The 1153433-nt window shown below is 44.9% G+C and overlaps 1 protein-coding gene across 1 annotated transcript; it reads left to right on the top strand.

The window, feature by feature from the left end:
• Window positions 1-1125085: 1125085 nt before the first annotated feature.
• On the top strand, window positions 1125086-1136603 carry CIMIP1 (ciliary microtubule inner protein 1). The gene is made up of 4 exons (XM_088467166.1): window positions 1125086-1125157; window positions 1129329-1129410; window positions 1133499-1133594; window positions 1136231-1136603. The coding sequence occupies exons 1-4, from the start codon at window positions 1125090-1125092 to the stop codon at window positions 1136384-1136386; spliced, it is 402 nt and encodes a 133-aa protein (XP_088323292.1). The 5' UTR covers window positions 1125086-1125089; the 3' UTR covers window positions 1136387-1136603.
• Window positions 1136604-1153433: the final 16830 nt, after the last annotated feature.

Below are 1153433 nucleotides of genomic sequence, written 5' to 3'. Positions count from 1 at the left end.
AGAGCCAAAATCACTCCCACTAACATCACTAGTGATGTCAGTGGGCCGGCTTCTGACGGGAGGCGTTCCCGTGGGAACGCCCCCGTCAGGGAGGCACGCCCACCAAAGGGGGCGTGCTGTCAATCAACATTGACAGCACGCCCCCTTTGATCGGACACAACGAGCGAAGGACTTTCCTTCGCTCGTCGCGTCTGGCGCATGCGCACGACGGAGCTCCCTCCGTCGTGCGCATGCTCAGTGCATAACATCGACCCACTTGCGAGCGGACAGCCGCTCGCGAGTGGTTCTGAATCAGGCCCTATGTTTTAATTGCATGGAACAGGGGCACATTGAACCCGGATATGAGGGTCCTTACCAGGTTCTCCTGACAACTCCTACAGCGGTAAAGTGGCAGAGAAAAACACGTCGATACACGAATCATACTGCAAGAGCTTCACACAAGGAGAGTTGGAGTAGTAATTAATAGATATATGCTTTTAGGCCCCATGCCAGAGGCCTGTGGAGTTGTATTTTATGCTTTGCTTTGATTATTGTGTTAAAAATGTATGGTCAAAAAATGCAAACTTAAAGCTAGGAACTATTCATTTTAAAGTAAATGTCACCTTCTATGCTAGACAACTAATTCACAATATCAATGGGGCACAGGCACATCAACAACTAATAAAGTACAACACTAGTGACACTAAATGGGCACAATATCTCAATCATTCAGGTGTATGGGATGACACAAAAAATTATACATGATGCACTTCGGAAGACCAAAGCATGGTATACGTGATAAAGGGTTGCCCTGTACAAAATACCACAAAGATATTATGGTATGTTAATCAAATAATCAAATGTGGACAGCTTAGAAGGGTATTATTTTGTGTGTGGTTACATGATCCAGAGTATGATCTTGATAGTAATGGATGGGTTTCATGGTTGGACCCGGCAAATTGGTTTAAGGGGATAGGAAGATGGTTTTCAGGTATCCTCATTTTAACAGTCAAAGGATTAGCATTACTAGTAATCATTTATTTTGTTGTTAGACTTGTTGTATGGCTAATAAAATAAATGCACTTGATTGTTGTTCTAGGTTTAAAGCCTCTGAAGAAACCTCAAAGACAGCTATGGTCCTGCTACATGAATACACCCAGAACTTCTGTATAACCTGCAAGGCAAGAGAATCATTGCTCAGCAGAAATCTGTGTGAACAATGCATGGCAACACAAAACATTTACAAGAATGTGGATGGAAAAGAGGACACAGAACTGTAAGGACTGAGGGACTCATCAACCCATGCATCCTACACATTAAGTGAAAAGATGTGTGAAGTAGGGGTCAGTACATAGGGGTGAACCATGAGCTAGGTAAGCTAGATGAAATAAGTATGTCAGATTTGAATAAAAAGGAGGGACATGTGAAAGTGATGAAGCCATCTTGTTCAAACAGACTCCATCTTGTCTAAAACTTGCAGATGTGACAAGTAAAACACACAGATGCACAGATATACATTGCAGTTCTAAGAGGCATGAAGGGAGCCAGCATTGGGAGGATGTGCGGTTCTGTATAGTGCCATTTGGAGGTTTCTGGGGTACCTCCTAGGTGAGTCAGCTCTCAGCTTATACATGTGCTGTTATTATGCAGTACATTAATTTGTAATTATATGACCCAGAGTGGGTGCTACTATTATGTAGCAATAATTATTTTGAGGTGAGCGTTTGGGCGTGGGCCCCCCGAAGTTGCTCTGGCTGGGCCTTTTTCAGGGCATCACCACTTAATTCACATAGATACTTTTTCATCACCTTTTTATTTGTTTGTTTATTATTTATGTAATTTTAATTATTTCTTATTATATCAACACTTATTGATTATCTTTACACATCTATACTTTGCACTTCACTATCACCTTCTTTCCCTTTTTCGTGTGATGCCCTGGGGATGGTCCTTGGCTGGATTCTTTTGGGGTGCCCTGCACCTCAGATGTGAACCCCTGAATGTTAGGGACACCGATATAGAGGAGCATTGACACTGGTCCGCCGCTTAATCATATATTTGCAAATGTATGTAACTAATACCTCTGAATTTCTATTATCATTTAGGATTCAAGTATTTTTGCTTATATTGCTGCAGTGTGCTGGATGGAATCTCCCTTTTTTTCTGTGGTTCAGTGTAAACCCCGCCCTTTACAAGCACCTGTGCAATATCATTAAGCTGATGTGAGCGACCACTATACTTTTTATTTGCACAGATATACTTGTAAGGACATATGGTATTTTTCAAATGTTTTAGCTTAACTTCTTGGAAATTGTGACCACAAAATTACAGTTTACTGTTATTTATAAAAAGCAGAAGCCTTTATGATTGGTTTAAAGTTTAACATATGCCTTGGGCAGACTGTATAGCAACTTGAGATGTATAAATATTGGAACCGCTGCATCAATAAAGCAGAGATTTTTGTAGTCACAAACTCCTGTCTTTTGTGTATTTCTCTACGGTCATAAGCAGCTGCCTTCCTGAGGCTTGAGGATCACAAACAACTCAGTCCACTGCCCATAGGAGTGGCCACATTCGTCAGCAGGCTGCAGACATGCAGGTCTATTCAGTTCAGTCCAAAACAACTGAACTCGCACATGATCAAACACGATTCAATTAAACACTATTCTTAGTAAATCTGAATGTTTGATTGGAAAATATCTCCTGTGTCCATGTGAGGCTGATCATGTTTATCTCTGACCAGACACGATTCTTAGTAAAATTACCCCCTAGAGTGGTTTGTGCTGAATCTCTGCTAAAAACATTAATTCCGGTTATTGGGGATGACTGAGTGCTGGATCTAAGTTCCTCTTTGAGGATTTAGGCCCTCATTCAGAGCCACTCGCTAGCGGCAGTACGCTCATTCCGAGCGATGTTCGCACATCTGCGCATGCGTACGGATCGTTATACGCATGCGCGAACCAGTCAGTGCGGCCGAAATTCATGTGCTCGCAAAATAGCGAATGCCTGATAATTTGAGTGACAGGATGAGGCGTATGTGGGTGGTAACAGGGGAAGGTGCTTGAAAACGGGGAGTGGAAATCAGAACGCAGGCGTGCTTAAAGGTCAAAACGGGCGTTTTATGGGTGTGCATATTTAAAACAGCAGCGTCATTGACCACGTCACTGGGTTATTTTTAAGCCAGAACTGTTCGCAAAATTGTGGTAGCAAAAACCAACCACAAGAATAGCGAGCAGTTCATACGCTGGTCGATGTACTCGATTAATCTAATAAATAGCGGACATGACGTATGGTGCGAGCGGCCAGGGGGCGTTTTTAACATATAAACGAGCGTATGTTTTGCTCGCTCGTTCAGACTTAGAGGTGTGAACAGACTGCAATTTGCGAACGGATCATTTGAATAGCCACCCCTTGTTTTTGAACGAACGAAAGCAAATAGCGAACGGCTCTGAATCAGGCCCTTAGACTCCAGTGAACCAGCTCTGATAATCAACCTGCAGCATCAGTTAGCAGATTTTAGGTGGGCTACCGATTACTTGAATTACTCACCGTGCTGTCTCCTGATTCTCAAACACTGGTTTCAGCACCTTACAGTGGCCTACATCTGTCAAGAAGTTATTTGGTTACGTCAGCTACAACAGAATTTTGTAGTCAACTGACTGTATTGTTTGAGGACAATTAAGGATGTATTACGCTTGCAAACAGTGAAAAGATAAATGCTGGAACCAAAAACGTTGATGTGAAGCATCATTACCTTGGTGATCTAGTGGAACAAGATGTGATTCTGCTTACATATTGTGAGACTGAAACTATGTTGGCAGATGTTTTGCCTAAGACCAAAGTTTGAGGACATTAGATCCAAGATGGGACTGGTTTGAGAAGCAGTTGTTGAGTGGGGGTGTTAGACGTGTCATTTTGATATTGCAACCATTATTCTCAACTATGTTTATTATACTGTACATGCAGATGTCATCAGTGTACAGCTGTTGATAAAGTTAGATTAAAAAAAAGAAGGTAGCTAGGGGGTGTTCTTTATCCAGACTTTGCTATAGAAGATGTTTCTTCTTTCCACCTCCATGTTGAAAGCAGCATGTGCTTGTTACTGTTTGTACAGAAATAAAGAGTTTCTTTTTGATTATACTTTCTGATGCTTCTATACTGTATAGCATATCTGCTAACAGCTACCTTATACATTTGTACAATGTGGAAAGACTTATGGAACTCATTAAAAAGAACTATGGACAAAGACTTGTCATTTATTCCGTGCCTAAGCTTATTATGTTTGAGAAAAGTTGAATTTATCTAGGTACATTAAATCATGCATGAAGACTTTGGCAAAGAAAAAAAAGTAAACAAAAAGGAAGTCGCCAAATACCACGTCATGTTAGAAAAATCGCTAGGGTTAGTTATCAGAGCATAACATGCAATTAACCCATACTTCCCTTATTTTTAAAGCGGCGATCATTTAAATGATTACCACTTTAAACATTCATGAAAACTCGCCGGAGTTCCTGCAATGGCTGCAAGTTGCACCCTATTACATAAGCCCCCATGGAAGGTTTCAAGGCAATCTTAAAAACTGAATTAGATAACTTCCAGCAGCTATGGTGTTAACTCCGACCAACCCTTTCTGTACAGGGAGCTGTGTGAATTAGTAAGCAGAGTGCTTTGAACAAAAAAAAAAAAAAAGATTTTTAATTAGATAAATACATTAAAAAAGATTTAGTGAGTCAGCCGCTAGCAACAATAATAATCATTAAAATTTTGTGTCTGGAAAATGGAAGAGATGTCTGTAGCAGTTATAATATTTTTTAATGTTATCTTTTATTCAAAAGACTTGGGCAAACGAATACTGTAGACTAAATTCACTGTTGAAGTTAATGTGATACAGAGTGTTAGTAAGTTGATGCTGTATTCGTGATGGTAGAGGCAGATTATGTTGCAATTAGGTTTAACAATTAATGATAACAAATGTAATAAGTAGTATATCAGGCATTTGTGATAAAGACCCACTACTCCCAAGCAAATGAGTTGGGTCTGTTTCTCTTTACAAATGCAGTTCTACAGATAGTATTATTCTTTTCATGTATGCTCTTCATATTTTCTGCTTGCATAGTCAGTACAGCATGGCCATTGGGGAACTACTGTTGTCTGCACTCGGACAGATCCATAATCAGTAAGTAATAACAGCAGAGGCTGGAAGTAAAGTTTACATCTGCTGATAATTTCTTTGACCAGGCAACGTCACAACCCCACCAACTTAAATGTCACAAACATCTGACACCAAAAGCAGTTCCTAACCTTGTTACAACAAATTCCACTACTACAGTATTAACCAGCTGGTGGGCTGAACATTTGGAAAGATTTGTGCATGCACCTCAACAGACTTTCAGATACAAATTCAGATAAAATACAATAAGGGGGAAAATCAATTAGCAGCGGGAAATACCCCGCAACTAAAAACACCGGCTATTTGAATTCCCTCCTAAGTGTACACACCTACAGTATGATACAATTACCCGCAGGGGTAATCCAGATACATTCTATGGGTACTTCATACTATTAAGTGAAACTCAAAACTGTGCAGGTAGCAGTAGTGGAGCCACTTTACAATTAGCAGTTAGCAGCACTGGGTCACCTAAGGTGCAGGGTCTAATGGGCATATTAGTTCTTATCACTACAAAAAAGCCATTGTAATGCCCACAGATCACCTGCGCCAGAATAATGCCAGTAAGCAGTATCTAGTAATAGATCATGGCAAGTTAGGAGTGATAATAAACATAATACACCAAAATGGCTCAGGAATAAGGTATCAGAGTACCAGAGTAATCAAAAGGCAAGTCAGGTCAGTAACTGATAGTCAGGAGCAAATACCAAGTACAAGAACTGATTTCACTTATGTTTTGAATAGTTCATTGTACATTACGTGTATTGTAATTATTATTATCATATTTTATTTATAGGGCGCCACAAGTGGTCTGCAGCGCAAACAGAGCACAAGTAACAATTAGCAACACAATTCTCCATACACAATACAGCTGGGAAGGTGAAGGCTGTCATTGAAGTGATAAAAAAATATATATTCTGCGCTATGGATGTTATTTTGAAAGCAGCTCCAAATAAAATAATTTCAATATGTAACAAATAAAGAGCGCTTGTGAATAAACATGTATGAATGTAACGCAATACCTGTTAAAAAAAAAGGGGGATTAGTAAAAGATGTTTAAAACCCTTTTTTAATATTTAGGAAAGTCCATAATTGACATCAGGGTTCAAGGCATGTTATCGGAACCCTGATGTCAATTATGGACTTTCCTAAATATTAAAAAAAGGTTTTAAACATATTTTACTATCATTGAAGTGCTAGAGAAGAGGGCTGTGAGACAGTGGGGAGGAGGACCCTGCTCCTAGGAGCTTGTAATGTTTGTTCTTTTTTTCACCTTTTTAGGGCCTATGCCACTCACAAGAGAACATCTCAGACTATATGGACCAGATTCTGAGTCTCTATGTCAATGTCGGGCACAGGTGAGCAATTTTTTTCTTACTATGCATGCATCTAAGTCGCACCACGCACTCCCCTTGTGTTCCTGCAGAGTCACAGTCGCAGAAGTGTACTGAAAATGCATTATGCCTTTCTGAACAGTGACAGGCAGGTGGTTAGTTTTGCATAGCAAGACACAATAATAAAAGATGATTGGACAATTGGGATGTACCCAGTATACAAATATTGTAATAACCTTTTTATTGCATGTTGCTGATGTCATCTACCAGTGTATGTAACCAGGGGTTTGCAAACAGTGCTGCCACACAGAGTGCAGGGCTCTATGTGCAGCACCAATACTACCCCATGGCCCTTGCTTCTGGCACCCTGCAGCTAGAATCACATGTGAGGTGCAACTGGATCACCCCCCAACTTTAACAGGACACAACAACCTGCGGGGGAGACAGCAGGGACAGGCAGAGGCACAGCGGAAGGTGGGGTGCCACTTGCACGCTGGAGTCAGTCTGTGATAAGTGGGACACCTCCATAAGGACAGGGCACATTTTAAGGTTTTGAAATTGAGCAGGGCATGGCGCCCGCTGAAACAACCTAGCAGGGAACACCAGAGTGTATGCTGCTTGCAGGTAGTGGTGCAGGATGCTGGAACATCTTAATGCAGGTATATACTGGGAGCTAAGCAGGAGAATACTGTCTCGCACCATGCATTTCTACAAAAGTACTAAGTAAAAACAAGATGGCTGCAGTCACATGTGTAGTAGCACATCAGGTAGCAGTTTGGACCGCCCAGCAGACTCTGGGTCCTAGTGCCCATCATGTATGCACAGTGAAGAGACAGGCGCACACTGCTTTCTAATTATATTAACACATGAAACAATATAGGTCTCCTTTCTAATGCATACGATCATGACTTGTTTAATAGAGGGGAATGTAAACATTAAGGTCCTGATTCTGAGTCACACGCAAAGTGGCTCTAATTGCAGGCAGCTGCTGGAGCCTGTTTTATTGCCTTATGCTAATGCAAGTATTCATAGGTCTAATGCAGCGCTTCGTGCATCTGCAAGCAGAAGCCTGTGCCACCCATCTTACGCCTGTTGTCACAACCGTCATCACTAGTATCAGCACTTAAACTAGCCCCATGTTAAGTTCAAGATGTCCATCAGAAACCAATGAAACTGGAGACTTGAACTGGAATGGGACTGGAGGTAACAGCAGCGTAGCCTGGAGTGAAACCAGAATGCTTGAACCAGAATGGGACCAGAGGTAACAGCAAAGTAGCTGGAGTTGAACGACATGAACCGGATTCCTAGTAGCGCAGGTTCATGCAGTGCATCGAAGCATCGGAGGTAGTATTTACTCACTATAGAGTGAGATCACTGGAAGGTAAAGAACCACATTGTTCCGACAAGGTGCTAGTATTAGGTGGAGGCTTAAATAGGGCTCTATTGTCAGGGATAGGATGAGGTGGTCATGTGAGCACAGGAGACAGGTGTAGACAGGATACTGATGCTCTAATAAAGAAAAATTTGAGTAGAATCTGCACTAGACAGTCAGAAACATTATTACTAGCAAATAGTATTGTTTGAAAACCAACATTCCGGTCTTAACTCAAAAATTATGAAAGCACAATATCAACTGTTTATGCAAAGACGCAAAAAGAACAAATATAGTCTAACTGGTGCACTCTTAAGCAATAAAGAAAAAATTGAAAGAAAAAAATATATATAGAAGTATTAATATTTAACCTTTAATAATTATACAGTAAAAAGGTATTGTATGTATACTAATAAATACCCAGGGATCACGAACAACAAATAACAAAGATATACATAGATAATAAGTGTAATATTAATATATGGCGAAAATATTCTTCTCCCGGTTCCTTGGTATAATCTCAAAATGAAATAAATAATGATAATACATCTATGAACCAGAATAAATACACCACCTACACTAAGTGCAGAGTATTTGGAATGATCTCATTACATATCTTAGAGACCAATCAATGCAAAATTAGAACAGCTGCACATCATATCTGAATCACAATGCTCATTATTGTCAATATTGCACTGTTAATTGGAACGAATACACACACATATAATTCATAACCACCTAGTAATTGTGATTGAAACTGGTATCATTGTTTATAAAGTTATACAGAGTGAATCTCCTAGCTTGCGATCAGGTGACCAAGCCTGTAGAGGCAAAATGCGTGTCCTTCCGACGGGCTGTCTAAACACTAACAGCCCTACTCTGACACACCACGAACAGCTGTTTTCCCGCAGCCATACGCGACGGGCAGCTTAATCCTCAACAGCTCAGCCAGAATCTTCATTTACAGCTCCATATTCCACCGATGGTTTAACAGGTATCCTTTCTGCCTTTTACTCCGGCGCTCTCTCATTCAAGCCGGGCTGACACTCTCCCTCTGCAATGCTTTAACAGTAACAGAGGGGAGACACGGTCAGGAGCGGGGACAGCAGAAGCGCTTTAACTGTTGTTTCCTTGGGGATCTTGCCCACTCCTCTCTCATCCCTTGTTCGCTATCCATATAGACAAGGGAAAGTGTGATATATAGCTTATCCCCAGGCTTTTCTTTCATTTCTTTATATCTGCAACTCATAGACCTTGCCCTGTGATATTTATATTCTCAGTATATATTTTTAGTATCACTTAACCTAACTCAAGAGTGCTATATATAACTTATTTTGTGATCTATAAGGATTATTGTGTTGCAGACTTGTCTATTATAGGATTAAAAGCAAGCTAGGAGATTCACTCTGTATAACTTTATAAACAATGATACCAGTTTCAATCACAATTACTAGGTGGTTATGAATTATATGTGTGTGTATTCATTCCAATTAACAGTGCAATATTGACAATAATGAGCATTGTGATTCAGATATGATGTACAGCTGTTCTAATTTGCATTGATTGGTCTCTAAGATATTTAATGAGATCATTCCAAATACTCTGCACTTAGTGTAGGTGGTGTATTTATTCTGGTTCATAGATGTATTATCATTTATTTATTTCATTTTGAGATTATACCAAGGAACCGGGAGAAGAATATTTTCGCCATATATTAATATTACACTTATTATCTATCTATATCTTGTTATTTGTTGTTCGTGATCCCTGGGTATTTATTAGTATACATACAATACCTTTTTACTGTATAATTATTAAAGGCTAAATATTAATACTTCTATATATTTTTTTTTCTTTCAATTTTTTCTTTATTGCTTAAGAGTGCACCAGTTAGACTATATTTGTTCTTTTTGCGTCTTTGCATTGTATTGGGATTGCAAAATGGCTACTGACAGCCATTTCTATTCATGGTTCTTATGTGTGTATCAGACATGAAGTGTATCAGGCATGAAATGGTATAGGAATGTGGAAAGCAGACAGGCCATAGGCGTTGTCTACTGCGATGTACGCTTGAGTTAAGTTTTAGAACGTCCTTATCAGTAGTTAACCAATAAAGTAGTTTGAAGTAGGTTTATGCCCATATTAGTAAGAGTTAGCTGGGTATGCAAGTAGGATACTATATAAACGAAGAACAAAGGAGATTCCAGTGGCCTGCCCTATGCCTGGACCAGAGACTGCAGCTGGTGGCTAGGATATTGTTCGTTCCAGCTCTATTCTGAGAGGAGGCTCCTGGATCGTGTAACCATCTTATATTCCGAAGCTAAGTAACTATTATTCTTCCATATCTTGTTATCTGTTGTAATAAATTATATCTTTTTTCAAGATACTGGTTTGTGTGGCTTAATTAACCTTCTGTATCCAAGAACCTTATCTCGTTCCACCGGGAACATGCATAAACAGTTGATATAGGATACTGATGCTCACCTGATCAGAGACAACATCATTGCACCCATGAACCTCAGGGAATGAATTTACAGCGCTCTGCGGCAGAACGGCCCACCTTGGTAAAGACCCGGTCACAGTGACGGTATTACAGTGTGTAGAAATGCAGAAAGTGGGCATTTCATGGTTTGCACATTCAGATGGAGGCTAGTGCACCAGGGCAAGGCTGATACTAGCATTTGCATATTATCACAGATACGACTACAGTATCAGACGCACCAGCGGGTGCAGCGTGTACCTCTGAATCAGGCCCATAAGGAGATAATGAAGGTATTTAATTGGAGGTGTGAAAAGATTGGTATCTTTAAATAATCTTTTAATCATGCATTAATTAGGGGTGAGCGGGTTCGGATTTCTGAAATCCGAACCCCCCCGAGCCCCCCCGATCCGAGTCCGATCCGAATCAGGCTCGACTTTTCCCGCCTGACTCGGATCTGAAATCGAGGCAAAACGTCATCATCCCGCCTTCCGAGTCTCGCGGGTTTTGGATCCTATATAAGGTACCCACGTCGGCGCCATTTTCTCACTCGGCTGTGGACAGTGAAGAGGGAGGGTGGGAGTTAGGGCTGTGTAGTGTAGTGTAGTGCTGCTGTTGTCCACTACTTCAAAGTCCATAGGGGCTGGCTGTGTTGTGCTGTGCTGCTGTTGTTAATAGGGGCTGTGTCCACTACTTCAAAGTCCATAGGGGCTGGCTGGACTGTGTTGTGCAGTCAGTTCTCCATAGGGGCTGTGTCCACTCCAAAGTCCTGTGCAGTGTCCCAGTCCTAAAGGAGTGCTGCAGTGTTGTCCAGGGGGTGCTCTGTCCATCAGGGGTGCTCCCCCCAAGTGCTAAAAAAATAATATATTTTCTGTGTTTGTGAATTGTGTGCGCAGTAGCCGCACGTGCATCAACAAAGTAGTGCCAAGCGTGCGCCTGTGTCATAAGTAAAGGGCCGGCTGGCTTGACCGTTAAGGGTGCTGTAACCCCCGAAAGTACACTCCAGTCCAAACCAAAAAAAAAATTATTTTCTGTGTTTGTGAATTGTGTGCGCAGTAGCCGCACGTGCATCAACAAAGTAGTGCCAAGCGTGCGCCTGTGTCATAAGTAAAGGGCCGGCTGGCTTGACCGTTAAGGGTGCTGTAACCCCCGAAAGTACACTCCAGTCCAAACCAAAAAAAAAATTATTTTCTGTGTTTGTGAATTGTGTGCGCAGTAGCTGCACGTGCATCAACAAAGTAGTGCCAAGCGTGCGCCTGTGTCATAAGTAAAGGGCCGGCTGGCTTGACCGTTAAGGGTGCTGTAACCCCCGAAAGTACACTCCAGTCCAAACCAAAAAAAAAATTATTTTCTGTGTTTGTGAATTGTGTGCGCAGTAGCCGCACGTGCATCAACAAAGTAGTGCCAAGCGTGCGCCTGTGTCATAAGTAAAGGGCCGGCTGGCTTGACCGTTAAGGGTGCTGTAACCCCCGAAAGTACACTCCAGTCCAAACCAAAAAAAAAATTATTTTCTGTGTTTGTGAATTGTGTGCGCAGTAGCCGCACGTGCATCAACAAAGTAGTGCCAAGCGTGCGCCTGTGTCATAAGTAAAGGGCCGGCTGGCTTGACCGTTAAGGGTGCTGTAACCCCCGAAAGTAAACTCCAGTCCAAACCAAAAAAAAAATTATTTTCTGTGTTTGTGAATTGTGTGCGCAGTAGCCGCACGTGCATCAACAAAGTAGTGCCAAGCGTGCGCCTGTGTCATAAGTAAAGGGCCGGCTGGCTTGACCGTTAAGGGTGCTGTAACCCCCGAAAGTACACTCCAGTCCAAACCAAAAAAAAAATTATTTTCTGTGTTTGTGAATTGTGTGCGCAGTAGCCGCACGTGCATCAACAAAGTAGTGCCAAGCGTGCGCCTGTGTCATAAGTAAAGGGCCGGCTGGCTTGACCGTTAAGGGTGCTGTAACCCCCGAAAGTACACTCCAGTCCAAACCAAAAAAAAAATTATTTTCTGTGTTTGTGAATTGTGTGCGCAGTAGCCGCACGTGCATCAACAAAGTAGTGCCAAGCGTGCGCCTGTGTCATAAGTAAAGGGCCGGCTGGCTTGACCGTTAAGGGTGCTGTAACCCCCGAAAGTACACTCCAGTCCAAACCAAAAAAAAAATTATTTTCTGTGTTTGTGAATTGTGTGCGCAGTAGCCGCACGTGCATCAACAAAGTAGTGCCAAGCGTGCGCCTGTGTCATAAGTAAAGGGCCGGCTGGCTTGACCGTTAAGGGTGCTGTAACCCCCGAAAGTACACTCCAGTCCAAACCAAAAAAAAAATTATTTTCTGTGTTTGTGAATTGTGTGCGCAGTAGCCGCACGTGCATCAACAAAGTAGTGCCAAGAGTGCGCCTGTGTCATAAGGGCCGGCTGGCTTGACCGTTAAAGGGTGCTGTAACCCCCAAAGTACACTCCAGTCCAAACCAAAAAAAAAATTATTTTCTGTGTTTAGCCGCACGTATATATCAAATCGATATAACATAAATGGAGGACCAAACTTTCTCCGATAAAAATAAAATAGAGAAAGATCAAGAACCACTTCCTCCTAGTGCTGAAGCTGCTGCCACTAGTCATGACATAGACGATAACATGCCATCAACGTCGTCTGCCAAGGCCGATGCCCAATGTCATAGTAGAGGGCACATACAATCCCAAATGGCAAAGTTCAGGAAAATGACCTTGAATAAGACATTTAAATCAGCTGAAGAGAAACGTATACTTGCCAATATGCCATTTACGACACGGAGTGGCAAGGAACGGCTAAGGTCGATCCCTAGTATGTTCATGACTAGTGGTTCAGCTTCACATGACGATGGAAGCCCTCCTCCCACTAAAAAAATCAAAAGAGTTAAGCTGGCAAAAGCACAGCGAAGAACTGTGCTTTCTAAGAAGATATCACAAATCCCCAAGGAGAGTCCAAGTGTGGTGGTGGTTGCGATGCCTGACCTTCCCAGCACTGGACGGGAAGAGGTGGCTCTTTCCACCATTTGCACGCCCCCTGCAAGTGCTGAAAGGAGCACCCACAGTCCACTTGCTGATATGCAAATTGAAGATGTCACTGTTGAAGTACAACAGGATGAGGATACTGGTGTAGCTGGCGCTGAGGAGGAAGTTGGCGAGGAGGATTCTGATGGTGATGTGGTTTGTTTAAATCAGGCTCCGGGGGAGACAGTTGTTGTCCGTGGGATGAAAAAGCCCATCACGGTCATGCCTGGGCAGAAGACCAAACATTCCACCTCTTTGGTCTGGCAATATTTCTATCCAAATCCGGACAACAACTGTCTTGCCATATGTACCATATGTAAAGGTGAAATAAGTATGGGTAGGGACGTCAACCACCTAGGAACATCCTCCCTTATACGGCACCTGCAGCGCGTTCATAAAAAGTTACTGTCAAGTTCAGAAACTTTGGCTAAGACCGTAAGCAGTCCAGGGACACCTAAATCCCGTTGTCCTGTTGTATCCAAGCGCCTGCAAACCACACCGTCAACTCCCTCCTCATCAATTTCCTCCTTAGTCAGGATCGGAAGTAGTCCTGCAGGCCATGTCACTGGCATGACTGACTCTCCTATCCGGGATTCCTCTGGAGGATCCTGCATTGCTACGCCTACTGCTGCCGCTGCTGCTGTTGCTGCTGCTGGGAGTCGTTCATCATCCCAGAGAGGAAGTAGGAACACCACTACTTTTACTAAACAATTGACCCTCCAACAGTCCTTAGCGAGGAGGATGAAGTACGACAGCAGTCATCCTGAAGCAAAATGTATAACTGAGGCCTTGACTGCTATGTTGGTGTTAGACGTGCGTCCGGTATCCGCCATTAGTGCAGTGGGATTTAGACAATTGATGGAGGTAGTGTGTCCCCGGTTCCAAATCCCGTCTAGATTCCACTTCACTAGGCAGGCGATACCGAGACTGTACAGAAACGTCAGAAAAAGTGTCCTCAGTGTCCTGAAAAATGCCGTTGTACACAATGTCCACTTAACCACGGACATGTGGACAAGTGGAACAGGGCAGACTAAGGACTATATGACTGTGACAGCCCACTGGGTAGATGTATCACCTTACGCAGCAACAGCAGCAGCGTCACCAGTAGCAGCATCTCAGAAACGCCAGCTCGTTACAAGGCAGGCTACGCTGTGTATCACCGGTTTCAGTAAGAGGCACACCGCCGACAACCTCTTAGAGAAACTGAGGGAAATCATCGCCCAGTGGCTTACCCCACTTAGACTCTCCTGGGGATTTGTGATATCTGACAATGCCACCAATATTGTGCGGGCATTACATCTGGGCAAATTCCAGCACGTCCCATGTTTTGCTCACACAATAAACTTGGTGGTGCAGAATTTTCTGAAAAGCGACAGGGGCGTGCAGGAGACGCTTTGGGTGGCCCGAAAAATTTCTGGCCACTTTCGCCATTCAGCGACTGCGTGCCGAAGACTGGAGCGCCAGCAAACACTCTTGAACCTGCCCCGCCATCACCTGAAGCAAGAGGTTGTGACGCGGTGGAACTCAACCCTCTATATGCTTCAGAGGATGGAGGAGCAGCAAAAGGCCATACAAGCCTATACATCCACCTATGACATAGGCAAAGGAGGGGGTATGCACCTGACTCAAGCGCAGTGGAGAATGATTTCCGTGTTGTGCAAGGTTCTCCAGCCCTTCGAACTTGCCACACGTGAAGTCAGTTCAGACACAGCCAGCTTGAGTCAGGTCATTCCCCTCATCAGGCTTTTGCAGAAGCAGCTGGAGAAAGTGAAGGAGGAGCTAAGACGGAGCGATTCCGCTCGGCATGTGGGACTTGTGGATGAAGCCCTTCATTCGCTTTGCCAGGATTCCAGGGTGGTCAATCTGTTGAAATCAGACCACTACATTTTGGCCACCGTGCTTGATCCTAGGTTTAAAGCCTATGTGGTGTCTCTCTTTCCGGCTGACACAAGCCTGCAGAGGTGCAAAGACCTGCTGGTGAACACACTGTCAGCTGAAGCGGAACGTGACACGTCAACGGCTCCTTCTTCATTTTCTCCCGCAACTGGGGCTGCCAGGAAAAAACTTAGGTATCCTAAGCAACCCGCTGGCGGTGATGCAGGGCAGGCAGGACCAAGTTTGGACATCTGGTCCGGACTGAAGGACCTGGCAACAATTTCTGACATGTCTACTGTCACTGCATATGATACTGTCACCATTGACAGAATGGTGGAGGATTACATCGGTGACAGCATCCAAGTAGGCATGTCAGACAGTCCATACCTGTACTGGCAGGAAAAAGAGGCAATTTGGAGGCCCCTGTACAAGCTGGCTCTATTTTACCTGAGTTGCCCCCCCTCCAGTGTGTACTCCGAAAGAGTGTTTAGTGCAGCCGGGAACCTTGTCAGCGAAAGGCGTAGGAGGTTGCTTCCACAGAATGTGGAGAAGATGATGTTCATCAAAATGAATTATCAGCTCTTCCAGGGAGACCAGCCTCCAGAAGGTACAGAGGGACCTGTGGTGGTGGATTCAAGTGGGGACGAGTTAATACTTTGTGAGGATGAGGATGTACACACTGAAGAGGGTGAGGAATCGGTGGATGAGGAGGATGAGGATGACATCTTGCCTCCGTAGAGCCAGTTTGTGCAGGGACACATTAATTGCCAGCTTGTTTTGTGGGGGCCCAAACGAACCAATCATTTCAGCCACAGTTGTGTGGCAGACCCTGGCGCTGAAATGATTGATTTGTTAAAGTGTGCATGTCCTGTTTATACAACATAAGGGTGGGTGGGAGGGCCCAAGGACAATTCCATCTTGCACTTCTTTTTTTTCTTTGCATTATGTACAGTTTGGGGCCTAGTTTTTCTAACTGCCATCCTGTCTGCCACTGCAGTGTCACTCCTAGATGGGTCACGTGTTTGTGCCGCCCACTCGTGTCGCTTAGCATAGTCATCCAGCTACCTCGGTGCAACCTTTTGGACATAAAAACACTATTGTGAGGTGTGAGGTGTTCAGAATAGACTGGAAATGAGTGGGAATTAAGGTTATTGAGGTTAATAATAGCATAGGAGCAGAGAAACCAACAAATTCTGTGATTTTAGCTGTTTTTATGCTTTTTTTAAAAAAAATACAGATCCAAAACACAAAACCCAGAACCCAAAACACGGAAGGGTGGTTTTGGCAAAACCAATCCAGATCCAAAACACGAAGAAAGATCCAGATCCAAAACCAAAACACAAAACACGAAAAGTGGCCGGTGCACACCCCTAGCATTAATACAATGATTCTGAATTGGACTGACCTCTTTGCTGGTATGTGCCTAGAAAATCACAACGGACAGCTATCCCAGTAAGAACTGTCCTTTGCGATAGAGGGACTTCCGGGTTTCTGACCCAGAAGTCCCTCTGGCATCCATCTGAGTATGCACAGAAGGACATGCACACCGCGTGGGGAGCTGGGAAGGATGCAAATAAAAAGCCCGGAGGCATCTATTGGGCAATGCCATCTAAAGATGGTGTTACCCACTGCGACGAAGCTACATTAGTACATTTGAAAAATGAAGGTAAACAGCATTTTTAGTGGGTTTTACCACTTTTCTGCTCTTAGTACATCCCGTCCACACTCTGCCCACTTCACTAGGATTTTTCCGGCAATGCTGGTAGTGGGGGCTACCCAATAAAACAGGTGCCTCCCACAAATTTGGGGAATGTCGGTAAGACTGGGTACGCACTTAAAGATTATCTGTCCAACCATCCAACTAGTTCATTGGTTGGAATGAAAATCTGTTAACGTATGGGAGCAACTGATGATCAGCAATTTGCTCCTAAATGCCAGAAAATAGATGAAAATGGTCCTCAGACATGTTTGTTAAATGTTTTTGTCCATTTTCCGGCGTTTGGGAGCAAATTGCTGATTGTCATTTGCTTTCATACCTTACCAGATTTTCATTCCAACCAATCAACTAGTTGGATGGTTGGACAGAAAATCTTTACGTGTGTATGCACCTTAAGTATGAGATAAAAACATGACAGCATAGTTATAAAAACAGACGGTTCAATCAACTACAGAAAATGTTCATAGAAGAGAAGAGAAATAGCTGCTGAGTTAACAAGAGAAAAATCATGTTAGTTCCTTCCTATAACAGCCAAAACATAGGGTGGCATTATTCGAATCTAGGGCAACAAGAAGTGGTTGTTTAGAATGCATTTTATTTTTATTTTGTTTTGTTGTCTTATTTTTAGGTATTCAGGGAGAGTTATCAAACTCTCCCTGAATACCTAAGTGGAAAAGTGAAAGTGCTGCCCATAGTAAACAATCTAGCCGGGATGCAATCAGGAAGCAGGCTGACATTATACCGACAGCCGGCTTCCCGACTGTCATATCCCAGCGAGGGTGAAATGCCCGGCGTCTAGATGTAGACACCGCTCATTTCACCGGCGCCCGGCATCCCGATCGAAGGGATGCTGGGCGCCGGGAGCGGACAGCCGGGGGGGGTTAGGTTTAGGGCTCCTGGGGGGGACTTAGGGTTAGGCACCCTCCCTGGGCAGCGGGGAAGGGGGCGTTAGGGCTAGGCACTTACAGGGGGGATTAGGGTTAGGCCCTTGGGGGGAGGTTAGGCACCCCTAAGGAGGGTTAGGGTTAGGGGGGTTAGGTTAATCATTACTTATCTTACGACGATCGGGATTTCCAGCGTTGTTGGGCTGCCGCTGCCGGGATCTGTTCCAGTGTTGGGCTGCCACTGTCGGGAATCGAACCACCGCTGCCACTGTCGGGAATTGAATGCGGCCGGCGGTATTTCATACCGATTCCATCTTGCCATCTTTTTATAGATTGCACTAGATTAATGATAGCTACAATCGTATTGGTTGTTATGGGAAACATCTCCACTTATCTGCTTCAGAGTGTTTGATAAATCTCTCAATCTGTCTTTATCAACCAGTAAAAAGAATAGACAATGGGGTATTGGATAGAAGGACAAGGGAATGTGAGCACAGTTATTTAATTAGGTTGTATTCAGTACAGAACAGCTCTAACTATTAAAACAGCTCTGCGAACACTAATAGTCCAATTGGAAGCACAATGCTAAAATTGATTAACTCTAAATAGTGAACTGTTTTGTTAATTGTTTCATTAGTTCATTAGTTCTTACCTAACGAAAACATCAGATGCTAGGAGTTACAGCCACCCAAAAGAACAAATGGATTGTTGCTATGAGGGTATCTTTACTACAAATAACAAAGTGAGACAAGATAACTGAGAATGCTCCAATTTCTTATAAACAGTAAATTATTGTTAAAATGAAAAAAAAAAAAAAACCATATTGTTTCATTTAGAGAGTTCTGTTGATCACAGCACTGTATTTTTCTATTCTTTCATTTTCATTTTAGGAGGGTGCAGCCACCTACTTACAACTACATATGTGGATCAAGTAATAATATATTTTTTTCTTGATTTATTTATTAGCTAAATTTGTCAGTGTCATTAGGGATTTCTTTTTCATCTTTGTTCAGTAATTAATTGCTCCAAACTGATCAATAAAAGGCCTCTATTTACATTATGACCACATGAAAGCACATATTGATAGCTGTGATTACATGACATTTCATTAGCAGACTTTCTGAAGCAATGTACTGAAAGTATAAACTATTACAAACATTACCTGCACATAAAAAGACACAAATACAACAATTTTGACAAATATTTGTGCTTTCACAATTTACAGCCTCAGCAAAATTTTTAAAACAAGATTATGATTAACTGCCATATAGGGACATATCTAATTAGGCGTGGAGTTTACTGCATGTGGAAAAGCTACGGGTTTAACTCTATTTAATTATTCTGCATTTTCCCAGCACGGTAAACCCTCAGGTAAATCGCAGCTCCTGAGGCTTCAAAGAAAAGTGCATGATCTGGGGCTTAAGGCTCAGGGATGCAGGACCTAATTGAATAGGTTCGAACCGACAATTAGCAGTGGGGTTAACACCGTGGCTAACTGGATATGCCCCGTAGTATTCAGATTCAGTTATATGGTGTTGGACACAGCTGTACCTCCATTTGTTCACGTTGCTTGTGGTCAGCAGCCACCAGGACTCCACAACTTCAGAAGAAAAGGAAAAGGGTAAGAGGTGAAGAGAGCAGAAGAGGATTAAGAAAAGATAAGGACAGACATGCACAAAAAGGAGATAGGTCGATGCACAACACACAAAGGTGCAGATTCTGAGTTGGGAGCAAAGCAAAAAAGAGCCAGCAACTGCACCTTGGTAAAACCATGCTGCCCTGCAGGTGGGGCAGATGTAACATGTGCAGAGAGAATTAGATTTGGGAGGGGCATGTCCAAACTGACATCTAAATTGCATTGTAATAATAAAGCTGTCCAGTATTTGTGGGCTACATGCAAAAGCATACAGTATTTACTCCACATGCAAAAATAATAAATGTATTTAATAGAGATGTGTGTGGACATCCATGTTTTAATTTTGGTTTTGGCAAATCCACCTTCAAACAATTTGGTTCGGATTCGGTTTTGGATTTCTTTAAAATTGATAAAGAAAAGCTAAATCATGTATTTTGGACCTGTTTAAATGCAATCCAAAACCAAGATTCAGTTTTCAAATCTAAGTTCCGAACTTACAGCAGACCCCAAAAGCAGGTGTGTGTAATTGAATAGCTTCGGGCACTTAAACTGGAAGAACAGACAGCACGGATCAACCTGCAGCTAATTGAATCCGCTTCCTAATATGTTACATATGCCACAGTGTTGTACAACTCCACCCGCAGTTCAGTGTTGGGTTCAGTTTTATAAGTCTACCTAGCCGTTGCTCCTTATGTTGTCATGTTCAGACAACACACTGCCTGTATATAAAAGCTTGCCTCAATAGGAGCTAGAAGAGATGCCACAGACCACAACAGACATGGGGAGACCAAAAGGCTCAGGTGAAATTCTTGACTACATCTTAGTATAAACTATTTTCTTTATAGAACACAACCTGAAATTCACTTTGAAGTAGAGTTATTCTTTAAATGTTAATCAATACTTTTTGTTTATTAGTACCAATGTTTTCAGGTGGAATTCAACTAGACAATGTAAGGACATGGCAATGACTGTTGGGAATTTGCATCTATTGATCAGAATGTGTGCTTCTTCAATTCCTGATCCTTTGTAGCAGCCGTTTTGTCATTGGCTTACAGTTATAGATTTTTTTTTTAGTTTGTGTTTGCAATGGAAATTGCACTTAACCTCTTTTACACTTTTCTACAAAGCTTCAATATTGGGTTCAATCATTGCATAAGCTGATTAATTGATTTGTGGATCAGTTATGTCAAGGGCTGAGTAATAATTAGGGTAAGCATATAGCGACAGAAATTCACAACTTTTCATTTTACCTCCCAACAACAGAAATGTGAAGATTGTGACAGTGGGCGTAGCTTTAAAACTAGGAGTGTGTGGCTGTGCCCCTGCCGCCATGTGCTTGGCTGAACTTCATCAGCATGGTAACCAAGATAGAGAGGGTATGGGATTTACTAAAGCGTACTGACTGATTCACCAAACTGTGGGCCTGATTCAGACCCGCTCGCAAGTGCTATGCGCTCGCAAGCGGGTTGATGGTGGCCCAGTGCACGCGCGCGGCGTACGCACTGCGCGTATGCGAGCCCCGGAGCGAGCAGAAAAAGCACTCGATGTTGATTGACAGCTGCCCCATTTGGAAGGCGGGGAAGGGGGGTGGCTGAGCAAATGAAGGCGTTCCTGCAGGAACGCCTGCCGTTTGTGGGCGGCCCTACTGACATCACTAGTGATGTCAGTAGGTGGACTTCCTGCTCCAATAGTGCAGGAAGTCCACTGGGGCTTGCGGCAACGAGACCCTACCGCAAGGGTCTCATCGCAAGCCCGATGGTTGCGATGGTCTCGACCATCGCGACCATCATCATGGCCGCTCACATAAGCTGTGGGTGGTAACCCACAGCTATGCGAGCAGCCAAGAGGCCGCAAGAACAAAAAAAAGCACACGCCCTGATGCAGAGCGAGCGCATGCTTTTTGCGAGCAGCTCTGAATCAAGCCCAGTGTGAGATTGCTTAAATTAGATGCTATTTCAGTACTATCTTATTGAAAATATTATTCTTTTTACTATAGCTGCTATAGTAAACATAAATCATAAGGTTGCATTGCATTGCGCCGCTGAAGGACAGATGAGTCACGAAGAGGAGCAACTAGAAGACACTGAAGGTAAGTAAGGGCTGGGGCTGGAAGGACAGAGACACACAAGGGGGCTGGAGAGATGCAGGCAGGTTGGAGAGATGCAAAGTGGCTGGATCTGCAGAGACACAATGGAGCTGGAAAGACACAAGAGGCTGGAGCTGGAGAGATGAAGGGGGGCTGGAAAGATGCAGGGGGCTTTGAGGCATATGAAGGAGCATGAGAGCACTTTGGGCTGGCATGTTAGGGCAATAAGGGGCTCAGACATATTTAGGGGAATAAGGGGCCTCTTAGAAATATCAATGGGCATGAGGGGTACTTAATGAGTGGCTAGAAAATAGCCTGAAATCTGAAAAATAAAGTGGTTATAATCCGACTGTGGGTTATGACCCCTGGTCATGCTACCTGGTCACGCAGCCTCTCCGGACATAAAAATGAAGGTGGTAACCAGTGGTGGGTCCTGAGGTGGGGCAGCAGTGCAGTCCAAAATTCAAATAGGGGAGCCACATCAACTGCAAGTGAATCCTGGGCGACAATGGTTGGCAGCATTTGGGGTGACAGTTGGTGTAGCTCCCCTATTTGAATTTTGGACAGTGATGCAGCCCCACCTCTGGAGCCACCACTGATGGTAACCCAATATATTGTTGTCAATAGAAGGAGTTTAGGATATTGCAAACTGACACACATCAGATGCAGTTTTCTAGTCTCCAAACCACAGGATAGTAAATCTGGTGCTTGGGCATTTGATATGTGGCAGTTTTCATTGGCTTTGTGCAGTCAGCCTGTCTCCTCCATTGACTTCAAAGGTGAGAAATCTCCATTGAAGTCTATGGTGGGAACCGCTACATTGTATCCAATGATGTATGCATAAGGTACACCTGGCCTGGGCTGACCAGCAGTCAGGGCTAATGCTTTGGCTGGGGAAACCAGTGAAAAGTTTTCCCTTTATGTGGCATTACCCCCCCTCCCCCCGGCTTGAAAGAGTTCGGTGCTGGTTATGGAGATTACAGGAGACCCCCTACTCATTTTGTCCCCTGTTTTTCCACAACCAGGACCGGCTCAGCAGAGTCCTGTGCTGGATCTTAGTATACTGGGGCACTCCTACACATTTTGGTCCTGTATTTTTAGAACTAGGACAGGCTTTATTAAGCCCGGGGCTGGTTATGCTTTTGGGGAGGGGCTGCACATCATTTTGTTTTTTAAATACAGACAGAAGCCATCATGGATCTCACTGATCTGTGATGGCTTCTGTATAACTCACACCTTTTAGTGCTTGTCGCATTAAAAGGTGTCAGTTTACATAGTCCAGAACTCACTTAAATTCACATATGTAGTAGCCTCGAGCTGAAAAGTTTGCAGGCTATTACATTTGCGAGTTGCAGGACTAACTCGCACTTTTTAAAAGTGCGAGAAAGTGCGAGTTTGTACTGTTACCAAAACTGACAACCTATTACATTTGGCCCCAGATGTTAGACAGGCAATAGGTCAAAAGGGACAAAAGGTCGACAGGGATAAAAGGTCGACACACTAAATGTTGGCATGTAAGAAGGTCGTCAGGGACAAATGGTCGACATGGTCAAAATGTCGACATGAAAATGGTCGACACTTGATATTCATTTTTAATTTTTTTAGGTTTAGGTTTAGGGTTAGACACTTACCGGAGTGTTAGGGTTAGGCACTTATCCCAACAGTCAAGGTTAGACACTTACCTCAATGGTTAGGGTTAGGCACCAGGAGGGAGTGTTAGGCATTTACCGGAGGGTTAGAGTTAGGCACTAGAAGGGATGGTTAGGGTCAGGCACCTACCCCGACGGTTAGGGTTAGGCACCAGGAGGGAGTGTTAGCGTTAGGAACCAAGGGGAGGGTTAGGATTAGGTTAGAAAAAAAAAAACATGTGTCGACCATATGCATGTCGACATTTTGACCCTGTCGACCATTTGTACCTGTCAATCTTCTTACATGTCGACCTTTTGTCCCTGTCGACCTTTTGTCCCTGTCGACCTATTGCATGTCTAACATCTGGTGTCTATCTAGACATTGTCTACCTTTTCAGTGTAGATATCCACATCCTCTTTGGTGCCTATCCCTAACCCTCCCCCCTTAGTGCTTAACCCTAGCCCTCCCTCTAGTGCCTAACCCTAACCCTCCCTAACACCCCGATACTTACCTTCGGTATCCCGCCAGTTGGAATGATGGCGCAGGGCGTCTGACCGGCGTCAGGATTTCGGCGCCGGTAATAGGACTGTCGGTATCCAGACTGCCAGGATGCCGAACGCATACCGATAAATCTCTTCGTCTATCACTAACAACACTGTGTCAGAAGCAACACATTAGAAAGAACTCACTAAAATGTACAGACTCTAGAACAGTATAGCATGCATTGCAAAAAAAAAGTTTGTAATTTTTGGGGGGCTTTTCTGTTCAGGAAGGGCAAAAATACTTTCAAGAGCAGATATCATTTAGTTAGATTGCTTGCCTATTGCATGCAGAAAGAACGATCTGTGGGGCATATAATATTTTAAGACTATGAACCAAAGCATAGTGTCTCTGCAGCTTTCCCGTTGGAGAATGGCAACAACAGGAGTTAATCTGTGGTGTTGGTTTATTGAGAGATATAGTAGGTACAGCTGTACTCACTGTTACATGCACACTGGTGATGGAGCAGAGATTGAGCAGAGCGGGATCCTATACAGCTCACCAGCCAGTAAGTGTATGCTGCAAATGGGTAGCAGTGCAGGATGCTGGAACAGCTTTAAATGCAGGGATTAACCAGTCACTCTTGAACAGTAGAGATAGATGCCTGCAGTCACATGTGCAGTAGAACATTAGGTTGGAGGTCATACTTCCCTGCAGACTCCTAGTGCCCAGCATGTATGCACAGGAGCCAGGGCCGAACTGGGACTAAAAATAGGCCCTGGCATTTTAAAGCACACAGGCCCACCTCCGTGTCAGCATTTGTTTCCTGGCACAGACTGCTCCCTTTACTATCCCTAACTCCTCCCACTGCTTAGTCTATGCTCTTACACATATAATTAATATTAGAACAACATAAAAGTGTACATTATACTCTGTATTAAAATACACACAAAATAGCACATCCTGCAGGGTATTCATACATGTGCCATAGTCAAACATTTGATATTCGGTTGATTCTGTTAGGTAAAGCTGGCACTACATTGGTGTAGATCACACCCAAAGATATTCTTCACCCTCTTTTTTTTCCCGTCACTCTCCTGTCCTTCAAAGGTAATGTCTAAATCCCCTTCACGGAGAGGACCCTGACGTCATCAGCCAGTGTCCAGCGTCATTCCCTACCATCCAAGTGGGCATAGAGGGGGAATATAACCATGTGGCGAGCGTAGGGAGCCACCGTGCCTGAAGCGTGGCGAGCTCAGCGAGCCCGCGAAGGGATAACAAACTTCTTTAAGTGGGGACAAAGTACTTCTTTAGCTGGCTGTCATGGGCAGGAAATGCACTTCCGCCCTCACTCACGTCACTTCCAGGTCCCTAGCAGGAAGGGGAAATACAGCCTACCGTCCTTCTAAGTCTATGTCTTAGTTTCCATTCTGCCCATCTTTCTTATTTGTTTGTGTGATGGAGAAAACTGAGGGTGATGGTGTTACTTACGCTGAGCATTTACTATACAATTATCTAGCCGATCCACTCAATATCAACTGATTGGCCAGATAATTGTACAGTGTTTGCACGCGGCCGATCAGAAAATATCGATTGGTCAGACATGCCGGAAGGGGATTTACGGGGAGGGTGAAGGGGGGTTACTGGGTAGGTGAGGATGAGGACACTAAGGGGGAGTTACAGGGAGGATGAGGGCTGGGTCACTGAGGGGTGTTACAGGGAGGGTGAGGGCTGGGACACTGAGAGGGGGTTACAGGGAGGGTGAGGACGAGGACACTGAGGGGCAGTGCCAGATTAAGGTCCACATGGTTTTGAAGCTGAAATTTATAATATGACTACAATGCCGTCACACAGAACATCTCACTACCTCCCCACACTACATCATACACTCACTACCTCCCCACACTACTTCATACACTTACTACATCACTATACTATCTCCCCACACAATATCACTATACTGTCTCCCAACACTACATCATATACTTACTACCTCCCCACACTACATCACTATACTATCTCCCCACACAATATCACTATACTATCTCCCAACACTACATCATATACTTACTACCTCCCCACACCACATTACTAGGCACCCACCACACCAACTGACTTACTTATATAGTACTGGCCACTGCAGTCTCAGCTGGCATCTGTGTCAGCAGCTCATGAGGTCCAAAGATGGCGTCCAGTCCCCTCATGGTTCCCGCCCACGCCGCGCTTTTTTATCCCTGAGCTGGGCCAGCCGCGTCATGACATCACCGCGGCGGCGGCTGCACGTGATACTCCAGTGGGTGTTGCGCTGCTCGCGCACCATTCGTCCCCCTTACAGTTAGCTCACAGGAGGCAGGAGCTAATGGAGCCGTTTGCCCTGGGCCATGCCCCCGCCGCGCATCACCCGCAGCACATAACGCCGCCCGCATCCCAGCTAGTTGCCAGCTCTCAGGAGTTGCTAAATCTACCCACATTCACACGTCCGCCGTCTGCGTAATGACGTCATGACACGATCGCGTCATGACATCATGACGCAATGATGCAGCCGCCACGCATGGCAATAACAGGGGAAATGCTGATCACTGAGGTGCTGGCCGGGTAAGCCTGCGCTCAGCATCAGCCACATCGGCCCATCTGCCCATCGGCCCTTCTGGCATTTGCCAGAAGTGCCCGATGGCCAGTCCAGCCCTGACAGGAGCGTACTGCTTACTAACACACACCTCCTGATTAAGCTGGTGTGCAGCACATTTTTTCATGAGTACACTGTATAACTGAGTTAATATTCTTTTGTTCCTTTCACAAATTACTGATTGTATGTTTTTCTAATTTTTGTTATTGGTTGCCAGCATTTAACCTGATCAAACTAGTGTGGGCATTAATGAAAAGCCACATTTGGAAAGTGACAAAGCCAAAAAAACAAAGAGGAGCTGCTTGCAGTGACTAAAAGGTCTGATATAACAACCTAGCAAAATAGACTTGCAGTATGTTGATAAACCATCTGTTTCGTGTTTTGTTTGTTGCACTCCAATGGAATGGTCTGGCCACGGGGATGTCAACACTGAACCAAATTGTTAAATAAGAGTTTAATTTCAATATAGTCTTGTTGTATTTGGCTCACTCCTGGGTCAATTAATTTTTACTGCTAGATTACATCATGGCCCCCAATTACATAACAATGGGTGGAGGTGAGGCTTTGTTATTCCTGCAATGCGTGATCACTTAAACATAGTGTGTATTGCCTTATGGGGCCCATACTATATCTAGTCTGTATCAAGGCAATTTCCCATTCTGTCAACTCCGGGGTCGGTGAATCGGAAAAATCCACCATGTTGTACAATCTCCATTCATCAATTCTGACCCAAATATGGTCGGAATATACGATTTCTAACATGATGAATGTCCACGATTCCCCAACGGATTTCCAATCATCGATGTCCACTGATCTGTGCTTTTGATTGTCGTAGGCAGAATGGAGAATTGGGCGGTAAATGTATTAGCCAACATTGGTGTAAAAAGTATTACTAGGTATCCAAAGATGTCGTATTAATCCTAAGATTTGTTGTGGAGCAAATTGTTCTTAACTTCAACTCAATCAGGGGTAGGATAAGGAAGGGGGGCACATTTTATATTTACAAATGTATTTAAACTATTTATACAAGAAGGGGAAGGGGAGGGTAGTTGGTAGAAAACATACAAGAAAATGGATAACATTTGCTTATCTGTCCACAGTGGGAGTCCCAAGTAAGGATGGAAATAGCACAACTCATTTCATCGATACCAAGGACTTCTTTCAGGTACACACAATATACTTTGACACTTTTTTGGACTCATGGCTGATGCTAGCATTGGCATAGAACCGTAGACACGACTAAGACAAAAGATGCTAAAGCAGCCACAGCAGAGTGAGACTCTCAAGCAGTCTCCAGGCCTAGAATCTACTGTACCATGTGCAGAACAGTGTTGGTGGAATAATGCAGGGACGGAGGAGGGCAAGACATAAGGCTTGCTTCTATATGGGCTACTGGGCCTAGTGCCCAGGTGTCATATGATATGTCGACATTCAGAATGTCAACACCATGGTGTGAACATGGTGGCATTCAGGATTTGGACATGTTCAGATCAATAATTAACATCTTGACATTCACAAAATCTACACTGACATAATGTCAACATTTTCAAAATGTCGACATTGTGAATGTCGACATGCTGACTGGAACCCTTAATACCTAACACAAATTACTGTGCTAGTGCTCAAGACACTGGAGAGCTGGGATGCCCTAGAGTTGCCCATTGGCTTTTGGATGCACCAATAAGCTGTCAGCTCTAGCCTCTGATTGGACGAAATAGAAACTTTTTAGACTTTACATTTTCCAACGTGGAAAAACCATTGTAAGCTTACCGGAAGCGGTTACAGCAACAGTGGCCCCTCCAGTGACATCTTCTCCCAGGTATGTTCTCCCGAAGGCCAAATTAGAAAACACACTCAGGTGCTGACCAGGAAAGATGGTCTTCTGTGCTAATTTATGACTGCAGAATGTTTGAAACTGTCTTATAAAGCTAGTAACTAAAGGCGCATATCCACTAGATAACATGCTCCATGAGCGATATCGTCTAGTGTTTGCCCTGCAGTGCCAGGTTCAATGTCGTTAACGACATTGAGCATCCACACTGAACGATATCGTTAATGATATTGTTCAGTGACGTCACCCTCCCTCATCCTCGTACTTGCAGAAACTGACAATATTGTCAGGTTGCCCTGCAAGTACGGGCGATGAAAGATGTCGTCAACAACCAGCGGGAGTGCGCATCGCTGGTCATTGATGACATATGCACTGAACGACATTGCAGAAGATGAATGGTAACGATATCGTTATCGTGCAAATCGTCCAATTTATCGCTTAGTGGATACGCGCCCTAACAATCACAAATTTATGTAAAGAATTTATAGCAGTTGAAGATGCTTGAGAAAAAGCACTGGCTTAAAATATCTTTAAATATTTGATCTACCTTTTTTAAGAGTAAATGAAAACACTTCAAACTATTGTGAATAGTATTACAAAAGTAAATGACTTATTTTCAAACATATACAAGCTGCATGTGCACACATTTAATACAACCATTATATTAGTCACAGCTGCTTTATCGAACGGTTAGGTGTCCAGTACCCATTCTCACCAGGACAGTGTGAAATTTGGCAGCCGAACACCCTGCTATTTCGTACTGCAGCAAGATTACTTTTCCTATTCACAAGCTATCATATCTTTTTTTTTTATATATATATATATATTTTTTTATTTTTTTTTTTTTTTTTTTAGTTTTAGGTTTTCCTGTGGAAGATGTATACAATGTGATAGCTTGAATATAGATGTTCCATTGTCTGTGCTTGGAAATATCTTGATTGGCACTGACCCAAGGTAGTTTGAAATGTTTCCCAATGTTGTAATATAGATTTTCCCTGCTGTGCAAAATGGTGGAACTCCCACTGCTGTCTGTACCGGCATTATTGAGGTATTACTTGCCAGCAGCAGCAGAATTACAGCTGCTTTTCTCAGAGGAAGAAAGTCTATAAAATAAGATTTCTTCCTAAAATAAACTTCACTAACAAACTCTGGGCCTGATTCAGACCCGCTCGCGAGCGCTGAGCGCTCGCAAGCGGGTCGACGTTGGCCAAGTGCGCATGCGCACGACGGAGCCGGCTCTGTCGTGCGCATGCGCGAGACCGGAATAATGACGGCCAAGCCGTCGCTATGGTTCTCGCACCAAAGGGGGCGTGCTGTCAATAACCTTTGGTGGGCGTGCCGGGGGGCGTGGCTGCCCAGACGGAGGCGTTCCCATGGGAACGCCTACCGTCTGGGGCCGGCCCCACTGACATCACAAGTGATGTCAGTGGGAGTGCCTTCGGCTCTGATAGAGCCAAAAGCACTCCAGGACTTGCGGCAACGAGACCCTACCGCAAGGGTCTCGTCGCAAGCCCGATGGTCGCGATGGTCTTGACCATCGCGACCATCATTTTGACCGCTCGCTATAGCTGTGGGTGGTCACCCACAGCTATGCGAGCGGCCAGGAGGCCGCTTTTAAATTCAGAGGGACGGCCCTGATTCAGAGAGAGCGCTCTGTCAGAGGCTCTGTTTCCTCTGATTTCTCTGTAGCTGCCCTGGGATTGGTAGACTGGTCAGTTGATTAAGGGCCTGATTCAGAAATGGATGCTAAACTAAGTCGGACTGCGCATGCGTCAAGGTACATTACCATAGTTGCTCGCAGCAACTTTTCATCCACAGTGTAATTGACAGTCGGGGAGCGTTTGTGGGAGGTAATGGGGAGGGGCAGAAATGAACACAGACGTGTCGCAACCGTTTTCAGGGTGTCTGAGCCTGCTTCTGTGATCCCGTATGCTATAAGAATGGCTCCGGTGTCACAGTTCCTGCAGCCATTCTGTGCGACCATAGGGTTACTCAGAAGACTGATAATCTAATGATCTGTGGCCGATGCTGCGTCTTTGTATGCAGATGCTTGGAATTGCAAAGCAGCAGGTGGGTGTCTCCATACATTCCTCGGCCTCAGTCACATTTGAATATTTTCGCAACAGCAGCTGTGTACGGGATTACAGCTGCAATGGCATTAGTGTACATCTCTGAATCAGGCCCTCAGTGCACAGGACATGATGGTGATGGTGATGGTGATGGTGATGGTGAATGGATCCTAATAGTCCATCACTAAAAAGATGCTGGGGCAGCTGAGCTATACTCCATGGCCATGGTGATAACTTACTACTTTGCCAGACTGAATAGATGTGAGTCAGCTTGCCAACTTGTACAAACGCAGTGGATCCGAGAACCGAGATTTAGGGATGATTCTGAGTGGCCGCTACTGCAACCACTTTAGTGTCCTTTGCAGTAGTCGCGTCTGCGACTTTATGCAAATATTATTATCAGACCATCATCTGGTATACAGCCGTGCGTTGGCACGTGCAAGGACTGAGATGCCCACTGTGACTGAGCATCTCTATGCGTCTGAATAGCCACCTCCCTGTCACTGCCCAGAGAACGCCCAATACCATTCCAATATATTCCACACACAGTATATTTCAATTGCTATTGTGGCTCTGTACATACACACAGTGTGACACATGCACCATACCACTTTTTAGGGATTTTTGGGCTCCCACAGTAACATGAACATATGCATTGCTTGTGACTCACAAATACGTCCTTAGGCTTTAAATAGGTTATTTACAGTACAGTACAAGTAACAATGTTTAGCAATAAAAAATTCAGTCCAAATCAATTGCTGCAATTTCCACAATCTATCAACAAAATTCAGAATCACAAACAAAAGGAAGAGCCCAAAGTAGAAACAACTTCTCCATCGCATTAAATGTGTAATAAATAGATTAATCACAATGATGTGAATATTGTTTTTAGCAGCAACTATAATCCTTCCTATTGTCAGTCCTGTGGGCATCACGTTGTCAGTAGTGTGTGATGAGGAAGTCTGCCTTGAGTTTGACTGAAAATAGGGATGCTGGAACCACTGTGTGCAATTCCTCTTTACAACTTCTTCCCATATTGCAACATTTGTTTAGCATAAACGTATGAACGTATACTGTATGTAATGGGCAGATTCCAGGCGACCACTGGAGACTGCAGTGCTTCAAAATAAGTAAGCTTTTATTCCAGCAAAACGGCAGAGCCAGTGCAATTGCTTTTTACACAGGTAGCACTTCAGGAACATAAAGTACAGCTTCTCAGGAGAACAGCAGTCACAGGAGTACAGCAAACAGCTAGGTCAGGGTCTGTAGTATCCAGCACCCAGAGAGAGGTGGTAAAGGTGCACAACCTCCTGTGACGTGCAGTCAGGACAGGCAGGGGAGGCAGAGCCAAATATGGGCCTGATTCAGAGATGGACGCTTTTGCACACCCACTGGCTTCGGCACGCCCAGAAAACAATGACGAAATGCCACCATTTTCTGCCACGCTCCCTGTCACCACCCCCAAACGCCAGCGGCATGTCAATCATGCCACAGCCTTTAAGGGCACTGCAAGTGACATCACAGACCCTGATCTGGACATGCGCAGTGCTGCTTCTGCGCATGCACCGATCTAAAATCATCGGAGATGTGCGTAAACACCAGGTTTATGTGAATCAGGCCGTATGTTGGAATTTTTGGAAATTAATTATTCTTTCTTACATATATGCCTTAGGGCATGGATGCAACTGCTATCACAGTCGCAGGCTGGAACACCCCCCCCTACATTTGAGCTATCACCACCCTCCTCTCCCCGTAACCTCCTGGAAATGGTCCCTGACTGTCAATCACTTTACGAATAAGTCCTTACTGTGACCACCATCGCAAGACCATCGCAGCACATGTGCAGTGGGACTCTGATGCTATTTTCCAAAAAATTGTCTTTACGTCCATCTCTGAATCTTAGTACATAGACTCCATTGTGTGCATGCAATTTCATTTCTTCACAGGGACAAAATGGTGAAAAAAACAAGGGGCCTATTCATCATTAGAGGCCGTATGGCCCCTAATGATGAATAGGTAATGGTCTCGCTGCAAGGTATACTTAAGTATCCAACTCACAGAGAGGGAAACTTGACACCGGAGCAATTTATCATTGCTCTGGTGCAGGGACAGCTGCTCCGTAAAGCAGCTGTCCCCTCGCAGCTACTTCTGTTACTTACCTCCTCCCCGTCGGCGTGGCTATGTATGCGTGACCCGAGGTCACACATGCACAAAGCCACTGGGGAGGTAGTGAGGAGGCGGCGGAGGGATCCGTTCGGATCCCTCTTTGCTTCCCCAGAACTCCTTCCCATATGAAGGAGCTGGGATCCTAGAACAAGCGCCATCTGAAGATGGCGCTTGTTCTCACAAGCAAACTCCGAAAACTTTAAGTTTTCAGAATTTGCTGAACATCAGATGGTTCTACCAGCCCCTGATGATGAATGGCCCAGTAAGTAAATAAAATATGCGTAAACTAGTGTTTCCGCATAGTTACCACCGTGCCATTTATCAATGATGAATAGGCCCCCAAATGCAACAAAGTCACCAGTTAAGGCAGCAACCTTAAAGAGAAATCAGAAAGTTCATAACAGACAATGCAAATTGTTGCGCTTTACGTCTCCTTTATTTTCTGTGCGTTATTTCTATACAAATATGTGGAAAGTGTTAAACATTTCTTTTTTTTGTAAATTTTTAAATTACAGTCTTAGCAGATAAATTGTTATAGCGCTGCCTTATTTATTTATTTTTTTGCATTATTAAATATTATTGAAATAAAAGAAGGTAATTATTAGCAGATTTTTTTTTGTTCATAGCTATGGGGAATGTGCTCAGCAATATCATTAGTGGTCACCTGACTCATTAATATAATTGATTGCCTTGCAGGATTCAGCAGGGTGTCACAATGGGGGAGCAGAATACAGACTACATTTACTGATGAACACAAAATCCAAACACCCAGAATCATGCCTCTCTAGAGATAACGACAAAGGTTTTTGTGCAATACATTTTTAACATCATCTAATCCGTGGGACACTGGTGCCATGTGATAGAGTTCAGGGTGCAGGAGTGGGGCACTTAAATGGTTAACTCTTTTCTTTGAGGGCAGAAACTCTATCCATCTCCAACCACGCCATTTTCCCTGTGATTTCAGTCTGCAGCACCGGCCGACGTGGGACTCTGGAGAGGTAAGTATAATAATTATATGTGTGGTGTGGGCCCCCATGGAAACAGGGGCCCATGGGCACCGCATACACTGCACCCATTATAGATAAGCCAATGGTCCCAGTGCAGAGTGACAGATTGCTGCTGGCCACTCCATTGCAATAAATGGAAAAGGGCTGATTGGCTGAGAGCGACAGCTCCCATGGTCTCAGGGAGGAGTGTATGTATTGACAAGAGACCCCATTTTGCAATTACAGATGGGCCCAGCTAGTTTGTTGCTCCATACTAGGGGTGAGCGGGTTCGGATTTCTGAAATCCGAACCCCCCCGAGCCCCCCCGATCCGAGGCCGATCCGAGTCAGGCTCGACTTTTCCCGCCTGACTCGGATCTGAAATCGAGGCAAAACGTCATCATCCCGCCTTCCGAGTCTCGCGGGTTTTGGATCCTATATAAGGTACCTGCGTCGGCGCCATTTTCTCACTCGGCTGTGGACAGTGAAGAGGGAGGGTGGGAGTTAGGGCATGCTGGGCTGTGTAGTGTAGTGTAGTGCAGAGTAGTGTTGTGCTGTGCTGCGCTGTGCTGCGCTGTGCTGCTGTTGTCCACTACTTCAAAGTCCATAGGGGCTGGCTGTGTTGTGCTGTGCTGCTGTTGTTAATAGGGGCTGTGTCCACTACTTCAAAGTCCATAGGGGCTGGCTGGACTGTGTTGTGCAGTCAGTACTCCATAGGGGCTGTGTCCACTCCAAAGTCCTGTGCAGTGTCCCAGTCCTACAGGGGTGCTGTAGTGTTGTCCAGGGGGTGCTCTGTCCATCAGGGGTGCTCCCCCCAAGTGCTAAAAAAATAATATTTTTTGTGTGTTTGTGAATTGTGTGCGCAGTAGCCGCACGTGCATCAACAAAGTAGTGCCAAGCGTGCGCCTGTGTCATAAGTAAAGGGCCGGCTGGCTTGACCATTAAAGGGTGCTGTAACCCCCAAAGTACACTCCGGTCCAAACCAAAAAAAATATTATTTTCTGCGTTTGTGAATTGTGTGCGCAGTAGCCGCACGTGCATCAACAAAGTAGTGCCAAGCGTGCGCCTGTGTCATAAGTAAAGGGCCGGCTGGCTTGACCGTTAAAGGGTGCTGTAACCCCCAAAGTACACTCCAGTCCAAACCAAAAAAAAAATTATTTTCTGTGTTTGTGAATTGTGTGCGCAGTAGCCGCACGTGCATCAACAAAGTAGTGCCAAGCGTGCGCCTGTGTCATAAGTAAAGGGCCGGCTGGCTTGACCGTTAAAGGGTGCTGTAACCCCCAAAATACACTCCAGTCCAAACCCCCAAAAAAATTATTTTCTGTGTTTGTGAATTGTGTGCGCAGTAGCCGCACGTGCATCAACAAAGTAGTGCCAAGCGTGCGCCTGTGTCATAAGTAAAGGGCCGGCTGGCTTGACCGTTAAAGGGTGCTGTAACCCCCAAAGTACACTCCAGTCCAAACCAAAAAAAAAATTATTTTCTGTGTTTGAGAATTGTGTGCGCAGTAGCCGCACGTGCATCAACAAAGTAGTGCCAAGCGTGCACCTGTGTCATAAGTAAAGGGCCGGCTGGCTTGACCGTTAAAGGGTGCTGTAACCCCCAAAGTACACTCCAGTCCAAACCAAAAAAAAAAATATTTTCTGTGTTTGTGAATTGTGTGCACTACGGCTGCACGTGCATCAACAAAGGAGTAGCGCCATGCATGCGCCTGTGTCCCATAAGTAAAGAGCCGGCTGGCTCATTTCTTACAGGGTGGTGTAACCCACAAAGTGCACTACTCTCCAGCAAAAATAAAAAAATATTTTCTGTGTTTGTGTGCGCTTTAGCCGCACGTATATATCAATATAACATAAATGGAGGACCAAACTTTCTCCGATAAAAATAAAATAGGGAAAGATCAAGAACCACTTCCTCCTAGTGCTGTTGCTGCTGCTGGAAGTTGTTCATCATCCCAGAGAGGAAGTAGGAACATCACTACTTTTACTAAACAATTGACCCTCCAACAGTCCCTAGCGATGAGGATGAAGTACGACAGCAGTCATCCTGAAGCAAAACGTATAACTGAGGCCTTGACTGCTATGTTGGTGTTAGACGTGCGTCCGGTATCCGCCATTAGTGCAGTGGGATTTAGACAATTGATGGAGGTAGTGTGTCCCCGGTTGCAAATCCCGTCTAGATTCCACCTGCATCCTCAAAGCAGCAGCGACAAGCGTGCATCTGTCTGTTAAAGGGTGGTGACACCCTCAAAGTGTGCTACACAAACAATAAAAATATTGTTCTTTTTTTTTCTGTCTTTGTGAAATGTGTGGGCTGTAGCCGCACCTGCATCCTTAAAGCAGCAGCGACAAGCGTGCGTCTGTCTGTTAAAGGGTGGTGACACCCTCAAAGTGTGCTACACAAACAATAAAAATATTGTTCTTTTTTTTTCTGTCTTTGTGAAATGTGTGGGCTGTAGCCGCACCTGCATCCTTAAAGCAGCAGCGACAAGCGTGCGTCTGTCTGTTAAAGGGTGGTGACACCCTCAAAGTGTGCTACACAAACAATAAAAATATTGTTCTTTTTTTTTCTGTCTTTGTGAATTGTGTGGGCTGTAGCCGCACTTGCATCCTTAAAGCAGCAGCGACAAGCGTGCGTCTGTCTGTTAAAGGGTGGTGACACCCTCAAAGTGTGCTACACAAACAATAAAAATATTGTTCTTTTTTTTTCTGTCTTTGTGAAATGTGTGGGCTGTAGCCGCACCTGCATCCTTAAAGCAGCAGCGACAAGCGTGCGTCTGTCTGTTAAAGGGTGGTGACACCCTCAAAGTGTGCTACACAAACAATAAAAATATTGTTCTTTTTTTTCTGTCTTTGTGAATTGTGTGGGCTGTAGCCGCACTTGCATCCTCAAAGCAGCAGCGACAAGCGTGCGTCTGTCTGTTAAAGGGTGGTGACACCCTCAAAGTGTGCTACACAAACAATAAAAATATTGTTCTTTTTTTTTCTGTCTTTGTGAATTGTGTGGGCTGTAGCCGCACTTGCATCCTCAAAGCAGCAGCGACAAGCGTGCGTCTGTCTGTTAAAGGGTGGTGTAACTCTCAAAGTGCTCCAAAAAATAAAAAACTATTTTTTTAATGTGTTTGTGACTTGTGTGCGATGTAGCCGCACTTGCATCCTCAAAGCAGCAGCGACAAGCGTGCGTCTGTCTGTTAAAGGGTGGTGACACCCTCAAAGTGTGCTACACAAACAATAAAAATATTCTTCTTCTTTTTTCTGTCTTTGTGAATTGTGTGGGCTGTAGCCGCACTTGCATCCTCAAAGCAGCAGCGACAAGCGCGCGTCTGTCTGTTAAAGGATTACATCGGTGACAGCCCCCCCTCCAGTGTGTACTCCGAAAGAGTGTTTAGTGCAGCCGGGAACCTTGTCAGCGAAAGGCGTAGGAGGTTGCTTCCACAAAATGTGGAGAAGATGATGTTCATAAAATGAATTATCAACTCTTCCAGGGAGACCAGCCTCCAGAACGTACAGAGGGACCTGTGGTTGTGGATTCCAGCGGGGACGAATTAATACTCTGTGAGGATGAGGATGTACACAACACTGAAGAGGGTGAGGAATCGGTGGATGAGGAGGATGAGGATGACATCTTGCCTCCGTAGAGCCAGTTTGTGCAGGGACAGATTAATTGCCAGCTTGTTTTGTGGGGGCCCAAACGAACCAATAATTTCAGCCACAGTCGTGTGGCAGACCCTGGCGCTGAAATGTTTGGTTTGTTAAAGTGTGCATGTCCTGTTTATACAACATAAGGGTGGGTGGGAGGGCCCAAGGACAATTCCATCTTGCACCTCTTTTTTTTCTTTGCATTATGTATAGTTTGGGGCCTAGTTTTTCAAACTGCCATCCTGTCTGCCACTGCAGTGCCACTCCTAGATGGACCACGTGTTTGTGCCGCCCACTCGTATCTCTTAGCATAGTCATCCAGCTACCTCGACGCAACCTTTTGGACATAAAAACACTATTGTGAGGTGTTCAGAATAGACTGGAAATGAGTGGAAATTAAGGTTATTGAGGTTAATAATAGCATAGGAGCAGAAAAACCCACAAATTCTGTGATTTTAGCTGTTTTTATGCTTTTTTTCAAAAAAATACAGATCCAAAACACAAAACCCAGAACCCAAAACACGGAAGGGTGGTTTTGGCAAAACCAATCCAGATCCAAATCACGAAGAAAGATCCAGATCCAAAACCAAAACACGAAAAGTGGCCGGTGCACACCCCTACTCCATACACCATGTAGCGCGCCATGCATCTCGCGCAACACAGAATGTTTCGTAACGGAACGTAGCGTAGCCTTGGCAAAAAGTCATAACATGTAATACAACATTTTGTTTACCAGGTGTCACTTTTCCTAAACTACACAGTGCATGCGTCAGATTTTCAATGCATTTTCTGTATCACCGACCAATGATTGACTGACAGAAGCTGTGATTCAGTACACTACAATACATAATTTTTCTCATGGAATCAGGGCTGTAGAAGAATGTCTAATAAAGTTTTAAATCATTACATTAAGTGTGTGAGTCCTGTACTTTGTTATAAAAATATTTCACACGCAAGCACAACTTTTAAAGAAGCAGGATAAATATTCACTAATGCTCTCCAATCATCATTCACTTCTGTACAATGCGGCCGAACTGAATACATTGTCCAAAACTTCATACCACCTGGCATAACTTGGTGGTCTGTGAGTTCTGTCATTTATACAGGTATCTGTGTTGACCAAAAAGACGCACTCCAAGCATTGCACAAAGACCGAGCAATTGAAGTTCAGTATTGGTATCAAAGCCTACTAAACGCAATACATTGGCCACAACTTCATACCACCTGGCATTTCTATGCTACTTTATTCCACTGTACTGCTGATGCACTGTGTGCTCAAGAAAATGGTCTACGGCGCTCCATACAGTACCCACGTAGCGCCCTGCTAGTCGCGCTATGGCGTATGGAGTCTCATAGTACTGTGCATGCCCAGTGGAGCCAGTCAGGAGTGACACAGTGCATCAGCACTAGACTGATGCACTTTGTACTGTACACAACAGGTGCGGCTTTCGACACGGCTGGCGTGTATGGGCTAGTGGTATGGGTGAGCACATTTCAAGCGTAGGCGTCACGGATTTGAGACCTGGGAAGGCACATTTTTTTTTAAAATCTTCACTACAGGATTTGGTGGTGTGTGGTTCTGGAGTTTTAATTAAATATCTCAGATAAATGAGCTGATGAAGGAAAGAAAAGAAACCATCTTCTTTCTTTCTATATTCAAGTTAGAGAGTCCTTCACTCTGGGATACATTCAATATCCCAGCACATGGGATTTTGGCGGTCAGAATGCCGGGAACTCTGTACACCTCAATATGACTGGATGTATATTTTGCTATGTTTTATTTTTTGTGCTTGCCATTTTTGTTTAATACTAGTGTATTTTATGTATGTAAGAGCTGTTGGGAAAACAAAATCAGTGTGCCAGTGTGAGCATAGTGCCTGTGAGCCTGATACAGTAGTGGGCTCTATGTACATATGGTTCCGATTTCTTACGGATTTACATCTGCAAAAATATGCAGTCACCATCTCTAATGCCAGCGATTCTATAGGCAACTGCGATTGCCTTTGTACAGTGTGGAGATTTTGCAGTAACAAAAATAGATTGCTCAACAGCGCAAACATCGCCATAACGTCCACCTTTGAATCAGGCCCACTGATTCTGGCAGATCACCGCTAAGTAAGTGAACAAAAAGTAGATCCCAGGTCACAAAATTCCGGCCACCCCTGTGTTATTCCATATCATGGATGCAAGTCACAGTATTTGTACATATTGTGAATACTTGGCTAACCTGCATAGCACCACTTCTCTGTATATACTGTATATTATTTATTTATCACCAGTTATTCCTATAGCACACACATATTGCGCATCACTATATATCTCAGTATATGCTCTTATTCGACAGAATACCACTTCTCGTATTCTAGTGTATGCAATTATTAACATATTCCCCAAATTTGTGTAAATGAGCATCTGAATGCTAAGTAACAATTATTTGTGTTCTACAGTACATTTGATTGCAGTTCTCAATATTTAGATATGTTATATTCTATTTTTTATTAAAGTTGGTTATCTTAGAGCACAAGAGAATTGCATTATAATTGTGTCCAGCCGTCATGCCCTGTTGAATATTGTAATTCTACATGTCCTCCTAGAGTTCTCTGTGTGTATTTTCAATGGGGAATACAAACAACTATAACAAATAATTGCAATTGTCATCGTTGCTGATTTTACTCAATAACAGCCCTCCCTCCTCCCCAGTTTATTTGCAGTGTCTGAGCTCTCAAAATTCCTTTCCATCTTGTTACTTTCTCCAGATTGATTTCATTAATCACATGTGCCATTTACTTTGTCAATGTTTAATTGCTCTAATCGGCTAATTAAATGCTCTGCTGCAATCATAAAGCATTTTCACAATTATCTCTTGCAGAAGTTTCATTTTTATAATCAACACAACATCATTTCATTGCTAAAAGGACTTTGCCAATATGCATGTGTGGTTTATACAATTATATTACCACATTGCATCTTGAACACAGTAGGGTTTAATGTATCTATTATTGTTATGATTATTATTATTTATCACAATAATGACCCGGTCACAATGAGGAAATCAGCACATACCTTTAAATCAGGCAAGAATTATTGCAATGTTTACAAAAAATGATAAGCTTGTAACTTGTTTGTAGTATGATTTATCATGCCTGTTATAAAACATTAGGAAGCATACCAGAAGAAATACCAATTGGCATGTTAAGTTATTGCATGAGACACTTAAATGATGAAAGTAGTAATGGCACAGGAACCAGCTCTCTGCTAGAGACTTCCACTGCTTGACAACAAAACAGTAATACCCCTTTCATATTGCTAAGCTGGGCCGCACCCGGGATTTTGTTCATCCTGGGTGCGACCTGGCTGAGACCCCTTTCGGCTTATTGCCGGGTTGGTGACGTCACCACCATCACATGCTGAGCTGGCGCTTGGAGATGAAATCATATCCAAGCGCCGGCTCTTCCTATACTTGTGAACGGGACCCGGGTTGCTTCGATCCGGGTTACCCATTCACATTGCATCGCAGGCCGGGTTGACCCCGTGGTTAACCCTGCTTGTGACCAGGGTTGAAATGCTGGCTTATTTCAACCTGGCCCTTTCACACTGCACAGTAACCTGGGTTGCTGCGCATTCACGTGCAATATCCTGCGTTATTGCAGGAAGTGTGAAAGAGGTATAGTACTGATGGATTGTTGCAATTCCCTGATCCCTACAAGCTGGGTCGGGGGATCTGTGAAATCCAACATGTTAGATTTTCCTGATTTGCCGATCCCAACCAAAATATGATCATAATCAGCAAATCTGAGATGAATTTCATTGATTCCCTGACAGAATGGCAATCATCAATGGCTGACGATTGGCATTTGTTCAATCAGGGAATTGGGGAAACAGCCACCTGATGTATGGAGCCCTTTACACATATGCAACAAGACCAGCCCTGCTGGCAAATCATCCCTGAGAGCCCTTAAGTGAAACTGATAAAGTGTTTTGGGTTTTTAAGAACTTTATTTTTAGCTAAGTACAACTTTCAAACTCCTGACAAAGACTCTGCCAAGACTCTGCCTGTAGTTATATTCAGCAAGCAAAAACTAGAAGACCCAAAATAACCTCATTGAGCGTTACCATCATTGACTGATAGAAACTGTTCAACAAACTCATTACAAACCACATACTTGAGTAAGCGCTTGAAATCCTCAAAATAAAGGTGTAAAATTAACTATTCACCAGTAAACAGATATCACTGTAGACCAGAATATGAACGACTTTATAAGTACAAGTAGTGATTCAAGAAAGGCAACAAATTCATAGCAGGCTTAGTTACTGAAGTGCTGTCAGCCTATCAAACGAAACAGTGTTCCATTATTATTATTAGCAGTTATTTATATAGTGCACACATATTCCACCGTGCTTTATAAATAATATTAAGCCATTCGTATCAGTCCCTGCCCAAGTGCATTTTACAGTCGATATTCCCTACCAAATGGACACACACATACATACTAAGGTTAATTTTTAGTCAGGAGCCACTTAACCTACCATTATATTTTTGAATTGTGGGAGTAAATCTGAACACTAGAGGAAACCCACGCAAACAGGGAGAACATACAAACTCCACTCAGTTAGGTCCTTGATGGGAATTGAACCCAAGATCTAAGTGTTGTAAGTTACAAAATGAGTCACTTTTGTTAGACAGTATATATTACCACAACCAGGGCAGGTGTCATGATGCCATCAGTTTAGAAGAAGATGAGTATGGAAATCTATAGGGCGTGCGAAAGGCAAGGATAAATATTTTTAGATTTCATGTGCTTGCTTTTTATTTCAGAAATCATATATTTAACTGTATATAATAGATTAAGTTAGATCAGTTCAGTGCATCTGCATTGTTGCCGCCTAAATTCATTGAAAGAGTGACCTGTCAACGGATGGATCAATTCGCTCGCTCCTTCAGTCTCTGCCCAATGTTCGTATGCATGGTACAACCAGGGGCATTTCTAAAGAGGACCCCGTGTGCAGTCTCCAACACGGGCCCCTTCCTCTCTGTCCAGCGCCGGAGTTATAGACTCTGGGCACTAGAGTGAGCCCAGAGTCTATAGAGTATGTGCAGGTCACCGGGAAAATGGCCGTGGCAGCCATTTTCCGGTTGTTTTTACAGCACTGGACCCCCGCGCCAACATGGACTCCGGAGAGGTAAGTAATACTATGGGTGCAGGGTGTGCGGTGCAGTGCCCCCCTCGACCCAGGGGTCAGTGTGCCCCGCACACCCTGCACCCATTATAGATGCGCCCCTTTGGTACAATGCATTCATAGTCTGTGACGGCTTTCTACGACATATGCACAGTTTGCAGATATTCAAGAGATCTGTCCGCATTAGACTTGCATCTGACTCAAAATCAGGGCAGATGACTGTATCTCTTCAGCTTTTCTGTAACTTCGTGGTTAAGTGTTTGTCTGATATTAGATCAGTTACAGAATATATTAATTTAGTTTACCCAGATACATTCCTTTACAACCTGTATAGTTTGAATATTTGCCTCACTTGCTTTACCCAGCTCAAAATGCATTGACACCAAGAAAAAGGGGGCACATGTTTGGGATTTCATCCTAGAAGAATCTTGTAGAACCCATTACCAGTTGATAACCAAATCTTTGGACCAGGAGGAACCAGGGCCTTCTTTGATTCCCTAATTTACCAGTCAAATACTTTCTATAGCGTAATCACGGTACAGGTCCATTTATACTAGGGGTGTGCACCGGCCACTTTTCGTGTTTTGTGTTTTGGTTTTGGATCTGGATCTTTCTTCGTGTTTTGGATCTGGATTGGTTTTGCCAAAACCACCCTTCCGTGTTTTGGGTTCTGGGTTTTGTGTTTTGGATCTGTATTTTTTTTTTAAAAAGAATAAAAACAGCTAAAATCACAGACTGTGTTGGTTTTTCTGCTCCTATGCTATTATTAACCTCAATAACCTTAATTTCCACTCATTTCCAGTCTGTTCTGAACACCTCACACCTCACAATAATGTTTTTATGTCCAAAAGGCTATGCTAAGCAACACGAGTGGGCGGCACAAACACGTGGCCCATCTAGGAGTGGCACTGCAGTGGCAGACAGGATGGCAGTTTGAAAAACTAGGCCCCAAACAGTACATAATGCAAAGAAAAAAAAGAGGTGCAAGATGGAATTGTCCTTGGGCCCTCCCACCCTTATGTTGTATAAACAGGACATGCACACTTTAACAAACCAATCATTTCAGCGCCAGGGTCTGCCACACGACTGTGGCTGAAATGATTGGTTCGTTTGGGCCCCCACAAAACAAGCTGGCAATTAATCTGTCCCTGCACAAACTGGCTCTACGGAGGCAAGATGTCATCCTCATCCACCAATTCCTCACCCTCTTCAGTGTTGTGTACATCCTCATCCTCACAGACTATTAACTCGTCCCCGCTGGAATCTACCACCACAGGTCCCTTTGTACGTTCTGGAGGCTGGTCTCCCTGGAAGAGTTGAAAATTCATTTTTATGAACATCATCTTCTCCACATTTTGTGGAAGCAACCTCCTACGCCTTTTGCTGACAAGGTTCCCGGCTGCACTAAACACTCTTTCGGAGTGCACACTGGAGGGGGGGCAACTCAGGTAAAATAGAGCCAGTTTGTACAGGGGCCTCCAAATTGCCTCTTTTTCCTGCCAGTACATGTACGGACTGTCTGACATGCCTACTTGGATGCTGTCACCGATGTAATGCTTTAACAGACAGACGCACGCTTGTTGCTGCTGCTTTGAGGACAGTATCATATGCAGTGACAGTAGACTTGTCAGAAATTGTTGGCACGTCCTTCAGTCCGGACTAGATGTCCAAACCGGCCCTTGACTTATGACACAGGCGCACGCTTGGCGCTGCTATTGTGTTGATGCACGTGCAGCTACATCGCACACAAGCCACAAACACATAAAAAAAATTGTTTTTTATTTTTTGGAGCGCTTTGAGGGTTACACCACCCTTTAACAGACAGACACACGGTTGTCGCTGCTGCTTTGAGGATGCAGGTGTGGCTACAGCCCACACAATTCACAAAGACAGAAAAAAAAAGAAGAATTTTTTTATTGTTTGTGGAGCGCACTTTGAGGGTTACACCACCCTTTAACAGACAGACGCACGCTTGTCGCTGCTGCTTTGAGGATGCAGGTGCGGCTACTGCGCATACATTTCACACACAAACACAAAAAAAAAGAAGAAGATTATTTTATTTTGGTTGGAGCGCACTTTGGGGGTTACACCACCCTTTAACAGACAGACGCACGCTTGGCACTGCTGCTTTGAGGATGCAGGTGCGGCTACTGCGCATACATTTCACACACAAACACAGAAAAAAAGAAGATTTTTATTTTGTTGGAGCGCACTTTGGGGGTAACACCACCCTTTAACAGACAGACGCACGCTTGTTGCTGCTGCTTTGAGGACAGTATCATATGCAGTGACAGTAGACTTGTCAGAAATTGTTGGCACGTCCTTCAGTCCGGACCAGATGTCCAAACCGGCCCTTGACTTATGACACAGGCGCACGCTTGGCGCTGCTACTGTGTTGATGGACTTGCGGCTACATCGCACACAAGCCACAAACACATAAAAAAAATTGTTTTTTATTATTTGGAGCACTTTGAGGGTTACACCACCCTTTAACAGACAGACGCACGCTTGTCGCTGCTGCTTTGAGGATGCAGGTGCGGCTACAGCCCACACAATTCACAAAGACAGAAAAAAAAGAAGAATTTTTTTATTGTTTGTGGTGCGCACTTTGAGGGTTACACCACCCTTTAACAGACAGACGCACGCTTGTCGCTGCTGCTTTGAGGATGCAGGTGGAATCTAGATGGGATTTGGAACCTGGGACACACAACCTCCATCAATTGTCTAAATCCCACTGCACTAATGGCGGATACCGTATGCACGTCTAACACCAACATAGCAGTCAAGGCCTCAGTTAAACGTTTTGCTTCAGGATGACTGCTGTCGTACTTCATCCTCCTCGCTAGGGACTGTTGGAGGGTCAATTGTTTAGTAAAAGTAGTGGTGTTCCTACTTCCTCTCTGGGATGAATTAACAACTCCCAGCAGCAGCAACAGCACTAGGAGGAAGTGGTTCTTGATCTTTCCCTATTTTATTTTTATCGGAGAAAGTTTGGTCCTCCATTTATGTTACATTGATATAAACTTGTGGCTAAGGCGCACACAAACACAGAAAATATTTTTCTATTTTTGTTGGAGAGTAGTGCACTTTGTGGGTTACACCACCCTTTAAGAAATGAGCCAGCCGGCCCTTTACTTATGGGACACAGGCGCACGCTTGGCGCCGTTCCTTTGTTGATGCACATGCAGCCACAGTGCACACAATTCACAAACACAGAAAATATTTTTTTATTTTGTCTGGAGTTCCCTTTGGGGGTTACAGCACCCTTTATTGGACAAGCCAGCCAGCCCTTTACTTATGGGACACAGGCGCACGCTTGGCGCTGCTCCTTTGTTGATGCACGTGCAGCCACAGTGCACACAATTCACAAACACAGAAAATATTTTTTTCATTTGTTTGGAGTTCCCTTTGGGGGTTACAGCACCCTTTAACGGACAATCCAGCTGGCCCTTTACTTATGGGACACAGGCGCACGCTTGGCGCTGTTCCTTTGTTGATGCACATGCAGCCACAGTGCACACAATTCACAAACACAGAAAATATTTTTTTATTTTGTTTGGAGTTCCCTTTGGGGGTTACAGCACCCTTTAATGGACAAGCCAGCTGGCCCTTTACTTATGGGACACAGGCGCATGCTTGGCGCTGCTCCTTTGTTGATGCACGTGCAGCCACAGTACACACAATTCACAAACACAGAAAATATTTTTTTATTTTGTTTGGAGTGCCCTTTGGGGGTTACAGCACCCTTTAATGGACAAGCCAGCCGGCCCTTTACTTATGGGACACAGGCGCACGCTTGGTGCTGCTCCTTTGTTGATGCACATGCAGCCACAGTACACACAATTCACAAACACAGAAAATATTTTTTTATTTTGTTTGGAGTGCCCTTTGGGGGTTACAGCAACCTGTAATGGATAAGTCAGCCGGCCCTTTACTTATGGGACACAGGCGCACGCTTGGCGCTGCTCCATTGTTGATGCACGTGCAGCCACAGTGCACACAATTCACAAACACAGAAAATATTTTTTTATTTTGTTTGGAGTGCCCTTTGGGGGTTACAGCACCCTTTAACGGACAAGCCAGCCGGCCCTTTACTTATGACACAGGCGAACGCTTGGCACTACTTTGTTGATGCATGTGCTGCTACTGCGCACACAATTCAAAAACACCAAAAAATAAAATTTTTTATTTTGTTTGGAGTGCCCTTTGGGGGTTACAACACCCTTTAATGGACAAGCCAGCCGGCCCTTTACTTATGGGACACAGGTGCACGCTTGGCGCTGCTCCTTTGTTGATGCACGTGCAGCCACAGTGCACACAATTCACAAACACAGAAAATATTTTTTTATTTTGTTTGGAGTGCCCTTTGGGGGTTACAGTACTCTTTAATGGAGAAGCCAGTCGGCCCTTTACTTATCGGACACAGGCGCACGCTTGTCGCTGCTGCTTTGTGGATGCAAGTGCGGCTACAGCCCACACAATTCACAAAGACAGAAAAAAAAGAAGAATTTTTTTATTGTTAGTGGAGCGCACTTTGGGGGTTACACCACCCTTTGACAGACAGACGCACGCTTGTCGCTTCTGCTTTGAGGATGCAGGTGCGGCTACAGCCCACATAATTCACAAATACAGAAAAAAAAGAAGAATTTTTTTATTGTTAGTGGAGCGCACTTTGGGGGTTACACCACCCTTTAACAGACAGACACACGCTTGCTGCTGCTTTGAGGATGCAGGTGCGGCTACTGCGCATACATTTCACACTCAAACACAGAAAAAAAGAAGATTATTTTATTTTGTTGGAGCGCACTTTGGGGGTAACACCACCCTTTAACAGACAGACGCACACTTGTCGCTGCTGCTTTGAGGACAGTATGATATGCAGAGACAGTAGACTTGTCAGAAATTGTTGGCACGTCCTTCAGTCCGGACCAGATGTCCAAACCGGCCCTTGACTTATGACACAGGAGCACGCTTGGCGCTGCAACCTAGTTGATGCACATGCGGCTACATCGCACACAAGTCACAAATACATAAAAATATATATTTTTATTTTTTTTGGAGTGCACTTTGGGGGTTACAGCACCCTTTAACGGTCAAGCCAGCCGGCCCTTTACCTATGACACAGGCGCACGCTTGGTGCTACTTTGTTGATGCACATGCGGCTACTGCGCACACAATTCACAAACACAAAAAAATATATATTTTTATTTTGTTTGGAGTGCCCTTTGGGGGTTACAGCACCCTTTAACGGACAAGCCAGCCGGCCCTTTACTTATGGGACAGAGGCGCACGCTTGGCGCTGCTCCTTTATTGATGCACGTGCAGCCACAATGCACACAGTTCACAAACACAGAAAATATTTTTTTATTTGTTTGGAGTGCCCTTTGGGGGTTACAGCACCCTTTAATGGTCAAGCCAGCCGGCCCTTTACTTATGACACTACTGCGCACACAATTCACAAACACAGAAAAAATATATTTTTTTTGCACTTGGGGGGAGCTCCCCTGATGGACAGAGCACCCCCTGGACAACACTACAGCACCCCTTTAGGACTGGGACACTGTACAGGACTTTGAAGTGGACACAGCCCCTATGGACAACTGACTGCAAAACACAGTCCAGCTAGCCCCTATGGACTTTGGAGGAGTGGACACAGCCCCTATGGACAACAGCAGCACAGCACAACACAGCCAGCCCCAATGGACTTTGGAGGAGTGGACACAGCCCCTATGGACAACAACAGCACAGCACAATACAGCCAGCCCCAATGGACTTTGGAGGAGTGGACACAGCCCCTATGGACAACAGCAGCACAGCACAACACAGCCAGCCCCTATGGACTTTGGAGGAGTGGACACAGCCCCTATGGACAACAGCAGCACAGCACAGCACAGCACAGCACAGCACAACACTACACTACACTACACTACACAGCCCAGCCAGCCCTAACTCCCACCCTCCCTCTTCACTGCCCACAGCCGAGTGAGAAAATGGTGCCGACGCGGGTACCTTATATAGAATCCAAAACCTGCGAGACCCGTTTTGCCTCGATTTCAGATCCGAGTCAGGCGGAAAAAGTCGAGCCTGACTCGGATTGGCCTCAGATCGGGGGGCTCTGGGGGGTTCGGATTTCAGAAAACCGAAAACACTCACCCCTAATTTATACCACCTAGGATTTTTGTTTATGTGTTCAATATGTTTTTTAAGTGCCTTACTGTAATAAATGTTAGTGTTTTTAGATAATACACTATGTGAGTGTTGTTCTTTCGACAAAATATTCAATGAGGACAAAAGACCCCCTAGAACATCCGTTGAAGGAGGAGAGAGTAAAAGAAAAATGACAACACCAAAAAGACTTTATTAAACTTTATTCAAATGAGTATGCTGTTGTAGGTGTTTTGAAATACACTATTGAGATTTTTCCTTTATATTGTAGAGTATGTTAATTGGAGGATCAAAATTGGAACCATTGGACAGTAAGATTAAAGTTGTAAAGTAAGGTTAAGGTTGTTTGTTTTATTTTTTTTAGCCTTTTACTGTGTGTAACACATGTTGTAAGTATTCTAGAGCCAGCACTTGTTTTATATTTTGGATTTTCTGTCAATGCCACGGTAGGATCTAATGCTCACTAGGCAGCTTGAATATCAGAAGCACACTGTGTTAGATTTTCTATTACATATATAGTTTGAATTTTTTAGCATTTCATGGAAACATAGCAGCCTCTTTTGTTTGCTCTGCTTTATTTTGGCACATTGAGTAAGCTGTCTCCCTTATTGCCATGGACCTGATTACATCTGAAACATTTTTGTGACTTTATTACTATCTTTCGATAAGAAGATTTAATTGGTTAATGAATAACTCAATTTGTTGAAAATGAGGAAGCTATACAAATGGTGCAACCAGTTTAATGGAGTTCGGTCACTGAGCCAAAAACTGCAATGGAAAAACAAATGTAACTTAATTGCATTTTTACAACGTTCTTATGACACGAAGAGTCTGATGGACTTTTGGAGTGGCGACATGAAAAAGATGACATGCTTGTGGATAGAACGTGGATTGTTTAGATTATTTTTTTTGTTTATGTGTTAAGCCATCCTATAATGACCAGATGGTGGTGGTGATGTGGTCTAAATTGTTCTAATTTTTAAAACAGGAATGTTATATGAGGTAATGTCACTAATATGACATATACCCAAGCATGTTCAGTGACCCAGTTGTATCTCCATCTCTATTTCAGATCCCCAGTGCTAGAAGACAAAAGTTTGTTGAGTGACAATAGTCGATTCTGTTTCCAACAAGAGCAGCGTGAGAAGCTGTGTATTGAAGCCTTTATTAAACTACTTGTTTTGACTTATGGCTGGCACAGGCTTTGATGCAATGATTCAGCCTCCCTTTGGGAACATTTAATAATGAAATAAGTCTAATGAGAATATCCAAACTAGAAGTTTGGCTGGACAGTGTGCTGTGATGAGGAGGGGAAGGTCATATGAAAGGACAGTATTTATAAAAGGCCAACAAGGACTGAGGTGTCAACCGCATATTATGTAGGCGTTCTCTGGCTACCAGTTTAACTATCTGTGTAGTAAAGAAAAATGTTATTTTATGTATGTTATTCAGCTGGCTGAATGTGTTAAAAAAAACACCCACCCCCTTTCCCCTTCACTAAAGGGTAGTGCTACACACCAAGTTCTCAATGTGAACTTACTTAATGTCTGATATGCCCACGTATTTAATGATGAGGAGCAAAGCAGAAGTGGCTCCTAAATCAAAGATGAGACCAATCCTGATTGGCTGCCTGCCTATTAAGTAGGCATTATCTAATTTTGCTTCGAGACCTCTGTGTGAACAGTCGATCTCATTTCAATGGGGTGGGTTATGTTTTTACCCAATGGCTGACATTGGAAAGATTGTCCGTGAGTACTTATGGATACCACTACAAACATTTTTAGAGGCAAACAGGAAGCTAAATTATATTATAAAGTAAGGGGATACTGCAAATGTTTTAAACAAGGGGCACATTTATTTAATAACAGGGCATTAATAAAGGGACACTTATTTTCATTGTTCAAAATTTAATGTATAAAAACAATATAGGGGCACTGTAGATTCTATTAAACAGATGTGGTCATCTTTCAATGGCACCTGGAGTACCAGGATTAGTAGGATGGGCCCAATGCTACAGTAAGTAGCAAGACCCATTACCAAAGGGGAGGGATTTCTTTTACATTAACAATGGCAGCTTTACCTAAACCTATATGTTTCCTAATAGGATAATACTGGAATATATTCATTTTTTTACTTTTCCCAACCAATTATACCATTTTGAAAAAGAGTCAAACTAGCTCATTAACTGAGCGGACTTCTGTGTTTATTGATGCCAGGGTGGGGAGACCTGGGCATTACAAATTCTTCATCTCTGGATATTCTAATGCTTACTGTAGTATAGGGTGGTACTGTCTTCCAAACAGGAGTGGTAAGGACCAGTAGATGAGGAGGGCATAGTAGAATAAAATTGGGGGGAGGGGGAAGGTCCAGTATGAATAACAAAAACAGTGAATTATTTGCAGCCTGACTGGTCTCTCTAAAACTTTTTGAAATAGTGTATATTTTTGCAGGTGGAGATATTACAGTGGTCTGCAGGGTTTGGAGTTGTCAGGAGGTTACTCTGGGCTTGAAGGGTGCGGGCATTATACTAGGCTGGGGGAGGTGTGGATATTATAGTGGTCATCATAGAGATGGAGTGGTGAGGAATTAACAAAGAGCTTGTGGGTATAGGGTTTTTAAAGTGGGTTTAAAGTGATTGGGATATTATTAGGCGGAGATGAGTGGGGCAGGATCAGTGTAGGGTAGTGCATATTACAGTGGGCATGGATTGATGGAGATGTTACAGTGGTCATTTGAGAGCTTGAGAGAATTGCATTTGACAGGGAAATGTGGAAAAGTTGGAACATTACAGTGAGGTGGGGGAAATGAGTGTTAGGATTATTGCAGTGGTCTGATATTGGTGGGGATATTACAGTGGTATGGAAGTCATGGATAGTACAATCAGCTTGGAATGGATGGAGGGATGGCGATAGCCATTGTTAGAGAGGAGAGAGCTGGGAATAAGTTGTTTACAAGGTGACCATTTCTACAAATGGTGCAGTTAGTATTGTGATGAAAACCCAAGCACCATATGTCAGATTGCAACCAAAATGCAGATAACCACTTATCATTAATAAACAAGTTATCTAAAATAATGACATGGATAACAATATGGCGTTTAAAAGTCAGCCTTTTTATTAAAATTCTATGAAATATTTATGGAGGCAGAAAGAAAAAATGGCGAGCTGATCAATGACTAAACACCTCACACCAAAAAAGATGACAACAAAACTCTCAGGTTTTTTGCCCTTCTCAATGGCAAGTGTCAGGTTTCCAGATCCCATATCAATACACAACAACAGGACCGGAAAGGTGGCAAGTGCCGCTGACTCCAGTAGAGTGAAATCAGCCTAACCAGTGTATTGAAGGGCAGTGCACACGGATACAGTATATTGCAATGAAATAGCCACTGGACTGTTGTTCTTTCCTACTGTATAAGGTTGACAGAGGTAGGGAAACTCAGAACAAAAGAGGCAAAGCCCTGTCTAGCACCCAACTAAGACAACCATTTCCCACTTAAAACACGAACCTCCACAACTCTAATTGGACAGTAAAATTAACAACTAGTTAACCCAATAGTTCCCTGCACTTCTGTACCCCAAACTGCTGTTACCTAGGGGTTTAACTTCCTTCCTGCACATAAAGTTCACTCACATCATTATAATATGCATATATTCTGATTCTCATCTTAACAAGCATGAAGTATGTGAGGAGTTACCCATTGCCCATTCCCAACTTTCAACTAAGGACTGATTATTCAGAATCTGCCACTGGTGCTTTCAGCACACAAAATATCAGCAGGGATCATTTTACTATTAGGAAGTCTAAAACAGCTAAGTATTGGTCATGGATGCTGTGAAACTCTCCCAAAAGTGAAGAAGCACCCAAGCTACCTCCCCTGTGAGTGATTTGGCCAGGCCTTGTATAAAGTGATTGAAAGTATCTTTTGCAGAGTTACACTTTGGGTAATGGCGCATCTATAATGGGTGCAAGGTATGCAGTGCACACGGGCCGAGGGGGGTCCACACCACACACTCTGCACCCATATATAGTTATACTTACCTCTCCGCAGTCTCTGGACTGCTGCTTTGCAGTTAGTGTCATTTGCGTGTTTTGCCAATTGTTTCAGTGCGGATTTGTGTTTTTGCACTCATGTTTGTGTTAGCAAATCTCCGAGTTATAAAAAAAAAAAAAAAAAAGGAAAATTTTCACCCCCCAGTTCTCCATTAAGTATCACCCAGTTTTCCCTGTTTTTTCACTCTGAATTATCCTCTCTTATCCAGTGCACTTATGGCAATTAGATTAGTTCCTAGGTCAGGTACAAAAAATAAATTTTCCATGTCTGTGACAATTTCCTTGTCTTTCACTTTTAAGCATAGGGCAATTTAGTGCAATTTAGGATCTGGGCCCATTTACCTCTGACTTTAGTTGACTCACATGGCCTTAATGATTTGAACCAACTTACATTACACCTGGAATGACTTGTTGCTCCGGTGTCCAAGTACCAGCAGTCCTTACTGTGGCTATCTGCTACATCCATTCTGACATTCCTGATAAGGTGTGACTTGATACATTTGATCTGCATTCTCAGGCCTTATGGGGTAAATTTACTAAAGTGAGAGTTTTCAGAAGTGAGTTTTAGAAGAGATGTTGCCCATAGCAACCCATCAGATTCTACTTAACATTTAACTAGCACTTTCTAGAAGATAATAGCTAGAATCTGATTGGTTTCTATGGGCAACATCTCTTCTAAAACTCAATTCTAAAAACCCTCACTTTAGTAAATTTACCCCTTTGTCTCAACTTGTGATATTTGAAACATCTGTGCTTAGGCTTTTAGCGCTTCAAACTTTTTGATAATAAAACAGAATTTTCAGCATTTGTTTTTGTAGGTATGGACTCTTGAAATTGCAATAATTTAGCAAGTACTGTACAGTTGCTGTGGTTACTTTCATAGTACTTGACTGTAATGCTACTACCAAGAAGTAATACTTTTATGTAAGATTTTGCAGCATTGCCATTGCAACATCATCATCTACTATGATGCCCACTGAAGTCAATTGCTGAGAGATGGATAATATTTTGTTTATGTATTCAGTCATGCTCTTATATGCACCAAGCTTTGTTGCATACAATGTGCAAGTTGATTCTTCTCATTAGTCCTTTATCTTGATAAGCCATTTGCAGTTTCCACCATATCATGTGCTGTCACTTTACATAGCATAATTAAATAAATGTGTGATTCCACTGCTAGACAAATTGTCCCCATAGCTCTATCTACTTCTTCATAATTTGAAACTTTGCACCCTCTTTAGGCCTTGATCTTGATCAAACAGTACTAGGCCCAGAGCCCGTGATGGTCTGATTGCACTACTTCCTCTCAGTCGCACAGCAGGAGTAGGGAGCAGTGGGGAGTGCTGCTATCTCACAATATTACAAAAAATGTGCAGACCCTGCCACTCCAGGTCTGATATTGGCAGGGTCGGGGCACTCTGGGCAGTTACAGCCTTATATTTTATTACAACACTAGCAACCTGCCCTGGCTTTGCACAGGAGCAATTTCATATAGTCAAAGCCCCTGCATCTCATAACAAAATACGCCATGTCAGCACAGTTCTGAATCTCACTACAAACCCCTGCTTCTCACCCCTGACACGTGCATCTCCCCAGTGTCACCACAACCCCCGCTGCTGCAACCCTGCAACTGGCTGGGGCCTGGCTACTGGGATGTGCTGAGATGGGCAGGAGGATCATGGATGAGGCTTTGTATTGCAGCTACCCATAAGTATTATCAGCAGCATGTCCCCCGGGCTGGGCCATATGTATATTTCCACAGGCTCCATGTGCACCCCTCCCCAGCTGCCAAACATGGCAATGAGCAATGTCATGTTTGCACAATGTACCCCGTATTTCTTGGGCTTCCTGTTGAGCTTCAGTACTGACTTCCAAGGGAGGTGCCTCTTGTTCACCGAGGGCAGGTGGCTCAGTGGGAACATCATGCTGGAAAGGGAGCACTTCACGGTGGAGGAGTGGTGGCCAGAGTCCACCTGCAGGTTCAGCGAAGGGATGGATATTGGAATTTGATGGTTACTTACCATCAATGTTTTTGTTCCAGTGGTGGTTTTACCATATGATGGTGTGGTCCGATGTTTGCCAGCATTGAATGGAAATCCTTTGATGGTGTTCCAATGGTTGATTTTTGTTTGTTTTTTCTCTGTCTGCCTCAGATGTGACCCTGCTCAGTCCCTGGTTCCTTTCCCTCTCTAGGCTGCTGCTAAGCAACATGGCACATTGCTATCTCTGATTGGCTCTCACGGTCTCAGAGGGCCAACCAGAGTTCATCCCTCTGCCCTGCAGCAACAGCAGCAGTCAGTCACACACACACACACACACACACACACACAGCCCAACAGTTTTTTCTGTGACTTGCTTCGTTCCAAGTCTTAGTTTCAGATGTTCTCTTGCTGTTTCCACACCCTGGCCAGCTCCTATACAACAGTATGGTGCAAGATCTTTTTTCTGCGATGTGCTTCACTAAAATCATCACTGCTCGGATCCCTTTTGTCACAGATTAATGGTTCATAAACTTAAACCCTCCTCAACCAATGCTGTATAGAATAGTGAAAACCCCATGAAAATCCATCCAGTAGTTAGCAACATTAGCCCAAATGAACAGACATACCTTTAAACTGGGGACTTTATTTTATACATATAGATATACTTAAAGTGCATTCAATTGTTTGTATTCTCCTGGCCTCAGAGGAAAGAACAAAAATTGTAGTTTAAAAATTTGCGATCCGAGGCAGTTGTCTTCGGGGTCTAGGCCTAAAGCCTGACCTAATTATCAATGATCTGAAAATCATTTACATAAAATAAGACCTGCCACAGATTATGCATCTGTTCTGCATTGTGCTGAGCCTGTCACAAGTCAACATTCTTCAAATCATAGATTATAATGAAGAGGTAATTGAAGGTCTGATAAATGTAGTGTTTTGCATGTAAATTGTGCCTGTACACCCACCTTTTGTCCTGATTGTAAAAATGCTTTATCACATTTGTTTCATAAACTCCTCCTGTATTTATAACTCATAATGCTGAAGGAGGCAGTAAAATAAAACTCCTACAAACTTAGTGGAAGTAGCTTGCTTTACAATTGAACTGCCCTGCGGTCTTCTTGTATCTTTGCCAGTGGAAACCTTGGCCTGCTTTGTACAAAAGAAGTGACCTAAATATAGTGGAGTGACTGTTGGGGACTGGATTTCACTGTAGACGATCCGGGGTTAGGATGACAGCTATCCCATCTGCATGCAAAGCAAATCAATAAGAGGAGAGGTGAACAGGAAAATTACACTTGAGAAGCATTATTTACAGACACTTTTGTTTTTCCCCAGGCTCGGCTGAATAGGAGCGTGTGCAGCTGCAGAAAAACGTATCCTGACTTTGTGGAGAGGCAGTGGAGCTCATCGTGAGACAATAAAAGGTTGCCTTCCTTTTGATCCGATAGGTCACTCAATCAACCCTGCGTTTCGCTTTCTTCCTCTTGCTCTGACCTTTCTATTTTGGATGAGCACCGTAAGATTTCCAACCCAGTTCTTTGTGACAGAGGCTGAATGGTAATCAGGTTAACTTGGACGGTTTGTGTCTTTACTGGCTTTGTTAATGCCCACAGGCAGATCCTTATGTATTTAGCCTGTATGACACTTGCCTAAACTTAGAGGCGGTGGCAAAGCAGGGATTGGAGTGCATTAATAAAGACGTAAACAATAAACAGCTAAACATACTTTCACGGCAAACTTTTCCCTGGTCATAGCTGCTGACACAATTTTACTGCTTACCAAGAATGATCTTTTTCCAAGGTTAAAAACCGGTAGTTTTAGGAATGTTACATAGATTGAGACCTTTAAATCAAATTGATTTATATTTAAAATTGGGTTATCTTTATATTTTTTGATCTTATAAATGTTGACCATGTAAAATAAGCACAAGGCTGGAATAGAAGCACAGATTCAGCGGTGGACGCTATCTAGAGTTGGTCGCAATTCACCAGTGGTTTTAGATCTGAGCATGCACAGGAGCTGCACTGCACATGTGCAAATCTTTCCTGCGTCGGACGCAGAGGTTGGTTTATTGATTGACAGTCTGTAGCCATTTGGGGACAGGGTGAGGGAAGCATTTCAGAAAACAAGGGAGTGCCCGCTCAGTTTTTGAGGCATGCTGAAGCCATAGACTGCATCTTCCGTTGCAGATTCACTGGCATCTTTGTAGTGGTGGATTCTCAGCAGCTTTAGGGTTGCTCAGATGTCTGATGCTCGCCGCAATGGTGATCTGATGCTGTTTGTTTGGACAAATGGAGCAGATCTGAGAAGTCGGAGGTGGACATCTGATTACTAAAGACAGCATCTTCAAAATTTGCATACCTTCACAGATCCGCTGCTACCGAAGATGCAGCAACGACACCTCTTGCGTCCACCTCTAAATCAGTCCCAGAGTTGCCACTTTTTGGCAAATGTAAAACCAGACACTGAAAAGTAGTTTAGAGAGGAGCACACAATCTTCAAAGCTTGAATTGCACTTATGTGACAAAAGGCAGTAGCTATTATTACCCTATCATTCTAATGTGTTGCTAAGGGAGTCAGTTTTTAAGAAAGCTGCACTTTTTCATCAGCCATTTCCTGTATGCCATAAGACATTAAGGAGTCTATGTACTAAGCAGTGATAAGAGACAGAGTGAAAAGTGATAAGTCTGTGATAAGGTGCCAGCCAGTCAGCTCCCAACTGCCATCTCACAGGCTGTGTTTGAAAAATGACAGTTGGGAGCTGATTGGTTGGCACCTTATCACAGACTTATCACTTTTCACTCTGTCTCTTATCACTGCTTAGTACATAGACCCCAAAGTCACCCATTGGTTTTAGTATTCCATCTTGCTAACTTAAAAACTTTAATTAAAATAAAGACACATAGACGGTAGCTTGAATTGAAGGGGTTGCAGCAGAATTTATAAATCAAATCAGAAATTGAATCAGAAATTGTTATGGTGGCAGAAAGAAACAGTGCTACCTTGGCAACAGCCCAGTATTAAATTAATTTAAATAATGGGATCGGATCCCCGCCCCAGTTGCAAACTGGATAGGAAGGTACCACCTCCCACCAACTGGCCTAGCATTAGTCCTTCCCTAAGACAGAGACCAGGTACACCCCTGAGACAATGACCAACTTGCCGCTGTCATAGGGGAAATGCCCCCCAATCACGGTGGCACACTAACAGGCCGCCGAAGAGCACTGTCTTCCGCCACAGCCAGGTTTAAAGAAAACCTGCCGCCACCACAACAGCCAAACTACAGGAAGGAAAACAAATCCCTAATGAATATCTCCAACCCCTCAACTTGTAGATGATTCCCATCTGGCCTATAAAGTGTACCTCCTCGTACCGGAGCTGGGGGTGTCTAATAGCATGCCCTCCAAAACTAGAAACAAAATGAGCCACTGCTGCATTTACCTTCTTACAGACCCCATGCAGTGCAGCTCCCTCTTCAGTACCCCTCCAGAAACGCAGAGGGACCATATCAGACCAAACTAATGTAACACGCGGCCACCTCATTGAAGGTCCCGTTTAATGGGGTTATCAGCTCCACACCTTTACATGTACCAATACCAAGGTTGTTACCCCCCAAATGAATAACTAATAAAGTGGATAACCCCCAAGCAGCCTCGGCCTTCCAAAGGGAATCCAATAAACTCCTCCACTTTATTCCCCGGACTCCTAACCAATGGACCTCCCCTGCACCTAAACTGGACTGCACATGAGCTGCTAAGGGATGAACACTAGCCCAGTAAATGCAGGAGTGGCTTACAAACCACACCCGATTAGTAGCCATCTCAATCCGACCTGCAAGAGAGGTCTAATAGTCAGCAATATAATAAACCACAGAAACTGTGCCTAGCAAGAAAAAGGATAGAGTTGAGCAGTGGGCGACCCAGAGTGAAGGTGAAAACCACAAAAATCTTGTACTTAGAGAGGTCAAAAAATTGAAAAGAACTTCATACCCCCAAAGTGGCGGGAGGCATAAGGCTCCAGGGTTTCCCAACCAACTTGCAGAAAGAGAAACTAACTAGGAGATTTATCTCCACTCAAATAAAGCTTATAGGCTGATGACTTCCATCAACAGAGGTGTTTAATTGCATGGATGGAAGAACCGTGAGCTGCAGCGCAAGTAGCCGCCTCAAAAAAGAGTCCATGCCGTAAAATTCTAAAGGCAAATATAGAGCCACTAAACATCTATGGAAATTCTAGTGAATTGAAATTTAGAAAGCGGAGATAGGTCGGCGTGTACCAACCACTGATGACCCCCACCAGGATGCAACAAGTTAAACTGGCTCCCCAACTCCACCGGGCATATAATTGGATCGATGTACTTGGAAACAGAAATCCATTTACCCCTTGCCAACTGGTCTGTCTTAGACTTATGGATCTTACATCAAACAAAATCCTCCTTAACAATAACATTACAAAAAAGCAAACCGGTGGTAGATGATTTTTTATTTGAAGCCACCAACTCCCCTACCCTAAAAGCTCTTAAAAAATGCAAGGGAAAAGGCCAAGCTAAAAAGGGACAACTCATACGCATCTAAAGCTATCCCAGAAACCGCAGTAATCAGATTCCTCAATAGAACCAGATCAATGGGCCTGCATTGATTACAAGCCTGTTCTCTGGCCCAACCCTTCAGCACCTTAGATAATAAAAAAGATTTTTTCGGGTCGACCAAACTTTGTGAAAAGAAGGAAATGCCAGACAAAGCTGCCGTCATCGACTACTTCGAATGCCCCAATTCTTGCCAATAGCACACAAATTCCAACATGCAATCATGCACTGTCTTGCCTCCATGGCCGCGCGACACAATGAAACCCTGTCAAAGCCTTCATGGCAAAACTTTTGATGCCAGCTTGATGACCTGCAACACATGAATAGGACAGGGTAAACCAACCCGACAAGCAGACGGCACGAGAGCCCGAAACCTATCCCACTGAGACCAAGTTATAGCATCTGCTATCTCGTTCTCAATTCCCGGAACGTGTTGTGCCCTGAAATAAATATTATGCCTCAAGCAAAGCAGAGTCAAATACTGCAAAAAATGCAACGCTGGAATCGACACAGCCCTCTGATTATTGACGGCGTGTAGAACACCTAAGCTGTTGCACCAAAAATGTATCCGGCAGTTAGTGAGCCTATGCGACCCACAACTCTACCGCTACCACTATTGGAAAAAGTTCCAAAATCAGCATGTTAGCGGTAAAACCTTGGGCTTACCATTCAGGAGGCCAAGAGCTTGCACACAATTCCCCTTAAAAAAATGCTCCGAAACCCAAAGAACCAGAGGCATCCGTAAATAACTGGAGTTCAGTATTAGCCACCATAGGTGAAAGTCAAATCCTTATCCCATTAAAGTCCTCCAAAATGTCCAAACAAATATGCACATCCTCTTTCATGTCCATGGAGACTCGAATCAAATGATGCGACTTTCTAACCCCCACAGAAGCTCTCTGTAAACGCCTGCAGAAAACCCTACCTATTGGAATGACCTGACATGAAAATTTTAGCAAACCCAATAAAGACTGCATCTGCTTAAGGCTAACCTTCTTCACAGTAAGAAAGCTTTCCAGCAACTCCCTTAGCTTACGCACCTTGTCAGAAGGCAAGCGGGTATCGATCTTGATACCCAAATACAATAACTGCGTTGTGGCACCTTCAGTTTTTATCTTTCGCAATGGGTACTCCCATAACAGGAAAAAGAGCCTGAACTGAAAACAACAATTTGCTACAGACGTTGTCATCAGCCGGACCCACCAGTAAAAAATCGTCCAGGCAGTAAGCAACACCAAATTGCCCCATATCTGCAGAAACACACCAGTGCAGAAAGGAGCTAAAACATTTAAAAAAGCATACGAAATTGAGCAGCCCATTGGTAAGCACTTGTCAACAAAAAAGAGGCCTTCAACTTGAAAACCCATATATTTAAAAGAATCTGGGTGAAGGGGAAGGCAGATTCGATATCCACATTAGCCAGCAAAGCCCCCTGCCCAAAATCGTGAACCACCTGCAAAGCCTGCTCAAAGACTGGTAAACTACCCTGCAATCTAAAGGATCCAGCGCGTCATTTACCGAGCCACCTTCTCGGAAAGACAGATGTTGAATTAATTTGAACTTCCCAGTGTCTTTCTTTGGAATCACCCCTAATGGAGAGACACACAAACCTGGCAATGGGGAAGAAGGAAAAGGACCGCACATGCATCCCTGCCTAACCTCTGTCACTACTTTCTCCCTTACAATGTTGGGAAACTCCCGGGCTGATTTCAAATTCTGCCTGCCAACCACCGTGACCTTGTGAGACAAAGGTAGCCTAAAACCCTCATTAAAACCTTCTAACAAAAACAGTTGCTCCACCCCTGAAGAGATAGCGGTCCAACCATCTTTTCAGAACCGCCACCACAATAGGCGACAGCCCTTTACATAACAACTCCGCACTCTTCGTCTCGACCCACTCTCAAACTGCTGTGACGACTGCAGTCTTTTGCAGGGTGAACTCCCCTGCAGAGCATGCAGATGTGTTTGTATTTACAATGTGTACCCCGAGCATTTTTGTGTCGTTGAATGCATAACATTCCGAACATTTCCGAATCCAGTGAATCCGGAGTGGGCCGGAAAGGGCCTTTTCCCCCCTCCCATAAAGGTTGCTGCTGGCCTGGTATGCTGATTAACCTTCAGCCATACCTCCGCGTTTTTAAACCCGAACTTGAAAACAGCTTCCCCCTCATGTTTTCTCCGAAACCCTTTTCATACTGAGGCCATATATTCCCTATAGCCATTATGCATAAAATGGGAATCAGCTGCATGTACTTCAACACAATGAGGAATTCGCCCGGCCTAGTCTCCAAATAACAAGCTGCAAAAACATACATGCCCATTAGCCAATGCAGGTAAGAACGCCTGGACTCCACTGCTGCAAAACCCCCATCAGACTTAGCTTGATCTAAAGCCTTGTGTGTATCCTCAGTAATAGCAAATATGTCCAAAAAGCATCACTTTCTAATCTGCTCCTTAATTTTAGACCTAACCCCCCACGTAATGGTAGTATTAGGGCAAATAAACCATGTCTCTGGGCGTATTTGCAAGAACAATATGTGTTATGATAGTTTTCTCTGGGTTTTTACACTTACCCTTGATAGGGTTCACCAACCGCTTAAGGATTTTACGTGGATGAATCAGAGGATGAAGAAGAATCACTAGAATCTCCAGAAGAGAGGGGAGACAGTGTGCTTATAAGAAACATTACGCTCACCATATCCGGTCGTGGACAACCCAGAAGCCCACTGTGACTAACTTTGCTGCAACTGACAAACCACCTGTCTCTGGAGCCATCTGACAGATAGCTGAAACAGCAGATGGAGCAACCTGGAACTAGAAACTGGAATGTTAACCACCAGAGGAGCGGTAGCTGTGATCGCCGGAGCCAGTGAGAGGAGACCGGTGGGCAGAAGGGGCTGAAGAGGGCCAGCTGGCAGGGGGCGGGCCAAATCTTGAGCGCTGGCATGAGAGGCCTGGGCAAAGTGGCCGGACATGTAAGGTGCCGCTGAAGAGAGGGGTTGGGCACCCTCTACCAGGCGGCGGGGGGGGGGTGCAGGGCGACGTGGATGGGGCATGATGACAGGGCTGGAAGAACAAGCAGAGCTTAAGAGGGTATGTTGGAAAAAGAAAACAAGACAGTTGGGATAGAAAAGGAGAGAATAAAGCGGAGAGAAAAGAATATAAAAGGAGAAGCAAAAGATATGGCAGAGAATCAATTGAAAACAATGGTAACCAGATACTCAGCCTGCCAGGATCCCAGGACAAAAACTGGAAAAGAGGGAAAATGGCTATTTATTGGTATTTATATGGATCTGCTAACCCCTTCCTGAACTGATCTCATATGTGAGCCATAATTATTGACAGCTACCCACCCTGAACCTAAACCCTTAACTGACTGCACAAAATTCCCATAAAAAAACATGTGCTTATTTGTCCTCAAACATATGCTAAGTATTCAGATGCTTAAGCAGGGACTGGCTGGTAAATTTTAGCTTGGGATATAGGACCTCATTCAGAGCCGGTCGCACAGAGCGTGCGGTCGGTCTGAATGAGGGGAGGATGTCTTGAATTTTCAAGACGTCCTCCTTTGCGGTGGTAAGGCTGTGGGTTAACACCCACACCTTACGACCGCCTAAGGTGATGGCCGCGATGGTCAAGACCATCGCGACCATCAGGGCTTACGACGAGACCCTAGTGTAGGGTCTCCCTTGTCGTAAGCCCCGGAGAGCTTTCGGCTCTGTCTGAGCCGGAAGCTCTCCACTGACATCACTAGTGATGTCAGTGGGGCCGCCCCCAAACGGTAGGCGTTTCCATGGGAATGCCCCGTTTGGGCTGCCACCCCCCCCCGGCCCGCCTTCCAAACGGGGCGAGCTGTCAATCAACATCAACAGCTTGCCCCCTTTGGATCAAGACCCGCTACGACCGGCGCTGTCGGTCGTAGCGGGTCTCCTGCATGCGCACGACGGCGATGGCGCCATCGTGCGCATGCTCTGTGGGGGCCATCGACCCTGTCCGAGCGCATCGGCGCTAACGACCGGGTCTGAATGACCCCCATAATCCCAAAGCACTGGCCAATGAGCACTGGCCCTTTCATAAAAGTTGGTTTTAGGTTTTGCACAGGTTCTAATATTGAAAGGTGAAAGCCAGTTTCGTAGAGAAATCTGCGTTTTCACCCTTAAAAATGCTTGTTTTCCTTTTGTGCTATTAAACCTTCTGTCTACGGAAGAGTGTTATGAGTGCAGAAAAACTTGTTTCACAAATGGAACCTATTTTGCTTTAATAGCCTTAAATAGCACCCTTTACCAGTATGTAATTTGTTGCTGCTGTTGGCGGTATTACAATATTTGGAGAAGTAATATACAGTATATGCCATATATCTAAAATAGTTGCCTTCCTGATACTCATCAGATGTCCCACCTAAGGAATTAGGGCATCAGGGTTAATTAATAAATAAGATTTATTTTTTAAATGTTCAGATAAATATACTGGTTTCAGTGCATTTAGTGAATATTTAGGGCCTGACTCAGAGTTGTGTGCTACAGTATGCAGACGGGATGCCAACGGTCTAAATGCAGACCGTCGCCATCCCGGCTGTCTAATCCCGACAAGGGTCGAATGACAGGCGTCGAAATCCCGATGCCTGTCATTTTACCTATGCAGGGAGCCCGACGCCCGGCATCCCGATCGAAGGTAAGCCGGGCGCCGGGCTTGAACAGCCGCGGGGGGCGGGCTAGGTTAGGGGCTCACGGGGGGGATTTAGGGTTAGGCACCCCCCCCCCCGGGAGGGTTAGACTAGGGGAAGGGGAGGTTAGGGTTAGGCATCTCCCGGGGGGAGGCTAGGGATAGGCACCCCCCGGGAGACTTAGGTTTAGGCTGCGGGGAAGGGGGGGTTAGGTTTAGACACTTAGAGGGGGGTTAGGGTTAGGCACTTGGGGGGGAGGTTAGGGTTACGCACCCCTAAGGGAGGGTTAGGGTTAGTGGGGGGCTTAGGTTAGTTTATACTTACCTTAGCTGCTGTCGGGAACTTCACTGGTGCCAGTCTTCCGGCATCGGGATTCATACTGATCCCGTACACTACTGCGTCTTGTGTAAATAAGCCTCCTGCCGACTTCTGTGATCCACTGCACCAATCAGACAGACATTGGCCATCAGAGTAAGCCTAAGATTACTCAGCATGGCCACCGGAACTCCTCCTTTCATTATTATATTCCTAATTCGAGGATTGTTTTGTTCCTGGCCCGTGTTTTACCAAAGATTTTCTTTAATTCTCTCATTAAGGAGTCAAGGCTTCTAGTGCTGCCATGGAGTTATTTTGCTCTCTTTTCTTGAAATATTGTCCCATTTGGTGCAATCACCATATTATGCATATTTATTGCATTTGGATTTATTTTCTATATTTGTAAAAAAATGCCTCCTGGCGACTTCTGTGATCTGCTGCACCGATCACCATCAGGCAGCCATCAGCGACACTGTGTGTGTTGATTTTTTTCTTTCTTTCTATGCAAACAAGGGAGTTTAGACTGCAGCCCGGGCAGCATCCCAGCAGCAAAAAGACAGGAACCACCACTTGTAGTATCAGCAGTAAGCAGAATAACGGTATTGGAGGATTTAACAGTGATATTTAAGTGTCTCACCTCAGGAACTAAGTAAAGATGGCCCCAGCTGCGCATGAACAATATCCCAGCAGTGTCTAATGAATCTCCCCTGTATTTGTATGTCCCCTAGAGTCACTCTAGGGAAAGCTTCTGCCAATAACAGCCGCCCGTTGTTTCCATAAAGTACTCACTGGTACTCCCTGAAGAATGCTTCCTTTAAGGTGTCTGCAAGCAGATGTCTTCTGGGAACCAATGATCTTTCCTCTGGTCCATATCCCTTCCAATGTACCAAGTGTACCAAGAAATGAACTTGTCCATGGACATATTTGGAATTCAGATTATTTTCCACAATGTACTCTTGATGGCCTTGGATCAATACTGGAGATGGTCTATTAGGTTGGACAGACTTGAATTTCTTGGACACCAACACTGGTTTCAGCAGAGAGCAATGGAATGTGTTGAAGATCTTAAGGCAGTGATTTTCAACCTTTTCAAGCAGAGGCACACTACACAAGATTTTAAAATTGCCAAGGCACACTATCTGGCTATGCATTGTGCGTGACCAATGGAAAGCATAACCATTGGCTTTCACATAAAAATATACGCACCTATTGGCCTCCACGGGAATAAAATATACTACATTGGCCTCCAGAGGAATAAAACACACTACAGTACAAGTGTGCTGAGCTGACCGTGGCACAGTTGTTGAAAAACGCTGTCTTAAGGATTTGGGTAGCTTGAGATGGAAAGCCACTGCTTTCACTTGTTTGATGATTTGGAATAGTCCAATGTATCTGGGACCAAACTTCTGTAATGGTTGTCGAAGTTTAATGTTCCGGGTGGACAACCATACTTTCTCGTCCACTTTAAAAGTACATGGCCTGCGAAGTTTATCTGCAACGACTTTTCAGCAGAATTAAGCCTTATTGAGAGCAGTACTTTACTCTAGATAACTTTGAGATGAGAAGCCATGTTTAAATTGGAAGATACTGCACCAGGCATTACTGATGAAAATTAATTTGCTCTAGGATGATATCCATAGACACAATCAAACAGAGATACTTTAGTGGATGAATGACATGCATTGTTATAAGTGAACCGTGGAGCGTTAAATGCTCCACTCAGTCGTTTTGAAGCTTAGAAATGTAACATCTCAGATATTGTTCTCAGATAATGACTAATTTGCTTGTTCTGATTGACCATTCGACTGTCGGTGGTATCCAGATGAAAAACTCTAATTCTCAGTGCTCAACAAAACAATTTCCAAAACTGGGCAATGAACTGGATACCCCTGTCAGACACGATATCCACCAGCAAGCCATGCAACTTAAAGATATGCTTGATGAACAATGAAGTGGTTTTTTTCACAGAAGGAAGTTTGATCAGTGGGACAAAATGAGCCACCTTGCTGAAGCGGTTCTTCACCACCCAAATGGTACAGATATCCCAGTTGCTTCTTTGCAGCTTGTGAGGCAAGTCGCACCATACATGCCGTGAGTCACACGCCCGTGAACGAGTAAGTGCACTGTGTTTGCAACCGCAAACCCATACAATTGCATGGTGCGAATGCAGTGCATGGCATGGCATACTGTGGCGCATGCAGCCACAGCTAACCGTATGGTTAGATGTGTGTGCACATTTTCAACGCACGCGGCAAGTATGCAAGAGAACACATCTGTATCACAACCGGAGGATCTGGGCAATTTAACAATGCAATCCATTGAAATATGCGACCAAGGTTGGGAACAGCCAAAGGCATAAGTTGTTCAACAGGAAGTGTTCAAGGACTTTTATTCTTGACACAGATGTTACACACTTGACCAAATTCTTTGACATCCTGAGCAATGGAGGGCCACCAGGCTGAATGCGACGCCTCCAAAGTCCTAGAATTAACAGGATGCCCGGATAATTTATTGGCATGGAGTTCTGACAAAATGGCACCCCTCAAACATTTAGGTACATACAAACGTCTTTCTGGAGTTGCTGATGGAGCTTGTGCTTTCATAGCTTGAAGTTGAGTGGAAAGATCTTGGGTTAAGCCAGAATGAATTGATGTTGCAGGAATAATTGGCATCTTGGACATCACTGTCTCATATTCACGAGTGAAGCTGCCCTACAAGGCATCTGCTTTGACATTTTTAGACTCAGATCTGTAGGTGATGACAAAATTGAATTGAGTAAAGAATACAGACCAACGTGCCTGTCTGGAGTTCAATATCTTAGTAGATTCGATGTATAGCAGATTCTTGTGGTCAGTGATCACCATGATGGTATGTTTAGCCCCCTCCAGCCAGTGTCTCCAATCTTTGAGGGCCCATTTGACAGCCAACAGCTCTCGATTGTCTACATCATAATTCGTCTCTGCAGAAGAAAATTTTCAGGACAGAAGTGCACGTGGATTTAATTTATTTTCCCACAGGATCCTTAAAGAACTGGGGCTGAGACAGAGGTTTAAGGATTTAAAGGCTTATATAGCTTGCAGGGACCACTTGGCAGTATCAGCTTCCTTTTTCGTCAAAGCATTTATTGGAGCAGTCAGTACAGGAAAAGAACAGATGAAGCTTCTATAGTAATTCGCAAAACCAAGAAATGTTTGGATGGCTTTCAGATTTGTGGGCTGTACCCAGTTGATAATGGATTGAAGTTTACTTAGATCCATAGAAAATCCCTTTGAGGTGATGACATAATGCAGGACAGAGACTTCTTTCACTTCAAATTAGAATTTTGCAAGTTTGGCATACAGCTGGTTTTCGTGAAGTTTCAACAGGACTTGCTTCACATGACTTCTATGTTGCTCCAAATTCTGAGAGTAAATTAGAATATCATCCAGATAAACTACCACGATTACTTCCAGAAATTCACATAGAACATCATTGTTCTGAAAAACTGCAGGTGCATTAGAAAGGCCGAAGGGCATGACCAAGTACTCATAATGTCCGTATTGAGTATTAAATGGCATTTCCCACTCATCACCTACCTTAGGGCCTGATTCAGACCCGATCGCAAGCGCTGAGCGCTCGCAACTGGGTCGATGTTTGCCCACTGGGCATGTGCACGACGGAGCAGGCTCCGTCATGCGCTTGCGCGAGACCCGACTAGCGACGGGTGCTCCGTCGCTCCAGGTCTCGCACCAAAGGGGGCGAGCTGTCGATGGTGATTGACAGCTCGCCCCATTTGGTAGGTGGGCAGGGGGGGTGGCTGGCCAAACAGAGGTGTTCCCGAAGGAACGCCTGCCCTTTGGGGGCGGCCCCACTGACATCACCAGTGATATCAGTGGGAGAGCTTCCGGCTCTATTAGAGCCAGAAGCTCTCTGGGGCTTGTGGCCATGAGACCCTACCACAAGGGTCTCATCGCAAGCCCGATGGTCGCGATGGTCTTGACCATCGTGACCATCAACCCGGCCGCTCGCAATAGCTGTGGGTGGTCACCCACAGCTATGCGAGTGGCCAGGAGGCCGAACAAAAAAAACAAAATACGCCTTGATTCAGAGCAAGCGCTCGTTTAGAGCGTCCATCTCTGAATCAGGCCCATAGTACAGATGAAATTGTAGGGCACCTTGCAGATCAACTTTAGAGAAATGGTGGTTTCTCTGAGTTGGTTGAATAACACAGAGATCAAAGGTAGTGGATAAGTGCTCTTGACCGTGAACTTGGTTAGACTCCTAAACTCAATGCAGTGTCTTAGGCTGCCATACTTTTTTCCTACAAAGTAAAACCCTGCGCCTACTGGGGATTGAGAGGGTCTAATAAACACCTTGCTTAGATTCTCCTTTATGTACTCATCCATAGCTTTGGCCTCTGGAATGGACAACGCATGCAGTCTTCCTTTCGGCAGACGAGTACCTGGCATCAATTCAATAGCACAATCATAATCCCTGTGAGGAGGTAAAATATCCGCTATGTTTTATGAGAACACATCTGAGAATTCTTGGTAGTGATGAGGCAGGCCTTCAAACATTTGTTGCGCAACCCGAACCGGCAAGGACAGATATTTGGCAAAACACTTAGTATCCCATTGTTTCCCAGTTAATGACTGGATTGTGTTTCTTCCAAGGGTATCCCAAAATGAGAGGGACCATAGGACAACGTACTAAGTAGAACACAAGATTTTCATTGTGAGGAGAGCCAATGGCTACATGAAGAGGAGGAGTCTCAAACTTGATCTTTCCATTCAAGAGAGGATTACCATCGAGACCACAAATAGTAATTGCAGGAGTTAATTCCAGAAATAGTATTTGTAGAGACTGCGCAAGCTCAATGTCCAGAAATGTCCTGCCTGGCCAGAGATAATGTAATGACTCTCCCCTGTATTTGTATAAGTCCCCTAGAGTCAATGTAGGGAGGGCTTCTACCTATAACAACTGCCCTTTGTCTCGATAGGGTACGATGCACTCACCAGTACTTAGAATGCCAAAAAGTCTTAACCTCTGGACAGTAGGGGCCTATACAAACAGCGGGAGTTCGCAAGGTAAAACTGAAGTAATAGTACAAAGGAAATATTATAAAATGGAGCATCCTGCAGCTCCACAAGCAAGATAGAATGCACGCTAATAAACAGGTAGCGTGAATATCAGCAATACCAAGCAATAATATTGCAGGGTAATAAACTCCCCATCGCCTGATGAGTGGTCTCTCCTAACAGTGCAGGATAAATCATCAACCATAGTCATAATGAAATAATGACAGAGACTTATATAAGGGGAAAGGAAGGTCAGCTTTATTTAATTTTAAACTAATTAAACTATTTAATGTATAACTGAACTAACTAATAGAATAAGAAAGAAAGACAGACAAAGTATGGTGGCGCAGAAAGAACGGCCCCACAATGCAAGATCACCAACTGCATACTCACATCGATCTTCTAAATGGGAGGCGAGCAGCCAGCCCATTACCACGCCCAAGGTATCCACCTCCCACCCCAATGACACGACGTGAGGCCCACCTGGGTAGGTGGTTGCCGCTGACCCCAGTAGGGTAAAATCAGCCTAAGCCATGTATTGGAAGGGAGAGCACCTCAAGCTCCAAATATAGATGGCGACTGCTACCGTTCATTCCCGCCACAAGAAAAGCTGACACCAAACAACTCAATGAATAAGGGAGGGAGGGCGGGAAACAGCCGACCAGAGAAATTTCTATAAAATGGCTGCCAAGCAGCAACTCTGAAATAGCACTGACCCACCCTCTGCCAATCCTATAGGCTAACCAAACCTAACCCAACCCAACAACACTACCTCACTAAGCAACTAGCCCCTTCTTGTCTAGAGGCCGACACCCACAGGCTCAGGTGTTTACTTTAACTCCTTGCATATGAAATGCACTCCGTCCTAATTACCACAGAGCAGCAAGTACTGCGGACAATAACAGAATACGATTTCATATAAACACAACTACATAAAATAGTGGCAATCACAAACAACAGATTGCAAGATGGTATAGCAATAAACTCAGATACACGTGCAGCTGGCAGTATGGAATTGCAACATAACATATAATGCAGAATTGAATATTAACCAGCGAGTGTTTTGCAGAATATAATAGCAGCAAGAGATATGTACATATATTGTAGGATGGAATAGCAACAGTACACAACACGAATGGCTTGCAGAGTGGATTTGCAGCACAATGAATGTTCCAGGTATACTTGCAACAGGTACAGGTAACATAAGGCAGAGCCAGGACAGGAAACAGGAATGCCAAACAGCAGATACAGGAACAGGATTTGGATAGGATGACTTCCACAAGAAACTATCTCCGGCAAGGCAGGAATGGGCTAGCTGCCCTATAACAGAAGTCAGAATCAATCCCGTGTGAGCAAACAAGACCAGCCTCTGTTAATTACAACCTAAAGCAGCTGAGTGCTGCATGTTCACAGAGGCTTCCCAGCTGGGAGTATTCAGCCTGGACCAAACCTCACTGTGGCTGTCTTTGCCTGTTAACCCTCTCAGCTCTGGCCGGAACCTGCCGCAGATATGAGCTGTCACGACAGCTCATAATAATACAGTGACAGCATCAGGTCATAGGCTGTGACTTCTTCTGACTGGGTCTTAGTACCCAGCATGTATAGTAGAGAGAGAATACAGTGCCGAAGTGCCATATGCCAGCCCAGAGTGCCCTCAAGTCATACCTCCTCTTTAATTAATATTATACATTATAATACAAAGCAAGATGCACATCCCAAGGACATCATAATACACAGCAGTCAATATTGTCCAAGAACATTAAAATAGACAACAATATGCACAGTCCAAGTACATTGTAATATCCAACAATAAAATTTGCAGATGTGTTTATTTTTACTGTTGTGTCTGCCTCGCCAAATAGCTCCTCTGGCACCCAAAGTCCCGTGCGACTTGGCCGTGATGAGCGTCTTTCTCATTTAAAATGTGCATCTTATTTGCATAAATAAAACAACTGGGAACATTGTTAGCTTACACTGATCAATTTGATGTGTGAGAATTGTACATCAGTATGTGTCTGAATCTATGTAAAAAGACCTCTGATGTGAGTGGCCACAACTTTTCCTCATGCCGAGTTCCGTTGTGCTTCATTTGCGACTTCATATGTGTGTAAAACTAATTCCTGTGCCTTTAAAGTCACAGCCTATAATGTCTGGTACACTGTGAGTGGCTTTTTGCTATATCTGCAATGTGAATAAGATGCAAAATTTAGGGTAGTCTTCAGAAATCTGAGAGACACCAGTATTGATGCCCATTGTGTGGACAGTCACAGAGAAGTTTGCAGAATATCAGACTGCCACACACTTGAACAGCTACATGGACAACAAACTTGTTGGCTTACCTTGCTATGGAAATGTTGGATGCCCTAAGACAGTGCTGGGTTGCTAGGCTAATGAGGTTCTCATATAAGATTTGATATAGACCAGGTAGAAGTAACGGGAATGTGGATGCCATGTGCAGGACCTTGTGTGTCCCAGTGGTGAGGATAGAGATGAAATTTAGATACCTGATTGACCAGAGTGGCAGAACAGGAGGATGAGACCCCTCTTCAGCTCCTCACCACCTTTTTGCATAAAAACCATGATGGATTGGATGAAGGAACAAGAGCAGGATCCAAGCATATGGAAGATTAGTGTGTAGAATCAAGAGGAACATTGCCCATCCCCATCGGAACAGAAGACTCATCTATTCATTCATGCCTACCCCCTCACTTAAATATCTAGCTTCTCTATTCCCTAACTCTGTTCTATTTTACCTCTTTGTGTACACCCACATTCCCAAGAGAATCTATTGTTGGCAGGAACCTCTTTCCTTTTGTATTCTCAACATCATTATGTAACTTGAGGGCTGCAATTATGTATATTTGTAGATCTGTAAAATGTTCTGTAATTACAATAACTTGCTGTATGTTCTATCCCTTATGTATGGCGCTATAGAACCCTGGTGGCACCATAGTAAAAAAAAAAAAGAATAATACAGTAATATGGTACTTGCTGAATACTTTCCTCCTTTTGATTTCTCCTCCCTAGAAGAAGCCTGTAAAGGAGACGCAGCTGACAACTTTAGGGGTAGCGGGGCCAGACTCTCACGTTATTAGGCCTCTCCACGTCAGAGCAAAATGCTGTGAATCAAGAGTCCGTGGGGAAGGGGCGGATCTAAAATTACACAACTGAAGGCATTTTAGTCCCACTATTTCCCTACTGATCCACAATTCCTGGCAATTATCTACCCATCCTACCCACTTCACTAGAAAGTGGGCGGAATGTGGGAGATTCAGCTACCCTACAGGGGTGAGGGGGACTACCTGAAAAATTGGGAGATTCCTGCACCTTCCAGGAGAGTAGGCAAGTATGACATGCTGCTGAGAGTAGAGAGGCTTAGGAACACCTCTCTGATCTCTCTGTGACATGCTCCACCTTCTTTTCTCCCTGTCTTCACATGATATGCTGCCTCTGTTTCTGTACCAACTGACTGTGTCTGGAAGCCAGACAATTTATTTTGTGTCTGCTCTGTGTGCTATGATATAATTTCCCTCCTTCTCCCACCCCCTGCCATCATATGTCCTGATGAGAGCTGTGACCCTTTTTCATATAGAGCGGTATTGAAAAGGAGATTCTGATCTGTAGGAGGACAGTTAAAATAACTATACAAGCTTAAAAGGTACTTAACGTAACTTATTTGAGGAAACACCTACTGAGTGGTATTACTGCTTTCATTTAGCAAACAAAAGTGATTTTTCAGTTTCCTCTAGGGCAAGGTTAAGAGAGTAGGTGATAGAAGGGCTAACAAGGGGAATGGGGGAGTTGGCTTCAAATTACCCAGGCCCAGGACTCTGTAGGGGCCGGCAGTGCAGGAGAGGTGTAACCACCCCACCCCCTTCACCTGCGATGTTGTAACCTAGTCCCCCTTCTCCTGTTGCTTTGCTGTGGTGGGAAGGGTATCATGCACCCTCCAGTGCAACAGTGTTTCACAGAATGTAAACTGGGTCAGTCTGGACCAGTGACACATCATAGGCAGACGCTATCATGTATATAAATGCCAGTGGTGAACTGTTCATCTCCCAGTTGAACATTTAAAAAAGTCACAGCCATTAATCTGGGGATTTAGCCAATTTAATATATTTTAAAAAGTATCACTAGACATCTAATATAAGAATATATTTTCCTAAGTTTACTATTACTGGTACATTTAAACTATTTCATTTTGTTTTTCATGTTCTAATATATTTATAATGAGTTTTATTGTTTGACTCAGAGAATAGTGTTTTGACTAGGGGAATTGCGAATACGTCCACCTGTTGCATTTGGTGGGTCACCACCACCCATTTTGCAGATGGTACTTGAGTGGATGGAGATCACTTTTAGTCACACTTACCTACTTTAAAAAAGCATTTCAGTAGATTGTGAAAGCAACACCTATGGGCGCGGCAGTAAAGTGGGCGTGTACTGCTACATCTGAGAGGTGTGTCATAAAATGTACTTTTATCCAATTGTAAATGAGTCCCAAAGCAGTTAGTAAGATCTACTTGTTGATGAAAACACAATGAAGGTGCATACACACCTAACGATTTTTCGAACGATTTAACTATAACGACTTCGTTATCTTTCAATCGTTGAAAAAATCGTTCAGTTTCTGAGTTATAACGATGAACGATTATCGTTCATGCGCATTCCCGTTTGTAGTTTGTAGTTCATTTTGACTGACCAACTGAACGATTTTCATTAAGGGAAGTTATAAAAATCGTTTGTAGTTCAAAAAATCGTTCATTACACTTTAAAAAATCTGACAGATAATCGTTCATAAAATCGTTCATAAAATCGTTGGTAACAAAATCATTGTGTGTGTATGCAGCTTAGTACATTTCAGAAAATGCAATTAGCCATAGGGATAATTGTGCCTTATAACCAATACAGGGAAATGATACTAATGATCCCATTTGAATTTTTATATATAACAGCTTCATAATGGGTGTAAGGTGCAATCAGGGAGATTGCTAGACTCTTCAGGGTGTCAGGGAGATTTGCTACTATATCAGGGAGTCTCCCAGACAATCAGGGAGAGTTGGAAAGTATGCTTTTAGATGAAGGTTTTCCTTTAAATGTATTTTTAAAGGACTAAAATATTTCACAGCTATGTACAATGGGAGGGACAAAGGTGATAGTAAGTATAATAATTGGTGTTAGAATAAGAATAAAGCCTGAAACAGTAGAATAGAATGAAACTAATGTTGGTGATTCATGTTATTGTACCTTTAAGTCTCACACCTCTGTTGTAATTTCTCATTTTTCTGTGTCTAAAAATCAAATGGCACAGCTGAGATGCAAACAGCAGCAACAGGGAGAATGTACTGTGTTTATTAGAAGATGTTTATCTAATCCTTTTTTGTTCCAGGAGGCACTAATGAATTGCTTACCTGATTTGGCTCGCACTGTATAATGTTATTATATACAGCTATTTTGAGATGGTCGGTGAATTGTATACACAGCGTCCAATTCTCTCTCACCATCTCTCTCTCACGTCTCTCTCTCGCCCTCCAACTTTCCACCCTCTTTCTAAACTCTGCAACAACTTACATTAGTTTCCAAGGGAGAGAGAGACCTTCAAATCAAAAAGTGAAAACACTTTTTTTTTTAGAAGTTGAATACTATTACCTAGCCCCCATTATCACCTTATCTGTTAGCCTATCTGGACAAAAAAAAAAAAATGAAACAAAACTGCAAGTACCCACTCAGAAGCCAACACCGCAGAAAACCCTCTAGGACTCTTGAAACAGAATAAGTGCTAATCAGGCAGGCACAGGGATGAGTCCTCCTGCAGTGTTAGCCTGGCATAGAAAATTTGCTGTCTGTCTACAGCTATGAGGTAACGTCTGGATTTTCTGCCAAGCTGCCGCAGACACTCCCTGGAAAAACATTTCTTCAGAAAAAAAAAAAAAGAGAAATAAATAAATAAGAAAAAGTTCGACATGAGACGATTTTCTAGACGCTTCTAACCGTCATTTGCTCTCTTTTTCCCCCCCCTCCTGTGAATGGTGCCCTCCCCAGCCTCAATCAGTTTTATAACTAAAGGCTGTGCAATGCAGTATATCAAGGATGCTGTTTCATATTTTGGTTATTTAGCTGTCTTAAAAAAAAAAACATCTGCAAAAAAAAAGAGCTGGCAATCACTGCGACCGCTGTAGGAAAATCACCTTAGTACAAAAAAACCAGGCTGCTGCTTTTAGTCTTCTAATTTTAGTCACAAAACTCAAACGCCTGCATATTATATGCTTGCAAGTCTGGTTTCTGTGGGACTGCGGAAAAAAACAAGCCTTTGGTGATATTTTATTTTTTTGGTGGTGTGTGTGGGGGGCTTACTGCAGCTGTGGGTGTTTCTAGGGAATCTTTTTCTATGAGGTGATGGCTTTTATCATTTTTACTTTTGACTTAAAAGTTATACAGTAAAGCTTTTGTTAGAAATTCACAAGGGGAGGGGTTTATCATGAGATATTGAAACATTTAATACCTGTCATGATAAGACCCCCGCCTCTCACCAGGTGCTGTTCATTACTTTTATGATAATCCCTGTCTCTGATCTGCTGTAATCTCTGAGTCAGAAGTTTCCAGCTATTTAAGATAAGGATTTTCTTATCTGAAACAATTATTTAGACAGTTCCAAAAACCACAAAGAAAAATAAGTTAATGATTGCTGCTTATCAATAATAATGTAATATACACAGATGACACAGAGGAGATCACGTTGAGTTGGAAGCATTTTATGTATATTAAAAAAAAACCAGACGTAGAGCATGTCATAAAAAAAATGTCATTCTAGAGGAGATTTATCAAACCTTGGAGAGAGATATAGGGGCCCATTTATCAAAGTGAATTTGAGGTAAATTCCCCGAAAACACCTTTTCGGGGGTTTACCTCAAATACTAAGTATCCCCCCGGATGTATGAAGGAGGGACTGCAGCAGCTATCTCCGATACCTGCTGCGATCCCTCCATTGCCACCGGCAGCCGCCTCCCCTATAGGTTTCTAAGGGGGATGCGATGCTGCAAAATGTATCAATATCTGATTGCACCTGGACCCCTACCATCACTTTTAACATATCTTTTGTTGCTCCTGGCATAAACAAAGTGCTTATGCTATTTCCTCTTGGTGTAAATTTAGTACATTTGTTACTGTTGGTTTCCCACTTAGGGGTAAATTTATCAAAGCTCGGAGATATTGGCCCCAGCAGCTAACGCTATCTAAAGATAGCGTTAGCCGCTGTAGTCTATGGGGACTTACCGCATATCAGCCGGCGGAGGGATCTGCCAGATCCCTCCGCCGGCAATGGGGGCCGCTCATGTGCAGTCCGTGGGACTGCGCATGCGTAGAAGCTCCAACTGCCCTCCGGAGACATCAGCTTGATCGCTCCCCCCACAGGCATACTGTAGGAGACTACTGTGGCTGCTTCTTAGCAGCCGCGAGCAGTCTCCAGGGCAGCCCAGCACACAGCAGCGTATGCTGGGCTGCTGTGTGATGTAAGAAGGGGGAGCAGTGCCGGACCCAGGCCCCCACCGGGCCCCTCCAGCAAGGCCGGGCCCATGTAATTTGCACCCGCTCCCCCCCCACTCTTGATGCCCCTGACAGCTGGTGGGTTAGGTGCAAGCCTCCCAACATTCGCTAAGAATGAAAGTGTAAAAAACTTTCCCTTACCTTCTCATCAACCGGGGGAGCGGGGACAGCCATGGAGACCGCAAGCCACGTGCAGGCGGCTCTGCCGCACACGCGCTGGAATGTGCAAGCGTGCCATGGACGCACACATGATGGGCACATGCATATAAGCATATTGGCTCTGCCCCCTGCCCAGATTTTACCTCAGCGCTGAGATGGAGGACACTATGGCCCTCATTCAGAGCCACTCGCTAGCGGCAGTACGCTCGTTCCGAGCGATGTTCGCACATCTGCGCATGCGTACGGTTTTTAGTACGCATGCGCGAACCAGTCAGTGCGGCCGAAAATCGTTGGTACGCAATATAGCGAGGGCCTGCTATTTTGAGTGACAGAATGAGGCGTATGTTGGTGGTAACAGGGGAAGGTGCTTGAAAACGGGGAGTGGAGATCCGAACGCAGGCATGCTTAAAGGTCAAAACGGGCGTTTTAAGGGAGTGCATACTTAATACAGCAGCGTCATTGACCACGTCACTTGGTTTTTTTAACTCAGAACTGCTCGCAAAATAGCGGTTGAAAACACCAACCACAAGAATAGCGAGCAGTTCATACGCTGTACGATGTACTCGATTAATCTAATAAATAGCGGACATGACGTATGGTGCGTGCGGCCAGGGGGCGTTTTTATCAAATAAACGAGCGTATGTTTTGCTCGCTCATTCAGACTTAGAGGTGGGAACAGACTGCAATTTGCGAACGGATCATTTGAATAGCCACCCCTTGTTTTTGAACGAACGACCACAAATAGCGAACGGCTCTGAATCAGGCCCAATGTCAGTGTCCGCTACATACACATTGACAAGATGAGTTACAGGCAGCCCTCTAAGCAGGGTCTGCCTGAAGACATTAATAGTTCCTTCTTATGGGGCCCATGCATCAGTGATGGATTGCCGCAATCCCATGATGCTGCAACCCGGCATCGCGGGATCACAGAAATCCAACATGTTGGATTTTCCCAATTTGACGATCACGATCAAAAAATGATCGCGATCGTCAAATTGGGGACATTTAACATGTAATATTTCAGCGATCCTGTGTATCCACCAGGAAGATGGGCATTTCCCATCACGTCGCAGGATCGCGGAAATACCGGTCAGATGTATGGGCACCTTAAGATGAGGAGATTCTGTTTAAAAAAAGAAAGTTATTTAACCCTGTCAGGTTGGAAGAGAGCAGGGAGAGTTCAGCAGAAGGTGAGCTCACTCAGGCTGCACAGTCCCCTTCCCCCCAGCATATTCCCATAAAGTGGTGAGAAAACACACTTCAAAACAGAAACATGTACTGTAAGCAAAGTTTCCTCCAGAGATGCCTGTTCAGGACAAAACCTCTCTTTCCCAGGTATTGCCCATAGCTAGAATACCTCAGTGATCCGCAGCAGACCAAATTCAACTGCCCACAGCCGGCATACCTTTCTTGCCTCTAACCAGCACCATACGCAACAGCGTTCTCATAAGGGGATTAGCCAGCAGAACGTGCTGCCCCCATCCCGCTCATGCAAAGACGACACTTACTCTTCTGTAGACTGGGAGTAAGAGGAGATGACTAGAACTTGTGCGACTTGTGGCAGGGGCAAGTATAGCGACCTGCAAATGGACCAAATAGCTCTTGCAGGCAGAATGCCTGCTTCTAAATTATATACTTCACATTGGGCACTGAGTGAACGCTCTCAAGTGTATAATTTCACCCAATTAGCCTTCAGAACAGCCCTCATTAAATAGGGTAAAATGGTTCTCTGTAACTATACCAGCATTCTGGACATTCCTGCCCTTTCTGCCCCAGAGGTTGATTCAGTTCTTTCTTCACTCGTGGGGGATAAGACTCAGAGTGATACTATTGATAAATTACTGAGACAAATACAGTTCAAGGTCTTAGACGCTGCTGGCCCACTGCTGTTTGTCTGAGACAAGGCAGAGAAAGAAGGAGTCTCTATCAGCTCCCTAGACTCCCTCATAGTTTCTAAAATGGTCCTTTTGAATGCTATTAGCAGGGCTACCTTAATGATCAGCCAGACCCTTGAATTTATATCTAGCTCTTGCAGGACTCGCTGGCTAGCTGTCGCAACTCTTGGGTAGATAATGGATGCAACCCGTATCTTGGGGATTGGCGAGACCTATTTCTGAGGCATGGAGTCTAATGTGCCGGCGGTTTCCTCCAGGGACCCTCGTATGAAGGTTTGGACTTGGCTACGTCCGACAAACAGGTCGCGGCCCTCAGAATAGGTTCCTCTATACAGGTGCTAGTGAACTCTGGATGGAATGGGAAACTTTCAGCGTAGTCAACAAGCCGGATCACAAAACGGTCAAGACGGTACCAGGGAGCAAACGTATGCAGGTCACGGAGGATAGCCAAGGTCAAAACCAGATTGTGTGCCGGTGTCTGGCATGCTGTGACACCAGCTAGAGCAGGTCTCACTAATTTAGCCCAAAGGCCAGTAGATATCCCTAATCTAACTGCCTCTTTGGGCCTTACCAGGGGCTGGTGCAAGGTGTAATGGCGCCCTAGGCAAAGGTTCACAATGCCGCCCCTGTTTTCCCCAAAAAAACACCACCCAGCTCACACATACACAGCGACCTAATAATATTCACATGACCCGAGTTAAAGGGATGATTCCCCCTGCAGTGCCCCCAGTAGTAAGGGCCCCTGTAATGCCCCCAGTTGTAATGCCCTTGTAGTGCCCTCAGTAGTAATGCTCCCTGCAGTGCCCCCAGTAGATATGCTCCCTGCAGTGCCCCCAGTAGCCCAGTAGTAATGCCCTTGTAGTGTCCCCAGTGGTAATGCTCCCTGCAGTGCCCCAGTAGTAATGCTCCCTGCAGTGCCCCAGCAGTAATGCTCCCTGCAGTGCCCCCAGTAATAATGCTCTTGTAGTACCCCCAATAGTAATGCTTCCAATAGTGCGCCCATATGATGGCCCCTGTAGTGCCCCCTGTAGTAAGCCCCTCCCCCACGCACACACATACACACACACAAAAAAATACTTACCTTAAACCCCGCTCCAGTGCCTGCTGCCAACCATCCCCGGCGCCCACTCCTCGGAACTATGGGAGTGACATCATGACGTCACTCCCATAGTGCACTGCGGGACCCGGAAGCCGGAGCTCAGGAGTGAGCTCCATCCTCCGGCTGCCACTGGCGCCGGGGGAGAGAGAAGGAGCCGGGCGCCCGCTGGTAACACAATCTCAGCGGGCACCGGCAAGCGGAGGGGGCAGGGGAGGGGGTGCAATTGCTGGGCCGGTGGGTCCCTTAAGCTGCTGGGCCCCATAGCAACTGCACCCCCTGCACCCTCCAGTTGGGAGGGCTCAGAAGCGCCCTCTAATGGCCGGCACCCCTTGGTAGCTGCCTAAGCTTGCATAGTGGTAGCGCCGGCCCTGGGCCTTACTTTTTCGATGAGTTCAAGGTCAGATATAAGGCCCACAAATCATATGCAGATCTGAGGGGCCACCTGCCTAGCAAGCACCCTTTTTGCCAGGAAGGTCATTCTGTCACAGCCAACAGTTCGACCCGAAAGCAGCTAGGCAACCCCAGAGCACCCAAAGGAGGTTTCTATTAGACATGAGTCGCAAGAGGTGCTGTGTTCGGCAATACGAACCCCTCCAGGAAAGACAGAGGATATGGTAAGTGTCTTTTTTGCACCCCCTTCTCCATGTTTTTCTCATGCAATTGCTTCCTGGAGGCAGATTACCACAGACAAGTGGTTATTAAAGATCATAGAGAAAGTCCTGCCCCTTCCTCTCTACAAGTTTCCTCGACAGATATTCCCCTGCTCAAAGAATACTAGTCCTCCGCTAGACAAAGTTTTGTCTCTCACTCTATATCAACGCAAAATAGAGTGGACAGACATATCCAAAACATGCTGGATCAGCCACCTTTTTCCTGTAAAGAAACAAGATGGTTTGTACAGACCAGTAAATTTCAAATTCCTCAACCAGTACGCCTCATACTCTCCGTATGGAGGGTCTGTCCGACGTGCCTTTCTAGTTGGCAAAGAACGATTTCTGTATCAAAATCGACCTCAAAGAGGCCTTTTATACGATCCAAGTTCATCCAAATCACAGTAGACTCCTGAGGTTCCTGTGGAATGACACCCTCTACCAATGAACTGTCAAGGTATTTGGCCTGTCCAATGCTCCTTACACATTCTACCGTCTCATGAAGGCGGTAGTCACACACCTCTGTCAGAAAGGCGTGCGGTGTTTCATCTATTTAGATTACCTCCTGGTGGTTCATTCAGACCAGGAGCTACTTGTCAATTGTCAATTGTCTTTCTGGGGTTCCTCTTTGTTTCCCTTTTTTTTTCCTTAGCTATTCCAGCCAAACGGAGAGAGATTCAGCTTTTTATTGCACAAGCTCTTCTTCGTCAGTTCTCATTGAGAGATTTAGCCACAGTTATAGGAAAAATGAGGGCATTGGATCCAGCATTTCTCCATGCCCCATTCTATGCAGATATTCTCAGAACCTTCTGTCATCTATCCTCTGTCAGGGGTTTGGCTGGTCGAACAAAATTCTCCAAACCCCTAACGTTAACAAGGAGATTCTCAACTGGACATCCCTCCCATTGCCTCCTCTCAGACCACTTTTACCCCTTGCTTCCCTTGCAGGCTGGGGAGCTTTCGCAAGAGACAAAGCAGTAAGAGGGAGATGGTCAAGTCAGGAGTCCACAGCCCACATCAACCTCTTGGTGATGAGGGTGGCCAGGCTAGCCCTGTCTTTCTTAGTGCACCCACAAGCCTTGACTGCAGTTTCTTACCTCAACAGAATGGGAGGCACCCTATCTCTTTTACTCTCTGTCAGGAGGCAGTAGACATTTTTAATTGGGCTGTACACTGATCCATACTCCTATCCACCACATACATTCCAGGGGAGCTGAAGAAGCTGACTGATTCCCTATCCAGAAAAAGTCTCACTTTGGATTGCGCAACTCTGCAGCCAGAGATCTTTCTCAACATAGTAAAGACCTTCAGTCAGCCATAAATAGACTTGTTTGCAACCCCATCAAAGGCGCAGGTTCCAACCTTTGTGTCCAAGATCTGGACTCAGGGAGCCTCTCATATGGACGCCATTTAATTTCCCTGGATCGACCTTCTCCTTCCTTACACCTTCCCACCTCCAGCATTTGCTTCTGAAGGTTCTTAACAAAATCAAAATGGACAGGGTGCCCCAGTTCATTCTCGTCTACCCTGTTTGGCCTTCCAGAGTTTGGTTTTCCTTGATCTCCCAGCTCTACAAGGGGCCCAAACTCCCTCTGGGGATATCCCAGGACTGCTTTCAGGGAACTCCGGATATGCTACAGAGGCTGCCACAGTGCATGTAAATAGCAAAATTACTGATACCAATCTCTTCAATGGCCTTAATTAATACTTCCCTAAGGCCCAGAATGAGGTCTAGATACCAGTCCATCTTAAATGAATTCACATCCTGGTGGGCTGCGCAGAAATACTAAGCCATCGTGTCAGGATGCGGGCTGGGATCGGCCGCTACTCATCCCTTTGCTGGCATCTTCGTGCTCCAAGGCGTGTGGATGTCAGGCCTTGGAACCGGTAGCAGCTGAGTATTCTCCCAGGGCCCACAAGATTCTTCATGTGCGCATCCTGGTTTCCACTGGCGTGGACATGGGCGCCGCCATGATGGTTTGTGTCATCTGACTAGTATCCTCCACTGTTAGCCTGCGGTCAGTCAGCTGTGTTCTTCTACCAATGACCAGCTACCTAGGGGTATTTTAGTCCGAATGTGGGATCAGGAAGTTGCCTGTGCAACTTAGCTTCTCTAGAATTAATTTGCTGAGATTGCATCCTATGCTCAACACTATTCTCTAGTGTTCTCTATCTAGTTGCAACCTTTGTGTTTAACATTGCTATACAGCGTCTGCTTCATTCAAGCTGTCACCCATCGCTATGCAGCGTCTGGTTCATTCGAGCTGCTACCTATCGCTATTCAGTGCTTGAATACCCAGTTACCTAAAACCTCCATTTACACATCGTCAAAACCTCAAAGCTGTTACCCATCGCTATTAAGTGACTGGATCACTGAAGCAGAGCTTACTCGATGATCCCGATCTATACATTATTAATGTTGTGAGATAGCGGTACTGGGAGGTAGTGGGCGTCTCTGTGCTGGCCGTGTGACAGCATTCATTAGCATATTTTCACATCAGAACTGCGTGCATAATCACAGCCGCAATAGCGATCTGTAGTGAATCACGCCCCTTGTCACTTTTGTCAGTCACTTGTGTCAGTCACTTGTGATTTCAAGTTCAACTTCAAGCTCATTTGTCCAAATATGACTGTGCTGGGTCACTCTGAGTGAGCTGCATCCTAAGACATCTTTTACTGTGATTACAAAATAATAATTGCAGCAAAAAGGAAAACAAAAATTGCTGGTGTTTAAAAACCATTTCAAGAAGACTCTTTATTTCAAACAAAAATTGACTGTTAAACAAGCATTTGCAAGAGAAACCATGTATGACATCCACCATTCTGATGCATAGCAGATCACTGAAGCCATGAAGCATTAGAAAATCAATTAATCTGGTTTTAAACATATTAGTTAAAATCATGTGTATCTGCTACCAAATTCTATCTCAATTCCATTTTACTAGAACAGTGATGTCTCCAGGCCGGTGCTACCATTAGGCAACTTTGGGCGGCTGCCTAGGGGCGCCAGCCACTGGAGTGTGCCGCTGAGGCCACAAAAAAAAAAAGGATGTCTCTTTCAGTCCTGGGTAGGTCTACTGATGACCAAGGCTGATGCAGGGGTGTGTGTGTATGTTAATTAGTGCAGACAGGCTTAGTGTGTTGGGGTGGTGATGGTCTTATTGAGTGCTAACAGGGTAAGTGTACGTGTGCATGTGTAGGTTTAATGAGTGCTGGCAGGGTGAGGTGTGTGTTGGGGCGTGTTAATGGGTGCTGACATATAATGGGGCACAGATGTGTGGCATAAATATATATAGGGGCATGGATGTGTGGCATAATGTATTTGGGGCACAGCTGTATGGCTTATAAAGAATTTGGGGCACATGTGTGGCATATGTTTTTAGGGGCATTGTGTAGCATAATTCATGACTATGTGGCATACAATACATTTTGTACACAGCTGTGTGGCATATGTATTGGGGCACAAATGTGTGGCATATTATGTATTGAAGGCATTGGCGTGTAGCATAATTATGAATTGGGGATACAGCTGTGTGGCATATAATGAATTTGTGGCATATTATGAATTGGGGGCAGTGTTATGAATCGCATTATGATTTTGGGGCTCTGCTGTGTGGGATATTAGTTGGGGCATTTCTATATATTATATTATGAATTTGGAACACTGCTGTGTGGCAAATTCTGTATTGGGGTACTAATGTGTAGCATAATTATGAATTGTATTGGAGAGAAAAGGGGCATTGGATGAAATGTTGCCTAGGGTGCCCAGACACCTTGCATCGGCCCTGGATGTCTCACCTATACCAGGACATTAAAAAAATGAGTTACTCTTGGCCTAGAAAATGCCAGTGTACCGACTATCCTCTTAACTAGAGATATGTGGACAAGCGGTACTGGTCAAACTATAGCCCACAATGTGGGTTTATCGCCTTCAGCAACAACAACAGCAGTAGTATCTAACACACAACACCAGGTCATTCCCAGGCAGGCTACTCTCTGTATCAACGGCTTTACTAAGAGGCATACGGGTGTCAACTAGATATGTGCGCCGACCCTCGTTTTTTGATTTTGGATTTGGATCTGAATCTCCCCTTGTTTTGGATCTGAATCTGGTTTTGGATTTTTTTCCTTGGTGTTTTGTTTTTCGAGTTTTGGTTTTGGATCTGGATTTTTCCTTAAAATATCATAAAAACAACTATAATCACATAAAATGGGCCTGTTTTTTGTTCCTACAGTATTATTAATCTCAATAACATTTATTTCCAGTAATTTCCAATCAATTCTGACCACCTCACAATATAATTTTTTTCATCTAGTTAAAGCCAAAAGGTTGCATCCAGCTAGCTGGCTGACGAAGCTAAGTGACATAGTGGGCGTCACCAACATGTGGCAGTACAGCTTCCAATTTCCAACACGGATACAGTGTGTTATACAGTGTGGGTTGGATATACCAATAGTGCACTACAGTGACAGCAGTGTCGGCAGAGCGGGGTTGCTGACGGTATCCTCAGTACATGGAATGGCACTGCTGCGGTGCTGGCAGTGTCCCCAGTGCAGGGTATCAGCGATGTCAGCAGAGCAGGGGTGCCAGCGGTGTCTTCAGTGCAGGTTTGCTGTATGTGTCGGAAGTGCAGGGGTTGCTGACGGTGTCCTCAGTACATGGAATGGCAGTGCTGCGGTGCTGGCAGTGTCCTCAGTGAAGAGTACCTGCAATGTCGGCAGCGCCAGTGGTGTCTTTAGTGCAGGTTTGCTGGCTGTGCTGGCAGTGCGGGGGTTGCTGACGGTATCCTCAGTACATGGAATGGCAGTGTGTGGTGCTGGCAGTGTCCTCAGTGAAGGGTACCGATGATGGCAGTGCCAGTGGTGTCTTTTGTGCAGGTTTGCTGACTGTGTCGGCAGTGCAGGGGTGTTCTCTATGCAGGGTGCCAGCGGTGTCGGCAGAGCGGAGGTGCCAGCAGTGTCCTCAGTGCAGGTTTGCTGACTGTGTCGGCAGTGTAGGGGTGTTCTTAATGTAGGGTGCCAGCGTTGTTGGCAGAGTGGGGGTGCCAGCGGTGTCCTCAGTGCATGTGTGCTGACAGTGTTCTCAGTGTGGGAGTGCCGGCAGTGTCGGCAGTGTGGGGGTCGCTGATGGTGTCCTCAGCACGTGGGGCAGCAGTGCAGGGGTGCCGGAAGTGTAGGCAGCGGTGGTGTCGGCAGCGTGGGGTGCCGGTGGTGTCAGGAAGTGGGGGATGGCGGGAGCCTTCTTTTGCTTCCTGTGTGCATATTAAATGGTCTTAATGCTGATTGGCTGAGAGCCGTGACAGACGGCTCTCTTAGCCAATCAGCGTTAAGCCCGCTCAATACAAAACCTCACGACCCGACAGCGGGATCGCAAGATTTTGCCTCGGGTGAGGGATCCGGGGCAGGAAGGGAGATATGAGCTTGGCTTGGATCGCCCCGGATCCCAGAAATTCAGGTGTGTACGGTTCTCTGAGAACCGAACCCGCTCATCCCTAGTGTCAACCTGTTAGAAAAACTCAGGATGTCATAGTGTAACCCTGGTTAAGGGTTAAATAACATACTATATTAATAAGTACAAGGGGTGAGCGGGTTCGGATTTCTGAAATCCGAACCCCCCTGAGCCCCCCCGATCCGAGTCCGATCCGAATCAGGCTCGACTTTTCCCGCCTGTCTCGGATCTGAAATCGAGGCAAAACGTCATCATCCCGCCTTCCGAGTCTCGCGGGTTTTGGATCCTATATAAGGTACCCGCGTCGGCGCCATTTTCTCACTCGGCTGTGGACAGTGAAGAGGGAGGGTGGGAGTTAGGGCTGTGTAGTGTAGTGTAGTGTAGTGCTGCTGTTGTCCACTACTTCAAAGTCCATAGGGGCTGGCAGTGTTGTGCTGTGCTGCTGTTGTTAATAGGGGCTGTGTCCACTACTTCAAAGTCCATAGGGGCTGGCTGGACTGTGTTGTGCAGTCAGTTCTCCATAGGGGCTGTGTCCACTCCAAAGTCCTGTGCAGTGTCCCAGTCCTAAAGGGGTGCTGTAGTGTTGTCCAGGGGGTGCTCTGTCCATCAGGGGTGCTCCCCCCAAGTGCTAAAAAAATAATATATTTTCTGTGTTTGTGAATTGTGTGCGCAGTAGCCGCACGTGCATCAACAAAGTAGTGCCAAGCGTGCGCCTGTGTCATAAGTAAAGGGCCGGCTGGCTTGACCGTTAAGGGTGCTGTAACCCCCGAAAGTACACTCCAGTCCAAACCAAAAAAAAAATTATTTTCTGTGTTTGTGAATTGTGTGCGCAGTAGCCGCACGTGCATCAACAAAGTAGTGCCAAGCGTGCGCCTGTGTCATAAGTAAAGGGCCGGCTGGCTTGACCGTTAAAGGGTGCTGTAACCCCCAAAGTACACTCCAGTCCAAACCAAAAAAAAATTATTTTCTGTGTTTGTGAATTGTGTGCGCAGTAGCCGCATGTGCATCAACAAAGTAGTGCCAAGCGTGCGCCTGTGTCATAAGTATAGGGCCGGCTGGCTTGACCGTTAAAGGGTGCTGTAACCCCCAAAGTACACTCCAGTCCAAACCAAAAAAAAATTATTTTCTGTGTTTGTGAATTGTGTGCGCAGTAGCCACACGTGCATCAACAAAGTAGTGCCAAGCGTGCGCCTGTGTCATAAGTAAAGGGCCGGCTGGCTTGACCGTTAAAGGGTTCTGTAACCCCCGAAAGTACACTCCAGTCCAAACCAAAAAAAAAATTATTTTCTGTGTTTGTGAATTGTGTGCGCAGTAGCCGCACGTGCATCAACAAAGTAGTGCCAAGCGTGCGCCTGTGTCATAAGTAAAGGGCCGGCTGGCTTGACCGTTAAAGGGTGCTGTAACCCCCGAAAGTACACTCCAGTCCAAACCAAAAAAAAAATTATTTTCTGTGTTTGTGAATTGTGTGCGCAGTAGCCGCACGTGCATCAACAAAGTAGTGCCAAGCGTGCGCCTGTGTCATAAGTAAAGGGCCGGCTGGCTAGACCATTAAAAGGTGCTGTAACCCCCGAAAGTACACTCCAGTCCAAACCAAAAAAAAAATTATTTTCTGTGTTTGTGAATTGTGTGCGCAGTAGCCGCACGTGCATCAACAAAGTAGTGCCAAGCGTGCGCCTGTGTCATAAGTAAAGGGCCGGCTGGCTTGACCGTTAAAGGGTGCTGTAACCCCCAAAGTACACTCCAAACCAAAAAAATATATATTTTCTGTGTTTGTGACTTGTGTGCACTGTGGCTGCACGTGCATCAACAAAGGAGCAGCGCCAAGCGTGCGCCTGTGTCCCATAAGTAAAGAGCCGGCTGGCTCATTTCTTAAAGGGTGGTGTAACCCACAAAGTGCACTACTCTCCAGCAAAAATAAAAAAATATTTTCTGTGTTTGTGTGCGCTTTAGCCGCACGTATATATATCAATATAACATAAATGGAGGACCAAACTTTCTCCGATAAAAATAAAATAGGGAAAGATCAAGAACCACTTCCTCCTAGTGCTGTTGCTGCTGCTGGGAGTTGTTCACCATCCCAGAGAGGAAGTAGGAACATCACTACTTTTACTAAACAATTGACCCTCCAACAGTCCCTAGCGATGAGGATGAAGTACGACAGCAGTCATCCTGAAGCAAAACGTATAACTGAGGCCTTGACTGCTATGTTGGTGTTAGACGTGCGTCCGGTATCCGACATTAGTGCAGTGGGATTTAGACAATTGATGGAGGTAGTGTGTCCTTGGTTCCAAAACCCGTCTAGATTCCACCTGCATCCTCAAAGCAGCAGCGACAAGCGTGCGTCTGTCTGTTAAAGGGTGGTGACACCCTCAAAGTGTGCTACACAAACAATTAAAATATTGTTCTTTTTTTTTCTGTCTTTGTGAAATGTGTGGGCTGTAGCCGCACCTGCATCCTTAAAGCAGCAGCGACAAGCGTGCGTCTGTCTGTTAAAGGGTGGTGACACCCTCAAAGTGTGCTACACAAACAATTAAAATATTGTTCTTTTTTTTTCTGTCTTTGTGAAATGTGTGGGCTGTAGCCGCACCTGCATCCTTAAAGCAGCAGCGACAAGCGTGCGTCTGTCTGTTAAAGGGTGGTGACACCCTCAAAGTGTGCTCCACAAACAATAAAAATATTCTTTTTTTTTTTCTGTCTTTGTGAATTGTGTGGGCTGTAGCCGCACTTGAATCCTCAAAGCAGCAGCGACATGCGTGCGTCTGTCTGTTAAAGGATTACATCGGTGACAGCATCCAAGTAGGCATGTCAGGCAATTTGGAGGTCCCTGTACAAACTGGCTCTATTTTACCTGAGTTGCCCCCCCTCCAGTGTGTACTCCGAAAGAGTGTTTAGTGCTGCCGGGAACCTTGTCAGCGAAAGGCGTAGGAGGTTGTTTCCACAAAATGTGGAGAAGATGATGTTCGTAAAATGAATTATCAACTCTTCCAGGGAGACCAGCCTCCAGAACGTACAGAGGGACCTGTGGTTCCAGCAGGGATGAATTAATACTCTGTGAGGATGAGGATGTACACACTGAAGAGGGTGAGGAATCGGTGGATGAGGAGGATGAGGATGACATCTTGCCTCCGTAGAGCCAGTTTGTGCAGGGACAGATTAATTGCCAGCTTGTTTTGTGGGGGCCCAAACGAACCAATCATTTCAGCCACAGTTGTGTGGCAGACCCTGGCGCTGAAATGATTGGTTTGTTAAAGTGTGCGTGTCCTGTTTATACAACATAAGGGTGGGTGGGAGGGCCCAAGGACAATTCCATCTTGCACCTCTTTTTTTTCTTTGCATTATGTACAGTTTGGGGCCTAGTTTTTCAATGCCATCCTGTCTGCCACTGCAGTTTCACGCCTAGATGGGTCACGTGTTTGTGCCGCCCACTCGTGTCGCTTAGCATAGTCATCCAGCTACCTCGGTGCAACCTTTTGGACATAAAAACACTATTGTGAGGTGTGAGGTATTCAGAATAGACTGGAAATGAGTGGAAATTAAGGCTATTGAGGTTAATAATAGCATAGGAGCAGAAAAACCTACAAATTCTGTGATTTTAGCTGTTTTTATGCTTTTTTTCAAAAAAATACAGATCCAAAACACAAAACCCAGAACCCAAAACACGGAAGGGTGGTTTTGGCAAAACCAATCCAGATCCAAAACACGAAGAAAGATCCAGATCCAAAACCAAAACACAAAACACGAAAAGTGGCCGGTGCACACCCCTAATAAGTACATATATGAGTTAAATATATATGTACTGCAGTCACAGTTCTTGAGGTAAAATGTATGTGTGTGTCATATATTTATAGTGGAGTATTGTAGTTCATGATATGTATATATATATATTTAATGTATTTACATATAAATTTATGTGGTACTTTTTTTCCCTGTGGTGAGGATGTGCACAGTGTATGGGATGCACATGCACTGGAGAAGAAGGGGGTTGAGTGATATAGGTGGGAGTGATTTGGTTTCTGTCAGGGAAAGAGGGTCCGGTTTTGAGAAAGGGATTAGGGCTATCAGCAGCAGCTGACAGGAGTCTGACATTACCCTCCTTGTGTGCCCACCTCCCTGTGAACCAGGCAGCGTGGCCATGTGGGCTGCCGGGCACAGGGGGGTGGAGCCAGTGAGGAGGCAGCAGCATTGGCTGTCAGCAGTGCGGTGTAAGCCCACCGCTGACAGGAGGCAGAGGTCCCGGCAGCGGCGCAGCGCAGAGGGACTGGTGGCAACTGGCGGAGGCTGTGAGTGGGGTGGAGTTAAGGCACACCCCCGCTATTGAGAGTCTGTGGTCCCAAAGAGGGGCAGGTCTGCAGGCGTGGATGTGGAGCAGCAGCGGCTGCATCAAGAGGTCAGCTGCCAATCAGAGCCAGGTTGCCGGGAGCCATCCTGTGGTATGAGAGGCAGATCTGGATGCTGTCAGTGGAGGTGGGATTTCCCCTTCGTTAGGGAAATCAGTGAAAAGCTCCAATAGTGACAGGTGGATGACTGGTAGTGGCAGTAGTGCCACCAGTAGTAGTGAGTAACCGCAGTACATTGCATCCCATACAAAGTCTCACAGAGCATCAGGAGACTTGAGAATATTGTGGAGGGTTGGGATTGGAAGCCTGTGCAGGGGTGTCAGTTACATTCATATATATATCCACCGCATCGCCAGTGGCATAGGGACAATGAGACCTTGGGGGAGTATAAGCTGGGATAAGGAGAGACTTGAATATTTAACAGTGTATAACTGAACTACAGCAAACAAGCAGTGATAGGATTTGGGAAGCTCATAGAATAATTATATACAGTTTTATAAGTCCAAGGCTTGCATCTCTGACTTACCACTACAGGATCTACAGTATGAGCTGATTGTATATTTAATTAAATAAACACTGTGCTAGGGACAGGTCAGCTGTCACAGATGGGAAAGGGAGCACAGTCATCTGAAGCCAAAACTAAGAGCCAGATAAGTTTGGACTCTCATGTTCAGCAATGTCAGTATATGAATATGTAGCTTTTGGAAACTACCTATGGAGGAAACACATCTATCTTTCAGCCAGTAGCATAACTGATAAAATATATCAATTATTTGTCGTCAGGAACACTAAAGTGCTGTTGGACATCATTAAGGACCTCACTACAATATGCTTCTCCAAAGGGATACTTCTAGGAAAGGATTTGGCTTCATTGTTCTTAGAAAGAGAAGCTACCTACAATACTAATTTGTGAAAATTCTCAGCAATATTAAAGGGAATTTGTTTATCTATATAATATATATTGTTCAGTTAAGGAGTAGTATGTTCTTATAAATGTAACAGATTGTGACATAGTAGTAATGTATTGTTATTAATATGTACAGTATTTACCTATATCTATAAAGAGAAAAGGTGTTGAGATATATCTACTATTGTCTTACTTACCTAGAGGAGCGATGAGGGTAATCTTGTGTCATCAAAATCCATAAACACAGATGGTTTGTTATTATAACAATTTTATATTGGTAACAGTATGCAATACACAGTATCCTACACGATAGGAAATAGAGGGTATAGTACTAGGCACTTGGCTTACCCAAGCGAGCCCGGTGAACAGAATACCAGTTAATACAGCTTGGGTGGAGGCACTGATAGAGAAAAGGTACACCACTTAGAGAGAGGGTAAGGGTGGGTACAGTAGACTATATAGGAGTTAGTAACCCAGTTACCCTTTAGTGATAGAAAGGGGGTTACATTTGGAGGCGTACTGCTGAGATACGAGTTATAAACTTTTTGAGTAAGGAGGCCTGTGAAAGGTGTAAGTACTCCAGAGAGTTTAAATGATATGGGGATCGTACAGACCCTATAGAGATAATGGATGAAGATACAGGGTGAAGAATTTGAGTAAATGATGTCCAATCCTGTACTAGCAGAGCACCCTCTGTGGTCACAGGTGAGGACAAGGGACTAATCCTCAGGGAGATAGAGAATGTAGTAGAGGAGATATGGGGACCGGCTATACTTGCATGATATGGGAGACTAGGAGTAGAGGTGACCGGTAGATAAATTGAGAGATGGAAATACCCATGCTCTCATAGAGAGTAGGAGAATATGTAGAAGTAGTCATGACCGGTATATAAATATAGTGAAAGACGGATGCAACCGGGGGAGTAGATTATAGCCGGGAGTCATGGGGGCTGACCCTGAGGAGGAGACAGAAGGGGGGCCAGATGAGGGGTTCACCCTTAGGAGTAAGGGAAAGGTAGGGGGAGCAGAATGGAGTTCTGCTTCTCTAGAATAAAAGTAGAAATGTGAGAAGACTCACTAACAGAATGAGAGGGTAGTAGAGAATGCCACGCATGTGACAGAAATAAGAGAGAGGAAGAATCCCCCAGTAGTAATGGCAGTGGCCAGTAGAGGTTGGTTGAGTGATAATCTGGGTGATAATCCTGTATCATTCACAGATTATCAGGGGGAGTGTGTAACCCTGGTTAAGGGTTAAATAACATACTATATTAATAAGTACATATATGAGTTAAATATATATGTACTGCAGTCACAGTTCTTGAGGTAAAATGTATGTGTGTGTCATGTATTTATAATGGAGTATTGTAGTTCATGATATGTATATATATATTTAATGTATTTACATATAAATTTATGTGGTGCTTTTTTCCCTGTGGTGAGGATGTGCACAGTGTATGGGATGCACATGCACTGGAGAAGAAGGGGGCAGAGAGATATAGGTGGGAGTGATTTGGTTTCTGTCAGGGAAAGAGGGTCCGGTTTTGAGAAAGGGATTAGGGCTATCAGCAGCAGCTGACAGAGCCCATGTCCTATCAGCAGCCCACATGGCCACGCTGCCTGGGTCACAGGGAGGTGGGCACACAAGGAGGGTAATGTCAGACTCCTGTCAGCTGCTGCTGATAGCCTTAATCCCTTTCTCAAAACCGGACCCTCTTTCCCTGACAGAAACCAAATCACTCCCACCAATATCACTCCGCCCCCTTCTTCTCCAGTGCATGTGCATCCCATACACTGTGCACATCCTCACCACAGGGAAAAAAAAGTACCACATAAATTTATATGTAAATACATTAAATATATATATATATATATATATTATCATGAACTACAATACTCCATTATAAATACATGACACACACATACATTTTACCTCAAGAACTGTGACTGCAGTACATATATATTTAACTCATATATGTACTTATTAATATAGTATGTTATTTAACCCTTAACCAGGGTTACAATAGCAAAATGGCTTACCCTGCTAGGACTCTGTTCAGGATTTGTCATTTCCAATAATGCAAGTACTGTACCATTGTACGAGCATTACAACTGAGTGATTTTAAAAGTACCATGTTTTGTGCACACAATAAATTCGGTTGTTCAGAATTTCTTAAAAATTGACAGGTGTGTGCAGGAGATGCTGACTGCGGCCCGAAAAATTTCTGGGCATTTTTTGGCATTCAGCAACTGCATGTTGAAATGTGCAGCAGCCGCAACAACAGTATAATTTGACATGTCTCAAACTGAAGCAGACTCCATTTTCCAGTTGTTGAAGGACAGACACTCTGAGGTGCCTCTGTCCTTGTACCAGAACAATTTGGCCACTAAGACCCAGAGTCTGCAGGAAGGTAATACCTTTAACCTGTTGTGCTAAAGCACAAGTGACTTTAGCCATCTTAATCTTCTCTGTACTGTGTGTGTGTGTGTCACAGATGTCTTCCACTTAGCCCCTGAGAGACCCCATTGTTTACCTGAATAAAAATTGTTGCAGCATCCCTGCTTCACTACCTGCAAGCAGCATAGACACACCGGCTAGTGAGCTGTATAGAACCCCATTCTGCTCAAGCTTCACTCCATTACCAGGGTACATCTAATAGTGAGTACAACTGTACTATTATGTTATATTTCAATAAACCAACACCACTGGTTAAGTAACTGGGTTACTCATAGTTTGAGTCATCCACTAGTGTGTGCCTATATAACTCTGCAGTATCAACATCTGAACACACATCATTTCCAACAGTAACGTCTGGCAAGGCTTAAAATAATTGCCCACAATTATTGACACATCTGCCATGACTCAATCTGATTCAGTAAGCATCAATAGCATGGTGTAGGATTATTTTAATGTACAAATTAGCATGTCACACAGTCCCTTTGACTACTGGGAGGAAAAAAAGACAATTTGATGCTTTGCTTTACTTAAGCTACCCACCCTCCAGTGTGTATTCGGAAAGCTTTTGAGAGATCGGCGTAGGAGGCTACTTCCTAAAAATGTAGAAAAAGTGATGTTCATAAGAATGAACTAAAAATTTTATGAGGAAGACACTGGCCACCAATTACAACAAAGTACAGAGTATTCTATAATGGTGGATTCCAGTGGGAATTAGCTAATATTGTATGATGATGATATTTACAAAAGCGATGAGGGTGATGATGAGGATGATAATGACATCTTCCAACTGTTACAATGATTAACCACACTATTAGCCACCTTTAGACCATTGGTAGCTTTTTTGTGAGGGCCCAAACAAACCAAAATATGCAGTCCCTATAGCTAAATTGCTTAATTTGTTAAACTGTGCAATTCCATTGTGCACCACTTTTCATTATGGGCTTTGCCAAGATTTTGTGACAGGCAGCATATATTATTGTACTGGGGCGTTTATGTTCTTCTGTATCTTGCAAGGCCATTCATCACCAACTTCTCATCCAGGTAGATAGGCCCCATTTCTTCCAGCTTCTACGCAGATCTTCGTAGGTTCATCAAATCATATAATGAATACTGGTACTCTGGGCCTAATTCAGACCCGCTCGCGAGCGTTGAGCGCTCGCAAGCGGGTCGATGGTGCCCTAATACGCATGCGCACGACGGAGGGAGCTCCATCGTGCGCATGCGCGAGACCCGCATAGCGACAGCCAAGCTGTCGCTATGGGTCACGCACCAAAGGGGGCGTGCTGTCGATGGTGAGTGACAGCACGCCCCCTTTGTTGGGCGTGCCGGGGGTGTTGCTGCCCAGACGGAGGCGTTCCCATGGGGACGCCTACCGTCTGGGGCCGGCCCCACTGACATCACTAGTGATGTCAGTGGGAGTGTTTTTGGCTCTGCTAGAGCTGGGCTTGCTGCAGGGTCTCATCGCAAGCCCGATGGTCGCGATGGTCATGACCATCGCGACCATCTTTTTGGCCGCTCACATAAGCTGTGGGTGGTCACCCACAGCTATGCGAGCGGCCAGGAGGCCACCCCATTTTTAGGTAGGAGGGCCCTGATTCAGAGCGAGCGCTCTGGTCAGAGCGTCCGGCTCTGAATCAGGCCCTCTGTCTTGAATCTCTTGAATTATCCTGAGGGTTATATTATCCTTGGGATTTTGGAAGCTTGTTCTTTAATAATTAGTTCAATATCTCCGGTTTACTTTTCTTTAAAGTTTTTAGTACTGCTGGTAACAAGGCCGGCCCAAGCCTAATTTTTTTGGAAAGCGGATATAGATTTTGGCGCCCCCTGTTGAAATAATCCTGATTTTCCGGCGCGAGAAAGAGGCTATTTATTTGTACAGCCTTCCGCAGCAGGGATTTTTTACTGTAATTAGTCACGGGGGAAACTCTGTGGCTAATTGAATACCCCCCATAGGCTACCCATAAAAAAAAAAAAAAACACACATTAGCCCCCACTTGAAGATAATTATGCTTTTATGCTCGCAAAAAAAAAAAAAGGCCCACATGAAAATAATTAAAAACACACATAGGCCCCCACATGAATATGTATGAAGTCCTTATACAACAGGACCACCCTGGGTGCTAAGATACAATTATACCCAAAGTAGGGATGTGCAGGCTCGGATAGGTTTGAGTTTGCACACCGAGTTCGGATTTTTCCCTGCAAAAAAACGGAACTCAGAAAGAGGCAAAACGTCATCTTGCATGGACAAACATCATCATTCCTGGACAAAGTCCAAGAATGATGATGTTTGTCCATGCAAGATGACGTTTTGCCTCTTTCTGAGTTCCATTTTTTTGGAGAGAAAAATCCAAACTTGGCGTGCAAACTCGAACCTATCCGAGCCTGCACATCCCTAACCCAAAGATACATATTCAGGGAGAGGGTAACATCACTGGGTGACGACAGGGAGAGGGTGACAACAGGGAAAGGGTGACAGCAATAGGTGACAGGGTGGAGAGTGACATCAGTGGGTGACATCGAAAGGGTGACGACAGGGAGAGGGTCTCTGGGAAAGAGGTGATGACAGGGAAAGGGTGATAGCACTGGCTGACAGGGAGACGGTGACAGCAGTGGGAGAGGGTGACAGCAATGATTGACGAAAGGTAGATAGTGACAGCAATTGGTGACAGGGAGAGGGTGAGAGCAGGCTGAGAGTGACAGCAGTTGGTAACAGGGAGAGGGTGACAGCAGTGGGTGACAGGGAGAAGGTGACGATGGAGAGGCTGAGAGTGACAGCAGTTGGTAACAGGGAGAGGGTGACAGCAATGGGTGACAGGGAGAGAATGATGACAGGGAGAGGGTAACAGCAGTGGATGACAGGGAGAGAATATGACAGGGAGAGGGTAACAGCAGTGGATGACAGGGAGAGGGTAACAGCAGTGGATGACAGGGAGAGGGTGACAGCAGTCGGTGTCAGAGTGTGACAGCAGTCTGTGTCAGGGAGAGGGTGACAGCCAGTGGATGACTAATATACAAATCAGGCCACAGTATTTAAATTTTCTTACCTGGGCCCAGAACTCCTCATTGGACTTAACGCCAGGGCCGGTCACGAGATCGGTCCCTCCTCCCCCTCCAGCCATGCCTGTACTCAGGGCCGGTTCTAGACAATGTGGAGCTCAGGGCGGAAATTCCCAGTTGCCCCCCCTCTGCAAAAAAAGTAATTACAGATGGCATTCCTCTGCGCAAGCCGATTTCAAAGAGGGGGCGTGGCCGATTGGGGAGGGGGGCGTGTCCTTGCGGAACATCCCCAATTGATCACCCTTTCCAATACATTATGCCACACACAGTAATGCCCTTTCTAATACATTATGCCACATACCTGTAATGCCCTTTATAATATATTATGCCACACATATGTAATGCCTTTTATAATATATTATGCCACAAACGTGTAATGCCCTTTATAGTACATTATGCCACACATGTAATGCCCTTTATAATATATTAAGCCACACATGTAATGCCTTTTATAATGCATTATGCCACAGATGTAATGCCCTTTATTATATATTATGCCACACATGTAATGCCCTTTATATTGCATTATGCCACACATGTAATGCCCTTTATAATATATTATGCCACACATGTAATGCCCTTTATTATATATTATGCCACACATGTAATGCCCTTTATAATGCATTATGCCACACATGTAATGCCTCCCCCCCTCTCCTCAGCATTCACTGCCTCCTAATCCACACCCCCCACAGCAACTCACCACCTCCTAATCCTCCCGTTCCCTCAGTGACTCACCTGCTGTGCATCCCTCCAGGCAAAGACTGCTCCTCTGCCTCCCAGTCCTGCAGCCTGCTCCATGTCTATAGTTCTCTCCCCTGCATCCCAGAATGCCAGGGGTGGCCGCGATGACATCACGCGGTGCACCACACAGTCATTCTGGGAGACAATGGGAAGGAACTAGAAGGAGGTGGTGGTCATCATGGCGCTGGCGGATTAGCTGCGACCTGAACACTGTCGGTGATTGACAGGCTGTACTGTCAATCACCGACGGTGTTCACACCGTGGCTGCAGCACTGGTGGTGCAGCGGCATATGTGGTGGACAGCTGCGGAACTCCAGACACGGCACCCTTACAGCTTGGCGCCGTACGTGGCTGCGTACTCGGTGTAATGGGCTGGCCGGCCCTGGCTGGTAATCAATTATTCAATGCTCTACCTGGCTTCCACTAAATACTTCACCTCCATTGCTCCATATGTGCTTGCCTCAGGCCTATGATCTAGTTCTTGTTTAATGACACATTCTATAGGATCGTATAGTTTTGGATTCCGAAGCAAATTTATGAGGGAGGGAAGGGAGGCATTTACAAAAAATATTTCAATCATTCACATAAGTCCTTGCTCCAGTTGAGCTCTTTGGTGGTTACGCATTTTTTTTTAAATGAAAGGGGCATGCAGATGCTGTCTGTGGCCATAAAAAATTCTGGAAATTTTTGCCATTCAGCAACCGCATGTCGAAGATTTCAGCGGCTGTGGCAGTTCAACTACCATCATGGCACATCTAGGAAAGGGAATGGCACTGCAGTGGCAGACAGGATGGCAGTTTAATAAACTATTACAATAATGTTTGTCATCTACACAAAAAGACAGTCAGATGCCCCACACAGTGCATAATGCAAAGAAAAGAGGTGCAAGATGGAATTGTCCTTGGGCCCTCCCACGGATGGGAGTAATGCCGGTGTCGCACCTGCCCTTTTCGATTCTTGAAGGGAAGGGGGCAGAGGGATTTAAAATCTAGTACTAAACATCTCTTATCATTGTGCTTCTGGGATTATGTATTGGAAGGCTGGGAGGGGATGAGGGAGAACATCTCCAGATACCATCACAAAGTAGCCTCTCCATTTGGTGCTTGAGTTGCATCTGACCAAACATGGCTGTTATAATCAAGGAAAGCCAAGCCCACCAGGTTGGAATCTACAAATCAAGGAGTATTTTGCAAGTATCACAGTGCTTATACGGATACACTAGGGTACAGTCTGCAGCGTCACAGTGCTTATACAGATACACTGGGGTACGGCCTGCAGCGTCACAGTGCTTATATGGATACAATGGGGTGTGGCCTACAGCATCACAGTGCTTTTACGGATACACTGGGGTACGGCCTGCAGTATCACAGTGCTTATACACATAGGTAGAACTAGACATTTAGTAATGGGTGGTCCCAGTTCTAACACCAGAACTTGTTGTTACCTTCAGCAGTGCAGTATAAAAAATCGATTGCCGCAGTGTATGCGCATGCCTAAGGCATGCGTCCCCAAAAAAATGGGCGTGGCCACAGGCCACGAGAGGTGTGGTCGCACGAAATGTTCCAAATACACCTTAACTATATGGTGGTTTCTCTGTAACGTGGAACCTCTGATCCTCCCTGGGCAGACGGTGTCTTCAGTTGGTATTCACTGTTCATGTAGGAGATCACATGGTCCAGAAGATGCCTGTTTGTGTAGGAATATAACCATTGTCATAATCATACAACAGAGGTTCAACCACACTCTTGCCCCGTGTCACCTAAGGCACACTGTGGCCCTCATTCAGAGGCGCTCGCATAATGCGAGTGCTCGTTCTGAATGTGGGCGGTCGCTTCTCTTTTAAAGTGTGGCCTCCTGGTCGCTAGCTAAGCTGTTACCACCCACAGCTTTAGCGGCCGACCAGGTTGATGCCTGCGATGGTCAAGACCATCGCGACCATCGGGGCTTGCGACGAGACCCTAAGGTTGGGAGCTCCCTGCTCTGATCGAGCAGGAAGCTCCCCACTGACATCACTGCTGATGTCAGTGCGGCCACCCACAAAACGGCAGGCGTTCCTTAAGGAACGCCTCCGTTTGTGAAACCACCCCCCCCGGCCACGCCTACAAGCAGGGCAAGCTGTCAATCAACATCGACAGCCGCCCCTTTTGTAGTGAGCTCCGGAGCAAGAGAATTTCTCTCTCGCTCCGGGGCTTGCGCACGTGCAGTGCGGCTGCTGAGCGTGCACAGGGCCTAAACATCGACCTGCTTGCGAGCCGGTCTGTATGAGGTCCTGTATCCCTTACAGCCCCTGCCCTGTCACTCCAACCTCCTGCCCCCTTTGTCTCTCCTGTTTTTTCTTGTGTGGTCATTTGTTTATGAGGTTTCTAAGGGGCTGCGGAATCCTTGTGGCTTCATATAAATACAGAATAATAATACTGGGGGAGTGATCTGCTCTGTCCATCAGTCTGACGACACCCAGCACTTTGATGTGGCCAAGAACTTGCACTGCCAACACTCATATATTAAACAGTGGTGCGGCATCACTTTTGGCAGGATCAAACTAACAAAGCCAGGCAGCAGGGCAATTTAGGCCAGGCAGACCGCCTGAGAAATAAAGCATAGGGGAGAACACTGTATATCTATCTATATATAAACACATCCATAAAGCAGCAGTTTTGCAGGGTGCTCAACTAGGGAGAGAGCATATAGTATATATCCAAAAAACTGGCTGTTTAAGCCAGAGACAGGGCATTCACCGCTTATCAGTAGAAAAGATCATCCAGTGTACTGCTGCCAGTGTACTGGATGGTTGCGTTGCTGTGATACTGACTTGTCTTGAGAATGACCCTTTGGGGTCGAAACGTCGATTGGATTACATTTGGTAATGTTGGAATAGTAATAAATATGGATTGGCTGCTATGGGCAAAATCTCCACTTCTAAAATCTCTCAGTTTAGTAAATATATCCCTTAGTAACAGACTACATGCAACTCACCCCTCCCCTCCAACCCCTCTCTGCAGCCAGAAAAAAGGCGTTACTTGGAGCAAGAAAAGCAATGTAAATTGCTTTTTTAAATCTCTCTGGCCCCCTCTCCTCCTCTTCAGACAGGCTGGTTGACATTCCTGGCTGCTGCATTCAGTCAGGCTGAGGGTGGGTGGCGTGGCGTCTTTATCCGGGTATACTGTAGCTCACACATAGCACATCCGCATCGCTCCTCATAGGAAAACGAGCATGCACAGCCCAGCATCATGCCGCCAGTGCACGCTCGTTCATCAGCTAGATCAGGTGACTGATCCGATTGGTGCTAATGTAGGGGAGGCTGGGGTGGGAACAAGAAGGTCAGGTGCGTCCAATGCAGTAGAGTTAACGCATTCCTGACCGGGCGGCTATTAATTACATTAAAAAACAGCGGATTGACAACCAAGGCTAATGGGTGGTCCAGTGCACCCCCGGACCACCCCTTAGTTTCGCCTGTACTTATACAGATACACTGGGTACGGCCTGCAGCATCACAGTGCTTCCATACTGTAGATACACAGGGGTACGGAAGCATACTCTGGGGTAGGGCCTGCTGCGTCACAGTGCTTATATGGATACACTGCTCTACAGCACAAAAAAATCTGCTTTTTAACTTATTTTTTTTAAACATTTTTAAAAACTTTTCTTGATTTTTTTTAAACCACTGGATGGACAGGACACTCCTGGATGGACTGCACACCCTTGGATGGACTGTACACCCCTGTATGGACAGCACACCCCTGTATGGACAGCACAACCCTGGATGGACAGCACACCCCTGGATGGACAGCACAGCACACCCCTGGATGGACAGCACACCCCTGGATGGACAGCACACCCACGAATGGACAGCAGACGCCTGGATGGACAGCACACTGGATCCCTGGATGAACACATCCCTGGATGAACACCACACCCCTGGATGGACAGCACACCCCTGGATGGCCAGCACACCACACCATGATGGACAGCGCAGCACACTCCTGGATGGACAGCACACCCCCAGATGGACAGCACACTTCTGTATGGACAGCACAGCACACACAGCCCGCCAGCGCACCGTCGCTGCATGGAGACTCAGCAGCAAATGGCGTCGATCACCCTGGGGAGGCACTTATATGCAATCCAAATCCGCGAGAATCCGACGCAAGATTAATGATGTTTTGCCTCGTTTTGGATTCCAAATCAGGCAGGAGAACCCAAGCCTGACTCAGATCCTGCTCGGATTCACTATGTTCGGGCGGGTCCGGTTCTCTGAGAACCGGACGCGCTCATCTCTAATTAATGTACTTCAATAAAGCTGATTTTCTATCTCCACAATCTATCACTAAAATATTGCTGAGGCAGCTCAGCAATACTTAGCTACTGGTCCGGAGCAATAAGGGATGTTTGCATGCATGAGCCATCTAGCTGGAACACTCATGTAGAGTAGAATGGGGTGTCCAGACTTGGGCTTTCAATGCTACTTAGTTAATAAATAGTTAAAAACATATAAAAACGCTTTATTCAAAGAATATTCAAAGAATAGAGAACAAGTATTGTGGTGGTACTTGTAGATAGATAGATTTCTCCATGAAAGGGGAAGCTATTGGCAATGAACTTAATGCATCTTGCAGCCTGCAGTGACTCATTGATGTGTAGTTCGAGATAGAACTTTTTGCCCTTCAATAAACCGACAAGCAAGTTCCTGGCTGTCCGTTCAGACAACTGCAACTATCGATATCGTCAGCTGCAGCTGTTGAATCCCTTACACCACAGCCAGGACAGTACTGGGGCTGCACGCGAGATCTAGCAATGCTTGCGAGATCCCGTGCATGCTCATTGGAGCCAGCCAGAAGGCGAGACATAGCGCATCAGCACTAGGCTGATACACTGTGTGCTCAGGCAGGGATCACTCCCCCACTCCAGCAGATTACATGTTAATACATCTCACCGGTAGTGCTTCCTGCTTCGCCTCCTAAAGAGGCGAAGCAGGAAGAGTTATGGTCATGCAGCATGGGTGACTGGACTGAGGCGCTTTAGCCATCTTTTGGACATAGGTGATCGCATATGTCTGCCTGACCCACCTGCGTTTTGCCAACCACTCACCAATTTCCCCAAAGGTGCCTTCCTGTCAATCACACTGCGATCCTTGGAGGTATGCATGGGGGATCGCAAATGGGGTTTGGGCATGCACATTATAATTAGAGATGTGTGCCAACCCCCGTGTTTTGATTTTGGATCTGTATCTCCTCGTGTTTTTGAATCTGGACTGGATTGGGAGTGCAGTGTTAGCAGTGTGGGGTCGCTGATGGTGTCTTCAGTACGTGGGGCAGCAGTGCAGGGGTGCTGGCAGTGTCCTCAGTGCAGGGTGTCGGTGGTATTGGTAGAGCAGGAGTGCCAGCGGTGTCCTCAATGTGGGGGTCCTGATGGTGTCAGCAGTGCATTGGTGCCTGTGGTGTCGTCAATGCAGGGTGCCAGCAGTGTTGGCACCGGGATTGTCAGTAGCGGGGGATGCTGCCAGTGGGGGTTGGCAGCAGGGGGTGCCGGTGGTGTTGGCAGCGGGGGGTGTTGGTGGTGTCAGACAAGGGGGATGGGCGGCATCTTCCTAACTTCCTGTACCCATATTCAATGGGCTTAACACTGATTGGCTAAGAGCCCTGACAGACGGCTCTCAGCCAATAAGCGTTAAGTCCACTCGAGGCAAAACCTTGCAATCCAACAGCAGGATCACGAGGTTTTGCCTTGATTAGGGATCCGGGGAAGGCAGGGAGATCTGAGCTGTGTCTTGGATCCCCCTGGATCCCCAAAATTCTGGTGGGTCTGGTTCTCCGAGAACCGGACCCACTCATCTCTAATTGTAATGCATGTGCAGTTTACTGATAATAGATCAACTGTACAAAAAGTGGAACAGTGTACATCTCTGAATGAGGCCCACAGTGCAGAACATCTGGTACACCCCTTCCAATGAATACTCATGCACTTGGAGGGGATTAAATAGCGTAAATTGATCAATAAAGATATGTCAGTTTTCAGGTGAATTTATCTAAAAAGCACAATTATATGGTAAATGAAGCAGGATAGGTATGTGGAGGTGTAAGTGATGCGGGACAGGTATGTGGAGGAGTAAATGATGCGGGACAGGGAGGTGGAGGTGTAAATGATGCGGGACAGGGATGTGGAGGTGTAAATGATATGGGACAGGTATGTGGAGGTGTAAATGATGTGGGACAGGTATGTGGAGGTGTAAATGATGTGGGACAGGCATGTGGAGTTGTAAATTATGTGGGACAGGTATGCGGTGTAAATGATGTGGGACAGGTATGTGGAGGTGTAGATGATGTGGGACAGGGATGTGGAGGTGTAAATGATGTGAGACAGGTCTGTGCAGGTGTAAATGATGCAGGACAGGTTTGTGGAGGTGTAAATGATGTGAGACGGGTATGTGGAGGTGTAAATAATGTGGGACAGGTATGTGGAGGTGTAAATGATGTGGGACAGGTATGTAGAGGTGTAAATGATGTGGGGCAGGTATGTGGAGGTGTAAATGATGTGGGACAGGTATGTGGAGGTATAAATGATGTGGGACAGGCATGTAGAGGTGTAAATGATGTGGCACAGGTATGTGGAGGTGTAAATGATGTTGGACAGTTATGTGGAGGTGTAAATGATGTGGGACAGGTATTTGGAGGTGTAAATTATGTGGGACAGGTATGTGGAGTTGTAACTGATGTGGGACAGGTATATGGAGGTGTAAATGATGCGGGACAGGGATGTGGAGGTGTAAATGATGCGGGACAGGTATGTGGATGTGTGACAGGTATGTGGAGGTGTAAATGATGTGTGAAATGTATGTGGAGTTGTAAATGATGTAAGACAGGTATGTGGAGGTGTAAATGATGCGGGACAGGTATGTGGAGGTGTAAATGATGTTGGAAAGGTATGTGGAGGTGTAAATTATGTGGGACAGGTATGTGGAGGTGTAAATGATGTTGGAAAGGTGTGTGGAGGTGTATATGATGTGGAACAGGTATATGGAGGTGTAAATGATGTGGGACAGGTACAGTATGTGAAGGTGTAAATGAACAAGTATATGGAGGTAATGTATTGATGGGAGAGGTGTTTTAGAACTTGGAGATGAGAGGTAAAAGTGTTTATGTAAACTTTTCACAAACTTGTATGAAAACACTGAAAAATCAATATATAGACATTTTTTTGTACCTCAAAATGCTGGAAATATTTTAATTTGCTGAAAAACACTTGCTTGGTGTCATTTTTGAACCATTAATAAAACATGAAGAAAATCAACCATTTGACACATTTTAAGTACTTCCTGTACTGTCCTTATGGCCACTAACAGCCTTCTATAAGGTCCTGCTGTCTCACTTGCCAGTTTGTTATAGGTCCAGCGTGGTTTACCATTTTTTTGTTCACTTTACCCAGGTCGTCTTTTCTTGAAAGTCGCACAAAAGCACTGCGAGTACCATAAATTAGCATTTCTAATTTAACCTCGCATTTCTTGGGTGCTGCCCTTCACGAAATGTATGCGAGTTTCATGAAACAAACTCACTTTCGCAAACTCGCTCTTAAATGAATTGACCCCTAAATCAAAAGAGGAATGGACTGACATTTTTGAAGGTGTTGCTAAATCATCTATTAATGTCTCCATTATAGGAAACACAAATTACTTTTTCTCTGGTATAATGTCCTTACTCTTCTCCACAGAATTTACCTTGACATTTCGGGGGAAATTTACGTATATATTTTAAGTGCAGGTTTTTAGAAGTGGAGATGTTGCCCATAGCAACCAATCAGATTCTAGCTATTATCTTCTAGAAGGTGCTAGACAAATGCTAAGTAGAATCTGATTGGTTGCTATGGACAACATATCCACTTCTAAACACCCACACTTTAGTAAACATACCCCTTCAGATGCCTGTTGGAGGAATTGTGGCCAAAAGGGTTTTTCTTTGCATATCTGGTGTAGCTGCCTCACACACCAACTGTTTCAGAAGGAGGTCATTACTCATACTTGCCTACCCTCCCGATTTGGTCGGGAGCCTCCCAAAAATCAGGTGCCGCTCCCGACCACCCGGAAGGCAAGGCAAGTCTCCCAGAACCAGCCGCAGCCATCCCACACCCCCCGTTGCCGGCCACTTAATATGCAGCCCGGGGGATCAGATGACGCGATTTGCGTTAAATCGCGTCATCGAAGCCCCGCCCCCCGCAGTACAGTGCCTGTATTACGGGCTCTGAGCAGTGGGGGGCGGGGCCACGATGACGCGTTGAGCCGCCACGCCCCCCGCTCCGCCCACCTGCTGTGAGAGGAGTGTCGTCCAGGCTGTCTCCTCCTGGAAGGGACAGCCTAAAGGTAGGCAAGTTTGTCATTACTCTGACCTCCCAGGTGCTCAATATCAAGGTCCCGCAGAACCCGAAGTATATATTCCTCCCCCTCCCTTTTCCAGACTGCTCCAATCACACTTGCAAATTATTTTAGCACATTATAAGTGCTGTTACATGCCAAATAGTTGCTTATGGAAACATAGGCAAAACTAGATATTTCAAATAGGTAGTCCCATTTCCGACCTCTCACCATAATTTATGCAAATGGCCAGCCACACCTATTCCTGACATTACAAGAATATCCAATCTTCTCTTAGCCCTCATTTCTAAAGCCCAGCAATTCAAACAATATATCAATGCTCCCAGAACATTCGTCCCTAAATCTTACCTGCACTATTTCTCGTTTTGCTGACACATGCTGCAATCCTACCTACTTAACCACTCGTTTCCTCCAACCTCTCCCTTGCAAACAAACTCTGTACTGGTGCTGTGACTCTTCTCTGCAGCACACCATTACCTGCAACTACACTTACCTACACATAAATGTGAAGTGGGAAATTAGACATGATGGTTTTGAAATTTGAAGTGAACAACTAGGGGTCAGGAGGCCTCCTAGCTCCCCAGAAGCTTCAGGGATTTGGATAGTGCAAAATTAATTTTATATGCTTTTTTTTAATACTCCTGCCACCAGCTGAGACCCAAATGTTAGGCCACTTAAAAATAAAAATAGCATTCTGCTTTTATTAGTCTGTCATCTTCTTCAGAGGACACGCTGTGTTTGGGCCTGATTCAGAGCCGCTCGTAAGCGGCTGCTCGTTCGTTCCAAGCGATGTTTGCACAACTGCGCATGCGTACGGATCGTAATACGCATGCGCGAACCAGTCAGTGCGGCCGAAAATCGTTTGTTCGCTAAATAGCGAATGCCTGCTATTTTGAGTGACAGGAGGAGGCGTATGTGGGTGGTAACAGGGGAAGGTGCTTGAAAACGGGGAGTGGAGATCAGAACGCAGGCATGCTTAAAGGTCAAAACGGGCGTTTTAAGGGTGTGCATAATTAATACAGCAGCGTCATTGACCACGTCACTGGGTTATTTTATAGTCAAAACTGCTCGCAAGATTGCGGTAGGAAAAACCAACCACAAGAATAGCGAGCAGTTCATACGCTGGTCGATGTACTCGATTAATCTAATAAATAGCGGACATGACGTAGGATGCGAGCGGCCAGGGGGCGTAGTTTTCCAAAAAACGACCGCATGTTTTGTACGCTCGTTCAGACCTAGAGGCGTGAACAGACCGCAAAGAGCGAACGGTTCATTCATTTGAATAGCCACCCCTTTTTTTGAAATAGCGTCCGGCTCTGAATCATGCCCTTAATCTTAACATGGATTTTCAGCCCCAGTACTTGTATACTGTATATAACATTAGTGCGGGTTTGCTTTACCCCGACTGTGCTGGCGAATCTGCTTGTTTGTGGCCGACACAAAGACTTAAGTAAATCTACCTACAGATGTGTCCTCATATATCTAGCCTCAATGCGCCATGCAGCCAGAGACATCTGGCGTGAGTGAGCCTTCACGTCCCGTGCGACTCTGCTAGTGCCAAGCATTTGTTTTTTAAATCTTTTGTGCCAGAATGTGATGTGACGGCACATCGGGAGACTGCAGTGCTTAATTTGATATGTGACACTTGCATATCTGCAAGTGGGCTACCATTGCCAACATCACAGTGAGCCACAGGCAGGCCTGAGGAGCTAAACCTCAGAAGTTGAACACAGCGCACTGCATCCAGGAGGTGTGAGAGGAGTTTGCATTTCTGCTGAGTCGCCAAGCCCAAGTCACTGCCGTGACTCGACCCAAGCAGCTGCATTAAGTACACACACAGGTGGCTGAAAGTGTTCATGACCCTTGCTAATGGGTGGTCCTGAGCATACCCATACCATCACCTAGTCTCATGTGGAAGAACTCACTACCCCATAGGGTAATGTCCATTTGCCAAACAGAATATATCACGAGTATCCTGAGGCATGTCTCTGATTCCTTTATAAAGTTTAGGCTCCCAGAACCTCACGGTACAACCATTCCGTTCTTGACCTCTAATCTATTGGAGCATGCTTACCCTTCTCAAAGCACATTCCCCTCGCCCTGCGAGAATCTAAATCTGACATAAGCTAACCCCTCTCAGCAGGGAATTCTTCCTGGCCCTTTCCATCTCTCTTTCTCACCAGAAAATTGCACCACAGGTACCATCTTCTACGTATATGTCACACGCCGCCCTGGAGACCCCAGAATCAGACCCCGTCACCTACCTTTGCGGGTGTTGACCCACACTGTCTTCCGGCTCCCGCGCTGTGCGCTGCTTCCCTCTCTCTCTGGCCAGTCTCCGCTGTCCTCTGGAAGGTCCCGCTGCTCTGCTGCTCCCACGCTGGCTCCTGCTGGTCGCTGGTCCCCGCTGACTTCTTCTGAGAAGCGCTGTCCTCAGGTCCATGGGCGCGCCCATCTTGGATTGCCCATGTGGCACGCTACCACCAATGAGGAGTCTTCTCCTTCTCTCTCAGCCTGTCAGCTCCCAGCGTCCACTATATAAAGTTCCCCAATGCTGACACAAGTTGACAGTGCAACTAGTTTCCTAGTGAGCTTTCCCACTGTGCTCCAGTCGCTCCACGTAGCCACCCAGGTACCAACGTCTACCAACGGCTATCCAGCCGCTCCACGTAGCCACCCAGCTACCAACGTCTACCAACGGATATCCAGCCGCTCCACGTAGCCACCCAGCTACCAACGTCTACCCACGGCTATCCAGCCACTCCACGTAGCCACCCAGCTACCAACGTCTACCCACGGCTATCCAGCCACTCCACGTAGCCACCCAGCTACCAACGTCTACCCACGGCTATCCAGCCACTCCACGTAGCCACCCAGCTACCAACGTCTACCCACGGCTATCCAGCCACTCCACGTAGCCACCCAGCTACCAGCGTCTACCCACAGCTATCCAGCCGCTCCACGTAGCCACCCAGCTACCAACGTCTACCCACGGCTATCCAGCCACTCCATGTAGCCACCCAGCTACCAATGTCTACCCATGGCTATCCAGCCGCTCCACGTAGCCACCCAGCTACCGTCTACCAACGGCTATCCAGCCGCTCCACGTAGCCACCCAGATACCAACGTCTACCCACGGCTATCCAGCCGCTCCACGTAGCCACCCAGCTACCAACGTCTACCCACGGCTATCCAGCCGCTCCACGTAGTCACCCAGCTACCAACGTCTACACACGGCTATCCAGCCGCTCCACGTAGTCACCCAGCTACCAACGTCTACCCACGGCTATCCAGCCGCTCCACGTAGCTTCTCAGCTCCTAACGTCCACAGAAGGCTATCCAGTCTTTCCAAGTGGCTTCCAAGCTACCACACTACTTCTAGCAGTACTCAAATTCCCTATTAGTTCACTGCATCCTCTCATGCAGAGGAACTTTATTAAACCAAGTCTCCTCCTGCGGGCGTCTGCGCCAAGTGATACAGGTCCAAGGCCCAGTCCAGGAACACAGTCTTTAAATCCCACAATTGTGACAGTTTGCACTGGCCAGATGGACTCGGCAAGTGGTCAAGGATCTGGGGTAGATCCCTCGCAGGATGTACTATCTCGTCTGGAAAGACAGGAGACCTCTCAGGCCCAGTTGATCCAGTTCATCCAAGATATGTCGTCACGCTTGGGCAACATTCAGTCCTTATTGGCTCATCCCGCTCCCGCTGGCTTCCAAGCCACCTCTCCTCCTGTGGTGTCACCTGCTCCTCTGCTTCTATCTCCTGCTCGTCTTCAGCTTTCGTCTCCGAGCAAGTTCGATGGCAACCCCAAATTATGCAGGTTTTTTTTAAACCAATGCGAAATCCAGTTCGAGCTACAATCAGCCAATTTTCCAACAGCCAGAACCAGGGTGGCATATATCATCTCTCTGCTCTCTGGCCAAGCACTCGACTGGGTCTCGCCCAATTGGAAGAAATCGGATCCTTTGCTCTACAACTACCCTGAATTTATTTCCACGTTTCGCAAGATCTTTGACGAACCTGGAAGAACCACTTCCGCATCAGCTGATATTCTACGCCTCCGTCAGGGTAGCAGTACCGTCGGTCAATATGTAGTCCAGTTCCAAACTCTGGCCTCAGAACTCAATTGGAACGAGGACGCTCGCATCGCTGCCTTCTGGAGTGGTCTTTCAGAAAGACTCAAAGACGTCCTAGCTTCCCGTGACCTTCCAACCAATTTGGATGATTTAATTTCCCTTTGCAACAAGGTGGATCTTCATCACAGGGAGCGTGCCTTGGAAAGAGGCAAACTTGACCGCGGAAGGCCACGTCCAGCTTCCCGTTTACCCTCTCCTCCTTTGGGCGAAGAACCCATGCAGGTCAACCGCTCTCATGCAGTACATGCAGAACCTCTGTATGTACTGCGGATCTCCTCAACACTTAGTTAGATCCTGTCCCATCCATCCAATTCGTCCGGGAAACGCCTCCTCCTAACTTATGACAGAGAGGTTAAGTTAGGAGTTGCCATTGAATCACATAGGAAGTCTGATTCCACCATCCAGGCTCACTTAAAGCTTCCCCGAGGTTCCAAAGCTGTATTAGCTCTTCTGGATTCTGGAGCAGCAGAGAACTTTGTCACTACGGACTTTGCCCAGAAACATCAAATCCCCATAGAAGCGTTGCCTCGGGTCATCACTTTAACCGCCATCGATGGTAGTCGCATCACTAGTGGAACCATCACCCATCGTACAGCACCACTTAGACTTACCATTGGGGTGCTCCATACCGAACAACTGTCCTTCCTAGTGATTCCCAAAGCCTCTCATTCTTTAGTCCTTGGACTACCCTTTCTACAGAGACATTCACCACAAATTGATTGGACCACCATGCAAATAACCTCTTGGGGTTCCAATTGCTTCAAAGGCTGCCTTCAGCGGGTAGTACCTGTCCGATCTTCTGTCATACAGGATTCTACTGACCTGCCCAAAGCTTATGGTGGGTTTTTGGATGTCTTCAGCAAACAGAGTGCAGACCTATTACCTCCCCATAGTGATTGGGACTGCCCCATAGATCTGATTCACAGGAAGAATCCTCCTAGAGGCCGAACCTACCCTCTATCTCTCCCTGAGACTCAAGCTATGTCGGAGTAAATTAAAGAGAACTTAAGTAAAGGCTTCATTCGACCCTCCATGTCTCCAGCCGGGGTTCTATTTTTCTTCGTAAAAAAGAAAGACGGTGGGCTGCGCCCGTGTATTGACTACCGGGGTCTTAATGAGTTAACTATTAAGAATCGCTACCCTCTTCCTCTCATAACAGAGTTGTTCGATAGAGTCAAAGGAGCCACAGTTTTTACCAAACTCGACCTAAGAGGGGCCTATAATTTAATTCGTATCCATCCAGGCGATGAATGGAAAACGGCCTTCAACACCAGGGATGGGCACTACGAATATCTCGTTATGCCCTTCGGCCTCTGTAATGCTCCAGCCGTCTTCCAGTTTTTCGTCAACGAAATCTTCCGGGATCTTTTGTACAAGAGTGTGGTCGTGTACTTGGACGACATTTTGATTTTTTCTCAAGACCTCCAAACTCATCGAGACCAGGTGAAGGAAGTCCTCCTGAGATTGCGGTCCAATCAACTTTTTTGCAAATTAGAGAAGTGTCTGTTTGAAGTCTCAAGTGTACCATTCCTGGGGTACATCATCTCCGGAACAGGCCTTCAAATGGATTCCTCAAAACTACAAGCCATTCTTGATTGGTCTCTTCCTTCTTCCTTAAAATCCATACAAAGGTTCCCAGGATTCGACAACTATTATCGCAAGTTTGTGAAAGGTTTTTCAACACTGGTAGCTCCTATTACAGCTCTCACCCGTAAGGGAGCAGATCCAACTAAGTGGCCCGTCGAAGCTGCCTCGGCATTTCAACTCCTTAAGCAAGCCTTCATCTCCGCTCCCATCTTAAAGCAACCGGATTCCACCCGGCCATTTATCCTGGAGGTGGACGCATCCTCCGAAGGTGTCGGTGCTGTGCTTTAACAGCGGTTTGAAGATGAAAAACTTCATCCCTGTGGTTTCTTTTCACGGAAGTTTTTGCCTGCAGAAAAAACTACACCATCGGGGATCAAAAGTTACTCGCCATGAAACTAGCCCTCGAAGAATGGTGATATCTTCTAGAAGGAGCCCATTACCCCATTACCATTTTCACAGACCACAAGAACCTGCTTTATCTTAAATCCGCAAATTGCCTGAACCCTCGTCAAGCCTGGTGGGCAATGTTTTTCTCCAGGTTTAACTTCAAACTCTCCTATCGCCCTGGCTCACAAAACCTCAAAGCAGACGCACTCTCCCATTCCATGACAAGCGACCCTGATCTACCCATGGAACAGCCCCAACCAATCCTGAATCTAGCTTTCTTCGCCTCCACCAAATTATCTTCTATACCCCCGGTTGGGAAGACCTTCGTTGCTCCAGAACTCCGCAAGAAGTTGCTGCATTGGGCCCATGCTTCCCGGTTCTCTGGACACTTGTGTATGGATAAAACCCTTGAATTCATCCAGCGGTCCTATTGGTGGCCTTCGCTGAAAAAGGACATCAGGTCTTATGTATCGTCATGCATCAAATGTGCTCAACACAAAATACCTTGGCGGGTTCCACACGGTCAACTCCAGCCTCTAGCAATTCCATCTAAGCCATGGACTCACCTCTCTATGGATTTCATCTCTGAGCTTCCTCCATCTCGGGGCCACAACACCATTTGGGTTATCGTGGATCGCTTTTCTTAAATGGCTCATTTTGTACCTCTTACTGGACTCCCGTCTGCACCTCTACTCGCCCAGAGTTTTATAAAAGAGATCTTCAAGCTCCACGGCCTTCCTCAAGAGATCATCTCAGACAGGGGAGTACAGTTCGTAGCGAAGTTCTGGAGGTCACTCTGCTCAGCCCTTCAAATTAAACTAACATTTTCTACCGCTTATCACCCCCAGACCAATGGTCAGACCAAAAGGGTCAATCAAGACCTGGAACAATTCCTGCACACTTTTGTCTCCTCCTCCCAAGATGACTGGATTTACCTTTTTCCTTGGGCCGAATTTGCTCACAATACTCATTATCACACGTCCACCAACTCAACTCCTTTTTTCACAGTTTTTGGTCATCATCCTCGAGTGCCAGATTTTCCTCTTCTTCCAACATTAGATGTGCCCGCGGCCAAGATGTCTCTTCAACGGTTCTCCAACATCTGGGAAAAGGTTAGTTCCTCTCTGACTAAAACCTCAGCCCGGTACAAGAGATTTGCTGACCGCCAAAGATGAGCAGTTCCCAATTTCCAACCTGGGGATATGGTCTGGCTCTCTACCCGAAACCTAAGACTCCGAGTTCCCTCAATGAAATTTGCCCCGTGGTACATTGGTCCATTCCCAATCGTCAAAGTCTTGAATCCTGTGGCCTACAAGCTAAAACTTCCTCCTTTTCTTTGCATTCCAAGTTCTTTCCATATTTCTCTTCTAAAACCACTGGTCTTAAACCGATTTCAGAAGGTCTTTCCCAAAGCTTCTAGTGTTCAAACACAACAAGGAGAGGAGTTCGAAGTTGACAGAATCTTAGATTCCCGTTGTCGATACAATCGTCTTCAATACCTCATCGACTGGAAAAATTATGGTCCGGAAGAACTAATCTGGATAAATGCCTTCAATGTCCATGCGACCCGTCTGGTCAAACCGTTCCATATGAAATTTCCTCATAAACCTAGGAAGTGTCCGGTGGCCACTCATGAAGAAGGGGGTTCTGTCACATGCCGCCCTGGAGACACCAGAATCAGACCCTGTCACCTACCTTTGCGGGTGCTGACCCGCGCTGTCTTCCGGCTCCCGAGCTGTGCGCTGCTTCCCTCTCTCTCTGGCCGGTCTCCGCTGTCCTCTGGAAGGTCCCGCTGCTCTGCTGCTCCCACGCTGGCTCCTGCTGGTCGCTGGTCCCCACTGACTTCTTCTGAGAAGCGCTGTCCTCCGGTCCATGGGCGCGGCCATCTTGGATTGCCCATGTGACACGCTACCACCAATGAGGAGTCTTCTCCTTCTCTCTCAGCCTGTCAGCTCCCAGCGTCCACTATATAAGGTTCCCCAATGCTGACACAAGTTGCCAGTGCAACTAGTTTCCTAGTGAGCTTTCCCACTGTGCTCCAGTCGCTCCACGTAGCCACCCAGCTACCAACATCTACCAATGGCTATCCAGCCGCTCCACGTAGCCACCCAGCTACCAACGTCTACCCACGGCTATCCAACTGCTCCACGTAGCCACCCAGCTACCAACGTCTACCCACGGCTATCCAGCCGCTCCATGTAGCCACCCAGCTACCAACGTCTACCCACGGCAATCCAGCCGCTCCACGTAGCCACCCAGCTACCAACGTCTACCCACGGCTATCCAGCCGCTCCACGTAGCCACCCAGCTACCAACGTCTACCAACGGCTATCCAGCCGCTCCACGTAGCCACCCAGCTACCAACGTCTACCCACAGCTATCCAGCCGCTCCACGTAGCCACCCAGCTACCAACGTCTACCAACGGCTATCCAGCCGCTCCACATAGCCACCCAGCTACCAACATCTACCCACGGATATCCAGCCGCTCCACATAGCCACCCAGCTACCAACGTCTACCCACGGCTATCCAGCCGCTCCATGTAGCCACCCAGCTACCAACATCTACCAACGGTTATCCATCCGCTCCATGTAGCCACCCAGCTACCAACGTCTACCCACAGCTATCCAGCCGCTCCACGTAGCCACCCAGCTACCAACGTCTACCCACGGCTATCCATCCGCTCCACGTAGTCACCCAGCTACCAACGTCTACACATGGCTATCCAGTTCACTGCATCCTCTCATGCGGAGGAACTTTATTAAACCAAGTCTCCTCCTGCGGGCGTCTGCGCCAAGTGATACAGGTCCAAGGCCCAGTCCGGGAACACAGTCTTTAAATCCCACGATTGTGACAGTATAATTTTTCCCCAGTTGTCTTATACTGTTTCTTATTTGATTGGATTGAGTCATGTTTAAAATTATTGTAAAGCATACCAGGGAGCCTGTTCTGGGCCTTTCACTGGATGGATTTGGATAAAACTTCACAGAGAAGTGGCAATTTGTCTGGGATACCAAATGGAGTGGTTGGGATCCCAGTCGGGCCTCATAGAAACATAAACATAGAAACATTTTTACACATATTGTTACCTCAAACCTTATTGATCCTTACTTCTTCTGAAGGATATCCTTATGTCTATTCCATGCATGTTTAAATTGCTCTACTGTCTTAGTCTCTATCGCCTCTGATGGGAGGCTATTCCACCTGTCCACTATCCTTTCTGTGAAGTCGTTTTTCCTCAAATTCCCCTAAACCTACCACCCTCCAGTTTCAGAACATGTCCCTTTGTTCTAATACTTCTCTTTCTTTGAAGAATGTCTCCTTCCTTTACCTTGTTAAAACCCTTTATATATTTGAACGTTTCTATCATGTCCCCCCTTTCCCTTCTCTGCTCCAAACTATACATATTAAGATCTTTTAGTCTTTCCTGGTACGTTTTGTGGTGTAGACCTTGCACCATTTTAGTTGCCCTTCTTTGTACAGTCTCAAATGTATTACTATCCTTCTGGAGATATGGCCTCCAGAACGGAACACAGTATTCGAGATGAGGGCGTACCAATGACCTATACAGTGGTATTATCACTTCTTTCTTTCTGCTATTGATTCATCTCCTATGCAACCAAGGATCTGACTTGCCTTCCTCATTTCTTTGTTACAATGTTTGCTTGCCTTTAAGTCACCTGAAATAGTGACTCCTAGATCACTTTCCTCTTCAGTAGTTTCCAGTATAGTGCAATTAATACTATATTTAGCCTTTGGATTTTTGAGACCCAAGTGCATGATCTTGCATTCTTTGGCATTAAACTGTTTTTGCTATGTTCTTAACCATTCCTTTAGTCTACCTAGATCATCAATCATTTGTTTTACCCCTCCTGGAGTGTCTACCCTGTTGCATACCTTTGTGTCATTTGCAAAAAGGAATAGTTTCCCTTCAATACCATTTGAAATGTCTCAAATAAAGATATTAAATAGCACTGGTCCAAGTACAGATCCCTGAGGTACTCCACTGGTAACATTTCCCTCTTGAGACTGCACTCCATTTACTACAACTCTCTGTTTCCTATCCTGCAGCCATGATCGTATCCCTGCAACTATCTTTGTGTCCAATCCCATGCTTTCCAGTTTATTTAAGAGTCTGTGATGTGGAATAGTGTCAAAAGCCTTACTAAAGTCTAGATAAGCTATATCTATGTCCCCCTCACGGTGGAGTGCACCGGGCAGAACTTTGACCCAGGGAGTCTGTTCTGGGCCTTCCACTGGATGGATTTTGATGAAAATATCACATAATAAATTGAAGATTTAAACCCGGGCAACGCCGGGTACTTCAGCTATCTTATATACAAAATGAATTGGCCTGTTTGTTTGTCTGTCCGGTTATACATTCGGACACCCATGCATCGATTGGGGTGAAACCAATACGAGGTGGGCCAATCGGATCATGGCCAGTTTTTAGGGGGGTTAGGACCCTGGTCAGACCTCCTGTTGGTGTATGCTGGGCGGAACTTTGACCCGGGGAGCCTGTTCTGTGCCTTCCACTGGATGGATTTGGATGAAAACATCACAGAGTGGTAACATTGGATCCCAGAAGATATACTAGGACATTGAGGTCCTCGGTTTGCCCGTTGGTGTACGCTGGGCAGAACTTTGACCTGAGGATGCTGGGCAGAGCCTGTTCTGGGCCTTCCACTGAATAGATTTTGATGAAAACTTCACAGGGGGTGGCAATTTGTCTGGGATTCCTAATGGAGTAGTTGGGGTCCCGGTCAGAACCTCACGGCGCAGTGCGTTGGGAAGAACTCATGGGTGAGTTGGAAGAACTGCTAAGTTGCTGATTATTTTTTAAATGTTGACAGTTATATCCAACTCATTTGTCGAAGCTGGATTATTGGCTGAGCAACACCATCTTGTGACTGGCAGCAAGACGCTATCTAGGAAATGAGATCGCAAGACGCCATTTTGCGAATGGCCACCTAAGCGCCATTTTAGATAAACTCACACTTTAGTACATGTAGGCGATATTACTATTAGCATCATGGGATTGCATCTGTGACCATCGCCATAAGTTACGGCGATTCATCAAAAGCCCATTTCATGACTTTACGTAGTTTGGGTGCTCTGGATAAATTGTATATTATTATAATTCCCCTAAAGGATATATTTCAGTAATGACTGTACAGTATGTCAAAATTGGATTGCATTAGCTAAACAGAGCAAATGGCCGTATGACAACTAGCCTGTGTAGACAAGCTTCCTGGACATAACGTCTGCTCTCACTCCAGGTGGCCCTGCTCGAATACAGCAAGAGGGTCGTTTGTAGCACCTTACATTAGCATGCTTCCTACAATAAAATACCTTCAAAGCCAAGAGTGTTATCTGAGGTTTGGGTCTTGTAGCTGTGCTAATTGGCATTTACACAAGAACCTGGGAGAACAAAGGACTGTACTTTTGAGCCTGGGAAGGGTGGGGGCTGCTGAGAGAGGGGGGCATGTGGAACTATAATGCTCAGCATTCTACACTGCTAGGTGTTCACTTAGTTTAAGTGAGATTTAAGTGCATCATTTCTCATACACACATTAATACGCACAATTGCGCTGTTAACTAAACGCATATTAGCGAATGCATAAGATCCTGTATGAAAACGCTGTTTATTAGCTTCATGCGCACGCATCTGCCCCAAGTTAACTAGCGTCTTTACATCACACCCCGCATACTTACACATTACATATTCACATAAAAGGTTTAATAAGCTTTAAAGTATAAGATTTAAGGCCCTCATTCAGAGCCGCTCGTTAGCGGCAGTACGCTCGTTCCGAGCGATGTTTGCACATCTGCGCATGCGTACGCTTTTTAGTACGCATGCGCGAACCAGTCAGTGCGGCCGAAAATCGTTTGTTCGCTATATAGCGAGTGCCTGCTACTTTGAGTGACAGAATGAGGCGTATGTGGGTGGTAACAGGGGAAGGTGCTTGAAAATGGGGAGTGGAGATCCGAACGCAGGCGTGCTTAAAGGTCAAAGCGGGCGTTTTATGGGTGTGTATATTTAAAACAGCAGCGTCATTGACCACGTCACTGGGTTATTTTATAGCCAGAACTGCACGCAAATTTGTGGTAGCAAACACCAACCACAAGAATAGCGAGCAGTTCATACGCTGGTCGATGTACTCGATTAATCTAATAAATAGCGGACATGACGTAGGATGCGTGCGGCCAGGGGGCGTTTTTAACAAATAAACGAGCGTATGTTTTGCTCGTTCGTTCAGACTTAGAGGTGTGAACAGACTGCAATGTGCGTACGGATCATTTGAATAGCCACCCCTTGTTTTTAAACGAACGACCGCAAATAGCGTACGGCTCTGAATGAGGGCCTAAGTTTGTTCATTTAGCATAAATGCTGTGAAATTAAGATTATTTGGTAACTAAGGTTTTATACATGATAAGTAAGCCGTGATTGGTATTGTACTGATGCGTACTCTTTCAACAGTATTCCGGTACCATCGGTGTGGAGATTGCATCATGCATTCTCAACTTATGGACCGCAGAGACTTCAAGCAACAAAATGTACATAATATGAACAACTGTTAGGATGATTGCATGAGGCAGGAAGCCAGAGACCCCCAGTTGTTAGAGGCTGGGTTGTGTCTAGTTGAATCAACCTGTTAAATGCCTTGTAACATAGGCCCTCTCCTTTAGGACCAATGGTATTAGCAACAAACTTATCTATTGTGTTGTTTATTTCTGGGGGGTATAAATATGTGTGCTCTGACCCTGGGTTCCTAGTCTTTGTGCTGAATGCTGATTGCGGAGGGGTTTCTTGCTGATGCCTAACATCTGGACCAGAGAGCGCTGCATATGTATAATTGTACTTGGGTCTGTATAATCTCTTTGCGCTAAGATTATATGAGGATCATAGCATGTAACTGCTGTTCTTTTACTTGAATAATACTTTGTGCTTTGGAACCACATGTTCTAAGTCTGGAGTCTTTATATACTGGATGACTGCATATGCAAATTAGCTTCATCTTTAGAGGTTTATAGGAAGGATATTAGAAGGTATAGGCAGGGGTATATAGAGGTTCAAAGGCAGTATCCTTAGTTGGGGGCTCATAGTGAAGTCACCTACTCACACGGCACATACGGTTATCGATATCTCAGCAAAGAGTGGAGTGGCCACATGCAGAGTTTACCTGCAACTGCTTTGTGCTGAAAGCTCGCTATCCGTTTTCATGTGAGCCAAGGAAGCTGACTAGAATCCAGGGACAAGAGAGGAAAAGTTTGTTTTCCTTTGTTGATAGAACTTAACGTTTAAAGGGGTGCCGCAGTATTGAGCACGCAGCTGAGTCACAGTTTTGCGCACAGTAAAGACGCACTTTTGCGTACACAGCTAAAAAGTTGTCATACGGTTGTGTGGTAGTCGCATTATTGTGTATGTGACTGGTCACACAATAGCGTATACATACTTCCGGTTGTGCTGCCACATGTTTAAATAAAGCCGTTGAGGTTTAAATTTTTCAATTGTTATCAATTTCTGGGTTTTTTAACGTGTATTTTTCTGCGCAGGAAAAAGTGTGTAACAGTGAGTATTTGTTGGTAGGGGTAACTTGTTCCCTACAGTTAGAGGTACCGTATAACCTTTAAGGGCTAAGTGCTAGTCGCTGGGTAAGCAGCTTACCGTTCTATACACAGTAGCAGGTGTCTTTGTTGTAGAGAGATGCGTGGAAGAAGCCGACGTAAACTTCCATAGGTGTGGAAGTTGCCTTACTAAATCTTATCTAGGTGTGGAAGTTGCCTTTTTCAAATCTTAGCCAGGTGTGTGGGTGCTGCCATTTAAATCGTCCACAGGTAAGTGAAAGTATCTTGATTGTCTTTCACCAGTTTAAATCTTTATTGAAAAGCATAGGAATTGTCTCAGAATGGGGGCCATACAAACAATAGAGATGTTAGACAATGATGTGCTGCTAATGGAAGCGCCGTTTGGATTGGCCCGTCGTATTATGCATACTAAGGGCCTGATTCAGAGGCGGACGCTATTTGCGCTCGTTCAGAAAAAGGGGCCGGCTATTTAAATTGAGCGCTCACTCTTTGCGGTCTGTTGACGCCTAAATGTCTGAGCGAGCAAACGAAACATGCGCTCGCTATTTTGAAAAGACGCCCCCTGGCCGCTCGCATCCTACGTCATCTCCGCTATTTATTAGATTAATCGAGTACATCGAAAGGAGTCTGAACTGCTCGCAGTGCTTGTGGTTGGATCTTCCTACTGCAATCAGGCGAACAGTTCAGGCTAAGAGACAACCAAGTGACGTGGACGATGACGTTGCTTTGTTAATTATGCACACCCTTAAAATGCCCATTTTGACCGTTTGGCACACCTGCGTTCGGATCTCCACTGCCCGTTTTCAAGCACCTTCCCCTGTTACCACCCACAAACGCCTCATCCTGTCACTCAAATTAGCAGGCACTCGCTATTTTGCGAACACACGATTTCCGACCGCACTGACTGGTTGGCGCATGTGCATTATGACCCATATGCATGCGCAGATGTGCGAACATCGCTCGGAGCGAACGAGCAGCCGCTTACGAGCGGCTCTGAGTCAGGCCCTAAGTACGGTATTTATGTGATAAGGTTTTGTGATGTATGCTTTAAAATGACGATGAAGAGTGTTAGACCATTTCCCAGAATTGGTAGTTTTGATAAAGATGTACTAGATAATGTCCGGGATCACATCAGTCTGATGCGCTCCCGAAAGAAAAAGGTCAAATATTATGAATGTTTAACGTTGTGGCAGCATGAAGGGGATGCGTGGCTTGAAAATGCGCAAGCAACGCAAACTAGCGTTGCGAGCGCATACCCAGAGAATACATCTGCGATGCTGAATTGCAATATGGACGAGCCACAAAATGGCGCGCATGTGCAGCAAGGTAGCATTGTGGAGAGTATTGCCAGCAGTTCACGCTCACCACCCCCACCTTATGTGGATGGAGGTGCAAGTACAGTTACCAAAAATACCCTTAAAAATTTAACAAGCAATTTGTACCCTCTCTTAAGCAACTATAAAGAAAATGTTCATGATGTGGATAATGAGCCTATTGTAATGTCTGCCATTTCCCATGCTGTACAGATGATAGATGCTGCATCACAACAATCACGAGTGGTGCCGTCATCTCCATCAGTAACAGTAAGGGAAGTGCTAACACCCTCTGCACCCGTAGAGGAAGTTGTTAATACCATACGTAGCAGCAACAGATTAAACCCCCAGCCAGGTAACAAGGTCAAAGGTAGCAGCGCTGCTGGTCTGCATCCCATTCGGACAATAACCATTCCGAATGGAAATGCAGATGCAAACGGTGAAGTACCAACGAGGGAAGTAGTAATGCATTGTCCCTGGACAAGAGCAGAACTAAATTCCATCATAAATGATTTCCCGATCCCAAAAAGGAACTAGCCAAATGTCAAAGATTTTTGAGAAATTTGGGTAGTTCTCATGAGCCAACTAATTAAGATTGGCATGTGGTGTTAAGGGCCTGTCTACCATGCAATACCGATGTGACAAAATTTATCACGGATTGTGTATTGGATGGTGACATTCCCTTAACAGACCAAGTAAACCAAGGTAACATTTCCCGCATTGTAACTCAATTGGGTATATATTTTCCGGTAGTAGTTAACTGGAATAAAATTTTCACCATTAAGCAAAAGGAGAGTGAATCTGCAGAAGATTATTGCGACCGGGCTCTGCAGGCTATCACCCAGTACACTGGGTTAGAAGAAATTAAAGATAGCACTCACCACAGGGGAATGATAGTCACGGTACTCATGGATGGTCTGAAAGAGAATTTAAAGACTCTGGTTCAACCTGGCTGGAGGGGTGTCACAATAGTTACCCTCATAGAATCTGCCATAGAACTTGGTAAAAACATCTCAAAGAAGAGAGAGACCCAGAGCGAAAAACGAATGGCTGTCAGTATACAAGCTCTGGAGGGAATGACGGTAACATCACAGCCAACAGACACACTCGCATCTGCACACACACTTACACCTGAACAGTTATATGCCCTCACTAACCCTACGCAACAACAAACACAGCTTTATTCCACAAACCCTATACAACCACAGGTCCCATACTACTCACAAACCTCATATTCCCCACAATACCCTTACCCTCTCTATCCTTACCCATATCCACCACCTTTACCCTCTGCTCAAATCTCACAACAACACATGTCTTCACCCGATCCACGAACATGTTTTAATTGTAAACAAACAGGACACTTAAGTAGAAACTGTACAGTAAAAAGAGTAGGAACCCCAAATCAGGGAAGACCTGGACATCCCCATAAGGGATATGCACAGAGACCAGCAAATGTCCAGCAGGCACCAGCTCCAATTGTGGCCGTAAATGCTTTTTTGGAGAATGGTAGCCAACGCTAGGGGTTAGGTTATACCTGTAGTCTACAGATAGTCAGGTTAACGGGAAGTACTAGGGAAGAACCGGTCATGATGGTTGATGTAGCTGGTACTGAATATCCTTTTCTTGTAGACACAGGGGCGACCAGGTCAGTGATAAAATCTCCCGTTAATTTACAGGTGACCAACGAGACAGTACCAACAATGGGTGTAACAGGGAAAGTGGAACATTATCCTTTAACAAAGTCCACAGAGGTTACTATTGGGCCGTTGCATACCAGGCATTCTTTCCTTCTGGCTGCTGCGACTCCTACTAACCTGCTGGGTAGAGACTTGTTATGTAAGATGGGATGTGTTATATATTGCACCCCTGTTGGTGTATTTTTAGATATCCCAGAGAGAGTTGCACACGAGGTGCAGGATATGTTGGACACTCCCCAAAGGATAATGTATCACTCTACCAGTTTAAATGAAAATCCATCTCAGTTAGATGAAATGTTGTCCCAAATTCCAGATTCCCTTTGGACTAAGGATGGGCAGGACACTGGATTAATGGCAAATTTACCCTGTAATGGTAAATTTAAAAAGCGGTAGGCAAGCTCCAAAAATTCCCCAGTACCCACTAAAACAGGAGGTAGAATTAGGGGTTTTTCCAATAATTGAGCGATTATTGCAACAGGGAATTTTAGTTCGTACAGCTAGTGTAGCCAACAGTCCGATCTTCCCGGTGGAGAAGAGTGGTGGGAGGGGTTATAGGCTGGTACAAGACCTTAGAGGTGTTAATAAGGTAGTAGAGAGCCAATTCCCTGTAGTGCCAAATCCAGCTGTCATCCTGATGCAGATCCCACCAAATGCATCCCATTTCACTGTCATTGACCTCTGTTCTGCTTTCTTCTCTGTGCCTCTCCACCCTGACTGTCAGTATCTATTCGAATTTACATACAGAGGTGTACAATACACATGGACACGGTTACCCCAAGGTTTCATAGACAGCCCCAGTATCTTCTCCCAGGCATTGCACAACTGTTTACAATCTTTTCAACCTGCCAATGGATCTGTTCTAATTCAATATGTGGACGATTTATTGCTATGTTCTGACTCGTTTATGTCATGTTTGAATGATACTAAACTTTTGTTGCTTCATCACTCGCATACAAGACACAAGGTGGCTAAGGACAAACTACAGCCGTGCCAATCCAAAGTAAAATATTTGGGACACTGCCTAACCCAGGGGTTACAACATCTTACAAATGATAGAATCCAGGCCATACAGAACATGACACTGCCGCAGAATCAACAGCAAATTTGTTCCTTCTTGGGAATGTGTGGATACTGTAGAATGTGGATCCCAGGTTTTTCTATTTTGGCCTTGCCTTTACAGGAATTAGACTCTTCCTCAAAGCCCAATCGTGTCATACACACAGAGGAAACAGAGCAGGCTTTTCTTAATCTTAAGGATAGTCTGACAAAAGCTCCTGCATTGGGAATACCTGATTATGAAAAACCTTTTGATTTGTATTGTACGGAAGCCGATGGTTGTGCTGCAGGTGTCCTTACAGGAATTAGACTCTTCCTCAAAGCCCAATCGTGTCATACACACAGAGGACACAGAGCAGGCTTTTCTTAATCTTAAGGATAGTCTGACAAAAGCTCCTGCATTGGGAATACCTGATTATGAAAAACCTTTTGATTTGTATTGTACGGAAGCCGATGGTTGTGCTGCAGGTGTCCTTACACAAAAACATGGTGATGCCAGTAGGCCCGTAGCATACTACATTGCCCAATTAGACACTGTGGCAAGATCACTCCCCACTTGTTTGAGAAGTGTAGCACCTACCGCTTTATTGGTGAGTAAAAGTGAGGACGTAGTATTGGGTCATGATATGATTGTCTACACTCCCCATGCTGTATCTGCTCTGCTGAACTCAGCTCAAACCAGACACGTCTCTTCGGCTAGGTTTACCAAATGGGAACTAGCTCTAATTACACCCGCAAACATCACTGTTAAACGTTGCAGCACGCTGAATCCAGCAACGTATTTAACATATGTGCAACATGATGTACAAAGGGTGGAAGGAGGCGAGTTGCTGGCGGGAGGTGAGTTCAGCGGACATAAAGATACGCATGATTGTATGGAATATGTGAATCAGACCTTTACTGCTAGACCTGATATACATGACACACCTTTAGAGAATGTGGATGTGACTTTTTATACAGATGGGAGTTGTCATAGACAAACAGACACAGGTGAATTATGTACAAGTTATGCTGTTGTAAATGACACAGACATCATAGAAGCTAAACCTCTTGGTCCTCCTCACTCAGCCCAGGTAGCAGAGTTAGTAGCACTAACTAGAGCGTGTGAACTGGCAGCAAGCAAATCTGCTAACATTTACACTGACTCGAGGTACTCGTTCGCGGTGGTGCACGATTTTGGGACTCTATGGCGTCTGAGAAATTTTATGACAGCAGCAGGCACACCAGTTGCACATTCCCGACACATAAAACATCTTTTAGAAGCAATCCAACTGCCCAAAGCGGTGGCAGTAATTAAATGTAAAGCCCATACATGTGAGGATGATCCGGTGTCACTGGGCAACAACAGAGCCGATGAAGCTGCAAAATGGGCATCAGGGTTAAAAATGTTTTCTCCCACTGAAAAAATTATGTCTTTCCAAACAACTGAAATGCTGAAATTAATGTGTTCAATTCAGGAAAAGTCCATTTGGAAGTCCAAGGGATGTGGGCAAGAGTCCTCCAGGCTCTGGAGGGATGGACAAGGTAAACCAGTAGCCCCCAAGGCATATTACACCAGCCTGGCTGAGGCAGCACATGGTCTGACTCATCTGGGAAAACAAGGTATGTGCAAGTTGGTGAGAGCATACTGGTGCACACCAGGTTTTTCTTCACAAGCAGAAAAGATAGCAATGTTCTGTCTCACCTGCTTGAGGAAGAACATAGGGAAATCGATACCTACCAAACTGTCCCACATTCCACTGACTGATGGACCTTTCCAGGTGATACAAATTGATTTCATCCAATTGCCACCCTGCAGGTATCTTAAGTATGTATTAGTGTGCACTGATACTGCTGCGTTTACTGCCAAGAAAATAGTTCAGGAATTTGCATGCAGGTACTGTATCCCTAAAATCATTGAGAGTGACAGGGGTACTCATTTCACAGGTGATGTTTTTCAAAATATGTGTTAGCTGATGGGTATTAATAGCCGACTTCACAACCCCTACCGACCGCAAGCCAGTGCCAAGGTAGAGAGGATGAACGGGACTATTAAAAATAAGTTAAGTAAATTCATGGCAGAGACTGGACTAGGATGGCCAGAAGCGTTACCTTTGGTCCTACATAGCGTAAGGACCACTCCTAGACCCCCTCTAAATATGTCCCGATTTGAAATATTGTTCGGCAGACAACTTCATTTGATTATAAGTCCACATGAAGACTTGAAGGGTAACAACAAGGTAACTGTAAAGTATCTTATATCAATGAGTAAGCAGTTAAAGCAACAGCAGCAGAAACTGAAATTGTTGTCCCATTCTATGCCTGAAACTAACTGTCATGATGTTGAACCAGGAGAATATATAATGATCAGAAATTTCTTTGCGTTCAGGTTGTTTGACTGATCGGTGGGAAGGCCCGTACCAGGTGCTGCTGACAAGTACTACATCTTTGAAGGAGGCTGAGAGAGATACCTGGGTCCATTCCACTCACTGCAAAAAGGTCAATCAACCGGTGGAGAAACAAGTCGGAGACAAGGCTGATAGCGTGGACCTGTCGCTCGCGAGCTCGTTCTGGGAGGATTGAAAAGGTCGCAGTGAGATACCTAAACTAAGAGAAATTTGCAGGTCTTGTTGTGACAATGGACGGGCCTGCTGTGTTCATTTTCATATTCTCTTTTAGAGTGTTCACCATCCTGGTCGGTTCGGGAATATCCAGTTTCTGTGATGGGAGACCGATTGAGGAAATGGGAGCTGATGGCAGTGCCGATGGAGTGGAGTCAGGAGGAGTGCAATGCCAATCTGGGGAGTGTCTGACCAATCTTAGTACAGTTATTGTTAAGAGAGCTGTCATTCCGGATACTCGGGGACAGTGTGGAGGTTTATCGGCTGAAGATTCCTGTATTTGTGAACTTTGTGGGTCCCTAGTTGATGAGAACTGTATCCAACGGTGCCAACCTAAATATAACCCATACTGGGGTGGGTATCCTTTAGAGGATTATGATAGCATGGTAGGCAAAGTGTTAAATCAAACTGATTGCTGGGTATGTTCACATGTGCCACAAGGACAGCATAATGTAGGGTTGGTGCCATTTCCGCTGAACATCACGGAAATTTTAGAATTACAGAAAGGGAAAACATTGGATGGAAAATTCCTCTCATCCAAACCACCTTATTTCAAACTCTATCAATTCCAAGTAGATAGATCACTTCTGTGTTTAAACATAACCAACCCCAATAAACCCGGGAGTTTGGAAGTGACAGGGAATAATCAGACAATGACCTTCTCACAAAGAGCTGATAATGAGTCCATAAACCATGATCTGTTACGCTCAATTAAATCTAGTCGGAAACATTTTAGGTATCGGTATACATTGAGTTCCACCAAAGAAATTATTGGTAAGGTGCCAGATGGTTATTGTGCTAAAATAATACAGCCAGAAACTTGCATGTACCAGATGGAAGACCCAGAAATAGGATTGTTTGCAAGGGAAATGTACTTAATGATAATGATGCATACCATTCCTTATGTTCTCCCTGATAATGTATATTTTATATGTGGAAGAAAAGTGTATAAGTGGCTCTCCCCGAGTTCTGAAGGTTTGTGTTACCTGGGAAGAGTAGTCCCAGAAGTTATGACCCTCACACATGTTGAAATGCTTGGTATACATAAAAACACACCGTCACCATATCTTCACACACAATATGAACACAGAGGCAAACGAAATATGATACCTGGTGACGTGCACAAAGCCACTCAGTTAATTAGTGAGACAACTGGCTTTCAAGTTTTAGTCGCATTGGATCCCACCAGGATCGCTCAGGGTACATTAAACTTTAGATATATTCAGGAACTTGCTAACTTGATAGATAATATCACCGAGATGTACGATGACATATTCAGGTATACAGGGAGAGAATTTCAAGCGTACAAGAAAGAACTGGTGCAACACAGGCTAGTGTTAAATTATTTAACTGCTGTTACTGGAGGGTATTGCATAACGTTGGCCACCCAATTTGGAGTAGAATGTTGCACCTATGTCACCAATGATACCAGCGACCCCAAGGAAGTGATAGACCGGAAGATGGATGAAATTCTGCAGCTAAAATGGGAGTTTCGTAAGAACCATAACGCTTCAGTGGCTGAAGTAAGGGAGAAGATAGAAGGATGGGTTTCATGGCTGAACCCAGTGAAATGGTTCTCAGGTCTAGGGGAATGGGTCCAGGAAATGATCGCCAGTATAGGCAAATTCTTAATCCTTATACTGATTGTCATCATAATAATTGGCATATGTGTCCGATGTGTTCCTATTGTATTGAAGTGTGGAAAATGTAAAAATAGAGTAAAACAAAAGAACGAAATTATGATGGTGGTCAGTATGAATACCGAGGTAAATACAGAACTGCATTACAACCCTGAACTAGGAAATACCATCATTTAATGTATTATATTTAGACATGCATTGAATCTATTATTGAAATGTTATTTTTAGAAACACCTCAGATAATGTAAAGTCTCAATTCCCCTTCAAGACTGCTTTTATAGGACTGGTGTATCCCCACACCTTTCACATGATCTTCCTAGATCCGTGGTGTGCGTATAATAGTAGTTTTATGTCCCCACTCAGAGACACATTATTGATGGATTAAGAACCACCTTGTGCCATCCCATAATAACACTAAATAGTATATAAATGTAAGCCTAAATGATATTTTAAAATCAGATTGTGATAGCATGTTGTTCGCTATCAAAGGGTGGACTGTCGAAGCTGGATTATTGGATGAGACAAGATCAGTTTAAAATTGAATCGCAGCGACACCATCTTGCAACTGGCACAAGACGCCATCTTGGAAATGAGATCGCAAGACGCCATTTTGCGAATGGCCGCCTAAGCACCATTTTAGATAAACTCACACTTTAGTACATGTGGTGATATTACTATTAGCATCATGCGATTACATCTGTGACCATCGCCATAAATTACGGCGATTCATCACAAGCCAATTTCATGACTTTACGTAGTTTGGGTGCTCTGGATAAAGTGTATATTATTATAATTCCCCTAAAGGATATATTTCAGAAATGGCTGTACAGTATGTCAAAATTGGATTGCATTAGCTAAACAGAGCAAATGGCCATGTGACAACTAGACTGTGTAGACAAGCTTCCTGGACATAACGTCTGCTCTCACTCCAGGTGGCCCTGCTCGAATACAGCAAGAGGGTCGTTTGTAGCACCTTACATTAGCAGGCTTCGTACAATAAAATACCTTCAAAGCCAAGAGTGTTATCTGAGGTTTGGGTCTTGTAGCTGTGCTAATTTGCATTTACACAAGAACCTGGGAGAACAAAGGACTGTACTTTTGAGCCTGGGAAGGGTGGGGGCTGCTGAGAGAGGGGGGCATGTGGAACTATAATGCTCAGCATTCTACACTGCTAGGTGTTCACTTAGTTTAAGTGAGATTTAAGTGCACCATTTCTCATACACACATTAATACGCACAATTGCGCTGTTAACTAATCGCATATTAGCGAATGCATAAGATCCTGTATGAAAACGCTGTTTATTAGCTTCATGCGCACGCATCTGCCCCAAGTTAACTAGCGTCTTTACATCACACCCCGCATACTTACACATTACATATTCACATAAAAGGTTTAATATGCTTTAAAGTATAAGATTTAAGTTTGTTCATTTAGCATAAATGCTGTGAAATAAAGATTATTTGGTAACTAAGGCTTTATACATGATAAGTAAGCCGTGATTGGTATTGTACTGATGCGTACTCTTTCAACAGTATTCCGGTACCATCGGTGTGGAGATCGCATCATGCATTCTCAACTTATGGACCGCAGAGACTTCAAGCAACAAAATGTACATTATATGAACAACTGTTAGGATGATTGCATGAGGCAGGAAACCAGAGACCCCCAGTTGTTAGAGGCTGGGTTGTGTCTATTTGAATCAACCTGTTAAATGCCTTGTAACATATGCCCTCTCCTTTAGGACCAATGGTATTAGCAACAAACTTCTCTATTGTGTTGTTTATTTCTGGGGGGTATAAATATGTGTGCTCTGACCCTGGGTTCCTAGTCTTTGTGCTGAATGCTGATTGCGGAGGGGTTTCTTGCTGATGCCTAACATCTGGACCAGAGAGCGCTGCGTATGTATAATTGTACTTGGGTCTGTATAATCTCTTTGCACTAAGATTATATGAGGATCATAGCGTGTAACTGCTGTACTTTTACTTAAATAATACTTTGTGCTTTGGAACCACATGTTCTAAGTCTGGAGTCTTTATTTACTGGATGACTGCGTACGCAAATTAGCGTCATCCTTAGAGGTTTATAGGAAGGATATTAGAAGGTATAGGCAGGGGTATATAGAGGTTCAAAGGCAGTATCCTTACATTGATAACTTAATAACTTGAAGATATCAACCTGGGCAATGCCGGGTAGTTCAGCTAGTGAAAAATAAATACAACTATAAGGCCTTCACCTGTAGTCTGTGAATCTCGATGAAATGTCCAATCATCTCTTTTTTATTCTTATTCCATTGTCAAGATGAGTGGCTTAGCTCCTTATTTATACGGAACTCTGCAGGGAGCAGATCCGGGCCTGTGGTTTTCCAGAGAGAATATGTGCTCCTATAGCCGCTTTTATCAGAGTTTGTATCCCTCAGAATTCAAGCCACTCATGTCTGATGTGCCTGTACATATATCTGTAGTACAATGTGACAGTATCCGTTTATACTTTTCAGTCATTCAGTAATACAATAATACAGTAACTTTGATGGAAACATGAACACTGGCTAAAATATGTCTGCTTTTTTCTTGAATTAATTGAAAAATGTATCCAGGTCCAAGAAAAAACAACAGTTATTTAGAATAATAATTACAAACAATATAGGGCCTGATTCATTACCGTCCGCGACTGCGATTACACACGCAATCGTCCGATTGTTGTGTTCTGCGCATGTGTATGCATCGCAGTTCGCGTGCGGGTTCACTTGCGATGGAATTATTGACAGGAATACCGTTTGGGGGTGGTGCCGGGGGGGTGGTTGGTGAAAAGCAGACGTGCCAGTGCGTTTGAACACCGTTGCATGGGCGTGCATAAATTATCCATTGCAATGCCCTACGCAGCTTGGGCTTTCACTGCATGTGATGAAGTTAGCAATTTCTGAGTAAGGTCTGACCTTGTGCAAGTGTGCGCGAGGCTGCAATGGTACTCAATGTTACCGATGGTTTTGCAGCCTTGCTAAGTATTACGGATGTGTGTAAAGGTAAAGTCGGCATCCTTATGTTAGGCTGCGTCTGGCATTGCGATTGCAATCATTAACATATCTTCACAGTAGGGGTGTGCATCGGCCACTTTTCGTGTTTTGTGTTTTGGTTTTGGATCTGGATCTTTCTTCGTGTTTTGGATCTGGATTGGTTTTGCCAAAACCACCCTTCCGTGTTTTGGGTTCTGGGTTTTGTGTTTTGGATCTGTATTTTTTTGAAAAAAAGCATAAAAACAGCTAAAATCACAGAATTTGTAGGTTTTTCTGCTCCTATGCTATTATTAACCTCAATAACCTTAATTTCCACTCATTTCCAGTCTATTCTGAACACCTCACACCTCACAATAGTGTTTTTATGTCCAAAAGGTTGCACCGAGGTAGCTGGATGACTATGCTAAGCGACACGAGTGGGCGGCACAAACACGTGACCCATCTAGGAGTGACACTGCAGTGGCAGGCAGGATGGCAGTTAGAAAAACTAGGCCCCAAACTGTACATAATGCAAAGAAAAAAAGAGGTGCAAGATGGAATTGTCCTTGGGCCCTCCCACCCACCCTTATGTTGTATAAACAGGACATGCACACTTTAACAAATCAATCATTTCAGCGCCAGGGTCTGCCACACAACTGTGGCTGAAATGATTGGTTCGTTTGGGCCCCCACAAAACAAGCTGGCAATTAATGTGTCCCTGCACAAACTGGCTCTACGGAGGCAAGATGTCATCCTCATCCTCCTCATCCACCGATTCCTCACCCTCTTCAGTGTGTACATCCTCATCCTCACAAAGTATTAACTCGTCCCCACTTGAATCCACCACCACAGGTCCCTCTGTACCTTCTGGAGGCTGGTCTCCCTGGAAGAGCTGATAATTCATTTTGATGAACATCATCTTCTCCACATTCTGTGGAAGCAACCTCCTACGCCTTTCGCTGACAAGGTTCCCGGCTGCACTAAACACTCTTTCGGAGTACACACTGGAGGGGGGGCAACTCAGGTAAAATAGAGCCAGTTTGTACAGGGGCCTCCAAATTGCCTCTTTTTCCTGCCAGTACAGGTATGGACTGTCTGACATGCCTACTTGGATGCTGTCACCGATGTAATCCTCCACCATTCTGTCAATGGTGACAGTATCATATGCAGTGACAGTAGACATGTCAGAAATTGTTGCCAGGTCCTTCAGTCCGGACCAGATGTCCAAACTTGGTCCTGCCTGCCCTGCATCACCGCCAGCGGGTTGCTTAGGATACCTAAGTTTTTTCCTGGCAGCCCCAGTTGCGGGAGAAAATGAAGAAGGAGCCGTTGACGTGTCACGTTCCGCTTCAGCTGACAGTGTGTTCACCAGCAGGTCTTTGCACCTCTGCAGGCTTGTGTCGGCCGGAAAGAGAGACACCACATAGGCTTTAAACCTAGGATCGAGCACGGTGGCCAAAATGTAGTGGTCTGATTTCAACAGATTGACCACCCTGGAATCCTGGCAAAGCGAATGAAGGGCTTCATCCACAAGTCCCACATGCCGAGCGGAATCGCTCCGTCTTAGCTCCTCCTTCACTTTCTCCAGCTGCTTCTGCAAAAGCCTGATGAGGGGAATGACCTGACTCAAGCTGGCAGTGTCTGAACTGACTTCACGTGTGGCAAGTTCGAAGGGCTGAAGAACCTTGCACAACACGGAAATCATTCTCCACTGCGCTTGAGTCAGGTGCATACCCCCTCCTTTGCCTATGTCATAGGTGGATGTATAGGCTTGTATGGCCTTTTGCTGCTCCTCCATCCTCTGAAGCATATAGAGGGTTGAGTTCCACCGCGTCACAACCTCTTGCTTCAGGTGATGGCGGGGCAGGTTCAAGAGTGTTTGCTGGCGCTCCAGTCTTCGGCACGCAGTCGCTGAATGGCGAAAGTGGCCAGAAATTTTTCGGGCCACCCAAAGCGTCTCCTGCACGCCCCTGTCGCTTTTCAGAAAATTCTGCACCACCAAGTTTATTGTGTGAGCAAAACATGGGACGTGCTGGAATTTGCCCAGATGTAATGCCCGCACAATATTGGTGGCGTTGTCAGATATCACAATTCCCCAGGAGAGTCTAAGTGGGGTAAGCCACTGGGCGATGATTTCCCTCAGTTTCTCTAAGAGGTTGTCGGCGGTGTGCCTCTTACTGAAACCGGTGATACACAGCGTAGCCTGCCTTGTAACGAGCTGGCGTTTCTGAGATGCTGCTACTGGTGACGCTGCTGCTGTTGCTGCGTAAGGTGATACATCTACCCAGTGGGCTGTCACAGTCATATAGTCCTTAGTCTGCCCTGTTCCACTTGTCCACATGTCCGTGGTTAAGTGGACATTGTGTACAACGGCATTTTTCAGGACACTGAGGACACTTTTTCTGACGTTTCTGTACAGTCTCGGTATCGCCTGCCTAGTGAAGTGGAATCTAGACGGGATTTGGAACCGGGGACACACTACCTCCATCAATTGTCTAAATCCCACTGCACTAATGGCGGATACCGGACGCACGTCTAACACCAACATAGCAGTCAAGGCCTCAGTTATACGTTTTGCTTCAGGATGACTGCTGTCGTACTTCATCCTCCTCGCTAAGGACTGTTGGAGGGTCAATTGTTTAGTAAAAGTAGTGGTGTTCCTACTTCCTCTCTGGGATGATGAACGACTCCCAGCAGCAGCAGCAACAGCAGCAGCGGCAGCAGTAGGCGTAGCAATGCAGGATCCTCCGGAGGAATCCCGGATAGGAGAGTCAGTCATGCCAGTGATATGGCCTGCAGGACTACTTCCGATCCTGACTAAGGAGGAAATTGACGAGGAGGGAGTTGACGGTGTGGTTTGCAGGCGCTTGGATACAACAGGACAACGGGATTTAGGTGTCCCTGGACTGCTTACGGTCTGAGCCAAAGTTTCTGAACTTGACAGTAACTTTTTATGAACGCGCTGCAGGTGCCGTATAAGGGAGGATGTTCCTAGGTGGTTGACGTCCCTACCCCTACTTATTTCACCTTTACATATGGTACATATGGCAAGACAGTTGTTGTCCGGATTTGGATAGAAATATTGCCAGACCAAAGAGGTGGAATGTTTGGTCTTCTGCCCAGGCATGACCGTGATGGGCTTTTTCATCCCACGGACAACAACTGTCTCCCCCGGAGCCTGATTTAAACAAACCACATCACCATCAGAATCCTCCTCGCCAACTTCCTCCTCAGCGCCAGCTACACCAGTATCCTCATCCTGTTGTACTTCAACAGTGACATCTTCAATTTGCATATCAGCAAGTGGACTGTGGGTGCTCCTTTCAGCACTTGCAGGGGGCGTGCAAATGGTGGAAAGAGCCACCTCTTCCCGTCCAGTGCTGGGAAGGTCAGGCATCGCAACCACCACCACACTTGGACTCTCTTTGGGGATTTGTGATATCTTCTTAGAAAGCACAGTTCTTCGCTGTGCTTTTGCCAGCTTAACTCTTTTGATTTTTTTAGTGGGAGGAGTGCTTCCATCGTCATGTGAAGCTGAACCACTAGTCATGAACATACTAGGGATCGACCTTAGCCGTTCCTTGCCACTCCGTGTCGTAAATGGCATATTGGCAAGTTTACGTTTCTCTTCAGCTGATTTAAATGTCTTTCTCAAGGTCATTTTCCTGAACTTTGCCATTTGGGATTGTATGTGCCCTCTACTATGACATTGGGCATCGGCCTTGGCAGACGACGTTGATGGCATGTTATCGTCTATGTCATGACTAGTGGCAGCAGCTTCAGCACTAGGAGGAAGTGGTTCTTGATCTTTCTCTATTTTATTTTTATCGGAGAAAGTTTGGTCCTCCATTTATGTTATATCGATTTGATATATACGTGCGGCTAAACACAGAAAATAAATTTTTTTTTGGTTCGGACTGGAGTGTACTTTGTGGGTTACAGCACCCTTTAACGGTCAAGCCAGCCGGCCCTTTACTTATGACACAGGCGCACTCTTGGCACTACTTTGTTGATGCACGTGCGGCTACTGCGCACACAATTCACAAACACAGAAAATAATTTTTTTTTGGTTTGGACTGGAGTGTACTTTGGGGGTTACAGCACCCTTTAACGGTCAAGCCAGCCGGCCCTTTACTTATGACACAGGCGCACGCTTGGCACTACTTTGTTGATGCACGTGCGGCTACTGCGCACACAATTCACAAACACAGAAAATAATTTTTTTTTGGTTTGGACTGGAGTGTACTTTCGGGGGTTACAGCACCCTTTAACGGTCAAGCCAGCCGGCCCTTTACTTATGACACAGGCGCACGCTTGGCACTACTTTGTTGATGCACGTGCGGCTACTGCGCACACAATTCACAAACACAGAAAATAATTTTTTTTTAGGTTTGGACTGGAGTGTACTTTCGGGGGTTACAGCACCCTTAACGGTCAAGCCAGCCGGCCCTTTACTTATGACACAGGCGCACGCTTGGCACTACTTTGTTGATGCACGTGCGGCTACTGCGCACACAATTCACAAACACAGAAAATAATTTTTTTTTTGGTTTGGACTGGAGTGTACTTTCGGGGGTTACAGCACCCTTAACGGTCAAGCCAGCCGGCCCTTTACTTATGACACAGGCGCACGCTTGGCACTACTTTGTTGATGCACGTGCGGCTACTGCGCACACAATTCACAAACACAGAAAATAATTTTTTTTTTGGTTTGGACTGGAGTGTACTTTCGGGAGTTACAGCACCCTTAACGGTCAAGCCAGCCGGCCCTTTACTTATGACACAGGCGCACGCTTGGCACTACTTTGTTGATGCACGTGCGGCTACTGCGCACACAATTCACAAACACAGAAAATAATTTTTTTTTGGTTTGGACTGGAGTGTACTTTCAGGGGTTACAGCACCCTTTAACGGTCAAGCCAGCCGGCCCTTTACTTATGACACAGGCGCACGCTTGGCACTACTTTGTTGATGCACGTGCGGCTACTGCGCACACAATTCACAAACACAGAAAATAATTTTTTTTTGGTTTGGACTGGAGTGTACTTTCGGGGGTTACAGCACCCTTTAACGGTCAAGCCAGCCGGCAATTTACTTATGACACAGGCGCACTCTTGGCACTACTTTGTTGATGCACGTGCGGCTACTGCGCACACAATTCACAAACACAGAAAATAATTTTTTTTTAGGTTTGGACTGGAGTGTACTTTCGGGGGTTACAGCACCCTTAACGGTCAAGCCAGCCGGCCCTTTACTTATGACACAGGCGCACGCTTGGCACTACTTTGTTGATGCACGTGCGGCTACTGCGCACACAATTCACAACCACAGAAAATAATTTTTTTTTGGTTTGGACTGGAGTGTACTTTCGGGGGTTACAGCACCCTTTAACGGTCAAGCCAGCCGGCCCTTTACTTATGACACAGGCGCACGCTTGGCACTACTTTGTTGATGCACGTGCGGCTACTGCGCACACAATTCACAAACACAGAAAATAATTTTTTTTTAGGTTTGGACTGGAGTGTACTTTCGGGGGTTACAGCACCCTTAACGGTCAAGCCAGCCGGCCCTTTACTTATGACACAGGCGCACGCTTGGCACTACTTTGTTGATGCACGTGCGGCTACTGCGCACACAATTCACAAACACAGAAAATAATTTTTTTTTTGGTTTGGACTGGAGTGTACTTTCGGGGGTTACAGCACCCTTAACGGTCAAGCCAGCCGGCCCTTTACTTATGACACAGGCGCACGCTTGGCACTACTTTGTTGATGCACGTGCGGCTACTGCGCACACAATTCACAAACACAGAAAATAATTTTTTTTTTGGTTTGGACTGGAGTGTACTTTCGGGGGTTACAGCACCCTTAACGGTCAAGCCAGCCGGCCCTTTACTTATGACACAGGCGCACGCTTGGCACTACTTTGTTGATGCACGTGCGGCTACTGCGCACACAATTCACAAACACAGAAAATAATTTTTTTTTTGGTTTGGACTGGAGTGTACTTTCGGGAGTTACAGCACCCTTAACGGTCAAGCCAGCCGGCCCTTTACTTATGACACAGGCGCACGCTTGGCACTACTTTGTTGATGTACGTGCGGCTACTGCGCACACAATTCACAAACACAGAAAATAATTTTTTTTTGGTTTGGACTGGAGTGTACTTTCAGGGGTTACAGCACCCTTTAACGGTCAAGCCAGCCGGCCCTTTACTTATGACACAGGCGCACGCTTGGCACTACTTTGTTGATGCACGTGCGGCTACTGCGCACACAATTCACAAACACAGAAAATAATTTTTTTTTGGTTTGGACTGGAGTGTACTTTCGGGGGTTACAGCACCCTTTAACGGTCAAGCCAGCCGGCCCTTTACTTATGACACAGGCGCACTCTTGGCACTACTTTGTTGATGCACGTGCGGCTACTGCGCACACAATTCACAAACACAGAAAATAATTTTTTTTTAGGTTTGGACTGGAGTGTACTTTCGGGGGTTACAGCACCCTTAACGGTCAAGCCAGCCGGCCCTTTACTTATGACACAGGCGCACGCTTGGCACTACTTTGTTGATGCACGTGCGGCTACTGCGCACACAATTCACAACCACAGAAAATAATTTTTTTTTGGTTTGGACTGGAGTGTACTTTCGGGGGTTACAGCACCCTTTAACGGTCAAGCCAGCCGGCCCTTTACTTATGACACAGGCGCACGCTTGGCACTACTTTGTTGATGCACGTGCGGCTACTGCGCACACAATTCACAAACACAGAAAATAATTTTTTTTTAGGTTTTCACTGGAGTGTACTTTCGGGGGTTACAGCACCCTTAACGGTCAAGCCAGCCGGCCCTTTACTTATGACACAGGCGCACGCTTGGCACTACTTTGTTGATGCACGTGCGGCTACTGCGCACACAATTCACAAACACAGAAAATAATTTTTTTTTTGGTTTGGACTGGAGTGTACTTTCGGGGGTTACAGCACCCTTAACGGTCAAGCCAGCCGGCCCTTTACTTATGACACAGGCGCACGCTTGGCACTACTTTGTTGATGCACGTGCGGCTACTGCGCACACAATTCACAAACACAGAAAATAATTTTTTTTTTGGTTTGGACTGGAGTGTACTTTCGGGGGTTACAGCACCCTTAACGGTCAAGCCAGCCGGCCCTTTACTTATGACACAGGCGAACGCTTGACACTACTTTGTTGATGCACGTGCGGCTACTGCGCACACAATTCACAAACACAGAAAATAATTTTTTTTTGGTTTGGACTGGAGTGTACTTTCAGGGGTTACAGCACCCTTTAACGGTCAAGCCAGCCGGCCCTTTACTTATGACACAGGCGCACGCTTGGCACTACTTTGTTGATGCACGTGCGGCTACTGCGCACACAATTCACAAACACAGAAAATAATTTTTTTTTGGTTTGGACTGGAGTGTACTTTCGGGGGTTACAGCACCCTTTAACGGTCAAGCCAGCCGGCCCTTTACTTATGACACAGGGGCACTCTTGGCACTACTTTGTTGATGCACGTGCGGCTACTGCGCACACAATTCACAAACACAGAAAATAATTTTTTTTTAGGTTTGGACTGGAGTGTACTTTCGGGGGTTACAGCACCCTTAACGGTCAAGCCAGCCGGCCCTTTACTTATGACACAGGCGCACGCTTGGCACTACTTTGTTGATGCACGTGCGGCTACTGCGCACACAATTCACAAACACAGAAAATAATTTTTTTTTGGTTTGGACTGGAGTGTACTTTCGGGGGTTACAGCACCCTTTAACGGTCAAGCCAGCCGGCCCTTTACTTATGACACAGGCGCACGCTTGGCACTACTTTGTTGATGCACGTGCGGCTACTGCGCACACAATTCACAAACACAGAAAATAATTTTTTTTTAGGTTTGGACTGGAGTGTACTTTCGGGGGTTACAGCACCCTTAACGGTCAAGCCAGCCGGCCCTTTACTTATGACACAGGCGCACGCTTGGCACTACTTTGTTGATGCACGTGCGGCTACTGCGCACACAATTCACAAACACAGAAAATAATTTTTTTTTTGGTTTGGACTGGAGTGTACTTTCGGGGGTTACAGCACCCTTAACGGTCAAGCCAGCCGGCCCTTTACTTATGACACAGGCGCACGCTTGGCACTACTTTGTTGATGCACGTGCGGCTACTGCGCACACAATTCACAAACACAGAAAATAATTTTTTTTTTGGTTTGGACTGGAGTGTACTTTCGGGGGTTACAGCACCCTTAACGGTCAAGCCAGCCGGCCCTTTACTTATGACACAGGCGAACGCTTGACACTACTTTGTTGATGCACGTGCGGCTACTGCGCACACAATTCACAAACACAGAAAATAATTTTTTTTTGGTTTGGACTGGAGTGTACTTTCAGGGGTTACAGCACCCTTTAACGGTCAAGCCAGCCGGCCCTTTACTTATGACACAGGCGCACGCTTGGCACTACTTTGTTGATGCACGTGCGGCTACTGCGCACACAATTCACAAACACAGAAAATAATTTTTTTTTGGTTTGGACTGGAGTGTACTTTCGGGGGTTACAGCACCCTTTAACGGTCAAGCCAGCCGGCCCTTTACTTATGACACAGGGGCACTCTTGGCACTACTTTGTTGATGCACGTGCGGCTACTGCGCACACAATTCACAAACACAGAAAATAATTTTTTTTTAGGTTTGGACTGGAGTGTACTTTCGGGGGTTACAGCACCCTTAACGGTCAAGCCAGCCGGCCCTTTACTTATGACACAGGCGCACGCTTGGCACTACTTTGTTGATGCACGTGCGGCTACTGCGCACACAATTCACAAACACAGAAAATAATTTTTTTTTTGGTTTGGACTGGAGTGTACTTTCGGGGGTTACAGCACCCTTAACGGTCAAGCCAGCCGGCCCTTTACTTATGACACAGGCGCACGCTTGGCACTACTTTGTTGATGCACGTGCGGCTACTGCGCACACAATTCACAAACACAGAAAATAATTTTTTTTTTGGTTTGGACTGGAGTGTACTTTCGGGGGTTACAGCACCCTTAACGGTCAAGCCAGCCGGCCCTTTACTTATGACACAGGCGAACGCTTGACACTACTTTGTTGATGCACGTGCGGCTACTGCGCACACAATTCACAAACACAGAAAATAATTTTTTTTTGGTTTGGACTGGAGTGTACTTTCAGGGGTTACAGCACCCTTTAACGGTCAAGCCAGCCGGCCCTTTACTTATGACACAGGCGCACGCTTGGCACTACTTTGTTGATGCACGTGCGGCTACTGCGCACACAATTCACAAACACAGAAAATAATTTTTTTTTGGTTTGGACTGGAGTGTACTTTCGGGGGTTACAGCACCCTTTAACGGTCAAGCCAGCCGGCCCTTTACTTATGACACAGGGGCACTCTTGGCACTACTTTGTTGATGCACGTGCGGCTACTGCGCACACAATTCACAAACACAGAAAATAATTTTTTTTTAGGTTTGGACTGGAGTGTACTTTCGGGGGTTACAGCACCCTTAACGGTCAAGCCAGCCGGCCCTTTACTTATGACACAGGCGCACGCTTGGCACTACTTTGTTGATGCACGTGCGGCTACTGCGCACACAATTCACAAACACAGAAAATAATTTTTTTTTTGGTTTGGACTGGAGTGTACTTTCGGGGGTTACAGCACCCTTAACGGTCAAGCCAGCCGGCCCTTTACTTATGACACAGGCGCACGCTTGGCACTACTTTGTTGATGCACGTGCGGCTACTGCGCACACAATTCACAAACACAGAAAATATATTATTTTTTTAGCACTTGGGGGGAGCACCCCTGATGGACAGAGCACCCCCTGGACAACACTACAGCACCCCTTTAGGACTGGGACACTGCACAGGACTTTGGAACTGACTGCACAACACAGTCCAGCCAGCCCCTATGGACTTTGAAGTAGTGGACACAGCCCCTATTAACAACAGCAGCACAGCACAACACAGCCAGCCCCTATGGACTTTGAAGTAGTGGACAACAGCAGCACTACACTACACTACACTACACAGCACTAACTCCCACCCTCCCTCTTCACTGTCCACAGCCGAGTGAGAAAATGGCGCCGACGCGGGTACCTTATATAGGATCCAAAACCCGCGAGACTCGGAAGGCGGGATGATGACGTTTTGCCTCGATGTCAGATCCGAGTCAGGCGGGAAAAGTCGAGCCTGACTCGGATCGGACTCGGATCGGGGGGGCTCGGGGGGGTTCGGATTTCAGAAATCCGAACCCGCTCACCCCTACTTCACAGTGAAACAGCGCACCGTAATCACTATTGCAATCGCAATAACAATCCTTACTGAATCAGGCCCTTACAGTACTATACTTGCCTAGAAACATGCTTCTGATACATACCTCCCAAATGTCCAGTTGTAGGTTGGTAAAATATACTGATGCACCCCATCTTGTCCAGGTTTTATCACGCACAAAAATGGACATGATCTACAGATTATAAATTTGGTCAATGCGGATAAGGTACATGGAAACCTCGTATTAGATACATGGAAAGACGTGGTAAACTTTCTCTTTATAACTATAGAGTACTCCATAAAAAGAAAGATATTATAACTTTAATCTTGTGAAATTATATTTTCAGTTGGAAATTTTCACTACCATAAAGTAGATGTGCACAGACCCCCTGTGCTTTTGTTTTGGTTATAAATAATTTTAGTTTTTTGGCTTTAGTTTTGGCAAATCCAATCTTGTACATTGGATATGTTTTTATTCCTATAGTATTATTAACAGTAATTTCCAGTCAGTTTTGACCACCTCACAGCACCAGAAATCACAAGTGTGATCTGTTTTTTTTTAGATCTGGTTTCCAAACTTGGTGAGAAGATCCGAGTCGGGACTCAGGGCCTGATTCAGACCTTCTCGCAAGCGCTGAGCGCTCGCAAGCGGGTCAATGGTGGCCCAGTGCGCATGCGTATGACGGAGCTGGTCCGTCGTGCTCATGCGCAAGACCCGGATAGCAACGGGCAAACCATCGCTCCGGGTCTCGTACCAAAGGGGGCGTGCTGTCGATGTTGAGTGACAGCACGCCCCCTTTGGTGGGCGTGCCGGGGGCGTGGCTGCTCGGACGGAGGCGTTCCCATGGGTACGCCTACCGTCTGGGGCCGGCCCCACTGACATCACAAGTGATGTTAGTGGGAGTGCTTTCGGCTCTGTTTGAGCCGAAAGCACTCTAGGGCTTGCGGCAACGAGACCCTACCATAAGGGTCTCATCGCAAGCCCGATGGTCGCGATGGTCTTGACCATCGCGTCCATCTTCCTGGCCGCTTGCTATAGCTGTGGGTGGTCACCCACAGCTATACGAGCGGCCAGGAGGCCGCTCTAAAAATCAAGAAGGACGGCCCTGATTCAGAGCAAGCGCTCTGTCAGGGCGTCCGGCTCTGAATCAGGGCCTCAGTTCAACTCGAAACCCCAAAGTTCGGGTGTGTTCGGTTTTCAGCAAAACCAAACTGCTCATCTCTTCAAAACCTCAGAATATGACTTTATATAGTATTTACATAGGAACCTCTAAAATTTTAACAAAAACTGTATTCTCTGATTAGAGATGATTCCATGATGACATCCTTGCAGATAAAATATTTACTTAATAGAAAGTGTACCTATCGCAGCAAATACTAGGTGCTTCTGGCAGTCAGCCATCTAATATCTAGACTGAGCAGCATATCAAGATAAATTGTTTTTAAATCTTCTCTCATGTTTCTCGGTGGAAAGATGTGAAAGTCCAAGCTGTGTGGACTCTTCCAGAGGAATTATAGGTGCTTGGAAGTGGGTTGCCAGCTTGATACCAATGCAACGTGACTGCTACTTTGATAAACAGTGTTTGTGAAACCAAATATCCACTCTGTTACATAGGGGTCTATTTACTAAGCAGTGTTAGGAGACAGAGTGAAAAGTGATAAGAAAGTGATATGGTGCCAGCCAATCAGCTCCCAACTGTCATTTTTCAAACACAGCCTGTGAGATGACATTTGGGAGATGGTTGGCTGGTACCTTATCACTTTCTTATCACTTTTCACTCTGTCTGCTAACACTGCTTAGTAAATAGACCCCATAGAGAGATGAGATCGTCCAAAGAGGACAGAATTTCCCCAGAAGCTAGTCTCTCCGTTATGCGGTCTGGGGACCATGCCAAAAAGGCACCACCAATGCTTTATTGTTTCACTGCAATTTGGATGCAAGAGTTTAAAACTATACATCATATTGGCCCACACTAAGATAGTTTTGATGAAGGCACATAATACTTGAACCTCCAGATGAGGCGCAGCCAAATAAATAAAAACTTTTTCAAAATGCATTAAGGAAAAAGGTGCTGTTGTGCAAAGGGGGCCATTGCATTCTCTAAGTGGAGTGAGCCTGGCAAATTTTTGACCAGCAAGAAGGATTATGTTAACTACTTTGGCCTTCTTGGATGGAATGCTCCCTAGGAGAAGTTTGACCTGAAGAGCATAGGCTTCGGGGTCAACATAAAGTTTTGGAGGTGGGGAATCTGAAGTAACCCTCTTTCAAAGGATACGGCCCCCTTGCAGCTAATGTCTGGTGATCACCAGACAATATCACCCTTCACAATGGAAAATGTATGCATTCCATAGATGGGAGGTGGACTGAGTCACACGCAATGATAGTGTTTACTGAGTTGAGAAATGTTTTGATACTGTGCATACGCCCAAATTGTTCTATTGGTGCAGAACATCAATAGGCACCAGCACCAGCGGAATGTGAAAAGAAGTTTAGTCTAGACAGCTTGCCCTTAACCAGGTTTGCAGATTTATTGAGGATAACAGCAGTAATAGGTACAACAGTGGAATCAGCGGTAACACACAGTGTAAGTGGTTTATGTGAGAAGAGACAGCAGCTGTAACAACGGTGATGTTAACGGTACTCACGCCCTGGAGGAACATGAGCTGCACTTACGAGCAGTACTCTCTCAGACACATATACAAGATGGCACGCTGCCCCAGCGGAATCTTTGTAAAGGTAGCTGGCCACTTTCAATGCAATACAGGAGAAAGTGCTTGAGCGCACTCCTCTCTAACAAAAGTCCTGAAAAACTCCTACAATACATGCATTACATTGTGTGTACTGTGATACTTGGGGTAATTAGCTTGGTAGACTAGTGTCAGTGGTGCAGTGATTAGGTGCAGAATCAGATTCCACACATGGCATTCCAGTAAATCAAATGAACGTGGTGCTTTACTTCCAGCATAATCAGGAACAAACAGAAAATAATAAACGCCTAGCCCTTTCTTAGGGTACTAGCTCACTTCTTGAATCCTCTCTACAGAAGCAGCTACTCTGCATGAAAGTCTCTCACAGTCTTTGAGATTGGTGGTCCTTCCTGCCACATGCAGGACTGGACACTGGCCTCCTGGCCTGGTATAGCTTCCTTAGCTTGTTGGCTGCCGCCTCTCACAGTCTGGCCTGCTTCCTTGCAGGTACCATTGCTCAGTCCCAGAGTTGGATAGCCTTCACTGTATCTCACAGGTATAGGCTCAGTTCACTCGGCCGCCCTTACACCTCTTCCCAGAATCATTTTCTTCTCTGTGTGGGCGGATCTCTCCTGCCCCACATAGAATCTGCTGCTCACCAGCGCCATCTCTGGTGATACTGCCACAGTACATAGAGGCGCAATTTAGGGTGTTGGTATCAGAAATGTGCTGGCCTTTCCTATTTGGTGACTGGGAGGTGCCTATTCAGAAGCAAGGAAATAATCCATTTTATGGGTGTGTTATAGAAGTAGGCCTTGCTGGTCTAAATTATTATTCCTACACAATATAAGAATATATATAGAGATGAGTAAAAATGAGCAAAAAATATCCCATGCATAATTATTTTCAAGATTTTGTTGTATTTGGGAAAAAAAACAAACATTTAGTTCACTTACATGAAATGTAATTTAAAACTCCCACTGTTTTTGCCATTATTGCTCAATTGTATTTGACGCATTAGGAGGAGCGAGGTATAATTTGTATACAGCAGATATGCAGCGAAAAGCATTCCGATCGGATCCCTTCTCCAATGCCGGCTAGCTTGAATCTAGGGTCATGCATGCGCACTAAAGGCCCCCATACATCAGAGATTGATTGCAGCAATCGTGTAATTTGCAATCGATTGTGTATAAAAATCTTTCCCTATTTCAATCGATTGTGGCAATTCTGCAATCTGCAATTGTTTGAAAAAGGGAAAGATTTTTTTAAACAATTGATTGCAAATTGCACGTTTGCTGCAATCAATCTCTGATGTATGGGGGCCTTTAGACATCGTGGGGTCAGCTGCTTTTCAGAGCAGTTGTCCATGCACAGTAGCAATTCTGAATTGCTTTGGTAACTGAGCATCCACCACCACAACCTGTGACAAGTTGGATACTTAATTATCAGCAATGAAAAGGCCCCTATATATCATAGTGTGCAGTATATATTATACATAATCATAATACGTACTCAGGACAATAGAGTGTACAGAACCAAATAACTCATGCGATTAAATTGATAATTTGTAGCTGAAAGGTGTTCCTTGTCTAATAGTTTCATTGCAACTAATGAGCCAATTCTCAGCAATAGTAGAAGCAATGTTAGACTATTTTTGCTTTGTGTGTACAACATCATGATAGTTATACCACTTTTATACCAAAGCTACGGGTCTGACCTGGGGGTTGAAACAGGGTTCCAATCCGGATCAGACCTGGAACTTACCCCTTTCATACTGCGGCGCCGACTCAGGATATTCTCGAGTTGGCGCCGTTCACACCGAAGCCGAGTCTGCAATGACCTGGCTCTTCTGGCCATGTCATTTCCAAGTGCCACAGAAGCCGGCCAATTGGGCGGCATGCGGAATGATCCAGGTCACGATGCCTTTTACACTGCAGGGTGCCACGGGAGCGACCCAAGTTGGATCCCTGGGTCCCTTTCCCATTTACATAGACAAAAATCCCGGGTTGATGCACATCAACCCAGGATTTTTAGGTCGGTGTAAAAGGGGTATTAGTAATACACCAGTGCTAAAACCCGGGTTATTGCAGGGTTAACCCGGGGAGCTCCTTGGTGTAAAATGGTAAAGGGTTGGATTGCCGGGTCGAGTGACTCGGCATTACAACCCAGGTAACTAGCAGGGTTTAACATGGGAGTAACCCGTGAAACCCTGCAGGGTGAACAGCGCGCTCTGGGTCACGATGACCTGGAGCGCGCCGCATGCCGGCCGATGGGTCCGGTTTCAGAGGCGCTTGGAGATGACGTCCTCTACAAGTGCCACTTCAACACCGTAAAAGCCGGGTCAATGCAGACCCGACTCCGGTGTGAACGGCGCCAACTCAGGAATATCCTAGGTCGGCGCCGGGGAAATTCCGGGTCTGGAACTCTGTTCCAACTCCGGGTCAGACCCGGAATTTCGGTGTAAAAGCGGTATTAGCTATTAGGCATGTATTTGATTTGTTTTTCTTTATTGCCTGTTTGCCTTTTAGGGGCATTTTCTGTTTTTGTTTGCTTTGTTTGTAAAATGGCAAAAATATCTTAATTTTTTTTAAAAAGAATAAAAAGTGACTAGGGATATGGTTTGGACATTCACAAAAATATGGTATCAGCCAATGAGCAATAATTGAATCAACTTCAGAATAAATAAAGCTGTGCAATACCTATAAAACAACATATCAACCTGTTTTGTCAGATCTAATTCTGCTTTAACAAGAACAAAAGGTTTTATTTCTGATCTCATAAATAGTTTGTAAGGAAATGTTCCACAAATCAGATCTCCAAGATACTCCAGTAAAATGATTAGTGCTGCAAATTGTGCTCCGCAGGAGGAGATATCACAACCACTAATTATATTTTCCAAGTGAAACCTACACTGTGTCGGAGCATTCTGCTTCTCACTCCAGCAAAACGGAACAAAGTGAGCATTGTTTCAATTTGCACATATTATATCTATAAAGTGTCATTTTTAATATTTCAGCTGAGCTGATGTATAGAGGCCTCTGCATGTTGTTTTTGAGGCATTCAAGGTAATTTACAATAGTTCTTCCATGTATTTGTTAGTAGAAGTCACCTGTGAAGCAGCCACAGGGGAACAGAGCACAACTATACAGTTACAACTAGATGAAGAAAATCAGATGGCTTTTAGGTTTTTACTGTGTACAGGTCAAACTGCACATGATGAGCTAACAATCAAAAAAGTGCTGAACGAAAAGGGATGTGGATAAAAAAAAAAAACGATACCTTACTTGTGTTGTAATAATACAACAGTGATGTTAGTAATATATGGATAAACTCATGTAAATAATTTCTGTATACAATAAAGTGATTTCTGACACCATTGCTTGTGTTCACTAGTAAACTTGTAAATCATACTTGAATAGGCTTGCCATAACATCCCTTTAATCCGGCACACATGTGAATGACACAGATTCTGTGGCTGATTAAAACCAGGTGAAATGGAGACTTGAAGTCAGCCAGCAACAGAATCTGTGTAATTCATGTATCCCGAGTTAAAGGGATGATATGGCAAGCCTATACTGGAAGACAATCCCTGTTTATCAATAAGACTCCATGAAATAGTGGTGATCTCCCTGACTCCCTGATGAGTCTAGCAATCTTCCTGAGGCCTGGCCGGGTGGGTGCAACACAGTGATGATGTCATCACTATCCACCCACCATGGAGGAAACACTAGGGAGAAGAAAAAGTAGGATGTATAAAATGGCAGCCACTCTCCAGTGCACTCATGGCTACATTAAAGTTGTCTTTACACTGGTAAATATAATTTATATGTGCCTGTACCTAGGGGAGTGCGATCAGTGCGCCAGCACAGAGCGCACATACCCTCTGGGCAGAACCGACCGCCTCAACCCGCGATCACGGCCACTACCTGTCTTCTAACGCTATGGGCAACATCTGCATTTCTAAAAACTCTCACTTTAGTAAATATACCCTTTAGTAATGACTGTCTTGACCTTTATTATTAATGCACGCAAATATCTTGCCAGTTTTAACATTACCATCTCCTCATGTAGGTGCCTAGTATAATTGCAAACATTTTTCAAATGTTGTAATAATATCCTTCAAAAAATATGCAAGTGGTAGTGAGAAACGAAAAAGGAAATGAGAGGAGAAAGAAAAGTGTGCTCATCTCCCGAGCTTTTATCTCTAGTTATGACGATAAAACAGGAAAAATTTAAGTCTATGAGGAGACCAAAAATACTAGAATAGAAGATGTCAAAGGGCAACTTAATCACGGAGCCTGCTGTTCTAATAATATCCCGAATAGTGATGATTCTATTGCCAAGGTATCGGATACCCATGAAGAGTTTGATGCAAAGCGGTTTGATTTCAATTTGGAGTATGTGGGTTCATGCAAGACAGGCAGACCGAATTTCAAAGCAGTAAACCATCAAGTAAGAAGGTTTGTTATAGAAAACGGGCACTGTAAGCCTAAAGGCCCCCCCGATAAAGACAGTAACGGAAAACGTTTTTCAGAAAGGTGTTATTATACAATTTTGAAATCAGGACTAAAAGTCGAAATAACTTGGTTATGTTATTCAGGTATTCTTAAGACAATATACTGTGAAACATGCTGGAAGGAATTTTAAGGTATGAAAAAGCTATACAGTAATACAATTTAACAAGTAATCACTTCTGATTATTATTTATTTTGCATATACAGTAAAACTCCAATTATTTAGAATATTGTTGCCTGAACGGGTTTACATATAATGAGGAGATGAAAAAGTACCAACCAATCAGCTCCTGTCAGTTTGTAGGCCGTGTTTGAAAAATGACAGTTAGGAGCTGATTGGTTGGTACTTTATCACTATCCACTTTATCACTCTCCAAGGCGTAGTGCATCTCACCCCTTGTGTTGTATGTGTTGATCAATGTATTGAATTGGAGTTTCACTGTAAATTGTATTTACAGTTGTTACATATTTCTAATATGCATGATACAGAAATTGATGTAACTATACATTTTGCTCCCTCCTGCCAAAAGATTTCTTGTGCCCCCCTCGCCCAAAAAACCCCAAAGAAGATGTTTTTCTACGCACGCGCACTTGTGATGCATTAATGCCTCTTACACATTATGCCACACTAAGTAATGCCCCTTATTACATATTATGCCACACCGTAATGCCCTTATAACACACTATGCTACACAGCAATGCCCCTATAACACATTATGCCACACCGTAATGCACCTTACAACAGATTATGACACATCGTAATGCCCCTTACAACACATTATGCCACACAGTAATGACCCTTATAAAACATTATGCCACACAGTAATGCCCCTTATAACACATTATGCCACACAGTAATGCCCATTACATCCTACCCTGAAAGATCTACCTCACCAACCCTCCTCTCTTGTCTCTACACTGTGCTGCCATCTTACCCCCTTGCCCCCCCCTCTTCTGACAGATGACATATATTACCACTGGTCCTATCTATTGCCCCTTCCCCACAGCACCGACCATGCTGCTGCTGCTGCTGCCTAGACCCCATGGTGATGTGAAAATGTGTGAGGGGGGTTTTAATACTGTCTGTGCTGGGGGTGATGTAATAATGTCAGTGCTGGGGGTGGTGTAATAATGTGTGTGTATGTGGGGGGGCTATTATTATTGTGTGTGAGGGGTATATTCATAATATCTGTGTTACAGTATATGTGGGTCACCGGTTGTGCTCTGCATTATCTGGCAGCTACTGCAACGCTCCCTGATCTGACGGTCACTGCGTACCGCTCTGCATTATATGGCAGTCACTACGATGCTCCTTGATCTGACGGTCATTGCAAACCTCTCTGCATTTTCCAGCGATCGCTGCAATGTTGTGTTCATTTTATGGTGGTCACTGCAAACCTCCTTGCATTTTATGGCAGTCACAGCAAGGTTTTCTTATCTGGCGATCACTGCAAACCTCCCTGCATTATCCAGCGGTCACTGCGATGTTCCATGCATTATATGGTGGACACTGCAGTGTTCACTGTATTATGGTGGTCACTGCAATGCTCTCTGTATTATATGGCGCCCAATGCGATGCTCTCTGTATTAAAAGGCAGTCACTGCGATACTTTCTGTATTATATGGCGGTCACTGCGACGCTCTCTGCAATATATGTTGGTCACTTAGATGCTTTCTGTGTTATATGGCAGGGACTGTTCACCGTGATAAATGGCGGTCACTATGATGCTCTCTGCATTTTCAGGCTGTTGCTGTTATGTTCTCTGCATTATATGCTGATCACTATGAAGTTCTCTGCATTATATGGCAGTCTCTGCAATTCTCTCTGTGGATATTGTTATGATCTCTGAATTATATTGTGGTAACTGTAATATTCTCTGCATTATATGGCTGTCACTGTGATGTTCTCTGCATTATATGGTGTCACCATAATATTCTATGCATTATATGGCTGTCACTGTGATGTTCCTTGCTTTATATGGCAGTCACTGTAATATACTCTGCATTACAATAGTGGTCACTGCAGTGCTCTCTGTATATTATATACCAGTTACTGGCCACTGTTTGAATCATCTAAAGTCTCTCCTGCCTTATGCTAGAAAAATAAATATGTTAGGTGAAATTAAAGAAGAATTCTTAAGGACAGGGTCCCCAGTGTGCAAAAATGTCTAGGTGCGGATATGTGTGTGACATTGCAACTAGACAAAGAACATATCTCTATTAAAGAGCCAGACCCAATTCCAGGATTGTGGGTAGGCTGCTCATATGTACAATTTTTTGCTAAACTATTTTATGTCAGTGAATGAGAAAAAACATTGCACACTTCAAGTGCTGCTGCCATTGTTAGATGTGCTGAACTCTTGCTTCACTGTGGCCTATAAATTCTCACATGAGGTTTTTAATTAATTGATAGTGCCGTTCCTTCACCTTTGAACTTATCAATGAAAACAGTAGATATGCTGCAGCTTCATAGCCTCTGACAGAGGTTACCAAACGTGGTCCTCAAGTTGGGCCGGCCATACCATTAGACAGCTTTAGGCAGCTGCCTAGAGCGCCGGCACCTGAGGGGCAGCAGTGAGGCTGCATGCCAGAGAGAGACATCCTTATTTTACTTGATATTGACGGTGGCCACGGATCCTGTAAGCTGTGGCTGTCGCTATTGCACTTCTCAGCTGCTGCCTGGCTAAGCCTGCAGACATGTCAATGATGTCAGTCACAGTATGATGCAGCGCAGCCAGCAGCAACCAGTGCCTGCCTGACGCCTGCCCAATTCCCTCACCACACACATGTTGGCTGGCTGCTCCCTCCTCCGGGATCAGCCACCAATGAGTCCCTTCTTCTTCCCCTATCTGAGGCTCCGCCCCTCATCTCCAAAGTCCCACCCCTTTTCATTTCTCTACTGCTGACTGTCAATCCTCACCTGCCCTACTCAGCCTGCAGCTTCCTGGTGTGAACCAGAATGTTTAGACCACAGAACCTCATGCAAGCATACTGTAGGTATCTGTGGAGGGGTGGGGGTATGGGGTTGTGTATATTATTATTAAATGGGGAAGTATTAATGTTATCTGTGTAATATTGTGTGGGATGGGGGGTGTATTAGCATTATGGAATTAGGTACTAATGTTGTATTGGGGTATGCTGCAGATATTTGGTGGTGTTACAATGTTTTGTGTGTGTTTGTGTGGGGTGTTATGTACTATTGTTGTATTGGATTATTCTGGAGTTATTTGGGGGTGTTACAATTTTTTTTTCTGTGTGTTGGGGGGTGTTTTAACATTTTGTGGGAGCTAATGTATTGATGCTTATGTAAATACAGAGCACTTGGAACTTTTTTTTTTATGTTTCTACTGCTTTTCTTAAAAAAACCTTAAAGTCAGTGTCCATGCATAGGTGATATTTTTATATTTTTGAAGAATTTGCTGTGTGCGAAGCATGCTGCATACAATATCCTCCAATTTATATATATATATATATATATATATAAATGCTGTACCAAAGATATGATACCAGAAAACACCAGCACTCCACGAAATGATGCAAAATAAAAAATTATATATTTCTCATGAAGGATGCATGTAATCCCAATGTAAACTTCTGTACAATGATTGAATAGGTTTCAGTCACAAATCAATAAAGTGCAATGCGCCAAGCATTAGCAGCAATAATAAGATACTTGCGAACTGTAGCATTCTGGAGCCAAAATACAAAGGGACATGATGTCAGTACAGCCCGACAGCCGTTTCGGTACAAAACAGCACCTTCATCACGGGGCAAGCCACAGTCAAATGAATGAATTGACAACTCCTTTAAATAGGGCCAAAATCGCGCTCAAATGAGCTCACCTTATTACCCACCTGTATGTGCATGTCCACTAAATGGTCCGGTGTGCGCGTCTAGGCCGTTAAAAAGAGGCGGCAACCGTGAAAAATTGTTTCTTCAAAAAGAAGCTAGATGGATATATGATTTAAAATGTTTGGCGCCAACAGGGTTAAACAAGGAATTAAATTTTTCTTGTTTTTTTGTAATTTACATCATCAGGGTTGTTATTATGTCTGCAATGTATTTCTTGATTTATTTTGTTTCTTTCTTTATTTTTTTCATACGTACACTATTAGGTGTTACATGTATTTTTTATTATTATTTTTGTCCTTTATTCTTTATTTATTGGTGCATGTTTTTTGTCAATCGTTCTATGGGCCACCTTTTCTCACCTATATGTGCATATATATTAATTTAGACTAGTGTCTTTGGGTCCCCCGGATGGGCGTGCGGTGCACCACACGTGTCTCTTACGGGTGTTTGGATGAACATAATTTTGGGAGTGCACGCTGATGGTTCAGCGGCACTGAGTTCCTTCCCTCCTCCAATGACCATGTGATGGACCGCACGCGTCACTTCCGGTCTTCTGCTTTAGGTCATTTCCGGCATTTGGAATGCACACTAATATCTTAGTGGCTTCCTGCATAAGGTGTACTACATCCGGCTTCCGTAGGAGTGGCCTGGACGCGCACACCGGACCATTTAGTGGACATGCACATACAGGTGGGTAATAAGGTGAGATCATTTGAGCGCGATTTTGGCCCTATTTAAAGGAGTTGTCAGTTCATTCATTTGACTGTGGTTTGCCCCGTGATGAAGGTGCTGTTTTGCACCGAAACGGCCGTTGGGCTGTACTGACATCATGTCCCTTTGTATTTTGGCTCCAGAACGCTACAGTTCGCAAGTATCTTATTATTGCTGCTAATGCTTGGCACATTGCACTTTATTGATTTATGACTGAAACCTATGCAATCATTGTACAGAAGTTTACATTGGGATTACATGCATCCTTCATGAGAAATATATAATTTTTTTTTGCATCATTTCTTGGAGTGCTGGTGTTTTCTGGTATCATATCTTTGGTACAGCATTTGTACTTATTCATTATGACTTGGCACCCTTCATCAATTTTTTGGGGGGAGTGTGCAGGATTTGCCTACACCTACAAAAACTACCTCTTAAAGTAGAATGTCAGTGGCATAAATCTTAATTCAAATGACTTCCACACATACTGTAAAATAGGAATCCACCCATCTGTCCTCCTAACCCTCTGTCCCATGCTCACTTTCTACCCCATCCGTGTCACCCCTGTCTGTTTGCCCATCCCCTCTAGAATGTAAGCTCTCACGAGCAGGGCCCTCTTTCCTCTTGTGCTTATCCTTTCTTTACTTATATTATCTGCTCTATACTCAAAAGCACCTAACCCGTGACTTTTGCCATCCTGCTTCTGTTGCAGCAGTGTTTATATACCATGTACTTGTATTGCATTGTCTTAAACTGTATGACACTGTTTTCTTGTTCTGCTCAACTGTCTATGTACTATGTCTATGTACTATGTTTGTGCACTATGTTTATGTACTATGTAAGGCGCTGCGGAACCCTTGTGGCAACATATAAATAAAGGATAATAATAATAATAATAATAATATAGGTTGAGTCTCCCATATCCAAATATTCTGAAATACGGAATATTCAGAAATACAGAATAATTTTGGCATGACTGAGATAATGAAACCTTCGATTTTTGATGGTACAATGGCCCTCATTCAGAGCCGCTCGTAAGCGGCCGTACGCTCGTAGTCATCCGATGTTATCCAACCACGCATGCGTCGGTGTAACAGTGCGCATGTGCGTACGGCTGATTGCGATAATTTTTTCAGTCGTTCGTCGAATACCGAACAGGAAGTGACATGTCAAATGTGATTAACAGAACTGTCCGTTTTGGGATGGTGACGGGGGTGGAGATGAGAAAACGCAGGCGTGTCGAGGCGTTTTTTGGGCGTACATAAATTATCTGATGCGAACGTCCAATGTGAACTGAAAAAGTGTTACGTCACTGTCTGATCCACTTTCCATTCAAACTGCTCGCTCAGCTTGTGGTCTGGTATTCTCTACCACAATGACGATGGTCTCTTCATCCTTCCTGAGCCACATCGATGGCATTCCGATTTATCAATTGCGGCCACAAAAACAATCAACTGTGAATTGCAAACAAGCTTGTAAGGTGTTTAGCAAATAGCCTATTTTTAGTAGCTCAAAACCGTACGTAGGTGAACTACTCAGCTGCTAATTTCTGGATTAGACAATCAATTAGCTTACAAATTTGTTGTAAAATTATGTGTTTTTTGCATTTTTGTTTAGTTCTTTTTTTAGTGCAACAATATTGTCAGCATGTTTGTTATTTTTCCTCATTTTTAAGGGGCCAAGAAAACACTCATCCTTTTGTTTTTTGCTAAGTGTTAATTAAAACTCATAAATGGATTTTAACCCTTGGGTTTTTGAATCAAAAATAATGTTTAGATTTCCCTTGTATTGTTTGGAAATTTGTTTGCGGGATTACTTTTTAACCAGTTTTGGAAGAAATTCACAATACAATTGAGCAGATTTTCCATATTTGTTTTTTATTTTACCCTTTTTTTATTTTCTGTGTTTTTTCAAAATTAAAATTGGGATAACGTCAAAGTAAAAAAATATGAATTCAAAAACATACAAACACAAATAATGGCATTTGCCAAACACAAACAAACACAATTTAAAAACAATTCACAAGAATGGAGAGGGAGGTTTGGGCCATTAAGGAATATGGGGCAAACACCGAAGGATTGTGGGAAAATTAGCCAGTGCTGTCATCGCCTTTTGCCACGTTTGGCCGGGGTAGGGAGGGAGCCTGAACGTGTCCGGGAGGGCCTTCTGCTGGCCTGTCCAGAGGCAGATGTTGTGGCCTCTGGACTAGGCATAGGGCTAGGCACATTTGGAGGGATGGCTGTTGTGCCAGAGGTGGAGGGTCCTGATGTTCCGGCAGGAAGGGAGGCCGGCTCCAACATGTGCTGGCGAACGAGCTGCTCCAGGGCATTTGCTATTCGCACGTTGGCCCCAGTATTTTCCGCCAGGGCCTTAGCAATGGTCAAGTTGGCCGCAGCACTTTGCTCCAGGGCGTCCGCCACCCGTAGCAGATTGGCGTCCATCCTCAGCAGAATCTCGGTCTGCTGATCCGTTTTAATATTGAGATCACTGAGGAGGCCCACTGCCTGCGAGGGGGAATGCCCTGGACTGTCTGCCACAGGGTCCGCAGCCGAATCTACTGCTTCCTCCCCTGCAGAGCCAGCAGAAATTCTGCAGCCAAAGCTCCCCTCTGGAGCAGACTTATCCGCCTGTGTCTCTGTGAGAAAAAAGAGAAAAGAGTAACATTATAATCTAGATATTGTCCCAAACACATTTCTGAGTTGTTAACATTACAACATTTACCTGGGGCAACATGAGGAGCCGCAAAGTCTGGCATGTCGGTATCCATGTTCGACACGCCAAACTCCTCCTCATCCTGCACACACCCCTGGGCCAGCTCCTCCAAATCTGTGAGCTCCAATGCCACAGGGGTGGGACCCCCACCCAGGGCCGCCATCAGGGGGGGACTGTCGGTACTCGAGTCCCGGGCCCGGACACTGGCAGAAAGGGAGGGGGCCCGATGCTGCTCCTGTAGCTGCTGCATAGTCCCCCGCAGTGCCCGCACTACCCCCTTGCGTGAAAAGGGAGTGGGGCGCTGCTACCAACCTGAGAAACCCCTTCCTTCACGATTCCCCTACTTCCCCCTTCAGTCGGCTAGAAATGGGGGCGGGGTCAGTGTGAATCGCGTAGTTCCTTAGGGGCGGGGCCTAATAATGCAAGATGCCCGCCACCCATTAGCAACCAGGTGATGTGCAGAAGTGTAAGTAATAAATATTTTTCTGTTTGTCTGTGTTAGTGTGTATATATGGGTATGTACTGTATATGTCTGTGTTAGTGGGTATATATGGGTATGTACTGTATATGTCTGTGTTAGTGTGTATATATGTGTATGTACTGTATATGTCTGTGTGTTATGGTGCATACACACGATCAGATTTTTCCTTCAGATATGAACGATAACGATTTAAAAATCGTTCAGTCGTTCATATCTGAAGGAAAATCGTTCATATCTGACATGCCTGAACGATGGACGATCAACGATGCGCGTTCCCGTTTGTCAGATAACGATATCTGACATCTGATGGGTTTGCAGTCAGACTTGGACGATTCCATTCATTTTAATGCAGTCAAAAATCGTTCAATCGTTCAATCGTTCAAATCGTTCAAAACTTTGGTAAAATCGTTCAAATCGTCCAATCGTTCAGTCGTTCATCTGACAAATCTGACAAGTCTGACAAATCTGACCGTGTGTATGCTCCATTAGTGTGTATGTACTGTATATGTCTGTGTTATGGAGCATACACACGGTCAGATTTGTCAGACTTGTCAGATGAACGATTGAACGATTTTTGACTGCATTAAAATGAATGGAATCGTCCAAGTCTGACTGCAAACACATCAGATGTCAGATATCGTTATCTGACAAACGGGAACGCGCATCGTTGATCGTCCATCGTTCAGGCATGTCAGATATGTCAGATTTTCGTTAAGATATGAACGACTGAACGATTTTTAAATCGTTATCGTTCATATCTGAAGGAAAAATCTGACCGTGTGTATGCACCATTAGTGTGTATATATGGGTATGTACTGTATATGTCTGTGTTAGTGGGTATATATGGGTATGTACTGTATATGTCTGTGTTAGTGTGTATATATGTGTATGTATTGTATATGTCTGTGTTAGTGTGTATATATGTGTATGTACTGTATATGTCTATGTGTTAGTGTGTATATATGGGTATGTACTGTATATGTCTATGTGTTAGTGTATATGTACTGTATATGTCTATGTGTTAGTGTGTATATATGTGTATGTACTGTTTATGTCTATGTGTTAGTGTGTATTTATGTGTTTGTAGTGTACTGTATATGTCTATGTGTTAGTGTGTATATATTAGGGGTGTGCACCGGCCACTTTTCGTGTTTTGTGTTTTGGTTTTGGATCTGGATCTTTCTTCGTGTTTTGGATCTGGATTGGTTTTGCCAAAACCACCCTTCCGTGTTTTGGGTTCTGGGTTTTGTGTTTTGGATCTGTATTTTTTTTAAAAAAAGCATAAAAACAGCTAAAATCACAGAATTTGTGGGTTTTTCTGCTCCTATGCTATTATTAACCTCAATAACCTTCATTTCCACTCATTTCCAGTCTATTCTGAACACCTCACAATATTGTTTTTATGGCCAAAAGGTTGCACCGAGGTAGCTGGATGACTATGCTAAGCGACACGAGTGGGCGGCACAAACACGTGGCCCATCTAGGAGTGAGACTGCAGTGGCAGACAGGATGGCAGTTTGAAAAACTAGGCCCCAAACAGTACATACTGCAAAGAAAAAAAAGAGGTGCAAGATGGAATTGTCCTTGGGCCCTCCCACCCACCCTTATGTTGTATAAATAGGACATGCACACTTAACAAACCAATCATTTCAGAGCCAGGGTCTGCCACATGACTGTGGCTGAAATGATTGGTTCGTTTGGGCCCCCACAAAACAAGCTGGCAATTAATGTGTCCCTGCACAAACTGGTTCTACGGAGGCAAGATGTCGTCCTCATCCTCCTCATCCACCGATTCCTTGGATAAAACAGGAAAAAGGGATTTAGGTGACCCTGGACTGCTTACGGTCTGAGCCAAAGTTTCTGAACTTGACAGTAACTTTTTATGAACGCGCTGCAGGTGCCGTATAAGGGAGGATGTTCCTAGGTGGTTAACGTCCCTACCCCTACTTATTTCACCTTTACATATGGTACATATGGCAAGACAGTTGTTGTCCGGATTTGGATAGAAATATTGCCAGACCAAAGAAGTGGAATGTTTGGTCTTCTGCCCAGGCATGACCGTGATGGGCTTTTTCATCCCACGGACAACAACTGTCTTCCCCGGAGCCTGATTTAAACAAACCACATCACCATCAGAATCCTCCTCGCCAACTTCCTCCTCAGTGCAAGCTACACCAGTATCCTCATCCTGTTGTACTTCAACAGTGACATCTTCAATTTGCATATCAGCAAGTGGACTGTGGGTGCTCCTTTCAGCACTTGCAGGGGGCGTGCAAATGGTGGAAAGAGCCACCTCTTCCCGTCCAGTGCTGGGAAGGTCAGGCATCGCAACCGCCACCACACTTGGACTCTCCTTGGGGATTTGTGATATCTTCTTAGAACGCACAGTTCTTCGCTGTGCTTTTGCCAGCTTAACTCGTTTGATTTTTTTAGTGGGAGGAGGGCTTCCATCGTCATGTGAAGCTGAACCACTAGTCATGAACATAGGGAAAGACCTTAGCCGTTCCTTGCCACTCCGTGTCGTAAATGGCTTATTGGCAAGTTTACGTTTCTCTTCAGATGATTTAAATGTTTTTTTCAAGGTCATTTTCATGAACTTTGTCATTTGGGATTGTATGTGCCCTCTACTATGACATTGGGCATCGGCCTTGGCAGACGACGTTGATGGCATGTTATCGTCTATGTCATGACTAGTGGCAGCAGCTTCAGCACTAGGAGGAAGTGGTTCTTGATCTTTCCCTATTTTATTTTTATTGGAGAAAGTTTGGTCCTCCATTTATGTTATATTGATATATACGTGCGGCTAAGGCGCACACAAACACAGAAAATTATTTTTTATTTTTGTTGGAGACTAGTGCACTTTGTGGGTTACACCACCCTTTAAGAAATGAGCCAGCCGGCCCTTTACTTATGGGACACAGGCGCACGCTTGGCACTACTTTGTTGATGCACGAGCGGCTACTGCGCACACAATTCACAAACACAGAAAATATTTTTTTATTTGGTTTGGACTGGAGTGTACTTTGGGGGTTACAGCACCCTTTAACGGTCAAGCCAGGTGGCCCTTTACTTATGACACAGGCGCACGCTTGGCACTACTTTGTTGATGCACGTGCAGCTACTGCGCACACAATTCACAAACACAGAAGAAAATTTTTTATTTGGTTTGGAGTGTACTTTGGGGGTTACAGCACCCTTTAACAGTCAAGCCAGCCGGCCCTTTACTTATGACACAGGCGCACGCTTGGCACTACTTTGTTGATGCACGTGCGGCTACTGCGCACACAATTCACAAATACAGAAAATATTTTTTTATTTGGTTTGGAGTGTACTTTGGGGGTTACAGCACCCTTTAACGGTCAAGACAGCCGGCCCTTTACTTATGACACAGGCGCACGCTTGGCACTACTTTGATGATGCACGTGCGGCTACTGCGCACACAATTCACAAACACAGAAAAAAATTTTTTATTTGGTTTGGAGTGTACTTTGGGGGTTACAGCACCCTTTAACGGTCAAGCCAGCCGGCCCTTTACTTATGACACAGGCGCACACTTGGCACTACTTTGATGATGCACGTGCGGCTACTGCGCACACAATTCACAAACACAGAAAACATTTTTTTATTTGGTTTGGAGTGTACTTTGGGGGTTACAGCACCCTTTAACGGTCAAGCCAGCCGGCCCTTTACTTATGACACAGGCGCACACTTGGCACTACTTTGATGATGCACGTGCGGCTACTGCGCACACAATTCACAAACACAGAAAACATTTTTTTATTTGGTTTGGAGTGTACTTTGGGGGTTACAGCACCCTTTAACGGTCAAGCCAGCCGGCCCTTTACTTATGACACAGGCGCACGCTTGGCACTACTTTGTTGATGCACGTGCGGATACTGCGCACACAATTCACAAACACAGAAAATATTTTTTTATTTGGTTTGGAGTGTACTTTGGGGGTTACAGCACCCTTTAACGGTCAAGCCAGGCGGCCCTTTACTTATGACACAGGCGCACGCTTGGTACTACTTTGTTGATGCACGTGCGGCTACTGCGCACACAATTCACAAACACAGAAAATATTTTTTTATTTGGTTTGGACTGGAGTGTACTTTGGGGGTTACAGCACCCTTTAACGGTCAAGCCAGGCGGCCCTTTACTTATGACACAGGCGCACGCTTGGCACTACTTTGTTGATGCACGTGCGGCTACTGCACACACAATTCACAAACACAGAAAAAAATTTTTTATTTGGTTTGGAGTGTACTTTGGGGGTTACAGCACACTTTAACGGTCAAGACAGCCGGCCCTTTACTTATGACACAGGCGCACGCTTGGCACTACTTTGTTGATGCATGTGCGGCTACTGCGCACACAATTCACAAACACAGAAAAAATTTTTTTATTTGGTTTGGAGTGTACTTTGGGGGTTACAGCACCCTTTAACGGTCAAGCCAGCCGGCCCTTTACTTATGACACAGGCGCCCGCTTGGCACTACTTTGTTGATGCACGTGCGGCTACTGCGCGCACAATTCACAAACATAGAAAAAATATTTTTTTTTTAGCACTTGGGGGGAGCACCCCCTGGACAACACTACAGCACCCCTTTAGGACTGGGACACTGCACAGGACTTTGGAGTGGACACAGCCGCTATGGACAACTGACTGCACAACACAGTCCAGCCAGCCCCTATGGACTTTGAAGTAGTGGACACAGCCCCTATTAACAACAGCAGCACAGCACAACACAGCCAGCCCCTATGGACTTTGAAGTAGTGGACAACAGCAGCACTACACTACACTACACTACACAGCCCTAACTCCCACCCTCCCTCTTCACTGTCCACAGCCGAGTGAGAAAATGGCGCCAACGCGGGTACCTTATATAGGATCCAAATCCCGCGAGACTCGGAAGGCGGATGATGACGTTTTGCCTCGATTTCAGAATCCGAGTCAGGCGGGAAAAGTCGAGCCTGACTCGGATCGGACTCGGATCGTGGGGGCTCGGGGGGGTTCGGATTTCAGAAATCCGAACCCGCTCACCCCTAGTATATATGTGTATGTACTGTATATGTCTATGTGTTAGTGTGTATATATGTGTATGTAGTGTACTGTATATGTCTATGTGTTAGTGTGTATATATGGGTATGTATTGTATATGTCTATGTGTTAGTGTGTATGTACTGTATATGTCTGTGTTAGTGTGTATATATGGGTATGTACTGTATATGTCTATGTGTTAGTGTGTATGTACTGTATATGTCTGTGTTAGTGTGTATATATGGGTATGTACTGTATATGTCTATGTGTTAGTGTGTATGTACTGTATATGTGTGTGTTAGTGTGTATATATGGGTATGTACTGTATATGTCTGTGTTAGTGTGTATATATGGGTATGTATTTCTGTATGTGTTAGTGTGTATATATGCGTATGTATATATCTGTATGTGTTAGAGTGTACATATGTGTATGTATGTTTGTGTGGATGTATGTGTATGTACATATGTTAGCGTGGATATATGTATATGTGTTATATATACATGTACATGTGTGTTATGCTGCATATATTATATGTGTATGTGTGTGTTTAACTTTATATATATATATATATATATATATACACACACACACAGTATATATATATATATATATATATATATATATATATATATATATATATATATATATATTAGGGATGTGCAGGCTCGGATAGGTTCGAGTTTGCACGTGGAGTTCTGATTTTTCCCTCCAAAAAAACGGAACTCAGAAAGAGGCAAAACGTCATCTTGCATGGACGAACATCATCATTCCTAGACAAAAGTCCAGGAATGATGATGTTCGTCCGTGCAAGATGACGTTTTGCCTCTTTCTGAGTTCCGTTTTTTTGGAGGGAAAAATCCGAACTCCACGTGCAAACTCGAACCTATCCGAGCCTGCACATCCCTAATATATATATATATATATATATATATATATATATATATTTATTTATTTTAATTATTTTATTAGAAACCCCCTCCCTCTCCTTCAGAAAATCCTGTATTTGCCCCTGCACTTGTTTAATAAATTTTCTTTTCCTTTGACGTTGGGGTGCACGACATCACGCCACTTAATGGGAGATGTCAGATGAGCCGCGGCGTGTGAGGAGCAGCGCCAGCCAGCCCTGGAGGAGAAGAAGCCAGAAGGAAGAAGCACAAGGCGATAAGGTAAGTCATAATTAATTAGACCTAGCAGTAGCGGGAGGGGGGGCCCAGGGGCCCTGCCTATTTTGTCAGTCCTGGGCCCCACAATATCTGATGGCAGCCCTGCCCCCACCTGTCCCCCCTGCATGCCTAGCCCTATCAGCCAGTTTTTGCTTAAGCCGATATTTGAAGTCGCTCTATCTGTGGGGTAAAAAGTTTGCATTATTCCAGCAGTATTTGGACCTGTAAACACTTTTTACTAAAATGTAGTTTTTACGTACCGGCGTTTGACCTCCCGGCTTGAACGTTCACAATCACCCACCCTATTGACACCACTGGCTGTGTCATCCCACATTTTCCATTTCTGGCTTGCACCCATATTCCTTGGTGCCTGTGGCAGGTTGTCATTGCACATTTGCACCAAAACCTCCATCTCCTTTCTTGTGAATTGTGGCTGCCTTTTTTTTTTTGGTTTAGTTGGCCTACTAGGCCCAGCAGCCTCTGACATGGCATCCTCCACTCCTTTTTTTAAAAAGATTTAATAAATTATAATGTCAAACGTTACCCAAATTATTGTTAAACATAATCATTTAGTCCCAAAAAGACAAATACTTACCTGGCACCTCTTGGCCAGTGCTTTGCTGCTCTGTAGCCATTTTTGACTTTCAGGTCTCACTACAGCAGACCGTTTGGGGTTTTCAGTGACGTTTTTATACATGCGTCAGCATTATTCGGCCGCATCATTGATTGTGCGCTCCTATTGTCCGTCCTTAATTTGAGCGGGAAAATAAAGACTATTTATCGCTTGGTGTGACTCGAGTCGAGGTGGCGGGTGATGAATGTTGGAGGTTTGACGTAGGAGTGGTTTGTTGGCGGTTTTTGGAGTTTTCTAGTGTGATCGTTTTGTTTGTTTTCTTATTTATTTTCCGTTCGCTTTTTTTTTATTGTTTAGCTTTTTTTTTGGAGTTTTTGAGTAAGTCTTTTTAAAAACCACCGTAAACAATAATAGTAAATAGTTTAAAAATGTTAGTACTTATGTGTTATTTTTTTATTTTTACAGTTATTTTGGCCTTGCCCCATTGACGTTTTTGGACTTTGGGTTATTTGTCTGTTTTTGGTAAGTGTTTTTAGTTTCATGAAGTTACAATTTCGATGTGTTGGTCTTCGCATATGTTTCGCTAAGTAATCTTGTTTTTTTTTCGTGGGCCAATCATGTCTTACCACTAAATATAGCGTACTCTTTTGCGAACTAATGTTTGTGTTGTTTTTAATTTAAAATGAACGTACTATTTCGCGCACTAATGTCTCCTTATTGAACTGTACAAAAATGCGTACTATTTAGCGCACTAATGTCTCCTTATTGAACTGTAAAAGTAGCGTAATATTTAGCGAACTGATGTGTCTTGTTTTAACTGTAAAAAATGCGTACTGTTTAGCGCACTAATGTCTCCTTATTGAACTGTACAAAAATGCGTACTATTTAGCGCACTAATGTCTCCTTATTGAACTGTAAAAGTAGCGTAATATTTAGCGAACTGATGTGTCTTGTTTTAACTGTAAAAAATGCGTACTATTTAGCGCACTAATGTCTCCTTATTGAACTGTACAAAAATGCGTACTATTTAGCGCACTAATGTCTCCTTATTGAACTGTAAAAGTAGCGTAATATTTAGCAAACTAATGTGTCTTGTTTTAACTGTAAAAAATGCGTACTATTTAGCGCACTGTCTCCTGATTGAACTGTACAAAAATGCGTACTATTTAGCGCACTAATGTGTTTTTATTTTTTCAGTGTAAAATCATGTTTTACCACTAAATGTAGCGTGCGATTTTCCGAACTAATGTGTGCTCCCTTCTCTTTTTTTTAACCCTAAAAAATGTGTTTACAATCCAAGTTTTCCCAATAATAAATAAATATATTTTCTACTTTTGAAATGTAGGTTGTTCTACTCATGACAAGACCCCGGCCTGTAAGCATCTTTGGATTTCTTAAAAAAGATAAGTATATTTTTCTTTACACATTTGTCTAAAACAATAACTACCTGGCTTACCATTTCAGGTTGATGTTGGTCGTATTATCTTGGCCATGGTTCCAGAACCCGACCAACCTCAACTTCGTCCTAGGCTTAGGCCTCGTAGGCGTGCAAGATCCCAGATATATAGAACATGTGTCACCCTTTTTGGAATGCCAGATGATGAGGTATTAAGACGATACCGTCTTCCTCCACAAATCATCCTAGACACTCTCTCATTAATAGAGAGTGATCTTGAATGTCAAATTGACAGTCCTACAGCAATACCACCACTTACGCAATTAATGTCGGTGTCACATTTCTGTGCCTCAGGATCCTTTCAAACCACGGTGGGAATAGTTGCTGGAATCTCCCAATCCTCCTTTTCAAGGATCCTGAGGGCAGTGATGGAGGCCATTTTTAAACACCTCCATCATTTTATTAAAATGCCAGTGGATATGGGTTCCCTTAGTGTGGCGAAGGCCAATTTTTACCAAATAGCTGGCTTCCCACACATCATAGGGGTTGTGGATGGCACTCACATACCACTTCAGCCTCCAGCAAGGCTGGAGGCTATTTTTAGGAACCGCAAACACTTTCATTCACTGAATGTAATGGTGGTATGTGATGCCTCCATCCAGATCCTGTCCCTGAATGCCAAATTCCCCAGAAGTGCACATGATTCCTTCGTCATCCGGCAATCAGGGATTTGGCACAAATTAGACAACCTACAAGCTGGTGATGCATGGCTTCTGGGTAAGTTGACACCTTCTGTTGCAACCACTGCAAAGCTTGTTACACAATGGTCCTGATGTTTGTTTTTTTATTTTCACAGGAGACAGTGGTTACCCTTGCACGCCCTGGCTGCTCACTCCTTATTTGGCTCCCACACCAGGGCCACAAAGTGAGTATAATTCCGCACTTACAGCCACCAGGCAGGTGGTGGAGCGCTGTATCGGCCTTTTAAAAGGCTGATTCAGATGCCTCCACCGCTCAGGTGGCGACCTCATGTATTTGCCGGATATGGTTTCGAAAATTGTGGTCCTGTGTGGGATATTTCACAACATCGCCATAAGGAATGGTGTCCCAATGCAGCCAGAGGATGCCTTGCCTGAGGATGGCCCCCCCGAGGTTGGTCGGACGTCAGTATGTGGGGGGGCCATACGCGATGATGTGGTGGCCAGATATTTTAGGTAATTATTGTAAAACATTTAGTTAATTGGCACAATGTAGACATGTAAGATTTTAATGGCCAATTTTAATTTTTTTTTATTTTTTTTTTGTCTTTTATTCCCTAAAATTACCCAAAAAACGATGCCTACTACCTGATCCCAGAAATTGTCTTCATGTGGCCACATTGCATATAACTTCTGGAACAATTATTTCTTTGCCTCATTTGTGTATTCATGTTGGCCTGCTACTTCTTCAAACAGTTCTTGATTGTTGTTGTTTTTTTTTTGGTGTTAGTTGTTTCTTGGAGTGTGTTTTCACTGTGTGAATTGATTGTCACAATTCATTTTCTGTTTATTATTTGTGTGTATTACATTTTTGCTTTACATTAAAAAGACATTTCCTTGGTAAATTACAAGCAAGTGTAACCTGGTCCAAAAAGGCAAACTTTCTTAATGGCTAATCCTGTAATGTGTTAAATTGTAAAGTATTTTAACATGCTTTGTGGCTAAAAACAAACACCAAAGGTATTATGGTAAATCAGTATGTTTTCTAATCTAGGCCTAAGCAGGTTTGAATTAATATTTACATTACCCACCAAAAAAAAAAAAAAATGCTGGTAATTCTACAAACCTATTGGTATTGTTAGGTGTTTAATGTTCCAGCTTACATACTTACTTGAGCTTTCAAAAATCTAATTTAATTATTTTAAAAAACATGCTCCAATAGTCGAAGGTTAAACAATCTAATATTTACAGATAAGGAATGAGACTTTAATAAATCAAAATATATTTTATTTGTAAAAAAATTTTTATGGGTAAAAAAAAAAAAATTAGTGGCGCAGGACCGCCAACATGTGATCAAGGACCACAAGCATCCCTATGACATGGCCCCTCAATGTGTGCAAGCCCGCCTGGATTGCTTGCATCCGCCTCTGGTCCTCTGTGGGTAAAAAAAATGTGTTGATTACTAAAATGACACCTTAAATTATATGTTACCAAACAACTTAAAAATCAGACTATACTTTAAAAAAAGAGATAAAATTTTTATGAAAAACAAAGTAATGGCAAACGCAAAGATTGTATAAGTACAAACTATAAAAATTACCCATAAAAAGCCAAGCAAAAAAAGAGCGAAGTACGCAAAAACACTACATTTGTTGGTACCGTAAACTAGAAAGACACAAGTATGAGTGTTTGGACATGTGTGATATGTGTAAGGGGAAAACATCCTAGACATTGTTTATACCCATATATACCCAAAACATTAGAAATACTTAACAAATTGGAAATGCACAGGCAAAAGGACAACATCACCCAAAAACAAAAAAATGCCAAAGCAACCATAGTTTAAAAGGGAAACATACCGGTCATATTGATGCCTGGTCGTGGAGCCCCGACATCGTCCTCCTCTGAGGTGGGCCAGTGCTGGTCCGATGGAGGAGGGGATATTTGGCTAGGTGTGGAGGGGGATGAAAAGAGAGGGGGGGTGGAGGGGGGGGGCGATGAATAGAGAGGGGGGGTGGAGGGGAGGGTGAAATTTGAGGGATGGGAATATTCGGAGAGGGAGGGGCCTCATGGACTGGCCGGTCTGGGGTGGAGGGTGAATTTGGGGAAGGTGGGGGAGAGGAGGTTTGGATGGGAGTGGGGGATAGGGGACGAGGCTGACGTCGTGTTCGGATTAGATGTCGGAGTCTGCGCTCAGCCCCTAAATGATGGATGAAAAATTTTTAGCTCATTTTTTTTCTGGGTTCTGTTAAAAATTTACACCACCAAAAATTTAAAAAAAATTTAAAAAACGGAAAACATGCACACGCACGTATGTCCTAAATAAACAAACAGGGCAATACGGAAAACATGCACATGCAGGTATGTCCTAAATACACAAACAGGGCTATACTGGAAACATACACACGCAGGTATGTCCTAAATACACAAACAGGGCTATACTGGAAACATGCACACGCAGGTAGGGCCAAAAAACACAAACAGGGCTATACTGGAAACATGCACACGCAGGTAAGGTCCTAAATACACAAACAGGGCTATACTGGAAACATGCACACGCAGGTAGGGCTAAAAAACACAAACAGGTCTATACTGGAAACATGCACATGCAGGTAGGTCCTAAATACACAAACAGGGCTATACTGGAAACATGCACACGCAGGTAGGTCCGCAAAAAAACAACAACACAGAAACACTTTCCTGAATCTGGAGCCGCAAACATGCAAGCAGGCGTGGGGTTCGGCAGCGCAAATCCGACCACCTACGCTCCAGTTGGCCGATATTACGGCGATAGCCGAAGGAGCGCAGGCGGCGGCGCACCTCCGCGTATGCCATACGCTTGCGGCGGTTTGTGATGGGGGGAGGATGATGCGTGATCCTGTGGTCCATGACCTCTGTGAGGACCAGGAGCTCACGCCTACAAAACGCGGAGGCTCTCATGATGGCAATGATTTTTTTAACACAAAACAGTTTTAATAAAGGCCCTAGAAAAAATTTGATTAGCTAATGTACTTTGAAAATTAACAGGAACCATTCTATTGGTTATTGTATGAGTCATGTGACCTACAGCCTCACAAATATAATGTGAGTTATGATAGGCTTGATGCAGTGACATGCGTAAGCTAATTTAAATAAACAAATTAAAGTACTAGAATATGCCTATAAAAAACAACGGAAAACAATAGTATCATTCCTAAAAACATTTAATTTGGAAAAACAAGACCATTGGTGTAACCGTACGTATTCTGTTATGATAGGCTTGATGCAGTGACATGCGTAAGCTAATTTAAATAAACAAATGAAAGTACTAAAATATGCCTATAAAAAACAACGGAAAACAATAGTATCATTCCTAAAAACATTTAATTTGGAAAAACAAGACCATTGGTGTAACCGTACGTATTCTGCGGTACAAATGACACACACTGACAAGTATAAAGTTTATTGTCAATGAAAAAAAAAAAAGGATTGAAAACATGTGAATAGCAATTAAGGTAATTAATATATTGATTGCCATGAAACGATTAAAGTTTGTTTGAAGAATGAAATAGCAGGCAATCGAAAACTGACAGGGCCACTTCCGGAATTGAATTCTGCGAGCGTTCCCTGCAACCAAAGAGGAGACGGACGGTCGCTATTTTGAACGTTCGCTAGCTAGAGGAGGGGTTGGGAGACTATGGGGCGGAAAATTAGCAACAAGCTAACTTACGAGCGAGCGCTTGAATTTAAATATTTCCGCTGGTACGGCAGACGAGCGAACGACCACTTGCGTCCGTGTCTGAATCAGGCCCAATGTACACAAACTTTGTCTAAGGCGCAAATTATTAAAAAATATTGTATACATTTACCTTCAGGCAGTGTGTATAGGGTGTACATGAAACATAAATGAACTTCATGTATGTACACAAACTTTGTTTAAGCCACAAAATTATTGAAAATATTGTATAAAATTACCTGCAGGCTGTGTGTATAAGGTGTATATAAAGCATAAATGCTTTCTGTGTGTATATTTGGGTCCCATTGCCAAGATATTTCATTATGGTATGCAATTATTCCAAAATACCGTTATCCAAAATACCCCTGGTCCCAAGCTTTTTGAATATGGGAGACTCAATATATATATATATTAAATCTTCCCATAACATTGAAACGTAGGTCAAGTTACTTTGCCTGTTGTTTTGTTTATATTTCTACAAACAAGTGCTGCCATTTGGATTGGTAAATCAGTACTTTACTCAGCAGCAGTGTGACAATTTTGGAAGGCACCAGATATTTCATAGTTGGAGAGTGCCGCTGAACAAATCGTGTGTGTGTGTGTGTGTGTGTGTATATATATATATATATATATATATATATACACATACATATATATATGTATGTATGTATATATACATGCATACACACACTAGCTGAAGTACCCAGTGTTGCCTGGCTTTAAATCTCAAGTTATTTTGTTTTATTATGTGATGTCATCCAGTGGAAGGCCCAGAACAGGCTCCCTGGGTCAAAGTTCCGTGAGATCTGAAAAAATTTCTAGCCGGGTTGTATCAAGAAGTAGCCGGGTGGGGCCTTCGCAATAATAAAATGTTTTAAACCTTGGCCTTATAATGATTTAAACTTGAAATAACATTTTCTATATTAATTTCCCTCTTATTAGAGGACCAGTTGTCTGATTATGAAAAGCTGCAAAGTCTGTTGGATCTGGTCCTTTTTATACAGTTCCCAGATACTGTCCCCACTTGCAGGCTCCCAAAGTGCTGGGTGGTGCACCTGCAAAAAACAGCCTGGGGAGAACCATTCCAGCCCGACAGGTCTCAGGCTGCTCCCCCACTGGCTGTCAGTCAAAAGTGCCCATTATGGAGTGCCCCCTGTAGTTATCCCCTTTATACATTGCCCCTTGTAGTCTTCGCCTTTATGCATTGCTCCCTGTAGTTTTGTTTTGCCCTTATGAAGTGCCCCCAGGCTGAAGTAGTGCCTCTATGCAGTGCCTCCAGGCTGGTCCCTTATGCAGTGCCTCCAGGCTGGTCCTTTATGCAGTGTCACCAGACTGGCCCCTTATGCAGTGCCCCCAGACTGGCCCCATATGCAGTGCCCCTAGACTGGTCCCAGCTCCAGCCCAGAACTTACCTGCACATGCTCGGCGGCGGTGCTCCCACTCCCGCTGCCTCTCTTTGACTGGATCTAGCAGGGCAGGCTCTTCACGTTGCGGGTGACCCGCGCAGTGCATCACTGGGAACGCTTGCCTCTGAAGCGATCGGAGGCTTCTTTAACCTCCGGTCGCTTCAGAGGCCAGCGTTTCCACACCAGGAGGCAGAAGGTGACCTGGAATGCGGCGGGGGGAAGTGCTGGGCAGTGGGCTGTTTCTGCCGGGCGATGCGCCTGCAGAAAACAGCCTGGGGAGAACACTGGGTATCCCAGATCAATTGCCACCCCTCTGTAAAGTTTTCATTAAAATCCATCCAGTGAAATTTCCAGGCTCCCAGGGTCAAAGTCCTGCCCAGAGTACACCAATGGAAGGTCCGGCCGGGACCTCAACCCCCTAGTATATCTTCTGGTATCTAATGTTACCACTCTGTGAAGTCCATCATGTAGAAGGTTCAGAACAGGCTCCCCAGATCAAAGTTCTGCTCAGCGTACCCCAATGGGGGGTCCGACCGGGACCCTAACCCCCTAAAAGCCATCCAGAATCCAACTGGACCACCATGCATTGTTGGTGCAGGGGATGTTGGAATGCATAACCCAGAGGTTCCCAAAGACAGTCCTCAAGGCTCCCTAACAGTTCAGGTTTTAGAGATATCCATGGTTGAGCATGGGTGACTTAACTAGTACCGCAGTCAATTTTATTTAACCACCTATGATCAACCATGGGTAACTCTAAAATCTGAAGGGGAGCCTTGAGGACCTCATTTGGGAACCTCTGGCATAACCAGACAGACAAACAAAAAGACCAATCAATGTTATATATATATCTATATATATCATATTAATCCTATTAAATCAGCAATACTGGGTCACACATATGCAGAATGGCCACAACTGGACAGCAATTTGGTAACTCAAGGCGTTGCCTGCTACTTTTTTCTAACTTTTAGTCTTTTCCCCAAACCTCATCTAGAAATATTGCAGCAGTGGTGGAGTCTATACATCCGTGTGTCTGGACTGCAGACTCGCCAGCCAGGAGTAGGTAAGAATTATTATTTTTATAATCCAAAAGTCACGTGTGAGCAACTGAAAGGTTTTTTTTGGGGGGGAGGTGGGGTGGTTGGCCAAATTTTGCCTAAGGTGCAGAGAAACATAGCACCGGCCCTGTCCTCAAGGCTCCCCAACAGTTCAGGTTTTAGAAATATCCATGGTTGATCACAGGTGTTTAAATCAAATTGACTGAGGTACTAATTAAGTCACCAGTGCTCAACCATGGATATCTCTAATATCTGAACTGTTTGGAAGCCTTGAGGACAACGTTTGGGAACCTCTGGCCTGTGAGCATAATGCAGATATTTTAATTGGGCTGTTTGCTTATTGTTCACTAACAAGTAGTAGAATAAATTATTGTTATGCCACATTTATTTTTCACTTATAGCATAGGTATTTATTAATCATACACGAGAATGGTCCTGTATACCAGTCACTGCTATAGTCCCTATATTATATATTTGTTACTGAAATTGTGCCTGTATTATATATTTATCACTAGAATGGTCCATGCTTGGGGTTCGCAACCCGCTCTTCCCTATTGGAAGTAGGTCTGGGTTGTGAGAATCCCTCTGCCCCTATCCAGCTCCTTCCATCGGACGTCGGAGCTCTTGTGCGCATGCGTGACCTGTAGGTCGCGCATGCGCACCGCCGTCACTGCTCTGATCGGAGCAGTGAAAAGATTCACTGCTCTGAAAAGGAGCAGTGAAGCCGCTGGCGGGGGCAGCTGAATTCGCATCAGCTGCCACCGCGCCGGAGCAATGCTGAATTGCTCCGGTGGCCACGGCAAATTAGAATGTTGATTATCGGGGTCCGTTCGGACCCTGATAATTAACATCATGAATAGGCCCCTTAATGTGTTAAGATAAGCTAATTTAACTCTGCTTATTACATCCCCTTATGTAGTAAAAGCTGCCCTGGAACCTCCACAGCTCCTGATATTACACTACTGATTCCTGCAGCAGTGTTATATTCTCCATTCGTAACTGTGATCCTTTACAAATAATAAAGCACATCATTAAATTTGTATACTGCATTTATAATCCCACTTAATATGCATTTGTACTTGTTACAAGTGATTTTTTTCATGTGAGAAAAACTCGCAGCTTAAATTTAAGCTGTGATTTTCTTTTGTGTATTAGCTTTATCTAGAAGGTAAGCATAGAACAATCAGCAGCATCCACGGGCTGTTGAACGGGTTAATGTTGTGATGATATCCAATCAGTTACACCTCTGCTCAGCCATGCTTACATTTCCCTTCAAATAGCAGATTCAGCTTTATCAACCAAATGGTTCTGGTACATTAGACAGTTCTAAAATGTCCCAAAGTGGACAACAAGTGAGTGTAAAAGAATAAAAGACAAATATCTACCTTGGCATATCATGATATGTGCTTCAGTCTAACAACTTGGTGCAACCATTTCCATCATTCCAGCAAGAGCTGCCATCTTGTGTAATGAGCTCAATGAAGGCAGAACATAAGCATGTTGTTTTGCTGAGACTACTATACTAATTTTACACCAATGTAATTACTAATTTACTAAATTAGGCGGTAGTCATTTTCAATGCCTGTACATGGCACTTTATAAAGCAAAATGCTTAGTGGCATTTACTGTACAAGTGTGTTTTTTCTAGAATGCAAGCAATTGGAAAGGGGTCTTCACGGTGCATTAGGAATGTTCCTGAAGTGTCAATAGCTTCTTTATATACTGTATTCTTCAAACAATAGGCTGTAATGAAGCATTCCACATGAGCAGAGGTGAGAACTGTGGGCTGGATTCTGAGTCACAAGCTATGCCGATATTTGCACAATCGGTTGATGTTTTTCAACTGCGGATGCATCTATGTAGCCAAATATTCCCCCCTCCCTCCTGGGTCTCGTAGTAGCAGCAGGCGGGCCCCCCTCCCGCGTCTCGTAGTAGCAGCAGGTGGCCCCTCCCTCTCGGGTCTCACAGTAGCAGCAGCCCCCCATCCCTCCCGAGTCCCATAGTAGCAGTAGGCAGCCCCCTCCCACAGTAGCCCACCACATGGCTCGCTACCTCTTCATCCCTGCAAGGCAGCGGCAACAGACTCCTTCCCAGCCCAGCAAACAACACACAGTGCTGGGAAGGGAGGTTGCCGCCACTGCCCGGCAGGGATCCTAGAGGGGAGCCAGATTGCATGTGCCGTGAATGAGAACACACGGTGCATGCGCAAATTACAGAAAAAAAAGTAAAACTGAATTAATCAGTGAGAGAAGAAACAACGATGACAGGGTTGTTAACAGTACTGCTCACCGGCGGGCACATCATTGGGAAATACAAGTAAAAAAACCCTAAAAGCCGCGACAAGCGCTAAAAATCCTAGCGGGTCAAATTCGTTAGTAGATACAGCCCTTACTCTGTAGTGGGAAAAGAGCACAGCTGAGATAAAAGGAGCGAGTTTTGCTAATTGTAGAAAATGGGACAGTTGTGAGGGTGTACCAGTGTAAGTGGTATACATGGAAGTAGCACAGGCTATATGTTGTCAACATTCCACATTCATAATGTCTACATGAGAATTTCACATGTCGACATTGTGAACATGTCGACATTCTGCAGATGCCGACATGTTCAATGTCTACATTTCAACAAAGTCAACATCATATCGAATGAGCTTGTGGTGTAGCCGTTCCGAACATTTGATATTGTAAATGTCGACATTATGTCTACATCCCCATAAGCTTTAGTAAATCTCCAGGCTCATTTCCACACATACCCCCATCCGCCCACTTTACTCTGGTAATGACTGGCACCTTACCACCTCCTACATCATCTCTTGCCACTCATACCTTTAGGATTTCATGTGCTGCCCTATTCATCCATTGCATAAACAAGAAAACATTTTCAACATAGATCACATGGACTGATGGGGGAAGGGGAGGAGGTTAAGTGACAGGATTCAGAGGCATGAAACTTTATCAAAAGATAGACACATAGGAGAGACACATATAGGATGAAAGTCAGAAGACTGTCTATGATGGATAGTCTATAAGTAGGCTGTGATCCAGTCTGAGACAGTCCTGATTCTGCATCTTCTCCATTTTATGACACAAGACAATTTCTGGCAAGGCACAAAGCATCTTTTACACAATTCATAAGGCACCAGACCTCGATTTTTATCCCATAAGTACAGATGACAGGGAATAGTCAATAAATGAAATTACTGAGTGGCATAATGTGCATACTGTCTCTGAATCCAAGGCACCAGCAGTGCCTGTGCAGAAGAGCAGTACTAAAATAGGCATATGGATGTGTCCTTCTTCATAAAGTAAAATGTCATTATCTGCACAGTTCCAGGAGTGAATGAAGATTATGAGGGGCAGTCAGCCTTGGTTAGCCTTCATTGCCAAGTCTTTGTCTTTTAGTGAGCCGTATAAAGACCAAGTTCTCCTATACAGTCTTTGCTGTTGCAACAGGGATCTCTGGAACAGACTCAATTGTGTCATTAGCCCTAACAGGCCTGCGGATATTATGATTTCCACAAGTGTAGCATAACACCTTCTGGTTGATGCTCCCTCACAAATGTGTCCCAGTTGTATCGGAAGGAGCTGCCTTACTTGTCCCAGCCAAACCCCTCCAGTGTGTTAGAAGGAAAAAGCATATTCCAGAACAGTAGTAATATAATTGTGCAGCTCCAGGGCATCCCCTTCAATAGTAAGAGCTATGGATCTATATTTCAATTTTTTTTCTCACTATCATCAGTCTCTCAATTCAACAATCAGAACCTTGCATTCTCCTCTGAACCAGACTCCCAGGATGTTAATAAAATCCATATTGATAATGAAGGGATGGAGGACGCCACTACCCGAAGAGCATTACCACTGAAATCCTGTAGTTGATTTTCTGCCAGTGTACAGTAGCTCAACTGAAGTCCTCACAGGCCTGGATGAGTGTTGTTGTCAAACACTGTGCAAAAGACAGTTATATTGTCCATGTAGAGTAAACACTCCACCTCTCATATCCTGGTGTAATGATTCCACTGATCTCTGGGTTCCACCTGATGCACACAGCAAGCAGCTCTATATGGCAAACAAAAAAAGAGGTGAAAGATGATGTCCTTGTCTGCTTGGAAAAATTTTATTCTTCCATCTGTTCAGCAGCAAGTAACAGAAAATGGTTAACGTTAATTTCCCATGCCAAGTCTCTTAAGTGCTCCGAAGATTAATTCATGTACAACACTGTCAAAGGCATTCTCCTGATCAAGGCTAAACAGTGCCACATTCAAGAAGTGATCCTTAATGTAATAGACTGTGTCCCTCAGTAGGGCAAGGTTGTCTATAACTCTGGAATGATGCAGGTCTGTTCTGAGTAATCAATCGGACATTATTTAGCTCGGTGCCAACTACCATGGTGAATATATTATAGTCAACACAAAGGAGAGAGATTAGTAACCAATTTTTATAATTGCATCTCTCTCCCTCTTACGTTTATAAAATATTGTGATCTTTCTCTCCTTCAGCAATGGAGGCATTGTTCACCACCACATCCTTGTAAAACTGGCAGGTCAGGGCCAATGAGGTACTGCAGCAATATATATATCTGCGCTAGAAGAAAATCACTGCCTGGGATTCTACCTGTCCTGTTGGATTTAGCAGCTGAAAGCAGTTCCTTCAGTGGTAGGGGAAAATCCATGACTGCTTTATCTGCAGGATCAGTACAGTTAGTGATACTGAAGTTGCTGTACTAGTCTTTGACAAATTTCATTATGCTCTCGTTCCCCTTCCTTGGGGAAGTCAGACTCATTTCTCAGATAGGGGTTGGTGTTCAGATTGAGGTTACTTGAAGCTACATTTCTCTCCCTTGGTTTCCCCAAAGTGATCTTTCATGTCCCAGCTGCACATTTGGGGGTAAATTTATCAACATTCGTGTTGGTCCCATTTTGCATTTTCAGGTGATAATATCACTTTTTTGCAAATTGGGAATTTACTATCATTAAAGTCGGGTGATTTCTTAATTTGTTCAGCTTGAAATCGGGTGATTTAATGCTACAAATTCGGCCGTTTTGAACAATAGAAATTATATCACCATCGTCCAAATAGTACTTTTCACTTTTTTAATAAAAATTGGGAATTTACCATTATTCGTTTTGCTAAAGTCGCCTGTTTTACACTCAAATCAGGGACTCAATAGAAGTTTTAAATGCACCCCCTCCTGAGCTGCGAGTTGCCATCGAACATACACAAATCAGTGTGATTTGTGTATGTTTCTGAATGGCAAGTGTGTTCTAAGGGTTGAAAAAAAAAAATGACGTGAGGTCCTCCCCAAAAGGCCAACCAGCCCCGGACTTGCCAGCCTGTAAAGGTACCTAAAATTATGGGGAACAAAACGGGTAGGGTTCCACCATAAATTAGGTACCAGCACCAGGCTGCAGGGATAGTCCTGGTTTTAATTATAGGGGGAAAAAAATTGCGTAGGGGTCCCCCTATAATTAAAACCAGCACCAGTCCTTTCAGGGAGTTAGGTTGAGGCCAGTCCCGGGTGGCACTCATTTTGTCTGGGTCCATCTGTTGAGAATCTCCAGTGATGATGTGCCCCAGAAATGGCACAGAGGATTGCTCGAAGAGACATTTGGAAATCTTTCCATACAGACGGTAGTCACAAAGATGGGATAAAACCTCTCGTACATGAAATCGGTGTGACTGCAGATCCTTGGAAAAAAATTAAATGTTGTCTCGATAGACCACAATGAACTTGTAAAGGATGTCCCTGAAAATGTAATTCACGTAACCTTGGAACACCGCTGGTGCGTTACATAACCAAAAAGGCATTACCAAAGTATTCAAAGTGGCCATCTCGGGTGTTGAATGTGGTTTTTCCACTCATCCCCCGCCTTGATGCGAATCAAGTTGTAGGCCCCGCGAAGATCCAATTTTGTGAAAAAGTGAGCTCCACGAACCTTGTCGAAAAGTTCAGAGATGAGTGGCAGTGGGTATCGGTTCTTGATAGTAATTAGTTTGAGTCCACAGTGACCTATGCAGGGTCTGAGCCCCCCATCCTTCTTCTCAACAAAGAAGAATCCAGTCCCAGCGGGATGATAAACCCTTTGGCTAGGTTTTCTTTAATGTAGTCGGACATGGCTGCTCTTTCCGGAACTGAAAGAGGGTAAATTCGGCCACGAGGTGACATTTTCCCAGGAATGAGATCAATGCCACGGTACCAAGAGCAATGAGGAGGTAATTTGTCGGCAGCCTGTTCATTAAAAACATCAGAAAAATCCTGATATGGTGCCGGCAGACAAGGATCTAGGAGGACTTTCAATTGATCAGGAGTAGGAGGCTTAAAAGCAGGTCCGGTAGAAACTTGATGGATACGTACAGGAAGCACACGAGACAGACATTGATGAAAACAGCCCAGATCCCAAGCAAGGATTTGCATATTAAACCAATTCAGCGAAGGCTTTGTCTTTTAAGCCAAGGCAGACCCACAACTAGTTCGTAGGAGGTTTTAGGTAGAACTAAGAATTCTAACATTTCTTGATGAAGGCATCCTACTCGGAGGGACACCGGGTGGGTAACAGTAGACATGTAATCTCCCAGAATGATGTTGCCATCTACCCCCGATAAGGTCAGCTTGCTAGGTAGAGGAGTGACTGGTATACTCATTGTACGTGTCAAAGGATTCTGAAATAAAATTTCTGGTGGCTCCGGAATCCACCAAATCTTTCAACTTTTTCCTCGACTTATGGGAAGGGACACGGATAATAAACTATCCATTAAATGGGATGGCTTGATCACTACCCCCAACTGTACGCTCCCAGAACCAGTTAGGGTCTCGCATTTCCCGCAAGAAGAGGACAATTCTTGAGAACGTGGTCTGGAGCTGCACAGTAGGGGCAGAGCTTATTCTGGAACCGACGGGTTCGGTCAGCCGTGGTTAGCCAGGATTTATTAACCTGCGTAGGTTCTTCTTTATTCATTGCCGGAAAAGAGGAACATGCATCTAATAACAACTGATCCCGAAAATTATCCTCTCGTCCTCTACTAGCAAACCGTTCTCTATGGTGTAAGTCAATTTTAATACACAGAGAGATTAATTCGGAGAAGGACTATGGAAGATCCTGAGAGGCTAACTCATCTTTCATCTTTTCTGAAAGACCATGTAAAAAGGCAGCCTTGAGGGCCTCTTCGTTCCACTTTAATTCAGAAGAAATAGTTTGAAATTGGACCACGTACTGTCCCATGGTACAGGTCTCTTGTCGGACTCGAAGAAGATCAGAAGAAGCCAAGGCAGTGCGGCCCGACTCATTAAAGATTCTCTTTAAAGAGGAAATAAAGTTCTCATAGTTGGACACTAGAGGATCTGCTCATTCCCATAATGGGGAGACCCAATCCAAATCTGTTCCAGTCAGCAGCAAAATAATATAAGCCACTTTTGACCTAGACGTCGGGAAATTCTGTGGCAGGCATTCAAACTGAATCTCACATTGGTTGATGAAACCGCGGCAACATCTTGAGTATCCATCAAATCGTTCAGAAGATGCCAACTGAAGACGAGACTTATGTGTCACTAGAACTGGAGGATGGACTGGAGGATTCAAAGGAGCAGATATGATGGGAGGAGGAAATAATGTGGCCAAGGTTGATTGGATGGAAAGTAGTTGCCCGGAGAGCCACTTGATGTTGCACTGCCTCCTGATTATCCATGCGAGAGGTGAGATCTTGCAACGCCCTTGCACCCTGGGATCCTGAAGCTTCCATTTGGCCTGTACAAACTGTGACAACTGGCCCAGGAGGATCTCCTACTGAGGAGCTGAATGCTGAGGTCCTTGGTTGTGAATGGAATCGGAGGCGAAGGGGCCTGGATGTCCTCCTCATCCACAAGTATCAGATGTTGGCAAGACCTGACCAAAGGCGCGGAGTCTAAAATGCTGGGAGGTGTTCACCAGTGAACCCTCCAAGCGGGATATGGGTTTAAGCTGCACCCAGCAAGCAGGTCGCGGCCCTTTGGTCAGGTATCCGATACAGGTGGGAAATGGAGGGAGGTAACACCAATGAGGCCCAGGAGAGTGTACTTCTGAAACAGGCACTAGCGAGGATTCTGTACTTGGATATTGTACTGAATGTGCGGGCAAGGTATCAGACGCACCGCTAGCAACGGAGGGTGACACTGTAGCTGTATTCGGATGTTGTGCTGAGTAAGCGGGCAAGGTATCAGACACGCCGCTGGCACAGGAGAGTGACACTGTAGTTGTACTCGGAGGATGTACAAGGTAAGACGAGCTCAGAGAGGACAGAAACCTCCCATGGAGCAGAAAGGCATAAGTTTCTCATCATAATTAAAATACTCATCATAATTAAAATACTAGACATCAAGACTTAAAAAATTTTTATGCAAAAAAAAAAGTTTTAAAAATATAAAACAAGACACGTTGTACAGGTAACTTCCTGTTGTCTAGAGCCCAGTAATATACCCCAAGGTAGCACTCCATTGGAGGACAGCATCAGCTAACAACAACCATGCTACCTTTGAATGAAGGGTCAGTCAGGTGATGAAGACTGTCATGGCTGCGCCCATGATGGCAACCTTGGTAACCAAGGCACTGAGCAGCACATGGATGTCCAAGTGCACCTAAGGCATAATCCTGAGCACATAACTCACCGCCACACCTGACCGCACGATAAGTCAGGGGAAGACGGCGCTGTGGTGAGTAATGGCCGATCCTAGGCCTAAACCTGACACAGGGTTAGGGAGATCCTTGGTGGACTTTCCATCCCTCTTGCTGACACCAAGGGCTAGAGTGGAGACTGGAGCTGGAGTTACAACTGCTGTGACCTCTTGCATCCTTCTCATCAGGTCAGAAGAAGTTAGAAGGTTGTCTTGGAAGGTGGTTGCTTTTTATTGGGCAGGGCTATACAGTTTCTTCTCAATGGATGGAGTTTTTCACATTCTCTACTGGTTGGTTTGAGCTGTGCAGGGCGTATTCCTCACTGGAGTCCTTCCATCTTGCAGTTGTCATGCTTCTTCTGCCTTGGCAAATGTATATAACTATGGACCGTACAAAGGCTGCAGTGATTAGCTCTGATTTAAAAAGATACTACAGCTGAACTTAGGGCCTGATTCCTTATGAATCGCAACTGCGAATGCAATAGCCATTACGCATGCAGTTCAACTGCGATAGTATGATAATTTATTGCGATCGCTGTGCCGCCGTAGCACTACACAAGTACGCCCACTTTACCTTACACACATCCATAATGTTTAGCAAGACTGCGAAAACATTGGTACAATAGAGTACCATCACAGTCTCACACACACATGCACAAGGTCAGACCTTACTCAGAAATTGCTAACTTCAGCATATGCTATGAGACCTCAGGCTGCATAGGTCATTGCAGTGGATAATTTATGCATGCCCATGCAACGGCGTTCAAACACACTGGCACGCCTGCATTTCGTCGACCACCCCCCTGTCACCACCTACAAACGGCACTTCCTGTCAATCACTCTGCAATAGGTCTGCGTGATCACTGCGATCGCAGTCCCGATCGCAGTGGCCAACTCGCGTACTGTGATGCATTTGCATTAGCAGAACGCAACAAACATCTGATTGCATGCGTATTAGCAACTGCGATCCTGGCTGAATCAGGCCCTTAGACAAAAGACAGAGAAGCATCTGTTCCGCGTGTGACAGTGAAATGGGTGATATACTGTTAAGTGACTTAGGGGCCTATTCATCATTGCTAAAAACTAGGGGTGAGCGGGTTCGGATTTCTGAAATCCGAACCCCCCCGAGCCCCCCCGATCCGAGTCCGATCCGAGTCAGGCTCGACTTTTCCCGCCTGACTCGGATCTGAAATCGAGGCAAAACGTCATCTTCCCGCCTTCCGAGTCTCGCGGGTTTTGGATCCTATATAAGGTACACACGTCGGCGCCATTTTCTCACTCGGCTGTGGACAGTGAAGAGGGAGGGTGGGAGTTAGGGCTGTGTAGTGTAGTGTAGTGTAGTGCTGCTGTTGTCCACTACTTCAAAGTCCATAGGGGCTGGCTGTGTTGTGCTGTGCTGCTGTTGTTAATAGGGGCTGTGTCCACTACTTCAAAGTCCATAGGGGCTGGCTGGACTGTGTTGTGCAGTCAGTTCTCCATAGGGGCTGTGTCCACTCCAAAGTCCTGTGCAGTGTCCCAGTCCTAAAGGAGTGCTGTAGTGTTGTCCAGGGGGTGCTCTGTCCATCAGGGGTGCTCCCCCCAAGTGCTAAAAAAATAATATATTTTCTGTGTTTGTGAATTGTGTGCGCAGTATCCGCACGTGCATCAACAAAGTAGTGCCAAGCGTGCGCCTGTGTCATAAGTAAAGGGCCGGCTGGCTTGACCGTTAAGGGTGCTGTAACCCCCGAAAGTACACTCCAGTCCAAACCAAAAAAAAAATTATTTTCTGTGTTTGTGAATTGTGTGCGCAGTAGCCGCACGTGCATCAACAAAGTAGTGCCAAGCGTGCGCCTGTGTCATAAGTAAAGGGCCGGCTGGCTTGACCGTTAAGGGTGCTGTAACCCCCGAAAGTACACTCCAGTCCAAACCAAAAAAAAAATTATTTTCTGTGTTTGTGAATTGTGTGCGCAGTAGCCGCACGTGCATCAACAAAGTAGTGCCAAGCGTGCGCCTGTGTCATAAGTAAAGGGCCGGCTGGCTTGACCGTTAAGGGTGCTGTAACCCCCGAAAGTACACTCCAGTCCAAACCAAAAAAAAAATTATTTTCTGTGTTTGTGAATTGTGTGCGCAGTAGCCGCACGTGCATCAACAAAGTAGTGCCAAGCATGCGCCTGTGTCATAAGTAAAGGGCCGGCTGGCTTGACCGTTAAGGGTGCTGTAACCCCCGAAAGTACACTCCAGTCCAAACCAAAAAAAAAATTATTTTCTGTGTTTGTGAATTGTGTGCGCAGTAGCCGCACGTGCATCAACAAAGTAGTGCCAAGCGTGCGCCTGTGTCATAAGTAAAGGGCCGGCTGGCTTGACCGTTAAAGGGTGCTGTAACCCCCAAAGTACACTCCAGTCCAAACCAAAAAAAAAATTATTTTCTGTGTTTGTGAATTGTGTGCGCAGTAGCCGCACGTGCATCAACAAAGTAGTGCCAAGCGTGCGCCTGTGTCATAAGTAAAGGGCCGGCTGGCTTGACCGTTAAGGGTGCTGTAACCCCCGAAAGTACACTCCAGTCCAAACCAAAAAAAAAATTATTTTCTGTGTTTGTGAATTGTGTGCGCAGTAGCCGCACGTGCATCAACAAAGTAGTGCCAAGCGTGCGCCTGTGTCATAAGTAAAGGGCCGGCTGGCTTGACCGTTAAAGGGTGCTGTAACCCCCGAAAGTACACTCCAGTCCTAACCAAAAAAAAATTATTTTCTGTGTTTGTGAATTGTGTGCGCAGTAGCCGCACGTGCATCAACAAAGTAGTGCCAAGAGTGCGCCTGTGTCATAAGTAAAGGGCCGGCTGGCTTGACCGTTAAGGGTGCTGTAACTCCCGAAAGTACACTCCAGTCCAAACCAAAAAAAAAATTATTTTCTGTGTTTGTGAATTGTGTGCGCAGTAGCCGCACGTGCATCAACAAAGTAGTGCCAAGCGTGCGCCTGTGTCATAAGTAAAGGGCCGGCTGGCTTGACCGTTAAGGGTGCTGTAACCCCCGAAAGTACACTCCAGTCCAAACCAAAAAAAAAATTATTTTCTGTGTTTGTGAATTGTGTGCGCAGTAGCCGCACGTGCATCAACAAAGTAGTGCCAAGCGTGCGCCTGTGTCATAAGTAAAGGGCCGGCTGGCTTGACCGTTAAGGGTGCTGTAACCCCCGAAAGTACACTCCAGTCCAAACCAAAAAAAAAATTATTTTCTGTGTTTGTGAATTGTGTGCGCAGTAGCCGCACGTGCATCAACAAAGTAGTGCCAAGCGTGCGCCTGTGTCATAAGTAAAGGGCCGGCTGGCTTGACCGTTAAGGGTGCTGTAACCCCCGAAAGTACACTCCAGTCCAAACCAAAAAAAAAATTATTTTCTGTGTTTGTGAATTGTGTGCGCAGTAGCCGCACGTGCATCAACAAAGTAGTGCCAAGAGTGCGCCTGTGTCATAAGTAAAGGGCCGGCTGGCTTGACCGTTAAGGGTGCTGTAACCCCCGAAAGTACACTCCAGTCCAAACCAAAAAAAAAATTATTTTCTGTGTTTGTGAATTGTGTGCGCAGTAGCCGCACGTGCATCAACAAAGTAGTGCCAAGCGTGCGCCTGTGTCATAAGTAAAGGGCCGGCTGGCTTGACCGTTAAGGGTGCTGTAACCCCCGAAAGTACACTCCAGTCCAAACCAAAAAAAAAATAATTTTCTGTGTTTGTGAATTGTGTGCGCAGTAGCCGCACGTGCATCAACAAAGTAGTGCCAAGCGTGCGCCTGTGTCATAAGTAAAGGGCCGGCTGGCTTGACCGTTAAGGGTGCTGTAACCCCCGAAAGTACACTCCAGTCCAAACCAAAAAAAAAATTATTTTCTGTGTTTGTGAATTGTGTGCGCAGTAGCCGCACGTGCATCAACAAAGTAGTGCCAAGCGTGCGCCTGTGTCATAAGTAAAGGGCCGGCTGGCTTGACCGTTAAGGGTGCTGTAACCCCCGAAAGTACACTCCAGTCCAAACCAAAAAAAAAATTATTTTCTGTGTTTGTGAATTGTGTGCGCAGTAGCCGCACGTGCATCAACAAAGTAGTGCCAAGCGTGCGCCTGTGTCATAAGTAAAGGGCTGGCTGGCTTGACCGTTAAGGGTGCTGTAACCCCCGAAAGTACACTCCAGTCCAAACCAAAAAAAAAATTATTTTCTGTGTTTGTGAATTGTGTGCGCAGTAGCCGCACGTGCATCAACAAAGTAGTGCCAAGCGTGCGCCTGTGTCATAAGTAAAGGGCCAGCTGGCTTGACCGTTAAAGGGTGCTGTAACCCCCGAAAGTACACTCCAGTCCAAACCAAAAAAAAATTATTTTCTGTGTTTGTGAATTGTGTGCGCAGTAGCCGCACGTGCATCAACAAAGTAGTGCCAAGCGTGCACCTGTATCATAAGTAAAGGGCCGGCTGGCTTGACCGTTAAGGGTGCTGTAACCCCTGAAAGTACACTCCAGTCCAAACCAAAAAAAAAATTATTTTCTGTGTTTGTGAATTGTGTGCACTGTGGCTGCACGTGCATCAACAAAGGAGCAGCGCCAAGCGTGCGCCTGTGTCCCATAAGTAAAGAGCCGGCTGGCTCATTTCTTAAAGGGTGGTGTAACCCACAAAGTGCACTACTCTCCAGCAAAAATAAAATATTATTTTCTGTGTTTGTGTGCGCTTTAGCCGCACGTATATATATCAATATAACATAAATGGAGGACCAAACTTTCTCCGATAAAAATAAAATAGGGAAAGATCAAGAACCACTTCCTCCTAGTGCTGTTGCTGCTGCTGGGAGTTGTTCATCATCCCAGAGAGGAAGTAGGAACATCACTACTTTTACTAAACAATTGACCCTCCAACAGTCCCTAGCGATGAGGATGAAGTACGACAGCAGTCATCCTGAAGCAAAACGTATAACTGAGGCCTTGACTGCTATGTTGGTGTTAGACATGCGTCCGGTATCCGACATTAGTGCAGTGGGATTTAGACAATTGATGGAGGTAGTGTGTCCTCGGTTCCAAATCCCGTCTAGATTCCACCTGCATCCTCAAAGCAGCAGCGACAAGCGTGCGTCTGTCTGTTAAAGGGTGGTGACACCCTCAAAGTGTGCTACACAAACAATTAAAATATTGTTCTTTTTTTTTCTGTCTTTGTGAATTGTGTGGGCTGTAGCCGCACCTGCATCCTTAAAGCAGCAGCGACAAGCGTGCGTCTGTCTGTTAAAGGGTGGTGACACCCTCAAAGTGTGCTACACAAACAATTAAAATATTGTTCTTTTTTTTTCTGTCTTTGTGAATTGTGTGGGCTGTAGCCGCACCTGCATCCTTAAAGCAGCAGCGACAAGCGTGCGTCTGTCTGTTAAAGGGTGGTGACACCCTCAAAGTGTGCTACACAAACAATTAAAATATTGTTCTTTTTTTTTTGGTCTTTGTGAAATGTGTGGGCTGTAGCCGCACCTGCATCCTTAAAGCAGCAGCGACAAGCGTGCGTCTGTCTGTTAAAGGGTGGTGACACCCTCAAAGTGTGCTACACAAACAATTAAAATATTGTTCTTTTTTTTCTGTCTTTGTGAATTGTGTGGGCTGTAGCCGCACCTGCATCCTTAAAGCAGCAGCGACAAGCGTGCATCTGTCTGTTAAAGGGTGGTGACACCCTCAAAGTGTGCTACACAAACAATTAAAATATTGTTCTTTTTTTTTTGGTCTTTGTGAAATGTGTGGGCTGTAGCCGCACCTGCATCCTTAAAGCAGCAGCGACAAGCGTGCGTCTGTCTGTTAAAGGGTGGTGACACCCTCAAAGTGTTCTACACAAACAATTAAAATATTGTTCTTTTTTTTTCGGTCTTTGTGAAATGTGTGGGCTGTAGCCGCACCTGCATCCTTAAAGCAGCAGCGACAAGCGTGCGTCTGTCTGTTAAAGGGTGGTGTAACTCTCAAAGTGCTCCAAAAAATAAAAAACTATTTTTTTAATGTGTTTGTGACTTGTGTGCGATGTAGCCGCACCTGCATCCTTAAAGCAGCAGCGACAAGCGTGCGTCTGTCTGTTAAAGGGTGGTGACACCCTCAAAGTGTGCTACACAAACAATAAAAATATTCTTCTTTTTTCTGTCTATGTGAATTGTGTGGGCTGTAGCCGCACCTGCATCCTTAAAGCAGCAGCGACAAGCGTGCGTCTGTCTGTTAAAGGGTGGTGACACCCTCAAAGTGTTCTACACAAACAATTAAAATATTGTTCTTTTTTTTCGGTCTTTGTGAAATGTGTGGGCTGTAGCCGCACCTGCATCCTTAAAGCAGCAGCGACAAGCGTGCGTCTGTCTGTTAAAGGGTGGTGTAACTCTCAAAGTGTTCCAAAAAATAAAAAACTATTTTTTTAATGTGTTTGTCACTTGTGTGCGATGTAGCCACACTTGCATCCTCAAAGCAGCAGCGACAAGCGTGCGTCTGTCTGTTAAAGGGTGGTGACACCCTCAAAGTGTGCTACACAAACAATTAAAATATTGTTCTTTTTTTTTCTGTCTATGTGAATTGTGTGGGCTGTAGCCGCACCTGCATCCTTAAAGCAGCAGCGACAAGCGTGCGTCTGTCTGTTAAAGGGTGGTGACACCTCAAAGTATTCTACACAAACAATTAAAATATTGTTCTTTTTTTTTTGGTCTTTGTGAAATGTGTGGGCTGTAGCCGCACCTGCATCCTTAAAGCAGCAGCGACAAGCGTGCGTCTGTCTGTTAAAGGGTGGTGACACCTCAAAGTGTTCTACACAAACAATTAAAATATTCTTCTTCTTTTTTCTGTCTTTGTGAATTGTGTGGGCTGTAGCCGCACTTGCATCCTCAAAGCAGCAGCGACAAGCGTGCGTCTGTCTGTTAAAGGGTGGTGTAACCCTCAAAGTGTGCTCCACAAACAATAAAAATATTCTTTTTTTTTTCTGTCTTTGTGAATTGTGTGGGCTGTAGCCGCACTTGAATCCTCAAAGCAGCAGCGACAAGCGTGCGTCTGTCTGTTAAAGGATTACATCGGTGACAGCATCCAAGTAGGCATGTCAGACAGTCCGTACCTGTACTGGCAGGAAAAAGAAGCAATTTGGAGGTCCCTGTACAAACTGGCTCTATTTTACCTGAGTTGCCCCCCCTCCAGTGTGTACTCCGAAAGAGTGTTTAGTGCAGCCGGGAACCTTGTCAGCGAAAGGCGTAGGAGGTTGCTTCCACAAAATGTGGAGAAGATGATGTTCATAAAATGAATTATCAACTCTTCCAGGGAGACCAGCCTCCAGAACGTACAGAGGGACCTGTGGTTCCAGCAGGGACGAATTAATACTCTGTGAGGATGAGGATGTACACACTGAAGAGGGTGAGGAATCGGTGGATGAGGAGGATGAGGATGACATCTTGCCTCCGTAGAGCCAGTTTGTGCAGGGACAGATAAATTGCCAGCTTGTTTTGTGGGGGCCCAAACGAACCAATCATTTCAGCCACAGTTGTGTGGCAGACCCTGGCGCTGAAATGATTGGTTTGTTAAAGTGTGCATGTCCTGTTTATACAACATAAGGGTGGGTGGGAGGGCCCAAGGACAATTCCATCTTGCACCTCTTTTTTTTCTTTGCATTATGTACAGTTTGGGGCCTAGTTTTTCAATGCCATCCTGTCTGCCACTGCAGTTTCACGCCTAGATGGGTCACGTGTTTGTGCCGCCCACTTGTGTCGCTTAGCATAGTCATCCAGCTACCTCGGTGCAACCTTTTGGACATAAAAACACTATTGTGAGGTGTGAGGTATTCAGAATAGACTGGAAATGAGTGGAAATTAAGGTTATTGAGGTTAATAATAGCATAGGAGCAGAAAAACCTACAAATTCTGTGATTTTAGCTGTTTTTATGCTTTTTTAAAAAAAAATACAGATCCAAAACACAAAACCCAGAACCCAAAACACGCAAGGGTGGTTTTGGCAAAACCAATCCAGATCCAAAACACGAAGAAAGATCCAGATCCAAAACCAAAACACAAAACACGAAAAGTGGCCGGTGCACACCCCTACTAAAAACTTGATGGAGGTAATTAGGTTTAGAACTCGCATGAAGTTCTACCTAATTACTGGAGGAATTTATCATTCCTCCTCTCCATAACTATCTATTCCGAAAAGCTGTCATTTTTTAGATAACTGCTTTTCAGGAAATAGATACTTTTCCCTATAAACTCTAACTTACCGCAGCTGTAATTTGTGCTGCGCATGTGCTGTTACATTCGTAAAACCAGCGCATGCGCAGCACTACCTACAACTGCGGTAATTGTGTGTCAGTGATATCTCCTGTGTTAAGTGTTTATGAATTATTTGTAAAGAAATGTCTGTCATCCCTCTTTAGGCCTGATGCAGGTTAAATCGGGTGTACATTAGGGGTGTGCACCGGCCACTTTTCGTGTTTTGTGTTTTGGTTTTGGATCTGGATCTTTCTTCGTGTTTTGGATCTGGATTGGTTTTGCCAAAACCACCCTTCCGTGTTTTGGGTTCTGGGTTTTGTGTTTTGGATCTGTATTTTTTTGAAAAAAAGCATAAAAACAGCTAAAATCACAGAATTTGTGGTTTTTTCTGCTCCTATGCTATTATTAACCTCAATAACCTTAATTTCCACTCATTTCCAGTCTATTCTGAACACCTCACACCTCACAATAGTGTTTTTATGTCCAAAAGGTTGCACCGAGGTAGCTGGATGACTATGCTAAGAGATACGAGTGGGCGGCACAAACACGTGGTCTATCTAGGAGTGGCACTGCAGTGGCAGACAGGATGGCAGTTTGAAAAACTAGGCCCCAAACTATACATAATGCAAAGAAAAAAAAGAGGTGCAAGATGGAATTGTCCTTGGGCCCTCCCACCCACCCTTATGTTGTATAAACAGGACATGCACACTTTAACAAACCAAACATTTCAGCGCCAGGGTCTGCCACATGACTGTGGCTGAAATGATTGGTTCGTTTGGGCCCCCACAAAACAAGCTGGCAATTAATCAGTCCCTGCACAAACTGGCTCTACGGAGGCAAGATGTCGTCCTCATCCTCCTCATCCACCGATTCCTCACCCTCTTCAGTGTTGTGTACATCCTCATCCTCACAGAGTATTAATTCGTCCCCGCTGGAATCCACAACCACAGGTCCCTCTGTACGTTCTGGAGGCTGGTCTCCCTGGAAGAGTTGATAATTCATTTTATGAACATCATCTTCTCCACATTTTGTAGAAGCAACCTCCTATGCCTTTCGCTGACAAGGTTCCCGGCTGCACTAAACACTCTTTCGGAGTACACACTGGAGGGGGGGCAACTCAGGTAAAATAGAGCAAGTTTGTACAGGGACCTCCAAATTGCTTCTTTTTCCTGCCAGTACAGGTGCGGACTGTCTGACATGCCTACTTGGATGCTGTCACCGATGTAATCCTTTAACAGACAGACGCAGGCTTGTCGCTGCTGCTTTGAGGATGCAAGTGCGGCTACAGCCCACACAATTCACAAAGACAGAAAAAAGAAGAAGAATATTTTTATTGTTTGTGTAGCACACTTTGAGGGTGTCACCACCCTTTAACAGACAGATGCACGCTTGTCGCTGCTGCTTTGAGGATGCAAGTGCAGCTACAGCCCACACAATTCACAAAGACAGAAAAAAAAGAAGAATATTTTTATTGTTTGTGCAGCACACTTTGAGGGTGTCACCACCCTTTAACAGACAGACGCACGCTTGTCGCTGCTGCTTTAAGGATGCAGGTGCGGCTACAGCCCACACATTTCACAAAGACAGAAAAAAAAAGAACAATATTTTTATTGTTTGTGTAGCACACTTTGAGGGTGTCACCACCCTTTAACAGACAGACGCACGCTTGTCGCTGCTGCTTTAAGGATGCAGGTGCGGCTACAGCCCACACATTTCACAAAGACAGAAAAAAAAAGAATATTTTTATTGTTTGTGGAGCGCACTTTGAGGGTTACACTACCCTTTAACAGACAGACGCACGCTTGTCGCTGCTGCTTTGAGGATGCAAGTGCGGCTACAGCCCACACAATTCACAAAGACAGAAAAAAGAAGAATATTTTTGTTGTTTGTGGAGCGCACTTTGAGGGTTACACCATCCTTTAACAGACAGACGCACGCTTGTCGCTGCTGCTTTGAGGATGCAGGTGGAATCTAGATGGGATTTGGAACCGGGGACACACTACCTCCATCAATTGTCTAAATCCCACTGCACTAATGGCGGATACCGGACGCACGTCTAACACCAACATAGCAGTCAAGGCCTCAGTTATACGTTTTGCTTCAGGATGACTGCTGTCGTACTTCATCCTCATCGCTAGGGACTGTTGGAGGGTCAATTGTTTAGTAAAATGTTGTGATGTTCCTACTTCCTCTCTGGGATAATGAACAACTCCCAGCAGCAGCAATAGCACTAGGAGGAAGTGGTTCTTGATCTTTCCCTATTTTATTTTTATCGGAGACAGTTTGGTCCTCCATTTATGTTATATTGATATATACGTGCAGCTAAAGCGCACACAAACACAGAAAATATTTTTTTATTTTTGCTGGAGAGTAGTGCACTTTGTGGGTTACACCACCCTTTAAGAAATGAGCCAGCCGGCTCTTTACTTATGGTCCACAGGCGCACGCTTGGCACTGCTCCTTTGTTGATGCACGTGCAGCCACAGTGCACACAAGTCACAAACACAGAAAATATATATTTTTTGGTTTGGAGTGTACTTTGGGGGTTACAGCACCCTTTAACGGTCAAGCCAGCCGGCCCTTTACTTATGACACAGGCGCACGCTTGGCACTACTTTGTTGATGCACGTGCGGCTACTGCGCACACAATTCACAAACACAGAAAATAATTTTTTTTTTGGTTTGGACTGGAGTGTACTTTGGGGGTTACAGCACCCTTTAACGGTCAAGCCAGCCGGCCCTTTACTTATGACACAGGCGCACGCTTGGCACTACTTTGTTGATGCACGTGCGGCTACTGCGCACACAATTCACAAACACAGAAAATAAATTTTTTTTTGGTTTGGACTGGAGTGTACTTTGGGGGTTACAGCACCCTTTAATGGTCAAGCCAGCCGGCCCTTTACTTATGACACAGGCGCACGCTTGGCACTACTTTGTTGATGCACGTGCGGCTACTGCGCACACAATTCACAAACACAGAAAATATATATTTTTTTGGTTTGGACTGGAGTGTACTTTGGGGGTTACAGCACCCTTTAACGGTCAAGCCAGCCGGCCCTTTACTTATGACACAGGCACACGCTTGGCACTACTTTGTTGATGCACGTGCGGCTACTGCGCACACAATTCACAAACACAGAAAATATATATTTTTTTGGTTTGGACTGGAGTGTACTTTGGGGGTTACAGCACCCTTTAACGGTCAAGCCAGCCGGCCCTTTACTTATGACACAGGCGCACGCTTGGCACTACTTTGTTCATGCACGTGCGGCTACTGCGCACACAATTCACAAACACAGAAAATATATATTTTTAGGTTTGGAGTGTACTTTGGGGGTTACAGCACCCTTTAATGGTCAAGCCAGCCGGCCCTTTACTTATGACACAGGCGCACGCTTGGCACTACTTTGTTGATGCACGTGCGGCTACTGCGCACACAATTCACAAACACAGAAAATATTTTTTTTTTTGGTTTGGACTGGAGTGTACTTTGGGGGTTACAGCACCCTTTAACGGTCAAGCCAGCCGGCCCTTTACTTATGACACAGGCGCACGCTTGGCACTACTTTGTTGATGCACGTGCGGCTACTGCGCACACAATTCACAAACACAGAAAATAATTTTTTTTTTGGTTTGGACTGGAGTGTACTTTGGGGGTTACAGCACCCTTTAATGGTCAAGCCAGCCGGCCCTTTACTTATGACACAGGCGCACGCTTGGCACTACTTTGTTGATGCACGTGCGGCTACTGCGCACACAATTCACAAACACAGAAAATATTAATTTTTTTGGTTTGGACTGGAGTGTACTTTGGGGGTTACAGCACCCTTTAACGGTCAAGCCAGCCGGCCCTTTACTTATGACACAGGCGCACGCTTGGCACTACTTTGTTCATGCACGTGCGGCTTCTGCGCACACAATTCACAAACACAGAAAATATATATTTTTTGGTTTGGAGTGTACTTTGGGGGTTACAGCACCCTTTAACGGTCAAGCCAGCCGGCCCTTTACTTATGGCACAGGCGCACGCTTGGCACTACTTTGTTGATGCACGTGCGGCTACTGCGCACACAATTCACAAACACAGAAAACTATTTTTTTTTTGGTTTGGACTGGAGTGTACTTTGGGGGTTACAGCACCCTTTAACGGTCAAGCCAGCCGGCCCTTTACTTATGACACAGGCGCACGCTTGGCACTACTTTGTTGATGCACGTGCGGCTACTGCGCACACAATTCACAAACACAGAAAATATATATTTTTTTGGTTTGGACCGGAGTGTACTTTGGGGGTTACAGCACCCTTTAACGGTCAAGCCAGCCGGCCCTTTACTTATGACACAGGCGCACGCTTGGCACTACTTTGTTCATGCACGTGCGGCTTCTGCGCACACAATTCACAAACACAGAAAATATATATTTTTTGGTTTGGAGTGTACTTTGGGGGTTACAGCACCCTTTAACGGTCAAGCCAGCCGGCCCTTTACTTATGGCACAGGCGCACGCTTGGCACTACTTTGTTGATGCACGTGCGGCTACTGCGCACACAATTCACAAACACAGAAAACTATTTTTTTTTTGGTTTGGACTGGAGTGTAGTTTGGGGGTTACAGCACCCTTTAACGGTCAAGCCAGCCGGCCCTTTACTTATGACACAGGCGCACGCTTGGCACTACTTTGTTGATGCACGTGCGGCTACTGCGCACACAATTCACAAACACAGAAAATATATTATTTTTTTAGCACTTGGGGGGAGCACCCCTGATGGACAGAGCACCCCCTGGACAACACTACAGCACCCCTTTAGGACTGGGACACTGCACAGGACTTTGGGGTGGACACAGCCCCTATGGAGAACTGACTGCACAACACAGTCCAGCCAGCCCCTATGGACTTTGAAGTAGTGGACACAGCCCCTATTAACAACAGCAGCACAGCACAACACAGCCAGCCCCTATGGACTTTGAAGTAGTGGACAACAGCAGCACTACACTACACTACACTACACAGCCCAGCCAGCCCTAACTCCCACCCTCCCTCTTCACTGTCCACAGCCGAGTGAGAAAATGGCGCCGACGCGGGTACCTTATATAGGATCCAAAACCCGCGAGACTCGGAAGGCGGGATGATGACGTTTTGCCTCGATTTCAGATCCGAGTCAGGCGGGAAAAGTCGAGCCTGACTCGGATCGGACTCGGATCGGGGGGGTTCGGATTTCAGAAATCCGAACCCGCTCACCCCTAGTGTACATTGCTCAAAAGAAGAGTGCATAGAAAATAATGTGTATATTTTCCCATATGTAGAGTTATACACATCTCAAAATGCTATTGCCTCTGCATGTGATCCTAGTCCTGGTTTACTACAAGTCATCATCAAGCACAGCAGTGGCATTACTGGGGAACTCCTGAATGTCTCTGCCACTGTGCACTGCAGCTACTTACATTAGCATGGCCAATGGGAGGAGAAGGAGAAGGGAGGATGAGAGCTGAGGACGGGCCCTGAAGCATACCTCCCAACTGTCCTGCATTCAGCAGGACAGTCCCGTTTTTCTGGGACTGTCCCGCTGTCCCACCTGCGGGCCACAGTGTCCTGCGGTGGGGGAGAAGTTAGGGAGAGCAGAAGGTGAACAGATACCGTGCGCATGCGCACGTCATCTATTCACTAGTGTGGGGAGAGCCTGGGGGCTGCCCAGCATCTCGGAGAGTGACGAAAACGGGGGTTGCTGCGAAGCTCCGCCCCGTTTTCTCGACAACCAGCCCCTTTTCATGAAGCCCTATGGCGCACGAAGGGTCCCTCTTCCCAGACTTCAGAAGTTGGGAGGTATGCTGAAGACAAGGGAGTACATATGCGATCAGTACGAATGCGATGTCTGGTGGTATGTGCTCCACAAGGTTAGTACATCCCGCCAGGAAGTATTGGTAGTTCCCTCCCAGCAACCCCTAATCTGCTGGCACCGATGATCACTGGACTGAAAGGGGGGTTTGTTTCACTGATGATCGCCACTGCAAACTGCTTCACGATCAATCATCTACCGGTGAATAATAAACAGCCTAAGTCCAAGATTTCTGGGTTCTGTACTGTACATACCACCTTACCACCTTGATGGCAGCCCTGCATATACTAGGAACAAAAGCTATGCCTTGCCAGGCAGAATTTCTCTTACGTCTGGCTCTGCATAGCCTGCATTTCTATTAAAAACTAGTTGCGGCCCTTCTTATGTGTTGATGTCATCAAAAATCGTATGACTCTGCATCACCTGTGCATGACCATTATGAGCAGTGCGAATTCAGGCAAAATTAACACGCAAGTGTGCCTACTGTGTGTTCAATTTTGCTTCAGCCCCTTTATATACAACTACATAATTGGTCTTATTCTTTACAAATGTTTCTTCATGTAGAAGCTAATATATTAGGGGGTACAATTAGGGACTCATGTAGAGTTGGAAGGAAATTTGCCTTATGCACCTGGATGAAATAATAGTATATGTGCCCGGTTTACTACAGGATCTGTCGCTTGACAGTGTTAGCTATAAACGCTATACTGTTTAAATACATTATAGTTTTTGTATGTGTTATTAAGATATAATCAAGGCATATTTACTTGCAAAATTAAAGTAAATTAAACCCAGATGCAAATAGAAGTGAAAGTATTAAATTAAAAGAAAATACAAATAAAGTTACCTTTCCATAAATAAAATCTAATGGTAATCTGCTTTCATGCATTTAGAACGATTGCAAATGTCATGTAATAAATAATGCAAATAGATCACAGAAGCCACACAAATAATGACAATGATACCTGGAAAACTCAGAGATGGCCAGCTATAGTCTTCATCATCAGTCCGCATCCTCACAGGACAATAAGCATCGTTGTTGTGGTCAGCATGGGATGACCTAACTTTACTTTGTCCAAGTCTCCATTCTGCCTCTCTAAAGGCCCCATACATCTGCGATGTATTGGGCCAATTACCTGATCCTCAGATGCCTGGTCGGGGCATCAGTGAAATCTATGCTGGATTTACCTGATTCGCTGATTACGAAAAATTATGATTGTGATCAGCAAAACTTGGATTTTTAACATGAACAATTTCCCATCAAAGGATTGTCGATTGACATATCTGACCGGCGGATTGGCGGTTCCGGACGGACCAGGAAATCACTGAAATGGCTGCCTCATGTATGGGGCCCTTAAGTGTAAAATGCGTCCTAGTTGGCTAAGGACAAATGCCTAAGATTATTTTCTGCTTTAATTATGAATATACAGCAGCCTGGCCTGTGCAGTAATACTGTTTAGCCATTGGACTAGGAGGGGAATGGGATGCTGGAGCTCGGTATCCCGGTAGTCAGAATCCAGAAACCAGCATCGTGACAGGGTTAGAATACCGATATTTGTCGGCAGGGGCGGATTGGGAATGTAAAGTGGCAATGGAAAATTTTCTAAAAGTGGCCCTAGGTCGGCTTTCTAGAAGCATGCAATAGGAATTTTGCCCGTGCTGCAGGCGCCCCCCCCCAGAAAAGTGGGTGTGGCCTTGAGGAAAGGGGTGTGCCTTGCATGAAATGCCATGCCCACCAGCTAATTCCCCAATATTCGTCACCTTGGGGGCATGCCCAGTGCTCCAATAGCTGCTGGGCATGCCCCTAGTCCCTCTCTCCAGTGCATAGACAGTGCAGCAGGTTGAGAGGAGGGCCTCCCCTATTTAAAAATAAATAAATAAATCTACACTGTTTTTGTGTGCACTACATAAAAATACATCTTACCTATATGATGGTTTTTCTGTGGGGAACCTCTGAAGAAACTGTTCCTCACTTGACAGACTGTGTCTTCAGTCGATATTCGCTATTCAGATCACATGGTCTGGAGGCCCCCTGTTTGTGTATGAATAAACCCAATATCATCATCATGCAACAGAGCTTCAATCAGATAATACATAGTAACAAAAGTGTTGGTGCTGGGCAAAATGTGAGTTTCCCTGATCAAACAATTTTATATTTATAAAATATATTTGCTTATATTGGTACCATATATATCAATAATCTCTTTTCTTTAGAATTGGTGTCTTACTAAAGATTACTGTGCCCCAGCCTTTTCTTCTACTCCTGTGTGTCTCCAGCACTATTCCACTATGTCTCTCCAGGGTTGTCTCCAGTACCAAACAAGTGTGCCTCCATAGCGCCAACCCCATGTATCTCCCCAGCGCCAACCCTGCGTCTCTCCAACACCATCTCCTTTGTGCCCCCCTACAGCACATTGAGCCCCTCAGCATACACTGAATCCTTTACTGCCCACCTCACCACTCACTGACACCCCACTGCCTCCTACACTGACCCTCCACACAGCACCATGCCAATTCCACTGCTTCACTATACTGGGGACCATAGAGGGCATTCCACCCCTAGCCCTGCTCTCTTATACAAAAGGCATACAACCCCATACAACTACACCACACCCCATCCAGGGGTGGCACCAAGCATATGCAAACTGATCTTAGGACTCCCTCTGCACCACAATAACAGGGACTCCACCAAGCACACAACCTTAAAGGGTCCCATACCTTATTGAAAACAAACAGGTCCTGCTTGATCTTCTCCCTCTGGTGGTCATGCCTCTTTCTTCTTAATTTAAACTTCATATTTGCGAGGTGTCTTTGGTCCTCACACCGCAGCCGCCAATCTCTACTCTGCCTCACAGTGCCCCCAGTGCCTCTCTCCTCTGTCTCACACTGACACTGCCCCAGCAGCGCCGCTCACACACCTGAAGCTCTCAATAAAGAAATAAAGAAACATGTTTAAGTGGCCCTGGCCCCCAAAATGGTCCAGCCCACCAGGAAAACTCCCAATGACCAATCTGCCCTGCTTGTCGGTCAATATTCTAACCCTTCCCCTCTCCTTACCCTAAACCTCCCTCCCAGGTGCCCGACTCTGACCTCCTCCCAAGTGCCAAAACCTAACCTTCCCCTCCCCCCTTAGTGCCTAACCCTCCCCCTAGGGTCTAACCCTAACATTAAAACTCCCCCCAACCCCGCTACTTACCTTCGGGATTCCTGAAGTCGGGATGCCGGCGCCGAGATTCTGACAAATGTTGGGATTACGGCTCCGGCATTTTGAGCGCCGGAATCCCCGCGGTCGGGATCTTGACCGCATCTCGTTGGACTGACTGGCCCAACATCTTCCGTTTCAAACTCCTCTTTGTGTTACTTTCTCTGCAAGCTGCCACTGACTCAGTAACATTTTGAACAGGATACAAAGCCAGACTACCTTTACTCAGTTCCACAAGTGCTCATACAAAGGGTATTTCTAGGGAATCAATATAAAAAAAAATCTAAAAGACAGATGCTGTTCTTGTTAGGGGTGAGCGGGTTCGGATTTCTGAAATCCGAACCCCCCCGAGCCCCCCCGATCCGAGTCCGATCCGAGTCAGGCTCGACTTTTCCCGCCTGACTCGGATCTGAAATCGAGGCAAAACGTCATCATCCCGCCTTCCGAGTCTCGCGGGTTTTGGATCCTATATAAGGTACCCGCGTCGGCGCCATTTTCTCACTCGGCTGTGGACAGTGAAGAGGGAGGGTGGGAGTTAGGGCTGTGTAGTGTAGTGTAGTGTAGTGCTGCTGTTGTCCACTACTTCAAAGTCCATAGGGGCTGGCTGTGTTGTGCTGTGCTGCTGTTGTTAATAGGGGCTGTGTCCACTACTTCAAAGTCCATAGGGGCTGGCTGGACTGTGTTGTGCAGTCAGTTCTCCATAGGGGCTGTGTCCACTCCAAAGTCCTGTGCAGTGTCCCAGTCCTAAAGGAGTGCTGTAGTGTTGTCCAGGGGGTGCTCTGTCCATCAGGGGTGCTCCCCCCAAGTGCTAAAAAAATAATATATTTTCTGTGTTTGTGAATTGTGTGCGCAGTAGCCGCACGTGCATCAACAAAGTAGTGGCAAGCGTGCGCCTGTGTCATAAGTAAAGGGCCGGCTGGCTTGACCGTTAAAGGGTGCTGTAACCCCCGAAAGTACACTCCAGTCCAAACCAAAAAAAAATTATTTTCTGTGTTTGTGAATTGTGTGCGCAGTAGCCGCACGTGCATCAACAAAGTAGTGCCAAGCGTGCGCCTGTGTCATAAGTAAAGGGCCGGCTGGCTTGACCGTTAAGGGTGCTGTAACCCCCGAAAGTACACTCCAGTCCAAACCCAAAAAAAAATTATTTTCTGTGTTTGTGAATTGTGTGCGCAGTAGCCGCACGTGCATCAACAAAGTAGTGCCAAGCGTGCGCCTGTGTCATAAGTAAAGGGCCGGCTGGCTTGACCGTTAAGGGGGCTGTAACCCCCGAAAGTACACTCCAGTCCAAACCAAAAAAAAAATTATTTTCTGTGTTTGTGAATTGTGTGCGCAGTAGCCGCACGTGCATCAACAAAGTAGTGCCAAGCGTGCGCCTGTGTCATAAGTAAAGGGCCGGCTGGCTTGACCGTTAAAGGGTGCTGTAACCCCCAAAGTACACTCCAGTCCAAACCAAAAAAAAAATTATTTTCTGTGTTTGTGAATTGTGTGCGCAGTAGCCGCACGTGCATCAACAAAGTAGTGCCAAACGTGCGCCTGTGTCATAAGTAAAGGGCCGGCTGGCTTGACCGTTAAGGGTGCTGTAACCCCCGAAAGTACACTCCAGTCCAAACCAAAAAAAAAATTATTTTCTGTGTTTGTGAATTGTGTGCGCAGTAGCCGCACGTGCATCAACAAAGTAGTGCCAAGCGTGCGCCTGTGTCATAAGTAAAGGGCCGGCTGGCTTGACCGTTAAGGGTGCTGTAACCCCCGAAAGTACACTCCAGTCCAAACCAAAAAAAAAATTATTTTCTGTGTTTGTGAATTGTGTGCGCAGTAGCCGCACGTGCATCAACAAAGTAGTGCCAAGCGTGCACCTGTGTCATAAGTAAAGGGCCGGCTGGCTTGACCGTTAAGGGTGCTGTAACCCCCGAAAGTACACTCCAGTCCAAACCAAAAAAAAAATTATTTTCTGTGTTTGTGAATTGTGTGCGCAGTAGCCGCACGTGCATCAACAAAGTAGTGCCAAGCGTGCGCCTGTGTCATAAGTAAAGGGCCGGCTGGCTTGACCGTTAAAGGGTGCTGTAACCCCCAAAGTACACTCCAGTCCAAACCAAAAAAAAATTATTTTCTGTGTTTGTGAATTGTGTGCGCAGTAGCCGCACGTGCATCAACAAAGTAGTGCCAAGCGTGCGCCTGTGTCATAAGTAAAGGGCCGGCTGGCTTGACCGTTAAAGGGTGCTGTAACCCCCGAAAGTACACTCCAGTCCAAACCAAAAAAAAATTATTTTCTGTGTTTGTGAATTGTGTGCGCAGTAGCCGCACGTGCATCAACAAAGTAGTGCCAAGCGTGCGCCTGTGTCATAAGTAAAGGGCCGGCTGGCTTGACCGTTAAGGGTGCTGTAACCCCCGAAAGTACACTCCAGTCCAAACCAAAAAAAAAATTATTTTCTGTGTTTGTGAATTGTGTGCGCAGTAGCCGCACGTGCATCAACAAAGTAGTGCCAAGCGTGCGCCTGTGTCATAAGTAAAGGGCCGGCTGGCTTGACCGTTAAGGGTGCTGTAACCCCCGAAAGTACACTCCAGTCCAAACCAAAAAAAAAATTATTTTCTGTGTTTGTGAATTGTGTGCGCAGTAGCCGCACGTGCATCAACAAAGTAGTGCCAAGCGTGCACCTGTGTCATAAGTAAAGGGCCGGCTGGCTTGACCGTTAAGGGTGCTGTAACCCCCGAAAGTACACTCCAGTCCAAACCAAAAAAAAAATTATTTTCTGTGTTTGTGAATTGTGTGCGCAGTAGCCGCACGTGCATCAACAAAGTAGTGCCAAGCGTGCGCCTGTGTCATAAGTAAAGGGCCGGCTGGCTTGACCGTTAAAGGGTGCTGTAACCCCCAAAGTACACTCCAGTCCAAACCAAAAAAAAAATTATTTTCTGTGTTTGTGAATTGTGTGCGCAGTAGCCGCACGTGCATCAACAAAGTAGTGCCAAGCGTGCGCCTGTGTCATAAGTAAAGGTCCGGCTGGCTTGACCGTTAAAGGGTGCTGTAACCCCCAAAGTACACTCCAGTCCAAACCATAAAAAAAATTATTTTCTGTGTTTGTGAATTGTGTGCGCAGTAGCCGCACGTGCATCAACAAAGTAGTGCCAAACGTGCGCCTGTGTCATAAGTAAAGGGCCGGCTGGCTTGACCGTTAAGGGTGCTGTAACCCCCGAAAGTACACTCCAGTCCAAACCAAAAAAAAAATTATTTTCTGTGTTTGTGAATTGTGTGCGCAGTAGCCGCACGTGCATCAACAAAGTAGTGCCAAGCGTGCGCCTGTGTCATAAGTAAAGGGCCGGCTGGCTTGACCGTTAAAGGGTGCTGTAACCCCCGAAAGTACACTCCAGTCCAAACCAAAAAAAAATTATTTTCTGTGTTTGTGAATTGTGTGCGCAGTAGCCGCACGTGCATCAACAAAGTAGTGCCAAGCGTGCGCCTGTGTCATAAGTAAAGGGCCGGCTGGCTTGACCGTTAAAGGGTGCTGTAACCCCCAAAGTACACTCCAGTCCAAACCAAAAAAAAAATTATTTTCTGTGTTTGTGAATTGTGTGCGCAGTAGCCGCACGTGCATCAACAAAGTAGTGCCAAACGTGCGCCTGTGTCATAAGTAAAGGGCCGGCTGGCTTGACCGTTAAGGGTGCTGTAACCCCCGAAAGTACACTCCAGTCCAAACCAAAAAAAAAATTATTTTCTGTGTTTGTGAATTGTGTGCGCAGTAGCCGCACGTGCATCAACAAAGTAGTGCCAAGCGTGCGCCTGTGTCATAAGTAAAGGGCCGGCTGGCTTGACCGTTAAGGGTGCTGTAACCCCCGAAAGTACACTCCAGTCCAAACCAAAAAAAAAATTATCTTCTGTGTTTGTGAATTGTGTGCGCAGTAGCCGCACGTGCATCAACAAAGTAGTGCCAAGCGTGCACCTGTGTCATAAGTAAAGGGCCGGCTGGCTTGACCGTTAAGGGTGCTGTAACCCCCGAAAGTACACTCCAGTCCAAACCAAAAAAAAAATTATTTTCTGTGTTTGTGAATTGTGTGCGCAGTAGCCGCACGTGCATCAACAAAGTAGTGCCAAGCGTGCGCCTGTGTCATAAGTAAAGGGCCGGCTGGCTTGACCGTTAAAGGGTGCTGTAACCCCCAAAGTACACTCCAGTCCAAACCAAAAAAAAATTATTTTCTGTGTTTGTGAATTGTGTGCGCAGTAGCCGCACGTGCATCAACAAAGTAGTGCCAAGCGTGCGCCTGTGTCATAAGTAAAGGGCCGGCTGGCTTGACCGTTAAAGGGTGCTGTAACCCCCAAAGTACACTCCAGTCCAAACCAAAAAAAAAATTATTTTCTGTGTTTGTGAATTGTGTGCGCAGTAGCCGCACGTGCATCAACAAAGTAGTGCCAAACGTGCGCCTGTGTCATAAGTAAAGGGCCGGCTGGCTTGACCGTTAAGGGTGCTGTAACCCCCGAAAGTACACTCCAGTCCAAACCAAAAAAAAAATTATTTTCTGTGTTTGTGAATTGTGTGCGCAGTAGCCGCACGTGCATCAACAAAGTAGTGCCAAGCGTGCGCCTGTGTCATAAGTAAAGGGCCGGCTGGCTTGACCGTTAAGGGTGCTGTAACCCCCGAAAGTACACTCCAGTCCAAACCAAAAAAAAAATTATTTTCTGTGTTTGTGAATTGTGTGCGCAGTAGCCGCACGTGCATCAACAAAGTAGTGCCAAGCGTGCACCTGTGTCATAAGTAAAGGGCCGGCTGGCTTGACCGTTAAGGGTGCTGTAACCCCCGAAAGTACACTCCAGTCCAAACCAAAAAAAAAATTATTTTCTGTGTTTGTGAATTGTGTGCGCAGTAGCCGCACGTGCATCAACAAAGTAGTGCCAAGCGTGCGCCTGTGTCATAAGTAAAGGGCCGGCTGGCTTGACCGTTAAAGGGTGCTGTAACCCCCAAAGTACACTCCAGTCCAAACCAAAAAAAAATTATTTTCTGTGTTTGTGAATTGTGTGCGCAGTAGCCGCACGTGCATCAACAAAGTAGTGCCAAGCGTGCGCCTGTGTCATAAGTAAAGGGCCGGCTGGCTTGACCGTTAAAGGGTGCTGTAACCCCCGAAAGTACACTCCAGTCCAAACCAAAAAAAAATTATTTTCTGTGTTTGTGAATTGTGTGCGCAGTAGCCGCACGTGCATCAACAAAGTAGTGCCAAGCGTGCGCCTGTGTCATAAGTAAAGGGCCGGCTGGCTTGACCGTTAAGGGTGCTGTAACCCCCGAAAGTACACTCCAGTCCAAACCAAAAAAAAAATTATTTTCTGTGTTTGTGAATTGTGTGCGCAGTAGCCGCACGTGCATCAACAAAGTAGTGCCAAGCGTGCGCCTGTGTCATAAGTAAAGGGCCGGCTGGCTTGACCGTTAAGGGGGCTGTAACCCCCGAAAGTACACTCCAGTCCAAACCAAAAAAAAAATTATTTTCTGTGTTTGTGAATTGTGTGCGCAGTAGCCGCACGTGCATCAACAAAGTAGTGCCAAGCGTGCGCCTGTGTCATAAGTAAAGGGCCGGCTGGCTTGACCGTTAAAGGGTGCTGTAACCCCCAAAGTACACTCCAGTCCAAACCAAAAAAAAAATTATTTTCTGTGTTTGTGAATTGTGTGCGCAGTAGCCGCACGTGCATCAACAAAGTAGTGCCAAACGTGCGCCTGTGTCATAAGTAAAGGGCCGGCTGGCTTGACCGTTAAGGGTGCTGTAACCCCCGAAAGTACACTCCAGTCCAAACCAAAAAAAAAATTATTTTCTGTGTTTGTGAATTGTGTGCGCAGTAGCCGCACGTGCATCAACAAAGTAGTGCCAAGCGTGCGCCTGTGTCATAAGTAAAGGGCCGGCTGGCTTGACCGTTAAGGGTGCTGTAACCCCCGAAAGTACACTCCAGTCCAAACCAAAAAAAAAATTATTTTCTGTGTTTGTGAATTGTGTGCGCAGTAGCCGCACGTGCATCAACAAAGTAGTGCCAAGCGTGCACCTGTGTCATAAGTAAAGGGCCGGCTGGCTTGACCGTTAAGGGTGCTGTAACCCCTGAAAGTACACTCCAGTCCAAACCAAAAAAAAAATTATTTTCTGTGTTTGTGAATTGTGTGCGCAGTAGCCGCACGTGCATCAACAAAGTAGTGCCAAGCGTGCGCCTGTGTCATAAGTAAAGGGCCGGCTGGCTTGACCGTTAAAGGGTGCTGTAACCCCCAAAGTACACTCCAGTCCAAACCAAAAAAAAAATTATTTTCTGTGTTTGTGAATTGTGTGCGCAGTAGCCGCACGTGCATCAACAAAGTAGTGCCAAGCGTGCGCCTGTGTCATAAGTAAAGGGCCGGCTGGCTTGACCGTTAAAGGGTGCTGTAACCCCCGAAAGTACACTCCAGTCCAAACCCAAAAAAAATTATTTTCTGTGTTTGTGAATTGTGTGCGCAGTAGCCGCACGTGCATCAACAAAGTAGTGCCAAGCGTGCGCCTGTGTCATAAGTAAAGGGCCGGCTGGCTTGACCGTTAAAGGGTGCTGTAACCCCCAAAGTACACTCCAGTCCAAACCAAAAAAAAAATTATTTTCTGTGTTTGTGAATTGTGTGCGCAGTAGCCGCACGTGCATCAACAAAGTAGTGCCAAGCGTGCGCCTGTGTCATAAGTAAAGGGCCGGCTGGCTTGACCATTAAAGGGTGCTGTAACCCCCGAAAGTACACTCCAGTCCAAACCAAAAAAAAATTATTTTCTGTGTTTGTGAATTGTGTGCGCAGTAGCCGCACGTGCATCAACAAAGTAGTGCCAAGCGTGCGCCTGTGTCATAAGTAAAGGGCCGGCTGGCTTGACCGTTAAAGGGTGCTGTAACCCCCGAAAGTACACTCCAGTCCAAACCAAAAAAAAATTATTTTCTGTGTTTGTGAATTGTGTGCGCAGTAGCCGCACGTGCATCAACAAAGTAGTGCCAAGCGTGCGCCTGTGTCATAAGTACAGGGCCGGCTGGCTTGACCGTTAAAGGGTGCTGTAACCCCCGAAAGTACACTCCAGTCCAAACCAAAAAAAAATTATTTTCTGTGTTTGTGAATTGTGTGCGCAGTAGCCGCACGTGCATCAACAAAGTAGTGCCAAGCGTGCGCCTGTGTCATAAGTAAAGGGCCGGCTGGCTTGACCGTTAAGGGTGCTGTAACCCCCGAAAGTACACTCCAGTCCAAACCAAAAAAAAAATTATTTTCTGTGTTTGTGAATTGTGTGCACTGTGGCTGCACGTGCATCAACAAAGGAGCAGCGCCAAGCGTGCGCCTGTGTCCCATAAGTAAAGAGCCGGCTGGCTCATTTCTTAAAGGGTGGTGTAACCCACAAAGTGCACTACTCTCCAGCAAAAATAAAATAATATTTTCTGTGTTTGTGTGCGCTTTAGCCGCACGTATATATATCAATATAACATAAATGGAGGACCAAACTTTCTCCGATAAAAATAAAATAGGGAAAGATCAAGAACCTCTTCCTCCTAGTGCTGTTGCTGCTGCTGGGAGTTGTTCATCATCCCAGAGAGGAAGTAGGAACATCACTACTTTTACTAAACAATTGACACTCCAACAGTCCCTAGCGATGAGGATGAAGTACGACAGCAGTGATCCTGAAGCAAAACGTATAACTGAGGCCTTGACTGCTATGTTGGTGTTAGACGTGCGTCCAGTATCCGACATTAGTGCAGTGAGATTTAGACAATTGATGGAGGTAGTGTGTCCTCGGTTCCAAATCCCGTCTAGATTCCACCTGCATCCTCAAAGCAGCAGCGACAAGCGTGCGTCTGTCTTTTAAAGGGTGGTGACACCCTCAAAGTGTGCTACACAAACAATTAAAATATTGTTCTTTTTTTTTCTGTCTTTGTGAATTGTGTGGGCTGTAGCCGCACCTGCATCCTTAAAGCAGCAGCGACAAGCGTGCGTCTGTCTGTTAAAGGGTGGTGACACCCTCAAAGTGTGCTACACAAACAATTAAAATATTGTTCTTTTTTCTGTCTTTGTGAATTGTGTGGGCTGTAGCCGCACCTGCATCCTTAAAGCAGCAGCGACAAGCGTGCGTCTGTCTGTTAAAGGGTGGTGACACCCTCAAAGTGTGCTACACAAACAATTAAAATATTGTTCTTTTTTCTGTCTTTGTGAATTGTGTGGGCTGTAGCCGCACCTGCATCCTTAAAGCAGCAGCGACAAGCGTGCGTCTGTCTGTTAAAGGGTGGTGACACCCTCAAAGTGTGCTACACAAACAATTAAAATATTGTTCTTTTTTTTTTGGTCTTTGTGAAATGTGTGGGCTGTAGCCGCACCTGCATCCTTAAAGCAGCAGCGACAAGCGTGCGTCTGTCTGTTAAAGGGTGGTGACACCCTCAAAGTGTTCTACACAAACAATTAAAATATTGTTCTTTTTTTTTCGGTCTTTGTGAAATGTGTGGGCTGTAGCCGCACCTGCATCCTTAAAGCAGCAGCGACAAGCGTGCGTCTGTCTGTTAAAGGGTGGTGTAACTCTCAAAGTGTTCCAAAAACTAAAAAACTATTTTTTTAATGTGTTTGTGACTTGTGTGCGATGTAGCCACACTTGCATCCTCAAAGCAGCAGCGACAAGCGTGCGTCTGTCTGTTAAAGGGTGGTGACACCCTCAAAGTGTGCTACACAAACAATTAAAATATTGTTCTTTTTTTTTTGGTCTTTGTGAAATGTGTGGGCTGTAGCCGCACCTGCATCCTTAAAGCAGCAGCGACAAGCGTGCGTCTGTCTGTTAAAGGGTGGTGTAACTCTCAAAGTGCTCCAAAAAATAAAAAACTATTTTTTTAATGTGTTTGTGACTTGTGTGCGATGTAGCCGCACCTGCATCCTTAAAGCAGCAGCGACAAGCGTGCGTCTGTCTGTTAAAGGGTGGTGACACCCTCAAAGTGTGCTACAGAAACAATTAAAATATTGTTCTTTTTTTTTCTGTCTATGTGAATTGTGTGGTCTGTAGCCGCACCTGCATCCTTAAAGCAGCAGCGACAAGCGTGCGTCTGTCTGTTAAAGGGTGGTGACACCTCAAAGTGTTCTACACAAACAATTAAAATATTGTTCTTTTTTTTTCGGTCTTTGTGAAATGTGTGGGCTGTAGCCGCACCTGCATCCTTAAAGCAGCAGCGACAAGCGTGCGTCTGTCTGTTAAAGGGTGGTGACACCTCAAAGTGTTCTACACAAACAATTAAAATATTCTTCTTCTTTTTTCTGTCTTTGTGAATTGTGTGGGCTGTAGCCGCACTTGCATCCTCAAAGCAGCAGCGACAAGCGTGCGTCTGTCTGTTAAAGGGTGGTGTAACCCTCAAAGTGTGCTCCACAAACAATAAAAATATTCTTTTTTTTTTTCTGTCTTTGTGAATTGTGTGGGCTGTAGCCGCACTTGAATCCTCAAAGCAGCAGCGACAAGCGTGCGTCTGTCTGTTAAAGGATTACATCGGTGACAGCATCCAAGTAGGCATGTCAGACAGTCCGTACCTGTACTGGCAGGAAAAAGAAGCAATTTGGAGGTCCCTGTACAAACTGGCTCTATTTTACCTGAGTTGCCCCCCCTCCAGTGTGTACTCCGAAAGAGTGTTTAGTGCAGCCGGGAACCTTGTCAGCGAAAGGCGTAGGAGGTTGCTTCCACAAAATGTGGAGAAGATGATGTTCATAAAATGAATTATCAACTCTTCCAGGGAGACCAGCCTCCAGAACGTACAGAGGGACCTGTGGTTCCAGCAGGGACGAATTAATACTCTGTGAGGATGAGGATGTACACACTGAAGAGGGTGAGGAATCGGTGGATGAGGAGGATGAGGATGACATCTTGCCTCCGTAGAGCCAGTTTGTGCAGGGACACATTAATTGCCAGCTTGTTTTGTGGGGGCCCAAACGAACCAATCATTTCAGCCACAGTTGTGTGGCAGACCCTGGCGCTGAAATGATTGATTTGTTAAAGTGTGCATGTCCTGTTTATACAACATAAGGGTGGGTGGGTGGGAGGGCCCAAGGACAATTCCATCTTGCACTTCTTTTTTTTCTTTGCATTATGTACAGTTTGGGGCCTAGTTTTTCTAACTGCCATCCTGTCTGCCACTGCAGTGTCACTCCTAGATGGGTCACGTGTTTGTGCCGCCCACTCGTGTCGCTTAGCATAGTCATCCAGCTACCTCGGTGCAACCTTTTGGACATGAAAACACTATTGTGAGGTGTGAGGTGTTCAGAATAGACTGGAAATGAGTGGAAATTAAGGTTATTGAGGTTAATAATAGCATAGGAGCAGAGAAACCAACAAATTCTGTGATTTTAGCTGTTTTTATGCTTTTTTTCAAAAAAATACAGATCCAAAACACAAAACCCAGAACCCAAAACACGGAAGGGTGGTTTTGGCAAAACCAATCCAGATCCAAAACACGAAGAAAGATCCAGATCCAAAACCAAAACACAAAACACGAAAAGTGGCCGGTGCACACCCCTAGTTCTTGTACAAATATTAGCTTAATAAAGCTAGAATTATCTTTTCCCCGTATTAATGCCATTCTTTGTATTAAACTTTTATCCTTACCCTTTTTTAACTAAATAGTACGACCTGGTAGAATCAATGTATATAGCTATATACTGTTTGTGCATGACAAAGGGATGTTTTACCAGCTTCATTAAATCTAACAAGCAGTGCAAAATGGAAGCCGTTGCTTGTTTCATTCAGAGCTGTAACCTATAGCTGGGAGCCATATTTTTTTCCCAGCTCCTGAAACCACTAGCTTTTGATATTTTTTTTTGTCTGAAGTCCGTTGTCTCCCAAGAGGCTGGAATACTGTTCCAAAAAACGCCCAGCAGTAGAGTTAACTACCAGACCTAATTAAACAGCTTCGTCTCATGTGAGTGGATGAAATTCATACCCTGTGAATACAAATTAAACCCATTTTCTCTTAGCATTCAGATCATCTAGTCAGCATACACCTTCCTCAGAACCAGTCTAAAGTGATTTCAAAGTCAGCCGTAACTATCTTAATTTTTTCTCTTCCAAAAAAGCTGCTTATGGCAGATTTTTTTTCTCTCTGCTTTTGAAGCTCTTCCATTAAGACAATTAAATAATAAGAATAAAAGTTTCTGCACAGAAAGGGGAAAAAAAAGTTCTGTTAACCCATCAGTGTCTGACAATAAAAATTAAATCTATGCTGTATTTAAGGTGTACGAAGTAGCTAAAGGTGATTAATGATCATCACCAACTAACATTTATAGGATATTCCACTTGCATCCAACTCTATTTTCCCTTTGATCCTCCTCCCACATGTAACAAATATGGGATCCCATCCTGTATGTATACCCCGTCCATCACCTGCGGCTGAACCCAGGACCCACAGCTTTAAGTAATTAATGGCAGACTCCTTCCAATTCTCTTCTATACAACTGAGTTATAAAACTGTGTGTTACTCTGCATCAGCCCAAGGGGTATATTTACTAAAGTGCAGGTTTTTAGAAGTGGAGATGTTGTACATAGCAACCAATCAGATTCTAACTATTATCTTCTAGAAGGTGCTAGATAAATATTAAGTAGAATCTGATTGGTTTGTTCTAAAAACCCGCACTTTAGTAAATATACTCCCTAGTGTCTACATAGGTGTGGAGACTTAACCAATTGCATTTTTACAAAATCACATGTAGTTAGTACAATATCCCATTGCAGACACTTATTATTATACTTTACAATAAATAGAGCAAAGGTCATCACAGTACATGACAGTACGGTAACAAAGGCGTTGTATGACTAAGCACTTTCATTTCAGGCAATGCATAGTGTTTCCCGGTGGGGCTGCACCTCACAGCTACTTTTAGAATGTCTCACCAGCAGTGACTATTATTCCCTGACCCAGCAGACAGCACTTATTTCACTATTAATAACTGTGCAATGTCAGTGTGGTTAAACAATAACCGCAATAAAACAACTTCCTGGGCAAATAAAGAAATGAGAATGCTGGGCCCCAGGACGCATCCGTGCTTCTTCCAGACATAACACCTGTGAATTACACACTGCTTATGATTCACTGAGTAACCAGGAATATGCAGGGACATGTCCCCTGCTCTTCCACAGCGAGTCATCATCTCAGCAATACTCGGACTCTTAATAGTCTGTTCTAACAAAGTAATCAGACAAGTTTATCTATAAATTCCAAACTCTTCATGCATTGTTACTTTAATGTTTTAGCAATAAGGAAAGAAAAATGGGAAATAAAAAAAATAAAAAAAAACTAGTAAAAGGATCGACAATCACAACGTCAACATTCATAATGTGGACACCACAGGGGCAACATTTATGTGTCGACATTGTCGGAATATCGACGTTATGGTTAGCCTGTGGCAGTAGGGTTCAGGATAGGCTGCAGGGGGAGGTTAGGGTTAGGCTGCGGGCAGTAGGGTTCGGGATAGGCTGCAGGGGGAGGTTAGGGTTAGGCTGCGGGCAGTAGGGTTCGGGATAGGCTGCGGGGGGAGGTTAGGGTTAGGCTGCAGGCTGTAGGGCTTGGGATAGGCTGAGGGGGAAGGTTAGGGTTAGGCTGCAGGCAATAAGGTTTGGGATAGGCTGCTGGGGGAGGTTAGGGTTAGGCTGCGGGCAGTAGGGTTCAGGATAGGCTGTGGTGGGAGGTTAGGGTTAGGCTGTGGGCAGTAGGGTTCAGGATAGCCTGCGGGGGGAGGCTAGGGTTAGGCTGCGGGAAGTAGGGTTTTGGGATAGGCTGTGGGGGGTGGTTAGGGTTAGGCTGCGGGCAGTAGGGTTCGGGATAGGCTGCGAGGGGAGTTTAGGGCATTCTTGCCGACATGCAGCTCCCTCCTCCCAGGAGGGAGCTAAATGTCTGCGTGCAGCGGGGGGCGTGGCTGGGTATTTACGAGGCATTGGGGACAGAGCCGGGGCTCCGCCCCCTCTTCACAATGCCGCAAAAATTGGCATTGTGAAGAAGGGGGCGTGGCCATTATGACGCGATTCAGCGCAAATTGCGTCACTGCCCCCCCTTCCCTGCTGCGGGGGTTTCTATGAGGTAGATAGGGGCAGGCTGCAGCCGGGAGGCTTGCCTGCCTTTCCGGGGAGGGTAGGCAAGCCCGGTTTAGGGTTAGGCTACAGGCAGTAAGGTTAGGGTTAGGCACTAGAGGGAGGGTTAGGGATAAGGGTTAGAGATAGGGGAGAATCACTTACATGACTGTCGGAACCTGGAAACTGTGCTGGAGCCACTTCAGCTGTGAGAAGGTAAGTAACCGCTAAGCCACCAGGGACGATATGTCATCATTCTAACAAGTCGACATTTCATCACTATATACATGAATAATGTTGACAGGATCAATGTCGATATTATGGCTTTCAACATATCATACCACATCCAAAAAACCCTAGTTACTTTTACACAGTTTTACACAGCTGCTTCAAAATATGTATCCCACATTATAATTTATAATCAGCTAGTACTCACTAGTGTAGAGATGCAAAATACTATACAGTGGGGCTGATTCAGAGTTGTACACAAGTCGATCACAATAGCACTGTGCACATGAATACTCGCTCGTATGTTGTACACATCTATTGGACAACATTGCCCCATTGGAAATATTATCAGTGTGCACATGCACCAGCCCCATAGCTAATGCCAGAGACCCAGCTGATTTCTGTGTTCGCACAACTTGTCATAGTCCACAGCTCTATCTACACGCCTCTGATACGCTCTCACTAAACCAGTGATGGACATTAAGTGCCTGATTCAGAGGTGGATTCAGTGTCAGATAATAATTTCCTCTCGTGTCCGTGCCGCACTGGGTATACGTCCCAATGGTTGCCGCCAGGTGCTGCAAAAAGAATTTGGATGCAGGGAAAGGCATTTTCAGTGAGTGTCCTCTGGCTAGTAACAGGGGGGTTGATTAGCCAGACGCAGACGCAAGCCAGTTGGTTAGCCAGACGCAAGCGTGTCAACGACTAGATCTTTTGGGGTCATGTTCAGAGGGAAATTGTGCGACTGATGGTGCGTAAATTAAATTAATGCGCACAGCGGCAGATTAGTGCCGCAGTCAGCTTCTCTGTATAATGACTATCGTATTAGCATATAGATGCATTTTTGCTGCGGCAACAGACACAACAGCGGCTGCAATAGTAAATCAGGCCCCCGTTTCTGGCTGCAGGGTGCCTGGAACTGCACCCTGCAGCCAATATCGCAGCGCTGCCTGTAGCATCCATTGGGGCACTCAGGACACTCAGAGCCCTTGTTACGGCAGTTTTTATTTGTGAATAACACAATTTATTTTCAAAGTGCCCCCGCCCAATAAGGAAGTATAATAGTAAACTAATAAAATTTAATGAAATATCATAAGTGAATGAATATTGAATTATTCATATAATTTTAAATATAATTCAATAAGTATTCATCTTCCCTTTGGCTTCCTCTCTGGCAGCTTTGTTAGCAAAGAGTCTTTTTTTCTGTAGAAGTCTCTATAAGCTTTCAGCATAGAGATGAAGAAATATTTGCACATTCCTGCTTCCTAATTGTTCATGTTAGGTTGGGGAATGGCCCAGGAGAGCAAGCGTGAGGTCTAATTACAGGTTTTAGATGAGATTCTCAGAATGATGTCAGGACTCTTACGGGGGCCACTGAAGGACATTTTCTTTATTGTAAGTCATTCCAGTATTGCTCTGACAGGGCCTGGTTCTGAGTTGGGCGCAGCAACGATGTTGCACCACGAATGCATCCTGATTTTATCCACACAGAATTGCCGTACAGATATGGATGCATTGTAGCAGAAGTGTATTGGAAATGTATGGGGCATTCCAGGGCGGTGACTTAGTGGTAACAGGGCGTAGGGCTTGATTCACTACACATCGCTATTGCGATTGCAGCTGCAATTATGCAAGCAGGTCCACTGCGAAAATATCCTGTTTACAATCGCTATGCCGTCGCAGCCTAACATAAGGACACCCACTTCCCCTTACTCACATCCGTAATACTTAGCAAAATAGCAAAACCATCGGTAACATGGAGTACCATCGTAGCCTTACGCACAATTGCACAAGAATAGACCTTACTCAGAAATTGCTAACCTCGTCGCAAGAAGTGGGAGCTCAACCTGCATATACCATCGCAGTGGCTAATTTAAGCACGCCCCTGTAACAGCGTTCAAACGCACTGATACGCCTGTGTTTCGCCGACTACCCCCTGTCACCACCCCCAAATGCTCACTTCCTGTCAATCAATCTGCCACAGGCCTGCATGGACACTGCGATCGCAATGTGATCGCAGTGGAGCCTTTGCGCACACACACTGTAAAGCATACGCATGCACAGTACTCAACAATCGTCCGTCTGTGTGCGTAATCGCAGTTGCGATCTGTAGTGAATCAAGTCCATAGTTGCCAACTTTCTAGCTGCAAAGCAGAGGGTGGCACCGGGCATGGTGCGGTAAAGGTGATGGTCCAGGAAGCGTTCAGCACAGCGCTATCTCGGCGCTGCAGAGCAGCACTACAGCCAGGTAAGTATAAGACTATATGAGTACAGAGTGTGCTGTGTGGGCCCCCCTGTATCCAGCAGCTCATGTACACTGCCCTGCACCCATTATAGATACTCCCCTACTTTGGTGTATGGCACCAGCTACAAGAGTAATCATCGTTTGGAAGCTATAATTGGATGGAGAGCAGGGGGAACTTTATTATTGTGTAGTCTATTTGGTTATGTCTGTGTACCCTCTCATATCGTCTTTTAATCCTCCACATAATTAACTTTCTATGTACAATGTGGCTATTATAAAAATTTCCCTATACATATACATATGTATCTTTCTGCAACTCTAATAGGCAGAAAGCCACCAAATTTATACTATTCAAGGCATGCTAAGAAGGAAAACGTGAAAACAAAACTTTTGTTGTAAATTTTTTTTATATAATGCATGAAAAAATACAGTACCAAAAATTAATAACTAAGAGAAACTTAAAATTAAATTTCACATTTTTATTTTTACACTTTATAAAAACTAAAAAAGAAACTGAAGGGACCATAAATGCTCATTCCAAAATAAAAAAAAAGTTTGCACTACACTTAAGAGAGCAGAAAATTAGCATAATTTCTGCATCAGCAATACAATCAAACATCTTGAGTGAACTGAGGGGGTCATTCAGACCCGCTCGTGAGCGCAGGATGCTCGCAAGCGGGTCGATGTTGCCCCACTGCGCATGCACACGACGGAGGGAGCTCCGTCGCTCTGGGTCTCGCACCAAAGGGGGCGTGCTGTCGATGTTGATTAACAGCACGCCCCCTTTGGTGCGAGACCCAGAGCGACGGAGCTCCCTCCGTCGTGTGCATGCGTGCCGGGGGCGTGGCTGCCAGACGGAGGCGTTCCCATGGGAACGCCTACCGTCTGAAGCCGGCCCCACTGACATCACTAGTGATGTCAGTGGGAGTGATTTTGGCTCTGATAGAGCCAAAATCACTCCAGGGCTTGCGGCAGCGAGACCCTACCACAGGGTCTCCGTCGCAAGCTCGATGGTCGCGATGGTCTTGACCATCGCAACCATCATCATGGACGCTCGCATAAGCTGTGGGTGGTAACCCACAGCTATGCGAGCGTCCATAAGGCCGCTCCATTTTCATGTAGGAGGGCCCTGATTCAGAGCGAGCGCTCTGGTCAGAGCGTCCGGCTCTGAATCAGGCCCTGAGTGAGCTTGGAGCTGTGAGAGCAATTCCTTTGGCACGTTAGTTCAGATTCTTTTTTTGTAGTTTTTAGATAGGGGCAAAATAATAATGTGAAATTTAATTTTAGGTTTCTCTTACTGTAGTTATACATTTATTGGTACTTTTTCATGTATTTTACCTTTTACATACCTTTCCCTATTGGCAGATTTTGGAATTAAGGCCCTCATTCAGAGCCGTTCGCTATTTGCGGTCGTTCGTTCAAAAACAAGGGGTGGCTATTCAAATGATCCGTTCGCAAATTGCAGTCTGTTCACACCTCTAAGTCTGAACGAGCGAGCAAAACATACGCTCGTTTATTTGATAAAAACGCCCCCTGGCCGCTCGCACCATACGTCATGTCCGCTATTTATTTGATTAATCGAGTACATCGTACAGCGTATGAACTGCTCGCTATTCTTGTGGTTGGTTTTTTCAACCGCTATTTTGCGAGCAGTTCTGAGTTTAAAAAAACCAAGTGTCGTGGTCAATGACGCTGCTGGATTAATTATGCACACCCTTAAAACGCCCGTTTTGACCTTTAAGCACGCCAGCGTTCGAATTACACTCCCCCGTTTTCAAGCACCTTCCCCTGTTACCACCCACATACGCCTCATTCTGTCACTCAAAATAGCAGGCACTCGCTATATAGCGTACAAACGATTTTCGGCCGCACTGACTGGTTCGCGCATGTGTACTAAAAACCGTACGCATGCGCAGATGTGCGAACATCGCTCGGAACGAGCGTACTGCCGCTAACGAGCGGCTCTGAATGAGGGCCTAAATTCCTTCTCATCATGCCTTGAATAGTATACTTACTAAATTTGGTGACATTCTGTCTATTAAAGCTACAGACAGATGATGTTAAAATCTAACCACTGAAATATAATATATCGTCCTGGTCACTTAGCACACCAGCAGCAGTTATTTTGGACATTTACCACTTCCATTTCTATCACACAACACTGTAAGCTTCTGGACTCCATTACCCATTGTATTATCCTTGTGTTCTGAAGAGGGAAGGCAGGAGGCAGTATGATGCGTCATATTCAGAGGTTGGTCTCTCGCTCTATTTACAGTGTCCAAGTGGTGAAACAGACTAAGATGGGCATGAGTGTCATGCTTCATCACTATGGTTCTTAATGTAGCCTCAGTGGGGGGGGAGCAAATCCAAAATGGCTGCCATGGATAAGATAACTGAGAAGAGAGAAAGAACTCTGTTTATATATATATATATATATATATATATATATATATACATATTTTAATATATATATTTTAATATATACAGTATATATAAAATCAACTTTCTAGTTCTTTTATGCTTCTCTCATATCATCTGTGTCAGTACAATCTCTCAACTGTGTTTATGAAGAAGATGTACTAAGCCTTGAAAAGTGATAAAGTGTAAAGTGGAGAGAGATAAAGTACCAACCAATCAACTCCTACCTGTCATTTTTCAAACACAGCCTGTAAAGTGACAGGAGCTGATTGGTTGGTACCTTATAACTCTCCACTTTATCACTTTTCAAGGCATTCTACATGATTATCCTCACTCTGCCCAGATAGTTACACTTTTAATTAAGCCACACCTACTGATTTCTACATTTGTAGCTATACTGTTCCTACAGAGTGCACTATAATCTTCATCTTTGCCACTGTTATAGCACTTTCATCTAGTGCTTACTGGTCTCTGTTTCCCAATAACAAATGACTTTTCCTTAAAGCCTGAAAATGAAGAGATGGATTAGGAGGCATTGTGGAAGTGCTAAGAGGACTTTAACCGCACGCAGTGGCGATATGCACGTAGTTGGCTAATGTTGTAAGTACTTGCGTCCGAGGTGCACAGCGCATGTGTCTCAATGGTTGCTGCACGGAGACGCAATCTGAATTTGGATGCAGGGAGTCTGGATTTTAGTGGGCCTCCCTGGGAGGTAACAGGGGGTTGCTAGGCAGACAGCATGTATTACTGACAGTCACAAGCTGCCATTGCATTAGCATAAAGATACAGAAGGCGCTGCGGCAATAGATGTAGCTGTGTCAAACTCAGAATCAGGCCATAATGTTCCATTTTGGTTTAACCACTCAGTTAGCTACACCAGTTTGTTTCAACTTGTAGTTCTACAATAGCTGAATATCAACAGGTTGCCAACTTCTATTGTACACAATATATTATTGCTGTTAGAATTATGTGGCTTTATAGGTACATGAATTTGAGTAAAATAGAATATTGATTGTTTAGGATGCTGATGTTTAGGACACGTGTTAACAGTAATGACTCAGGAATGATGTACACAAACAAGTGATATCATTCTATCAAAGAAAATTTAACATTTAATATACTGTACAGTACAAAATACTCAATGAATAGGGAAGGCGTCCGATCTGGAAAGGAATTTCAGGCAATATGTAGATATTTAAGATAATATCTGAAATCTCTAAAAGCAAAATACAGTTGGTTTCCAATGCAAGTGGTTTCATTTAACAAGAAATCTTTTGGCAGATAGAGAGGAATTAGAAATGCCTATCTGGGTAATGGCACAGCATATTTCCTTACTGTCTGTTCTGATTATAACTGGCATTCATTTATTTCCTATGGAGGAAGTGATTTTGTTGTATTGTTTTTGGAGAAATTTATGGAAGCAGGACTAAGTGACTGGCCTGCAGCTTGTCTGTTTACCGGTGATAGATGCCCTGTGGGGCAGTGAAGAGCCATAATTAGGGGTGTGCGAATGGTGCAATTGCCCAGGATGAAGGGGTCTTGGGTGGCACCATAGCAGCCTCACAGCACCTGCATTAGGCTTGCAGATTTCCTGGAACCACTAAAGCATTACTGCAGAGTTGCAAGGAGCGTCCAAAAGATGCTCCGGGCACGGATCCTGTAGCCTGTACAGCCACCTAGAGCATCCAAAGTCCTATGTTGTCACGTGTTCAGGGGGCGGGGTCGGCACAGGGTAGAGTGATGTCCTTCTTTTTTTCAATTGTATTTGGAAAATTTTGAGGAAATAACAAATTTCACAGTTTTGTTAGCTAATAAGACCAGTGTTTTACTACTTATGGTATCAGTGACTAGCTAACCTCTAAATGTGTCTACTCACAGTAGAGGCATCCATTTTTGTTGACAGTAATCATGATAATACAGCATATTAATTAACAATGAAATAACAACTTAAAAGAGTCTCATGTAACTATTTAATTTGAATGTTTCTGTGAATTTTTGCAGGCATCTTGCACATTATATCTAGGTTTGAGCAGGGTAAAAAGAAATCTAAGAAGCAGGTCTGGTATTGAACACTCACCTTGTTTATACTGCAGAATAATGTACACTTAACTTCTATCAGAACAATCTGTCTGGGCCACAGAGTGTTGTTATTCAATGTGGAAACTGTTGCCACTGGAACACCCAGAGGTGTCCTATAACTGCAGCCCAGAGAGGTGAGGTTGCAATGTTTGTATATGTGAAGATTCAAATTTGTCCAAGGAGAAGCCACCACAGCAATCCAACTAGAGTTTGCCATAGGCAGGCTAATTACAGCTTGCTTGGGAGAGCGAGTTGCTGCTCGTCAAATCATATGTCCACCCACTCCCTAGTTCATTGATGGAGAGAGAGAAGAGTTCCCTAAGAAAGAAAACAGACACCTTCAGAAAGAAGAGAAAAGCCACTGCCAGGAAGAGAAGAAGAGGCCCCATAGAGAATAAAGAACAGACTGTGCACAAGAGAGGAGGAGATCCATGTTCAAGAGGCAAAGAGATGCCAGCCTCAAAAAATAGAATGGCACAAGTAACTGGAGATAAGACTCTAAAAGGAGAAGATGAATCAAGAAAAACATAAAAAGATCCAGTAAGCAAACAGTGGGTATGGTAAAATACCTGACACTATTCTACCACTGTCCCTTATCCTGCATGGAGCAGGAAAATAGCTTTCTTATTACTTTGAGCAACCATTAGGTCACCAGGGCAGAACCCCTATAGGCCAGCCACGGCCACACCCCATGGAGCCCAAGCTTCACAATGGCCATATAGGTTGAGCATTGTAGACCCTCCAGCCATTGGAGTTTAGACACTAGGCCACTGTCACAGACCTAAAAGTATTGCTGGATTTGGAGCGATCAGCCATTATTAGCACAACCAGTAGCAAGGGTGCAGAGTTTAACACAGTTGGTGGTTTTTGCAAGGAACCCCCGCAAGGAGGTTTGGACTTTGCTGCACCATTATGCAGGTTGTGCTCCCCTGAGCTGGTTACTGACATGATAGATATGTGGTAGCAAATAGCAATCACTAAGAAATGTCAACCAGCCAATGTCTGGCACACTTGAATTCTTGTATAAGGTACAAGTGTTATAAAGGAGAGTCCAGAACTAGGCTGGAGTCAGTATCAGAATCAGAATCACCTTTATTGCCAAGTATAAACACATATACAAGGAATTTGACTCCGGTAACTGCTGGCAAAGTACTTAGTTGAACACTTCAATCATACATTCACAATATACAAGAACCATAATAAAAGATTTAGACATAAAACATATAAGATAAAACAATTGCACTATAATGAGCTACATCTAGTTAGGAGCTAAGCAACAAAATTGCCTGCAGGAAGAAACACTTTAGATGTCTGGAGGTCTTAACCAGGCATGATCTGTACCACCTGCCTGATAGGAGCAGCCGAAACAGACCATGACCAAGATGGGCTTCGTCCGCCACAATATTTCCGGACCGTTTCCTAACCCTAGACAGGTATAATTCTTGAATAGGAGGAAGATCAACTCCTATAATTCTTTCTGCAATCCTGACCACTCTCTGTAGTCTAGCCTTGTCCCGTTCGCTAGCTGCACCAAACCACACAATTATTGAGGTACATAGGACAGACTCAATTATTGCTGAATAGAAGAGAATCATCAATTCCCTTGGGAGGTCAAATTTCCTGAGCTGTCGTAGGAAATATAGCCGCTGATGCGCCCTCTTAATGATAGCGTCAATGTTCTTTTCCCATTTTAAGTCTCTGGAAATAATGGAGCCCAAGAATTTAGAATAATAGAATAATCAAGAATAATAGAGCCCACCACCGACACAGCAGCATCGGCTAAGATCAGAGGAAATACTCTGACAGACTGCTTTCATCTCAACTGTCTTAGAAGGATTTAACTCTAAGTTATTTTGGCTGCACCACTGTGCCAACCGATCCACCTCTCTTCTGTAGGCAGACTCATCCCCACCTTTTGTCAATTCGATGATCGTGGTGTCATCGGATGAACACAACCTTGAGGAACCCCAATGCTAATCCTCCATACACTTGAGGCAAATTCTCCCATTTCTGCGTACTGTGTCCTGCCTGACAGGGAATCTATAATCCAGCGGCAGGTAGATACAGGAACCCCCAATTTAATAATTTTGGGTAACAGCATTTCAGGGATGATTGTGTTGAACGCAGAACTGAAGCCCATGAACAGGACAACTCAAGGTGCTGCAAAATATAATGCAACCCCATATTTATTGCATCCTCCACCGGTCTGTTTGCTCTATAGGCAAACTGCAATGGGTCTAGGAGGGAACCCGTCATTTTCTTCAGATGGTTCAACACCAATCGTTCAAAAGTCTTCATGACCACAGACATAAGAGCAATTGGTCTGTAGTCATTTAAGCCAGTAATTAATGACTTTTTAGAGTTCGGCACAATTTTTGAACTCTTAAAGCAAGAAGGTGCCACACATTCTTCCAGGGATCTGTTAAAGATACCTGTGAAGACTGGAGCCAGTTGTTCCACACAAATTTTCAGGACACTCTGTGTGGACCTGGGGCCTTCCTGGGCCTCAACGCTTTGAACAACCCGACCACTTCATCCTGGCTAACCTGCAACCCTGGGAAACTACCCCTGGGTCCAGGTAATGCAGAACGAAGTGGTTCCTCAGCTTTAGCAGAAAAGTCAAAACTAACGTTAGAGGCAGAGTCTGTTCTTCCAAACCTGCAATAAAAGACATTCAGGTCATCGACCAATTTCCGACTCACGACGGTGAGAGAAGGAGCTAACTTATAATTAGTAATAGCCAGTATACCCTTCCACACCGACACAGAATAATTTGTTGAAAATTTCTTGATCAATTTTCCTGAAAACCCCTTTTTCGCAGCTCTGATCTCTTTAGTTAACACATTTCTAGCCTGGTTATACCGCATCTTATCACCACTCCTATATGCCTCCTCTTTTGCATGACGGAGCTGCCTAAGCCTATTTATTGGGAGTTCTCTGAGAACTGGACCTGAACATCTTTAATTACAACAGGGCAAATAATGGTGCAGTAGGATCTTACAAAGCGTGGAATGAAAGCAAACTCTCTGCTTTACCCCGAAACTGGCACCACTAATAGCTATAATTCTTTTGTTATTATCACTGCTTTCAATTTCAATAAGCTAGTTGTACGGCAGTGGCGTCACAAGGGGGGTGCGGGCCGCACCCGGGTGTCACCCACCGAGGGGTGACACCAAAGTGCAGACTCCCCCTCTGGTGACAGGAGCCGGGTGCTGCACTGTAGAATTACGTGCAGCACTCGGCTCCTGTCACAGTGAAGGAGCCAGCACTACAAACACACTGGTCTCCGGGGGCAGCCCGCACCTCCTGGAACCCCCGGAGTCACTAAAACCAGGGTTCGGGTGCGCGGCCCCGCCCCTTTCCCCCGGCGCGCGCGGCTACGCCGCGCTCCTGCTTGTACACCCGCACCGGGTGCAACTAAAGGTGAGGACGCCACTGTTGTACGGCACTGCAGTGCATGTATATAAAGGTGTAATTTGTATCACAAAATAAGCACAATACAAGTAACTGCCTTGATATAACAATGAAACATTAATGGGTTTGGGACAAAAAAAAGGCAACAACCATATTACAATTACCAGTGGCGTAACTATAAATTTTGCTCCCCCCTGCCAAAAAAAATTTCTGACGCCCCCCCCATGCAGGGCCCCTGGTAGTGGTCCCCATAAGCAGTGCCCCTTACATAATGCCCCCAGTAGTAGACCCACTTATATAGTGCCCCCAGGCCTAACCCCCCAGCAGTGCCCCCAGTAGTAGTCCCTCCCAGCAGAGCCTCCAGTAGTAGTCCTCCCCCAGCAATGCCCCCAGTAGTAGTCCCCCACCAGCAATCCTCACCTATGCAGTGCCCCCAGCAGTAATCCCCACCTATGCAATGCCCTCAGTTGTGGTCCCACCAGTGCAATTCCCCCAGTAGTGGTCCCACCAGTGCAGTGCCCCCAGTAGTAGCCCCCCCCAGCAATGCCTCCAGTAGTAGTCCCCCCCAGAAATGCCTCCAGTAGTAGTCCCCCCACAGTAACGCCCCCAGTAATAGCCCCCCAGCAGTGCCCCCAGTAGTAGTCCCACCCAGCAGTGCCCCCAGTAGTAGTCCCCGCAGCAGTGCCCCTAGTAGTAATCTACCTCTATGCAGTGTCCCCCAGTAGTGGTCCCACCAGTGTGCAGTGCTCCTAGTAGTATTCCCAGCAGTGCCCTTAGTAGTAGTCCCCCCCAGCAGTGCCCTTAGTAGTAGTCCTACCCAGCAGTGCCCTTAGTAGTAGTCCCCCCCAGCACTGCCCTTAGTAGTAGTAGTCCCCCCCAGCAGTACCCTTAGTAGTAGTCCTCCCCCCCCCAGCACTGCCCTTAGTAGTAGTAGTAGCCCCCCCTAGTGCCCTTAGTGGTAGTAGTCCGTCTTTCCCCCCAGCAGTGCCCTTAGTGGTAGTAGTCCCCCCCAGTGCCCTTAGTAGTAGTCCGTCCTCCCCCCCAGCAGTGCCCTTAGTGGTAGTCCCCCCAGCAGTGCCCCCCGCCTGGCCAGAAACACACACACACACAAAGAAAATAAAACTCTGCTTACCTTGATCCCCCCTCCGGCATGCTCCTCCGTGCAGCGTCCTTCCGGACCGGCCCGCTCTGCATGATGGGAGAGACGTCATGACATCTGTCCCATAACGCACTGCAGGAGCTTGAAGCCCAGCTCCTGCAGTGGGCGCAGCAGCCGATGAGAGTATGACAGACTCTTATCGGCTGCTAAAACAAACACACAGCTGCCGACGCCGGCGGCTGTGTGTTTGTTGCTAGTAATGTAGTGCGGACGGCACTTATGTGCCGTCCACACTACCGCCCTGCCTGGGTGACTAACAGATGCTAGAGGTCCAGTAGAACCTCTAGCATATGTCTCCTCCTAGGCGGCGGCCATTTTGGGAGGGCTGTTTTCTGCAGATTTCATGCGAACGGCCAGTCCGCATGGAATCTGCAGGCAGCCACCTCGCCCCTCAAGCCTCCGCGCCCCCAAGCCACCGCCACTGACAATTACTAATAAGAATAAAATACTTGGGATTCCCAAACTGTGTATAAAAATATATAAATGATGATTTCCCACAATTGCAACCACATGATTTCATCATTTATTCATGTGGGTTGTTTAAAAAATGTCCCTAATTCATGAGGTTTTTTTTACAGTAAAATACAGATGACTATCAGCAAAGAAGTGCGACTGCATCCAACTCACCTCAAACCTCCATATTTTCCATTTGCAATATATAGATTTAAAAATAAGATCTTTTATTATTGTGCATAGAGTCACTTAGCAAATATCAACAGTGACAAATATAAACGGTACAAAAGAAGGAAAAAAAGAGGAGAAAACAGTGGTATACAATGCAAATGAAAAGAGGAGAAAACAGTGGTATACAATGCAAATGAAAAGAGGAGAAAACAGTGGTATACAATGTTAATGAAAAGAGGAGAAAACAGTGGTATATAATGCAAATGAAAAGAGGAGAAAACAGTGGTATACAATGTTAATGAAAAGAGGAGAAAACAGTGGTATATAATGCAAATGAAAAGAGGAGAAAACAGTGGTATACAATGTAAATGAAAAGAGGAGCAAACAGTGGTATACAATGCAAATAAAATGAGAAAGCAGTGGTATACAATGCAAATGAAAAGAGGAGAAAGCAGTGGTATACAATGCAAATGAAAAGAGGAGAAAGCAGTGGTATACAATGCAAATGAAAAGAGGAGAAAACAGTGGTATACAATGTAAATGAAAAGAGGAGCAAACAGTGGTATACAATGCAAATAAAAAGAGAAAGCAGTGGCATACAATGCAAATGAAAAGAGGAGAAATCAGTGGTATACAATGGAAATAAAAAGAGCAGTAAACAGTGATATACAATGCAAATAAAAAGAGAAAACAGTTTTTAGGTTAAACAGGTTTTAGGGTTCCCGGGGGGACAGGGTCAGGCACCTCCTGGGAGGGTTAGGTTTAGGCTAGGGGAAGGGGGGTTATGGTTAGGCACCCCCGGGGGGAGGTTAGGGTAAGGCACCCCCCCGTGAGACTTAGGTTGAGTGGAAGGGGGGGTTACGTTTAGGCACTTAGAGGGGAGTTAGGATTAGGCACTAGGGAGGGAGGTTAGGGTTAGGCACCCCTCAATGAGGGTTAGGATTAGGGGGAGGAGTAGGGTTAGTAAATACTTACCTTTGGAGCTGTCGGGATCTTCACTGCTGCCGGTCTTCCGGCGCCGGGATTTGACCCGCCGGACATAGGTCCGACGGTATTTCATACCGATCCCATAATTACAATGAAAAAAGATATCCACTTGCACGGGCCGCCCTCATTCACACCCGTAGAGGTACCTCACTGTCACAACCTAACAAGATCTTTTTACACCAACGTTGCATGCTTTTTTCTCTCTCCCCCCTGCCCCATTCATTGGATTAATGATAACCATTCATCCGGACTCAGCAAATACCCTTTTACAAGGATATATTACAAACGTTTAGTTTATCTACACAAGTCTAAGACTGTGCTGTACTCAGACTATTTTTTACCTTGCCATAACAAGGAGACTGTATGTTATAACACAGCATTAACTACATCCTATTTTACTCCAGCTATCAATTGTTATAAATATTTTCATTGTAATTATATATGTAGGAATTCTTGTTCCTTTTCGCTTTTAACATTGTTTATTTAATTTACTTTACCCTCCTTCGCTGTTGGGAAGGAGATATTTAATTGTGTACATTTGTGATGTTGTTTTCATAATTATATATTAGTAAATATATACAGAAGTCTACTAGATTAATTTATTAGGAATTGAGGTACTTTACTGGAAAGTTGTAACGACAACTAGTTCATCCATCGACAGGCACAATTTGTCTTTTATTATAATCTCATACGTTGTCTAAAGGGATTGGGTACCCTTTGCGACAAATTTGCTGCCCAAACATGAGACCCATTAGAGGGTGCGAGGCACCATTAATTTATCAATGTCTCATACATGTTCCATATTCTTTTAAACTGCTGTACATTTATGCCGCTGCTCTGATGCTTACTTTTTAAATTTTTTAGCTCCATACTGTATTTATTTAAACTAAAATCACAAATAGATATACTTGCAAAATACTCTTATGCTTTTTTCAACCTTGAATTATAGATACCAATCTGGTTGACTTTTTTCTTAAACTTTCATTCCAATGTGTAACAACAGATTGGCTTTTTTTCCCTTGATTATAACAGCCATGATATTTTTTTAATTGAGGGTTATTTATTGAATTTTCTAATTTTACACACAACACATACATACTAAATTATAAGAAAGCACATCACTTACAACAGTATAGAATCACATAATATAGAAAAACAAAAATAAAAATATTAGAATAGCAATAAACAGTGATGTTGTCAACATACATTGAAAGAATATGCTACACAATGTTGGGAGATCTCATGGCTAATACTGAGACCAACATGCATCTAGCTAAAAATAATAACAACATACAAGGAATGAATCCAATAATATGAGATATAAAATAAAAATAGAAAAATATATTTGAAAAAGTGAGCAAACCCATGGCACTAACAAAGCAGAGAATTATGAGTAATAAAGCGAGGGCCCGAAGGCGCCATTCTAGCCCACGCCACTCAACCTGGGTCCAGGATACATCCTAAAATACTAGTAGCACACAGGAGGGTCACATCAGAACTAGAAATTATACCCCAAAGTAACTCCGGGAACATGTGGGAAAGGTCTAATAACCCACCCCAAGAAGGGAAACAATATTTGAGACAAACATGCAACCTCAGGGTACACTACATATAACAACCTAAAACCTAATACACGCAGTATAAATGCTGCACCATAAACAACCCAATATAGAAAAAAACAACTGAACTAAACCAACCCCCCACCCTGTATACCTATACCCAACTGTGGAATACCGTAGAATTTCTAAACAGCCAACCTCTCTCCTCTATCTTGGCAAACCGTCCCGCCATCAGGCTCATCGGGCCCAGATACCACTTTATAGGAATGAAGTGCACACAACACTTTTGGATCACATAAGTATAATCAGGAAATGCAAAAATGCCCTGGTTGTGTTTCTCAATGGGGTCCTTAGGAGATATCACTTGCAAAAGGGCATCTCTGACCTAGTAGTGAGGCAATTTCGCAGTATACGTTTGAGAGGGAACCCAAGAGGGCAGACAGGCACCTTGTGTGCATATGTAATCACAGGATGTGCACTGGAGGCATTTCTTCCATAGGTATCGATTGACCAGTCAATTAGATATGATGTTGTGTCTTATTGACAGCACAACAAGGTATAAGTATGTAAAATTGGACAATTTATTCTTAATTAAAACATGGATCAAATAATGGCATGAATAAATGTATGAAAATAAAATGCAAATAAAATTGGATTACAAATATGATAAAAAATGGCGTATGAAAAAACAATACAGTATATTAAAATGGTACTACAATGTAACCAATAGTGGATACAGCTGATTCTAGTACAGACAATGCATGTGTAAATAGAGACAATTGTAACAATTCATTTTGGAATGTCTTGTCTGGTAGAGCAAAGTCCTGATGCAATGCTGCATAGGGTGCTATAATTGTTGTTTAAAGTTGGTAGCGGTGGCTACTAGACGCTGCATATGGTGCAGTATTGCAAGTGTCTGTACGTGGGTGCATGCACCCCCTACCTAATCCTGTAGTGCCGTTTGGTAGTTTGCTGCTGGTGTGGCACAAACGTGTGCCATGATGTGAAGGAGGCCTCCTTCTACAGTCTGTGTACCGGGACCCTGTCCATGGTGCTGCCCCTGCCTGGAATGGGTGGTGGCGGCTGCTGCTTGCGGCGCTCCGACGGTGAGTGTGCACTGTACCTCATTGCCGGTATGGTGGTTACTGGGGTCCATACTGCAGTTCCAGATTGTAGAAGGGGGTGTGGCCAACGCGTTTCACCTGCTGAAATTAGTGCGGCCTTCGTCACAGCCCTAGTGTGAGCTCTCCTTCCAGTGGTCCTGTGTGAAATGGCACACGAAAGACTGCAAGAGGAACTTATATCAAATCCAAAACCCATGAAATCCAACGCCAGGATGATGACATTTTGCCTAGATTTTGAATCCTAGCCTGGCGGCAAAACCCGAGCCAGGACTCAGATCCCATCGGATCCCCCTCCTCCCTCATAAATTTAATTAAATTTACCAACGAATCAATCTTCATTTCCCTGCCTTCCACTACATACATACTCTGCCTCCCTCGGCCACTGATCCTAGGAGTTGTAGTTCAGCCAGAAAGCCACAGGCTGCTTTCCTCTGATGTAAATAGCAAGTCTTGGTCCTATTATCCCCAACAACCTCCCTGAGCACAAAGTAAACATTTGTTTACAGTGAGTACTATTTAGCACCTCCACAAGCAAGGCCACCGCACACTATTAGATGTATAAAAAAATATATATTTACAGCGTACATGGGCTAAATCAATATTCAATCAGGATATGTCACAAAATGGCTGCCTTTACTGTGTGTTAGTGACGGGTGCTCTATAGGTGATACTCAGTTGATCAGGTTTTAGGTGGTTGGTTAACATAGGATTAGACACAAGCGGATTTCAGTGGGCCAGATCACATATACGTATGCCCCAAGTAACTCTGTGCGATGACGTAGACACTGCATAATATCTTCTGACAAATTCTCCACGCTCAAATAGCGAACCTCCTCCAGATCAAAGGAACTGAAGAACTTGATCCTACATTGATCCTCCCTCATAAATTTTCTTCACAATCAAAAAATGTAAATAAATTTACACACTAACCAATCCTTCCTTCCTTTCCCTGTCTTCAAACATTCTTGGTTTCTTTCCATGGGGTCGTATAGGTTATTCAACTGCCATACTGTCTGCCACTGCAGTGCCACTCTGTTTCCTAAATGTGCCATGTTTGAACTGCCACATGTTTGTGACACCCACTGCTGTTGCTTAGCTTAGTCAGCCAGCTAGCTCGGTGCAACCTTTTGGCGTAGCCTGGATGAAAACAATATTGTGAACTGCAAGGTGGTCGAAATTGACTTTAAATGAGTGGAAATGAATGTTATTGAGGTTAATAATACTCTAGGAACAAAAAAAAAGGCTCAAATTATGTGAATTTAGCTTTTTTTTGTAAATTTTTGGAAAAAAAAACAAAACCAGTCACAGCATTTTGCCAAAACCAAAATCGGAAGATGAATTAGAACCAAAACCAGCAAAAACGGTCCGGTGCACATCTCTAGTTTTAACTTTATTACACTATGTGCTCCCTCTTGTCATATTTATATATTGTGTGGCGTTCGTCGCTGGTTCGAACTCGTGATAAGGAGAGGCAGCAGTCTACCGTTAAAAACAACTTCTGGTGAACATACAGTATATTAACTGTAATTGTCAAGGGTCTATTTTTATAAATAGTAATTAATTTTTTTTCAACAAATGGAATAGAAAACCCAAATCTAGGCCTTCAATGTCATTGCAGTACGGCGGAGACACAGAGAAACAGAGTTGTACAGCTGTATTCCTATCACAGATTAGGGTGATAAGTGATTTCTTTTTATCACCGAGGTGGAATGAATATTAATATACTGTAGGCTCCTAAATCACATTCCTATCCAGCCTAGTATGCTGCTTTTATTGGTCTGGGGCTCATCACGTACAGTGCCAGCAGTCCCTTTACTGTACACAGCCAGGCCACTGAGCATTGTGAACATGGAGAGAAATGAAGCGTTTGACCTGTTTTCCTCAGCTGCCACTTTGTCCTTTCTCTTTCCTCTCAAGCTGATTCTGTGTGACTCCCGTCTGGAGAAAATGGAATAATTTAGACTCTTAATAGGAAGACACAGACAGGCCAGACAAACTACTATACACTGAACTCTCCTCGCCACATAGGGTCTCTGCAGCATACAAGTGAACAGCAGGCCCACGGCAGGGAAGAGACTGCACTTTCTGACCCAAACAATGTCTAGACAGTCAGAAAACAGATAAATTAGCGAGCGGGTAGCTGCAGAATCACTGTGTGGATGCTCGATAGATACTGTCACCTCGCTGATAACTTAAATGAAGATTCAGGGTCATTTTGTAGTCTTCATTAAACGCAATGTTCCCAGCTGGTGCCTCCTCCTCTATCTAAAATGCACATTTAACTCAACATATGCACATCTTGCTCCCCCCCAACTATCAAGTGCTTGCTGAGCAGTATTTTTGTATGTGACAGATAGATACATATTAAACGAACACAGGATTTCAGTAGAAGTCACCTTTGATGTTATTGTGGGTATTGGTAAAAGTGTACAGCCATTTTTTCCACAACGTATTCCACAATGGATGTATTCTGTTGAAATGAGGAAGAACCTTATAGTTTATATGTACTATGTCTTTTTTTCAAGACATGTAAAATGTTTAATCCCTGTGTTTTACAGAAAGCAATTCTAAGTAATGTCAAATGCATCACTCAGACATTTACTAAAGAAAGGCTACAAATGTATTTCTTTTGTTCAAAATACATCACTGATGGTCTGCAACATTTTTGACCATCTCTCTATTTTATCTGTGGTTGTGCATAACCCTTTGTCTTGATTAGTAAGAGGGGTCATACAGAGTTCAGAACAGAAAATCACCTTTGTCTTAAGGTGGGTACACACTAGGACGATGCCATCCTAGCTGACGAAAGGTAAGTGCATACATACTTACCAATCGTCGGCCAGTTGTGTTGTGCCTGACATCACAACTGGGCGGGCATTTACATGGGCCCGTCCAGTTGTGATGTCAGTCACCGGCGGCCTCTGCAGCAAGTACACACTGCACGATTAGTTGATATATGGGGTGGGGGGTTTTGGGGTCCAGAACTTGGGCCCAGAGCACAGATTGATGACGACTGGAGTCGGGCTGCACTAGGTTGCGTTGCCGACTTGCTAGATCTTGTGCGGCTAAGCTTAACACGCACAGACACACAGACAATTATTAGAGATTTGATAAAAAAAAATGTTATGCTCCAGAACTTGGGCCCAGAGCACAGATTGACCACGACTGGAGTCGGGCAGCACTAGCTTGCAACTTGCACTGCTGGCTGGATCTTGTGCGGTACTGCGGTTAAGCCTAACACGCACGCACACACACACACAGAAAAATATAAAAGACACTTTGATTTTTTTTTTTTTTTTAGCACGACTGGAGTCGGGTAGCACTAGCTTGCAACTTGCGTTGCTGGCTGGATCTTGTGCAGTACTACGGGTAAGCCTAACACGCACGCACACACATACACAGAAAAAAATAAAAGACACTTTGATTTTTTTTTTTTTTAGCACGACTGGAGTCAGGCAGCACTAGCTTGCAACTTGCGTTGCTGGCTGGATCTTGTGCGGTACTGTGGTTAAGCCTAACACGCACACAGACACACACACACACACACACAAAAATATCAAAGACACTTTGATTTTTTTTTGGACTATATATGTTTTTTTTTATTTATTTTTTTTAGTATAGAACTTGGGCCCAGATGGACACAGCACCAGCCCATGTGTATCTACAGTTCTGCACCAGCCCAGATGGACAAAGCAGACATGAAAAACACCAGCCCAGGACACAGCAGACAGCACAGACAGCCCAGATGGATCAGCAACAGCCCAGGTGGACACAGCAGACAGCACAGTGACAGTTGTCACAGGCACCAGCCCAGAATGGTTCAGCAGTCACCAGTCCAGGACACAGCAGACAGCACCAGCACCTCTCCCAGCCCTACACTACCCACCCTCCCTGTTCAGTCTCCACAGCCGGAGTGAAATGGCGTCCGTTGCGTGGTCCCTTATATACTACATTGATCATAGAGATGAAAGCTTGGAAACCGCGAGATTTCGTCTCTATGGTTTTGCCTCGATTTGAGAGACCCGAGTAAGGCGGGAACATCCGAGCCTGCTTGGATCTTACTCGGTTCTACTAAATTCGTGTGGGTGCGGATCTCTGGAAACCAAACCCACTCATCTCTAGTTGAAACGCACTGGCATGCCTGCGTTTGGCCAACCACCCCCCGTTACCACCCACAAATGCCACTTCCTGTCAATCACTCTGCGATTGGTCTGCGTAGTCATTGTGACTGCAGTCCTGATCGCAGTGGGCGGTTCACGCATGCGCAGTACGCATCTATTGCCCAATTGCGTGCGTAATAGCAATTGCGTACGGTAGTGAATCAGGCCCAATATCTCAGATGGCAATTTCTAGGATCATTATTAGGTATTAGTATATGCTGTCACCAGATGACCACAGATCTCCATTAATGGTCTATAAATGTCATCAATATGTAATACCCCGACAGGTATCATTAGAGAAGTAGCTGTATGTTGTGTTGTAGGTCTTTCAGGAATCCAGTTCTGGCTCCGTTATGGGAACCAGAATTGGGACGAATCCCTAGAAGTCTTACATATCCTTCTGCTGGGCAGATGGGCAGAGGGGTAAGGATACCTTTTTTTCTCACATAATATTAACACACTCTTTTAAGCACATTTGTTTTGTTTAATTGGATATTGGGCCCGATTGAGCAGCGATCGCACTGCAGCTACGCATGCATATCGAGCGATTGTTAGTCATTGCGCACGTGTATAATCCGCACTGTGTCTGCACTGCGATCACACTGCAATTACGTATGCACAGAGGAATCCATCACAGGTTGAGTGACAGTGGTTGGGGCTGGCGACGGTGGTGTGGTTGGAAAAATGCAGGCATGTCCGTCCATTTGAACGGCGTTGCTTGGGTGTGCATAAATTAGTCACAGCGATTGCATACACAGCTTGAGAGCCCACTGCGTGTGAGGAGACTTGCAGTTTCTGCGGCAGGTCAGATCTGGTGTAAATGCTGCATACAGTACCTGCGCAATGTGCGTCGATGGTACTGATGTTAAGGCAGAAGAGCGTCATCGGACAAATGCAAAAAGCAGTAGTGGGCGTCTTTATGTCGGCTGACATATTTTCACCGCTGCGTTCCGTGTGAAATCTCTGCTGCGCTCACTGCTGAATCAGGGCCATTGTCTCTTATTAGATAGCAACATATTTAAATCCTCACAACAATTGTAACACAGCAAACATATATGCTTACCCGAACCATCAATTCTAAAACAACTTCTATTGTCCTTTTCAATGGTTGGACTCTCCAACTTAACTTAAATATGAGAACTCTTTTTACACCTAGCTTATCTAAATTCCTAGTACAATTAAAGTAACAAGTAGAACTTCTACACTAATTCTCTTTCATAATAAATCAACATTACGGAATATATATATATATATATATATATATATATATATATTATATGTAAAGGTTGGTTAGGCATCCCTATTACACTGGGGAACAAAAAAAATCTTTTTTTTCTTACCAAGGATTTAAGATCGGTTTGAGTGTACTCTCAGGTCCTATTTTCGCATTACATCTTCGCTATAGCTGAATTGGCTTCAGTTTTCAAATTAATGAAAATTTATAAAATTCTATTACTTTCTCAATTTGAAGTACCTTACCAGTCTAGGCCTGCTTTACTTAACAGAATCGACTAGTTTTGCTTTTTTAACAACTACCCTCTTTCAACAATAACAAGAATTTTTTTTATTTGTGATAACGTAGCTGGTAGTCGCGTTTGAGACACATAACACTAGGGGCAGAACTATGGGAGACAATGGAGGCACCTGCCGCTGGGCACCAGCACTGAAGGGGCACCTCCTCCATTGCCCACAATATATTCACCCCACTTAGGGCATTAAATATGTGCCCGGAGTGTACCGTCACAGCCGCCCAATACATGGCACCTCTTCCCGGCACCTGAGAAGCTACCATAACCATATACTAGTGGAGGACATCGTGTCAGACCATCAGATGCCGCTTCTGTCTATCTATAGCCTGTTCCCGCCAGTATGACTCAGGTGCCTCCCTCACCCACAAACTCCCCATCCCACTGCTCCCTGGTGGCAGCTCTAGCCGTGGACCTGTGTGGCAGGCCCGAGCATAAATGCAGCTGCAGATCTTCCAGGAGCTAGATGTCAACTAAGATGGAGCTGCGGGTAAAAGGGCATGGGAGGCAAGGACCTGGGGCACCAGCAACTGAGTCTTGGGGCAGATCTTTGGTGGAGTAACTTCCCGGAATGTGAAGTAGTCGGCAATCAGGAGGACTCTGAGACTCATGCTAATTGCACTATAAAGGTCACTATCTTATCTGTGACTAACGCATAGCTGTATATACCCGAAAAAAGGGTGGGTGTTCTGCAAATTTACTTTTGTAAATAGGCCTAATAGAAACAAATTCACATATTCTATATTAGTGTTTTTGTGTGTATGTATAGATAGATAGATAGATTAGATAAATAGATAGATATGCATCATATTTATTTTCCCAGTTTTTAGTGGGGGCACCAAATTATAACTTGCCTCCGGGCGTCTGGGATGAATTTACACCACTGCATAACACATTCAAATCTCCTCACTAACGCTGGGAGGAGGCGTGGCAGTGCACTGCTGGGACATCCTCAGACCACAGCCACGCCTCCTCCCAGCATACAGAGAAGAGCAACGGAGAGGACCGAGTGACGCAGTTAGCACACCTCCTGTGCCTTTGTTCGGCCCTCTCTCTGTCCCTCCACAACCAATTTCCCACCGTTTGGGCTTGTTTTGTTCAGTACGTCCTCGGCTTTTGTTGGGAGTTAGCACTGAATGTGTGAAACAAAATGTTTTCGCCGTAAAAATTAGTTCTTCTCGGAGACGGTGTTAACAACCCTGATGTTTTTTGTTATATTTGTGGCAAAAATGGTGCAGCAAAAGAAAGAAAAAATATAACTGTATTCATAAAACAAGCATATCACGCTTATTTTGGACGTCATTTGGGTGCCTCACAAAGTTTGTAAAACCTGCGTGGAATCACTCTGCAATTGGACTAAAGGTGATCGAAAAGAACTTAATATCGGCATACCATATGATCAGAGCCGTTACTAGAGTTTTTGGTGCCCTGTGCCAGTAAGAGCATTGGCGCCCCCCTATTTTTCAAATGGGGACAAATCACACCTGAAAAAGGGGCATGGCCTCATGGGGAAGGGCATGGGAAGAAATAGGGGAGGCCAGGAGATGCTGGGGATAAAATAAGAGGAAGCTATAAGTGAGAATGATTATAAACAGAAAATTGAAAGGCTTGAACAGCGTCCCCTGCCCTGTGGTGCCCTGTGCGGTGGCACAGGTCGCACTACCCTAGTTACCGCCCTGTCTATGATGTAGTGTGAGCCAAAACATCACTTGAGTGACTGCTATTTTTGTGCTGTAAATGTGAAGGTTATGAATCGATTTAAGAAACACAAATGGGAATGACCAAGTATGAATGCTTCAAAACAACCGATACCACTTAGACAAGATTTACCTGTACAGATTGAGTCTCCCATATCCAAATATTCCAAAATACGGAATATTCCGAACTACAGTGTATTTTTAGCATGACTGAGATAGTGAAATGTTTGCTTTTTGATGGTTCAATGTACACAAACTTTGTTTAAGGAGCAGAATTATTAAAAATATTGTATAAAATTATCTTCAGGGTCTGTGTATAAGGTGTTATATGAAACATAAATTAATTTCATATATGTACACAAACTTTGTTTGAGCAATAAAATTATTGAAAATATTGTATAAAATGACCTGCAGGCTGTGTGTATAAGGTGTATACAAAACATAAATGCATTCTGTGTTTAGATTTGAATCCCATTCCCATTTCATTATGGTATGCAAATATTCCAAAATACGGAATATTCCGTTATCCAAAATACCCCTGGTCCCAAGCATTTTGGATATGGGAGACTCAACCTGTACCATCATTCAGTTCTTTGTGCAAAGTTGAATGTGATGATGTGGAAATGTGCATTTCATCCAATGCAAGTGACAACACAGATGAAAGTGAGTTTGAAGAAAGTTCCTCTACTCCAAACAAATTTTCTCAAAAGGAACTAAACGATTTAATTTGTGACTTGAATTTATCGAGAAAAGGAGCTGAGCTTTTAGCATCCAGACTTCAAGAAAAGCACTGTATTGAGCCGGATGTTACTATAACGTCACATCGAAATAGAGAGAAAGCCATACTGCCGTTCTTTAGCCAAGATAACAATCTTGTGTATTGCAACAATATTCTGGAACTTCTCCAGATGATGGACTTACCAGAATATCGAGCAGAAGACTGGCGGCTCTTTTTGCATAGTTCTAAAAGGAGCTTAAAATGCGTATCACTGCACAATGGGAATACATTTGTGTCGAATCCTATCGTCATTCAACAAAACTTAAAGAACAGTATTAAAATATCAAGTTAGTTTTAGAAACCATTACTACTTCTCCACATCAGTGGTCTGTTTGTGTCGATTTAAAAATGATAAACTTTCTTTTTGGGCAGCAAAGTGGGTATACTAAGTATTCTTGTCACATATGCATATGGGATAGTCGTGCAAAACCAAAAGCACTGGCAGCAAACTGTATGGCCTCCAAGAGAAGTTCTAACTGTAGGAGAAGCCAACATCATTCATGAGCCCTTAATTGACAGGAAAAAAATCATACTGCCGCCTCTCCATATCAAACCGGGTTTAATGAAACAATTTGTAAAAGCATTGGACAAGTCAGGCGATTGTTTCACGTATATTTATCAAACATATCCATCTATTATTATTGAAAAATTAAAGGCAGGAATTTTTGATGGCCTACAGATATGGAAACTGGTGAAGAATCCAAATGTTACCACATATATGACTGAAACCGAATCTGAAGCATGGCTGAGTTATGTGTCTGACATTCAAAATTTTTTAGGCAATCACATGGCAGACAACTATCATGAATTAGTCCACAACATGCTAAAATGTTTAGAGAACATGGCACTGCAGGGTTTTGTAAGTTCAAATGAGTCTACTTCAACGTTTCAGGGCTTGCACGACCCATGATCAGGAAGACATAAGAAGAATGGTGAATAACAAACTTACCTTATATTCGGTGACTCGATCAGCAGCACAGATAAAAGGAGCATCAAGAGGATCTTCTGCACTACAACCTTGATAAAGAGCAGCTAAAGCTTGAAACGTGTCGGAAGTCTGGATGTGCAGTACCATATCTTATCTAGGACTTCAAAGGAACTTGCACGTGAGTGTCCAAAACAGGGTGAATCCAGAACCCCTGTTTACCAAAAACCTGAAGTAACACTCACCACTACCTGATGGTAGGAATTATTTGCAGTAACTTTTCTGTACACTTGTGTTTGTTTTCATTGCCTCCATATGTTTTTATTGCTTCCATGTGGAGCTAATTGTAGTTACCTGTTTTACACATACCATGTGTAAGAATTTTATGCCTTTTTTGCACTGTATATGTGATTGATGAGATATTAAATTTGATTTTTAATCTTTCATATATGTTTTCCATTACCACACCACCAGCGCTGATAGCACTACATTACTTTTTATTATTTTATTACTGTTTGGGTAAAGGGATACCCAAGATAGTGACCATCAGCTGCTTCAGTAGGTGAAGTGCGCTAAGGGACTTACTATCCTGACTCTTCATTCAGCATTTTATCCCAGCAGTAAATCCCCAGCAGCACTATGTTTCCACATCTTTCTGAACGTGAAAATACTGTCAAAACAGCATTTTATTTGGATTTTCATAATTTTTTAATGACCAAGACGTTACTGATGGTAATATCGAAACCGCTATGGCAGCTTTAAGCAAGAGTTTAATAAGGGAGAACCAACTCTGGTGGGAGATTGTGGCACTTGAAAAATATATAAAGCCAAAAAAAATAATCCCTAAAGACCTACAAAATAAAAAGCTACCTACATTTGGAAACTCAGAGGATGAATTCATAAAGGAGTGGACAAACATTCTTAACACGTGCTCCTTTCAACTTATTGATTTAATCTTAAAAGAAAGGAGACAAGCTTTAAAAACCCTCCAGGAAAGTATAGAAATCCTACAAGGACTCATTAGGCCTTTTGAAGATCTCAAAGAATGTATAGAATTAGGGAAAAAAATAGAAGATAAAATAGAAAGAAATACAAAAAAATTGATAAAGAAGAAGTGGAAGAAATTCCAGAGGGACTTTGATTTTTTTTAAAAAAACAAGAGAAACAAGAAGAAAGAAGAAGAGAAATACAAACTTTTGCTTAACCAAGAAAAAGACAATACTATCACAAAGAATATCCATTCAGAAGCAAATTACAGGATAATCAACAACAAAATTGGCATTCCCCCATGCACCAAAGAAGATTTGAAAGCAATAGAAGACCCAACCGGACTGAATGGCTTACACCAAAGAGGTCATTCAGAAAACCATATGTGCAAAGAAATGAACAAGTCAATCACACCAGAAATAGATTCACACCATTAGAGGAGGAAGCACCGACATCTAGATATTTTTTATGAAAAGGAAGACAGAAGACAAGTTGGAGAATGTAAGATAAAAGAAAAAGAGGGAAAAGAGGGGGGCTAAAGGATGTAAGAATAAGAAAAAGACTAAAAAGGTCACAACCAAAGACAAGGCAGTTGAAGAGCAACCATATAGAGGGCGGGATATACTAAATGGAAAATGTGGTAAAAACCCCTTTTCTTGGGTTTTACTGCATGTATCATCAGCTGGCTGCCGGGTCTCTGATGTGGAGGGTAATGCCAGCTTTTTGCAAGGTTAGTACATCCCACCCAGAATCTTTAACTTAAGTGACAGAGTACTTAACAAGGAAGAAGAAAAAGCCCTTCAAAGAGACTTAAAATTTGCCCCAATGAGAGGGATTAACTAATTTCTAGCTTTCGTAGATGCTCAAAAATTTATGCGGAAAATTACTTTAAAGAAATTTTTCAAAATCCAAGACAATCAACCAACAACAGATATACCACCATTCAGAAAAAAGATTCACCTTTTACCCCACTCACATTAAAGGACACTTCATCAAAAGCTTTACTAGATTGATCCTAGACGACATAGAAAACCTGGTGGAGAAGAAATACATAAAGTGATGGAATATGACCCACAAAGAAAGGATGGCAATAAAAAACCTCTGGGATGATAAAATACCATTATTAAACCTTCAGACAAAGGAGGTGGCATAATGATGATGAATCGAACATGGTATGAAAAAGAAATTATGCGTCAACTGGAAAGTGAATCCTACCGTAACTAAAGAATGATCCCACCATAAGAATCAGAAAAAGCTTCACCAAACTTTTGGAGGACCATGCAACAAAACAATCCATTACCAAAGAGAAAAAGGAATTTTTAGAAATCCCCAACCCTGTGACTCCCATGATTTACATTTTGCCAAAGATACACAAAAGTGAAACTAATCCACTGTGATGACCCATAATAACAGGAACAAACAGTTTAACAAACAACTTATCGGCATATGTAGACCATCACCTGCAATCAAAGATACCACAGATACCATACAAAAAATTAAAAAGATTACATGGGACAAAGAGATAATCATGGTGTCGGCAGACATTACTTCTTTATACACCACCATTGACCATACTAAAGGTGTTGAAGCAGTTAATTGGTACTCGGAGAACATAAATATGGAGAAAAAATAATTAATCATAGAAAGTATAAAATTCATCCTTTTTAATACTTATTTTAATGGGGACTGTTTTATCCAACAGGTGGGAACAGCCATGGGCACCAGGTTCGCACCCAGTTATGCCAACCTCTTCCTTGCCAAGTGGGAAGAGGATGTAATTTGGCATCATCCATCCTGGGTGTCGAACCTGGTATTCTGGCACAGATATATTGATGATATACTTTTCTTTTAGTATCTATGGATGATTTGAAATTATTTTATAACCATCTTAATAAGAATACTCTCAATATAAAACTCACTTATAACATCAGTAAGGAATCCATTAACTTTTTAGATCTGACTATATATCCCGAGAATAATGTACTAAAGACCAAATGTTATCAGAAACCCACTGACAGCAATAGCTACATACATCGAAACAACAAACATCTGGACCGTTGGCTAGAGGGGGTATCAAAAAGCCAATTTCTTAGGGTGAGAAGAAATTGCACGGACAATGAAATATGTAAACAACAAATGATTGAAATGGAAGATAATTTCCTGTCCAGAGGCTACAATAAAGACAAAATTCATAAGACTAAAGAGGAAATCCTGAATCTAGATTGAGATACCCTACTTATATCTAACAACAACAATGAAAAAGAAGATGGGAAGAATTTAGCTTTTATTACACAATTTGGATCCCACCACAAATTATTAGAAAACATTTTTAGAAAGCACTGGCATGTTTTAAAGAAGGATTTAATTTTATCTTCTATTCTACCTCAGAAACCAGTTTTTATTTATAACAAAGCGGACAATTTGAAGAATAAGTTGGTTAAAAGTTCCTTAAAACAAAAAATTAGTAATCCAATATGAACTAAAGGTTTCCATCGATGCGGAACATGTGGTATGTGCAAAATAGTTAAACAAAAAGAAACAAAATTCACGAAATTCACGATCAAAGGAAAGGATCACCCCATCATTTACTTCATCACTTGCCACACAACCAACATTATTTATTTGATTGAATGCAGCTGTGGACTAGTATATATTGGCCGAACCTCCAGAGCTTTAAAGACAAGGCCATTGTTGGTGCACTTATTTGCAGAGAAACAAACCCGTGTTTGATTGTGTTAAGACTCTGAAAAGTCCCTGGTTCCATAGAAACTTTCAATCCAGTATCTCCTAGCTGGGCTTTGCTGGGCCTTGTAATTTGTTAAAAGTTAATAAAATGCCACTTAAGGCATAGTTATTGATATTAATATCTTTGAACTATATGAACAATAACGATATCATGAACACACGAGATGAAATCTCGAGATGATATCTTTGAACTATATGAACAATAACGATATCATTCAATGATATATAATTCATATCGTTCCGTGTGTATGCAATGAACGACCAACAATGCGCGCTCCCGCTGGATGATAACAATATCTTTGGTCGTACGAACATTCAGGCCAATTTGGACGATATCATCAAGAATTGCCTGTTCAGAGATGTGGCAGGATGACTTCACTGAAAGATATCTTTCAAAGAAAGGGTAGTACTTTGCAGAAAGGGTAGTGGATAAGCGGAATAGCCTCCCATCAGAGGGGGTAGAGGTTAAGACAGTAGAGCAGTTTAAACATGCATGTTATAGAAATAAGGATATCCTTCAGAAATAGTAAGGATCAATAAGGGTTGAGGTAACAATATGTTTAAAAATGGGGCAGACTAGATCTGCCGTCAAATTCTATGTTTCTATGTGTGTACACCCAATATCGTTTGTCCTGCAGTACAGAAAGTTCAAGGGAAATCTTTCACCATCGTTCATACAGCACATCGTCCTATGTGTATGCGGCTTTAGTGTACTTCCCACCGCTGTCAACTTTGCTCAATAGTCAAGCTGTGGAGAAACAGGCATTATGCAGCTAGTACCAATGGGGTAGATGTTACTTCCAAACTCCTGCTGGCTTGCAGCATTAAATGTGTAACTATTAGGGATTGAATTTAGTAAAATTGGTCATTAATCTTTCACCAATATGAGTTATTAGTTAGTACCTGCACACTTCTAATGGGTTATACATTCAGTCTTTATAAGTTACTGAAGATATGGAGTACCCTGCAGTGGAGGCGAGAGTCTGAGTGCCTCCTTTAAAAACTACACAGGTAGTTGTTGAAACAGAGAGAGGGAATCTAATGAAGCTGAGAGTGCTGAAATATGTTAATTTAGAGGGGCTCAGGTGGTATGTGTTTTGACCCACCCAGAGGCATAACTAGGGTATTTAACACCCAGGGCAAGATGAAAAATTGCACACCCGGTTAGGCATGCGCTTCAAAAATGGGCATTGCCACCTACTACCTGACTGTATTTTAGATTAATAAGAATGTGCAGTAGCTTGATATAGTTATAACTCATAGCCTTTCACTGTTCACTGTACTAGCAGGTGGCATCATTGGTAAGGTGACTGGCGCAAAGCATGAAGGTGCTAAGTTTTATTCCCAACTATGACTGTTTTTTAGATTAAGGAGAATGTAAAGTAGCTTGATATAATTAGAATTCACAGGCTTCCCTTGTAATAGCAGATAGCTCTGACTGCAATAGCTGTGGCTGCAAAGCAGAATGACTGCATTTTAAAATGTGAATATGACTGATTCACAAAGCAGGAAGCTACATTGCCGAGGAACATTTCTTGTATAATGGCAACTTCAGGATATGCTGCACTGGCCATGGTGCGCCTCTCTGCCGGGCCTGCTATGATGCCCTGGGCACGTGCCCTGCTCGACCCCCCCTAGTTACACCACTGGACCCACCTTATCATCGCCAGCTAGAAGAAGCTGTCAGCACCACCTGCAACTGAGACAGCTTCTCACCATGGTTTCTCCTCTCTCTCTATTTTTAGTTCCCCTCCGGTCATTGCAGATGGGCTCATCCAAAGGTGGCATCCAAGTTGCTGCTCCAGAGGAAGTCACTGCCTCACTATAGAAGCCTAGCCCTGAACCACCCAGTTCTGCAGCAGTGGCTACAGTCAAGTCATATGGCCAGATCCAGGGCAGCACACTGAAGGGGCGGTGAATAAGGAGGACACTGCAGGACAGATCAGAGAGAAGAAGTTTACTGGAAGGGAGAAGTTCTGGAGGAGGACCAGCAGTAAGTACAGCTCGGCAGAGGAACACCGAAGGGGGTGGCTTTGAAGGAAGAGTTCACTGGTAGGGGGGCGGGGGGTGGCAGTAACACACAGGAGGACACTGTCATCCCTGAAAAGCCATGTCCAGTCCTGCTCCATCCAATTTCACAGGCGCGGCTTTATTCCCCAGCCTGCAAGTGAAGCAGCGCTATTTTTTCCACTACTCTCGCAACTGACTTTAATAGCTCTCTTTAACCTTATTTTTATCTTTCCCCATGTGCCCTTGCACCTTCTTGTCTATCACACATGCGACCCCATCTCTCCTGTCCTCATGTTGGCAGGCATTGCTACTGTGTGTTCCCCTGCTGTGGAATTATCCCCCCAGTGGGTTCATCCCGGTGCTGGTTAAATGAAAACAGTGGGAACCCCACGCCATTTTTTCCCCCTATTTTCCTATACCAGACAGAGTTCCAGGGCTGGTTATTGATTGGGGGGCACCCCATATATTTTTTTTATTGTGTTTTTAATGAAGCACCATTATTCAAAAATCCTCTCCCACTCTCAACATTGTCATTAATATATTTCTCCTCCTCCCCCTCTACATTATCATTAATAAACCCCCCTTCCCCATAACCCAAATATATCCTTTCAGCAGATGCAGATTGGAGGTCTGCTGAAAAATTGGGCACATGGATTGGATGGAGAATCTGCGAGCAGCTGAAGGATTGTATAAAAAGTCTGATCTGGAGTCTGGTCTCCTGAGGATTGGACAAGTGTGTACCCATCTTAAGAGGGGATGCTCTTCCAGGGGTTTGCTATGGAACCCATTGTATTTGATTAATTGGGTTCATTGAGCCAGGTTATTCGTCTAGGACCCTGTATTGTTTGAGGACTTGTACATCAATCTGCGGACATCTTGGGGATGTGTCCGCAGTCCGTGCCTAGCTCTGCTGTTTTATCTGACTCTTCCCTTCACTTATTGAAAGTGTGCTGTGCTGTATTCAATTCTATCTTCAAAATAAAGGCACGGTAAGCCATAGTTCCCGATTTAAGTGCCAGGAGATATACAATTTCCACCCGTGGTAACATCACGACTAGTCCCGTAGACACTAGTCGACACAGATTTCTCAGGAGGGTGTGAACAGAAATCTGTGTTAAGTGCACCCTTCGCAGCCATACTATGGGCAGTAATCAAATAACTCTGGGCACTTAACCAAGGACCTAAAACCCTGTGGAAAGTCCCACGGCTAATTGAATTGCCCCCTAAGAATCCAATTATCAATTCACACTCACAGCACCCATTAACAAATTTGTCCACCCTGTCAGCACCCAATCCCCCCATTACCCATTAATCCATTCACCCCTGCACTCATTAGCCTCCATTCACCCTCTCAGCACCCATTAGCCTCCTCCCACCCAACACCTATTAATCCATTCACTCTCAGCACCCACTAACCTGCCTCACAGCACCCACTAACCCCCCCCACACACACACACCCAGCACCTATTAATCCATTCACTCTCAGCACCCATTATCCTCCTTCATCTAGAACCTATTAATCATTATTTTTCAGCTGCCATTAACACTCCCGCCACCTAGTACCTATTAATACATTAATTCCCAGCACCCATTAACGCCCCTCTGCACCTATTAATACATGCATCCATTAACCCTTGTACCCAGCACCAATTAATTAATTCCTCCTCAGTATCCATTACACAATTCATCCCTCCCATGAGCACCCATTAACCCAATCAAACACCAAGAAGTCTTTAAAAAATTCACTTGACTGTCTGATTTTCAACTCCTCATTATTCTTCTTCTATAGTCTGGGAGGCAGAGCTTGCATAATTGGTTGTATGAGAGTGAAGGGGAGGAGGGTAAGTTTCTACTTTTCTGCCTGCGTGATGTACCAGGCTGATTATATTGATGGCCAGAGGAACAGGCTGCTGCAGTGCAGGTATAAATAAAGAATAGGGCAGTGGTGGCCATGGCTTATAAGATCCATGGCCGTCACCAGTAGAAAAAATTAGAAGGATGTCCTGCATTTTGTCCCAGGCAGTCTCAGCGGGGCGTCCCCCCAGATCCCGGTGTTCTATGTCGCTTCTTAAATCTACCTAATGAAAGTGCTGGCCCTCATAACAGGTCCCAGTTGTAGTGGAAAAGAAAAGCAACAGCTCTGGCATTGAAATCACTATCAGTCTGCTGCTGCCATCATTTGCAGAACATTATTTTATAAATAACTCATTGAAAAAAGACAGCGCTGCTTATCGGAAAATAATCATAAAGTTCATGTATTAATGGCTTTATTAATTCATATCTTAACTTGATAATTATACTGGGTTAAGCAGCTCTGGCCCTGATTCAGAGCCGGATGCTCTGACAGAGTGCTCGCTCTGAATCAGGGCCGTCCTTCCTGATTTTAGAGCGGCCTCCTGGTCGCTCGCATAGCTGTGGGTGACCACCCACAGCTATAGCGAGCGGCCAAAAACATGGTCACGATGGTCAAGACCATCGCGACCATCGGGCTTGCGGCGAGACCCTTTTGGTAGGATCTCATCTGCTGCAAGCCCTGGAGTGCTTTTGGCTCTATCAGAGCCAAATGGGTGACATCACTTGTGATGTCAGTGGAGCCGGCCCCAGACGGTAGGCGTTCTCATGGGAACGCCTCCGTCTGGCCAGCCATGACCGCGGCACGCCCACCAAAGGGGGCGTGCTGTCACTCACCATCGACAGCACGTCCCCTTTGTAGCGAGACCCATAGCGACGGCTTGCCCGTCGCTATCCGGGTCTCGCGCATGCGCACGACGGACCCGGGTCCGTCATGCGCATGGGCACTGGCCCAACATCGACCCCCTTGCGAGCGCTCAGCGCTCGCGAGCGGGTCTAAATCAGGCCCTCTGTCTTTATTACTTAAGGTGTCAGTGATCCAGCTACATGAACTAAGCACTGAAGAGATATGGCCAGTTGCCAGATGGGCAGAAGGAAACTAGAGTAACTGCCATAGTAACCATAGATGAGTGATTCTTCTTGCTCAGTGTAAGATCTGGAGGTATCATTTTAGCCAGTGCGAGGCTACTCTCCAACATATATTACCATCAACTTGATGTTGATGGATGGATGGTATAATCTTTTAATTCAGGGGTCAAGATATGATTATATGAGTGACGATGTGACAAATTGACATGGAGTTGAAGAAATTAATCAACATGTCGAAGAAGAATTGTAGCCATTGTTCCCATAATACTTAGCAAAGATAAACTCAATTAAAGTACCATAGGATATGACCCACTGATGCAGGAATGCTGATGAGGCCTCATTGATATAAGACTAATAAACACCTGAACAAGGAATAGTGATTTGTTCCTTCTGATGAAGCAGTGAAGATAGTGGGTTGAAACAGGAAACATTATACAAAACATTTATGCAATATTGAAGATATGTTTATGCATCATTGATCATATTAGGTCCGATAGTTCTACAGAAACAAACTGTTGAGCCAGGTTGGTTTTGCAATATAAATTATTGCTGTTTTAAATCTATAGGCTAAATTGCCGGTGTTATGCCAGTTCCTGCAACTAACCAGCAATTACATAAGGGCCGTCATCCGTTCCTGTAAAATGCAAAAATGTTGGCTACTGATGCATTGCATCCTTATTGATGTTTTTTCTTTCTTTAAATAGCGTCAATCCTATTATGCAGCACCGCACAAAGAATATATAATGAATTATGACTGTGGAAGGAAACTAGAGTATTCAGGGAAACCCACAGAAACACACAAATATCTTCCAAACTTATTGTCTAACAGAGCCGGATTAAAGCAATTTACACAGTAAAAGTTACAGGCGGCATACATTAGCTAATAAGTGAAAGTGGGAAAGGCCTTGACCCACGATAGATGTACTGTATGTTTCTGACGAGCAATTGAAAGTACTTAGTTGGAAGGCACTGTTCCCTATCCAATGTTCTGTAGATGTACTACTGTGTAAACAAAACATTTTCAAAATTATGCCTTAAAACTCCCAGGCTCTGACTCTGCGCCGAGCAACCGCTTCTGTACTGCTGAGACCCGAGACGTTTCTCATTATAATTGAAAGTGATTATGTAACCATAGTCTAAAAAGCAAACTCCTAATTACAGATGTAGTTGGCTTCTCTGTGTGAGATTTGATACAAAGTTAACACAATCAAAGTTTAGATAGCAAGAGAGAAAGAGAATAAAGGTATACTGCAGATTTTTTTTTATTTAATGTTATTGCTTTTGTGAGGTTTTTATTTTATTGTTTGCTGAATGCAGACAGGTTGAATTTAACTCTTGTGTGTGGCGGCATCTACAATGCTGAGTACGGTAGACCTTAATACCTATAACTAGTAATTTAGAAAGCATTGTGACACAAGCTATTATTGTTTATTGCCATTTGTTTTTAGAAGCTCAATCCTTCAAATCTCAGGGATGTTGACTGTTGCGCTTTTTCAGTCAATCAGATTGTATGCACTTGATAGACATGTTCCTCATACATATACAACATCACTGATTAATCAATTCAAACTGCAATACATATATATTGATATGTGGGATACCTCGCAAACCAACTTGATCAGTTGGGTAAGACTGACATCATGCCCTGGAGAGGGGGACTCCTTTATTGGGGGGGTCTTCAACTCCCCAGGTATTCCCAGCTTGGGCTGACCAGCGGTCAGGGGTAATGCTTTGGCTGAGGGACCCAGTGAAAGGGTTCCCCTGGCTGTGGCATTACTCCCCCCGCTAGAAAGGGTCTGGTGCTGGTTATGGATAGTACAGGGGACCCCTATGCTTTTTGTCCCCTGTATTTCCAAACCCAGGACCGGCTCAGCTGAGCCCAGTGCTGGGTGCGCTTAAGACAGGGGACCGCAACGTCTTTTGTCCCCTGTATTTTGACAACCAGGACTGGCTTGGAAAAGCCTGGTTCTGGTTGTGCATAATACAGAGGACCCCTACGTCGTTTGTCCTTTGTATTTAACACAACCAGGACCAGCTGTGAAAAGCCCGGGTCTGCTTGTGCTTTGGGGAAGGGGGGGGCGAGCCATTTTTTTTTCCGTATGTTTTTTCACTTTGATTACAGATGCATTGACGGATTTCACTAATCTGTCCCTTATCTGTGTCTTTCATCACAGGTGCTTGCCGCACGGATCTCACCGGTCTGTGCGCACACAGATATCCCTGATCCGTGCATGCAGCATCATGCAGATCTGAACTACATATAATTCAGACATACACACTGAACCATATGCCGCCAGATCGTGGAAGATACCGACAGATCTTTCCTGCAGCAGGAAAGATCTGACGAGACAATGAATGACCCGCGGCCGCAGAGCCTCTGCCGCATAGACTCCTGTTTCATTTTATTGACTATTTAAATTTTTTTGTGCATTGCTTTGCCCAGGGCCCACACTGCTATTAAGACAGCCCTGCTGACATCAATCTCATGAGTGTTGGGCACCAATATAACTGTGAACTTTATAACTGGCCCTTAAGACAACCTGCCATAATTATAAAACATTAAATAAGTACAAACTATAGATAGTTTACTATAAAATATTGTTTGCAACTACTGTACTTTTCCAGTACTCAATCCAAGGGATGCAGCCATTATACCTACAGCCGGCAGGCCGACGCCGGAATCCCGACATACCGATTACCAATCCAAGGCATATAATAATAATAATGTCATATAATTTACAGTAGGGAGTGCACCATTCCATGTTATACAGTAATTCTGCAGATACACAGTTAACTGTCAACATATTATATGAATGTATTCTGCAAATAGTTAACTCAATTTTAAATTATGTTCCCTTATCTCTGTACTGTGTAATTCGCGTAATTATGCTCTGCATATTCACATGAATCCAGATTTCTAGCTTTGAAAGTCTTCACAAGATAATTATACCAAAGTACGTTGGTGGATAAAAGGAAAACAAATCATTGGTTCCCTTTTCTTGGTTCCATGGTATGCTTAACTTATTTGGAAGCTTAAAAAATCCAGAATTTTAAGCCGATAAAGTGCCCCAAGAAATTTGGTAATTTTTACTACTTTATTTATACTGACTACACTGACTGTCCATGGCTTGAGAAGCTCAGGTAATGAAAAAATATCTATCTATCTATCTATCTAAGCATTGGAGAGAGATAAAGTGGACGGCGATAAAGTACCAACCAATCAGCCCATAACTTTAATTTTTCAAACACAGCCTGTAAAGTGACAGTTAGGAGCTGCTTGGTTGGTACTTTATCTCTGTCCAATTTATCTCTCTCCAAGGCTTATTACATAGACCCCTGTGTTCCCTACCACATGTACATGCAGACACATGTATATATTTGGTGGGGGCATACACTCATATATTGCATCATACTCGTAATTTATTTGCTTTTTTTTACTTTTTGTTTCTTGCCACTATTTAGAACCTGACTGATGTTAATGTTCTAGGGCAGATCCCTAAATCTGGCAGCTCTTTTAATGAAGGCATTTCAGGGCATTTATACACTGAGGGTGATTAAGGGTGTTTATCTGTCACCTCAACTTAAAAAGTCACCTCCTCTCACAGCGCTCTGTCGGTTTTTCAGCCTGCGAATAGAGCAATAAATTAATGAGATGCACAGAGTGACATTTTAATAACAGTTAACAGGGCCACTAAATGAAATAATAATTAGAGAGAGATGGAGCTTTTGTCGAGGCTGTGGAGTTAACACTTAGAGAACTTTTTCCACAAAAATTAAGAACGACTGAACTCTTTAAAATTTTATAAAATGCTGTAAAACCAAAAAAGCTGAAAATAGAGACATATATTGATTAATGTGAATGTGGACTAAATGTATCTACCATTAAAAAAACAGCAAGAAGGAATCAGTCTGTCTGTAGCAGAATACAGTCTCAGGCCTGGCCTTTCACGCTCTGAATGCCCAGTGGGAAAAATATTAACTCAAAAGGGCACAATCTAAATGGCATGCCCAGAAGTCAGTGCTTATTTGTCACGTAACTCTCCTATATTCACTGCTTTATTAAGGCAGGTAATAATATTATATTTAAGATCAGATCGGGCAGCATGATGGTATATGCCCCGGTGGTTAGGCCCCTTAGTAAGTGCGGTTGTGGTATAGCGTACTTACAGTACTCTGTAGGGTTCTGTATGGCTCTTATGGCTAGGAGTCTTAGAGGGCATGACCAGTATCACGGAAAGCCAGGGGCATTTTAAGAGAGGAGGGGGCCTGTGTGCAGACTCAATGCGGGCCCCCTCTCTCTGGTTGTGCCGCGATGAGTGGTGCAGCAGTAGATTCTAGCTTAGTGCCAGAATCTACTGCTCATGTGTGGGTCTCTGGGAAAAAGGCGCATGCACCGTTTTCCCGGGGACAGCAGTAATGCGCATACGCAGAGTCACGGGGCAAATAGCCGCCACCATTTTCCCAGTGATTTTTGCTGGTCTGCAGTGCTGGCCCAGGTGCTGCAAAGCAGCATGCCAGTGACTACGGACGGGTGAGTAAAAAATGATATGGGTACAGGATGTGCAGTGTGGCCTCCCCTGGACCCAGGGGCCCATGTGCACTGCACACCCTGCACCCATTATAGATACGCCCCTGTGGAAAGCGGAGGAGTGGAGACGCTCTAAAAGGGATTGCATGCGCCGTAGACATACCTCCCAACTTTTAGGTTCCTTGAAGAGGGACACTTCGCGCACCGTAGGCGCACGCGTCCAAAAAGGGGGAGGGGCTTCAGGGAAAAGGGGCAGAACCTCATAGCTCCCCTGTTTACATCACTATGGAGGCGCACCCAACACTCTCCAAAATGCTGAGCAGCCCCCATGCAGAGCAGCGGTATGTGCTGCCCCAACTTCCCCCCCACCGTGGGACACTACGGCCTGCGGGTGGGATAGCGGTACAGTTCCAGAAAAATGGGACTCGCCCGCTGAATGCGTGACAGTTGGGTGGAATGGCATGTCAGAGGTCAGGCCTCCTGCTGCTTTGTGGGACACTGCAGGCTCTGCTGACCTATGGATATGAGGTAGTGCAGAGAGCTCCACATCCACAGTACTCTCCAATGTCAGCCAACTTCCTCAGGGATTCCAGCAGAAGTGGCAAGGCCATGGTAAGAATTGCATCACAGCAACCCCGGGTTCCACCAATTTCACAAGGAAGTGAACGGCATGTGGGAGGGTGACCTACTCTCCTCGGAGTCCACGGGGACTCCTTGCGGAATAAGTTGCAGCTGTGTGTTAGAGAATTAGGGGTACATTTACTAAAGTGAGAGTTTTTAGAAGTGGAGATGTTGCCCATAGCAACCAATCAGATTCTAGCTATTATCTTCTAAAAAGTGCTAGTTAAATGTTAAATAGAATCTGATTGGTTGCTATGGGCAACATCTCCACTTCTAAAAACTCTCACTATCTTAATATACTCCTTAGACTGTAAGCTCCAGTGAGGCAGGTACTGATGTGAAAAAATAAATATTCCCTCTGCTACATAATGTGGTGACGCTTTATATACGACCAATAAAATAATAAAATTTAAAGACACTAGCGCATGCAGGGGGGGTTCTGAGTACCCAACCCCCCCCCCATACCAGCTATTTTTTTTTATATTCAGAGACAACTTTGTCTCCATCTCTGCACAATCAGTCGGCCACCCTCAGAACTGCCTAGCCGCTGCCTGTTCAGCTGTCAGCGCTTCTGCGTCAGGTGACTTTCATGCCACCTGACACGGAAGCGCTGACAGCTGAATTGACAGTGGGCGAGCAGCGCACAGCGATCACTAGGGCCGCCATCAGGGACTGGACTGGAGGCCCGGACAGAGAGGGGGGCCCGCTCGCCCAGCACTGCTGCCATGGACCCCTGCACCCGCTATGCTGCAGTGGAGAGAGAGTGAGACCCGGCTGGCGTGTATGATGCCACGCAGCCCCACTGAGAGCAGAGGAGGATTCAGGACCACAGATTTTGACTGAGCTGAGGAGCTACAAGCACCAGGTAAGTGTGGGGTTAGGGCTGTCTGTCTGGGGCAGGGGCTGGCAGGCTCACTGTCTGGAACAGAGACTGGCTGTGTGGGGTGGCTATCTGTTTGGAACAGAGGCTGAGTGGTGCAGGGGCTGGCTGGGACTGGCTGTTTGGGGCTGGCACATCTGGGGCATATATATATATATCATACTTGCCTACTTTTGAAAAGTAATTTCAGGGAGATTATAGCTTGTAGGAGAATGCGCCAGCGTGAGCGTGTCATGCTCCACCCAAAGGGTGTGTCTATCTCCAGTTATGGGAGTATCTATTGCCGCTCAGGGGTGTATCCTGTGTCCAGTGAAAACTAAAGTATAGTACTGGCTACACTCTACCTGTACTGAATGTACCTCCTCTGAGTCCCCTCCTTCGCCCTCAGCCTTGGAACACTGCTCAGTGTGCACTGTGCAGCTGCGTCACCTCCATGACATCATCCAGCTGATTTACCAATTATGGATCATGGTTAGGGTTACCACCCTTTTATTTTCAGATTCCCAGACAGACATATATAAAATATATACACACACAAATTATTAAATTGCTAAGAATTAAAGGGCATGTGTCTCAAATTGTTTAATTTTTCATACAATAAATATAGAATTATACAAATGGACCCATAAAAACCACAAATTCCCGTTATTTGATATTGGAAAATCAGCAGATCAGATTGTATTCAGTGGAATGGCTCCTGAGTATGCAGTGCAATAAAACTACTGGTAAGCTGTAGGATCCGGATGTTGTGAACTGTGTTTGTCTATTAAATAAGAGACTACTTAGGTACAACCCCCTCCTTAATTTGCAATCAGAACCCCCCAGCCCCCTCACCCTTGGTTTAGCTTACCATATTGAAGACACATGCAGATTGCAGAGGCTCTGCATACTGACCTGAGTGTGACTCTAGTCGCCTTGGCAGTGGTCAGCAGAGCATTACACAGGATCACTCAGCAGCAGACATCAGCAGCGCAGAGCTCCGCAGCCAGGACCCGGTCATGTGACAAGGCTGAAGCAGCCCAGGAGAACAGTCTGGGGGTGGGAGAAGTCCGTGTGCATACAGCAGGGGGAAGGCACCATCTGGGGCACCCAGCAAGGCTACCAGGAGTGCAGTGCCTCGAGCTACATGTGATTAGCAGCAATCATTGTTGCAGCTCTGATCGAGAATGGGGGGGTCCTCCTTGCTGGCTCCTGTCTTAGCTGCTTCCTGGTCAGGTGGTGCGCGACAGGGGTGGGTGGAGGGAGCAGCAGGCCCAGGGTTGGGGCTGACTCGTCCTCTCATTCAGGCCCCGCCCCGTCAAATTTGGACTTGACGGGAATCTGGGACTTTCTATTTACAATGCGGGGTAGCAGGAGACTCCACAGTGATCCAGGAGTATCCCGCAAGATGCGGGAGGGTAGGCATGTATGATATATATATATCCAGAAAAACCCGGCACTCACCAGTCCAAAGCGTTAAACGGGCTCCAGTGCCCTCCTGGAGAGTATTGCTCCCTCACAGATAGTCTACAGTCAAAAGAGGCGGTACTCAGAGACTTAGGAATGTGGTGAAAAAAGACCCTCTCCGGGGTAACTTTAATGTGACATACAGGTCAACATTTCGGGGACCGTATCCTCTTTCTCAAGACAACATAGAAGATATATATGGAAACCCCCCTAAAAATCCTGCGTTTGCCCCTGCAAAGAGAACTTGCAGTGAGACAGATAATGTGTACACCACATATAAACCTTTTTCTGTTCCAGTCAATCCTCTCAAATTTAGCCCTTTTGACCTCAGACTCTGGGGAAAGTTTAGTGATTTGGGGCTCTATTTACTACAATCCGCATATTGAATGCGGATTGTAGTGTGATATTACCGAGTGAATTTGCATTGCGAATTCAGGCAATTTCACAGGGATTTACTATAAATCCCTTGCAGGGACAGAGCTTGCGATAAAGCTCTGTCCCTGCGGATCCCATCCGCACTCTAGTTGCGGTATTTTCGTAAAAAAGAGCCCGCGCATGCGCCGACCGACCACCGCTACTACCCCCCCACCGACGCTAAGCCCCGCCCCCCGCGATCGCGGACCCCCGCGACCCCCCCTCCCTTCATTACACTTACCTGCATCCTCCTGGCCTCCGGTGGTCTTCTCCGGGCTTCCCGATCAGGTGATCTCCCATACTGCACTGGGGCCCGATCACCTGATGACCGGGCCCCAGTGCACTGTGGGAGACCAGCTGACCGGAGAGGAGCCTTCACCGGAGGCCCGATCACCAGTCCCTGGATTCAGGTAAGTAAAAAAAAAATTTTTCTTTTTTTTTCTTTTATTTACAGCAATCAGCTTGCAGTCTGCTTAGACCACATAGCTGATTACTGGTACCGGCTCCCGGCTCTGCTCTCCCCGTTAGAGCAGAGTGGGAGCCCGGTAACCGGGGGAGACCCTGGATAACGCCACCTCCAGGTGACGTTATTCTCACAGGGCTTCCCCCGGTATTTTTTTACAATTTATTTTTAGTAACTTGCACACAGATCACATTTCCCATTACAATTATGGGAAATGCGATCTGCTTTACTAAAAATAAGTGATACTGGGGGTTGGAGTAGAATTTGACTAATTCTACTCCAATTGCCCTGTAATAACTACAGGTGAAACTAAAATAATGTGAAAAGGGTGTGAAAACACCCTTTTTCACTTTATTTTAGTAAAAATAATGTTAATAAATTAGAGGTGTGCACCGGCCACTTTTCGTGTTTTGTGTTTTGGTTTTGGATCTGGATCTTTCTTCGTGTTTTGGATCTGGATTGGTTTTGCCAAAACCACCCTTCCGTGTTTTGGGTTCTGGGTTTTGTGTTTTGGATCTGTATTTTTTTGAAAAAAAGCATAAAAACAGCTAAAATCACAGAATTTGTGTGTTTTTCTGCTCCTATGCTATTATTAACCTCAATAACCTTAATTTCCACTCATTTCCAGTCTATTCTGAACACCTCACACCTCACAATAGTGTTTTTATGTCCAAAAGGTTGCACCGAGGTAGCTGGATGACTATGCTAAGCGACACGAGTGGGCGGCACAAACACGTGGCCCATCTAGGAGTGACACTGCAGTGGCAGACAGGATGGCAGTTTGAAAAACTAGGCCCCAAACAGTACATAATGCAAAGGAAAAAAAGAGGTGCAAGATGGAATTGTCCTCCCACCCACCCTTATGTTGTATAAACAGGACATGCACACTTTAACAAACCAATCATTTCAGCGCCAGGTCTGCCACACGACTGTGGCTGAAATGATTGGTTCGTTTGGGCTCCCACAAAACAAGCTGGCAATTAATCTGTCCCTGCACAAACTGGCTCTACGGAGGCAAGATGTCGTCCTCATCCTCCGATTCCTCACCCTCTGCAGTGTTGTGTACATCCTCATCCTCAGAGTATTAATTCGTCCCCGCTGGAATCCACAACCACAGGTCCCTCTGTACGTTCTGGAGGCTGGTCTCCCTGGAAGAGTTGATAATTCATTTTATGAACATCATCTTCTCCACATTTTGTGAAAGCAACCTCCTACGCCTTTTGCTGACAAGGTTCCCGGCTGCACTAAACACTCTTTCGGAGTACACACTGGAGGGGGGGCAACTCTGGTAAAATAGAGCCAGTTTGTACAGGGACCTCCAAATTGCTTCTTTTGCCTGCCATCACAGGTACGGACTGTCTGACATGCCTACTTGGATGCTGTCACCGATGTAATTCTTTAAAAGACAGATGCACGCTTGTCGCTGCTGCTTTAAGGATGCAGGTGCGGCTACAGCCCACACATTTCACAAAGACAGAAAAAAAAGAAGAATATTTTTATTGTTTGTGGAGCACACTTTGAGGGTTACACCACCCTTTAACAGACAGACGCACGCTTGTCGCTGCTACTTTGAGGATGCAAGTGCGGCTACAGCCCACACAATTCACAAAGACAGAAAAAAGAAGAATATTTTTATTGTTTGTGGAGCGCACTTTGAGGGTTACACCACCCTTTAACAGACAGACGCACGCTTGTCGCTGCTGCTTTGAGGATGCAGGTGCGGCTACAGCCCACACATTTCACAAAGACAGATAAAAAAAGAAGAATATTTTTATTGTTTGTGGAGCACACTTTGAGGGTTACACCACCCTTTAACAGACAGACGCACGCTTGTCACTGCTGCTTTGAGGATGCAAGTGCGGCTACAGCCCACACAATTCACAAAGACAGAAAAAAAAAGAATATTTTTATTGTTTGTGGAATGCACTTTGAGGGTTACACCACCCTTTAACAGACAGACGCACGCTTGTCGCTGCTGCTTTAAGGATGCAGGTGCGGCTACAGCCCACACATTTCACAAAGACAGAAAAAAAAATAAGAATTTTTTAATTGTTTGTGGAGCGCACTTTGAGGGGTACACCACCCTTTAATAGACAGACGCACGCTTGTCGCTGCTGCTTTGAGGATGCAGGTGCGGCTACAGCCCACACAATTCACAAAGACAGAAAAAAAAAGAATATTTTTATTTTTTGTGGAGCGCACTTTGAGGGTTGCACCACCCTTTAACAGACAGACGCACGCTTGTCACTGCTGCTTTAAGGATGCAGGTGCGGCTACAGCCCACACATTTCACAAAGACAGAAAAAAAAAGAAGAATTTTTTTATTGTTTGTGGAGCGCACTTTGTCGCTGCTGCTTTGAGGATGCAGGTGGAATCCCAACGGGATTTGGATCCGGGGACACACTACCTCCATCAATTGTCTAAATCCCACTGCACTAATGGCGGATACCGGACCCACGTCTAACACCAACATAGCAGTCAAGGCCTCAGTTATACGTTTTGCTTCAGGATGACTGCTGTCGTACTTCATCCTCATCGCTAGGGACTGTTGGAGGGTCAATTGTTTAGTAAAAGTGGTGGTGTTCCTACTTCCTCTCTGGGATGATGAACAACTCCCAGCAGCAGCAACAGCACTAGGAGGAAGTGGTTCTTGATCTTTCCCTATTTTATTTTTATCGGAGAAAGTTTGGTCCTCCATTTATGTTATATTGATATATACGTGCGGCAAAAGCGCACACAAACACAGAAAATATTTTTTTATTTTTGCTGGAGAGTAGTGCACTTTGTGGGGTACACCACCCTTTAAGAAATGAGCCAGCCGGCTCTTTACTTATGGGACACAGGCGCACGCTTGGTGCTGCTCCTTTGTTGATGCACGTGCAGCCACAGTGCACACAATTCACAAACACAGAAAATATTTTTTTTTTTGGTTTGGACCGGAGTGTACTTTGGGGGTTACAGCACCCTTTAACGGCCAAGCCAGCTGGTCCTTTACTTATGACACAGGCACACGCTTGGCACTACTTTGTTGATGCACGTGCGGCTACTGCGCACACAATTCACAAACACAGAAAATATTTTTTTTTTAGGTTTGGACTGGAGTGTACTTTGGGGGTTACAGCACCCTTTAACGGTCAAGCCAGCCGGCCCTTTACTTATGACACAGGCACACGCTTGGCACTACTTTGTTGATGCACGTGCGGCTACTGCGCACACAATTCACAAACACAGAAAATATATATTTTTTTGGTTTGGAGTGTACTTTGGGGGTAACAGCACCCTTTAACGGTCAAGCCAGCCGGCCCTTTACTTATGACACAGGCGCACGCTTGGCACTACTTTGTTGATGCACGTGCGGCTACTGCGCACACAATTCACAAACACAGAAAATAATTTTTTTTTTGGTGTGGACTGGAGTGTACTTTGGGGGTTACAGCACCCTTTAACGGTCAAGCCAGCCGGCCCTTTACTTATGACACAGGCGCACGCTTGGCACTACTTTGTTGATGCACGTGCGGCTACTGCGCACACAATTCACAAACACAGAAAAAATATTTTGTTATTTGGTTTGGAGTGTACTTTGGGGGTTACAGCATCCTTTAACTTTCAAGCCAGCCGGCCCTTTACTTATGACACAGGCGCACGCTTGGCACTACTTTGTTGATGCACGTGCGGCTACTGCGCACACAATTCACAAACACAGAAAATAATTTTTTTTTTGGTTTGGACTGGAGTGTACTTTGGGGGTTACAGCACCCTTTAACGGTCAAGCCAGCCGGCCCTTTACTTATGACACAGGCACACGCTTGGCACTACTTTGTTGATGCACGTGCGGCTACTGCGCACACAATTCACAAACACAGAAAAAATATTTTGTTATTTGGTTTGGAGTGTACTTTGGGGGTAACAGCACCCTTTAACGGTCAAGCCAGCCTGCCCTTTACTTATGACACAGGCGCACGCTTGGCACTACTTTGTTGATGCACGTGCGGCTACTGCGCACACAATTCACAAACACAGAAAATAATTTTTTTTTTGGTTTGGACTGGAGTGTACTTTGGGGGTTACAGCACCCTTTAACGGTCAAGCCAGCCGGCCCTTTACTTATGACACAGGCGCACGCTTGGCACTACTTTGTTGATGCACGTGCGGCTACTGCGCACACAATTCACAAACACAGAAAAAATATTTTGTTATTTGGTTTGTAGTGTACTTTGGCGGTTACAGCACCCTTTAACTTTCAAGCCAGCTGGCCCTTTACTTATGACACAGGCGCACGCTTGGCACTACTTTGTTGATGCACGTGCGGCTACTGCGCACACAATTCACAAACACAGAAAATAATTTTTTTTGGGTTTGGACTTGAGTGTACTTTAGGAGATACAGCACCCTTTAACGGTCAAGCCAGCTGGCCCTTTACTTATGACACAGGCACACGCTTGGCACTACTTTGTTGATGCACGTGCGGCTACTGCGCACACAATTCACAAACACAGAAAATATTTTTTTGGGGGGTTTGGACTGGAGTGTACTTTGGGGGTTACAGCACCCTTTAACGGTCAAGCCAGCCGGGCCTTTACTTATGACACAGGCACACGTTTGGCACTACTTTGTTGATGCACGTGCGGCTACTGCGCACACAATTCACAAACACAGAAAATATTTTTTTTGGGGGTTTGGACTGGAGTGTACTTTGGCGGTTACAGCACCCTTTAATGATCAAGCCAGCCGGCCCTTTACTTATGACACAGGCACACGCTTGGCACTACTTTGTTGTTGCACGTGCGGCTACTGCGCACACAATTCACAAACACAGAAAATATTTTGTTATTTGGTTTGGAGTGTACATTGGGGGTTACAGCACCCTTTAACTTTCAAGCCAGCCGGCCCTTTACTTATGACACAGGCGCACGCTTGGCACTACTTTGTTGATGCACGTGCGGCTACAACGCACACAATTCACAAACACAGAAAATAATTTTTTTTTTGGTTTGGACTGGAGTGTACTTTGGGGGTTACAGCACCCTTTAACGGTCAAGCCAGCCGGCCCTTTACTTATGACACAGGCACACGCTTGGCACTACTTTGTTGATGCACGTGCGGCTACTGCGCACACAATTCACAAACACAGAAAAAATATTTTGTTATTTGGTTTGGAGTGTACTTTGGGGGTAACAGCACCCTTTAATGGTCAAGCTAGCCTGCCCTTTACTTATGACACAGGCGCACGCTTGGCACTACTTTGTTGATGCACGTGGGGCTACTGCGCACACAATTCACAAACACAGAAAATAATTTTTTTTTTGGTTTGGACTGGAGTGTACTTTGGGGGTTACAGCACCCTTTAACGGTCAAGCCAGCCGGCCCTTTACTTATGACACAGGCGCACGCTTGGCACTACTTTGTTGATGCACGTGCGGCTACTGCGCACACAATTCACAAACACAGAAAAAATATTTTGTTATTTGGTTTGTAGTGTACTTTGGGGGTTACAGCACCCTTTAACTTTCAAGCCAGCCGGCCCTTTACTTATGACACAGGCGCACGCTTGGCACTACTTTGTTGATGCACGTGCGGCTACTGCGCACACAATTCACAAACACAGAAAATAATTTTTTTTGGGTTTGGACTTGAGTGTTCTTTAGGAGATACAGCACCCTTTAACGGTCAAGCCAGCTGGCCCTTTACTTATGACACAGGCACACGCTTGGCACTACTTTGTTGATGCACGTGCGGCTACTGCGCACACAATTCACAAACACAGAAAATATTTTTTTTGGGGGTTTGGACTGGAGTGTACTTTGGGGGTTACAGCACCCTTTAACGGTCAAGCCAGCTGGCCCTTTACTTATAACACAGGCACACGCTTGGCACTACTTTGTTGATGCACGTGCGGCTACTGCGCACACAATTCACAAACACAGAAAATATTTTTTTTGGGGGTTTGGACTGGAGTGTACTTTGGGGGTTACAGCACCCTTTAATGGTCAAGCCAGCCGGCCCTTTACTTATGACACAGGCACACGCTTGGCACTACTTTGTTGTTGCACGTGCGGCTACTGCGCACACAATTCACAAACACAGAAAATATATATTTTTTTGGTTGGAGTGTACTTTGGGGGTTACAGCACCCTTTAACTTTCAAGCCAGCCGGCCCTTTACTTATGACACAGGCGCACGCTTGGCACTACTTTGTTGATGCACGTGCGGCTACTGCGCACACAATTCACAAACAGAAAAAATATTTTGTTATTTTGTTTGGAGTGTACTTTGGGGGTAACAGCACCCTTTAACGGTCAAGCCAGCCGGCCCTTTACTTATGACACAGGCGCACGCTTGGCACTACTTTGTTGATGCACGTGCGGCTACTGCACACACAATTCACAAACACAGAAAATAATTTTTTTTTTGGTTTGGACTGGAGTGTACTTTGGGGGTTACAGCACCCTTTAACGGTCAAGCCAGCCGGCCCTTTACTTATGACACAGGCACACGCTTGGCACTACTTTGTTGATGCACGTGCGGCTACTGCGCACACAATTCACAAACACAGAAAAAATATTTTGTTATTTGGTTTGGAGTGTACTTTGGGGGTTACAGCACCCTTTAACTTTCAAGCCAGCCGGCCCTTTACTTATGACACAGGCGCACGCTTGGCACTACTTTATTGATGCACGTGCGGCTACTGCGCACACAATTCACAAACACAGAAAATAATTTTTTTTTTGGTTTGGACTGGAGTGTACTTTGGGGGTTACAGCACCCTTTAACGGTCAAGCCAGCCGGCCCTTTACTTATGACACAGGCGCACGCTTGGCACTACTTTGTTGATGCACGTGCGGCTACTGCGCACACAATTCACAAACACAGAAAAAATATTTTGTTATTTGGTTTGGAGTGTACATTGGGGGTTACAGCACCCTTTAACTTTCAAGCCAGCCGGCCCTTTACTTATGACACAGGCGCACGCTTGGCACTACTTTGTTGATGCACGTGCGGCTACAACGCACACAATTCACAAACACAGAAAATAATTTTTTTTTTGGTTTGGACTGGAGTGTACTTTGGGGGTTACAGCACCCTTTAACGGTCAAGCCAGCCGGCCCTTTACTTATGACACAGGCACACGCTTGGCACTACTTTGTTGATGCACGTGCGGCTACTGCGCACACAATTCACAAACACAGAAAATATATATTTTTTTGCTTTGGAGTGTACTTTGGGGGTTACAGCACCCTTTAACAGTCAAGCCAGCCGGCCCTTTACTTATGACACAGGCGCACGCTTGGCACTAATTTGTTGATGCACGTGGGGCTACTGCGCACACAATTCACAAACACAGAAAAAATATTTTGTTATTTGGTTTGGAGTGTACTTTGGGGGTAACAGCACCCTTTAACGGTCAAGCCAGCCGGCCCTTTACTTATGACACAGGCGCACGCTTGGCACTACTTTGTTGATGCACGTGCGGCTACTGCGCACACAATTCACAAACACAGAAAATAATATTTTTTTTGGTTTGGACTGGAGTGTACTTTGGGGGTTACAGCACCCTTTAACGGTCAAGCCAGCCGGCCCTTTACTTATGACACAGGCGCACGCTTGGCACTACTTTGTTGATGCACGTGCGGCTACTGCGCACACAATTCACAAACACAGAAAATATTTTTTTTGGGGGTTTGGACTGGAGTGTACTTTGGGGGTTACAGCACCCTTTAACGGTCAAGCCAGCCGGGCCTTTACTTATGACACAGGCACACGTTTGGCACTACTTTGTTGATGCACGTGCGGCTACTGCGCACACAATTCACAAACACAGAAAATATTTTTTTGGGGGGTTTGGACTGGAGTGTACTTTGGCGGTTACAGCACCCTTTAATGATCAAGCCAGCCGGCCCTTTACTTATGACACAGGGACACGCTTGGCACTACTTTGTTGTTGCACGTGCGGCTACTGCGCACACAATTCACAAACACAGAAAATATATATTTTTTTGGTTTGGAGTGTACTTTGGGGGTTACAGCACCCTTTAACTTTCAAGCCAGCCGGCCCTTTACTTATGACACAGGCGCACGCTTGGCACTACTTTGTTGATGCACGTGCGGCTACTGCGCACACAATTCACAAACACAGAAAAAATATTTTGTTATTTTGTTTGGAGTGTACTTTGCGGGTAACAGCACCCTTTAACGGTCAAGCCAGCCGGCCCTTTACTTATGACACAGGCGCACGCTTGGCACTACTTTGTTGATGCACGTGCGGCTACTGCACACACAATTCACAAACACAGAAAATAATTTTTTTTTTGGTTTGGACTGGAGTGTACTTTGGGGGTTACAGCACCCTTTAACGGTCAAGCCAGCCGGCCCTTTACTTATGACACAGGCGCACGCTTGGCACTACTTTGTTGATGCACGTGCGGCTACTGCGCACACAATTCACAAACACAGAAAAAATATTTTGTTATTTGGTTTGGAGTGTACATTGGGGGTTACAGCACCCTTTAACTTTCAAGCCAGCCGGCCCTTTACTTATGACACAGGCGCACGCTTGGCACTACTTTGTTGATGCACGTGCAGCTACAACGCACACAATTCACAAACACAGAAAATAATTTTTTTTTTGGTTTGGACTGGAGTGTACTTTGGGGGTTACAGCACCCTTTAACGGTCAAGCCAGCCGGCCCTTTACTTATGACACAGGCACACGCTTGGCACTACTTTGTTGATGCACGTGCGGCTACTGCGCACACAATTCACAAACACAGAAAAAATATTTTGTTATTTGGTTTGGAGTGTACTTTGGGGGTAACAGCACCCTTTAATGGTCAAGCCAGCCTGCCCTTTACTTATGACACAGGCGCACGCTTGGCACTACTTTGTTGATGCACGTGCGGCTACTGCGCACACAATTCACAAACACAGAAAATAATTTTTTTTTTTGGTTTGGACTGGAGTGTACTTTGGGGGTTACAGCACCCTTTAACGGTCAAGCCAGCCGGCCCTTTACTTATGACACAGGCGCACGCTTGGCACTACTTTGTTGATGCACGTGCGGCTACTGCGCACACAATTCACAAACACAGAAAAAATATTTTGTTATTTGGTTTGTAGTGTACTTTGGGGGTTACAGCACCCTTTAACTTTCAAGCCAGCCGGCCCTTTACTTATGACACAGGCGCACGCTTGGCACTACTTTGTTGATGCACGTGCGGCTACTGCGCACACAATTCACAAACACAGAAAATAATTTTTTTTGGGTTTGGACTTGAGTGTACTTTAGGAGATACAGCACCCTTTAACGGTCAAGCCAGCTGGCCCTTTACTTATGACACAGGCACACGCTTGGCACTACTTTGTTGATGCACGTGCGGCTACTGCGCACACAATTCACAAACACAGAAAATATTTTTTTTGGGGGTTTGGACTGGAGTGTACTTTGGGGGTTACAGCACCCTTTAACGGTCAAGCCAGCTGGCCCTTTACTTATAACACAGGCACACGCTTGGCACTACTTTGTTGATGCACGTGCGGCTACTGCGCACACAATTCACAAACACAGAAAATATTTTTTTTGGGGGTTTGGACTGGAGTGTACTTTGGGGGTTACAGCACCCTTTAATGGTCAAGCCAGCCGGCCCTTTACTTATGACACAGGCACACGCTTGGCACTACTTTGTTGTTGCACGTGCGGCTACTGCGCACACAATTCACAAACACAGAAAATATATATTTTATTGGTTGGAGTGTACTTTGGGGGTTACAGCACCCTTTAACTTTCAAGCCAGCCGGCCCTTTACTTATGACACAGGCGCACGCTTGGCACTACTTTGTTGATGCACGTGCGGCTACTGCGCACACAATTCACAAACACAGAAAAAATATTTTGTTATTTTGTTTGGAGTGTACTTTGGGGGTAACAGCACCCTTTAACGGTCAAGCCAGCCGGCCCTTTACTTATGACACAGGCGCACGCTTGGCACTACTTTGTTGATGCACGTGCGGCTACTGCACACACAATTCACAAACACAGAAAATAATTTTTTTTTTGGTTTGGACTGGAGTGTACTTTGGGGGTTACAGCACCCTTTAACGGTCAAGCCAGCCGGCCCTTTACTTATGACACAGGCACACGCTTGGCACTACTTTGTTGATGCACGTGCGGCTACTGCGCACACAATTCACAAACACAGAAAAAATATTTTGTTATTTGGTTTGGAGTGTACTTTGGGGGTTACAGCACCCTTTAACTTTCAAGCCAGCCGGCCCTTTACTTATGACACAGGCGCACGCTTGGCACTACTTTATTGATGCACGTGCGGCTACTGCGCACACAATTCACAAACACAGAAAATAATTTTTTTTTTGGTTTGGACTGGAGTGTACTTTGGGGGTTACAGCACCCTTTAACGGTCAAGCCAGCCGGCCCTTTACTTATGACACAGGCGCACGCTTGGCACTACTTTGTTGATGCACGTGCGGCTACTGCGCACACAATTCACAAACACAGAAAAAATATTTTGTTATTTGGTTTGGAGTGTACATTGGGGGTTACAGCACCCTTTAACTTTCAAGCCAGCCGGCCCTTTACTTATGACACAGGCGCACGCTTGGCACTACTTTGTTGATGCACGTGCGGCTACAACGCACACAATTCACAAACACAGAAAATAATTTTTTTTTTGGTTTGGACTGGAGTGTACTTTGGGGGTTACAGCACCCTTTAACGGTCAAGCCAGCCGGCCCTTTACTTATGACACAGGCACACGCTTGGCACTACTTTGTTGATGCACGTGCGGCTACTGCGCACACAATTCACAAACACAGAAAATATATATTTTTTTGCTTTGGAGTGTACTTTGGGGGTTACAGCACCCTTTAACAGTCAAGCCAGCCGGCCCTTTACTTATGACACAGGCGCACGCTTGGCACTAATTTGTTGATGCACGTGGGGCTACTGCGCACACAATTCACAAACACAGAAAAAATATTTTGTTATTTGGTTTGGAGTGTACTTTGGGGGTAACAGCACCCTTTAACGGTCAAGCCAGCCGGCCCTTTACTTATGACACAGGCGCACGCTTGGCACTACTTTGTTGATGCACGTGCGGCTACTGCGCACACAATTCACAAACACAGAAAATAATATTTTTTTTGGTTTGGACTGGAGTGTACTTTGGGGGTTACAGCACCCTTTAACGGTCAAGCCAGCCGGCCCTTTACTTATGACACAGGCGCACGCTTGGCACTACTTTGTTGATGCACGTGCGGCTACTGCGCACACAATTCACAAACACAGAAAAAATATTTTGTTATTTGGTTTGGAGTGTACTTTGGGGGTTACAGCATCCTTTAACTTTCAAGCCAGCCGGCCCTTTACTTATGACACAGGCGCACGCTTGGCACTACTTTGTTGATGCACGTGCGGCTACTGCGCACACAATTCACAAACACAGAAAATAATTTTTTTTTTGGTTTGGACTGGAGTGTACTTTGGGGGTTACAGCACCCTTTAACGGTCAAGCCAGCCGGCCCTTTACTTATGACACAGGCACACGCTTGGCACTACTTTGTTGATGCACGTGCGGCTACTGCGCACACAATTCACAAACACAGAAAAAATATTTTGTTATTTGGTTTGGAGTGTACTTTGGGGGTAACAGCACCCTTTAACGGTCAAGCCAGCCTGCCCTTTACTTATGACACAGGCGCACGCTTGGCACTACTTTGTTGATGCACGTGCGGCTACTGCGCACACAATTCACAAACACAGAAAATAATTTTTTTTTTGGTTTGGACTGGAGTGTACTTTGGGGGTTACAGCACCCTTTAACGGTCAAGCCAGCCGGCCCTTTACTTATGACACAGGCGCACGCTTGGCACTACTTTGTTGATGCACGTGCGGCTACTGCGCACACAATTCACAAACACAGAAAAAATATTTTGTTATTTGGTTTGTAGTGTACTTTGGCGGTTACAGCACCCTTTAACTTTCAAGCCAGCCGGCCCTTTACTTATGACACAGGCGCACGCTTGGCACTACTTTGTTGATGCACGTGCGGCTACTGCGCACACAATTCACAAACACAGAAAATAATTTTTTTTGGGTTTGGACTTGAGTGTACTTTAGGAGATACAGCACCCTTTAACGGTCAAGCCAGCTGGCCCTTTACTTATGACACAGGCACACGCTTGGCACTACTTTGTTGATGCACGTGCGGCTACTGCGCACACAATTCACAAACACAGAAAATATTTTTTTGGGGGGTTTGGACTGGAGTGTACTTTGGGGGTTACAGCACCCTTTAACGGTCAAGCCAGCCGGGCCTTTACTTATGACACAGGCACACGTTTGGCACTACTTTGTTGATGCACGTGCGGCTACTGCGCACACAATTCACAAACACAGAAAATATTTTTTTTGGGGGTTTGGACTGGAGTGTACTTTGGCGGTTACAGCACCCTTTAATGATCAAGCCAGCCGGCCCTTTACTTATGACACAGGCACACGCTTGGCACTACTTTGTTGTTGCACGTGCGGCTACTGCGCACACAATTCACAAACACAGAAAATATATATTTTTTTGGTTTGGAGTGTACTTTGGGGGTTACAGCACCCTTTAACTTTCAAGCCAGCCGGCCCTTTACTTATGACACAGGCGCACGCTTGGCACTACTTTGTTGATGCACGTGCGGCTACTGCGCACACAATTCACAAACACAGAAAAAATATTTTGTTATTTTGTTTGGAGTGTACTTTGGGGGTAACAGCACCCTTTAACGGTCAAGCCAGCCGGCCCTTTACTTATGACACAGGCGCACGCTTGGCACTACTTTGTTGATGCACGTGCGGCTACTGCACACACAATTCACAAACACAGAAAATAATTTTTTTTTTGGTTTGGACTGGAGTGTACTTTGGGGGTTACAGCACCCTTTAAAGGTCAAGCCAGCCGGCCCTTTACTTATGACACAGGCGCACGCTTGGCACTACTTTGTTGATGCACGTGCGGCTACTGCGCACACAATTCACAAACACAGAAAAAATATTTTGTTATTTGGTTTGGAGTGTACATTGGGGGTTACAGCACCCTTTAACTTTCAAGCCAGCCGGCCCTTTACTTATGACACAGGCGCACGCTTGGCACTACTTTGTTGATGCACGTGCGGCTACAACGCACACAATTCACAAACACAGAAAATAATTTTTTTTTTGGTTTGGACTGGAGTGTACTTTGGGGGTTACAGCACCCTTTAACGGTCAAGCCAGCCGGCCCTTTACTTATGACACAGGCACACGCTTGGCACTACTTTGTTGATGCACGTGCGGCTACTGCGCACACAATTCACAAACACAGAAAAAATATTTTGTTATTTGGTTTGGAGTGTACTTTGGGGGTAACAGCACCCTTTAATGGTCAAGCTAGCCTGCCCTTTACTTATGACACAGGCGCACGCTTGGCACTACTTTGTTGATGCACGTGGGGCTACTGCGCACACAATTCACAAACACAGAAAATAATTTTTTTTTTGGTTTGGACTGGAGTGTACTTTGGGGGTTACAGCACCCTTTAACGGTCAAGCCAGCCGGCCCTTTACTTATGACACAGGCGCACGCTTGGCACTACTTTGTTGATGCACGTGCGGCTACTGCGCACACAATTCACAAACACAGAAAAAATATTTTGTTATTTGGTTTGTAGTGTACTTTGGGGGTTACAGCACCCTTTAACTTTCAAGCCAGCCGGCCCTTTACTTATGACACAGGCGCACGCTTGGCACTACTTTGTTGATGCACGTGCGGCTACTGCGCACACAATTCACAAACACAGAAAATAATTTTTTTTGGGTTTGGACTTGAGTGTTCTTTAGGAGATACAGCACCCTTTAACGGTCAAGCCAGCTGGCCCTTTACTTATGACACAGGCACACGCTTGGCACTACTTTGTTGATGCACGTGCGGCTACTGCGCACACAATTCACAAACACAGAAAATATTTTTTTTGGGGGTTTGGACTGGAGTGTACTTTGGGGGTTACAGCACCCTTTAACGGTCAAGCCAGCTGGCCCTTTACTTATAACACAGGCACACGCTTGGCACTACTTTGTTGATGCACGTGCGGCTACTGCGCACACAATTCACAAACACAGAAAATATTTTTTTTGGGGGTTTGGACTGGAGTGTACTTTGGGGGTTACAGCACCCTTTAATGGTCAAGCCAGCCGGCCCTTTACTTATGACACAGGCACACGCTTGGCACTACTTTGTTGTTGCACGTGCGGCTACTGCGCACACAATTCACAAACACAGAAAATATATATTTTTTTGGTTGGAGTGTACTTTGGGGGTTACAGCACCCTTTAACTTTCAAGCCAGCCGGCCCTTTACTTATGACACAGGCGCACGCTTGGCACTACTTTGTTGATGCACGTGCGGCTACTGCGCACACAATTCACAAACAGAAAAAATATTTTGTTATTTTGTTTGGAGTGTACTTTGGGGGTAACAGCACCCTTTAACGGTCAAGCCAGCCGGCCCTTTACTTATGACACAGGCGCACGCTTGGCACTACTTTGTTGATGCACGTGCGGCTACTGCACACACAATTCACAAACACAGAAAATAATTTTTTTTTTGGTTTGGACTGGAGTGTACTTTGGGGGTTACAGCACCCTTTAACGGTCAAGCCAGCCGGCCCTTTACTTATGACACAGGCACACGCTTGGCACTACTTTGTTGATGCACGTGCGGCTACTGCGCACACAATTCACAAACACAGAAAAAATATTTTGTTATTTGGTTTGGAGTGTACTTTGGGGGTTACAGCACCCTTTAACTTTCAAGCCAGCCGGCCCTTTACTTATGACACAGGCGCACGCTTGGCACTACTTTATTGATGCACGTGCGGCTACTGCGCACACAATTCACAAACACAGAAAATAATTTTTTTTTTGGTTTGGACTGGAGTGTACTTTGGGGGTTACAGCACCCTTTAACGGTCAAGCCAGCCGGCCCTTTACTTATGACACAGGCGCACGCTTGGCACTACTTTGTTGATGCACGTGCGGCTACTGCGCACACAATTCACAAACACAGAAAAAATATTTTGTTATTTGGTTTGGAGTGTACATTGGGGGTTACAGCACCCTTTAACTTTCAAGCCAGCCGGCCCTTTACTTATGACACAGGCGCACGCTTGGCACTACTTTGTTGATGCACGTGCGGCTACAACGCACACAATTCACAAACACAGAAAATAATTTTTTTTTTGGTTTGGACTGGAGTGTACTTTGGGGGTTACAGCACCCTTTAACGGTCAAGCCAGCCGGCCCTTTACTTATGACACAGGCACACGCTTGGCACTACTTTGTTGATGCACGTGCGGCTACTGCGCACACAATTCACAAACACAGAAAATATATATTTTTTTGCTTTGGAGTGTACTTTGGGGGTTACAGCACCCTTTAACAGTCAAGCCAGCCGGCCCTTTACTTATGACACAGGCGCACGCTTGGCACTAATTTGTTGATGCACGTGGGGCTACTGCGCACACAATTCACAAACACAGAAAAAATATTTTGTTATTTGGTTTGGAGTGTACTTTGGGGGTAACAGCACCCTTTAACGGTCAAGCCAGCCGGCCCTTTACTTATGACACAGGCGCACGCTTGGCACTACTTTGTTGATGCACGTGCGGCTACTGCGCACACAATTCACAAACACAGAAAATAATATTTTTTTTGGTTTGGATTGGAGTGTACTTTGGGGGTTACAGCACCCTTTAACGGTCAAGCCAGCCGGCCCTTTACTTATGACACAGGCGCACGCTTGGCACTACTTTGTTGATGCACGTGCGGCTACTGCGCACACAATTCACAAACACAGAAAATATTTTTTTTGGGGGTTTGGACTGGAGTGTACTTTGGGGGTTACAGCACCCTTTAACGGTCAAGCCAGCCGGGCCTTTACTTATGACACAGGCACACGTTTGGCACTACTTTGTTGATGCACGTGCGGCTACTGCGCACACAATTCACAAACACAGAAAATATTTTTTTGGGGGGTTTGGACTGGAGTGTACTTTGGCGGTTACAGCACCCTTTAATGATCAAGCCAGCCGGCCCTTTACTTATGACACAGGGACACGCTTGGCACTACTTTGTTGTTGCACGTGCGGCTACTGCGCACACAATTCACAAACACAGAAAATATATATTTTTTTGGTTTGGAGTGTACTTTGGGGGTTACAGCACCCTTTAACTTTCAAGCCAGCCGGCCCTTTACTTATGACACAGGCGCACGCTTGGCACTACTTTGTTGATGCACGTGCGGCTACTGCGCACACAATTCACAAACACAGAAAAAATATTTTGTTATTTTGTTTGGAGTGTACTTTGCGGGTAACAGCACCCTTTAACGGTCAAGCCAGCCGGCCCTTTACTTATGACACAGGCGCACGCTTGGCACTACTTTGTTGATGCACGTGCGGCTACTGCACACACAATTCACAAACACAGAAAATAATTTTTTTTTTGGTTTGGACTGGAGTGTACTTTGGGGGTTACAGCACCCTTTAACGGTCAAGCCAGCCGGCCCTTTACTTATGACACAGGCGCACGCTTGGCACTACTTTGTTGATGCACGTGCGGCTACTGCGCACACAATTCACAAACACAGAAAAAATATTTTGTTATTTGGTTTGGAGTGTACATTGGGGGTTACAGCACCCTTTAACTTTCAAGCCAGCCGGCCCTTTACTTATGACACAGGCGCACGCTTGGCACTACTTTGTTGATGCACGTGCAGCTACAACGCACACAATTCACAAACACAGAAAATAATTTTTTTTTTGGTTTGGACTGGAGTGTACTTTGGGGGTTACAGCACCCTTTAACGGTCAAGCCAGCCGGCCCTTTACTTATGACACAGGCACACGCTTGGCACTACTTTGTTGATGCACGTGCGGCTACTGCGCACACAATTCACAAACACAGAAAAAATATTTTGTTATTTGGTTTGGAGTGTACTTTGGGGGTAACAGCACCCTTTAATGGTCAAGCCAGCCTGCCCTTTACTTATGACACAGGCGCACGCTTGGCACTACTTTGTTGATGCACGTGCGGCTACTGCGCACACAATTCACAAACACAGAAAATAATTTTTTTTTTTGGTTTGGACTGGAGTGTACTTTGGGGGTTACAGCACCCTTTAACGGTCAAGCCAGCCGGCCCTTTACTTATGACACAGGCGCACGCTTGGCACTACTTTGTTGATGCACGTGCGGCTACTGCGCACACAATTCACAAACACAGAAAAAATATTTTGTTATTTGGTTTGTAGTGTACTTTGGGGGTTACAGCACCCTTTAACTTTCAAGCCAGCCGGCCCTTTACTTATGACACAGGCGCACGCTTGGCACTACTTTGTTGATGCACGTGCGGCTACTGCGCACACAATTCACAAACACAGAAAATAATTTTTTTTGGGTTTGGACTTGAGTGTACTTTAGGAGATACAGCACCCTTTAACGGTCAAGCCAGCTGGTCCTTTACTTATGACACAGGCACACGCTTGGCACTACTTTGTTGATGCACGTGCGGCTACTGCGCACACAATTCACAAACACAGAAAATATTTTTTTTGGGGGTTTGGACTGGAGTGTACTTTGGGGGTTACAGCACCCTTTAACGGTCAAGCCAGCTGGCCCTTTACTTATAACACAGGCACACGCTTGGCACTACTTTGTTGATGCACGTGCGGCTACTGCGCACACAATTCACAAACACAGAAAATATTTTTTTGGGGGGTTTGGACTGGAGTGTACTTTGGGGGTTACAGCACCCTTTAATGGTCAAGCCAGCCGGCCCTTTACTTATGACACAGGCACACGCTTGGCACTACTTTGTTGTTGCACGTGCGGCTACTGCGCACACAATTCACAAACACAGAAAATATATATTTTATTGGTTGGAGTGTACTTTGGGGGTTACAGCACCCTTTAACTTTCAAGCCAGCCGGCCCTTTACTTATGACACAGGCGCACGCTTGGCACTACTTTGTTGATGCACGTGCGGCTACTGCGCACACAATTCACAAACACAGAAAAAATATTTTGTTATTTTGTTTGGAGTGTACTTTGGGGGTAACAGCACCCTTTAACGGTCAAGCCAGCCGGCCCTTTACTTATGACACAGGCGCACGCTTGGCACTACTTTGTTGATGCACGTGCGGCTACTGCACACACAATTCACAAACACAGAAAATAATTTTTTTTTTGGTTTGGACTGGAGTGTACTTTGGGGGTTACAGCACCCTTTAACGGTCAAGCCAGCCGGCCCTTTACTTATGACACAGGCACACGCTTGGCACTACTTTGTTGATGCACGTGCGGCTACTGCGCACACAATTCACAAACACAGAAAAAATATTTTGTTATTTGGTTTGGAGTGTACTTTGGGGGTTACAGCACCCTTTAACTTTCAAGCCAGCCGGCCCTTTACTTATGACACAGGCGCACGCTTGGCACTACTTTATTGATGCACGTGCGGCTACTGCGCACACAATTCACAAACACAGAAAATAATTTTTTTTTTGGTTTGGACTGGAGTGTACTTTGGGGGTTACAGCACCCTTTAACGGTCAAGCCAGCCGGCCCTTTACTTATGACACAGGCGCACGCTTGGCACTACTTTGTTGATGCACGTGCGGCTACTGCGCACACAATTCACAAACACAGAAAAAATATTTTGTTATTTGGTTTGGAGTGTACATTGGGGGTTACAGCACCCTTTAACTTTCAAGCCAGCCGGCCCTTTACTTATGACACAGGCGCACGCTTGGCACTACTTTGTTGATGCACGTGCGGCTACAACGCACACAATTCACAAACACAGAAAATAATTTTTTTTTTGGTTTGGACTGGAGTGTACTTTGGGGGTTACAGCACCCTTTAACGGTCAAGCCAGCCGGCCCTTTACTTATGACACAGGCACACGCTTGGCACTACTTTGTTGATGCACGTGCGGCTACTGCGCACACAATTCACAAACACAGAAAATATATATTTTTTTGCTTTGGAGTGTACTTTGGGGGTTACAGCACCCTTTAACAGTCAAGCCAGCCGGCCCTTTACTTATGACACAGGCGCACGCTTGGCACTAATTTGTTGATGCACGTGGGGCTACTGCGCACACAATTCACAAACACAGAAAAAATATTTTGTTATTTGGTTTGGAGTGTACTTTGGGGGTAACAGCACCCTTTAACGGTCAAGCCAGCCGGCCCTTTACTTATGACACAGGCGCACGCTTGGCACTACTTTGTTGATGCACGTGCGGCTACTGCGCACACAATTCACAAACACAGAAAATAATATTTTTTTTGGTTTGGACTGGAGTGTACTTTGGGGGTTACAGCACCCTTTAACGGTCAAGCCAGCCGGCCCTTTACTTATGACACAGGCGCACGCTTGGCACTACTTTGTTGATGCACGTGCGGCTACTGCGCACACAATTCACAAACACAGAAAAAATATTTTGTTATTTGGTTTGTAGTGTACTTTGGGGGTTACAGCACCCTTTAACTTTCAAGCCAGCTGGCCCTTTACTTATGACACAGGCGCACGCTTGGCACTACTTTGTTGATGCACGTGCGGCTACTGCGCACACAATTCACAAACAGAAAATAATTTTTTTTTTGGTTTGCACTGGAGTGTACTTTGGGGGATACAGCACCCTTTAACGGTCAAGCCAGCCGGCCCTTTACTTATGACACAGGCACACGCTTGGCACTACTTTGTTGATGCACGTGCGGCTACTGCGCACACAATTCACAAACACAGAAAATATTTTTTTTGGGGGTTTGGACTGTTGTGTACTTTGGGGGTTACAGCACCCTTGAACGGTCAAGCCAGCCGGCCCTTTACTTATGACACAGGCGTACGCTTGGCACTACTTTGTTGATGCACGTGCGGCTACTGCGCACACAATTCACAAACACAGAAAATATTTTTTTTTTGGTTTGGACTGGAGTGTACTTTGGGGGTTACAGCACCCTTTAACGGTCAAGCCAGCCGGCCCTTTACTTATGACAAAGGCACACGTTTGGCACTACTTTGTTGATGCACGTGCGGCTACTGCGCACACAATTCACAAACACAGAAAATATTTTTTTTGGGGGTTTGGACTGGAGTGTACTTTGGGGGTTACAGCACCCTTTAACGGTCAAGCCAGCCGGCCCTTTACTTATGATACAGGCACACGCTTGGCACTACTTTGTTGATGCACGTGCGGCTACTGCGCACACAATTCACAAACACAGAAAATATTTTTTGGGGGGGTTTGGATTGGAGTGTACTTTGGGGGTTACAGCACCCTTTAACGGTCAAGCCAGCCGGCCCTTTACTAATGACACAGGCGCACGTTTGGCACTACTTTGTTGATGCACGTGCAGCTACTGAGCACACAATTCACAAACACAGAAAAAATATTTTGTTATTTGGTTTGGAGTGTACTTTGGGGGTTACAGCACCCTTTAACTTTCAAGCCAGCCGGCCCTTTACTTATGACACAGGCGCACGCTTGGCACTACTTTGTTGATGCACGTGCGGCTACTGCGCACACAATTCCCAAACACTGAAAATATTTTTTTTTTGGTTTGGACTGGAGTGTACTTTGGGGGTTACAGCACCCTTTAACGGTCAAGCCAGCCGGCCCTTTACTTATGACACAGGCACACGCTTGGCACTACTTTGTTGATGCACGTGCGGCTACTGCGCACACAATTCACAAACACAGAAAAAAAATTTTTTTTGGTTTGGACTGGAGTGTACTTTGGGGGTTACAGCACCCTTTAACGGTCAAGCCAGCCGGCCCTTTACTTATGACACAGGCGCACGCTTGGCACTACTTTGTTGATGCACGTGCGGCTACTGCGCACACAATTCACAAACACAGAAAATAATTTTTTTTGGGGTTTGGACTGGAGTGTACTTTGGGGGTTACAGCACCCTTTAAAGGTCAAGCCAGCCGGCCCTTTACTTATGACACAGGCACACGCTTGGCACTGCTTTGTTGATGCACGTGCGGCTACTGCGCACACAATTCACAAACACAGAAAATATTTTTTGGGGGGGTTTGGATTGGAGTGTGCTTTGGGGGTTACAGCACCCTTTAACGGTCAAGCCAGCCGGCCCTTTACTTATGACACAGGCGCACGTTTGGCACTACTTTGTTGATGCACGTGCAGCTACTGCGCACACAATTCACAAACACAGAAAAAATATTTTGTTATTTGGTTTGGAGTGTACTTTGGGGGTTACAGCACCCTTTAACTTTCAAGCCAGCCGGCCCTTTACTTATGACACAGGCGCACGCTTGGCACTACTTTGTTGATGCACGTGCGGCTACTGCGCACACAATTCACAAACACTGATAATATTTTTTTTTTTGGTTTGGACTGGAGTGTACTTTGGGGGTTACAGCACCCTTTAACGGTCAAGCCAGCCGGCCCTTTACTTATGACACAGGCACACGCTTGGCACTACTTTGTTGATGCACGTGCGGCTACTGCGCACACAATTCACAAACACAGAAAATATTTTTTTTTGGGGTTTGGACTGGAGTGTACTTTGGGTGTTACAGCACCCTTTAACGGTCAAGCCAGCCGGCCCTTTACTTATGACACAGGCGCACGCTTGGCACTACTTTGTTGATGCACGTGCGGCTACTGCGCACGCAATTCACAAACACAGAAAAAATATTATTTTTTTAGCACTTGGGGGGAGCACCCCTGATGGACAGAGTACCCCCTGGACAACACTACTGCACCCCTTTAGGACTGGGACACTGCACGGGACTTTGGAGTGGACACAGCCCCTATGGAGAACTGACTGCACAACACAGTCCAGCCAGCCCCTATGGACTTTGAAGTAGTGGACACAGCCCCTATTAACAACAGCAGCACAGCACAACACAGCCAGCCCCTATGGACTTTGAAGTAGTGGACAACAGCAGCACAGCACAGCACAGCACAACACTACTCTGCACTACACTACACTACACTACACAGCCCAGCCAGCCCTAACTCCCACCCTCCCTCTTCACTGTCCACAGCCGAGTGAGAAAATGGCGCCGACGCGGGTACCTTATATAGGATCCAAAACCCGCGAGACCCGGAAGGCGTGATGATGACGTTTTGCCTCGATTTCAGATCCGAGTCAGGCGGGAAAAGTCGAGCCTGACTCGGATCGACCTCGGATCGGGGGGGCTCGTGGGGGTTCGGATTTCAGAAATCCGAACCCGCTCACCCCTATAATAAATAGAGCCCTTGGTCTCTGTAGGAAGCAGCATTCTACAGAGACAGTGACTATATGCAGCATGTCTAGTATTCTTATCTTTGGTCTGAGCAGGCATCTGATAAATAGCTTGCATAAAGCATACGGTTTGCATTTCTGATATATGTTTGCTTGTTGTTTTTTTTGACAAACAAGAGCGTATAATGTATTTTCCTATCTGAAGATCCACAACTAATAAGACAATTCTTTACACTAAAGCCTAAAGTACACTTGGTACTGTATGATCCAGTTGTCCGGATCAATAGTGCTTTATGTAATTATCTGTATATTATTTACTCTGTGTAGACTGCAAATGACGAATAATAATTAAATATAATTTTTGGAAAATTCAATTAGGTCTGCAAATTGGGTCTTGCGAACTTGCACCGCGAATTACGTTTGTAATTCAATTCCAAACTCCAAATTTATATTTTTAGTGCGCAGACCTCTGAGCACGTGAAAAGGTAGGAAATTCCTTATTATAAAAGGTAAATATGACCGGTCACAGGGCCTGATTCATTAAGGATTGCTATTGCGATCACAGCTCCGTAATCGCATGCAGGTATGCTGCGAAAATATGCTAGTGAATGCTATCGCAATGCCGTCGCACTGCCAGCATAGAGATGGCCACTGCCTCCCACTACCGCTGTATCACAACATTAATAACTTGCAAATCTCCATAAACATCGGTAACATCGAGTACAATCAGCCCCTCACACAGAATTACAATAGCCCTGACCAGGGCCGGCAGCAGAAATCCTGGGGCCCAGCACACTCATTTATGCCCTCCTAGAACATATATGCAGGTCGGCCATTGGCTTACCCCTGTGTCTTTCAGCCTTATCCTCACCTGTGTTGCACCAGCCTCATCCTAGTCAGCGTGTCTCCAGCCTCATCCGCGTCTCTCCATCTCCCGTCATCCACTCATCTCCCCTCTGTCCCCCTGCTTAATCATCTCCCATCTCCTATGTATCTCTCACCTTAATCATCCCCCAGCCCTTTTTTTTGTCAGTTTAATCATTCTCCAGCCTCTGTGTATCTCCTCAGCCTAATTATCCCCCAGCCTTTCTGTACCCAGCCCCTCTATGTCTCCTCTCTCATTTCCCAGTTCCTCATTCCTTCAGCTCCACCTCAGCCTCATTCCTTCAGCTCCACCCCAGCCCCCCCCTTCATCTGCAGCCCTGCACCATCCACCCGTGTCTCACTAGTCCAGCCCAGCCAACACTTACTTGCTGTGCTGTTCTTCCCGGGCAGTTAGCTCTGGCCTGGTCTGGCTCCTCTCTCTGTTCTAGCGAGGCGTCACATGCGCTGTGCCAGGCTGCCTGCCCCGACTTCTCTGCTCTCTGCTTATGCCCGGCGTTTAGAGCAGCAGGCCAGCGGCAGAGGTAAGGGTTGGGGAGGGCATGGAAGGGGCCCCTCGGAGTCTCTGGGCCTGGTACAAGTGTCCCCCTAGTACCCCCCTGGCGCCGGGCCTGGCCCTGACCTTACTTGCTAACCTCGTTGCACGCAATAAGTACTCAAGCTATGTATGCAAGAGGGGTGTGCACCGGACACTTTTCGTGTTTTGGTTTTGGATCTGGATCTTTCTTCGTGTTTTGGATCTGGATTGGTTTTGCCAAAACCACCCTTCCGTGTTTTGGGTTCTGGGTTTTGTGTTTTGGATCTGTATTTTTTTGAAAAAAAGCATAAAAACAGCTAAAATCACAGAATTTGTGTGTTTTTCTGCTCCTATGCTATTATTAACCTCAATAACCTTAATTTCCACTCATTTCCAGTCTATTCTGAACACCTCACACCTCACAATAGTGTTTTTATGTCCAAAAGGTTGCACCGAGGTAGCTGGATGACTATGCTAAGCGACACGAGTGGGCGGCACAAACACGTGGCCCATCTAGGAGTGACACTGCAGTGGCAGACAGGATGGCAGTTTGAAAAACTAGGCCCCAAACAGTACATAATGCAAAGGAAAAAAAGAGGTGCAAGATGGAATTGTCCTCCCACCCACCCTTATGTTGTATAAACAGGACATGCACACTTTAACAAACCAATCATTTCAGCGCCAGGGTCTGCCACACAACTGTGGCTGAAATGATTTGTTCGTTTGGGCCCCCACAAAACAAGCTGGCAATTAATCTGTCCCTGCACAAACTGGCTCTACGGAGGCAAGATGTCATCCTCATCCTCCTCATCCACCGATTCCTCACCCTCTTCAGTGTGTACATCCTCATCCTCACAAAGTATTAACTCGTCCCCACTTGAATCCACCACCACAGGTCCCTCTGTACGTTCTGGAGGCTGGTCTCCCTGGAAGAGCTGATAATTCATTTTGATGAACATCATCTTCTCCACATTCTGTGGAAGCAACCTCCTACGCCTTTCGCTGACAAGGTTCCCGGCTGCACTAAACACTCTTTCGGAGTACACACTGGAGGGGGGGCAACTCAGGTAAAATAGAGCCAGTTTGTACAGGGGCCTCCAAATTGCCTCTTTTTCCTGCCAGTACAGGTATGGACTGTCTGACATGCCTACTTGGATGCTGTCACCGATGTAATCCTCCACCATTCTGTCAATGGTGACAGTATCATATGCAGTGACAGTAGACATGTCAGAAATTGTTGCCAGGTCCTTCAGTCCGGACCAGATGTCCAAACTTGGTCCTGCCTGCCCTGCATCACCGCCAGCGGGTTCCTTAGGATACCTAAGTTTTTTCCTGGCAGCCCCAGTTGCCGGAGAAAATGAAGAAGGAGCTGTTGACGTGTCACGTTCCGCTTCAGCTGACAGTGTGTTCACCAGCAGGTCTTTGCACCTCTGCAGGCTTGTGTCGGCCGGAAAGAGAGACACCACATAGGCTTTAAACCTAGGATCGAGCACGGTGGCCAAAATGTAGTGGTCTGATTTCAACAGATTGACCACCCTGGAATCCTGGCAAAGCGAATGAAGGGCTTCATCCACAAGTCCCACATGCCAAGCGGAATCGCTCCTTCTTAGCTCCTCCTTCACTTTCTCCAGCTGCTTCTGCAAAAGCCTGATGAGGGGAATGACGTGACTCAAGCTGGCAGTGTCTGAACTGACTTCACGTGTGGCAAGTTCGAAGGGCTGGAGAACCTTGCACAACACGGAAATCATTCTCCACTGCGCTTGAGTCAGGTGCATACCCCCTCCTTTGCCTATGTCATAGGTGGATGTATAGGCTTGTATGGCCATTTGCTGCTCCTCCATCCTCTGAAGCATATAGAGGGTTGAGTTCCACCGCGTCACAACCTCTTGCTTCAGGTGATGGCGGGGCAGGTTCAAGAGTGTTTGCTGGCGCTCCAGTCTTCGGCACGCAGTCGCTGAATGGCGAAAGTGGCCAGAAATTTTTCGGGCCACCCAAAGCGTCTCCTGCACGCCCCTGTCGCTTTTCAGAAAATTCTGCACCACCAAGTTTATTGTGTGAGCAAAACATGGGACGTGCTGGAATTTGCCCAGATGTAATGCCCGCACAATATTGGTGGCATTGTCAGATATCACAAATCCCCAGGAGAGTCTAAGTGGGGTAAGCCACTGGGCGATGATTTCCCTCAGTTTCTCTAAGAGGTTGTCGGCGGTGTGCCTCTTACTGAAACCGGTGATACACAGCGTAGCCTGCCTTTAAACGAGCTGGTGTTTCTGAGATGCTGCTACTGGTGACGCTGCTGCTGTTGCTGCGTAAGGTGATACATCTACCCAGTGGGCTGTCACAGTCATATAGTCCTTAGTCTGCCCTGTTCCACTTGTCCACATGTCCGTGGTTAAGTGGACATTGTGTACAATGGCATTTTTCAGGACACTGAGGACACTTTTTCTGACGTTTCTGTACAGTCTCGGTATCGCCTGCCTAGTGAAGTGGAATCTAGACGGGATTTGGAACCGGGGACACACTACCTCCATCAATTGTCTAATTCCCACTGCACTAATGGCGGATACCGGACGCACGTCTAACACCAACATAGCAGTCAAGGCCTCAGTTATACGTTTTGCTTCAGGATGACTGCTGTCGTCCTTCATACTCCTCGCTAAGGACTGTTGGAGGGTCAATTGTTTAGTAAAAGTAGAAGTGTTCCTACTTCCTCTCTGGGATGATGAACGACTCCCAGCAGCAGCAACAGCAGCAGCGGCAGCAGTAGGCGTAGCAATGCAGGATCATCCGGAGGAATCTCGGATAGGAGAGTCAGTCATACCAGTGACATGGCCTGCAGGACTACTTCCAATCCTGACTAAGGAGGAAATTGACAAGGAGGGAGTTGACGGTGTGGTTTGCAGGCGCTTGGATACAACAGGACAACGGGATTTAGGTGTCCCTGGACTGCTTACGGTCTTAGCCAAAGTTTCTGAACTTGACAGTAACTTATTATGAACGCGCTGCAGGTGTCGTATAAGGGAGGATGTTCCTAGGTGGTTGACATCCCTACCCCTACTTATTTCACCTTTACATATGGTACATATGGCAAGACAGTTGTTGTCCGGATTTGAATAGAAATATTGACAGACCAAAGAGGTGGAATGTTTGGTCTTCTGCCCAGGCATGACCGTGATGGGCTTTTTCATCCCACGGACAACAACTGTCTCCCCCGGAGCCTGATTTAAACAAACCACATCACCATCAGAATCCTGCTCGCCAACTTCCTCCTCAGCGCCAGCTACACCAGTATCCTCATCCTGTTGTACTTCAACAGTGACATCTTCAATTTGCATATCAGCAAGTGGACTGTGGGTGCTCCTTTCAGCACTTGCAGGGGGCGTGCAAATGGTGGAAAGAGCCACCTCTTCCCGTCCAGTGCTGGGAAGGTCAGGCGTCGCAACCGCCACCACACTTGGACTCTCCTTGGGGATTTGTGATATCTTCTTAGAAAGCACAGTTCTTCGCTGTGATTTTGCCAGCTTAACTCTTTTGATTTTTTTAGTGGGAGGAGGGCTTCCATCGTCATGTGAAGCTGAACCACTAGTCATGAACATACTAGGGATCGACCTTAGCCGTTCCTTGCCACTCCGTGTCGTAAATGGCATATTGGCAAGTTTACGTTTCTCTTCAGCTGATTTAAATGTTTTTTTCAAGGTCATTTTCCTGAAGTTTGTCATTTGGGATTGTATGTGCCCTCTATTATGACATTGGGCATCGGCCTTGGCAGACGACATTGATGGCATGTTATCGTCTATGTCATGACTAGTGGCAGCAGCTTCAGCACTAGGAGGAAGTGGTTCTTGATCTTTCTCTATTTTATTTTTATCGGAGAAAGTATGGTCCTCCATTTATGTTATATCGATTTGATATATAGATGCGGCTAAACATAGAAAATATTTTTTTATTTTTGCTGGAGAGTAGTGCACTTTGTGGGTTACACCAGCCTTTAAGAAATGAGCCAGCCGGCTCTTTACTTATGGGACACAGGCGCACGCTTGGCGCTGCTCCTTTGTTGATGCACGTGCGGCTACTGCGCACACAATTCACAAACACAGAAAATATATATTTTTTTGGTTTGGAGTGTACTTTGGGGGTTACAGCACCCTTTAACGGTCAAGCCAGCTGGCCCTTTACTTATGACACAGGCACACGCTTGGCACTACTTTGTTGATGCACGTGCGGCTACTGCGCACACAATTCACAAACACAGAAAAAATATTTTGTTATTTGGTTTGGAGTGTACTTTGGGGGTAACAGCACCCTTTAACGGTCAAGCCAGCCGGCCCTTTACTTATGACACAGGCGCACGCTTGGCACTACTTTGATGATGCACGTGCAGCTACTGCGCACACAATTCACAAACACAGAAAATAATTTTTTTTTGGTTTGGACTGGAGTGTACTTTGGGGGTTACAGCACCCTTTAACGGTCAAGCCAGCCGGCCCTTTACTTATGACACAGGCGCACGCTTGACACTACTTTGTTGATGCACGTGCGGCTACTGCGCACACAATTCACAAACACAGAAAATATTTTTTTTTTTGGTTTGGACTGGAGTGTACTTTGGGGGTTACAGCACCCTTTAACGGTCAAGCCAGCCGGCCCTTTACTTATGACACAGGCGCACGCTTGGCACTACTTTGTTGATGCACGTGCGGCTACTGCGCACACAATTCACAAACACAGAAAAAATATTTTGTTATTTGATTTGGAGGGTACTTTGGGGGTTAAAGCACCCTTTAACAGTCAAGCCAGCCGGCCCTTTACTTATGACACAGGCGCACGCTTGGCACTACTTTGTTGATGCACGTGCGGCTACTGCGCACACAATTCACAAACACAGAAAATAATTTTTTTTTTGGTTAGGACTGGAGTGTACTTTGGGGGTTACAGCACCCTTTAACGGTCAAGCCAGCCAGCTCTTTACTTATGACACAGGCGCACGCTTGGCACTACTTTGTTGATGCACGTGCGGCTACTGCGCACACAATTCACAAACACAGAAAATAATTTTTTTTTTGGTTTGGACTGGAGTGTACTTTGGGGGTTACAGCACCCTTTAACGGTCAAGCCAGCCGACCCTTTACTTATGACACAGGCGCACGCTTGGCACTACTTTGTTGATGCACGTGCGGCTACTGCGCACACAATTCACAAACACAGAAAATAATTTATTTTTTGGTTTGGACTGGAGTGTACTTTGGGGGTTACAGCACCCTTTAACGGTTAAGCCAGCCGGCCCTTTACTTATGACACAGGCGCACGCTTGGCACTACTTTGTTGATGCACGTGCGGCTACTGCGCACACAATTCACAAACACAGAAAATATATATTTTTTTGGTTTGGACTGGAGTGTACTTTGGGGGTTACAGCAATCTTTAATGGTCAAGCCAGCCGGCACTTTACTTATGACACAGGCGCACGCTTGGCACTACATTGTTGATGCACGTGCGGCTACTGCGCACACAATTCACAAACAGAGAAAATAATTTTTTTTTATGGTTTGGACTGGAGTGTACTTTGGGGGTTACAGCACCCTTTAACGGTCAAGCCAGCCGGCCCTTTACTTATGACACAGGCGCACGCTTGGCACTACTTTGTTGATGCACGTGCGGCTACTGCGCACACAATTCACAAACACAGAAAATATATATTTTTTTGGTTTGGACTGGAGTGTACTTTGGGGGTTACAGCACTCTTTAATGGTCAAGCCAGCCGGCCCTTTACTTATGACACAGGCGCACGCTTGGCACTACATTGTTGATGCACGTGCGGCTACTGCGCACACAATTCACAAACAGAGAAAATATTTTTTTTTTTGGTTTGGACTGGAGTGTACTTTGGGGGTTACAGCACCCTTTAACGGTCAAGCCAGCCGGCCCTTTACTTATGACACAGGCGCACGCTTGGCACTACTTTGTTGATGCACGTGCAGCTACTGCGCACACAATTCACAAACACAGAAAAAATATTTTGTTATTTGGTTTGGAGTGTACTTTGGGGGTTACAGCACCCTTTAACGGTCAAGCCAGCCGGCCCTTTACTTATGACACAGGCGCACGCTTGGCACTACTTTGTTGATGCACGTGCGGCTACTGCGCACACAATTCACAAACACAGAAAATAATTTTTTTTTGGGTTTGGACTGGAGTGTACTTTGGGGGTTACAGCACCCTTTAACGGTCAAGCCAGCCGGCCCTTTACTTATGACACAGGCGCACGCTTGGCACTACTTTGTTGATGCACGTGCGGCTACTGCGCACACAATTCACAAACACAGAAATTTATTTTTTTTTTGGTTTGGACTGGAGTGTACTTTGGGGGTTACAGCACCCTTTAACGGTCAAGCCAGCCGGCCCTTTACTTATGACACAGGCGCACGCTTGGCACTACTTTGTTGATGCACGTGCGGCTACTGCGCACACAATTCACAAACACAGAAAATATTTTTTGGGGGGTTTGGAGTGTACTTTGGGGGTTACAGCACCCTTTAACGGTCAAGCCAGCCGGCCCTTTAATTATGACACAGGCGCATGCTTAGCACTACTTTGTTGATGCATGTCCGGCTACTGCGCACACAATTCACAAACACAGAAAATATTTTTTTTTTTGGTTTGGACTGGAGTGTACTTTGGGGGTTACAGCACCCTTTAATGGTCAAGCCAGCTTGCCCTTTACTTATGACACAGGCGCACGCTTGGCACTACTTTGTTGATGCACGTGCGGCTACTGCGCACTAAATTCACAAACACAGAAAATATATATTTTTTTGGTTAGGAGTGTACTTTGGGGGTTACAGCACCCTTTAACGGTCAAGCCAGCCGGCCCTTTACTTATGACACAGGCGCACGCTTGGCACTACTTTGTTGATGCACGTGCGGCTACTGTGCACACAATTCACAAACACAGAAAATATATATTTTTTTGGTTTGGAGTGTACTTTGGGGGTTACAGCACCCTTTAACGGTCAAGCCAGCCTGCCCTTTACTTATGACACAGGCGCACGCTTGGCATTACTTTGTTGATGCACGTGCGGCTACTGCGCACACAATTCACAAACACAGAAAAAATTTTTTTATTTGGTTTGGACTGGAGTGTACTTTGGGGGTTACAGCACCCTTTAACGGTCAAGCCAGCCGGCCCTTTACTAATGACATAGGCGCACGCTTGGCACTACTTTGTTGATGCACGTGCGTCTACTGCGCACACAATTCACAAACACAGAAAATATTTTTTTTTTTGGTTTGGACTGGAGTGTACTTTGGGGGTTACAGCACCCTTTAACGGTCAAGCCAGCCGGGCCTTTACTTATGACACAGGCGCACGCTTGGCACTACTTTGTTGATGCACGTGCGGCTACTGCGCACACAATTCACAAACACAGAAAAAATATTTTGTTATTTGATTTGGAGGGTACTTTGGGGGTTAAAGCACCCTTTAACGGTCAAGCCAGCCGGCCCTTTACTTATGACACAGGCGCACGCTTGGCACTACTTTGTTGATGCACGTGCGGCTACTGCGCACACAATTCACAAACACAGAAAATAATTTTTTTTTTGGTTTGTACTGGAGTGTACTTTGGGGGTTACAGCACCTTTTAACGATCAAGCCAGCCGGCTCTTTACTTATGACACAGGCGCACGCTTGGCACTACTTTGTTGATGCACGTGCGGCTACTGCGCACACAATTCACAAACACAGAAAATAATTTTTTTTTTGGTTTGGACTGGAGTGTACTTTGGGAGTTACAGCACCCTTTAACGGTCAAGCCAGCCGGCCCTTTACTTATGACACAGGCGCACGCTTGGCACTACTTTGTTGATGCACGTGCGGCTACTGCGCACACAATTCACAAACACAGAAAATATATATTTTTTTGGTTTGGACTGGAGTGTACTTTGGGGGTTACAGCACCCTTTAATGGTCAAGCCAGCCGGCCCTTTACTTATGACACAGGCGCACGCTTGGCACTACTTTGTTGATGCACGTGCAGCTACTGCGCACACAATTCACAAACACAGAAAAAATATTTTGTTATTTGGTTTGGAGTGTACTTTGGGGGTTACAGCACCCTATAACGGTCAAGCCAGCCGGCCCTTTACTTATGACACAGGCGCACGCTTGGCACTACTTTGTTGATGAACGTGCGGCTACTGCGCACACAATTCACAAACACAGAAAATAAATTTTTGGGGGGTTTGGACTGGAGTGTATTTTGGGGGTTACAGCACCCTTTAACGGTCAAGCCAGCCGACCCTTTACTTATGACACAGGCGCACGCTTGGCACTACTTTGTTGATGCACGTGCGGCTACTGCGCACACAATTCACAAACACAGAAAATAATTTTTTTTTTGGTTTGGACTGGAGTGTACTTTGGGAGTTACAGCACCCTTTAACGGTCAAGCCAGCCGGCCCTTTACTTATGACACAGGCGCACGCTTGGCACTACTTTGTTGATGCACGTGCGGCTACTGCGCACACAATTCACAAACACAGAAAATATATATTTTTTTGGTTTGGACTGGAGTGTACTTTGGGGGTTACAGCACCCTTTAACAGTCAAGCCAGCCGGCCCTTTACTTATGACACAGGCGCACGCTTGGCACTACTTTGTTGATGCACGTGCAGCTACTGCGCACACAATTCACAAACACAGAAAAAATATTTTGTTATTTGGTTTGGAGTGTACTTTGGGGGTTACAGCACCCTATAACGGTCAAGCCAGCCGGCCCTTTACTTATGACACAGGCGCACGCTTGGCACTACTTTGTTGATGCACGTGCGGCTACTGCGCACACAATTCACAAACACAGAAAATAATTTTTTTGGGGGTTTGGACTGGAGTGTATTTTGGGGGTTACAGCACCCTTTAACGGTCAAGCCAGCCGACCCTTTACTTATGACACAGGCGCACGCTTGGCACTACTTTGTTGATGCACGTGCGGCTACTGCGCACACAATTCACAAACACAGAAAATTTTTTTTTTTTTGGTTTGGACTGGAGTGTACTTTGGGGGTTACAGCACCCTTTAACGGTCATGCCAGCCGGCCCTTTACTTATGACACAGGCGCACGCTTGGCACTACTTTGTTGATGCACGTGCGGCTACTGCGCACACAATTCACAAATACAGAAAATATTTTTTTGGGGGTTTGGAGTGTACTTTGGGGGTTACAGCACCCTTTAACGGTCAAGCCTGCCGGCCCTTTAATTATGACACAGGCGCACGCTTGGCACTACTTTGTTGATGCACGTGCGGCTACTGCGCACACAATTCACAAACACAGAAAATAATTTTTTTTTTGGTTTGGACTGGAGTGTACTTTGGGGGTTACAGCACCCTTTAATGGTCAAGCCAGCTGGCCCTTTACTTATGACACAGGCGCACGCTTGGCACTACTTTGTTGATGCACGTGCGGCTACTGCGCACAAAATTCACAAACACAGAAAATATATATTTTTTTGGTTAGGAGTGTACTTTGGGGGTTACAGCACCCTTTAACGGTCAAGCCAGCGGGCCCTTTACTTATGACACAGGCGCACGCTTGGCACTACTTTGTTGATGCACGTGCGGCTACTGTGCACACAATTCACAAACACAGAAAATATATATTTTTTTGGTTTGGAGTGTACTTTGGGGGTTACAGCACCCTTTAACGGTCAAGCCAGCCGGCCCTTTAATTATGACACAGGCGCACGCTTGGCACTACTTTGTTGATGCACGTGCGGCTACTGCGCACACAATTCACAAACACAGAAAAAATATTTTGTTATTTGATTTGGAGGGTACTTTGGGGGTTAAAGCACCCTTTAACGGTCAAGCCAGCCGGCCCTTTACTTATGACACAGGCGCACGCTTGGCACTACTTTGTTGATGCACGTGCGGCTACTGCGCACACAATTCACAAACACAGAAAAAAAAATTTTATTTGGTTTGGACTGGAGTGTACTTTGGGGGTTACAGCACCCTTTAACGGTCAAGCCAGCCGGCCCTTTACTAATGACATAGGCGCACGCTTGGCACTACTTTGTTGATGCACGTGCGTCTACTGCGCACACAATTCACAAACACAGAAAATATTTTTTTTTTTGGTTTGGACTGGAGTGTACTTTGGGGGTTACAGCACCCTTTAACGGTCAAGCCAGCCGGGCCTTTACTTATGACACAGGCGCACGCTTGGCACTACTTTGTTGATGCACGTGCGGCTACTGCGCACACAATTCACAAACACAGAAAAAATATTTTGTTATTTGATTTGGAGGGTACTTTGGGGGTTAAAGCACCCTTTAACGGTCAAGCCAGCCGGCCCTTTACTTATGACACAGGCGCACGCTTGGCACTACTTTGTTGATGCACGTGCGGCTACTGCGCACACAATTCACAAACACAGAAAATAATTTTTTTTTTGGTTTGTACTGGAGTGTACTTTGGGGGTTACAGCACCTTTTAACGGTCAAGCCAGCCGGCTCTTTACTTATGACACAGGCGCACGCTTGGCACTACTTTGTTGATGCACGTGCGGCTACTGCGCACACAATTCACAAACACAGAAAATAATTTTTTTTTTGGTTTGGACTGGAGTGTACTTTGGGAGTTACAGCACCCTTTAACGGTCAAGCCAGCCGGCCCTTTACTTATGACACAGGCACACGCTTGGCACTACTTTGTTGATGCACGTGCGGCTACTGCGCACACAATTCACAAACACAGAAAATATATATTTTTTTGGTTTGGACTGGAGTGTACTTTGGGGGTTACAGCACTCTTTAATGGTCAAGCCAGCCGGCCCTTTACTTATGACACAGGCGCACGCTTGGCACTACATTGTTGATGCACGTGCGGCTACTGCGCACACAATTCACAAACAGAGAAAATATTTTTTTTTTGGTTTGGACTGGAGTGTACTTTGGGGGTTACAGCACCCTTTAACGGTCAAGCCAGCCGGCCCTTTACTTATGACACAGGCGCACGATTGGCACTACTTTGTTGATGCACGTGCAGCTACTGCGCACACAATTCACAAACACAGAAAAAATATTTTGTTATTTGGTTTGGAGTGTACTTTGGGGGTTACAGCACCCTTTAACGGTCAAGCCAGCCGGCCCTTTACTTATGACACAGGCGCACGCTTGGCACTACTTTGTTGATGCACGTGCGGCTACTGCGCACACAATTCACAAACACAGAAAATAAATTTTTTTGGGGTTTGGACTGGAGTTTATTTTGGGGGTTACAGCACCCTTTAACGGTCAAGCCAGCCGACCCTTTACTTATGACACAGGCGCACGCTTGGCACTACTTTGTTGATGCACGTGCGGCTACTGCGCACACAATTCACAAACACAGAAAATTTTTTTTTTTTTGGTTTGGACTGGAGTGTACTTTGGGGGTTACAGCACCCTTTAACGGTCATGCCAGCCGGCCCTTTACTTATGACACAGGCGCACGCTTGGCACTACTTTGTTGATGCACGTGCGGCTACTGCGCACACAATTCACAAATACAGAAAATTTTTTTTGGGGGGTTTGGAGTGTACTTTGGGGGTTACAGCACCCTTTAACGGTCAAGCCTGCCGGCCCTTTAATTATGACACAGGCGCACGCTTGGCACTACTTTGTTGATGCACGCGCGGCTACTGCGCACACAATTCACAAACACAGAAAATAATTTTTTTTTTGGTTTGGACTGGAGTGTACTTTGGGGGTTACAGCACCCTTTAACGGTCAAGCCAGCCGGCCCTTTACTAATGACATAGGCGCACGCTTGGCACTACTTTGTTGATGCACGTGCATCTACTGCGCACACAATTCACAAACACAGAAAATATTTTTTTTTTTGGTTTGGACTGGAGTGTACTTTGGGGGTTACAGCACCCTTTAACGGTCAAGCCAGCCGGGCCTTTACTTATGACACAGGCGCACGCTTGGCACTACTTTGTTGATGCACGTGCGGCTACTGCGCACACAATTCACAAACACAGAAAAAATATTTTGTTATTTGATTTGGAGGGTACTTTGGGGGTTAAAGCACCCTTTAACGGTCAAGCCAGCCGGCCCTTTACTTATGACACAGGCGCACGCTTGGCACTACTTTTTTGATGCACGTGCGGCTACTGCGCACACAATTCACAAACACAGAAAATAATTTTTTTTTTGGTTTGTACTGGAGTGTACTTTGGGGGTTACAGCACCTTTTAACGATCAAGCCAGCCGGCTCTTTACTTATGACACAGGCGCACACTTGGCACTACTTTGTTGATGCACGTGCGGCTACTGCGCACACAATTCACAAACACAGAAAATAATTTTTTTTTTGGTTTGGACTGGAGTGTACTTTGGGAGTTACAGCACCCTTTAACGGTCAAGCCAGCCGGCCCTTTACTTATGACACAGGCGCACGCTTGGCACTACTTTGTTGATGCACGTGCGGCTACTGCGCACACAATTCACAAACACAGAAAATATATATTTTTTTGGTTTGGACTGGAGTGTACTTTGGGGGTTACAGCACCCTTTAACGGTCAAGCCAGCCGGCCCTTTACTTATGACACAGGCGCACGCTTGGCACTACTTTGTTGATGCACGTGCAGCTACTGCGCACACAATTCACAAACACAGAAAAAATATTTTGTTATTTGGTTTGGAGTGTACTTTGGGGGTTACAGCACCCTATAACGGTCAAGCCAGCCGGCCCTTTACTTATGACACAGGCGCACGCTTGGCACTACTTTGTTGATGCACGTGCGGCTACTGCGCACACAATTCACAAACACAGAAAATTAATTTTTTTGGGGTTTGGACTGGAGTGTATTTTGGGGGTTACAGCACCCTTTAACGGTCAAGCCAGCCGACCCTTTACTTATGACACAGGCGCACGCTTGGCACTACTTTGTTGATGCACGTGCGGCTACTGCGCACACAATTCACAAACACAGAAAATAATTTTTTTTTTGGTTTGGACTGGAGTGTACTTTGGGAGTTACAGCACCCTTTAACGGTCAAGCCAGCCGGCCCTTTACTTATGACACAGGCGCACGCTTGGCACTACTTTGTTGATGCACGTGCGGCTACTGCGCACACAATTCACAAACACAGAAAATATATATTTTTTTGGTTTGGACTGGAGTGTACTTTGGGGGTTACAGCACCCTTTAACGGTCAAGCCAGCCGGCCCTTTACTTATGACACAGGCGCACGCTTGGCACTACTTTGTTGATGCACGTGCAGCTACTGCGCACACAATTCACAAACACAGAAAAAATATTTTGTTATTTGGTTTGGAGTGTACTTTGGGAGTTACAGCACCCTATAACGGTCAAGCCAGCCGGCCCTTTACTTATAACACAGGCGCACGCTTGGCACTACTTTGTTGATGCACGTGCGGCTACTGCGCACACAATTCACAAACACAGAAAATAAATTTTTTTGGGGTTTGGACTGGAGTGTATTTTGGGGGTTACAGCACCCTTTAACGGTCAAGCCAGCCGACCCTTTACTTATGACACAGGCGCACGCTTGGCACTACTTTGTTGATGCACGTGCGGCTACTGCGCACACAATTCACAAACACAGAAAATAATTTTTTTTTTGGTTTGGACTGGAGTGTACTTTGGGAGTTACAGCACCCTTTAACGGTCAAGCCAGCCGGCCCTTTACTTATGACACATGCGCACGCTTGGCACTACTTTGTTGATGCACGTGCGGCTACTGCGCACACAATTCACAAACACAGAAAATATATATTTTTTTGGTTTGGACTGGAGTGTACTTTGGGGGTTACAGCACCCTTTAACGGTCAAGCCAGCCGGCCCTTTACTTATGACACAGGCGCACGCTTGGCACTACTTTGTTGATGCACGTGCAGCTACTGCGCACACAATTCACAAACACAGAAAAAATATTTTGTTATTTGGTTTGGAGTGTACTTTGGGGGTTACAGCACCCTATAACGGTCAACCCAGCCGGCCCTTTACTTATGACACAGGCGCACGCTTGGCACTACTTTGTTGATGCACGTGCGGCTACTGCGCACACAATTCACAAACACAGAAACTAAATTTTTTAGGGGTTTGGACTGGAGTGTATTTTGGGGGTTACAGCACCCTTTAACGGTCAAGCCAGCCGACCCTTTACTTATGACACAGGCGCACGCTTGGCACTACTTTGTTGATGCACGTGCGGCTACTGCGCACACAATTCACAAACACAGAAAAAATATTTTGTTATTTGATTTGGAGGGTACTTTGGGGATTAAAGCACCCTTTAACGGTCAAGCCAGCCGGCCCTTTACTTATGACACAGGCGCACGCTTGGCACTACTTTTTTGATGCACGTGCGGCTACTGCGCACACAATTCACAAACACAGAAAATAATTTTTTTTTTGGTTTGTACTGGAGTGTACTTTGGGGGTTACAGCACCTTTTAACGATCAAGCCAGCCGGCTCTTTACTTATGACACAGGCGCACACTTGGCACTACTTTGTTGATGCACGTGCGGCTACTGCGCACACAATTCACAAACACAGAAAATAATTTTTTTTTTGGTTTGGACTGGAGTGTACTTTGGGAGTTACAGCACCCTTTAACGGTCAAGCCAGCCGGCCCTTTACTTATGACACAGGCGCACGCTTGGCACTACTTTGTTGATGCACGTGCGGCTACTGCGCACACAATTCACAAACACAGAAAATATATATTTTTTTGGTTTGGACTGGAGTGTACTTTGGGGGTTACAGCACCCTTTAACGGTCAAGCCAGCCGGCCCTTTACTTATGACACAGGCGCACGCTTGGCACTACTTTGTTGATGCACGTGCAGCTACTGCGCACACAATTCACAAACACAGAAAAAATATTTTGTTATTTGGTTTGGAGTGTACTTTGGGGGTTACAGCACCCTATAACGGTCAAGCCAGCCGGCCCTTTACTTATGACACAGGCGCACGCTTGGCACTACTTTGTTGATGCACGTGCGGCTACTGCGCACACAATTCACAAACACAGAAAATTAATTTTTTTGGGGTTTGGACTGGAGTGTATTTTGGGGGTTACAGCACCCTTTAACGGTCAAGCCAGCCGACCCTTTACTTATGACACAGGCGCACGCTTGGCACTACTTTGTTGATGCACGTGCGGCTACTGCGCACACAATTCACAAACACAGAAAATAATTTTTTTTTTGGTTTGGACTGGAGTGTACTTTGGGAGTTACAGCACCCTTTAACGGTCAAGCCAGCCGGCCCTTTACTTATGACACAGGCGCACGCTTGGCACTACTTTGTTGATGCACGTGCAGCTACTGCGCACACAATTCACAAACACAGAAAAAATATTTTGTTATTTGGTTTGGAGTGTACTTTGGGGGTTACAGCACCCTATAACGGTCAACCCAGCCGGCCCTTTACTTATGACACAGGCGCACGCTTGGCACTACTTTGTTGATGCACGTGCGGCTACTGCGCACACAATTCACAAACACAGAAACTAAATTTTTTAGGGGTTTGGACTGGAGTGTATTTTGGGGGTTACAGCACCCTTTAACGGTCAAGCCAGCCGACCCTTTACTTATGACACAGGCGCACGCTTGGCACTACTTTGTTGATGCACGTGCGGCTACTGCGCACACAATTCACAAACACAGAAAATTTTTTTTTTTTGGTTTGGACTGGAGTGTACTTTGGGGGTTACAGCACCCTTTAACGGTCATGCCAGCCGGCCCTTTACTTATGACACAGGCGCACGCTTGGCACTACTTTGTTGATGCACCTGCGGCTACTGCGCACACAATTCACAAATACAGAAAATATTTTTTTGGGGGTTTGGAGTGTACTTTGGGGGTTACAGCACCCTTTAACGGTCAAGCCTGCCGGCCCTTTAATTATGACACAGGCGCACGCTTGGCACTACTTTGTTGATGCACGTGCGGCTACTGCGCACACAATTCACAAACACAGAAAATAATTTTTTTTTTGGTTTGGACTGGAGTGTACTTTGGGGGTTACAGCACCCTTTAATGGTCAAGCCAGCTGGCCCTTTACTTATGACACAGGCGCACGCTTGGCACTACTTTGTTGATGCACGTGCGGCTACTGCGCACAAAATTCACAAACACAGAAAATATATATTTTTTTGGTTAGGAGTGTACTTTGGGGGTTACAGCACCCTTTAACGGTCAAGCCAGCGGGCCCTTTACTTATGACACAGGCGCACGCTTGGCACTACTTTGTTGATGCACGTGCGGCTACTGTGCACACAATTCACAAACACAGAAAATATATATTTTTTTGGTTTGGAGTGTACTTTGGGGGTTACAGCACCCTTTAACGGTCAAGCCAGCCGGCCCTTTAATTATGACACAGGCGCACGCTTGGCACTACTTTGTTGATGCACGTGCGGCTACTGCGCACACAATTCACAAACACAGAAAAAATATTTTGTTATTTGATTTGGAGGGTACTTTGGGGGTTAAAGCACCCTTTAACCGTCAAGCCAGCCGGCCCTTTACTTATGATACAGGCGCATGCTTGGCACTACTTTGTTGATGCACGTGCGGCTACTGCGCACACAATTCACAAACACAGAAAAAAATTTTTTATTTGGTTTGGACTGGAGTGTACTTTGGGGGTTACAGCACCCTTTAACGGTCAAGCCAGCCGGCCCTTTACTAATGACATAGGCGCACGCTTGGCACTACTTTGTTGATGCACGTGCGTCTACTGCGCACACAATTCACAAACACAGAAAATATTTTTTTTTTTGGTTTGGACTGGAGTGTACTTTGGGGGTTACAGCACCCTTTAACGGTCAAGCCAGCCGGGCCTTTACTTATGACACAGGCGCACGCTTGGCACTACTTTGTTGATGCACGTGCGGCTACTGCGCACACAATTCACAAACACAGAAAAAATATTTTGTTATTTGATTTGGAGGGTACTTTGGGGGTTAAAGCACCCTTTAACGGTCAAGCCAGCCGGCCCTTTACTTATGACACAGGCGCACGCTTGGCACTACTTTGTTGATGCACGTGCGGCTACTGCGCACACAATTCACAAACACAGAAAATAATTTTTTTTTTGGTTTGTACTGGAGTGTACTTTGGGGGTTACAGCACCTTTTATCGGTCAAGCCAGCCGGCTCTTTACTTATGACACAGGCGCACGCTTGGCACTACTTTGTTGATGCACGTGCGGCTACTGCGCACACAATTCACAAACACAGAAAATAATTTTTTTTTTGGTTTGGACTGGAGTGTACTTTGGGAGTTACAGCACCCTTTAACGGTCAAGCCAGCCGGCCCTTTACTTATGACACAGGCGCACGCTTGGCACTACTTTGTTGATGCACGTGCGGCTACTGCGCACACAATTCACAAACACAGAAAATATATATTTTTTTGGTTTGGACTGGAGTGTACTTTGGGGGTTACAGCACTCTTTAATGGTCAAGCCAGCCGGCCCTTTACTTATGACACAGGCGCACGCTTGGCACTACATTGTTGATGCACGTGCGGCTACTGCGCACACAATTCACAAACAGAGAAAATATTTTTTTTTTTGGTTTGGACTGGAGTGTACTTTGGGGGTTACAGCACCCTTTAACGGTCAAGCCAGCCGGCCCTTTACTTATGACACAGGCGCACGCTTGGCACTACTTTGTTGATGCACGTGCAGCTACTGCGCACACAATTCACAAACACAGAAAAAATATTTTGTTATTTGGTTTGGAGTGTACTTTGGGGGTTACAGCACCCTTTAACGGTCAAGCCAGCCGGCCCTTTACTTATGACACAGGCGCACGCTTGGCACTACTTTGTTGATGCACGTGCGGCTACTGCGCACACAATTCACAAACACAGAAAATAAATTTTTTTGGGGTTTGGACTGGAGTGTATTTTGGGGGTTACAGCACCCTTTAACGGTCAAGCCAGCAGACCCTTTACTTATGACACAGGCGCACGCTTGGCACTACTTTGTTGATGCACGTGCGGCTACTGCGCACACAATTCACAAACACAGAAAATTTTTTTTTTTTTGGTTTGGACTGGAGTGTACTTTGGGGGTTACAGCACCCTTTAACGGTCATGCCAGCCGGCCCTTTACTTATGACACAGGCGCACGCTTGGCACTACTTTGTTGATGCACGCGCGGCTACTGCGCACACAATTCACAAACACAGAAAATAATTTTTTTTTTGGTTTGGACTGGAGTGTACTTTGGGGGTTACAGCACCCTTTAACGGTCAAGCCAGCCGGCCCTTTACTAATGACATAGGCGCACGCTTGGCACTACTTTGTTGATGCACGTGCGTCTACTGCGCACACAATTCACAAACACAGAAAATATTTTTTTTTTGGTTTGGACTGGAGTGTACTTTGGGGGTTACAGCACCCTTTAACGGTCAAGCCAGCCGGGCCTTTACTTATGACACAGGCGCACGCTTGGCACTACTTTGTTGATGCACGTGCGGCTACTGCGCACACAATTCACAAACACAGAAAAAATATTTTGTTATTTGATTTGGAGGGTACTTTGGGGGTTAAAGCACCCTTTAACGGTCAAGCCAGCCGGCCCTTTACTTATGACACAGGCGCACGCTTGGCACTACTTTGTTGATGCACGTGCGGCTACTGCGCACACAATTCACAAACACAGAAAATAATTTTTTTTTTGGTTTGTACTGGAGTGTACTTTGGGGGTTACAGCACCTTTTAACGATCAAGCCAGCCGGCTCTTTACTTATGACACAGGCGCACGCTTGGCACTACTTTGTTGATGCACGTGCGGCTACTGCGCACACAATTCACAAACACAGAAAATAATTTTTTTTTTGGTTTGGACTGGAGTGTACTTTGGGAGTTACAGCACCCTTTAACGGTCAAGCCAGCCGGCCCTTTACTTATGACACAGGCGCACGCTTGGCACTACTTTGTTGATGCACGTGCGGCTACTGCGCACACAATTCACAAACACAGAAAATATATATTTTTTTGGTTTGGACTGGAGTGTACTTTGGGGGTTACAGCACCCTTTAACGGTCAAGCCAGCCGGCCCTTTACTTATGACACAGGCGCACGCTTGGCACTACTTTGTTGATGCACGTGCAGCTACTGCGCACACAATTCACAAACACAGAAAAAATATTTTGTTATTTGGTTTGGAGTGTACTTTGGGGGTTACAGCACCCTATAACGGTCAAGCCAGCCGGCCCTTTACTTATGACACAGGCGCACGCTTGGCACTACTTTGTTGATGCACGTGCGGCTACTGCGCACACAATTCACAAACACAGAAAATAAATTTTTTTGGGGTTTGGACTGGAGTGTATTTTGGGGGTTACAGCACCCTTTAACGGTCAAGCCAGCCGACCCTTTACTTATGACACAGGCGCACGCTTGGCACTACTTTGTTGATGCACGTGCGGCTACTGCGCACACAATTCACAAACACAGAAAATAATTTTTTTTTTGGTTTGGACTGGAGTGTACTTTGGGAGTTACAGCACCCTTTAACGGTCAAGCCAGCCGGCCCTTTACTTATGACACAGGCGCACGCTTGGCACTACTTTGTTGATGCACGCGCGGCTACTGCGCACACAATTCACAAACACAGAAAATAATTTTTTTTTTGGTTTGGACTGGAGTGTACTTTGGGGGTTACAGCACCCTTTAACGGTCAAGCCAGCCGGCCCTTTACTAATGACATAGGCGCACGCTTGGCACTACTTTGTTGATGCACGTGCGTCTACTGCGCACACAATTCACAAACACAGAAAATATTTTTTTTTTGGTTTGGACTGGAGTGTACTTTGGGGGTTACAGCACCCTTTAACGGTCAAGCCAGCCGGGCCTTTACTTATGACACAGGCGCACGCTTGGCACTACTTTGTTGATGCACGTGCGGCTACTGCGCACACAATTCACAAACACAGAAAAAATATTTTGTTATTTGATTTGGAGGGTACTTTGGGGGTTAAAGCACCCTTTAACGGTCAAGCCAGCCGGCCCTTTACTTATGACACAGGCGCACGCTTGGCACTACTTTGTTGATGCACGTGCGGCTACTGCGCACACAATTCACAAACACAGAAAATAATTTTTTTTTTGGTTTGTACTGGAGTGTACTTTGGGGGTTACAGCACCTTTTAACGATCAAGCCAGCCGGCTCTTTACTTATGACACAGGCGCACGCTTGGCACTACTTTGTTGATGCACGTGCGGCTACTGCGCACACAATTCACAAACACAGAAAATAATTTTTTTTTTGGTTTGGACTGGAGTGTACTTTGGGAGTTACAGCACCCTTTAACGGTCAAGCCAGCCGGCCCTTTACTTATGACACAGGCGCACGCTTGGCACTACTTTGTTGATGCACGTGCGGCTACTGCGCACACAATTCACAAACACAGAAAATATATATTTTTTTGGTTTGGACTGGAGTGTACTTTGGGGGTTACAGCACCCTTTAACGGTCAAGCCAGCCGGCCCTTTACTTATGACACAGGCGCACGCTTGGCACTACTTTGTTGATGCACGTGCAGCTACTGCGCACACAATTCACAAACACAGAAAAAATATTTTGTTATTTGGTTTGGAGTGTACTTTGGGGGTTACAGCACCCTATAACGGTCAAGCCAGCCGGCCCTTTACTTATGACACAGGCGCACGCTTGGCACTACTTTGTTGATGCACGTGCGGCTACTGCGCACACAATTCACAAACACAGAAAATAAATTTTTTTGGGGTTTGGACTGGAGTGTATTTTGGGGGTTACAGCACCCTTTAACGGTCAAGCCAGCCGACCCTTTACTTATGACACAGGCGCACGCTTGGCACTACTTTGTTGATGCACGTGCGGCTACTGCGCACACAATTCACAAACACAGAAAATAATTTTTTTTTTGGTTTGGACTGGAGTGTACTTTGGGAGTTACAGCACCCTTTAACGGTCAAGCCAGCCGGCCCTTTACTTATGACACAGGCGCACGCTTGGCACTACTTTGTTGATGCACGTGCGGCTACTGCGCACACAATTCACAAACACAGAAAATATATATTTTTTTGGTTTGGACTGGAGTGTACTTTGGGGGTTACAGCACCCTTTAACGGTCAAGCCAGCCGGCCCTTTACTTATGACACAGGTGCACGCTTGGCACTACTTTGTTGATGCACGTGCAGCTACTGCGCACACAATTCACAAACACAGAAAAAATATTTTGTTATTTGGTTTGGAGTGTACTTTGGGGGTTACAGCACCCTATAACGGTCAAGCCAGCCGGCCCTTTACTTATGACACAGGCGCACGCTTGGCACTACTTTGTTGATGCACGTGCGGCTACTGCGCACACAATTCACAAACACAGAAAATAAATTTTTTTGGGGTTTGGACTGGAGTGTATTTTGGGGGTTACAGCACCCTTTAACGGTCAAGCCAGCCGACCCTTTACTTATGACACAGGCGCACGCTTGGCACTACTTTGTTGATGCACGTGCGGCTACTGCGCACACAATTCACAAACACAGAAAAATTTTTTTTTTTTGGTTTGGACTGGAGTGTACTTTGGGGGTTACAGCACCCTTTAACGGTCATGCCAGCCGGCCCTTTACTTATGACACAGGCGCACGCTTGGCACTACTTTGTTGATGCACGTGCGGCTACTGCGCACACAATTCACAAATACAGAAAATATTTTTTTGTGGGTTTGGAGTGTACTTTGGGGGTTACAGCACCCTTTAACGGTCAAGCCTGCCGGCCCTTTAATTATGACACAGGCGCACGCTTGGCACTACTTTGTTGATGCACGTGCGGCTACTGCGCACACAATTCACAAACACAGAAAATATTTTTTTTTTTGGTTTGGACTGGAGTGTACTTTGGGGGTTACAGCACCCTTTAATGGTCAAGCCAGCTGGCCCTTTACTTATGACACAGGCGCACGCTTGGCACTACTTTGTTGATGCACGTGCGGCTACTGCGCACAAAATTCACAAACACAGAAAATATATATTTTTTTGGTTAGGAGTGTACTTTGGGGGTTACAGCACCCTTTAACGGTCAAGCCAGCGGGCCCTTTACTTATGACACAGGCGCACGCTTGGCACTACTTTGTTGATGCACGTGCGGCTACTGTGCACACAATTCACAAACACAGAAAATATATATTTTTTTGGTTTGGAGTGTACTTTGGAGGTTACAGCACCCTTTAACGGTCAAGCCAGCCGGCCCTTTAATTATGACACAGGCGCACGCTTGGCACTACTTTGTTGATGCACGTGCGGCTACTGCGCACACAATTCACAAACACAGAAAAAATATTTTATTATTTGATTTGGAGGGTACTTTGGGGGTTAAAGCACCCTTTAACGGTCAAGCCAGCCGGCCCTTTACTTATGACACAGGCGCACGCTTGGCACTACTTTGTTGATGCACGTGCGGCTACTGCGCACACAATTCACAAACACAGAAAAAAATTTTTTATTTGGTTTGGACTGGAGTGTACTTTGGGGGTTACAGCACCCTTTAACGGTCAAGCCAGCCGGCCCTTTACTAATGACATAGGCGCACGCTTGGCACTACTTTGTTGATGCACGTGCGTCTACTGCGCACACAATTCACAAACACAGAAAATATTTTTTTTTTTGGTTTGGACTGGAGTGTACTTTGGGGGTTACAGCACCCTTTAACGGTCAAGCCAGCCGGGCCTTTACTTATGACACAGGCGCACGCTTGGCACTACTTTGTTGATGCACGTGCGGCTACTGCGCACACAATTCACAAACACAGAAAAAATATTTTGTTATTTGATTTGGAGGGTACTTTGGGGGTTAAAGCACCCTTTAACGGTCAAGCCAGCCGGCCCTTTACTTATGACACAGGCGCACGCTTGGCACTACTTTGTTGATGCACGTGCGGCTACTGCGCACACAATTCACAAACACAGAAAATAATTTTTTTTTTGGTTTGTACTGGAGTGTACTTTGGGGGTTACAGCACCTTTTAACGGTCAAGCCAGCCGGCTCTTTACTTATGACACAGGCGCACGCTTGGCACTACTTTGTTGATGCACGTGCGGCTACTGCGCACACAATTCACAAACACAGAAAATAATTTTTTTTTTGGTTTGGACTGGAGTGTACTTTGGGAGTTACAGCACCCTTTAACGGTCAAGCCAGCCGGCCCTTTACTTATGACACAGGCGCACGCTTGGCACTACTTTGTTGATGCACGTGCGGCTACTGCGCACACAATTCACAAACACAGAAAATATATATTTTTTTGGTTTGGACTGGAGTGTACTTTGGGGGTTACAGCACTCTTTAATGGTCAAGCCAGCCGGCCCTTTACTTATGACACAGGCGCACGCTTGGCACTACATTGTTGATGCACGTGCGGCTACTGCGCACACAATTCACAAACAGAGAAAATATTTTTTTTTTTGGTTTGGACTGGAGTGTACTTTGGGGGTTACAGCACCCTTTAACGGTCAAGCCAGCCGGCCCTTTACTTATGACACAGGCGCACGCTTGGCACTACTTTGTTGATGCACGTGCAGCTACTGCGCACACAATTCACAAACACAGAAAAAATATTTTGTTATTTGGTTTGGAGTGTACTTTGGGGGTTACAGCACCCTTTAACGGTCAAGCCAGCCGGCCCTTTACTTATGACACAGGCGCACGCTTGGCACTACTTTGTTGATGCACGTGCGGCTACTGCGCACACAATTCACAAACACAGAAAATAAATTTTTTGGGGGTTTGGACTGGAGTGTATTTTGGGGGTTACAGCACCCTTTAACGGTCAAGCCAACCGACCCTTTACTTATGACACAGGCGCACGCTTGGCACTACTTTGTTGATGCACGTGCGGCTACTGCGCACACAATTCACAAACACAGAAAAAATTTTTTTTTTTGGTTTGGACTGGAGTGTACTTTGGGGGTTACAGCACCCTTTAACGGTCATGCCAGCTGGCCCTTTACTTATGACACAGGCGCACGCTTGGCACTACTTTGTTGATGCACGTGCGGCTACTGCGCACACAATTCACAAATACAGAAAATATTTTTTTGGGGGTTTGGAGTGTACTTTGGGGGTTACAGCACCCTTTAACGGTCAAGCCTGCCAGCCCTTTAATTATGACACAGGCGCACGCTTGGCACTACTTTGTTGATGCACGCGCGGCTACTGCGCACACAATTCACAAACACAGAAAATAATTTTTTTTTTGGTTTGGACTGGAGTGTACTTTGGGGGTTACAGCACCCTTTAATGGTCAAGCCAGCTGGCCCTTTACTTATGACACAGGCGCACGCTTGGCACTACTTTGTTGATGCACGTGCGGCTACTGCGCACAAAATTCACAAACACAGAAAATATATATTTTTTTGGTTAGGAGTGTACTTTGGGGGTTACAGCACCCTTTAACGGTCAAGCCAGCGGGCCCTTTACTTATGACACAGGCGCACGCTTGGCACTACTTTGTTGATGCACGTGCGGCTACTGTGCACACAATTCACAAACACAGAAAATATATATTTTTTTGGTTTGGAGTGTACTTTGGGGGTTACAGCACCCTTTAACGGTCAAGCCAGCCGGCCCTTTAATTATGACACAGGCGCACGCTTGGCACTACTTTGTTGATGCACGTGCGGCTACTGCGCACACAATTCACAAACACAGAAAATAATTTTTTTTTTGGTTTGGACTGGAGTGTACTTTGGGGGTTACAGCACCCTTTAATGTTCAAGCCAGCTGGCTCTTTACTTATGACACAGGCGCACGCTTGGCACTACTTTGTTGATGCACGTGCGGCTACTGCGCACAAAATTCACAAACACAGAAAATATATATTTTTTTGGTTAGGAGTGTACTTTGGGGGTTACAGCACCCTTTAACGGTCAAGCCAGCCGGCCCTTTACTTATGACACAGGCGCACGCTTGGCACTACTTTGTTGATGCACGTGCGGCTACTGTGCACACAATTCACAAACACAGAAAATATATATTTTTTTGGTTTGGAGTGTACTTTGGGGGTTACAGCACCCTTTAACGGTCAAGCCAGCCTGCCCTTTACTTATGACACAGGCACACGCTTGGCATTACTTTGTTGATGCACGTGCGGCTACTGCGCACACAATTCACAAACACAGAAAAAAATTTTTTTTTTGGTTTGGACTGGAGTGTACTTTGGGGGTTACAGCACCCTTTAACGGTCAAGCCAGCCGGCCCTTTACTTATGACATAGGCGCACGCTTGGCACTACTTTGTTGATGCACGTGCGTCTACTGCGCACACAATTCACAAACACAGAAAATTATTTTTTTTTTGGTTTGGACTGGAGTGTACTTTGGGGGTTACAGCACCCTTTAGCGGTCAAGCCAGCCGGCCCTTTACTTATGACACAGGCGCACGCTTGGCACTACTTTGTTGATGCACGTGCGGCTACTGCGCACACAATTCACAAACACAGAAAAAATATTATTTTTTTAGCAGTTGGGGGGAGCACCCCTGATGGACAGAGCACCCCCTGGACAACACTACAGCACCCCTTTAGGACTGGGACACTGCACAGGAGTTTGGAGTGGACACAGCCCCTATGGAGAACTGACTGCACAACACAGTCCAGCCAGCCCCTATGGACTTTGAAGTAGTGGACACAGCCCCTATTAACAACAGCAGCACAGCACAACACAGCCAGCCCCTATGGACTTTGAAGTAGAGGACAACAGCAGCACAGCGCAGCACAGCACAGCACAACACTACTCTGCACTACACTACACTACACTACACAGCCCAGCCAGCCCTAACTCCCACCCTCCCTCTTCACTGTCCACAGCCGAGTGAGAAAATGGCGCGACGCGGGTACCTTATATAGGATCCAAAACCCGCGAGACCCGGAAGGCGGGATGATGACGTTTTGCCTCGATTTCAGATCCGAGTCAGGCGGGAAAAGTCGAGCCTGACTCGGATCGGCCTCGGATCGGTGGGGCTCGGGGGGGTTCGGATTCCAGAAATCCGAACCCGCTCACCTCTAGTATGCAATCGCAATGGTTAATTTATGCACTCCCATGCAACGGCGTTCAAACAGTCAGACATGCTTGTGTTTCTCTGACCACCCACCCCATCACCACACCCAAACACTCAGTGCCTGTCAATCACTCTACGATGGTTCTGCGTTGGTTCCATGATTAAAGTGAGATCGCAGTGTTGACTTTGCGCACTGCAATACATACGCATGCACAGTATGCAACAATCGCCCGTCTGCGTACGCTTTAGCAATAGCGATCCTTAATGAATCAAGCCCACAGTGCAAAACCTATGGTACACCCCTCCCAATGAATAATCATGCATTTGGAAAGGTTTAAATAGCATAAATTGCCCAATACACGTCAGTTTTCAAGTGAATTTCTCTAAACAGCTCTATTATTGGTTAAATGATGTGGGACAGGTATGTGGGAGTGTAAATGATGTGGGACAGATATGTGGAGGTGTAAATAATGTGGAACAGGTATGTGGGAGTGTAACTAATGTGGGACAGGTATGTGGAGGTGTAAATGATGTGGGACAGGTATGTGGGAGTGTAAATGATGTGGAACAGGTATGTGGGAGTATAAATAATGTGGGACAGATATGTGGAGGTCTAAATGATGTGGGACAGGTACGAGGAGGAGTAAATGATGTGGGACAGGTATGTGGAGGTATAAATTATATGGGACAGGCATGTGGAGGTGTAAATTATGTGGGGCAGGTATGTGGAGTTGTAAATGATGTGGGACATGTATGTGGTGGTGTAAATGATGTGGGAAAGCTATGTGAAGGTGTAAAGGATGCGGGACAGATATGTGGAGGTGTAATTGATGCGGGACAGGTATGTGGAGGTGTAAATGATGTAGGACAAGCATGTGGAGGTGTAAATGATGCGGGACAGGTACAGTATGTGGAGGTGTAAGTGATGTAGGGCAGGTATGTGGAGGTGTAAATGATGTAGGACAGGCATGTGGAGGTGTAAATGATGCGCGACACGTACAGTATGTGGAGGTGTAAGTGATGTAGGGCAGGTATGTGGAGGTGTAAATGATGTGGGACATGTATGTGAAGGTGTAAAGGATGCGGGACAGATATGTGGAGGTGTAATTGATGCGGGACAGGTATGTGGAGGTGTAAATGATGTAGGACAAGCATGTGGAGGTGTAAATGATGCGGGACAGGTACAGTATGTGGAGGTGTAAGTGATGTAGGGCAGGTATGTGGAGGTGTAAATGATGTAGGACAGGCATGTGGAGGTGTAAATGATGCGCGACACGTACAGTATGTGGAGGTGTAAGTGATGTAGGGCAGGTATGTGGAGGTGTAAATGATGTGGGACATGTATGTGGAGGTGTAAATGATGTGGGACATGTATGTGGAGGTGTAAATGATGTGGGACAGGTATGTGGAGGTGTAAATGATGCGGTACAGGTATGTGGTGAATATTATATGGGACAGGTATGTGGTGTATATTATATAGGACAGGTATGTGGTGGTGTAAATGATGTGGGACAGGTATGTGGAGGTGTAAATTATGTGGGACAGGTATGTAGAGATGTATATGATATGGGACAGGTTTGTGGAGGTGTACATGATGTGGGACAGGTATGTGGAGGTATAAATGATGTGTATGTGGAGGTATAAATGACGTGGGACAGGTATGTGGAGGTGTAAATGATGTGGGAAAAATCTTGCGTTTATCATAGGACAATGGGCCGGATTCAGACCCGCTCGCAGGAGGCAGCTCGCAGGTCTGATGGGTGTTTTTTTTATTTACCCTCCAGCCCGCTCGCAAAGCTGAGGGTGACCACCCACAGCTTGTGCGAGCGGCCTGGAGTCCGTCACGATTATCGCGACCATCGGGCTTGCGACGAGACCCTGTGGTAGGGTCTCGGCTCCCGCAAGCCCGAGTGGACTTTCTGCTCTAATAGAGCAGGAAGTCCACTACTGATATCACTAGTGATGTCAGTAGGGCCGCCCACAAATGCCAGGCGTTCCTAAGGGAACACCTACATTTGTGCAGCCACCCCCCTTCCCTGCCTACAAAACGGGGCGAGCTGTCACTCACCATCGACAGCCGCCCTGTCTCGTAGCGAGATCCGTAGCGATGGAGCGGCCATCGCTGAACGAGTCTTGAGCATGCGCACGCCGTAGGTGGCGCATGCGCAGTGGTCAGAGGCGGATTTGCCACAAGGCAACATAAGAAGCCGCCTAGGACCCGGTGGGTCCCAAGGGGCACGTGGCCAGGCCCCACAAAAATAGATGGCCGGAAACCCTTACCTCTGTAAACATTTCCCAGAGGAGCAGTGCACAGTGCGCACCACGTATGATGTCACACGGACCCGCTGTGTTTGCACTGTAGCTGCTGTGCATTGGAGGGAGAGGGAGGGGAGTGGCTGCCCAGCTCCAGCCAGCCCCTGCACCCACCTGCCGCCTGATCATAGTCATAGGCGCAACTCGCGCCGAGGCCAGGACAGAGAAGGAGGAGGAGGAAGTGGAAGTAGGAGGAGGCGGGACTAGTCGGGAGAGCAGGAGGTCCCAGCACTGCTGCGGAGGGGAGCAAGTAAGAGGACAGACGCTGCCTGCACATGGTGACAGTGCTCACCAGTGCGAGGAGCAGACATGTGAGCACACATACAAAGTAGGCACCCCGCGGGCAGGCCCGCAGAGAGCCACGGCGGGGCCTGGTAATAGGGGGCGTGGCCTAGTTGCGGGAGGCGTGGCTACACCCCCTTACCGAGAAAAAAAAAGAAGATGTGCAGCGCGGCGAAGCGGCGCTGCGCGCTGGGGAGGGGGGCGCTCAGGGCCCCCTCAGCCCTGCTCAAAGCCAGGGGGGCGCGATCAGTGTGATCGCTCCCCCCCACAGGCATAGGAGACTGCTGTGGCTGCTGCTCAGCAGCCACGAGCAGTCTCCACTGCAGCTCAGCACACGCTGTGTGCTGGGCTGCTGTGAGGGAGGGGGAGCGGCACCGGACCCGGGCTTCCGCTGGAGGGGGGCGCGTGTTGGTTGATATTTCCAGGACCCACCTGCTATAGTCTGTGTGGGGAAGGGGGGCTGTGTGTGGGGAAGGGGGGTGTTGTGTGTCTTCTTGTGCTGTGTGACTGTATAATAAATAATTAAGTCTGTGTCAGTAAGTCTTGTCAATGACAGTGTGTGTGTCAGTAAGTGGTGTCAGTGTTGGTAAGTGTGTCTGCCAGTAAGGGGCATCGATCAGTAAGTGGTGCTTGTCAGTAAGTGTGTTTGTGTCAGTAAGTTGTGTCTGTGTAGGTAAGTGTGTCTGTTAGAAAATGTCAGTAAGTGTTTGTGTCAGTAAGGTGTGTCATTAATTGTGTCTGTGTCAGTAAGTGTCTGTATCAGTGTCAGTAAGGGATCTGTGTCAGAAATTGGTATCTGTCAGTAAGAAGTGTCCGTGTTAGTAAGGCAATTTGTGTGTGTGTGCGTGCAGCTAGTGTGTGGGGACAGTGTGTGTGTGTGGCTATGGGGAAGTGTTTGTGTGTGGCTATGGGGCAATTTGTGTGTGTATGCAGCTATGGGGGCAGGGTGTGTGTATGCGGCTATGGGGCTAGTGTGTGTGTGTGTGGCTATGAGGGCCGTGTGTGTGTGCGGCTATGGGGCAGTGTGTGTGTAAAATTTCATGCAGTTTAAGAAGTGGGACCCCAAACTGATATCTTGCTTAGGGCCCCATGAGGTCTAAATTCGGCTCTGGCAGTGGGGTACCATTGACCCGCTTGCAAGCGCTGTGCACTTGCGAGTGGGTCTGAATCAGGCATTATGATTGTTGCTGGGTTTGCCACACACAGTATGATTTTGTGACTCATCCTGAATGGGTGTGACAGAATAAAATTTGGATGCACAGTGTTGTTGATACTTTTGCTACAATAAAGCCCTTAAAGCCTTTGCCAAAATTAGGCCAACCAACCAATTCCTCCATCACTACTGAGAGTTTTCTCAGTCTTATTCCAAGTCCATTTTTTGCCATTTGTGCTTCACATTGCAGCACACTCATTTTTTTATGCAGTACCCAAAAGAGGATGTAGTCGGCATCCCGGCGGTCGGGATGCTGGCGCTCAGAATATGGTGTCAGAATCCCGACAGCGGTCGAATTCCGGTTCCAGAATCCTGACTGCCGGCATCCCGACAGTAAGTTTAGAGTTAGGGTTATTTTTAGGGTCAGGGTTCGGCACTATGGGGAGGGTTAGGGTTAGGCTGCAGGAGGCAGTGTCTTAATGTGGAGGGGTCGAGCAGGGCATGTACCCTGGGCGCCTTCATACCTGGCGATGCAGGGGGCGCCACCACCAGCAGTCCATGTGCGGTCTGCGGCACTACACATTAAACTAACACGCTGCCGGTGGTGTATTTGTTTTAGCACTGCAAATAAGAGTCAGACAGACTGATTGGCAGGTAGCACTTCCAATGGGAAGCCACTGCCAGTCACAGTGTAGCCAGTGCAGTCACAGACTGCAACTGGCTCACTAAGGTGACGGATTTTACTGCTGCAACCCCTAGGTAAAATCTGCCACTGGTCATCACCAGTCAGTAATTTCAATTTGGGCACATAGTTTGAAAAAGAGGACTCCTCTCTTTCAATGAGGTTGTTCACCCACTATTAATTTCATATATATTTGTATAGCAACTTCAACATTGTGCCCAGCATACCATTTGAAAAAAGCCACATATTTAATAGCTATAAATTATGGTAAACATGCCAGCTTACAGATCACATAGCACAGTACTTGGTATGGAGCATCCAGTGTGAACAACATCCAGTGAAAAGAGACTGGAAAGCCATGCTCTGAAACCCAGCATGTCCCAACAGCTATTTCATTTGCCCTGCACTGCACAGGGGGGACCACTACTGGGGCACTGTATAAGGGGCACTGCATAGGAGGATCACTAGTGGGGGCACTACTGGAGACCTGCATAAGGGGGTCCTCTCCTGGGGCACAGGAGGCACTGCATATGGGCACCACTACAGGGGGCTGCCCCTAATCTTTATTTTTACTTTACATTAATTCCATATGGATCCGCCTCCTCCCTGGAACACTTGGGGGGGGTGCCATTTCACGCACGTGCTCTGGGCACCCTGGCTACAAGCTACTCCTCTGCCAGGGCCACCTGCATGCATTTGCCCCCCAGGCTAAAAGTTACCAGCCAGCCCCTGCTAATGATGATGATGATGATGACAAATTCCTCATATAAGAAAAGAGGAACATTAAAACATAGCAGAAATTATACCCAATGAGGGGGACATTAATACATATCAGAAATTACACCCATTAAACACTGGGGCTGAACCAATTTTTGGGATCCAAAAAATGTAGTCACCCACATATGGAGGAAAGGTGAATTCCTCATTTAGTCCATGGGGAACCAAGGTCACTAGCTGATAGATCCACCAACACTCCTGTTTGAGTAATGACCTGTGCCTATTGCCACCCCTAGGCAATGGAAGCACATTGTCTGTAGGCATGAAAAAGAAGTACTTCAATGCATGACCATGTGATACAAAATGCTTGGCCACTGGTGGTGTATTTGGCTCCAATTTGATGAATACTTGCTTAATTGAGGATCAGTGCATTGCTTTCCTCTCTTTTAGCATCCAAATAGTTTTTCCCACTTATAATTTATTGCATGGACACATAATTATATACATAATGAATTTGGTTTCACAACACATCCAATGTTTCAAATGATAGACAGTCCCATTATTTGGATGCACCAAAGTACTGCCAGTCCTCATATGTCAGCAATTAACACAGCCCATGCACTTGAATGCCTCATTCTGTAGACTTAGCCAGTTGCTGTTGGGACCAACTCTTGGACTAATGTCCGAACATGAGATCATTTCTTTTACATTTTTGCTCCTCTTATAGCAGAGCAATGGCCTGTTTCTACAAATGTCTTTCAGAATTGGGTCTGTTTGGACTATGTGCCAGGTCCTAAAACGGCTTTTTTATAATCCCTGAGGTAATGGAATAAGTGCTGGAAAACACCAATCGCATATCATCAGCATCTTTGGGTCGTGGCTTAAGCAAATCATCTCTATTAAGTGTCAAACATCTTTGTATAGCACCCTGGACCTATCTGGGGTTATAGCCCCTTTCAACAAATTTGTGTCCCATAGCTTCAAATGCTGCCAGGATGCATCTCACATCTTAAATAGTCTGCACTACTTTAATCAATTGTGAAAAAGGTAGACCCCTCTTCAGGGATTATGGCTGAAAACTTGTAGCTGTCATCAGCGTATTTTTATCTGTGAGCTTCCTGAAAATTTCTGTAGAAAAACGTTCAAATTTAACACAAACTTCCAAGAAATCAAGAAACTTCAAAGAAAGCACTTTAAGAGCACATAAATCTAATTGATCCTGGCAATTGGTTCAAGCCCTCTACAAATTCTTTGTGAGCTTCTTCACCTCCAGTCCACAGCATGAAGAGATCATCTATGAATCTTGCATAAAATAAAATAAATCATGAAATTTGTGGATCATCCATAATATGCAACTTTCAAAAAAATACATAAATAAATTTGCATAAGATGGGGCCATGTTAGACCCCTTGACGGTCCCTTTAAGCTGTAAATAAAAAGCATTATTAAACAAAAATAATTATTAACCTCCATAAGCAACAAAATAAACTCAATTGGTGGACCTACATACTGTGGATTGGAGCACAATATCTCTCTCACTGCCTGCATCCCTTCAGTATTCTCAATATTGGTATATAGACTGGCAATGTCAAGCATCACCAGTAAACAGTCATCTGGTGGTTGGTCAATGGATGATCATTTTCTCAAAAAGTCAGACGTATACTTTAGAAAATAGGATGTACTCTACACAACTGGCTGCAAGTAATAGTTGACAAACTGATAGACTGTGACTAAGCTACCCTCTAGAACTTATAATTGATCTTCCGGGGGGGCTGTGTTAGTGACTTGTGCACCTTCATGGACTATATACAGTAAAGGCACTCTAGGAAAATTTTGCGTGAGAAACCATACCATATGGTCATTGATCCAACCATTGGCATAGCCCAATTTTGCTATCAGACAGCTGCTGCATGACCTCATTTACATAATCTGTGTGATTGAAGACCACTATGCCCCCAGCCCTTATTGGTGGGGTGGTTTACAATTAGGATTGTCATGCAATGAATTAACTGCCTTCATTTCTGTTTTAGACAGATTAGAACGATGAATCCTGGCCTTTTATACATGTGGTAGGGAGTCTGACTTTACCAGCCTTTGAATGTTTCTATTGATGCATTGGGTGAGGGTGGATCAAAGGTACTCTTAACCTTAAATGGACTATAGGTGTGATCCTGATTACCCTTCCTCGCAAAAAAATATTTTAACCTTAACAATCTATGGAAGTTATACAATTTATTTATATTTATATACATGAAGTCTTTCTCTGGGAGTCTCTCACAACCACTCCCAGAGATAGGCATTACAGATTAAATGCATTGGGGTACATTTGATTCACCCCTACACATACCTACCTTGTCAAGACAATTTCTTTCTCCCATGATTGAGCTAACCAGCACCACACAGGATCGCAAGACTCAGTACCCAGAAGTAATCACAGGATGAGGAGCTCGAGGCACTTGTGGTTGCAGCAAGGAGGGAAGCACCCAATCTCAACCAAGGACAAGCTGCAGCTGTTCCCATAGCATAAGAGGCAGTACTACATCAGGAACCTGGGAAGGCGCAAAAACAATTTCACTGTAAGGTGTAGCCATGCTATCAAGCACATGGGGCCGCAGTAAAAAGTGGCAACAAAGAAGTTAACCATCAGACTGGTTCCACAAACAAAATGTAATAGGCGGTAAACAGTATAGGTCTTGGCCTAAATGTAAAATGTTAATGGTATGATATTTTACTTTAATCAAATAAAGTAAACATGGATTTCTTGTTCCTGGAACCTTCTAACAAAATTTAAAGCAACTCATTATACTGCTGTTGATATGCTAATAGCAATAAGACTGATACTACTGTTGATATGCTAATAACAATGAGATTGATGCTACTGGTGGAACATTGTATATCACCCACAGACCTATTTACTTCCTCCCCCAATCCCCCTGCAACCACTTTCCGCCTTCAATTACCCCCTCCCCCCCCCCACACACACCATTATTACCTTATTATGGACAGGAATATAACCTTCCTAGTATAATTGTTTAGAAGTAGGGGAAATACTTGGCAGCTAACCGTTATGTAAATTTGTTGCATATAATACATATATGTAAATTATGCATTCTAGCACATTTTCAGGGGCAGACCCAGGCTTTAAAGATTGATTTTGGAAATGTACCTATCTTTTAGACATGACTAACTGTTCATTATAAATTATATAAAATATAGTTTTCACTATGTTTTTCTCAGTGCTTAATGAAAGAACTGCAGTTACAATGTAAAAATGTGAAATTCTACCTATGTTCTGTGTACATGTGTACATCGGAATGTTGGACCGGTCCCAAGCTCCCAGCCTCAGCAGCTCCTTCCATGTGCCTTTGCAGAGCTCCTGTGTCACACCTTACAGTTCTTGCTCCCGGGGCAGGGTGGCCAGCCAGCCCGACACAATAAAGCTATTTTTACGCAGTGCGTGCAGCGTCATGATGTCATGCTGCATCACTGAGCAGAATAGAGTAGCTGTGAAGATGAGCACTGTAGCCAGAACAGAAGACAGACAGATAAAGGTAAGTGGAGCCAGAGAGACACAGGCAGGCTGTAGAGACATGGGAACTTAAGTCAAGAGACACAGGATGCTGAAGTCAGAAAGACAAAGGAGGGCTGGAGATGAAGAAACACAGTGGGCCTGGAGAGACAAAAGGAGGTCTGGACATGAAGAGACACTTGAGAGCATGGAGACACAAGGAGGCCTGGAGATGGAGAGACACAGGGACCCTGGAGAGAAACAGGGGGCTGGAGATGGAGAGACATATGGCAGCTTGGATGGAGAGACACAGAGGAGCCTGGAGAGACACAAGGGGGCCTGAAGAGACACAAGGGTCCTGGAGATGGTCAGACACAGGGAGGCCTAGAGAGGCACAGGGGGCCTGGAGAGACAGGGGTGATCATGATGAAGAGAGGGTGGTCTGGATAGAGAGACACAGAGTGGTCTGGATAGAGAGACACAGGAGTGCCAGGAGAGACACAACGGGTGAGATGTAGAGACACAGGGGGCCTGGAGAGATGCAGGAGGGCCTGGAGATATGCAGAGAGGCCTGGAGAGACACAAGGGGGTCTGGAAATGAAAATACACAGGGGGCCTGGAGAGACGCAGGGGGACCTGAAGATACATGGGGCCTGGACCTGGAGAGACACAAGGGGGGGCTAGAGTGACACAGGCAGACTGTAGTCAGAGACTGAGAGACACTCCTACATGAATATTGAATACCGAGTGAAGATGCTGCCCAGTGAGGCTCAAATTCTTTAGAGGTTCCCTGTTACCATATAGATAAGAAAAGACTTGAGTTGACTGGTCCCTGTGCCTATATAAATATATATATATATATATATATACATGCTGAATCATTATTTACCCTGTCAACCTCACTAAACACTTTGTGCCTCATGCCTCAATGATATCACCAGCAAGTAACAATTGAATGAAGATTAAAGAAGCCCACACAAATTGTCAATCCGCTGTATCTGGGAACAAGAACACTTAAAAACTGAAATAGTCACATATACATAACATTCTTGCTAAGAAATTAACTTCTCTGGAATCCGTCAAAAAGTTTTTTGTTCTTGTAATCAGCTTTCATCTATGACAGAAAGACAGCCGCTATAATGATCCCCCACCAGCCACGGGGACAATGATAAAGAAAGCTGAGGCATGAAAAGCTTCTGGTTATTGATTGGCAGAAAACTCAATTGTCAAGGAGTGTGAGAGACAGCCGACGTCCCTTGTCTCTCCCCCTGGAATCATGCGATAAGTTGCCAGGCCATTTTTCTTGCAGCCAATCTCCCCGGTTATGTGATTTCTCGCTGCAAATTTTAAGTAAATGACATCCCCTAATCTGCTAGAGAAGCGAGGTAAAGCCTGTTTTATTTGCTCCAGCATTTCAAATAATTTTGTGTCTGAAAATCATTTCAGCGTCTAGACTGGATGAATCACTTGCCTCATTGCCTGCCTAAAATATGAAAATGTTATACTGTACATTTTGCACAGATGCCTGGGTAGTAAACACACAGATTCAATTTTAGATCCTAACCAAGCTCTTTTTCTCTTAAAAGAGCAATTTAGTTACAAGTCAGAAGAAATCATTTTTGTTTTAGGGTTTAGATAGTACTCTCCCCAAGAGAAGTAAGTCACCCAGTGATTTTATTATTCCTTGAAAAGCTAACTTAACAACTAACTAGAAATAAAGACACAACAAATGTATTTATTAAAATGTATTGATTGATTCATTATGAATTTGGTAATTAAGAAGAAGGTTGTTGAGAAAAGCAATGCAAACCTAGGCAACATCTCAATATTGATATTTAAATAAATGGGGTGTATAAAACCATCCCGCACAAAGGATTGAATGGAACCACTCCCCTTCATTGGCCAAGCACTGGCCCCTCCCTGAGATGGAGACCAGGTCCTCCCCTGAGGTAGAGACAAACTTGCTGTTCTCAAAGGGGGAATGCCACTCAACTGATAATGTGTTACTAAAGGCTGCCGAAGAACACTTCTTTCTGCCAGAGCCTGATTCAAAGAAACACGACCAGCCACCCCCTTTGACCAACCCACAGATCCTCAATGCAAAAACATAACCTCTCCTTACCAACTAACTTCACTACAAACCTGAAGATGGCCATGGTCATTTTCCTACTAACCCTGTCTAAGGCTACACCTCCTCCAAAACCACTGGAAGAAGATTTCTGAACAAACTACAGTATACCCACTTCTGTCCAAGTTATTCTTTCCCAAGTGCACCACCACCCAATTCGTTGTCCAAAATGTCTCCTCAGCCTTAAACAGACATTCAAGTAACTTACTCCACCTCATACCCCAAGTAGAAAAAGAGAGACAAATGCACGTGCACATTCTAACCATGCTAAACCTAATAATAATACTGCTTAACTGCATCCAAGAGGTTCTTAGCATAATAATGGCTATAATTATGGGCCTTCTCACCGCGCCCAGGTGACCTGTATCAAGCAGGTCCCTAACACTCCTATGGAACAAATACATGGCACGGGACCCCCCAGGCCAGTCCAGCAGAACCACCCCATGGCATCACACTAGTGTGAGATTTGAAGTGAGGGTTAAAGAATTATAAAGAAGAAAGCCTATGTGTTAAGTCCTACATAAGTAGGAGGTTATAATAAAAAGTGTATAAGTGCTACTTAGAAAAATAAAACTAAAGAAGTGAAAAGGTGTACATTATGATTCCATGAAGCAGTCCAGCCACACCAGCCCAGACAGCCCCGCACCCCAATACCAGTCCCAAAACTGACACACAGCATATATATAATAGGTCTTACCCTCAGTGTGCCTCATTAGATATGCAGTCTTGGAGTGCAAGGACTCCTTGCTAATTAAAAACACCCAAGAACAGGTGGGAGGGGTGCTAATCAAGGTGGAAGGAGTCTCATCCTTCCAGTATACATACATGCACACAGTAAAGAATACATAGTGAGGTGCTACCTGCTGAGAGGTCACCTGGACACGGTGGGCAGGCCTATAATTATGGCCATTATTATGCTAAGAACCTCTTTAGCAGTATTATTATTAAGTTCAGCATGGTTAGAGTGTGCACTTGCATTTGTCTCTCTTTTTCTGCTTGCAGCACTACAAGTCTCAGCAGGTAGCACCTCACATTGTGCTTGGGGTGTGCAATCTAGGGCCCCACCCCCTATGTATTCCACCTCATACACCTAATTCCAACCCACCTAACCTGCTGAACTGGGAAGCTCTACCAGCTAACTGATGCCTGCTGGCCCAGTAAATGTACGAGTGCTGCACAAACCACACCAAATAAGTCTTTCTGTCACAACTTACGGGTGGATAATGAATGCAGCCCATATTTGAGAATTGGCAAGACCTATTTCTGAGGCGTGGAGTCTAATGTGCCGGCGTTATTCTCCAGGGACCCTCAAAAGAAGGTGTGGACTTGGTTGCGTCTGACACACAGGTCGCGGCCCTCAGGATAGGTTCCTCAATACAGGTGCTGGTGAACTCTGGATGGAGCAGTAAATACTTTCAATGTAGTCGACAGGCCAGGTCAGAACCAAACAGACAGGACGGTACCAGGGAGCAAACATATGCAGGTCATACAGAGGATAGCCAAGGTCAATATCAGATATTCAATGCAGTACAAGGGATCAGACAAAATCAAACAAATAAAGAGATATACACAGGAATGCTGTGTATATGCTGTAGATAAGTGAGGTTCTTGTGATCTGTGTAAACCGTCAGTGGAAATTTTGCCCCCTCCAGCAGATATCTCCACTCTTGCAAAACCTGATTAATGGCTAGTAACTCCTTATCCCCGACCGCATAGTTCTTGTCTGGTGCCGAAAATTTACGGGAAAAAAAACCACAAGAGTACCATTTACCCCCTTCATCCTTCTGGGACAAGACCGCCCCAACACCAACTGTAGAGGCGTCCACCTCTAGGAAGAAAGGTTGATCACAATTGGGTTGACTTGAAATGGGGGCTGAAATGAAACATTGCTTTAATTTGGCAAACGCTTCCTCTGCGTCCTGAGGCCAAACCCTGGTATCCTGTCCCTTCTTGGTGAGTGCAGTGATAGGAGCTGTGATAGATGAATAGTTTCTAATAAATTGACGATAAAAATTGCAGAAACCAAGAAAACGTTGTATCACCTTTAGCCCCGTCGGACGAGGCCAACTGATGATGGCCGAAATTTTCTCTGGATCTAGACTCAAACCCGAAATTAAATAACCCAGAAACTTCAATTCTGTTTGGTCAAAGGAGAATTTCTCTAATTTGCAGTAGAGCTGATGAGCTCAAAGTCGGGATAAGACCTCACAGATGTGCTTCTAATAATGTAAAGCTGTCGTGGACCAAGTGATCATTCCTTTCTCATAGTGGAGAAGCCCAGGCAAGAGTCTGTCAGGACAATAAGGAAATAATGTAGGCCACCTTGGTTCTCTTGAATGAAAAATTTGCTGCTTGGATCTCGAATTGGATTCAGAAAAACCTGACAACTCTTGGAATCCTCTTCATATTTGGAAGGATTTAAAATCCGCAATGGTGAGGATGCCCCAGCAGCTGGAAGAGACTCCGTAGGAGGCGACGTAGGTTGTGCAGGTGGAGACACTGGTCTCGTTCTTGCTTTTCCACTTGACCGATCAAATTCTCCAATAGGTCACGTGGCAAGGGGTTACCAGCAGCAGCCATTTCAGAGTATTCTGTCACAACTCACGGGTGGATAATGGATGCAGTCCGTATTTGGGAATTGGCAAGACCTATTTCTGAGGCGCAGAGTCTAATGTGTCGATGGTATTTACCAGGTACCCTCGCAAAAAGGAATAGACTTGGCTGCATTCAATACACAGGTTACAGCCCTCAGGATAGGTTCCCCTATACGGAATGTAGTTTTGAGACCAGCGGCTGCATAGCCGCCGGTCTCAATCCCGACAGCGTAATCCCGGCAAGGGATTTGACATAGGCATCGAAATACAGATGCCTATGTTAATCCCGATGCCGGAACGCCGAGGACGCCGGACCAATGTCCTCTCTGCCGGGTAAGTATACACTTAGCCTGGGGAATGGGGGTTTTAGGTTTAGGGACCCCCGGGGGGACTTAGGGTTAGGCACACCCCTGGGAAGGTTAGGATTAGGCTAGAGAAAGAGGGGTTTAGGGTTAGGCACTAGGGGGGGAGGTTAGGGTTAGGCACCCCCCCGGGAGACTTAGGTTTACGGTGAGGGGAGGGGAGTTTAGGTTAGGCACCCCTAAGGGAGGGTTAGGGAGGGAGAGGGGAGGTTTAGCATACTTACCACCGGGCATCGGAATCTTCACCTGTCGGCCTGTCACTGTCAGGATTTCAAGAGCCGCCGGAATTTCAATCCCATTCCCCCCTATACAGATGCTGGTGAACTCTTGATGGAGTGATTAATACTTTCAACTTAGTCGACAGGCCAGTTCAGAACCAAATGGACAGGTCGGTACCAGGGAGCAAACGTATGCAGGTCACGGAGGATAGCCAAGGTCAATACCAGATATTCAATGCAGTACCAGGGATCAGACAAAATCGTAGTCACAAACAAGCCAAGGTCAGGAACAAATAAAGAGATATACACAGGAACGCTGGAGTAAGGTAATGGAGCCTATACTCTGGCACTGGGTTCAAACCATCCCCAATCAGCTATTCCCTAATCTCGCGCTTGTCTCTTTAAATCTTTAACAGATTGGGAGCCGTGGCCGCCTGCACACAGAGCCGCCAGAGGAGAGAGAGCAGCTGACAGCGGGCACCGGGGATCTCCCACCCGCTGTCCTTTGCCAGCCTGGACCCCAGTGCCGCCGGACCCAGTAAGTGAGCATTTGGTTCGGCTGCACTGTGACACTTTCCAGATAAATCTAACAGGAAAATTCCTAGAGTGATTAACGTAAGGCATAACAACCTCACAGATAAAACCTCACAGATAAATAAAGCCTATGAAGGTGAAACCACAAGAATCTCTTTAAGGCTGCAGTAACGGCCTTGGGTTTCCCAAAAACTTGCAGGAAGCTTACTATAACCAGGTAATTTATCGCCCCCTTAAATAAACCTTATACGCCCCGGACTTCCAGCAATGTACAGTAACTTCTTAATGTCATGGATGGAATACACAGAAGCAGATGGGCAAGTAGCCCAGTGAGTGCTATAACAGTTAACGCAACAGGAAAAATCTGCTTATCAGCTTGCACCTGAACTGACACCCAATACCGTCTACACAAATGGTCTGTCTTTGATCTATGGATCTTACAGAGCATGATATCGGATTTAATTATTACATTAACCAAAAGTAAACCTGAACCAACTGAACTCTAGTTAACTGCCACCAATCCCCTATCTTAAAAGCCCCGTAGAAAGCCACTGAGAATGTTAAATGAAAGAGCGATGCCTTGTAACTCTCCACCGCAACCTGTGCAACCACATTGACCAAGGCCTTTAAGAGGCAGAGATCAATAGGCTTATTGGAGTCTCCTACAGCCACTCTATTTATTATCATTATTTTTACTAAAATAAAGTGAATAAGGGTGTTTTCACACCCTTTTCACATTATTTTAGTTTCACCTAAAGTTACTACAGGTCATAATTGTAATGGGAAATGCGATTTGTGTGCAAGTTACTAAAAATAAATTGTGAAAAAAATACCTGGGGTGGCCCTGTGATAATAACGCCACCTGGAGGTGGCGTTATCCAGGGTCTCCCCCGGTTACCGGACTCCTGCTCCCCTCTAACAGGCAGAGCAGAGCCCGGAGCCGGCCCCAGTGATCAGCTGTGTGGTCTAAACAGACCACACGCTGATACACTACACAAAAAAAATAGTCCAAAAAAAATTAACTTACCTGAGTCCAGGGACTGGAGTTCAGGGCTCTGGTGATGTCCTTCCTCAGCTGGTCTCCCATACTGCACTGCAGCCTGGTCATCAGGTGACCGGGTCCCAGTGCAGTATGGGATGTCAGCTGACCGGAGCCATGGAGGACATCACCGGAGCCCGGATCATGCAGGTAAGTGCAATTAAGGGAGGGGGGGGTGGGATGCGGGGGGAAGGGCTTAGCACAGGGGGGGTAGCAGCGGTGGCCAGTCGACACATGCGCGGGCACTTGTCATGGTAATTTTGGCGAAAATACTGTGATAAGGGTGCGGAGGGGATTCGCATGAACAGAGCTTTATCACAAGCTCTGTCCCTGCAAGGGATTTTTAGTAAATCCCTGCGATATTGCCTGAATTCACAATGCAAATTCAGTCGGTAATATCACACTACAATCTGCATTCCCAGATGCGGATTGTAGTTAATAGAGCCCATACTGTCTCTGACTAGTAAAACTGACAAGTCACTGATAGTATTTCAGTAACTCACTAGTAATTTTCCATGACTTATTAATTGATTGACTATTGGGTACAATAATTAGTTAATTTACAGTTATGCTTACACTGACTATAAAATTTAACAAAAAAGGCAGGACAGTAATGAGTAAATTTACAGTGGTATAGGGCTCTATTTATTCTTATTATTTTTACTAAAATAAAGTGAAAAAGGGTGTTTTCACACCCTTTTCACTTTATTTTAGTTTCACCTAAAGTTACTAAACCCCTACTCCAACCCCTAATTAACACTTATTTTCAGTAATCAGATTGCATTTATCATCATTGTAATGGGAAATGCGATTTGCCTGGTAGTTTCTAAAAATAATTTGTGAAAAAAATACCAGGGGAAACCCTGTGATAATAACGCCACCTGGAGGTGGCGTTATCCAGGGTCTCCCTCGGTTACCGGGCTTCTGCTCCGCTCTAACAGGCAGAGCCCGGAGCCGGCCCCAGTAATCAACTGTGTGGTCTAAACAAACCACACGCTGATCACTGCTAAAAAAAAAACTTACCTGAGTCCATGGACCAGAGATCGGCCCTTCGGTGATGTCCTCCCTCCGGTCAGCTGGTCTCTCATCATGCACTGGGACCCGGTCATCAGGTGGCCAGGTCCCAGTGCAGGATGGGATGTCAGCTGACCGGAGCCATGGAGGACATCACCGGAGCCCCGATCACTGCAGGTAAGTGCAATTAAGTGAAGGGGAGTCGCGATCGCGGGGCAGGGCTTAGCGATGGGGGTGGAGCTTAATGGCGGCTAGTCGGCGCATGCGCGGGCACATGTCACGGTATTTTTTGCAAAAATACCGTGATTAGTGTGCGGAGGGGATTCGCAGGGACAGAGATTCATCCCTAGTAAAGCCCTGTGATATTGCCTGAATTCACAATGCGTATTCAGTCGAAAATATCACATTACAATCTGCATTCAAAATGCGGATTGTAGTAAATAGAGCAATTAGTATGTAAACAAATTGTATTTACTAATTGTCATTTTTGACAGTCAATAGAAAATCAGTTATGATGTTCATCAGTTTTTATAGTCTAAAATGTTTACTGTTTTCGAATAGAAGCTGCCTTTAAATGGACCAATAGATCTGACTGAATCCGACAAAGGTATGGTGATAGGGTGCAGTGAGTAGGCTGGTGGTAGTAGGAGAACATAGGCCCTCATTCAGAGCCGCTCGTTAGCGGCAGTACGCTCGTTCCGAGCGATGTTTGCACATCTGCACATGCATACGGTTTTTAGTACGCATGCGCGAACCAGTCAGTGCGGCCAAAAATCGTTTGTACGCTATATAGCGAGTGCCTGCTATTTGGAGTGACAGAATGAGGCGTATGTGGGTGGTAACAGGGGAAGGTGCTTGAAAATGGGGAGTGGAGATCCGAACGCAGGCGTGCTTAAAGGTCAAAACGGGCGTATTATGGGTGTGCATAATTAATACAGCAGCGTCATTGACCACGTCACTGGGTTATTTTATAGCCAGAACTGCTCGCAAATTTGTGGTAGCAAACACCAACCACAAGAATAGCGAGCAGTTCATACGCTGGTCGATGTACTCGATTAATCTAATAAATAGCGGACATGATGTATGGTGCGAGCGGCCAGGGGGCGTTTTTAACAAATAAACGAGCGTATGTTTTGCTCGCTCGTTCAGACTTAGAGGTGTGAACAGACTGCAATTTGCGAACGGATCATTTGAATAGCCACCCCTTGTTTTTGAACGAACGACCGCAAATAGCGAACGGCTCTGAATGAGGGCCATTGTTTGCAGAAGTTTCTTATTGTTTCTAAAGGGAGTTTTGATTGGTGCTGAAAATTGTACTTTTTTATGTAGTTTTCAGTAGTTTAAAAGATTGTGCTGTCTCTTTATTATTGTAGTCTTCTTTGCAGGGCTGTAGCTAGGGGTGTGCAGGGCTCTGTGGGCGCCACCATCGCCATCCTACGGCCCTTGCTACTGTCTAGCAGGGTGCCTGGAACAGCATCCTGCAGCCATGATCCTTTAGCCGCTCCAGACAGGCACCCTGCAGTGTGTTCAGCTGATCTGGAGTATAGTCAGGATGCTCCACGTTAGCACTGCACTTACCAGTGCTGCCGGCCCCGCCCCATCCAAGCTGGAGCCAGAGGAAGAAAGAGGCCTGAACTAAATCTGGCCATAATGTGAGGTTCTCTTTTGATGATGATGTGCCCATGTATCTGCTCTTGTTCCCAACTATGAGATCATTTTTGGCAGTTGGGCAGCTAAGACCCCTGTCAGAAGGAAGGCCAGTTATGGGCCTCTGTGGTACAGGCTGTTAATGCTGTTGGACATTTCTAGTGCAGTCTTGATCACTGTAGGAAGTGATTCTTTGACATAAAGATGAAAGAGAAGGAAAAGATGGCCGAGGAGTGCTAGGCGGCACTCAGGACAGGTGGTGGCGCCCCTCTCCATGAAGAATGAGGAGCCAGGGCGTGAGATCCTAGCAAAAGAAAAAAAAATCAAGATCTAAATGTCCATGATTCTGATGTCTCCCACAGCCACCACAGGCTGGTCATCATATAGGCAGCTGTCTCCACACCCTGTTGAGTGTTTTGAATCTCATTTTGTTTTCCCATCTTATTACATGTGTTACACATGCATGTCATCATATAAGCAGCTGCACACTCAGACCCTTATTCAGAGCTGGACGCTCTGACCAGAGCGTTAGCTCTGAATCAGGGCCCTCCTACCTAAAAATGGAGCGGCCTCCTGGCCGCTCGCATAGCTGTGGGTAACCACCCACAGCTTATGCGAGCGGCCAAAAAGATGGTCGCGATGGTCATGAACATCGCGACCATCGGGCTTGCGACGAGACCCTGCGGTAGGGTCTTGCTGCCGCAAGCCCAGGAGTGCTTTTGGCTCTATCAGAGCCAAAAGCACTCCCACTGACATCACTAGTGATGCGCGCTCCCGCTGGTCATTTTAGACATCTATCATCGGGCAAACATGCTGGACAACCTGACGATAGTGTCAGGTTGAGCATCTTAGCAGATGATTGATGTTCCTACACTGAATGACTGCTTGTTCATCACAGACTGACAAACGACTGCATGAGTACAATGTCATAATCGTGCAGTCTTTTGCCTGTCTTCTAGTGGATGGGCAGCTTAATTCTAACTATTGGTTAGTATTTTACATAGTATGCAGTCACGAAGCCGGCGGACATAATCCCGACGGCGGCTTCCCGACTGCTTTATCTCGGCGAGGGTTAAATGACAGGCGTCTAAATCTAGATGCCTGTCATTTTACAGACGCCGGGGGACCGGCGCCCGGCATCCCGATCGACGTGATGCCGGGCGCCGAGCGGGGGGAGGGTTAGGTTTAGGGCTCCCGGGGGGGACCTAGGGTTAGGCACCTCCCCGGGAGGGAGGGTGGGGCTAGGGGGAGGGAGGGTTATGGTTAGGCACCCCCGGGGGGGACTTAGGGTTAGGCAGCGGGGAAGGGGGGGTTAGGTTTAGGCACTTAGAGGGGAGATTAGGGTTAGGCACTGGGGGAAGGTTAGGGTTAGACACCCCTAAGGAGTGTTATGGGGGGAATTAGGTTAGTGAATACTTACCTTAGGGACGATCGGCATAAGAGCGATGAATGTCCTTGCCAAAACCATCCTTCTTTTTGGCCATGACCAACTACTTACACATTTTGGAAGTTAGAGCCAATTCATCATCGTATTTGAGCTTTTTAATGCATTAGTGCAAATGTGGACGCGGCCACTCAACAGGCTGCATTAGCACAGCGATTGACCTCACAGGGATTGGGTGACTCACTATCGCTGCTACTAGAGCATTGTCGATGACCACTACGATGCAAGCACCTATAGAAACATGCCCTTTTAGCCACCTAGCACCACAAGAGCTAGCACTAGTAGAGGAAGAGGGGGTAAACTCCTCCTCCAACACCCAATCAACAACACTCTCACGTGAAGTATAGTTTGGAGCAGAGAAGGGAAAGGGGAAACATGATAGAAACTTTCATATATATCAAGGGTTTTAACAAGGTGCAGGAGGGTAACTGGGTATTGTCAGCATAGAGATGGTAGTGACATCCAAAGGAACTGATCAAATCACCGAGGGTAGCCCAATTGAATGCATTGTGTGTAGGAGAAGGGGGTTGTTAATGTGTGATTATATTATAATATTAGCTAAGCCATACTGTAATGTACTGTAAAAGGAATTGGTATGATTTACCGCCAGACGCAAGTCCGCTGGTTAGAATCCCTACAGCGGCTGCCCGACATGGGTGAAAATAACCAGACCTGCGGAGGCCATGAATGGTGCGTTATTTGCACCTTGTCCATGGTCTTTACTGTTTGTCCAGGGGTGCAATCTGGAGGTGCTATGATGAGCATACCGGTGTTCCAATCATGGCGCTGGGATGTAAAGACATTAAGGTCTGGTTGGACATCACTTATTCTGTCCATGTGGTCCCTGAGTTGTCCAAACCTTAGCATTCAATTCTCTCCTCACAGACTCTATTTCACTCACCTGGGGCTAATGGGGACAGGGGCCGTTTTTATTCCTTTAACAATGGCAACTGTACTTCGGGATCTAGTTGTAGGTTTTGGCACCTTTGCTTGCAGTGTGGAGCCCCACACCCATCCAAAGAGTGCACTAAATCTGTTGGCCCTTTCCCCACAGCCAAGACTCCCGATTGTTGGTGATGTCTCCATGGATTTCCCCAGGAACTCGTGGTCGGCGACTGATTTGCCCAAATAGTTAAGGAGCAGTTGATGAAGGAGGTTCAGTAGGGGCGTATGATTGGACCTTTTACTGAAACTCCTCACTCCTGACCACCGCACTTGATCCTTTCCCTTGTAGACATGATCCCAAAAATAGTGCAGGGGAAGTTTCAGTCCTGTTTTTTGATTAATGATGCTATACTAGATGTCCAGGATCCATTATCAATCCTTTAATATTTTGATGAAGCCTTGGAAATCATTGAAGCAGTGGCCCAGAATGCGTGGCTAGGTAAAGTTGACGTGGAATCCACCTTTCACTTGTTGCCTTTGCAGCTGGACTTATTCTGGTTCATGGGTTTCAGGTTGAAGGACGGGTTTTACATTGACAAATGTCTGTCCATGGGTTGCTCGATTTGAATCTTTTAGTCCTTTATTTGCATTGGTGTGTTTTGGCTGGCACGGTTGAGTCCGGGTGGTTCACTACCTTGATGATTTCCTCTGTGTGGGGCCGGCTGGTTTGGAGCATTGCGCCCATCTACTTTTCTCTTTGTGGGCCTTGTTTTGCATATTCGGTGTGCTGGTCACGATGGATAAGTGTGAGGGTCTTTGCACTTGTTTATCATACCTTGGCATCAAAATCAACACAGTCGCCTGCTCCTGTTGATTGCCATCAGAGACGGTTGCGAAACTGTGTAAACCAATTCAGTGCCTGGAGGTAAGGTTACCCTGAGACAATGTCAGTCGCTCCTTGGCCTTTTCAATTTTACTTGCTGAATTATACCCATGGACACAATTTTTTGTCGCAAGCTTGATCATTCCACCACGGGGATGCGCAAGCCACACCATTGCATTCGACTTTCTGTGGAAATCCGACGAGATCTGATCTGGGAGGTTTTATTGTCCGAGTTTAATGGTGTGGCTATCTCCCCAGCAATGGGAGGTGATAGCCACACCATTAAACTCGGACAATAAAACCTCCCAGATTGTGCAACCAGTTGTTGTGCTATTGTGCAACTCCTGTTGTTCACGGATGAGATGAGTTCAACTGGGTTTGACGCTTATCTTGAGGGTTCCTGGTTGCCACAACCATGGCTGGCCAGTTGGGTCTCCAATGTTCTGACTAGAAATCTTCGATTGCTCAAGCTGATTCCTTTTGTGGTGGCCCTGGAATAGTGGGGTCAATGCTTGAGGGACTAGCACATAAGTTTTTGCTGTGACAACCTGGGGTTTGTCCATGCCATTAATAATCAGTGTTCCTCATCCCTCTGGGTTTTGCACCTGTTTGCACAGCTGGTCTTGTGTTGCCGGGAGTGTAACACCTTTGTCACGGTGCGTCATTTACTGGGGCTGAACAACTCCATTGCGGACGCCCTGATGGATTTTCAATGGAGCAGGTTCCATCAGCTGGCTTCTTATGCTTCTATGGTTGGTGATGTTTGCCCCTCTCATTGTTAGCAGGTTTTTTGGCCGGAATGGAGGGGTTAGTGCCCTATTCCCTGGCCCCGGGAATGCTTTGAGCATATAAATCATTGTGGAACCAGTGGCAGGCCTTTATTTTGTAAAAGCAGGATAGAGGTAAGGCATTTTCCCAGTTGCGTTTGTCATTAATTTGGAGGTTGTATCGCTGGCGGTAGAAACGTCTAAGCTCGCCAGCATCTTGTTGATTCTGTGCCTGCTGATAGTCTAGAGTTATCTGATGCAGAGAGCCCTTAAAGGCTGGGTCCATTTGGCCCCTGTGCCCGACTATAGCAGGCACCCGATTTTGATGGATTTGTTAGCCATTTTAATGTTTGTTTTGGCCGCGATTAGTAATTTCCCCTTTGAAACAGAGTTATTCGGGCTGGCCTTGGTCTCAGCTTCCAGATCAGCTGCCCCCCCAACCATTGTTAGATTTACATGTTTTCAGGATGCAGGATTCGCCAATCAAAAACTGTCCAGTTAGGACAGGGTAGATGGGTGCAGTTGGCCCCCACTTCTTACACTAGTATCTGACAAGTTGCCTTTGCGCAAGATTATTTGTCTTTACAGCCACTAGTGCGTGGCTCATGGTTGATGCACCTCGACTGGTCTCCGTTGATGCTGTGCCAATTTAAATGGGTTTTTCAGTTGTGTACTCTGGTGCTGAGATTGTCTCCTAGTGATTATGGCACCCATTCATTTTGGATTGGGGCCACTTCTACTGCGGTATCATTGGGATTTTCATTTTCCGAGATACAAGTTCTTGGACACTGGAAGTCAAACACACATAAGATACATACGGCAGTAGTGTATTTTTTGGTGGTCCGCGCTATCATTCCTTTCTAATGATTGGCTGTTTTCTTTAACATTACATTTATTTATCTTGGGACCATATGATGCTCATTATCGTTAGTGGTGGGAACCTTATTTTTTGCCCTGTACCGGGAGACTGATTGGATTAGTACTCTGGGCAGGTTTTTACAGGTTTTTACATCGGGTCAAAGTTGGATTGACCATTTTTTAAAACACCACTCAGTTGTCATGTCAGTTATTTTTAGATGAGTTAAGCTTAAGTTTTTATGCTCTACCTGGGTATGCAGCAATCAGGCATCTGCCAATAGGGAATTTATAAATCGTGATTGACATTAAAATGTGCAAAATTACATCAAATAAATGTACATCCTGCCGAGGTTGTTAACTTTTTTCACTAAGAAATGTTGTTAAACAATTTTACCAGGGGTCCCAAACCTTTGCATACAGCATTATAGGAGAGATTTAGCAAAGCTTGGAGAAAGACAAAGAGGAAAGAGATAAAGTACCAACCAATCAGCTCCTAACTGTCATTTTTCAAACGCAGTCTGTAAAATGACAGGAGCTGATTGGTTGGTACTTTATCTCTCTCCAAGATGTGATAAATATCCCCCTAGGACACAACAGGTACCTTTTCAGTGGCAGTGTAATAGCAGCATAATGGCAGTGTAATAGCCAGTACCGCAGCCCATGTGCCACTAACTCCCTGCATCCAGGTGACGCTACCTCTTACGCTGCTTATTCTCTCACATTCACTGGATCCAGTGCTCATTACAGCTGCATTTCTTACTAGCACACTGTGATCTGGTTTCTTATTATAGAGTCACCACAAGTTACTGTATATTGTCTAAAAAAATACTGAGCAAGGAAAAAAAAACAGTACCAATTATAACCAGCAGATGGTGATGCTTAGCACTTCTAGTCCAACCCAGTAATATTGTAGTTTGTAGATTATAGTAGGCAAGATTCATATACACTAGTAAGGGTTTCAGAGCTCACTTGAAATCAGTAACCATTCCCATTATACGTTCGGAAACCCTCCACATACATACACCTACAAATCATGCTCTTTACAAAGACTAGCTCATAGACATATATTACATGCATTCACTGCAGCTGTTTGCATACCATTGTGAGACAGCTAGCAGGTTCTGCAGTGTATATCGTAGAAACAATTGAGAGCCGCATTAAAATGTAAACTCTACTAAGAATCAGATTGGTTCTGAAGTTCATGAGCTGAAAAGAAAGGCTGCCACAGCCCGGCTTTACATCTGCTTGCAGATTAGAAGGGCTTTCCTATAGAAACTGCATGTTCATAGTAGAAGACTGGTGCAGCAATAAACTGCCTTAATTCTACAGAGAAAAGAAAACCGGCTTCTCCTGACTGGCGTCTGCAGAGGTTGTGACTCCAGCCACCTCCGTGACAATCTATGCCAAAAACAAAGGCAGCCGCACTAATGTGTAATGACATCCTCTGCAAGAGCCTTCTATTCAAGGCTTGATGCGGCTGGTGACTATTTTTTAATAGGAATGACATATTCTGCACCGTAATGATTCCTTCCCTCAGCTGGTGTCAAACAAAATTACCAGATCTCGGCTTATCTGTGAAGAAAAGTTACAGCACTTCTCTCAAAGTTTGAAGACATTTTTTTTTTAAATCCCACCTCTCTCCTTTAAAAAAGTTTTGACAGCATAAGTTGATTAACTCTATAATGGTGAGAATTGATTTGTGTCCTTTCCAGTCTGCTTACAGTATTTCAGTAATATGTAAATTTAAGCAATTAATAACATTTTATTATTTTTAATGTTTTTCTTGTGCTTGGACAGGTCACAAATGCAGAATGGCCCTGTGCACATATCCAAAAAGCCAGCTGGGTGGTCCATACAGGACTGAAGGATAAGGCTTGTTAGTAACGGGTACTGGAGACAGGTGGCCTCTGGGAAGTTTATCTGCTTTATTGCAACCAGGGCCGTAACTAGGGGTATTCGTCTGGTGTGACCACACAGAGCATGGAGTTCTGTGAGCAGCACCATCGTCACCCCACGGCCCTTGCTTCATACGAGCAGGGTGTCTGGAATGGCACCCTGCAACCAGTATCACTTTGGACACTACAGGCAGTCACCCTGCCAGGAGCGTCTGCAAGATATCCGGGCAATGCTGCAGTTCTGGGTGCCGGCAGCCCTCCCCTCCTCTGCATGATACCATGCACAAAGGGGGCGAAGGTGGCACAGGGAGCTCAGAGAGAGTGGAAAGGTCTCTCTTGTGGTTAGGGTAATGAGAGGTGAGAGCTCTGGAGGGTATGCCTACTCACTTAGAGTACATGGTGTGGGAATGTCTGTCTGGTAGTGAATGGGAAAAGGAGGAATATAAAGATTTCTCCTGCTCACTCAGGGGATGCTCAAGGGCCCATCTGTAGGGTGGAGAGGTGAGGGTTCTGTCTGAAAACAGGCGTAATTATGCATTGGCACATCTGTGCATATCCCACAATTCCATTGACACACCCTCATTAAACTTAGTCTAAGCGTAAACGCCACATTACCATCCAATAACGCAAGTGGAAATGTGGCTGAGTACATGTGTATACACAGTGTGAAAACATGCAGGATATATCTGCAAAGAGACCAACTCTACTTTGGCCCCTTTAACTGCTCACTTGCAGCAGGGGAGGAGAAAGATTCCCAGTGTAGGGCAGTGGAGATTAATTAGCTTTGGAAGATTTTTCTGCTTATTTACAGTAAGGAGAATTGAGTGGATTCACCTGTGGGGTAATGGAATTGAGAGTTCTGGAAATTCCTTCTGTTCATTTGCAGTCAGCGAAGTGCGTAGGGTTCACTGGTGTTTAATGGAGAGAGTTTTGATTGCTCATTTGTAGAAGCCTGCATGGGCAGGCCTCACATATAGGATAGTGGAGTTGACTCTAGTTTATCCTTCTACTCTCTTGCAGTAAGGAGAGTGGCAGGGGCGTTTCTCCTGTGGGGTAGTATAGAGGGTTCTGATAGGTTATGTTCATTTGCAGCATTGGCAGTGGCAAGTACCCATTTCTAGGGTAATGGAGATGAGAAAGCCCTATAACATTCATCTGATAACTTATCGCAGGTAGAGTTGGAAGTGCTTACCTGTAAGGTAATAGAGAGTGGAGGGATCTAGAAAGCTTATCTGTTTACCACTATTACAATAGAAATCAGATGTATTGTACTCGAGGTGGCTAAGGGCTCTATTTATTAACATTATTTTGACTAAAATAAAGTGAAAAGGGTGTTTTCACACCCTTTTCACATTATTTTAGTATCACCTATAGTTATTACAGGGCAATTGGAGTAGAATTCGTAAAATTCAACCCCAAACCCTAAGTATCACTTATTTTTAGTAAAGCAGATCGCATTTCCCATAATTGTAATGGGAAATGTGAACCGACCAGAGTTACTAAAAATAAAATGTGAAAAAATATCGGGGAAAGCCCTGTGATAATAACGCCACCTGGAGGTAGCATTATCCGGGGTCTCCCCCGGTTACCGGACTCCTTCTCCACTCTAACGGGGAGAGCAGAGCTGGGAGTCGGTCCCAGTAATCAGCTGTGTGGTCTAAACAGATCGCAAGCTGATTACTGTAAAAAAAAGAAAAAATATATAAAAAAAAAAATTTACTTACCTGACTCCAGGGACCGGTGATCGGGCCTCCGGTGATGACTCCCCTCTGGTCAGCTGGTCTCCCATAGTGCACTGCTGCCATGTCATCAGGTGATCGGGTCCCAGTGCAGTATGTGAGATCACCTGACCGGAGGAATGGAGAACATCACCGGAGGCCCGAAGAATGCAGGTAAGTGTAATTAAGGGAGAGGGGGGTCGCGGGGGGGGAGGGGCTGTCACGGGGGGTCCGCAATCGTGGGGGGTGGAGCTTAGCACCGGGGGGTAGCAGCGGTCGGCACATGCACGGCACTTAGTCACAGTATTTTTTGCGCAAATGCCGTGATAAGGCTCCGAAGGGGATTCGCAGGGACAGAGCTTTATCGCAAGCTCTGTCCCTGCAAGGGATTTGTAGTAAATCCCTGTGATATTGCGGGATTCGGAATGCGAATTCAGTCATTAATATCACACTACAATCTGCATTCAATATGTGGATTGTAGTAAATAGAGCCCTAAGTGATAAATCGAAATAGATTCCTATACAGTACAGACTGTAGAGAGCAGTGAAATGAAGTGTGTCTCTATCTCTAAGACTACAGTAGTGTATAACTGATGAATTTCATAAGGGTCTTTTGAAAAATGTAAAGTAATGGGCTCTTGAAGGTTTCTATGCCTACTTGAATGTGGTGGGCTAGTCATTAGGGTAATGGAGATGGGAGGGTACTAGTAAGTTTGACTACTAACTTGCAGTAGATGGAGTATGAGGGGCTCACCTATAGTGTAGTAGTGAGGGGAGAAATCTAGAACATTTATGTGCTCACTTACAGCAGGGGTAGTGAAAAGGGCTCCACTGCAGGATACTGTGCAGGGCTCTGGGAAGGCTATTATGCATAATAGGGGGTATGGGTCTATTAATTCCCTCTAAGGTAATAGAGAGAGAAAATCTCTAGAAGGACGTTCTGCTAACTTGCAGCAAGGAGAAGGGTAAGAGTTTGTTTGTACTGTAATGGAGAGTCTAGGACTCTGAAAAGTCCTTCTGCTTAATTACAGTAGGAGGAGGAGGGTAAAGGGTTCATCTGTATGGTTGAGTCGATGAGAGGGCTCTGAAAGGTCTTCCGTTCCATTAAAGCAGGGTAAACGGGAAAGGCTCACATGTTGCTTAGTGAAGGATTATGCTCACTTACAGTAGGGGGAGTGGAGATGATAAGCCTGTAAGGCAGTGGAAATCATTGGATTCCATAAGGTGTGTCTGCTCATCTACAGTAGGGTGGCCTGAGGAGGGTTTGCCCTTAGGATAATGAGCAGGGGAAGTCTGTGAATTTTTAATATGTACCTGGGTGAAAGTGGACAGATCCATGACCTACTAATACAGGGAATGTGGGAAGGACTTATGTTTAGGTAGGTAGATGCCTTTCTTGCCAGAGGGGTAGATTTTAACTGTACTATTCTGGAATCCAACCTTTGCTGTTATGCTTTTTACTTACACCCGTTTATTTTTTGTGTAACTGAAGTTAATTTTAGACAGATCTTTTGATCAATGGTTATTTTTAAATACGTATATTGGAGCTAGAAGGTGTCACCAACATTTACCATATACCAGTCCCATTTCTAGAGATACCAAATATTTATATATTTACCAAATATGTGAATGCACGAGGTTTGATACAGATATACAATAAAGAAATATATTTTTGAAATTAGATAAACTACAGTACCACCATTTCATTTGTGAATTTGTTCATAGCTCTTTTGTTTTTCTGTAACAATGTGATCCGTTAACCTTAAGCAAACGCTCGAACAACTTTTGTTGTTTGAAATATTTGTATCTGCTAACAACGTGTTCCCGTCCCCACAGAAATGGTCCCTGAAGCCTTGCATAACCCCGGCATCGTTCTACACATGAGACTGATCATCTGGCAGATAAAGAGAACATTAGCAACGCACTTCGGAGCATAGCTACAGAAGCCGGTACCGCAAACAGCAGGAAGTTGGCAGCAGTGTCATTTATGTACACAATACTATACTGTGCAAACAAAGTTTTATACCTAATTATAAACAGAGGATAAATGTAAATGATGCATGCTCTAAGATAATTAATAATTCTATATATAATTTTATATATTAACATAAACTATATATATATATATATATATATATATATATATATATATATATACATATACTGTATATATATATATATATATATATATATATACTGTATATGTAATTATGTATATACATATATATAATTAGAGATAAGCTAGTTCTAAGTCGGAGAAGTTTGGCAGAACTGAATTTTTGGGTCCTGAGTGAAACCAAGGCATGACATGATTCCTCCCACCAAATTCAGTTCTCAAAACAAACCACCATTTTTCCGGAGATGTTGGATCTTGCGTGATTTGGATTTTTTTTATTAGTCCCTCCCTTGAGATTTCAGGTGCCAGTTTAGATAGAAGAGTGCATGGAAAAGGTTGTTGGCTATAACTGTGGTGCAATAGTGGCCATTGGAAAACGTTGTATGTGGTTGCAGTGGGTGGAAAAGAAGGCATCTTAAACTATGGGCCTGATTCAGAGCCGGACGCAATCAGCCGTTCACCCGCAGTAGGTACGACCGTCCAAATGTCAAACCAAGCGCTCGCACGTGTGGTCGCTCGTAGCGAGTCTTCCGCCCCATATTTCCCCAACCCCTCCTCTAGCTAACGAGCGTCCGAAATAGCGAGCGCACTACTTGTTTGTTGTTGAAGTGTTCACTCGCACAAGTACGACCGGAAGTAGGCCTGTCATTTGTCGATTGCCTTGTTTCTCATTCGGCAAACATCCATGATTCGATTGGTGCAATCATTACCTTAATTTACTTAATTGTTGGTCGAATGTTTTCAATCTTGTTTCTATTTTGAATGTCAATAAACTTTATTGTTTGTTTTGTGTTCATTTTGGTCCGTAGTTTCCGTCCACTTTTAACGGCAAACTTGTTTTTTTTTATAAATCCAAACGCTGTTTGTGTGTTTTTTGGGGGGTTTTATTTAGGTTTCTAATATTGCAAATATAATTTTTTTTTCCGGATTGTTGCTAACGCATCAAAATGCAGCAAGCCAATCCTAAGTCACAATATATTTTTATGGGTTGTTCACATGACTCACACATTAACCAAAAGAATTGTTCATGTTATTTATGAAAGTACATTAGCCAATCAAAATTTAGGGGTCCCTGTAATAAAACTGATTTGTCTTAAAAAAAACCATTGCCATCATGAGAGCCAGTGCTTTTACAAGACGTGAGCTGCAGGTGCTCACCGAAATCATTGATCGCCATATAACGGATAGGCCGCCCCCCATCACGAACATGCTAAAGCGACGGGCGTACGCGGAGGTGCGGCGGAGGCTGCGTACTATGGGGTATCGGCGGACTATCGGGCAATTGGAGCGCCGTTGGTCAGATTTACGGCGCCGGTCCCCACACCTGCTTGCGCATCTTCGGATGAGGATCCGTCGGCGTAAGTGGTTATTTGAATGTTTATATATCTATGACAATCTTGCTTTAATTTTTGTCTTTGCTAATTTAAATTTGCATTAATGCGTGTGCATGTGTGCAGTATGCATTTTTTTTTTTTGCCTAAATGAGACCTTGTTAATGTGGTTTAATTTGTGTTTTTTTTTTTCTTTTGAATTAATGTTTTACATTTTAATTGTTTTTTGGAATACATAATTGCTAATATTCCAAACTATACATCATTTAGGTGAGGAGCGGATCCAGAGACGGAGTCGGAGGCCTGCACGACCCCTCTCCCCAACTCCCACCTTCTCCTCCCCTGCCCACTCCTCACAAATTTCTCCACCCTCCCCTGACCTGGACATCCCTATTTCCCCTCTCTCTCCTGCTCCCCAATTCCAAATAACATCTCCCTCCCCTGTCCTACCCATCCAAATTCCCACACCCTCCCCTGATGCACCCACTCTAGTGTATACTCCCTCCCCTTTATCCCCCCTGGAAATGAGCCCACCTGATTCAGCTCTCCACTGGCCCACTTCATCTGATGATGAGGATCTGGGCCAACCTGGCCCTGATGCTGCAGGTATTTTGTTTTTCATGTGTGCAATTAATGTGTGAAAAGGTGCCCTATATGCATACACTGTGGTATCCCTGAATTCAATCTAAGGCCAGTCCATATTTTTTTTTTTTTTTTGGTGTTATTCAATTTTGCCGATTGTCTGCATTTTTCATCACCAAATAATGTATTAAAAATCCACATATGCCAGAGCAAAATACAAGTTTCATTGTCTTTTTTAAATTTTTGGTCTAAAATCAAAATAAAAATTGTGCAAGGATTATTTCATATGCCAAAGTGATTGTTCAATCCACTATTCTCATGTTCATGTTGTTGTAAGTTGTTAGTACCAATTGGTAATTTAGGCAAGTTCATGTAACCACTATATTTGTGTTTAAACTTTAGCATGGTATGTTAACTAATTTTCGTGGAAAATCATACTGTTGTTATTTTTTTTTTTATTATTTGATTAATAATTTTTAGTAAAACACAGATTTTACTTTCAACAGACCCAAGGAGGTGGGAGCATCAAATTTTGGGCCATATTTTAGCCATGAGGGGCCATTTGGTGCAGCTACTTGTGACAATGGACCATTTAATTTATTTTTTAAGGCATTAATATGTTTTTCTTTTTTGTTTTTGTTAATAAAAATTCTTGTTTTCCAAAAATCTTATTTATTGTCTCAAACATTAGCTCACAAGGTCAATCAATGTGTTAGTTTTTATTATTTTTTTTGGGGGGGGTTGATTTTGCATATGAAAATGCAAACAATGTTCCACACTAAAAAAAATTTCAAAATTATTTAAAAAATACAAAAATGAGTGGTTTACCAGAAATTGTAGACATATTTTGTCAGTCTAAAAATTGGGTAAATTGACATTAACTCCATAATGTAGTTATTTTATTTTTTTAAATGTATAAATGCCACTCCAAAAATATGAAAATAAAGAGGAAAAAAGGTTGGGCAAACTATGCCAACATGTTGTTATTTTTTAGGTTACAAATACAAAAATACCAAACCCAAATAAAAAAAACACTTTGAAATTAAATTCAAAGGTACTGTCCATTTGTGCAAGGCTTTTGTGGTTTTTTCATGTCAAACAACATTAAATTTAAAATCAAAATTGTTTAATATAAATTAGGTTACAAACAAAAAAATATGCACACAAATTTTTTAAAATACAAATCAAGAACTGGTTGAAGATGGTGCATGGCAACATGTTGTCTAAAATCAGGTAAGAAACACATTTGTCCAGTTGTAAAGGTCATTTGTGAGTCATTATTGTCACAGGCGATCAATTTCAGGAAGTAAGCAGGTTGTTTTTTGGATTTTGCAACAAAAAAAAAAATAGGTTATAAATCAACACACATAATTTTCCTTATTCCCAATTTCAACAAATGAAAAAAAAAGGAAAATCAAATACCTGAAAAAGCATGTAACTACCTCATCACGTATGGCCCCCCCTGACACTTTCCTCTGACCAACCTCGGAGGGGCCATCCTCAAGCAAGGCATCCTCTGGCTGCATTGGGACACCACTCCATATGGCGATGTTGTGAAATATCCCACACAGGACCACAATTTTGGAAACCATAGCCGGCAAATACATGAGGTCGCCACCAGAGTGGTGGAGGCATCGATATTGGCCTTTTAAAAGGCCAATGCAACACTCCACCACCTGCCTGGTGGCAGTAAGTGCGGAATTATATCACATACCACCATTACATTCATTGAATGGAAATGTTTATGGTTCCTAAATATTGCCTCCAGCACTGCTGGAGGCTGAAGTGGTATGTGAGTACCGTCACAACCCCTATAATGTGTGGGAAGCCTGCAATTTCGAAAAATGTCTGCTTAACCACATTAAGGGACACCATATCCAATGGCATATTAATAAAATGATGGAGGTGCTTAAAGAGTGCATCCATTACCACCATCAGGATCCTTGAAAAGGAGGATTGGAAAATGCCCGCAACGATGCCAACTGTGGTCTGGAAGGATCCTGAGGCGCAAAAATGTAACACCGACATTAACTGCGTAAGTGGTGGTATTGCTGTTGGATTGTTAATTTGCCTTTCAAGATCACTCTCTATTAATGAAAGAGTGTCTAGGATGATTTGGGGGTGGTAGGCGATAACACCTTAAAACCACATCATCAGGCATTCCAAAAAGGGTGACACGTGTTCTAAATATCTGGGGCCTTGCATGCCTATGATGCCTATGCCTAGGAGGATGTTCAGGTTGGTTGGGGTCGTGGACCATCGCCACTATAATTCGCCCAACATCAATCTGAAATGTTAGACAATGTAGTTATTTTTCAAACATTTAACAATGAAAAAATATACTTATCTTTTTTACACATTAAGAAGACTCTTACAGGGTTAGGCAGTGACATCTTGAAGTAAACCTATGAATTAGATTTTCAATTAAAAAAAAAGGAAAAATTAACACAAAATAAAGACAGGCTAAGTCTAAAATATAAAGAATGCATGCACTACACAGATGATGTTGTTATTCTAGGTTTTTACAAGAAAATTAAAATGTACGCTAAAGCCACAGACAGGAGATGAGCAAAATATACACAATAGAGGTGACAAAATAACGCTAAATGGTATGCTAAAGCCACAGACAGGAGATGAGCAAAATATATGCAATAGAGGTGATAAAATAACGCTAAATGGTACGCTAAAGCCACAGACAGGAGATGAGCAAAATATACGCAATACATTTCGCTTTTATTATTGCAAAAAAACCATTTGGAAAAAACAAAAACATAAAAACGTACACCTATCTGCATAGTGTGACCCGTTAAATAAACATGAAAAATTAATAAAAATAACAGGGTCTAATGTATGACAAAAAACACTTACCGCACAAAGACGATCAGGAAACATGTATTAACATTAATAAAGAATAAAATATTTGCAAGTTTAAATCGACCCAAAAAATGCCCCAAAAAACTTACCTCAACAAAAAACAAAACAAATATGATATAAAAAAAATGCAAAAATGCGAAAGAAAATAAACAAACAACAGAAAACTCTCACAAAATCCCAAAAACTCCGCAACCAACCACTACTCCAAATCAATCTCAAAATCCAACCACTTCAAACAACCCACCCCGAAACAAGGCCACAAAAAAGCCTTAAATAGACCGAACTTTCCTGCTCAAATCAATGACGCACAATAGATGCGCCCGTATAATGCACACGCATCTATAGAAACGTCATGAGAGCCCACAATGGGTCTGCTGAATTCAAGGGTTTAATCATGTCCACTGAACAGCAGCAAAGCCAAAATCCAGGACCTCACAGTAAGTAGCTCCAAAATTAAAGTTACCACCCAAAACAAAACAAAAATATTTAAAAAATGTTTATGTCATTTTTTTGTAAGGTGTTGAAACTGACAATGAGGAGGCTGCGGGGCCTAGTACCCAGGCCAGGGCCAAACGCAAAAGGCAGCCGCAATTCACAAGAAAGGAGATGGAGGCTTTGGTGCAAAAGTGCATTGATAACCTTGCACAGGCACCCCGAAATATGGGTGCAACCCAGTGATGGAAACTGTGGGAGGAAATAGTCAGTGCTGTCAATGGGGTTGGTGATTTTGTCCGTTCAACCAAAGAGGTCAAACGCCAGTACGTAAATGCTGTAACCTATTTCCAAATTTTTAATACATTTTGAAAAAATCTAACCATACTTTTTAAACAACAGATGGAGCGACTTCATATATCGTCTAAAACAAAAAATTGCTGATGGGGCTGGGCATGCAAGGGGCAGGTGGTGGGCCAACCCCTGTGTCATTGGAGCTAACAGATTTGGAGGAGCTGGCACAGGGGTGCGTGCAGGAAGAGGAGGTGTTTGGCGTGTCCAACATGGACACAGACATGCCAGACTTTGCGGCGCCACATGTTGCTGCCGGTAATTTAGTTAAAAATGATTGAAAAACTTGTTTAAGTAAGTTTACAAATGTACTAATATTTGTCTGATCTCTCTTTTTCACACAGGCACAGAAGAGGACGAGTCTGCTCCAGAACTGAGGTTTGGCCGCAGTAGATCTGCTGGCTCCGCAGGGGAGGAAGCAGTGTTTCCGGCTGGGGACCCTGTGACGGACAGTCCAGGGCCTTCCCCCTCGCAGGCAGTGGCCCTTCTCTCAGATCTCAATGATAAAACGGATAAAAACACAGAGATTCTGATGAGGATGGACGCCAATCTGCTACGGGTGGCAGACGCCCTGGAGGAAAACGCTGCGGCCAATGTCAGAATAGCTAATGCCCTGGAGCAGCACGTCTGCCTGCGCATGTTGGAGCCGGCCTCCCTTCCTGCCGGAACATCAGGGCCCTCCACCTCTGGCGCAACATCGGCCATCCCTCCAAATGCGCCTAGCCCTATGCCTAGGCCAGAGGAAACACTACGACAAGACAGACAAAGTCATGCTCCCTCCAACATCAAGCCAAGCGGGGGAGAAGGCGTTGACAGCACTGGCTAATTTCCCCAAATTCCATCTCTGTGTTTGCCCCATATTTTTGCACCACAAAACCTCCCTCTCCTTTCTTGTGAATTGTTTTATTTTTAAACAATACTTTATTTTTGGGATCTAAAAAAAATAAAAAAAGTTGGCGGCAAAAAATCCACATTTCTACCAAAATGTAAAAATTTATTTTTTGAAAAATAAAAATCCTTAAAAAAAAAAGGTGTCAAATTCATTAGCAAATGGCTAAAAGGGACTGGAACAAACATACTTAAATACATAACAAAGGTCATATATGTAAACAAATGTTTAATCTAAAAAAACATAAGGTAACAGATAAGTAAACACAAGCAGAGCAATTAGTAGCTGATTGTCTTTCTGTATTGTAACCAAAATGTTAAAAAAAATTAAAACAAAAACAAAAGGTGTTGGGCTTTTTAAAACAAAATAAATCTGACAACAACATGCGTACGGAATATAGCAAAAACATCAAGCATTTTTACCTTTATTTAAACATTTATTTTGTGATTGCTTTGATTTCAAAACACAAACAAATAGGAACACAACATGCGTTCCAAATTTAGCTAATAAATCATGGCCATTGCAAATCACCTTCTCGCAAGTGAACCAATTATTAGGTGATTGGTGTTGTGCCTTGTAAAGGAGAATAGCAAAACATCGATTCGCTAAGGGAGCTACGAAGAGACTATCGTCTTTGCGAGATCCAATACCCTACCACAAGCTGAACGAGCAGTCATAATGGAAACTGGATCACACAGTGACGCATCCTAAAGAACGTCCATATTGGACGTTCGCACAAGATAATACATGTACGCCCAAAAAACGGCTTGACACGCCTGCGTTTTCTTATCTCCACCCCCGTTACCACCCATAAACGCTACATTCTGTCAATCAAATTACATAGGTCACTTCCTGTTCGCTGTGTATATGAGCGAACGAAAAATGACCGCAATGATCCGGCCGCACATGCGCAATGATAACCGGACGCATGCGTGGTTTAAAACAATCAAATGCGTACGAGCGAACGGCTGATTGCGTCCGGCTCTGAATCAGGCCCTCTGTGTGTATGTGAGGGTCAGACACTATAACAAGCAACCTGCAATACAGGCTCCTCCTGTGTGTGTGTTTGAAAGGGAGCTGCATTTAGAACTTCTTTCACAAGGGTATCTATCTACAGTATACTGTATATTGAGAATGAAGACAGACACAATACTGTGATTTCAAGCTTATTTGACCTGGTTTGGTTTGCTCAATGTTGTGTCTTGATGGATAAAAAAATCACAGTCTTTTAAACTTTACATGTCAAGGGGAGATAAAGGGACATACACTATAGCTAGCAATCTGCACAGGCTCCTCCTGCTTGTATTTGAGTCTGAGCTGCACCCACTAATAGGGGCAGAACTATGGGAGACAATGGAGGCACCTGCCGCTGCGCTCCAGCTCTGAAGGGGCACCTCCTCCATTGCCCACAAAATATTCACCCCACTTAGGGCTATAAATGTGTAGTTGGAGTGTACCGCCATTGCTGCCCAAAACATGGCACCTCTTCCCGACACCTGAGAAGCCACCATACACTAATGGAGAACTCTGTGTCTGACCATCAGCTGCCACCTACGTCTATCTATAGCCATGTCTCTACTCATTGGTGTCACTACCCCTCAGCAGCTTCTTATGTCAGTGTGACACGTCCAGTGACCCCCTCACCCAAAACTCTCTGTCTTACTTCTCCCTGTTGGCAACCCTAGATGCTTGGACCCGTGCAGTGGTCCCAGCGCTTCCACTCACCAACAACTCTATGTCCCACTCCTCCCTGGAGACAGCCCTAGTCTTGGACCTATGCAGCAGTCTCGGTGCCCACCACACCCTAAACTCTCCGTCCCACTTCTCCCTGGTGGCAACCCTAGCTGCAGCAGAGTCCTGAGTGGCTGGCCCGAGGATAAGTGCGGCTGCAGATCTTCTTCCAGGAGCTGGATGTCAACAAGGATGCATCGAATGGAGCTGCGTAAAAAGGCATGGAAGGCAGAGGCCCGGGGCACCATCGACTGAGTCTGGGGGGCAGATCTTTGGTGGAGCAACTCCCTGGAAAGTGATGCAGTTGCCAGTAGACTAGGCATTTTGTGATTTGCAGTTCCACCACAGTGGCAGTCTTACAGTATCTTGACTTAAACTCAGTCCTCAAAGCCACCACATCAGGTTGTTCTCCCCTCCATTAGGGGTATCAGGAGGGCTCCTCACCCCACATCAGGTGGCTTGGCTCCATAAGGAGGAATCTGAGCCTCATGCTAATTACACCATATAGGTCACTATCTTATCTGTGACTAATGCATACAGATGTGTCCACATACATCTATAACATGTGAGCATAGAGTGTGTGCAACTGCAGGTGTATCTGCATGTGAAATGCTACATTACAGTGTCAGCGGAGCTCCAAATTATAACTTACCTCTGGGTGTCTGGGATGAAATTACTCCACTGCCCACTATGCACACATTTAAAGGTTTATCTTGTGCATTAGAGGCAGAGACAGTACTGTAATTGCAAGCTTAGATTACCTAAAAATACTGTGCTGTGTCTGACTGAGCTTCACGACAAAGAAGACATATTTTTCTGGTATAATACAAATTTTGAAGTCTAATTAAACTCTATAATCTATATATTTCCAAGGAAGACATTTTTTCCTGGTTAAAAAAAAAACCTCAAGACTTTTAATGCAATTTAGATATTTCAAGCGATGATTGTGTCTGAGAGGCAAGTAATCAAATACTGTACTTACTGGGTGTTGTGGCTCTGTCAGCTGCACCCCTAAATAAGAGTTGAGAGAAGACAGTTTTTCTGATTAAAAAAAATTATTTATTAAAAGTCTTTTAATAAAAGTGCTTGGTAAGGTTAACAGTCCCTCAATTTCCATATCTCATTGTACATTCACTTGTGGTGTGGTGGCAGTTACAAGTTCAAGTTATAGTAGCTTTACTCCTGTACTGGTGTAAATCAATCATGCTCCCCTATATGAATTTTGGACTGCGCTGCCACACCACCTCTGAAACTGCCACTGGTTATAATACCTCTTCAACATCTACTTTTAAAAAAGGTCAAGGGGTAAGAAGATGGTGTCAGAAATGGCACTCCTAATCAGGGGCGGATTGGGGTGGTAAACCAGCCCGGGAAATTTTTTAAAGCAGCCCTAATGATGGAATGGGATACTCCATTGTTATAAGGCCTGATTTTAATTGGATGCAGTCACGGCTACTTCTAACCCCTTGCATGGTGCACAGCAGTGTCAGAATGTGCAAGGACTGAGACGCCTATGTTTAGCGTCTATAGATGCCGCAATACCGCTTGGTGCGCTTTTAGATGCCACCATCGGTTGCACCAGCAATATGCAAGTTGCATTTCATCCATCTGTATGGCCTGAATGTGTATGCAACTACTTTCAGCAAACAATCGCAACCTACCAATAACATGCCCATACTATGCTACATCTACATCTCATTAGTTACCACCTGTAACCTCCCAGGATCGCCCAACACATTTAAAATATTGATATTGCTTTGCAGAAATAAAGAAATGAACAGCACCTTATTTTATCATAGGGCCTGATTCTGAGTGGGATGCTGCAGCGTCCATCTGTGCGTCCTTTGTCGCAGTCGCATCTGCAACCTTATACTAATGTTGCTGCAAACTCCTTGCATGGTGCACAGCCGTGCATCTGAATGTGCAAGGACTAAGACCAGAGCCGCAACTAGATATTTTGGTGCCCTGTGCCAGAAACAGCATTGGTGCCCTCACACATAGTCTAAACAGGGGCAGTGTGCGCCTCACGCGTGCGGCTCAAAAAATGTTGCGGTCTTGTAGGGAAAGGTCATGGCCACACTATAGTACCCCCCAATTCACATTACGAGAGATAGTAATAATTCCCCTTACACATTATGCCCACAGTTGTAATGCCACTTACACATTACGCCCACAGTTGTAATGCCCCTTACACATTACGCCCACAGTTGTAATGCCCCTTACACATTACGCCCACAGTTGTAATGCTCCATACATATCATGCCCACAGTAGTAATCCCCTCCCATTTACACATTATGCCACACAGTACAAATGCTGTGTGTGCACGCTCATGGAAAAGTGGGAGTGACTTCGCATCAATGAGGCATGGTCTCAAAGGTATGTCATATCCACGAGCTATGCCCTCATTGGAGAGGCAGTGTGTTATGCCTGGGAATGGATGACAAAGGGAGGCAGTGGGTGATGCCATGGGGAGGTAGTGGGTAACGTAGAGGACGATAGGGAGAGGCAGTGGGTGTCAGGGAGAGAGGGTAACAGGAGACATAGGTGACGGGGAGAAATAGTGGGATACAGAGAGGCAGTGGGTGATATATAGGGAGGCATTGGGCTGGATGGGAATGGGGCAGTAAGATGGTGCTGGGAGGGAACACTAGGCTGGAGAAGGGGGTTCACTGGGATAAATGATGGGGGGACACTGACTGGACTTGCTGGTGGGTCTTGCTGAGGGGCATTGGGCTGGTTGGGTTAGGGAAGGAGGTAGACACTAGGCTGGCAGGGTGGGAGACACTGGTATGGGGGCATGAGATGGTGAGCTGGATGGGGGGATACTTTGTGAATGGGGGCACTGGTCAGGATGGGAAGGGGGCAAAAAGAAGGTGTAGGATCACTGTGACTGGGCTGTTTGCATAGTACCTGTGCCAAATATAATTGCACATAGTAGATGTGCTGGGGTGTAGGACTTGTAGAGAGAGCAGCGCAATGAGCTGCAACACAGAAGATGTCATCTGTGGAATTGCTTTTCCACATTTTTGTTTTGCAGCTCATTGTACTCTCTTTCTGCAATTCAATTCCAAAACCCCAGCACATGTACTATGTATTACACATGTACTATATATTACACATATACTATGTATTACACATGTACTATGTATTACACATATACTATGTATTACACGTGTACTATATATTACACATATACTATGTATTTGGCACAGACACAGTGTGTATGTGTGTACTAAATAAAAATACACCTTACCTATATGGTGGTTTCTGTGCGATGGGGAACCTCTGAAGAAATTGATGCTCTTTTGGCAGACAGTCGGTATTGACTATTCATGTAGGAAATCCCATTTACCGGAAGATGCCTGTTTGTGTAGGAATATAACCAATGTCATTATCATATAACAGAGGTTCATCCAAACTCGTGCCTCATGTCCCCTCCAGCCTCCTACCTGTGTCACTCCAGCCTCCAGCTCCATGTCCAATCATCCATGTGTCTTTCAAGCTATATGCCTCGTGTCTCTCAAGTATTGTGCCCCATGTCGCCTCCAGCCTCCTTCTCCCTGTGTTACCTCCTGCTCCAAGTCCCCACCAACCTTCTGTGTCTCCCCAACCTCCTGCCCAATGTCGCCTCCAGCTCCGTGTCATTTCCAACCTCCTTCCCCATGTCCCTTCCAGCTTCCTGAGTCATCTCCAGCCTCCTGCTCTCAGTATCATGTTCTGCACCATGACCCCCACAGCCTCCTACTTAATTTTGCCTCCAGCTCACTGTGACATTCCAGCCTCCTGCTCCCTGTGTCACCTCTTGTCCCATGTCACTTGAGCTTCCTGTCCCACTGTCTTTCCTTCCTCTGCTACCTGTCTTTCAAGACTCCTGCTCCCTCTGTTATTTCAAGACCAGTTCCTACTGTCTTTCCTGCCCCTGCCACCTGTCTTGCAAGCCTCTGCCCCGTTTTTCAAGCATCCTGTCTCCCCTCTGTATTTCCAGCCTCCTTTCTCCCCTCTGTATTTCCAGCCTCCCCTTTGTATTTCCAGCCTTCTGTCTCCCCTCTGTATATCCAACCTCCTGCCCCCTCTGTATACCCAGCCTCCTGTCTCCGCTCTGTATTTCCAGCCTCCTGCCCCCTCTGCATTGAGAGCATCCTTTCTCCCATCTGTATTTCCAGACTCCCCTGTGCATTTCCAGCCTCCTGTCTCCCCTTTGTATTTCCAGCCTCCTGTCTCCCCTCTGTATATCCAGCCTCCTGCCCCCTCTGTATATCCAGCCTCCTGCACCCCTCTGTATATGCAGCCTCCTGTCTCCCCTCTGTATATCCAGCCTCTTGCCTGCTCTGTATATCCAGCCTCCTGCGCCCCTCTGTATATGCAGCCTCCTGTCTCCCCTCTGTATATCCAGCCTCTTGCCCGCTCTGTATATCCAGCCTCCTGTCTCCCCTCTGTATATGCAGCCTCCTGTCTCCCCTCTGTATATGCAGCCTCCTGTCTCCCCTCTGTATATGCAGCCTCCTGTCTCCCCTCTGTATATGCAGCCTCCAGTCCCCCCTCTGTATATGCAGCCTCCTGTCTCCCCTCTCTATATGCAGCCTCCTGTCTCCCCTTTGTATATCCAGCCTCCTGTCTCCCTTCTGTTTATGCAGCCTCCTGTCCCCCCTCTGTATATCCAGCCTCCTGTCACCCTTCTGTATATGCAGCCTCCTGTCTACCCTCTCTATATGCAGCCTCCTGCCTCCCCTCTCTATATGCAGTCTCCTGTCTCCCCTCTCTGTATATGCCCCCTCTCTGTATATGCACCCTCCTGTCTCCCCTCTGTCTATGCAGCCTCCTGTCTCCCCTCTGTCTATGCAGCCTCCTGTCTCCCCTCTCTGTATATGCAGCCTCCTGTCTCCCCTCTCTGTATATGCAGCCTCCTGTCTCCCCTCTGTCTATGCAGCCTCCTGTCTCCCCTCTGTCTATGCAGCCTCCTGTCACCCCTCTGTATATGCAGCCTCCTGTCTCCCCTCTCTATATGCAGCCTCCTGTCCTCCCTCTGTATATGCTGCCTCCTGTCTCCCCTCTGTATATCCAGCCTCCTGTCACCCCTCTGTATATGCAGCCTCCTGTCTCCCCTCTCTATATGCAGCCTCCTGTCTCCCCTCTCTATATGCAGCCTCCTGTCCCCCCTCTGTATATGCAGCCTCCTGTCTCCCCTCTGTATATCCAGCCTCCTGTCTCCCCTCTGTATATGCAGCCTCCTGTCTCCCCTCTCTATATGCAGCCTCTTGCCCACTCTGTATCTCTCCCCCCCGGGTGCTTTCTTACCGGCTTGCTCCATCTGCAGCGTTCATGGTCCTCCCCTCTGTGTGGTGATGTCGTGCTCCGGCTCCCGGCGGTCCTGGAGATGGGAGGAGCTGACACACCGCCGAGCACCGTGGTATTGCTCGGTGGCGCAGGGAAGTGTGGGCCAGGATGGGAGAGACTTCCGTCATTACGTCTCTCCCAGTCCCTGAAGAATGAAGAAGACGGGCCAGGAAGGGGGCGGAGCACACGGGAGAGACAACTGCAGCGCTGCCCAGTGCCGGCCTTTTACTTTGGTGAGTAAGCTTCTGCGCATGCACAGAAGTTGTAATATGGCCAATAGCGGCAGCTGGGGCTGGCCCGGCTGATCATAGAGGTGGTGGGGCCCCTAAAGGTATATAAAGGGGCCGGCCCAGCGGGAAAAGGCATGGCATCCTGGCGGCCCAATCCGCCCCTGCTCCTAATATAGTCAATGTTTGACAATCTGTAACAAAACATCACCTCTAGCTATGAAGGGAAAGGTAACAGCAGAAAAACTTAAAATTGCCAACATACCTTCACGACACGCAAAGGAAAGTCTTCAGATATAGCAAGGGGAAGGTCAATTTTTTTAATTTTAGAAATCAATATCAAGTATCCAACAGTAATAGTATTACTAAATATATTAGAAAGCCAAATGATACATCAATAGTGAGCATCAAAATATCCCTTATGTCCAATTATTACTAATTAAAGGAAACTGTACTAAAATAACATATTTGCTGAACAAATAGATGAACTTGGAAAAAGGTTTGAAAATAAGGGCTAAAACTAAATTCAATAATGTAGATTGTAAGGACCTGTAAAACAAATATATACAAGAAAAGTAATAATGATCAGGAATGGTCACTTATTTCACAATATAATTATAAACATATGAAAATACCCTGAATCTCTTATTAGTGATTACGTTATTATCCTATGAAAGTTTTTCTCTTTGTTTCTTTTTTTGAGTTTGGATTTAAGAGAAGTGGAAGAAAGGAAGAAAAAGAGAGGCTTTCCGAAATAGTTATGTGTTCATAAGCATTTTTGTGAGCACAGTGCATCATCATAGGACAATTTGATACAAAAAATAAAAACATTAATAGAGGTGGTGTGGAAATATGTAAAAGCAACCTTGGCACTGGGGAAGAATAGAACAGTTCTTGCATACCAGGTAGTGTCCAATGGGTAACAGTAGTCCAGCTAATCAAAGTGCTTTTTACCGGCTTGTGGCAACAATGAATGAGTATCACGATTAGCGATGGTCCAAGTCAGCATAGGGATCCAACACATAAGTATGGTGTCCTTAGTCACAGTTCCGGAGATCGAAGGCTGGTTAACCCAATTTTTGGATAATGTCCCAAAGGTACAGGCAAGTTTCCCAAAGTGATAGTCCAGTGTCAGGGTGTATCTCATTCACAGACAGGCTACTCTCACTAACAAGCATACAGGTGTCAATCTGTTGGAAAACTCAAGGATGTGAAAGCAAAATGGCTTACCCCGCTAAGACTCTCCTCAAGATGTGTCATTTCCGATAACAGAACTAACATTATATAAGCATTTCGACCGGGTACATTTCAACACGTACCATGTTTTGCACACACGATAAACTTGGTGGTTCAGAATTTCTTAATTCTGACAGGTGAGTGCAGTAGATGCTGGCTGTGGCCAGTAAAATTTCTAGGCATTTTTACCATTCAGTAACTGCCTGTATAACATTGCAGCAGCTGCAAGAAAAATTAAATTTACCATGCCGCAACTGAAGCAAGAGGTAGCATGAGACAAACAATAACCCATCTAAATAGGCACCAGAACATAACACTAATGTCAGAAGAACACAAGTCCAACACAGGAACCATTAATGACCCAGCAATGAGTGTTGGGATTCGGGAGACAATCCCCCACTCAGACTGTTGCCGGCACTTTGCCATCTTTAAGCATCCCTTGGCTAGTATTAGATATCGCATGTTTGACTATGTCCCATCCCTTTTGCGAGGGGGTGATAGAGTTGCTAAATTACTACAATGCGAAGCCCGCTGGATAGCCCGTCTAGATGTGATACATCCTAGGGGCCTCAATGAGAGCATCTCTTATTCATGTTTTCTTTAATTACTTTTGTCGATTTTATTGATAGGGCATCATATAATATGTAACATAATACGGTAGTTGTATTTGTGGTAATATAATTATAAAATAGTTAATATTTTGTCTGACAACAGATGATGCTTAAAAGGATATATAAGCTTTGTTATCTATTCAGCTTCTCTATGTGAATCTCAGTGCAATAGCTATAGCATATATAATAAAGGTGTTTATGTGTACTTTTTGTATTTGTTTAGTATTTCCCGGTTACCATGGTGATGGTGTCACTAGGGATTTTCGTCTTACTCACGCCGACAGCGTGATGATGTCATCCCTTAGCGCCGCCGGGCGGGTGCACAGTCCCAGCTCCAGGGGATCGGCTCCACTTTGGGTGAGATGCATGTATATAAGGTACGTTGTTTGTTCAAATTTTTATCTTGAGAAAAGTTTTAAATGAACTGAAACGTTGATCTATCATCTCCGCGTCCTGTCTATTATTATACATGCTACGAGTGCCGCACCATCTGTATCCTACTACTTTATATCTGAGAAGGTACCGGCAGAAGCTGTTTGGGTGATTTGGAGTGCTAATCCATGCATTGTATATATATATATATATATATATATATATATATATATACTGTATATATATTTATATATCAGAGATGTGCACCAGACCATTTTTGCTGGTTTGGATTTGGCTCGGATTCATCGTCTGGCTTTGGATTAGCCAAACCGCCGTGACAGTTTACAGTAGGGGTGAGCTGGTTCGGATTTCAGAAATCCGAACCCACCCGAGCCCCCCCGATCCGAGGCCGATCCGAGTCAGGCTCGACTTTTCCCGCCTGACTCGGATCTGAAATCGAGGCAAAACGTCATCATCCCGCCTTCCGGGTCTCGCGGGTTTTGGATTCTATGTAAGGTACCCGCGTCGGCGCCATTTTCTCACTCGGCTGTGGACAGTGAAGAGGGAGGGTGGGAGTTAGGGCTGGCTGGGCTGTGTAGTGTAGTGTAGTGTTGTGCTGCGCTGTGCTGCTGTTGTCCATAGGGGCTGTGTCCACTCCTCCAAAGTCCATAGGGGCTGGCTGTGTTGTGCTGTGCTGCTGTTGTCCATAGGGGCTGTGTCCACTCCTCCAAAGTCCATAGGGGCTGGCTGTGTTGTGCTGTGCTGCTGTTGTCCATAGGGGCTGTGTCCACCCCTCCAAACTCCATAGGGGCTGGCTGGACTGTGTTGTGCAGTCTGTTGTCCATAGGGGCTGTGTCCACTCCAAAGTCCTGTGCAGTGTCCCAGTCCTAAAGGGGTGCTGTAGTGTTGTCCAGGGGGTGCTCTGTCCATCAGGGGTACTCCCCCCAAGTGCAAAAAAAATATATTTTTTCTGTGTTTGTGAATTGTGTGCGCAGTAGCCGCACGTGCATCAACAAAGGAGCAGCGCCAAGCGTGCGCCTGTGTCCCATAAGTAAAGGGCCGGCTGGCTTGACCGTTAAAGGGTGCTGTAACCCCCAAAGTGCACACCAAACCAAATAAAAAAATATTTTCTGTGTTTCTGAATTGTGTGCACTATGGCTGCACGTGCATCAACAAAGGAGCAGCGCCAAGCGTGCGCCTGTGTCCCATAAGTAAAGGGCCGGCTGGCTTGTCTGTTATAGGGTGCTGTAACCCCCAAAGGGCACTCCAAACAAAATAAAAAAATATTTTCTGTGTTTGTGAATTGTGTGCACTGTGGCTGCACGTGCATCAACAAAGGAGCAGCGCCAAGCGTGCGCCTGTGTCCCATAAGTAAAGGGCCGGCTGGCTTGTCTGTTAAAGGGTACTGTAACCACCAAAGGGCACTCCAAACAAAATAAAAAAATATTTTCTGTGTTTGTGAACTGTGTACACTGTGGCTGCACGTGCATCAACAAAGGAGCAACGCCAAGCGTGCGTCTGTCTGTTAAAGGGTGGTGTAACCCCCAAAGTGCACTCCAACAAATATAAAACATTTTCTTCTGTGTTTGTGAAGTGTCTTCACTGTACGTGCATCCTCAAAGCATCAGCGCCAAGCGTGCGTCTGTCTGTTAAAGGGTGGTGTAACCCCCAAAGTGCGCTCCACAAAGAATAAAAATTTCTTCTTTTTTTTCTGTCTTTGTGAATTGTGTGGGATGTAGCTGCACGTGCATCAACAAAGGAGCAGCGCCAAGCGTGCGCCTGTGTCCCATAAGTAAAGAGCCGGCTGGCTCATTTCTTAAAGTGTGGTGTAACCCACAAAGTGCACTAGTCTCCAACAAAAATAAAAAAATATTTTCTGTGTTTGTGTGCGCCTTAGCCGCACGTATATATCAATATAACATAAATGGAGGACCAAACTTTCTCCGATAAAAAGAAAATAGGGAAAGATCAAGAACCACTTCCTCCTAGTGCTGAAGCTGCTGCCACTAGTCATGACATAAACGATAACATGCCATCAACTTCGTTTGCCAAGGCCGATGCCCAATGTCATAGTAGAGGGCACATACAATCCCAAATGACAAAGTTCAGGAAAATGACCTTGAAAAAAACATTTAAATCATCTGAAGAGAAACGTAAACTTGCCAATATGCCATTTACGACATGGAGTGGCAAGGAACGGCTAAGGTCTTTCCCTATGTTCATGACTAGTGGTTCAGCTTCACATGACGATGGAAGCCCTCCTCCCACTAAAAAAATCAAATGAGTTAAGCTGGCAAAAGCACTGCGAAGAACTGTGTGTTCTAAGAAGATATCACAAATCCCCAAGGAGAGTCCAAGTGTGGTGGCGGTTGCGACGCCTGACCTTCCCAGCACTGGACGGGAAGAGGTGGCTCTTTCCACCATTTGCATGCCCCCTGCAAGTGCTGAAAGGAGCACCCACAGTCCACTTGCTGATATGCAAATTGAAGATGTCACTGTTGAAGTACAACAGGATGAGGATACTGGTGTAGCTGGCGCTGAGGAGGAAGTTGGCGAGGAGGATTCTGATGGTGATGTGGTTTGTTTAAATCAGGCTCCGGGGGAGACAGTTTTTATCCGTGGGATGAAAAAGCCCACCACAGTCATGCCTGGGCAGAAGACCAAACATTCCACCTCTTTGGTCTGGCAATATTTCTATCCAAATCCTCCCGTATACAGCACCTGCAGCGCGTTCATAAAAAGTTACTGTCAAGTTCAGAAACTTGACCATAAGCAGTCCAGGGACACCTAAATCCCGTTGTCCTGTTGTATCCAAGTGCCTGCAAACCACATCGTCAACTCCCTCCTCGTCAATTTCCTCCTTAGTCAGGATTGGAAGTAGTCCTGCAGGCCATGTCACTGGCATGACTGACTCTCCTATCCGAGATTCCTCTGGAGGATCCTGCATTGCTACGCCTCCTGCTGCCGCTGCTGCTGTTGCTGCTGCTGGGAGTCGTTCATCATCCCAGAGAGGAAGTAGGAAAACCACTACTTTTACTAAACAATTGACCCTCCAACAGTCCTTAGCGAGGAGGATGAAGTACGACAGCAGTCATCCTGAAGCAAAACGTATAACTGAGGCCTTGACTGCTATGTTGGTGTTAGACGTGCGTCCGGTATCCGCCATTAGTGCAGTGGGATTTAGACAATTGATGGAAGTAGTGTGTCCCAGGTTCCAAATCCCATCTAGATTTCACTTCACTAGGCAGGCAATACCGAGACTGTACAGAAACGTCAGAAAAAGTGTCCTCAGTGTCCTGAAAAATGCAGTTGTACCCAATGTCCACTTAACCACGGACAAGTGGACAAGTGGAACAGGGCAGACTAAGGACTATATGACTGTGACAGCCCACTGGGTAGATGTATCACCTTACGCAGCAACAACAGCAGCGTCACCAGTAGCAGCATCTCAGAAACGCCAGCTCGTTCCAAGGCAGGCTACGCTGTGTATCACCGGTTTCAGTAAGAGGCACACCGCCGACAACCTCTTAGAGAAACTGAGGGAAATCATCACCCAGTGGCTTACCCCACTTAGACTCTCCTGGGGATTTGTGATATCTGACAACGCCACCAATATTGTGCGGGCATTACATCTGGGCAAATTCCAGCACGTCCCATGTTTTGCTCACACAATAAACTTGGTGGTGCAGAATGTTCTGAAAAGTGACAGGGGCGTGCAGGAGACGCTTTGGGTGGCCCGAAAAATTTCTGACCACTTTCGCCATTCAGCGACTGCGTGCCGAAGACTGGAGCGCCAGCAAACACTCTTGAACCTGTCCCACCATCACCTGAAGCAAGAGGTTGTGACGCGGTGGAACTCAACCCTCTATATTCTTCAGAGGATGGAGGAGCAGCAAAAGGACATTCAAGCCTATACATCCACCTATGACATAGGCAAAGGAGGGGGTATGCACCTGACTCAAGCGCAGTGGCGAATGATTTCCATATTGTGCAAGCCCTTCAAACTTGCCACACGTGAAGTCAGTTCAGACACTGCCAGCTTGAGTCACGTCATTCCCCTCATCAGGCTTTTGCAGAAACAGCTGGAAAAAGTGAAGGAGGAGCTAAGATGGAGCGATTCCACTCGGCATGTGGGACTTGTGGATGAAGCCCTTCATTCGCTTTGCCAGGATTCCAGGGTGGTCAATCTGTTGAAATCAGACCACTACATTTTGGCCACCGTGCTCGATCCTAGGTTTAAAGCCTATGTGGTGTCTCTCTTTCCGGCCGGCACAAGCCTGCAGAGGTGAAAAGACCTACTGGTGAAAACACTGTCAGCTGAAGTGGAACGTGACACATCAACAGCTCCTTCTTCATTTTATCCCGCAACTGGGGCTGCCAGGAAAAAACTTAGGTATCCTAAGCAACCCGCTGGCGGTGATGCAGGGCAGGCAGGACCAAGTTTGGACATCTGGTCCGGACTGAAGGACCTGGCAACAATTTCTGACATGTCTACTGTCACTGCATATGATACTGTCACCATTGACAGAATGGTGGAGGATTACATCGGTGACAGCATCCAAGTAGGCATGTCAGACAGTCCATACCTGTACTGGCAGGAAAAAGAGGCAATTTGGAGGCCCCAGTACAAACTGGCTCTATTTTACCTGAGTTGCCCCCCCTCCAGTGTGTACTCCGAAAGAGTGTTTAGTTCAGCCGGGAACCTTGTCAGCGAAAGGCGTAGGAGGTTGCTTCCACAAAATGTGGAGGCGATGATGTTCATAAAAACGAATTATCAACTCTTCCAGGGAGACCAGCCTCCAGAACGTACAGAGGGACCTGTGGTGGTGGATTCCAGCGGGGACGAGTTAATACTCTGTGAGGATGAGGATGTACACAACACTGAAGAGGGTGAGGAATCGGTGGATGAGGAGGATGAGGATGACATCTTGCCTCCGTAGAGCCAGTTTGTGCAGGGACAGATTAATTGCTAGCTTGTTTTGTGGGGGCCCAAACGAGCCAATAATTTCAGCCACAGTTGTGTGGCAGACCCTGGCGCTGAAATGATTGGTTTGTTAAAGTGTGCATGTCCTGTTTATACAACATAAGGGTGGGTGGGAGGGCGCAAAGACAATTCCATCTTGCACCTCTTTTTTTTCTTTGCATTATGTACTGTTTGGGGCCTAGTTTTTCTAACTGCCATCCTGTCTGCCACTGCAGTGTCACTCCTAGATGGGCCACGTGTTTGTGCCGCCCACTCGTGTCGCTTAGCATAGTCATCCAGCTACCTCGGTGCAACCTTTTGGACATAAAAACACTATTGTGAGGTGTGAGGTGTTCAGAATAGACTGGAAATGAGTGGAAATTAAGGTTATTGAGGTTAATAATAGCATAGGAGCAGAAAGACCCACAAATTCTGTGATTTTAGCTGGGTGGTTTTGGCAAAATCAATCCAGATCCAAAACACGAAGAAAGATCCAGATCCAAAACCAAAACACAAAACACGAAAAGTGGCCGGTCCACACCCCTAATTTACAGTCATTTACAGTCAATTTAGACCACCTAAGAGCTCACAATGTTGTTTTCACCATTATTGGCCAAAGGCTGGATAGTTACTAAGCGACAAAGCAGCAGCACCGACACCACAGTTTAAAGCACATCTATGAAACATTGCCACACAGTAGTGGCAGAAATGAAAGGTAGTACAAGATGGAATTGTCCTTGGGCCCTCCCACCCACCCTTATGTTGGATATTAAAAAGGACATGTACACTTTAATAAACCAAGCACTTCAGCGACAGGGACTGCCACTTTTGTGGCTGAAGTGCTTGGTTTGTTTGGGCCCCAATCAGCTTAAGGAAACAGCTCTACAGTGGCAAGATGTCACATCATTGCCATCCTCACCCTCATCAGTGTGTACATCAACCTCACACAATATTAATTCATCCCTGCTGGAAACCACCATTACAGAAGTGTCTGTACTGTGACGTAATTGCTGGGAAAGGTCTTCCTCATGGAATGTCCAGTTCATTTTGATGAACATCATCTTTTCCACATTTTGAGGAAGTAGGCTCCTACGCCGTTCGCTCAAAAGGTTCCCGACTGTGCTGAAAACTCTGAGGACACACTGGAGGGTAGGCAGCTTAAGTAATGCAAAGCCAGTTTTCACAAGGGCCTTCAAACTGCCTTTTTTTCCTTCCAGTACTCGAAGGGTCTCTTTGACATGTCTATTTGTACGGTGTCATGAAAATAATCCTCCACCATTCTTTGGATGGTGATCATATCAGAAGGAGTTACGGTAGAGGTGTCATTAATGTTGGGCAAGTCTTTTAGACCCGACCAGATGTCAAAATGTTGGGTTGACTTATCTGCCTCACCACTGGGTCTTTTGGGAAAGCTGAATTTTTTTCTGGCTGCTGCTAAAGAAACTGAATGAGTAGACGTCGTAGTGACATGTGTCACTAGAGCTGCCAACTTGCTCACCTGGAGCTCTTTGCATCTATTAAGATCTGGGTCAGTTGGAAAGGAAGACACAGCATATGACTTAAACCTCAAGCAAGGCTGCTAAAATATAGTGATCAGACTTCAAGATATTGGCCACCTGTGGATCCTGGCGAAGCGAATAAAGGACTTGATCTACAAGTCTGGCATACTTTGCGGATTCACTTTGTTTAATCTCCTCCTTCAATTTCTCCAGATGATTTTCCAAAAGCCTAATTAGGGGAAAAACCTTACTCAAGCTAGCAGTGTCAGCACTCACTTCACATGTGGCTACTTCAAATGGTTTGAGCACTTTGAACAAGACAGAAAGTACTCTCCACTGTGCCGGGCTAATGTACATGCCCCCTCCTCTCCCAATGTCATGGCTTGTTGTATAGCTATGGATGGCTTTTTGCTGTTCATCCATCCGCTGAAGCATATAAAGGGTGGAGTTCCACATTCTTACCACCTCTTGCTTCAGTTGATGGCAGGACAAATTAAACTGTTCTTACGGGTGCTGCTATCTCCTGCATGCTGTTGTTGAATGCTGAAAATGTCCCAATATTTCTCAAACCATAGACAGCATCTCCTGCATACCGCTGTCATTTTTTAAAAAACCCTGCACCACTAAGTTGATCATGAGAGCAAAATGGGATGTGTTGAAATTCACCCAGCTGTAATGCTTTCACAATATTTGTGGCGATATCAGAAATCACAAATCCTGAGGAAAGTCCAAGTGGGGTAAGCCATGTTTCTATGACATCTCTTCTAGTAGGTTGTCAGTGGTATGCCTCTTATTGATTCCGGTGATACACAGAGTAGCCTGCCTCTGAATGAGCTGGCATTGTTTGTTAGATACTGCTTCTGCTGCTGAAGGCGATTCACCCACCCAATGGGCTGTCATAGTCATGTAATCTTTAGTTTGCCCTCTACCGCTTGTCCACGTATTTGTGGTTCAGTGGGTACAATGGCATTTTGTAGGCCAATAAATAGGTTTTTATTACGTCCTAGTACAGCCAAGGAATTGCTTTTTGGGTAAAATGAAACTGAGATGAAATTTGGTACAGGGGACACAGGACCTCAATTAACTGTGGAAAACCCACTACATTAATTGCGGATATTGTAGGCAGATCTAATACTAGCATAGGCATCATGGCGTCAGTGATCCGCTGTGCGACTGGGTGAGAGCTGTCATACTTGATTCCCCTTGCAAAGGATTGTTTAACAGTCAATTGTTTTGTCAAACTGTTACTAGTAGTCTTCTTGGTCCACTTCTGAGATGAATATCTACCCCCAGCAGCAGCAGGTCTAGCGCTCAAGGATTCTTCTGAGGAGTCCTAAAAAGGGGAGGAGTCACCTAGCAATAACAAATTAGATGCCGGACAACCTCTGATCATTACTGAGGATAGTGAGGATGAAGGTGTTGGCAGTGTAGATTGCAAATGCTGGGATCTAGTAGAGAGAAGGGAGCTAGCTGATGCTGTACTGCTTGATTTTATTTTTTAAAACCAGTTTTTGATGTTATCAAATACTTGTCATGAGCTCACTGCAGATGACACAATAGTGTGAAGGTTCCGAGATGCTTAACTTCCCTACCTCTACTTACGTGGTTCCACAGCGGCTACAGATGGCTTGACAAATGTTGTCAGGATTTGGGTAAAAATAATTCTACACATAAGAGGTGGATTTGTTGGTCCTATGCTCAGGCATGACAATGGCCTTCTTCTTATCCTGGCCAAGAGCTGCTTCCACTGGAACCTGACTTACACAAACAACATCCTCACCCTCAACATCTTCATTAGTGCCAGCATCAGCTACACAAATATCCCCCTCATCCTTTTGCAATTCCACATTGGCATCCCCAATTGCTATGTCATCAGCTATACTTATGCTGCTTATCCTCACAAATACAGAGGGAGCAGAAACTGTGGAAGGCGGCTTATTTGAAAGGTCAGACTCACACATAGCACTCGTGGACTATACAGGGTTTTGTGACATTTGTGTTTCTGAACGCACAGTTTGATCTACTGCCTTAGTGGTTTTTAGTTTTTTTACACTTCTAAAGTCTGAGTGAAAAGGTCTTTCTTTCATTGTCATGAGAGGCAGAAGATGCCTCACTGAGTCACAGTACTTGCATGCACAGTTGGCTACGGCCAACAGAGTCACAGTAATTGTATACACAGTGGGCTATGGCCAACAGAGTCCCTGTACTTGTATACACAGTGGGCTACTGCCCAAAGAGTCACAGTGCTGGTATACACAGTGAGGTATGGCCCAACGAGTCCCAGTGATTGTTTACACAGTAGGCTATGGCCCAAGGAGTCACAGTAATGTATACACACAGTGGGCTATGGCCAACAGAGTCACAGTACTTGTATACCTAGTGGGCTATGACTCAAGGAGTCACAGTGCTTGTATATACAGTGGGGTATGGCCAAACGAGTCACAGTGCTTGTATACACAGTGGGCTATGGCCCAAGGAATCACAGTACTTGCATACACAGTGGGGTAAGGCCCAAGGAGTCAAAGTGCTTGTATACACAGTGGGCTATGACCCAAGGAGTCACAGTGCTTGTATACACAGTGAGCTACGGCCCAAGGAGTCACGGTGCTTGTATACACAGTGGGGTACAGCACCAAAAAAAATATTTTTTTTTTACTGTTTAAACTTTAAACTTTCTAGAAAGTTTTTTGTTACTTTTTTTTTATTTTATTGTTACTTTTTTCAACTTTTTAAAAAAATATTATTTTACACTGGAGCAGATGGGCATGAGTACAACGCAACATACATCAGCATGCCTTGCACACACAGCCACTTGTGCGTCTGGACAAAGCATCTTTAATCAGCAGAGTATAGTGCAGCATACATCAGCGTGCAGTGTGCCCCTTTTACACAGTCACTTTAATACCACAGCCACTTGTGAGACTGGACACAGCCACTTTAGTCAGCAGAGTACAGCGCAGCATACATCAGCGTGCAGTGTGCCCCCTATACACAGTCACTTTAACAGCACAGCCACTTGTGACTCTGGACACAGCACAGCCAGCCAATACAACAGAGTATAGCGCAGCATACAGCAGCGTGCCCCATACACAGTCACTTTAACAGCACAGCCAGTCACTTATTGTGAGTCTGGACACAGCAGCTGCACAAACAATGCAGCAGAGCAGTGCACAGCATTCAGCAGCGTGCGAGTGAAATGGCACTGAGTCCCAATCGCAGCGCCTTATATAGAAGCCAACTGTCGCGAGAATCAGACGTCGGGAAGATGACCTTTGGCCTCAAAGTGGGATCCAAGCACACTTGCCTACTTTTAAAAAAGCATTTCAGGGAGATTGTGAAAACAGCACCTATGAGCGCGGCAGTAAAGTGGGCGTGTACTGCTACATCTGAGAGGCGTGTCATAAAATTGACTTTTATCCAATTGTAAATGAGCCCCAAAGCAGTTAGTAAGATCTATGTGTTGATGAAAACACACTAATACTTTTCAGAAAATGCATGTAGCCATAGCAATCACTGGGGGAGATGTACGAAGTCCAGAAGCGGTATCAGCGCACGTTATGTGCGCTGATACCGCTTCTCCCCGATGTATGATTGGGGGTCTGGGCGGTAAATGACAGGGGCGCTACAAGATAGCAGCGCCGACGGCAGGGCTATGTATGAATGGTCATAACGTATGACCGTTCGGCCGGCTGTAGCTACAACCAGGCGCTGCCCTATCTCCACAGCAGGGACAGCGCTGTCCCTGCTGTTCTGTTGGCTCCAGGATGCACGCGGGGATCTCGCGCATGCTCAGTGGAGCCGGCCAGGAAGAGACACAGCGCATCAGCACTAGGCTGATGCGCTGCTGTCTCTAGCGGGTAGCGCCGGAGGGGGAAGTTAACGCTCCCCCTCTCCGGCCGATTAGATGTTTATACATCTCATCGGTAGTGCTTCCTGCTTCGCCTCGGTAAAGAGGCGAAGCGGGAAGCGTTATAGTGGCACGGTAAGTGCCGCTATAATACATCTACCCCATTGTGCCCTTTAACCAATGCAGGGACATTATACTAATGATCCCATTTAAATTAGGGGTGAGCAGGTTCGGATTTCTGAAATCCGAACCCCCCCGAGCCCCCCGATCCGAGTCCGATCCGAGTCAGGCTCGACTTTTCCCGCCTGACTCGGATCTGAAATCGAGGCAAAACGTCATCATCCCGCCTTCCGAGTCTCGCGGGTTTTGGATCCTATATAAGGTACCCGCGTCGGCGCCATTTTCTCACTCGGCTGTGGACAGTGAAGAGGGAGGGTGGGAGTTAGGGCTGTGTAGTGTAGTGTAGTGTAGTGCTGCTGTTGTCCACTACTTCAAAGTCCATAGGGGCTGGCTGTGTTGGGCTGTGCTGCTGTTGTTAATAGGGGCTGTGTCCACTACTTCAAAGTCCATAGGGGCTGGCTGGACTGTGTTGTGCAGTCAGTTCTCCATAGGGGCTGTGTCCACTCCAAAGTCCTGTGCAGTGTCCCAGTCCTAAAGGGGTGCTGTAGTGTTGTCCAGGGGGTGCACTGTCCATCAGGGGTGCTCCCCCCAAGTGCTAAAAAAATAATATATTTTCTGTGTTTGTAAATTGTGTGCGCAGTAGCCGCACGTGCATCAACAAAGTAGTGCCAAGCGTGCGCCTGTGTCATAAGTAAAGGGCCGGCTGGCTTGACCGTTAAAGGGTGCTGTAACCCCCGAAAGTACACTCCAGTCCAAACCAAAAAAAAAATAATTTTCTGTTTGTGAATTGTGTGCGCAGTAGCCGCACGTGCATCAACAAAGTAGTGCCAAGCGTGCGCCTGTGTCATAAGTAAAGGGCCGGCTGGCTTGACCGTTAAGGGTGCTGTAACCCCCGAAAGTACACTCCAGTCCAAACAAAAAAAAAATATTATTTTCTGTGTTTGTGAATTGTGTGCGCAGTAGCCGCACGTGCATCAACAAAGTAGTGCCAAGCGTGCGCCTGTGTCATAAGTAAAGGGCCGGCTGGCTTGACCGTTAAAGGGTGCTGTAACCCCCAAAGTACACTCCAGTCCAAACCAAAAAAAAATGATTTTCTGTGTTTGTGAATTGTGTACGCAGTAGCCGTACGTGCATCAACAAAGTAGTGCCAAGCGTGCGCCTGTGTCAAAAGTAAAGGGCCGGCTGGCTTGACCGTTAAAGGGTGCTGTAACCCCCAAAGTACACTCCAGTCCAAACCAAAAAAAAAATTATTTTCTGTGTTTGTGAATTGTGTGCGCAGTAGCCGCACGTGCATCAACAAAGTAGTGCCAAGCGTGCGCCTGTGTCATAAGTAAAGGGCCGGCTGGCTTGACCGTTAAGGGTGCTGTAACCCCCGAAAGTACACTCCAGTCCAAACCAAAAAAAAAATTATTTTCTGTGTTTGTGAATTGTGTGCGCAGTAGCCGCACGTGCATCAACAAAGTAGTGCCAAGCGTGCGCCTGTGTCATAAGTAAAGGGCCGGCTGGCTTGACCGGTAAGGGTGCTGTAACCCCCGAAAGTACACTCCAGTCCAAACCGAAAAAAAAATTATTTTCTGTGTTTGTGAATTGTGTGCGCAGTAGCCGCACGTGCATCAACAAAGTAGTGCCAAGCGTGCGCCTGTGTCATAAGTAAAGGGCCGGCTGGCTTGACCGTTAAAGGGTGCTGTAACCTCCGAAAGTACACTCCAGTCCAAACCAAAAAAAAAATTATTTTCTGTGTTTGTGAATTGTGTGCGCAGTAGCCGCACGTGCATCAACAAAGTAGTGCCAAGCGTGCGCCTGTGTCATAAGTAAAGGGCCGGCTGGCTTGACCGTTAAGGGTGCTGTAACCCCCGAAAGTACACTCTAGTCCAAACCAAAGAAAAAATTATTTTCTGTGTTTAGCCGCACGTATATATCAAATTAATATAACATAAATGAAGGACCAAACTTTCTCCGATAAAAATAAAATAGAGAAAGATCAAGAACCACTTCCTCCTAGTGCTGAAGCTGCTGCCACTAGTCATGACATAGACAATAACATGCCATCAACGTCGTCTGCCAAGGCCGATGCCCAATGTCATAGTAGAGGGCACATACAATCCCAAATGGCAAAGTTCAGGAAAATGACCTTGAAAAAGACATTTAAATCAGCTGAAGAGAAACGTAAACTTGCCAATATGCCATTTACGACACGGAGGTGGCAAGGAACGGCTAAGGTCAATCCCTAGTATGTTCATGACTAGTGGTTCAGCTTCACATGACGATGGAAGCCCTCCTCCCACTAAAAAAATCAAAAGAGTTAAGCTGGCAAAAGCACAGCGAAGAACTGTGCTTTCTAAGAAGATATCACAAATCCCCAAGGAGAGTCCAAGTGTGGTGGTGGTTGCGATGCCTGACCTTCCCAGCACTGGACGGGAAGAGGTGGCTCTTTCCACCATTTGCACGCCCCCTGCAAGTGCTGAAAGGAGCACCCACAGTCCACTTGCTGATATGCAAATTGAAGATGTCACTGTTGAAGTACAACAGGATGAGGATACTGGTGTAGCTGGTGCTGAGGAGGAAGTTGACGAGGAGGATTCTGATGGTGATGTGGTTTGTTTAAATCAGGCTCCGGGGGAGACAGATGTTGTCCGTGGGATGAAAAAGCCCATCACGGTCATGCCTGGGCAGAAGACCAAACATTCCACCTCTTTGGTCTGGCAATATTTCTATCCAAATCCGGACAACAACTGTCTTGCCATATGTACCATATGTAAAGGTGAAATAAGTAGGGGTAGGGACGTCAACCACCTAGGAACATCCTCCCTTATACGGCACCTGCAGCGCGTTCATAAAAAGTTACTGTCAAGTTCAGAAACTTTGGCTAAGACCGTAAGCAGTCCATGGACACCTAAATCCCGTTGTCCTGTTGTATCCAAGCGCCTGCAAACCACACCGTCAACTCCCTCCTCGTCAATTTCCTCCTTAGTCAGGATCGGAAGTAGTCCTGCAGGCCATGTCACTGGCATGACTGACTCTCCTATCCGGGATTCCTCCGGAGGATCCTGCATTGCTACGCCTACTGCTGCCGCTGCTGCTGTTGCTGCTGCTGGGAGTCGTTCATCATCCCAGAGAGGAAGTAGGAACACCACTACTTTTACTAAACAATTGACCCTCCAACAGTCCTTAGCGAGGAGGATGAAGTACGACAGCAGTCATCCTGAAGCAAAACGTATAACTGAGGCCTTGACTGCTATGTTGGTGTTAGACGTGCGTCCGGTATCCGCCATTAGTGCAGTGGGATTTAGACAATTGATGGAGGTAGTGTGTCCCCGGTTCCAAATCCCGTCTAGATTCCACTTCACTAGGCAGGCGATACCGAGACTGTACAGAAACGTCAGAAAAAGTGTCCTCAGTGTCCTGAAAAATGCAGTTGTACCCAATGTCCACTTAACCACGGACAAGTGGACAAGTGGAACAGGGCAGACTAAGGACTATATGACTGTGACAGCCCACTGGGTAGATGTATCACCTTACGCAGCAACAACAGCAGCGTCACCAGTAGCAGCATCTCAGAAACGCCAGCTCGTTCCAAGGCAGGCTACGCTGTGTATCACCGGTTTCAGTAAGAGGCACACCGCCGACAACCTCTTAGAGAAACTGAGGGAAATCATCACCCAGTGGCTTACCCCACTTAGACTCTCCTGGGGATTTGTGATATCTGACAACGCCACCAATATTGTGCGGGCATTACATCTGGGCAAATTCCAGCACGTCCCATGTTTTGCTCACACAATAAACTTGGTGGTGCAGAATGTTCTGAAAAGTGACAGGGGCGTGCAGGAGACGCTTTGGGTGGCCCGAAAAATTTCTGACCACTTTCGCCATTCAGCGACTGCGTGCCGAAGACTGGAGCGCCAGCAAACACTCTTGAACCTGTCCCACCATCACCTGAAGCAAGAGGTTGTGACGCGGTGGAACTCAACCCTCTATATGCTTCAGAGGATGGAGGAGCAGCAAAAGGACATTCAAGCCTATACATCCACCTATGACATAGGCAAAGGAGGGGGTATGCACCTGACTCAAGCGCAGTGGAGAATGATTTCCGTATTGTGCAAGCCCTTCAAACTTGCCACACGTGAAGTCAGTTCAGACACTGCCAGCTTGAGTCACGTCATTCCCCTCATCAGGCTTTTGCAGAAACAGCTGGAAAAAGTGAAGGAGGAGCTAAGATGGAGCGATTCCACTCGGCATGTGGGACTTGTGGATGAAGCCCTTCATTCGCTTTGCCAGGATTCCAGGGTGGTCAATCTGTTGAAATCAGACCACTACATTTTGGCCACCGTGCTCGATCCTAGGTTTAAAGCCTATGTGGTGTCTCTCTTTCCGGCCGTCACAAGCCTGCAGAGGTGCAAAGACCTGCTGGTAAACACACTGTCAGCTGAAGCGGAACGTGACACGTCAACGGCTCCTTCTTCATTTTCTCCCACAACTGGGGCTGCCAGGAAAAAACTTAGGTATCCTAAGCAACCCGCTGGCGGTGATGCAGGGCAGGAAGAACCAAGTTTGGACATCTGGTCCGGACTGAAGGACCTGGCAACAATTTCTGACATGTCTACTGTCACTGCATATGATACTGTCACCATTGACAGAATGGTGGAGGATTACATCGGTGACAGCATCCAAGTAGGCATGTCAGACAGTCCATACCTGTACTGGCAGGAAAAAGAGGCAATTTGGAGGCCCCTGTACAAACTGGCTCTATTTTACCTGAGTTGCCCCCCCTCCAGTGTGTACTCCGAAAGAGTGTTTAGTGCAGCCGGGAACCTTGTCAGCGAAAGGCGTAGGAGGTTGCTTCCACAGAATGTGGAGAAGATGATGTTCATCAAAATGAATTATCAGCTCTTCCAGGGAGACCAGCCTCCAGAAGGTACAGAGGGACCTGTGGTGGTGGATTCAAGTGGGGACGAGTTAATACTTTGTGAGGATGAGGATGTACACACTGAAGAGGGTGAGGAATCGGTGGATGAGGAGGATGAGGATGACATCTTGCCTCCGTAGAGCCAGTTTGTGCAGGGACACATTAATTGCCAGCTTGTTTTGTGGGGGCCCAAACGAACCAATCATTTCAGCCACAGTTGTGTGGCAGACCCTGGCGCTGAAATGATTGATTTGTTAAAGTGTGCATGTCCTGTTTATACAACATAAGGGTGGGTGGGAGGGCCCAAGGACAATTCCATCTTGCACCTCTTTTTTTTCTTTGCATTATGTACAGTTTGGGGCCTAGTTTTTCTAACTGCCATCCTGTCTGCCACTGCAGTGTCACTCCTAGATGGGTCACGTGTTTGTGCCGCCCACTCGTGTCGCTTAGCATAGTCATCCAGCTACCTCGGTGCAACCTTTTGGACATAAAAACACTATTGTGAGGTGTGAGGTGTTCAGAATAGACTGGAAATGAGTGGAAATTAAGGTTATTGAGGTTAATAATAGCATAGGAACAGAAAAACCTACAAATTCTGTGATTTTAGCTGTTTTTATGCTTTTTTTCAAAAATATACAGATCCAAAACACAAAACCCAGAACCCAAAACACGGAAGGGTGGTTTTGGCAAAACCAATCCAGATCCAAAACACGAAGAAAGATCCAGATCCAAAATCAAAACACAAAACACGAAAAGTGGCCGGTGCACACCCCTAATTTAAATGTATACATCTCTGTTTATTTTTTAAAATACTGTATAACAGCTTCATAATTGGGGTAAGGTGGAATCAGGGAGATTGCTGGACTCTTCAGGAAGACAGGGAGATTGCTACTATTTCAAGGAGTCTCCCTGACAATGAGGGAGAGTTGGCAAATATGGATCCGAGGCAGGCGGGAACACCCGAACTCAGGTGGACTCGGATCCCCGGTGTTCGGAGCGGTCCGGATTCCACACGCTCATCTGTTATATATAAATATATATATATATATATATATATATATATATATATATACATAAACTGTATATATGTATGTATATATATATATATATATATATTAAAATAGCCTAAGTTTGCGCTATGTTTAACAGAAATAACAATTTTGTTTGAACTGAGTATGCAATCACAAACAAAATAACTGCTTCCCAGGGATAATCTTCCGTTAGCTGAAAATCAGAAAAAGAAAAGATTACATCGCTACTAGAAGAAGCTCCTACTATGTAGCTGTAAAGAGAGGTCACACCAATGTTCTGTCATGTAAGGATGGAATTTTAACATTGTCAATAATACATTTTAACATTGTCAATTAATAAATATATTGGTTGAATTTTAAAGTGGAAAAGGCTGATTACTTTTTTATCGGGTGAATTCTTGGTGCGAGGGTTTCTTTTCAGAAGAATATCTTTAGCCACACTAACCTTGAACCATCACCAAAAAGGAAAAAGATAAAAAACGTTATTGGTTTGGACACCCTTTAGGTGGTGCCAATGAACAAATTATAAAACTTAAAGACTCCCTGGGAATATATATATATATCTGCTAAATGCAGCATAATGGGTTAAATAATGTAGGATATATTGGAATGCTGTTTTGATGGGAAAGGTATTTTTAAAAGGGGCTTAAAATAACACAAAAATCAACTTACAGGCATTTTTATGCACCCAAACTTCATCTAAAGCATTGAAATAGCTGAAAAACACTTACTTTCTAAAAAAAATTCACTGTTATTAAAAAAATTATCTTTTTAAGAGCCCCAAATGTTTTGCTTTTAGCCACTAATAGACTTCTATGCTGTTATACAATGTTAATTAAAACAAAATGTGATACTCTGTGTCCTTCTCACACAACCATGTAGTCATAAATGGGAGGGGAAAAAAACCCAAAAGAAACAAGAAGTTAATACCATATAATAATGACCGTAAATTTCCGTATGTACCACCACTGTGTCATTCCATGCAAGGTGCACACAAATGTGTCGGAGGATGAGGTATCCAAGGAAACATATAACAACCTATTAAAAACATTTTACTTACATCATACAATTCTTATAAATACATGGAAAAGAAAACAAAATATAGTGTAATACAGTAAAACAGGAGAAAATGATATCCTAAAAATCTTACGTATTGCACTCACCCTTTACAGGGCAAAATTGTCACTGTCAGCTGTTAGATGATATGTCAGCATATAAGTATAGTACAAGTCTCATCATGAAAATATCTAATTGTATTGAATACCGTGCATGCGTCATATTAGAAGTCACAATTGCGACTTTACACTGGAAAGAAAATCCCTGCCGCTCCAATGTTATGCCGTGCTGTACATCTATGACTTTATAGCGTCTTCTTCCACAGGCAGCTGATCTGTTTACTCTGTATAGTACGTGATTGGCCCGTCTGTCAGGGCTTACTGTACTGTAGTGCCAGTGCCATCTCCATCCACTGCTATTGTATTCAGTTCTGTAGTTTTCATCAGTGGACGACTGGCCACCCAGCAGTTAAGCTCTGTATTTCATGCCATGTACACTGTCTCGCTGCGCCTTCCTACAGTATTTTCATGCCACAGCTAGGATGCCTGTATGAAGCGACCTGAGCCACAACGTATAAAGACATCTGTAAAACACGATATAAAATCCTATAACGTCCCACTGTCTCCACTTTTTCTATGAACCGCTCTACCTTCAGATCTAATTCTAATCAAATGTAATCAAATGTGTCTAATTAAATAAAATAATCAGTTTCAAATCAACAAATCAAAAAGGTTCTTTTTTCTTAGATCTGACTGCCTGTGATTTAATTACACATCACCCACATATTCTATCTCTCCAGGATGCTGTAGTTTCCTACTGTCATATTGTAATTCCTCCTCACTTAGGTCATCTACCATTCTAACTTCTTCCTTCATGATTTTAATCAAATAATTTCATCAATATCTAATCAACAATCAAAATGAATTAATGAATCTTCTTTTCAAATCAATCCTCTCTCTCAAACCATTAGACTTAAGGGCTTTCAAAACAATCTGACAATCAATCACAATCCAAATTAATGAATCAATTACTTGCCTTCTCAAAGCAATAATCTTTCTCAATTAATCAATCACTATTTTTCATATGTTGTGTTAAACTGCTGTGTGTTTGAGTCACTAATTTTAGCCAGCCAACTTGCTGTAGTCTTTGGAAAATATTGGTGAACAATTTGAAAGATGAAAGGTGGTCAATAGATAATTGATTGAAAATTACTGTTAATATTAGTGCTAATGTAGGAACAATGAAAACGACAAATTTGCTGCTTTTGAAAATGTTTAAGTTGAAAACTTAACCTTCGTTCGGTATGCCGAGTATCGGGATTCCATAGTGGGGCTAATGATAGGCGTCGGGATTTTGACGCCTATCTTTAGTCCCATGTCAGGATGTAAGTGTTGGGATATCGGTGGACGGGATAGCAACCGCCGGTATCCTGACTGCATCCCGATCACACACGCAGTAGGAAGTGGCAGCCACGGCTTAAGGTGCGTACACACGTAACAATTTGTGTAGTTAACGATTTTCGGTAACGATTTCCCTTCAGATTTTCCCTTGAAAAATAAAACTAATTTATGTAATGAAATGAACGATTTTCACAATGATTTCATCAACGATGATGGCTGTGCTTAGCTGAAATCGTCATGTAGGGCAGTCAGAATGGGTGATGAACGCTAACTACCAACTACAAACGGGAGCGTGCATTGGTAGTTATCGTTCATAGTTTTGCCCCTGAAACTGGAGGAATTTTTGAACGACTTAATGATAACGACTTTGTTAACGACAAATCGTCCAAAAAATCGTTACGTGTGTATGCACCTTTAGATATAACTTGCATGGAGATCACAGAAACTGGACACAAGGAGCTGGAACACACAGGAGAATAACCTCTCACTAGGTGAGTCAGCTCTCAGCTTATACATGTGCTGTTATTATTCAGTACACTAATTTGTAATTATATGACCCAGAGTGGGTGCCGTATTATGTAGCAATAATTATTTTGGGGTGGGTGTTTGGGAGTGGGGCCCCCAGAGTTGTTCTGGCTGGACCTTTTTCAGGGCATCACCACTTAATTCACGTAGATAATTTTTTTATCACCTTTCTAATTGTTTATTATTTATGTAATTTTAATTCTTTCTCATTTCATTAACACTTTTTGATTTATCTTTACACATCTATTCCTTACACTTCACTATCACCTTTTTTCCCATTTTCGTGTGATGCCCTGGGGATGGTACTTTGCTGGAATTTTTTTGGGTACCTTGCTTCTCGGACATGAACCCCTTAATGTTAGGGATGCCAGTATAGAGATGGCCTGGCGCTTATTCATATATTTGCAAATGTATGTAACTAATACCTCTGAATCTCTATTATCATGTAGGATTTAAGTATTTTTTGTTGATATTGCTGCAGTGAGCTGGAGGGAATCTTTTTTTTCTGTGGTTCAGTGTAAACCCCGCCCTTTACAAGCACCTGTGCAAAGTCATTAAGCTGATATGAGCGACCACCATACTTTTTGTTAACCTCTCACTAGAACTGGAAGCCACATCAAATGCTATAGCCGGCATGGAGTGAAGGGCTGGCTGTAACTTATGCGATGCAGGATCCAATCAAAGGCCTGCAGATAGCCCCTCCTAATGACTGCTAGTGTGCACCTGTGCTGTGCACACAGACAAGACATTATTAATTAGTGTGCAGCTGAATACAGCACACAGACAAACAGCTAGAGCTGTATACAGACAACACAAGAATCCGGCTGCCTGCAATAGCCGGAACATGGATCAGGACAAGATGCAGTATCCCAGTGACAACTATAGTTGGGACCTGCCACCAAGATGATCCGCTGACGCGACTCCTAACACCATCATGTCATTTAAAAATTTATTGTGATTTTTTTTTAATGCAGTACTGTTAAACCCTGATTTATTAATAAAAAATAAAAACACAATAATAAAGTTTTGGGCTAGCATTACTGGCACATCAGCGCTATTGATGCTGAAGGGAGAAGTTTGATAATTAGACTGCAGTGATTTATTTCACACGATTACACCACTCACAGTGCTTCTAACACAATACCTGTTTCCTAAGAGCAGCTGGATTGTGAGGGGAGATCCCTGGGATATAACCATAGGGAACATTAGTTAGTTTTTTTATCATTTCAAGATTAATAATATGGTTTTACCATATTGCAAAGACTAAGGGGGAGATTTATCAAACCTTCTATGGTTTCTAAGTCGAGGTATTGCCTATAGCAACAAAAAAGATTATAGCTATTATTTTATAGAATGTACCAGGCTTGGAAAAAATTGTTTAATTTGTACTGCACCCCATAATGTCTACTGCTAACCCTGCCCCCATATGCCTATTGAAATGAATGGGAAAGCACAGTACATGTATACAGAAATTGTTATTCCTCACTCATATTACAGATTTTCAGCAATCTTAAAAGTATTCTGCCAGCTATTTATTTGTGGAACTTTCCACAATTGATCTTTACTAGAGTCCTGCTGTTCTGTAGCTTACACTGCAGAAGTCGGTGATTTCAGTGATTGGGAGATGTCTGAACATTTTTATTAATTTTAGGAGGTTTGAATAAAAAAAAGAGCAATTTAATTGGTGATTTCTGCAAATTGCCCTTTGCTACATATCCACCTTTAATGTCAGTTCTCATTTTCTATGTATGGGCAATTGCACAATTATACTAAAAACAGCTTGTTTTGTTGTCTTAAAATTGTTTGTGGACAGTTACAATAACCTACCAAGCAAAATAACTAGTGTTATAAATGTATCCTATTAACATGTAACATTCCTATTTGTTATGCACATATATAAAGATTAATTCATGAGGGATAAAACACACATATCTGGGTCTAATGTATTCACATACAATTAAAATAAAGACAGTATTTTTAGTCCTCAGACAGTGGCGTAACTATAGAGGGTGGAGGGGGTGTGCTTGCTATGGGGCCCAGCGTCTTAGGGGGCCCGCTGGCCCAGTAAGCAACCCCCTGCACCCAGGTGAAACTACGGGGTTGTCGTCGGTGCTGCTACGGCCAATCTCCTGGCTACTGATAAAATGATTGATGCTCCCTGGCCCGGCCAGTAAAAAGTGGAGGTGGAGCCAGCTAGCCCAAGTTTAGCCTCCTTTGATGCTGCAGCACAAGCACCCGGCACTACACATTGACAAGCGGCCGCTTCCCCTGCATCCGGCACTACAGGGGCAAGCGGCCGCTTCCCCAGCACCGTGCAGCAGGACGGACCCGGCACACTGCCCTGACACCTGGTGGCAGGCTGGCCCCCGCACCCTGCGGCAGGAAGGCCCAGGCAGGACGCAGGCCCCGAAACATGGCGGCAGGATGGCCCCGGCAACCAGCGTCAGTCCCCGCACCTAGTGGCAGGACAGCCCCGGAACCAGGCGTGAGGAAGGCCCCGGCACAAAAGAAAATGTAACTGTTTGCTGCTGTGGGGGTTGGGGAGGGCAGCTGCTACTATTACTACTACTTTAAGGTGCCCTTCTATCTACCCTTACCTCCTTCCTAGACCCAGCACTGCCTGCCCCTAACACCCCCTTGCCCCCAGCAGGGCCGGCAGCTAGGCATAGGCATTTTAGGCAAATGTCTAGGGGTACCTGGAATGCCTAGGGGCTTCACAAGCCTAGGGCCAGCCATATAATTTTTTTCTTTGAGCTAGTTACGGTACCGTTTGCTATCTCAGCGTTCCGAGCCAAACAGGAGGAGAGGTCAAGAGGCTGCAGCAGATGAACACAGAGCCGGAGTTCAGTCTCAGACAGGCAGGAAATGTGTTTACTTTCACTTTCTGCCTGAGCCGAGGCTGAGCACTGAGCAGCTGCAGAGGAAGACATACAACATTCGCGGAGCTGCAGGACCCTGCCCCAGCCACACAGAATAAAGGTAAGAGCTGGATGAGGAGAGGCAGATACATACTGTATGGGGAGTGGGTCTGATGACACTGCTGTGGGAGAGGGAGGCAGATTTATATGGGAAGTGGGGGCTCAGGGAGCTGATAACACTTATGGGGCAAGGGGAGGCAGAGACAATGGGGGTGTGGGAGCTCAGGACTGATGACATTGCTATTCTGGGAGGGTAGAAGGCAGAGACATATATCGAGTGGGGGCTCAGGGCATTTATGACACTGCTATGGGAGGGGGGAGGGGGAGACATATTTGGAGGGGAGGGCCCAGGGCGCATGGGCATGGGTGGACTCCCATCATCCACATTGCTAAGAAGGAACCCAGTGTGTGGACTAGTGATGATGATGGTTACCAAGATAGAAAGAGGTAGGGGGTAACAGCAAGCTGCAATCATCGGCTACCATTCTACTGATGTGCTACAACAGCCTACATGGGTTTCCTGCAAAATTATATGCAGCGGTTGTGATGTGGGGTCTTGTACTGTGAGTGATGGGTCTTGACTGTGCTGTGTGATGGATGCTGTGCTGGCTGAGGGGTGATGGGTGCTGTACTGTGAGGGGTACTGTACTGGGAGAGGGGTGTTGGGTGAGTGTGATGGAAGATTTGCTGTGATCTGTTCTTTTCTGGGAGAGGGGTGTTGTACTGGGTGAGGGTTGCTGTGCTGAGATAGGGGTATTAGGTGAGGGGTGATGGGTGTTGTGATCTGTGCTGTGTGAGGGGTGCTGTGCAGGGAGAGTTGTGCTATACTGGGTGAGGGGTGCTGTGCTGTAATCTGTGCTGTGAGTGGAGAAGAGTGCTGTGAGGGGAGAATGTGCCCTATAGAATGCCTTCTCTGGTGGGGGTATAAGGAAATTTCCCCCAACACCTGTCTCTTTTTTCTTTAGTTATAGCAGTGTGCTGTGAGGGGAGAGGTTGGGATCATCTGCTGGGGGCACCAGCCAAACTCTTGCCTAGGGCACATAATTGGTTAGGGCCAGCTCTGGCCCCCAGTACTGCACCAGCTGGTGTCTATCCTTACCCCTTCCCTACCACCAGCACTGCCTGGCCGTAACCCCCTCCTTGCACCCAGTACTGCACCAGCTGGTATCTACACTTACCCCCTCCCTATTCCCAGCACTGTCTGCTCTTACTCCCCTCTACCCCAGCATTACCCTAACTTCTCCCTGCCTTTACCCCAAGCTCTACCCCAACTGCTACCTGCCCCCAGCACTGTCCCAACTGCTGCCTGCCCTCACCCCCCATAATATGTAATGGTACCCAGAAATAGTGGATAGCAAATAGTGCCATCACATTACCTAAACTTAATGGGTACATCTATTGCACCACTTTTAATTTAATCAAAACCCACCTCCAAATAAATTGCCCTCCCCATCATGTAATCAATAAATTAATTTCTCATACTGTTCATCAATTTATAGCCCATGCACCCCAGCCACATTACACAAAGAACCCTGCATCCCCCACACTTAGGGTGCATACACACCAGGACGATATTAGCACGATTTGGACAAATTGGGCATATCGTGCAGTGTGTGTACGCACAATTTGCGCGCTCCCTCAGTCGAATGCTATATCGTGTGATTGGCCGTACTGCACAGCCAATCACACGATATTGCATGTGAGGCTGTACATATTAATAAAGGATGGAACAGAGGCCCTGATTCAGAGCCGGACGCTCTGACAGAGCGCTTGCTCTGAATCAGGGCTGTCCCTGCTCCTTTTTTGGAGCGGCCTCCTGGCCGCTCGCATAGCTGTGGGTGACCACCCACAGCTATAGCAAGCGGCCAAAATGATGGTCACGATGGTCAAGACCATCGCGACCATTGGGCTTGCGACGAGATCCTTGCGGTAGGGTCTCGCTGCCGCAAGCCCTGGAGTGCTTTTTGTTCTATCAGAGCCAAAAGCACTCCCACTGACATCACTAGTGATGTCAGTGGGGCCGGCCCCAGATGGTAGAACGCCTCCGTCTGGGCAGCCACGCCCCCGGCACGCCCACCAAAGGGGGCGTGCTGTCAATCACCATCGACAGCACGGCCCCTTTGGTGCGAGACCCATAATGACGGCATGCGCACTTGGGCAACATCGACCCGCTTGCGAGCGCTCAGCACTCGCGAGCGGATCTGAATCAGGCTTAGTGATCGTTCCGTCTTTCATTAAATCTTTTAAGTGTGTACCGGTAATCATGCAGTGTCCAGGGTGAAGGCAAATTGCCCTGAACATTGGCACGATTCCCGGACGCTTTGGTGTGTACCCACCCTTACAGTCTCCTCTACACTTTCCCACCATCAATGTAGTGTAAGTACACTCACTGGAAACCACTACTACCAAGTGCAGGGAAGTGACAGCTACAAAGGAGGTCTGGGTAAAAGTGTACTCCCTAGCTTCAGAGAAGTCTAATGCTGCATAGAGTGGCGGTTCTAGGGGCGGGCTAACAGGGCCATCGCCCGGAGCGCCGGCCCCTAGAGGGCGCCACTGAGTCTCCAGGAGAGGCAAAAATAAATCTCTGAAGAAAAAAAAATCAAAAACCAGCGCCGCTCCCCCCCCCCCCCCGCTAGCCGCCGCAGGGAGGCTGCATTTGCCGGGCGCCCGCTGATATTTGTTATTAGCAGGCACCCGGCTCCCTCCCAGCGGCAGCCGAAAGCCAGAGCTCACTTCTGAGCTCCGGCTTCCGGCAGAGAGCACTGTGGGAGGGACGTCATGACGTAATGACGTCTCTCCCATAGATACGTGGTGGAGCCGCGGTAGGACAGCAGATGCAGGAACGGGGCTTAAGGTAGGTATTGTGTTTATATTTTAATTGTTTTTTTTTTTTAGAGAAGCACCAGGACTGGGGGCATGGCTATAGGGGGCATGGCTATAGTGGGGCATTACTACTGGGGGCATGGCTATAGGGGGCATTACTACTGGGGGCATGGCTATAAGGGGCATTACTACTGGGGGCATGGCTCTAGGGGGGCATGGCTATAAGGGGAATTACTACTGGGGGAATGGCTATAGGGGGCATGGCCATAAGGGGCATTACTACTGGGGGCATGGCTATAGGGGGGCATATAAGGGGCATGACTACAGGGGAGCATTACTACAGGGGGCATGGCTATAGAGGGGCATTACTACTGGGGGCATGGCTATAGGGGGCATTACTACTGGGGGCATGGCTAAAGGGGGCATTACTACTGGGGGCACGACTATAGGGGGACATTACTACTGGGGGCATTACAACAGGGGGCATTACTACTGGAGGAACATCTATAAGGGGGGCACTATTATAGGGGACATTACCAATGGGGGCACTAACACTGGGGGCATTACCACTGCGGGCACTACTAACGAGGGCACAGCAATGGGGGGCACCACTACTGGGGTCATTGTGTAAGGGGCACTACTACTGTGGGCATTGTATTAGGGGCACTACTACTGTGGGCCTAGTGTTTAAGGGGCACTCATTTGGGCATTGTGTAAAAAGGGCACCACTGTGTATCATAACATGAATAAGGGACTTCTGTGTGGCGTAATTTGAATTGGAGATAATGTATTATACAGGGCATTACTGCATGTGGCATAATGTGTTATACAGGGCATTACTGCATGTGGCATAATGTGCTATAAAGGGCATTACTGCATGTGGCATAATGTGTTATACAGGGAATTACTGCATGTGGCATAATGTGTTATAAAGGGCATTACTGCGTGTGACATAATGTGTTATACAGGGCATTACTGCATGTGGCATAATGTGTTATACAGGGCATTACTGCATGTGGTATAATGTGTTATACAGGGAATTACTGCATGTGGCATATGTGTTATACAGGGCATTACTGTGTGTGGCATAATGTGTTATAATGGGCATTACTGCATGTGGCATAATGTTATAAAGGGCATTACTGCGTGTGGCATAATGTGTTATACAGGGCATTACTACATGTGGCATAATGTGTTATACAGGGCATTACTGTGTGTGGCATAATGTGTTATAATGGGCATTACTGAGTGTGGCATAATGTTATACAGGGCATTACTGCATGTGGCATAATGTGTTATAAAGGGCATTACTACATGTGGCTTAATGTGTTATACAGGGCATTACTACATGTGGCATAATGTGTTATAAAGGGCATTACTACATGTGGCTTAATGTGTTATACAGGGCATTACTACATATGGTATAATGTGTTATAAAGGGCATTACTGTGTAAGACATACTACGTAAGGTGCATTACTGCACAATGTACATGGCAATTATTCGACATGAGGGGAGAGCTTGGGAGAAGGCCAGCACCTTCGTAAGTGCTGTTCACGCCCCGCAGTGTGTTGAATTGGGGGTGTTCCACAAGGACATGCCCCCTCTCCGGAAGCGCAGAGGAACACCATCTAAAAAAAGTATTTTTTTTGAGTGGGGGGGGGGGGGGGGTGGGGGCGCAACTGGAAACTTTCGCCCTGACCTGTTTCAAAAACTGCATCTCTTCTGGCACGCTGAGTGCTCTCATGCCGGAAAGAAGTTTACAATGGCTAATTTATGCACGCCCAAACTTTGACTACCTTTTACTCTCTTTGCAAGTGAATTCTCTGTACGAGAGTAATCGCAAACCAATCGCTGCGTATGCGCAGTACGGCTTTCACGCATGCACAATAGCTAAAAATCGTTCAATCTGCATAAATATCAGCATTTCGTAAATCCCTGATTCAGGCCCTAATATCATTGAGGCCCCCTCAATTGAATTATGTGTATACATTATAAAACGCCTAGCTAGATTGTGCATGTGAATGAAGTGTATGAATTAGGGGTGTGCACCGGCCACTTTTCGTGTTTTGTGTTTTGGTTTTGGATCTGGATCTTTCTTCGTGTTTTGGATCTGGATTGGTTTTGCAAAAACTACCCTTCCGAGTTTTGGGTTCTGGGTTTTGTGTTTTGGATCTGTATTTTTTTTTAAAAAAAAGAATAAAAACAGCTAAAATCACAGAATGTGTTGGTTTTTCCTATGCTATTATTAACCTCAATAACCTTAATTTCCACTAATTTCCAGTCTATTCTGAACATCTCACACCTCACAATAATGTTTTTATGTCCAAAAGGCTAAGCTTAGCGACACGAGTGGGCGGCACAAACACGTGGCCCATCTAGGAGTGGCACTGCAGTGGCAGACATGATGGCAGTTTGAAAAACTAGGCCCCAAACAGTACATAATGCAAAGAAAAAAAAGAGGTGCAAGATGGAATTGTCCTTGGGCCCTCCCACCCACCCTTATGTTGTATAAACAGGACATGCACACTTTAGCAAACCAATCATTTCAGCGCCAGGGTCTGCCACACGACTGTGGCTGAAATGATTGGTTCGTTTGGGCCCCCACAAAACAAGCTGGCAATTCATCTGTCCCTGCACAAACTGGCTCTACGGAGGCAAGATGTCGTCCTCATCCTCCTCATCCACCGATTCCTCACCCTCTTCAGTGTTGTGTTGTGTACATCCTCATCCTCACAGACTATTACATCGTCCCCGCTGGAATCCACCACCACAGGTCCCTCTATATGTTCTGGAGGCTGGTCTCCCTGGAAGAGTTGATAATTCATTTTTATGAACATCATCTTCTCCACATTTTGTGGAAGCAACCTCCTACGCCTTTTGCTGACAAGGTTCCAGGCTGCACTAAACACTCTTTCGGAGTACACACTGGAGGGGGGGCAACTCAGGTAAAATAGAGCCAGTTTGTACAGGGGCCTCCAAATTGCCTCTTTTTCCTGCCAGTACATGTACGGACCATCTGACATGCCTACTTGGATACTGTCACCGATGTAATCCTTTAACAGACAGACGCATGCTTGTCGCTGCTGCTTTGAGGATGCAGGTGTGGCTACAGCCCACACAATTCACAAAGACAGAAAAAAAATATTTTTTTATTTTTTGTGGAGCGCACTTTGAGGGTTACACCACCCTTTAACAGACAGACGCATGCTTGTCGCTGCTGCTTTGAGGATGCAGGTGCGGCTACTGTGCATACATTTCACACACAAACACAGAAAAAAAGAAGATTATTTTATTTTGTTTGAGCGCACTTTGGGGGTAACACCACCCTTTAACAGACAGACGCACGGTTGTCGCTGCTGCTTTGAGGACAGTATCATATGCAGTGACAGTAGACTTGTCAAAAATTGTTGGCACGTCCTTCAGTCCAGACCAGATGTCCAAACCGGCCCTTGACTTATGACACAGGCACACGCTTGGCGCTGCTACTGTGTTGATGCACGTGCGGCTACATCGCACACAAGTCACAAACACATTAAAAATAGTTTTTTATTTTTTGGAGCACTTTGAGGGTTACACCACCCTTTAACAGACAGACGCACGCTTGTCGCTGCTGCTTTGAGGATGCAAGTGCGGCTACAGCCCACACAATTCACAAAGACAGAAAAAAAAAGAAGAATTTTTTTATTGTTTGTGGAGCGTACTTTGAGGGTTACACCACCCTTTAACAGACAGACGCACGCTTGTCGCTGCTGCTTTGAGGATGCAGGTGCATACGTTTTGCTTCAGGATGACTGCTGTCGTACTTCATCCTCCTCGCTAGGGACTGTTGTAGGGTCAATTGTTTAGTAAAAGAAGTGGTGTTCCTACTTCCTCTCTGGGATGATGAACAACTCCAGCAGCAGCAACAGCACTAGGAGGAAGTGGTTCTTGATCTTTCCCTATTTTATTTTTATCGGAGAAAGTTTGGTCCTCCATTTATGTTGTATTGATATATACGTGCGGCTAAGGCACACACAAACACAGAAAATAATTTTTTATTTTTGTTGGACACTAGTGCACTTTGTAGGTTACACCACCCTTTAAGAAATGTGCCAGCCAGCCTTTTACTTATGGGACACAGGCGCACGCTTGGCGCTGCTCCATTGTTGATGCACGTGCAGCCACAGTGCACACAATTCACAAACACAGAAAATATTTTTTTATTTTGTTTGGAGTGCCCTTTGGGGGTTACAGCACCCTTTAACGGACAAGCCAGCCGGCCCTTTACTTATGACACAGGCGAACGCTTGGCACTACTTTGTTGATGCACGTGCGGCTACTGCGCACACAATTCACAAACACATAAAAAAATATTTTTTTATTTTGTTTGGAGTGCCCTTTGGGGGTTACAGCACCTTTTAATGGACAAGCCAGCCGGCCCTTTACTTATGACACAGGCGCATGCTTGGCACTACTTTGTTGATGCACGTGCTTCTACTGCGCACACAATTCACAAACACAAAAAAATATATTTTTTTATTTTGTTTGGAGTGCCCTTTGGGGGTTACAGCACCCTTTAGCGGTCAATCCAGCCGTCCCTTTATTTATGGGACACAGGCGCACGCTTGGCACTACTTTGTTGATGCACGTGCGGCTACTGCACACACAATTCACAAACGCAAAAAAATATATTTTTTTATTTTGTTTGGAGTGCCCTTTGGGGGTTACAGCACCCTTTAACGGACAAGCCAGCCGGCCTTTTACTTATGGGACACAGGCGCACGCTTGGTGCTGCTCCTTTGTTGATGCACGTGCAGCCACAGTGCACACAATTCACAAACACAGAAAAAATTATTTTATTTTGTTTGGAGTGCCCTTTGGGGGTTACAGCACCCTTTAGCGGTCAATCCAGCCGTCCCTTTATTTATGGGACACAGGCGCACGCTTGGCACTACTTTGTTGATGCACGTGCGGCTACTGCACACACAATTCACAAACGCAAAAAAATATATTTTTTTATTTTGTTTGGAGTGCCCTTTGGGGGTTACAGCACCCTTTAACGGACAAGCCAGCCAGCCTTTTACTTATGGGACACAGGCGCACACTTGGCGCTGCTCCTTTGTTGATGCACGTGCAGCCACAGTGCACACAATTCACAAACACAGAAAATATTTTTTTATTTTGTTTGGAGTGCCCTTTGGGGGTTAAAGCACCCTTTAGTGGTCAAGCCAGCCGGCCCTTTACCTATGGGACACAGGCGCACGCTTGGCGCTGCTCCTTTGTTGATGCACGTGCAGCCACAGTGCACACAATTCACAAACACAGAAAAAATATTATTTTTTTTGCACTTGGGGGGAGCACCCCTGATGGACAGAGCACCCCCTGGACAACACTACAGCACCCCTTTAGGACTGGGACACTGCACAGGACTTTGGAGTGGACACAGCCCCTATGGACAACTGACTGCACAACACAGTCCAGCCAGCCCCTATGGACTTTGAAGGAGTGGACACAGCCCCTATGGACAACAGCAGCACAGCGCAGCACAGCACTACACTACACTACACTACACAGCCCAGCCCGCCCTAACTCCCACCCTCCCTCTTCACTGTCCACAGCCGAGTGAGAAAATGTCGCCGACGCGGGTACCTGATATAGGATCCAAAACCTGCGAGACCCGGAAGGCGGGATGATGACGTTTTGCCTCGATTTCAGATCCGAGTCAGGCAGGAAAAGTCGAGCCTGACTCAGATCGGCCTCGGATCGGGCGGCTCGGGGGGTTCGGATTTCTGAAATCCGAACCAGCTCACCCCTAGTATGAATCAGTAGGACGATTGGTATAACCTATTAGTGTAACTTGCTTAGTTACAATAGGTTTCAGCAGAATGTGAAATGCAGGTTAGTCTACAAAGAAGTCCTTAACCGAGCTGCTGGGTATATTATAGTAACATCGGTGTAGACAGATTTAACAGTGGTGACAGCAGTATACACAGTAGCAGTATGCACAGAGTTAACAGGTAACAGTAATGGTTGTGACACAGGTCTTACCAGAGGAACTAAGGGCTCAATTCAGACCCACTCGCTAGATGCGTCTGCACGCAGTGAAAGTATGCAAATTCGCGATCACACGGCAAAGCATTAGCACGCCCACTATGTCTTGACGTGCAATCGCAGTGTGTATGCAGACGCCCACCAGCCTTTCTTAAGACGCCCACTTATGCACGTCATTTGCAGGATGTGTATGCAACCATCGGTAACATCGAGTACCATCGGAAGCGAAGGCAGCACTTCTTAATAATGCACACCTCTGAAACGACGTTAAAATTCTCAGGCACGCCTGCGGTCGCACCACCACTCCCCCATTTTCATCGACCATCCCCTGCCACCACCCACAAATGGCTTCTCTTGTCACTCAATCTAGCGAGCTATCTATGCGCAGCGAGCGAACGCTTCCCTGATCTCATGGACTAGTTCACGCACACGCGCACTGCTATGCATACGCATGCGCAGAATGCAAACATTGTCAGGCTGCATGCGAACGCAGCCTAGGGAGCGGGTCTGAATCAGGCCCTAAGTACATAAAGTGTTTATTAAAAATGAAGGTAAGGTGCCAGAAAACAATAAGTGAGATTGTTCATAAGAACAGCTCCTCCAGGTATGGCTCCAACACCTGCTTTATACTTAATAAACACTTTGGAGTTTGAACAGTATGCAGTCAGTATGTTGGCGGTCGACAAGTTGACAGGAACAATTGGAAGCATGTGGTGAGCAGCCTACCTCCCTAAGGTAGAGAGGTGACCTATAAGCAGTGTGGCCCATCGGGATCTGACCGGTACCCAAGAGGGCCAGTCTGACACTATTGTATACTTTAAAGAGAGAAAAATATCAGAAGATAAACGAAATGACTGTATAGGAGTGGAGAGGGTTAAACTTCCTAGGCTGGGGGCAGACCAGTGTGAGGAATCATGTGATAATTAGGGCCAATGGGTTTTTAGGGTTGTAGGTTATAGCAGGGATATTAGAGATTGTTGGAGGCGGAGTCAGCCTCTTTTGTTCCTGTCTTGGAGTGGGTAAGTGCTCTTACCTGAGCTCTGTTATATTTTCTTCATAGCCATCCTTCTGTTTTTCTTTCCTCTTCTTATCTTTGTTCTTCACCTTCTTCATCTATCCCTCTCTCTCTCTGCCCTCCCCCACCTTTGCGCTCTGCATTTTCTAACAATCCTCCTAACCCTTATAAGGACTGTGACCCCCCCCAAATTGGTAGCATGCCCCGCCCGCACCGCTCATCGCGGATCCCCGCCCGTTACCGGGCACAGGAAGAAGGTCCAGGGAGTTCTGGGGAGGCTCCTGCCTCTCAAGAGGGAGCTGAAGGGGCTAGCGCGAGTCGCGCAGCCCCGCGGCGTCATGGGCGGCCGGGCGCGGCCGCGCTTACCCGCGGCCGTCAAGCAGGTGCTGTCAGGGCGGCTGGACACAGCCGCCGGCGGGGGGAAGGCGCGGCTGCTCTGAGCAGCCGCGAGAGGCAGTTAGTGAGCCCGCGGGAGGGCAGAGCTGCCGCGATTAGGGCGGTGAGCGCTCGCCCCCCGCGGGTTCAAAGGTCACAGGCGCACACGCGCACCGCAAGGAGGGCTGCTAATAGCCCTGTTAGTGCCCGGAGGGGCAGGGGGGACTCCCCCACAGTTAATGAAGTGGGGAATGTCGAGGTGGGGGAGATGGACAGCCCTGGCAGCACATTAGGGGCTTTGTCAGTCAGGGAGGCAGCCATTTTAGGACAGGGAGAGCTGATGGAGGATGATTGGCAGGCTAGTCAGCAATCAGCAGACAGGGCCATGTCTGGGGCAGCAGCTTCTGGCTATGTGGATACTCAGGTCCCTAGTGGGGGTGCAAGTCAGTCCTTTGACCCTGCAGCTTTTGCGGCCATGATGTCATCAATGACATCTGCTTTTGCTCCCATGGTTGCGGCATTGGCTCCTAGCCAAGCAGATAGTGAAAGGGTGGATCAGAGGCAGCGTTCAATTTCTGCTACTCTAGGGCCAGCGGTAGATCAGTTCATGCAGGCTTGCAAGGCTATGGGCTCCGCTGCGGCTCAGTTGGCAAGACCAGAGGCGTCTGGGGCTGGTGCGGCTGTGTCTTCTCCTGCTGTGTCGACCGTGCCCAGGGTTTCGGCCCAGGGGGCGGCTTCATCGTCTGTTTCAGATACTGCTGAGGGCGAAGCTATGGAACAGGATTTCAGCGTCGAGGAGGCTTCATCATCGGTCGTGTCCGGGAGGGAGCAGTCCGGATCGTCAGGTGAGATCTCAGAAGATGATGATGTTGCTGACTCTGCCTCCTCTTCTTCCTCTGTCTCTGACTTGTCGTCGACCTCTTCTTCTCTGGCTTCTTCTGTCAGCAGCGCGAAAAAGGCGCGGAAGAGGGCTGCAAAATATGCGCGCAAGGAGGCGGATAGGCGGGATAAGCGGGCTAAGCAGCAGCGTCAGAGTAGTAGCGCGCGGAAGTCCAAGAAGCGTCAGCATCAACCAGGTGTGGTGCATTGCGACAATACAGCAGTATTGCGGGGTCTGCGCGATTGTTGCAAGAAAAAAATCAGGAAGGGCGATTATGTGGACATGTTCATTTTAACTGAGCAAGCCAAAAAAGATTTCAAGGCAGCTAAGCTTAAAGGCGGGGTGGGGTTGGAAGCTTTTCGTTCCTATGATAACTGGCTTGCTGGGTTTTGCGTATTCGCAGCATGCTACTTGAAAGATCGCCCAGGGGAGCACCTGAACGTAATAAGGTATATCCACCTGATTCATGGGATGCAGCGTAAATCCAGGGGCAGCGCCTGGAGAACATATGATGAGGAATTTAGGCGCAAGCAGGACGGATCCAAGCGCTTAGATTTTGGGTGCAAGGACGTGGAAGTGTGGCTTGACGTCACGCAACCACCAAAAGGTGGAGTGGAGGATTCTCGGGTAGGCGGGGATACTCATAAGGGGGGGTCTGGGGCGTGGCGCCCGAGTTCTGATCCCTCCCCGGGGCGTCGACAGACGGGCCCCGGTCGGCTTTCTGCGCAGACACCTTTTAAAGGTAAATGTTTTGCCTTTAATAATGCCTCCTGTTCCCAGGGCCAACGGTGCCGTTTTCGACACCTTTGCTTGCGTTGCAACGGATCGCACCCCGCCTCTAATTGTTTCAGGTTGTCAGCCCAACAGGGATCCAAGTCGGGAGGAGGAGCTATTCCCAAAGCGGGAGGTAGCGCAGGCGCTAAATAGGGCACCAACCCCTATCCGTTTGGATGCTATGTCCAGGTGGCTAGGGTGGTACCCTAATAGGCAGGACGCTAAGTTTTTGTTTTTCGGGTTCAAGTTGGGTTTTCGTTTACCAGTTATAGGGGAAGTTCGAGTCGGTTCCCCGAGAAATTTACAATCAGCTCGACTTTTTCCTGACGTTCTTCAGTTAAAAGTCGAGAAAGAGGTTCAGTTAGGACGTATGGTGGGTCCATTTGCGCATCCTCCAATGGGGAATCTGATTCTTTCCCCAGTGGGGGTGGTGCCTAAGAAAACTCCAGGAAAATTTCGGCTGATCCAGCATCTGTCTTATCCATTGGGGTCCTCCGTTAATGACGCTATACCTCCTGAATTCTGTTCAGTGAGGTATCAGTCTTTTGATGATGCTCTCAGTATCGTTAGGGCATATGGACGCGGGGCCCTCATGGCTAAGATGGATGTGGAGTCAGCTTTTCGTTTGCTTCCTTTGCACCCCGAATCGTTTAGGTTCATGGGTTTTCGCATTGGGGGGGAATACTTCATAGACAAGTGCTTGCCTATGGGGTGTTCGATTTCCTGCGCATACTTTGAAAAATTTAGCACTTTCCTTCATTGGTGCGTAGAGTTTTCTTGTGGGGGTCATGGGATAGCGCACTATCTCGATGACTTCCTCTGCGTGGGGCCCGCTGGGTCAGAGCGTTGTAACGAGTTACTTGGTTCCATGAGAGCGCTGTTTTTTCATTTTGGAGTACCTGTGGCAGACGAAAAGACAGAGGGACCCCTCTCGTGTTTGTCATTTTTAGGTATCGAGATTGATACCTTGGCTGGATCCTGTCGGCTGCCGCGCGATAAAATTGACAAATTGCGAGATTCCATTTCAGAGTGTTTGGTTGCGCGCAAAATTTCGCTCAGGCAGGCCCAATCACTGTTGGGTTGTATGAACTTTGCCTGTAGAGTTATACCGATGGGGAGGGTATTTTGCAGAAAGCTAGAGAGGGCCACAGCGGGGGTTTCCAAACCTCACCATTTGATCCGTTTATCGTCAGAAATAAAGAGAGACCTGGAAGTTTGGGTTTCCTTTTTGGCAGATTTTAATGGGATCAGGATATGGTTATCCCCTCTGGTGGGCAATGTCGATTTGCAGCTTTTCACCGATGCAGCAGGATCTTCGGGGTTCGGTTGCTACCTGAGGGGATCCTGGTGCGTCGCAACTTGGCCAGAGGAGTGGATTCGTGCAGGTTTGACAAGAGATATGCTGCTCTTAGAACTGTTCCCAATAATGGTCGCCTTGGAGGTCTGGGGCGAGCGCATCTGCAATCGCAGCATTCTGTTCAGATGTGACAATCTGGGCGTGGTGCATGCGGTAAACGGGCAGCGAGCAAAGTCGTTGCTGGTTTTGCGTGTGCTAGCGCAGCTGGTGCTTGCCTGTTTGCGCCATAATGTGCTGTTTCGAGCTCAACACGTACCCGGAGTTGACAACGGGATTGCCGATGCGCTGTCCAGATGTCAATGGGGTCGGTTCCGTACATTGGCTCCTGATGCAGAGACTGATGGTGTGCTGTGCCCCTCTTATGTTTGGCAGGTTATCAAGCCGGACTGGAGGGGTTAGCGGAGCTGTCCATTGCACCAAGTACCCTCAAGGCTTACCGTCGGTCTTGGGAAGAATGGGAAGTTTTTTCCCGTAGCCAAGGCCTTGGAGGTAAGGGTCAGCATCAATTGATGCTTGCTTTTATTTGGCAGCTGTATGTATCTGGCAAATCGAGAGCGGTAGTTTCACGGTACCTGGCAGGTATTTCGTTTTTCTCCAAATTGAAGGGAATCCCTGACCTTACAAGGAGTTTTGTCATCACAAAGGCCTTGAAAGGTTGGGCGCGCGCTGAGCCGGTTAACCCCGATAAAAGACGGCCTATAGACATTTATCTGTTACCGTCCATTCTAGGAGCGGTTGCGGACGTGGCGGCCTCCGGTTTCGAAACGCTTTTGTTTAAGTTAGCTTTTTCCATGGCTTTTCATGGTGCTTTCCGGGTGTCGGAATTGGTTGCTCCCTCCAAGTGGAGGGATTCAACTATGCTGCGTTCGGATGTGAAGGTGGGTGAGAGGTCCTTGCTGTGCAGATTGCGTCGTTCTAAGACCGATCAGTTAGGCAGGGGTCGCTGGATAACATTGGTCCCCTCGGCGGATTGTCGAATTTGTCCGGTCGGCTTGGCCACTCGTTATGCATCTGTCAGACCCTCAGCGGAGGGCTCATGGCTGATGCATGGCGATGGGCTTCCGCTGACAAAATTTCAGTTTAGTTGGATGCTGCGGCGATGTCTTTGCAGCGTGGGCCTCTCACCAGGGGAGTTCGGCACGCATTCGTTTCGAATTGGTGCTGCCACTTCCGCCGCTGCTGCGGGATTTCCAGAGTCACAGATTCAAGCTCTGGGCCGATGGAAATCAGCCAGTTATAAGCGTTACATTCGACCGAATCATTGAGGTTAATGTTGTGCATGCACGTTACATATGGTTTGTTATGTTTTACGAAATGTCATTGGTCCTGGTCTTGTTTGTTTTCCCCTGTCTTTCCTACTCGGGGACTAGCTACTCGCCATTGATTTCAGTGGGAGTCTGGAGAGTTTTGACGATTTTTTTACCTGATCTGACGGATTTAATTCGGCTATTTGGTTTATAATTACAATTATATGTCCCTCAGCAGGTTTTACGTTTTCTCTCTGGTCGAGTTCACTTGTGTTATCCGATATCTCTCCCAACCCCCCCCCCCCCCCCGCTCTCCTCCCCCCCTTCTTTTTTATTTTAACTTATCCTCTTGTGTCTTCATGTTGCTTCAAATTGGCACAGAAGCTTGTTGATCTTTAAAGATTCAAATCAAAATTTTCTTTTTGGCAGATCCTCAGTAATATGTTCCCCGTTAGATATACATGATTAAATATGCTAAAATTTTACAATAACTTTAATGTTTTCTTTGTTTTTCCCTCATTATAGGAATGGCTTTTGATGATTGTACTGTATGGATAATTGGCCATTCATTTGTTTTTTGGGCGGCTAGGTTCATGCAGGCGCAGGACGCGCCGTTGTTTCCGGGGGCTAGTGGAGTTAGATGGATAGGGGTCAGAGGTATGTTGTGGGAGAGCCTTAAGCCTAAACTCTTGCAGCAGGTTCAGCGGTATGGCTTACCGAGAGTCGTGGTTATTCATCTAGGCGGGAATGATTTGGGCAAGAGGACATCTCTGGATTTAAGGCATGCGGTGGTGGAGGAGTTGGGTCAGATTATAATGGCATGGCCAGCTTGCACAATAGTTTGGTCTTTCATGGTCCCTAGATTGTGTTGGAGTGGTGTGGTTGACGGCAGAGCCATTGATGAAGCCCGGAAGAAAGTGAACTTTACGGTTTCAAAATTTGTGTTGGAAAATGGTGGGGCAGTGGTCAGACATCCTAGGATAAAATTTCGGTATACTTACCTTTTTCGGTCTGACGGGGTTCATTTAGCGGAGGAAGGTATGTTTATTTTTCTTGAGGATCTGTTTGAGGTTGTGGTTTCTGTGCGTTAGTTCTATGGTGGCGGTGCAAGGTTTCTTTTGGCAGAACCTTGCTTTTGGCGGGAAAGAACGGCAGGTTACCTATTAGCACTGTGAATATTTGTTTACTCATTGTTTTGCTCACCTTCGTTGACTCATAAAGTCTGCTGGACCACCCTGCCGGGGGCAGCATCATCACCTTACCGGGTGGGTAGTCAAGATAGAAGGCTTGAGCGTATTGTGTTGTGGTTGGAGTGTTTATAGTGTTAGGCTTGGGCGGTTGTTAGCCGTTCTTTCTTTGCCACCATATTTAAATTAATTTAATTAATATAGTAACTAATTCATTATATGTTTTTAAATAAATAGCTAACAAATTCTGCCAAATACAAGTCTCCGTGTCTTTATTTCAATTAAGTATGTTATTGTCACTGATTCACACGCAGGTCAATCCTCAGACGATGGGAAGTTTAGATAAACGAAATGACTGTATAGGAGTGGAGAGGGTTAAACTTCCTAGGCTGGGGGCAGACCAGTGTGAGGAATCATGTGATAATTAGGGCCAATGGGTTTTTAGGGTTGTAGGTTATAGCAGGGATATTAGAGATTGTTGGAGGCGGAGTCAGCCTCTTTTGTTCCTGTCTTCCCACCCTCCCTCCCTAAAGTTTATTTTATGGGCTCTTTTTGATTTGGGTTTGGTGATTGTTTCGTTGGCTATTTTAGGCGGGAAAGAACGGCAGGTTACCTATTAGCACTGTGAATATTTGTTTACTCATTGTTTTGCTCACCTTCGTTGACTCATAAAGTCTGCTGGACCACCCTGCCGGGGGCAGCATCATCACCTTACCGGGTGGGTAGTCAAGATAGAAGGCTTGAGCGTATTGTGTTGTGGTTGGAGTGTTTATAGTGTTAGGCTTGGGCGGTTGTTAGCCGTTCTTTCTTTGCCACCATATTTAAATTAATTTAATTAATATAGTAACTAATTCATTATATGTTTTTAAATAAATAGCTAACAAATTCTGCCAAATACAAGTCTCCGTGTCTTTATTTCAATTAAGTATGTTATTGTCACTGATTCACACGCAGGTCAATCCTCAGACGATGGGAAGTTTATGTCCTTTACACTGAAATTGTATAATAAAACCCATTGTTTATTATGGGCAGTATCTCAATATTAATAAATATAACTATAGGCTGCCATATTATTTGACTGCTCTGAAGTACCCATAAATATTCTTAGCAAACACAAATAACACCTACAGTACTAGATGCTAAAACATGGTGTGAGGCAAAACAAGTACACTAACAGGTTCTTTATTATTTATTATATTATACTGTATGACACAATAGAAAAATATTATAACTATCATGACCAATGCTTATTTTATTATAGGGAACAGAACTTGTAAGCTTATATTGAAGCCAAAATCTTCTCTCCTCATGAACAGATGTTGGAAACACTTATAAATGTGCTAGACTCATTTTCAAGCCTCTTTCACACACTGCAGTCTCCGTCACATCAGCAGTTTGCTAAATATTTGTAGTCTGCCTTGCAAATGCCAAAATTGTAAGAACGCCTTGTGTTGCACCAAGAAGAGAGGGCAGGCAGGATCACATCACAAAAAGGCAAAAATAGGATGCTATTGCTATTTCACTTTCAGCCTATGATTGCTCTAGAATGATGATTAAAGTATTTCTGTCAGCTACATGCAGCTATTTTGTGAGCTTTACTAATATGCAGCCCATCAACTCAATAGGAACAACTGACATTGCAAAATGTCTCATGTCTCATTAATATCACTAGTTTCTACTGAACTGATAAGGTGAATGAATATATGGATTCTGGCCACAAAATGGCTGCTTCCACCGTGGGTGCACTGATGATGGATTAAAACAATTCAACATGGTATATTTTTGTCACAGAGCCCCTGCTCCACCTCCAAGTCTAGACAACTAGATATAAAAGATAATAATAATAATATTGTGCACCTTCCTGATTCATAAATTATAAAGAGAGAGTATGAGGTTGTATCTAGTGGGTGAACAAAAAGAGTATAGCTTACAATAAAATATAACTTTTATTAGTATTAAGCTAAAATTATCCCAATCCAAGGGAATTGTACATTGAAATATAGAGAAATAATGTGAATAGACACTTTTATAAAAAGTGGGATCCACTAATAGGTTTGAGGTGAAATAAAAGACTGTCCTGTAGTTAGGCAAAGTGGAAGTGTAGATGTATATTAAAAATATATATTTGGACACCTCAGTATAGAAAGGACATTAATCAACTAAAATGCTGGCTATAATTTCCCTGTCATTGACTTATAGCTCCTGTCCATATCTGAGGTAGAGAAAGTTTTATTTATATTAATCCCCAGAACTCCCACTAATTACAAGTGCATTCCTAGAGAAGTCATCCAAAAAGTAATCCTTGGCTGCAGAGACAATAATATATCAGATATTTGTTATCAATTACGGACGTAAGATCACAACATTCATCAATTACATTTATTGGTATTAATATAGTGTTAGAACAGGATCCAACGTTCCTCACATATATTAGCACGATGTACTTATACAATTATTATAGCAGCATCATATAGTCAGACTACTTCAAAATGATTGTGTTCAATTGAGGACTGTTAATGCTATAATAATCATTAAAACACAAATATGTAGAGACCCTTATATTAGAATGACCATGCTATACTCTGCTAGCTGATTCTCAAGTGGCTGATATCTCGTCTATAAGGGATCGATATTTTCTTTAATACCTTTCTATACCATTCATAATGATGGAATTATTGTGTCATGATGTTGCAATGCAAAATGTTGTCATCGCTGCACAATATTCCTGAGTGTACCAAATTGATAGCAATCTCAGAATAGTTGCTAATCGCAATTGGCAACAATGGGCTCGATTCAATTCAACGTGAATTGAATAGCGCTGGTAATGAGCTCCTGGAGCTATTAAATTCTGCGTGCTATTAGGTCGGGGAATGCCTGTTTTCCCGCCCATCACGCCTTAAACAGGGTGTTTAGTTGCGAGAACGTGCATTCTTCGACTAAAATTCCCGGCGCGATGCTGTATCTGCCGCTCTAAGGGCAGAAAACAGCATCTCGCCTGTACTTTGGTCGGATTTCTGCTCGCATCCCAGGAGGGATGCAAGAAGAAATTCTTAGGCGGGCTCAGCAGCGCGCTGAATTGAATAGCTCCGAGAGCTCATTCCCGGCGCTATTCAATTCGCGTTTGATTGAATCGAGCCCAATGTTATCTTAATTGCTGCTTCTGGCAGTGTCTAATTCCTTCTGTCAAAGTAACCACCTGAAAGGCTATAGTATGAGCAGGGCTGGCTCCAGGGGTCGGAGCACCCTGTGCCGGCCCCATCCAGAGAGCCCTAGCTACCGAAAATGGGGGTGTGGCCTAATTACCACAGGCCATGCCCCCTACACGATGTTATTCGGAGGCGTGTCCGCCTGCAAATAACATCAGGCTGGGGGTAGCCTCACTAGCTGGGCTTCCCCCAGCCCTCTCCCGTCACTGAATGGATGCCGCGCGCATGCACGCAGCATCCATTCGGAGTCTTCGGGGTTCGGCACCGCCGCACAGCTGCGCTGGTGGGGTCCCCAACCTCTCGATTTCACCACCCGCGGGCCACTTCGGCCCATGGGTGGAACAGCGGGACAGTAATTTCCCGCTGAAATTGGGATGTTGGAGAGGGGTGCACCCTCTGTGGGTAGCGCCCCTGTGCGACCGCTCAGTTCGAACACTCCTAGAGCTGGCCCTGAGTATGAGTATATGTTACATTAGACAATAGCTGGTAATACTGTAATATTTATTCAAGACTCAAATGTCCACATACTGTATATGTTGTCATGAGAATGTATACTATTGCACTTGAGAATAATAATGATTAGTTAAGGATTATTCTTGGTGCTGCTTGATAAAGCTGGTTTCACAGTGAAACGTGCGCATTGGCGTTTTCAGAAGGTCCACTATGTCTCTCTGTTGATAATTATTATTCCCTGTACAAGTTTAGCACATGTGCAGTCAATGAGGTGGCCACAGAACATAGTTAATAAGATTGATGTTATACAGTTTGAAACTAGATGAATGGCATTCTGTGAGGTGATGCGAGCCACTCGAGAATCAGCCAATTAAGGGAGACTAATAAAGCATAACAAACCCACTGTGTGGCAGCATAGGAAGCCTCCCACATACACTCCCTCATCGATTGCAGCACCAAGAATAATCCTTACCTAATCATTATTATTCTCAAGTGCAATAGTATCATAGATATCTCCTGCTTACCTTTCAGTCCCGATCTGTCCTGCAGTCCCCAAACACTAGTATGGGGACCTAAATTTATCAAGCTCCGAAAATACAATATTTTGACTGCGGAAGCATTAGCCATTGGCATATGCTCCCGCTTGCAACCAGTCCCGGGTTGCGAAGAGGGATCCTTTTGAATCCCTCTGCCCCTGTCTGGTTCTTTCCACTGGATGCCGGGGCTTTGTGCACCTGCATGAACTCTAGTTCACGCAGGCACACTAGCACTGCTGAGTCAGACTCTACAGTGCTCCGAAAGGAAACATTCAGGGAGACAGCTGATTTTTGGATCAGCTGTCTCTGCGCTGGAGCAATGATGAATTACTCCAGCGCTCACTGCGAGTAGGAATGTTAATTAGTGGGGTCACCCATAATTAACATAATGAATAGATGAATAGACCCCTAGGTCCAAAAAGTTAAAATAAAGCTACAACCCCAAGTTCATTGAATAAAGTGGGATAACAGGATGGCAATAACAGATTAAAATTATAAAATGTGTTTTATTATTTCATTAAAGTTAATTATCTAACTCAGACCATGCTTTGGTCTGGTTTGTATTGCAATTGTCAGTGGACAAGAGTACGTACAAGTCCTGGCACTTTCCCTCGCATTTAGCACAGTCTGTGAAATTCTGCAAAGCACTAGAGACTTCATGGGAAGAATACAGGCTGTATAATCTGTCCTGTGCTGAGTCTAACCCTGCACTCTACTGGCAAATCGCCAAAGCTGTCCTTCGTGGTAATATTATCTCTTATGTCTCATCCCTACACAAGCATCAAACAGCCACATTCCTGAAGCTCCAGCAGGAGCTTAAAATGGCCTATCAACAATTCAAGATGCTCCCTAACACTACCACGAAACAAGACTACCATACTGCTAAGGTTCATTTCGATGAATTTCTCAAAACAAAAGGTGATAGGTATGTCTATAACGTCAATTAGAAATTTCATAAATACGGTAACAAACTGGAAAATTGCTCACTAATCTCCTCACTGGTACCTGTCCTCCAATAGTGGTTCACCCTCTAAAACTTCCAGATGACACCCTCACACAATCCAATGGCCAGGTCACTGATGTTATGAAATCATTTTACCAATCTATTTACTCTTCAAAACCACTTTCACCTACTTACAATATTTCCACTACTACCTCTTGCACCCCCTCTCCGACTCCACCTCTTCCTACTGAGGAAATGACTCCTCTGCACCCATAATGCAAACCACAGGATTCCCATGGAGTGATATATCCCTCCCACAAATTCCCACTGATTTAGACCTCCTGCTACTTCCAATCACTGAAGAGGAGGTCACTAAAGAAATCCAACAACTTAAACCAACAAAAGCACCAGGCCCAGATGGCCTATCAGGAGAATTCTATAAATTATTGGCTCCTAAAATAGTTCTTCCTTTAATCTATTTATTCTTTAATATTATGCAGTCCAATACTCTCCCTTTATATTTCAACTCAGCAATAATAAAAGTTCTCCCCAAACCAGGAAGAGACCTCTCATCACCCAGCTCATACAGACCCATATCTCTCCTAACAATGATTACAAACTATTAACAAAAATTCTATCTGAGCGATTGAAAATTATTCTACCACATATTATTCACCCTGATCAAACGGGATTCATACGGGGTAGACACTCAGTGGTCAACGTCAGGAGAGTATTATCGGCAATTCAACATATTAATTCCCGCCCTGAATCTGAACCTAGTGCTATAATTTCCCTAGATGCCAAAAAGACTTTCAACCTTATACTGTGGCCTCATCTTTTTACAACACTGCGAAAATTTGGATTCCCATCCCTTTTTATTGACCTTCTCTATACTCTATATAACTCCTCTCACTCCCAAGTCTCCTGCAATGGCTTTATCTCCCCCCCTTTTCAGATATTTCGAGGTATTAGACAGGGATGTCCCTTGTCCCCTTTCTTATTTGACTTAGCTACAGAGCCTTTAGCAATTGCAACCTGCTCATCAGACAATTAGGGGAATTTCAATTGGTGATAGTGATCTTCGTATATACCTTTTTGCAGATGATATGCTGCTCTTTTTGACTAATCCTGAGCATTCTCTTCCAGCAGTCATGGAAATAATTACATCATTTGGCTGTATTTACGGATACAAGATTAATGTCACCAAATCCGAACTACTCTTTATTAATGGCCCCCATTCTCTTTCAACTTCTATTTTAAATATGCTCCCCTTTAAAATGACTCAATCGCAGTTCCGATATTTAGGAGTTGACATACCCTCAAATTTGTCAATCCTTTACAAGGCAAACTTTGCGCCTATAATGTCCAAACTAACTACCCTGTTGGACAACTGGAGATCTCTCCCGTTGTCACTCCTGGGCGGCTTAGCTGTTATAAAAAGCGTAATATTTCCCAAAATCTTCTATGTTATACAAATGCTGCCTATTTCTCTAACAAAGACAGACATTTCCAAACTCCATAATCTAATTTCCTGCTTTATTTGGCAGAACAAATGCCCCAGAATTGCATTTAGAAAACTAACAGCAACTCGCTCTAATGGTGGTTTAGGCGCTCCAGATCTAGCATCCTATTCCCTATCAATTTTTTTCAGATACATCAGTGACTGGCTATTGGAAAAAAATACATATACAGATCGACAATTGGACGGAAATCTTTTTACCCCTTTCTCACCAAGCTCCCTATTACACACCAAAAAATCAGACATCCCAAACCAATATTCTACAACACATTATATTTCGTGACACTTATTTAGCCTGGATTTCTATTAACAAAAAGCTTAACAGACTTCACCTCTCCTCTCCATATGTCCAACTTTGGGGCAACCTTGCATTTACTCCCTCCTTATCCAATTCTAACTTTCTGCTTTGGAGAAACAGGGGTCTCTAATATGCCTTAAGGTATTTGATCCTGGAGGCAATCTGATCTCCTTCAGTGACCTTCAACAAATCTATCAAATCCCAAATCAACATTTCTAAGTGTACTTGCAAGTAAGGCATTACATCTCCTCCCTCTCTATTTCTACTCCCTCTTTGACCAACAGAGACCTTCTAATATCTCTATTGCAGGCCCTCAGAAGTAATTCCTATAGGACTAAATACTTCTATCCTCACCTTTTAGCACATCCACCCCATAAGCAATGGGATCAATTGGGAGATAGGTGGAAGAATGATATTCCTCAATTAACCTCAATATCAGATTTGACCTCACACTATGATGGCACTCTTAGACAACTACAATCTGCATATTTACAGATAGTACACATACGCACTATCCACAGAGCATATATATCCCCTGGACAGCGTAAATATATGTCACCGGAAGAAACTGGTTCCTGTTTAAAGTGTAAAGTGCTTTCAGCTAATTTCATGCATTGTATGTGACATTGTGGCAAAATCAAAAAATACTGGAGCAAGGTTGTTAATTTAATTAATTCCACATTTTCAATTAATGTACATCCAGATTCGCTAGCTTGCTTATGTTCAAACTTTAAAAACTGGAACTTAGGAGCCTGTAGGAAAGACATCTTACCACTCCTCACGATACTAGTTACTTTAGCAAAAAAGATAATATTGATCCATTGGACATCAAAATCTACTCCATCCTTGTGTGAACTCAAACAGAAAATATTGCTTTTGATCTATTTTGACAGACGCTCCACACTCCCAGATGTTAACAAAAATGTTAGAATTTTTTATATAAAATGGGAAATGTATATAGACACTTTAGATGCCTCAGTTCAAAATCACATCTCTAAAGTATTTGAAGATACTGATTGGTTAATCCTATAATGCTTATCTGCAGATTGACAGTTCCTTGGTATCGTAATTTCCTGTTGGGTGAATTATATCCTCCAAATACCTCATATCGTATCCACTCATGATCACTCCATATGTTGCATGATTTTCAACCTTAATTGCAAAGCTACTGATCATCCCCCTCTCTTTCCTTATGTGTTCTCTTACCTCGTCCTCCCCTTCTCTTCCCCCCCCGCCCATCGTCTCATCATATCTTATCTTTTGGCTAAATCAAATTGTACATCTAAATTCCTGGCTATTGCTCTTTTTACTACTGGCGTTCAGGTATGAAGATTCATTCATGTAATACTTATTGTTCTATTCTATTCTCTTAGTATTGTATCTTATACGTATGTATGATGTATGATTTATTATCTTGAAAAATATAATAAAACATCTATTTAAAACAAAAAAAGTGAAAAATTTGATCCCCATTTTTGAAATAGAAACCTAAATGTAGACTTTCAGTTCTATTACAAATGTGCAAAACTTGCAAGAGACTTGAGCAATAGAACAGTAAGTTATCCTTTACAGCTCTAGGTCAATATCACCATTGTATCTGGGTATCACTCAACTGCAAATCTCCCACCTGTGCTGATTTAGGCATCACCATTCTAATTTGAGAGCACTGTCCAGTGGTTCAGAACTTTTGACCTGATTGCGGGAAAGTTGAGCGGTGTTTGCTGCTGATGGGTACACCTTCCACACATCACTGAGTGGGTCAGTACTTTTGGAAGTGTGTATTCATCCATGGGAGTGACTTAGGGGCCTATTCATCAACACTAAAATAACGTTTTTAAGGACATTTTCATTAATTAACGTTATTTTAGTATTCATGAAGAGACTAAACACAAAAGCTATCACTGAGATCTCCTGGTTAAGTCCCCCTGCATTCATTTCCACACTCCCCATACATTAGTATGGGGATGTTGAAATTATGGTATTCATCAAATTCCGAAATTTATGTATTTTTCGGAATTTGATAGTATTACTATTTGCCAATATGAAGTGACGTATAGTAGGTGACACTTACCTGTGTCAGCGTGGGCAGGTACCCCGTTGTCTTCCTCCTCCGCTCTGGTCCCTCCTCTGGCTCAGGTGGCTGTTCTGAGACGTGTTCTCCCACCAGAACACAATAAAGTTTAGAAAAAAAAAAGTTTTTTTAATTTAACTGTTCAGTGTGCTGCTGGGAGACCACGTGTCAGCACAGCCACCAGAGCCGGAGGTGCTGCAGCGGGCAGGTAAGTGCGGGGACAGGGGGAGGTGAGCGGAGGGGTGAGGGGGACACAAACTTACCGCAGCTGTAGGCAGTGCTGCAGATGCGCTGGTTTTACAGCTGTAACAGCGCATGTGCAGCACGGATTCCAGCTGCGGTAAGTTAGTGTAGAGAGGAAAAAGTATCTATTTCCCGAAAAGCTGTCATCGCAAAAATGATAGCTTTTCGAAATACAGTAGATCGTTATGGAGAGGAGGAATGATGAATTCCTCCGGTAATTAGGTAGAACTCCATGCGAGTTCTAAACCTAATTACCTCCATCGAATTTTTAGGTATGATGAATAGGCCCCAAATCCTCTTACATTAGGAGATGTGATTTCATGGTGATGGACATGAAAACACCCCCTGGGAACTTGTCTAGGGCTTATGAAGCTCTAGGCTGCCCAAACATTTCTCCCCTCACTTGGAGACCACCTATCCATCACTACTCTCAGAGGAGAGGAACCGGGACATAGTGGGGGAGATGTATTAAGCTCCGGAAAGTGATAAATTGGAAAGTGATAAACTACCAGCCAATCCACTTCTGTCATGTTACAGACTGTTGTATTATCACATTTATTGTTGTCCCCTTTTCCCTTGGTATTCTAAATTGTGTTATATTTGAGATATGGTATATGTTCCATAATTTATTCAAAACCACTGTAAAGGGAATGGTGTTACCTAGCTCACTGATTACTATTGGAATCAAAAAAGAAAGTATGTGTAGTGTGAGACTTCAAAGGTGCACTCCAGGGCTCCTTGGAAATTGTTACTCCTAAATAATATTAAAATATAACTTTTATTAACCTTTCTATTAAGATCACAGACAAAAATTAAGAACGCAGATAGTAAAGAAAATGCTGTAAGAATACAAATTGTGTGTTAATAATACACAATTTCTATTCTTACAGCACTTTCTTTACTATATGCATTTTTCATTTTTGTCTGTGATCTTAATAGAAAGGTTAATAAAAGTTATATTTTAATATTATTTAGATGTTACAGGCTGTGTTTGAAAAATCACAGTTAGGAGCTGATTGGTTGGTACTTTATCACTCTCCAATGTATCACTTTTCAGAGCTTAATACATCTGCCCCAGTACCTTCCAAAATCCCCATAAAGTATGGACAAATGTTTAGGCTGAAGGTACAGGAAGACAGTGTGTACAATCAGAACTGTCACACTTAAATCGGGACATTTGAGTGGTTTTTCAGGAGCTATCTTAAAATGTCTACAATGACGGTGACTTATTTCATGCTTCCACTGTCTGTCCACATTACAACCATTCTGCTCCCCCGGTACTGCACAGAAAGGCCAGTCACCACTAGCTGTTTCATTATTGGTGGCTGATAATGCCTCTGCCTGGCAGGAGCCACATACACACTCCCCACCAACAGAATTGTCATTCCAATGCCTTATGTAACAATTGTTCCCCATAATGCTCAGTTGGATGGGACCGTCTTTATATTCTGTTCAATGTCATTGTATGTACTTTGTATTATGATCCCCTCAATGCAGAACTGTGTGTAATATGCTGGCACTTTACAAGTAAAGCATAACAATATTATACATTGCCCACAGAGCGTAGGAGAAGAGAGTTTCGCCTAATCTAATAAATACATCTAATCCTGGCTGCAGAGTTTATCATTTTCTAACTCAAAGCTGTAAATGAGGCTTTAAAACATTCAAACAGAATTCTTTACCGGAGGATGTTAGGGAGGTCTAGGACAGAAGTGAAATGTTCCTTTTCTGAATTTCTCCTCGGCGAGGTAGCCTTCAATCATTGTTTCAAGTTTTTACATAGATATTTTACATATTGTTCATGATTTTAACAAAAAAAAAAAAGCAGAGGCCAAGGATTTAATAGTTATTTGTCTTTGACATTATTGAATTGTTAAAGCAATAACCAGGATTCGGCACATTGAAGTAGTCTTCATTATTATATCTCTGACAGACTCCTGCAACCTGAAAACTGCTACTTCATTAACATAAAGTTTGCAAAGTGCAGGATAACTTTTTTCATTAGGTAATGAATATGATGTTAGAGCACAGGTTATCAAACTCGGTCCTCAGGACCCCAAACAGTGCATGTTTTACAGGTCTCCTCACAGAATCACTAGTGAAATAAAATAGTTATCTCCTCTTGTGGATCTTTTAAAAATTTGTCAGTGAATAATGACTACACCTGTACACCTACTGGGTGACCTGGAAAATGTGACCTGTTTGGGGTCCTGAGCAGGGGTAGATGGGCTGCTGGGAAAACGGGAAAGTTCCCGCTGGGTTGGTCCCTTGATCTCCTCTGCTGGGCTGGCCGACACTGTCTGTCGGGCCTGGCCGACACTGCCTGCTGGCTGCCGCTCTTCCGGGATTTGCGTTCCACCATCACTGTGCGGTGTCCTCAGCCTCTGCCGCCCACCATCAGCCCCCCTGTCTCTGTGGGATGGTTGAGGCCGGGCCATCTCCTGGGGCTGTGGGAAGCGAGGTGACAAAGCAGTGATGAAAGGGGATTGTGCAGGCTGCAGCTGCATAGCTAGGACGGAGTTGGAGCCGGAGGTGCGGGACACTTGTGGGAGGAGCTTTTCACCCTGGCTGTGCTAACTGGCTGCTGTCAGTGTGAGAGAGGGATGGTGGTCGGGACTCATGCAGATAGAAGGTGACCCCGGAGTGGAGGTGATTCATGTTCAGAATACTTCTTCCAAGCGAGTCCCTTCCACTCCATTCCTGCTAGCTCATTCCCACTACCACTCCCATCCTGCCCCCTGCTCCTCACTACTCTACTACGTGGAGGCCAATGTGTTTTTATTTTTTTCTTGTGGAGGTCAATGTGTTTTTATTTTTTTCCTGTGGGGGCTAATGTGTTTCTTTTTTTCCAGTCGGGGGTCAATGTGTTTTATTTTTTCAGTTGGGGGCCAATGTGTTTTTCTTTTTTCCTGTGGGGGCTAATATGTTTTTCTTTTCCTGTCGAGTGTCAGTGTGTTTGTTTTTTTTCCTGTGTTGGGCAATGTGTTTTATTGTTTCCTGTAGGGGCCAATGTGTGTGTTTTTTTCTGTGGTGGCAAATGTGTTTTATTCTTTTCTTGTTGGGGCCAATGTGTTTTATTGTATTCTTGTGGAGGCCAATGGTATGTTTGTTTTTTCTTGTGGGGTCCAATGTGTTTTATTGCTTTCTGTAGGGGCCAATGTGTTTGTTTTTTTTCTGTGGGGGGCCATTGTGTGTTTTTTCCTGTAGGGGCCAATGTGTTTTATTTATTTATTATGCATTGTTTTTAATTGTTTGCTTTACACAATTTATGCATCCCGATGGTGCACGTACAGAGTTGCAGGGCGGACTCAGATGCATGCACCAAGAAGTGTATAAGGAATGTGTTGAGTGTTCCCAGGTGGTTACAGGGGGTTAGCTATAGAGATGTGAATTTCTCACATTGGAGGCCATACTCAGACAGATGATCTGCACCTAGCACAGGGCTGGGGAAAGTTTAAATGGTGTGACCGATGGTGGTGTCTAGAGATGCACAAAGCATTATTGCAGCATCTGTAGATACTAAAAGTGGGCAATTCAGTCCTTGCATATTCAAAAGCCTGTATGTACAGTTGCACACTATGGAAGGGCATTGTAGCGTCATTAGCATAAAGTCGCAGATGCAACTGCAGCAAAAGGTGCAAGGAAGTCTGCAACTGCATCCAACTCAGAATCAGGCCCTATGAGGAGGGATTCCTCCCCCTCAACAGACCCCACCCCCTCAACAGGCCCCTCCCACCAGAGGCACTATAATAGAGGAATGGGCCCGTGTGCAGGTTCAGATCGGGCCCCCCTCCTCTCCGGCGGTGCAATAGACTCTGGCAGTCTACTGCGCATGCACAGGTCTCCGAAAACATGGCGCCGCACCACGTTCCCTGGACATCTCTACTCCAGAAAATGTCCTGGTGGCCATTTTGTCGGTGATTACTGCAGCTCAGCAGACAGCGCCGGGCCAACAGAGAGGTAAGTATACTTTGAATGGGTGCAGGGTGTGTGGTGTGTGGTGCGTGGGCCACCCTGGACCCATGTACACTGCACACCTTGCACCCAGTATAAATACGCTCCTGCATCCCACATTTGGGCTGCTTCCATAAATTTCCCTGGCTGTTTTTCCATCCCAATCTCTGCCCCTGGTCCTGAGGACTAAGGGGGTCATTCAAACCCACTCGCAAGCGGCAGTATGCTCGCAAGTGGGTTGATGTTCCCCACTGCGCCTGCGCACGATGGAGGGAGCTCCATCGTGCGCATGCGCGAGACCCGGACTGCGACAGCCAAGCTGTCGCTCCGGGTCTCGCACCAAAGGGGGCGTGCTGTCGATGGTGACTGACAGCACGCCCCCTTTGGTGGGCGTGCCGGGGGCGTGCCTGCCAGACGGATGCGTTCCCATGGGAACGCCCACCGTCTGAAGCCGGCCCCACTGACATCACTAGTGATGTCAGTGGGAGTGATTTTGGCTCTGATAGAGCCAAAATCACTCCAGGGCTTGTGGCAGGGAGACCCTACCGCAGGGTCTCCGTCGCAAGTCCGATGGTCGCGATGGTCAAGACCATCGCGACCATCTTTTTGGATGCTCGAATGCTGTGGGTGGTCACCCACAGCTATACGAGCGTCCAGGAGGACGCTCCATTTTAATGGAGGAGGGCCCTGATTCAGAGCGAGCGCTCTGGTCAGAGCGTCCGGCTCTGAATCAGGCCCTTAGGGCTCTATTTACTACAATCCGCATTTGTAATGCAGATTGTTGTATGATATTACTGACTGAATTCGCATTGTGAATTCAGGCAATATCAAAGGGATTTAGTACAAATCCCTTGCAGGGACAGAGCTTGCGAGAAAGCTCTGTCCCTGCGAATCCCCTCCGGTGCCGCAAAAAATACCGTGACAAGTGCCCCGCGCATGTGCCAACCGACCGCCGCTGCTATCCCCCGTCGCCAAGCCCCACCCCATCGCTAAGCTCCGCGATCGCGGACCCCCCCTCCCCCCAGTCGCGACCCCCCCTCCCTTAATTATCGTGCCTCCGGTTATGTCCTCTATCGCTCCGGTCAGTTGACATTCCATACTGCACTGGGACCCTGTCAGGTGATGACCGGGCCCCAGTGCAGCATGGGAGACCAGCTGACCGGAGAAAGGACAGCACTGGAGCCCCGAACTCTGGTCCCTGGACTTAGGTAAGTTTGATCTTCTTTTACTTTTAGACCACACAGCTGATTACTGGGGCCGGCTCCGGGCTCTGCTCTGCACATTAGAGCAGAGCAGGAGTCCAGTAACCGGTGGAGACCCTGGATAATGCCACCTCCAGGTGGCGTTATTATCACAGGGCTTTGCCAGGTATTTTTTCACATTTCATTTTTAGTAACTTTGGTCAGATCACATTTCCCATTACAATGGGAAATGCGATCTGCTTACTAAAAATAAGTGATACTTAGGGGTTGGAGTAGAATTTTACGAATTCTACTCCAATTGCCCTGTAATAACTATAGGTGATACTAAAATAATGTGAAGAGGGTGTGACAACACCCCTTTTCACATTATTTTAGTAAAAATAATTTTAATAAATAGAGCCCTTACGGTGCATACACGTAACGATTTTTTGAACGATTTGTCGTTAACAACGTCGTTATCGTTTAAAAAATCGTTCAGTATCTGAGTTATAACAATGAACGATAATCGTTCAAGCACATTGCTGTTTGCAGTTTGTAGTTCATTGTCCATTTCAGACTGTCCAACATAACGATTTTCATTAAGGGAAGGAACATTTTTCTTTCATCGTTGTAAAAGTCATTCATTACACTTCAAAAACTCATTCACTTTTTCAAGGGAAAATCTGACAGAAAATCTAACAGAAAATCTTTGGTTACAAAATCGTTACGTGTGTATGCACCTTAAGTTTGAGAACCACTGTCAGGGGCGTATCTATAATGAGTGCAGGGTGTATGGGGAACACGGGCCCCTGGGTCCAAGGGGGACCCGCACCGCACACCCTGTACCCATAATATAACTTACCTCTCCTGAATCCCACATCAGCGCGGAAGTCCGGCGCTGTAAAATCACTGGAAAATGGCCGCAGCGGTCATTTTCCCATCATTTGCGAATGCGCAGTACATGGAAAATGTCCGCCGCGGCCATTTTCCCGGTGCCCTGTACATACACTATAGACTCTGGACACACCCTAGTGCCCAGAGTCTATAACTCCCGCGCTGGTCTCGCACAGCTCAGCGCGCTGCCGGCCGCTGGGCGGAGAGATGGGGGCCCATGTTGAGACTGCACACGGGCCCCCTCCTCTCTAGAAACACCTCTGACCACTGTGCTAGAGTTTAGTAGCATAACACTTCCAGCTTTCCAGGTTTTTGTTAAACAGTCACTATGCATTAACAAGCCCAAGTGTTCAGAGACTCATGATGACCATGTAACACTCACCATTTTACATACAGATTGAAGAAGAATATGGGTGAAGGTAGGGCTAATGGCATTCATGCCTTTAACCTAGGACATAAATCAGGTGCTCATGCAATCAGAATTTAAATATTTCTCCTGAATTAAAAGAAGTAGGAGGTTTGAGTAATATAGATGGTGAAGGACAGTCTCGCAGGCCCTCCAACATGACCAATTCCACCAGGTACAAAATGCTCTGTTCCTGGACTTCCCTCTTTATTTATGATTGTAGCCACCTGTGTTAAAACTAGAGATGAGCGGTTCGGATTCTGTGGAATCCGAATCGCTCCGAACATTGGGGATCCGAGTCCACCCGAACCCTGTTCGGGTGTTCACCGCCTGACTCGGATCCCCGTTCGGGGCCGAACGGCGGCCGCCTGATGTCGGATTCTCACTAGAGAATCCGACATCAGGTCTCCTCGCGTGTAGGGCAGAGCGCTGTGATAGCGCTCTGCCCTACACAGACACAGACACACAGCCGCCAGCGGCAGCTGTGTGTTTGTTACAGCAGCCAATGAGACTCACACAGACTCTCATTGGCTGCTGCACGGAGGGAGCCGGCTGGAGCTCACACATGAGCTCCGTCTTCCGGCTCCCTCCTCAGCGTGTGACAGAGCGGACGGCGCGGGAGCGGGGATACAGGTAAGTTTTTATTTTTTTATTTATGCAAGGGCCGGGGGCGCTACTGGGGGGGGTCTGCTACTGGGGGGGGGCTATACTACTGGGGGGGCCATACTACAGAGGGGCCTGCTACTGGGGGGGCTATACTACTGGGGGGGGGTCTGCTACTGGGGGGGCCATACTACTGAGGGGCCTGCTACTGGGGGGGGCCATACTACTGGGGGGGCTTACTACTACTGGGGGGGGCTGCTACTGGGGCAGCCTACTACAGGGGGGGCCATATTACAGGGGGGGCCCATACTACAGGGGGGGCTACTACTGGGGCAGCCTACTACTGGGGGGGGCCTGCTACTGGGGGGGCCATACTACTGGGGGGGCCATACTACTGGGGGGGCATACTACTGGGTGGCATGCTAATGGGGGGCATACTACTGGGGGGGCCTGCTAATGGGGGGCATACTACTGGGTGGCATGCTAATGGGGGGCATACTACTGGGGGGGCCTGCTAATGGGGGGCATACTACTGGGGGGCATTCTACTGGGGGCACTGCATAGTGGACCCTACTACTAAGGGGACTGCATAGGGGGCACCACTGCTGGGGGACATTGTGTAAGAGACACCGCTACTGTGGGCATTGTGTAAAAGGGGCACTACTGTGTGTCGTAACATAAATAAGAGACACTACTTTATGGTGTAATGTGAATCAGGCCCTATGTGCGGTGTAATGCGAATAAGATTGTGCACTGTGACTCCTAGGGCCGTAGCCCACTTTGTAAACAAGTACTGTGACTCTGCTGGCCGTACCCCACTGGGTGGGTGCACTACTTTTCATTTCTGCCACTGCTGTGTGGCAATGTGTCATAGATGTGCTTTATACTGTGGTTTCTGTGTCGTTGTGCCGCTGCTTTGTCGCTTAGTAACCAGTCAGCTCACTGCAACCTTTGGCCAATAATGTTGAAAACAATATTATAAGCTGTGATATGGTCTAAATTGACTGGAAATTTATGTTATTGAGGTTAATAATACTCTAGGAAGAAAAAAAAGACCAATTTATGTGATTTTAGCTTTTTTTGTCAATTTTTGTAAAAAAATCCAAATCCAAATCCAAATCCAAATCCAAAGCCAGTCACCGCAGTTTGGCAAATCCAAATCCAAATCCAAAGCCGGACGACGAATTAGAACCAAATCCAAATCCAAATCCGGCAAAAATGGTCCGGCGCACATCCCTAGTTAAAACACTTGCATAATCAATTATCTAGTTCAACACAGGTGACTGCAATCATAAATTCGGTGGGAAGTCCACAGGAGCAGAGCATTTTGTACCTGGTGGAAGGGGTCATGTTGGAGGGTAGGAGTCTGGTGTCAGCAACTGATACTGCTTTTATACCGAAATTCTATGTCTGACCCGGAGGTTGGAAAAGGTTTCCAATCCAGATCAGACCCGCTGAAAGAGACCTGGCTTTTCCGGGGTTGAAGTGGATGCTTGGAGATGACGTCATCTCCAAGCGCCACTGAAGCCAGCCAATCGGCAGGCATGCAGCAAGATCCAGGTCAGTGTGACCCGGATCGCGCCGTTTACACTGCAGGGTTTCACAGGTCATTCCCATGTTACATGTCCCAGGTCACTCAACCTGGCAATCCAACCCTTTCCCCTTTTACACCAAGGAGCTACCCAGGTTAACCCTACAATAACCCGGGTTTTAGCTCTGGTGTAAAAGGGGTATGACTTTCTTAAGCTCTCTCTCATTCCAACTATGCTAAACCACCAAAATCTGCACAGAAATGCTGCTTTACACTTTCAATGATTAATTTATTGGATCCTTCATAGAACCATAATACATCCAAAACCATAATACATCCAAACACATAATCAAACTAATTATATTATATATGTTGCCGGACGCCGCAGTTTAGGGGAAGAGGCCAGGAAATCTTCGTCAGCCAACGGAGATCCTGGCTTCTTCCCTTCCCCCAACGACGGCGACATGCCTCCATTTCAGGAAACGGAGGGCATCGCCGGCCCCTCACACCCACAAATGGATGCAGGGTGTGCGGGGCACACGGGCTCCCGGGCCCAGGGGGGCCACACCGCACACCCTGCATCCATAGGTAATTATACTTACCTCTCCAACGATTCCCGAAGTGCTGCTCTGCAGCGCTGGACCGACGCTGTAGAGCAGCAAACACTCACTGGGAAAATGGCAGCGCCCATTTTCACAGTGATCTGCATATGCATAGAAAAGATGTCCCTGTGAAAGTAGGTGCGAACGCCATTTTTTTGGAGACCCGCGCTTATGCTGTAGATTCTGGCATGAAGCCAGGATCTACAGTGCTCAGTGCCGCTGAGCCGCTGTCAGAGAGGAGGGGGCCCAAACGGAGGCTGCACACGGGCCCCCTCCTCTCTTAAAACACCCCTGGGCAGCAGATTGTCAGTCACTGACAGTCTGCTGCCAGTTTGCATGCGGCCTCGCAGACCCGTTCTGCACAACGGGTCTGGCGCCTGCGCAGATTCCCAAACATCGTGAATCTGCATTCAGCTGTGCACTAGCGTGCACTGCTGAATCAGGCCCAGTGTTTGCAAAACTCATAAAATGCTGGAAAATACTGGAGTTGCAGTTGAATAATATCAGTAGAAATTGGATACTGTACTCAGATGATTCAGCAGAGGACGGAATTGCAAAGCTGCACACAAGCAGGTTTGCAATTCCGTCCTTGTTAAACTGCAAATGTCTGACACATCCTGCTGCATCTCCATCTGCAACGCTGTGACCAAGGTCGTAGTCTGGGATCACCATCGCGATCATCGGTCACTTACGCCGGCTGGCCGGCATGCAAGGCCATGGTGTCTGCGTCCATGGTCGCAGATCCTGGCCTTGCTACTCCCAGAAAATGGGGACGATGTGCCCCGTTTCTGGGAACGCAGGCTGTCCCCACCCATGCACTGCCCCGTAAATGCCTTTGGCTGTCAATCAGGAGAATGCGAGCAATCACGCACGAGCCGTTCTGCACTCGCCCAGAATGGGTCCTGCACACTGATGAATCAGGCCCTTAGTTCAGATTAAACATTGTTTTGCAATAAGTGCCAGCTGGAAAATTGGGTTGTTTAAAACTGGAGTTAATAATTGTGTGGGGAGCAGTTTGGTTATCGCAGGCCTTTCCTGGAGGTTAATCCAAAATAATGTGAATGTGGAATGAATTCCAGTCATAAGACTTTGTAAAGATCAGAGCCGGATTAAAGCTTGTGGCCACACAGAGCCTACCCCCCCCCCCCAGCCACACAGAGCCCACCAATCACCCCTCCCCCTCTCCAGCCCCCAAACCTACTGCCTCTATCCTCGTCCCTGATTACTTACCTGTCATCCTACAGATTCCGGCAGAGCTGCTCCCTAGTCCCCTCATCAGTGTCACTGACGTGATGTGACGCCGACGAGGGACTCTGTCGGGACGGAGATGCTCTGTGCTGTATGCAGCAACACTGACAGTGCTGCTGCATGCAGTAGAAAACAGCTGTGGCAGCTAAGCCCCCATCCAGGAACAGGTGCCACTGGGCACCTGTTCTCGGCAGGGTCACACCCTGTTAGGGGGGGGCCTCTGTTTGTGTGAGCCCCGGGGCTGCCGCCACTGTCGCCCCCCCCCCCTCCTTAAACCGGCCAAATGAGCACACAAGAAAAACATTTATTAACAGTACAAAACAATGCAGGACAAGGACATGGTTTATAAACATTGCTGCATACCACTTAAATAATCAGCAGGGTATCAGCAACCAAGTGTTAGGTACCATTGTGGGGAGTTAGGAGAAAATGATGGTATAACTACGGGAAGGAGAAGCACGTGAGGGAAGAGGGCCCTGCTCGTGAGAGCTTACATTCTAAAGGGGAGGGGCAGATAGACAGGGGTGACACAGATGGGGTAGACAGTGAGGAAGGAGCAGAACAGCTGCCTTTCTGCCTAGCCAGGATCTAATTTATTCCTCCCATTTCTAAAGGTCATTTAGGCCAAATAAATGCGTGAGTATTCTCTGGTCAGATGTACACCGAGGTACTTCATGTTTAGTGTTTGCCAGTGAAATTAGAGGATGTTTTTAAAAGTCTGTTGCATGTTGAAGACTAAGATGTCTGTTTTTCCACATTAATTTTGAAGATGGATATTTCACTGTATTCCCGAAATTCTTGCAGGAGGTTTGGGACTGTGATGTGTGAATTGGCAATAGTTAGTAAAATATCATCTGCATATGACTTTATTTAATGTTCTTGTGAGCCAACTCTGACTCTTAAAATTAATTTAATTGTTTCTGATCCTGGAGTCTATAAGGGCTCTATGTCCAAATAAAATATCAAAAGAAATAGGGGACAGCCCTTCCTGGTTACATTTTTTATTTTAACGGCAGATGGACAAAATTAAATTGCAAGTATTAAGTCTATGCAGCTATTATACACTATGTAGACAAAACTTATTAGACACTGACAGCAAATAGATCAACAAGATATTATTGATGTCAGTACTTTGTAGGTCCACAATGTACAGTGATTACTGCAGACACCCTTCTTGGCAAACTGTCCCCAAGTTCCTGGACAACAGCAGGCGGTATGTTTTGCTATTCCGCCTTAAGAACAGTGACCAACAGTGATACTGAAGAAGGTGTAGTCAGCCTAGAAAGTACCCATTGCTCCAATTCATCCCAGAGGTTCTCAATGATGTTAAGATCTGGACTCTGAGCTGGCCAGTCCATCCGGGTTGCTGAATTTTCTGTATAACAATCCAGCGTCGCCCTGGAAACATTGTCATCCTGATGAAAACATTTGTTATTTCTGTAGAACTGCAAGTGCTTGGGCCTCCCTATGAAGTGTTCTTGTCGAAACTGCCACATTAGTGACAATTTGGAACTTGTGTGCAATGGTATTCATGGTATGCATTTCGGTTGGCGAGGGTGTCCAATCACTTTTGTCTACATAGTATATAAGGCACTTATTCCTGGCAGAATGCACCTCAGGTTTCCATATGGCATAGGGTTTGCTGCTGAAGCCAAGACCATGGCCAGGAATGTCTGTTTGCAGATCACATGAGTTCAATCACAAGCTGGTATAAAGCCCATTTGAGTTTGGTGAACCTGGAATCTTAGCAATGAACACAATCTGGTGGCTAGGAACTTGCCAAATAGTTTGAGATCTACATGAGGAGGGAGAATAGTCTTTAGCTACCACAAGCACTTGGATCATGCCCTGGTTGTAGAATTACAACGATATCATCCCTTTTGAAGGATATAATCAAATAAGCCGAGCAGCATGGGAGATCAGACTCACATTTTTTATAGTACAGGTCTTTCTGGCAACTCTCATGATCACATCTTTGCTGTTAAATAATGGAACCATATCACCATATAAAGCTGGAAGTTGATAAAGATGGAGGTTTGGTCTCAAAGCCTAATAAGCACAATCCTAAAACACTGAATCCAACCAAAGATCTCTGCACATATGTTTAAAGAAGACTTCACAGTAAGCTAACAGAGGGTTAGGGGCTACAAGTTTCTAGAACATTGTTTAATTTTCTCTTATATGTTTGATTAGTGTTAACTTATCCTCTACCAGGTTCGTCTTCCTCCATCATCTTTCAAGTCTACGCCCCCTTTTCTTGAGTTCACTAACACTATTGTCAAACCAAGGGGCTTGACGGTGTGGGATGAGGGGTCATATACGCACAGGGGCAATAATATCCATTGCAGCTGTCACATCCCTGTTATAGTAATGGACAAGGGAACAAGGATCTTCACAGGCTCCCATTACCGCAGAAATATCCAGGTTTGCTGCAAGAGCCTGGGGAGTCATGCCCCTCCTTGGACGATACCTTGTCAGCTCCATGGGTAAAGTTCTATTTTGAGGGGTTGCAACTGAGAAGTGAATTGAGTGGTGGTCTGACCACGTGACTGGGTTTATATTTAGGTCAGAGACATCTAATCCAATCTGGAAGACAAGATCAAGAGTGTGACCACTTATAGGAGTAGCCGAAGGAATGACTTGTGTGAGGCCCAGAGCATTCATTGTGCACAGGAGATCTTGGCCAAGGTGTGAGAGCTCATCATCAACCCATGCATTGAAATCCTCAAGAATCAGCCATCTTTGGTGCTTCAGAACTAGTCCAGCAACAATATCTGCAAATTCTTGTAGAAATATCTTTCCATCTGCAGGGGGGTGGTAAATGAGAAGTACTCTGAATCCTAATTCTGTAGAACTCCGAGCAGCCATGCACTCAAATGAGTGAGTAATTTTCATTGGGTGGACCCCAAGTTTAAGTGCTTTTCTAAAGCAGATGGCCACTCCCCCTCCCCTGTGGTTAAGTCTTGAGTTGTGAATGACAGAATAATTTGTTGGAACTGCAGCTTCCAAGATAGGTGCTGCATTTTCATCTAGCCAAGTCTCTGTAATACAGGCAAGATCTGCAGATTCAATAAGGTCAGCAATTGCGGCAGTCTTGTTTCTTATAGATCTGGCATTACAAAGGACAGACCTGATTGGGCATACCGGAGTGCCTGTAGTTTTCTTTATATTGAGTGTTGGAGCTCTGGGGATGTCAGTCACAGAGCAGGAGTTTAATGATCTGTTCTTCCAAGCACAGGGCCGTTTGATAGGTACCACTTCTATTTATCTCCTATATGAAACTGGTGAACCTAAAGGCAAGGAACTTACGTGGTTACGGCGGATAAGAGATTTTCGTCCTCGCTTCCCACGACTGCCCCGTTCAGTTTTTTTGCCAAGGGATTTACGAATGGAAGCCTGTGCTGGATCAATAGAAACTGATGCTCGTGGTGGGCGGAGTGAAAGCATAAAGCTGGAGGTGTAAAAAAAAAATACATGGGGTCATCAATGAGAGAGCATGAATTGCATTTGATGATGAGAGAAGATCAAGTAGTTTTTATTTTTCTGTTTTCTCAACTCTGTGTATTATCCAGAAGTTCTAATGGGATTCATGAGCAGACTAATTTAATTTGGCCATTGCTATATCCAGTTGCTTCCTGTGGACCATGGGATTCTAATTGAGCGCCTGAAAAAATTCTGTGGACTGGATGGCACAGTGCTTAGATGGTTCAAATCATTTCTCACTGGCAGGTCCCAGAGAGTTTCTTCTGGAGTAAACTCTTCATCACCAGTGTCACTTCCATGCGGTGTCCCACAGGGTTCTATACTAACTACCATACTTTTTGCAGTATACATGCTACCATTGGGTGAAATAATCAGACGTCATGGCCTGGTCTACCACTGTTATGCAGATGATACACAACTGTACCTGTCCTTTGCTCCAGGTACAAAGGATCCAAAAACAACCCTAAATGGCTGCCTAGCTGAGCTTCAGGAGTGGATGAGTGCCGGTTGGCTGTGACTGAACCCTGATAAAACAGAGGTTCTTATGATAGGTCACAGGACAGGGCTACAGCATAGCCAGCCAACAGGACTTATGCTTTGGGGTTCAGAATTATAAAACACTAAACATGTGCGAATCTTGGTGTTGTCCTGGATAGTGGCTTGACACTTAAACATCAGGTATCAGCCACAATCAAATCCTCATTATTTCATCTGAGGAACATAGCCAGAATCAAGCACTTAATTCCCTCAGAAGATCTGCCTAAAGTCATACATGCATTTATATAATCACGCGTAGACTACTGCAACGCCCTCTACCTTGGTCTCCCTGCAAAACAATTACACTGCTTGCAGATGGTACAAAACACAGCTGCCAGGCTATTAACCAAACAGCCCCGTTCCAGCCACATAACACCCATTCTCTACTCCCTTCACTGGCTGCCTGTCAGATGGCGAATTGCTTTCAAGAGTGGATTAATAACTTACAAAGCCCTTCATGACCATGGCCCAGGGTACCTGAAGCAGCTTCTGATTCCCTACTGTCCCACTCGATTACTGCGATCCGTTGACGAAGGACTATTAATGGTACCTAGAATCTCATGGAATTCGTCTGGGGGTCGAGCTTTCAATTTTGTGGCTCCAACCTTTTTGAACTCACTTCCCCGCACAGTTCGAGAGGCCTCCACTCTAGAATCCTTCAAAAATAGACTCAAGACTCACCTATTCACCCAAGCATTTCACTAATGTCCCTTGTTTAAGCTTATTTTGTATTTTATACTGTAAATGTAAAGCACTTTGAGTCCTTTAGGAGAAAAGTCCTATATAAATAAAATGATTATTATTATTATTATTAATTTGCATGTTGTTCCTTCTCATGTGGTTCTCCCAGGGCCAGATTAATGATGAGATGGATGGAGCTCCAGCTCCAGGCCTCCACATAAATATAGGCCCATCATCATGGCAGCCTAATAATGAACCGCTGCCTAGCTGGGAACAGAGACAGTCATAAATAACACATATTATCGTATGTCTAGTTTCCTTACAAAATGTTGCAATTTTTATATTTTTATGTATTTGAGGAGACTTTGGGGCTGATAGTGTAGGGGTGTACTCACCCACATGGCACTGGCCACACCCACAGAGCACTGGTCACAGCTCCTCCCCTTCTCATTATAGGACCTTGAACATTTTCAGCCCCAGGCCCATGTAGCCCTTAATCCGGCACTGGGTTCTCCACATACTACTGGTGGTTTTTGAGTGATTCCAGTTCTAACAGGATGTTGCTGATCTCCAATTCGGATGCATCTTGAGATTTGCATCATTAAACCAAATATTCCTCCAGCTTGTCCTATGGAAACACAGAATACTAATGTTTTTTGTTAGAATTTTATGATTATAGACAAAACCAATTCCTTTGGTAATATTTTTATTGGAGTGTTAATTGCTGAACTAACACGCAAAGCATCTGTCCATTTTTCCTTGTGTCATTTCTGTGGCCCTCGCTATGTGCAAAAAGTATGGTGCTTCCACATAGTCCATGCAGTTAAATCATAAAGAATGCCTTTTATTTGACTAAAGCATTTTTTTCATGTCTAAGGTTTGTAATATTTTTATTACATTTTTTAAATCATTTTGATCTATGTTTAAACTTTTATTTAAATTGTAAGTGAAAATGTGCATATCTCTAAATACTGACCCCACAAAGCAGTAAGTTAACCCAGCACCGCCGGAGCGCCAGACATTCTATTGATAAATTACACTGCGCAGGGTTTTTTTATCACTGCAGTGAAAAAAATATCAGCCTTATCACCTCCATCGTTGATCTACTGGTATGTTTTTAATAGTTTTCCTTAATTGAAATATTGAAATATTTACCTCTTCATTGTTCTCTTACATGAAATAGTTAAAACCAAATGGAAAATGTATCCTATTCTGATTCCTAAATATCCATCAGCACAGATTCATCTGAAAGGCTGGAGATTAACCCTAGTTAACTTGCATAAGCTTGCTATAAAATAACTTTCAATAACTTGTCCAACTTGTGCCAACTCAGCCCTTACAGATGAGGTGACAAAGGAAAAATCCAGATATTACATAAGGGAAATTGGAAAGCATTTATTCATTGAATAGGACGCTGCCAAAATAGTTCTCGTTGACACACTATCCATGACTCCCTCCCTTAATCTCTTCTACATATGCTCTCACTGTATCCTTCTGGCATTTGCCTATCACTTCTATTTGGGTGGAGCACCTAAACCGCCTTCCAAAGATGATGATCCGAACATCTCCCGAAGAATAACATGTACAGTACATATTATTTGAGAACGTCCAGATTCTCTCTAATACGGTACATGAGAAGGGTACCATGGCCATAGAACTCTGAGACTTCATTTGGCTTGTACAAGCTTGCCCAGATGTCCCGGTGATTTGTCCCAAAGGCATAACTGGAAACCTGGAGAGCTCTCATTTCTAAACCAAGTGCATTTCACAATGAAATGACCTCAGCTCCAGCTGATCTAAACCACATCTTGTCATTTAACCCTTTCCATGTACACTGTGCTACAAGTTGAGATAATGCCTCATTAAAATATAATGCCACACAAATAAAGAACAACTGAGAAATAATTGTTCCCATTTGGTAATATGATAGTTTGTTGGTATAAATGGTTAAATAGTATATTGATATTATTATGAATTATGAATATTTTCCACCTTCAGATGATGGCAGCATATGGATGGTGGGGTGAATGTATGTATATACAGTATATATATATATATATATATATATATACGACTTTGCACTCCACGCAATGAACACACAGAAAACGACCTGTAGAAAACGGTTAACGTTTCAATGCATCAGCATTTTCGTCAGAACTGCTGCTGATGCATTTCAATGCTGCTGATGCATTGAAACGTTAACCGTTTTCTACAAGCCGTTTCCTGTGTGTTCATTGCGTGGAGTGCCACACTTTACAAAGTCGTATATCTCATCAGTTCAGTGGGGGCAACCAGCTAAGTAACTATACTATTTTGAGTGCCGGACCTTTGGAATGTATATATATATATATATATATATATATATTTTTATGAGCCAGTTCGGATCCACCCAAATTTTGAGATCTGGGCCGAGAACCGAATATGCGTTCGGTTCCCCCGCCAGCCCGGATCTCAAACCGAGGCAAAACCATAGGGACGAAATCTCACGGCTCGCGAGCTTTCGTCTCTATGTATATAAGGGATCCAGCGGCGGCCGCCATATTACTCCGGCTGTGGAGACTTAACAGGGAGGGTGGGAAGTGTAGGGCTGGGAGAAGTACTGCTACTTACCTGTGCTGGTAGTACTACTTACCTGTGCTGGTGCTGTGCTGTCTGCTGTGTCCTGGGCTGGTGCACTGCTGATCCATCTGCTGCTGTCACTGTTGTGCTGTCTACTCTGTCCATGTTGGCTGGACTGCTGATTTTGATGATCCATTTGGGCTGGAGCTGTGCTGTCAGCTGCGTCCATCTTGGCTGGTGCTGGTCCATCTGGGCTGGTGCTGTGCTGTCTGCTGCGTCCTTCTGGGCCCAAGTTCTGGACCAGGGAAAAAAAATTGTCTTTTTATTTTTTTTCTATGTGTGCGTGTTAGGCTTAGCCGCACAAGATACAGCAACACAACCTAGTGCTGCCCGACTCCAGTCGTCATCAATCTGTGCTCTGGACCCAAGTTCTGGACCCGAAAAAAAAATAAAACAAATAGTGTCTTCTCTTGTCTCATTTTTTTCTGTGTGTGTGTGCGTGTTAAACTCAGCCACACAAGATACAGTAACGCAACCTAGTGCTGCCCGACTCCAGTCGTCATCAATCTGTGCCCTGGGCCCAAGTTCTGGACCCGAAAAAAAAATAAAACAAATAATGTATTTTTTGTCTAATTTTTTTCTGCGTGTGTGTGTGCGTGTTAGGCTTAGCCATACAAAACACAGCAATGCAACCTAGTGCTGGCCGACTCCAGTCGTCATCAATCTGTGCTCTGGGTCCAAGCTCTGGACCCGAAAAAAAGCAAACAAAAAAATACTGTCTTTTGTTTACTTTTTTTATGTGTGCGCACGACTGCACATGTGTAATTTTTGTAAAAGCACCTTGGCTACACTATTGGTGCTTGTGACACTGCTTCAAGACCGCAGAAAATATGGTGGGCTGTCACATGACAGGAGAGCAAGGCCAAGAACCACATGTTGTAGCTTCCACCAGCAGTCATCATGATAATGCAAGGCAGTCAACTTCCTCGTCCTCTATGAAGGCCCATGCCCCAGGGCTTAAGTCACGCCAAGGATATGGTAAAGCTACTTTTACTGTAGTAAAGAAAAAAAATCGAAAGGCAAGTTGCCTTTAGATAAACAAAAAAATGGCAATATGCAATTCACTACACGAAATGGCAAGGAAAGGCCTTTATTTATGTTGACTGCTGGTTCTGATAGCCCTTCTGCTTGTAGTAGTAGTGGTGGTGGTACAATTAAAAAATTGAAAGTTAAGAAGAGTAAGACAGCTCCGGAAAAACCAACTGTGTGCCCTCGAAATCACAAATCCCAGAGGAGAGTGCAAGTGTGTCCTCGGGTTGCCATGTGTGAGCCAGACCTAAATACTAGTGTACTGGAGGATCCTCCAAGTTCCAACATTTGTGTGCCCTCTGTAAATGTGGTGGAGGGCAGTAAACATCTTGCAGACGTAGTCATTGAGGATCCTTCTGTGGAATTGCACATGGAGGAGAAGGATATTTTGGTAGTTGAAGGTGCTGAGGATGATGAGGATGTTGATAATGAAGATGTTGGTGATGAGGTTGTTGATTCCGAGGATGTCCTTTGTGTAAGTAAGGCAAAAGCTGTTGCCCATGGATTGAAAAAGCCAAAGCCCATTGTTGTCATGCCGGGGCAAAAGACAAAAAAATTCACTTCTCACGTGTGGAATTATTTCCACCCCAATCCGGACAACAGTTGTCAAGCCATATGTAACCGTTGCCAAGCAAGAGTGATTAGAGGGAGTGACCTAATCCTCCTAGGAACCTCCTCCTTGTTACGTCACTTGGAGCGCATTCATCAAATATCAAAGTGTATATTGCCAAGTTCCAAAACTCAAAACGTAACAAGTCCAGTGTCACCTACCTGCTCCCTCTCTATGGGATCCAAGTGCCTTCGATCTCCACCACCAAAACCTGCATCATCAAATCCTCATTCATAATCGGGAGTAGTCTTGCTGCATCCAATGTTGTTATTCGAAGCATGATTGACTCCTCTCCTATACGTGATTCTTCAGAAGGATCCTTGATGACTACGCCTGTTGCTGCTGCTGTTGCTGTGAGTGGATCTTCATCCTAGAGGGGGACCAGGAGGAAGACTACTTGTAGAGTATCCTCCAAAAAACAATTAACTGTCAAACAATCGTTTGCAAGGGCAAACAAGTATGACAGCAATCACCCAGTTGCACAGCGGATTACTGACGCCATAACAGCTATGCTGGTATTAATTAAATGTGCATCCAGTATCCGCCATTACTGCAGTAGATTTTCAACAGTTACTTGAGGTCCTGTGTCCTCGCTACCAGATCACTTCTAGATTCCACTTCACTAGAACAGCAATTCCAAGTCTGTACAAAGACATAAAAAAAACCTTATTAATGTCCCCAGAAATGCTGTTGTACCCACTGTCCACTTGACCACTGATATGTGGACAAGTGGGACAGGGCAAATTAAGGATTACATGACTATGACAGTCCATTGGGTAGGCGTATTGCCTACAACAGCAACAGCAGCAGCAACATCTACCAAAAGACAGCTGATACAGAGGCAGGCTACTCTTTGTATAACTGGTTTCACTAAGAGGCATACCACTGAGAACCTCTTAGAAAAACTCAGGGAAATCATTGCTAAATGGCTTACCCCACTTGGACACTCCTCAGGATTTGTGATTTTGGACAATGCCACCAATATTGTGAGAGCATTACATGTGGGCGAATTCCAAAACATCCCATGTTTTGCTCACACAATTAATTTTGGGGTGCAACATTTCTTAAAAAATGACAGGGACGTGCAGGAGATGCTCTCGGTGGCCCGCAAAATATCCGGACATTTTAGACATTCGGCAAATGCTTGTCGAAGATTGCATGACCAGCAGGTACTGTTAAATTTGCCCTGCCATCAGCTGAAGCAAGAGGTAGTAACTCGGTGGAAATCTACCCTCTATATACTTCAGTGGATGGAGGAACAGCAAAAGGCCATCCAGGGCTATACAACGGCCTATGACATAGGAATGCACCTTACTCAAGTGCAGTGGAGAATAATTTCCATGTTGTGCAAGGTTCTCAAACCCTTTGAACTTGCCACACGTGAAGTTAGTTCAGACACTGCCAGCATGAGTCAGGTCATTCCCCTCATCAGACTTTTGCAAAAACAGGTGGAGAAACTGAAGGAGGAACTGAAACTGAGCAATTGCGCAAGGTATGTTGGACTGGTGGATCAAGCTCCTGATTCACTTCACCAGGATCCAAGAGTCGTCAATCTATTGAAATCTGAAAAATATATTTTGGCGACCATTCTGGATCCTAGGTTTAAGTCCTACCTTGTGAGTTTTTTCCAACAGACCGAAATCTAAAACTATGCAAAGAGCTGTTGGTCAAAAAATTGTCAGTTACAGCCGCACGTCAACGCCATCATCTCCTCCTTCAGTTTCTGCAGCTGCCAGGAAAAAACTAAATTTTCATTACAGAATACCTGCTGGTCATGCAGATCGTTCACCAAAAAATTACATCTGGTCGGGCCTGAGAGAACTGCCTACTAGTGACATGTCTTCTACCTTGTGTGATACGGTCTCCATTTACAGAATGGTGGAGGACTATTTTAGAGATAACATCCTAATAGGCATGTCAGACAGACCTTTTCAGTACTGGCAGGAAAAAGAAGCAATTTGGAGACCCATACACAAACTGGCTTTGCATTACTTAAGTTGCCCACCCTCCAGTGTGTACTCCGAAAGAGTTTTCAGTGCAGCTGGCAACCTTGTCAGTGATTGGTGTAGGAGATTACTTCCTCAAAATGTGGAAAAGATGATGTTCATTAAAATTAATTACAAACTGCACTAGGAAGACCTCTACCAACAATTACATAAAAAAATTACAGAGGCGCCTATGGTGGATTCCAGCGGAGATGATTTAATATTGTGTGAAGAAGAGGATGTACATACTTATGGGGATGATGAGAATGAGGATGACAAGAACTTGTAATGTAAAGCCAATTTGTGTATGGGATCATTTTCATTTCCATGTCCAATGCACATTGGCAGCTTGTGTTATGGGGGTTCAAACAAATCAATAATTTCAGCCACAATTGGCAGTCCTTGTCGCTGAAATGATTGGTTTGTTAAACTGTGAATGTCCTGTTTCGTATACAACATAAGGTTGGGTGGGAGGGCCCAAGGACTATTCCATCTTGCACCTTTTTCCTTTCCATTATGTGCTGGTTGGGGCATTGCTGCCTGACATTTTAAATTAATGTTATGGTTGGTTTAGGAACCAATGATTTGTTTTTAAATTAATTTATTATCAATTTTACAGCCAGGGGCTGCACCAATGCATTTCTTTTTATTAATTATTCAGCCAGGGGCTGCACCCAATGAATTTTTTTATTATTAATTTATTATCAATTTTACAGCCAAGGGCTGCACCAACTATGAACTATCAATTCTTCAATCCTCAATGGTATCCCAACCATCATCTTTGCACAGTCCTCAACTCTATTAATAATTATATCAATCAATTTTGAGCCAGCAAGCTGAATGCAACCTTTTGGCCCTTTAACTAGATGAACAAATCAATATTGTGAGCTGTGAGGTGGTAAAAATTGACTGGAAATGAGTGGAAATAAATGTTATTGAGGTTATTAATACTGTAGGATCAAAAAAGGCCCATTTTTAAGTGATTTTAGCAGTTTTTTTGATTTTGTAAGAAAAAATCCAGATCCAAAACCCGAAAAACAAAACACGGAGGTGAGGTTTTGGCATAACCAATCCAGATCCAAAACCAGGGGAGATCCAGATCCAAAACCAAAACACGGGGGTCGGCGCACATCTCTAATATGTATACATATATACATATATATATATATATATATATATATACACACACACACACACATATAATATATATCACTTGCACCCTGCCAAAACTGCCAAAATAGAGCATTGAAACATTGGTTTACATACTTGTGTATGTCTCATCCTTTCCGAGTGCCACCAGTGTTGAAGTTACAAAATGACAGATACAAAGTGATAGAGCTTAGTTGAAGTAGCTTACATACAGATGTGTCCTCCGTCGTTGTTGCTGCAGTTATGTTAAACAGCCCTAGTCCCATGTCTACTGATTGTTCATCGTATTTGCATGACATTGTGAATAAGACACATTTGTGGTAAAAAAGACACCCGGCGCAGGCCGAGTTGCTCAGGAGCTGGCAGCTCTCCTGAGCCCTGTGTAACGCGACTGTAATGCACGAAGGATAGACGAGGAAGGACACATCTGTATTGATTATTATTGAACCAGATTTTTACACTAGCAAAGACATAAACACTCCACCATGAGAGGTGTTTGCAGCATATGAGGGTGGATTAAGGTGGTACCCGGCCAACAGGGCCGTAATTTGGGGTCTTGGCTCCACTGGCAAAGTGAAGGACTTGACACCCTTCCCCCCTATCATCCATATAATCATTTTTGCTTATAACTTGGCCCTCCATGCTGTTTAGAGTGTGTAGATAATATGGGTTTGCAGAACACACATTCATCCAGCCTCTAAGCCAAGGATCAGTGACTCTTAGCAAGGCAGCGGCCCTGCTTCACCATCACTGGCAAGCACACATTCACAAGAGCTGGGTTAACTTATCCAAATAAAGAGGAACAAGGGTCTTCGCAGTCCTTCTCCCTCGGGTAGTTGGCAGAACAATCACTTCCTACACCATCCTCATCTCTGTTCTCCCTTGAACACTGAATTGCTCCTCTTTATACCCCCAGAATAGCCTCAGACTGTAGGTGTGTGTTTTGCTATTGTGTGTGCTCTGGCCAGTGTGTACAGACGAAATGTCTGTGAACAACGTCGTTCACAAACATATCGCGTTGGCTGTGCAGCACTGCCGATGCCCAATATATCTGCAGATATATTTGTGCATCATGCTGTGTGTACCACCTGTACACTTGCTGCAGAGACCGCCGGTGACTGACAACTCAAATGGGTGGGCACTTGTGAATGCCTGCCCAATTGTGACATCAGTCATGGCACATCTTGCCAATGATTGCTAATTGTGTATGCACTTACCAATCGTCAGATAGGACGGCCGATCCGTCGTCCTAGTGTGTACCCATCTTAAGGATGTTAAGGCATAGAAATAAAATACACATTTCCTAATTAAAGTGATTAAATCAGAAACAGCGAGTCACCCTGTCTGGTTAGATGTGGAACACCTAGCTAGATCTCCTGTGGTTTAGGTAAACAAAGATAGCTTCTGTTAAACAATAGTCTGGTCTACATAATTTGACAATCTAGAATACATATAGACTTTGGCAAAAGTAAACAGTAGGAAATGAAAAAAAAAACATTAAAATTCCAATATTAAGTCTGAATCAAACACAGTATGGGGGTGAGCAGAGACATGCTCACAAAACAAACATATTGAACATGGATAGTTATAATGTGTGCTAGGGCAGGCACTTTAGGGCGACATGGGGATAAAAAGTACATATTCAACTGGTTTTGTCACATTGAGCAAATTACTGAAGATCCTGCCTAAAAATGGGGAGGTGGGACAATGGTCCTTAGGGGAAACTGAGGGGGATAAGACTGTGCAGTAACAGTGGCAGGAGGATAAGGGTGTTGGGCAGAAAGGATGGTAAAGAGGGGGGACAGGAGAGGTGTAAAAGGATAGGATGAAGAGGAGGTTCAAGGGCAAGACCTGTTAGGATATATGCAAACATGGGGGACAGTATAGAGAATGCAAGTAGGGCATGACTTGAGTTAGAGTGTAGAGAGAGGGACATGACCTGAAGCTGAATCAATAAAGAGGGGTTATTACTTTGTGGAATCCAACAGCTCCAAGCAACATGAAGCCAGTGCGGCACCAAGGTCCTGTGCCCAATATTTGGAAGGAAATGGAATGTTCTAAAACACTGGTCATATTCCTCCATGACCTGGTCATGCAGGACCCCCTGGGGTTGGCAGGCTGAGCAAGGTGATGTCCCCCCTGAACCAGTGCCATCCTGCCCAACCCCTAGTTATGGCCCTGCTTGGATTGAAAGAGAAGCATCTCTGACTGTGCTACTGTGTTATCTAAAAATCAATTTGCAAGGATACTGAAAACATAATATTTTAATGTTCCTTTACCACACGAATTCCAGCTTTATGAATACAGACAACCTTTTTATTTTATCGGTCCTGCTGCAAGTGAAACAACATAGAATCTGCATTAGTGACTTACATACATTTCTTTCATACTAGTTCTTGCTAACGGAATGCAAGGACAAAGCGCATAGACTAAACAAAGAATTAATTATATCCTGAGACTTAGCAAATGATTTTAATATTATTTTATAGTAGTTTAAAAAAATAGTCAATGTTAGACAGCCACCATATGGGAGCAGAATACACAGACATACACAAAGGTTTTCTCACTAAACGTCATGAAATTAGGCTATTATTCATATCAGATTATGAAAATAATCTGGCGCACCAGAGATAATGGGGTGAGCCGCAAGTAATTAAGAAGTGCCCACTACTTCTTATAGGTATAAAGGCAATAATACAAAATAACTGCGCTCACCCCTAAAGTGTTCTGGGTGTAGTCAGTCCTAAGAATACGATGTTAATCTGTATGGTCTAATTATGATAACCTGTTATTCATCTCACAATACTGAATTCCAATTAGTAATAAATCAATTTAATATATTAATAGAGTAAAAAACATGTACATGCGAATAGCTCATGATTAAGATGCCTGGATGGTAACACAATTGCAAATAAAATTGATAGCAGATGGATCGAATGCCTAGCAATTGGTAAATAGGCACTAGCGGTCTAGTAATATACATACATTAATATTCATGCAGATGTACTTAATTAGTAGCGTCATAGGTGATGAGAGAAAAGTCAAATGTCAAAGGTTGAAGCGTGTTGTGACATACTGCATGCTATCCAGACCCTAACAAACACACTAAGTACCTAGCGCTCATTCACTCAACCGAGTCACGTGACCAGACTGTATCCCGTACCACATGGAAGTAAAGGGCAATCAGCTGTGAATTCCATGGAGTCGAGTGTAACAGCCACTGGGTACCCTGACCCCTTACCGCGTGGCGCAAGCATTGGTTGGTGAGGAAGGCACTACACCAGGAGTGTTTTTACTTTTTTTTCTTTGTCAGATGCGGACTGCAGTAACGAGTTTGAAGATCTGTCTGTGGACAGGAGAGGAGTGACAGAAGACATTTTATATGTCAGGCTGGAAATAAACCCCGAAGGTGGATCAGTTTACACTGGCAAAACAGGGGTTATAATTTTAGTAGTGATATTCCCTGGGTCATATGATGTTTTGTGGGTGTGTTTTTGCTGTATAGGCAGTTTCTGGAAATTTCTGGATCTCGTTTTCGTTTGGCATTGGACCAGGGAAGTGGTGTTCTAAATTGGCTGTGTATTTTTTGTACTTTGCTTTGGTTAAACCTCCATTTCTGTCCTCTTCTCACCTCTCCTTATTCTCTCTGCTTTTATTCGTTTGTAATCCATTGTTTAATTGGTTTATCCTGCCTGTGTCTTTGCTCTATTTTATTCCTTTGTCTATTTCCCTTTCCTTATCTCTATATTCTTTGGTATCTTCCCTGTCCTTCCATCCTACTGTTGCTGTTATTCTGCCCCCCCTTTTGTTTATAATATCCTGTCCAAACCATTCTGTGCGCCCACCAGACCATTTTGTGCACAGTCTCTCCAGCTATGAAGACGCGGCGGTGGCTCGTTCTAGTCCAGTGCGTCCTGTCACAAGGGCCTCTCCCTGAAGTGCTGTCCCTCTGTCTGACTCAGAGACCCCGGAGGGCAATGATGCGTGCTGCGGCTCTCTCGATGAGGTTGTGAGAGGGTTTGCAGCTATGAACAATGGAAAAAGGAGTGGAGTGGAGAATACAGACTCAGATTCAGTCACACACAGATAAACAAGTGTCACATATCATAATAATCAGTGCAGAATCCTGGTGGTCCATCTTGGCTGCATCTCATTGTGATTAAGACACATTTTCAGGTGAAAAAGATGCAAAAAAGACACTTTGCACAAGCAGACTCATACAGGACCTGGCGCGCCAAGACGGGCTGTTTGGCATGACTGCAGCAACAATTTATGAGGACACATCTGTACATTAGCAGTATTTCTGCATCCAGGATCCTCCATTAATGCATCTGGTTTTATCACCTCAATTAGTTGAGGTCATGTGTCCCCACTACCATTTCCATCTCGATTCCATTTTACCAGAACAGCAATTCTTCACCTGTACCTGGACGTTAAACAAAAAGTGATTCTTTGCCTAGAAAATGCCATTGTACTAACTATTAACTTAAATACAGGTATGTGGACGAGCAGTACTGAACAAACTTAAGATGCAGTGACAGTCCACTGGTTGGGTGCATCACCTTCAGCAGCAGTATGTAACACACAACGCCAGCATTCACAGGCAGGCGATTCTCTGTATCACTGGATTCATAATGAGACATATCGGTGTCAATCTGTTGGAAAAACTCGGGGATGGTATAGCAAAATGGCTTTTCCTGCTAAAACTCTCCTTAGGATTTGTCATTTCCGATAATGCAAGTAACATTGTATGAGCATTACAACTGGGTGATTTTGAATACGTATCATGTTTTGTGCACACAATAAACTTGGTCGTTCAGAATATCTTAACAACTGACAGGTGAGTACAGTACATGCTGACTGTGGCCTGTAAAATTTCTAGGCATTTTCAGCATTCAGCAACGGCAGGTAGAAGATTGCAGCAGCTGCAACAACAGTATAATTTGCCATGCCACCTACAGATGCAAGAGGTAGTAACAAGGTGGAATTCTACCATTTATATGCTTTAGCGACAGGAGAGACAGCAAAAAAGTCATCCAAACATACTTATCAAGCCATGTGATAGGGAGAGGGAGGGCATTTTACCTTAGTCCAGCACAGTGGAGAACACTCTTTGTTTTATGCAAGCTACTGAAACTATTTAAAATAGTAAGCAATGAAGTGAGTTCAGACACTGCCACTCTGAGTCAGGTCATACCCTTAATTAAACTTCTGGAAAAACAGCTAGAGAAGATGAAGGGAGAGATGAAACTAAGGGATTCCACTAGGTATGTTGGACTAGATCAAGTTCTTTTTTCGCTTTGCCAGGGCTAAGTATTTGAATTATCTTGCAATTGGATCAGTACATTTTGGCAACCGCTTGATCCTATTTTTTAGTTATATCTAATGACTTTCCAACTGATATAGATCTTAAGAGATTCAAAGAGCTCCTTGTGAGCAAGTTGTCAGCTCCAGTGACACATGACATTATGTCTAATGCTTCCATTTCTCCTGCAAATGCTGCAGATATATTGGTGCATCTTGCTGTATGTACGGACAGTCAGATGAACGCCCGTACACTTGCTGCAGAGAAGATTATCATTTTAATATGGAATTTGCCACCCTACTTTTGTTACCTAGTAAATGTGGTCCTTGCTTTCAAATGCCTTTGCACTCATACAGTGATGCTTGCCAACTCTCCCTAAATGTCAGAGAGACTCCCTGAAATAGTAGCAATATCTCTGACTCCCTGTACAGTATAGTGTGTATATTTACTAAAATTCTTGTCTGGCCAAGATTGCATGAGAGTTTCCCCTGATTTTCAATCACTGAGATTTACTAAAGGTAAACATGGGTGTAAAAAATGATTATATCTGCAAAACATGTCTGAACACACAAATAGAAATCAATACACTATCAAACCTACTCACAAGAACTTCCATAGACAGCAATACAACACAGGGATTTACCAAGAATTGTGTTTATGACAAAAAAGTAAATTGATAAACACCCTATTTTGCACAGTAAAAATAAAACCTGCTGCCTCACATATACATTTAGGAGTAACACCTACTCCAGCTAAAGAATTTAAATAAAAAGGTGTGTATAGTGAATGGCACTAGGTCTTATCAAGATGAATGATCATACACCTTTCAGCATATCCAATAAGACATGAAGTCAGTGAGAGGATAAATATTTATTCGACTAGTTTAAAAACACAATTACATGGATTCATAAATAACAACATTAAACTACGACACAAATAAGAAGTAACAACACAAAATATAGCAGCATCAATTTTTAGCAGCATATATCTGTGCAACAAATATATTTTAGCAGCAATGAAAAAAGAGCAGCATGAAAATCACCAATCACCAATCATTCTTCCAGAAACACATTTATTACACACCTTTTTGCAAGAATTGTGTTTGCAAATACGATTGTATATGGAGCAAACTCAGGTAAAAATAGAAGTTTTAAATAGACTCCCTCATTAGCATCATGTTCAGCAGAAGTACTGCACATATCAGTGTGATCTGTGCAGTGCCTCTGTGCTATAGGTTTTCATAAAAGGGTAAAAATTGTAAAAAAAATTGGCAAAACAATGTGAACCTCAAAAGCTCCCGAACTTCCCCCAAAATAATAACCAGCTCAGGACCACTGAGTCCGTTCTGGTTCAGGAAAATCTGAGAAAAACCTATGTAGGGACTCCTATTTTCCTATAACCAGCACTGGGTTGAAACAGCTGGTGTGGTAATGTCATAGCAGTGAGATACAGCATCGTGTCTTCCTGCCAAAGCATTCTCCAGCCCCAAACTGGTCAGCCCTGGGCTGGCAATACTCAAAAAGTGGAAACCTTCCCCAAAAGATGGGTTATTCATATGGTATCTTTAGTTCCATTTCCCTGCATTGGTTATAAGGCACAGTGATCCCTATGGACAAAATCCATTTTCATATAAGGTTTCTCATGGCCACTTATATGGAACCACTTGTGAGTAATACACAAACACATCCTGAAAAGTATCAGTGTAATTTTACTGTAAATTTTAACAGGTAGAATTATACCATTTATATGCATCAGCGACTGGAGGAACAGCAACAAGCCATTCAAGCATACATATCAAGCCATGTGATAGGGAGGAGGAGGGCATGTTACCTTAGTCCAGCACAGTAGAGAACACTCTTCGATTTATGCAAGCTAAAACTATTTAAAATTGTAACCAATGATGTGAGTTCAGACATTGCTAGTCTGAGTCAGGTCATACTCTTAAATTAAACTTCTGGAAAAGCAGCTAGAGAAGCTGAAGGAGGAGATGAAACTAGTATGAGCGTAAGACTAGTAAGATCATTCTTTTTTGCTTTGCCAGGAGCAAAGGATTTGCAACATATTGCAATTGGATTGGCACATTTTGGCAACCTTGCTTCATCCTAAGTTTAAGTCATATGTAATGACTTTCCAACTGATATAGATCTTAAGAGATTCAAAGAGCTCCTTGTGAGCAAGATGTCAGTTCCAGTAGCACATGACAAGATGTCACCTACTTCAGTTTCTCCTGCAAATGCTGCTGCCAGGAAAAAAACTGACCTTTTCAAGAGACCCACTGGTAAGGAGGATGAGTTAACTTAGGCCACCATAGTGAAACATTATGACATCAGGCTAAAAAGAATTACCCACAATTATTGACACCTCCACCATGACTAATGCTGATATAGTAAGCATTAATAGAATGATGGATAATTATTTTAATGATAATGTACAAATTAGCTTTTAGCAAAGTCTCTTTGAAAACTAGTAGAAATGTAGGCAATTTGGAGCCCCTTGTGCAAACTATCTTTGGTTTTCAGAAGCTGCCAATCCTCCAGTGTGTACTCGGAAAGAGAGTTTAGCACAGTTGGAATGTTGTGAGCTGAGCGCTCCTCATCTAACAATTGTAATAGTCAATGCGGGAGATAACGAGACTGATTCTGAGTCAGATGCAGGTGCTTCCATCTTCACGTCTATTGGCTGTCACCCATGACTTTATGCAGATGCTGCTACAAAGCACTTCCCTGGTGTACATCCATGTATTTGAATGTACAAGGACTGAGACGCCCACTGTCGGCATCCGTACAATATCAATTGCTGCGTCTTTAGATGCACCATCGAAACTTGCCCCAGCCCTATGGTAGGTGTAGTTATTCTGTCCGACTATAAGAGCGGTTGTGCGCCTGTATAAGCACACCCATGACACTACCATAACACGCTCATAAGATGAATCATCTCTATAGATGTGCTAAGCCACCTCCACTCCTCGCCCATTTCTGAGACCATGCGTCTCCCATTCGCCTCATTCATAACCCAACTTCATTGAAAGGGCCGTATTCAATTAGAAGCGAAAAGTCAGTTTCCGCGATACTTTTTCGCCGATGACGTCATTTTCACCAGTTTCAACTTATCACCGTATTCAATTGTTCCGACTTTTCACCGGTGTGAAAAGTTTCCACATTGTAGCCAGCGGAATAGTTTCACCAGTGGATACCTGTCGGAAAAAAGTGCAGAATCGGGGTTTTGGGGTGCAAAATTGTGGCAACCCCCCTAAACCCTATTTACACCCCTTGACGCTAAAAAACACAAAAGATATCCCTAAAAAAGCACTTTGAAAAAGTAGGCAAAAAAAATCAAAGTGGGGGTACAAAATAAAAAAACAAGCGAAATAGCCTTTAGTGGGGGGGTCTGGAAGTATGGGGGAGGTTTTTTTGGATTGCAGATGTTAGCTGAAGGTGCTTTTTTGGCGCTTTTTAATGCTTGTCTTTAGCAACTTTAAAATATGCTTGCACTCATTTTCATGTACCCCAAATTTGATGGGACTACTTATTTCCCCCCAAAAAAAGTAGCAAAATGCTATTCTTCACCACTTGCTCAAAGACGCTAAATAGCACCTATTGAGACCATTTAAAAACCCCAAATATCTTTAGCAGACCTATTCAGGGATACCAATAGTGAACCCCCATGTCAGAGCATCTTTAGGGGGGTGTCAGCCTGATTTCCCCAAAACTGACAAAACTTTTCACCGATTTCAGTTTCGCCGGGTCCCATTTACGCACATTTGCAATTGAATACGGGCATACGCGGCCACGTGCACGATACTTTTTCGCACCTGAAACCAGCGATGACAGCGAAAAGTCTGGCAACCGACTTTTTGCTTCTAACTGAATATGGCCCTTAGTGTCAGAGCAGTGCAGAGCTCACATGTTTAACAGGAGAATGAGGTAAAAGCAATACTGTAACTGTGTTTGTTTAATCAAAATGGAATTACTGTAAGGAGAGCCGACTTGATTCTGACCTTTAACATCAACCAGTTTTTCCCATTTCAAAAATGCTATTTGTACAATGTTGAGAATGTTCTAAAATTATTAGCATCTGTACTTTATCTACTGTATTTCTTTCTGCAAATGATGACATCTGTTACATTCTCCTACTTTGCCTCTGTTGATCTGACCCAGTAGAGCTGCAGTGTTGTGTCAAGGTTGCTGCTGGGTTTACAGATGGTAGGGACCCTATCATGTCTGTCTCCTAAACTCCTCTTCTGATCATGCGTGGCAGAAGCATTTGCCCACGGTGCTGCTCTGAAGAGGTCTTTACTCTGCACTTTTCACAGCAGAGTGGGGCTCTGTGGGTGGGAGATATGTGCCTGTACCTGTTGTACCACTTGTGTATATATATATATATATATATATATATATATATGTATATATATATATATACTTTAACATCACCATCCATTTTGTAGACTGAACCAAAAAAATGCAGCTTAGAGCCATACTTGACAGAATAGAAATATGCCCGAGATCGGTTTAAACCCTATTGTACATGGTACCAGCTGCGTGGCAGTATTATTGCCATATATGTATGCAAAACAGAAAGACTTTAGCTATCTGTGCTAACAATGATTGATAATATACTGTCAATCTATGTGTATATAGCAAATAAAAGCATTGATTCATATCTTGATCAAGACATTTAAGCTTGCAGCCTGTTGTCAAGGTATCTGAATTCTCTGCAAGTCCTACATTAGCATATGTGCCCAACACACCTTTAAATTGTAGTTAAATGCACTTACCTCTCAGATACAGAGGGTAACATCTATATAAGGGCTGGCTTGTCAACTAGGCCTTTTATAGCCTTGACTGGAACCATACTTGTCAATTCTCCGGGAAGGGGCAGAAGAGTTCCAAACTTGGAGAGGTGTGGCCCTAATGGCCTCCAAACAGAGTTGACCAGTTTCCCAATGCCGCCAACTTCGAAACTAAAGTGGGCAGCTTGGAAGTTGGGTGATGTGATTCTCCCCCTGCTGTAAAATGTCATGATCTAGGGCTTTGAACAGCAGGGGAAGGGGTCACATTGAAGAGAATGCAGTGCCACGCCCTTACACCCATCAGACAAAGCTTGCTTGCTCCAGGACTCTCCCGGAGAAGGTATATAAAAAGTTAGCACGTGTGCTTAGAACTAATGACATTACCAAGGGCAGGGCTACTGTGCAGTTTGGAAGTGGCATATTTTTAGAGAAATAGTCCAGAGGGTATAGTTTGTCCATTATATAAACCAAAGGAAAAGTTGCAAAAGAAAATAGTGCATGTGTTAAGGTTTCCTAGAAAGATTCGATTTCAGACACATTTTTGCAATATCCCATAGCTACGAAGGACCATTGGTAAGTTTTCTCAGTCAGGAGTCAGGATTTGTAATTCATGGTCATCTCTTAGTCAACAGTACATCTAGAATATGAGCATAGTACCGGCTGGCAGATTGGCGCAAGTGTGGCATTGGTTCTTTATTTCTTATCAATTGTTGAACTACGGAGTGCGATACTGCACTGCCTCCATGAATGCCCCTTACATGAAACATTCGACTTTACCAAGGTAGCTGCCATTTTATCTCTGCATGCGTGGCACCATCTTATCACTGTGTATGAGCACCACAGTGGGACACGGACATATTCCACTTAGCTCCAGAGACCCTGTCACATTGGGGTCAATGGAGATAAGGTACTAGCCAATCAGCCCCTAACTGCCATGTCACAGGCTGTTTGAAAAATTACAGTTAGGAGCCGGTTGACTGGCACCTTATCTCCATTTACTTTATCTCCATCTAAGGCTTAGTAAATAGACCCGTCTATCCTGTATATGGCCTGTGTATCCTGAATATACCTGCACCACTACCTTCATACATCACCAAACGGTGCTCTATATGTTCTACTCAAGCTCTGCTCCATCCAGATTAACAGGTGTGTAACTGAGCAGAGCCGTAACGAGACATTTTGGTGCCCTGTGCCATTTTGGTGCCCCCCCCCCCAATCTTAACAGGGACAGTGCATGCTGCAGGCACAACGGCCAAAAAAGGGGCATTGCCTTGTAAGGGAAAGGGCATGGCCACACTATAGTACCCCCAATTCACATTATGGGATCTATTTACTAAGCAGTGTTAGGAGACAGAGTGAAAATTGATAAGAAAGTGATAAGGTGCCAGCGAATCAGCTCCCAACTGTCATCTTACAGGCTGTGTTTAAAAAATGACAGTTGGGAGCTGAGTGGCTAGCACCTTATCACTTTCTTATCACTTTTCACTCTGTCTCCTAACACTGCTTAGTAAATAGACCCCTATGCCACAAGTAATGCCTCTTAATCACATTTCACTACATAGTAGTGTCCTTATGCACGTTATGCTAAATTGTAGTAGTAAACCTCACATTACGCCACACAGTAGTAATGCCCCTTACACATTATGCATACCTCCCAACATTGCAAAGATGAAAAAGGCGTGGCTTCCAGAAAAGGGCCGAGGTAAACTGAAAACGGGGCGGAGCCTCGCAGCTTTCCACGTTTCTGTCATTTTGGGGGCATGCCTATCATTCTCCGAGATGCTGGGCAGCCCCCAGGCTGTCAGTACACCAGAGAACAGATACTGTGCACATGCGGAAGGCATCAGTTCTCCTCCTGCACACCCACTGCTCTGCTATGCTATGGGTATGCTATGGGTATCAGCAACTACACCTCCTCCTGTACCTTGCAATACAGGGACCAGGGTATCCCCTCGTTTACACCTACCTATGCCAAGCAAATTTGACGGCAATCCTAAGCACTGTTGTGGTTTCTTAAATCAGTGTGACATACACTTTAACTTACAGCCTGATAACTTTCCCACTGCTAGAACTAAAGTGGCATACATTGTGTCTTTGTTGTCCGGCCCAGCTTTGGATTGGGCCTCCCCACTCTGGGAGCATTCAGACTCGCTGCTGGATAACTATGCAGACTTTGTGTCATCAATCAGGAGGATTTTCGCCGAACCTGGACGCACTGTGTCAGCATCGTCCAGCATCATGACCCTGAGACAAGGAACCCGTCCTGTCAGCCAATATGCCGTACAGTTTCAAATTTTGGCATCAGAGCTTAAATGGAATGAGGAGGCCCTCACCTCAGCCTTTTGGCATGGCCTTTCGGACCGGCTAAAAGATGATCTGATCACCCGTGAGCTTCCCACTAATTTAAATGAGTTGATCTCACTCTGCAATAAAATTCGCTTACGCTTCAGAGAACGTCAGGCTGAAAAGCACAGAACTGACCGGCAAAGTCATTTTCTCCTCCCTTGCCTACCCGTCCACCCCATCCTCCCATAGATGAGGAGCCTATGTAGGTGAACCAAACCCATCTCTCCAAGGAGGAACGTCAGAGAAGGATGCTAAAGAACCTCTGTCTATACTGTAGAGATTCGGGTCACTTGGTGGCCTCCTGCTCCCGTAAATCGGGAAACGCTCATTCCTAGCTGACCCTGGGGACATCAAGTTAGGAGTTATGAGTCCGTCCCCTAATACTAAAGATTTAAAAATTTCCCAAGCTTTGGATCTTAAGCCTAAGCCTGTTTTCGTTTCTTCCCTGTTGGATTCTGGAGCAGCCGGAAACTTCATGACTTCTAGTCTAGTTGATAAACTACAGATTCCTTTTCATCTCTCAAACACGCAATTTCCCTGACCTCTGTAGATGGACGGCCTCTAGCTAAAGGAGTAGTCATCAAGGAGACTCAACTAGTATTAGTCCATGTGGGGGCACTCCACTCTGAGTCTTTAAAGTTCTTAGTGATACCTGAGGCTTCCCAAGAAATCATTTTAGGACTACCCTCGTTATGCCAGCATAATCCCAGGATAGACTGGTGTTCTATGCAGATTCTTTCATGGGGAACTGACTGTCAGAAATCCTGTCTTCCCAGGATACGACCTGTAAGAAAGACAGTTTCATCAATGTGTCCAGCTATTCCCAATGAGTACCAGATGTTCTCTGATGTTTTTTCCAAACAACAGGCGAATGTCTTACCTCCCCACAGAGAATGGGATTGTCCAATGGAGCTGATGCCTGACAAGATGCCACCTCGTGGTCGCACCTATCCTCTATCCTTGCCTGAGACTCATGTCTGAATACATCCAGGACAACCTAGCGAAATAATTTATTCGTCCTTCCACCTCTCCTGCTGGAGCTGGCTTCTTTGGTGGCCTGAGGCCTTGTATAGACTACAGGGGCCTTAATGATATAACGGTCAAGAATCGATATCCTCTTCCACTGATCACAGAGTTGTTCGAAAGAGTTAAGGGGTCCATCATATTCTCAAAATTGGATCTAAGAGGGGCGTATAATCTCATCTGTATTCGTGCTGGTGATGAATGGAAGACCGCCTTTAATACTAGAGATGGACATTTTGAATACCTTGTGATGCCCTTTGGGTTGTGCAATGCCCCTGCCGTGTTTCAGGGCTTTGTTAATGAAATTTTCCGGGACTTGTTCTATATCTCGGTTGTAGTTTACCTGGATGATATACTGATTTTTTCGTCTTCTATAGAGAAACATCATAAACATGTAAAGGAAGTATTATCCCGTCTAAAAAAGAACCACCTTTACTGCAAATTGGAGAAATGTGTCTTTGGAGTACCCAGTGTGCCATTCCTTGGTTATGTAATTTCCGGCTCCAGTCTTGAAATGGATCCCAAGAAGGTGCAGGCAATTTTGGATTGGTCCCGACTTCAAACCTTGAAAGCCATCCAGAGAGTGCTTAGGTTCACCAACTACTATAGAAGTTTTATTAAAGGATTCTCCTCATTATTGGCACCCATCACCACTCTGACCCGTAAAGACGCTAATCCTGCCCTATGGTCACCTGAGGCAGAGACTGCCTTCCAGCTTTCAAAACAGGCGTTTATTTCTGCTCCAGTCTTACGTCAACCAGATTTGGAGAGGCCTTTTCTATTGGAAGAGGATGCGTCTTCAGAGGCCGTGGGTGCAGTTCTTTCCCAGCATTATGAGGATAATCGAGTTCATCCTGGTGGGTTTTTCTACAAGAAATTCTCGCCTGCCGAAACGAATTATGCCATAGGTGAACAAGAACTCCTGGCAGTGAAATTGGCATTAAAAGAATGGAGATACCTACTGGAAGGGGCTAAGTTCCCCTTCACTGTTTTCACAGATCATAGAAACCTCCTATTCCTCAAGAATCTCCAGTGCGTGGGCAATATTTTTTGCTCGGTTCCAGTTCACCCTGACCTTCCAGTCTGGAGACCTTAATCAAAAGGCAAATGCTCTGTCCAGATCTCTCCTCTGTGATGACAAAAAGCGGAGAATCAAGAGTATTCACCACCCTACAAGTACAGCTTCCCACTGGGAAGTCCTTTGTGGCCCCAGAGTTAAGGAAGCAGCTCCTCACTTGGGCTCATTCCTCTCGCTTTGCAGGTCACTCAGGTACCTGGAAGACCCTGGAATTTCTGAAGAGAGGCTATTGGTGGCCATCCATGAAAGCGGACGTGTCGTATTTTATTTCTTCATGCTCCTTGTGTGCTCAGCATAAGTCTTCACGTCAGGCTTCGGTGAGTTGTTGCCTCTACCTATTCCATCACATCCATGGACGCATCTCTCCATGGACTTCGTCACGGATCTGCCGAATTCTCAAGGGTTCACTACCATCTGGGTCATAGTAGACCGATTCTCAAAAATGGTCTATTACATACCACTAAAGAAATTGCCTTCTGCTCCTGACCTAGCTCATTTGTTTGTACAACATATATTCCGTCTCCATGGTCTTCCTGCCGAGATAGTCTCTGACCGTGGTGTTCAGTTTACAGCAAAATTTTGGAGAGCCTTATGTTCAGTATTGCAAGTAAAGCTAAATTTTTCTACGGCTTATCACCCACAAAGCAATGGTTCCACTGAGAGGGTTAATCAAGACCTTGAGACCTTCCTGAGGATTTTCATGACATCTTCCCAAGACAATTGGTCTGTATTGCTGCCATCGACTGAATTTGTGCATAATGCCTCCTACCACTCTTCCATGAACCAAACCCCATTCCAAGTGGTCTATGGTCTTCATCCTCGGGTTCCTCAATTTCAAAGCCTGCCCGTCTTTGATGTACCAGCTGTGGAAGACACTGTAAAGAGATTTGCATCAATTTGGACTCAAGTTCGTGCTGACCTGGAGAAGGCGTCCTCCCGTTACAAATTTCAAGCTGACAAGAAGAGTAGGATAGTACCACGTATGCAAGTTAGAGACCAAGTCTGGTTGTCCACCCGGAACCTATGGCTCAGAGTACCATCTATGAAATTTGCTCCACGCTTCGGGCCCTTCTCCATTATAGAAATTATTAACCCCGTGGCTTATTGCCTTCAGTTGCCCCCTTACCTGAAAATTCCCAACTCCTTTCATATCTCCCTGCTTAAAGTCCTAGTGTTGAATAAGTTCCACAGTGTCCTGCCTGCTTCTCCCCATGTCCAGACTGAAAGAGGCGTTTAGTTTGAGGTTTCCCAAGTCTTGGACTCTCGTATCCGCAGAGGACATCTGCAGTACCTCTTGGATTGGAGGGGTTACGTTCCAGAGGAGCGTTGTTGTACTGATGCCCGTGATATCCATGCTCCTGCACTCATCAAAAGGATCAATGATGCCCATCCGGAGAAACCTGGTGAGTGTCCTGAGGACACCCATAAGGGGGGGGGTGGTACTGTCATGGCCAGGGTTTCTCGGCATGGTGGTCACCGGGCATTACCTGTGAGGTCATTGTGGCGAGGGGTCTCTGGCAGCAGTGCTGGTGTTTGGCGAGGGGCATTGGCTGCGCGTGCTTATGTGTGGGCACATTGTCACTGAGGCCTGGTGGTGTTTTCATTCCATTTGGCATGGGCGCCGCCATCTTGCCTCAGGTCATGTGGTTCAAGCTGTCCAATCCTGATGGGTCATGTGCTCTTTCCAGCCAGTTACAGCGCGGCACCTGGTATTATTTAGGAAGGTCCAGAGCCTTCATTCATTGCCAGTGCAACATGTTTCTCAGCTGCGGCTGAGAGTACCTGTGCCTTACTTGTCTGCCTGGAAGCGCTACTAGCCTGTTACCTTGCCTGCTCCAAACCTGCTGGACTCACCCTACACCAGTGTTGGCTAACCTTGACACTCCAGCTGTTGTGGAACTATATATCCCAGCATGCCCTGCCACAGTTTTAGCATGCCCTAATAGTAAAACTGTAGCAGTGCATGCTGGGTTATGTAGTTCCATAACAGCTGGAGTGTCAAGGTTAGCCAACACTGCCCTACACCCTCCATTTACCTTTCCCCTGCCTGAGTACCTGAATCTGCTGTTTCCCTGCACCTTGCCTCACACTCTAACTCCCAGCTGGACTTCATTACATCTGCCTGCACTTCATTACAGCTCACCAAACCTGCATAATGGACATTTCCTGCCTGTCACTATCTGGACATTCTCCCATTTGCTTCACCACGGTTATCAAGTGCACTTTAGTGCTAAGCCTGGACTTTTTCTTTTGCCATTCCCATGTCTGCTAAATCACTTATTAAAAACTCCACCTTTTTATTTAAATCTGCTTCTTTGTCTGCTCCTGTCACCACACTGGGTCCACAACAAACCCAGACCTTCACACACATTATGCAACACAGTACAAAGCCCAGCCCCCCCTTAAACATTATGCCACACAGTACAAATCCCAGCCCTCCCCTTACACATTATGCCACACAGTACAAAGCCCAGCCCAGCCCCCACTTACACATTATGCCACACAGTACAAAGCCCAGCCCTCCCTTACACATTATGCCACACAGTACAAAGCCAAGCTCCCCTTACACATTATGCCACACAAAACAAAGCCCAGCCCTCCCTTACACATTATGCCACACAGTACAAAGCCCAGCCCAGCCTCCTCTTACACATTATGCCACACAGTACAAACCCAGCCCCCCCTTACACATTATGCTACACAGTACAAAGCCCAGCCTCCCCTTTACACATTATGCCACACAGTACAAAGCCCAGCCGAGCCCTCACTTACTCATTATGCCACACAGTACAAAGCCCAGCTCCCCACTTACACATTATGCCACACAGTACAAAGCTCAGCCCAGCCCCTGTACACATTATGCCACACAGTACAAAGCCCAGCTCCCTCTTACACATTATGCCACACAGTACAAAGCCCAGCTCCCCACTTACACATTATGCCACACAGTACAAAGCTCAGCCCAATCTTACAAATTATGCCACACAGTACAAAGCCCAGCCTAGCCCCCCTTACACATTATGCCACACAGTACAAAGCCCAGCCCAGCCCCCCTATACATTATGCCACACAGTACAAAGCCCAGCTCCCCCTTACACATTATGCCAAACAGTACAAAACTCAGCCCAGCCTCCACTTACACATTAGGGTAGAGGGTGACATCACCTGGCAGGTTCAGTCCAGTGCCACACAGTGCTGCGCAGCACAACGCTCTCTGCCCGACCCACCCAATGGCAGCAGCTCCTCAGAGTGACTTCACTGAAGGAACTGAGGAAGCCTTGGGCGCGGAGAGGTCATGACGTCTCTCTCCCGTCCCAATAGATGCAGCCAGGGCTTTAGGTTGCTGGCACTGGGACTTGGGAGTCACAGTGTCACGTGGGGGAGGCTTTGGCTGACTGTCCTCAGCTCCTGTACATTGCTGGGTGCCGCAGCTGCACATCACACTTTAAGTAGCGGCCGCCCAGAGCCAGCAGAGACAGAGAAAATGAGGTGGGCGGCACGTGTTCTGTGCGATGGCACTGGCTGCACCACCCCTAACTGTCAGTACGGTTGTTCCTCTAACTACGACTACACTTTAACCTGACACCTGATTAAGCACCTGGACTGTTTAGTGTATCTGGAATCCTGCTGGTGTTGCTATATAACGCTGCATAGCACCACTAAATCGCACACACATATCAACACCAATTAGCCCTGGTGTCTGCAGAAAGACATAGATATGCACAGGTTCATGATAACTGTGAGCTTCAATCTACTGTACTTCTAGCTGCCATCATTCAGAGCCAAATCCGACAACTCTTCACACCTTCCATATACAGGGTAATGCCTCATTTGAATTGGAGATTTAGGGGCAATTTATCATTGGTAGCAGTGGGCCAATGGTATCTATCATTATGCATTGCTGCCTAATGATGTACCGAAAATTATCATGCCAGGCTAACATGGCAAAAAAAAACTCTTCTTGATGAATATTCAATGGCAGCATAATGTCCGTACTTTGCTGGTTCCTATTGGACCAAGTAATGTATTTGCAAAAATTGCCATTACAGTCTAAGGGGTCTATTTACTAAGCAGTGTTAGGAGACAGGGTGAAAAGTGATAAGTGATAAGGTGCCAGCCAATCAGCTCCCAACTGTCTTCTCACAGGCTGTGTTTGAAAAATGACAGTTGGGAGCTGATTGCCTGGCACCATTACACTGTATTATCACTTTTCACTCTGGCCCTGATTCAGAGCCAGTCGCTCTGAATCAGGGCCGGCTTTTTTTTTTTTTTTAGAACGGCCTCCTGGCCACTCGCATAGCTGTGGGTGACCACCCACAGCTATAGCGAGCGGCCAGGAAGATGGTCGCGATGGTCAAGACCATCGCGACCATCGGGCTTGCGACGAGACCCTTGTGGTAGGGTCTCGTTGCCACAAGCCCCAGAGAGATTTCGGCTCTAACAGAGCCGGAATCTCTCCACTGACATCACTTGTGATGTCAGTGGGGCCGGCCCCAAACGGTAGGCGTTCACATGGAAACGCCTCCGTTTGGGCAGTCACCCCCCCCGGCCCGCCCACCAAAGGGGGCGTGCTGTCGATGTTGAGTGACAGCATGCCCCCTTTGGTGCGAGACCCGGAGCGATGGTTTGCCCATCGCTATCCGGGTCTCGCGCATGCGCATGACGGAGCCGGCTCCGTCGTGCGCATGCACTCTGGGCCACCATCGACCTGGTTGCGAGCGCTCAGCGCTTGCGACCGGGTCTGAATCAGGCCCTCTGTCTCCTAACATGGCTTAGTAAATAGACCCCTAAATATGATAATTATATCAACTCCTGTAAAGGTGGAGTTGTCATTTTGCGTAATTTTGAAGTGCAGCAAACAATTGTAACAAGGATAGAGTTTATTCTGAGCAAAGTTGGGTGCATTAAAAATGTGCCTGGTAATAGGCTGCCTGCTGCATTTTATGCATCCGAATACTTGAATAAGTTTGAGGATAGATAAGCATCCTGTTTGCTATGTAATTTTGTTAGGTAAGTTAAGGGGAAAAAGCTGGAGGGGGGGTGCGGTTAGTTATTGGTCATTTGAGGAGTATAAGCCTATGGTAGGATTTAGGGGAGGGCTTAGAGGTCCCATATAAATAGCCTGGTGAAGGGAGCCATCTTCCTCTCCAGTTTTATTTCAACCCCACCCACCCACCCGTGTAAGATGGTTTGTGTAAATTTTTCTGTTGTTGGATTGTGTATTTGTCTGTGTTTGCTTCCAACAGGTAGAGGTGCAGCCTGGCGGGAAGCAGTGCTCATGGGCGGCCTATTATTAGCGCAGGAGTGCCTGTGGTAGCATTCTTCCTTTGAGAGCGGCCAGTTTGTCACCGCCTAAAGGGGGGACACGGTCATTGTTCCAAGGGAGGGACCAATGCTGCGCCAATTAGGGGAGGATGGTACTGCCCCAGGTCAGTCTGTGCAGGGCGGGGATCCGCCCCTTTTATTAGTATTGGTATCCTTTGGGCTGTGGCCTCGGAGCACTGCTTTCTTCTTGCCACCTATTCTAAAATTTCAATTTGATCAATAAATTCTGGCTGTGACCTCTTTTAATTCCATATACATGTGTCAGTGTGTTATTTCTAGGTTTAAGTTAAGTTAACAAAAGGGAATAATAAAACAAATGGGTGACTTATAGGAAAACGATATTTTCCCCATTGTGTTATAACTGATGCAGATTTACAAACACTGCATTCAAGTTACCCCATCCCAATTTTCAAATATAAGGCTTCTTATCTGGGTAGTAGTTTTACTGGGACCCATTTCCTCTCTGTTGAATGTTCTACTAATGAAATTGGTTGTCACAAAGTAGTCCCTGATATGCAAATCTGTGTGCATCGGTGCCCAAGCAAGGGCTGGTCTCTGCGCAACATGCTACCCATTCTTTTACCCAAAGTAATTAGATGTGAAGTCCCATAATGGTAACTTTAATCTCTACACTTTCACATCTAATTTTATTGGTGAGCGAAGCAGTACGCCTATCAGGGCTTCTTAATTCAGATCCTCCAAGTTGGTAACTGCAAAATCAGCAGGACAAACAGATGGGGATTCCACGGAACAGGCTGCAACCAGCACTAGGTTATGACAGCTAAGACTGGTGATACCAAGCAGCGTGGGGTCCTTCTGCCATACATTCCTAGCTTGTAGTTCTACCGTAACAGTTTATGCATGAAAGGGCTTTCTTGGACCTGCAGTCATTCAGCAAAAAAGAAATAAAAAAAAAATGCTTTGCTCTATTATTTAAACTATTTCATTACCACACACCCACCAAAGCGTTGAGAAAAGCCTTAGACTGTTTTTTCATAGTGGAGGTGTGAGGGGAGGGTGTGGTGCAGTGCCTGCTGCCGTGCAGGTGTACGTCTGTTCCTTACCTTGCGTCGCACCCTCTCACCTTCAGGCCGTGTGTTGAGCAGACGGTCCTGGAACCTCCAAATAGAACACGGACACAATGACCTAAGGGGAAGGAGACGAGGTGAGTACCGTCCTTCCTCACGTCGACCGACGCGCCCTACCGAACCGGGGGATAAATTCAGGTTTTAAGTGAAGATCATTATCGGCACTTTTGGCCTCAGATCCCGAATTTTCACCTATCGGTACTCACGCACCAGGTGAAGATCCGTCCTTGCCCCGGGTTGCAAGGTTCACTGTCCGCCCAGAAGGAAGGAGAGATAGATAGTGACAAACAGGGAGAGCCAGTACACACAGATATTCCTCACCGTGTCCACTCTTGCTCTTCGTCCGCTCACTCGCCTACAGGTCCCTGTAAGGAGATACACAACACAGCCGTGCAGGGCCTAAACCTATGTCAAGCAACTACACATACTAAAATGGCATCACCCTCAACCTACAGTGTGTGTAGTGCGACAGATATAACAACAACTAAACTTTTGCCCTGCACGGAACACCAATCACAGACTAAATATACAAGAGTAAAACACGGTGCTGTCCCTTTAAATGTCTGCTACCTATCCAGAGCTGGCCAGCTCCTCTTCCCAGTGACTGGAGAAACTCTACCTTATTTTTGGGAGCCGTACAGCTCTCCACCACTGCTCACACCTCTGATCATCTATGCAGGGCTACCTAATGGGCTCAGGGCCCTGGGCCTAACGCCCAGGGTCTTACCAGTGGCTCAGGGCTTATGCCTGCCTACTGCAGCGTACTCAAGGGACTTGGGCCTACTGCCCAGAGTCCCGTCTCTATTTTCCAGCTCAGGCCTAGGGGCCTGCCTAACGATGGGCTCTGGTAGTGGCCTGGGCCTAATGCCCAGACCACTTTACATGGTGGGTGGCTCGGGCAGCTGCCCGCCTATTTTATTGAATAGTGACCTGGGCCTAGTACCCAGGCCACTTACACCTACTTAAAGGGAATTCCTTTTATGGGGTGTAATGCCCGCTACTGTGCCCCGGGCCTTGTGCCCGACTAATTACCCACAGGCCTAGTGTCCGATAATGCTCCACGGGCCTAGCGCCCGACAACCCTGGGGGGTATATGGTGGGCCTCACGGAGGGCCTACCTGCTACGTTGGAAGAGGCTACGGGGGGGAACTTCGTGTAGCTCTTTACTTCCCACCCCCGCAGTCCTCTCCGGTCCTCAGCCGCATTCTTCGGCCGCTGGCCCGTCCTGGCCAGCGGCGCCGCCTCATCCTTTCTTCTTCCAGCCGGCACCGCCTGTCTTCTTTCTTGACAGCGGCATCTTCTGGCCTCTTCCGCGGCTGCCGCCCCTGTTGACGCGCCGATCTTCTGCTCTTCGGGAGGTCTTCTCTCCTCCCTCTCTGCCACCGAACTGACTTTTCCCGCTCGGCGCCGTCTAATACAAGATGGCGCAAGTGGGCGGGGCTATGATGCGGCACGTCCGCCTCTGATTGGCTGCTGGCCCGCGAGCCAGGTTTGGCTCGCGGCCAGAGCCAAACACCCGCCGCAAGGAACGCTGCACCCAACGCCTGACCGGCGCTGGGAGCAGGTACTCTGTCCCAGCGCCAGCTACCCGCCGCTTCTTGGCTGCCGGCCGCCAAGCTCCGCTGAGCTTGCGCCCGGAGCCAAGCTTCTCCCAGCGCCAAAGTACCGCTGGCACTGGTGAAAGGGTACAAGGCGGTCCCTTCACCAGGTGTCCGCGGCGTCTGCACCGACGCTAGGTACATCACTGTCCCAGCACCGGCAATGGATATGTCCCGCAGAGGACACATCCCCTCTGCCTGCCCCTGCACCTCTGCTGATGCTGGGATCAAACACGTGATCCCAGCACAGCCTTCCACATTTCCCCCCCCTTTTTCCTTTGTAGTCCCTACAAAGTCTTCTTCCATCTCTATCGTCCGTGGGTCAGGGTATTCTTTGGTCCCTCCAGTGAGGATCTGTTCAAGGGCCCAGCCGGGACCGACCATGACCCCACATTCCTTCTCCACTGGCTCCGGGCTCTCCATCTTCGTACCTCCTGACTTCAGTCTGCGGATCCTCTGTGGGAGTGGCAACTCGGAAGTGGCACTCACGATGGGCCACCATGGGGAATTTTCTTCTTAGGGTGCCGCAGCCACCCACTCTTCTTCCAACTGGTCTGGGGCATGTTCTCTGCATTCAGGGTGTGGCACTAACCACCACCCAATAGTCGATTCCTCCAGGGAATCCTCTTCTTCCCGGGTCTCTGCCGACATTTTACAAGAATCTGGACTCTTCTCCACAGACTCCTGCAGCAGTCGACAATTTCCTTCTTCAGCGTACTCCATCTCTTCTGCTGACATCTCCGGGTATCCAGGTCGTGGACTCTTCCAGCATGGGGAGATCCTAGACTTCTTTGCCACTGGGTCTTCACGCTCTTCCTCATAGCGCGGCATCTTCACCTCCCAGTCATCCACATCCGTCCTCTGCGGGCAAGGATTCTTCTTCACTGGGACCTCTTCGGGGCATAACAGTGCCACTGCATCTTCCCAGGGACACTCATGGGCCAAGTGTCCCTGCCGCCGACACTTCCAGCACGGGGGTGCTGTTGCCATCTTCATCACAAAGGGTTCTCTACCCTTCGGCTCCTGCTCAGGAACAATGGGCACCTGCGAACGTACTTCCAGCAGGCTCTTCTGCTCCACTTCCCTGGCTTCTTCTATCCACTTCTGGGCTCGGCCATCCAAGATCATCCGGTTTTCGTCCCACGGACAATCTCGAAGCTCATGCTCTGGATCTCCACATCCTGCACACCGGAATTCTTCGTCCTCCTGGTGCCACTCTTCATCACGTGGGCAGCTATTATGCTCATGCCCATAGGTTCCGCAGAGCATACACCAGAGTCTCTTCTTCACAAAGTTCTTCTGACCACATCTTTGGACCGCTTGCTGGGCCATCTGTGTGATCTCCAACGGGGACATTTCTTCCACTTCTGTCGCCCTAAATTCACGCCAGGGACATTCGCTGGCATCATGTCCCAGCCGCTGACACGTCTTGCAGGGGGTCACAGCGGATTTCTTGCGCCCCTTCTCCCGGCGCTCTTCTTTGCCGCGCTGTACCGACCGCTGCACCATCTTCATGATGTCTTCTCCCGACACCGTAATCCAGTCACTCTTGTCCTCATACGCCCGGGGATGGTTCCACTCCGGAGCTGTCCGTAGGGGGGTCCTCTTGCCGGTGGTCCATATCGTGTCCGTGATCCTGCTGACTTTGCCAAAATGTGAGGGGTGGGTGCAGTGCAGTGCCTGCTGCCGTGCAGGTGTACGTCTGTTCCTTACCTTGCGTCGCACCCTCTCATCTTCAGGCCATGTGTTGAGCAGACCGTCCTGGAACCTCCAAATAGAACACGGACACGATGACCCTTATAAGGGGAAGGAGACGAGGTGAGTACCGTCCTTTATCACGTCGACCGACGCGCCCTACCGAACCGGGGGATAAATTCTGGTTTTAAGTGAAGATCATCACTGGCACTTTTGGCCTCAGATCCCGAATTTTCACCTATCGGTACTCACGCACCAGGTGAAGATCCGTCCTTGAACTGGGTTGCAAGGTTCACCGTCCGCCCAGAAGGAAGGAGAGATAGATAGTGACAAACAGGGAGAGCCAGTACACACAGATATTCCTCACCGTGTCCACTCTTGCTCTTCATCCGCTCACTTGCCTACAGGTCCCTGTAAGGAGATACACAAGACAGCCGTGCAGGGCCTAAACCTATGTCAAGCAACTACACATACTAAAACGGCATCACCCTCAACCTATAGTGTGTGTAGTGCAACAGATATAACAACAACTAAACTTTTGCCCTGCACGGAACACCAATCACAGACTAAATATACAAGAGCAAAACACGGTGCTGTCCCTTTAAATGTCTGCTACCTATCCAGAGCTGGCCAGCTCCTCTTCCCAGTGACTGGAGAAACTCTACCTTATTGGTGGGAGCCGTACAGCTCTCCACCACTGCTCACACCTCTGATCATCTATGCGGGGCTACCTAATGGGCTCAGGGCCCTGGGCCTAACGCCCAGGGTCTTACCAGCGGCTCAGGGCTTATGCCTGCCTACTGCAGGGTACTCAAGGGACTTGGGCCTACTGCCCAGAGTCCCGTCTCTATTTTGCAACTCAGGCCTAGGGGTCTGCCTAACGGTGGGCTCTGGTAGTGGCCTGAGCCTAATGCCCAGACCACTTTATATGGTGGGTGGCTCGGGCAGCTGCCCACCTATTTTATTGAATAGTGACCTGGGCCTAGTACCCAGGCCACTTACACCTACTTAAGGGGAATTCCTTTTATGGGGCCTAATGCCCGCTACTGTGCCCCGGGCCTTGTGCCCGACTAATTACCCACAGGCCTAGTGCCCGACAATGCTCCACGGGCCTAGCGCCCGACAACCCTGGCGGTCTAGGGAGGGGGGTATATGGTGGGCCTCACGGAGGGCCTACCTGCTACGTTGGAAGAGGCTGCGGGGGGGAACTTCGTGTAGCTCTTTACTTCCCACCCCCGCAGTCCTCTGCAGTCCTCAGCCGCATTCTTCGGCCGCTGGCCCGTCCTGGCCAGCGGCGCCGCCTCTTCCTTTCTTCTTCCAGCCGGCGCCGCCTGTCTTCTTTCTTGACAACGGCGTCTTCTGGCCTCTTCTGTGGCCACCGCCCCTGTTGACGCGCCGATCTTCTGCTTTTTGGGAGGGCTTCTCTCCTCCCTCTCCGCCGCCGAACTGACTTTTCCCGCTCGGCGCCGTCTAATACAAGACGTCGCAAGTGGGCGGGGCTATGACGAGGCGAGCCGCGATTGGCTTGTCGCGTCCGCCTCTGATTGGCTGCTGGCCCGCGAGCCAGGTTTGCCAACACCCGCCGCAAGGAACACTGCGCCCAATGCCTGTCCGGCGCTGGGAGCAGGTACTCTGTCCCAGCGCCGGCTACCCGCCGCTTCTTGGCTGAGCTTGCGCCTGGAGCCAAGCTTCTCCCGGCGCCAAAGTACTGCCGGCACTGGTGAAAGGGACCAGGCGGTCCCTTCACCAGGTGTCCGCGGCGTCTGCACCGACGCTAGGGACATCACTGTCCCAGCGCCGGCAATGGATGTGTCCCGCAGAAGACACATCCCCTCTGCCTGCCCCTGCACCTCTGCTGATGCTGGGATCAAACACGTGATCCCAGCACAGCCTTCCACAGAGGCACAGATGATTTTTGTGGGCACAAGCTCTGTACTGAACAGGCTGGTCTGTTTGGTATTATAGCATACAGGCCCCATACTGCAGGTTTCTATGCTACAGGGACACCATCCTAGTGCTGGTAGCATCTTATTCAGAGGGACCCCACACTTCACCCCACCCCCCTTTTCTGATTTTTCTGCTATCAGCCTAGGCTATGAGCGCTATTGCTAGTAGCAAATTTAGGGGTGGAGGAACATACTAATTTCTAAGGTCCATACTGAAGATGATCATCATTATTAGCACGTATCTTGCACCAGATACGCCTGCTGTATCCTGACAGGCGTTCATGCTTACACCTCTGCATGATGCACAAATCTCATGATGAAACACCTTACTACAGTATGCATGGTCTATGTTGAAATACCCCTTCCGATATTGATTGACAGGAAGTGCCTTTTGTGGGTGGTAACAGGGGGTGATCAGGTGAACGCAGGCGTTATAACGCCGTTATAGAGGTGTGCATAAGTTAAGCAGTGCGGCGGCATATGCAGCCATACAGTAAACTGTACACAGGAAGCGGACAAAATCCTGCGGAAGGTCAGGTCAACCACTATTATGCTAATGGGTCTGATGGTTCTTGATGTTACCGATCTTTACGCTATCTTGCGTGCTGATCAGGCTGTGAGTAAAGGGAGAGCGGCGGCTTAGTATGGAGCTGGGCATCTGGAACGTATGCTGCGTTCTACGTGTGTATGCATTGATTAGCATATTCTCGCAGCAAACGGATTCATGTGTTTTCATTCGTGCGTTCCTTGCTGAATCAAGCCCACAATACAGCTGCAGTCGTCAGGTGAGTGATAATCTGATTGTTAGTCTGCTGCCGTTTGGGGGCGTGGAAGGGTTCGCGCCAGACTGCATTCCTTGAAACGGTGGGGTGCAGTAGTGCCCCTTACAGATAAAGGCACACACAACACTATACTTACCTGAATCCCTTCTCCTGCTCCCGATGCCATCCGACTGCTCGTTGCACTCAGCACTATGGGAAAGACATCATGATGTCTCTCCCTTCACCCACTGCGGGAGCTGGAAGACGGTGCTCAGGAGTGAGCTCCAACATCAGGCTGCTGCTGCAGGGAAGGAGCTGCCGGGATCCCGCTGGTAACAAAATCTCAGCGGGCACCCGGCAAATGAAGTAGGCAGCGGCGGTGCATCTCTAGCCTGGTGCCTCCCTGCAGTGCAGGGCCGGCTGAGCACATTGCACCAGCCCTGGTGTCACCCATTTCCTGGGAATGCTGAGTGCATGGTCTGCGTCGTTGGGCACAGATTTCCTGGCTTCATATCAGCCAGGAGTCTGCCAGGCTGAGTAAGCTTTGGCTTACGCAGCCTGACCGAGGGCAGCAAGCATCACGACCAGTGGTGATTCGGAACATCGTCTATGGACGCTGCACTTGGATCGTTGATGCATGCAGGAGGTGTCTATTTCGGGATGTAGTCGGGATCCCGGCACCAGTATCCTGACCGCCGGCAACCCGACGGTAAGTATCAGTGTGTTAGGAGGAGGTTAGGGTTATGTAGTGGGGTTAGGGTTAGGCATTAGGGGGAGGGTTAGGGTTAGGCACTGGGTAGGGAGTGCTAGGATTAGGGTGTGGGGAAGGGGAGGTTAGGTTTAGGCACTAGGGGGGAGGTTAGGTTTAGGCATTGGGAAGGGGGTGTTAGGGTAGGGGTTAGAAGTTTAGGGTGCAAGGAGGGGGCGTTTAGGTTTAGGCACTAGGGGGGAGGTTAGGGTTAGGCACCGGGGAGGGTGGGTTACGGTAGGGGTTAGAAAAATACTTACCGTGACTTCCTATGGGTGTCGGGATTCTGGCTGTTGGGATGCCGTTGTCGGTATTCTGACAAGCGGCATCCCGACAGCCAGATTTCATACCCAACCCGTCTATTTCCTACAGACACCTACTGTTGCATTTGCAATCGCATATACTGTATGTGGACGTTGTTGCACAGCTGTTTCCCTGGGGCTGTGCAATACAGTCCACATATGAATCAGGCCCATTGTACTCTGTTATTAAGTATACCTCTTGTTTTAGAGATATGTTTATTTGCATTGTTATTCGCTGTATGTTTAATGTTCCTGAAAATTGCCATGGGGGCAAAAATTGTTTAATTCTCCAGATATTGCATCAGAAACAGTTTATTTGTTCTCTGGGCTTCATTTATATTCAGGATTCCTTATGTCTATCTCAGGAATGTTTTCATTTCCTTGGTATTGTTGGCCTCTGCCTACTAGGTATCCATGCCTTGTATTCACTACTGTTTCAGTAATGTATTGCATTCCTCAACTGACCTACACTCCATCTCCCCATTTATTTGATTTCCTTTATCTAAAGTTGAACGCGATTTCACTTTCTCTTTTTTTCACAAGTTTCTTGATTCCAGTTTTTTAAAGAAACATATATAATATATATTATGTTATGACTTTATCGCACATTTTGTACAAGATTTTCAATAACAACTCCAACTGAATAGTTGTTATAGCCTCTACGCTCTTGCTTGTTGAGTTTTAAACTTATTTATCCAGTAATGACCCCTATGTAAAGTTTACACAGCTGGAAATGTATTTGTACTAACTTTAAAATGTCATCTCTCCAGCAATAAAAGTGAGGAGCGATTTCATCTCTTTGCTGCTTTCCGTACGCGTGGAAATCCTGGTTTGCTAGCCTGGGGCTGTGTCTAATAACGGTGTGGCTGTCATGCACAGACATATATCAGCATGCCCTTTAAAAGAACGACTGGTAGATAGGTGAATCAAGCTCTGCTACCACTAAGTGTTATGAAGCTGTTATTACAGGTAATTCCTGTCGGAAATGAACGATGTGATGATGTCAGCTCATCACGCACCATTTCCTCAAAGCCAGCACCTGGCGCGTGGTGTTTAAGTGACATCTCACTCACTGTCAAAGCAATCTACCAATCTCATTTCCTAGTGTGTGAGTTTGCTGACCTTAAGAGCATCTGAGATACCTGCGAGATCGACACATCTTCCGTCAGCTGTTTTTTTTTTTCCTTTACAGTCAGGCCAATCTATTAATAAGCTGAGTGAAAGCAATGACAACTGCTATCTGATAGATAAATTAAGGGATGGGAAAACAAAAGTATATAGCAATGAACAAGGTGGAAAGTCTTGCTTGCATACAAAGCTGCATCCTGAAAATGCCAAGAGAGACGATGGCAAATAAGGTTTGTTACAGAAAATGACATCTATATTTTTGTTTCGTACTTTGTAACTTCACTAGCAGCTATTCCAATATGTCCACCTTCCTCTTTTACAGTCTATGCCATAGGCATCAAAAGGTGCCTGTAATAAGGTCCATGCAATAATCAAGTTTCTTGCAGGATGTTCAACCAAACTAACAATGCAGATTCCCACCCGTATTCAGGCTTACAGCCCATACTGGCTTCTGGTATGGGGTTAATGCAGTGGATTGGTGTGACACACATAGCTCTTTGGTATAATAGTGTTGCTACTTATTTTTGACAAACATTGAAAAAAAACTTGTAATTAACTTAGACAATATGGTCCTGACTGCTGATATTTTCCACTCCATTTTGGGCTTCGCTCGTTAAAGCAACCATAAAATAAAGAGATAGTGGTAGACGTATGGCAAAAATTAGGTGACCGCCTTTATTTAATATTATAATAATTAGAACTTGCTCCTAAGGTGGGATGGGTACTGGTGGCACTGCGAGTAGCAGATCAGAACTGCGCACTGATAACAGAGTGCAATTTTTGCAAGTCCTCATTCATAGCCTGCTAGGCTTCCCTGTAGGTACCCGTGTATATGGACCTAATGCCTTGTGTTGGTCACATGTGTGATGTGCAGATGCAATTGCAATGGCTCCTCTTGCTGTAGTAGAGTTACCACTAAGCAAGGTCTTATAGACCATCATCCACTACTCCGCCATGACCTAATAAGCTATAGGATTGTATCTGACCTCCCAATGGTAGTAACTGGATCCAAGGAGGGAGTGATCCAGGCAAAGGTGAAACACTAACCTCCCCAGGGGACTTCTGCCAATTGAGCCCCATTAGGGGGACAAAACAAGATTCCATCCAACATTGCCTGTGGAATGCTCTCATGGATCAGACCCCGAACTTGTGCTTGATCTTATTGTAAGAGTTGGCATGATTTCTGCCTAGTTTTGTAATGCCCTTCAAAGAGCAGCTACATAGAGTCGCCAGAAACAGTGGTTTTGTATGCTTGGGAGTACAGGTCTAGCATCCAGATACACTGCTTGAAAACAACTGAGAACTGGAATTTGGACAAGGTTGATGAGTCAGTGGGCCTGATTCTGAGGTGGGAGTATAGCAAAAAAAAGAACCTTGGTCAAACCATACTGCACTGCAGGTGGGACAGATACAGGGTTGGACTAGCTCACAGGTGTACAGGGGAAACACCCAGTTGGCCCCACTGCCTGAGGACCCATCCCTTCTTTAGGGATCAGGTTCCAGATTGTGCACTTGAATTATACATTATACATATGTTACATTATAGTGCATAGAACTATAGTGTATTTTCTACAGTGAGTTGCTGTTATTAATCTGGTACATTATCTTGCATGCACTAGCAGTATTTACTATATATATTTTTAAAGGGGCGCAGACCATGCACTCACTAATGGTTAGCCAAGCCTCTGTGGAGATTGGCCACACCCCTAAACATGGGCCCTAATAACTGCATTCCCCTGGTCAGCCCTTTATGCCCCAGTCCAACACTGGACAGATATAAAACATGCAGATAAATTTAGATTTGAGAAGGGTGTGCCCAAACTCATATCTAAATTGCAGTATACAAAACGCTGTCCAAACGCAAATGTGGTCTACATGGAAAAGTAGCCAGTATATACACTGCATGCAAAAAAATAAATGCATTTGCACCCCTTGCATTGCAACATGGTTTGTCCAGGTACACACAGTCATTTGCTCTTTTTTGCCTTACTCCCACCTCAAAATCAGACCCTGTATGCACTTAGAAATGTGCACTGTTTCTCGCCTAGTGGCAGCATAAATCTTGACTAGTTTGGCTAGGCATGAGGCCAAGGGGGTTTGATTGGGCATGAGACTCTTGCATTTTGATTGGTTGTTTTCAATTCTGCACCTGATTCCACCGCACGCCTGAATGGGGCCACTGGCTCACTAATTCTGAATACTCTGAAAAAGGCCAGTGATAAAAGCCACTTTAAATATCTTTTATTTGAGTTGTGGCTAGAAAGAAATGAGGAGTCTAGTGTCATAGCTGGGGCGATTGCTATGCAATCAGCCTTATAAAGTTCTATTAAATATGAAATCACCAGCTTCATGAAAATGGGATGGATGCTACTGCGGTGTGGGAGATGGCTTTTGAGCTGCATGACTGTGCATGTGCACTAACAATTGGAGAGAACTGAACCCACCCGAACTATGGGAATCTGAGTTAGATTTGAGTTGACTCGGATTTTCCCGCCTGAATCAGATCTGAAAACGAGGCAAAACATTATAATCCCGCTGTCAGATTCTCGCGGGATTTGGATTCTATAAAGGTCCTGCGTTTCGCCGCCATTTTTCATTCTGGCTGTGGAGAGTGAAGAGGGAGGGAGCTGGGACCTGTGCTGTCCTGTTGTTAATTGCACCCTGATGCTGTGCATAGGGGCTGGCTGCTGTTGTCCATAAGGGCTGGCTGGCAGTTGTCTATAGAGGGGCTGGCTAGCTGTTGTCATGCCCATAGGGGCTGGCTGGCTGTCGTTGTCCTGTCCATAGGGGCTGGCTGTCTGGCTGTCATTGTCCTGTCCATAGGGGCTGGCTGTTATCCTGCCCATAGGGGCTGTCTGGCTGTAGTGCTGTGTTGTCCAGAGGGTGCTCTGTCCTTCAGGGGTGCTCTTCACCCATCCCCAGTGTGAAAAAAATAAATAAATTAGGGTTAGCCACACCTGTCATCAGTGCAGGGGTGCTGTGCTGCTGCCTCTTTTCAGGGATTCACTCCAGTGTTAAAAAATAAAAAATTGTGTGTGTGGCGTGTTAGCCACACCTGTCATCGGCGTAGGTGCGCAGGGGTACTGTGCTGCTGTCTGTCAAGTGCTGCTGCCCAAAATATAAATAAACAATTTTTTTGTGTGCGTGTTAGCTACACCTGGCTGTCACTGTCATCGGCGTAGATGTGCAGGGGTGCAATGCTGCTGTCTGTCAAGGGCTGCTGTCCAAAAAATAAAACCAACAATTTTTTTTGTATACATGTTAGCCACACGTGTCATCGGCGTAGCTGCGCAGGGGTGCTGTGCTGCTTTCTGTCAAGGGCTACTGCCCAAAAATAAAACCAACAATTTTTTTGTGTGCGCGTTAGCCACACCTGGCTGTCACTGTCATCGGCGTAGCTGCACAAGGGTGCTGTGCTACTGTCTGTCATGGCTGCTGCCCAAAAAATAAAACAACAATTTTTTCGTGTGTGGTTGTGTGCGTAGTGAGTATGGAGGACAGTCACATGACTGGAGAGCAGGATCCACATACCAGTCTTGTAGCTGCCGGCAAAAAACAGAAAAGGACCCAGGTGCTGAGGAGTTAAAATAACCCTTTCAGATACGATGCAGCTGAGTGAGAGAGTCACTCTCACCACTACACAAAAAGATTTATGAACAACAAAAGCAGCCGTCGTATCTGAGGGTTTTAAAAAGAATATCACTCAGAACAGTTCTAATATAATTGCAACATTTAATACTAAAATAGACACATAACAAAAATAATAATGAAAATAGTAGCTATGATAAAAAACTGCAACAATGTAAAATTAAACATGTAATACTGCTTCAATAATCAATTAATCCTAGAGTCCAGACCGCTAAGTTGTAGCTGCCGGCAGCAGTCATGATGACGATGCAAGGCCGTCAACGTCATCTATGAAGGCTGTACCAGGGCTTAAGTCAGGCCAAAAAGTCAGGCTAAAAAAATCAAGTTTTACCCTGGTGAAGCAGAAAATTTTTAATTCTAAGTCAGCTATAGAAAAACAAAAAATTGCCAATATGCCATTCACTACATGAAGTGGTAAGGAAAGGATAAGGCATTGGCCTGTATTTATGATGACTGATGGTTCTAATGATAATTTAAGCCCCTCTGCTTGTAGGAGAGGTACGAAAAAAATTAAAATTGTTAAGACGAGTAAGACACCGGAACCAACATGTGCTCGGAAAAATCTCAAATCCCCAAGGAGAGTCCAAGTGTGTCCGCTGTTGCCATGTGTGAGCCTGACCTTTCTAAAACTGTATTTGAGGAGGATCCTCCTTCCACCATTCTGACGCAGAAATCGAGGATGCTTCTGTGGAACTGCACGAGGAGGATGAGGAGGATATTTATCTAGTTGGCGATAACAACAAGGATGATGAGGATGTTGATGGCGAGGATGTTTGTGTAAAAACTGTAAATCAGGCAACAGTTGTTGCCCATGGTGGAAACAATCCCATTGTTGCTATGCCTGGGCAAAGGACCAAAAAATCCACTTCCACTGTGTGGAATTATTTCCACCCACATCCGGACAACCTTTGCCAAGCTATTTGTAACCATTGCCAAGTAACAGTGAGTAGAGGTAAGGACCGTAACCATCTTGGAACCTCCTCCCTATTATGTCACATGCAGCACATTCATCAAATTGGAAAGTGTATTTAAAATTTTAAAACTTTGGTTTAAAAAAACTGAACAACAATCAGTCCACTGTCACCTAGCTACTCCCTTCTATCTGGATCCAAGAGCCTGCAATCTCCACCACCAACACCGGCATCATCATCAACATCCTTATTCATGATCGGAAGTAGTCCTGCATTCAATTTCATTAGCATGACTGACTCCTCTCCTATCCGTGATTTCTCAGAAGGATCCTTGAGTGCTACGCCTGTTGCTGCTGCTGGGGGTGGATCTTCTTCCCAGAAAGGGACCAAGAAGACTACTACTAGTAATTTAAAAAACAATTGACTATTAAAGAGTCCTTTAATAGAGGAAGTAAGTATAAGAGCTGTCACCCAGTTTCACAGCGGATCACTGACACCATGACAGCTGTGCTAGTATTAGATGGTGAAATAATAAAAAATGAGGATGATAATGCAAAAGAGGATGAGGGGGAAATTTGTGTCCTATCTGACGCTAATGTGGATGTGGTTTGCATAAATCAGCCACCAGTGGCTGCTTTTGCTCATGATAAAAAGAAAGCCAGAAAAGCCACTTCTTGGGTGTGGAATTAATCTTAATTCTGACAACAGTTGTGAAGGCATCTGTTCCATTTGTAAAGCCAAAGTTAGCAGAGGAAGGGACGTTAACCATATGGGCACCTCCTCCCTGTTATGTAATTTGCAGCAAGTTCATGCAATTCTTTTTAACAAAATTATAATAATTTGTAATTAATAACAAACAGTCCAGTGTCAGCTACCAGCAGATTGGACCAGCACATGCAATCTCCACCACTAATTGAAGGTAGTCATTCCAAAAAATGTTTTCTGGGGGCTCAAACAAACCAAGGAGTTCAGCCACAAAAGTGTCAGTCCTAGACGCTAAAGTGTTTGGTTTGTTAAACTGTGCATGTCCTTTTTAATATCCCACAGAAGAGTGGGTGGGAGGGACAATTCCATCTTGCACCTCTTTCCTTTACATTTGGCACAATTTGGGGCATTGCTGACTGACATTATTATAGTTTATTAAACTGCCATCCTGTCTGCCACTGCTGTGTGGCAATGTTTCATAGATGTCCTATATTTTTTTAAACTGTCGTGGTTTGTGCCTCTGCTCTGCTGCTTACTTTAGCCAGCCAGCTGGCTGCAGCCTTTGGCCTATATTGGTGAAAAATAGTGAAATCAATATTGTGAGCTGTGAGATGGTTAAAAATGCCTAGAAAAGACTGAAAATGATTGTTATTAAGGTTAATAATACTGTAGGTACAAAAATAGGCCCAAATTATGTAGTTTTAGCTGTTTATATAATTTTTTTGCAAAAAATATAGATCCAAATCCAAACCAAAACACCAAGGAAAAAGATACAAAATTAGATCCAGATCCAAAACCAGGGGAGATCCAGATCCTAAATCAAAACACGGGGGTCAGTGCACATCTCTACTAACAATGGTGTAGGCTGAGTTAAACTTGGTTGCTGGCTCCAGGAAAAAGAGGGTCTTATCTCTTGCTAAATAATCTGTTCTGTCTTCTCTGTTAGTATCCTAACCCTGGAGGGATTCCGGCATCAGGATTTTTACTGCCAGGATCCCGAGCGCCGTCATCCCATACCCAACCCATCAAGGGGAGATATACATGCCCTAGGTCTTTAGTTTCTGTCTTGTAGACAGAAGCTGATTAGCAGCTTGATTGCCAGACCACATGTGAGAGGCAGCTAAAGGATGTGTCAGTGTCTTTAGTCAATCTCTCACTGCCTAGGGAACAGGTCAGAGGTCTGTTGAGAGTCACTATCAGAGCCGGATTTAGACCTCATGGGGCCCTAGGCAAGATACTAGTTTGGGCCCCCCCTCTCTCAAACATCCATCGCACTATATGGGGGGAATTAAATTCAACGTGAATTGAATAGCGCTGGGAGCGAGCTCCCTAAGCCATTCAATTCAGTGCGCTGTGTGGTCGGAGAATGCCAGTTATCGCACTTATCGTTCCTCAACAAGGGTGTTGAGGTGCGTTAACGACATTCTCTGAACAAAGTGCGGGGAGCACGGCTGTTAGCGCAGCGCTAAGCAGAAAAACACTTTGGTCGGATTTCTCCTCGCATCCCCAGGTGCCAAAGTAATGGGACAAACTAAACAATCCTAAATATAACTTTCACTTTTTAATACTTTCTTGCAAATCCTTTGCAGGCAATTACAGCCTGAAGTCTGGAACGCATAGACATCACCAGACGCTGGGTTTCATCCCTGGTGATGCACTGCCAGGCCTCTACTGCAAATGTCTTCAGTTTCTGCTTGTTCTTGGGGCATTTTCCCTTCAATTTTGTCTTCATCAAGTAAAATGCATGCTCAATCGGATTCAGGTCAGGGGATTGACTTGGCCATTGCATAACATTCCACTTTTTAGCCTTAAAAAACTCTTTGGTTGCTTTTGCAGTATGCTTCGGGTCATTGTCCATCTGCACTGTGAAGCGCTGTCCAATGAGTTCTGAAGCATTTGACTGAATATGAGCATATAATAGTGCCCGAAACACTTCAGAATTCATTCTGCTGCTTTTGTCAGCAGTCACATCATCAATAAATACAAGGGAACCAGTTCCATTGGCAGCCATACATGCCCACGCCATGACACTACCACCACCATGCTTCACTGATGAGGTGGTATGTTTTGGATCATGAGCAGTTCCTTTCTTTCTCTTCTCTTCCCATCACTCTGGTACAAGTTGATCTTTGTCTGTCAATAGGATGTTGTTCCAGAACTGTAATGGCTTTTTTAGATGTTGTTTGGCAAACTCTAATCTGGTCTTCCTGTTTTTGTGGCTCACCAATGGTTTACATCTTGTGGTGAACCCTCTATATTCACTCTTGTGAAGTCTTCTCTTGATTGTTGACTTAGACACATATACATTTACCTCCTGGAGAGTGTTCTTGATTTGGCCAACTGTTGTGAAGGGGTTTTTCTTCACCAGAGAAATAATTCTTTTGTCATCCACCACAGTTGTTTTCCGTGGTCTTCCGGGTCTTTTGGTGTTGCTGAGCTCTCCGGTGCGTTCTTTCTTTTTAAGAATGTTCCTAACAGTTGATTTGGCCACACCTAATGTTTTTGCTATCTCTCTGATGGGTTTGTTTTGATTTTTCAGCCTAATGATGGCTTGCTTCACTAATAGTGACAGCTCTTTGGATCTCATATTGAGAGATGACAGCAACTGATTCCAAATGCAAATGTCACACCTAGAATCAACTCCAGACCTTTTACCTGCTTAATTGATAATGAAATAACGAGGGAATAGCCCACACCTGTCCATGAAATAGCTTTTGAGTTGATAGTCCCATTACTTTTGGCCCCTTAAAAAGTGGGAGGCACATATTGAAACTGTTGTAATTCCTACACCGTTCACCCGATTTGGATGTAATTACCCTCAAATTAAGTCTGAAAGTCTGCAGTTAAAGCACATCTTGTTTGTTTCATTTCAAAACCATTGTGGTGGTGAATAGAGGCCAAAATCTGAACATTCTGTCAATGTCCCAATATTTATGGACCTGACTGTATATATAAACATATATACATACATATACATATATACATACATATATATACATATGTTATATATATATATATATATATATATATATATTGTGATAGGATCACTGGTAAAGTGGTCTGTGGCAGGTACATTTGTCCCAGATTCCTGTCTTATGTGTTTTAAACCCCCAGGAGTAAGTCTGCAGTGTAGCAGGCTTGAGTCTCGGCTTTTTGAAAAGCCGGTTTGGGACCTGGGGGTTGTGGGTGAGAGGAGAGGGATGGCTCCACCCACGGCCACTCCAGGTTTTGGTTCTCGCAGCCTGGTAACAGGCTTGTTAGGGTTTCCACCTGAGAGTGGCCAATATAAGCCTAGTGTGTTGAGGGCTGATTGTCTCACCTGGGAGAGCAGACAGGGAGTTTGCTCAGAGACACTTGAAAACCTAACTGTAAGTGTTGTGCTGTGCCCTTGTTGCTGGTGAGGGCATTAGGCCCTGCCAGGTTCTGGTAGTGAGGGAACTACCTGTGAAGTTAGTGCCCCGACAGGGCTAGGATTTATGTTTATGTTTTCTTTATGTTTGTTTCTGACATTGTACAATAAAGACTGGCGCCGACCAGCTTGTACTTGCATCCAGACTGGTGTGCTGCTTCCCGGCTGCTGTGTGTGTGTGTGTAAGGAAGGAGTCACATATCCCCCCCCCTTTGTTTCGACCTGTGGGGCGGAACAACTGAAGCCCCCAAACAATGAACGCGTGACAATGCGTCAGCATTGGCCAGCTGGATTCCTGGCCTGTGTTCCACTGAAAATGTAAAAGTTTGTAACGCCAAGAACCATCTCGTAATTCTCACATTACTGTCTTTATTTTCGGACATCCACTTCAAAGGGGCATGGTCAGTGATCAATTTGAACTTTCTTCCAACCAAGTAGTACCTGAGAGCCTCTAACGCCCACTTTATGGCCAACGCCTCCTTCTCCACTGTGGCATAGTTTCTCTCATGTACATTCAACTTTCTGCTTAGATAGAAAATAGGGTGTTCCTCACCCTCCTTGTTCTGGGACAGGACCGCTCCTATACCTACTTCTGATGTATCGGTTTGTACTATGAATTCCCTGTCAAAATTAGGAGTCATCAGGACTGGTTGGGAACACAACGCTACTTTCAACTCCTGAAAAGCTTTCTCCGCCTCAGGACTCCATTCTACCATGACTTTTTGTTTGCCTTTGGTCAGGTCAGTCAGTGGGACTGCCATGGTGGCAAAGTTGGGTATAAACCTCCTGTAGTACCCTGTAATTCCCAAGAAGGCTCTCACCTGCTTCTTATTCAGAGGCCGTGGCCAGTTTTATATGGCATCAACTTTATTGAGCTGAGGCTTTATCAGGCCTCTGCCAATGGTGTATCCCAGATATTTTACTTCCTCCATGCCTAGACAACACTTTTTTGGGTTGGCTGTCAAACCTGCCTTATAGATGGAGTCCAAAACTGCTTGTACCCTGGGTAAGTGAGACTGCCATTCAGGACTATGAATGACCACGTCATCCAGATAAGCAGCCACATACCGTCTATGGGGCCTTAGAATCCTGTCCATCATTCTTTGGAAGGTAGCAGGTGCCCCATGTAGCCCGAAGGGCAACATCTTGTACTGAAACAAGCCCTCTGGCGCTGAAAAAGCTGTCTTTTATTTGGCACTCTCGGTTAACAGTACTTGCCAATACCCTTTGGTTAGGTCAAGAGTGGTTAAATACCTTGCCGTCCCTAGTCTCTCAATCAATTCATCCACTCTTGGCATCGGGTAGGCATCGAATTTTGAAACACTGTTTAACTTTCGGAAGTCATTGCAGAAACGCACACTCCCATCGGGCTTTGGAATCAACACAATGGGACTTGACCATTCACTATGTGATTCTTCAATAACCCCTAACTCTAGCATATTTTTAATTTCTTTCGACACCGATTCTCTTTGTGCTTCTGGCAACCTGTAGGGCTTTAGATTAATTTTAACCCCTGGGTCAGTGATGATGTCATGTTTAATGACCGAGGTTTTCCCAGGTACATCAGAGAACAGCACCCTATTTCTGATCAGAAACTCCTTGACCTCTTGTTGTTGAATTGCCGACAGGGTTTTTGCCACTGTCACTTCGGGAACTAAGGGCCTTGGATTTACTGGAGGGGCTCGGACGGCTGACAGTGCCGTTCTATCTTTCCAGGGCTTTAACAGATTTATATGGTATATCTGTTCCGGCTTTCTTTTCCCCGACTGGTAAACTTTGTAATTGACCTGCCCCACTCTTTCTAAGATTTCAAAGGGCCCTTGCCATTTAGCCAAAAGTTTATTTTCCACAGTGGGAACCAATACTAACACTCTGTCCTCAGGAGCAAAGCTGCGTAACCGAGCATTGCGGTTGTATACCCTCTGCTGTGCCTGTTGAGCCTGTTCCAGGTGCTCTCTCACTATCGGCACTACCGCAGCAATTCTCTCCTGCATTTGAGAAACATACTCAATCACGGTTTTGTAAGGACTAGACTGCCCCTCCCATGTCTCTTTGGCAATGTCTAGTAACCCCCTTGGGTGTCTCCCATACAACAAGTCAAAGGGTGAAAACCCGGTGGAGGACTGGGGAACTTCTCTTATGGCCAACAATAAATACGGCAATAAGTAATCCCAATCCCTACCATCCTTGTCGACCACTTTCCTAAGCATGTGTTTTAACGTCTTGTTAAACCTCTCGACCAGCCCATCGGTTTGGGGGTGATAAACCGAAGTTCTTAACTGTTCAATTTTGAACAGGCGACATAACTCTTTCATGACTTTTGACATAAACGGTGTACCCTGGTCAGTTAGTATCTCCTTGGGTATACCCAGCCTGCTAAAGACATGAACTAGCTCTCTGGCAATGGTCTTGGTTGACGTATTGCGCAACGGGATCGCTTCCGGGTACCTGGTAGCGTAATCCATTATGACCAGAATATACTGGTGTCCCCTGGCAGACTTCATTAAGGGTCCAACCAAATCCATCGCTATTCTTTCGGTAGCGGTTAGGGGGTCCCTCTCCTGGGTAGAGGACTCCTTCCTTACACAAACACACAGCAGCAGGGAAGCAGCACACCAGTCTGGATGCAAGTACAAGCTGGTCGGCGCCAGTCTTTATTGTACAATGTCAGAAACAAACATAAAGAAAACATAAACATAAATCCTAGCCCTGTCGGGGCACTAACTTCACAGGTAGTTCCCTCACTACCAGAACCTGGCAGGGCCTAATGCCCTCACCAGCAACAAGGGCACAGCACAACACTTACAGTTAGGTTTTCAAGTGTCTCTGAGCAAACTCCCTGTCTGCTCTCCCAGGTGAGACAATCAGCCCTCAACACACTAGGCTTATATTGGCCACTCTCAGGTGGAAACCCTAACAAGCCTGTTACCAGGCTGCGAGAACCAAAACCTGGAGTGGCCGTGGGTGGAGCCCTCCCTCTCCTCTCACCCACAACCCCCAGGTCCCAAACCGGCTTTTCAAAAAGCCGAGACTCAAGCCTGCTACACTGCAGACTTTCTCCTGGAGGTTTAAAACACATAAGACAGGAATCTGGGACAAATGTACCTGCCACAGACCACTTTACCAATGATCCTATCACAATATATATATATATATATACACATATAGATACATAAATATATTTATGCATATATATATATATATTAGAGATGAGCGGTTCGGATTCTGTGGAATCTGAACCGCTCCGAACATTGGGGATCCGAGTCCACCCGAACCCTGTTCGGGTGTTCACCGCCTGACTCGGATCCCCGTTCGGGGCCGAACGGCGGACACCTGATGTCGGATTCTCACTAGAGAATCCGACATCAGGTCTCCTCGTGTGTAGGGCAGAGCGCAGTGATAGCGCTCTGCCCTACACAGACACAGACACATAGCCGCCAGCAGCAGCTGTGTGTTTGTTACAGCAGCCAATGAGAGTCACACAGACTCTCATTGGCTGCTGCACGGAGGGAGCCGGCTGGAGCTCACACATGAGCTCCGTCTTCCGGCTCCCTCCTCAGCGTGTGACAGAGCGGACGGCGCGGGAGCGGGGAATCAGGTAAGTTTTATTTTTTTACTTGTCAAAGGTCCGGGGGCGCTACTGGGGGGGGGTCTGCACTACTGGGGGGGTCTGCTACTGGGGGGGCTATACTACTGGGGGGGCCATACTACTGAGGGGCCTGCTACTGGGGGGGGCTATACTACTGGGGGGGGGTCTGCACTACTGGGGGGGTCTGCTACTGGGGGGGGCAATACTACTGGGGGGGCCATACTACAGAGGGGCCTGCTACTGGGGAGGGGCTATACTACTGGGGGGGTCTGCTACTGGGGGGGCCATACTACTGGGGGGGATCTGCACTATTGGGGGGCCATACTACAGAGGGGCCTGCTACTGGGGGGGGCTATACTACTGGGGGGGTCTGCACTACTGGGGGGGGTCTGCTACTGGGCGGGGCTATACTACTGGGGGGGCCATACTACAGAGGGACCTGCTACTGGGGGGGGCCTGCTACTGGGGGGGCCATACTACTGAGGGGCCTGCTACTGGGGGGGCCATACTACTGGGGGGGCTTACTACTACTGGGGGGGGGCTGCTACTGGGGCAGCCTACTACAGGGGGGCCATACTACAGGGGGGGCCCATACTACAGGGGGGGCTACTACTGGGGCAGCCTACTACTGGGGGGGCCTGCTACTGGGGCAGCCTACTACTGGGGGAGCCATACTACTGGGGGGGCATACTACTGGGGGGGGCCTGCTAATGGGGGGCATACTACTGGGGGGGGCCTGCTAATGGGGGGCATACTACTGGGGGGCATTCTACTGGGGGCACTGCATAGTGGACCCTACTACTAAGGGGACTGCATAGGGGGCACCACTACTGGGGGACATTGTGTAAGGGACACCGCTACTGTGGGCATTGTGTAAAAGGGTCACTACTGTGGGCATTGTGTAAAAGGGGCACTACTGTGTGTCGTAACATAAATAAGAGACACTACTTTATGGTGTAATGTGAATCAGGCCCTATGTGCGGTGTAATGCTAATAAGATTGTGCACTGTGACTCCTAGGGCCGTAGCCCACTTTGTAAACAAGTACTGTGACTCTGCTGGCCGTACCCCACTGGGTGGTGCACTACTTTTCATTTCTGCCACTGCTGTGTGGCAATGTGTCATAGATGTGCTTTATACTGTGGTGTCTGTGTCGTTGTGCCGCTGCTTTGTCGCTTAGTAACCAGTCAGCTCACTGCAACCTTTGGCCAATAATGTTGAAAACAATATTATAAGCTGTGATATGGTCTAAATTGACTGGAAATTAATGTTATTGAGGTTAATAATACTCTAGGAAGAAAAAAAAGACCAATTTATGTGATTTTAGCTTTTTTTGTCAATTTTTGTAAAAAAATCCAAATCCAAATCCAAAGCCAGTCACCGCAGTTTGGCAAATCCAAATCCAAATCCAAAGCCGGACGATGAATTAGAACCAAATCCAAATCCGGCAAAAATGGTCCGGCGCACATCCCTAATATATATATATATATATATGCATATATATATATATATATATATATACACATACATATAAATATATATATATATATATATACATACATATATACATACATATATATATACACACATACATATATGCATGCATACATGTATGTATATATATATATATATATATATATATATATTAGTGTGTATATGGCAGCTTATCAGGGTAATTAAATCAGGTCCCTACCTGCCTGGCCTTGGGTGCAGCACTGCTGCTGGTGGGCAGCGGAGTGCCTGAAAGCCTGGCTGCTGGGGTGGGTCACGTCGTTGCTAGCTGGATGAGGGACAGGGCGACGGGTCGATGCACAACCTTCCCTCATGCCGTGCACGGCGGCTGGCGGCCACGGACACACAACAAACTCTCTCTCCCAGAGAGCACCGACAGCTGCGCGGGACTCTCTTGGAGTGGAGGCGGGACCGCGTGACGTCATGACGTCCCGCCGGGCCCTAGGCGAGCGCCTAGGATGGATAGCAGAAAATCCGGCCCTGGTCACTATGATTACTAAATGTAAGTGCTGTGCTAAAGACTTCTGTTTTGCGAGAGGGATGTTAGGTACCTCCACTCTGAGAGAGGGAATCATTTTATTTAGTTAGAGCCGGATAAGCCAAGATTTACTTTTATAGTTTGTTTATTTTCATGCGCCTAATAAAACTAGCTTTGAATATTTGTACCGAAGCCCTGGACTGGTGTATTACTACTTGGCTCTTGCATGACAAGTGCAACTGTTTACCCTATGAGACAGCACCCTTACCCTTAACTTGCCATAATACAGAATGTACTGACTACTAACACAGAAACACAACTAAGGCCGAGTACACATCATGCGATACATTGGACAATATATCGTTCTGACGCGGATCTGAAAAATATATCATCCATATTGCTCAGTGTGTACCCTCACATGCGTCATCAGCGACGTTGTCCTATCTGCACTTCAGACTTCAGATGGGACAGCGTTGCTGATGACCGCATGCAGGTAAATGCAGGTAAATGCAGGATGGAAGGGTATATTGAGCAGACGTACACCGGATCAGTGCTATCATATACCAGGAGTGCATTGGGGAGTTTGAGGGAATCTCAAGAGGTTCATACTAAGCTTATATTGGGCTGACCACTAGGTGAAACTAACACAGACTAAGTGCATCCAACAAACATAAAATAATGCTAAGGCATAACAATCTCCCTGCTAAAGGGGGAGGACACCTTTGGTCTGTATCTAACTCCCCTCTAGTCAGGTAACTCAAGGGGGTGGTGTGTCCTGTAATATAAGAATTACCATTGTGACTGTATAAAAGTATCCCAGGAGGAAGCAGTAGCCCCCCTCCTCATCAGAGCTGGATTAATAACAAAATTGCTGGGGCGGTCTCCCAGGGGCCTCCACACACTGGTGAGCCCCCACAGATAGCTACATCACCAGCCTATGGGGCACTGTGCAATTTTATTGGTAGGGGCCCTCACAAGTTAGTTGCCTTGGGACCCACACAAATCTAAATCAACCTTTGCAGATGCTAACTTGTTAACAGTAACAGATGAACAATTATTGATTAAGTTTGCAGTGTAATGCCTCGATTTACACAATAGTGCATTTCGACCACCAAATTCCTGACTACATACCCTTCTACCTATGCGTTTTGCACTTAGAGGCAATGCAAACTAACACTGTTTAAGGGGACTATGGGGCCTATTCATCAACACTGAAATAAAATTTTGAAGGACATTTTCCGTAATTACCATTATTTTAGTATTCATGAAGAGACTTAACACAGGAGATATCACTGATATCTCCTGGTTAAGTCCCCCTGCATTAATTTCCACACTCCCCATACATTAGTATGGGGATATGGAAATGATGGTATTCATCAAATTCCGAAAATTATGTATTTTTGGAATTTGATGGAGTTACTATCTGCCACTGTGAGGTGACGAATAGCAGGTAACACGTATCTGCTTTCAGCTTGCCAGGCCCCCTGGCATCTTCCTCTGGCGCTCTGGTCCCTCCTCTGACTCCGGTGGCTGCTCGGACACTGTGTTCTCCCAGTGGAACACAATAAAGTTTAGATTAAAAAAAAGTTCTGTTTTTTCTAAACTGTACTGTGGTACGGAGGCAGCTGCAGCGGGCAGGTAAGTGCGGGACAAGGGGGATTTATGTGGAGGGGGGAGGGGGGCTTGGGGGACACACACAAAATTACCGCAGCTGTAGGCACTGCTGCGCTTACGCTGGTTTTACAGATGTAACAGCGCATGCGCACCACTGATTACAGCTGCGGTAAGTTAGTGTAGAGAGGGAGAACTATCTATTTCCCGAAAAGCTCTCATCGCAAAATGACAGCTTTTCAAAATAGATAGTTATGGAGAGGAGGAATGATGAATTCCTCCAGTAATTAGATAGAACTCCATGCGAGTTCTAAACCTAATTACCTCAATCGAATTTTAAGTTATGATGAATAGGCCCCTAAGTATTAAAAAATAGGGATGGAAAACCTCCTATCGTCATGATTTACTAATAAAATATCTCCCAGGCATCTGAGTGATACTCATCTGCCCAGTGATACAGGTCAGGAGTGGTAAGAGAATACATACCATTTCTCTGGCATCTAGGGATTTATGCATTTGTGACCTGGCTAGTCAATTCACACGTGCACAAAATCAAATGCTTTTACAGGGAGAAAAAGACAACATCCGCAAAATAAATGCCCCTTCACCTATTTATTTTCATTTAAATAATGTAGCCCTGCATTTAATTTCAAACTTTACCCCCAATACACCAAACACTTTGTAATGGTTAGCGTTACTGCCTCACAGCACTGAGGTTGTGGGTTTGATTCCCACCACGGCCCTAACTGTGTGGAGTTTGTATATTCTCCCTGTGCTTGCGTGGGTTTCCTCCGGGTACTCCGGTTTCCTCCCACACTCCAAAAATATACTGGTAGGTTAATTGGTACCAAACATTAAATTAACCCTAGTGTGTATGTGTGTGAGCATGTGATAGGGAACATAGATTGTAAGCTCCACTGGGGCAGGGACTGATGTGAATGGCCAACTATTCTCTGTAAAGCGCTGCGGAATATGTGTGCGCTATATAAATAACTGGTAATAATAATAATAATTTGCCAGTGCACCCCAACAGATGCTGGCAACTTGCAAAGCATGCACCTCCTCATAACACTGGGTGTAGTCGCATAAAAGTAGACGCACAGCATCACATTTGCGCAGTGATGTTAGACTTCTGCAGTCTATAAATGACCTATTAATTACCAAATCTCCAAGATTTACCTCCTGCACAGCGCTGCGTACATCTTGTGGCACCTGACAAATAAACAATAATAATAAACATTTTAACTGTCTCAAATGTACAGTAGTTCTTCAGATTTGATGACTCACATGAAACCTCAAATTCGAAAACTGTCCAAACTCTTTTGATTCTACCTAGTACACAACTTGTCTTCTACTAGATCGCCATCTGGTAGGTGAACAGTTAAAAGTTATATAATTTCTTGGCTTCATTATGGGTTTGCCTGCACTACAAGCTCTTGGCAGCTAGCGGTGTAACACAAAGCCGAAACTCTTCACTGGCTTAATCCACCGGCAAAGAAAAATGAGGGTGTGACACTGAATGATGACTAATTTTTTATGGGTTTATAAAATCTGCTGTTATATTATGACTTGCATATCTTATTCTGCTAAAAAAAAAATCTCCAGATGGTCAGAAACCAGAAATAAACAGCTCCACAAATGATGAGAAACACAGAACAAGTACAATAAAATAGAACACCATGCAAATTGTTTTTATTCAAACTCACTCCAGTAAAAAAAGAACAATGTTTTCTTAGTAGAAGTGTAGAAGAAAAGGGTCAGAATAGTGATACTTTATATAAATTTTATATATATATATATATATATATATATATATAAATATATATATATATATACATATATATATATACTGTATATATAAATATATATAAATATATATGTGTGTATATATATATATATATATATATATATATATATTAGGGGTGAGCGGGTTCGGATTTCTGAAATCCAAACCCCCCCGAGCCCCCCCGATCCGAGGCAGATCCGGGTCAGGCTCGACTTTTCCCGCCTGACTCGGATCTGAAATCGAGGCAAAACGTCATCATCCCGCCTTCCGGGTCTCGCGGGTTTTGGATCCTATATAAGGTACCCGCGTCGGCGCCATTTTCTCACTCGGCTGTGGACAGTGAAGAGGGAGGGTGGGAGTTAGGGCTGGCTGGGTTGTGTAGTGTAGTGTAGTGCAGAGCAGTGTTGTGCTGTGCTGTGCTGCTGTTGTTAATAGGGGCTGTGTCCACTACTTCAAAGTCCATAGGGGCTGGCTGGACTGTGTTGTGCAGTCAGTTGTCCATAGGGGCTGTGTCCACTCCAAAGTCCTGTGCAGTGTCCCAGTCCTAAAGGTGTGCTGTAGTGTTGTCCAGGGGGTGCTCTGTCCATCAGGGGTGCTCCCCCCAAGTGCTAAAAAAATAATATTTTTTCTGTGTTTGTGAATTGTGTGCGCAGTAGCCGCACGTGCATCAACAAAGTATTGCCAAGCGTGCGCCTGTGTCATAAGTAAAGGGCCGGCTGGCTTGACCGTTAAAGGGTGCTGTAACCCCCAAAGTATACTCCAGTCCAAACCAAAAAAAAAAATATTTTCTGTGCTTGTGAATTGTGTGCGCAGTAGCCGCACGTGCATCAACAAAGTAGTGCCAAGCGTGCGCCTGTGTCATAAGTAAAGGGCTGGCTGGCTTGACCGTTAAAGGGTGCTGTAACCCCCAAAGTACACTCCAAACCAAATAACCAAATATTTTTTCTGTGTTTGTGAATTGTGTGGGCAGTAGCGGCACGTGCATCAACAAAGTAGTGCCAAGCATGCGCCTGTGTCATAAGTAAAGGGCCGGCTGGCTTGACCATTAAAGGGTGCTGTAACCCCCAAAGTACACTCCAAACCAAGAAAAAAAATATTTTCTGTGTTTGTGAATTGTGTGCGCAGTAGCCGCACGTGCATCAACAAAGGAGCAGCGCCAAGCGTGCGCCTGTGTCCCATAAGTAAAGAGCCGGCTGGCTCATTTCTTAAAGGGTGGTGTAACCCACAAAGTGCACTACTCTCCAGCAAAAATAAAAAAATATTTTCTGTGTTTGTGTGCGCCTTAGCATATAACATAAATGGAGGACCAAACTTTCTCCGATAAAAATAAAATAGAGAAAGATCAAGAACCACTTCCTCTTAGTGCTGAAGCTGCTGCCACTAGTCATGACATAGACGATAACATGCCATCAACGTCGTCTGCCAAGGCCGATGCCCAATGTCATAGTAGAAGCCACATGCAATCCCAAATGACAAAGTTCAGGAAAATGACCTTAAAAAAAACATTTAAATCATCTGAAGAGAAACGTAAACTTGCCAATATGCCATTTATGACACGGAGTGGCAAGGAACGGCTAAGGTCTTTCCCTATGTTCATGACTAGTGGTTCAGCTTCACATGACGATGGAAGCCCTCCTCCCACTAAAAAAATCAAACGAGTTAAGCTGGCAAAAGCACAGTGAAGAACTGTGCGTTCTAAGAAGATATCACAAATCCCCAAGGAGAGTCCAAGTGTGGTGGCGGTTGCGATGCCTGACCTTCCCAGCACTGGACGGGAAGAGGTGGCTCTTTCCACCATTTGCACGCCCCCTGCAAGTGCTGAAAGGAGCACCCACAGTCCACTTGCTGATATGCAAATTGAAGATGTCACTGTTGAAGTACAACAGGATGAGGATACTGGTGTAGCTGGCGCTGAGGAGGAAGTTGGCGAGGAGGATTCTGATGGTGATGTGGTTTGTTTAAATCAGGCTCCGGGGGAGACAGTTGTTGTCCGTGGGATGAAAAAGCCCATCACGGTCATGCCTGGGCCAAACATTCCACCTCTTTGGTCTGGCAATATTTCTATCCAAATCCGGACAACAACTGTCTTGCCATATGTACCATATGTAAAGGTGGAATAAGTAGGGGTAGGGACGTTAACCACCTAGGAACATCCTACCTTATACGGCACCTGCAGCGCGTTCATAATAAGTTACTGTCAAGTTCAGAAACTTTGGCTCAGACCGTAAGCAGTCCAGGGACACCTAAATCCCGTTGTCCTGTTGTATCCAAGCGCCTGCAAACCACACCGTCAACTCCCTCCTCGTCAATTTCCTCCTTAGTCAGGATCGGAAGTAGTCCTGCAGGCCATGTCACTGGCATGACTGACTCTCCTATCCGGGATTCCTCCGGAGGATCCTGCATTGCTACGCCTACTGCTGCCGCTGCTGCTGTTGCTGCTGCTGGGAGTCCTTCATCATCCCAGAGAGGAAGTAGGAACACCGCTACTTTTACTAAACAATTGACCCTCCAACAGTCCTTTAAGTACGACAGCAGTCATCCTGAAGCAAAACGTATAACTGAGGCCTTGACTGCTATGTTGGTGTTAGACGTGCATCCGGTATCCGCCATTAGTGCAGTGGGATTTAGACAATTGATGGACCTGGCAACAATTTCTGACATGCCTACTGTCACTGCATATGATACTGTCACCATTGACAGAATGGTGGAGGATTACAGCATCCAAGTAGGACTGTCTGTTTTGTGTTTTGGTTTTGGATCTGGATCTTTCTTTGTGTTTTGGATCTGGATTGGTTTTGCCAAAACCACCCTTCGGTGTTTTGGGTTCTGGGTTTTGTGTTTTGGATCTGTATTTTTGTTAAAAAAAGCATTAAAACAGCTAAAATCACAGAATTTGTTGATTTTTCTGCTCCTATGCTATTATTAACCTCAAAAACCTTAATTTCCACTCATTTCCAGTTTATTCTGAACACCTCACACCTCACAATAGTGTTTTTATGTCCAAAAGGTTGCACCGAGGTAGATGGATGACTATGCTAAGCGACACGAGTGGGCAGCACAAACACGTGGCCCATCTAGGAGTGACACTGCAGTGGCAGACAGGATGGCAGTTTGAAAAACTAGGCCCCAAACAGTACATAATGCAAAGAAAAAAAAGAGGTGCAAGATGGAATTGTCCTTGGGCCCTCCCACCCACCCTTATGTTGTATAAACAGGACATGCACACTTTAACAAACCAATCATTTCAGCGCCAGGGTCTGCCACACGACTGTGGCTGAAATGATTGGTTCATTTGGGCCCCCACAAAAAAAGCTTGCAATTAATCTGGCCCTGCACAAACTGGCTCTACGGAGGCAAGATGTCGTCCTCATCCTCCTCATTCACCGATTCCTCACCCTCTTCAGTGTTGTGTACATCCTCATCCTCACAGAGTATTAATTCGTCCCCGCTGGAATCCACCACCACAGGTCCCTCTGTACGTTCTGGAGGCTGGTCTCCCTGGAAAAGTTGATAATTCAATTTTATGAACATCATCTTCTCCACATTTTGTGGAAGCAACCTCCTACGCCTTTTGCTGACAAGGTTCCTGTCTGCACTAAACACTCTTTCGGAGTGCACACTGGAGGGGGGGCAACTCAGGTAAAATAGAGACAGTTTGTACAGGGCCTCCAAATTGCCTCTTTTTCCTGCCAGTACATGTACGGACTGTCTGACATGCCTACTTGGATGCTGTCACCGATGTAATCCTTTAACAGACAGATGCACGCTTGTCGCTGCTGCTTTGAGGATGCAGGTGCGGCTACAGCCCACACAATTCACAAAGACAGGAAAAAAAACAATTTTTTTATTGTTTGTGGAGCGCACTTTGTGGGTTACACCACCCTTTAACAGACAGATGCACGCTTGTCGCTGCTGCTTTAAGGATGCAGGTGCGGCTACAGCCCACACATTTCACAAAGAGAAAAAAAAAGAAGAATTTTTTTATTGTTTGTGGAGCGCACTTTGAGGGTTACACCACCCTTTAACAGACAGATGCACGCTTGTCGCTGCTGCTTTAAGGATGCAGGTGCGGCTACAGCCCACACATTTCACAAAGACAGAAAAAAAAGAAGAATTTTTTTGTTTGTGGAGCGCACTTTGAGGGTTACACCACCCTTTAACATACAGACGCACGCTTGTCGCTGCTGCTTTAAGGATGCAGGTGCGGCTACAGCCCACACATTTCACAAAGACAGAAAAAAAAAGAAGATTTTTTTTATTGTTTGTGGAGCGCACTTTGAGGGTTACACCACCCTTTAACAGACAGATGCACGCTTGTCGCTGCTGCTTTGAGGACAGTATCATATGCAGTGACAGTAGACTTATCAGAAATTGCTGGCACGTCCTTCAGTCCGGACCAGATGTCCAAACCGGCCCTTGACTTATGACACAGGCGCACACTTGGCGCTGCTACTGTGTTGGTGCACATGCGGCTACATCGCACACAAGTCACAAACACATTAAAAAAAAATTTTTTTATTTTTTGGAGCACTTTGAGGGTTGCACCACCCTTTAACAGACAGACGCACGCTTGTCGCTGCTGCTTTGAGGATGCAAGTGCGGCTACAGCCCACACAATTCACAAAGACAGGAAAAAAAGAAGAATTTTTTTATTGATTGTGGAGCGCACTTTGAGGGTTACACCACCCTTTAACAGACAGACGCACGCTTGGCGCTGCTGTTTTAAGGATGCAGGTGCGGCTACAGCCCACACATTTCACAAAGAGAAAAAAAAAGAAGAATTTTTTTATTGTTTGTGGAGCGCACTTTGAGGGTTACATCACCCTTTAACAGACAGACGCACGCTTGTCGTTGTTGCTTTGAGGATGCAGGTGGAATCTAGATGGGATTTGGAACCGGGGACACACTACCTCCATCAATTGTCTAAATCCCACTGCACTAATGGCGGATACCGGACGCACGTCTAACACCAACATAGCAGTCAAGGCCTCAGTTATACGTTTTGCTTCAGGATGACTGCTGTCGTACTTCATCCTCCTCGCTAAGGACTGTTGGAGGGTCAATTGTTTAGTAAAAGTAGTGGTGTTCCTACTTCCTCTCTGGGATGATGAACAACTCCAAGCAGCAGCAAAAGCACTAGGAGGAAGTGGTTCTTGATCTTTCCCTATTTTATTTTTATCGGAGAAAGTTTGGTCCTCCATTTATGTTATATTGATATATACGTGCGGCTAAGGCGCACACAAACACAGAAAATATTTTTTTATTTTTGCTGGAGAGTAGTGCACTTTGTGGGTTACACCACCCTTTAAGAAATGAGCCAGCCGGCTCTTTACTTATGGGACACAGGCGCACGCTTGTTGATGCACTGCGCACACAATTCACAAACACAGAAAATATTTTTTTTCTTGGTTTGGAGTGTACTTTGGGGGTTACAGCACCCTTTAACGGTCAAGCCAGCCGGCCCTTTACTTATGACACAGGCGCATGCTTGGCACTACTTTGTTGATGCACGTGCGGCTACTGCCCACACAATTCACAAACACAGAAAAAATATTTGGTTATTTGGTTTGGAGTGTACTTTGGTGGTTACAGCACCCTTTAATGGTCAAGCCAGCCGGCCCTTTACTTATGACACAGGCACAAGCATGGCACTACTTTGTTGATGCACGTGCGGCTACTGCGCACACAATTCACAAACACAGAAAAAATATTTTGTTATTTGGTTTGGAGTGTACTTTGGGGGTTACAGCACCCTTTAACGGTCAAGCCAGCCGGCCCTTTACTTATGGGACACAGGCGCACGCTTGGCGCTGCTCCTTTGTTGATGCACGTGCAGCTACAGTGCACACAATTCACAAACACAGAAAATATTTTTTTATTTTGTTTGGAGTGCCCTTTGGGGGTTACAGCACCCTTTAGCGGTCAATCCAGCCGGCCCTTTATTTATGGGACACAGGCGCACGCTTGGCACTACTTTGTTGATGCACGTGCGGCTACTGCGCACACAATTCACAAACACAGAAAATATTTTTTTATTTTGTTTGGAATGTACTTTGGGGGTTACAGCACCCTTTAACGGACAGGCCAGCAGGCCCTTTATTTATGACACAGGCGCACGCTTGGCACTAATTTGTTGATGCATGTGCGGCTACTGTGCACACAATTCACAAACACAGAAAATATTTTTTTATTTTGTTTGGAGTGTATTTTGGGGGTTACAGCACCCTTTAACGGGCAAGCCAGCCGGCCCTTTACTTATGACACAGGCGCACGCTTGGCACTACTTTGTTGATGCACCTGCGGCTACTGCGCACACAATTCGCAAACACAAAAAAATATTTTTTTTTATTTTGTTTGGAGTGCCCTTTGGGGGTTACAGCACCCTTTAACGGACAAGCCAGCCGGCCTTTTACTTATGGGACACAGGTGCACGCTTGGCGCTGCTCCTTCGTTGATGCACGTGCAGCCACAGTGCACACAATTCACAAACACAGAAAAAAAACTGTTATTTTGTTTGGAGTGCCCTTTGGGGGTTTACAGCACCCTTTAGCGGTCAATCCAGACGGCCCTTTATTTATGGGACACAGGCGCACGCTTGGCACTACTTTGTTGATGCACGTGCGGCTCCTGCGCACACAATTCACAAACACAAAAAAATATATTTTTTTATTTTGTTTGGAGTGCCCTTTGGGGGTTACAGCACCCTTTAGCGGTCAATACAGCCGGCCCTTTATTTATGGGACACAGGCGCACGCTTGGCACTACTTTGTTGATGCACGTGCGGCTACAGCGCACACAATTCACAAACACAAAAAAATATTTTTTTTTATTTTGTTTGGAGTGCCCTTTGGGGGTTACAGCACCCTTTAGCGGTCAAGCCAGCCGGCCTTTTACTTATGGGACACAGGCGCACGCTTGGCGCTGCTCCTTCGTTGATGCACGTGCAGCCACAGTGCACACAATTCACAAACACAGAAAAAAAAAATTATTTTGTTTGGAGTGTCCTTTGGGGGTTACAGCACCCTTTAGCGGTCAATCCAGCCGGTCCTTTATTTATGGGACACAGGCGCACGCTTGGCACTACTTTGTTGATGCACGTGCGGCTACTGCGCACACAAATCACAAACACAAAAAAATATATTTTTTTATTTTGTTTGGAGTGCCCTTTGGGGGTTACAGCACCCTTTAATGGACAAGCCAGCCGGCCTTTTACTTATGGGACACAGGCGCACGCTTGGCGCTGCTCCTTTGTTGATTCACGTGCAGCCACAGTGCACACAATTCATAAACACAGAAAAAATATTTTTTTTTTAGCACTTGGGGGGAGCACCCCTGAGGGACAGAGCACCCCCTGGACAACACTACAGCACCCCTTTAGGACTGGGACACTGCACAGGACTTTGGAGTGGACACAGCCCCTATGGACAACTGACTGCACAACACAGTCCAGTCTGCCCCTATGGACTTTGAAGTAGTGGACACAGCCCCTATGGACAACAGCAGCACAGCGCAGCACAGCACAACACTACACTGCACAACACTACACTACACTACAACACCACACTACACTACACAGCCCAGCCAGCCCTAACTCCCACCCTCCCTCTTCACTGTCCACAGCCGAGTGAGAAAATGGTGCCGACGCGGGTACCTTATATAGGTTCCAAAACCCGCAAGACCCGGAAGGCGGGATGGTGACGTTTTGCCTCGATTTTCAGATCCGTGTCAGGCGGGAAAAGTCGAGCCTGACTCGGATCGGCCTCGGATCGGGGGGGTTCGGATTTCAGAAATCCGAACCCGCTCACCCCTAGTTCAATTCCCTTTTTTCAAATATGTTAATGCTTCCTGTCAACTTTATCTACTCTTGGCCTCTCAAGAGGACAGGCTATCCTCATGAATTGTGTTATCATGGCCCGGCCCTGGTCCCCTACCCAACCCCCCCACACACACACACACACACACACACACAAACACTGCACAAAGCCTTGAATCACACCATGTTACAGTGAGCCTTACTACTAGACCTCCCCTTCCTGAATCTTTTGGAAAAAGTAAAGTTTCCTGGCTTGCTGGTAGTCAAAGGTTCCCTTGTAGCGTGTAGTCCATAACACGTTTTGAATTGCGATCAATTCTTCTTCAGATATGGATCTAAAGAAGAATTGATCACAATTCGAAATGTGTTATGGACTACATGCTACAAGGGAACCTTTGACTACCCTACCAGCAAGCCAGGACACTTTACATTCTCCGCGGTGGTGCCGAGCTTCATTGCCCGGGACCTCTTGGATTTTTCTTTGTTTGCATCAAGCGCACCGCAGCCTTGTCTAATGATTTCCCTCTCGGATATTACTATGTACAGGTTCAGATTGTTGAGTCAAATGTATAGTGTCCCATCTTGCTTTCTGCTGTTGCTGCCTTTGATTTGAGCCCTGGCCTGTGACACCAGCCCTCCACATCAAAGAGCGTTAATGAAAAATAACATAAAAGGCATTATTGTGGAGAACTTTTCCTCTCTTCTGTGAACACGGAGGTGAAATACACTGGAGACCACTTCACTATGAAAGATACCTTTATGTGAATGTGGGAAGGGACATATAGGTGAGTCCTGTTTCATATGCTCCAAGTGTGTGGGAATTATAGAGAGAAGAAGAAAAGATTAAAGAAACTGCTACATAACCGGTATAGTTTTTATTTGGTGAATTCTATCCAGGTCTTATAAGAAACGGCAGTGGACCACGAATTTGGGAAGAACTCACAATAGGAGGAATATATATTTTTACCAATACAGCTGTTTTTTACTTTGTGTTGTTTCTTTTTGTTTGTGACAGCGCTGGTATATTTTTTCCACTTTCGTTTTTGATATATGTATTTATGTCCATTGTACAATTCTTGCCAGGTGGGATTGTGCACGCTGCTACTATTGTATAAACATTCCTTTTGTTTGTGCACTGTAATATGCCTCCTAGCCATTGCATCTATAGGCAGATGGCAGGTTTCCAACTGAGTCACATCCTGCTTTAACAGATATGCTGGAGCCACACACCACAGGTGGCCTACAAGTGAGCTGGAACTGGGAGTGATCCGTGGGCAGCCCCTGGCAAGTGAGAATGTGAGAGGGGTTTAAAAAGATGCAGATGCAGAGCAGATGGTGTCTCTCTCCAGTACAGCGCTGACATGGGGTTAGGGCTCTGGTTGGATTTGTTGCAAGCCACAAAATTGTGAAGACTTTGCTGCTGTGTGTTCTCATAAAAAGCAGGTAGACAATGAGCCCTAACCACATCTGAACTCCATTTAAACATGGCCTTTGTCATTGCGGCTTTTTTTGCGTTCCCTTCAGGCCACCTTCCATTCAAAAGCAGACTTGTGCGTACACTTAGATTAACGCATGCTCTGTAGGGGTTTTCAATTTTTTTGCACATGTGCAGTAGCAAATAATCCCTCAACCGTGCAAATATCGGCATTGCATGCAATTTGTGTGCACCTCTGAATCAGGCTCATAGTGTGTGCAATTCATAGTGAAGTGAATTCTCTGGCATTGTTGCAATTCCGCTATTATTGTGTGCTCTGTGTATGTGTGTTCATAATCATATATAATATAATATTTAACCCATGTCTTGGAACCGGGAAAGGCCAGGGGCAAACCTTATGGTTGATCTACCAGCAGACCAGTCTGTCAGTAGTATGAAGATTTAGAACATGTTTGTATTCAATGCCCTATAGGTGTCCTGCTTATATACAAGTGCTTTAAGATCTGCTGAGGCGACTTTGCAAGTGATGGTTCTGTTTAATATAGACAGTCTATTCAATAGGTACTTTAAAAGTCATTTGTCCTATTGTGAGTCTTGCACAGGATGCACAATGTTCCTACAGTATGTTCAAGGATACATTGCAGGCAGACATTGAATATTTACACTGTGCAAACAGCTAATCCGATTGTTGTTCCATTGTGACTGGGAGATAATCTCACATAAGGAGAGGCCCCTTCCTTTTCTGACCAGAGAAAGGATTTAGTGGAAAAAAAAACAAAACCTGCTATTTCTTTTGGAACAATGTTTTATTCATATTGATTCTCATACGCCTGTCTGTTCATTGTATCATACATCTACCTGACCTCTGAGATATTGCATTAATTTTCAGGGTCTTATACTTTAAGCCGTAGACAACAATTATGTATTTTCCATTTATATAACACATTGGGGCCCATTTATCAAAGTGCATTTGAGGTAAATTCCCCGAAAACACCTGTTTTCGGGGGTTTACCTCAAATACTTAGTATCCCCCGAATGTATGAAGGAGGGACCGCAGCAGGTATCTCCGATATCTGCTGCGATCCCTCCATTGCCGCCGGCAGCCGCCTCCCCCATAGGTTTCTATGGGGGATGCGATGCTGCCAAATGTATCAATATCAGGAATGCGAAGCATTCCCGATATTGGCCCCAGCAGCTAACGCTATCTAAAGATAGCGTTAGCCGCTATTTCCTATGGGCACTTACCGCAGATAGGATCGCATTTTGCAATGCAATCAGGGGCGATACTGCATGCCCTGATCGCATTGCAAAATGCGATCATTAATAAATGGGCCCCATTGTATTTTATCTTTAGTGTTTTCATCAGTGCATATCTCTCAGATTCACAGTTTTCTTTGAGATTATTTTTCTTTATATTGAAATGGCTCACTGGGTGTATTTAATAATAAAGTAAAGACACTTTTTCATGTGACATATATGAAAGAATGTGAATAAGTGAACTAAGGGCCTGATTGAGAAAAGTATGCAACGTCAATGTTTATGCAGTTGAGCAATTACCGGGGATCTGTGTATGTGTTTGAGTCACACTGCACGTGTCAACTTTTATTACTTTTATTACTGTAGATGCTCACAGTGAGAATTTATTCACAAAGTGATTGACAGACAGAGACCGTTTGTGGACGGTAATTTGAGTTAACTGGAATTGTTGACTGTTGACTGAAATGCAGGTGCGTCACAACCATTTTGGGGGGCGTGTCTTTGCCTGCGACAGCGATCATATATGCAATTAAAATGGTGTCTAAGTACCCGTGGCCATTCTACGTGACCATAGGGTTACTCTGAAGGCAAATTATCGACTGAGATGCAAACGATGCTGCGTCTTTGTACTCAGTCGCTTGCCGGTGGGCATCTCAATACAAATCCCAGCTGTGGCATTGGAATATTTTCACACAGCTGCTGCGTACAAATTCGCAGCAGAGGTGGTTATAGCATACATTTCTGAATCAGGCCCTAAATAAACTGTCTGAAATAATTTGTCTGTTTATACTAATCATATGGCAATATGGCTGATTTTTTTTCGTTATATCATGGCGATCTATGAAATTTATTTAATTTTTTTTTATCTCCAACGGGAATCCCTTATTGTTTGGGGTGCTTTGATTAATTAGTCTATAAAGCTGCTTAATGTGCACAGACTGCCATGTTTTTGTTTCAAATCATCGTCTTGTTTTGGGTAGATTTTGGCAAAACCACCCTTAAATATTTGGTTTTGGATTTCTTTAAACATTGATAAAAACAGCTAAAAGAATGTAAATTGGACCTGTTTTTGTACCTACAGTATTGTTAACATAAATAACACTCATTTCCAGTCAATGTTGACCACCTCACAGCTCTCAGTATTGTTTGTGGATACCAGGACTGTTGTTATTTATACAAGATTTTCTAGATTTTCAGAAACAACTTGAATGAACTTGCTGCAAATTAAGTAACAGGTAGAAGGTGCCTAGATTGTTAACGCCAATACCTCTACCTACTTTGGCACTACAAATGCAACAGATGCCTTTCAAAAAAGGTGTCAGAATTTCGGGTAAAAATATTTGTATTTTTTTGGTCTTTTGCCCAGGCATGAAAAGTGCTGCCACTGGTGGCTGACTTTCTTCGACACAAACATCATCCTCCTGAAATGTATCTATTTGTTCTTGTTCAACACATTCATCATCAACATCCTCAGTTACACAATTACCACCCTCATCCTGTTGCACATTTACAACTTCCACAGTAGCATCCTCAATTTCTATGTCTTAACCATCATCATCATCAGTACTTTTACTACTACTCATTCTCGTATTTGCAGAGGGTTCATATAAGGTGGAAAGAGGCTTCTCTAGGATTACAGAGTCAGAATTAGCCATAGCACTCATGGACACCCTTAGATGCTCCCCAGGAATCAGTGATGTTTGTGAACATCCAATTTGTTCTTCAGCCTCAGTGTTCTTTCTGTGCACTGATATGCCTAAATTTAAAGGTGATACATCTAGACTAAGCACAAGAAGTTGTTGCATGTGAGGTTACAGAGTGGTTGCTTATATCAGCTTAATGGTTTTCCACAGGTGCTTGTAAAGGGAGGAGTTTATTCTGAACTACAGAAAAAAAAGCCTCAGTATTGGTGGATATTGATGACAGAGCAGAGTGAGCTAGTGATCTTTGGGATACGGGGGTGGATGACAACCGAATGGACCTGCCCACAATATTTGTTCTTCTAGACCACTATGCTCTATGATGCCGCTGCATGCTTTCACTTCATCATTTCAGTTGATAGGGCAGAGCGTAGCACCAGCAGACATGCTCAGCTGTCAGTCAGAGTCACTGTCTGTCAGCAATCAGCAGGAACACCCGCCCACTGTATCTATCCTGTAGCTGCTGTAGCAGCAGCCAGCTGCTGCTGGTGGAGAAACGCTGCGAATTTGCTAAAAAGAAAACGTTTACCCGCTGATTGTTTCTTCTGATTTCATCGAGGCGAAGCCTCTTCTGAGCATGATCGGGTATTCAATAGCGGAAACGGTAGACAGTTACAGTCAAATGGTAGACAGTTACAAAGTTTCTGATCATCCATGGTTCCGTCTAGAATTACCATAGATTGGGAGGGTACCGATGGCCATCCCTACATTAGTATGTCTCCACTCTCCAGACACAAGCGGTACATGGTACAGAACTCAGCATAATTTTCACTCTGCATCGGTACTATATGCTTAATTTACATTTACCGTTTTACATTTTACTGTATTAATTAATTCCAGTCTAAAAGACAGTGAAGTTTGGTCATCCACCATCTCATGTCTTGTTCTGAAATTTTCACAATTTTCACAATTACTCCCACTATGGGCCCCTCAATGATTATTTGCTCTTTGAATGTTCTTTAACCACTTAACAGGCAAGTTTTGTTCCAAAAAAAGGTCAGAAATTGCAGTTTTTTTAAACTTTAATTAAGTTTATGTCATTATAAAAATATATTTAAATATTTTATTTAAAAAATATATACATAGGGAGTGTTTTGCAGCCCCATTGTAAAAATCACTTCCCAATCCACAGTGGAAATAGCTCCCCTCCCTGTGTCAAAAAATCCCCAGCAGTATCACCCCCAGCCGCAGTGTCAGTGGGTCTCCACTGTATTGGTACCCTTCCTCCCCATGTGTCACTTTATATATAGTTGTATATTTTTAATATATTCCTCCCCGGCCAAAAATCTATTTTTGTTGGGCATAAGCCAAACCACTTCCCCCCAGTGCCAAGAGATGCCACTCCCTTTACCCCCGTCCCTTCCCCTGTGGCATAGCCCAGTCCCATCAACTTATTGCAGAGTGCAGCAGCGTGTGGGGCAGGGGGGAATGATCATCATTTCTGCACACGCAGGGTTCAGCATACTAGTGCTCTCCTCGCACTTTTGGTATATGGCATATGCGCCCCCAGCATTCTGGGACACGATTTCTGGAGTGATGCTGGTGGTCACAGACCATGACATCACACCCAGGGGGCTGGAACTGGAGGAAGAGATTCGTTCTGCTCACATGCAGACATGATTTTCTCCATAAATGATGGAGGATGCAGTGAGATGTCAGCTAAAACTCAGCTGGCTGTGATCACATCCCATGCGACCATGCCAGGTAAGTGGTTAAATAATATACACCCCTAGGTGTCCCATGACCTCTTTTGTCCCTCTTTTGGCTCAGATATGTCCTACTGTCCTTTCTGCTGTATACCCATCCACGCAGAAGTGACCTTTTGACAGAACGAAATCAACACCGACTAATCCTTCTCAGTTCTTCAGGAAAAAAAGACAACTTTCATCCAGTGGTGCAAGTAGTTTTAATCCAGTAATGGTACATGGCCACATGTCACGAGGGGAGTGCCACTCAAAATGGGGGCATGTCCGCATGACACACCCACATATCTCATCAATCTGGAGGCAAGCCCCGCGCTCCGGGAGCTGCTGGGCTCCCCCTGGTCACTGACAGACGGGGGTCCGTCTCGCCTCTGGGGCAGCGCAGCTAATGACAGCAGTGGTAAGGTGGTAGGGGATACTGTGTACTGGCTACTACTTTATTACTGCTACACTGTACTGGCGCATACCTCACTTGCACCACTGCTCTTATCCCCCATCAAGCTCTCCTCCAAGTCCTGCAGCTGCTAAAGAGCTTGGAGTTTTACATGGGTTGAAAGTGCTACTTTTAAATTGGATGAATAAAATCAAATCAACATTTCAGACAAAAATTGTGGCGATTGCAGAATCTTAATTCAGAATTAGTTTACTGGGCAATCATATTGACACTCTGGAGACTAAGGTATATGAAGTCTGTCAGTTTAATGATGTGGTAGGTTATGAATAACCATTTATACATAAAATATTCCAAAATATTATTGACACCGCTACCTTCTCCTACTATCTAGCAGACCTAGTCCAACAGACATTAACTGATGCAACCATAGTGGTTATCAGATCAACCTCCAAGAGGCACTTTATTATGCATCTCTGCTACTACACTACAATAGAACATTCCATGACAGTGATGTGAAATACTGAGTGCATTCCTCTCCGAGGTGTCAAGCTACAGATTGCACAGAGGTATCTCTCTAATAAGTACAGTTTTGATATCCCTTGGCCTTGGGTATATAGGAGCCAATGGACATTGTAGTTTAGGAGGCTGCCACTAGTTGGAGCTGCAATATGCTAAAAAGAGACAAACCATTAACAGAACAGGGAGTTACTGGTTGCACATGCTCACTGAAGTTAGATAGATTCCAAGGAGCTGAGTATCAGAGTGGGATGAGGCTTCGCAGGTCTGAATGGAGAGACTGGGCAAAGGTACATTGCTGAATTGTTACAGAGTGAAAAGTGCCACTGATTATCCACTAATGTTGTGTTGGGGACTGCTGCAGAGTGCAGGAAGACTGAGGCTGAGATCCATATACAGTGTGTCAGCACTGGGAGCCACAGCTAAGATCCGTGGAGGTTGTGAGTAAAAGCTGTAAATAGGAGATTGTCCTACTGAGATAATGAGAGCTGTCAAGTACTGTTGAAAGATACTAAGCCTTATTAAGAAATACTGAAAACTATTGAAAGATACTGAGAATCATTGAGAGATACAGAGAACCATTGTAAAGTTTTGAGAGCTATTGGAAATATATTGAGAGATATTTAAGAAACATAAGTACTGTGTAACCCTAACTTATGCAAGAGACTGAACTAAAGATCTGAGGGTCTCATTCAGACCCGCTCGCAAGCACCGATGCGCTCGCAAGCGGGTCGATGTAGAGGCCCTGCACACACGCAGCGGCTGCACTGCGCGTGAGCAAGCCCGGAGCGAGAGAGAAATTCTCTTGCTCTGGGGCTTACTACAAAAGAGGCTGCTGTCGATGGTGATCGACAGCTCGCACCGTTTTGTAGGCGGGCCAGGGTGGTGGCTTGCCAAACGGAGGCATTCCCGACGGAACGCCTGCCTTTGGGGGCGGCCCCACTGACATAACTAGTGATGTCAGTAGTGAGCTTCCAGCTCTAATAGAGCCGAAAGCTCACTGGGGCTTGCGGCAGACGAGACCCTACCACAAGGGTCTCGTCGCAAGCCCCGATGGTCCATCGCGACCATCAACCTGGCCGCTCGCTAAAGCTGTGGGTGGTCACCCACAGCCTAGCGAGTGGCCAGGAGGAGGGACCGAAAAATAGATGTGGCCGCCCTCATTCAGAGCGAGCGCTCGCATTTTGCGAGCGCCTCTGAATGAGGTCCTGAGTGTGCTGAAAGCATGATATAACCCTTATTTGAGCTGTTACTGAGTCAGTGACTGAGTATAGCAGTATAAAGAGAGGAAGCCATTTTGTGAGAGAATCTTAAAATGACTGATCAGTTAGAGGTTTTTGCTAATTCTTCTGGTTTATAATCTGTTTTGCAATTACTTTATATCTGTGTTTTGTAAAGGATATTGGGTCTCATTCAGACCCGGTCGCAAGCACCGATGTGCTCGCAACCGGGTCGATAGTTAGCCCTGCGCACGCGCAGCAGCCGCAGTGCGCGGCGCAAGCCCTGGAGCGAGAGAGAAACTCTCTTGCTCCGGAGCTCTCTACAAAAGGGGCGGCTGTCAATGTTGTTCGACAGCTCGCCCCGTTTTGTAGGCGGGCCGGGGGGGTGGTTTCCAAAATGGAGGCGTTCTTTAAGGAACGCCTACTGTTTTGTGGGCAGCCGCACTGACATCATCACTGACGGCCGCACTGACATCATCAGTGATGTCAGTGGGGAATTTCCTGCTCTTTCAGAGCAGGAAGCTCCCTGGGGCTTGCGTCTGCCGAGACCCAACCTTAGCGTCTCGTCACAAGCCCCAATGGTCGCGATGGTGTTCACCATCGTGACCATTAACCTGGTCGGTCATTAAGCTGTGAAGCGGCCGCCCTCATTCAGAACGAGCGCTCGCTTCTTGCATTGTGTATAATATAATATAGTGAAACCATTGGGAAACTGTATTTTTCCTACTCATAGCCAAAAGAGATGCTGCAGCAGTTGTTAATGAAACCTATTTCAGTATGCAAGAGAGTTTAATGCCCATTGCCTGTTTATTATTGTATTGTAAACTATTGCTTTAGATTTGCCATAATTCATTTGTGCCGAATTGCCTGTCATTTGTATGGTGATTATTACTTTCTTTCATACAGCAACTTCCTTAGATCTGAACCACCCTTTAATAAACCTACTTAATAATTCCATTTATCAAGGCTGTTACAATATGTAATTTTACTGTATGTATGGGACTAGCCTCTCTGCTACAGCCTGAGGTGAATAATACTCGTGGAGTTGTTGTCAGAGTGGAGGACAGATCAGCTGAAGCTGCCATCTTAGCTGTAAGGTGCCATCTACACCTAACTTTTCTGTGCCCACTCCAACACCCAGTCATCATTATCAATCTTTTATATGGTATTGGTGAGTCTCCTGGATTCCCTAGGTAGCTTTAATGAGTTCATAAACTTTGTACTAATACTTTCATATTGGTTTCATAAAGATTACCCCCACACACTAACACAAGGATCCAAAAATTGGAGCATAACGGCAGGTTTAAACACCTTGGCAATCCAATTTTGTTAGTATAGCACCCCCACACACTGCCAACCCCACCCCATTTCCTTCTTTTCCTGACCATTTTTGTTATTGTAAATTTTATACTTTGCATATCACTCCTTGACATAAAGATATTATTAGGATTCTAGACCATGTGATCTTGCTCACCTTCCTTTCCCTCTTCGGTGCTTCTCTTTGGGCAGCAGTGGTTAATCTCCTGCTTGGGATCTTGCACATAATGTTTAACACTCTTTTTGCTACCAACCATCATTTTTGCGTCCCTTGTTTCCCTTAACTTAAATGTATTAAATCTGCTTAAAAAACATGAATTGATTATGACACAGCTCAAAAAAATGAACACCGATATTGGCTCCCCACAAGAAACACGGGGCCTGATTCAGGTTGGTTCGCAAGGCTGCATTCACGCATGCACCTGCTCGCTGCAAAAATATGCTAATTAATGCAATCGCACGGCAACGGCAGCACTATACCAAGACACCCACCACTGTATAAAGACGCCCACTTCCCATGATATGCATCCGCAAGTCAGCGAAAACATCGGTAACATCGAGTAACATCAAACCCATATGCACAGTTGTAATTGACCATGACCCGCCACACAAACTGCTAAACTTCCTGTCGCCAACTGGATTTCTGGCTACGTATGCAATCGCATGGCCTTAATTATGCATGCCCCTGTAACGGCGTTCAAACACACAGGCATGCCTGCGTTCGCCCGGCCACCCCCCATCTCCACCCCCAATGGTCACTTCCTGTCAATCACTGTGTAATGGGACTGCATGTTTACTGTGATCGATTCTTGAGCGCAGTGGTCGGTTCGCACACATGCACTGTGATGCATATGAATGCAAACATCGGTCGGCTGAGTGCGAACGCAGCCTTGCGAACCATCCTGAATCAGGCCCACAATTCAAAGCTCTCCATCCACTTTTGGTAGGCAACCAAGCGAGTGCAGGGAAGGTTGTGGTCCTTGTCTTCAACAGTTTTCTACTAAATGCAGATCCTAATTGAAACATATCATTTTGGGATGTACTCATTAGCAGCACACCCTTACATAAGCCACAGTTTATGCCTCCAACAATAATCTAATGCCAATTTTTGAAGATTAATTTAAAAATCTTATTACTAACTGAGGGTAGAGTAATCCTGTGAGAGGACTTCAACAAGGTTTGTTGTAGACCTATAACCTAATAAATCTTTGTTCTTTTTTAATCAAGCAAATCCAAGAAATTGGCTTCCTTTCTCAGACTTCATAGTGTACATGGTATTGGAGAATTAAGTACACTACAGCAAATTCACAAATCAATTCTTAGGAGCTTGCTTGGAGTGCTGTGCTACCTGTATTAAGCTGGAGGTCTTCAAACAGCTCACTCTCATGTGCATTGCAACCTTGGCAAGTTGCATACTATTCAGAAAATGTTGGAGAGGAATGCAGCTGATGATCTGATACTAAAGCTGGGTACACACTGACAGGTACATTGGGCGATCAATTGATCGGCCAATATATCTGCTGCCCGTCAGGCCAGTGTGTACCCGCGATATGTCGGTGAATGTCGCCGTTCACCAACATATCGCATTAGCTGTGCTGCACAGCCGATGGACAGATATGTCTGCAGACCGCCCATACACACACAGCGGCAGCTGCGAGGAGGGGGCGGGACACACCCCTGACACGCCTACGGCGGACGGGTCCCGCCCCCTGGGACCCGGGGGCACAAGCAGATGATGGCCATTTGGTGTGTATGAACGACCATCATCTGCAGATATATCTGTCAGGTGTGTACCCACCTTAAGAACGAATTGGGAGGTGCACAAAGTCACTTTGCAATTTAAACTAATCAGTTTAGTGTGTACTTAGAACCACCAGGAATACAATCACCACACTTGAGGCTCAAATGTTTAAGCAATCTACTCAACATAATGAAAGTCTTGATAACATTTGGCAGAAATGACTGTCCCTTAATAACATTTTATCAAAACATACTGCCAGATCCGTGAAATGGCTGCAACAGAGGTTTTATAACAGAGGAGACAAGTGGATTCTCTCTTTGCAAATTAAAAGCCAGTCTCTCCCGTGAAAATATTCATCCAGTACAGAACAAACCACATATAAAAGCTCAGACCAAAGGGAGTTTCAGATTCAAGTTGGAAGCCTATCGCATAGAGGATTATTTCACCAACAACCTAATTCCTATTTCGATAGTGTCTTTCTTATTTCTAGTTTAACCTCCAGCCTAAACGAACTGTAAAGCAAAAATATAATAGAATAATTAGACTTTATTATCCTTTTTTTCCATTTTAAACACTTGCAGACTGCTTGACCTATTTAAAAGTTGGAATGTTGGGAGCTAATGCTGAGATGGAGATAACCAACTGTAAAACAAATATTTTGACATCTTTCCAAATTATTGCTTTTTAAAAAGAGATTGTGAGCAGGCTAGAGAGACAGTTTTAAGTTGTCAATCTTAAAATAATTTAAATTTATTATGCATGCCTTCCTGCAACTTTTACTAACACATTACTAAACCTGTCTGGATTTCTTCTGTGAATTCCAGAGCCGTATTAATATCTTTACATAGTTGTGCTTGTTTTTTTTATCTTTGGATAAGACACAGATCACCTCTGTGTTATACATATATATATTTCCCATGTTCTACCAACTGTAACCCAAACTAGCTTCTATTGTTTCAGCATCGGCCTCTCCCCATGGTCTGTAAGCCCTCACAAGAAGGGTCATCTCTACCACAGCTGCATGAAGGCTTTGGGTGGCCAGGGACATTTAAAACGGAGGTGGGGGGGGGGTTTCTATGTTTTAAAATTTAACTAGTAGGGGCTAAATTTACATAGTTCGTTTTTGATTTTAGTGTGATTTTACATTCGATTTTGCATTTGGAGATTTACTAAAGGCAAAATAAAATGTCAAATCGAACATAAAACCGAATTTCACTCATATACCACTGAAAATCAAAGATCAGAAAAACATATAAACTTTTACATAGAACAACATATAAATCCCCAAAATAACAGATCTGCTTTATGCTTTCGATTTTCGCATAAGCAGATATGAATGACACAGATGCATGCACAGATCAGTGAGATCCGTGCATGCATCTGTGTGAAAAATGCTTGTAACTTGTAAAATTTTTATTTTTTTAAATGACGTGGGGTCCCCCCCTAAAAGCACAACCAGCCCCGGACTTTTCAGAGCCAGTCCTGGTTGTGAAAATACAAGGGACAAAAGATGTAGGGGTCCCTTTTCCATAACAGTACCATACACTTTCTAGCGAGGGGTGTAATACCACAGGCAGGGGAACCCTTTCACCGGGTCCCCCAACCAAAGCATTAAACCTGACAGCTAGTCAGCCCAGGCCGGGGATCCCTGGGAAGGTGGGGATCCCCCAATAAAGGAGTCCCCCTCTCCAGTCCTGGCCTGATAGCCCGGGGCTATCCCCAGCACCCCTGGGCGGTTGTTGTGGGTTTTTTGTGTATGAAAGTGTAGTGTAAAAAATAGATATAATAACATTGTCTTTTACAGTAGAACTAGAGGTCTCAGCATGCCTCCCTCGCATGCTTGTACTTGGAGAACTACAAGTAGCAGCATGTGGGACATTAAGGGCCAGCTGGTACATCTAGTTTACCTGTAAAAGAAATATTATAATGAAGACAAGTTTATTACACACATACTTACCTACCATCCCTGTAGCCATTCACATCCTCTTCTCCATGTAGCATCCACGACACCTGTAAAAAAAAAAAATATACTCACCTACCTGTAGGCATCCACGTCTTCAGAACATAACAAACCGTCAACACGGACCCACAGACATGTCCCGTTCTCTAAGGATGGGACATCACGAATGAGAGTGCTCAGCCGCGGCATTTCTGTTAGAAGTTCCTGGGTTGAGCATTCATTGGCTGAGATAGGCGAGGATTGATTTAGCTGGGCCTGGAGAAAAGAAAAAACAAAAGTACCTATGAAAGGGAATTTAACCTCAGCTTCAAAATGAGACAATGGTTTATGAGAATCAGGATCAAGGAGTTGACCCACTGTACGAAGAACTTCTGCAATGTAGAAAAGATATGTGAAGCTTGACCAGCTTGAAAATTTGGGTTACGCAAAAAAGGTAAATGTGCAGAATAGAATGGGTTCAATAGCAATCAAATTTTCCTTGTGGTCATGAGAAGGGGATTGTCAAGTACAAGGGGAAATATCTTGATCTGCCATATGTAAAAAGGCAATTAGAGAAGTTTGAGGTAAAAAAATGTATTCCAGGGAGGTATTGGTATAAATTTGGTGAGCTGTCAACCACGATATGTATTTGCTGGGTGAACCGCTGTGATGTATGTTACGCAGCGGTGCGCCCAGGCAGTCCTTCTGTCTTTCAGGCTGACTGTCCCGATTTGGGGAGAGACATCATTATGTCTCTCCCACAGTGCCTCCTCCTCCCCCTACCGCCTCACCTACTTCTCCTCCAGTACTGCACAGAGCTCCACGCCGCCAGACCAGGTCCCGGCTCCTGCACTGTTTGTGAGGAGAGATTACACTACATGTCTCCCACAGTACCATCTCCTCTTTATGCTGATGATGCCTCTTCCTCCTCCCTGTGCCTAGTCATGGTGTGACTGGGGACACAGATATGAAGGTGAGTGTTTTGGGGACACAGGTGCAGTTACTGGTGACATAACATTAGGGTGCTGAAACAGGGGCCATAGACATTAAGTTGCAGGAACTGGAGACACATACATGGAGGTGAGGGTGCAGGGGACACAGGGTGCAGGAACGGGGAACACAAACATTAGGGTGCAGGAACTAAAGGCAAGGGAGACAGACATGAGGGTGCAGAGGAGACAGACATGAGGGAGCAGGGGATACATATGGTGCAGGTGCTTAGAATACAGACATGAGGATGCTGGAGATATAAACATAAGGGTACAAGTGCTAGGGATACAGACATGAAGGTACAGATGCTGTGGATATAGACGTGAGGGTGCTGGGGATACAGCCATGAGGGTCAAAAAGACAAGTGTTGGTGTTTAAATTTGGGTAAAACTGGGAGATGAGGTCATCTGTGGTAATTTCTGTGGTTTCTATCTCGGCATGCATTACAGGGAAGTGCCGTAATGACACTCCCTTCCCCTCAAAAACCACACTCTTAAAAATGAGGGGGGGGACGCAGATGATCTATCTGGCAAAATGTCTAGTTACAGCCTTCCCACCATTATGTTTAGGTTGACATAACTTAATCAAGCCAATCCTTGCTCGTTTGTTGTTCCAAATAAAATTATGAAACAGGCGACTGATAGACAGGGTATCTGTGCTAGATAAAAGGATAGGGTGTACCTGGAGGGGATAGAGAAGTTTTGGAAAATAAACTATACACAGAAGATTAGCCTTACCTAGATAGGATGGATGGAGATGGCCCATCTTCCCCAATTCAGCAGTGAGTGTGGATAATATTTTTCCAATATTAAACCTGTATAGGTTATGAATGTTTTAGGACGAATAATACACAAATATGGAAGCTGCCCTCTTGCCCATTTAAGTGGTAGTTGCATTGCCCAAGATGGGTGAACAAACCCACATTTCAGGTATAAAGCAAGAGATTTTTTAAGATGAATGAAAAATCCTGAGACAGGCCCAAGATTCCATAACATATCAAAAAGGGGCTGCAAAGAGGTAGGTAAGGACATCATCAGCGAATGCTGTACCTTTAATTTCAGCATAGCTGATACGGATACCCTGCAAAAAAGGCCAGGATTCAATCAACCAAAGCAAAGGGTCAAGAGATAAGTTGAATACTAAAGGGGAAAGAGGGCACCTGTTACAAGTTCCCTAGTCATCACCATAGGATCACTCCTAGTACCATTTATCAATAAAGAGTTAGAGGAGGAAGCGTAAAAATGTTTTATCAAATGAATAAAGTCTGACCCGAATGCACAATAAGATAAAACATTAAAGAGGAAGGGCCAGGATACTGTGTCAAAAGCTTTACGAGCCTCTAAGCTCAAAAGCTTACGAGGAACAGTAGGTCTACTGTTCGCAGCCACACAGTTTTGCTGTACGTATACCTTTAACTGAGTGTTGTCCACTGACGAAGCCCAACTAATGTGGCAGTAGTGTAGAAGAAAAAAAAGACTGCAATCTGGTATCAATCATTTTAGTAAGTATCTTAAAATCAACATTTTAAGAGGGTTATTGGACAATAAGAATCTTAACAGTACAGGGTTCCTGTAAGTTATTTTTTTTTTAAATTTTATAACTTTAGAAGCTTTTTAAACACAGATGCATCCATGGATCTCACTGATCTGTGCATGCATCTGTGTCAATCAGACCTGCTCATGCTAACATTGAAAGCATGAAGCAGGTCTATTCATTTGGGGATTTGAAGTTCATTTTTGAGTGGGATTTGGTGTTCGATTTGTACATAGCCATGCAAAACCGAACATCAAAAGGCTTCTAAAATAGAATTTTAGTAATGTGGGATTTGATGAGGGATTTGTACATTCGATTTGATTCAACTTGAGGTGAGCTAAAGCGGACATCAAATTGAATGCAAAATCGAACTTTGATAAGATATCCCCTGGTGATAAATATTTAAGAGGGTCCCAAACCAATTCCATTACGAAAACACCCCTGCAATCATCCATCACATGAATCACATGGACGGACTGATGTCTTAGAGCAGGGGTGGCCAAACTCGGTCCTCGAGAGCTACCAACAGTTCACGTTTTCCAGGTCACCCAGCAGGTGCACAGGTGTAGTCATTACTCACTGACACATTTTAAAAGATCCACAGGTGGAGCTAATCATTTCACTTGTGATTCTGTGAGGAGACCTGGAAAACGTGACCTGTTGGTGGCTCTCGAGGACTGAGTTTGGCCACCCCTGTCTTAGAGAGTAAAATGTCCCCCTGCAGAAGGTACATTTTTCCCCACTCCAAGATCAATTAACACAGTTCCAAGATCAATGTATGATCTTCAATACAGATCAATTTGAGACCTAAAAAGCAGGTCAGTCCAAACCTACAGCTGTAACCATTGGATGCAGGGCCTCATGAGTGATGGTGATGTGGGCAGTGGTCACCTGTGCCCCCACCTTAATCAGACATTGTGCTCTACCCTTTGTCTCACATCTGCACCTCATCTTGTCAACCTCATCTGTACTTATTTCTGTTTTATAAGCAATTCTTTGTTTGGTTTAGAGCTTTGACTGTTTGGCAATGCTGAATCATGTGGCACTCACACATAAATATTAATCATGATGAGAATTTTTGAGTCATATCCAAACAAATTAACAATTCCTCTTAGATAATGTAAAGACTGTAAAAAAAACACACACACAAGGATGTCAATAGATATACTGTAGCAATATATTTGCTAACAATTGCAGGAAGAACCCTACAACTAACAAACAAGGGTGGATAAGAGTTTGTAATATATAGAAAATTGTAATTTAGTTCAGTGGCCTTCAGTTGTGCCCTAGAAGGAAGAGCTAGTTAATTCAATGCCTCCTGTTGTTGGTTAATTGTAAGCAGTAATTATTCATTTTGCAACTTGGGTGAACTGTCCAGAGGAGACAAGAGCAAAGAGATGTTCAGCCAGGCAGTGAGTCACACAGAATGCTGCCCTTTCCCAGCTGAATTATCAGCCCCCACTGTTTCATGTTTACACAGACAGTTTCTTTAATGTGTATGTTTACAGTGCGGCTGGCTGATTACTTTATAAATAAAGGGGACTGGAGAACGGTATAACCACTTATTTGTACCAGGATACTGTAATTGGGTATGATAAAGGTGTTTACTTACAGTATTGAAAATGTTACAGTACATCTGAGCTTGTGACTGTCTGACTGAACAGCGCTCCTGCAGATCCTGCATTTCTCTGCTGCTCTATACAAGACCGGTCAGGGGCAAAGAAGTGCAAAGTCAGCAACCTTGCTGAAAGGCATATCTTGTTATGGTCTTGTTTGGCTTCTGAGCCTGCATTGTCGGCAGCAAGGGCAGTATCAGACCTTGGCTGGGGTAAGGATCTATAACATTGAAATTAGTGAAATTGAAAGGAAAAATACCCAGAAGTCATAGTAAACTCAGGCCTAAAGCGGAACTATCATTTTTTTTTAGATGAAGGACATTTCGGTATTGTGAAAAGTGAACTTAACGGGTATATATTTATCTCTTTTTACAGCAAGCTGGTTTATCCGCGTGAAGCCACATGTGCTAGTGGAGCTCACCCCCCCCAGGGCCGGCGCTACCCTCTCAGCACACTCTGGAGAACAGGGAGGTGCCAGGCTGTAGAGGGGCTCTGCCTGCTCTACTATTGTACCTGGCTAATGTGCCCTGTTGCTGCCGGTTGCAGCAGCCCGCACCTGTCAAACTGTATGACAGGAAACGGCACCGGAAGCATGAAGAGCATCTCCCCCCTCTCTGCCTCATTATTGATTGTGCCCCATTGCCCTGCATGTTACTGCAGCCTGCGCCTCTCAAACTGTATGCAGCATAAAGAGCAGCTCCCTCGGCCCGCCTCCCACTCTCTGCCCAACTGCCTGTGCCATGCCTGTGCTGCTGGCTGCCACAGCGTGCGCCTGTCAAACTGTATGACAGGCAGCGGCGCAGAAGCATGATGAGCGACTTCAGTCTTCTCCTAAGTCAGGGCCCTCCCCCATAGAGATGGGCATCGGAAGCCGATGGCTAGCAGCCATCAATGTTTCTGATTCAATGGAAGTACTTTTTTCATCAAATACCGGGAATTCGATGGTTTCTAGCCATCGGATGCAGCTTGCCTATGCCCATCCAATGGCTGGCTGTGAGATGGGAGCACACATCACTGCTCTGCATAGCAGAGCAGCGGGTGTGCAGCAGAAGATAGATGCTGTGCGCATGCATGGACAGGAGTGCCGTGCGTCATCGTCCCCTTTTCGCGATGGTAACGATATTGAATTAGAACCTATATATACCCCTGCCTATACCTTCTAATATCCTACCTATAAACCTCTAAGGATGACGCTAATTTGCATACGCAGTCATACAGTAAATAAAGACTTCAGACCTAGAATCTGTGGTTCCAAAGCACAAAGTATTATTCAAGTAAAAGTACAGCAGTTACACGCTATGATCCTCATATAATCTTAGCGCAAAGAGATTATACAGACCCAAGTACAATTATACATACGCAGCGCTCTCTGGTCCAGATGTTAGGCATCAGCAAGAAACCCCTCGTCAGACGCTAGTTAACTTGGGGAAGATGCGTGCGCATGAAGCTAATAAACAGCGTTTTCATACAGGATCTTATGCATTCGCTAATATGCGATTAGTTACCAGCGCAATTGTGCGTATTAATGTGTGTATGAGAAATGGTGCACTTAAATCTCACTTAAACTAAGTGAACACCTAGCAGTGTAGAATGCTGAGCCTTACAGTTCCACACGCCCCCCTCTCTCAGCAGCCCCCACTCTTCCCAGGCTCAAAAGTAAAGTCCTTTATTCTCCCAGGTTCTTGTGTAAATGCAAATTAGCACAGCTACAAGACCCAAACCTCAGATAACACTCTTGGCTTTGAAGGTATTTTATTGCAGGAAGCGTGCTAATGTAAGGTGATTCGAGCAGGGCCACCTGGATTGAGAGCAGACATTATGTCCAGGAAGCTTGTCTACACAAGCTAGTTGTTACGTGGCCATTTGCTCTGTTCAGCTAATGCAATCCAATTTTGACATGCTGTAAAGCCATTTCTGAAATATATTCTTTAGAGGAATTATAATAATATACACTTTATCCAGAGCACCCAAACTACGTAAAGTCATGAAATGGGCTTTTGGTGAATCGCCGTAATTTATGGCGATGGTCCCAGATGCAATCGCATGATGCTAATAGTAATATCGCCACATGTACTAAAGTGTGACTTTATCAAAAATGGCACTTAGGCGGCCATTCGCGAAATGGCGTCTTGCGATCTCATTTCCAAGATGGCGTCTTGCGGCCAGTCACAAGATGGTGTCGCTGCAATTCAATTTTAAACTGATCTTGTCTCAGCCAATAATCCAGCTTCGACAATGGTTATATCACTTAATGGTTGCGATGCGATGGCTAGTTGCCATTGCAGGATTTGAGGACAGAAGCCCGGCAACCATTCGATGCCAGGCTGCCGATGTCCATCCCTACTTCTCCCTTCCATTTCCTCATTGCTCCTCCCTGCTGCCCTGTCAAGCTGGATGACAGACAGGCAGCACCGCCAGCCACCCTCTCTTCTCTCCCCTCTGTCTGTGAAGACCCTGCAGTCTTTGGCACCACCCCCTCTCTCCCCTCCTCTCCCCTCCCATTCTTCTCTCCCCTCCCCTCACAGGAGTGGGGTGTAATGCTGTCAAGCTTAAGAGGAGCCTACACAGAGACAGAAGGGACATCAAGAAATGGAGTGGAGAAGAAAGAAGAAGCAAACAGTTGCAGAAAAAGTTGTTTTATCATAAATGTTTATATTATATTTAATAAGGGATTATTTAATTAAGTAAAACTATTTGGATTATAGATAATGTTAGTGGTGGGGGTATGTAAATGTGTAGATTTAATTTAAAATATTAATTCTAAAATGTAATATATTAATTATGATTACTTATAATTTAGAATGCATACATGAATTATAATATAATTATAAACATATTATTTTGTACATTGTAGTTATTGTTGCATGGTGAGGACCTTCTCTCGCTGTCCGATTGAAGTCAAGTGATTGTAGGGTAATCATAGATTTTTTTTTTTTGTTCTGTTACTATTTTATTTTCTATTTAATGCCATTTCCCACTGACTGTCACCCACTGACTGTCACCCACTACCTCTCCCCAGCGCCAACCTCTGCCTGTCATCTCCCACTGCATCTCCCCGGCCGTCACCCTCTCCCTGTCACCTCTCTCCTGTCACCCACTGACTCTCACCATCTCCACATCACCTCTCTCTCCTGTGTCCCTCTCTCTGTCACCCGCTAACTCTCACCCCCTTCCTGTCACCCTTTACCTCTCACTGTCACTTTCCGCCTCACACTGTCACCCAGTGCCTCTGCCCAGCATCACCATTTGCCCGTCTCCAACTGCCTTTCCCTGGCTGTCACCCTCTACCTCTCTCCAATGTCACACACTGCCTTTCCCTGGCATCACCCTCCATCTGTCTCCCACTGCCTCTCCGTGCGGGTGTACACATGTCGGTGCATGCACCCGCGATCCATAGAATCGCATGGTGCATACACTCCCGCGAACAAGACACAGCTTGCCGAGGCTAGTGGCAATCTCTATGCTGCCACTTGCAGGTACGATGAGAGTGGCCATATCTGTATTGGTAGGAAGGCGCAACATTTATAGTTTGCAGGAGGATGCTGAACACCCTAGTACTGGCCCTGCGCACCTCATACCTCTATTGAGTACAGATCACCTTGGCATTTAGTGTGTCAATTATTGTCAAATTCCATGAACAAGTACCAGCGGGTCACAGCACTAAGCCTAGTATACAACCCTGCCTAGAAAGAGCAATGTTCACTGGTTACTAATGGCAATGTCCTGGCTGCTGAGTCACAATCTGCCGCTCCTCTACCAACTTGGCAGTGAGCCAGTATAATGTCACCCTGCTTTTTGGTAGGCCCACATAAAGATTAAAATCCATAGTGTTTCCATGGTTCTAGAATTATTGCACCTTTTAGTCCAAGAGGAGACATGACCCCTAGTCAGAACTCTCTAAGCATGCTTAACTAGGGATGGAGTGCTGGGCTTTTTTATGCCCAACCAAAAATGTAAAGATTCCATCCTAGAATAAAATATACAAACAAATAAATCAGAAACAAACTAGTGATCACTCGGTAGAAGAAGCTGTGGCTGCTGCTTCTATGTACCCAGGCAGCCTAGCGGCAGCCCTGCTGCCTCCATCCTCGGCTCCTCCTCCTCCCCAATGATGCCCGATCACTCCTGGCCTCAGTGATCAGGCACTGTTTTTATAAGAGCCATACTAGTAATACATATTATATACACAGTATATATACTGTATATATATTAGGGGTGTGCACCGGCCACTTTTCGTGTTTTGGTTTTGGATCTGGATCTTTCTTCGTGTTTTGGATCTGGATTGGTTTTGCCAAAACCACCCTTCCGTGTTTTGGGTTCTGGGTTTTGTGTTTTGGATCTGTATTTTTTTGAAAAAAAGCATAAAAACAGCTAAAATCACAGAATTTGTATGCTATTATTAACCTCAATAACCTTAATTTCCACTCATTTCCAGTCTATTCTGAATACCTCACACCTCACAATAGTGTTTTTATGTCCAAAAGGTTGCACTGAGGTAGCTGGATGACTATGCTAAGCGACACGAGTGGGCGGCACAAACACGTGACCCATCTAGGCGTGAAACTGCAGTGGCAGACAGGATGGCATTGAAAAACTAGGCCCCAAACTGTACATAATGCAAAGAAAAAAAAGAGGTGCAAGATGGAATTGTCCTTGGGCCCTCCCACCCACCCTTATGTTGTATAAACAGGACATACACACTTTAACAAACCAATCATTTCAGCGCCAGGGTCTGCCACACAACTGTGGCTGAAATGATTGGTTCGTTTGGGCCCCCACAAAACAAGCTGGCAATTAATCTGTCCCTGCACAAACTGGCTCTACGGAGGCAAGAAGTCGTCCTCATCCTCCTCATCCACAGATTCCTCACCCTCTTCAGTGTTATGTACATCCTCATCCTCACAGAGTATTAATTCGTCCCTGCTGGAACCACAGGTCCCTCTGTACGTTCTGGAGGCTGGTCTCCCTGGAAGAGTTGATCATTCATTTTATGAACATCATCTTCTCCACATTTTGTGGAAGCAACCTCCTACGCCTTTCGCTAACAAGGTTCCCGGCTGCACTAAACACTCTTTCGGAGTACACACTGGAGGGGGGGCAACTCAGGTAAAATAGAGCCAGTTTGTACAGGGACCTCCAAATTGCTTCTTTTTCCTGCCAGTACAGGTACGGACTGTCTGACATGCCTACTTGGATGCTGTCACCGATGTAATCCTTTAACAGACAGACGCACGCTTGTCGCTGCTGCTTTGAGGATTCAAGTGCGGCTACAGCCCACACAATTCACAAAGACAGAAAAAAAAAAGAATATTTTTATTGTTTGTGGAGCACACTTTGAGGGTTACACCACCCTCTAACAGACAGACGCACGCTTGTCGCTGCTGCTTTGAGGATGCAAGTGCGGCTACAGCCCACACAATTCACAAAGACCGAAAAAAAAGAACAATATTTTAATTGTTTGTGTAGCACACTTTGAGGGTGTCACCACCCTTTAACAGACAGACGCACGCTTGTCGCAGCTGCTTTAAGGATGCAGGTGCGGCTACAGCCCACACAATTCACAAAGACAGAAAAAAGAACAATATTTTAATTGTTTGTGTAGCACACTTTGAGGGTGTCACCACCCTTTAACAGACAGACGCACGCTTGTCGCTGCTGCTTTAAGGATGCAGGTGCGGCTACAGCCCACACAATTCACAAAGACAGAAAAAAGAAGAATATTTTTATTGTTTGTGTAGCACACTTTGAGGGTGTCACCACCCTTTAACAGACAGACGCACGCTTGTCGCTGCTGCTTTAAGGATTCAGGTGCGGCTACAGCCCACACATTTCACAAAGACAGAAAAAAAAAGAACAATATTTTAATTGTTTGTGTAGCACACTTTGAGGGTGTCACCACCCTTTAACAGACAGACGCACGCTTGTCGCTGCTGCTTTGAGGATGCAGGTGGAATCTAGACGGGATTTGGAACCGAGGACACACTACCTCCATCAATTGTCTAAATCCCACTGCACTAATGTCGGATACCGGACGCACGTCTAACACCAACATAGCAGTCAAGGCCTCAGTTATACGTTTTGCTTCAGGATGACTGCTGTCGTACTTCATCCTCATCGCTAGGGACTGTTGGAGGGTCAATTGTTTAGTAAAAGTAGTGATGTTCCTACTTCCTCTCTGGGATGATGAACAACTCCCAGCAGCAGCAACAGCACTAGTAGGAAGTGGTTCTTGATCTTTCCCTATTTTATTTTTATCAGAGAAAGTTTGGTCCTCCATTTATGTTATATTGATATATATACGTGCGGCTAAAGCGCACACAAACACAGAAAATATTTTTTTATTTTTGCTGGAGAGTAGTGCACTTTGTGGGTTACACCACCCTTTAAGAAATGAGCCAGCCGGCTCTTTACTTATGGGACACAGGCGCACGCTTGGCGCTGCTCCTTTGTTGATGCACGTGCAGCCACAGTGCACACAAGTCACAAACACAGAAAATATATATTTTTTTGGTTTGGAGTGTACTTTGGGGGTTACAGAACCCTTTAACGGTCAAGCCAGCCGGCCCTTTACTTATGACACAGGCGCACGCTTGGCACTACTTTGTTGATGTACGTGCGGCTACTGCGCACACAATTCACAAACACAGAAAATAATTTTTTTTTTGGTTTGGACTGGAGTGTACTTTCGGGGGTTACAGCACCCTTTAACGGTCAAGCCAGCCGGCCCTTTACTTATGACACAGGCGCACACTTGGCACTACTTTGTTGATGCACGTGCGGCTACTGCGCACACAATTCACAAACAGAGAAAATAATTTTTTTTCGGTTTGGACTGGAGTGTACTTTGGGGGCTACAGCACCCTTTAACGGTCAAGCCAGCCGGCCCTTTACTTATGACACAGGCGCACGCTTGGCACTACTTTGTTGATGCACGTGCGGCTACTGCGCACACAATTCACAAACACAGAAAATAATTTTTTTTCGGTTTGGACTGGAGTGTACTTTGGGGGTTACAGCACCCTTTAACGGTCAAGCCAGCCAGCCCTTTACTTATGACACAGGCGCACGCTTGGCACTACTTTGTTGATGCACGTGCGGCTACTGCGCACACAATTCACAAACACAGAAAATAATTTTTTTTCGGTTTGGACTGGAGTGTACTTTGGGGGTTACAGCACCCTTTAACGGTCAAGCCAGCCGGCCCTTTACTTATGACACAGGCGCACGCTTGGCACTACTTTGTTGATGCACGTGCGGCTACTGCGCACACAATTCACAAACACAGAAAATAATTTTTTTTTTGGTTTGGACTGGAGTGTACTTTCGGGGGTTACAGCACCCTTTAACGGTCAAGCCAGCCGGCCCTTTACTTATGACACAGGCGCACGCTTGGCACTACTTTGTTGATGCACGTGCGGCTACTGCGCACACAATTCACAAACACAGAAAATAAATTTTTTTTTGGTTTGGACTGGAGTGTACTTTGGGGGTTACAGCACCCTTTAACGGTCAAGCCAGCTGGCCCTTTACTTATGACACAGGCGCACGCTTGGCACTACTTTGTTGATGCACATGCGGCTACTGCGCACACAATTCACAAACACAGAAAATAATTTTTTTTTTGGTTTGGACTGGAGTGTACTTTGGGGGTTACAGCACCCTTTAACGGTCAAGCCAGCCGGCCCTTTACTTATGACACAGGCGCACGCTTGGCACTACTTTGTTGATGCACGTGCGGCTACTGCGCACACAATTCACAAACACAGAAAATAATTTTTTTTTTGGTTTGGACTGGAGTGTACTTTCGGGGGTTACAGCACCCTTAACGGTCAAGCCAGCCGGCCCTTTACTTATGACACAGGCGCACGCTTGGCACTACTTTGTTGATGCACGTGCGGCTACTGCGCACACAATTCACAAACACAGAAAATAAATTTTTTTTTGGTTTGGACTGGAGTGTACTTTCGGGGGTTACAGCACCCTTAACGGTCAAGCCAGCCGGCCCTTTACTTATGACACAGGCGCACGCTTGGCACTACTTTGTTGATGCACGTGCGGCTACTGCGCACACAATTCACAAACACAGAAAATAATTTTTTTTTTGGTTTGGACTGGAGTGTACTTTCGGGGGTTACAGCACCCTTAACGGTCAAGCCAGCCGGCCCTTTACTTATGACACAGGCGCACGCTTGGCACTACTTTGTTGATGCACGTGCGGCTACTGCGCACACAATTCACAAACACAGAAAATAATTTTTTTTTTGGTTTGGACTGGAGTGTACTTTCGGGGGTTACAGCACCCTTAACGGTCAAGCCAGCCGGCCCTTTACTTATGACACAGGCGCATGCTTGGCACTACTTTGTTGATGCACGTGCGGCTACTGCGCACACAATTCACAAACACAGAAAATAAATTTTTTTTTGGTTTGGACTGGAGTGTACTTTCGGGGGTTACAGCACCCTTAACGGTCAAGCCAGCCGGCCCTTTACTTATGACACAGGCGCACGCTTGGCACTACTTTGTTGATGCACGTGCGGCTACTGCGCACACAATTCACAAACACAGAAAATAATTTTTTTTTGGTTTGGACTGGAGTGTACTTTCGGGGGTTACAGCACCCTTTAACGGTCAAGCCAGCCGGCCTTTTACTTATGACACAGGCGCACGATTGGCACTACTTTGTTGATGCACGTGTGGCTACTGCACACACAATTCACAAACACAGAAAATATATTATATTTTTAGCACTTGGGGGGAGCACCCCTGATGGACAGAGCACCCCCTGGACAACACTACAGCACCTCTTTAGGACTGGGACATTGCACAGGACTTTGGAGTGGACACAGCCCCTATGGAGAACTGACTGCACAACACAGTCCAGCCAGCCCCTATGGACTTTGAAGTAGTGGACACAGCCCCTATTAACAACAGCAGCACAGCACAACACAGCCAGCCCCTATGGACTTTGAAGTAGTGGACAACAGCAGCACTACACTACACTACACTACACTACACAGCCCTAACTCCCACCCTCCCTCTTCACTGTCCACAGCCGAGTGAGAAAATGGCGCCGACGTGGGTACCTTATATAGGATCCAAAACCCGCGAGACTCGGAAGGCGGGAAGATGACGTTTTGCCTCGATTTCAGAATCCGAGTCAGGCGGGAAAAGTCGAGCCTGATTCGGATCGGACTCGGATCGGGGGGGGCTCGGGGGGGTTCGGATTTCAGAAATCCGAACCCGCTCACCCCTAATATATATACATATATATGTACAGTGTATATATATATATATATATATATATATATATACATTACATACACATACAGGTTGAGTCTCCCATATCCAGTTATTCCGAAATACGGAATATTCCGAAATACGAAATTATTTTGGCATGACTGAGATAATAAAACCTTTGATTTTTGATGGTTCAGTGTACACAAAGTTTGTCTAAGGCACAAATTATTAAGAATATTGTAGAAACTTACCTCCAGGCTTTGTGTACAAGCAGGGACGTAGAGAGCCACGCCGGGCCCCGGTAAAGAGGGGGCGTGGCCTAATTTCAGGAGGCGTGGCCACGCACCCTTGAAAAAAAAATTTTTTTTTGCAGCGCCGTGAAGCGGCGCTGAGCGTCGGGGAGGGGGCGCTGTGAGCCCCTCAGCCCAGCTCAAATCCAGTGGGGGGCGCGATCAGTGTGATCGCTCCCCCCTTCAGGCATAGGAGATTGCTGTGGCTGCTGCTTAGCAGCCGCAAGCAATCTCCCGCTGCAGTCCAGCACACGCTGTGTGCTGGGCTGCTGCAGAGGGAGGGAGGGAGGAAGTGAGGGGGGGGGCGGCACCAGACCCGAGCCCCCGCCGGGCCCCTGCCGGGCCCCTCTGGAAGCCCGGGCCCGGGTAAACTGTACCCGCTCCCCCCCCCCTCTCGGCGCCCCTGTGTACAAGGTGTATATGAAACATAAATTAATTTCATTTCTGTACACAAACTTTGCTTGAGCCACAAAATTATTGAAAATATTGTATAAAATTACCTGCAGGCTGTGTGTATAAGGTGTATATAACACATAAATGCATTCTGTGTATATATTGGGATCCCATTCCCAAGATACTTCATTATGATATGCAAATATTCCAAAATACGGAATATTCCGTTATACAAAATAACCCTGGTCCCAAGCATTTTGGATATGGGAGACTCAACCTGTATATAAAAGTATATGTACCGTATATATATATATATATATATATGTATGTGCGTATATATTAGGGGTGTGCACCGGCCACTTTTCGTGTTTTGTGTTTTGGTTTTGGATCTGGATCTTTCTTCGTGTTTTGGATCTGGATTGGTTTTGCCAAAACCACCCTTCCGTGTTTTGGGTTCTGGGTTTTGTGTTTTGGATCTGTAGTTTTTTGAAAAAAAGCATAAAAACAGCTAAAATCACAGAATTTGTAGGTTTTTCTGCTCCTATGCTATTATTAACCTCAATAACCTTAATTTCCACTCATTTCCAGTCTATTCTGAACACCTCACACCTCACAATAGTGTTTTTATGTCCAAAAGGTTCCACCGAGGTAGCTGGATGACTATGCTAAGCGACACAAGTGGGCGGCACAAACACGTGAGCCATCTAGGCGTGAAACTGCAGTGGCAGACAGGAAGGCAGTTTGAAAAACTAGGCCCCAAACTGTACATAATGCAAAGAAAAAAAATAGGTGCAAGATGGAATTGTCCTTGGGCCCTCCCACCTACCCTTATGTTGTATAAACAGGACATGCACACTTTAACAAACCAATCATTTCAGCGCCAGGGTCTGCCGCACAACTGTGGCTGAAATGATTGGTTCGTTTGGGCCCACACAAAACAAGCTGGCAATTAATCTGTCCCTGCACAAACTGGCTCTGCGGAGGCAAGATGTCATCCTCATCCTCCTCATCCACCGATTCCTCACCCTCTTCAGTGTGTACATCCTCATCCTCACAGAGTATTAATTCGTCCCCGCTGGAACCACAGGTCCCTCTGTACGTTCTGGAGGCTGGTCTCCCTGGAAGAGTTGATAATTCATTTTATGAACATCATCTTCTCCACATTTTGTGGAAGCAACCTCCTACGCCTTTCGCTGACAAGGTTCCCGGCTGCACTAAACACTCTTTCGGAGTACACACTGGAGGGGGGGCAACTCAGGTAAAATAGAGCCAGTTTGTACAGGGACCTCCAAATTGCTTCTTTTTCCTGCCAGTACAGGTACGGACTGTCTGACATGCCTACTTGGATGCTGTCACCGATGTAATCCTTTAACAGACAGACGCACGCTTGTCGCTGCTGCTTTGAGGATGCAAGTGCGGCTACAGCCCACACAATTCACAAAGACAGAAAAAAAAAGAAGAATATTTTTATTGTTTGTGGAGCGCACTTTGAGGGTTACACCACCCTTTAACAGACAGACGCACGCTTGTCGCTGCTGCTTTGAGGATGCAAGTGTGGCTACAGCCCACACAATTCACAAAGACAGAAAAAAGAAGAAGAATATTTTTATTGTTTGTGTAGCACACTTTGAGGGTGTCACCACCCTTTAACAGACAGACGCACGCTTGTCGCTGCTGCTTTAAGGATGCAGGTGCGGCTACAGCCCACACATTTCACAAAGACCGTAAAAAAAGAACAATATTTTAATTGTTTGTGTAGCACACTTTGAGGATGTCACCACCCTTTAACAGACAGACGCACGCTTGTCGCTGCTGCTTTAAGGATGCAGGTGCGGCTACAGCCCACACAATTCACAAAGACAGAAAAAAGAAGAAGAATATTTTTATTGTTTGTGTAGCACACTTTGAGGGTGTCACCACCCTTTAACAGACAGACGCACGCTTGTCACTGCTGCTTTGAGGATGCAAGTGTGGCTACATCGCACACAAGTCAGAAATACAATAAAAAAATAGTTTTTTATTTTTTGGAGCACTTTGAGAGTTACAACACCCTTTAACAGACAGATGCACGCTTGTCGCTGCTGCTTTGAGGATGCAAGTGCGGCTACAGCCCACACAATTCACAAAGACAGAAAAAAAAAGAACAATATTTTTATTGTTTGTGTAGCACACTTTGAGGGTGTCACCACCCTTTAACAGACAGACGCACGCTTGTCGCTGCTGCTTTGAGGATGCAAGTGCGGCTACATCGCACACAAGTCACAAACACATTAAAAAAATAGTTTTTTATTTTTTGGAGCACTTTGAGAGTTACACCACCCTTTAACAGACAGACGCACGCTTGTCGCTGCTGCTTTGAGGATGCAAGTGCGGCTACAGCCCACACAATTCACAAAGACAGAAAAAAAAAGGACAATATTTTTATTGTTTGTGTAGCACACTTTGAGGGTGTCACCACCCTTTAACAGACAGATGCACGCTTGTCGCTGCTGCTTTGAGGATGCAAGTGCGGCTACATCGCACACAAGTCACAAACATTAAAAAAATAGTTTTTTATTTTTTGGAGCACTTTGAGAGTTACACCACCCTTTAACAGACAGACGCACGCTTGTCGCTGCTGCTTTGAGGATGCAAGTGCGGCTACAGCCCACCCAATTCACAAAGACAGAAAAAAATAGAACAATATTTTAATTGTTTGTGTAGCACACTTTGAGGGTGTCACCACCCTTTAACAGACAGACGCACGCTTGTCGCTGCTGCTTTAAGGATGCAGGTGCGGCTACAGCACACACAATTCACAAAGACAGAAAAAAGAAGAAGAATATTTTTATTGTTTGTGTAGCACACTTTGAGGGTGTCACCACCCTTTAACAGACAGACGCACGCTTGTCGCTGCTGCTTTAAGGATGCAAGTGCGGCTACAGCCCACACAATTCACAAAGACAGAAAAAAAAAGAACATTATTTTTATTGTTTGTGTAGCACACTTTGAGGGTGTCACCACCCTTTAACAGACAGACGCACGCTTGTCGCTGCTGCTTTGAGGATGCAAGTGCGGCTACATCGCAGACAAGTCACAAACACATTAAAAAAAAAGTTTTTTATTTTTTGGAGCACTTTGAGAGTTACACCACCGTTTAACAGACAGACGCACGCTTGTCGCTGCTGCTTTGAGGATGCAAGTGCGGCTACAGCCCACACAATTCACAAAGACAGAAAAAAAAGAACAATATTTTTATTGTTTGTGTAGCACACTTTGAGGGTGTCACCACCCTTTAACAGACAGACGCACGCTTGTCGCTGCTGCTTTAAGGATGCAGGTGCGGCTACAGCCCACACATTTCACAAAGACCGAAAAAAAAAGAACAATATTTTAATTGTTTGTGTAGCACACTTTGAGGGTGTCACCACCCTTTAACAGACAGATGCACGCTTGTCGCTGCTGCTTTAAGGATGCAGGTGCGGCTATAGCCCACACAATTCACAAAGACAGAAAAAAGAAGAAGAATATTTTTATTGTTTGTGTAGCACACTTTGAGGGTGTCACCACCCTTTAACAGACAGACGCACGCTTGTCGCTGCTGCTTTGAGGATGCAAGTGCGGCTACAGCCCACACAATTCGCAAAGACAGAAAAAAAAAGAACAATATTTTTATTGTTTGTGTAGCACACTTTGAGGGTGTCACCACCCTTTAACAGACAGACGCACGCTTGTCGCTGCTGCTTTGAGGATGCAAGTGCGGCTACATCGCACACATGTCACAAACACATTAAAAAAAAGTTTTTTATTTTTTGGAGCACTTTGAGAGTTACACCACCCTTTAACAGACAGACGCACGCTTGTCGCTGCTGCTTTGAGGATGCAAGTGCGGCTACAGCCCACACAATTCACAAAGACAGAAAAAAAAGAACAATATTTTTATTGTTTGTGTAGCACACTTTGAGGGTGTCACCACCCTTTAACAGACAGACGCACGCTTGTCGCTGCTGCTTTGAGGATGCAGGTGGAATCTAGATGGGATTTGGAACCGTGGACACACTACCTCCATCAATTGTCTAAATCCCACTGCACTAATGGCGGATACCGGACGTACGTCTAACACCAACTTTGCAGTCAAGGCCTCAGTTATACGTTTTGCTTCGGGATGACTGCTGTCGTACTTCATCCTCATCGCTAGGGACTGTTGGAGGGTCAATTGTTTAGTAAAAGTAGTGATGTTCCTACTTCCTCTCTGGGATGATGAACAACTCCCAGCAGCAGCAATAGCACTAGGAGGAAGTGGTTCTTGATCTTTCCCTATTTTATTTTTATCGGAGAAAGTTTGGTCCTCCATTTATGTTATATTGATATATACGTGCGGCTAAAGCGCACACAAACACAGAAAATATTTTTTTATTTTTGCTGGAGAGTAGTGCACTTTGTGGGTTACACCACCCTTTAAGAAATGAGCCAGCAGGCTCTTTACTTAAGGGACACAGGCGCACGCTTGGCGCTGCTCCTTTGTTGATGCACGTGCAGCCACAGTGCACACAAGTCACAAACACAGAAAATATATATTTGTTTGGTTTGGAGTGTACTTTGGGGGTTACAGCACCCTTTAACGGTCAAGCCAGCTGGCCCTTTACTTATGACACAGGCGCACGCTTGGCACTACTTTGTTGATGCACGTGCGGCTACTGCGCACACAATTCACAAACACAGAAAATAATTTTTTTTTTGGTTTGGACTGGAGTGTACTTTGGGGGTTACAGCACCCTTTAACGGTCAAGCCAGCCGGCCCTTTACTTATGACACAGGCGCACGCTTGGCACTACTTTGTTGATGCACGTGCGGCTACGGCACACACAATTCACAAACACAGAAAATAATTTTTTTTTTGGTTTGGACTGGAGTGTACTTTGGGGGTTACAGCACCCTTTAACGGTCAAGCCAGCCGGCCCTTTACTTATGACACAGGCGCACGCTTGGCACTACTTTGTTGATGCACGTGCGGCTACTGCGCACACAATTCACAAACACAGAAAATAATTTTTTTTTTGGTTTGGACTGGAGTGTACTTTGCGGGTTACAGCACCCTTTAATGGTCAAGCCAGCCGGCCCTTTACTTATGACACAGGCGCACGCTTGGCACTACTTTGTTGATGCACGTGCGGCTACTGCGCACACAATTCACAAACACAGAAAATATTTATTTTTTTGGTTTGGACTGGAGTGTACTTTGGGGGTTACAGCACCCTTTAATGGTCAAGCCAGCTGGCCCTTTACTTATGACACAGGCGCACGCTTGGCACTACTTTGTTGATGCACGTGCGGCTACTGCGCACACAATTCACAAACACAGAAAATATTTTTTTTTTTGGATTTGGACTGGAGTGTACTTTGGGGGTTACAGCACCCTTTAACGGTCAAGCCAGCCGGCCCTTTACTTATGACACAGGCGCACGCTTGGCACTCCTTTGTTGATGCACGTGCGGCTACTGCGCACACAATTCACAAACACAGAAAATAATTTTTTTTTTGGTTTGGACTGGAGTGTACTTTGGGGGTTACAGCACCCTTTAACGGTCAAGCCAGCCGGCCCTTTACTTATGACACAGGCGCACGCTTGGCACTACATTGTTGATGCACGTGCGGCTACTGCGCACACAATTCACAAACACAGAAAATAATTTTTTTTTTGGTTTGGACTGGAGTGTACTTTGGGGGTTACAGCACCCTTTAACGGTCAAGCCAGCCGGCCCTTTACTTATGACACAGGCGCACGCTTGGCACTACTTTGTTGATGCACGTGCGGCTACTGCGCACACAATTCACAAACACAGAAAATAAATTTTTTTTTGGTTTGGACTGGAGTGTACTTTGGGGGTTACAGCACCCTTTAACGGTCAAGCCAGCCGGCCCTTTACTTATGACACAGGCGCACGCTTGGCACTACTTTGTTGATGCACGTGCGGCTACTGCGCACACAATTCACAAACACAGAAAATATTTATTTTTTTGGTTTGGACTGGAGTGTACTTTGGGGGTTACAGCACCCTTTAACGGTCAAGCCAGCTGGCCCTTTACTTATGACACAGGCGCACGCTTGGCACTACTTTGTTGATGCACGTGCGGCTACTGCGCACACAATTCACAAACACAGAAAATAATTTTTTTTTTGGTTTTGACTGGAGTGTACTTTGGGGGTTACAGCACCCTTTAACGGTCAAGCCAGCCGGCCCTTTACTTATGACACAGGCGCACGCTTGGCACTCCTTTGTTGATGCACGTGCGGCTACTGCGCACACAATTCACAAACACAGAAAATAATTTTTTTTTTGGTTTGGACTGGAGTGTACTTTGGGGGTTACAGCACCCTTTAACGGTCAAGCCAGCCGGCCCTTTACTTATGACACAGGCGCACGCTTGGCACTACATTGTTGATGCACGTGCGGCTACTGCGCACACAATTCACAAACACAGAAAATAATTTTTTTTTTGGTTTGGACTGGAGTGTACTTTGGGGGTTACAGCACCCTTTAACGATCAAGCCAGCCGGCCCTTTACTTATGACACAGGCGCATGCTTGGCACTACTTTGTTGATGCACGTGCGGCTACTGCGCACACAATTCACAAACACAGAAAATAATTTTTTTTTTGGTTTGGACTGGAGTGTACTTTGGGGGTTACAGCACCCTTTAACGGTCAAGCCAGCCGGCCCTTTACTTATGACACAGGCGCACGCTTGGCACTACTTTGTTGATGCACGTGCGGCTACTGCGCACACAATTCACAAACACAGAAAATAATTTTTTTTTTGGTTTGGACTGGAGTGTACTTTGGGGGTTACAGCACCCTTTAACGGTCAAGACAGCCGGCCCTTTACTTATGACACAGGCGCACGCTTGGCACTACTTTGTTGATGCACGTGCGGCTACTGCGCACACAATTCACAAACACTAAAAAAATATTATTTTTTTAGCACTTGGGGGGAGCACCCCTGATGGACAGAGCACCCCCTGGACAACACTACAGCACCCCTTTAGGACTGGGACACTGCACAGGACTTTGGAGTGGACATAGCCCCTATGGACAACTGACTGCACAACACAGTCCAGCCAGCCCCTATGGACTTTGAAGTAGTGGACACAGCCCCTATTAACAACAGCAGCACAGCACAACACAGCCAGCTCCTATGGACTTTGAAGTAGTGGACAACAGCAGCACAGCGCAGCACAGCACAGCACAACACAACACTACTCTGCACTACACTACACTACACAGCCCAGCCAGCCCTAACTCCCACCCTCCCTCTTCACTGTCCACAGCCGAGTGAGAAAATGGCGCCGACGCGGGTACCTTATATAGGATCCAAAACCCGCGAGACTCGGAAGGCGGGAAGATGAGTTATACGTTTTGCTTCGGGATGACTGCTGTCGTACTTCATCCTCATCGCTAGGGACTGTTGGAGGGTCAATTGTTTAGTAAAAGTAGTGATGTTCCTACTTCCTCTCTGGGATGATGAACAACTCCCAGCAGCAGCAATAGCACTAGGAGGAAGTGGTTCTTGATCTTTCCCTATTTTATTTTTATCGGAGAAAGTTTGGTCCTCCATTTATGTTATATTGATATATACGTGCGGCTAAAGCGCACACAAACACAGAAAATATTTTTTTATTTTTGCTGGAGAGTAGTGCACTTTGTGGGTTACACCACCCTTTAAGAAATGAGCCAGCAGGCTCTTTACTTAAGGGACACAGGCGCACGCTTGGCGCTGCTCCTTTGTTGATGCACGTGCAGCCACAGTGCACACAAGTCACAAACACAGAAAATATATATTTGTTTGGTTTGGAGTGTACTTTGGGGGTTACAGCACCCTTTAACGGTCAAGCCAGCTGGCCCTTTACTTATGACACAGGCGCACGCTTGGCACTACTTTGTTGATGCACGTGCGGCTACTGCGCACACAATTCACAAACACAGAAAATAATTTTTTTTTTGGTTTGGACTGGAGTGTACTTTGGGGGTTACAGCACCCTTTAACGGTCAAGCCAGCCGGCCCTTTACTTATGACACAGGCGCACGCTTGGCACTACTTTGTTGATGCACGTGCGGCTACGGCACACACAATTCACAAACACAGAAAATAATTTTTTTTTTGGTTTGGACTGGAGTGTACTTTGGGGGTTACAGCACCCTTTAACGGTCAAGCCAGCCGGCCCTTTACTTATGACACAGGCGCACGCTTGGCACTACTTTGTTGATGCACGTGCGGCTACTGCGCACACAATTCACAAACACAGAAAATAATTTTTTTTTTGGTTTGGACTGGAGTGTACTTTGCGGGTTACAGCACCCTTTAATGGTCAAGCCAGCTGGCCCTTTACTTATGACACAGGCGCACGCTTGGCACTACTTTGTTGATGCACGTGCGGCTACTGCGCACACAATTCACAAACACAGAAAATATTTATTTTTTTGGTTTGGACTGGAGTGTACTTTGGGGGTTACAGCACCCTTTAATGGTCAAGCCAGCTGGCCCTTTACTTATGACACAGGCGCACGCTTATGGACTTTGAAGTAGTGGACACAGCCCCTATTAACAACAGCAGCACAGCACAACACAGCCAGCTCCTATGGACTTTGAAGTAGTGGACAACAGCAGCACAGCGCAGCACAGCACAGCACAACACAACACTACTCTGCACTACACTACACTACACAGCCCAGCCAGCCCTAACTCCCACCCTCCCTCTTCACTGTCCACAGCCGAGTGAGAAAATGGCGCCGACGCGGGTACCTTATATAGGATCCAAAACCCGCGAGACTCGGAAGGCGGGAAGATGACGTTTTGCCTCGATTTCAGATCCGAGTCAGGCGGGAAAAGTCGAGCCTGACTCGGATCGGACTCGGATCGGGGGGGGCTCGTCGGGGTACGGATTTCAGAAATCCGAACCCGCTCACCCCTAGTATATATATATTTATATATATCTATATATATAATGTGTGTATGTGTGTATATACATATACATAGAAAATATTTGGAGGACGCACACATCACTATGAGTATTCCATGGGTGCTCGGATAGAATCAAAAATAGCAACAAAGTCCAAATAGGAACATATCCAGCACATCCAGTAAAAAGATATTTAATGTCAAAAACACCAACAGGGATACAAAGCCATGTACCACAAAAAGTGTATACTTAGCATATAATAAATGTAAATAGCCTCCAATGGGCTCGGGGAACCATGCTCATGAACCCGATAAGTCCCGACAGCAGCCGTTTCGCATCCTTCGTCAGGGGACTGCATATATGTATACTGCATATGTACAGGTAGAGAGTTTCACATATCCGAAAATGCTCGGGACCAGGAGCATTTAGGATATGCAATTTTTTTCAGTTTTTAGAATACCTGGGGGTCCAGCTGCAGGGGTGCGTCGGGGTCCGGCTTGTGTTGCGGGGTTCAGTGGCCTCCATTGCAGGGTGCAGGGGTCCAGAAGCGTCAGCAGCGGAGTGCGAAGGGGTTCAGCGGTGGGGTGCAGTGGGGTCTAGCAGGGGTGTGGGAGGGTCCACTTGCTTCCTCAGGGGGCTCTGGCACGGTGAAAGAGAAGTAGCTGGTGAGAGAATGGCTGCAAAGCCACTCCCACGGCGGCAGTCATTGGACAGTGACACAGTGAAGTCATGACAACAGGTCACGTCATGATATCACGGCACATCCAAAATATTCTGGTTTTATTTATTTTTAACATTGATATTACAGGTCATTTTATTTTTATTATGGCAGTCCTGTTCGATCAAGACTCGATATTGGGCCTCCAATTTGTGATGGTATACTATACAAAGAAATAGTGCAAAATAACCTATAAGCGCTCCCCACTATACATGTACATATAGGACACCAATATGTTTTTCACAAAGATATAGTCAATAGTCATCAAAATAAATTGGTCTTGAAACTTCCAATGACTGGATACCACTGATGTGTTTAATACAGAGAGGTACTGTTGAATCTCCCTCCTTGCAGCGTCATGACCATGGGGGAATACAAAAAGAATAGAATAATAGTGCAGTAGCCTTGAAAAGCGATGATTTTAATAACAGATGTACACTTACAAGAAGCAGATGAATAAAAAGCATGTAGTAAATCAAGTGGTAAGACCGCACCCAACGTCCCGGTCAACGTGTAGACATCAGTCCCAGATGTAACCAGAGAATGGTAGGATCGTCACTCCGGAATGTGACAATCCACTCAGATGCAATACACATATACCGGTGTTTGATGCCGCAGTCAGTCCACGAGGTGAGCTCCGCTTAACGCGTTTCGGACAACAGCAAGGTCCTTCGTCAGAAGCGTATTTTGCTCACCCAGTTCTTCCTTTAAATACCCTATAGATGATTATCTCACCTGATCTAATCTTCTACCAGCCGGCAGATAACACAGGACACCTCCGTTTGATCAGCGCTGGAGACCGGAAGTAACTGAATCGCGTGCGTTCCACCGCACCCGGAAGTCCTGCGTTCCATTCGACAGCAGGATGTCACACTCAGACCTCCATATGCTCAATTCCGTAAAACCGGAAGTAACTCATCCATATGCGTTCCACCGCACGCGGAAGTCCTGCGTTCCATCCAATAATACTAAAATCCTCTTAGATAAGGAATTCCAAGTGAATGGAATTATTCATGAGCATAGGCACTGACATAGTCCTCATAATAGGGTTTATAACAATCCATGCCACATAAAAAACAAAAACAAAATATGCATGAATAAAACATTAAACATTAAATATAATAAAAAAGACCAGATGATACAGGTGCAAATGGGTAGGACAGTATAAAAAAACATAGCAGCAAATGGATATATATAGAAAAAAATAGAAAAATATTCATATATAGCAGCAAGTATGTTAAACAACAGACACTTTTCTTAGAGACGTAGATAAGAGGCTTTCACAAGCCGAAATGAGATGGATTTACCAATTAAAGACACTTGTACCCAAGGGGTTAAATGGGGAGTTCGAACTCAAATGTTTCTTAACATAAGAAAAGTGTCTGTTGTTTAACATACTTGCTGCTATATATGAATCTTTTTCTATTTTTTTCTATATATAATTATATATCCATTTGCTGCTATGTTTTTTTATACTGTCTGACCCATTTGCACGTGTATCATCTGGTCTTTTTTATTATGTTTAATGTTTTATTCATGCATATTTTGTTTTTGTTTTTTATGTGGCATGGATTGTTATAAACCCTATTATGAGGACTATGTCAGTGCCTATGCTCATGAATAATTCCATTCACTTGGAATTCCTTATCTAAGAGGATTTTAGTATTATTGGATGGAACGCAGGACTTCCGCGTGCGGTGGAACGCATGTGGATGAGTTACTTCCGGTTTTAAGGAATTGAGCATATGGAGGTCTGAGTGTGACATCCTGCTGTGGAATGGAACGCAGGAGTTCCGGGTGCGGTGGAACGCACGCGATTCAGTTACTTCCGGTCTCCAGCGCTGATCAAACTGAGGTGTCCTGTGTTATCTGCCAACTGGTAGAAGATTAGATCAGGTGAGATAATTATCTATAGGGTATTTAAAGGAAGAACTGGGTGAGCAAAATACGCTTCTGACGAAGGACCTTGCTGTTGTCCGAAACGCATTAAGCGGAGCTCACCTCGTGGACTGACTGCGGCATCAAACACCGGTATATGTGTATTGCATCTGAGTGGATTGTCACATTCCGGAGTGACGATCCTACCATTCTCTGGTTATATCTGGGACTGATGTCTACACGTTGACGGGGACGTTGGGTGCGGTCTTACCACTTGATTTACTACATGCTTTTTAGTCATCTGCTTCTTGTAAGTATACATCTGTTATTAAAATCATCGCTTTTCAAGGCTACTGCACTATTATTCTATTCTTTTTGTATTCCCCCATGGTCATGACGCTGCAAGGAGGGAGATTCAACAGTACCTCTCTGTAGTAAACACATCAGTGGTATCCAGTCATTGGAAGTTTCAAGACCAATTTATTTTGGTGACTATTGACTATGGGGGTCATTCAGACCCCCTCGCAAGCGGCAGTACGCTCGCAAGTGGGTCGATGTTCCCCACTGCGCATGCGCACGACGGAGGGAGCTCTGTCGTGCGCATGCGCGAGACCCGGACTGCGACAGCCAAGCTGTCGCTCCGGGTCTCGTACCAAAGGGGGCGTGCTGTTGATGTTGATTGACAGCACGCCCCCTTTGGTGGGCGTGCCGGGGGCGTGGCGGCCAGACGGAGGCGTTCCCATGGGAACGCCTACCATCTGAAGCCGGCCCCACTGACATCACTAGTGATGTCAGTGGGAGTGATTTTGGCTCTGATAGAGACAAAATCACTCCAGGGCTTGTGGCTGGGAGACCCTACCGCAGGGTCTCCGTCGCAAGTCCGATGGTCGCGATGGTCAAGACCATCGCAACCATCTTTTTGGACGCTCGTATATGCTGTGGGTGGTGACCCACAGCTGTACGAGCGTCCAGGAGGACGCTCCATTTTAATGGAGGAGGGCCCTGATTCAGAGCGAGCGCTCTGGTCAGAGAGTCCGGCTCTGAATCAGGCCCTATATCTTTGTGAAAAACACATTGGTGTCCTATATGTACGTGTATAGTGGGGAGCGCTTATAGGTTATTTTGCACTATTTCTTTGTGTTCACTATTGAGTATTGATTTGGGTGCATACTCTTGTGCATTTACCTAGCGGCACCCTATCTATTATTGCGCAAATATTTCCTATTATTTTTTATGGTATACTATACAGCAGGGGTTCCCAACCACGGTCCTCAAGACACACTAGCAGTCCAGGTTTTGAGGATAGCCATGCTGGAGCACAGGTGACTTAATTAGTACCTCAGTTATTTTGATTTAACCATCTGTGCTCAAGCCTGGAGATCACCAAAACCAGGACTGTTAGTGTGCCTTGAGGACCGAGGTTAGAAATCACTGTTATACAGTATACTAGGGATGGCCACCGACCATCGATGGTTTGCAAACCGATCTTAAGTAAACATCGGTGGCTGTGACCTCAAATAATCGATGGTTTCTATTGATCGTTGAACCCATCGGCCATCGATGGTACAGCTGTCAATGGCCATAATTACATTATACTATAAAAATTGCTATTTTTATGGTATACGGCAGAGGTTCCCAAACGCGGTCCTCATGGCTCCCCAACAGTTCAGGTTTTAGAGATATCTAGGGTTGAGCACAGGTGACTTAATTAGTATCTCAGTCACTTTGATTTAACCACCTGTGCTCAACCCTGGATATCAGTAAAACCTGAACTGTTGGGAAGCCTTGAGTACCGCGTTTGGGAACCTCTGGTATACAGTGTTTAAAAAAAAAAATTTTTTTTTATAAAATTGTGTAGGATTAGTCTTAAAAAAATTTTCTTGACCTAATTCAGTCATAAAAAAAACAATTTCTGAGCGGTTTTTGGAAAAAAATAGTCAGTTAAGTGGTTAAAAAACTTTTACTTTGTGAACAGTGGACTTGATAACCAGCGCCAAACAGTGCTTAAAATCAATATAATATAAAAATAACTTTATGTTCCATAAAGTATCATGTGCAAGATATTTAGATTGTCAGTAATAGAAAGATGTCTACAATCTGAAAAAGTCAGAGTATAAGGTAGGTTCATGAAAGGTAGGCATATCACAGACTGACAAACGACTGCACGATTACAATGTCGTAATCGTGCAGTCGTTTCATGTCTTTAAGTGGATGGGCACCTTAAGACTGATCTGACTTTACCAGATTAAACTTTTTACTAGTTCCTGGAATTCTTCTTTTAGTCTGTATCAGCGATGTGGGATGTAAGATGGTATTTTCCAGAAATCTATCAACTTGACCTTCCCACCCCTCTGCCCACCATCCCAGCAAAAAATATTACTGTAGTAAATACAGATATAAATATGAGTACTAACTAAATATCACAGGTTCAGATCTTTTCCTGGTGGTTTCCAGCTATGAAATACTGTGCAATTGTAATAATGCTATGAGGCCTATTTATCAATGGTAGCAGGGCCAGATTAAGGTCTGTGGGGGCCCCTGGGCAACAAACATGTGGGGGCCATTATTAAATATGGACAAAATGGGGGTATGCGCAATGAGGACCGTATCGCTCATAAGCGGTACATTGACAAACAGCGATAAGCTAAGCTTAGCTGTTTGTTAAATACTGAAATAAGGATATTTAGCGAGTGACATAACCCCTTTAGCACTGTCTCCCCAGAGAAATCAAACGTCAGGCACACACAAGAAAAAAACACACAATGTACACCCACAGGAAAAATAACACACATATAGGCACCCACATGAATTATTACTCACCAGTTGCACAATCTTATCCACATTACACTACACATAGTGCCCCTGATTCACATTACACCACATAGTAGTGTCCCTTATTCATGTTATGACACACAGTAGAGCCCCTTATACACAATGCCCACAGTAGTGCCTCTTATACACAATGAACACAATAGTAGTGCCCCTAATACACATTCCCACAGTAGTAATGCTCTTACACAATGTCCATAGCAGTAGTGCCCCTCATGCAATGCCCCCAGTAGTGGTGCCCCTTATGCAGTGCCCCCAGTAGTGGTAGTGCCCCATATGCAGTGTCCCCAGTAGTGGTGCCTCTTATGCAATGCCCCCAGTAGTGGTAGTGCCCCTTATGCAGTGCCCCCAGTAGTGGTGCCCCTTATGCAATGCCCCCAGTAGTGGTAGTGCCCCTTATGCAGTGCCCCCTGTAGTGTTAGTGTGCCTTATGCAGTGCCCCTAGTAGTGGTAGTGCCCCTTATGCAGTACCCCCAGTAGTGGTAGTGACCCTTATGCAGTGCCCCCAGTAGTGGTAGTGACCCTTATGCAATGCCCCCAGTAGTGGTGCCCCTTGTGCAGTGCCCCCAGTAGTAGCAGTGCCCCTTATGCAGTGCCCCCAGTAGTGGTGCACCTTATGCAGTGCCCCCAGTAGTGGTAGTGCCTCTTATGCAATGCCCCCAGTAGTGCCCACAGTGGTAGTGCCCCTTTTGCAGAGCCCACAGTAGTGGTGCCCTATATGCAGTGCCCCCAGTAGTAGTGCCCCCAGGAGGGGTGAACCTTTTGCAGTGCCCCTTATGCAATGCCCCTATTAGTAGTGCCCCCAGTAGTCATGCCCCCTGTAGTAATGCCCCCAGTAGTAATGCCTCCCGAGGTAGTGCCCCCAATAGTAATGCACCAGTAGTAATCACCTCTGTAGTAGTGCCCCCTGTTTAAGTGCCCCCACTAGTAATGCCCCCAGTATTAGAGCCCCCAAGAGTAATGCCCTCCTGAGTATTGCACCCAGTAGTAGTTCCCCCTATAATTAAGCAGTTTGCACACAAAAAAAAATAAAACTAATACATTAAGCTTCACTCCCGCATCCACTGCCGTCTGGTCCACCTGGCTGCTCCTCAGAACTGTGAGAGAGACGTCATGACGTCTCTCCCATAGTGCACTGCGGGATCCGGAAGCCAGAGCTCATGAGTGAGCTCCAGCCTCCGGCTGCTGCTGTGGGGAGGGAGCCGGGCGCCCGGCAAATAGAGCCTCCCTGCAACGCCGGGGTTAGGTGGGCCGGGGACTGAAAAAACTTTAGAGTCAGTGGTGAAATTATTGGCGTTGCAGTCATGGGAGACTTCTCTAACCACTTAACTAGCATGGTCTCATGGGATGCAACCGCAGCCAGGTGTGCTTCAGCTGACAAGGTCGCATTCGATGCAATCGCGCCGCCCCGCTGTGTCCCCTGCCTCTTAAAGAGGTGTTCCATTCTGTACATGGGCAGAATGGACCTCCGCCGACTACTCGGACTCCCAGGCAGCGATGCAGAAGTCCATGACCACCAACATCACTGCCAGCATCAAGTCTCAGAATGCAGAATGAATGGCATTCTGGAGCGCATGCGCGGAGGACAAAAGTGCAAAGAGGGGAACTTAGGGCCTGATTCAGAGCTGGACACTATTTGCGCTCGCTCGTTCAGAAAAAGGGGCCGGCTATTTAAATTGATCGCTCGCTCTTTGCGGTCTGTTGACGCCTCTTTGTCTAAACGAGCGAACGAAATATGCGCTCGCTATATTTTCAAAAAACGCCCCCTGGCCGCTCGTATCCTACGTCATCTCCGCTATTTATTAGATTAATCGAGTACATCGAAAGGCGTATGAACTGCTCACAGTGCTTGTGGTAGCATTTTCCTACTGCAATCATGCGAGCAGTTCAGGCTAAGAGACAACCAAGTGACGTGGTCGATGACGCTGCTTTGTTAATTATGCACACCCTTAAAACGCCCGTTTTGACCGTTTGCACGCCTGCGTTCAGATCTCCACTCCCCGTTTTCAAGCACCTTCCCCTGTTACCACCCACAACCGCCTCATTCTGTCACTCAAATTAGCAGGCAATCGCTATTTTGCGAGCACACAATTTCTGACCGCAATGACTGGTTGGCGCATGCGTATTACAACCCATACGCATGCGCAGTTGTGCGAACATCGCTCGGAGCGAACGAGCGGCCGCTTACGAGCTGCTCTGAATCAGACCCTTAGTTCCCCACCAAGTACTATTTGTCTTATCTCTGCAAGTGCAAAGATCAGCTGCAGCAGGAAGGATTGATCATCAGTCCTCCCTGACACATGTTCTGCATGTGAGGGTGGGGGAGTAGTAATGCCCCATGGTGGTGGGGGGTAACACCTGGAGTAGGGGCTACTTGCACTGGGGGTGGATGTTAATGTCCCAATAAGGTTATTTGGGGAGAGAAGGTAAAAGGGGTGGGTAAAATAGTGGGAAAAAAATACACAGGTCACAGGGGATGAGGGGTTTTAAAAAAAACAGGGACGTATTGCACCAGGGGTTGGATAAACGACAGTGTCTCTTTTACCACTAAGGGAGTAGGGGGTAATGTTAATGAGATCTATGGCCACTGGGGGGGTTTATTGTCAATGGGAGGTCGGAGGTAAGTTTAAAATTGGGGCCTATGGACAATGAAATAGTTATATATATTTAAATATATAAACCCTATTAAACCTTATTAAATAAAAAAAATAAAAAAAGGGAAAGAGCGTTTTTTGGGGAAAATATTGTCAGCTAAGGGGTTAAAACTTTGATTGGGGTTCACTTTTGGGAGGCAATACAGGTAGGTTAGTGGTTGTGTGGTGTGGGCATAAAAGTACAGTATGCACTTAACTTATTTTTATATATCGATTATGATTTTATGTTTCTATGGGGCCTATTCATCAACACTAAAATAACGTTTTTAAGGACATTTCCTTAATTAACGTTATTTTAGTACTCATGAAGAGACTTAACACAGGAGATATCACTGATATCTCCTGGTTAAATCTCCCTGCGTTAATTTCCAAACTCCCCATACATTAGTATGGGGATATGGAAATTATGGTATTCATCAAATTCCGAAAATTATGTATATCGGAATTTGATGGATTTACTATCCGCCACTGTCAGATGGTGAATAGCAAACCTAATTACCTCCATCAATTTTTTTTTTAGGTATGATGAATAGGCCCCCAAATCTTATTTTTTTTCATGCATTTGGTATGGATTTGTTTTTGCCCTATTTTATATTCTTTTTTACTTATCAGTTTCCTGAATCTTTTGTTTTGGAAGATAACTGTTATTATGCCCTACCTGTGTGGAGCATTTTTTTCTTTTTCATAGACTTATCACATCCAGGACATATTCTGGTTGAGTATCTTTATAGCTCCATTCTCTGTGTTTAGTTATCTGGGGTTTGAGTCACTGTGCGTTTTGATGAAGCAATGCTATTTGTCACATTATGAAAAACGGAGTGCTCAGATGAGCCAGGAGTGGCTTAAACCAGAAGGCTGGTGGCTGGCTTGGGTGATGATAACATGCAGTAAGTTAACCTTTTACACAGTTAGGCATGTGGTTTTCTGCAGAGTTTATTTAAGTTTTGGTTTGCAGGCTTTAGGCCTCTTTCCTTAAAATTTGCCCGCCCACCCTTCCCTAATGCTTGTTTGCGGCATGCAGTCGGGAAGCCGGCAGACGTAATCCCGACGGCCGGCTTCCCGACTGCTTTATCTCGTTGAGGGTTAAACTACCGACGTCTACATCTAGACGCCGGTCATTTTACTGACGCCGGGAGACCGGCGCCCGGCATCCCGATCGAAGTGATGCCGGGTGCCGCTGGGGGGGGGGATGGTTAGGTTTAGGGTTCCCGGGGGGGAGGTTAGGTTAGTAAATACTTACCTGGGGACTATCGGGATTTTCACCCATGTTTGGCAGCCGCTGTCGGGATTTGAACCGCCGGACGCAAGTTATACCGATTCCCTTGTTTGCTGTTAGCTATTGTTTTGGGTGTGAAAGTACGGCTTATCATCAGCCCGGGTGCAGTTGGTGTATTGTCGCATGGCCTTATTCATTATGGATGGCAACTGCTAAAGTGTATGTAGTTGGCTGACTGTTATGTACTGTGCATGTGTATGCAGCGCAATGCGTAAAAATACCACTGCGATCGCACTGTGACCACAAAGTGATTGACAGGCACTGAGCATTGCGGGTGTTGACAGAGGAGTGGTCGGTGAATCGCAGGCGTGTCTGTCCGTTTGAACGCCGTTGCATGGGTGTGCATAAATTAGCTAGTGCAACTACATACGCAGCTTGAGTACTTACTGCGTGCTACGAGGTTAGCAATTTCTAAGTAAGGTCAGGGCTACTGTAGTACTGCGCGAGGGGCCGATGGTACTCGATGTAACCAATGTTTATGGAGGTGTGCAAGGTATTACGGATGTGAGATAGCGGTAGTGGGAGGCAGTGGGCGTCTCTATGCTGGCATTGTGATTGCAATCATTAGCATATCTTTGCAGCAGACCTGTGTGAGATTACAGGGCTGCGATTGCAATAGCGATCCTTAATGAATCAGGCCCCCAGTTCGGAATCACTTTAGGGTTCTGAGTCGGACAATGTTCCGGTTCGGTTCTGCAGTCAGTTCTGAACTATGATTTAAAAAACAAACTTGGGTTTTGAATTGCATGTAAACTGGTCCAAATTACAAAATGTTCAGCTGTTTTATATCGATTTTTAATCCTTTTTTGTTGATTTTTTTTATTGATTTTTATAAATTTTTTAGGAATTCAAAACCAAATCTGAACCAAAACACTTGAAGGTGGTTATACCAAAACTAAAATACGTTGATGAATTAGAACCAAAACACAGAGGTCCACGGACATCTCTAATTTGTATGTGTTTCATTCTTGCTCCCTTTTCAGAATTTATCTTCTATAACATTCCGTCTGTTATAAACATTATCTGCTTCTGAATGCCCCCTCTGCACATGCAGGGGAGCAGTTGTTGCACAGTGAATCCCTGTTTGGGTTTTCGGTTACAGCTTAGTGCCCTCAGTTAAGCGCTACGTATAATTTTCACACTTAAATAGAAGTCTTAGAATTAAACCTGAGGGGAATAATTGTAAAGCTATTTTCTGCTAAAAATCATCTGGAAATTGCATAATTTAACCTGCCTATTAAGAAGAGCCTCATGCAGTAAAGTGATTGCAATAGCAATTACTTTACTGCAATCCTCTATTGGAGCCACTGTCCTGGCAAGAATATACACTGGATTCCCTTCCCCTTCAGAACGCAATTGAAGCGTCTCACACTAACATACAAAGCTCTCATCCATTCCTCTTCCATTTACATCTCCGACCTTATCTCTCTTCAAAGTACCGCCCGACCTTTTCGCTCCACAAATGAATGCCGCTTCTCCTGCCAACTCCCACCTCCAAGATTTTGTATGTGCTGCTCTCTACTCAGGGGCGTATCTATAATGGGTGCAGGGTGTGCGGGGCACACGGGCCCCTGGGTCCAGGGGGGCCCCGCACCGCACACCCTGCACCCATAGTATACTTACCCCTCCGGAGTCCCACGTCAGTGCGGGGGGGGGGGGGGGCGGCGCTGTAAAAACATCTGGAAAATGGCCACTGTGGCCATTTACCCGTCGTTTGCACATGCGCAGTACAGGGAAAATGGCTGCGGCGGCTATTTTCCCGGGGACTTGAGCGTGCGCTATAGACTCCGGGCACACTCTAGTGCCCAGAGTAAGTGCGGCGCTGGTGCGCTGCCGGCCGCCGGAGGGAGAGGAGGGGTCCGTGTTTGGAGACTGCACACGGGTCCCCTCCTCTGTAGAAACGCCCCTGTGCCTACCTCTGGAATTCTTTCCCTCTCCCTGTCAGACCTTCCACCTTTCTACAAAACTTCAAACAGGCTCTCAAAACCCACTTCTTTATCAAAGCTCTCATTCTAACCCTCTGTCACATGCTCACTGTCTACCAGGGTCATATTAACCCATGTCTAGGCCCCTAGGCTTTCAGGTATTTTGGGTCCCCTCCTGCACTTTCATGTTACTGACCACTACAGCTGACAGCCTGACCCTGAGTAGAACTTTTCAGGAAAGCACATTTTTGGGTTATAATTGTTCAATTCTGTAATATTTTGAAGTTAATAAAATGTTTTATTATTTATTAAAAAATATATAATTTATGGATAATTATTTTAATATACAGGTTGAGTCTCCCATATCCAAATATTCCAAAATACGGAATATTTTGAGCATGACCGACATAGTGAAACCTTTGCTTCCTGATGGTTCAAAGTACACAAACTTTGTTTAAGGCAGTGGTTCCCAAACTGTGCGCCGTGGCACCATGGGGTGCCTCAGGACACTTGTAGGGATGTCTCAGGTTGATGGTCCAGCCCCAAATCAAATATTTTTTGGTCAATGTAATGTAAATATGTGGACAAACAGAAGCGCAAACCTGTCCACCCCCACATAACTGACAGAAAAGCACAATTTACTTCACTTTACTACTTTACTAAACATTTTCTGAATTTCTCAATATTAAACTTTTGGCTTAGGGGTGCCGTGAAAACACTGCTGATACACTAGGGCGCCGTGATTCAAAAAAGTTTGGGAACCACTGGTTTAAGGCATAAAATTATTAATAATGTTGTATAAAATTACCTTCAGGCTATGTTTATAAGGTGTATATGAAACATAAATAAATTTCATGTTTGCACACAAACTTTGGGACTGATTTAGCACGGATCGCACGGCTGTTTTCACACGCACCCCGCTGGCTGTGAAAATATGCTAATGGTTGCAATCGTATGGCAACTGCAGCTCTATACTAAGACGCCCATCACTGTATAAAGCCTGCTCACTTCCCATGACATGCATCCGCAAGTCAGCCAAAACATCGGTAACATCAGAACCATTCGCACAGTTGTAGTTGACCTGACCCTACCTCACAAATTGCTAAACTTCCTGTTGCTATCTAGACCTCTGCCAGCGTATACAATCGCAGGGGCTTAATTATGTACGCCCCTGTAACGGTGTTCAAACGCACAAGCACGTCTGCGTTCTGCCAACCACCCCCCTTTCTACCCCCAAACGGTCACTTCATGTCAATCACTGTGTGAAGACTCTACATGCTCACTGTGATCGCTTCCCGATCGCAGCGGCCGGTTCGCGCACGCGCACTGAGATGCATACGCACGCACAGAATGCAAACATCGGCCGGTGCGATCCAACCTCAATAAGGTCCTTTGGGCCTGATTCAGAGCCGGACGCTATTTGCGCTTGCTCGTTCAGAAAAAAGGGGTGGCTATTCAAATGAACCGTTCGCGCTTTGCGGTCTGTTCACGCCTCTAGGTCTGAACGAGCGAACAAAACTTGCGGTCGTTTTTTGGGAAACTACGCCCCCTGGCCGCTCCCATCCTACGTCATGTCCGCTATTTATTAGATTAATCGAGTACATCGACCAGCGTATGAACTGCTCGCTATTCTTGTGGTTGGTTTTTCCTACCGCAATCTTGCGAGCAGTTTCTGACTATAAAATAACCCAGTGGTCATTGACGCTGCTGTATTAATTATGCACACCCATAAAACGCCCGTTTTGACCTTTAAGCACGCCTGCGTTCGGATCTCCACTCCCCGTTTTCAAGCACCTTCCCCTGTTACCACCCACATACGCCTCCTCCTGTCACTCAAAATAGCAGGCATTCGCTATTTAGCCGCACTGACTGGTTCGCGCATGCGTATTACGATCCGTACGCATGCGCAGATGTGCAAACATCGCTCAGAGCGAACGAGCGGCCGCTTACGAGCGGCTCTGAATCAGGCCCTTTGTTTGGTGAACAAAATTATTTAAAATATTTAAAATTACCTGTAGGCTGTGTGTATATGGTGTTTATGAAACATTCTGTGTTTAGTCTTGGCTCCCATTCCCTAAAAATCTCATTACAGTATGCACATATTCCAAACAGTGGTGATATCTCCCTGTGGCGTGTCTGCAGTGTAGCGTCTACTAGTGCAGACTCACACTGGAAATGGGATGTGTAACAGCAGCTGTGATGGCAGTGGTCACCTATCCTCTCATGGAGGTGTAACAACCGTGACGCTATTTGGCTATTGATCCGCTGTCTCTCCTCCCAAACCAACTTTTTCTACTTCAGGGTCCATAGGGTATCCACAGGATACCTTGGGGTATAGGTGTGACGTCAGTCGCAGGGCACCAAAGAGTTAAGCTTTCAGCCTCCCAGGATGCACTAGGTCCCCCTCCTATACCCCGCCCCCGGGCCAAGGCACCTCAGTTTAGTTTGGTGCCCGGCCGGAGTCGGGTGCACCTGTTGGAGTGGGGGCTAGAAGAGCCCCTGAAGCTTATTCTTCATGCAGCTGTGGCTGCACAACTGGATGAACAGCATGGACAGTCAGTCCTGACGTCCATGCTGTCTTCCCTACACCCCGCCGGTACCAGAACGCCGGTACTGATCCGGGGATGCTGGTGGGCGTCTGGGGTCACAGCTAGCGGTGACCCCAGATGCTCCGGACCATGGCCGGATTCAAGGGGGACAGAGGTAAGCAGCGGGGTCCCGCGGTGGGTCCCCACTGATCACATGGTCCTAAGTCCCCAGGCAGGGGGCTCCCTGGGGACTGGCTGCAGCGTGGAGCCAGGCGACCAACCTGCGCTTCCACTACCCCCTGGGACAGCGGACCGCAGCAGAGCGGTAGCGCTGCGGCGTCCCAGGGGTTAAATGCATGCCAGGGGAGCGCGCCTTCACTGTCTCACAGCCGGCGCCTCCCCCGCTGCACACAGCCCTCTCTGCATGCTGCCGACTGGTCCTGTGGCAGCGCTCCTCCCCCAGGCCAGCCTCCTCTCTGCTCCTCGGCGGCCATCTTCTCCAGAACGCATGGTGAACGCTGCTGGAAGCGCTGGACGGAAGCATCGTGGTCTAGGTCCCCCCGCATACCTCTCCTCCGCTGTGGCTCAGGTCTGTGTATGCAGCGCTGTGTCCTACCAGGCCCTGTGTCTGTGTAGTTGAGTGATCAGCGCTGTTAGTGCAGGAATTGTTATTTTTCTGCATTGTATGTGACTGTGCTAGCGCTGCTGCCTGTAATCTTTTCTTCTCTAAACTGTCAGCTTTATTACTGTCCCTGTTCTTTCTGCTAAAGCCCTTGCGGTGCGGTGCTGCAGGGTGGTCTCTCGCCTATTTAATACTTAATTGGTGAGAGAGGTCACATACGTGGTGCCATCATGTCTGAAAGTGATTTTCCCCTCCGGCTACAGTGTACCACGTGCAAAGTACCGTTAGCAGAGGGGGAGGGTAGCGCGGAGGGCCTTTGCCGGCAGTGTTTGTCCATGGCGCGGCCTATTACGGTTACAGCACCGGTACAGGAGCCGCCCTGGGCTTGTTTCGCTCAGGCGCTTACAGCCTTAGTGGGCCAGTTAGCTCCGCAGCCCGCGTTTACTCCGATGGGTTTGTCCCAGCAGTCTGTGGTGTCGTCACCCATGCAGGGGTTCCCACGACAATTGGTGGTACCCCACAGTCTCCCTATTTCCCCGCTCCCGGGTTCTCAGGAGCCAGCGTGGGTTAACTCCCTGACGAGTTCTGTACAGCACTTGTCGGATGTGTTGCAAGGGGAGTCTGTGATGCGGTCTCATAAAAGGCCGGTGGCGTCTCTGTCCGCTCCTTATGAGGATGACGAAGGGACGTCTGATGATGGGGAGATTCTAGATCCTTACGATCAGGAACCTCTCCATACTAAGGACGCTGATGCTAAGTCCAAAGTATATATTCCTGGACTTATTCGGGCGGTCCGCACAGCCTTGGTGATTGAGGACGAAGTTCCCCCAGCGGCTAAATCTAAGTATGCCTTTTTCAAAGATGTGAAGGGCGATGCCACAGTCTTTCCTCTTTCGGGTCAGTTGGTGGACCATTTAGAGGAGGCGTGGAAACAACCTGGCAAAAGATACCAGCCGCAGAGACGCCTGGCGGTGGCTTATCCGTTCGCGGATAATTATTTTGCGAAGTGGGAATCCCCTCCACAGGTGGATTCTCACGTGACCCGTCTTGTCCGTAGTGCCACATTGCCGATGCCATCCATGTCCTCCCTTAAGGATGCTACGGACCGCAAGGTAGAAATCTGCCTGAAGTCCGCTTATTCCCTTGCAGGGGGGGCAGCACGGCCGGCTATGGCCATTTGCTGGGTTGCCAGAGCGATGGAGCGCTGGGCGGATTCATTAGAGGCTTCTTTTGAATCCGACTGTCCGGCCGATCAGGCGGAGTTGATTGGCAATCTCCGTGATTCGGCCACCTACATCAACGAGGCGGCTCTAGACATTAGTACTCTGGTGTCTAGAATTTCTTCAGCAGCGGTAGCTGCTCGTCGCACCTTGTGGCTGCGATCCTGGAAGGCGGACGCAGATTCCAAGAAAGGTCTGGAAGCGTTGCCGTTTACCGGAGAAGTTCTCTTCGGTCCGGATCTGGATAAGATTGTGGCCACGCTGGCGGCAGCCAAATCTGCCTGTCTCCCGTCGGCCGCTGCTCCTTCTGGTTCGGGACCATCGTCCTTTCGGTCATCTAGGGCCCAGGGCAGGCCCAAACCACAGTCGTTTCCTCGACAGGCTGGCCCTAAGAAATCGGTCAAGCCCCGGAAACAGGCATGGAGTACCAGACGTCCGGCCCCCAAGCCAGATGACAAGCCTGCGGCCTGACGGTCCGGGCCTCCCTTTGGGGGATCCCAGGGTGGGAGGCCGCCTGCTACAGTTCGCCCAGTGTTGGTCGACCACTACGACAGACACTTGGGTTCTGGAGGTGGTTTCTCACGGATACGCCCTCTCCTTCCGGCACAGACCCCCGGCTCGCTTCTTCACCACGGGTCTCCCATCAGACCGGAACAAGGCTACGGAGCTGCGGAAGGTATTGCACACTATGCTCCAGGCTGGAGTTATAGTGGCGGTTCCATTCTCCCAGAGGGGCCAGGGTTTCTATTCAAATCTATTTTTGGTACAGAAACCCAATGGGTCATATCGTCCGATTCTCAACCTCAAAGCACTCAACAAGTCTTTGCGGGTCCCGAAGTTTCGGATGGAGACCCTACGGTCCATCATTCTGGCGCTGGAACCTGGGGACTACTTGGTGTCATTGGACATACAGGACGCTTACCTGCATGTCCCTATTCTTTGGCGCCATCAACAGTTCCTCAGGTTTGCAATCAGCAGCGACCACTTCCAGTTTCGGGCGTTACCTTTTGGCCTGGCAACAGCACCACGTGTTTTCACCAAGGTGATGGCGGTCATGGCGGCTTCTCTGCGGCTGCAGGGAGTCCGCATGTTGCCGTATTTGGACGACCTGTTATTGGTGGCAGGATCTCCAGAGCTCCTGTTACGCCACTTGGACCTGACCATTGCACTGCTGCAACGGCACGGCTGGCTAATCAACTGGCAGAAGTCCACTCTAATCCCGTCTCGGAGGATTCTGCATCTTGGAGCCTTATTGGACTCGGGACAGCAAAGGATCTTCGTGACGGAGGACAAGATCTCTGCTTTACAGTCAAGGGTGCGCAGTTGTCTGCACAGCCGCCGGGTGTCCTTACACTCGGCGATGAGGTTACTGGGCTCCATGGTGTCGGTGTTCGACATGGTGGAATACGCCCAGTTTCACTCCAGACCTCTGCAGCACCTGATCCTGTCCAAGTGGAACGGGCTGACTCAGTCTCTGAAGTCCCAGACGATTGTGCTCACCCAGGAGGTTCGCCTGTCCCTTACGTGGTGGTTACAGACGACCCACCTCAACAAGGGACGTCCGTTCTGGGTTCCAAATTGGGTCCTGTTGACAACGGACGCCAGTCTTCGGGGCTGGGGAGCAGTTTCGGGTCCACACTTGTTCCAGGGCAGGTGGACGCCGACAGAAGCGGAGCTTCCAATAAATATCTTGGAACTCCGTGCGGTCTTCAATGCTCTCCAGCAGGCACAGCGGTTTCTCCAGGGTCGCCCGGTGCAGGTCCAGTCGGACAACGCTACCACCGTGGCCTACATAAACAGGCAAGGAGGAACTCGCAGTCGGGCGGCTCTCGTAGAGGTCTCTCGGATCCTGGTTTGGGCGGAGCGCAATCTTCCAGCCATATCAGCGGTCTTCATCCCGGGAGTGCTCAATTGGGAGGCGGACTTTCTAAGTCGCCAGGACGTTCATCCGGGGGAATGGTCCCTGCACCCGGACGTTTTTCAACTACTGGTGGACAGGTGGGGTCTTCCAGAAATCGACCTCATGGCGTCCCGGCACAACAACAAGTTGCCGGTGTACGGGTCTCGCACAAGAGACGAAGGGGCGTCTCTGGTGGATGCTCTGTCCGTCCGGTGGACGTTCCGGTTCGCATACCTGTTCCCTCCGGTCTCCCTTCTTCCACGGGTAATCCGGAAATTCAAACAGGAAGGAGGGACGCTCCTGTTGATAGCTCCCGCGTGGCCCAGACGGCACTGGTTCTCAGACCTTCAGGGTCTGTCCGTGGACATTCCTCTGCGGTTGCCGCTACGACCGGACCTTCTGTCTCAGGGTCCTTGCCTTCACCTGGACCTGACTCGGCTGTCTTTGACGGCGTGGCTGTTGAGACGGCCATGCTGAGGTCCCGGGGGTTTTCCAGCTCTGTGGTGCGTACCATGTTGCGAGCTCGGAAACCGTCTTCCGCGAGGATATACCATCGCGTGTGGCATACGTTCTTCCAGTGGTGTCGACCGAGAGGTTATGCACCGCGGGAGTTTCGTCTGTCTCGGATTCTCGCCTTCCTGCAAGCGGGACTAGATCATGGGCTTCGCCTTGCTTCTTTGAAGGTACAGGTTTCGGCCCTATCTGTCTGGTTTCACCGTAGGATTGCTACAATCCCGGATGTGCGCACCTTTATACAGGGTGTTCTCCGCATTCAGCCGCCCTTTGTTCCACCTGTGGCGCCTTGGGATTTGGCTGTGGTCCTGAGGGCTCTCCAAGGACCGCCGTTTGAACCACTGGGCTCAGTGGATCTTAAATGGCTAACAGCTAAGACTGTTTTCCTTCTGGCCATTGCTTCGGCCAGACGTGTTTCTGAGTTAGGGGCTCTTTCTTGTAGACCCCCTTTCTTGGTTTTTTATGGGAACAGGGCAGTGCTCCGCACTCGGCCCGAGTTTCTTCCCAAAGTTGTTTCCCAGTTTCATATTAACGAGGAAATAGTTGTTCTGGCCTTTAACTCACCGGGTCTTTCCGTGGGTGAGGCCTCTTTGGATGTTGTGCGGGCCTTAAGGACTTATGTTGACCGCACTTCTTCGTTTAGGAAGTCGGACGCTTTGTTTGTCCTCTTTGGCTTCCGTAAAAAGGGTTGGCCTGCTTCAAAGCAAACTTTGGCAGCCTGGAACCGTATGGCTATTTCTGAAGCTTATCTTCATGAAGGCCTACCGGTCCCTCCTTCTCTGAAGGCTCATTCCACTAGGTCTGTGGGTCCTTCGTGGGCAGCTCGACGTGGTGCCTCGGCAGTTCAGATCTGCAAGGCTGCTACGTGGTCTTCTGTCCATACCTTCGTGAGGTATTACAGGTTTGACACCTTCGCCTCTCAGGATGCTTCCTTCGGGCGGCGGATTCTCCTTTCTGCACAGGAGCGTCCCCACCCTTAAAGGATACTGCTTTGGGACATCCCCAAGGTATCCTGTGGATACCCTATGGACCCTGAAGTAGAAAATATGAGATATGGTAAGAACTTACCCTTGTTATCTCTATTTCTACGAAGTCCATAGGGTTCCACAGGACTCCCGCCCTGTCGCACCTGTGCTGCAGATGGGCTTTGCTCTGGTCACCGGTTTTCCGTCTCCCTCTGGTGAGAATGTGATTCTTGTATGTGTCCAGATCTTTGTTCTCTCTCTTCCTTCTCCTCCTCCGGCCTATGGCTTGGTAACTAACTGAGGTGCCTTGGCCCGGGGGCGGGGTATAGGAGGGGGACCTAGTGCATCCTGGGAGGCTGAAAGCTTAACTCTTTGGTGCCCTGCGACTGACGTCACACCTATACCCCAAGGTATCCTGTGGAACCCTATGGACTTCGTAGAAATAGAGATAACAAGGGTAAGTTCTTACCATATCTCATATTATTTCAAAACAAACCTCAGCTGACTACAAGTGTGTTTTGCAACTTCTCCCTGTGGGGTCCCTAGGCTTCAGCCTAGTCAGCCTTATGAATAACTAGCTGAAGTGTCCAGGTTTAAATCTTTAAGTTATTACTTTTTATTATGTGATGTCATCCAAATCCATCAAGTGGAAGGCCCAGAACAGGCTCCCTGGGTCAAAGTTCTGCCCGGTGAACTCAGTTATGAGGTCCGACTGGGACCCCAACCACTCCATTAGGCATCCCAGAGCTATTGTCACCTCTCTGTGAAGTTTTCATCTAAATCCATCCAGTGGAAGGCCCAGTACAGGCTCCCTGGGTCAAAGTTCTGGCCAGCGTACACCAAAGGGAGGTCCAACCGGTACCTCAACCCCCTAGTGCGTATTTCTTCTGGGATCCAATGTTACCACTCTGAAGTTTTCATCCAAATTATGTGATGTTGTCCAAATCCATCCAGTGGAACGGCCCAGAACAGGCTCCCTGAGTCAAAGTTCTGCCCAGAGCACTCTGCCATGAGGTCCGACCGGTACCCTAACCACTCCATTCTGCGTCTTAGACCAATTGCCGTCCCTCTGTAAAGTTTTCATACAAATCCATCCAGTTAAAGACCCAGAACAGGCTCCCTAGGTCAAAGTTCTGGCCTGCGTCCCCGGGTCAAAATTCTTCCCAGCGTACACTAACGGAAGGTCCGACCGGGACCCTAACCCCCCTAACACCTGGCCAGGATCCAACTGGACCACCTCACATTGGTTTCATCCCAATCGGTGCAGGGGTGTCCGACTGCATAACCGGACAGACAAACAAACAGACCAATGAATTTTATATATAAAATAAAGGCCCTGCTGTCTACCCCATCTGTGTCACCGCAGTGTGTCTGCCCCTCCCCTTTAAAATGTAAGCTCTCACCAGCAGGGCCCTCTTCCCAATGTGGCTTTCCTTCCTTTGCTTATACTATAATCTACTGCATACTCCTCACAACAGCACCTAACCATTGATTTCGGACACCCTCTGCTTATTTGAGTGTTATGACTGCTGATGCAGCAAAGTTTATAAAACATGTACATGTCCTGCATTGTCTTGTACTGCAAATCACTGTTTTCTTGCTCTGATCATTTGTTTTTGTGCTTTGTTAGGCGCTGCGGAACCCTTGTGGCGCCACATAAATAAAGAAACGTCACAGCATAAGAAAAGTAGCTAAACAAAAACAGTATTTGTTAGTAATAATAAAGAGAACCAAAATAATGGAACAAGGAAACACATAAGGCAAGAAGGGGGCGGAGGAGAGGGAAGGAGGACAAAGGTGCTAATTAAAGTGAGAGGAGATGGCAGCACGAGGTGCGATCCATTGGTCAGAAGATCTTTGCTGAAGTACACGACCAGGAGACGCAGGGGCATATGATACGTAGAAGAGACCAACAGATGTACCACAATAGTAAGAAAAATAAATAACAATATAACCATGTAACAAGAGGAATTTTAGGAGGAATCTAAAAGTAATCAGTGATGGAGATACCAATCAGTGGATTCGAAGATTTTAAAGATAAGATCCTGAGTTTCTGCCTCCAGCTTATATATATATATATATATAGAGAGAGAGAGAGAGAGAGAGATTGCTCAAATTTATTATAGAATTTCTCCACACTCTTGTTTACCTCAGAAAGCGCAGTGCGCCTGTCAAAGTATTATAATTGGTAGGTCTTGTGTTTTCAGGTCTATTAGCGTGGGGACTGTACATTTCGTCCAGTGGATTAAGATAAATTTCTTGGCTAAGGTAGTTAATCTAGTTATCAAGGGGATAATTTTCCTCCTATGGGGGCTCAGATCCCGATTTGAAAAGTCAGAGCATAAGCATGCTTGAATGTCAGGGAGGAGACGTATCGAGCATAAATTCCCAATGAACCCAAGTATTTTATTCCACCAAAATCTGATCTTGCCGTACTCCCAGAGGCAATGTATAAAAGTAGCATTTGAATGCTGGCGTTTCAACCAAACCCTGATATTTTTATGTCTGTTTTGTTATATTTTTGCTATAGGCAAGTTCCTACTACCACTTGTCTTATATTCTTGGTTTAATTGTTGAAGAGATAGAACAGAGGTAATTGTGGCTTGGAGGCATAGTTGATGCTACAAAAATATTATTTTTTTGTTATGGGACCCGGTCACTTCTAGTCTGACCCTTGGATGGCTGTCAGAAAATGCCTTATATTTTTAATTATAGGATCTTGTTTTCAACCCTACAAGTAAGTCTGATCATTTACTGTTAATACACAGCTAATTCCATCAGATCACTCCTTGAGTCCTATTTAATTGTCTTGAACCGTGTTAGTTGTTAACTAACTGTGATTTCCTCTCCCCTTTGGGTACCAGTCAATTGTTCTACTCAGAATTTTAAATCACTGTGCCAAATTAGGGGATTAATTATGCAGTGTAGTGCGGCTGCAGTTAGCATTGATAGTTGTGCCTAGATTCTAAGTCAGTCTTTAAGGGTTAACCCTGACTGTAATTATATATAGAATATATTTACAAGCTTTCTCATTCACACTCCTGCTGAACTATATATCCTATTATGTACTGACTGCTTTAGCAACGATTGAACCCAAATGCTGGCAGGGATTATTGGGACTTGGTAGTTAACCAATAGTCGGAGTTGGAGAGCAATGGGATTCCTACCCTCTAATAAAGTCTGTAGTCTGGCCCTGGACCTGAGATTTAATCCATTTTATTGAAATTCAAACAACTTGTAATTTCTAAACATTACATATGTAACTAGTAGATAGAGATAAAGTGGAGAGAGAAAAAGTACCAACCAATCACCTCATAACTGTCATTTTTGAAAGAGCCTGTAAAGTGACAGTTAGGAGCTGATTGTGTGGTACTTTATCTCTGTCCACTTTATCTTTCTCCAAGGCTTAGTACAGTGTTTCACAAACTATGTTTTCAAGCTCCATTGGATTTCAGATTTTAAGGAAATCCATGCTTGAGCACAGATAGTTAAATGAAAATAACTGAGGTACCAATTAACTCACCTACTGTATGCTCAAGCATGAATATCCTTAAAACCAGTACAGTTAGAGAGCTCCGAGGACCATGTACAGTGATCTGTGTGCAAATCACTACAGAACTTTAGATAGCAGCAGAAACTTTACTTTGTCATCCCTTATGACAAAATAAAGCTTTGAAACGTTGGTTTATTCTACTGACTCGCAAGGCCGGTGCAAGTTTTCTTGGCACCCTAGGCGTAGCTTCAGCCAATGAAAAATAAATCTCCGCCCTGGGCGCTGCTTCACACAGCTGCAGAAATAAAATTATGGGACAATTCACCAGATTTGTCTATATACCATACACATAAAAAATATAATCTTACAGTTCCGCGGTTGTCTGTGTTCCAATATAGGTATTGAAAAGGCTCCAGATGTTTAAGTCTCAGTCCATATATAAGAAAAAGGAACAAACAGGAAAAAGGGGACTCAATATAATAAGAATCTCAATTATAAATCACCCATGGTGAGGGTTAAATCGTAGATGGTGTCAAAGTCCAATATTCAAAGAAGTTTTCACAAATTCCAAACTCCCAGGGATAGACACCCCACACGTGACTTGATGGTGTCAATAACTGGTGCTTACATGTATGCTTACTTTAAAAAGCTTGAGAAATACATATAATGGTTTCTTTGGGTCCAATTTCAGCGTTTCCTCTAGTGGAACCTCCTGTCCAGATTTATAGGACCCCAGGAAGCCAAAAAATAATATATGGAAATCACCAGAGAGAAGGTAAAGTACAGTACTTCTAGGTTTTATTGTAAAAACATTAAAAACAGGCAGATACCCTACTTTTGCGTAACAACATATACTGCGGCGGAAGATGGTTCCCAGGTATATCACCTACAGTTATTGTAGTTCACAATGGGTATGTATAGATCTTATATGGAGATACTACCAATGCATTTCGACGCTGCTACGGCGTCTTTGTCAAGATACGTGTCTCTGCAATCTAAACAAGTAAACGGATAAATGCTAATAAAAATATGTATAAAACATATTCAAATATTGTCCCATTCAGGGAATATAGCTTACCCAGAACGGGGAAACTCCGTTATACGGCAGCCATTTTGAATCTGGAGGCTACAGATTCCATGAGGCCATAGGGGTATTTATACATCATCCGGTTTCCGGCGACTCTGCACATCAGCAGAGCCAAATAGAATAAAAATGCCCTTCAGCGTGTGTTTAGATGGCGGAGTGATGTACTTACACAGCCACTCGCCATCCAGCACAATGATTAGTTTAAACCTACTTCCCAGTGCGCATGTGTCATGAATCTAGGTCATGTGCCCTAAACTCCCGACCACATGACCCACGATTCATGAAAATGAGGTGATCTCCTTACAGCATGCATTGGATTAGCGGAGTGACGTACTTCCACAGCCACCCGCCATCCAGTGCAAGTTTAAACAGTATAGTGAAATACTCATGCGCCATGGATCCATGTCATGTGACTTAAACTCCCAATCACAAGACACAAAATATATAAACATAGAATGGTATATGTGGATCCAACTTGTACAAATGTTACCCATTGCCAAATTGACACAAAAAAACAACAAATAATAAACAATAATATAAAATGCATGAAAAAAACAAAATTTTAAAATAACCTAGCAACATAAAATTAATATGTCAAATATGGGTATAATATAAAAACTAGGGATGAGCGGGTTCGGTTCCCTGAGAACCGAACCCACCCGAACTTCGGGGATCCGGGGCGATCCGAGCCCAAGCTCGGATCTCCCTGTCTGCCCCGGATCCCTCTCCCGAGGCAAAACCTCGAGATCTGCTGTCGGATCTCGAGGTTTTTTTCTCGAGCGGCCATTTTAAAAAAAATGCCTTTGCCTTTAATGGGCAAAGTGCTGATTGGCTGACAGAGCCGTCTGTCACGGCTCTCAGCCAATCAGCATTATGGTGCTCATTTGCATGTAGCACGGACTCGTGAGATCCGTGCTACATGCATCTGTGTGATTGACAGTGACACAGAGCACAGATGGGTCAGTGAGACCCGTCTGTGCTGCTGTGTATTTCAATGACACAGATGCACGCACGGACCAGGAGATCCGTGCTACTTGCATCTGTGTCATTGACACAGAGCACTGACGGGTCCGTGAGACCCGTCTGTGCTGCTGTGGTAAAAAAAATAAAAAAAACCTGTGTAAAAAAAGAAAAAAATGGCGTGCCCCCCCCCAAAAAAGAGCAACCAGCCCCGGGCATTAGTGACCCAGTGCTGGGTGTGCTTAAATACAGGGGACAAACGACGTAGGGGTCCCCTGTACTTAAGCACAACCAGCACCGGGCTAGTCAGAACCAGCGCTGGTTGCCAAAATACGGGGGACAAACGACGTAGAGGTCCCCCGTATTCTGCGCAATCAGCTCTGGGCTCTGATCCGGTCCTGGTTCTGGAAATACAGGGGAAAAAAATTAGTAGGGTTCCCCTGTATGTTCCAGAACCAGCACTGGACTTTTTTGTAGTCAATGGCGGGAGCCGCAAGGTTATTAAAGTTTACCCTGCTGCTCCCACCATTGACTACAATGGAGGGAGCCGTTCATTGGCTGAGAGACGGGAGATGACCTCTCTCAACCAATGAACGCTTAGCAGCGGGGTTTCCATGGTGATACCCCGCCGCTAAGCTCTCATTCGGGAAGTACCGTTCTATAGAACGGTACTAAGTTCGTGGATCGCGTTTTCGTTTTTTTTTTTTGCCAAGGCCGGGGATGCCTACTTTGGAACGAAGAGGACAGAACCTCGCATAGGAGATGGTGAGTATGTTTTTTTTCACAGGTCCCCTATGGATACTTTACCGGACAAGTGGACCGATGCTACAGGTTACATAGGTGAGTATGTGTACATGTGTGTGTGTGTGTATGTATGTTTAATAAACTTATACTGTCACGGTGTGTGTCCTGTGTTTTTTTTTTTTTTTTTTTACAGGTGAACTACAGGTACTAGTGGGCCCTTAATGCCCTGCATGCTGGTACTTGTGGTTCTCCAAGTACCAGCATGCGGGGCAGGCTTGCTGGGACTTGCAGTTCTACTTGTAAAGACAATGTTTGATATTCTTTATTTACACCACACCACACAATCAACCCGCCACCCACCGTCACCAGGGGTGGCGGGGATAGCCCCGGGCTATCAGCCTGGGCCTGGGGTGCCCTGGAGAGGGTGACCCCTTTATTGGGGGGGTCCCCAGCTCTCCAGGGATCCCCGGCCTGGGCTGACTAGCGGTCAGGGCTGATGCTGCGGCTGGGGGGCCCGGTGAAAGGCCTCCCCTGGCTGTGGCATCAGCCCCCCGCTAGAAAAAGTCCAGTGCTGGTTCTGGAACATACAGGGGAACCCTACTAATTTTTTTCCCCTGTATTTCCAGAACCAGGACCGGATCAGAGCCCAGAGCTGGTTGCGCAGAATACGGGGGACCCCTACGTCGTTTGTCCCCCGTATTTTGGCTACCAGTGCTGGTTCTGACTAGCCCGGTGCTGGTTGTGCTTAAGTACAGGGGACCCCTACGTCGTTTGTCCCCTGTATTTAAGCACACCCAGCACTGGGTTACTAATGCCCGGGGCTGGTTGCTCTTTTTTGGGGGGGTGCATGCCATTTTTTTCTTTTTTTACACAGGTTTTTTTTTTTTTTTTTACCACAGCAGCACAGACGGGTCTCACGGACCTGTCATTGCTCTGTGCCAATCACACAGATGCATGTAGCACGGATCTCCCGGGTTCGTGCTACATGCAAATGGGCACCATAACGCTGATTGGCTTCCTGTCTGCCACTGCAGTGCCACTCCTAGATGGGCCACGTGTTTGTGCCGCCCACTTGTGTCGCTTAGCATAGTCATCCAGCTACCTCGGTGCAACCTTTTGGCCTAAAAACAATATTGTGAGGTGTGAGGTGTACAGAATAGAGTGGAAATGAGTGGAAATTAATGTTATTGGGGTTATTAATAGCGTAGGAACAAAAAAAGGCCCATTTTATGTGATTTTAGCGTTTTTTTTTATTTTTTAAGAAAAAATCCAGATCCAAAACACAAAACCCAGAACCCAAAACACGGAAGGGTGGTTTTGGCAAAACCAATCCAGATCCAAAACACGAAGAAAGATCCAGATCCAAAACCAAAACACGAAAAGTGGCCGGTGCACACCCCTAATAAAAAGATTGTCACCCATAATACAAATAATACATATATAAAATAAAATAGCTAGTGAAACCATTTCATTTCAAACTCACTATTGAGCCCATGTGGTTTCAAAGTGCCCAATTCATAAATATGATGCATTTCAGTTTTTGCCAGTCTTATATCCCTGTCTTTAGTACGCCAGTTATCCTTCACCCATGAAATTCCACAACAGTATTTCAAACCTTTTACTGAACTGGCATGTTTCTCTTTAAAATGTGCTGAGAATGGATATTTATCACAACCTTTAAGTATGTTGCGTACATGTTCGGCCCAACGGACTTTCACCTGTCGTTTAGTTTTACCAATGTATGCTAACTCACAGGTACATATAATCACATACACAACATAATTCGTCTGACACGTGATAAAATCTCTAATTTTGACATTTTTACCATTAATGTGGACTTCTGTTATTTTAGATTGTGAGATCTTACATGCCTTACACATTTTACAGTCACCACATCTAAAAAACCCTTTATTCCTGGGTAATAAACGTATACCATCCATGGGGAGAGCGCTACTCACCACTCTATCCTTAATATTTGGGGCCATCCTATATATAATAGTGGGTCTAGATGGTAAGATTTTTTTCAATACCTGTATATCATTTTTAAGTAAGATGTCCCAATTTTTTCTAAAGACACTTTCAATCTGTTTATACTTTTTATTAAATTGTGCACTAAATGATACTTTAAAACTATTTACACCTTTGTCTGCATCTGTTTTTTTGGACTCATCCAGCAAAATATCTCTATCAATAGTATCTATTTGTTCTAAATCCTTTTTTAACTTACATGAACTATGGGCCTGGTTCAGAGCCGTTCGCTATTTGCGGTCGTTCGTTCAAAAACAAGGGGTGGCTATTCAAATGATCCCTTCGCAAATTGCAGTCTGTTCCCACCTCTAAGTCTGAACGAGAGCGCAAAACATACGCTCGTTTATTTGATAAAAACGCCCCCTGGCCGCTCGCACCATACGTCATGTCCGCTATTTATTAGATTAATCGAGTACATTGTACAGCGTATGAACTGCTCGCTATTCTTGTGGTTGGTTTTTGCTACCACAATTTTGCGAGCAGTTCTGGCTATAAAATAACCTAGTGACGTGGTCAATGACGCTGCTGTTTTAAATATGCACACCCATAAAACGCCCGTTTTGACCTTTAAGCACGCCTGCGATCGGATCTCCACTCCCCGTTTTCAAGCACCTTCCCTTGTTACCACCCACATACGCCTCTTTCTGTCACTCAAATTAGCAGGCATTCGCTATTTTGCAAGCACATGAATTTCGGCCGCACTGACTGGTTCGCGCATGCGTATAACGATCCGTACGCATGCGCTGTTGGGCAAACATCGCTCAGAGCGAACGAGCTGCCGCTTACGAGTGGCTCTGAATCAGGCCCTATATCCTTTATTCAGAAATTTTTTAGTCATATCTTTCGCCTGAATATGGTATGTCTTATCTCGAGAACAATTCCTCTTCAATCTTAATAATTGACCCTTAGGGACATTATCTAATCAAAGCGGAAGGTGATTGCTACTTTTGTCTATGTATGTATTACAGTTGGTGGGCTTTATATAATTACTAGTCTCTATACCACCATCTATAACTTCAACCATTAAATCCAAGAAATGTACCGATTGGTTACTAACATTGAAGGTAAGAACTATGGGCCTGATTCAGAGCCGGACGCTATTTGCGCTCGCTCGTTCAGAAAAAGGGGCCGGCTATTTAAATTGAGCGCTCGCTCTTTGTGGTCTGTTGACGCCTCTATGTCTGAGCGAGCGAACGAAACATGCGCTCGCTATTTTGTAAAGATGCCCCCTGGCCGCTCGCATCATACGTCATCTCCGCTATTTATTAGATTAATCGAGTACATCAAAAGGCGTCTGAACTGCTCGCAGTGCTTGTGGTTGGATTTTCCTACCGCAATCATGCAAACAGTTCAGGCTAAGAAACAACCAAGTGACGTGGTCGATGACGCTGCTTTGTTAATTATGTACACCCTTAAAACGCCCGTTTTGACCATTTGGCACGCCTGCGTTCGGATCTCCACTCCCCGTTTTCAAGCACCTTCCCCTGTTACCACCCACAAATGCCTCATCCTGTCACTCAAATTAGCAGGCACTCGCAATTTTGCGAACACACGTTTTCCGACCGCACTGACTGGTTGGTGCATGCGCATTACGACCCATACACATGCGCAGATGTGCAAACATCTCTCGGAGCGAACCAGCGGCCGCTTATGAGCGGCTCTGAATCAGGCCAAATATTCCATAAGTTATTATTCAAATAAGTACAGAAATCCATAAGCTCTTTTTCCTCACCGCACCACACAAACAGGATGTCATCTGCCACCAGTGCACCAGGTTCACGCTCCAGCCATGTCCAGACCAAACATGGGACTCCTCCCACCTAGACATGAAAATATTGGCATAGCTGGGCACGAACCTGGTGCCCATGGCTGTACCGATACTTTGTTTATAGAAAATCCCGTCAAATTGAAAATAATTATTTTCTAATATGAACCTTATACCTTCAATTAAAAAACTACTCATCGTATTATCAGTATTTTGTCTTGTTAAAGTGGTTCTAATCGCTTCAATCCCCTGAGAGTGGGAATTGATGGTGTACAGAGAAGATACGTCTGCAGTGATCAAATAACAATCATCTTCCATTCGACACATTTTAATTTATTCAAAACGTCCTTTGTATCTCTAAGATGACTTTTCTCTTTAATCACAAATGGCTGAAGGTGATGGTCAATCAAGGCCGAGAGGTTTGCTGTGATGGAATTTGTCCCTGCCACTATGGGTCTGCCGAGGGGATTGATAATACTCTTATGTATTTTGGGTAACAAGTATAGCACAGGGATGGTGTAATTTTCATTAATAAAATACTGTAATATTTCACTATTGATGGCACCCAAATCTCTATATTTAGTGACCATAGCTTTATAAGCCTTAAAGATATTATTAGACGGATCACTTTTTAGTTTCGAGTACATAACTCCATCATGCAATTGTCTATGGCCTTCCCTAATATATGCTTCCTTGTCCATGATCACGATTCCCCCCCCCCCTTATCTGCTGGCTTAATAAGAATATTTTTATTTTCCTGTAATAATCTGAAAGACTCTTGTTCTTTAGTATTCAGATTATTGTAAAATTTATGATCGGAACTATTATTTTTCATAATTTCAAAATCTTTAAGGACACTTTTATAAAAAGCTTCAACAAAACACCCCCGACCTTGAATGGGATTAAATGTGGACTTCTTCTTGAATATATTATAATTCAGATCTTCTGTTTCTGAAGTTTCATCAAAAAATCTCTTTAGTGAGAGCTTTCGTATGAACTTTTGCAGATCTACATATAAGTCGAAATAATTTACATCACTGGTGGAAGAAAATTTCAAACCTTTTTCCAATTCTTTAGTTTCTATCTCATCTAACACATATGTACTGAGATTAAAAATCTTTACTCCATCGTTTTCTGATGGTGTATTAGATTTTTCAGATTTAAACCAATTGGGCTGGTCAAAGATCTTTGTTTTCTTACCTGCCCTACACCCTCTCTTGCATATATCCTTTTTTGGGGGGACAGGTAAGTTGATTTTTTTCAAATTACTTGTTAATGATATTTCCTCGGAAACCTCCTCCTTCCTAAAAAATTGTCCTCAGAATATGTGTCCGCCTCTCTCAAAATGTCATACCTATTGGTACTTCTGGATGGCACATAGCTTCGTGATGAAGTTGGTACTATGAGTTCCATTACTGGTTTAAAACCATTATGTACATTAGTCTTATCATAATTAAGGGTACCTTTCCTTTGGTGTTTTTGCGGCCACCGTTTATATTTATTAAAAGTATTTTCATATTCATATGGCTTCTGATCCCATAATTCACTCTTGTTGTTATTCCCATAGTGCATTTTGATATTAGAATTAGTATGAAACGGAATTTGTCTATGATTGTTCTTATCACTCAAATTGCCTCTGTATGATATTTTTTGTTTTTTGGGCATATTTGATATAGGTGAGCTCAGCACAAAAACCTTATCTTTATTAAACTTCTTTTTCTTTTTTGCTATAAGGTCATTTTTATTTTTATTTATCTTCTGTATAGTTCGTAATCCTAACCTTTTGTAGTGCTGCATATCTGTAAAGGGGCAAATAAGCAGCGCTGGATGGTGGGTGGCTGCGGAAGTACGTCACTCCGCTAATCCAATGCATGCTGTAAGGAGGCCACCTCATATTCATGAATCGTGGGTCATGTGGTCGGGAGTTTAGGTCACATGACCTAGATTCATGACACATGTGCACTGGGAAGTAGGTTTAAACTAATCATTGTGCTGGATGGCGAGTGGCTGCGGAAGTACGTCACTCCACCATCTAAACACACGCTGAAGGGCATTTTTATTCTATTTGGCTCTGCTGATGTGCAGAGTCGCCGGAAACCGGATGATGTATAAATACCCCTATGGCCTCATGGGATCTGTAGTCTTCAGATCCAAAATGGCGGCCGTATAACGGAGTTTCCCCATTCTGGGTAAGCTATATTCCCTGAATGGGACAATATTTTAATATGTTTTATACATATTTTTATTAGTGTTTATCTGTTTACTTGCTTAGATTGCAGAGACACATATCTTGACATAGACGCCGCAGCAGCGTCGAAATGCATTAGTAGTGTCTCCATATAAGATCTATACATACCTATTGTTATCTACAATAACTGTAGGTGGTATACCCGGGATCCATCTTCCGCCACAGTATATGTTGTTACGCAATAGGGTAAGTGCCTGTTTCTAATGGTTTTACAATAAAACCTAGAAGTACTGTACTTTACCTTCTCTCTGGTGATTTCCATATATTATTTTTTGGCTCCCTGGGGTCCTATAAACCTGGACATGAGGTTCCACTAGAGGAAACGCTGAAATTGGACACAAAGAAACCATTATATGTATTTATCAAGCTATTTAAAGTAAGCATACATGTAAGCACCAGTTATTGACACCATCAAGGCACGTGTGGGGTGTCTATCCCTGGGAGTTTGGAATTTGTGAAAACTTCTTTGAATATTGGACTTTACCACCATCTACGATTTAACTCTCACCATGGGTGATTTATAAATGAGATTCTTATTATATTGAGTACCCTTTTTCCTGTTTGTTCCTTTTTCTTATATATGGACTGAGACTTAAACATCTGTAGCATCAGCCATGCACCCCCCTCCCATCCCTTTCCTCCCCCCACCCTCCTCCCACACTCCCAGTTCCACCTCTTTGGCGGTAAGGGGACAAAGTGCACATGACAGTGCACAGCCGCTTTTGCGCATGCTCATTTTCTCAGCATACACAGTGTAATTTCACACAACATGTGCTAAACAGGTGTACATGCAACACTGCATCAACACCATAGGCCATACTGAATATTACATGAAGTTATGATCCATCCAATATTCAATGCAACTTCTGTAATAATAATAATAATAATAATAATAATATTTCACATCATGTGTGAGCTGCCCCAGAAAGTGTCTGACTGTAGTTTGGGCTGAATATACCGCAACTGTTTATAAATACCTCAGGTCACCTGTGTACTTTCAAAGGGGGAAAGAGGACGGACACGGGTAACTGCCTGCAATGCTGAACCAGCCAGGCATTTTATACATCAATACAAGAGCAGGGGAAAAGTATTGGTGCAGCAGCTGTCTATATAGTCCGCTGCACCACACATTATGCTATTATTGATCCTGATGGATTGTGAGGGCACCAGGTAAGGAGTAATTTTCTGTGGGAGTGCTGATCACACATATTGTCCGTATATATATATATTAGGGGTGTGCACCGGCCACTTTTCGTGTTTTGTGTTTTGGTTTTGGATCTGGATCTTTCTTCGTGTTTTGGATCTGGATTGGTTTTGCCAAAACCACCCTTCCGTGTTTTGGGTTCTGGGTTTTGTGTTTTGGATCTGTATTTTTTTTTTAAAAAAGCATAAAACAGCTAAAATCACAGAATTTGTTGGTTTCTCTGCTCCTATGCTATTATTAACCTCAATAACCTTAATTTCCACTCATTTCCAGTCTATTCTGAACACCTCACACCTCACAATAGTGTTTTCATGTCCAAAAGGTTGCACCGAGGTAGCTGGATGACTATGCTAAGCGACACGAGTGGGCGGCACAAACACATGACCCATCTAGGAGTGACACTGCAGTGGCAGACAGGATGGCAGTTAGAAAAACTAGGCCCCAAACTGTACATAATGCAAAGAAAAAAAAGAAGTGCAAGATGGAATTGTCCTTGGGCCCTCCCACCCACCCTTATGTTGTATAAACAGGACATGCACACTTTAACAAATCAATCATTTCAGCGCCAGGGTCTGCCACACAACTGTGGCTGAAATGATTGGTTCGTTTGGGCCCCCACAAAACAAGCTGGCAATTAATGTGTCCCTGCACAAACTGGCTCTACGGAGGCAAGATGTCATCCTCATCCTCCTCATCCACCGATTCCTCACCCTCTTCAGTGTGTACATCCTCATCCTCACAGAGTATTAATTCGTCCCTGCTGGAACCACAGGTCCCTCTGTACGTTCTGGAGGCTGGTCTCCCTGGAAGAGTTGATAATTCATTTTATGAACATCATCTTCTCCACATTTTGTGGAAGCAACCTCCTACGCCTTTCGCTGACAAGGTTCCCGGCTGCACTAAACACTCTTTCGGAGTACACACTGGAGGGGGGGCAACTCAGGTAAAATAGAGCCAGTTTGTACAGGGACCTCCAAATTGCTTCTTTTTCCTGCCAGTACAGGTACGGACTGTCTGACATGCCTACTTGGATGCTGTCACCGATGTAATCCTTTAACAGACAGACGCACGCTTGTCGCTGCTGCTTTGAGGATTCAAGTGCGGCTACAGCCCACACAATTCACAAAGACAGAAAAAAAAAAAGAATATTTTTATTGTTTGTGGAGCACACTTTGAGGGTTACACCACCCTTTAACAGACAGACGCACGCTTGTCGCTGCTGCTTTGAGGATGCAAGTGCGGCTACAGCCCACACAATTCACAAAGACAGAAAAAAGAAGAAGAATATTTTAATTGTTTGTGTAGAACACTTTGAGGTGTCACCACCCTTTAACAGACAGACGCACGCTTGTCGCTGCTGCTTTAAGGATGCAGGTGCGGCTACAGCCCACACATTTCACAAAGACCGAAAAAAAAAAGAACAATATTTTAATTGTTTGTGTAGAACACTTTGAGGTGTCATCACCCTTTAACAGACAGACGCACGCTTGTCGCTGCTGCTTTAAGGATGCAGGTGCGGCTACAGCCCACACAATTCACATAGACAGAAAAAAAAAGAACAATATTTTAATTGTTTCTGTAGCACACTTTGAGGGTGTCACCACCCTTTAACAGACAGACGCACGCTTGTCGCTGCTGCTTTGAGGATGCAAGTGTGGCTACATCGCACACAAGTCACAAACACATTAAAAAAATAGTTTTTTAATTTTTGGAACACTTTGAGAGTTACACCACCCTTTAACAGACAGACGCACGCTTGTCGCTGCTGCTTTAAGGATGCAGGTGCGGCTACAGCCCACACATTTCACAAAGACCAAAAAAAAAAGAACAATATTTTAATTGTTTGTGTAGAACACTTTGAGGGTGTCACCACCCTTTAACAGACAGACGCACGCTTGTCGCTGCTGCTTTAAGGATGCAGGTGCGGCTACAGTCCACACATTTCACAAAGACCAAAAAAAAAAGAACAATATTTTAATTGTTTGTGTAGCACACTTTGAGGGTGTCACCACCCTTTAACAGACAGACGCACGCTTGTCGCTGCTGCTTTAAGGATGCAGGTGCGGCTACAGCCCACACAATTCACAAAGACAGAAAAAAGAACAATATTTTAATTGTTTGTGTAGCACACTTTGAGGGTGTCACCACCCTTTAACAGACAGACGCACGCTTGTCGCTGCTGCTTTAAGGATGCAGGTGCGGCTACAGCCCACACAATTCACAAAGACAGAAAAAAGAACAATATTTTAATTGTTTGTGTAGCACACTTTGAGGGTGTCACCACCCTTTAACAGACAGACGCACGCTTGTTGCTGCTGCTTTAAGGATGCAGGTGTGGCTACAGCCCACACATTTCACAAAGACCAAAAAAAAAAGAACAATATTTTAATTGTTTGTGTAGCACACTTTGAGGGTGTCACCACCCTTTAACAGACAGACGCACGCTTGTCGCTGCTGCTTTGAGGATGCAAGTGTGGCTACATCGCACACAAGTCACAAACACATTAAAAAAATAGTTTTTTATTTTTTGGAACACTTTGAGAGTTACACCACCCTTTAACAGACAGACGCACGCTTGTCGCTGCTGCTTTGAGGATGCAGGTGGAATCTAGACGGGATTTGGAACCGAGGACACACTACCTCCATCAATTGTCTAAATCCCACTGCACTAATGTCGGATACCGGACGCACGTCTAACACCAACATAGCAGTCAAGGCCTCAGTTATACGTTTTGCTTCAGGATGACTGCTGTCGTACTTCATCCTCATCGCTAGGGACTGTTGGAGGGTCAATTGTTTAGTAAAAGTAGTGATGTTCCTACTTCCTCTCTGGGATGATGAACAACTCCCAGCAGCAGCAACAGCACTAGGAGGAAGAGGTTCTTGATCTTTCCCTATTTTATTTTTATCGGAGAAAGTTTGGTCCTCCATTTATGTTATATTGATATATATACGTGCGGCGAAAGCGCACACAAACACAGAAAATATTATTTTATTTTTGCTGGAGAGTAGTGCACTTTGTGGGTTACACCACCCTTTAAGAAATGAGCCAGCTGGCTCTTTACTTATGGGACACAGGCGCACGCTTGGCGCTGCTCCTTTGTTGATGCACGTGCAGCCACAGTGCACACAATTCACAAACACAGAAAATAATTTTTTTTTTGGTTTGGACTGGAGTGTACTTTCGGGGGTTACAGCACCCTTAACGGTCAAGCCAGCCGGCCCTTTACTTATGACACAGGCGCACGCTTGGCACTACTTTGTTGATGCACGTGCGGCTACTGCGCACACAATTCACAAACACAGAAAATAATTTTGTTTTAGGTTTGGACTGGAGTGTACTTTCGGGGGTTACAGCACCCTTAACGGTCAAGCCAGCCGGCCCTTTACTTATGACACAGGCGCACGCTTGGCACTACTTTGTTGATGCACGTGCGGCTACTGCGCACACAATTCACAAACACAGAAAATAATTTTTTTTTGGTTTGGACTGGAGTGTACTTTCGGGGGTTACAGCACCCTTTAACGGTCAAGCCAGCCGGCCCTTTACTTGTGACACAGGCGCACGCTTGGCACTACTTTGTTGATGCACGTGCGGCTACTGCGCACACAATTCACAAACACAGAAAATAATTTTTTTTTAGGTTTGGACTGGAGTGTACTTTCGGGGGTTACAGCACCCTTAACGGTCAAGCCAGCCGGCCCTTTACTTATGACACAGGCGCACGCTTGGCACTACTTTGTTGATGCACGTGCGGCTACTGCGCACACAATTCACAAACACAGAAAATAATTTTTTTTTGGTTTGGACTGGAGTGTACTTTCGGGGGTTACAGCACCCATTAACGGTCAAGCCAGCCGGCCCTTTACTTATGACACAGGCGCACGCTTGGCACTACTTTGTTGATGCACGTGCGGCTACTGCGCACACAATTCACAAACACAGAAAATAATTTTTTTTTAGGTTTGGACTGGAGTGTACTTTCGGGGGTTACAGCACCCTTAACGGTCAAGCCAGCCGGCCCTTTACTTATGACACAGGCGCACGCTTGGCACTACTTTGTTGATGCACGTGCGGCTACTGCGCACACAATTCACAAACACAGAAAATAATTTTTTTTTTGGTTTGGACTGGAGTGTACTTTCGGGGGTTACAGCACCCTTAACGGTCAAGCCAGCCGGCCCTTTACTTATGACACAGGCGCACGCTTGGCACTACTTTGTTGATGCACGTGCGGCTACTGCGCACACAATTCACAAACACAGAAAATAATTTTGTTTTGGTTTGGACTGGAGTGTACTTTCGGGGGTTACAGCACCCTTTAACGGTCAAGCCAGCCGGCCCTTTACTTATGACACAGGCGCACGCTTGGCACTACTTTGTTGATGCACGTGCGGCTACTGCGCACACAATTCACAAACACAGAAAATAATTTTTTTTTAGGTTTGGACTGGAGTGTACTTTCGGGGGTTACAGCACCCTTAACGGTCAAGCCAGCCGGCCCTTTACTTATGACACAGGCGCACGCTTGGCACTACTTTGTTGATGCACGTGCGGCTACTGCGCACACAATTCACAAACACAGGAAATAATTTTTTTTTTGGTTTGGACTGGAGTGTACTTTCGGGGGTTACAGCACCCTTAACGGTCAAGCCAGCCGGCCCTTTACTTATGACACAGGCGCACGCTTGGCACTACTTTGTTGATGCACGTGCGGCTACTGCGCACACAATTCACAAACACAGAAAATTATTTTTTTTTTGGTTTGGACTGGAGTGTACTTTCGGGGGTTACAGCACCCTTAACGGTCAAGCCAGCCGGCCCTTTACTTATGACACAGGCGCACGCTTGGCACTACTTTGTTGATGCACGTGCGGCTACTGCGCACACAATTCACAAACACAGAAAATAATTTTTTTTTTGGTTTGGACTGGAGTGTACTTTTGGGGGTTACAGCACCCTTAACGGTCAAGCCAGCCGGCCCTTTACTTATGACACAGGCGCACGCTTGGCACTACTTTGTTGATGCACGTGCGGCTACTGCGCACACAATTCACAAACACAGAAAATAATTTTTTTTTTGGTTTGGACTGGAGTGTACTTTCGGGGGTTACAGCACCCTTAACGGTCAAGCCAGCCGGCCCTTTACTTATGACACAGGCGCACGCTTGGCACTACTTTGTTGATGCACGTGCGGCTACTGCGCACACAATTCACAAACACAGAAAATAATTTTTTTTTGGGTTTGGACTGGAGTGTACTTTCGGGGGTTACAGCACCCTTAACGGTCAAGCCAGCCGGCCCTTTACTTATGACACAGGCGCACGCTTGGCACTACTTTGTTGATGCACGTGCGGCTACTGCGCACACAATTCACAAACACAGAAAATATATTATTTTTTTAGCACTTGGGGGGAGCACCCCTGATGGACAGAGCACCCCCTGGACAACACTACAGCACTCCTTTAGGACTGGGACACTGCACAGGACTTTGGAGTGGACACAGCCCCTATGGAGAACTGACTGCACAACACAGTCCAGCCAGCACCTATGGACTTTGAAGTAGTGGACACAGCCCCTATTAACAACAGCAGCACAGCACAACACATCCAGCCCCTATGGACTTTGAAGTAGTGGACAACAGCAGCACTACACTACACTACACTACACTACACTACACAGCCCTAACTCCCACCCTCCCTCTTCACTGTCCACAGCCGAGTGAGAAAATGGCGCCGACCCGGGTACCTTATATAGGATCCAAAACCCGCGAGACTCGGAAGGCGGGATGATGACGTTTTGCCTCGATTTCAGATCCGAGTCAGGCGGGAAAAGTCGAGCCTGATTCGGATCGGACTCGGATCGGGGGGGCTCGGGGGGGTTCGGATTTCAGAAATCCGAACCCGCTCACCCCTAATATATATACTGTATATACTCCAATCAATAAATGGCGGCACTCGGCGTCTAGGTAATCAAAGCACCGTGTCCTTTATTCCTCCTACGTTTCGGGTATAATACCCGTCATCAGGGTATATATATATACTGTATATATCTATCTATCATACACACTCAGCATTCACCGTTATATCCAAACTGTACTTCATTTAATTACAGGGAATGTTAGTTGCAGAGTATTGCAATACTTTGTCAAGCTGACTAACCACGTCACGGTCGTTCTTTCCATTCTGGTCAGTCCCTACACTGACTCTCAAAAATATGAGCATTGTGCTGCATTATTTGGCTCCATATAGGTATCACATAGGTTTTAAATGCACATTATGCTTCTTCCATGGGTTTAAGTCGGGTGGGGAACCTTTTTTCTGCCGAGGGCCATTTTGATATATGTAACATTATTCGCGGGCCCGGTGCAGATCACGCCCCCGTATGATGTCACACGGGGCGGGGCCACAATACCTGGGTGATTCCAGCAATGCCCGGAGCATCCTGAGGATGCTCAGGGAGCTGTAAAGGCAGCTGTGTGACCATCTGAAGCGTCCTACAAACAATCCAGACGGCACTGCTGCATAGATTCTGGCTGCAGGGTGCCATTCTAGACACCTTCTAGCCAGATGAGGCCAGCAGAAAAATGCTCAGAGGGCCAGACCAAATGATTCCGCGGGCCTTATACGGCCCCCAGGCCTGAGGTTCCCCATCCCTGGTTTAAGTGCTGGCTTACCTGGCTTAAAGAGACAGAACCACACCCAAGTATACTAAATTATTATTATTGTTTATTTATATGGCGCCAAAAGTGTTACGCAGCGCCTTACAAAGTACATAAACAAATAAGTGACTTACAGTACAATGCAGGACAAGGACATGAATAACATACATTGCTACATTGGTGACCATAACACCCAAATAAGCAACAGAGCATAAGCAACCAAGTGTTAGGTGCCGTAGTGGGGAGTAAGAAGTAGATGCAATTAAAGTAAGGAGAAGCACAAGAGGGTAGAGGGCCATGTTCGCAAGAGCTTCAATTCTAAAGGGGAGGGACAGACAAACTGGTGTGACACAGATGGGGTAGACAGGGAGGAAGGAGCATGTAGCAGCAAGTTAGGATGACAGCTAAAAGGCTTTGATGAAGTAGTGGGTCTTGAGAGCCCGTTTGAAGGACTGTAGAGAGGTGGAGAGTCTGATGGGGAGAGGGAGAGAGTTCCAAAGGTGGGCAGCAGCACGGGCAAAATCTTGGAGGCGGGAGTGGAAGGAAGTAATCAGTTGGCAGGAGAGGTGGCATGCATTTGTTGAATGAAGAGGGCGGGCAGGAGAGTGAAGGGAGAAGAGGTCAGAGATGTAAATGGGAGAGGAATGAGTGAGGGCTTTGTAAGAGACTGTAAGAACCTTAAATTGGGTTGTGAAGGGGAAGAGGAGCCAGTGGAGGGTTTGTAGGAGAGGGGCAGCATTGTGGACCACCTGGAGAGGAGAGAGATGGGAGTTGGGGAGGCCAGATAGGAGGAGGTAACAGTAGTCCAATCTGGAGATGACTAGTGAGTGTATTAGGGTCTTAGTAGCATTTCTGATCCTAGAAATATTTTTGAGATAGAAATGACAGGACTGCAAGAGGTTCTGGGTATGTGGTTTGAAGGAGAGAGAGGTGTCCAGGATAACTCCAAGACAGTGCACTTTGGGGCTAGAGGAGATAGTTGTGCCATCAATTGATAAAGAAATAGTGGGAAGTGAGGTTATGTGGGAGGGTGGGAAGATGATCAGCTCAGTCTTTTATTACTATTAAGTTTAAGAAATCGATGGGACATCCAGGAAGATATAGCAGAGAGACAGTTGGAGATACGAGAGAGGACAGAGGGGGAGAGGTCAGGGGAGGAAAGGTAGATCTGAGTATCATCAGCATAGAGATGATAGTGGAGGTCAAAAGAATTCATGAGTTCACATAGAGGGAGAATAGGAGAGGTCAGGGCCGGATTAAGGCTTGTGGGGGCCCTGTGGCAACTAAGTTGTGGGGGCCCCCACCAAGCCACACAGAGCCTCTCCCCCTCCCCCTCCACACAAAGCCTACTGCTAACCCTCCTGATTACTTACCTTCTGGCAGAGCGGCTCCTGAAGCCCGACATCAGTGATCAGCGTCACGGACGGGATGTGTCACGTGATGCTGATGAGGGGACTCGGGAGCCACTCTGCACTCTATGCAGCAGTGCTGACTGTGCTGTTGCATTCAGAACACAGATCAGCGGCAGCTCAGCCCCCATCCGGGAACAGGATCCACATACACATACTGTATATACACATAAACACATACATACACAAATATACACAAAAACACATATATACACAACATATTACACATAAACACATACATGCACATATATACACAAAAACACATATATACACAATATATATACACATAAACACATACACAACATATATACACATATATGCACAAACTAGGGGTGAGCGGGTTCGGATTTCTGAAATCCGAACCCCCCCGAGCCCCCCCGATCCGAGTCCGATCCGAGTCAGGCTCGACTTTTCCCGCCTGACTCGGATCTGACATCGAGGCAAAACGTCATCATCCCGCCTTCCGAGTCTCGCGGGTTTTGGATCCTATATAAGGTACCCGCGTCGGCGCCATTTTCTCACTCGGCTGTGGACAGTGAAGAGGGAGGGTGGGAGTTAGTGCTGTGTAGTGTAGTGTAGTGTAGTGCTGCTGTTGTCCACTACTTCAAAGTCCATAGGGGCTGGCTGTGTTGTGCTGTGCTGCTGTTGTTAATAGGGGCTGTGTCCACTACTTCAAAGTCCATAGGGGCTGGCTGGACTGTGTTGTGCAGTCAGTTCTCCATAGGGGCTGTGTCCACTCCAAAGTCCTGTGCAGTGTCCCAGTCCTAAAGGGGTGCTGTAGTGTTGTCCAGGGGGTGCTCTGTCCATCAGGGGTGCTCCCCCCAAGTGCTAAAAAAATAATATATTTTCTGTGTTTGTGAATTGTGTGCGCAGTAGCCGCACGTGCATCAACAAAGTAGTGCCAAGCGTGCGCCTGTGTCATAAGTAAAGGGCCGGCTGGCTTGACCGTTAAAGGGTGCTGTAACCCCCGAAAGTACACTCCAGTCCAAACCAAAAAAAAATTATTTTCTGTGTTTGTGAATTGTGTGCGCAGTAGCCGCACGTGCATCAACAAAGTAGTGCCAAGCGTGCGCCTGTGTCATAAGTAAAGGGCCGGCTGGCTTGACCGTTAAGGGTGCTGTAACCCCCGAAAATACACTCTAGTCCAAACCAAAAAAAAAATTATTTTCTGTGTTTGTGAATTGTGTGCGCATAGCCGCACGTGCATCAACAAAGTAGTGCCAAGCGTGCGCCTGTGTCATAAGTAAAGGGCCGGCTGGCTTGATCGTTAAGGGTGCTGTAACCCCCGAAAGTACACTCCAGTCCAAACCAAAAAAAAAATTATTTTCTGTGTTTGTGAATTGTGTGCGCAGTAGCCGCACGTGCATCAACAAAGTAGTGCCAAACGTGCGCCTGTGTCATAAGTAAAGGGCCGGCTGGCTTGACCGTTAAGGGTGCTGTAACCCCCGAAAGTACACTCCAGTCCAAACCAAAAAAAAAATTATTTTCTGTGTTTGTGAATTGTGTGCGCAGTAGCCGCACGTGCATCAACAAAGTAGTGCCAAACGTGCGCCTGTGTCATAAGTAAAGGGCCGGCTGGCTTGACCGTTAAGGGTGCTGTAACCCCCGAAAGTACACTCCAGTCCAAACCCAAAAAAAAATTATTTTCTGTGTTTGTGAATTGTGTGCGCAGTAGCCGCACGTGCATCAACAAAGTAGTGCCAAGCGTGCGCCTGTGTCATAAGTAAAGGGCCGGCTGGCTTGACCGTTAAGGGTGCTGTAACCCCCGAAAGTACACTCCAGTCCAAACCTAAAAAAAAATTATTTTCTGTGTTTGTGAATTGTGTGCGCAGTAGCCGCACGTGCATCAACAAAGTAGTGCCAAGCGTGCGCCTGTGTCATAAGTAAAGGGCCAGCTGGCTTGACCGTTAAAGGGTGCTGTAACCCCCGAAAGTACACTCCAGTCCAAACCAAAAAAAAATTATTTTCTGTGTTTGTGAATTGTGTGCGCAGTAGCCGCACGTGCATCAACAAAGTAGTGCCAAGTGTGCGCCTGTGTCATAAGTAAAGGGCCGGCTGGCTTGACCGTTAAGGGTGCTGTAACCCCTGAAAGTACACTCCAGTCCAAACCTAAAAAAAAATTATTTTCTGTGTTTGTGAATTGTGTGCGCAGTAGCCGCACGTGCATCAACAAAGTAGTGCCAAGCGTGCGCCTGTGTCATAAGTAAAGGGCCGGCTGGCTTGACCGTTAAGGGTGCTGTAACCCCCGAAAGTACACTCCAGTCCAAACCAAAAAAAAAATTATTTTCTGTGTTTGTGAATTGTGTGCGCAGTAGCCGCACGTGCATCAACAAAGTAGTGCCAAGCGTGCGCCTGTGTCATAAGTAAAGGGCCGGCTGGCTTGACCGTTAAGGGTGCTGTAACCCCCGAAAGTACACTCCAGTCCAAACCAAAAAAAAAATTATTTTCTGTGTTTGTGAATTGTGTGCGCAGTAGCCGCACGTGCATCAACAAAGTAGTGCCAAACGTGCGCCTGTGTCATAAGTAAAGGGCCGGCTGGCTTGACCGTTAAGGGTGCTGTAACCCCCGAAAGTACACTCCAGTCCAAACCAAAAAAAAAATTATTTTCTGTGTTTGTGAATTGTGTGCGCAGTAGCCGCACGTGCATCAACAAAGTAGTGCCAAACGTGCGCCTGTGTCATAAGTAAAGGGCCGGCTGGCTTGACCGTTAAGGGTGCTGTAACCCCCGAAAGTACACTCCAGTCCAAACCCAAAAAAAAATTATTTTCTGTGTTTGTGAATTGTGTGCGCAGTAGCCGCACGTGCATCAACAAAGTAGTGCCAAGCGTGCGCCTGTGTCATAAGTAAAGGGCCAGCTGGCTTGACCGTTAAGGGTGCTGTAACCCCCGAAAGTACACTCCAGTCCAAACCAAAAAAAAAATTATTTTCTGTGTTTGTGAATTGTGTGCGCAGTAGCCGCACGTGCATCAACAAAGTAGTGCCAAGCGTGCGCCTGTGTCATAAGTAAAGGGCCGGCTGGCTTGACCGTTAAGGGTGCTGTAACCCCCGAAAGTACACTCCAGTCCAAACCTAAAAAAAAATTATTTTCTGTGTTTGTGAATTGTGTGCGCAGTAGCCGCACGTGCATCAACAAAGTAGTGCCAAGCGTGCGCCTGTGTCATAAGTAAAGGGCCAGCTGGCTTGACCGTTAAAGGGTGCTGTAACCCCCGAAAGTACACTCCAGTCCAAACCAAAAAAAAATTATTTTCTGTGTTTGTGAATTGTGTGCGCAGTAGCCGCACGTGCATCAACAAAGTAGTGCCAAGCGTGCGCCTGTGTCATAAGTAAAGGGCCGGCTGGCTTGACCGTTAAGGGTGCTGTAACCCCTGAAAGTACACTCCAGTCCAAACCTAAAAAAAAATTATTTTCTGTGTTTGTGAATTGTGTGCGCAGTAGCCGCACGTGCATCAACAAAGTAGTGCCAAGCGTGCGCCTGTGTCATAAGTAAAGGGCCGGCTGGCTTGACCGTTAAGGGTGCTGTAACCCCCGAAAGTACACTCCAGTCCAAACCAAAAAAAAAATTATTTTCTGTGTTTGTGAATTGTGTGCGCAGTAGCCGCACGTGCATCAACAAAGTAGTGCCAAGCGTGCGCCTGTGTCATAAGTAAAGGGCCGGCTGGCTTGACCGTTAAGGGTGCTGTAACCCCCGAAAGTACACTCCAGTCCAAACCAAAAAAAAAATTATTTTCTGTGTTTGTGAATTGTGTGCGCAGTAGCCGCACGTGCATCAACAAAGTAGTGCCAAACGTGCGCCTGTGTCATAAGTAAAGGGCCGGCTGGCTTGACCGTTAAGGGTGCTGTAACCCCCGAAAGTACACTCCAGTCCAAACCAAAAAAAAAATTATTTTCTGTGTTTGTGAATTGTGTGCGCAGTAGCCGCACGTGCATCAACAAAGTAGTGCCAAACGTGCGCCTGTGTCATAAGTAAAGGGCCGGCTGGCTTGACCGTTAAGGGTGCTGTAACCCCCGAAAGTACACTCCAGTCCAAACCAAAAAAAAAATTATTTTCTGTGTTTGTGAATTGTGTGCGCAGTAGCCGCACGTGCATCAACAAAGTAGTGCCAAACGTGCGCCTGTGTCATAAGTAAAGGGCCGGCTGGCTTGACCGTTAAGGGTGCTGTAACCCCCGAAAGTACACTCCAGTCCAAACCCAAAAAAAAATTATTTTCTGTGTTTGTGAATTGTGTGCGCAGTAGCCGCACGTGCATCAACAAAGTAGTGCCAAGCGTGCGCCTGTGTCATAAGTAAAGGGCCGGCTGGCTTGACCGTTAAGGGTGCTGTAACCCCCGAAAGTACACTCCAGTCCAAACCAAAAAAAAAATTATTTTCTGTGTTTGTGAATTGTGTGCGCAGTAGCCGCACGTGCATCAACAAAGTAGTGCCAAGCGTGCGCCTGTGTCATAAGTAAAGGGCCGGCTGGCTTGACCGTTAAGGGTGCTGTAACCCCCGAAAGTACACTCCAGTCCAAACCTAAAAAAAAATTATTTTCTGTGTTTGTGAATTGTGTGCGCAGTAGCCGCACGTGCATCAACAAAGTAGTGCCAAGCGTGCGCCTGTGTCATAAGTAAAGGGCCAGCTGGCTTGACCGTTAAAGGGTGCTGTAACCCCCGAAAGTACACTCCAGTCCAAACCAAAAAAAAATTATTTTCTGTGTTTGTGAATTGTGTGCGCAGTAGCCGCACGTGCATCAACAAAGTAGTGCCAAGCGTGCGCCTGTGTCATAAGTAAAGGGCCGGCTGGCTTGACCGTTAAGGGTGCTGTAACCCCTGAAAGTACACTCCAGTCCAAACCTAAAAAAAAATTATTTTCTGTGTTTGTGAATTGTGTGCGCAGTAGCCGCACGTGCATCAACAAAGTAGTGCCAAGCGTGCGCCTGTGTCATAAGTAAAGGGCCGGCTGGCTTGACCGTTAAGGGTGCTGTAACCCCCGAAAGTACACTCCAGTCCAAACCAAAAAAAAAATTATTTTCTGTGTTTGTGAATTGTGTGCGCAGTAGCCGCACGTGCATCAACAAAGTAGTGCCAAACGTGCGCCTGTGTCATAAGTAAAGGGCCGGCTGGCTTGACCGTTAAGGGTGCTGTAACCCCCGAAAGTACACTCCAGTCCAAACCAAAAAAAAAATTATTTTCTGTGTTTGTGAATTGTGTGCGCAGTAGCCGCACGTGCATCAACAAAGTAGTGCCAAGCGTGCGCCTGTGTCATAAGTAAAGGGCCGGCTGGCTTGACCGTTAAGGGTGCTGTAACCCCCGAAAGTACACTCCAGTCCAAACCAAAAAAAAATTATTTTCTGTGTTTGTGAATTGTGTGCGCAGTAGCCGCACGTGCATCAACAAAGTAGTGCCAAGCGTGCGCCTGTGTCATAAGTAAAGGGCCGGCTGGCTTGACCGTTAAAGGGTGCTGTAACCCCCAAAGTACACTCCAGTCCAAACCAAAAAAAAATTATTTTCTGTGTTTGTGAAATGTGTGCGCAGTAGCCGCACGTGCATCAACAAAGTAGTGCCAAGAGTGCGCCTGTGTCATAAGTAAAGGGCCGGCTGGCTTGACCGTTAAAGGGTGCTGTAACCCACAAAGTACACTCCAGTCCAAACCAAAAAAAAAATTATTTTCTGTGTTTAGCCGCACGTATATATCAAATCGATATAACATAAATGGAGGACCAAACTTTCTCCGATAAAAATAAAATAGAGAAAGATCAAGAACCACTTCCTCCTAGTGCTGAAGCTGCTGCCACTAGTCATGACATAGACAATAACATGCCATCAACGTCGTCTGCCAAGGCCGATGCCCAATGTCATAGTAGAGGGCACATACAATCCCAAATGGCAAAGTTCAGGAAAATGACCTTGAAAAAGACATTTAAATCAGCTGAAGAGAAACGTAAACTTGCCAATATGCCATTTACGACACGGAGTGGCAAGGAACGGCTAAGGTCGATCCCTAGTATGTTCATGACTAGTGGTTCAGCTTCACATGACGATGGAAGCACTCCTCCCACTAAAAAAATCAAAAGAGTTAAGCTGGCAAAAGCACAGCGAAGAACTGTGCTTTCTAAGAAGATATCACAAATCCCCAAGGAGAGTCCAAGTGTGGTGGTGGTTGCGATGCCTGACCTTCCCAGCACTGGACGGGAAGAGGTGGCTCTTTCCACCATTTGCACGCCCCCTGCAAGTGCTGAAAGGAGCACCCACAGTCCACTTGCTGATATGCAAATTGAAGATGTCACTGTTGAAGTACAACAGGATGAGGATACTGGTGTAGCTGGCGCTGAGGAGGAAGTTGGCGAGGAGGATTCTGATGGTGATGTGGTTTGTTTAAATCAGGCTCCGGGGGAGACAGTTGTTGTCCGTGGGATGAAAAAGCCCATCACGGTCATGCCTGGGCAGAAGACCAAACATTCCACCTCTTTGGTCTGGCAATATTTCTATCCAAATCCGGACAACAACTGTCTTGCCATATGTACCATATGTAAAGGTGAAATAAGTAGGGGTAGGGACGTCAACCACCTAGGAACATCCTCCCTTATACGGCACCTGCAGCGCGTTCATAAAAAGTTACTGTCAAGTTCAGAAACTTTGGCTCAGACCGTAAGCAGTCCAGGGACACCTAAATCCCGTTGTCCTGTTGTATCCAAGCGCCTGCAAACCACACCGTCAACTCCCTCCTCGTCAATTTCCTCCTTAGTCAGGATCGGAAGTAGTCCTGCAGGCCATATCACTGGCATGACTGACTCTCCTATCCGGGATTCCTCCGGAGGATCCTGCATTGCTACGCCTACTGCTGCCGCTGCTGCTGTTGCTGCTGCTGCTGGGAGTCGTTCATCATCCCAGAGAGGAAGTAGGAACACCACTACTTTTACTAAACAATTGACCCTCCAACAGTCCTTAGCGAGGAGGATGAAGTACAACAGCAGTCATCCTGAAGCAAAACGTATAACTGAGGCCTTGACTGCTATGTTGGTGTTAGACGTGCGTCCGGTATCCGCCATTAGTGCAGTGGGATTTAGACAATTGATGGAGGTAGTGTGTCCCCGGTTCCAAATCCCGTCTAGATTCCACTTCACTAGGCAGGCGATACCGAGACTGTACAGAAACGTCAGAAAAAGTGTCCTCAGTGTCCTGAAAAATGCCGTTGTACACAATGTCCACTTAACCACGGACATGTGGACAAGTGGAACAGGGCAGACTAAGGACTATATGACTGTGACAGCCCACTGGGTAGATGTATCACCTTACGCAGCAACAGCAGCAGCGTCACCAGTAGCAGCATCTCAGAAACGCCAGCTCGTTACAAGGCAGGCTACGCTGTGTATCACCGGTTTCAGTAAGAGGCACACCGCCGACAACCTCTTAGAGAAACTGAGGGAAATCATCGCCCAGTGGCTTACCCCACTTAGACTCTCCTGGGGATTTGTGATATCTGACAACGCCACCAATATTGTGCGGGCATTACATCTGGGCAAATTCCAGCACGTCCCATGTTTTGCTCACACAATAAACTTGGTGGTGCAGAATTTTCTGAAAAGCGACAGGGGCGTGCAGGAGACGCTTTGGGTGGCCCGAAAAATTTCTGGCCACTTTCGCCATTCAGCGACTGCGTGCCGAAGACTGGAGCGCCAGCAAACACTCTTGAACCTGCCCCGCCATCACCTGAAGCAAGAGGTTGTGACGCGGTGGAACTCAACCCTCTATATGCTTCAGAGGATGGAGGAGCAGCAAAAGGCCATACAAGCCTATACATCCACCTATGACATAGGCAAAGGAGGGGGTATGCACCTGACTCAAGCGCAGTGGAGAATGATTTCCGTGTTGTGCAAGGTTCTTCAGCCCTTCGAACTTGCCACACGTGAAGTCAGTTCAGACACTGCCAGCTTGAGTCAGGTCATTCCCCTCATCAGGCTTTTGCAGAAGCAGCTGGAGAAAGTGAAGGAGGAGCTAAGACGGAGCGATTCCGCTCGGCATGTGGGACTTGTGGATGAAGCCCTTCATTCGCTTTGCCAGGATTCCAGGGTGGTCAATCTGTTGAAATCAGACCACTACATTTTGGCCACTGTGCTCGATCCTAGGTTTAAAGCCTATGTGGTGTCTCTCTTTCCGGCCGACACAAGCCTGCAGAGGTGCAAAGACCTGCTGGTGAACACACTGTCAGCTGAAGCGGAACGTGACACGTCAACGGCTCCTTCTTCATTTTCTCCCGCAACTGGGGCTGCCAGGAAAAAACTTAGGTATCCTAAGCAACCCGCTGGCGGTGATGCAGGGCAGGCAGGACCAAGTTTGGACATCTGGTCCGGACTGAAGGACCTGGCAACAATTTCTGACATGTCTACTGTCACTGCATATGATACTGTCACCATTGACAGAATGGTGGAGGATTACATCGGTGACAGCATCCAAGTAGGCATGTCAGACAGTCCATACCTGTACTGGCAGGAAAAAGAGGCAATTTGGAGGCCCCTGTACAAACTGGCTCTATTTTACCTGAGTTGCCCCCCCTCCAGTGTGTACTCCGAAAGAGTGTTTAGTGCAGCCGGGAACCTTGTCAGCGAAAGGCGTAGGAGGTTGCTTCCACAGAATGTGGAGAAGATGATGTTCATCAAAATGAATTATCAGCTCTTCCAGGGAGACCAGCCTCCAGAACGTACAGAGGGACCTGTGGTGGTGGATTCAAGTGGGGACGAGTTAATACTTTGTGAGGATGAGGATGTACACACTGAAGAGGGTGAGGAATCGGTGGATGAGGAGGATGAGGATGACATCTTGCCTCCATAGAGCCAGTTTGTGCAGGGACACATTAATTGCCAGCTTGTTTTGTGGGGGCCCAAACGAACCAATCATTTCAGCCACAGTTGTGTGGCAGACCCTGGCGCTGAAATGATTGATTTGTTAAAGTGTGCATGTCCTGTTTATACAACATAAGGGTGGGTGGGAGGGCCCAAGGACAATTCCATCTTGCACCTCTTTTTTTCTTTGCATTATGTACAGTTTGGGGCCTAGTTTTTCTAACTGCCATCCTGTCTGCCACTGCAGTGTCACTCCTAGATGGGTCACGTGTTTGTGCCGCCCACTCGTGTCGCTTAGCATAGTCATCCAGCTACCTCGGTGCAACCTTTTGGACATAAAAACACTATTGTGAGGTGTGAGGTGTTCAGAATAGACTGGAAATGAGTGGAAATTAAGGTTATTGAGGTTAATAATAGCATAGGAGCAGAAAAACCTACAAATTCTGTGATTTTAGCTGTTTTTATGCTTTTTTTCAAAAAAATACAGATCCAAAACACAAAACCCAGAACCCAAAACACGGAAGGGTGGTTTTGGCAAAACCAATCCAGATCCAAAACACGAAGAAAGATCCAGATCCAAAACCAAAACACAAAACACGAAAAGTGGCCGGTGCACACCCCTAGCACAAACACATACATACACATAAACACACACATACCTACACATAAACACATACATACACATATATAAACAATAAAACAGTACACATACACTTACATTTTATGCAGCTGCTGTTCCCTTCATTAGGCTCCGCCCTCTCGTGTCATGATTAGCAGGTCATATGGGGTGAGGCTTACCATATTGGCTCCGCCCCACTTCGGTCACGATAGCAGCACTGTTGCAACAGGGGAAGTTGCTCTTTCAGCGTGAGCTAGTGGTGAGGGCCCTCTTTGTGTGGGGGCCCCACGACGACCACCCTTGTCACCCCTTGGGGAAGACCTACTGTAAGAGTATGTGGGGGGGAAGAAAAGTCATGAGAGGAGACAGAGAAGGATATGTCAGAGAGGTTGGAGGACAGCCAGGAGAGGGCAGTGTCACGTAGACCAAGGGAGTGAAGGATTTACAGCAGGAGAGGTTTATCAACAGTGTTGAAAGCAGCAGAGAGGTCAACGAGAATGAGCAGAGAGTAGTGGCCCTTGGATTTGGCAGCAAGGAGGTCATTGCTGACTTTTGTGAGGGCATTTTCAGTGGAGTGGAGAGAATGAAGCCAGACTGAAAAGGGTCAAGGAGGGAGTGGGAGGAAAGAAAGGCGGTAAGGCAGTTATAAACAATACGCTCGAGGAGTTAGGAGGCAAAAGAGAGGAGAGAGATGGGTCAGTAGTTGGCGAGAGTGTTAGGATCAATGGTAGGTTTTTTAAGAATGGGGGAGACAAGGGCATGTTTGAATGCAGTAGGGACAGTGCCAGATGAGAGGGAGAGATTGAGGAGATGGGCATCATGGGAACAGACACAGGTAGAGAGGTAACGGAGGAGATGTGAAGGGATAGGATCAAGGGGGAAGGTGGAAGTGGGGGAGGACCGGATGAGGGCCATGACTTGCTCTCCAGATACAGGGGAGAAGGATGTCAGAGTAGGTAAAATGGATGGGGAGGGGTGATCCGGGAAAGAAGGAGGTGGAGAGCTGGGGGACTGGTGGGATATGATGTCCTGACGTATGGAGTCAATTATAGCTGTAAAGTAGGTAGCAAAGTCAAGGGCAGAGAGCAAGGAGAAGAGGCGAGGAGGGGGTGGGCAGAGGAGGGAGTTGAAGGTGGTGAAGAGACACTAGGGATTTGAGGACTGGGAGGAGATGAGGTTCTTGAAATATAACTGTTTAGAGAGGGAAAGGGCAGCACTGTAGGATAAGAGCATAAATTTGAAATGGAGAAAATCTGCATTAGAGCATGATCTTCTCCACTGTTGCTCGGCAGTTCGTGAACACTTTTGCAGGTATCTGGTGCATTTGGAATGCCACCCCAGGTGTGATACCTGGAGCCAAATGATGCAGAGCAAAGCTCATATTTTTGAGAGTCAGTGTAGGGACTGACCAAAATAGGAAGACCATGATGTGGTTGGTCAGCTTGACAAATTATTGCAATTATTACTTGGAACTAACATTCCCTGGAATTAAATGAAGTACAGTTTGGAATCTAATGGTGAGTGCTGAGTTTGTATGATTTTTTTTATTTAAATTGTGTGGTCTCATACCACAGGCACTGCAGATGTTTGAGTGCTGTGGATCAAAGGCAATTGCTTATATATATATATATATATATATATACCACTCTTTCCGTAATGCTCTGGACAATGCCAAACAAACATATTTCCAATCCCTCATCTCAACACAAGCCTCTAATCCCAAACAACTTTTTTATACTTTTAAATCACTGCTTACCCCTCCCTCACCAAACCCACCTGCTACTATCAGTGCACAAGATCTTGCTTCCTATATCAAGGAAAAGATTGATAAGATCCAAAATAAAATGGTATGCTCTTTTTTCAGCCAGAGACCTGCTCATTGCTCAGTTCCCTACCCTGAAACCCTCTGGCACATTCTCTTCATTTGACCACACAACTGAAGATGAAGTAGCTACACTCTTCTCATCCTCCTACTCTACCTCACCTCTTGATCCTATACCCTCACAGTAAAGCTCTGTCTCCTGTGCTCATCCCAACTTTAACTAAAATCTGTAATCTCTATCAACTGGTATCTTTCCATCACTGTTCAAGCATGCAGTGATTACTCCTATTCTGAAAAAAAAAAAATTATGGGCCAGATGTACTAATCTCTGAAAAGTGATGAACTGGAGAGTGGTAAACCACCAGCCAATCAGCTCCCAACTGTCATTTTTCAAACACAGCCTGTAACAGGACAGTTGGGAGCTGAGTGGCTGGTTGTTTATCACTGTCCAGTTTATCACTTTTCAGAGCTTAGTACATCTCCCTATATGTTCCTAACTCTTTCAAATTACCATCCCAGCTCCCATGCCCCTCCAAACTACTTGAGAGATTTGCCTACACTCGACTCACACACTTTATGAACTAACTCAACTTACTGGACCCACTTCAGTCAGGCTTTTGTTCTCAACACTCTACAGAGACAATACTGACTAAGGTAGTGAATGACCTGATCACTGCCAAGTCTAAAGGCCATTACTCACTTCTTAGAGGGGTATTCAATATAAAAGGTTAACTTCCCTGGCGAAGTTAACGTTTCATATCGGAGTTTTTTTCTGCGTAAAGGTATGGTGCGCGCTCCCGCTTATCCCCGTATTCAATATCAAATTAACGAAAACGGGAAACTCCGAAGTTGGATTTGCGTAAAGTTACGAATTTTTCCTTAAAATAATTGTAAGGCCCCCCTAAAGTTGTAAAAACATGGGGGAACACTATGGATACCCCCGTTTTAGCCTTTAATTGAAAGTCGGGGCTTTAAATAGCCGCAGAAGGTGTTTTTTTTCCGACATTGAAGAAGTGATGCAGAAGAGCACTTAGGTTATTTTTTTTATTTTTTTTAAGTGGTCCCATCAAATTTGGGGTACATGAAAATGGGTACTAGCATATTTTGATGTCCCTAAAGTAAGTTTTTAAAAATTCTGCATTTGTGCACCTGCCGCTATAATTCTATTTTAGAAAACACCTGCCGCATACATGCAGAATAGCCCTGAACCTATTTCCCTATGGTTTAACAATTTTTTCCCAATTTTTTTTTTTGCACCCCAATTTTGAAATTTATTTTTTGGGGTGTCCCTATTTTTTTTTTTTTACTTTTTTTGACACAGTTCTTTTTTAAATGTCAATCTCAGGGGTGCAGGCTATTTTTTTTTAGCCTGCACCCCTAAACCCCAATTCTGCACTTTTTTTCGACACCCATTCAATGGTGAAAAGTTATCCCCGTTTTTTATCAAAGACTTTTGAAAACTGCGATAAATCTTTGAAATTGAATACGGTGTAAAACTAAAACCAGTGATATTAACGCAAAAACGTTAAAAAGTGCGATATTAACGCAAAAAACTGTTATCGCACCCATATTGAATACCCCTATGTGTCTTCTAGATCTTTTTGATGGATGTGAAACTGTTGACCACTTCTCATACAAACACTACAATCCTTAGGTCTTCAGGACACAGCCCTTGGTTCTCATCCTACCTATCAAATCACTTTTTACTGTTTGTTTTTCTGATTCTACCTCCTCTTTGATACCTCTATCAGTTGGAGTACCACAAGGTTCAGTCTTAGGTTCTCTGCTTTTCTCAATCTATACCACCTCTCTTGGCAAACTATTCAGCTCCTTCAGGTTTCAGTATCATCTGTATGTGGATGATACTCAAATCTACTTATCCTCCCCAGATTTGTCACCATCTGTATTGGTCCATGTCACCGAATGTCTTTCTGCCATTTCATCTTGAATGTTATCTCGCCAACTTAATATATCCAAAAAAGAGTTAATTATATTTCCAACAGCCAATAGTAGTTACCAACCTGATATCTTTATCACTGTTGATGACTCGACAATCAACCCCACCCCACAAGCTCGCTGCCTAGATGTCATCCTTGAATCTGAACTGTTCTTTGTTGCCCACATTCAATCGGTCTCAAAATCAAGTTACATACTTCTAAAAAACATATCCAAAATTTGACCATATGTTACACAGTGCACTGCAAAATCTCTAATCCATGCACTTATTATCTCCCACATTGTCTATTACAATTGTCTCCTTACTGGTTTTCCCAAAAAACAGACTCTTGCCACTACAATCCATTATGAATGCAGTTGTGAGGCTGATCTTCCTCGCCAAATGTTCATTGTCTGCTGATCCACTCTGTCAGTCCCTCCATTGGTAACCTGTTTTCTACCGTATTCAATATAAAATACTTTTACTTACACATTAGGCTATAAACCAAACCACACTAACATACATCTCTTCTCTTCACTTATCTCAAAATATCTCTCATCCCGACCTCTCTGCTCTGCACAAGATCTACATCTCTTATCTACATGCATTACTTGCTCCCATTCACGGTTACAGGACTTTTTTTAGGCTGCTTCTACTCTGTGGAATGCCCTCCCACATACAACAAAACTTTCCTCTAATCCCCAAACCTTCAAGCATTCCCTGAAAACTCCTTGCTGGAAACACCTCTTTAGACAAGCTTATCAGATTCCAGAACCACCCAAATAACCTTCATGGCTTCCCTATCTAATTACATCCCTGCTTACAGTCCACACATAACCTCTTCCTTCACTTTCACATCCTCCTAACCCTAGGTCAACAAGGGCGTATTTATAATGGGTGCAGGGTGTGCAGTGCACATGGGCCTCTCGGTCCAGTGGAGGGCCACACTGCATATCCATCCTTTTTTTTCATACTTATCTTTCCGAAGTCCCATGGAGTAGCTCTATACAACACCCTGAAAATGGCCACCGCGGTCATTTTCCTGGCATTTTGCGCATGCGCAGTAGGAAATCACCAGGAAAATGTCTGCCACACCATTTTCTCTGTGACCTGTGCATGTGCTGTAGACTCCAGGCACAGACTAGTGTCCGGAGTCTGCTGCTGCTATCAGTTCGCTGATGGCAGCCAGGGAGAGAGGAGGGGGCCCCGGACGAGGAGTGAACATGGGCCCCCTCCTCTCTTATTACGCCTCTGTAGGCCAACATTACTGTGTGACTGGACTCTTACTTCTATGTCAGTCTGTTATTACCCAGTTTTGTTCTACTAATGTTGCTCCAATTGGAAAGCGCAATGGAATATGCTGCAATATATAAGAAACTATATGATGAAAATACTGTCGTAATGAAACGTCGACTTGCTAAATTCCTTCGGTTGACATCTCTTATTTAATCCCTCGAGTGGTCTTTTTGCATTAAATACATATATATATATATATATATATATATTTATATATATTATATATATATATATATATATATATATATATATATGTATTAGGGATGTACAGGCTCGGATTAGTTCAGATTTTCCCGCCAAATTTAAATTATTTTTTTTCCCACCAAAAATCGGATCTCAGAAAGAGGCAAAACGTCATCTTTCATGGACAAACATCATCTTTCATGGACTTTTGTCCAGGAATGATGATTTTTGTCCATGAAAGATGAAGTTTTGCCTCTTTCTGAGACCTGATTTTTTGCGAGAAAAATCCGAACTAATCCGAGCCTGCACATACCTAATATATAAATATATTAATATATAGTAATATATACACACACATATATATAGTCAAACTATGTACTAGACACAGGGCGCTGTATGTTGATATCATCAGAGGAACAAGTCTTGTTTTTGGCAGATCTACCTGAGCCTCTTTCAGCTGCATCTCATCAGAATCTACCTAACAGCCAAGTCCTTCTAAATGAATCTGATGGAATGTTCAAACGCTTGGAGAATATTTTAGCATTTAGTTCATAAAAAAAGCTTGTTTTGAGAAGCAATGTTTTTGCTTTGACACGTTTTATTTTTCCTTGTCAGCATTTGGAACAGAGAGACTTTAAAGGGTATCCGCCAATGCAGACAGCTGTATTTTATTAGAGATGGTTGGAGTGGTTATTTTGGCAGAGAAACTTTAAGTAAACCTTCTCAGACTCCTAAATTCTTGATGTAATGTATAATTAATTCCATGTTCTCCCTGTCCAGGTGCACACGTAAGAATTAATCATTATAAAAACATGTCCACTGAAAAGAAAAGTTAATTTTCAGTAATTGTATTTGTTTAGCATTTAAATAGAGCGTTTGTAATATTTTATATGTGAATATACAAAATGCAATGGGCAGGTTCCAAAATGATTGCCTCTTATTCATGATTTTATAGTGTTTCATATTTCTTTGTGATCTTAATGTGCCATTTAACGTGGGCATAATATTCGTCTCATGTCTCTTTGGTTAAAAAATAAACTCCTTGGGAATTTGGAGATTTAAATAGTACCACATGTGGCCACTAGGTGGCAAACACAACATTAGTTACAATGTTTGGTCATTTTAGACACTTATTTATTAAAAGGTGAAAAGACCTTTTTTCGATGGCGATAGGGTTTTGCTCTATAAATATAGGGGTTACTAGTGCCAATAGAGTTAATGGTCCTGCAGGCAATAGATTCCACATGTTTTACCTGTGGATTTAACAATACTGTTGAGGCAGCTAAGTATCTTTCATAAGCATTCATTTACCACTTTGCCCGGCCTGTGTCACGGCCTGATTCAGCAAGGATCACAGTTGCTAATACTCAAGCAATCATCCGATTGTTGCGTTCTGTGCTGTGTATGCAACGCAGTGCGGGTGCTGCGTGAGCTAGCTATTGCGATCAGGACTGCGATTGCAGAAGCTATGCAGACCCCTCACAGATTGATTGACAGGAAGGACCATTTCTGGGTGGTGATGGGGTGGTCGGCCGAACGCAGGCGTGCGATACCTTACACAGCCTGAGGCCTCAAAGCGTGCGCTGAAGTTAGCCATTCCTGAGTGAGGTCTGACCTGCCTTAACTGTGCGTATGGGTCCGATGTTAATCGATGTTACAGATTATTTTGCTATGTTGCCAAAGTATACGGATGTAAGTAAGGGGAAGTGGGCATCCATATGTTAGGCTGCGATCGCAATGCGAATGCAAAATTTGCATATCACCACTGATATTAGCAACTGCGTTGCGTGTGTGTTAGCAGAATAGCGATCCTTGCTGAATCAGGTCCTCAGTGCATATGCGCATGCGGGAGACAACTTTAAAATACAAAAATAAATATGATTTTATTAAAAAACAAATGACTGAAAATAGGCTTTATTTAAGTAATTAAGCATGTAAAGCAATAAAGCATTTAAGGCAATAAAGCATTTTTTTTCAATCATTTTCATCTGTTATCGCCATCCTAACATGAAATGAGGGAAAATAAGGAAAAGGAATAGGTGTTGCCAGTGGCGTAACTACTGCCCCCGCAGCCCCCGCGGTGGCTTGGAGGCGCTGGGTAGCTTGGGGGCGACGGGGGCAGTAGTAGTAACTACGGAGGGTGCAGGGGGTGCAGCCGCACCCCCTGCACCCTCCATCTGCCGGGCACCCGCTGAGTGTGTTACCAGCGGGCACCCGGCTCCTATTGAAACCCCCGGCGGCAGCCGGAGGACGGAGCTCCCTTCGTCTTCCGGGTCCCGCAGGGCACTATGGGAGTGACGTAATGACGTCACTCCCATAGTGCCGAGGAGCGGACGCCGGGGACGGAGCTCAGGAGTGAGCTCCGTCTTCCGGGTCCCACAGAGCACTATGGGAGTGACGTAATGACGTCACTCCCATAGTGCCGAGGAGCGGACGCCGGGGAATGGGTGGCAGCAGCACTGGAGCGGGGATAAAGATAAGTGTTTGTGTTTTTTTCTTTTGTGTGTGTGTGTTTGTGTGCGCACGGAGGGGGGGAGCAACTACAGGGGGCTAACTACAGGGGGCTAACTACAGGGGGTTAACTACAGGGGGTTAACTACAGGCGGCTAACTACAGGCGGCTAACTACAGGGGGCTAACTACAGGGGGCTAACTACAGGCGGCTAACTACAGGCGGCTAACTACAGGGGGCTAACTACAGGCGGCTAACTACTCGAATGGGCACTACAGGGGGCTAACTACTAGAAGGGGCACTACACGGGGCTAACTACTAGAAGGGGCACTACAGGGGGCCCTGCATAATGGGCACTACTACAGGGGCATTACTTTAATGGGCACTACTATGGGGGCCCTGCATAATGGGCACTACTACAGGGGGCGCCTGAAACTTTTTTGGCATGGGGGAGCAAAATTTATAGTTACGCCACTGGGTGTTGCAGTGATTAGCATTGCTATCTCACCTCACTGAGGTCATGGGTGCAATTCCAACTGAGGCCTTATCTGTAGACTATATGGAGTTTGTGTGGTCTCCCCATGTTTGTGTGGATGCTTCAGTTTCCTCCCACAGCCAAAAACATACTGGTAGACTTGACTTCTGACAAAGATTTTACCCTTGCGTGTGCGTATCCATGTGATTGTGAATATAATATTATATTGTAAGCTTTACTGGGGCAGGGACTGATTTAAATGACTAATGATTATCTTTAAAGCTCTGCAGTAGATATGACCATAGACAAAGCTAGACATACCCCTTTGGCAGAGCAGGACTGGGTGTTAATTTCACAATCACTCTGAAATAATTTTTAAAAAAGTAGGAAAGTATGTGAAATGATATATTTTAACTTATACAAATGTATATGTAACACTTTCCATACATTAGGGCTCATTTACCACCATGGCATTTAAAGTAGGTGCAAAATAAACATTCAAATATTAGTCAGCTATATCAAGCTAATACATATTATAATGAATATAGTGAAACAAAAGCAATAATATAGTATAAAATGACCTGATGTCTCAAAAATGCAAGAACGACATCATATAGCATTTACATATCTAAACCACAAATAATATAACCTTCATTTAGGAAATAGCAGCAACCCGAAAATGTCACAGGGGGTCCTCTATCCGACTATTTTTAAACATAATATGGACAGTGAGACAGTCCCATGTAAAAGGCTATAATATAAATACCACTGATTATATATGTCTGATGTTCAAATGAAGGCCGGTTGTCACCTACTAATTCTCAGCTCCTTTCGACAGGGGCGTCTTTAGAATGGGTGCAAGGTGTGCGGTGCACACGGACCCCAGGGTCCACGGGGGTCCACACTGCACCTCCCTGCACCCATAGCACATTATACTGACCTTTCGCAGATTCTGGTGTCCTGCTCTGCAGCGCCAGGCCGGCGCTGCAGAGCAGCAAAAAATCACTGGGTAAATGGGAGCGCCCATTTTCCCAGTGACTCGCGCAGCCGCAGAAAAGTGTCCCAGGGAAAAAGGGGCTGGTGCCATTTTCCCAGAGACCCGCGCATGCGCAGTAGATTCTGGATTGAAGCCACAATCTACTGCGCTCAGTGCTCTGACAGAGAGGAGGGGGCACAAACGGAGGCTGAACACGGGCCCCCACCTCTCTTAAAACACCCCTGCCTTTCGATGCTTTAGAGCTTTCAATAAATTCACATTATCCATTTAAAGCAGCAATCCCATCCAGTGATTACTGTTGCAGGCTATAAAAAGCATCTTGGTAATTACCTTTGTTTTTGGATGTTTCCTTAGATCTCTATTAATCTGGATTATTCTGCAGTGTCCTGTGACCGCCATGGACATTACAGTTATATGGCACATGATGTGGTGTGTGAACATGCTTTGGAATGACCCTCTAAGTTCTGTTTTCACTGTGACATCTTCCCTGCCATCACATAATAATCTGAGAATCAGAGAGCATGTGTCTGTGGACCAGGCTGACTGTATCTGTGTCTGGCAGCCATATTTGTTTTTCTTCTAGAGACATTTTGAAAAGGAGATAAAGATTTGTAGGATTGCTAAGGAAAATGACTAGCAGGTATATGTTTCATCAATATAGTTATTTAATCAGAGATAGCCACAAAAAGGGCAGTGGCCCAGGCATAATGGTGATGTTGCCATTTCATTTCACAAAGGTGGTGTGGCGTGACCAGCACTTCTCAAGCACTAGGCCACCATACCCCTCTCTACTAAAATTGCCCATGCATTGTCATTGCCAATGACACACATAGCATAGGAAATCATGTAGGTTTGAATCAAGCACATTTCACAGAAGCCACTTCTGGAAACATCAGTACAAAAATTGGATTTAGAGGAAACACAAGTGTATGATGGAAACAGGTTATATTCATACAAATATAAATATTTCTGATTTATGGGTAAAATGCCTCTGATTGTTTATACAGCCAATGTGGCCCATACATCTGCTATGTATTGCCCCAATTACCCATTCTGCTGACATCGGGGAACTGGGGAAATCCAGCATTTTGGAAATTCTTGATTCACTGATCCCAACCAAAAAATGACGAAGATTGGTGAGTCAGGGATTTTTAACATGTTTTTTTCACTGATTCGCCAAATGGTTTGCCGATCATTGTTGTTGAACGCCGATTGGTGGATCAGATAGGTAGGATGGGGATTTGTGTCATAGATATATGGCCTGCATAAGAGTTCCCTTATAAGCCCTTCCTTCTTTCTGGTCTCCAAGCCCTAGGAAAAAAACACATAACTTTATTGCTGAAGAGGACAGAGCATGACCTCACTGGGAAGGCATGGGCATATACCTGGGACCTGGGATGATGTTACTAGTCTAACATCTATAAATGATTTTTTTTTTATATTTGGATATCAAACTAATTTTTAAAGCCATTGATTCATGTGTCCATTTGAGATTCTGGCTTGGTTTGGAAGCCATCTGCTTGACTTAATATCTGCCAAATAGGATACAATTAAAACATGTTTTTCCTTTTCCTTCACATCTCAGTAGCTCTATAATTACTCTCTGCTGGATTCCCTTTTCCTCTGATACATTTCACATTAACACCATCATGTCCAAGGGAAAACCTAATGCCCAACTGGAAAAAGCTTCACGAAAAACTGTTGGTTAATGGGCACAAATACTGAAATTGTTGGGATTATTTAAAATAACTATAATTAAATTTTTCTATTATCATGAAGAATCAGAGGAAAAATAAGCTTGTAAAAATATTATATGCGATATATTACACAAAATGTTTTAGGTTGAGAAAAGACATCTTGCATGAAGTTCAAATTGTCATCTTCAAAACCCCCAATTGCATACCTTCCAACATTTGAAATATAAAAATTGTGTCATGACCACATTTCTGAAAGCGGTGTGAAGCAGCATCACATGGGTCATGGCCATGACTCTATGGGAGGTGCCAAACCAGCCCTCCACTAAACACACCCTTAAATTTACACACTTCCTGTAGGTGCCTCACAATTTCCTATGAGACAGGACAATTTAACTGACGGAGTCCCTTCGAATGTAGACTTTACTGCCAAAATTGGGAGATACACAGTTGATCTAGAGCACAGGTTCTAAAACTCGGTCCTCAGGACCCCAAACAGTGCATGTTTTCCAGATCTCCTCACAGAATCACTAGTGAAATAATTAGCTCCACCTGTGGATCTTCTAAAATATGTCAGTGAGTAATAACTACACCTGTGCACCTGCTGGGTGACCCGGAAAACGTAAACTGTGTGGGGTCCTGAGGACCGAGTTTGAGAACCACTGATCTAGAGTAAGACAAATAAACCAAGACTATAAAGAATAGCCTGATTTTATAGCCTCATTTTATTGGTAATTGGACAATTTGCTTAGTCATACATGCTGAATTTGCCATATACACCCTATACACCTATGGGATTACCATCATGAAAAAAAAATTTAAACGCATCACAGCAGTACTGTACTTGCCATGGCACAGTAACTATTCTGTTCACAATTAACAAAATGAAAAAATGCTTTATTGTTAGAATAGAGCATGTTTACATTAAGTACCTAAGGTGCCTATTAATTAAGTTGAAGGTGTGGTACCCCATATAATTCTAGCTGTTATGAGGTGTGATTACTATAGGCCCGTAGTTACCTAGTTGCAGCAGAGAATGAGGGTCTAGCTTCTTGCTCATCAGCACCATGTGGTAGTCCATTTTTCCTTACATCACAACAGAGAGGCAGGAGGTAGCTTTCACTTCCTGATGCTGTATTTATCTCATTTGTTGCTTGTCTGGATCCTAGAATCTTGGTGCCGATATAGGTAATATTTCTCTCCTGGAAAGCCGAGTAGCCAACTAGCTTCATTGATACATATGTTATGTATATATATATATATATATATATATATATACATACAGGTTGAGTCTCCCATATCCAAAATGCTAGGGACCAAGGGTATTTTGGACATCGGAATATTCCGTATTTTGGAATAATTGCATACCATTTTGAAATGTTTTAAGAATAGGACCCAAATCTAAACACAGAATGCATCTATGGTTCATATACACCTTATATACACATCCTGAAGGTTATTTTATACAATATTTTCAATAATTGTGTGGCTCAAACAAAGTTTGTGTAGATACATGAAATTCATTTATATGTCATATACACCTTATACACACAGCCTATAGGTAATTTTATACTTTATTTTTAATAATTTTGTGCCTTAAACAAAGTTTGTGTACATTGAACCATCAAAAATCAAAGGTTTCACTATTTCAGTCATGCTAAAAATATTCCGTATTTCGGAATATTCCGTATTTCGGAATATTTGGATATGGGAGACTCAACCTGTGTATATATATATATATATATATATATATATAGGGCCTTTATTGCGTACCTCCCAATTGTATGACGACAGTCCTGAATCGCCAAAGGTTTGTTTCAATGTGGGTTGGTTTGGGTGGTTGAGGGTAGAGATTATTTTTTCTGATTTTTCATGTTCAAATGATAGACTGTATATTCTTGGACAGCAGAGCAACTCATCCCATTAGCTTCCTTAAAACTGATATATCTTTTGGGAGTTCTCCCTGACAGCCGCCTACATGATACCCATCAGGCTCAGACTGGGCTGCCAGGAAGTTGGGGAAATCTCCGGTGGGCCCCCGTAGTTGTAGCTCTGCCTATTTTGCAGGTGGGCGAGGCCACTCCCGCAACACACAACCCTGCCGGCCACTGTCACAAGCACTGCATGGGTTCTCTGTGCAGGTTTTTACGCACGTGCAATAGAAAAAAATAGCTCAATCTGCATAAAAATCGCCATTGCGTACATCTCTGAATCAGGCCCTATATAGGTAGATGATTTTTTTTTATAGTCCAATTTTTATTTTACATCATTTACTTGTGCTTAGTTTTGTGTTATGTTTTAAATGTGCATATATTTTCATGCTAACAATTGTTCTTGCGATAGTGGGTCATACATTAATTTATTCTTATATTAGTCATAATATGATTAGTTTCTTCTGTGTACACCAGAGGGTTTATTTACTAAATAGTAAGAAGAGACTTACAGCATCGCCAACTCAACTAGAAGGCCTGATTTTGGCTTAATTTCCAGAAAAATAACAAAAATAATTTTTTTTTATGGCAATAGTGTTGGAGGACAGCAGCCGTAGCGGTACTTGTACCCAGTGCAATATTTCAGCAGGATCAAGTAGGAACTCAGGCCCTGATTCAGAGCCGGACGCTCTGACAGAGCGCTCACTCTGAATCAGGGCCGTCCCTCTTACTTTTTGGAGCGGCCTCCTGGCCACTTGCATAGCTGTGGGTGACCACCCACAGCTATAGCGAGCAGCCAAAATGATGGTCGCGATGGTCAAGACCATTGCGACCATCAGGCTTGCGACGAGACCCTTGTAGTAGAGTCTAGTCTGCCGCAAGCCCTGGAGTGCTTTTGGCTCTATCAGAGCCAAAAGCACTCCCACTGACATCACTAGTGATGTCAGTGGGGCCGGCCCCAGCTGTTAGGCGTTCCCATGGGAACACCTCCATCTGGGCAGCCACACCCCCAGCATGCCCACCAAAGGGGGCGCGCTGTCAATCACCATCGACAGCACGCCCCCTTTGGTGCGAGACCCATAACGACAGCTTGGCCGTCATTATTCGGGTCTCGCGCATGCGCACAACGGAGCCGACTCCGTCGTGCGCATGCGCACTTGGGCAACATCGACCCGCTTGTGAGCGCTCAGCGCTCGCGAGCGGGTCTGAATCAGACCCTCAGTTCCTGAACCTTCATTAACTATGACGTAATGTCATGGGACAAAATGTATTTTTCATAAGATAAGCTTTATTATAAATGCCATTTTAAGTGTTTTCTTTTCTAAATACTATATATATATATAGATAGATAGATAGATAGATAGATAGATAGATAGATAGATAGATAGATAGATAGAATTCCATGAGACTGGCACTCAATGAGAGACATTCATCAATAAGAATTATATATTACTTGCCTGGGTGCCCTCCCCGGGTAGAGTGGACTACTCGATACACAGAAAAAGAAGTTGCTGCGGCACTCAGCAGGACTCGTGAAAAAAGACTCACTTTTTTCACGAGTCCTGCTGAGTGCCGCCGCAACTTCTTTTTCTAGATTGATAGATAGATATATTTAATATACATATATGATTATAATATATATATAATTGTATTTCTATAGTCCACCCACAGTTATTGAACCTATCTTTCCAGAAATGTAGCCCTACTTGTACCTCTAATGTCTTTCTTACATAGGCAATAGCTAGCTTCCACAGCAGTATACTTTGATAAATAGCAAAAATCTCAATCTACTATTAAATAGCAAGAAACCTTATTGATTGTTGGACTGTCCCACAAGGATATGTGTGCACCAAGCCACTTACAGAGAAAGAGATGAACCATAATTGGGGTGGCGAGATGTACTCCACTAACAGAAGATACATCTGTACCACCTGCATGGTCTCTCCTCTAAAAATTAACAATAGTGTGCCGTCTCTGGCATGGACTCTCGCCAGTTACACATAGTAATAATAATATATTTCCCCTCTTTTTAACATACTTGCATTATTGCATATTTCACTGTAAATTAATCCCATATACAGTATGTAGCTTTTTCACTTGACCATTCCTCCAATGCCGCATTGTAACAGTACATGTTACTAGGCGGGCCCCAGCCATTATATTCCCTGGTGGGCCCTTTGTACCCCAGTCCGACATTGATGCCCACTTTCGAAATTGAAGTGGGTTGTCTGGGGGCTTTATGACTCAATTCAAGTTCAACACCCCACCTGTCTGGGGGATATTGAAAGTGGGCTCTCTCAATGCCGGCAAGTATGATAGAACACTGATAGGATAACACAGCAACCTATCTAGTCAGCATCCTCAATACACTTACATGGCTGCCGATCCATGGAGCCAAGCTGTGACATGTAGTTTCACATCTGTGGGAGAGATACCTATGCTTAAAAATATCCTCTCCAGAAGCAAAGTACTTGACGCAGTGTAAAGTTTCATAGTTGTGTTAATTCAAAGGTCATTTGGGATCAGAGGCATTATTGCTACATAAATGATTCCCAGACAGATTAGATGAGGTGCTGGCCTAAAATCAATTACCCGTTCTCCATGTTTTAGACACCATTGTCGGAAAGGGCAGTTATCAGTTCCATGACTGACAGGAAGGGGTAAGTGGAGGGCTGCACACCCCTCTCATCACTGAAGCACTTTGCAAAGTCATTTCAAAGCAAAGTCCTATACTGTACACATTCATTTAATGACAAGTTATTAATGTATTTTGTAGTGTAAATTATTGAGGTTTATGATGGAAGTACTGACTTTCTGAGTGAACCCTGTAAAATATATGTAAATTTATTCATAGGAGACAAATATCATAACATTTTATTGGCGAGAAAAATGCATTAAGTCCTTTCTAGCTGCAAATATATTGTTATAAGTATGAAACTGTTATAAACTTTAAAGAGGTTGTGTACCTTCAGATGTTTTTAAAGTATGGTGTCTGCATACTGTACATACCGTTTCCATATATATTGACTTTATCTTTATAGCATGCTTCTATGCTTTTTAACCATGTCTATATTTAATCAGGCATATTTCTTTATTTTGTATTCCTGGAATACGACACAGCTATACTATGCAATAGTAATCCATGAAATGTTACGGGCCTGGAGACGGATGCAATGTCGAGGTTTTTAGTACTGTGCATGAGTCTTACTGCACCTGTGTCACGATTGAGTACTGCCGTCACTTGCAGAAAGCATTTGCACACAGTGTGATTGATTGCCAGCATTTGTGGAATGGGGATGGTCAGAGAAATGCAGGTGTGCCACGACCGATTTGTAGATGTGTTGCAGCCAGCCACTGCGTTCCTGTATGCAGTTCCACTGGCCCCGGCGTCTTACTTCCGACGGCCATTCTGTGTAACATATTGTTACTCAGAACTTCGATAATTAACTGACCTGAGTCCGATGCTGTGTCTTTGGGCCTGTTTCAGACCCGCTCGCTAGATGCGGCCGCTCACTCCCAGCGTATGGAAATTCATCTAAGTGACGTCAAGACAGCCGCTCGCACGGCAAGGTATAAGCACGCCCACTCTGTCTTGGCGAGTGATCACTTTGTGTTTACAGACGCCCACCAGCCTGTCTTTAGCCGCCCATTAGCGTACATCATCTCCAGGAAGTAGATACAACCATTGGCACATCGGGTTCCATCGGATCTGACTGCAGCGCTTGCGGTTGACTGTACCCTACAGCAAGCACTGCGACCACTTCAGTGTATTATTCAACCAAGTGACGTGCACTATGATGCTGCCTGTTAATTATGCACGCTCCAGAAACGGCGTGGAAACACTCTGGCATGCCTGCGTCCAGAACTCCACTCCCCCGTTACTACTGGCCTGCCCCTGTTACCGCCCACAAACGGCCTCTCCTGTCACTCCACTGGGCTGTGTTTGCAGGGCAAGCTAGCACATTCCGATTGCTCATACTAGTTTGCGCACGCGCACTGCGAACTAAACGCATGCGCACATTAGCGAACATTACCTGCAACTAGCTGGATTTGCATTCATCTCTGAATCAGTCCCTATGTACAGCTCTGTCTAATCACATAAATATAATATAAATATATATATAGGTCGCGGTTCTGATCTTTTTGCAGTTCGGTTTTTAAATCCAAATTTCAGGTTTTGGATTGCATAAATTACATGATTTTAGCTGTTTTTAAAACTTTTTATCTAATTTTTATTTTGAAAATCCAGATCCAAAACCTTGAAGGAGATACAGATCCAAAACCAAAACATGGTTTTGGATCTGTAGGGATTATCAGTAGGGATGTGTGCCAATCCCTATTGATAATCCAAATTGGATTGTAATTTTACATGTTAAAAAACATCAGCATCATTTGGAGCTGACGCCTTGTCACATAACAGCAATTACCTTGAAGCAAGGTATACAAATTTCTTCACACAGATCACAGTCTAAAGACCCATACACACTGGGCAATATACATGAACGATATTGTTGAACGATACATGGTTCATATGTCCAGTGTGTATGCACTAGGCGATTGATGATGCGCACTCCCGCGGGTCATTAATGATATTCCCAGTAGTCTGAACATGCAGCTCAATCTGGGGATATCGTTAACAATGCAGCAGGGCCCCGCACCGTCGTTGCCGGCATCAGCAAGTGTGTATGCATTTACCGATGCCGGCAGCCCCGCCGTGTCTGTCACAATGAGGTCGCACCGTACACACATCATCCAGTGTGTACGGGGCTTTAGAGCTAGGTACACCCTATACAGTTATTGGTCCGATCAGTCAATTATTCCTTGATCGATCCGATTTTTGTGTAGTGTGCAGCAGCAGCTCCTGCCCTCTAACCTGACTGGCAGGTGGCGCTTCCAATGGAAAGCCGCTGCCAGTCACAGTGCAGTCACACTGGCTCACTGGAGTGGAGGATTTTACCAGGGGGGGGGGGGCTGCAGCCCCTAGGTAAAATTTGCCTTGATGTGCAGGCATGATGGATTTGCAGAAACGCAGAGAAAACGAACCAGAAACACTCATCTCCGATTATCTGATTGTTCAGAATTCCTCTGATCTATGTTGGCTACGATGTACCAATGTCATGTAGTGTGTGGGCATTCCCTGCTAATCTGACCCTATTGCCTCCAATATGTTTTGTGTATGCCATCATCCTTGTGGGTGTACATGTGCAAAACTCACTGTGGAAGAACGGTGTAGTTCAGAGGTTCCCAAAAGCGGTCCTCAAGGCTCCCCAACAGTTCAGGTTTAGAGATATCCATGGTTGAGCACAGGTGTTAAATCAAATTGACTGAGGTACTAATTAAGCCACCTGTGCTCAACCATGGATATCTCTAAAACCTGAACTGTTGGGGAGCCTTGAGGACTGCATTTCGGAACCTCTGGTGTAGTGCCTATATCGGAGCCAAATTCTACCGCTTACCAGATCGCTAGGAAAATCGCTGTAGTGTGTAGCCAGCTTAAGTGTTTGCCATGCACAGGCTGTAGAGATGATGGATTTCAAAATGCAGTACTCCTTGAACTGGCCCTTTCTATGATACCTTTGTTTCCAATTCCAACAATTGTTACTACATACCATACTATCCCTTTAAACAAGGACACTCATGAAATACACAGGTTCTGTGGCTAGCTGACTACAAGTCTGCATTTCACCTGCGTAATTCATGAGTGTCCCAGTGTAAAGGGATAGTATGATAAGACGAGATAAAATGCACCATTTTTCCTTGGTGATACATTAACATGGACCCTTTAAGTCACAGGTTCTCAAACTTGCTCCTCAGGACCCCAAGTAGTGCATGTTTTCCAGGTCTTCTCGCAAAAACACAAGTGAAATAATAAGAGATATGGTAAGAACTTACCTTTGTTATCTCTATTTCTACGAAGTCCATAGAGTTTCATAGGATATCTTGGGGTATAGGTGATGATGTCAGGCATCGAACACCACAGAGTTAATTTTCAGCCTCCCAGGATGCACTGGGGTCCCTCTCCTATACCCCACCCCCGAGCCAAGGCAAATCAGTTTTGTAACAAGCCATAGGCTGGAGGAGGAGAACAAAGAGAGAGAAGAAAGTCTGGAACACACAAGAATACATTCTCACCAGAAGGAGACAGAAAAACCGGTGACCAGAACAAAGCCCATCTGCAGTACAGGTGTGACAGAGCGGGAGTCCTGTGGAACCCTATGGACTTTGTAGAAATAGAGATAACAAAGGTAAGTTCTTGCCATATATCTGTCACGGCCAGGGTTTCTCGGCATGGTGGTCACCGGGTATTACCTGTGAGGTCGTTGTGGCGGGGGGTCTCTGGCAGTGGTGCTGGTGTTTGGCGAGGGGTATTGGCTGTGCGTGGTTCTGTGCGGGCACATTGTCACTAGGCCTGGTGAGGTCTGGCGGTGTTTCCATTCCGTTGGCATGGGCGCTGCCATCTTGCCCGCGGCCATGTGATTCCTGCTGACCAATCCTGGTAGGTCATGTGCTCATTCCAGCCAGTTACAGCATGGCACTGAGTATTTAGGAAGGTTCAGAGCCTTCCTTCCTTTGCCAGTGCAACATGTTTCTCAGCTGTGGCTGAGAGAGAGTACCTGTGCCTTACCTGCCTGCTTGAAAGCGCTACTAGCCTGGACCTTGCCTGCTCCAACCTGCTGGACTTACCCTGCACCTGCCTGAGTACCTGAACCTGCTGTTCCCCTGCACCTTGCCACCATTCACTCCCAGCTGGACTTCATTACCTCTGCCTGCATTCTGTTACAGCTCACCATACCTGCATTCTGTTACAGCTCACCATACCTGTTTACTGGATTGTTCCTGCCTGTCACTATCTGGACATTCTCCCATTAACCCCCACTACAGTTATCAAGTGCACTTTAGTGCTATACTTGGACTTTTTCGTTTGCCATTCCCATGTCTTCTAAGCCACTTATTAAAAACTCCACTTTTTCATTTAAGTCTGCTTCTGTGTGTGCTCCTATCACCACCCCACAACAAAATCAGAACCTCACAATATCTTATTTTCTACTTCAGGGTCCATAGGGTATCCAAAGGATACCTTGGGGATGTCCCAAAGCAGTATCCTTTAAGGGTGGGGACACTCCTGTGCTGTAAGGAAAATCCACCACCTGAAGGAAGCAAAGGTATCAAATGCATAATACCTCACAAAGGTATGGACAGAAGACCACGTGTCTGCCTTTCACAGCTGATCTGCAGAGGCACCACGGCGAGCTGCCCTTGAAGGACCCACAGACCGAGTAGAGTGAGCTTTAAAAGAGGATGGTACAGACAGGCCCTCATGAATGTAAGCCTCAGAAAGTTTGCTTAGTGGCAAGCCAACCCTTCTTATGGAAACAAACAGAGAGTTTGAGTTCCTAAATGAACTGGTACGGTCAACATAAATCCTTAAAGCCTGTACCATACCCAAGGAGGCCTCACCAGCAGATAAGTCTGGGGAATTGAAGGCTGGTACTATAATTTCCACATTGATATGGAAATTAGATACCACCTTAGGTAGAAACCCAGGACGAGTGCGCAGCACTGCCCTGTCCCTATGAAAAATTAGAAATGGGGGGCGACATGAGAGAGCCCCCAAATCTGACAGTCTTAGCTGTGAGCTATTTTAGATCCACTGAGCCCAGTGGTTCAAATGGCGGCCCTTGGAGAGCCCTCAGGACCACAGCCAAGTCCCAAGGAGCAACAGGTGGAACAAAGGGAGGCTGTATGTGAAGTACACCTTGCATGAAGGTGTGGACATCAGGAAGTGTAGCAATCCTACACTGAAACCACACTGAGAGGGCGGAAACCTGTACCTTCAGTGAAGCAAGATGAAGACCGTGATCTAAGCCCACCTGTAGGAAAGCCAAAATCCTGGATATCCTGAAAACCTGAGGATCATATCTTCTAAGTTGACACCATTCAAAGAAAGTATGCCACGCTCTGTGGTAAATTCTTGCAGAAGATGGCTTCCGAGCTCTGAGCATGGTGGAAACAACAGAGCCGGAAATACCCCTGGACCTCAAGAGGGCAGTCTCAACAGCCACGCCGTCAAAGACAGATGGCCCAGGTCCGGGTGGTGGCAAGGACCCTGAGACAACAGGTCCAGATGTAGAGGCAACAGCATCGGAGCGTCTATGGATAGGCTCCTGAGATCTGAGTACCAATGCCATCTGGGCCATGCTGGAGCTATCAGCAGGAGCATGCCACCTTCTTTCTTGAATTTGCGAATCACTCGAGGTACAAGGGAGAATGGAGGGAAGAGGTACGCATACTGGAAGGTCCACTTGACCGACAGGGCATCTACTAGAAGCGCCTTTGCATCGTTTGTTGCTGTGTACGGCCATGAGATCTCTGGAAGGCCCACTTGTTCACCAGTAGCTGAAACACCTCCTGGTGAAGAGGCCATTCTCCTGGATGCACATCTTGACGGCTGAGAAAGTCTGCTTCCCAGTTGAGGACTCCTGGTATGAACACTGCCGAGATGGCAGGGAGATTGCTTTCTGCCCATGCTAGAAAGTGGGACACCTCTGTTAGAGCTGCCTGACTGTGGGTTACTCCTTGGCGGTTTATGTAAGCCACCGTGGTGGCATTGTCTGACTGTACCTGCATGGGCTTTCTGTGGAGGACATGCCTTGCATGTTGGAGAGCTCGGAATACTGCCCTCAGTTCCAAGATATTTATTGGAAGTGCAGATTCTGCTGGTGTCCACCTTCCCTGGAAGAAGTGTGGGCCCGAGACTGCTCCCCAACCTCGGAGCCTGACATTCGTCATCAGAAGGACCCAGTCTGCAATGCAAAAGGGGCGCCCCCTGTTCAGGTACGTAGTCTGCAGCCACCAGGCTAACAACAGACGTACCTCTGGGGACAGCACCATTGTCTGAGTCTTTATCCAGTGGGGCAACCCATTCCATCTGGAGAAGATCAACTTCTGCAGAGGTCTGGAGTGAAACTGGGCAAATTCCACCATGCTGAACATTGACACCATGGATCCTAGTAATCTCATTGCCGAGTGAATAGACACCCGGCGACTCTGCAGGCAATTGCATACTCTTGCCTGCAATGCAGAGATCTTTTCCTCCGTCACAAAGATCCTCTGATGGTGGGAGTCCAACAGGGCTCCGAGATGGAGCATCCTCTGTGATGGTACCGGAGATGATTTCTTCCAGTTTATCAGCCAGCCGTGAGCCTGCAACACAGAGACTGTCAGTTGCAGATGGCGCTGAAGGACCTCTGGAGACCTTGCCAACAGCAGAAGGTCATCCAGATAAGGGAACAGGTGCACCCCCTGTGTCCGCAGGTGAGCTGCCATGACTGCCTTGACTTTGGTAAACACTCAAGGCGCTGTGGCCAGACCAAAGGGCAGTGCCTGAAATTGGAAAAGAACCACAAGCGCTGACAGAGAGCAGCTGGTATAGAGGGTGTTAACCTCTTAAAACAATATCAAATATATAAATAAAGTTACCAGCGCTAAACACTCATAAAAATATATAGGATAAAGTGGATGGTTAAATAAAAAAATCACATATTTATTAACACATAAAGATAAGAAATAATAATAAAATCACCGTTAGTGAAACAATGTATTCAATTGCACACTAGGTAGGTGTCCTAAGACCTATAGCTCATGATATATAAAGTCCTAGAAAAGTCTTGAACTCTGTAATGATGTGAACTATAAATTCCCTTTATGGCAACATATAGATTTACCGGATCCAGGTGTAATGGATGTAGCACAATCCCTGGGCAGTGCAATTTGCACAAAATGGGTTAATGTGTACTCCACCTTCTCACAGATGATACAGTCCCTTAGTAGCGTTATAGTTGCATATGAGTGGGTTCTTATAAGGTCTCCGGATGTCCATTGTTTCTGCCAATTCCAGAGGGAAAATAGATGAAGGTCCGCAGAGTAAATGTCCACAGAACTTCCAGAGCTTGGTCAGCATGAAACAGGTAGCGCTCAACGCGTTTCGCTGGATGTATTACTGTCCAGCTTCCACAGGAGCATATGATTGAATGAGCCACCATGGCTTGTATATATACCTGATCTAATTTGATCTATTGTTAACACCTGTATTCAATTACATGCATCATACAAGAAAAAAAACATCCACTTTATGATATAAAAACCATTTGTTTGTTCAAGGCAATTCCATTATATCTCTTATAAAATATATCAGGCAAAAGTATTACAAAGAAAAAACAAACCTTTAATGATACTTAATGATAGATCTGTCAGAAGTCCCGTCTACATGATTAATTCCGATCACGTGACTCGGAACTCCATACAGATCTCTACTATGAAACACTAACGATCATGTGTTCACTATGTCATATGTCCAATGGACCAATGGAAAAGGTACTTAGAATAACATATTAGAAAGGTCTTCTACATCACGTGGTCATTAAATATGAATCTGGACTACTCATAGGTCCAGGAAAGTCATCATAATAATATGACGATACATCCGTCTGTCAGATGTTCCGTCCATGTGATTTTTTTCCGATCACGTGACCCGGAACTCCGCACAGCTCTTTACTACCCAACACTGATGTTCATGTATTTACTGTGTCACATATCCAGAGGACCAATGAAAAAGATTATTAGAATAACATATCCAAAAGCTCTTCCACATCATGTGATCATTAAGGTATGAATCAAAACTATTCATTGGTCCGGGATCGTTGTCATGGAACCTGGATATAAACAATAATAGATCGCAATAGCCATTCCTCAATTATGATGAATACAATAGAGGAATCAGGATATATATGTATAGAGGGAACACAGTCTATATATTAAAATATTATTATACCCTTTGTCAACATTCTATTAATCCAAATATCTACAGGGGAAGGGGACATATAATACATTACTAGATTCTAACTAAAATGCACCTCACGAAGGACACATGAGAAAAGGAATTGAGGTAAGTATAAATATAACACAGAAATCATAAAATCTATTAATGCTATTCTGTTTTGGAGGGTACAAACAGTGATAATAATAAATCATTGTATATCCTTCTGATCCTCTATATACAATGGGAATCAATTTATTAACCCTCTCCCATCCACCATCTGAATTATCCCTCAGAATAGCTGGAGTGTTCCATTTAAGAAATATTCCAATATACCATAATCCAAATTGGAAATAAATACCAATTTTAGTTAGGGACTAAGAGAAATAGAACATCTAAAGCACCCCAGAATTTAGATGTATATATATAACAGAGTGGAGAATATATACACTTAAGGTATCAAAAGAGATTTTCGTTGTAAAACTGAATTCAATTCAATGGCCTCATTTAGGCCATCCGGATAAAGAGAATTAAATTTTAACATCCAAAAGACTTCCCTACAGCATTCTTTTTATTATTTGGGATGGGGACCTTTCTTCTGCCACATCTTTTGTTCAATCCTTAAACACAAATTTATATAATATATCTTTCACTTTCACGTATAGCAAGAGTCGTGTGGATTTCCTGGATGTGACCCTTGAGACACAAGGAGAGGAAATTATTACCTCAAATTACACCAAACCCGTTAACATTAATGCATATTTGCATTTCCATAGTGCACATTATACTCCCTGGAAATGCAATATACCAAAAGGGCAATTGATGCACCTCCGAAGAAATTGCACCAATATAGAGGCGCATGATATGATGAAGTCTTTTAGACAGTGTACATATTTGGATTAATAGAATGTTGACAAAGGGTATAATAATATATTAATATGTAGACTGTGTTCCCTCTATACATATATATCCTGATTCCTCTATTGTATTCATCATAATTGAGGAATGGCTATTGCGATCTATTATTGTTTATATCTGGGTTCCATGACAACGATCCCGGAAAAATGAATAGTTTTGATTCATACCTTAATGATCACATGATGTGGAAGAGCTTTTGGATATGTTATTCTAATAATCTTTTTCATTGGTCCTCTGGATATGTGACACAGTAAATACATGAACATCAGTGTTGGGTAGTAAAGAGCTGTGCGGAGTTCCGGGTCACGTGATCGGAAAAAATCACGTGGACGGGACATCTGACAGACGGATGTATCATCATAATATTATGATGACGTTCCTGGACCTATGAGTAGTCCAGATTCATATTTAATGACCACGTGATGTAGAAGACCTTTCTGATATGTTATTCTAAGTACCTTTTCCATTGGTCCATTGGACATATGACATAGTGAACACATGATCGAGAGGTTTTATAGTAGAGATCTGTATGGAGTTCCGGGTCACGTGATCGGAATTAATCACGTGGACGGGACTTCTGACAGATCTATCATTATGTATCATTAAAGGTTTGTTTTTTATTTGTAATACTTTTATAAACATATAAAAAATGACCTTACAAATCCGCGCTAATGAGATGTTCTGGATAATGAACCTTTTTCACAGATTCCAAACGTATTTCAATGAGTCCATATGCAAAAACATTGAAAAAGAGAGAAAAACGTTCTTTTGTCGTACAGTAAATGTCATAAATGTTGTGCACCTCAGGTGTCAGAAACGGATAGAGAGGTGATATTAGTCCCAACCCAGGACAGAAGTAGATCTTGAGAAAGTATCCAAACAGTCCATTCAGATGCATCCCCACTGTGATAAGACCAAATGGTGCTTACATGTAAGCTTGCATGAATAGTGTAGGATACAGGTACGTAGCAGTTTCTTTTTATGGTCCTCTTTCACAATCACAAATCCACAGGTTTCTCACATGGATCGAGTCCACAGGGCCCAAAAAAAAATAATAATGGGACCAGACAGTCACAAAGAGTAACTAATATTCCATAGGTTTATTGAGAAAATATTAAAAACACATGATAGACATACCCTATGTACAACACACAGACCCACAGCGAAAGATGGATCCCGGGAATAACGCTGGGTAAGTATAGTGGAACACACAAGGTAAAAAACAGACACTGGGACGCGTTTCGACGCTCTGCGGCGTCTTTATCAACTTAAGTGTCTGTATAAACAAAAGTTCCAATTAAGATGCAAGGATATGCAATATAAAAATGATAAAAATTCTAAAGGAAAGTGTAGTATAACTCACCAGAAAAATGAAGCATGAGTAATCATGCGGCCGCCATCTTGATTAGAGGACTACATCTCCCATAAGTCACTCCTGGTATATATACCATACAGATGGTGTCCAAGTAATTCATTGGACATAATAGTCACATGACCGCTTGTAGGCCTAATAGATGACATCATCACAACTTGCCGCGCATGCTCCTATGACGCCGGCCGCGTGGTATCACACGCTCGCTTTTTTATTAAAAAACTACAAATCCCATGGAGTATAGAGGATCCGGTTAAACACGAGCCACCTATTGGCTTAAAACCTATATCGTCACTCGATGTCACGCAGGTTCACAGTGACTGGGGTCAAAAACATCACGTGATCACTCTACCATGTGTCGAATAGCCAACACCAATCACATGACACACAAACAAGAAATCTACGGCAGCACGGCAACCCAAAAAAAGGGGGACCAAACATATAAATTAGAAAGTTTAAGTATTCAGACCCTACAGGTGCTGTCCATGTACCTTATTATACGTACATACTCGTATGGCGCCGGCCGTATGATAGCGCACAGTCGCCATTTTATTAAGGGGAACTACACATCCCATGAGGCAAAGATGATCTGGTTCAACCCGCCAACCAATTGGCTTAAAGAACCACATCAACAATAAATGCCGCACAGGTTCAAAATAACCTAGGACAAAATACATCTACTGGTCACGTGACCCACAAATAAAAAACTTACGGTTGTTTGACAACCTAAAAAAGATTTAAACCACAAAAAATAGAAAATTAAAACGTTATAGCTGGTATCCATCTTGTACATAAAATACAATACTTTATAAAAACCATTTAATTTCAAAATCAGAGTTCAATCCTGTAGGTTTAAGTGTCTGAAGTTCATATATATAGCGCATCTCTGTTTTGGCGAGTCTAATATCTCTATCTTTAACTCGCCAACTTTCCTTAACACAGACCATGCCACAACAGTGTTTTAAACCCTTGATTGAACTATTATGTTTTTCTTTAAAATGCATAGACAAAGGGTGGTTTTCACAACCTCTAATAATATTGTAAACATGTTCAGCCCATCTTATTTTTAACTGACGTTTAGTCTTTCCAATATATGTTAGATCACATGTACATGTCAGCACATATATTACATAATTGGTATGACAAGTAATAAAATCCTTGATGGGAAAAACATAATAGTTCAATCAAGGGTTTAAAACACTGTTGTGGCATGGTCTGTGTTAAGGAAAGTTGGCGAGTTAAAGATAGAGATATAAGAGTCGCCAAAACAGAGATGCGCTATATATATGAACTTCAGACACTTAAACCTACAGGATTGAACTCTGATTTTGAAATTAAGTGGTTTTTATAAAGTATTGTATTTTATGTTATGTACAAGATGGATACTGGCTATAACATTTTAATTTTCTATTTTATGTGATTTAAATCTTTTTTAGGTTGTCAGTTTTTTATTTGTGTGTCACGTGACCAGTAGATGTATTTTGTCCTAGGTTATTTTGAACCTGTGCAGCATTTATTGTTGATATGGTTCTTTAAGCCAATTTGTGGGCGGGTTGAACCAGATCATCTTTGCCTCATGGGATGTGTAGTTCCCCTTAATAAAATGGCGACCATGCGCTATCATACGGTCGGCGCCATACGAGTATGTATGTATAATAAGGTACATGGACAGCACCTGTAGGGTCTGAATACTTAAACTTTCTAATTTATATGTTTGGTCCCCCTTTTTTTGGGTTGCCGTGCTGCCGTAGATTTCTTGTTTGTGTGTCACGTGACTGGTATTGGCTATTCGACACATGGTAGAGTGATCACGTGATGTTTTTGACCCCAGTCACTGTGAATCTGCGTGACATCGAGTGACGATATAGGTTTTAAGCCAATAGGTGGTTCGTGTTTAACCGGATCCTCTATACTCCATGGGATTTTTAGTTTTTTAATAAAAAAGCGAGCGTGTGATACCACGCGGCCGGCGTCATATGAGCATGCGCGGCATGTTGTGATGACGTCATCTATTAGGCCTACAAGCGGTCATGTGACTATTATGTCCAATGAATTACTTGGACACCATCTGTATGGAATATATACCGGGAGTGACTTATGGGAGATGTAGTCCTCTAATCAAGATGGCAGCCGCATGATTACTCATGCTTCATTTTTCTGGTGAGTTATACTACACTTTCCTTTAGAATTTTTATCATTTTTATATTGCATATCCTTGCATCTTAATTGGAGCTTTTGTTTATACAGACACTTAAGTTGATAAAGACGCCGCAGAGGGTCGAAACGCGTCCCAGTGTCTGTTTTTTACCTTGTGTGTTCCACTATACTTACCCAGCGTTATTCCCGGGATCCATCTTTTGCTGTGGGTCTGTGTGTTGCACATAGGGTATGTCTATCATGTGTTTTTAATATTTTCTCAATAAACCTATGGAATATTAGTTACTCTTTGTGACTGTCTGGTCCCATTATTATTTTTTTTTGGGCCCTGTGGACTCGATCCATGTGAGAAACCTGTGGATTTGTGATTGTGAAAGAGGACCATAAAAAGAAACTGCTACGTACCTGTATCCTACACTATTCATGTAAGCTTACATGTAAGCACCATTTGGTCTTGTCACGGTGGGGGTGCATCTGAATGGACTGTTTGGATACTTTCTCAAGATCGACTTCTGTCCTGGGTTGGGACTAATATCACCTCTCCATCCGTTTCTGACACCTGAGGGGCACAACATTTATGACATTTACTGTATGACAAAAGAACGTTTTTCTCTCTTTTTCAATGTTTTTGCATATGGACTCATTGAAATACGTTTGGAATCTGTGAAAAAGGTTCATTATCCAGAACATCTCATTAGCGCGGATTTGTAAGGTAATTTTTTATATGTTTATGATTGTATTTGTAAGTTGGTGACTTATATATTGACCTTTTTCTGCTGCTATATGAGGCAGCGCCAAATGTTGTGAGAGTCTTTCTTGTTTCCCATATTTGTAATACTTTTGCCTGATATATTTTATAAGAGATATAATGGGATTGCCTTGAACAAACAAATGGTTTTTATATCATAAAGTGGATGTTTTTTTTCGTGTGTGATGCATGTAATTGAATACGGGTGTTAACAATAGATCAAATTAGATCAGGTATATATACAAGCCATGGTGGCTCATTCAATCATATGCTCCTGAGGAAGCTGGACAGTAATACATCCAGCGAAACGCGTTGAGCGCTACCTGTTTCATGCTGACCAATGTTGATATTAAAATGAACCTCTATATACCCCTGCCTGTACCTTCTAAAACCCTTCCTATAAACCTCTAAGGATGATGCTAATTTGCGTACGCAGTCATACCATAAATAAAGACTTAGACGTGGAATCTGTGGTTCCAAAGCACAAGTGATATTCAGGTAAAAGTTCAGACAGTTACACGCAATTGATCAAGACACAATTTAGGCGCAAAAGGAAAATTATACAGACCCAAGTACAGTATACATACGCAGGCGCTTCCGGACCTGGAGATAGGCATCAGCAAGAGACCCCTAGTCATACAGCGTTCAGCATGAAGACTGAGAACCAGCGTTTGTGCACTCATATTTATACCCCCCCAGAATAAACAGGACAATAGGGAAGTCTGTTGCTGATATCATTGGTTCCCAGGGGAGAAGCATCTGTTACAGCACATTTAACAGGCTGGTTCAAACAGACTCTCCCTGCCTCTAACAGCTGGGGATCTTCCTCTTCACACCCCCTGCAACATCCTAACAGCTGTTCCTAAAATATACATTTTGTTGCTTGTAGGCTCTGCGATCCATAACTCGAGAATGCATGATGCGATCTCCTCACTGATAACACCGGAATACTGTAAAAAGAATACGCAACAGTACAACTCCAAACACGACTTGTTTAGCATTTATAATACCTTAATTATCAAATATCTTTATTTCTCAGCATTTAACTAACGGAACCAACTTAAATCATACACTTTAGAGCTTATTGAACCTTATGTGTGAATATGTAATGTGTGGGTATTCGGGGTTTGATATAAGGACGCTAGTTATTAATGGGTGAGATTTAAGTGCATAATTTCTCATACACGAAGTGAACATCCAGCAGTGTGGATTGCTGAGCATTGTAGTTCCACATGCCCTCTGTCAGCAGGCCCCCACCTGTCCTGTGTTCAAAGGAAGAAACCTCTTTTGTTCTCCCAAACTCTTGTGTGAACTGTGAATCAAGCTGTGAAGTTGAGGCCATCCTGTCTGTGTGTAGGGCTAAGACCTGTTTAGGATTTAGACAAATCCAATTGTGTAGATCAATGCCTGGATTATATTACAATTGCCACAACTATACTTTATCTGCATCCAGGGATTCCCAATTTGTATGTAAAAATACCCATGTCTATTCTATTTACTTTTACTCAGAAAGCTTGTTCTTCCAGTTGCCCTTGGTAGATTAACAAAAACATTGCCATCTGTTCTTAGCTCCTGAGTTGTAACTTGAAATGACGCTGGTCACAAAATGGCGTCTTGCAGATTCTTGTTTCTAAAATGGAGTCTAGCTGCCATTTGCAAGATGGCGTCGCGCACGCTTCAATTTAATACTGATCTTGTCTCAGCCGATTATTCAGCTTCGACACCAAGCTCTGGAAGTTCTGTGGACATTTACTCTGTGGACCTTGATCTATTTTCCCTCTGGAATTGGCAGAAACAACGGACATCCGGAGATCTTACAAGAACCCATTCATATGCAACTATAACGCTGCTAAGGGTCTGTATCATCCGAGAGAAGGTGGAGTATACATTAACCCATTTTGTGCAAATTACGCTGCCCAGGGATTGTGTGACATCCATTACACCTGGATCCAGTAAATCTATATGTTGCCATAAAGCGAATTTATAGTCCACATCATTACAGAGTTCAAGACTTTTCTAGGACTTTATATATCATGAGCTATAGGTCTTAGGACACCTACCTAGTGTGCATTTGCATACATTGTTTCACTAACGGTGATTTGATTATTATTTATTGTCTTTATGTGTTAATAAATATGTGATTTTTTTATTTAACCATCCACTTTATTCTATATATTTTTATGAGTGTTTAGCGCTGGTAACTTTATTTATATAGTGCCTGAAATTGGAAGTGTTGGTCTTTTACTGCAAATCTGAGGAAACGCTGGTGTGCTGAGACAATAGGAATATGCAGGTAGGCATCCTGAATATCTAGCGACACCATAAAATCACCAGGCTCCATCGCCAAAATGATAGAGGCAAGAGTCTCCATCCTGAACCGAGGAACCCTCAAAAATTTGTTGAGTGATTTGAGGTTGAGGATGGGCCTGTAAGACCCATTGGGTTTCTGTACCAGAAAGAGATTAGAGTAATACCCCAATCCTCTCTGGGACAACGGGACCACCTTCCGGAATTCCTGGGCCTTGTCTTGATGTGACTGAAGGCAAGTGGTGAAAAAATGACTGGGAGGCCTCCATCGAAAGGAGAGGGCGTACCCCTGAGAGACCACTTCTCTTACCCAAGTGTCTGCGGTTGTGAGATACCAACACTGGGCGAACTGTAGAAGTCGGCCTCCCACTTTGGGGTCCCCCAAGGTGAGGCCCGTCCCGTCAAGCAGAGGGCTTATCGTCCGACTTAGGAGTTGGACGTCTTGTACTCCAAGCCTGCTTCTTTGGCTTGGCAGGTTTCTTGGCCCCTGCCTGTCTCGGAAAAGACTGCACTTTGAACTTACCCTGGGCCCTATAGGGCCGAAAGGACAAAGTACCAGACCCTAATGGGACTGTCGTCGATGGCAGACACGCAGACTTAGCCGCTGCCAGAGTGGCCACAATTTTGTCAAGATCAGGGCCAAAGAGGACCTGTCCATTAAAGGGCAAGTATTCCTAACCCTTTCTGGAATCTGCATCTGCTTTCCAAGAATGCAACCAGAGGGTGCGGCGTGCAGCCACTGCTGCTGAGGAACTTCTGGAAGTGAGGAGCCCTATATCCAAGGCTGCCTCATTAATATACATAGCTGAGTCTCTGAGGTTACCCACTAACTCCACCTGCTCAGGTGACGAGTCAGGGTCTAGAGACATCTCCAAGCTATCACCCCAACGCTCCATGGCTCTGGCTACCCAGCACACGGCCATTGCCAGTCTGGCAATAAATGGATTTCAGGCATAGTTCCACCTTACGATCTATGACATCCTTTATGGAGGGCATGGGCAATGTAGCACTCCTCACAAGGCATGTGGCATGAGAATCCACCTGTGGAGGGGTTTCCCATTTGGAAAAATAATTATCCGCAAAGGGGTATGCAAAAGCCAAACGTTTTTGAGGCTGGTACCGCTTACCTGGATTTTTCCACGCCTCTGTAAATGATCCACTAACTGACCAGATAGAGGAAATACAGTGGCATCACCCTTAATATCCTTATAGAAGGCATATTTAGATTTGGCCACGGGGATATCGTCATCTGTAATAACCAATGCCGCACGGACTGCCCGTCTAAGGCCAGGTATATACATTTTTGACTTAGACTCCACCTCCCTAGTACGGGAGAGCTCTTGGTCTGAGAAGTCAAAAATCTCTCCGTCATCAGATGTCATGTCATACTCCTCATAATGAGCAATCTGAGACACTATAGGCCGCTTTGCGGGCCGCAATGAGGACTCCCCCTGTAAAACGTCCGTCAGGTGCTTTACCGTATTGGACAATGAATTTACCCACGCAGGTTCCTGGGAGACCTGGGGGGGTGACAATGGGAGACTCCGAAGTACCATCAACTGTCTAGGGAACCCCTGCATGGGTGATGACCCGAATGACTGCTGCGATAACCCCATTTGGGGAAGCGCAGGGGGTGTCGCCAGTTGACCCACCAGGGTTGTAAGAGCCATAGCAAAACAGGCCCAGGGCGGTTCCTGCACAGGCGCAGTGGCAGTAATCGAGCGTGAAATTATATAACATGCCCGACATACACCTTCAGTGTGTCCCTCACTCTCCACTATTGGTACCGTACATGCGGTACACCTTAGCTGGAGAGGAAAATCAGAGTGTATGTGACTCCCCTCACAGACAATATATTTTACTGTGAGGCAATGAAGACCCTGCAACACCGGACCGCAAGGGCTTTAGCAGAAGAAAAACAGGGATAGTAAAATGGATGACAGTCAGAAATGAAAGTACAGGCAAACAGCGCTAGCATTAAGTCACATACAATGCAGAAATAACTCCCTGCACTATTAACACTGTAATCAACTACACAGACCCAGAGCCTGGTAGGAACAGTGCAGCATACTATGACCTTATTCTGGAGGAGAGGTATGAAGGGGGACTCGGACCGCGATGCCTGTATCAGCTTCCAGCAGCGTTTGTCATTCCCTGCACATGTAGTGAGAAAATGGTCGCCGAGGAGCAGAGAGGAGGCGGGCCCAGGAGAGGAGCGCTGACACAGCCTGCTTAGACCACTGTGGAATGGCACTGTGCGGCGGGGGCTGGTAGACAGGGAAGGCCAGATCAGTCTTGGCGTTCTGGTCCGGCGGGGTGTAGGAGCGACAGCATGGACGTCATACTGACTGTCCATGCTGTACAGCTCATCTTGTGCAGCCACAGCTGCTCTTTGAAGAAACTTCCGGGGCCATTACAGCCCCCCTCTGTGAATGTGATCCGACTCCTGGCCGGACACCCACGAAACTGATTTGCCTTGGCTTGGGGGCGGGGTATAGGAGAGGGACCCCGGTGCATCCTGGGAGGCTGATAATTAACTCTGTGGTGTCCGATGCTTTTCGTCATCACCTATACCCCAAGGTATCCTGTGGATACCCTATGGACCCTGAAGTAGAAAATTAGCTTCACCTGTAAATCTTTTAAAATGTGTCAGTGAGTAATGAGTACACCTGTGCAGCTGCTAGGTGACCTGGCAAACAAGAGTTTGAGAACCACTGCTTTAAATTATTGTATACTTCTGATCAGGGCTCTAACTAGCTATGGGCAACCGATGCCGCCGCATAGAGTGCAATGCTCTTTGAACAGAACAGCCGACCATCCACGGTCCCTGTATCTGGCTAGCAGGGAGGAAGCGAGATGTCGGCAAGTATGCATTAAAATAGTTTCAGTATATACATTCATGTTGCTGCGTCTCATTAGCTTTCTATGACAGGACTTATTGAATTACTTATATTATTAACAAAAGTTTTTTTACAATTAAAACAAAGAAAAACAATTACACTACCGTTAATAACAAACATATATATATATATATATATATATATTTTTTTTTTTTTTTTGGGGGACAGTTTAAGAACTTTATCCTTAAAGAACACACACAATTTCCATGGCGACTGAAACTTATCCCTTTGCGAGCCTGGAGAGAGGAAGCGTGAGGCGACTGTGATAATGACAATTAGCAGCAGGACCTGCACCTCGCTTGCTCTGGGGATGTGTAATTGGAAAGAGGTGTATAGTGATGCCTGCAGTGGGTAAGAGGGTCATTTGTACAAAACATTTGTCCAATTACCAGGACCGGAGTAATGCTGCTTTCTTACTGTGGCCTATGCACAACACTTCTAGTAGCAAACAAATACATGCAGCCTCTAGACCACTCACAGTTTTCACAAACTCTGAAGCTTCTTCTTAAATAATCCAAAACTTTAGAAAAAAGTTATGAGGAATTCTGTCATCACGAATAAGAAAGCGGTTGCACTTTATAAACATAAAAATCTAGTATAATCTCCATGCAGTGCAGGAAAGCTGGAAGGTATAGATAATTTGGAGGAAGCACAGTACAATCTATGTTGATAACCACAGGTTGCCCTACTCCTCCACCCCCCCTTACTTCAACCTAGGCTTAGCAGCCATCGATGTTTCCAATTCGATGGAAGTACTTTTTACATCGAATACCAGCTCTTCATTGGTTGCTAGCCATCGGATGCAGCTTTCCGATGCCCATCCGGCTGGCTGTGGGGGTAAAGCACTCACCAGTACTCTGCATAGCAGAACAGTGGGTGAACAGTGGGAGAATAGATGCCGATGCGCATAGGGGGGAGCCTGGGGGCACCCCAGCCTCTCGGAGAGTGCTGGATATGCCCCCACAGTGACGTGAACGGGGGTACTGCGAGGCTCCGTCCCCATTCACAGAGGCTTCACCCCCTGCCACTAGTCATTTGGATAGTTTTGACCATCAAATTCTTTTGATGTGATGGTTAGTTACCATCACATCGAAAGTTTCAATGGTGGAAGCACTGCCATCATTTAATGGTGGGCTTCCGATGTCCATCCCTACTTCAACCTTATGTAATAAGTAAATGGAGCTTGCGGAGTCCAAAAGAGACTAAGGCCCTCATTCAGAGCCACTCGCTAGCGGCAGTACGCTCGTTCCGAGCGATGTTCGCACATCTGCGCATGCGTACGGTTTTTAGTACGCATGCGCGAACCAGTCAGTGCGGCCGAAAAACATTTGTACGCAATATAGCGAGTGCCTGCTATTTTGAGTGACAGAATGAGGCGTATGTGGGTGGTAACAGGGGAAGGTGCTTGAAAACGGGGAGTGGAGATCCGAACGCAGGCGTGCTTAAAGGTCAAAATGGGCGTTTTATGGGTGTGCATAATTAATATAGCAGCGTCAATGACCACGTCACTTGGTTTTTTTTTAACTCAGAACTGCTCGCAAAATAGCGGTTGAAAAAACCAACCACAAGAATAGCGAGCAGTTCATATCCTGTTCGATGTACTCGATTAATCTAATAAATAGCGGACATGACGTATGGTGCGAGCGGCCAGGGGGCGTTTTTAAGAAATAAAAGAGCGTATGTTTGGCTCGCTCGTTCAGACTTAGAGGTGTGAACAGACTGCAATGTGCGAACGGATCATTTGCATAGCCACCCCTTGTTTTTGAACGAACGCAAATAGCGAACGGCTCTGAATGAGGGCCTAAAGCCACTGCCTTAAGTGTAAGTAGGTAAAGGGTCATTAGTACAACTACCACTAGGTGCTATTTTCAAAGAATCACATGTAATGTCTGTCAGCTAGTTGGTAAACAGTCAGATCAAAACATTTCTACTAGTAATAATTCTATTAAGTAAACCAATAATAAACCTGTCCCTAAACTGGCATGATGATTGCTGTTCCTGTTTCACAGTGTACCTGTTGTTTGCATAGTAGTGGTAACCATTTTGTCTGCTAAACCAATATATAACTTGGAAACAGTGACATCACAGAGGCATGAGGTACAGTGCCTCATGCAGCACTGGTGTCACTTATTCCTGAATGAATGTACAGGCTGTGTTGTCATGCATCTAGGTTCAGTACACAGATTGGCTGCCTCCATTGTGAATAGGTAAAGATACATTTTATGCTTTTGTTTCGAATGTGATTCTTTGATTTGTGTTTTACCACTTGTCTGTATTTCAATAAGATAGTTTCCAGGGTTTTGCTGGTTTCATTAACAGTGTAATTTGGATGTGTACCGATAGAGCAATGAGCACCATTTGATTAAAACCAATCTCTATAGGGCAATATTCATCATGGAAGCCAGACCAGGGCACAAATAGAATCAAGTTTGAGAATGAGATAACTGCGGGGTGCCTTAAATGTGTTACCTCTAGGGATCAGCTGAATCAGTGCATGAAAGATTTTAAGGACATGAATGGAAGAGAAGCAGTAATGAAATGTACTCTCCTTTTTCTTTGATAGTTGTTTAACTGGTTATTGTTCAGGGAAGCTGGACTCACACTGGTCAATTCAGGTGTGTTTGTAAATCCATCATTATGAAATCTTTATCATTCTTAAACGACCCACGCAGGGGGGTTAGGCACTAAGGGGAAAGAGTTAGGTTTAGGCACCAAGGGGAGAGGGTTAGGTTTAGGCACTAATGGAGAGGGTTAGGGCAGTGGTTCCCAAACTTTTTTGAATCGCGGCACCCAAGTGCATTAGCATTGTTTTCACAGCACCCCTAGGCCAAAAGTTTGTAGTTGAGAAATTCAGAAAGAAATGTAGTGAAGTATTAATGTGAAGTAAATTGTGCTTACCTGTCATCCTTAGGTTCAGTTATGTAGTGGTGGACAGGTTTGCGCTTCTGTTTGTTCACATATTTACATTACATTGACCATAAATAATTTGATTTGGTGCTGGACCACCAAACTGAGGCACCCCTGCAAGTGTTCCGAGGATGGGGCTCCCGGACACCCGGAAAGGTAGGCAAGTGTCCTGCACCACCCTCCATCGCCCTCCATTGCTAGCACCCCCGTGGCCTGCTCGCACCCCTTACGTTTTCTCATTTAAAAAAAAATCCAGATCCAAAACTGACACTTGAGGGTGGTTTTGCAAAACCAAAACACTACGATAAATCCAGATCCAAAACCAAAACACGGGGTCAGCGCACATCTCTAATAATATTATAAACAAAATGTTTACTTTAAATTTAACAAATTGCAAAGTTCAATTGTTTTCAAATGTCCACAACTTTTAGTTAGTTTTTTTATCCTAAAAAAACCCTCACAGTTCCCCAGTACCCTTTCTAATTCCTTCATTTGAACAACCCTAACAAGCCCACAATTGGCCTGGCTGTGCTTCATTTACTCGCTATATCCTTAATTAACAGGCTAGTGTCAGGAAGAAATATGATAATCCAGAGTTATGATTTAAGACTTCTACTTGCTGCTGTTGCGCTAAAATAAATTAGAATGTGTGATTTGAAAATTAAATGTAATGCTATGGTTTATTACTTCGCTATTGTACAAATGTGCAGAGCGCTGACACGAAGTCACCGAAACATTACACGCCATAAATCACTAGCATGGACAACAATACAGTAGCTCCTCGGGCTCTCGCTTCTGCATTCTTGCAAACTTTTCTATTATATTAATTGTTGATAAAGTGTAAAGTGTGTTTAGGTTCGGAGAAAATATAATTTATATACAGTTATTAATACACACATATTATGCAGCACTTTACAGAGAATATTTCAGTCATTCACATTAGTCCCTGCCAGTGGAGCTTATAATCTATATTCCCTTTCACATGGACATACAGTACCTGCACAGTAATATTTTGTCAGAGACCAATTAACCCACCTCCTGAGTTTGGCAGAAACATATACAGATCAGTGTGATTTGTGTATGTTTCTGTCTGTATACCTAATATAAAGTGTTTTTATTTTAAAAAAAATGACCTAGGCCCCCCCCCCCCCCCAAAGCCTAACCAGTCCCACACTTGCCAGCCAGTCCTGGTTCACAAAATTAGGGGGAACAAAATGAGTAGGGCTTCCATAATTTAGGTACCAGCACCGGCCTTCAGGGCCAGTCCTGGTTTTAATCATAAGGGAAAAAAAATGCGTAGGGGTCCCCTTATAATTGAAACCAGCACCAGACCCAAAATGACAGGGGTGTAATGCCACAGCCCGGAGACCCTATTATCGGGTCTCCAGGGCCAAAGCTTTCTCACCCCAAGTCGCTCAGGCCAAGCTGGGGATCTCAGGGGAGGTGGGGAACCCCCAAAAAAGGGGTCCACCTCTCCCGAAACCCCAGGCTTGGTCTGAAGCCCGGGGCCCATCCCCGTACCCCTGGGCTGTGGGTACGGGGGTGATAAAGTGGAAAATCAAAGTAAACTATTGTATTTTACAGTGGAACTATAGGTGCCAGCATGCCTGCCCTTTTGCACTTGTGAAACTACAAGTGCCAGCAGGTGGCCGGCACCCGTACCTCCACTGTAAAATAGTTACTCAAACACAGTACACACACACCGTATACAGTAAAAGTTTAATACACACATACCTCACTCAAACATACATACCTGCTGCCAGATGTTCCCATGAAGAAATCCGTGAGGAATGACCTGCAAAAAAAATCCTATACTCACCTCCATCCTTGCGCTGGTCTCCGTAGCCTCCAGTGGGGTCTTTGCAAAAAAATCAAACTGAGTACCCGATCCATATACTTACCATTAGCGGTGTATGTGTGTGACTTCATACACTGTTAACTGGCTCCCGATTGTTCAGTGTATATATACACACAACAATTACATTTAGCAAGAGATGCCAGCACATACCTTTTTTTTTATTATGGGCACCGGCACATCCACGGCTTCTCTCTCCGTTCATGTGCAGTACCCGGGCCCCAGTTATGGGCTTAAGCTCCACCCCTGGACTTAAGCCCCACCTCTAATTACCGCTGGACTTAAGCCCCGTCTCTCGGCGACATCAATCTCCGGGAAGGCAGGTAAAGGGCTGGATAAGTGGAGAGGCAGTGACGTGACTAGCTCATGGCTTCACGACAGGCATGATCGCGTCCTGTCTGCGGTTCCGCAGGAGTCATTTAACTTACAGTAAGTCAAGCAGCAGCACCCTTTCACCTTTTCGTTGCTCACACTCCTCTGGAACCGTTCTCTTTACACCCCTGCTCCCAGTCCATGTACGCTGTACTCACAGGATGCAACAACTTCAGTCAACAATTTATGGGAGTAAATGACAATCGGATATCTGCTCCCTAGTACCGGAAAATGGACAAAAACAATCGTTTGAACAAATGGTTAAATCAAACGGATTTAACCAATATGTCTGAACAACAATTTTTTCTATTTTCCCGTATTTGGGAATGAATGGTTGATTGTCATTTGCTCCCATACATTTCCAGATTTTCGCTCCAACCAGCCAGATTGGACAGATAATAATATAGGGCGCGATGTGCTAAGCATCGCATGCGGTACATCCCGCCTGTCTTCGGGTACATACCACAGTTCATTACTGTGGTATGTACCAAGAATATCGCAAAGGACAGCTCTCCCGATAACAGCTGTCCTTCGCAATGCTGACGGGCAGAGGGACTCCTGGGTTTAACACCAAGAAGTCCCTTTAGCGTTCTGCACATGTGGGGCTCATGGGAGGGATCCGATCGGAATGCATCACATTCCTTGTGCTTAGTACATTTGGTGAAAGTGGTAAACCCCCAAAAACTGCTTTTTCTGGGGGTTTTTTAAGGCTTTTTCACAGTTAGTACATCCCAACCATAGTGTGTACATAGCTTTAATGTTATTACTATATTTTCAGTAACTGTGAAACTGATGAGAACACCATCTTTTGAATGCCCTAGGGCTTTTTGCTCTATTATAAATGTGCCCCATAATGTTAAACTTGCCACATTTTGCAATGGCTAATAAAAATAATAATAAAAATAATATTTATTTATTTGATGTATATACAGTCAGTGACCATTTTGTTAGGTACACCTGCTTGTTCATACAAGTATCTAATCAGTCACTCATGTGGTAACAACTCAATGTATAAAAGCATGCGGACATGGTAAAGAGGTTCAGTTGTTGTTCATATTAAACACCATAAGGGAGAACAAATTATCTAAATGACTTTGACCCTGGAATGATTGTAGGTACCAGACTGGGTGATGAGCATCTTAGAATGCTGTTATCATGGGATATTCAAGCGTATTCTCTAGAGTTTTCAGAAAATTGTTTGTAAAACAAATGGGCTGATTCTGAGTTGGGAGCAAAACAAAACAAAAGTAACTGAGGGTCTGATTCAGAGATGTACATTCATCCGATGATGAAAGTGCATCTCGGACGGTTAGGGGTCTGACCCTAGGCAGAACGGGTCCTGCGATTACACTTCTCAGACCCCCTCAAGCTGCAGCATGATTGAGCGGGGGCATGGCTGGTCATCGTTCCTGGAAACTGAAGTGCACCGCCCCCATTTTTCGTGAGGGACAAGGCCAGGGTCTGCGTTGTCGGACGCAGATTCCTGGCCTCTTAAGTGACCAGTCAGGCTGCGGGAAGCTTCACGATGGTTGTGATTGTGCTCGCAAATGCACAAAGGAGGTGTCTGACACCTACTTTTGCACTTGCATTAACCTGGATGGTATTGCAAATCTGCTTGTCTCTGAATCAGGCCCTCTGCACCTTGGCAAAACCATGCTGCACTGCAAGTGGGGCTTTACAGCGCCCTGAGCTGGCCATGCCCCCTAATCACATGCTGTCATGCTGAAGAGGCGGGGACGCCAGTGATTGGAGGACCAGCAGCACCGCAGGAGCATCCTCAGAATGCTTTGGGTGCTGTAAAGGCTGTCTGGAGCATCCAAAAGGCAGGGGCAGTGCAGCAGTGACACTGGCTGCAGGGTGCTGTTTCAGATGCAAGGACCAAGGGCCATCGATGGTGCCCGCCCATAGAGGTCTGTGCGGTGGCACTGTTCACACACCTCTAGTTATTGCCCTGCCCATGGGAACTTGAGTGCTCCAGGACTTCAAGGTCAGAGTAGTAGGGACTTATCTAAGTACCAGCTAGGGCAGGATATAGAGACCAGCAGTTAGTAAACACAGATGGCCAATGAGCATACCTCAGTAAATGTAGTCCGAAGTCAGGACAGATAGCAGACAGCATATGGCCAGAAACATAGCCAAGGTTAAGACAGGCGCAGCAGACAGCGGATTTACAGTAATGTGGCCAAGATCAGGACAGACAGCAGACCTGTTCACACTGCATCATCTTGTTCTGGCCGCTGGGTCAGACTGGCCAGGGGACGTGTCCCCATCCCCATGTGAAACCTCTGCTGCATGTGTACAGGCGGTCGGTCGATATATCTGCTATCGGCTGTACAGCAGAGCCAACATGATATGTCTGTAAACTACGTCGTTCACAGACATATCGCTGGTACACACTGGCCGACGTGCACCAGATATATTGGCTGATCAATTGATTGGCCAATATATCTGTCACTGTGTATCCAGCTATAACATGCTGGAAAGGGAACTAGAGTCTCACATTCTTTTATAAGAGTCTGGATAAAACACACTCCCTAGCTATCTTTTTTTATCTAACTTTACCAGCATCTGATCACTGATGACATATCCATGTACTGTGCAGTGAACAAAGATGAGTACAGTGGTTGTAATGTCAAAATGACACATCTAACACCCCCACTCAATAACTAGGGATAGCCATCAGTGGGGTATCCATCAATGATTACCATCGATGGCACAAAAAACATCTATGGTGAACTATCGATGGTTTGTACCCCCTCGAAGGCCACAGCTGCTGGTGGCATGGCGGGCCCCTGGCCAATAAAAATGGGGCGGGGGCTTAACGGGCACCAGGAGGCGGGTCTAAGCTCCATCCTGAGAAGGGAAAAAAAAACATTGTCTCCCTCTCATCCATCGATGGCAGAGAACCATTGGTTCTCTGCCCTCTCATTCTCCCAGTTTTGATGCTAAATGTGTGGTATTGCAGAAGGGGGTAAGGAAATCAAAGTACAAAGAAATTAACAAGACACTGACACGTATTCCATCCCAAGGAGTTGTCCTATCCTGGAAAATGTTCTTTGACAAGAGCATCTGCCCGACATGGTGGAGGGAAAAGTAGGAGATATAGGGCTCTGTGCAGGAAGTGGATGAGGGGGCTAAACTAAGTAGATGGAGGACAAAGACAAAATTAAAGGGATGGAAGCAAGTGGGGGTAGCATACTCGGAAGGGGATAATATACAAACACTATATGGATTTTAATTTGATTTTGCATGTGTACAAGAACTAACATTTAGCAAAAAAAGGGGGCAAAATAAAAGGGGCACACAGAGAGGGGGCACAGAACAGTGGAAAATATAGTGTGTCCCCCTCTTACCTTACAGGGCGCCCTGTCTGTAGCAGCTCCTCATCTCCTCGTCCTCTCTCCCATGCTGCTGGCACTGAATGTACAATGGCGTGTAGCCCCTCCCGCTCCTGCGCAACTACATTTCCCCCTCCTGCGCAACTACATTTCTCTTTAGTCTCCTCTTCTACAGCTCGAAGCCTCGCGGTGCAGTCCTGCTCTGCACTGCAGGTTAATCAATGGCCGTTGGGGGACCCTGAGAGAGGGAGGCCTGGGATGACATTTACTAGTGAAAACCAGTGATCATATCACCAGCAATTGCAATTTTTCTTGCTTTTCCTATACATGAATGTGTAGCTATCAACAATAACACTGCTATTGCCAACTTTCGCTGGTGTCTTTTTTTAAATCAAATTACAGTATGATATATCTTTTAGACGGGGATCAGAATGATATATCATGTAGATTGTATAGTGTGTACGCCCGATTGCACGTGTAGTGCTGCACAGCAGATGGAATAATGCAATGAAGGATGTGCAGCATGGAATGATATATTGTGTTGTTGTACACCGGATCATGTAGTGTGTATGGTGCTCACAATATATCATTGCATTGTGCTGTTCTGTTGCTATGTATACACATCGTATAGTATAGCTTTATTTATGTGTTTATTTTTATTAGTGTGGTAACAGTTGTGCTCTAACCAATAAGCGTGTACATCTTCATTTCTATAGTGACCGGAAGTGCCCTGGCAATCATGATGGGTCTCTGTAAATAGCTGTAGTAATGTTGTTTTGTCAAGTGTCAGTAATAAACTGGTGATCAAGGGCGTGTGTGTATGTGCGAAGGTGGGGGGTATTTAATAAGGGATTGCAATGTGTATTGTCTACATTTTTTTTCACAGGTACTGTAGATTACAGGTGCCAGCGGCCCCTAAATGTCCGGACATGCTGGCACTTGTTGTTCAACAAGTACCATCAGGCCAAGAAAGCTTGCTGTGATTTGTAGGCCATCTGTAAAAAAACAATATTATTTAACTATTACATTGCTATTACCTCCACACCCACTGCCACCAGGTATGCAAAGAAGAGCCCTAGGGCCTGATTCACTACGGATTGCGTTGATAATATCAGCGGTGTTATTTAAATGTTTGCAGTTGCATTGCGATTGCAGCCTGACATATGGACGCCCACTTCCCCTTACTCACATCCGTATACTTGACAAACATAGTGAAACAATCGGTAACATCGAGTAACATCGGTCAGTTAGGGAAGTCCAGACCTGACTCAGGAATTGCTTACCTATGAGCACGCTATGACGCCTCAGGCGGCATCTGGTATCACAGTGGTTAATTTAAGCACACCCCGGCAACGGAGTTGAAATGCACTGGCACGCCTGTGTTTGTCCGACCCCCCTCATCATCACCCTCAAATGTCACTTCCTGTCAATCACTCTGCCATGGGTCTGCGCATCCTATGTGTTTGATATAAAGAGTGAAAAGAAAAAACTGTTGCACAGGAAAATATTAACAATGTAAGTATAAATGGTACCCCTAATATCAATGATAATCGATCCTAATTAAAGTTGGGGGTGCAAGAGATACATATATTGAAAAAGAGAGAGAAAGGGGATCTGTATATGGTTCACATGTGTTAAATCTAACTTTTATTATATTATTTAAAATTATTTAAATAACACAAAAGCAGAACAAAGTATTTGGTTAAAAAAAAAAATAGAGAAGGAATGTGTATTATTTTAAATAATTGAGTGCCTAATTCTCATATATTTCAATAAAGAGTTCAATCTATACCCTAATATTGATGTCTGGTTTAATTTTATAAATATATGTTATCCTATATACTGGTATAATCGTACATATATTGAACTGCTATTCCTACAATATATCAGATTGGTTTTAGCTAGTTGCAAATATTGCCTATAATTGGAGCAGCTCTTTATCTTTGATACTAATGTATTGTATTGAAACAATATTCATCAGATCCAATTAGAAAGGATACAGATACCACTAGGCACAGTTATTTCAACTACTGCATTCCCTACTACATGAATGTCAGGCAACCCTTTTCTTGGTAATTTGTAATAGTATATCAAATTTATAATACATAGACTGTAATTGGGATTTATATATATATATATATATAGCTAAGGATTAATGCAATAATCCTCAACATGTTTCAAAAGTCATATGTATAGAATACACAGGATTGCAATTCGTGAAATTTCATGAGGATCGGGTAATAATTAATATGCTAATCTCTAATGATCAGATATCATATATATGTGGGGATAATCCTTAGTTAATTAGAATTCGTTACCAGATAATTAGAATAGTGTAGGACATGTGTTTTTCACTTTATTTAAATAAAAGGAAATAGTGAATAATCTCCTAACGAATAGGTGTAATCTGAGATATTCACATGTTCCATTTATTTCAGTAACACATATATCAGTAGATCAGTGTTAATGCATATCGGCAATATAACACTGTTAACAATATTGTTCAGACATGTGAATCACTTTTCCTTATTATATACAGTATGTATGCTATACAATCGGGAAGCCAGCTGCCTTAATACCGGCAGCCGGCTTCCTGACTGTCATATCTCGGATAGTGTGAAATGCCGGGCATCTAGATGTAGACGCCTGACATTTCCCCGATGCCAGGAGACACGCGCCCGGTATACCGATCGAAGGGATGCCGGGCGCCGCGAGTTGACAGCCGTGGGGGGGGGGAGGTTTAGGTTTAAGGCACCCAGGGGGCATTTAGGGTTAGGCAACCCCCCGAGAGGGCTAGGGTTAGGCTAGGGGGAGGGAGGGTTAGGGTTAGGCACCCTCGGGGGGGAATTAGGGTTAGGCAATGGGGGAGGGGGGGTTAGGGTTAGGTACTTAGAGGGGGGATTAGGGTTAGGCACTTGGGGGGGAGGTTAGGGTTAGGCACCCCTAAGGAGGGTTAGGGATAGGGGGGTAAGGTTAGGTTAATCAATACTTACCTATCGACGATCAGGATTTCCAGCACTGTCGGGCTTCCGCTGCCGGGAACTCTGCTGTGGTCAGCCAGGCGCTGCCGGGAATCGAACCACCATGCGGCCGGCGGTGTTTCATACCGATTCCGTATGTATTGAGCCACTGTGGTTGCTTTGATTACCACTGTATCCTTACTTCTATATAACATGTAATAAGGGATCAAGTCTCCCGTTATCTATCAAATCGGGCTGAATCCACGGCATAAATAGAAAAACAAACAGTCCTCTCCGTTCCTATAAGCCATGCACGTGGAGATGAAGTCTCCTGTTATTAATGTGTTCGGGCTAAGTCTGCGGCTTATAGAAGAGAGGAGATACTCCTATCTACACTACTTATATAACAATTGATACCAGATACATTGATTTAATTATACATAGTAGGCACTCGGCTGTCACTGCCGACATATGTTTCACATTAATTGGTTTAACAAAGCAACAAGGCATCCTATGCATTCGCAGTTCCGAACGCAGTGACTGGCTTGCGCACATGCACTGAGATGCATACGAATGCGCAGTGCAAAGTAATCAGCCAATTGCGTGTGTATAAGCAACTGCGTTTCCTTGGTGAATCAGGTCCCTAGGCTTTTAGCCCAGCACTGGCTGTCCTTCGGTAGGTGGGACCCCTTTTTTGGTGTTTCCACTTCCCTAGGGATTCCAGCACTGAGGTATCCAGTTTGGGGCTTGTTGCCATTATTGCAGGGGAACACTACATGGAGTGTGCCCCTGCTTTAGCGTCAGGGCCCCTGTTGGTTAAGCCTCGTGGTGGATTTTGGAAAATAAGGGGCACCACACACTGCTTTTTCCCCCTATTATCCAATTCCAGCCATATACAGTGGTCAGGGGCTGGTTATGGATTTGGGGCCGATGACATTTCTTCTATTTTTAACAATTTTTACACTTTTTACAGTAATGAAACCTGCACAGATCATAACAATATGTGCAGTACTTCACTTCTGTAGAAGATTGACGGCGGGTTTGGCATCGTATCTGATGCAGTATAGGGGTTTCAATTGGCAGATGAAACCAATGTATAGTAAATGCTTGGTTTTTTAGACGGCAATCTGGAGTCGACAATTGTCTATAGCCGTCGGTTTTCCACAATCCAAAACCTATGTTTACTAAATTTACCCCTTGGTGTTGGGATGCCCGTCTCTGAACTCCTGCTATCTCAGGAATGATGGGACACAGATGAGGCTGCATACAGTGCTCTGCTTTTACTAGGGATGAACATTGGAAGCCGATTGTTAGCAACCATCAATATCCCCAGTTTGATGGAAATACTTTTTCCATAAAAGTGCAGAAATTCAATGATTGTCAGCCATCAGATGCAGCTTTCTGATACCGTTCCGATAACTAGCTGCAGTACGTCTGTGCAGCTGCAGACACCCGCATGTGGTGTCCACAGCTCAGCTAATATGTGCATGCATGAGGCTCTGACAGCAACTGTGCATGCGCACAGTTAAATCATTAATGGTTATACCATCGAATGGTTGTGATCGCATTGCTGGATTTGATGTCAGAAGCCAGGAAACCATTAGATGCCGGACTTCTGATGTCCATGCCTAATTTTGACTGGTGATCTGAGCTTTCTTAAAATTACCTGCTGCTGACTGTGGCGGGCAGGCCACCCTATTCATATTGGGCCCTAGGCAAGCACATCGTTCGACTAGCAGGTAATGGTAGGAACACATGTGGAGGAGAGAGCGGGAACATGTATCTGCCTCTGAATAAGAAGCAGTTTGCAGCCATGATCTTCAGCACTAAGAGGTCCAAGGTTCACTGGAATCCCAACTTGTTATGATATTCTCCATGTGCATTGGATTTTGGTCAGAGCACCTACTGTATTGAACAAGCATTAGAGATGTGCACTAACCCCTGTGATTTGGTTTTGGATCTGGATTCATCTTCGTTTATTGGTCTTGATTTCGGATCTGTATTTTTTCTAAAAAAAAAAACAGTTAAAATGATGTCATCAGTTCCGAACCGCAGGAAGATCCAAACTGGAATTCAGCTCGACTTGGTACCCCAAAGTGATTTATGAAATATGAATCTAATTACATTATTTGATTTACTTTGGTGGTTTCAAGTTGCTAGATTTATAAAAATGTATCTAGCTAGTTATGCTGAAATTTGTAGTTCAGTGGTACTTAACAAGCCACAGACTGGTTTAGCCTGCTGTAATTTTCTAATAGAATATCAAATGGAGAAGTAAAAGTCGGGGCCTTAGCAATCAGATCATGATGAAGCAGCAGCTGTAATTAAATAAACACAATGCAGACATGGCCTTTCTCTGTTGAAATAATGAAAATTAAATATACAGTTTCAATAATTACTCTAAAATAATGATATTAAGTATCATTGCATCTGCAACCTCTGGAAGTAATTATCAGTGTTTGAATGATGAGCTGTGGAATACATTGTATTATTTATTGAATTAGCTAGGTATTAATGAGACTACAGATGCTACAGTACATATTATAATCCTATATCAAAATTGCTGCTATTCTTTTCCTTAGCTAATCAGGCATGTTATTTGAATTTCAGAAAAAAAAAATATCCTGTCTAAGTTTAAATGTTATAAAAAATTAATTTTTGGGCAACAAAGTCTATAATAATGAATGTAAAGTAAAACAATGGGAATGTCAAAGCAATGTTACTTTGCACTGGCATGAAAATGTTTTAATACAATTGTTCAAGTAGATCATTTTATAAGTTAACAAGGGCTGATCCAAGGGAATAGTATTATGCTTAGTGGGCATCTGAGCAGTCTTCTCCTCCCAATGTCATCTTGGAGCTGGAATTACTGGGAGAAGTGTGGAATGAGACATATTTTTGGGTCCACTACATCTGTGAGCACTCTTCCTGGGTTTAGATGCAGCTTATGTAGGGCCCATGGCCAGATCTAGGGTACTATGCACAATGCTATGTGCACCCCCTACTCCTCTATTACCAAAGTGAGTGTAGACCGTGGCACTAGCTTCAGTTGCATGAAACCACCGTCCATCCTGAGTAACCTGAGGGTTACTAAGATGACTGATGAGATGAGCTCCAACCCCCGTGTTTTGGTTTTGGATCTGGATTCTAGTTTGTGTTTTGGTTTTGGATCTATGTTTAAAAAAAAGAACCTGCTAAAATTATGTAATTTTGACCTGCATGCAATCCAAAACCTAAAGGTGCCTACACACATAGCGTTGTGCTGCCGATCCGACATCGTGTACGATTTCCCCTGAACTCTCCCTGGGAGCTCCCAGACAGTCGTGAACACAATTTGGTCTAAAAAGCTGCCAATTTGACACATGATCTCCCGATCTATCGTGAATCATGTCGGAAGTCCAAATCATGAGATCGTGCATGATAGATCGTGAGTTTACAAAACAACACATGAGGATCTTCACGATTGGTGGGAAATTTAAATAATGAGCGGGCTAGCTAGGGGGTATAAAAAGCAGGTGCCATTTTAACCCTGTGCACATTCTGCTCTTGCTACTGTGCTCTGCTTTGTAAGTGGTTTGCCTTTTACAAAGTATGTTTTACCTGCAAGTGTGTGCTACCTGCATTCTATCCTGTTTCTGAATTCTGTGCTGATGCATCCCTATCAGTTTAAAGTGTTGGTCGCCCAAGCTGGGGTCAAGGTGATGAAGGAGAGGGCCCAGCGAAGGAGGAGAACATGCTGGACCAAGGAGTGGCTGCTGCAAAGGGATACTCACTCTCATATGTCCCTGCTGATGGAGATCAAGGAGAACAAACCGGATGACTACCGTAACTACCTGCGCATGGACGACACCACTTATCAGGAGTTGCTGAGTATGGTGACCCCCCACATCCGGAGGCAGGACACAAGGCTGCAGAGGGCAATCCCTGCTGAAGAGAGGCTGGTGGCTACCCTGAGGTATCTGGCTACAGGAAGGTCACTTGAAGACCTGAAGTTTGGGACACTCATCTCCCATCAGTCCTTGGGCATCATCATCCCGGAGGCCTGCAAGGCTATCGTTAAAGTGCTGCAGTACCAGTATTGCAAGGTAAGAAAAAAAAACCACTATACAATTGTTTCTTGTGAAAGAAAAAAAGGTTTTATTTTTTTGGTATTTTTTTTTTTTTAATTCTTTATGTAACTGTGTTCTCAGCCAATAAGGCTGCATTAGCAACATTGTGCCAACAACACTGCACAGTTTTTTAATATATACATTTTAAATTATGTACTATATATAAAATGTAGAAAACAGCATTATCATCAAATTTGATCAATCCCAATAGGTGCTGCTGTATGCTATATGGTGGGTCAGACACCAGATTGAACAGGCCAGTACACACATGGCAAGTATAGATTGTGGCCCCAGCTTCCATCAATCTGTACTTGCGGCATGTGTGTAGTGACCTTGTCCAATCAGCGTCATCACCACCGTATAGCATACAGTACCTATTGGGAGTGATAAAATTTGGTGATAGTACAGGCAACAATAATAATTAAAAAAAACCTAACATTTACTAATAACAGGGCTAGTCATCCACTACTTCCAGCAGAGCAGTATAAATAGTTTGGCTTGTGGGTGGGGTACTGGGTGGGGGAGTAACCTCCAACTGGGCTGGGGGGGCCTCACATAGTCGGGTGTGGCAGGCGAATACAGAAGTGGGTCTGCAATGTAAGTTGACTCATGTATATTACTACTTAGTGACCTTATTAATAGCTCATACACGAGCCTTTGGAAATTTTTCTTTCTTGGGTCATCAGTTTTACGCATTCTACTGTTGATATGCGCTGTGATATCATCAATGTCATCAGGGGCGCCGAGAGGGGGGAAGCGGGTACAGATTACCCGGGCCCGGGGCTTGGCAGGGGGCCCAGGCCGCCGAAAGCACATTGCCATGTTTTGTTTTGTTTTTTTACTTTTTTTTTTTATTAGCCACTGGGGTCTTTCACCGGCCGCATCACACTGTATGTGTGTCAATGTGTCACACAGACAGTGTCACTTACTTACAGACTGTAGCCACACCGCTGTGGAGCTGATGCACTCGTGAGATGATGATGTCATCATCTCGCGAGGGCTCTCGTCACCAGCAGGCAGTGCGGCACCAGTACCAGGATCCGGGCGGCGGCGGGCAGGGACAGATTACACAGACCGTATCCGGGCAGCGGTGGCGCGGGTATACTTGTTGCTTGTGTGGCCCAGCACTCAGCAGTCAAGGGTGAGACTGGCTGCGCTAAAGGTAAGAGCCCGAGCGCGCCACTAACTGACTGTTGTGCTGTCCATCAAGTGCATAATATTAGATATATCATATGTATATTTTTTACACATATATATTACATGTCTAGATATATACTTATTATACAAATATATGTTATAATATATCATAGATATTTATATAATAAGTAAATATCTAAACGTGTAATATATATGTAATAAAATATATATATATATCATCTACATATACATAATATATCATATTATATAGTAAGTATATATCGAAACGTGTGTAATATATTACGCACAGTGCACCGGCCACTTTTCGTGTTTTGTGTTTTGGTTTTGGTTCTGGATCTTTCTTCGTGTTTTGGATCTGGATTGGTTTTGCCAAAACCACCCTTCTGTGTTTTGGGTTCTGGGTTTTGTGTTTTGGATCTGTATTTTTTTGAAAAAAAGCATTGAAACAGCTAAAATCACAGAATTTGTGGGTTTGTGGGTTTTTCTGCTCCTATGCTATTATTAACCTCAATAACCTTAATTTCCACTAATTTCCAGTCTATTCTGAACACCTCACACCTCACAATAGTGTTTTTATGTCCAAAAGGTTGCACCGAGGTAGCTGGATGACTATGCTAAGCGACACGAGTGGGCGGCACAAACACGTGGCACATCTAGGAGTGACACTGCAGTGGCAGACAGGATGGCAGTTTGAAAAACTAGGCCCCAAACAGTACATAATGCAAAGAAAAAAAAGAGGTGCAAGATGGAATTGTTCTAGGGCCCTCCCACCCACCCTTATGTTGTATAAACAGGACATGCACACTTTAACAAACCAATCATTTCAGCGCCAGGGTCTGCCACACGACTGTGGCTGAAATGATTGGTTCATTTGGGCCCCCACAAAACAAGCTGGCAATTAATCTGTCCCTGCACAAACTGGCTCTATGGAGGCAAGATGTCGTCCTCATCCTCCTCATCCACCAATTCCTCACCCTCTTCAGTGTTGTGTACATCCTCATCCTCACAGAGTATTAATTCGTCCCCGCTGGAATACACCACCACAGGTCCCTCTGTACATTCTGGAGGCTGGTCTCCCTGGAAGAGTTGATAATTCATTTTTATGAACATCATCTTCTCCACATTTTGTGGATGCAACCTCCTACGCCTTTCGCTGACAAGGTTCCCAGCTGCACTAAACACTCTTTCGGAGTACACACTGGAGAGGGGGCAACTCAAGTAAAATAGAGCCAGTTTGTACAGGGGCCTCCAAATTGCCTCTTTTTCCTGCCAGTACAGGTACGGACTGTCTGACATGCCTACTTGGATGCTGTCACCGATGTAATCCTCCACCATTCTGTCAATGGTGACAGTATCATATGCAGTGACAGTAGACTTGGCAGAAATTGTTGGCACGTCCTTCAGTCCGGACCAGAGGCACGCTTGGCGCTGCTGCTGTGTTGATTCACGTGCAGCTGCTGCGCATACAATTCGCACACAAACACAGAAAAAAAAGAATTGCTTATTGTTTGTGGAGTGCACTTTGGGGGTTACACCACCCTTTAACAGACTTATGGGACACAGACGCACGCTTGGCGCTGCTCCTTTGTTGATGTACGTACAGTGCACACAATTCACAAATAAAGAAGAAAATGTTTTATTTTTGTTGGAGTGCACTTTGGGGGTTACACCACCCTTTAACAGACAGATGCATGCTTGTCGCTGCTGCTTTGAGGATGCAGGTGTGGCTACTGTGCATACATTTCACACACAAACAAAGAAAAAAAGAAGATTATTTTATTTTGGTTGGAGCACACTTTGGGGGTTACACCACCCTTTAACAGACAGACGCACGCTTGTCGCTGCTGCTTTGAGGATGCAGGTGCGGCTACAGCCCACACAATTCACAAAGACAGAAAAAAAATGAATTTTTAATTTTTTTTGGAGTGCACTTTGGGGGTTACAGCACCCTTTAATGGACAAGCCATCTGGCCCTTTACTTATGACACAGGCGCACGCTTGGCGCTGCTCCTTTGTTGATGCACGTGCAGCCACAGTGCACACAATTCACAAACACAGAAAATAATTCCTCCACCATTCTGTCAGTGGTGACAGTATCATATGCAGTGACAGTAGACATGTCAGAAATTGACATTGTTGGCACGTCCTTCAGTCCAGACCAGATGTCCAAACCGGCCTTTGACTTATGACACAGACGCACGCTTGGCGCTGCTGCTGTGTTGATGCACGTGCGGCTACTGCGCATACATTTCGCATACAAACACAGAAAAAATAGAATTGTTTATTTTTTGTGGAGTGCACTTTAGGGGGTTACACCACCCTTTAACAGACTTATGGGACACAGGCGTACGCTTGGCGCTGCTCCTTTGTTGATGCATGTGCAGCCACAGTGCACACAATTCACAAACAGAAAATAGTTTTTTATTTTGTTTGTAGTGCACTTTGGGGGTTACAGCACCCTTTAACGGACAAGCCAGCTGGCCCTTTACTTATGACACAGGCGCACGCTTGGCGTTACTTTGTTGATGCATGTGCGGCTACTGCGCACACAATTCACAAACACAGAAAATAATTTTTTATTTTGTTTGGAGTGCACTTTGGGGGTTACAGCACCCTTTAACGGTCAAGGCAGCCGTCCCTTTACTTATGACACAGGCGCACGCTTGGCGTTACTTTGTTGATGCACGTGCGGCTACTGCGCACACAATTCACAAACACAAAAAAAATATATTTTTTTTGGAGTGCACTTTGGGGGAGCACCCCTGATGGACAGAGGACAGATCACCCCCTGGACAACACTACAGCACCCCTCTAGGACTACAGCCTTTATGGGACACTGCACAACACAGTCCAGCCAGCCCATATAGACTTTCGAGTGGGCACAGCCCCTGTGGACAACTGACTGCAAAACACAGCCCAGCCAGTCCATATGACAGCAGCACAACACAGCCCAGCCAGCCCCTATGGACAACAGCAACACAACACAGCCCAGCCAGTCCCTATGGACTTTGGAGTGGTCACAGCCCCTATGGACAACAGCAGCACAACACAGCCCAGCCAGCCCTAGCCCTAGAAATGGCGCCGACGTGGGGACCTTTTATAGAATCCAAAATCCGAGATATCCGGAAGGCGGGATGATGACGTTTTGCCTCGATTTCAGTTCCGAGTCAGGCGGGAAAAGTCGAGCCTGACCCGGATACGACTCGGATCGGGGGGGCTTGGGGGGGTTCGGATTTCAGAAATCCGAACCCGCTCATCCCTAATATATATGTATGTGTATGTATGTATATCCAAAAAACAGACCGGCACTAACGGGTTGCTCATGCCCACTATGGCTGGCTCTGGTGCCTACTTCCAAGGTGTTACACATCTTCCAATATAATAAATGCAATTCAGTGGCACTCAGAAACTTGTTATAATGGTGTCTTTAATTCTACAGCATTTCAGGGAAAACCCAGTCTATATATATATATATATATATATATATATACATGTATGTATATATATATATATATATATATATATAGTGTGATAGGATCATTGGTAAAGTGGTCTGTGGCTGGTACATTTGTCCCAGATTCCTGTCTTATGTGTTTTAAACCCCCAGGAGAAAGTCTGCAGTGTAGCAGGCTTGAGTTTCGGCTTTTTGAAAAGCCGGTTTGGGACCTGGGGGTTGTGGGTGAGAGGAGAGGGAGGGCTCCATCCACGGCCACTCCAGGTTTTGGTTCTCGGCAGGCTGGTAACAGGCTTGTTAGGGTTCCCACCTGAGAGTGGCCAATATAAGCCTAGTTTGTTTAGGGCTGAGTGTCTCACCTGGGAGAGCAGACAGGTAGTTTGCTCAGAGACACTTGAAAACCTAACTGTGAGTGTTGTGCTGTGCCTTTGTTGCTGGTGAGGGCATTAGGCCCTGCCAGGTTCTGGTACTGAGGGAACCACTTGTAAAGTTAGAGCCCAGCCAGGGCTAGGATTTATGTTTATGGTTTCTTTTGTTGTTTCTGTTTTGCACAATAAAGACTGGCGCCGACCAGCTTGTACTCGAATCCAGTGTGGCGTACTGTTTCCTGGCTGCTGTGTGTGTGTAAGGAAGGAGTCCCCTACCCAGGAGAGGGACCCCCTAACCTGACTGTGTCACAATATGGTGGAGAATGCGGGCATTCACACACACTGAAGTTGCAGCAAGAGGAAAACTTTCCATTTAAAAATTAAAGGGACAGACACCCAATTTGTAAGTGTGGAAATAACGCTGTGTCCTTGGAGTCCCATAGAGGAGGCATCAGCCAATGCTCAGAGAGGCAAGATTCAGCTTCCAACCTACACCCCAGGACAAATGGAGGACATTATTAAGGCCTTGCTCCAAGCTACAGCAGCTCAGCAGGAATCTACCAGGGCTCAGCAGGAAGCTACAGGAGCTCAGCAGGAGACGAACAAACTTCAGCAGGAATCTACCAGGGCTCAGCAGGAATCCACCAGGGTGCAACTGTTGGCCTTGGAGACAGCCCAGAGGCAACAACAGGTCTCCATCGCGGAAAACAGCCAGGCCATAAAAGAGGTGGTACAGCACCTGGTCGCCCGGCCCAGAGATGTTAATACTGGTCCTCCCACTACCACTCACTCCGTACGAGCCAGTCACTTCCTCCAAAAGATGACTTCGGGTGATGATGTGTTGGCCTATCTCACCGCATTTGAAAGAACGGCCGAAAGGGAGAGTTGGCCCAAGGAGCAGTGGGCAAGTCTGGTGGCACCTTTTTTGTCTGGGGAGCCACAAAAGGCCTATTTCGACTTATGCCTGGCTGATGCCAAGGACTATAAAAAACGAAAACAGGAGATCCTAACTCGCTTGGGAGTCACCTCCTTTGTTCGTGCCCAACGGGTCCACCGCTGGGAGTTCCATATGGACAAGCCTCCACGTTCACAGATGCATGACCTCGTCCATCTGTCCTCAAAATGGCTACAGCCCGAGACGCTGACGGGACCACAGATGGTGGAAAGGGTCATGATGGACCGGTAACTGCGATCGCTACCTGCGACTCTGCGCAAGTGGGTGAGCCATGCAGACCCTAAGTCCGCGGACCAGTTGGTCGAGCTGGTGGAGAGGTACGTGGCGGCTGAGGAGCTGATGAGTATGCCCCACCGAGCCCCGATGGCGCACCGGCGAACTCCCACAGACACTGGTAAGACTGTTCCAGGGGAGAAGGGTGCTGGGCGGTGGAATGTACCTAAGACTGAGGGTGTAGAACCTGGAGACAGGCCTGCCAGGCCAGGAAGGTTCTTGCCCCGTAAACGACTAGACATTAATATGATTCAGTGTTTCCGGTGTGGTGACTTCGGCCATATTTCCGCTAATTGTTCACTTACAACTGAACCTATGCAATGTGATACTGCTCATGTCTACCGCAGGGCGTCTTTCTTTGCACAGACAGCCTGTACGGCTGACCGGCAGGCTGAGACTGATAAGCACATGTGTGTACTCACTGTAGGTGGCAACCGAGTAGAGGCACTGTTAGACTCTGGTAGCTTGGTGACACTTATGAAAACTGAGCTGGTGAACCCCTTGAGTCATAAGGGGAAAACTGTTGGTGTGACCTGCATACATGGGGATACTCGATATTATGTTACTGCCGAGGTGAACATCGAGACACCATGTGGCTCTGCTATAGTTTCTGTGGGTTTGGTGCATGGTCTGATGTACGATGCAATATTGGGGAGAGACTTTGCTCACTTCTGGAAGTTGTGGGAAAGTCGTTTTGTTCCAGAAGTGAACAACCCCGGTCCATTTGAGAAGGTTGTCGATGTAGTGGAGGAGGGAGTTTCTTCTGAGTCAGAGTTATTCCCTTTTTCTACTATGATTGGCGAACTAGAGAATGCGGTGCGTGATGGTGGCCCGCCAACTGATGTGCCTCCCATTGAGGTGGGAAGTGTTGTTGGGCCAGTTGATCGTCTGCCTGATTTAGAGGTCAGAAGAGAGGTCTTTGCCGTGGAGCAGTTGAATGACCCTACTTTGGTAAAAGCCAGGGAGAATGTAAAAGTAGTTGATGGTAAACCCGTAGACCCTGATAGTCCTTTGTCCTGTCCCCACATGGTAAAGTGTCAGGATTTGTTATATCAGTTGACTAAGAAGGGGGAAGATAGTGTGGAACAACTAATAGTTCCCAAAGCCTACAGAAGAACAGTGTTGGATCTGGCCAATCTAGGGGTAGAGAAAACCACTGAGCGAATAATGCAGAGGTTTTTCTGGCCCGGGCTTCATAAAGAGGTATCTGACTTTTGCGCATCCTGCCTTGAGTGTCAGTATCATGCTCCCAGACCACGTTTTAAGGGTCCACTAGTTCCATTGCCTATTATAGAGGTGCCGATAGTGAGAGAGCACCTGGAACAGGCTCAACAGGCACAGCAGAGGGTATACAACCGCAATTCTCGGTTACGCAGCTTTGCTCCTGGGGACAGAGTGTTAGTGTTGGTTAGTGTTGGATAGAACGGTACTGTCGGCCGTCCGTGCCCCTCCAGTAAGTCCAGAGCCCTTAGTTCCCGAAGTGACAGTGGCAAAAACCCTGTCGGCAATTCAACAACAAGAGGTCAAGGAGTTTCTGATCAGAAATAGGGTGCTGTTCTCTGACATACCTGGGAAAACCTCGGTCGTTAAACATGACAGCATCACTGACCCAGGGGTTAAAGTTAATTAAAGCCCTATAGGTTACCAGTAGCACAAAGAGAATCTGTGTCGAAAGAAATTAAAAATATGCTAGAGTTAGGGGTTATTGAAGAATCACATAGTGAGTGGTCAAGTCCCATTGTGTTGATTCCAAAGCCCGACGGGAGTGTGCGTTCCTGCAATGACTTCCGAAAGTTGAACAGTGTTTCAAAATTCGATGCCTACCTGATGCCACAGTGGAGAAGGAGGCGTTGGCCATAAAGGGGGCGTTAGAGGCTCTCAGGTACTACTTGGTTGGAAGAAAGTTCAAATTGATCACTGACCATGCCCCTTTGAAGTGGATGTCCGAAAATAAGGACAGTAGTGCGAGAATTACGAGATGGTTCTTGGCGTTACAAACTTTTAAATTTTCAGTGGAACACAGGCCAGGGGGCCTGTTGTCTAAAGCAGATGCGTTGTCACGCGTTCATTGTTTGGGGGCTTCAGTTGGTCGAAACAAAGGGGGGGGATATGTGATAGGATCATTGATAAAGTGGTCTGTGGCAGGTACATTTGTCCCAGATTCCTGTCTTATGTGTCTTATGTGTTTTAAACCCCCCGGAGAAAGTCTGCAGTGTAGCAGGCTTGCGTTTCGGCTTTTTGAAAAGCCGGTTTGGGACCTGGGGGTTGTGGGTGAGAGGAGAGGGAGGGCTCCACCCACGGCCACTCCAGGTTTTGGTTCTCGCAGCCTGGTAACAGGCTTGTTAGGGTTCCCACCTGAGAGTGGCCAATATAAGCCTAGTTTGTTTAGGGCTGAGTGTCTCACCTGGGAGAACAGACAGGGAGTTTGCTCAGAGACACTTGAAAACCTAACTGTGAGTGTTGTGCTGTGCCTTTGTTGCTGGTGAGGGCATTAGGCCCTGCCAGGTACTGGTAGTGAGGGAACCACCTGTAAAGTTAGAGCCCGGCCAGGGCTAGGATTTATGTTTATGGTTTCTTTTGTTGTTTCTGTTTTGCACCATAAAGACTGGCGCCGACCAGCTTGTACTCGAATCCAGTCTGGCGTACTGTTTCCTGGCTGCTGTGTGTGTGTAAGGAAGGAGTCCCCTACCCAGGAGAGGGACCCCCTAACCTGACTGTGTCACAATAGATATATATTTTCGCAGCATGGCATCGACGTACACGATATCATCTGATTGATTGTGCCGCACGGCCAATCAGAAGATTTCGCATGCAACCAAGGGAGTGCGCAAATCAATACACATTGCACGATATGCCAGGTTTGTGCCGATATTGTAAGCGGCTCGACCAATCCAGCAGATTGGAGCGACATTTCAGGCACATCGGCCACTGTGTACCCACTATTTTTCCGATGATGTGCGCTCTGAATGCAGGATGGCCCCTGTCGTCGCTGCTGGCATCAGCAAGTATATACGCATCAGCAAGTATATACGCACTTGTCAATGCCGGCACCCCGCTGGGTCCCATCGCTAACGAGGTCGGTATACTTTCAGCCCAGTTGCTGGGAGCTATGTCATGCTCCTGTGAGTGGCTGTTTCTCACATGGTAGACACGCCCCCAAAAAGGTGCAACCATGCCCCCAACATGCTGTGGCCACCACTCCTCCAGGGGGGCCCCAGGAACTTGCTGTACCGGGGCTCAGGATTTCTCTTGGCAGCCCTGAATGTCATCCGGCTGTTTCTGAAGGATGCCTTCCGCTTGTTGCAGAAATATGTCCTGCTCTGTGTACTGCTGCTGCTTTTTCCACTGTTTTTTTTTTTCGTTGGGGAGGTGCAGAACATGATGGGGGGGTTAGAATGGTTGTTGGCATTGGGGAAGAAGTTTCCACCTCACTGTCCCCGATCAAACTTAGGTCCGGCGTGGAGGAAATATCAGGCTCTTGGGTGGGAGTCTATATAGGAAAAAAAATTAAGAAACAATATTATAGTCATGTTTTAACCCATTATTTACTTTTTTCTATTTTCCAAGCACCGTGGAGGAGTGAAAGAGCATAGCTGAAGAGTTTGAACAACGTTGGAATTTCCCTAACTGCGGAGGAGCCATCGATGGAAAACCCACCTGCCAAAACCAGATCATATTACTACAACTATAAAGGCTTCTTCAGCATCGTTCTCATGGCAGTGGTTAATGCCAACTATGAATTTTTGTTTGTGGATGTTGGCAAGAATGGCAATGCTTCGGATGGTGGGTCCTTCAAACAGACGGCATTCTACCAGAGACTCACCAACAAAACCCTCAACTTGCTGTCACTGGACGAGACACAGCATGGCCTAAATTATGTTTTCATTGCAGATGAGGCTTTTGCTTTACATGAACATGTGATGAAGCCATTTGTACAGAGGGGCCTGACCAGACAGAAGAGGATCTATAACTATCGTCTATCCCGTGCATGGCGAATTGTGGAAAATGCATTTGGAATACTCAGCAACCGGTTCCGCATTTTCCACACCACCATAAACCTACGTGTGGACAAGATAGACTGGGTTGTGATGGCGTGCTCTGTGTGCTGCATAAGTTTCTGCGAAGGAAAACTACACAATGAGGACCAGTCACAGCTAGACCAGAAGATGCAGGACATCCGGAGGAGATTGCCCAGTTTACCTCTGTGTCTGCACCTCCAATTTCAACAACCTCAACTGCACTTGCCAAAGAAGTGAGTGAGGAGAATATGGCCTACTTCAACGGACCAGGTGTGGTGCCATGGCAGGAGGATTTTCTGTGCGATAACTGACTATAGTAGACAATTGGGATTGATTTAAAATGTTTTAGTTTATGAACTGTGTCTCTACTTACCAAAAATTCCTCAGACGGTCCACTCACTACTGCGCATCTTCTCCCTCTCACTTGGCCATCAGGACGACAGACTGGCGTTGTGTTTCCTGTTCACTGATGAAGCTTATCAAGTGATAGTACCACAGCGTTGGATGATACACATCATCGGTGCCTACTCCGGAGCTTTTTGAATCTTCCACTTTCTTCTCCTTGACTTAGACCTACGCAGGTTCTGGATTTTCTGGTGGACTGTTTTCAGGTCAGCATCCACAATGAACTTTTAAGTGTACTCCAACAACACCTCTAAAGCTGCCAATTTCTGAGACTTATTATGGCATTGTCTACAGCTTATCCACCATAGACATTCTTTGGACTGTAGGATCTTGAGGAATCCAGTACAACTCTGTTTTACTGTGCAATAGTGTACAACTCTGTATTACTGTGCAATAACGTACAACTCTGTATGTGTGCGTGCTGCAAAAAATGGGCGTGGTCAAAAGGGCATGGTCACTTAAATATGGGCGTGTCAACATGACACACCACTTTCTCATCACTCTGCACCTTAATGCAATGCCCCTTATACAGTCCCCCCTATGCAGTGCCCCCAGTAGTGGTCCCCCCTATGCAGTGCCCCTTATATAGTGTCCCCAGAAGTAGTCCCACCCATGCAGGGTCCTTAATATAGTGCCCCCAGTAGTATTCCACCCCCTATGCAGTGCCCCCAGTAGTGATTCCCCCTATGCAGTGCCCCTTATTCAGTGCCCCCAGTAGTGGTCCTCTCTATTTAGTGCCCCCAATAGTGATTCCCCCAGTGCAGTGGCCCTTGTGCCCCCAGTAGTAAGCCCCTTATATAGTGCCCCCAGTAGTAGTCCCCCCATGCAGTGCCCCCAGTAGTGGTCCCCCTTATTCAGACCCCCAGTAGTGATCCCCCCTATCCAGTGCCCTTTATACAGTGCCCCCTGTAGTGGTCCTCCCTATTTAGTGCCCCCAGTAGTGGTCCCCACAGTGCAGTGCTCCCAGTAGTAAGTCCCCCCCCAGTAGTAGTCGCCAGTAGAGGTCTCCCTTCCCGGTGCAGTGCCTCCAATAGTAGGTCCTCCCCAGTAGTAGTTCCCCACCAGTAGTGCCCCCAGTTGTAGTTCACCCCCCAGTAGTAGTCCTCTCTGCAGTAGTGACCCCAGTAGAGCCGACAAATACAAAGAAAAGACATTAAAAAAACTTACCTGAATCCCCACTCTGGCTCCGGAACCCGCTGTCGTCCATGCGTCAGTCTTCCTGGGCTGGCACGCTCTGCATTATGGGAGAGACGTCATGACGTCTCTCCCATTACCCACTGCAGGAGCCAGAAGGCGAAGTTCATGAGGGAGCTCCAGTCCAGTTCTTGCAGTGGGCGCTGCAGCAGTCAATGATAGTCTGTTTGACTCTCATTGGCTGCTGATTAACACACACATCGCCGCCGCACTGGTGGCAATGTGTGTGTAAAAATGCACAGCCTGAGCCTGCCTCCCACCCTCCGCCTGGCGCAATTGGGTAAGCGCTCAGGGGGAGGGAAGGGGCTCGACTGTGGAGCACAGGACCGGCGCTGGGCGCAGGGAAGCCTAGTGCCGGTCCTGTGTAAATGTGTAGTGCTGACTGCACTCACTGCGGTCAGCACTACACTGGGTAACTAGGCCGGGTCGGTACCGTGGCCATCGGCGGCCCTCCCCCACACTGCCAATCCCACGGCACCCAGGGCACGTGCCCCACCGATCCTACCCTAGTTACACCCAGGGCCGTAGCTACGGTAGTGTGGCCGGTGCCATCGCACAGGGCACCAAGGCCAGGGGGCGCTGTTTGAGCCTGTCAAATTTCTGTTTATTATAATTCTTGCTTGTATCTTCCTCTTATTTCATCCCCAGCATCTCCTGGCCTTTCCTATCTCTTCCCTGGCCCTTCCCCATGAAGCCATGGCCATTTTCTGGGTGCATTATGTCCCTTTGAAGAATGAGGGGGGGCGCCAAAAAGTCTAGTTACAGCTGTGGTTACGCGACTGCGTACAACTATGTTTTACTGTGCAATAACGTACAACTCTGTATTACTGTGCAATAACGTACAACTCTGTATTACTGTGCAATAGTGTACAATTCTGTATTACTGTGCAATAGCGTACAACTGTGTATTACTGTGCAATAGCGTACAACTCTGTATTACTGTGCAATAGTGTACAACTCTGACTCAGGCACATAATATCGACGTTGACGATGTTGACTTGACACACATCATGTAGACAGTGATGAAATGTCAACATGTTACAATGTCAACATTTTGTCTTGGTGAACTGCAATTTTTCTACCATTTCTTAGCTTTTAGAGTAATTAGGCAGAGGAAGTGGATGGCAGTCTGTATGGTTATGCAATCAGACACATACTGTAACCTGCTTCAAGTGGGACATTCTGTACTGTATTTTAGCCAATTTGTCATACCCACATCGGGTTTGCATCCAGAAAATTATACCAGGTTGAAGTACTTGTCATATACTCACATTCTCATCATGGCATCTTGTACATGTGTACATGTAAGAATCAACAAGCGCCAAGGTTTCGTATCTATAATGGGTGCAGGGTGTGCGGGGCACACGAGTCCCTGGGTCCAGGGGGGCCCCGCACCGCACACCCTGCACCCATAGAATTACTTACCTCTCCAAAGTCCCACATCGGAGCGGGGGTCCGGCGCTGCAAAAATGACTAGAAAATGAGCGCCGCGGCCATTTTCCCATCGTTTGCACATGCGCAGTACGGGGAAAATGGCCGCCGCAGCCCATCCTCTTTAGACTCTGGGAGCACTCTAGTGCCCAGAGTCTATAACTCCGGCGCTGGCCACGCACAGCTCAGTGCGCTGCCGGCCGCTGGACAGTGAGGAGGGGGCCCATGTCGGAGGCTGCACATGGGCCCCCTCCTCTCTAGAAATGCCCCAGCTTCTCTCATGTACATTTCCTTATATGTATGCTGCTCTCTGATCAGCTGCTTCCCTATGATACCACCATGCACTGCTAATGCATCAGGGGGAATACAAGTGGGATAGCGCTGACAGTAGAAGCAGCCCTTTTCGGATTTCACTGTGCCACTACATGGCGACTCTCGTCTTCCATTCAGTGCTATTAGCAAATGGGGGAAAGTATATACGCATCTAGATTAGTCCACATTAATTCCCTCTATCTGTATGTATATTCAAGTTACTCTAATATAGTAGTCTATATGTGGAACTCTTCTCTTCCCTTTATTAATACTAATTGATGCCTCAGCTAATTTTAAACAATCATGGGGCCTGATTCAGAGCCGTTCGCTATTTGCGGTCGTTCGTTCAAAAACAAGGGGTGGCTATTCAAATGATCCGTTCGCAAATTGTAGTCTGTTCACGCCTCTAAGTCTGAACGAGCGAGCAAAACATACGCTCGTTTATTTGTTAAAAACGCCCCCTGGCCGCTCGCATCCTACGTCATGTCCGCTATTTATTAGATTAATCGAGTACATCGACCAGCGTATGAACTGCTCGCTATTCTTGTGGTTGGTGTTTGCTACCACAAATTTGCGAGCAGTTCTGGCTATAAAATAACCCAGTGACGTGGTCAATGACGCTGCTGAATTAATTATGCACACCCATAATACGCCCGTTTTGACCTTTAAGCACGCCTGCGTTCGGATCTCCACTCCCCATTTTCAAGCACCTTCCCCTGTTACCACCCACATACGCCTCATTCTGTCACTCAAAATAGCAGGCACTCGCTATATAGCGTACAAACGATTTTTGGCCGCACTGACTGGTTCGCGCATGCGTACTAAAAACCGTACGCATGCGCAGATGTGCAAACATCGCTCGGAACGAGCGTACTGCCGCTAACGAGCGGCTCTGAATGAGGGCCATGGTTTTGTATTTTGGACAGTTCTAGGCTTATGTGTTATATTTTAATCTGTGTGTATAACACTGTTCATCACATTAATTTCACCTATATTTCACTTTGCCCTTCTGCTCCACAGGAGGTTTCTGTCCTCCCTGAGCTCGCCTTAGGACACCTGCGTTACGGTTTGACAGGTGTACCGCCCCAGCGATATCACATCTAGAGGGATTAATCTCCTCACTCCTCCCTTATGTTTTAATTTTACTATTTTTCCACTTTTCATGTTTTTCTATTTTCGATTTAGGTATACTAATTAATATCTTTATAATATCCTTATTTATTAGACTATAGAAATCCCATGTATGATATTTCTCTAGGCAATTCCAACCTAGAGACACTGTTATGTGTTTTTCATATGATATTTTTGGCTAATCAGGGAGTACCGTTCTGTTCTCTTCTTTCCTGTATATCCCAAATTTCATCGGTATGAACTTGTTTTGGGGTCCGTGAGGACTGAGGCCCTGATTCAGAGATGGACGCTCTGAATCTGGGTGTTTTGTTTTTTGTTTGCGTGGCCTCCTGGCCGCTCGCATAGCTGTGGGTGACCACCCGCAGCTATTGCGAGCGGCCAGGTTGATGGTCGCGATGGTCAAGACCATTGCGACCATCGGGCTTGCGACGAGACCCTTGTGGTAGGGTCAGTGTAACCCCCGCCCTTTACAAACACCTGTAGTATATTAAGCTGATTGAGCAACTACCATATTTTTTGCTTGCAGTTTGGAGGCATGAAAGGAGTCAGCATTAGGAGGAGGTGCTGATCCTTATAGTGCCATGTGGAGGTTTTTTGGGGTACCTCCAAGATAAGCTAGCTCTCAGCTCATACATGTACTGTTATCATGCAGTACATCAATTTGTTATTATATGACCCAGAGTGGGTGCTACTATTATGTAGCAATAATTATTTTGGGGTGAGCGTTTGAGAGTGGGGCCCCCGGGATTGTTCTGGCTGGACCTTGCTCATGGCATCACCACTTAATTCACATAGAATATTTTTTCACTTTTCTATGCGTTTGTGTATTATTTATGTCATTTTAATTCTTTTACATCTCATTAACACTTATTGATTTATCTTTACACACCTATCCTTTAACACTTCACTATCACCTTTTTTCCCCTTTTCATGTGATGCCCTGGGGATGGTCCTTGGCTGGAATTTTTTGGGGTGCCTTGCTTCTCGGACGTGAACCCCTTAATTTTAGGGACGCTGGTATTGAGGAGCCTTGACGACGGCCCAGCGCTTATTCATATATTTGCAAATGTATGGAAACCAATACCTCTGAATTTTTATTATCATGTAGGATTCAAGTATTTTTGATTTATCTGCAGTGTGCTGGGGGGCAATTTTCTTTTTTCTATGACCTCAAATTTGTCTATTTGAGTCACACAGTCAGCCAAAGTTAAGTACACGTAGGACAGCATCAGCTACAAACAGATCCTTGCTGTACTAGTAAGTCAAAATGTCTCTTTGCAACATCTTCCTCTGTAAGCGAAAAGATTTTGTGTGGAGCGGATTCCACAGGAAAGTCACAAGAGGACGATGGTCATTTCAACTGTGGCGGGGCGACCACAAATCAAGTAATAATTTTTTGCACATGAATACTATACTAACAGTCCTTTATCAATCTGGGAATATCTGGATTTGGTCTCAGATGTGGGCTCTGGTAGCAAACAAGGCCTGCCAAGTCGAAAACATACAGCATATAGCCTATATTGTGAGTTGTGTGCAGGCATCACAATTGTTGTCACACATTAAAAGTAATGAGAAGGAGAATGGCATTTATCATATGGCTACAGTTTTCATTAGATTTGGTGCTGGTTAAGAGATGCCCAATGTAGGGGACTTCCTATGAGCATGAGCTTGAGCTAATCATGTTTCTGTGTCCATGGTTAGACCATAAGTCAGGCATAGGAAGGCATATGTACCAATACTTGTCATGAATGTTATAAACTTGAAGGTCTCAGTGTCAACAGAATTCAGACAAAATCCATATTTATCATTTATGGTGCTGAACACTTTGCTTCAGTCATGTCATTACCTGTTCAATGGTGGGTGGTGAGGCTGTAAAAGTTCCAAGTTCAGGTGAACAGACCGATGCATAGTCTCACTGTGACATAAATTTTGACTGCCGCCATCATGATCAAAACCCACTGTGTTTGCTCTAATGGCAGATCCTATTATGGTAATAGGTGTCAGCGGTGTGGAGGTTAGTCCACACAGCAGATTACTTTACCTGGTATTGGTATATTAACTGGTAGAAAGCAGGTGCAGAAAAACACTGGGTTAATGCAAGTATGCAGCAGGTACAGGATACAGGATATACAGTTGCAGCCAGGAGCATATGGAGTTAATACTGGTTGTAGTAGTAGTGCACCTAGGTGCACATGTGTCCTCATACACTATTGCTGCAGTTGCAGCAAACATTCCATCTCATCTTTTGGATAGATGCAAACAGATAGATATACAAGTGTCTCATATCCTATTAATCATTGCAGTCTCATAAAGCGGTTTGTCATGTCCGTTTGCAACTAAGACATATTTTCAGGTAAAAAATATGCAAGAAGACATCCTGCACAAGCCGAGACACGGGATCTGGCAGCTCATTCGCGCCAGGCATCTCACGACACATGGAATATTGAGGGTAGATGTATGAGGACGCATTTGTATACATGCATAGTAGCACACTTGCCAGGTCAGAGGTCATACCACCGACGGCTCTTGGTCTTGGTGCCCAGATGGAAGAGAGAGATAGAAAAGTGCACAGAGTGCTCTCTCACCACTCCCCCATTCCCATACAAATATAATTCTGCGCTGGTATGATTGGTGTAATTCATAAAAAATAATTTATTCAATAATACATGTCCCATAAAATCAGGTAAATACCAACTTGTAAAAGAATAGCAGCAATGAGTTACATTCGCACGTTAGTACCACACAAACCTTGCAACATTAAATTGAAACAATAAGCAATAAAATGTCCATGATTTAGCAGAATAGCTTGAATATATTTTTAATGTCCAAAGTCCAACCTTTTGTGCCAATAGTTTTATTTTTGTGCAGATGAAAAAACACACTTGTATTGTAAAAAAAGGAGAACAGTCTTATTTAAAGTTATTTAGCTTGTTATAAGTTTGTTACCAGTGGAAATGCCTCCAGTATAGTATATATATATGAGACCCAGGACTTAGACGCTGGGAACACACATGATGTAACGAGTCTCTGTGCGTATAAATGTCTTTGTTTAACAAGAGCTCACCCATAGTTGACATGCATCGTTAGCTTCAGCCGCTGTGTACTTCGCTGGCTAGTGTACATGAGACCTCTGCTGGCGCCCGGTGTGTTCACCTGTGCGGCGCTCTCTGATAATTAGCGTCTCCGGTCAGCTGCAGGCACAAATCGTCTCTCTGCCAGCCGGCTGCTGTCTATATCAGGAGGGTGTTCCGATAAGCTCACCACTGCGGCTGCTAGTCCCGGTGTATCAGGGTCTACACGTGCTGGATGAATCACCAAAGAGCAAAGCAACTACGCATTTCGGTCACTCCTGTGATCTCTTTCAAGTATGGTTCAGTGTTTGTGAGGTGGGCAATTATCTCTTAATTATTCTGCAGCAGGTGTGGTGGTAATTTAGCTTAGGCATGGAGCAAGTGCTGAGAATAATTATTTTTGACTGACTCCCCCATTCCCAGTCACTCAAGGCTGTCTATGGGGGATGTAGTCGGCATCCCAGCATTCGGGATGTTATCGGTCTAAATACCGGTGCCGAAATTATGACATCATCGAGATCCCAGCACCAGTATCCCGACCGCCGGCATCCTGAAGGTAAGTATAGCCAGTTAGGGGAGGGTTAGGGTGCGGGGTTAGGCACTAGGAGGAGGGCTGGGTTAGGCAGCAGAGAGGAAGGGTTAGGATTAGGGTGCGGGGAGAGGGAAGTTAGGTTTAGGCACTAGGGGGGCGGTTAGGTTTAGGCGTCGGGGAGGGAGTTTTAGGTTTATGGTGAAGGGGAGGGGAAGGTTAGGCTTAGACACTTGGGGGGGAGGTTAGGTTAGACTTACCTTGTTTCCTTATGGGTGTCGGGATTCTGACTGAATGCCGCTGTCTATGATTACATAATAATAACATAAACATTTGCACATCTTGGACGTTTCAGATTAACCAAAAACACAGTTTGTGTGTTTAAACAGCATAACACATCAACATTTCAACTGTATTCCAGTGCACACTTTTGTAGAAAGGCATTTAGGGGCTGATTCAGAGCCGCTCGCAAGTGCACAGCACTCGCAAGTGGCTCGATGTTACCCCATTGCGCATGCGCCACCTCCGGCGTGCACATGTACGAGACCCGTCCAGCGACTGCAGCTCAGTCGCTGCGGGTCTCGCTATAAGACGGGGCGGCTGTTGATGGTGAGTGACAGCTCGCCCCGTTTTGTAGGCGGGGAGGGGGGGTGGTTGCACAAATGCAGGCATTCCTTTAGGAATGCCTGGCATTTGTGGGAGGACCTACTGACATCACTAGTGCGTCTAAGTAATGCCCTCAATAGTAATGCCCCAAGTATTGCCCCAATAGTAATGTCCCGAGTAATGCCCCCAGTAGTAGTGCCCCCTGAGTAATATCCCCAGTAGTAGTGCCCCCTGAGTAATGCCCCCAGTAGCAGTGCCCCCTGAGTAATGTCCCCAGTAGTAGTGCCCCCTGAGTAATGTCCCCAGTAGTAGTGCCCCCTGAGTAATGCCCCCAGTAGTAGTGCCCCCTGAGTAATGTCCCCAGTAGCAGTGCCCCCTGATAATGCCCTCAATAGTAATGCCCCTAGTATTGCCCCCAATAGTAATGTCCAGAGTAGTGCCTCCTGAGTAATGTCCCCAGTAGTAGTGCCCCCTGAGTAATGCCCCCAGTAGTAGTGCCCCCTGAGTAATGCCCCCAGTAGTAGTGCCCCCTGAGTAATGTCCCCAGTAGTAGTGCCCCCTAAGAATGCCCCCAGTAGTAGTGCCCCCTGAGTAATGTCCCCAGTAGTACTGCCGCCTGAGTAATGCCCTCAATAGTAATGCCCTTAGTATTGTCCCCAATAGTAATGTCCAGAGTAATGCCCCCAGTAGTAGTGCCCCCTGAGTAATGTCCCCAGTAGTAGTGCCTCCTGAGTAATGCCCCCTGAGTAATGTCCCCAGTAGTAGTGCCCCCTGAGTAATGCCCCCAGTAGTAGTGCCCCCTGAGTAATGTCCCCAGCAGTATGTATACAGAAATGGTGATGCATGTATGGGGCCAAATGATTTCATTTACTGTTTATATAAAAAAAAGTTCTTGTCTAACTAAATGACAAACTGAGACCAGTATCCTGTCTAACAGTGAAAATGAATATAATAGATTTTGTTTTAATAGGATGTGCTGTAGGACATTGCATCCACAGACGTCTAATTATTAGGTTAAAGCAAAATATGTTTTACTGTGCCTGTTCTGCTAGGGAAAAGGCTAAAACCTAGATTTCCTCTGCAAGACATAACCGTTTTTATGAGGCATTTTTCAACTTTTTATAATCCGCTCTGATTGTTTAGTGGAATCATCAAACTGGCCGGCTTTCTGAGTGTTTTAACTTTCATTCCGCAGCATTCAATCACACCTCATGCTGAGACGCATGAATTATACATGGCTGAATAGGTCATAATATTTTAAAGGGGTGAAAAAAAGACCTACTGCTTTCCGTTTTCTTTTTTTTGGTGAATTATTTTTGAGTTTATATCTCAGCACACTGGCTGTTCTTCATGTCGCGTGAAAATGCCTATTTTTATTAAAAAATGCAAGATTGCCCATTTGATATAGTTGTTTTTTAATGGAATGCGGTAGGGACATAGCTGTTTTCTTCATTTAAAGAAAGCTTTTAAGCCAAGTATTAAATGTTTTCATTGAGTGGCTCCTTGTGTTTTTTTTCTAACAATTGAAGGAATAAAATGGAAAACAGAAGCACAAAATTAAAGTGTTATATTTCATTTGCAGAATTGCTGTCTGTGTATTGAGAAATTTGCCTCCCACAGCATTTTTCTATGGGTTCTTAGGGGGGAGCTCCATTCCTGGCAATGTCTGAAAAGTGCAATCAGAAAGCCATAGGTACGATTGAAACATCAGATTTTGCTGTGCACCCTATAGAGTTGTACAGAAAATGAGTGAAGTTGGGCTACTGTACATCCCCCGCCCCCTTTTTCTTTTAGAAAACTGCAATACATTTATGACACTGTTTGTCCAGTCAATAAAAGCCCCATCTAATTCTTAAAGTGGATCCATTGACCTCTGCACAAGGGAGATGCCATTTTGTAAATGGGTTGGGTATGGGATCTCGGTGGTCAGAATACCGACAGCGGTATCCCGACAGTCAGAATCCCAACACCTAGAAGGTAAGTATGCTAACCCTAAACCTTCATCTAACCCTCCCCTCCCACAGCCTAACCTTAACACTCCACCCCGCAGCCTAACCAGAACCCCCCCCAGGCTAACTCTAACCCTCCCCCTAGTACCTAACCATAATACTTACCATCAGGATGCCGGCGGTCAGGGTTCTGGTGCTGGGATTCCAACTGCTGTCATGATTCCTGAGAGCTGGCATCCCAACCACCAAGATGGTAACTACATCCCTACAAATTTGTAAGTTAAAGGATGAGGGGCTTTATGTACGAAGCCACTGCTTCTGGACGGGTTACAGATGAAAATTTCAAAAGGCATCTGCAGTCAGTGTAAAGCCTGGTGTGCTGCTTTGAATTAGAGAAAACACATCCTCCGGATGCAAACCTCTATGACTGTCATGCTGAAGCTGGACGAAAGAACATCAACCAATTTAATATTTCCAGTTCAGCAGGTACTGTACACGGGATACGTTCAATATCCCGATAGCGGGGATTCCGGCAGTCAGAATGTCAATGCCAGAATCCTGACACTAATCGGAATACCTGCAGGGTTGGAGGATGGGTTAGTGATTAGGGTTAGGCACTAGGAGGTGGGTTAGGGTAAGACACAAAGGGGGTAGAGTTAGGTTTAGGCTGCTGGGAGTGGGAGGTTAGGTTTAGGCACTAGGGGGAATTTAGGTTTAGGCACCGGAGAGGAAGGGGTAGGGTTAGGTTAGGATACTTACCTGGAGCTGTCGGGATGGTAACCTAGTCGGGATGACGGTGCCGGGAATCTGACTGCCGGGATCCCGAATGCCAGCATCCCGTACCCAACCCACTGTACACATCTCCTACATTCCTGTGGGAGTCAATAACCAACTGGCTGATGTATTCCTGGGTACTCTCTAATATCAGAGCAGGAACCATCTTTTGACTTGGATGGGTGTTTCTTCACCATTTCAGAAGGAATACATTAAACACTGAATGAATCTGGAAAGAAGGTGGCAGCCATAACCAGTAATCCACTGGATTTACCTTCACACTTATTGTGTATGGTCCAATGTATATAATGTAAGTTCCAGTTTGAATTAGCCCTTTACTAGTGCAATGTTGCTTGTGGCAAGGCCCACACCAAATTGTCATGCGTGATACTTGCCTGACCTGTCACATTGTGTTGCCACTCCTCCAGACTCTTCCACAATACTCTGAAAATAATTTACTGTAGAGCCTTTTTTACATAAAGAACCATAGAAAGAGCTTTGGAAGACAGGATGACCCCAGGTGGAAACATTTGTTTAACTAGAAAGGGACTACCCTTGAAGAGACCTGTAACAATTTCTCTCCATACTCGGGGTGTGCACCGGCCACTTTTCGTGTTTTGTGTTTTGGTTTTGGATCTGGATCTTTCTTCGTGTTTTGGATCTGGAATGGTTTTGCCAAAACCACCCTTTGGTGTTTTGGGTTCTGGGTTTTGTGTTTTGGATCTGTATTTTTTTTTTTAAAAAGCATAAAAACAGCTTAAATCACAGAATGTGTTGATTTTTCTGCTCCTATGCTATTATTAACCTCAAAAACCTTAATTTCCACTCATTTCCAGTCTATTCTGAACACCTCCCACATCACAATAGTGTTTTTATGTCCAAAAGGTTGCACTGAGGTAGATGGATGACTATGTTAAGCAACACGAGTGGGCGGCACAAACACGTGGCACATCTAGGAGTGACACTGCAGTGGCAGACAGGATGGCAGTTTGAAAAACTAGGCCGCAAACAGTACATAATGCAAAGAAAAAAAAGATGTGCAAGATGGAATTGTCCTTGGGCCCTCCCACCCACCCTTATGTTGTATAAACAGGACATGCACACTTTAACAAACCAGTCATTTCAGCGCCAGGGTCTGCCACACGACTGTGGCTGAAATGATTGGTTCGTTTGGGCCCCCACAAAACAAGCTGGCAAATAATCTATCCCTGCACAAACTGGCTCTACGGAGGCAAGATGTCGTCCTCATCCTCCTCATTCACTGATTCCTCACCCTCTTCAGTGTTGTGTACATCCTCATCCTCACAGAGTATTAATTCGTCCCCACTGGAATCCACCACCACAGGTCCCTCTGTAAATTCTGGAGGCTGGTCTCCCTGGAAGAGTTGATAATTCATTTTTATGAACATCATCTTCTCCACATTTTGTGGAAGCAACCTCCTACGCCTTTCGCTGACAAGGTTCCTGGCTGCACTAAACACTCTTTCGGAGTACACACTGGAGGGGAGGCAACTCAGGTAAAATAGATCTAGTTTGTACAGAGGCCTCCAAATTGCCTCTTTTTCCTGCCAGTACAGGTACGGACTGTCTGACATGCCTACTTAGATGCTGTCACCGAAGTAATCCTTTAACAGACAGACGCACGCTTGTCGCTGCTGCTTTGAGGATGCAGTTGCGACTACAGCCCACACAATTCACAAAGACAGAAAAAAAAAGAATTTTTTATTTTTTGTGGAGCGCACTCTGGGGGTTACATCACCCTTTAACAGACAGATGCACGCTTGTCGCTGCTGCTTTGAGGATGCAGTTGCGGCTACAGCCCACACAATTCACAAAGACAGAAAAAAAAGAATTTTTTTTATTGTTTGTGGAGCGCACTTTGAGTGTTACACCACCCTTTAACAGAAAGATGCACGCTTGTCGCTGCTGCTTTGGGGATGCAGGTGCGGCTACAGCCCACACATTTCACAAAGACAGAAAAAAAAAAAGAAGAATTTTTTATTTTGTTTGGAGTGCACTTTGGGGGTTACAGCACCCTTTAACGGACAAGCCAGCCAGCCGTTTACTTATGACACAGGCGCACGCAGTCGCTGAATGGCAAAAGTGGCCAGAAATTTTTCGGGCCACCCAAAGCGTCTTCTGCACGCCCCTGTCGCTTTTCAGAAAATTCTGCACCACCAAGTTTATTGTGTGAGCAAAACATGGGACGTGCTGGAATTTGCCCAGATGTAATGCCCGCACAATATTGGTGGCATTGTAAGATAGCACAAATCCCCAGGAGAGTCTAAATGGGGTAAGCCACTGGGCGATGATTTCCCTCAGTTTCTCTAAGAGGTTGTCGGCGGTGTGCCTCTTACTGAAACCGGTGATACACAGCGTAGCCTGCCTTGGAACGAGCTGGCATTTCTGAGATGCTGCTACTGGTGACGCTGCTGTTGTTGCTGCATAAGGTGATACATTTACCCAGTTGGCTGTCACAGTCATATAGTCCTTAGTCTGCCCTGTTCCACTTGTCCACATGTCCGTGGTTAAGTGGACATTGGGTACAACGGCATTTTTCAGGACACTGAGGACACTTTTTCTGACCTTTCTGTACAGTCTTGGTATCGCCTGCCTAGTGAAGTGGAATCTAGATGGGATTTGGAACCGGGGACACACTACCTCCATCAATTGTCTAAATCCCACTGCACTAATGGCGGATACCGGATGCACGTCTAACACCAACATAGCAGTCAAGGCCTCAGCTATACATTTTGCTTCAGGATGACTGCTGTCGTACTTCATCCTCCTCGCTAAGGACTGTTGGAGGGTCAATTGTTTAGTAAAAGTAGTGGTGTTCCTACTTCCTCTCTGGGATGATGAACAACTCCCAGCAGCAGCAACAGCACTAGGAGGAAGTGGTTCTTGATCTTTCCCTATTTTATTTTTAGCGGAGAAAGTCTGGTCCTCCATTTATGTTATATTGATATATACGTGCGGCTAAGGCGCACACAAACACAGAAAGTAATTTTTTATTTTTCTTGGAGACTAGTGCAGTTTGTGGGTTACACCACCCTTTAAGAAATGAGCCAGCCGGCCCTTTACTTATGGGACACAGGTGCACGCTTGGCGCTGCTCCTTTGTTGATGCACATGCAGCCACAGTGAACACAATTCACAAACACAGAAAATATTTTTTTATTTGGTTTGGAGTGCACTTTGGGGGTTACAGCACACTTTAACGGTCAAGCCAGCCGGCCCTTTACTTATGACACAGGCGCAAGCTTGGCGCTACTTTGTTGATGCACGTGCGGCTACTGCGCACACAATTCACAAACACAAAAATATATATTTCTACTTCAGGGTCCATAGGGTATCCACAGGATACATTGTTGTATAGGTGATGACATCAGGCATCAGAGTCGGATGCACCTGTTTAGAGGGGGGCTAAGGATAGCCCCTGAAGTTTTTCTACAAGGCAGCTGTGGCTGCACATCTGGAGGTACAGCATGGACAGTTATTCTTGACGTCCATTCTGCCTTCCCTACACCCCCCGCCGGTACCAGATCGCCGGTACTGATCCGGGGATGCTGGTAGGCATCTGGGGTCACAGCTAGCGGGGACCCCAGATGTTTGGGACCATGGCCGGATTTAAGGGGGACAGGCGGTAAGCAGCGGGGTCCTGTGGTGGGTCCCCGCTGGAACATGGTCCAGAGTCCCCAGGCAGTGGGCTCCCTGGGGACTGGCTGCAGCGTGGAGCCAGGTTTCGGACCTGCGCTTCCACTACCCCCCTGGGACAGCAGACCGGAGCTGAGCGGTAGCGCTGCGGCATCCCAGGGTTTAATTGCATGCCAGGGGAGCGCGCCTTCCCTGTACACAGCCGGCGCCTCCCCCGCTGCACACAGCCCTCTCTGCACCTGCCGATTGGCCCTGTGGCAGCGCTCCTCCCCCAGGCCGGCCTCCTCTCTGCTCCTCGGTGGCCATCTTTATGGAAGCATGGTGAATGCTGCTGAAAGCTGCTGATCGGTGGCATCGTGGTCTGGGTCCCTCAGCATACCTCTCCTCCATTGGAACAGGTCTGTGTATGCAGCGCTGAGTCCTACCAGGCCCTGTGTCTGCGTAGTTGAGGATCAGCGCTGATAGTGCAGGGATTGATTTCTTTGCATCGTATGTGACTGCTGCTAGCGTCTGCTGCCTGTACTTTCACTTTCTACTGTCAGCCTTTTCACTGTCCCTGCTCTTCTTCTGCTAAAGCCCTTGCGGTGCGGTGATTGCAGGGCGGTTCTCTCACTATACTAACGCGTATCAGTGAGAGGGGTCACATACTTGCCATCATGTCTGAAAGTGAGTTTCCTCTCCAGCTTCTGTGTACTACATGTAAGGTACCTATAGCGGAGGGGGAGGGTAGCGCGGAGGGGCTATGTCGGCCGTGTTTTTTATTGACGTGGCCAATTACTGTCACGGCTCCGGTACAGGAACCGCCCTGGGCTTGTTTCGCTAAAGCGCTTACAACCCTGGTGGGCCAGTTAGCTCCGCAACCTGCGTTCCCTCAAATGGGATTGTCCCAGCAGTCAGTGGTGTCATCACCCATGCTGGGGTTCCCGAGACAACTGATGGTACCCCACAGTCTCCCTATTTCCCCTCCTCAGGTCTCTCAGGAGCCTGCGTGGGTTAATTCTCTGACAAGTTCTATGCAGCATTTGTCATACGTGTTACAAGGGGAGTCTGTGTTGCGGCCTCACAAGCGGCCGGTGGCATCTCTGTCCACTCCTTATGAGGATGACGAGGGGACGACCGATGATGGGGAGATTCTGGATCTGTCGCACCAAGAACCTCTCCGTATTAAAGAGTCGGACGCTAAGTCTAAGGTTTATATTCCAGTTCCTGGCCTTATTCGTGCAGTCCGCACAGCTTTAGTTATTGAGGATGATGAACCTCCGGTATCAAAATCCAAATATGCCTTTTTCAAAGATGTTAAGGGTGACGCCACAGTGTTTCCTCTTTCGGGTCAATTGGTGGAAACATCCTGGCAGACGGTATCAGCCTCAAAAACGTTTAGCAGTGGCTTATCCGTTTGCGGACAATTATTTTGCTAAGTGGGAATCCCCACCACAGGTGGATTCTCATGTGACACGCCTGGTCCGAAGTGCCACGTTGCCCATGCCCTCCATGTCCTCCTTAAAGGATGCCACGGACCGTAAGGTGGAAATCTGCCTGAAGTCCATTTATTCCCTCGCGGGGGGGAGCAGCCAGGCCGGCTATGGCCATTTGTTGGGTAGCCAGAGCTATGGAGCGCTGGGCTGATAGTTTGGAGGTGTCTTTCGATTCTGACTGTTCGGCTGAACAGACCGAGTTGATAGGCAATCTTCAGGATTCGGCCACTTACATTAATGAAGCGGCTTTAGATATCAGTACCCTAAATACTCGGGTTTCTTCGGGAGCTGTGGCGGCTCGTCGCACCTTATGGTTGCGATCTTGGAAGGGTTTGGAAGCTTTGCCTTTTAATGGAGAAGTCCTATTTGGTCCGGATCTGGACAATATTGTAGCCACGCTGGCGGCAGCCAAATTGGCATGTCTCCTGTCTGCTGCAGTTCCTTCCAGTTCAGGTACGTAGTCCTTTCGGCCTTACAGGGCCCAGGGTAGGCCTAAAGCACAGTCCTTTCCCCGTCAGGCTGGCCCCAAAAAATCGGCCAAGCCCTGGAAGCAGGCCTGGAGTACCAGACGTCCGGCCCCTAAGTCCGATGACAAACCTGCGGCCTGACGGTCCGGGCCTCCCTTTGGGGGATAACAGAGTGGGAGGCCGCCTGCTACGGTTCGCCCAGTGTTGGTCGGTAACCACGACAGACAGTTGGGTTCACAAGGTGGTTTCTCAAGGGTATGCCCTCTCCTTTCGGCACAGGCCCCCATCCCGATTCTTCACCACGGGTCTTCCATCAGACCGGAACAAAGCCTCGGAACTGCAGAAGGTTTTGCACACTATGCTCCAGGCTGGAGTTATCGTGCCTGTTCCTTTCTCCCAGAGGGGCCGGGGTTTCTATTCCAATCTGTTTTTGGTGCAGAAACCCAATGGGTCGTACCGTCTGATCCGCAACCTAAAAGCACTCAGCAAGTCCTTGCGGGTGCCGAGGTTTTGGATGGAGACCCTATGGTCCATCATTCTGGCGCTGGAACCTGGAGATTACATGGTGTCGTTGGACATACAGGGTGCTTTCCTGCATGTCACTATTCTTTTGCACCATCATCAACAGTTCCTCAGGTTTGCAATCCACAACGATCACTTCCACTTCCGGGCATTACCTTTTGGCCTGGCGACAGCACCATGTGTGTTCACCAAGGTTATGGCGGTCATGGCGGCTTCCCTGCAGCTGCAGGGAGTCCGCATGTTGCCGTACCTAGACGACCTTCTGTTGGTGGCAGGATCTCCGGAGCTCCTTCTACACCATTTGGATCTGACGATTGCAGTACTGCAACGGCACGGCTGGTTGATAAACTGGCAAAAGTCCACCCTGATCCCGTCTCAGAGGATTCTGCACCTTGGAGCCTTGTTGGACTCCAGTCAGCAGAGGATCTTTGTGACGGGGAAAAGATCTCTGCCTTGCAGTTGAGGGTGCACAGTTGTCTGCAGAGTCGCCATGTGTCTCTTCACTCGGCAATGAGGTTACTGGGCTCCATGGTGTCCATATTCGACATGGTGGAATATGCCCAGTTTCACTCCAGACCTCTGCAGCAACTGATCCTGTCCAAATGGAATGGACTGCCTCAGAGTCTCAAGTCCCAGACGATGGTGCTCACTCCGGAGGTTCGCCTGTCCCTTGCCTGGTGGTTGCAGACGACCCATCTCAACAAGGGTCGTCCGTTTTGGGTCCGTTTTGGGTGGCGAACTGGGTCCTATTGACGACGGACGCCAGTCTTCGGGGCTGGGGAGCGGTCTCGGGTCCACACTTGTTCCAGGGCAGGTGGACTCAGGCAGAAAAGGAGCTTCCGATAAAGATCTTGGAACTCTGCGCCGTTTTCAATGCTCTCCAGCAGGCCCATTGGGTTCTCCACGTTCATCCCGTGCAGGTCCAGTCAGACAACGCCACCACCGTAGCCTACATAAATCGGCAAGGAGGAACCCGAAGTCGGGCGGCACTCATAGAGGTGTCCTGCATCCTGATCTGGGCGGAGCGCAATCTCCCAGCCATATCAGCAGTATTCATCCCGGGAGTCCTCAACTGGGTGGCCGACTTTCTCAGTTGCCAGGACGTTCATCCAGGGGAATGGTCTTAGCACCAGGACGTCTTTCAACTTCTGGTGTACAGGTGGGGTCTTCCAGAGATTGACCTCATGGCGTCACGGCACAACAACAAATTGCCGGTGTACGGGTTTCACACAAGAGATGAAAAAGCGTCTCTGGTGGATGCCCTGTCCGTCCAGTGGACGTTCCGGTTTGCCTATCTCTTTCGTCCGTTTTCCCTTCTTCCACGGGTAATCCGGAAATTCAAACAGGAAGGAGGGACGCTCCTGTTGATAGCTCCCGCGTGGCCCAGACGGCACTGGTTCTCAGACCTTCAGGGTCTGTCCGTGGACATCCCTCTGCGGTTGCCGCTACGACTGGACCTACTGTCACAGGGTCCTTGTCTTCACCAAGACCTGACTCGGCTGTCTTTGACGGTGTGGCTGTTGAGACAGCCATGTTAAAAGGTCCAGGAGTTTTCCAGCTCTGTAGTACGCACTATGCTGAGAGCTCGGAAACCGTCTTCTGCAAGAATATACCATCGTGTGTGGCATACGTTCTTCCAATGGTGTCGACCGAGAGGTTATGCACCTTGGGAGTTCCGTCTGTCTAGAGTGCTAGCCTTCCTACAGGCGGGAGTAGATCATGGGCTTCACCTTGCTTCTTTGAAGGTGCAGGTGTCTGCCCTGTCTGTCTGGTTCCATCATAGGATTGCTAAAATCTCTGATGTGCGCACCTTTATGCAAGGTGTTCTTCGAATTCAGCTGCCATTTGTTCCACCGGTGGCGCCTTGGGATTTAGCTGTGGTCCTAAGGGCTCTCCAGGGACCGCTGTTTGAACCACTGGGCTCAGTGGATCTTAAATGGCTGACAGCTAAAACAATTTTCCTTCTGGCCATCGCTTCAGTCAGACGTGTTTCTGATTTAGGGGCTCTCTCTTGTAGACCCCCTTTCTTGATTTTTCATGGGAACAGGGCGGTGCTGCGCACTCGTCCTGAATTTCTTCCCAAAGTTGTTTCCAGTTTTCATATCAACGAGGAAATAGTTGTGCCGGCTTTTAACTCACCTGACCTGTCGGTGGGTGAGGCCACTTTGGACGTTGTGCGGGCCTTAGGGATTTATGTTGACCGCACTTCTTCGTTTAGGAAGTCGGACACCTTGTTTGTCCTCTATGGCTTCCGTAAAAAGGGTTGGCCTGCTTCAAAGCAAACTTTGGCAGCTTGGATCCGTATGGCCATTTCAGAAGCTTACCTTCATGAAGGCCTGCCGGTTCCATCCTCTGTGAGGGCTCATTCCATTAGGTCTGTGGGTCCTTCGTGGGCAGCTCGACGTGGTGCCTCTGCAGTCCAGATCTGCAAGGCTGCCACGTGGTCCTCAGTCCATACATTTGTGAGGTATTACGCGTTTGACACCTTTGCCTCTCAGGATGCTTCCTTTGGGCAGCGGATTCTCCTTTCAGCACAGGAGCATCCTCACCCTTGAAGGATACTGCTTTGGGACATCCCCAAGGTATCGTGTGGATACCCTATGGACCCTGAAGTAGAAAATATGAGATATGGTAAGAACTTACCTTTGTTATCTCTATTTCTACGAAGTCCATAGGGTTCCATAGGACTCCCGCCCTGTCGCACCTGTGCTGCAGATGGGCTTTATTCTGGTCACGGTTTTCCGTCTCCCTCTGGTTAGAATGTGATTCTTGTGTGTATCCAGATCTTTTTTCTCTCTCTTCTTTATCCTCCTCTGGCCTATGGCTTGGTACGTAACTGAGATGCCTTGGCTTGGGGGCAGGGTATAGGAGGGGGACCCTAGTGCTTCCTGGGAGGCTGAAAACTTAACTCTATGGTGCCCGATGCCTGACATCATCACCTATACCCCAAGGTATCCTGTGGAACCCTATGGACTTCGTAGAAATAGAGATAACAAAGGTAAGTTCTTACCATATCTCTTATTTTTTTTATTTTTTTTGGAGTGCAATTTGGGGGTTACAGCACCCTTTAATGGACAAGCCAGCCGGCCCTTTACTTATGGGACACAGGCGCACGCTTGGCGCTGCTCCTTTGTTGATGCACGTGCAGCCACAGTGCACACAATTCACAAACACAGAAAATATTTTTTATTTGCTTTGGAGTGCGCTTTGGGGGTTACAGCACCCTTTAACGGTCAAGCCAGCCGGCCCTTTACTTATGACACAGGCGCATGCTTGGCACTACTTTGTGGATGCACGTGCGGCTACTGCGCACACAATTCACAAACACAGAAAAAATATTTATTTTTTTTGCACTTGGGGGGAGCACCCCTGATGGACAGAGCACCCCCTGGACAACACTACAGCACCCCTTTAGGACTGGGACACTGCACAGGACTTTGGAGTGGACAACAGCCCCTATGGACAACTGACTGCACAACACAGTCCAGCCAGCCCCTATGGACTTTGGAGGAGTGGACACAGCCCCTATGGACAACAGCAGCACAGCACAACACTACACTGCACTGCACTACACTACACAGTCCAGCCAGCCCTAACTCCCAGCCTCCCTCTTCACTGTCCACAGCCGAGTGAGAAAATGGCGCCGACGCGGGTACCTTATATAGAATCCAAAACCCGCGAGACCCGGAAGGCGGGATACAGGCAATTGACATTAGCCATTCTGGGCATCCGAGTTGGTAGCAGGATGAGAGTGAAATTCACAGCCCTATGCAGAAGGCCCTTCAAATCATGAACTGGGTTCCTTGCTCAGAAACAATTTCCAAGGGATGTAACTGAAGTATGAAGACCTCTTTGGTGAACATCTGGGAGAGTTAAACTGCCAATAGCAGTTTTTTTCAAAGACAGGACTTGCTTGGAGAATTATTACTTCATGGGTGGTAGTGTTACTTTTAGAGCACAGGATGTCTGTGATGAAATATATGCAGATATAGGCCCATGGCTTCTATGGAATGGGCAGGGAATCAAGAGGGCTCCAGGATAGGGTCTAAGGCACCTTTATGCATGCACAGGTAATTCAGGATTGGTCAAGGGAGGCAACATCTCTCTTTAATCAATAGAATTCCCAGTAGACCAAATTGATTGTATTTCTGAGATCCAGATACCCTGACAATCATGTTGTGTTCCCATTCTAGGACCTCCAACTGGCAGTCAAGAGGAACACATTTCTTGACTTTGGATGCCTTGAGCACATTGGAGAGTGATCTAATTCTTAGCTGTCCCTCAATGTCTAAGAGATCATTTGGGAGAGTGCCATGATGTTGCTGCATCCAGGCAAGTATTGTAACAGCGTGCTGGAGTCCAGTTCCTACTTTCTGGGTCCAGCAACTCTGGTGCCCCGAACTCCTTCTAGTCACGGGCAGGTGCTGGCTGGCACCCACTGCAGTAGCTCCCCTCATGGCCAACTGTCGCTCTCCCAGCCACTGTAGGGACCGCCACCATCACCTTTTCTTGATTGCAAGTGGCTGTGGCTCCCAAAGTGAATTGTGCACCTCTCTGAGATCTAAAAAGCCTGGTGTGTCAAACGTGTCATCATGTTTGGTGCCAAATTCAACTGAAGTCATTGGGCACTATTCAGTGCTAAATTATTAGGCTTATATACTGTACTCCAGTGTCTGGTGTGTTTGTCTCCCAGTGTAATTCTAAGTGTTCAGATCCAGTCCAACCCTTATTACTGCTTCTAGAGATATCCTGGTTCTGACTTTGGCCTCCCCCTGACCTAATTCTAATGGTTCCCTGGTACCATATTGCCCACCTGATTTTGACCCATTTCTGTCGACTACACTGCAGTATGCCACAGAGCGACTAGTCTTACTGTCCACCCTCAGTTCCTCCTGAGTCCACCAGCCCCGTATACAGTAGGAAGGCCATGGCCTGTGTATTGGGCACAGCAAAGCCCAAACTCTTTGCAGGGGTCTCTAGTGAAAACCACCAATATGCTAGACTCCACAGCTCTGCTCAGGGTATTAGTAAATCCTACAAATACGGTCAACATCCATACAATCTTTGTGACAGTATATTCTGGCTCAAACCATGGATGCCACTGGTAAGCCTTTTACGAAGTAACTCCTAGAACACCTGCTTAATAGAGTACAGAGACAAGAGCATGACCTGGCCATTAAAAACTAGCGAACTTGACTCTGGGGGGGTCCCCAAATATGCCCCAGGTGTTTTTTTCATTGCAGGTGCATGCGGCAGGTGGATTTTTCACGATTTTTTCAACTTAACTTTAGCAACTTTAAAATATGCTGACCCCCATTTTCAAGTACACCAAATTTTCTGGGCTAAGTTATTTTCAGCAAAAATAAGTCCAGAATACTGTTCTTCACCACTTATACAAAATGCTATTTAGCAGCTATTGAGCCCGTTTAAAAACACCAAATACCTTCAGCAAGCCAAATCGGGGGGTATCATAGGGAACCCCCATGTCTGAGCTTCTTTTGGGGGGTGTCAGGCTGATTTCCCCAAAACTGACAGTGCTTTCCGCTTGTTTAAGTTTCTTTGGGTCCCGTTTTTGCCTACTTTCAAATTGAATACGGTGATACGTGGGCACGCAAGCGCAGGGGCGTCTTAAGAGAGGAGGGGGCCCGTGTTCACTCCCTCTGCGGGGCCTCCTCCTCTTTCCCAGGTGGCCAGCAGCCGACTGATGTGGCTAGCCAGCCACCAGAGCCTTAGTAGACTCCGGGCACTAGAGTGTGCCCGGAGTCTACTGCGCATGCGCAGAACGCCAGTAAATGGCCGTGGCAGTTATTTTTCCAGCGTTCTGTGCATGCGCAGTAGAGTCCGGGCACACTCTAGTGCCCGGAGTCTACTGTGCATGGGCAGAACACCGGAAAAATAGCCGCAGCGGCCATTTTCCGGTGTTCTGAGCAGTGCAGACACCCAACGTGGGACCACGGACAGGTGAGTCTAAAATAATATGGGTGCAGTGTGTGCGGTGCGGGGTCCCCCTGGACCCAGGGGGCCCGTGTGCCCTGCACACACTGCACCCATTACAGATATGCCACTGCGGGGGTGATACTTTTCCGCCTGCAAAACACGCGATGTAGGCAAAAAAGTATCGCGGCTCGGCTCAAATTGAATACGGGCCATAGGCTGAAAGTTCACACCATGAAACTCGCGTCTGGGTCCATTACAAATTCTACAGGTGATTAGACTGGATGCATTCACTTCCATCCACACTCAAGATTCCCAATGTCTTTTATGTCTTCCTCCTAAAACCTTTGGTTAATAATCAGTTTTTATCATCTAGTTGTCCTCCTTCCTCCATCTCTGTTGACCATCATGAGGAATATGAGGTCAGACAGATTCTGAACTCCAGAATCTCTCGAGGAGTTATTCAATACTTGGTGGATTGGAAGTGGTTGGGCCCTAAAGAAAGGTTTTGGGTATCGTCCAGACATTCATGCTCCCCAGCTTCTACGCAATTTACACAAGAATCTTCCCCATAAACCTTTTGTGTGGTGTTCGGTGCCCACCCCTAGAGGAAGGGAGTAATGTCACAATGCAACAGAGCCAGTTCCTATTTACCGGGTCCAGCAACATTGGTTCCCTGGGGTTGCAGGAGACTGGTAGGAACCGGACTGCAACCTGGGGCAGGTTGCAGTCCGATTGTAAGCTGAAGCTTCCCGCAGCCTGACCGGGTGCTGGTCAAGTAAGAGGCCAAGAATCTGCATCTCCCCATTTCCAAAAACAGTGGGCAGCCAAGCCCCCGCTCCGTCCCCCAATTGCTGCAGCATAACAATCATGCTACAGCTTGGGGGCATCTGTGAGTGTAAATGCAGGACCCATTCTGCACATGCGCAGAACGGGTACTGCACATGTGCAGATCCGGAAACATCGGAGAATGTACATCTCTGAATCAGGTCCTGAGTCTCTGCTCAGGGTATTAGAAAATCCTACAAGTATGGTCAAAATACATATCATTCCTGCAAGAGTTGTGAAAGATATATTATGATAAAGTCAGACCTAGTTAAAAATAGTGCTGGTGGGTTGGAAAAAGTGCTGTAGAATTATGGGAGATGAAACTGAAGTCGAAGTCATTAAACATTGAAACAAAACAAGATTCTTGACTCATCCAGTGTGAAATTAAATTAAAATTTTACTCATGCAAAATTGGTAGGAGTAAAGGACTTATAAAGACTGCATTCTGGTGAGGTCTCTTAGTCAGTACTAAACTTGACCTTTAGCAAAGTGCTGATTGCAAGAAGCAGAAGAAAAAAGTGCAGTTGTCAGTGTTGATTGTATACTTTTACCAGTCGTCTGTAGCTGGTTTTGCAACAAGTCCTCACACTACACATTTATTTGGATTGATTAAGGTCTACAGTACCTATCAGCAACACACAGATTTTTGCATGAGGTGGTTCTTAGGTTATGAATACTCTTGCTTGGATAAAAAAAAATTGCAGCATCAGAGTCCTTTTGTGACATAATGTTCCCACCTGTTTAGCAAGGTTGTTCCTCCGAAAAGGAGGAACTGTGTGCATATACTATATGCTTCTACTTATTGTTCCTACATATAAAAACAAGTTTCTATTTTACAAAGTACGAGTGCTTTATATTTTTGCTGCTATTTATCAAGGTGATAATAAATTACTTATCGCTATAATTTAGCATTATTTTAAACTATCAAGGGGGGAGATGTATCAGACCTTTTAAAGATGACACTGCAGAGTTTTCCTATAGCAACCAATTAACTTCTAGATATCATCAGCTTCTAGATATCAGTTAAGTACTGGTGAGCATGCACTAAGCTGCATAGGGTGTACTATACAGCAGTGTCATAACAGGACACTGTGCCACCGTGTGCTGGCTCCGCCCTCTAAACATCATGATGCCACATCTAGGGGGTGGGGCCGCCGGCTTCGGCATGTAGAGCACTACACTAATGCTGGCCATACACACTACAATTATCGGGGCGATCCACCTGATATCGGCGGATCGCCCTGATAATTGTAGCGTGTGTGCGGGCGACCGAGGGTTAAATATTGCTCGGTCGGGCATGCAGGATTGTCCAGCATGCCCGTTCGATGCGATATTTACCCGGTAACTGTCAGCCGCATCGGGCAGTGTATGCCCAGCGCGGCCGACAGACAGACATTTCCTGTGTTCCTTCCTACGGAAGGAACAGGGAAATGTCTCCTCCCCTGGGGGCGGAGCGCGGATGTCGGGCTATACACTGTGAGATTTCTCTCACAGTGTATGCCGGCGACATCTGCGGCTGGCAGCCGGCCAGATAAAATGTCTGTCGGTCTGACAGACATTTTATCTGGCTGTGTATGCCCAGCATAAGGATTCTCTGGGCAGCTCCACAGGCTGCAGGTACGTATCTGGGTTTAGGGGAGGGTTAGGTTTAGGGTTAGAGTTAGGCACTAGGGGGATGGTTAAGGGTAGGCACTAAGGGGGGAGAGATAGGTTTAGGGTGTGGGGAGGGGGAGGTTAGGTTCAGGTACTGGGGGTGAGTTAGGGTTAGGCACCAAAGAGGGAGGGTTAGGGTAGGCAGAGGGGAAGGGTTAGGGTACTTACCTTAAGGGAGTCAGGATTCTCACTGTTGTGATACCGCTGTCTGTATCCCGACCGCCGGGATCCCATACCCAATTCAAAATATACAATAGAGTGATTCCTTTTAAATAAAACAACTTAAAATCCTCACACTTATTCGTCTAAAATTATGCCATAAAGTATTAGGCAAAGAATGCTTAGAAGAAACACATAGCAAATGTATTAACAAAATAATAAATCACAGAAGGATTTAATAAATTAGCTCACAAGGAGCAAGTAATATTCCAGTCACAATTGAGTAAGAATAACAAATAAAACACACTAGCTCACAAGTAGCAGATAGTAAATAGCTCACAATTTGAGCATATAGAACAGAATCGTATAAAAAAAAATGAGCAGTGGTCAGCATAGGTTTGCAAACAGGATGTTTCCAGAATACACCCTGTGAGTCTCACTGGCTCAGTGATGTCCTCTGGAATGGGGAACAGTCTGAATAAAGCTTGTAGAAGCCACCAACGTGTTTTGAGCTGTTATAAGCTCTTCTTCAAGGTGATGTAGATTCCTAAACATGCCCTGAATTTTATAGAGTTGTCTGGTGTTCACATGCACCGAAAGTTGCGTGAACTGCAACTTTTGGTGACTGATTACCAGAGGTCATCTGTGACAAGTATAGTGGCAGTAAGATAACTGAGGTTTGCATAAAACAGAGGGCAAATAAACCTCTAGACAGGGATGGATGGAGTTAATAAAGTTAAAAGAGGGGCTATTTAGGATTGACAGTTGTTAAAGTTACAGGGGACAGGTGGTTGTTAAGGAGGAGTGGTTACTGGGAGTATGGGTAATGTCTGTAAGGATATTCTGCTTCTCTGATTCTGATTTGCAGGTTGTAGAGCTGATTTTGTCACTTATAAGCCTACATTTCTATATACTCTTTTCTTTCTAACTCTGTCCCTAACCTCCCTCTTTCATCTTTCTGTATTCTAACGTCACTTCTTTCTCTCTGTGTGATCCCTACCTCCCTCACCACTTCCTCCTGTCTCTCATCTTCTTCTCTTCCTATGTCTCCCTCCCAGTGCCATCCTCGCCCTTTTGTCTGATGCAGCCGGATTTGAGGTGGTGCCTGCCTGGGCCCCCCCCCCCCATACCCCTCTTATCTACTATGGCCTCTTCTGCCCCTTCTGGGTGGCCGCAGCTGTCCTCCCAGCAATCCGATGAGGCAGACGCGGCTTCTCGTATGTTCCCTAATAGTGTACCGCTACTGCGGGCATGAGTGTTGGGCCCAGATTCCGGCGGTGCCACCCCCTCATGCCGCTGCAGCGTCCATCCGGTCAGGGGGCAGAGCCAGGCTGCTGGTCAGAGCCAGCAATCTTATATACAGAATTTTATATAGCAAAGTGGAGCACTGACTATACAACAAGTGGCAATTAGTAATTCATTCATAAGAAATTTAATTATTAGTACATGCACATTCAATAATAAAAGTCTAAAGATGATAAAAATAGTGGTAAAAAAGTTCTAATTCACAAAAACCTTTCTGGTATTAATTAGGTGTATATTAATAATGTGAGTCATAAGTTACAGATTAGTAAACCAGCAGAATAAGTATATTAGAGATAACTGTAGAGAGAAGCAGTTGAACAAATCAGGTTGCAGTCTAAAATTAGTTCTCAAGCGCTGCTGTCAGCCGCAGCTCCCGGTGTGGGATGTGGGAAAATGTAATGTGGAGCACCGAGAGTCTTCCTCGCTGCTATGTGATAGGACAAGGCGTTCTTACACTCGCTTGTTGTTTATAGTGCTGGCTCACTTCTCAAACGTCATCCAAAACAAAAAGTATGGCATATTTCGTTTCTCGGCTATGTGCTGTTTCCTTAGAAGCAACCAGCCCTCCTCTCTCAGATCCTTTTATTGGGCTATTAACCAATCAGCCAGTTAATTGTCCATTTATGGAGAAAATATGAAAGGTCCTTTATCAAATGATGAACAGATAGTGCAACACCCGCGCTAACAGCGGTGAAGACTGATGTCGGATTGAAAACGGGATACGGCCAGTGAGAGCTCTATTACATCGGAGTAGTTGATACCATTATACCCAACTGCTTTTTGTTTTTTTCCACAAGAAGAAGCCACTTAAGAGGTTCTATTCCTCATTTGATAAAGGACCTTTCATATTTTCTCCATAAATGAATAAGAGATCATCAATTGATATTGGATAGGATATATGAACAATCCTTGCAGCATTGTAGCATTGCTACCTAGAGTGAGATTGTGAAAGAATATGATCGGCTGCTTGCTCTAGTGGTTTCTAGGCACGTTATTGTTTATCAATAGTTAAGTGGGGATATATCAGGATATTGTTCCATTATAATTCTATATATATATGTATTATTGGAATTGTGTGGTATATGGTTTTATGCAAGCCTAGCCAAGAACTAGATACTTTTATATTATATTATTAAATATTAATGATTTTTTACATCTGTGTCTTAGTTAATCTATGATATCGCGCACCCTCAAGTGGAATCATTTTTTCTATTCCTCTTGTATATATATATAATCTCTAACCGTTAAGTAGTAACAGATCTACTTTATTGGGGAGCAGCGTACTATAGATTATGATATTATTAACAATCTAACATCATCAGATTAATTTAATAGCGCCTGGAGACTGAGTTTGTGGTTAACTCATTTTTGTTCTACTTTATTTAGCTCTATACAGTCATTAAGACCATTGGGGTCGGGGTATTTAATCTAAATATCCAAAAGGCTTCTTTTTTGCAAAGTATTGGGAACCTATCAACTCCTCTTCTAGTAACTTTAATTTTTTTAATTGCTTTCACAGTTAGAATTTTGAGACCACCTTTTGGACATGACTGTAAATGCCTAGGAACACTATATGACTGTAGACCTTTGATTACACCTCATCTATGTTCTAATAACCATATATTTAGTGTATGAATAGTGCGACCCACATATTGTATGCCACAAACCACAGTTAATGGCATGTATAGCAAATTCTGATTGGCATTTCAGAAATCCTTTTACCTCTTCATTTGTGTATGTTACTGAGGTGCTTCTATGGTTAACATGATCACATGTGGAGCAATTTGTTCAGGTTTCTGTGGTAACCACGTTCATTTTGAAGTTCTAATGTATCATTGTCCTGCTTTTCAAAGCACTCAGAGCTAAAAGTTGTTTCAGATTATTGGACCTTCTAAGCAACACTTTATCAACATCTCCTATGGTAGGTGCCAAAAACCGCTCCATATTTAATAGCAGCATTTTTGCTTATGATTATTCCTAATATCTTCTTCAGCTGAATTGTATTGAGTCACGAAAGCTAGGCTCCTGTTCCCTGTAACCTGTGCCCCTGGTTTGGTTTTCTTACCCACGAGAGTGTGTCTTTATATACCACTGACTATTTTGAGAGCTTTGTCTAAAACATTATGGGGATATCCGTGTTCCAGAAAGGACTGATACATCTGCTTGGATTATTCAGACCCGGACGCTAAGCCACGAAGGCTCGCTATGGGCGATTGTTGCCCATCTGCGTATGCGGCAAAATACACAATGCGTGAACCAGTCACTGTGTCCGGTAATCGTGCACTCATAGTACAGAGGCTGGACGCTACTTTGAGTGACAGATAGTGCCGTTTGTGGGTGGTAACAGGGGAAGGTGCTTGTGAACGGGGGAGTGGTGCTGTGAACGCAGGCGTGTCTGGGCATCTAAATGGTGTTTTATGGGTGTGCATAATTAGCATGGAGGCATCATTGTACACGTCACATGGTTGTATTTCAGCCTGCAGAGATCGCAGTGCTAGCGGTGGGGTAGGGTCGACCTCAAGGACTGCGAGCAGCTCCGAAGGCTCTCGATCGTTCTGATTAATCATACACTTCCTGGGGATGACGTGTGTTAAAGAAAGAAAAGTGGGCATCTTTACACTGGTGTGCGTTCGCTCTGCCATCGCTCTCTAAGACATAGAGGGCGTCCTTACACCAGACAGTGCGGTCGCGTAATTTGCATACCCGGCCCCTTTTGGCTGTGAACTGACCCCTTAAGGCCTAAGTCATTAGAATTTAGGTGAGCTACAAAATTTTAAATTGAAGTCTCATCCCCGTCCCAAATAAAAAACAAATCATCTATATTTTGCATACAGAACCAGGTTTGACTCGAGTCCACCACCCCACATGCATCGCTCTTCAAAACATGCCATATCTTATATACAGCCCTATGTAATACCGAGACATACCGCTGGCATGGGTTCCCCCATGCCAGATGCTGCGGGCTCCTCCAGGCTTGGCAGCCTTTTGTAGCAGCTTTAATGCGGGTTGCCAGTATCAGGTAATACTACGTCCCTGGATGCTGGAGCAATCGCAGCGCTGCTTGTGTCAGTAATGGGTGCTCAGATGCCCCATGCTGTCACAGCAATCTTGGCACTCTGTTGTGACAGGGGTATCCTCATCTGCGCCACCAGCATCTGCCATGCAGGCGCACTTGGGTCCACTCATTCAGCAGTTAGGTAGGATTTGTGGTTTCTCTCTCTCTTCTTTGCCTGTTGCTCCTGCTGTCTCTTTTGCTCCTTTTGTAGTAGGGTGGTGCATCATCAACTAATCAGAGTCCAGGATGCAGGGATGGGGTTAACGTTACGGAGGGTAATTTTTTGGTCATTGAAGAGCATTTTTCAGTGTTGGGGGCTTTAGTGAGCTAAGTAATATGGTGGCGGGCCTGGTTCCTTGCTGGGAACCATGTGTGGCGGGAAAGACTGGCAATCTGTAAAGCATCCATATTGCTGCAGTAGGAGCAGTGCACTCCCCTTCAATGCACTGGTTAGGCTAATTTCACCCTGGGGTCAGCGGCACCTCTCAACCGAGTGGGCCGAAGTGGTGCATTGCTATGGGTGTTGGATACCGCCTCACTTGCTTAGAAAGGGAGATTTGGCCCTCGCAAGTATTTTATATCTCACTTACCATTAAATTGGATTAGTTGACCCTGGTAGGTTTGGACATCTTTTACCTAAGTCAAGTGGGCGCCGGTGGTTTGCCGTTCTTTCCCCTGCCACCATACCCATTATTGTAAATAAATAAAGCTGACCTATTATTTGAACGGCATTAACTTGGTCTGTGTCTTTATTTTAGCAATTATGGTTTAAAAGAATGTCTGGTTATATCCATCATCTGACAATAGAGAGTTTAAGAGTAGCAGTAAGAGTTTGCAGTTTAGTACAAGGCTGAAATAGTCTTTTGCATACATAAATTGGCTTGATTTTTGTTTTTGTAGCTCCTCAGGGGCAAACACAGGATTAGTAAAGGGGTTCTAACTGGAAACCCCCTAAGTGCACACCTGATCCCCAGATTTGCAATGATTGGGTGTTGGCTTTGGGAAGCAATCGGCAGCCGGCTTCCCGACTGTCTTATCCCGGCATGGGTGAAATGCCGGGCGTCTAGATGTAGACGCCCGCATTTCCCTGACGCCGGGAGACCGGCGCCCGGCATCCCGATCGTAGTGATGCCGGGCGCCGCGAGCGGACAGCCGCGGGGGGGAGGGTTAGGTTTAGGGCTCCCGGGGGGGACTTAGGGTCAGGCACCCCCCCGGGAGGGTTAGGGTTAGGCTAGGGGGAGGGAGGGTTAGGGTTAGGCACCCCCGGGGGGGACTCAGGGTTAGGCGCCCCCCCGGGGGACAGGTTTAGGCAGCGGGGAAGGGGGTGGTTAGGGTTAGGCACTTAGAGGGGGGATTAGGGTTAGGCACTTGGGGGGGAAGTTAGGGTTAGGCACCCCTAAGGAGGGTTAGGGTTAGGGGGGTTAGGTTACGTTAGTACATACTTACCTATCCACGATCGGGATTTCCAGCGCTGTCGGGCTTCCACTGCTTCGCACTCTGCTCCTGTCGGGCTGCCGCTGACGGGAATCGGCCGGCGGTATATCATACCCATTCCATTGGCTTTCAATCCAATGGGACACATTTTGTACCAAACAGTAAAATGTTATGCTCAATTGCAGATCTAGAGGGGCTGTAATATAATACAAACATTAAAATATACAAATATCATATAAAAAATAATATCCCTTATGTCCCCTTACTTGTATGAACGATGGTGGAACATGCAATATTTTTTAAAACAAATTAAAAAGTTTAAACTAAATTAAAAAGTCTCAGCCGATTTATTGTAAATAAGTGTCTTTAGTATTTGTGTGCAGCATCTTTAGCCTTTTTCTACTTGCTTATATACAGTATGTATATATATATATTGTGGCAGTATCACCAGAGATGGCGCTGGCTGGTGAGCCGCAGAGTCTGTGTGGGGCAGGAGAGATCCACCCACACAGAGGATATAAGGATTCTGGGAAGATGTGTAATGGTGCCTTGTGGAGAGAGCTCAGGTGTGGGCTGATGAGAAGGCAGACCAGTCAGGCTGCCATTGGAGACAGTCTAAGTGGGACTGTGGCAGCCAGAGAACCCAGTGAAGCTAAGCGAAGCCATTGCGGGCCAGGAGGCCTGAGTCTGGACCTGCAGGAGACAGTGGGGACCACAAACCTCTCAGATTGTGTGACGTTGAAGCAGCTGGGCTGCAGGCTGAGGAAGCCTATACCTGTAGGATACAGGGAAGGCCACCAAGACAGACTGTGTTTGTATATCTGTGAAAACAAAGCCAAGCCAGACTGGAGCCGGCGATAGACCTGCAGAGACTTTATTGGCAGACTAGCTGCACCATGATAGGCAGGGGTCAAGAAGTGAGTCAGATGCGCTAAATAGGGGCTAGGTTGTTTATTATTTTCTATTTATGTTTTCCTGGTTTTCATGCTGGTAGTAAAGCACCATTGAAATTATTTACTTGAAAGCTGTGTGTGGACCCTCATTAAGCACCTAAACACTGCACCAATGCACCCTCTACCAAGCTAATTACCCCAGTTATCACAATATATAAACAAAAAAAAACATTTTATTGATGCATTTTATATCCTCATGTACTAGCAATAACATCCAGTGATACGTTCCTGTGAATGCCTTTCAATGTGAGATAAAAAGTGCATTTGTGAGCATTTTTATATCATTATTCCTGCTAATCCGGCTATAAACCTTGCATGAGTATAACTTGCAATTATCACCATTAGACAGATGTCAAACATCATAATTTCTCGCTGTGCTGGTATCCTGAGGTAGTGGAGAGTAACATATTAATTAATCTTCTTTAGCTGCTGAGGACCACAGCTGATGCCAGGTACATTGGGGATGCAGTCGGGAAGCTGACGGTCGAAATGCCGACCGCTGGCTTGCCAACTGTCAAATCACTGTCAAATCCCGGCAAGGTACTAATGACAGGTGTTGAAATCCGGACGCCTGTCATTAGATCTACGCCAGGAGCCCAAGGCCCGGCATACTGATCGAAGGTAAGCCGGGCGTCGAGCATGGACAGCCGCGGGGAGGAGGGTTAGGTTAGGGGCTCCCAGGGGCACTTTGGGTTAGGCACCCTCCCGGGGGGGTTAGGGGACGGGAAGGGGAGTTAGGGTTAGGCATCCCTGGGGGGAGGTTAGGGTTAGGCACCCCCCTCAGGAGACTTAGGTTTAGGCTGCGGGGAAGGGGGGTTAGGTTTAGGCACTAGGGAGGGAGGTTAGGGTTAGGCACCCCTAAAGGAGAGTTTTTCTGGTGCCGGTCTTCCGGTGTCAAGATATTTCATATCGATCCTGTACATTGCACACGTCCAGAGAGTCATGTCAGATAAAGTGGATGGAAATAAAGTACCAAACAATCAGATTCTAAGAGGTAAATTTACTAAAGTGAGAGTTTTTAGAAGTGCCCATAGCAACCAATCAGTATCTACTCATACTTGTCGACATTTAGCTCCCTCCTCCCGGGAGGGAGCTGAATGTCAGCTTACCATGGGGGGCGTGGCCACACTATGATGTTGTTGTGGGGGTGTGGCCAGGGCGTGGCCCTGAGATCGTGTCATCACGGCCCCACCCCCTCTTTACAATGCCGGAATAACCGGCGCTGTAAAGCGGGGGGCGAGGCCACGATGACGAGATTCATCGCGAATCGTGTCATCATCGGGTCACCCGCTGCGGGGGTCTTGATATTAACTCTGCGGGGGGGTAGGGAGGGATGGAGGCTGCCGAGAGGCTTGCCTGCCTTTCAGGGGGGCCGGGAGTGGCACCCGATATTCGGGAGGCTCCCGGCCAAATCGGGAGGGTAGGCAAGCCTGATTCTACTTAACATTTAACTAGCACCTTCTAGAAGATAATAGCTAGAATCTGATTGGTTGCTATGAGCAACTTCTCCACTTCTAAAAGCTCTCACTTTAGTAAATTTACCCCTAACTGTCATTTTTCAAACACAGCCTGTAAAATTACAGTTAGGAGCTGATTGGTTGGTACGTTATCTCTCTCCAAGGTTTGATAGATCTCCCCCACAGTGTCTTGCCAATGACCTCTTTTATTTCTTTTTCTTAAAGGAACACTATCCTCAAAATTGTGTAAGTTAAGTTTATGTTTAAAAATAACCTTTAGAACATTATAACGGATGGCTTTTTACAGAATTTATTTTTTTGCACTAAAGTCTCCATATTTACCTTTTAATTGATAGACATGCTGCTCTATTTACTGTTGCTTCTTTCCCTTACTCTTTATGTCTTTTTTTACTATGCTGTAAGCAATACGCTGCATTTTTTACATTTCCTATTTAATAACTGTTTATTTATAACAGCAGGAAATAACAGTCCCATGCATCAAAAACGAAACTTCCCAAGGTCATCCAGAGGGATACACCGTGTACCATAGTGTATTAGAAATAGCACAAGAAGTATCCCATGCTGGAGTGTACAGTATATTGAGAGAGCTGCCTTAATAAAAAAAAATGTTAGGGAGAGATGTAGCAAGCCTTGGAGAGAGATAAAGTGGAGATAAAGGTTATGCTAAGCAGCTTATCAACTTCTAACTGTCTTTGGGCAACTGATCCACTTTATCTATTTTGAAGGCCAGATACATCTCCCCCTATAAGTAAGAGAAATGGGCATAAATCCTCAAAATATTTGGCTACATGGAAACTCAAGGATGAGAAACAGTAAAATATAGGGTAGGGGTGGAGGAAAGTGGGGCTAAAACTGGGGGAGGGAAGAGGGGTAAGGAACACTAAACACACCTGATCCTGAGAGGAAGGATAACTGACTATTACTGATTAAAGGGTGCACAATGTAAGTGTTTACAATTCTGAGGGTTAGAAACATTTTGGTGCAGTTACAGATGTGTCCTCTTGTATTTTTGCTACTTGTGCGGCAAACGTGCGCACACGTGGCAAAGATACAAGAGGACATATCTGTACTGTATATAGTGTCCGGAGGTGAACTACCATTGTAGCAATACCAAAGATCCCAGACCTTGGGAAGGCTTCAACCTTGTAGTGAAATAGACTGGTAATATATTCAACAGATGCCACATAACAGATTTTATTTATAACAGCGGACATGGAGAGTGATTTTTTTTTCCAGCCTGTGGCTATTTGCAGCTTGGTGGCTTTGCACATACAGTAGGTTGGACTAACATATCCACTGATTTATCAATAATCTTATAGGTTTACATAAAAACATTAAGGGATCCTTGTGGATCTGCTTACCCAAAATTTGGGCGATGAGGCCTAAAATATAATCCCAGAATCTTGAGATAGCTCGGCGCAGAGGCATAAGTAGACCTAGGGGGGCCCAATAGCAACATTATAATGGGCCCCCCCTAGGTCCCAAGAACCCCCCTCCCCCTTCGCACCCCCCTGCACTATCCCCCTCCACCCCGCACACCTCCCCTCTGTGACTTACCTTTGCTCCGTGGTCGTCCTCCTTCAGCGTGTGCTGTGCAGGGCACATCTCCATTCCCGGTCAGCTCCATCTTCCTCACTAACTGATGCTAGGAGGAGGTGTTGATCCTGCTGGGCAGGGTCAGACTGGCCCACAGGGGTACAGGGGAAATCCCCGGTGGGCCCTACTGCTTGAGGGCCCCACCCACTCCTCTAGGGGTGAAGCAGGGTCAGATGAACTTGGGTGCTTGATTTGTTTCTATGGAAACATTAAGATTAGCCCTCCTGCCAGGGCCGGACTGGGATTAAAAATCAGCCCTGGCATTTAGAGCACACAGGCCCACCTACTGTGGACTTCATGAACAATAAACATGCCAGAGCTAGTAAAAAGTCGGCTATTACTTTTGGGCCCATATATGATGTACATGTAAGTGTTCACTCTAGATCTGGTGGCAGGCAGGGCGCTGGACCTAGAGCTAGAGGACATCTGCGCGCGTCTTTGGTGCGCGCACCTGAAAAGGGGGCATGTCCCCTTTTCGTCACTTTTGGTGGTGCTTGGTGACAGCTCAGCATGTCCGTAAGTGCCCGGCACTTATGGACATGCTGAGCTGTCACCAAGCGCCGCGGTCACTGTGAATGGATGCCAGGCGCTTGCACCTGGCATCCATTCACCGACGGTGATTGTTGCTCTGCCGTTTTCCCAATCTGCAGGACACTGCGGCCCGCGGGTGGAGGACAGAATACGCAGGCTGTTTCAATGGGGCGCTGTGCTGGAGGGCAGGGTGCTTTCTGCCCTTCAGAAATAGGGCAGGGCGCGGTGCCCCGCTGAAATAGCCTAGCAGGAACACTATACATGGTAGCAATATTTACTCTAGTAAAAGTTTGTAAGGCTATCTGGTACAAATCTAGATTTTACAGGACAAAAAAATGCTGCTCTTACTTTGACTCTTGCTGCCTAAACAACTCCTACCACCATAATTACAGATGGAACAGTGTAAGTATGCTGTCACTTGGATGCATTACCTGGATTACATTCCAGTGTCACCTGCTTCATGTCACCCACTGCCTCTAGTGGGTGAAACTAAGCGGATGACTCTGGGGAGAGGCAGTGTTTGATAGGCAGTGGGTAGTGCTGCGGAGTGGCAGTAGTTAACACAGGAAAGTGGCAGTGGGTGACACTGGCGAGAGACAGTGGGTGAAGGGGAGAGGCATGGGAGAGACAGTGGGTGACGGGGAGAGGCAGGGGAGAGACAGTGGGTGACGGGGAGAGACAGTGGGTGACGGAGAGAGGCAGGGGAGAGACAGTGGGTGACGGAGAGAAGCAGGGGAGAGACAGTGGGTGACGGAGAGAGGCAGGGGAGAGACAGTGGGTGACGGGGAAAGGCAGGGGAGAGACAGTGGGTGATGGGGAGAGACAGTGAATGACGGGGAGAGGCCGGGGAGAGACAGAGGCTGACGGGGAGAGGCAGGGGACAGACAGTGGGTGACGGAGAGAGGCAGGGGAGAGACAGTGGGTGACGGGGAGAGGCAGGGGAGAGACAGTGGGTGACGGGGAAAGGCCGGGGAGAGACAGTGGGTGATGGGGAGAGACAGTGGATGACGGGGAGAGGCCGGGGAGAGACAGAGGCTGACGGGGAGAGATAGAGGCTGACGGGGAGAGGCAGGGGCTGACAGAGGCTGAGAGGGAGAGGCAGGGACTGACAGAGGTTGACGGGGAGAGGCAGGGGCTGACGGGGAGAGGCAGGGGCTGACAGAGGCTGATGGGGAGAGGCAGTTGGTGATGTCAAGTAGAGGGTGACAGGGAGAGTGTGACACTGAGTAGAGGCAGAGGGTGACAGGCAAAGGGTGAGGCAGCGGGTGATAGAAAAAGATAGTGGGAGGAGGTGAGGCAGTGGGTGATAGGGAGAGGGTAACGGGTAGAGGCAGTGATCAATGTAGGGAGAGGCAAAGGGTGACAGGGAGAGGCAATAAGTGATGGAGAGAGGCAATGGGCGACACCAGGGAGAGGCAGTGGGAAATGAAATGGGTGACAGACGGGAGGCAGTAGGTGACAGAGTATGATGGCAAAAGGCACTGTGTGCCAGGGAGAGGTAGTGGGTGATGCTTGGTAGAGGGTGAAAGGCAGTGGGTGATGGGGAGAGGCAGTGGGTGATATATAGGAGGGCACTGGGCTAGATGGGAAGGGGGCAGTGAGATGGTGGGTGGGGGGGAACACTAGGCTGGAAAAGGGGGTACACTGGGCTGAATGAGGGGGGGCACTGACTGGACTGCCTGGGTGTTCTTGCTGAGGGGTATTTAGATGGGACAGTGAGCTGATTGGGGAGCAAAGGGGAGAGACAATGGGCTGGCAGGGTGGGAGGCACTGCAATGGGGGGTCAGTTAGATAGTGGGGAACACTGGGCTGGATGGGGGGGTTCACTATGGCTAGGGGGACTGGGCAGGATGGGAAAGCGCAGAGAGAAGGTTGGTAGGTGGGAACACTAGGCTGAATGAGGGGCATCACTGTGACTGGCTTGGGAATTCTAGGTGGGGGGCAGTGAGATGGGTGTAGTGGGATGGTTGGGGAGGGAAGGAGGGAGACACTGGGCTTGCAGGATTGGAGACACTGGGATGAGGGTCAGTAATGGTGGGGAACACTTGGTTGGAGAAGGATGGGACCACTGACCTGCTGCTGTTCCATTTCTGCTGGCCCCGCACACTTGCTGCAGCACCACTCACACACCACCCTCCTGAGCATTTTTACAGGGGGTGCCCTATCTGCTGTAGGGGTACACTCATACAAATAATTTTTACAGGGGGTGCCCTGTCTGCTGTAGCGGTTTGCTCATACAAATATTTTTGACAAGGGGGTGCCCTGTCTGCTGTAGCAATATGCTCATAAAAATATTTTCTACAGGGGATGCCCTGTCTGCTGTAGAGGTACACTCATACAAATAACTTTTACAGGGACTGCCCTGTCTGCTGTAGTGGTACGCTCATACAAATATTTTTTACAGGGGCTGTCCTTTGTGGTGCAGGGCTAGGCTGCCCAAAAATACAAATAACTTTTACAGGTGCTGTCCTGGGTGGTGCAGGGCTATGCTGCCCAAAAATGCTAATAATTTTTACAGGTGCTGTCCTGTGTGGTGCAGGGCTACGCTGCCCAAAAATATAAAATACAAATAATTTTTACAGGTGCTGTCCTGTATGTTGTGGTGTAGGCCGCTACCCTTCTTCAATTTTCACAGGTGCAATCCTATGTGGTGCAAGGCTACACTGCCCCAAAATGCCCAAGGTGGGTGTTATAGCCAGACACTTTGAAGGCTGTAACTTTGAACTGCTTTATAGAAAGCGTGAATGAAACCTTTCCACACTGCAGAACACGATGGAGAAATGCCTTGAAGTTCAGCACCTAGAGCATCTTTTTTTCATGTTCTCTGAGGCCTCTCTTGACTGTGAAGAAAGATTCTCCACACTGTAGTCTTCCATTGTGACTTTTAATGGTAATTTCAATGTTGTCCACTGGCTGAGATCCATCTCATCTGAGGGTTGGATTTTCCCCATGCAAATGAGACAATTCACATCCAGAAGGTGACTCTTATGTTTAGCTGTTTTGTCAGTCTCTCTTTTAGCAGAATTTGCACAATCTTGGGGGCACCATGATGAATCAGACAGATCCTCCAGGGTAAACACCTGATCTGGTGTTGTATCTATTTCTATTAAACCTTTGTGTGTGAGTTTAGTCATCTGCCGGTTGTGGTGGAGCTCTTTTTCTGTTTTCTCAATGATCTCCAGACACAACATAAAACTTAAACCTTAAACTGAAATGTTGCATTTAGTACTCTGTTCCGCTTGTTCACATATCTAAGTAATATGGTTAAGTGCACAGTGGGAACAATGGCAATTTCAAGGCCACTAACTAAGGCAATTGTTTATTTATTTTTGGAAAGCACGCTTCCTGTTCCTGGTCCTCTTCTGGGATGAAAAAAATCCACTCCCAGCAAGCAGGCATGGCGCTCAAGAAAGAATTCCCAAGAAGACACAACGTAAGACTTAAACCTTAAATCTGAAATGTTGCATTTAATGCTCTGTTCCGCTTGTTCACATATCTGATATGGTTTAGTGGACAGTGGGAACAAAGGCAGTTTGAAGGCCACTAGCTAACTCTTTTTTTTAATGTCCCTGTACAGGTTGGGAGATACAGAAGGTTTGCAAAGGATTATTTAAGTCAATTGTTTTTGGAAGCACTCTTCCTGGTCTCCTTCTGGGATGAAAATCCACTCCTAGCCACAGAAGCAGGCACAGGATTCTTAAGAAAGACACAACGTAAGGCCTTGAATCAGGGGTAGCCAGCCTCGGTCCTCGAGAGCTCACGTTTTCCAGGTGACCTAGCTGGTGCACAGGTGTATTCATTACTCAGCACCACATTTAAAAAGATCCACAGGTGGAGTTAATTATTTATTACAGTTGTGATTCTGTGAGGAGACCTGGAAAACATGCACTGTTGGTAGCTCTCGAGGACCAGGGTTGGCTACACCTGCCTTAAATCATAGATTTTACGCTTGTCTACATATCTGTGCTGGTTAAGTGGCACTTTGAGGCCACTAACTAACTATGTTTTTTTTATGTCCCTGTAGAGGTTGGGAATTGCCTTTTAGAAGGTTTGCAAAGGATTATTTGTTCATTTGTTTTTGGAAAGTACTCTTCCTGGTCCCCTTCTGGGATGAGAAAATCAACTCCCAGCATCAGCAGCAGCCATGCTCAAGGATTCTTCTGTGGCAAGGCTGCTGTCCGAAAAATAAATAAATTAAAAAAAACTATTTTTTTGTGCGTGTTAGCCAAACCTGTCACTGTCATCGGTACACCTGTCATGACATCTTGCCTCTGTAGAGCCAGTTTGTGCAGGGACAGATTAATTGCCAGCTTGTTTTGTGGGGGCCCAAATGAACCAATCATTTCAGCCACAGTCATGTGGCAGACCCTGGCGCTTAAATGACTGGTTTGTTGAAGTGTGCATGTCCTGTTTATACAACATATGGGTGGGTGGGAGGACCCAAGGACAATTCCATATTGCACCTCCTTTTTTTCTTTGCATTATGTACTCTTTGGGGCCTAGTTTTTCAAACTGCCATCCTATCTGCCACAGCAGTGCCACTCCTAGATGGGCCATGTGTTTGTGCCGCCCACTTTTGTTGCTTAGTATAGTCATCCAGCTACCTCGGTGCAACCTTTTGGCCTAAAAACATTACTGTGAGGTGTGAGGTGCTTAGAATAGACTGAAAATGAGTGGAAATTAATGTTATTGAGGTTAATAATAGCATAGGAACAAAAAAAAAAACAAATTCTGTGAATTTAGCTGTTTTTATGCTTTTTTCCCCAAAAAATACAGATCCAAAACACAAAACTAGAGATGTGCGCCGATCCTCGTGTTTTGGTTTTGGATCTGGATCCCCCTGGTTTGGATCTGGATTGGTTTTGCCAAAACCTCACCTCCGTGTTTTGTTTTGGTTTTGGATCTGGATTTTTTTCTTAAAAAATAATAAAAACAGCTAGAATCACATAAAATGGGCCTGTTTTTGTTCCTACTTGTATAATTAACCTCAATAACATTTATTTCCAGTAATTTCCAATCAATTTTGGCCACCTCACAATATTATTTGCTTCATCTAGTTAAGGCCAAAAGGTTGCATTCAGCTAGCTGGCTGACTAAGCTAAGTGACACAGTGAACAGCACTAACATGTGGCAATTCAGCTTCTAATTTCCAACACGGAAACAGTGTGTTATACAGTGTGGGTTGGATACACCAATAGTGCAGTTACTGTGACAGCAGTGTTGGCAGAGCCGGGTTGCTAACAGTGTCCTCAGTACATGGAATGGCAGTGCTGCGTTGCTGGCAGCGTCCTCAGTCAAAGGTACCGGGTATGTCGGCAGTGCGGGGGTGCCACCGGTGTCTTTAGCGCAGGTTTGCTGGCTGTGTCGGCAGTGCGGGGTTTGCTAGCGGTGTCCTCAGTACATGGAATGGCAATGCTGTGGTGCTGGCAGTGTTCTCAGTGAAGGGTACTGGCAGTGTCGGCAGAGCGGGGGTGCCAGCGGTGTCCTCAGTGCAGGTTTGCTGACTATGTTGGCAGTGCAGGGGTGTTCTCAATGCAGGGTGCCGGTGGTGTCGGCAGAGCAGGGGTGCCAGCGGTGTCCTCAGTGCAGTTTTGCTGACTGTGTCGGCACTGCAGGGGTGTTCTCAATGCAGGGTGCCGGCGGTGTCCTCAGTGCATGTGTGCTGACAGTGTCGGCAGTGCAGGGGTGCTGGTGGTGTCCTCAGTGTGGGAGTCTCGGCAGTGTTGGCAGTGTGGAGGTCGCTGATGGTGTCCTCAGTACGTGGGGCAGCAGTGCAGGGGTGCCGGCAGTGTCGGCAGCGGTGGTGCCGGCAGTGGGGGATGCTGCCGGTGGGGTTGCCAGCGGTGTCGGCAGGAGAGGGTGCTGGCGGTGTCAGGCGGCGGGGGATGGCGGGCATTATCTTCTTTTTCTTCTGTGTGCATTTTCAATGGGCTTAACGCTGATTGGCTGAGAGCCGTGACAGGCGGCTCTCTCAGCCAATCAGCGTTAAGCCTGCTCCATACAAAACCTCACGACCCAACAGCGGTACATGAGGTACTGCAGATAGCTTCACATTAACATGGTAGAAACTAGATTATTACATGTTACTTTGTTACCTATTAATACATGTTTATACTGCCATGACGGAGCAATGACCAGGCCACAGTTGCTAGTCATTAAACCCAAAAACCTTTTGTTGTGCCTCTCTGAAAGTTACTGTTGGGCTTAGTTAAAGAATGTTAACTAGCACTTATTTTTACTTTTTTTCCAGTTATTTCTTATTTTGCAGTTACATTAAACTCAGCAGCTTCAAGTTTAATAGCTGGAAAATAATTCCTCCTGGGAGATTACTGTTCTGCCAAACTAAATAAAAAGTAACCACAGGGATTTGGCTATCTCCAGTGTTAAGAAATTTCCATTTTGTTTTCTTAGATCTCACAAACAGACCATCTTACTAATAAACCAGGCGGCTGTTCAGTTCTGGAGAAGGGTAAAATAATTATTTAATTTACATATTTTAGCAGTTATCAGCCAACTCTGCTTCTTGATTAATTTGCTACTTTAAGTACTTTCTGGAGTCAATTCTGAAAAATCATTTCGCCCTAAGGACCTGATTCAGACCCACTCGCTAGATGCGGCTGCTCGCTCCCAGCGTATGGTAATTCAACTAAGTGACGTCAAGGCAGACGCTCGCACGGCAAGGCATAAGCACGCCCACTATGTCTTGGCGAGCGATAACTTTGTGTTTATAGACGCCCACCAGCTTGTCTTTAGCCGCCCACTAGCGTATGTCATCTCCAGGAAGTATATATACAACCATCGGTACATCGGCAACAATCGGAACAGACCGCAGCTCTTGCGGCTGACTGTACCCTACTGCAAGCAGTGCAAGCAGTTCAGTGTATCCAAGTGATGTGTACTATGATGCTGCCTGATAATTATGCACGCCTCTAAAACGGAGTTGAAACACTCTGACACGCCTGCGTCCGCAACTGCACTCCCCCGTTACTACTGCCCTGCCCCTGTAACCACCCACAAACGGCCTCTTCTGTCATGGCAGGGCGAGCAAGCACATTCCGATCGCTCGTACTAGTTTGCCCATCGCACTACGAACTACACGTATGCGCACATTAGCGAACATCATCTGCAACGAGCGGCCGCTTGCTTGCGAGCGGGTCTGAATCAGGTCCTAAGCTTAAAATTTAATTTAGATAGGAGTCTAACAGGTTATCTTTCAGCATTTCCCCATACCTGGTGGCTCCTTCAAGGGCTGGACTAGATAATGTTGAATGCCACTCACCTTTGTGCTTTTCAAAGCTTCATGCTGATTGAAAAGTCATGGTAGAGGCTTATTTACCACACTAATGTGTTTTTAAAATGAAGCTAGCCTTAATAGGACAGAGAACTGCCAATTCTGGGGGTGGGGGAGACGCTGGAACTCACTTTGGTATTCTAGCATAACTTGGTGAACATTCCACTTCAGAATCCACTTTAAGACCACTCCCTTCACTAATCTCAACATTTCTGTTATTTTCTCCTAGTGGGTGAGATGCATCAATGCACATTTTGCAATTGAACCTCCGAAAATGCAGTTTTCAGAGGTTTGGCCACTAACTGCATATGCACCAATCTGGATGCAGTGGTCAACGCCATCTTTAGATGGCTTTACCAGATAGAAGCCTGTGGGCTTCTATTCGCATTCCCCCTGAGAGGGATCCCTCCCAGCAGGGGCATATTTATAATGGGTGCAGAGTGTGCGGGGCACACGGGGCCCCTGGGTCCAGGGGTGGCCCACACCGCATACCCTGCACCCATAAAACTTACCTCTCTGGAGTCCCACGTCGGCCATTTTCATGTTGTTTGCACATGCACAGTACAGGGAACATGGCCGCCATGTCCATTTTCATAGTGACCTGTGTATGCGCTATAGACTCTGGGCACACTCTGGTGCCCAGAGTCTATAAGTGCGGTGATGGCCGCACACCGCTCAGTGCGCAGCCAGCCGGCGGATGGAGAGGAGGGGGCCCGTGTTGGAGACTGCACATGGGTCCCCTCCTCTCTAGAAATGCCCCTGCCTCCCGGCACCCCCCACGGCAAGTGCGTCACTTGACGCAAGCGCAGAAGGACTTCCAGGTCCTTAACCTGGAAGTCCTTCTATTTCAAAGGACAATTCTTAACTGGAGTATGTCCTTTGTAATTTTCTTCAACCGTACGGCATTAGTAAACACCGTTATGCTTGTGATGAGTGGCTGGATGCATCGCACGTCATGTATCCACCCCAATATGCTCTTCAGTAATGTCCTATATTGTGCATTTGAATGGACAATAAGGACAGGTAAAGTTTTATAACATTAGCTGTACTGTGCCTAGTAGTACTGACAGCTCTTAGGGTGTGGAAAAAACGAGAGCTACTACCTCAGTGCACATTCAGCAGTGAAATGGAAGAACAGGCACGCTGCAGCATATCGGCAGTTTTCTGAGCCAGACGCAAAATCGCTGTGATTGCAAGAACTCGCAGAATCCAGATTTACTCCCTTATGCTAATGCGAGTATTTGTACGGGTAATGTGCGATCTGTAGGACTTCCAGCAGGAAGAGGCACCACACACTGTCTTTCAGTCCACAGCTACAGCTGTTATCATAAGTATCAGCACTTGCAGCTGCTTCATGTTGGGTGCAAGAGATCCATCAGATACAGGATTCCCTTTTCTGAACATGCATCTCAAACTAGCCCGGAACTCAAGCTGCATGCTCACGGCGCTTCTATTACACTCCCACACATGGATCACTTGCATGCAATCACAACATTGACACCCAGAAACACCATGCAAGGAGAGATCCGGACAACATTTGTCCAACTGAAACTTAGCTGGAGATATGGAAATATAAATTCACTTATGCACAGTTTGCTAATACTCGCTGTTTGCGACCGTATACAGAGCTGGCCCAATATCAGTCAGTAGCAAGATATAGAATGTACTGGTACAGGATTTGCATTGCTAATTGACAATGTAAGTAATATGAAAGCAGCATGAGATCATTACAGATACATACTGTATCCATCTATAATGCAGCAATTGGATGTGAATTCAATTGGCCAAACTTGCTTGATTCTTAATGACAAAATTAAGTCGGACACTCAGAAATGCCAGGTCTCTTCATCACCAGGCTCTTTAAAGTCTGCACCCCATTCTGTGTTGGTAATTCTAGTGCTCTTCTCTTTTGGTGTCACCCCCTCGGACGGTGTCACCATGCGGCGAGCAGCGGTGATAGATGATGTGCGCATCATCCACTGTTCCGAGAGAGAGGCAGGGGCTGCCCAGTGGCTCCCAGATGCTGAGCAAGTCCCCAGCATAATGAGAACCCGGACGTGACACACAGTCACGCACCCAAAATGTCATGCATTAGGGGTGTGGCTTGATTAGTATAAGACCGCGCCCCTTTTGCGAGAGCACATGCACCATAGGCGTGTGCAGAGGATCATAGGAGGGGTGACAGGGTGAACACTGCGCACTGGTGTCACCAACCCCAGTGACACCACTGGGTAGTTCTGCTCTTGCTTCTGTAAAAGAACTGTAGAAGAGCAAATTAAATGATCAATCATATAAATAAAAAAATCTAAGTCTTTAAGAAAAGCAGAAAGAATAAATGCAAAAAGTCCTAAAGCGAAGTAAAAAAAACTATATGGAGCACAGTGGTGATCTTGTAAGTTTACTAACAAATAAAGTAGCTTTTCAAGAAGCAGTAATATCTGAGGATGTTAAAGTACCCACAAATGTAAGAACACAGTACTTGATGAGGAAGTGGTCTGGGTTCAGCTGTAAACTTCCCTGGAGATTCTAAAGCCAATTTCTTCAACAATCATTGCGTCTGAATCAGACAGGGCTCTTCTGTCAGACATTCCGCATAATATGGCCCTTATAAAATTAGCTGTTGCTGAGAACTTAATCTCCACTTACACGTACAGAAGAAGGAAAATGTAAAAAGTTTATTAGAGACAGGAAGAATTAATTTTGTTGCCAATCAATTCATGCTGCTGTAAATCTCCTAGATCAAAGATTCAAGTGACAAAAAATCCTAGTATTGCTACTGCATTTGACTTTATCACAAAACAAGCAAGATAGCTTTTACGTTGATGCAAATATACTTTTAACTGATTTAAAACACAGAACATCTTCAGGTGTTTTGTACACGAATATAGGTGGATTGGGGATATAAAGGGGCCGTTGTAAAAAAAAATGATGAAAGTGGCCTCATGTAGGTGGTGCAAAGTCAACTGTAGACTTGCCAACATAAAGGGTGGTGGGGATAAAATACATTTTTACTAGACATGTTAAAGAAAAAAATTTATTCTGTTGTCTATATCTTATACATAAAACTTAGAGCATCCCAGTGGCTACTATACAACACAGTGCAGCACAGGAACCGCCATACAATGCAGAGAGCTTTCCAGTGACCACCATACAATACACAGAGCATTTCAGTGGTTATTATACAATACAAGGAGTGACCCCTATAGAATACAGAAAGCATCCTTGTGATCACAGTACGCAGAAAATGTCCTAGTGACAACATTCCAGTGATCAACATGTGATACAGAGAGCATCCCAGTGACTGCCATACAATTCACAGAGCATCACAGTAACCATCATACAGTATAGAGAGAATATAAGAGATTGCCATACAATGCAGACAGCTTCTCAGTGACATATTTCTAATGTTATGTTTATTAACAATAAGGTAATTACCTTACATTGATACTCTGTCAGATATTGGATACCCTGTTTCTGAACTCCACTCACAAGGGGTCCACTTTCTGCTGAGTATACTGGAAAGGCACTGGTTGACCTTGATGTTGACCATGTTACGCAGGAGTGAGTGGTATAACCCCCCTTATTGATTGATGTTGGTTAGTTGAATTACATCATGGGCCTCTGTATTCTTGTGCTTTAGTCTGCCATCAGAATATACTTTAAATTTTACATTCAATTTGATCTACCCAAATTTAGTTATCAAAAACCTGTTTTAATCATTTTTTATCTTTGTCGTACCTATGTCTTCTGGTCTTTATTTTATATTACAGTTGTTACTGATTTCAACATCATTGTGGCTGCCTGGGAGGAAGGATCGTGGAACTAAGTTCCTGATTCAGCGGTGGACACAGTAGCAGCCGCATATGCATCTTTTTCCGCAGGCGCGACTGCGTTTTTATGTTAATGTCACAGCCAATGGTCTTGCTACTGAGACCCTCAACCGGCGGCTGTGGAGCTAATCCTTCACTGTGTGCTTTAAGATGCACCATTGCTCGCACCATTCGAAGGTTGCACCAGCCTTATGAAGGCGTAGTTTCTCCATCTGAAAGTGGCAACTGTATCTTTAGACGCAATCAATCACTGACAGCGACATGCTTGCTTCTTGCTATCGACTAAATTTTTACCACCCAGAAATGGCCACCGAAATTGCATTTCTCTGTGTGCAATTTCGATCTGCATCTTAGAGCGGGTGCATCGCAGTGTTACTGGGTTGCATTCGCAGACTGAAAACATTGTGAACTTGCCTGCAGCACCTACACTACATGCTCCTCTGAATCAGGCCCTATGAGTTCTAAGATCTGCTCTGAACAGCAGGTTGACTGTCACACAAACATTGAGGCTGAGATCACCCTCTATAGGTTGGGACGGGTCCAGGTGAGAACAAATAGCTAGGTCAGACCCAGTTGCGTCTCCCCTCCAGCCGCCTTCCCCTCCTCTGCACCACAAAACACCACTGCTAGTTAAAGTTAAATATATTGGAAATCATTCAGCCTCCAGGAAGAGTCCCGTTAAGCCCTTTAGTCAATCTGCCTATATCCAGGAGTGTACGCTAGGATTCTGCTAAGCATGTCCCTCTTGCAGTATGGTAGCGTGGTCATTTCTTGGTGCAGATTATCGCTTTTTGCCAGCTTTAGATCACCTCATTTCTGCAGTTGCAATAACATGGTAAAAGTGGGGAAGTTTGTCTCAGTCCGAGGAAACAATTAATTTCAGTTCATCAAGATGGTAAAAATCAGGCAGAGGGCCTGATTCAGAGGTAGATGCAATGCCGATGGTTGGGCAGTTAAACGATTTTTTTCTACTGTGCATGAGCAAACAATACTGAAATCGCCTACGGTGTTCCTCTGAGTTGACATTGTTGCCTATGAGCACTGGCATTAGGAATGGCAAAGGAAGACCACTGGGAGGTGGCCTGAAGTGAATGCAAAAAAAAGACCATTCATGGGCAAATTATGGGTGTGCCGCGGCGTGTCAGTGAATGTGACTTTGTTCTCAGACACAGAACTATGTTCATTTGAATTTCAGAAGGAAATCTGTGTCTGCCATAGGCTGGTGCAAGGATGGTTGGTGCACGCAATGGTGCACTGATGGTGGAGTGTTCAGAACCATCGGCAGGGTTGCATTGTCCATGGTCATTGAAAGTGGGCATCCCAGCGCTTGCACAGTCCGGCGAAGGTTGAAATTAGCATTTGCATATTATTGCTGCTGCGACTCCACAAAAACTCATTATCACGGCTGCAATAGCCTACACCTCTTAATCAGGCCAAGAATCTGCTGACAGGGATCACTCAGAATTTTAGACAAGTCAGTTTATTTACTAAACAGTGAGTTTTCAAAGCCTCCAATTCTCTGTAGCTTTGACCATTGACTTTAATTTGGCAATAATAGTAAATGCTACATCAGACATGTCTTGCATTTATTGGTATTAGCCTTTTACATCCAGTAATTAATGCCGCAGAGAATTGTTTAGTAAATATACCCTAAAGTTTTATGTTGTGGAATTGAAATGATTCAATTATCAATCGGCCATATTTTAAATAATAACTAAATTTTGTAACATTTGACAGTCATTGAACAACTCATAGCTCCATTTCTTATACATTAAAGTAACAAAAAAAAAAAAAAATGTCCCCATAATTACTGCCACACACAAACAACCCCCCCCCCTCCCCGATAATAAACCTTTTCCTTTCATGGATTTCACTTTTCTGGAAAAAAGACCCCCGGGATGCACCTTCCCTCCTCGTTAACAGGTCCCCAAGGCCCTGCATGCCCTCTGATACCTACTATGTGTGGAGCAAGGAGACTGGGAGTGGGAGACAGGGCCTGGACTTCATAGTCCGCCGCCACATGGAGCAGCAGTAACCCGCAATTTCAAATTCAATAAACTCCTCACAGCTGCACCCCCCCTCCCCCCATCTGTACTTAGTGTCAGAGTGCTGTGTGGAAAATAAAAACACATGAATAGCGCTGATGTGATCACTTCACTTTCTGCTCAGGTCCCCCGGTGGGCTGTTGTGCATGCATGGTGAACAGATGTGGAAGTGGCCATTACCGGGGAGGGGTCCTACCGATCTCTCTCCCAGTAAAATGTACGATCTGCAGCATACAGTACATGGCTTAGCTTTCATGGCCAAGCTCTGGAATGCTTGGTAAATCTCACAATATAACAGTCCCTATAGAAAGCTATGGGGCCTGCTATACCAATAGGAAAGGGTGAAACTCAGCAGATATCTCTATGTGGAACCGCCCCGTCATGCATCCTGGAGATGCTTATACTTTGCGTGTAGTTCATGCAAAATCAGTTTAATAAATATGACCCCCAGTAGTAGATGAGGCTCTGTCTCCATTGTGTGTAATGAACACATCTGCTTTAATAAATAATAACTCCATCTATGGACATACTGTAAATAAATGCTCAGTAGACAAAATGATGAACTTTTATATACTGTTCCACTTAGATGAATTAGATAATTAATGGTATACAACAGACTCTATTCAGTACATTCAACTGGATTTAATACCAAATTTTTTGCATTACTTGTGGCACGTAATTAGTTAATGTCATCTCAGACTTAGATAATGGATCCCAGGGCACAGTCGCCGCTACTGGCGAGGTGACTGTATGTGGCTTGCAGAAAATCAGCATTGTGCTCACAAGCTGTCGGATACTTGGGATAAATAACAGATATTCAGCTTTCAGCCATTTCAACCCTTTGATCCTTAATCTTCACAGAGAAAATTATTCTGATGAAAAGAATAAAAAAAAAAATCAAAGGCCTAGAAATGGAGATTATGAAAATGGGGAAAATGAGAGAGAGAGAGAACATGTCAGCTGCTGCTCCTGAGCTGAAAAATCCAGGCTGCACCTATCAGAGAGAGAGGTCTACAGGCATCAAAATATTACCTGCTGTAAACATCACTAAATGTCTGCATGATTTATTATCCTCTGATAGCCTCTTTACTCCAGCCACTGCTCTGTGTCTGCAGGTTGGGCTACTTTCCATAAGGGTCGAGGAATCAAAATATTCTATTTCTAATAAATATATAGTTCATGGAGCAAATTGCCAAATACTGTACATTACTATAACACAGCCTTGTATTAAAAAAAAGTCTTCACGATGTCGTACTTTTTTATGTTATTTATTTCTTTTAAAAAAAGTTTCTGTCATTTCTTTTTTCAATACCATTTTCTTTATTATGACGATAGTTTGGTTGGAAAAATGTATCTATTTTATATGTAATTAATACAAATGATCTTATTATTGTGGGGTAACTAAACCATGCACCTGTTTTACTGTTTAGTTTAACTTGAAATGAAAGGCCGCCAGGAAAATGGCTTAGGCCACACTTGCCGACTTCTAGCTCCCTCCTTCCGGGAGGGAGCTGTCAGGCGTCCTCAGCAGGGGGGCGTGCCACATCAAAAGGGGGCGTGGCCCAGAAAATGACTCGACAATGGGGGTGGGGCATGGGCGTGACAGCGCGATCGCGTCACCGCGGCCCCGCCCCCTCTTCACAATGCCGAGATAAATGGCATTGTGAAGCAGGGGGCGGGGCCACGATGACGCGATTCAGCACAAATCGCGTCACCGCCCCCCCCCCACTGCTGGGGATTATACTGTATTCGCGTGGGGGGGCAGATAGATCGCCGGGGACCGGGAGGCTTGCCTACCTTTCCGGGAGGCCGGGAGCGGCACCCGATTTTCGGGAGGCTCCCGACCAAATCGGGAGGGTAGGCAAGTATGGCTTAGGCCAGGAAACAGACACTAATCTTGAACAATTTCTGATTGTGGTCTGACTGCAGTGTGGCCGGGTGTGCGTTATTTTTTGGTATTAATATTATTTATTATCCTTTATTTATAACACTTAAATAAGCAGCAGGGTGTCAGTAACCAAGTGTTAGATGTTAGGAGTAAATGATAGTATAAGTAAGGGAAGGAGAAGCACGTGAGGGAAGAGGGCCCTGCTCGTGAGAGAGCTTACATTCTAAAGGGGAGGGGCAGACAGACAGGGGTGACAGGATGGCTAGATAGTGAGAAAGAAGCATGGAGCAGTGCCATAAGGCTGCTGGGAACTTGGTGGTGCAATCTGATTTTAACATTGTGCAGTTTAATTTTTGTTAGAGGATCTGTTCCATGCCCCCAATAGACAGATGTCCTGTGTTCTGAGAAGGGCTGAGCTAAAATATAAGATTTTGACCAGTCATGTGCCTGGCTGGTCGGACTGGGAATGTTTCGACCGATTGTGAGTATGCTTTAGCAGACTGGGGCATAGCAATATTCTGTCTGCTATAAATAAGAATTGACAAACGTTGGAACAGCAATTCCTATTTGCATAGGTAAATTTGCCATGATCCCTACTGTTTTTAACTGAAAGAATGGATAGAGAAATATATTGCATTTTACGAATTGTGGGTGGAGAAATTAAAATTGTCACCTTATTACCTGTCACAAAACAACACAACCCCAAAAAAGGTTAATCTGAACTTCCCTTGTGGGTTCTTTCTCAAAATAGTTTGAGAAAGAACAACAAACTTTCTTAAGTCAGATCTCTTGTAGGAATCCGCGACCGTTGGCAAAAGGCATTGTAGACTGCAACTGCATAACCTAACATTTGACATTAATTTGTATTTAATATTTCTCTTAATTTTCTCTTGTTATTGTCACACTCCTTACTTTAACTGTATGATCTCTTACTATCACACCTTCTACCAGTGTCAGACTGGGGCATGAAGGGCCCACCGGGGAATGCAGTGGTAGGGGCCCATGCTTAAAGGGTGTGGTTATCCATCAGAGGGGGTGTGGCCAGTCACCCAAAATGCTTGGCTTATCAATAGGTGTAGATTGTATAGAAGGGAACCAGTCACCCATATTGATCAGTGGTACTGCTCCACCAGATAACTGACCATCTAATAGAGTAAGAATGTATAATTTGAGGTCTGAAACCTGACACCTTGAAGAGGGGATGGGCCCTTAGGCTGTGGGGCCCACCGGGGATTTCCCCTGTACCCCTGTGGGCCAGTCCAACCCTGCCTTCTGCTTCTAGTTCTTCTAACATTTCACTACTGTCATTTATTTTTCATTTTATTGATCCTGTTGTTGCATCTCCACTTTATCTCATTTCACCTTTCTATATCTATCTAATTCATTTCTCCTATAACTCTCTCTAAACTTATTACCACTTAGGCACATCTCACATTGGACGGCAATTTCAATGCGATACATCCTGCCCCTTATTGCATACATACTGGCGTTTATTAATGCCGTGTGCATGACTAATTATGCAAAGAATAACTCTTCAGATAAGAGCTGTTCCTTGTGAAGAGAGGACTTGCTCCCCCCCTTCTCTCGGCGACCCTGCTCTGGGTTAGCAGTATCTGCACTTTTTTTTTGGTTTGATTTATATGTATATCAGTTTTAATTCCTATATCTGGTTCCAAAAATAAGAAGAAATAAGTAAAATAATTTCAGAAATGATTAAAATAAACATCTCCACACTTATCCAAAGTGTGGAAGGTACTTTAAATCTTGCATCAACTTGTAATTTTAGGTGAGTATTGTTATTATTTTCATAGACAAAAAGCAATGGCCACACTCAGTGGCAAACACAGGATTTCTAGAGGGGGGTTTCCAAATGCCTGATTTTAGAGCGAGTGTGGCCAGTCCATGAAGAGGGCATAATTAGTACTTAAATAGCTTTAATATGCATCATACATACTGTATTGCGTGTGATAATTCCAGCATATACAGGACCAGCGATCACAGTAACCCATTATATGCGGCAGTAGGGCCATCCTGCCTGAGCTGAATGTATTTATTTTAGATGTGTGCACCATTCTAGAGCATTGGAGCAAGTTCAGGAGCCTGGAGGAGCAGCAGAAAGACCTAGCACTGCCTGGACATATATGTACATATTGGGCTCTATAACAGTACATCCCTAACTGTACCTGTTTTCCAGATCTCGTAATTGGTGCACAGGTTATTTATCACTTGCTGATACATGTTAAAAGATCCACAGGAGGTGCTAATTTCATTTGTGATACTGAGAATAAAATGCAGCAGTAGTATAATTCTATTATATTACTCTTTCTATTGTGGTCATGGTGTGGGCTGGGGAGGGGGGTTTCCAGGCAGACGGAACCCCCTGCATTTGCCTATGACAGCACTATCACTTGCACCCACTAGCTGTACTTTCACTCATCAAATTATCCATCTTCTACAGGCCACATACCTATATGATATACCACATATACAGATCACTGAGCTCCTCTACAACAACACAACCTCTTCCAAGCAGCACTAAACAGATATGGGCACCGTGGCGCACATAGGGGAGGCCTCTGGTTGCCCAGAACCAACCTCCCCTCAAAACCTGGGAAAAAAAAGAGAATAAAAATAGAAAAAAAAGACAAACACATGCACATTGTAGAACACAGAGCGAAGCCACTCCCAGGGCCGTATTAAGTGGATGCACTGGCGGTAAGTACTTGAAAGGGCTCCCCTCCACCTACCACAGATCGGGTCTCATACCGATCCAATCTGCAGTGTTGCGCACCACAGTGAAAGCCATCACAGCCGCCGTCGCCACAGAGCAGTACTGAGCTGCCGAGCGATGGCTCAGCTGTCATGTTATGTGAGGCTGCAGTCTATAACTCGTTAACTGGCTGGCACGCAGCATGCAGAGAAGAAGGAGGCACAGTGCTAGCTAAAAGCTGATTGGTTGTTATGGCAACTTCTCCACTCTTTAGAAGATTTGATACCTGTCCCCCTCTGCTAACTCTATTTGTACACCCACTGGAATACTTGGATGAGACATCTTTGGTGGTAGTCAAGTGGTAGATGATCCATAAAATTCCTTCTACATGCTGAATTATACAACAGAATATTTAAAGGTAGATCAGAACCTTTACCTTACCACTGGAGGTGTTTCTACACCTAATTGTGATACACTATTTTGTTTAGTATTGTTTTTACATGTTTAGTATTGGTGAGAAATTCTGGAAAGAGGAAGCTACACATTACTTCACATTGTCAATCTACAAAGCAAAGTCATAACTTTTTCTTACCATACCGTTTGTTTCTTCACTACCTCTATCAGCTCTTCCTGTTTTTCTTCTGTATTATCTGTATGTAAATGATACTCAAATCTATCTATCCTGCCCATGTTTATGACCATCTGTATTGGTAGGCGTTACTGAATGTCTTTCTGTCATTTCGTCTTGGATGTCATCTCGCAACTTAGGGTGGGATGCAGCAAAGGTAGAAATGCGGTCCCAGCACCCCCCGTGGCGCGTGTGTCTGACAAAGCCATGGGTAGAGCGATGGGGAAGTGCATCAGGTGATTGCCATAGGGCGACACAATACATGACGGACGCCATCTGGACATCACAGGAGTCAACTGAATTGGGGCGAGTGACTCCTGCCCTGCCTATATCTTTTGCTCTTCTACAGTACTTACCTCCTTTGAGCCGGTAATTAAAAGTGAAATGTGCAACAATATCACTGTATTAATTAAATGCATTGTTGTTTTTTATGAAACATTGTTGCATTTTCATAATTTTTGGGTTATTAGCCAGAATTTTTTTTTTTTTTCTAAATGTTAGTAGCTCTTCAGGAGGATTCATTTTTCTTGAGTAGCTTACATCCCAATTAAGGTTGGCGGCCACTGGTATATACCAACCTCTCTCTATCACTGATGATAACTAGGGGTGAGAGGGTTCGGATTTCTGAAATCCGAACCCCCCCGAGCCTCCCCGATCCGAGGCCGATCCGAGTCAGGCTCGACTTTTCCTGCCTGACTCGGATCTGAAATCGAGGAAAAACGTCATCATCCCGCCTTCCGGATCTCGCGGGTTTTGGATCCTATATAAGGTACCCGCGTCGGCGCCATTTTCTCACTCGGCTGTGGACAGTGAAGAGGGAGGGTGGGAGTTAGGGCTGGCTGGGCTCTGTAGTGTAGTGTAGTGCAGAGTAGTGTTGTGCTGTGCTGTGCTCTGCTGCTGTTGTCCATAGGGGCTGTGTCCCCTACTTCAAAGTCCATAGGGGCTGGCTGGACTGTGTTGTGCAGTCAGTTGTCCATAGGGGCTGTGTCCACTCCAAAGTCCTGTGCAGTGTCCCAGTCCTAAAGGTGTGCTGTAGTGTCGTCCAGGGGGTGCTCTGTCCGTCAGGGGTGCTCCCCCCAAAGTGCTAAAAAAAAAAAAAAATTTCTGTGTTTGTGAATTGTGTGCGCAGTAGCCGCACGTGCATCAACAAAGTAGTGCCAAGCGTGCGCCTGTGTCATAAGTAAAGGGCCGGCTGGCGTGACCGTTAAAGGGTGCAGTAACTCCCAAAGTACACTCCAAACCAAATAAAAAAATATTTTCTGTGTTTGTGAATTGTGTGCGCAGTAGCCGCACGTGCATCAACAAAGTAGTGCCAAGCGTGCGCCTGTGTCATAAGTAAAGGGCCAGCTGGCTTGACCATTAAAGGGTGCTGTAACCCCCAAAGTACACTCCAAACCAAATAAAAAAATATTCTCTGTGTTTGTGAATTGTGTGCACTGTGGCTGCACGTGCATCAACAAAGGAGCAGCGCCAAGCGTGCGCCTGTGTCCCATAAGTAAAGAGCCGGCTGGCTCATTTCTTAAAGGGTGGTGTAACCCACAAAGTCCACTACTCTCCAGCAAAAATAAAAAAATATTTTCAGTGTTTGTGTGCGCCTTAGCTGCACGTATATATCAATATAACATAAATGGAGGACAAAACTTTCTCCGATAAAAATAAAATAGGGAAAGATCAAGAACCACTTCCTCCTAGTGCTGGGAGTTGTTCATCATCCCAGAGAGGAAGTAGGAGCACCACTACTTTTACTAAACAATTGACCCTCCAACAGTCCCTAGCGATGAGGATGAAGTACGACAGCAGTCATCCTGAAGCAAAACGTATAACTGAGGCCTTGACTGCTATGTTGGTGTTAGACGTGCGTCCGGTATCCGCCATTAATGCAGTGGGATTTAGACAATTGATGGAGGTAGTGTGTTCCCGGTTCCAAATCCCGTCTAGATTCCACCTGCATCCTCAAAGCAGCAGCGACAAGCGTGCGTCTGTCTGTTAAAGGGTGGTGTAACCCTCAAAGTGCGCTCCACAAACAATAAAAAAATTCTTCTTTTTTTTTCTCTTTGTGAAATGTGTGGGCTGTAGCCGCACCTGCATCCTTAAAGCAACAGCGACAAGCGTGCGTCTGTCTGTTAAAGGGTGGTGTAACCCTCAAAGTGCGCTCCACAAACAATAAAAAAATTCTTCTTTTTTTTTCTCTTTGTGAAATGTGTGGGCTGTAGCCGCACCTGCATCCTTAAAGCAGCAGCGACAAGCATGCGTCTGTCTGTTAGAGGGTGGTGTAACCCTCAAAGTGCGCTCCACAAACAATAAAAAAATTCTTCTTTTTTTTCTGTCTCTGTGAATTGTGTGGGCTGTAGCCGCACTTGCATCCTCAAAACAGCAGCGACAAGCGTGCGTCTGTCTGTTAAAGGGTGGTGTAAACCTCAAAGTGCTCCAAAAAATAAAAAACTATTTTTTTTATGTGTTTGTGACTTGTGTGCGATGTAGCCGCACGTGCATCAACACAGTAGCAGCACCAAGCGTGCACCTGTGTCATAAGTCAAGGGCCGATTTGGACATCTGGTCCGGACTGAAGGAGGTGCCAACAATTTCTGACAAGTCTACTGTCACTGCATATGATACTGTCCTCAAAGCAGCAGCGACAAGCGTGCATCTGTCTGTTAAAGGGTGGTGTAACCCTCAAAGTACGCTGCACAAACAATAAAGATATACTTCTTTTTTTTTCTGTCTTTGTGAAATGTGTGGGCCATAGCCGCACCTGCATCCTTAAAGCAGCAGCGACAAGCGTGCGTCTGTCTGTTAAAGGGTGGTGTAACCCTCAAAGTGTGCTCCACAAACAATAAAAATATTCTTCTTTTTTTTCTGTCTTGGTGAAATGTGTGGGCTGTAGCCGCACCTGCATCCTTAAAGCAGCAGCGACAAGCGTACGTCTGTCTGTTAAAGGGTGGTGTAACCCTCAAAGTGCGCTCCACAAACAATTAAAAAATTCTTCTTTTTTTTTCTCTTTGTGAAATGTGTGGGCTGTAGCCGCACCTGCTTCCTTAAAGCAGCAGCAACAAGCATGCGTCTGTCTGTTAAAGGGTGGTGTAACCCTCAAAGTGCGCTCCACAAACAATAAAAAAATTCTTCTTTTTTTTCTGTCTTTGTGAATTGTGTGGGCTGTAGCCGCACTTGCATCCTCAAAGCAGCAGCGACAAGCGTACGTCTGTCTGTTAAATGGTGGTGTAACCCTCAAAGTGCTCCAAAAAATAAAAAACTATTTTTTTTATGTGTTTGTGACTTGTGTGCGATGTAGCCACACGTGTATCAACACAGTAGCAGTGCCAAGCGAGCGCCTGTGTCATAAGTCAAGGGCCGGTTTGGACATCTGGTCCGGACTGAAGGAAGTGCCAACAATTTCTGACAAGTCTACTGTCACTGCATATGATGCTGTCCTCAAAGCAGCAGCGACAAGCGTGCATCTGTCTGTTAAAGGGTGGTGTAACCCTCAAAGTGCGCTCCACAAACAATAAAAATATTCTTCTTTTTTTTCTGTCTTTGTGAAATGTGTGGGCTGTAGCCGCACCTGCATCCTTAAAGCAGCAGCAACAAGCGTGCGTCTGTCTGTTAAAGGGTGGTGTAACCCTCAAAGTGCGCTCCACAAACAATAAAAAAATTCTTCTTTTTTTTCTGTCTTTGTGAATTGTGTGGGCTGTAGCCGCACTTGCATCCTCAAAGCAGCAGCGACAAGCGTACGTCTGTCTGTTAAATGGTGGTGTAACCCTCAAAGTGCTCCAAAAAATAAAAAACTATTTTTTTTATGTGTTTGTGACTTGTGTGCGATGTAGCCACACGTGTATCAACACAGTAGCAGTGCCAAGCGAGCGCCTGTGTCATAAGTCAAGGGCCGGTTTGGACATCTGGTCCGGACTGAAGGAAGTGCCAACAATTTCTGACAAGTCTACTGTCACTGCATATGATGCTGTCCTCAAAGCAGCAGCGACAAGCGTGCATCTGTCTGTTAAAGGGTGGTGTAACCCTCAAAGTGCGCTCCACAAACAATAAAAATATTCTTCTTTTTTTTCTGTCTTTGTGAAATGTGTGGGCTGTAGCCGCACCTGCATCCTTAAAGCAGCAGCGACAAGCGTGCGTCTGTCTGTTAAAGGGTGGTGTAACCCTCAAAGTGCGCTCCACAAACAATAAAAAAATTCTTTTTTTTTCTGTCTTTGTGAATTGTGTGGGCTGTAGCCGCACTTGCATCCTCAAAGCAGCAGCGACAAGCGTACGTCTGTCTGTTAAAGGGTGGTGTAACCCTCAAAGTGCTCCAAAAAATAAAAAACTATTTTTTTTATGTGTTTGTGACTTGTGTGCGATGTAGCCGCACGTGCATCAACACAGTAGCAGTGCCAAGCGTGCGCCTGTGTCATAAGTCATGGGCCGGTTTGGACATCTGGTCCGGACTGAAGGAAGTGCCAACAATTTCTGACAAGTCTACTGTCACTGCATATGATGCTGTCCTCAAAGCAGCAGCGACAAGCGTGCATCTGTCTGTTAAAGGGTGGTGTAACCCTCAAAGTGCGCTCCACAAACAATAAAAATATTCTTCTTTTTTTTCTGTCTTTGTGAAATGTGTGGGCTGTAGCCGCACCTGCATCCTTAAAGCAGCAGCGACAAGCGTGCGTCTGTCTGTTAAAGGGTGGTGTAACCCTCAAAGTGCGCTCCACAAACAATAAAAAAATTCTTTTTTTTTCTGTCTTTGTGAATTGTGTGGGCTGTAGCCGCACTTGCATCCTCAAAGCAGCAGCGACAAGCGTACGTCTGTCTGTTAAAGGGTGGTGTAACCCTCAAAGTGCTCCAAAAAATAAAAAACAATTTTTTTTATGTGTTTGTGACTTGTGTGCGATGTAGCCGCACGTGCATCAACACAGTAGCAGTGCCAAGCGTGCGCCTGTGTCATAAGTCAAGGGCCGGTTTGGACATCTGGTCCGGACTGAAGGAAGTGCCAACAATTTCTGACAAGTCTACTGTCACTGCATATGATGCTGTTCTCAAAGCAGCAGCAACAAGCGTGCATCTGTCTGTTAAAGGGTGGTGTAACCCTCAAAGTGCGCTCCACAAACAATAAAAATATTCTTCTTTTTTTTCTGTCTTTGTGAAATGTGTGGGCTGTAGCCGCACCTGCATCCTTAAAGCAGCAGCAGCGACAAGCGTGCGTCTGTCTGTTAAAGGGTGGTGACACCCTCAAAGTGTGCTCCACAAACAATAAAAATATTCTTTTTTTTCTGTCTTTGTGAAATGTGTGGGCTGTAGCCGCACCTGCATCCTTAAAGCAGCAGCGACAAGCGTGCATCTGTCTGTTAAAGGGTGGTGTAACCCTCAAAGTGCGCTCCACAAACAATAAAAATATTCTTCTTTTTTTTCTGTCTTTGTGAAATGTGTGGGCTGTAGCCGCACCTGCATCCTTAAAGCAGCAGCAGCGACAAGCGTGCGTCTGTCTGTTAAAGGGTGGTGTAACCCTCAAAGTGTGCTCCACAAACAATAAAAATATTCTTCCTTTTTTTCTGTCTTTGTGAATTGTGTGGGCTGTAGCCGCACTTGCATCCTCAAAGCAGCAGCGACAAGCGTACGTCTGTCTGTTAAAGGGTGGTGTAACCCTCAAAGTGCTCCAAAAAATAAAAAACTATTTTTTTTATGTGTTTGTGACTTGTGTGCGATGTAGCCGCACGTGCATCAACACAGTAGCAGTGCCAAGCGTGCGCCTGTGTCATAAGTCAAGGGCCGGTTTGGACATCTGGTCCGGACTGAAGGAAGTGCCAACAATTTCTGACAAGTCTACTGTCACTGCATATGATGCTGTCCTCAAAGCAGCAGCGACAAGCGTGCATCTGTCTGTTAAAGGGTGGTGTAACCCTCAAAGTGCGCTCCACAAACAATAAAAATATTCTTCTTTTTTTTCTGTCTTTGTGAAATGTGTGGGCTGTAGCCGCACCTGCATCCTTAAAGCAGCAGCAGCGACAAGCGTGCGTCTGTCTGTTAAAGGGTGGTGACACCCTCAAAGTGTGCTTCACAAACAATAAAAATATTCTTCTTTTTTTTCTGTCTTTGTGAAATGTGTGGGCTGTAGCCGCACCTGCATCCTTAAAGCAGCAGCGACAAGCGTGCGTCTGTCTGTTAAAGGGTGGTGTGACCCTCAAAGTGTGCTCCACACAATAAAAAAATTCTTTTTTTTCTGTCTTTGTGAATTGTGTGGGCTGTAGCCGCACCTGCATCCTCAAAGCAGCAGCGACAAGCGTGCGTCTGTCTGTTAAAGGGTTGGTGTAACCCTCAAAGTGCGCTCCACAAACAATAAAAAAATTCTTCTTTTTTTTCTCTTTGTGAATTGTGTGGGCTGCAGCCGCACCTGCATCCTTAAAGCAGCAGCGACAAGCGTGCGTCTGTCTGTTAAAGGGTGGTGTAACCCTCAAAGGGCACTCCACAAACAATAAAATAATTCTTCTTTTTTTTCTCTTTGTGAAATGTGTGGGCTGTAGCCGCACCTGCATCCTTAAAGCAGCAGTGACAAGCATGCGTCTGTCTGTTAAAGGGTGGTGTAACCCTCAAAGTGCGCTCCACAAACAATAAAAAAAATCTTTTTTTTTCTGTCTCTGTGAATTGTGTGGGCTGTAGCCACACTTGCATCCTCAAAGCAGTAGTGACAAGCATGCATCTGTCTGTTAAAGGATTACATCGGAGACAGCATTCAAGTAGGCATGTCAGACAGTCCGTACCTGTACTGGCAGGAAAAAGAAGCAATTTGGAGGTCCCTGTACAAACTAGCTCTATTTTACCTGAGTTGCCCCCCCTCCAGTGTGTACTCCGAAATAGTGTTTAGTGCAGCCGGGAACCTTGTCAGCGAAAGGCGTAGGAGGTTGCTTCCACAAAATGTGGAGAAGATGATGTTCATAAAATTAATTATCAACTCTTCCAGGGAGACCAGCCTCCAGAACGTACAGAGGGACCTGTGGTTGTGGATTCCAGCGGGGACAAATTAATACTCTGTGAGGATGAGGATGTACACAACACTGAAGAGGGTGAGGAATCGGTGGATGAGGAGGATGAGGACGACATCTTGCCTCCGTAGAGCCAGTTTGTGCAGGGACAGATTAATTGCCAGCTTGTTTTGTGGGGGCCCAAACGAACCAATCATTTCAGCCACAGTCGTGTGGCAGACCCTGGCGCTGAAATGTTTGGTTTGTTAAAGTGTACATGTCCTGTTTATACAACATAAAGTGGGAGGGCCCAAGGACAATTCCATCTTGCACCTCTTTTTTTTCTTTGAATTATGTACTGTTTGGGGCCTAGTTTTTCAAACTGCCATCCTGTCTGCCACTGCAGTGTCACTCCTAGATGGACCACGTGTTTGTGCCGCCCACTCGTATCTCTTAGCATAGTCATCCAGCTACCTCGGTGCAACCTTTTGGATATAAAAACACTATTGTGAGGTGTTCAGAATAGACTGGAAATGAGTGGAAATTAAGGTTATTGAGGTTAATAATAGCATAGGAGCTGAAAAACACACAAATTCTGTGATTTTAGCTGTTTTTATGCTTTTTTAAAAAAAAAATACAGATCCAAAACACAAAACCCAGAACCCAAAACACGGAAGGGTGGTTTTGGCAAAACCAATCCAGATCCAAAACACGAAGAAAGATCCAGATCCAAAACCAAAACACAAAACACGAAAAGTGGCCGGTGCACACCCCTAATGATAACTCAACAATAAACCCTGCCCCTCAAGCTTGCTTACACAAAAAACGATTAACCAAACTACACCAACATATATCTATTCACTTATCTCAAAATGTCTCCCAACCCAACCTCTCCGCATATCTACACAAGATCTGCGTCTCTCATCCACATGCATTACTTGCTCTCATTTACAGTTACAGGACTTTTTGGGGGCTATACCCACTCTGTGGAATGCCTTCTAATGCACAACGAGACTTTCCTCTAGTCACCAAACCTTCAATCTTTCCCTCCAACCTCTTCAGACAAGTTTATTAAAGCCCAGAACCACCCACATAACCTTAATAAGCAATGCTACCCAATTACATCCCTATATACAGTCCATACATAACTTTGCATATTTTCTCTTTCTTCAGTTTCACATCCTCCTGACCCTAGGCCAACATTCCTGTGTGACTGGATCATACAGCCCACCAAGAACCTCTGGCTTTATGCCTATTTCCCTATAGATTGTAAGCATGCGAGCAGGGTCCTCTTACCTCTATGTCTGTCTGTTACTACCCAGTCTTGTTTTATTACTTTTTTGTACCCAATTGTAAATCGCAACTGAATATGCTGGAGCTATATAAGTAACAATATTATTAATATACATCATCAGATACATGTGGTACAGCGCAAGGTAATTTACCACTTGTTATTGTTTATCTTATGTTCCTTAATAGATAGATAGAAGGTATACAGATGTCAATATCCATTGAAGCTTTTCAGCAACATCTTATCATTAGTACAGAAGTGTTTAATGTTTTTTCATTGTATATATTTTTGACTTTTGGACAGATCATTAATATCAAACTAGCAATTTCCTATGTACGGCACCCTTGTGGTGCATTATAAATAAACAATAATAGTTGTGTAGGATCATCTCTGTTCTGAGGAAATACAGCTCTGTCAGTTTCTACACTACCACACTACCATGATGCTCTACAACTCACAGATTCGATGTCTGATTGTAAACTGCTGCTAATGGAGGTTGTCAATGTGGATTGTCCAAACAAACTCAAGGCTGTGAGTTTTAATACATCATAGGAGTATAGGAGGGTTTATTAATGTGCCATTGGATGTCATTACCCTTAATGCAGCTTGCATTATGCATGCAATAAACTAAATCCATCGCTGTTGTTAGGACTTCAACCAAAGCTCAGTGACATCACAAAAGCTGTTTATGATGTAACAAGTCACATTGTCAGTATACTGAGGTGAAAAATCATTTCCTGCATGCATTTGCCATTGCTATTTATATTTATAATTTACTTTGAATCTATCTATCATTTAGGTTAAAATAAGCTTCATTACATAGTCAGTAGTAAATTAATAGTAGCCTATTGCGGTTATGGGGCTCATTTATCATTAAATATTTTTGTGGTATATTCCCTGAAAACACCCATTTTCGGGGTTTACCTACAAATATTAAGTATCCCCTAATTGTACTATGGAGAGATTGCAGCAGATATCGGAGGCATCTGTTGCGGTCCCATCATTTCCGAGAGCAGCCGCAACCCCCATAGCTTTCTATAGGGGATGTGATGCTGTCAGATTTACCAGTCTGGCCCCTACATCTGCCATGCAAAGATGACATTGTGCCTCTATAACCTATGGGCTACACTTAGCAAAACTACAGTAACCAGGAGAGGGTTCCAATGGAACGGAATCAGTATGAAATAGCAGCGGCAGCACGACAGCGCTGGAAATCCCGATCGTCCTCAGGTAAGTAATAACTAACCTAACCCCCCTAACCCTCCTTGGGGGGAGGTTAGGGTTAGGCACCCCTAAGTGCCTAACCCTAATCCCCCCTGTAAGTGCCTAACCCCCCCTTCCCCGCTGCCTAAACCTGTCCTCCGGGGGGGTGCCTAACCCTAACTCCCCCCCGGGGGTGCCTAACCCTAGCCCTCCCTCCCCCTAGCCTAACCCTAACTCTCCCAGGGGGGTGCCTAATCCTAATTCGCCCCCCGGGTGCGCTAAACCTAACCCTCCCCCCCCCCGCGCGGCTGTCCGCTCGCGGCGCCCGGCATCGGGAAAATGACAGGCGTCTAGATATAGACACTTGTCATTTAACCCATGCCGGGATAAAGCAGTCAAGAAGCCGGCTGTCGGGATCACATCAGCCGGTTTCCTGATTGCATCCCCAATGGAATCTTCCCCGGCAATGGCAGGTATGTGTAGGAGTCCGGATAGAGGAGTGGAGAGAACATTCATGTGCATGGACTTTGCTCTGAGCACATCACAGGTACTGCCTCCTCTCAGAGCCCCTGTCCATGCATGTGATATTTCATACATTCCCGTGCTAATATTGCATACATATAACATTTAGGATAAAATAAACATGCATACCTTACATTGTGACATGTCATATCAGCAGATACAGTTGATAACTGACAGTTCTTTAGAAAATGGTAACCTTTCTAGTTCTACCAAGTGACAGAACAAAGGCTGTTTATGATGTCACATGGTCGGCATACTGAGGTGAAAAATCACATTCTCTATGAATTTTGCCATTGCTATCTATTTATAATTTGTTTATCTATCTATCTATCATTTAAGACAAAAATAAGCTAACAGTACTAGGTCAGCAATGTCGTAACCAGGGGGAGGTCGAGCGGGGTACATGCCCTGGGCACCATGGCAGGCCCAGCAGAGGGGGGCGCCACTGACCAGGCCATTGTACCCACACCAACCGCCTGCCTGCCCACCACCATTGCGCCACAGCCGCATGCCCCCGTCTCCATTGCGCCACCAAGCAAGACCGCACGACGGCATTACTGCAGCAGACAGCAGCAGCGCCCACTTTATTATGGCTACTGCCAGGAGCGGGACCGCAACGCCAGCATCACGCTCCCTGGACCCTGAGCTTCAGCCTGCTGCCTGGCCTCACCGTCCCCGCCAGCTCCTGACTGAAGGTGAGGAGAGGGGGGAGAGGGGGAAGACCCAGGAGAGACACACAGAGACATAGCATGAAGGGGGGAGACATATAGAGACATATAATGAAGGGGGGAGACACACAGAGACATATAATGACGGGAGGAGACATATAGAGACATATTTTACTATTTATTTTTTATATTTTTTAAGCAGTGATCACTGTTGAGACCACACAGCTGATCACTGGGGCCAGCTCCAGGCTCTGCTCTGCATGTTAGAGCAGAGCAGGAGTCTGGTAATGGGGGAAGACTCTGTATAACGACACCTCCAGGTGGCGTTATTATCACAGGGCTTTCCCCGGTATTTTTTCGCAATTTAAATTTAGTAACGTGCACACAGATCACATTTCCCATTACAATTATGGGAAATGCGATCTGATTACTAAAAATAAGTGATAATTAGGGCTTGGAGTAGAATTTTACGAATTCTACTACAATTGCCCTTTAGTAACTTTAGGTGATTCTAAAATAATGTGAAAAGGGTGTGAAAACACACTTTTTCACTTTATTTTAGTAAAGATAATGTTAAGAAATAGAGCCCATAGAATGAAGGGGGAGACACACAGAGACATAGAATGAAAGGGGGGGGCACACAGAGACATAGAATGAAGGGACAGAAGATGATGGTGTGCTGAGAGACAATGCAGGGGGGAGATAATGGTGTTTTGAGAGATGATGCAGGGGGAGAGGTGATGGTGTGCTGAGAGATGATGCAGGGGGAGGTGATGGAGTGCTGAGAGACAATGCATTGGGAGGTGATGGTGTGCTGAGAGACCTTGCAGGGCTTAGTGAATAAGGGATGTAGTTATGAGCGGTCTCAATCCTGACACTACAATCCCAGCAGGGGATTTCACATACTATAGGTGTCGAAATACCAACGCCTATGTTAATCCCGATGCCGGTACCCCGACAGGATGCCGGACCGTTCGTCCAGCGCCGGAGGTAAGTAACAATGCGGCTGGGGATGGGGGGAAGGTTTGGGGACCCCCCGGGGGGACTTAGGGTTAGGTACCCCTGCTGGGAGGGTTAGGGGTAGGCTAGGGAAAGGAGGGGCTAGGTTTAGGCACTAGGGGGGGAGGTTAGGGTTAGGGAATCCCCTGGGAGGATTAGGTTTAGGTTGCGGGGAGGGGGGTTAGGTTTGGGCACTAACGGGGGGAGGTTAGGGTTAGGCACTAGGGTGCAGGTTAGGGTTAGGCACCCCTATAGGAGGGTTAGGGGGGAGGGGAGGGTTAGATTACTTACCTCCGCTGTCTGGATTTCCTCTGCGTCGGGCTAGCACTGTCGGGATTAGAACCGGCGGCTACACAGCTGTTGGCATTTCAATCCCATTCCAGTGAATAGACCCCTATGTAAAATAAATAACCAGCCACCACTAACCTCTCCCACATTACATTAATATCACTCACCACACTTATCTGCTAGGATGCTCTAAAAAGGATTGGTCCTCTGCACACAGACCATCAGGCAGGAACAGATTAGCCCCTGCCATGACTGGTAGCTCACCCTGTGTATTAGCCTCATCATCTACTCAGGGTAATGATCTGATCCATGGTGTTCCCAACAGTACATGAAATATAATGACTGACACCTGGGAAGGGGCTATGTGGCTATGCTCATTTTTGTTGCACGCCTTCAGCGCACACATATAGAGAGTGGGGGTGGGGGGTGCCATACTTCATCTTGCCCTGGTCGCCGAAGACCCTAGTTATGCCTCTGAAGGTCAGAAGACATATTAACAGATGCATTTGATAACTGACAGTTCTATAGCAAGTAACATGATCAGTCTTTTGAGGTTATAAATCACATCCTACCTGCCTTTCACAAATGTTATCTATCTCTATCTATTTATTTATATATCATTACTTACATGAATAACATTTAGATTAAAGTGAGCATACTTTACATTGTGAGATGTCAAATCAGCAGATACAGTTGATAACTGACAAATCTCTACAAAATGAATGGTGACATTCCATGGATGGTAGTCTACCAATTTACCCTTATCACTGAAGGTGTTAAGATTTTTTTTTTAAAAACAAAAATATATGAATAAAAATAAATGTATGAAAAAGGTTAACATATATTGAAGGAACAGTGAATAATTATCCAATGAGAGAAACAACAATTTAAAATCAAGACATCTCTTGTTGTGAGAAGAATACAGAGTTCATAGCAAATGGGGTTGGGAGACAAAGTTGTTACCCATATTATGTGCTTAAGCATATAACATGTCTCCCAACCCCGTTTACAATGTATCATTGTTCAGTGTTCTCCATTTGCTCTAACAACTGCCAGACCTTGGGAGGGTGTAGAAGATTCTCACACATTTGTCTCTTGTCTTTTTTCTCTCGGTTTCTCTTTTCTGTCCTGAGGAAGAATGCTTCAGTCTTTAATAATACTGAAATACACAGTTGTATTTGATAAAAATGAGAAGGTCCTGTAATAGAAGTCAGTTTCCTGTCAGTTTGAGATACTTATGTGCGCTGTGTCGGTATTTATCTGGCTTCATTGAGACTGTTTCAAGACTGTACTATTGCAGAGAATTAATAAATGAAGATGCCTCCAATGACTTGTTAGTAATCTTAAAAAAACTCTTAGATCTAGACGAGTCTAGAGTAGAGAAATATTTTTTTTCTACATCAGACACTGATCTGTTAATGACAGGGCATTTTAGGAATTTAGTAGGCCCATGTGCAAGTGTACTACTTGGTCCTGTCCTCATTTAGGACCTAATGTGACAAAAGGAGAATCAGATATGCTTCAGCACCATTTTACCTTTGCTACATTTGCCACATCTAAGTTTCTACCAGCTACATTGTCTTATAAAGACTCTAGTCACACTTCTGTTGCTTCGTGTAAGTCAGGACACTAGAGTAGATGTGACATGGAGCACTTCCTTCACCTGAAACTACTACATGCTAGAAGATAAACAATAAATACAAAAATAGTGTGTAGACAGAGATTGATGCACATAGGATAAGCAGCCCAAAAATCCCTTTGGTTGGTGGTGTCACCAAAACACCATCCACAAATAGAAATAAATACAAAATATCACCAAAAATGATCCTCAGGCGCTTTATGATAAAACTTCTACAAAAACCATGGGTTCTCCACACCAAAAGATTTATTTATTTATTAAGTTTCTTATACAGCGCAGCATATTCTGTTGCACTTTACAATTGGAAGATCTTCCTCTAACGGAGTGTTTGACCCAAGAGAAAAAAGAATACAAAAGTACATAGGATAGTATAGTCAGGATATTTTGTCCCCCTTAATTGTGTGTAATTTCAGATTCCTACCATTTCTTTGGCTTGGGAAATAAACATATTTTGATCTGAAAAATTTCTTTTCAATCTTTTAAATTGCCCTTTCGGGATTGTATCAAGCCAATTTTTATGATGATAACTTTTTCAATTTATATAGGTCTAGGAATCCGTAGATTTAACAAAATTCTTTGTTTTGATTTCCCCATCTTCTATATAAATATTCAAAGCTAAAAAATTAACTTTCCTCACCAACTTCAAAAGTTAAAACTATGTTATTAGTATTGTTGTTTAAATAAGTAAAAAATTCTTAAGTATCAGGACCGCTTTTCCACACAAATAAAATATCACAGATGTATCTTTTCCAGGACACTAGGCTTGCCCCATATGGGTTGTTGTTCTATATTGTCATATCCTGAGTTCTGGGACCAAAGAGAGAGAGGGGGGCCCGGAGGGCAGCGGTGTGGATTTGCACTGGCAGCCAGAAAGAAACAGTGCCAGCAGCATTTCAAATATAACACAGGCCACTCCTGATTGGCTGCCCGTCCACAAGCTCTGATTGTCTCACATCCAATGTCATATTCCAAATACCACTGGGCCAGCACTGCTTCTCCATGACTGGCTTGCTGCCTGCCAGTGGCAGTGCCAGCTGAAAAAAACAGGTATGTAGTTTCTTTCCCTCCCCTGTGCCCCCCTAGTCCAGCCAGTCTTCCCCTGCCCTGTGACCCCCCAGTCCATCCAGCCTTCCCTGCCCTGTCCCCCCCAGTTCATGCTTCCCAGCCCTGTGCCTCCCCAGTCAAGCCAGCCAGACTTCCCTGCCCTTTCCCACCCCCAAGTCCAGCCAGCTTTCCCTGCCATGTGCCCCCCAGTCCATCCACTCTTCCCATCCCTGTGCCCCCCATTAAGGTCCAGCCTTCCCATCCCTGTCCCCCCTAGTCAAGCCATACCAGCCCTGTGCCCCCCAATTAAGGTCCAACCTTTCCTGCCCTGTGCCACCCCCCCCACCATGTCTAGCCATCCCTGGGCCCCAATAGGCCCATCCCTACCTGTTCTGCACTTCCCCTTCCTCTTCCTTCTGGCATTGTATGTAGGTCTGGCTTTTTCAATATATACTTTGTGCAACTGGCTATTTCAATGTATTTTATGTGGATCTGGATTTTCAGTGTATTTTATCTGGATCCGGCTTTTTCAGCATATTTTATGTGGATCTGGCTCTTTCAATGTATTTTATGTGGTAACGGCTTTTCATACATATGTATGTGTGTAGACTATTGCTTTCCCTATATTTTTAGTATACAGTAGTTTCTGGTTTACTGTGTGTGTGTGAATTTACAGCAGTTTTCTCTCCTATATTTCTGTATTTGTAGCTTTATATATTATATGATAGATTGACATGTTATAATAACAACCACCCTCACAGCCCAAACTTTGAGAATGATAAAAACTGGCTTATGCATCAACTGAAGCCCCGCCCCTGATGTAGCTCCACCCACATTATCCACAACTCAACCCACCTCTGCCTATTTTGTCAGTATCGGGCCCCACAATTTCTGATGGAAGCCCTGCCAACCAATTAGCTTCTAACTGTCACTTTATAGGCTGTGTTTCAAATATGACAGTTAGAAGCTGCAAGGTTGATACTTTATCTCTCTCCACTTTATCTCTCTCCAAGGCTTAGTGAATAGACCCATATGTAACATGAATAACCAGCCACCACTAACCTCTCCAACATTACATTAATATCACCCACCACACTTATCTGCTAGGATGCTCTGAAAAGGATTAGTTCTCTGTACACAATTAGACCATCAGGAAGCAACAGATTAGCTCCTGCCATGATTGGTAGCTCACCATGTGTATTAGCCTCGGCATCTAATCAGGTTAAGGATCTGATCCATGGTGTTCCGAACAGGACATGTAATATAATGACTGACACCTGGGAAGGGGCTAGCCTTCAGGAAAGACCCCGATGTCAGAGCTGGTACCGATAAGCCTAGACTGGCCAGATTCAGAGATATATATGCAATGCTGATATTTTTGCAGTTGAGTGATTATTGGCAAACTGTGCATATGTCTAAGTCACACTATGCATGTGTAAAGGTACATTATTGTAGTCGCCCGCAGTGACTTTGTACTCACAATGTGATTGACAGTGACTGGGGAATATTTACTAAAGTGCGGGTTTTTAGAAGTGGAGATGTTGCCCATAGCAACCAATAAGATTGTAGCTATTATTCCAGAAGGTGCTAGATAAATGATAAGTAGAATCTTATTGGTTGCAATGGGCAACAACTCCACTTCTATACACCTGCACTCTAGTAAATATAGCCTTGGGAGCGTTTGTGAGAGGTAATGGGGAGTGTTGGGCCAAAGAACGCAGGCATGTCACAACCGTTTACGGGTGTGTCACACCCTGCCTCTGCGATCCCGTATGCGGTGAAAATGGCTCCAGTGTCTCAGCTCCTGTGGCCATTCTGAGTAGCCGTAGAGTTACTCAGAACTGTAATAATCGATTGATCTGTGTCTGATGCTGCATCTTTGTTCTCAGATGCTGGGATTTGCAAAGCCACAGGTGGGCGTCTCAATACAAATCCCAGAAGCTGTGTCATTTGCACATGTTAGCACAACAGCTGCATACACAGATGCAGCAGCAGCGGCATTAGTGTAAAATTCTGAATCAGGCCTTAGGTACGCCCGTCTCACCACATCCCTGATTCAGAGTTGTGCATGATGGGTATGATTCTGTTATTAGTTGGCCTGTATGGATCCTCATATAATCCCAAGATTTTACACTTTGGGGTCTAATCATTATCCCTTAATTTCTACAAAAGTAGGTGAAAATTAACAAGTTTCAGGGCCATTCATTAACTGTGGTTACAATGGTCCCCCGATAATTTCCATAGCTTCATAATTTCTACATCCCCATAATAAAATATGTAATTCATCAAGTTCTGAAAAAAGATTTTTTTTCAAAACTGGGTCCTGTAACTGTATGCCATCCTGAGATGATGTACAGCCCCTTTATGCGTTCACATGCTATCGTTTACATGACAGCTTGTGCAGCAGAGGGATCTTTTCAGACCCCTCCCCGCTGTGTTCTGCCTGCCTGCGGCTGCCAGCTCCCTCCTCTCGGTTCCACTGCACTCACTGCCGCAGGACAGGAGTCTTCATGCCAAGGGTCTCACATCTCCAGTGGTGAGCGCTCTGGCCGGTCCCTCTGTCCCATCTATCTTCTACCTGATGGGACACTTTTCTCCTGCTGCTACGGTCTTCCAAGCCTCTTGGTAGCCTGTTGCATGTGCACCTTAAACACAGACTTTGAAGAGTCTAAGAAGACCAGAGCAGCAAGAGAATAGTCTCTTACTTCCAAAAAGCTGACTCCGCAAAAGAGCAGTTTTACGGAAGTGATACTTTAGGTAATGAGACATGAAGAATACCTCCGAAAGGTTCTTTGAACTTGCAGCGAGTACAAAACATAATTATGACTTTTGATAATGATGCCATGATGAATAGGTCCCTTCACCTCTTCTGTGGACCTAACGCTCGCTACCTGTTTACACTCAAATGGCCACACAGATAGCGATATGTATATGGCAATTGGCCGAATATCATCATATATAGTGCACAATAACAAGTAGGATTCCTGTATGATTCAATCAGAATTATAGAGACTCCTGTCAGGCATTCCAGTAGATCAAGTCCAGTAGATCAAGTCAGAAGATAACTACTATTGGCCTTAGTGGGCTCCTTTACCAACTACAATATGCCCCTATGCTCCCTGCTATAAACTGGTCACTTAACCAGTCTGCTAAACATCCAGCTCATGCCCAGTTTAGCAAGCATTATTTTTGGCCCTTGTATTGCTGGCTCTCCTTCATCCCCAATATGCCTAATAAACAATGTATGCCACTATGCTATGCCAAACAATAAGCCCCCCCCCATTAACACTAATTCTTGGAGACAGATAAAGTGGAGAAGTTGCTCATAGCACACAATCCTCTTCTAACTGTCATTTATCCAGCGCAGCCTGAAAAATGACAGTTAGAAGCTGATTGGTTGGTATGGGCAACTTCTCCACTTTATCTCTCTCCAAGATTTGATAAATCTCCCCCTAAGGGCCGTATTCAATTAGAAGCAAAAACTCCTAATCCGCAGGAAAGTATCGTGGATGACGTCATTTCGCCAGACGAAAACTTATCCTCGTATTCAATTCCAAAGACTTTTCGCGTACGCGTGCGAAAAGTCAATGCAATGTAATCGTCTGAAAAGTTTCGCCTATGAATAGCAGGTGGAAAAAGGTGCAGAATTGTGGTTCTGGGGTGCAAACTTTGGGAAACCCCCCTGCACCCTTGGGACAGTCCCCCAAAGATAAACTGTGTCAAAAAAGAAAAAAAAATACTTTAGAACACCCCAAAAAAGTACTTTTTTACCTCAATTTGGGGGCGAAAAAGTGCAAAGTTGGGGGACAAACTTAAAATCTAACGAAATAGACTTCTAGAGGGCCCCCAAGTATGGAGCAGGTGTATTTTTTGTTTGCAGGTGCTTGCGGAAGGTGTAGTTTTTACGTGTTTTAAAACTTCACTATAGCAACTTAAAAATATGCTAGCACCCATTTTCAAGTACCCCAAATTTGCTGGTAGTGGTTATTTACTCAAAAAAATACTGCTTAATGCTATTCTTCACCACTTGTGTAAATGCGCTAATTGGTACCTATTGTCACAACTTAAGTACTCCAAAAACCTTCATCAGGGTTAATCGGAAGCATCTATAGTGATCCCCAATATTAGTGCATCTTTTGGAGGGTGTCAGGTTGAATTCCTCATTTTTGACAGGACTTTTCGCCTGTTTCAGTTTCGCCGGGTGCCGTTTTCGCGTACTTTCTAAATGAATATGGCGAATAGCGGGAGCGCACCCGATACTTTTCCGCATGCAAAACATGCAAAGTAGGTGAAAACCTAGCCATACAAAAAAAATTCGCCAGTGTGAACCTAATTAAATACAGCCCTAAGTTGCTTGCTTACGTATGTTGTCTCTCCATTTGATGTAATCTCCTATAAACTATAGTGCAGTGCAACAAGTAGCTGATGCATTGTCCTGAGAGCCTGAGGGGAATGCTTCTGTAATTCTGTAAGATGTAGCCGTATAAATTCCTGTCACATACAGTTTTGAGGAGCATAACCCAATCCATTGTAGCAGTAAGAAAATTTAATTTTGTTTTGAAATGCTATTATTACACTGGAAATTTGCAAAGGCACCTTGACAGAGCATGATAAAATACCTGAACTCTTCCAGCAACAACATTTACTTAGTAAATGACATTTTAATGCAAAGTGTCAAATTTGCATACTAATTAAATTTTCCTTTAAAACATTTAGACTTCTGACCTTCCCACCTACTGTTGGTGACAGAGATTAAAACATTTTTATTATTATGGTCTGTCATAGGAAACACAAATATATGAGTTCTCGGTGATGCCAGGGGTGAGAGACAAACTGTCCGGTGCTGTTTTTGTCTATTTTGATGATATTTTGGTATTTTTACCTCCTGTCAGAGTGAAATGTGTCCCTTGTCAGAGGTGAAATGCGTTGGCCTTTTCATACTAGTGTTCAGGATCTGTGTCACATGGAGGGATTAAGGGAATGCAAAAATTAATAAGATTTCAAGAGAGAGAGCCACATGTAGGGCACAGTTAGAAACACTAATTAAAAAGTATAGACAATTCAGACATTCAATATAGTAGGCAAATGTGAAACACATATTGGGGGATGTGTACAGTAATTTAATGAACTCTATTCATTTATATATGTGTGGAGTAATAGACACTGGGGGAGATGTACTAAGCTCTGGAAAGTGATAAACTGGAGAGTGATAAACTACTAGCCACTCAATAAAGAGGGCATTGGCAAGACACTGTGGGGGAGATGTATCAAACCTTGGAGATAGATAAAGTACCAACCAATCTGCTCCTGTCATGTTACAGGCTGTGTTTGAAAAACACAGTTAGGAGCTGATTGGTTGGTAGCTTATCACTCTCCAATTTATCACTTTCCAGAGCTTAGTACATCCCGTCCACTATGCATTATGTATAGAATATCTATTTTGTTTGCATATTTGCAGTAATATGGATGGTAATTAGCTAAGTTAGTTACCCAGCACATACAGGAATAGAATAGAATAGCACTTATAGTAGCCAAATTATCCTGGAAAGTATAATTCGCAGGCATAATGTTTAAAAAAAAGCATTAGGTAGACAGGATAGACAGACAGACAGACAAACAGACAATGCAATACCCTGGGCTCTTATAAGAGCCAATGGACACTGTAATGTGGGGGGAGGCCACTAGGTAGAGCTGCAGAGTGCCAGCAAGGGACAAGCTGGCAAAAAGAAAGGAATTTGCACATACACAGTTCTGTGAGGCAGTCGCAGAGTAGTGTAGCTGGAGAGCAGGGTGAGGTGCCGCAGGTCTGTAAGCCGAGACTGGGCAAGTGGTGATGCTAAAGTTGTGCCAAGTGCCAGGGCCACTGCACCCACTGATAGAAGATCCCCCAGCAGAAGTGTCAGCAATGTGTCTGACAGATCTGGAGGGTCACCATGTGAACGCTGGGAGCACCGACAGAACTCGGCGAAGGCTGTGTAAGTTAAACTGATAAAGGGAGACATCCCTGCTTAAAGTATATTGCAGTATTGAGTAATTTTTTAATACATACTTGCCTACTCTGCTGGTACAGTCAGGAGGCTACCGAATCTTGGGTGCTGCTCCTGGTCACACGAAAGAGCATTTAAGTTCCCTGGTCCTTCACCATGCCCACTTCCTGAGTAAAGTGGGCTGTCTGGGTGACCTATGACATGATTTGCACTGATTTGCATAATTGTAACCACGTCCCACCATTACAATGCTTGTAATCTCAGCATTGAATAGTGGGGGTGGGACCATGATGACCCAATCTGTCCATCACCCCCCCCCACATCACCACCTATGCCAAGCCATGATCCTGCACCCCTTGCTCCCTCATGCCCACTGTGCTGACCCATCTGCCCCCTCCTGGAGGGAGACTGAGCTAGTGATATATACATACTGACAGCATGATCTATGTGCTGATTGAGCTACTATTGATCCAGTACACCGATTCTATTAATATAGAGGAAGCCATTTTGTGAGAAAGATTGATATAAGAGCTGTCTAAGAGTGCACTTGGGGCTCAGCTATTGATACTATTGAGTGCTGAAGATAAATGTGCTACTAAGGTGAAGCTGTATTCATTGTGTTTTATAATTGGAAAGTGGAAGCTATTGTTCTCTGGAATCAAGAAAGACTAGCATTACAGGACCAGTTCTAGCCTTTGCGGAGCTCAGGCCAAAGATTTTGCTATTTCTTCATACTGTATATGTTATTGAGAAGGTTATTGTGTGTTTAGAGTATAGTGTATTAGTGTAGTAATTGAGAAACCGTATTTTCCATAGTTATAGTCAAAGAGGTGCTGCAGCACCAACACCCGGGTTACCACAGATAGAAGATAGATAGATAGATAGATAGATAGATAGATAGATAGATAGATATGGGATAGATAGATAGATAGATAAATAGATAGTTAGATGTAGAAACCCCCAGAGATAGAGAGCCTGCAGATAGATCGATGTAGAAACCCCCCAGAGAATGAGAGACTGTATATAGATAGATAGATAGATGTAGCAACCCCTCAGAGAGAGAGATACTGTAGATAGATCACATACAAAACCAAACTTACTCACTTCCTCTGTAGAATCCCAGCTATTGATCCTCCTGAGTCCTCCGGGGTTAGGGGCCCTGAAGCTTAAGCTTCATTAGTTTCACAGTAGATCCATCTCTGGCAGGTGGGGCATGTGCCTGGGTGACAGAGGAAGGGTAGCACCGGCAGGGGATCCAAAGTTGCAGCTGCAGCACTCCAATAGAATAATGAGGGGGCAGTCAGCACACATTTATCCCCTCTCAGGGTCTGTGCTCTGCAACAGTAGGCTGCATGGCCCCTGTTTGTGCATGGCTGCTTCTCCTGCTCATTGACAGCAGCAGCCTCAGCAGTTCCTGCTTAGCTTCACCTGTGTTCTCTGTCTTTTTTCATCTCCAACTGGCTCAATAGCTGTGTAGGCAATTCCTTCAGCATTACTGTGTCTCCTCAGGTATTACTCAATCTAACAGTGGCCACACGTATGTCCTCCACTGCTATGCTCCCACATTTCTCTTTTTCTTACACTTTTCAGGTGCCAAAAACAAACTATTTTGGTGGGTTCTAACTTTACATCCTGGGTCCTGGTAGCTTGGGTATACTTGAAACTGTACTTAATGGCACCCATGACATCCAACAATGTCAACCAACTCCCAGGCCTATGACTACCTCTCAGGTAAGTGCTGGATCTGGTGGTTACACTAGTAGAGGACAGAATTTTATGAATTTAAGGGTTAAGATATGGCCTTATGTAGAGTTGGAATTTTGGCCCAATACACACATTTCCGTACTGCCTAAGCAAACAAAAACTTTGTAAGCACAAGTCCCTTAGAGACTCGAATGCATCGTACACTACTATGTTTGTTTAGGGATGTGGAACAGAGGATGGAAAGGGCAGGCAAGTGTAGGACAGTAAGGGTGTGTTATTGTAATAATGGCAAATAAACGGCTGCAAGAATGGACCTTGTTAGTGTTTTTTTTTAAAATACATAAAAAAATAACATTTAGTTTATTGTGCAGTTTCGTGAAAAAGCCATTACCATTATTAGTCTGTGACATAGGCTTGGCTGGTGCACTATAAAAAGATTATGTTAACCATCCCAGTCTGTTCAGAACAGGACTAAATTCCCTTAGGGAACCAGGCCTACAAGAAAGTGGGTCCCCCTAAATTAGGAAAGAAAATTTTGTGCTGAATCACTAGGGCTCTTTCCATTACCCCTGTTTGTGGGTGTTAAAGAAATAAATGGGTAAAATGTACAAAAAAAATAAATAAATAAATTCCTATGGCACTACTAGTCCCAGAAAGTCCTGAAGCCATAAATTGCTTGGGAATTTTGGTGCTTGTAGAACTACAATTGCCAGCATAAGCATAGCTGCCATCTGCATGCCCTGGCATATTGGGTCCTGTAGTGTACAAGTAAAATATTTTTTTTAATAATCGTGCAGAAGTCATGATCAAAATACTTTATTAAAAAATAATTTCCCCATACACCCTCGTTCATCACTTTATTACTCACATAAAACCTATGGGGGGTGGGATCATCTTCTTTCTTCCAAAAACATCCCAACAAAACCTATGCTTACTGCTCCACCGTGAGTTTTCTGGCTTGTATGCAAAGGGTAAGCAAAGTATGCAGAGTGGCTTCACTCTGATTGGTCATAAAAAGCCATTTTGACTGTTAATGATGATGACTGTCATCTCTACACGTTTTATGTGTGTGTTTTTATGGAAAATTAGGCTTTCGGTACCACTTGTATACAAATGATAAATAAATCTACAGAAAATCTACAGATGTGTCCTCATACATCATACGCCCGGCGTGACTGAGACGCTTCTAGAGGATTAGTGTACTGTCCTTTAAAAAAAATGTGCTTATTTGCATTGCAGATGCAGCAAAACACAACTCACATGGTGCTATAGATGCTGGGCTGCGACATTAACCGGAATTAGTCTTAAACACATTCAGTAAAAGTTGCAGAAGAAGCACAATGGCCGCTGCATCGCAGCACTTCAGTTCAGACTCATTCACACACAAATGTACAAATGCTGCACATCAATTTGATCAGTGTAATCTAGCAAAGTAGTATTGTCGCTTTCAGTTGTTTTATTTGTGCAAGACACTCAGTACAGATGAGTACCCTGGGAACTGGCATGCCCAGAGGGGCTTTTTGGCGTGACTGAAGCAACAATGTATGAGGACATTTGTGCCTTTCTTCCTCTGTTCTCTTCCTTCTGTCCCTTCCTATATCACCAGCTATCAGCCATTTCTTTTAGGATGACCTTCCTTAAACTTAATATCTCTAAGACAAAAGTTATTGTCTTTCACCCAACCAAGGTCCTCTTTCTGCCACTGCTCTCCCACCTCTCTATCCCAGGTTCACTCTTGGGGTGTCCTCTCTTTCACCCCCCACAATTAGTCCCTCTTCCATTCTTGCCAGTTCCACCTATGAAACATTGGCAGGATCAGTTCATCTCTCACTTAGGGGTCTATTCATAATCACTTAATATCTATAATTCATCATCATATATTTAATTTTCATCTGCTTTTGTAGAAATTAAGTTTTGGGGCCATTCATCGAAAAGGTAATGCAGGGGATATTACAGATACAGTATCTCCTGCTTACCTTTCTCTCCCAATGTGTCCCACTGTCCCCATACACTTATATAGGGACCTAAATTCATCAAGCTCCGATAATACAATATTTTCAGCGCTTGACTGCGGGAGCATTATCCATCTTCTGTGCTAAGTTCTTTTGGAGCAGTGAAACCAATGGGGGGAGTCAGCTGAATTTCGGATCAGCTCTCTCCCCGCCGGAGCAAAAATGAATTGCTCCGGCGTTCGCCTTGAGTAAGAATGTTAATTATCGGGGTCCGCTCAGCCCTTGATTATTAACATAATGAATTGACCCCTTAGAAGCTACTAATTTCTCATTCATATCTCTTACTTTGATTACTGTAACTTTCTCCTTGTTGGCCTACCGATCTCCTGCCATGCTCATTTGCATTCTATACTCAACAACACATTTTCCTCTCTTGCTGCTCCACATCTTCTGTCCCCCTTTGCCAGCTGCTCCACTGGCTCCCTATCACATTCATCAAGTTCAAACTCCTTTTGCTCCCCTTTAAAGCCCACAACCACTGTTCTCTCTATGGGTTAGGTATGATATCCTGGCGGCTGAATAGCCATCGGGTGAAATACCAACGCCGGTGCCTAATAAGCCAAAATCCCGACAAGAGATGGTAAGTAGGCTAAACCTACCTCTGTCCTCCCCCTAACCCTCCCTTGGTGGTGCCTAATCCTAAAACTCCCGGCGTGGTGCCTAACTCTAAATCCCCCCAGGAGTGCCTAAACCTAACCCCCCCTCCTAGCACCCTAAACCTAACCCTCCAGGGGGGGTGCCTAACCCTAATCTCCCCCCGGTGGTGCCTAACCCTAATTCCCCCTCCCGCGCAGCCTAACCCTAACACTCCCGGGAGGTGCCTAACCCTAAATTCCCCCTGGTGTGCTTAAACCTAACTCCCCCCCCCCCTGCGGCTAACAATAACCTGAACCGCTTACCTTTGTTAGAGATGCCGGCTGTCGGCTGTCTCTATTTAATCCCGAGCATGGGATTTTGAAGTTGGGATTCGGCCGACCGGCATCCCGTCCATCGGTAAATTAACTACATCCCCTCCCTACATGTCCAGCCTCATTTCCACATACATTCCACACACATTCCCTCCTGCCCACTCTGCTCACCTCCTCCCTGATCACCTCTTCCATATCCTGCCTTCATTCAGGATTTCTCTCGTTCTGCTCTCATCTTCTGGTTCTGGAATGCCCTACTATGCCAATTAGACTTTCTCCCAGCCTACAGGCCTTAAACTTGCCCTTAAAAGTAATCTCTTCATACAGGCTTACCTACTCTCTCATACCTCCCCAGCCTCTGCCCTCTCTCTTACATAAAGCATTTGCCTATTTTCCTTCTAGAAAATAAGCAGGGTCTTTTCTATTTTTGTTTTTACATCTGTATTGTAAGTTTGTACAAATTGTCTGTGTTGTCTATTTTGGTCATGTTGCACCTAATGCCTGTAATTTAGTTGCATGTTTTATCCCTTTGTAAAGTGTTACAGATTAGAATACTTGTGGCTCCTTGTGAAAAAAATATTATAATAATACATAGGGGCCTATTCATGATGTTAGTTTTAGGGGTCCAATAATTAACATTCTAACGTGCCACGGATTCCGGAGCAATTCATCATTGCTCCAGTGCGGTGACAGCTGATCTGAAAACCAGCTGTTCTGCGATCGTCTCCACTTTTCGGAGCAGTTAATCTTTTCACTACTCCTTTTGGAGCAGTGACGGGAGTGCGCATACGTAATCTACAGGTCACGCATGCTCCTGCGTTACCTACGTGATCAATGGCCCGATAACTTCATTTTTACGATTGCAGATGAAAATTTTCATTTTCACCTGCTTTTGTAAAAAAGGTTGTGATGATGAATAGGCCCCATAAACTTTTAGTCAGCACAGCATATGTTTTGGCCATGTGATTGTATCAGATGTGACCCCTTGGATATATAGCATTAAGAAGTGTCTGATTACCAGTCAAAAAGGTCTTTGTGTCGTCCTCTAAACAGGCACCTGTCAGATTCCAACTGCAGTCATTTGAGTATTGACACACAAACAGTTACCTCCACCATCTTTAAGTACAGCATTCATAAAAGGGGGTGATTCAATTCAGTGGGGACGATGGGCGCCCAATGGAGCAATATGCATGTGCACGTCTAAAAGCGTGAGGTTTAGCAGTGTAGTGCAGCTAGCGCTATCCAAAGCAGCTGACATCTCACATTGCAGCTCGCCACCTCGGGAGGCTGTGAGCAGAGATGTGTCTTACCGCGGCTATGCGTACCTGAGCAGAGCAACAATTGAAGCTGGTAATTATAAGTGAAATGTGCAACGATATCACTGTATTAATTAAATGTATTGTTATTTTCTATGAAACATTTTTTTCATGTTCCTTAAATGATCTTTAATTTTTCAGTTATTAGCCATTTTTCCAAAAATGTTAGTAGCTTTTCAGGAGGTTTCATTTTTCTCACACCCCCAATTAAGGTTGGCGAACACTGCCCTATAAAATGACTGAATCGCCCCCACTGAGTGGTGTAGTGGGAAAGTACAGTACCAGACAAATGCCAACGTTTCCAAGGGAGGGAATCTGTACAGGTACTGTAGCTTAAGTGAGCTCTCGTATATAAGGCTACTAGTAATTTAGTTTTACTGGTTCTTTAAATGGATTTGTCTTCTTCATACAAAATCACATAGTCCTCTTTCAATCCTCCAGTATCAAGAATATATCTAAGGACTCTTTTCTCTGATTGGGTTGTCTACCTCCAATTTATGGCCGTGTCCCACCTTCCCACGATCGGGTCTTTTGTTCTGATTTGTGTGTGTTTTTGTAAAACAAAAATGGCTCCCATGAGCGTGGCTGTACCCACCTATTCTTGTTTTGCAATATCAGAATGTTGAGAGGCATGGTGTTGCGTGCAGGAAATTAAATGTGAACATACTGTCTGTTTTATATTGTATGTTGTATATTTAAAAATAATTCTGTAAGAGACAGTGAGTTTACACACAGCTGGCAGCCATTAGTGGTCTCCTCAGCTATTTCCGAGCTTCTCCCCTCTAAAGAAATGGCTGATACCCAAGCAAACTACTTCCATCTGCAGTATAGAAGTGAAGATGGCAATATTCAATACACATGTAAAGGAAGGACTGTACTGTAATCTGGAAAGGCAAGAACAATGGCAGTGCTTTAAATGGATTGTTTCAGTGTGGTTTGTACAGAAGCAGGCAGCCACCATCACAGAAAGCATGTAAAGCTGGGATGTAGTATAAAAACATAAATCTTTTCTTTACATTTATTTTCAAATAAGTCGATTTTTTTTTTCAATTCTATTATCTAAATCTCCCAGCTAATTACAGACACCTCATGTTGGGGATCCCTACCCCAGACAGAATTTCAGTGCTGGTTTTCTCCATGTTGGCACACAGGGCACATGAATAACAAAGCTGTACTTGCGGCTTACATTTTAAATATCTAGTGGTGTCTTTTTTGTTTTGCTTTTATTTTTCATTGTTCTTGTTGCAAAATTGTTTACTTTAGCAGGACTATAAAATCATCAATTGCACCCCGCCAACGTTTGATAGTAAAATCTGCATAAATTACACTGTGCCCCACTCTTGGCAATCTGCCTAAACCACACACGTTCTGAAGGAAGCCATGTTTCTCCTGGGTTATCCAGAAGCAAAAGAGGCCCCACCTAGAGCCAGAGTTGCCAAACCCTAACATTAGAAAAGTGAATTTGAGGTGTAATTTCAGTGAAATTCTTTGTCTTCAGCCATAGCCAGTTCAAAGGGTTATCATGAAAATCAGTATACCCTTTATATGGATGCTAAATTCATATATTACCATCAGTGAACTGTTCTCATCTCCTAGTACCCAGAATTTTGGCAGGTTCTAGGCACCATTAGCAGTCTCCTTATACTCACTATTGGGCACCCTGTGCACAACCTAAGACAGCACATGCATGGAGGTCCCTGTGTAGTAGGGACTAATGTAAGTATAATTAAGGGGTAAATGTGTCTTTGCATTTTGGGGGCTATGTATTTGTCAGTGTTGTGCAGTTGTGGGGTTTGGGCAAATTGGCTGCCAGTTGGGTCCATGCTAAAAGGTGGACTCTATGCATTGATATTGTGTAACTGTGCAGGGTTGTTTGTGCAAATTGGCAAGCAATAAGGGACTGATGATTGAGTGGTTCGGTGCATTTTTAGAACTGAACAAAAATGGGTCTGTGGAAAATGGATGGCAGTAGCATATATACAAATGACAAAGTATGATGTGTACAGCACTGTGGATGTGGAGACCCAAGTCATTTTTATTTGCCTATTGCCATTAGTCCCAACCTGGCTCTGAGTAATCCCACATTAGGATGTGAAAAATCTGAATTATTATGTGAACCACAAGACTGGGGTCAGGTATGCGATTAATGGTGAAATACTGTAGCTATTGACTAAATCTCCTTGGTATAAGTGAAATGTCTGACTATACCCCAGGAATCTCTTTCAATCAAACTGTATTTGACATACATTGTATATTTAAATTTGTAGTAGATTTTACTAGCAGTGAAAGAATCATCAATAATTGATAACTCCCAAGCAGTGGCTTATTATCATTGCTTTATTGTTTATATATTTATAAGCCATGGAAATCTTCTACTGTGCGGCTCAGCAGAGGATGGGAGACAGGATTTTAAATTGCATCATTTGTCAGATACGTTTAGTACTGAACAAAGATGATGGAAGCTTGTGCTTGTGATGTGATACAATTCTCTTACCAGGTAATTGAATTTATTTATCAAATTGAAAATGGTGAGGAGTCAGCGGTGTAATTACAAATTCCTCTTCCCCCACATGACAATTATTAGGGCCTTATGGCCAATTTGCTGTGTCCCTCTTGCCCATCACCCTTCTGAGCTGCCCTGGGTAAAAGTTCGACTTGGAGGGAGGAGGGGGGGAGATAATTGATCATTACTAGGTACAATTTGTTAATTTATACAGAAGTAATAGGTGCAAGGCTAAAGGCCCCCATACATCTGCGACGGATCATCGCGATATAGCGATCCTGCAACCCGGCATCGCAGGATCGATGAAATCCAACATGTTGGATTTCACAGACAGAGCCATAACTAGACTTTTTGGTGCCGTGTGCCAGTAAGAGCATTGGCGCCCCCCTCCTATTTTTCAAATAGACACATAAGACAAAACACCCAAAAAAAGGGCCATGGCCTCATGAGGAACGGCCATGCAAGAGATAGGCGAGACAAGGAGATGCTGGGGATAAAAGAAAAGGAAGCTACAAGTATGAATGATAATAAACAGAAAATTGACGGACCCAAACAGCGCACCCTGCCCTGTGTGCCATGGCACAGGTCGCACTACCCTAGTTACATCCCTATTCACAGATATGCCAATCACAATCAGAAATTGATCGAGATTGGCAGATTGGTGAAATTTAACATGTAGAATTTCACCGATCCTGCGACTGATCGCGGATCACCGATGGCTGCCGTTGGGCATTTCCGACTGGCGGATCAGCGTTTCTGATCCCATCGCTACATCGTGACGATCCGTCGCAGATGTATGGGGGCCTATAATCTATGAAGATACGTGGTAAGACCGAAGGGAGGAGGGGACTTTGAGACCCAGGAATTTGGTCCTTGATCAAAACAAATTTTTAAACCCGAGGCTGGTAAACAACATTTCTTCCCTCTGTACTTCACACATCAAAGCTTGGCTTAAAATATAGGTTTGCATTTACTAAGCCTCAATACAGCAGAGGTGGGTGTCACAATACCAGGGCACCAACATTTAGTTACCCTCATGAAATGGCAAAGAGTATATCAGAAGTTAACCGGTGCAGACTCCACCTTGCTAAGTCTACGCATTACAGGTTGAGTCTCCCATATCCAAAATGCTTGGGACCAGGGGCATTTTGGATGACAGAATATTCTGTATTTTGGAATAATTGCATACCATATTGAAATATCTTGGGAATAGGACCCAAGTATACACACAGAGCGCATTTATGTGTTATATACACCTTACACACACAGCCTGCAGGTAAAATTATACAATATATTCAATAATTTTGTGGTTCAAACAAAGTTTGTGTAGAAAAATTAAATTAATTTATGTTTCATATACACCCTATACACACAGCCTGAAGGTAATTTTATACAATATTTTAAATAATTTGTGTCAAAGTTTGTGTAAATGGAACCATCAAAAATCAAAGGTTTCATTATCTCAGTCAGCCCAAAAAAATTCCATATTTCAGAATATTCTGTATTTCGGAATATTTGGATATGGGAGACTCAACCTGTATAGGCTTCCTTTCAACTTATGCCCATCCAAATAACAGTGACATACTGTAGGTAGTATTTTTACACCCAGGCAAATATTTGATGAAAGTAAATGAAGTTTAAATAATATTTTTATTATTATTTTATGTATTATTACTTCCAGGTGTCACTGATACTCCTTTCAGACATACAACCCGTGAAATTTCCTGCTCAGACCCGGGAATTTCTCCTGTGCAAATTCCCGGGTATTTGGTCGAGACCTCCCTTTCACACTACAGTGTCTACCCGGGAAATTCCCAGGTAGACCCCTTTCAGACAAGAGCAGGGTTTTCCTGCTTACCTGCCTCTTCTCTGCCGTCTGCTCCTCCCAGCCAAAAGCCGGCCAATCGTAATGCAGTTTTTTTTTTAATTATAATTTTTTTAACATTTATTTTAATTCCCTGGTGGTCCAGCAGGAGTGTGGGCGGCCCGCTGTGGCACAGCCGGCCGGTGCTGGGGGTGGTGAGCAGCAGTGCTGAGCGTCCTATAGGACGCTCTGCGCTGTCAGCTCAAACAAAGCAGCAGCGCTGAGCGTCCTATAGGACGCTCTGCGCTGTCAGCTCAAAGCAGTAGCGCTGAGCGTCCTATAGGACGCTCTGCGCTGTCAGCTACATGCAAAAGCTGCTTGGTGCTGCCCGGGAGTAGTAAATTCCCGGGTAGCACCATTCAGACAGAACCAGGGTAATTTCCCGGGACTTAAGTCCCGGGAAAAACCCTGGTCGATTGCAAGGGTGGCTACCCGGGAACGTGTTCCCGGGTAGGTACCTTTCACACAGACATGAGACCCGGGAATTTTGGCCGAGGCAGGCCAAAGTCCCGGGAATCTCAGTATGTCTGAAAGGGGTATAACCGGCTTCTGTAGCTGGACAGCATATACAGACATCACTGATTAATTAGAGGCTCAGTAGCACTGGGTTTCCATAGCAACCATGCATTGCTTCCCATTTCACTACACGTCACCACTGCTCGCTCTACATGACCTCTTACCGCAGGTCTGGTACTTGCTTAGTATATTACAAATGCAATAACAGGAGCAAGCGGCAAGATGTGATAGTGGATAAAACTGCACTTTAGTAAAAGGATACCATAGACAATATTTCTGTTCCTTTGAAATTGTAATTGAAAATTTAAATCACTCTTTACTTAACTAACAAATTAAACAAGGGCAGGCAAGATCAGCAGGTATTGTGGGCATTTGCAACAATTAATGTATCGCACAGAAACATAAGTTCCCTTGTAGCACAATCCTACCCCGTTCTTCTAATCCAATGCCTGCAGCACTTGAACATATTTAATCTTATTGCGGTAATCTTGTTGAGTGATTGTAGGTGGCTCTTGTTTCTACTCCAACACAGAAAAAGGTCAGACCCCCAACAAGCAAAAGTCCCAAAAGAATTTGCCCAGATCAACTTAACAACTTCTGTCATTTTATAGACTGTGCTAGATAAATTATAGCGAGAAGCTGATTGGTTGCTATGGGAAACTTCTCCACTTTATCTCTTTATCATATATCTTTGGGCCCCTCTCCTGCACCCTACTCCAAGTTCATAGTGCAGTGTGTGACAGAGAGAGGTAGAGGGTGACAGGGAGAGGCAAGAGGTAGACAAAGAGAGGCAAGAAGGTGACAAGGAGAGGGTGACAGGGAGAAGCAGTGGGTGACAGGGAGAGATAACAGGCAGTGGGTGACAGGGAGAGGGAAGAGGTAGTGGGTGACAGGGAGAGGGTGATAGGGAGAGGTGACAGGCAGTGAGGTACAGGGAGAAGCAGTGGGTGACAGGGAGAGGTGACAGGCAGTGGGTGACAGGGAGAGGGAAGAGGCAGTGGGTGACAGGGGAGAGGGTGAGAGATGACAGGGAGAAGCAGTGGGTGACAGAGAGGGGAAGAGGGTGACAGGGGTAGTTGGAAGGCAATGGGTGAAATAGAGATGGGATAGGCAGTGGGTGACAGGGAGAGGGTGATAGGGAGAGGTGACAGGGAGAAGGAGAGGGTGACAGGCAGTGTGTTGCAGGGAGTTGGGAGAGACAGTGGGTGACAGGGAGATGCAGTGTGTGCCCGACTCATTATACCACACTGTAGTGCCCCCCACATTATGTCACACTGTAGTGCCCCACACATTATGCTACACTGTAGTACCCCCCACATTAAGCCACCTGTAGTGCCGACACATAATGCTACACTGTAGTGCTCACACATTATGCCACCTGTAGTGCCCACACATTATGCCACCTCTAGTGCCCACATATTATGCTACTGTAGTCCCCACACATTATGTCACCTGTAGTGATCACACATTATGCTACACTGTAGTCCCCACACATTAAGCCGCCTATAGTGCTCACACAGTGTGCTCACCAGCAGCATCCACAGGCAGCCGGCAGTTCACTTTATCTCCAAAGCTTAGTAAATAAGTCTTAACCAAAGTCTTAACTACTGTAGATGTATTGTGGTCAGCTGTTATGGGTCCCAGAGCTGAGGGAGGTCATCTGTTCATTCAAAGCCCCATGTGAGTTTTTAATCATTGGTCTTGCAAAATATGCTGGGGGCCCATAAAAGTCTAGTTATACCCCTTGTCTTATCCCTTAAATTCATAAAATTCTGTCCTCTACTAGTGTAACCACCAGATCCAGCACTTACCTGAGAGGTAGTCATAGGCCTGGGAGTTGGTTGACATTGTTGGATGTCATGGGTGCCATTAAGTACAGTTTCCAGTATACCCAAGCTACCAGGACCCAGGATGTAAAGTTAGAACCCACCAAAATAGTTTTTTTGGCACCTGAAAAGTGTAAGAAAAAGAGAAATATGGGAGCATAGCAGTGGAGGACATACGTGTGGCCACTGTTAGATTGCAGTAATACCTGAGGAGACACAGTAATGCTGAACCAATTGCCTACACAGCTGTTGAGCCAGCTGGAGATGAAAAAAGACAGAGAACACAGGTGAAGCTAAGCAGGTACTTCCGAGGCTGCTGCTGTCAGTGAGCAGGAAAAGGAGCCATGCACAAACAGGGGCCATGCAGCCTACTGTTGCAGAGCACAGACCCTGTGAGAGTATAACTGTGTGCTGACTGCCCCCTCATTATTCTATAGGAGTGCTGCAGCTGCAACTTTGGATCACCTGGTGGTGTCACCCTTCCTCTGTCACCCAGGGCACATGCCCCACCTGCCAGAGATGGATCTACTGTGAAACTAATGAAGCTTAAGCTTCAGGGCCCCTAACCCTGGATGACTCAGGAGGATCAATAGCTGGGATTCTACAGATGAAGTGAGCAAGTTTTGGTTTTGTATGTGATCTATCTACAGTCTCTCTCTCTATCTGGGGGGTTGCTACATCTATCTATCTATCTATTTATCTGTCTATCTAACTATAGTCTCTCACTCTCTGGGGAGTTTCTACATCGATCTATTTACAGTCTCTCTGTATCTCCCTGGGGAGTTACTACATCTATCTATCTACAGTGTCTCACTCTCTGATGGGTTTCTCTATCTATCTATCTATCTATCTATCTATCTGTCTATCTATCTATCTATCTATCTATCTACAGTCTCTCTCTGTGGTGTTTCGAAATCTATCTATCTACAGTCTCTACATCAATCAATCTATCTATCTATCTATCTATCTATCTATCTATCTTTCTATCTATGGGGATTCTACATCTATCTATCTATATATCTATCTATCTACAGTCTGTCACTCTCTGGGGGGTTTCTACATTTATCTATCTACAAGCTCTCTATCTCTGGGGGGTTTCTACATCTATCTATCTATCTATCTATCTACAGTGTCTCACTCTCTGATGGGTTTCTCTATCTATCTATCTATCTATCTATCTATCTATCTATCTATCTATCAATCTATCTATCTATCTATCTATCTATCGTGTCTCACTTTCTGATGGGTTTCTCTATCTATCTATCTATCTATCTATCATGTATCTGTCATCTATCTATCTACAGTCTCTCTCTCTCTCTCTCTCTCTCTCTCTCTGTGGTGTTTCAAAATCTATCTATCTACAGTCTCACTCTCTGACTCTCTGAGGGGTTTCTACATCAGTCAATCAATCTATCTATCTATTTATCTATCTATCTATCTTTATATCTATGGGGGTTTCTACATCTATCTATCTATCTATAGTGGCTTACTCTCTGATGGGTTTCTCTATCTATCTATCTATCTATCTATCTATCTATCCATCTATCTATCTACAGTGTCTCACTCTTTGATGGGTTTCTCTATCTGTCTATCTATCTATCTATCTATTTATCTACAGTCTCTCTCTCTCTGTGGTGTTTCAAAATCTATCTATCTACAGTCTCACTCTCTGAGGGGTTACATCTATCTATATTCTTGCACTCTGTGGGGTTTCTAGACCTATCTATCTATCTATCTATCTATCTATAGTGTCTCTCATTTGGGATTCTATATCTATCTATCTACGGTGTCTCTCTCTATCTCTCTCTCTTTCTGGGGGTTTCTATATCTATCTATCTATCTACAGTCTTTTTCTCTCTCTGTGGTGTTTCGAAATTTATCTATCTACAGTCTCACTCTTTGACTCTCTGAGGGGTTTCTACATCAATAAATCAATCAATCAATCAATCAATCAATCTATCTATCTTTCTATCTATGGGGGTTTCTACATCTATCTATCTATCTTTCTATCTACAGTCTGTCACTCTCTGGGGGGTTTCTACATCTATCTATCTACAGGCTCTCTATCTCTGGGGGGTTTCTACATCTATCTATCAATCTATCTATCTATATCAATCTATCTACAGTGTCTTACTCTCTGGGGGTTTCTACATCTGTCTATCTATTTACAGTCTCTCTGTATCTCTCTGGTGAGTATCTACATCTTTCTATCTATCTAACTATCTACAGTGTCTCACTCTCTGGAGGGTTTCTACATCTATCTATCTATCTACAGTGTTTCACTCTCTGATGGGTTTCTCTATCTATCTATCTATCTATCTATCTGTCTGTCTGTCTGTCTATCTATCTATCTACATTGTCTCACTTTCTGTTGGGTTTATCTATCTATCTATCTATCTATCTATTTATCTATCATCTATCTAGCAATCAATCAATCTATCTATCTATCTATTTATCTATCTATCCAGCTACAGTCTCTCTCTCTCTCTCTCTCTCTCTGTGGTGTTTTGAAATCTATCTATCTGCAGTCTCACTCTCTGTCTCTGAAGGGTTTCTACATCAATCTATCTATCTGTCTTTCTATCTATCTATCTGTCTATCTATTTATCTATCTATCTACAGTCTCTCACTCTCTGGGGGGTTTCTACATTTATCTATCTATAGGCTCTCTATCACTGGGTGGTTTCTACATCTACAGTATCTATCTATCTATATCAATCTGGGGGTTTCTACATCTATCTATGTATTTACAGTCTCTCTGGGGAGTTTCTATATCTATCTCTCTATCTACAGTGTCTCACTCTCTGGAGGGTTTCTACATCTATCTATCTATCTATCTATCTATCTATCTATCTACAGTGTCTCACTCTCTGATGGGTTTCTCTATCTATCTATCTATCTATCTATCTATCTACAGTCTCTCTCTCTCTGTCTCTCTCTCTCTCTGTGGTGTTTCGAAATCTATCTATCTACAGTCTCACTCACTCTCTGAGGGGTTTCTGCATCTATCTATCTATCTATCTATCTATCTATCTATCGGGGTTTCTATATCTATCTATCTATCTATCTATCTATCTATCTATCTATCTATCTATCTATCTATCTATCTATCCATCCAGCTACAGTCTCTCTCTCTGTGGTGTTTTGAAATCTATCTATCTACAGTCTCACTCTATGAATCTCTGAGGGGTTTCTACATCAATCTATCTATCTATCTATCTATCTATCTATCTATTTATCTATCTACAGTCTCTCACTCATTGGGGGTTTCTACATCTATCTATCTACAGGCTCTCTATCACTGGGTGGTTTCTACATCTACAGTATCTATTTATCTATCTATATCAATCTATCTACAGTCTCTCTGGGGAGTTTCTACATCTATCTATCTACAGTGTCTCACTCTGGTGGGATTCTATATCTATCTATCTATCTATCTATCTATCTATCTATCTATCTATGGTCTCTCTCTCTCTGTGGTGTTTTGAAATCTATCTACAGTTTCACTCTCTGACTCTCTGAGGGGTTTCTACTATCTATCTATCTATCTATGGGGGTTTCTACATCTATCTATCTATCTATCTATCTATCCATCCACAGTCTCTCTCTCTCTCTCTCTCTGTGGGGTTACATCTATCTATATTCTTGCACACTCTGTGGGGTTTCTACATCTATCTATCTATCTATCTATCTATCTATCGATCTATCTACAGTGTCTCACTCTCTGGTGGGTGTCTATATCTATCTATCTATCTATCTATCTATATATCTATCTATCTATCTATCTATCTACAGTCTCTCACTCTCTGACTCCCTGGGGGGTATCTTTCTACATCTATTTATCTATAGTGTCTCACTCTCTGGTTGGTTTCTACATCTATCTATCTATCTATCTATATTCAGTATCTCACTCTCTGGGGGGTTTCTACATCTATCTATTGATGGACAGTCTCTTATTCTCTGCAAGGTTTGTATATCTCTGCCATATGGACCTCAAGGTACTTGCAAGGGCAGCAAGGCCCTTTGGACCTTGTTGGATATTTCCCTATTGTTGTTTGTTGCAAAGGGTCCCCCATAACAGTTCAAGCTTCAGGGCCCAAAAAATGTAGATCCGCCACTGCCACATGCACCACCTAGCTGCACCCCCTCTGACAAAGTGTGTACTGTTTGCTTGAGGGACTAGGAGCCATTGAAGACCTGAGAGTTTTTACAGCAGTTAGAGAAGTTGTTCATTGCAACCAATCAGCTTTTATGTATCATTTTATAGAATGTACTTGAAAAATGCTACCTCAAAGTTGATTGGTTGCAATGTGCAACTTCTCCACTTGTCCACTTCTCCACATTTTTCACTACTTGATACATCCCCCGGTAAGAGATAAGTAGATCTTCACATTCTTTAAGCATAGCTACTGTGCAAATATCACAACCTAAGTTGCAATATTGACATAAAGAGCTGCAAACATTAGATACAAGTCTGTAAGTTTAATTACCAAAGCTGACAATCAATCAAGGATATTTACATGACAGCTAGTGCTAGCTGCCAGACTATCAGAGCGAATTTCCAGTCCCAGAGGAGACTCAGAAGTTAAGTTACAAAGGTTCCTGTACAAGTTTCCAGAGAAGCAGGGAGATGGTTGATGCAGGTCCAGTCCAAAGGACAAGAGGCAGTGGCATAACTACCTGGGGTGCAGGGTGTGCAGTTGCTATGGGGCCCGCCACTAGGGGGGGCCCGAGTTCCAGCAAGCAAATTGCACTTTTCAATATAAAGTTTATTTAATCCGGCCCTGCTGCACCCTCTGTAGTTAAACCGGCATACTGCTTTCAAGTCCTGTACTGCTGTGAAGAGCTGCCCAGAGCCGCAACAGGAAGCAGCGCAGGAAGGAGATGCAGCTGGAGAGTCTGCTGTCAGCCTAACGCGGTGAGTACAACACTGTTCCCCGGGCCCCCCTCTCTCCCTCAGTGCGGCCCGAGTCTCCCCGCCCCCGTTGCTGACGGTCAGTCACACAAGGACACACACTATCCCGAGCCCCGCTGCTGATGCCCCCAGTGCCGGTCAGATTGTCCCGCGTAAAACATTGAACTCCCCTCCCTCGGATGATTGAGGGGAGTCAGTGAGATGTTACAGGGGGAGTGAGGTGCTATGGGGAAGTGAGAGGTACTAAGGGAGAGTGAGGTGCTACAGGGGGACTGACGAGTGCTACAGGGGGAGTGAGGTGCTACAGTGGGAGTGATAGGTGCTACAGTGGGAGTGACAGGTGCTACAGGGGAAGTGAGGTGCTAAAGAGGGGGGGAGTGACAGATGCTACAGGGGGAGTGACAGGTGCTACAGGGGGAGTGACAGGTGCTACGGGGAAATTAGGTGCTAAAGGGGGAGTGAGGTGCTACAGGGGGAGTGACAGGTGCTACAGGGGGAGTGAGGTGCTACTGGGTAGTGAGGTGCTACGGGGTAGTGAGGTGCTAAAGGGGGAGTGAGGTGCTAAAGGGGGAGTGAGGTGCTACAGGTGGAGTGACAGGTGCTACAGGGGGAGTGACAGGTGCTACAGGGGGAGTGAGAGATGCTACAGAGGGAGTGAGGTGCTACAGGGGGAGTGACAGGTGCTACAGGTGGAGTGACAGGTGCTACAGGGGGAGTGAGAGATGCTACAGAGGGAGTGAGGTGCTACAGGGGGAGTGAGAGATGCTACAGAGGGAGTGAGGTGCTACAGGGGGAGTGAGGTGCTACAGGGGGAGTGACAGGTGCTACAGGGGGAGTGAGGTGCTACAGGGGGAGTGAGAGGTGCTACAGGGGGAGTGAGGTGCTAAAGGGGGAGTGAGGTGCTACAGGGGGAGTGAGAGGTGCTACAGGGGGAGTGAGGGGTGTGAGATGCTACAAGGTGAGGTGAGTAAGAGGTGCTACAGGGTGAGGAGAGTGAGGTGCTATGAGCTGAGGGGAGCTAATATATATATATTGTATATACATATATATATACACGTATATACATTTATATATATATGTATACACTCTGGTTGAGACCTGAGTTGGGGGCCCCATAAGAATTTTGCTATGGGGCCCACAAAGTTGTAGTTACGCCCCTGACAAGAGGGAGTCATATAAAAGCCCAGAAGAATAAAGGAAAAGTTACATCAGTCAAGAGGAAAATATGCAGCCTAGTACCAGCCCCGAGGAATAGAGTACAGTCCTGGCCCTGATATCCAGGGAGTGTTCAGGAGTGACAAGGTGTCTACTGCTTATCCTGTCCCATTGCCATTATTCCAGGTTCCCGCTGCTGCTATGGATACTTTCCTATTTATATTGTCTTATTGTGAGGATAGTCACTGGATGTCAAGTTTTTACAGAATCCTCCAGGTTTCCAGAGTTTGTTAGCATCTGAGACATGTGCGAGTTACCTGCCTAAAGTGCACCTGGAGTCATTTACTTGTGTGACTGTCTGTTTGAGACTTTTGTACAGCCTTACATTGCCCTACACTATTGGGATTACACCTTCCCTCATACTTAGCCAATACATTAAAATGTCCTTATTCTAACACCATTCTATCACCTGCAGGACTGTTTACTAATTATTGCATGCTATGAATTCCCTTTATATAGAGGACTGTGATATTATTTAACCTCCCTGAACATTGACATCTTAAGTGCCCGCAAACTGTAACATTATTGTACGTTTAACTCACAACAACTGTAAATTTCTATGTGGATGCCAAATATTGTTTTTATTTTATGCCGTTGTTTTTTATTGTATATCTTATATTTTTTTATTCATACCTATTCATGTTTTATGGTTTATAATCGTGCATTATATGAGTATAAAAAATGTTATATTTGATATATGAAATCATCTCTTTATGCTACAGTAAAACTTTATTTTCCAGAAGAATTGATTTACTGGGGAATTACTATTAGAGGTTTGATTCATCAGCATACTGCTGACTCTTGTATTATAAATTAAAAGTACTTCTAACAAAGGGACTATTCTTCCCATTTTCTATTACACATATCTATATTTTTACAAGAAATAGTATAAATCTCCAGTTGTCCTAAAACTTGATGTTACTTGCCAACTTTTTCTCATCATAACAACACTACTATTGGGACTACAACATTCATTACATTGGGGAACAGTCAATCTGTTGCCAGGGATTTAAGAGTTGATTTAGATTAATTTTGTTCTCCTGATCATGAATATGCAATGCTTATCTTTCAATTGGCTCTAGTTTTTGAGATGCGCATATGTCTTTAATATTTATGAAAAATTAAATGAAACAATGTTAAAAATAGTTAAAAAGATTTTTTTTTATTCTGATTACATTTGGTTCATAAAATGTTATAAAAAGACACAGGATAATTTCATACATAAGTGTTAGGAAGCTATGAGACCCATTTTTTCTAGGATTTTCTTTTGTATTCTTGTTTGTGGGCAGTCCCTCTACAGACTCCAACAGTAATCGGCCATCATGTGACGATCCCACCTTCCTTGATATCTTTCTTCCAGTACCTGTATATCCTGGTGGAACCGTTCACCCTGTTCTTTGCTTAAATCTCATAGATTGGATGGGAAGTGATCTAAATGGCTGTACAAAAATTTACTTTAATACTCATGTTGGACCTCCTTTTTCAAAACATTTTAGCATGTTGTGGACTAATTCATGATAGTTGTCTGTCTTGTGATTGCCTAAAAAAGTTTGAATGACAAACACATAACTCAGCCATGCTTCAGATTCGGTTTTAGATGTGGTAACATTTGGATCCTTCACCAGTTTCCATATCTGTGGGCCGTCAAAAATTCCTGCCTTTAATTTTTCATTACTAAGAGATGGAAATATATGTGAAAAATTGCCTGCCTTGTCCAATGCTTTTACAAATTGTTTAATTAAACCCAGTTTGATATGGAGAGGTGACAGTATGATTTTTTTCCTGTCAATTAAGGGCTCATGAATGATGTTGGCTTCTCCTACAGTTATAACTTCTCTTGGAGGCCATACGGTTTGCTGCCAGTGCTTTCGTTTTGCACGACTATCCCATAAGCATATGTGACAAGGATACTTAGTATATTCACTCTACTGCCCAAGAAGAAAGTTTACCATTTTTAAATTGACACAAACAGACCACTGATGCTGAGATTAAGCTATTTTTTCTAAGACTAACTTGATTTTTTAATACTGTTCTTTAAGTTTTGTTGAATGACGATAGGAATCGATGCAAATTTATTCCCATTGTGCAGTAATATGCATTTTAAGCTCCTTTTAGAAAAATCCAAAAAGAGCCGCCAGTCTTCTGCTCGATATTCTGGTAAGACCATCATCTGGAGAAGTTCCGGAATATTGTTACAATACACAAGATTGTTATCCTGACTAAAGAACGGCAGTATGGCTTGCTCTCTATTTTGATACAACGTTATAGTAACATCCGGCTCAAGACAGTGCTTTCTTGAAGTCTGGATGCTAAAAGCTCAGCTCCTTTTTTCGATAAATTCAAGTCACAAATTAAATTGTCTAGTTCCTTTTGAGAAAATTTGTTTGGAGTAGAGGAACCTTCTTCAAACTCACTTTCATCTGTGTTGTCCCTTGCACTGGATGAAATTAACATTTCCACATCATCACATTCTACTGAATGATGGTACAGGCAAATATTCGCTATGTGGTATCGGTTGTTTTGCAGATTCATACTTGAGTATTCCCATTTGCGTTTCTTAAAACAATTCATACTGTACCTTCACAGTTACAGCACAAAAATAGCAGTCACTCAAGTTATCTTTTGGCTCACACCACATCATAGGTATGCCGAAATTAAGTCCTTTTTTGATCACCTTTAGTCCAATTGCGGAGTGATTCCACGCAGGTTTTACAAACTTTGTGAGGCACCCAAATGTTGTCTTGCTGGCTTATGTGAAGTCCAAAATAAGCCTGATATGCTTGTTTTATGAATACAGTTATATTTTTTCTCTCTTTTGCAACACCATGGGGCATATCTAATTATCGCGCAGGTCAGGATTCAATTAGCGGGGACTCCATGCACGGGTGTCCCCGAGACCCCGCGCGCGAGTCCCCGCTGTCAGGCTTTACCTCGCACCTCATGTAGGTGCGAGGTAAAATCTGCGTGAGGCCGCCCTATTCAGCCCCGGGTGAGCATGAATAACACACTGATTCCGCAGTTCTCGCGGAATCAGTGTGTTCTCACGTGGAAGTCCTGTTTTTGGACACGGGGAAAAAGCTATTTTATTGAATAGCTTAACCCCGCGCCGCGGGACTTTCACCACCCAATTACTCGTGGGAGAAGTCCTGCGGGTAATTGGATATGCCCCTATATTTGCCACAAATATAACAAAAAACATCAGGGCTGTTAGTACACCGTCTCCGAAAAGAACAAATTTTTATGGCGAAAACGTTTTGTTTCACACAGTGCTAACTCCCAACAAAAGCCGTACTGAACAAAACAAGCCCAAACAGCGGGAAATTGGTTGTGGTGGGACAGAGAGAGGGCAGAACAAAGGAACAGGAGGTGAGCTAACTGCGTCACTCTGTCCTCTCCATTGCTCCTCTCTGTATGCTGGGAGGAGGCGTGGCTGTGGTCTTAGGATATCCCAGCAGGCTCAGCAGTGCACTGCCATGCCTCCTCCCAGCGTTAGTAAGGAGATTTGAATGTGTTATGTCAGGGCTCGACAAATCCCCGGGACCAGGTCGCTATGGCGACCAGATATTGGTGCATGGCGACCAGATTTTACAGGGAGGGAAGAAGCAGATTTATCAGCCCCAGAGGAGATTATTGCAGTGGGAATTTCATGCACAGTGTGCCAGCCCAGTGTCTCCCCGACCAATCACTGCGTGGAATTTCCCCCCAGCCAATCACTGCGCAGTGTCTAGCAAGTCAATCACTGCGCAGCACCTCCCCCCAGCCAATCATCGCACGGTGTCTAGCAAGCCAATCACCGCGCGGTGTCATCCCTGTTAATAGTCTTCTCCGCGGCAAATGTATACGGGCAGGTGTATTGTCGGTGGCGCTGGGCCCATCTAGCAGCCGGCGCTCCTTCAGCAACGCTGAGCTCTGTGCATGAAGGAGGCAGGGAAGGTGGACACTGCAGAGAGGAGGAAGCTGCAACAGTGACCCCGCCGGGGGCTCCCAGCAAAAGCAAGGAGGTAACCACTACCCCATGTAACAGCTGCATAACACACTTTTAATCTTGTAATTTTTTATTTTTTTTTGGAGGGGTGGTCTGGCTCCTACACTTTTGCCCTGGCTCCTGGATTTTAGAAAAAATTGTCGAGCCATGTGTTATGTGTCTCAAACGTGGCTACAGCTACGTTATCACAAATAAAACTAATTCTTGTTATTGTTGAAAGAAAGTAGTTGTTCAAAAAGCAAAACTAAGTTGATTCTGTTAAGTAAAGCAGGCCTAGACTAGTAAGATACTACAAATGGAGAAAGTAATAGAATTTTATAATTTTTCATTAATTTGAAAACTGGAGCCAATTCAGCTATAGCGAAGCTCTAATGCAAAAATAGGACCTGCGATTACTCTCAAAGCGATCTTAATCCATGGCAAGAAAAAATATATTTTTTTTTGTTCCCCAGTGTCACATTGTTCTCTTTATCTTGCAATTTGAATCTAATTGTATTAATATTTCTTTAGCAATGCTATTGTTTGCACTATTATTATGCAGTTTGACTTGCTGCCTTATGCAGTAGTTATTCTAATCTAATGGTGTAGAATGCTCTAGATTTCTAGATTAGAATGTACTGTACACTTACTAATGGTGTTAGCGCCTCCATTTAGTCCATGTATCCTGTATTGAATTTACTAATTTCAGTGTGTGTATCCATAGAGTTTTCACACTGCGCAGGCCCTGGAGATGGTAATTGCAGAGTTCAGAGAGGGTATACTATTGGAATTCCGGGCTATGCTGAGTAGTGTGTAGACGTAATTACGCCTGGTTTATGACAGATCATGTGCACTATTGCAGATCATATTGCACATGATCTGTGATGGCTATTCAACACTCATACAGATAGGGGCTGTCTGATTGCAGGATTGTGTACAACTCTGCATAAAGCAAATATACATTAGACATGTGCATGCAATGTGGGAGCACTTAAGGCTAACTTGTATTCATTTCTAATCAGGCTCAAAGTGTCTTTATTTTATTATTGTTATTTATCTTATATTGCTTTGAATATGCTACATATTGCCATTTGCTTGCTGATATTATCTAATCCTCAGACATTATTACTGTGCACTATTGTTCAGTTACTGTTAATCTGAAGGTATGTTGTATCTTATTGTTGTCATCTAATTATTATCTTACAGTCACATAGCTTTTCTACTATAGCAGATTCAACTACTTGGTATATACCGCAGACTGCTTAACAGATGCCAGGTCAATAGGTTGTAAGGTCTTCAAATTAAGATTCCATTGACTTATCTTCTATTATTCCCTTTTTTTGGAGTTTTCAGTCGATCACTTTTGGACGCTGTTAGGATCTACAGCCTGAAGAATGTTAACAGCTTGGGTGAAAGCAATGCATCGGGTAAAGGTGAGATAACCCTAACCTTGAGGAAATAAATACTAACATAGGACTGCTTACACAAGCTGTGCTATGGTAAATATGGGATCGGTATGAATGACCGCCGGACCTATGTCCGGTGGTTCAAATCCTGATGCCGGAAAACTGGCAGCAGTGAATATCCCGACAGGTAAGTAAAGTAACTAACCTAACCCTCTCCCCCCCCCCAACCCTAACCCAACCTTAGGGGTACCTAACCCTAACCTCCCCCCCAGTGCCTAACCCTAACCCCCCCATAAGTGCCTAAACCTAACCCCCTCGTCCCTGCAGCCTAAACCTAACCCTCCTGGGGGGTGCCTAACCCTAACCTCCCCCCAGGGGTGCCTAACCCTAACCCCCCCTTCCCTAGCCTAACCCTAACCCCCCAGGGGGGTGCCTAACACCAAGTCCCCCCCGGGAGCCCCTAACCCCCCCCTCCCCCCGTGGCTGTCGGTGTGCCAGGCATCGGGCTCCCGCCGTAGGGATGATGATAGGCTTCAGGATTTCGACGCCTATCATTAGTCCCCTCTAGGGATTGCACAGTTGAGAAGCCGGCGGTCGGCATTTCACCATCGGCTTCCTGACTGCATACCAGTAAATATACCCCTTAGTGTTATCTCTAGGTATGTGTAATTGAAAAAAATACGATAAGAGCGTATTCACAAAAATGCTGACTACTGTATAAGAAACATACATGTGTGCCTGTAGCAAGGGTTTGACCCCTGATGCCAAATACAAAACTGATGATGATGACAATGACAGTCGTCTACCATCTCATTGGCTGAATGCATGTGCATACTATAGTAATGTAGCTGCTGCAATCTATTCACTTTATTACAATGATATTAGTAATGGGCCAGCAGTAATAATTTATATTTGATTTTTAAAAGAGAAAGAAATCCAGTGTGTCTATATAACTATGGGGCAGATGTATGAAGCTCTGGGAAGTGATAAAGTGGAGAGTGATAAACGACCAACTAATCAGCTCCCAATTGTCATTTTTCAAATACAGCCTGTAACATGACAGTTAGCAGCTGAGTGGCTGGTCGTTTATCACTCTGCACTTTATCACTTTCTAGCACTTCATACATCTGCCCCTATGTTTTCTATCTCTCTATTTAGGTCTCACTTGCCTCTTCCCTCTGTAACACACCAATAATCTCCCTGTTCTGTAAATCATGTCCATCTAATTGGACCTTAAATCTCCCTTTTTTGTCCTGTGTCAGAATGGTCTCAAATTGAATGTTTCTCTCTGTCTATCCATCATCTTTCTTCACCTCACATCCATTCTCACTGATCTGTGTCTTCCACCAACAACTTTGTTCAATTCTTACTTCCTCCCTCCCTCCCTCCCTCCCTCCCTCCCTCCCTCCCTCCCTCCCTCCCTCCCTCCCTCCCTCCCTCCCTCTCTCTCTCTCATATGAGAATATACTTATTGATTAATTTATTGATCAAAATGATCCTAGATTTCAGTAAATGACTTTAATCTAACATTTATGGTAATTGTTGATCAGTCTCACACATCAGCTTGAAGGAACTGCTTCAACTCATTGACGTTGATGGGCCTTTTAGCATGAACACCTGCTTTATGTCCTTACACTACTGGACTTTGACTCACCCATTCCAAGGCCCAACATTTCTTCTGCATTTGTTTGTAGACTGATCTGTGTATTTAAGTTCATTGCGAGACCCACCTTCTGATGAGCTTTAGTCTACCAACAGATACCCTGATATGCTCCCGTAGAGTTTGCTGGGACAATCCATGATTCCATTCATGATGGCAAGCCATTCTGGTACTATAACCCAAACCATGATACTGTAACCACCATGTTACATAGTTCTTATGTTAAAACTAATTTTTTTTTTGTTTTCTCAAAACACAACATTTCTCTTTTAAGCCCAAAAATTCTGTTTTTGTCTTATTTGTCCACAAAACATTCTTCCAGCGATCTTTTAGCTCATCAATGTGGTCTTTAGTAAACAAGCAGAAATGTTTTTGTAGAGCAGTGGCTTCCTGCTTGCTATTCTCCCATGTACCTATTCTTCTTAAATGGTTGCCTAATGGTGAAGTCATGAACACTGGTATTAGCCAGTGAAATGCTGATCCTTTGACATTACCCTGGTGTTCTTTTTGATTTCCCAGAACATTGTATGCCTTGCTCTTGGAGTGATGTTTGTTGTAGTAACAATAGTGTTGAAATGTTACTATTTGTGCAGTATTTGTCTGACAACAGATTGGTAAAGGCCAAAGTCTTTATAAATAATTTCGTAGCCTTTTCCAGCCTAATCAGCACCAATGTCCTCAGAAATCTTCTTTGATTTAGGCACGACATGCATTCATAAACTTGTATGGTAAAGATTAGAATTTAATAGTGAAGATTCCAGTTCATGTTTTTCAAATAGGGCAGATACACCCAAACTCATGCCTGATTGTCATCCCTTCAATAGTCTGATTATCGCAGAGACTCACATACATTTTTATTTTTTTAAATATGTGATACTAGTACTACATAGGCTGAGGTTGCCTGGGCAACCTGGTTGCTAATACTATAACTCCCATGATGCCTTGGTACAGACAGCCAGTACCTGGGCAGAAGTAAGTGAGAGACGCTGGAGAAAAAGCTTGGCTATCTATGTGGGTGGAGAGCTGAAGTTGGTGTGTTTCGTCAGAGAAAGCAGAGCACACAGACTGGCATCTAGTACAAAAAGGGTCTGCTGGAGGTTATACCTGAGTGTAAACCGACATTCTCAGAGACACCTGAGGCTGTGTTTGGGTACTGCCGACACTGTATGTGAAAATGAAGAAGCCAGACTACTGAGAAGTCTGCCTTGAGACTGTGTAGGGCAGACTGTTAGAAAGACATCTGGGAGATTGGGGACAAGAACACCTTGCTGTCTACAGAGAGTGACCAGAGGCTGATTCCTGGTGCTGCAGTGGATAGAAGGCAGGTTGATCTGGGACTTTTGGTGCCACAAGCAAAGCAAAGTGTATGCTGAATTGAGTGAGCGGTGTATCCTATTGTGTGGTTGGCAGATTTGGGGAAATACATTTTTGTGTGGATTGTAACCACCACAATAATATTTGTGCCAGGTTAACGGCACTGCAATGAGACTATAAGTTATACTATCTATCTATCTATCTCTATATCTTTATATATACAACATTCCACTTATTTATTCTAATGGAGACATGGCCCAGACTACCGACATTCAAGCTAAACATTTTCTATAAGACCTCACTCCCAGTGTACCCAAGGACTGCTAGATTAGGTTACTCAGATCAAATGGACAGTGTGATAGACCTGTAGTTCACCTGTAGTTCATATTTATGAAATGGTGTGGTATAGTAAGACAGATCCCTCCAACATAACTGGACACACTATATCACATGCAGTGCATTAACTAGATCACATGACCGTGCATTAAAGACTGCACACCTCATGCCTGATCTACTTCCGACTATGGCCAAAACCTCATCACAAAGCCACAGCAGTATCACTCAACAAGTGTAAACATAACATCTCTCACAGAGACACTGCTCACAGAAAAGCAGCACATCACTAGCTCACTGACAGAAATACACAGGTCCTTTTTAAAAAAAAATTCTCAGAAATTACATTAGTCCTCACCAAAGATTGACTTGTACAGTAGTGATCTATTCAAAGAACTTGAACAGGACTTACCTTAGCAGCCACTTCAGAATTCAGCACAGCAAACAGTGAGCAGATATGCCAATCTTGACCCTGACGAAGCATTAAGCACTTCCTGCCAGTACAATTCATTGTTCAACACGTTTTCTTTCAGAATTAACCACTCTTAAAGTGACAGCAGTCATTAATGTTCAAATGTTTAAGCAGTATACTCTGAATGTTTATTCCCTTACCCTGTTATCCAGTTACCGTGTTATCCAATTAAATGCTTATTCATTAATAATAATTCAAATAAACAGCCTATTCTGAACTATTTTGATTTCCTATTCTGCATCTGTTTCATCCTACATCATTCTCCATGTAGAACTATTTTGTCAGGGCCATTTGGGTGTGTGTCATGCTCTGATATACACACTTTAGCCTCATGCGTATATAAGAGCGCAACTGCACACCCAACAGTGGTATAACTATAACAAATAGCGCTTTTCAGGACATTTGTTAGTTAAAAGCGATTACTGAGTTAAGTTAGGTTAATAGAGTGCAAAGTGAATTTTACTTGAGATTGGTGGTCTTGGGGTCCCACTATCCTTGGGTCACTCCTACCAAACTTTACCATTTGAACCCTCCATTTCATTCTTTCCATTCAACTAGAGATGTGCGCCAACCCCCGTGTTTTGGTTTTGGTTTTGGATCTGGCTCACCCCTAGTTTTGGATCCGGATTGGTTTTGCCAAAACCTCACCTCCGTGTTATGTTTTGGTGTTTTGGATCTGGATTCTTTCTTAAAAAATAAAAAAACAGCTAAAAATCACATACAATGGGCCTTTTTTTGTTCCTACAGTCTTAATAACCTCAATAACATTATTTCCACTCGTTTCCAGTCAATTTTGACCACCTCACAGCTCACAATATTGATTTTTTTCATCTAGTTATAGGGCCAAAAGGTTGCATCCGGTTTGCTGGCTCAAAACTGATTGATAAAATTATTAATAGAGTTGAGGACTGTGCAGAGATAGTTGGGATACCCTTGAGGATTGAAGAATTGATAGTTGGTGCAGCCCCTGGCTGTAAAATTGATAATAAATTAATTCAAAAACAATTCATTAGTGCAGCTCTGGGCTGAATAATTAATAATAATTTAATTTAAAAAGTAAAAAACAATTCATTGGGTTCAGCCCCTGGCTAAATAATTAATAAAAAGAAATTCATTTGTGCAGCCCCTGGCTGTAAAATTGATAATAAATTAATTAAAATACAATAAATTGGGTGCCGCCCCTGGCTGAATAATTAATAAAAAGAAATTCATTGGTGCAGCCCCTGACTGTTAAATTGATAATAATTTAATTAAAAACAATTCATTGGGTGCAGCCCCTGGCTGTAAAATTGATAATAAATTAATTAAAAAACAATTCATTGGGTGCAGCCCCTGGCTAAATAATTAATAAAAAGCAATTCATTGGTACAGCCCCTGGCTGTTAACTTGAAAATAAATTAATTTAAAAATAAATCATTGGTTCCTAAACCAACCATAACATTAATTTAAAATGTCAGGCAGCAATGCCCCAAACAGCATGTAATGGAATGGAAAAAGGTGCAAGATGGAATAGTCCTTGGGCGCTCCCACCCACCCTTATGTTGTATACGCAACAGGACAGTTTAGCAAACCAATCATTTCAGCGACAAGGACTGCCAATTGTGGCTGAAATGATTGGTTTATTTGGACCCCCATAAAACAAGCTGCCAATGTGCATTGGACATGGAAATGAAAATGATCCAATACACAAACTGGCTTTACATTACAAGTTGTTGTCATCCTCATCCTCTTCTTCCCCATCAGTGTGTACATCCTCATCTTCACACAAAATTAATTAATCCCCTTTGGATTCCACCATAGGCGCCTCTGTCATTTTTTGATGTAATAGTTGATAGAGGTCTTCCTTGTGGAATTTGTAATTCATTTTAATGAACATCATCTTTTCCACATTTTGAGGAAGTAATCTCCTATGCCGATCACTGACAAGGTTGCCAGCTGCACTGAAAACTCTTTCGGAGCACACACTTGAGTGTGGGCAACTTAAGTAATGCAAAGCCAGTTTGTATATGGGCCTCCAAATTGCCTCTTTTTACTGCCGGTACTGAGAGGGACTGTCTGACATGCCTATAAGGATGTTATCTCTGAAATAGTCCTCCACCATTTTGTGAATGGAGACTGTATCATACATAGTCACGGTAGAAGATATGTCACTAGTAGGCAGGTCTCTCAGTCCCGACCAGATGTAATATTTTGGTGACTGATCTGCATGACCAGCAGGCATTCTGTAAGGAAAATTGAGTATTTTCCTGGCAGCTGCAGAAACTGAAGGAGGAGATGAAGGCGTTTCACGTGCTGCTGCAGCTGACAATTTTTTTACCAACATCTCTTTGCACAGTTTTAGATATTTGTCTGTTGGAAAAAAAACTCACATGGTAGGACTTAAACCTAGGATTCAGAATGGTCGCCAAAATATATTTTTCAGATTTCAATAGATTGACGACTCTTGGATCCTGGTGAAATGGATAAAGGGCTTGATCCACCAGTCCAACATACTTTGCACAATCACTCCATTTCACCTCCTCCTTTAGTGTCTCCAGCTGTTTTTGCAAAAGTCTGATGAGGGGAATGACCTGACTCAAGCTGGCAGTGTCTGAACTAACTTCACGTGTGGCAAGTTCAAAGGGTTTGAGAACCTTGCACAACACGGAAATTATTCTCCACTGCGCTTGAGTAAGGTGCATTCCCCCTCCACGGCCCATGTCATAGTCTGTTGTATAGGCCTGGATGGCCTTTTGCTGTTCCTCCATCCGCTGAAGCATATAGAGGGTAGAATTCCACCGAGTTACTACCTCTTGCTTCAGCTGATGGAAGGGCAAATTTAACAGTACCTGCTGGTCATGCAATCTTCAACAAGTGGTCGCCGAATGTCTAAAATGTCCGGATATTTTGCGGGCCACCGAGAGCATCTCCTGCACGACCGTGTCAGTTTTTAAAAAACGTTGCACCACCAAATTAATTGTGTGAGCAAAACATGGGACGTGTTGGAATTCACCCACATGTAATGCTCTCACAATATTGGTGGCATTGTCCGAAATCCCGATGAGAGTCCAAGTGGGGTAAGCCATTTAGCAATTATTTCCCTGAGTTTTTATAAGAGGTTCTCAGCGGTATGCCTCTTAGAGAAACCAGTTATACAAAGAGTAGCCTGCCTCTGTATCAGCTGTCTTTTGGTAGATGTTGCTGCTGCTGTTGCTGTTGTAGGCAATACACCTACCCAGTGGGCTGTCACAGTCAAGTAATCCTTAGTTTGCCCTGTCCCACATTCACATATCAGTGGTCAAGTGGACAGTGGGTACAACAGCATTTCTGAGGACATTAAAAAGGTTTTTTTAATGTCCTTGTCTAGATTTGGAATTGCTCTTCTAGCGAAGTGGAATCTAGAAGGGATCTGGTAGCGAGGACACAGGACCTAGGGTTAACTGTTGAAAACCCACTGCAGTAATGGCGGATACTGGACACACATCTAATACCAGCATAGCTGTTATGGCGTCATTAATTCACTGTGCAACTGTGTGATTGCTGTCATACTTGTTTGCCCTTGCAAATGATTGCTTGACAGTTAATTGTTTTTTGGAGGATACACTACAAGTAGTCTTCCTCCTGGTCCCCTTCTGGGATGAAGATCCACTGACAGCAACAGCAACAGGCGTAGTCATCAAGGATCCTTCTGAGGAATCACAGATAGGAGAGGAGTCAATCAGGCTTCGAATAACAACACTGGATGCAGCAGGACTACTCCCGATGACGAATGAGGATGTTGATGATGCAGGTGTTGGTGTTGGAGATCGAAGAGAGAGGGAGCAGGTAGGTGACACTGGACTTGTTACGTTTTGAGTTTTGGAACTTGGCAACTTACACTTTGATATTTGATGAATGCACTCCAAGTGACATAACAAGGAGGAGGTTCCTAGGTGGTTTAGGTCCCTCCCTCTACTCACTCTTGCATGGCAACGGGCACGTATGGCTTGACAACTGTTGTCCGGATCGGGGTGGAAATAATTCCACACGTGAGAAGTGGACAACAATGGGCTTTGGCTTTTTCAATCCATGGGCAACAGTTGTTGCCTTACTTACACAAAGGACATCCTCGGCATCAACATACTCATCACCAACATCTTCATCATCAACATCCTCATCATCCTTAGGCACTTCAACTACCAAAATATCCTCCTCCTCCATGTGCAATTCCACAGAAGCATCCTCAATGACTATGTCTGTAAGATGTTGACTGCCCTTCCCCACATTTAGAGAGGGCACACAAATGTTGGAACTTGGAGGATCCTCCAGTACACTAGTATTTAGGTCTGGCTCACACATGGCAACTGCGGACACACTTGCACTGCTGGCGGCAGCTACAACATGTGGTTCTTGGCTTTACTCTCCTGTCATGTGACAGCCCTCCATATTTTCTGCGGTCTTGAAGCAGTTGCGTTGCGTTTGCGACTTGATAGATCTTGTGCTGCTAAGCCTAACACACACAGACAATAATTAGAAAAAAAGACGTTTTTTTGTTTTTTCTGCTCCAGAACTATGGACTGGAGTCGGGCAGCACTAGCTTGCCTTGCTGACTTCATAGATCTTGTGCGGCTAAGCTTAACACGCACAGACAATTATTTATTATTAGAAAAAAAAGACAAGTTTTTTTAATTTTTTCTGCTCCAGAACTTTGAACTGGAGTCGGAAAGCACTAGCTTGGATTGCCGACTTGCTGTATTTTGTGCGGTTATGCCTAACACGCACACAAACAACTATATATTACACAAAAATAAAACTTTATTTGGGTCCAGAACTTGGGCCCAGATGGACGCAGCAGATAGCACCGGCCCAGATGGATCAGCACTAGCCCAGATGGATCAGCAACAGCCCAGATGGACACAGCAGACAACACAGCACCAGCCCTGATGGATCAGCAGCAACAGCCCAGATGGACACAGCAGACAGCAAAACACAAGTTACACAACACCAGCCCAGATTGGATCAGCAGCACCAGCACCTCTCTCCAACCCTACACTACCCACCCTCCCTGTTCAGTCTCCACATCCAGAGTGAAATGGCGCCCGCCACATCCCTTATATATAGAGAAGAGACGAAAGCTCACGAGCTGCGAGATTTCGTCTCTATGCCTTGATTTGGAGATCCGAGTCGGGAACAATCCAAGCCCGCTTGGGTCCGACTCGGATCTCCTTAGTTCGGGTGGGTTCGGATCCGTTAGATCCTAACCCACTAATCTCTACATTCAACACTCATAACAGTCTCCTCTTCCAACTTCTTTGAGTAGCTGCCTTTTTTCGTACCCCTGGCCTTAGCTCAAAGTTCCTCCGTAACTTTGCTTCCTGCCTCTTAATCTTTAAATGGGCTCTCAAGACCTATTTCTTCCTCAAAGCATTCCAGCCCTCATCTTGACCCACTACTCTATGCTCCTTTCTAACTATCTAGCCCATCTGTGTCTCCACTGTTTGTCTGCCCCTCCCCTTTAGAATGTAAGCTCTCACGAGCAGGGCCCTCTTCCTTCACGTGCTTGTCCTTGACTTACTTTAACTTTCATTTGCAACGGCACCAAACACTTTGTTGCTGACACCCTGCTGCTTATCTAGGTGTTATGCAGCAATGTTTATAAATCATGTACTTGTTAATAACTGTTTTCTTGAGTACTCATTTGTTTCTGTACTTTGTAAGGCGCTGCAGAACCCTTGTGGCACCATATAAATAAAGGATAATAATAATAATATGAAATGTTAAGGAAACTGCAGCCTCTGATAATGTAATTTATTAATCTATGTGGAATCGGGCATTTAGTGATCATTACCAATTTCCATGTTGATATATCACAATTCGTGCACTTCAATCTTTTTGCGATAATACCACTGCTAATGTGTTGTTCTATAGTCAGTATTGACTAACATCTAGTCAGAATTGATAGAGACAACTTTCTGGTATTTAAAGTATTATCCACAGTTAATGAATTGAATATGCTTTGCCAAGACTGCATTACTTGTGAAACAGTTGTAACAATTTGTCTTCCCATTACTAAAGTATATATAGTCATTCACATTATTGTGCCCTTAAGTAAAGATAACTTTGTTGCACTTATCTCTGTGTGGTTTACTGTGTTGGGTTGGGACCTCCTGCCTCTCTGTTGTGGTGTGAGAAAAAGGGACTCCAAAAGGTAATGCTGAGGACTGGTGCCAGAGCAAGAAGTTGGACCCTGATTACCTGCTGAAACTAGGTGACCACAGGCCTGTAATAATCACATCATAACATTTATCATTACCTGTATTTGGGGTAGCAGAAATACAGTCCTCCAGCAGTTGTTTCTCATTGCCCTGTTACTAGCCAACAATGTGCTGTTGCATTTTCTTCTTTACATACATTATAACCATTTCTTTAGAAGCTTAATCATGGGAGTGCCTCCTATTGAACATCACTGTTTCCTGTAACAATATTTTGACACAAGTATAACATGTGCAAAAGCAATGTTACCACTTAAATAACATAATAAAAATGTTATCTCACACCACTGTGTACATTATATAGAAACACCCAATTAGTAGGGACTACCGTATGGAAAAAAAAATCACTTCTGGTAATTTCACTATCTCCTTATTTGATACGTGCCCTCACTAATAGGCCAGCCATATCATACAGCAACCACATTGGCCTAAGGACCTCATTCAGAGCCGCTCGCAAAATGCGAGCACTCGCTCTGAATGAGGGCGGCCGCTTCTATGTTTAGAGCCAGCCTCCTGGCCGCTCACTAGGCTGTGGGTGACAGCTTTAGCGAGTGGCCAGGTTGATGGTCGCGATGGTCAAGACCATCGCAACCATCGGGGCTTGCGACGAGACCCTTGTGGTAGGGTTTCATCTACCGCAAGCCCCAGTGAGCTTTCGGCTCTATTAGAGCTGGAACCTCACCACTGACATCACTCGTGATGTCAGTGGAGCCGCCCACAGACGACAAGCGTTCCGTCGGGAACGCCTCCGTTTGTGTAGCCACCCCGCCTACAAAACGGGGCGAGCTGTCGATCACCATCGACAGCCGTCCCTTTTGTAGTGAATCCCGGAGCGAGAGAATTTCTGTCTTGCTCCGGGGCTTGCGCACGCGCAGGGCCTGAACATCGACCCACTTGCGAGCGCATAGGCACTTGCGAGCGGGTCTGAAGTGTGTAGACCTGGCTGCGACAGATAATTATTAAGAGTCCATCTTAGAATTAGTTCCTTAAATCCCTCTTTCCTTACACCCTTTACTGACATTAGGCCTGATTCAGGGGTGGACACTATGTTGATATTTGCGCAGTTGGCCAATGTTTTTTGTACTGCGCATGCATTTGGTTTGCACTGCGCATATGTCGCAATGGTTTACCTATGGCAGAGATAGTGAGTATTTGGGCACAGAGTGATTGACAGTCAGTGGACATTTATGGGAGGTAACGGGGGGGGGCTAGTCAAAGGTGGGCATGTTGCAAGCATTTTGGGGGGCTAGTAAAAGGTGGTGTGTTGCAAGCATTTTGGGGGGCTAGTCAAAGCTGGGCGTGTTTCAAGCATTGTGTGGGTGTTTCGCAGTCACCGAATGTGTCTTTCTTCACAATTTCACTGGCCCTGGCAGCTTAGTTACGACTAGGGGTGTGCACCGGCCACTTTTCGTGTTTTGTGTTTTGGTTTTGGATCTGGATCTTTCTTCGTGTTTTGGATCTGGATTGGTTTTGCCAAAACCACCCTTCCGTGTTTTGGGTTCTGGGTTTTGTGTTTTGGATCTGTATTTTTTTGAAAAAAAGCATAAAAACAGCTAAAATCACAGAATTTGTAGGTTTTTCTGCTCCTATGCTATTATTAACCTCAATAACCTTAATTTCCACTCATTTCCAGTCTATTCTGAATACCTCACACCTCACAATAGTGTTTTTATGTCCAAAAGGTTGCACCGAGGTAGCTGGATGACTATGCTAAGCGACACGAGTGGGCGGCACAAACACGTGACCCATCTAGGCGTGAAACTGCAGTGGCAGACAGGATGGCATTGAAAAACTAGGCCCCAAACTGTACATAATGCAAAGAAAAAAAAGAGGTGCAAGATGGAATTGTCCTTGGGCCCTCCCACCCACCCTTATGTTGTATAAACAGGACATGCACACTTTAACAAAGCAATCATTTCAGCGCCAGGGTCTGCCACACAACTGTGGCTGAAATGATTGGTTCGTTTGGGCCCCCACAAAACAAGCTGGCAATTAATCTGTCCCTGCACAAACTGGCTCTACGGAGGCAAGAAGTCGTCCTCATCCTCCTCATCCACAGATTCCTCACCCTCTTCAGTGTTATGTACATCCTCATCCTCACAGAGTATTAATTCGTCCCTGCTGGAACCACAGGTCCCTCTGTACGTTCTGGAGGCTGGTCTCCCTGGAAGAGTTGATCATTCATTTTATGAACATCATCTTCTCCACATTCTGTGGAAGCAACCTCCTACGCCTTTCGCTAACAAGGTTCCCGGCTGCACTAAACACTCTTTCGGAGTACACACTGGAGGGGGGGCAACTCAGGTAAAATAGAGCCAGTTTGTACAGGGACCTCCAAATTGCTTCTTTTTCCTGCCAGTACAGGTACGGACTGTCTGACATGCCTACTTGGATGCTGTCACCGATGTAATCCTTTAACAGACAGACGCACGCTTGTCGCTGCTGCTTTGAGGATTCAAGTGCGGCTACAGCCCACACAATTCACAAAGACAGAAAAAAAAAAAGAATATTTTTATTGTTTGTGGAGCACACTTTGAGGGTTACACCACCCTCTAACAGACAGACGCACGCTTGTCGCTGCTGCTTTGAGGATGCAAGTGCGGCTACAGCCCACACAATTCACAAAGACAGAAAAAAGAAGAAGAATATTTTTATTCTTTGTGTAGCACACTTTGAGGGTGTCACCACCCTTTAACAGACAGACGCACGCTTGTCGCTGCTGCTTTAAGGATGCAGGTGCGGCTACAGCCCACACATTTCACAAAGACAGAAAAAAAAAGAACAATATTTTAATTGTTTGTGTAGCACACTTTGAGGGTGTCACCACCCTTTAACAGACAGACGCACGCTTGTCGCAGCTGCTTTAAGGATGCAGGTGCGGCTACAGCCCACACAATTCACAAAGACAGAAAAAAGAACAATATTTTAATTGTTTGTGTAGCACACTTTGAAGGTGTCACCACCCTTTAACAGACAGACGCACGCTTGTCGCTGCTGCTTTAAGGATGCAGGTGCGGCTACAGCCCACACAATTCACAAAGACAGAAAAAAGAAGAATATTTTTATTGTTTGTGTAGCACACTTTGAGGGTGTCACCACCCTTTAACAGACAGACGCACGCTTGTCGCTGCTGCTTTGAGGATGCAAGTGCGGCTACATCGCACACAAGTCACAAACACATTAAAAAAATAGTTTTTTATTTTTTGGAGCACTTCGTGAGTTACACCACCCTTTAACAGACAGACGCACGCTTGTCGCTGCTGCTTTAAGGATGCAGGTGCGGCTACAGCCCACACAATTCACAAAGACAGAAAAAAGAAGAAGAATATTTTTATTGTTTGTGTAGCACACTTTGAGGGTGTCACCACCCTTTAACAGACAGACGCACGCTTGTCGCTGCTGCTTTGAGGATACAGGTGTGGCTACATCGCACACAAGTCACAAACACATAAAAAAAATTTTTTGATTTTTTGGAGCACTTTGAGAGTTACAACACCCTTTAACAGACAGACGCACGCTTGTCGCTGCTGCTTTGAGGATGCAAGTGCGGCTACATCGCACACAAGTCACAAACACATTAAAAAAATATTTTTTTATTTTTTGGAGCACTTCGTGAGTTACACCACCCTTTAACAGACAGACGCACGCTTGTCGCTGCTGCTTTAAGGATGCAGGTGCGGCTACAGCCCACACAATTCACAAAGACAGAAAAAAGAAGAAGAATATTTTTATTGTTTGTGTAGCACACTTTGAGGGTGTCACCACCCTTTAACAGACAGACGCACGCTTGTCGCTGCTGCTTTGAGGATGCAAGTGCGGCTACAGCCCACACAATTCACAAAGACAGAAAAAAAAAGAACAATATTTTAATTGTTTGTGTAGCACACTTTGAGGGTGTCACCACCCTTTAACAGACAGACGCACGCTTGTCGCTGCTGCTTTGAGGATGCAAGTGCGGCTACATCGCACACAAGTCACAAACACATTAAAAAAATAGTTTTTTATTTTTTGGAGCACTTCGTGAGTTACACCACCCTTTAACAGACAGACGCACGCTTGTCGCTGCTGCTTTAAGGATGCAGGTGCGGCTACAGCCCACACAATTCACAAAGACAGAAAAAAGAAGAAGAATATTTTTATTGTTTGTGTAGCACACTTTGAGGGTGTCACCACCCTTTAACAGACAGACGCACGCTTGTCGCTGCTGCTTTGAGGATGCAAGTGTGGCTACACCGCACACAAGTCACAAACACATAAAAAAAATTTTTTTGATTTTTTGGAGCACTTTGAGAGTTACAACACCCTTTAACAGACAGACGCACGCTTGTCGCTGCTGCTTTGAGGATGCAAGTGCGGCTACAGCCCACACAATTCACAAAGACAGAAAAAAAAAGAACAATATTTTAATTGTTTGTGTAGCACACTTTGAGGGTGTCACCACCCTTTAACAGACAGACGCACGCTTGTCGCTGCTGCTTTAAGGATGCAGGTGCGGCTACAGCCCACACATTTCACAAAGACAGAAAAAAAAAGAACAATATTTTAATTGTTTGTGTAGCACACTTTGAGGGTGTCACCACCCTTTAACAGACAGACGCACGCTTGTCGCTGCTGCTTTGAGGATGCAGGTGGAATCTAGACGGGATTTGGAACCGAGGACACACTACCTCCATCAATTGTCTAAATCCCACTGCACTAATGTCAGATACCGGACGCACGTCTAACACCAACATAGCAGTCAAGGCCTCAGTTATACGTTTTGCTTCAGGATGACTGCTGTCGTACTTCATCCTCATCGCTAGGGACTGTTGGAGGGTCAATTGTTTAGTAAAAGTAGTGATGTTCCTACTTCCTCTCTGGGATGATGAACAACTCCCAGCAGCAGCAACAGCACTAGTAGGAAGTGGTTCTTGATCTTTCCCTATTTTATTTTTATCAGAGAAAGTTTGGTCCTCCATTTATGTTATATTGATATATATACGTGCGGCTAAAGCGCACACAAACACAGAAAATATTTTTTTATTTTTGCTGGAGAGTAGTGCACTTTGTGGGTTACACCACCCTTTAAGAAATGAGCCAGCCGGCTCTTTACTTATGGGACACAGGCGCACGCTTGGCGCTGCTCCTTTGTTGATGCACGTGCAGCCACAGTGCACACAAGTCACAAACACAGAAAATATATATTTTTTTGGTTTGGAGTGTACTTTGGGGGTTACAGAACCCTTTAACGGTCAAGCCAGCCGGCCCTTTACTTATGACACAGGCGCACGCTTGGCACTACTTTGTTGATGCACGTGCGGCTACTGCGCACACAATTCACAAACACAGAAAATAATTTTTTTTTTGGTTTGGACTGGAGTGTACTTTCGGGGGTTACAGCACCCTTTAACGGTCAAGCCAGCCGGCCCTTTACTTATGACACAGGCGCACACTTGGCACTACTTTGTTGATGCACGTGCGGCTACTGCGCACACAATTCACAAACACAGAAAATAATTTTTTTTTTGGTTTGGACTGGAGTGTACTTTCGGGGGTTACAGCACCCTTTAACGGTCAAGCCAGCCGGCCCTTTACTTATGACACAGGCGCACACTTGGCACTACTTTGTTGATGCACGTGCGGCTACTGCGCACACAATTCACAAACACAGAAAATAATTTTTTTTCGGTTTGGACTGGAGTGTACTTTGGGGGTTACAGCACCCTTTAACGGTCAAGCCAGCCGGCCCTTTACTTATGACACAGGCGCACGCTTGGCACTACTTTGTTGATGCACGTGCGGCTACTGCGCACACAATTCACAAACACAGAAAATAATTTTTTTTTTGGTTTGGACTGGAGTGTACTTTCGGGGGTTACAGCACCCTTTAACGGTCAAGCCAGCCGGCCCTTTACTTATGACACAGGCGCACGCTTGGCACTACTTTGTTGATGCACGTGCGGCTACTGCGCACACAATTCACAAACACAGAAAATAAAAATTTTTTTGGTTTGGACTGGAGTGTACTTTGGGGGTTACAGCACCCTTTAACGGTCAAGCCAGCCAGCCCTTTACTTATGACACAGGCGCACGCTTGGCACTACTTTGTTGATGCACATGCGGCTACTGCGCACACAATTCACAAACACAGAAAATAATTTTTTTTTTGGTTTGGACTGGAGTGTACTTTGGGGGTTACAGCACCCTTTAACGGTCAAGCCAGCGGGCCCTTTACTTATGACACAGGCGCACGCTTGGCACTACTTTGTTGATGCACGTGCGGCTACTGCGCACACAATTCACAAACACAGAAAATATTTTTTTTTTTGGTTTGGACTGGAGTGTACTTTCGGGGGTTACAGCACCCTTTAACGGTCAAGCCAGCCGGCCCTTTACTTATGACACAGGCGCACGCTTGGCACTACTTTGTTGATGCACGTGCGGCTACTGCGCACACAATTCACAAACACAGAAAATAAATTTTTTTTTGGTTTGGACTGGAGTGTACTTTGGGGGTTACAACACCCTTTAACGGTCAAGCCAGCCGGCCCTTTACTTATGACACAGGCGCACGCTTGGCACTACTTTGTTGATGCACGTGCGGCTACTGCGCACACAATTCACAAACACAGAAAATAATTTTTTTTTTGGTTTGGACTGGAGTGTACTTTCGGGGGTTACAGCACCCTTTAACGGTCAAGCCAGCCGGCCCTTTACTTATGACACAGGCGCACACTTGGCACTACTTTGTTGATGCACGTGCGGCTACTGCGCACACAATTCACAAACACAGAAAATAATTTTTTTTTTGGTTTGGACTGGAGTGTACTTTCGGGGGTTACAGCACCCTTTAACGGTCAAGCCAGCCGGCCCTTTACTTATGACACAGGCGCACACTTGGCACTACTTTGTTGATGCACGTGCGGCTACTGCGCACACAATTCACAAACACAGAAAATAATTTTTTTTCGGTTTGGACTGGAGTGTACTTTGGGGGTTACAGCACCCTTTAACGGTCAAGCCAGCCGGCCCTTTACTTATGACACAGGCGCACGCTTGGCACTACTTTGTTGATGCACGTGCGGCTACTGCGCACACAATTCACAAACACAGAAAATAATTTTTTTTTTGGTTTGGACTGGAGTGTACTTTCGGGGGTTACAGCACCCTTTAACGGTCAAGCCAGCCGGCCCTTTACTTATGACACAGGCGCACGCTTGGCACTACTTTGTTGATGCACGTGCGGCTACTGCGCACACAATTCACAAACACAGAAAATAAAATTTTTTTTGGTTTGGACTGGAGTGTACTTTGGGGGTTACAGCACCCTTTAACGGTCAAGCCAGCCGGCCCTTTACTTATGACACAGGCGCACGCTTGGCACTACTTTGTTGATGCACATGCGGCTACTGCGCACACAATTCACAAACACAGAAAATAATTTTTTTTTTGGTTTGGACTGGAGTGTACTTTGGGGGTTACAACACCCTTTAACGGTCAAGCCAGCCGGCCCTTTACTTATGACACAGGCGCACGCTTGGCACTACTTTGTTGATGCACATGCGGCTACTGCGCACACAATTCACAAACACAGAAAATAATTTTTTTTTTGGTTTGGACTGGAGTGTACTTTGGGGGTTACAGCACCCTTTAACGGTCAAGCCAGCGGGCCCTTTACTTATGACACAGGCGCACGCTTGGCACTACTTTGTTGATGCACGTGCGGCTACTGCGCACACAATTCACAAACACAGAAAATAATTTTTTTTTTGGTTTGGACTGGAGTGTACTTTCGGGGGTTACAGCACCCTTAACGGTCAAGCCAGCCGGGCCTTTACTTATGACACAGGCGCACGCTTGGCACTACTTTGTTGATGCACGTGCGGCTACTGCGCACACAATTCACAAACACAGAAAATAATTTTTTTTTTGGTTTGGACTGGAGTGTACTTTCGGGGGTTACAGCACCCTTAATGGTCAAGCCAGCCGGCCCTTTACTTATGACACAGGCGCACGCTTGGCACTACTTTGTTGATGCACGTGCGGCTACTGCGCACACAATTCACAAACACAGAAAATAATTTTTTTTTGGTTTGGACTGGAGTGTACTTTCGGGGGTTACAGCACCCTTTAACGGTCAAGCCAGCCGGCCCTTTACTTATGACACAGGCGCACGCTTGGCACTACTTTGTTGATGCACGTGCGGCTACTGCGCACACAATTCACAAACACAGAAAATATATTATATTTTTAGCACTTGGGGGGAGCACCCCTGATGGACAGAGCACCCCCTGGACAACACTACAGCACCTCTTTAGGACTGGGACACTGCACAGGACTTTGGAGTGGACACAGCCCCTATGGAGAACTGACTGCACAACACAGTCCAGCCAGCCCCTATGGACTTTGAAGTAGTGGACACAGCCCCTATTAACAACAGCAGCACAGCACAACACAGCCAGCCCCTATGGACTTTGAAGTAGTGGACAACAGCAGCACTACACTACACTACACTACACAGCCCTAACTCCCACCCTCCCTCTTCACTGTCCACAGCCGAGTGAGAAAATGGCGCCGACGTGGGTACCTTATATAGGATCCAAAACCCGCGAGACTCGGAAGGCGGGAAGATGACGTTTTGCCTCGATTTCAGAATCCGAGTCAGGCGGGAAAAGTCGAGCCTGACTCGGATCGGACTCGGATCGGGGGGGCTCGGGGGGGTTCGGATTTCAGAAATCCGAACCCGCTCACCCCTAGTTACGACACATCCATCCAGTTGCCCAGAAGTTTAATGGAGGGACCAATGTACAACCGATGGTGCGTCTTTCTACGCAAATGGTGGATTAGAGATGCAGCCAGTGGGTGTCTCTGTATAAATTACAGTGACTGCGGCATTCGCATGAATTCTCACTACCGCTGTGTACAAAAGAAATAGCTGCGACGGGATTAGGGTCCACATCTGAATCATGCCTAATAACAGTGAATGTGATACCGCTTTATCTTGATGCAAGAAATGTCTGTCTCACTAAATATAAAAGCTATGTAGTTTCCAAAGCTTATAGTTTAAAAGGCTCCGTTAATCAATGAAAGGTATCAGCTTAATTCCATTCTTTCGTACGTTTATAAGGGGCAGTGTAGTACAAATCTTTTCTTCTTCATCTCTCTTACAGACAGATTTTGATATTTTTTTAAGACAAAACTTTAATCCTATCCAATCCTTTCCACTGAAATGTCAGCTGGGGACATGCAGCCAGTTTTGTTCTAGAAATATGATGGCTTTTTATTTTGTTTTTTTTTCATCTTTTGCTCCCTCCACCCTCCTTTCTTTTCTTTTTTTTCTTCTCTTGTTAAAGAATAACACATCTGCTGTGGCGTTTACATGCATCGCTTTTAAATCCTGCCTATAAAGCTAGCTTTTACTAAATTCTGTGATGCCGAGCATTTCTATATGAAATAAATTACATTAGGCGGGTTTATTATATGAAAGAGCTGGTTCTGAGAGAGTAAAGTCTCAGCACATATTTTTCGCAGAGTAAGAGCGGACGGGAGGACAATTCCAAGAGATTGGTGGAATGACAGAGACTGGCGGGACTGTGAATATAGAACTAATTAATAGGGATTAAACAGCAGAGTTTATTCTGTGGATTGGGACCTGGAGAAAGTTAGACACAAATGCACTGAACAAACACATCTGAATATAGATGACTCTGGTTGTCTTATATACTAGACCTCCCAATTTGATATTTACTTTTAAATTAATTGTCCTGTGCCCAAATAAGTGTGTTAAAGTAGTGTGGTGTAACAGCATGCTGCTTACAATTTAAGCAGGACTTGAAGCCCAGTGGAGTCTTCAGTTTGGATTGTTTGCATAAATATATTTGGTATGTGTTGAAGGACTTATTTAGCTTTAGTAAATGTTAAGTAGTAGCTTGTGATCCTTTATGGCAAGGCTGCCGTTTTGCTGCCCATATGGGCCAATGTTCGCCCCAGAAGGGTTTGATCTAACCATGTTGTTGGGAGATTTTAATTATGTGGTGCTTGTTGGTGGATATACTTGTCAGCTGAATGTAGATCAAGAAGAAAATATGAGTTGTGTACTTGGGAGAAATGTGAGTGGTCTTCTTCCAGCAACGGAAGAAGAGACAGTTCTGAGCGCTCTCCTCCAAAAGAAGGTGCCTGAGTTATGGTTGTCATTGGTCTTGCCAATCTCCCATTATAATGGAGACCTGAGATATTTTCAGAGTTTCTGTACAATGTTTTGCCACAAAGGGAGCTTGCTCAGTATCGAATGCACAAACCAAAGCTATGTCTTCACCTTTGTTTACCAATTTACCATAATGATCAAGACATCCCATTTTGTCCTCAATATTCATTTCTAGTGCTGAGGAGCAATTTGCATTCAGTAATTTAGCAGCACCATATAGTTTAAATGGGCCGTTGTTATAGTGCATAGAGATAAATAAAAAAACTAGCCCAGTAGTGTTACTCATAAACTCAAGACATAACATTTTCACATTGATTTGCATTCAGTCCCTGAAAAAGAAGAGCATCAAATGCCACATTTATTAGTATTAGCTACTGGATAGGGGATCGCAGTAAATGCTTGCAGTGGGGCTGATTCTACTTTCGCACGCAAAGTGACTGTAGTTGTGAGCAGCCGTGGAAGCCAGATTTACTACAGTACCTTATGCTAATAAGTGAATCCATAGGACTAATACGGGAGTCCATGTGTCTGCAAGCGAACAAACGTGCTGTCCATTGATCTTACGCCAGATGCTGCAGCCATCTTCATTAGTAGCAGCACTTGTAATATCCCCATACAATGTGCAAGAGCTTAGTCTGAAACAGGCTTCCCCCACTCTGTGTGTGGGACCAGGGCCAGTGCGATGCGGTAAGCCGGCTCTGCGCAGCAGGGAGGCACCTGGTTCGAGAATCGCCGCCATCGTCATCTCCATTTGCTGGGCACCCGCTAAGATTTTACCAGTGGGGGCCCCGGCGGTTCCTTCCCTGCAGCCTTAGGCTGAAACTCACTCCTGAGCTCCGCCTTCCGGCTCCTGCAGTGTGGGTAAGGAGAGACATCCTGACGTCTCTCCCATAGTGCCGAGCATGACGACGATGGACACAGGAGCAAGGCTTCAGGTAAGTACAGTGCTGTATGTCTGTATGCGTGGCATAATGTGTAAGGGGCACTACTACTGTGGGCTTTATGTGTATAAGGGGCACTTCTGTGGGCATTTCATGTAAGGGGCACTGCTACTGAAGACATTATGTGTAAATGGCACTACTACTGTGGGCATTATGTGCCCCTTTTTTGCAGTCCCTTTATAAAAAATGAGGGAGGGTGCAAATTTATAGTTTGCAAGGAGGCGCCGTACACCCTAGCACCAGCCCTGTGTGAGACTCAGAATCTGAGCTTTAAGCACATGACACTCCCATGACACTTCGACAAGTCAGGCCAGTTCCATGTGCTCACCTTGTTGTTGCCCAGTTGTCACCCTGAAATGCCCAATGTCACAGAGAGACAGATTCGACCAAGTTCCATCCAACTCAGCATAGAACGGAGACACACAATAATGTGTAAATTGGCATCTGTGAATGCGCTGTATGCAAACATTTGCCCCTTTGCACCCATGCACAGAAATCCGTCCAACTCTGAATTAGCGCCAGTAACTGGTAGGCTGGGAGCATGCCATGTGGTCACGAATTCAGCATTCTGTACTATCCCAGCAATTTGATGATCAGGAGCCACATATAGGGGCATATCCAATTAGCTGCAGGGTTTACCCCACGGCTAATTGTTGCGCTGGTCGGGATTCAATTTAGCGGGGATTCCCCGTGCGTGAATCCCTGCTGTCGGACAGTACCTCGCACCTCATGTTGGTGCGAGGTAAATTCCGCGTGTATATGTCTTTTCCCGCCTCGCGCGAGAGGCTTTAACACACTGTTTCCGCATTTCTCACGGAAACAGTGTGTTCCCGTGCGCGAGCTAATTTAACGGTGCGGGAAAAAGCAATTTTATTGAATAGCTTAACGCCGCGCCGTGGGACTTTTGAGCCTCAATTACTCGAGGGAGAAGTCCCGCGGGTAATTGGATATGCCCCATAGTCTGATGCAGGGACTCCAGTTCTTCCATTGGAGTTGGAGGAAAGCAACCAGTGGTGACAAGCCCACATATAGGTGCAGGGTTGGCCCGCAATCAGTGCTCCGGTGCTGGGTCCTGCATACGCATAGGACAGTGTGCACTGCACACCTTGCACCCTTGGTAGATACACCTCTGACTGCTGTACTACTGTACATTGCATCCATAATGCACTATGATAAATCTGACTTTAGCGGTGTAGATGTGCATAGCTTATTTTCTGCCCAATAACTACTATTGCTTTATTTACTTTAGAGCTGCGCTCCTCAGTTGTTGCTAGTTTGTATTACACTGAAATGACTATCCTTTTTCATTTTAGTTGTTACTTTGACTTTAAATAAAATATAATCACACATTAAAATTAGACATTTCCACTTCTTGAGCAGGTAAGCCAAGCAGCTCGTCAAGTTAGATATGCCAGAGGATTGTGGGTAATAACCGCAGATGTCTCTACAATAGCACGGGTAGATCTGCGTGCAGCCTTCTAAGTGACTCAATTATGTATAAATTTGTGATTGTCATTTCCAAAGTTCCTTTCATTCCCAACATAACTCTCACAAAAAGATTTTTGTCACCTGAACTTTAAGTACTTTCTGCTGCTGCCAATCATTTGGATCTCATGACAGGCACAACTAAATATGGATAAAAAACAGTCTGTCACCAGTGCTGCTCAGGACAAGATGTTTTTTTGGGGAGGGAAAGAACACTTACAGCTGATCATTCTCACATAAACATATTTGGCAGAAATGTTAACCTCTTCCATATTTTACCTGTCAGGAACAAAATTCCATATGATACTTCTAAAGATAATCATGCCTAATGTCTAATGTCTGCATCTTCTATGTCTACTTTGAATACACGTTATGTTTGTATGTTTATTTTTTTGTTTGAATGTTATGATTTTCCATTTAACTTGCACATACAAAATTTGTATTAGTATATTATTTTTTGTATTTACTGTTATCTGCAGGGGATGCAGTCAGCATCCCAGCGCATACAATGCCAGCAGTCAGAATCCCGGCACCGGAATCCCGTCAGCAGTCAGAATTCCGGCTCCAGAATCCCTATGGCTGCGATCCTGACACTGAGTATTAGGGTTAGTTTTAGGTTTAATCACTAGGGTTAGGGTTGGGCTGCGGGAGGGGAGGGTTAGGCTTAGGATGCAGGGGGGGCAGTTAGGGTTAGACTGCGAGAGGGAAGGGTTAGTGTGCAGCAAAGGTGGGTTAGGGGTAAGATTAGGGAAGGGTTAGAATACATACCTGCAAGGGCGTAACCAGAGGTATGTGGCCCCATAGCAAAATTTCCTCGGGGTCCCCATAAGTCTACCTATACAGTGCCCCTATAGTTGTGCCCATTATGCAATGCCCCCTGTAGCTGTGCCCATTATGCAATGCCTCCTGTATTAGAGCCATGCAATGCCCCCTGTATTAAAGCTGCTTATGCAGTGCTCCCAGTAGTGCCCCTTATGCTGTGCCCCCAGTAATTACACTTATGCTGAGCCCCCAGTAATGCACCATATGCTGTACCCCCAGTAATGCCCCTTATGCTGTGCCTCACATAATGCCCGTTATACTTTGCCCCCTCCGCTGTGCAGTACTTACCTGTCTTCACACTTGTTAGCGCTCCAGCTTCACTCCAGCGTCTGTCTGTGCCTGCCGCTGACTGGATCTAAATAGATCCAGCTGGCACGCAGGCTCCTCACATGTTGGGTGATGCGGGTGATGTCATTACGCAATCAGAGGTGTCTTTAGTCTCTGATCGCTTCAGAGACCAGCATTCCCAGTTGCACCAGCTACAGAGGTTGCAGGGGGACGCTTGCTGGGCTGGAGGGCCCCCTAAGCCGCCGGGCCATATAGCAAGCGCACTCCCTGCACCCTCTATAGTTATGCCACTGCTTACCTGCATGTGTCGGGATTTCCACCATCGGGATTTCGCTGTCGGAATTCTGACCGTCTACCTTATGAGCTCCGGGATTGTGTACACAACCCATCTGCAGTCCCATGTTTTGTATTTAATTATGTTTATTTGTTATTATTTGTTTTAGTGTTCATGTGATTTCTTTCTATGCACACTGGTACCTTACAAATAAATGCTGATTATTATCAGTTTAAAACCCTTGTCCATACCTATCCATCCATCCATGGTTTTCTTGGAAATGTGTGTACAACTTGGTGGTTTAGCAGAGTTGTGTACACATCAGCGGATATGTAATTAACCCAGGCCAGTAGTCCAGTAAAACTTAACCAGGTTGTGTGGTTTACTGAATAGGAGGATTGTACAGCTGTCCTCATTGTTACACTGGATGTCCAGAGCATAAAAAGGAGTGGGGCTAGGCAGCTCACCTACTAGTGACCGTCTCAGGTATTACATTAATGGTGCAGGCGCTAGAACAGCTGTCATATGTGGGTACTTGTCTCAGGAGCTAAGGGGAGGACAGCTGTCCTCCACTGTATCACTCATACACAGTGAACAAGATGTGTTGGTGGCTATCTTGATAAGGGAAACAAAGTAAACCTTTATGAGCTATTTTGTTGGAGATTGCGCAGCAGCGCACTCCATTTCTCTACAAGCTTCTCCATGGTTCACAAGCTTACACATTAACCTTTGCATAGCTACCTGTAAAAATGGTGAGGTTAGACATAAAAGAGCATATCAAGTAATCTTGGTTTGGCCTTCTTGACTGGATCTTTAGCAAAGCCTATCTCACTACATAGGGCTCAGCAACAGTCTCTTGACATATAACCTTTGAATTGCTTTCGCTGTCATGAATCTTGATGCCTTTTATGTTCTTGACTCCTAACTTTTATAAAGTCTCTTTTCCCACTTTAGACTTCCATTCACACCAATCGGTCTTTGACTTTGAATTTTTTGAGGTACGCTGAATGCAATGATTGCAAATTCCTCATCATATCTTCTGGGTGGTTTGCCGATATTGATCTAGCAGATGATCTTTGTTGTGGTTGAACTTTCACGCTGGTATTGTTTGGGTCAGATATGTCACCAGCTGCTGGTATGTCCAATGACTTATATTTGCTCTGTATGTCAAAATTTAGCTCCTCTTCAACTTGTATTGTCTCTTTAAATACAATGTCCCTTGACTTAACAAGTCTTCTTGTACATGGATTCCATAATCTGTAACCCTTACTTTCATGGCAATAACCAAGCATTATGCACTTTATTGACTTTGAATCCAACTTGCAAATTGGCTTACAGGGCTGACAGCATATGTGATGTGTGCAAACACTTGTATCTCTTAAAGTTCTAATGGCACTTTGATAATGAATTCTCCTTATTCCCTCTATCTCTGCCTCTGTTATTGGACACATAGCTTTTGAGATTTTCCAACTTTTGTCAATTGGTGTGCTGACTGGTTTAGCATCTGTCATTCCAAATTTGTTGAGCATTGCCTCAATGTACCCTTGTTGGTTTATAGTAAACCAGCATACAAGTTTTGTATAATCCTCAGACCCAGTAGTTTGTGTGTGGCCCAAGGTCTTTTAGTTTGAACTTGTCACTCGGCAACAACTTGACATCAACTATCTTGCTTTCTGGACCTGCAAGCAATAGATCATCTACATACACCACTATATTGAATTAGCCTTTGTCTCTCCACTTGTATTACAATCAGTGATCAATCTTTGAACTAACAAAGTTCATCTCTAGCAGTACACTGTCTAGCTTGATGTATCAGCAGCGGACACTTTGTTTTAGCCCATACAATGATTTCTTCACAATTTTCCCTCTGGGAATTTAGCAACACTGTAATGTTCAGGTGGCTCCATGTAAATTTCTTCCAGTAGCTCACCATTTAAGAATTCTCAATCAAAGTCTAGCTGATATAGTAGTAAATCATATGCAGTAGATATAGCAATGACCATTTTACCTTGCAACAGGCGAGAAGATCTCCCCATAGGCAATGCCTTATTTCTGGGTGTAACACTTGGCAAGCAGTCAGGCTTTGTAGCAAACAAGGCAGATGGTGGTGGAACTACACAAGCATGATGCGTTCTGTGCATGTGTAGAATGGGTCCTGGATCATTGCATGCTGTGCCCACCAAGCCGCAGCCTGATTCACAGGCTGTAGGCATTGGGGAGCGAGAAGGGTTGGTGCTGGGCAGAGTTCCTGAAAACATTGGTGTGTTGCCCCATTTTCTAGGAGTGCTGAGGCCAGTGTCTGTGTCTTCTGATGCAGATTTACTCGCCTCGGCTATGGCAGTGAAATTTCCATTCTGAGTAACCTGCAGGTTACTTAGATGGCCAATGGTCTTGCAAATGACCTGATGGCTGTGTTCCTCAGTGAGCAGTGAGCAGTGGATCACTTAATGCATGCAGGCATGCAGGAGGTGTCTAATAACACAAGATGCCTCCTGCAACATTAGAATATTTACACACAGAAGCAAAAGGCGCAGCTGCTGTATGTATAGTGTGCAAGTCTGATTCAGGCCCAATGTCTCTTGAATTTATAAGCTTTTGATTGATAATGTCCCACAAATAGAGCAACAAGATCCTTTGCTATTCTGACAATATTCAAATATGATACATGAGATGGACTTGGGATCTAACTTGCACATCCTTTCTTTACTGATATGGGCATATGCTTTACACTCAAAGACGTGGAGATGATTGACACTTGGCTTTTTCTGGAGCATGCCTTCAATGGTGTTTTACCTTTGACTGCCACTGTAGGTGCTCAATTCTTGAGATACACTGCAGTTAGCACTGCCTTTGCCCAGAATCTGCCCAGATCCATGTTTTCTCAACAATTGTTCAATCTGTAGTTGGTGTTGAATGCCACTCGTCTTTAGAAAGATAGTTAGATCTCTGGTCTCATATTCTCCACTATTGTCAGAACCTAGCAATTTTATTTTGAGGCCTGTTAGAGTTTCCACTAGACTCTTGTATTCTGCAATTTTACTAGTTACAGTACCTCACTTTTAGCTTTCAGGAAGTATACATGTTTCATCCTTGTAGCATCATCTATGAGTGTCATATAGTAGCGATTACAACTCATTGACTCCACTTTCATTAGTCCACACATGGCCATGTGCACTAGTTCCAATGGTGCTTTAGCTCTGGAAATTGACATTGGAAAGGGGCAACATGTTTGCTTAACCTTCACAAAGCTTTCACATTCTGTTCTTTCTGGATTGTTCACTGACATCCCCATCACCATGCCATATAGAAGTTTCTGTACATTGTCATAACCAAGGTGACCCAGTCTCCTATGTTCACCTCCATGGACTGGTTGGAATCCGAAGCCATCATCGCAACACTCCTCCATGTCTAAGATGTACAGTTGTTGGTACCAGGTTGCCATTGCAATTACAGTCCCTCTCATTGTACACAACACACTGTCGATCTGCAAATTCGACCTTGCATCTACAGTATGCTTCTCCAGTACACTTATGGCAATAAGATTGGTTCCTAGATCTGCCATGAATAGTACATCTTCAGTATCTGTGATAAATAATTTACCCATGATCCTCAACAGAATAGTAATTCTCCTGTATTTCATGGTTTTAGGACTTTATCTCCTATTCCCCTGAAGTTTTCAGGATCACAATACTTTTACAACTTGAACCAACTCTCATTACAGCTGAATCTTTCCTGTAACTGACAGTAACATTTAATACTGACTCATTCTTTCTATCACATTTACATGAATAAATACCACTTGGCTCTCTTGCTCTGCATTCTGTGGCCTTATGTCCAACATTGTAACACTTGAATAGAATAGAGATAATAATAGATAATAGAATACTTTATTGTCATTAACAGCACAAGTGATGCCAACGAAAAACCATACTTGGCACATTACCATATAATAAGACAAATGGCAGTTACTTTACAAATATAAAATATAAAAAACATTAGAATCAATTAAAGATCATTACGACCACTTAACATACGCACAGAACTAGGGAGAAAACTATTATGCAACTGTTTTGTGTGCAATTTTAAGGCTCTACGACGCCTGTTTGATGGTAAACGCTCAAAGTTCACATGGCTTGGAAGGCTGGGATCGTCCACAATTGATTTTGATTTCTTCAGAACTCTCTTTCCATAGATCTCCTTGGAGCATGGTAACACAACACCTCACACAAATCCTTTTGTTCCATTTTGTTGCAGCTGTTATTCTTCAATGCTGGTGCCTGGACCCAAAACCTATTGGCAGAACCTATGGAGTTGATTGGTGACAGCAGTGTGCAATGGAGATCAGTTCACATGGCAATTAACTTAACCAGGCTTATTGGTTTATTAACTGGCAGATAACAGTATGCAGGGTAACACAGGGTTAATGCAGATAAGCACATACAACAGGTACAAACAGATCCAGTTAGTGTGTATTTTGGAGTAGCACACACCTGTATACACAGTCAGTGTTGGCAGTGACCCTTCAGCGGTGAGCAATGGTGACAAAGTGGTATTTATAGTACTTACGATGTATCATCATCCAGTGTCCGTTATAGTGAGATGCTTAGAGGCATAAGACATGCGGATAGCTCACACATGCTAACGTAATCTTAACAGAAGGGAAACAGAGCGGAGCTCTCCCCTTCCAACAACAGGGACAGGTGTTTGCAGATAAATAAATAATAATGTTGTAACATGTCTCTGAAATATTTAAGCAATAACAGGTAATCCAGACTTTTGCAAAGCAGTATACAAGTAGAAGATCTAACTAAATTCTGTGTTGTTATATATGAAAATAATAACTGGTAGATCACGTTTGTGCAGAGCATGATAAAAGTAACAAATATAACCACATTTGAATATGCAGTTTTGACAGGGGCGTTTTAAGAGAGGAGGGAGCCCTTGTGCATTCCCCGTGCAGGGCCCCCTCCTCTCTCCCCGGCAGGTGACCGCCAACTGACACAGCTGGGCGGCCACCGCAGAAGCAATAAACTCTGGGCACTAGAGTATGCAAAAAGTCTACTGTGCATGCGCAGAACGCCGGAAAAATGGGCGCAGCGGCCATTTTCCGGTGTTCTGTGCAGTGCTGACACCCAACGCGGGACCACGGACAGGTGAGTTTTAAATAATATGGGTGCAGGGCATGTGGTGTGGAGCCCTCCTGGACCCGGGCGCCCATGTGCCCCGCACACCCTGCACCCATTATAGATACGCCACTGAGTTTTGATGACAGCACCTGACTGACCCAAAGAGGTACAAGGGAAGTCCCAGGTGGGCAAAGGCTCATCCCCTCCTCCAGGTTTCAGACTGTGCACTTGAATTATACATTGTTATAAGCGGGGTTAGTTACTTCATGGGTAAGGACCATAAATGAACATGGGTGATTGGTTCACTTCTATAGAAACTACACCAAGATTTGCCCTCCTGACAATTAAAGTGGGTAGTCACTACACAACCCTGTCCCCACCTCTTGTTGGCTGTGGGCTTTAGCACAATCAACACAGTTCCTGCCGGTGATTGGAATGGCATTGTAGCTCTGCATTTATTTACCATTTCATGACTTATCCATGCCTTCGTATTAGCGCCATATCCGGTGGGTATCTCTGTACGAATCACATCAACTATGGTATTAGCGTAAAGATGCGGTCGCGCTGCGGAAAAAAATGTAGAGGGGCTGTATTAGCGTGCACCACTGAATCAGGCCCTGAATCTTAGTACAGTGCACAAAATGGCTTCTTCCAGCATATATAGGTAATAGTAATGGATCCACCATATTAGCTAGGGATAGCCTTGGGCTACCCGCGGAACTTTATATGTTGTATATTATGCAGTATGTATGTATTAGTTTCATTCAAAATCATACCATCCATTCCCAATCTTACAAAGTCACACATTATATTGTGAACATTTTTACCTGTCTATAGAGAAGTTGACAAAACCCTGTTTTTAGGATTTCTTTTTTCTTTAACCGTAACCACTTTGTTTGTGAAATGAGATTTCTAAGTTGTCAGCTGAGGTCTGTCAATCAGAACAATTTGGCATGCCCAAAGGAAATCTTCCATGTGCCTCTTATAGTTGCTTTCCTCCTGCTCGAAGCGGAACGGGAATGGGCGAGAGATGTGTGTCTCTCATGGACATTAAGAAAATGCTGCCTATTTTACAAACATGGGACTTTAGAATTGACAATCAACTAGCCTCTAACAATACATTCCAGCAAGTAATAGAAAGTGCATGTTTTGTTTTTGTAGATTTCCTTTCAAGAAATTTGATGCATTTGCTTTAAAGGAATAGTATCACATATTAAAAAACGGAATTCAACTTTGGCAAGGTTTGAGCAAATTGAATATAGTCACAATTATTAGTTGTAGCATCATATCTTCGTAGGCAAAAATATTTTTAAGCACATTGACTGCGGTAAAGTTTTTTGCTTTGTTTTCTAAAATATCCTCATCACAGGTAGAAATGCATACAGCACCACCTACAGGCTGCTCAGGCTGCACTGCATCCTATTAAGGAAATATAACAGTTTCTTTAATAACTGTTAAAAGACAAATGTTATTATTTGTCCAGTATTAACCAGCACTATAATCACCATTGTGCACAAAAAGTCAGCATTAAATGTGATTTTTTTTTTTTTGCTAACTTTGAGCGTGTAGAGCTGAATAGTAAGAGTTAATTGCATACTCTGATAAAATGTTCAGGGGAAAAACATCTGGAACTTGTGGAAGGAATGATGTACAGTAATATGTCATGGTCTTGGTGTTAAGCTGGGTCCACACTACATGATGGTGAACCCAGCTGATGAGACCACAGTATGTAACAATACTTCGCGTCCATACACACTGCATGATGCATTACAATGATGTGATGTATCATTCCATGCTGCATTTAGCAGCACAGCTGATGGGATGATGCGATGAATGACCCACGGGCACGCGTCATTGGATGTACACACTATGCGATCTGCAATATACTGCATATCGTTCCGATCTGCGTCGGAAAGATCTACATATTATGCAATGGATTGTATAGTGTGTACCCAGCTTTAGGGGCCTATTCATCATCGGAGACCGTATGGCCCCCGATGATTAAGTAATGATCTCGCTGCAAATGATACTTAAGTATCCAATTCGCAGCGGGAGAAACTTTTCACAGGAGCAATTCATTATTGCTCCGGTGCAGGGACAGCTGCGGGGGAGGTAGTGAGGAGGAGGCGGAGGGATCCACTCGTATCCCTCTTCGCATCCCTGGAACTCCTTCCCATAGGAAGGAGCAGAGATCCGAGAACAAGCGCCATCTGAGGATGCAAACTCCGAAAACTTTCAGTCCTTTTGGGATCCCTGATGATGAACAGCCCTATAACTAAAATATGCGGGAACTAGCATTTCCGCATGGCTACCGGGCAGGGGCATTTCAATAGAGGAGGAGGCCCGTGTACAGTCTCCGACACAGGCCCCCTCCTCTCTGTCCGGCGGCCGGCAGCGCACTGAGCTGTGCGCGGCCAGTGCCGGAGTTATAGACTCTGGGCACTAGAGTGCACCCAGAGTTTATAGAGGATGCACTGGTCACCTAGAAAATGGCCACCGCTGCCATTTTCCCTGTACTGCGCATGCGCAAACGGCGGGAAAATGGCCGCGGCGGCCATTTTCCAGTAATTTTTGCAGCGCCGGACCCCCGCATCGTCGTTGGACTCCGGAGAGGTAAGTAATTCTATGGGTGCAGGGTGTGCGGTGTTGGGGCCCAAGTTCCCCGCACACCCTGCACCCATTATAGATACGACCCTGTTACCGGGCCATTTATTGATGATGAATTGGCCCCTTACACTGCAGAATGTTGTCTATTTTGTTTCTATCTTTGGAGTGTACAGAACCTTCTTTCAATAGTAAAATATTACCCACAAAAATGTTTTCCCTGAAAACCTTGTGATAGTCCAGATTTTAGACGAGTCTCCATATAGTCAGAATATTTTTAAGAATGTTGGGAAGTATTTTGTTGAGCTGATACTGCCATGAGAAGGTATTTTCCAGGAACAAAAACATACCTATGCTTCAAGCTTGCAGACTGCTTTGTAGATATTTTGAACAAAAGGGTCATCAGCACCCATTTGCACCAGCCGTCTCTGTGGTGCAAGAGAACCAGCTGATGTCGGATGGATCTCTTTATATGCTCACAACTCCTCCAATTCCATCAACACTCCAGTGACATGCTTACTGCAAACTTACACTATGTGCTAAAACCCCATTTCTGCCCAGTAACACCCACTCAATCACAAGTGGAGATATCACTGAGATTCGTACAACTCTGAATCACTCATAATTTCTCAAAGTTGCGTAATCAGGCCCTGACCCATGCGCTGTTTGCTAAAAATTGCGAGATCCATATGCAAAGGGAATTATGAACAACTCGCAGAAGGAATCATGTGCAACTATGAATCAGGTCCAAAATGTCTTGACTCACTAAACCAGACTCCAGTTTCATCAAGCCAACCTTTCAGGGACTAAAAAACAGAACAGCTCTGTGAAAAATAACATTCTTTGAAAACACAGTTTACTAACTCAAAGCGCTAACTGACCAGAGCTGGTCAACGGCATAAAATGGCTTCTTGACACTGAGCATAAACTCAGCATACTAATTCTGTTAGCCTAAAACTGAACCATCCAACCTATGTCCCTGTAGCCATTATGGAGCGACAAATCCATGGTTGCCAAGTTTCCCTGACTTCAAAGGACAGTCCCAGGATTTAAAGATTTGACAACAGAAATGTCTATGTTTTCATTTTTGACCAAGGAGCCAATGCAGAATTAAATGCAATCCAAGTCACTTTTACAAGTAGTTCTTGCGTGTTTGCTCACTGTGTATATATACTCTGTAGCCATAGTCTGACTGGCTCACCTGGGTATTGCCGGGATCCAATGCCAGTCCATGTATGCCAGGACAATGTTTATAGTCACGCAACTGTCTGCACCCACTCACACACATACAATCGACATCACTGATATCACAATCAGTCAGCAATGCTGATTGTAGGTGCGAGTTCAAAGAGCTGTGTGCCTCTAAACATTGTCCCAGGTTACACATGCTTGGCTATGGACTCGGTCTGATTCAGAGATGTACGTTCACCTGAGGATGAACGTACATCTCCGATGGTTGGGGGCCCCCAACCCGCAGCATGATTGACATGCTGCTGAGTTTGGAGGCAGAGCCGGGACTTGCCTGGTCACGGTTCGTGGAGACTGAGGCGTATTGCCTCTGTTTACCGGGAGGGATGAGGCCAGGGTCTGCGTCAGCGGACACAGATTCCTGTCCTCTTCCGTGACCAGGCACCAGAGTCTGCACTGGTAATGATGACAGCAAGTGTACATTTATAATGATGTTGGCTACGAAACCAAGTGTATGGATAGAAGCAGTGCAGTCGCTTAGATGCTTTAAGGCAAAGATATGCACGGAAAGCATTAGCCCCCAAATGTGAAACAAAATTCTATGGCTTATTATACCTTGTTGCCACATACAAATATTAGGTACAAAGCAAGAGAGGGGATAGATGTTTTCTAAATTTTATTATCCATTAGTCTTCAGACTGAACAAATTGCTAATTGTCCGAGAATGTATAACAACTTAGGGGATCATCTACTGACTAATACTGCATAGTGCAAGTCAAACGTGACAGATGAAATGTTCCGGTGGTAGATACAATCTTCAAGGTCTGCATTTGCATTCCCATTCAGCACTCTGCAGTGTGGCATGGCTGGGGTAAGACTGAGAACACTTCAGTTGAAATTCCACCACTGAAATGTGTGGAATTTTGCAGCCAAATAAGGTGAATTACTTAGTGAACAGTCTTGAAATCTTTGCTCATCTGTACTTGGAGGTTTAAATTAAAATCCCGAAACGCTAGAACTTATTTACAACGTATGAGGTACAGACGCATGTTCATGAGAATTTCTCCCGCAGTATGTAAACAGATTGTCTGCCCTCATCAAATATTTATGTCTGAGATGCTATTGGTCATGTTTATGTCTGGTGGTGGACATTTTCGGTGCTGTGGTTTATGTCCTATGAAAAGATTAGTCGTGTGAATCCCCAGGAAGATATACGATGTCTAAATGTACACATTGTACATTCATAACTCTTCTATCCTGCATTCAACTTGCCAAAAGAAACTTACTTCTAAAGAACTTTTCCAGCCAAAACTGTTTTAAACGTAAGATTATCTTCGAAAAGTCAGATAAGGCACACAACAAGGGGCTACAGTCCATATAGTGATTTGCAGACTATGTTATTATCTATCTTATGAAAACATTTTATATTTATAAAAATGTAAGCAATCAAAATCCAGTGGATAACCTGAAATGGCAAAAAGGTAAGAGGTAAACTGCTAGAGGTTTAAAAAAAAGAGAAAAGTTTAGGTAAACAAAAACTATTATTATTTACATGTTAGTGTTATTAAAAAAAAAAGGTAATTTTCAGAGAACAAGCAATGGGTTATGGACTTACAGCTGTTCTGCAGCATTAAAAAAGAGGCTTATCTGGGCTATGAAGTACAGTACGCCAGTGGACTACTGTAGTCTGGACTGGAATATGTGGGGGTTTATTTACTAAGCGGTGGCCACTTCCCAGTTTATTTGAGATTCAAATCTAAATGGGTGATGCTTTCAGTTGCTAAGCATCCCATGTATTGCTATAAAAACAATTGCCCTTTAAAATTTTGGACATAAACATGCTTAGGAGCAGATTTAGGCCCTCATTCAGAGCCACTCGCTATTTGCGGTCGTTCGTTCTAAAACTAGGGGTGGCTATTCAAATGAACCGTTCGCTGTTTGCGGTCTGTTCACGCCTCTATGTCTGAACGAGCGAACAAAACTTGCGTTCGTTTTTTGGAAAAATACGCCCCCTGGCCGCTCGATCCTACGTCATGTCCGCTATTTATTAGATTAATCGAGTACATCGACAAGGGAATGAACTGCTCGCTATTCTTGGGGTTGGTGTTTGCTACCACAATTTTGCGAGCGGTTCTGACTATAAAATAACCCAGTGACGTGGTCAATGACGCTGCTGTTTTAAATATGCACACCCATAAAACGCCCGTTTTGACCTTTAAGCACGCCTGCGTTCTGATTTCCACTCCCCATTTTCAAGCACCTTCCCCTGTTACCACCCACATACGCCTCTTTCTGTCCCTCAAAATAGCAGGCATTCGCTATTTTGCGAGCACATGAATTTCGGCCGCACTGACTGGTTAGCGCATGCGTGTAACGATCCGTATGCATGCGCAGTTGGGCTAACATCGCTCGGAACGAACGAGCGGCCGCTTACGAGCGGCTCTGAATCAGGCCCTTAGTTAGCAGTGGGACTTACCAGATTGTTTTAGTTTCCGAGTTAAGTGCCCAAAGCTATTCGATTACAGCCCGTGACTTTACTAATTTACTAAGATTCGAGTTTGGTCAAGTTAGCATTCTCTGGAGAGTTTGGGCATTTTTTTCCATTCGCAAATTTACTAATGACAAACTCAGGAGAGATTTCTTCCTTTGCTACAGGAAAATCTGGAGAGTTAGCAAACTCTCTTCATTTCACCATTGGCCAAACTCAAGTAACTTTTCACTAGTGAAGATAGGATTCGGGAATTTACCAAGATGAGAGTTTCGAAATTGTCATGAGAACAGACAAAACTCCTGTCCAAATTCATGAAATCAATTCACCTGCCTTTGAGCTGCGAGTTCAGCAGAAACATACACAGATCAATGTGATCCATGTATGTTTCTACCTACAAATAGTAAATGAAGGGTTCTTTTTTTTTTTTTTTAAATGACGTAGGGTTCCCCTCCTAAAGCATAACCAGCCCCAGGCTTCTCAGCCAGTCCTGGTTCCCCCCGTAATTTAGGAACCAGCACCTGGCTGCAGGGTCAGTCCTGGTTTTAGATAAAGGGGGAAAAAAATTGCTTAAGGGTCCCACTATATTTAAAACCAGCATCGGACCCAAACCAACCGGGGTGTAATGTCACAGCCAGTGGACCCTATCACGGGTCTCCCCAGCCAAAGCATTCGCACCCCAAGCCGGTCAGCCCAAGCCAGGGATCTTAGGGGAGGTGGGGACCCCCCAAGAAGGGGTCCCCCCTCTCCCGACACCCCAGGCATAGGCTGAAGCCGGGGGCTCTTCCCTGCACCCCTGGGCTGTGATTACGGGGGGTAACAGTGGGGGAAATAGTTCAAAACTATTGTATTTTACAGTGGAACTACAGGTGCTAGCATGCTTGCCCTTTGGCACTTGTGGAAGACGGCCGGCAACAGTACCCCCACTGTAAAAATAACCACAAGGCACACACACCATGTATAGTACAACTTTTTTACATACCTACCTAACTCATTCACACATACTTACCTGCTGCTGCGTTTTTTTCCCGTAATTTTAGGAACCAGGACTGGCTGAGCAGCCCGGGGCTTGTTATGCGTTTGGGGGGGGACCCTGTGTCATTTAAAAAAAAATGTTTTTTTACAGGTATAACACAAGCAGCCTTCACATATCTTACTGATATGTGCAGGCTGCTTGTTTAGGAGAGTTAGGCAGAGAGAAGACACTGCAATCTCGGGTGAGTGATCTCCTTCAAAACTTGCTACTCAAATCTCGATCTGCTTCAGCATCGGCCAACTCACTCTCATCTAAACTCACTTCTTAATAAATTTGTAAGTTTCAGAAGCATCAAATCACCCGAGTTTCGGCGATGCTAATCGAGTTGAAAATAAAAACTTGATCAGACTAGATTCTTAGTAAATTTACCCCTAATACTCTAGCACAGTGATTCTCAAACTTGACCCTCTTTTCCCCCTTCTCGGCGGCTCTGGCTGTGCTAAAGTGGCTCTGCTGAAGAGCCTGTGCTAAAGGGGGGTTGACACTAGCACTATAGTATAAGTCCACCTCTTTCTGGCCACCTCATAAATAGATATTTATGTAGATAAAAAGGATGGTATAACTTCCACGTTTTGGATGTGTTGTGTCAGAGTGACTAAAACAAGTGGCTGTTCTTAAGGCATTTTTCTGTATGCTGCATTCTGCTCTGCTGATTTAAATGGATTGTTGTGTCCAGAGTGGCTAATATAAATTAATTAAAGTTAAAAAATAAAATTAAAAAAATTGTATAATTCGTTTGTACTGTTCTGCCCACTGCACCCCAATACGCTGCACCACAGTGCATGTGCACTGTGGTGGGGGCAATGCATAGTGGTGAAGCGGTCTGACTCCACGCATTTTGAGACAAACTGCCAGTTAAAAAAAAATAAAATAATATATTGTTATATAATTTGTTTATACTGTTCTGCTCACTGCACCCCAGTATGCTGCACCCCAGTATGCTGCACCCCAGTATGCTGCACCCCAGTATGCTGCACCCCAGTACACTTTGTACCCCAGTGCGCATTCGTAAAAGCGGTCTGACTCCACGCAGTGTGAGACAAACTGTGAAAATAAAAAAATATATTGTTTCATCGTTTGTACTGTTCTTGCACACTGTACCCCTGTGCATTTATTATTTATGTACAGTATATACACTATAATAAAAACCTATTCAATTGTCGCAGTTTAAGTTGACCTGCAATATAAAAGGTATATTGTATTGTTCTATTTTTTGTACTCTTCTTCTGGCGCACTGTTCTCCTGTGCGTTTATTATTGATGTACATATAATAAAAGCCTTTTCAATTGCCACAGTTTAAGTTGATCTGCAAAGTGAAAAATATATTTTTCTATTTTTTGTACTCTTCTTCTGACGCACTGTCTCCCTGTGCGTTTATTATTCACATACATATAAAAGGAAGCCCTTTGAATTGCCGCAGTGTTCTGTGAATTGAAAAATGGATAACGATCACTTTAGAGAAGAGCAGCCAAATATTATCGCTGCTGCCACCAGTCATGGTGACGATATTAGTCCTTCAACGTCATCTACTAAAGCCGATGCTCAAGGGCATAGAGGGTTTAAGTCAGGGCATCTAAAATTAAAAACCCAATATACTATCCCCACTCCGACAATTTCAAATGGGAACTTCAGATAATAATCGCTGCCCTAGATGCCACCAATAGGAAGTGGATACCTATCACTGCCTCTGGGCTTGTCCCATTGGTCAACATTTTTGGCTTCTTATACGCAGGTATGCAGAGGCCAAACTTGTAAATTTTGTTCCTTAAAATCCAGAGTGTGCAATCTTGGGGATTATTGATCCAGGCTTGCGTATGACTTTGGAAAGCAAGAAACTCTTATTAGCTTTAAGTGCAGCAGGCAAGAAAACAATATTACAAGGTTAGTTGGATAGTACCCCACCCCCAAATGCCCATGTTGCTGAATAAACTCCACTTTTTGTTCAGGATGGTTTGGGTGGAAACACTCCTCCATTATGGGAATCTTACATTAACAGCCTCTCACCATAGTCTTAAAAATACTACATGGTATATCACTAGATTGGCCATCCAAGACCCACCAGTCTCCTTAAACGATTAATTCCATTTTGTTTGGCGTCCCCATCTAGAGCTCATAGAACCATGGGCCTGATTCAGAGCCGACACAATTAACGCTCGCTCGTCCAGAAAATAGGGGTGGCTATTCAAATGAACCGTTCGCTCTTTGCGGTCAGTTCACGCCTCTAGGTCTGAATGAGCGAACAAAACATGCGGTCATTTTTTGGATCAATACGCCCCCTGGCCGCTCGCATCCCACGTCATGTCCGCTATTTATTAGATTAATTGAGTACATCGACCAGGGTATGAACTGCTCGCTATTCTTGTGGTTGGTTTTTGCTACCACAATCTTGCGAGCAGTTCTGGCTATAAAATAACCCAGTGACATGGTCAATGACGCTGTTGTATTAATTATGCACACCCATAAAATGCCCGTTTTAACCTTGAAGCACGCCTGCGTTCAGATCTCCACTCCCCGTTTTCAAGCACCTTCCCCTGTTACCACCCACATACGCCTCATTCTGTCACTCAAATTATCAGGCATTCGCTATTTTGCGAGCACATGAATTTCGATCGCACTGACTGGTTCGCGCATGCGTATAACGATCTGTACGCATGCGCAGTTGGGCAAACATCGCTCGGAGCGAACGAGCGGCCGCTTACGAGCGGCTCTGAATCAGGCCCCATGTTCAATGTTATGCAACCAAATATATCAGGAATTATCCTATATTCGAATGTAGAGTTTTCTAAGAGATAGCAGCTATAAGTGTTATGACAACGATTACTGCTTATTATAACAGAAATGTCACAAACCTATGAGGAGAGTCTAAGGGGTATATTTACTAAAGAGCTGTTTTTTAGAAGTGGAGTTGTTGCCCATAGCAACCAGATTCTAGCTATTATCTTCTAGAAGGTAATGGCTAAATGTTAAGTAGAATCTGATTGGTTGCTATGAGCAATATCTCCACTTCTAAAAACCCGCACTTTAGTATATTTACCCCCATGTGTGTCCTCGAGTGCTATGTATGAGCCTGACATTTCAGAGAAGCCGCCTTTCACCATTTTTGCTCTCTCTGCAAATGTGGGGATGACCGACAGAAGTCTGGCTGATGACATAGAAATTGAAGATGCCACAGAGGAAGTGCAAGAGTATGAAGAAAATATTTGTGTAGATGACACCAACACTATGAGGATGTTGAGGATGTTATTTGTTTTAATCAGGCACCAGTGGAAGCAGCTCTTGACCATGATAAGATGAAGGCCACTGTCATGGCTGGGCATAGGACCAACAAATCCACCTCTTATGTGTGGAATTATATTTACCCAAATCTTGACAATTGTTACACCATCTGTAGCATTTGTAAAGCCACAGTAAGTAGAGGTAGGGAAGTTAATCATCTAGGAATCTCCTCCCTGTTACATCATTTGCAGTGAGCTCATGCAAAGTTTTTGACAACATCAGAAACTGGTGCTAAAAAAATAGCAACAAGCAGTCCAGCATCAGCTAGCAATCTACACCACCAACACCTTAATCCTCAATATCCTCAGTAATGAGCTGAGGTAGTCCTGCATCCAATTTGTTAAGGCTAGGTGACTCCTCCCCTATCCAGGATTCCTCAGATGAATCCTTCAGCGCTAGGCCTGCTGCTGCTGCTTGGGATGGATCTTCACCCCAGAAGGGTACCAAGTAGACTACTATTTAAAAAAACAACTCACTGTGAAACAATTCTTTGCAAGGGGAAGCATGTATGACAGCTCTCACCCAGTCGCACAGCGGATCACTGACGTCATGACAGCTATGCTAGTATTAGATCTGTTCAGAGCAGCACTATGGAAAGGTATATATAAGATGAATGGGTGCATGCTGTGTGGTGTGTACCCCATGTATCATAGGGCCTGTGTGCCTGGTACCAAATTCCATCTTGGGGGCTACACCACCCCTTAAATGCCTCTGCCTGTCATTCAGGAGGAGGCATAGAAGGGGCTGCTTGCGATGACATAGGACCCATTCTGCACATTTACAGAACAAGTACTGCGCAGTTTCCCGATAATACATGCAATGCTGAATCAGTCCCTCGGTTCCATTTTACCTGAAAAGCCATTCCTCGGCTGTACCAGAATGTAAAAAAACCCAAACTATTTATTGGCCTACAACATGCCATTGTACCCACTGTCCACTTAACCACAGATATGTGTACAAGCGGTAGTGGGCAAACTAAAGATTACATGACTGTGGCAGCCCACTGGGTCGGTGATTCTCTTTCAGCAGCAGTATCTAAGAAACAGCAGCTAATTCAGAGGCTGGCTACTCTGTGTATCACCAGCTTCACTTAGAGGCATACCGCTGACAATCTCATATAAAAACTTAAGGCCCCTACACACTAAACGATATTTTGAATGATTTGGCCGATTCTGATGCATCGGAATGACAAATCGTTCAAATGTCAAGAGTGTACACACTATGCGCGCTCCTGCGGAGTCTTTTGTCTCATTTTCAGATCTTTGTACATGCAGGAAGATATGTCAATCTTGTTAACGATTCAATCGTGCAGTGTGTATGCACTACCGAGCAATTAGGTGATATGGTTACATTATGTACAGTAGTTGACGCTCTAACCACCAAACGATGCAATGTATATGATTTGGTTGTTTATTATATTGCACAGTGTGTATGCACTAGATCATTTGCCCAGGAGTTTAGGGGAAATCATTGATGACATTGCATCATTTGCAAGTCGTCTAGTTTGTACCTAGTTTAAAGTATGTCATAGCAAAATGGTCTACTCAGGATTTGTGACTTCTGACAACGCCACCAATACTGTGAGAGCATTGCAGCTGGGTAAATTCCAACAAATCCCATGTTTTGCTCACACAATCAACAGGTTTTTTTTTAAATGTCCATGGCCTGAAAAACGTTGGGACATTTTTGCCATTCAGCAACTGAAACAAGAGGTGGTAACCAGGTGGAATTCCACCCTTTACATGCTTCAGCGGACGGATGAACAGCAAAAAGCAATCCACAGCTATACAACAAGCCATGACATTGGAAGAGGAGGGGGGGTGTTTCTTAGTGCAACGCAGTGGAGAATGCTTTCCGTATTGTGCAAGGCACTCAAACCCTTCGAAGTAGCCACCTGTGAAGTGACTTCAGGTGATTCCCCTAATTAGGCTTTTGGAAAATCAGCTTGAGAAATTGAAGGAGGAGATGAAACAAAATTATTGTGCTAAGTATGTCGAACTTGTAGATGAAGTCCTTTGTTCGCTTCACCAGGATCCAAGGGTTGCCAATATCTTGAAATCGGATCACAAAATTTTGGCGACCACGCTTGATCCTAGGTTTAAGTCGCACATCGTGTCCTTCTTTCCAACTGACCCAGATCTTAAAAGATGCAAAGAGCTCCTGGCGAGCAAGTTGGCAGCTCAAGTGGTACACAATGCAACAACATCACCTCCATCAGTTTCTACGGCAGCTGCCAGGAAAAAACTCCACTTTCCCAAAAGACCCAGTGGTGATGCAGAGGAGTCAACACAACATTGTGACATCTGGTTGGGTCTAAAAGAATTGCCAAAATTAGTGACACCATACAAATAGTCATGTCACAGAGTCCCTTTGACTACTGGAAATAAAAAAGGCAATTTGGAGGCCCTTGTACAGACTGGTTTTCAGGACAGCCTGGAACCTTATCAGTGATTGGTGTAGGAGGCTACTTCCTCAAAATCTTCCTGGAAAAGAGCACAGGTTTTAATAGAGAACAATGGAAGGTGTTGGAGATTCTCAAAATTTGGGCAATTTATGGCTAGACAACTGGATTAACTTGTTTGACAGTCTGGAAGGGCCCGATGCACCTAGTCCCAAACTTCTGCAATGGCTGGTGAAATTTAATGTTACAGGTAGATAATCATACCTTATTCACTACTTTGAATATACAGGGTCTACAATGTTTGTCCGCAAACAACTTCAACTAAAAGAAGCTTTATTCATAGCAAGGTGCACTTTTTTCCAAATCAATGGAGATATTTTGGTGGGTGAATGGCAGGCATTATTGTAAGCAAATTCTGCTAATGCCAGATATTCAGCCCGGTTGTTGTGAAGCTTTGAGATATAACAACGGAGATATTGTTCAAGTGATTGGTCTTGTTCCATCTGACCTTTTGACTGTAGATGGTATCCAGAAGATATACTTAATGAGGAGCAAAATTACCTCCAAAACTGAGCAATGAACTGAGGGCCCGATTTAGACCCGCTCGTTAAGAAACGTTCGCAGGCAGACTGTCGATTTTTGCACTCTGCGCATGCGTACGCATCGCAGTGCACAAACCAGTCTGAGCGAACGGGAAGCATACGCTTGCTGCACATAGACTGCCCAGCTGACAGGAGAAGCCATTTGTGGGTGGTGACGGGTTGGTCTATGAAAACGGAGGTGGTGCAAGTGCAGGCGTCCATGAGCGTCTCAACGCCGTTTCAGAGGTGTGCATAATTAAATGCAGCGTCATAGTACAGATCACCTGGCTGAATTTTACACTGAAGTGCTCGCAGTACTTGCGGTAGGGTATGGTCAACCACAAGCGCTGCATTTGCTTCCGATGGTACCCAATGGTACCGATGGTTGCATACACATCCTGGAGATGACATGCGCAAGTGGGTAACAGGCTAGTGTGCATCTGCATACACAGAGCGATTGCATGTCAAGACATAATGAGCGTGCTTATGCCTTGCCGTGCGATCGCCTGCCTTGCTGTCACATAACCGAATTTGCATACGCAGCTAGCGAGCACTGAATACTATGTCTGATACAATATCCAATGGTAAGCCCTGCATCCTGAAAACATTTTGGATGAATAATGATGCAAGATCTTTTTCACTAGGAAGCTTGGTAAGGGAAACAAAATGAATCATCTTGCTGAAACGATCCAACCCCCTCCCCCCACAAAACAGTGTTAAAACTAGGGATGTGCAGGCTCGGATAGGTTCGAGTTTGCACGTTGAGTTCGGATTTTTCCCTCCAAAAAAACGGAACTCAGAAAGAGGCTAAACGTCATCTTACATGGACGAACATCATCATTCCTGGACTTTTGTCCAGGAATGATGATGTTCGTCCATGTAAGATGACGTTTAGCCTCTTTCTGAGTTCCGTTTTTTTGGAGGGAAAAATCCGAACTCAACGTGCAAACTCGAACCTATCCGAGCCTGCACATCCCTAGTTAAAACCAGAGGAAATTGGCAAATCCACAATAAAAATCCATAGAAATGTGTGGCCATAGCTTGATGGGAATAGCCAAAGGCAGAAGTGGACCCGAAGGAGTTTTGTTCCTGGCACAAACTTCACAAGACTGCACAAATTCCTATCTATTGTTTACTGATAGTAATTCCAGGTTCTAGAGACTCCTAGATCACTTTATTACAATGGAAATCTGACAAGACTGCACTTCTTAAACGTTCAGGAATATACAAAATACACAGAGTAGTTCCAGGAGGAGCCTGAGATTGCGTGGATTGGAGCCGAGTAGACAAATCCTGTGCTAAACTGCCGTTAATAGATACCGCAGGAATGATAAGTTTTTAGCAATCATGATGTCTTGTTCATGGAGGACAGGGCATCTGCCTTTATGTTTTTAGTCCTGGGTCTTTATGTAATAATGAAATTAAATCAGGTAAAGAATAATGCCCAGCATGCTTGTCTAGAATTAAGTCTCTTGGCCGACTCTATGTATAATAGATTTTTGTGGCCGGTGATGACTGTGACAGTATGCTTTGCCCCCTCCAGCCAGTGTCTCCGATCTTTAAATGTCCATTTGATTGCAAACAATTCACAATTTCCAACATCATAGTTAATTTCTGCAGCCAACAAGAAAGCACAGAGATGTAATTTATTATTGACAGGATCCTTCTGAGAGAGAATTGCTCTTATACCCATCTCGGAGGCATCCACTTCCACAATAAAGGGCCTTTCTGAATTCGGATGATAAAGTATTGGGACTGAAACAAAGGCTTGCTTTAACGTTTCAAAAGCTTGAATTGCTTGTGGGAACCAGTCGAGAGTGTCAATTCCTTTTTTTGTTAGGGCAGTGATTGTGATTGGAGCAGCCAGTACAGGAAATGCATGGATAAAATGTCTATAGTAATTTGCAAAGCCCAGGAACCTTTGGATGGCTTTCAGGTTAGTGGGTCAAACCCAGTTGAGAATGGCCTCAAGTTTATTAGGATCCATGGAGAACCCTTTAGGGGTTATGACGTATCCAAGAAAGAAGACTTTCTCCATCTCTAACTCACGTTTCTCCAGCTTTGCATACAAATGATGTTCTCTTCTGTAGAACCTGCTCAACATTGCTACGATGCTGTTCAAATTCTGAGAATAAATCAAAATGTCGTCCAAATAGACCACAACAAATTTTCCCACAAATTCATGAAGGACATCATTGATAAGATCCTGGAGGACGGCAGAGGCATTAGAGAGGCCAAAGGGTATAACCAGGTATTTATAATGGCCAGACTGAGTGTTAAACGCTGTTTTCCATTCATCAACCTCCTTGAAATGTACAAGTTTATACGCATCCCGCAAATCAATTTTAGTAAAAATAGTAGCCTCCCTGAGATGATCAAATAACACAGAAATCAATGGTAATGGATACGTATTTTTGACATGAATTTTATTTAAACCCGTAAAGTCAATGCAAGGCCAGATACTTTCATCTTTTTAAAAAAAAATACTGCTCACACTGGGGACTTAGAAGATCTAATGAAACCTTTGGCAAGGTTCTCTTGGATGTAATTGTCCATGACTTCGGTTTCAGGAATAAACAAAGTGTATAACCTTCCTTTTGCCAACTGGAACCCGGCATAAGTTCTATGGCACAGTCATAGGCACGATGGGGAGGTAAGGTATGTATCAAAATGCAGCAATAAATTCAAGATACTGAGGAGGTAATCCTTCTGGAATCTGCTGCATGATTCAGATTGGCAGCTACAAACACCCACTCGGCACCCCACTGAAGAATTTCTTTAGTCTCCAAATTAATCACTGGATTGTGAAATTTCAACCAAGGATGCCCAAAAATAAGATGAATCATAGGACAATGTACCAAAAAGTAAAACCAAAGTTTCTGAATGAAGAGCACCAATTGTAACATGAATAGGAGGGGTCTGTGATGTAATTTTGCCATCTAGGAGAGGACTAACGTCAAGGCCACAGACAAACAGCAGAGGTGGACAATCACTGTGAATAACATAGGTAGTTTGCAATGATATACAACAGCAGAGTTGGACAATCACTGTGAATAGCAAACACAGCTTGCAATGATAAACAACAGCAGAGGTGGAAAATCACTGTAAATAGCAGAGCTGATAAACACTTTGGAGCAAAGTACAACAGCTTGCAGATGGTAATTCACTAGAGAAATGCAGAGGCTGAAAATATACAAAAGCTCACGGATGTAGAGACAGGGTCCAGGTTCCAATCAGACTTGGAGTCTCCAAGTACACAGACCAGGTAAGGCACACACAGTAGAGAGACAGGATTCAGGATTCAGACCAGAGGCTTACACAGGATCATACTGTAAGCTATAACCGGCATGATGTGCAGAGTTGGCTGCCTTATAAGAAGCAGCTCCACCAATCTCAGGTAGCCAGAGAGACCAGCCCCCCCTGATGAATTAATTCTGTGCAGCTGCAAAGCTGCAGGGAGAGCTGGTGTTCCAGCTGAAAGTATGGACCGGCCCAGCATTTTCCACATATGCCCGGTGTTCTGGTTGCCTAGCAACCCAGGGGCCCATTGGACAGTGTGAGGCGACGTCATTGGGCAGTCTGACATCAAGATTCATTGCGGGGATGAGCCGCGGTGGTGGCTCATCACAAGGGTAATGTGTGAGGGTCTAATTTTTTCCTGTGGTAGCCAATCTGTGTGCGGGAGGGAGGATGGGTTTGGCAGCTCCAAAATTTCTCTCACAGAGTAAGAGTGCGAGCAAGAGTGCAGACCCACATATAAGGTATGCATACCCAGGATCACAACCTCACCCAGCTGACCTGCTGGAGAGAAGAAAGAAGAAAGCAGCTAAGTATAAGTGTTAGGAGCAGCCATGCAGCTGTGCAGGTTGCCTAGAAGATACAGGCAGCTTTGCTCTGTTGAAATATGCGTGTACTATTGGTGATGGGTTTAGTAGAGTAATAGTATACACCAGTGGGTTCCTCAAAGTCATTGAAGAGCCCAGGAGTTTGTACAGAGCATACAGGTCACCAGCTGATGACTGTATGTGGCTAAACAATACCACGTAATCGGCTACAGCCAAATCGCAGGGAGTTCAAGGCAAAAAGACTCAGATTCTGATCATGTGGTGTAAACTACACTATACGAGTGTCCCATACTATATTATACACTGAGTAAAGGTCCCCACGCATCCAATGTCATTTGCGATTTCCCCTGGAATCCTGAACAAACGGTATTGTGCCTACACATGGAATGATAGTACAAACAACCAAACGATATAGATGGAATGTTAATGATTGCAAATCGTTAACGATACATCATTTGCAGCAAACAACCTCACACCTCTGTTGGAACTTAAATAATGGGAGGACTTAACTAGGGGGTATATAAAGCAGGCGCCATTTTACGTCTGTGCACTTCTGCTTTGTGACTAGTGGGGCTTATTCAGACCCGGTCGTGAGCGCTGAGCGCTCGCAACCGGGTCGATGGTGGGCCAGTGCGCATGCGCACGACGGAGTTGGCTCCGCCGTGCGTATGCGCGAGACCCAGATAGCGACTGGTAATCTGTCACTCCGGGTCTCGTACCAAAGGGGGCGTGCTGTCGATGTTGAGTGACAGCACGCCCCCTTTGGTGGGTGGGCCTGGGGAGTGGCTGCCCAAACGGAGGCGTTCCCATGTGAACGCCTCCGTTTGGGGGCGGCTCCACTGACATCATGTGGGAGAGATTTCGGCTCTTTTAGAGCCGAAAACTCTCTGGGGCTTGCGGCAACGAGACCCTACCACAAGGGTCTCATCACAAACCCGATGGTCGCGATGGTCTTGACCATCGCGACCATCTTCCTGGCCGCTCGCTATAGCTGTGGCTGGCCACAGACAGCAATGCGAGCGGCCAGGAGGCCGTTCTAAAAAAAAAATAGCCTGGCCCTGATTCAGAGCGAGCGCTCTGTCAGAGCGTCCGGCTCTGAATCAGGGCCACTGTACATTGCTATTGTGCTCTCCGTTGTTTTTGGCTTGCCTTGAATAAAGTGTGTTTATCCTGCATTCTATTCTGTGGTGGTGGATTCCTACCGCTATAAGCTTTTGCTAGCCTATTGCTATATGAAGATAAAAGGTGATGGAGCTGAGGAAAGGAGGAGGATGAGGTCCTGCTGGATGAAGGAGTGGCTGACGAGGAGGGAGACTCACTCCTACATGCCACTGCTGATGGAGATTAGGGAGAACAACCCAGACTACCTGCGCATGGAGTACGCCACCTTCCAGGAGTTGCTGCGTCTGGTGACTCCCTATATCCAGATGCAGAACACTAATATGCGGAGGGCCATTCCTGCTGCGGAGAGGCTCATTACTACCTTGAGGTTCCTGGCTACAGGAAGGTCCTTTGAAAACTTGAAGTTTGGGATCCTCATTTCCCCCCAGGCTTTGAGGCGTCATCATTCCAGACACTTTCAAAGCCATTGTGAATGTCAAGTACCACTTCTTTAAGATGAGTAAAAACGCTACACATGTTTTTCTTGTGAAAGAAATTTTATTTTTATTTTTTTTAACAAAATGTGGAAAAAAACAACCAACGTGGTTGTGTATTTGCAACAGAGCAACCTTTATGACTTCATATATGAAATGTGGCTACCAACATGGCTGCATTTTCTTAAAGTGTTAACCGACATGGCTTAAATTGTTAATATAAAAACTGCATTATCAAGAAGTTTTGTCTGTTGCAATAGCTATGCTGCTCTATGTTATGCGGTGGGTCGGACAGCGGATTGAATAGGCCAAGAAACACACGGCACAAGTACAGATTGTGGCCCCGGATTCCAACAATCTGTCCTTGCGCCATGTGTTTAGTGACCATGTCCAATCTGCATCATCACCACCGTATGCCATAGAGTAGCTATTGGGAGAGATAAAACTTGTTGAAATTTTTAAGCGCAAATATAAAAACTAAAATAAACATTTCAAAAATGCAAAACTTGAGGTGGTTCCTCGTCCACTTCCAGCATGAGCCTCTGAGGATGTGGAGGGCTAAGTGGGTTGGGGAGTAGGGTAAGTGGGTTGGGGAGTAGGCTGGGATGTGGTTAGACCCATGAGTGTAGTGGGCTGGTAGGTGGCTGGTCGATTTGAATGTGATGTGGAGGGTCCAATCCTCTGAACTGGCTGTACAGTTGGCTGGGGCATAGGTGAGTCAGTAAGTCTTATCGTACTGGCCAATTGTTTAATTTTACCCTTAATAACTGTTTCATGTATGATGCGTTCGGTGTGGATCTGCTGTTCCGGATCCATAGAATGGATCGAACTGGCGATATGGGTGCCCATATTATCAAACAGATCGGGCGGTTTTTGGAGGGCCTCCTCCCTTTGCTTCATTATTCCTGACGAAGACTGATAGATAGGGGCCTTGCCCTATATCTTCACTTGGTAGGGGGCTGACTGGATTCTCCCTCGCTCTCAGTGACGGTAACCATTTGGGGGTAGGGCTCATGTCCAGGTCAGATGTAACAGACTCTTGGAGGGGAGAAAAATTTTGCATAAAGAAAATTTTATAATATGTTTTTTTTCTAATTTTATTCTAGTTTTCCTCAACGGTGGAGGAGTGGCAATCCATTGCTGAGGAATTGGATCGGAGGAGGATCTTTCCTAACTGTGGCGGAGCAATTGATGAAAAACATATCCACATTACCCCTCCTGCCCACAGCGGATTGTATTATTAATTTACAAGGGGTTTTTCAGTATAGTACTCATGGCAGTGGTGAACACCAACTATGAATTTATATTTGTTGGTCTTCTATGACAGACTTACCTCCAAATGCCTGAATTTGCCATCTACAGCTGAAACTAAGCATGGCCTTAACTTTGTGTTTGTCGCTGTTGAGGTGTTTGCTCTACATGAACACTTGATGAAGCTGTGCATGCAAAGGGGCCTGACTAAAGAAAGGCACATCTATAACTACAGGCTCTCCAGGGCATGGCGGATTGTTGAAAACACCTTCGGCATTCTGAGCAACCGGTTCAGTTTATTTCATACGGCAATAAATCTGCATGTGGATAAAATTTATTTAGTCGTCTTAGCATGCTGTGTCCTACACAATTTTCTGAGAAAAAAAGCAACCAGCTAACAGAGGACATCAGGCTCAGCTATGCCAGACGACCCGGAACAGCCAGAGGAGACAGCCCAAATGCCCTCTATGGCACAACTTGCCATTCTAGAGACAACGGGGACTGCGCGGGCTAAAGATGTCAGGGATCAATACCTGGCCTATTTTAATGAGCAGGGGCAGTGCCATGGCAAGAGGACGGTCTCCAATGAACAAATGTGGCCAATTTGGAACTGGTCAAAGGACTTTTTTAACAAACATTTGGCATGGTGTGTATGCACTATGTCTGTACTTACCACATCCAGAGACAATGATCCCCCTCGCTTCGTCTGTGTCCTCTTCCGGCTCTCCTGGCACATTCTCAACCATTAGACACTGAGAAGCTCTTTGTGGTTCTTGGTCGTGAATAAACCGGAGCACGTCAAAATACCATATGTTTCTCTTGTAGATGTCACTGGCCCCTGCTCCTAAAGCACGTGACTCCTGTAGTTTCTTGTACTCTTTGAGGTACACTGTGTGCAGGTTTTGAATTTTGGCCTTCACCCAATTTGGAAAGGCCTCACTGTGATAGGGCTTGCTGTGTGTCACAAGCTCGGTGATGGCTGCAGCTTTTTTTTCCTTGTTGCTGTAATCTTTGAGTTTTATTTTCCAGAGACACTCATGGCTTTGATATAAATCAAGGAAGCCAATCAAAAATTATTTTCTCTGGCACTAGTCATGTTTGTGTAAAGAAGAAAATAAAAACACACATATATATATATATATATATATATATAAAATTGTTTAACCAATGTTGTAATGTTTTTAAAATTTTTTGTTTTTACTGTTTATATTTTTGAAAAAGCTTATGTGTTTATTGGTTTATTTTTAAAATACATTATACATAATTTTACTTTGTTGAAAATTTTCTTTTGGATTGCAATACCATATTGAACATAAAAATTTGTGCCCATAAAAATATATAAAAAAAAAAAAGATAAACTGACATACCATTGGTGGGATAATGTCATAGCATTGGTGTCCCGAGGGCATAATAATCACAATGATAACAGACCAGATTAATAACATTGGTGGGTGCAGAGGGTTAATAAACATTGGTGGTGCAGGGAGTACATTGGTGGTGCAGAGGTTATGGTGGTGCAGGGGATACATTGGTGGTACAGGGGATACATTGGTGGTGCAGGGGATACACTGGTGGTACAGGGGGTACATTGGTGGTGCAGGGGTTAATATACATTGGTGGTGCAGGGGGTACATTGGTGGTGCAGGGGTTAATATACATTGATGGTGCAGGGGTTAATAAACATTGGTGGTGCAGGGGGTACATTCAGGGCCGGTTCTAGACGTTGAAGCTCTGGGCAAAAGTTCCCAGTTGCGCCCTCCCTCCCACCCAAATAAAGAAATAACTTTTTTTAGATGGCGTTCCTCTGCGCACGCTCCCGGAACACCCCAATTCATCATACTGTGAGACGTGCCCAGCACTTACGGAGGTGCTGGGCTTCCCCCAAACTCTCCCCTCATGGCGAATAATTGCCATGCGCAGTAAAGCGCCTTACACAGTATGTTCTACATAGTAATGGCCTTTATAACACATTATGCTACACGCAGTAATGCCCTTTATAACACATTATGCGACACACAGTAATGGCCTTTATAACACATTATGCCACACGCAGTAATCGCCTGTATAACACATTATGCCACATGCAGTAATACCCTGTATAACACATTATGCCATACACAGTAATAACCTGTATAACACATTATGCCACATGCAGTAATGCCCTGTATAATACATTGTGCCACACACAGTAATTTCCTTTATAATACATTATCCCCAATTCAAATTACGCCACACAGTAGTCCCTTAATTCTTGTTATGACACACAGTGGTGCCCCTTTTACACAATGCCCAAATTAGTGCCCCTTATACACAAGGCGCACAGCAGTAGTGCCGCTAATACAGTGCCCACAGTAGTAGTGCTCCTTATACAATGCCCACAGCAGTGGTGCCCCTTACACAATGGCCCCATTAGTGGTGCCCCCCATGCAGTGCCCCCATTAGTAGTGCCCGCAGTGGTAATGCCCCCTATAGTAGTGCCCACAGTAGTAATGCCCCCATTAGTAGTGCCCCCAGTAGTAATTCCCCCTATAGTAGTGCCCCCAGTAGTAATGCCCCCTATAGTAGTGCCCCCAGTAGTAATGCCCCCTTTAGTAGTGCCCCCAGTAGTAATGCCCCCCAGTAGTAATGCCCACTATAGTCGTGCCCCCAGTAGTAATGCCTCCTATAGTAGTGTCCCCTATAGTAATCGTCCAGTAGTAATGCCCCCTATAGTCGTGCCCTCTATAGTACTGCCCCCAGTGCTGGTGCTTCTGAAAAAAAAATACAATTAAAATACAAACACAATACTTACCATAAGCCCCGCTCCTGCGTCCGCTGTCGTCCGGTCCGACCGCGGCTCCACAGATCTACTGGAGAGACGTCATGACGTTCCTCCCATAGTGCTCTCTGCAGGAGCTAGAGCTCATGAGTGAGTTCTGGCTCCTCAGATCTATGGGAGAGACATCATGACGTCCCTCCCATAGTGCTCTCTGCGGGAGCCGATGCTCAGGAGTGAGCTCTGGCTTTTGGCTGCCGCCGCAAGAAGGGAGCCGGGTGCCTGCTGGTAACAGCGGGCGCCTGGCAAATGGAGCCTACCTGCGGCGGCTAGCTGGGGGGACCGGCGTAGTTTTATTTTATTTTTTCTGTTTTTTTTTTTTCTGGGGGCTCAGTGGCGCCCTCTAGGGGCCGGCGCTCCGGGCGAGGGCCCTGTTAGCCCGCCCCTAGAACCGTCACTGGGCACATTGGTGGTGCAGGGGTTAATATATATTGGTGATGCAGGTGGTAACTTGGTGGTGCATGGGTTAATAAACATTGGTTGTACAGGGGTTATTAACATTGGTGGGGCAGGGGGTGAATTGCATTGGTGGTACAGTTGGTACATCATTTGTCCAGTGGAATACATTGGTGGTACAGTGGAATACATAGACGCTATGCATAGTCACTAGAAACAAGAAGCAAATCTCCCCAGATATTCCATGCTGCAGCTCTCTCCATCGTCCTCGTCGTCTGGCACAAAATGGAGGAGGGGAGTGGCCGGGACCAGTTACAACATATCGTCCATCGACCATCGCATCGTTCACACACATGAAATGATGTGTGCCAAATCATGAAAGATAGGTCGATATCTTCCTGCAGGTTCAATTGATCAGTGACCAAGATCAGCGACTGCGGGAGCACGCATCGGCGTCGTAGTCATCCCCACCCACAGCACTTTTTACACGATTGGACGTTCCAAACGATCAAAAACAGCCAAATCGTGTAAAAAATCGCACCGTGTGTGGGGGCCTTAAGTGAGGGGCAGGCATTTGTATTGTCATTGCCAAAAAACAGTATATCACCCCATGCTTTATTAAAAAATGCACAGAGGGCCTGATTCAGTACGGATCGTAACTGCAATCATGGCTGCGATTACGCACACAGTCTCACTGCAAAAATATGCTAATCCACTGTGATCTCTATGCCGTCACAGCACAACATAAGGGCACCCATTTTAACTTGCACACATCAGTAATACTTAGCAAGTCTGCAAAAACATCGGTAACATCGAGTACGATCGCAGCCTCACTAACACTTGCACAAGGTTTGACCTTACTCATAAATTGCTAACCTCATCCCATGTAGTGAAAGGCAAAGATGTGTATGTCATTGCAGTGCCTAATTAATGCACGTCCCTGTAACGGCGTTCAAACTAGGGGTGAGCGGGTTCGGATTTCTGAAATCCGAACCCCCCCGAGCCCCCCCGATCCGAGTCCGATCCGAGTCAGGCTCGACTTTTCCCGCCTGACTCGGATCTGACATCGAGGCAAAACGTCATCATCCCGCCTTCCGAGTCTCGCGGGTTTTGGATCCTATATAAGGTACCCGCGTCGGCGCCATTTTCTCACTCGGCTGTGGACAGTGAAGAGGGAGGGTGGGAGTTAGTGCTGTGTAGTGTAGTGTAGTGTAGTGTAGTGCTGCTGTTGTCCACTACTTCAAAGTCCATAGGGGCTGGCTGTGTTGTGCTGTGCTGCTGTTGTTAATAGGGGCTGTGTCCACTACTTCAAAGTCCATAGGGGCTGGCTGGACTGTGTTGTGCAGTCAGTTCTCCATAGGGGCTGTGTCCACTCCAAAGTCCTGTGCAGTGTCCCAGTCCTAAAGGGGTGCTGTAGTGTTGTCCAGGGGGTGCTCTGTCCATCAGGGGTGCTCCCCCCAAGTGCTAAAAAAATAATATATTTTCTGTGTTTGTGAATTGTGTGCGCAGTAGCCGCACGTGCATCAACAAAGTAGTGCCAAGCGTGCGCCTGTGTCATAAGTAAAGGGCCGGCTGGCTTGACCGTTAAAGGGTGCTGTAACCCCCGAAAGTACACTCCAGTCCAAACCAAAAAAAAATTATTTTCTGTGTTTGTGAATTGTGTGCGCAGTAGCCGCACGTGCATCAACAAAGTAGTGCCAAGCGTGCGCCTGTGTCATAAGTAAAGGGCCGGCTGGCTTGACCGTTAAGGGTGCTGTAACCCCCGAAAGTACACTCCAGTCCAAACCAAAAAAAAAATTATTTTCTGTGTTTGTGAATTGTGTGCGCAGTAGCCGCACGTGCATCAACAAAGTAGTGCCAAGCGTGCGCCTGTGTCATAAGTAAAGGGCCGGCTGGCTTGACCGTTAAGGGTGCTGTAACCCCCGAAAGTACACTCCAGTCCAAACCAAAAAAAAAATTATTTTCTGTGTTTGTGAATTGTGTGCGCAGTAGCCGCACGTGCATCAACAAAGTAGTGCCAAGCGTGCGCCTGTGTCATAAGTAAAGGGCCGGCTGGCTTGACCGTTAAAGGGTGCTGTAACCTCCGAAAGTACACTCCAGTCCAAACCAAAAAAAAATTATTTTCTGTGTTTGTGAATTGTGTGCGCAGTAGCCGCACGTGCATCAACAAAGTAGTGCCAAGCGTGCGCCTGTGTCATAAGTAAAGGGCCGGCTGGCTTGACCGTTAAGGGTGCTGTAACCCCCGAAAGTACACTCCAGTCCAAACCTAAAAAAAAATTATTTTCTGTGTTTGTGAATTGTGTGCGCAGTAGCCGCACGTGCATCAACAAAGTAGTGCCAAGAGTGCGCCTGTGTCATAAGTAAAGGGCCGGCTGGCTTGACCGTTAAAGGGTGCTGTAACCCCCGAAAGTACACTCCAGTCCAAACCAAAAAAAAATTATTTTCTGTGTTTGTGAATTGTGTGCGCAGTAGCCGCACGTGCATCAACAAAGTAGTGCCAAGCGTGCGCCTGTGTCATAAGTAAAGGGCCGGCTGGCTTGACCGTTAAGGGTGCTGTAACCCCCGAAAGTACACTCCAGTCCAAACCAAAAAAAAAATTATTTTCTGTGTTTGTGAATTGTGTGCGCAGTAGCCGCACGTGCATCAACAAAGTAGTGCCAAGCGTGCGCCTGTGTCATAAGTAAAGGGCCGGCTGGCTTGACCGTTAAAGGGTGCTGTAACCCCCGAAAGTACACTCCAGTCCAAACCAAAAAAAAATTATTTTCTGTGTTTGTGAATTGTGTGCGCAGTAGCCGCACGTGCATCAACAAAGTAGTGCCAAGCGTGCACCTGTGTCATAAGTAAAGGGCCGGCTGGCTTGACCGTTAAGGGTGCTGTAACCCCCGAAAGTACACTCCAGTCCAAACCAAAAAAAAAATTATTTTCTGTGTTTGTGAATTGTGTGCGCAGTAGCCGCACGTGCATCAACAAAGTAGTGCCAAGCGTGCGCCTGTGTCATAAGTAAAGGGCCGGCTGGCTTGACCGTTAAAGGGTGCTGTAACCCCCGAAAGTACACTCCAGTCCAAACCAAAAAAAAATTATTTTCTGTGTTTGTGAATTGTGTGCGCAGTAGCCGCACGTGCATCAACAAAGTAGTGCCAAGCGTGCACCTGTGTCATAAGTAAAGGGCCGGCTGGCTTGACCGTTAAGGGTGCTGTAACCCCCGAAAGTACACTCCAGTCCAAACCAAAAAAAAAATTATTTTCTGTGTTTGTGAATTGTGTGCGCAGTAGCCGCACGTGCATCAACAAAGTAGTGCCAAGCGTGCGCCTGTGTCATAAGTAAAGGGCCGGCTGGCTTGACCGTTAAAGGGTGCTGTAACCCCCAAAGTACACTCCAGTCCAAACCAAAAAAAAAATTATTTTCTGTGTTTGTGAATTGTGTGCGCAGTAGCCGCACGTGCATCAACAAAGTAGTGCCAAGCGTGCGCCTGTGTCATAAGTAAAGGGCCGGCTGGCTTGACCGTTAAAGGGTGCTGTAACCCCCGAAAGTACACTCCAGTCCAAACCAAAAAAAAATAATTTTCTGTGTTTGTGAATTGTGTGCGCAGTAGCCGCACGTGCATCAACAAAGTAGTGCCAAGCGTGCACCTGTGTCATAAGTAAAGGGCCGGCTGGCTTGACCGTTAAAGGGTGCTGTAACCCCCGAAAGTACACTCCAGTCCAAACCAAAAAAAAATTATTTTCTGTGTTTGTGAATTGTGTGCGCAGTAGCCGCACGTGCATCAACAAAGTAGTGCCAAGCGTGCGCCTGTGTCATAAGTAAAGGGCCGGCTGGCTTGACCGTTAAAGGGTGCTGTAACCCCCGAAAGTACACTCCAGTCTAAACCAAAAAAAAATTATTTTCTGTGTTTGTGAATTGTGTGCGCAGTAGCCGCACGTGCATCAACAAAGTAGTGCCAAGCGTGCGCCTGTGTCATAAGTAACGGGCCGGCTGGCTTGACCGTTAAAGGGTGCTGTAACCCACAAAGTAAACTCCAGTCCAAACCAAAAAAAAAATTATTTTCTGTGTTTAGCCGCACGTATATATCAAATCGATATAACATAAATGGAGGACCAAACTTTCTCCGATAAAAATAAAATAGAGAAAGATCAAGAACCACTTCCTCCTAGTGCTGAAGCTGCTGCCACTAGTCATGACATAGACGATAACATGCCATCAACGTCGTCTGCCAAGGCCGATGCCCAATGTCATAGTAGAGGGCACATACAATCCCAAATGGCAAAGTTCAGGAAAATGACCTTGAAAAAGACATTTAAATCAGCTGAAGAGAAACGTAAACTTGCCAATATGCCATTTACGACACGGAGTGGCAAGGAACGGCTAAGGTCGATCCCTAGTATGTTCATGACTAGTGGTTCAGCTTCACATGACGATGGAAGCCCTCCTCCCACTAAAAAAATCAAAAGAGTTAAGCTGGCAAAAGCACAGCGAAGAACTGTGCTTTCTAAGAAGATATCACAAATCCCCAAGGAGAGTCCAAGTGTGGTGGTGGTTGCGATGCCTGACCTTCCCAGCACTGGACGGGAAGAGGTGGCTCTTTCCACCATTTGCACGCCCCCTGCAAGTGCTGAAAGGAGCACCCACAGTCCACTTGCTGATATGCAAATTGAAGATGTCACTGTTGAAGTACAACAGGATGAGGATACTGGTGTAGCTGGCGCTGAGGAGGAAGTTGGCGAGGAGGATTCTGATGGTGATGTGGTTTGTTTAAATCAGGCTCCGGGGGAGACAGTTGTTGTCCGTGGGATGAAAAAGCCCATCACGGTCATGCCTGGGCAGAAGACCAAACATTCCACCTCTTTGGTCTGGCAATATTTCTATCCAAATCCGGACAACAACTGTCTTGCCATATGTACCATATGTAAAGGTGAAATAAGTAGGGGTAGGGACGTCAACCACCTAGGAACATCCTCCCTTATACGGCACCTGCAGCGCGTTCATAAAAAGTTACTGTCAAGTTCAGAAACTTTGGCTAAGACCGTAAGCAGTCCAGGGACACCTAAATCCCGTTGTCCTGTTGTATCCAAGCGCCTGCAAACCACACCGTCAACTCCCTCCTCGTCAATTTCCTCCTTAGTCAGGATCGGAAGTAGTCCTGCAGGCCATGTCACTGGCATGACTGACTCTCCTATCCGGGATTCCTCTGGAGGATCCTGCATTGCTACGCCTACTGCTGCCGCTGCTGCTGCTGCTGTTGCTGCTGCTGGGAGTCGTTCATCATCCCAGAGAGGAAGTAGGAACACCACTACTTTTACTAAACAATTGACCCTCCAACAGTCCTTAGCGAGGAGGATGAAGTACGACAGCAGTCATCCTGAAGCAAAACGTATAACTGAGGCCTTGACTGCTATGTTGGTGTTAGACGTGCGTCCGGTATCCGCCATTAGTGCAGTGGGATTTAGACAATTGATGGAGGTAGTGTGTCCCCGGTTCCAAATCCCGTCTAGATTCCACTTCACTAGGCAGGCGATACCGAGACTGTACAGAAACGTCAGAAAAAGTGTCCTCAGTGTCCTGAAAAATGCCGTTGTACACAATGTCCACTTAACCACGGACATGTGGACAAGTGGAACAGGGCAGACTAAGGACTATATGACTGTGACAGCCCACTGGGTAGATGTATCACCTTACGCAGCAACAGCAGCAGCGTCACCAGTAGCAGCATCTCAGAAATGCCAGCTCGTTACAAGGCAGGCTACGCTGTGTATCACCGGTTTCAGTAAGAGGCACACCGCCGACAACCTCTTAGAGAAACTGAGGGAAATCATCGCCCAGTGGCTTACCCCACTTAGACTCTCCTGGGGATTTGTGATATCTGACAACGCCACCAATATTGTGCGGGCATTACATCTGGGCAAATTCCAGCACGTCCCATGTTTTGCTCACACAATAAACTTGGTGGTGCAGAATTTTCTGAAAAGCGTCAGGGGCGTGCAGGAGACGCTTTGGGTGGCCCGAAAAATTTCTGGCCACTTTCGCCATTCAGCGACTGCGTGCCGAAGACTGGAGCACCAGCAAACACTCTTGAACCTGCCCCGCCATCACCTGAAGCAAGAGGTTGTGATGAGGTGGAACTCAACCCTCTATATGCTTCAGAGGATGGAGGAGCAGCAAAAGGCCATACAAGCCTATACATCCACCTATGACATAGGCAAAGGAGGGGGTATGCACCTGACTCAAGCGCAGTGGAGAATGATTTCCGTGTTGTGCAAGGTTCTCCAGCCCTTCGAACTTGCCACACGTGAAGTCAGTTCAGACACTGCCAGCTTGAGTCAGGTCATTCCCCTCATCAGGCTTTTGCAGAAGCAGCTGGAGAAAGTGAAGGAGGAGCTAAGACGGAGCGATTCCGCTCGGCATGTGGGACTTGTGGATGAAGCCCTTCATTCGCTTTGCCAGGATTCCAGGGTGGTCAATCTGTTGAAATCAGACCACTACGTTTTGGCCACCGTGCTCGATCCTAGGTTTAAAGCCTATGTGGTGTCTCTCTTTCCGGCCGACACAAGCCTGCAGAGGTGCAAAGACCTGCTGGTGAACACACTGTCAGCTGAAGCGGAACGTGACACGTCAACGGCTCCTTCTTCATTTTCTCCTGCAACTGGGGCTGCCAGGAAAAAACTTAGGTATCCTAAGCAACCCGCTGGCGGTGATGCAGGGCAGGCAGGACCAAGTTTGGACATCTGGTCCGGACTGAAGGACCTGGCAACAATTTCTGACATGTCTACTGTCACTGCATATGATACTGTCACCATTGACAGAATGGTGGAGGATTACATCGGTGACAGCATCCAAGTAGGCATGGCAGACAGTCCATACCTGTACTGGCAGGAAAAAGAGGCAATTTGGAGGCCCCTGTACAAACTGGCTCTATTTTACCTGAGTTGCCCCCCCTCCAGTGTGTACTCCGAAAGAGTGTTTAGTGCAGCCGGGAACCTTGTCAGCGAAAGGCGTAGGAGGTTGCTTCCACAGAATGTGGAGAAGATGATGTTCATCAAAATGAATTATCAGCTCTTCCAGGGAGACCAGCCTCCAGAAGGTACAGAGGGACCTGTGGTGGTGGATTCAAGTGGAGACGAGTTAATACTTTGTGAGGATGAGGATGTACACACTGAAGAGGGTGAGGAATCGGTGGATGAGGAGGATGAGGATGACATCTTGCCTCCATAGAGCCAGTTTGTGCAGGGACACATTAATTGCCAGCTTGTTTTGTGGGGGCCCAAACGAACCAATCATTTCAGCCACAGTTGTGTGGCAGACCCTGGCGCTGAAATGATTGGTTTGTTAAAGTGTGCATGTCCTGTTTATACAACATAAGGGTGGGTGGGAGGGCCCAAGGACAATTCCATCTTGCACCTCTTTTTTTTCTTTGCATTATGTACAGTTTGGGGCCTAGTTTTTCAAACTGCCATCCTGTCTGCCACTGCAGTTTCACGCCTAGATGGGTCACGTGTTTGTGCCGCCCACTCGTGTCGCTTAGCATAGTCATCCAGCTACCTCGGTGCAACGTTTTGGACATAAAAACACTATTGTGAGGTGTGAGGTGTTCAGAATAGACTGGAAATGAGTGGAAATTAAGGTTATTGAGGTTAATAATAGCATAGGAGCAGAAAAACCTACAAATTCTGTGATTTTAGCTGTTTTTATGCTTTTTTTTAAAAAAATACAGATCCAAAACACAAAACCCAGAACCCAAAACACGGAAGGGTGGTTTTGGCAAAACCAATCCAGATCCAAAACACGAAGAAAGATCCAGATCCAAAACCAAAACACAAAACACGAAAAGTGGCCGGTGCACACCCCTAGTTCAAACGCACTGGCACACCTTCGCTTCGCCAGCCACCCCCCGTCACCACCCCCAAATGGTACTTCCGGTCAATCACTCTGCGATGGGTCTGTGTAGTCACTGCGATCGCATTGGAGGGTTTGTGCACTGCGATGCAATTGGCCGATTGCATGCGCAATTGCAGTCGCGATCCTTGCTGAATCAGTCCCAGAGTAGAAAGTAGTAAAAATTGAACAACAATGATAATATAAATATAGTGAGAAACTGGCTATTTAAATCCTCCTGCTTATAACATAGCTTAATACTGGTTGGAATTAATATCTATATAATATACAAAAAGTGTATGTGTGTCTATCTGTTTGTCCTTTATGAACGGCCAGAGTTTTGTCCCTAGCTCAACCAAATTTGGCATGGTGGTGTAGTTTAATCAGGATTCGATTTTTGGCTATTTTTGTAGTTCATCAGGGCCATGGAGGTCTACATGGTGTCCATCAAGTAGGGCGTGGAGGCTCTGATTTAAAATTTTTGTTTAAGCAAGTTTGCTCAGGATGTCTTCCAGTACCTAAAACTGCACTGATCTGAAGGCACAGGCTGATATGTACCAGTGGGGAGCAGGCAGAGGTCCAGTGGAAGAGCAGTGAGTTGGAGGATCAACTATCACACTGCACCTGCACTGATAGTTACTAACTCCCTCCAAGCACATTTTCATATGCCATGCTCTCCAATGTAGGTGTGCAGATATTTCTGCTCAGCAATGATTTCTGTTCTGCAGTGATTTCTGAAACCGCAGTGATTTGGGAAGCTATAATGATTTCTGTGCTGTAAGTCTCTCTACGATCAATGGAATGGGGTTATAGGTGAGGACAATGTAAAAAATGAAGGCTGCAGAGGTATTTCAAGGTCCATTCTTCAACCTGGGCAACGCCGAGTATACCAGCTAGTTCATCATAAGGACATAATCATTGTTTATCCCAACAATGGTATAATTGTAAATAACAATAAGTATAATTACACTTGAAGATGTAAATAATCCATGAATAATTCGTATTAAATATCAATCTGCTGTACAAGTGTATATGCAGACTCATATCCAATATACTGTAATAAACAACCACTGTTACTAGTTTCCACAAAAAAGGGGACATAAGTATAAAACATCTCTATTAAAAATGAAAATATAACATGAGATCTATGTTGTAGTTAAAATATAACAAAATAATGAGCAGAATAGCGCTCTACCTGGATTGGATAACCAAATTTAGTGCCTGATACATAGATGTACAAAATGTTGATATTTCCGCAGATCTAGCACTTGTCTGCCATTGTGGCTGCACTGCGCATGTGCAATTGTTTTGTGATCACTCTTGCAAAGGGGATTCACTCGCAAAGTGAGTGACAGGTAGTCAGGATTTCGGGGGAGATAACGGGGGGTGCCTAGGCAAAAGCAGGTGTGTCTGACCATTTAAACACTTTCATGGGCGTGCATAAATTTGCTATTGTGATCTCCTTCTCAGCATGAGAGCTCTCTGCATGCCAGGAGAGATGCTGTATTTGAGACAGGTAAGACTTGCCACATATGCTGCATGGCTTCCCGATCTGTGCGATGTTACCGATGTTTAGGCTGGTGCGTGTTGTCGGACTGATATGAGAAGGCAGCAGTGGGAGTCTCTATGCTCGGGTAAGCTTTGGAAACATTACCATATTTTCACGCTGCATTCCATGCAAAATTGCAGATGTGATTGCATTAGCATACCATGAATTAGACCTTTGGTTCAGTAGATTAATTTATCCCATCAGGGTGGAGGGATTTTACTTGAAGCATCCATATACCTCTTGGCAGCAGGTTATTATATTTATCCCCGCCAATGGATGTGGGTAGAATGGATTCTAACCCAATGATTTTAACACTAGCAGGGTCACCATTATGGATTATACTAAAGTGTCGGGAGAAACTGTGATTGAAAACACGATTTATAATACTCTGTCGATGTTCCAGAAAACGGGTTCTTAAAGTCCATGTGGTGCGACCCACATAATGCAGGCCACAACCACAAGTTAATAACATATAATAATTTGGGAAACACACTTTATAAAGGTTTTTACATAATAAGTTTCACTTTGTGTAGCAAGTAGATTGGAGAAATCCTTTTTGTGCCATATGTAGGAACATACTGCTTCTAGTCTTACCACATTTGTGGAGCCCAAGTGGTCTTTGGATCAACCAGTTAGAACCACTGGATTTATTCAAAGTTTTGAGAGATTTCAAATAGCTAGGAGCTAATAAAGTTTTCAGAGATTTATTTTGTCTATAAATTATTCTTGGTTTTAATGGAAGTAAATCACACAGTATGTCATCCTGTCTTAAAATGTGGATGACTGCAGCTAATAATATCTTGAATTTCTTACGAGTAGCTGTTATACTTGCAAATAAAAGTGATTTGTTTGTCATCTACAGTCTCCTCGAATTCAGTAAAATGAGTTCTAGACTTCTTAGTTTGAAGAAGAGACAGCCTATTCGTATCCTCTTTCAAAGCTTGTTGTAGAAGAAGTTTGGGTAACCCTTTGTCTAAAGGAGTCCAACATATCTGATGCTTGTATTAAAATGTCTCAAATTGGGAACAATTCCATCTAAGGCACATAAGTTGACTTTTTTGTAGATTGCGCTTCCAAGGCCTATGGGTATACAATCGGGAAGCCGGCTGCCTTAATACTGGCAGCCGGCTTCCCGACTGTCATATCCCGGCGAGGGATGAAATGCCGGGCGTCTAGACGTAGACGCCTGACATTTCCCCGACGCCGGGAGACCGGCGCCAGGCATCCAGATCGAAGGGATGCCGGGCACCGTGAGTGGACAGCCTCGGGGGGGAGGGTTAGGTTTAGGGCACCCGGGGGGGACTTAGGGTTAGGCACCCCCCGGGGGTCTTAGGTTTAGGCAGCGGGGAAGGGGGGGTTAGGGTTAGGCACTTAGAGGGGGTATTAGGGTTAGGCACTTGGGGGGGAGGTTAGGGTTAGGCACCCCTAAGGAGGGTTAGGGTTAGGGGGTTAGGTTAGTTAGTACTTACCTATCCACAATCGGGATTTCCAGCGCTGTCGGGCTTCCGCTGCCAAGAACTCTGCTGTTGTTGGCAAGGTACTGCCGGGAATCGAATCTACCGATTCCGGCCTATGATGTGCCCTTTGGTAATGTAGATAGGAATAGGAATGAGTACTTACTGATTTGATGTAAGTTTAAATAATATTATTATCCAGAACCTCAAGGGTCTCTAGGAAGTCAATATAAGTCTTGTCATAAGTGTGAATGAAGGATAAATTATATTACATATTATTATTATATTTAGTTATTCACTGCCCGGTGGAGTCTACAATCTATATTCCCTAGAAATAAAAAAATAGATTTCCGGCACTTCAATGATTGAAAGCTTAAACCTCAAATAATGCTCTAAAATAACTTATCTGGGAGTTCTTTACTCACAAGGGAGAGCTAAATAGTTATATTGGATATGTTCAATATGTTCAATAAATTATAACAGCCATAAACCCAGGAAAAAAACCTTTTTACCCACTCAAGATGTTAACTGCAGATTGCAATAAGCAGTGACCAAGGGTGCAGGAAATAGAAATAATTAATTTATTCATAATGTTAAAATACATCAAAACATTGCCATGGATAAACAAATTGAAAATAACATTTCCATTAGTACAGACAATATAAAATTGATGTATAAACTAATAAACTAAGAACAGTCAATTTAGAATACCAATGTAAGTAATAAAAATTAAAAATATATAAAATAAGAGCATTATAATTAAAAGACACATTATCACAGAATAAAAATAGATATGTAATTGATAGATCGAAAAATAAAGCATAAAATAAAAGAATAAAAAAGTCTTACTGGGACAAAATTTGCATGCAGTTCAGTCTAGAGGGAGTCCAGATCCAGTCCAGAGAGATCCTGGAACTATCCCACTTGTTTTCAAAGTACCCTGATCTGTACTACTTGCCTGTTGTTATTGCTATTAATAAATCCTTGCCTTTGATACATATCCAAAGTATCCAACAGGTGTCCAGAATTGGTCAGTGTCAAAAGCAAATGTGAGTAACCTGTAACATACTGCACCCTATGCAATGCTAGTCACCAGTTCTGTGGTTCGCGGGAGGTAATGGGATGATGATGAGCCACCTTACACTGCTGGTACTAATCCTTCCTTTATCTACTGCACATGCGTGTGCTTATTCTTGTTTAAGGGTGTACTAATTTTTTGTCTTCTTTACCAAATAATATGGTTTTTGGGATAACTAAACACTGTTGACTTCTTCCTGTGACTGTACACCCTTCATCATTATCATCATTACCATAGAGAGTCATAGTGTTTTTTCTTATCTTAAAGAGATGAATTGTTATTCTTCACTATATTCTTCATAAGTATAGTTGTTGTAAGGGTATACAATCGGGAAGCCGGCTGCCTTAATACCGGCAGCTGGCGTCCTGACTGTCATATCCCGGCGAGGGTGAAATGGCGGGCGTCTAGATGTAGAGACAGGTGCCCAGCATCCCGATTGAAGGGATGCCGGGCGCCGCGAGCGGAAAGCAGCGGGGGGGAGGGTTAGGTTTAGGGCACCCGGGGGGGACTTAGGGTTAGGCACCCCCCCGGGAGGGTTAGGCTAGGGGGAGGGAGGATTAGGGTTAGGCACCATCAGGGGGGACTTAGGGTTAGGCACCCCCCCGGGGGATTTAGGTTTAGGCAGCGGGGAAGGGGGAGTTAGGGTAGGCACTTAGAGGGGGGATCAGGGTTAGGCACTGGGGGGGAGGTTAGGGTTAGGCACCCCTAAGGAGGGTTAGGGCTAGGTGGGTTAGGTTAGGAGATACTTACCTTAGGACGATCGGGATTTCCAGCGCTGTTGGGCTTCCACTGCCAGGATCTGCTGGTATGTCGGGCTGCCGCTGCTGGGATTCGAACTCCCGGCCATGCGGCAGCCAGGATATCATACCGATTCCATTGTAAGGACCCTCAATACGGTGCTACCTGATTGTATAATTAATTCTTTGTGTTGTAAATCTCTCCAGTTCATCTGTAAAGATACATTACCAAGATTAGTCTGCATGTCTGTAAGTTGAAATGAAAGTTCTGTCCACTTTCATCCCATGCCACGTTGACTGGTTGTGAAGCCTTGGGAATTTGCTTCTATGGGGAACCATACTAAAAGGGGTATAGCTGCGATACTCCGAGAGCTGGTAGTTTGGTAGCGTGCAATACAGTACACGGATACTGTACATTGGCACTGTTTGCACAACCCGTAGACTGCAATAAGGTAGACAGAGGTGTGTGCATTGTTTGTACACTCATAGTGCGCAATAAGGTACATGAAGGTGTTGGTACTATGGAAACAGTGCGTAGCGAGCAATGGCATACATAAATGCACTGGACTGTGGGAATGGCGCATAGTGTGCACTAAGAGACATGCATATGTTGTAACTGTGGGAACAGCGCATAGAGTACTAATTACCCGGGCCTGGGCATGCTGGAGGGGCATGATGGGGGCCCAGGTCCAGCGCTGCTCCCCCCCCTCCTTCTTACTGTACCTCACAGCAGCCCAGCACACACTGCTGCTGCTGACAAGCATCCACAGCAGTCTCCTGTGCTAGTGGGGGAGAGTGGTCACACTGATTGCCACCCCCCCCGGCTTTGCAGCGGGCTGAGGGGCTCACAGTGCCCCACCCCCCCTCCCCAGCACACAGCGGCACTGCAAAAAGCTTTTTTTGTAAAAATGTATCCTAAGAGGCCGTGGCCTATCTCCTGTGATTATGCCACGCCGCCTTTCACCCCAGCCCGGCACGGCTCTCAGTGTCCCTGCTTGCGGTGAATACTGTCAATTTGACAAAAGTCCATGCAGCTCAAAAGCATCATTGCCAACCGGGGGGGGAGAGGGGGCACCCGCGGGAGGGGGAGGGCATTAATGTCTGTCAAAAGTACATTCAGCATATATTTAATGTTGATGATACAAAGTACAGGGTACAGGCTTTCTGATGCTGCACTTGCTCCGCTGCTACCTGTTAATATATATAGTATGACAAGCAGTGGAATAGGTCTGGCAGAAAGCCTGTACTGTGCTCCTCCTCTCTGCCTCCTTTCCAAGGAGGACCTCTTGCTATTGTTGCCAGGGATCTAGTCATCTGGTTTCAAGTGGCTTGAATGTGGAGTAATGAAGGACAGAGTGGAATCAAGGATGCGACAGCAGATACAGGAGAGAATAGAGAGTGATGTGGGGACTCGTGCTTGGCTCCGTGGCTGCTGCTACCTTTTGCCTGATGACGTTATTAAAATAAATGGTTTTATTTATTTAAACACTGTACATGCAATATATGTTGTAAAAGAAAAATTACTTGATCTACTTTGGAGATGCTGGTCATCTGGTTTTATTCCTATTAAATTGGAAGGGGGACGCCAGTCCCTGACTTTGCCAGGAGAGTTTGGACCCCTATATACAAACCTGGATGCAATAACCCTGCAGCTCAAAACCAGATAGCAAGTGTATCAGAGCAGGGGCATCTTTAGAGAGGAGGGGGCTCATGTGCATTTGCCGTCCGGGGCCCCCTCCTCTCTTCCCGACTAACTCGGCTGGCCAGCCACTGGAGCATTAGTAGACTCTGGGCACTAGAGTGTGCCGGGAGTGTACTGCAAATACACAAAACGCTGGAAAAAATGGCCGGCGCAGGACCTCAGAGAGGTAAGTAATATGGGTGCAGGGTGTGCGGTGCGGGCCCCCCACCCAGGGGCCCATGTGCACCGCACCCCCTGCACCCATTATAGATATGCCCCTGTAAACAGAGTACACACCTGCACATAGACCATAAATGTAAACAGGTGAATTGGCACAAAAAAAGACCCCCAATGGACTTTACCAGGGATACCCCTAAGAGGATATGGTGCCCATGGTGAAAGCAACAGAGTTACTAAGCTGGTATGAGAATGCTGCCTGCAAGCACTGCCGATGGAAATGCCAATATGGAAGTGATGCTGTCGAGGAGACTGAACACTGGAGTTAAATAACACTAGAAGCAAACTATACTGGAAAGAATAGTTTTGAAGCATGAGCATCTATGTAAAACAACTGATACTAAGGCACTGAGCAGGCTTTTATAATGGTTAACTGATAGGTGATTCCCTGCATAAGTCATCTGTGCTGGAGGTTAGTAGTAAAACCTAAGAGGTGTTATGTCATCTCTACCCTGCGGCTGAGCCCAGCTGGGTTCTGTTGAGGATTCTGATTGGAAAGACCTGCACTCAGTGACCTGCAGAGTGTTTGGAAGCAGGTCATTCATGTTCATGACTGGTGGTACTGACAGTGGTTTATGCAGAGAGAGAAGATTAAAATGTATAGCTGCCAACTTTATGGTACACATCTTTAACTGATTATTACTGTTGCAGCTGATGTATGTCATATGTTAATTTTTAACAATATCATTGATGAACTGATGAATTTCTTATACATGTTAGCATCACATGACAATACTGAATGTCTCATCATTGTGTCACTGTTAAGTTAATTTTTGACACTAAAATTGTACTATTTTGTTATTATACGTTCTTTACACTTTTTGCAGCCACTTTGTCAATGAAAGAGTCCTTCATCTTTGCTCCTTGTTTAATAAATTGTTAGCCTTTCAGTTACCTTTCAGTTACCTGGCCAATTAATAAATGTGCCAAGTGGCTTTTCCCCCTTTCCCTGGTGTTTGTGAGTCAGTAACAGTCATGTATTATGAGTCAGACAGAGGTAACTCGAGTCTACTACTGATAGATATTGCCATAATCTGCAGCCCTGAAGAAAGAACACATACAGTCAGGTCCATAAATATTGGGACATTGACAGAATTTTCAGATTTTGGCCTCTATTCACCACCACAATGGTTTTGAAATGAAACAAACAAGATGTGCTTTAACTGCAGACTTTCAGATTTAATTTGAGGGTAATTACATCCAAATCGGGTGAACGGTGTAGGAATTACAACAGTTTCAATATGTGCCTCCCACTTTTTAAGGGACCAAAAGTAATGGGACTATCAACTCAAAAGCTATTTCATGGACAGGTGTGAGCTATTCCCTCGTTATTTCATTATCAATTAAGCAGGTAAAAGGTCTGGAGTTGATTCTAGGTGTGACATTTGCATTTGGAATCAGTTGCTATCAACTCTCAATATGAGATCCATAAGAGCTGTCACTATCAGTGAAGCAAGCCATCATTAGGCTGAAAAATCAAAACAAACCCATCAGAGAGATAGCAAAAACATTAGGTGTGGCCAAAGCAACTGTTTGGAACATTCTTAAAAAGAAAGAACGCACCGGAGAGCTCAGCAACACCAAAAGACCCGGAAGACCAAGGAAAACAACTGTGGTGGATGATAAAATAATTATTTCCCTGGTGAAGAAAAACCCCTTCACAACAGTTGGCCAAATCAAGAACACTCTCCAGGAGGTAGGTGTATATGTGTTAAAGTCAACAATCAAGAGAAGACTTCACAAGAGTGAATATAGAGGGTTCACCACAAGATGCAAACCATTGGTGAGCCACAAAAACAGGAAGACCAGATTAGAGTTTGCCAAACAACATGTAAAAAAGCCACTACAGTTCTGGAACAACATCCTATGGACAGATGAGACAAAGATCAACTTGTCCCAGAGTGATGGGAAGAGAAGAGAAGGAAAGGAACTGCTCATGATCCTCATCAGTGAAGCATGGTGGTGGTAGTGTCATGGCGTGGGCATGTATGGCTGCCAATGGAACTGGTTCCCTTGTATTTATTGATGATGTGACTGCTGACAAAAGCAGCAGAATGAATTCTGAAGTGTTTCAGGCAATATTATATGCTCATATTCAGTCAAATACTTCAGAACTCATTGGACGGCGCTTCACAGTGCAGATGGACAATGACCCGAAGCATACTGCGTAAGCAACCAAGGAGTTTTTTAAGGCTAAAAAGTGGAATGTTTTGCAATGGTCAAGTCAATCCCCTGACCTGAATCCGATTGAGCATGCATTTCACTTGATGAAGACAAAACTGAAGGGAAAATGCCCCAAGAACAAGCAGGAACTGAAGACATTTGCAGTAGAGGCCTGGCAGAGCATCACCAGGTATGAAATCCAGCGTCTGGTGATGTCTATGCGTTCCAGACTTCAGGCTGTAATTGCCTGCAAAGGATTTGCAACAAAGTATTAAAAAGTGAAAGTTAGATTTAGGATTGTTTAGTTTGTCCCATTACTTTTGGCCCCTTAAAAAGTGGCAGGCACATATAGAAACCGTTGTAATTCCTACACCGTTCACCTGATTTGGATGTAATTACCCTCAAATTAAATCTGAAAGTCTGCAGTTAAATCACATCTTGTTTGTTTCATTTCAAAGCCATTCTTGTGGTGAATAGAGGCCAAAATATGAAAATTCTGTCAATGTCCCAATATTTATGGACCTGACTGTATCTGGAGGAGGCACTGTGTTTTAAAAGAGGTAAAACGAACCTTACTGTGAAATTTACCACCACTCCCTCCTCCAGGTATGCTGAAATACCCAGGGGTGCTGGGGCTATATAAGTAACCTCTATCTGCCCCATCTGGCTCTACCTCCCCATCACCATCAACATTATAATTATATTCAGAATCAGAATCTTGCATGAGTTCTTCGGAAGTGGTAATCGATCACTTCTGGTTGCCAATGCTTTTAGATTTTTTATTTAGTCATTAACAAGTGCAGTTTGCCCTCACTAGTGAAATGAATAAACAAATGGTTTGCTTTGTAATTAAATACATCTGCTGCTGCTTTTGTTTCTGGCTTTAAATTGTACTTTCAGATGATGATGATACTAAGCAAGGAAGATGACTGCACTTCAGTCAATGTCACCAATGGGTAAGTCATCTTGTCCCGCAGAACTTACTTGGCTCATTTCATGTTGACTATTTTCCTCCTAGATAGATTTCTGCTACTCTTGCTCATAGCACCATTAAAGCTGCTGTGTACCTTCTGCGTATGATTGAGTAAATTCTAGTCAATGATTTCTCCTAACAAACAAGTATTGGGTTATCATTTTACTAAACACTGTTTTCTGTTTTGGCATGTTCAATTAAGACTATTTATAAGCAAACTAATTAACATAATGGAATATGATCCTGAAACAGTCAACAGACTGTACAATACACAGCAATGAATAAATACAAAACAATGATAATTATGAAATATAGCAGAACAAGGACAAATGCAGTTCTCACAGGGCCTAATTCACAATTGTAAGCTCAAACCCAATGGTTTGCATACAAGTCCAGTGGATGGACAGCACATACGCAGGACCTGTTCTGCATTGTGCAGAATGGATCCACTGTCATCACACGCAGTGCCCCCTTGAGCCACAGCCTGATTAACAGGATGCGGCCTGTTCGGGACGTGAAGGGGGAGGCAATGGGCAGCATTCCCGAAAAAAGGGGTGTGTCAACCCCATTTTCTGTGAGTGCCATGGCAGTGTCTGCATCTTGCAATGCAGATTTACTGACCTCTCCACCTCTCTACAATCATTCAAACGGGCTCTGATGACCAACTACTTCATTAAAGCCTTCCAGCTCTCATCCTAACTTGCTGCTACATGTTCCTTCCTCCCTGTCTACCCCATCTGTGTCACACCTGTTTGTCTGCCCCTCCCCTTTAGAATGTAAGCTCTTACGAGCAGGGCCCTCTAACCTCTTGTACTTCTCCTTACTTTACTTTCATCTACTTCTTACTCACCACTAGGGCACCTAACACTTGGTTGCTTTGCTCTGCTGCCTATGTGGATGTTATGGTCGCTAATGTAGCAATATATATTATCCATGTCCTTGTCTTGCTTTGTATTGTATTGTTCTGTAAGTCACTGGTCACCTATTAGTTTATGTACTTTGTGAGGCGCTGCGGAACACTTGTGGTGCCATATAAATAAATGATAATAATAATAGTCGGTAAGCAAAATAACATGAATAACCTATACTAGTATTATATTAATTCTGTTACACCAAATCAAGATCTATTTGATTGTATGAATTTCAGCTGCTGTTTTCTATTCTTGCAGTGATTTGCTGTGCTAGTCCTGTCCTTACTCTATCATAGTCCTACCTCATCAACAACACAGAGCACAAGGAAATCCCTGGTCTATTTACAGACAATAAATTCTGCAAAATGCTAATTTAGAAATACAGATACCTGAAATTGAATATTGTATAGACAAAATATTTTTTTAAATTCAGAATAGTAAGAACTCAAATGCCAGAGTCCTATCACATGCATTAACACTTACATAATAATAATAATAATAATATATTATATATAATAGAATATTTTGTTTCAAAAATTGCATTGTGAATTATATACACAGAATTAGGACATACTTGTTTTAAAAACATATCTTTGTAAATGTAGGGCTTTGGCACCATTAAAGAATAAAGTTTACTTTTAAACTCTCACATTTTCTGGGCTAGTAGGCTGCATATAGCATAGAAGGAGCTGTAAGACTCAGTGACGGAAATCATGGGTTAAATACCACCCAATTAGGATAGAGCTGGAGTGGAGTTAAGGTTTATAAAGGTACTGTGGGCGTGGTGATCAATGCTTGATAAGCTGGACGATATAATAAGGAGGTGTTAGTAATCACCAAAGGAAATTGGATGTATTTTTAAATGTGGTTTGACTTTCTGGCAATAAATTGCAAGCTTATTATACCAGAAATACATTATGAGCATGATCTTGGAGACCTTATTGCCATAATATATATTTCTAAACAATGATTTCCATATTGGATGAGCATTTTTTTGTGTGTGACCTCAATAGCCCTTATTCAGCAGAATATATACCTTATGTGTAAAGTACACATTTTTTTAACTCAATACTTTTGAAGTAAATGTGCTTAATTGCAAATAAAAGCTTATATACAATGATGTCCTCACACTGCATGTTCATGGACAAAAACAGCCTGCCTATATTCCCACTGGTCCAATGAAGCAAAGAATGTTTAAAGAAACCAAGTACGCGAGGAGAGAGAGCTTAAACACCCTTATCCAAAAGCAATATTTCACATACACGCATCAATTGCATCCTCAGGACTTCCCCTAAGAAAAAAGAAAGATTTTAATAAGAGTTTCTGTCTACAGCTACAATAACAGTACTGTGTCATTCCAGTCTTTCTCCTTCCCTTACTGTTCCCCTAATCAAAACAGAGAGTGGGAGAAGAGAGGGCTCTCCGGGCCCTCATTTTATGGTAGTGCAAGGAAAGTTCACAGTTGTATAAACAAGTCTCTCTGGGATTTTTTTCTTCTATGATAAAATGAAAGCAATGAACAAATGCTGTATACCTTTCATTTCTACAAGAAGCAGTATTAAATGACAGCAGGTTATAGGCACCATTTTTTTAAGTAGAAAAAATAATTTTATCATAGTCCCTGGTACCTGCATGTACTGGAGTTACGTTGTTATAGCTGTTGATATATCTCATTGACGCAGTGTCTCCACCTGAGTTGGATTTTTGCTCTTTGGAACTGTAGTTCTTTGTGATGTCTACTAGGGGTTGACTTGGACAACTCCTCCCCACCTCAAAGGAATGCCTGGTTAGCAGGGGTGTATTAAGAGAGGAGGGGGCCCGTGTGAATTCCCCGACCGGGGCCCCCTTCTCTCTACCCAGCGGCTGGCAGCAGCAGACTGACGGTTGACCGGCGACCACAGCAACAGTAGACTCTAGGTGCTAGTCTGTGCCCAAAGTCTACTGCACATGCGCAGGTCGCTGGGAAAATGCAGCGGTGGCCATTCCGTCGTTTTGTGCAGGGCTAAGACACCCGACGCGGGACCTCGGAGAGGTAGGTATTAGAAAATATGGATGCAGGGTGAAACCGCACACCATGCACCCATTATAGATACACCCCTGCTGGTTAGGTGACTTACACACCAGAAGGGTAAGCGGCCGCTGATTGGCTGTGAGCCACGTGGATGTTGATTGAAAGCCAGATGGCCCACAGCCAATCAGCAGCCGCTTACTCTAGAGCGGCCTCTGTTTGGCTGTTGGCCCGGCAATTGAAAGAACACACGTGGTCTCCATCAATTACCGGGGAAGAGATGTACATACATCTCTTCACTGTCCGTGGTATGGGATAAGGTGGTTTGTTTTTTCTATGGCCAGGACTAGAAGACCAACCTGCACCAGGAGGTAGGTGAGTATTTCATTATTTTTTTTAGGAATTCTGTACCAGGGATTTCTACTGGAGAAGGGGACCGATCACCGGGGAGAAGGTAAGTATGTATGTGTGTGTTTTGTATGTAATAAATGATACTTTCTACTGTGTATATATGCTGTCCTTTTTTACTATTTTTGTTTACAGTGGTGGTATAGGTGCCTCCCACCGGCTGGCACTTATTGTTCCACAAGTGTCAAAGGGCAGGCACGCTGGCACCTGTAGTCCCACTGTAAAAAATAATAGTACACATCTATTCTTATCACTATTACCCCAGCACCCACCAGCCAGGGATAAAGGGAAGAGCCCCTGGCTTCAGCCCAGGCCTTAGGTTCCCAGAAGAGGGGGGACTCCTTTATTGGGGTGGTCCCCACCTCTCCTGGGGTGTTAATGCTTTGGTCGGGGTGACCCAGAGAAAGGGTCCTCTGGCTGCGACATTACACTATGGCTAGATTGAGTCCTGGTTTTAAAATATGGGGACCCACACGTAATTTTTCCTCTTATTTTTTAAACCAGGACTGACTCACAGAGCTCAGTGCTGGTTCATAAAATGCGGGGGACCCCTACACATTTTGTCTCCGGTATTTCTAAACCAAGACTGGCTCAGGAGCACTGAGCTGGTTATGCTTTTGGGGGGATACCCCACATGATTTTTTTACATTTAACCTTTTTTGTTTATTTACAGGCAGAAACATACACATATCACACTGATCTGTATTTGTTTATGCTAAACACGCAGCTCAGGAGGTAGTCTATTTTAAACTTCTATTTGGAACCAAGGGGGTCATTCAGACCCACTCGCGAGCGGCAGTACGCACGCAAGTGGGTCGATGTTCCCCACTGCGCATGCGCGCGACGGAGGGAGCTCCGTCGTGCGCATGCGCGAGACCCGGCGAGCGACGGGCTTTCCATCGCTCGGGGTCTCGCACCAAAGGGGGCGTGCTGTCGATGTTGATTGACAGCACGCCCCCTTTGGTGGGCATGCCGGGGGCGTGCCTGCCAGACGGAGGCGTTCCCATGGGAACGCCTACCGTCTGAAGCCGGCCCCACTGACATCACTAGTGATGTCAGTGGGAGTGATTTTGGCTCTGACAGAGCCAAAATCACTCCAGGGCTTGTGGCTGGGAAACCCGACCGCAGGGTTTCCCTCGCAAGTCCGATGGTCGCGATGGTCAAGACCATCGCGACCATCTTTTGGGACGCTTGTATATGCTGTGGGTGGTGACCCACAGCTATACGAGCGTCCAGGAGGAGGCCCCATTTTAATGGAAGAGGGCCCTGATTCAGAGCGAGCGCTCTGGTCAGAGCGTCCGGCTCTGAATTAGGCCCCAAGTTTGCTAAAATTACACTCGTGATTATAATCACGATTCTTGGTAAATTCCTGAGTTGTATATTATTGTCCATGGAAAGTACCTGCAAGTTTGGCCGATGGTGTATTTATTTCTATTTGTGTTTTCACCCGAGTTTTGCAGCGAGTTTCATGATTTCTCACCTGATTTTGCCTTTAGTAAATTTGCAAGTGGTAAAATATTGCCAAACACACCCATGATTGACATCTCAACCAAACTTGAATCTCAGTAAATTTACCCCTAAGGTCTCCTTTATTGCAGGTAATAAAAATTATATGGGGCAAGAAGAAAAAACATATTTCTCCCATGAAGAGGATGAAGCCAATAACCCCAACAACAAATATATTTATAGTGTTTATAAACTCCTTGTGCAAATTTAAATTTTAATAATTGTGGATATACAGCACAGACGGTGTAATGGTTAGCATTACTGCCTCACAGCACTGAGGTCATGGGTTCAATTCCCACAACAGCTCTGTGTGGAGTTTGTATATTCTCCCTGTGCTTGCGTGGGTTTCCACTGGGTACTCCGGTATCCTACCACACTCCAAAAATATATTGGTAGGTTAATTGGCTCCCCCCATATACAAAATTGACCATAGTGTGCATGTTTGTGAGCATGTGGTAGGGAATATAGATTGTAAGCTCCACTGGGGCAGGGACAGATGTGAATGGTAAGAAATTCTCTGTAAAGTGCTGCAAAATATGTGTGCACTATATAAATAACTGGTAATAAATAAATAAATATTTATTATTATTTTAATTATCCTTTATTTATATGGTGCCACTGGGGGTCCGCAGTGCGCTAAAAGGTACATAAACAGGAACAGTATGAACAAAACAAGAAAAAAGTGACTTACAGTACAGTATATTGCAGAACACGAACAAGGTTTATATACATTGCTGCATCAGCAGTCATAATACCCAAACACGTAGCAGGTTGGCAGAACCCAATGGTTTTGTGCCATTGTAGGCAGTGGGGAGGAGATGTTGGTATGAGTGAGGGAAGTAAAAGCACACAAGGGAAGAGGGTCCTGCTCATGATAGCTTACAGTCTAAAGGGGAATGGCAGACAGACACAGATGGGAGAGACAGTGAGCAAGGAGCATGTGGAGCAGTGAGTTAGGATAAGAGCTGGAAAGTTTTAATAAAGAAGTGATTCTTGAGAGCTGTTTGAAATTTTGTAGGGAGGTGGAGAGTCTGCTTGGAGTTAGAGAGAGTTCAGAGAGGTAGTGGGCAGCATGGACAAAATCTTGGAGGCAGGAGAGGGAGGGAGTAATCAGTTGGGAGAAGAGGTGGCATTAATTTGTGGAGCTAGATTGGCAGGCAAGAGTGTGAAGGTAGATAAGGTCAGAGATGTTTGATAAGTTTGAATTGAGTTTGGAAATGGGATGGTGAGCCAGGGTAGGGCTTGTAGGAGAGGGAGGGCAGATGTACTTTAGAGAGGAAGATGAGCCCAGCAAACTCATTGAGGACAGATTGATGTGGAAAGAGGTGGGAGACAGGGAGGCAAGATAAGAAGAGGATACCAGTCTGGCGATGACCAATGAGTGGATGAGGGTCTTAGTACCTCCAGGATGAGAAAGGATCTGATCCTGGAGATATTTTTCAGATGGAAACGACAGGACTGCGAAAAGTACTGAATGTGTGTCTTAAAGGAGAGGAAAGAGTCAACAATAACTCCAAGACAGTGCACTTGTGGTCTAGAGAAGCAGGTGGTACGGTCAATAAATAATGAAGTTGTGGGAGATGAGGTTATTCAGGAGGGTTAGAAGATTATCTGCTCAGTCTTGTTAAGTTTAAAAAAGTGCTGGGACATCCAGGAAGAGATAGCAGAAAGAGAGCTGGAAAGAGGGGTAAAGGTCAAGTGAAGAGCGGTATATCTGAGAGTCATCAGCATACAGTAGAGGTGATATTAGAGGCCAAAAGAGCTGGTGAGCTCACCTAAAGAGGATGTGTAAAGGGAGAATAGGAGAAGTCAAAGAACAGAAACTTGGCCAACACCTACCTACTGGTAGAGGAAGTGGGGAAGGAGTGGAGCCATGAGAAGAGATAAAATGGTCAGAGATGTAGGAAGACAGCCAGGAGAAGGCAGTATCATGTAGACCAAGGGAGTGAAGGATTTGCAGGATGAGAGGGTGGCCCCAGGGTTAAAAGCAGCAGAGGTCAAGGTGAATGATCATAGAGTAGTGGTCCTTGGATTTAACACCAATGAGGTAATTGCTGACTTAAGTGAGGGCAGTTTCTGTGGAGTGGTTTTCAATAATTCACTCCAGGAGTTTTTGAGGCAAAGGGTAGGAAAGAAATGAGGTGGTAATTAGAGATAGTCATGATCAAGGGTGGGCAGACAAGTGCATGCTTGAATACAAAAGGTACAGAGGCTGAAGAGAGGGAGAGGCTGAAGAGATGAGCAAAATGGCACAAAAGCAGAAGAGGTAGGAGGAGATAGGGTCAAGTTGGGAGGTGGAAGAGGGGGATAACTGGATGACAGTGAATACATCTCCAGAATGTATAGGGAGAGGCAATCTGGGAAAGGGGTTAGTGTGATGAGATGTGATGTACTGACATATGGATTTAATTTTAGATGTGAAGTGAATTGCACAGTCCAGAGCAGAGAGTGAGTGAGGAGGGGAGACAAGAAGTATGGTTAGAATAGGGAGTTAAAAGTGGTGAAGAGACATTGGGTGTTGGAGAACTGGGAGGATATAAGTGTCTTCAAATAAGACTGTTTAGAGAGGGAAAAGCCAGCACTGTAGGTCAAGTGCATAAATTTAAAATGGGGCAAGTCTGCACTTCAGCGGTATTTCATCCTCTATAGTTTGGCAGTTTGTGAACACTTTTGTAGCTATCTGGTGTATATGGAATGCCAAGTTTGAGGTGTGGATCTTAGCAGAGAGCCGCCACGTCTCTCACTAAGAGATTTGCAAATCTCAATACATTACGCTCACTTCTGTGGTGACGTCAGTCGGCGCTTTGCTTAAACCAACACGTTTCATCATGTATGACTTTTTCAAGGTGCCTGAATAGTGAAGTCTATTTTTTTTATTCCTCTGGGACTGCTTTGATTGGCTAATTTGCCTTGTAGATTTAATGGAGCCTCAGATCCTACTCCATTGATTTTTAAAAAAAAGTTAAGTGTATTTAATTAATGGAAAAATGGAAAATAAAAATGGTGTACTTTATTTGAACATGTGTATAATAAAACAGATGCAAAGCTAAAATAAAATAAAATAAACTAAATAATATGAATCTAAACACAGATTGCTAAAATAACTTCTTGCTTAGAATTATCAGCAGAATGTAACATTGTATTCAAATTATTGTCAGGTCCATTTATTCTTAACAAGTACGGGAGAATACAGTCACAGTGTTAGGTTCTCTAATTAGGAATATAAGCAGAACTGAAATCCTACAGTTATTTAAGTACCTGATGTGTTGTTTTTAAAGGAGATATAAATGAAGGTTGGTGAAATGTTCCGTCTGTTAAAAATACCAGACAAAGGAACCAATTTTTAAATGGACTAAGATCTGTTGCATTTAAAAGATCTGTATAAATAATAAAGAGTATATATGTAAGTATTAGAACTAATTACTTATACCTTTAGAAAGGCTCCCAAATCAAAATCTAAATTTAAACCTTTCGGGTGCAGAGTTCCCATTTTAAATATCCACTCTGTCTCTGATTTTGAAATCTTTTCTTGATACTATCCCCCCCTCCAATCTTTTTCACTTTTTCTAATCGCCATAAATTTCATTCCTTTGGGTTTCTCTGGTGACGTAATAGGAAGTGATTAGAAACGCTGTGTTGTTAATCCTTTTTTTATATTATTTACATTTTCTCCAACTCATTTTCTAATGGTGCGGCCTATGTATTGGAGGCCACAGGGACACTCCATTAAGTACACAACACCTTCTGTATTGCAGCTCAAATGCTGTCCATTTTTGAATTCTTTGTTCTTTGCATTTGAACAAAAGCCAGTTGTTGGTTTTGTGGTGCTGTTATCAGTTTCTTTGCAGGCTTAACAATTTAAACAATAGTGAAATCCTTTCTGATTTGAAATGGGGTTGATTCTTTCTGGACGTATACAGCTTGCAGTGAGGATGTTCTGCAGAGTTTGTTCTTTCTTGTAAATGATCCTGGGTTTAGGTGTAATTAGGTCTTTTAGTTCTGGGTTCAGTTCCAGTAAATGCCAGTGTCTTTTTAAGCTTGTTTCAAAACCTTTTGTGTAGCTGTTGTACTGGGTGATACAAAGGGTTTTCATTGGGCTTCGTTCTTTTTTCTTATTGTATTCTAGCAGATCCTCTCTTTTAATTTTTTCAACTTTTTTTAGGCTGTTTTCTATTGTTTTTTCCGGATAGTCCCTTTCAAGAAATCTGAGTGCACCCCCCCTTACCAACACCCCAGCACTACCAGCACAACCTCCCCCCCTTACCAACACCCCAGCAGCACTCTCCCCCCAACCAACTCCTCAGCACCTGCAGCACCCCCCCTTACCAACACCCCAGCACCAGCAGCACAACCTCCCCCCCTTACCAACATCCCAGCAGCACACTCCCCCCTCCACCAACACCCCAGCACCTGCAGCACCCTCCCTTACCAACACCTCAGCACCAGCAGCACACTCCCCCCCACCAACACCCCAGCACCTGCAGCACCCTCCCTTACCAACACCTCAGCACCAGCAGCACACTCCCCCCCACCAACACCCCAGCACCTGCAGCACCCTCCCTTACCAACACCTCAGCACCAGCACCACACTCCCCCCCTTACCAACATCCCAGCAGCACCCCAGCAGCGAACTCTCCCCCCTTACCAACACCCCAGCAGCACACTCCCTCCCTTACCAGCACCCCAGCAGCACACTCCCCCCTTCCCCTTACCAACACCCCAGCAGCACACCCCAGCACCAGCATCACAATCCCCCCCTTATCAACACTCCATAACCAGCAGCACATCCCCCCTTACCAACACCCCAGCAGCACACTCCCCCCTTTATCAAAACCCCAGCAGCACACTCCACCCCCCTTACCAACACCCCAGCACCCAGCCTCCCACAAACTTGTTACTGGGCAGCCATGAATGAGTGGGAAGCTCCCAGAGCACTGAGAGCAGAGCTCTAAGGCTCAGCGGAGTCTCAGGCTCAGCCTCCGTGACTCCGAGTATGCTGCTGCTGCAGCTGCTATATAAATTCGGCTGCCAGTAGCAGCAGCTGCTTGGCAGCCAGCAATTATGCAAAAAGAAAAGCCTGAAAATGACAGGGGGACTCAGTGGCGCCACCTAGTGGCCGGCGCTCTGGGCGACAGCCCTGTTAGCCTGCCCCTAGAACCATCCCTGATTCTGCCTGTCAATCAGGCAGAGGCTTGAGGGAACTGTATGCGAGATTGCAGGAACCGTTCTGGGTCCTGCGCTGGCGCAGACTCTAAAACATCAGGGTGCGCGCTAACCATCAGGTTAGCGTACATCTCTGAATCAGGGCCTTAAACTTTGAGACAAAAACAATTTAATACATACGCATGGTAGAATGGACCATTTTTAAAAGTATATTCATTCTATTTCTGTCAGTGATTGCAAGCTTCATAGGCAAGAGAATTGCCGGTCATTAACCAGACAGCTGAGAAATTAATTCAGTTTCCAAATTGTTCTGCCGAACATTAGAACATCTCCCTATCAGCAATGCTGATTTATTGAAGCTGTAAAGGTTACACTGACCTGGGCACCTGTCCCAATACAGATTGCAGTGTAATTCATTCCATGGACACATTATATGGGGGCTTCTCTTCCTCAGACATAGTGAATTCATGTAGATTGTTCAGATTGCTGACTCACACTTATTATTTCTGATCTTAAATAAAAAGTATAACTAAGATTCAAATGACTAAGGTAGAAATTTACAACACACAGTACATGGGTGTATGACACCCCCTGCTGCATCTGCGATCCCAGCACTGCGACCGAGTTCGCAGGCTGGGATCACCATCGAACCATCGGTCATGATGGTGGATGGCGCCAGGCCGCCGGCAAGCTATGTAAGCCTCAGCTAACGCAGGCTGGCTGACTTGCCAGGCCAGAAAACTGCATCCATGGACGTAGCCCCTGGCCTTGCCACTCCTGGGACGCCGGCTGTTCCTGCCCCCACAACGCCCCTTAAATACCTCTTCCTGTTAATAACGGAGGATCTGTTCTGCACATTCGCAGAACGTGTCCTGCGCATGCGCATATTCCCGATAATCGGGAATCTGTGATCAGCATTGCACTTACATGCAATGCTGAATCAGCCCCTAAGTGGTATAGGATATTGATTGAAAATTCACAATCTAGTGACATTGGGTGAAAGAAGTAATAGCGAACTCTGCATGATTATTCTCTTGGGTAGTATGTGTGTGATACTGCTGTGAAATTAAAGGTAAGATAGTGATTGGCAAACTGTAGGTTTTGAAAAAGCATCCCCAGTTAAATGGCAGGATAACAGAAACAATGCAGTGTAATAGAGTCTACCACAGTTGATATCTGAAACAGTGATACAGTTTAACACACATACTACAAATTTAAGTTAGCGCAACAAGTTGTTACAGTAGCTAGGTTATTCAATGACAGTGATTAAGCTCACGCATACACCTCTAGTTTCACGCTCTTTGACTAATAATGCGTAAATGGAAACGGTGTGGCTGATCTGTCATTTGCAATTTGTTCCATATTGCAGCAATATGTCTTGTGTGGCTCTCATTGCATGAAGTTTTAACAGTGAATTTATTTGCTTAATTCTTTTAAATCACTTAGCACATACAGTATCAGGTGTACAAATATGTTGTTTGATGAAACATTGTTAATAATTACAGTGCAGTCCCCAAATGCCCTGGAGAACACACACAACAGTTTTATTGAGCAAATGGGGTTTGGTTAAACGTGAAATTCACTCAATGTAACTATTTAAAAACAGCTAATTTAGTCATGAAAATGACAACATTTTAGTATAACGATTATTTAAATAAGACTTTAGAATGAATGGGTGTTCTAATTATCTTGTCAATTCACTGTGAACTTGTGAAATCACTGAAGCACATGTATTCTCATGAATATTGGTTCACTCAAACATATGGCTATTTTCACAGTGAGTAGGCGATGCATACACCTGCGAGTATTACTCATGTATCCCACCCATCCTTACTCATGTTCCAAGAATAAAGGATTTTTTATTTTATTTTAATTGTGAGGCACAACTATCTCTTTAATCAGAGCTGACCCCCAAGTACAGGAAGCCCACAATATCCCAATTTAAACACTCTCATGCTAACTCCCTCAGACTCACAATCCCTGGAATGTTATTGTCACATCCCTTTTAACACAATTGACTGTGGGGCTCAATTGGGACTATGCCCAAAACTAAACCATTTCAGGGTTCCTTGTTAAGGTGTAACTTCCTACATTATTCACATTCCTAACCCATGAACCATACACCATTGCACATTATAGCACGTTTGATAGACAAGCACCATCTGTATTATTGCAGTGTGCAGTCTGGTAATGTGTATAAGGGGTTAATGGACCGTTATGAAGAATCTCTGACTGATCTGCTGTGTGTGCTCATTCTTCTTACAATATTCTATTTAATTGCTGTTGCTGTTCTTGCAGTTTGTGTTTTTATACATAGCTGTAGAGAAATACTGTATGCCCAATCTCCAATTTTATGTGCTTCACACCTTCACACACCCTCTCCAAGAGGTACATTTATCCAGCAGTAGTTTGGTTCATTTGCAGCTTGTTTTCACATTTATTAAAGGCAAAACCAGCATGAAATCACTGCCAAAACTTAATTTTCAAATCTACTTGCTACAAATCATCATCCATTTTTACATATCCAGAATACAATTTGTCTGATTTATTCATCTGCAGTTTCAGTAACCACTGGAAAACCTGCCAAAATGACTGCCAAAAAAAGAGGTGACTGACAGGTGAGAGGCTTCAAATTAGGGCACAGTAACCTATAAATTAAACTGTCCCTGTGAGAATACTGAGGGTATGGGGGCAGCAGGGAGCCACAGACAGTCTCAATGACACATTCATCACATGGGAGTGTTTATGCATACTTACCTACTCTCCCGAAATCTGCAGGAGACTCACGTTTTTTTGGGCAATCCGCCGGGCTCCAGAAGAGTGGGTACTCCTCCCACATCCCGCCCACTTCCTAATGAAGTAGTCAGGATAGGGAGAATAATGCCTTGAATCATGGTCTAGGATGAGAGTCTTAAGCTGCATACCCACGTAAAGATTTTCTGTCTAACCATCAAAATATGGTAAGCTATGAAAGCAAATGACAATCAGCAATTTGCTCCCAAACGCCGGAAAATGGACAAAAACTGTTGTTTGAACGAATTGTTTAGATCAAACATTTAACAACATTGGCCCTCATTCAGAGCCGTACGCTCTGAGCAGAGCACACGCTCTGAATGAGGGCCGCCCTCCATAAAAATGGAGCGTCCTCCTGGACACTCGTATAGCTGTGGGTCACCACCCCTTTTTTCTATACGAGCGTGCATTTTGATGGCCGCGATGGTCGTGACCATCGCGACCATCGAAACTGCGAGCCGGAGCCTGCGGTTGAGGTTTTCAACCGCAAGCTCCGGAGTGATTTTGGCTCTATCAGAGCTAAAATCACTCCCACTGACATCACTAGTGATGTCAGTGGGCCGGCTTCTGACGGGAGGCGTTCCCGTGAGAACGCCCCCGTCAGGGAGGCACGTCCCCGGCACGCCCACCAAAGGGGGCGTGCTGTCAGTCAACATCGACAGCACGCCCCCTTTGAAGAGACACTACGAGCGAAGGAAAATCCTTCGCTCGTCGCGTCTGGCGCATGCGCACGACGGAGCTCCCTCCGTCGTGCGCATGCTCAGTGCAGAACATCAACCCACTTGCGAGCGGACAGCAGCTCGCGAGTGGGTCTGAATCAGGCCCATTGTCTGAACATCCATTTTCATCTGTTTTCTGGCATTTAGGAGCAAATTGCTGATCATCATTTACTCCCATACGTTACCAGATTTTCATTCCAACCAATCAACTAGTTGGATGGTTGGACAGAAAATCTTTAGGTGTGTATTCAGCCTAAGTGACACAATTCTATTAAAATCACGTCATTTTGGCCCTGTCCCCTATTCATATATGCGCAATTTGCAACATTTTGCCGCAAGCGGTGGGGGCCTAATGACGCAACAGATCCAGCCCTGGTCACCTGCAGTTCTTCTCCAGGCTTCTCCCAGAGAGGAGATTGGGAAAGTAGTTTATGTTTTTATGCAATATGCAAGTTCAGTGTGTTTATGTTGTTTTGACCATTTATAGTAATTAAAAATCATGTTGTTTGCTACATTGATAGCAATGCCACATAGTCACATTGCCATATGGACTAAACTTGTGCCACCTATACCAATATGTTATACTAAAGGGGGGTATCCACTACACGATAAAGTTGAACGATTGAACGATAACGATAAAATCATTCGATAATCGTTTGATAATCGTTTGAAAATCGTTAGAAAATTTGGTCTTTTAGACATCTATCATCGTTCAAACATACTGGTCAACCTGACGATATTGTCAGGTTCAGCATGCTTGCAGATGATTGATTGTACCTGCACTGAACGACATATCGTTCAGTGTGGGCACCCTGCAGTGTAGTGAACGACTGAACGATAACAATATCGTTATCGTTCAGTCTTTTCACTGTCGGGTAGTGGATACCCTCCTTTAGACATATATCTTCCTGGTAAGTGATGGTTTACTCTTTGAGAAGATTTCTATCAATTAGTTTAGTCTCTATATGTTTTCTTGATTATTTTTGATCTAAGGGCCTGATTCAGAGCCGCTCGTTCGCTCCGAGCGATGTTTGCCCAACTGTGCATGCGTACGGATCGTAATACGCATGCGCGAACCAGTGCGGACAAAAATCGTTTGTTCGCTAAATAGCGAATGCCTGCTATTTTGAGTGACAGAATGGTGCGTATGTGGGTGGTAACAGGGGAAGGTGCTTGAAAACGGGGAGTGGAGATCAGAACGCAGGCGTGCTTAAAGGTCAAAACGGGCGTTTTACGGGTGTGCATAATTAATACAGCAGCGTCATTGACCACGTCACTGGGTTATTTTATAGTCAGAACTGCTCGCAAGATTGTGGTAGGAAAAACCAACCACAAGAATAGCGAGCAGTTCATACGCTGGTCGATGTACTCGATTAATCTAATAAATAGCGGACATGACGTAGGATGCGAGCGGCCAGGGGGCGTAGTTTTCCAAAAAATGACAGCATGTTTTGTACGCTCGTTCAGACCTAGAGGCGTGAACAGACCCCAAAGAGCGAACGGTTCATTTGAATAGCCACCCCTTTTTTCTGAACGAGCGAGCGCAAATAGCGTCCGGCTCTGAATCAGGCCCTATATTTTCATCCAGGAATGTCTTGTATGACCAAACCTTGTGAGTTGGATTTTTTAATGTCTGTGCAGTTTCTTTTGAATGCATTATTGAACTAATTTCTATGGTGGCTGCTGTTAGCGAGGATAAAATTATTGTAGCTGACTGATTTTATGTATGTTTTGGTTTTCAAAGTCCCTTCTTCTTTATAGGTTTCTATATCTAGGAATTCTGCTTTACACGTTAAAGTCATTGGTCATTTGTGTATTTAATTAATAAGTTTCCCAAACCATCACATTGGGTTCTGGGCAATTCCACATTAAGGTGGACAAAGTTGCAACATGAAAAAAAATTTTTAATACAAAAGTGTTATATATTTTTGGAAAGGCAATTTATTTTTGTTTCCTAAACTGGTCTCCTTTTTCCTCAAATATTAATTTCATGAATGTTATAAGCATTTTAATAATGTCATGCGCTTGAACTGTTTCAATGTAAAAAAACATCATGAATATTCAAACATTCATATTTCCCTCACAAGGTGCATACCCATTATGCTTTGCAATTTCAAAGATGGCTACCAGTGTAAAGAGGGTCAGGCTGTTGTTTAAAGTATTTTGGAGTTGAAATAGGTATGTATGCTTTCTTTTATAACTGCCCATAGTGCCAAGTGTTAATCCGCAACCATGTAAAAAAAATTTTTTGTATAAGTTATTATGATTGGGAACTTGGAACTCAGAAGTTTCTTACTACTTAGAAAGGCCAATAACTCAAAAGTTAGCACATTCAGTAAAATTGATGGTTGCGGACTAACACATGGTTGTGGACTAACATAAGTATTATTATACAACTTTATTCATTTTATGGTAGGTTTTATGAATGCAGCATAACCTATAATAAGATTTCACATGTTTATGAAGATTTAAGGATTGCAAATGAATGTGTGTGCAGGTGTTGATATTGCAGAGTTAGGTAGGCACACACCAGCGGATAACTCAAACTATGAACAGCCCAGTTACTTAAACGGTGGTGTTGGTTTATTGAAATATAGTAGGTATAGCCATACTCACAGTTACATGCACCCTGGCAGTGGAGTGGAGAAAGGTTCTATACAGCTCACCAGCCAAGTAGGGGTGCAGGGATGCTTGGACAGCTTTATATGCAGGTATTAACCTGGTCTCTCATAGGAGCTAAGTAGGAGACTTCTATCTTGCACCATGTACAGACAAAATGGCCTCTGCATATGCTCAGTAGTGATCATGGTGGCCATCTTGGGAGAGGGCATGAAGCCTTCCTGGAGAACAGGAAGTCAGCTCAGTAGCACATTCCTCTTTAAACTTTTTTACGTAGTGACGGGCTAGATAAAATGCAGTATTTGTTTTTTGTATGGGGTCCTAGCGACTAGCACAAGCAGCACTAACACAGATTCGATGGCAGGGGTTAAAGCAATACCAAGGTTTCCATGTGCCATGTTACTTATTTTATCTGGTCTCTCCACGGCTGGCCGTCCTTACTCTGTGAGGTTGCCTTGGTTCAGGTGGCTTGCCCACCAGTATTGGCTGGTACAGTTTGCCACCATTGCCTGCTAATGTGCCCAGAGATTCCAGCCATGAACTTGCATGCATGCATGCAGCTCCGGCTCTGCTAGCAAGAACGTGGTTTCCTTCCATTTTATATATTGTGTATAGGTAAAGGAGATTGCTACAGTTACTGTATGGAGCATTCATGAAGGCAGCACAGTAGAGCACTCCATAAATTCAACACTATTTGCATGATCTCAAGCAGAAATGTGCTTGTAATGATAGATCTACTCAAGTGTACATGCTTTTTGCCTTTCTGAGATAGTGACTCACTCAAGGTTGTAATTGCCATGTCAGCAGATAATTTTGTTTCCTTTTCAATCCTCTATGGTAGCCATTCCAATGTTAAAATGTTGTTTCTATATACTTTTAAAATGGTTTTTCATTTGTTTGTTCGCGACCATTTTTCTTGTCAGTCTACGACCATACATTTTGTCACAGACGTAAACAAAGTGAATTAATTTTATAAAAATAACATTTTGACACGACCTCTAACATGTACTGTGTATCATAGAATTAAAATTGCTTCAATTGTAATGCTTAGTTCACATACTTTTGATTAAGTTGCGTCACTATAAATGTTGATGTCTTTTGTGTGTTAGTCTGCCACTAAAACTTTAATGGTGCTGACTCCTGAACATACACTATATTAATTTGGAACCAATACATTATGGGCCTGATTCAGAGCCGCTCGTAAGCGGCCGCTCGTTCGCTCCGAGCGATGTTTGCCCAACTGCGCATGCGTACGGATCGTTATACGCATGCGCGAACCAGTCAGTGCGGTCGAAATTCATGTGCTCGCAAAATAGCGAATGCCTGACAATTTGAGTGACAGAATGAGGCGTATGTGGGTGGTAACAGGGGAAGGTGCTTGAAAACGGGGAGTGGAGATCAGAACGCAGGCGTGCTTAAAGGTCAAAACGGGCGTTTTATGGGTGTGCATAATTAAAACAGCAGCGTCATTGACCACGTCACTGGGTTATTTTATAGCCTGAACTGCTTGCAAGATTGTGGTAGCAAAAACCAACCACAAGAATAGCGAGCAGTTCATACGCTGGTCGATGTACTCGATTAATCTAATAAATAGCGGACATGACGTAGGATGCGAGCTGCCAGGGGGCGTATTTTTCCAAAAAACGACCGCAAGTTTTGTTCGCTCATTCAGACCTAGAGGCGTGAACAGACCGCAAAGAGTGAACGGTTCATTTGAATAGCCACTCCTATTTTCTGGACGAGCGAGCCCTAATTGCGTCCGGCTCTGAATCAGGCCCGATGTTTCATCCTACACTACATCTTTTGGAGTACCAACTCATACCACTTTCCGTTTTGTCCCTGAAAATTTAAGACTAGATTATTAAGATCATAGGGCCTGATTCAGAGGCGCACGCTATTGCGTGCGCTCGCTCTGAACCAGAGCGTTTGTTTTTTTTTAAGTTTCAGTCTCCAGGCCACTCGCACAGTTGTGGGTGGCCACCCACAGCTTGTGCGAGTGGCCTGGCGATGGTCGCGATTATCGCGACCATCGCCATTGCGAGGAGACCCTAAGGTAGGGTCTCAGCACTCGCAAAGCCGAGTGGATTTCCTGCTCTAATAGAGCAGGAAGAGTAGGGCCGCCCACAAACGGCAGGCGTTTCTTCGAGAATGCCTCCGTTTGTGCAGCCACCCCCCCTACCCGCCTACAAAATGGGGCGAGCTGCCGATCAACATCGACAGCCGCCCCGTTTTCTTGCGAGCCCCGGAGCGAGTGAAGTTCCCACTTGCTACGGGGCTTGCGCACGCATGTGGCGCGCGCCGCGCGTGCGCACTGGGCCACCATTGACCCGCTTGCGAGAGCTATGCACTCGCGAGCGGGTCTGAATCAGGCCCATAGTTGAAAATGTGTGCTCTGAATGTTAGTCTGCGATCATGGAATTGCCCTTTTTCATTTTATAAAATTGTTGTTTTGGAACCCACTGGGAAAATTGGCAATTTTTTTTTTTTAAAAACGTATGATTAAAAAAAAAAAAAACACTTGATAAATAATGCCCTCTGTGTGAATTATTGTTCTATAAATGTACACTACTGCACAGTGCCATTTCCCCAGTTATATATGCTGGAGGTACTTCTCTGTATTTAAGAATACGTTCCTTCCAAGGCTAAGAAGTGGCAAATTGAAAAAAAATCCCCTTTGCCGGAAATAAATCCTTATTCTGACAGAGCAAACAGTCAAACAGTGTCTTAAGGATCCCAGCACGTTGCCATGTAATGGCTGTACAGCCAAAGTAGAGCAAACACTTTCTGATTTTACCAGGTTTTGAGTGGTAGGATCACCATTTGGCCAAATATATGGATTTGTGGTACCCCAGGTGTTGGTGTGAGCAAAGATAAGTTAGGTCTATATGTTACCTTACAGCAGAGACAGCATCTCTAGTGATCTTCCTTTATGCTCTCTGACATTAACTCCACAAGCTTGTCCTTCTTAGGCTGTAGCAGAAAGGCTAGGCCCATACACACCGTAAAATGTGACAAACTTCATAAATAGAATAATCTAACAAATTTATTAAAGGTGAGTAAGAAGGCCCAGGTATAGGAAAAAGGGGTATGAATACCCTTAAATTGCTAGAGAGAAATAATCGCTGTCCAGACCATAATTGTGGTTCCAAAGCACAAAAATTCGTATTGCATTCAAAAAGAAAGGTACACGCTTTGATCTGGCACAATTAGCGCAAAGGCAATTAAATACAGAAAATAAGATACAGCCCAATACATATGCGTGCGCACTGGTCCCAGCATACAGTCATCAGTCCAGAAGTCTGTGGTCATCCAAGAAGAATGGCTGTATGTTGGGATCAGCAACCAGGCTATATACTTTACAGATAACAACAATGTAGACAGACAAACATCATTTCATTGGTTCTTGCTCTTGGTCTTTGTAGTACGCTGTAGTTCATAGGACAGTTCATATGTTGTCACTAGGGGTATGTCCCAGTTCCTCAGATGTTGCTTTGTGTGGTTTTCCTGCCGAAGAACTGGTTTAAACTAGTAAAAAACACTTCATACAGCTTTACATTCTAACCATTAATTTCATATATGCGATATCCTTGCGGGTCGAACCAGAAATCTGAAAATAAACAGTGATTTAAAAATGGTACCAAACATGATATGTCTACTAGCTTATGTACCTTAAATATCGTATACATTACACTTCACAACATAAGTATTCACTAATAAAACCTCTAAAATTAAGCTTTTAATGTGGCGGAACCTTATTATAAGTTTTGGTATGTGTAAGTGTGAGAATATTGCGTAAAGTCGCTAATCTGCGTGGTGCGTTTATGTGTAGAGTGCTTTGATAAACAGCGCAACTGTACGCTGTGTGTCTTATATATTTTATGTTTTATTTAATGTGCGTATGGGGAATGGTAGGACTTTCAACAATATGCGGGTGGGTCAATGTTGGGCCAGTGCACATGCACACGACAGACCCGGCTCCGTTGTGCGCATGCGCGAGACCCGGATAGCGACAGGCAAGCCGTCGCTATGGGTCTCGCTACAAATGGGGTGTGCTGTCCATGGTGAATGGCGTGCCGGGGGAGTGGCTGGCCAGACGGAGGCGTTCCCATGGGAATGCCTACCATCTGGGGCCGGCCCCACTGACATCACAAGTGATGTCAGTGGGAGTGCTTTTGGCTCTGATAGAGCCAAAAGCACTCCAGGGCTGCTTGCAGCAGACGAGACCCTACCACAAGGGTCTCGTCGCAAGCCCGATGTCGCGATGGTCTTGACCATCTAGACGGCACTGCTGCACAGATTCTGGCTGCAGGGTGCCATTCTAGGCACTCTGCTAGCCAGATGAGGCTAGCAGAAAAAAGCTCAGAGGGCCAGACCAAGTGATTCCGCGGGCCTTATATGGCCCCCGGGCCTGAGGTTCCCCATCCCTGCTGTAATAACTCTCATTACCACAGAAGCCTATGAACATTGTAGTGCCAGAAGTTGACACTTCTGGCACTACAATGCTGTAGAGCACAAAGGAAGGCATCCTGGTGACAAGGAAAATGGTTTGTAGTTGCATATGTTCAATTGAGCTGGGCAGATTGCTGAGCAGCAAAGCTGGAGAGCGGGGGTGAGGTGTCATAGGTCTTGAGAATGTAGTGAGAGGGCTGGACAAGTGAGGATGCTAAAGCAGTGCCAAATGCCAGGGCCACTGAGTACCCACTAAATAGAGCAGACCGTAGCAGAGATCCAGCAGTGTAAAGGAAACTTGTTCAGACAGTATTACAGTGCTGAGGACAGCAGCAGGATCCATGGAGGCTGACACTGAGTTAAACTGAGCAAGGGAGACATGCCCATTGTAAATGAGCTGCAATATAAAAGTTATATATCTGCCACAGATAGAGTTATATATGCCAACAGTGCAATGCATGTGCCGACTGAGATATACTTAAACCTAAAGACTGAGGCCCTGATTCAGAGCCGGACGCTCTGACAGAGCGCTCGCTCTGAATCAGGGCTGTCCCTCTGAATGTTAGAGCGGCCTCCTGGCCGCTCGCATAGCTGTGGGTGACCACCCACAGCTATAGCGAGCGGCCAAAAAGATGGTCGCGATGGTCAAGACCATCACACGGAGGGGGCGTGGCCTGCACCAGGCCCGCGAATAATGTTATATATATCAAAATGGCCCTTGGCAGAAAAAAGGTTCCCCACCCCTGTATTACAGACTGATTATTAACTGGTGAAAAGCACTACTTAAGATGAAAACAGGAGAAAGCCACTTAAAGCTGATGTCTTACCTTGTGCCAAGCTTATTCACTAACCCCTTATAACTGTAATCACATTATAAACTCTCTAATCAAATATGAGATAAATACACAACACACACAATAGCTGGCAGGAAGTCCAAATTTTACTAATCACTTCCATAAAGTTGGTGGCCAGGAAAAGCAATTGCAAGCATTCTATCTGAATCTGGACATATGGGTTGGGCAATACCGTACCCAACCCCACTTCAGATGGGCAATACCATGCCCACCTCCACTTAAGGATTGAGGTCCTCCAACCCACAGTTTGTGATGTAAATAGAGGCAAACATTAACACTAATGCATGCCTATCCATCCATTAGTTTAGGAGAAACCTTCAAGCTTCATCTTTATTAAAGGGTGCAGTAACATTATCAACACTATACCAAGGCAAGTGTCCGCTGCCTTTACTGAGGCAAGTGAAATCAGTAAGTGTGCACAATACTACACGGCTACAGAGGACATATCATCCTCTAAATACTTATATAATCATGTACCTTATAATGTATTTCCCATTACCAAATGCAGAAAAACTATCTTCTAACACCAGCCAGGAGATCCTCCACAAACAAGGCCTTACCATTCTTTGACAGATGTGGATCACTGCACCAACCAAGTTTCTTATGAACTTGCCAACCCTTCTTTTGACATTGCCATCTAGCTTCCTACATAGCCTTCCCAGACACAGCCAATATGCACCATCTAGAAACTATGTTAAACCACACCAGCCGGACCAAGGGCATATGAGCATGAAGATCAGATAAATCCATCTTTATAGCAGCAAACAGACTGAGATCACTCAACTTGCTAAAGTAATAGTTGCCTCTCCAATCCAAAAAGTGTGAGAAACGAAGTTCTTTTTTATCATCAATAATATTTATTGACACTTTTCAGGGAAAGGGATACAGAAAAAAGAGAGGGTAGGTAAGATAACAAGGGGGAGGGATACAGAAAATCCAGTAAACACAATGCAATACAAAAAATAATACAAATTTATTAACAGCGAAATAATGTAAACAAACTAACATTAATCACACACAGGGCCATAACTAGGGTAGTGCGACCTGTGCCGTGGCACAGGGCACTGCAGGGCAGGGGGTGCTGTTCAGGCCTATCAATTTTCCTGTTTATTATCATTCTCACTTGTAGCTTCCTCTTCTTGTATCCCCAGCAACTTCTGGCTGCCCCAGGAGTACCCCTATCTCTTCTCTGGCCCTTCCCCATGAGGCCATGGCTCTTTTTCAGATACACTATCTTATGTCCCTATTTAAAAAAGGGGGGGTGCCATTGCTCTCTCTGGCACTGGGCACCAAAAAGTCTAGTTACGGCTCTGATCACACAGTAAAATGATAGTTCAAATAGAATCAACCTCATTTTACCTAAATGGCAATGGGTCTGACAAAGACGGTTCAGATATAAGCTAAGCGCCCTCGCCATCGGTAACATACTCATGCCAAGCCATCCAATTCATAATTGGAGAGGAAGCGGATGTGGAATAAGGAACAGAAGATGTTTCCTGAGAGAAATGAAAATGGACTTTGTGAAATACTTTACGTAGCAGAGGTGGGAGGGGCTGTTTTCGACATTGTGCTAAAGCTGCACGTGCTGCTATACAAATGTGACCTAACACATACCTCTGATGTGTTTGCGCTAGATCTGGGTAAAGATGTAGGAGTGCTAGAAACGGAGAAGGGGTCAAGGTGAGACCCAACACTTTATGAATCAGTGAAAAAACTTCATCCCAAAAATTACATAGGAGGGGACATGCCCAAAAAACATGGAAAACATGGTGGAACTTCTCTGCAATTTCATCAACAAAACTTGGAACAAGAGGGCCAAATGGTATGCAATCTATCAGGAGTGATGTATAGTCTATTCATTAAATTAATATGCATTTCTACATGATTTAAACAACGAGATATGCGGTATGACAAGAACCAAAGTTCCTAACATCCAAATGCAAATGCGTAATATATATTTTGAACATAGCTAGGAACTAATGGGGTGCCAACTGAAGTGGACAGATATCTTTATTCTCATGAGATGACAGGGAAATCCATTGGCCCCTGTCCATCTGATCTGATTTGGATTAGTGAATGTTTGCATAAACCTCAAACTCTCTGATGATGACATTATCACACAATAAACCTGTGTTGGTTAAGGCCCTGAAAGAAGCCCCCAGCTCCCCTATATGAAAAGCTTCAAAGTAAGAAAAAAAAAAGCCACCTGCAATAGGGCAACCTCAAAGGGGCTGTTAGCGGTGCACTCATAAAATTTGACATGTCTGGGTCAATTGGCATTCTTACTGTACATCTTTTTTCCGGGTTGATGCCTTTCAAAGCCTTTGAGATAAGAAATCACTTAGTTACATCCTTTTGACCTTTTAAATTCAGGAAAAAAAATACCTGCTAGAGCGCCAGACATGGATGCCTTGGAACACCTTTAAATGTAACTCTCCTAGATGTATATAGTCTAATAGGACCTGTCTGCTGGCTTTATCTGGGTTCATCTCTAAGAACTTTAGCCATACATACCAAGCTGCACTGTACTTGTGGTACGGGGCAGGAGCTAGGGAATTACATGTGAGGCCGATGTAGGCTCAAGGATCTGCCAAACATGAGAAGGACATTTCTCACCACGTAGACAGGCCGAAAGCGCTAGCTGGCAGATTCTCGTCTCCCGGCATACGTCTCGTGGGAAACGTAACATTATTCCTAAGACAAGCCAGATCTAGGTGTCTCACAAGGCACAATGCTGGAAGGGAAGCAGTTTGCTGGTTGTTAATCACATGTACCACCCCTAAGTTGTCACACCAGAACACAATGTAAAGCAGTTGGCCCAGAACTCCACTGCAACCACTATGGGGAAAAGCTTCTCAAAGGAAGCACCCAAAACTGCACAGTCCAGAGACAAGCGCTTGTTAATGCAATACCATTCTGCAATCTGAAAGCCATTAATTGGAAAGAAGAGGTGTGTAGAGGCAGCAGCCATAAAGCACACTCCATGTCCAGCTTGGCCATTAGCGCCCTGGGCCAGCCTCTCCTCACAAAGTCGAGTGCCTTAGCAAATGTCTGGTACACTATCCACTGTAAATTGACTATCGTCGATAGCGCCATGTGTTGGATGAGGTAAAACTTTCCCTGGGCTTTTTTAGGGGCCAGGTGAAATGCACAAATCAGGTTTGGGAAGCAACTCAAAGGGGCCATCCCATCTTCCTAGGGACACCTCCTTCTACACTTTCAAACAAACCTGGGAAAATCCCTAGTGGAATTAAGGTTTCTAGGGGAACCTGTCAAAACAACCCCCAATATGGGCAATCTGAACAAGAAACTAAAACCATCCAACAAGATCAAGGGACTGGACGAGCCATCTGTCCAGTGCCGGCAAGTTAATTGGGAACTTAGCTAATTGCAGATGGACTTCCGGCACCTCTCTTGTATCTTGAGCCCCCTGTTCTGCCTCTATTGCAATCTTTGGTGGGACATCCACATTGTGCGCACACATGCTCAAAGCGGCATGCTTGCCGGACCCGTATTGTTGCAGATGAAACAATATCCTTGTTTAAGAAAGGGCCCAATAGGCCGGGTTCTATCCGACATCCTACCTTCCCTTTTAGGTGCAGGGGGTATTCTGTGATACTTTAAACAATACCTCCAAGTTTCATAACTCAAAATCTTTGTGTGTCTTCCATCCTGTTTTTTTTATGAAGGATTCATCAAATAATAACCATGCATGTAAAATAATATGCAAGTATCTCAACAATTTCAAGTCTTCGCCGACTCTGGTTTCGAAATATCAGGGGTGAATACAAGCATCCCGCATCAAGAAAAAAAAGTCTTGTAGGCCTCCTCGCTAACACCTCCCCCTTTCTTCTTTGCAGCTTCTAGGGCTAGTCTGCCTGTTTCTGTGACCTGGAAAATGAGAACGTACTTTCCATGCCTAATTTTATCATGAGCCCCGTGTCGCAAATGTCACCTTGGGCTGTATTGTTACACCAGCCTCTGGTCCCTCCCACTTGGCTAGGTCGCCGCCTCCCACCACAGCTGATGTATGCTTGAGCCCCTCCTCCAGGCTGCGCAATAGGAAGTGCATGAGCTTCTGAACTTGCACAGATGGTTGGTAAACTGAATTGAGCTACCCAAGCTGCTGTACCCCGATTTGTCATTACAATAAACAGATTTGACTTGATTCACGCTTGGTGTGACATTGGGCGTCAGCATGAGCGCCCAAGGAGCCCGAAGGAGATTGGGACCTTCTACCTGGATTCTGACCACTGTAGCTACTGGGTCCCTGTTGATTAGACAGAAAAGGGGCCTGGTACCAGGATTCTGACCACTGTAACAAACATGTTCCAGTCAATCTATATATTTACAGCAGATTGTCTGGTTCACTTTAAGAGCATACTCATCAGGGGCCCTGCAGTCGCAAACTGTCACACACTTGCAACGACAGAAGTAATTGTTAGTGGGAACAGCAAGTACAACATACATGTTAGCCAGCCCTCCTGCATCTGTCTACAATTAAACTCACATAGCGCTTACTGGAATAGGCTATATGCATCATAACAATATCCTGAATAACCTGTAACCACACTGAGAATTCGGAGGTAAACATCACAGACCACCTGCACATTGAGAGAGTGGTAGTGATGCCTAAGGACATACACTTCCCCCTCAAGTGTGGTGCTCTGATCGCAATGTGGGTACAATCTATGACTCCCAGTAACGTTAGGAAATCCAGAGAGCCTATAGAAGGCTATCTTGAGGTGATGCTACTCTGACTCTTGACTGGGGAATGAGATCTCCTGATTTGAGAGGGAGTCCAGTCCCATCCACAATCTATAGGTTCATCTGGCATGTACCCTAATGGGGCACTGTTTCTGGTGATGCTCCTGTGCCCTCCTCCTGTGTTGCTCCTCAATAGTAAGGAGCCCAGACATGTACATCTCATAGGAGTTCAGAAAATTCACCGTTGCTACACCCACACAGGTGAAATGGAGGTAGGTGTGATTTATATAGAGGGTTAATTAGTGTAAATGGACATCTTGTGTGTTAATAGGCCTCAGATGCTGGTTGACATTAAACTCGCACAATGAACTCGACCTTGAACCAATGTATTCTTTTGCGAGTTTGTTTCTGATAGTTCTGTGCAAGCTTGTATGTTTAACATGGAAAACATCTGGATGGGGTGTTTGTCTGGTACGAGAAAGGTTGATGCGAGTTTAGTGCGAGTTTGCAGTTCTTGTGGTCTATTACATTGGTCAAATACAAACTCGCACAAATCTCTCAAAAAATAAAATGCATTTTTTACAAACTCGAACCCTATTATACTTACCCAAAATCTTTTTTGACACCGGAAAAAAATATATATTATTTTATCACTTCAGTTATTTTGAGGTGCAGCTGACAGGGAAATGACCATACCCAGTAAGTACATTAACACATGCTGCCTGTAAAAAACACACACACTTGAAACATGATTTAAATTAAATTATAAAAAAAATTACATTTTATTAGAAACCAGGAAAACAATGGGCCTGATTCAGAGCCGGACGCAATTAGCGCTCGCTCGTCCAGAAAATAGGGGTGGCTATTCCAATCAACCGTTCGCTCTTTGCGGTCTGTTCACGCCTCTAGGTCTGAACGAGCGAACAAAACTTGCGGTCGTTTTATGAAAAAATACGCCCCCTGGCCGCTCGCATCCTACGTCATGTCCGCTATTTATTAGATTAATTATGATTTAAATGTAATTAAAAAAAACTTGAAATGATTCTTGATATTAGAAAAAAAATGTTTCTATATTGTTTTAAACACCAAAAATACTTTTTCACTTATTCTTTTAGGGTGCAGCTAATGGGGACACTACCACACCCAGTAATTACAGTAATATACGCTGTCTCTCCATGACACACATTGTTGAAATACTATTTAAATGAAATTATAAAAGATTGCAGATTTTTTTGACACCATAAAAAAATATTTTTCCAGTTTAATATTTTTGAGGTGCAGCTGACGGGGGACACAACCACACACAGTAATTACAGTAATATACACTACACTCATGAAATATGATTTAAATTGAATTATAAAAGACATGAAATGTTTTTTGACACCAGAAAAAAATATCTTATTTACACTTTATTTATTTTGGGGTGCAGCTGACAGGGACATGGCACTCTCCTGTGTGAAATGGCGCCTGATCACAGGGGAATTACTCTTATATGCAATCCAAAAAACCTGAAATCCGAATTTTCCGGGAAAATTAAGTTTTCCTTAGTTTTAAGATCTGAACTTGGCACTAAGGCCCTCATTCAGAGGCAGTCGCAAGAAGCGACCACTCACTCTGAATAAGGGCGGCTGCTTGCTTTTTCTAGTGCGGCCTCCTGGTCGCTAGCAAAGCTCTGGGTTACCACCCACAGCTTACGACCGACCAGGTTGATGGTCGCGATGGTCAAGACCATCGCGACCATCGGGGCTTGCGACGAGACCCTAAGGTTGGGTCTCGGCAACCGCAAGCCCCAGGAAACTCCCCACTGACATCACTGCTGATGTTAGTGCGGCCGACCACAAACGGCATGCGTTCCTTAAGGAACGCCTCCGTTTGTGAAACCACTCCCCTGCCCCGCCTACAAAATGGGCCGAGCTGTCGATCAACATCGACAGCCGGCCCTTTTGTAGTGAGCTCCGGAGTGAGAGAGTTTCTCTCTCGCTCCGGGGCTTGCGCACGCGCAGTGCAACTGCTGCGCGTGCACAGGACCAAAACATCAACCCGGTTGCGAGCGCGCAGCGCTTGCGATCGGGTCTGAATGAGGTCCTAGGACCCAAGCTGGGACTTGCGTCTCCTCGGAAACCCCAAGTTTGAGTGTGTTTGGAATCCTGCTAAACCAAACCACTCATTTCTATATAATATGTTAATATCACTAATAGGAAATATTTAAAAATAATTAATAAAAGTTAACATATTTTGTAGTTTGTGGTAAATTGTGCTCTAAATTATTTTTTTTCTGTGTAAAAAAAAAAAATCAAACATCACCAGAGATAGAACCATTAATTTCTCTGCAATTCCTGTAAAAGTTAAGTCATTCATTTATTTTTCATCTACATCCACTGTCTTTACTTAAGCAGAAAAGTGCCATTTGCATCTATTTGAATCCTCAAGATAATCAGATCAGCAGCTGCTGTGGATTTGTAGGTTACATGGATAGTTGTAATGACTCACATTGTTTTTTTCCACTCTATTTATCTAGGAGTTGTCTGTAATATGTGATGTGGAAATTTTGAGGACATACAAATATGTAAATACATTACTGTTCAAACCACTCCCTGCGACAACCATGAGCCTGGACAATCATGGCATTGGTGGGTTATAGTATCTTGAATTATCACGAGAGGCAAATATAGGACACCCACGGTTTTATTATTAGGGTGGAAATAATGGGAGAAAAGCTGTTTATTATGATGCTTTCTTTGAAATGTACAGAATTGGTCAGAACACTGTAGTGCTTCCCTACAAATCTTACTCGGAGTCCTCAGGTATCTTCAGATTTCTATCAGGGATCACTGGGAATATTCCACCTGATTAATGTGACTACACCGTAGTTTTAGTGATTAGTGTGGTTACACAGTCATTGTGTTTACGGCAACTATTTCCCCATCCTGCCCACTTCACTAGGAACACTCTTCCGGAGTTGCGGAGGGCTACCCGTAATTTCTGAAACCTCCCGCAATTTTCGGGAAAGTAGGTAATTATGTGTAAGTGGTACAATGACAAACAGTGGTAAGCTAAGATTACCTCTGTTTGTTAAATACTGAAAGGAGGACATAACCTCTTTAGGGAGTGCTAAAAGGGTTATGTCTCATTGTTAAATGGCCAGCAAGAACATTTATTAAGACAGCAGGAACATTTATTAAGGCATGTCACAAAAGGATAATAGAGGAGGTTTTTGGAAAAGAATAATGGTTAGCGTTCCCGCTAGGCTGTTTTAGCGGGGCGCAGCACCCTGCCCTCCTTCTGGAGGGCAAAAAGCACCCTGCCCTCCAGGAGGAGGGCAAAAAGCGCCCTGCCCTCACAGCCTGCGGGAGCCGTTCTCACCCGCAGTGTCCCGCGGGTGGAGAAACATGCAGTGACCCGGTCACCGCCGGAGAATAGACGCCGGGCGCATGCGCCCGGCATCTATTCTCCTGTCTGCAGGGCTTATGGGCTGCCCGGCGTGTCCGTAAGTGCCGGGCACGCCCCCAAGAGTGACAAAAAGGGGACGCATCTTATAGACACGCCCCCTTTTCCGATGACCACGCCCCCTTCTCGGTCACGCGCGCGCACGGGCATGCCCTCTCTAGCTCCGGCCCCCTGCCTCCCGCCGGAGCTAGAGGGAACACAAAATGGTTACTAATTATGCAGGGCCAATTTGGATGTCGCCTGAGGTTCCGGGGTTTAGAAGGCAACTAATCGAATAAATTAATTACACACTGTCCCTAATTCAGGGCCTCACTTATCACTCTCAACGAGTTATAAAACTTGTCACGTATGATAAATGGTGCTCCAGCCAATAAGCTCACAACTGTAATTTTTCGAACAGATGACAGTTGGGAGCTAATTGGCTGGAGCATCATTTTTCATACGTAACAAGTTTTATCGTTGAGAGTGATAAAACTCGTTGATAAATAAGGTCCTTGGTTTGCTTGTCACCGTGAAGCCCTCTCTATGCATTGGCCGCTGACATGGAGTGACAGTATCTGTGAAGTTGCTGCTTCACCATGTTGGTAATGGACAGCGAGTGTGGCACCTGACATTGATATCACAGACTGGGGCTACACAAACATATAAGGACATGTTTCTCCTCCCCCGATCCACACAAAGTAAGAAGTGTTACCTATGACATAGAGAAGTGGTGCAACTCTCCCCTCCCCCCCCTCGGCACTTATTGAAAAAAGGGACAGCGTGCACTGTAGACACGCACTGAAAGAAAAGGGTCGTGGTCTCAAAAGAAAGGGGCGTGGTCACACAATAGTATTCCCAATTCAAATGACACAACACAGTAGCACAATCTTGATTCACCCCTGATTCACATTACACCACACAGTAGTGTCCCTTATTCATGTATGACACACAGCAGTGCCCCTTTTACACAATTCCCACAGTCGTAGTGCCCCTTATACACAATGCCCACAGCAGTAGTGCCCCTTATGCAAATGCAATGCCCACTGTAGTGGTGCCCCTGATGCAGTGCCCCCTGTAGTGGTGCCCTTTATGCAGTGCCCCCAGTAGTGGTAGTGCCCCTTATGCTGTGGCCCCAGTAGTGGTAGTGACCATTATTCAGTGCCCTCAGTAGTGGTGCCCCTTATGCAGTGCCCACAGTGGTAGTGCCCCTTATTCAGTGCCCCCAGAAGTGGTAGTGCCCCTTAATTCATTGCCCCCAGTAGTGGTGCCCCTTATGCAGTTCCCCCAGTAGTGGTGACCCTTATTCAGTACCCCTAGTAGTGGTGCCCTTTATGCAGAGCCCACAGTAGTGGCAGTGTCCCTTATGCAGTGCCCCCAGGAATGGTGCCCCTTGTAGTAATGTCCCCAGTAGTAATTCCCCCTATAGAAGTGCCAACAATAGTTATGCCCCCTGTAGTAATGCCCCCAGTAATAGTGCCCCCAGTAGAAGTGGCCCCAGTAGTAGTGCCCCCTGTGTAATGCCCCCAGTAGTAGTGCCACCAGAAGTTATGCCCCCTATAGTACCACTTACACAAAAAATAAATAAACAATACTTACCTTAAGCCCCGCTCCTCTGCATGCCTCTGGCCCACCTGGCTGCTCCGAGTCCTCTGAACTATGGGAGAGATGTCATGACGTCTATCACATAGTACCCGTGGGGGGAGTTGAGCCGGAAGCCGGAGATCAAGAGTGAGCTCCAGCCTTTGGTTGCCGCTGAGAGAGTTTAGTCTGCATGTCACTACTCATGGATTGGAGCTCATGCTGATATCACTGCTCCACCCCCAGGTATAGAGCTGGGATCTGTGTCTGCTGATCCTGATTTATTCACTGATTATTTGGGATGACGCTGCGTTTTGGGTGTGCGGCGCACACCCTTCACACCCCGTGCACACGTCTATAATTATAGAAAATGTGAGGGCTAATAATTTCATAAATGGGCTAATTGAGAGGAATAAAGTCTATTATTAAGTGTGGTGTTTGGGGCTTTTTGTTGGTAAGAAGACCTAGAATGTTACCCATTGTTCAGTATCCAGGAAGGCACTGCCATTTCAGGTCCACCTAAGAAGAAACATAGGTTAGCTCTGGCAGTTGACAGTCCAAGCTGCCTAGAACAGATAGAAGAGAGCAGCACTCTCTGCCAACTGTCCTGGTTCTGGCAGGATAGTTCTTATTTTGGACAGTCAGGACTGTCCTGGCAGGCATGTTCCACTTCATACTGCTCTTCTAATGCACTCCTGCTAGTAGCTCTTCTCCTGCTATGCTGAGGGGAAAAGTGCTGCAGTGCACCATCACCGATGCTCTGCACAGAGTTTATTTGCTCATAGAGAATGACAGGTGAGTGTGGCTGTGACAAATTTCAGTATGTAATGGACTGGGCAACCATAACAATGAGTGAATATTGGGGTATGATTCAGAGATGTACGCAAAACCAATTTTTTTAGTACAACTCAGATGGTGGCCGATCGGCGTATGTGCTGGGTATGTACTGCAGATATTCCGATCAGTGTCTGTGCGATCGCCAGCAGTGTACACTAACCGCAGCATTATTGACATGCTGCAGCCATTTGTGGATGGGGAGAGGGCGGCAATGGCCAGCATCCCAGAAAATGTTGCCATCGTAAGAGCGTAAAACTCTGGCTCAAGCCCCTATTTCCGTTGTCACTTATGTTCCCCTCACCATTCTCCCCTGGACAGATAAAAGCACTACTGTCACGCAAAGACCCACTAAATTAATAAAACACTTCTGCCTCAGATTGAGCTAAAAAAAATTACAAATTAATTTTTTAACTACAGTAAATGGAGGGAGGAAGAAAAGAAAGCTATAGAATTTTAACAAATATTGTCAACAGATTTTCTGAGATTAGTTCTCCCTCATAAATCCCTTTTTTTATAAGATTTTTTTTTTTTTTTTTTTAAATCCTTGAAATTGTTTTGGAAAACACTGAAGAGTCAACCCCTCACTCCACCCAATAATACACCACCCATGGGCAACACCAGCTCTCTTGCAGACGATAGACTGCCAGCCACAAAATAACCTTGATTGGATGCATTAAGTACATTTCTTTGAATCTGACAATACACACATGTGCTTTTGAAACAGCAATTCTATGTTGTGAACCTTAAAGGGGTCTCAGGTGACGTAATTACAGGTTAAATTTGACATTTTTCCCATAGCTCTGTATTTACAATCTTAAATGTTTATCTTTTGTAAAAAAAAAAAGGAAATATATAAAAAAAGTAGCTTTAGAAATATAGGGGGAGATATACAGTATGAGACAGTGTAAAGAGTGGAGAAGTTGCCCATAGCAACCAAAAAGGTTTTGAGGTAGCATTTATCAAGTACATTCTATAAAATAATAAGTAGATGCTGATTGGTTGCTATGGGCAACTTCGATACTTGTCCACTTCTCCACTCTTTACACTGCTTGATACATCTTACCCATAGTTTCACTTGTAGTTACTGGAAACAGTGTAGGGTTCAGTTTTGTTCTGCAACTTCTTACTATGTCCTAATGGATGACTAGTGAAGGAATTAAGAATAACCCAACCTGAGCTGGTTAATTTGCTATACTCCAATAGCTAATAAGTGGACATACAATTTTTATTATATGACATCTTGGGGTTGGGTATCGGATGCCGGCGTTCAGGATCCCAGTGGTCAGATTCCTGACGCCGGCATCCCAACTAGGTTAGCATCTTCACAGCTCAAGGTAAGTTTTCCTAACCTAATCCCTAACCCTACCCTAATCCTCCATCCCCGATGCCTAAACCTAACCTCCCCCCTAGTTCCTAAATCTAACCCTTCCCCTAGTGCCTATCCTACCCCCCTTCCTTAGTGCCTAACCCTAACCTCCCCCCCTGGTTCCTAAACCTAAGCCCCCCTTAGTGCCTAACCCCTAACCCTCCTTCCCACCCTGCTACTTACCTTCGAGATTTCGGCGGCCGTTAAGTGTTGGGATTCTGGCATCACCATTGTGACCGCTGGAATCCCCACTGTCAGGATATTAAACGTATCACGACATTTTGTACCTTTGCTATTCTTCATAAAGGATTCAAATAAAGCCGCAGATGCGGTGAGGTAGCAGACAAAGATCAGACTTGAGGTGACCGATGCTTGCTTCATGCCTACCCTTAGCTGGAACACTGCTCTGGATGGTAACAGCAGTGAGCGAACCAAAGACGTTAGATGGTATCACAACAAAGACAGTGGTCTCAAATAGACAAAGGCAGACATGCAGGAGTTTGACTGGCAGGAACTAGGCACATACGTATGGATACAATATAACCAGCAAGATGGCGCTGAACCAGCAGGCTTACAAAAGGCAATACACCAATGGCGTGCAAGGTAGAAGATGAGCTATTAGCCAGCAGCTGAGGCGAAACACATTAGCCAGTATTCCCAGGAATGCGTGCATCAGCCCAGAATCTAGATCTCCTAGCAACCGTAGATGCCGTCCCAGTTCGGCGTCTACGTTGCTCGGCAACAGAGGAAGCTGTCTGAAGCTGTGGACGGAGAACTCGGCGTCCTGAAAGAGGAGCGACAGCTGGGGCATGAGAGAGTAACAAGCCGCGATGGTGGCTTTGACACCCTGGGTCTCCATCACACAAACGATTAAAGAATAAACAGTGCTGATGCTTTTGAACTTTCAGTATGATGACTGTCCCACTTTTGCCCTCTTAGGTAGACAGGAAGCAGGGATGACTAAACCTTGTCCCTGTTTGCACAGAAGTAGTGCACCAGTGACGTGCGGTGAGGACAATGGCTGGGGAGGCACTGGCTAGTATCAGAGCCAGATTTACAGGTATATGAACCCTAGGGCAGCAGTATATAGTGCTGGAAATTTGGTGTGTTTTGATCAGGGATGTGCGGAAAATGTAGACAGGGGAGGCAGTGCCTCACCTGCCATACACTTTTTACTCCAGAGTTTTGACTATAAAAATTTTTAGAATAATACAAAGAAGATATAATTTTAAATATAATTTTTGTAGTCAAAACTCTGGAGTATACCCAAGTATGACAGGAAAGGCTCTGCCTCACCAAAACACACATCACTGTAGTGCACTAAGGAAGCATGGGAAATATGTAACCACACAATAAAAAAAGAAAAATTCTAGCTACTCTAATAAGCTACTTACTCAGCCTATAGACAGGAAAAAAGCACCAGGATGAGGGGGGGAGCTACCTTAAATAACCTCATATGTTTATTTTCTTCTCTTTACTGAATGAGGAGGTTAATGCACTATAAAGGCTGCCAGGGTGCCAGGTTAATTGTAATAGATCCTTACAAATTCATATAATGGTGCACATATAAGCAGCGATAGTGACAGCCAATTAGGCAGATTTAGATGATGAACGTATTAATATAGCACACTACTGATCCTGTCTGCTTTGGCAACACGTGTACATGAAGATGACGGTTTCACTGTTACTATGAGATTATTTTTGTACATTTTAGTAAACTAAATACAATTTTTCCATGACCAGCATTATCATGGCCCCCATTTATCATCGAAGCATAACCCCTTTAGTGAGCGCTAAAGGGGTAATGCCACCCTTTCAGGATTTAACTGCATTCGGCTGCATGGCCCTTGCTAATGACATCCCCCGTCGGACCTGCATGTAGGGCCGACGGAGGATGTCGCTGACGAGATGCAGGAGCATTAGTCCTGTAAATTTCTAGGTGGGGGCCTCCTTGGCTCATACTTCTTTTTCAGCACATCCCACAGATGCTCTATTGGATTTAGACCTAGGGAATTTGGAGGCCAAGTCAACACCTTGAACTCTTTGTCTTGTTCCTCAAACCATTCCTGAACAATGTTTGCAGTGTGGCAGGACTCATTATATATACTTGGTCTGCAACAATGTTTAGGTACAGTAGGTGGCATGTGTCAAAGTAACATTAACATGAATGCCAGTTCCCAAGGTTTCCCAGCAGAATATTGCCCAGAGCATCACACGACCTCCGCCGGCTTGCCTTCTTCCCATAGTGCATCCAGGTGCTATCTCTTCCCCAGGTAAACATCACACCCGGCCATCCACATGATGTAAAAGTCATTGGAGGCCTCTTATTAATTCTCTGCAATAGTACTGTTGCAGAGAAGCCAAATAAATACAGACACAGCGTACATAAGTATCTCAAACTGACAGGCAACTGACTTCTATTACAGGACCTTCTAATGCTTAATAAATACAACTGTGTATTTCAGTATTATTAAAGACTGATGCATTCTTCCTCAGGGCAGAAAAGAGAAAACGAGAGAAAAAAGACAAGAGATCTTCTACACTTTCCCAAGGGGCCAAATGTAATGGGGTGAGAGTTTAGATAATGTGAGAGTAAACTCTCACACTTTTTAACACTCGGCCAATGTAACAGAGTCTGTGAACTTGCAAACTCGCATCTTTTTCACGATTTAAACTCTCATCCAGATTTTTTCCCATTTTGAAGATACAACTCGATCAATGTAACAGTGTGAGAGTTTACTGCTAAATTCTCATATTTTCTAAACTCTCACCCTATTACATTTGGCCCAAGGTCTGGTACTTGTTAGAGCAAATGAAGGGAGAAGATTGAACAACGATACACAATCCAGAATCTGTTACCAGAGAATATAACATACAAGCTGGAGTACTGCAAGAGAATTGGGGTCCCTTGATGACGGGCTGCAAGCTTAAATGTTTTGATGAAAACATGAACAAAATCCCATGCTTTTACTTGCTAGATACACCCAGATTTGCAGTATATTTTGTTAGCGCCAATAACAAAAGTCTTTCTGCAGAAGAAAATAGCCATTTTACCCACTATTCAACAGTTCGGTTGTGGAGTGGAGAAAACTGTTGCGATTGTTAACCCCAGTGTCTTGTACAGAATGATTGAGGACCAATCAAAGTTTCACAGAGGCCTGATTCAGTGCCGCCTCCGCTGCTGTGACTCTGCACGCAACAGCCATGCAAAAATATGAAAATGTTGCAGCTGTTGGGATTTGTATTGAGACACTGACCGGCGGCTTTCCAAAATTAAATGATTGCATCCAAAGACGCAGCATCCGATGCAAATCAGTAGTTATCAAAGGACTGAGGGCCTGATTCACTACGGATCGCAACTGCGATTACGCACACAGTTCAACTGCGATAGTATGCTAATCCATTGCGATCGCTATCCCGTCAGCATAAGATAAGGACGCCCACTTTATACAACACACATACGTAATGTTTAGCAAGACTGAAAAACCATTGGTACAATCAAGTACCATTGCAGCCTCACACACACTTGCATAAGCTCTGACCTTACTCAGAAATTGCTAACAACCACGCACGCTACGAGACTTCAGACTGGGTAGGCCATCGCAGTGGATAATTTATGCATGCCCCTGCAACGCGCTGGCACGCCTGCGTTCGCCCGACACCCCCCTCGTCACCACCCACAAATGGCACCTCCTGTCAATCACTCTGCGATGGGTCTGCATAGTCACTGCGATCTCAGGGCCTGATTCAGAGCCGGACGCTATTTGCGAATGGTCGTTCTGAAAAAGGGGCCGGCTATTTAAATTGAGCGCTCGCTCTTTGCGGTCTGTTGACGCTTCTATGTCTGAGCGAGCGAACGAAACATGCGCTCGCAATTTTGTAAAGACGCCCCCTGGCCGTTCGCATCATACGTCATCTCCGCTATTTATTAGATTAATCAAGTACATCGAAAGGCGTCTGAACTGCTCGCAGTGCTTGTGGTTGGATTTTCCTACCGCAAGCATGCCAACAGTTCAGGCTAAGAGACATCAAGTGACGTGGCCGATGACGCTGCTTTGTTAATTATGCACACCCTTAAAACGCCCGTTTTGACCGTTTGGCACGCCTGCGTTCGGATCTCCACTCCCCGTTTTCAAGCACCTTCCCCTGTTATCACCCACAAACGCCTCATCCTGTCACTCAAATTAGCAGGCACACGCTATTTTGCGAGCGCACAATTTCCGACCGCAATGACTGGTTGGCGCATGCGCATTACGACCCATATGCATGCGCTGATTCAGAGCTTACGGCTCTGAATCAGGCCCTCAGTCCCGAACACAATAGCTAGTTTGCGCATGCGCAATACGCAGAACAAAACAATTGCTCGATTGCGTGCGTAATCTCAGTTGCGTACTGTAGTGAATCAGGCCCTGAGTTACCCTATAGTTTCTCAGAGTGGACGCTGGAGCCATATTATCTGAGTATGGGATCGCAATCGCAGTCTGCGACACTCCCCAAAAACGTTTGTGACAAACCTGCATTTGAGCCACCATTCCCCCTTACCTCCCACAAACAGTCCCTGACTGTCAATTACACTGCACCTAAATCCTCGCTGCATTCGCTGATGGTAATGAAACTTGGCACATGCGCAGACCACCGATCGTCATTGCATCCATCTCTAAATCACGCCCAGAGACTGGTAAATGCTCTTTATAAGAATAAATGTTACAGAGTCTAGCAAGCTTACAGTACGAAGCTGTGATCTGATAACCCCCCACCCCACCCCACCCCGCAGCCGTTCAGTGCGCAGGCTCTGCAAATGTTTTCAATTTTTTTTTATAAGATTGGCATGGCCACGCCTCCCACAATTAGACCACACCCCAAAAAATACTGGGGCTTGGGATGGCTCTCTACAGACCTACATACAGTGAATGTTAAAACTCTCTTTGCGTCCGTGTAAAAAGATCAGACCGTCTCAGAATCAGCCCATTGTATCACATTGAATTAGCCATTAAAGATAAGAAACCATGCTGTGAAATTTTGCGCAAATAGAATTTCACTAGGGGTGTGCACCGGCCACTTTTCGTGTTTTGTGTTTTGGATCTGGATCTTTCTTCGTGTTTTGGATCTGGATTGGTTTTGCCAAAACCACCCTTCGGTGTTTTGGGTTCTGGGTTTTGTGTTTTGGATCTGTATTTTTTTTTTTAAAAGCATAAAAACAGCTAAAATCACAGAATGTGTTGATTTTTCTGCTCCTATGCTATTATTAACCTCAAAAACCTTAATTTCCACTCATTTCCAGTCTATTCTGAACACCTCACACCTCACAATAGTGTTTTTATGTCCAAAAGGTTGCACCGAGGTAGATACATGACTATGCTAAGCGACACGAGTGGGCGGCACAAACACGTGGCCCATCTAGGAGTGACACTGCAGTGGCAGACAGGATGGCAGTTTGAAAAACTAGGCCCCAAACAGTACATAATGCAAAGAAAATAAGAGGTGCAAGATGGAATTGTCCTTGGGATTATGTTGTATAAACAGGACATGCACACTTTAACAAACCAATCATTTCAGCGCCAGGGTCTGCCACACGACTGTGGCTGAAATTATTGGTTCGTTCGGGCCCCCACAAAACAAGCTGGCAATTAATCTGTTCCTGCACAAACTGGCTCTACGGAGGCAAGATGTCGTCCTCATCCTCCTCATTCACCGATTTCTCACCCTCTTCAGTGTTGTGTACATCCTCATCCTCACAGAGTATTAATTCGTCCCCACTGGAATCCACCACCACAGGTCCCTCTGTACGTTCAGGAGGCTGGTCTCCCTGGAAGAGTTGATAATTAATTTTTATGAACATCACCTTCTCCACATTTTGTGGAAGCAACCTCCTACGCCTATTGCTGACAAGGTTCCCGGCTGCACTAAACACTCTTTCGGAGTGCACACTGGAGGGGGGGCAACTCAGGTAAAATAGAGCCAGTTTGTACAGGGGCCTCCAAATTGCCTCTTTTTCCTGCCAGTACATGTACGGACTGTCTGACATGCCTACTTGGATGCTGTCACCGATGTAATCCTTTAACAGACAGACGCACGCTTGTCGCTGCTGCTTTGAGGATGCAGGTGCGGCTACAGCCCACACAATTCACAAAGACAGGAAAAAAAAGATTTTTTTTTTTTTGTGGAGCGCACTTTGAGGGTTACACCACCCTTTAACAGACAGACGCACGCTTTGTCGCTGCTGCTTTGAGGATGCAGTTATACGTTTTGCTTCAGGATGACTGCTGTCGTACTTCATCCTCCTCGCTAGGGACTGTTGGAGGGTCAATTGTTTAGTAAAAGTACTGGTGTTCTACTTCCTCTCTGGGATGATGAACAACTCCTAGCAGCAGCAACAGCACTAGGAGGAAGTGGTTCTTGATCTTTCCCTATTTTATTTTTATCGGAGAAAGTTTGGTCCTCCATTTATGTTACATTGATATATACGTGCGGCTAATGCGCACACAAACACAGAAAATATTTTTTTATTTTTGCTCGAGTGTAGTGCACTTTGTGGGTTACACCACCCTTTGAGAAATGAGCCAGCCAGCTCTTTACTTATGGGACACAGGCGCACGCTTGGCGCTGCTCCTTTGTTGATGCACGTGCAGCCACAGTGCACACAATTCACAAACACAGAAAATATATTTTATTTTGTTGTGAGTGCACTTTGTGGGTTACAGCACCCTTTAGCGGTCAAGCCAGCCAGCCCTTTACTTATGACACAGGCGCACGCTTGGCACTACTTTGTTGATGCACGTGCGGCTACTGTGCACAAAATTCACAAACAGAAAAAATATATTTTTTTTTTGCACTTGGGGGGAGCACCCCTGATGGACAGAGCACCCCCTGGACAACACTACAGCACCCCTTTAGGACTGGGACACTGCACAGGACTTTGGAGTGGACACAGCCCATATGGACAACTGACTGCACAACACAGTCCAGCCAGCCCCTATGGACTTTGGAGGAGTGGACACAGCCCCTATGGACAACAGCAGCACAGCACAACACTACACTGCACTACACTACACTACACAGCCCAGCCAGCCCTAACTCCCACCCTCCCTCTTCACTGTCCACAGCCGAGTGAGAAAATGGCGCCGAAGCGGGTACCTTATATAGGATCCAAAACCCGCGAGACCCGGAAGGCGGGATGATGACGTTTTGCCTCGATTTCAGATCCTAGTCAGGGAGGAAAAGTCGAGCCTGACTCGGATCGGCCTCGGATCGGGGGGGTTCGGATTTCAGAAATCCGAACCCGCTCACCCCTAAATTTCACATAGGTATGCAGTTCTAGCAATACATTCTTACATTTGTAAATTTGCATTAAATTCATTCTGCTGTTTATTGGGTGGCAATAGGACTGGGGACACCTAAATCACAATTCTTCAGAATGAAGTGAATGGTCCGTGGAACAGTTTTGAAAACTTTGCTCATTTCTAATAAACATATATACATATTCAATAGCGATCAGAAAGAATATGCAGTAGCAACTCTTATGTTGTCTGACCTTACACTAAATAAAACATATTTATTATACGTGAATAAGGTTTTAATGTCTCCATAGCTCATGATTCAGATATCACAGAATAAAATCCCACAAGACTCCCCAGCAACTGCTTATTCCCCCTAAGAGATGTCCCTTTCAGAGCAGTTACAAGGGTCAGTTATATAACTAAGCTAACAGACATATTCCTGATCTAACACAATAAAAGCCCGCAATTTGCCTCACCGCCCGCAGTATGCCAAAGAAAAACACATGTCAGTCAAATGACCTAGATTTGCAAGCGTAGAAACTCTTAGGGGTTCTCAGTGCACAATTTCAGGGTAATTAGCAGACACGAGGCTCAGTGAGACAGGCACGCAGAGGGAGATGGGGAAAGGAGGGGCAGACAGCTTCTCTCTATCTTAGCTCTGTCTAGACAGGGCTGCTGAATTGTTTCCGAAAAAGCAATTGACAATCCAGATTTCCTCCACGGTATCTACTGGATGGGGATTTGTCGGAGACACAAAAATAAAAAATAGGAGCAAAACAAAGAAATGAAGGTAACCCTTTCACCGCTAAATCAAAGTTAGTGATCCGCTCACCTGTGCCCTAACTGAGGGATTAATGTGTCAGCTCTTTGCAAATTGCAGACAGCAGAATAATTATTGATGCTCTATGCGGCAAACTCTTTTGAGGTCATCGAAGAAAGACACTCGAATAATGTAACATCTTCAGTGCCACAGGCAACCAAAATAGTTAGCAAGCAAAAATGAAAATAGAGTTTTCTACAAGAAAGGAGTCAGATTGCAGTTTAGAAAGGCAGAGCGGTGCTAGGCACCATTTTGGTCACCTTGATTAACCTGATGGCTGTAGTGTACCCAGAACAGCAGTTTAAATTCAAACTTAGAATTCAATACATAGGCTGAATGGCTGCATTGCAGTGAGCTCAGAGACAGATACTTGCTGCATGTCTGCAGGTGACACTGTGCATTCCAACTAACTACAATAATACTAATCAGAACGTGTTCTTCTCATATGTTTCCAGCTTTAAAAGGTTAATCTAAACTAGGGGAGTGCACCGGACACTTTTCGTGTTTTGTATTTTGGTTTTGGATCTGGATCTTTCTTCGTGTTTTGGATCTGGATTGGTTTTGCCAAAACCACCCTTCCGTGTTTTGGTTTCTGGGTTTTGTGTTTTGGATCTGTATTTTCTTTTGGAAAAAAGCATAAAAACTAAAAAAACAGAATTTGTGTTTTTTTCTGTTCCTATGCTATTATTAACCTCCATAACATTAATTTCCACTCATTTCTAGTCTATTCTGAATACCTCACACCTCACAATAGTGTTTTTAGGCCATAGGTTGCACCGAGGGAGCTGGATGACTATGCTAAGCAACACAAGTGGGCGGCACAAACACGTGGCCCATCTAGGAGTGACACTGCAGTGGCAGACAGGATGGCAGTTTGAAAAACTAGGCCCCAAACAGTACATAATGCAAAGAAAAAAAAGAGGTGCAAGATGGAATTGTCCTTGGGCCCTGCCACCCACCCTTATGTTGTATAAACAGGACATGCACACTTTAACAAACCAATCATTTCAGCGCCAGGGTCTGCCACACGACTGTGGCTGAAATGATTGGTTTGTTCGGGCCCCCACAAAACAAGCTGGCAATTAATCTGTTCCTGCACAAACTGGCTCTACGGAGGCAAGATGTCATCCTCATCCTCCTCATCCACCGATTCCTCACCCTCTTCAGTGTTGTGTACATCCTCATCTTCACAGAGTATTAATTAGTCCCCGCTGCAATCCACCACCACAGGTCCCTCTGTACTTTCTGGAGGCTGGTCTCCCTGGAAGAATTGATAATTCATTTTGATGAACATCATCTTCTCCACATTTTGCGGAAGCAACCTCATACGCCTTCCCGGATGCACTAAACACTTTTTCGGAGTGCACACTGGAATAAGGGCAACTTAGGTAAAATAGAGCCAGTTTGTACATGGGCCTCCAAATTGCTTCTTTTTCCTGCCAGTACAGGTACAGATTGTCTGACATGCCTACTTGGATGCTGTCACCGATCTAATTCTCCACCATTCTGTCAATGGTAACAGTATCATATGCAGTGACAGTAGACATGTCAGAAATTGTTGCCAGGTCCTTCAGTCTGGACCAGATGTCCAAACTTGGTCCTGACTGCCCTGCATCACTGCCAGCGGGTTGCTTAGGATACCTAAGTTGTTTCCTGGCAGCCCCAGTTGCGGGAGAAAATGAAGAAGGAGCTGTTGACGTGTCACGTTGCGCTTCAGCTGACAGTGTTTTCACCAGCAGGTCTTTGCACCTCTTCAGGCTTGTGTCGGCCGGAAAGAGAGACACCACGTAGGCTTTAAACCTAGGATCGAGCACAGTGGCCAAAATGAAGTGGTCTGATTTCAAAAGATTGACCATCCTGGAATCCTGGCAAAGCGCATGAAGGGCTTCATCCACAAGTCCCACATGCTGAGCGGAATCGCACCGTCTTAGCTCCTCCTTCACTTTCTCCAGCTGCTTCTGCAAAAGCCTGATGAGGGGAATGAGCTGACTCAAGCTGGCAGTGTCTGAACTGACTTCACGTGTGGCAAGTTCAAAGGGCTGGAGAACCTTGCACAACATGAAAATCATTCTCCACTGCACTTTAGACAGGTGCATACCCCCTCCTTTGCCTATGTCATAGGTGGATGTATACGCTTGAATGGCCTTTTGGAAGTGCTAGAATTTCTCCAGATGTAATGCACGCACAATATTGATGGCATTGTCAGATATCACAAATCCCCAGGAGAGTCTAAGTGGGGTAAGCCATTGGGCGATGATTTCCCTCAGTTTCTCTAAAAGATTGTTGGCGGTGTGCCTCTTACTGAAACTGGTGATACACAGCGTAGCCTGCTTTGGATTGAGCTGGCGTTTCTGAGATGCTGCTACTGGTGATGCTGCTGTTGTTGCTGCATAAGGCCATACATCTACCCAGTGGGCTGTCACAGTCATATAGTCCTTAGTCTGCCCTGTTCCACTTGTCCACATGTCCGTGGTTAAGTGGACATTGGGTACAACCGCATTTTTTAGGACACTGAGGACACTTTTTCTGACGTCTCTGTACAGTCTCGGTATCACCTGCCTAGTGAAGTGGAATCTAGATGGGATTTGGTACCGGGGACACACTACCTCCATCAGTTGTCTAAATCCCACTGCACTAATGGCGGATATCGGACGCATGTCTAACACCAACATAGCTGTCAAGGCCTCAGTTATCCGCTTTGCTTCAGGATGACTGCTGTCGTACTTCATCCTCCTCGCTAAGGACTGTTGGAGGGTTAATTGCTTAGTAAAAGAAGTAGTGGTGTTCCTACTTCCTCTCTGGGATGATGAACGACTCCCAGCAGCAACAGCAGCAGTGGCAGCAGGAGGCGTAGCAATGCAGGATCCTCCCGAGGAATCCCGGATAGGAGAGTCAGTCATGCCAGTGACATGGCCTGCAGGACTACTTCCAATCCTGGCTGAGGAGGAAATTGATGAGGAGGGAGTTGACGGTGTGATTTGCAGGCGCTTGGACACAACAGGAAAAAGGATTTAGGTGTCCCTGGACTGCTTACGGTCTTAGCCACAGTTTCTGAACTTGACAGTAACTTTTTATGAACGTGCTGCAGGTGACGTATAAGGGAGGATGTTCCTAGGTGGTTAACGTCCCTACCCCTACTTATTCCACCTTTACATATGGTACATATGGCAAGATAGTTGTTGTCCGGATTTGGATAGAAATATTTCCAGACCAAAGAGGTGGAATGTTTGGTCTTCTGCCCAGGCATGACCATGATGGGCTTTTTCATCCCACAGACAACAACTGCCTCCCTCGGTGCCTGATTTAAACAAACCAGCTCACCATCAGAATCCTACTCGTCAACTTCCTCCTCAGTGCCAGTTACACCAATAGCCTCATCCTGTTGTACTTCAACAGTGACATCTTCAATTTGAATATCAGCAAGTGGACTGTGGGTGCTCCTACCAGCACTTGCAGAGGGCATGCAAATGGTGGAAAGAGCCACCTCTTCCTGTCCAGTGTTGGGAAGGGCAGGCATCGCAACCATCGCCACACTTGGACTCTCCATGGGGATTTGTGATATCTTCTTAGAATTAAAAAGCACAGTTCTTTGCTATGCTTTTGCCAGCTTAACTCGTTTGATTTTTGTAGTGGGAGGAGGGCTTCCATCGTCATGTGAAGCTGAACCACTAGTCATTAACATAGGGGAGGACCTTAGCCGTTCCTTGCCACTCTGTGTCGTAAATGTCATATTGGCAAGTTTACGTTTTTCCTCAGGCGATTTAAATTTGTTTTTTAAGGTCATTTTCCTGAACTTTGCCATTTGGGATTTTATATGCACTCTACTATGACGTTGGGCATCGGCCTTGGCAGACAACGTTGATGGCATTTCATCATCTATGTCATGACTAGTGGCAGCAGCTTCAGCACTAGGAGGAAGTAGATCTTGATATTTCACCATTTTATTTTTATTGGACAAATTTTTGTTCTCCATTTATGTGATATTGATGCACGTGCGGCTAAGGCTCACACAAACACAAAAAAAAATTTTTTTTTTTTCTGGCACTTTGAGGGTTACACCACCTTTCAACAGACGAGCCAGCTGGCCCTTGTTTTATGACACAGGCGCACGCATGGAGCCGCTACTTTGTTGATGCATGTGCGGCTACAGCGCACACAATTCACAAACACACAAAAAAAAAAAAATATTTTTTATTCAGGCACTTTGGGGGTTATACCACCCTTCAACAGATGAGCCAGCCGGCCCTTGACTTATGACACAGGCGCACGCTTGGCACTTTGCTGATGCATGTGCGGCTAATGCGCACACAAGTCACAAACACAGAAAATTTATTTATTTTTTGTTTTTTGGAGCACTTTGAGGTTACACCACCCTTCAACAGATGAGCCAGCTGGCCCTTGACTTATGACACAGGCATGGTTGGCGCTTCTTCTTTGTTGATGCACGTGCTACTAATGCGCATGCAAGTCACAAACACAGAAAAAAATAAATTGGATTTTTTATTCAGGCACTTTGGGGGTTACACCACTCTTCAACAGACGAGCCAGCCGGCCTTTGACTCAAGGGCGGGCTGGGCCAGGGGGCAGGGTGCCATCTGCCCCCCAGGCCGGCACAATTTAAGTGATTCAGGGCCGCTCTGTGCTATTATATGTGAAGAGATGGCTAGTGACTGTGGGGGTCGATGTTACCCCACTGCGCATGCTCCCGACGGAGGGAGCTCCGTCGTGCGCATGCGCGAGACCCGGCTAGTGACGGGGTATCCGTCGCTCTGGGTCTCGCACCAAAGGGGGCGTGCTGTCGATGGTGACTGACAGCACGCCCCCTTTGGTGGGCGTGCCGGCCAGACGGAGACGTTTCCATGGGAACGCCTACCGTCTGAGTCCGCCCCACTGACATCAGTAATTATGTCAGTGGGAGTGACTTTGGCTCTGATAGAGCCAAAATCACTCCTGTGCTTGCGGCAGCGAGACCCTACCGCAGGGTCTCGTCGCAAGCCCGATGGTCGCAATGGTCTTTGACCATCGCGACCATCATCATGGATGCTCGCTATAGCTGTGGGTGGTCACCCACAGCTATACGAGCATCCAGGAGGACGCTCCATTTTCATGTAGGAGGGCCCTGATTCAGAGCGAGCGCTCTGGTCAGAACGTCCGGCTCTGAATCAGGCCCTGAGTGTCTCAACACACTGACTCGAATCATTCAGATGAGTGATTCGAGTCACTCAGTGTTTGATGTGTCGAGACACCCACCTCCCTAGCCTCTCTGTTAGTGGAGCTAGAGTGAATGGCAGCTCCGCCCCCCAGTGGCGTAACTAGGGCAGGGCGAGCGGGGTTCGTGCCCTGGGCGCTGTTGGATCGGCGGCGCAGGGGGGCGCCGACGGCCACGGTACCGGCCCGCCCGCCCTAGATAGCCAGTGTAGCGCCGACCGCAATGAGTGCGGTCAGCGCTACACATTTGCACAGGACCGGTGCTAGGCTTCCAGCGCTAGTCCTGTGCTGCACGCCTGAGCCCGTTCCCTCCCCCTGAGCGCTTGCCCAATAGCGCCAGGAGGCGGGCTCAGGCTGTGCATAACACACGCATCGCCGCCAGCGCTGGCGGCGATGCGTGTGTTAAACAGCAGCCAATGAGAGTCAGATAGACTCTCATTGACTGCTGCAGCACCCACTGCAAGAGCCGGACTTCCGTCCGGCTCCTGCAGTGGGTAATGGGACTGACGTCATGACGTCAGTCCCATAATGCTGAGCGCGCCAGCCCGGGCGGACTGGAGGGCGGGAGCGGCATCGGCATCGCGGACAGGAGCAGCGTGGAATCAGGTAAGTATATTTTTATATATATTTATTTATTTTTAAACCTATCCGCACAACGGGGGAGGGGTTGGCTACTACTGGGGGGGGACATCTACTGGGGGGGACATCTACTGGGGGTGCCATTGGGAGGACCTCTACTGGGGGGGGCTACTCTACTGGGGACTACTACTTGGGGGGGGGGACTACCACTGGGGGCATTCTAAAAGGGGCCTAGTATTACTAGAGGCACTGCACTCGGGGGACCACTAATGGGGGCAATAATAGGAAGGGCCACTACAGGGACCACTGGATAGGGGGGGGTCACTACTGGGAGCCTGCATCAGGGGGACCACTACTGGGGGCACTGCATGGGAGGGGAGGACACTACTGCTGGGGGCACTATATAAGGGGCTTACTGCTAGGGGCACTGCGGGGACCACTACAGGGGGCACTAGATAGGGGGGATCACTACAGGGTGCCTGCATAAGGGGACCACTACTGGAAAAACTGCATGGGGGGGACTACTGTTGGGGGCACTATATAAAAGGGCACTGCATAAGGGGATACCGCTACTGGGCGCACTGCATTGTGGGGACTGCTACTGGGGGCACTGCATAAGGGGGAACACTACGTGGGGCACTGCATTTGGGGGGGCCACTACTGGGGGTACTGAGTAAGGGGAACTAATTGGGGGCTGTATAAGAGGGACCACTACTGGGGATACTGTATAAGGGGCACTACTATGGGCCTGCATGAGAGGGACCACAACTGCATACTGGGGGTACTACTGGGGTTAAGGTGCATATGGATAGGAATGTTCAGTTTGAAAATAAAGGGGTGCGTCATGTTGACACGCCCCATTTTAAGTGACCACGCCCATTTTTTGCCGCACGCGCCTTCGGCGCGCGCACATGGGGGGCTCCCTTTTCAAATTTGCCCTGGGCTCCAAATATCCTAGTTACGCCACTGCCGCCCCCTACACTGCTGATCCGACCTGATTATACTTCTCCTCTGAGTCAGATCAGCAGTGTAGGGGGCGGAGCTGTCAGTGACTCACTCTGAGTCGTGCAGCTACAGCCAGGGCTCAGGGCAGTGCACTGACTCAGGAGAGTCAGTGAGAACCCTGAGCTGTAGTGCTGGGCTGCAGGGGGCGGAGCTGTCAGCGACTCACTCTGAGTCGCTGGCTCCCCTGCTGGCTACAGCGCTGGCTGAACTATCTAAAGAGCCGTGTCTCAAGACACTTCACTGAGTTGAGCCATGTGGCTCAACTCAGTGTAGTGAATCGTTCTGCCCATCCCTATATAAGTGTAAAGTCAGTGAAGCTGCAGTGGCTAAACAAAAATGGCTGCCCCTACAGTAGGCTTCAAAAACATCGCCGCCGCCAACCAATAGAGAGCTAGGTTTTCTTTCCCAGGAACCCAAGGGGCTGGAGAGTCGAAATAGGGGGCGGGGCTTGTCGATGGAGTTTGTAAGGACTCCTGCTGCTCATGCCTCCTCAGATTAACCATTGCTGCTGCTGTTGCCCGTAAAGGGAGAGGGATGTTCATCCTGATAGGTGCACACTGACAGCATGGAAGATTCAGCACACCATAGTACTGGGCAGCACTGGCAGTGGGCACACCATAGTAATGTGCAGCACTGGGCACTCCATAGTACTGGGCAGCACTGGCAGTGGGCACACCATAGTAATGTGCAGCACTGGGCACACCATAGTACTGGGCACCACTGGCACACCATAGTAATGTGCAGCACTGGCCACACCATAGTACTTGGCAGCACTGGCCACACCATAGTAATGTGCAGCACTGGGCACACCATAGTACTGGCAGCCCTGAGCACATCACCATACCCCGGCTTTGGTAGGCTGTGACTCCTAGCAGCAGTGTACTAAGTTACAGACATATCCACCTATGAGTCATGCCCTATGGACCATTATCTAGGCTACTTTCTCAAATGCCACAATCACAGTAACTTATGCCAGGTACACACTATGCCAACGGCCCAATTAAGTGACAAGCCCACAGACCAAATGGACAATTTTGGTAAGCGTCCACACTTACCAATGGGATGCTCAATCTGTCTGGCAGACATCACACCTGGGTGTGCATTTAAATTTACCCGCACAGTCAGGGCCGGTTCTAGATATTGTGGAGCTCAGAGCAAAAGTTCCCAGTTGCGCGCCCCCCCCCCCCCCAAAAAAAAAAAAAATGAAAAACAACTTCTTGTGTGGGGCTGCACTTACAGAGGTTCTGGCCTCCCCCCATCTCGCCCCTCATGGTGAATAATTTCCAATGTGCAGAAATGCGCCTTACACAGCTTGTCTTACATAGTAATGCCCTTTATAACACATTATGCCACACACGATAATGCCCTGTATAACACATTATGCCACACGTAATAATGCCCTGTATAACACATTATGCCACACGTAATAATGCCCTGTATAACACATTATGCTACACGCAGTAATGGCCTTTATAACACATTATGCCACATGCAGTAATAACCTGTATAACACATTATGCCACACGCAATAATGCCCTGTATAACACATTATGCCATACGCAGTAATAACCTGTATAACACATTGTGCTACACGCAGTAATGCCCTGTATAATACATTGTGCCACATACAGTAATGCCCTTTATAATACATTATTCCTAATTCAAATTACGCCACACAGTAGTTCCTTATTCATGTTATGACACACAGTGGTGCCCCTTTTCCACAATGCCCAAATGAGTGCCCCTTATACAATGCCCACAGCAGTAGTGCCCCTTACACAATGGTCCCGGTAGTGGTGCCCCCCATGCAGTGCCCTCATTAGTAGTTCCCGAAGTGGTAATGCCCCCTATAGTAGTGCCCACAGTAGTAGTGTCCCCATTGGTAATGCCCCCTATAGTAGTGCCCCCATTGGTAATGTCCTCTATAGTTGTTCCCCCAGTAGAAGTACTCCCAATAGTAATGCCCCCTATAGTAGTGCCCCCAGTAGTAACCCCCCCTGTAGTAGTGCCCCCATTGGTAATGCCCCCTATAGCAGTAGTGACCCCAGTAGTAATGCCCCCTATAATAGTAGTGCCTCCTATAGCAGTGCCCCCAGTAGTAATGCCCCCTATAGTAGTGTCCCCAGTAGTAATCACCCCTGTAGTAGTGCCCCCATTCGTAATGCCCCCTATAGTAGTAGTACCTCCTGTAGCAGTGCCCCCTGTAGTAGTGCCCCCAGTAGTAAACCCCCCTGTAGTAGTGCCCCCAGTAGTAATCACCCCTGTAGTAGTGCCCCCATTCGTAATGCCCCCTATAGTAGTAATACCTCCTATAGCAGTGCCCCCAGTAGTAATGCCCCCTATAGTAGTGCTCCCAGGAGTAATCACCCCTGTAGTAATGCCCCCATTCGTAATGCCTCCTATAGTAGTAGTGCCTCCTATAGAAGTGCCCCCAGTAGCAATCCCCGTTGTAGTAGTGCCCCCAGTAGCAATGCCCCCTATAGTGGTGTCCCCAGTTGTGTTTTAATCCCTCTCCCCTAATCTACTGCAGCACCCCGTTGTAAACTTACTATAGGCAGCCTTCTTTCCCCGTTGGCTGGGCTACTGTGACAGTGGGCAGCAGGGTCTTCATTTTGGAGTGCAGAGAAGCTGTGCTGCCAGGAAGCTGGGACCCAGCACCTCTTCAGACAGCCCGGTGCCTGTGTGAGGATCATTACCTCAAAGAGGAGCAGATCGGCACCCTCATTTAAAACTGCCTCCCAATGTCACACATGCCAGCGCGGAGGAGGGGCTGAGACTGCAGCACTCAGCAATACCCTGGAAGCGGCATTGCTAAGCTCCCCCCTACATGACATCACTGCCCACCTGCTGCTTGCCACCCGCCCGCCGCCCACAGGATGCAGCCGCCGGGTCAGTCAACATCTGAGGACTACCCGACCTCAGCAAGCAGCCACAATACAGACAGTCTCGGACTGTTTAAAGAGTGGCGGCGGCTAGCGGGGGGGAGCGGGAACCGTCCCTTTTTTGGGGGGGGGGGGACCTTTTTTTTTTTTCCCTGGGCACTCAACGCTCCGGGCGATGGCCCTGTTAGCCCGCCCCTAGAACTGTCTCTGCGCAGAGTTGTGACGTCAGTGTCGACGTTTCCTGCTGGCCAGTGTATGTGTCGGTCGGTGGATGTGCACAATGTATCTGCAAGATATAGTGCATCTGTCATGCTGCACAGCAGACACAATATATCTTGTGTGTACACTCAAGAAAACCAACTTATTATATAGTTTGTCGGCTGTACTATCAATATATTGCATAGTGTGTACCCAGCATTACTATGGTTCTGTCTTTGTGCACTGAGAGTAATCGGGGACAGGGCAGTATGTGATGATTTGAAGTGGACCTTGGAGAGGCTGTCAGGTAGTTATTGTACGTACTGTATATTGCTTCCTATATTTGATATCGGTCACTAGAATAGTCTGTCAATCAGGGCTGGTAGGTGATGTATTTGACTATAACTCTTAAAGCACACATCCGCTAGACCAGAGGTTCCCAAAGTCCGCTGTTACAGTCCAGGTATTATATATGCATGCTTGAGTCCAGATGGTTAAATCAAATTGACTGAGCTACTAATTAAGTCACCTGTGCTCAAGCATGGATATCCTTAAAATGTGGACTGTAATGGCTGGTCGTTTAGACATCTATCATCGGGCAAACATGCTGAACAACCTGACGATATCGTCAGGTTCAGCATACTTGCAGATGATTGATTGTGCCTACACTGAAAGACGGCTCATTCAGTGTAGCCACATCACTAGACTGACAAACGACTGCACGATTACAATGTCATAATCGTGCAGTCGTTTTCATATCTTTAAGTGGATGTGTGCCTTTAGACAAAATGGGCGGAATTCAATTGATTACGCGGTCCGAATCTCCCGTCTAAAGTGACAGGAGATCGCGGGCCGTCATTCAATTGCTGCCGTTCTTCGCCCTGATCGCGCCCATAGAGGTCAGGTTTAGCCACGTAAAGCAGCTAAACCCGACCAAAGTGCTGGGCGCGATCGTGAAAAGTGATGTTTGGGCGCCCAAACATGTCACTTTTCGCACATTTCAGCTCTCATCCCCCAGGGGCTGCGAGCTGAAATGTAGCGCTTGGCAGCTGATCGCGCCCAACAGGAGCAAGAATAGAATAGCTCATTCGGGCGCGATAGGGGATGAAAACAATTGAATTCCGCCCAATGATTTTTCATATATTTCATTACACATTTAAATCGCTTCCCCACAACTATTTTGCAATTGCAGTGCGCTGGTGGAAAAGCTGGGGCCGCTGGATTGAATATGCCCCCAGGCTAAAAGTTTCCAACCAGCTCCTGCTTTGACTTATTACACAGGTGCATGCTTGGCGCTGCTACTTTGTTGATGCACGTGCGGCTACAGCGCACACAAACAGAAAAAAAATTAATTGTTTTTTTTGCACTTAGGGGGAGCACCCCTGATGGACAGAGCAAACCCTGGACAACACTACAGCACCCCTTTAGGACTACAGTCTTTATGGGACACTGCACACAAGTCACAAATACAGAAAAATATATTTTTTTATTTTTTTCTGGCACTTTGGGGGTTACACCACTCTTCAACAGACAAGCCAGCCGGCCCTTGATTTATGACACAGGCGCACGCTTGGCGCTGCTACTTTGTTGATGCACGTGCGGCTACAGCGCACACAAACAGAAAAAAAATAATTTTTTTTGCACTTAGGGGGGAGCACCCCTGATGGACAGAGCACCCCCTGGACAACACTACAGCACCTCTTTAAGACTACAGCCTTTATGGGACACTGCACAACACAGCTCAGCCAGCCCCTATGGACTTTGGAGTGGACACAGCCCCTATGGACAACAGCAGCACAACTCCCACCCTCCCTCTTCACTGTCCACAGCCGGAGTGAAAAATAGCGCCGACGCGGGGACCTTTTATAGCATCCAAAACCCGCGAGATCTGACAGCGTGATGATGACGTTTTGCCTCGATTTCAGGTTCGCTTCAGACGGGAACACCCGAGCCTGACTCGGTTCCCGCCTCGGAACGGGGGTACTCGGGGTAGGGGGGGGGGTTCAGATTTCAGATATCCGAAACCGCTCATCCCTAATCCCTAATCTAAGACTCTGCACTCACGTTAGTTATTCATCTAGCAGTATAAGGGTTACACTTATTGTCCAAACTGCCCTATTTCCATCTGCTGTTAGCAAATGTCAGATGGGTTTTTGTTCGCTTGTCTGAGAGTGACCTGCTTGGGAGAAATGTTGGTGCTGAAATAGGTTAGACAACTGTGTGACATTTATAATGTAAAAAAGACCCACTGCCTAAAGACCCCCATACATCTGCGACGGGATTGGACACGCTGGTTGGCGGCCATCGATGTTCCACGATCCATCACAGGATCAGTGAAATTCTACATGTTAAATTTCACCGATCTGCCAATCAGGATAATTTTTTGATCGTGATCGGCATATCTGTGAAATCCAACATGTTGGATTTCAGCAATCCTGCGATGCCGGGTTGCAGGATCGCTACATCGCGCCGATCTGTCGCAGATGTATGGAGGCCTTAAGTACAAGCTAATTATCAGAATGTCAGCTGTAATGGGAACAGATTCACACTTATAAATAGGAACCCCCAATGTGAGATCCGCATATCCGACCCCATGACCTAGTTATGTACTCCTTGGCTGGCAATGGCAATCTAACATAACCTTGTGATTTCTTCTAAGACTTTGCTTCTTTAGTCCACCTCATAAACATAAGGGATAACCCAAAATGCCTAAAAATTACGGATTATGACTAAACGCTCATCTGAAGGAGCCTAATTAAATGGGTTTTATGTTCTATTTTGGCCAAAGACATATCGGATAATTGTCTGTCCATTAAGGGCTCGTTATCTTGTTGTCCCAAATACTTTAGATAATTTTCCATGACTAGAGTATATTCTAGTTTTTAGTACTGCAAATATAGGGACCGGACCAATATAGGGGAGGCATGTATTGGGGGTAGGGCCCATGAGGCGTAAACTCCCGCTATGCCAATTCCTCATAGGGACAGCAAAAAAATATGCATCATGGTAGCAGAGGCGGATTTAGACCTCATGGGGCCCTAAGCAAGATATCAGTTTGGGGCCCTACTCCCTCAACAGCATGCAATTTTACACACGCACTGCCCCATAGCCGCACACACACACACACACTGCCCCATAGCCGCACACACACACACACACTGCCCCATAGCCGCACACACACACACTGCCCCATAGCCGCACACACACACACTGCCCTCATAGCCGCATACACACACTGCCCCCACATACATGTACTGACACACACACTTATTGACACCACTTATTGACACACACTTACTGACACCACCAAGTGGCTGACACACACTTACTGACACTGACACCACGTACTGACGCAGACATTCATTTATTATACATTCACACAGCACAAGACAGTCTTTATTTGCTTGCAGCAAACACACTCCCCCACATCCTGCAGAGATTACAGCAGGAGCAGGAGGGTGATAGAAACATCAAACACCCCCTCTCCCCTGTGAACTATAGCCATACTTGCCAACTCTCCCTCATTGTCAGGGAGACTCCCTGAAATAGCAGCAATCTCCCTGTCTCCCTGAAGAGTCTACCAATCTCCCTCATTTCACCTTACCCCCATTATGACACTGTTATATTAAAGAAAAAACAGAGATATATACATTCAAATGGGATCATTAGTATAATTTTCATGCATTGGTTATAAGGAGCAATGATCCCTAGGGTTACATGTATTTTCTAAGAAGTATCAGTGTGTTTTCATTAACAAGTAGATCTTACTAACTGCTTTGGGGCTCATTTACATGTGGATATAAATCAATTTTATCACACGCCTCTCAGATGTAGCAGTACACGCCCACTTTAAGGCCGTGCTTATAGGTGTTGCTTTCACAATCTCCCTGAAATGCTTTTTCAAAAGTAGGCAAGTATGACTATAGCAGGTGCAGGTTTACAATTCCCTTCCTCCTCCCCAATCCCCAGCACCATAGTATGTGGCGCAACAGGCAATAGCACTCACCTTCTATTTTACTCTCTCCAAATGTCAGCATGGAGGGCACCTCAGCCTTTTCTAGGCTCCGCTCCTCTCTCTGCGTGTGATATTACTGGTCACATGCAGCACAGCAGAGCAGGGGAGACTAGAGGAGTGCAGAGACACAGAGCAGCACCCGGCAGCTGTCCAATCAATGTGCTGACAGTCTGCCGGGCAAAACAATAATATAACAAGCCCCCGTTCTACAGCCCTGTCTGCGGGCCCCCAAGGACCCGCCAGGCCCTAAGCGGCCGCTTGGGTTGCCTAGCGGTAAATCCGCTACTGCATGGTAGTGGCCATCAGCAGGTAATGCCAGCATCATTTTCTTGCACATATACTTGCAAGCTATGTATTCCAATGCTGTATGTACTGATACGTCACTAGTCATTTATAATTATTCACCAGTATACTTGTGTTTCAATCTCTTTAGAAGGTTATTATTATTATTTTTATTATTATTATTATACTATGTAAAGTGCCAACATATGAAACAGAACTGTAGATTGAGAGGATGGTGATACAAAGGCCATACATTGACATGAAATTAATTGGGGTGCATAACATCGGACAAGAGCCGGCTACACTCATATCCTGTTATCTTTATAACCACTACATACAGTAATACAGCACTATATTTAATAATACACAAGCACTATATATAATAATACATAATACAGCACTATGAATCGGACCTAAGGGTCTGATTCAGAGATGGACGCTTTACACACAGCAGCTATGTCTTGCAACACAGCTGCTGTGTGTAAATATGCTAATGCTTCAGGGGACATCTTGTGTAATGAGATGCACCCCTGGGGGGACTTATGGTTAGGCTAGGGGAATGGGGGTTTGGGTTAGGCAACACTGGGGAGAGGTTAGGGTTGCGCACCCCCCTGGGAGGGTTAGGTTTAGGGTGCGGGAAGGGGGGGTTAGAGTCACCAGAAGGATATTAGGGTTAGGCACCACTAAGGGAGGGTTAGGTGGGGAGAGGGGAGGGTTAGGGTACTTACCAGCCCCAGTTGGGATACTGAAGGTTCGGGCTTCCAGCATCGGTATTTAGTCTGCCGGCAATACATCCGCCGGCATTACATACTGATTCCATGATAGGTAAGCAAGCCTGTTGCTCCTTTCCAAAATCCGCAAACCAGAGCTGAAGCACCCCTAGGATAAGTACATACTGATGTGTGTGGTCTGTTGGAAGAAAAATCAATAGGTGGTTACAGATACCAAGCAAACCACACATTCAGCACCTCTCGCAGTTCTGCCATTTCCATCTCAAAAATACAGATGTGTCCACATACATCTATACTCCGTGCACTATAAGTCATGCTACACATAACGCAGGGAGCTCCGTGTGACTCGGTAGCACCAAGCTTCTTTTTGTGTGACTTTTTATCTTAATCTTAGTCTTATGCTGATTAAAATTATATGTGGCATGCCTATACTCTGTGTACGACTGTGGGTGTATCTGCATGCAAAATGCTACGATACAATGTCAGCTGCTTTGAAGGTTAAAAGTCACATGAAAAGACGCTCTGCGCTAATGAGTCACTCCATGGCATGGCGTGAATAGAATGGCTGTTTAATGTGCAAGGAGGCTAGATATATGAGGACACATCTGTATTTCCAAGATCAGACATTTTCTCACCCAGGATGCTACTAAAACCCTTATCCACTCACTGGTCATCTCTAGAATGGACTACTGTAACCTACTTCTATCTGGTCTACCTGACTCCCATCTCTCTCCACTCCAATCTGTCCTAGGTGCTACTGCTCGGCTCATCTTCCTCTCCAAACGTTTTACATCTGCCTTCCCTCTACTAGAAGCCCTCCACTGGCTCCCCTTCACCCAATTCAAGGTTCTTACATTCACTTACAAAGCCCTCATCTATTCCTCATTTACATCTCTGACCTCAACTACCTTCACACTACCGTACTCCCTCTTCGCTCAACGAATGCACGCCACCTCTCCTGACAAACTCATTAGTTCCTCCCACTCCCGCTTCCAAGATTTGGCTGTGCTGCTCCCTACCTCTGTAACTCTCTCCCTCTCCCCATCAGACTCTCCACCTCTACAAATTTTCAAACAGTTTCTCAAGACCCAGTACTTCATCATAGCCTTCCAGCTCTCATCCTAACCTGTTGCTAAATGCTGTTTCTTCCCTGTCTACCCCATCTGTGTCACACCTGTTTGTCTGCCCAGCCCCCTAGAATATAAGCTCTCGCGAGCAGGGCCCTCTACCCTTTTGTGCTTCTCCTTACTTATTACTTTCATCTACTCCTCACTTGGGCACCTAACACCTGGATGCTTACACCCATATGGCTTATTTGAGTGTTATGATCACTAATGCAGCAATGTGTATAAACCATGTGTAAACCTCAGGTAAGTAGCAAGTATCTCAGAAGTTCACAACAATTCTCCGAATCTCAGGTAAATATGAAAAATTTGTGTTTGTCAGGTGAGTTTGGGAGAATACTTTCTTAACACAAGTTTTACAATCACTTTTTATAGTGAATAGTGCAGATCATTTCATACATACAGAGAATTACAGTTTCACATCAATAACTCTGTCGCTTTACTACAATAAAATATTTATTTAGCTGGAACTCAGCCTGCACCAGCTAAAACAAATCTTGGTTAGACAGCAAAAATAATTAGAGCTTACAAGCAATTCCAAGCAATAAAACAAATAGACACGTTCACTAAACTAAACTCAGGTAATTTCAAAATAAAACTAAACTCCTTAAGTCCTAGAACAGTTTAGTTATTATTCAGCTAATACAGCTTAAACACTGTATTACATATAACTATGCATTAAGGGCCTGATTCAGAGCCGCTCGTAAGCGGCCGCTCGCTCGCTCCGAGCGATGTTCGCACATCTGCACATGCGTATGGGTCGTAATGCGCATGCGCGAACGCGTCATTGTGGTCGGAAATCGTGCGCTTGCAAAACAGCGAGGGCCTGTTAATTTGAGTGACATAATGAGGCGTTTGAGGGTGGTAACAGGGGAAGGTGCTTGAAAACGGGGAGTGGAGATCCGAACGCAGGCGTGCCAAACGGTCAAAACGGGCGTTTAATGGGTGTGCATAATTAACAAAGCAGCGTCATCGACCACGTCACTTGGTTGTCTTTTAGCCTGAACTGCTCGCAGTGATTGCGGGTAGTAAAACCTACCACAAGCACTGCGAGCAGTTCAGACTCCTTTCGATGTACTCGATTAATCTAATAAATAGCGGAGATGAAGTATGATGCGAATGGCCAGGGGGCGTCTTTACAAAATAGCGAACGCATGTTTCGTTCACTCGCTCAGACATAGAGGCGTCAACAGACCGCAAAGAGCGAGCGCTCAATTTAAATAGCCGGCCCCTTTTTCTGAACGACCGTTCGCAAATAGCATCCGGCTCTGAATCAGGCCCAGATTCACTACCGATCATAACTGCGATTGCAATAGCGATTACGCACGCAGTCTGCGTTAGTATGTTAATCCATTGCGATCGCTGAGCTTCTGCAGCACAACATAAGGACGCCCACTTTACCTTACACACATCCACAATCCTTAGCAAGACTGCGAAACCATCAGTACCATCGAGTACCATCGCAGCCTCATGCACACTTGCACAAGCTCTGACCTTACTCAGGAATTGCTAACTTCATCACACACTATGAGCACTCAAGCTGCGTAAGGCATCGCAGTGGATAATTTATGCATACTCACGCAACGGCATTCGAACGCACTGGCACACATGAGTTTCGCAGACAACCCCCCATCACTACAAACAAAACTTCCTATCAATCACTCTGCGATGGGTCTGCGTAGTCACAGGAATCGCAGTCCCGATCGCAGTGGCCGGTTTGCGCATGCGCACTGAAGTGCATATGCATGCGCAGAAAGCAACAATTGGCCAATTGTGTGTGTAATAGCAGTTGCGATCGGTAGTGAATCGGGCCCTAAGTTACCAATAACTGCACTTCTGGGGCCCCATACACTAGTTTAAGCCTGTTAAACAGTTCCCGTTGGAGTACTCAATTGTGATCGCTATAGCATCTTATCTAGTTGCCTCAGTTTTGTAAGTTCAGAGTCCTATGCTGAATAGAGGTTTTACAGGTCTAGGCTAATTGTAATCCAAAGAACAAAGGCCCTCATTCAGAGCCGTACGCTCTGAGCAGAGCGCACGCTCTGAATGAGGGCCGGGCTCCATTTTCATGGAGCGTCCTCCTGGACGCTCGTATAGCTGTGGGTCACCACCCACAGGCTATACGAGCGTGCTTTGTGATGGCCGCGATGGTCGAGACCATCGCGACCATCGAAATTGCGAGCCGGAGCCTGCGGTTGAGGTTTTCAACCGCAAGCTCCGGAGTGATTTTGGCTCTATCAGAGCCAAAATCACTCCCACTGACATCACTAGTGATGTCAGTGGGTCGGCTTCTGACGGGAGGCGTTCCCGTGGGAACGCCCCCGTCAGGGAGGCACGCCCCCGGCACGCCCACCAAAGGGGGCGTGCTGTCAATCAACATTGACAGCACGCCCCCTTTGATCGGACACAACGAGCGAAGGACTTTCCTTCGCTCGTCGCGTCTGGCGCATGCGCACGACGGAGCTCCCTCCGTCGTGCGCATGCTCAGTGCATAACATCGACCCACTTGCGAGCGGACAGCCGCTCGCGAGTGGGTCTGAATCAGGCCCAAAGTTGTCTTATCCTAGCTTTAAAATATGTCCCCGGTGTCAATTTGCAATCAAGCATAGTTGTTCCTTACTAGCACTCTCCAATTTGTTTCTGCAACAAAAGTATCCCTTTATTTAGTTTTTAGCTGATAGTCTTCTCTTTTTATCTTACAATCGGCCGGGGGGGCATTGAGAAATTGTGGAAATCCTGCTGCTCGATACATATAATAAATTACTATAACAGGTAATGTAGTAGTCTCTCTTTCCCTGAGCGTTACCTGTCTCTCTCTCGCTGCTTGACTCTCGGTAACCATTAATCAGAAATTTTCCCAATGTCCTGTGGTTACGCATGCAATCAGGCATCGAAGTGCGCAAACTGGCCGATGCGATCTGGACTGCGATCGCAGTTTCTACGCAGACCCATCGCAGAGTGATTGACAGGAAGTGCCATTTGTGGGAGGTGACAGGGGGCATGCGATACACAGGAGTCCCAGTGCGTTCGGACACCATTGCAGGGGCATGCATGAATTAGCCACTGCGATGCCATATTCAGCCTGAGGTCTCATAGCATGCAATGAAGTTAGCAATTTCTGAGTAAGATAGTTCAATAAGGAAGGGGAGATAGGAAACTGTAGATCAAGTACACACACATTGCATATAGTGTTCAAGCCATATAAATATCCCTGTTATCAGAAGCATATAGGACAGGGGTGCTCTCTAGGATTAATTAATAGCAAGCACAACACAAAAAGAAAGAACAAGGTGCTTCCTTGATAAAGGTTTAGGCGAACCGCGTGTAGGATAGGGGAAACTCCTGTGCGCACAGGGCTTTCCTCACCATGGACCTCTTGTTCTAAGTTGGGACTCCCTGACCCATTGTACAGGTATCTTTTCACTATTTCTCTGTCCTCTCATTGGCTATACACTGGCACATCCGCTCTCCCTGCCCTGCAAATAGCACCAGGGGACCGGGGTAGCTGTGAGCCGACAGTAGAGAAAGCCTGCTTGTATGCTTCCTATGTAACAGAGCGGAGACTCTCATTTCCAGTCCGATACCCATGCGTGACTGGAAAAAGCACATAGATTCTTTTTCTCTTTACTTGTATGATGACAACAGGGAGGAGCATTAACTCCTTAAGAAACCAGCAAACTGCGGGACGCCTAAGTTAAAAAAACAATTAGGGTAACAATTTCAAACAAGTACAGCAAGGGACGTGGTGTTTAATTATATGTTCAAGTACATGTTTATTTTCACAACCTATCACTATGTATTAGGGGTGTGCACCGTCCACTTTTCGTGTTTTGTGTTTTGGTTTTGGATCTGGATCTTTCTTCGTGTTTTGGATCTGGATTGGTTTTGCCAAAACCACCCTTCCGTGTTTTGGGTTCTGGGTTTTGTGTTTTGGATCTGTATTTTTTAAAAAAAAAGCATAAAAACAGCTAAAATCACAGAATTTGTAGGTTTTTCTGCTCCTATGCTATTATTAACCTCAATAACCTTAATTTAGCTGCGTCTGACACGCAGGTCACGGCCCTCAGACTTCGTTCCCTTTTACAGGTGCTGGTGTTCGCTGAATTAGAGCGGGGTACAATGCAGGTGTACCACGTAGTCGACAAGCCAAGTCAGAACCAAACATACAAGGTGGTACCAGGGAGCAGACGTAAACTGGTCCTGGAGAAAAGCCAAGGTCGAAACCAGAATACCAAGCGCAGGACCAGGAATGAGACGGAGTCAGGTCTCAAACAAAGCCAATGTCAGAAACGAGCAAACATAATCACTGGGATGCTGGAGTAAGGTTTGGGAGCCTATACTCTGGCACCGGACTAGTGTCCAGGGACTCCCTTTTATAGGGAGGAGTTCTAGCTTCTGTCTGTTTAAATTTCCTTGCAGATCGGCACTCGCACCCCTAGGGGAAGCCATGGCCACCTGCACTATAGCCACCGAGGAGGAAGGAGAGGAGCCTCCGGAAATTGGACACTAGCAGCGAGAGCCGTCGACTCCCCGCCCACTGCCTTATGCCGACCCGGACCCCAGCACTGCCAGACCCGGTAAGTGAGACAGAAGAAGTACAAGGCAAAATACCCTTAGAAGCACTGTCTGGAAGTAAGCAAAGCATCAATCATCTCAGAGTATTTAGATGCAAAGCATATGCTTACATATCTAAAGAGAAAATATGTAAGATGGATCCCAAATCAGATTAATGTATCATGCTTGGATATTGCCAAGAGAATTCATATATTGGGGAAAGGGAAAAATATCTGCACACTAATGAAACTCAATGGTCGGTTAGATGGTGGGGGTGCAGCCCGAATCAACTGAATCAACTGAATAGAATCATATAGTGAGCGGAAAGGTATAAGGAGTTGTAAGTAGTGGGCGCAGAGAGAGGAATAATTGATGATGTAAAATATAACTTTTAATAATTAATACATAAAAATAATCTCAATACAGAGGGAATATACAGTGAAAAATAGGGTATTAAAATAGGTATTAAACAAGACAAACATAGATATTAAAAAGGCAGATCCACTGATGTATTGTTAATAATGTAGGGTGTGCCTATACCTGAAAGATAATAGAAATAACTTCATATTGACTGGTATTGTCAAATAGTATAGATAATCTATAATAGACTCCAATCAATAATAATTGTTGTAGATGAAAAGTGGCTATAACCTATCAGTGTCAGCAGGATATTAAAATTCAATTGATAGTGTGTTATTGTTCACCATCCTTAAATAAAGGTATTATTGGAAATGTGTTCGAGTATCAATATATTACAATTCACCCACCTAAATGGAGATATTACTAGATGGTAATTGAATAGCGTTCCCGCTAGGCTGTTTTAGCGGGGCGCGGCACCTTGCCCTCTTTCTGAAGGGCAAAAAGCACCCTGCCCTCCAGAAGGAGGTCAAAAAGCCCCTTACCCTCACAGCCTGCGGGTGCCGTCTTCACCCGCGGGTTGCAGTGTCTTGCGGGTGGAGAAATGTGCGGTGACCCGGTCACCGCTGGAGAATAGACACCGGGCACATGCGCCCGACATCTATTCTCCCTGTCTGCAGCGCTTGGGGGCTGCCCGGCGTGTCCGGAAGTGCCGGGCACGTCCCCAAGAGTTACAAAAAGGGGACGTGTCTTATAGATACGCCCCCTTTTCAATTGCCATGCCCCCTTTTCAGGCACGCGCCTTAGGCCAGCCTTGATAAAGCTGTTATCTACAGTGAAACGCGCTCGTCGGCGTCACCGACAGTTCCACGTTGTTTGTTATAGGGAACAATATGCCTATACCTATTTAACTACAAATATGCTATGTAGTGGCACCTAATGTGAAACACATTAAATAACAGCGCAGATTGTCTCAGATTAATATATAAACAGCTGTTTTATCATCCATTTTACTGATCTGATATTGATATCCTAGGAATTACTATATGCTTTGAACAGCCGCATCATATGTGTCACACATATTATGATATGTATGTTACTCAAACCTATTCCTACTGCAAGCAGTATAATTGGTGGTAGGAATTCTATATTATTGTTGCTATCTGACAGTAACCAGACAATTCTAGCAACAAAGTTATTATTATGATTAATGTGTTACTATGTGAATAAAGTAAGAAGATTGTCCAGGGAATCTTGGCAATAAATTTCTTCTTTCTTATATTGCTGCATTCCAATCTATTATGCACTATATGGATATGTAACAATATTATTGCTGGTATTTAGAATCAGCTTACCAATATAACACAGCTGTTATTCTGATAAATAAGAAGACTTGACCCACTTCATATACAATTGATTGGGGAATTTCTGTAATATATTCCTTTTTCTGCGGTGTTGCATCCTAACTTAGTTATTATGTATCAACACGTGTTGCAGTGATATTCAATTACCATCTAGTAATATCTCCATTTAGGTGAGTGAATTGTAATATATTGATACTCGGACACATTTCCAATAATACCTTTATTTAAGGAGTGTGAACAATAACACACTATCATTTGAATTTTAATATCCTGCTGACACTGATAGGTTTATAGCCGCTTTTCATCTACAACAATTATTATTGATTGGAGTCTATTATAGATTATCTATACTATTTGACAATACCAGTCAATATTAAGTTATTTCTATTGTCTTTCAGGTATAGGCACACCCTACATTATTAACAATACATCAGTGGATCTGCCTTTTTAATATCTATGTTTGTCTTGTTTAATACCTATTTTAATACCTTATATGTCACTGTATATTCCCTCTGTATTGAGATTATTTTTATGTATTAATTATTAAAAGTTAGATTTTACATCATCAATTATTCCTCTCTGTGCGCCCACTACTAACAACTCCTTATTCCTTTCCCCTCACTATATTGCCAAGAGAGCAAGGTATACAGACTTTGGGACACCACAAATGAAAAGTTCATAATGCCAACAGACGTTAAATTCCAAGAAACAGCACCACCTAAAATAAAGCTGAAACAAGAGTGACAGAACACGTTTATTACTCCAGCAACAGAAAGCATGTCTGAACCAGAAGCTGGCAGTACAGATATCCAAACTCGTCAACAAAGTAGAAGTTCTGTGAGAAGCAACATGAGAAAACTGCCCCGAGATATTCTGAAGAGATTGCACATATCACATTCTGTGAACCTCAAAATATTCAAGAAGCAAAGTCAAGCATCTCTGGTAACATAATTGCTATCTCTGTATTAATCTGTTATTGATATTACCACTGATAACTCCTGCTATCATTAATAAACTTCCAAACCTGCCTAAGGATAAACTGTCTGGACTAACCTCCTTTTCACATTCTGTTGGTGTCTATTGTTCTACACCAATAGGACATATCATCAAGCACTTTAGGATTTGATTCCAGGATCTAGGGGACTTGAAGCCATAGATCCAGCCAGTTGAGCCATAGCAGAGCCAGTTTGGTTAATCCTTGCTTCTGGTTTACTTGATGTTCCTGTAGAGTCTCTGCTCTCTGCCCATTTCCTAGCCACAGTCAATCTGTGCAGACTGTTGGTACATAAAGCAGGAGGTGAACACTTCCAGTGCAGGTAATGTCTGCCATTGTGCCTAAACCATTCTGATCTCTCCAATCTTGACCTTGGCCTGATCGTGGACTTCACTTTGTCAACTGCTTGCCTTGATCTTGGGTTGTCTCCATTTTTCTTTGTTTTCTCCAACTCTGACCTTGAAACATAAGTGACCACTCTTTGCCTGCCGCTTGCCATAACCTATCTAGTTTGACTATGGCTCTGCATTCTATATCTTGGTGTCCCTCTCATCCAATCCTTGCCATGGCTGTTCTTACCAGACATGGCAAGTTCTTACCTGGAGGGGGCGAAACCTGTGCAGTGCAATAGCAAAGACCATAGGCGCTTCTGAGGGTCACTAGTGAAAACGTTTAGACTCTGTACCCTCAGGATAATGGTGTAAAAATGGACTGGCAAGTATGCACAATCACTGAACAGGTTCTTGATTTATAATATCACCAGCCACCCTATGTGAGCTTGACACCATGGAACATGAAAATCTCTCTCCAGCACATTTTCTGGTACACACTGATGCTGTGCAATATCTCTCTTACCAAGTGAGAGCCCAGGAGCAAGTGGGTTGAGGAGCTCCTGGCATCTGTAATAGAACCCAAGAACAACCTCCCTGATTGTATAGGCGGTGATCATAAACTCTTCTGGAACATCAGTGAGAGCTGGAAGTTATATTTCAAACTTAGGCTATTATCTCACTCCTTCAGGGCGACCCTCAAACCTGTGCTTGTGGACTTGCTCCCAATCATACTTCTTTCCAGTCTGTTGATGACTTTTTTACTGCTTTAGGATAACTCTATGATGATCCTGACAAGGTGGCTCCCATTGAGTCAAATGTATGTGCCTTACAGTAGGGCCATACAGTGTGGTGAAGCAGTACATCATAGAATTCCACAGGTGGTTGTCAAATTGTGAATTAAATGTTCCTGGCCTCCAAAGTCAGTTTAGAACACCCTCTCTCATTTGCAACCATTCTCCTGACCTGACAACTCCCCTCCTTCTTCCTCAATTATAATCAACCTCAGACTTGACAACCCCCCTCATTATAATCATATCTCAGAACTGTGTCCCTCTCCTCAAAACCTGACAACTCAATTAAAATCGTGTCCCAGAACTGTTCCTCATCTGATAAAAGAGCCATTAAATGTATACAACACATCATACTTGCCAACATGCTCAAACCCTCACCGATGGCTGGAGACATGGCACCGCATTCTCGTCATTGTGGCCATGCCCTATGCTGTTTAAGGATGCAATTAGCTGCATTTTACGACAAGAGGGTGGGGCTACTCATTATTGTGGCACCACCCCTACTGTGAAAGCAGAAATTTGTAGCATATAACAGTGTAGGGCGGGGTTAGGTGATACTGCCAGAGCTGGATTAGGGGAGGCATGGCACCCCTCTCTCAGAGCAGTCCTGTAGTGGGGGTGGGCCAGATGACAAGTGGGGATGCATCGCTGATCCCATGTGTGAGGGCTAGGGAGGGGATGGACCGGTTGGCTGCTCCAATCAGAGGATGCAGGCACCTGTGTGCAGATCAATGAGAGCAGACATTACATAGGTTTGTGGTGTGTGAGCGACACAGCAATTATAGTGTGTGAGTCATCACTGGACATGAGGTGACTGATGGGCAGCCGGTGACAGGCGAGTGCAGACTCCACTGAGTGAGGTCACTCATATACTGACTGTATTCTTCTGGCACAGCTGCCAGTGATCACCTTCTGCTGTCATAGTACTATAAATCCCAGCATGATAAGTGGGGGCAGCGTTGACAAGAGGGGGAGGGCCAGAGGAGTAAGGGTAAGCCCCCTGTCTTAACTGGTGGATAACAGTGTGTCTGTGACATCATCACTAAGTTTTCCATCTTCCAACGCTGAGAGATTCAACCTCAGTGAAGAGTGCCCAGCTGTTTGTTGGCTGCTGTGCATGCATGGCCTCATTGCTAGGATCAGCAGGGAAATGAAGAGTTATTTCACTTTCCCTGAATTTCAGCGAAAAATTTGGGAGGCTGCTCCCAATCACCCTACTACTTCGTCTGCGTTGCATAAAGTGGGTATCCTGGGCACGAGTGGCAGATAGATATTCCAAAATATTGATGCTTTTTAACAAATGATCTCCTGTGATTAATACTCAGGTACCGATTCAGCATCAAGGCAGAAAATCCATGTTGACCTTTCGATTGTCCAACCCTACATTTAAATCATATACGTATGCTCTGATGAATATTCCACGTCATCTTCTCCACAGTAATAGCTGCCACCAGTGAAACGTAAGTGCCAAACAGCCAAATCTCATAAAGGGTTTTTCGCTAATAATTAATTTTCACATCCCAACCACTCTTTCTATATTCACCTTCCCTAATGATGCAGATTTTATTGATCATAGTTATTTACACATTTAAGCAATGTGCTGTTTCCAGCTTTGCTTTCCTCATGGCTCCTCCTGTCTCACAGCAGTATGTAGAACATTTTATAGTTTTGCAGTGGAGAGTTTTATCCATGTGATTAGAATGTACTGTAGCAAAAAAGCGGATTTTGCGTCCACATTGGCATAAGTGTACATGGTTACGTCAGCAGAATCCATAACTTTCCCTTGTAAATGTATATGTACTGTTGTTTGTGCATAGGAAAAGTCAATTTTTTCTTAAAGAAGTGGGGCCTGATACAGAATAATGTCAATGTACATGTGCCTCTCTGTAGGAAGGGGTATCTGTATAATGTCATGCTAAAGTGTAATATGAGGTGTCAAAACCCTTAGTGTAGTTCTTTGAAGCTGAGATGAATGGTAGAAGGGATTTCATTCCCATAGCATCATAAAACTTGGTCAACAGATAAAATCTGTGGTTGTGGGTATTGAACACAACGTACATGGTCTGTTCATAGCCCCAGGGGACCAGGATTTGCTAACACCAACCATAAAAAAGCCCTGTGTCCTGTTTAGATACAGATATCAAACCAGGATTGCTTATTCCAGAGATACACTGTCGTCTAAGGGTGCGTATTTCGTCACCTAAGTTCTGGGGTATGTTTATTGACATAAGCCTTGGAGCTAAACTTCAGAAAGGGCTGAAAGGTAATTAAAATAACCCCTGTCCAAATGAGAGAATGCCCCCTAGATCTAACCAGCTGGACAAACCTCTCTGAGTTGACAATGGTTAAAATCACCTCAGGGAGGGGAGTCGGGGGGTGCCTGGAGAAAAAGGTATAAAACTGTAGTTGACTTCTGGGTCAGTGTTAATTTCTGAGGGGCTATCGTCAAAGGAACAGATGGAATACGAGTTCGTCATTAGGAGCTGCCCTGTCCCCCAAATCACATAAGACAATGGTGGTTTGTTTTTTCCTTTTATATTATTTCTAAAATTGTAAGTAACTTGTGTGCAACCTTTTATTTAATATTATTATAATCTTGTAACTTTTTGTAACTAAGCTTTAAAGATATTCTTGAATTAAAACATTAATTCTAGTTCTGGAACTGTGTTTTTATGACCCAAATGCCTCATGTTTGGCATGTTACCTATGTTTAAATATTGATAAGTTGTGTGTACAGGTGAGAGCAGAAGCTTGCCTTATGCTTTAGCGTTAAATTGGTCTTCTGCTGGTGGCAGATACCGGAGTTAATAACCACAAGCGTTGAGGTACCAGTGTAGGTCATGGCAGCGACTCTCAGATTGTCGTATCTGGAAAGAGTCATCACGGTGGTCCGTGACACGTACTGTATGTGTCCGTGTACTTAATCATGAGAGATTGCTCGGAAAACAGCATGAATGGGCCACAATATAGTCAATAGATCAGTATGCTGACTGAGCTGTCAGACCACGCATTTTAAATGCTGAATGACCCTGGGTTCGGTGTTTGGAGTCAGTATGGAGAGGAATGAAAGTTCAGGGAAGGAACACACCATGGCCCAGATAGAGAGCAAGCCACAGAGACAGATTAGAAGTTGGACAGACAGCATTTAAAAATAGGAAACAATGATCGAGAACTCTCTTTTTAACACCAATCCATTTCCCTGTGTGTTTTAAAACTTGCTTGGGAGATGGAGATTGCATTGAACACTGCACAGCCACCTCCGATCCATCCCATTAAACATAATGACACTGCACAGACAATATGAATGTATTGATTAAACATTTTTACTTTCTCCGCCTTATCAGCCGAGAAGAGAAGAGCTGAAAGCCCCTGGGTTAGGTATTAGCTCAGACGGATAAAATCTTTAGCGATGACAGAACTGCTCCTTGCATTTCTCTGGAGATCTGACCTTTCAGGAGAAAATGTTTAAAAGCCAACGCGACTATTGAAAATGGTTCTTTCAACAGACACCCACCTGTGCTAATAATTACCAGGCGCATGGACTGGCAGGATAAATAAGAATAGCTAGTATTATTTATTCACATATAAAGCATTTGTCATGATGTATTTTAACTATATACATGCCATGTTGCTGCTACTAAGCAAGAGAAGAAAGTGGAGGCAGTAGCTTCGGGTGTAATATGTAATGCAGTACACATCTCTGCTTTAGTGCAGGCTGCTTCCGTATTGATGTTTTTGTGCTGGTTAGCTGCCCGCAGCCACACTTTATATGATGTGCTTGGCAGCTGAATATCATGCCCAGTGCTCTGGTTGAGTTTTAAAGTGGTGTCTAGCAGTGTCTTATACAGTGATTGGTGTATGGCACTGGCCAATCACTAATGAGATTAGTGTTAGAGCACAAGGTGACTTGTTTATGGCATACTTGCCTACTTTTGAAAAAGCAAATTCAGGGAGATAGTGAAGCACCACCTATGAGCGTGGTGGTAAAGTGGGCGTGTACTGCTACATCTGAGAGGCGTGCCATAAAATTGATTTATATAAAATGTAAACAAGCCTAAAAGCAGTCAGTAAGATCTACTTGTTGAAAACACACTGATACTTATCAGAAAATGCATAACCAATGCAGGGAAACAATACTAATCATCCCATTTGAATGTATACTGTATATCTCTGTTTTTTTAATGTAACAGCTTCATAATGGGGGTAAGCTGCAATCAGAGATATTGCTAGACTCTTCAGGGGGACAGGGAGATTGCTATTATTTCATGGCGTCTCCCTGACAATGAAGGAGAGTTGGCAAGTATGGCTTATGGGACGGGAACGGTCCAAATCCCGACCGGAACCACTAAAAATCCTGATAGGTAAGTACACTAACTAACCTTACCCTCTCCCCCCCTAACCCTAAACCTCCCTTAGGGGTGCCTAACCCCCCCCAAGTGCCTAAACCTAACCCCTCCATCCCCGCAGCCTAAACCTAACCGTGTCGGGGGGGTGCCTAACCCTAACCTCCACCCGGGGGTGCCTAACCCTAACCCCCCCCTTCCTCTAGCCTAACACTTCTGGGGGGGTGCCTAACCCAAAGTCCCCCCGGGAGACCCTAACCTAACCCTCCCCCCACACAGCTGTCTGCGCCCGCCGCCCGGCTTACCTTTGTTCGGTATGCCGGGCGTCGGGCTCCCGGCGTAGGGATAATGATAGGCGTCAGGATTTCGACGCCTATCATTTGTCCCCTGTCGGGATTGCACAGTCGGGAAGCCGGCAGTCAGTATTTCGTCCGTCGGCTTACTGACTGCATACCTATGGGACATAGGCTGTCTGCAGTTGCTTATTTCCAGTAGCAGTTCTGTTTCTATACAGCCATGCATCCTGGATGCTTGCAGTTATATGCCATGTTTATGCTCTCTGCTCTTCAAGAGGCAGGGCCAGGTAAACAATGGGGTGGATGGGACATGGGACTACAGACCCAGGCCTCCACATAAAAATAGGCCCATCATCATTAAAATTAAATATTGATTGTATTTCTATTTTCCTCAGAAATAATACAACTTACAGCATGTAGTTTATGTATTTAGTGAGACATTGGGTCTGATAGTGTAGTGGTTGTACACCCCCGCATGGTACTGGCCACACCCATACAGCACTGGTCACACCTCTTCTGCTTCTCACAATAGGCCCTTGATCATTTTCAGCTCCAGCCCCATGTAATCCTTGTCTTAAAGTTGGTTTCATACTGGGCCGGATGCATGACTAATCGCAGTCAGGATGACCCAGAAGCCCCTCTGGTGTCCTTCTGTGCATGCCGTGGGGGGTGCTGGGAGGGATCCAATCGGATCCCTCTCTCAGCAATCTACCGATAGAAGCCCCTAGGCTTCTCTAGGGTAACGCCACCAGGAAGATGGTGTTTCCCACCACAACCAAGCCCTGGAGTGCATCACATTCCAGAGCTTGGTGCATATGAGAAGTGCGGTCAAACCAGCATTTTCGGGGTTTTACCACATTTCGACCTTTTCTGCATCCCGCCCAGGGCTGGTTCTAGATATTGTGGAGCTCAGGGCGAAAGTTCCCAGTCGCGCCCCCCCTCCCCTATTTTATTTTATGGTGTTCCCCGGAAAGAGGGCGAGTCCTTGCGGAACACCCCAAATTCATTACACTTTGGGGCGTGCCCAGCACTTACGGGGGTGCTGGGCTTCCCCCAAGCTCTCCCCTCACAGTGAATAATTTCCATATGCAGTAATGCCCTTTGTAACACATTATTCCACATACAGTAATGCCCTTTATCACACATTATGTCGCATGCAGTAATGCCCTGGATAATACATGAACCCCAATTCAAATTACGCCACACAGTAGTCCCTTACTCATGTTATGACACCCCTTTTACACAATGCCCAAATTAGTGCCCCTTATACACAATGCCCACAGAAGTAGTGTCCCTTATACAATGCCAACAGTAGTAGTGCCCCTACACAAAGTCCCCGGTAGTGGTGCCCCCTATGCAGTGGCCACAATAGTTGTGTCCCTTATACAGTGTCCCCTATATAATGTCCCCTATAATAGTGCCCCCAGTAGTAAATGTCCCATTAGTAATGCCCCCATTAATAGTGCCTCAGTGGTAATGTCCCCTATAGTAGTGCCCCCAGTAGTAATGCCCCCAGTGGTAGTGCCCCCAGTAGTAGTGCCCCCAATAGTAGTAGCCCCTGTAGTGGTGCCCCCAATGATAGTGCCTGTAATAAAAAAAAATACAGTTCAAAATACAAACACAATACTTACGTTAATCCCCGCTCCTGAGTCCCCTTCCAGCAGCAACATCTGTGGCTCCGGCTCCCTCCAGTCCTCCTGTCTGGGGTCCTCATCTCCTTTTCAGACAGGGGTCCGTATCCCGGGTCTTGCTGCAGGCTTCTCCTCAGTTGCTACTCGGGGTCCCACACTGGGTCATTCTTGGCTCTGCCTAGCATGCCAGTGTCTTCCATCCTCCTCTGCACCGTGGTCAGGCTGTGTTCCTCCACGCTCCACTTGGCCCCTGGGCTGCTTCTTCCAGTCCGCGCTGTTCCAGATTCTGCTTCTCACAGATCCTATGGGGCATGCCTGACACCGGCTTCTACGTGGCAACTTCATTCTGCGGGGTCTTCCTTGCTGCTCGGCAGCTACCTCTCTATCAGGGGGAGACTCCTCTTCCTAGCAGCTCGAGCCGGCAGCCAAGGTCTACTCTCCAGGGACAGCAGCAACACTCTCATCCTTGGCAGCGGTCTTCAGCGGGGTCTGTGAATCACCGGACCGGTCTTACTGCTCCTCCTCAGATCTTTGGCAGAGACGTCATGACATCTCTCCCATAGTGCTCACTGGGGAGCTGGAGCTCAGGAGTGGCTCTGGCTTTTGGCTGCCGCTGTGGGGAGAGAGCCGGGTGCCCGCTGGTAACAAAATGTCAGCGGGCGCCCGGAAAATGGAACCTCCCCGCGGTGGCAGGAGTGTGGCGGCGGCCACTTAAATGACCAGCCCAACTTCTTTTTTTTTCTTACGGGGACAGTGGCGCCCTCTAGGGGCCAGCGCTCCAGGCGATGGACCTGTTAGCCTGCCCCTAGAACCGTCCCTGATCCCGCCCTCTGGGCCTGATTCAGAGCCGGACGCTATTTGCGCTCGCTCGTTCAGAAAAAGGGGCCAGCTATTTAAATTGAGCGCTCGCTCTTTGCGGTCTGTTGACGCCTCTATGTCTGTGCGAGCGAACGAAACATGCGCTCGCTATTTTGTAAAGACGCCCCCTGGCCGCTCGCATCCTACGTCATCTCCGCTATTTATTTGATTAATAAAGGCGTCTGAACTGCTCGCAGTGCTTGTGGTAGGATTTTCCTACCGCAATCATGCGAACAGTTCAGGCTAAGAAACAACCAAGTGACGTGGTCGATGACGCTGCTTTGTTAATTATGCACACCCTTAAAACGCCCATTTTGACCGTTTGGCACGCCTGCGTTCGGATCTCCACTCCCCGTTTTCAAGCACCTTCCCCTGTTACCACCCACAAACGCCTCATCCTGTCACTCAAATTAGCAGGCACTCGCTATTTTGTGAGCGCTCGATTTCCGACCGCACTGACTGGTTGGCGCATGCGCATTACAACCCATACGTATGCGCAGATGTGCGAACATCGCTTGGAGCGAACGAGCGGCCGCTTACGAGTGGCTCTGAATCAGGCCCTCTGTGAGCTGAACGGAGCTGCAGTTTGCAGCATTTCACTCTCATACTCATTGTGTCTGCTGTTGTGCCACTAAATTGTGTCTGCATGTAGAATACTATCTGAAATTACCTTTGCGATCCTGAATTTGCAACTCACTAGACTGCCCTTTTGCTTATAGACCCTGACTGGACTGACCTACTGCTGATATATCTTGATCTGCTTATATTTATTATACTTATACCACTTTTGCCAATATTCACTTGTTACATACATCACATCTCATTTGGATCACTCATGCTCTCTACTGCAGGACTGTGCCTGCTGGTTACCTTTGGTCCTACACCCTACATTCACCCCATATCATTTGGATTACCCCTATTGTGGCTCTGTCATTGCATCTTTCTTCCTCTGAGCATTGTCTGCTGGTTACCTTTGGTACTGCATTACTCATCTGGTACCTTGGAGTGATACCCGCAAGATAGTTACTTGCAAAATCTAGTTTATTACCTTTAGTGAAACTGCACTAAGCTATAATTTCTTTGAGTTTAAGCCCTGGGGACAACTAAGCGCTGTAAACCTATACCCGGCTGATTAAATCTGCCCCAAGGTCTTTGCACATAATTATGTCACTGGTCATCAGACCTGATAAGATTCAACTTATTATAATTTTTTTAAGTCCTTTCCTCAAGGATACACTATAAATAAGTATTGAACACATCAACATTTTTCTCAGTAAATATATTTGAAATGAGGTTATTGTAATGAAAATTTCACCAAATATCAGCAACAACCCATGCAATCCACATATGCAAAGAAATCAAATCATAGATGTCCATAAATTAAGTTATGTGTAGTAGTGTGAAATGACACAGGGAAAAAGTATTGAACACATGAAGAAAGGGAGGTGCAAAAAGGCATGGAAATCCAAGACACCAACTGAAATCTATCAGTAATTAGAAAACAATCCTGACCCTTGTCAGTGCAAATTAATATAAGCTGGTTCAGTCCCAACTGATGGCCTATAAAAAGGTGTCTCATTACAAAAGGTGTCACACAAGAAACATCTCATGATGGTAAAAGCAAAGAGCTCTCTCAAGACTTTCGCAACCTTATTGTTACAAAACATACTAATGGCATTGGTTATAGAAGGATTTCTAAACTTCTGAGTGTTCCAGTGAGCACTGTTGGGGCCATAATCTGGAAGTGGAAAGAACATAATTTCACCATAAACTGGCTACGACCAGGTGCTCCTCGCAAGACTTCTGACAGAGGAGTGAAAAGAATTATCAGAAGAGTTGTCCAAGAGCCAAGGACCACTTGTGGAGAGCTTCAGAAAGACCTTGAATTAGCAGGTACAATTGTTTCAAAGAAAACAATAAATAATGCACTCAACCGCCATGGCCTGTATGCATGCTCACCACGCAAGACTCCATTGCTGAAGAAAAAACATGTTGAAGCTTGTTTAAAGTTTGCTGCACAACATTTGGAGAAGCCTGTGAAATACTGGGAGAATATAGGGCCTGATTCAGACCCAGTCGCAAGCGCTGAGCGCTCACGACCGGGTCGATGTTTGCCCACTGGGCATGCGCACGACGGAGCCAGCTCCGTCGTGCGTATTCGCGAGACCTGGCAAGCGACGGGTGCTCCGTCGCTCCGGGTCTCACACCAAAGGGGGCGAGCTGTCGATGGTGATTGACAGCTCGCCCCGTTTGGTAGGCGGGCAGGGGGGGTGGCTGGCCAAACGGAGGCGTTCCCGAAGGAACGCCTGCCGTTTGGGGGCGGCCCCACTGACATCACCAGTAACCAGTGATGTCAGTGGGAGAGCTTCCGGCTCTATTAGAGCCAGAAGCTCTCTGGGGCTTGCGGCCATGAGACCCAACTACAGGGGTCTCATCGCAAGCCTGATGGTCGCGATGGTCTTGACCATCGCGACCATCAACCTGGCCGCTCGCAATAGCTGTGGGTGGTCACCCACAGCTATGCGAGCGGGCAGGAGGCCGAAAAAATAACAAAAACGCCCTGATTCAGAGCGAGCGCTCGTTCAGAGCGTCCGTCTCTGAATCAGGCCCATAGTCTGGTCAGATGAGACCAAAATTTCACTCTTTGCCATTATACACACCATGTTTGGAGGAGAAATGGCACTGCACATCACCCGAAAAACACCAAACCAACCAGTGGTGGCTCCAGAGGTGGGGCTGCAGCGCGGTCCAAAATTCAAATAGGGGAGCCACACCAACTGTCATTTCAAATGCTGCCAAACATCACTGGCTTGGACTCACTAGCAGTTGGTGTGACTCCCCTATTTGAATTGTGAACCCCACTGCAGCCCAACAGCAAGTTTGGAGGTGGGCACATCATGGTGTGGGGCTATTTTTCAGCATACGGTACTGGCATACTTCATGTGATTGAAGGAAGGATGAATGGAAAAATGTACCGAGACATTCTTGATAAAAATCTGCTGCCATCTACCAGGATGCTGAAGATGAAATGAGGGTGGACATTTCAGCAAGATAATGATCCCAAATACACAGCCAAGGACACTCTCAATTGGATTCAGAGAAAGAAAATAAATCTGCTAGAATTACCATTATGCTGATATACTGATATGCTGCTATTGATATATGATTTGCACTTTATTGCTACAAGTCTCTCCATGCCCTGACTTATTGTTACGGATATGCACCTTACTGATGGATGCCTTTTTTTTATTTTGATGCTGGTTTAAAATCGGTCTGCTTTTTTGCATAAAAGGATGTGCTGGCTCCCTCTGTCTGGTACAGTAACATTATATGTGCCTGCACTCCAGTTTTCTATCATTGAAGTGTGTGTTGCTGGTCTCTAGTGGAATATATATATATATATATATATATATATATATATATACAGTCAGGTCCATAAATATTGGGACATTGACAGAATTTTCAGATTTTGGTCTCTATTCACCACCACAATGGTTTTGAAATGAAACAAACAAGATGTGCTTTAACTGCAGACTTTCAGATTTAATTTGAGGGTAATTACATCCAAATCGGGTGAACGGTGTAGGAATTACAATAGTTTCAATATGTGCCTCCCACTTTTTAAGGGGCCAAAAGTAATGGGACTATCAACTCAAAAGCTATTTCATGGACAGGTGTGGGCTATTCCCTCATTGTTTCATTATCAATTAAGCAGGTAAAAGGTCTGGAGTTGATTCTAGGTGTGACATTTGCATTTGGAATCAGTTGCTGTCAACTCTCAATATGAGATCCAAAGAGCTGTCACTATCAGTGAAGCAAGCCATCATTAGGCTGAAAAATTAAAACAAACCCATCAGAGAGATAGCAAAAACATTAGGTGTGGCCAAATCAACTGTTTGGAACATTCTTAAAAAGAAAGAACGCATCGGAGAGCTCAGCAACACCAAAAGACCCGGAAGACCACAGAAAACAACTGTGGTGGATGACAAAAGAATTATTTCCTTGGTGAAGAAAAACCCCTTCACAACAGTTGGCCAAATCAAGAACACTCTCCAGGAGGTAGATGTATATGTGTCAAAGTCAACAATCTAGAGAAGACTTCACAAGAGTGAATATAGAGGGTTCACCACAAGATGCAAACCATTGGTGAGCCACAAAAACAGGAAGACCAGATTAGAGTTTGCCAAACAACATCTAAAAAAGCCATTACAGTTCTCGAACAACATCCTATTGACAGATGAGACAAAGATCAACTTGTACCAGAGTGACGGGAAGAGAAGAGAAGAAAAGGAACTGCTCATGATCCAAAACATACCACCTCATCAGTGAAGCAACCAAAGAGTTTTTTTAAGGCTAAAAAGTGGAATGTTATGCAATGGCCAAGTCAATCCCCTGACCTGAATCCGATTGAGCATGCATTTCACTTGATGAAGACAAAACTGAAGGGAAAATGCCCCAAGAACAAGCAGGAACTGAAGACATTTGCAGTAGAGGCCTGGCCGAGCATCACCAGGGATGAAACCCCGCTTCCAGTGATGTCTATGCGTTCCAGACATCAGGCTGTAATTGCCTGCAAAGGATTTGCAACAAAGTATTAAAAAGTGAAAGTTAGATTTAGGATTGTTTAGTTTGTCCCATTACTTTTGGCCCCTTAAAAAGTGGGAGGCACATATAGAAACCGTTGTAATTCCTACACCGTTCACCTGATTTGGATGTAATTACCCTCAAATTAAATCTGAAAGTCTGCAGTTAAATCACATCTTGTTTGTTTCATTTCAAAGCCATTGTGGTGGTGAATAGAGGACAAAATATGAAAATTCTGTCAATGTCCCAATATTTATGGACCTGACTGTATATATATATATATATATATATACATATATATATATATATATATATATATACATATATATATATGTATATATATAATCCAAAAGTTTCGCACTCTGGATAATGATGACATGAAGAGGTGCCTTCCTAAACAAATTTATAGCCAGCTATTCCCATAGTGGTGCATGGTAGCACCACAATAAAGAAAACAGGCGGCACTCCCAGTTGCAAAAGTAGATCAAAAAAGTTTAAATATAGTGAAAACATAGGTACAGATAAGTCGACGTTTCAAAGCCCTAAGGCTTTTTCACTAGGACTATACATGCAGGGCTTAGTGCTTTGAAACGTCGACTTATCTGTACCTATGTTTTCACTGTATTTTAACTTTTTTTGATCTATTTTTACAACAGGGAGTGCCGCCTGTGTTCCCATGCACCACTATGGGAAAGCTAGTTTTATATATATATATATATATATATATATATATATATATTAGGGGTGAGCGTGTTCGGATTTCTGAAATCCGAACCCCCCCGAGCCCCCCCGATCCGAGTCCGATCCGAGTCAGGCTCGACTTTTCCCGCCTGACTCGGATCTGAAATCGAGGCAAAACGTCATCATCCCGCCTTCCGAGTCTCACGGGTTTTGGATCCTATATAAGGTACCCGCGTCGGCGCCATTTTCTCACTTGGCTGTGGACAGTGAAGAGGGAGGGTGGGAGTTAGGGCTGTGTAGTGTAGTGTAGTGTAGTGTAGTGCTGCTGTTGTCCACTACTTCAAAGTCCATAGGGGCTGGCTGTGTTGTGCTGTGCTGCTGTTGTTAATAGGGGCTGTGTCCACTACTTCAAAGTCCATAGGGGCTGGCTGGACTGTGTTGTGCAGTCAGTTCTCCATAGGGGCTATGTCCACTCCAAAGTCCTGTGCAGTGTCCCAGTCCTAAAGGGGTGCTGTAGTGTTGTCCAGGGGGTGCTCTGTCCATCAGGGGTGCTCCCCCCAAGTGCTAAAAAAATAATATATTTTCTGTGTTTGTGAATTGTGTGCGCAGTAGCCGCACGTGCATCAACAAAGTAGTGCCAAGCGTGCGCCTGTGTCATAAGTAACGGGCCGGCTGGCTTGACCGTTAAAGGGTGCTGTAACCCCCAAAGTACACTCCAGTCCAAACCAAAAAAAAATTATTTTCTGTGTTTGTGAATTGTGTGCGCAGTAGCCGCACGTGCATCAACAAAGTAGTGCCAAGCGTGCGCCTGTGTCATAAGTAAAGGGCCGGCTGGCTTGACCATTAAAGGGTGCTGTAACCCCCAAAGTACACTCCAGTCCAAACAAAAAAAAAAAATATTTTCTGTGTTTGTGAATTGTGTGCGCAGTAGCCGCACGTGCATCAACAAAGTAGTGCCAAGCGTGCGCCTGTGTCATAAGTAAAGGGCCGGCTGCCTTGACCGTTAAAGGGTGCTGTAACCCCAAAGTACACTCCAGTCCAAACCAAATAAAAAAAATATTTTCTGTGTTTGTGAATTGTGTGCGCAGTAGCCGCACGTGCATCAACAAAGTAGTGCCAAGCGTGCGCCTGTGTCATAAGTAAAGGGCCGGCTGGCTTGACCATTAAAGGGTGCTGTAACCCCCAAAGTACACTCCAGTCCAAACCAAAAAAATATATATTTTCTGTGTTTGTGAATTGTGTGCGCAGTAGCCGCACGTGCATCAACAAAGTAGTGCCAAGCGTGCGCCTGTGTCATAAGTAAAGGGCCGGCTGGCTTGACCGTTAAAGGGTGCTGTAACCCCCAAAGTACACTCCAGTCCAAACCAAAAAAAAAATTTATTTTCTGTGTTTGTGAATTGTGTGCGCAGCAGCCGCACGTGCATCAACAAAGGAGCAGCGCCAAGCGTGCGCCTGTGTCCCATAAGTTAAGAGCCGGCTGGCTCATTTCTTAAAGGCTGGTGTAACCCACAAAGTGCACTACTCTCCAGCAAAAATAAAAAAATATTTTCTGTGTTTAGCCGCACATATATATCAAATCGATATAACATAAATGGAGGACCAAACTTTCTCCGATAAAAATAAAATAGAGAAAGATCAAGAAACACTTCCTCCTAGTGCTGAAGCTGCTGCCACTAGTCATGACATAGACGATAACATGCCATCAACGTCGTCTGCCAAGGCCGATGCCCAATGTCATAGTAGAGGGCACATACAATCCCAAATGACAAAGTTCAGGAAAATGACCTTAAAAAAACCATTTAAATCATCTGAAGAGAAACGTAAACTTGCCAATATGCCATTTACGACACGGAGTGGCAAGGAACGGCTAAGGTCTTTCCCTATGTTCATGACTAGTGGTTCAGCTTCACATGACGATGGAAGCCCTCCTCCTGCTAAAAAAATCAAACGAGTTAAGCTGGCAAAAGCACAGCGAAGAACTGTGCGTTCTAAGAAGATATCACAAATCCCCAAGGAGAGTCCAAGTGTGGTGGCGGTTGCGATGCCTGACCTTCCCAGCACTGGACGGGAAGAGGTGGCTCTTTCCACCATATGCACGCCCACTGCAAGTGCTGAAAGGAGCACCCACAGTCCACTTGCTGATATGCAAATTGAAGATGTCACTGTTGAAGTACAACAGGATGAGGATACTGGTGTAGCTGGTGCTGAGGAGGAAGTTGGCGAGGAGGATTCTGATGGTGATGTGGTTTGTTTAAATCAGGCTCCGGGGGAGACAGTTGTTGTCCGTGGGATGAAAAAGCCCATCACGGTCATGCCTGGGCAGAAGACCAAACATTCCACCTCTTTGGTCTGGCAATATTTCTATCCAAATCTGTCTTGCCATATGTACCATATGTAAAGGTGAAATAAGTAGGGGTAGGGATGTTTACCACCTAGGAACATCCTCCCTTATACGTCACCTGCAGCGCATTCATAAAAAGTTACTGTCAATTTCAGAAACTTTGGGTAAGACCATAAGCAGTCCAGGGACACCTAAATCCCTTTTTCCTGTTTTATCCAAGGAATCGGTGGATGAGGAGCATGAGGACGACATCTTGCCTCCGTAGAGCCAGTTTGTGCAAGGACACATTAATTGCCAGCTTGTTTTGTGGGGGCCCGAACGAACCAATAATTTCAGCCACAGTCATGTGGCAGACCCTGGCGCTGAAATGATTGGTTTGTTAAAGTGTGCATGTCCTATTTATACAACATAAGGGTGGGTGGGAGGGGCCAAGGACAATTCCATCTTGCACCTCTTTTTTTTCTTTGCAGTATGTACTGTTTGGGGCCTAGTTTTTCAAACTGCCATCCTGTCTGCCACTGCAGTGTCACTCCTAGATGGGCCATGTGTTTGTGCCGCCCACTCGTGTCACTTAGCATAGTCATCCAGCTACCTCGGTGCAACCTTTTGGCCATAAAAACAATATTGTGAGGTGTGAGGTGTTCAGAATAGACTGGAAATGAGTGGAAATGAATGTTATTGAGGTTAATAATTGCATAGGAGCATAAAAATCCATAAATTCTGTGATTTTAGCTGTTTTTATGCTTTTTAAAAAAAAAAATACAGATCCAAAACACAAAACCCAGAACCCAAAACACAGAAGGGTGGTTTTGGCAAAACCAATCCAGATCCAAAACACGAAGAAAGATCCAGATCCAAAACCAAAACACAAAACACGAAAAGTGGCCGGTGCACACCCCTAATATATATATATATACATACACACACACACAGTATATAGATGCATACTATATATATATATATATATATACATATTAGGTGTATGTATACAATATATATATATATATATATGTATATATATATATATACTGTATATACTATATATATATATATATATATATATATATATATATGTATATAAAATTTATAGTTATAGCGACCTGCGTGTTTACTCAAATAAAGTGCTAATGTGGAGATACATATAAAGTGCTAATGCAAATAATAGTGCAAACAACAATATGTTAATAAAATAAGGGGGGTACACAATGTATTAATAATAACAAAATGCAAGTGGTATACAATCATAAAAAATATATAAATAAAAATACTAATAGTCCATCAGCTGCTAAAAAGTGCTAGATCTAAGAATTATATATATTCACTGAAATGGTGAGTTCTGTCTTCATATGGATTTTGTGTTGTTTGTGGTACTTCCAGGGCCATTTCTTCCTCCCCTGATTTACTTCCAATCATCCTCACCCATGTCATTGTAATGTCTTCATGTCTCTATACCTGTTCTTTTCTCCATATGTTTCTGTTTAAAGATTTTTTTCCCCGTTTTTAAAAGGGGTATTTACAGTATAGCTGGATTATTATTATTAAGGTGTTTTGCTAAAATCTTGTCCCTTATGCAGTAGTCTTCCATCAGAATGATTCTGGGACCTATTCATCAACACTAAAAGAACAGTTTTAAGGACATTTTCCTTAATTACCTTTTTTAGTAATCATGAATACACTTAACACAGGAGATATCACTGATATCTCCTGGTTAAGTCCGCCTGCGTTAATTCCACACTCCCCGGCCCCATACATTAGTATGGGGATGTAGAAATTATGGTATTCATCAAATTCCGAAAATTATGTATTTTCGGAATTTGATGGTGTTACTATACGCCACTCTCAGGTGACGTACAGTGGGTTACAATTACCTGCTTTCATCTGGGCAGATCCTCCGCCGGCTCCCTAAATCACGCTGGTCCCTTCCTAGGCTCCGGCTGCTGCTCTGTGTTCTCATAGCATTGCAGCTGTGAGAACAAAATAAAGTTTTTTTTAAAAAATCTTCAGCCCCCTCTGCCTGTCCGTGCTGTCTGCTGCAGACCGGGGCCGAGCGGGAGGTTGGGATCCGTGGCTACAGGCGGCAAGGTAAGTGGAGGGGGAAAGGGGGGGGTGGTTATGGACACAGAATTATCGCAGGTGTAGTCTGTGCTGCGCATGTGCCGCTTTTGTGAACGAAATGGCGCATGTGCAGCAGTGATTACAGCTGCGGTAAGTTAGTGTAGACAGGGAAAAGTATCTATTATCACAAAAATTACAGCTTTTCGGAATAGATAGTTATAGGGAGGAGGAATGATGAATTCCTTCGGTAAATTAGGTACAACTCCATGCGAGTTCTAAACCTAATTATCTGCAGTTAACTTTTAGTTATAATGAATAGGCCCCTTAGTGGGTTAAGTGTGTCATTTTATTGCGGTGAGGGATCTGTAGGTCATGGATCTTTATGTTTAGCCTCAAATCTAATTGTGGACCTATAATCCTGATTTACAGGAAATCAATTTTATCTCTGTTGAATTTCCTCTTACTTGTCCTTTCTATCCCTTCCTCCATTACTTGGCATTCCTTGCCCCATTGGATAACCTCTCTTCATTCTTCAGTTATCAGCACTATTAATAAAAAGGAACATATATTGAAGATATCTGACCACTCTTTTCTATATTTATGTGTAGCTGAACTAAATAATGCGGTTAATAAATCTGAGTTCGCTAGTGATTATTTTATTGGCTGTTACTTTATAACAGTCTCCCACCTCAGTCTATGTGAAACACCTCTACAGAAATGCAAAATATATATTTTCTATCCATTTCCCACAGTTGAGCACCAAAATGTCATGATTTCAGGGTGTAAGCCTGAGTACACACTTAACAATGTGTATGCACCCAGTCGATGTCTTGTTCCGATGCCGGGAGTGACAGCTCGACAGCGGGGGCCATGCTGCATTCGGCAGCATGGCCCCCGCTGACGATATCACCAGTCGGACCTGCATGCAGATCCAACCGGCGATGTCACTGACGACTCGCGGGAGTGCGCATCGTCGATTCATCAGCGACATAGTGGGTACACACTGCCCGATGTGGATTATACTGTATGTCGTCCGTTCTGCCGGAACGGACGATATATCATCTAGTGTGTACCCAGCTTAAAAAATAAAAATATATCACTGCTGAGAACTAATTGTCAGGGGTCCACCTCATCTGTGTGCGTCTGATGTGGGATGTTACTGGAATGGCTCAACTCAAACTTGCATTCACTTCCCTATAAGCTAAAGATTGTTAATATGTGCCGGGTACACACTAGAGGATATGTAGTTCGATCCAGCAGGATCGGACGACATATCGGGCACATCGTCTAGTGTGTACCCTCTATGTCGCTGATGATGCTCACTGCCGCGCGTCGTCAGTGACATTACCCGTCAGATCTGCATGCAGGTCCGACGGGCAACATCATTAGCGAGGGCCATAATGCCAAATGCAGCATGTCCCACGCCGTCGCTGCCGGCATCGGCAAGAGTGTACGCACTTTCCGATGCCGGCACCCTGCCGTGTCCCGTCGCTTACGAGGACGGTACACACTAGACATCATCTAGTGTGTACCGGCCTTTACTCTTTGACATCCCTAGATGTGAATATTGTTGACACTAGACTCTAAATCACAGGTTCTCAAACTCGGTGCTCAGGACTGCAAACAATGCATGTTTTCCAAGTCTCCTCACAGAATCACAAGTGAAATAATTAGCTCCACCAGTGGAACTTTTGAAATGTGTCAGTGAGTAATGAATACACCTGTGCACCTGCTGGGTGACCTGTGTGGGGCCCTGAGGACCGAGTTTGAGAACCTCTGCTCTAAATGAATCAGACACAGCAAAAGTAGCAGTTCCCACAATGCCTAGGATCTGGATGCTTCTCCCATCAACCAATCACAAGAGATAATTCCAGGACCAGTTATACCTCAGTTAACAAACATAAGACATACAGTAAAGGATCTTTAATGGCACTGTGCTTAATTTTGCCAATAGACTATGCAGACAAATGGGTATATTTACTAAAGTAAGAGTTTTTAGAAGTGGAGATGTTGCTATTATCTTAAACTCACTAACGTGTATTATCGTGTTACCATATAATACCTTCTTAAATACAATGTAACTTAACTTCTAAAATAAAGACAAAGACAACAGTGTTGGCGTTTAAATATTTTGTCAAATTTATTTTTGACAAGTTATTACATTTTTTAGACTATAAGCTAATACTAATAATGGTGATGGAACAAAAAGTATGCATAGGACAATAACAACCAAACAGTTCAATACAAACTAGAGATGTGCATCGACCCCGTGTTTTGGTTTTGGTTTTGGATCTGGATCTCCCCTGGTTTTGGATCTGAATCTGGTTTTGGATTTTTTTACTTGGTGTTTTGTTTTTAGGTTTTGGTTTTGGATCTGTATTTTTTCCAAAAAATTATATAAACAGCTAAAACCACATAATTTGGGCCTGTTTTTGTTCCTACAGTATTATTTACCTTAATAACAATCATTTTCAGGCATTTCTAGGCATTTTTAACCACCTCACAGCTCACAATATTGATTTCACTATTTTTCACCATTACAGGCCAAAGGCTGCAGCGAGCTGGCTGGCTAAAGTAAGCAGCAGAGCAGGGGCACAAACGCACGACAGTTTAAAAAAATATAGGACATCTATGAAACATTGCCACACAGCAGTGGCAGACAGGATGGCAGTTTAATAAACTATTATAATGTCAGTCAGCAATGCCCCAAATTGTGCCAAATGTAAAGGAAAGAGGTGCAAGATGGAATTGTCCCTCCCACCCACTCTTATGTGGGATATTAAAAAGGATATGCACAGTTTAAACAAACCAAGCACTTTAGCCACTAGGACTGATACTTTCGTGGCTGAACTCCTTGGTTTGTTTGATCCCCCACATAACATTTTTTGGAAGGATTACCTTCAATTATTAAGCAGGAGGTTGATGATGAGGGTGTTGGTGGTGGAGATTGCATGTGCTGGTTCAAACTGCTGGTAGCTGATACAGGACTGCTTGTTATTAATTTACAAATTATAATTTTGTTAAACAAATTGCATGAACTTGCTGCAAATGACGTAACAGTGAGTAAGTGACTAGATGGTTAACGTCCCTTCCTCTGCTAACTTTGGCTTTACAAATGGAACAGATGCCTTCACAACTGTTGTCAGAATTTAGATTAAAATAATTCCACACCCAAGACGTTGCTTTTCTGGCTTTCTTTTTATCATTAGCAAGAACTGCTGCCACTGGTGGCTGATTTAGGCAAACCACATCCTTATCATCAACATCCACATTAGTGTCAGATAGGACACACATTTTCCCCTCATCCTCCTTTTGCATTTCCTCCACACTATCATCCACATTTTTTATTATTTCACCATCTAATACTAGCACAGCCGTCATGGCGTCAGTGATCCGCTGTGAAACTGGGTGACAGCTGTTAAACTTACTTCCTCTATCAAAGGACTGTTTAATAGTCAATTGTTTTTTTTAAATTACTTCCGATCACGAATGAGGATGTTGATGATGATGCAGATGTTGGTGTTGGAGATCGAAGGCACTTGGATCCCACAGAGAGGGAGCAGGCAGGTGACACTGGACTTGTTACGTTTTGAGTTTTGGAACTTGGCGATATACACTTTGATATTTGATGAATGCGCTCCAAGTGATGTAACAAGGAGGAGGTTCCTAGGTGGTTTAGGTCACTCCCTCTACTCACTCTTGCTTTGCAATGGTTACATATGGCTTGACAACTGTTGTCCGGATTGGGGTGGAAATAATTCCACACGTGAGAAGTGGATTTTTTTGTCTTTTGCCAAGGCATGACAACAGTGGGTTTTGGCTTTCTCAATCCATGGGCAACAGCTGTTGCCTTACTTACACAAAGGACATCCTCGGCATCAACATCCTCATCACCAACATCTTCATCATCAACATCCTCATCATCCTTAGCGCCTTCAACTACCAAAATATCCTCCTCCTCCATGTGCAATTCCACAGAAACATCCTCAATGACTATGTCTGCAAGATGTTGACTGCTCTTCCCCACATTTACAGAGGGCACACAAATGTTGGAACTTGGAGGATCCTCCAGTACACTAGTATTTAGGTCTGGCTCACACATGGCAACCGCGGACACACTTGCACTCTCCTCAGGGATTTGTGATTTCGATTTCTCAGGGCACACAGTTGGTTTTTCCGGAGCTGTCTTAACAACTTTCACAATTGGACAACCACCACTACTAGTACAAGCAGAAGGGCTATCGGAATCAGCAGTCTTCATAAAGAAAGGCCTAGGCCTTATCCTTTCCTTGCTACTTCGTGTAGTGAATGGCATATTGCCAATTTTTTGTTTATCTAAAGGCAATTATCCTTTAAAAAAAAATTTTCTTAACTTCAGTAAAACGTGCTTTACCATATCGATGGCTTGACTTAAGCCCTGAGGCATGGGCCGTCATAGAGGACGAGGAAGCTGCCTTGCACTGCTGGCGGCAGCTACAACATGTGGTTCTTGGCCTTGCTCTCCTATCATGTGACAGCCCTCCATATTTCTGTGGTCTTGAAGCAGTGTCACAAGCACCAATAGTGTAGCCAAGGTGCGGTTACAAAATTCACACACGTGCAGTTGTGCGCACACACAAAAATATTAGACAAAAAAAAGACAATTGATTTTTATTTTTTTTCAGCTCCAGAGCTTGGGCCCAGAGCACTGATTGATCACGACTGGAATTGGGCAGCACTAGGTTGTAACTTGTGGATACACACAGACAGTAAAAGATCAAATAAAAGACAACTGATTTTAATTTTTTTTATGCTCAAGAACTTGGGCCCAGAGCAGTGATTGATCACGACTGAAGTGGGGCAGCACTAGGTTGCAACTTGCGTTTCTGGCTGGATACACGCATACAGACAGTTAAAGTTAAAGATAAAAAAAAGACAATTTATTTTATTTTTTTTATGCTCCAGAATTTGGGCCCAGAGCAGCGATTGATCATGACTGGAGTCGGGCAGCACTTGCGTTGCTGTCTGGATCTTGTGTGGTTTAGCCTAACACGCACACACACAGAAAAATATTACACTAAAAGACACTTTTTTTTTTTTACAATTTTTTTTTTTTTTGGAGTCCAGAACTTGGGCCCAGATGGATGCAGCACCAGCCCAAATGTACTCTGCACCAGCCCAGATGGACACAGCAGACAGCAGAACACCAGCCCTGATTGGATCAGCACTGCAGCACCCCAGGACACAGCGGACAGCAGAGCACCAGCCCAGAATGGATCAGCACTCAGCAGCACCAGCCCAGAATGGATCAGCAGTGCACCAGCCCAGGACACAGAAGACAGCACAGCATACAGCACCACTCTCCAAGCCCTACACTACCCATCCTCACTGTTCAGTCTCCACAGCTGGAGTGAAATGGCGTCCGCCGCGTGGTCCCTATATACTACATTGATCATAGAGACGTAAGCTCGCGAACCGCGAGATTTCCGACTCTATGGTTTTGCCTTGGTTTCGAGACCTGAGTCAGGTGGGAAACTCCGAGCCTGCTTGGATCCAACTCGAATCTGCAAAATTTGGATGGGTTCGGTTCTCTGAGAACCGAACCCGCTCATCCCTAATACAAACACTCTCCTTTAACTTCAACCCCCGGTCCAGCTGGTATAGACATTTCCAGTCCAGAACAATTGGCTATCGCCTTACTCCACTTCAATGAGAGCGCACCCATTAAGCCTAATTATTAAAATTATTAACATAAACAAACTCCAAGTGTCGTTCTTTTCCGCAACCGCAACCAAACATCAGACAGTCAATAAACGAAAACAAAAAGAGGGAGGGAGGGTGGGAAAAACTGGAACAAAGAGACAGGTTTACATCACTCCATTAAATACCCCTAGACCACTCCCCTTGAACATTCATTGGCTGCATAAAAACAGATGAACTTAAAGGGGCAATAGCCACCATGTTATTAAACTGGCAACATTCAAAACACTTGTGGTTTAATGTCCCTAATGCTTAAATGTCAGCCTTCAGGCTTACTTCTAGAAGGTGCTAGTTAAATGTTAAGTAGAATCTGATTGGTTGCTATGGGCAACACTCCACTTCTAAAAATTCTCACTTTAGGAAATATACCCCAAAATGTTCGATTTGTGTTCATATTTCCAATCACTCTGCAGGTGGCATTACATAATGACAAACTATTGTCACTAGTTCTACAAGAAAAACAATTGGGCTTTTGCAAGGAAATGGATAGAAAGACAAAAGAAAGTAATGTGTAAAAATATGTAAATTCTAAAAGTTAAGAACTTTAATCAAAGTATATCTCCACTTTTGTATTTTGTTTAATTTGCTGTGTAAGCAATTATAATGCTTTGTAAGATACAGGGCTAATTTAAATGCTACACTTTACAATAGAACTATACACATAATAAGAAATATTGAGTTTGGCCCACTGGTTAACCACTTATAGGCAACAATATATCAAGCAGTGATATTTCCATTTTCTGTGATTTTGGGCAAAAAAAGGTCCATCACTATTTCCTCAGGGTTGCCTACCTTTAACATTCTCTTCCCGGGAGAAGCCCGGGTAAGAGATGCAGCAGGGGGCCAACGGGGGCGGGGCTTGACGATTCGCGTCATTAAGCCCCGCCCCCTCGCTGTAAAATTGTCGCTATTGGGCACAATTTACATAGGGGGCGGGGCCAAATGCTGTGATTCATACAGAATCACAGCTTAAGCCATGCCCCCTTCACGGAGACCCGCGATAGCCGCGGGTATTCTCCTAATTCTGCCCACTTCACTAGGAAGTGGGCAGAAAGCGGGAAAAATGCCTACCCTTCCGGGGGTGCGGGGGGTTACCCGAAAAATCGGGAGCCTCCCGCGAAAATCGGGAGGGTAGGCATGTATGTATTTCCTGCTGTTTATGAAAAGGTTTATCACAGACAAATCATTGATTTCTCATGTGGTTGTAATTTACTGCATTCCCATAGACAGGGCCACTGCAACAGTTTACCTGGGTTCAAGAGAGAAGGCGTGGCCCTGGCGACCTATAGGAGGGACCAGGGGAGTAACATGTAAGGGGGCCCGGGTGGTCAGGGGGCCCATATGGGATGACCAGCCGGTGATATCATTTATTTGATACAATTCAGCCTGTGGCCATTTATACACAGACATAAATAGTATGACCAGTAATGTGCTGGCCGCCATCCTCCAATCACTGCCGTTCAGTTCACAGTGCAGAGTTCAGTGCGCAGGCCAGTGCAGAAGGGTTTTCCAGACTTATATCCATTACAGGGATTCTAGGCATCTTCCCAACAAATGATTATTGATATTTTTTTTTCACAGTTCTCCTATTACTTCAACCAATTTTAAATAGTCATCTGTTCTATTGTGAGGAAACCTGCAAATAAATTTGATATGTTCTGAGGACAGTTTTCTGATCCACTGCCTCACTCCTTAAACTTTTCTGTTAGGGTCTGGATATGCTGCAAAGGACATCAGAATGGGCAGATGGAATCAGTATGATTTACCGCCGGACCCATGCCCGGCGCTTGGCATCCCAGCACAGGAGGAAATCCTGATCGTCCTAAGGTAAGTATTCTCTAACCTAACTCTACCCCCTAACCCTAACCCTCCCTTAGGGATGCCTCACCCTAACCTTCCCCCCAAGTGCCTAACCCTAAACCCCCCTCTAAGTGCCTAAACCTAAGGCACCCTGGGGGGGTGCCTAACCCTAAGTCCCCCCCGGGAACCCTAAACCTAACCCTCCCCCCCGCGGCTATCCGCGCTCAGCACCTGGCATCCCTTCGGTCTCCTGGCGTCGGTAAAATGACAGGCGTCTAGATTTAGACGCCTGTCATTTAACCCTCGCCGGGATTAAGCAGTCGGGAAGCCGGCTGTCGGGATTAGGTCCGTCGGCTTCTCGACTGCATACTGGGCAGATACCTACAATTGTGGTAATGAAAAATATTTTTTTCTGTTTAAAATGTTATGCTTTGTTGCATTTGTTTACTTCACACCCTCGAAAACATAACAAAATTGTTCTGAAGTTTATAAAGTATAGTTTATTAATTAGGCTGCGTGATAGGTATGCGTTTATGATGCTGGCGGTCGCTATGCCGACCGCCGGCATCTACACTACAGAATCCCGGCGAGGGTTAATTAACCTACGCCGGGAGACCGGCGCCCGGCATCCCGATGGAAGTTAACATATGTATTCCGTGTGATAACATTTTTAAACTCATCTACCAAGGAGAAGAGGTCCCAGGATCAAAAGAGAGACATAATTTTTATGGGTGGCCCTGGTTATGCGTATGCACATGGGAGCAGCCATGCCTGTTCTATATACAGGGGAGGGAGGGCGTTGATCCTGCTCAATGGTTGGTTTTGGCCAATGCCATGCCCCCCAGACAAGCCTTGGTAATTAGTACCCGCCAGGGGTGTAACTAGATAGTTGAAGGCTCCATAGCAAAAGTTTGTTAGGGCCCCTATGTACCACCCAATGGTGAAAAATGTATAGAACACATGTAAGGAAGATGAGCCCCCCTAAGCTCTGGGCCCCATAGGAGCTGCACCCCTTACACAAATGGTAGTTACCCGCATGGTACCCGCCACCACACCCCCTCTAGGCACACCTGTCAGTTATGGCAATGCAGTATGTTTGCAATTTAGGCAACTGTGATAAGCTATCCTTATTGCAGTTTATAAAATAATCTATGTATACTTACCAGTCTTGCAGTATGCAGCAATACAGAATGTTAACTACAGCAGCACAATGTGATCCAAGGCAAATAAACTTTGTAGCAAGATAATTATTTTTGTCCATGGTGTAATGGTGTAAAGGCCTGTTGGTGGTTGCCTATATATTGCTCAAAACTTTGTCATTGGTATAAATTCTGCCTGCATTCACAAACAGAGGTTTCACCCTGGGAATAATATTTAATTTTAAGATCAATACCATACCACTGCATAAATGCAACTATTTTCTCATTTGAAACTTGTCTTGCTTTATCCAATATTTATTTACTTATTTTAATTATTTAAAAACACTTACTTATATAGCACATATTCCATTGTGTTGTACAGTTATTAACAAACCAGTAAATAACATGAGCCTGGGCAATAATAACAGACATAGCGGTAAGAGGGCCCTGCTCGCAAGCTTACAAACTATAGGGAATTAGGGGTCTATTCATCATTGAAGGCTGTATGGCCTCCGATGATGAAGGATTGAACTCGCTGTGAGGGATACTTTAGTATTCAACTCACAGCGGGGGAAGCCTGACACCGGAGCAATTCATCATTGCTCCGGTGTGGGGACAACTGCTCCGAAAAGCAGTTGTCCCCGTGGAAAGTATCACAGCTACTTCTGTAGCTGCGTTACTTACCTGCTCCCCGTCGTCCCGGCAACACATGCGTGACCTCGGGTCACACATGCGCAAAGCCACCGGGAGGGAGTGAGGAGGCGGCGGAGGGATCCACTCGTATCCCTCTTCGCATACCCGGGACTCCTTCCCATAGGAAGGAGCTGGGATCCGAGAACAATCGCCGTCTGAAGATGGCGCTTGTTCTCGGCAGCAAACTCCGAAAACTTTCAGGTTTCAGAGTTTTCTGAATACCGGGCGGGGTCCTATTGTACCCCTAATGATGAATGGCCCAGTAACTTAAAAATGCAGATACTAGCGTTTCTGCAAGGTTACCGGGCCATTTATCGGTTGATGAATAGGCCCCTTAGTGTTTGATGCTTTAAATGGGGAAAGCTGCTACATGTTGAGAGTCTTCCAAACAATTTGCCAAGGTTCTTGATGGGCTACATGATCCAATCACACAGCAATGTTGCCTTGGAGTCAGCGGGTTTTGTGAGTGTAGAAAGAGAACAAATGAACGTTGTGTGGACTGTATAAAGGAGAGATAGTTGGTTAGAATACTCTATGGACATTAAATGGGTGGTTCTGGAATTTGATTACTTTCCCTAAAGACGTGTTTTCAGAGAACAGTTTGAAGGTTTGGAGGCTAGAAGAAAGTCTTGTTATGCAAGGGAGAGCATTCCACAGAGTGGGTGCAGCCTGAAAAAGGTATTGTGATTGTGAATAGGAGCAGGATGCCTGTGAATGAGAGATGCAGATATTGCTCAGAGTGGTGAAGGGGAGGCTGGGATATATTTTTAAGATAAGTGAAATTTACGTTGATGTAGTGTTGTTTGGCCTTCTTTGAATGTTTACAAAAGTATTTTATATTGGAGCGATACAACCAATGTAAGGACTGACAGAACGGAGCAGCAGCATCAGAACTATATGAGATTGTGTTATCTGAAATAGGAACAATAGTGTTCACAATATTATACAATAAAATCTAAGGAGCAATATACTTTTATTCCTGTAGTTTGCACAAAAGGAGGGAATGCAAAATAAACTGGGGGACCTTGAAATAAGCTTGCTCTGAATGTTCAAAATAAAAGATTACAGTATAAAATGTACTTGTTACTTTCAAATACATAATAAGGGTCTTGTTATTGGAATATAAAGTGTATTATCTACTTCACAAATGTGTTTAATACAAACACAAATTATTTCATAGCATATAAAACTTTTTTTTTTTACTAAATGAAGCAATCTTAAATAAATAATTACTGTTTAATACCTCCAAGATAAATATATTTATTTATTTTATATTATAATTTCATAATAAAAAACGGTCATTCTGATCACTTACAAACTTGACAATTGGTGATTTTGCAACACACAACTCTTGTGGAAAAAGTCAGTGATCTGCAATGATTTGAAAGGCTGTACAGGTTGAGTCTCCCATATCCAAAATGCTTGGGACCAGGGGTATTTTGGATATTGGAATATTCCGTATTTTGGAATATTTGCATAATATAATGAGATATCTTGGGAGTGGGGCCCAAATCTAAACACAGAATACATTTATGTGTTATATACACTTTATACACAAAGCCTGAAGGTAATTTTATATAATATTTTAATAATTTTGAGCTTTAAACAAAGTTTGTGTACATCGAACCATCAAAAAGCAAAGGTTTCACTATCTCAGTCATGCTAAAAATATTCCGTATTTCGGAATATTCTGTATTTCGGAATATATGGATATGGGAGACTCAACCTGCATTATCAGCATAAATGCCACCTCTCCCAAAATGTCCGGGATGCTCCCAAATTTCCAGGATCTCTCCCAGGATACTGAGAGAATAGACAACCCTCACACATTCTATCTATTTCTTTCAGTGAAGTGGGCAGGATGGGGTAATGATCATTGTGGCTCCGCTTTCTGCTGCAAAATGGTGGGTATTACAAGATGATGCAATTCACAGCACCATGTTCCCAGCAGCTGCCCCTGGGATGACCCACTCCATGATTTTCAGTGTCTCCGATGTTACCTAATAGCCTGCATTCTTAGTAATATCACTGGCTCCTACTGTATCTGATTTGCTACATTCTAATAAGTGGTATAAGTTCATCCCAGACGCCCGGATGCAAGGTCTAGTTTGGAGCCTCCCCCCAAGAAAAAAAGGGAAAATAAATGTGGTGAATATTTATCTATCTATACGCGTGCTAGCACACAAACACACTAAAAGAGAATATTTCTATTGGGCCTATTTGCTGAAGTAAATTTGCAGGATATCCCCCTGGGAGAAAACACGCATTTAGTTGAGCCATCTGCAAATTTACAGTATCCCCCGAATGTATCTAGGGGGACCACAGCACATATTAGAGATATCTGCTACAGTCCCCCGATCAGACATCTAGATGTGACCATCTGTACAGAGGAATAGGTGTGTTTCAGTGTGAGCCCACAGCATGCAAAGGGAGAATACCTTTGTTGTGACGTCTGTTGGGATATTTCGACCCAGAAACACTTGCCTCGACGCCATTTTTTATTTGAAAACAAAACAGTTGAGTGATCTGTCTACAACAAGTAATTTAATGTTACCTGAACCAACCGATTACACATTTCCTTCTAGCTGTACTCCCTTCTGTCTGTCCGTGCTTCTATATGTGTAGGCTCTCCAGATCATCCCTTTAATTAAGGACACATGAATTACACAGGTTCTGTGGCTGGCTGACTTCAAGTCCCCATATCACCTGGTTTTCACCAGCCACAGAACCTGTGTAATCCACATGTATCATGAGTTAAAGGACTGATATTGCAAGCTTACACACCTGTGCCCCATTCTGACTCTCAGTTCCCCCTCCTACCTTTCTGTGCCTCAATCTTTATTTGTTCTGTCTCTCCGTCTGGGCCCTTTGTACCTTTATCTATACCCCCTTTAGCATCTCTGTGCCCCCTTCTAATAGTTTTCCTTTTCTAGACTTTCCTTTCTCTCTCCCCCCTCCTCTGTGTTCTGTCCTGCTATCCATTATACCGTCCCCCCCCCCCTCGCGCATGTTGAATGCAGTTTCCCCACACTTTGTTATTTTTACCTGTTAGAGCCAGGGTCTCCTATCCCCTCCGTGCCACTCAGTCAACGCACTGGTGCCTGTCCACAGACACCACTAACCCCGGGCTTATCTGGGGCTGCTCTCCCGACTGCTGGCTGCTATGATGTTTTACTGCCAGTCTGTCTGCCACAGCCCACGGAGCCACTGCCCACTGCTTATCTCTCCCGAGTTCCGGGCCATTCTCACTCCCCACAGTGACAGTCAGTGACAGCCGCCGGTACCTTGCAGTATCCGCGAGGACCGAGACAGACTCGGCTCCTCAGGCGGGCAGGCACAAGGTCGCGGGCGGTCACTTGCTATGTGACGTCCGCGACCTGAGACGGTGATCACAGAGTCCAGATGTGGAGGATGAGGCACCGCTGGCGCCCGGCGGCAACTGACTCCATTGTCTCCGGGTTCTCCGCCACTGATTCTAATCAATATTGGCTCAGTTCACAAAAAGGTGGCTGCCTCTGGTATATACAGTAGAGGTGACAGGTAAACTTTAAAAGATATATTTTTCAAATGGTTGATAGAGTAAAGCAGCTTGGGCTGATCTAGTACACATATTTCTATTATTTCTATCATGATATGGGAAATTTTAAATATACAATATATGTGTTTTTAAGATTCCTAGCAATACATCCAGAGACGGAAACCTAGTCATCAATAGTATCTTTTTATTTTGCTCCTTGCTCCTTCAACATGATATTCACTCATTCAGAACAGATCATTTCCGCCTTCTGGGCCCAGGAGTATTGTTGAAGGAAGCCACAATTTAATTTCACTCTGTTTTTCTCTACCCTGTTTGTCTGACAGCTATAAAACACTCAGAATTCACAGAAAAAGCAGAAAGAGGGCCAGAGACAGCTGAGAGATTCTCTTGGAATCGTACAGACTCTTATTGAACTTCCTCTCTTTTGAAACCCTGTTCCAGCTTTGGGATCATACTCTGTAGAGCACAACTGTGATTTCTTTCTTTTTTAAAATGTCTTTTTTATTTTTATTTTTTATCTTGGCAAATCTAAACTCCTCTATCTCCCTGAGAACACTTACATAACGGCAGTCTGTTTATCAGGAGTAAAATGCATAATAAATACGTTTTGCTGAAGGCAATTCCACTGAAAAATAAACTGGGGCTTAAAAAAAATGTCTCTACAAAGATATAATGAGCACCTTTGGAGGCAATGCACAGTAAATATCCGAAGAGTTGCAGGAAATGATGGGCGTTGGAGCCTCACTGCAAATGTTTTAACTCTTTATGGTTACAGCATGTCTTTAGATTTTCAAGCATCTGGCTTGTGATGATGATGGCTGTTCACATTGTAACAGGCCAGACTGGCAAATGGAGCATCAGCATGACATTAGGGTGTAATGGAGGCAGCCTGCATATTTTTTTTACTTTATTATTTTGTACATTAATTTATATACTTATTATAATTAGTTAAAATTCTGAAATCCGAACCCCCCCGAGCCCCCCCGATCCGAGGCCGATCCGAGTCAGGCTCGACTTTTCCCGCCTGACTCGGATCTGAAATCGAGGCAAAACGTCATCATCCCGCCTTCCGGGTCTCGCGGGTTTTGGATCCTATATAAGGTACCCACGTCGGCGCCATTTTCTAACTCGGCTGTGGACAGTGAAGAGGGAGGGTGGGAGTTAGGGCTGGCTGGGCTGTGTAGTGTAGTGTAGTGTAGTGTAGTGTTGTGCTGTGCTGTGCTGCGCTGTGCTGCTGTTGTCCATAGGGGCTGTGTCCACTACTTCAAAGTCCATAGGGGCTGGCTGTGTTGTGCTGTGCTGCTGTTGTTAATAGGGGCTGTGTCCACTACTTCAAAGTCCATAGGGGCTGGCTGGACTGTGTTGTGCAGTCAGTTGTCCATAGGGGCTGTGTCCACTCCAAAGTCCTGTGCAGTGTCCCAGTCCTAAAGGGGTGCTGCAGTGTTGTCCAGGGGGTGCTCTGTCCGTCAGGGGTGCTCCCCCCAAGTGCTAAAAAAAAAATATTTTTTCTGTGTTTGTGAATTGTGTGCGCAGTAGCCGCACGTGCATCAACAAAGTAGTGCCAAGTGTGCGCCTGTGTCATAAGTAAAGGGCCGGCTGGCTTGACCATTAAAGGGTGCTGTAACCCCCAAAGTACACTCCAAACCAAATAAAAATATATTTTCTGTGTTTGTGAATTGTGTGCGCAGTAGCCGCACGTGCATCAACAAAGTAGTGCCAAGCGTGCGCCTGTGTCATAAGTAAAGGGCCGGCTGGCTTGACCATTAAAGGGTGCTGTAACCCCAAAGTACACTCCAGTCCAAACCAAATAAAAAAATGTTTTCTGTGTTTGTGAATTGTGTGTGCAGTAGCAGCACGTGCATCAACAAAGTAGTGCCAAGCGTGCGCCTGTGTCATAAGTAAAGGGCCGGCTGGTTTGAACGTTAAAGGGTGCTGTAACCCCCAAAGTACACTCCAGTCCAAACCAAATAAAAAAATATTTTCTGTGTTTGTGAATTGTGTGCGCAGTAGCAGCACGTGCATCAACAAAGTAGTGCCAAGCGTGCGCCTGTGTCATAAGTAAAGGGCCGGCTGGCTTGACCGTTAAAGGGTGCTGTAACCCCCAAAGTACACTCCAAACCAAATAAAAAAATATTTTCTGTGTTTGTGAATTGTGTGCGCAGTAGCCGCACGTGCATCAACAAAGTAGTGCCAAGCGTGCGCCTGTGTCATAATTAAAGGGCCGGCTGGCTTGACCGTTAAAGGGTGCTGTAACCTCCAAAGTACACTCCAAACCAAATAAAAAAATATTTTCTGTGTTTGTGAATTGTGTGCGCAGTAGCCGCACGTGCATCAACAAAGTAGTGCCAAGCGTGCGCCTGTGTCATAAGTAAAGGGCCGGCTGGCTTGACCGTTAAAGGGTGCTGTAACCCCCAAAGTACACTCCAAACCAAATAAAAAAATATTTTCTGTGTTTGTGAATTGTGTGCGCAGTAGCCGCACGTGCATCAACAAAGTAGTGCCAAGCGTGCGCCTGTGTCATAATTAAAGGGCCGGCTGGCTTGACCGTTAAAGGGTGCTGTAACCTCCAAAGTACACTCCAAACCAAATAAAAAAGTATTTTCTGTGTTTGTGAATTGTGTGCGCAGTAGCCGCACGTGCATCAACAAAGTAGTGCCAAGCTTGCGCCTGTGTCATAAGTAAAGGGCCGGCTGGCTTGATCGTTAAAGGGTGCTGTAACCCCCAAAGTACACTCCAAACCAAATAAAAAAATATTTTCTGTGTTTGTGTGCGCCTTAGCCGCACGTATATATCAATATAACATAAATGGAGGACCAAACTTTCTCTGATAAAAATAAAATAGGGAAAGATCAAGAACCACTTCCTCCTAGTGCTGTTGCTGCTGCTGGGAGTTGTTCATCATCCCAGAGAGGAAGTAGGAACACCACTACTTTTACTAAACAATTGACCCTCCAACAGTCCCTAGCGATGAGGATGAAGTACGACAGCAGTCATCCTGAAGCAAAACGTATAACTGAGGCCTTGACTGCTATGTTGGTGTTAGACATGCGTCCGGTATCCGCCATTAGTGCAGTGGGATTTAGACAATTGATGGAGGAAGTGTGTCCCCGGTTCCAAATCCCGTCTAGATTCCAACTGCATCCTCAAAGCAGCAGCGACAAGCATGCGTCTGTCTGATAAAGGGTGGTGTAACCCTCAAAGTGCGCTCCACAAACAATAAAAATATTCTTCTTTTTTTTTCTGTCTTTGTGAAATGTGTGGGCTGTAGCCGCACCTGCATCCTTAAAGCAGCAGCGACAAGCGTGCATCTGTCTGTTAAGGGGTGGTGTAACCCTCAAAGTGCGCTCCACAAACAATAAAAAAATCTCTTTTTTTCTGTCTTTGTGAATTGTGTGGGCTGTAGCCGCACTTGCATCCTCAAAGCAGCAGTGACAAGCGTGCGTCTGTCTGTTAAAGGGTGGTGTAACCCTCAAAGTGCGCTCCACAAACAATAAAAATATTCTTCTTTTTTTTTCCCTCCAGTGTGCACTCCGAAAGAGTGTTTAGTGCAGCCGGGAACCTTGTCAGCAAAAGGCGTAGGAGGTTGCTTCCACAAAATGTGGAGAAGATGATGTTCATAAAATTAATTATCAACTCTTCCAGGGAGACCAGCCTCCAGAACGTACAGAGGGACCTGTGGTTGTGGATTCCAGCGGGGACGAATTAATACTCTGTGAGGATGAGGATGTACACAACACTGAAGAGGGTGAGTAATCGGTGGATAAGGAGGATGAGGACGACATCTTGCCTCCGTAGAGCCAGTTTGTGCAGGGACAGATTAATTGGCAGCTTGTTTTGTGGGGGCCCAAACGAACCAATCATTTCAGCCACAGTCATGTGGCAGACCCTGGCGCTGAAATGATTGCTTTGTTAAAGTGTGCATGTCCTGTTTATACAACATAAGGGTGGGTGGGAGGACAATTCCAATCTTGCACCTCTTTTTTTTCTTTGCATTATGTACTGTTTGGGGCCTAGTTTTTCAAACTGCCATCCTGTCTGCCACTGCAGTGTCACTCCTAGATGGACCACGTGTTTGTGCCGCCCACTCGTATCTCTTAGCATAGTCATCCAGCTACCTCGGTGCAACCTTTTGGATATAAAAACACTATTGTGAGGTGTGAGGTGTTCAGAATAGACTGGAAATGAGTGGAAATTAAGGTTATTGAGGTTAATAATAGCATAGGAGCAGAAAAACCCACAAATTCTGTGATTTTAGCTGTTTTTATGCTTTTTTTTTTAAAAAATACATATCCAAAACACAAAACCCAGAACCCAAAACACGGAAGGGTGGTTTTGGCAAAACCAATCCAGATCCAAAACACAAAGAAAGATCCAGATCCAAAACCAAAACACAAAACACGAAAAGTGGCCGGTGCACACCCCTAGTTAAAATATACTGAAATAGGGGTGTCTTATTTTCACCTATTCATTTTAAGCAAAGAGGATACATTGCAGGTGTCAAAGCTGGATAATTGGCTGAGACAAGATCAGTTTAAAATTGAAGCGTGCGCGACGCCATCTTGCGAATGGCAGCTAGACTCCATTTTAGAAACAAGAATCTGCAAGACGCCATTTTGCGACCAGCGTCACTTTAAGTTACAACTCACGAGCTAAGAACAGATGGCAATGTTTTTGATAATCTACCAAGGGCAACTAGAAGAACAGCTTCATGCGAAAAAGTAAATAGAATAGACAATGCATCAAAACCTGTGAGTGTTTTACATAGAAATTGGGAATCCCTGAATGCAGACAAGTATAGTTGTGGCAATTGTAATATAATCCAGGCATTGATCTACACAATTGAATGTGTCTGAATCCTAAACAGGTTTTAGTTTCACACCCAGACAGAATGGCCCTAGCTTCACAGCTGGAGGTAACACATTTGCATTGCAGTCTGAAACTGTGAGTGAGGAATGATATGTGTGTGTGTATGTATGTATATGTATATATTAGGGGTGAGCGGGTTCGGATTTCTGAAATCCGAACCCCCCCGAGTCCCCCCGATCCGAGGCCGATCCGAGTCAGGCTCGACTTTTCCCGCCTGACTCGGATCTGAAATCGAGGCAAAACGTCATCATCCCGCCTTCCGAGTCTCGCGGGTTTTGGATCCTATATAAGGTACCCGCGTCGGCGACATTTTCTCACTCGGCTGTGGACAGTGAAGAGGGAGGGTGGGAGTTAGGGCTGGCTGGGCTGTGTAGTGTAGTGTAGTGTAGTGCAGAGTAGTGTTGTGCTGTGCTGTGCTGTGCTGTGCTGCTGTTGTCCATAGGGACTGTGTCCACTACAATAAAGTCCATAGGGGCTGGCTGTATTGTGCTGTGCTGCTGTTGTCCATAGGGGCTGTGTCCACTACTTCAAAGTCCACAGGGGCTGGCTGGACTGTGTTGTGCAGTCAGTTCTTCATAGGGGCTGTGTCCACTCCAAAGTCCTGTGCAGTGTCCCAGTCCTAAAGGGGTGCTGTAGTGTTGTCCAGGGGGTGCTCTGTCCATCAGGGGTGCTCCCCCCAAGTTCTAAAAAAAAAATATTTTTTCTGTGTTTGTGAATTGTGTGCGCAGTAGCCGCACGTGCATCAAAAAAGTAGTGCCAAGTGTGCGCCTGTGTCATAACTAAAGGGCCGGCTGGCTTGACCGTTAAAGGGTGCTGTAACCCCCAAAGTACACTCCAAACCAAATAAAAAAATATTTTCTGTGTTTGTGAATTGTGTGCGCAGTAGCCGCACGTGCATCAACAAAGAAGTGCCAAGCGTGCGCCTGTGTCATAAGTAAAGGGCCGGCTGGCTTGACCGTTAATGGGTGCTGTAACCCCCAAAGTACACTCCAAACCAAATAAAAAAATATTTTCTGCGTTTGTGAATTGTGTGCGCAGTAGCCGCACGTGCATCAACAAAGTAGTGCCAAGCGTTCGCCTCTGGTATAAGTAAAGGTCCGGCTATCTTGACCGTTAAAGGGTGCTGTAACCCCCAAAGTACACTCCAAACCAAATAAAAAAATATTTTCTGTGTTTGTGAATTGTGTGCGCAGTAGCCGCACGTGCATCAACAAAGTAGTGCCAAGCGTGCGCCTGTGTCATAAGTAAAGGGCCGGCTGGCTTGACTGTTAAAGGGTGCTGTAACCCCCAAAGTACACTCCAAACAAAATAAAAATATATTTTCTGTGTTTGTGAATTGTGTGCGCAATAGCCGCACGTGCATCAACAAAGTAGTGCCAAGCGTGCGCCTGTGTCATAAGTAAAGGGCCGGCTGGCTTGACTGTTAAAGGGTGCTGTAACCCCCAAAGTACACTCCAAACCAAATAAAAAAATATTTTCTGTGTTTGTGAATTGTGTGCACTGTGGCTGCACGTGCATCAACAAAGGAGCAGCACCAAGCGTGCGCCTGTGTCCCATAAGTAAAGAGCCGGCTAGCTCATTTCTTAAAGGGTGGTGTAACCCACAAAGTGCACAACTCTCCAGCAAAAATAAAAAAATATTTTCTGTGTTTGTGTGCGCCTTAGCCGCACGTGTATATCAGCAATATAACATAAATGGAGGACCAAACTTTCTCAGATAAAAATAAAATAGGGAAAGATCAAGAACCACTTCCTCCTAGTGCTGTTGCTGCTGCTGGGAGTTGTTCATCATCCCAGAAAGGAAGTAGGAACACCACTACTTTTACTAAACAACTGACCCTCCAACAGTCCCTAGCGATGAGGATGAAGTAGGACAGCAGTCATCCTGAAGCAAAACGTATAACTGAGGCCTTGACTGCAATGTTGGTGTTAGACGTGCGTCCGGTATCCGCCATTAGTGCAGTGGGATTTAGACAATTGATGGAGGTAGTGTGTCCCCGGTTCCATATCCCATCTAGATTCCACCTGCATCCTCAAAGCAGCAGCGACAAGTGTGCATCTGTCTATTAAAGGGTGGTGTAACCCTCAAAGTCCGCTCCACAAACAATAAAAAAATTCTTCTTTTTTTTTCTCTTTGTGAAATGTGTGGGCTGTAGTCGCACCTGCATCCTTAAAGCAGCTGCGACAATCGTGCGTCTGTCTGTTAAAGGGTGGCATAACCCTCAAAGTGCTCCAATAAATAAAAAACTATTTTTTTTATGTGTTTGTGACTTGTGTGCGATGTAGTCGCACGTGCATCAACACAGTAGCAGCGTCAAGCGTGCACCTGTGTCATAAGTCAAGGGCCGGTTTGGACATCTGGTCCGGACTGAAGGATGTGCCGACAATTTCTGACAAGTCTACTGTCACTGCATATGATACTGTCCTCAAAGCAGCAGCGACAAGCGTGCATCTGTCTATTAAAGGGTGGTGTAACCCTCAAAGTGCGCTCCACAAACAATAAAAAAATTCTTCTTTTTTTTCTGTCTTTGTGAAATGTGTGGGCTGTAGCCGCACCTGCATCCTTAAAGCAGCAGCAACAAGCATGCGTCTGTCTGTTAAAGGGTGGTGACACCCTCAAAGTGTGCTCCACAAACAATAAAAATATTCTTCTTTTTTTTCTGTCTTTGTGAAATGTGTGGGCTGTAGCCGCACCTGCATCCTTAAAGCAGCAGCGACAAGCGTGCATCTGTCTGTTAAAGGGTGGTGACACCCTCAAAGTGTGCTCCACTAACAATAAAAATATACTTTTTTTTTTCTGTCTTTGTGAAATGTGTGGGCTGTAGCCGCACCTGCATCCTTAAAGCAGCAGCGACAAGCGTGCGTCTGTCTGTTAAAGGGTGGTGTAACCCTCAAAGTGCGCTCCACAAACAATAAAAAATTCTTCTTTTTTTTTCTGCCTTTGTGAATTGTGTGGGCTGTAGCCGCACTTGCATCCTCAAAGCAGCAGCGACAAGCGTGCATCTGTCTGTTAAAGGGTGGTGTAACCCTCAAAGTGCGCTCCACAAACAATAAAAAAATTCTTCTTTTTTTTTCTCTTTGTGAAATGTGTGGGCTGTAGCCGCACTTGCATCCTCAAAGCAGCAGCGACAAGCGTGCATCTGTCTGTTAAAGGGTGGTGTAACCCTCAAAGTGCGCTCCACAAACAATAAAAAAATTATTCTTTTTTTTTCTGTCTTTGTGAAATGTGTGGGCTGTAGCCGCACCTGCATCCTTAAAGCAGCAGCGACAAGCGTGCATCTGTCTGTTAAAGGGTGGTGTAACCCTCAAAGTGCGCTCCACAAACAATAAAAAAATTCTTCTTTTTTTTTCTCTTTGTGAAATGTGTGGGCTGTAGCCGCACCTGCATCCTTAAATCAGCAGCGACAAGCGTGCGTCTGTCTGTTAAAGGATTACATCGGTGACAGCATCCAAGTAGGCATGTCAGACAGTCCGTACCTGTACTGGCAGGAAAAAGAAGCAATTTGGAGGTCCCTGTACAAACTGGCTCAATTTTACCTGAGTTGCCCCCCCTCCAGTGTGTACTCCGAAAGAGTGTTTAGTGCAGCCGGGAACCTTGTCAGCGAAAGGCGTAGGAGGTTGCTTCCACAAAATGTGGAGAAGATGATGTTCATAAAATTAATTATCAACTCTTCCAGGGAGACCAGCCTCCAGAACGTACAGAGGGACCTGTGGTTGTGGATTCCAGCGGGGACGAATTAATACTCTGTGAGGATGAGGATTTACACAACACTGAAGAGGGTGAGGAATCGGTGGATGAGGAGGATGAGGACGACATCTTGCCTCCGTAGAGCCAGTTTGTGCAGGGACAGATTAATTGCCAGCTTGTTTTGTGGGGGCCCAAACGAACCAATCATTTCAGCCACAGTCATGTGGCAGACCCTGGCGCTGAAATGTTTGGTTTGTTAAAGTGTGCATGTCCTGTTTATACAACATAAGGGTGGGTGGGAGGGCCCAAGGACAATTCCATCTTGCACCTCTTTTTTTTCTTTGAATTATGTACTGTTTGGGGCCTAGTTTTTCAAACTGCCATCCTGTCTGCCACTGCAGTGTCACTCCTAGATGGACCACGTGTTTGTGCCGCCCACTCGTATCTCTTAGCATAGTCATCCAGCTACCTCGGTGCAACCTTTTGGATATAAAAACACTATTGTGAGGTGTGAGGTGTTCAGAATAGACTGGAAATGAGTGGAAATTAAGGTTATCGAGGTTAATAATAGCATAGGAGCAGAAAAACCCACAAATTCTGTGATTTTAGCTGTTAAACTCCCTATCGGCAGATAATGCGTGCAACCACAAAGTTATTAAACCAAGCTTAAATATAATAAAGAGACAGACCAAGTATATATGCGATCAAAAATATATGATCAGCTTTATTTATTTTACAATCAGAGTATGGTGGCATAAGAAAGAACGGCCAGTAACCTGACGCCCCACACTTGACTTATGCAAGGATGTAAAAACACTCACTGAACGGGCCAATATCCCAATTCAAGTGTAATAGTGATATAAAACTTGCAAGGGCCGATATCCCTCTCTGGCAAGTGAGACGGTATCCAGCCCCATCCCAATGCACTATTTTAGCCCTCTCCGACGAGAGGTGCCGCTGACCCCAGTAGGGTAAAATCAGCCTAACCAGTGCATTGAAGGGGGCGCACCGCTCATACTGCAGCAAGGTGGATGCTTTATAGATACTGCCGTTCTTTCCCGCCCTTGAAATAAAGCCGACACAAGCCACAAGAGGAAAAAAGTGGGAGGGAGGGTGGGAGATCAGATTCCCAAGAGGCAGAGTAACAGTGCTGACCTAGCCACACTCCTAATAACCACACCCCTTACATAACACTCCACCAATCCTAACCTAATGTCAATCTGACCATAAAAACTAACACTCCCCTACCTAACTTTATTAACCCCACGCATCCCTGCCTAGGGGTTTATGTGCCCTCTGTTCTATCCAAACCTCGGTTATCTTAAACTCCCTATCGGCAGATAATGCGTGCAACCACAAAGTTATTAAACCAAGCTTAAATATAATAAAGAGACAGACCAAGTATATATGCGATCAAAAATATATGATCAGCTTTATTTATTTTACAATCAGAGTATGGTGGCATAAGAAAGAACGGCCAGTAACCTGACGCCCCACACTTGACTTATGCAAGGATGTAAAAACACTCACTGAACGGGCCAATATCCCAATTCAAGTGTAATAGTGATATAAAACTTGCAAGGGCCGATATCCCTCTCTGGCAAGTGAGACGGTATCCAGCCCCATCCCAATGCACTATTTTAGCCCTCTCCGACGAGAGGTGCCGCTGACCCCAGTAGGGTAAAATCAGCCTAACCAGTGCATTGAAGGGGGCGCACCACTCATACTGCAGCAAGGTGGATGCTTTAAAGATACTGCCGTTCTTTCCCGCCACGCATGTTCCCAATGATGGAACGTGCCCGCCAACATACAACCTACTCTCTAAAACCTCCCCACAACGAACAAAAAACACTCTATAAATGAAATTTGTCCCTGCTAGGCATCTTGTACCCCATTAAAGGGTGATGCTCCACAAATCTACCCCCCCCCAACCATGCACCTACATCACCAGGAAAAAGCTAGCACAATATCGGACAAAATATCACATCTGGCCAAAGCCAAACAACCCACCCAAATCATGACAAATAGCGTGCCGCAAGTAAAGCGACAATTACGGGCACAAATCATTCTCACCCAGGTGAATTGCTAAGACCAAAGGAGAAACCAAAGTCCTCCCCTGACATCCGTATACAGGGCACTAATGACTCCCAACCCAAACTAGTAAAGCGGGATGACCTGCCCAAAATATAAACAAGTGTCCGATAAACAAATGAGCTACAATCCTGTAAACCACCTGCAATACATGAAATACACAAGAGTACCGTGACTATGGCATATTGCAGAGGGAGGTGATGGGGGGGAGGGAAAGGGGGGGAAGGAGGACTTGACCCGAGGTAAAAACCTACAAAAAACCTGCTGGATCTTTTTATATTGATTAGTAATGTCATTCTCATATTCATGTTGTTATTTGTCATTCAGTTTAACTATTGGTATTAGCCAAACGTTGTCCTAAGCAGGGCAAAAAATAGGGCAAAATCCCTCGAGACCCCCACCGGAAAGGTGGCAAGTTGGCCGGAGCACTCAAGTCCACAAACAAACATTACACATCATTAGTCCACATGAACATAGGCATAGGACTTCCATCATCATAGAGCCTGTATCTCCTGCCGAGCTGAGACTGCCAGAAAGACTCTCAATGCTGCCACAAAGTCTGATAGGCAATCAAAGGACTGAGGACCCAAGGACCAGCATGCGAAAACTCTCCATGGCGGCTTGAGAATTGAACAGGGTATCATCTGTGCTGATGACTCCATTCCTGGCAACAACAGAAGCGACAATATCGATCCCTGGGGTGGCGGTAGGAGGGGATCCGGCCACATCGATGCCTGAAACAAAAGAAAACAGGGGCAGTATCGAAATTCAGGGTCCTTTGCATTAGGCAATGAAGTGTATGCGCAGGCGCAGCAGTGTAAAGAGCAAACGAGACACAAGGAACAACAGCCTCAAATCATACCTAGCTGCTTAAGTAGTGGACTCAGCACGCCGACATATCGGATGCTGGGGGAGCAAACAATGCCAACCCTTGTTGTAAACAGAGCCCCCGACTGTTATAACAGCAGGGGCCTCAAAAACACCCCCACTGACACAGCAACACAGCGATGGCTCCTGAATCCAGGGATGTAGTATTCCCCGATATATGCAACCCCACATAAACACTGACCGAGCTTCTACAAGCCATTAGGAGACCACAACCCACGGCCGGGGGAAACCCAAGCCAGGGGCGTGTCCCGTTATTACATAGGGCTGTGTATAAGATATGGGGCCAAATGTAACAGGGCGAGAGCCCATAGAAGCGAGAGCTTCTGACACTTTTTTGTCAATGTAATAGAGTCCAAAAACAAAGTAACAGAGTGAACTTGCATGTTTTTTTTAGACTTAGAAAACTCTCACGATTTAAAATCTCATTCAGGTGTTTTCCCATTTTGAAGATAAAACTCAACCAATGTGAGAGCTCACTGCTAAACTCTCACACTTTCCAAACTCTCACCCTATCACACTCGGCCCCTGGTGTGCTTAGAAGAACGTTGTATGTGGGTGTGGTGGACTCGGGTCAAACCTGTTTCCCTATATAAGATTTATTAAGATTTTATAAATATATGATTAGGTATATATGAATGGGGATCAGATGCAATGTAAGCTGTGTAGCTCACCTAAATCCTATGAACATGTATTTGTAAAATAAAAAGGGGGGTGTGCGTGTATAAGATATGGTGTACTTTGAAGAGCGTTGCATGTGGGGGTGGACTCGGGTCGAACCTGTATCTGTATATAAAATAAATATATATGATTAGGTCTCAATTGGAATAGGGATGAGACTACCATGCAAAAATGTGTAGCTCGCCTAAATCCTATGAACCATATTTGGCATAAAAAACATTTTCAACACCAAAATGTAAAGTATAAAACAAATATTCCCAAAGGCCAGATACTGAGTCTGAGGAGTAACTGGAACACCGAGGGGATAATTGAAATCACACCAGCAGTTATCGCATAAATGTACCTTATGTATGACCTCACAATGTATTAGACAAAGCGCTCAAATTAAAACGGTATGGAAAAGCACCCACTCATGGGTAAGAAAAACCAACCGCAGGCGCCGGCTATAGGGAAAGGGCCAGAAAACCCTATGTGAATAAAATGCAATCAACTACCGAAAGTATAAGGGAAAATTATACGGACAAAAGAAAAATTACCCCAGAACGAAGTGGTCCTATGCATGCACGAGCACCGGCTACAGGTAAAGAGCATAAATTACTGTACAGGGATTAATACAATTCAGCTACAGAAAGTATAAGGGTAAATCATATGGGCAAAAGAAAAATAACGCACCGACACGTGGTGTTCCTATGCATGCACACTTATGACCAAAAGGGGTGGTCCAAACAGTTTATAACAGAGAAAGAGAGTAAACAAGTGAAGAATAACAGAATAGGAGATGATAGGCTCCTAATACTTGATTGTAGACTATGAGCCAGTGATACCATTCACAAGCTGACTCCAACTTGAGCGCATGGTGGGAGGGGGAGCGGCACACGCTTCAAGTCCCTACATGGTCATAGGGTCCCAAGACACTCCCAAACTCTATGAAACTTAGGGATACCCATGTAATGTAATTTAGTACATTTATGAAATAAAAAAGTATGTAATAGCGTGATATTAGTAATAGTGTGCAAGAACACATTTGTGATCGATTAGCTGATGAATAGTCCATGATACATATTTTCCTTATCCACACTTCTCTGCCGCACTTATTTTCTTATCTCTGTGCATGACTAAACATGAATGTTTTGCTGTAATAAATGAGTTTAATGGACGATACGGTCTTATTAAGATTGAGGTAATGAATTGCTTGTATTAATATTAAATCAATATAACTTCATTGTGCATACTGACTTATAATTTTCGAAAGTCAACCATGTGCATGACTATAACATGAATGTTTGCTGTAACAAATGAAGGTCATATGACAAAATCTTAACGCAATAATCTAATAAGGAACCGTGCAGAAGAACCGCAGAACAAAGGGCCAAAGGCACCGTGGTTTCTGACATGCTGGCTTACGGCCCTACATGTGTGGAGCCCGTACAATCTCCCTGTGCCCGCGTGGGCCTACTCCGGGCACTCTGGTTTCTTCCCACACTCCAAAAACATACTGGTAGGTTAATTGGCTCCAAACATAAATTAACCCTGGTGTGTATGTGTGTGAGCATGTGGTAGGGATCATAGATTGTAAGCTCCACTGGGGCAGGGACTGATGTGAATGGCCAAATATTCTCTGTAAAGCGCTGTGGAATATGTGTGCGCTATATAAATAACTGGTAATAATAATAACTGGTAATAATGATAACGTGCTGTAACGCATTTAACATGTATAAAAAATGCACAGCATTTATGTATGAAATAAGTGCTCTACCAATATATTGATTAATAAAACTGTTTTGTATGACTAGATTAAGAAAAACTGGTTTGTTGACAATGACCAGCCGCTGTGAATAGACCAAATAAAAAGATGTGCGGAGGTGGGCTGGTAAGCTTCTGAGGAAACGGCATATTGCCGATAAACAAGATACGTCACGGCCTTGTAGTCGTGGGTTATGTATGAAATGAGCCCTCACAATAACACAAACAACAAGCGAGCATAAGACCACCGTCTCCTGACACGGAGCAGCGAGGGAACCTCCCAGTCCTGTACATTACATATTCCCACAGCCTAGCCCAGGAGCTGTGGCTGACATGAGCGCTGGAGAACTGCTTTTTGCCTGCAAACAGATATGAATACAGCTGCCTCCCTACAGTCATTTTTTAATATATCAAACTGTTGGCTTACCGACACATAACTTACCACATTCGTAACCATATACCTAATGCCCGAAAGGACCAACTTAATAGCGCCCTTACCACTGGGCGTGTCATTCAGCCTGTTATTACTGAATATGCATGCACTGCTAATAGCTTTTGCTTTGTATAAAAGAAAAGGAGGAGTGAGAGGCCGCACACATTTTTTAACTGCTGAGCCCATGTGACGTATGCCGCAGGTGCAGCCAAGGTGCTAAATCTTACCCCCACACCCTCAGACTGCAAAGACCGTAGGGGTGTCAGAGCACCCCCACTGCCACCAGCTGTCCGGCAATAGACCCAGAATCCAGTGCGGCAGCACCAGCGCGACCAGCTGGAACTATATTACAATTGAAGGCAATGGGAAACCCATGGCAGTAATCATGCCTTGCTGTACTGTTGTGCTGTGAGGGGTACAGGGCTGTAATAGCTCACATAAACATAGCTCACACAGAGATAGCCCATGCAGTAATAGCTCACACAGAGATAGCCCATGCAGTAATAGCTCACACAGAGATAGCCCATGCAGTAATAGCTCATCTAAAGATAGATCAAGCCGTAATAGCTCACACATAGATAGCCCATGCAGTAATAGCTCATCTAAAGAAATATCAAGCAGTTATATCTCACACAGTGAGGAGGGAAGGGGGGGGGGGACTATGAAACCCAGATCTGCAGCATCATCCACGGAGAAAAAACGGGCGTGCCAGGGGCAAGGTATACTGTAGAGAGGAATGTATAGGATATAGAAACAGCAAAGCAGGAAAGAACAGATCAGAATAAGAAGAATAAGAGATAAGGATGAAAGCAAGAAAGACATGTATGAGAAGAAAAAGGGGGAAAAAATACCAAAAAACAAAGACCAGAGTATTACAACCTTGCGACTGTACAGCTTGGAGATCAGATTATCAGATTCCCAAGAGGCAGAGTAACAGTGCTGACCTAGCCACACTCCTAATAACCACACCCCTTACATAACACTCCACCAATCCTAACCTAATGTCAATCTGACCATAAAAACTAACACTCCCCTACCTAACTTTATTAACCCCACGCATCCCTGCCTAGGGGTTTATGTGCCCTCTGTTCTATCCGAACCTCGGTTATCTTTTTATGCTTTTTTTTAAAAAAATACAGATCCAAAACACAAAACCCAGAAGCCAAAACACGGAAGGGTGGTTTTGGCAAAACCAATCCAGATCCAAAACACGAAGAAAGATCCAGATCCAAAACCAAAACACAAAACACGAAAAGTGTCCGGTGCACACCCCTAGCATATATATATATTTAAGTCCATCATAGATGGAATCTCATGCATAAACACCGCACATTACGCACAATTGAGCTGCTAACATGACGCCAAGTAGCGAATGCACAATTATTAGTATCATGCGATTGTATCTTTCACCATTTCACATACACACATTATGCTTAAGATCCTGTATGAAAACACCGTTTAGTAGCTAAATGCGCACGCATCTGTCCCCAGTTAACTAGCGTCTTCATATCAAACCCCGTACACCCACACATTACATATTCACTTACAAGGTTCCATTAGTTTTAAGGTATAAGATTTAAGTTTGTTCAGTTAATATAAACGTTGTGAAATAAAGATATTTGGTAACTAAGGTTTTATACATGCTAAGAAAGCCGTGTTTGGTTTTTACTGATGCGTACTCTTTCCACAGTATTCCGGTGATATCGGTGGGGAGATCGCATCATGCATTCTCGGGTCATGGACCGCAGAGACTTCAAGCAACAAAAATGTATTAACTGTTAGGATGTTACAGGGGGCGTGAGGGCAGAGACCCCCAGTTGTTAGAGGCTGGGTGAGTCTATTTGAAACAGCCTGTTAAATGCTCCGTTACAGATGGATCCCCCTTGGGAACCAATAGCATCAGCAACAAACGTCTCTATTGTCTAGCCTATTCCTGTGGGGTATAAACATGTGTGCTCAAACACTGGGTCTTTAGTCTTTTTGCTGAATGCTGACTGAGGGGTTTCTTGCTGATGCCTAACATCTGGTACCGTATGTATACTGTACTTGGGTCTATATAATTCCTTTGCGCCTAAATTGTGTCTGGATCAATTGCGTGTAACTGACTGTACTCTTACTTGAATAATACTTGTGCTTTGGAACCACAGATTCCAGGTCTAAGTCTTTATTTACTGTATGACTGCGTACGCAAATTAGCGTCATCCTTAGAAGGTATAGGCAGGATATTAGAAGGTATAGGAAGGTGTGTATAGAGGTTCAATTTTAATATCATCACAGGGTAATTTTTCAAAATGTATTATATGGCAATCCAGATAGTTAATTTTAGCTTGGTGAATCAAGCAATATGGCAAAATACAGATAGTACCTCATTGCTCAGTGAAGTCACTAGTTCCTACTTCCTAGTAAACTGATAGGTTGCACCACAAATTTTGTGGAGCTTTCCCAGACTCCCAAAAAGTACACCACACCAGCCACCTGGATCTGGCCACTATCCCAGATAAGCGAATCATGTCAAATCACGTAGTCAAGGCTCCACTCTCTACTGCACAATAACATAATTTGTGGCATTGTACTTTGGGGGCAAAGCCACGATAATAAAATTCACTGCATCACTCCCCTCCTAGGCATCTCCCAAATGGCATTCTTGAATATTGCTTAAGGCCACAAATTGGTGCCTTCACCGTGTGTCGGTGACAGGTCCACTTTCATCAGTGATTCCAGGGTTCTGTTCCCATTGGTGATAATTAACTTGTTTGCTCTGAGAATATAGTAGTTATAATACAGGCAAAAAAGACAATTTAATGGAAATTTGAGCTTTCTGTTCCACTTGTCAAGAAAAAAAAACTAGAAAAAGTAAAAGAAAATAATGTTTAAAATAGATAAAAAAGATCTAAACTTTTTTTTTTATAATCAGTTTTTATAGAAGAAGTTACAATTGGACATCAAGTAGAGACGTTATAAAACTCAAGTAAGAATAGCATATACAATGTGAAGTGGTAAATAATCAAACAGTGCACACAGCACATGGTAACGTCAATAGCAAATTAAATAAGACATCAACACTAGGCTAGTATAAGAAAACATAGAGTATGAGAGAAAGGTAGGAGGAAAGAGGGGAAATGTGGGCTGAGCTGAATGGGATCACAGCAAAAGACTCTAAACAAGACAAGTTAGGTATCATAAGAATATCAAAGCTAGACCCCAATTACCCAGGGTAAGGGGATTTCAGGCAGACTGGGAGACTGGCGATTAGGTGACATGGCAGACATGTATGTTTCCTAAGCATCTGAATCTTTATCATCCAGCCAAGGAAAACCAGGTTCCACTAAATTTTGAAAGTTTATCAGCTGAGGAAAGCAAAATACCTTACATGGACATAAAATAATCTAGTCTAAGGAACCAATCTTTACATGTAGGGTGTTTGGAGAAATTCCATAATATGGGAATAACAGATTGAGCAGCATTGCTTTAGTGACGGAGGAGGGATATTTTGTAAGTGGTCACTGATGTCGAAGAATGAGCTAAGAACCATAATGCCATGTCTGTGGGTATATCAGCACCAAGGGGCATATCCAATTGGCCATGAGGTTTTGCCAGCAAAAATTATGCGTATCTCGCTACTCAGTCAGAGAGCAGGAGCAGGGTTAGGTAGTGTAATGTAGTGTGGTGTGTGTTTGGGGAGCGGTTAGGGGTAGTGTAGGTAGTGTGTGCAGGGAGGGGGTGCAGGGTTAGCAGAGTAGTATCTGTCCTATGCTCGGTCCATGGAACCTGTCTATAACCCTGGAGTAGAGATGGAGGACGAGGAGGACAGCGCTGCAGAAGTGAGTAATTAAAGACTAATTAAGCTAATTGGAAACTTCCAATTATGGGGTTTCTAAAGGGGTCCTGTTGAATACCCAAAATCTCGTACCTGCGGGAAAAATCCTGCAGGTGCGAGATTTTTGCTAAACTCCCATCTAATTGAGTACGCACCCTAGAATATGTTTAGAGACCCGAACATCGTTCAACCAATAGTGAAATCAATCCCACCATATGCATGGAGTAGAGTACTTAGAGAGCTAGAGCATCTCAAGCTTTAACCAGGAGTTGAAGTAAAGATGGTATGGAGAAGGAAGGGGTGACTATACCATTGCATTAAAATATTGTATTGATTCTCCTTGATTGTAACACAGATGGAGCTAGAGCGGGGTTTAAGAAAAAGTTTTCACCAATCAGCATCCATCAGAGGCAACCCTAAATCCATCTCTTATGCCTTGACATACGGTGAAAGGGTTATCTAGCATATGCACACCCAGTAGACTCTAGTCCTCCATATAAGGGTAAACAGATAATACAGGTGGGGGGTACTGGGTGTCAGTGCACAACTAAGCCCAAAGGAGAACACATAAAGCATTAAGCAAAAAAGTAGCAGCAAAAGTAAAAAAAAACAAAAAACAATATATATGTACAATTGCATAACAATTTGTTGAAGAAACACAACAGAACATCTAAACAACTGACATGCATAGTGTAATTAGAAATGAAATGTAAAAGAGATGGAGCACCGTAAGTCCTAGCAAAGATATTACCTAGACATCTACTGGGGATCCAGTGACTGGACTGCAGACAACAGTTTGAGAAATAACAAGGTGAGTTTGCAGATGAACAATAAGGCTCAATCAAGGTGCACACAGTCCAAAAACAAAAGGCCCGGCATCTCTGTAATGTAAAAAGAAATGTATAAATGAAAGGGCAATGGTCATATGCATCCCAGAGGAAGTCAAGTTACCTCACATTCGGAAGGACTAATGGATCTTCAAGCCTTTCCCTTGGATCAAATGACCTTCTGCTATGAGTTAGAATCCATCATTTGCGGAGGTAGAACCAGCAGAGCCTTAGGATCCCGCTATTCAGGAAGCTCCACCTTCAGGAAGCCCAAAGAAGAACAAAATAAGTTGAGGTAGATGAGGGTATGCAATGTAACCAATTTTCCCTTCATAGTATTTGACGACAAAAGGGGAATCTCCATCAGTATTTAATCTGATGCTTGCAGAGCTCCTCAGTTAATGGTTTTAAGGCTTTTCTATATTGCAGTGTGTGCCAGGAAAGATCCTGGAAAATAAAATTGAGGCCATCAAGCTGACGGATCTTACACATTATCTTGTCTTCCTGAGAGAAATAGTGGACTGTGTGGTGAGAGGAGTTGTCTCTCACCTGAATTGTCCACATTCTGGTGAAATAAGGTCCCTCCAAGAGAGAGGAAAACAAGACCAGCACATTCTACAGTTACAGTAGAAGTTTGGAATTCCGGGTTTTCTGGGCTGCACAGCTCAATGTGGAGATATGGAATTCCTTGTTTCCCAGGTCGCCCAGAGCCAACAGGAAGTCAGCAGCATAGGAAGGGTTTAAAACTCTCACACACCTGTTGCTCATTGCTCTTGATGCTGGACAAACTGGCCAGGCAATAGGCAGGGGGTGGTGTTAAGCATTAGGGTGCCAGGACCTAGAGGGTCCACAGACATTAGCACAAGGAGTGCTGAGACATTTACTTTTATTTTGTTTGCTTATTTTCTGTTATGTGCCTGTGTGTGTCCAGGCCTAATCTCACGTATGCTAAGGTGCAGTGTCTGCTACCATTAAAAAGACACTGCTTTACCTGCCTGTCTGGAGTCCTCAGTTTTATACCCTGTGTTACAACTGTCATTTGGGTAGTTGCCAGGAATTTCATCAGGTCATCAACCAGACCAGTTTGGGAAAGATCTTCATGAAGACCCCAGATGCAAATGTTAATACGCCAGCCTCTATTGTCCAGATCTTCCATCCTCAACTTCAAAATCTGTATATCTTTAGATTGGGAGATAATAATGTCCATTAACTTACAAAATAGATTATTAGAAGCCTACTTTGCTTCTTCTAAGGTCGTGAGATGGTCGAACAATTAGAGAGGTCATCCTTAACAGTTGCCACTTTTTGTCTGACAATGTCCTGTATATCTTGTTTGGTCTGCAGCATCTTGATGTAGGCTAGATTTTCCTAAATCTATCTTCAGACAATAGAAGCATGTTGGAGAACAGGACTATCCATTGGAGGTGCGTTCGGACGAAGATACCATTGGGCTGGAGAATCTAGGCTATCCAAGTCTTGTCTAGAGGAGGTAGGTTAGAGATAGGGTCTCATTTGTTGGGTGACAATAGTACTTTTTGCAAGTGGATTTCTTGTCTTTGACCATGATAGAGTATTGAAATAAGGTCAGGTGTAGGGAGCTCAGATCAGTTAAATGTATAAGGAAAAGCATTATGCTGAGATGGCAATCAGTGAGCACAGACCCCCTTTGGCATAAAATTTGGGTAGCTATTAAAGGATGATCAGCAGTATCCTCACAGGGCGGAGCACATTAGGTGGTAGCAGCTACCAGAGCTCCAGCCCCAACCATCAGAGAGCAGTTCCACAACAGAACAAATTAATGAGTAACAAATGAGGAACACTGGAAAAGGGCACAGAGTAGAGGTGAAGCCCACCATACTATAGTCCACCATAAAACAGAAGAAGCAGTATAATAATCACAAGGAGACTGGGTGTAGGCAAGTTGTTAAAAACAAAAAGTCAAACCAAGTCCCAGGATACAAAAAGAGAGTATCTGGTAGCTAAATTGAAGGGATAGCAGTCAAAGCTTCGGAGCGCAGGGCTCAGGTCTGGTAAAAGAGGACAGAGAAGTGATGGTCAGGAGTACACTCTCAGGCAGGTAATAAGTTCCAGTAGGAAAGGGGTACACAACCAAATCAAAGCAAATAATCGCTTGCCAGGCCACAAGCCCACGGCAGAGACAAGAAGGTGTTCAGGGCTGTGCTGGGTAGTGTGAAGCTGTGATGAGAAAAAAACAGAGAGGGGAGATTCTAGCGTGTAGTGAAATGTAAATAGTTTATGCAAATGGTGGATGCTCCAGACGGGTGCTGCATAGAATATAATTTAAGGTATATGTATACTTATTAAAATATTGAGCAGCACAACCAACCAAATATTTTCACCTTAAAAAACATTAGGAGTTTATCAGACTCCATGTGATATATAAATTCTAATTTATTTCAGAAATTCTATATAAGTACATACAGAGATACAACAACTCTACGATATACTGTATATGTAAATAAATATGTATGATCTAGTCTTTTTCTTTTTGAGACAGCATTGAAGAAAATATTCCTTAGAAAATAAATTAATAAAAGTTATCTATATAATAAGGAAGAAATGTGTCCGTCTGTTAGTCCTTTATGCACGGCCACAGTTTTGAACCTAGCTCCACCAAATTTGGCATGGTGGTGTAGTTTGACCAGGATTAGGTTTTTGTCTAGGTTTGAACTTCGTCAGGGCCACACACTGTCACACAATCTCTAAAAATGGGGATACTCTTAAATTACACAGTTTCCGGGGCTGGCTCCAGTGGAAATGGGCATTCTGCCAAAAACCTGTGAGAGTGCAACAAAAGTATCCATTTAACCTCAGTCTGAGCAAACTTAATGACTCATGCAAGTTCATATTAAATCCAGAGCTTTGTGTTTGCATGCAAAGGCGTAACTAGAACTTTGCGGGCCACATAGCAAGATCTTAATAGCCCCCCCCCCCAAAGGTAAAAAAAACACGTTTGCCCCACAAAGAGCCAAATCATGTTATGCCACACAGACCCCATTCAGGTTATGCCACACAGCCCATTCAGGTTATGCCACACAGTAGTACCCCTTATACACATTATGCCATGCAGTAGTAGTGCCCCTTATACATTATGCCACACAGTCATGCCTCTTACACTACACAGTAATGCCCTTTAGTAGTGGTGCCCCATATAACACACTGTTCCACACAATAGTAGAGCCCCTTACACATTATGCCCCCTCCAGCATACTCCCCTCCCCTTGTCCCTCCAGCCGACTCTCGCATTTGCCTATGTGCCATCAGCAGTCAGCAGGTGTGGATTTGGGGCCAGGCCACCAGCTAATTCCAGCTAGTGCACCGGCAGGCAGTGGCAATAATGGACAGACAGTGTTGGCTCAATTTGAATCTGGCGTCGGTCATGAGCCAATTGGAGCTTGTGGACTGACAGCCAATCAGGAGCCGCCACTGCTGATTTGCTGCCGGTGTGTGAGCTCTGATTGCCTCACAACCGGCTGCTCTGTCTTTCCATGACTGCCTGCCAAATCAACAGTGCTGACACTCGGGCCCCCCTCGATGGCCCTGACTGGACTAGCCCACCTTGTGTGCGTGACAGGGTGCAGGGAGAGCGGTGGGACAGAGAGGCATAGCAGCCGCACCCCTTGCACAGATGGTATCCCCATATTAGAGCAATATTGAATTGCTCTGGTATTTTATCATCCACCACCCGAGGAAACTGTTGAAACTACATTCAGCAGATATTATTTAGAGAGCAAGCGTTTTTATAATTTTATAACTATGGACATAGTTTTAGTTACACAACTATATTTAATTGCCATGTGAAAAATATACATGATCCCAGATATTTTATGAGAGTAAGCATGTATGATGCAGACAAAGCAAGCTTTATTGACAGAAACAGTCCATTGATGTCGCAGTCCCAGTGTTGTCATGCCACATTCAAACAAACACTTCACATGAACAAGCGGTGCCTGCATTATGCAAATTTATTTTCCCTTTGATGAGATGCTCTACTTCCAGGCCCAGATTCAGTCGCAGGCTTGTGTCCAGTGCGTCCCCCCCCCCACAAATCCGTCTGTCTGACAGTCACCCTGGGTCACTACTCACTACTACTCAGTGTGAGCAAGCCGCTCACCTCCTGAGCCATGTGGGTGGCTTCTCCATTCTCTTCAGTGTGCTGCTGCAGGGAAATCTGCTGTCCCGGCATCTTCACTCCCCATGTGGCTCAGGAGGTGAGCACCAGCTCTACACTGAGTAGTAATGACTCCGTGTGAGACAGCGTAACTGAATGCAGAGGGGGGAGCCTGCGGTAGCCATACCCCATGCACCTACTATAGTTTAGGGGTGAGCGGGTTCGGATTTCTGAAATCCGAACCCCCCCGAGCCCCCCCGATCCGAGTCCGATCCGAGTCAGGCTCGACTTTTCCCGCCTGACTCGGATCTGACATCGAGGCAAAACGTCATCATCCCGCCTTCCGAGTCTCGCGGGTTTTGGATCCTATATAAGGTACACGCGTCGGCGCCATTTTCTCACTCGGCTGTGGACAGTGAAGAGGGAGGGTGGGAGTTAGTGCTGTGTAGTGTAGTGTAGTGTAGTGCTGCTGTTGTCCACTACTTCAAAGTCCATAGGGGCTGGCTGTGTTGTGCTGTGCTGCTGTTGTTAATAGGGGCTGTGTCCACTACTTCAAAGTCCATAGGGGCTGGCTGGACTGTGTTGTGCAGTCAGTTCTCCATAGGGGCTGTGTCCACTCCAAAGTCCTGTGCAGTGTCCCAGTCCTAAAGGGGTGCTGTAGTGTTGTCCAGGGGGTGCTCTGTCCATCAGGGGTGCTCCCCCCAAGTGCTAAAAAAATAATATATTTTCTGTGTTTGTGAATTGTGTGCGCAGTAGCCGCACGTGCATCAACAAAGTAGTGCCAAGCGTGCGCCTGTGTCATAAGTAAAGGGCCGGCTGGCTTGACCGTTAAAGGGTGCTGTAACCCCCGAAAGTACACTCCAGTCCAAACCAAAAAAAAATTATTTTCTGTGTTTGTGAATTGTGTGCGCAGTAGCCGCACGTGCATCAACAAAGTAGTGCCAAGCGTGCGCCTGTGTCATAAGTAAAGGGCCGGCTGGCTTGACCGTTAAGGGTGCTGTAACCCCCGAAAGTACACTCCAGTCCAAACCAAAAAAAAAATTATTTTCTGTGTTTGTGAATTGTGTGCGCAGTAGCCGCACGTGCATCAACAAAGTAGTGCCAAACGTGCGCCTGTGTCATAAGTAAAGGGCCGGCTGGCTTGACCGTTAAGGGTGCTGTAACCCCCGAAAGTACACTCCAGTCCAAACCAAAAAAAAAATTATTTTCTGTGTTTGTGAATTGTGTGCGCAGTAGCCGCACGTGCATCAACAAAGTAGTGCCAAGCGTGCGCCTGTGTCATAAGTAAAGGGCCGGCTGGCTTGACCGTTAAGGGTGCTGTAACCCCCGAAAGTACACTCCAGTCCAAACCAAAAAAAAAATTATTTTCTGTGTTTGTGAATTGTGTGCGCAGTAGCCGCACGTGCATCAACAAAGTAGTGCCAAGCGTGCGCCTGTGTCATAAGTAAAGGGCCGGCTGGCTTGACCGTTAAGGGTGCTGTAACCCCCGAAAGTACACTCCAGTCCAAACCAAAAAAAAAATTATTTTCTGTGTTTGTGAATTGTGTGCGCAGTAGCCGCACGTGCATCAACAAAGTAGTGCCAAACGTGCGCCTGTGTCATAAGTAAAGGGCCGGCTGGCTTGACCGTTAAGGGTGCTGTAACCCCCGAAAGTACACTCCAGTCCAAACCAAAAAAAAAATTATTTTCTGTGTTTGTGAATTGTGTGCGCAGTAGCCGCACGTGCATCAACAAAGTAGTGCCAAGCGTGCGCCTGTGTCATAAGTAAAGGGCCGGCTGGCTTGACCGTTAAGGGTGCTGTAACCCCCGAAAGTACACTCCAGTCCAAACCAAAAAAAAAATTATTTTCTGTGTTTGTGAATTGTGTGCGCAGTAGCCGCACGTGCATCAACAAAGTAGTGCCAAGCGTGCGCCTGTGTCATAAGTAAAGGGCCGGCTGGCTTGACCGTTAAGGGTGCTGTAACCCCCGAAAGTACACTCCAGTCCAAACCTAAAAAAAAATTATTTTCTGTGTTTGTGAATTGTGTGCGCAGTAGCCGCACGTGCATCAACAAAGTAGTGCCAAGCGTGCGCCTGTGTCATAAGTAAAGGGCCGGCTGGCTTGACCGTTAAGGGTGCTGTAACCCCCGAAAGTACACTCCAGTCCAAACCTAAAAAAAAATTATTTTCTGTGTTTGTGAATTGTGTGCGCAGTAGCCGCACGTGCATCAACAAAGTAGTGCCAAGAGTGCGCCTGTGTCATAAGTAAAGGGCCGGCTGGCTTGACCGTTAAAGGGTGCTGTAACCCCCGAAAGTACACTCCAGTCCAAACCAAAAAAAAATTATTTTCTGTGTTTGTGAATTGTGTGCGCAGTAGCCGCACGTGCATCAACAAAGTAGTGCCAAGCGTGCGCCTGTGTCATAAGTAAAGGGCCGGCTGGCTTGACCGTTAAAGGGTGCTGTAACCCCTGAAAGTACACTCCAGTCCAAACCAAAAAAAAATTATTTTCTGTGTTTGTGAATTGTGTGCGCAGTAGCCGCACGTGCATCAACAAAGTAGTGCCAAGCGTGCGCCTGTGTCATAAGTAAAGGGCCGGCTGGCTTGACCGTTAAGGGTGCTGTAACCCCCGAAAGTACACTCCAGTCCAAACCAAAAAAAAAATTATTTTCTGTGTTTGTGAATTGTGTGCGCAGTAGCCGCACGTGCATCAACAAAGTAGTGCCAAGCGTGCGCCTGTGTCATAAGTAAAGGGCCGGCTGGCTTGACCGTTAAGGGTGCTGTAACCCCCGAAAGTACACTCCAGTCCAAACCTAAAAAAAAATTATTTTCTGTGTTTGTGAATTGTGTGCGCAGTAGCCGCACGTGCATCAACAAAGTAGTGCCAAGCGTGCGCCTGTGTCATAAGTAAAGGGCCGGCTGGCTTGACCGTTAAAGGGTGCTGTAACCCCCAAAGTACACTCCAGTCCAAACCAAAAAAAAATTATTTTCTGTGTTTGTGAATTGTGTGCGCAGTAGCCGCACGTGCATCAACAAAGTAGTGCCAAGAGTGCGCCTGTGTCATAAGTAAAGGGCCGGCTGGCTTGACCGTTAAAGGGTGCTGTAACCCACAAAGTACACTCCAGTCCAAACCAAAAAAAAAATTATTTTCTGTGTTTAGCCGCACGTATATATCAAATCGATGTAACATAAATGGAGGACCAAACTTTCTCCGATAAAAATAAAATAGAGAAAGATCAAGAACCACTTCCTCCTAGTGCTGAAGCTGCTGCCACTAGTCATGACATAGACGATAACATGCCATCAACGTCGTCTGCCAAGGCCGATGCCCAATGTCATAGTAGAGGGCACATACAATCCCAAATGGCAAAGTTCAGGAAAATGACCTTGAAAAAGACATTTAAATCAGCTGAAGAGAAACGTAAACTTGCCAATATGCCATTTACGACACGGAGTGGCAAGGAACGGCTAAGGTCGATCCCTAGTATGTTCATGACTAGTGGTTCAGCTTCACATGACGATGGAAGCACTCCTCCCACTAAAAAAATCAAAAGAGTTAAGCTGGCAAAAGCACAGCGAAGAACTGTGCTTTCTAAGAAGATATCACAAATCCCCAAGGAGAGTCCAAGTGTGGTGGTGGTTGCGATGCCTGACCTTCCCAGCACTGGACGGGAAGAGGTGGCTCTTTCCACCATTTGCACGCCCCCTGCAAGTGCTGAAAGGAGCACCCACAGTCCACTTGCTGATATGCAAATTGAAGATGTCACTGTTGAAGTACAACAGGATGAGGATACTGGTGTAGCTGGCGCTGAGGAGGAAGTTGGCGAGGAGGATTCTGATGGTGATGTGGTTTGTTTAAATCAGGCTCCGGGGGAGACAGTTGTTGTCCGTGGGATGAAAAAGCCCATCACGGTCATGCCTGGGCAGAAGACCAAACATTCCACCTCTTTGGTCTGGCAATATTTCTATCCAAATCCGGACAACAACTGTCTTGCCATATGTACCATATGTAAAGGTGAAATAAGTAGGGGTAGGGACGTCAACCACCTAGGAACATCCTCCCTTATACGGCACCTGCAGCGCGTTCATAAAAAGTTACTGTCAAGTTCAGAAACTTTGGCTCAGACCGTAAGCAGTCCAGGGACACCTAAATCCCGTTGTCCTGTTGTATCCAAGCGCCTGCAAACCACACCGTCAACTCCCTCCTCGTCAATTTCCTCCTTAGTCAGGATCGGAAGTAGTCCTGCAGGCCATATCACTGGCATGACTGACTCTCCTATCCGGGATTCCTCCGGAGGATCCTGCATTGCTACGCCTACTGCTGCCGCTGCTGCTGTTGCTGCTGCTGCTGGGAGTCGTTCATCATCCCAGAGAGGAAGTAGGAACACCACTACTTTTACTAAACAATTGACCCTCCAACAGTCCTTAGCGAGGAGGATGAAGTACGACAGCAGTCATCCTGAAGCAAAACGTATAACTGAGGCCTTGACTGCTATGTTGGTGTTAGACGTGCGTCCGGTATCCGCCATTAGTGCAGTGGGATTTAGACAATTGATGGAGGTAGTGTGTCCCCGGTTCCAAATCCCGTCTAGATTCCACTTCACTAGGCAGGCGATACCGAGACTGTACAGAAACGTCAGAAAAAGTGTCCTCAGTGTCCTGAAAAATGCCGTTGTACACAATGTCCACTTAACCACGGACATGTGGACAAGTGGAACAGGGCAGACTAAGGACTATATGACTGTGACAGCCCACTGGGTAGATGTATCACCTTACGCAGCAACAGCAGCAGCGTCACCAGTAGCAGCATCTCAGAAACGCCAGCTCGTTACAAGGCAGGCTACGCTGTGTATCACCGGTTTCAGTAAGAGGCACACCGCCGACAACCTCTTAGAGAAACTGAGGGAAATCATCGCCCAGTGGCTTACCCCACTTAGACTCTCCTGGGGATTTGTGATATCTGACAACGCCACCAATATTGTGCGGGCATTACATCTGGGCAAATTCCAGCACGTCCCATGTTTTGCTCACACAATAAACTTGGTGGTGCAGAATTTTCTGAAAAGCGACAGGGGCGTGCAGGAGACGCTTTGGGTGGCCCGAAAAATTTCTGGCCACTCTCGCCATTCAGCGACTGCGTGCCGAAGACTGGAGCGCCAGCAAACACTCTTGAACCTGCCCCGCCATCACCTGAAGCAAGAGGTTGTGACGCGGTGGAACTCAACCCTCTATATGCTTCAGAGGATGGAGGAGCAGCAAAAGGCCATACAAGCCTATACATCCACCTATGACATAGGCAAAGGAGGGGGTATGCACCTGACTCAAGCGCAGTGGAGAATGATTTCCGTGTTGTGCAAGGTTCTTCAGCCCTTCGAACTTGCCACACGTGAAGTCAGTTCAGACACTGCCAGCTTGAGTCAGGTCATTCCCCTCATCAGGCTTTTGCAGAAGCAGCTGGAGAAAGTGAAGGAGGAGCTAAGACGGAGCGATTCCGCTCGGCATGTGGGACTTGTGGATGAAGCCCTTCATTCGCTTTGCCAGGATTCCAGGGTGGTCAATCTGTTGAAATCAGACCACTACATTTTGGCCACCGTGCTCGATCCTAGGTTTAAAGCCTATGTGGTGTCTCTCTTTCCGGCCGACACAAGCCTGCAGAGGTGCAAAGACCTGCTGGTGAACACACTGTCAGCTGAAGCGGAACGTGACACGTCAACGGCTCCTTCTTCATTTTCTCCCGCAACTGGGGCTGCCAGGAAAAAACTTAGGTATCCTAAGCAACCCGCTGGCGGTGATGCAGGGCAGGCAGGACCAAGTTTGGACATCTGGTCCGGACTGAAGGACCTGGCAACAATTTCTGACATGTCTACTGTCACTGCATATGATACTGTCACCATTGACAGAATGGTGGAGGATTACATCGGTGACAGCATCCAAGTAGGCATGTCAGACAGTCCATACCTGTACTGGCAGGAAAAAGAGGCAATTTGGAGGCCCCTGTACAAACTGGCTCTATTTTACCTGAGTTGCCCCCCCTCCAGTGTGTACTCCGAAAGAGTGTTTAGTGCAGCCGGGAACCTTGTCAGCGAAAGGCGTAGGAGGTTGCTTCCACAGAATGTGGAGAAGATGATGTTCATCAAAATGAATTATCAGCTCTTCCAGGGAGACCAGCCTCCAGAACGTACAGAGGGACCTGTGGTGGTGGATTCAAGTGGGGACGAGTTAATACTTTGTGAGGATGAGGATGTACACACTGAAGAGGGTGAGGAATCGGTGGATGAGGAGGATGAGGATGACATCTTGCCTCCGTAGAGCCAGTTTGTGCAGGGACACATTAATTGCCAGCTTGTTTTGTGGGGGCCCAAACGAACCAATCATTTCAGCCACAGTTGTGTGGCAGACCCTGGCGCTGAAATGATTGATTTGTTAAAGTGTGCATGTCCTGTTTATACAACATAAGGGTGGGTGGGAGGGCCCAAGGACAATTCCATCTTGCACCTCTTTTTTTCTTTGCATTATGTACAGTTTGGGGCCTAGTTTTTCAAACTGCCATCCTGTCTGCCACTGCAGTGTCACTCCTAGATGGGTCACGTGTTTGTGCCGCCCACTCGTGTCGCTTAGCATAGTCATCCAGCTACCTCGGTGCAACCTTTTGGACATAAAAACACTATTGTGAGGTGTGAGGTGTTCAGAATAGACTGGAAATGAGTGGAAATTAAGGTTATTGAGGTTAATAATAGCATAGGAGCAGAAAAACCTACAAATTCTGTGATTTTAGCTGTTTTTATGCTTTTTTTCAAAAAAATACAGATCCAAAACACAAAACCCAGAACCCAAAACACGGAAGGGTGGTTTTGGCAAAACCAATCCAGATCCAAAACACGAAGAAAGATCCAGATCCAAAACCAAAACACAAAACACGAAAAGTGGCCGGTGCACACCCCTACTATAGTTACGCCTATGGGTGTGGCTATGCCCCCTTTTGCGCTGCTGCGCCCTCAGTGAGGCTCGTGACTTTTTATCTGCCTCCCACAGCCTCTCTGCGTCAATGCCTATGTCTAGGGATAGCACAATTTATTAAAGATGTGCGCAGACCCCCGTTTTTTTGTTCAAAGTCATCAGCCTTGACGTCGGCCCAGCGCTTATTCATATATTTGCAAATATATGTAACCAATACCTCTGAATTTCTATTATCATGTAGGATTCAAGTATTTTTGATTTAGCTGCAGTGTGCTGGGGGGCAAATTCCTTTTTTCTGTGTTCAGTGTAAACCCCTCCCTTTACAAACACCTGTAGTATATCATTAAGATGATTGAGCATCTACCATATTTTTTGCTTGCAGTTTGGAGGCATGAAGGGAGTCAGCATTAGGAGGAGGTGCTGATCCTTATAGTGCCATGTGGAGGTTTTTTAGGGCACCTCCAAGGTACGTTAGGTCTCAGCTCATACATGTGCTGTTATCATGCAGTACACCAATTTATAATTATATGACCCAGAGTGGGTGCTACTATTATGTAGCAATAATTATTTTGGGGTGAGCATTTGGGAGTGGGGCCCCCGGGGTTGTTCTGGCTGGACCTTTCTCATGGCATCACCACTTAATTCACATAGAATATTTTTTCACTTCTCTATTCGTTTGTATATTATTTATGTAATTTTAATTCTTTTACATTTCATTAACACTTATTGATTTATCTTTACACATCTATCCTTTTACACTTCACTATCACCTTTTTTCCCCTTTTCATGTCATGCCCTGGGGATGGTCCTTGGCTGGAATTTTTTGGGGTGCCTTGCTTCTCGGACGTGAACCCCTTAATGTTAAGGATGCTGGTATAGAGGAGCCTTGACATCGGCCCAGCGCTTATTCATATATTTGCAAATGTATGTAACCAATACCTCTGAATTTCTATTATCATGTAGGATTCAAGTATTTTTGATTTAGCTGCAGTGTGCTGGGGGGCAAATTCCTTTTTTCTGTGTTCAGTGTAAACCCCACCCTTTACAAGTACCTGTAGTATATCATTAAGCTGATTGAGCAACTACCATATTTTTTGCTGGCTAAACTAAGCGGCAGAGCAGCGGCACAAACACATGGCAGTTTAAAAAATATGTATAGCACACCTATGAAAAACAAATGTTTAAGTGCAGCTCACTTCAGGTTCACTTCTAACAAACATACACAAGAGCCTGTTTGCATGGAATCAGTATGACATAACGCCGGACTAAAGCCCGGTGGATGTAATACCAACTCCGGAAGGCAGAAGAATGAAGATCCCGACATGATAAGTATTTAAGCTATTTCTATCCGAACCCTCTCCCCCCTAACCCTAACACTCCCTTAGGGGTGCCTACCCCTAACCTCCCCCCCCCTAGTGCCTAACCCTAAGCTCCACCCAGGGGGGCCTAAACCTAACCCCCTCACCTCCCTGCACCCAACCCTCCCGGGGGGTACCTAACCCATCCCCCCCGCACGCCGTTATCGGCTCCCGACGCCCGGCTTACCTTCCCTTGGTATGCCGGGCGTCAGGATTTCGGCGTGGAAATATTGTACTGCAGGGGGATATAGTTATGAGACTCAATCCTGACACTGAAATACCGATGCCTATGTTAATCCTGATGCCGGAACTCCGAGAGGACACTGGACCGATCGACCTCTGCAGGGAGTATACACTTAGCCAGGGATGGGGGGATTAAGTTTAGGGACCGCCGGGGGGACTTAGGGTTAGGCATCCCCCTGGGGAAGGGTAGGGTTAGACTAGGGAAAGGGGGGGTTAGGTTTAGGCACTAGGGGGGAGGTAAGGGTTAGGCACCCCCCCGGGAGGGTTAGATTTAGGGTGCGGGGAGGGGGGGTTAGGTTTAGGCACTAACGGGGGAGGTTAGGGTTAGGCACTAGGGGGGGAGGTTAGGGTTAGTCACCCCTAAGAGAGGGTTAGGGTTAGGGAAGGAGAGGGGTAGAGATAGTATACTTACCTGCACTGTCTGGATTTTCACCCATCGGGCTGCCAGCATCGGGGTTTGAACCGCCGGACGTCATTCATACTGATTCCACTGCAGGTGCTAGCTAGTGTCTGAAAGCAAGCATACACAGTGACAAAGAAGCCTGCAGTCTTTTATATGCTCCCCACCCACTCTATGGGCCCGATCCATTACCAATAGCAACTGCGATTACGCACGCAATTAGCCAATTGTTGCGTTCTGCGCAGGCGTATGCATCGCAGTGTGCAAAGACTCCACTGCGATTGGGACTGCGATCGCAGTGACTACGCAGACCCATTGCAGAGTGATTGACAAGAATTGTCCGTTTGGGGGAGGTAAAGGTGGGTGGGTGGCGAAACGCAGGCATGCCAGTGCATTTGAACGCTGTTTCAGGGGCATGCAGAAATTAGCCACTGCGATGCCATAAGCAGCTTGGGCTTTCTCTGCGTGCGATGAAGTTAGCAATTCCTGAGTAAGGTCAGACCTTATGCAAGTGTGCATGAGGCTTCGATAGTACTCGATGTTACCGATGGTTTTGCAGACTTGCTAAGTATTACGGATGTGTGTAAGGTAAAGTGGGCATCTTTATGTTAGGCTGCGACGGCATTGCGATTGCAATCCTTAGCATATTTTCGCAGTGAGACTGCGTGCATAATCGCTGCTGCGATCTCAATAGCGATCCATGTTGAATCAGGCCCTATATACCTACAACTCTCTCTAATGGCGACTAGTATGTAGTATTGCAGCATGAACTACAGCCCACACCCTCTCCATACATTTTACTGTGTGAAATAGTACCTGAAATCATGGAGAAGCGCCTTACATACAATCCAAAACACGCAAGATCCGTTTTTGAGATCCGAACTTGTGAGGACTCAGTTCTACTCGGAACCCCAAAGTTCGTGTGTAACTGAACCGTTCATCTCTACAATTTATATACAAAGCACTTTGAGTCCCTCTTTTTTTCTCAGTAAAGAAACTGAAATTGAGGGATTTTGAAAATATAATGTGAATCATGAAGCTGATGTGATGAAATATTAAATTAAGTATGAGAGTGGGCGTTATTGGAGGAATATGTCAATATTTCCTACTCTATCAGTCGGTGGTTGAGGACCTTGGCAGCAACAAATGTACTTGGCTGAAGAGGACATTGCTGGGATGGATATGACTGTCAAATGATCATCGCACATTCTTCCTTGGGATGCCCTCTTCAGCTAGGTACTGTACATCCAGCTGATGATGATTCTCAATTAATCTAAATAAATTGCAATTCGGTCAGCGATTTCCATCACCTTCAGTAATAATGCATGTGCTGACTACTGCTACATCTTCTTGTACTTAAATATACAGTTCATACAAAGTAAAATGATCAGAATGGCCTGGTTTCCATTTAATAAAATATATTGAATGAATTCACAAATACTAATTACCCTTGCTTGTGCTGGTGCCACTGAGATTCAGCAAGCGCAGATCGCTCAGATTCGTCTTGGATTGAGCAGATTGTTCATCCTCCTGCAATTAAATCCAGATAATGAGATTTCTCTGTGTACTTCTGCCTTTTACCAATATTTTGTGTACGAGCGATAATATCTCAACATGTTCCCATCAATCATCATAAGCCTCTATTATGCAGAACCGTGAATTGTAGAATTAATTATTAACAGCACACAAACTACACACTCTTCAAATTAGTCTATTAACCCCTGAATTGCAAACAGAAGCATTACAAGTCAACTAGAAGAAATGTGTTAGAGGTTCCTTTGGATCCATATGGCAAGCCATTTACTCAAACAAGTATTATTTCTCTACCGCATCCATAAAATGTCCATATTGTAAAATAATATTTAATGTGAACTCTATATACTGTAATTATCCCACAAAATTTTTTACACTGTGCATTGAAATGCATTTATGAAAACTGTCTTCCCGGTAAGTGAATAAAATAAATAGATTAAGGGGTCTATTCATCAACACTAAAACATCGATGGAGGTAATTAGGTTTAGAACTCGCATGGAGTTCTACCTAATTACCGAAGGAATTCATCATTCCTCCTCCCCATCAGTATCTATTCCAAAAAGCTGTCATTTTGCGATGACAGCTTTTAAGAATATAGATACTTTTCCCTATCTGCTCTAACTTACCGCAGCTGTAATCATTGCTGCGCATGTGCCGTTACGTTCACAAAAGCGTGGCATGCGCAGCACTGATTACAGCTGCGGTGATTGTGTCTGTCCGCAGGTGTGCCACCAGCACCTCTGTGCTGTGCAACTTACTTTATATTCTATACACACTGGGCCTGATTCAGAGCTGAACGCTCTGACCAGAGCGCTCGCTCTGAATCAGGGCCCTCCTACCTTTTTTTGGAGCGTCCTCATGGACGCTCGCATAGCTGTGGGTTACCACCCACAGCTATAGCGAGCGTCCATGATGATGGTTGCGATGGTCTTGACCATCGCGACCATCGGGCTTGCGATGGAGACCCTGCAGTAGTGTCTCGCTGCCGCAAGCCCTGGAGTGATTTTGGCTCTATCAGAGCCAAAATCACTCCCACTGACATCACTAGTGATGTCAGTGGGGTCGGCTTGAGACGGTAGGCATTCCCATGGGAACGCCTCCATCTGGCAGGCACGCCCCCGGCACGCCCACCAAAGGGGGCATGCTGTCAATCAACATCGACAGCACGCCCCCTTTTTTGCGAGACCCAGAGCGATGGTGAGCCCGTCGCTCACCGGGTCTCGGGCATGCGCACGACGGAGCTCCCTCCGTCGTGCGCATGTGCAGTGGGGAACATCGACCCGCTTGCAAGCGTCCTGCCGCTCGCGAGCAGGTCTGAATGACCCCCACAGGGCGGTATACTCTCAGGGCCTGATTCATTAAGGATTGCTATTGCGATGGCAGCTGTGTAATCGCATGCAGGTCTGCTGCGAAAATATGCTAATGATTGCTATCGCAATGCCGTCGCACTGCCAGCATAGAGACGCCTACTGCCGCTATCTCACATCCGTAATACCTTGCAGTCCTGCGTATACATCGGGAACATCGAGTAACATCGGACCCTCACGCAGAATTACAGCAGCCCTGACCTTACTTAGAAGTTGCTAATCTCGTAGCACGCAGTAAGTACTCAAGCTGTGTATGCAATCGCAGTGGCTAATTTATGCATGCCCATGCAATGGCGTTCAAACGGTCAGGCACGCCTGCATTTTGTCGACCACTCCCCCGTCACCACCCCCAAACGCTCACTACCTGTCACTCTGCGACTGATCTCCGTGGTCTATGTGTTCGCAGTGCAATCGCAGTGGTGCCTTTGCGCAGGCGCATTGCAATGCATACACACGTGCAGTACCCAACATCCGCCAAACTACGTACACAAATTTCAATCCTTTATGATTCAGGCCCTCAGTGTACTATCTGTGAGTATATATATATATATATATATGTGGCACCCCACCAACACCCTGTGTTCCTACCCACACTGATGTGCCTCTATGAAAATGTAAAATATTAATGTGACTCCTGCCATTGTCTAATATAGGGCACGATTTCACTGGTTTCATTAATGTTCAGGGACTATTTGCACTGCCCCCTCAGTGGTGGTGGACGTTAGGGGACCAGTGAGTACTGTAGCAGGCTCAAGGATTTGAACTAGAGAAAAATGGCAGTTGGTGTGGGCAGTTAGTGAGGTAGCTGGATAGGAGAAGGGGCTGCGCTGCCTTGATGCTTACCTGAGGGCTGCAGCCAGTCCCAATGGGACTAAGCTGTGTCATCCGGGGAGGTTCTGAGAACAATCAGCCTAAGAGAGGTGTGTCAGATGACCCCTAAGGGAGTGCCTCAGGCGGAGCTGCGGAAATATAGAGAGACTGAGCTTGTAAAGGAGCTGGAGGTTGAGAGCTGATACTAGAGGGGTAAGAAAAGCTGCTGCACCCTCCCAAATAGACACTCAGTGACATTAGCGCCTATTAACTGGAGGCCTACAGTTGTCCACAGTTACATATGCACAGCAGTCCCTGCAGAGATCAGCCTGGGGTTTATAGACTGCATTCATAATAGTAAGAGTAACCCCCTGACACCACATATTGGAGGTTAGGTACAACAGTTACCAGCAGTGCTAGGGTGACACTTCCCTGCCAGCACCTGTAATACTATCACTATGAACTAAGGCCCTCATTCAGAGCCGTACGCTCTGAATGAGGGCCGGGCTCCATTTTCATGGAGCGTCCTCCTGGACGCTCGTATAGCTGTGGGTCACCACCCACAGGCTATACGAGCGTGCTTTGTGATGGCCGCGATGGTCGAGACTATCGCGACCATCGAAATTGCGAGCCGGAGCCTGCGGTTGAGGTTTTCAACCGCAAGCTCCGGAGTGATTTTGGCTCTATCAGAGCCAAAATCACTCCCACTGACATCACTAGTGATGTCAGTGGGCCGGCTTCTGACGGGAGGCGTTCCCGTGGGAACGCCCCCGTCAGGGAGGCACGCCCCCGGCACGCCCACCAAAGGGGGCGTGCTGTCAATCAACATTGACAGCACGCCCCCTTTGATCGGACACAACGAGCGAAGGACTTTCCTTCGCTCGTCGCGTCTGGCGCATGCGCACGACGGAGCTCCCTCCGTCGTGCGCATGCTCAGTGCATAACATCGACCCACTTGCGAGCGGACAGCCGCTCGCGAGTGGGTCTGAATCAGGCCCTAAGGTTGCTAAGCAGAGAAGGAACTGACAGTAACACCAACACCATCGCAGCAGGATAATATACAGAGGATTACAGTGTTGCATTAAATACAGACAAGTACTGTAGCTGGAACAGTATAAGAACATCTGTACAGGACTTGGCAAATACAGAGTAGATTGCCAGTTAAATAATTCCCAAAGAACTGTTCTTCATATCCCGGGCAACGAAGGGTGCACCCTATTAACTATTTCAGCGCTGAACTAGCATTGTATAAGACTTGTAAAGAGCAGTGGTGTGAGGAAAACGTTTTCCTAAACAGGTATATAGAAAAGTAAAACAAGTTTGCAATTGTATTCTTGATGTAACCTTATCCTACTCACGTGAGGTTGTTTGTATATATTTTAGAGATGTTAAGGGAATTGCAAAATTAGTCATTTGATAATTGCCACTAGAGAATACTTACCCATTTATAGTTTGCAGGTTCGAAGTCCAGAGTTCGCTGGTGATCTTCAGGTTCCGGAAGAATAAAATAAACGAGAGTGTTAATGTGTGTGTTACTGTCTACTGAAATACATTGTTGATATATGAATATTGCCAAGTGTTTCTTTGTTCTTGCAAAGTAAAATAATCATAAGAAATTATTCGCTATCTCTGTCTTTACTGTTATACTATGTTGTCTGATTACATTGTGAATAAACTAATAGTTTAGGGTATCACATATACACAATGTATATTTACATAACATCCAGGGCCGCAGGGAGCGGTGCCAGGCCCGGGTACAGTAGGGTGGTTGTCTAACCAGGAGGCATGACCACACACCATGGAGTGGCACCACCCAATGGAATGCTTTGTGCTTCTCCATCGGGCAGATTCAGGGGGGGGACACGATCAGTGCGATTACTCTCCCCCTCCCATCACGTACAGGCAGCCTACCTGTACTTACTGCAGCTCAGAATGCAGCAATATGTGCTAGGCGCTGCTGCTGTTGACAGGACTAAGATGGGGGAGGGTAAAGGGTGTTCAGAAGGAGCAAGGGACCGGGTATTCAGTTCTCACCCCACCCCTCACGTAATGCTACAGTGCAGCAGCCGGCTCCTGTCACTGAGGAGATGGCACTTTGGTGTCACCCCTCGGCAGTGACTCCACTGCTACCGTGGAGCTGAATGGATTTCCTCTTTAAAAGCCTGGCCATGAAGCGGGACAGCAAGCTTGCATGGAATGCAACCATGTCATCGAAAACCCAGCTTGCTGCCATCTCTACCTCTGCGACTGTGTCAATGGAGTGGTTACTATTATCCCCTTTGATGTGTCCCCAAAAGTAATTGAACACTAGCATAGATGTGTAGGAAATAGGAATGAATATGGTAAATAATGGTTTCTTTATTCTTTTTGCTGCTTATATTTAGCATATCGTTATATCACAATAGCAAAATAATGTAGATGTGTGAGGAACAAGGCTGGACAAAATGTAGCTGCAGTTGAACAGATGAACTGTACTGCAATCTCTGCCTGCTGCTTGTGGAGGTGATCATGCCTGAGCATACAAGTAACTTGCTGCACAAGGACCCCGAGGTTCTTGCAAACCCTTGCAATCCATCATGGGATAATGGCCCTCATTCAGACCCACTCGCAAGCGGGCGCACGTACGTTAGGCGTACGTACAAAAATATTTAAATTCAATGGCTCGCTCGTATTTTCGTTCGCATCTAAAATTCCTCCCAAAACTCTGACGACCCCTCCTCTAACTAACGAGCGTACAAAATAGCGAGCGTACATCCCCGAAATGGCTTGAAAGGAACGCACGCACAAGTATAAACAGGAAGTGGCCTTGTCAGATGTCGATTACCTGCTCCTTTATTCTGCCTACCTCCATCAATCGTATCATGCCAATCAATGTATCAATTAGCTTAATTGTTTGTTTTTTTCAACACAATGCAAGAAACTTTACTCTTGTCCGTGTTTGTGTTTACCCGCAGAATACGTACGGATGAAACATTCGCTTTTATTGTTCAAAAAACATGTGAACCACAATTAAACAATTGTACTATTGCTGTGGATCCCCGCATATTTCCCTGGGTTCATTTCTTTATTTAAATTTGCTTACGCATGTCACTGCATCAAGCCTATCCTAACTCTCCAGAGATTTCTGGCCCTGTCGAACACATGACTCATACACTAACCAATAAAATTGCTCCTGTTAATTTCCAAAATACATTAGCCAATCAGAAAATTTTTACACACTTTATCAAAAATGATTTTTAAGAAAAACACCATTGCCATCATGAGAGCCTCCGCATTCACCAGGCGCGAGCTGCTGGTGCTTACGGAGGTCATGGATCGCCGGATCACCAGCCAGCCTCAACCCATGACCAACCGGCAGAAGCGCTCCGCGTATGCGGAGGCACGGTCCCGCCTGCGGTCCTTCGGCTCACGCCGCAACATCGGGCAGCTGGAGCGCAGGTGGTCCGACCTGCAACGGCGAACGCCCCGCTTGCTGGCATGCTTCGCATGCAAATCCTGGCAAGTAAGTGTTATGTATTGTGGTTTTAATGTTTGTGTTTGTGGGGCAAACTGCGTGTGCATGTTTTCCTGTCTGTTCTATTTATTATTTGTACTCATATCTGCGTGTGCATGTTTTCCTGTCTGTTCTATTTATTATTTGTACTCATATCTGCGTGTGCATGTTTTCCTGTCTGTTCTATTTATTATTTGTACTCATATCTGCGTGTGCATGTTTTCCTGTCTGTTCTATTTATTATTTGTACTCATATCTGCGTGTGCATGTTTCCCCTCTATTTCTGATTTATTAATTCTACTGCTATTTGGCTTTTTTTTTTTTTTTTTTTTTAGTTTGGTTGCCCGGATTTGTCCATAAACTAAACGCAATTTCTTTGACATATTTTAGGGGGACAGCCAAGACTCCGCCGTCACCGTCCGTCCAGACGGCGTTCCCGCCCACTATCCCCAACCCCCAGCCAACACTCCACCCCAAATCTTTCCCCTATTCCCCACTCCTCCCCATCCTTCCCAGACCCTCTCCCGGAAATGTCGGGCCTCCTTCCCCTCCGTCCCACTTCCCCCTCTCCTCCACCCACCCCTCTTCCAATTACCCCCTCCCCGGAGTCCATCATAACTCCGCCGCATTCTTTGGGTAATGACGGATCCTCCGAGGAGGATCATGGAGGTTTGCCCGGAGCTCCCGTTTTGTCTCCCGGTATGTTTTTTTATATTTTTTTTTAAAGCACAAACTGTTTGTATGTAATCATGTGTCGTGCCTTTCTTCGTGTTTTTGTGGCTTGACTTTTGTTGATTGTGAAGGTTTGCCTTTACCTCTTCCTGGTGATTTAAACATACACATATCATACCTGTGGGAATTTGTACCTAGGCCTTGTATTTTTGCCAGCCCCCCCTTTTTATTTTTGTTTTTGGGTTTAGGAGTGATTTGGTTGTGTTTTTTTTTTTTTATGTGGATTCCCTATTGTTGTATTAACCCACACACTTTTCTCACCCACAGAGGAACAGAGGCGTCGGCAAGAGGTGGCGGATGTTGTGGGGCAGATGCGCCAACATGTCATCGGCATTCTGGTGGCCCTCGACCGGCTGTCTGGCCTCCTTCGGCATTAGTTTTTTTATTTTTGTTCTACTTTCCAATTAAATTTATTAAGACAAATATACGTTGTGGCTCATTTTTAAAAACCAAAACCAAGATAGTTTAGCCTGACATAAGTAGACTGTTCCTGCAAGGATTTCCCTTTTTTAAAAGTTAGATTGTGTTTTGTCTTTGTATGTCAAACAGACACAAGAAACACATAACAGTAACAATGTCATTTCCCTTTTTGGGTGTAGTGTCAATTACATATTTCTACATTTTCCAGGTTCCTACTTGGTGCGCAAGCTGCTTAGGCCAATCTTACAAATCCCAAGGTTGGGCCAGGCTTCCTTTTGGTGTGGATTGGGAAGCTGAAAACATATTTCAGTTTAGCTCAACTGGCGTCAGTACTGGTTTACCCCTTAGTCAAATGTAACTTGTGTTAACCTGGTTACACTTGCTGTTAACGTTCCAAAAAAGGAAGACCATTTCACTCTTCAAACATTTATTCACAACATAACAGAGAAAACAAAGTGGTCACTCCCAAAAAAAAAACACAGTGATAAATTCAAATACAACACATACCAAGAAATAATTAAATAAAAACACAAAATCAAGAACTGGTTGACGAAGGACCATGCCAACATGATTCCACAAACATGGCGTTGCGATATGGGTTCCAGAATATATGCCCAAAAGGACCAGATCCAGGTTTGGTAAGGGTAGCAGGAAGTAGTGAGCGTTGGAGTGCCAAAGATTATGTGAACAAACAGAAGATGGTGAGAAAAATAAAAATAAATTAGATGTTCGCAAAAAAACACAAACACATTAGGTATAAACACTGGAGTTTTGTTCAAACTTACCTAAAAAATCTGGCCACCACATCATCGCGTATGGCCCCCCCACATACTGACCTTCGACCAACCTCGGGGGGGCCATCCTCAGGTAAGGCATCCTCTGGCTGCATTGGGACACCACTCCTTATGACAATGTTGTGAAATATCCCACACAGGACCACAATTTTCGACACCATATCCGGCACATACATGAGCTCGCCACCAGAGCGGTGGAGGCATCTGAATCGGCCTTTTAAAAGGCCGATACAGCGCTCCACCAATGGCCTGGTGGCTGTAAGTGCGGAATTATACGCACTTTGTGGCCCTGGTGTGGGAGCCAAATAAGGAGTGAGCAGCCAGGACATGCAAGGGTATCCACTGTCTCCTGTGAACAAAAATAGACCACATCAGGAACACTGTGTATCAAGCTTAACATTGTTATGTACTAAAGGTCTCCACTTACCCAGAAGCCACGCATCACCAGCTTGTAGGTTGGTTAATTTCTGCCATATCCCTGATTGCCGGATGACGAAGGAGTCATGAGCACTTCCGGGTAATTTAGCATTCAGGGACAGGATCTGGAGGGAGGCATCACATACCACCATTACATTCAGGGAGTGATAGTGTTTCCTGTTTCTAAATATTGCCTCCAGCCATGCTGGAGGCTGAAGTGGTATGTGAGTACCATCCACAACCCCTATGATGTGTGGGAAGCCAGCTATTTGGTAAAAATTGGCCTTGGCCACACTAAGGGCACCCATATCCAAAGGCATTTTAATAAAATGATGGAGGTGCTTGAAAAGTGCCTCCATCACTGCCCTCAGGATCCTGGAAAAGGAGGATTGGGAGATGCCCGCCACTATTCCCACCGTTGTTTGAAACGATCCTGAGGCACAGAAATGTAACACCGCCATAAATTGCGTCAGTGGTGGTATTGCTGTTGGACTGTCAATTTGCCGCTCAAGATCACTTTCTATTAATGAGAGAGTGTCTATGATGATTTTGGGAGGTAGACGGTAGCGTCTTAAAACCTCATCATCGGGCATTCCAAAAAGGGTGACACGTGTTCGAAATATCTGGGGCCTTGCATGCCTACGATGCCTACGCCTGGGACGAGTTTGAGGTTGGTCGTCTTCCGGGAGCAGGGCCAGAACAATTCGCCCCAGATCTACCTGAAATTCAAAGTTTACAATGTAAGGCTTTTGACCCACCCCAAAAGTAACAAAAAACAACTTAGCTTTCTGATACCATCCATAGCTGCTTACATGCCGGGGTATTGTCATGATACGTATAAACTGTAAAAAAGCCAACAATGAGACTTCAAAAATTTAGAGGGTGATTTTTTTTTATTCAAATTGTTGCAAGCCAACACAGAAAATAGCCGAAACACACATTTGGCCATCGATGAAAACGACATTGCACACCGTACGTCAAATAGGGTTCAAATGGACCCCAAAAATGGAAAAGGGAAAAGCAAAACTGGATTACATGATGAATAAGCCGCCAAAAATGCGTTAATTAGTTCGCAAATGCAAGTCACTACACCAACAGTCAAAAATGCGGTAATTAATTCGCAAATGCAAGTCACTACACCAACAGTCAAAAATGCGGTAATTAATTCGCAAATGCAAGACAAAAAATGGACTTACCCAACTCGAATATATAAGATTTCCAAAAAAAACGTCTTTGGGTCCGAAAGCCAAAAAAAACTAAAAAAGATGAAATGAGTGTTAAAAAAATTAACTAACCACAAAACAGAAGAAGACACCAATTGGCCACAAATTTGACTGCACAAAACTTACCAAATCAGGAAAGGATGTGGAAAAAAAGAAAAAAATGCGAACGGAAAAACAAAAGAACTGTAGCAAAAACAAACAAAAAACCAACTCTGCCAAATCCTCCAACCGCAAACAACCAAATCCAAACAACTTAACCGCCAACAATCCAACAACCCCACCTCGACTCCACACACACCAAGCCATAAATAGTGTTTATTTTCCCGCACAAATTAAGGATGAATCATAGGGACGCACAATCAATGATGCGGCCGCAAACAAAGGACGCATGTATAAATACGTCACGAAATCACATTGAATTTCTGGTTGATTTCATTCTGGAAGCAGAAACATGGCTTCAGACCAGGGAAACAATGGCCAAAAATCCGGCGGTAAGGCCTTCATGCATTTTGTCTCCATGATTATTTTCAAACAAATATATTGGTCAAGTTGTGAAGTGGCTAAATCTGCATATTTACCCAAATAGGTGAGGAGGATGACATGGAAGAGACTGCTGGCCCCAGTCAACCCGCCAAAGCTGCCAAAAAAAAAAGGCAGCCACATTTCACAAGCAAGGAGATGGAGGTTTTGATCCAGAAGTGCGTTGACATCCTGCCCCAGGCAGCCAGGAATATGAGCCAAAGCCAGAAGTGGAGAATGTGGGAGGAGGTCGCCGTTGCTGTCAATAGGGTGGGTGATTATGTCCGTCTAGCCCGGGATGTCAAACGGCGGTAAGTAAACACTTTCCCATCCTATAAACAAACCCCATTGTAAAAAAAAGGATAATGGTTCCAATTTCATTCCACAGATGGGCAGACTTCAAATATCGTCTCAAACAAAAACTTGCCGACAGGGCTAGGCATGCAAGGGGGACAGGTGGGGGTCCCACCCCTGTGTCATTGGAGTTGACAGACTTAGAAGAGATGGCACAGGGGTGTGTGCAGGCTGTGGAGGTGTTTGGCGTGTCCAACATGGATACGGACATGCCAGACTTTGCGGCTCCTCATGTTGGCCAAGGTAAGTCTTGTGATGTCACCAACTCTGAAATGCTATTGTGCCAATATGTAGATTCTAATGTGAGTCTTTTCTCCAATTTCCTAACAGAGACAGAGGCGGATGAGTCTGCTCCAGAGGGGAGCCTTGGCCGCAGAATTTCTGCTGGCTCTGCAGGGGAGGAACCAGTACATCCGGCTGAGGACCCTGCAGAAGCCAGTCCAGGGCGTGCCCCCTCGCAGGCAGTGGGCCTCCTCACAGAACTCAATTTTAAATCGGATTGCCATACGGAGATTCTGCAGAGGATGGACGCCAGTCTGATACGGGTGGCTGAGGCCCTGGAGCAAAATGCTGCGGCCAACGTGACCATTGCTCAGGCCCTGGCGGAAAATACCAGGGCCAACATCCGCATCGCCGATGCCCTGGAGCAGCTCGTTCGCCAGCACATGGTGTAGCCGACCTCCCTTCCTGCCGGAACATCCGGATCCTCCACCTCTGGCACAACATCAGGCAATCCTCCAAATGTGCCTAGCCCTGTGCCTAGTCCAGAGGCCACAACATCTGCCTCTGGACAGGCCAGCCCGATGCCATCCCGGACCCGGTCTGGCGCCCACCCTCACCCAGCCAAACGGGCGAGAAAACGGTGACAGCAATGGCGACTTTTCCCACACTCCTTCTGTGCTTGGCTCATATTCCTTTCTGGTCAAAACTTCCCTCTCCTTTCTTGTGAAATGTTTTTAAATTTTGTATTTACGCTTATGTTAGCAGTTATGGTTATTTTTTTTTTTGATCAAATATCTTGGCCACAAAAAAAGGCAACAAAATATTAGGCCAATTTGTTTGTGTTTAAACAATAAATTAAAAACAAAAAACTGACATTGTATTGTGACATTATTGTACAAATGGGTTACATTTAATCCTGGCCCTAAAGGCAAAAACTGACCCTCTTAAAAAAAAAAAAAGGCCTCTTTAAGGAACGTTTCAAAAATCACATAGCGATGCAAATTCCACAGTAAACCAAAAAAAAGGGGAGCTAATTAAAAGATGATGACATTATTGTTACAATAGGCCATAACCAACAAATTGTGGCCAAAATAAAACCCCAAAAATGTACGCTAATTGATTGTGTAATCATGACATTAGCAGCTCTGATTTCCACCTGCGTACGCTTTTGTGCTATCCCAATAAACTGCTTTCCAAACACATACCAAGCCGGATTTCAATCCAACACTAATTACTTTACTGACCAGCCGCGATTAATCGCAGCACCATCGTGGAGTCCCGGGACGGAGGAGAAGGCCATCGCCAATGTGGTCGAGTAATCCTGACCCTAAGCTGTGCGAGCATTTTGAAGGGAAAGCGGATGTTTCAGTGACGTATGAGACGGTCCGAACACATTTGACGTTCGCATCTGCTAATGTATGTACGCCCCAAAAACGCCTCGCCACGCCTGCGTTTTTTCATCTCCACCCCCGTCAACACCCAAAAACGCCCTGTTCTGTCAATCACATTTGACATGTCACTTCCTGTACGCTATTTTAGGAACGAGAGAAAAAAAGCTCGCAATCTGCCGTACGCACATGCGCAATGTAACACCGACGCTTGCGCGGTTAGTCAACATCGGAACGCAACGAGCGTACTGTTGTTAACGTGCGGCTCTGAATGAGGGCCAATATGCAATATTAAGTCAACATGCAACATTATCAGTACGATTTAATTACATGCACACATCAGTCCATTACAGTAGGCTGGTTCCACTCATACTTCCATAGGCTGCGAGCAGATATCAGCATGTATAATATACAATAATGGAATGGAATAGGAATCACTGATCAAACATGCAGATGTAAAAGTCAACCCAAAGTACCAAATGAGAGGAAAGTCAGGCAAAAAAACAGATCACTTGTTATAGAGATCTGAAGACAAAAAGTTCTTTTCATGTGATGAGTGTCACATTAGTCTTTGTAGGGGCATAGTTATAAGGTAATTCTTTCAAAGGTGTCTCCTACTCAGACACACTTAGGGGCTGACATGGTCACATCTTTATGCTAACGCTGCCTCCAATTCTGAGCATACTGAGATGCTCACTTGCAGTGCTGCTAATCCATCTCAGAGCATCTTTAGGTGCACCATCGAAACTTGCACCAGTCATATGGTAGGTACAATTTCTCCGTCTGAACATGGCGTCCTGTGTCAGCGCTACTGCATGTTTAGATGCAGTCCCTGTCAGCAACACACCCGCGTCTGGCTGGCAACCCTCATGTTACTTCCCAGGGACGACCACTAAAATCCCCAGTTCTTGCATTCAAAATCCACACATGTGCAACACAACTCGAATGCATGTGCAGACTTATAACATGTGACATTGTCACTGAGTCCACCTCTGAATCAGGTCCTTAGTCCTTAGAATTCCCAGATTGGATGATATGTGGATGAGAAAAGGAATCCAGCATAATGGTTAATGCAAAATGTGAACTTTAAATAAATGACAGAATAAGGGGGGCTTAACAAGCCCCTCAAATTCAATGCTTACTTTCCAATAATTCCAAACAAGCACATGATATATCATGATGAAAGGGCTGATCACATCTTGTATGAATACTCCGCTGCCCAAGTGTCAGCAATCCTTCATGCATAGGGTGACACAAATGACAAAAGCAGCAAGCTAGGGGTCTATTTACTAAGCTGTGTTAGGAGATAAAGTGAACGGTGATAAAGTACCAGCCAATCAGCTCCTAACTGCCAATTTCAAACACAGCCTGTGACATGGCAGTTAGGAGCTGATTGGCTGGTACCTTATAACCGTTCACTTTATGTCCTAACACAGCTTAGTAAATAGACCCCTTGATGTATTAAGCATATTGTTATAAGGTCCTAGAAATCCAGCATTGGCCATAACCGGTTGGTTTACTCGTTGGTAAGGTCTGTCAGATCGTAAATCTAAAGGAACACAGATCATTAAACCACTGATGTGCAACCAACACGTCCTAGTGTTATATTTAGTTGCACCAAGTCAAAGAAAATCCTTATTGTTCCATCTTTCCTTGCTGCAGCTACCATGGCTGAGACCTCACTGATAGGGGTAATGACACCAAGATTTGTCTAGTTATACAGTTACCTTATTTTTAATGGAAAGTTATATTATATTCTCCTGGTCCACAGACTGTGGAAATGGTTGTGTTATCCAGTCAAATGTGGTATATGACCAGGAGTTGTCCTATGGTTTTGTAGTCAAATAAGTCTTTGAATACCTTGAGCTCTGGAGATTCCCTATGGATGGCATGTATCTCTGGTCCAAGCTGCATTAGACCCAGCTTGATAGTGTTGGTAGACCAGTTGTCCAACCTCACCATCCACAATATGGATTGCCATGGTATTTATCACTTGATCACCGTGTGCTAGAAGGTTGGCTATGCTCAAGTGGTCAATTTGTGCGTGGTGGTAGACTTGATGTTGCAAAATCTTTGGCATGACTTTGCATTATCTGAAAGTGTCTGCTTTAATGTAATCTGTTGGTATGTTTGATACCAAGGGAGTAGCAATAGTAGGTGCAGAGTGTGTGGTTGCTATGGGGCCCAGGCCACCTCTGGGGCCTTGCCCTCTCCCTGTACCGAGTTACACTGTCATCTCTTGAGCCCCAGCATTTCTATTCTCACCAGAGTGCTGCTGCAGGACATCTGGGCCCAGAGCTGATCTATAGCCATCTCTAGCTGCTGCCTGCATGCATTGTGATGTCACAATGCAGGTCACAGCCCTATATAAGGGATGTCCAGCTACTGGAAGCCATTTTATGGTGACACTTTGTCCTACATTGATACTCTCTGAGTAGTTCCTGCTTTATTTAATAGACTTTGGATAACGATTACCAATATGGACTTTGGCTTACATCTTCCCATAAGGTCTTGAATGACAACCTCTGCAGATAAAGAATCTGAAAAAAAATCTGAATAACATCTTCAGGTAATGACTAAGGGCTCTATTAATTAACATTATTTTTACAAAAGGAAAGTGAAAAAGGATGTAGAAGGGGTTGCGGGGGAGGCGGGCGCAAGGGCAAGGGGGCACCGGGGCGGGCCGTGAGGGGAGGGGTTCGCGGGGGGGGCAATTGCGGGGGGAGGGGGTAGCGGCAAGGGATTTTTAATAAATCCCTGTGATATTGTCTGAATTCGCAATGCGAATTCTGTAGGTAATATCACACTACGACCGCATTTTAAATGAGGATTGTAGTAAATAGGGCCTTATATAACAGGTTTTGGCCTGTCTTCCTTACCCCTTCACACACCTCCTTATGTTATATCTGCAGTTTTTAATTTAGAGACAATGAATAAAGCAAATTATTCATTTGATATGACACTGCATGACTAAAGATGGGTACACACATACCTCTGAAGATCCAACTCCAGACCAGACTGTTGACACAATCCTACTGGAGACCTGGTCACAGATTGAACACAAAATAAATGCCTACACACCTGTCAAATTTTGCAGCAGATCTCAGAAAGAGGGTGCAGAGAATAGGGTTGCTATGGGGCCCAGGCCGCCTCTAAGTGCTACTGCAGTGCATCGCTGTCACTTGTCCAGCCAGCTCTGCTTCTCCTCACTGATACCCCTTTTACACTGATCAAATAACCCGGGTTATTGCTGTGTCAACCTGGGTCGCGGCTTAGTGTTAAAGGGGCCAGAGTTGGATTCCCTGGTCCATTGACCTGGCAATCCAACCTGGGTAGCAAGCAGGGTTTAACACAGGAATGAACCGAGTAAGGAAAACGAGTGGGTCCCGTTAACACCGTGTGGAGAGCCAGCTCACTGGTGAAAGGAGAAGCCATGGCAATAACCCAAGTCCAGCCTGTGTTGTAAATGGGTCTCAAGCCACTGAAACCATGTTCAGTGACCCGGACTGGACCTGGGTTTTAGGTGTAAAAGGGTATGACTGATTTATTATTGAATCATAGCCTGCTTATATACCACGTTATATCAAAAACTTTTAGGATTAGGAAGGCTATATAATTTTATAGAAAATATATTTTTTTGTTTAGAATAATTATATGTTATTCGCCATTCATTTAATACTGCAAGTCAGTTAAGTATGTAGATACTGTAGTGAAAATATTAGATCATTTACAATCATATAATACAATAATTTGCACAGGGACGTGCTGTGGAAATGTTGTTATGGGGCCTCCATAGGTCTTGCTATGCCCCTGTAAGGGAAGATTTCACCTCTGAGATTAAGTCTATACATTGACAGTACAATGGTTTTGTGAGGTCTTGCTCTGCTTCTGTTTCAAGATGATTGATTTTGTGTGATTGTGATTTCTTTTTGTGTCTTGATGTGGCTACTGGTGTTTCTTGTGGTGACCAGCTTGTCATAATACACCATAACATACAATAAGGTATTGCAGTAGTTGTTGAAAGCAGGGCACTTGTACTGTTCAGGTGGGTGATACACATTACACTTTTTGCATTTTATGTGTTGAAGGTGCACGGAGTATACAGTGCATCCCATACTTACCTAATCTCCGGGAATGATCAAGGGCTCTATTTACTACAATCCGCATATTGAATGCGGATTGTAGTGTGATATTACCGAGTGAATTCGCATTGCGAATTCAGGCAATATCACAGGGATTTACTATAAATCCCTTGCAGGGACAGAGCTTGCGATAAAGCTCTGTCCCTGCAGATCCCATCCGCAATCTAGTCGCGGTATTTTCGGAAAAAATACCGCGACTAAGAGCACGCGCATGCGCCGACCGACCACCGCTACTACCCCCCCACCGACACTAAGCCCCGCCCCCCGGCGCTAAGCCCTGCCCCCGCGATCGCGGACCCCCGCGACCCCCCCTCCCCCCCCCCCCGCGAACTTGCACACAGATCACATTTCCCATTACAATTATGGGAAATGCGATCTGCTTTACTAAAAATAAGTGATACTGGGGGTTGGAGTAGAATTTTACTAATTCTACTCCAATTGCCCTGTAATAAATACAGGTGAAACTAAAATAATGTGAAAAGGGTGTGAAAACACCCTTTTTCACTTTATTTTAGTAAAAATAATGTTAATAAATAGAGCCCCAAAGGTCTTACAAATTTTGAGGTCCCCGAATGGACTATTGGGAGAGTAGGTCACCATCCTGCATCCCACCCAGTTCCTAGTGAAATTAACAAGATTGGTGGTGTAATGACATGATTCTCAGAGAACCGGGACATCTTGGTTCCACCCTCTCTTCACCATCCCACCATCTGTGGCATTATGCAACAAGGGGGCAAGGCCTAATGATAAGAAGCAACTGTCCCTTCCTCTATTTTCTTGTGCTCCTCTCAGATTGTTCGTTGAGTATACAAATATTGATGGTATTTTCTAATGTAAATGCCCTTTCTCCTAGCATCTGTGCATAAACTACCATTTTGAATGCCACATACAATCCTATCTCTTATTAGCTCATTGGTAATCACATGAAAATCACATTTATTAATAGTATTTTCAAATGCTTCTCTATTTTTACCCTTCTCAAAAACAAATGTGTCAGATTTTTCTAGTCTCTGCACCAGCTAAATTAAGCAGGGCATATGTGAGCACTTTATGTGATTTCTCTGACACTCCAGCAATGCAATATACCTGCCACTCTTTCTTAAATTTCAGCTAGTTGTCAGCAATGTTCTCATTAAACACCAGAGGATTAATGCACCGTAAAACTTGTGCCATATCCGCCAACTCCTCACACCATGCAGATGTGTGTGAACTAAGGCTGGATCAGAGTCGTCTGTAGCTGAACAGATAAACAATACTGGAATCTATTAATACTATTGCAAATATAAACATAACTGAGATTTCAAGTTACTTCCTGCATATGTCACAGGGCCCAGGGATCCTTGAAAAACCACCATCTTCTCCCTTGCCACCTGCCCCTCAATTCCATGCCTCCCACCTCCTCTACCTCCCTCCCTTAATGCTTGCTCCCTCCTCATCGCTTTAACATCTCTGTCCAGTGGTACTGTGCAATTCTCCCTAAATATACCATTATCTCTCCCATTCTAAAAGAAAATCTTCTGGATCCTGACTTCATATATAACTACCACCCTATTTCTCTTCTCCCCTTAAAACACATGAAGTGACTTATCGTCCAATGCTTTTCCACTTTCCTTTCCTCCCACTCCCTCATTGACCTGCTGCTATCTGGCTGTTACTGCCTTTAGTCCACGAAAACTGACATTCCAAGGCTGCTATTGACATTCTGAATTTAAGGTCATTTTTGCATTCTCATCCTCCTGGATCTGTCTACTGACTTTGACACATTACACCACCCATTACTCTTTCCACTCTCTAGGGCTCTGTGACAATGATCTCTCATGGCTGTCATCCTTCCTCTCTAACTGTTCCTACACTGTCTCTACCTCCAACTGTACATACTGTACATCACTTTATTCTTCCTCTTCCTTTTGGTGTACCCCAAAGCTCTGTCTTTGGTTAACTTATTTTCTCCTTCTACTCCTTTTGGTTCTCATCAGCTCATTGGTCTACAATTCCCCCTTTATGCTAATTAAACACAAATCTGCTTCTTCTCCCCTCATCTTTCCTCTTCCACCCTCTCTCACATCTCCAACCATCTCTCCTCCTTTTTCTTGATGTTCCAGTGCTTTGTTTGTGTCTTTGTTTATTGTTCTCCCGTCCCCCTTTCACTCCTATTACTTTTTTGTGTTTTAAAACTGTTAATCCTCTTGTCTGGATTTCATCCTTAACTCCTCCCTCTCCTTCACCCCTCATGCTATTTCCCAATCCTGCCAATTTGACCTCTGCAACATCTCCAGGACTCGACCCTTCCTTACCCTGAAAGCTGCCAAATCTAATTCACACCCTTTTCATCTCATGCCTGGACTACTGCAACCTCCTACTATTTAGTTTTTCTTTCTCCAATCCCCCCATCTCCTAAATTTCATCTTATCTTTCTATCCAATTGCTCTCAAACGCTTCTCTCATTTAAATCCTCACTAGGTTCCCTTCCTCTACAGAATCCAGTTTAAGCTCCCCATTCTTACTTTCAAAGCACTCAATTGCTCCTCCCCCTCCTACATCTCCAACCTCATGTCAGTCCACAGTCGCTCTGCACTCTATACGTTACCCTTGATTGTTTCCCTGCCTCCATGCTGATTAACTCCTCCTCAACAAGCGAAACCTGTGCTGCCCATTGGTTTTACACCGCCATCATTAGTGTCTGCACTTGCACCAGCCCCATGCTAGGTGCATGAAATCCGCCTGAAACAGTCTTCAAACGTCCATACACGCTTTATACAAAAACTTGCTGTTTACTGTACGCCCAAGAGAGATCCATGGAAATCAGAATCAACCCCTATATGTCAAGTATGCTGTAAGCAGGAATATATGACTGGCATACAAGGTCCATTGGTACATTGTGTGAGGCAGCAATAACCATGGTAGAAAATATAAAGAAGTTATCAGCTCACTCTGCACAGGGTAATCAGGTCAGCTATGACATCTGAGGCACAATCAGTTCACAAGGATACATGCTACATGGAAGCTGCCCAATCAGTTCACACTTCATGCCTGCAGCTTTCATTGTGCACGTATAGACTAGGGATGAGTGGGTTCGGTTCTCAGAGAACCGAGCCCACCCGAATTTGGCAGATCCGAGTCGGATCCAAGCAGGCTCGGAGTTTCCCACCTGACTCGGATCTCGAAACTGAGTCAAAACCATAAAGTTGGAAATCTCACGGGTCAGAGCTTACGTCTCTATGATCAGTGTAGTATATAGGGGGACCACGCGGCGGATGCCATTTCACTCCGACTGTGGAGACTGAACAGGGAGGGTGGGTAGTGTAGGGCTGGGAGAGTGGTGCTGTGTGCTGTGCTGTCTGCTGTGTCCTGTGTCCTGGGCTGGTGCACTGCTGATCCATTCTGGGCTGGTGCTGCTGAGTGCTGATCCATTCTTGGCTGGTGCTCTGCTGTGTCCTAGGGTGCTGCAGTGCTGATCCATTCTGTTCTGGTGCTCTGCTGTGTCCATCTGGGCTGCTGCAGAATATATCTGGGCTGGTGCTGTGTCCATCTGGGCCCAAGTTCTGGACTCCCCAAAAAAAAACATATATATACTGTAAAAAAAAAAAAAGTGTCTTTTAGTGTAATATTTTTCTGTCTGTGTGTGTGTGTTAGGCTTAACCGCACAACATCCAGCCAGCAACACAAGTTGCAACCTAGTGCTGCCCGACTCCAGACTTGATCAATCGCTGCTCTGTGCCCAAGTTCTTGAGCATAAAAAAAATTCAAATCAATTGTCTTTTTTTGATCTTTTACTGTCTGTGTGTGGGTGTATCCAGCCAGCAACGCAAGTTGCAACCTAGTGCTGCCCCACTCCAGTCATGATCAATCACTGCTCTGGGCCCAAGTTATTGAGCATAAAAAAAATTAAAATCAATTGTCTTTTTTTGATCTTTTACTGTCTGTGTGTGTGCGTGTATCCAGCCAGTAATGCCAGTTGCAACCTAGTGCTGCCCCACTCCAGTCAATCATTGCTCTGGGCCCAAGTTCTGGAGCTGAACTGGCTCAAAACCTTTTGGCCCTTTACCTAGATGAAAAAATCAATATTGTGAGCTGTGAGGTGGTCAAAATGGACTGGAAACGAGTGGAAATAAATGTTGTTGAGGTTATTAATACTGTAGGAACAAAAAAAGGCCAATTTTATGTGATTTTAGCTGTTTTTTTATTTTTTAAGAAAAAATCCAGATCCAAAACCAAATCCAAAACACGAAAACAAAACACGGAGGTGAGGTTTTGGCAAAACCAATCCAGATCCAAAGCCAGGGGAGATCTAGATCCAAAACCAAAACACGGGGGTCGGCACACATCTCTAGTGCAGACATGCCAACATGACGCATGTAAGAAATACTGAACCAGACAAATGTGTCCCTAAGCGGCAGATGTACTAAGCCTTGGAGAGTGATAGTGGAGAGAGATAAGTACCAACCAATCAGCTCCTAACTGTCAGATTTTAAACACAGCCTATAAAGTGACAGTTAGGAGCTGATTGGTTGGTAATTTATCTATCTCCACTTTATCTCTCTCCTAGGGCCAAATGTAATAGCGTGTCTGTTTTGGTAAATTGCGAGTTTTGTGCTCACCTCGCACTTTTTCACAACTCTCCAATGTAATAGGGTGTCAGTTCAATAGAACTCGCATTTTTTCAGAGTTACTAAAAATCTCCATTCTCAAAATCGCATCCAGATGTTTTCCCATTGAAATCTATCAACACGCCCAATGTAATAGGGTGTGAGTTTCAGACTCGCAAAAAAAAGATAACCAAAAGTCCCCAAATAATAGACCAGCTTCAGGATAGCGAGTATATCCTGAGCAGGTCAGAGTAACACAGAAACATGTACATATCCATGAGATTCGTGCATGTTCCTGTGTGTACTTATGCAAAACATTTTTTTTTCCTTTTTAAATGACGTGCAGCCCCCCCCCCCCCCCCAAAAAAAAAGCATAACCAGCCCCGGGCTTTATGAAGCCTGTCCTGGTTCTAAAAATACAGGGGACAAAATGCATAGGGGTCCTGCTGAGCCAGCCCTGGTTGTGGAGAAACAGGGGACAAAATGAGTAAGTGACCCCAGTAATCTCCATAACCTGCACCGGACTCTTTCTAGCAGGGGGGGGGGTAATGCGCCAGCCAGGGAAAACCTTTCACTGGTTTCCCCTGCCAAAGCATTGCCCCTGACCACTAGTCAGCCCAGACCGGGGATCCCAGGGGAGTTGGGGACCCCCCAATAAAGGGGTCCCCCTCTGCAGCGCACCCTAGGCCTCAGCTGATAGCCGACCCGTGGGCGGTGGGTGCCGGTTTGATAATGTCAAAGTGTTGTGTAAAATAGAGTTGTTAATATTGTCTTTAGCTGTGGTACTACACATCCCAGCAAGCCTCCCCTGCATGCTGGTACTTGAAGAACCATAAGTACCAGCATGCGGGGCATTATGGACCCGCTGGTACCTGTAGTTCAACAGCCAAAGATATACGTAAAAAAAAACACCAGACACACCGTTTCAGTAAAAAGTTTAATATAACATACATGCATACTCACACTCACTATCACACATACTCACCTAGTATCCATGATGCCATTATGTCCACTTGTCCAGTAGAATTCCATAGGGGTACCTATAATAAAAAATCCATACTCACCTCACCTACTGTATGCGTAGTTCAGGTCTTCTTCGTTCCAAGTAGGCTTCCCGCAGCAGGGAAAGTTAGCACTGCCGAGTCTGACTCGGAAGTGCTGCTGCACATGCGTGAATGTCGGTTCAGGCACGCGCGACCTCCGGCATTAGGAACTGCACGGGGACGGAGGGATCTGAATGGATCCCTCTTTACAACCTGGGACTCCTCACCATATGAAGGAACTGTGGTCCAATTTGAAGATAATGTAAGTTCCTGCGGTCAAACTCCGAAAATATATTGATGAATTTATGGAGTTAGCGGGCCATATTGGGGCTGAAGGTAATCAGGAAATATCTGTGATATATCGAGCGTTACCTTTATAATGAATGGCCCTGACACTTAATTTACACAAAAGTAGGTGAAAATTTTACTTTTCACCTGCTTTTGTAGAAATGAAGTGATGATGAATAGACCCACCCAAAAAAAAATATTGCACAGATCATATGTTGTATACGCCATTGTTCATGACAGTCATTAATCTCATTGTCCTATCTGCTGTTCTGTCACGGTAGATGGGATGATGCAATGAACGACGCGGTACTGTTACATGCAGCAAGTAACAAGTCATTGTGTCATTGTACACCGGACTGTGCAGTGTGTATGGTACACGTCATGTATTGTTACATCGCATTGTACCATCACTGGGGCGCACCATTCTATGATGTGTACCCAGTTTAAGTCTGGAATGGCTGGGTCATAGCCTTATAGCCTCTGCAGAGTGAAAACATAAAACTATGTCCTGCATTTACATGTGTACTCTGCTCAAATGTACAATGAACACTTTGGGGAAATAAAGGGCCTGATTCAGCACGGATTGCAACGTTGCTTTCACACGCAACTGGACGATGTTTGTAATCTGCGCGTGCATATGCATCGCATTGCGCGCGTGCGAACCAGCCACTGCGATCGGGATGCGATCGCAGTGAGCATGCAGAGGAAAGGCAAAGTGATTTACAGGAAGTGACCATTTGGGAGTGGTGACTAGGGGTGGTCAGAGAAACGCAGGCGTGCCTGTGCGTTTGTACGCCATTACAGGGTCGTGCATAATTAAGCCCCTACGATTGCATACACAGTCTGAGTACTTATTGCGTGCGGGCAGTAGCGGATTTACCGCTAGGCAACATAAGCAGCCGCCTAGGGCCCGGCGGGTCCCAGAGGCCCCACTGACTGTGCTGTATTCCGGCCCTGGCAGTGTCAGCACATCGGACAACTGCCGAGTGCCGCTCTGGCAGCTGGCTCACTCTCCTCTCTCCCGCTCTGTGTGTTGCATGTGATGTCTTACGCACAGGGAGAGGGGAGAGGAGCTGAGAAAATGCAGTAAGAAGGAGCAGGGGTGTGTGTCTATGTCTACCCAGTACGGTGGTAGGGGAGTACCAGCCGCGGAGGGAGGTGGAAGAGGTGCTAGCCGCAAGGGGGATTCTGTGGTACTAATATCCCCCCTCACGGACCGATGTCCTGCACGCTGCCCGCAGTGGGTGTGGAACCAATTCGGGGCCTAATGATACAAGATGTCCGCCCCCATTAGCAACCTCCAGCCTGAGCAGCTTCAATAATGTATGTATGTATGTGTTTTTCTGTGTTAGTGTGTAGCTATGTGTTACTGTACATGTGTTAGTTAGTGTATACTATGTATGTGTTAACATGTGTATGGGTTAGTGTAAGTATATATGTACATGTGATAGTGTGTATGTGTGTGTTAGTGTGTGTATCCTGTGTATGTGTTAGCTTAATATATATATATATATATATACATACATACATACACATACACCATAAAGCAGATGGACGGCACTCTAGACTGATGGATAATAATAAATACGCTTGAACTAGTGTTTAGTAGTCAACATTGCAGAGCCTCTGCTCTTTTTTCATAGCTAGTTCAAGCGTATTTATTATTCATCAGCCGGGAGTGCCGTCCATCTGCTTTATGGTGTATGCTGTTATACAGGAAGGGCACCCGGGCACAGCTGCTACAACACACAGGAGTGCCGGGCAGTACGTGGGTTATATAATATATAATCCACGGTCTGGCACTCTCACTATGATATAATAGCTTGACCAGCAGGGGCACAGAGAGGGGGGATGGAGCGGGGTACATTTGTCTGAGCTTGCTGGAGGGGCCCGGCGCTGACCCCCCTCCAACTTCACAGCAACCCAGCCAGCTGCTGTGTGCTGTGCCCTATGCTTGTGGGGAAGAAAGTGTTCACACAATCGAGGAGCTTAGATCATCCCCAACCCCAGTGCGCAGCGCCGCTTGACAGCGCTGTATAAAATCTTTATTTTTTACAAAATTATCCTAAGGGGGCATGCCCATGCCTCCCGTAGTAGGCCACGTCTCCCTTCCCCCGTGCCCGGCGTGGCTCTCTGCGCCCCTGTTGACCAAGTGCCCTCACAACAACATACAGGTGACACCCTCTGATTATATCGCCATTGTTTGGAGAGTTATTATTGGAGCCTGGGTACCACACCTTTGGGGGATATATCTATCTATATATAGAGAGAGATATCCTGCATTTGGTGCTGCGGGGGTGAGAAGGGAGCTGTTTGGTGCTGTGGGGGGCTGGGGGTAACTTCCTCCAGCTGGTAATGACAGTGAAGAGTGGTGGGCGGGCAGCCAGAAGGGGGTACTACCATTTGGCAAATAGTCTAAGGAGGGGTGAGGATGGGCCAGCTGCTGCTACTACTATCAGTACTGCCCCAGCTGCTATCTACCCTTGCCCCTTCCCCCAGCACTGCTTTTCCCAACCCCCTCCTTGCCCTCCAGTACTGCACCAGCTGCTATCTACCTTTGCCCACTCCCTACCTCGAACACTTCCTGCCCCTAGCCCCCTCCTTGCTTCCCTGCACTGTGACAACTGCTGACTCCCCTTACTGCCATCTATCCCCAGCTCTAACCCAACTTCTCCATGCCTTTACCCCCAGCTCTACCCCAACTGCTGCTTGCCCTTAACCCAGTCTACCTCAACTGTTACCTGCCTCCAGCACTGTCCCAACTGCTGCCTGCCCTCACCTCCCATAATAAATAATTTAATTAAAAAGCCAAATGATTGACTTTTTTCAGTAAATGCAAGTGAACCAGATCCCATAATAAAAGTATGTGAGTTTAGGAAATATATTAGATAGGCAGGATAAATTGTAACTACTTCCCAACCAGTGGCAGATTTTACCTAGGGGCTGAGCAGCTGCAGCCACCCCAGTAAAATCTGTTACCTCAGTGAGCCAGTTGCAGTCCATGACTGCACTGGGTACACTGTGACTGGCAGCGGCTTCCCGTTGCAAGTGCTACCTACCAATCACACACAGGACAGACAGCCTCAGGGGGAGGTGTTTTCTCCTCCTGGGGCTGCCAGTCCGGGCTGCAATTAGTAGAGAGTCGCTTCTAGTGGAAGTTGCTGCAACACAGCTTTTAGGGTCTGCAGCCGAAGCAGTCCCTAGAAGCCGGTGATATGAGCATGTGCGGTGCCACCGCCGCTGGTGCGCTTACGCCGGTCCCGGTGCCAGCCAGTTCCATTGTGCAGGCGCCGGGAACCGGCCGACTGGACCAGCAGCAGTGGCAGCCACCCTCATGCAAGAGGGTTGGAACCACTGTTGCTCTCAACTGCCCTGATTTTGGCAGGATAGTCGTGAACTGATAAAAGTTTTAAAAAGTTGAATATAAGGAGGAAAAATTTTAAATAATGTAGGAGGAATAATTTAGGAACGAAAATATAGTGTTATGGATTGTTTGAGGAAGGGGGACCCCAAATCGGAGTCTTGCTTAGGGCCCCATAAATTCTAAATCCGCCTCTGCGTGCGGGAAGTTTAGCAGTTTGTGAGTGAGGGTCAAGTCAACCACAACTGTGCGTATGGGTTTGTTGGTTCTCGATGTTACCGATGTTTTCGCTGTCTTGCTAACTAATGCGGATGTAAGGTGTAGGGGGCGGCTCTATGTAGTGCTGGGCGTCTGCATCTTGTGCTGTGGTGGCAGTGCGATCGCATTCATTTGCATAATTTCGCAACGGACGGGTGCGGGCGAATGCAGCGTTGCGATCCATGCTGAATCAGGCGCAAAGTCCTGTAAAAAAAGAAGGGATGAGTTTTAGATCCAAACAAAATAGTATCCAAACAAAATAGTATGAAAGTCCTTATAGTTAGCACCAGATTTATCTTCAGGAAATCAAGTATTAAATCCAGACAAAGGGGTATATCTAAAAATCAGCGTTTTTTTAAAACCAATGATTCTCTGCAACTTTGACCGCTGAATTTAAAACAGCAATAGTAATAAATGCTACAGTAAATCAGGCTTGTTTTAGATTATTTGCTCTCATCTGTGTTAGCTGGTCGAAGTGACTGCACAATAAATGCCTAATCGTCTATAAAGACAATACTGATGTTAACAGGCTACATGGTATTTAAAGAAACAACAAGGGAGAGTTAAATTTTTACAAGACATAGGGAATCAATGCCACTAAAAACCACAATATTTCAACCCCAGTTAAGTAGACAGACAATTAGAGGGAGTAGATTTATATTCACCCTGGGCATGACAAATACAGAACACTATCTCTAATACAGATAGAAGCGAGCGAAGCTGGTAAAGGACTTTTCCTTAGGATAACAGTGAGCTAATCAGCCGTTGCTCTCCCATTTTGGCTGCCTAATAGACACCTATATGGGTTTTGATCATGCTAGAACAGTAACCCCTGCAAGGACCTGATACATACTTCATATTCAAAATGCTGGCATGAATTCCTGTTATCTAGTTTTTCATGTTATGTTGCTTCCACATGACATTCACAGTGATTGATAGTATCTAGACATTCAGGTCCTGATACAGAATTGCACGCTGCAGGGACCGATTTAGCATCTTTTGTCATAGTCACGTCTGATAGCATTAGTTAGTATCAGCCCTTTCCCTAGTGTAGGTGTGTACGTCTGAATATGTAAAGACTGAGACACCCACTCTGAGCGTCTTTAGATGCTGTAATACTGCTTGGCGCATCTTTAGACACCAGCATCGGTCACACCATCAAAACTTGCACCAGTCCTATGGCAGGGCAGATTTTCCATCTGAGCATAGCCAACAATGTGAGTGATTAAGCATCTGGGAATGCAACCAGTTCAGAAAAACGCCCGCAACACTCCCATAACACGCCCAAAGGATGGATCATTTTCATGCGTTTGGATAGTTACCTCCCAGTCCCAGTCCAGGAACGCCCAAAACATTTCCAGTACATTTCTCAATTGCAACTGCGGCTCTGTGTGTATGCACAGTGTAACGCATGGGCCATATGAGTTTTAGGGATCTTCATGCACATACACAAGCTCAATTATATGAGTAACGGCACTGCGTGCAACTCAATCAAGCCCTTAACGTAGGTTTTTTATTTAAAAAAAATATATTAACTTCATTATCTTTAATTAGTCTAAAACTACATTTACGTTCAACATCCAGCATGTCTCTACCTCCTCCTTACTTAAGTATCAGAGTCTGCATTTTTGGATTTGTGGACCCATGGATTTGCGAACCCATGGGGGTATATTTACTAAAGTGCGGGTTTTTAGAAATGGAGTTGTTGCCCATAGCAACCAATCAGATTCTAGCTATTATCTTCTAGAAGGTGCTAGATAACTGATAAGTAGAATCTGATTGGTTGCTACGGGCAACAGCTCCATGTCTAAAAACCCCCCTTTTAGTAATTATACCCCATGGTGTTTAAAACTACCTCATGGAAAAGAGATTTTCCAATGTTCAATACAAGGTGGCAGTCTGGGTAATTTCAATTTCAGGAGTCGTTACATGGTGGTGCAGTTTGGTCAATGTGTCCAGTTGAATACAACTCCCCAAAAGTGTGGAAATCTGGAAGCCCAGACTGCTATGTACCCTATCCTATTCAACTGTATGCAGTTTTGTATATCGGTTCAGTAGTTTTTGCACCTACTTGAAACAAACTTGGACGCGGTGGGCAGGCCCATAATTATGGCCATTATTATGCAAAGAACCTCTTTGATGCTATTTAGCAGCAGTTATAATATTAGGTTCAGCATGGTTAGAGTGTGCACTAGCATTTGGTTCTCGCTACTTAACCTGGGTGTTTAGTAGCGAGAACTGGTACGCTCCGACTAAAGTACCGGCTGTGAGGCTGTTAGAACCGTACTAACCTGTCAAACAGCTTCATTGAATTGAATAGCTCTGGGAACGCCTGTCTTGCAGGTCAATTTTTTCTGTTTCTGGAAACAAACACAAAAATAAAAAAGTGAAAAATGCCAGGAAGACCTATGGCAAATCCACCCATAGCTCTTTCCACAGCAGCAGTCACTAATAGAATTGGATATTTATACCAAATGGAGTATGTCATGTTTTAGTAATCAGTTGACTAAGGAGTCTATGGGCCATATTCAATTGCCGTCAAAAAGCCATTATTGGCTATACTTTTTCGCCGATGATGTCATTTTCGCCGCTTTCCAGTTATCCCTGTATTCAATTGTTCTGACTTTTTGCCGGTGCGAAAAGCCAATGCATCGGGACCTGCGAAAAAGTATCACCTATGATAGGTGGCGAGAAAAAGTGCAGAATTGGGGTTTTGGGGTACAAACTTCCAAATACCACTCCTTGGACAGTCCCCCAAAGGTATTGTGTGTCAAAAAAAATGTAAAAAGTACCACGGGACACCCCAAAAAACCACCTTCATTTTGGGGGCGAAAAAAACAAAAGTTGGGGGACAAACTTCTAAACTAGCAATAGACTCAGGGGGTGTTCCCAAGTATGCGCCAGGTGTTTTTTAGTTTGCAGGTGGTTGCGGCAGGTGGATTTTTCAAATTTTTTAAAAGTTTGCGATACCCACTTTAAAATATGCTTGCACCCATTTTCAGGCATTCCAAATTTGATGGGACTACTTATTTTTCCAAAAAAAACTTTCTAAATCCTATTCTTCACCACTTTTTCAAAGATGCAATATAGCAGCTAATAAGACCATTTAAACACCCCAAATACCTGCAGCAGGGCTATTCGGGGGTACCCATAGTGTACCCCCATGTCAGAGCATCTTTTGGGGGGTATAAGCCTGATTTCCCCAAAAATGACAGCACTTGTCGCTAGGTCCCGTCTTCGCTGATTTGGAATTGAATATGGGGGACGATTGCGATACATTTTCACTCTGAAAAGCGGTGATGACAGCTAAAAAGTCCTGGACTTTTCACTCCTAATTGAATATGGCCCTACTGTATATATCATATTATATTGAGAATTGCCCTAAATCCAGTGAAAAGGAATGCCGAAAACATTATATTGTTTCTCAGCAGAGCTGAGTGGGGCCTCTGTCGCTGACTATTTCAGATCTTTTGCTCCTAACATGGGGTGGGTGCAAGTCCAAATACTAATAATGATGGCTTCAAACAGTAAAACAGTGGGTAGGATAGGCTTGCACAGATTTTCTGATTTTCTGCATACAGGGGCAAATCTTGCATTGCTATAAGCGAGTAAGCAGGTTGCTGCAGCCACCCATGAAAACAGCCGCAGGCGCGTCCAAGAGTCATCTGCTATGTGCTGTGCAACTTAATTAGCAAAATTATATAATTTACAATCCTGGGTATCATACAGTTTGATACCTGGTACAGTGGTCTTATAAACTGTTACTGGCAGGTCTATAGCACATGCCTACAAGTCTATACTTTTTTTCTTTTAATAGCAGTCCAAGGTGCATGCTCCAGTCATCCAGTGTAGTGCAAAAACGGTGCTCAATTCTTTAATCTTTGGACTCTCTAGAAAAGTAGAAGGGCCCCATTTCACACAATCCCCCAGAACCATAACGATACTGGATCAGAACCTCAATATACCGCTGCCTATACCTTCTAAAACCCTTCCTATAAACCTCTAAGGATGACGCTAATTTGTGTATGCAGTCATACCATAAATAAAGACTTAGACGTGGAATCTGTGGTTCCAAAGCACAAGTGTTATTCAGGTAAAAGTTCAGACAGTTACACGCAATTGATCCAAACACAATTTAGGCGCAAAAGGAAATTATACAGACCCAAGTACAGTATACATACGCAGCACTTCCGGACCCGGAGATAGGCATCAGCAAGAGACCCCTAGTCATACAGCATTCAGCACGAAGACTAAGAACCAGCGTTTGAGCACACATATTTATACCCCCCCAGAATAAACAGGACAATAGGGAAGTTTGTTGCTGATGTCCTTGGTTCCCAGGGGAGAAGCATCTGTTACAGCGCATTTAACAGGCTGGTTCAAATAGACTCTCCCTGCCTCTAACAGCTGGGGATCTTTCCCTTCCTGCCCCCTGCAACATCCTAACAGTTGTTCATGAAATATACATTTTGTTGCTTGTAGGCTCTGTGATCCATAACTCGAGTTTGCATGATGCGACCTCCCCACCGATAACACCGGAATACTGTAAAAAGAATACGCATCAGTACAAAACCAAACATGACTTGTTTAGCATGTATAATACCTTAGTTATCAAATATCTTTATTTCTCAGCATTTAAACTAACTGAACCAACTTAAATCATACACTTTAAAGCTTATTGAACCTTATGTGTGAATATGTAATGTGTGGGTATTCAGGGTTTGATATAAGGATGCTAGTTAACTTGGGGCAGATGCGTGCGCATAAAGCTAATAAAACAGCGGTTTCATACAAAGTCCTATGCATTCGCTAATATGCGACTATTTAATAGCGCAATTGTGTGTATTAATGTGCGTATGGGAAATGGTGACAGATGCAATCGCATGGTGCTAATAGTATTATCGCCACATGTACTAAAATGTGAGTTTATCTAAAATGGCGCTTAGGCGGCCATTCGCAAAATGGCGTCTTGCGATCTCATTTTCAAGATGGCGTCTTGCGGCCAGTCGCAAGATGGCGTCGCCGCAATTAAATTTTAAACTGAACTTGTCTCAGCCAATCATTCAGCTTTGACAGTCCACCCTTTGATAGCAAACAACATGCTATCACCATCTGCTGTTAGAATTTAATTTAGGCTTACATTTACATATTATTTATTGTTATTATGGGATGGCACAAGGTGGTTCTTAATCCATCAATAATGTGTATCTGGGTGGGGACATAAAACTACTATTATACGCACACCGCAGATCTTGGAAGATCATGTGAAAGGTGTGGGAATGCACCAGTCTTATAACAGTAGTCTTGATGGGGAATTGAGACTTTACATTATGTGAGGTGTTCTATAAATAACATTTCAATAAGACATTCTATGCATGTCTAAATACAATACATCAAACGATAGTATTTCCTAGTTCAGGGTTGTAATGCAGTTCTATATTTACCTCGGTATACATATTGTCATTACTGACCACCATCATAGTTTCATTCTTTCGTTTCACTCTGTTTTTACATTTTCCACACTTCAACACAATAGGAACACACCGGACGCATATGCCAATTATTATGATGACAATCAGTATAAGGATTAAGAATTTGCCTATGCTGGCGATTACTTCCTGGTCCCATTCCCCTAGACCCGAGAACCATTTCACTGGGTACAGCCATGAAACCCATCCTTCTATCTTCTCCCCTACTTCAGCCACTGAAGTGTTATGGTTCTTGTGAAATTCCTACTTTAGCTGCAGAATTTCATCCATCTTCCGGTCTATTACCTCCTTACGGTCGCTGGTATCATTGGTGACATAAGTGCAACATTTTACTCCAAATTGGGTGGCCAATGTTACGCAATACCCTCCAGTAACAGCAGTTAAATAATTCAGCACTAGCCTGTGTTGCACCAGTTCTTTCTTGTACGCTTGCAATTCTCTCCCTGTATACTTGAATGTGTCATCGTACATCTCGGTGATATTATCTATCAATTTAGCAAGTTCCTGGATATATCTAAAATTTAATGTGCCCCGAGCGATCCTGGCGGGATCCATTGCGACTAGAACTTGAAAGCCAGTTGTCCCACTGATTAACTGAGTGGCTTTATGTATATCACCAGGTACCATATTTCTTTTGCCTCTGTGTTCATATTGTGTGTGAAGATATGGTGACGGTGTGTTTTTATGTATACCCAGCATTTCAAGATGTGTGAGGGTCATAACTTCTGGGACTACTCTTCCCAGGTAACACAAACCTTCGGAACTCGGGGAGAGCCATTTATACGCTTTTCTTCCACAGATGAAATATACATTATCAGGGAGAACATAAGGAATGGTATGCATCATTATCATTAAGCACATTTTCTTTGCAAACAATCCTATTTCTGGTTCTTCCATCTGGTACATGCAAGTTTCCAGCTGTTTTATTTTAGCACAATAACCATTTGGTACCTTACCAATAATTTCTTTGGTGGAACTCAATGTATACCGTCACTTCCCAACTCCCGGGTTTATTGGGGTTGGTTATGTTTAAACACAAAAGTGATCTATCTACTTGGAATTGATAGAGTTTGAAATGAGGTGGTTTGGATGAGAGGAATTTTCCATCCAATGTTTTCCCTTTTTGCAATTCTAAAATTTCCGTGATATTCAGCGTAAATGGCACCAACCCTACGTTATGCTGTCCCTGTGGCACATGTGAACACACCCAGCAATCAGTTTGATTTAACACTTTGCCTACCATGCTATGATAATCCTCTAGAGGATACCCACCCCAGTACGGATTATATTTAGGTTGGCACCGTTGGATACAGTTCTCATCAACTAGGGACCCACAAAGCTCACAAATACAGGAATCTTCAGACGATAAGCCTCCACACCTTCCCCGAGTATCCGTTATGACAGCTCTGTTAACAATAACAGTACTCAGATTGGTCAGACACTCCCCTAATTGACATTGCACTCCTCCTGACTCCACTCCATCGGCACTGCCATCAGCTCCCGTAATCGGTCCCCCATCACAGACACTGGATATCCCCGGACTGACCAGGATGGTGAACACTCTAAAAGAGAATATGAAAATGAACACAGCAGGTCCGTCCATTGTCGCAATAAGACCTGCAAATTTCTCTCAGTTCAGGTATCTCACTACAACCTGTTCAATCCTCCCGAAACAAGCTCGCGATCGACAGGTCCACGCTATCAGCTTTGTCTCCGACTTGTTTCTCCACCGGTTGATTGACCTTTTTGCAGTGAGTGGAATGGACCCAGGTATCTCTCTCAGCCTCCTTCAAAGATGTAGTACTTGTCAGCAGCACCTGGTGCGGACCTTCCCACCGATCAGTCAAACAACCTGAACGCAAGAAATTTCTGATCATTACATATTCTCCTGGTTCAACATCATGACAGTTCGTTTCAGGCATATCATTGGACAACAATTTCAGTTTCTGCTGCTGTTGCTTTAACTGCTTACTCATTGATATAAGATCCTTTACAGTTCCTCGTTGTTACCCTTCAGGTCTTCCTGTGGACTTATAATCAAATGAGGTTGTCTACCGAACAATATTTCAAATGGGGACAGATTCAGAGGAGGTCTGGGAGTGGTCCTTATGCTATGTAGGACCAAAGGTAACGCTTCTGGCCATCCTAGTCCAGTCTCTGTCATGATTTTACTTAGCTTATTTTTAATAGTCCCGTTCATCCTCTCTACTTTGGCACTGGCTTGCGGTCGGTAGGGGGTATGAAGTCGGCTATTAATACCCATCAGCTTACACATATTTTGAAAAACATCACCTGTGAAATGGGTGCCCCTATCATTCTCGATGATTTTAGGGATACCGTACCTGCATACAAATTCCGGAACTATTTTCTTGGCAGTAAACGCAGCAGTATTAGTGGCCGCTGGGTAGGCCTCAACCCAGTTAGAAAATACGTCTGTGCACACTAATACATACTTAAGGTTCCTGCAGGGTGGTAATTGGATGAAATCAATTTGTATCACCTGGAAAGGTCCATCAGTCGGTGGAATGTGGGACGGTTCAGTAGGGATCGCTTTTCCCTATGTTCTTTCTCAAGCAGGTCAGACAGGACATTGCTATCTTTTCTGCTTGTGAAGAAAAACCTGGTGCGCACCAGTATGCCCTCACCAACTTTGCACATACCCTGTTTACCCAGATGAGTCAGACCGTGTGCTGCCTCAGCCAGGCTGGGGTATTATGCCTTGGGGGCTACTGGCTTACCATGTCCGTCCCTCCAGAACCCAGAGGACTCTTGCCCACATCCCTTGGACTTCCAAATGGATTTTTCCTGAATTGAACACAAATTTTGCATCTCAATTAATTTCAGCATATCAATAGTTTGAAATGACATAATTGTTTCAGTTGAAGAAAACATTTTTAAGCCCTGCTGCCCATTTTGCAGCTTCATCAGCTCTGTTGTTGCCCAGTGACACCAGGTCATCCTCACATGTGTGGGCTTTGCATTCAATTACTGCCACTGCTTTGGGCAGTTGGATTGCTTCTAAAAGATGTTTTATGTGTCGGGAATGTGCAACTGGTGTGAATGCTGTTGTCATAAAATTTCTCAGACGCCATAGAGCCCCAAAATCGTGCACCACCCCGAATGCGTACCTCGAGTCAGTGTAAATGTTAGCAGATTTGCCTGCTGCCAGTTCACATGCTCTAGTCAGTGCTACTAACTCTGCCACCTGGGCTGAGTGAGGAGGACCGAGAGGTTTAGCTTCTATGATGTCTGTGTCATTTACAACAGCATAACCTGTACATAATTCACCTGTGTCTGTTTGTCTATGACAACTCTCATCCATATAAAAAGTTACATCCACATTCTCTAAAGGTGTGTCATGTATGTCAGGTCTAGCAGTAAAGGTCTGATTCAGATATGTCATACAATCGTGCGTATCATTATGTCTGCCGAACTCACCTCCCGCCAGCAACTCCTCTCCTTCCACCCTTTGTACATCATGTTGTACATATTGTAGGTATGTTGCTGGATTCAGCGTACTGCAACCTTTAACAGCAATATTTGCAGGAGCGATTAGAGCTAGTTCCCATTTTGTGAATCTAGCTGAGGAGACATGTCTGGTTTGAGCTGAGTTCAACAAAGCAGATACAGCATGGGGAGTGTAGACAATCATATCATGGCCCAATACTACGTCCTCACTTTTACTCACCAATAGAGCGGTAGCTGCTACACTTCTCAAACAGGTGGGGAGTGATCTTGCTACCGTGTCCAATTGGGCACTGTAGTATGCTACGGGCCTACTAGCACCACCATGTTTTTGTGTAAGGACACCTGCAGCACAACCATCGGCTTCCGTACAATACAAATCAAAAGGTTTTTGTATCAGGTATTCCCAACGCAGGAGCTCTTGTCAGACTGTCCTTAAGATTAAGGAAAGCCTGTTCTGGTTCCTCTGTGTGTATGACACAATCGGGTTTTGAGGAAGAGACTAATTCCTGTAAAGGTAAGGCCAAAATAGAAAAACCTGGTATCCACATTCTACAGTATCCACACATTCCCAAGAAGGTACGAATTTGCTGTTGATTCTGCGGCAGTGTCATGTTTTGTATGGCCTGGATTCTATCTGTTGTAAGGTGTCGTAACCCCTGGGTTAGGCAGTGTCCCAAATAATTTACTCTGGATTGGCACGGCTGTAGTTTGTCCTTAGCCACCTTGTGTCCTGTTGCGAGAGATGAAGTAACAAAAGTTTAGTATCATTCAAACATGACATAAACGAGTCAGAACATAGCAATAAATCGTCCACATATTGAATTAGAACAGATCCATTGGCAGGTTGAAAAGATTGTAAACAGTCGTGCAATGCCTGGGAGAAGATACTGGGGCTGTCTATGAAACCTTGGGGTAATCGTGCCCATGTGTATTATAAACCTCTGTATGTAAATGCGAATAGATACTGACAGTCAGGATGGAGAGGCACAGAGAAGAAAGCAGAACAGAGGTCAATGACAGTGAAATGGGTTGCATTTGGTGGGATCTGCATCAAAATGACAGCCGGATTTAGCATTACAGGGAATTGGCTATCTATTACCTTATTAACACCTCTAAGGTCTTGTACCAGCCTATAACCCCTCCCACCACTCTTCTTCGCCGGAAAGATGGTACTGTTGGCTACACTAGCTGTACGAACTAAAATTCCCAGTTGCAATAATCGCTCAATTATTGGAAAAACCCCTAATTCTACCTCCTGCTTTAGTGGGTACTGGGGAATTTTTGGAGCTTGCCTTCCGCTTTTTAAATTTACCATTACTGGGCTTACGTTTGCCATTAATCCAGTGTCCTGTCCATCTTTAGTCCAAAGGGAATCTGGAATTAGGGACAACATTTCATCTACCTGTGATGGAGTTTCATTTAAAACTGTAGAGTAATACATTATCCTTTGAGGAGTGTCTAACATATCCCGCACCTTGTATACCATTCTCTCTGGGATATCTAAAAATACACCATCAGGGGTGCAATATATAACACATCCCATCTTACATAACAAGTCTCTGCCCAGTAGGTTAGTAGGAGCCGCAGCAGCCAGGAGAAAAGAATGCCTGGTATGCAATGGCCCAATAGTAACCCCTGTGGACTTTGTTAAAGGATAATGTTCCACTTTACCTGTTACACACATTGTTGGTACTGTCTCGTTGGTCACCTGCAAATTAACGGGAGATTTTATCACCGACCTGGTCGCCCCTGTGTCTACAAGAAAAGGATATTCAGTACCAGCTACATCAACCATCATGACCGGTTCTTCCCTAGTACTTCCCGTTAACCTGACTATCTGTAGACTACAGGTATGACCTGACCCCTAGCGTTGGCTACCATTCTCCAATAAAGCATTTACGGCTACAATTGGAGCTGGTGCCTGCTGAACATTTGCTGGCCTCTGTGCATATCCCTTATGGGGATACCCAGGTCTTCCCTGATGTGGGATCCATACTCTTTTTACTGAACAGTTTCTACTTAAGTGTCCTGTTTGTTTACAGTTAAAACATGTTCGTGTATCGAGTGGAGATATGTGGTGTTGTGAGGTTTGCGCAGAGGGTAAAGGTGGTGGATGTGGGTAAGGATAGGGAGGGTAAGGGTATTGTGGGGGATAAGAAGTTGGTGGATAGCCTGGGACCTGTGGTTGCATCGGGTTAGTGGGATACAGTTGTGTTTGTTGTTGAGTGGGGTTAGTGAGAGCACATACTTGTTCAGATGTGAGTGTGTGTGCAAGTGCAAGTGTGTCTGTTGGCTGTGATGTTACCGTAATTCCCTCCAGAGCTTGTATACTGTATTGATACCATTTGAACAGCATCGATATTAGAGAGATTTGATTGCACAGACCAGATTGCCCATACCTCCCATTTCAATATAAAATAACTTTGTCACACAGAAACAGTTTGCGGTTCCAACACACACAAAGGTACTATATTGTAAAAAGGGTATAATCAACCTTAATCTATACAATGCAGCTATATACAGGATAAAGACAAAGATACAATTACCAACACTTCGCCATGCGGTCTGGATCCTAGACTAACAGCTGTCCATCAGGATTGCTGTGTGTTTCTTTAGGGTCAGGCAGGGAGAAAGGTAGCAAAGGAAAAGGGGATGGGATCCAGACTGCATGGCAATTTATAGGTGTACAATTACCTTTGAACATAAGCTGAATACTCAGAGGGGTTCCCTATTGGCCCTTTATTACTGAGTCACAATGGTTGTTGCTATTCATTTGTTAGTAAATGGTTGACATCACTGGAGGTTGAACTGTTAAAAAAATCCCTTTGTACTAACATTTGGCATGCAAATCTACAGGGGAGGTGTACAGTGATTTATACAGTATAGAGTATAATTCTTGGCAGGTCTTCATAACTCGATAGTGATCCCTTACATATTCATTCTGTTGGTTTCATATTCCTGTTGAGACAGAGGGAAATCGGTAGATACTACTCATGACCCATTTATCTTATTCCTAATCCCAGATATCATATAACTGCTATTTAACATGTAACATTCACTGTATACCTTTAAAACACATAGCATTGTGCGTATCTCAGTCAGTTTAGGGTTAAATGGGATATAAGTTTATTGTAAGGAAAGGCTGCTGTCCGTCGGGGTAAGGTTTCCGACAATAATACTTAAAAGCTGGCTATGGGATTGAAACGCAAAACAGTATTTAAACAGTATTGCTGTACTAACTTTATGTGTTTATGTAATGTAAAAATGGCGCTTAACTGTTGTGAGCACAGAAGCATGGCTCGCCATTCACAATATGATGAGTTGCGGGGGCATGGGATGCGCGTGCATGTATAGCGAGCATGTGCAATTGCGCGTGCGCAAGTGCGTGCGCAAATGCGGCGGGAGCCTGTGTTCGCATAAAATGGCCATGGATGATCAAATCATCCAATGGATGTCGTGTTGCGATTCGTGCGCAATTAAGCGATCGCAACCAATTTATACGGTTTCGACAGTCCACCCTTTGATAGCAATTATACGCTATCACCATACGCAAGCAACAATTAATAATTGGTTATCTGATTAGCCATACTATAAGACATTAGTTAATGTTATTGTTATGGGATGGCATGAGTTGTTAATTTACCCATCAATGAAGCGCTCTTGGGGGAAGGGACATAAAACTAGCCTTATGTGCACACCACAGGCCAGACTGAAGAGGTCGTGACCATATGTTAGATGTGGGAATGCACCTAACCCATAAGGATAATTTTGAATTGTTTAGAGACTTCATTTTAAGATGTTTTGAAATAGCATTAATAACACTTTTATGCACTGCTAAACAAATCCAAATCACATCATTACAAGGTACGTGTTCTTATGGGACTTCTACTATCATTCGGATCTTATTTCATGTGGACACTGTATTATAAAGTATTGTTCAATGTTCTTAACGATATGACTCCGTGTGGTCATTTGAATCGTTGAATAATGCGCCCCTGGGGACATAAAGTAGCCCCTCGTACGCATACCACGTGGACTCTAAGTCGAGGACCAATGGGGAGCAAGTGTGGGAAAGCACCACTCCATGGATAGGACAACCTTGGAAGAAAGGGGAGATGAAGACTACATTTAAACTAGGGTGTTCTAAAGAAACATGGACAATACTTTATTATACATGGCAATATGCAAGCAAACATTAGATCGTACTCTCTAATTCAGGGTTATAATGTAGGGTATTAGTTACATTAGTATTCACAGCATCATGGGTAACTACCATCATTATTTCATTTTCCTGGTTTCCATTGGAACAACCTTTTGCACACTTCATAGCCGCTGGAACACATCTGATACATATGCCAATTATTAGGATGACCACCAACACTAGGATCAGGAGTTTCCCTATACTCGCAATCAGTCCTTGGACCCACTCTCCTAGACCCGAGAACCATTTCATAGGGTTCAACCAGGAGAACCACTCTTCGACCTGTTCCTCCACTTCAGCGATTGAAGCATTATGGTTCTTCCGAAATTCCCATTTCAACTGCAGAATATCATCCATTTTCCGGTCTATCACCTCCTTGGGGTCACTAGTGCTATTGGTGATATAAGTACAACATTTAACACCAAACTGGGTGGCTAGGGTTACGCAATACCCTCCAGTGACAGCAGTTAAGTAATTCAGCACTAAACGATGTTGGACCAGCTCTTTCTTGTACGCTTGCAACTCCTTACCAGTGTACCTAAAGGTGTCATCATATAGCTCGGTGATATTATCTATTTATTTTGCGAGATCTTGAATATACCTAAAATTTAGAGATCCCCGAGCAATCCTGGTGGGATCAAGTGCAACTAAAATCTGGAAGCCAGTCGTCTCACTTATCATTTGAGTGGCTTTATGCACATCACCAGGAATCATGTTTCTCTTATTTCTGTGTTCATAATGCGTATGAAGGTATGGAGAAGGTATGTTCCTATGGACATCAATCATTTCATTATGTGCAAGAGTCATGACTTCAGTGAGTACCTTTCCCAAATAGCATAGTCCACTGGAACTTGGAGAGAGCCATTTATATGCTTTTCTACCACAAATATAATATACATCATCTGGGAGGATGAATGGGATGGAATGTTTCATGATATCGGTACACATCTTTTCTATGAATGATCCCATCCCTATCTCTTCCATTTGGCTAATACAAGTATCAGGTTGTATGATCTTCGCACAGTACCTGGGTGGTACTCTTCCAACCATCACTTTAACATTACTCCGCGTATACCTGTACCTATAGAATTCCCACTTGTAACAATGTTGTATAAAAGTGCTGAGTTTATAGATACATTATCGGCTCTCAGTGAGAAGGTCATTGTCTGATTAATTCCTGTGACTTCCCAATTCCCAGGTTTGTTGGGATTGGTGAAGTTGAAACATAACAGGGATTTATCTACTTGATATTGGTGGAGCTTCAAATTAGGGGAATCGGATATGTTAAATTTTCTGTCCACCGGTTTGCCTCCCTGTAAGTCAATGACTTCAGAGACCTTTAAGGGGAATGGGACTAACCCTACATTATGCTGTCCTTGAGGAACCTGGGAGCATACCCAACATTCGGTTTGGTTCAAACCTTACCTACTAGGGAATGGTAGTCCTCTAACGGATGCTCGCCCAAGTATAAATTACACTGGGTCTGACATCGTAGGATGCATTTATCATTAACTACAGACCCACAATTTGCGCATATACAATACTCTTCAGACAATAAACCTTCACACTGCCTCCGAGATTCCAAGAGAGCAGATCTTTTAACCATTACAGTGCTAATATTTGTCAGGTACTGGCCTTGTTTTTGCAGCTCTTTCTCTCCCAGCTCCTCTCCACCGACAACCACTACCGATCTCTCTCTCCATCCTCCGACAACCAGCACAGAACCAGGACATCCCGAAACACAACAGTATGATATGAACTCTGGGAGGATACACAAAAGCAGTTACAACCTGAAACCCCATCACCATACCAGGTCTTACCAGTCTTGTTCAAGTGCTACTGATACAATTAGTAGCTTTCACGGAACAGGCTTGTAATCGACAGGTCCAGGTTCTCTGTCTCTCCCCTGGTCTGGTTCTCCTCAGGATTTTTGACCTTCCGACAATGGCTGGAATGGACCCAGGTGTCTCTCTCAGCTACTTTCACGGATGTTGTACTTGTCAGTAGCACTTGGTATGGTCCTTCCCAACGGTCAGTCAAACAACCTGAACATAAAAAGTTTCGGATCATAACATACTCTCCAGGTTCAACATCATGACAGTTCATTTGAGGCATATCAGGTGATAACAGTTTTAGTTTCTGCTGCTGCTGTTGGAGCTGCTTACTCATCCCTATAAGGTACCTCACAGTAACCTCGCTGTTACTTTTCAAATCTTCCTGAGGACTTATAATTAAATGAGGTTGCCTCCCGAACAGTATTTCGAATGGGGAAAGATTAAGAGGGGATCTAGGGGTGGTCTTGATACTATGGAGCACAAGAGGCAGAGCTTCTGGCCATCCCAAACCAGTTTCAGCCATGATTTTACTCAGCTTGTTTTTAATAGTACCATTTACCCTCTCCACCTTGGCACTGGCCTGCGGTCAATATGGGGTGTGAAGCTTACTATTAATACCCATCAACTTACACATACATTGAAAAACATCTCCGGTAAAATGGGTACCCCTATCACTTTCAATTACTCTAGGGATACCATACCTACATACAAACTCCTGAACTATTTTCTTTGCCGTGAATGCAGCAGTGTTGGTAGCAGCTGGGTATGCCTCTACCCAATTAGAGAATACATCTATGCAAACCAAAACATACTTCAAGTTCCTGCAGGGTGGTAACTTGATGAAGTCAATTTGTATGACCTGGAAAGGGCCGTCTGCTGGAGGGATGTGAGATGGTTCGGTGGGTACAGTTTTTCCTATATTCTTCCTTAAGCAGGTCAAACAGGACATTGCCCTCTTCTCTGCTTGGGAAGAAAAGCCAGGTGCATACCAGTATGCCTTCACTAACTTACACATACCCTGCTTACCCAGATGGGTCAGACCATGTGCTGCTTCTGCTAAGCTTGGGTAGTATGCCTTAGGAGTTACTGGCTTCCCTTGTCCATTTCTCCAGCTTGCCTTTTCCTGATGGGTACACACACCTTGCATTTCAACCAGTTTCTGCATGTCAACCATTTCAAATACCAACACTTTATCCATTTGATTAAGTTTTAAACCTGCTGCCCATTTGGCAGCTTCATCAGCCCTGTTGTTACCCAATGATACTGGATCATCTTCGCAGGTGTGGGCTTTACACTTAATGACAGCTACTGTCTTGGGTAGCTGTATTGCCGTCAACAGTCATTTTATGTGATGTGCATGTGCGATTGGTGTGCCTGCTGCCGTTAGAAAATTTCTTAGACGCCATAGGGCCCCAAAATCATGCACCACCCCAAAAGCGTACCTGGAGTCTGTGTAAATATTGGCCGTTTTTCCTTCGGCCAACTCACACACTCTCCTTAGTGCCACGAGTTCCACCACCTGCGCTGAATGGGGTGGACCGAGTGGTTCAGCCGCTATAACGTCCTTGTCATCAACCACAGCATAACCTGTACATAACTCACCTGTATCAGTCTGTCTATGGCAACTCCCATCCGTGTAAAACGTTGTCTGCATTTTCTAACGGTGTGTCATGAATGTCAGGCCTAGCTGTAAAATTTTGATTTAAATACTCCATACAGTCATGCCTATTAATTCCTGTACCAAACTCACCTTCTACTACTGGTAACGATTCACCTTTACCTTCCACCCTTTGTGCATCATGAGGCACACTTGGTAAATATGTAGCAGGGTTTAAAGTATTACACCTCTTTATAGTAATGATGGACGGTGCAATTAACGCTAGTTCCCATTTAGTGAACCTAGCGGAGGAAACGTGTCTGGTCTGGGCCGAATTTAACAGGGCAGAAACAGCATGTGGTGTATGTACAGTCATGTCATGGCCTAACACTACATCCTCACTCTTTTCCACTAAGAGTGCGGTTGCAGCTATGCTCCTTAAACACGTTGGGAGTGCTCTTGCCACAGCGTCCAACTGGGCAGTGTAGTATGCTACTGGTCTATTGGCATCACCATGTTTTTGTGTGAGAACTCCTGCCGCACAACCAGCAGCCTCCGTACAGAATAAATCAAAGGGTTTCCCATAGTCTGGAATCCCCAATGCAGGTGCTCTTATCAGACTGTCCTTAAGATTAAGGAAGGCTTGCTCTGACTCTTCAGAGTGCAAGACACGGTCTGGTTTTGTGGAAGATACTAACTCCTGCAGTGGTAAAGCCAGAATGGAAAAACCGGGTATCCATGACCTGCAATACCCACACATGCCCAAGAAGGTCTATTGGCATCACCATGTTTTTGTGTGAGAACTCCTGCCGCACAACCAGCAGCCTCTGTACAAAATAAATCAAAGGGTTTCCCATAGTCTGGAATCCCCAATGCAGGTGCTCTTATCAGACTGTCCTTAAGATTAAGGAAGGCTTGCTCTGACTCTTCAGAGTGCAAGACACGGTCTGGTTTTGTGGAAGATACTAACTCCTGCAGTGGTAAAGCCAGAATGGAAAAACCGGGTATCCATGACCTGCAATACCCACACATGCCCAAGAAGGTACGGATCTGGTGCTGGTTCTGTGGTAGTGTCATGGTCTGTATGGCGTGGATTCTGTCCGCTGTCAGATGTCGGAGGCCTTGGGTAAGACAGTGTCCCAAGTATTTAACCATGGTCTGGCACGGCTGTAACTTGTCCTTTGCAACCTTATGCCCTGTGTGCGAGAGGTGAAGCAACAAAAGTTTAGTATCATTTAAACATGACATAAACGAATCAGAGCATAACAACAAATCGTCTACATATTGGATTAGTACCGATCCATTGGCAGGTTGAAAAGACTGTAAACAATCATGTAAGGCCTGGGAGAAGATACTGGGGCTGTCAATGAAGCCCTGGGGTAGTCGTGTCCATGTGTACTGTACGCCTTTGTATGCGAAGGCAAATAGGTATTGGCAATCAGGATGAAGGGGGACGGAGAAGAAAGCGGAGCATAAATCTATTACCGTGAAATGGGTTGCGGTTGATGGGATTTGCATAAGGATGACAGCTGGGTTAGGCACTACGGGAAATTGGCTTTCTACCACCTTATTAACACCTCTAAGGTCCTGTACCAGCCTGTACCCCCTCCCACCACTCTTTTTCACAGGGAAGATGGGACTGTTGGCTACACTGGCTGTACGGACTAAAATTCCCTGTTGTAGTAAACGCTCAATTATGGGGTGAACCCCTAACTCCACTTCTGGCTTTAATGGGTATTGGGGAATTTTAGGAGCGTGTCTACCGTTTTTCAAGTTTACCATGACGGGAGCTACATTTGCCATTAACCCAGTGTCCTGTCCATCCTTAGTCCAAAGGAAACTAGGTATTTGTTCTAACATTTCATCTACCTGAGCTGAACCCTTGTCTGATGTTATGGTGTGCAGCATTAACCTTTGGGGAGTGTCTAGCACATCCCTTACCTCGTGTGCAAACCTTCCTGGGACATCCATAAATATCCCGTCAGGGGTACAATAGATAATACATCCCATTTTGCACAATAAATCTCTTCCCAGGAGATTAGTAGGGGCTGTTGCTGCCAGGAGGAAAGAATGCCTGGCATGCAAAGGCCCAATGGTAACTTCCGTGGGTTTGGTTAAAGGGTAATGCTGTATGCTACCTGTTACAGCCATTGCTGGTACTGTCTGGTTTGTTATCTGTAGATTTTCAAGAGATTTTAAAACAGACCTGGTCACCCGTGTCTACTAGGAAGGAACGTTCAGTACCAGCTACATTAACCTTTATTACTGGCTCTTCCCTAGTACCTCCCGTTATCCTGACTGCCTGCAGACTACAGGTATGACCTAACCCCTATAGTTGGCTATCTTCCCCCAGCAAGGCATTTGCAGCAACTATGTGGGCAGGATTTATCTGGTAGTTCTTATGGTTACGAGATGCATCAATACGTTGCTGCATGTGGGGTTCCTGAATTATGACTCTACAGTCCTTCCTAAAGTGTCCTACTTGGTTACAGTTAAAACATTTCTTAGCTGATCTGTTGGGGAAATTTTGTTGAAGTCCGGGAGGAGGGGATTTTGAGTGTGGGTATGATGGTTTTGGGTGTGTGTGAAGAGTGTGTTGTGGTCTGGTGTGGTATGTGTGAGGGAATTGTATGGGTTGGGCCTGCGCAGGATGGTAGGTGTTTAAGACTTGTAACTGTGCAGGTGGATATGTGTCTGTTGGCTGTAAGTGCATATCTTCTAGAGCTCGATTGCTAACAGCCATCAATTTCTCGCTCTGAGCTTCACGTTTCCTGGTGATATTTTTGTCATGGTCTATTGCAGTTTCCCTGAGCGCGTCAACTGTTATCCCTCTCCAACCAGGGTGTGAGGTCTGAACTCTGTCTTTCAAACTGTCTTTTAGACTGTCCATTAGAACAGTGATGACCATTCCCCAGTAGTGCGTGCTATCCTTAATGTTTTCGATCCCAGTGTACTGAGTGATCGTCTGCAGCCCACGATTAAAGTAATCTTCTGCAGGTTCACTTTCCTTTTGTTTAATGGAGAAGATTTTACTCCAATTAACAACTAACGGGAAAAATATGGCTAGTTGGGCAACTATACGGGCAATGCAATCCTGATTACCTTGATCAGTTAAGGGGATGTCTGCATCCAGAGTACATGCTGTGATAAACTTTTTCACATCTGTACCTTCTGGGAGACATGCTCTTAACACCACTCGCCAATCCTTGTTGGTTGGCTCATGGGCATTGCCTAGATCCTTTATGAAACGCTGACATTTTGCCAGATGTTTCTTGGGGTCAGGAAATTCAGACATAATGGAATGTAGTTCCGCCCGTGTCCAAGGACAGTGCATCGCTACTTCCCTTGTGGGTACGACACCATTCGCATCTGCATTCCCATTAGGGACAATAATTGTCCTTACAGGGTGGATGCCTCCCACCTCTATACCTTTAAGCCTATTACTGCAGCGAACGGTATTAGTAACCTCCGCTTTTGAAACAGTTGGTTCTAATACTTCCTGCACCCTTATTAAAGGAGCCTAACCCACCATGGGTTCTACTAGGGCCTCCCCCCCATGAGCTAAGGATCCCTCCCCCCCTCTTGATGCCATAGGGGCAGCTACTTGTACTTGCTGGGAAGGGACATTTAATAACTGCACAGCATGGGATACAGCAGACATTGCTACAGGATCACTTTCTGCATCATAGACATTTTCCAAATATTCACTCAGGACCGGGTACAACTTACTTGGTTCAGTTACAACATTTTTATAGTTTTTGTTATGTGGTAATGTATCATCACCGCCCACCACATAAGGTGGCGGGGGTGCGCAAGCGCGATTCGCAATACTTTTGGCAACGCTACCATGCCGCAAGTTTGCATTTCCCTGTGATGCGTACGCTACGCTGTGTAGCGTTGCGTGCGCATCACCCCTAGGCATTCACGTGGCTCCACGCGGTGCCCCATGCACGCCATTAACCCATGTGCGACTCTCATTCAGCCAGAGTTTCAAAGAATCATCATACTCCACTCTTTTCTTTAGGGATTTCACTCTACATATGTGATCCCTAAGGTTATTTAAAATCTCCATATTAAAGCTTCCAATCTTTGGGAAAGGTTTCTCACTCTTACTCGTCATCTTAACCCACACAGTACAGTGCGTCGTTGCGTACGCACCATATTTAGTGTACATTATATGAAGAGCCGACCCGGTCGGACCTTGCATACACAGCGCATCGTCTACCATCCCTGTTGACTGTTTTGCACCCATTTTGCGGAAAAAAACAACAACAATGATGAGACCGGTGGAAGAATTAACCGATAGGCTGCCTCCACTCACCTATTCTACAGTTAGCTAATATCTAAAAATAGTGAACACAGCAATACCTACTAAGGCAAGCACAGTACCACCTATAATAGGGAACACAGGAGTTATCTAGCTATAGATAAAACCACAGTAACCACCTATTGTCCTTTTGTCCCCGCAACCAGCCTCAGTCAGAGATGCCACACTCGTATGGTCCGGTCGCAACACTCAAAGGCCCTAACTGACCGATGAATATTACAACTACACTGGAAGCTATATTTTATCGTTAACTCTCTTTAACGATAGGAAACCAGGAGGATCCCCTCTGCCAGTATTCCTGTTATGTATACCCTACATTTATTACCTAAAATAGGGACCACGAAGGCACAACCTATTTAACAATCTCAATCATACACCTTACACACTTCTATATTGTGGCCAAATAACAAAAATAAAAAAAAATACCTTTCTTTTGATTAATAGCCTCAGTCTTGATGATTTATTTGAATTCTAACAGAAATGCTAGTCACATGCTTCACTTGCTATTGTGCGTTCGGTTACAAACAATTAGATGTAATCACTACACATGGCAGGAAGTGGCCGTACATCCGGTCGCACGCACTATGCTGCGACTGTTTGCACGTTGTGTACACTAAAACCTTTGTGGCGTTATTGTGCGATCGGTTGCGCATGCAATGCGCGGCCGTTCTACAACAACGTGGGCAAGCACAAATCTCTCTCTACTATCCCAGATTCTAATCAGCCCTCTCTGAATTCGCAAACTGCGAGTCTCTGTCTCTGAACAAAAATAGGAACGCAGGAAAAAAATCTGCGGGCGTCTTTCCAGTCTTTGTTCCAAGACGAGGGGAGCAGTTCAAAAACACAGTGATGGGTGATATCCAACTCGATGAGCCCCCATTTATTGATACCGTTTAAACAGCATCGATATTAGAGAGATTTGATTGCACAGACCAGATTGCCCATACCTCCCATTTCAATATAAAATAACTTTGTCACATAGAAACAGTTTGCGGTTCCAACACACACAAAGGTACTATATTGTAAAAAGGGTATAATCAGCCTTAATCTATACAATGCAGCTATATACAGGATAAAGACAAAGATACAATTACCAACACTTCGCCATGCGGTCTGGATCCTAGACTAACAGCTGTCCATCAGGATTGCTGTGTGTTTCTTTAGGGTCAGGCAGGGAGAAAGGTAGCAAAGGAAAAGGGGATGGGATCCAGACTGCATGGCAATTTATAGGTGTACAATTACCTTTGAACATAAGCTGAATACTCAGAGGGGTTCCCTATTGGCCCTTTATTACTGAGTCACAATGGTTGTTGCTATTCATTTGTTAGTAAATGGTTGACATCATTGGAGGTTGAACTGTTAAACAAATCCCTTTGTACTAACATTTGGCATGCAAATCTACAGGGGAGGTGTACAGTGATTTATACAGTATAGAGTATAATTCTTGGCAGGTCTTCATAACTCGATAGTGATCCCTTCCATATTCATTCTGTTGGTTTCATATTCTTGTTGAGACAGAGGGAAATCGGTAGATACTACTCATGACCCATTTATCTTATTCCTAATCCCAGATATCATATAACTGCTATTTAACATGTAACATTCACTGTATACCTTTAAAACACATAGCATTGTGCGTATCTCAGTCAGTTTAGGGTTAAATGGGATATAAGTTTATTGTAAGGATAGGCTGCTGTCCGTCGGGGTAAGGTTTCCGACAATAATACTTAAAAGCTGGCTATGCGATTGAAACGCAAAACAGTATTTAAACAGTATTGCTGTACTAACTTTATGTGATTATGTAATGTAAAAATGGCGCTTAACTGTTGTGAGCACAGAAGCATGGCTCGCCATTCACAATATGACGAGTTGCGGGGGCATGGGATGCGTGTGCATGTATAGCGAGCATGTGCAATTGCACGTGCGCAAGTGCGTGCGCAAATGCGGCGGGAGCCTGTGTTCGCATAAAATGGCCATGGACGATCAAATCGTCCAATGGATGTCGTGTTGCGATTCGTGCGCAATTAAGCGATCGCAACCAATTTATACGGTTTCGACAACTGACAGCCATTAGTTTTTTGCTCTGGGCTTCTCTCTTTTTAGAGATGTTTTTATCATGTTCAATGGCGGTTTCTATGAGGGTATCTATTGTGAGTCCCCGCCAGCCAGGCTGTGAGGTCTGAACCCGAGTTTTTAAACTCTCTTTCAGAATGTCCACAAGTACCGTAACTATCATTCCCCTGTGGTGAGTGCTATCTTTAATATCTTCTATCCCAGTGTACTGGGTGATAGCCTGCAGAGCCCGATCGCAATAATCTTCTGCAGTTTCACTCTTTTTCTGCTTAATGGTGAAAATTTTGTTCCAGTTAACTACTACTGGAAAATATATACCCAATTGAGTTACAATGCGGGAAATGTTACCTTGGTTTATTTGGTCTGTTAAGGGAACGTCACCATCCAATACACAATCTGTGATAAATTTCGTCACGTCGGTATTGCGTGGTAGACAGGCCCTTAACACCACACGCCAATCTTTATTAGTGGGTTCATGTGAACTACCCAAATTTCTCAAAAATCTTTGACATTTGGCTAATTCCTTTTTGGGATCGGGGAAATCATTTATGATGGAATTTAGTTCTGCTCTTGTCCAAGGACAATGCATTACTACTTCCCTCGTGGGCACTATACCGTTTGCGTCTGCATTTCCATTTGGAACAGTTATTGTCCGAATGGAATGCAGACCGTTAGCGCTGCTACCTTTGACCTGATTACCTGGCTGGGGGTTTAGTCTTCTGCTGCGTATGGTATGAACAACTTCCTCTACGGGTGCAGAGGGCATTAACACTTCCCTTGCTGTTACCAATGGAGATGGCGGCACCTCTTGTGATTGTGGTGATGCAGCATCTATCATCTGCACAGCATGGGAAATGGCAATCATTACAATAGGCTCATCATCCGCATCATGAACATTTTCTTTATAGTTGCTTAAGAGAGGGTACAAGTTGCTTGTTAAATTTTTATGGGTATTTTTGGTAACTGTACTTGCACCTCCATCCACATAAGGTGGGGGAGGTGAGTGTGAACTGCTGGCAATACTCTCCACAACGCTACCTTGCCGCACGTGCGCGCCATTTCACGGCTCGCCCGTATTGCGATTTAGCGTCGCAGATGTATTTTCTGGCAATGTGCTCACGATGCTAGTTTGCGTCATTTGCACATTTTTAAGCCACACATCCCCTTCATGCTGCCACAGTTTTAAACATTCAAAATATTTAACCTTTTTCTCTCGGGAGCGCATCAAACTGATGTGATCCCGGACATTGTCTAACACATTTTTATCAAAACTACCATTTCTGGGAAACAGTCTAACACTCTTCCTCGTTATATTAATCCATAAATCACAATACCTTATTGCATAAGTACTGTACTTGGTATGCATGATACAACGGGCCGATCCGATCGGCGCCTCCATTAGCAGCACATCATTGCCTAACATCTCTACTGTTTGCGTGGCTCCCATTCTGAGACAACTCTTACGCATTTCAATAAAGATTTAAACTGGTGAAAGACAATCAAGATACTTTCACTTACCTGTGGACAATTTAAGTCGGCGGCGCCCACACACCTGGATAAGATTTAGTAAGGCAACTTCCACACCTGGATAAGATTTGAAAAAGGCAACTTCCACACCCGGATAAGATTTAGTAAGGCAAGTTCCACACCTATGAGAGTTTATATGTCGGCTACTCTCACGCACCTCTCTACAACAAGGACAACATGTACACCTGCTACTGTGTATAGAACGGTAAAGCTGCTTACCGAGCGGCTAGACTAACCCTTGCACCTAGCCCTTAAGGATCATATGATACCCTTAACTTTGTTCAACAAATATTCACTGTTACACACTTTTTTCCTGCGCAGAAAAGTACACGTTAACCCAGATATTGGTAATAGAAAAAAATGTAAACCTCAATGGCTTTGTTCAAACACGTGGCAGCACAACCGGAAGTACGAATACGCTATTGTGCGACCAGTCGCATACACAATAATGCGACTACCACACAACCGTATGACAACTTTTTAACTGCGTACACAAAAGTGCGTCTTTGCTATGTGCAAACCTGCGACTTAGCCGCGTACTCAGTACTGCGACACCCCTTTAAGCATAAGGTTCTATCAACAGAGGAAAACAAACTTTTTCCTCTCTTGTCCCTGGATTCTAGTCAGTTTCCTTGATTCACACGGAGATGGATAGCGATCTTTCAGCACAAAGCGGTTGCAGGAAAACCCTGCATGTGGCCACTCCACCCTTTGCTGAAATATCGATAGACGTATGTACCGTGTCAGCAGGTAAGTGACTTCACTACGAGCCCACAATTAACGATACTGGATCAGAACCTCAATATACCCCTGCCTATACCTTCTAAAACCCTTCCTATAAACCTCTAAGGATGACGCTAATTTGCGTACGCAGTCATACCATAAATAAAGACTTAGGCGTGGAATCTGTGGTTCCAAAGCACAAGTGTTATTCAGGTAAAAGTTCAGACAGTTACACGTCAATTGATCCAAACACAATTTAGGCACTAAAGGAAATTATACAGACCCAAGTACAGTATACATACGCAGTGCTTACGGACCCGGAGATAGGCATCAGCAAGAGACCCCTAGTCATACAGCATTCAGCACGAAGACTAAGAACCAGCGTTTGAGCACACATATTTATACCCCCCCAGAATAAACAGGACAATAGGGAAGTTTGTTGCTGATGTCATTGGTTCCCAGGGGAGAAGCATCTGTTACAGCGCATTTAACAGGCTGGTTGAAATAGACTCTCCCTGCCTCTAACAGCTGGGGATCTTTCCCTTCCCGCCCCCTGCAACATCCTAACAGTTGTTCATGAAATATATATTTTGTTGCTTGTAGGCTCTGTGATCCATAACTCGAGTTTGCATGATGCGACCTTCCCACCGATAACACCGGAATACTGTAAAAAGAATACGCATCAGTACAAAACCAAACACGACTTGTTTAGCATGTATAATACCTTAGTTATCAAATATCTTTATTTCTCAGCATTTAAACTAACTGAACCAACTTAAATCATACACTTTAAAGCTTACTGAACCTTATGTGTGAATATGTAATGTGTGGGTATTCAGGGTTTGATATAAGGATGCTAGTTAACTTGGGGCAGATGCGTGCGCATAAAGCTAATAAAACAGCGGTTTCATACAAAGTCCTATGCATTCGCTAATATGCGACTAGTTAACAGCGCAATTGTGTGTATTAATGTGCGTAAGGGAAATGGTGAAAGATGCAATCGCATGGTGCTAATAGTATTATCGCCACATGTACTAAAATGTGAGTTTATCTAAAATGGCGCTTAGGCGGCCATTCGCAAAATGGCGTCTTGCGATCTCATTTTCAAGATGGCATCTTGCGGCCAGTCGCAAGATGGCGTCGCCGCGATTAAATTTTAAACTGAAATTGTCTCAGCCAAGTATTCAGCTTTGACAACCAAAAGGCCCATTGGGAGAGAAGAGAGAATCTTTGGGTCCCAATATACTAAGATTAGGCGAAACCCCTTGATATCACCGACTGCCTGAGCCAAAAGCCCATGGGGGGCAAGGATCTCCAGACTTCCCTCTCCCGCAAGGCTTGGATTTGCCTTTTCTCCCCAAGGTTGGTTGTAGCTATTCTCTGTGGAATTAAATATTCAGCTCTTTCCATAAGTAGAGAACCTCTCAGAGCTTTGGGAGAAGACAGCCCACAGCAAAAAGGGTGACACATACAAGAAATACAAAGAAAAATGTAGACAGGCGAGGTGTAGTGATAAAAATGTGTAGTAAATAAATAGTAGTATAAAGGCCTTAGCATTTAAGTTAGGAATATAAAAATTAACCTTGCCCTACTGAGAAGCCTAGGACAAAGGATAAATAGTGCTACCTGAAAATAGAAGTGTTGTGTAGTCCCCTGGTCCACCTCGCATTTGTCCAGGGGACCCCAGGAGATATATGTGAATGGACTCATCCAATATGGTGGTTTCAAGTATAAGCTTCCCCAAAATGGCCACCTCCTGGTTACTAGAGGACCCGCCACTCCATCGCGGAGTGACTCAGCAGACGGAGGCATGAGGAGGAGCAGTGAGTGTTTGGGGGGAAATTGTGCCCCAGAGAGGATAAAAGGAAGAGTTTTGGCACCAAACGGAGGTCCTGCAGTAGCAGAGATGAAGCAGAGCCAGGAGCTGATGGAGCTGATCAGGTCAGAATTGCCTGGGCATGTGGCTGCCACAGAGGGGACGCCGGAGAGCTGGAACACAGGGCAGACAATCCCTGTGTTGACACGCCACCGACATGCCCACCCAAAACAGCCACTTCCCAGTCTCCACCCAGGAACGCCTATTGGAAATGCATGGATCTCCATGCAATTCCAATATGCGCCCCCTGGAGGTAACTATCAGGATGCATATGCATTACATCTACGACCTTTGCCTAGATTTACAACATCGGATCCTTGCATCTGATGTTTTAAATGTGTCCACCTCTGAATCAGGCCCTTTGTTACATTTGCATATCTTCGCTGGAATGATCGGAACATTGAAACATTGCGACTTTACATTTCTTGGTGGCTGCTCCTCTCTGAAGCTGCCGTGTATACAATGGGGCTGTTTGACTTGCATTTCTTCAGTGGAGTTCTGCCATGCTGCTTGCCCGACAGTAATTTGCTGCAAGGCAGACACTGGGGTTGGGTGCAAGGATGTAGAGGACCCAGTAGATCCTTCTGAGATTGGCGGCTGCTGGAAGATTATCTTCCAGCAACCGCCCACTGGGTATATCTGACTGATTGCATCTGATGCAAATATGCTGGGCAAGCAATTAATAGACATTGGGCAAAATTTCCTAAGCGGCAGATTGTAAATCCCGGCAACTTTGTGGCAGTTTGGTGGCAGTTTTGAAATCAGCCGATTTACTAAAGCCAAACCTACCTCAACAGTCACATGATGGTGAGAGAAAAAAGCAGGAAGAAAGGGACATGTCCTGCTTTTCTGTGGTTTTCAGTGACTGTAGCCATCAACCTCAGCTTCAATTAACTGAGCTCTCTGGGTGATGGCCCGATTAATTGACTCTTTGGGCATTGTCCTGATCAGATTAACAGATGCAATGTTCCCAGTGGTGTAACTACCGTACGTGCAGGGGGTGCGGCTGCTATAGAGCCTGGTCCCTCCTCCTGCACCTACAGTTCCAGGCCTCCGTCGTCACCCCCCTCCACACTCCCCCCGCTGCACCCTCCTCACTCCCCTCTCTTTGACTTACCTGCTCAGTGGTTGCATCACCCCCTCCATGGTCACGTCCTTCCCCTCCATGGTCGCGTCCTCCCAGTTGGTTCCGCCTCCAGCTCTCCTCATTGACCGATACTGGGAGAAGGATTGGCCGCCTCCTCCCAGGATCAGTCAGTGAGGAGGAGAGATGGAGCTGACCGAGAGAGAAGGTGTGCCTGCCCTGCGCAGCGTGTGCACGGAGCAGGTAAGTCAAGGAGAGGGGAGTGAGGTGGGTGTGGGGGGAGTGTGGAGGGGGGAGGGGCTGGCCCATGATAAAGTTGCTATGGAGCCCCCCTAGGTCTAGATATGCCCTTGGATGTTCCTGCTTGGGGTGGGGAGTGGGAGAGATGAACAGCTGCAATACCAGGTCTAATCAGGCCTAAGAATACCTCCTAACACTGACAAAAAAAGAAGAAGACATAATTGGCATCTGTGCAGTCCACACAATGATCCACGCAGGGCATTCTCCTGATCCTCCCAACCATGATTTCAATTTGCTGTTACCAAAAAGTTATTTTACAAGAGATCCTTCTAAAATGAGAAAATTTACCATTTGGGGTTAATACATAAGTCTGATTGTATTTAGTAATTTGTGTAACCAGGGCCGGCTCTAGGGGTGTTCGACCAGTGCGGTCGCACAAGGGCGCCACCCCTAGAGGGCGGCACCCTTCCCCAGCATCCCGACTTCAGCGGGACAGTACTGTCCCGCTGCTCCATCCGCGGGCCGAAGTGACCCCTGGAGTGTGAATGGATGGATGACCCCTGGAGTGTGAATGGATAGCCTGACGTTATTTGGAGGCGTGCCATGCGGGCACGCCTCCAAATAACGTCACATAGGGGTGTGTGGCCTATGGTAATTAGGCCACGCCCCCAAATTTGGGCGCGCACGGCGAAGCGGGCGCCATATGAGAGGGTGCCATATGATAGGGCCGGCACAGGGTGCTCTGACCCCTGGAGCCGGCCCTGTGTGTAACAGTATATACAAGCTTGCACAAGACAGTATGCATCACAATACCAATATGGCATTCATACAAGAGAAAAAAAACAGTCTGAATTTCCACAAGAAAGTTTTTGTTTTTTTTGCAGTATCTGCCATTTTTAGAAATGTGAGGCAGCTTTGACTACAATATGCTATTATTGCACAAATGTCTGCTTAACCTCTTTATTTTTTTATCCCTTGGAGACTGGGGTGCATATGCAGAGTTAAATGCAAGACGGCCCTAATTACACTGTACCACCCATAACCATACAATTTAATAATCCAACATTTCAATTCTTTATATGAATTTTTGTCATATATATATATATATATATATATATATATATATATATATATATATATAGCAGCAAGTCCTATATGGACAATATCCAGCACACCTCTTTGTAAATGATCCCAAAAAATTGTTTAATAGTTAAAATGTTACCATCAGGGTATATTGACAAGCCATAATGCCATTGAAAAAACTTTTAGATATACTCAGCACATATTTCGGTGAGCAGCCTTCACAGGGCCCGGGGAGCCAAGCTCTGAACCCGGCTGGGTCATGGGGGGGCCACTTGTGAGAGGGGGGCCCGGGGTTACTTGCCCCCTGTGCCCCCCCCTTAATCCGGCTCTGTGTCTAAGCACCCAGTTACTCATCTTCAGCAACAAGTTAAGTCGCATTCGACTCAGTATTACCCATAGTTATGTGCGATCGACTCCAGGTCATGCACCTTGTGAAAATATGCAAGATCCATCCACTTGGGTTCAACTCTCCATCAGCCCCTGGAGGGGGATTACACATCTATCACTGTATACTTTGTCACTAAGTGGAAGTCGTTCTGTATTGATCCGATGTACAGTATCTAGCCCGGCATTATTTTCCACAATAGTATTCTCTTAAGGGGGCACTTAATTAATGAAGAAATCCTCCAAAAACTGCAGTTGTTGGAGACATTTCCGCAAAGAATGATTATATATTGGCCCCAGATATCAAATATTTTCAGTTCTGATAAGCTCCAGTATCTTTTCACATACATGTTTGTGATCGTAATTAGCAGCTCTTTTATATAAACTACCAGTAGTTCCTCTACTTCACTATATTTTAAAATATGATGAAGTCTGATGCCAGGCAAATAAATATCATATCTCAGCTAGTTGTATTTTCTGTATCTTAAAGCTCTTTTTGCTAAAGAGACAGTCCCTATCTCCAGCTCAGAGCATCTCTCATCCTCCCTACAAAATGCTGACAAAAAGAGAGTCTCATTCATCTCTCTCCTTCTGTCTATTGCTCTCTCTCTCTCTCGCTCTCTCTCTTTTGACTAAATCTGCTAGTGTCTATTCAATTAAGTAAAGAATCACCTTGTGACATAGACACGACAGACACACAATGAGTCTAGTCCCTCTGCATTGGGACCGTAATTACTAATGACAGTTTTGAGAGACAATGTAGACATTAGATTAATAGGGCCTCTCCAAAGCTGGGACAGCTTTTTGTAATAGATGTGATAAGGAGGTTACCTGAGCTCACAAATTCATTACCTGCAAATGATTAGCAGAAAATAAGCAGAGAATAGAGCATGAAATCCTTCTATATGAAATCCGCCAACACTGTATTTATCTGCTATAAACTATCAGGGGTAAATTTACTAAAGTGAGAGTTTTTAGAAGTGAGTTTTAAAAGTGATGTTGCCCATAGCAACCAATCAGATTCTAGCTATTATCTTCTAGTAGGTGCTATTTAAATGTTAAGTAGAATCTGATTGGTTGCTATGGGCAACATCACTTTTAAAACTCACACTTTAGTAAATGTACCCCTCAGTCTCCATTTCATCCTAAAATCTGCATAATCACGAAAAACATGTGTGTATCAATCACTTGATTTAAATATTATCCAGATTAAAGAAACTGTATATGAAATTGCAGTGAAAAATCTGATTTCAAATGTAAAATGTGTTCTACCCCACATTTGTCCACCCATGCACAGATGGGAGGTGTGTGCAGCTTGGCATGCCTAGCACAATGTGCCACATTCTTTCAGCAGATAACAGGAGCAGACGCACCCACTTTACGAGATGGGTACGGGATGCCGGCGCTCAGGATGCATCAGAATCCCGACGACGCCATCCCGTTAGGGTTAAGATACCGACACCTGTCGGTAAGTATCCTACCCCTGAACCTAGCCCTCCCTCCTGCAGCCTAACCCTAACTTTGCTACATCACAGCATAACCATAACCCTCCCCCTAACCCCAATACTTACTGTCGGGATGCTGGCGGTTGGGATGCTGGTGCCGGCATTAAACTACATTCCCACTTTACAGTGGTAGTCAGAGAATGCATATAATCATTGTGCAATGCATGAGTACATGGCAGGTAATAGAGACACAGGGAGCATGTAATATAAATGTAGAACAAGACCCAAATACAAAACTGTATTTTTTACACAGACAATAATATGCATATCAGTAACCTTCCCCTCTACAAGCATTAAGGTAACGTTTTATTACTGCACATTGATTGCTTATTTCTCTTTAATTCTGCGTATTGATCACAACAACATTATTCTGAGATTAGCTTAATTTTGAGGAGGTTAGATGCAATCAGCCAAGTAAATGTGGCTTCCAATCATCATCATCATCATCATCATCATCATCATCTCACACCTTGCACCAGGGGTCCAGCACCAGCAAGTGATCTGCCCCCAAACACACATATGCATCTCAGCATGGGATGCTTTTAGCATGAACAGACCCTTATTATAATTCAGATGCACCTACATGCCCCCTCCATTCCCCATCTCAGACCTCTTTGTGCAAAGAGTCATAAATGCTAAATGTAACTCATCGGGATGCACATGGAATTCTGGTTTGTATGCATAACGTGAAAAAACGTAGCAAAATGCGTTTATGTCGAACTCTGTATGAGCCCCATTGTGTCTTAATAGGGAACAAATGCAAATAAATATTGATAATCATATATAACATAATTGAAGATAAAATATTACAAGCTTCCATTCCTTAAGCCAGCCGTACAAATAAGTGTACCAGGTCTGATGCACGTAAAATCAATAAAAGTTCTTATACATAAAAATATACAGTAGGTAAAATATATAAATTAAATTATACACTTATTCATTTAAAAAGATCCAGAAAAATATGCTTTCTGTCGCAGGCTATAGGCCTCTACATATACAGGGTGAAGGAACAAAAGTATACTAAGAAAGAGCGAGCGCCTGCACTCCAGCACTTAGAATATATATATACAAATATTACAAATAATGTAAATCCAACTCACGTGTTCTTACCATTAGTTATTTAATAACAATATTCCAATACATGCATATTAATATCACAGTAAAAAATGGGAACAAAAGCAACAATGCCTGAGTTATATATAGCATCACTTTCCTTAAACTATGTATCAATTGTAGTTCCAGATACAGTTACTAATTTGTAACCAGGTGGTAAGTGAAATATGCACAGTATTGCTTATTAAATACTAAGTAAAAACAGTCACAAAGTAACAGCTTAATCAAACTATATATTAGTGGGTCCTATGAATTGTGTGAATTTTTGTTCAATACACCTCCGATATAGGTCTCTCAATCTTGCTGTTTACCAGATTGTAATTACCGTATGGTTAGGGCTCCACATTGCCAGATATAGTCCCAGTAAATAGGATAAGAGAGCCACACTTGTTGAGTGGGCTCCAATTAGCAACATGTGGCAGTCATAGGCGAAACTACGTGGTGTGCCCTGGACCACCCATTAAGAAGAGAAGAGAGGGAGGCTGTAACAGCATGCTGGCCCCCATATTGAGCAGCGCTGAGCCTCCACTTCTGTCCCTGTTTGCATGGCCGACATGTGAGCTGCAGCAAATGGGAGGAGGAGGAGGGAGCCGCCAGGGTGGGTAACAACTGAGCTTCTGATCATCTGCAGTGAGTCAGGGAGTCAGTCTGACAATCTCACGGCCACATGGGAGCAAGGGGCAGTGTGCAAACTATCTGTCACTTTACAAGTATATTCAAATACTGTTGTTATACACTTTTATAGTGGCAAATAGTTTGCAGACTGTCCCTTACTCACTGCTTGACTCTGAGACCTCGTATATAAACAGAGATAATGCAGAGACGGGAGCCAGTCCAGCCGCAATCAATGTGGTAACTATTATGGGTGCATTGGGCAGTGGAGGATTCAGGATGGGGGGGGGCAACTGTGATCCTGTGTGTCTGTCCCTTATAACTGTACTCAGTGTCGGACTGGCACATGAAGGACCCACCGGAGGAATGCAGGGAACAGGGCCCGTACTTAAGGGGTGTGGTTATCCACCAGAGGGGGCGTTGCAAGTCATCACAGATGTTTGGTTAACAATTAGGCAAATCTTTGGTGTAGTTTCTATAGAAGGGAACCAAGCACCATGTTGATCAATGGTCCTGCTCCACCAGTTAACTGACTGCCTAATAGAGTAACAATATATAATTCACAGGAGTGGGGTGGGCCCTCAGGCAGTGTGCCCACCTGGGATTTCCCCTATACCCCTGTGTGCCAGTCCAACCCTGACTTTGTATATCAGTTACTGATGTAATAATATTTCATGTTATACATGAGGGTTTACTGACCTTCTGAAGAAACTGCCATTTGAATCAGGCAGAGAAACGCGTCAAGGACATTTATAGGGACATTGTTTGGACCAGTCCTGACCCCTGGCATATCTGTGGATATTTACCGGATGGTATTCGTGGAGACTCGGATGCTGGATGCGATTCCCTTTAAACATGCTATACGCTAAAAAGATTAAACACCGGAGCCAGCCAGGAGTGTTTGATACAAGACTGTGAGTACGCCCATTATTATTCCATATGGGGCGATACATGACTTATGAATGATAGTAAATATCCATTACTCCTTGGCAAAATACGGCGGGTGTTGCGCTAACAGCGGTGAAGACTGATGTCGGATTGAAAACGGGATACGGCCAGTGAGAGCTCTATTACATCGGAGTAGTTGATACCATTATACCCAACTGCTTTTTGTTTTTTTCCACAAGAAGAAGCCACTTAAGAGGTTCTATTCCTCATTTGATAAAGGACCTTTCATATTTTCTCCATAAATGAATAAGAGATCATCAATTGATATTGGATAGGATATATGAACAATCCTTGCAGCATTGTAGCATTGCTACCTAGAGTGAGATTGTGAAAGAATATGATCGGCTGCTTGCTCTAGTGGTTTCTAGGCACGTTATTGTTTATCAATAGTTAAGTGGGGATATATCAGGATATTGTTCTATTATAATTATATATATATGTATTATTGGAATTGTGTGGTGTATGGTTTTATGCAAGCCTAGCCAAGAACTAGGTACTTTTATATTATATTATTAAATATTAATGATTTTTTACATCTGTCTTAGTTAATCTATGATATCGCGCACCCTCAAGTGGAATAGTTTTTTATATTCCTCTTGTATATATATATAATCTCTAACCGTTAAGTAGTAACAGATCTACTTTATTGGGGAGCAGCGTACTATAGATTATGATATTATTAACAATCTAACATCATCAGATTAATTTAATAGCGCCTGGAGACTGAGTTTGTGGTTAACTCATTTTTGTTCTAAAGTATGGTGTTGTGTTCATTTGGCTGCCAGAGTATCTCTTTATTCTGAAAATCATTCACAAATTACTCACTGCATGCTGCCATATTTTTGTAAGATTCCACCCCCACCCCCTCCACTCCACTCTGAGAATTATCATCAGCGTAGCCCTCAGACAGCAGATGCTGAGGGTAATATTTCAGTACAGATTGAGGTTTTATTCCACATTAATAATTTATTGATTTCATATTTAGGAATTTACATCACTTGCATGAATTTGGGGAATAAGTGCTCTGATCTATTTATACTCTGAGGCAGGGGTAGAACTATGGAAGACAATGGAGGTGCCTGCCGCCGGGCGCCAGCACTGAAGGGGCACCTCCTCCATCGCCCACAATATATTTATTTATTTATTTTATTAACAGTTTCTTATATAGCGCAGCATATTCCGTTGCGCTTTACACAGCCTGTGTTTGAAAAATGACAGTTGGGAGCTGATTGGCTGGCACCTTATCACTTTCTTATCACTTTTCACTCTGTCTCCTAACACAGCTTAGTAGATAGACCCCTCAGTTCTCAAAGACCCCACCTCAGGTAGTTTTCCTCTCCATCAGGGGTATCAGGAAGTCTCCTCATCACACATCAGGTGGCTTTCACCTCCATCAGGAGGACTCTGAGCCTCATGCTAATTGAACTATACAGGTCACTATCTTATCTGTGACTAATGCATACAGTAGCTGTATATACTTCTAGTTAACCCCAGGTCTGTAGTTGAGGTCGCTTTTCATACATACAAACATACGTTACATTCCTCTGTGCAGTCCCCATCTTTATAATAGGCATTGTTGCAATGTTATCCCTTATCTCATGTCTCTGGTATACAGTGGGAGAGCTGTATACTTTTGCATAATTTCTAGGCACATTAACTGAAGGGGATCTATGCACAACCCTAATGCAAACCCTTAACTACTTCTTCAGTGCTGCTGTGCATGAGTGGTTTGAGTGGAAATTGCCAGGGAGGGATACTAGGGATCCCTCTCCTGGTACTTTTTGTGATCTGTAGCCCATAGGCAACAGCAGCTAATGCCACCTTCAAATCGTGTTAGCTACTGGGGCCAGTCTCCAGAATGCAGATACATTCTGGGGATTCTATAAATCTGCAGATATCTCCTGAAAAATTGTGTTTTTTGTGGATATCCTGCAAATTTACTTTAGTAAATAGACCTAACAGAAACAAAATCACTTATTCGGGGGGGCACCAAAGATAACTTGCCTCCTGGCGTCTGAAATAAACTTTCGCCACTGCTCTGAGGGTTATGTTTACAAAGTGGCCAAAGGGGCTACTGATCCAAGTTGGATGTAATGTAATGTACAATGTCAGGGTTTATTTATAGTCAGACCTTCCGACTATATAAACCCTGATATTGGGCCTGATCACGGATCGCCATTGCAATGGGCGTGCATAAATTAGTCACTGTGACGGCATTCGCAGCTTGAGTGCGTGCGATGAGGTTAGTAATTTCTGATTAAGGTCAGACCTGTTGTAATTGTGCATGTGAGCCGATGTTACTCGATGTTCCCGATGTATACGCAGGATTGCAAGGTATTACGGATGTGCGAAAGCGCTAGAGGGCGTCTCTATGCTAGCTTAAGGTGTCTCCTATAATAGCTCTGCGTTAGTATTCATTAACAAATTTTTGCAGCAGAACTGCATGCGTAATCGCAGCTGCGATCGCAATAACGATCTATAGTGAACCAGGCCCATTGTGCATAACATTATTCCAGCAATGGGATCAGGGATGTAATAGTCACCCTTCATTATAAGTTAATGTTTAATAGTAAATATCACCATCACTGAGTTACATGGTGGGTATTTATAAAAATGTACGTCTATCTATCTATCTATCTATCTATCTATCTATCTATCTATCTATCACTGTATAAGAGCTATGCTGCTTGTTTGTGTTTTTTCCTTGGAGTGCCGCCATTGGTCCTATCTATCTATCTATCTATCTATCTATCTATCTATCTATCTATCTATCTATATCTATCTATCTATACCTATCTATCTGTCTACCTATTTCTATCTATCTACCTACTTATCTATATCTATTGTGATAGGAGCACTGGTAAAGTGGTCAGTGGTAGATACATTTGTCCTAGGTTTTTGACCTATGTGTTCTAAAAAAAAACAGGAGAAAGTTTGCAATGAAGCAGACTTGAGTGTCGGCTTTTTGGGAAAGTCGGTTTGGGACCTGGGCGTGTGGATGTGAGGAAAGGGAGGGCTCCATCCACAGGCCACTCTGGGTTTTGGCCTTTTTGGCCTGTGAGCAGCCTCATTAGGGTCTGCACTTGGAACTGGCTGATTTAGGCTGTGTGTGATTGTAAGCTAGGTGTCTCATACCTGGGAGAGCAAGCAGACTGGCTGGCTCAGAGACACTTGCTGAAAAACTACCTGTAAGTCTTGTGCATACGCTTGTGTTGATGGTGGAGACAGTAGGCCCCACTATTCCTTTAGAGAGGGAACCTCTTGTCTAGTTAGTGCCCGGACAGGGCTAGGATTTACTTTTATGTTTTGTTTTCCCTTTTTGTTGCACAATAAAGACTGGTACCGACCAGCTAGTACGAGACCCCAGACTGGTGTACTATTTTCCCGGCTGCCGTGTGTGTGAAGAGGTAGTCCATCTACTCCAGGAGAGCGACCCCTAATCTGGTCCTGTTACAATTGGTGGAGACTGTGGGCAAGCACACACTGAAAAGTGCAGCAAGGAAAATTTGCCTTTTAAAATTTAAATGGACAGACACGTGATTATTGAGTCCCTGAAGGTGGCGTCAGCCAATTTTCAGAGAGGCAAGGTACAGCTTCCAACCAGCACCTGGAGGTAAAATGGAGGACGTTGTAAAAGCCCTGCTTCAGGCAACGGCAGCCCAGCAGGAGACTAATAAAGCTCAGCAAGAAGCTACCAGGGCTCAGCAGGAAACCTAAGAGACTTCAGCAAGAAGCCCAGAGGCAACAACAAGTCGCCATAGATGAAACTCGTCAGGCCATAGCGGAAAACAGCCGGGCCATAAAAGAGGTGGTACAACAGCTTGTAATCCGGTCTGGAGATGCTTCCCCTGCTCTGCTAACTAACACTCACACCATACGGGCCAGTCACTTTCTGCAAAAGATGACCCAGAGTGACGATGTGGAAGCATACCTTACGGCCTTTGAAAGAACTGCCGAAAGAGAGAAGTGGCCTAAAGAGCAGTGGGCAAGTCTGGTGGCACCTTTTCTGTCTGGGGAGCCACAAAAGGCTTATTACGATTTATGCCTGGCTGATGCTAAGGACTATGTGAAGTTAAAACAGTAGATCCTAACTCACTTGGGAATCACCACCTTTGTTCGTGCCCAACGAGTCCACCGCTGGGAGTTCCAAATGGACAGGGCTCCACGCTCACAGATGCACGACCTCATCCATCTATCCACCAAGTGGCTATAGCCCGACTTGAGTGGACCTCAAATTATCGAACGAGTTGTGATGGACCGGAATCTGCGATCCCTACCTGCATCCTTGCGCAAGTGGGTGAGCCATGCCGACCCTAAGTTCGCAGACCAGTTAGTCGAACTGGTGGAGAGGTACGTGGCGGTTGATGAGCTGATGAGTCTGCCCCACTGAGCCCCAATGGCGCACCGGCAAACTCCCATCAACTATGGTAAGACTGTTCCTGGGGAGAAGGGTGCTGGGCGGTGGAATGTGCCTAAGACTGAGGGTGGGGAACCTGAAGACAGGCCTGCCAGGAAGGTTCCTATCCCGCAAAAGACTAGACATTAATGTGACTCAATGTTTCCGATGTGGTAGCTTCGGCCATATAGCATCTAATTGTTCGCTTTCCTCTGAGCCCATGCAATGTGATACTGCTTTTGTCAAGCTCAGGGGGTCTTTCTTTGCGCAGCCAGCCTGTACTGCTGACTGGCAGGCTGAGACAGATAAACACATGTGTGTACTCACTGTAGAAGGCAACCGAGTAGAAGATCTGTCAGACTCTGGTAGTCTGGTTACACTTTTGAGAACTGAGCTGGTGAACCCTTTGAAACATAAGGGAAAAACTGTTGGTGTGACATGCATACACGGGGATACTCTGTATTATATTACTGCCGAAGTGAACATCGAGACACCATGTGGTTCGGCGGTAGTCTCTGTGGGTTTGGTACCGGGCTTAATGTATGATGTGATATTGGGAAGAGACTTTGCTCACTTCTGGAAGTTGTGGGAAAGCCGGTTTTGCACATAGGTGAATCACCCTGCCTCGTCTGAAAGGGTTACGGATGTAGTGACAGAGTCAGAGATATTCCCATTTTCTAGTATGATTGGCAAACTAGAGAATGCGAAGCGAGATGGTGGCTCGCCAAATGTTGTAGAGCCCGTTGATCGTCTGCCTGTTTTGGAGGTCAGATGAAAGGACTTTGCCGTAGAGCAGTTAAATTACCCTACTCTGGTGAAAGCCAGGGAGAATGTCAAGGTGGTTAATGGTAAACCCCTAGATCACGATAGTCCCTTGACGTATCCTCACATGGTAATTAGTCAGGATCTGTTGTATCAGATGACTAAGGAAGGGAAGGAGATTGTGGAACAATTGATAGTTCCCAAAGCTTACAGGAGAATGATGTTAGATCTGGCCCATGGCCATATAACGGCAGGTCACCTAGGGGTAGAGACAACCACTGAGCAAATCGTGCAGAGGTTTTTTTGGCCCAGTGTCCATAAAGACATATCTGTCTTTTGCGCCTCCTGCCCGGAATGCCAGTATCATGCTCCCAGACCACATTTCAAAAGTCCTCTAGTCCCACTACCAATTATAGAGGTACCATTTGAAAGAATAGCTATGGACTTGGTTGGACCCTTGTTGAAGTCTGCCCGGGGACATCAATATATTCTGGTAATTCTGGACTACGCTACCAGATACCCGGAAGCAATACCACTATGCAATACGTCAATCAAGTCCATTGCTAGAGAGCTGGTCCATGTTTTTAGCAGGTTGGGAATACCTGAAGAGATACTAACTGACCAGGGTACCCCGTTCATGTTAAAAGTTATGAAAGAGTTGTGCTGTCTGTTTAAGATTAACCAGTTAAGGACCTTGGTTTATCACCCCCAAACCGATGGTTTGGTCGAGAGGTTTAACAAGACCTTAAAACATATGTTAAGGAAAGTAGTCGACAAAGATGGTAAAGATTGAGATTATTTGTTGCCTTATCTGCTGTTGGCCATAAGAGAGGTTCCCCAATCCTCCACCGGGTTTTCACCTTTCGACTTGTTATATGGGAGACATCCAAGAGGGTTACTAGACGTTGCCAAGGAGACATGGGAAGGGCAGTCCAGTCCTTATAAAACAGTGATTGAACATGTTTCCCAGATGTGAGAGAGAATTGCAGCTGTAGTGCCAATAGTTAAGGAGCACTTGGAACAGGCCCAACTAGCACAGCAGAGGGTATATAACCGCAATGCACGGTTAAGAAACTTTGCTCCTGGGGACAGTGTGTTTTGAAGTTGGTTTCCACGGTAGAAAGTAAACTGTTGGCTAAGTGGCAAGGGCCCTTTGAGATCTTAGAAAAAGTGGGACAGGTCAACTATAAAGTTTACCAGCTGGGGAAAAGAAAACCAGAACAGATATATCATGTGAACCTGATAAAACCCTGGAAGGATAGAGCAGCACTGTCAGCCGTCCAAGCCCCTCCAGTAAACCAAGGTCCCGTGGTACCCGAAGTGACAGTGGCAAAAACCCTGTCAACCAGTCAACAGCAGGAGGTCAAGGAATTTTTGATCAGGAATAGGGTACTGTTTTCTGACCTACCAGGAAAAACCACGGTCATCAAACATGACATAGTCACTGACGCAGGGGTTAAAGTTAACCTAAAGCCCTATAGGTTACCCGAGGCCCAAAAAGAGTCTGTGTCTAAGGAAATTAAAAAATGTTAGAATTGGGGGTAATTGAAGAATCACATAGTGAGTGGTCCAGTCCCATTGTGCTGATTCCAAAGCCCGATGGCAGTGTGCGTTTTTGTAATGACTTCTGAAAGCTGAACAGTGTTTCAAAATTCGATGCCTACCCAATGCCAAGGGTGGATGAACTAATTGAAAGGCTGGGGACAGCAAGATATTTAACCACTCTGGACCTAACCAAAGGGTATTGGCAAGTGCCATTAACCGAAAACATCATTACAAGATGTTACCCTTTGGGCTACATGGGGTGCCTGCTACCTTTCAAAGAATGATGGATAGGATTCTAAGACCCCATAGACGATATGCAGTGTTAGACTGGAGGAAGTAAAATATCTGGGATACACCATTGGCAGAAGTTTGATAAAACCACAGCTCAATAAGATTGAGGCAATACAGAACTGGCCACGACCCCTCAATAAGAAGCAGGTGAGAGCCTTCTTAGGGATCACTGGATACTATAGGAGGTTCATCCCCAATTTTGCCACCATTGCGGTCCCACTTATTGACCTTACCAAGGGCAAACAAAAAATCATGGTGGAATGGGGTCCTGAAGCAGAAAAAGCTTTCCAAGAATTAAAAATGGCCTTATGTACCCAACCTGTTCTGGTGACCCCTGATTTTGACAAAGAGTTTGTGGTACAAACTGATGTGTCCAGTGTAGGCATCGGAGCGGTCCTGTCCAAAGCAAAGAGGGTGAGGAACACCCTATTTTTTACCTAAGCAGGAAATTGAATATACATGAGAGAAACTATGCCACAGTGGAGAAGGAAGCTTTGGCCATAAAATGGGCGTTAGAGACTCTCAGGTACTATTTGGTGGGAAGAAAGTTCAAACTGATTACTGACCATGCCCCTATGAAGTGGATGTCAGAAAACAAGAACAGTAATGCAAGAATAACGAGATGGTTCTTGGCGCTACAAACCTTTAAATTTTCGGTAGAACATAGGCCAGGAAGCCAGCTGGCCAATGCAGACACGTTATCACGCGTTCATTGCTTGGGGGCTTCAGTTGTTCCGCCCCACAGGACGAAACAAAGGGGGGAGGATATGTGATAGGAGCACTGGTAAAGTGGTTAGTGGTTGATATATTTGTCCTAGGTTTTTGACCTATGTGTTCTAAAAAAAAACCAGGAGAAAGTCTGCAGTGAAGCAGACTTGAGTGTCGGCTTTTTGGAAAAGCCGGTTTGGGACCTTGGGGGGTGGATGTGAGGAGAGGGAGGGCTCCATCCATAGGCCACTCTGGATTTTGGCCTTTTTGGCCTGTTAGTTAGGCTCATTAGGGTCTGCACCTGGAACTGGCTGATTTAGGCTGTGTGTGATTGTAAGCTAGGTGTCTCATACCTGGGAGAGCAAGCAGACTGGCTGGCTCAGAGACACTTACTGAAAAACTACCTGTAAGTCTTGTGCATACGCTTGTGTTGATGGTGGAAGCAGGAGGCCCCACTATTTCTTTAGAGAGGGAACCTCTTGTCTAGTTAGTGTCCGGACAGGGCTAGGATTTACTTTTATGTTTTGTTTTCCCTTTTTGTTGCACAATAAAGACTGGTACCGACCAGCTAGTACGAGACCCCAGACTGGTGTACTATTTTCCCGGCTGCTGTGTCAGTGAAGAGGGAGTCCATCTACACCAGGAGAGGGACCCCTAATCTGGTCCTGTTACACTATCTATAGCTATCTTCTGGAAAACTGATGCACCATGGATTATCAAAAACATTCCAGACAATCTATATTTCTGTACCAAAACAGATACATTGATGTAAATTTTCTAACCTATCCATCAATCAATAAGAAGTCAAAATCTGTGATCACATGCATAGTTCGCTACATGGCTGTCTTAGTATTGACATTACACAGCTTCTTTTAATCTATTGTTGTGTCCAAAATATATTAATGAGTTAATATTAATCAGAGGAAAATGGGCCTGTCTGACCTAGGAGATTTTTTTTCCCTCAACTTCTATCACAGTTATAGGTGTAGTATAATTAATTTGTTTTACATGCAGCTGGCACTGGGCTTTAGACAAACAAATGTTCCAGGCGGAGGGGTGCGGTGTAAAGGGGTCATGTTTTTGAGAATGGTTTGCCAATCAACTTTAAATCATAACACAACCAAAGGCTATGGGAAGGACATGGCCAGCTGGAGGCACATGGTGGTAGGCAGACAGAGTAAGTGGGTGCCACATCTACAGCAGCCACTTACCTCAGAGGCCAGCCAGAGGAGCTGCCTATAAGAGGTCAGTCATTGGTGGGCTCCAGCTTGGAGCTCAGGGTCCTGACTGCAGGAAGGACCATGCTGAGGACTTATTCTCCTTAAATGAGGAAGGTAGCTCTGCAGACCCCCACTGATAGCACTTAACGTCACCGGCACCGCTGATTCCAGAAATTGGAATCAGTGGTGCTGGTGCAAATTACAACCTGTGTAAGGAACAGCATGAGGCAGAGCATACTAAATAAACAGATGCTGGTGCCACCCGAGGGGCCAGATCCTACAGACTTTGATTATGGTAAAGGTGACCATAAGTGAACCTTTAAGAAGAGAAGAATTATTATATAAAATGTTAAACGCAAGTGTAAAGGACAGGATTTCAACATTTCGTTATTGCGAAGGCCCCCACCCGGCTATTTCTTGATGCCCCCCAGCTGGCAAAATTTTCTGGGGAGAAAACTGGTGGGCAGAGTAGAAGAGGCTCATGCTCCGGGTGCAGACACTATCAGATGGTGCCATCCGGGAGATATAAGTGGTGTATTTCTTCTCTCAGACACATTATAATAGAAAGCAGAACAGAAAAGATATGATGGGGGCAATAACGGGAGCTCCCCAGTCACAACACATCACTGGCCGCATCATGTAGCCTCATTATTATATAGCCATACAGTACACAGCAACATGAACCCGCCCACCATCCTCACAGCTAGTCACACGGCGATGCTTCTGATGGCATGCATCAAGCTTTCCCTTTTTGGCACACCCCATCAGGAGCTTCTCTGTGTGACAATTCCTTGGACTTCATGCTTGGTTTGTGCTCTGACATGCAGAATGTCAAGTGTGGGACCTTATATAGACAGGTATATGCCTTTCAAAATCATGTTCAAACAACTGAATATACCAGAGGTGGACTCCAATTAAGCTGTTGGAACATCTCAAGGATGATCAGTGGAAACAGGATACACCTGAGCTCAATTTTGAGCTTTATGGCAAAGGCTGTGAATACTTATGTACATGTGATTTCTTAGTGTTTTTTTTTTAATTCAATTTGCAAAAATCTCAAAAAAAACTTTTTACACGTTGTCATTATGGGGTATTGTGTGTAGAATTTTGAGGACAAAAATGAAATTATTCCATTTTAGAATAAGGCTGTAACATAACAAAATGTGGAAAAAGTGAAGCGCGGTGAATACAGTACTTTCCGTATGCACTGTACAAAAGCACTGTGGCTGTATGCCCTCCTGTATTGTTATACTACTTTTAATCATCTTCATCAAGTTTACTATGTTGCCTTTATATCAGCTATGAGTATGTAATGCATGTAATGTGTCAGATTTTACTTTGACCAATAGATATCTTTTTATAACAACTTAATCATAATAAATGTACAGCTGCATGTAATGTGCTAGCATTTTGATAATGCCGTATATGCCGTTAATTATCTATAGAAAAAAAAATCTCAAAATCATACATAAAGGCTTGATATAAGAAAGAGCATTATGATTGGCTGGGTGTGCCCTTCGCTAGGCAGAGGCTAATATTGGTACATGTAGATGCTATGGCTATCGGGTGTGATAGGAAAAACTGATATGCTCCCCTACTCTGTGTACCAGCTGGTCTCGCTGAAATGGGATTGAAATGCTGGCTGCTGCTCAGAATTTCCCAACTGTGGAGGAGATCCCAACTGGGGCTGGTAAGTATCCTAAACCTCCCCTCTCCCTCCCCTAACCCTCCCTTGGTTGTGCCTAACCCTCCCCTCTCCCTCCCCTAACCCTCCCTTGGTGGTGCCTAACCCTAAAACTCCCTGGGTGGTGCCTAACCCTAAGTCCTCCCAGGAGTGCCTAAATCTAACCCTCCCCCCGCGGCTAACAGTTAAGATGCCCCAGTCTTACCTTGTTCGGGACGGCGTCCTTCTGCATTCTGGCGGGATCAGTGCTATTTGGCATAATATGTACTATAGGCACTACTATTTGGCATAATGTAAATTTTGGGAACCTCAGTTCGGCATAATATGAATGGGGGCAGTACTTTTTGACATAATATGAACTGTGGGCACTACTATGTGGTTTAATGTGAATTGTGGGCTTACTGTTTGGGTGGATTCAGGCCCAGACATCGAGGCAGACGAACACCCTCCCCAGCACTGCTGTTTTGCGGAGATCTTTTCCCAAGTGGGAATGGCCACACTACTGAGCTTGGTCAAGCCACCTTTATAGCAGCAGAACTCGCAAGATGTATTGGTGATCCTGGGGGTTTGAACTGGGACCACCCATTACCAAATATCTATTTCGCCTATGACGGCAGTGGATAAAAATACTTGCTCCGCTGTGCTGCTCAGTCGGCGGCTGTATTGGCAAATTCCGGGCTCACAGCTTCACAGATTGTCCAGCTATGTGGCGCACGTGGTATAAGAACCGGACTCCACTCTGCTCACCTAGTCAATGGCGGTACGCTCACCGGTGGTATTCTGTAGAGGAGTCCTGATAATAGTTTTCAAAGGGCTGTTTAGCTGTGAACTGCAACTGAAAGTCTGCAGGGAATAACCCAGCTCCCTTGACGCATGCCTCCCTCTCAGAAAGTTTCTTCAGAAGGATAAGTTGGGATTTCTATGTCCCGGTTTTAAACAGCTTGTGACCAATCAAATTGTTTCAGATTTTCATTATGCAATTTGCACCTGTGTTGCAGGGCTAATTGTGTGCATAGTAAAGAAAAAAACAAAAAACATTTTGGTGTTATGCATTTACATATACATATATCATTGAACATCTGTACATTTAAATTTAAAAAAACAGATTTTAAAATATAAATCTATTAAGAGAGAGTGAGTAGGAGTATAATAATATTCAAGCAGTTGCAGAGCTTGATATAAATATCATAAACTAAATCCAATTATTATTTTTTTAATTGTACAATAAAATTGGTTTGTACAACAGAAGTGTTGAAAAAATCTCCAGAAATTAGAAACTAAATAAATTCCAGATCCACTGCAACTGATAACTCATTTTAAGGAAAGTGGTGTTATGCATAACTTCAATAGGCATTATTGCTTTTGTTCCTAATTTTTTACTGTGATATTTCTATGAATGTATTAGAATATTGTTATTAAATAACTAAAGGTGAGAACACGTGAGTTGGATTTATACTATTTTTGATATTTTTATATATATTCTAAGTGTTGGAGTGTCGACGCTCCCTTTTTCTTAGTATACATTTGTAGCAAAAAAGGACTGGTAAAAAGGACCTTTTTGGTGAGCTGCCACCTGATACACTTTTTTGAGTGGGCGTACTATACCCAAAATAGAAAGAACAAAAGACCTATCATGGTTTTCCACTGAATAATATTGGTACCACGTGAGAGCTTCTCGCACAGAAAAATTATTTCAGAGAGATATTCTACTTCTGCTTAAAAGCTGATGTGACAGGTGCAGAAGATATAACTGACTTCTCTGAAGCACTGTTTTGCTGCTGGCCCTAAACGCTGCTTGCAGCTTCTCTGCAACTATTAGAGCAGAACATCTGCTCTGTTTGACACCCTCTAGACAGAACCTATTAATTTCAATAGAACAACATGAAAAAATAAATAAACAATGTAGAAAACAAAGACAGAAGTTGCCGCAGTGCAAGGCATTGTCCATTTAACTTCTCTATTTTTTGTTTTTAATTAAAACGATCTTAAAAAAAGTTCTGTTTTCTTATGGTTAAATAAACATTTGTTTTTAACTTTCTCTGCAGAAATAATATTAACTGTGTTGTAGAAAGCAACAAAGTAATAAACACAACAACAATAATTGTTGCCTGCCAAGTTGTACTGCAGATAATAAAAGGAAAGGGGAAATGAAAACACAGAAAACTATTTACACGCACTTGATACATGCCAGTTGAAATTAATAGCTCACAAGTAGAGGGGTTATAAATAAGTATAGTTTTCCCATAGATGATAAATTGCAGATTAGAGAGTCTATGTACTAATAATCGCAATACTGCCGCAATTATTATGTGTTTAACTCACCGGTGCTATTTTCATTTTTAATAGTAACCACTATCCCTGCGAGTTATACCCCCGGCATTTAGCAGAAGCCTTTCACAGTAGTGAAAGACTTCCCCGGCGGAAGCTGACACTGCGCATACGAAAGATCTCTTTCCTTCCCCTGGAAACCACATAGGCAAACAGTAGCTCACAAAACTACCGGTGCTAAACTCCGAAAAACTTTGCTTTTTGGAGCTTAGTACATAGAGGTTAGGACGTAGTCCCCATTGATAATAATGGGGATCTGCAACGCTACTTAGCACTTTGCCAGAGATTTCTGTGAAATCTCCTGCATTGTGCTATTAGTACATTGGAACAATAAAAAAAAAATTATGCACAAACTGCAGTTTCTGCATAATTTCATATAAAAAACGGCTTGATACATAGGTTTCAGTTACGCTATATAGGAGCATCAGAAAGTATAATCAAACAGAAACTATTTATGCATAAGGGCAGGATGTACTAAGCATCGCATCCGCCATGCGGTACATCCCACCTCTCTTCGGATACAGCGGTATGTACCTAGAATATGGCAAATGAGAGATTTCCCAAAAAGAGCTGTCCTTTGCGATGCCCCCAGACCGAGGGACTTCCAGGTTTAACACATGTGGAAGGACGCCGGCCGCGGGGGGTGATGGGAAGGATCCGATAAGATCTCTCTCAGGGGGAGTGTCCTGGAAAGAATCCCATAGGATTCTATTTTTGGTAACCGGTGTTTCACATTCTGGTGCTTTCTACATATGGGGTATGTAGTAAAACCCCCGAAAACTGAATTTTCGAGGGGTTTACCGCATTTACCCCTTTAGTACATCCCGCCCTAAGTATGATCAAACACATGTACAATGCATGTACAATGAATACAGTTGAGGACACTGGTTGCAATATCAAAATGCATGCTTCCCAACTGTCCCACATTCTGCTGGGAATGTCCCACTGTCCCACCCATGGGCCACAGTGTCCCGTGGTGGGGGGGACTTAGGGGGGGACATGAACACAGCATCTATTCACAGTGTGAGGGCAGCCAAGCATCTCACAGTAACTTGAGTGGGGGTGATGGGAGGCTTCGCCCCTCCTCCTTAGACTCCGCCACTTTTCGGACGTGCAATTTCTGCACGCACAATGTCCCACATCCAGGAAGAGAAAAGTTGGGAGGTATGAATATGACACGTCTAACAATTAAAGTGTAAGCAACAGAAATAAAAATAATTTTGCCCTGTCACAGTCTGGGCAGATGAGATAATTAGGATGAGAGGTTACACCATAGATTTCAGTTTAACATGCAACAAATTATGGCCCCCATTTACTAACGAGTTTTATCACCAAAATGAGTGATAAATGCCACTGTGTATGATAAATGGTGCTCCAGCCAATCAGCTCCTAACTGTCATTTTTCTAACAGTTGACAGTTGGGAGCTGATTGGCTGGAGCACCATTTATCATACACAGTGGCATTTATCACTCGTTTTGGTGATAAACTCATTACTAAATGGGGGCCTTTATACAGGGAAATAGAAATAAGGAAGATGTAATAATTGTAGCTAGGGGCAAAACGGTCACCATATACAGTACAAAGGGCCGGTTCTAGACATTGCGGAGCTCAGGGCGAAATCTCCCAGTGGCGCCCCCCACCCCCCCCCCCTAAAAAAATAAATGTCCCAACTCATCACACTGTGGGGCGTGCCCAGCAATTACGAAGGTGCTGGGCTTCCCCCAAGCTCTCCCTTCGTCGCGAATAATTGCCATCATGAGTAATGCTCCTTACACAATAATGCCCTTTATAACACATTATGCCACACGCAGTAATGCCCTGTATAACACATTATGCCACATGCAGTAATGCCCTGTATAACACGTTACGCCACACGCGGTAATGCCCTTTATAACACATTATGCCACATGCAGTAATGCCCTATATAATACATTATGCCATACGCAGTAATGCCCTGTATAATACATTATGCCACACACAGTAATGCCCTGTATAATACATTGTGCCACACACAGTAATTCCCTTTATAATACATTATCCTCAATTCAAGTTACGCCACACAGTAGTCCCTTATTCATGTTATGACACACAGTGGTGCCCCTTTTACACAATGCCCAAATTAGTGGCCCTTATACACAAGGCCCACAGTAGTAGTGCCCCCTATACAATGCCCACAGCAGTGGTGGCCCTTACACAATGGCCCAACAAGTGGTGCCCCCCATACAGTGCCCTCATTAGTAGTGCCCACAGTGGTAATACCCCCATTGGTAATGCCCACAGTTTTAAGGCCCCCAGTAGTAGTGCCCCCATTGGTAATACCCCCAATAGTAGTGCCCACAGTAGTAATGCCCACATTAGTAGTGCCCACAGTAATGCCCCCTATAGTAGTGCCCACAGTAAGAATGCCCCCTATAGTAGTGCCCAAAGTAGTAATGCCCCCATTAGTAGTGTCCACTGTAGTAATGACCCCTATAGTAATACCTCCAGTAGTAATGCCTCCTATAATAATGCCCCCATTAGTAGTGTCCACTGTAGTAATGCCCCCTATAGTAGTGTCCACTGCAGTAATGACCTCTATAGTAGTGCCTCCAGTAGTAATGCCCCATTAGTAGTGTCCACTGTAGTAATGCCCCCTATATTAATGCCCCCATTAGTAGTGTCCACTGTAGTAATGCCCCCTATAGTAGTGTCCACTGTAGTAATGACCCCTATAGTAGTGCCTCCAGTAGTAATGCCTCCTATATTAATGCCCCCATTAGTAGTGTCCACTGTAGTAATGCCCCCTATATTAATTTCCCCATTTGTAGTGGCCACTGTTGTAATGCCCCCATTAGTAATGCCCGCCTATAGTCATGCCCCTAGTAGTAATGCCCCCCAGTAGTAATGCCCCCTATAGAAATCCCCCCAGTGCTGGTGTTTCTGGAAAAAAAAAAAAAAAAACAATTAAAAAACAAAACACAATACTTACCTTAAGCCCCGCTCTTCCGCCCGCTGCCGTCCGGTCTAACCGCGGGTCCACCACGGATCTATGGGAGGGACGTCATGACGTCACGACGTCCCTCCCATAGTGCTCTCTGCCGGAAGCCGGTGCTCAGGAGTGAGCTCCGTCTTTCGGCTGCTGCTGCAGGGAGGGAGCCGGGTGCCCTCTGATAACAAATATCAGCGGGCGCCCGGCAAATGCAGCCTCCCTGCGGCGGCTAGCGGAGGGGACAGGCGCATTTGTTTTTCGGGTTTTTTTTTTCTCTTCCTCCTGGGGACTCAGTGGCCCCCTCTAGGGGCCGGTGCTCCAGGCGACGGCCCTGTTAGCCCGCCCCTAGAACCGCCACTGACAGTACAACTAATAAAAATGAATAAGACAAACAGAGCAAGTTAAAATACAGAACACAGGGCCTGATTCAGAGATGGACGCAATTGCAATTTTCTCACAGATCGAGCGATTGCTTGCCATTGCGCATGCACTGCACTGCGCGCTCCTGTGATTGCATTGCGATCACACATGCACAGAGAAATCCGTTGCCAAGTGACTGCCAGCGTTTGGGGGTGGTAATGGGGAGTGGTCACAAAAACGCAGGTGTGCCTGCCCGTTTAAACGCCATTACATGGGCGTGCATAAATTAGCCACTGTGATTGCATACACAGCTCTGCATGTCAGAAGAGATGCCATGATAGCAGCAGGTCCGACCTTCCGCAAGGGTAAAATGGCCGCCGATGTACTTCGATATTACTGATGTTTACGTAGGTATGCATAGCCGCACGCAGGTGAGAAGGCAGCAGTGGCCGCCGGCTTAATGCTCAGGGGATCTTTGCATTCATTTTCATATTTTCGCAATTGCGTTGCGTACGAATACGCAGTTGTGATTGCATTAGCTTCCGTCTCTGAATCAGGCCCACAGACTGTAAACTGTTGGGATATACACAGGGCAGAGGCTTTGATAAGAGGGTAGTGGGTCAGGAAAGTGGAGGATACGCAGACACAAACCAGATAACATAAGAAGTTGTGACAATGCAACACACAGAGAGGGGACATATACACAAGAAATCATTTGCCAGCAATAGGTGTTGTCACTTGTCAGACACACAAAACACTGAGCTGTAAGTAGTCTGTCTCCATCTACAGACCAGATGGCAGGCTGCAGGATCTTTACAAGAAAGTGCTGTCATCTAGAGGGAGCCACACAGTCAGACAAATGAACCTGATGTATACCCGTGTCACACCAATTCCGCAAACAGCATTTATAACTAGTTTAGAAAATGTGAGAGAAAACGCTGACACTTTTTAAACTCGGCCAATGTACTAGAGTCCGAGAACACGAAAACTTGCATCTTTTTCAGACTCAAAAAACTATCACGATTTAAACTCTCAACCAGATGTTTTCCCGTTTTCAAAATACAACTCGACCAATGTAATAGTGTGAGAGTTTACTGCTAAACAATCACATTTTCTAAACTCTCACCCTGTTGCATCCTATTACATATTAAAGTGAGTCTCATGTTCACTGCCTTGTAAAAGAGTCTACTACAGAGGTTCCCAAACGCGGTCCTCAAGGCTCCCCAACAGTTCAGGTTTTACAGATATCCATGGATGAGCACAGGTGACATAATTAGTAGCTCAGTCACTGTGATTTAACCACCTGTGCTCAACCATGGATATCTCTAAAACCTGAACTGTTGGGGAGCCTTAAGGACCGCGTTTGGGAACCTCTGGTCCATACTTCCCAACATGACTCTCTCCAGGAGGGATACAATGCTCTGGTCCTGGACTTCCCTGGTAAGTTATGATTGATGGCAGCTCCAGAGCTGAGGCTGCAGTACAGTCCAATATTCAAATAGGGGAGTCACACCAACTGCCAGTGAGTCCCAGCCAGTGATGTTTGGCAGTGTGTGACATGACAGTTGGTGTAGCTCCCCTATTTGAATTTAGAACTGCGCTGCAGGCCCACCTCTTACCAGGGAAGTCCAGGACCAGAGCTTTGTGTCCCTCCTGGAGAGGGTCATGTTGGGAGGTATGCTGGTCTACTATATAGAAAGACCCTTTCATGTCTCTGCAGAAAGTGTTACATATTATAGTAGCTGGCCCATACAGACAGCGGCGCCGAGAGAGAGGAGCGGGTACTAATTGCCTGGGCTTGCTGGAGGGGCCCAGCGGGGGCCCGGGTCCGATGCCGCCCCCTCTCTCTTACCTGTCAGTAGCCCAGCACATGGTGTTGTGTGCTGGGCTGCAGTGGGAGACTGCTCGCTGCTGCTGAGCTCTAAGGGGGCGTGTCCATGCCTCCCACGATAAGGCCATGCCCACTTCCCCAGGGGCCAGGCCAGCTCTCTATGGCCCTGCATACTGACAGTAATTGGAGGTTTAGAATAACAGAGAATGAGGTGACACATGGGAACAGTGCTGTAACAAAACTCCAGAGCGCCCTGTGCAGGCCCCACCTACTAAGGGCCCACTAGCACCGTTAAGTGCAGCACTGTCTGGAGCATACTGAGGATACTCCGAGTGGCTGTACAGATGGCAGACGGCAGATGGCAGGGTGCATGCCTGGAACATAAAAGGACTCTGCGGGCGGCACTGCTGCAGAGATACTTGCTGCAGGGTGCAGTTCCAGGCACCTTGCTGGCCAGTAACAAGGGCCACAGGGCAGCAACGTTGCCACCCACAGAGTCCTGCGCTCTATGCAGTGGCACCGCTCGCACACCCCTCTAGGCCATGCATGGGAATGACTCCTCCACACAGAAAAGAGATGGTAAAATGTATAAACATAGCTTCCTAACAAACGTAAGCAATCCACCACATCCTTCCATCCATATCCGTATCCACTACATCAATTCCATCCACATCCTTCACATCAGGCAGTCAGACTGAACACCCAGGATTTTATGTGATCACATATGTATATGTTTACCCAGCATCTGCATGCAGCCATTTTGTGAGCTGAACCAACATAAACCAATATACCACTAGAAACAACTAATTACATTATTGAAATAATTATACTGTAGGCTGTATTATCTTGAAGACTAAGAAAATGTCTGCCTCCATTGGATTGGAGGTCAGTTATATGCAAAATGGCTGATTTGTACCGGTGCACCTTGATTTATGCCTAGGTGCAAAAGCTTGAGGAGCAAGTTGGAGGAGGAGCAGAAATGTGCACGTACTGATCGGTTAAGTGCAGCTTTCCTGGCTATTTGTTGAGATATAACTTTACTGAACAAGATTGTTACATCAGTTCTAACCCGGCAGAGATCATTGCCTTGCCCAATATTTGGTACTCACTTTACACACCCAGAAAAATAAAATGCAAGAAAAAATGATCATCTGCATCAGCATTTGGCAATGTACATTTATTATACCATGTAGAAAATTTGAGTACTCATTCACTTACGTACTGGGGAAATGGGTAACAATAATGCTTAAAATCTAAGATGTGCTTTTGATGTGTTTGATGCACTTTTTGTGTATTACGTTTAACCTATACAGGTCATGTCGTGTACTAACCTTTGAAATTAAGCAAAGCAATTTTAGAATCAATGCTGGAAATGAATCCATTAAAAAAGAATCATTCTATTTTTAATGTTATTTTCAGACTCCCACCAAAGTCTTCCTATCTGACCAGTTCCTACATTCAACTAAACATAAATTGAACAGGTAGTATAACACAATTGTTACTATCAGGGGCCCATGGGACCTCATTCAGAGTCGGTCGTAAGCGGCCACTCGGTCGTACGCCTAACGACCGCAAAACTGAAAAAGGAAGCGATCGCACGGCTGGTCGGTCGTAACCAAAGTGACGCCCATACGTGAACAATACACCTCCTCTAGCTAACGAGTGATAGCAGCTAGCGATCGAGTCAATCGTTGTCAGTCATTGTCAGTCGCTGTATGTTAATTTTCTTCTGATGGTTGCGGCTGCTTGTGTTGTGTGCAAATTACTCCAAAATTACCAAAAAAACGCATAGAACAAGCCATCCCCCTGAAATATATTTATTCTTATTATTCGCTAATGCAAACGCAGCTGAATCAATTACATTCCAATTAGCAGTGTTATTAGCTACAACAAACGATTATTAGCTGTTTGCATTGTGTGGCTCAAAATAGAAACATCACTCCGAACATCAGTAACATTCGATAGTATCGATTGTACTCTGGGGCTTGAGAGAGCACGTACCCAACCTTAAGCTGTACGATCAGCCAGGTCTCGAACCTGCTCGCAGAGTGACGTTTTACTACTTCCGGCCTTCTATGTCGGTCGTAGCAGGTAATTTATGTACGCCCCTAAAACGCCCTGAAAACGGTGAAGAACGCCTGCGTTTTCAGACCACCACCCCCGTCACCACCCACAAACAGCCTTTCATGTCAGTCAACTCTCGGAAGCCACTTCTTGCTCATAAGCCGTACGATAGACAGCATTTTGGATTGCAAGGTCTCGTACGCACATGCGCACAACTAACCGTACGCATGCGTGGTTTGGAAATATCGGATGCGTACGACAGATCGGCCGCTTACGACCGACTCTGAATGAGGTCCATGGTCTCTAGGAGGCTAGGCAGTTCATTGCAATGCCCGTTCATTTCTCAGGAGCAATTGCTTTTTCACTCTGCTTTCCTGAGCATGTGCAAGGGCCAATCTAAAAGCCCAAAAGCCGTTTCCCTTGGTTTAGAGTAGGAGTCTCAAGGACAAATAGATTGCATTGCAGTGCTCCATTACCTGTCCACCTCTGCCCCATAGCCAATGCACCCTTACAGGAGTAGTAGTTTAGCCACTGATTGCTATGTTTTTTAAATGGATTGTGTTTTACCCAGTGGCGTATTTTACCTAGGGGTTTCAGGACTGCAGCCCCATCAGTAATCCACCACCCGCAGGGACTGCTTAGCAGTGACAGTGACTTCCTGTTGGAGGTGCTCCCTGCTAATCACATATGGACAGACAGTCCCTGGTGGACAAGTATATAAAAAGATGTAAGGCGCTAGTCAGTCATGGGGTGTCTTTTAATTATACAACAATTAATACCATATAATAAAATGAAAAATAAAAAATATATAAAAAAAGATATAAATGAAAACTACAGTAAAAAATACAAGTACTTAAAAAATCAGCATGTACCACATATATTGTATAAATGCTACATAGATATATAGCTACACATAATATAGCACTAATCAGTTCTACTCGGTAGAGAAAAGTGGCATAAAAAAAGAATTACAGATAGTTAAAATATTTGCAACATCAGAGTGTTCAAGTATAATGGAGCATACACACGGTCAGATTATTCTTCAGATCTGAACGATAACTATTTAAAAAATCGTTCATATCCGAAGGAAAATCTGACATATCTGACATATCTGTCAGATCTGTCAGATGAACGATTTGAACGATGCGCGTTTCCAATGGTCAGATAACGATATCTGACATCTGATGTGTTTGCAGTCAGACTTGGACGATTCCATTCATTTTAATGCAGTCAAAAATCGTTCAAATATTTGGTAAAATCGTTCAAATCGTTCATCTGACAGATCTGACAAATCTGACCGTGTGTATGCTCCATAACTCCATTTGAAGAAGATTTTGTAATTTGTATCTTTTTTTGGTGAAGAAAATTGCATATAGCACTGTCTCAATATATTTGTAACAGTGTATCAGAATAAAGTATAATTGATACGTTGCTTTTATATAGCAGTCAAAGAGAGTGTATAAATTATTCCGGTTTGTCTTATTTTACCAGGGGTTGCAGGACTGCAGCCCCCTCAGTAAAATCAAACCAGAAAATTGAATGGAGACACCGGCGCTAAACCTTCACCACTAAGTATTCAAAGAAATAGCACTTCCCTTCTTTTGATTGTCTTCTCTTCCTTATTCCAATTGGAAGTGTTAAAAGATCATGTGTAGCTATGTCCCATATATGAAAAATATAAAGACATAGAACCGCAACATAATGCAATAAAATTACATTTTAATATATGAAAATAGCATAAAACAAATATATTCCAAGTTGGTAGATTTCCAACAAATATTAAACAGGGAATGAAATGGAGACTTTTACCAAATAGAGGTGGTATTCAGGCATATAGTTGGTAACAATCTGAGGACACCTCCACTCACTGCCTATATCACCAGTGTTTGGTTGGGTCTCCACAATCACTTCTCCAAGATACAGTCCTTCTGTCACCGACCAACGCGTATCGAGCCAAGCTCTTCCTCAGGGTCCTCTTCCTGTGGACTGCAGTATCATCAACCATCCCTCTTTTGCTACCGTAAAAGTCCCCTCTCTTTCTGTTTTTCTCCCTCGGTAAAATCCACCACCCGCAGGGACTGCTTAGCAGTTACAGTGACTTCCCGTTGGAGGTGCTTCCTGCTAATCACATATGGACAAGCAGTCCCAGGCGGGAGTGTTTTCTCCCTGTGGGACTGCCAATCCTACTGCAATTATTAAAGGGAGCACTTCCAATGGGAAGCCAGTCAACTGCTCTATTGTTACAAGTCGCAGTCACGACTTGACCCTCTCTATCAGCTTTCCCAGGCAGGACGGGGTTACTCCTGTTGCTCCTGTTGCTAGGCGATCGGCACGCTTCAGGAAATGATGTCTCATCCACAGGTGCAGCTTGATTAAGTGCTGCAGCCTATTTATACTCACTGAACTATTGCACCTGTGCCGACTATAGCGTGTCTGTGGATTTCATCAGCTTAGCTGCATGGGCAGCTTTTGTTCTCTCCATGATATTGCTTCCATTCGGCTTTCCAGCCAAAACAAAGCAGCTCCTGGGCTGCCATCATCCTCCAAATGGCTTCCTAGCCGCATCTAGCAGCTCCCATGCTGCCAATGTTCACCATACAGCTTCCTAGCCGCACCAAGTAGATCCCGTGCTACCACCAATCTCCAAACTGCTTCTTAGCCACATCTAGCAGCTCCCATGCTGCCAACGTTCACCATACGGCTTCCTAGCCACACCAAGTAGCTCCCGTGCTACATCCATTCTTCATTCAGCTTCTTAGCCGCTCCAAGCAGCTCCCGAGCCACATTATCGGCACCATCACTGCAACATCGGCACACTTGCCACACCATCAGCTCTCAAAGCCATTATCATACCCTAGACTGTTTATCTACAGCAATTGTCGCAACATCGGCACAATTGCCGCACCTTCGGCACACTTGCCACACCATCGGTATCATTGCCATATCATCAATGCAATTGCCAACTCATTAGAACCATTACCTGTATCAGCTCTAACTGTACACTTCATCTCTTGAATTCCCTTGTATCGCCGTATGAGCCTCTACTACCCCAAGCATAAGTCCAGGTGGCTGCCTAAGTACCAGCAAACGTATCATAGTTCTAAGGGAACAACAGGCGGTTGTTATTGGTGAAGATCTCGCTAGCTGGGTTCTAGGGATCTCACATGGGGCATGCAGTGGGATTCATAACATATATAGAAAAACCTATTTGACTTCAGATGGCTGCAGGCAAAGCAGTCCCTAGAAGCCTGGGCTGCTTGTTAATTTTTGTGCATGTGCTGGATCGTTATCCTGAGCATGAGCACAAGCTGGCTGCACAGTCTGGCAGAGAGCAGAACAGCAGACCCACCAGAAGTTGAAGGTAGGGGTCGCCACTGATTTTACATGTGCACATCTTTTCAATGTCTGTACTCAACAAACCATAGCAGCTTTGTTGGACACCAAGGGAATCAACTGACTAAATATATGAATATATTTTGCTCACTACAACAACTAAAACCATTCCTACTACTCTTCTGGAACATCAGCGAGACTCCCGTATTTTAGGGAGTCCCCATGGACTCCCAGGAGTACAAGTCACACCCCCTCACCATACCCACTTCCATGTGAAATGAGCATAAAAAGACAGGTTAGATAAAATATATCCCTGTGCCAAGCCCCCACACCTCCCACCACTTCTGGACCTCCCAGAGGCCAACATGAAAAAGAAGCATGGCATAACTATAGCAACAGAAGAATAGAATATAGATTCAGTTTATTTCAACTTACATGCTAAACAGAAATCACCATTATAAACTACATTAATGAGCCCTGAATGGGGCAAAACAGTCTGTCACGTGTCACCGTTAAAGGTATTTCTTGTTAATGGAGTTCCTAGAATTACTGCTTTTATAATAAAATCAATTAAAAAATTAGGACCAATTCCTGTGATTGAATAATGAAAAGCTGTCATATATAGGGGTCAATCCAATTAGGTGCGAGTTGCTGTTTTCTCTTCGAATTCGCATTGTGAATTCAGTTTGCAATCCAATTAGCAATTTCGCACTGAACCAGTCAGAGTGAATTTGCATTTTTCCATTCACACTTTCCTGAGGGTGAGAGATGGAAAGGGAAATCTTTATTTTAAGGTTAAAATGTCGGGACACCATGCTGAACCCCTTGTAAACCCCCCTAATAACTAATTAGGCAACTGGAAGTTTCCTCTTAGGTTAAATAGTCCAATAATTACATGTCATTTTTTGGGGTTAAAAAACTGGCCTCAAATTACCCCAAAATCAACTTTTATGTTAGTTTAGGCACCCCAAATTTAATTACAGTATTATTTAATTGAAAAATATTTTTTAATGATTTTTTTTACAATTTTTCAAAGTGCCGTCAAAGTACCCCAAAATCTCCTTTTTTCTTACTTTTTTTTTTTGCATTTTTCATTTCAATCGTTTGAGATTAAACAAAAACTGTTTGTTTTTATCTTTTTTTGCATTTAAAAAAAAAGCTCAAATCAGCTATTTGACACCATTTTAAATCCTTCAGTACTTTCCTAATGACCACAGCCTTCTATAAGGTCCTGGCACTTTAAATAAATTTAAAGTGCCAGGCTCCACTCTTCCACAGTCTATACCCCAGTGTCTTAAGCTCCAGTGTCCCCTATTGGATGAAAGAGAAAAAAAAAACACTATAACATATTTACTTAGGGCAGTACAAATCAATTATCTGATCCAATATTTAACCACTCCTTCATTTTGGCTAACCAATAACAATGCTGGGAAGTCACATGAGCTCCTTCTAAAAAGTAGAGTAAATATACACCATAAGCCATAGTAACAAAGGGTAAGAAAAGACTTAGGGTTAGGCACCCCCCGGGATGTTAGGTTTAGGCTAGGGGAAGGGAGGGGTTAGCGTTAGGCACCCCGGGGGGGGTTAGAGTTAGGCACCCCCCGGGGGACTTAGGTTTAGGCGGCGGGGAAGGGGGAGTTAGGTTTAGGCACTCGGGGGGAAGGTTAGGGTTAGGCACCCCTAAGGGAGGGTTAGGGGGTAGAAATAGGTTAGTCAATACTTACCTCAGGACGATCGGGATTTCCTCCTCTGCCGGGATGCCGCTGGCGATTCCAACCGCCAAGCATGGGTCCGGCGGTAAATCATACCGATTCCATCTATTGAACTATATAGGATTCGCTTATGTTTAGATACTTAAAGGCTCCATGCAAGCCCATTAATGGAGTTACTAAGGAAAAGCTTTACTATTACCAATCTAATGAGGCATTTTGATAAAGGTATATATGTATACCCAACAATTGTCAATAAACCCATAATAAATATATGAAAGGTAAGGTGGGGAGGAGAGAAAATGGGACATAGGGATGTAGGAATATGGGTTTAAGGAGAAAAGAGCATTATCTACTCAGAGAGAAAAATACCAAGCAGTTTTCTACAAGTTCTACCACTCTGAGGGTAAATTTTAATCAATAAAAGGTCAATTTTGATCTATTTTAAACTGATATAAATCGATCTAAATCAATGTTGTGTTTTTGGGGCTAAATCACACATTTACTAATAGACAATTTTTGCTTTTGTTTTTTTAAGTGTTAGTAAATGTGTGATTTAGCCCCAGAAACACAACATAGATTAAAATGGTCCTTTAGTAAAGAATGGCTGGATAGAGTGTGAAGCAGAGTTCAGTAACTGAGCTATGTTTCACCTATCATACATTTTACCTTTTGTTTTCAAGATAATAGGCAATATATTGCATTTAGCAATGAACCAGATCAACATTGTGAGGGATTGTTTCATTTAGAGATGTGCGGTTTGGTTTTCCTGAAATACAAACACACCTGAACTTAGGGGTTCCGAGTAGAACCGAGTCCCGAACTCCGGTTTTAGATTGCATGTAAACAGGTACAAATTACATTATTTTAGCTGTTTTTATTGTTTGTTTTTTTTTATCGATTTTTAAGGAATCCAAAATCCAACCAAAACACTTGAGGGTGGTTTTGCCAAAACCAAAACCAATCTCCAGTGCTTCCCCTGTTTAAACAAGTTCACAAATACACACACTTGTAGTGAGGAAATAGACTACCAAAGTGCAAGTACCAGCACCTAGTGTAATAAAGCAATAATGACCTTCCCAAAGTCTTTAGTGATTAGTAGCCAGGCCCAAATAAAAGGATTCCACCAATATGATGACCACACAATACTTTCATATCAATTTGGAAAGGAGTGGCTGGATACAAATGTCCTCTTCTTATTTCCTATAAGAAATGCATTAGCGTGGCTTATATGGGACACTTCGCTGATGATTGCTGGACATTGAAACATTCGGTGAGGCGGGTACGAGTTCCTGAACTGTTACTTAGCTGTCCTGCTTTTCCACCTGCATTAGGACACTCTTTGTCTATGCATGTTCCTGCTTTGCCATTAAGGAAGTGATACCTTGTTTTTATATATGTCTCTAAAATGTGAGTGCATTTAAGAATTAAATATTTTTTGCATGCCTAAAGGGTCTCTGCACTACTGTTTGTTCTGTTTTTTTGTATCCTATCCATCCATGTTTATACATGGGAAAAGGATACTGATATTGTTTCAGGAACTTTATTTGGCTACTAGAATATTGACTGACGACCTCTATGTTTCCTGTTGTGCCATTGAGAATTGATTTCATGCCTATTTAAACCGTCCATGCTTGTGAGTGCATTTCATTATTAAAGATGTTTTAAATGTTTTAAGGGTCTCTACACTATGGTCTTATTTTATCTTTTTGCCTTCTACACCCATTATTATGGGAGGAAGATGCATTTCTTATAGGAAATAAGAAGAGGACATTTGTATCCAGCCACTCCTTTCCAAATTGATATGAAAGTATTGTGTGGTTATCATATTGGTGGAATCCTTTTATTTGGGCCTGGGCACTAATCACTAAAGACTTTGGGAAGGTCACTATTGCTTTATTACACTAGGTGCTGGTACTTGCACTTTGGTAGTCTATTTCCTCACTACAAGTGGGTGTAGTCGTGAACTTTAAACAGGGGAAACGCTGGAGTATTGCATATATTTTATATATCAGGTTCAATTTTAGGTGTATGTGGTGAACACCTTTTTACGTAAACCTAGTAGCATCTCCTTTTTTAACACGCACGTGTTTTAAGAATATTATTGTTTACGAATACCAAAACTAAAACAAGATGATGAATTAGAACCCAAACCAAAACACTGGGGTCCGTGCACATCTCTAGTTTCAGAGTAGGGATGTGCGCCGACCCCCATGTTTTGGTTTTGGATCTGTATCTTCTTCAAGGTTTTGGATCTGGATTTGGTTTTACAAAACCACCCTTGCGTGTTTTGGTTTTAGATTTGGATCTGTATTTTTTTCTAAAAAATCATTAAAACAGCTGAAATCACATAATTTGTGCCTGTTTTTGTTCCTACAGTATTATTAACCTCGATAATATTTATTTCCAGTCCTTTCCAGTAAATTTTGACCACCTCACAATATTGATTTCATCCAGTTTAGGACAAAAGGTTGCATTGAGCTAGCTGGCTGAATAAGCTAAATGACAGCAGTAGGCGTCACTAACGTGGCAATTCAGCTTCCAACATGGCACAGAGTGGCACTGCAGTGCCAGACAGGATGGCATTTTAATAAACTATAAAAATAAAAATGTCAGGCAGCAATGCCCCAAACAGCACATAATGCAAAGAAAAGATGTGCAAGATGGAATTGTCCTTGGGCCCTTCCACCCACCCTTATGTTGTATATAGTAAACAGGACATGCCCAGCTTAACAAACCAATCACTTCAGCGACAGGGACTGACAATTGTGGCTGAAGCGATTGGTTTGTTTGGGCCCCCACGAAACAAGCTACCAACAGGCTGACATTGCTGGCAATGATCTCCCCATGCACAAACTGGCATTACAAAGGCAAGATGTTGTCGGAGCCATCATCATCCGATTCCTCACCCTCATCAATGTGTACATCATCTTCACACAATATTAATTTGTCCCCGCTGGAATTCACCATTACAGCCTCATGTGCCTCTGTAATTTTTGGATGTAATCGGCGGTAAAGGTCTTCCTTGTGAAATTTGTAGTTCAGGAAGTGGCCTCCTATGTCGATCGCTGACCAGGTCCCCGGCTGTGCTGAAAACTCTTTCGGAGTACAGACTGGAGGGTGGGCAGCTCAAGTAAAGCAAAGCCAGTTTGTGCAAGGGCCTCCAAATTGCCTTTTTTTCCTGCCAGTAGTAAAATGGACTGTCTGACATGCCTATTTGGATGCTATCATTAAAATAGTCCTCAACCATTCTTTGAATGGTGACCGAATCAGATGAAGTCATGGTAGGGGTCTCATTAATTGTAGGCAATTCTTTTAGACCCGACCAGATGTTAAAACCTAGGATCCAGCACGGTCGCCAAAATGTATTGATCCGATTTTAAGATCCTGATCCTGGTGAAGCGAATAAAGGACTTGATCTACAAGTCCAACATGCTTAGCAGAATCGCTTCATTTCAGCTCCTCCTTCAGTTTCTAAAGCTGCTTTTCCAACAGTCTAATTAGGGGAATTTCCTGACTCAAGCTGGCAGTGTCTGAACTCACTTCACAGGTGACTACTTTGAAGGGTTTCAGCACTTTGCACAACACGGAAAGTATTTTCCACTGAGCTTAAGTAAGGTACATTCCCCCTCCTCTTCCTATGTTATAGTTCGTTGTGTAGCTTTGGATGGCTTTTTGCTGTTCCTCCATCTGCTGAAGCATATAAACGGTGGAGTTCCACCTTGTAACTACCTCTTGCTTCAGCTGGTGACAGGGCAAATGCAACATTTCTTGCAGGTGCTGCAATCTTCTACATGCACCTGCTGAATGGTGAAAATGTCCAGACATTTTGCAGGCCACAGAGAACACCTCCTGCATGGCCCTTTCATTTTTAAAAAAAATTGCACCACCAAGTTGATTGTGTGAGAAAAACATGGGACGTGTTGGAATTCACCCTGCTGTAATGCTCTCACAATATTGGTGGCTTTGTCACAAATCCTGAGGAGAGTCCAAGCAGGGTAAGCCATTTTGCAATGACTTCCCTGAGTGTTTATAAGAGGTTGTCAGCGGTATGCCTCTTAGTGAAACCAGTGATACACAGAGTAGCCTGCCTTTGAATGAGCTGCTGTTATTAGATGCTGCTGCTGCTGTCTGTGCCGCTGAAGGCAATATACCCACCCAGTGGGCTGTTACAGTCGTGTAGTCTTGCATTTGTTCTGGTCCACTTGTCCACATATCTGTGGTTAAGTGGACAGTGGGTACAACGGCATTTTGGAGGATACTAATTAAGGTTTTTTTAACGTCCCTGTACAGGCTAGGAATTTCTTTTCTAGTGAAGTGGAACCTAATGGGATTTGGTAGTGGGGACACAGAACCGCAATCAACTGTCTAAAACCCACTGCACTAATAGCAGATATCAGACGCACATCTAATACCAGTATAGATGTTATGGCGTCAGTGATCCGCTGTGCAACTGGGTGACTGCTGTCATATTTGCTCCCCCTTGCAAAGGATTGTTTAACAGTCAATTGTTTTTTGGAACTACTACAAGGGCAGCCGACCGGGGTCACAGTGCAGTAGCCGGGAGACCAGCTGACCGGAGCCGCAGAGGACATTACCGGAGCATCGATCACCGAGGGAAGTGTAAGCTGAGCGAGGGGGAGTGGCGGTATCCAGCAGCGGCACATGTGCAGACACATTCTCCCTGTATATATTCCAAAAAATACAGGGAGAAGTGTGCGGACGAGATTCGTAGGGACAGAGCTTTATCGCAAGCTCTGTCCCTGCATGCGGATGTTAGTACATCCATGTTATATTTCCTAAAATCGCAATGCGAGTTTATTCTGAAATATCACACAACCACATTTTAAATGCGCATTGTAGTAAATAGGGCCCTTTGTCTCTCTCTGATTAGTAATCTCTAGAAATAGACTATCAGACAGCTCAATATCCACCTGGACTGAACTTTTTGGCATTATCATTACCGAGCCTTTAACTTTGACAACCTTCCCCGCTCAATAAGAAAAAGGCAACAAGGCTTCCTATTGTGGCCCATACCACAAAAACAGCTGCTTCAGGACATATACAACATTAAACAAACACTTTTACTACCAGCGGGTGAACTCGGCACTCAGCAAATACATTGAGCATTCGCCACCTCCAACGCACTTGAACACTACAAAAACAGTGAGTTCTCTTTAGCATATTGTTTCTGTTATCTAATGAAGAGATAGTATGCATCCGCTGAAATTTTAGTTAGGCTTGCATATTGACTGCCTTCACTGTCTACATGTCTACATGTGGTTGCATTTTAAGAATCCTTTAGAGAAATAAAAAAAAAAAAATGAGGGTTGGTGACTCTGCAAAAATGACCACTCTGTAACTAGAAAGAAATAGACAAGGGGGGGGAGGGCGTCTATTTTAGTGGAGAACACAGCTCAGTTTCAAGCTCAGGTAGTGAATATTGAGCACATAAATACATCTTCAATTCTTGAGTTTTAAAATGTGGTTGAGTGAAGGGTCATGAACCTCCTACAGTACACATGAAGCAGAGGGAGATTAGAACAAAGAAGACTGGTCGGCAGATATCCAGCTCCTATCTTCCACTTCCTAAGCTGTTTGTTCTGATTTACTGTCCTCATTTGTCTCTTTCAAACATTTCATGTGCTACAAATCTGGAAAAATAGTTTCTCCTTTCTGATGTAGAAAACATTGCTGTGTAATAAGAGATATGAGGTTGTCCAACAGACACACAGACCTGAGTGATCTTCTTCATTTGTAAGAGTCACAGACAAAAGGTGTTACCAAAAAATGAAAAATCTATAAGGAATGCTGCAAGTGTATAACCAGTAAATGTATCTGGTCTCCATTGCTAACCGAAAAATTGTGTGGTATAAAAAATGCAATTGTTGCTCTGTGTATATTGCATAAATATTTCATACACAACATTTAATAAAGTGGACAAGAAAAATGCAAAGTCTGCTTCTCCCCAATTTTAGTGGTGGAAAGTGGCCATGGAAGAATGGAAAAAGATTGCTTGAAATGCCCATTTATCGGTACACACACAATATTTAAAGACGTCAACTAGACCTTTGTACACTGGCAAATAGTGGAAAGGGGTTGACCTCTGAAATAAAAGTTGCGGTTTCAGCTACCCTTTTTATCTGGACCACATCAGCCCCACCTTCACCTAATGGAGAAACACCCATGCAACTTATGGATAGAGAACTTTCATGAGAGAAAGAACATATCATTTGTGTTTAGGAGTACAGAAAAACCACTTCAGTACTGCAATCTCTAAATTGACACACAATGGGGCATATTTAATTGGGCGTGAGGTTTAGTGAGGAAAAAACCTTTCCCCCATTTTTGGATTACCACGGGTATGCGCGCTACCGATTACTGCGGTATCCAATTAAAAAAAGTGTTCGCTGGGTTTTCAGCTCTAAAAACCCAGCGCCACGAAAAAAAAATCCTGCACTTACCTGCCTGGGGGTCTCCGCGCAGGCTCGGACTGGGCCGCCGGGGATTCGGGTAAATCCCCGATGGGCCCTCCTGCTTTGAAGCTCCGCCCACTTTAACCTGGGGGCGGGGCCATGCATGAGGGGGTTACAGGCAGCATGATGTAATGTACATTGCACAAAATTACATGAAGCCCCCATCTTCAGTTCCAGCAGGCCCTCTCCCCCATCTAAGCACCAGCGGGCTCCCCAACCCCCCCTGAACAGCAGCGGGCCCCCTACTGCGCACCGGAGTCAGCTGGCACCACCTCACCTCCTGAGCACTGACAGCAGCGGAGCTGGCAGCAGTGGGCCCCCCTTACCTCCTGAGTGCCGGCAGCAGTGGACCCCTCTCCCCTCCTGAGTGCTGGCTGCTGAGCGCCCCCGTCTAAGCGCCTGCAATAGCGCCCCGCTTTCTAAGCAGTGGACCGCGCACATCCCCCTAAGCATCGAGAGCAGCCCTCTCCATCCTGAGGACTGGCAGCGGGTCCCCACCCGTCCTGAGCACCGGAAGCAGCGGGCTCCCCACCTGTCCTGAGCGCCGGCAGCAGCAGGCCCGCCCTACCCTCCTGAGCACCGGCAGCAGCGGGCCTCTTCCCCTCCTAAACGCCAGCAGCAGCCAGCACCCGACAGGTGGCAGCTCCATAGTGCTATTTTGGCCAGGGGAGCTTCTCCTGCGCTTCTCTATGCTGCAGGATGCCTCCAATATACTGGTTCCTGATTACTGATTGGTGGGACAGCAACTGGGACTGGTAATTATTATTATACTGTACATGCAGACTGACTGACTAATGTAGCTTTTATTATGGACATGTGCTTATCCCACCACCCAACATAGAGTTTATGCTGTGCCCATATTAAACTTGGGCTTTCAATTCAATGTGGCCATCATCTAATGTGTACCTATCAACACACAGCCTGTTGTTGCAGTCAAACTGTGGACCCAGTATCCAGGTATCAATTGAGGCTCTGATCTCTACACCCCATTATTCCCTGCACATGTCTATTGCCCACACTCTGCCCGCCTTCCCCAGCTGTCCGTCTGCCCACCTTCCACAACTGTCCCTCTGCCCGCCTACCTCAGCAGCCTTCTGACAGCCTACTGCGGCTGTCCCTCTGCCCACCTACCCCGGCTGTCCCTCTGCCAACTTCCTCAGCTGTTTCTCTGCCCGCCTTCCTCGGATGTCCCTCTGCCCTCCTTCCTCGTCTGTCCCTCTGCGCGGCTTCTACGGCTGTCCCTCTGCCACTTTTCCCACCTGCCTCTCTGACACCTTCCCCTCATGTCCTTATCAGGGCCGGTTTCCCGCTAGGCATCCTAGGCGCTCACCTAGGGCCCGACGGGACCCAAGGAGCCCGTGGACGGACCCCTTTGCCCTTAGAAATGACAGGATCACAGCACTCCCAGAGGAGCACTGCGCGAGTACCGCGTGACGTCATGCGGTCCCGCCTCCTCTCCCGCGCGGCTGTCTGAGAGAGAGACTGAATGCGGCGCGGCCGCCAGCCTGCACATGAAGGAAGAGGTCAGCCCCAGAGACAAAGTGACTGACCGGGTCCGCGCCCCGCCCACCGCCCTGTATATATATGTATATATATATATATATATATGTATATGTGTGTTTTAATATTATTGTTTATCTTTTTCTCATCTGTTGAAATTGTAAAAACTGCATATATCCAGTAGTTGTTACTAGGTCAAGACTTGACCTGGTGACACCTGCTAGATTTATGCACAGTTTTTACAATGACACTAGATTATATATATATATATATATATATATATATAATGTGCTGAGTTACTACCTATTGTGTAGGTGTTTTTATCTTATTTTCTGTTCTCTCATCTTTTCCCGTCTTCCTCTGTTCTTCCTCCTTTCCTCCCATCTCCCTCTGTTCTTCCTCCTTTCCTCCTGTCTCCCTCTGTTCCTCCCCCTTTCCTCCCGTCTCCCTCTGTTCCTCCCCCTTTCCTCCCGTCTCCCTCTGTTCTTTCCCCTTTCCTCCCGTCTCCCTCTGTTCCTCCCCCTTTCCTCCCGTCTCCCTCTGTTCTTCCTCCTTTCCTCCCGTCTCCCTCTGTTCTTCCCCCTTTCCTCCCGTCTCCCTCTGTTCTTTCCCCTTTCCTCCCGTCTCCCTCTGTTCCTCCCCCTTTCCTCCCGTCTCCCTCTCTTCTTCCCCCTTTCCTCCCGTCTCCCTCTGTTCTTCCCCCTTTCCTCCCGTCTCCCTCTGTTCCTCCCCCTTTCCTCCCATCTCCCTCTGTTCCTCCCCCTTTCCCCCCGCCTCCCTCTGTTCTTACCTTTCCTCCCTTCTCCCTCTGTTCTTCCCCCTTTCCCCCCGCCTCCCTCTGTTCTTACCTTTCCTCCCTTCTCCCTCTGTTCTTCCCCCTTTCCTACAGTCTCTCACTATTTTTCCTCTTGTCTTCCTCTGTTCATTTGACCCCCTTTCATCCCGTCTCGCCTATCACACTGTGTGTATGTATGTATATATGTATACACATACATGCACACTTATTTCATGTATATATTTGTTACAGGATGATATATATATATATATATATATATGTGATCTAGGAAGACTGTAGTAACTGTGCATATAGTACAGTAGGTGTCACTGGAGCAAGATAAGGAAAACCTGGCCCTCGACAAGTGGAAAAGAATAGGCGGCATTCTTATGTCTCCAAAAAAACGTGTATTGACTACCGATGGATTAAATATATAGTCAACGTTTCAAGGTCCTAAAACCTTTTCGTTAGGATTCAAGAGTGCCGCCTATTCCTTTCCACAGATCAGACAGGTTTCTTTTGGAGAAATAAAACTATGTATATATATATATATATATATATATATATTAGGGATGTGCAGGCTCGGATAGGTTCGAGTTTGCACGTGGAGTTCGGATTTTTCCCTCCAAAAAAACGGAACTCAGAACGAGGCAAAACGTCATCTTACATGGACGAACATCATCATTCCTGGTCTTTTGTCCAGGAATGATGATGTTCGTCCATGTAAGATGACGTTTTGCCTCATTCTGAGTTCCGTTTTTTTGGAGGGAAAAATCCGAACTCCACGTGCAAACTCGAACCTATCCGAGCCTGCACATCCCTAATATATATATATATATATATATATTATGATGCATGTATATAATATGATGTGTGTGTCTTGCTCCAGTGACACCTACTGTAATATATGCACAGGATTGTTTGAGGGTGGGGGCCCTTAACCAATATCTTGCCTAGGGTCCCGTGAGATATAAATCCAGCTCTGGTCCCTATGCCACTTTACACATTAATATCATTAAACTAAAGGTGGCACAGATTATCATTATTATTCTTCTTCTAATAATGCAACTGCTTATTATTATTATTATTATTATTATTATTAGACTAAAGGGGGCACAGATAACATGTGTTAGACTAAATGCATAATATTATGCTGTTTTCTTTGTGGGACGGTCGTGCCCCTCCCATTAATGACCTCAACTACCCTATGGTTGGTCACACCCCTTCGGCGGGCCCCTGCCTCTGCATTTCCCTGGTGGGCCTTTAATGACCCAGTCCGACACTGTCTCCGCGGCTCACGGTGGCCTCCCCTCTAGCTTCTCACTGGAGAGGGGGCTGCTGGGAGTCCCGGGGGCTGCTAGGAGGCTCCAGGGGCTGGTGGGAGGGGCAAGGGCTGCTGAGAGATGTAGTTCTCCCAGCGCCCATTCCAGGGGGGTTACTCATACACCGGGGGTCACACACACTCACACTCATGCACACACACACACACTCACTCATACTTACTCATACACACTCACACACATTACATACTCACCGCTGCTGCAGGAGACCGGGTCCCGACACTGGATGCAGAAGACAGCACTTTGGAAGGTGAGTATTACTGACTAATTAAGCAACTTGGAAACGACCAATTGCTTAATTAGTCATTAGGAGGGGTGCCACCGGGATCAACGAGCATTTACCAACTTTTTTTAAAAAAATTAGGGATTTTAGGAAAAATTGGTCGTCCTTTGGAGGTGCGCAAAAAAAACCCTCCCGGCGCGCAAAAAGGCAAAAACCCCTCTCCTGATTGAATCGCAAAAATCCTGCGCCTGCAGGCAAAATCCACGCAGAAGCGACATTTTTACGTTAAATGTGAAAGGAAGTCATCCATCCACCCGTCCGGAAAACAAAGTCTGTGTTTTTTCCGGACAGACAAAACCGCTGTGTGTGAAACTAGCCTATGTGATTGTGAAAGCACCAATTAAGGTGCTTTCAAATACCAGCATGTATGATCTGAGATCTCTTGATCCCAATCAAAATGTAATTGGAATCTATTCAGTGATGATCAGGAGAGACAGTAAATCCTATATGATTGAATTTTGCATTTACCCTGGTAACTGATTGCTCTAATGACACCAGTCCGATCCGCCGGGATATGGCTTATCTGCAGTCTGGACTGGATGAACCCATGAATGGTCTAGTTAACACTGCCTGTAGGTTTGTATGTTGACCAAATAGGAGGAATGCTGCAGTACTAACACAGACTCAAATAAAATTAAAGTATCAAATATTGAACAAAACGAGACCAATTGTTGAATAGAAAAAGCTTTACCACTAAAATCACTAAAATATATAAATGACACTTCGCAGAATAAAAGGATCTATACACAATATAATTAAAAGTTTCAGTCTATAGATTGACATAAAGGCAAAACACAAACAACCACTGGGATGTGAAAAATACCATAAACAATTGCATATAATTGTAGTGTGAGCTTCAAATTCTAATCTCTTTAAATAAAATTTCCATCTAAATTACTAACATGAACTTAATCCTGTATGAAGTTATCAAGAGGATTCAAAGTATATATATAGATAGTTCTAGTAACAGACAGAGGGAAGCCAATGCTAAAAACAGTAGCCTGTATCTGGCGTCATGTACAGTATCTGTGATCATAGAGCCGAAGAGGCTCATGCAGACTCAGGGCCTGATGCTGAGCGCTCGCAAGCGGGTCGATGGTGGCCCAGTGCGCATGCGCACGACGGAGCTGGCTCCGTCGTGCACATGCGCGAGACCTGGATAGCGACGGGCAAACCGTCACTCCAGGTCTCGTACCAAAGGGGGCGTGCTGTCGATGTTGAGTGATAGCACGCCCCCTTTGGTGGGCGTGCTGGGGCGTGGCTGCCCAGACGGAGGCGTTCCCATGGGAACGCCTACCGTCTGGGGCCGGCCCCACTGACATCACAAGTGATGTCAGTGGGAGTGCTTTCGGCTCTGTTTGAGCCGAAAGCACTCTAGGGCTTGCGGCAACGAGACCCTACCACAAGGGTCTCGTCGCAAGCACACTGGTCTTGACCATCACGACCATCTTCCTGGCCGCTCGCTATAGCTGTGGGTGGTCACCCACAGCTATACGAGCGGCCAGGAGGCCGCTCTAAAAATCAAGAAGGACGGCCCTGATTCAGAGTGAGCGCTCTGTCAGAGCATCTGGCTCTGAATCAGGGCCTCAGTCCTCCGTCCGACCTGTCAGAAGTATAGCCAGGCTGTGGGTAGCAGTTATATAAGTCGCATACAGTGATTAGAGCACCTAGGCAGGGCAGTTTCTAGGGTCTGAGGCTCCCAGTGCGAGCAGTCAAAATGCCCCCCCCTCAAAGCAGTAATATTGTGGAGTGGGCGTGGCATCATCGTGAGGAGGTGTGGTATCACAGTAAGGGAGCGTGATCTAGAAAGACCACAGAATGTCAGCCACTGTGACTACTGATTACAGGGGTGTCTAACCTGTCAGAGGCAAAGCGCTGAAAAATATATGTAGCTAAACAAAAGACAGACAGCCTTCGCCGTGCGCTCAAAAAATGGGGTGTGGCCTAGCTGTCACAAGCCCACGCCGCATTTCTGTGTGCATGCCTTTGGTGTGACATTTGCAGAAGTATGACCTTGCATCACACCCGGTTTTAGTCGCCTTGGGAGCGAGCCCAGCACATTGAAAATACAAGCTAGATCCACATCAAATACACTGCAACAAACCACTTCCACATAAAATATATTGGAAAAGCCAGCACATAAACTACGTTTTAAAACCACATCCACCTCAAATACATTATTAAATCCAGAACCACATAAAACACAATGAAAAAACATGATTCACATAATACACACTTCATTCCAGCCCCCTCCCTTGCCATTCCATCCCGACAGGTCTTAGGCTTCCCCCCCACTGGCTCTCAGGCAAAAGTGCCCATTATGCAGTGCCCCCTGTAGTTGTCCTCATATGCAGTGTCCCGTGTATTTATGCCCCTTATGCAGTGCCCACAGCGGTAGTGTAACTTATGCAGAGCCCCCTGTAGTCATGTCCCCTGTAGTCATGCCCCCAATAGTAATGGTCCCTGTTGTAGTGCCCCAGTAGTAGTGTCCCCAGTTGTATTGCCCCCAGTAGTAATGCCCCCTGTAGTAGTGTCCCCTGTATACATTCCCCAGTATTAATGCCCCTGTATTAGTGCCCCCAATAGTAATGCTCCCTTTGTAGCAGTGCCCCAAGTAGTAAAGGCCAAAGTAGTAGTGCCCCCAGTAGAAGTGCCCCTGGCCCCTGAGTAATGCACCCAGTAGTGGTGCCTCCTAAGCAATGACCCCAGTAGAAGTGCCCCCTTGTAATGTCACCAGTAGTAGTGCCTGGGTGCCCCCAGTAGTGGTGTCTCCCCCAGCAGAAGTGCCCCCAGAGTAATGTCCCCAGTAGTAGTGCCCGGGTGCCCCCAGTGGTAGTGCCTCCGCCAGTAGAAGTGCCCCCTTGTAATGTCCCTAGTAGCTGTGCCCAGGTGCCCCCAGTAGTGGTGGCTCCCCCAGCAGAAGTGCCCCCAGAGTAATGTCCCCAGTAGTAGTGCCCGGGTGCCCCCAGTGGTAGTGCCTCCCCCCAAGTATTGTCCAGGCTGCCTGCACAAAATAAAAAAAAAACAATAATGCTTACCTTCAGCCCCGCTCCGGCGTCCGCTCCGCTCGGCTGCTCCTCTCTCTGCACTATGGGAAAGACGTCATGACGTCCTCCCATAGTGCCCATTGGGGAAGCCGGGAGCCGGAGCCTCCGTCTGCTCTGCACTGCCGGGTGCCCGCTGGTAACTGAATCTCAGCGGGCGCCCGGCAATTAACAGGCTGTATCTGCAGCAGGGGTAGGAGGCGGAGCGCCCTGTGCGATTGCACTGGTCGCCTGCTCCTAGAAACGGCCCTGCACCTAGGGGTATATGTATTAAGCCTTGGAGAGAGATAAAGTGGACGGAGATAAAGTATCAACCATTTACCTTCTGTCATTTTTCAAACATAGCCTGTAAAGTGACAGGAGCTGATTGGTTGGTACATTATCTCAGTCTACTTTATCTCTATCCAAGGCTTAGTACATAGAACCCTTGGGGGTAAATTTACTAAGATTCAAGTTTGATCTAGTTTTTTTTTATTAAACCTGATTTGCATTGCTGAAACTCGGGTGATTTTAGGCTTCTGAAACTCTCAAATTTACTAAGTGATTTTAGCTGATAACGAGTTGGCCGATGGTGAAGCAGATCGAGGTTTCTCACCCGAGTTGCAAGTGTTTAATGAGATTTCTCATCTGAGATTGCAGTGTCTTCTTTTAGCAAAACTCTCCCGAACAAGCAGCCTGCACATATCAGTGAGATATGTGAAGGCTGCTTGTGTTATACCTGTAAAAAAGGGTTAATTTAAAAAAAAATGACATGGCTCCCCTCGAAATGCATAACCAGCCCCGGGCGCCTTAGCCAGTCCTGGTTCCAAAAAATATGGGGAAAAAAACGTGTAGGGTTCCCCTGTATTTTAGAAACCAGTCTCCCCGGCCAAAGCATTAACACCCGAAGCCGGTCAACCCAAGCTGGTATCTCAGGGGAGGTTAGGAACCCCCCCAATAAAAGGGTCCCCCCTCTCAGGCTTAGTCTGAAGCCCGGGGCTCTTCCCCGCACCCCTTGGCTGTGGGTACGGGGGTAATAGTAGTGTAAAAAATTAGAAACTATTGTTTTTTACGGTGGCCTTCTTTGGCACTTGCGGAACTACAAGTGCTAGCAGGCAGCCGGCACCTGTACTCCCACTGTAAAATAAAAAGTTAAAAAAACACAGTACACACACACTGTATAAAGTAAAAGCTTATTACATACACCTACCACACTGACACATACTTACCTGCTGCCAGGTGATCTGTCCCCTTCCCCAGTAGAAATCCAATGGGAGTACCTGTGAACAAAGGGCCTGATTCAGACCCGCTCGCTAGGCTGCGTTTGCACGTAGCCTGCCAATGTTTGCAATGTGCGCATGCATCCTCGACACAGTGCGCATGCGCAAACTAGTCCATGCGATCGGGAAGCGTTCACACGCATAGCTACGTCGCTAGAATGAGTAACAGGATGAGCCGTTTGTGGGTGGTGACGGGATGGTCGGTGGAAATGGGGGTGTGGTGGCACGAATGCAGGAGTGTCTGAGCGTCTTAACGCCATTTCAGAGGTGTGCATAATTAAGATGCAGCGTCATAATACACATCACATGGCTGAATTACACACTGAAGCACTCGCAGTGCTTGCAGTAGGGTTTGGTCAGCCACAAGTGCTGTGTATGGATCTGATGTTACTCGATGTTACCGATTGTTACACTTCCTGGAGATGACGTGTATCACTAAAGGAAAGTGGGCGTCTTAAGACAGGCTGGTGGGTGTCTAAATACACACTGCGATCGCACACCAAGACATAGTGGGCATGCTAATGCCTTGCCTTGCGATCGCGGGATTTCCATACTTTGGCTGCATGTGAACAGATCTAGCAATCGGGTCTGAATTGGGCCCAAAGATCCTATACTCACTTCCGCTGGTCTCCGTAGCATCCCCGGTAAGTCCCGAGCACAGCAGACTGTAGCCGTCTATGTGTTGTCATCCACGTAAAAAAATGTTAGAAGCTGGTCCCGCCAGACAATCAGTGGCCGCTCTACAATTAGCTCCATACTCCCAGTGCAAGACATAATTCTCCTGGTTGAATCCTCTGGTACTGTTCCTAGTAATTTTCTGGTTCTGACTTTAGCTATTCCTCTGACCTGATTCTGCTTGCCCCCTTGTACCGCACTGCCTGTCTGGTTCTGACCCATTCCTGTTGACTACGCTCTGGTATGTTCCACAGCGATTAGTCTAACTACCATCTATTTATATGGTGGTGTTGTGCGCTCCTGGGGATTTAAGTAAGGGGGTAGAAGGGGGTAGAAATTCCCTGTTGCAGCTATAGACACAGGTGACGATTCCCTTCGTCACTGAAAATTTAGAAATAAATAGTAATGGTCGTTGTGTCTAAACAAACAGCGCAGCAGGGAGTTATTGAATCAGTGTGCAATGGATGTATAATAAAATTGTTTTTCAGTGGCAAACGCAGGATTTTTAAGGGGGGGTTTCCAAACACACACAAACGTTTATATATATATATATATATATATATATTTATATATACACACAAAATCATGCACAGCATACACACACCCCTTCTAAGCATACTCACGCACAGCATACACACAGACACAAACATAAGCATACTTACATATACACACAAGCATGCTTACACACACACAAGAATGCTTACACACAAGATATATATATACTTACACACAACATACATTCATACATACCTAACATCAGTAAACTTACCGAGGGCTGAGAAGGGAGAAGGAGGAGGGTCACCGCCGGAGCCCATGTGAGCGGAGCTGCTGCTGCTCGGCATGTGTAGCAGCTCCCTCCCGGCTGAAGACATAGGACCTGGAGCTGAGCCAGGCCTGCCGGAGCACCTGCACCAGGACGACAGCCACAGCGATGGCACTTCACGGGCCGGAACAGCCGCACAGTATAACGGGAAACAGCAGGAGCCGGCAGCAGTGACCGGGAGACACGCGGCTGCTCCACCCCCTACTGCCACCGAACCGAGATGCCCCCTCAAGGCCAGCCAATAATAGCGCACGCCGCAGCAGGAACTGTGACACACAGCAGCGTCACCGGCCCACCTCGGCTGCACATGTATTCTTTGTAGAAAGCTCTGCCAATCAGAGCTCTCTTGTCTGTGGAACCGCGGCAGCTATGTCACGCCCGCAGGCAGTGCAGAGACGGAGACAGTGATGTCTCCGTCTCAAAAAAAACAAATTTGGTCCGTCAGGGGGGGTTTCTGGGTACTCAGAATCCCCCCCTGCGTGCGCTACTGTTTTTAATCTAAACACAGTATGACGAAATAAATACAATCACGTGTTAAAATGCATCTATTAATACAGTCTCCGGTGTGCAAAGATCTTTGTTTAGCAGCTATTGTCTTGGATACGGGAGTCCGTGGCGACGCCCCCCCTCTCAACCTGCTTCACGGACTCCCGTCTTCAGCTTTCCGGCGAGGATCAGCGTGCACGCTCACCGCCGGCAACACCCGCCAAGCAAGACAGCACACCTCAAGACGCTAGCGGGGGACAGGAGGAGAAGTCAGAAGATCGGGCGGCATACACAGCACTACAGCCACACGGGAGTGTGGCAAGTATATATCTAGGACAGCAGAGGAACTGTTTTGAAAACAAGGTAGGAGAAACGCTATCCACCTATACCCATCTGATACTTTGTATCCAAGACAATAGCTGCTAAACAAAGATCTTGAACTTTTTACTACAAACATTATCTCCCCAGCTGACGAGCTGTTGATGTGCACAATATATCCGCAATCCATCCAGGATCCACTCTTTGCACACCGGAGACTGTATTAATAGATGTATTTTAACATGTGATTGTATTTATTTTGTCATACTGTGTTTAGATTAAAAACAATTTTATTATACATCCATTGCACACTGATTCAATAACTCCCTGCTGCGCTGTCTGTTTAGACACAACAACCATTACTATTTATAACTACCATCTTTAGTTGCTTCATACCCTCCAGCATGTACATTGGAACACAGTCAGAGGGCTACAACCTGCATATTGGGTACAGCGAACAGGGCCGTAGAGAGCCGGCCCGCGGAAAGGGGGTGTTGCCTAATCACAGGAGGTGTGACCATGTCATCTCAGAGGAAAAAGCTTTCTGCAGCGCCGCTTCGCGCTGCAGAGGGGGGCGCTGTGAGCCCTTCAGCCTGGGGCAAATCCGGGGGGGCCATCAGTCTCCCACTGCAGTCAAGCACACAGCAGCGAGTTCTGGGGTGCTGACAGGTAAGAGGGAGAAGGGGGGCGGCATCAAACCTGAACCCCCACTCGGCCCTTCCAGGAAGCCCGGGCCTGAGTAATTAGTACACGCTTTCCCCCCCTCTATTTCCCCTCCTCTCTCTGCGCCCCTGGCAGCGAAGGCCGAAACCCCTTGCAGAGATCCTTGGTGAAGGCCAGCGTTACATCAGACTCCGCCCTCTGTTCTGGGTATACACCAATTCCAAACATACGGTCAGCATCCACACCATTTATCTGAGAGTTGGGACAATAACATTTAGCATTACACTAAACATGCAACTTTAGAAGGTCTCAGCCTTAAATTACAGCAAGGGTGAAAAATCTCTGTAATATTATGCTTATGGTAATGTACTCAGCCCGGAAAATAATGTTTATTATATCAGAAATTCACCTTCAAACTAAGCACTTCAATGATAAAGATAATCTGGCTTTTTTGCCACTGTCCCTAGAGAAGAACTGCTTTATCATTGATTTCAAAAGTGTCAGTAAAAATGTTTTGTTTTTTTGGAAGCCTCTTGTTCCCAGGCCCCCTGATGGGATTTGCTAAGTTCCTTTCCAGCAAAAGCAGTTCATGCTGTTTGACTTTATTAATCAGCTCTGCACGGCTCGCTCTACCCAGCGAGGTCTGGAAAATAACTGCAGGTTTAAGGGCCTTCAAAGAGTAAAGTCTGGAAAGTGCCACAGCAAAGTAGACCCTTCGTTTGCATTGGCGACTTCCACGAGTTGCCCCTTTTGCACCTCTTCTCCTCAAGAGTATTCTTTTCATGCCAGTCACCACATGCTACTGAATGTTGTTAGCATTTTAGCCAATAAATGTTTAGAATGCAAAATAATTTGATGTGGATAAGGCAAGCAGAAAACCTGAGATCTATTTGATCAGTACCTTATTGGGAAGTACCTTTTTTATGCGCAGCTGGTGAAAATGAAAATGTCTAAATGCACTTCTTTATCTAACAGCTGCACACTGGGCTGGCATATTAATTCCTAGGGTACGTACTAGGGGTGAGCGGGTTCGGATTTCTGAAATCCGAACCCCCCCGAGCCCCCCCGATCCGAGTCCGATCCGAGTCAGGCTCGACTTTTCCCGCCTGACTCGGATCTGAAATCGAGGCAAAACGTCATCATCCCGCCTTCCGAGTCTCGCGGGTTTTGGATCCTATATAAGGTACCCGCGTCGGCGCCATTTTCTCACTCGGCTGTGGACAGTGAAGAGGGAGGGTGGGAGTTAGGGCTGGCTGGGCTGTGTAGTGTAGTGTAGTGCTGCTGTTGTCCACTACTTCAAAGTCCATAGGGGCTGGCTGTGTTGTGCTGTGCTGCTGTTGTTAATAGGGGCTGTGTCCACTACTTCAAAGTCCATAGGGGCTGGCTGGACTGTGTTGTGCAGTCAGTTCTCCATAGGGGCTGTGTCCACTCCAAAGTCCTGTGCAGTGTCCCAGTCCTAAAGGGGTGCTGTAGTGTTGTCCAGGGGGTGCTCTGTCCATCAGGGGTGCTCCCCCCAAGTGCTAAAAAAATAATATATTTTCTGTGTTTGTGAATTGTGTGCGCAGTAGCCGCACGTGCATCAACAAAGTAGTGCCAAGCGTGCGCCTGTGTCATAAGTAAAGGGCCGGCTGGCTTGACCGTTAAAGGGTGCTGTAACCCCCGAAAGTACACTCCAGTCCAAACCAAAAAAAAATTATTTTCTGTGTTTGTGAATTGTGTGCGCAGTAGCCGCACGTGCATCAACAAAGTAGTGCCAAGCGTGCACCTGTGTCATAAGTAAAGGGCCGGCTGGCTTGACCGTTAAGGGTGCTGTAACCCCCGAAAGTACACTCCAGTCCAAACCAATAAAAAAATTATTTTCTGTGTTTGTGAATTGTGTGCGCAGTAGCCGCACGTGCATCAACAAAGTAGTGCCAAGCGTGCGCCTGTGTCATAAGTAAAGGGCCGGCTGGCTTGACCGTTAAGGGTGCTGTAACCCCCGAAAGTACACTCCAGTCCAAACCAAAAAAAAAATGATTTTCTGTGTTTGTGAATTGTGTGCACTGTGGCTGCACGTGCATCAACAAAGGAGCAGCGCCAAGCGTGCGCCTGTGTCCCATAAGTAAAGAGCCGGCTGGCTCATTTCTTAAAGGGTGGTGTAACCCACAAAGTGCACTACTCTCCAGCAAAAATTAAAAAATATTTTCTGTGTTTGTGTGCGCTTTAGCCGCACGTATATATATCAATATAACATAAATGGAGGACCAAACTTTCTCCGATAAAAATAAAATAGGGAAAGATCAAGAACCACTTCCTCCTAGTGCTGTTGCTGCTGCTGGGAGTTGTTCATCATCCCAGAGAGGAAGTAGGAACATCACTACTTTTACTAAACAATTGACCCTCCAACAGTCCCTAGCGATGAGGATGAAGTACGACAGCAGTCATCCTGAAGCAAAACGTATAACTGAGGCCTTGACTGCTATGTTGGTGTTAGACGTGCGTCCGGTATCCGACATTAGTGCAGTGGGATTTAGACAATTGATGGAGGTAGTGTGTCCTCGGTTCCAAATCCCGTCTAGATTCCACCTGCATCCTCAAAGCAGCAGCGACAAGCGTGCGTCTGTCTGTTAAAGGGTGGTGACACCCTCAAAGTGTGCTACACAAACAATTAAAATATTGTTCTTTTTTTTTCTGTCTTTGTGAATTGTGTGGGCTGTAGCCGCACCTGCATCCTTAAAGCAGCAGCGACAAGCGTGCGTCTGTCTGTTAAAGGGTGGTGACACCCTCAAAGTGTGCTACACAAACAATTAAAATATTGTTCTTTTTTCTGTCTTTGTGAATTGTGTGGGCTGTAGCCGCACCTGCATCCTTAAAGCAGCAGCGACAAGCGTGCGTCTGTCTGTTAAAGGGTGGTGACACCCTCAAAGTGTGCTACACAAACAATAAAAATATTCTTCTTCTTTTTTCTGTCTATGTGAATTGTGTGGGCTGTAGCCGCACCTGCATCCTTAAAGCAGCAGCGACAAGCGTGCGTCTGTCTGTTAAAGGGTGGTGACACCTCAAAGTGTTCTACACAAACAATTAAAATATTGTTCTTTTTTTCGGTCTTTGTGAAATGTGTGGGCTGTAGCCGCACCTGCATCCTTAAAGCAGCAGCGACAAGCGTGCGTCTGTCTGTTAAAGGGTGGTGACACCTCAAAGTGTTCTACACAAACAATTAAAATATTCTTCTTCTTTTTTCTGTCTTTGTGAATTGTGTGGGCTGTAGCCGCACTTGCATCCTCAAAGCAGCAGCGACAAGCGTGCGTCTGTCTGTTAAAGGGTGGTGTAACCCTCAAAGTGTGCTCCACAAACAATAAAAATATTCTTTTTTTTTTCTGTCTTTGTGAATTGTGTGGGCTGTAGCCGCACTTGAATCCTCAAAGCAGCAGCGACAAGCGTGCGTCTGTCTGTTAAAGGATTACATCGGTGACAGCATCCAGGTAGGCATGTCAGACAGTCCGTACCTGTACTGGCAGGAAAAAGAAGCAATTTGGAGGTCCCTGTACAAACTGGCTCTATTTTACCTGAGTTGCCCCCCCTCCAGTGTGTACTCCGAAAGAGTGTTTAGTGCAGCCGGGAACCTTGTCAGCGAAAGGCGTAGGAGGTTGCTTCCACAAAATGTGGAGAAGATGATGTTCATAAAATGAATTATCAACTCTTCCAGGGAGACCAGCCTCCAGAACGTACAGAGGGACCTGTGGTTCCAGCAGGGACGAATTAATACTCTGTGAGGATGAGGATGTACACACTGAAGAGGGTGAGGAATCGGTGGATGAGGAGGATGAGGATGACATCTTGCCTCCGTAGAGCCAGTTTGTGCAGGGACAGATAAATTGCCAGCTTGTTTTGTGGGGGCCCAAACGAACCAATCATTTCAGCCACAGTTGTGTGGCAGACCCTGGCGCTGAAATGATTGGTTTGTTAAAGTGTGCATTTCCTGTTTATACAACATAAGGGTGGGTGGGAGGGCCCAAGGACAATTCCATCTTGCACCTCTTTTTTTTCTTTGCATTATGTACAGTTTGGGGCCTAGTTTTTCAATGCCATCCTGTCTGCCACTGCAGTTTCACGCCTAGATGGGTCACGTGTTTGTGCCGCCCACTTGTGTCGCTTAGCATAGTCATCCAGCTACCTCGGTGCAACCTTTTGGACATAAAAACACTATTGTGAGGTGTGAGGTATTCAGAATAGACTGGAAATGAGTGGAAATTAAGGTTATTGAGGTTAATAATAGCATAGGAGCAGAAAAACCTACAAATTCTGTGATTTTAGCTGTTTTTATGCTTTTTTTCAAAAAAATACAGATCCAAAACACAAAACCCAGAACCCAAAACACGCAAGGGTGGTTTTGGCAAAACCAATCCAGATCCAAAACACGAAGAAAGATCCAGATCCAAAACCAAAACACAAAACACGAAAAGTGGCCGGTGCACACCCCTAGTACGTACATATGTGTGCTTATCATGTACCTGTGGTTGGGTGCTGAGATGCCCCCACCACAAGGGAAAACTGCTAGGACAGCTGTAAATAATAAGGATTTTGGAATACTAAAGTACACAGATACTTTCACACCAAAAATATAAACATACTAAAGCAAATTGGCAACCTATCTAGTACGTCGTCTCTTTGGAAAAAAATAAAATGCTTCAGAGATATCAACATGTGTTTACGTTAAGGATTCTTAATCCCTATTATTACAGCTAAAGAGCTACTTTCCTGGGAAGTGAAAAGCATTCAGTGTGAAATGATGAGTTCCACTTTGTATACCTAGGGGCATATTTATCACAATCCGCATTTCAGATGTGGATGGGATATGATAAATATGCTTTACGATATTTGAATACATCACAAGAATGTATGAAATATCACATGCAGGGACAGATTCTCTCAGCAAAGTTCTCAGGGTACTTTTTGCAAACAAATACACTGAGAGGGTGAGTGCACATGCGCCTCCGCTGGCTACCAGCTACTCCCCCCCCCTCTCCCTTCCCACCACTACCCCTCTTCCCTTCCCCACCACTCTGCTTACACTACCCTCAGTGATCCGGTGAGCTCCTCTGTGATCCAGTCATGTGATCTCCAGTCTCCTGCTCTGTGGGCCTGATTAATTATGGATTGCAACTGCAAAAGCGTACACAGATCGGCTGATGGTGTGTACTGTGCATGCGTATGCACCACAGTGCAGGCGCCTGAGTTAGCATTGCAATTACACTGCGATCACTTACGCAGATACAAAGCCATCGCTGACCAAGGGATGGGACGTCAGCGTTTGGGGGTGGTGACGGGGAGTGGTTGGAGATACACAGGTGTGCCTGTCCATTTGAACGTGCATAACTCAGCCACTGCAACGGCATATGCAACTTGAGTACCAACAGCATGCGACGAGGTTAGCAATTACTGAGTAAGGTCAGACCTGTTGTAATTGTGCGAGAAGGGCCGATGTTACTCGATGTTCCAGATGTATATGCAGGACTGCAAGGTATTACGGATGTGAGATAGCCGTAGTGGGTGGTAGTGAGCGTCTCTATGCTGGCTGTGTGACGGCTTTGCGATTTTTATTCATTGGCATATTTTCACAGCAGACCTGCGTGCGTAATCGCAGCTGCAATCGCAATAGCGATCTGTAGTGAATCAGGCCCTGTGACCCTGGTCATCTGATGTGTGCTGTAAACTGAGAAGCCTGTTTTCAGCACACATCAGATGACCGGGTCACAGAGCAGGAGCCCAGTGAAGAGCTGACTATAGTCACAGAGGAGCTCACTCGATCACTGATCACCGGTTCCTGGGTGCAGGAAAGTGTTATTTTTTTCTATTATAAATAGTTTTTTTTCAATGTGATCAGCTTGTTGTCTATTTAGATGCACAAGAATGATTACAGGCGCCAGCTCCCGGCTTATACTAGGGGTACTGTGAGGCAGTTTGTTGTGTGTTCAGGGCCTTCAGGCACAGTTCAAAAATGTTACAATAAAACTTGAGTGTTAAAAAATATTACGTCATTGCCAGCCTTATACTAGGAGCACTGTGTTTGTTGTGTGTTTGCTGTATGTTCAGGCACAATTAAAAATGAAAAAAAAAACATCTGTGTTAAACAATATAACGTAATTAGGGTGTCACCCTTATACTAGGAGTGCTGTGAGGCAGTTTGTTGCATTTTCAGGCACAGTTAAACCATTTTTACAATAAAACTTGTGTGTTAAAAAATATAACGTCATTAGGGTGCTACCCGGCTTATACTAGGGTCACTGTGAGTCAATATGGATCAGTCAATAGAAGAGCAGGAGCAGCAACCCAGTACTAGTGCTGGTACTTCACCATCTACTAAAAGTGCTCCAGGGGAAATAAAGTTTAAGAAAGGGCACTTGAAATCTAAACAATATTTCACAATATTAAAGGAAACATCACCTCTAATAATAAAGGGAAAATGTACTGCCAAAAAACGTAAAATTGCCAACATTCCATACACCACACACAGTGATAAGGAAATGCTCAGGCCATGGCCTTTCTTTGAAAGTGGTGGTCCTACTACTGATGTTTCATGCAATAGAATGCTTATAGCGGAAGCTGTGGCCAAACACAGTCAGGCATCTACCGAAACCTCACATGCAACACCTTCTCACTCTAAGAGTTATATTTAATAATCTGCAAGTTTTTAGAAGTAGAGTTGTTGCACATAGCAAAAAATCAGATTCTACTTATCATTTACCTAGCACCTTCTAGAAGATAATAACTAGAATCTGATTGGTTGATATGGGCAACAACTCCACTTCTAAAAACATGCACTTTAGTAAACCGCTAGGTTGACATGTGTCATCTTTGAAACAAGTAAATCAATTCACCAAAACAAAACTAGGGATAAAGCACAAACTGTGTGTTCACAAACTTCACAAATTCCTGAGGAGAGTCTAAGGGGTAAATTTACTAAAGTGAGAGTTTTTAGAAGTGGAGATGTTGCCCATAGCAACCAATCAGATACTACTTAATATTTAACTAGCACCTTCCAGAAGAGCTAAAATCTGATTGGTTGCTATTGGCAAATTTACCCCTAAGTGTGTCTATGAGTGCTATGTGATGTGTGAGTCTGACATATCTGACACACTCCTAGAAAAGCATCCTTCCACCATTTCCTCTGTGGGGATGAGCAGCAGTAAAAGTAAAGATGGTAACTTAGAAATTGAGGATGCTACTGTGGAAATTCAACAGGATGAGGGGTATATATGTGCATCTGACACTAATGTGGATGTTGCTTGTGTCATATTAAGTCAGCCACCAGTGAGCTATTTTCCCTCATACTCAGACTCTCTGGTGTACCTCATAAATGTACTACAAGGGTGTGTTATTCAATTAGGAAGGAGGGGGCGGTAGTATGGCCAGCTTCTATTGCAATCATTGCCAGGAATCCTTGATTATTAATCTATTTATTCTTTAATGGCCTTTTCTCTTCTCCGTTGCTTACAAAACAGCTCTCGCAAGGCCATGTCTCAATTTTTAAAATATAAATTAATCAATCGATCTTTTTTTTTACATGCCTTCCACTACATACTCCTCCTCCATATTCCTGTACTGCTCTCAAGCCTCTGAGCTTGTTCCCCTCAAACTCAGACTGTCTTATGCACCTCATAAATGTACTACAGGTGTGTGTTACCCAATTAGGAATGAGGGAGAGGGATGGGTAGTATGACCAGCTTATCTTCCAACCCTTGCCAAGAATTCTTGTCTATTAACATTGAATGCTTTTCTGGTGTTTTGTCTTCTCAGTTGCTGCAAAACAGCTCTCACAAGGCCACGTCTCAATTTGAATTTTTTTAATTAATCAGTCAATTAATCAATCAATCATTTACCTCTCTTCTACTACATACATACTCCACCTCCATTTCTCTGTACTGCCCTCAGGCCTCGGATTTCTTTCTTGATTAATGAAAAAATGCTTTCTATGGGGGCGTATATTTTATTGTTGCATACAGTAGATGTGCTATATTCTTTTTAACTTCCATGTGTTTGTGCTGCTGCTCTGTTTAGTTTAGCCAGTCAGCCTTTGGCCAATATTGGTGGACAATATTGTGAGCTATGAGGGGGTCAAAATGTACTGGAAATAAATGTTATTGAGGTTATAATGCTGTAGGAACAAAAACAGGCTCACAATATATGATTTTATCTGTTTTTAGTCATTTAAAAAAAATTCAGATCCAAAACAAAACATGTGAGGGAGGTTTTGGCAAAAGCAAATCCCAAAATATGGTGGTCTGAGCACATCTCTACTTTAAACATTAAAGTGCAGACATAGAGTACGTATACTTGTCGACTTTCCTTGAATATCAGGGAGACTCCCCGAAATAGTGCTGATCTCCATGACGAGTCTAGTAATGTCCCTGAGGTTGTAGTGGATGGGTGCCACAGCAATGATGTCATTATTCTTTGTCCACCATTGAAGAAACACTGAGAGAAGAATAAGGAGGATGAAGAAAATGGCAACTGTTCTCCAGCACACTGATGGGTACAAGGTTGTTTGATGAATTACATGTGATTTGTGCTGAAGACAGTGTGCTGATTTTCTGAAGATGTGTGTTCTATTACAGTGCATGTGTGTTGCAGTATAGGGCGTGTATGCCTCTTTACAGGGTGTGTGTGCTGTATTACAGGGGCTCTGTACCCAAGGATATATGTTGCATTACAGGGGATGTGTGATGATTTGCATGACCAGAAAAAAGGTGGCCAAGTGAATATATATATTCTTATCCAACTTGTCGAGGTATATGGTGATAACGCCATGTCACAAACACACACAGAAACAGGTTTGGATTTGGTGCACTTCCTTTGACAACAGTAGGACAGACATTCAAGATGACCAGCGATCCGGCCAGCCAAGCACATCTACCACAGATGACAATTTGTGCCGCATTGAAGGTCTGATTCAGTAAGACAGACGCATTTGAGTTAGTGATATTGCTGACACACTGAACATCTCAGTGGGTACATGTATACACCATCGTTTATGAGCACCTGGGGTATAGGAAAAAGTGTTCACACTGGGTACCGAAGCAACTCACAAAAGTTCACAAAACCAATAGGATGGGATTGTGTACTTGATGTGGTACCATGAGGGGTGCAGTTCCTGCAGAGTATTGTTAAAGGTGATGAAACGTGGGTGCATCATGTGACACCGGAGGCGAAGCAAGCATCCATAGCATCGTTCCCACCTTCAAAGAAATTCAAAACAACTCCATCAGTAAAGAAGGCCATGGTGACCGTGTTATGGGACTAAAAGGGCTTGCTTCTTGTTGATATCCTCACCAAGGGAGATACTGTGAATGCTGTCCGCTATTGTTACACATTGAGCTGGCTACGGAGGGCAATTAGTTGAAAACGACCTAGGGTTGCTGCGAACAGGAGTCTTATTGCTGCACGGTAACGCTAGGTCACACTAAGCCAACCGCAGACATGACTTGTTACAGTGCTACCATTGGGAGGTACTGGACCATCCTCCCTACAGCCCTGACCTGGCATCGAGTGATTTAAATCTCTTTGGACCATTGAAGAAGCACCTGGGTGGAAGGCGATTCGCAACTGATGGTGAAGTTCAGCAAGCTGTCATGTCCTAGCTTCAGACGCTTGACACTGATTTCTTCTATGCTGGGATAGATGCATTGGTGTACCATTGGAATAAATACTTAGACAAGTATGTGGAAAAGTAATCTGTACCAAGGCCATACTATTGATTATACATACTGTATATATCCGAGATAAATAAATATATGCCATAAGAGGTCTTGTTACCTTATTTAGTGAACTACCCTCGTACATCCTGGGGATGCTTAATATTTGAGTGTACCTGTTTTCGGTAGATATCTAATAAATATTTATTAATAAATATGCCCCTTAGGGAGGTTTAGAGGCATCTCCCCCTATAGTTGACTTTCTTAAGCTAATCTTGCATGTACTGTATTTACTCCACATTCTGGCATCAATGTCATAGTCTAAAGCTGACCTGCTAATTGTAAAACTTTTTTGACATTGTAATTGTCTAGCTAATTAGCGTGGTGCTCTCTGCTAATTTGCAATAAATCATCTTTCCCTTGCAAAATGTGGGTTTAGCTATTACCATTTTTGACCTTTGATAAATAATCCCCATGGTTTTAGCTATATCTCATGGTTTCAGGACTCATAGCCAAACTCTCCAGGCCAGTGTAGTTGTATTGTGAGGCTCCGCTCCACCTGTCTTATTGGATGAAATGTATCAGAATTCTTGTATGAGACAGATGTGAAGTGTCTGACTAGCCACAAAGCACACTGCCCCAAACTCATCATCCTGACTCAGCCATGAGAGAACCAACATCAGACAACACTCACAAGCAGTTTGTTTATAGCGTTCTCTGAAATTCACCACAAAAGCATGAAAGGTTTTGCTAGTTAATACCGATTTAAAGCCACATGGCGCTGTCACCCACAGTCATCCCGTCTCCTGACACTTAATCCTCCGTGACAGTATCACTCAGAAATGACAGTTTACATTACACGGATAACCACTGACGCGTCTATCTCAGTGACACAGTGTTCTAGGCTTTCGCAGCCCACACCTCCTCTGGTATTTACAGGACGAGGAAAGAGACTTTCCCTGCTGACTGCTCTGTGGCTTCAATGAGACATGCAGACATAAGTCACTAAGACTACCAGAAAAACTCCTTTCTGACTGGAACTGCACTGAGTATATCAGGCGAGTAGAGTTATATAGGAATATGTTAATGTACTGAAGTACAGATCACCTATTATCCAAAACCAATGGACCTGTATTGTCATTTAAGCGCAAGGGTTTGAGAGAAAAATGTCCCTTAGCGGCAAACCATAAGGAGTTGACTATTCTCTCCACAAAATTTCATTTATAAGAGTGATTGTAGAAAAAAAAAAATATATACACACAGTCGCAAGGTCAGGTTAAGGAGTGCCATTTCCTTCAGTAAATGGCCACGCTCTCCATGCAGCAGGCAATCAGTATCACACAAGTCCAAGGCCTAGGTAAAAGTATCCACAGCTAGTTTTATTTGGGTATCAAAATAAACAAAATCATAAAAATAAATCCTAACATGTCCGGCTCTAGCTAAACAGAAGTCTCATCTCTAAGACTGGGAGGACCTAATGTCCAACTAACACAATACAGCATTTAAATACAGTACATACATAAAGCCATAGCAGTGTCTCTCAACAGGTCTGTCAGCCTGCTCCACAGGTAGTAAGAGACTGTCCAGAGAAACTGACACACCTTTTATCAGCCTCTCACAGGTGGTCTGGCAATTAAGGTGGCTCATTACCTGGGTAATTACCACACAAAAGTTAAGAACCTGGGACATATATACCTTCCATCAACAACTTCCCCTTTTTGTAAATATATATATATATATATACACACACACACACACACACAGTTGCAAGCATTACATTTTAGAAAAAATGCTTTGTTTCAGTTTTGAAAGCATTTTTATAAGGTTATCTCCTGTTATCGCCATCCTGCTATGTATCGGCACGATCTTTGTAAAGTAGGCTTCAAACATACTTTGCTGTAGCCTTTCAAATTCCGTCATCACATTAAGTAACATTTTGCCACACTGTTAGATCACACGTCACCAGGAAATTCCGAGTCTGATTGGTAATATTCTAGAAATTGTTTCTTTGTTAGTTTTGAGAAAGTGTTAACTATTAAAGTAAGGAAAATACACTGTATTTGCATTTCAGACAAGTTCTGTAAAACTGCCAAAGCTGCCATGTCCTGGCCAAGTGATTTATCTACAAATGGGTTAAGTTTCAATACACATTATCGCTATATATATTTTCCTACTCTCCGCAGCCAAACAAAACAAGTTTAAAACTAAATATACTATGAAAAACTAATCATGGTTTTCAAGTGAACTCTTTGCCTACACAGTGAAGGCAACCATATTGCAGGGCTGGGGTGCAAACACACAGGACTAGCACATAAGCAGCAACCAGCAGGGTTGTACTGGTCCACAGGGGTACTGGGGAAATCCCCAGTGGACCCCATTGCCTGAGGGCCCATCCCCTTCTCTAGGTGTCAGATTCCAGACCTCAGTTTTACATTATTACTCTATTAGACTGTCGGTTACCTGGTGGAGCAGAACCACTGATCAGCATGGGGGCTTGGTTTCCTTCTATAGAAACTACACTAAGATTTGCCTATTGATTAGCGTCTGTGGTGGCTGGCCACACCCCCTCTGGTGGATGACCTCACCTTATAAGCATGGGCCCCTACCACTTCATTCCCCCGGTTGGCCCTTCATGTCCCAGTCCGACACTGGCAACCAGTCGCTAAAGTGTGATTTTAGATAGAGAGAACAGGCCGATTTATCAAAGCGAGAAGCGATTTTTGCTAATCAAGGGCTATTTCTTGTCTCGCCTCATGGGAGCCAATAACCCCTGCTGTCAGTAACAGAACATGAAATCTAGCATACTGTAATCTACTGTTTAATAAACACAGAACATAGAGAAAGTGGATACAGTCTAATTTATAATTCTTGTCCCATAACCGCAGCGGTGATGGGACTGACCAGGCCTGCCTGACTGTGACGTTTTCCTGGGAGAAACTTTGGACTGCCAAAAGGGGTGGAAATCTGGAAGCCACCTTCTACTGTTCAGGGCGATTCCCATTTATCTGTCTGACAGGCTGTCTGAAGAAGGGTCGGTGCTGGATTAATCCTTCCCTCCCCACTCCCTCCGCCTGAGTTTATACTAATAACGCCAGCAGGTGGGTGGAGAGCGGGGTTCTTCAGGAGCTGGACACTGGCGCCCTTGTGCGCCTACTCGCACGCAACGTGCCTCGAGTCGGCCCTGGCCTGAAGTATTACACTAGATTGCATGTTCAGCTTTGTTTTCTGATTATATTTATATGTATACAAGACATTAAAATTACTTACATTCTTTTTATTTTAATAGAGATTTTATTTTTCCGATCTCCTTGCCAATGTCCCAGCAGAAGAGGGGTTAAACACTTTTGGGAATTAGGTGCCAGACACACTGAACCACAATTCGTGAGTCAGGGTGCCAAATGTTAGCACAAGGGTACAGGCAGCTTGTTATTCTGTCAGGAGCTGTTTTGCATTCATACCCAAAAAAAGAAAAGAAAAAAAAAAGGTACTGTACATCTGAGTTTTCAGGAACACATCTGCTGTCTGGAAATGAGAAGGTGTTATTCTGCCGCCAGCCGGCATGTTGATCCCTATTTGTATGTAGACAGAAGTCCTTTGAGTGTTCGTCTTTTTAATAAAAATATAATCTGTTTTGTGCTGGCTCAGGACATCGATTCCATGATTGTGCTGCAGATAAGTGGGAGACAGGCCTAGCAGCTAGACTTGTGAAATCTAGGACATGGGAAGCTGAGAAGTAGCACAAATGCTGATTAGTAAAATAAAACCACAATGCAGCAGGAGGAGACTGCAAATAATGGGATACATACACTCTGTGTTTTACTGCGGTGTGGTACAAAAAGTTGAAGCCTAACCCTAATCTAACCCTATCCCGTCTGTCAACATTCTGGACCTCATTTATCAATGAGTTTTATCACTCAGAGAGTGATAAACTTGCTGCATATGATAAATGGCTCTCCAGCCAATCACCTCCCAACTGTCATTTTTCAAACAGATGACAGTTGGCAGCTGATTGGCTGGAGCACCATTATCATGCACAACAAGTTTTAGCACTCGTTGTGAGTGATAAAACTCGTTGATAAATGAGGCCCACAGGCTGCTGACATTCACAATGTCCACATTCAAACCATGTTAACATTCTGGTGTTGACATTCTGAATATCGACTTTATGACTACATAACTTTTACTTATAAACACAGCTCTGTACTCTGTTCTCTCACAAGAGAATATGGGGTCTATTTACTAAGCTTTGAGGAGATTAAGTGAATGGAAATATGGTACCAGCCAATCAGCTCCTAACTGCCATGTCACAGGCTGTGTTAAAAAAAAAATGACAGGAGCTGATTGGCTGGTACCTTATCTCTGTTCACTTTATCTCCTAACAAAGCTTAGTAAATAGACCCCTATGTGACAACCTAATGTCAGACGAGCTGCACTATCCTAGTGGCAACAAAGAAGAGGTACTACTAACCTCACAGTCATCAACATGCCTCCTGGGTCTCCGGCGCACCTTAATCAATCACAGAAGAATAGAGACAGCAGAGGTAGTGACAGTATCCTCCCTCTCCCTGTTTCTATTTCTCTCACAACATTATGACAATTAGCGGACTGTGGTCAAAGTGACATGGCAGAGGGGTACTATGTCCAAGTGTCGTTGCAGTAGTCATTCATGGCAGAAGGTGCATTTGTGTAACAAATTTCCAATTTTTTACATACAGTGTGGTCACATAGGCCCCAATTTAGTAACGAGTTTTATCACCAAAACGAGTGATACATTTCACTGTGTATGATAAATGGTGCTCCAGCCAATCAGCTCCCAACTGTAATTTTTCTAACAGTTGACAGTTGGGAGGTGATTGGCTGGAGCACCATTTATCATACACAGTGAAATGTATCACTCGTTTTGGTGATAAAACTCGTTACTAAATGAGGCCCATAGTTATTAATAAAATACATTTGTTGCATTCACACAATGGAGGACATTTGGGAAGCTGAACAATTATTCATGCCTCAGTTATGTCACTATATTGATTCAGCTTACAAAATGTCTGCCTCCACAATATGAAGGTTGCAGTGAGACTAGCACATTTTTATACACCGATTTATATTATCCAAGGCACTAGCACGTTTTAATAATCAAGGTAAGTGCTGAAATAAAATGATAATAGCATTACAAATACACTGACTTTATTAGGAACCGACAGAGTTTATTCATGTAACTGTACATCTGCATAGTACTGTTTCTTTCTATGAAAAGGGAAGGAAAGCACGGTGGATAATAAATGATGCATTCCATGCTGTAACCAAGCCATGGCTTATTTAGTTTGTTTCTCCTGAACATGCGGTATAGGTCAATATTATGTTGCACCACTCAATTAAAAAATAGCTTCTATCTATCAGTTATAATTAGGCTAAAGTTGCCCACACACATAGCGATATTTTACCTGATCTGGCCGATTCCGACGCATTGGAATGACAGATCGTGTAAAATATGCCAAAATCGTGAGGAAATCGTGAGTCCCCACTCACGATCAAGATGCGATGCGCATCCCCGCTAGTCGCACATCGCATCGTCAGATCTGCCGTGCTGTAGGGCAGATCTGACAATCTAGAATACAATACACAATGAAAAGCCTGCATTCAGGAGAGATCGTATGAAGATTGGATACCAAATTGTGTGCATATCGTGTGCATATCGTGTGCAGAGCTGCCGGGGAGAGTTTCAAGGGAAATCGTACACATTGGCTGATCGTGTGCACATAGGTATGTGTGTGGGCACCTTAAATAACAAATACTGCACTGTGGACCTGATTCAGCAAGGTACGCAGTTGCTAATACTTACGCAATCGGCCGATTGTTGCGTACTGTGCATGCGTATGAGCGTGCACGAACCTGCCACTGCGATCGGAACTGGGATTGCATTGACTACGCAGACCCATCGCAGAGTGATTGACAGGAAGTGCCTTTTGTGGGTGGTGACGGGAGGGGGTGGTCAGGCGAATGCAGACGTGCCAGTGCATTTCAACGCCGTTGCATGGACGTTCATAAATTAGCCACTGCAATACCATACGCAGCCTGAGGCCTCATAGCATGCACTGAAGTTAGCAATTCCTGAGTGAGGTCTGACCTGCCTTAACTTTGTGTATGGGTCTGATGGTACTCGATTGTACCGATGTCTTTAATCTTGCTAACCATTACGGATGTGCGTGGGCGTCCTTATGTTGTGCTGAGTTTGCATTGCGATCGCTATGGATTAGCGTACTATGGCAGTTGTACATATTGGTAGTGAATCAGGCCCTGTGTTGGAGGTTTTAGGTAACTTCTCTTGTTTTTATGATTGTAGATGACTTGCAATTATGTTTCGGACAATTTGGATAGAAAAATATCGTACAGGAAAAAGAAGAAGACTGGTTTTGTGCACAAGTAGCTATATACAGTACCCCTACAGTAATAGACTGTCACCTTGATTGGAAGGATATTTCACCTTCTATATACACTATCTTACCTTAACAACTTTGATATATACGGTAGGATGATGATAATGAGGCATTTCCATTAGTAGTACTAATCACTGTTTCATAAATAAACCCCTAAGTCCATCAAGTTCAACCATTCACTGTCTTCAAGAAACACCCAAAAAATGTAAAAACAAAAAATGTATATATATTGTATAGACTCCATTTTATTCAACTGAGAAAACAGTCCTTCCTGACTCTAAAACAGCGATCAGATTTCCATATGCATATATAGCAGGGTATAGTTGAATTGCTTTATATATTGCTTCACTCAAACCTTGCATGGAAAATGAATTAAATTTACTGTACTGTATATTATAATTGTTATCAATATTATTTGATATCTTTTGTGAAACCATGAATTTCATCCCATGTAAAAAGCAAGGAAAAAGGTACTGAACAATTAGATAATGAAATATTTTTTAAAAAGGATCAATATATATACACACACCAGACTGTATTGAGAGAGAGATTGTGGAGCGTTTCATTGTCCATTGCTAGACATTTTCCAAAAGTGATATTTGTGAATGAAATCTCAAGATTACTGATTTTTTTTTTTTTTTTTAAAGGGAAAGGGAAAATTCCATTCTCCTTAGCTTAAAGAAGATGTCTACTTTGCTATCTCTCTCTCTCTATTTTGGACCTCTGGATGTCAGACTGTACCTGTAAGTTCTTTTTACAGCAAGTAGAAACAAAAACTGGATCACGGGAAACCACCGATTGTTTTTAGATCTTATTCAAAACTAGCTATGGTGGGACTTTCAATGTTGGCCCATCCAGGAGGACTGGAAAAACAAAGAACTCTGTCTTGTAGCATGGAAATGTAAAGATGTAGGATAAGATGACTTCACTTCTCAGATTACTCAGGAATGGACTCCAAAGAGGGGAGAATATCCAAAAGGTAAACATCTCATTTGAAGCACCCAGAAGATGCTCAGTACATGTCGGTCACAGAAGACCTCACTTCACTTTCTTTACTGTTTATATATCACATAACATGGTAAATGCCATGCAGGGCATAACTAGGTATTTGAAGGCCCCATAGCAAAAGTTGGTAAGGGCCCCTATGTACCAGCCAATGGGGAAAAATGTATATAACACATGTAACTTAGACAAGGAAGATGGGCCCCATAGCAGCTGCACCCCTTGTACCTATAGTAGTTTCGCCCATGATGCCACATATTGTGCACCAGAGCCGTAACTAGACTTTTTGGTGTCCTGTGCCAGAAAGAGCATTGGTGTCCCCCCTATATTTCAAATATGGACATAAAGCACCCGAAAAAGGGGCATGGCCTCATGAGGAAAGGCCGGGGAACAGATAGGAGGCCAGGAGATGCTGGGGATAAAAGAAGAAGAAAAAGAAGAAGAAGCTACAAGTGAGAATGATAATAAACAAAAAATGGACAGGCCCAAACAGTGCCCCCTGCCCTGCAGTGCCCTGTGCCATGGCACAGGTCGCACTACCCTAGTAACGGCCCTGTTGCACACATTACTAACCCGTTTGAGACACAGCATCATAACTTCCAGTCTGTATAAAACATCCATGTACAATTCTTACAGTTATGAATAGTTGATGACTCTTACAAGAAACTCCCTGAAGTGCACACTTTTCTCATTCTCCAAATAAAGAATATTTTATTTTACTGTGTTTTTATGGCAAAGAAAAAAAAATCACAAGTCAATAAGGAGCAGAACAATTACTGAGCACATAAACAGCGGCATCAGTAAAACTAGTTTATATTCATTTGAGATCTGTCTCCTACCTATTAAATATTAAAGAGCAAAGTCTTTACAGCTCATAGAGAGAAGTCATTTCATTAGAAATAATTAATATCAAATGACATGATACATGCTTCACTCATAAAGAATGTTCTGTTTTAGTTTTTGTAATTGATACAGCGGTTATCACAAGGATGTCATCAAGCCGCAATGGGAAAAGGTCATTTTCCATTTTTAAAAAAGCCACTGTGAAACCATAACATATTGGAAGGATTTCTTCAAGTCTGTTAAATAGGTCATCACTTCACTGATTTCAGCTCTCCAAACTCATTCACATTTTGTGGTTTAGCCAAGCTGAGGTGAGAGTGTACGTTGTGGTTTTAACACGGAAGTCACAGTGATTAATGAGTACTATCTCCTCCTGCATTTTAAAAGCTGTTATATAGACTCACCTGCAATAGGGTTCTAAACTGCAATGTGCAAAGCGAGGGGAGGCCTTCCAGCAAAGAGTGTGGCGGTACTTTTTTCACTATTAAGTCGCACATGCACTAGGCGACTAGGGAAACACAGTATGATTACAACATAGTGATCGTACCGCCGTTCCCCATCCCATGTAGTGCCTACACTGAACAATTAGTCGTTCAGTGTAGACAACCTCCCTCATCCCTAACATGGTCAATCTGTCGTTATTGGCAGATTGACCGACATGTTCGGGTGATGATTGATGCCGGAAATGACCAGCGTGAGCGCGTATCGCTGGTCGTTTCCGACATTATAGTGCACGATTAATGAACGATTGCATGATTATTACGATGTTGTAATCGTGCAATCGCTCATTAATATCGCCTAGTAGATGTGCGCCATTAGAGGACATTCATAGAAAAAATGCTTTCATTGCTTATGTATATTATATACTGTAACATTTTTCCTAATCGGAATGCTACAATATTAAATATTATGTTGTAAAATATCTACAAGACTTTATTGGTCATTTTACTCGATTTTATTTTAATACCTTTTTTGTAGCAAGAGGTGCTGAAAGTCCAAGCCTAGGGGGTATATTTACTAATGTCCGGGTGTTTAGAAGTGGAATTGTTGCCCATAGCAACTAATCAGATTCTAGATATTATCTTCTAGAAGGTGCTAGATAAATGATAAGCAGAATCTGATTGGTTGCTATGGGCAACATCTCCACTTCTAAAAACTCTCACTTTAGTAAATATACCCCAAGGCTTCCATTTCCACTCATATCTCTTATCTCTACCAGCCAGTATCCCCAGCCAGTTAAGTATCAATCAGCTGCTGGCAATATTAGTATATTACAGCCATAACTAATTTTTTTGTCACTAAAGGAATGGATGGAGAAAGTGCGGTGCAGATAACCAAAAAATGCATTAATACTAAAATATATATATATATATATATTTCATATTTCTTTCTATTTTTTCTTGTATGCCAAATTTGCAACTGGAAGCCAAAGTCTAGGCTTCCAGTGCAGAGCACATAAGAGACCCACCCTGCACAGCAAAACAGTAAATCTGTGCTTACTCAACTATCCTAGCAAAGTTTTTTCTTCTTCAGGATCCATAGGGCTCCACAGGGAGTCCTTGGGGTGTAAGTGGTGGTTGAGGACCGTGCACCACTCGGTTAAAGCTTTCAGCTCCCAGGATGCATCGGTCCATCCCCCTATACCCTGTCTCCGAGCAAGAGGCACCCCAGTTTCGTCGGTGCCCAGCCGGAGTCGGGTCACCATTCTACAGTGGGCTGCTTAGGCAGCCAGATAGCATTATTTTTATAAATTTTTCATAGTTTTTTTGCTTAGCGGGTAGCAGCAAACTGTCCACAGACGTCTGCGCTCCCGCTCAGTCACCCCTCAGGGCGCCGCAACGCCAGCTGCAGCTGGGGATTTCGGCGGCCATCCCGGGGACCTTGATAGCCGGCCCCGCGGACAGACCCAGACTGTGACCCGGAAACAAAGGGACAGATAAGGTGGATCACCGCGCAGTCTTACCTCCGATCTTAGGGGACAGATTGGAGGTGCTGAGAGTGAACACAAGCTTTGTCCATAGTGATCCACTAGACCACCAGGGTACATATGGAGTGGGAATCCAGCGTGGGGAGGTCAGCTTTCCCCATTAAAGCGGCCCCTCCCCTCAGCTCAGGGCACCAATCCTCTGAGGGCATGCTTCCCTGAGCTGCTCTCCTCCTCCAACCATGCCCCCTCAGAGGTCTCCAGCGGCCATTTTCTAAGGCTCAGCTACAGCTCTCTCAGGGTAACGCTGGGTCCGGTCCCCCTACATCATACTTGCCTACTTTTGAAAATTAGTTTCAGGGAGATTACAGTCGGTTGTAATATGTGCCTTCGAGGGAGGTGTGCCATGCTCCGCTTTACCTATGGGCATATCCATTTGGTAGTGAATAGATTCCCTTCAGCAGATGTACCCCAACGTCATCGCTCACTGTCCAACGTCATTAGTTACTACCCATGTGCACATGGAGGGGAAATATAAACCTGTGACGAGTGAAGCGTAGCGAGCTAACAAATTTCTACTTTTGGTGTCCTTTATGGGCATGGAACTGCACTTCCGCCCCCACTCTACATCACTTCTAGGTACATCTACTAAAAGGGATCTTTACACTACCATATCTGTTTCTACTTAGGGGTGAGACGCCAGCAATAACGGGAGATCAGGGTTGTATACTGCAAAATGCATGTGCTGGGGATTGCGGGCAAGAGTAACGGCTGCCAGTTGCTGTGTGTGGGCTGATGTCTCAATGCTGTTGCAGCAGTGCAGGATGTATCATATATCATTAAACAGTCCTCTCCTCTATATAATACCACAATAGTGTGTGCTGGGAGCTGTGCTATTCCCCATCATATATCACTGTACAGTCCCCTCCCCCTATATAATAATACCACATAATGTGTGCTGGGAGCTGTACTATTCCCCATCATATATCACTGTACAGTCCCCTCCCCCTATATAATAATACCACATAATGTGTGCTGGGAGCTGTGCTATTCCCCATCATATATCACTTTACAGTCCCCTCTCCCCTATATAATAATACCACCACATAATCAGTGTGTACTGTGAGCTGTGTCCCCTCATATATCACTGTACAGTCCCCTCCCCCTGTATAATAATACCACATAGTGTGTACTGCGAGCTGTGTCCCCTGATATATCACTATATAGTCCTCTCTCCCCTCCATAATACCACATATCAGTGTTTACTGGAAGCTGTGTCCCCTCCCCAGGTCAGGTTGCAGTCACTTACCTGGTACACATGATGACTCTGCTGCTGCAGCTCAGTTCTTGTGGCACTGACTGCCGCGGAGGAGGAAGCGGGTCCCGCCGCATTGTGGAGAGGAGGTAAGGGCATTGTGGCCGTAAAGGCAGCGCTGCCGCAGTACAACACTGCCGACCACCCGCGCACATTATACAGCCACACTGGGATCTGGCTGGGTTAGGCGGCCGGCCACCGCCACTCACTCCCAACCCCGCGGTGGTTGGCTTACAGTAAGCCTGACGTCCACACACGCGTCATGCAATCTCAAACCCCGCGCCTGTTACATCCGGACTGAGTCGCGCATGCGCAGTCCGGATTTCTGACGGGGCAGTGGGGAAAGCGGGGGATTCCCTTTATATTGCGGGGTAGCGGGAGCTCCCACCTAAAAGCGGGAGGCTACCGCAGAAAGCGGGAGGGTAGGCAAGTATGCCCTACATATACTTCACCATGGAGTCAGGTTATGTAGCGCTATAGCCTACCAGATGTTGAGTCTCTGACCACAGAATCTGTGTAGTTGATTGTAGTGCCATTCTGCAGTTCTATTGTATTTCTGCATTGTATGTGACTTATGCTAGCACTGCCTGGCTGTACATTTCTCTGTTCTGTCAGCATATATCTTTTTTTTTTTTCTTTTCCTTACTTGCCCTAACATACAGGCGTGTTCAGGGTTTTCCTGTGCCTCACATCTCTTGTATTTGTGAAGGTTGTCACATACAGTTGGTTACTGAACTGTGCCATATTTGTGCTGTGCGCCCCTGCAGCTTGCCCAAGCATAAGACAGGATGAGTATATTGTATTCCTACTTGTATTCTACATAACTAGTAATTGCATTATATCCAGTGCCATATTGTGTGCTGTACTACTCTGCAGCTATGTCTAGCAGGGGCAAGAGTAGCAAGCAAGTATCTGCACCCATACTGCTATCATGCAAATTATGTGCTGCAGGCTTAAGTAAGGAGGATTTGATACAAGATGGGTTATGTGCTAAGTGTTAACCCCACCATCAGACCTCCCAGCCAGGGGCGTATCTATAATGGGTGCAGGGTGTGCGGGGAACATAGGCCCCCGCACCGCACACCCTGCACCCATAATAATACTTACCTCTCTGGAGTCCCACATCGGCGCGGGCATCCGGCGCTGTAAAACGACTGGAAAATGGCCGCAGCGACCATTTTTCCATCGTTTGCGCATGCGCAGTACAGGGAAAATGGCCGCCGCAGCCATTTTCCCGGTTACCTGTGCATACATTATAGACTCTGGGCACACTCTAGTGCCCAGAGTCTATAACTCCAGCGCTGGCCGCGCACAGCTCAGTGAGCTGCAGGCCGCCGGGCGAAGAGGAGGGGGCCCGGGTCGGAGACTGCACACGGGCCCCTTCCTCTCTAGAAATGCCCCTGCTCCCAGCTCCTGCACAAGAGCCCCCCTGGGCTTCCTTTTATCAGGTGATGGCTACTATTGAGGACCGCCCAGCGGTCCCAGCTGTAATCTCCCCTATGGGGTTGCCAGAACAGTCTGTAATTCCCCCTCTGGGGTTGACACAACAGGTTCAGACTATACACGTACCTACTGTTCCCCCTCTATCAGTAGACGTATTTTCTAGCTTGGTACTGAGTCTGGTGGCTATCGCTACAGCCTTTCAAACTATGTTGCAAGGTGAGAAGCCCCTACCCAGTAAAACGTCTAAGTTATCCTTACAGTCCACGCAGCTCTCAGATTCTGAGGTGTCATCTGAGGAGGCAGAAGATGCTGGTTTCTCTAACACTGACTCCCCTCCAGTTGAGGAAGAGAGTCAGTCTAAAATTAATATTCCTGCTTTGGTGCGAGCTGTTAGATCCATCTTACTAAAAGAAGATTATGAACCAGCTCCTAAATCAAAGCACCCACTGTTTAAACGACAGAAAGTGGCTTCAGCAGAATTCCCTCTATCGGATCAACTAGCTAAACACATGGCAGCAGCCTAGCAGACGCCCGGTAAGAGTTTTCAGCCCCAAAAACAATTTATTAAGAGCACTACATTGCCTTTCCCTTCCCTACAGTATCCTCTCTGAAGGACCCTACAGATAGAAAGGTTGAATGTTGCCTTAAATCGATGTACTCTCTTTCAGGGGTTGTTGCTCGTCCAACCTTCGCTATTGCATGGGTGGCTAAAGCAATAGAGAGCTGGGCTAACGCAGACTCTTTTCCCTCACATGCATCTAGGAATCAGAAGCCTTTTATAGCTCACATACAAGATGCAGCTTCCTATATTGGAGAAGCAACATTGGATGCTAGTCTCCTAACTTCTAGAGTCTCAACCACGGCGGTGTCTGCCCGCCGTACCCTGTGGTTACGCTCATGGAAGGCTGATGAGGATTCTAAGAAGTGCTTAGAAGTATTTCCCTACAATGGAGAAATCTTGTTTGGCCCAGACCTTGACAAGATTGTAACCACATTGGCGGCATCAAAAACTGCATTTCTGCCCTCAGCGTCTACTACTACAAAGCCTCGATCTACATCTTGTAGGTCCTTTCGTCCTCAAGGAAAGCCTAAAGGTCAGTCAATTCTTATGTGGTCGGCTTCCACTAGGGCCGCCAAGCCCAGGACCAAGCAGACCTGCACCACCAGACGCCCTGCTTCAAAATCCGAGGACAAGCCCTCAGCCCGATGGGACGGGCCTCCCCCTGGGGGACCCCAGAGTAGGAGGCTGACTTCTTCAGTTTGCCAAGTGCTGGTGTCAAACAACCATGGACGCTTGAGAAAGAGAAGTGGTCTCTCACAGGTATACCCTCTCATTTCTAAGACGGCCACCCCAAAAAAATTTCTACACAGGCCCTCTTTCAGACCCAAACAAGGCACTGCAAATCAAGAAAGCTATACAGTTGTTGCTGCAAGCAGGGGTAATTGTGCCAGTCCCGCTATCTCAATTCTTCTCTTTTTGTGGTTCAGAAGCCGAATGGGTCTCATTGGCCTAAGCTTAACCTCAAGTTCCTGAACAAATTCCTTAGGTTCATGATGGAAACCCTACGCTCTATCATCCTAGCTATGGAGCATGGGGACTTTATGGTATCTTTTGATATTCAGGACGCTTACCTACATGTACCTATAGCGCCCTCTCATCAACGATATCTCCGGTTTGCTATACTACAGCAACACTTCCAATTTCAGGTTCTGCCCTTTGGACTATCCACAGCTCCACGGGTATTTAGAAAATTATGGCTATCATGGCGGCCCACCTGCGTGGTCAGGGTTTCCGACTGCTACCAAATCTGGATGACCTCCTGCTCTTAGCAGGATCCACAGAGATGCTTCAACGCCATCTACAGCTAACCATCGCTTTCCTTCGAAAGCATGGATGGTTAATCAACTGAAAAAAGTCCTCCCTGAATCCCTCACAAAGAATGGTTAATCTGGGAGCCCTGCTGGATTCTCAGGATCAGAGAATCTTTCTGACATCACACAAGATCTCCACACTTCAAATACGAGTGTGCAGATTCCTCCACAGTCGCCGAGTGTCATTCCACTCAGCAATGCAGGTTCTGGGATCCATGGTATCCACCTTCGATATGGTGTGGCATGTTCAGTTCCACTCCAGGTCTATGCAAAGGCTAATCCTCTCCAGGTGGAACAGGTTGCCCCATTGGATCAGGGCTCAGACGATGGTGCTCTCTCCAGAGGTTCGCCTGTCCCTATCTTAGTGGCTACAGACATCTCATCTAACCAAGGGTAACCCCTATTGTATCCCAGACTGGGTACTCCTAACAATGGATGCCAGTCTCTGGGGTTGGGGTGCAGTGACTGGTCAACACTCCTTCCAGGTCCGTTGGACATCGGTCAAATCAACCCTGCCGATCAACATATTGGAACTTCGAGTTGTCTACAGGGCCCTCATACTCATACTGGCCCAGCACATACTTCAAGGAAAACCTGTACAGGTACAGTACAGTCCGACAATGCCACAACAGTGGCTTACATAAACCATCAAGGAGGCACTCAAAGTCGTGCAGCTATGACAGAACTGTCAAGCATTCTGACATGGGCCGAGGTTCACCTCTCGGCCATCTCTGCGGTGTTCATTTCGGGAGTTCTCAATTGGGAAGCAGACTTCCTCAGCCATCACAACATACATACTGGGGAATGGTCTCTTCACCCAGAGGTTTTTCAACTCCTAGTGAACAGATGGGGCCTACCAGAGGCGGACCTCATTGACGGCATGGCTCTTGAGACATCCCTCCTGAGGTCCAAAGGATTCTCTAGCGCTGTAGTCCAGACTATGCTCAGAGCATGTAAGCCAGCCTTTGCTAGGATCTACCATAGAGTGTGGCATACATATTTCCAATGGTGTCGTACCAGAAGCTACGACCCTCAAGTGTTTAGGATTTGCAGAGTCCTGGCCTTCCTTCAAGCTGGATTGGACCTTGGACTCCGCCTTGCCTCAATGAAAGTGCATGTCTCTGCTCTATCCATTTGGTTCCAGCGTAGCCTTGCCCCACTACCGGATGTACACACCTTCCTCCAGGGTGTCCTCCGTATACAACCTCTCTGTCCCTCCAGTGGCTCCATGGGATTTGTTAGTAGTTCTCTGCACCCTAAGGGTCCTCCATTTGAACCCCTGGAATCTGTGGAACTCAAGTGGCTCACAGCGAATACTCTTTCTTCTGGCTATGGCATCCGCCAGAGGGGTGTCAGATTTAGGGGCACTCTCCTGTCGCTCTCCATTTCTGATATTCCATCAGGACAGGGCTGAACACAGTAAAGTTAAACAAAAACAACAAGATGTAAAAAAATCTTCAGACGGGAGGTCAGGGTCCCCGGCTGCAGCCAAGTAGGTGGGAGAGGGGAGCGGAGGGGGGGGGGTGAACGTGTAAAAAATGACAGCTTTTCGGAATAGATAGTTATGAAGAGGAGGAGTGATGTATTCTACCGGTAATTAGGTAGAACTCCATGCGAGTTCTAAATCTAATTACCTCCATTGATTTTTTTTGTGTTGATGAATAGGCCCCTCAGAGCCCAATTGGTCTGTAGTAATATGCTCACCAGTCCTTATCTCTATTCTGGGTTCCTAAGTGGATACATCCACCTGCAGATATTTTTGCTGGAAACTGGGCCCACAGCAAGCTCACATATGTCTATTTGTGAAGGTGAACAAGGCTTGTCAGAATAAGTCAGAGCACAGCTAATATTGGTAACAAAATATCTCCAATGGTGACTCTAGAGTTTAGACCAGGGGGTATATTTATGAAAGTGAGAGTTTTTAGAGGTTGAGATGTAGCCCATAGCAACCAATCAGATTCTACTTAACATTTAACTAGCATCTTCTAGAAGATAATAGCTAGAATCTGAGTGGTTGCTATGGGCAACATCTCCACTTCTAAAAACTCTCACTTTAGTAAATATACCACCAGGGGTGGGCAATAAGCGGCTTTCCAACTGTTATAGAACTACACATCCCAGTATGCCCTGCCACAATTTTGCTATTAGGATGTGTAGTTCAACAGCAGCTGAAGGGCCGCTTATTACCCACCCCTTGTCTAGACAATGCATTTCGCTACCAGCAGTGCCGGATTAAACCCTGTGGAGGCCCCTAGGCAGTCGGAATCTCGGGGAAAGCTTGATTGTAATTTTCTTTCAAGATCAAATCAATATTATTTTAATCCATAGTCGCGGGGCCCCTAAAAGGCGCGAGGCCCATAGGCCGATGCCTACTCTGACTATTTGTTAATCCGGCACTGGCTACCAGTAAAGGTATTTTCCTTAGAAAAATACATGAGTGCCTTGAATCTAATTATTTATTGTTTGGCTAACCAATCGGCATCTTGCAATCATAGACATGTTGAATTTCTTCTGTGTCACCCAGGATTTCGGATTGAAGTTGCTCAACCATTCATAGATTGAAAATAACAATAAAAATTCATGATCTTAAAACAAAACATACAATTCATGCTGGTTTCTAAAACAGACATACAAAATTATACAATAAATAATCAACATAAAGGGAAAGATATGGTATAAGGAGACTAATTTATTATTTGTTGCAATTCACAAATGTTTATCTTGCAAGCGAAGTAGATGAAATAAAATAAAGATAAATGCAAAGGATAAATGTTTTTTATATTCCAGTATGCTATCTTATACAATGGAATGTGCATACTGTATGTGCTACTCTACAATAAATTCTCAAATAATCTTTCTGCTCCCCTCCTTCACTTGTGTCCTAAGAGCTATTGAGGAATCCTTGAAAACACATTTTACCCCTTTGCAATGCTGCCTGCCTCATAAGCCACATCAGGATCATACAGGTAGTGGCAGCTCCAGCAGTGGGGCTGCATCGGAGTCCAATATTCAAATAGAGGAGCCACACCAACTGCCAGTGATGTTTGGCAGCAGTTGGGGTGACAGTTGGCGTGGCTCCCCTATATGAATACTGAACTGTGCTGCAGCCACGATGAGTCAGTCAGGCAGGACATTGCACAGGGAAAGGAAAAGTTTTAGCCATTTTCACCCCCTTATGCTGGGTACACACTGGCAGATATATTGGCTGATCAATTGATCGGCCAATATATCTTGTGTGCATGGGCCAATGTGTACCATTGATATGTCTGTGAACTACATCGTTCACAGATATATCGTGTCGGCTGTGCTGCACAGCCGATGCCCAATATATCTGCAGATATATTGGGGCATCGTGCTGTGTGACCCCCCGTACACTTTCTACAGAGGCCGCGGGGGGACTCGCGGACAGATTGCAGATAATGTCTGTTCAGTGTGTATGAACAACCATCATCTGCAGATATATCTGTAAGGTGTGTACCCAGCATAAGAGTTGCATTTTAAAAAATCCCTGCTTAGTGGGCACCTATATCATGGGAGGAATATACTCCCCAATTTTAATGTTTCTAGGTCCAGGGGTGGGGCTGGACATTGATGTGTGAGCGAATCAGACAGGACATTTGATTTTAAATATATAGAGGTTACTTCTACATTTTATGTTATTAAGTATTAAACCAAAGATACATTCAGGGTGGTTATTGTTTTTTAATTCCTATGATAGGACAGGTTTATATTGCTGTCTTATTTTTTGCTTCTTAATTGGGTTACGATATGTGAGTTATACCCATGCTTTAGCAATGGTATTAGTACTTTGGATAAACTCACACCGTTGTTCAATGGTGATTGCTGTGGGTAATGATGATTTGGAATTCTCCTGAGATGGCCCATTTATGAAACCTCAGATGCTCAGAAAAAGATGTAGTCATAATGTCGACTGCAGAAGGTCAACATTCCTGTTGTCGGTATGGCTAAAATGTTGACATCATAAATAGTGACACCTGTAAATTGTCGACATTGTCAAAATGTTGAGATTTGCATTACACTCAGGGTTAGAGTTACCATTAAGGTTAGCATGAGGGTTTGGTTCAGGGCTACCATTAGAGTTAGGGTTACGTTCTGCTTTATCTGCGACTTTGTACGTTTTTAAAACTAATTATGCCGTTAAAGTTGCAGCCCAACATCTCCAGTACACTATTGTTGTATCTGTGGTGTGAATAAGACACAAAAAATATGCTATACTACACTTCTCAAAGCAACTCAGTCACACCTGAGGTCTTGCGCTGTATGGTGTAGTGAGGCTAGGTGTATGATATATTAAACAAAATAGGGTACATCCTTAATGATTTCATTCAGCTCTGTGCAACACACGTTTCCAAATTCAGCAAGCCAGTCCTGATTTGAGGGCTCCCTCCCATTCGGCCATATGTTAGGGAGGTATGAATCATTCACAACTACACTACAGCAGCAAACAGGAGCCGCGATTACATGTGACTAGTGTGTAGTAATGAATGGGTGAATGGAGGCTAGCAGACGTGATAAGGGGCTGTAAAACGGGCATGCCCCATTGTGATGCTAAGACCCCCTACGCCACCACACAAAAATACACATATACACCCCAATCAAATTCACTGATCTAAAATATTGGGAGCCATTTAGTTATGAATGTGGCCTACACCGTTGCGTGATTTACTAATACAGAATTGATTCTACAGGACATGGCCCCAAACCCAGCCTATCCCTGTGCATGAGCTGGAACCAAGATTTAAGGATCTTAAATTTTAAGCAGTGATAACTCCTTCTTCTGGAGTTTCTCCTAAAAGAGGAAAACAGCTAAGGTATTGTATTGCAGCCTCATTGCCTGCCCACATTTGAGAAAAATAGCCGTGGGACTTTGCAGCCAGTGTTACTTTATGTTACATTAGAATTGCAACATTGATAAATTGTAGCAGTAAAGCAATCTGTATTGCTGCAGAGTAATACAAAATATAGGGCCCCATTTGTTTAGTATCACAGTGATACAAACAAATATGTCATTTGTATTTAACATTACTTACCTCTCCGGAGAGGTCCAACGACGTCTCCTTCGGTAGCGGCATCCTCCACTCTGTTGCTGGCAGTTTATAGCTGCCAGTGCTGGGCTGCTGTGTCATGTACATGTATGGCGGCCAGAGCTGTAAATAGACTTTTTGGTGCCCTGTGCCAGAAAGAGCATTGGCACCCCCCTCATTTTTCAAAGGGACATAATGCACCCGAAAAAGGGCTATGGCTTCATGGGGAAGGGCCACGGAAGAGATAGGAGAGTCCAGGAGATGCTGGGGATGAAATAAGAGGAAGCTACAAGAAAGAATGATAATAAACAGAAATTTGACAGGCCCAAACAGCGCCCCCTGACTTGTGGTGCCCTGTGCGATGGCACCGGCCGCACTACCCTAGCTACGGCCCTGATGGCGGCCAGTCTGCACATGCACATGACATTTTACCCAGGGGGGACTTAGCAATGCCTGGAAGTCTGATGCTGGGTCCCTATTGCCAGTAATAGGGACCGTATCAGTAGGGGTGTATCTAGGGATCCAAGCGCCCCTGGCAAGGCAATGAACTGGTGCCCCCCTCCCCCCATAATTTCAGGATGTGCCCTCCAGTAGTAGTCTCTCCTATGCAGTGCCCCCAGTAGTAGTCCCCTGTATGCAGTGCCCCCAGTAGTAGTCCCCCTTATGCATTGCCCCCAGTAGTAGTCCCCCCTATACAGTGCCCCCAGTAGTAGTCCCCCTATACAGTGCCCCAAGTAGTAGTCCCTCCTATACAGTGCCCCCAGTAGCGGACCCCCCATAACATGCCCCCAGTAGCGGCCCCCACAATACAGTGCCCCCAGTAGCGGCCATCCCCCCCATAATGTGCCCCCAGTAGCGGCCATCCCCCATAACGTGCCCCCAGTAGCAGCCCCCACAATACAGTACCCCCAGTAGTGTCTGTCACCCCCATAATGTGCCTCCAGTAGCGGCCACCCTCTATAAAGTGCCCCCTAGTAGCCACACTCCCCCACAGTGCTATGCCAGAAAAAAATAAGCAACTTACCTGATCCCCGCTCCTGCCGACGACCGCTGCTGTCCACTCCTCCGGGCCCGCTCTCGCTCTGCACTATGGGATGGGAGAGACGTCATGACGTCTCTCCCATCACCTGCTGCGGGGGGAGCCGGAAGGCGGATCTCATGAGTGAGCTCCAGCCGGTTCCCTCCGTGGATACAGCAGCCATTGAGAGTCTGTTTGACTCTCATTGGCTGGCTGCTATAACAAACAGACAGCCGCCGCTGGCGGATGTGTGTTTGTAAACTGTGTAGGGCAGACCGCTCTCACTGCGGTCTGCCCTACACTTGGGGCCCGGCGGACTAGCAGGGCTAGTTCAAGCCCCTGGGGTAGTCTACTCATTGGCTGCTGGTGCCACTGCTGGACAGCGTCCCCCCTTTGGCCGGCGGCACTTGCGAGTGCCATCCTGGCCAATGGGTAGATACGCTCCTGCGTATCAGTCTCGCCATCTATAGATAGCGTAAGTGATGCAGTGACAAACACCGGTAATCTTAGTTTACTGCTGTTTGTTAAATACTAAATGGAGGACATAACCCATTTAGTGAGTGCTAAAGGGGTTATGTCTCATTGTTAAATGGGACCCATAAAGTTCTCCAGCAAAATAGAGAAAAATAATAAACAGACCCTTTAAGCTTTGCAGTTCCACTATCAAAAATTGTTTTTATAAAATATTTAAAGAAAATTACACTTTTTAAACTTTATTTCGAACTAATTTTTTTTTTATATACAGTCAGGTCCATAAATATTGGGACATTGACAGAATTTTCAGATTTTGGCCTCTATTCACCACCACAATGGTTTTGAAATGAAACAAACAAGTTGTGCTTTAACTGCAGACTTTCAGATTTAATTTGAGGGTAATTACATCCAAATCGGGTGAACGGTGTAGGAATTACAACAGTTTCAATATGTGCCTCCCACTTTTTAAGGGGCCAAAAGTAATGGGACTATCAACTCAAAGATATTTCATGGACAGGTGTGGGCTATTCCCTCGTTATTTCATTATCAATTAAGCAGGTAAAAGGTCTGGAGTTGATTCTAGGTGTGACATTTGCATTTGGAATCAGCTGCTGTCAACTCTCAATATGAGATCCAAAGAGCTGTCACTATCAGTGAAGCAAGCCATCATTAGGCTGAAAAATCAAAACAAACCCATCAGAGGGATAGCAAAATGGCCAAATCAACTGTTTGGAACATTCTTAAAAAGAAAGAACACACCGGAGAGCTCAGCAACACCAAAAGACCCGGAAGATCACGGAAAACAACTGTGGTGGATGACAAAATAATTATTTCCCTGGTGAAGAAAAACCCCTTCACAATAGTTGGCCAAATCAAGAACACTCTCCAGGAGGTAGATGTATATGTGTCAAAGTCAACAATCAAGAGAAGACTTCACAAGAGTGAATATAGAGGGTTCACCACAAGATGTAAACAGTTGGTGAGCCACAAAAACAAGAAGACCAGATTAGAATTTGCCAAACAACATCTAAAAAAGTAATTACAGTTCTGTAACAACATCCTTTGGACAGATGAGACAAAGATCAACTTGTACCAGAGTGATGGGAAGAGAAGGAAAGGAACTGCTCATGATCCAAAACATACCACCTCATCAGTGAAGCATGGTGGTGGTAGTGTCATGGCGTGGGCATGTACGGCTGCCAATGGAACTGGTTCCCTTGTATTTATTGATGATGTGACTGCTAATAAAAGCAGCAGAATGAATTCTGAAGTGTTTCTGGCAATATTATATGCTCATATTCAGTCAAATGCTTCAGAACTCATTAGACGGCGCTTCACAGTGCAGATGGACAATTACCTGAAGCATACTGCAAAAGCAACCAAAGAGTTTTTTAAGGCTAGAAAGTGGAATGCTATGCAATGGCCAAGTCAATCCCCTGACCTGAATCCGATTGAGCATGCATTTCACTTGATGAAGACAAAACTGAAGGGAAAATGCCCCAAGATGAAGCAGGAACTGAAGACATTTGCAGTAGAGGCCTGGCAGAGCATCACCAGGGATGAAACTCAGCGTTTGGTGATGTCTATGCGTTCCAGACTTCAGGCTGTAATTGCCTGCAAAGGATTTTCAACAAAGTATTAAAAAGTGAAAGTTAGATTTAGGATTGTTTAGTTTGTCCCATTACTTTTGGCCCCTTAAAAAGTGGGAGGCACATATAAAAAATCGTTGTAATTCCTACACCGTTCACCTGATTTGGATGTAATTACCCTCAAATTAAATCTGAAAGTCTGCAGTTAAATCACATCTTGTTTGTTTCATTTCAAAATCATTGTGGTGGTGAATAGAGGCCAAAATATGAAAATTCTGTCAATGTCCCAATATTTATGGACCTGACTGTATTACTGCATGAGAAATATTTTAGTCCTACGCCATCATAAGATATATATATATATATTGCCGATAGCTATGATAAATAGGTTAAGACTACCTCCAGCAGGAGGCGGAGATACTGTATTTAGGCTAGGCAGTAACCCCATTGATATAGATCCATATACTTGAATAAGTTTGAGGAAAGATAAGCACCCTATTTAGTAATGGAATATTGCTAGCTCACCAGGGGTTAAAGGAGAGGAGGGGGCATAGCCAGGAATGTGCCCATCAAAATTGTAGCCTATGGCAGTAATAAGGGGCAAGGCCCTTACTATTCATTATAAAAAGTCTGGAAGAGGAGCAATCTTCCTCTTTTCCAGTTTTGAACAGTCTAAGCTGTTTTGTATTTAAGTCTTGAAATGTTGAATTGTGCAAATTTCAATTTCCTTCCAACAGGTGGAGGTGCAGCCTTGCAGTAAGCAGTGCTCCTGGGCGGCCTATTATAGCATAAGAGTGCCTGGGTAGCATTTGCCTTTTGCTAGCGGCAAGTGGTCATTTACCTTAAGCTGGCCATACACGGGACGATTTTTAACATGATTTTGGCAGTTTCTACAGGTTGGACAGACCAATTGTTTGCAAATCGTTGTATTTTGAGTCTTCTGCGACCCAGATGTGCGTCCTCACCGTCGTCTAGTTGGATCGCAGATTAGATGGTTTTGCAGAGAGATCTCAACTGATCGTGTAAGATGTGATACACTTCTATGCATCTTATCCTATGATCTTAATGATCAATTGTACACCATTTGACCACATCTTATGAAGAACAAGGGAAGAATTTAAAGGGAAATCGTACAACTGATCTTACCAACTTTGAATCTCACGTGTATGGGGGCCATAAGGGGGGGACTGGGCCATCATCTTAGGGAGGGGCCAATGCTATGCCAATTAAGGGTGAATGGTTCTACCTCAGGCCAGTTTGCGCCGGTCGGGGATCCGCCTTTTTATTTATTTAGTCACATATAATTGCCTGGCTGTGGCCTTGGAGCACTGCTTTTTACTGCCACCATCTTCTAATTACAAATTGATCAATACATTTCGTCTGTGTCCTCTTTTAATTCCACATAGGTGTCCGTGTGGTGATTTCTAGTTAGTAGTTAAGTGAGTGAATTAGTATAATGTAAGATTCAAACAATGGGTGACTTATAACTGAGCAAAGTAGAACATAGGGCCTGATTCAGAGTTGTACACTATACTGATGTTTTCGCAGTTGAGCAATGATTGGCCATCTGCGCATATGTCTGAGTCGCGCTGCGCATGCGTCAAGGTCATGGTGATTGATAGTCGGGGAGCATTTGAGGGTGGTAATGGGGAGAGTCGGCTAAAAACACAGGCGTGTTGCGACCATTTCGAGGGCATGTCACATCCTGCATCTGCGATCCTGTACACAGTACATATGGCTCTGGCGTCTCATTTTCTGTGCGCATTCTGCGTGACCATAGAGCTACTCAGGACTGTGAATATCAAATTACCTGCGAATAATGCTGCGTCTTTGTACGCAGATGCTTGGATTTGCAAAGACGCCGTGGGGCGTTTCAATACTTATCCCGGCGGCTGCGATATCTGCACATTTTCGCACAGCAGCGGCGTACGGGATCACATCTTCGGTGGCAATAGCATACAGCTCTAAACCAGGTCCTTAGCCAACAAAAGGGTTCTTTGCTAAATATACCCTCATGCCTTTTTATATCAAATTGACTGATACTTTATGGTTAAAGTTGATGTAGATAAAGAACCAAAAATCAAAGTGTGCAGTAAGTGCAACAGCAGTTTAGCGACTGGGGTTTTCAAGACACTAACCCTTCCCCTGCCAGGCACAGCCATTGTTAGCACAAAGCTGCCTCATGTCGTCTCTGAAATAACAATACAGTTTTTGTTGTTACATTGCAGTTAAGCGCCTTTGTTTCCATTAATTATAACTCTGTGCTAAATCGGCTCAAGGGGCTGAAGTCATTTTTACGCTTTGTGTCTACTGGGAATAAAATAACAGGTCTTTGTGTCGGCGTTTGTGCTTTTGTCTAACTGGTTACAGAACACAATCTGGCTGAATAATGCCGCCTGTTGCTCTATTATCCGACTGGTACATTTCAGCTGCTGTCGGCCTTTGAAGCTGCTGCAACAATTATCCACAGTCACAGGACTTTTTGCTATACTTATTCTAGAAAGGATAAAACAATTACATTTATGATAGTTTTTACCTATCCACCCAAAAAAAAATCAATATACAATATATGATTTATCCTGGCATATATATCTTTTTCTTTCACACATGTAATATATGTGTGATGCCCTGTAGTTGTGAGGTATCACTTAAAGACCTGTCCCACCCATAGATAATATGCTGTCATCACAAACTATTACTTTACAGGCGATACTGATGACAGTCATTTCCTAGCCAGTGAGATCATACTCCATTTAGGCCATTTTGGAAAAGGGCATAGAAGCCAGTGCCATTTTAATTTAAACAAAATCAAATGGGTGTAAACACGCTGTCACAAGGCAACTGTTAACAAGGGATAGTCAGACCCTAAATACAAGAAAACACATAAACCAAAATAACCAGTGCTATAAAGGATGGACAGTGTTATAACAAAAGTACATTAATTTATTAAAAAGCAACACATATCCATATCAAATGGCACAATAAAAAGTTCACAATATGAACCAAGGTGAATATCTGCTCCTGTGATATTAGCAGCTGGACCTAGGACAACCTCCAATATGTCCCAAATAATGAAGTTAAATGACAGGCAATCACTTATTTACCATGAAGTGGTATCACAGTCCTTTGCATCCAAGACGCAAAACTTTGTAGGCTGTAGGGGTAATCCCACATGGAATGGTTCCAGCGTATGCCAATGGGTCCATCGAGGAATGAAACACGGTCCAAATAATAGTCCAGTTGTATATACAGGAATGCAGAGAAGGTGTCAACGCATTTCACTGAGCAAAATAAACCACCCAGCTTCTTCAGGAGTATGAGAGCATGTCCATTAATGGCCACCTTTATACTCATAGGTGATTAGCCAAATGGTAGCACTCGAGATCAATTAATCAATCACATGTTAAAATCAAAACACCGTCCATCTACACATAATAAAATCAAACATATACAAAGAACTAATACAATCATACATAGATTACAAGGAAAGCAATCTTACCTGACATCAAATGATCCCATTTTAAACAAAGTTGATTTAAAAGGGACTTCTGGGTCATAAACCTGGAAGTCCCTCTCTCACAAAGCACAGCTGTCCTTTACAATTCTATTCATGAATACCGGCATGCATGCGTTGAGTGGCGGGATGCATGGCATGCAATATGCTATGCTTTATGCTTTATTGTCACCTATATTCAGCCATGCAGAAACCAAATTGATAGCATGGCACACTGATTCTATTTCATCTTATAATGGTAGATAACAGTAGATACTACAGCACAATTCTCATAAGTGAATCTGACATTGCAGATGGATTTTGTCTAGCCATATAGGGTAGTGACCTGGCTTCCTACAGTAAGTCCTCTCCTCCTTCCTCTGCTATTCTGTTTCCTTGAGGGAATGTCTACTCACTATCTCTGTCCTCATCCCACTAGCCATTCTGACAAATAAAAATAAATGGGACAGACAAAACAGAAAATACATAGAGAAAAAAGATAGTACAATCACTGACACTCACGAAACAGTCATGCACAAATAAGACAAAGAACAATTCAATCAAACAAAGACAATGACAAAAAACAATATTAACAAATAAAAGATGCACAATAAACAGACGAGTCAAAGCAATCAGTAATCAATAGTCACACTCCACTATTCTGTCCTCTAGTCACCCTCCTATATCTGCTACCAGTAACTCCTCTAACCTATAAAAAGTAATAGTTGGCATTAGGCACCCTTATACAGTGCAGTTTACAGAGCACTCATTCTTTTTTTCAGGTTGAAAATCAGCCAGTATGAAAAAAATCACAAGATTTCCTTAAATTTCCCAGTGGTTTGGCATGTTTTGTCAGGTTTGAAATGCCACACATCACTGGGGATGTGTGGAAGTATGAGCTAGTTTGAAACCTCCAAAAAGATTAACATTGACAGTGGCGCACGCATGGGGGGTTTCTTAGTACCAAGAAACCTCCACTGAGAGATTAATTAATTTTTTTTTTACCACGGTCGCACGTTATTATGCTCCTTGTGACAAAATGGTCACTGGATAGGGGGTGGAGCCAATATGATGTGATTCCTTTAGAATCACATAATTTTGCCCCCACTCCCTCTTGATAGACTCATGAATCACAGTATTTTGTTTTTTTTGGGGGGGGGGAATAAAAGAGCTACTGAAATTTATGGGGAAAGCTCTGTACATACATAAATTGTTTTTGTTTTGTTTTGGGGTTTTTTAGGGGGGGGGTTTACCCTGAATTTATTTTAAGACTATATGGAGTTTCGTAATTCAATTAATTCATTTTGGCGTTTTCAGTAGAAATTTACTAAATCAATATTTGTATAGATCATCTGCTATAAATGTAATATTGTAAGTAAAAATCCAGCATGTGCCCCTGATTGATAAATGAAACCCCTGGTGTGGAAAGATGTTTTCCTTTGCACAGCAGATTTCATCTCCTTTATGCCTATTCAAAGACATCTGAGTCTACGTCGGGTGAAATAGATCTTTTGCTTGCAAATAAAGGGCATTTTTGACAATCACAGGGCTATTTTCCATTTTGCCCTATATATTAAGGGGATTATCAAAATCAGGGCTGTAGAGAGCCTGGCCGGGCCTATGTACTGAAAAGGGAGCGTGGACTAACGTAAGGAGATGTGGCCATGCCCCCTAACAAGAAATTAAAAATGTATTATCTAAGGCGTCGTAAAGTGATGCTTTGCGTTCCACAGGGGGCGCCGTTGTGCCCCTCAGCCAAGGACAGATCCAGGGTGGTGCGATCCATGCGATCACTGTCACCCCTCCTATCAGGTACAGGCAGAGGAGGCTGGCGCACTCAGTGGCAGCAGCAGTCTTCCTATACTCACTGCAGCTCAGTATACAGCAGTGTGTGCTGGCCACTGCTGCCACGGACAAGAGTAAGAGGGGAATACCGGCTGACCCAGGTCCCCCCAGGAAGTAATCAGTACCCATCCATCCCTCTCCCTTGGAGCCCCTGATAACCATTGGAAGACTCTATTTATCAAGCATCACACTGGTACTTTTATTTTACAATCATAACAACAGCAGAGGCTCAAAGATTATCTGCACGCGTGATCCAACTACATGGCTCAAGTATGTGCAGTGGCTTGTACTTTTATTTTCATTTAGTAGGGGTGAGGAGGAATAGAAAAGTATATATTTAAAAAAATAGATACAAATCTAAAGAAAAAAATATTTAAAAATAATAACATTAGGAAAATGCTTTATTTAAATAATAAAGCAATTAAAAAATCTATCTTCTATTATCAATATCATCTTGTACTGCCGCAGACCTTGTTAAATAGGCTACCCTCATGCTCTGTACCCTTTTCAACCATACAAATATTCATGGTTAATAAAAAAAATTCTCCCTATTACGAGAGGTAAATGACTATATAAACCCTGGCATGGAAGTGCTATGAGTTATGTGCAAGTCTTGCAATGCTGACTGGCTGTGATGCAGTAACAGCACAATACTCCTGGGATTGCTAGAGGCTTGGTTAGTGGCAGTATCCGAATGAGAGCCTTTATCCTATTATTGAACCTGAGCCCTTGTGTTTGAAATGAGATCCTGCATTTGACAACAGCTAACATCAGAAAGAACTGTGGTTCCTAATCATTCCAAAAATATAAATCTACTCCGATATACATTAAACAGGCACATGAAAGGCTAGGTGGCATGTTTCACTTCTGTGACCCACACACTTCAACTTAAAGATTAAAACAAGAAATAACCAGTAGATGGTAGCAATGAGAAGCACATTTGTAGATGACAGAGTGCAAACGTTACTTATGTTGGTAATTTGTAATAAAATGTTGGAGATATTACTGGCGGATGCAGTGACATTATAAAAGATGTTCATGGCTGGAGTCATTTACACATTGCATTTGCTGAGTAAGTAAAAGCACCAAGTAGGAGAGACATCGCCGTTATTTCCAGCTGCTGTCTGGTGTGATGAGTAAGCGCCCTGGGCCAGCTAAGTGTGCATCCTAATTAGGCTGACTGGGAATTACTGTAAGATAAACATATGCTGATCAAAACAACAGTAACACAAAGTTACATTAAATATTCAAACTTTGACTAAATACTGAGGGATAAAAAAAATCATGCTTTAATACCCCTATTGTGAAACTCTCGCAATATGATTCGAGGAGGTTTTCATCTCCAGATGATTTTAATTCATTGGTTCGAAACGTGCCCTCCTGCAACTCAGACTAAATGCATTGCTTTGTTATTCTGGCTTCCTTCTGTGCTCTTCAGTCATGCATTTTATCACCGGATAGAGCTTTTTATTTTCATTGCCCTGGGAAATGATTCAGCACTACTTTGTTCTCAGCATTGGGTACAGTTGTACAGAATGTGATGCATCCCCAGAGCAATGCCAGTAAACAGTTCCCTCTGCTGAAAGGCATTTCTGAAAAGAAAGAACTAGTTAGGCATTTAGTAAAAGTTGCAGGAGGGCATGTACAATACTATAAATCAAAGTCATTGGAAAATGTTACATTTCCAGGTACAATAGCATGTCCATAAATGCATGTATCCTTTTTTTTTTCAGTTTAATCATTTTAATATGGAGAGAGAGAGAGAGAGAGAGAGAGAGAGAGAGAGAGAGAGAGAGAGAGAGAGAGAGAGAGAGAGAGATTAAAAAGTAATTAAAGTTTTTAATTACCTCTGTAAACGAGTCTAATGCCTGTCTGATCATATCTATAATGGGTGCAGGGTGTGCTTTACACACCCATGAAAATCCTGACTGTTCTGTAGAAGAGATGTAGTCGGCATACCGGTGTGCGGGATGCCGACGGTCTTAATATTGGCACCTAAATCCCGACAGGTCGGGATACCAGCACCAGTATGCCGACCATTGGCATCCCGAAGATAAGTATTGGGGTGTTAAGGGGAGGGTAGTGTTAGCTAGCGGGGTTAGGGTTAGGCACTAGGGGGAGGGTTAGGGTTAGGCACTAGGGAGGGTTAGGATTATGGTGCGGGGAGGGGGAGGTTAGGTTTAGGCACTAGGGGGGAGGTTAGGTCTTAAATTTAGGGTGCGGGGAGGGGGTCTTAAATTTAGGGTGTGGGGAGGGGGAGTTTTAGGAACTAGGCTTAGACATCGGGGAGGGAGGGTTATGGTAGAGGTTAGAAAAGTTCTTACCTTAGCATCCCATGGGTGTCGGTATTCAGGTTGTTTGGATGCCGCTGCCAGTATTCTGAACAGCGGCATCCCCACAGCCGGGGTATCATACCCAACCCCTGTAGAAAATGGGACTGATCAGAGAAGGCCACATTCAGACCTCAATCCATATGCTCAAGTGAGAGGCTTCTATTTAGGAGTGGAGGAATTTGTGGCTGCACTGGGAAGCCCACTGTTACACGTACCACTTTCTGCTTTATCATCATCTCAGGATGCAGGGGACAGTGTGCGCTGGAACCCAAACCACGAAGCAGTGTCATAGTGTTGCGCTATCACACGGCTTCTAGCTCTTCGCCAGCACAGGTTCTTATCGGAGATTGTTAGTAAATCTGCGTGAAAATATTGATTCTCACTTTTGTCATTTACGCAGAAATTATTTATCACATTTGAATAAAAAATGTGGATTGTGATAAATATGCCCCTAAATCCTCCAGTTTTAGCAAAGCTCCTAACATAAGTCAAAGCTTCCCAAGATCACAGTTTCTCGGAAATAAATATTGGAGGCAGATACAACTCCCCTATAAATAACGCACACTATTTCTAATTTGCAAATGGAGCTGTTTCTGTGGCATCACTGTGCAGATACCTTTGAGGAAGTGTGTGGGTTCTGTGAAGAAGAGGGTACAACGGTTACCGTATCCTATTGCTGGTTGTTATATCGGAGATAGTCAAGTTGTATCTATCTGTTGTGAGATGCTTGAAAGCTGTATTGTTTGTGGTTCTTTTTGTTATTTCTTTATTAGCTCTTCTTTGGAATCAGAATAGCTCTTTGTTTATCGCAGTTTCTTGTGTCTGTGCCCTTTGCAAGGGAATGGGATTGAAATCCTGACAGCGGCTGGCCGAAGGGAAGAAATCCTGACTGCGGCACGTAAGTAACCTAACCCTCCACTCCCTCCCTCCCCTAACTCTAACCCTCCCCTAGGTGTGCCTAACCCTAACCTCCCCCCAGGGGTGCCTAAACCTAACCCCCCCCTACCCACACTCTAAACCTAACCATCCTAGGGGGGTGCCTAACCCTAACTGCCCCGGGGGGTGCCTAATCCCCCCTTCCCCTAGCCTATCCCTAACCCTCCCAGGGGGGTGCCTAACCCTAACCGCCCCGGGGGGGTGCCTAACTCCCCCTTCCCCTAGCCTATCCCTGATCCTCCCTGGGGGGTGCCTAACCCTAAGTCTTACCTCGTTCGGGCCCGCGTCGTCCTGGATTCCTTCATCAGGATTATGATAGGCGTCGGTATCTCGACGCCTATCATGAATCCCTAGCCGACATTCTGTCATCGGGATTGTGACCGGCAGCCTTGTGGCCGCCAGTCACATAACTACATATATACCCTTTGTAAGTAGTGTATAGATCTTCTGTAGGTGGTTAGCTCATTTTAGGACCTATTCATCATCACTTAATTTATACAAAAGCAGGTTAAAATTTTAATTTTCTCCTACTTTTGTATATATTAAGGGGTCTATTCATGAAGCAGTGAAGTGTCCTGTTTACAGGGCACTTCCTTGCTTCGAGCTATTCATAGAGCAGTATACAATTGGAGAACTGCATTACTTCTCCAGCGGTGCACGTGCTCCTGCATGTATCCTATCACCATACTATTGTATGGTGAGTGCGATTCATAAAGGAATGGAAAGCTCAGCTTTCCGTTCCTCTGCTTTGCACTGCCTTCTCCATCTAAGGATGGCGTTAACAGTGCTGCTAGGAGAGAAGAGCAGTAAAGACCATTGATAATTATGTAATGATGAATAGGCTCCTTTAAATTGAATAGAATATATCCTGTGTTAGTACCTTTGTAACACACAGGGCCGGATTCAGAATTGCACACAATTCCATCTGCATACGGACCTTACAATTATTAGCAGACTGTGCATGCATCGGGTCATAATACACAACTCAAGGTGCCTACACACTAGATGACTCGCAAAAGATGCAATGTCGTCAACGGTTTCCCTTGAACTCCCCTGCACTCCCAGACAAATTATATCTTGCATAAACTGTCCAATCTGACAAATGATCTGACCAACGACCTGGATCTTGTTAACAAGATTGGCAGATCTTGCCTGCTGTAGGCAAGATCTGAAGATGCGATATGACACGCGGGGCCGCGCATTGGCATCGTGATCGTGAGTGGACACTCACCATTTGGGCATATTTTACATGATTTGTCATTCTGATGCGTTGAAATCGGGCTAATCGTGCAGAATATCGTCTAGTGTGTAGGCACTTTTAAAGTAATCATAAGCAATTCAGATTTTACTTGGATTTACTGGGCAGCATTGGGGCATTTGCAGGTAGGATAAGTGTGCTGTGGGAAGGTTGACATAATTATAGGCTATTCAGAGCTGAGCATCTGCAGATATCCATCTGCTTTTAGCCAGATCTCTTGCACCAGGACAGGACTGGTGCAAATGAGTATTGATGATGATGATGATGACAACATTTGGGGGATGCTGCGATTGTATACATGCTCCAAGTCCTCATTTATTTCTGCAATTGCTACCGCTTTATGTACAACAGGCCCGTAGTGCATTCCACTGGCTTCCAAGTTTAAATGCAATTTGGCTGGATGTACTAAGGCTAAAATGCGCTAAAACTTTGAAAACTGCCATTTTCAGAGTTCTGGCCACATTCCCCATATATACCAAGCTCCAGAATGTAATACATTCCGGAGCTTGGACCCATTAGACAATGGCATCTATAGATGACGTTGCCTAATAGAAGCCTATGGGCTTCTCTTCTCAATGTTCACAAGAAGGATCCAATTGGATCCCTCCTAGTGTCCCTCGTGGTGCCGCACATGCACAGTTAGGACGCCCAGGTTATAAACCCGGAAGTCCTGTCATTGCAACGGACAGCTCTTTTCGGAAGAGTTGTCTTTTGCGGTTTTAATAGCATTACTAGGTACATACCGGTGTTATGTGGGATATACCGCATCCATAATGCGATGCGTAGTACATACCGCCCTTTTCTATTTAATCTGGAAGGCTCCTGGTGTTCTTGCTCCATGGAGTTCTGATGTGTGAGTGCATGTCCCTGCAACGGCGTTCAAATGCATTAGCACGCCTGTGTTTTGCCAACCACCCCCCGTCACCACCCCTAAATGGTACTTCCTGTAAATCTCTCCGCGATGGGTCTGCGTAGTCACTACGATCGCAGTCCCAAACGCAGTGGAGTGTTCACGCACTGCGATGCATACGCATGCGCAGAAAGCAACAATCAGCCGATAGCGTGCATATTTGCAATTGCGATCCTTGCTGAATCAGGCCCTAATATACCTCAGAGACTATGCAAGAACTATTTGGGGGAAAAATATGTTTTTACAAATATGAATATAATAGCTTTTAATCATATACATGATCAGGAAATATAGGCTGGATTTAGAGGTAGGTTGAACAGACTGCAGCCCAGTGACCCCCAAAACCTCCCTTATGAAGTAGGTAAAGTATTATGCTCTTGAGACGGTACCAGGGTGTGTTGTTCAGGAACGTTTAGTCTGGCTCATTAAAAGGGGGGTGGTTTTCCTTAAAGTGCAATTTGAATTTGGGGCGGATGTACACATTATGTTAGACCATGATGACTGTCTGCAATATTTTCTTACCCATCGCTAGTCTGAATAGAGTTAGTCAATCAATAAAAATGAATGACCTTTATACGTTGTTGTTGAAGATGGAGAGCAAACTCCGTATTGCTCCTCTAGGACGGGTTCAATCCCTGCACCAAGATGGCCACCGAACATAGTACTGCACATGCTCGGCGCTATCTTGTTACTGTATTAGAGTGCCACAGTGGAAGATGCATGTCTTCCACTTAGCTCTGTGAAACTTCTGCTATACTGCATCCACAAAGCCATTTTAGTTACCCTGCACCACTACCCGATTCCCGCATACACTCACCGGCTGGTGAGCTGCATGACACCCTACTTCGCTCCATCAACCAGTGTGTATAACAGTGAGTACAGGTATATTAATTTCAATACCAATAAACCATTCCACTGGTTAAGCAACTATTCTGTTCGTTGTCTCAGGGCTTCTGCTGGTGTAAACATGTAACTCTGCCATACGATCAACCTATACACACATATTCCTAACAGCTGTGTATTTCTTTGAGTGGGGGATGAGGGGGGGTAAGAGGGGAAGTTCATGTCTTGGTTTAGCTAGGCTCGTTTTAAGCACATCATCCTATAGGCAGCTTATGATTTATTTCATGATTCATGTTTGTTTAGTTTAAACATGCTCATTCAAATTTGTTATATTATATGTTTATACTTTCAAGTAACCATACAAGAAAACACTTTGCTTATGATATTGACACCGCCCTTGTATTGATTATACTACAGTACAAATTAAATGAGTATTCTGCATTTTAGTACTGACCATACCTCCCTACTTTTGCATGGGGAGAATCAGGGCAGGGGGGCATGTTCATATAACAGAACGGGTGTACCTCCATCACGAATGGGACATGGCAATAACTCCGTGAGCGTGTCTAAAGCTGAAAAGTGACAGGCTGCCCCTAAACTCCCTCTGAACCCCATCCAATAACACTTTCACTACTATGCAGAGCAACAGTGAATGGAACATGTCTGCCAGCTGCCCAGCCAATCTGGACAATTGTGACAGTACAGAGCCCTCATATCAGGACTTTTCCACTAAAATTGGGACATTGGGCGGAATGCATCAAGCATTGCATTTTGGATGAGATGCATCCCGCCAATCATCGCATGCATACCGGTGTTTAGTATCGTCGTATACTATAAGAGCTGTCCTTTGTGGTGTGGGAACATCCGGATTTCTGGATTTATGACCAAGAATCCCTCTGCGCATGCATCGGTCAGTGCATGCGCGAGCCATGGGGGACACTGGGAGGGATCCTATTGGATCCCTCTCAGGGAAAATTTAAAAAAGAAACCCATAGACAACCTGTTAGGCAACGTCTATCGGAACCTAGCTCCGGAATGCTTCACTTCCCGGAGCTTGGTGCATACGGAAAATGTGGTCAAACCTCCGAAAATGGCATTTTTATGCATAGTGCATCCCGCCCACTGGGAGGTATGAGCCTGACTGCTGTGAGATATTGTACAACGTTAATGTAAAGTTGAATTGCCTCAAAAGTACAATAAAAATACACATACACAATGTTGTGTGTGGCCATGTCTGCAATCAGCATTTTGGGGAGTAACTTACGTATCCTCACAGTAAATCATATCACCAAGGCCCATCCCTTTCCACCAGGGAATTTGTAGGAGGGTGGCCTACTCTCCTGACAGTCCTGGTGAACTCCCAGAAATTTAGGAACCTGCTGAACATCACAGAATAGAGTAAGTATTTCTATAAGAAATAAAATTTACAGGCCCATATTGTTATTCTTTCTAAATGATCTAAATAGACAGGGATGTAATGTTTAAAGTGATTACATCTATGGATTGACATATGCTAATAAAAGTACCATAAACATTGCAGTATGTACATTGTATGAAACTGCTTTAAATTCATAAGTGTATTATTGAACGAAGATTGCAGTTAGTTGTTTACCAAAGCCTCTAAAAACAGCTCAGTCGGTTACAATAAAGGTAAAGTACATAAAAATATATTTGCATGGTAAAATTACATACCATTTATATAAATATTAGTGACAGACCACAGTTAATGCCTTTAGATTGTGTTCTCTTTGAAGATACAGTATCTGAATGTAATAATGTGCCGATAGGAGCAGCGAACTCTCTTAATAAACAGCTCAAATGGCCCATTTCAGATTACCTACTGAAAAAAAGATCACACTTTTATTTTATGGCTAATAAACCTAAAAGGCATCCAATGTATTTAGGTTTTACCAATTGCTACTCTTATTTTAGGCACGTAGGCTGAACGCTAACATAAAAATGCCAATATTTAAAATGTACTGTCTATCCGGCCTAATCCTGCCTTGCTGTTATCTTGTATTTTATTTTCCTTTTAACTAACTGTAGAGAGCTGAGCTCTCAGACATTACAAATCAGGCATGATTAACTTGTGAAGTGTCCTCCGAATTGTTAACTATTTTATTCTACTGAATGAATGGTGTTTGCACTGAAGTCTAAGGGGCATATTTACTAGTTATTGGGTTTCGGACCCGATAATTAGAATTTCTCATTGTCGCTATTCGCGGCAACAAGAAATTCACATTCACCCGCATGTACTAAAAATCACATGCAGGGGCAGGGGCTTCGAAATGATGTGTAAAAAAGTGATCGCAATAGCAATAAATTCCCTTCTATATTGGGAGCCCCCGTTCTGCGCATGTGCAGGCAGCAGACCACCCATGTACGGCGGATATTGGTAGAATCCTCTCCTGGTAATTTTAGCAAAATGTAGCCCAAAAGCTGCAGCGGGCCAACTCATTCTTCAGATGGCGTTAGCTGGGGGGGCGACTTAGTAAATCACAGAAACCTATGGGGGCTGCGGCTGCTGTCGGAAGCGGATTCTCCGATAACCTCCATCATACATCCGGGGATCCTTAATATTTCTGGTTATACCTCGAAACCTAGTGTTATCAGGGAAAATCCTGCAGACAATAGACTCCTAAATGAGAACGTTTGAACAGTGGTCTATTCCGCAAATGTAAATAATTGTTCTGCCTGGTGCGGGAAGTGATTTTTGGAGTAGAGTGGTGGGGTGCTACCTCTGCATCTACCAATATTCTGTATTATAAGATATTTAACTACCATCTATCACCAACTCACTGTGGTTTATAACAACCAGGGGCGATGAGAGGGGGAGGGAGTGGACACAAAATTACCAGGGCCAGGGCTTGCTGGAGGGGCCCGGTGGCAAAGGGTCCTGTGTCTCCAGCGCCCGCAGCAACGTCTCCTGTGTCTCCAGCGCTTGCAGCACCGGGTCCCATGCCTTTAGCGCCAGCTGCTGGAACTACAGAGTTCCTGGGCCTGTGTCAGGTGGGGAAGGAGCCAGCTGGAACATGCTGTCCAGCTCCCAGTCTGCAGCAGCAGCGCGGATCCAGGAGGATAGCACACCCCTCTAGTCAGTGATGGGATGACAGATGCCTTCTGCATCACCTTCAATCTTCCCTGCCCCCCCACAATCACCCCCCCGTGATCACACCCCCCCATGCAATAACACCTCCCCAATTGCAGCACACCCCCCCTGATCTTGGCACCCCCCTGTTTCCCCCCCTCACACACACACGATATAAAAGTTAGCAAACATATCCTTATGTAAGGCTGCTGTGAAATGAATTTTTAACTTAATGGGCAAAAAGCCATGCCCCCAACCTTTGCATATGAATGCCCTCTTAAAAATCATCGGATTAATATACACTCTAGAAGCAATCTTAGAGCCTGGAACAAATTTCTGAGGTCTGGAAAGGGAAAAGTTATGCTTTACTAAAGACCGACGGGGGATATCGCTAGCTACCCATTGAAGCGTGCCTATAAACTCTGTACACACAATGCGTACACATGATAGTTCATTTAATTGTTCGCATAGTGTGTACCCAGCTTTACACTAGATTAAATTAGTTTGGTATCTAGTATAATAAAGTTGTGCAGCAGCTATTCCGGTATCTCACGGAAAGTCCCACGGAACCACTGGTGCTCTGCTTTCTGGCCTTTTCAAATACCATTCTAGGTCTGATAATAGCCCTTCCCGGTGAAGAGCTGATCACATTGCTTCCTGGTTTGAAGCCTTGGCGCACACTACGCATGCGTTACTGTAATCCTTAATTTATTTCATACTTACCTCGTCCCACTGTCCAAAAGTAATCCAAAGGGTACATTTTAATAATTTTAAATAATAGTCATGCAAAAAATGTTTTGTCTTTAAAAACAAAAATGTATTAAAATCATGCAGAAGTTGGCAGAACCTTGTCCGCCTACTTCATCACAAGTTGGAGAGAAGTTGGCTGGTGTGCTGAAAACGTTGGCTGGTCTGATGAAAAAGTTGGTTAGGTGTGTGGGGCACTGTTTAGTTGGACAGACAAGTTGGATGGTTGGAGGAAAATTGGTCTGATGTATGGCCAGCTTAACTCTATTCTCAAAGCTGAATCAGGCCCATAGATAGATAGATAGATAGATAGATAGATAGATAGATAGATAGATAGATAGATAGATAGATAGATAGATAGATAGTAGAGATGAGCGGTTCGGATTCTGTGGAATCCAAACCGCTCCGAACATTGGAGATCCGAGTCCACCCGAACCCTGTTCGGGTGTTCACCGCCTGACTCGGATCCCCGTTCGGGGCCGAACGGCGGCCGCCTGATGTCAGATTCTCGCTAGAGAATCCGACATCAGGGCTCCTATTGTGTAGGGCAGACCGCTGTGATAGCGGTCTGCCCTACACAGAACAAACACACAGCCACCAGCAGCAGCTGTGTGTTTGTTACAGCAGCCAATGAGAGTCACACAGACTCTCATTGGCTGCTGCACGGAGGGAGCCGGCTGGAGCTCACTCAGGAGCTCCGTCTTCCGGCTCCCTCCTCAGCGCGTGGATGCAGAGAGGACGGCGCGGGAGCGGGGATACAGGTAAGTTTTTTGTTTTTTTACTTGTGTAAGGGCCGGAGGCGCTACTGGGGGGGGGTCTGCTACTGGGGGGGTCTGCTACTGGGGGTGCGGGGGGGCATACTACTGGGGGGGGCCTGCTACTGGGGGGACCACACTACTGGGGGGGTCCTGCTACTGGGGGGGCATACTACTGAGGGGCCTGCTACTGGGGGGGGCCTACTACTGGGGGGGCCTGCTACTAGGGGGGCCATACTACTGGGGGGGCATACTATGGGGGGGCCTACTACTGTGGGGGCCATACAACTGGGGGGGCCATACTACTGGGGGGGCCATACTACTGGGGGGGCCTACTACTGGGGCGGCCTGCTACTGGGGCAGCCTACTACAGGGGGGGCCTACTACTGGGGGGCCATACTACTGGGGGGGCCTGCTACTGGGGCGGCTGCTAATGGGGGGCATACTACTGGGAGGGCTTACTACTGGGGGGCCTGCTAATGGGGGGCATACTACTGGGGGGGCTTGCTAATGGGGGGCATACTACTGGGGGGGCATACTACTGGGGGGCATTCTACTGGGGGCACTGCATAGGGGACCCTACTACTAAGGGGACTGCATAGGCGGCACCACTGCTGGGGGCATTGTGTAAGGGACACCACTACTGTGGGCATTGTGTAAAGGGGCACTACTGTGGGCATTGTGTAAAAGGGTCACTACTGTGGGCATTGTGTAAAAGGGTCACTACTGTGTGTCATAACATAAATAAGAGACACTACTTTATGGTGTAATGTGAATCAGGCCCTATGTGCGGTGTAATGTGAATAAGATTGTGCACTGTGACTCCTTGGGCCGTAGCCCACTATGTAAACAAGTACTGTGACTCTGCTGGCCGTACCCCACTGGGTGGGTGCACTACTTTTCATTTCTGACACTGCTGTGTGGCAATGTGTCATAGATGTGCTTTATACTGTGGTGTCTGTGTCGTTGTGCCGCTGCTTTGTCGCTTAGTAACCAGTCAGCTTATTGCAACCTTTGCCCAATAATGTTGAAAACAATATTAGAAGCTGTGAGGTGGTCTAAATTGACTGGAAATTAATGTTATTGAGGTTAATAATACTCTAGGAAGAAAAAAAAGACCAATTTATGTGATTTTAGCTTTTTTTGTCAATTTTTGTAAAAAAATCCAAATCCAAAGCCAGTCACCGCAGTTTGGCAAATCCAAATCCAAAGCCGGACGACGAATTAGAACCAAATCCAAATCCGGCAAAAATGGTGCGGCGCACATCCCTAATAGATAGATGATAGATAGATAGATAGATAGATAGATAGATAGATAGATAGATAGATAGATAGATAATTTTCAGATTTTTTGGCATGATATGAATATTGTGTCACTAGAAATGACTTATGCTCAGTAATTATTTTTAAAATTGTTAGTAAAATGTTTTGAGGACTGGCCACCCTGAGCGTTAAAATATCTGCCCTGTAAACAGAGATTCTGTAAATCCGGAAACCAATGATATGCTGTTGTAATATCAGCCGCTCAGCTGGTTAACAGACCTCCTCCACTGCCACACATTCAGTTCATGATCTGTCCCTTTACTCAACCTTTAGCTGGGAGATTCACATCCCCTGCTGAACAGATATTATGCATTAGATGGGTACATCCTCCCTGGGATCCGATGCTTTTGCTACAATCCCATCTACTAATGCTGTTAGAAAACCCGCAGACTGGAAAAATGAGACAGACGCATCGTGCAGACCTCACATGTGCCGCATCCATCTGTTAAATCATTAAAGAGCCGGCACGGCAGACACAAGAGGAGAGAGGTGGGGGGGAACATATCCATTTCCACTAGGAAGCATCAGTTCCTTCTTAATGCTGCTTTCCAGCAGACTAAATGTTCCCAGAGAAATATGTGTTATCCTCCCTAAGATTATAGATATCTGCACTTATTGCTGAGAACAGACCCATTTCATTTGCCACCTTCCTGCCAGTATTCGAGTCAATAATAATAATAAAAAGAATAAAAATAAAGTGCAGTAAATCACTTGCTTTCTTTTTTTTCCATTGTACTTTCCGTATAAACAAAACTATCAGCATGTGTGGATTTAGGAATTAGGTTTCAGTATAGACAAATTAGTTTAACCAACAAATGTTGCGGCTTTTCAAAGCCTGAAATGAGAACATATCTATGTTTTAGAAAACAATTTGCAATATTGCCCAGATTAGTACTTACTTGCCAACATTCTCAGAGCCATGCAGGATGGGCAGGGAGACATGGTGCAGCAATTGCATAATTCGCTGCAAATCCCATCATCCTACCTCTGGGCTGCCCACTTCAGTCGGGATATAGGTGGCATGTGGGAGAAAGGCCAACTCTGCTGGGAGAGCTCCCAAAATTCAGGACTCTCTGACATTTCGGGAGAGTTGGAAAGTATGGATTAGTGATTGTTGTGTTTAGAGAAAAATCACGGTAAGTCTTCGCAGAGGTGCAAAGTTCCAGCTATATAATCTTACTATCCCAAACTTGGTCCTCAAGGCACCTAATAGTCCAGATTTTGCAGCTATCCATGCTTAAGCACAGGTGACTTAATTAGTGCCTCAGTCAGTTTGATGATACCGTCTGTGCTCAAGCATGGATATCCATAAAACCTGGACTGTTCAGTTGCCTTGAGGACCGAGTTTGGGGAACCTCTGCTCTACAGCATTTGTAAATTCCCATTTTGTGGAATAGTTTGTGAAGAGAGTTGAGATGATGACAGCCACTACATTTTTGCTGAGAGGTTTAGCTGTGCTCAGAGTGGGGATTGAGAGGAAATTCCAACAGAAAAATACATGCTAAATGTTGTGACCATATGCAGAATGGGATGAATATTTATAGATCTTACATTAGGCACACAAAGGAATCTCTGACCTTTCCAACCAGAAGACTGTCGTCCTGTATAGATCCTGTCTGGGCCATATGATGATAAGTCCTTAGTGGAAATTCAAAAGATCTGTGCATCTGTCCGGCCCCCGTTGCAGTGGATAGTTATTTATGGGATATGTCAGTGACAGGATGTAGTTAGCAGACCGGTGGACGGCATGCCGCCAGTCTGAATCCTGACACTGGAAGTCCGACACGGGAGTTAAGATAGGCATCGAAATAGATGCCAATCTTAATCCAGACATCGGAACACAGACAGATGCCATCCTGAACCAGGTAAGTCCGGGGCTTCTTAGCTGTTAGTGACGGGGGGGGGGGGGAGAGGGGTTTAGGTCTAGGTACTGTAGCGGGGTTATCGTTAGGTTTTTTTGGGGGGAGATTAGGGTTAGGATCCCCTAGGGGGGTGGGTTAGGGTTGGGCGCCACTGGGGGGGTTAGAGTTAGGCACTAAGTGGTGAGGATTAGGTTTAGGCACAAGGGGGGTGACTTAGGTTTAGGCACTAAAGGGGAGGTTTAGGGGGCAGGGTAGTAGGGAGGGTTAGGCTACAAGAAGGGAGGGTTAGGGGGTGCAGGAGAGAGGGTAAGTATACTTACTCAACCCCTGTCGGGCCACCAACCATCGGGATGCCGCTGTTGATACTTTGACAGGAGGCATCCCGACAGCCAGCATTACATACTGATTCCATCAGTGAATGCCATATGTATGACACACGCAGAAGAGCTGCATCCACACCCCTATTGAATCTAAGCATAGTTGTCAGAAAGTAAATGTCATGCTTAGCTTCAATAGTGTTTTAGATACAGATGGATCACATTTCTCCCGTCTCTTAATTGCTGCTCAATAAAATATCCTATAAAGCTGATTAAGTGAGTTCTATTGAAGAGCTATGAATGGATTGTCTCAGTACATTTAGATTGTTGTTGTTACAAATGTAACAATATGGTGAGCTTTGCTGAATGTGTGGATGGGCAAACTCTATAGATAGTTAAGTGTAGCAATTACCCAATCACCCAGCTAGATTTGATATGAATTCAGTGCCAGTGGATTGTCAAGGTACCAGGTGTAATGATATACCCTTTTGCCTTCCCAGCTGACCGGTGTGCCAAAAAACTGCATTATGTGTCAGCCTGGTTTGCCCATTACTTCCTAAGTGGGTTTGGAATCATTAAGACAATTTAATGAGTAAAGTAAAACCTCTTTATTGTCAAACACAAGACAAAGGATTATAGCAATTTTAAAGAAATACGTACTAGTGGGTCACTGTACATTGTACAATGTATAAACTACAACCCTACCATAAATAGCTATAGTCACAAATCCTTGAGCAGAACTGTTCCGGTACCTAAGCTGCGATCTTCTTCTCTTTTACCAACTAAGACCCGTATTCATTTAGACGCGAAAAGTCGGAACCTTTTAGCCTGTTGTACTTTCCGCCGCATTCGCCTGTTTGGGACGCAAATTTGCTGCATGCGCGTCTAGAAGCATATTTATAAATGTGGTGAAGAATGAAAGAAAACAGTATTTTTTGTTGAATATACACAGTCCACTTGAAAACAGGTGATAGCATATTTTTGTGTCTCCAAAGTGCACTTTTAAAAAATGTGAAAAATCCACCTGCTGCATGCACCTGCAATCTTAAAAAACACCTGTCACATCCATACAGTCCCCCCCCCAAGAAACCTATTTCGCTACTTTTTATGCTTGTCCCCCCACTTTTTTCATTTGCACCCCAAAAATGATGTATTTTTTTGGCTGTTCTGAGGTAATTTTTTTTTTTTTTACTGGTTTGTCCTTTGGGGGGGTGTCCAAAAGATTCTGAATCAATTTCCCCCTCCCCCACATTTGCTCCCCAAAATAGAGATTTTGCACTTTTTTCCGCCTGCCATTCATTGGAGAAACATTTCCGCCTGTTTCAGTGCATTGAGTCTCCGTTTAGGCGAAAACGTCCTGGAATTGATTTTGGAGATACGATGCAAACAGATGAAAAGCGGCAGCAGGCAAAAAGTTTTCGCCGATTTTGACTTTTCGTGTTTAATTAAATATGGCGGCAAGTGTTAGGTCCACTGCTGGACACTAGATGAATCTCTAGAACAAGACACAATGAGGTCTTTACTTATAGCAAGCTGCCATTCCCATAGAGCGAGATATGCTTGCAGGTACTTGCTTATCCTCATAACTTCAGGTCAGTGATGTGCGGTCAGGTGAGGCAGAGCCTTTCCTGTCATACTTAGGTATAGTTTTGACTATGAAAATTATAAGAAAAATTTAAAGAAATTATTATACATATCTTCTTTGCATCATTCTAATAATTTTTATAGTCAAAACTCTGGAGTAAAAAGTGTATGGTAGGTGAGGCACTGCCTCCCCTGTGTACCTTTTCCGCACATCCCTGATCAAAACTCACCAAATTTCTAGCACTATATACTGCTGCACCTTTGTATAATGCCCACATAAACCCTCAGGTTTATATATGTATCTGTAATCTGGCTCTGATACTAGCCAGTGCCTGCCCAGCCATTTACCTCACCGCATGCCATTGCGTTGGGGGCAGTGTTAGCTTAGCATATGAATAAGGAGACTAACTAGATATTAGACGGGCTGCAGGCAGAGTGGTACACTGGAACAAGCCAGAGATCAAGGCAGGTGGCAAACAAGGTGTATCCAACAAGACAAGTTAAAGTTGTAGGCAAATACCAAGTAATCATATACCAGTAAACATAGCCAAATGCGAGTACATGTAGCAGACAATGAATACCAGTACACAAAGCCAAAGTCAAGAAAGGTGGCAGATGGTATGCAAGGCAAAGATCCAGATGCAGTTCACAAGAACATTTATTCATAGCAGGCAGAAGATGGCAGCATGAGAACACTACTATTGTACTTCATGCCATTTAAACCCTGAAGAGCCAATTGGGACCCCCATTTAGGAACAAGCCCCAGACCAGGACTAAGGGTATTGTGGTCATGCGACCACTACTAAACACAGTAGCAGAGTCCCAGTTGCTCAAGAGCCACAACAAAGTAAGAAAGGACGCCTATTGGAGCTACAATCTCTAACAGTACCCTATCTTAATGAGGAGTTGAACAACTTTTATATCCTGGTTTGTCAGGAAATTGCTTAAAATACCTTCTTAAAACTCTTGGCATGAAATAGTTTGCAGGAATATAAACTAATGGACCCATTTGGAAACCAAGATCTTCTCTACAAGGAATTTTTGATGGTCATCAATGATTACCAAATTGGATTTATGTGAATGCGGAGGCCTAAAGTTTCTAAAAGAAATAAAATGTAAAAAAAACTAGCTTAACTAAGGAACAATGCAAAGTCTAGAGAAGTTTTAATTATTTAGGTATATCCAACTAAAAAGAATTATGGGTCAATTTCAGAATACTGTAATCTTGAACAAGCCAATGAACTTAGGTATGAACTATTTCAAAGGCTGTCAGAGTCTGTTATTGCCTATGGACAACCAACACATCCTATCAGCAACTTTAAAACTGCAATCTCTGCTATATTGGTCTACAAAACATGAGTGTGAAATTAACCCCATAATTAAGCTGCATGAAGCTTCCTCCAGATAGACCTCATATGTAACGATGCAGATCTCACCTCCAGAAATTTGGAGGGAAGAAGGTGATAAAAGAGTTGGCTCTGGGATCTAGACCATGAACAAAAAACAATGGAGAAATATTCAAAGAGTTGTTTTAGGAGTTACTGGAGGCAAACTTTGCCCAGTTGTTGTGTAATGTAGGAATACTGTTTAATATCTCAAATATTGCTCAAAGAACTGATTTACCCTCTGAGTCTGGCTTTTATAGATGATAGCCAGAGTAGTAACTCAAATTTATAACCAGCAGCGATTATACTGAATTCTCCGTGCCCCATTATTTCCATTTGCAAATGCTGCCGTCATCACTAGTATCAGGACTTACAGCTACCCTTTACTGGGTCCAAAAGATTCATCTGATATAGGTGTTTCCTAAGCTTATACATGACAAAAATCGGAAGCAACTCACCCGTGACACTCCTTTGCAGCAGGAGCCGCGCCCTGTGCAGAGAGGTACTCCGTCGCCCCTTCGGAAAAGGTGTGGCCTAAATAACAGACCACACCCCCTAAATGCCGCTATTTGGGGGCGTGCCCATATGGCATGCCTTCTATTTGATGTCAGGCTTGGGGTGATCCCAGCATTTCATTAGTAGCTGGGGTGCCTCTCCTTGCAGCTCTCTCCCTGCACTGGGCCGGCACCGCTGCACAGCTGCGGTGGTGGAGGTACCCAACCTCCCAACCACTGGCGGGACACTTCGGCCCACGGATGGAACAGTGGGGCAGTGGCCAAAAAATGTGACTGTCCTGCTGAAATTGGGATGGGAGGGGTGCGCCCTATATAGGGTGGTGCCCCTGTTCGACAGCACTGGTCGAACATGCCTCGAGCTGGTCCTACTCCTATGAGATGGTTCTCTTCCGTGCCAAATCTCAGTTGACACCTGAAACTCCCATTTCACTAACTGAGGAAAGTGACTAAGAGGTGCCCGTCTCTGGATCGCCTGGAGATACGCAAAGATGCATGTATAAGCTGTTGAATTTGTTACTAAACCTTTTAATACATTCCTGCTTATAAACCTCTAAGATTCACCTGCCTAGAACCTCTAAGACAAAACCTGCCTATACCTTCTAAAACCACAAGATGTCGCTAATTAGCGATGTGTTTGATTATGCCATTAATGAAATACTGAGACAGTTGAATAGCGGTCCAACGCACTAAAGATTATTATTCAGGTAAAAGTACAGATGTTACAACGCTATGATCAAAATACAATGAGCAATATGAGAGAGAGAGGGAGAGAGAGAGAGAGAGAGAGAGACATCAAAATACAATGAGAGAGATATCAATGTCTGCTGAGAGCACATGTTCAAGATGGCTGGTGATGGTGTGTGTGTGTGTGTTTGTGTGTGAGGGGGAAGGGGGTTGGGAATGCTTCCTGCCCTATTGTCCAAACCGCATGGTCTACAAACAAACTCCATTATGAAGCTACCTCATTGAAATCTCCCATAATGCCATAGTTAATTAAATATGCAAGCTGGATATCATATACCAACACATCAGGCAAACACTGCACCATTTAATATTCCAACATGTACAACACAAGCTGATTCCAGTATACAACAATACCATCCTACAACAGACCTCATCCAGTAGTCACTAGACCGTGGGGAGGGGGAAGGGCTGAAGCACATGTTTTTCCTTTGTTTGCAAGCCTCATGATCCCTAGGCAAACTTCACCCTGAAAACTCACACCAAGCTGCAACTCCGCAAATCATACATTCATCCATGACCACAACCACAACAAAGACAATATACCTATCTTACCCACACAACACCACAACTGGGCAGAATCACAATTTCCCTTGTTCACTCCACATGGAGGCAAGCCATCTCCAACAAACCGCAGACAACATACCCATCTGACCCACACAACACCACACGGCAACCACCCACGACCATTCAAAGCTGCCATCAATTCAACCTCCACGATACAACACTGACACCACCCTATGATCACATTCATGAGTATACAACACACACCAAGCCCATCTCTCCCAAGCAGAGATACCGTTCAAGCACATGGGAAGGCCCCAACACAGAGCACACCAGAGGGTCTCAATCAACCAGCATCAATCATCCACAAATATCACGACAACTCCACAATCAATCCCTTTCCTGCATGCTGACAACAGACCACTGTACCCTACAGTGCAGATGAAAAGCACAGACCAGACAACACATCATCCACTGCATGCCAACACAGACCCATGAATATCCCTAGAAAGCCACAAACCACAAACCTTGCCAAGCCAACAACAGACTAACACCAAAAATAGCCACAGACACCAAAATAGGCTAAATATTGCACAATTTATACTTAGCTATAACCCAGGGGAACTGAGATCCATTTTCCGTTGTCTTGTGAGAGAGGAAACCTCTCTCTCCTCCAAAATCTGCCAGTGTGTGTGTGTGTGTGCCGGCCTTTGTGTCCTCAGAATGCCATACTCCTCCCCCCACCTGTGAAACTCCTATCCCAACAGTGTGATACAAATGCTAAACAGGTCACTTCAAATGGACACAGATCAGCCTCCAAAAGCTTGTTGTCTCCTTATTCCCCCCTGCATGCATAACGAAGCTGCTAACATTTTACAAGGTACATTTTGGTGTTTTAACTCTTTATGGTCCATAAGTTGAGAATGCATGTTGCGATCTTCATATTGATGTCACCGGAACGCTGTGGAAACAAAGTAGATCAGTACGGTACCAAAAACAGTCCAATTGTCATTTACTAAGCCATAGTTACAGAAAACATTAATTTCTTTATATACTGACATTGCGTTTAAACCAAGTAATAATTATCCTTTTTGCATTACGGGACCATTGCTTTTAAATGTATATATGCGGGGAAAACACCACTGCTTTGCTGTTGCTCAAATATAAGTCTGTGGTGATTTTAATGTGTTGGAAAGTTATTTTATGTATTCTGAACACTGTCGGTATGTGTTTGGGGAAGATTGTTCAAAAGCTGTTCGTGCTACTTTTAGCAACTTTGCACTGTGGTTTGTGTACTATGTATTTTTGACAAAATGGCGCTTGTGTAAGCTTTCTTTTCTAAAAGGAAGTCTTGCTGCCATTCACAAGATGGCGTCGTGCAGGTTTTCCTGATTGCAAACAGATTCTGTCTTACCCAATTATCCGGTTTCGACAAAGCCATGGTGCAGCGCAAATTGCTAACAATCACTAGATGCAGCCACATACGGAGCTGTGTGGGACTCAGAGTCAGGCCCAATGAGAAATGTGGTAATGTGCATTTGGTAGTGAAAACTGGGGCACAGTAAGAGTTATAATGCAACATTTTTGTAAATCAGGAACTAAATATAGCAGCCATTCAGGAGTAATAGTGATTTAGACAATTGCCCAGAGACTTAAAAATGTGTGTTAAGGTACGCACAGCTACGACAGAGCGCTAATATTAAAGGGTTCCAAGCTTTTGTAAATACGTTCAATGGACCATATTAACTACAGGGAATAGGTATGAAGTCCCGGTAGCTTAATAGCCACTGGTTCATACCCTGACGCCGGTAGGCGGCAGCCCTAAGGGAGAAGATCCCGACAGGGCAAGTAAGTACTCTATCCCTACCCCTCTCCCCTCCCTAACCCTTCCTTAGTGGTGCCTAACCCTAACCTCCCCCCTAGTGCCTAACCCTAACCTGCTCCCGGGGGTACCTAACCCTATCTACCCCTTACTGCACCCTAAACCTAACCCTCCCAGGTGGGTGCCTAACCTTAATCTCCCCCCGGTGGTGCCTAACCTTAACACTAGGGGTGCCTAATGCTAACCTTCCCTCAAAACCTAACCTTAACTCCACTACGGTCCCTAAACCTAATGCTAAGGATGCCCCGGACTTACCTCGTTCGGTCTGACTTCCTTCAGCGTTCCGGAGTCAGGATTAGGATAGGCGTCGGTATTTTGATGCCTATCTTAACTTCCTTGTCGGTATTGGGATGTCAGTATTGAGACCGGCTGTTTCATAACTACATCCCAACTACAGGTTGTCAAATCTGAGATTACTCAGATTTTCCCTCGCAGCTTCATAGCTGAGGCCAGGAAATACACATTGGATGACGAAGACACTGGCCTCGGCACTTCCAGAAAATGTTTTCCAGAGCGTAGGCTGGCACTGGCCCACCCAAACACCAAACAGCCACAGCCTGTCAATCAGGCTGCGGCTCAAGGGACACTGCATGCGATGACGCAGGACCAGCTCTGCACATATACAGAACGGGTCCTGCATATGCACAGGTTCCCCACCATCAGAGATGTATTTAAACCAATGGGTTTGCATACATCTCTGAATAAGGACCTTAGAAATGAAGGTGGGGTGAAGAGAACCCAGGAGCAATTTTTCTAATTTTACCCCAGCACAAGAAAGATGGTGTCAACAATTGCAAAACACTATGATAGCATGACACTTTAGTAATGGTGCAACAGAGGCAATCCATCCTATATAGCAGGGATGGGGAACCTCCTGTCCGGGGGCCTTATAAGGCCCTCGGAATCATTTGGTCTGGCCATCTTAGCTTTTTTCTGCTAGTCTCATTTGGCGGACAGGGTGCCTAGAATGGCACCCTGCAGCCATAATCTATGCAGCAGTGCCACCTGGAGCATCCTTAGGATGTTTCAGACAGTCACACCGCTGCCCTTACAGCTCCCCAGAGCATCTTCAGGATGCTTCAGGCATTACTGTAATCACTGGTGATTGAGGCCCCCTCCCGTGTGACGTCATGCAGAGAGGGCATGGCCTGAACCAGGACCGCAGATAATGTTATATATACTGTATATATCAAAATGGCCCTTGACAGAAAAAAGGTTCCCCACCCCTGCTATATAGCCTCAATAGTGTACTATCCTTGATGTTCGCTCTAAGATTAGAGAGTTTTTTAAAAAAGCTGAAGCTTTTACTATCATAATGTTTCATCGGATGTCCTCTCTGGACACAGAACACTTACTTCACAGAGTGCACAAAAATTATTATTATTTTTTTTTTTTTTAAAGCAAAATCCATCTCTTGACATCTTCGCCAGAAAAAAATGACTGCTCCTATCATAGCGAAAGGGTTTAGTCGTAATAACATCTGTGTTTTAAATCATTGTGAATATGTTAAGCTGACAGTAAGTCTCTGAGGAGTGCTGATCATTAATTCTCTATGCATAAAATTAAAACTTGAAACACATTTTTAAATCCATTTCTAATCATCCCAGAAAACTTTCCTGCGTAGCAAACTATTGTTCCGGTGTAATGTATTTTGGGAGAAGAACGTTCAGGCTATTAAAAGTCTCTCAGGCACCCTGCCTCTCGTGCTTTTTAATTTAAAGCATTAAGTGTAATACAGAATTCTTTTTTTTTTTTTTGCAGAAACATTGTTCCACATAATAGAATGAGCAGGATGTATTTTAGCCTTAAATAGGTCTAGAATTTCTGCACTGCATTAACTCTTCAGTTTTTGTAGGCTACAAATATCTGGGGCAAGCTCAGAATTTTGGAGGGGAGATTTCAAATATAAATGTTATGGTAGAACATGAATGACCAAGAAAAGAGAGAATCAGTTTTTTGTAGATACCATGTATCTATGTCACATTTCTGATATAAGATATACAGTATATGCACAGGTATTATATTTATGAGTCCCCTCATAATATAACCTACAGACTGCGATGACGGTGGACTGATTGACAGGCTGCAGCCGTTTGGGAGCAGGGAGGTGGTGGCGCTGTGCAGCGTTCCCGAAAATGGGGGTGTTTCAACCCCGTTTTTTGGGATTGCCAAGGCCAGTGACTGAGTCTTCCGACACAGATTTACTGGCCTCGGCTGTGAAGATGAGACGGCCAATCTGAGTAGTCTTAGGCTTACTCAGATGGCGGATGCTGCAAACATTACGACAAATGGTCGCAATGTTGACCCGAACCAGTGTCTTCAGACGCAGACATCGGATCTGAGATGCTGACTGAAGATGTCTTTTTCCTTTAGACGCCTCCTGAGGCATTAGCATATATGCACACAGCAGCTGTGTCCAATGACGCAGCTGCTTTGTGCATAGCGGACATCTCTGAATCAGGCCTCAGGACCGTTCCTCCCCTGAGGTGAAGGCAAGAAGTTTGTCTCAGGTGGCCTCATCCTAGAACCCAGAATCTATAATTGCGGCTTTTATAGTTTACTGCAAGTTTTATGCACATATTAGCATGCTGGACTTTAAAATGTGCTAGACAAATATAATAGAACATTACATTAAGCAATAAAGCAAAACAAATCCTTTTGCACCAGCTAGTAGTACAAAGATAAACTGAATTATTTGGGTACAGTAAAAAATATATTTTATTATTCATGCAATTTACTTAGTAGAAAAGTTTAAAAAACAGGGTTAATGGGGATGTTGGCATCCATTTTATGAAAGTGCACCACTTGCTTTTACTACAGTTTCTGCGGTAGGGTCAGGTCAACCACAACTGTGCAGATGGTTCCGATGTTACTCGATGATACCGATGTTTTCGCTGACTTGCGGATGCATGTCATGGGAAGTGGACAGGCTTTATACAGTGGTGGGCATCTTGGCATAGTGCTGCAGTTGCCGTGCGATTGCATTCATTAGCATATTTTCGCAGCGAGCGGGGTGCATGCGAACGTAGCCTTGCGAACCAACTGAATCAGGCCCACAAAACCAAGAGTGAGGAGAAGTGGGAACAGACAGTTTTGTAAAAGGTCCCTATTAAACTGCAGCACTACTGAGAATAGCTTTGGAGCTATTGAGAACTGTTTGACAGCTAACAAGAACTGTTACAGAGGGATGTAGTCAACATCCTAGCACTCAGGACACTGAGAGAATACCGGCACCGGAATCCCGACAGCTGGGTACACATCAGACGAATTGCAAACGATGCAATATTGTCAACGATTTCCCTTGAACTCCTGGAAAATCAATATAGTGCATACACACTGTGCAATCTTACAAACGATGGAACAATATATCCTGCTTCATTTGGTGATTAGATCATTAACTATATATTGTTAACATATTGCCTGGTCATTCGGTAGAACATACACACTACACAATGTGATAAAAATAATTAACGACATCCTCAGATTGAGCAGCATGTAGGACTGACCAAAAGACGTGACAAACGACTCACAGGAGCATGTGATAGTGCATACACACTGGACGATTTGTCGTCTAGTGTGTGAACAAAATATTGCCTAGTGTGTACCCAGCATTAGGGTTAGGGGTAGGTAGTAGGTGGAGGGTTAGGGCTAGACTCCAGGAGGGGAGGGTAAGTGTTAGGCTGTGGGAATGGATGGTTAGGGATAGGCTGCAAGCAAGGATGGTTAACCCAGGCTGCAGGAGGGGTGGGTTAGTGTAACGGTTACAATACTCAACAACATGCGTCGCGAGCCGGAATTGTCACTGCCGAAATTCAGACCGCCAGTACCGTGTACCCAACCCTTTACAAAGCTATTGCTAAAATGCATGAGAGATACAGAATTATTGACAAATAATGAGAATTACTAAAAGATACTGAGATCTGCTAGATTTCAAGTACTGTGTACAGTAATCCTCGCTTGTGCAAGCGACTGAGTTTGAGGAAACAGCGTGAAATTCTTCTTGTTTTGAGCTACTAGAGAAACAGTGCCCGAGTTACACCACAACACCCAAGGTACCACTAGAGGCCTTAGCTAGAATGATGACTGACACGAACAAAACCGTACACCCCCAGTAGCAGTTGCCTAGAATGGTGGAGAGCAACCATCTGCAATTGCAGCAGTTCCTTTTATTACACCACTTACTATGCCATACTATGGTTACACTTCTGTCTGTGATCTGTCTGGTTTTAGTGGGATGGTGTGTGCGGAGGTTGCTAGGCAACTGTTTTCCACATTGGCTCAGCATTAATTAAGCAGCACATGTCCTGACAGACAGCTCTAAGGGGTGCTGCTTTAAATCAACACTATGTTCTTGCAGATGTTCACATGATTTAATTCCAGCAGCTGATTTGTTGTTACCGACATAAATGCACTCAGTGCATTCACTGCCCTGTCACTGCCACTGAGTTCAAGTCCAGGTGGTAGCTAAGTACTAGTAAACAGTGTGATTCCAGGAAAGACTACTGTTATTGGTGATACATCGTGCATACCTCCCAACTGTCCTGTATTCATCGAGACAATCACGTTTTTTAGGGGGCTGTCCCACTGTCCCACCCACAGGCCACAATGTCCCGCGGTGGGTTTGGGGGAGTTTGGGGTTAGCATGCAGTGTGCAGAGCAGCGTAAGCAGAGCGATAATAGATGCCGTGCGCATGCGCACGGCATATATTCACAGTGCAGGGAGGAAGCCCCTGGGCAGCCTAGCATCTCGGAGATGCTGGACACACCCATTAGTGATGTAAACAGGGGGGTATCGCTAGGCCATGCCCCCTTTATGGATAGGGCACACCCCTTTTACGAGAGCGCGCGTCTGGCACACGTAAGTCCCGACCTATGAAGCTCCAATGTTGGGAGGTATGCATCGTGCACCATAGCTCTGCATAGGGGTTATCAGCCGCAGAGATTGAGGTACATAACAATTACTTGGGAATATTCTGGCCCCCCCACTTAATCTGGATATAACCGTCATGCAGAGAGTGTTGAACCAGAGCCTCAAAGGTGAAGCAATGATAACACTGGGGAACAGAAAAAAAAAATTAAATTTCTTGCCAAGGATTTAAGATCAGTTTGAGAGTACTCGCAGGTCCTATTTTCGCATTAGATCTTTGCTATAACTGGTTCCAGTTTTCAAATTATTGAAAAATTTTAGAATTCAATAACTTTCTCCATTTGAAGTACCTTACTAGTCTAGACTTAGTTTTAATTGTGATAACGTAGCTGGTAGTCAAGTTTGAGACACAACACATTCAAATCTCCTCACTAACACTGGGAGGAGGCATAGCAGTGCATCGCTGAGCCTGCTGGGACATCCTCAGACCACAGCCACAGCTCCTCCCAGCATACAAAGAGGAGCAACGGAGAGGACTGAGTGACGCAGTTAGCACACCTCCTGTTCCTTTGTTCGGCTCTCTCTCTGTCCCACCACAACTAATTTCCCGCCGTTGGAGCTTGTTTTGTTCAGTATGTCCTCTGCTTTTGTTGGGAAACAAAACGTTTTTGCTGTAAAAATTAGTTCTTCTCGGAGACGGTGTACTAACAACCCCGATGTTTTTTGTTATATGAGTTTGTGGCTAATATAGTGTTGCAAAAGAAACATAACTTGAGTGACTACTATTTTTGTGCTGTTAATATGAAGGGTATGACTCGATTTATGAAACGCAAATGGGAATATCCAAGTATGAATTCTGCAAAACAACTGATACCACATAGCATAGATTTACCTGTACCATCATTCAGTTCTTTGTGCGAAGTTGAATGTGATGATGTGGAAATGTTCATTTCATCCAGTGCAAGTGACAACACAGATGAAAGTGAGTTTGAAGAAAGTTCCTCTACTCCAAACAAATTTTCTCAAAAGGAACTAAACGATTTACTTTGTGACTTTAATTTATTGAAAAAAGGAGCTGAGCTTTTAGCATCCAGACTTCAAGAAAGCACTGTCTTGAGCCGGATGTTACTATAACGTAGCATCGAAATAGAGAGCAAGCCATACTGCCGTTCTTTAGCCAAGATGACAATCTTGTGTACTGTAACAATATTCCAGGAACTTCTCCAGATGATGGGCTTACCAGAATTTTGAGCAGAAGACTGGCGGCTCTTTTTGAATAGTTCTAAAAGGAGCTTAAAATACGTATTACTGCACAATGGGAATAAATTTGTGTCAAATCCTATTGGTCATTCAACAAAATTTAAAGAACAGAATGAAAATATCAAGTTATTCTTAGAAAAAATTGCTTATTCTCAGCATCAGTGGTCTGTTTGTGTCGATTTAAAAATTTAAACTTTCTTCTTGGGCAGCAAAGTGGATATACTAAGTATCATTGTCACATATACTTATGGGATAGTAGAGCAAAACAAAAGCATTGACAGCAAACCGTATGACCTCCAAGAGAAGTTATAACTGTAGGAGAAGCCAACATCATACTTGAGCCCTTAATTGACAGGAGAAAAATCATACTGCCGCCTCTCCATATCAAACTGGGTTTAATGAAACAATTTGTAAAAGCATTGGACAAGTCAGGCGTTGGTTCACGTATATTTGTAGAACATTTCCATCTTTTAGTATTGAAAAATTAAAGGCAGGAATTTTTGACGGCCCACAGATACGGAAACTGGTGAAGGATCCAAATTTTACCACATCCATGACTGAAACCAAATCTGAAGCATGGCTGACTTATGTGTCTGTCATTCAAAAATGTTTAGGAAATCACAAGGCAGACAACTATCATGAATTAGTCCACAACATGCTAAAATGTTTTGAGAAAGTAGGTGCCAACGTGAGTATTAAAGTACATGTTGGAGTCTGCAGAGGGACTGCCCACAAACAAGAATACAAAAGAAAATCCTACAAAAAACGGTTGTCATAGCTTCCTAACACTTATGTATGTAATTATCCTGTGTCTTTTTATAACATTTTATGAATCAAATTTAATCAGAATAAAAAAATATATCTTTTTAACTATTTTTAACATTGTTTAATTTAAGTTTTCATAAATATTAAAGACATACGCACATCTCAAAAACTAGAGCCATTTAAAAAATAAGCATGGCACAAAATGAATCAAAATCGTCTCTTAAATCCCTTGCAACAGATTGACTGTTCCCCAGTGTGATCGTTGAAAGCAACTGCCGCCAAGAAGTAAGGGGAGATGCCCCACAGACCAATTTGATGCCCAAGGTCAGCTGATTTGTAGAAAGTGCAAAAGGAGTGGGAATGTGGAAAGAATGTGCCAAAGCTCTGAGCATTAAAACTTTGAGACCCTAAGGCCGAGGACTTCCACTTGGGAGTCCCATCAAGAGTAGGTCTGAAAAATAGAGATAAGTGGCCCAGCTATGTTGGCTAAAGTTCCTTCCTTAGCATCAAATGTAATAGAGTGCACCACTTCTGCATATTATATCAAGTTTGGTTATATTCTTTTTGACTGTGTTGTATGGTGTGCCCCCTTATTTTCCCTGCACAATTCAGCTTCTTCTTCAAGTTTGGTTATATTCTTTTTGATTGTGCTGCCTGGTGTTCCCCCTTCTTTTCCCTGCACAATCCAGCTTCTTCTTCAAGTTTGGTTATATTCTTTTTGACTGTGCTGCCTGGTGTTCCCCCTTCTTTTCCCCACACAATCCACCTTCTTCTTCTTTTACATTCATTGTTGTATTTATTAGAAATTGTTGACTAACGCATCTTGATTTAAAAAACATACTGAAGCTCTACTGTTACATGCACTGTTATGTACTTTTGTTTATATGTGGCTCAGTACTGTTTGAAGTTGAAAAACAGGTTTTTTTTGCATGTATTTTCCTTTCTTTTTTGTTTTATCTATCTGTCATCTATCCTAATAAATAGATTTTTTTTATATATTTTTTATATTACAATGGCATGAATACAGAGAATACTGGAGTGAAGATGAGATTATGTCACCCCCTTCAGGTTGTCTCCAGTTATTAGCCACTGATGGATTGCAAGTGCCCTTCCAAGGATGATAATAATAATAATAATAATAATAATAATAATAGTAATAATTTTATTTATATAGCGCTTTTCTCCTAAAGGACTCAAAGTGCTTTACATTTGCCTTTATAGTACAAAATACAAAATAAGCTTAAACAAGGGACATTAGTGAAATGCTTGGGTGAAGAGGTAAGTCTTGAGTCTATTTATGAAGGATTCTAGAGTGGAGGCCTCTCGAACTGTGCGGGGAAGTGAGTTCCATAAGTTTGGAGCCCCAAAGCTGAAAGCTCGACCCCCAGACGAATTCCGGGAGATTCTAGGTACTGTTAATAGTCCTTTGTCAACGGGTGGCAGTAATCGAGTGGGATGGTAAGGAATCAGAAGCTGCTTTAGCTGCCTTGGGCCATGGTCATGTAGGGCTTTGTAAGTTAGTAATCCAATCTTGAAAACAATTCGCCATCTGACAGGCAGCCAGTGAAGGGAGTAAAGAGTGGGTGTTATGTGGCTAGAACGGGGCTGGTTGGTTAATAGCCTGGCAGCTGCATTTTGTACCATCTGCAAGCGGTACAATTCTTTTGCTGGGAGTCCAAGGTAGAGGGCATTGCAGTAGTCTAGGCGTGATGATATAAATGCATGTATGACTTTAGGCAGATCTTCTGAGGGGATTAAGTGCTTGATTCTGGCAATGTTCCTCAGATGAAAGAATGAGGATTTTATTGTGGCTGATACCTGATTTTTAAGTGTCAAGCCACTATCCAGGACAACACCAAGATTCCGCACATGTTCAGTGTTTTGTAATTCTGATCCCCCAAGCGTAAGCCCTGTTGGTTGGCTATGCTGTAGCTCTGACTTGTGACCTATCATAAAGACCTCTGTTTCATCAGGGTTTAGTTGCAGCCAACTGGCGCTCATCCACTCCTGAAGCGCAGCCATTTAGGGTTGTTATGGGGTCCTTTGTACCTGGAGCAAAGGACAGGTACAGTTGTGTATCATCTGCATAGCAGTGGTAGACCTGGCCATGACGTCTGATTATTTCACCCAATGGTAGCATGTATACTGCAAAAAGCATGGAAGATAGTATAGAACCCTGTGGAATACCACATAGAAGTGGCACTGGTGATGAAGAGTTTACTCCAGAAGAAACTCTCTGTGACCTGCCGGTCAGAAATGATTTGACCCAGCTAAGGACTGTGCCATCCAGTCCACAGAAATTTTTCAGGCGCTCAATTAGAATCCCGTGTTCCACAGTATCAAATGCTGCTGAGAGATCCAGAAGGATTAAGATTGAACAATCACCTCTGTCTCTTGTCTTCAGAAGATCATTAAGCACACATACCAGAGCTGTTTCGGTGCTATGTCTTCTCCTGTATGTAAAAAACATGTACCTCCAATTATTCTCAGGGTGAATGTTCTACAGAATTGCTCAGAAGAGCTAATTGCAGTATAGAAGAATGAACTAGGAACAGTGGCTAAGCCTAAAAACAAAGCTTTGCAGCAAACAATAAGATTATTGCAGGGGCATCAAAGATTTGGTAACCCGAAGGGAATAGTATCAAGAGTCCGGATTTCTGAAAAAGGTCTAACCAGGGCTATTTTTCTGGAAAAATAGGTTCAGGAACTGTGAGTGGAGGTATTGCGGGTAAGGCTATAGAAAAACAATTTTATATACATATTATATAAATATACTGTGTATATATATATATATATATATATATATATATATAGTATTTAGAAGAGAAGGCACTGAAATGGGACTTTAAAATAAAACTTATCTTCTGGAAAATACATTTTGGCCCAGTACATTACATCATAGCAAATGAGAGGTTCAGTAACTGAGTTCTTGCTTGTTCCTGCTGAAAAATAGCACTGGGTCTAACACTGCAACAATTGTGTAGTGGCATGCCAGGATTGGGCCTAGTGTACAGTACTATGAGGGTATTGTGGAACGCTGCGAGTATCCGGGGCAAACTCAAGTTGTTGTGGTCCGCAGTCTAGTTAAAGTGACCTTTCAGTCTGATTGTACCAAAGCCAGCCTATTGCCTTGTTGTTCAGTGTGACCTTTGAAGATGTTCTGGAAGTGGAACCCTGTGCATACTTCTCAGATTCAGGGCGGGGAAGCAGAGGCACTCCCTAGGTTGTAAAAATTCCTTATTGGGTGTGGCTAGAAACCATTGGAGAAAGTACATGGCATCTTACGAGTAGCCAAAGAGGAGGCATCTACCTTTAGTAAACACACAATTTCAGAATAGTGGATGTCATCCAACCTAGAATCCCGAAGGGGAATATTCCCACAATCAGAGAGAGGCATCAAAGGGAAGTATATCATATATTATTCAGCACCTTTCTGGTTCACACTCTCTCAGTTTATATCCCTACTGTACTTAGAACCCAGGACATACAACCATATTTTTCACAAATCAATTTAACCAGTGGTTATTGGCAGATATCGATTGTTCCAGAAGTGAGGGAGAAAACAGCTTTTATCACTTCAGTGGGCCTTTTTGAGTTTGAAAGAATGGCTTTTGGCTTATGTAAAGCACCTGGGACTTTTCAGAGAGTGATTGAACATTGCTTGGGCCACAAGAACTGTAACATGGTCTAACTGTACGTTGAAGACAATACAACAACCGGGGTACCACATATACATGGGAGTGGCAGTTCAGGCTATGCAGAGAGATGAACAGGTAACAGCGATACAGAACTATGCAATGAGATGAGCAAGTGACAGCAGTTCAAGCATTACAGTGAGATAGGGATCACATTGACGGCTCTGCCATTGCTGGCCAATGGTTTTACGCCATCAGGAAGAAACCATTGGTGTTTGAGCCATCAATAGTGTCTATGTGCATGCATAGATGGCACTCACGCACATGCATATTGAAGCTAGCGCTCACCTTTAGGAATCAGCGACTGATGTTTACAATCAGCGTTCTCCCATCAATGGTGAAAACACTCACTATCGTCATCAGACTATCGATGGTTGTTAACCCTACAAGTGAGAGGACACAGGCAGCAGACATCCAGAGCCTGATTCTGAGCGGCATGCAGTGTTGATGCTGCATGCTACTGGATGATCGTTTCAGTCTGCACATGCACTGATTCCGGCACCCATGTTCAGATGGAGATTCTACACCTCCAAAGGACTGGTGCAATGTTAAATGGTGTGACTGATGTTTGTCCGATGGTGCCCTGTGGGTGTCTCTGTACTAATCCCATCGGCTGCGGCATTATCATAAAGACACAGACGTGTTGCAGTGAAAGACTTAGTCGCAATAGCGTGCACCTCTGAATCAGGTCCCCTACCTCTACACTAGCAATCTACACACTGATACTCAGGCCAGAAGTCTCCCAGTTAAAATGATGTCCTTGACCACCCAAGGTAGAAGCTCAGCACTCTAGCTCAGTCCTAAACAAAAAGTCTGCATTTAGAGTTAAGTATCCTGGGAGGTGAAGCACTTCCAAAGAGAAAGGCTAAAGGGCCAAGTATCACCTCATGAGGTGGGCATTAGAGTCTCTCAGAGAATGGGAGCCCTCTCATGGAGCATGGTCCATGACTGTCACATAATGAACCCCAACCAAATAATGAGTGTTTCTACAGCTAACTTTTACAGAAAGATACTCCGGGGTGATTCAGACATGGATGCAGGAAAGCCAAATGACGCAAGTGTCTGATGGTTTCCTCTGCGCATGCATCAGGACGCACTGCGCATTCGCTGCGATGGCTACTGCATAGAGATGCAGATCAAACTTGCATGGAGTACCAATTTTAATCAGTGTATGTAGTTGGTAACTGGGTTTACCTACCAGCCTGGTCATGTCAGTGTCAGTTGCACTGACATTGGTGAGCATTGTGCCTGCAACAGGCAGGTGCAATGTCCACTGGTCCGGCCGATGGTACACTTATAGTGCATCTCTGTATACACATCAGAGAAATCACACATCAGTCAGTGGGTGTCTCAAAAGGACGCCTATCGGCCATGGCATTGCCATAAATACGCAGTAATAGCTGCACCAAGACACAGCTGCTACTGCAACTGCATCCACCTCTGAATTACTCCCTCCTTCTCAACTGCAGACTTTTGGGTGTCATGAGGGTTAGCGCTTTTGGCTGAGATACAGCACCAGATGGCGCATACCCTCAAACTCCTGGCATAATACATCCCCTAAACTACAAAAAAAAGCATCTGTCTGTACCAAGACACAAAAGGATCTATGTGCTAAGCCTTTTTTATATGGTGCAATGGTAGGAGGGAATCCATATGATATACCGGTGAACGGTATGCAAGCGGTCAGAAGTCCAACAGAAGCATCCCGATGGTGAAGATCCCGACGGGCTTCTAAGTAGCGCAGTCCAAGATTCAAATAGAGGAGCCACACCAACTGCCAGTGACTCCTTTCTGGCGATGTTTGGCAGTGTTTGTGGTGGCAGTTAGTGTGGCTCCCCTATTTGAATTTTGGACTGCACTGCAGCCCCACCTCTGGAGCCACCATTGATACTTATCCTTCTGTGGAGGGTACCAGGGCAATGTGATCCCCCCTTGTCCCTCCACAGCATAACACACAGCAATGTCTTTTCCTCCCTGTTATATAGTATATCGTACTGATTCAGAGAAGCGAAGAAGATCTCCAGGAATTTCATAGGGACAGACGAAAATAGCACGAAAATAGTTTGGACATATACAGCAAAAACAAGCTGTATATTTCAAACAATTTTCACAATATTTACTAAATAGGGCCCTTAACATCAACAAGGGCTTCCCCATTTATTTGTGGCAGACTACTGAACAAGTAATATTGGCATCTTACAAAAAAGGTGACAGGAGAGGTTGGGAAGAAAGGGGGAAGAAAACAGGAAAAACATACGGTGGGCTCCAGTGTCATGGTCTCATATATCCAGAAAAAAAAAAATGAGGAATGGGCAGTGGCGTAACTAGGGGGGGTCGGGCAGGGTGCGTGCCCTGGGCGCCGTTGGACCAGCGGCGCGGGGGGGGCGCCGCTGGCCACGGTACTGGCCCGCCCGCCCTAGTTAGCCAGTGTAGTGCCGACCGCAATGAGTGCGATCAGCGCTACACATTTACACAGGACCGGCGCTAGGGGGGGAACTACCACTGGGGGCATTATAAAAGGGGCCTACTACTAGAGGCACTGCACTCAGGGGACCACTACTGGGGGCAATAATAGGAAGGGCCACTACAGGGGGCACTGGATAGGGGGGATCACTACAGGGTGCCTGCATAAGGGGACCACTACTGGGAAAACTGCATGGGGGGGACTACTGCTGGGGGCACTATATAAAGGGCACTGCATAGGGGGGGGACTACTACTGGGGGCACCATATAAAGGGCACTGCATAAGGGGATACCGCTACAGGGCGCACTGCATTGTGGGGACTGCTACTGGGGGCACTGCATAAGGGGGAACACTACATGGGGCACTGCATTTGGCGGGGCCACTACTGGGGGTACTGAGTAAGGGGAACTAATTGGGGGCTGTATAAGGGGGACCACTACTGGGGATACTGTATAAGGGGCACTACTATGGGCCTGCATAAGAGGGACCACAACTGCATACTGGGGGTACTGTATAAGGGGTACTACTGGGGTTAAGGTGCATATGGATAGGAATGTTCAGCGTGAAATAAAGGGGTGTGTCATGTTGACACGCCCCATTTTTAAGTGACCACGCCCATTTTTTTCCGCACATCTCAGCATGTTGGGTCGGGGGGGGCCTCCCTTTTCAAATTTGCCCTGGGCTCCAAATACCCTAGTTACGCCACTGGGAATGGGGCATTTCTCTTTCTCCACAGGCGCCTCAGACAAACTCGTCCTTCATTCCCCCCCCTCCCCATCACTTCTGCAGGTAGGAACTGTAGTGTTCACGCTAGGTCCGGCATCGGGCAGGGCACCGGATATATAGAAAGGGCACATGTGCGCGCGCACCCATAAATGAGCTTGGCCAAGGAAAAGGGGAGAAGCTTCCCATTTTCGTCACTCTTGGGAGCCTGCCTGGCACTTACGGACTTCCCCCCAGCATCCGTTCACTGACAGTGACCACTACACTGCAGTTTTGAGACCCACAAGTGGGAAAAGCACCCGCAGGCTATTTCAGTGGGCCGCCATTTTGGAGGGCAGGGTGTGTTTTGCCCTTTAGAAATGGGGCAGGACGCGGCGCCCCGCTAAAATAGCCTAGTGGGAACACTAGAACTGGGAAAAATAACCAAGGCATTTTAAATGCCGGCCCCCATTGAATGGCGACATATTGGTACAAAATCCCTGAAGTGTTTTAAATGGGTTCAGGCCACTGATATTTTAATGAGTATACAAATAACTGACACAAACCAGCTTTACATATGGGAAGGTATTATAGTTGAAATAACTAATTATTCGCACAGTGGGGATTGAAGTAGTTACAAGTTTTAATTCAAGTGTTCATAAAAACATTAAGACCTCATGTATGCCAGGCCTTTACGGTAATACACAGTGCTGTTTTTCAGCAGGAACTCAGTTCCTGAACCTCTCATTAACTATGACATAATGTTCTGGGCCAAAATGTATTTTCCATAAGAAAAGTTTTATTTTAAAGCCCCTTTTAAATTACCTCTTCTCTATATACTATATATAAGTATTTATAATAAATATATATAAATATACAGTCAGGTGCATAAATATTGGCCCCTTAAAAAGTGGGAGGCACATATAGAAACCGTTGTAATTCCTACACCGTTCACCTGATTTGGATGTAATTACCCTCAAATTAAATCTGAAAGTCTGCAGTTACAGCACATCTTGTTTGTTTAATTTCAAAGCCATTGTGGTGGTGAATAGAGGCCAAAATATGAAAATTCTGTCAATGTCCCAATATTTATGCATCTGACTGTATATATATACTGTATATATATATGTATAAAAAACTGTTTTTCTATAGCGCCACCCACAGTTCCTGAACCTATTTTTCCAGAAGAATAGCCCTGGTAATACATTTTCATAATTATTCATAGCATGTCTTTCCAATTCTGAGAAATTGACAGATATAAGCTCTTAAACAGAAATGCCTCAATTTTAATTGTCCATAAGAGCTCATTAAGGGGTCTCTTTATCATCACTTAATTTCTACAAAAGCAGGTAAAAATTTACATTTTCACCTGATTTTGTAGAAATAAGTTTTCGGGCCATTCATCAAAAAGGTAATGCAGGAGATATCACAGATATCTCCTGCTTACCTTTCTCTCCGGGAATGGCCCGCTGTCCCCATACACTAGTATGGGGACAGAATTTATCAAGCTCCGAAAATACAATGTTTTGGAGGCTTGACTGTGGGAGCATTCCCCATCTTCAGATGGCGTTTGCTCCCGCAACCTGCTCCTTCCCTATGGGAAGGAATACCGAGTTGCGAAGAGGGATCCTTTCAGATCCTTCCGCCCCTGTCCGGCTTCTTCTGCCGGACACCGGGCTTTTGTACGTCATGCAGGCGCAGTAGTTTCACTGCTCCAAAAGGAACAGTGAAAAGACTCAGGGAGACAGCTGATTTTCAGATAAGCTGTCTCACGCCTGAGCAATTCATCATTGAATCACGTAGAGTAGGAATGTTAATTATCGGGGTCCCAGATAATTACCATAATGAATAAAGTCCTATGTAAAACAGCCTGTCTGTGATTGGTCTTTGGCTCTGTTTCTTTCTTGGAAATGGTCAGTTGTCATCTTTTAGCTCATGACATATTATGTTGTCTCTCCTTAGTGCCATCTTCAGTTCTCAACCTTGGGTATTATGATCTTATGAGGGGTATCCACTTAGCGATTTAGCCAAGCGATTGCACGATAACGACATCGTTATCATGCAATCGCTTACAAATCACGCATGCATCGGGCATGTGTTGGTCGGAAGCGACCAGCGATGCGCGTGCCCGCTGGTCACTTCTGACATCCGACATCGCCCGTACATGCAGATCAACCTGACGATCTCGTCATGTTCAGTATGTGCGGGGATGAGGGATGTGCCGGGACTGAACGAGTGAACGTTCAGTCCTAGCACATCACTAACTATACAAACGAGAGCACGATTGCAATGTCGTAATCGTGCTGTTGTTTGTATATCCACAAGTGGATATACTGCTTTATGATTGAAAAAGTTTTGACAGACACCTTAGTGCTAACAATAACAATTCGTTAGCTGCAATGGAAAATATAACATATTTGTTGCAGAAATAAGACTGTTGACATTACATAATGATTGCATCAGCTAAATGTTAAACTCAAGCTTTCTATACCTGTTTTTCTCATTAAATCATATTTCTAAATACTTCATATATTTTCTTATAATATAATAACTTATACAAATACAACACATATACCATTGTATCTAAACATCCATAATGTTCATTTTTGCATTGGTTTTTTACTGTCCCTGGAATTGACTTGGTACTATTTTCCCTTGAATAGTGTCCTTTTAGCTGACCACAACTGATTAAATAACAAAGACAGTTTATCATGTATAAGCTGAAATGACAAGGACAAACACCTAGCATTGTAACACTATAATTCACACACTATTCTGTTTATTTCTGTTCTAGCATTCATACAATATGTTATGTTAATACACTATCTTCCAAGGCCATTGGCTAGAGTGAAACAAACGCATACACAACTTTACACAGATGGCTAGAATGTGGGGCAAAAGTCACATTCACCTAATAGAGACATATTAAAGACAATACACAACATGGAGTCACTCGGGTTACAATCCACTCTTGACTTTTGCCACATACATTAATGACAGTGCTGTTCACCACCTTCATATAAGGTTTGCAACATATATCACCTATAACAACTCATATTTGTGTTTCAGAACCTGCACTTGGTTTAAATTTAACCATTCTTAGGGGTCAATCCTATTATGTGCAAAGGGTGCGAGTTGCTGTTTGATCTGTTGACCTCAGATCCATGTTGACATTCTGAATGTCGACATTCAGACCATATTGAAATATACACCACCTATTGAGAGAAAACAAATAACGGGAACTGGATAAATATCTAGTAGTCAGTCAATATATTACGTAAAGACAAAGATTTGCCCTCAGCCTCTTTTTATAAATCTTATTCTGTCTTTTTCTGCCCCACTTTGGGTGCCTACACATTAGGCGATATTTTACACGATCCGCCCGAATCCGCTGCATCGGAACGAGAGAAATTGTAAAATATGTCGTAATCGTGAGTGTCCACTCACGATCACGATGCTGATGCGTGTCCCCGCGGGTTGTACATCGCATATTCAGATCTTACCTGCTGCAGGCAAGATCTGCCAATCTCAGACACGATCCTGCAGCGTATCGTACAGTGTTTATGCCTGTACAATATGTTGTTCAGATACAATGATTACAGGCATGGAACAGTTAGTTCCGTGCTGCAAGCATGAAGACACAGATGCATGGACAGATCTCTGTCCGTGCATCTGTGTCTAATAAAAATGAATAAACCTGTGTAAAAAAAAAAAAGAGCAACCAGCCCCGGGCTTTAGTGACCCAGTGCTGGTTGTGCAAAATATGGAGGACAAACGATGTAGGGGTCCCCCCCATACTGAAATGTATGTATGGATATACACTTAATTAATTAATTTTAATTGTATACTTTCTAAAATGATCTACTATCTGTTTGTATGGTACCTATTTGAAATACAATAGTTCAAGATCACAAGATTCTGTGGTGGGAAATTACTACACCAAAAGTTTATGTTGGCAAAAACAAAAACCTTTGAATCATCACGTGAAAGATTCCATATGTATTGCACTAGGAGGCACTTTTTTTGTCACCATTACTTCTAGATCTGTTTTCCAATGTGAGCCATTGGATTTGAACATAGAGCTGCCACTGGAAAGAGACGGGGAGTGCAATACAATGAAAGATAAAAGGACGGATTAATTGCTCCTATTCACAATATTTTTGTTCACTTTGGGTTGATCGTATGTATAAGCGCCACAATCACTATTGTTCATATATATATATTATAAGGGCACAGTCGTGCCCTTATATTAAGGCTGCATCTAAAAAAATGGACTTCTCCATAAAGAATTCTTAAGGGGGGGCAGGGTGTTCAAGGGGCTACACCTCAAAAGCTATAGGAGGTACGTATCTGAAATTTGGCATGGCCAGGTAGACTGTCACTGGGTGCTGCATGCCAAATTTCAGGGAAAAAAACATAAAAAATGAGGACATGGGAGTAATCTAAATGCTCCAACTGTAAGTTTTTCTGACATTGTCAACTAGGAACCCTTATGTACTGTAGTCTATGGAGGATTTTTGGGAAGGCAAAACTCAAGTTAGGGGTGGAATTTAGACTTGGGGTTTGTTTTATTAGGTAGCTATTGTGCCAGGGTATGTGCTTTTGGGGTTCAGGTAAATTAGAAAGTGACAATTTTTAAACTATTACCTCAAGAATGCACCATTACAAAGATAGGACTTTTCAACTTGTTGCGCAGCAGCAGTAGGAGCTTCCAGCAGGTGTAGTCATAGTGGCTTCACTTGGGTGCAGCAAGATGGCCGTCATTTGCGGGCGGTAGCGGGCAAAGCAGCGGGAACACGGATGCGGCGGTGGGGACCTCAGCGGCGGTGGCGGGCGGCGGGTCGCGGTTGTTGGCGGGAGACATGGGTGTCGGCGGGGGCGCGGGTGTTGATGGCGCAGGGTCCGGCGGTGGTGGCGGAGGGCCCGGTGGCGGCGGAGGGTCCAGCGGTGGTGAGGGCATTGGCAGCGGGCTTGGACCGGAGAAGATTCAGACCCCTACAGCCATTATGCCGAATACGGCAGCGGCGCCCATTTCAAAAATGGCGCCTCAGCGCTATTTTTGAAATTCAAAGATGGCCCCCGCTAGTCAATCACGGCTCGCGGCGGCCATCTTTGAATTTTAAAATGGGCGCCGCTGCCGTACTCAGCAGAATGGCTAGCGGGGACAAGTTCTTCTCAGATCCAGGCCCGCTACCGACGCCTGAACAGGTGCCGGTCCCGCAGCTGCCACCGACAATGACGTCACGAGCCAATCACGACTTGTTATGTCATTGGAGGTGGCGGCACCTGCAGAGGACCATAGAAGCCCTGGGGAGGTGGCAGCCACCCCCCAGGTGAAGACGCCAGAAGCCCTGGCGGATTGGTGCCCACCAAGCGAAGACGCCGAAGCCCTTGCGGGTTGGCGCCCACCGGGCGAAGACGCCGGAAGTCCTAGTGGGCGGTGGCCATTCAAAGGAGCTGACACTGGCTGTCGCCCACTAGGTGAAGACGTGGAAGCCCTGGCGGGTTGGTGCCCGCCAGGTGAAGACACCCGAAGTCCTAGTGGGCAGCAGCCACGAAAAAGAGCTATCACAGGCTGCCGCCCACTAGGTGAAGTCGTCGAAGCCCTGGCGGGTTGGTGCCCACCAGGCGAATACGGCGAAGCCCTGGCGGGTTGGCGCCTGCCAGGTGAAAACACCGAGGCCCTGGCAGGTTGGCGCCCACCAGGCAAAGATGCCTAAGTCCTAGGGTGGCGGCGGCCATGCAAAAGAGCTTAAAGGCCGCCGTCCCCCAGGTGAAGACCTGTAAAATAAAATATTACAATATTAAAGTGTGTTGTGTTATTTTAATTTTTTTTTTTACAGGTGGACTACAGGTGGCAGTGGGCCCTAATGCCCAGCCTGTTGGTACTTGTGGTTTTCCAAGTACCAGCATGCAGGGAGATGTGCTGGGACCTATAGTTCAACTGCAAAAGAAAATATTCTTTAAAATGCACCACACAACACAATCAACCCAGCACCCACCGCCCAAGGGTGCTGGGGATAGCCCCGGGTTATCAGCCTGGGATGCCCTGAGGAGGGGGACCCCTTTATTGGGGGGGTCCTGAGCTCCTCAGGGATCCCCGGCCTGGACTGACTAGCAGTCAGGGTTGATGCTGCGGCTGGGGGTCCCGATGAAAGGGCTCCCAGGTTGTGGCATCAGCCCCCCGTTAGAAATAGTCTGGTGCTGGTCCTGGAGAATACAGGGGGACCCTACTCATTTCTCCCCCTGTATTTCCAGAACCAGGACAGAACCAGAACCCATTCCTCAGTGCTGGTTGTATAACCTACGGGGGACCCCGTATTTTGGCAACCAGGGCTGGTTTTGATTAGCCCGGTGCTGGTTGTGCCTAAATATGGGGGAACCCTATGTCATTTGTTCCCTGCGTTTAAAGACAACCATGACTGGCTGCCTGTGTTAAAAAAAATAAATGGCATGGCCCCACCCCCCAGAAAACAACCAGCATCGGGCTTTGGAGCCCCAGTATTGGTTGTGCTAAAAACAGGGGACAAATGACATAGGGGTCCCCTGTATTAAGCACAACCAGCACCAGGCTTTTCACCAGGCTGTCCTGGTTGCCAAAATTCGGGGGACAAATGACGTAGGGGTCCCCCGTATTTAGCGCAACCAGCACAGGGCTCTGAGCCTGTCCTGGTTCTGGAAATACAGGGGGAAAAATGCATAGGGCTCCCCCTGTATTTCCCAGAACTAGCACCAGACTCTGTCTAGCGGGGGGTGATGCCACAGCCAGAGGAGCCCTTTCACCGGGTACTCCAGCCTCAGCATCACCCCTGACCGCTAGTCAGCCCAGGCCGGGGAACCTTGGGAAGTTGGTGACTGCCCCCAATAAAGGGGTCCCCCTCCTCAGGGCACCCCAGGCCAAGGCTGATAGCCGGGGCTATCCCCGGCACCTCTGGGCGGTGGGTGCCGGGTTGATTGTCTTTTGCAATAGTACTACAGGTCCCAGCAGGCATCCCCTGCATGCTAGTACTTGGAGAACCACAAGTACCAGCAGGTGGGGTATTAAGGGCCTGCTGGCACCTATGGTACCCCTGCAAAAGAAATATTAAAATAAAACAAACAAACACTGTTTTTAAAAGTATTTTATTATGCCGCACCTTCGCCTTTAAGCTCTTTTACATGGCCGTCGCCCATCCAGGACTTCTACGGCGTCTTCACCTGGAGCGTGGCGGCCAGTAAGCTCTTTTGCGCGGCCGCCGCATATCCAGGGCTTCCCATCAACTTCATTCTTCAGCTGGTCTCTCCAGCTCCCCCGGCTTGTTGTAAAAGGGGCGGATACTTGCGGCTTCCCCCATTTTCGGCACTTTGAGGGTGTGCCCAGCACTCTCCGAGACGCTGGGCAGCCCCCAGGCTCTCCCTACCCCAATCCACACCACTTTTATCCCATCTGCACAGCTCTGTTCTCTGCTTTGACCTCAGTTGCATAGACCGCATGTGTGTATTCCAATGAGCACACAATTCTGTGAATTAGCAGCTCCACCATTTTGTGATTACAGCAATATCATTCTGTGAGAGTGCTGAATCTGCCGTTAACCACAGGGTGTGATGGCATACCATATCTGTATTGCGCAAGGAACACGTCCATGAATTTTCAGATCATGTCTAAGCACCTTTAATGGGACATATGAAACCGTAAGGTTTTCTGTCTATGGAATATATATATATATATATATATATATATATATATATATATATATATATTGTGTGTGTGTATATATATATATATATATATATAATTGTGTATATTTATAATTTTGTGTGTGTAAGGATGGGTAACAAATAGCGCCTTCAGTGTAAGTTAGTTCACATTTAGTGCAGCGACATGTTATCCATTTGTGTCAAGGTCTGAGGATGGCATAAACCAATGGGCTCAAACTCCGAAAATCTTAACTATTGGGAGTTTGGTACATATGTGTCAGATCGTAGTCCCTATTAATAATAACGGAGACTGCGATCTACACAGATAGTTGAACTTTTGCTGAAGATTTCTGTGAAATCTTCTGCATTAGGCTGTTAATACATAATGGTGATACATAAAACTATGCAGAAACTTTAGTTTCACATGATTTTATAAATCATATAAATAAATATAAATCATATAAATAAAAACGCCCATAGTGCTTTAACTGTATGTATTTGTGTATAATATATATAGTTTATTCCACTAAGGGACGCCAACATTTATATTTTCGCTCTCCAAAAGGCTTGGGTCGGCAATGCCGCTGAGGCTGCCTTCTAGAGGGGGCATGGTCTTGCTTCTCCCAGAATATACTTGAAGGCTGCTTATCCCAGCGGTGGGCACCCATCTACACCCGACCTCTGAGACAAGGCAAACCCCTCCCCCATGCAGCTAGACCCGAGAGCCGCAGGAGACAAGCCGCTGCACCTTAGTCCAGCTCTGGTGACGTCACCGGTCGGCCTACTAGTGGATAGATCCCCTTCCAGTCTGCCTATGCTCTCTGGCTGCCGGCACTTCCTCCCATCATGTGCGTCTTTTGACGCAGTCCCTGACACCAACAGCAATGTCACTCCCCCAGTCACTGACCATAGCCATGCACTTCTAATCTGTGTTCCCTGGTGGTAACCATTAGAACATATGCGCAGTGCATGCGCAGACGCCCAGTGTTTTAAATGCATCTACATCCGAATCAGGCTCTATCTATCTCATATCTATCTATCTATCTATCACTTTTAAGACGCCACCTGCACCCTTTCACCCGAGGGGCTAAAATGTGTATGGGGGGGGGGGAGGGAGAAGGCAGAAGTTTTGCCTAGGGTGCTGAGAAACCTTTCACCGACCCAGATGGGGAACCCCTACGTCGTTTGCTCCACGTATTTTGCACAACCAGCACTGGGTCACTAAAGCCCTGGGCTGGTTGTTCTTTTGGGGGAGGGGGCCACAACGTTTTTTTTTGGGGGGGGGTTTCACAGGTTTTAATTTTTTAAACACAGCAGCACGGACGGGTCCCACTGATAACATCCGTGCATCTGTGTTTAATTTTTTAAATACTATTGCATGCATCATGGATATCCCTGATCCATGCAAGCATCTGTCTGCTATCCTGCACGATCTACAGATCGGCAAATCTTTAGATTATGCACGATAGATCGTGTGACACATCGTGCAGCTTTTGCTGCACATCTTGTCCTGAAGTGTCAGGGAGCTACCGGGGAGAGTTCAAGGGAAATCGGACACGATATCGGATCGTGACCACATCGCCTAGAGTGAAAGCACCTTTAGTCTGAATAGCCAATCCAAAACCCTATTGCATGCCTCCAGCTAAGAGGGATGGAAATTATTTTAGGGTGGGCTTCCTCATAGGTGGTTTAAGAGAAGAGGGTAACCATGTGCAGACTCCATGCAAGGTCCCTCGTCCCTGCGATGCAGTAGACTCTGGCATGCGCAAATATCTGTAAAAATGGCTGCCACTCCATTTTCCAGGTAGTTTGTGCCGCTGCAGCGCTGATGTGGAACTTAGGACAGGTAAGTATTAAACATGGGTGTAGAGTGTCCGGTGTGGACCACACACCCTGCACCCATTATAGATACAGTTCCCTGGTGTTTTGCACAATTCATCTAGAGGCCAATTTATTATTAATGAGAAACTGACTGCATTATTTTTGTAGCCCTCTATCAAAAGTCTCTTCCAGGACAGCAGCTTAGCAGAGTTCAGCAATGAAGTGAAAGCTAACGGTATCATTACATTCCCCTTTCGTACACATCAGGTCACGCATGCGCATATTGAAAATGTGATGGACGGCTGGTGAGCAGGAAGGAGAAGTATACTGTAATACCTCCATAGCCGCAAAGCAGGCAATGCCATCTGAAGACGGAATTAGCTAACATGATCCAATCTGCCAAAATCTATGCAGATAGCTGTTACTGGTACATTCACCCTGAAATTATTTTTCAAAAGTAGGCAAGTATCAGATAAACAAATCTAATGACTCAAATATCAAAAACCAAAATGTTGTGAGGAGTCAGAAGTGATGAATGTGATTTAAAGCACAGGTCTTCGGAGGACAGGGATCTTAAGGACAGAAACATGGGGATCTTGTGAGGATTAGGGGTGAGCGGGTTCGGATTTCTGAAATCCGAACCCCCCCGAGCCCCCCCGATCCGAGTCCGATCCGAGTCAGGCTCGACTTTTCCCGCCTGACTCGGATCTGACATCGAGGCAAAACGTCATCATCCCGCCTTCCGAGTCTCGCGGGTTTTGGATCCTATATAAGGTACCCGCGTCGGCGCCATTTTCTCACTCGGCTGTGGACAGTGAAGAGGGAGGGTGGGAGTTAGTGCTGTGTAGTGTAGTGTAGTGTAGTGCTGCTGTTGTCCACTACTTCAAAGTCCATAGGGGCTGGCTGTGTTGTGCTGTGCTGCTGTTGTTAATAGGGGCTGTGTCCACTACTTCAAAGTCCATAGGGGCTGGCTGGACTGTGTTGTGCAGTCAGTTCCAAAGTCCTGTGCAGTGTCCCAGTCCTAAAGGGGTGCTGTAGTGTTGTCCAGGGGGTGCTCTGTCCATCAGGGGTGCTCCCCCCAAGTGCTAAAAAAATAATATATTTTCTGTGTTTGTGAATTGTGTGCGCAGTAGCCGCACGTGCATCAACAAAGTAGTGCCAAGCGTGCGCCTGTGTCATAAGTAAAGGGCCGGCTGGCTTGACCGTTAAGGGTGCTGTAACCCCCGAAAGTACACTCCAGTCCAAACCAAAAAAAAAATTATTTTCTGTGTTTGTGAATTGTGTGCGCAGTAGCCGCACGTGCATCAACAAAGTAGTGCCAAGCGTGCGCCTGTGTCATAAGTAAAGGGCCGGCTGGCTTGACCGTTAAGGGTGCTGTAACCCCCGAAAGTACACTCCAGTCCAAACCTAAAAAAAAATTATTTTCTGTGTTTGTGAATTGTGTGCGCAGTAGCCGCACGTGCATCAACAAAGTAGTGCCAAGCGTGCGCCTGTGTCATAAGTAAAGGGCCGGCTGGCTTGACCGTTAAAGGGTGCTGTAACCCCCGAAAGTACACTCCAGTCCAAACCAAAAAAAAATTATTTTCTGTGTTTGTGAATTGTGTGCGCAGTAGCCGCACGTGCATCAACAAAGTAGTGCCAAGCGTGCGCCTGTGTCATAAGTAAAGGGCCGGCTGGCTTGACCGTTAAAGGGTGCTGTAACCCCCAAAGTACACTCCAGTCCAAACCAAAAAAAAATTATTTTCTGTGTTTGTGAATTGTGTGCGCAGTAGCCGCACGTGCATCAACAAAGTAGTGCCAAGAGTGCGCCTGTGTCATAAGTAAAGGGCCGGCTGGCTTGACCGTTAAAGGGTGCTGTAACCCACAAAGTACACTCCAGTCCGAACCAAAAAAAAATTTATTTTCTGTGTTTAGCCGCACGTATATATCAAATCGATATAACATAAATGGAGGACCAAACTTTCTCCGATAAAAATAAAATAGAGAAAGATCAAGAACCACTTCCTCCTAGTGCTGAAGCTGCTGCCACTAGTCATGACATAGACGATAACATGCCATCAACGTCGTCTGCCAAGGCCGATGCCCAATGTCATAGTAGAGGGCACATACAATCCCAAATGGCAAAGTTCAGGAAAATGACCTTGAAAAAGACATTTAAATCAGCTGAAGAGAAACGTAAACTTGCCAATATGCCATTTACGACACGGAGTGGCAAGGAACGGCTAAGGTCGATCCCTAGTATGTTCATGACTAGTGGTTCAGCTTCACATGACGATGGAAGCACTCCTCCCACTAAAAAAATCAAAAGAGTTAAGCTGGCAAAAGCACAGCGAAGAACTGTGCTTTCTAAGAAGATATCACAAATCCCCAAAGAGAGTCCAAGTGTGGTGGTGGTTGCGATGCCTGACCTTCCCAGCACTGGACGGGAAGAGGTGGCTCTTTCCACCATTTGCACGCCCCCTGCAAGTGCTGAAAGGAGCACCCACAGTCCACTTGCTGATATGCAAATTGAAGATGTCACTGTTGAAGTACAACAGGATGAGGATACTGGTGTAGCTGGCGCTGAGGAGGAAGTTGGCGAGGAGGATTCTGATGGTGATGTGGTTTGTTTAAATCAGGCTCCGGGGGAGACAGTTGTTGTCCGTGGGATGAAAAAGCCCATCACGGTCATGCCTGGGCAGAAGACCAAACATTCCACCTCTTTGGTCTGGCAATATTTCTATCCAAATCCGGACAACAACTGTCTTGCCATATGTACCATATGTAAAGGTGAAATAAGTAGGGGTAGGGACGTCAACCACCTAGGAACATCCTCCCTTATACGGCACCTGCAGCGCGTTCATAAAAAGTTACTGTCAAGTTCAGAAACTTTGGCTCAGACCGTAAGCAGTCCAGGGACACCTAAATCCCGTTGTCCTGTTGTATCCAAGCGCCTGCAAACCACACCGTCAACTCCCTCCTCGTCAATTTCCTCCTTAGTCAGGATCGGAAGTAGTCCTGCAGGCCATATCACTGGCATGACTGACTCTCCTATCCGGGATTCCTCCGGAGGATCCTGCATTGCTACGCCTACTGCTGCCGCTGCTGCTGTTGCTGCTGCTGCTGGGAGTCGTTCATCATCCCAGAGAGGAAGTAGGAACACCACTACTTTTACTAAACAATTGACCCTCCAACAGTCCTTAGCGAGGAGGATGAAGTACGACAGCAGTCATCCTGAAGCAAAACGTATAACTGAGGCCTTGACTGCTATGTTGGTGTTAGACGTGCGTCCGGTATCCGCCATTAGTGCAGTGGGATTTAGACAATTGATGGAGGTAGTGTGTCCCCGGTTCCAAATCCCGTCTAGATTCCACTTCACTAGGCAGGCGATACCGAGACTGTACAGAAACGTCAGAAAAAGTGTCCTCAGTGTCCTGAAAAATGCCGTTGTACACAATGTCCACTTAACCACGGACATGTGGACAAGTGGAACAGGGCAGACTAAGGACTATATGACTGTGACAGCCCACTGGGTAGATGTATCACCTTACGCAGCAACAGCAGCAGCGTCACCAGTAGCAGCATCTCAGAAACGCCAGCTCGTTACAAGGCAGGCTACGCTGTGTATCACCGGTTTCAGTAAGAGGCACACCGCCGACAACCTCTTAGAGAAACTGAGGGAAATCATCGCCCAGTGGCTTACCCCACTTAGACTCTCCTGGGGATTTGTGATATCTGACAACGCCACCAATATTGTGCGGGCATTACATCTGGGCAAATTCCAGCACGTCCCATGTTTTGCTCACACAATAAACTTGGTGGTGCAGAATTTTCTGAAAAGCGACAGGGGCGTGCAGGAGACGCTTTGGGTGGCCCGAAAAATTTCTGGCCACTTTCGCCATTCAGCGACTGCGTGCCGAAGACTGGAGCGCCAGCAAACACTCTTGAACCTGCCCCGCCATCACCTGAAGCAAGAGGTTGTGACGCGGTGGAACTCAACCCTCTATATGCTTCAGAGGATGGAGGAGCAGCAAAAGGCCATACAAGCCTATACATCCACCTATGACATAGGCAAAGGAGGGGGTATGCACCTGACTCAAGCGCAGTGGAGAATGATTTCCGTGTTGTGCAAGGTTCTTCAGCCCTTCGAACTTGCCACACGTGAAGTCAGTTCAGACACTGCCAGCTTGAGTCAGGTCATTCCCCTCATCAGGCTTTTGCAGAAGCAGCTGGAGAAAGTGAAGGAGGAGCTAAGACGGAGCGATTCCGCTCGGCATGTGGGACTTGTGGATGAAGCCCTTCATTCGCTTTGCCAGGATTCCAGGGTGGTCAATCTGTTGAAATCAGACCACTACATTTTGGCCACCGTGCTCGATCCTAGGTTTAAAGCCTATGTGGTGTCTCTCTTTCCGGCCGACACAAGCCTGCAGAGGTGCAAAGACCTGCTGGTGAACACACTGTCAGCTGAAGCGGAACGTGACACGTCAACGGCTCCTTCTTCATTTTCTCCCGCAACTGGGGCTGCCAGGAAAAAACTTAGGTATCCTAAGCAACCCGCTGGCGGTGATGCAGGGCAGGCAGGACCAAGTTTGGACATCTGGTCCGGACTGAAGGACCTGGCAACAATTTCTGACATGTCTACTGTCACTGCATATGATACTGTCACCATTGACAGAATGGTGGAGGATTACATCGGTGACAGCATCCAAGTAGGCATGTCAGACAGTCCATACCTGTACTGGCAGGAAAAAGAGGCAATTTGGAGGCCCCTGTACAAACTGGCTCTATTTTACCTGAGTTGCCCCCCCTCCAGTGTGTACTCCGAAAGAGTGTTTAGTGCAGCCGGGAACCTTGTCAGCGAAAGGCGTAGGAGGTTGCTTCCACAGAATGTGGAGAAGATGATGTTCATCAAAATGAATTATCAGCTCTTCCAGGGAGACCAGCCTCCAGAAGGTACAGAGGGACCTGTGGTGGTGGATTCAAGTGGGGACGAGTTAATACTTTGTGAGGATGAGGATGTACACACTGAAGAGGGTGAGGAATCGGTGGATGAGGAGGATGAGGATGACATCTTGCCTCCGTAGAGCCAGTTTGTGCAGGGACACATTAATTGCCAGCTTGTTTTGTGGGGGCCCAAACGAACCAATCATTTCAGCCACAGTTGTGTGGCAGACCCTGGCGCTGAAATGATTGATTTGTTAAAGTGTGCATGTCCTGTTTATACAACATAAGGGTGGGTGGGAGGGCCCAAGGACAATTCCATCTTGCACCTCTTTTTTTCTTTGCATTATGTACAGTTTGGGGCCTAGTTTTTCTAACTGCCATCCTGCCTGCCACTGCAGTGTCACTCCTAGATGGGTCACGTGTTTGTGCCGCCCACTCGTGTCGCTTAGCATAGTCATCCAGCTACCTCGGTGCAACCTTTTGGACATAAAAACACTATTGTGAGGTGTGAGGTGTTCAGAATAGACTGGAAATGAGTGGAAATTAAGGTTATTGAGGTTAATAATAGCATAGGAGCAGAAAAACCTACAAATTCTGTGATTTTAGCTGTTTTTATGCTTTTTTTCAAAAAAATACAGATCCAAAACACAAAACCCAGAACCCAAAACACGGAAGGGTGGTTTTGGCAAAACCAATCCAGATCCAAAACACGAAGAAAGATCCAGATCCAAAACCAAAACACAAAACACGAAAAGTGGCCGGTGCACACCCCTAGTGAGGATAATATAAAACCAAAGGCAAGTTAAGACCACAACGTAAATGAATTATAGACATTTAAAGGTAATACCGATGGCTAATAGAAAAGAAAGAAATTCTGAACTTGGAGATACTATTGGATATCAATTCTCTGCATTAAAGAGCAGATCTGCAGTTATGAGCTGTCACCAAGTCTAAAACTGACAATCCTGCTTATACGTGCTTGTGTAATATCTCATGGGAAATACATCTCATCCAGTTTGCAAACATTGATTTTCAGTACAGACAACTTAATTACATATTAAATTACTGCAGTAAGTATGTTTCGCCAGGCATTTAACAAGGAGTAGAAAAACTAAAGGGATTTAATTTTATCCTTACAGTGTTCTACTGGAGGACATTTGTAGAAGTAGCATATGTATAAAGTACATTACAGGGAATTGTGGTCATTATAATGACCTACAATTGGGTGTCACGTAGGATTACAGGATTAATTATTCCTAGTGTGAAATTATTGCTAATCTTTAGCCAGTTAAATAAATCATTATATTAAACTAAGTAAACCTTCATCATATTTCCAAGAAATGAAAGTAACATAACAAGAGGTAATTTGTGTAAGATCTTGGACTCCAACGATTCTGAAAATATTGTTAATTGAGGACAGAGGCCCTGATTCAGAGCCGGACGCTCTGACCAGAGCGCTCGCTCTGAATCAGGGCCGTCCTATTTAAATTTGGAGCGGCCTTTTGGACGCTCGCATAGCTGTGGGTTACCACCCACAGCTTATGCGAGCGTCCATGATGATGGTCGCGATGGTCAAGACCATCGCGACCATCGGGCTTGCGACGAGACCCTGCGGTAGGGTCTCGCTGCCGCAAGCCCTGGAGTGATTTTGGCTCTATCAGAGCCAAAATCACTCCCACTGACATCACTAGTGATGTCAGTGGGGCCAGCCCCAGACGGTAGGCGTTCCCAGGCGTTCACCATCGACAGCACACGCCATCTTTGGTGCGAGAGCCGGAGCGACAGCTTGGCTGTCGCTATGCGGGTCTCGCGCATGCGCACGACGGAGCTCCCTCCGTCGTTCGTATACGCATTTGGGTACCATCGACCCGCTTGCGAGCGTCCTGCGCTCGCAAGCGGGTCTGAATGAGACCCAAGAACAAAAGATTCCTCTAACAAAAGATCTTTATACAAAAAAAATGAATAAACGTCTCTATTTTCATGAACTGCGTTTTTAGCATGTAGCTAGAGAAGTAAAGTAATTTATACTGTAGTAATCCACCAAATACTAGACCTTTAATAGGCATTCTCCTGAAACTACTGAAGTGTTTGGACTCCCGTCAACCCCTTGAAGTGTAAAACTATAAACAAAATATACCAGTGACTTTTCATTGAGAAACCAGGAATTATCAAACATTTTTAGTTACAAACACAAAAGGTGCCAAGAAATGCTGTAATTTTAGTTGATTAATTTGACCAATCATTGTACCATGTGTGGGCTCCAGAATGATCACTATGGCCCCTATTTACTACAATACGCATTTCAAATGTGGAATGTAGTGTGATACTTTTCAGGAATCACAAGAATGCATCAACATTCTCAAGCAGGGACAGAGCTTGCAAGAAAGCTCTGTCCCAGCGAATCCTCACCGCACAACTCTCACTGTATTTTTCATTAGAAATACAGCAAGAGTGCCACCGCGCATGCGGCAATGCCGGATAGCACTACCTACCTCCCTCCGTGCGGCCGTCCCCCCCCACTCGAACGCCCCTCCGTGTGACCCCCCTCCATCCCCCAGCTGGCACCTACCTCGGTGATCGGCGAGCTTTCTCCTCCGGTCAGCTGGTCGCCGGGGCTCCTGATCTGTGACCCCAGTCAGGAGTCGGGGAACTGGGAGGAACCCTGCTTAATGCAATCTCCAGATGGCAATATTATAGCAGGGCTCCCACCCGGTAATTTTTCACAATTAATTCCCCCTTAGTAAATTCCAAGCAGATCACATTTCCCATTACAAGTATGGGAAATGCGTTCTGCTTGCTAAAGAAATGCATATTAAAGGGCTTGGGGTAGTTTTTCACAAAAACTACTCCAATTGCCCTTTAATACATTTCTGTGAAACTAAAATAATGTGAAAAGGGTGTGAAAACACCCTTTTTCACAATATTTTAGTAAAAAAAAAGATTGATAAATAGAGCCCAGTGTATGAGCAAAATCTAATCCTACTGCATACTACACAGGTTCTTAAACTCGGTCCTCGGGATGTCAAACAGTGCATGTTTTCCAGGTCTCCTCACAGAAATGCAAGTGAAATAATTAGATCCACTTGTGGATCTTTTAAAATGTGTCAGTGAGTACTGAATACACCTGTGTGCCTGCTGGGTGACCTAGAAAACTTGAACTGTGTGGGGTCCTGAGGACCGAGTTTGAAAACCACTGGCATACTATATAAAGAAGAGATTGCCTAATGAAGCACAAAGAGTTCTGGGAAATACATATTTTTTAGCAGAATCGTATTTTTGTTAATCTTATTGTACCTTTCTGTATTTTTTTTTGCTCCTATTTAAATGCAAAAGACTTAATGGGGCATCTGGCTTCAGATGGCTGTTTCTGGGCGGGACACATTTCAGCAACTTCAAATCGGGCAGGGTGCAGTGCGGTGTCCCAGTCTGAAGGGATGCACACTTGAAGCATACCTCTAGTATTCAGTGGTGAACTAGAGCATGAAGGGCCAACAGGGGAATGCGATAAAAGAGGCCCACAAAGGGGTGTGGTCAGTCAATGGAGGGGATGTAGTCAGCTAGACTGGGAAAAAGTTATATTTTTATCTATGACCTTTATATATACTAAAAATAGAATACTATAAAACTGTACCAGACTGTAATGCCTACACATTATGCCACAGTGTAGTACCCACACTTTATACCACACTGTAGTGTATCCACATTATGCCACATTATAGTGTCCCCCATATAGTGTTATACTGTAGTGTCCCACACATTTTACCACACTATAATGAATCCAACATTATGCCACACTGTGCTGCCCCTTACATTATGCCAATCTGTACTGCCCCAACATTATGCCACACTGTAGTGCCCTTATATTATGCAACACTGTACTGTCCCTACATTAACCACTTGCCTGGCATGGTCGCATCAGATGCGACCACACCAGGCTGGGCTTTCCCTGACATAAATGCTCAGTGGGCGGCTGCCAGAAGACAATTTTCCGGCAGCCACCAGTCTCAGAGGGACCTGCTGGCCCCTCTGCATCATTGGATATTCCCCAGTGTCTGCCGATCACTGCTGATTGCAGTGATTCAGCATCCAGACGGCACCTCGCTCCCAGAGGCTGCTCCTCTCTGTCAGTCAGTGTGCCATCCCCTATACATACCCAGTAGCTGCAGAGTGAAGCAGCCGCCGGGGAAGTGAGAATGATCAGCGACTTCTCCCCTGTGAGTACCCGGCAGCTGCAGAGTGAAGCAGCCACTGGGGAGGATAGCCCAGCCAGCACCAGACTCCCTGAGATTACCCTGCGGCTGCAGATTGCAGCAGCTGCCGGGGAAGTGAAGCCAGCCAGCGTCTGCCCCCTTGCGATTACCCAGTGACTAAACTGTGAAGCAGCCACCAGGGAAGAGAAGGGCAGTCAGCGTCCTCTCCCCAGTGGTAAACTGTGTTTAAAAAAAAAAATTATAAAATCATGTTGGATAAGTTTTAAATACATGTTCTTGACCCAGTTCAATCATAAAACAAACCGCCAATTTCGAGCATTTTTTTTTTTTTTAAATAGTCACATTAAGCCATACTGTTCTGCCCCTATATTAAGTCACACTGTTCTGCCCCTACATTAAGCCACACTGTACTGCCTCTACGTTAAGCCACACTGTACTGCCCCTACATTAAGCCACACTGTTCTGCCTCTACATTAAGCCACACTGTTCTGCCCCTACATTAAGCCACACTGTATTGCGCCTACACTACAGTATTTTATTTATTTATTTATTTATTAGCAGTTATTTACTGCTAATAAATAAATTTATTAGCACACACATATTCCGCAGCGCTTTACAGAGAATATTTGGCCTGTCACATCAGTCCCTGCCCCAGTGGAGATTACTATATATATTCCATACCACATGCTCACATACACACACTTACATGCTAGGGTTAATTTTGTTTTGGAGCCAATTAACCTACAAGTATATTTTTTGGAATGTGGAGGAAACCGGAGCACCCGGAGGAAACCCATGCAAGCACAGAGAGAATACAGTATACAAACTCCACACATTTAGGGCCCAGTATGTCACACTGCAGAGACTTACATTATGCCAATTCTATTGCCCCCACAATATACCACTGTGTACTCACAAGCAGTCACTGCCACCTCAGTCCGCCTGCAGAGGAGCAGTTACAGCCTCAAACAATGAGTCACTCCCATGAGGCTGTTGATCTCCATGGGTCAGAGGAGCATATGAGGGGCTCCTCCAATCAGAGCTCAGCACATGCTCCTCTGACCCTTTTGCAGAGTCACATGGGATATATTTCCCAGTAGTGCAGTGGTAGTGTCTAGATTCCCTTCACGGAGAGCACCCTGATGTCATCAGCTACTGTCCAACATCATACTTACCATCCACGTGGACATAGAGGGGGAATATAATCTTGTGGCGAGCGTAGTGAGCCACCGTGCCCGAAGCATGGCGAGCGAAGCGAGCCCACGAAGGGCCAAGTTTCTTCTCTAGGTGGACTTTATGGGCATGGAACCAAACTTCCGCCCTCACTGCATGTCACTTCCAGGTTCCTAGTGCAAAGGGGAAATAAGCTCAACCGTAGTGCAGTGCCCCGGTCCTCTGTGAGTAGCCTTCATGACTGCATAGCAAGAGGCTGCACTGCAGCCTGGCACTTCTTTAGTGAAAGTGAACATGGTAGTGGGGGTAGGTTAAGACATCCTCGAGGCACTCGGCATATCTGAGATCCATTTGTGAGATCATGGAAAATGACTCACCTCAATGATACTTGGGTAGAGAAGCAGTAAGGGTGATTAGGAAGGACTCATCTAAAACTACAGTAAACAGCATATACTGCATGATTCCTATTTTACAACTGCCACAGTAATAAATCACATAGTTACACAATAATTATTACCATTAAAGCCATATGTTTAACACATTAAACTATGGACTATGCCATAATAAATGTTCCCTTATCTGGCCATGAGTGTGCAACCAAATTGGGGTTAGGGGGGGGGGGGGTTGATACTTATCCATCCAGGTGTATTCAGTTCCATTGCTGGTGTCAGGGTGAGAGAGTGGTTTGTGTGAGTTGATATATTCAGCCTATGATCACCTCTGTGAGCATGTCCAGCAGCGGAAGTGGTCAAAATGTATTGTCACATGTCCAGGTAAGGCCCTGTGTGTGTGAGCTGGTCATGTTTGTTCATATGCTAATGGACTAAGAGGGCGATTCAGCTTAGGACGGAATTACAAAGCTGCACGCAGGCAGCTTTGCAATTCAGTCCTTGCTAATATGCAAATGCAGCATGAGGTGTATGACACCCCCTTCTGCATTTGCAATCCCACCACTGCGACCAAGGTGGCAAGTTGGGATCACCGTTGCGTTCATGCTAATATGCAAATGTACCAGAAGGTCACGATGGTTGTCGGCGCCGGGCCACCGGCCAGCTGAATAAGCCTCAGCTTATGCAGGCTGGCTGGCTTGCGAGGCCAGAAAACTGCGTCAATGAACGCAGCCGCTGGCCTTGCCACCCCCGTAAAACAGGGCCGACAGCCCTGTTTCCGGGAACACCGGCCATTCTCGCCCCCGCACTGCTCCTTAAAGGAAATAAACTGAAACTGTAACATATATTATATGGCAGCGTGGGCATTTTGTGGTGCCTTATAAATAATAGATAAAAATAATAATAATAGCATGATTTGAGCCCTGCAGAATACTGCAAATTGAAGGATGTTCACAGTGCACATTTGGCCCTATTTGTAGTTATTCCGGAGACCCATAGATCAAAGATCCAAACGCTGGACAAAGGTGGCTACAAATGACATGTCGCGTTTACTAGCCATTTAAGAATTGCATACAACTGATAGATGAAGGAGAAGACGATACTCTAGCTTAGATATAGGTTCTAGTTATGCTGTTGCAGTTGCTGTGGAAGTTAGCTCTCGTGGTCCAGAATTGTGGCCCTCATTCAGAGTCGATCGCAAGAAGCGATCGCTCACTCTGAATGAGGGCGGGCACTTCTTGTTTTGAAGTGCTGCCTCCAGGTCGCAAGCTAAGCTGTGGGTTACCACCCACAGCTTAGCTTGCGATCAGGGTGATGGTCGCGATGGTCATCACCATCGCAACCATCGGCGCTTGCGACCGGGTCTGAATGAGACCCTGTGTGAGTGACTGCAATCTGCAATCCACAGAATTTACAATATTGATTAGACTCAGACTCACCTATAATGGGTCGCCTTGCTCTAGCTGCAGAATAATATGGAGATGGACTCTATTATCTCTTTAGGTTAAATGCTCACAAATTGATGTATTTTTTACCTGTGGTCAGCTTCAAGATCCCTAAAAGGTATAATGTGGAGGGTTTGCATCAATGTGTATAACTGTTCACCTTGTATTTGTAATATAGAAAGGTTGACAACAATATTGTTTTACATTTAGCTTTGCTAATATTATAAAATTGTGTGCACACAAGTATACATATATAACAAACTGACATAATCACAATTAGAATTTATAGTGTTGGTCTCTGTGATGGATGTATACATTGGTAAGTTACTGGTAATGTAAAAAAAAATGTCATTCTTATAGCTGATGATCTGCCCACCGGCAGTGACAGAAGAAATGTCCTTTATGGATCGGAAGTGGTATGAGGTTTAAGCAATGACCAGTGTCCCGCATCACTCAAGTCCTCCTTCTTTCCCGCTGTAGACTTGGTCCATATAAGGACCAAGCCTGTACATTCTATAATTTATCCCTGAGGAAGGCCAGAGGGCCACAATTCATTGGATAAAGACACTGATACTCTGTGGGTTATCCCACTAACACATAGAGCTATACAGACGGCCGTCTTATATCACACAACGCAGTGAAGTATCGTGAGACCACCACCCGAAAGTCTCGCAGTCACTGTGGGTATGACGGCGCGACACCACGCCGCTGAGTGTTACCAGCACACAGCGAAATATAGGCGTCTGGGCTGAAACCAGGATTCAAGGACTGCAACATTTCTAAGAGCGCCCACCAGCACTGACGAGGATGTGGTAGACAGCTGGAGATGAAGAGGACTCGGAGAACCGACAACGGTTCCACAACTGACTACGTCAGTTTGTTATATACATTTGTGTCCACATACATCTTACTTCATTGCACGTTAAACAGCCCTTCTAGTTGCACCTCTGTAGCGCTGAGCGTCTTTTCGTGCAACTTTTTACCTTCAGATGTGACTCACAAGCAGCTTCTGCTGATTAAAATGATATTCGGCATGCCTATATTCTGTGTGTGACTGCAGCTGTATCTGCATCCGAAATGCTACATTACAGTGTCACAGCTGCTGTCACATCCCCTGATGGGGCACTGCTATGAGGCATATTACCAATTTGGGGCACTACTGTGTGGCATATTACAGTATGTATTGGAAACTCTGCTGTGTGGCATGTTATACATGTCATCGCATTGAGGAAAACTGAAATCGAAAATCATTTAAAATACTTATTTCAATATATTTTTATTAGTTTTGGTATTTCTTCGAATAAGATTTAATCAGCATATAACCTTTACCTAACTGTTGGGAGGCTTAGGGGGAATTCAATTAGACACGGGACATATCGCTGGCTTTTAGCTTTCGGGTTGGGAGCCAAGAGTAAACCCATACGGTGCACTTAATGTGGATTTCTGTTTGCAGCTCAGGAGGTTGCAAAAATAAATCCAGATTAAGTGTACCCTGGGGAGTCACCACGGTGTTACTGCATGCCGTAATTGCATAGCTTCGAATACTTTATCCAAAATCTATGCCTTACCGCAAATTAGCCGTGGAGCTTACTGCTGGATACAATTGAATATATCTGAGCACTTAATACTGGAGCTAAAACTCCTGCTGCTAATTGAATTCCCCACCCCCCATCCCCAAACTGTGAGAAAAAATATGGTGGCCCTCCATCAGGGGCGTTTCTAGAGAGGAGGGGGCCCGTGTGCAATCTCCGACATGGGCCCCCTCCTCTCCATCGGCGGACAGCAGCGCACTGAGCTGTGCGCAGCCAGCGCCAGAGTTATAGACTCTGGGCACTAGAATGTGCCCAGAGTCTATAGTGTATGCACAGATAACCGGGAAAATGGCCACGGCGGCCATTTTCTCTGTACTGCGCATGCGCCAATGATGGTAAAATGGCCACCGCGGGACTCCCCGACGTGGGACTCCGGAAAGGTAAGTATTATTATGGGTGCAGGGTGTGCGGTGCAGGGCCCCCCTGGACCCAGGGCCTGTCTGTGTTCCCCACACACCCTGCACACATTATACATAAGCCCCTGCACTCCATCCAAAGTAATTTTCTTAATACATCACTCCAAGAAAAAAGTTTGAAAGCTGAGTAATACCCCTTTCATACCAGTATTCCGGGTCGCTCCTCGGATTTTGTTCACATGCCCATCCCAGGTGCGACCCGGCTGAGACCCCTTTCAGACTGGTGGACCGACCCGGCACTACTTCCGGGTCAATGATGTCACCGCCATAACGTGCTGAGCCGGCACTTGGAGAAGATCTCATCTCCAAGCGCTGGCTCTTCTCATGCAGTGAATGGGACCCGGGTCGCATAGACCCAGGTTACCTGTTCACACTGCACCACGAGCCGGGTCGACACGGCTTATTTCAACATGTCTCTTTCACACTGCACATGAACCCGGGTTGCTGCACGTTCATGCACAATAATACCCCTTTTCCACCAAAATTCCGGGTCTGACCCGGAGTTGGAACAGAGGGCCGATTCAGAGCTGGATGCTCTGACAGAGCGCTCGCTCTGAATCAGGGCCGGCCCTCTAGTTTTGCAGAATGGCCTCCTGGCCGCTCGCATAGCTGTGGGTGACCACCCACAGCTATAGCGAGCGGCCATGATGATGGTCCATCGGGCTTGCGACGAGACCCTTGTGGTAGGGTCTCGTTGCCGCAAGCCCAAGAGTGCTTTCAGCTCAAACAGAGCAGAAAGCACTCCCACTGACATCACTTGTGATGTCAGTGGGGCCGGCCCCAGACGGTAGGCGTTCCCATGGGAACGCCTCCATCTGGGCAGCCACACCCCCAGCCCGCCCACCAAAGGGGGCGTGCTGTCACTCAAAATCGACAGCACTTTGCCTGCGCATAGAACTCACGAGCGGGTCTGAATCAGGCCCAGAGTTCCTATCTGGATCAGACCCGGAATTTAGCCGGCGCCGACTCGGGATATTCCCAAGTTTGCGCCGCTCACACCGGAGTTGGGTCTCCTTTCCCAGCGTGAGAGTGGACGCTTGGAGATGACGTCATCTCCAAGCGCCACTGAAGCTGGACCATTTGGCCGGCTTGCAGCGCACTCCAGGTCATCGTGACCTGGAGTGGGCTGTTCTCACAGCAGGGTTTCACGGGCTACCCCCGTGTTAAACCCTGATAGTTACCTGGGTTGGATTGTCAGGTCACTCGACCCGGCGATCCAACCCTCTCCCGTTTTACACCTGGGAGCTGCCGGGTTAACTTTGCAATAACCCGGGTTTTAGCTCCGGTGTAAAAGGAGTATAACCTGGGTTAGTGCTTGTAGTGTGAAAAGGGTATTAGAGACAATAGATGGCAACACTAATTAAATAAATCAATATAATAACTTTCCCAACTTCAATAAATAAAGATATACTGTACATAAAATGTTTCTCTGTGCAAAATGTGCATAACTCAATGTATACATTATTAAAATAAACATTTAGAGCATTATTAACTATTTTAATGTCATTTTGTTTAGTTATGATATTTTATCAGTACGGGCATTTCAACCTACAGTAGTGCCTAGTTTTTTTTATCCCTTCTTTATATACAGTATATATCAGAAAAGTTTCCCATTCTTGTCATCAATTCAAGAGATTAGGCTATATTTTTTCATTAAAACATTCCATTTTTTATTTGAGTATTTAAGATTAATTAAAACTATTTTGCAAGATTAATACCACCAAGAAGCTAAAGCAATCAAATAAATAGAACAATGAATAACCTTTGCTGAGCCCGATTAGAGACTCAACTAATTTAATTGCTGGCTAATTGGTAATTGAAACTCCAATAGGTTACAGCACCTGGGTGAAAACAACACGTTCTGTGTTATTGCAATAGGTTTACTGATCTCCAAGATGCTGAATAGTAATTACAATTGTTATCTCCGAGGACACAGGAGCACAGATGTCTATTGAATAAATAACACATTTTTTTCCTGTGCTCTTATGCTATTAAGATTTTGTAACTTCAACAAAAGAATATGCAGTCTCATCCAGGCATGGGACACAATGTCAAAGTACAAATAGCATGGTGAGTCGTAACCCATAGCAACTAGGCCCATGGTTTAGCCTTAAGGCAACTTGTCCAGAAAGGATATAATATCTGCACAATTTTTATATAAATGTGTTTACTTCAACAAAAAAAGAGCAAACAGGGGTTAGGATTAGTGAAATGTACGGACAACCAAGGCTGTGAAATGGTAAAGAGGTGTGGTTAGGTTATGTCCCTACAGGCAGGGCTGGCATCAGAAGTTTTGGGGCCCAGAACAAATGTTTTTGGGGCCCCACATCCCTCCCCGTTAGGCTGTGTCAAATTCAAATACCAAAACTAAATGAAGTACAACAATAAACAACTTACTGTACGTTTAAAAATATGTTATATTTTCCATATACTTAAATATTGCTTTTCAATATCACGCATTGTTATATATTAGTGTTTATATTCTTTACGAACGTTGCACAATTTTCAACATAACAGTGTGTAAATATAGCACTGCAACTCTATGTATGAAAATATATTTGATTTTATAAGTGATCACAGCTTTGCGAACATTTGTTTTATTCAACATTGCTTGTAGTAATGGTGCATACACACGGTTAGATCTGTCAGACAAACGATGAATGATTGAATGATTTTACCAACGATTTGTACGATTTTACCAAAGATTTGAACAATTTCAGACGGTATTAAAATGAATGAAATCGGCAAAATCTGACTGCAAACACAGATGATGTCAGATATCGTTATCTGACATGCGGGAACGTGCATGGTTCATCGTTGCAGGCCCACATGTCAGATTTTCTTTTAAATATGAACGGTTGAACAATTTTAAAAATCGTTATCGTTCATATCTGACAACAAATCTGACCGTGTGTATGCACCATTACAGCTTGTTTGGTAAATGCATAGGCTTTCCATAAGAACCTGTTTTTAACTGTAAACTGTTACCTGCCACTTTCCCTCTCTGAGTGGCGAGCGCCTGTGGACATGAGCACACATGGTTACAACAATGACGACAAGTAAGAGGTTACCATGACTCAGGAAGACAGTTGAAAGCTTGACCAGTTGCATTGTTTTTACCTGTAATTTATTGTGTAGTGACCAGTTTATCTAAACTGTAATATGTGTTACTAAGGTTACTCCTATATGGTTTGCTGTCTATAAATGTACCACACTGACCCTTACAGTCAGTGTGTTCAGAATGGAAGCCTTGTGTTGGTGCCAACCGCGCATGTACATTGTATGGGCGGTACTCTTTGTATTTCTTTATTGATGGTCGATGGCCATCCCTACTGTGTTTTTCTCAGTCTGGCTGCAGCCTCTACATCGAGATCTAGTGATTGAAGGGACTAAGACAGTATACCTAATACAGGGCCTGATTCAGAGACAATGGTTAGCGCACATCTCCGATGGTGGGAGTACTGCACATCTGCAGCCCTCCATCTGCGAGTTCGCTTGCAGAGCCTCCCAGCCGCAGCCTGATTGACAGGTTGAGGCATTGCGGGGGCATTCCTGGGCAGCATTCCCAAAAATGGGGGCGTGTCGCCCTCGGTTTCCGGGAGAAACGAGACCAGGGTCTGCGTTGTTAGATGCAGACTACCTGGCCTCGCAAGCTACCAGGTCAGGCTGCGGTAAGATTCAAATTTTTATAGGTTTCCTTTTGCAATAGGTTTCTTATTTTCATTATTTTCCTCTTGATAGGTGATGCTCCCACACTGCTTAAACTTTAATTTCATGCCTGCAAAGCTGATTCAGTCATGCTTGTTGCCACTTCTTTATCACTTTCCTCATCAATTCACGAAACTCCCTGGCAACTAGCATGAAACCCCATGGCAACGAGCATGAAACCCCTGGTAATGAGCAGGTAATTTTAAAGTAATTAGAAGCCTTACTGTAGGGCATAAAATGGTGTCAGGCAAATATGTAAGTGGCACTTTGGTAATAGGCATTACAGTGTGTGGCATATTGTGTAATGGGCATTATGGTATGTGGAATAATGTTAGTCACTATACCAGGGACGTCTGACTAGTGCACTGCCTTATGGAGGAGCAAGGACAAAATCCAGGTACGGGAAGGGAGGGGGCGCAAAATTACTGCCTTGCACCGGGTGACAGATATCCTAGTTTCGGCCCTGCCTTTAACACAGAGAGAGACACTACAAGACAAGTCTGAACCAGGCTTGCTGACTTTCTGGCTGCCCCTTCCAGGAGAGAGCAGCCAGATCGGCATGACAGGGGGGCGTGGCCACCGTGAGGAGGCAAGGCCGGCCAGACGACGTGCATTTGTGGGCGGGCCGGGGGCATGGCCATGCGATCACATAATTTCGGCTCCGCCCCCGCTACACAATGCCGATATTATAGGCATTGTGAAGCAGGGGGTGGAGCCAAAATGACGCAATTCGGCGTGAATTGCGTCACCGGCCCCCTCTGCTGCTGGGATTTCTAAGGTAAATGCGGGGGGTATAGGAGGGGTTGGCGGCAGCTTGGAGGATTGCCTGCCTTCCTGGGAGGTCGGGAGTGGCACCCGATTGTCAGGAGGCTCGCGACCAAATCGGGAGGGTAGGCAAGTATGGTCTGAACTTGTGAGTTGCATGGTTAGTGCAAGAAGGGTTCAACTGCAGTACTTCATATTTTTTTTACTCCTGTTCCCAAAGGCACCCCAAAATTAAACTTATACCAAAGAGAGATTGTAGTTAAGTGTATAACATACTTTATTAAACATACACTTTTTTAGATATTCAAGGTCAAAGTTCACATCATGTGACCTTGAAATGTAAAAGTTAATATTTAAGTATGAAACTATTCTTTATGAAAACTATGGCCCCTTAGCTTCAAAACAAGACCAACATAAAAGTTCTACCATAATTAGAAGCAAAGTTATGATTCATTTTAGTTGACTTTGCAAGGAAAAATTTGGCATATTTTGTCATGTTTGCAACCCTGTTGCATGAGCACTGTGTATCACTGGGGGCTAAAAATGTACATACGAAAGTTTCTTTTTGTCGTCTATTATCCTACCAAATTTCATGAAACTCTGAGACGGTCGGGTTGGACGCTGTGATGATGTGTTATGGAATGGCAATGTGCCTGGTAACTATTATACCATTCAGAACAACAAAGAAAGTGTTTTTCTCTACATGAGGATTATGAATAATTGATACTTAATAGGACAATACTTAGTGTATACTAGAGATCACTTGTGGTTCATACAGCTCCCAAATGCGTTTTTTAGAAGGATAATTAGCTCCACCTGATGACTATGGGCCTCTTTTATCAACGAGTTTTAGCATACGCAACGAGTGAAAAAACTTGTTGCGTATAATAATGGTGCTTCAGCCAATTTCATATGTTTGAAAAATGACAGTTGAGAGCTGATTGGCTGGAGCACCATTTACCATATGCAACTAGTTTTAGCAGTCATTGTGGGGTAGATGTATTATAGCGGCACTTATCGTGCCGCTATAATGCCTCCCACTTCGCCTCTTTTACCGAGGCAAAGCAGGAAGTACTACCGATGAGATGTATGAACATCTCATCAGCCGGAGAGGGGGAGCGTTAACTCCCTCCTCCGGCGCTACCTGGTAGTGACCACAGCGCATCAGCCTAGTCTGATGCACTGTGTGTCAGTACCGGCCGGCTCCACTGAGCATGTGCGGAATCTCGCAAGTATAGCGAGATCCCCGCGCGCAACCTGGAGCCGGCAGCCGCCGCAGCAGGATCAGGCTGTAGCTGTCAATAGTGACAGCTACAGCAGGCCAAACGGTCAGGCGATCTAACCGTTCATTATATGACCAGGCTAATGGTGATGCTATCTTGTAGATAGCAGTGCCAATAATGACAGGGGCGCATAGCGGGGAGAAGCGGTATTAGCGCATATAACGTACGCTGATACCGCTTCTGACCATCATACACCTCCGCCTGTGTATGATAAAACTCGTTGATAACTGAGGCCCTCCCTATGTGTTATATACTTGGCAATTAAGCTTCTTGATTATCCTGATTTATTTTGTGTTCTTATGATAGGTCTATATCTTGACCATACCTTACTGCTATATTAATGCATTTGCCAACACTAATGACTTCTTAAAACTACCTCAAAATTTTCTATATCTGGATAATGGACACATGTGTGCTTTTCTGCAATTGGTAGTTTTACATATCATAGACTGAAAATATCCAGATTCTTCAGTTTCAAAATGTTTAGTCAAATTTATTGGCACAATGCAATTTGCATAGATAACAGTCACACTGAATCCAGCCAAAGCAGTGGCTTGATTCATTTTGATGTGATAAGTGTAACCTTTCATAACAAAGACTAGGGAGCTCATTCAGACCCGTTCGCTAGGCTGCGCTCGTTCACTGCCTTAAGGAACGAAAATATGCAAATGAAGCAATCGCACACTAAAATATAAGGACGCCTCCTATGTCTGAATGTGCAATCGCCGGGTGAAGTTAGACGTCATTTCCAGGAAGTGTATGAAAACATTGGTACCATCGGGCAACATCAAACCAGCATGCAGTGCTTGAGGTAGACTCTGGGCTACCTCAAGCCCTGAGAGTGCTGCTGGCTTTATTTCACTTGTATGACGTGTATGCTGACGCTGCATCTTAATTATGCACGCCCTTTACTGGTGTTAAACGCCTGCGTTCGCAAATCCACGCCCCTGTTTCCCTTGTCCTTCTCCTGTCACCACCCACAAATGGCCCATCCTGTCACTCAAACTAGCGGGCTGGCTGTATGCTGAGAGCAATCGTCTCCCGATCGCTATGACTGCTTCGCACACGTGCACTGCGTCTTTTACGCATGCCCAGTTTGTAAAAATCGGTCGGCTGCGAGCGAACGCAGTCTAGTGAGTGGGTCTGAATCGGGCCCTAGATGCACTCAGATCTGAAGTATATTATTGTTGGCGCCAATATCAAGTCTTTGTTTTGTATAAAAATATGGCATTAATAATATTGCCACACAGCTGGTGCCCAGGGCCGGATTAACAATGGGGCAGGTGGAGCTCCAGCTCCAGGCCTCCCATTGAAAATAGGCCCACACGATACACAGACTGCAGTGCAGGCAGGAAAAATTAAAATGTTTTTTCCTTCCTGTCACCACCAACCAAAAACCCAGCTCACTCATCTTCCGACCACCAGAACAGCTTAGCCTATTCTGACCCCTACCCCCTCCTCTTGGCTGGTCAACTGCACTGGCCAGCCCAAACCCCCGCCCATAATCAGCTGCTGAAGCCCGCCCACTTTTGGCCCGCCCCAAGTCAGTTGAAGCTCCGCCCCTTGTACCGTACTGTCTAACCACCAGTGAAGCTTCTAGCTCAGGAGGGAAGGTAGGCCAGCATGTCCAGATTAACTTTACACAGGTCAGTGTAATGTCTGGCCCATGAATAAATGTATGTAAATATCTATCTATATCTCTGTATGTGTGTGTCTGTATATGTGTATATATATGTATATATATATATATATATATATATATATATATTAGGGATGTGCAGGCTCGGATAGGTTCGAATCTGCACGCCGAGTTCGGATTTTTTCCTCCAAAAATCGGGTCTCAGGAAGAGGCAAAACGTCATCTTTCATGGACAAACATCATCTTCCATGGTCTTTTGTCCAGGAATGATGATGTTTGTCCATGAAAGATGACGTTTTGCCTCTTTCTGAGACCCGATTTTTGGAGGGAAAAATCCGAACTCGGCGTGCAGATTCGAACCTATCCGAGCCTGCACATCCCTAATATATATATAGAGAGAGAGAGAGAGAGAGAGAGAGAGCAGAGTACACACTATCCAATTATCGGGTCAGATAATTGAATAGTGTGTATGCAGGCAATTTCCTCACTGCGCATTTGCAATACGTCAGGAAAATGCCCGCAGCCGGCTGGGATGAACTTACGCCATTGGAGACACCCAACTCAGGACCTTGGTGAGGTAAGTATTAGGTAATATGAGTGCAAGGTGTGCGGGGTGTGGGCTCGTGTGCACCGCACACCCTGCACCCATTATAGATATGCCCCTGAGGTAGGCGCCAGCTATGCCCTCCATAGACTAAACACAAACACTGCACAGGCCACACCCCTATGTAAACCACAACCACACCGCACTGGTCATGACCCCACATTATCAGTCACACTGCTATGGCACTTGTCACGAAGCGGCACACAGTAGGCCCAACATAAATTTCAGCTCCAGGCCCAGGTGGACATTAATCTGGCACTGCTGGTAACATGTACAAAATGGGTAGAAACAAGTGCGGGCATATTTATTTTCTAAGTGTAACCTTTCGCTCAGGCAAAAACAGTGCACGTTTTTCGCACCAAAATTATTACCCAATGAAATTGAAGTGCCTCGTTGCTGGACCTGTCATAGGAAGTGTAGTGCTGACCGTGCAGGAACTTTTAACAGGAAATTAAACGTTTTGCTGTCAACTTTTAAGCAACACAGATGCCTTGATTTTTTTTTTTTTGCCAAACCTATTGTGGAACTACATGTCCCAGCATGTACATTGGCTGCCTATGCACAGGACAGTAAACAGGGCAGAAATGCGCCCTATGTCAGGCCTTAGTGTGCAACATCACAATGTTGTGCTGCATGACATCATGACATTGCGCAAAAGGGGCAGGGCCGACAGCTCAGGTAAGTGCAGGACTGACCAGGTGTCCTGAGGATGCCTGGTCAGCTGCACTGACTGCAGTGTGCCCGTCTGGGCATCCACAGCACTGCACAAGCGTTTCTGGCTGCAGACTCCCATTCCAGGCACTCTGCTAGCCAGAAGCAAGGGCCGGGGGCTGGCAACGGTGCTGCCCACAAAGCCCTGGAGGTCTGTGCAGTGGCACCGGTCGTACACCCCTAGTAAAGGCCTTGCCTCTGCATGCTGAAACATGTAGTTCCACGATATCAGAAAACAAAACACACAAGCACATTTTCAAATAAAGTGTAAATAAATAAAAACACTCTCCTAAACATTCAGTTACCCCTTTGTTATAAAGTAAAATCTTCTCTCTTCTGCCATCATAATAAAAGGAAAATTCAATTTTTGTAATCCAATGGAAGAAAAACAGCACCCAAAAAGTAAACGCCACTACAAACGCCCAACGTTGAATCTCAGTGACCTCCATTGTGTGTGACTGCTAGCCAATCACAGACAATCAACATTGGAAAATGCTTGTGACCAGCCGAGCAGGGAATGGGACTCTGGGTCACGTCAGGTCACAGTCACTTAGTGGCAGGTGCTTATAGCTGCATTTATGATGGCTTTTATTGGGGATTTTCTTCTCACATTGAATTACAAAGAAAGAAGAATTTATTTGAATTATGTATCAAATACAAAGACTTTTTTTTTTTATAAATTATTATAATTTGTGTTTTTTTATACTTGATAATCCAACAGGTGTTGGATGAGGAGTATTTATTTAATTATTCTTTTTGTGGGTTTCATTTACTTATTAAATCTGATAGAAACTGTCCTTTCTGCAACATGAAAGACATGTCTCTCCTGACAGACCTGATTCAGATCCGGATGCGAAGCTGATGTTTCGTCTGCATCTGCCCAGCCAACCCCTCCCCCAAACGCTGACTACCTATCACTCACTCTGTGATGGATTCCTCTATGTGTGCATCATCGCTAATCAATCGCCGCGTGTGCGCATTGTGACTCTGGCGCATGCGCAATGGCTAACAATCGCTCCACTTGCGTGAAACATGGACTTTGTATCTGGATCTGAATCAGGCCCAAAGACTTTCACACATCAATAAATGATTGATCTAGTTACTCCATACTTACCGATTTTTCGATGCACCTTTCTGGGAGCAGCCAGAGAGGACCGGCTGCTCTCATCTTCGGGGGGTAGAGCTTGACTATAGCCGTCATTAGGCTCCGTCCCTTTACAGGACTCCCACATAATTCCTGAGTCCGTGTGGAGAGGGCGGGGCTAAATGCTGCGATTCGCGTAATTTAGCACTGCCCCCCTCCCTACGGACCTGTAAATTGCTTGGAAAATCCCCCCATCCTGCCCACTTCACTAGGAAGTGGGCGGGATGCACGAGATTTGCCTACTCTTTCGGGGGTACAGGAGGTTACCCAAAAAATCGGGAGTAGGCAAGTATGAGTTACTCTAATTCAGGGGTGGGCAATAAGTGGCCCACCCCTGAACTACACATCCCAGCATGCCTTGCAACAGTGTTAGCATGGTCAAATAGCAGAACTGTGGTAGGGCATGCTGGGATGTGTGGTTCTACAACAGCTGGGGGACCGCTTATTGCCCACCCCTACTCTAATTACTTATAAAATTAAGGGGAAGATTCACTTGTAATGGTTGGAATACCTTGCTTATTTTTACTTATGTCCAATAGAAGTATATGTTTGTTTGTTTTTAAATAAACAAGTATTTACTTACAGTAATAATGTGTGCAGTTTCTGAAGAAGCTAATTAAATGTATTTAAAGACATTAATTTCACATCTCATCCATGCTATAATCTCTCCTGTGACATGTCACTGCCTGACACTGGTTGCCCGGCAATATGACTGTAAACACCTCTCAGCTGTCTAGGTTGCAGGGAACACGGAGCAGTGTGTGAACATACATGGCAGCTCCCCAGCAGAGCCCTAAGATGGGCAAAGAGATCAGCTTTGTGGCACAGGATATGATCTGGTAAATGTCCATCTCTCTATTGCTACATCTTATCTGTGTACATCATGCAGGGGGAAGTGTATGTATACAGTTCAGTGGATTCTATATGTGTACATAGTGGGGTAAAACATGTTTACATACAGAAGGTAGATAGATCTGTTTATATAGTGTACTAGAATGATCTGTGTATACATGGTGCTTCTTTGGGTGCAGTGTTGTTCTTGGAAATGTCCCTAATTATGAATAGCACAGAAATAATTCTTAATTTTTTTCTGCATTTAGATGCTCTGGGCTTTTAAATATAGAATTTATTAAAATAGGAGTAAAAGAGAGAAAAGGATAAAAAGCATGATGTAATAAGATTTGGGGCTCTATTTACTACAATCCGCATATTGAATGCAGATTGTAGTGTGATATTAACGACTGAATTCTTAAGGCAATATCACAGGGATTTGCTACAAATCCCTTGCAGGGACAGAGCTTGCGATAAAGCTCTGTCCCTGCGAATCCCTTTCGGAGCCTTATCACTGTATTTCGCGCATGCGCCGACCAGCCGCCGCTGCTATTTCCCCCCCACCCCCGGTGCAAAGCCCCACCGCCCACGATCACAGACCCCCCCCTGCGACCCCCCCTCTCCCTCTTAATTACACTTACCTGCATGATCCGGGCCTCCGGCGATGTTCTCCATGCCTCCAGTCAGGTGATCTCCCATACTGCACTGGAACCCAATCACCTGATGACCGGGCAGCAGTGCACTATGGGAGACCAGCTGACCGGAGGGGAGTCATCACCGGAGGCCCGATCACTGGTCCCTGGAGTCAGGTAAGTAAATTTTTTTTTTCTTTTTTTTACAGTAATCAGCTTGCGGTCTGTTTAGACCACACAGCTGATTACAGGGACCGTCTCCCGGCTCTGCTCTCCCCGTTAGAGCACAGTAGGAGGCCGGAGACCCTGGATAACGCCACCTCCAGGTGGCGTTATTATTACAGGGCTTTCCCCAATATTTTTTTCACATTTATTTTTAGTAACTTTGGCCAGATCACATTTCCCATTACAATTATGGCAAATGCGATCTGATTACTAAAAATAAGTGATACTTAGAGGTTGGAGTAGAATTTTACAAATTCTACTCCAATTGCCCTGTAATAACTATAGGTGATACTAAAATAATGTGAAAAGGGTCAAAATAATGTTAATAAATAGAGCCCTTGGTGAGCATGCCGAGATGAGAATTGTAGTGCTGCAAGGTCTGCTTCAACAGTGTTGCTAAGAGTCACAGCTCAGCCCTAACAAGTGTTGGTAATTCATTTATGTACATATAATGATGTGATTTAATTTTTTTAGAAAGTTCACGTATATGGATCATATTTTACATTCACACACTAAATACGCTTTGTATTAAAACAAATTGGAAAAAAAAAACATTGCCTATTGAGTATGCCCTTATCATTATTTCCTAATTGTCTTTCTGTGCCTTGTATTATCCATGTTAAGAGCTAACTCATCCTGGGAGAGTCACATTTCCTAGGGTGTACTTGATTGCCAGCGCTGAAAACATTTCTCACATCGCTGATTGAAAGGTCACTAGATTTATATATCCCTCAATGAAGTGTTACACACACCCTGCCATGTACATAAAATATTTATAGCTGTATTGTAAGACACCCATCACCGTATGCAACACATTTCACTAATTATAACAATTGGGATCATGCATGAATATAAGTGCGAGGGAAAGGAAGGTGGTGTTGGCCATAGCAACCAATATGGTAGTGACAGTTTTCTACTGCAGATTAGGAAATGAAACATACTTACCAACTTTTCTGCCCCCCACCCCCTGAGGGGTCAACCAGGTCGGCCTAGAGGGGGCGAGGCGGTCACATAGGTGGTCTATGCAGCAGGGCATGACGATGTAATCTCATCACCGCTATACGGTGCCGAGATCACAGGCTTGAATAGTGAGGGGCGCGGCTAAGGTGACGCGATTCAGCGCAAATTGCGTTGTCTCCTACAGACCATCCACTTGTGCTCTGTAAGTTGGCAGCTGCAGAGGGGGAGGTTGAAAGCAGCTGATGGGGGTGCGGGCAGCTAGAGGAGGTGCGGGAGACTTGCCTTCTTTTCCGGGCGGCCTGGAGTGTTACCCGATTTTTGGGAGTCTCCAGGCCAATCCTGGAGGGTAGGCAAGTATGAAAGCAATAATCTGATTTGTTGCCTTAGCATACCTCCAGCTGGATCATGAAGGGATGTGGCCATGAGGACATGCATGCAGCAGGGATTTTCCCCACCAGTGTATGGCTTCCCCTTCTCCCCCTCCAGTCACTTGCGACCACTTCTTCACTGCCACAAGCACCTGGGGCAAGTGTGTGGCCCTCATTCACTGTCATTATGCAGAGCACTGCTGGATGGGACATACCACCCAAATGCCGAGCAAATGCAGTCTGACGGCAGGACAGAATCTTCACATCAGGATAATCCCACCCAAATCAGCCCTATCCTTTGTGCAAAAGGTGATACAGTCAATATCCCGACAGTCGGGATGCTGGTGTTTAAAATATCGGTGCCGAAATCCCAACCGCCAGCATCCCTAAAGGTGCGTACACACTGGGCGATCTTACTGAGCGATTGCACGATTACGACATCGTAATCATGCAATCACTCAGTAATCGTGCGCAAATCGTGCACTATTATGTCAGAAACGACCAGCGATGCGCGCTCCCGCTGGTCGTTCCCAACATTGTCCATCGCCTGAACATGCAGCCCAATCTGCCGATAACGACCGATTGGCCATGTTCTGGAATGATGGAGGGTGCCTACACTGAATAACTGATCGTTCAGTGTAGGCACTACAGGGGATCAGGGATGACTGAACGATTACGATGTCGTAATCGTACAGTCTTTCCTAATCGCCCAGTGTGTACGCACCTTAAGGTAAGTAGTGGGGTTAGGGGGAAGTTTAGCATTAGGGTTAGAGGTTAGGGTTAGACACTAAGGGGGGAGGGTTAGGGTTAGTCCCTTAGAGGGGAGGGTTAGGTTTAGGGTGCGAGGAGGGGGAGGTTAGGTTTAGGGTGCGAGGAGGGGGAGGTTAGGGTTAGTCACTAAGGGGGGGAGGGTTAGGTTTAGGGTGCGAGGAGGGGAAGGTTAGGTTTAGGCACCGGGGAGGGTTAGGGAGTGGGGGAGGGTTAGGATACCTACTGACAGGTGTCGGTATCCAAACCCTGTTGGGATGCCGGCGTCTGGATTTTGACCGGCAGTATCCCGAGCGCCGGCATCCCATACCCAAAACATCAGACCAGGATCACGGAGTATGCCCCAATTCCATCTACACTCCCACGGCACAGTTATATTACATGCGAACGCCCCATTGACACGCAGTAACACCTATTTATTCACAAGTGAAAACACGTGTGACTCTGAATAGCCTATAGCTTCACAGAGAGGGTTATGTTTGCTTTGTGTTTTACTCTGTATGAGGCCTAAAATGTCCAAAAAAGTTCCTTAAAACTATAGCATCACATATGACATCACTACATGGGTATGTATAACGGTACATTTTACATTTTCACCATTACTATTGCAATAACAACATACAGTATATATTTAAAACAATTGTTTATGTAAAATCAGCAGTAATATATGATGATGATAATAAAAAAAAATAATGACTAAACATTGCAATCTGTTTATAGGGGATTGTAACTATATATAAAAAGAACATATATGAGAACTATTACATAGCTTTATTTTTTTACTGAAGACCTCAGCAACCTACTGTATGAGAGCCAGAGTGGGAGTCCAGCCCATGTGACTGTCTATACCGACGACCCTGCCATTAGATGCACTTAGTTTTTAAAGCAATGTAGTCTGGAGAATGTGAGCAGTGACCACTGTGCCGGGGTTGAAGGAAGAATTGTGTTTTTCTCTAGAGTACATCTAAGGACAAATAACTAAATTATGTTATTTTAGAACTCAAAGTCAGACAACGATAATATATGCGAACGCATATCACTTAATAATTATTTAAAAGTGGACAGTGCTGTGCTGTAAAAAATCAGAGCAAAGGAACTTTCTGCGGTTGTTTATGTGTGTATGTGTGTATGTGTGTGTGTGTGTGTGTGTGTGTGTGTGTGTGTGTGTGTGTATATAACATGTACAGGTTTGCTATAGTTTGTTTCATTTTTTTGTCTGTGTTTAGGAAATCACATATCAAGTCAGAGATGGAAACTGCCAAAATGTGGCCTGATAATTGGGGATTTTTAAAAACATCTCATAACAAGGTAAAAATCCATATATAAGAAATATGTAAAGCAGACACTGTATTACTGTAGGTGTTTAAGAAAATGCTACACCCACTATCTTCTATATGGACAGCTGGATGTCAGGGCTGGTTCAATGGACTTGTTCATAGCATAGTCAGCAGGGGGCGCTGATCATTAAGCACTGCAGACAGCGTAACGAAGCAGGCCACGAGTGTCGAGGGGCCCCACTGATTAACTGAATTATTCATGCAATGCTGAATTGAATTTGTGCTATAATGTACAGAAACAAAGTTCCAGAGTCTTTAATGTTTAAAGATAATTTTTAATATCATGTTTTTAAGTTCCACTTCTTTTTTCATCTATAAATCAAGCTCTGAATATCTATATTGACATGCACTATGTATATAACACATTTAAAATCAATATAACTTTAATTAACACATAATATAGTTTAAAATCAGAACTTGATAGTTGTAGTTGTAATAAATGTTAATACGACCAGTAATAATATTTATTTTATAACAATTATATCCTTGTCATCCCACTAATAATATTATTTGAATGTTACTCGAATGTCTGATTTTGTTTTGTTACGGCTTGGCTAGTACACATCCTTCTGCAACTTTCAGTTATTACATTCTTCATCCTCCTGGATTCCTATATGTGCTTTATGCAATATACTGTATATCATCAGGCATAATTTCATCTTTTCATTGCCCTGGAATATTGCACAGCTCTGGGCTGTTGTCTACATTGGATGCAGTCGTATCTAGAAAGAAACTTTGTGTTGTATCCACCAATTGTATAATGCATGGCTGAAAAGCACGGAAAGATTGTAAAAATATGACATAAATCAACAGTGCAAGCCAACACATCATTGTGACCTAGAGATTTCAGATGACAGGTATCAAGTGAGCAAAATAATGTTATTAGTGCATTTCCCTCCCTTCCCTAATCATTACAGGAACACTAGGCAGGCAGCCAGGGCTACTGTTAGTTTTTACTTTGTTGCAATGCTTTTACTGCACTCTGCGAAATAATTAAGCCTTAATGCAGTAGAGAAGCTGTTGCTTAACAACCCTGAAGAATGGGGAAAGAATAGCAAGTCGCAGTGAGGTCTGCTTATTAATATACGGTGATAAGACTGATTTTCTATTGCCACCTTGCGTGAAGTGGATTCTATTTATTAATACACACTACAGGTTTGGTGTCAGCTAAGATAATGTTCAGGGTCATTTAATATTTATCAATACTTACAGATATATAAAAAATAGATTTTAAAAGTATTTTAACAATATTTTATCACTTCTACTGATACTCAGATGACACAGCAAAAATAGATACAGATTGATGAGGGAGGTGGGGATTAAAAAAATATATAGAGAATTTTCTTTTTAAAAGACATTTATACATACAAATCATAATTGCCTACTATTTTCGGCTGCAAATGGCAAGTGCAGATCAGGCTGGCACAGTCACGATCACCATGTCCCCACCCCACCCCCGTGCAATGCCATCATTCATGTGATGGTGTGCTGCCATCCATCTCATGGTATTATCATTCACGGGGCCATAATGGTTCCAATTTGCTGTGAATCACATTATCACAGCCTCGCTCACTTAAGGTGCCCACACACATACCGACTTTTCATCCAATTTGGGCGATTTCGACGAATCGTGACGACAGATCATGTAAAAAATGGCCAAATCGTGAGTTTCTACTCTTGATCACGATGCCGATGCTTGTCCCCATTCGTCGTACCTCGCCTCTTCAGATCTGCCGTGCTGTAGGGCAGATTAGCCAATCTGGGATACAATGCACTGGCTGCAAGATAGACTTTATGTCAGATTGGACATTTTTAACTCAAAATCGTGACCACGGCTGCCAGGGGAGGGTTCAGGGGAAATCGTATACATCGGCTGATTGGGAGCAAGTCGGTATGTGTGTGGGCACCTTTAGGGAAGTGGCCGTGACGCAGAAGAGTCCCTTTTTCTCCCAAGAGTCCGTGAGAATTCCCCAAAATTTGGGAGCCACGGAACATTCCCGAAGAGTCAGCAGATGTGATAGAAATATCGCTGTAGATATAATATCAAGTACGTCATATTATATCTACTGGTTTTCCTCATAAAAATAAAGTAACCCTATCCATGATTTAAAAAAGCACTGAATAAATGATTCCATCAATATTTTTCCCCAGTGCTTTTCTTTGGTAAGTGGCAGCCATTGTATCAGTACTTGATGGTTTCTCCCATAGGTTTTCCAGCAATACTTAGTACCAGTAGATTTATTGCTGGCAGTGATCCTATTAATACATATAGTAAAGTGAAAGCAAGCTCTTCGATATAGGCCACTTAAGGGTCAATTCAATTAGATGCGAGATTGCAAAAGCAAGCTTGCATCATAAAACTTGCATACATCAAAGCAATGCGCACACCTGCAAAATTCACTTAGAAATGGTGATTTGCTGGGAAAAGTGCATGAAAAAGTGGTGAAACCATCCTGGACCCCAGAAACTGACAACTGAACTAGCAGGACCATATAGAAGACTGTTAGTGGCCATAAGGACAGTACTAGAGGTTCTTAAAAGGTGTCAAATGGATAAGTTTTGCACTTTTTACTAATGATAGTTAAAAAATGATTTCTTTTAGCAAATGTAACTCTTTACTATATTTTGGAATAAATGTGTTTACTGTGTGTTTTTATACAAGTTTTTCTGCGCTAAGGGCCTGATTCAGACCCGGTCGCTATCTGCGTACGCTCGCTGGATACGCCACATGAAGCGAATGCTTGCCAAGGCATAAGCATGCCCAATCGCACAGGCAGAGCCACCCACCAGCACACCTCATCTCCAGGAAGTGTATTAAAACATTGGTACATCGAGCACCATTGGATGCTAACGCAATGCTTGCGGTTGCTTTACCCTACCGCAAGCATTGCGAGGAAATCAGTGTAAAAAAAAAGGCAAGTGACGTGTACTATAACGCTGCCTGCTAATTATGCACGCCTCTAAAATGGCGTTGAAACACTCAGGCACACCTGCATTCGCATCTCCAACCCCCCGTTATTAGTGTCCTGCCCCTGTTACCACCCACAAATGGCCTCTCCTGTCACTCATTACCCTGGGCTGCCTTTGCTGGGCGAGCCAGAGGGTTGCGATCGCAGTGTGTATTTCGCACACGCGCAGAACAAAGCGTGTGCATGCGTGTACGCAGAGCATCGGGCCGCTTGCGAACGCACAGTGCGAGCAAGTGACTCTGAATCAGGCCCTAAGTCCTGACGTTTTTACCTTAAAATAATGATGTTCCCTACCCTTTCACCTGCTCAGGTATGTGTGCACAAAAACACGTGAATTTGCTGGGAAAATGCTATGCAAGTTTAGAATTGAATTGCAAATGAAAGTTGCTGTACTAATTTGCAGTGAAAACAGCTCGCAGGACCCGACTCGCTCCTAATGGATTTGACTTCTTAGTGTCTATCCATTGTTTGATATGCAGCAGTGTTTTATACTGATTCATAATTAAAATGTTTATCTTTTTTATTTATATTTATAAATATATTAAACATTTTTCTTGAACAATAAAGCTTAAAAAGATATTTTACAGAGTGCTGCCACATTGTTTCAAGAAAGTAAAGCAACAGCATCACGGGGTTGACACAAATAGGGAAGATTCCAGTTACGTGCCCTTCTGGAACAGCAAATTGCATCCGTCTACAGGAACACTTTTTCCTTGTACCCCATAGAGGTGATCAGCAATGTAGTGGTTACCACATGTGCAACTGCACGTTGTCTTAATTTAATTGACCCCCATAAATGAATATAAAATGTTCTGTAGTAGGAGGGGGATGTGAGTCTGCTATCTTTTCAAACTCCAATGCCAACTGGAATTTCCAGCTCACAAGTATTTAGAAATAACATTAGTACAGTATGTGCTGATGTCTAATATTATCTAATCATTAGAGGGATATACAGTTAAATAAATAAAACATAGTTTATTAGGACCATTATGCACTATAATCTTTTTAAGATTTGTTCCGTGTGTTTCCGTTACTTAGACATATTACAGAGGAAATAGGCTGTATTTTAATGCAGAGCTTGTCATTTCAGCTGGTGGAAAACAAGACTGAAGAAAATAAGCTCCAATTAAAAGTTCCAGAACACCTTCAGGTTCGTCCGGTGTCCCCAGTGGAAAAGTACATCAAGGTCAGACACCTGAGCAGCAATGAAGATACCAATGACTACAGTGAAATGCATCTTGTGTGGCAAAGCCTTTATTACTATATGGCACAAGTACAGTGGCATAACAACGGCCCCCGCAGTGGCTTGGGGGCCGGATTAAGGGGGGGAGTGGGGGCCTTTGCTACACCATTGCAAAATGTTGATCGTGACTGTGAACACTGGCCTCTGAAGCGATCAGAGACTAAAGAAGCCTCTCATCACTACAGAGGCCAGCGTTCCCAGTGATGCAGTGCGCAGGTGACATGGGTTGGGTATGAAATACCGCCAACTGAATTTCAGCAGCATCCCGATGGATGAAGATCCCGACAGGAGCAGTAAGTACCCTGACCCCCCCCCCTTAACCCTAACTCTCCTTCAGTGGTGTCTAATCCCAACATCCCCTGGTGGTGCCTAATACCTCCCCTGTGTGGTGCCTAAACATATCCCCCCCTTCCCATAGCCTAACCCTAACCTTCCCGGGGGTGCCTAACCCTAATCTCCCTTCCAGGGGTCCCTAAACTAATCTCTCCCCCCCCCTCCGCGGCTAACATGCCCCACTAATCTTCGTTCGAGATGGCGGCTGTCGGGATTTCGGCGTCGGCTAAAGATAGGCGTCAGGATATAGACGCCTATCTTTAATCCCAAGTCGGACTATCAACGTCAGCCGGCATCCTGGCCGCTGGTAAATGAACTACATCCCCACGACATCACCCGCGATGTGAGGAGCCTGCGAGTCTGCTGGATCCAGTTAGATCCAGTCAGCGGCAGTCCTGACGGCGTGGAGCCAGCGGTGCCCAGCGTGGTATGGTAATTACTGCACAGGGCTGTGGGGGTCTCACTAGGGGCTGTTCAGCACTGTGAGGGGGCATTAGGACTGGGAGCACTGCATAAGGGGCACTACTTTAGGGGGCACTGCATAAGGGGCACTACGACAGAGGGCACTGCATAATGGGCACTACTACAGGAAGCACTACATAAGGGACACTACTACAGGAAGCACTGCATAAGGGGCACTACTACTGGGGCACTGCATAAGGGGCACAACTACAGGGGGCACTGCATAAGGGGCACCACTACAGGTGGCACTACATCAGGGGGCACTGCATAATGGGCGCCAACCTGATGCACACAGAGTTTACAAGTTATAACCTATGTTCCCAATAATCTGGTTCTACACAAATATAGAAACTGTGCAACCTGTCTTGAGCTGAAGTGACAGACTGGCAGGAGCAGAGAGGAGGGTTGATGAGGTAGATCTTGCAAAGTGGGATGTAATGTGCAAGGGGTATTACTGTGCGAAACAATATGCTATAAGGAGTACTACTTAGTGTTGCATAATGTGTTATAAAGGGCATTAATATGTGGCATAATGTGTTGTAAGGGGCATTACGGTGTGACATAATGTGTTGTAAGAGGCATTATAGTGTGGCATAATGTGTTATAGGGCATTACGGAGTGACATAATGTGTTATAAGGGCATTACGGTGTGGCATAGTGTGTTATAAAGGGCATCACTTAGTGTGGCATAATGTGTAAGGGCATTACTGTATCACAAACCACACACCTTTTTCAGGAGTGTGTGGAAAAACATCTTCTTTGGGGTGTTTTTGGGGAGCCGCCAGAAACTTTTTTGGCAGGGGGGAACAAAATTTATAGTTACGCCACTGCACTGTATAGCGTAAGACAGGATGGGAACTAAATATTTGGGTGCCGCTAACAACATTTTTAAGAGGCCCATGTTGTTTCCAAGGACGGACACTACCTATACTACACAGAATTTTGGAGCCTTGGAGTGTCAGCATGTGTACACAGGGGGAGCCAATTATGGAGGGCCATAACTAGCTATGGGCGACCATTGCTGTCACATGGAGATTCTGTGGCCAGCACCTTCATCAACCCATCCACCAGGCCCCTGCTCCTGACTAGCACGATTGTTGCTAGTCCTGTGGATGCTCTAGACGGGCACCCTGCATAGTATATGCAGCCAATCGGGCATCCTCAGGACCCCTTTTGTGCAACATGACGTCATGCCGTCGCGTGCTCAGGGGGTGGGGTTGGCACAGCACAGGGCACAACTGTGTCCTGTTACAACTCTGCCATTATGCCCAAAATGGTAAAACAATTGTTACCATTGCCAGCCAGTAGCGACAGGCATAAATCACTGCAATAACAGCCTTTCTTTTGCTGCAATAAGCAACAGTACAAATTTTTATTTTCGCTGCATATTAAAAAATAGTGGACTTAAATACAATCCTTTGGTAAAACAAATGGCCCTTCACTGATAAACATTCCTAATTTCTGTTTATAATTAACTAACATGTTTATAAACTTTAAACTCTTAGGGTTAAGTATTCTGCAGTACGGATAATTGGTTATAAATTAGTGACTATGAAAATGGGAGGAGGTGGGGGATGAGCCCAAAATGTTATCTTCACAAACTAATTAATTGCATTAAATCAGCATTTCACAAGTAGAAATTCTGCAAGAAAGCTAAAGAAAATTCTTAATTGTGGCATATGAATAAAAAAAATGAGGAGCTTAAAATCTGATGCACATTTTACTAGTAAATATTACTATCTGTCTCCTCTAAATACCTCTTATTGTATCCCACCCATGCCTAGGTTGGCCCATCACCAGCAATTCCGCAAACCACCCAGGGCCTAATAGGTTGGAGATCCACCATTACAGAGCTGCAACTTGAACGCTATGGCAGAACCAAACACCGGAAGGGAGACTTCTGCAAGTCAATGAACTGGCCAGCTGAAGGGTTAGCCTAATGTGCTATAATGAGCCAGTGCACACTCAGCCTTCATCATATACAGTCGGCCCAAACAAACTTTGGAGAAGTTGTAAAAAATTAGGCTAAAATGGAAATAGCAGTTTTTACATATTTTGCTCTGTCGTCAGCAAGATGGGAAAAAAAATGTCAGACTATCTCTAAAAGTTAAAGCTATGCATAGAGAATAAGTACCAAGTGCAAACATTGTACCATAAAACCTGATTTACGGTCTGCTTCGCCTCCAGCCTGTTATTTTGTACTATTTACATTATCGCATTAAAGGTTAGTAAAGCTGTATGTTGATTGAAATGAAGCTCCAAGCGGAGAGTTTAACGCTTGTCTCCTGCAAGTCAAAATATTCAGAAATGTGTTACCAAGGAAATAACAGTATCGGTGCTGTCACCAACCCTACACATGATTATTTTAACTCGTTTGCTCCTACACAGTCTGTGTGCAGCTTAATTTCTTGGAAACTCTAATTTAAAGGATCTGGCTATTGTCAAGGTCATTTATATTGAAGCACTAGTTTGACCAGACTGGTGCCTAGTGTGACATGATAAAATAAGCTGTGTTTTTGGCCATTTGCATGTCTAACCATTTTGCCTTTAGTTTACGTATGTGATTGTGTGTCTGCATTTAAAAGGTGCCAAGTGGCCAAGTACATTTTTAATCCAACAGGGCACCAATAGTGCGGTCATTGTCCACCCAAATTTACATTTTATCCCAATCTACATATGATATACAGGGTGGCCCAAAAGAAGGTATACAGTCAGTGGTGGCTCCAGAGGTGAGGCTGCAGCACAGTCCAAAATTCAAATAGGGAAGTCACACCAACTGCCAGTGATGTTTGGCAGCATTTGGGATGGCAGTTGATGTGACTCTCCTATTTGGACCACTCTGCTTTTCCAGCAAGATGGGGCTCCTCCTCATTTTGCTTTGGCTGTATGGGAATACCTTTACAACACCTTCCCACAGCATTAAAACAGGGAACATGGCAGCATTGAATTTCCGCCATGTTCACCCGACTTCAAACCAATGGACTTCTTTTTGGGGGGCGTAGTAAAGGGCAAGGTATTTCAGCGAAGCCTCTCACAGTGGACGAATTGAAGGATTTCATCTCTCAAGCCTTTGTTGACATTGATTCTTGTGTTACTTTGTGTCACAGTGTAAAGGACAGGTTGCAGGAATGTTGCAATATTGATGGAGGAGATTTCGAGCACCTACGATTCTAGAAAAGTCAGACTGTATTGAAAGTTTTGTCCTTCAGCCCAAGTAACAAAACTGCAGTGTATACTTACTTTTGGGCCACCCTGTATATTGATCGGGATTGGCTTTGTTGCTTTTTTTGTCTGTTTATTTGTTTTTGTTTTATTATTTTTTTGGGAGGGGGCATATAAATTGCAATTTGTAGTCACTTTTGTCTATAATGACCCAATTGGTGATCAAAATGCTAGCATGTCTGCACACTGTAGCTGTGTCTGTCCCTGAGAGCAGCACACACAAAAACAGGGACACTTTTTATGGAGCACATGATCAGCCATGAAATTACATCTGTGATGTCCGCTTGTAGCTCAGTGCTTTTGTTACAATTTTACATAACCACAAACAGTTTTCCCTTACTACTAAATGCAGATTGCACCCCTTGATGAATTTCAGCACCAATTGTATAAGTGTAATTTGTTAATTTTAAAGTTACCGAAAGATCATGGCCATTTATCACTATCCCATTCCTCCACTGTCTGACCCCTGCAAACTCTAAACCATGTATTGCACTGGTCAGAAGCTTTTACAAAACAGTACAGACAGGCACAGTCACATGGCCCTGTCTGCACTGCCTGGCATTTAAGCATATTATTTATATAGGTGCCCACAAAGTAGTGTATCATTCACCAGTGGGATGCGTGGTCAGCCCACATTGGACATGACTAACACTATAGCTTAGTATTTTAAGAAAAAGTATACATTGCAAATAAATATATCCTAGGCTATGATATCATAACCATAAACATGGAATCCTGTCTCGTTTGCAGTAACAACAGGGTTTTTGTTTGTGGAATATAGGAAGACTTGCACACATAATGCAGAGACACAGAAAGGAGGAGCAAAGACAAACAGATGAGAGGATAGAGGTACACATACAAAATTAGATACAGACAAACAAAAAATGATAGAGATGTGTACACAAAGGGGAAACTGAAGCACACATGTGGAGACAGACAGGACGGGTTTTTTGCTATTTTATTAGGTGTGTGGTTTTTTTAAAAACACGCACTGGGAGGTTTTGTTTCACGCACCTCCAGAGCAAGCATGATATTTCCTAAAATCAATGTCTTCTGCATCTTCTTCTGCATCCAGCGTCGGGAGCCGACTCTTCTGCAGCAGGGTGAGTATGTCAGTGTGTGGTGTGTATGTAAGTGTGTATGTGAGTGAGTGTGTGTGTGACCCCCGGTGCGGTGTGTGTGGCCCTCCCAGAATGGGCGCTGGGAGAACTACATCTCCCAGCAGCCCTTGCTCCTCCCATCAGCCCCAGGGGCTCCCAGCAGCCCTCTCTCCAATAAGAAGAGAGAGGGGAAGCCACTGGGAGCCATGGAGACCCCCTTCCAGGTAGGTGTTTTTTTATTTTACGCAGCGCGGGGTTTTCAGACCACTATTTTTTTAATTGAATACCGCGGGTAGCGGGAGCGCGCATACCCGCGATATTCCGGATTTGGGCGCGAGGTGCGCAAGGTTTTTAACTCGCTAAACCTCGCGCCCAATTATATATGCCCCTGATACCCCTTTTCCTCCAAAATTCCGGGTCTTACCCGGAGTTGGAACAGAGTTCCTATCCGGATTAGACCAGGAATTTAGCCGGCGTCGACTCAGGATATTCCCGAGTCAGCGCCGCTCACACCGCAGTCGGGTCTGCATAGACCCGGCTTTCCCGGCATGAAAGTGGATGCTTGGAGATGATGTCATCTCCAAGCGCCACTGAAGCCGGAACAATCGGCCGGCTTGCAGTGCACTCCAGGTCATCGTGACCCGGAGTGCGCTGTTCTCACAGCAGGGTTTCACGGGCTACGCCGTGTTAAACATTGCTGTTTCCCTAGGTTGGATTGCCGGGTCACTCGACCCGGCGATCCAACCCTCTCCCCTTTTACACCAGGGAGCTGCCCTGGTTAACCCTGCAATAACCCGGGTTTTAGCTCCGGTGTAAAAGGGGTATTAGGGGGGAATTGAAAAAGCCATGGGGTTTACCCTGCAGCTAACTGAAAGTGCTGGGAAAATACTGATTAATTGAATAGCTTCAGATGTGAAACCCAAAGAAGCAGTTATATCTGGCTACAATTTAATAACAAGCCAAATGAGTAATTAACCCTATACTGTTTTATGGATCTAAGGACGATTACAGCTGGGTTTCAATTTGAACTTTATATATGAGGAGGTGAGAAATACTTCCAATAAACTCTATATATACTGTCTGCAAATATCATTTGGACAGTATATGGGAGCACGGTCCTTTAAATGAATTATAGCAGTACAGGTGATAAGTGCAAGTGGTTTTAAATATGTGTTTTATCCCCATTCGAATTGGATTTTATATATGTTTTTAATGTGTTAATCAATTCGCTGTTATAATAAATATTTGATAATTTTGCACATGTGCTTTACTGATTTAATTAGACGTGACCCTTGGTGGTTTTCACCTGTTTTTGTAATATACAGTATATATATAATATATTGTGATAATAGAGATTGAGTTTAGGAAGGTACCCCTATATCTGTTATTTATTTTTAATGCGCCACATAGTGATAGTGTAACATCAAACTATAAGTACAATATAGTGTAATTTTATATATTCAGACTATGTAGGATGACGAAATGGGATAAGGCAACTCACTCATCTTGTAGGGCAGTGGTGGTAAGTCGCAGGGAGCAGAAGCAGTGTGGCACTGAAGCCTCTACACAATGTAAGTCGCTGAAAGGGCTTGTGTCAGGTTGCGGCCTGGGGTCGGCCGTTACTCACCACAGCGCCTGCTTCCCCTGATCTCCCGGGTGGTCAGACTTCAGGTGCAGCGGCGAGTGACACGCTGAGGATTACTCCTAGGGTCCGCTAGGACTTTCTTGGGTTGTGCTGTGACTTGGTTCCTGCGGTTGCCCTCATGGAAGCAGCCATGACAGTCTGTATCACCTGACTACCTTTGTCCTGTGGTAGCGTCGTTAGCTCCCAGCTGACGTGTTCCACCAATGGACTGCTACCGTATTTAGCCGGGCACTGTGTAACAGAAAGTTGCCTGAACAACTTCGCTACTCCAGTGTTGGTTCGCTGTGGTTTCGTTTCAGGCTCCACGTTGGTCTGTGCTGAGCTAATTCACAGTATCCTCCAGAGTGTCTTCCAGTGCTACCCACGTCCCGAGTTCCAAGTGTTTCATATTTCCTCTCGAGTTTGTTTTTTCTTTTGTTCCAGTGTCTCCCTGCTTGTGGCTACTATATATACCACCCTATACTGGAGACAAGCACTTTGGATTAGCACTCTATCTGCGTCTGGATCCCCAGTGCATCTATTACTGATATCTGTGTCTGGATCCCCAGTGCATATATTACTGATATCTGCGTCTGGTTTCCCAGTGCATCAATTACTGATATCTGCATCTGGATTCCCAGTGCTTCTATTACTGATATCTGTGTCTGGATCCCCAGTGCATCTATTACTGATATCTGTTTCTGGATTCCCAGTGCATCAATTACTGATATCTGCGTCTGGTTTCCCAGTGCATCAATTACTGATATCTGCATCTGGATTCCCAGTGCATCTATTACTGATATCTGTGTCTGGATCCCCAGTGCATCTATTACTGATATCTGCTTCTGGATTCCCAGTGCATCAATTACTGATATATGAATCTGGATCCCCAGTGCATCTGTAACTGATATCTGCGTCTGGATTCCCAGTACACTTGTTTGTTACCTGTGACGCTCCCTGAGTATCCAAGCTACTATACTCTCCCAGTACTTCTCCTGTGTCTTCCGGTGTTTTTTTTTTATCTTTCCCACTAGTACCGGATACCTGACCAAAGTGGCATGTGTTATTTTTCTGCTCTCTGGAACTGCCCTGGACTGGGTGTCTCTGCTGTGGGAAGAAGCTGATCCCATTGTTTCCAATTATAACGACTTCATCAGTGCCTTCAAAATGACCGTCAATGAGCCAGGTCGCTCCGCTTCAGCTTCTTCCGATCTCCTTCAAGTCTACCAAGGGACACTTATTGTGGGTCAGTACATTGTCCAATTCCATCAGAGTTAAAATGGAATGATGAAGCTCTCCGGCAACATTCCTTCATGGATAATCTGAGAAATTGAAAGACAAGTTGGCCTCTCGAGATCTTCCTGAGTCTCTTGCAGAATTAACATCACTATGCATTCAAATTGACCTCCACCATAGAGAACGTCTGGCTACCAGAGGACATGAGGAACATTTTAGAGATCGTTAAATGCCAACTCAATCTGCCTCTTTCCCTTCTTCCTCGAAAGAAGAACCGATGCAGGTTAATAGATCCCGTTTAACCCCGTCTGAGCATACCTGTTTCCAAAATAAACTCTGTCTATATTGTGACGCCCCTGGACATAGCATCAGTGCTTGTCCTCTTCTAGCAGGAAACCAAAAGCCTGGAATCGGGAGTGTCCAGCTGGGGGTAGTAACCACTTCCTCCCAAGTAAAGGATAGTTTGATGACTGTAGAAATTAGTTTCCAAACTTGAGTCAAAAGTGTGGAAGCTCTTGTGGATTTTGGAGCCACGGGAAATTTTATCTCTGAGTCTTTGGTCCAAGAATTAAAGATTCCAGTAGAACCCCTTCCTTGCTCATTGGCTCTTTCTGGTGTAGATGGCAGGACTATCCTAGGATATGCTATCACTTCAATTTCTTATCCACTCTCACTCCGGTTAGGAGTGCTTCATCAGGAAGAGATTAAGTTACTGGTCTTACCCAAAACTTATGCCCTGGTGTTGGGTCTGCTGTGGCTTCAGACACATAATCCCACATTGGATTGGTCTTCTATGCATGTGTTGGCCTGGGGCTCAAGTTTTTTGCGGAGATTTCTCTGCTAATTCGAAAGCAACAGTTTTCTTCCAAGACCTCTGCTTCTGAAGGTCTGTCTGAATCAGCTAATTCTACTGTTACTCTCGACTTTCATCTGCCGGAACCTTATCTAGATTTTGCCGATGTCTTCTGTGAACAGTGTGCGGATAAGTTTCCCCACTACCGGCCTTGGGAATTCGAGATAGACCTTGTTCCTGGGAAGACACCTCCTCGAAGACTTATATACCCGATGTTAGTCCCAGAGACAGCGGTTATGTCTGACTGCATAAAAGAGAATCTTGCCAAAGGGTTTATCAGACCATCCTCCTCTCCTGCAGGAGCTGGGGGTTTTTTTGTGGAGAAGAAAGACCCTGTATCGATTTATCGTGGTCTTAATGAGATAGCTATCAAGAACAGGTATCCACTACCGCTCATTTTGGAACATTTTGACAAGATGTGGGGCACTACTATTTTCACATAACTGGACCTCCAGGGTGCTTATAACCTATTCCATATTCGTAGTGGTGATGAATGGAAGACCACGTTCAATACGCGAGACAGCCACTACGAGAACTTAGTGATGCCGTTTGGGTTGTGCAATGCACCAGCCATCTTCCAAGGCTAGGTGAACAACATTTTTCAGGATATTCTCTATAGTTTCATCGTGGTCTACCTAGATGATATCCTAATTTTCTGCAAGAACATCCAGACCCACCGTCTACATGTCAAAGAGGTGCTCTCCCAGCTCCAAGCTCACCATTTGTTTGTGAAACTTTACAAATGTTTATTTCTAGAGGTCTTCTGTCCCTTTTCTTGGTCACATCATTTCCAGGGATACCTTACAAATGGATCCAGAGAAACACAGGGCACTTCGAGATTGGCCTCGACCTAATTCTTGAAAGCTATGAAGTTGACTTTGGAAGAATGGAGACACCTGTTGGAGGGGGCCAGGTTCCCTGTTACAATTATTACAGATAATAAAAATCTATTTTATCTCAAGACTGCCCAATGTCTGAATACCCGGCAAGCTCGATGGTCTCTTTTTTTTTCCCAGTTCGATTTCAAGGTACATTTTCGTCTGGGCATCCAGAATCGAAAAGCTGAAGCCCTCTCTAGATCTTTTTTACCCATACACGAAGAGGAAGAACCGCCTCCTAATTGTCTTATCCTGAATCCCATGGTCTCCTCTCAGCAGTATCTTGTGGCTCCTCAGTTACAGCAAAAAAAGGGAAAGAAAAGTACTCTCTTTTGTGGGGCCCTAAACCTACCTCTTCAGCATAAAAATTAACTTTTAATAATATGTCACTAAAAATTGATTGAACATATGACATCAACAAAAAAAGCATCTGTACATAAACAACATAGAACAGAAGACAAACATTGAATCTGGCCAAAGTTGGGTACAGTTAATAAAAATCTGACTGACTTGAATCAGAGGGCCTGATTCAGAGCCGGACGGAAGCAGCCGTTCGCTCGTATGCATTCGATTTTTTTAAACCACGCATGCGCATCATTGCACATGTGCGGCTGTATCTTTGCGGTTATTTTTCTTTGCTCGTATACACAGCGAACAGGAAGTGACCTATGTAATTTGATTGACAGAATGTTCCGATTATGGGTGGTAACGGGGGAGGAGATGTGAAAACCCAGGCGCGTCAAGCCGTTTTTGGGCGTACATGTATTATCTTGAACGAACGTCCAATTTGGACGGTATTTTTTATACGTCACTGTGTGATCCAGTTTCCATTATTACTGCTCGTGGTAGGGTATTGGATCTCGCAAAGACGATGATCTCTTCGTAGCTCCCTAAGCGAATCAATGTTTTGCTATTCTCCACAAGACCAATCACCTAATAATTGGTTCACTTGTTAGAAGGTGATTTGCAATGGCCCTGATTTATTAGCTAAATTTAGAATGCATATTGTGTTCCTAGTTGTTTGTGTTTTGAAATCACAGCAATCACCAAATAAATGTTTCACTTATGTTAAAAATGCTAGATGTTTTTGATATATTCCGTATGCATGTTGTTGTCAGATTTCTTTTGTTTTTTTATAGCCCAACACCAATCTACTTTTTTGTAAAATATTCTTTTTGCTTTGTTTTAAATACCAAAAGACAATCAGCTACTAATTGCTTTGCTTGTGTTATTGTTTACTTACCTGTTACCTGATGTTTTTATTTTTTAATCATTTTTTTTAGTATATGACCTTTGTTATGTATTTAAGTATGTTTGTTCCAGTCCCTTTTAGCCAGTTGATAATGAAATTGACACACAATTTTTGATTTTTGGTTTTTTATTTAAAAAAAATTAAATTAAAACTTTTTTTTTTGGCTTTTTTTCCACCAAAAATGTTATTTTTTACATTTGCAAAAATACAAAGTAATTTAAAAAAAAAAACAATTCACAAGAAAGGAGAGGGAGGTTTTGGGGTGCAAAAATATGGGGCAAACACAGAGATGGAATTTTGGGGAATTAGCCAGTGCTGTCAACGCCTTTTCCCCCGCTTGGCTTGATGTTGGAGGGAGCATGACTTTGTCTGTCTGGTCGTGCGCCTGGCCTGGCCAGAGGTAGATGTTGTTTCCTCTGGCCTAGGCATAGGGCTAGGCACATTTGGAGGGATGGCTGATGTTGCGCCAGAGGTGGAGGGCCCTGATGTTCCGGCAGGAAGGGAGGCCGGCTCCAACATGCGCAGGCGGACGAGCTGCTCCAGGGCATTAGCTATTCTGACATTGGCTGCAGCATTTTCCTCCAGGGCGTCCGCCACCCGTAGCAGATTGGCATCCATCCTCATCAGAATCTCGGTGTTCTTATCCGTTTTTTCATTGAGATCTGGGCCACTGCCTGCGAGGGGGAAGGCCCTGGACTGTCCGCCACAGGGTCATACTGCTTCCTCCCCTGCGGAGGCAGCAGATCTACTGTGGCCAAAACTCTGTTCTGGAGCAGACTCATCCTCTTCTGTGCCTGTGTGAAAAAGATAGATAATACAAATATTAGTACATTTGTAAATTTACTTAAACAAGTTTTTCAAAAATTTTTTACTAAATTACCTGCGGCAACATGTGGAGCCGCAAAATCTGGCATGTCTGTGTCCATGTTGGACATGCCAAACACCTCCTCTTCCTGCACACACCCCTGTGCCAGCTCCTCCAAATCTGTTAGCTCCAATGACATAGGGGTTGGCCCACCACCTGTCCCCCTGCATGCCTAGCCCTATCTGCCAATTTTTGTTTTAGCCGATATTTGAAGTCGCTCCATCTGTTGTTAAAAAATGTAGGGTTAGATTTTTTCAGAATTTAATAAAAATGTGGAAATAGGTTACAGCATTTATGTACCGGCGTTTGACCTCTTTGGTTGAACGGACAAAGTCACCAACCCCATTGACAGCACTGGCTATTTCCTCCCATAGTTTCCATCTCTGGGTTGCACCCATATTGAGGCTGCCTTTTGCGTTTGGCCCTGGCCTGGATACTAGGCCCCACAGCCTCCTCATTCTCAGTCTCAACACCTTTCAAAAAATTTAGAAAAAAACATTATATATATATATTTTTTTTTGGTGGTAACTTTCATTTTGGAGCTACTTACTGTGAGGTCCTGGATTTTGGCTTTGCTGCTGTTCAGTGGACATGATTAAACCCTTGAATTCAGCAGTCCCATTGTGGGCTCTTGTGACGTTTGTATAGATGCGTGTGCATTATACAGGCGCATCTATTGTGCATCATTGATTTGAGCGGGAAAGTTCGGTCTATTTAAGGCTTTTTTGTGGCCTTGTTTCGGGGTGGGTTGTTTGGAGTGGTTGTCATTGGAGTTGTTGGCGTTTGAGAGTGAGTCGGAGTAGTAGTTGTGGTTGTTGGAGGAGAGTTTGGAGGTTTTTGGGTGAGTTTTATTTTGTTTGGTTATTTTCTTTCGCATTTTTGCGTATTTTATCTTTCACAAATTTTTCTTTTTTGTTGAGGTAAGTTTTTGTGATAGAATTTTTGGTCGATTATAACTAGCAAATATTTTATTCATTTTTAATGTTAATACGTGTTTACTTTTTTTTAGGTTTTTTTTTTTTTTCATTTGGTGTTTTGGATATCGTTTATTTTGGTGTTATAGTCTTTGTGCGTTAAGTGTTTTTCGTCATACATTAGACCCCGTTATTTTTATTAATTTTTCATGTTTATTTAAGGGGTCACACTATGCAGATAGGTGTACGTAAAAACATGTTGTTTTTGATTTGTTTGTTTTTTCCTGAAAATTTTGAAATCTATTGCGTATAGTTTGTTCATCTCCTGTCTGTGGGTTAAGCGTATCATTAAGCGTTATTTTGTAACCTGTATTGCGTATAGTTTGTTCATCTCCTGTCTGTGGGTTAAGCGTACCATTAAGCGTTATTATGTAACCTGTATTGCGTATAGTTTGTTCATCTCCTGTCTGTGGGTTAAGCGTACCATTAAGCGTTATTTTGTAACCTGTATTGCATATAGTTTGTTCATCTCCTGTCTGTGGGTAAAGCGTACATTACAATTTTCATGTAAAATCCTAGAATAACAACATCATCTGTGTAGTGCATGCATTCTTTATATTTTAGCCTTAGCCTGTCTTTTTTTTGTGTAAATTTTTACATTATTTTTATGGAAATTCTAATTCGTAGGTTTACTTCAAGATGTCACTGCCCAACCCTGTAAGATTCTTCTTAATGTTAAAAAAAGATAAGTATATTTTCACATTGTTAAATTTTGAAAAAATAACTACATTGTCTAACATTTCAGATTGATGTTGGGCGACCAACTTGAACATCCTCCTAGGCGTAGGCCTCGTAGGCGTGCAAGGCCCCAGATAGTTAGAATATGTGTCACCCTTTTTGGAATGCCTGATGATGTGGTCTTAAGGCGTTACCGCCTACCACCCCAAATCATCCTAGACACTCTTTCATTAATAGAGAGTGATCTTGAAAGGCAAATTAACAATCCAACAGCAATACCACATCTTACGCAGTTAATGTCGGTGTTACATTTTTGCGCCTCAGGATCCTTCCAGACCACAGTTGGCATCGTTGCGGGAATTTCCCAATCCTCCTTTTCAAGGATCCTGAGGGCGGTAATGGATGCCTTATTTAAGCACATCCATTATTTTATTAATATGCCATTGGATATGGGGTCCCTTAATGTGTTTAAGCAGAAATTTTTCGAAATTGCAGGCTTCCCACACATCATAGGGGTTGTGGACGGCACTCACATACCACTTCAGCCTCCAGCAGCGCTGGAGGCAATATTTAGGAACCGAAAACATTTTCATTCAATGAATGTAATGGTGGTATGTGATGCCTCCCTCCAGATCCTGTCCCTGAATGCCAAATTTCCAGGAAGTGCACATGATTCATTTGTCATCCGGCAATCAGGGCTTTGGCACAAATTAAACAACCTACAAGCTGGTGATGCATGGCTTCTGGGTAAGTGGTACCCTTAATTTTAAAAACAAACACTGTTGACTTAGAAATGGTACTGATTTTTTTTTTATTTTCACAGGAGACAGTGGTTACCCTTGCACGCCCTGGCTGCTCACTCCTTATTTGGTTCCTACACCAGGGCCACAAAGTCAATATAATTCTGCACTTACTGCCACCAGGCAGGTGGTGGAGCGCTGCATTGGCCTTTTAAAAGGCCGATTTAGATGCCTCCACCACTCTGGTGGCGACCTCATGTATTTGCCGGCTATGGTTTCCAAAATTGTGGTCCTGTGTGGGATATTTCACAACATTGCCATAAGGAGTGGTGTCCCAATGCAGCCAGAGGATGCCTTGCCTGAGGATGGCCCCCCCGAGGTTGGTCAGAGGACAGTGTCTGGGGGGGCAATACGTGATGAGGTAGTTTCTCATTTTTTCAGGTATTTTATTTTCCTTTTTTTAACATTTGTTTACATTGGGCAGAAGGTAAATTATGTGTGTTAACTATCCTAAGTTTTGAATTGTAAAATGCTTCTTTTCTTGTTTTTCCCAAACAAAACAACAACCTGCTTACTCCCTGAAATTGAATGACTGTGACAATAATGACTCAAAAATTAACTTAACACCTGGACAAATGTGTTTTTATCCTGAATTTGGACAACATGTTGGCATGCAACATCTTCAACCAGTTCTTGATTTTGTGATTTTTACTTTTGTGTGTATATTTCTTGTTTTTTGTGATAATGTGTAATAAAATTTGAACAATTTTATTTGTTTTTTTAAAGTTTAAAATACACCAAAAGCCTTTAACAAATGGACAGTACCTTTGAAATTTGTTTCCAAGTGTAAAGTGTTGGTTTTTTTTGGTTTTTCAATTTTTCTAGTTTTGACCACCTTTTTTCTGCTTTATTTTCCCATTTTTGGTTTTGCAATTTTTTTGATAAAAAATGCATTAACTACATAAGGGTATTCTAGCGAACCATTATGGAGTTAATGTCAAATTTCCAAATATTAGAAATTTTAAGTTTCTGGAAATCCACTCAGATTGTATGTTATATCATTTTTTCTAAAAATTTCTAAAATTTTGGACCCTAAAAATCTAAAACTTTTTGTCTGGAACATTTTTGCATTTTCATAAGCAAAAACAAAAAAATTAAGCAAAAAACATTTAACACATGCAAACAAATTGATTGTCCTTGGTAGCTAATGTTTGAGGCAAAAATTTTAATAACAAAAGCAACAAAAAAACAATATTAATGGCGCAATAAGGACACCAAATGGTCCATGGCCACAAGAATCTATATCAAATGCTCACGCATATTGTGGAGTTCTTCCAAAATCACATGATCCCACATCCTTGGCTCTGTTGAAAGAGAAATCAGTGTATTAATATACTTTTTTTTTTTTTAAATCAAAAAAAGGACAGTATGATTTACCATGAAAATTAATTAACATACCATGCAAAATTTTTGAACAAAATATAGTGGTTAAAAGAAATCTCCTAAATTACCAATTGCCCCCCCCCAAAAAAAAAAAGAAGCAACAACATGAGAATAGTGGGTTGAACAATCACTTTGGCATCTGAAATAATCCTTACACAATTTGTATTTGATTTAGTACAACAAATTAAAAAAGCCACAAGAAACTTGTATTGGGCTGTGGCATATGTGGTCAGAAAAAATTTTATTTGGTAAAGAAGAATGTAGAAAAAAAAAAAAAAATTAAAAAAACAACATTTTGTTGTACACCCTAAAATTAAAAAAGCAAAAAAATGGAAGACATTGTAATGTAAAAAATGGACCTTAAATTTTACATTTAAACCAAATTAAAAATAACATGTGATGAATGTCCAAAAAAAACCACGTAATTGTTCAAATTGGTAATGCCCTTAGATTGTATTCCAGGATACCACAGTGTATGCATATGGGGCACCTTTTCAGAAATGACTTGCACACATGTAAAACAAATTACCTGCAGCTTCAGGAACAGGGACAGGTCGGCAAGATCCTTCTCCTCAGACGATGTCGGCCAATGGATTGAGGAATAAGGAGGGGTTATTTGAGATGGGGATAAAGGGGAGGGAGTTGAATAAAGAGTGGGTGGATAAGGGGAGGGTGTGGAAATGTGGATGGGGAGGACAGGGGAGCGAGGGGAAATTTGGAATTGGGGTCTAGGAGAGGGATTTGAAAGAGGGATTTCCAGGTCAGGGGAGGGTGGAGAAATTTGGGAGGAGTGGGCAGGGGAGAACATGGTAGGAGTTGGGGAGAGGGGTCGGGCAGGCCTCCGACGACATCTCTGCCTCCGCTCCTGACCTAAATGATGTATAGTTTGGAATATTACCAAATATGTATTCCAAAAAACATTTGAAATGTAAAACATTGACCAAAAAAACCCAATAAATTTACATTAACAAGGTCTCATTTAGCAAAATAAAAACGCATACTGCACACATGCACACGCATTAATGCAAATTTACAAAGACAAAAATAAAAATAAGATTGCCATAGATATTTAAACATTCAAATATCCACTTACGCCGACGGATCCGCATCCGAAGATGCGCAAGCAGGTGCGGGGACCTGCGCCGCAAATCGGACCAACAGCGCTCCAATTGTCCGATGGTCTGGCGATACCCCAAAGTACGCAGCCTCCGCCGCACATCCGCATAAGCTCGTCGCTTTAGGATGTTGGTGACGGGAGGCGGCCTATCCGTTATCCGGCTATCGATGACTTCGGTGAGCACCAGCAGCTCACGCCGTGTAAAAGCACTGGCTCTCATGATGGCAATGGTTTTTTTTTACACACATCAGTTTTATTACAGGGACCCCTAAATTTTGATTGGCTAATGTACTTTCATAAATAACATGAACAATTCTATTGGTTAATGTGTGAGTCAGGTGAACAACCCATAAAAATATAGTGTGATTTAGGATTGGCTTGATGCATTTTGGTGCGTTAGCAACAATCCGAACAAAAAAAAAAAAAGATTTTCTATATTATAAACCAAAATAAAAAAAACAAAACCAAATAAACAGTCTTTGGAATTAAAAGAAACAACAAGTTTGCCCTTAAAAGTGGACGGAATCTACGGAACAAATTGAACACAAAACAAACAATAAAGTTTATTGATATTCAAAAAACAAACAAGATTGAAAACATTCGACCAACAATTAAGTAAATTAAGATAATGATTGGCACCAATCGATTCACGGATGTTTACTGAACGAGAAACAAGGCAATCGACAAATGACTGGCCTACTTCCGGTAGTACTTGTTCGAGCGAACACATCAACAAAAAACGAGTAGAGCGCTCGCTATTTCGGACGCTCATTAGCTAGAGGAGGGGTTGGGGAAATATGGGGCGGAAGACTCGCTACGAGCGACCACACGTGCGAGCGCTTGATTTGACATTTTGACGGTCATACCTACTGCGGGCGAACACAGTTTTGCGTCCGGCTCTGAATCAGGCCCAGAGATCATTAATATCCGATCTTTTGATTCCTGGTTATGGTTAGTCAGACGTAGTAGTCATAACTCCATTTAGTCAGACAGGTGGCGAAAGTTTTCAGAAACAGGTTTTATATATCAGGAAAAAAGAGGATTATTTTTCCTTTGTGCTAATAGCGTAAATGACCACCAATTCAAATCATAATCCTGTAAGTTCAGGTTTAATACACTGTTATATGTCTGAGAATTAGATCCAAAGAGTAGAGATATGTAAATATTAAACTATAAAATACTAAGGAGGAGAAAACATGATAATATCCAGATAGTGAATATACAGAGATATTAAATAGCTTCTAATCAGATGTCACAGGTATCCTCCTGGACATTTGTGTTAATGAGGCCATGTAGGATCATCCACATAGTATAGAACAGTAATTTACAATAATATTGAACCTCATTAAGCAGAAGTACCAAACATGTGCAATAATTATGACAAGTTTCATATATTCTAAAAGGTAAGAGAGAGAGTCTCTCCACTTATGTATGGCAGTAATGCCTGCTGCAGGGTGTCTTACTCATGCATAGAACACCCTGTGAGCGGATCCCTCCCTATACATGGAGATAGAAGGATAGATTTATAGGCATCTGCTGTTAAATAGAAACACTAAGGCAGGTGAATCTGGTAGATACCAGTGCAGATCCACCTTTCTGTGTTTGTTAATGAGAGTACCTTAGCAAGATAGATAAAGGGTTAATAGGAAAAAATATGTGTGTGGAGAATAGGGTGGATCCCCAGAATGCTGCTTCTCACAGTGTGTGTATATACTCAGTGAACTGTGAGTGAGCGCTCCTGGAAGTTCTCTATCACACAGAGTAAGTGCAGGAAGGAGGGAATCCATGTAGAGGGCTATCCCTAGTGTGCCTTGATGAGATTAGTCAGTGCAGGGACAGAATACCTGTTAGATGAGGATAAGCTGCTCGTGGTGGTCATCAGAAGGCAGGGTTTCCCTTTTGCACCAGGGATGCCCTGTGGTCCCTCTCCCCCTCTCTGAGCTTTTATACTAAGTGGAAGAGGAACAGTTGGTAGGTCAACTGGGGAGAAGAGCAGGATAAATAGAGATCATGAGGAGAACAGTGCATGTTTGAAGCTACTATAGCGAGATTGGAAAAATGTTGATTTTTGTCGAGGGAGTAAGTTCCAGAGGACAATGCCAGCATGAGAAGAAGTAGCAAAAGCATATGTGAGGTTAAGATCAGTGGAAGCATGGAGGGTATGGACTGAAATGTAGTTTAAGATGATGGAGGTGTCGTGATTAATGGCTTATATGCAAGGAAAAGGAGTTTGAACTGAACTCTAAGGGGGATAGGTAGTCACTGTAGCAGGTTGCAGATGAGGGAGGCCAACATCAAGAGGAGAGAGTAAAATGAGATAAGTAGCAACTATCAGGATAGAATGAAGAGGGGAAAGGCAAGAGCGGGGGAGGCCAAAAAAGTAGGGGTTACAGCAATCAAGTTGGGAGATGATGAGTGTGTGGAAGAAGTATTGGTGGTATAAGGGGCTGAGAAAGGATCTGGATATGTTGTTGTAAAGGGAGACACTTTGGTCAGGGCAGGAGAGGGTACAGCTAAGGGAAAGCAGAGAGTCCAGTGAGGAGAAGAAAAAGCCAGGGTCAATGGCATAAATACTATGTTTAGTAAGAGTAATTTTTGAAGAGTAGTTGTGAAGGAGAGCCCCATAGTAATGGAAGTGTGCTAGTGCACATGCATGACCTCTGACCCAATGTGCCTAGTGCATATGCATTCTATTACAGACTGGAAGCTTTAAAAGGAGGGTGGAGCTTGAAGTCATTGTTCTTCTGTTAACCATGGTTACCTGCAAGGAAACACGTACTGTCATCATTGCTTTGCACAAAAAGGCTTCACAGGCTAGGATATTGCTGCTAGTAAGATTGCACCTAAATCAACCATTTATCGGCTCATCAAGATCTTCTAGGAGAGAGGTTCAATAGTTGTGAAGAAGGCTTCAGGGCGCCCAAGAATGTCCAGCAAGTGACAGGACCATCTTCTAAAAGTTGATTCAGCTGTGGATCAGGGCACCACCAGTGCAGAGCTTGCTC

Source organism: Taudactylus pleione, unplaced genomic scaffold (genome assembly GCF_031769625.1).
Source record: "Taudactylus pleione unplaced genomic scaffold, aTauple2 ptg000069l, whole genome shotgun sequence".
NCBI classification, from domain to species: domain Eukaryota; kingdom Metazoa; phylum Chordata; class Amphibia; order Anura; family Myobatrachidae; genus Taudactylus; species Taudactylus pleione.
Note: the sequence above shows the minus strand (reverse complement) of the source record. Positions and strands in the feature narration are given on the sequence as shown.

Coding starts and splice junctions, on each gene's coding strand:
- CIMIP1 (XM_088467166.1), top strand. CDS start 1,125,090: ATGGCAGCTCCCCAGCAGAGCCCTAAGATGGGCAAAGAGATCAGCTTT. Junction 1,125,158..1,129,328: donor GTGGCACAGGATATGATCTG/GTAAATGTCCAT, acceptor GTCTGTGTTTAG/GAAATCACATATCAAGTCAG. Junction 1,133,595..1,136,230: donor CAGTGGAAAAGTACATCAAG/GTCAGACACCTG, acceptor ACCCATGCCTAG/GTTGGCCCATCACCAGCAAT.